This window comes from Penicillium paradoxum (genome assembly GCF_028828445.1).
Source record: "Penicillium paradoxum strain IBT 22861 chromosome Unknown utg000003l_segment0_segment0, whole genome shotgun sequence".
Classification (NCBI taxonomy): domain Eukaryota; kingdom Fungi; phylum Ascomycota; class Eurotiomycetes; order Eurotiales; family Aspergillaceae; genus Penicillium; species Penicillium paradoxum.
In genome coordinates this window covers 563,616-1,633,557 of record NW_026643181.1, presented here as the reverse complement: position 1 = coordinate 1,633,557, position 1,069,942 = coordinate 563,616, and the positions used below count along the sequence as shown (strand labels likewise).

Below are 1,069,942 nucleotides of genomic sequence, written 5' to 3'. Positions count from 1 at the left end.
ATCCATCGTCATGCTCTTCAAGCTACCGGGCCGCGTGTTGTGAGTGTAGTACATCTTCTGGAATCGTTTCTTTCCCGTGGTCTTAAGATCATGGCATCCGACGACGACGACGTAGTCACCGCAGTCTGTTGAAGGGTCGTAGATAGGCTTGTTCTTTCCCATCAAAACGAGGGCGATCGACGAGGCGAGGCGGCCGAGGGATCGTTCGTCGGTGCCGGCATCGACATGGTGCCATGTGCGCGAGTAGGCGAGACGGGTCTGGTGAGTTGATAGTTAGGACCGGGTTGCTTGCTTCATAGTAGGACATGCGCGGTTGGCCCGGAAGCCTCCGCATTGAAGCTGTTTACCTTGCCGACGAGTTGCGACATCTTGTTGATCTGGCGGAGGGTACGGTAGGGGTCGGGGTGAGGGGCAATTAGACAATTAATGAAAGGTGGAGAAGCCCAATTGAAAATACCAGACACAAATCAGATCTAATACCCAAGAAGTCCAAGATAATGATGATCTCAGCGTCCTCTGATTGCTTGTAGTCCCCAACCGGCCCCGACGAAGTTCTCCGGGTCATGTGACCAAGCCCTAAGTTTCCACGCTAGTCCCGTTACAGAATTAGCGTCGCACACTAAGCGAAAACCCGCACGGAAGCAAATCAGTGTGTATGGGAATCCAAGTGACTCTTTTTCATCTCCCTCGACAACACACTCCCTCCCCCACGACAATCACCATGGCTTCCGTCCCGAGTGTGCAATGCTTCGGCAAGAAGAAGACGGGTAAGCTGCCCTTTTTTTCGATCGGAAATGAGAGAGAATGAACCCGAGCGCTGACATGTTTAATTTTCAATAGCCACCGCTGTCGCCCACTGCAAGGTATGATAACGCCTATACCTTCCTCGGTCCCAATACGTTGTTTCGAAATATCTGGAAGGAAAGGAGAATCGGGGAGGAATTGTACACGACAAGAACAAACGGAATCGAATTTTTGGAAGGATATACGAAACAACATTTGCGCGATTATCGGGGAATGATATATACATTGAATTGGACAACATACTGAGACTTTCTACAGCAAGGCAAGGGCCTCGTCAAGGTTAACGGCCAGCCCCTCTCCCTGGTCCAGCCCGAGATCCTCCGCTTCAAGGTACGCACACATCGCTCAACCAACTCTCCCGCACGCCACCTATGAAAGGGATTCGCCCGAATCGCAAACGACAATGTCAATGCGAGACCCTTGTATCGGAATTGCGATCTGACAATCCATGCACGAATTTTAGGTCTACGAGCCCCTCCTCATCGTCGGCGTTGACAAGTTCGCCGGTGTCGATATCCGCGTCCGTGTCACCGGTGGTGGTCACACCTCCCAGGTTTACGCCATCCGTCAGGCTATCGCCAAGTCCATTGTCGCCTACTACCAGAAGTACGTCGATGAGCACTCCAAGAACCAGCTGAAGCAGGCTCTTGCTCAGTACGACCGCACACTCCTGGTTGCCGATAACCGCCGCGCCGAGCCCAAGAAGTTCGGTGGTCGCGGTGCCCGCTCCCGTTACCAGAAGTCCTACCGTTAAATTTTTCTTTCTCACTTGTTACGCGGCGAAAGGAAAAAGAAAAGTTTACGGCAATGGGGAAATGGAATATGTCTGTCTTCATATTTTTCTTCAATCACGACTTATTTCCATGACTTCTTGGTGGACTGGGGACTTGGGAGGATTCGGGGATGTGTATTGAGCGGTTCTGGTTCGGTATAACCGCTCTTACATGAGATCAGAGGACCGGGCTAGAGGAATTTGGGAAAATGACCTCTGGTTGTTGTTCCGGTGCCTTGTTCAGGATGGATATGTTTTTCACTGGCGCTGTCCTGCACGGCTGGAAAAAAATACCTAGCATAGCCAGGGAATTCTACTCAATGATACTGGGTTTTATCTTGTTCAAATCTTTTGTTTTTGGGGGCTCTTGGGTTGTTTTAGCAACGGTGTTTTGACCTTGATCTCACATTTCCCCCGGACATGTATGCTTGAAGGTAAACCAGGGAGGAAGCCACTTGCCCTCAGTATTAAATCGAGCTTGGATTGATGGATCCATATGCTCTCGAGGTCATCTCCAATTTACCCCGGATAATAGCTCTGCCGTTGACACCACTTGCAAAATGTCTCGTTTTTGCCAGAGCCAGATGATCTTGTCAGTATAGATCCTTGGACAAAAACAATGTTGGCAATTGAATCAAGTGGTATGACTCTCGACGACATCAGCGGCAATTCCCCTTCCCAACTGTTCGCTCCGCGTTTTCAGCGTCCCGGTCTCTCTTTCCCGTATCCCTTTTCCAAGATAATCAACGTAAGACGGTACTATTCCTCCGTCAGTTTTGTCTTGGGCCATCATTCACTTGTGAATCCTCGGGCTCTGGTCTCACCAATTCATCTCAAGTGCCATGACGCCCAGCTTCCTCCAAAGTAGTTCAATTGCAATGTTTTCTCCCTGCCAGCCCTCTCCGGTTATAATTTGTGTCCACCAGCTTCGAGTCTGCTTCGATTGAGGGTTCGCTCGTCGTTTCGTCGGCGGGAGTGGCCTTGATTCGTAAAGTATGATATCAGTGCATGCTCAGTATTCTTTGCGACTTGGGAAATTGAGCTCTGAAAATATTCGCACCTGAAATCCCATGGAACTCAGCCCTCAGCGAGCAGATGCCAATTCAAAATATATCACTCGCGAACTGCCCTCTTCGGAAAGATTCGTGGGTCCCATATCAGTTGCTTGTTTGAGTATTTGCATTGGTTTACATCATGGAACCATAGCCTCACGACTCGGTTCCTTAGCGTAGAGCATGGAACCATAGCCTCACGACTCGGTTCCTTTGAGTAGAGCAAATGAATAGCTGTCATCACTTATGGGACCCGGAGACTCGTCCAGATGGAGAGTCTTCGATCTATAAATTGTTAGCATGAGACTAATGGGGTTCGTAAACTAACCTTTGCCCTCCATATATCCCTCGCGAACTGTTCTTCGGAAAGATTCGTGGGTCCCATATCAGTTGCTTGGTTAAGTATTTGCATTGGTTTACATCATGGAACCATAGCCTCACGACTCGGTTCCTTTGAGTAGAGCAAATGAATAGCTGTCATCACTTATGGGACCCGGAGACTCGTCCAGATGGAGAGTCTTCGATCTATAGATTGTTAGCATGAGACTAATGGGGTTCGTAAACTAACCTTTGCCCTCCATATATCCCTCGCGAACTGCTGTCTTCGGAAAGATTCGTGGGTCCCATATCAGTTGCTTGTTTGAGTATTTGCATTGGTTTACATCATGGAACCATAGCCTCACGACTCGGTTCCTTAGCGTAGAGCATGGAACCATAGCCTCACGACTCGGTTCCTTTGAGTAGAGCAAATGAATAGCTGTCATCACTTATGGGACCCGAAGACTCGTCCAGATGGAGAGCCTTCGATCTATAAATTGTTAGCATATGACTAATGGAGTTCGTAAGCTAACCTTTGCCCTCCCACCCGCGCCCAGAGTAAGTATGAGCCTATAGAAATGGTTAGCAAGTGCACGAAGATAGAAAGGGATTACCGTTCTTTGCCCTCCAACCCACTCCTAGAGTATTGAGCTATAGAAAAGTTAGTAAATACTCGATAATGGAAGGGGATTACCGTTCTATGCCCTCCCACCCGTGCCAGGAGTAGGTATGAACCTATAAAAATAGTTAGTAAATGCACGAGGATAGAAAGGGCTTACCGTTATTTGCCCTCCCACCCACTCCTGGAGTAAGGTAATTGGATCTATAGAAATGGTGAGTAAATAGACGAGAATAGAAAGGTGTTACCTTCTGTGCCCTCCTATACGTGCCCAGTGTCTTAAATCTATAGGTTGTCAGCATGTGATGAAGAGAGGCAGCAAGCTAACCTTTGCCCACCCACCCACTCCTGGAGTAAGGCAATTGGATCTATAGAAATGGTGAGTAAATACATGAGAATAGAAAGGAATTACCGTTCTTTGCCCTCCCACCCACGCCTGGAGTATCGACCTATAGAAGAGTCAGTAAGTACACAAGAATAAAAGGGGATTACCGTTCTGCCCTCCCACCCACTCCTAGAGTGAGATAATTGGATCTATAGAAAATAATTAGTAAATGCACAAGAATGGAAAGGGCTTACCGTTCTTTGCCCTCCCACCCGTCCCAGAGTAAATATTGACCTATAGAAAAGTAAGCGAATGCACGACAATAGAAGGGGATTACCGTTCTTTGCCCTCCCACCCACTCCTAGAGTGAGATAATTGGATCTATAGAAAATAATTAGTAAATGCACAAGAATGGAAAGGGCTTACCGTTCTTTGCCCTCCCACCCGTCCCAGAGTAAATATTGACCTATAGAAAAGTAAGCGAATGCACGACAATAGAAGGGGATTACCGTTCTTTGCCCTCCCACCCACTCCTGGAGTAAAGGTATAACCGGATCTATAGAAAATAATTAGTAAATACCGAGGATGGAAAGGGATTACCGTTATTTGCCCTCCCACCCACTCCTGGAGTGAGATAATTGGATCTATAGAGGTAGTGAGCAAGTGAACGAAAGTAGAAAGGGATTACCGTTCTTGGTACTCCCGTCCATGCCCGGAGTAAGTATAAACCCATAAAAAATAGTTAGCAAATGCACAATAATCGAAAGGGCTCACCGTTCTTTGCCCGCCCACCCGTGCCCAGAGTAAGTATGAACCTATAGAGATGGTTAGCAAATGGACGAGAATAGAAAGGTATTACCTTTCTGTGCCCTCCCACCCGTGCCTAATGTCTTCGATCTATAGGTTGTCAGCATGAGATTAATAGAGGCAGCAAGCCAACCTTTGCCCTCCCACCCATACCCAGAGTAAGGTAATTGGATCTGTACAAAACAATCAGCAAATGCACAAGAATAGAAAGGGCTTACCGTTCTGTGCCCTCCCACCCATACCCAGAGTAAGGTAATTGGATCTGTACAAAACAATCAGCAAATGCATAAGAATAGAAAGGGCTTACCGTTCTGTGCCCTCCCACCCGTGCCCAGAGTAAGGTAATCGGATCTATACAAAATAGTTAGTAAATGCGCAAGAATGGAAAGGGCTTACCGTTCTTTGCCCTCCCATGCGTGCCCAGTGTCTTCGATCTATAGGTTGTCAGAATGAGATTATTAGAGGCAGCAAGCTAACCTTTGCCCTCCCACCCATACCCAGAGTAAGGTAATTAGATCTATACAAAACAATCAGCAAATGCACAAGAATAGAAAGGGCTTACCATTCTTTGCCCTCCCACCCGTGCCTAATGTCTTCGATCTATAGGTTGTCAGCATGAGATTAATAGAGGCAGCAAGCCAACCTTTGCCCTCCCACCCATACCTAGAGTAAGGTAATTAGATCTATACAAAACAATCAGCAAATGCATAAGAATAGAAAGGGCTTACCGTTCTGTGCCCTCCCACCCGTGCCCAGAGTAAGGTAATCGGATCTATACAAAATAGTTAGTAAATGCGCAAGAATGGAAAGGGCTTACCGTTCTTTGCCCTCCCATGCGTGCCCAGTGTCTTCGATCTATAGGTTGTCAGAATGAGATTATTAGAGGCAGCAAGCTAACCTTTGCCCTCCCACCCATACCCAGAGTAAGGTAATTGGATCTGTACAAAACAATCAGCAAATGCATAAGAATAGAAAGGGCTTACCGTTCTGTGCCCTCCCACCCGTGCCCAGAGTAAGGTAATCGGATCTATACAAAATAGTTAGTAAATGCGCAAGAATGGAAAGGGCTTACCGTTCTTTGCCCTCCCATGCGTGCCCAGTGTCTTCGATCTATAGGTTGTCAGCATGAGATTATTAGAGGCAGCAAGCTAACCTTTGCCCTCCCACCCATACCCAGAGTAAGGTAATTGGATCTGTACAAAATCAGCAAATGCACAAGAAGAGAAAGGGCTTACCGTTCTTTGCCCTCCCATGCGTGCCCAGTGTCTTCGATCTATAGGTTGTCAGCATGAGATTATTAGAGGCAGCAAGCTAACCTTTGCCCTCCCACCCATACCCAGAGTAAGGTAATTGGATCTATACAAAATCAGCAAATGCACAAGAAGAGAAAGGGCTTACCGTTCTTTGCCCTCCCATGCGTGCCCAGTGTCTTCGATCTATAGGTTGTTAGCACAAGACTAATAGAGGTAATAAGCTGACCTTTGCCCTCCCACCCATACCCAGAGTAAGGTAATTGGATCTGTACAAAATCAGCAAATGCACAAGAATAGAAAGGGCTTACCGTTCTTTGCCCTCCCATACGTGCCCAGTGTCTTCGATCTATAGGTTGTCAGCATGAGATTATTAGAGGCAGCAAGCTAACCTTTGCCCTCCCACCCATACCCAGAGTAAGGTAATTGGATCTGTACAAAATCAGCAAATGCACAAGAAGAGAAAGGGCTTACCGTTCTTTGCCCTCCCATGCGTGCCCAGTGTCTTCGATCTATAGGTTGTTAGCACAAGACTAATAGAGGTAATAAGCTGACCTTTGCCCTCCCACCCGTGCCCATAGTGAGGTAATTCGATCTGTAGAAATAGGTAGTAGATGAATGCAAATGCGAAGGGCTTACCTTTCTTTGCCCTTCCATCCGCTCCTAGAGTATTTCGGTCTATAGAGAATCATCAGCGAATGAAGGGGAGTTGCGAACTTATCTCTGTTCTTCCAACCAACCCCGAGAGCATAACTGTGTTCCAATCTGGCAAATGTTATTAGCAAGCATACAAGAATGGGGGATTTACCTCTGCCCTCCCAACCACCCTCATACTAACTCATATCAGTTATGAGTAACAAGGTTGGTTCAGTGATCTGTAAAGTGTCAACAGGCATATGAAAGTGACCAACTTATCTCTCTTCGTATCCGGCCACCAGATGTATATGCGTCTCTAAATCCAGGTGATCCTAGCAAAAATCATGCGGGAGTTGAAGGTTTAGCTCGTTGCCTTTCGGCGGATCAAACCCCTTTTATGCAGCTCCTGTCAGGGAAGAAGCCCAAGACCATCATTTATGAGTCAACCGGTTAGTCGAGGGGATTTTGCGATATATAGGATGTCAGCAAGCATGGAATTAATTGAAAACTTGCCTTTCTCCGTTTCCAACAACCAGAAGTTCGTAAACGAGTCGAGCTACACGGTGTCAGCAGATATAAGGAATTGAAGACCTACCATTTAGGCTCATCTCGCGTCAGTCTGTTCTTTTCATATTCGTCTTCATGCTCAATAGGCAAAGCTATAGACATAGGAGGAGTTTTGTAGGTCTGAACTTGCATCATTCGCGAAATTTCCGTCAGCTTCAATTGTCCTTGCATGGGCAATGAGTATATCAAGTCATGTATGAATGAATGGGAAAGCAAGGCTACTATTTTTGAAACAGTCAGCAGATGAACTCCAGCATATACGTAAAAGGGATATTGGGCCATAACGGAGGATAGTCAGTAGTCTCATATTTGGCCTTGTAGAAGCCTGAGGACTGCGTACTGCCCCAGTAAACTGATACCAATCAAGTGCAACGGTGCTACCGGGAGTTCGCTCCAAGTCAGCCCTCTGTATATCGGTATCTTGCATCGTGAGCATCTCGAGTTTCCGAGTTTCAAGCGGTCATTTCTAATCCTTTCAGTCCTTAGAGTGTTAATCATCGTGTAGATCCCCGAAATACTTGTATCAAGTCATACCTGTCCATTCTCGATTCTGTCTTTCCTTGTATCCACTGGATCTATCATAATCCATCATCACGTCAAGTCATTGTCTTTGCGATTCGATCTTCTGAGCCCACCAAACATGCCTTGCGCCTATGGGTTGTGAGAGGATGTATGCCGAGTCATGCGCAAGCGTGGGTCCGAAGTGAATACACTAGGCAATTTCAAAGTATTAATATCAAAGCTCAAATCTTGTTCCATCATGGCAACAATTGGATCGCCAAGTCAAATACCTTTTTGTCCGAATTATCTCGGATTGATGTCTTTGTTTCCATCCGAAGCACATATTGTATTCGCCATCTCTCTGTAGCTAGTATAGCAAATAATCGTGAGGTTCAAATCTGAGAATCTGAAAAGGAAAGATTCTCATACATAGGCACGTCGAGAGGAAATTCAACCTAAACATATACCAGATGTCAGCGGAATTGGTCCAATAATACCTAGGTACCACATAGGAGTCGATAAGGTGCCAATTGGATAATCTGGTGCTTTCCTTGCTCCGCATCAGACAATCAGTCTCAACACGGATGGTTAAGCACACACCGAAAGTATCATCATTTGCGGTCTTTCGAATTCGCTAGCAGAATTGTGTTGTAGTGGGTCATACCTTGAAGCGAAGACGGTACAGCCTATACAAGTGTATCCAAGCTGCTAGCCCGAAGTTCTCCGGGTCCTAATACCTCGGAATTAATTTCACGTCACAAATCTCACCCAGACGTGAATCCAGAAGCCATTCATCAGTCCTCGAATGCCTGAGGTCCGAACCAACCCGAATTCGAGTCAAGGAGTATTTCCGACGTAGATTCGAGGGCCGTCTCCTAGTATCTGAGCACAGAAACAATGGATTGATGTATTGCCATCCACGTCCTCGAGGTAACTTTTTCACTGGAGCTGTGAAAGGGAAAATGAAGTTAGTGGTATTTCGTCTGATGCTATGGCAGGTGGGGTCTGAGCATCCCTAGCATACCTCCGTGCACTCGTGTGTCATGTCTGAAGAATCTATAGACAGTTGCAACGCCGAGCGTCTCATTGTGTCAATTTGGAAGTCCGTCTTTGCGATTGGGATGCCGACGCATACCAGATGGATAGACTGCGATTAAAAGGATAAACAGACGAAATCAATCAAGCAATTCGACGTACTTTCCAATAGCCGTAGGTCAGATATGATGAGACCTGTTATGGCAAGGATGCATAGAGCAGACAACGTATAAGCAGGATCGACGCAACAACAGGATGGGCATGCTTTGCAAAGGGAAGACAAGTGATGACGGCTCGCTGGGAGGGGAAAAAACGAACAACACGCCAAAAAGGGAAAGGGACACCTGATCGATTGGGGACAAATTTCGATGTATTACGAGTACGTGTGTAGTTTGGCGACGAAGTATCCAAAACGGAAATACAATACGGCCGTATCCATGCCCTGAGAAGACGTGCGCAGTGAAGCCTTCGTGGTAGAGACGTCTTCAGAGGCCGAATTCGGTATATTCTAAGCCAATAACGCTCGAGCGACTGCTTCTCAATTACAGTTCCATAGTATTACAGGGCTCTTAGTTTACAACATAGATGAAGATAACTAGCTTGCCGGTACGATGCCCCAAAGCCACTAGAATATGGATTGCCATTTCTGCGGCCACACATTCGGCCTGTATAGTATTACAATATCTACTAAAGCTGGTAGGTTATTCTCCAAATTGAGCACATGGCCCATTAGCACAGGTCTATTAAAGAAAGACCAGGTATAGACCTATTTATAGCGAGTAAAAGCATGTGGAAGTCAGGTTAAAACCTAGATCGTATTGTTATTGTTGTTGTTGCCGTATTGATTCATGTAGAATGGAGTATGGGCGTAACATCTGCCTATCTACTCCCACGACCTCTTGGGGCATGCTAAGCTGTGAAATTATGTATATATGTGCTCCCATAGAAAGCGACTCTCTCATAACGATGGCGTGGAAGCCTTGATTGGCTGTCTATCCTTCTCTAATATGTGGGATGGATGCAGTGCGTGTCGTAGGTAGCTTTTATCAGGTACTTGCGAGCTTTGTGGCTTAGTTAAGTGTATCAGGCCCGGGAAATCGATGTAAAACGTTACCAGCCAAGTCAACTTAAGAAAAGAAAAAGTGCATTTAACTAGATTTCTGAGTACAGGGAAGTAAGGAAAAGAGGGAGAAAAGGATCTGTAGATAAGTGCTGTTCCGCTGGGTGAGGGCTGCAAGCCATGCAAGCCACGCGGCATCTTTTCCGCCGAAAATCTCCTTGCGCCCGCTCCCAGCAGAGTCCTCCTTCTACCCCCGGCCCTGGCTCCAAGTGGCCACATAAAATACAAGAATTTCAAAATTTAAATCTTAGGCTCTAATATTAAACTGACTATTGCTTCAATCATCATATTCTCTTCATTTAGGCACCGCTATCGGTTCTAATAATGTAGAGTAGAGCGCAAAGTAGCTAGGTAGTAAGACTGTCTTTAGATCTAAGAGGGCCTTGTATTGTCTTGAAGAGTACATATCAATCAATCAATACCTCAATCAACGCAAGTTGCTTGCAGACAGTAGTACAGAGCGCTCACTTCATAAGCTTCAAATCTCCGACTTTTCTTTTTTCGGCGTAATATTAGGACTTGTGGGACCTACTTAAATGTTACACCATATATTAGGGCACAACGGACACACATTAATAGGATATGTCACCTCTCAATTTAGCCACTAGCTCACGGATATCTAACAGGAGCCCCTACCTCCAAAACGCACTGCATCTACATATCTCGTAGGTCCGACAAGGACGAGCAGCCAAGTGGGCTGGGCTTCGTAGTCTATCATTATAAATGAGTTGCTTTCCATAGGTGAGTGTACATACATAACTCTACGGCTTAGCACACCCCAATACCCTTTAGGACGTTGACGGAGCATGGGCTTAGCCCAAGCTCGACTGGATGTCAATTAATATGACAACAGCAACAGCAACTACTACTACTACTACTGCTGCTGCTGCTGCTGCTGCTGCTACTGCTACTGCTACTATGCTGTACATTATTCGAGTTGGTCCTATCTCAAGCAATATATGGAGACTTTATATATGCAGCGAGACCTATCTTCTATCTGCATGGGCATCAATGGTCTGTTCCCTTGTATCCCCTTTTTATCCTAACACAGGTATGTATGCCTCTCCCCGAAAGCCCAAATGCCAAATGGCAATCATTAAGCAAACAGAATCTAAGCCTGCATACTTATTAAGCATGCTCACAGAGTCAATAGCTCTCGAATATCTTAGATGTGCTGATTCCAATCCTGGCCTTAAAGTAGCATATCCAAAATTATCGCGGAAGTTTATTCCAACATTGAAAATTAGGGCAGGATGTGGTCGGCTGATCTGTGGATATTATCGCCAGAGGCAGTTGCGGATTAACCTTGTTCCGGCGTTCTCATGGGCCGGGCTGCCACTTAAACTGGCTACGGCAGTAATTTAGGACCATCGCGCCAACCAGGGTATACCGCCTGCCACTTTGATCACCGCCTATTGATTTAGTCACCGCCCTGCCTCACATTGCTGTGCCTTAGTGCCTATATCAAGAATTGATGTATACTCAATCATTGCATATTCCTATAAATTAATCATGATAAAAATCGGCATATCACATGGGTATCTTTCCTTCTTCTGATCGGCCAGATCAGAAGAGCCAATATCAAAGACTAGTATATACTGCATTTCTAACCATCATGAATCATGATCCATCCATAAATAACTACGGTCTAGACATCCGCAAAGCCCATAAAGCCTATAAAGCCCAATCCGACCTAACCTACAAATAGGCTACGTGTTACGACCCTCTGCCAGAGAGAGCTCACAGGCTGGACCCCGCCTAGTCCTGTGACCCAGAACCCGTGATCCAGCAAGGGTATCATGACCCCCCGCCAGAGAGTGCATCGTGAAGACTGAGTCCTGTCGGGTCAGGTGACCTAGTCCCGTGACCCGTCAGAGGTCATCCCCAAGGAGACTGCCAGGGGAACTTAGATCTTTAGCGATTAGTTTATGAATGCACCAGCACTCTGCTATTCCTTCACTCTAGTTCTACATTACCTGCCAGGACCCGCCAGTACGCCGGTCCTAACACTACGCCTTAGGCCCTTCGTAAGGGCCTAGTAGGGCTCGAAAGGCACTAAATCATGAATAGCCTTGGTTTTACACTAGGATAGTAAATAGGAATAGTCTTATTCTTGCACTAGGATAAGCCTTATTTTTGCACAAGGACAGTAAATGGGAATAGCCTCATTTTTGCACTAGGATAAGCATTATTTTTGTACTAGGACAGTAAATGGGAATAGCCTCATCTTACACTGGGATAGGAAATGGGAATAGCCTTCTTTTTGCACTGGGACAGTAGTCGTTCTCAACATAAAAGGTTCTGCCATTTTTTTTACCACTATTCTGACGGCAAAATAAAAAAAGGGAGCGATATACCCTGGTTGGCGCGGGATGGTCCTAAACCTTAGGTGGAATTGCAGGTGCCGTAACTGGCTGACATAATGACCAATCCAACCGGCCAATCCTGGAACGCGATTCAACGCGCGCGCTGTGCGCGTGCCTAATTAATTACGCGCTGCTCCTTTCATCCTCCCTTTCCCCGCAAGGATTGTCCATACAATCCAATCTTGCTTACTCGCTCCACAATATTTGATGGACATTTTTCTTTGAATTTAAACACAATGCCTACGGCTCGTGAGAGATTGGCCGAGCTGAAGGCCCTCCGCGCCTCGGGGAAAAAACGAATCTCCACATACGAAATCGAGGACCAAGGCGACATTTACGATGAAGTTGATGATGATGGCTACAAAAAGGTCATCCGAAATCGTCTTGATCAGGATGACTTTGTCGTCGATGACAACGGTGCCGGTTACGCAGATGATGGCCGCGAAGTGTGGAATGAACAGACAGCAGAATATGACAGCGGCGAGAGTGACGAGCTACCGGCCCGAGGCAAGGCTGCCAAACGAAAGCGAGAGGAGGAGCAGCAGCGAAAAGAGAAAATGAACAATGGTATATCCAAGTATTTCAACAAAGGACAGGCCACAGCTTCTGCCACCAAGCCTAGGGTGAGTAGTTCCCCTTCATGGTGTCCGAGTTACATATTTTGACCGTGTTATTGATTTAGCCCGTCGCTACCGCCGAGGACGATGCATTTATGGCCGATCTTCTCGGAGAGGTCGACACCAACGTTGTATCAAATCACGCTCCAACGCGAAATATCGTCAAGTCAGAGGCCCGACGCAAAGTTCGCGTTCTCTCGCCGCCCTTGTCCGAGAAGCGTCGCCGTGAGAAGGTTCATACAAGACAGGAAAACCACATGCCGAGTTCGCCAACGAAAGACCAGGCACTCCATTCTGACGATCTCGACGACGGCCCTCTGCCGATGCCAGACGATGACGACGTTCCCATGAGTGACATCTTGCCTTCATCTCCGATCAGTAAGGCAGTAGAGAGACGGAATACTGTACCGGTCAAGGCTGAAGCGCTGGAGGACGATGATGTTGACCTCATGGATATTGCAGAAGTCACTGGTGACTCCGGCGTTAAAACAGAAACCATCAATATGACCGGCAGACGGCCACCCCCAAAGATCAAGCACGATCCCACTCCCGCACCAGCAAGTTCGTCTCCAGTTAAATCCATGCCAGAAATTGCGGACGCTTCTTGGAATGACGTGAGAAGCAAGTTGAATGTTCTCAGCAGTCCAGCTCCGGAGATGCGGTCCTTCGGGAAGTTGCGTGCCCAAGATGTTGTCGAAGAGGACGGCAGTCTGCGTATTTTCTGGCTGGATTATACAGAAGTCAATGGCAGTCTTTGTCTGTTTGGCAAAGTGAAGAACAAGCAGACTGGATCCTACACTAGTGCATTCGTCAAGGTTGACAACATTTTGCGAAAGCTGTACTTCCTTCCACGTGAGTACCGATACAAGCATGGCCGAGCGACTGAAGAAGAGGTCGGTATGGAAGATGTCTATTCAGAGGTCGATGAAATGATGTCTAAACTTAGAGTCGGCATGCACAAGATGAAACCGTGTGAACGGAAGTATGCATTCGAAATGCCCGGCGTTCCAAAGGAGGCAGAGTATCTCAAATTACTTTACCCCTACGATAAGGCCGCATTGCCAATGGAGACCAAAGGAGAGACCTTCTCGAATGTTTTCGGTACCAACACTTCCCTGTTTGAACAATTTGTTCTCTGGAAGAATATAATGGGCCCTTGCTGGCTCAAGATCGATCAGGCCGATTTTTCCGCAGTGACCAATGCCTCATGGTGCAAGTTCGAATGCCAGGCCGCCAAACCAGCCCTCATCAGCCTCGTTCCAGATACCGAGAACCTAGATGCTCCGCCACTCACATTGATGAGTCTTTCCTTCCGTACCCAGCTTAATGTCAAGGAGAACAAACAAGAGATCCTGGTAGCGAGTGCTCGAGTGTATGAAAACGTCTCTCTCACCGACACCACTCCCCCAGAGAAGCTTCCGTGCAAGACATTCACTGTTATGCGCCCTGCCGGTGCATCATACCCAATGCATTTCGAAATCGAAGCCCAAAAGCAGCGAGGTACCGTCATGCTCGAAAGGAGCGAACAGTTCTTGCTCAGTAAGTTCCTGGCTATGTTCGAGAAGATGGACCCCGATGTCATCATGGGACATCAGTTGCAGGATGTCGACCTAGGGATTCTTCTCAGCCGGATGCGTGAAAAGAAGACACCCGGCTGGCACCGTATTGGCCGACTTAGGCGTGGAGATTGGCCCAAGCACTTTAACAAGGGCGGCAATTTCTTCGCTGAAAGGCAGTTGATTGCGGGAAGATTGATGTGTGACGTTGCCAACGATATGGGCAAGGTAACGTTTTCCACGACGTGTGTAACTGACAATGCTGACAGTCATTAGTCTCTCATGATGAAATGCCAATCGTGGAGTCTGACCGAGATGTGCCAACTATACCTCGGCCAAGGGAATGCCCGCCAGGAATTGGATGTCGAAGCCGCATTGAAAACCTGGGCGACGACTAAAGAAGGTCTCATGAACTTTGTCAACCATTGCGATACAGATACGTACTTCATTGCGGCGTTGGTTCTACGTCTTCAGATGCTGCCGCTTACGAAGGTCCTGACCAATACCGCTGGTAATTCGTGGGCACGCACGCTTAGCGGCACGCGTGCTGAGCGAAATGAGTATATTCTGCTGCATGAATTCCATCGCAACAAATACATTTGTCCCGACAAATATTCTGCCCGTCTTCAGAAAGCAGAAGAAAAGATGCAGGATGGAGATGAGGATGAGACGGTTGATAAGAAAAAGAAAGACAAATACAAGGGTGGTCTTGTTTTTGAGCCTGAAAAGGGTCTCTACGACCGGTTCATCCTTGTTATGGACTTCAACAGTCTGTATCCCAGTATCATTCAGGAGTACAACATCTGCTTCACAACGGTTGACCGAACCGCTACAGTAAGCTTACCCAAACAAAGTTTGGTGTCATTTGACTTTTGCTAACTTGTGCAACTAGGCTGAGAATGAGAACGAGGAGAAAGTACCCGATGTGCCCGCCTCGGATCAAGAACAAGGTATCTTACCTCGGCTCATCGCAACTCTGGTCAATCGTCGACGCGAAGTGAAGAAGTTGATGAAAGACAAACGTGCCACACCAGAGCAAATGGCAGTGTGGGACACGAAACAACTGGCCTTGAAGTTGACTGCCAACTCTATGTACGGATGCTTGGGATACACGCAAAGTCGATTCTATGCTCGGCCTCTGGCAATGCTCACCACCTTCAAGGGACGTGAGATTTTGAGAAACACCAAGGAGCTTGCAGAGAGCCAGCAATTGCGAGTCATCTATGGTGACACCGATTCGGTCATGATTAATACAAATATGGACAACATGAGTGATGCCCTCAAAGTCGGCGAAGAGTTCAAGAAATCGGTCAATGAGCGTTACCGATTGCTAGAGATCGATATCGACAACATTTTCCGCCGGCTCCTTCTGCATGCCAAGAAGAAGTACGCTGCTGTCAATCTCACCGAGGTGAATGGCAAATATGTGGAGAAACTTGAGGTAAAGGGTCTTGACATGAAGCGTCGTGAATACTGTGCCCTCTCAAAGGAGGTATCATCTAAGCTTCTCAACGAAATTTTGTCTGGTGAAGATCAGGAGGTTGTTCTCAACAACATCCATGAATACTTGCGTGAACTTGCGGAGAAAATGAAGGAATACAAGATCCCCGTGCAGAAATACGTGATCTATACAGTACGTCACAAGTTCCAGCAATCAGCCGGGTGGGCCTGCTAACAACTCATTAGAAACTTTCAAAACGACCCCAGGAGTACCCTAATAAGGAGACCATGCCACCAGCACAAGTCGCACTTCGCGAAATTGCCCGGGGCAAGACCGTTCGACCAAACGATGTTATCTCATATATTGTGACCAACGGAGACTCGGAAACGTCATCTTTGCCCCCTGCAAAGCGATCATACAGCCCGCAAGATGTCTTGAAGTCCGACTCAGCACTCAAGCCGGATGTTGAGTTCTACATATTGAAGCAAATTTTCCCCCCAATCGAGCGTCTCTGCGCTCCGATTCCTGGCACCGATGCCGTCCGTCTTGCCGAGTGTTTAGGTCTTGATACTCGCAAATATCAGATCAACACATCCAGCTCCAGCAACCAGCAAAATGCCGAGATCACGCCGCTTGAGTCCCAGATTCCAGATTCGGTCCGGTTCGCCAATTCTACACGACTGTCTCTGAGATGCCGCTTCTGCAAAGAACAGTCTGTGTTCGAGGGTCTGGTTGGTTCATCCCATATGTGCACCGCTCATGGAATCATTTGCCCGAACCAAAGCTGTCAGAAACCTTTCTCTGTCGTGACTATTGTGGCTCAACTCGAAAACCAGATACGCGAACAGACCTCGCGATACTACGAGGGCTGGTTGGTGTGCGACGACTCATCATGTGGCAACCGTACACGACAAATCAGCGTATATGGACACCGTTGCTTAGGTCCTCGAGGTCGAGCAGAAGGCTGTCTGGGCCGCATGTCGTATGAGTACTCGGAGAAGGAGGTGTATAACCAGCTCTTGTACTTCGCCGGTCTCTGGGATGTCGACAAGGCCAAGGTCGCCGCCGAAAAGGAGGCAGGAGAGAAGAAGGATAGTGTTGCTGCTCTTGCAGAGTTTAACCGCATAAGATTCGGTACGATGAAGGGTGTGGTTGACAGCTATCTCAAGAAATGTGGTCGACAATGGGTTGAGATGGATGGTCTTTTCCGCTTTATGTTACAGTAGATGCTTTGGCGGCGTATGATTTTCGGATGTTTGTAAATACCTCGGGATATTGTCTGGGAACGTTAGCATGGTCATGATCAAATCGCATTGCATAATTTTCAAGTCTCTTCATATGTCCAATGACTCCAAGTGTTCAGTGACTCCAAATGCTCAGTGGCTCCTCCGCGGTGTGTCCATCCAACATCGACCCTTATCTTATCACGACCCTCCCAACTCTCCACCCCACTCCGCCGTTCTTCGCTTCAGCCAAGTCGCCAGTACAGCACAGATACCCTGTTCGTTTTCTGATTGGTTTGAATCATGTCTGTCAAGAGGGTCCTGGTAATTGCAGGCTCAGACAGTTCGGGCGGAGCGTAAGTTCAAATAGTCCACCTGCAACACTGGCTGGGAGAATGAAAAAAAGATGCTGGTCCTCATTCTCACACATCCAAAGTGATCTTGGCCTTCAGTGGCCATCATTTTGACTTAATCAATTGGAGTGCAAAATTTTGACATGTTCTAGTGGCCTTGAGGCCGATCAAAGGGTCCTTGCAGCCCACGGGTGCTATGCTCTCACTGCCACAACCGGTTTGACGGCACAAAACACGCTAGGCGTGCAGGACATCTTCGTCGTGCCCTCGGAGTTTGTAAGGAAGCAGATCAATGCTGGACTTGAGGATGTGGGTGCCGATGTAGTGAAATTGGGTAAGTCATATCATGTCCCGATATTATTCTCTGTCTATCTCAAAGCAGACACTGACGCCGCCTAGGCATGCTTTCCTCTGCTGAGACCATTGATGTCATTGCCGAAACATTACAAGTTCATAAAGTTCCTGCTATCGTTTTGGATCCGGTATGCTCGATTTTGCGGCTTTCGTGTATTGTCCTAACAAGTATCCATAGGTCATGGTATCAACCAGTGGATCTCAGTTGCTACCAACAAAAGCTATCAAGGAATTACGGACAAAGTTACTGCCTTTGACCACGATTCTGACACCAAACATTCCTGAGGCTCTTCTCTTGTTGAAAGATGCTGGAAGAGAGATCTCTGAGCCGATAAATCTGGCGGAGATGATAGAGCTCGCCAAGAAGATTTGTTCATTGGGCCCCAAGGCGGTTCTCCTCAAGGGTGGTCATCTTCCTTTGACTAAAGAACACAAGACACCTCAAGATCCGAAAGAAGCGACTTTGGTTGTGGATATCCTCTTTGATGGAACCACGGTGACCTTGTTTGAGACAGAGTTTGTGATATCTAATAACACCCATGGCACGGGCTGCTCACTTGCTTCGGCAATTGCTGCAAACCTGGCTTTGGGCAAAGATATTATCAGAGCGGTCCGTGGTGCAGTGCGATTCGTTGAGGTAGGAATCAAGACAAGCATTGACCTGGGTAAAGGAAGTGGACCCATCAATCATTTCCACTCAACCTACACTATGCCCTTTGCGCCGTATGTGATCTACCCCTTGATATTTTGGCTGTTTCTTTTGTTCTCTAACGATGTGATATCTAGCGGCCGATTTCTCGAGTACCTCCTAGACCGTCCAGATGTGCAACGGGTATGGCAAAAGTTCACTTATCATGAGTTTGTCGAGGGCTTGGGCCAGGGTACCCTGCCTGTTGAGCGGTTCAAGGCGTATCTTGTGCAAGATTATCTATACCTGGTGAGCCACTAAGCTGTAGTATGATTGGGAGGAGACCTCCAACTCATCAAATCTCAATCTGCAGGTACAATTCGCTCGGAGCAACGCGCTGGCATCATACAAAGCCAAGAGCATGGAATCAATATCAGCGGCAAGTACTCACAATGCTTTTCCCGAAGTCGATCTAACACGTTCATTCTAGTCGGCCCAGGTTGTCCTCCATATCCAGCGGGAAATGGAGTTGCACCTTGATTACTGTACCGCATTTGGCCTCACAAAGCAGGAGATGGAAAATACACCTGAGACCATCGGTACGCTCATCTGTTGCTTCAAACGCCTGACATATTTACTGATTTCCATATTTATAGCCTGCACCGCATACAGCCGATACATTTTGGACGTTGGCCAATCAGAGGACTGGTTAGCCCTCCAGATGGCCCTCGCACCATGCTTGATCGGGTATGGCGCAATTGCCAGACGCCTACACACAGGAGAAGGAACACTCCGAGAGGGAAACAATTACTGGAAATGGATCGAAAATTATGTTGCTGATGATTACACCGACGCTGTACGACTAGGATCAGGTAAGTCCAACCTCGAAAGGCAAGTGAATTATTTGACTAAATCATGTTATATCATAGCATTGCTGGAGGATCATGTGCAACATGTGTCACCAAGCCGTATGGAAGAACTCATCGAAATCTTTATCCGGGCCACGGAATTGGAGATTCGCTTCTGGGATATGGGCTTGGGAGACAAGGAGTAGTAAAGCTTTGGACCTCAAAATCTTCCTGATCAATCTCAATACGATGCATTATCACTTGATCTAAGAATTGCTATAACGACTTTGTGCCAATCTAGATAGCTCGTAGCATAAATCCAGTGACTTAGGTATATGGTGATCCTAGTGGAGATGGAGGGTTCCACCTCTATAGACCTTTTTTAGTTGGCCTTAGTGCCTAGAAGATCTCAGGGCTCAGCTCGGGTGATAAGCTTACGCACATTTGGCACTGGGAACGTATTCTACTGTGCTTTGAGAATAAATGTTATTGAAGACCGTCTCCTCTGGGGATTCTAGGAATCCCAGACCTCGCCACTAAGAAACGGCTTTGCCTCTGTTGCCCCTTTGTATCCATGGGCCATGGATGGCGCAAATCTAAATTTTTCTGCCCAAACTTGATAACGGCTGGCCAATCAAAGATGAAGATAGGAAGACGGAGACGAGCGGCGAATATGACCTAGTCCTGTTTAGGCAGGCGGTTCTAAAGGTTCCTGATCCAGGTCACATCACGTGATGATACGGAAAAAATACAAAGCTAAACCCAATCCAATTTTTCCTCGCGCCTTCTCCCCTGGCAGTTTTTTTTTTTCCTTCCTTTTCTTTCACGTCCCCGACCTTCTGTGAACTTGTTTATCTTTTCCTTCTCTCACTTCCCCGTTCTCCCTGTTTCATATCTCCTTCTCCTTCTTCTCCCTCAAAACACATTCTCACAGACTTGATTATGTCGTACGGTGGCGGCTACTCGCGCGGCGGCGGCGGTGGTGATTCCTACCGGTAAGTTTTTCATCAAAGACATTATTTGGACCCTCGAGGCCTTCGTTATCCCAGCAAATGTGCGGCACATCTGGCGATAGCCATGAGCCTACATTTGCTGGCAGCGATGCTTGCCCGAGGGCCCGAGTCTGTTAATCTTCCGTTCGATGTCGACATGGCACCTCATACCACTGCAAAAAGCATCATCCTAACTTTACTATAGCTCTCGCGGAGGTGACAACGGCTACTCCAACGGTGGCTCTGGCGGCTACAGCGGTGGCGGCGGTGGTTACGGCGGCGGCGGCGGCGGTGGTGGTGGTTACGGCGGTGGCCGTGGAGGTGGTGGTGGCTACGGCGGCGGTGGTGGTTACGGCGGCGGCGGCGGTGGCTATGGCGGTGGTGCCGGTGGTGGTGACCGCATGTCCAACCTCGGCGCTGGCCTGAAGACTCAGGACTGGGGTAAGTCGATTCTATCGAGCGGTGAATCTGGTTGTTTGCGCAATACTAACTCGGGTCTGCTTAGATATCAACACTATGCCCAAGTTCGAGAAGTCGTTCTACAAGGAGCACCCCGATGTCACTGCTCGCTCAGAGGAGGAGGTCCAGGCTTTCCGCAAGGAGAAGACCATGACTATCCAGGGTACGGACGTGCCCCGTCCCGTTCAGACCTTCGATGAGGCTGGTTTCCCTCAGTACGTTCTGTCTGAGGTCAAGGCCCAGGGTTTCGAAGCCCCCACTGCTATTCAGGCCCAGGGCTGGCCTATGGCCCTGTCCGGTCGCGATGTTGTTGGTATTGCCGAGACTGGTTCCGGAAAGACTCTCAGCTACTGTCTCCCCGCTATTGTTCACATCAACGCCCAGCCCCTCCTCGCCCCTGGTGATGGTCCCATTGTTCTTGTTTTGGCTCCTACTCGTGAGTTGGCCGTTCAGATTCAGGCTGAGATCACCAAGTTCGGAAAGTCCTCCCGCATTCGCAACACCTGTGTCTACGGTGGTGTCCCCAAGGGTCCTCAGATCCGTGACTTGTCTCGCGGTGTCGAGGTTTGCATTGCCACTCCCGGTCGTCTGATTGATATGCTTGAGGCTGGCCGCACCAACCTTCGTCGTGTTACCTACCTCGTTCTTGATGAGGCTGATCGCATGCTTGACATGGGTTTCGAGCCCCAAATTCGCAAGATTATTGGCCAGATTCGCCCTGATCGTCAGACTTGCATGTGGTCCGCTACCTGGCCCAAGGAAGTCCGTCAGCTCGCTTCTGATTTCCTTAACGATTACATTCAAGTCAACGTCGGTTCTACCGATCTCTCTGCCAACCACCGCATCACCCAGATCGTTGAGGTTGTCTCCGACTTCGAGAAGCGCGACAAGATGATCAAGCACCTCGAGAAGATCATGGAAGACCGCTCCAACAAGTGCATCATTTTCACCGGTACCAAGCGTGTCGCAGACGAAATTACCCGATTCCTTCGCCAGGATGGCTGGCCTGCGCTTTGTAAGTCTATCATGGGATGCTTTCATTATCCTTGTCCAATACTAATATATTTTACAGCCATCCACGGTGACAAGCAGCAAAACGAGCGTGATTGGGTCTTGAACGAGTTCAAGACGGGCAAGAGCCCCATCATGGTGGCCACTGATGTGGCTTCCCGTGGTATTGGTATGAACAAACTACAATCCCCCTTCCTCTTTCCCCCTTCCCCTTTGTTTCTTCCCCCTTTGGGGCCCTTGAAAACACTTACCCGTGTTGACGTTGTGTGATACAATGGCACGGTGCTCAACTCTCTCGAAGCACGTCGGTGGTAACGCCACGTCTAGGCGCATCTGGTCATCCTAAATGGTTCCCATGCCAAGAGAACCTTGGACTCACAGTGCAGCACAGCAGCAGGCATTCTGGCCTGACTTTGATTCTCCATCTCTTCTGTGACAGACTCGTAGGAGAGTCGAAGCTTTTTCTCACACAGTGCTGTTTTTGAACTGTTGAAGGCTGCATTTCCAAGGTTGCTCTAGGACCACGATAACACCGCCATCCCGTGAATTCGCTTCCCTTGGGATTTTCTGGGATTTTCTTCAAAGGAACCCTTCAAGAGAGCAGTGATGCATCAAGTCCCGCACGACGGAGAAAGGGTCCTTCATGACCATACTCCTCAAATCCCCACTCATGATCTATTTGCTAACGAAAACTTTGTAAAGATGTGCGCGATATTACTCATGTGCTCAACTATGATTACCCCAACAACTCGGAGGACTATGTCCACCGTATTGGTCGTACTGCTCGTGCCGGTGCCAAGGGTACTGCCATTACCTTCTTCACCACTGACAGTAAGTTTTCTAATCCTGTTGCGGCTCATGGTAACTTGTATTAACCTCTTTTCCTCCAGACTCTAAGCAGGCTCGTGACTTGGTCACCATCCTCACTGAGGCTAAGCAACAGGTCGATCCCCGTCTTGCCGAGATGGTTCGCTACGGCGGCGGCGGCGGTGGTGGTCGCTGGGGTGGTCGTGGCCGCGGTGGTGGCCGTGGCGGCTGGGGTCGTGGCGGCGGCGGCGGTGGTGGTTTCACTGCTTCTAACTCTGCTCCTGTTGGCGGCAACCGTCGCTGGTAGATGCCTCGCTGCTCCCCGTGCAGTCCTCGGGCTTGTATTGTGTTGTCCTGGTAGACCCTCTTCTTATTTCTTCTGACTCGCGTAACTCGATACGGACGGCGTTATCTTTGTCTCATAGATTCTTACTTTTTTTTACGTCCCTTGCCTACAGGGGTTTTTCACGGTGCCGGACTTCGACATTTTCGGTGGAATCCTCAGGTTTTGATTCCCACGACAAATCCATACATGTTGATTAGTTACAAAAAGTTTCATGTCTCAGAACTCGCTGGGGTTTCTGATTTTAAGTCTGCAATAATGATTATTCAAAAAAAAAACCTCTTGTGCCCATCACATTCATGTACTTGCCCATAACGTCTTTTCAGTTGCCAAATGAACTCCCCCGGCTTCGACTCTTCTATCCGGTTAGAAGAATTGTACCAATTCAGGTGAATTACAGCTCGGTACACGTAGCTTTGCGCATCATGAAACCCTCTTGGGTGACCACAACTGGTATAACTTTTTGTAGGCAGGTCTCAGAAAGCCTTAAGTATAAATGTCTAGAAACGAGCCTTCAAGCTCTTCCTATAACAACCTCTCCTCCGTTGAGGTTCTATGCGTATGACTAGTCGAATGGCCCAACTTTAACTGACAGTACACGGTGCTTTAATGGCGCTTTAATGGCGTGGGACACCTTTCCAACAAATAGCTCGAATTCAAGTACGCATCGAACTGATGCATTCAATCGGAAAACCACCCATGCTTTAGATTCAAAGTCTCTATTAGATCCCATTGCAGGACGCTCCAAGTGGGCCAGTCATCTCACAAGCTATAGCTCCAGCGAGGTCTCACGCCACCCCAAAATTGCATCGAGATGCTCAATTTCAGGTTTGATGCAGATACCAAACTAGAGGCTATGCTTGGTAAGTCTAAGAAGTCTGGGATTCTAGATACAACGAACTTCTGTGCTGTGTATGATCATGGTCAATTGGGGGGGGGGCATGGCCATTACTCGGCATTATAGGCAACCTCATGCTGTCAATGAAACTATAATTATGGTGTTGATATATTCTATATATCAAAATATATGAGTACTTGAAACAATTCTCCGAGCTAGTAGTTGATATTTGCCTGTATGGGTTGAAGTTCGGAATGTACCTGTACGGACTTGATCGATAACCAGTTCACCTTGGCTGTTGGACTTGGTAAAGAACGTATCGTGTCGAAGAATACATTTAGAATGAATGGCGTCAGATGATTGTAGGATATAGTAATACGTCAGCAGACGAAAGTTATCAAAATGTTATAACAAGGATCGCTACAATATATATACAATTCCGACAGATGATCTGTTTTCTTAAACCCCAAAATCGATTGATATGCGAGGTAATTCTGTAGCCTTAGTAGAGTTCTTATTTGTATAGACCATTATACTCGTCATCCTCGGTTATTGGGCCTATTCTTGTCGGCTTCGCCATATGGTGCTGAGCTCCGATCTCGCTGAGGATATGTTGAACTGTCAAGGAACGGTGGTAACTACAGATCTCGCCTATGTGAAAACTTGGTGGCGAAAAGAGACTATTCGTTTTGGAGAAGACATATTACATTTCACTGACGAAAGATGGATCTCTCCGGGGCAAGAATTCGTGGGACTCAAGTTATGATCTGAAAGTGGCAGCCATATAGGATTTTCGCGACAAAGTATGTAAGATTGTTACTAAATTTGAAAAAAAGGTAGATATTCAAGCAAAGTCTACAGGGTCAAAAGTGCAGCTTAGTGTGATTTGCTCGGAGATGATTCACGAGCTAGAGTTTCGATTCCTGCTCCAATATAGACCAGTAGAAGGAAACGCCGCTATTTGAGAACATGGGTATCTGAGCCTTGAAAGCTTTCCCCCCCCAGCTTGGGATTAAAACAAGACTCATTCCGGAATACAACCTCGAAAATATTTGGAAACATATGTTTATACAACCTGTACAAGCCAGTCTATTTCCAAAAGCTCCACTGATCTGTACGATACGACCATATGCACACCATTCAGCAAAAGACTTGGGGATATCTGCAAGCGAAAGCCTAGTAGTAAGAGTACTTTTTGATTGTCTTCGCAGTGTGATGGCCTGCTACAACATGGGAGTGGGGCGAGAGACATGCCTCAGCCCTATACGGAGTAGCCCTTACCTCATCTGACGCAAGTGTGTGATCAACTGTGATCAGGCCACACAAGGAGCTACCACGAAGTCAATCTACTAATATATTAGGGGTCTATGCCAAATCCGCCCAGGTCTGCGCTTGTGCGTAGGCCAACATTCAAGCTTTAAGCTTAACCGGTCCACAGAGGGACTGTGTGTGGGTTCCCTTGAACGTTCCAAGATACGAACAAACCTTGAAATTCCAAATGAGAGACAATATGGAGACCAGCACGGTTGAGTGACATAGATTTTTCTGGCATGGAAAATGCGATAGAGCCTTGTTGGATCTAACGCGAGGTATCATGATGGGATGTACACAGTACTTCATAGACATTTCTGCATTATAACGACGATGCAGATGTACTGCATAATAGCAGAAAGCCATGTGCACAGCGATGTCCCGGTAGCTCTTTGCGCTTAGTTGGTCTACGTACCCCGGAGTACTTTGTACCGATCTCCTATCACAGGACGACGGTCTTCACCCCGAGATTTCGGCCTAACACCGGAACCAGGGAGTTCTTACCAGCCAATTTACCAAAGCGAGACCCCTCTGCATATGCATGTACCAAATTTGGCAAGCATTCATCCCCATCCAGCGAGTGCATCACGCAATGTGCCCCAGATCTTGAAGTAACGGCACAAAAATACCGAAACATGCAGTACACGATTTGGCTGACGCCCAAGACAGCGAGGTGCAGTAGTGCGGTCAACAAAATGGCTTGATGGCTTGGAAATAGGAGGGATCAATCCCCATTCCCCCCAGTATGCATAAGCGCCTCTCATGTCCTTCAAAAAAGCCACGACCAATCGCAGTCCCGACACCCTTCATCCGACGATGCACGTCGGGTTTTCAGAAGAAACGGATACTCTTTGGGTCTAGATTTGAACTGCGGCGTACGGAGTAGACGCTAACGAAATAACCAGCCGCATTGCCTAGACCTGGGTGTTAGTGGCCAACAGGGATCCGGCCCGACACTGGAATACGCTAGTAAGACAACGCTGGTCCCCTTTCAGACGATAGTGCGCCTTGTGCTGGGATGGAGAGAAGTATGCTGGTGCTTGGCTACTTTCCTTTTTCGGGATGTCCTCTATATTGTACGGAGTAGGGAGTAGAGCAGACGTAGAATATGCATGGAAAATGTAACTCTGCTCGGCAGATTCGGGTCCTGTTGATTTTGTGGCATTTGTCTTGGTTGATTGCGCCAGAAGACGAGGATATCTACCATATCTAGCTATGCCTCGGGATCGCACATGGGAGAAGGGTTCAGATGGGCCAAAAAGAAAAGGCATATATAGTGGCAATAGCATGCAGACTTCAGATGTCTTTCGCACCACAGGCTCGATCTTCGACAGGAGGGTGTCACTTTTCCCCTCTCAAAGGTTAATCTGTGAGACTTCCTTAGATCCCTGTCTCGGGATTCGAATCCCTGCAGAAATCAGTCTCGGTCATTGGCTCGATCATGTCTGTCTGTTGCCCATTGCAGATTTTGATATCAGGGTCAACGTCAGTATGTCGTCCGTGAACCGAGGTCTCATATGTGCAGTTCGGTCTCAACCCCGGTAATAAAAACCAAATCGAACGTGGCAAAAAGGAGGCCCCTTCCTATGCCATGGAACAACAGTTCACTGATCATCCGGGGAGTGCTGATCCGCACAGGTCTCCAGGGCTCGCTACCGCGATCTACCGAAGAGTTAGCGGGTGAGACTTACTGTGTCCGGTGTAGTCTCCCAACTTATCACCGCACTGGCCAGCGCAGTGTGGAGTCCGGGAAATTGCGGTCTTTTTTGATGTACTTTTTCATCTACTGGTGAGAGCACAGACGACAAACCGTTTCTCTGATAGGAACTCGGCAAGTTCGTGGGTCGGTCTAGTTTAGGCTACTCCGTACGGAGTACTATATGCATCTCTACTCCGTACTCCGTACTCCGTAAGTTGCAATTTGCGAACTATCACCCACTCCGCGGGCAGAGACACTTGTGTGTTTAGAATACATAAGATATGCGAGGAGACCCAGTTGAAGCGTATTCGTCGAGGGAGGGGTCATCATGTACCTCCCACAATAAAACCGGATTTTCACGTTCGGGGGAAAAGAAAAATCAAACCAAGCCTTTGATTTGATGATCGCCCGACATAAGCGATTGACCAGAGCTTGGGAACTTGACCGGAGAAAGCCCGTAGACCCATAGTGGGAACTATTTCCGCCTTCCCCATTAGTCATTTCGTTTAGACTCGTTTACCACGGAATACCACATAAATATACGAAGTGGATATGATATCCATATCAAGGACACGGAGGTTTATGATGGGAAGCATAACTTGCAGCAATGGGCCCACGTGCAGTAAGTGACACGGAAGCGATGAACATCTGCAGGTCCGGGACATTTGAGACATTTAATATCTTCCTGAGTTTGGAAGAATAAGCCCGCGAAAGGCGCATGATATCACATAGTATTCCGCAAGGAGGATCAATTATCACAAGATACCCGGAAACGAAAAAAGCGAAATGAGAAAGCCGGGATCATGCCAAGCACTCGAACAAAGCCTTGCTATTCGAGGGAAAGCGCATGAAAAATAGGGAGCCCGGGTTGATCGTCCGAAATTACAGGCCAAGGTATCGACCTGCGTACGGAGTACTTACAACATACAGCGGGATATATAGCGGCTGCGGCGTCCAATGATTGACGCGCCATATGAAGTTGATATCGATCCCGTTCTGTGACTCCGGATATCCCGCACTGGACAGACAGTGTGTTGTCCGCGCGGAGTCCGCCTGGGTCCACTGTCTCTCTTCTCATTTTGGGTGAGTCGGTGCGAGGGTCGAGTTATTAGCCACTCACCGACAGTTAGGTACGGAGTACAGCGTATATTTCGTATTGCAGTGGATTATCACGTACTTCGTCCTCCGTACTCCGTCCTCCGTACTTTGGCATAAAAAAAAAAAGAAAAAGAAAATAATGCCTCGGTGTCGGATGCGAAAGACGAAAAAAGAGTCGTTTTTTCCCTCACCGGCAGTGGAGGATGAGGTTCCGCCTGCGGGGGTGAGATCCAGACCCCGAAAACGCCAATCATCGACCAGAATGAGAGCTTGCATCTGGGTTCTCCCGTGTTCTTCCTATCGCATCCAGGGGATATATCGACAATATATGTACATACGGAGTAGCAGGAATACAGAAGGGCACAAGATTGAGCCATGCTCGGCTAGAATACACCGGCAAAACAGGCTACTGCCCTCCACTATGGAGTGAGCACTGAGCATACACTGATCATACCGGAGAGCCGCCGATACCTACTCCGCTCTCAACGCAATTAATTGAGGAGTCTTTGTGGTGACCAATTGGCGGTGATAATGGCTTGTTCCACGGAAATCCCGCTGGCAAACAGATGGCCCCCTTTTCTCCTCTTTTCTTTCTTGGTTCGGAGATTGGTCAATGTGGTGTGTGCTTTTTCTGGCTATAATTATCACATGGAGATTGGGATGGTCGTTACGGTGTGCACCGTATTTGGAATTGCATATTACATACCCTAGGCAGAGCCGGGTTGGAAGTGGCAATGCCACGCAGGGTACGGTGTATGATGTAGAGACGGCGACCTCCGTCTTTGAATAGGACTGATGAAATGCATATACCATCCTGCCGGAGTCCAGATGTATGCCGTTGTAGGCTCCGATCACCGGGCGATGTTTTCCTGTCTCCACTCACGCGTCTAGGTATTGTGACGGTTACGCGACCAGATATCCAGATATCCTGATATCCAGATACTCCATGACTCAATGGTTCTCAGGGAGCATGCCGAAATGACTAGCAACTGGTTGTCAGGAGCCACAACGTAGTGGCTACGGAGTACGGAGTACAGAGTACCGGTATCCCCGGTGTGTTCCTTGTTCCATCTCGGGCGATGTAGATGTACATGGACAATGGGAGGCAGTTCTGGCCTTTGGCGAAGTATAGTGTACCAAATACCGTAATCAAAGTGCAACGTTAAACCTCCTTTTCCTCAAAAGAAGCTATCGCCGGCTTCAACCGCCTCGGCTTTGAGCCTTTACGGTAGACTTTGGCGCTAGACCCGAACAAGTCAGGCCCGCCCACCGAGCTTCTCCAGGGCCCCAGTTCTCTCCCACCTGCTTTTTTCCTATTGGCTGCGTAGGACGTGAGTGCCTGCTTTTGGTCGTCCACACTAGCCCTGGTCTTCCCGAGTCCCATCGCCATTCTCCCCCGACCTGCGCTACTCCCTTTTCTGCCCTAGTCTCCTCCCTACAACGGTAAAGTGCCCCTGTGTCTGTTCCCCCTATCCCCCTTTGGGGCTCGGTTCCCTCTTCTCGGTTGAGGTTCCTTGAGGTTCCTCGGGCACGCCATTCCTAGCGTGCACCCTTTTCCACCTTTTTGGTCAGGCTCAAGCCCTCCCCTGGCTCCCCCTCCCTGACATCTTGGTTGGTACCCACGTCCTACACGCTAGGTTCTCCTCGACGCACCCGGGTTGCGGGTAGACTAAGAGGCCTCCAGTTAGGAACCTAAGTAGTCCTTAGCAAAAAACAACAACACCTGTATACCTCCTGGTTGATATTCCGTCCACCGTCGTCAACTTTCGTTTAGAGGAGGGGATTCCAAGAAATCCCTGTTGCCACTTGGCTCCTGGATGGTTCCGCTTTTTTTTTTTTTTTCCTTTCAAAAAAACGAAAACCAAAAAGGACCTTTTTTTTGAAAAAAAAAACTGCGCTCACACAGACATGGAAAGCTTAGCCGGTAATGAAGGTACTGAGGGGAAAGGGGGCCAAGTCGAATATCGGAGTGTTGTGTGGAAAGAGGGAATGGCCCGAGATCAGGGCAAATCGCTTGAATATTAATTTCTTTTTGCCCCTGTGATATTTCTCAGTTCGTATTCCTAGGTATGTGTTATACTCCGTAGGTGTACCGTAGTCACTCTCTAACTCTCCCTAACTCTCTCCCTAACTCTCCCTAACGGTACAGGAGCGGAAAAGGCCCTAAACCCCCCAAGCCAAAAGCCCGAAAAGAAAAATCGAAATAAAAGGGAAAATCCGAAAAGCAATGCAGATGTAATTTTCCCGCCCAACGATATCGCCAACCAAAATTACGCGGTCCACCAGGATCCACAGCATCCTCGGATCCCACGAGGATTGCTTTTCCTTTCTCCCAATCGTCTCACCTTTTAGGCCGCTCCAAGTCGCGTTGACTCCTGACTTTTTCTTTAGTCTCCGTCTCACTAGTTCTTAGTATCCCGTGGCTATTTTTCCGCCCCGGTGCCTCGTGCTTACCGCCACCTGCAAGGCATCCTCGTCCGAAAAAGCGAACTAAGATTAAGCATCTTGGTATCAACTTCGTTCTTTTTTCTTTTCTTTTTTTTTTTTTCGAAGCTGTGCGCTTGGACCCAATTTACAACATATTGAATGTTGTGAATTGAATCTCCTTTTTCCCTCTACCCTTTTCTCCTCCGGATCTCTTATCTCGATATCATCTGTGCGCAGACCTGTTCGATCAGCGTTTCGCGACCCCCCAACTTCCTGATATCAATTCCCTAGGAATTGAGCAAACAAGGTACGCGAAGAAAAATCCTAGATCTGGAAAGGTCAGCCACGATTTCAACGTGGCAACCTAGTCTCCCGTCCCTTGCTTGAAACGTGTCGGAGCGACTCGTCAATTTCCCCGACTTTTCCCAAGGCTCATTGTTGTGTTGACGCGTCTCCACACAGGTCTACGCGGAAACTTCCTCTCCATAGATTCGTCGGCATCCTTGCGCGCGAATCTTCTCTTTTATGGACAACCGGCCCGCTTCCGAGTACGCACAGCCAGGTTCGCACCACCCAAGCACCGCTGCCGACGCACCTTCTGAACAAAAACCCGCAGACCAAACTTCTGCTGCTGCCAGCGCTCACTACACCCCGCAACCCGAGGTTCGCCCTGCACCACAGTATACACCGCAGCCTGAGGGTCGGCCCGCCAATATCTCTTCGTCGAATACCCCTCAGTCGGACTACGGTCTGAACCCTCCGACCGCTCGCTCGCCCGCCTACCAGGACTATCTTCACCGTCCTCCCCAATCCTACGCTCCCAACTCCCAACCCGGCGGTGCGGCAGGTATGGCTCAAGCAACAAGTCCGTACACCAACACCTTGCCTACGGGCCCGCGCAGTCCGAACGTAAAGTCTGACGCGCCCGTTCCTATAGATCCTTCGCTTCCGGCCAATAGCCCCACCTATCCTCCCCCCTATTCCCCCTATCAACCTCAGGGGCACGAGATGGCGCAGTACCAGGGTCATCCCCCTCCGCCTCAACACATGTATGCGCGCCCGGATTGGCCTCATAGTTATGGACAGCAGCATCATGGATTGCCGGGGCCTTATGCCTCCCCGGCCACAACGGTTGGTTCCGCCTCCCCTTTTACTGATCGTGCAGGCCCACGCCCGCCCAAGGTATGTTTTTGATGATTCCTGGGCGGTTCTACTCAAGGCTTCATACTGTGTGAAATCATTGTTGTCTCGTATACCTCTTGTATTCGACTGTGATCCACAGCTGCCCCCCTTCCCCTAGGGATCGTCAAAAACAAGCTCACCTTGCCCTTTTCAATTGCTTCTTTATCCCTTGAAAGAGAGGATTGGGTCGTGGTTGATTGTTTTTTTTTTCTTGGAATCGCCAAGTCTGTTCAGAGCTGACCTGTAATCTGTTCTATTCTAGGTCTACTCATTCGTCCCAATTCCTGGTGCACAGCAGCACAAGCGTCCCCGTCGTCGTTATGAGGAAATTGAGCGCATGTACAAGTGTGGATGGAATGGGTGTGAGAAGGCATATGGTACTTTGAACCACTTGAACGCACACGTGACCATGCAGTCGCACGGTGCGAAACGCACTCCTGAGGGTAAGTTCCGCTCATTTTGTTTTGATATTCCATGTTTGGCGGTCAATGCGACGGAGATCTTAAATCTTTGTCGCAAATGGCTGGATTGGGTTAGCGCCCGCAGTTGCACGCTAGTGAGTTACACTAGATGTCGCGGGGGGCCCGCAGTAGCGTGGCCGACGGCGTGGAGGCTAAGCTTGCCTATCCCCTTTCCGCCTTCCTCACTAGCAAACATAGTTCACGCTAGTTCTCATTTGAGAATGTGGTTGTTGTTACTAGTTCCATGCTAACGTTGCTCTCTCAGAATTCAAGGAAATCCGTAAGGAATGGAAGGCTCGCAAGAAGGAGGAAGAGGCTCAGCGCAAGGCTGTCGAGGAGCGTGAGCGTGCTGCCGCTCAGGCTGCCCAGGCCAACCAGGTTGAAGCTCCTAATCCCTCTGACCCATCTCACGGACAGCCTCCTGCTTATGCTGGCGGCGTCCGCCCTCAACTTCCTCCGATCGGTTACCAGCCCGCGGATAGCCAGGTCCCCAGCCAGTATGGGGGTCCTCCTGGCAGTGGAATGGTCTACCAGAACAATGCACAGATGGCCTACCCTCCCAACTACCCTCACTCTCCTTATCAGAGCGGACCTGTGTACCCGCAACGTGAGTAATGTTGCCACCTTCTTCATATCAGGATCGACCCTCTGGACTCCCCTTTCGACAAGGTCATCCTCGCCCGACCCTGTCCGCTGATTCATAAATTCGCTACGGCTTCCAGAGACTCAAACCGCCAACTATCCGCAATAATCTTCCCCCCACATAATCAACCACTTCCGCTATGGATTTACACGGATGGAACTGCATTTGCTTTTTCTTTCTAATCACGATATCCCCTGTCCTTGACTAATGTCCTCGTCTTGGATTCCGATTCCCATCCCCTCCCCAAACACATCCCATCCCTCCGCTTCCCAAGTCTTTCGTGCTATGATACCAACCTCTGCGGCTTTTTAATCTTGATCTGTCTAAGAGTGGCTTTTCCGGCTTTGTTCTATACCAGTCATTCCCCTTGTGTTAGAGTGCATGCGAGCTGAGAGGGTGTCCTGCCCTTTCTTGCCCCCTGTTCTGTTTCCTACTTGAAATTTGAGGCAGATGTGGTGTATGTTTTTATCTCTGTTTGCTCATCTGCTGGGACCGTGACTTCGAGGATGGTTGGGCGGCGGGTTCATTGCATTTGTTGTTGCTGACAACATTCTCCCAAAATCGCTTCTTTTCCCTGGGGGTTCTTTGTTTTATCGTTACTCGCTCGTCATTTTCCTGTCTTGCTTTTGCTATATGCAATTGTCTGCTCTCTGCTCTCTCTCTTTCCCCCTTTTTCTTTATCTAACGTACATTATGCTCCACGGACTTATGCTCCAATCTGATTACGTGTATTATCTCATTGCATTTGGTTATTTCCCCTCTTTAGTATGCTTTATTCAATCCGTCTAGACGTTGGTTATGCCTGCAGTTTCAGTGCACTGGTGTAGACGGTCAATAAGAATGTTTGTATGTAAAGGATGTCATATTTTCACCCAGAGGGCGATATGAGACGGAAGCGGACACGACGGTATTTTGGCCACACAGTATAATTATGATGTCAAATTCAAAGAAAGATAAGAATGGGTACTCATAATGAAAGATCCTTCCCTGTTATATGCATGCTAACATAAATCACCAGTAGAGTATATTACAAATAGCCAATGTAGAGAGAAGTAGACCACCCCAAGTCTAGGTGTCGATAACACTCAAAACACAGGTACATATCACCAGCACCAACCAACTCGAGAATCCTTCTAGAACAAGCCACGCCTAACCAAAATCAGCACTAATCAATACCGGCTCTTACTGTGGACCGAGCACACCATGCATCGAATAGCCTTTGGCTTGCGTACGCACACTTCCCAACTACTGCACAAGCTACATATGCGTGTACCTGACTAGAACCGAATAAGACAACGCCGCACCGCTGTATGTACGGCGTACATCATACATAAGACAGGAGGCTAGTGTCGTCAAGCGTCTCCACGTGGGTGGATGTTAGTATCAGCCACCGATATCATCGCGGCGAGGCCGGTAATTTTGCTTTTAGAGTTATTCCTAGTTATTTCTAGCTTGCTTCCTGCTACCCTGCAGATGTGACACATTGCTTGTTGTCTAGTGTGTTCTGTTGTACTCCACCAGTCCTTAGCTTTGGGGCTAGTGTCGTGTGCTGTGCGCAGTAGGCTGTGCATGTGGTACATAAAGTATACTTTGGTTGGGTTAGGGAGGACGCTAGCTGGGGATGGATGTGCTGATCTACATGTGTATCATGTGTATACGAGGTGACTGATTGTATAGCTATACGAGGCTGTTTTTTCATTGACTCGCGCTTTGGGAACTGTGTAGACTTGGGATTATGTTGTAGACGACCGGGATCCTCGGGTATATTGGTGGTTCTGAGACCTGTGGCTTGTTGGGTATCCAATAATAGAAAATCCGAAGCATAAGGAATAGAGAGGTTTGCATGCGTTTACTTCGACATGTGTAGGTTGATTTAAAGTAGGAATGTATGTCTCCATCCACGGATCAGGGTATATGCGGAGCTAAGTGTAACGCAGATCCAGGTCACCAAGGGAACTAGTAAAATAGTAAAGTACTTTAACGCACAGTAGAGTCTGGGAAATGTGCTCTAGCGCATCCGTTAAGGCCCGCAGGGAACATGGATTGGTGGAATGGGAACTAAACCACTTGTAGTCTAGTTGGATCTCCAGAAACCTGAGGTATCGATGTTGGACTGGTGCCTCAGGCAGCGACAATTGACTGCCTGAATATACAGGGACCGAGTCTAGACCCGATCTGAACTAGTGCTCGGTCCCTTTCTGCGAAATTGTTTCCGCGATTCAATCTCCGGACAAGACGGACATTGTTTGTTCTTGTTTTTTTTTTTTTTCTCGGTTTGCCACTCTATCATTGTTGCATTCTTGTCTTCCTAGCATTGTGCCGGACACAAGCTCGAATTTGGTTCGGAGAAGATCATAGCACACCCAAGCCATGCTATTCCGGTTTCCGGGGTCGCTCGTGAACAGAGCTTTGCGCAGCCGACTTCTCACTGCGCAGCAATATCGCGCGACTATTGCAGCGCAACGCCTACCACAGACATATATCGCATCGAATGCCTTTAGCAATTCCTCCTGCCAACGCCGTTTCGATAATGATCACGATGTCAGCCGCAACGACAGGTCTGACCAGAAGCAGAAGGAGCCATATTCGCATCAATGGAATAGGAAACGCATGTTTAAGGATTTCACAAGAGATGTGGAGCAGGATACTTTGATGGCCATTGCCTCAAATTCGCCTATCACGCGGTACAACATTGAGAAGGAGATTGCGGAGAGTGAGGCTCTGGATGCCGAAGCTGCTGAGAACGATCGTTATGATTATGAGGCTTCCGAAAGCAAGGGCTCTGAGAATGAAGTTTCTGATGACCCCGAGGCCGAGGCCGAGGCCCTCGAGGCCGCTCGCGACGAATCCGAAAGCCACCGCGGCCCGCCTCGAGGACGATCCAAAATCACACCCAAGATCATCGACGAGGAGTTGAAGTGGTTGACTGATCCCAAGAATATGGCGAACCGGATTGGGCGTATTTTGCACAGTGGTGATCCGGCCCTGGCGGCAGCTGTGGTTCGAGCTGGAACAAAGAAGGGCATGAGATGTGACGTTGCATGGAATCTTCTTCTGCAATACTGCTATGATCAGAATAACCCACAGGCTGCATTCAAGTTTTGGAATGATGTGAGTTCCTGTCGTTCTGTGGCACGCCTGTCCAGCGACTTGTCTATATTTGGGTCTCGAATTTGTATGCTGACAGTTTTCCTGTAGATGAAAAAGCGTGGCAGGAGACCGACTGCCAGAGCGTTCACTATTATGTTGAATGGTCTCAGCTCATCCCCGGTTTCTTCGTCCACCGTTAAGACTGCCCTTGCTGTCTACCGCTCGATCACCGCACCAAATTCCGGAGTCAAGCTTGATATCATCCACACTAATGCCATGCTTACGGTTTGTCATCGTCATGGCAAAATGGATCTCTTGTGGGAGATTGCCGGTGATCTACCTGAAGAGGGACCGGGAGCTCCAGATGCCGTCACCTATACCATTATCATGAATGCTGTCCAGTTCGCAGCCCGCAGAGATATCCAGAAAATGTCTTCCAATGATATTGAGAAGATTCTTGAACGGAAGGCCCAGGCTATCTCCGAAGGCAAGCGGATTTGGGCCGATGTCATCTGGCGCTGGAAGAATCAAAGCCTGGAGATTGACAACGACCTCGTTAGCGCCATGGCCAGCTTGCTTTTGGACGGTGCTAGTGATATGGACTGTTACAATATCATGGAACTGTTCAAGCAAACTATGGGCATTCCTATCCTGCAAAAGAGACCTGTTGAGAACTCGAAGTCTACACTTCGCAGGGTCACCCGCGAAGATAGCGCATCCATGAAGATGGAGGAGGCTATTCGGGAAGAAAACATGGAAGACCTTCCGTTTGTAAATGAGCACAATCAACCGCTGGACGCTGAGGCCCAGGAGGCCGAGGAAGCCGAGGAAGTGGAAGAAGCCAATGAAGAAGCAGTGGAGGAAATTGAGGAGGAAGAGGAGGAGGAAAACTTTGCGGAACTGTTCAAACCCGTCGTTCCCGATACGGAGGGGCTATCGTTCCTTCGACCAAAAAGCAAGGAACTAACGCTCCTTCTGCATGCCTGCTTCACCATCACCCAAGGAATGGAAGCTGGACAGGCCTACTGGAAACATATGACAATGGAGGAAACCCCCTACCGCATTGACCCCGATACCATCTCTTTCATCCAATATTTCCGCCTCCTCCGTCTGTCTCGCTCCAGCAAACTCAGTGTCAAAACCATGCGGGATCAGATGATTCCCGCCGGTCGAGCAACTGGAACATCATTCCACGTCGCTCTCAGTGTCTGCCGTCGTGATCGCCGCAACCACTCAGTCCTTCTCCACGCGAACGAGCTGCTCTCTCTGATGCAAAGAGCTTTGATTCTGCCTGATATCCGAGTACTCGATGGCTACCTGGCAACAATCCAAGTACTTTCCACCAACCCATCCGTCCTTCTGAACCTCAGAGGCCTCGACAAAGACGAAGATTCCACATCTAACAAAGCCCGCAAACCCCTCCGACTAGCCGACCAGGGCAGGAAGCTCCAAGCGAAGCTACGACTAGCTGCCCTCGCTACATTACGGCCCTACGTCCTCACACTGGAAGAAGCAATGGAGAACGGCAAACCCGCATCCCAAACTCGCTGGGACACAAAGAGAAATGCCTCCGATTCCATCCAAGGCTCAGCAGCTGTCAAATTCATGTCCCGGGTCCGTCTCGTAGTCGACGATACCCTCAAGATCGACTACAAGAACTATGTGTCCAAAACCGAGCGCAAAACGCTGCAGGTCGAGTCGAATATGCTGAAGAAATATTCCGATCGACAGGTCATTGAGAAATGGCAGAAAAAGCTTGTTTATCCCACCCCGATGCAGAGGCTGGAGAGCCGTGAACGCATGCAGCAATATGAATTGGAGAATTCGGAATCTGCGAATAAACCAGAGGAATTGTTCCCGCGAGAAGCTGAGGCCGAGGCCGAGGCTTGAGTCTTTGGGGGTTCTTTTTTACGGGACTGAAACGTCTTGATTGTATAATGCTTGTATATCACACACATTTGGGGGTTATAGATGGGCGTTGCGTCTTTGCATCATGTTTATAATATCATTGGTACATTCTCTACTTTGGAAAGGAAACATTCTTCTAGATTATAATGGGGGTTTGATGTCTATTTCGGCTTTTACAATGGATATACCTGTACTTTCTTTGCTCTTGATAGAATATCTTGGAGACCATCCAACCTTCTAGCAAGATAGGAACGTCCTTTATCAAGAGCTTCTATTCTGGTTACTATTCTGGTTACTTGGGAACATACGCATACTAAATACCATGCCGAGTAGAGATTTTCAGGCCGCCGGTATTGCAACCTCATAGCAACTGCACATTAAGAAGACCTTCCCACTAGCGAAAAACATCACAATCCTAAGATATCGTTTTTCTTTCAGTTCTGTTCAAAAAGAAGGGAGAAATCATCCGCTGTAATCGGCAGGTTAACACGCAGGCAAGGAAAGTGTCACGCAATTTGGCCGTGGATGATGGAATTTATCCCTACAACGGCACTAGCCCCGACCAATGCTGATGCTCTATTGCGCCCAGACAGATGTTTTGACAGATAGACATGGCATCGTTCGGAGGGTTTAAAAGGCAGATAATGCTGCGCTGTGGGGACGATGGCGAATGTTTCGTTCCCGACACGCCATATACAGTCCAGACAAGTACTGTTTTCCCCTCCCGTTGTCAATTGCGTGAGATATGCGTGCAATAGGCGAATACCGTGCGGGGATTGTACATCATTGTCCTTTCGGGCTTTGGAAAGTCTGGGACATGAGGGGGTTGGGTTATTCTTATACGCTGGTGTAGACTGATAGGTTTCTAATTTGACTAAAAAACAAGAACGAAAACAACTATCTTATCATAATCATTGCGAATCATGGGAGACGCTGATTCGGCCAGTAGCCAGAATAGCTCGGCGGATGGCGATGGCAAGAAGCATATCTTGCTCAATGCTTTTGACATGTCGACCGTGGGACATATGGCTCCCGGGCAATGGAAGGTTTGTTTATTTGTTTAGCAGTCGGAACCGAGGAGGACAGGCTAACAACTGCCACAGAACCCCAAAGATAAGTCTGCGACCAAGCGAAATCTCGAATACTGGATAGAGCTGGCGAAGCTATTGGAGCGGGGTGGGATCAACGCTTTGTTCCTGGCAGATACAACTGGAGGCTATGATACATATGAGGGCAAGCTGGACGAGTGTATTCGGCGCGCGGCGCAATGGCCGGTGACAGATCCGACTATCGTAAGTTTTAATCCAACAAGGCTTCTGAATGGATGAGACTCTGACATGGCTTTGTTAGCCTATTTCTGCAATGGCTGCGGTGACCAAGAACCTGGCATTTGGAATCACAGCCTCGACTTCATTCGAACAGCCGTTCCTCTTGGCCAAGCGATTTTCCACCTTGGACCATTTGACCAATGGTCGATTGGGTTGGAATATCGTGACTTCATATAAGAAGGCGGCCTTCAAAGCCATTGGTGTGGATACTCCAATTGAACATGACGAACGGTATCGACAGGCGGATGAGTATTTGAAGGTGCTTTACAAGTATGTCGCATGTCCGTAGCTCGGTTAGGGCGACGTTGAAACACTCGAAGACTGACATGGTGATTGCTGCATATAGATTGTGGGAGAGCTCGTGGGCTCCTGATGCGTTGTCACCAAACCCCGAAGCGGACTCGTACGTTGACCCGGATAAAGTCCGCCATATCAATCACAAGGGGAAATACTTCTCATTGAGCACACGGCACATCGTCGACCCATCCCCACAGCGGACGCCCTTCCTTTTCCAGGCGGGCACTTCGCCTGCCGGATCGGAGTTTGCTTCTACCCACGCTGAGGCGATCTTTGTCTCTTCTCATTCGCCAGAGGTGTTGCGACCAAAGATTGCAGCTATCCGCAAGTTAGCCGCAGAGCGAGGCCGCGATCCACGTTCAATCAAGTTCTTTGCTACCTTTACGCCCATCGTAGGCGAGACTGACGAAGAGGCACAGGCTAAGTATGAAGAGTTGAAGAAGTACGCCTCGGTGGTTGGGGGTCTGGTCCTTTTCAGCGGATGGACCGGAATTGACATCTCCAAAATCCCACTGGACCAAGAGATCACGGCTGCAGATTCACTGGAAGCAGGCAAAATAACTAGTTTGCTTGACTCGCTACTCAGAACTAGCAAGGATATCCCACGCTGGACGCCTCGCGTGGTTGCTGAGAAGGCTGCAATTGGTGGTCTGGGTCCAGTGAGCATTGGAAGCCCTGCTACTGTTGCTGATGAGATGGAGCGTTGGGTTCGAGAGGCAGACCTTGATGGCTTCAATGTTGCCTATGTTACCACACCTGGCACATTTGAGGATGTTGTTGACCTGCTCATCCCGGAGCTGAGACGACGTGGTCTTTATCCTGAGCTTCCAGACCCCTCCGAGCCACCTCTCACAGCCCGTGAAAAGGTTTATGGCAAGGGACAGAAAGAGCTCAGGGCTGATCACATTGGCAGCAAGTATAAGTACGATGTGTATCAGGAAGAGGAGCCATATGTTGAAAATACCGAGGAGAAATGAGTGATTTCGGGTTCATGACATAGGATGATCTTTCAATTGGTGATGATAGAAATAGTTCGGATAATTTAGACTCATAGCTCCCCTACATACCTGAGGTATGCAAGAGGTGCATCTTGAAAGGTGAAACAGAACGTGCCTCGTAACTTTACCCGTGACCCATCGTACGTAATGCCACTCTAGCCTTTCCGGGACAGCTTGGCCAACTCGCTTTCATACTCTCCGATTATTTCGACATTGTCGACCTCGCCTCTGTGAGGAATAAAGGCGGTGCCATTCTTGTGATTGTCTTTTGACTATTACAACCATATCCCGTGGACCATGGCTACCGTACACCACGGTCAACCCCATGTTGACCCCCATGATGATGACTCTCTTCTTGGTGATGATCTGATTGAAGCCGATGACGGTAAGCGCTGTCAAGACACTCTTATAACTCTCGGAATACCCGCAAGGTTCTAACCCGGTGTGGTTGTAGCCATCGATGCGGATGACCCCCTGCGCGATACCTCCGACACGGCCCCTCTGCGAGGCAACATCGAATCCAACTCTGGCAGCCGAAGCAATGCCCCGGGATATGGCAACTACCTGACATCTTCTATCGGTGGTGAAGATCGCCGCGCGACGCAAAACACTATCGACGAGACCGTATGGGAGACATTGTCACGCGACTTGGTTGCCGTGTGGGAGAAGATGCGCCAGGTGCTGTGGCCGAAATACTTGCTCGGAGGAATGATGCAGCGCGGAGGCCGCGGTACCGCTGATGCCGAGCAAGGCGGCGTATCAGGATTTGGTAGTAACGTTCGGGGACTCGTTGGACGCTGGCCGGATGCCGACGTGGTTCTGCAGGGTGGAATGAGCGACGGATTGCGGGATTGGGATCTCTGGTACATTATTCCACACAACAGACCCTCTGTTCGCGCTGGTATCATAACTAACGATTCGTCTTACAAACAGGGGCCCGCTTATCTTCTGCCTGGTGCTGAGCTTGTTCTTATCTGTCGCAAAGGGTGATCAATCGTCGGTGGTGTTCTCGGGTGTTTTCTGTCTCGTCTGGATCGGAGAAGCCGCCGTGACGCTTCAAATCAAACTCCTTGGTGGCAAGATGTACGTTTCTTATGATTGCTTGTTTCTTTCTCGATCGCAATTTACTGACATTGCGGCCTCTAGCTCCTTCTTCCAGTCGATTTGCATCATCGGTTATACGTTATTCCCCCTGGTCATTGCGGCAATGCTGAGCGCACTGGGTCTTCCTACCATCGCACGGATACCAGTATATCTGGTGTTAGTGGCATGGTCTCTAGCAGCCGGAGTAAGCATCTTGGGAGGCTCGGGGGTAGTGCGGAACCGAGTCGGCATTGCAGTGTACCCGCTCTTTGTGTTCTACATTGCGATCGGGTGTCTGTGTTTCATCAGTTAAAGCTGTCGGCTATTAAGCTATTGCTATTGAGCTATTGTGATTACTCGGCATACTGAAGAAATGCACCGTCACATGTCCTCCAGGCAGATTCGGCGCATTGGATGGTCTCAATAACAATTGAGACATTGTATTAGAATAGCGCGGATACCGGTATATCCAGACTTTGAATTGAATGCAAATGTATTGATTTTGACTATTGTCGAGGCCTACAACAATAGAGGATTATGTAGCTGAATGCTTTGTTTCTCTCATTCACGACCCATGCCCATTCACTTCTACTCTTCAAACAGAAACCGTTTGTTGGCCCCGCACCCGGCGGTCAGGTTATAAGGACCGGCTAGCTTTTCCTCTTCTCTTTTTCCTCTTTCTCCCATCCTCAGTTCCCTCGGTTCGCAAATCCCAAGTCGCCTCTTCTGCTGTCGATTCGGCTGGTCCCAATCGATCCGATCTCTGCGGTTATCGTGACCCTACAAGCTCCGGTTACCCCAACAACTTTACGATATCTGGAATACTCTTCCTCGAAATCAGCCAAGGACGCGACGTTATGTCTTCGACTTCCGGGGAGCAGATCCCCTCGGTGGGTGGTATGTCATCATTGCTCGCATAGCCTCGAATCCCCACGTTGGGCAACCTCGCTGACCAGGTCAACAGCTCTGGAATCAGAGCAACAGAAAATGGATTCGAAAGGTGCGTCTACTGGCATACAAGTTATTTCCTCGGGCAGCTCTTTTTTTCTACAAAATCTCTCCTCTTTGCCGCAGAGCTTTTTCCGACGTTCATGCGATCTGACACCATCTTCCCAGCAGTGGCCGCGCAGTCGCCTCCCTCCGACAACGACGGCGGCGAACGCCCCGTGCGACAGCAGCTCAAGGAGACCAATCTCAATTCTGTGGGTCAAACCAACGGTTCTACCAAGGCGAGCCGCAAGCGCTCCCTCGATAACACGGATCAAGCGGCTGATGCACGCCCAACCAAGCGATCCCGAGAATGCACCCCCGATGACACCAAGATTTCTCACAAGCCTTCCACCGAAGCAAACCCAACTCCCGCGGATACCGCTCCCCAAGATGTGAGTGCTTCTGAGCTGGACTCGGACCCTCCTACTCCTCCCCTGCCCACGGAACACAACTACCCTGGAGTGAATGGAAATGGTTTCTACCCCGGAAACCACATCATCACGGTCCAAATGCCCTTGACCCTGGATATCAAGATTGGGTTTGCCGGCACGGAGCAAACCCGGAAAGTGACAATCCCTATTTCGCTTGAGATCAACAGCAAGACTGGCGAGGTTGATTTAGCTTCGTCTATTTCGGGTCCTGCCATGAGCTATTCTCAGAACAATCATATCAATGTTTCAATTGACTCTTCTCCCCCTTCTTCCTTTGCCACCGGTTGTTCCTCTCAGGCGCCTCCTGTCCCGGATTTCCTCAGGGATTCAGATTCTCCCAAGCCCACGGTTGAAACCCTTGATTCTGACCACTCTCCATCCCCACAGAACCTCGAGTCGATCAACCACGGAAATGAGGACGATTCTTCCCAAGTCGTCAAGAAGAAGCGAAGCCGAGAGCAACTCGAAGACGGTGGCTCAAATGATTCCCACGCTGCAACTGATCCCGCACCCAGCTTGACTGAAACGACTACCTCGAACGAAAATTCTACTACTGAAGGACAACCTGATAAGAAGAGACCCCGTGACAATTCCGAGGAGCGCAAGGCCAAGGTTGACCAGGTAGGTTTGCTCCATTGACATTTCCGAGGTTATTTCTCACTTCTGAGCTAACACTTGCTTCCTACAGACTTTCACCGCGAGTGCATTCGGGAAGGCCTCTGCCGGCTCACCTTTTGCTCTAGGCGCCTCCAACTCTGCTGCTTCCCCTTTCGCAATGCCCGCAAAGCCCTCCGCATTTGGCGCTTCACCTTTTGCAACCAGCGGTGCCTCAACTACTGGTTTCGGAGCCCTTGGATCTGGATCTGGGTTTAGTGCCTTTGGCAGCGGTCTCTCTGGCTCTTCTGGTAAACTCACTAGTTTTGCGTCACCCAACGCGCCTGCTAGCTTCTCTGGAACAGCCGGTAAATTGACCAGTTTCGCCTCATCCAATGCTCCTACTTCGTTTGGCGACTCCAAGGACAAGACCCTTGGTGCAGCTCAATCTGACAATGAAGAGAGCGACAACGAAGGAGAAGGTGAAGGCGATGACACTTTCGTGGCTGAGAAGACTGACGAGCGGTTCCATGAACAAACTAGTATGAACCCCTTGCTTCTGTCTCACTTTAGGACGTTGTGTCTGGGCAGTTACTGACCACATTTTGAATATTTAGTTGAAACCGGCGAGGAAAATGAGACCACTGAATACTCAGCCAAGGGCAAGCTATATTACTTTGATGATAAGAAATGGAAGGAACGCGGTGCCGGCACATTCAAGGTCAACCTCAAGTCAGAATCCGACGGAAAGAAATCAGCCCGCATGATCATGCGCGCCGACGGTGCTCATCGGGTCATGTTGAACAGTGCTATCTGGGACACCATGCCTTTCGGTGTCAAGGGTCAACGTCCTGCCACCAAGGACATTTATCTGGCCAGCAAGGAGGATGAGAAGGTTTCCACCTTGCTTCTCCGGGTTAGTATTCTCTCTCTTGAACTTGATTTCTCATGATGCTAATGAACCTTACAGCTCGGCAGCAATAAGCAGAGCAGTGAGCTCTACGATGTTCTCGAAGACATCGTGGAGCAGATTTGAATGATGCCCCCCGTGAAGATGTGAAGATGTGAAGATGCGAAGATATGAAGATACTGAATGCAGGGGAAGGAAAATATGAAAATACCAAAAAAAAGAGAAGGGCATATGGTGATGAATTAGCGATTCTGAATACAGACGTGTTAATATTTATTTTTTTCCTTTCTTTCAGCCCTGGCACCTCAAAGCCATGGCTGTGTAGCTGTAACAATTCAAAGAATAGGGAAGCGTACTAAATCCTGGAAGCAATATTACGAACTGCTATCTTCTGCATAGTCCTGAGTATAGTTACTCCATACATATTTCTCGCATAGCTATCTGCTGTGTTATTCTTGATGACAACCACCTTTCTTCACTCTGAACTTACCAATTGGCCTACGAGTTCGGCTTTGTGCATAAACACCCACAAAGCAATAAATCTCTTCTCGGGATTTTCCCCAAACAAGCTCTGGTATCTCCGCACTAATCTCTATAGTGCACTATATTTCTAGGTTGCACTCTCGTTTGGGTGGGTTGGTAGCCACTGCCAAGCTTCTGCCTGGTGTGCTGCCTGGTGTGTTGCCTGGAACACCTGAGGCCAGTCCACTATAAAGAGCATCTTCTACTCTCTGTTTGATATTCCCATTCGACCAGAAATACATGGAGTATTCAAAGATCTTTCTCGCATTTGCCAGAAAATTACGTTCTGCAATGTCTTCAAACACACAATTCGATTTACCGGGATTCACCAAGCCCCTGGACTATATGCCAGTATGTTTTTGTCGCGGCATCTGCAACTAGACACAATGCACTAATTCAGCCAGCCTCAACTTCAAGAATACGCCTCTCGACCATTTCCTAATGCCTTGTGTGATTATTTCGGTTATAGCCATTCATTGTAAGTGGTCATTGTCTGGTCTTTGAGATTTATGAACTGATTTTGTGCCTTTAGCCAAGCTCTCTATACGCATAGAGAGATTGTAATGGTTCAGATTATGAATTCTATTACCGAAAAGCCTGAATGGGATCGAAAAGTACGATGACTACCTGATTGGGGCGGTATTCCTTTTGCTAATGTTTTAGGTCTTCAATGAGGAGATTACTTCCAAATGGCGTCGAGAGATCTCTCAAAGTGGCCAGGACGTGACTGAACTTATGATGGACTGGATCATCAAAGAGCTCCAATGCAAGGCTGAAGAGTTACAGAAAGAAGGACTCGTTTGTGCATTCGACATTGGTGTAGTGAAATCAGACACCGCTGTGCCCGAGCAATTGAAACAGCTCCTGAAGGAAGCAGCTGCTCCTCTGGAGAATGTTCCCGAAGAGCAAAAGGATTATCATCCCGGTACTGACAAGCAAGTTGTTGATCTTGTGCACCAGTCATTATTCCCGGTTGTTTACGGCAGGACACACATCCTTCGCGACAAAAAGATTGGCTTGGATGACTGCCTAAACAGTATGGGCCAGGGAGAGTTGCTTCCAATCTCTTCCATCGCTTCAGACAGATCATTGAGCAAAAATTTCCAATGGCTTCCCTGTGATGTGAAGTTCCTTGAAGATGACGAAGGGTGTCAGATCACTTCATATATCAACAATGTTCATCCTGTCAAACACCGGCCATTGTATGAAGCTGTCGAGAAAATCATTTCTCGGACCATACCTCTCTGGAATAAAAGTTTGACATTATGCTCGGACTCCTGGCACCCAAGAATTAAGTACGACTTTGTGGAATACCTGGATCATCCCGATGGGCCTGAACCAGTTGCGCAAGAGGGCGAGGATGAAGACAGCGATGAGTTCCACGACCGTCGTATGCAATGGGAACGTAATTGTCCAATCAAACAACCGGAGCCAGATCTGGGAGATTTTGAGTATCCGCACGTTCCATGGAAGAATATCAATCTCCGAGATCAGTATCGAGAGAATGGACTTCAGGTGATTGTGAAGATGGCAAACATCGAACTTACTCCTGAAGCCCCCGAATACAAAGGTGGAAGCTGGCACATTGAAGGGCAATTAGTAAGATTTCTCCCTCCAACTCTTCCCTTCAAATCGCTAATAACCCCAATTTCAGAATGAACGCATCTGCGCCACAGCCCTCTATTACTACGACAGCGAAAATATCACAGAAAGCGTACTTCGCTTCCGCCATCGAGCAGACCACGAAGCCGCAAACGAAATCTCATATGAACAGCAGCGTCACGAATTCATCCACCAAGTGTTTGGCTTTCCCCAGTTTGAGTGGATCGATCAGCTGGAAACGATAACCCAAGATCTCGGTGGCGTCGTGTGTAAGGAAGACCGTCTTCTTACATTCCCCAACATTGTCCAGCATTGCGTGGCGCCGTTCTCGCTGGCAGACCGATCAAAGCCCGGCCATCGCAAGATTCTCGCCTTGTTCCTTGTCGATCCTCACATGCGAATCATATCGTCCGCTCATGTGCCTCCGCAGCAGAAGGACTGGGGCATTGAACGAGAGCAGCTCATTGGGGGACTTTTATCGAGAAATCTTCCCGTCGAGTTGCAAGAGATGGTTCGTGATGGCTTGGACAGCCCGCTTATGAGTTTGGATGAGGCCAAGGCACACAGACTTAAGCTGATGGAGGAGAGAAGCATTCAATCGAAGGAGAACAATGAAACCTTTGAGATGGGTGACTTTTCGCTGTGCGAACACTGATGAGCTGTATATCTTTGCAGTGCGAAACGTGTGGTTTTATCTATATCAGATGATGTTGCGGTCTATTTTATATTCTATCTGCATACTCTGTATGCTAAATCAAAATAACTTTTGCTTTCTCATTCAAGGTCATCGGATACCCTGGGCATACAAAATTTAGCTCCAGTCATCAACATTCCTCGTTTGTGCCAGAGACAGAGCGGGTTGAAAGAGTACTCTAGTGCACCATATACTGGAAATAAGGAACCACTATTCTGTCCTTTATGGACTAGTATTGGAATGGAATGCTATGCCCGTATAACAGCATGAATATAGCTAGGCTATCTCGGGCTGGTAAGATCATTATTGTCATTAGTATCAAACAAAAACATCCATAACATCGAACATCAAAAAGATTATTCGAGTATGTGAACAGATGATACACCTGTATCGTGGTAGTCACTGACCAATTTGCCTGTAGTGGCCGGCCACTGTGAATTGCATCGGGCTCTCGACTTTAGCTCCTCCTGTTTGATGTTGAGATCAGTATTGAGACTCACTTACCAAAACAGAAGAACCACAAATCTGATCCCGGGCTACCCACTAGAGCAATGGCTTGGTTGATAGACTACATACCGGATACACATAGATAGATTATTGGTAATTCATTGCATTCATCATCACTAGGTTGTATACCCCAAGCCCAGCCGTCATTGAGTTCTGTAAATACTTGTGGCTTTTAGATCAACCAGACTGTTCTATAGATGTGTGTTTCCAGAGCGACCCTCCAAAAACCTTTCCTCGTCACTATCGCCTGTGGCCCCTCGCAATTGCCAGATATCCTGCTGGCTATGACTACTAGTTGCGTCATACCCTCGCGAATTCAAATCCTTGAGGGGCAATTCCGTCACGGACAGTACGCGCTTAGAGCTGGACTGGGTGGGGTTATGTGAACGCAAATTGCCGGATTCCGTTGCATTTTGGCAACTAGACTCGCTAGAAGAGCCCCTGGCAGACTTGAATGTCCTGCGGAATAAAGGACGGAGGGTTGGAACACAAGCGGCGACGATGACAACATTTTGCTCAACACTAAAGCTGTGAGTAACCGCTGGGTAAAAGCTGCAGGATAGAGAATACTTACAGTCCCCAAAGAACCAAGGTCACTACCTTGTACACTGTTGGAGATCAGTCACTAGCACACAGCGTCCAGTCGGTGAAACACTCACGGGGATCTGTGTGGTCTGTGAATAGTTTCAGATATGTCGCTTTGATAATGGTGACGATGGCGGAAAGCAGGGTCAACCCCATCATGATGCAGGTACTCAGTCTCGTTGAGAATGGCATTTGCAGTTTCCAGAATGCAGTAATTGGCACCACGGCCAAGACAATATCCGTCATGGTTGTATATGCGCTGACCCAATAATTGAAGTCATTGAAGACATCCGAGCTCCAGCATGTGCCCTCGGCAGATAAGTTCCACAATTTTTCCGTGGGGCTGCATTGGAAAAAGACAACGAAGACAGATATCATGGCGAATATCACTTGAAAAATGACCATGGCGTACAGGAGTCGTGCACGGAGCGGGTTGGGGTCCAGCAGATGAACGATCAGGATCGCAATCGAGATATTGGGGAAACTGAATGCACCTATAGGCCTCAGTTTAAGTATTTGATCCACTGAATTGAATCAATAGTAACAAACCAATGTTAAAGGGAAATGCGATGATCTGCCAGTATGCTGATCTTTCGTATCTCTCAATGCCATATTCAGCCACCACAGTTGCAGTGTGCCGACCTAGACCCAATGTTACTGCATACGAGACGAAGGCCGTGGCAATGATGCTGAGAGCCTATATATATCATGGTGTTAATCGGAGGAAGGCATTAGAGGACATGGTTTTCTCACCATCGAGAAGAAAATGAAAAAGTCATCCCAGCCATACTGTTTGTTGCCAATTCGAGCGAATAACTTCAATGAGACAGCTACGATTGCAATGCCAGTAAAGACCCATCCAATTACGTTGATCTCTGCCCCCCGCGTCTCACTATGATCAACGTTCGTATCGAAAGAGGCCATAGCTAAGGGTTATCCGAATCATGGAATGGCAAAAAGGGGAGGCAACACCTCTCAACGGCAGATCGCTAGGATAATAATAATAACAATGACCACGCGGGAAAAAGCCGTACAATGAATAGTATGTATCCTAGGCGGCAGAGTGGCTGGCAGCTTTTGAAATCGAAAAACGGAGAATAAACCGAGTAGGTATATTTAGAGTACGGAGTACTGGCTAGTAGTAGTACCCATAGGAAATACCCTTTCAGGGTTGCCCATGATTCGATTGAATGTTGACCATATATGGTAGCTCTTCATATTCGGATCTCTGAATTGATCGGTGTGCTTGCGTAGAATCTCGGGCCAAAAAGAAGAGAACAGGATACATTCGACCTCGGGAGGTTCTACATCCAAGCGACAAGGCCAGGTAATTACAGTACGACAGTATGGGGCCAAAAGCAAGACATGAATTTGGCTAAGGACAGTCATTCAGTCATTCTGCACTAGCTGCGCGAATAAATCTCTCAAGGCAAAGCGGGCTCCACTGTGGCCTGGTGTCTTTGTCCACCAGGGCATTTCACCCCCAATGTCTTTTGCAGGCCTCGGACCTATCTTAATTCAACTGCATTTTTCGTTTTGTTAGTATCATATGGTCCATTGATCAATGCATAAGAATATGACGCAATTCAGTTATAAACAAGATACGGAGATGTGAGATGGATATTGGGCACGGCTCAACTGTTTGCCCCGTCCAGATCGGAGGGTGGAGGCCAATGTATTGATGTTAAACCGAGGTATATCCACGGAGTAGATCGTACGCAATACGAAGGATGAGATACCATACGAAGGATCTAGTGTTTCCGCCCACTTTTCTCGTCAAATTATATTGTTCGTGCAATATGTCACAGGTATCGCACTTAGCGAATTGATTGTCTCATAACGCCTCTTAGCCTGAAGCCCTAACTCCGGATTACACCAAGTGGATTATTTACGCGCAGAGAAATATTTCCCAGGGGCCCGGACCAATACACATAATTTCAGCCAATCCAATCACAATTGGAATCCATCGCCCTGACATGGGTATGTACGTCCCTAGCCAATCCTGGAGTGCTATATGCCCCCCTGTTGAGCACTCCACGTGGAAATAACCCCTGCTGTTGCATGGGCTTAAATCTGAGCAAGTTTGAAGTATACACTACTGTACGGAGCATGCTACGTCAAGTTGAGGCTAAAACTTGGTGGGTACGAAGGGGCAGTAGAAGTAGATGACTGGCTCGGAAGGTTATCATTGCCTTAGCATCAGACTAGGCCCAAGTGAGAGTGAAGAACGAAAGACAATTTGAGGGGCAAAGAGGTTCCCCCCGGGCTTTTCTTCTTCTTTCAAAAGAGATTGCACACCCCTACAAGTCAACTGTCGCGCTTTCGCCAAACCGCTATAATCATGGCTTCCCCATCCGTATCTGCAATCCTGGATAGTATCGCCACTTCTCGGGCGGCATTCGACAAGAACGAACCAGGCTCAAGAGAAAGTCTCATTGATCAAAGTCGCGCGCTGATTGCAGCATTGGAGATCCCAAGCGAGTTCGTCCAGCGCACCTTCTGGGCCGAGGTAGGTAGTTGCAACATGGCGATCGCCCTATTTTACTCGCAGTGCTCATTGATTTTATCTGGTAGCCAGCTCAAAGCGCCATTCTCCGCCTCGCCGTCGACGTCAAGCTTTTCCAACACCTCAAGGACGCGGGCGATGCGGGCCTCACCCCAGTGGCCTTTTCCCAAAAGACCGGAGTCGACAATGCTCTCCTGCAAAGACTAGCAAGACATTTGGTGTCAATGAACCTTTTGTCCTTCCACCATGGAGCGTTCCATGCCACAGCGCTGAGCAATGGTCTTGCAGCGGAGAATTATCAACACAGCATGCGCTTCTGCTACGATGCAGCGAGGCCCTCATTTAATGGTTTCCCGGAATATTTCAAGAATTCCGAGTATAAGTCCCCAACTCTGGGTGGAACGGACGGCCCGTTCCAGGAGGCCCACAAGACTAGTCTTCCCTTCTTTGAATGGCTTGTCGCAACACCACCGCACCTTCAACATTTCAATTCCTTTATGACCGCATACCGCGCGGGAAAGCCGGATTGGCATGCATTCTACCCCGTTGCCGAGCGATTGATCACGGGCTTCGATACTTCCATCAGTGATGTGGTGCTTGTCGACGTCGGTGGCGGCAGAGGCCATGATGTGGCTACCTTTGCTGCGCAGTATAGCCCCGTTCCGGGCAGGATTGTTCTCCAGGATCGAGAGCCTGTTATCGCAGCGGTTGTAGCTAATGGCGTGCCGGAATCCTTTGAAGTTCAGACACACGACTTCTTTACCCCACAGCCTATTAAGGGTGCACGCTCTTACTTGCTTCACTCTATTCTCCACGACTGGAGCGATGAGGATGGCATTAGAATCCTGGAGAATCTCGTGCCAGCTCTCGAGAAGGGTTATTCACGAGTCCTGTTTAACGAGATTGTGATTAATGAAGAGAATCCCACACTTGCAGGGACCAGCATGGATATGATGATGTTGGCGCATTTCGCCGTGAGGGAGAGAACAGAGGCTGATTGGAAGAGTCTTTTGGCTAAAGCCGGGCTGGCAGTGGTCAAGATCCACAACTATCCAGGCGTTGCCGAGAGTGTGATCGAGGCGGAACTGGCTTGAGGGCAGCTATTCATGATTCTGACTATTTTTTTCCAGCATGATTTGTATGTGAAAGAAGAGTGTGATCAAATCACACGCGAGCATAATCTCAATATAAGGATCAGGAACTATGTCATCGCCATCTATCTAAAAGTAGCAATATTTTTGCCTGAGGCTTTACTCCATCCATTTTGGGTGATATTGATACACGTGATTTCGCGTTTCCCGTCAACTGGACTTCTAGCGATGATAAAACCAACGCAGAGCAGCATGGAGCTTAGACATGGCCGGATCCTTGCCACCAGTCACTTCTATTCCATCATTGAAACGGAAAAGAAGCCATGAAAATAACGATCGCAGCCTCGAGTCCGCTGTTTCTCCACCCTCGAACGCGTCCCTCGAAGTCCCCACCGATCAAATACAGTCGACCACAGGGAAGGCTCTTCCCAACGAGACGAATGCACAGGAAACCGAACCTAAGAAACCTGTAGCTAACCAAAAGAAGGCCAAGGGGAAAAAGGCTTCGTCGAAATCCTCGAAGCGAATACCATCTGCGCCATTGCCAGATGCCTTTAAACGCCTATCGCAGATACACCGTGCCCTAAACCTTGTCTATACATTTTGCTGTACGCGAAAGCATTTCGCCACTACATTTGAGAATATAAAGAAGGCAGTACAGGCCCAGATTGGCCAGGGAAGAGAACTCACCCTCGAGGATGTTGCACGCGTGAAAGTGATAATCCCGGGAGCCATCCGGTTCGAGTATATCGATGAGGCGAAATTGGAAATAATGATCACTGGAGATCAAGAAATTGCACAGTATGGGCTACATAAGCGGGCTAGTCTGGCACATGCAGCAGACATGGACGCGGACGAAAACACCGGTGGCAACATTCACGATACAGATGACACAAAGCACGTCTTGCTATTTGAATTTGTGGACGGCGATCTAAAACGGGAGGTAGTACATCCCAAGACGGGGGAGCCTACAAAACCGATGCGTCGCATGAAAGACGAGGATCTGAAAATGCCCGTCTACAGTCAAAAGCAGATGTTGCGTGTGATCGAAAAGCGGAATTCCAAATTCACAGACGCTCTCAATGAGTTCTTAGTCCAATGCGAGGATAGTGCTACTGATCCGGTGGAATCCCTCGAACAAGCGAAGAATGCTTTCCTCCCCACTCCTCCCGGTAGTGGCGCAAATACCCCTGCTCTTGCGGGGAGGGTACCGGCAACAATCCCCAAGGAGCGAAAGTCCATTGAGGAAATTATTGCCGAGATTCGGGAGATGGACTGGTATCATGCACAGATTGTGCCGGAAGGCCATCGGGTATTTGAAGCCCAATCTCCTGTTTATGGAGATTTGTCTTTCCAGCTCTCGCAAGACCTTGTGAATGCACTTTACAACACAAAGGGTATCACGGAAATGTATACTCACCAGACAGAGGCAATCAATCACTTATACGAAGGCCATAATGTGATTGTGTCTACGTCGACAAGTTCGGGCAAATCTCTCATCTACCAAGTTCCCATGCTGCACGAACTAGAAAAGGATCCAGAGAGCAGGGGTATGTATATCTTCCCCACTAAAGCTCTGGCACAAGACCAGCGCCGCAGTATGATGGATTTACTACAGTACATGAACGGACTTCAGAACACAATGGTTGAAACCTTTGACGGCGATACGCCAATGGGGAGTCGGAACATGATTCGTGATGAGGCACGCATCATATTTACCAATCCTGATATGCTTCATATTACAATTCTGCCCCAGGAGAGTTCTTGGCGCACTTTTTTGAAGAATTTGAAATTTGTCGTTGTCGACGAATTGCATGTTTACAACGGCTTGTTTGGATCTCATGTCGCATTTATCATGCGACGGCTTCGCAGGATCTGTGCTGCCGTGGGTAATCGACATGTCAAGTTTATATCTTGCTCTGCCACTGTTGCGAATCCAGAAGCTCACATGAAGTCTATATTTGGAGTGCAGGACGTGAAACTTGTCGATGTTGATGGGTCTCCCTCTGGGCGCAAGGAATTTGTTTGTTGGAATACGCCATTCAAAGATCCGAAGGACCCTACCTCTGGAAGGGCTGATACGGTCACCGAGACCGCCAGATTGTTTTGCCAGCTGATTCTTAGGGGCGTGAGAGTCATCGCCTTCTGCCGAATCAGAAAGCTCTGCGAGATCCTCTTACAAGGCGTGCGAGCTGAATTCGATAGACTCGAGCGAACAGAAATTGGAAAGCTAGTAATGGGCTACCGAGGCGGGTACAGCCCCCAAGATCGACGCCAAATTGAAAAAGAAATGTTCGAGGGAAAATTGATGGGAATCGTGGCAACCAACGCTCTGGAACTGGGCGTTGATATCGGGTCTCTGGATGCAGTCATCACCATGGGATTCCCCTACTCAATATCCAATCTGCGCCAACAAAGCGGCCGCGCCGGACGGCGTAATAAGGACTCCCTCTCTCCGTGCTAGTGGGAGACAGATATCCAACCGACCAGCACTACATGCAAAACCCTGAGGAGATATTCACACGACCGAATTGCGAGCTCCAAATCGATCTAACCAACGAGCTCATCCTCGAAGGCCACGTCCAATGCGCCGCATTCGAGATGCCCATCCGCCCAGAAGAAGACACCATCTACTTCGGACAACAGCTCTTCGCTCTAGCCCCGACCCGCCTCACAAAAGATACCCTCGGCTTCTACCACTGCCACCCACGCTTCCGTCCCCATCCCTCCCGCTGCGTCTCAATCCGCGACACAGAAGACCAACACTTCGCCGTCATAGACACAACCAACAACCGCAACATCGTCCTCGAAGAAGTCGAAGCCTCCCGCGCCTTCTTCACAATCTACGAAGGCGGCATCTTCCTCCACCAAGGCACAACCTACCTAGTCAAAGAACTAAACACCGAGTCCCACCTCGCCCGCGTCGTCCGCGTCCAAGTCGACTGGAGCACCATGCAACGCGACTTCACCGACATCGACCCAATAGAAACCGAAGCCATGCGAACAGTCAGCCACGACCCCTCCGCCTCCCGCGCCTTCTTCGGCACAATCCAAATCCACGCCGTAGTCTACGGCTTCTTCAAAATCGACAAACGCGGCCGCGTTCTTGACGCCGTCGCCGTCGAAAACCCCCCATCGACCGCCTAACTCGCGGCATGTGGCTCGACGTCCCGACACGCGCTATTGAAATCCTTCAATCCCACAGACTCAACGTCGCGGCTGCCATCCACGCCGCCGAACACGGAGTTCTCTCCCTGCTACCCTCATTCGTCGTCTCATCGCCCGGCGACGTCCGCACAGAATGCAAAGTCGCGAAGAAAGAGCTCGGCCGTCCCCTGCGCCGCGCAAACGGGGCCAACTTCGACGAAAAGCTCAAGCCGCCTTCGCGGCAAAGACCCGCGCGACTTACATTCTACGATGCGAAGGGCGGGTCGTGTGGCTCCGGGATTGCGAGTAAGGCGTTTGAGTTTATTGGACTGCTACTCCGACGAGCGGTTGCGCGCATCGAGGCCTGCTCCTGTCTCTCGCCTCAGGGGTGTGTAGAGTGTGTTTGTGATGAGCGGTGTAAGGAGATGAATGTTGTTATGAGCAAGGCTGGTGCTGGGGTTATATTGCGGTGTTTGTTGGGGTGGGAGGTGGATGTTGATTCGTTGCCGTGGGGGGAGGATGGGGAAAGGGAGGAGATTGGGGTTGGTGGGGAGTTGGCTGGTGGGTTGGAGACTGTGACTAGGGCTGAGGAGGTGCCTTGGAAGGCTGGTTGTCGGGGGGATTGTTGAGCGATATATGGATGTAGATTGATCGGGGTCATACGTTTGATGTATAATCCGTAGATCTCTGTGGTTCTCGAGTATGACCCAATCAATCGTTTCTCGCCTGATGAAGGGTTATTATATGGGCAATTAGTGATTGGGCAGTGGACTCAATGCAATTTTCGATCTGTTGTTTCCATTCACAAGTCTGTCTAGGAGCTTAGATGTTACAATGACATTTCAGAGATGAATGGTGCTTGCTGTTTCAGATATAAGACGGAAGAGACATTGGAGGTACGGATGAAGTATAGTGAAAGGTATGAGTCAATAGTCCTATAAGAATTGGGTATAATAAATGTACATCAAGTCATAACCCAGAAACATGTGTTCAGGGTTCAGAGGGAGGGGATATCATAATGTAACAAGGTGGGCGAGGAGATGTATGTGTGATGATGATGGTGGTGGGTAGGGGTTGTGTGGGATATTATATAGCAAGATTGCGAGAAGAGGAGAAGATGGAAAGAGAAACAGAACGGAGGGTGGTGGTGTGAAGCTGACACATGTCGATGTCAAATGGGTTATTTGTTCATCACTTGAATGTGACATTTGCGTCTTCCGGTCTGAGGACATCAGTGGAATTGGTTGTGTTGTGGCATCATGAGAGCAAACGAGGATTAAGTACTCCGTGTGGGAGGTATGTTTTCGGAGTTGAGAATGCCAAAATAGGGGGTTGCAGGGAGGTCGGGTTTCGAGGATGAAGCTGGTGTAGCACTTTGTGGATCGAGATCTGCATGATGGTGCCCAAAGGCCAGGAGCTGAAGATGGATGATGCAAAGATAAAACCACCCATTCACTGTAAATCACTATGAAGGGCTTTGATTATCATCGGATTCATCCAAATTCAACCTCCCGAACAGAGATTTCATATCGCGAACATGCTCGCGCATCTCATCACGCTGCTGAGACGAGCGCTCTTCAGTCAAGGAACGAATCTCGCGAATGATGCTGGTATATCCTTCATCATGAGGGAGCCACCAATGATTAACCTCTGGAAGTTGCCAGATGGCAGCAAGAGCTTGACGGAATCGAGGCGGAGTCATATATCTGTTCAAACCAAGAGTTTCTTGTTAGTTTTGCTCTTGAATGCTCAAATTCCAACGGTAAAAGGCATGCAGTCTTACCCATGTTGTTCCATCAACGTAAACTTGCGTCGAGCCCACATCTGATATTTGTGATCCTTAGGAAGGAACATGCTAACCATGCTCATGCTGTTTTTGAACATGATGAGATATCCAGTTTCCTTGTGAGGCCAGCGAGTCATTGTCTCGATCAAACGGCACTGCTCCTCGGCCAGGGCTTGCAAATCTTGAAGCAAAGGCTTCTGCAGAACTTGCATGGTCTGGAATTTGTACATTGTCTCGGTAGCGAGAATGTCAATCCAAGCATAATTGAAGTCCCACAAGGCGGCTCGATGTAGGCCACCTGGCACATATGGATCCGCCACATCATCCTCGGTCAAAGGCTGTTTGTTTGGGTATTCCTGCACTTTATATTCGTAATCATCGAACATCCTGAGAATCGCCTTCGTTTGCTCTATCCACTGGCCCAGCTGCTCGTTTTGAACGGCGAAGTCTTCAATAGAGATCATCCCGCGGGACAGCTTCGCATAGAGGGAAGCCATGTCCAGGCCAAAGCGTCGGTTGATCGATGCAACAAGGAGGAGTTGTTTGCTTGGGTCATCGGGGTATATGGAGGCTTGCTCGGCATCGTACTGTTCCTTTGCAATATACCAGTCTCGACCGAGAACCGTCTCGGTACCGGCTAGAATCCCCACGACTACATCGAAGCGCGAGTACCATGAGAAAATATTGGTATGTAGCTCGTTCAAGTTGGCGGATTCGGGTGTAATCAGCTCTCGCATCAATGCATGTGCCGCTTGATGGTGATCGATCAAGTTCATCCAGTCGCCGATGTATTCCTTCAATAGCGTGATGTCAGAAAAAAAAGGTCGTAAAAAGTAGTCATAGGGGACAATATACCTCAAACGTCGTCAGAACAAGGACGGTACACAGTGTAGCCTCACTGTGCTCCTCTTTCGAACCCAAGGATTTCCGGAGGAGAACCAATGCTTTATTATAATATTTCAAGAAGTTATAGAGCTTTCCTCCAGGACTGTGCAAAGAATGATGATAGGCGGAGAAGCCCACCAAGGCATAGAGCAGGGGCTCATACTGCAATGCAAGCTCAAGAAGACTGTAGTGGACGAAAAACGAGGAAGACTGTCTCAAGAAGAAATGCGGAGGAGCCATGAAATCCTGATGAAAATTGAGATAAAATCGCAAATCATCCGATAGACGCGCATTGTTGAGCAATTCAGCCGTGGAATGTCCAATGCTGCCCGAACGCACGCTCATCGACTCATAGCGCGACGACTCCGTCGAAGGCGAACTACTGTGGTCTTTGACAAACGAGCTGGCATCAGACGTTTGCCTCCCCTTCTGCTTGCGTAGGGATTGCGTGCTCTGGCTTTTACGCAAGTCTGGTTGTGGTGTGGCTGTAGTGCTTCTTGGCGACGGTCGCGAGTCGGATACCGCACTATCGGGTTCCTCCTCGTCGATGATGGGCTGCAAGGGGCTGACAGCATCAGATTCTGCTTTGACCGATGACTCGCTACTATGCGACTGCGGGCGACCAGCGCGCGATTTGGCTGTAGCTCGTGCGCCAGCCTTGGACGACGCCGAAGATGACAGAGTCGGATAGACGCAATCACGATTTCCCTTCCTACATCGTTCACAGATCGGTCGACCCTCGTCACATTTGATCCGGCGCGAACGACAGGTGAAGCAACCGCTCCTTGTGCGCTTATGTTTCTTCTGGTCGAGAGGTTGGAGCAAGGCAGCTTGTTTCTGGGCGGGGGTGTATGCAGGGGGCACTATCATCGTCGGTGTCGCGGAGGGATCGTGCCAGTACGCGACACTCTCGGGATATTGTGTCGGACCAAACAGCGAGTATGCTGATGTACTTGATTCCTGCATTGAGTCGAGGAAGCCCGATAGGGCCGTCGGGGCCTGGGCCGTTTGGGCCTGATATGAATGCGTCATCGGTCAAACCCCAAGGTCCCCTTATAAGTCAAGCAGATGGAAGCATTATTGGCAATGGAAGAAGAGATGGAACAAGAGAGTCGAGGATAATGGTGGGGGAAGTAAACCCAAAGCAATGGATCCCGGGACGTGCGGAGATTAAAGGAAAAGGGAGATGGGCTTATAAGATCACCTTTTTGGTTAATTTCTGCTTTTTCTGCTTTTCTGCGTTTCGGCTTTTTTGGTTTTTCGGAGTTATCGATTTTCTCGAATTTGTCTTGGGCGTTTTCCATAATGCTATTTTAGTGCCCAGCCTCCTAATGATCTGCGACAGGTTCACGTATCTAATACGAGTATCTACGTACATAGTCCCTTGTATTGGGGGGAATCCCTCTAGGGTCCCCTCCCATGGACAAGTCTGACTATGCTAGTCCAACATGACATGGGCTGATCAAGGGGACCTCGACTCCGTACTCCGTAGTCCGAAATCACTGAGCGGAGCCAGATGGGCCATAGAAAAGACCCTATATACGGATACAACGGGGTATATACCTAGGTAAAAAAAAGGCCGTATGGTGTATACGGACTCCGTACGGCGTCTATTAAACCCGTTTCTTTTTTTTCTCAACAGCCCTAAAGCTGAGTGGTCAAAAGTCCCAAGTTACATTGAATATGTTGTACCTAGGTGCTTCTATACTACCCTCCCTGAAGATCATGAAGATCGTGGATATCCATCTGGTCCGAAGCTATTACTCCATACTTCCCATTACTCCATACAGATCTCAACGGACGAACCTCGGGTCTCGGCGTAGCAAAGAAAAAGAAAGCAAAAAAAGAAAGTAAAAAAAGGGGGCAAGTCAGAATGACGATCCCAAGCCACAGGGATAGAAAGTAATTCCGTTCTTAGGGCTTGGCGGGTATATACATAGGATCATAATCATAGCGTCTGTCAATGGACATCTGGACCCAGCTGTTTTCGGCCTTATTGGGTCTTGGGGGAGACGAGCTACTCCGTACTCGTACTATATGAGACTCTCCGTTTTCTATGTTTCTTGTCTTATGATTGCCCTTAATCAACCCGCGCAGATGGCCGAGGAACCAGATCGGATTCTACTTCTCCTTTTTGCCTACTTTTCGCCTTGCAGACATGTATGGACAGTGGATCCAAGGCAATCCTCCGTATGGAGTACATACTCCGTAGGATGGATCTCCCAACGCGGCGATACATATGTAATCCGTTGCTAAGCTCCGACCTCCACCCTAAGATGATCAGCAAATCCTCGAATGATTGATCATGTTCGGCAGTTCAAAAACCTTCGCACCAACGAGGGAAGAGAAAAAAATGCCGAAAACGTTTTGGTGACGGAGATCGGTCCCAAGTGGAGGCGGCCAAGGCCCCAGGTGGGCACCTCGAGGTCTTCATTCGAGGATTAGAGAAACGATAGTTTGCACTATGATTCATGGTATCCCTGGTAGCTGTGGGGAGCTTTGATTATTTTTTTGCTTTTTCTCTTTTCTCCTTGACTGGTCCATGTGAAAAGCCTTGGTGCGCCATTGCTGTCGCATCCCCCTTTCTTAAGTCCCAGGATTGAAAATTATCCGGACATTTTCCAAGCTGGAATATGTCTGATCGACGATAGTTTGACGGAGGTGGGCCGGTGGTAGATCGAAAGAAAAAAGACACTAAGGCTCTGCAAAGCCCTGAATCGACTCGTGTCGGCTGAAGTATCTCAATCGAGCAAACTCCACAAATTACTTCATAATTTCTAATTCGACTTGCACTATTCCGTATGTTGTACTCCGTACATATGCCGTACTCGGAGCATTAGCCAACCCCTGAGCAAGGGTGAAAGATCGCCGGGAGATGCACGAGGTAGATTGTAAATAGATTGTAACGTCGAACGGCGGAAAACGATGCCCAGAAGGATAATCCCGAAGCATAATTCAAGGTCCCGAAGCTCTGGGCACATCCCGGCATTTCTGGGCCGTGCACTCTTTCACCTTATAGGTGAGATATAAGCCGGGTCAAGACGCTAGACCGGCAGTGTCTTGCCACTTGCTCTGAGGCTCCTATTTCTGTGACTTGCCCTGATTCGGTGTGTTTTTTTATTCGTTTTTTATTCGTTTTTCATTCCTTTCTATCCTTCTGTCATTTTTATCATGTTTTACCGCTGCCTCGTACATGCCGCCTCAGGCTGGTCTGGGTAATATCTCCGCGAGATTGTCATAGATCCGCTATAGATCCAGCGCTTGTGGCAGAAGTTAATTTGTCCCCACTGGAGCATGTGCTGCTACGCCTGATTTGGTATCATTTTGAGAGCAACAAGGTTCCAGGGGCTGAGATCAGCAGGCAGCGAAAAGTGGTTCCCCGACTTTGGAGATCATATAGCGTTGTGATTTGCAAGGTGCGTGCGCGCATTGAAACTGGAGTTTTATACTCCATGCAATTTCCTGGATCCCAGAGATGGCGGTATCAAGTTGAATAGAAAAGAATAAAGCTCCACTAGATTTTCGGTTTATGTAAATTGGTCTTCACGAAAAAGGAAAAAAAAAGTGTGTGGTTATATCCGGTCGTGGAAACGCCGGGGAGGATCTCGACCCGCAATCTTACGATCCGGTCACTAGGATTGGTTGCCACAGCAGTTGAAGAGAACATTCACCCTGAACAGCGTTGGCTAGTCTATATCATACACTAGCCCAGTCCTAGTCCTCTTGTCTCCGTTCAATAGAGGTGGATATTAGGGGGTTGAAGGGATTTTATACTGAAAAAGGCGGGCAATCTCAGGCTCAACGGTAATCGGGGCTGATTACCCCAACTTTCAGTAGTATAAAGTATCCAAGAAGGTAATGATCATCCTCGTGATGCTGCGTATCACAACTTGGACACTGCGTTCTCCGTACTCCGTATGCGTCGTAGTGTTCAGTACGGAGTACTCCGTACGGAGCAGCTCGGTCCACCAAAGACAAAAAGCCAAGAATTAGTACTCCATACTAAAGCCATCAAACCCCACCAAGACAGATCCCAACCCTGGCCCAAAGAGGCTATCATGGAAGTCGATCTCGACGGGGACCATTTAATTGAGTTAACGCCGAATTCGGGGGCCAAATAGCAACCCACCATAACCCGCATCAAACCCACTAAGACAAGCTAGACTGACACCCAAAAGGGGAACACGGTGGAGTCCAAAAAAGATCCCAGACGTTGGGAATTGGCTTTGATCTGTCACGTTGGCGCTACGATCATGGCCCGGCCCAACGTTCAATTCAAGGTTACAACGCCTCGATCATTTTCTGTTGCACTGCATGGACTACGCTTGTCCCCGTTTGGTTTTTTTTCTCCCGAGGCTTCGCAGAGTTGACTCGTGAGCTGTCTGAGCTGCTTCCTGTTGTACATTGTAGTACATCGTAGACAAGGGTTGGTTGTACACGTACGAGGTGTGTCGCGTGGCCCCGGATGATTGCCCGGGCCATGCAGATGATAGATGCAGTGAGACCCTGAATGCGCAAGCCTTTGTAGCCACGGAGTATCCAAAGATAGCACTATGGAGAGGGGAAAGACCAAGGTGAAGCTAAGTCCATGCAGACCTGGCATGTGATGAGAAGCCAAACGGCGAGGTGGTTGCAATCTCATATCCCTGTTGATAATCGAGCGATCCTATTATGAGCCTTGTTGGCAGACCTCCATTTATGATCCCCAATTTCTCCCGTGGCTTTCATTACCGTGAGATATGATTGCCCACATAGATGTCTCTGAGCGTGAGGCCGGCCAGTCTCGGCACGTCCTTGGCTTCCCTCGGTTGTTTGTGGCGAAAGTCTTCAGCCGCAGCTCGGATCTTGGAAATTGACCAAACGAGTTATACAATATGCAACATGATCATCTCTTTTTGTGTTTTCTGCAATCATACATGATATAGTCATAAATCGTCAACCACCCCGACGATGGCATCATTCGGGGTTTGCAGCCCTAGCAGGTTGATAAGCGGTCAAACATAACGCAGATAGGAGAAGCCCGGTATCCTCTCATCTGCTAACCTGGAACTATAGTGGCATCCACACCACAGGGGGATTCATGCACTTGAGGCAGTCTTCTGGGCCGCCAATTCCTTCAGCACCTTATCCACGCCCTCAATGACAACTCCCCACTCGGTCTCATGGACTCGAGTTTCGAAGGTCTCGATGTTCTCATCTTGACCCTTCTGGAAAGGAATCTCCCGCACAAGGATCGGGGTACCCATATCCACCTCGGAAATGACATCGTGCATCATAACACCGGTCTTGTCGATTTGACCCTCCAACCATGCAGCATGAGCACGTTCAATCGCATTCTGACCAAAAACCAAGAATTAGCAATCCACCTCAGCTAACAAGATATGGGTCTCCACAACTGAGCGTCTGACTTACAACACCATTAAACGCCCCCGGCAACGCGGGGTGCAGGTTAATAATTCTCGTCTTAGCAGCCTCCAAAGGCTCCAAAAACTGCGGCGAGAGAATATGCATGAACCCGAGACACACGACGAGTTCCGGGGCGTCTGCAAGGATCAGCCGAGCGAGCTCAGCGTCATATTCCTCGCGTGCAAGCTGGATACCCTCCGGTGTTGCAGGGTGATGCTTCTTGTATTTGACGAGGTTGTGGTAGTGGGTTGGGATGTTCGCCTTGCTTGCGCGCTCGAGGCCGAATGCAGTCTTGCGGTTGGAGATAACTCGGATGATTGTTGCGTTAAGCTGGCCTGCGGCCACTTTATCGATCACAGCTTGAAGGTTTGAGCCATTGCCGGATATAAGGACTGTAACACGAATAGGAGAGGTCATGATGTGTGTATGTGGAAGGGTTGAAGGTAGCTTTGGTGGGATGTATGGAGGGGCTTTTCGTGGCTCAATGATGTTGCGGACTTGGATTTGACGTGCAGATTGCCAACCAATTGGATTTTGTGCTGGATAGTGAAACTGCAAATGCTACCCCGAAGTTTATAGAACGAATGGAAAGAAACAAAATCGCTGGCGCAACGCAATGGAGTTGGGCAGGGCCGGCTCCGGGGGGATTTTTCGGATTACCTAAGGAAACCGCGGGGCAGCCCCGGCTTCGGGGAACTGTCCAGGTGGATGAGACACATATACGGGGAAGATCAACAGATGTTGAAATCATGAGGAATTCAATGCTTGTCGCACGGCTTATGGTGTGCTTACTTGTATTTTGATACTTGAAACATCGTAGGAATATGGGCGTTGGGCAGCGAAAGTCTACGATACCAGTCCGAAAAGCGAAGACCAGGAATCGATGAACAGATAGTATAAGTATCAAGGCTTAAAAGTTCGAAGTATCTTCCAGGGACGAAAGTTCTTGATTCTAAGCTCAAGAGCATACATCCAATGACCCGAACATGATAAAAGCACTGAAAGTCCATGCACAGAAATGAAATGCAAAGGGGATATCCATGGGGGAAAACAAGTTCGTTAAAAGTTCTAAGCACACGCTTCATGCTAAAGCTGGAAAGAGAGAAGAGTGAAAAGTCCAAGTTGAGAGTATCTCACATGGTAGACAAGGCCCTGCTTGCTAGGTAGGAGGTGAAGAGGATCAGACGGCTGTGCTATCTGGGGCAGGAGGAGAAGCAGGATTGGGTGCCGGGGTTTCGTTGGAGCCATTGCTGGACGTTTCGTTTACGCCTTGACCTCGGCAGAGAGGACAAGAGTTTCGTCCGGTGGTTAACCACTAAAACACGCAATTAGCAATTGAACTGATGACAATGAGATGTTTGGGGGAAGGGACAAACCTGGTCTATGCACTCCTTATGGAAGACGTGCTTGCATTTACTGAGCTCCCGAACTTCCTCGGCTACCTCATAATCACTCAAGCAGATGAGGCAGCGCTCCCCATCCTGAATTTGAATGGCGCCAGCGCCTTCCACAGCTTCTGCAACCAGTGAGCCGGCATACTCAACCAGACGAAACACTCCGCCAGCGGAATTAACATCAGTCTGCGAGGCGACGGGAGGTTTGGCTGGGCCTAACAGTGATGAAAGAAGGATCATATCCTCGTAGGTCGGGTTCTATTTGAGAAGTGTTAGCCACTAGGTCCCTCGAATTGGTCATTGGGGGATAGTTACATCGGTGAAAAGGCTTGGTGTCGTCAAAGCCGGATGATTTTCAGACAGATTGGTTCCGACCACATAAATCAACCAACTGCGGCCTCCGGTAGGTGGAGGTTGGTCAGGTTCCACCATGCCATTGCGTCGAACAGCACCGGAGCCAAGTGCACGGTGACGAGCATACTCAGAATCACTTCGGCGTCGCTGACGGGCAGTGTTGAATACCAGAGGCTCTTCCGCAGGTTCCGACGTAGGTTGCATTGTCCGATCTTCATGCAGATAGGGTAGAACTTCTGGAGCAATTGCTGAAGCAGAGGATGGCCGACGGTTTGGGGTTGAGGTGCCAGAGGACAAAGCAGATACTCCCTGCTCAGCTGGGGTCGATGGCGGTGGATGAGGTCCTGGAGGGCTTTCGGAGAAACCAGAGGGATTGTAGGAAGGGAAGGCAGCACGGGGTCCGGTATCAGACATTCTTCGGGAAGTATTGGGGACAGGTGGGCGTGAGAATTCGGAGCCTACAATTGGCTGTCGAGGAATGGGCAATCTGGACCGCTCATCCCCCCGTTGAGTAGGTTCATTGGCACCATCTTGAGGCCTGGGGATAGGGTTTGCCGGTAGAAATGGGAGGCCAAGCAGGGCATCTAGGCCGGGGCCGGGACTTGTAGACGGTGGCTGTTCACTATTGCCTCCATTCCCTGAAGGAACCGATCGGACCCCAACGACAACCAGTGTTACTGTTCGTCCTTCGCCTTCTGCAGGCTCATCAATCTCCATTCCATCGGTCTGAGTCCCGCGGTCGCCAACCCCACTCACAGTGTGCCCTGTGGCACCAGGGCCCGCAGGTGTTTCTGAATTTGCAAATCGAAACACGCGTAAGAAGTTGACAGGATGCGAAGGGGCTTCGTTTGGGATCGTGCTTGGTCCCTCTCCTGTGGCAGTTGGTGGGGCCTGAGTAGAGGTCGCATGTTGCAAACTCTGGATGAAATTTTCTAGAGTGCCATCTATACCATCGTTGCCCAATGCCTGGATATTGGGCAATGCTGGACCGGTAGTCCCAGATAGCTGGGCTGCAATCGCAGCCGCAGCCAGTTGCAGAACCCTCGCAAGAGGGGTTTGCTCCTCTCGGCGCAAGGCTCTAGATGATCGTGGCCGAAGGATACCGGGAAATCGGCGCATTAGAGTAGGACTCTGAGGGGCAGGAGACGCACCAGTCACTGGCCCTCCAACTTGGATAGCCGGTTCCACCGAATCAAGTTCATGAGGCGGTTCGCCGTAATCCAGACGAGTGTCCATGGCTCTATCATCAAATAATGGATCCGACATTGGATGCTCCGGAGATTCAACAGACCGAAGATCCGAGTGTGACTGACCGAACATGTGAGAGATGGGCGAAGAAATAGAATGGCGCATGCGTTGTAGCCGAACACTGCGACGCCAAGATGCTCTGGTTGGCTCGGGTATTTGAGATGGGGAATCAACATATGTCGAATTCGATGGTGCATCTGGCGCTCCAACAGACTCTGCGCGGGGAGGAAGGAAATATGGCGCGCGAGCAGATCGCCGTCTTGTGATTCCTCTAGAGCCGAGTGAATTGAACGGACTAAAACGACCGGTGGTGTGAGCGGCCTCGGATCGTGGAACGGGTGTAGGAACTATTCCGTATCGATGTGCATGTCCCTCCGCGGGGGTCTCTTCCTGGCTGTTGAGAAGCCCACGGATGACTGAATTGGGAAGTAGCCTGGAGCCCAGCCTTGACATGGTTGATTGCCTTCGTGCTGCCATTCGAGCGAATGCCGCAGTACGATATTCGCGTGGTGGAAGCTCATACTCGGTCCCATTCTCCTCTTCGATACTCCGCATAGGTTGTGAAAATCCACCGGAGAATCGTGTGGGCTGCTGCCATGATTCCGATGGCTCGCTTGGCCGTTCAGGTGACATGTCTTCACTACCCCTATCATGTGTGCTCATGTCTGTCCCTGGCGCAAACCCGCCCTCTCCGTTGTTTTCAGCCATCTGTCGGTGGTTCATGTCTTCATTCCTGGTATTAGAGCCACGTTGTGTCGAGAAGCGTGCAAAATACGTCGAAAAGCCAGTGTTAGATGAGTTTCGTTGTGTAGAGGAGAACTGTCCCATAGTAAAAGACTTGCGGCAGTTGGAGGTGATACAGGAGATATCAACGACCGTTCATCGCCATGTGAGGATCATAAGGCTAACAGTGGCGACCGTGTAGATATCGTGGGAAGTATCTGATGGTGATGATATCGCGTCGAAACTATTTGTGTGATATATGAAACAGGAGTTGACTTCCTGCTGGAGCCGGCAAGGTCGAGGTGGCCGTTGGATATCGGGGGGTCTCAGCCGGTATGTGTCGGACCGTTGGAACAAAGGAGGAGATGGACAGGGAGTTGGCGATTATCGGGTTGTTTGCGACAGGTACAAAACGCGTAAGGCAATTTTACTGTCCAATACGAATGGCAGCGGCCAATAGTCTCAAACTGCCTGACGAGTCCAGACACAGCCCACACTCCGAGTGGTATAACCGCCGAGCCTGGAATCCCGGGGAGCTATGGTGACCTCGCTTGAGAGAGGACAACCGGCGACCGGCAAATGCAAAGCGAGGACTGGAAGACGCTGAAAGGAAATAAGAGGCGGGACAGAGGAAAAAGAAAAGGAGGAGTAGAAGAGTAACGTCAAGGCAAGCAATTGATAGACGATAAGTGATGATGTTTGCCTGCTTTGTTTCGCCTGAGGTGCCTGAGGCACTATTTCTTCATTCCGTCATCTTCCACCACCGGGCCGTCCAGTGTTCCGTCTGACAAATGCGCAACCACCAATCGGGGTAATCGCAGCCTAGACCCTGATACAGGCTCTGCTACATATATTTCCCTATTTGGGGGCGTATGGAAGACGCCCCTCTCTGAGCATATGGCGTCTGTGCCGTCATCTTCGGTTTTTTCGCTACCACTACCGCCATGGCTCCAACCGCCTGGCACCCGCATATCTCAATATGACCGTCGGAAACGCAAGAAGGGTGCTGGTTGGAGTGAGGATGATATGGATGGCGAAGAAACAACAGATATCGGCTCAGCTACGGAATCTGAGCCTGTTGGAGCTTCCTTGATATTGACGCCAAATGAATCCCACCAGTACAGGATTGCTGGGTTTCCCTTCAATCAAGAGTTGCCAAAAGGCCATTTTCCTCATGGACCAGATAAAGAAGGGAAACTCAAAGGGGAAAGTGCCTCAAACCACCTTAAAGCACTGGCAGCATTATCCACTCCAGTATATCCTCCTCAGTCAGCCCAGCAAAACAATATTCGCTTCCAACATTTGGGTGTATTGACAGCAATTCTGCATCGATGTATGCTTCAAGGTGACTATGTTCGAGCTGGAAGAGCGTGGGGCCTGATCTTGCGCGAAGAATATAGAGGATTTCAAATGGATGTTCGCAACGAAACAAGGTGGGGCATTGGTGCTGAAATCTTGTTACGACGAGACCAACAGGAATCATCAGCCAGTTTGGGTTCTAGCAAGGCGCCAAATGCGAGGGAAAGCACATTTTTGACTTTTACCGCCAAGGGCTTTGCGCAAGCTAAAGAGTATTACGAACGACTCATTCTCAATCATCCGTTCACAAAAACTTCACCACAATCCATTTCCTCTCTACATTTCTACCCTGCCATGTTTGGGCTCTGGGTGTATATTACCCAGGAACAAAGCAAGATGGACAGGAAAAATGTTGTTCTTCACCAGGGAGAAGAAGGAGAAGAGGATTCTGATAGATTTTCAGAAGATGAAGATTCGGAATCTGGATTTGGCCACCGTCGGAAGTCACAAACCAAGACAGATACCGCCATAACAGCAATCAGAGCACGGGAGTTGGACGAGGCACAGCAGATTGCTGGGCGTATGGATCAGCTTTTAGGCTCTCCTCCATACTCTGACTCGCCTGAACTGCTGGAGCTGAGAGGAATGATCTCTTTGTGGATCGGTGATTTGTTAATCTCTGCACTATCATTACCCATGGACTTCGAAGCAGATAATGACCACGACCGCATGCTCATGGATGAAGCCCCCGGTCTCTTGAAGCGAGGCGTGAGCACAGGATTGCAAATGAGAAGAAGGCAGCTGAAGTCAAGAGGTCGATCGAGCTCTTCGAGAAGGCCAAGAAGCGAGGCCGAAGCGTCGCATATAATCTGGAGAACCTTCACATCGATGATGACACATTTGATTAAGAAAACCTCGAATATTATTCGTTGTAAAAATTTCCATGTACTCTATTACTCAATATACCCCCAAAAGATCGTGCATTCATAAGATTTTGCGCAGTAGGGAAATGTACTTACTACTACTAAGTTGATTGTATACCCGTGGAGCTTATGTAGGTAGATAATCAAGCATCCTTTGATTCTGATGTTCGAGGGCTTGCAGATGCAGTCATGGGGTTGAGTAGGAGAAAATAAACAATCGCTTGAGTTCTATCACTAGAAAAATTCCATCTTCTGGTGGTCTCAACTGCCATGGCATGACAGCTGAATGTTTCCAATGGAATGGTCAACACGTGACGACGCGTGATATCGCGTTTGCCCGAGAATCTTAGAAGTTGCTGATCCCCGTTCACTTTTCAACGTTCAGAAAAGGACACTATTCGTTAGCTCTCCTCGATAGTTGCCTTTGAAACTATCATGGGGGTTGGCGATTATGTCCACGCCAAAGAAGGTGGGCAAGCTCGTGGAGCGCCCGATAAGGCTGCTCAGTCTCGCCAGCAACGTGCAGAACAGGCCAGAGTTGAGGTACCAGTCACACAGCTAGTCGACCCAGGCCCCCCATTTTCCAATGGTAGAAATGGCTCGCTAGAACTCCATGGCACATCTCAAGCTCCAAATCAGCCCCGCACTCTTTCTGCACAAGGATTGCAACGGGATAGGGATGTCTTTGACACTGATGTGGAGGCAATTGATGATTCAACCGTGGCGGGAAATAGTGTTTACGGATATGATGACAATAAATCTCAGGCAGCGTCAAGTACCAATGCTGCTTACACCACCAGCCTTGACCCGCAGCCGATGTACCAGCCACGGCCTGCGCGGCACGCTTACGGGTCGAATTGGTACGAAGGCCTAGGCGACCAAGCCATGAAAAAGGCCGGTTTCGATTCGGATGATTTTGATGACTTTGGAAGCCGAATTACTTCGTCTCTCGGTGGAGATGGGGGGGATGGTGAAAAGGCCGACGAAGCAGGCGATTGGCAAATGTCGCACAAACCGCGCATGAGCGAAGAGCCGTTGAGCAAGCGACTAGAGAACTTCTGGTCGGCTAGCAGAAAAAGAACATCTTCCCGTCAGCCTGCTACTAAGGACTCTGACCCCGAGCGCCAGCCCCAGGCTCAACCTAAGTCTAAGCCGCGGAAATTGGGTCAAATGCTTCCCCCCACGGGCCCTAGGAAAATAGTTCTCCCTCATGGCACATCGGCCACTCCTAGGTCACGTTTTAGTCCACCAAAGCCTTCACTTCTCGAGCAACTTGACCAACAACTTGATTCATCGCCTACTCGCCATCACTCGCAGCCCCCACCAGATGCAGGTCAAACAATCAGCATTGCAGCATTCCAGGAACAAGACCATAGCGACGACGGAAGCGATGATGGTATGGATCATACCATCCGCGCTGATAGCAGACGGGAAAGCGGCGGGCATTCCATCAATGCCTTCGATATGACTAGTCTGACCGACCTAGACGTCGACGAAACTATGCATGATCCGTTCTTTGCTCGCGAGTCGCACGACTCGCATGTGTCGCATGTGTCGCATGTGTCGCATGTGTCGAACGAGCCTACCAGCCGTGTTCGTCGCAACACTGTTATTCATTCCAGAAAGCGATCACTAGAAGCAGACTACCCCCGGAACTACTTTACCAGAAATCCTTCTCCGAGCTGCAAGCTGAGCCTTTTGACAAGTCCCCCACTCCTCCTCCACCCATCAAATCACCTTCCTTACCTCCAAACCCACCTTTTGTCCCGGACACCCATGAGCCTAAGAATGCCGTCTCTCACCTGCTGTCCTTGACAGGGGAAGAACGCCAAACCTACTTGTCGCACATGACCATGGATGAATGGGAGGATTGCGGAGACCAAATGATCGACCGATTTTCCGATCTGCTATCAGAAATGAAGAATCTCCGGCGTGCCCGTCGTCGCACAGCCGCGGTGTTTGAAGGGGAAGTCAAGCGCCGCCATGATGAAGTTGAAACACAGAACTCGGATCTAACGAACAAATTGACCCAGATGAGAACCGGGGGCGCAGAGGTTTTGCGCGGACGCCATCAATGAGTGACGATTACCTTTCTTGTTCGGTATAGCTTTTCATTGACCTTGATGTTATTTGAGATGATTGTGTTCTACCACACCCTACCCTTTGCGGGACTTATTTTTCTATCCATGCTCAATACCCCTGTCACGATTTCGAGTACCTTTTAGATTTTAGTTATTTATTGAATGCTATGTCGGGGCTTATTAAAATCGCTTTCATCTGCTGTTCTGAAACATTGATTTTGCTAATATAATGTATGATATGGACAACGCATAGTTCACTCGCCAAAGCTATGCTATCTAACCCTTGTTCACCCAAATGAAATGGAATATCAGATATCATGATAACGCCTTCAACCTATAATGCAAGAATACTCCGAACCCTCGTTCCACGTCTTTCTCTCAATGCAACCAATTAGAACGAGGGAAGATGGGGAAAGTGTCGTAATACCAATAATTCAAACACAGAGACTTATCTAGACTCAGCGGTGGATTTGTGAATCGCAGCAGCAAGCCTCTTATAGTCCTCCAACAGAACAGCTATATCTCCAATCCTGAGATCGCGTGCATCCTGTATCTCGAGGAACCGCTGGATCGGAGGATCAATCTTCAATGAAGAGTTGGGAACTGGGCTGGCGGCACCACTGTTGCCGTCTGCCGAGGCGGCTGATGGCTTGAATTTGTCCGGCCCAGATGGAGATACGGACCGGCCACTAGGAGTCTCTGGAGCATTGCGACCAAAGTTCTTCATCATACCTGGAATGTGGTTCAGCGGGTTCAACGTATTGCCGAAATTGCGCATTGATTCCAACGGAGTGGGACTGATGGCTGGATTGGATGCAACGTCCTCCCGGAGCGATGTCGTGATGGTCTTTTTGCCGCTCTCTTGGGTTCTGGTGCTGTCAACACTCCGGTCCCGAGGAGTAATACCGCCATTAGAGAGATCTGCAAGCCTTGAACTAGTACGTGGAGGTAGGCTTTCGTTCACGGAAACAGAATTGATCGCTGCGATCTCCTCTTGGGTCAGGGTCTGGTCAGTGGCCGAGGCAGGGGGCAATGTCACTAGACGGCGAGCCTCGGCCAATGTCTTTGGCAATACTGGTCCGCTTGCCTCCGAACCGGGTCCTTGGATGTTTTGCATTTCCTTCAGACGACCAAACAGAAAATTGAAACTACTATCCAAAGTAGCGCCGATGTTTTTCAGACTTTGGTCAGCAGTGGTGCGCACAGCATCATTTGCTGCCCCAAGGACTTTAGAGGAGGGTTGGAAAAGGTTGCTTAAGCGACGTTGTTGCGGTGTGACAGAAGATTGAGGCCTGGGTAATGTGGAGGCAGGCTCCTTTCTTTCTGGTAATGATAATTCCGGCAACGCAGCTACAGTCGTCACAGACGAGGTTGTAGTCTTCTCCTTAGTCGGCCGGAAAGGATCGATATGTTCTGAAGATGGTGTTGTCTCACTGGGGGCTTTGACGGGGCCATCCTGCAGCTCATCCGCACGCAGTGTAGAAAGATCGACGTTTTCCAAAAAGCTTATTGCGGCCTCAAGGTTGGTCAAACAGTAAGCTGTCTCTCCATCAATTCTACTTGAAGATCTGAAACGCTGGATAAAGACCAAATTGCTGATAATGTTGATTCCTTCAGGGGGGCATGTCACAAGTGAATAGATTAATGCGGGTAGTATCTCATCCGCAGAAGATGAAGATGGGAGAAGTTTCGTCAAGGCGTCGACGATCGCCTTGTGCGCTGCTGCGAGCTGTTGGAGCTTTCCAAGGGGGTATTTGTAATCGTTCATCTTCGCAAGATACTCTCGGGCCTGGGCGAGGAATTCGTTTGCCTCGTCTTGCTTTTGCTGGTCGATCGCTTCCAGATCTATGTCGATCCCAAGGTCCTTCAGATTAATGCCGACTAGTAGCAAAGCCGCGGTCTTGGAACGCAACTTCTCATCCCGCACATCATCCAATGTACTCTTGTGCCGCCATAATTTATCATAAACCAGCTCGCAGACCCTTCGTTCAGCAGCTTCTTCCAATGCACTCCGTTTGTTTTCAAGAGCCTTACGAGCCTTTCGCTTCTCTGCTACCTCGGAAGCGGTCAACATTTGGCGACCTGGAGCTCCCGATCTGACATCATCCTGGGACCGTTTACTGCTCAATTTTGACAGCGCACTTCCCCGCGGAGCTTTTGCAGGGGTCTGAGGCGAAAGATCCCGATTGATACGAGTTATAAGTGCAGAGATATGCGTGGCTATGTGGGACTCGGCGCGGCTGTAAAAAACTTGGAAAAGCTCGGAGATCTTCTCAATCGTGGGAGGCGAATTGTGCACTTTGGCGCTCAAGGAATTGACGAAGCTGGATAGCAAATTTTGTCAGAGTGAGTTATGCAGGAATGGAGAGCAGTATGACCAGACTTACCGATCTGCCAGGCTGATTAATTCAATCGGCAGTTCCTCGGACGGATCTTGTACGCTTCGTGAAAGCACGAAACCTTCATCTGGCTGGGTATCACCTGCAGTACCAGAGTCTTCAGAGCCACGTCGTTCAAACACATCAGGACCCTTTCCATGGGCCCCACTGATAGGTGACAAAGATGTTGTCTTGGAATCCTCCTCGACCGGGGGAGATCTCACGTCCGAGTCCTCCATTCTAGTGAATGACCGTGCTGAATGCAAATGAGGCTGCAGGCCATTTTCAGAGGGGCCAGACATTTTAGGCCCAGGGGCGATGGGGTTCTATAAGGCACTAACGATGCGTCTCCGCTCTCAGGTGCAGCTGATAGGTCTGTGCCGATCTGCGTCCGAGCTCCCCAGTTCTGTGGCCTGTCCACCTGAGTAGGAGTAAAGTAATAAAATACCAATACGGAGTACTCCGTACAATGCAACTGATCAGGGTCAACCCATGATCCCCCTGAGCATTTCAGGAGAGAATCGACTTGACGAGGAATTACTTCGAGGATTCACGCGTTATCGCATCACGTCACGGGGTCTCATCACGTGTCAATCGGTCTCCGCACTGCGTCACTTGATAAGTCACTCGCCGATAACCGCGATAGACTCCGAGCACCCTGAGTCTGTTTGGTCTTGAATCCTCCTCATCATCCTCCATCATGTCTCGAAAACGCTCATGGCTCGGACTCAGCGTCCACAACTTATTGTTATCATCTACACTATTATTCAGTCCTGCGTCCGCCTTAGACTATCACCCACCCTCCCAACAAGTTCCCATCATCCCGCCGCTAGTACCTTTGGATGGCGCCGAAGCTACACCAGACACACATGAATTTGTAAGATGATCTGAGAAATCGTACCACCCTTAGCTGGCCTGTAATAACCGGTACTAGTCTTTACGCCACATCTTCCACCGAGGTACTTACGAACAACCTGATCTTCATGCGAGACTCGACATCAAGCCAGACACCCGCCTTCGAACGGTGTCCGAAGATGGGTATGAAGAGGAATATGTTCCATCAGAGTCATCCCTGCTTGCTTCATCCAACCCTCTCACAATCCAACGGTTGGCCGATCGACGACTCTCAGTGATCCAAGGTCACTTGGCAACTGCGCGGTCTGAGGGCTTTGCGGCCTCATCCCCGCTAGAATGGGTGATGGATACCTTGCAGGGACCCAATATCACAGATAAGCAAACCGTCTTGACATTTGCCCAAATGACTGCAAATGATTACATCCAGGAACCCGGAACAGGAGAGTGGCACACCATTCATGGTCAATTCAACTATTCAGGGAGCTTTGGTTGGCAAAAGGACGGACTTAGAGGGCACATCTACTCGGATAAGGCAAATAGCACTGTTGTTATATCCCTGAAGGGCACTTCGCCTGCTCTATTCGATGGCGCCGGTACCACGACCAACGATAAGATCAACGACAATTTGTTCTTCAGCTGTTGCTGTGGACAGGGAGGCTCCTACCTATGGAGACAATCCTGCGACTGTCAGACTGCCACATACACAGCAAACTTGACTTGTATCGTCGAATCTATGACCGATGAAAACCGATATTACCAAGCAGCGATTGACCTTTACTCTAACGTCACTGACATCTACCCAGCGGCGAATGTTTGGATGACCGGGCATTCGTTAGGTGGTGCAATGACCAGCTTGGTTGGATTGACGTTTGGATTACCCGTGGTCACTTTCGAAGCTGTCCCAGAAGCATTACCTGCAGCTCGACTTGGCCTCCCAAGTCCACCAGGCTATGATCCACGACTTCCACAGTCCCGACAGTTCACTGGAGCTTATCACTTTGGACATACGGCGGATCCGATCTACATGGGAACATGCAACGGGATCAACTCTATATGTACATGGGGCGGGTATGCAATGGAGTCAGCATGTCACACCGGCCAAGTGTGTGCGTACGATACCGTGGCGGACAAGGGTTGGCGTGTCGGTCTTGGTACACATAAGATCCAAAACGTGATCTCTGATGTGATCTTGAAATACGATGATGTCCCCTCTTGTGTTGCAGAAGAGGAATGCTTCGACTGTGAACTCTGGAAGTTCTTCCGAAGCAACGGCTCTGAGATAACAACCACCACTACCACAAGCACTACTACGTCTTTCACTAGAACTTCTACATGCAAGACTCCCGGATGGTGGGGCTGTTTGGATGAAAGCACAACCGCTACCACCACTACCACCGCCTCACCTACAAGTACTGCTACCACCACGACATGCAAAACGCCTGGTTGGTTTGGATGTAATGATCCTACCACTACAACAGCCACTCCAGCTCCCACTGTAACGACCACTTTACCCACCGTGACTCCGACTACCAGCTGTCACGACCCAGGTTGGTTTGGCTGTCGCGATGAACCGAGTATAACGGGTCCAGCTACTAGACCTAACCCTGCACCTACTTCTGCGAGCTGCCACAGCCCGGGAAAACTCTGGGGATGCTGGGATGGATCAACTACTACGCCTGCAATTACATCGGCGCCCACTCCTACTGCCTAATCCCCCAAAACTCATGTTTACCATGTATGCAGCTGTAGCATACTCTTGGTGTCCATTTGCTCCAATTGATCTGTTGGCTCTTGAGAAGCCGCAGGTGCTAGATATACCCACTCAACTTTCACGATTTGTCAGACATTGATCTGCTTTGAGTTTTCCCTTCCTTCACAATACACAAGATATATGATTGGCGCATGTGAGCGAGCATTTGTTTGTTTCCTTTGTTTTATCTTCGCAGTCCCCATATCAACACGGCTGGACTGGCGTTCCTCGTGGCCAGAGCCTTTTGGTTACTTCTTGCACTGACTTCGAGGAAGGCACTATCAAGGTTGTTTGTCGACGTAAAGGTAAAGCCAGCTAACTGATACCTCGAGCAACACCTTGGTAGAACTGAAATTTGAAGATTTTTCGTTGCTATTCTATCATCGCATTTAGAGCTTTCAATACATTCATTGGATATCAAAATTTATTGGATTCACTCCATAGGTCGTGACGCCGCTGACTGGTAGAATCTTGACTCTAGACTCCCCCCATTAGAGAGAGACTCTTGCTCCCTTCCGTTACACGTGGCCTATCTGTATCATAGGCGTCTGACAATAAACATGTTTTAGTCTAGCGAGGTACATCTAGGCAAAGATATCGTGGTAGTGCTATGACATTAGTCGTCTGCAAGACGCTTCATTTGAGGCCATAGTGATTGAAAGTATATATAAAAATGGTCGGTATTTACACCATCGCTTGGACATGTACGCTGCCGAAAGGGAAAAAAAAGGCTTTCGATAGCTTTGGATATGTTTCCATATGGTACGTCAACGATATCCCTCTTGGTCAATCCCTCAAGGGAAGTTTGCACCACTAACATCTTGAAAAGGAAAAAGCTCTTAATTGACTTGAAAGACCATCCATCAAATGTTTAGACCCCGATCTTGAACGTGACAAGGACACCCTTGTGATCGGTGGGCCATTCATTTCCAGAATGGTCCGGCTGGGCCTTCGGCTCACCAATCATGTAAGTCTCGGACTTCTCGGGAGACAGGCTTCCTTTATAGTAGACAAAATCAATTCGGTCCATGGGCTCATCACGGCCATCGTAATCATCATTGACAAGATAGATAGGGGACCAAGTGTTGGCAGGGTCGGCGGCAGGGTCTGGGTGAACCTCGCGGTAGGCATCGGTCAAGCCAGCATCGATAGGCACCTTAGAGGTAGGCCAGTCGAACTGCCCAATACCGCAGTGAGACTGCTTCGTCTCTTCAGTCCAGTCGAGGTGAGAGGGGGCGTTGAAGTCGCCGGTGAGAAGCACGGGGATTTGGTCAGCATTGTCGATGTCATCCTTCATAGCATTGATAATGTTTTGAATTTGGTCCGCTCGGCCGGACTTCTTCTCGGTGGCCAGTATCGCATCGGCATCCTTGCCGTCGAAGCAAGGGTCATAAGGTCCGTATGGATAAGCGATAGGGTGGCAGTTGTGGATGACAACCTGGCTATCGTCACCGTCAAGAGCAACGCGGACAGCACCGCTGGTGTCAGTGAGTGCGCCGTACTTGTGAGAAATAGGATAACGGCTGATAATGCTGACATCCTGGCCCTGCCACGACTGCCAACCGAGAGCATCTGCAATCTGAGTTGCATGGCCGTAGGTGGTTTCCTGGAGACCGACAATATCGGCACCAGAGTTGGCAATGGCTGCGATCTGCTTACGGTTGTAGTCGTCGACCTGAGTGCCTCCGTGCCAAAGATTCATGGACAGGACCTTGAGCTCAGTGACGAGGGGCTTGCTAGACGCAACTACTGGAACAATAATGTCGATGGTGGCAGTAGATTTGTCAGAAGCAGTAGCCCTTACAGTGAGATGAGAACTGCCAATCCCGCTGGGGATTCCAGAGATGATACCATCCTCGGATACACGGACCCAGTCGACATCAGAGCTGTCCTTGCTGTACTTGGTATTGGGGTCCGGGGCGTGGTGTAAAAGGCCGTTCACGCGGGCTTCGAACTTCTTGCCCTCACGAGCATTCTTTGTGGTGAATTTTTTAAGATTGAAGGAAATGGGCCCATCTCCGGAGAGGAAGATGTCAATAGGATCGGCAAGCAGCTCATAGCCATTGTTGGCGAGAAAGTAGGCTTTATAGGCGCCCCAGTTGAGGTGGGCATCGTCGACACGTTTAGTCCCTTCTGACTCACTCGTCCAGTCCCAATATAGTGAGTCCTCTTTGCCAGGGCCCTCACCATAGATGCTATAAATGCCGATCCAGTTTTTCTCCGATGGCTGATCAGTTTTATAGTGGAAAGTGAAGAAAGGGCCATCGACAAGCTCGAACGAACTGTCACGCTTTGAGAGAGCCTGGGCAACGAGTGGGATCCCGGACAGAGCCACGGAGACAAAAGATTGAAACCGCATGGTTTGCTTGTTTATATTCTATAGGCAAGTTCAGGGCAAAGATGACCAGATAACCTGCCTAGGAACGCGGGATATTAGCAAGATGCCGAGGAATCAACGTTGTTCTGGGAGAGTGATATACAGAATCAAGCGATAAATCCTTGAAGATGGCTGATTCATTATGGAAATCAATTGCACTTGGGCTGAGCTAGATCGTTGTTTTGTTGTTAGGGCATCCAGATGCGACCAATCGGGGGGTTGGAGTATCAAAATAGAAAAGCGGGGGACGAGGGGAGCAACGCCCATGTGGGTTTTCCACGCTCTAGGAGCCCGAGGCCCTTGTTTCTACCCATGATATCTTGGCCTTTCACCTTCAGGTTCTGTTCCTATGGAGACTCTCTGACAGGGAATCCACACTGTCCCTGTATCCCAATCAGTTGTTCTGTGAAGGGTATAGGTACCTGGATCGGATGCACCTCATCGTTTCAGGGGTTTTTCCCACCTCAACATTCAACGCACTTATTTTTGACCATATCAACGGCTCTCTGCATATGTTTATATTCCTGCTCAGCCTAATAGAGGGCCATGACAGCTGGTTGATGCACCGCCTGTGTGGGCAAGATGAGTGGGGGCAAGATCAGCGCTGACTGTGGGACTCCCGACCAAAACGATATACAGGAATGATAGGCACGCCGGTCCGAAGGGGCTTCCTTAGCGCACATTGCTCTCCACTGATGCTGAGATTATACTCCACAACCTTACTCTTGAACGAAATTCATCAAACACCAACTTTTGAGCTATTGGCGCCTATCTAGCACTTGCTATTTATTGGGGGCCATACCTGCCAGAGGGCCGAACCGCCGTTTTTCGAGCTGTGAATCTCCGAAGGGATACGAGGTCCAAGGCTACATCATTATTTCGACGCGATAATGAACCAAAATGACAAGTAAGCGTCGAAAAACGTCATTGCTGAAACTTCTACGAGGCTGACCAGCTCTCTAGCCTCGATAAAAACGAAAGACTTCCGCTCCTAATTACATGTTACAATGCTGCAGCATTATTGAGCGCTACACTCATCACGGCATTGATCCAGCTACTCATTAGTCAACTCTATGGACTCTGTCTCTGTCTCTCCATACCGCTTCCTCTTCGTCGGGTGTACAATGTCATGGTATGCACCGCTATGAAGCACCCAATAATTTACGACATAGCCTTCTTTTGTTGTTGTGCTGCTCCGAATGTCCTAGTCACGTACTATCTCGGTCGAAAAGATCCATGTGTCGATCCAACAATCAAAGTTCTGGGCGTTGCAATGACGGACTTCGATGGATCGAAGACAACACGCATGATTACTGGTGATGTTGATGCGCTTGCTTCAACCTTGTCATCCATCTTTGAGGAGATAATACCTGCGACTTCTGATGCTGTTTTCATGACCTATTGGAGTAATAGTGCGTCTCCCACGCCAAGTTCGTGAACTATGCGGGAAAGGGTCTATGTACCTGAAGGGATAATGGTGTGAAGTTATGACCACGGCAGTATGGAGTACTTCATTTATAATATCTCAAGTCTAATCATGTGCTGTTCGAATATACAGAATGTCTAATATCTAAGTAACCACAGGACCATTGCAGAGGCCTCTTCTATATGAGAGGGCATGTCATTGATCGCCAATCTGATCAGATTCGTGCAGGGTGAGAAGCATAAGAACGTTTGGTCGGTCTGATATTGCTTTTCTTATTGAAAGATACTCATAAAGGGGGGCACTAGCTCGACGTAATTAGATATCATTCTAGCCATGCTACTCTGTACACTAGCTATTCTTACCTTCGGTTCATTTAGAGTCGTCTAAAATGAAAGTCCGGGCAGTGCCAAACATGTACCTGGCATGACATCGGGGACGACATGCCATAATCGGCAAGGTGTGTCAAGTTTGGATCACAATCCTTTGATAAAGTGTCACGGATAGGACCGGTATTGGCCAAACGGAGTATCTCTCTTCCTAGAACATACGCCGTTGCGGACCATCTTCGTATGGAGTACTCCGTACGCCGTAGGATTAGATGGAATCTATATGTTGTAGAGTACTCGTAAAGCCTTGCCTCACGAGCCTCGCAAGGGTGGGGCTGAGGGTCTCTTAGCCTCGATGTTGGCCCCTTTTTTCCACCTGAGGGATTGACAAGGCTGCCCTAGTTGCCTTATTGGAGAATCAAATTATGGATGCTATATGGTACTTCGTAGGGTTGCCCGAGAAGAATGACGATTTCCTTGATTTTACCCCCGCTGTCAATGATTTGATCCACTACGGATGCTGGCAGATACTTTGGTCCTTTTCGTCAATCGATATTTCGTCCTTTGCAAGATATTCAAATATTTGGTACGACCTGACAACATCTCGTGCGGTCCGGTCCGTTGCGGGGCTCAACCACCAAAAAGGAGGTTGGTCTTGTGGTTGGCGTTGCGGGTGGCGGTTGCTTGACCGGGAAAGGACAACCTATCTCCTACTGTATAGATCCCTGCGCTAAACAAACACCCATCAGTCCTCAAGCAACCTTGGAAATCAAAGCAATGGATAATGCTGAGACTGGTCGTGAGCCGCTTGTCAGATTTTCCTATCAATAGTTAGTACCGCAATGTACAACTAGTTATCATCATTTCATCCAGTCCACTTGAAAAGCCAAGCCTGCGGCTGAGCCACCGAAAGCCCAGAGCTACGGGCGACCATTGGATACTGCCTGACCGCATTTACCACCGTCCCCTCGAACCCTGTATGCTAATTTCAAAATTGTAAGAGATTACTAGTTGGCAGGCTAGAACCTGTTGGTCAAGCAGGTAAAACTGGTACTCCTTGTGCAGAGACTAATTCTTGCTAAGAATAAGATCTAAAGGGAGGCACTCCTGTACCTCTTCGTCCCTAGCCCGCTCGGCGCTCGCGTCACAATAATGCGTCCATTTAGCTTCCGAGTCCTATGTTAAAACTGGATATATATATTCAAAGGCACGTTTTTTATTTAAATTAAATGCGACTGGTAGAAGGTAAGATACAGTAATTACAGCATTGAGCACTTAGCGTTTTTATGAATCCTAAGCCTTGGTTTTTGTGTAATCGTGGGCTTTCGTGAGGGCCTACTGGGGGCCCACGATGGGCCGGGGGTTGGGCTTTCCGGAACATAGAGGTACATAGTCAGTAGCTCTATTCCGTACAGCTTTATTCTTTTGAACTTTAGGTAAGATACTTTGCTTATTAAGTCCTCTATCATAGCAGTTTAGGTATTTTAATCCATGCCAGTCGGAAATATGGCAGAAAACTCAGGTATCATCAGGCATACGGAGTAAGTCCTATGCCAGATCTCTCCCTCTTTCCATGGCTCAGCTAGTCTTCTACCTCAATCAACCATCTTCATGATGCATCTCGACGTCTCTCTCAGTAGACTCTGACACCCTACAAAATGAGGCATTCCAATGGACGGATGGATTGACCTTTAGATGACTAAAATACTGCCTGGGGGCAATATTTATGTATCCAATGAGAGAGTTATGCCCCGGGCCCCGGGTGACATACTTGGTCGCCCGTACAGAGCCTTGTATCCCCCTTTTGTCTTTCTTAACCCCAGGGCTTTGAATCAATTGGAAGTAGGACACGCTCTTACTCAAAACTTTGTCCCCTGATTGACTGGATCAGACGCAATTTCGACATAAACATGATGTCCACAATCCAAGCAGGGTACCCAATCCGCCGACAAGGCAATTGTGGTCAATACACAGGCTCGGAAACATGGGATGACTTCTGGAATTGCTGCCCAAGAGGAACATCCGGACCTGCGGATTATGGAGACAATACACAATGCCCCGACAGCGATACAGGTGCAGTTCCGGCGCAATGCGCCAATTCAACCTGGACTCTGTGGTGGAATAAGGGTTACTTTTGCTGTGAGCCTGCGCTGATGGGCTTTACAAATGGATTTGGCTGGTATGGCTGTGGGACAAAGACGCTCATACAAAGCAACGATACCTGGGTACAGGCGACCCCGACGGGTACATGTTTAAGTATGTTATAGTCCTTTGTCTCTGTCCTTCTATGCCTATCTCTGTGCTTGCATAATAAGAATTAGGGCTGATATTTTGCCAGGCTCCCCGACGTCAACAGCATCGTTCACTGGGTCATCTTCAGATACAGGCGCAATTGTCGGTGCCGCGGTCGGGGGATTTTTGGTGCACTTCTCATCGTGGGAATGATTTGGTTCCTCCAGCGTCTTCGATCAAAGGGATCTGGCAATCCCCAAGAGGTCAACTCGCGCATGAATGCCACATCTTATTCCGCACACGGCTCTGACACAAAACCCACCGGCAAAGTACGAGGCGAATTAGCGGATCATCATGCTATGTGTAATGAGCTCCCGGCTGACATTGGAGTAAGCCAAGAGCTACCTGGCAGCTCGGCTCTAGCTACCAGACGATGATGACGTTCTGATGTTCTTCGTGTATACATCATATCTTGTGATGTATTTCATTGAGCCTTGTTGCCATATTCTAGTCTTTATATGTGTATATATATATTCCAGACTCTTCAGAGTGTGATAATTCTACACAGATGGAACTGGCCCTTCCCTTAACTTCCAAGGTGGCATATAAAATAGCACCTTGAACCATAGAGAGCAGTAGTGCGCATATACTTCTAGGTTACAGGTCAATTATAGTGTCCACATGTTTAAAGAGCAGGTTTATCTTTATTATCACATCTATCCATAAGTTTTACCTCATACTTAGCGAGCACAGTATACATAGACTTCTCTGAGCCCTGTGGGTAGATCAGGTATCTACCATCTCCTGTAGCTGGTGACAGTATTAACAACAGTCCCTTTTCCCACTTTATTTTCTTCTTGGGATTTTGGATTTTATGCTTGGTTCTATATACGCATATACTACTCAAAAGTCTTAGACATATAGTGTCAACTCTCTAGTCAAAAAGCTCGTTTGTTATGATCTTTATTCCTTGCCTGTTCTTAGAGAAGCACCATCTAGTTGGAATCCTTCGCTCAATGGAGAAGAAACACTTCCGACTAAAAGAATTGAAGTTCCATCTCCAATTTATCTAATATGAAATAAGAAGGAAAAGAAGAGGGTGATCGGCGCCTAGCAGTCTTGCGTTTTGATTTACAACTGCACGGATTGAACGCGATCCCTGTCACAACTGGGGAGCAGAATTCTTACTGCAGTTTAATTATAGACTCACTGGTCAGATCTGTAGCAAGAGGGAGACTTGACCTCAAATGTATGAGAAACAGTGAGGACCATATACTTCCTAATCGGGAAACGAGTCATGTGACCTATAGGTCTTCAGACTGTCATGTGATCTAGCTGCATCGGTACTGGATATTCCAGGTCGTGCTCAGTTATACTGGTTGATTCAAAAAGCGGCAGGAGACTAATACTAAAAGGGAAAGAGAAAACGTTCCTGGGTCGAGTGCCAGGCACCTGGGCTAATATCGTTTAGGTTCCATTGCTCTTCTCCAGGATACTTGGATAGAGAGTACATCTCTTGGCCTGGTTTGTTCCTAGCCAAATATTACGTTTTGTTGAGCTCAGATCGAGCTGCTAAATTGGGATCAAAAGTGGGAGAATGACCTGAGCTTCCTGAAATATCAATACAGCGCGCGCCAGTTCTCAGTCTAGCCACAGTCCAGTCACAAAATCAACGTGTTATACATGTATTGACTAACAATCTTATCGCGTTCAAATTGCTCTAGCTAGATCTCGGGGAGTGGATCCGAACGCGAGATGACATCGGCTCGTTAGCGATTGGTATGACTGTTCTCCATCAAGCTGTACATGTCAATGGCCTAGCATATACAGATCTTATATTGAGTTACTGACGCAGATTAGGGATACCTATAAAGGTAGCCCAGGAGACACTGTGGACTCAAACAGACCTCCAAAACCAAAAACGGCCAATGGACAATGGATGATTCCATATCAACACTGCCAGTGGGTCCATGGGCCTCATCGGGTTTTTCCATGGCTCTCCACATAGCTTTTTTCGTCGCATGGCCATACATAAGCTAGCTCTCGGGGACTTCTTCCTTCTCCTCTTCAAAGTCGACTGTCGCACAATTTGCCATCATGGGTCAAGATAACGAGCCTAGTACGTTTCTGCTCTGCCATGAAGTCTGGAACAACAGCTGATCTGATCTCTTTCGCAGAAACCTACCGCTACAATGAGACTCCGGTCTACACAGCCTCGAACGGCTGCCCAGTATGCCTGGCTCCTATCCTCTGCCTGAATTGCGCGATCTAATTGTATACATATAGGTCATGGACCCCCAGGCTGCTCAGCGCATTGGGCTCAATGGCCCTCTCTTGCTGCAGGATTTCCACCTGATCGACCTGCTGGCGCATTTCGATCGTGAGCGCATTCCGGAGCGCGTGGTCCATGCCAAAGGTGCTGGCGCCTACGGCGAGTTCGAGGTCACCGACGACATCAGCGATATCGTATGTATCAGCTTGTATGAATCCGCGGCGCAAAAACTAGACTGATGAAGGATAGACCACCATCGATATGCTCAAGGGTGTCGGCAAGAAGACCAAGATGCTCACCCGCTTTTCGACAGTCGGTGGTGAGAAGGGATCCGCTGACAGTGCCCGTGATCCTCGTGGATTCGCCATGAAGTTCTACACCGAGGAGGGCAACTGGGACTGGGTGTTCAACAACACCCCAGTTTTCTTCCTGCGTGATCCTGCCAAGTTCCCCGTCTTCATACACACTCAGAAGCGCAACCCGCAGACTAACCTCAAGGATGCCACCATGTTCTGGGATTATCTGTCCACCCACCATGAGGCGGTCCACCAGGTGATGCACCTCTTCAGTGACCGTGGTACTCCCTACTCTTACCGCCACATGAATGGCTACTCTGGCCACACCTACAAATGGATCAAGCCGGACGGCACCTTCAATTACGTCCAGATCCACTGCAAGACCGACCAGGGTAACAAGACATTCACGAACGACGAGGCCACCAAACTGTCCGCTGAGAACCCTGACTGGCACACCCAGGATCTGTTCAACGCCATTGAGCGCGGCGAGAATCCCTCTTGGACCTGCTACGTTCAAGTTCTGAGCCCCGAGCAGGCTGAGAAGTTCCGCTGGAACGTCTTCGACCTGACCAAAGTCTGGCCTCAGAAGGACGTGCCTCTGCGCCGCTTCGGCCGCTTCACTCTCAACAAGAACCCGCAGAATTACTTCGCGGAGATCGAACAAGCCGCCTTCTCTCCCTCCCACATGGTCCCCGGCGCTGAGCCCTCTGCCGACCCGGTCCTCCAGGCTCGTCTCTTCTCCTACCCAGATACGCAGCGCCACCGCCTGGGCGGCAACTACGAGCAAATCCCCGTGAACTGCCCGCTCAAGGCCTTCAACCCAACACACCGCGATGGCTACATGAACGTCAATGGCAACTACGGCGCCAACCCTGCTTACCCCTCCACCTTCCGCCCGCTCGCCCACATGCCAGTCAAGGCTAGCCAGGAACACGAAAAGTGGACCGGTGCTGTCATCGCCGAGCAGCACCCCGTTACCTCCGAGGATTATGTCCAGGCGAACGGCCTGTGGCAAGTCCTTGGCCGCACCCCAGGCCAACAGGAGAACTTTGTCGGCAACATCTCCGGTCACCTCTGTGGCGCCCACGAGCGCGTTCGCAAAGCAACTTACGAGATGTTCCGTCGCGTGAATGCCGATCTTGGAGCTCGCATCCAGTCTGCCACTGAGGCTCATGTTACCGGTGCCCCACCCGCACGTCTGTAGATAAGGTACTTTTGCTTATTGGCATCTTCCTACTCAAAATAATGGTGGCTTCGCTTCCACATCACTGCATCTAGATATCTCAGCAATTTGACTATGATTTTATGAATGATTGTATCTTGATTTAGTCGCTGCTCAAATTTCACGAGTATGTAAAACTCTAGTCGAAGCTTTTCCCCTAAACCATCGGCCATGATCCTTTTCTACATTATATATGTTCCACCGTATCTAGTGATTAGTTTCAGTTTCCATGTTTGTGCTGGATCAGTTGAATTTCCAAAAGCAGGTGGGAGAGCGAACAAACCATGACCACACGTACCTATTTTGCAAGTAACTATAGCGTCAGCCATCACCAACATTAAACTGCAATTTAGTCTTTCTGCTATCTCCTATATGAGAGCCCTCACCAAGAGACTCCGGATGTGTGACAGTAGCTTTGATGATTCACTCCTCGTCGTATTCGTTGTCGGTATAGTCCTCCTCATCGTCCTCGCCCTGAACTCGGCCTATTAATATCTGGTTAGCAATCAATTTCCAAAATTAGAGCATACATCAGTTCTGGGCTACTTACGTGTTCCTTTGTACTCGATTCCCTCGATGGACACATGCTCATAGTCCTTTGTAAACACAGCATAAGTCACAGGCGCCGGTGTGTCCTCGACACCATCGTTCAATCTCAGATTAAACTGACCGAAAATCGTAGTGGCAGCATCCTCCGGAAGCTCCAGGACCTTTTTGTCGTTGAGATGGTAAATGAACTGGGATCTATTGATATTGTAGGTTAGCATATGGCACCAGACACATAGAAACGAATAGAAACTTACGCAAAGTCCCTGTAGCCATCCAAAAACAGCTCTGACCAGATGAACTCACAAGGAATCATACCCGAGTTCCGAAGCACGCGGACAAAGTCCCTGGCTGTCTTTTTGCCTCGAATAGGCAAATCTATAACTTCTAGTGCATCGCGATGCGGGCCTTCGTACTGGAAGGTCTTCATGTGGAACTCACAGGTAGTCGTTGTCTCTTTCTGTTCATCGGGCACCACGTCCAGCACTAGACCTCTAGTTTTGATAGGGGCGTGGGGGGTAGCTTCTGGCGTTGCTTCTGCGAAGGTGAGTCTGAAAATGCAATGATTATTTCGGTTCGGGTCTTCAGGATCACATACATCTACTTCGCCGACATCAATGATCTCAAGAGAGAATTTGGAAACATTTTTGCTCCCGAGCTCGAGTGGGATAGTTGTTTTCTTTGCGGTGAGCATGTGATACACATTCGTGGTTGCAACGGGACGTTTGTTAACACGGCGCTTTATAGGCCGTTGAGGCTTGCTGGGGTCATTTTGTCGGCTGGGCATTTTTGTAGATCTAGTTACCGGATAAGGGGAATGTTTTCACTAGCCGATTGTTGTTGAACTAGTTCTCAGGTTGAGTTGATGGATTGGCTGATATGCATATAAGTGAGGAACGACTTGGGGCTTTATACTTCAGGGTTGGGGAGTCAATGAAACCGTTTTATGGTAAAAACAACCTATTATAGTGACAGGGCAGCCTTTGATATGAGTGTTTGATCAATTAATATCGTGGGAATAGACCGTCATTACTTACGTTCATGAAAGGAACAGATATAGATGCTTAAAGAAGGTTGTGATTGATCGACTCGATCAAAGGACTTCTTCGGAAGGTAGGTAGTCTTAGATAAAGGCATTATTTAGATTAAGAGGCCTGAATAGCTCTCACTTGTCCATCAAAGACAGAACCGTCTTATGCTCGACCATATACCTACATGTAGGTATGGAGTACTCCGTACATGTATGCATGTTGTAGATGTTAAGTGCTTATACGTGCATGACACAAGGGATCCCTGGTACGGATTTAAGTTCGAAGATGCGTATGGTCCTTCCCAGCAGAAGCTAATGTGCGCAATAATTACTAGTACTTCGTATTCGAAGAAGAAAAAAATACGAAGTATCACATTGCCCATCATAGGCGGCCCCCCACGTGGGGATGTGAGTCCGGAGTCCGGAGAACAATATGTCCTGAATGTCACTAACAGATTTGATCAGCACTCCTTTCAGCCAAAGTCAACCGAAAGTGAATAGCGCCCATGGAATATCAAATGAGAATGAGTGTCACTATGACCAACGACCCATCATTTGCCCGATGCGGCAATCGCCAAGCGTCCTTTCCCGCGAAAATTTGTGTTTAGAGGCCTCGAGCCCAACCCTTCCCCGCCAATTCGAGCCGGCTACCATCCTCGATTTGTCTAGCCCTTCTCTTCGCAGGATCCAAGACCCTCGGGAGCTGTCAAGGGTATTCTCGCTACCCTTGGAGTGCTCGCGTGCCATGTTCGCCGCATTGTGGGGACTTTGATTTTTTCCCCCCTGACCCCAGGTCCACCAGATCAACTTTCAAACCCATATCGAAAGTTGTTCGAGAATCGTCTTCCACTTATCCCTCCGAGTACTTCGATCGTATCTGGTGCCTTTGTCTTCGCCTATATCCAACATGGCCGACCCTAAGGCATCAGACACCATCACGCCGGGTGGTTATCACTCGGCCCCGGGACCGGGTTCAGATTCCTGTGCGGCGAACGTCATCCAAAATGCTAAGGCGGCCGCAGAGAAGGAGCGATCTATGACTTTGATGCAGGGTATCCGACTGTATCCGAAGGCTGTTATGTGGAGCGTGCTCATCTCAACCTGCATTGTCATGGAGGGCTACGATATTAGCTTGGTGAACAACTTCTATGCCTTTGATCAATTCAATCGCAAGTATGGCGAGCTTATTGGTAATGACGAATATCAAGTATCTGCGCCGGTAAGTTCAATTCAGTTCCAATAGCGTCTCTTGAGCGAATGAGAGTGCGCCGACGTGAGTGTTGAAGAAACTGACAATTATTTGGGCGTACAGTGGCAAGCAGGTCTGAGCAACGGCGCCTACTGCGGCGAAATCATCGGTCTTTTCATCAACGGTTGGGCCTCCGAACGTTTCGGTTACCGGTACACGATCATGGCCTGCCTCATACTGGTTACTGCGTGGACGGCAATCTTCTTCACGGCTCAGAATGTGCAAGCGCTGCTTGCAGCGGAGATTCTCTGCGGTATTCCATGGGGTGTTTTCCAGACCCTGACCATTACCTATGCGTCGGAGGTGTGCCCTGTGGCGCTGCGAGGATACCTGACCACCTATGTCAATTTCTGTTGGGGTCTTGGTCAGCTTATTGGCATCGGTGTGATTATGGGTATGCTGGATCGGACTGATGAATGGGCCTACCGTATTCCATACGGACTGCAATGGATGTGGCCGGTGCCGCTCTTCGTTGCCATTTGGCTTGCGCCCGAATCCCCTTGGTGGTTGGTTCGTAAAGGTCGCACTGAAGATGCGAAGCGGGTCCTTCTGCGGTTAACCAGTAAGAGTCAGCAAGGAGACTTTGATCCCGACGAGACTATTGCTATGATGGTTCACACTACCGCCCTGGAGGAGAAGATCACCAAGGGTGCCAGCTACTTGGACTGCTTCAAAGGCACCGATCTCCGCCGTACTGAAATTGTCTGTATGGTTTGGGCGATGCAAAATCTAAGCGGAAACTCCTTCTCCAATTATTCCACCTACTTTTTGACACAGGCTGGACTGAGCGAAAGCAACTCATACGCCTTCGCCATGGGTCAATATGGCATCAACATGGTTGGCGTTTTTGGAGCATGGTTCCTTATGACCCTTGGAATTGGCCGCCGAACGCTGTGTCTGTGGGGCCTTTGTGGACTCTGCACCATGCTAATGATCATGGGTTTCCTTGGGTTGGTTCCTGAAGAGAACAGGAACCAAGGCTCCCTAGCTACGGGAGCTATGATGTTGGTCTGGGCCTTGTGCTACCAACTAACTGTTGGTACGGTCTGCTACTCTCTTGTAGCAGAACTCTCCACCCGCCGTCTGCAAATCAAGACAGTTGTGCTCGGTCGCAACCTGTACAACATCGTCGGCATCATTTGCGGCGTTCTGACCCCTTACATGTTGAACCCCAGCGCCTGGGACTGGGGCAACTATGCTGGTTTCTTTTGGGGCGGCATCTGCTTCTGTTGTATTATCTACACTTACTTCCGCGTCCCAGAACCTCGTGGTCGCACATTCGCTGAGCTTGATATGCTCTTTGAGCGTGGTGTGAGCGCTCGCAAGTTTGCGACCACCCATGTGGACGTGTTCGACGAAAATATCGCGGGGCACGTCATTGATGATTATCGCACCGAGAAGAATGCCATGACTGATGTCAACCAATTAGAGAAAAATGACACGATATGATGCAATGTGTGTTATGTTTACGACCAATCTTGCTCTCAGCCCCAAACTGGCAGGCACTCTTACATGTACATAGCGTTAATTCTAATATCTCTTACATGACCATACCTACATCCCTACGTAGATCTCTATTTCCATGTAGAGATCAATAATCCGGTAGAAAGTAAGGGTCTAAATTAAACAGACAAATGCAGCACGATGAGGTCACCCTAGAAAACCACCGAAGTGGATGTTCCCGTGCCAAAACAACCTTGGAAGGTTTCAGTCCTCCACTCAATGTGGGAGCTCATATCCTCTTTGTAGATTCCCTCCAACCTACATATATACATACATAACTAGCATATTTATTTCGGACGTGCGCGCGGTTCCACTCTTCTGCGGCGAACACATCAGCCGCAATGGACACCACATTCATCACAATCCATGGCAAGTCTACCCACTAGTGCCATCGATACAACCCCTGTCAACCTGCAGCCACCATCTTACATCGTTCGATCTGAACTTGGAGGCTTTTTGTATTCTTCATTTACGCCCCTAGCTAACTCCTCGCCAGATCTATCCCAGGATGCCTCCATCCGATACGCCTCGGACAGCATAGAAGTCGTGCTAGGCTATCAGCCTCATGATGTGCTGAATCGCTCTTGTTGGGACTACTTTCACCCCCAGGAACTACCCTTTGCGCGGTCGATTCATAGCCGCAGTGTGCATCTGGATAGGGCGGCTGTCTTGAACTACTGCTCTATCCGCCATAAAAATGGCTCCTGGGTTGGGTGTGAGTGTGTCTTTACGGTTGTCTCTGATGTTTTGGTAGCGAGTACTACGGTCTATGGTCAAGGGGAGGGCAGTCAAAGTAAGTACGATCTCGCGCATTTGAGTGATGAACAGAGGACTAGATCCTTTGATGGATTTTTCCTTTCCCCCTCGTTGAAATCGGCTTTGTGTTTACAAATATGGCCTTCATCGGAATCCAACCAAACCCATATTCCATGACTGTCACGCTGACATTCCATAAATTAGAGCGTGCCGTGGATGCACCCATTGTCCGCCAGCTCTTCGCTTCTTCTCCAAATGATCCCCGTTACCATATGCTCACTTGGATTTCGAACAAGTTCTCGCAGCGCCTCACAGAGCCTCTTCATGAGGCTCGCGCAGCCTTGTTCGTCAACCGCTTCACTCGAACCGCTACGATCATGCATGCCACGAGCGGGGTCTCGGAGATTTTGGGTATTCACCCAACCGAGCTCATCTCACAGAGTTTCTACTTCTGTATACAAGAAGAATGCCTGCGTGATGTAGTGAGATGTCTCGAAGGCGCAAAAGCGAATGATTCAATCGCATATTTGCGGTTTTGGTTCCGGAATCCTCTTCAAGACGCAGATGATGAATTCGACATGGCGACAGAATCGCCTTCGGTTGAGCTGGAGGCGGTAGTTTCCTGTACCTCGGATGGACTGGTTGTGATCCTACGCCGGGCTCGAGCTCCTATTCCCGCTGCCCCTGCTCCACCCCAACCAGCGTCAGCTTACACCAGTGGTACCTTCGCGGCACCTTGGGCTCCGGACCCTGTCTTTTCCTACGGACCCTCATCCTATAACCCCTCGCATGCTTCAACCTCTGTGGCTACATATTCGGACCATAGTACTAGTTCGTCTCAAGGCCGCATATCACGCGGTTCGACGAATCCTTCGTCTGCAACCTCATCAAGTGGGACTTTCTGCCGAGAGGGCATGGAAACTCGCCGAAAAGGTGCATCCACTTTTGTTTACGAATCCGAGAAGTCTCCCGTCAACCAAGTGGCAGCTGAAGGACCGGGCACCACGGGGCCTCACGCGCATTACCTCATGGATACCATTCGTGATGTTGCTGTCTTCGCATGGGGGATTGTTGGGATCAATCGCGGATTAGAACAGTATAAATGCGGGATACCAACTGGCAACGCCCGTCCAGTGGATGACATGAACACGGATAAAATGGATGTGGATGAGATGCCGTAGCATGAGACTCCAGCCAAGGAAATATAGGAGTGAGTTGGATGATGCTTCTCTATGTTCTGTGAACGAATATTGTATCCTACAGCTCTAGCATCATGAATTATACGCAGGCGATGGAGACACTAGATTCCTCACTCCAAATGAGACTTTTCGATGCCCATTTACTCATGCGACCACTCAGCCTTCTTCTTCTCTGCAAAGGCAGTCATACCTAAAGCAAATCATTAGCAAACCCCAGTCTTATTTCCCAATAATCAAGAGTCAACTTACCGATCTTCTGATCCTTGCTACCAAAGAGCGCATGGAACAGCCGTCTCTCATACTCAACACCCTCCTTAAGCGACAGCTCCTGGCTCTTGTTCACAACCTCCTTGCCAGCAATGACAGCCACACGACTGTAGCTGGCAATAGTCTCAGCAGTCTTGTATGCCTGCTCCAGCAACTCCTCCTTACCACCCGCAATAACTCTAGCCGCAAGACCCCACTCACCAGCCTCCTTGCCGCTGAAGTTCTTGCCAGTAAGAATAAGCTCCATGGCCTTGCTCTTGCCGACCGCACGGGTCAGACGCTGAGAGCCGCCAGCGCCGGGGATTGTTCCGAGCTTGATCTCCGGCTGGCCGAAGGTGGCATTCTCTGTGCAGTATAGGATGTCGCACATCATGGCCAGCTCGCAGCCGCCGCCGAGGGCGTAGCCGGAGACCGCGGCGATGACGGGGGTGCGGATGGAGTTGGCGAGGTGGGACCATGGGGCGATGAAGTTGTCATTGTAGGCGGCTGAGAAGCTCAGAGGGGCCATTTCTTTGATATCGGCGCCGGCTATGGTGGAATTGGTTCGTCAATACATATCTCGGTGGAATTCGGGATTGGGGTCGAGGGATGATATGCCAGGGGGATTGACGAGATATAGACTTACCGGCAAAGGCCTTCTCGCTTCCTGTGATGATGATCGCACCGATGCTCTTGTCATTGTCATAGTTGCTTAGGGCTTCGTTGAGCTCCTTGAACAAGGGTGTGCATAGGGCATTGAGGGCCTTGGGGCGGTTGAGGGTAACTTTAAGGGCAATCAGCATACATCTTATATATAAATTTGACCATTCTTTGCATACTCAATCCCACACCGGGCTTGGGGGTCGAAGTGAGGATGTGCTCGTAGCTGCCGGTAGCCGAAGAATAACCCCGGACTCGGGCTAAGTAAGAAGTCAAAGGGATGGATGTCCGGGAAGAGGCCAGACGAGTGCATTGACGGGCAAACATTTTGATATATTGAGAGGACAATTACTTTCAGAGAATTGGAATTGTATTAGTGTGAGAAAGGGAGAAAGTGAAAATAGTAGCTACGCGATAACATCATACACCGTAGATGACCCGTTTCCCCGCGACCGTCTTAACGCCGAAGTTAACCGTCCCGAGGTTCACGTGAACTGACTAGGACCAAAGCAGTTAGTCTGGCTTAGGCCATTGCACTGCCACACAGTGCCACATGTCACGTGCATGTGGATGGCTGGTGGACAATCTGCAGTCTGATTGGCCTCCGGGCAGTGGACACTTTTCTGTCCTGAAGCGCAGTGCCTGTCCTGTCCTGGAATGTCTGGTTTCGGCTGCTTATCTTAATCACTGCTTTTCCTTTGCTTTCTGTCTTTCATTCTTTTCTTTCGGTGGTCTAGTCCTGTGTCCCCTCCATTCTTCCCGGCCTTTTCATCATGGATGTTCCTGAGCCCGATCAGTCGCCTTTCACAGCCGTGTCTGCGCACACCTCTAAATTGACCCGGGTGAGTGTTTTTGTGAGGGGAAAGCAGCATCGCGCAACGTCTTGATATCTTTCATCTCGAGAACAAACCAGGAGATTTGGACCAACGTGCTAACCTCTCAATCACAGCATTACCAAGCCTACCTCGATGCCTCGACCCCATACACAACCTACCGCTGGGTTGGCTCCGGCGTACTCCTTTTCATCTTCTTCCTGCGCATTGTCTTTGCGCAGGGCTGGTACATTGGTACGACTCACCAGATCCCCTATTCATGGAAATCGGAGGGTGGACATGATGCGCTTCGAGCCCAACAAGCCGGGCATGGTGTTGACAGCGCTTGATGCACCATAAACAATCTGCTAACCTTGGCATTTCTAAATCACAGTCGCATATACTCTCGGAATTTATCTTCTGAACCTTTTCCTCGCCTTCCTCACTCCCAAATTCGACCCCTCTCTCACCCAGGACGAGGGCCTTGAGGATGGTGACGCGGGGTCCCCCAGCCTCCCTACCAAGAAAGATGAGGAGTTCCGGCCCTTCATCCGCCGTCTGCCAGAGTTCAAGTTTTGGCACTCGGCCACCCGCGCCATCACCATTGGCTTCGTTTGTTCTTGGTTTGCCGTCTTCGATATCCCCGTCTTCTGGCCCGTGCTGGTTGTCTATTGGATTATTCTGTTTGTGTTGACGAGTACGTTTCCCCTATGCCCGTCCGGGTTGGATGTGGTAGCGATTTGCATCCGCTCTTCCTTTCGATGGCCATCTCTCTGACTTGACCTTTCTTTCCAGTGCGACGACAAATCCAGCATATGATCAAGTACCGCTACGTGCCTTTCTCCTTTGGAAAGACACGGTACGGCCGTTCATGAGCTCTTTAATTCCTTAGCTTTATTTCTGTCTCTGACTCTATATCCACGATTGATCGCATGCGCGCTTTGGCTTGGTGAGCTATGGACAGACATGATACGAAAAGAGGTGAAAGCGCCGGGCTGGCGGTGGACCATTTATGAATTTCCCAGACTCTTTTAATCCTTGCTTGCTTAGAGGACCGCTGGTTTGGCGTGTTCCAGTCTTCTTCACCTGTGAAATATGATTAGACCTGAAGTCAATGAATGAACTGACTTGCAATATATTATGAAAAACTCAAAAGCTCCAAGTCTTTCTTTTTATAGCCCTTATTTCTTATAGGTCGACGTAAAGGGGAAGGTCACATCATACTTGAGACATTCCAGGTGGCTGAGTGGATTGCCTGGATTTCTTGAGCTGAACATCCGGAGAAATAGATAACCAGCAACACCCATGTAGTTTCATCAGCTCCATCGCCAAATAACCTAGACTTACCCCGTATTCTCCCCAACAGTTCCATCCACAACATGAAGTGAGCGCACACAACACCCCTTTTTAAATTGAGCTTCACACCGAGGGGGCCCTAGCGTCATGGACAAGCCCATGCCAACGGTTTTCTCGGCGTCGACCGAAATCACCATCTTCTTCACAGGCTGGACAACATCAACCGTGACCCAGTATATTTTAACACTGATCTTCATCTTCATCCTCGCCATCCTCAACCGCTTTCTGGGTGCTCTTAAATCCCAACTTGAACGATCCTGGTCGCAAGAGACCGTCCCGTCGGATCTGCTTCTCGCGCCCGTAAATCAACAAAGCGGGCGGAAAGCGAAGCTCGGGTCTCCCCCAGACTATCTACATGTTCCCGGGGAGGACGATCCAGACGATGTATCACTCTCTCATGACATTGAAGCAAGAAGCACGTCAATAGGTCTGCTCGAACGAGCTACACCTCGAAAGAGCGTGTCCCAGAAATGTCTTCTGTCGTGGAAGGCTAGTGGAACGTGGAGTTTCCGGAAGGATGGGACGTGTGCTCTGCTTGAGTGTGCTAGGGCGGTAACGGGATATTTCATGTAGGTGATATCTTGTCTAGAAAGGTTTGTTGTCGAGTACTCAACTAATTATCACTGATGGAAATAGAATGATAGCGGTGATGACCTGCAACATTGGTGTTTTTGGTGCGGTGGTTTTCGGTGTGCTGGTGGGTGAGCTGTTTCTTGGAAGATTCTCTCAGGGAATGTCTGGTTAGCAACGGACTTGTCATAGTGGATGATTCCGGTTGCTTGCGTTTTATGACATTCCGTGGCGTTTTACAAAGATCTCCCGGTGGGATAGTCAGCTGCGGATTGAAAGCTCTCGGCCTTGATGTTCATGGTTACCTTCTTTCTTTCAAATGTCTGCTGCTTGGCTGAAATTGGCTCATAGGTCAAACGAGCCCGTTTTTGACATTAAACAGGATACAGGAGATCCTGATCGTTATATCAGTATCCGTTGAGCCCTTTGCTGATCCCGAATATAACGGGATACATTTTGCCTTGGTTGAGAATTTAGATGGATTCCAATGGCTACAATACATTGTAGTTTCATATTCTGATTTCTATATGACTTTCTAGATTTAGGGCTCAAGCCGTAGCTTACAATGCACCCGATTCCTTATAAAAAAGCAGACCCATCAGCACAACCCATAGCCCAAACTCCCATAACCCCCAATGCCAGCGTAAACACGGCCAACCTGCTAGCTTTGCTGCCGTCTCACGGGCTGCACTTTGGATTGTTGCTTGCAAACCGTTGATCCTACTCAGCAGCAACATCAACATCATTTCACTCCAAACACAAACAATCGTATCTCTCTGAGACATACCTGGAGCCAGCGGAACCATAATCGCCCAAACCTCCCGACAACTGCAATCAGCCCCATCGAGATGCGAACATGATGCCAACGGACGTCCAGCTTTAGGAACTCTCTTCATTAGTCGATCGTAATGTGCGCATTTAGATGAACGGTGGCCTCGGATACAAGGTTCACTGTAATATTCGTAAGACATTGCTCTCTATCGTATACATGAGAATAAGACCAATCTCACCACGACCATTTATCGCCCTGAGAGTCGAATGGCATGTCTCTATTTTGGGAAATCTTGAGATGGCTTGACTTGAAAACTTGGCGATGTTGGGGTTTCGTATTCGTGGAGGGGATTGGGCTTGCTAATAGGGCGAGGGAAACATATTAGGTCCACTCTTCATGAATGCAAGGGTGTGTAGGTGTAGTACGCGCGCAAATGCGCTCATATTGGCGCTGGGAGATATGCTTTTCGGGGGATCGCCGTGATCTGTAGGGATCTGCATCGTAGTAGACCACTCCGAAAACCATCTTCATCCCGGCCTGGGGGCTTTTTGAAAAAGGTCTGTTGGCAATGTAGCTTTCGGATAGTCACAAGAAGCTGGCTAAAGGTTAGTCTAAGTTTATTTAACTGGATTCATGGCAATAAAAATGGGTTGTGGACGGTTCTCTCATTCCATACTGGAATCGCGGTCAGAATGGAGTTCATACTCCTCAGTGTTTTAAGACAATTATTTGAAACATCTCATTCAACTCCCTTTCATAGGTATCATAAACAAATGTCCAAGACACGGCACAATAGAAAGAACAAAAAGAGAGGGAAAGCCGGAGTTCACCCGCTTCAAACCACCAGATCGTCCACACTACTCGATATCTCGCCCACAGGAATCGCACTTTCGGTCAAGGAGAGCGTCGAGATTTTCCGGTCTGCATTCGTGCGGGACATGTCCTTCGTCTTAGTGCAGATCCAGGTAGATGCGTACATATTGACCCTGTAATGTATAAGCTTTGTACACAATAGCTAAGGACAAAGGGCCAAAACTCACCGGTCAATGCAAGTCCCTGGGAAACGAGCTCCGACGCGACGAGCAGAGAAACCGTTCTCTTCAAAATGTTTGATATACCAAGGATCGATGCTGGCAGAACGAAGAAGAATGCGACCACCCTTTTTCAAGGCGCTGTTGAATGTTCGTGCTTGGGCTGGGGCTGAATCCCCTGCGGCATCAAACCAGTCCATTGAGTCCATGACCTGATCGAGAATTAATATGAGAAGTCTGCCTAGTGCTATTTTGATACTTACCACAGCGATAGTCAAAGTGCCCGGGGTTATCCGGTTGATCACTTCGTTGATCTCATCAGTGTGGATACGGAGGCCATCAAATGCACCAGGCGTAGAAAGCCTGACATGTGCTTGAGGTGACAGATAAGTTGGGTGGCATCTATGAATTTGGTCAGGGTGGGTAGTTAAAACCCCAGGGAAAGGATAATGTACCTGCGAGAGAATTTGCCCTGGACACAAAGGAAGTAGAAATAATTGTCGTTGCTGATCAGGGTGTCGTTGATAACGGGGTCAAGTGTATTGACAACGTATTCCCAGATTGATTGGCCGCTGACGTCTTTGCCCTTTTTCATATCTTCAGTCAAGCCGTTGCGGTGAAAGTAGTCGTCGATAATCATGTTTCGCTGGTTGCGTGGCACTCCGGCGGCTTTCCAAGCAAACCATTCGGTGCTCACGATCGCCCAATGGAGTGGTCGGCTCATTAGTACACGTCGAATACGAGGCCAGATTTCGCGTTGCTCTGCGAGACTCTGTGCTTCACATAGCTTGCGAACTTCACCCTGCAGCCCGAAAATATTGAAGAGCCAGCGTACCATGCGGATCGCATGACGAGAACCACCAGTCTCATAAAGCCCATGCCCAGAACTGGAGGTAAACGTTTGGCTGTGTTCGAGCCAATATTGGAAAGCCTGACTGGACAGATGGGGGCTCAGCTTAGAGATGAGCAGTTCACGGAATTGTGCGTGCTTGCCATCGCCGAAGATCTTCCACATATCCCGGTGACCCAACGCTGAGTAGCAGGCAACCTTAAGCTCGAGCAGATGGTTCTGATTAGGGTTCAGATCGACTGCGTGTACCCGGCGTGGGTTCTTCTGCAGATAATCAAGGATGTTGTCACCAGCGCTGGTGATGGCCAGAATCACGTCGTCTTTGCCGATGTTCAGGAGCCGGTGGTCAACTCGCGGGTCTTCCCATGTAAATGCGTAGATGTACTCGTTATGGAATTGAGTATGCTTGTGCAGCATGTCGTTGTAATAAATGCGGTAATGGTGGTTCTGGTAGAAAGATGATGGTAATGGTAAATTTGCGCTCAAGTTAATGACTGCAGATTCATATGCCTTGGAGCGGATCTCCTGCGTGCTTTTTACCACTGCATTATCCATCTCATGTTGATGATTGGCAGGAAGCAGATAAGGAGACTCGGTGAAAGAAGCATCCAGCTTTTCGATGGACTGACTTGACGGTGCAGATGCGATCTCCTTGGGACAACCGACAAAGATGTAGTAAGGAATACCACCGAGAAGGTAGTTTCTCTCACTAGCGGAGATGACCGTACCGAATTTGTACTCAAGGTAGTCTCGACGGGCAGCCTCGAGGCTGACTCGGTCAAAATCGAACCAGGCTCTCCAGAACATACGCCCAAGCCAATTGACATGGCGGTTGAAAGCGCCACCAGTGTAGTTGCGACAGGACACATCCACAATGCTTTGGACTGCAATTTCAATGAGTAACTTTCAACACAGATGTCCCAATCCGCTTCTTACCGTAGAAATCACATACTCCCAGTATTCCACTCAACTTCAAGCGGGAGGTCAGTGAGTCCACAACGCTGTAATAGTCTAAAAATGGTCAGTGTTGATTGTATTTTGTGGATTTCCACGACCAGGCTCACCAGGAATCATGGATAAGCTGTAGCTCATAGTGATCAAATCCACCCCATCACCTTCTGGAGCCGAAGAGCGCGGATCAAACTCCTTTGCTGGCAGACAGAAAGACCGAGCATCCTGGCAAAGCACTGTAACATTTTTCCAACCCAGGCGCTCGAACCGGTTGCGGGCTACTTCGCACAGGGACGGGGAGAGGTCAACTAGGTAAACGTGCTGAAAGAACTTGTCCACTGGAAGAAAGGCCGCCATTGCTTCAATGTTGTATCTGCCACGAGTCAGATGTTGGATTTGTATGGCCACGGAGCTCGTCTTTGCCTACCCAGTACCACCACCCACCTAGAATACATTAGCGCTGGCTCCCAATTAACGCAATTCGGTATACCCACATCCACCCAAACAGCCTTTCCAGCCTTGACTTCCTTGTTATCGATCTTATATTTTAGCTGTGCAGCCACAAGACCGAGCATGTCCTCGCGACCACAGAGAAGACGACGACGAGTGGCATCATAAATGGCGGCCTGACACGGTCAGTTTGGAACCAGATTCAAGGTCCAGCTCATTCAATCCCACCTGGGTTTTATAGAAACTCTCCAATGCACCCTGCTGGTCACCGGCCTTCTTGTCATGCGGTTTGATGAAGTTCGCCCATATGAATCTCAAGTATGGACCAACTCTAGTATTGGCGATGTTGATGTGCTTTGAAGAAACGATAAGCACCAAGCCGACTAGAGCAAAAACCAGTACGGCAGCCCCGGCGATGTAGACATGCATCCAATCCATTTTCAATATGCAAAGAGCGATGCAAAGAACGAAGACCAAGGGAAGCGACCGAGAGATTCATATACAAACCCAGATTAGGTCTGGCTTGACCATATGTGCCCCTCATGAGGGAACGGTAGCGTTACCCATGTCCTATCACGACGACACATGGGGGCAGTGGCAGATGAGAGGAGGACGTTTAAGGGCAACGGAAGGTACTATGAACCCGGCCTACATTCGTATCGAGGTGCATTAGGGAAGTAGCTGGTACATGATTCATCATGGTCCTAGTAGATCATCCGAAAGTAGCACGCAAATCCGATATAGACTCGGGAATGTAAGACCTCGGGAGCCAACTCTAAGAGCAATCGGGTTCATTACGCTCTGCAGGAGCCTGTCGGCAGCCACTCACAGCCCAACGAATTCCCATGTGACCCCCGGACTCTTGGCGCCGGCTGCGGTGGTTCCGTTGGCCAGGGCCCGTGGAGGTGTTAGGCGCCCCCATAGGGCCGCCAGGCCATCCTCGGGGGTCCACGGGCGCCAATCAACTCCGCCATCGCCAGCACACCGGGAGTGCCTTAGATTTGATGGCAACTTCAGTTTATAAATTGCTTCTGCACGCATTGGATAGTTGGTAGCCCTTGTTCAAGTCTCGCATTTGGGAGAAGCTTACATGTTCAACCGGCTCTAGCGTGACATAGAAGGACGTTTCCATTCGTAGGCGATGATTTGATTCACAGACACTTGTATAGACTTGACTGGACCTTCATGATCTGGATTTATATATTGGGTGCATTTATTATACGGTGTACAATATTAAGGCCATACATGACGCGTAAAGAGTCGCACATTGATAGCAATGATGCACTGCCCTGAAATGAGTAATGATTTCCTCTTTATACCTAGGTAGGTAGGTAGGTCTGCAAATGGGAATGGACTCATTGCGGGGTGGGGAGTATTACGTAATGTATGAAAGGAGATTGAAATGACCATACATGTTTCGAGAAGGCGGTGACAAAAGCGGACGGCAGTATGGGCCAATCACAATCAAGTCACGGATGAGAAGAACGCTGGTGACCCGTTTCAAACCAATCATGTGGGGTTCTGCCTTGGTTGTCTTTGGATGAGAGATACTATTTGCACACCCCAAAAACCCACCTTTTCGCTATTTGCACACCTGTTTAAACCCTTTTAGGTAAGGTGCCTCTTGGCAACTGATTTCCCCCTGATTTTGTATTTTACACTGTATCCGCGTAGTACTCTCTGCGCCCCATATACGATATCGACGCCCCCTAGCCACATCATATTTCATACCATATCATGATATCGCTGTTGTAAAAAATGAAGCTATTCCCAGTTGCTGATCCCGTACAAAAAGGGCTGATTTGATGGAGTTTTTAGGGTAGAAATGGGGGTTTTCAGTGTAGAAATGAGGCTATTCCTAGTTGCTGATCCTATACAAAAAGGGCAGAAATGGGGGTTTTCAGTGCAGAAATGAAGCTATTCCCAGTTGCTGATCCCGTACAAAAAGGGCTGATTTGATAGAGTTTTCAGGGTAGAAATGGGGATATACAGAGTTTTTATAGGGTGGTCATATGACTCTAAAATAGGTGTTGATTTTCAAAAATGGTGCTAATCGACGATTTAGCCGCTAGTTTGACACGGAGTTTTATACTAAAAATATTACATTTTTACTATGCGGTATAGAAATAAGATACTATTTAATATAATACGTATAAGACTAAGATCTGATTACCCCCTCCTAGATATTACCTAGCTAATAGCGATCTTATTATCTAATAACTCTATAGTCTCCCCTTATATAGTCTAATCCTCGTGCCTCCGTGCTAGCTACCTCGCCCTTCCTAACCGCCGGATTATCGTAGTTTCCTTAGTGCGTATAGACTTAAATCGTAACGGCTCTCGGCGAGTTAACCGCTCAAAGGCTTAAGATACCTAGGATGATAGAAGCTAGGGCTAGGAGCTCGTAGATAGTCGACTATAGGGGCGTATAATATAGGGGTTTTATACTATCCGCTCTAGGGAGTACGCGTATACCCCCTAGGTCCCGGCTAGTAAAGCCCCTACTAGTTAAATCCACCACTAAGGGTAGAAATTAGCCTAGGAGAGGCTCTTACCACTCTCCTAGGCCTAGTTAATACGGTAAATATATAGTATTCCTCTTATTAATATTAACTACTAAGAGTATATTAATAGAATAGGCTTTTTACTAGTACTATATAGTAGATAGTAATTAAAAATATACTATACCCTTATAATAGCGTCTTTTAAGACTACTATTTTAATAAGTGTAAAGAGAAAGAGGCTACTAATAAGCCTTTAACCTCGCTACTTAGTAAGTTCCTAAGAGATCTCTATAGCCTATCGCTTAATCGTAGACTTAAACGTTTTAGTAAGAGCTAGTAGATCCTTAGTCGAGGCGTTAAAGTCGATCTTTAGATAGCGATACGTAGACTTAACACGAGATATAGAGGTCTAATTAAAGTGTAGGAAATGCTTAGTATAGTACTATAGGAAGGCCCTACCGCACCCTCGAATCTACTTAGTATCTATATACTATAGTAGTTCGGGAAAGTAGGTATATTTATCCTAGAACCGGAGCCACTAACCCTCTATTCTAGTTTCACTATTAGTATCCTAGATATAGATAATACTATACTAGTTATCCTTTATCTCTATCTACTATATATTAATCTTAATACGCACTATATCGTTAGTAAGGCGGGTTTCGGAAGGCTAATAGAGGACGTAATAACGGATATAGGGCCTAGTATAACTCTCTATATTATAAGTAATATACTAGATATAAAGTATAGTATCTATATTTAGGAAAGCCTATTAATTATTAGCCTTTTTTCTAGGAAATAGGGTATATAGGAACTATATATAGTTAATTATATTTCGTAAAGCTTATTCTTTATCCGTAAGGATAGTCTATAGACTAATAAGTTTAGTGCTAGTAAGCTAAGTACTAGTAAGCTAGGTACTAATAAGCTAGGTACTAGTAAGCTAGGTACTAGTAAGCTAGGTACTAGTAAGCTAGGTACTAGTAAGCTAGGTACTAGTAAGCTAGGTACTAGTAAGCTTAGTAGTACTTACTATACTACTTTAAGAGCGACTAATCTAATTAGTAGTAGTTAGGTCCTACGAGACCGGTAGTCTATTAGTGCTAGTGCGAATTAGTCTTAGGAGCTTAGTGCTAGTTCGAAAGGATAAATAAATATCCCTTAGCTAACTAAGCACTAAGCGGTATAAAACCTCTTTTTCGCTACTAAGGAATACCTATATAGCGTAAAAAGTCCTACTAATAGCGGATATACCGACGATATTTAGGAGGGGTATCTTCTACTTATTAGTCTTATACGTATAGTCTATCTATAGGATATATAGATAGGCACGTAGAAGGGTAACGCTAGTTTCGTAGATAATAAAAAGGGTGCTTAGCGAGTTATTAACTATATATACTTAGTAGCGGATATACTAATTTCTATTATAGGGGAGATCCTTAAGGAGAGCTTAGATAGGCGTACGACCCTTAAGATATCGTAGCTATATTCCTACTCGTAGGTTCTTAATATCCCTACTCTATACGTATAATATAGTATCACTATCCTCCGCTATTTAACGTAAAGCGCCGATAATATACCGAGTTAGCACCCCTTACCGGACTTAGCTAGTGATAGAAGGGAGTATCCGCTAGATTTCCGTACGTCGGTATATCCCTAGCGTAGATAGGTTAGTAGGGGGATATTAATACTAAGAGTCCTTAATCACGAGCTCCTATAAACCTCCGAGAAGTGGTCGATAGCGGAGAGTACTATAGAATATACACCTAAGTGCTTTAGTATATCGCTTCCGCTACCGATTAGTAGGGGCAAGATTATCTCTATATTTGCGACTAATACTATAGTGGAAATACACTACTTTTATATTAGATCTTAACCTTATAACTTCGAATCTATTTAGTTTAGCCCACTCATTAAGTGTGCTTATTCCTTGGAGAGGGCACTCAAAAGACTAGAAAGGGGGTATGGTTTAGTAGCGAGGGTACGAAGATATATCGGTATGCTCTATACTAGTAATAGTATATAAAGATGTAAAGATGTAAAGATATAAAGATATAAGGATATCGAGATAAGATACGGAGTATAGAGCACGAAGTAGGGCTAAATCGTCGATTAGCACCATTTTTGAAAATCAACACCTGTTTTAGAGTCACATGACCACCCTATAAAAACTCTACATATCCCCATTTCTACCCTAAAAACTCGATCAAATCAGCCCTTTTTGTATGGGATTAGTAACTAGGAATAGCTTCATTTCTGCACTAAAAACCCCCATTTCTGCCCTGAAAACTCCATCAAATCAGCCCTTTTTATATGGGATCAGCAACTGGGAATAGCTTCATTTCTGCACTAAAAACCCCCATTTCTGCCCTTTTTGTATGGGATCAGTAACTGGGAATAGCCTCATTTCTGCACTGAAAACCCCCATTTCTGCCCTGAAAACTCCATCAAATCAGCCCTTTTTGTATGGGATCAGCAACTAGGAATAGCTTCATTTCTGCACTGAAAACCCCCATTTCTGCCCTTTTTGTATGGGATCAGCAACTGGGAATAGCCTCATTTCTGCACTGAAAACCCCCATTTCTACCCTGAAAACTCCATCAAATCAGCCCTTTTTGTACGGGATCAGCAACTGGGAATAGCTTCATTTTTTACAACAGCGATATCATGATATGGTATGAAATATGATGTGGCTAGGGGGCGTCGATATCGTATATGGGGCGCAGAGAGTACTACGCGGATACAGCGTAAAATACAAAATCAGAGGGAAATCAGTTGCCAAGAGGCACCTTACCTAAAAGGGTTTAAACAGGTGTGCAAATAGCGAAAAGGTGGATTTTGGGGGTGTGCAAATAGTATCTCTCACTTTCTTTGTCAAGAGTAGTAGGCGTATCACATCCGCTTGACGGTACTGTGCAGCCCAGGACAACGATGTGCGTCCAGAATCATCTTGCGCATCTGGATTGACTTGATCGAATGCGAGCAGCTCTTTCATGACTCCCGAGGCGTTATAGTATCCCCGAATTCCTGCGAATGTCTCCGATACCATGTCTTCCTCTCGGATGGACTTGGCAAGGAATATGTCAGGTTCCAGCAACAATGACTCGATAGCCCGTTTCCTTCCAGGAGGAATCTCTCGGTGAAACGATGCAAGCCTATCCTCTATCACACAATGAAGAAGTGGCGTTCGGCCGTTGCGACTACGAGTCTCTGGGTCCACACGACCCGTTGCTAATAGCATCTTAGTCACCCCTGCAACGCCGGCTTTCGCGGCGTAAAACAAGGGTGTCTGGCCACGCTCATCTTTGCTATCAGGAGAAACTCCATCAAACGAGAGCAAAAAGCGGACTGTGGCTTCGTTTCGTGCTTCGGCAGCGAAGGATAACGGTGTTCGGCCGTCGACACTCCGGGAATCCACATTGATTGCGCCAGCCCCCAGCAGCATTTTCATTATTTCACAATTTGCCTCAGAGGCATAAGAGAATGCCGTTCGTCCCTGCTCATCTACCTCCTCAATTTTAACATCGTTCCTCGCAAGAAGTATCTTCACGATAGCTTCCTTTGCATAACGTGCGGCAATGATAAGCGGTGTTGCATCGAAAGCACCCCCTTTCGTGTTAGGATCCACTCCATCCGTCTGGAGCAAGAGCTGGAAGATGTCTGAATATCCCTTTTGCGCAGCTTTGAGCAGTAAGTCTGACATTGAAGCGGCAGTATACAGCGGGGCGTTGAGACACAACCTGACCAGCTCTACATTGCCTCCGGTCACAGCTGCAGCAAGGCTCTCTTGGTCCAGCTGCCCTAGTCGCTTGTTATCAAGTAATATTTGAACAAGTTCCTGATCTGCCACTTCAAGAGCCAGGTTCACAAGAGTGCGGGCGCCAGGCGTGATGGGCCGCTCTTCCTGTAGATAAAAGCCCAGATGAGCTAGAAGAAATTTAACAGGCTCCTTATGTCCTCTGTCAACAGCACCATGAAGAGCAATGTATCCCCACTCTGGCCTTTCGTTAATAATGCTCGGGTCATGCACAAGAAGCTGTTTCATGATATGGATGTGTCCCCCTTCTGCAGCCATGTTTAACGGATTGTGCTTCTGGTTTATTATATTCGCTCGGACATCTGTTCCTACAAGCAGCAAGTCCGCGACCAAACTGGCATTGCCAGATCCACATGCCTCAATAAACACGGGGTGTCTTTCCTGCTCTTCAATCCGAGCATACAGGATCTCGCGTCGCATATTGTATATTCGACGATGAGTCATCATAAATCGGACGATGCTTCTCAATTCTGGCAATTGACTCGCAATCAGGATGACAATCTCATTAGGAACAACATCCAGAGACATCGCTAGAGATTGAGATGGACGGTATTTATTCGGTGAGTATTATGCCTATAGAGAAAGCCAGTCGTTCGTGTCTTTTTGATACTCATAGAATGGCACAATATCGCAGGTGAGGGCTTTTCAGGCTCCGAATTAACGACTACATAGCGATCTTTTCCATTTGGACACTTTTAGCGCTGACCCCAATCTTTGATATTTCTTACTAGGTCTTTTTTAGCCCCGCAATTGATGCCCAATTGCCTGGCTGCCTAAATTTCCAAGGCCACCTGATGTATAAATCTGTCGACTGTTAGTCCTCGTTGATCTATATTCTCCTATACAGCCAGGGATTCCAAATTCATTCCTTCCACTCGCTGGAGGCTGTCGACGAAGAGGGCCACATTGTGGTGGAACGTCGCATCAATAAGCGACAGGTTCCCACCCAGGCTGCGATATAATTATTCAAAAGACAGTCATGGTAAACACGGCTGGTGAAGTCTGGTCCACAGCAAAATGAGCCAGCAAAACCAACGGTGTAGCCAAGTAGAGAGTAGAGGGCGAAGTGCAAAAATATGAGAATGAGCTTCATTGCGACAGCTTAGGTTGAGGACATTGAGATTATGAGAAGAATATACCTGCTTTTGCTTTGTGGTTATTTTGGGGGCATTCTCTCGTTTTGTCCAGTTCATTGCCATAGCGTTAGTTTGGGTGGGTCCCGAAGAAACGAAGAATGGGATCATTTCCCGTAGATGGAGAAGGAAATTATACATGCCCAAAGTTATTGCGATATGAATAACGGTGAAGTAAGAGAGTGTTGATAGTATAGCCGCTATTTTGGCCTCCAAAAACATGCAGCTCGAATGCAGCCTGCGCGCAATGTTCCTGCTTGGGTGCAGTGGATACCCCCACCCAATTTAAGGTTGTGTTCCACAACTTGTGGCGATCCATGGATGCCTTTAAAGTGAGCTCCCACTCCAAGTTATCACATATAGGTATGTAGGTACCTTCAGTAACAGAAGACATAGCAGATCCCAAAGTTTGAAGTAGCAGTAAATACTGTCATTGCTACAGACGGTCTTTCCAGACAGATATAATCCCACAGGAGCTGAATTATCACCACACAAGCTAGTCGCTAATGGTAAGCATCCCGGTGTGTTCGAAAGCATGCCGAAAAGTCAGGCTTTCTCGCTGTATGATGACATCTTGTGATATTTAGGTGGCTCGATCAGCGTCATTCGACATATGCCGGACAAGCGCATTGTACGCGCTGTTTTGGGGGCAATGGTACTCAAAACTGCTGCAATCAAAAATGGCGACCACTGTGAGTTGTAACAGCAAGGAATAAAGCTGCATATGGCTGGCTGCATTACAGCAAATGAGAGAAGCATTAACTTTGCACGGGAAGCATGTTGACCAACCGATAGCTTAAGGGACCACTTGGCACACGTTGAGGTTACGGGATGATATTTGGTTTCAGATCTTAGGTATCTCCTTTTTAGGTGCCGACTGCGGGAGTGTCAGGTACTTTCTTTGGATTCATGTGCCTCCGTTGAGGAAGGTACCACCTAGGTTCCTTCCTGTTTGGGAAGGAACTCGTCGCCCACCCTGCTGACCCTCGTCGCCTTCAGCCCCAGGATATAAAAACCCCCTTCTCCCCCCCAGTTTTCCATTTTCTTTTCTTCCTTCTCCACTCCCCTACCCCCTCCACCCCGTTTTGCATGTATTCCCGTCCCCCTTCCTTTCCTTTCTCATCTTTCTACCCCACTCCTTATTCGCTGTGCTGTCATATATTTGCCTGGGCCCTCTTCGGAGGATTTCACCTTTCTTCCCCTTGGGACTTTGTTGCGCTATGGGCAAGGTAGGCCACGAAGCAAGTCTGGGATGACCCGAGCTGTGCAAGCGCCTTTTGTTCAACACATTAGGAAGAACCTCCCTCGGCCGCTGCGGATACAGTTCGTCCTGCCCATAGTAGCCGCTGTTCCCCTCCAAGCCTTGACCCCATTCCTTCCTTACACCTTGAATTGGGGAGTCTTACCCAGTTGCACGGGGCCTGTGTGCAACACCTGAGCATGACTTGCACCTCTACGTGGTGTTCAGGATGAGTAAGCCTTCATGGTGAAACCAAGCAAGTCCCTTAGTTTGAACAATAAATTCAATTTTCTTGACATAAAGTCTAAATTCTCAGTGCTGTGCGCGGCTTTTATAAAGTATATTCTCCCTTCTCATTTATGATTCAGAGAGCAGTGGAATCTTCTTTGACAGATGTTTGCTAATATTGGTGATTCAGGCTTTATACGGAGGTGACTGGAGAGACCAAGAAGCTCAGTGTCGCAGCTGAAGGATTCATCATCCGCAAACGCAGAAAGGTCTTTTGATAGACATCATTATCAAGGTCCCCGCACTATACGAAGACTTTGACAAGATGACTCTTCCACTGAATTGCCCAGCAAAACTGAGAAACTGTATGCTCCTTCAAGGTATGGTATTGGGTTGTTTTAGAGAAGCTAGACAACTGGGGATGCACATATCCTGACGGTATCTTCTGCACTATATCTGATGGGGAGTGGGATGTCACCGGCGTTGATCCAGATGATTGGTGTCGTACACCTACTATGTCCCGCTATTCCTTCATCCATGCATCAGTATCTTTCGTCAACATCTCGTCCCATTTCCAATGATAGCAGCGGCTCAATATCTCAAAACAATACAGCCACCAAAGCTGCAAGAAGAGCGTAGTAACCTTCTATAATTGTGTGAGAACGCGGGTTTTACACCAAATGCACCAGTTCATGTGAAGCCTAGAGTCGCACTTTTCTATCCCGTTTTAGGTGTCCTTTTTACACTTTGTAGGTGTAATAGGGAGGAGGCAAGGGAGACCGGGGTACCTATGTAGGTAGGTAGATCGTGTCATTTGAGCAGTTAAGGCAATTTCAATATGCATTTCTAGGAAGAATGTCCACCATCAGAGTCATCAGCAGCCAGATTCTCCGCATTCTCACTAAATTGAAGCTCAGCCCATTCAAGTGCAGTCAAACCACTGACATGCTTCTTCTGGGTCTACCTTCTTTGTTGAAAGCAGCAGGTGCAACGCAGGTACTTGTCTATTCGCCACGGCCCAGGCAGGTACACATGTTGTTTTTGTTCAAATACATCACATTTGGCCGAAAGCAACCTGTCTACAACATGGATCAAACTAGGACAACGCCGATGTTCTTCATAGTGATAGACATAGGCAGACGAGTGCCTCGTAAACCGGGGTAGACAGCTGACGAAGGCGTTTGGGATTGAATTGCGGCCATTTTCGCCAGGTCATTTTTGTCTCTACTCGCCGTCCAATGAAAGAGGGATAACTGGCCTATAAACCCCGAAAGACTATGTATGATGTATAAGAAGCTCGATTGACTGTTATAACTGTGCGTAACGCCATTTTCCATTGCTCAGACGCCAGACCCATGGGAATCCACCGAGGCAGAAACTTCGAGATTGTAATGTTCAAGAAAAAGATCCATAATACATGATAGCCGCGAAAAATTACTCATCATCGCTCATGCGAGTATCATCATCGGCCCTCTCCGTCTCCTCATGCTCCATTGATTGCTCCTCCTGCACGACGGGCTCAGGGGGCATATTGCTTGCAAACTTGGGATCGATACGTAGACGGGTCAGAGCACGCTTGTAGATTTCAGCCTCGTTGGGGTCGCGCATCGTCACTTGCATCTGGTCAATACGTTCCTCGCTCTCCTCCTGTTGCGTAGAAGTCGGAGCGAGGCCAGCCTGGGCAATGGTGCGGGCACGCTCTGGCTTGAGGCGGGCCTTGCCTGAAATTGGATAGTAATAAGCGGCCAATTGTCTGGTATCGCCATCGTTGGGCTTGAAGAGGGTCAATGCGATATCCTTTTGTTCGGTATTGAAGACCTGAGCGCTGGTAGCGTAGGTGCGAGCACGATCGTAGCGGTGGAATTTGCTGCCGTCGGCGCTCTCGTTAGTGTACAGATCTTCGTTGTCTCGGTTCGCGCTGTTCAGGTTCATGCTTGTGTGGATGTTCTTAACAGATTGGGGCTTCTCCGGTAGGAACAGCTGGTAGTCGTATGGAACTGGGCCTGGATGGGGATAAAGGGCGGGGTTCGTGGTGTGAAGGTCCACCTTCGCTTGATGCTGCTGGCAAACGCGCTCCTCTGGCGCAACTGGAGTCAGAATACCGACATCCATACGTGCGTCCCGCTTGCCTCTGACGGCTCCCACGGGTGCCTTATCAAACTTGAATTGGAGATAACCACCAGGGTCTGGGAAGCCTTCCAGGTCAGGAATGATAGGGAAGAAGCCGACTGGCTTGAGCTTCGGGTTTTCGGGGTTGATTGGACTAGCCCAAGCATTAAGTTCGGCCTTTGTGGGGGAAGGCCTCGGATGTGACTCTCGGTATCTTCTCCAGAGTGCTTGCTCTGTGGGTAGGCGATATCGAAGCCCTTCTGGATGAACTTCTTGACATGCTTCGGGTCATCCACAGCAGGCTTTCCTTTCTTCGCGGTGCGTGATTGTGTTTTGAGAGGTGCGGCACGGGATCCATCTCCGGCACTGCGATCAACACCGATGTGTTGCGTGCGGCGAAGGAAGCTGACATTGGTATTCCTCGGAGCAGGGTTTCGGAGTTGCTCAATGGTCAAAAGAAGTGGGAGATCAGCGGGGTCCATGGGCTGAGGATTCTCGGGGGCCATGATAGCTGGTGCCAATGTTAGCTGCGGTCATACAATTGTAGGGGATTCAGCATTGACGTACCACTCTCGTCGCCTAGATGTAATCCCGGAATACCGACCAGATCAATTGGCATTCCACCCTCAGCATCAACTTCAATATTAGGCTCCTCACGGCGTGCCAAGTTTGATGCGAAACCGGGGGTGAGAAAGCGGCTTAAACCCTCGTGTGGGATGTCGAGGAACTTGGGGGGCATGTCCGGGGGAGGAAGGTCATTGCGATAGCGGAGAGACGCAATATACTCTTGGTGGAATCCACCAGATGAGTGGCCATCCTTGGACTTTGAAGACATCTTGTCTTAATTTGCTCTCGCAGTTCTCAACAACGACTGGGCGAACACACGCGCATCAGCATATGGGTCTGCGTCTGAGCGGTATGAAATGGGGGCTCACTGGAATGGAATCAGGGGCTGTCGCGTGACTAAGAGCAGGTCGCGCAATTCTATATTATCCAGTCAGCACACGAATTCCATTCGAATTGGAAGGTAATTGGTCGCAAACCTACCCCCAAGTGAAGCTCAAAGATTTATGAAGAGGCACAGACAGGATAAAAATTATTAAAATGGCAATGAGATGAGAGTCGGTTTTCTTGGCTATCGGCGAAGAAATCTCGGTCCAGACTTGCGACAGGTGCAGCTGGAGGAATAGGCGAAAGCTGCTATCCAAGCCAGACTCCGGAGTTGAGCCAGAGAATCATCATTTTGCCCGAATCCACCGCCCGTAGATTGAGCAGGACAAAAGGTGCGTGGAAACAAGTCAACTATCACGTGAATGATAAAGGAATGTCAGAGCGAGCGGAGAAACTACCTCGGATGTGCGTGGATGTAAGAGAAAGTGCGCGCATTTGGCCGAACTATAGATTCCATTTGATCTCTCACTGCTTAGAGCTCTTTGCTCATATTTCCCGAGGTCATCCAATCACCTGCTCCTTTCGTGCTCATTGGATTCCATTGTATTAAAAAAACTGAAATTCCTTTTGAATTTAACCAAAAACATGCAAATCGTTACTCCCACGCCGAATTCTCATAATACCATAAATAAATCTCCATGCTCAGTAGGCCCACATGCACTTATACGCCATCAACCGGGGACCAAGACGATCATACTCCAGCCTTCCGATCCAACTGTCATTTGTGGAGTTCAGCTTCCCGAAAATACTGGCTCCTTTCCACACAACGACTTGAGGATCGAGATCTCTGGGCGGTGTCCCGATCATGATCTCCTTTGCAAAGCTAGGGCGCAGAGTTTGCAGTCGCTCTTCAAGGAATAGGTGGAATCCACTGGTCAGACTGCCACCACCAACTACCATGATACCGCCAATGAAGTCTCGCATCTTCTTCTCATCGGAGCGAGCTGCGTGGGCAATGGAGGTGAGAATAGCGTTGTCTAGACCGAAGATGGGCATGATGTCATCTCTTTCTTCGACAGCGGGGGGACGGGGAGGTTGAGCTGCGGGGGCCGCGATTGCGGGTGTGCTTGCCCCTCCGGCTTGAGGAGTTCCTGTGTTCTCCGGTGCCGGAGAGCCAGCGACAGAAGATCGAGGGGTGCCCTCAACATCGTGAACTTTGCTTAAAGGATTGAGATGCTGGGGGCGGCTTGGTGTAGCATCCGGCGCCACTGAGTGAGACTCCCCATTTATCTTAGGCAGGGGAGGCGCAATGGCAGTCAAGATCTCTGACTGTGCGGCAGAAGTAGGATCATTAGATGACCCATCGTATATGTCTACGGATCGATCGATCAAGGTTCGTCTTCCCTTGATTTTTTCCGAATTGTCGAAAATAGCAGGTTCGAAGACACCCATTGGCGCAAGATGAACTTCATCAAAGGCCTTGAAGGCATATTTTCGCGTATCCTGGCCTGCTACGCGAAGGTGAAACTCGAAGACTTGAGGAGAAACGCTGGCTTCGTTCATGGTGCAGATGTTCTTCTTAAGCTCTTCGGCCAGAAGGAAATCGTGTCTGCGTCGGAGATTGATGTCTGCGTAAGGGAAATGGTCATGCAACATCATTTTGACGAATGTTTCGGTCATGTCTTGACCGCCGAATTTCAGATTCACTCTGGAGTTTTCAATGCACATTCCTTCTTCCACACAGCAGATCGAAGTCTTTTGTGCTCCAATATCGACAACACAGGCCGACGTGAATCCAGCACCAAATGTGGCTGCCAGACTCTCTTGGATGAAACACACTCGAGCGAAAGCAAACTCTCGCATCAACATCTCCAGAACCTGAGTGACATAGGCCTTGTCATACAGATCTGGAATGACGAATACACACGAGTACTGAGCCCAATCCGTCTTGCTGGTCAACTGCAGTTGATTCTTGATCGCATCCTCCAGAATCAACGAAATATCCAGGAATAGAGACCTCTTGCTCGCATAATCCTTCTCGTTGCACCAACCATTCTGGATTGGCCAGTACAACTTGTATCGAGGTTTTGAAGAATCCGGTACTCGCAGGGCCGGCTGTCCGACAATATACTCTGGTGGAGGGCTAGAAAGTTCGGTCCATTCAGCACGCATCGGGTCATTGTGTTCAGAAATAATTTCCGGTGCAGTTCTGCGATTGTAGTTTACCACCATCTCCTTGGAGTTTGGAAGCATCCTTCGCTTATTTTGTCGCATGTGCACCTTCAAATCCGCAGACATCCGATTGAAATGAGACGACCACTATAAAGGAAAGTTAGTACACAATCGAAGTAGAGCAGCAGTGAACATACGTCAGATCCAAACATCTTCTCTGGCTCCATCTCAGAGCCATCATCATATTTAAACCTTTTGGGCTTGGGTTCCTCGTGTTCTTCGGACTCATTCGTGGCTGATTTCCTCGCAATCACCATCGGCAATGTCTTTGGCAGTGCATCGCTGGCAAGTCCAATTCGTAGATTTTGACTACCCATATGGATGACGATAACCTTGGAGCCAACCATCTCGGCGGGGGTCTCCTCCGTATCCTCCATATGAGTGTCACCTTCTACCTCCCCCTCTCCTTCTCCAGTCTCGGTTTTGGCCATAGCCATGGCACGGTCATGATCCTTCGCTTTCTTCGTCATTTTCGTCCTTGCTTCTTCATTTTGGAGTCGGAATGCGAGGTTTTGGTCATCGCGTTTCAGGTAGTCCCTAAATTGCGCAATCAGAATTGTCGGTCCGATGTTTGATATGAGCTGGGCACATACGTATAGTAGTTCTTCTGGTTGATTGCTGGAATCTGCGGCCAGCTGGATAATTCCATGTTATTATCGGTCCGCTCCAGGCCTACGACAAACGTTAGCTCCTCTGTCAGCGACGCATGCAATCCGGTAACTCGTTGGGTGCGGTCTTACCCTCATCCCGGAGGGCCTTGCCCGACTTCTTCCCGACCATGTTGGTATGTTTCGGACGGTGGTCGGCTATCTGTAATTGAGATTGATCGCGGCAAATCAAGGGATTGCGCCGGAGGTGATTGCAGCCCCCAGGTTGCAGTTTGAAGGCAGATATGTGGTGCAAGGGGGTGATGAAAGTGAAGAAGATCCCAATAGCACAGAGGGGAAGGGACAATGGGGTTTTCGAAATGAGCTCCAATCCCGCAAGATGATGATCCCCCGATTGACCGCCCAGACCGCACAGGCCGATCGACCAAAGAACATATGCGGTTGCCACCAGCACCTCTTCTCTTTCACCTGTTCTATCTCTCTTGTTTCATAACCCATAGCGCGTTTGTCCCCTTCGATACACAGGATCCTCACGGTTGACGCGCCACTCGCTCAAATCATCGTCCTTGGCTCCATACTCATCCGGGCAACCATCAGTGAATTGAACACAACGCGCTAATCGTACACATCATGGGAGGCTCACTATCGCGTATCTGGTCCCTGCTCTGGTCCAAGAAGGAGATCCGCATCCTGATTCTAGGGCTTGTATGTAGTATCCCACTGCGTCCCGCGAACGCGGGGAAAGCACGAGCTCATTCAGATGACAAGGACACTGACTAATATTCTTTTACGAAATTTAGGATAACGCTGGAAAGACGACTTTGCTTTATAGGCTCAAGGTAGGATATTAAACGCTCGATGTTTGGTTTTGAGGCGCGTTCGAGTGTCTGAGATTCGCGGGGCTGACACCTTGCGCCTACAGATTGGCGAGGTTGTCACCACGATACCTACTATCGGTTTCAACGTCGAATCGGTCACATATAAGAATCTCAATCTGAATGTTTGGGTAGGTGTTATTATTCTAAAAGCTTGTTCAATTGGTCACTAACATCCTTGGGTTGGATAGGATCTCGGTGGTCAAACTTCTATTCGCCCGTATTGGCGATGTTATTACGCCAACACCGCCGCCGTGGTATTCGTCATCGACTCCACTGATATCGAGCGGCTAGGAACCGCGGCAGATGAATTAGCAGCCATGTTGAACGAGGAGGAACTTCAAGATGCGGCATTGCTGGTATTTGCCAACAAACAAGATCAACCCGGCGCCAAGGGCGCAGGTGAGATCTCAGAGGCTCTGAAGCTGGGAGAGCTGCGGGACCGAAACTGGAGTATTGTCGCTTGCTCTGCCATTGATGGCAAGGGTATTAATGAGGGAATGGATTGGCTGGTGGTTCGTTTCTTTCCCCGATCCCAACTCAAGGGGTCATTAACTAACTGTATATGCACCTACAGCAAACAATCCAGTCGGAGGATGCATGATTTTCTGGTTTTTGTGTGTCGGGTTTAGATTTCCATCTTTGATACCTTGGTGTTCGGGTTTCTCGCACGACTCGAAGGCCTTCTGCTGCATTCGGAGTGATGTATCGCTTCTTCCCTTCGACTCTGCTAAATCTGGCAGAGTTCTTGTCTTATACTTCTTCATTATTGTTCCGGTTTCAGTTCTACGGCTTGCAGATAATTGTTTAATTGAATCGTTGACGCTCCACTGTAAAAGGGAAGCGTCATTCTACGACATATCTAGGTAGTAAACCAAGGATAATGCATATCGATACCTCCTCCATCCTCAGGCTGCACCTGCTCTACCCAAGAGCAAGATCTTCCCCAAGGTCACCTTGGCGTAGGCTCCACAGATTCTTATAAACCCTCGGGCTTTAGATTTCAAGGTAGATGATCTGCTATAGAGCTTCTTTCGAATATATCTGCTAGGAATAGGTCCTCCTATGGTATTTGTAAAGTTAAATGGAAGTGATAGAAGCGCGAGGGCTAAAAAGTGGGATAGGAGGCCCTGCGACTCCGTCCCCACTTAACGGTATGTACTGCTCCACCAGGTATCATGCTCGTGGCTAAGGACTGGAACTCCCCGTTCTAGTGAGAGATCTTCAAGGTATCATCTACTTTCCAGCATCCAATTCTCACCATGGTCAAGTGAGACAAACCAAGGAAGCCCCAAACTACACTCGATCAGTTACCTATTGAAAGCAGACTCGCGATTTTCAAGTACGATGCAGAAGATTGCAAGGACGCAATTCACGGCCGATTACTTCCGAAATCTTTTGATCACTGGGTACACCAGCTGTGTATAGTTTGCGGCATCAGATGCCACTATTGCTTTGCCCAGGAGCTCCGCGGGGTGACCCCAGAGTTCACCCGAGCCTTGAATGCCCGAGACATCATGAGCGGTATCATTCCAACCATCTCCGCCCTCGATGAGGCTCCTTACTGTATATTGCATCCCGATGTCTCGAGCGAGGATGCTCTGCGGGCCCTTGTTCATCGATACCCATATATGATCTATCATGCTGTCCGTGCCTGTGCACCTTAGCCCTCTTCCGGAGGTGCATGTCGCAGAACAAGCTGGTCATGCAAGCATCCAGAAAACCAGCAAGGGTAGCCAGGAGATTTATTGGCATATGCTCTCCCACCCCGCAAAATTCGCAGTCATAAACGACTACAAGCGGACGGTTGATTTTGGGGAGCGTTCGAATCACACCTTTGAATGGCGATACTGCTGTTTGTTCTAGTCTTCCAGCCAGGTCAAAGTACTCTGCCTCTCAAAGTATTCGGGCTGACAAGAGGCCATGGATTTCGAATTGGATTTACTTCAACATTACCGAGGACTTCGGTATAGATGATTATGACTGCGAGGCGCCCAAGACACCAGATGATGATTTGGCACTGATATATATCCCTCTGCCTGCAGAGCTCCCGCTCATCAACAAGGATAGTCTGATCTATGTTGTCGCGGGCGACATTGACCGCCACGCACGACTTCGAACACCAGAGATGCTCGAAGATGAAATTGGTATTGTCATACGGGGTATCTACCACAATGCATTCTTTGCCAAATACCTAGTGGGATACGCAGATTCCCGAACACCCACGTCCGGGGGGTAATCACACGCTTATTCGGCGTGCAATTAGTGCCCGGCGTTTTATGTCCAACGATCTATCTTGAGTCACGGCGAGTACCCCGGGTCACCTACTACCCAAGATTGCGGTCTTGCTATATCGACGTGAACACTCTGTATTTTCCGTCGTTGAGACCGATGCTGTGCGTTGATAAACCAGTGCAGCGATTCTCCGATGAAGGTCCAAACGACGGAATAGATGGCTATATTGGTGATGTGGATCGTGCTGTGTTTATTATGGATGCGGGAGGGGATCTTGGGAGGAAGCGAAGAGGAAGCAAGATTCACCTTGCTTCCACCTGCAGCAAATTTATGAGTTATTGGAGGAATAAACCAAATCAATGAATCAATGCGTCTTGTCATATCTTCCGTGATATTCTTTTGTAGTCCTTACCCCGCTCACTATATTCTACGGAGTATGCCCGATCATCATACCTAAGCCGCAAGCGGAGCGGTCTCTTCCGATAACCCGACCAGAGAGGTATTAGGTATTTCACTTAAGGGGAATTAGAAGAAATCCCGTAACATCAATCTCTGCAGAACCATAGTTAAGCGCTAAAATCAGTGATGTCGAGGTTCCTGGCTGATTGTATATATCCAAGGCAAATATAGCAATTCCCTCGTTCTATATTGCATATATCACATATAAGAGACTTAGTAGGTACGCAGTTATAATACCTAGTTCGACAGACAACCCACTTTCTATAACAGAACGAGAAATCCTGGCCCTTCTTAAAAGCCAACGCGATGATTCTTATGACGGTAAACCAGAAGCTCTTTTCACCTTGGGCTTAAGCGTCGAGAATTACCCGCGTAACCTAACACCTGCATCAATTGACAATTGTTCCTTCCTTTATTCCCTCCTTATTCTCTACTTAAGTAGCTTCCTCTACAAAATGCAGTCTCTTACCCCATTTTCTGATGGTTGAGCTGTTATCTTTACGTCTCTCCTCACCCCGCATCTCCGATACCACACAAAGGCCGCCTATCGGATCAGGTCTCAAATACCGAGCTATTTAAACAACCGTCGCTAATAAATAGTCAGACTTCCTCTGAGACCCCATTGCAATCTCATTTCCCAAACATTGAACAAGATGGCGGTCCCTCAAATCCAAATCGCTGCTGTTATCGAGCCCACCAAAACGCCCGTCTCCGCAAAGGTGGGGATTAGGAGCAATCGCCCGGTCCCAACCCCAGGAAAAGGCGAAATCCTCGTCAAGCTCGAGTTTTCTGGAGTGTGTCACTCGGACATTCATAGCATCCGTGGTGATACGCCTATGTTGACTGATGTCGCCGGTCATGAAGGTATTGGGAAAGTAGTCGGAGGTAAGAATCACTTCGTTGGGTCTCCAGCTTAGTACATATACTCACGTTCATCGTTGCCATTAGTCGGACCGGAAGTGGACGAGAAGCAATGGATGGGAACGCGCGTTGGTATCAGGTCTGTCCCCAGCGAAACCCAGTCATCTGGTAAGAACCACGTTGACGAGTCATTCGCACCATTAGGTGGCTCTACAGCTCTTGTCGCGAGTGTGAAATTTGCGAAATCAACCATACCGCATGTCCATATCAGAGAAATGCTGGTGCAGTAAGTGGTCGATCAACTCACATTCGCATTCGTCTCCCGTTATGGATATTGTTACTTATTGCCTTGGTGAACCACAGAACGTACCTGGAACTTTCCAGCGTAAGTTTACTGCCTCCCTCGCCTATACAGGATCCAATAGAATTCTTCTAACATCATGCTTCAGAGTATATTGTCAGTCCAGCGCTGCATGTGACAAAGATTCCGGAACAGCTCTCGCCAGATAGTGCCGCACCTCTTCTGTGTGGTATGTCGTTCGGTGGAGATTTGCAGGTACAAACGCTAATCATGCCCAGCTGGAATTGCGATGTACTCTTCCATCATCAAGACCAAAACTCGCCCGGGAGATTACCTTGCCATCCTTGGTGCCGGAGGTGGTCTTGGTCATATGTATATGCCCAGCCCAGCGTTTAGTCATAGGAAGTCTGTTTGCTGACAAAAAGGTTACTTGTAGGGGAATCCAGATTGCCGCCAAGAAAGGCATTAAGGTGATTGCAATTGACAGGTACATGATACTCCAACCCATTATTCTCTATGTCCTGTGCATGATGCTGACTTGATGATGTCCCAAAAGCGGAGAAAAGAAAAAGCAACTCTGTCTTTCCCTTGGGGCTACGGAATTCCTAGACTACAGAGAGGTCGATATCGTCGAGGCAGTCAAGGCCACGACTAAGTTCGGTGTACATGGCGTGATCTGTACTGCCAACGGTGAGCGGGCATACGAGCAAAGTATGCAGATGCTGCGCCCTCTTGGCACGCTGGTCTGTGTCGGTATTCCTAGCAGCCCATTCAAGCTGCCAGCTACGCCCTTTGATATGATTGTCAAGGGTAAGTGTCCTAACATTTGAGCTTCCAAGTATTGGGGTCAAAATACGAACTAGGCTGATGTGTTGATATAGGTCTCACCATTGTTGGAAACTCGGCTGGAACAGCAGATGAGATGGATGATTTGCTAGCTATGGCAGTAGCTGGCGATGTCAAGGCGCATATTGACATCTTCGAGTTGGATGAGATCAATGATGTGTTGGACCGCCTGGAGCGCTCGGAGATTGATGGCAGAGTGGTTCTGAGAATCCCACAATAGTGGCGATGGCTAGAAACTTCTTGGGTTCAGTGTTCTTTTTTTTCATTGATAAGTTTATGGTGACTTGTGAAGTTAATATCACCTTCTAGACTTCCTGACTTCTAGACGTCCATCTTGAACTTATGTTGATACCGGAGAGGGTTTCTTCAAGATAAGCTAACTAGTCGTCGGCTTCGAATCCCTGTTTAATGAACAATAAACGCAAAGGAGCAAAAAAAATTGAAAGAAAGAAATAAGTCCAATTCCAGAAGGCATCTTGAATGACGCAAAAAAAGAAACGTGGTTCCAGAGGGGGTCGAACCCTCGACTTTGGCGTTATTAGCACCACACTCTAACCAACTGAGTTATGGAACCCGGTTATTGTGACATTCAGCGGAATATGGCACTATAGTCACTGCCGAGCGCGAGTGTTCACATCCAGTGGCCTAAGGGCTGCGCTAGACCATGTAAGGCTAGCGCAGACTAGCGCATATGTCATATCTGACTTAAACCCACAGCACATGGGACGAATATGATACCCCAACAATGGATTATCTGCCATTTTTGATATAATGAACAATTCCATGAAGCGAAAATACTGCTTAGAGTAGTTCCACGCATTTTAAGCACTCGATATGGGCTGATAGACTGCAATTGGTCCTGCCCTAACTGGGCGTTTTACCGATAGTGGAGTATACTCAAGCATAATCCACAAAATCCGACATCCACACAATAACCAGGTTCCATAACTCAGTTGGTTAGAGTGTGGTGCTAATAACGCCAAAGTCGAGGGTTCGACCCCCTCTGGAACCATCATTCAAGTCATCAGGATCTCCTGGTGATTCATTTTTTGCCCTCAACTGATACGAACGCCCATTGCGCCGGCTGGATTTTTGCTTTCCAAGCCAATAGAGATCTGGTACGCTTGATGACTATTCAAATCAATACCAGAAAGGGTTGGTGTAAAAAATATCAGCACAGACGTGAGTGATCCCATTGGTACATCTATAGGATTTTCATGGTGGTATGTATATATACCCAAGGTTCCTTTTCATTAGATGGCCTCCTGGGATTAAGCAGAAATACTACTAAATCGGACAAAGACACCAAAAGGACTAACTTGTATGTGAATAATTGTTTTTTGGCACCAGAAAATGAAGTCATCAATCAGCTCATATGCTCAACGCATTTCCCACCTCAATCACACTCTTTATCCCCCTCCTCTAGCATCAGATACCCCTACCATAATGTGCCTACCACTCCAAGATCCTCAGGAATGACTTCCAATTAGAACCCACTCATCCAATAAAAGTATGAACATGTCCATGGAACCTTGAAATGGGACTCGTCCAGATTTGCTGCTTTGCTATAGAGATAACCCTTCTCTCCAACTTGCATATTGATTTGCTTCCATGTCCTCTGGATCAGAGTGATATCAGGGGTTTCTGTGATGACTGAATGGGTGCATCTTGATGTCAGTCACGTATATAATGCATTCTATCAAACAAATAGGGCTTTCTCCGCGAGCGATCATTATGAGTATCAATGGGGAGCAATATTACAGAACGAAGACACTCATACTAGGGAGGATGGTAGGAAAGGTGGAGGATATTACTGAGGGAACATTGATATGTGACCTACATACCCATAGCCACATTATTTGCTTGCTGCATGGTGACTAAGTGTTTTAGGCTTCTATTGCTGATCTGGAGGTCTATAACCAAATGGCTGTATAGTCAGTATTTGCTATTTAGCCACTTGATGTCCACACGGCAGTCTATTTGACATTCAGCACCAGTTTTAAGTCACTTGCGACTTTGTTGACTTCCCCAGGCCACCTACCCAACCCCGCCCAGAGACCCTTTCTGCAACAACTACCGCCAGACTAGTCACAATCACTCCCTCAAGTATCCCATCAGAATTAGCATCTAGTTGAGCAATAACATTCAAACAGCCTAGAATCCGTTGATCGGTCTTATTCTGCCACACTGCAAGAATATCATCTGGGGTTTCCGCAGCAAAGAACTTCAGGTTGCCGTTGCCACTACTAGAACGAGTGTCTGTTCCCTCGGTCTCGAGCAATGACAATGCAGATTTAGACCCTTTCCAATAGAATGTTTTGACGGTTCCGGCTTGTATAATCTCAACTCGGTATGTTCTTCCAATTCCCTTCCGAAAAATTTCTATCGAGCAGTGCTTGACGAGATCTGCAGATTTTTGCCCAGAGCTAGGATTTCCCATATGAAGGGCTGTAGATTGTGCCTGGCAGAACATGTCCACGGTTACATGAAGACCCAGCAAACCCTGAAACCCACGGTAGTGAATGTATGCGCGGTGATCTTGTGGCGCAGGCGATGGATCTTTCCGGCTGCGCACAATATTGCCCCCAGAATACAGATCAAATGATGCTGGAAGATAGAGGCCCTGGCGATACCAGGGAATACGCAGCGTGTGGTATACTGGACTTGGAGATTGAGCCAGTCCACCCGAAGGATGAACCTGAAGACAGAAGCTAAAGGCATTTGTACCTAGTGCCACCTGTATAGATTGGTGAGCATAATTGATCGATTGCCGAGTTTGGATGGATGAAACAACAACACATCAACCTCAGATGGGAACATACATCCTTGAAAACATTGAATGACCGATAGGGCTCCCTTCTGCGGTGAAACCCAGGCTCTGCTTCTTGGTTTCTGGCAGTGGATTCTTGTGGGGATGCTGCATGTTCTTGATCAATCAAACAAGAAGCATCCTCATCACCGAAACAGACATGATCAGACCCCCCGGCCAAGGATCTGGTTGCCTTTCCCTGCGTCCTCATCTTGGCTTGAGCTTCTGGCTGGCGATTTTGAGTGATCAATAGAGGAGATCAAACAGTGGGATCAACTAGACAATCCCTCTTATGTGCAGCTGTTCAGATATTGGGGGAAATCAAGATATTTACGACACGAGAGGTTGAGATGAGGGTGGTCATAGCCAAGTCTTGGTAAAGTTGCCCGATACGAGCTCGTGATCATGAAAGAGAACATCGTCAGTCAACATATCTCATTAATTTTGCAAGTGCTGCTCAAATGTGTTTAAGCCAATGAGAATTGCGGCTAATACCCAAAGACTTATCACTATCTAAAGCCATCAAGATCATAAGTGAAGACAAGGAAGATGACGCGAACCACGAATGAAGATCACATACTTCACGAGTATACCGCCCTACAGATTCTGCCTGTCCTATCGCCACCGCCCGGACTGTACAGCCAAAGAACCCGAAACCGCCCTTGGGAACCGCAAGGGACGTGCGAGAACCTCGGATCGTGCTCAATTGCAATTGTAAGTGTTTGGCTGCGTTTAAGTTGATCTGCATGGAATGCTCCAACCGGCCAGCTAGAATGCACGCGGATTGGAGCTATTCAAGCTCAACAACCCCGGTTACAATCCACTATCAATCGCAAGAGCTAACCGTTGGATAGGTTCGATCGGGCGTTGCTCCGCCGGTGAAGGCAATTAAATCCGCACACAATAAAAATGGCTTCTAACTCCGCAACAATGGCTTGGAAAGCCAGTATTCGGGCTCGTGCCTTCCCTACATCCCGTTGGACTCAACGGCCGTCGGCATTGGCACAGAAGCGGGTCAGCCGCTCCCCCGGTGTTTCGCGATATGCTTCGGACTCCGCTGCATCTGCGCCCGCCGAGGCAGCCAAGGAGAAAGTGAAGGATGCGGTCAAGGAGGCCGCTAAGGAAACTGCGAAGGATGCTCCCAAGGAGATCCCCCGCAAAGCAGGCCGTAGCTCTAAGAAGGCCTTATATGGTACCTCATTGGCCTTGACATTGCTGGTTGGGTACATCTATGGAACCGATACCAGGGCTAGCATCCACAGATATGGAGTGGTGCCTCTGATCCGTGTTCTGTGGCCCGATGCGGAGGATGCGCACCACATTGGTGTGGAGAACCTGAAGATGCTCTACCAGTTTGGTCTTCACCCTCGCGAGCGTGGTGACCCGGACCGTGATGGTGCCTTGGAGACTGAGGTAATGGGCTTATCAACCCGGATGATAACCAATTGCTAACAAGACCGTTCCCAGGTCTTCGGGTACACCATTTCCAACCCTATCGGTATCTCTGCCGGTCTAGACAAGCACGCCGATGTTCCGGACGCGCTGCTCGACATCGGTCCTGCCATCGTCGAGGTCGGCGGCACCACCCCTCTGCCACAGGAAGGAAACCCGAAGCCTCGTGTGTTCCGCCTGCCCTCGCAACACGCCATGATCAACCGCTACGGCCTCAACTCCAAGGGTGCCGATCACATGGCAAAGGTGCTGAAGCAGCGTGTCTCTGACTTCGCCTACGCTGCTGGATTCGGCCTGCACGAGCAAGCTGAGCAGCGCGTTCTGGATGGTGAAGCCAACGTCCCTCCCGGCAGTTTGGTCCCGGGCAAGCTGCTCGCCGTGCAAGTCGCCAAGAATAAGCTCACCTCTGATTCGGACATCGAGGCCATCAAGCGTGATTACGTTTACTGCGTTGACCGAGTCGCACCGTACGCCGATATTCTTGTTGTGAACGTTTCCAGCCCTAACACCCCGGGTCTGCGCGACCTCCAAGCCGCGGCACCCCTCACAGCCATCCTGACTGCAGTCGTCGCTTCGGCCAAGAACGTCAAGCGCAAGACCAAGCCCTATGTGATGGTTAAGGTCAGCCCGGATGAGGACTCCAACGAGCAGATTTCCGGCATCTGCGAGGCCGTCTGGAACTCTGGCGTCGATGGCGTCATTGTCGGCAACACCACCAACCGCCGACCCGACCCCCTGCCCCAGGGCTTTGTCCTCCCCGACGAGGAACAAAACACCCTGAAGGAGACTGGTGGCTACTCTGGCCCTCAATTGTTCAACCGCTCTGTCGCGCTCGTTGCCCGCTACCGCGCTCTGCTTGACCAGGGACCCCCGTCGGCGGCGGATGCCAAGTCCGATGCCCCTGAGACCGACTCTGATACGGTTGTCAAGAAGGTGGCCGAGCTTCCACGGAAGGTCATCTTCGCTTCCGGCGGTATTACTACTGGCAAGGAGGCACGTGAGGCACTCAACGCCGGCGCCTCAGTTGCTATGATGTACACCGGTATTGTCTACGGAGGTGTCGGCACTGTCACGCGAGTCAAGCAGGAGTTGCGCCAGGAGCTGCAGAAGAAATAAAGCGGTGTAACTACCTTCCTTTTGGTCATTGATAGATTCTGTAAATAAAACGGAAATGAACAAGAAAAAAAGCACTCTTTTGCATTGTCATTTTTCCTATTTTGATTCTTGCATCCGTCATGCACGAGGTTTTCGTCCGAGAGATATTCAATCGACCGACAACAGCCATGCGCTATCAAATGTACTACAATGGAACAACCAAGTCAGGCAGTGCCGAGATCAAAAATGCGAAAAGGGGGTATTGACAACTGTCGGTAATAATTGCACACTGCCTCCGACCGCGAGGCACGATGTATATCAAGATCTCGGATTACTCGATCAGTGCAAGAAGGAGCCCTGGAGTCCACCACAACCCCCGCCAAGGGACACTATAGCATCGGAGAGTGGACCAGGAGAGCTGCATAGCTTCGCATGGACAGGGCCCATGCAACCTAGACACCAAGTCAGAACCTATCAGACTCGCACATGACCCAGAAATGGAGCCGAGGCCCTAGCTTCCGAGTTCCATGCAGAAGCCCAAAGAAAAGAAAAAAAGCTTTAGAGTCTGAGACGCAAATCTCTGATCGCCCGCGTGACCCTGAAGCAACGAAAAAACCGGGGAAATGAACTTCTCGTCTCCACCGAGTGGGTTGGCGCTCGGGTTCCCCCAGATAGGCTTCCCGGCAGCTCGGCCTTGGAGATATCCCCGTTTTGGGCTTTTTTGGGGGGTCCCGTGAGAGGATGTCTAGATGAGCCTGTAGTTCTTTTTTGGGGTTATTTCTTTTTTTCTGTTTAAGTTGTGTTATGTACTTTTCCGTATAACGATGACGAGGACCTGTATGGTGCGAAACACAATACCGTGTAAACATACACACTTATGGCATAAGGTGTCAAGGTGTCGAAGACACTTTTAGCTGCAGATAGTGAATCTGGCGAAGAATCTCAAGAGATATACTTGTGTGGTATTATACCACTAGTGTCTCCTCTACCTCACGAACAACCTTGCGCACGCCGTCAATTTCATGCGCAAACCGGCCCAAAAACATCCCATCAACAGCCCGGCCAAGCCCTCCAGCACCCCAAAGACCAGGCCCCGCACTGCCCCCGTACAGCACACGCGCAGTGCCCGGCCGGGCGCCGATAACAGCGCGAATGCCCTGCACAACGGCCGCGACGTGGTCGACGCCCGCAGGCCTGGGCTGGCCAATGGCCCAGACAGGCTCGTAGGCGAAGATCACGGGCGCGTCGGCAGGGATAGCAGCCAGCACGGCGCGGACCAGCACGGCGCACTCAGAGACAGCCTGGCCGACGGCTTCGGAGGCGACAGCGCCGGGCGCAGTCACCTCGCCGACGCAGACGAGTGGCACCATGTGCTGTGCGCAAGTTGCGGCGGCTTTGCGCGCGGTTTGCTCATCTGACTCGCCGAAGATGGCGCGTCGCTCGGCGTGGCCGAGTTCGACGATTGAGCAGCCCAGGGCGTGGATTGAGGTGGGTGATACCTCGCCTGTGTATGCGCCTTGGGGCTCCCAGAAGCAGTCTTGGGCTCCTAGGAGGAAGGGGGATGGGGATGTGGAGATCCCGGTGCTGGTGAGCTGGGCTTCGTATTCTTTGAGAATTTGCGCGCAGGGCCAGATGGTCAGGAAGTCGGGGATTAGAGCTAGGAGGAGCTTATCCCGGTTTTCGGGGTGCACAATCTCGTTGGATGGGTTGAGCAGGTCCCGGAGATAGGTGAGTGTGCGGTCTGGGGTGAAGTACATCTTCAAAGAGATGAGAAGTAGCTTCTCTGGGAGAACTGGATAGCTAGATGCCATGGTGATTGTTGGAGTTGTGAATGTTGGGTGTTGATAGATTGAGGAGGTCGTCGGCGAGGGATGTGTTTAGCGTGCCTGTTTAGGCTGACTCTTCGGGTGGCTTTTTCGGAATAGTTGCTTTGGATGGAAAGGAAATCGAAGCGAGCCACCAATGTCGCCAATTCTCGTAATTCCAAGAATATATTGGCAAGGGGGTAATTTTCAAGACTCCGATGTGGGAATGCACATCCCGCTCACGCATTAGCGCCATTTTTGCGCCAGTCGTTCCGAAGCTCCTTGAGGTTAGTGTATGGAGGTGCCATCTGAGTGGCGTTATGATTCAGAACAGGGGGATAAGACAGACCATTCGGAGTACATCCTGCCGGAGTTCAACAATTGTCTCGTACCCAGTATCGAGTAAACCGAACTATGATAGGATGGACAAGTGCCAATGTAGATGTAGCACCAGGCACATCGTAGCCCTGGAAGAGGGGCACCAAAACCTAGAATATAGTATGCGACGTAATAAAACCATTCCGGTGTTGCAATTGTCCAATGGTCCTGCGGGTTGGCACTTTGCACTTGTTGTGTATAATATATGGCACTCCACAATTGTTACTACATGTAGACTGCAAACGTTATCTGTATACCACTCACAGAGTACAATGTACGAAGTACAAGACAAGTGAAGTCGAGCATGATGTACTATTAACATCATAGCAACAGTGCCGATCGATTGAAAAAGTCGGAAATCCGGAGTTCGATGCAAAGAACCGGTTATGGGACTAATGTCAGCGGTCGCGGGCCAACAATATGGGGATGGTGGAGTTGCAGTGGAGAACACCTTTGCCTGGCGAGACCCGAGCCATGAGGCAATGCACATCAATGCGGGTTAGCGTCTGAGGAGAGATAGCCGTACATCTGGTGGATTCGACCCGATTTTCGTGGGAAATCAAACTTGGAAGTTCGCAACGGAAGCAATTCACTGTATGTGGTTTAGTATGTATATCAAACGCTGCCAGGTTTTTGGCATCAAGGGCCCTGGATCTAGCCCCGGTAAGGTCAGCAATTCCGATAGTTCCCCCTCTTCCCGTCTGAAGATGCGGCTGGCTCGGGGATATGGCTGTGTATCCTAGGCATACAACATACGAGATGCCCAGGCTTTAGCCACGGAAACGAATCCTGGTGTCGGGGAAACAGATGAAACCCAAGACCCCGGCCCTTGGCCTTGGAGGCACCAATATTGAAGGAGGAAGTTGAGCAGCCATGTCTGTGCAAAAGCCACACCCGTCTGCTTGATAGTTCCCGTATTCACCACTGACATCGATGGCTTAAGTGTGGCAGAGACCGAAGCCCGAGGCGTTACTCAAGCCAGCGCCGGCGAGGTTTAATAAAACATCCCGTGTAATACGAGGTAAGATGCATGTATGGCGTAAAACAAGACCCCTAAAGTATCCGACCTCGGTTTAATGTCGTTGTGGCACTGGCCACTCAGAGCCCGTCCTGGGGTGCTATGATGCTAGGGCGGGCCACCCTGGACGCTGAGAATACACGGCGTAATCATCTCAAGGTTAGAACCAAACAATTCCAATTTCTCGGTGGAGAAACGGCTGTAGATGATTCCAATAGCAAGGATTGGCTGGACCTGGGATTTGGTTGCACGGCTACAGGGAGAAGAGAGAGGGGAAGAAGCTGAGTAAAAAGATATAAAGACCCCCTTGGATACTCCCAAATCCGGACTTCTTTTCTATATACCAAAAAACTTCTCTGTCTCTATCTTCCTCAAATTTTTATCCTTCTTAATCAAGTTATATACCCTATTCCTTGTATATTTTTGATCATCATGTCTGCTCCCCTCCGCATTGTTATGGCTTGTGACGAAGCCGGTGTCCCCTACAAGGATGCTATCAGAGCCACTCTTGAGAAGAACCCTCTCGTCGCCGAGATCATTGACGTCGGGGTCAACTCAACCTCTGATAAGACTGCTTATCCTCACCCTGCTGTCGAGGGTGCTAAGCTCATCAAGGATGGCAAGGCAGACCGTGGCCTCTTCATTTGCGGCACTGGTCTCGGTGTGGCCATTGCCGCCAACAAGGTGCCTGGTATCCGTGCCGTGACTGCCCACGATCCCTTCTCCGTGGAGCGCTCCATCCTGAGCAATGATGCCCAAGTCCTGTGCATGGGCCAGCGTGTCATCGGTGTCGAATTGGCCAAAAAGCTTGCCACTGACTGGCTCAACTACCGCTTCGATCCCAAGAGTGCCTCCGCTGCAAAGATCCAGGCCATTTCCGACTATGAGACTCAGTTCCGCACTTCTGCATAGATCCCCAAACTGCCTGACACCTCAACGCTTATGACGTCTTGAGAGAAACCTCTGATCTGATGTTGCCGACATCTCCCAAATCTCCAACCTCCCGGCCTCCCCTTCAAAGCATGACTGGTCAAGTTTCATCGACTTGTCGGCATGATTGTTATGCCTTTCTTAGTTCTCACAGCGCATGATACCACGAACCAAATGTTACTTCCGCTTCCAGATTGGATTAGAAGACCACATAGATGTGTATATAGTCAATGAATACTATCATCAACCACCCATTATTCAGAGTAGACTCATACCAGGGTGCTGATATTGGCATAGCCACAACCGAAGGACAAATGAAGTGCCCACCTCACCTCCATCGTTGCCCAGGTGTCGGACCAAGTGGCTGAGTCAGATCTTCTGCGGGGATCCACGACTTTCTCTTTGCATTTGTAAATCATTTCAAGACAGTTTCAGAGATGAACTCACGGCGCTTCCGAAAGAATGAACCAAAGTCCATAAATCCCATTGATAGGCTTTCATGAACTGCAGCCATATCCACCTCCCCTGTCGGTCCTGACTCTATATGGTGGACCGCCCCACCTTGGGGAACCGATCAGCGCGACTCCAAATCTCAACTGACTCATACACATATCATGGCTCAAGAACTCAAGGCAAAGGGTAATGAGCTCTTCAAGGCTGGCGACTTCGTCGGCGCCGAAGATTTCTTCTCCCAAGCGTAAGATATCAGTTCCGGCCCCTCCATCCTCTCAACCCGCACAGCCCCCTCATTTCCGAATCGCCGATAATAAGATCCCCCAACTCACAAAACCCTGACTTCGTATTGAATAGAATTCAAAAGAATCCCCGCGATGCAACTTTCTTCACAAATCGTGCCATAACCCGAATCAAACTTGCCAAATGGGCTGATGTCGAACATGATGCCCGCGCCGCGATCGACATATACGGACTGAAGAATCCCGTCGTCCTAAAGAGCTGTTACTACCTTGCCCAAGCCCTCCTCGGTCTCCAGCGCCCGCAAGAAGCCTATGAAGTCGCGTCCGACGCGTATCAGCAGAGTCTGGCAGCTAAGAATGCCCAGACGGAGAACTTGTCGCGTACAGTTCTGCGCGCCAAGCAGCAGATCTGGGCAGCCAAGGAGACTGCTCGGGTGCGGGAGCTGAATGAAACACTGGGCGCCGTCGAAGTGCTCATTGAAGCCGATGTGACGCGTGCGCTGGCCGAATTGCAGGGCCGTCTGGATCGCGAAGAGATTGGAGAGATTGGGTTTATGGAGGATCAGAAGGCGCTGCGGGAAGATGCCGAAACCAAGGTTCAGAACCTGAGGGAGGCATTCCGAGTTGCCTCGAAGGGTGAGATTCAGGAACGGGTATGTTTTCGCTCTTGTTCGTTTGCGGGGGTTTGTGGGTTGTTGACATTCCGCGTGGCTTCTAGGTTGTTCCGGATCATTTGATTGACGGCATCACATTTGAAATCATGCATGATCCAGTCATCACACCATCGGGCGTCAGCTTCGACCGCGTCGGGATCACCAAGTATGTTGAGAAATCGGGTGTTGATCCTTTGACTCGGGCTCCTATATCTGTCCATGATTTGCGGAACAATTATGCTCTCAAGGCTGCCTGCGAGGAGTTCCTGACAAAGAACGGATGGGCAGTGGACTGGTGATTCATTTTCTTATCTTCTCTCTCATCTAATATGTACATTGCCTTGGGGATTCTTGATTTTATTGGTGCATAGCGAGGGATTTCCACAGCGGTCGCATAACGACATGCATCTGCAGGCGTGGGCTCCTACAGAACTTTATCAATTGCGTGTAAGATATTTTGTAAAAAGGACCCAATTGGAACAACCTGGAAAGCTTCAGTCTTGGAGGTATTGTCCATATTATCTCTAGAAAACAAAGCTTTAATGCCCTACGGCCCAGCCATGAACGAACTGGCGAGTGTGTCAGCGAACCCCACCACATACCCCTCTCTCAACCATCTCCAACTTCCTCAACAACCCCACATACAAATCCTCTGCTTCCTCTTCTTATCTTTCTTTGCATTCCAACCAGAATCTCACTTTATTCAAAATGTCTGACATCACCCCCTTCATCACCGCCCTGGAGGCTGCCCAGAAGAAGGAGAAGTTCACCCCCGAGGTTCAAGCCGCCGCCGAGGGTATCGACATCGCAGCCCTGAAGGCTGTCTTCGAGAAGGTCGCCGAGCAGGGCGAGTTCGAGAAGCTCGACGATGCCGCTGAGGCCGAGACCCTCCGCAAGGCCTTCGAGTTCGCCGCCAAGGCCGTCATGATGCTGAAGACCTCCCCCGGTCTCTTGGAGAAGAAGGATCTTTACATCTACTTCAAGGTTGGCAAGGGTGAAGTTATGGAGAAGCCCGGCATGTTCGATATCCAGGTACGTTTCAGCTCACTTTGACTTCAATGCCGGGAATTATCCTAGACGCATACTGCTATTTTGAAAACGCCGGTAGCTAACAATCAATTTTTTCGCAATCCTATAGAAGAAGCAGCTCTTCGGTGCCTGGGAGAAGGTCAAGGACTACAGCCCCGCTAAGGCTCACCAGCTTTACATTGGACACGTCAACACCTTCATTGGCAAGTACGGTACCCGCGACGAATAGACGATGCAATTGGGAGTGCTATTTGGGAGGATGAATAACTCGCGATCTACCGGATATATTGTGGGTTGAAAGTTTTGGAAACGCGGTGATCTTGGAGAATAGGGATAATCATGTCTCAAGCTCTACGAATACAACGAATACAAATGCATGCTACTTTCCATGACTCATGTTGCCCCCGCTTCCTACATAATACAACACCGAGGTGACAATGGTCACATAGTTAAGAGGGAATAGCACCATAGATATAATCAGGAACTATACGTGCACATGCAGCAGACTCACAGGATCCATCTTTGACCCTGCCAGTCCGGCTCATCATGCGAAGCAGTCGCACACCACGGCTCATCGGTGGCACCATACGGCGTCAACGGAAGATCATACGGCATGCGGAACCCGACAACAAGGTCAGCCGTCTCGCCTCCGAATACAGCCGGACGATCTTGTTTAAAGCAAGGAACCATCGGCGCATCCCGTGCGGGAGACTCCGCCGGTAATGCAATATCATCGCAAAAAAGGTCCGGCCACACAACAACACCGATCTCCCAGCTGCAGATGCGAACCTCGCCACTCGGATTCGTCGCGGCGCCCCACGCCTGTGTGGACAGATTCGCGGATGAGACCATCGCCCAGTCAATGGTCTTCATATCCGAATCCGCAAAGCGGATGTAGGTTTTGATGTGCGGTGCTGCCCGACAGCGACCTGCTTCGCGCTTTGCAGGGGTATCTTCTGATAGATCAATGCACTGGCCTGGTGGAAGACTGTCACCTGCCCATTGGCAAAGATGCGGGCGCATGTATTGAAGTTGCTTTTGTTGCGCTGCGCTTTGTGTTTTCATGTGGATGGAGCCGCCGGAGTCATAGCCGTTTAGAGAGCGGCGGATCTCATCTGGTGTTGGGAAGATTATTGAGTAGGTCGGGGTGGGTGCTTGGGTTGGTGTTGAGGCGAGGGCTTTGAAGAAGACGTCTTTGAGCCATTTGTTTGTTTGTCCGAGAGTTGCGACTGACGAGATCTGGGGATTGGTTAGAAGCCGGTCATAGTGCGTTGGAACTAGGAGATATGTACCTGGATTACGATGTGCGGCTTTTTGGCGCTGTTGCTTGGTTTAGTTTTCCGGATGGGGATTCGGCGCATCAGATCTTTCAGAGCAGACCAGCCCCATAGCGTATCTTCTTCTGAGTTGCAATCACTGGCATGTTTCTTGGACGGGACGCTCGCGATGAGGGCGGCGCGAATAGCCCCGAAGTCATAGTTATTCAATTGCTGAACTAGCAGACCCGTCTTTCTAGGTCCATACGCTTTCAAATACGCGAGGAGATCTCTTTTGAAGCGTGAGCCCGAGCCGAATTTGGAGTCGGATTGGGATTCTGATGGAATTGGCTTCTGCAACGGAAGAAGCGGAGAGCGCCAGACAGCTTGTGTCATATTGGTCCAGTCCATATGGATCATGTTAGCTGTGTGGATGATGACTCTGTTTGGATATATCAGAATCAGGTTTAGCTACAGTATTTTTGAGAAGAATCTTACTGGGCGAGGTCATCATGTCGAAGCAGAATCATCATCTTAGAATGATGTGTCCCGAAAGCCTCGGGCATGTAGGCCACAATGGGCTCTACGTTGGGGTATCGCGAACAAGTTTCCTAGTAAGATAGTAGTCTCATATTAGACCATGTGTTTGATGAGGGATGAAATCAATCCAGGCAAACTCATTCAAACGAAAGGAAAGAAATCTCATCGGGTGTGAACTCACTTCAACACGAATGCGATGCGAATCTTCCTTCCGCCATGACCCATGCACGATCTTGACCTTGACTATATCCTTGACATCTTCATCAAAATGTGACATCAAGAAATCTATATCAAAAAGATAATTGAACTGCCAGCATTCGCGGATCATGGGATCCCCGAGGATGTCGCGGAGTCGAACGGTGTCGACATTGTTAGCCGCAGGTAAATCTCGAATATGCGTAAGCTGTGTAGGCGAATTGATGAACTGGACTGGACGATTGGCTCCAGAGCTAGCAGAATTCATCTTCTCATCAGTCTGCGCTGGACATGTAGGCTGTATATTTGCTCGTGGGGATGGCGGGCTAATGGCCCTGTGCAGAGACGCGAAAGGTGCAGTCACTACACCATCTGCGCTGGACTCTGACACGCGGGCCCTTTTAGAGGGGCGCTCCATTTGATTGAGCTTGAATGGGCCTGGAGTCTGGAGTGCCTTGACTGGCTTGAGTTGATGGAAAGTTGAAAGGCGGTCGAGATGATGGGCGATCCTCCGGGTGCCTAATGACATCCTAGGAATTGAGTCGACTTCGAGAGAGGTCAGAATATTGTACCTTGACTTTGCAAGAATATTGTCGCGAGAAAGAAACACAATTATCTTCCAAGTGAATAAGCAATATCCAATCGCATTCCACGAAATGATGTGATTGGCGCAAAAAAGGGATCGCGCGGCGCACTCACAATCCAGCCCATAATTTGATGCGATCGTCTAAGAACTCAATGGGACCTGGGGTCTTGAAGAATTTTTAACTCTATTCCAAGGAATTTATACAAATATCGGCTTACCGCGATGTAAACTCCCCTGTCTCATTCTATTTGCCAGCCGCAAGCTTCTTAATCTCTGCCACAACGGCATCAGTGACTTGTTTCGTCGTAGCATTGCCACCCAAGTCCCGAGTCAGAACTCCCTGCTCACAAACATTTTCAACACAAACCAGCAGCTGCTTGGAAGCCTCCTCCTCGCCAAGCCAAGCAAGCATCTCCGCAGCCGTCCAGAATGTAGCAACGGGATTCGAGATACCCAAGCCAGTGATATCAAAAGCAGAGCCATGAATAGGCTCAAACATGCTGGGATACTCGCGCGTAGGATCAAGGTTGGAAGTCGGCGCGATACCAATAGATCCAGCCAGCGCCGCAGCAAGATCAGAGAGAATATCAGCGTGCTAGTTGATTCATCAGTTAACAGACTGAATTTGAGATCATCGCTTGCTTCGGCAACTCACCAAGTTAGTAGCAACAATCGTATCGAGACTCTCAGGCTTCAGAACCATGCGAGTGGTCATAGCATCAACAAGCATCTTATCAACCGTGACATCGGGAAAATCCTCCGCAACGACCTTCGCCACTTCATCCCAGAGAACCATACCGTTACGCTGGGCATTACTCTTAGTGACCACAGTCAGCAGCTTGCGCGGCCGCTTCTGAGCAGTCTCGAAAGCGAATCGCATAATTCTCTCCACGCCGTGACGGGAGAAGATGGAGACTTCAGTCGCAACCTCCCACGGCTTTCCAGCGTGGGAGCGACCACCTTGGCCCGCGTACTCGCCCTCGCTGTTTTCACGGATGATCACCCAGTCAAGGTCGTTAGGTCCGCAGTTGCGCAACGGGGACTCGGTGCCACGGAACACCCGTGTTGGACGCACATTGGCGTACTGCTGGAAAGGTTGGCAGATGGCGAGTCGCAGACCCCACAGGGAGATATGATCAGGGACATCTTGCTCTCAGGTCAGTGTCACCCCACCAAAAAACAGGTTCTTTGGGTCTATTTACCAGGAGCACCGACAGCTCCAAAGAAAATCGCGTCGTGCTTCTTCAGCTCCTCAAGTCCCCCATCGGGGATATATTTGCCGGTCTTCTTGTAGGTTTCTGAGCTCCAATCATAGTTCTTGAACTCCAACTTGAAAGTCTGGAGTGCATCGGTCAAGGCATTGAGGGCGGTGATGCCTGCATTGATGACTTCTGGGCCAATTCCATCGGCTGGAATGGATGCAATACTGTAGGTCTTCTGACTAGCGACTGTGAGAGACATGATGAGGTTGTCGCACTGGAGTCTTAGTAAATAGTGGGAGATAGCAGGAACGAACTCAGCGGGCTCGATGGCCTTTATAGAAATCTGAGTCTAACGTCTCAGATTTTAGTCTCCACTTGCAAATTGCCAGGAAACCTCTCGCACGACCCCTCATCGCAGCTCATCCAACGATAATTGATATCGCGGGGTGCAGACGGACATTCGAATGCCCGGTTTATGGACGGGGGGATCCCCGTACACTCCACTCGGAAGAAGACATGTCCGCCGAACAACTGTTGCATGCATACTCGGTCGAGAGATACTCTGTACAAAAACATTCTGAATTGAGACACTCATTCCGTCATTTGACAAGAGCAAACTTAATGGCGAGGGAGGAGGCCTATGAGCTGGATTTGGATGGGTTGAGAAGATGACTTTTCAGTCCTCGCACGCCAGTGACAGACAAGAAAGACCAACTGCGAGTTGGAATGAGTCGAGATAGGACGGTAGTTGATATTGGTTTGTACCAGTGAGCCGGCTTCAAAGAATTAGAAACAATATTTGAGCATACATTGGCTATTATACATATGCTGTTCGAAAAGCCATATTGGATATTACAGAAAGTTATTGTGAATCATCCATGGGCCATCGGCGACACTCCATAGATCGCCCATAAGCATAGAAGACGAAAAGGGCAAAGCATCTCCACCAATAAAGTTTGGATTGAAAGCAGCATTCCCGTCAGCAGTGTTTCCGAATATTAGACCTGCTGACGACTGGCCGTTGAGAAAGTCATCACCAGGATCTAGCAGATTACCGAAATTGCCAGACGGCGAAAAGGCAGCAGAGTCGTAGATTTCTGTTGAATCAATGCGTTGGGCAGGGGAGCGAAGGGATGATTGCAATGAGGGAACTCCCGCACGGACAGGACGGCCTTCGTGTGCTTTCAGCGCCGAAGATGGAGGTCGGGCCGGTGTAAGACCTGCATTGTCAGTTCCGTGACTTCTATCCACGGCCGTCGGGAGTCGCATATCCATCGACGGTGTTGCCTGAAAAGGAGATTGGGTAGGCCTCTCCAGATCATTCAATGTAGAAGAACCCTGAGCTTGCTCGCCACTGGGCCTTTGCGCATTGAAAGCAGATATCATGCCTTCGATTGCCTCAATACAGGTTTCTGGCCAATTGCTACCACGCAATGATAGATTTTCCAGGATAGCTATTCCAATTCTACTATATTTCAGAGCAGTCGGTGCCGGGAACTTCCCTTCCCATGCAGCATACATTAGAATGAGACAGGCCATCCAAGTTGACCACGTGAAACACGGCCAGGAGAGCGAAGATCGTGGCTCAGATGACATGTGCTTTTTCAAAGCCGCAAGGATAGCTCGAGAGGATCCAATACACACCTGCAAAGCATTCTTGTAATCTGCACTGGGCTCTTCGGAGGCTAAAAGAGGTCGATTAAGTGAGATGATGGCTTCGTGTCTCAGGATCATTAGAAGTAGGCGATGATATGGCTGCAAGGTTTGTATTTGACCTGGGTCCGTTTCTGTGGGCTCATCAATGGGGTTGACATCGTCGTAAACCTCATTCCACCACTGTGCTAGTTCTCCATTAACATAAGCTGCTTCAGTCTGGCTGGCATGGCTGTGAAGAATGGATTTATTGCGAAGCTCAACAATTAAACCCCGGATACGTGCGAATTTTGCGAGGTGGCGCAATAAGTGCAGTCTGCGATCGTCTGATATTTTGGGAGTTGTTGAAGAATGTCGCTCGGCGCCGGGGTAGCACACGTCGATGTCGTCATCTCGAATGGAGAGCGGGATACCAAGGGCTTGAGATAGATATCTCTCAAGAGAGTAGATCGACCAGAATAACCGACATCGGATATCCACTTCTGCGCTTTTGAAGCAAGAAAAGCGTCCTGGGCAGCGATGCAATCCAAGATGAAATGCAGTGCGAGTGATGACGCCCCCTACTCGAGAAGCAGCATTCAAGCGCAGAAGCGAGGCAAGTGCAAGTTGAGCTGTAAATGCAGATTGTAGCAGCGAAAGAGTAGTCGGTTCCTCAAGAAGACTTTGTACATCTTGCATCACATGTTGAATGGATTGGAACACTAGAACAGAAGGGACGGGGCCGAGTTGGAATTCAGGCGATGTTGTCTGTCGATTGTCACCGAGAGAAATAGACACAATGGAGCGGATAATCATCAATTCCAATCCGCTCACAGATTCCGTCCCTTTTTGACTGACTGTCTCTAAGCTTTTCAAGACTGTCGGGGCATGGAGACATGGAAATATTGGATGCCAATTCTCAAAATAGCTGCGTGTCCATCTAACCAGATCATCGAAGGAAAACGAGGAATTCAGATCATCATTCAACTCTTCCATTTCCCATAGTTCATCTGAGTTGTGAACGCTTCCGGTATCCTGCTGTAGCCGGTCGTCTTCCCCTGGCACCGAAGCTCTGTCACGGGCTCTGGTTTGGTCCAAGTCTGCCGAACGGCGCGCAAAGGCATTGTAAACATGTCGAATAAAATGGATTCCACTTGAGCTCCCCAAAAAAGTTGCAGATCCGTCATTCTGAGATTCTCTCATATACCCAATCTCGCGAGGCGAGGGTCCTGCAGTACCCGAGAAGGCGCGCTTGGGTCTCTTAGCAGCACGAGAAGAACAAGGCCATTCACCCTCATCTTCGAATTGCGCACTGGCAAGTGAAGCCGAATGCATCATGGCTGCGACCCATATATCACATTCTTGGGATTAAGAGATTCAGAGTCAAGTTTCTATTTACTCCCACTTGCAATGCCGGGACCAAGGGTAGGAGTTTATTACGTCAGCCCTCTCGTGTAGGTAGGTCCCGCCCAATAGATGGATGCCTCTAGGCCATCACCAGATCTATACGGAGTAGTTCTTAACTTCTTATTATGTTCAACTCTATATCCTCTATACCAAATCCCAATCCCCTATTGTTTAATATACATTAATTGGTACTTTTGAGCTCCACAATCTCAACGATGTCTAAAAGGCACCCTTTCCAGGAGTGCTATCTCCGTTCAAAGCAGCACATCCCTGCTCGACATCCGAAGGGTGAAGCAATTGGCTACCGTTGGCATTGTTGTAGGCAAGTCCAACAAGCGTTTGCTCTGTGAAATAATTAGTCATACAGAGCTTGTCAATCCGATTAGGAACTTACCGTTAGGGTTGTATTGGGGCCATCCAAACTTGGTCAATCCCTCTTTGGGGTCACTTGCAAAAGCAACCCAGGCGGAGGCCATGTACCGGGCGAACTCGTTCTCGACATCGCTGTTAGCAATTCCGCTGACCTGCTCCGCAGTTCCGAATACCATAGGCAGGTCGGCACCGTGGTAGCTTCCGCTGTTAGGGTGCAGACGCAGGTTGTCCCAGTCACCGAAGTAGTGGGACTGCCAGACGGGAACACCATTGTCAACGCGGTATCTAGCGGACGCACCACTGGGGCAAGTGAAAGCCGCATCGTTGAAAGCTTGCCATGCGCTATCGCTGAGGGTGATGTTTGCGGTGTTCGCGCTGATGCGATAATAGCCGGGCTCATAGTGATTGCTGTTGATCAGATAAGGCTATGACATGTCAGTATTATTACGCTTGATTGATAAAACTGCATTCGATAAACTTACCAGACGAGCGAATTGACCGGCAGCAGATCGGCTGGCGTAGTCACTGAACACAGTAACTCCGTCCACCGTGGGGTGGAACACTGCCTGGGGAGTAGCCGGGGGAGGGTGCGGGCGGAACCTGGCCTCCCGCCTTAACCACATCGGTGTAGGGCTTCTGACGAACGCACTTGACGACTTCGTCGTGATCACTGGTCTTGTCACCGCAACCAAGAATCTTGGAAGCGGTAAAGAAGTAATCAGCAGACTCTTCGGCAGTATTGGGAACAAAGCTGAGCGAAGTTCCAGAGTGCGAAATGAGACCGGCAACCAGAGGCTCATCAGCCCAAGCGTGAGAGTAATAGTCAACGGCAGCGCCACCAGCGGACTGTCCGAAGATCGAGATGCGCTCTGGGTCTCCACCAAAGGCAGCGATGTTGCGGTGGGCCCATTCCACTGCCATGCGCTGATCCAACAGGCCGACGTTCTGGGGCAGATTGGGTGCGCCTGAGAATCCAAAGATGTTCAATCGGTAGCTGTTATTTGTTAGTAACTTTGTGCAGGTTGCAGATCGAAGAGTACTGACTTGATGGTCACAACCACGACCTCGTGCTCATCTGCCAATGCTTGTCCATCATAGTATGGGTTGTTGGCACCACCGCCGGTGAACCCTTTAAAAAAATGTTAACAATTGAAAACAATGGGGTCGGGATCAACATACGACCACCGTGGAACCAAAGCAGCACAGGCTTCAAGTTGGTGACTGTGGGGCGGGTCCACACGTTCAGGAAAAGACAATCCTCGCTGTGAGAAGTGTTCAGGGCCTGGGTGAATCCCTTGACGATCTTGAGAGCCTGGGGGGTAAAGCCAGGGTAATCTGCAATTTTACCGGAATTTGCAGGGCAATCACTAATATTGGTCAGATGGCTAGACAATCACAGTCAAGATATACTATACACACGGGCTCTGTCGGTGAAACAGTTAGTCAAAGATGCTGAAAAACACGAAGAGGGCATTCTTACATAGGCAGTTGCCTGAATGGTACCATCGGAAGCATAAGCCACCGGAGCTGCAAATCGAAGATCTCCAATTGGTGGCGAAGCATAGGGAATACCCAAATACTCAGACACGGCAGGCTTGCGAGGTGCGGCGTGGCCCTCAATCAATCCACTGCTAGTCAAAACAGCATCGCCGATATGGCTTTCTGGGTGATCCGAACATATTTGTCCCAAAGCTGCGGGCAGGCATGTAGCCAGCAACAGGGCCGATCCAATAGGCTGCCAAATGCCCTTCATTTTGTCTGCGAAATTGTCAAGGGTGAGAAGAAAAAGACTCCGACGGAAGAGGAGCCGAAGAATATAACCAGCCAAGCTAAAGCTATTGATAGGGCCAGGGTTCTCCGGATGTTCGCTTCTACATACTACTCACACGCGAGGGCATCACCAATTGTGGCTTCAATCGGATGAGCGCGGGGATCCACCTTGGGACCGGCACTCGACAAGAACGGGGCCGGTTGGCTGTTGGGGGCCATTGGCGACCAATTCGGAAGTTTTGGCATGTCGATCTTCTTCAATAAATTAAGCGCCCGGTTTATGATTCGATGCACGATCTTGCGCACTCTGTACGGGGTTCATACTAGGGATACTGTTATATTGCTTGCAGATTGGTAAGCGATCAATGATCAAGTCATATCGAGCGATTCATATGAATGCGTAGCTTGACCCACAGACTATACTTTTCGCTTTGCATGATCCTGGTAAGTTCACGCGAAACTGGTTTAAGCGATGTGCCTCGACGCAATCAAAATACTCAAGTGCCGACAGCAGACTTCCCTGCAGCCTTGGCCAAATGAAAGAATTTTCCTTTTGGTGGATATCTGCATTTAACCCACGTGTACGGAGTATTCGGTACGGAGTACAGCCTCGCACTAGAGGTTTGCCTTTCAACTAATCGCTTATAGGGCTAGCGATCAGCTACTCGATTTCCGCACATAAGATGGCCTCCTATATTGAACGTTCTGTATGTTGTAGGGATGTACCTGTCAATAACCACATGGCCTCAAGTCCTACCAAAGTAGATCTAAATCTGGATTACCGTGGCTTTCCATTTGCATAACTGATGATAGCATTAATTTCGATAAATTGATGGAGTGCCTTTGCCAAATCTAAATTCATATATCCACGACAGATATGTATTCTTATCTTGTTTGAGGCCCACAGCTAACAATCAACGCAAGCGAACGACTGTCTGGAACATCGTGGGGCAGCGTGCATCAGACGGGGGTTAGGAGCTGAAAGTTACCACTCCCCCCGAATTCTCATAAAAGCTAATGGGTGTGCCTTTTCCTCAGATCAGCACTGGCCGTCATGTCATATGAAATCGGATTAGGCACACCTGAGGTGCCTAATCGAGGGTACCCATTATGGATATGCAGTGTTGTGATGGTCATTCTAGCCGGTCTATTCGTGGTGTCTCGACTGGCCATTCGATTCCATCATAGTCATCTGGGAACAGATGATTGGATGATTCTGGCGTCCTTGGTGAGTGATGTTTGCGGTATCGCAGACTCAAAACCAGGATGAAAACACTCACATATGACAGATATTCTCGATTATTCTCACAGTCACGGAATGTTCAGGTACCTCACTCTCCCCCATTATCTGCCAGCAGTATACTAATTTGCTTCAAATCAGCGGTACATCACGGATATGGAAAGCACTCCGCGGATCTCACACAACACGAGCGGGTGATGGCACTCAAGTGGTTCTTCGGCGCCCAGATCGTATACAAAATCGTCATCACTGTCAACAAACTATCCTTCCTATGTCTTTACCTTCGGATCTTTCCACAACGAGCCTTCCGGGTGACTTGCTATGGCGGGTTAGGGGTGATTGCCGCCTGGGGACTGGCATATCTCTTCCTCACCATCTTCCAGTGCGACCCCATGGCTTCGTTCTGGGACATAACTGTCAAAAACCCCCGAGATGTCTAGATAAAGAGGGTATGTGGATGTCATATTCCATCATCAACATTATATTCGACTTGATCATTCTTGGTCTGCCTATATATCCATTGAGCCGGCTACGGTTGGAACGGGCGAAGAAGATTGGTCTCCTGGCGGTCTTCGGAATGGGAGCATTGTGAGTGCTGCTTACTTATTATCTGTCTAAACAACCACTTACACTTTTAGTGTCTGCATTACAACCATCGTCCGAACCACAACACTTGCGAAATCTGCCCATGATAAGGACCCGACTAGTGAGTTTTGCTCCCCCGACAATACGACCCCCCAAGCATAGAAATTAACAGCACGCTAGGCGGTCCTATCCCAGCTACTATTTGGAGTGTGGTTGAAGCCAACACTGGTATCATCTGCACCTGTCTACCTGTCTTCAAACATCCGATCCAGTTCTTTTTCCCGCGGCTTTTCGCCTCTCAGCAAAGCACCAATGTGTCCGGTCCACCAACACACCGTCACGGCCCATATACCAGTGGGCCATCCAAAAGAACTCGCTCCAGCTCCGACAATGTTTTATTGGAGGATGACTTGGAGATGACAAACGCAGAGGGCTATAAGACCGATCAAAGTGGAAGAATCTTGACGGTGACAAATATACATATCTCCTATCAGCATGATCAAGACTCGGATGGATCAACCCGACCGATCCACAAGGATTATTGAATATTTACAGCGACGATCCAAGCAAAAATAGAAATAAAGCGTAATTTAGACCAATCCAACGCAAAAACTTGTAATTGAGTAATGCTCCTCTTGCAAACAACCTTGGGAGTAGACCACCGAAAACCATCACGTGCCTGCCACTTATGTCCGGAGGTTTCTTACTCCGAAACTTGCATCTGTCAATCATCATACATATCAGCTTCAGCAGAACCTCCTCGATAGCTTGGTATTATGTTTATCTGCAGTGGATTGATCGAGAACTGCATAATATAACCTTGTAGTACACATGGCCCAATCGCGATCGAGGCGGACGAGGGCACACAATGCCATGCCAGGTGCGAGCAGAGTACTCCACATAAAAAGCATAGATCGACTGACTCGAGATCCCTGCAACCAGAAGAGCACTTGAATCAGATATCCTGTGAAGTATGCAGACAACGGAAATGCAAAGTATGTTATCTTCCTGCCTCAGCGGAATACGAACTGATCAATTTAGTGTGATCGCAGACTGTAAGACCGTTCTCGCCGTTTATTTTGGTAGCCAATTGGTCCCATCTCTAATCCGACTCGTTCAAAAGTCCGTTCTGTTCTCAATGCGCAGGGGAGCCATCTAAATGTATCTACCCCGAGAGTGGGAAAAGGTAAGATGCCCAAGGCCACATACGGAGTACATCAACATGCATGCAGGTACCCGTGGGAAGCTAACAAATTGGCCCAGAGGTTTACCCTTGGGATACCTCAACCAACTGGAACAGCGGTTGGCCGAGACTGAATCAGCTCTTTACGGGGCTTTGATGAGTCTTCGTTCACTCGGGCAATCAACATCGGTACAAGTTGCAGTAAAGTCAGACAATGTTCCCAAACAAAAGGCAGCTCGCATGGCAGAGTGGTCCCAACTACCACTTCGAGAACGAATCGACATGGAGCGTTGGCTAACGATGATGTCGGACCAATTCACCATCGAACCGCCAAGAGACGTTGTTCCCGAGAGCTCAGGGGATCGGTCCGAAATTCCCGCTACTCCCCATCTTGAGAAAGAGCAAAGCTTGGGGGATGAGCCTCGTGTTGGACGAGTCTTCAATGCGTGGCAACCCAGGGACGGCGGGGTCAGTTCGGGAAGTCCATACAGTCCTCACCAGTGCCACCCGAGGATGATGGGTTCCTTAGTTTATTTCGGACACCCAGCTGTGGAAGGATCTGAGGCGCTGCAGTCTCCATCGGCTGGGAGTTCCCGACGCGGAATGACTGGTGTCGATGATGTCGGTCTTCCGATGGATACAGATGCAGTTGCAAGTGGGGTGGAGACAGGGCAATCAAGCAAGGCTGACGAGCTATCACACAATAATCCGAGTCTATACTTTTGAAATGACGTGTTCTAAAGGGGTACAAAATTGACTACACCTTGTATACTCCGTACGAGTCTGATCTCTTTCCTTAATGGAGTCTCAGCTGCCTATCTGTAACGGGCCAGGTGTGGAGCGCGGATGCCTCAGGCCCTCATTTCGTTGCTCGCCGGGGTCGATCAGCGTGAGAAAATGATGTTATCCGTTCAATAAACCCAGCATTCAAGCTATATTCATAGTCAGCCTTGACTTGTGAGGATGTCCAACACACAACCCTCCTAACGTAGGGCCCTGGAGGGGCTCGTGCGCCCCTCCGCACAGTTTTCCCAGCGGGGCTGAGATGAAGGGCTTTAAACACGCCCAGTGCTCCACAGAACATCCACTCAGATAACCAACGCACCATCTGGGTGATCTGGATGTCTCCGAATCCTCCGAACCCGATCATATGCAGGTCCTTAACCGCTGGCAATGAGACCGCCTAGGTGAACTGTCTTACTTGAACCCCTGATTGGACGCTCTGCTCTTTGGCCCTCTCCCACCGAGCCAACAGGGACACGGGACACAGAATGCTTTAAGCATCTGGAACTGAGACAACTGATTGGTGTGAAACACCCGTGCCTTCAGACTAAGAAGCCGGACCTGCATTCGTTTCACCTAGATCCTTCTCGGGGATTGCATCACACAGGAGACATGGTACTCTCTTGTGGGGTTGATGGTTAATGTTCTGGAATTTGTGACAGCGCAGATGGAACAGGTCGGGACACGTCGATACACGTCGACCTGAACTCCTCCATACCCAGGCACATACCCGTCCCCGTCAGGAAACTCCGAGGAAACGCCCTTCGGGACTCTGTGTCTGGGCCCCCTTTCGAATAAATTGTGGGTGTAGCCCTGGTACCGTAGAAAGAGGCGAAAAAAAGCGCAAATTTGGAATCGTTACCAGCCAGAACACTGGGTCCCCCTGATAGCCACAGGCTCTAGATTGCATTCTATTAGGCCGAATCCCAGCGATCCTTTGGGACGAAAGCGAAGGTTTGGCTTGGGAGTGGTCAAACGCTGGTGTAGCGCCCGTTTCTACCCCGTAAGGGACCTTCGCCCCCCTTCTCTTTCTTCCAACCTCCTTGGGATTGTGCCTTTGTGCCTTCATTCTCTCATTCTTATATTCTTTTGAAGTCCTAGATACAGAGATCTGAGATCCTGGATTCATTATTTTTTAACGCGCATCCTGGTTCTGCGCTCTCATTCCTTTCAGGACCACAAAGAGCCCATTATTCTCCGCGTTTTGCTGTGCAAAATCCAGAGGACTTGACATTCATTTTCCAAGACACACATATGTCAAATTGCCAAATTGATATCTGACACCGGACATTCCTGTCGTCGATCCCTTCCATTCTTTCGTCCCGCAATCATCTACCACGCGAGATTAAGTACGGATCCGATCGCTATTTTGGATCCCAAAACCAAAAAAGCACCCGCTTTGCCTGTGGGAAAAATACTTGCAAGTATCTTCCGATCGCGTCGATCGCATCATCTCCATTTTCTGAGATCCAACTTCCAAATCCGCCATGTCGAACATCACGAGAGCATTCACCCGGCGCAATAAGCGTCCGGAAGTATCAGCGCCCATGCCATATCGTGGCGATGGGCAGGTGCGACTCAATTCGTCAAGCATCAAGCGCGGCAATATATCTAGGCCCGTCCAGCTGTTGTCCACAACCAATATGCTAGCCTACAACGCACCTGATATCAACTCGGCCAACTCAGCCGGCTCTTCATCTACCTCATCGCTACGATCGCGTGACGACTCCGACGCTTCTATGTCCCCGCAAAGCTACGCGTCTTCAATGACCTCACCCGACCTCTCCCCCTACGAGAGCTGTCCCATTGACGCAAATCCAATGGCGTCGTATTTCCCGAAGCGCTCGGACACAATGACAAGCCACCCGCGCTCCTCTACGTCGTCTTCGTCAACCGCGGACCCTCCGCTGGTGCCTAAGCGTGCACTGTCGCACACCAAGCGGTCCCACCAGGAGCTCGCTCACAAGCGCTCGATCTCCAGGTTGTCGCCGCCTCCTCTGAACGCCGCGCGCAGCACACCGACAGTTCGATCAACACAGGATTTCTTCCAACCGGAGGTGCATCCATTTAGCAAAGAGTTGGAGCAGGTGAACGAAGTTGCGGAGGAATTCGGAGGACTTAATCTGCTCGATGACGAAGAGCGGATTCTCCATGACAAGGGGCTCAAGAAATTCTCTGTCGAAGATTATCTTGTGGAACTTGAAGAGCTGTATGGCAGTATCTTCGATGACAAGCCTGGAACCGTGTGCACTTCTTGGTTCTAATAACATAATCACTGCACCCCGGTTGACCCGGGGATCAACGACACGAGATTGCGGTCAGGCGAAGACTGGATATTCCTCGCCTGGTCCGCTACGATGACCAACTATTATTCTCTCTCTTACGATCATTGCCCCTTGTTTTGCACGATACCATGGGAGGACATTCTGTTCCCACACTCTTTACTTTGAATTTACTTTTGCCATTTGACTTTTCTTCTATTCTCGTAATAGACGGTCTCTTCTCATTCGGGTTTCATTTGGTGCCATCTGCGTCCTTTCAGGAAGCTGACAAAGTCTTTGTGAGAGTTTTGGAGGCCTCCATAGATCTTTATTTGTGTATTCAAGAAATCATAATGATTCTTCAGATGGGTTCTCGGATAAAGCCCAATAGACGCGTTTAAATGAGACTCTTGAGTCGAACATGACCAGTCGTAGACGATGATGTATACAAACGCGAGATGAGAACATGATGACCTAATCCAATATTACCCAAATAGGCATAGCGTAGGGCTCACCGACACGGTCACGGGCTCCGCTGAGGCTCCACAGCGCCAGAAGGAAATGAAGCAAAAATTTCTCTTTGCTTTGCTCTGGACCCTGCAACTTGCCCATTCTGTCTGCATCCGATTTTATCTACATCAAGCGACTGAATATCCACGGATGCAGACAGATGTTTCCTGTTTTCCCCCTATTCCAATCTGTAGCATAAGCCTCAAGATCTCGACGTCAGAAGTGTCGTGTGCTTGGACCAGGCTTCGATAAGCTCCTGACATTGAATCAAAAGTCAGGATTTGGTATTCTGTTACAACGCAGAGAAGCAAATGTCGATACTGGTTTCTGCCTAGAATCTGATCTACCATCCCTTTTCTTCATACTCGGCCATGGTCTCCTTTGCCACAACTGCACGAAACCCGGCGCTACCGGTTACGCCTTCGCTCCCGCGATCGAAAATGCTGCCGGCTTCCTCGCCAGTCCCGATTCTCAAAACCTCTAAATCCGCTGCCATGGCTGCAGGCACGAAACGCAAAATGAGCGACGCGGAGCTCACTCTCTCCCCGTCCTCCTCCCAAGCCGACGACTTGACCGAAGAGCTTCCTCCCACCAAGAAGCGCGCCCGCGTTCAGTTCGATCATGACGTGAAGTTGCACGATGCCGGTTCGTCAGAGAAGAGCTTGGCGGTTATTCGAGAGGAGGTTCGCGGAGCTATCCATCGACACGTCGCCATGTCAGAAAGTGAGGCCTACGATCGAATCAAGGGAATTTTTTCCGCCGATCCCAAACAGAAAGGTGAAGACAGTCTACTTGCATATGATATGCCAACACACGCTTCCTTGAGGAACCACCTCCTCGGTCTGCTCTCACATGTCGCCTCATTGGACCGATCTTGTAGCGGGCTGGTTCACGCTATTATCAACAGCGAGTGGCTCGGACGGGACGAGTCTTACGTGAAGTTGTATATCCGGTTCCTAGGCAACCTTTCCGCCGCACAGGGTACTTTCCTCGGTCCTGTCTTGAAAATGCTGGCCACCAACCTGGGAAGTGTCCCTCGAGCACACGGTCGACTGCCCGATTACGCTGTGGTTCCATCGTCAGAAATTCACACCCGCGTCCACATGGCACTGCGCCATGTGCTCCGTCTCATCCCAGCCGGCAGTGGCTCTCTATCCCCCATCCTTTCGAGCCAGTTCCCCGTCGACTCAGACCCCGCCAGCGCGAGCATTGCCTACACCCGCAATCTCATCCAAATCATCAAATATGCCCCAGAGCTTCAGTCCGACATCCTAGCTCTAGTTACCGAAAAGCTTGTTAAGGTTGATGTTCAAATCCAGGTCGATATGGAGGACTTTGAAGAGGAGGTCGGCGATGATCTCTTGCAGGACATTGATGACGATCAAGACGATGATGCCTCGGTTGCTAGTGATGATTCCGAGGAGGACGATAGCAAGGACGCCAAGAAGATCAAGGAAAACATTCTCAAAGTGGATGGAATGATTGACATCCTTTTTGAATACTTTGCGCCGCCGTTCGCCTCGGGCAGCCTGGATGACCAGGAGAACGCCCTGGACCTGCTCCTCAGCCATTTCCAAACAATCATCCTACCCACCTACCGATCTCGCCACTCCCAGTTCCTTTTGTTCCATTTCTCCCAAGCCTCACCCGTACTCGTCGATCGCTTCGCCTCCACATTCGTGCAGCTGATCTTCAACAAACTGCAACCCGGCATCCTGCGTCAGTCCGCAGCTGCATACTTGGCCAGCTTTGTTGCCCGTGGTGCTCATATCTCTGGAGAGGTGGTCCGTGATGTCTTCGATCTTCTTCTCACACACCTCAACAGCCTGCGCATGGACTACGAGGACGCCTGCCGTGGTCCGGATCTCCGTCGCTACGGACCTTTCTACTCCACTGCCCAGGCTCTTCTGTACATCTTCTGCTTCCGTTGGCGCGACCTGACGACCGCCGCTATTGACGGTGACACTGCAGATCAGGTGGATGAGCTCGAGCCAGGCCAGATCGCCTTCCCTCCTAATATCAAAGAATTCCTTCACAAGTCCATCTACTCGCGATTGAATCCGCTCAAGGTGTGCTCTCCGGCCATCGTTGCCGAGTTCGCTCGCATCGCCCACCACTTCCAATTCCTCTATGTCTACCCTCTCCTTGAGACCAACAAGCGCGTTCGCATCACTGCGTTCAGAAGCATCTCTACTCTCGCAGACTCCCGCTTCAATCACGTCGGTCGTGAGATCCGCGCCGGCGATAACAGTGGCTACCAACTGGATGCATACTTCCCCTTCGATCCCTACCAGCTTCCACGCAGTCGTCGCTGGTTGGAAGGCGACTATGTCGAGTGGCGCGGCATTCCAGGTCTTGACGACGCAGACGATTCGGACAGCGGAGCTGACGAGTCTGACGATGAAGATGGCGAAGGTGCCACCGAGACCGATGAGGAGTGAACCTAGACGCGATCTTTCACAACAAACCAGCATTTGATCTGTGATTTAATTTTTTCTTCTTTTGTTACTTCAGCGTGGCGTTCGGATTTCCACCCATATTTGTGATCTTATGATTTTTTTTTTCTGATAAAAAGTTGCCGATACCATGCTTATGACTGATGATATCGTTCTTCAGCGTGAACGGAACTGTCTGGTGGAATTCTGCGACATTTCTGGCTCATGTACTACCACAGTGCAGATGGATCTACTAAGTAGTTCTTCAAAAAAATGGCAAATTATCACATTGAACTTCGTGGATTCTTGTATCAAAGCTCAGGTCTAATGAAATCCCAATTGGCTTGCGTCTAAATTACATGGCGCTCTCTATATTATGAGTCGTTAAATCTACATGTCACGCATCACATCTCACCACCGTTATCATTTTTCCAACTGCCGGCATAGTGGTGGGTCACCAATGCAGGACCAGTCTTGTTGGGATAAAGATTCGTCGTGGAAGCAAATGAATACCCAGGCAAGATGAGCACATCCTCAACTAAAACCGGCTCCAAGAGATTCGAGATACTCTTCATATCGATAGGCTCGTTGCGAATCAACTCCAAACTCTTCAGCACTCCCCGAGTAAACCGCCTCGGACCAGTCAAGTCGACCACATCACCCGCCAACTCAACCGTCAACTCCTCAACAGGCACTTGATGAATCTCCGATAACTCCTGAAACGCATCCACAATATCATTGATAACCATCAAGATATGCGGCGACTCCGGCGCCGCCATAATCGTCCAACTCTCAAACTGCCGAATGATATCCTCCCCCCAACCAACATCAAACTCCCAGCCCACAACCAGCCCAGCCTTCGCCCTCAGCGTCTCGGGGATCCATTCCCTAATAGGAACCTCCCCACACGAGACATCCAAATCCGACCAGATCCCGCCTTCCGCAAACAGCAGCAAATAGCGCAACATGTCCGCTTTCAGAATCGGCACGCTCAGCGCAAGGTACAGGTCGACAATATCCGGCCGATGGCCGTAGTGGTCTTGGACGTACTCATCGCCCGTCAAATCAGTCATGATCTGCGCGCGATGTGCAGGGTTTTTGTGGAGACAGTCATCCAGCCATTCGTGTGACTGGTCACTCAGCCCTTTTGGCCCAACCTTGTACCAGATCTTCTCTGGAATGCGCGGGGAGGCAGTCTGTGGCTGCTCATAGGAGCGTGCTGGGATTTCCGTTCTACTGGGGTGGTTGTAGAGAACGAAGAAGAGACATAGTAGGATGAATATGCTCGCGGATGCGAATTTCGTGAATGTGAGCCGGGCGAGCATGGTGATTTTTTTTTCAGAAGATTGAAACGAGAGACGATGAGTTGGAACACATAGGAGAGAAACTCCCTTGTGTTTGTAGGACTGTTTGTGTTTATTTGATTGAAATTGATGAGTCCATGGTCTGGTTTTATTTTTTTTTTCGCCCCTGACCAATTTTTTTTTTTTCGTTTCTTCTTTTCGTCCCTCAAGCCTATTTATAAGTAAGGCCCTATGCAGGTGGATGCCCCCTCACAAGAACCCCGATTAGGCGTCCTAATCACTGTTAATCAGGGTCGTTGGTTCTATTGGCTGCATTTGGCCACTGGATGTAACTTGGCGCGAGAATGGACTCCACTTGCTAGATTACTGAACTGAACCTGAGATGCTCTGATTTCCGAACTAGTGTTTAAGGCTAATAGCGGGGGGTTTCAAAAGTCTGAACAGTTCTTGTGAGCAGAATCTCTTCTCGATTGTAGTGCATTGAGTGGTTAGCATGCAGTCCTGCTGCTTTGGCCGGGTTGACCGGAGAGGTGGAGTTGACTATAAGACAGCTCATTTTACAGATCACAGTTCGTCCCCGCAATTGATGGGTATACAACGGCTGAGATTGACATTGAAATTGCAATTCCTGCCTTTGAAATTCTACAGTGAAGGTTTCTAGTCCTTTTCTTGTAAGCCATCGTTCAAAATCCCAACCTCGTCCGAGTTGCCTCTTTGGGGTATACGAAGATCGAGTGCTGCTATTGTGGGCTTTAAAATTGAGATCGCCTGTTTCAAGCATACCAACCCTTCATGGCCATCCGGCGAGGCAGCGTGTGACATGAGAGTTTTGCTACTGGTATCCTTATATCCCGGATCAACTTGTATAGCCTATACTGCAGCGTAGTTCAACCGCAATAGCGACTCCAGCACTCCGTATATTCCGCCAGATCTAATCATCAGTAAGCTGGCCTATAGCTCGTAGGGTCTATACCGATGTGAGACAAGAGAGGTCTCTCGTTTCATGACTGTCTTGCGATTTATATATAGGGATTTTGCGTATCATCAACGGGATAACCATACTAATTGACCCCAGTGAAAGATTTAGTACGTCCATAGTCCCAACGAGTTGCTGATGAGACGCTCGCATTTGCTTTTATCCCATGAAATTCTTTGCCCACACGGACAGAGTCTGCCGGAACTCCTAAGATCTGTGCCTATTTCTTAATGAGTAACATGCATATATTATACATGTATCCTTTGGCGTACTTTTACGGACATAATGGTGGTCATGCGAGATGACGTTCAAATTGAATACATGTTTCCTGCAAATCCCGGACCTTCCTAGGAAGCTTGGAGGTTCGAAGACTAGATTGCTAGATTGCTAGATTGCTGGCTTGGTTTTCTTGCGTTCTTCTCCTCTAAAAAACTGGTAAAGGCCTGAATTTGCCCAGCCGCTGCGCGATGGATGACGATAGAAGGATGGACTATTGACAACCCACCATTGTTGAGTATTCAAACTACCAAGAAAAGAGCAGGGGATAGGATCCTTGGAATATCTCTCATGTCTCCCATCAACACCCTCAACAGCTATACCGTATAAAATCCCAAGCCCAAGCCCAATCCTCTGTGAAGTCACTCAACCGCCAAGCCACCAAATCAAGACAAACCCAACCCTATGAGGTTTGACACAATCGACATAAACCGGTGTTCTGGCTTGCAGTATGACACAATAGATACAGAGCACCCCGATGTCATTCCGAAGAACTGATGCGGTGACAGGGGTCTGATTGGGGGTCTATATGGGATATGACATCATTCTGCAACAGCTGCCAGGTCCCCCGCCCTGGCTGTGGATGCACCTGGAAGATCCTGGGGCAACGTGTGGGACACCTGCAGTTATTGCTGGGATGGCGATCCGCCAATAAAGAGACTCGTTCATGTTGGTACCTGATACGGAGTTAGGTACATTTGTTTTGATATGGGCGTGCACATGACCTCGGCCTCGGCTCGGTTTTGAATGCGGCAGCCTGGAGACGATGTATACAAAGCCGGAATTATTGTTTTATTTGACGTCCTTTGGACCTCCCGAGGGTATAGGGACGTGCTAAGATATGGAATTATGTACAAATGTGCGCCCATGGAAAGCAACTTAAGTTATAAACGCGAGGTGAGTCTCCTCAGTCGACTGCATGCGCTTCTCCGGCCTGTGAGATCAGTACATACAGATGGTGTTGTGAGCGATGGGAGTACCATGCTGATGCCGGCGGCATCCCGCTAGCGCCTGACGTTCCTTGGGGATTCATGTCCCAGTTGGAGGTGGCCTGCCCGCCTTGGCGGTCGCGGGTGGAGGGGTTGGGAGGCCCCCAGGACTCCTCTACCTGCGGATCTTGGCGTAAAACTCGGTGACGCGCAGCAGCTCCGCAAAATCTTCCGCCTCGGGTGACTGGAGGTAGCGGAGGGCGCCTTCTTGGCGCCGGGGGCCTGTTAGGCCACCCACGGAAGGAGCGTCTTGCATGTGCTCGGGGCTAACAACGCAAGCTTAGATACACACCCGGTTAGAACATTTCAAGAAAGTTTGAACTACTGTGGTTTGTCGACAGTGCAGATTACAATCTATACAAAACCATCAGATTGCCAAAACGACTATGAAAATAAATATGCCAAACAACGCTAGCTAACACCGTGAATGCCAATGGTTCAAACGCCAAAGTCAAATCCTGCAGTGCTAATAACCCATAAAAGAATAAGAATACACATCCGAGTGGATCGATCACCGGTCGAAGATCGCCTTCATATCCGCACAGGCGTCGCGGTACAAAATGTCGACGCTGTTCTGGTCGCGCCATGGGTTGGGTGACTTATCCCACGCATGTCGGGCTTTCTCAATAAGCATGGCACGAGGACGTTTGCCGAGGCTTTCTAAACGGCGAACGAAAGACTGGCCTTCGTTCATCAACATGTCCCATTCACAGATGAACAAGAAGACATCGCGGGGAAGGGCCTCGGACAGGATGCGATCGGATGCGCGGACGGGAGAGGCAAAGGGAGAGGCTCGTTCTTTCAAATCAGGGAGATAGGACTCGTCGAAGAGATTGGTGAAAAAGGCCGGGAGAGTCTTGTCCGGCATCAAACTCATAGCGCGGCGGTGGTCGCGAGATTCTTGGAAATCCAGAATCGGGTACCAACAAAACAGAGCAACGATGTTGAGGTCATGGACCTGGTTGAGCAAATTCTGCGTTGAATCTGCCCGGCCTAGATGTTCTTTTACTTCCGTTGATACACGGCCGCGGAGCCGTAACGGCACTGTAACGGCCAGGTTGCCGCCTGCCGAGAACCCGCTCAGTGCTACACGGCTCACATCCAATCCCAATTCGCCCGCATTTCTGGCTAGATATAACAGTGCCTCGACGCCGTCGTCTACAGCTGCAGGGAAGGGATGCTCCGGGGCGCGTCGGTAGCTGACACTCACCATGACGGCTCCAACATTGTCCAGGACGGCCTTTGCCCAACGAGCATCGTCCGTGGCAGCGCCGAGAGTAAAGCCACCACCGTGAAAATTGACCGCGACCGGAAAGCGATGACCCCGGCGTCGCTGCTCATGATAGTTTGGGGGACAGTAGAAGTGAAGGACAACGGGGGGACATGGAGTGTCGTCGGAGGTGACGGTGCGGGTAAACAACGGTCGAGGGGGCCGAGGTGGCCCAATCTCGTGTAAAAACATGCCGATACGCATCAGGAACCGCCAAAAGACGGCCTGCACATAGAGCCACCATCGTGATGATGCCATGGCGTTCAAGTGGGAAGTAACGTTTTAGTGCGCTGGCATGCAGAGGGCCGGAGGACCCGGAGGCCGAAGATAATGAGCCGGGGGAGTGGAACACCGGACTGTAAGACTGTAAGACAGCACGACAGCACGATAGTATGGCACAACAGCCGACAACCGAAAGGATATTTACAATCAAGGCCCGATGGCTCAAGATGGCGCAAGATGGCTCAGGAATTTAGGACAGACCCTAGAAGAAAAGAATGCGATCAAGATAAGAGTGAGCAATGGCCAGTTGCTAGTGTCCGGTGTGTCTCCATACCAAGAAATCAGGGATCACCCGTTTTTGACGGATGACGTCACCATCGCCTTGGATTGCCCTGAGCACAGATTTATGCTATTCAGTCCGGTATACATAAACCAGGGCACTACGGGATGTCCCCTCTCGAATTCATTTATATCCCGTGTCTCCCAAGTGTTTTCCTGTATCCCGAGGTCCAAAGTACCTAGGTCCTCTATAGAAGCTTCTTATCGTGTGCGCTTGCAGTGCCGATCTCCTCGTCCAAAACCAAGGATCGCCCGTTCCGGGCCCATTCCCCCACTTCCTTCTTATACGGTCTCCCTCTCTTTTCTTCTTTTTTTTTCCCTTCCTCATTTTGTACGCTCTCCTATCCTTACAGACGTTGCCCACAATGTCTATCAAACGCGCTCTCTCTAAAGCAATTAGAGGGCACATGGGAGGAGGCGAAGATGACTCCTCCGGTTCCAACGTTCGCCCGGCCATATCGCCTAAAGTACGACACTCCCATTCCCGATCCGGTTCTCCCACTGCTTCACCTCGTCGCAGCATTCTAGGGAACTTCCTACGCGAGAAAAACGATTATATCTCTTCATCTGATGATGTCTCCGATGACGCCTCTACTGGTGTCCTGAGCAAAAACCAACAAAAGCGGTTAGTGCGTCAGCATCGCCGAAGCGAACGGAGCCGTCTCAGTGAAGAGATGTTCTCTGAGACCGATAACCGCCGTAAGCAAGAAGCAGTCGCCAAATCGGCGGCTGCAGAAACAGCGGAAATGAAAGCCCGGTACGGCGAGCTGCCCTTGATGCAATCGGCCACTCGACCACGAGAATTGCGGACTCAACTCGAGGATATCACTCTGGCAATGGAGGGGCAACAGGTGTTCTTCAGCGCACGGCTGCACGTTATTCGTCGAATGAGTGCCAAGCTGGTGTTCCTGGTCTTCCGCCAGCAGCTGAATACCTTCCAGGGTGTTCTGCATGAGCGCGAGGGAATCTCCTCCCTTGCCATGATCCAATGGGTCGAACATCTCCGAGTAGGATCTTTTGTCACGGTCCGTGGTACTGTGCAGAGGCCTGAGGTTCCGGTGTTAGGCTGCTCAATTCATGATGTTGAGCTAGCCGTTGACTCGGTTCACCTCCAGGTGCGCCGTGAGGAGCCTGTCCCCTTCAGTGTCTACGAGGCAGAGATTCGGACCAACGAAGAAGATAAGGCCGAAGGTCGCCGCAGCCATATCCCTGACCGGACACGTCTGGCCAACCGAATCCTCGATCTTCGCACGGCAACTTCGCAATCCGTCTTCCGCTTGCAGGCCGCAACCTGTAGGATTTTCCGTTCTACCCTCGATGACCTCGAATTTATCGAGATTCATACACCGAAGCTCCAAGGCGCTGCCACCGAATCTGGAGCGAGTGTCTTCCAAGTCAACTATTTCAACCGTCCTGCGTTCCTCGCGCAGTCTCCTCAATTGGCCAAGCAGATGGCCATCGCTGCTGATTTTGGCCGCGTCTACGAAATTGGTGCCGTTTTCCGTGCCGAAAATTCCAACACTCACCGTCACCTCACAGAATATACTGGATTGGATCTTGAGATGTCGATTGAGGAGCATTATCATGAGATGCTTGATACCCTTGACTCTGTGATCAAGAATATTCTCAGCGGTTTCTACACAAAGTACCGCCGTGAGGTTGAGCTCGTCAAAGACCAGTTCCCCTCTGAGGATGTCGTTTGGTTGGAAAAGACACCAATCATTCGCTTCAGTGATGGAATTAAGATGCTGAATGACTCGGGTTGGCTGAGCGAAACAGGCGAGCCACTACCCCTGGACGAAGATCTGGGCACCCGTGATGAGATTCGCCTTGGTGAGCTTGTCAAGGAGCAATATGGCACCGATTACTATGTTATTGATAAATTCCCTCGCGGTGCACGGCCCTTCTATACCATGCCCGATCCCGAAGACGATAAGTACACCAACTCATTTGATATGTTCATTCGTGGACAAGAGATTGTTTCGGGTGGTCAACGTATCCATGATCCTCACATGCTCGAGGAAAATATGCGTCGTGTGGGTATCAATCCGGATGATATGGAGGACTATCTTGAGGGCTTCCGCTGGGGTGCCCCGCCTCATGCGGGCGCAGGAGTTGGCTTGGAACGTATTGTGATGCTTATTCTCAAGTTGGGCAACATCCGGCTGTCGTCGATGTTCCCCCGTGACCCGAAGAGTTTGCCAGCCAAGCCTGTGGCAGAAAAGCTTCGCCACCCAGAATCATCAACTGTTGAACCGCCCTGGCACCGTGACCACAAGGTTCGGGTAGCTTCGGATCCCAGCGAGCTGCAGCCTCTCGAGCATCTAGTCGCAAACTATGGAGATGCTACATCAACTTCCTGGTTCGATGAGCGCTTCAAGATCTGGCGTGACATGACAACAGGTGCAGCCGTCGCCTATGTGCCTAGCTCCAACTATGCCATCATTCCTGGCAATCCGGCTTGTGACCCCAAACAGTACACGCGTACAATCACTCAATTCTTACAGTGGCTTCGTCGCGATACCAAGCTTAAGCCTGTTTGGATCCTTTGTTCACCCGAAGTTGAGACTATCCTTGGCGAGCGCCTCGGCTGGCGCAGTTTGTCTTGCATTGCCGAAGAGCGCGTCGACCCGTCGCGCAACCAGGCCGCCTCTGATGGAGAGATTGCTCGTAAACTGCGTCGCGCCGAAACTGAGGGCATCAAGGTGGTTTCTATGAACCAGGGAGAGATGGTGCCAGACGACATCCGCAAGAAGATCGATGAGCGTGTGGCCGAATGGCTGGCCAACCGCAAGGGCACACAGGTACACCTGTCCCAGATCCGCCCCTGGTGTGACTCCGAGCACCGTTGGTACTTCTACGCTCTCGACAAGAACGGCACGGTCTGCGCCTTCGTCGCATTGGCGATGCTGTCTCCTGTCCACGGTATGCAAGTCAAGTACAGTCTTGATTTCCCTGGCGCGCCCAGCGGTACGATCGAACACATTGTTACGCATGCCATCCAGACCGCGTCCAAGAGTGGCGTTAAGAGTCTCACATTCGGCGCAGGCGCCACTACCCAGCTCATTGCTGGCCACAACATGGGTGGTGCTAAGGCCAAGATGCTGGAGCACACATACGAAGCTCTCGCCAAACAGTTCCATCTTGTGCGCAAGAGCGAGTTCCGTGCCAAACTTGGTGCCACTGAGGACCCGCTGTACATCTCCTACCCGGCCCACGGCTTGGGTTCTAAGGGCATCCGTGCAGTCCTGAACTTCTTCGAAGATTAAACTCAATACATAATGTGTATTAATGCTCAGGCTATTTATCGGTCTACCATCTGACGGGATCTTTCTGATTTTTTGTCATTTTTTCTCGACGGTAATGCCTGAGCTGATCTTGGATAAACTGGCATATATGTCCATAAGATGTTGGGATATGTCCTAAAATAGAGGGAAGAAGGGAGGAAAGAGCTGGTTGAGCTTTATAGCGTTGACTTCGGCGTTAGCTCTTGATTTCGAAGATTCCTTTTTTTTTGGCGTTGTTTTCCACCTCGCTGCCTCTGAAGCACTACCTATACATGGCTTGTTTTTTTTTTTCCCCCCTTTTGTTGCTCATGCTTGTCTAAGATCCCACATGTAACTGATTGGTGGCTTTGGCTATTAATTATTCTTGTTATGTTAACGCTGTGTTTTATATCGTTGCCACTTAAAATTGTTTAATATGATCAATCGACTGCACAATCTTGGTCGTCGAATGGCTAAATCTATAAACCATGTATTGGAGGAAACCTACAAGAGCTAAATATCTCGGATTCTTCCTCAATACCCATTAGCTATATCCGCACGTGCAGAATGACTCGATGTTTTTGATGTCGGGATATGAGCATGCCAACAGAACTGGCAACGACGATGAGAACACTAATCACCAAAAGATTCTACAATTTCTGCGAAGATCTTCCTACTACATTCAGCAAACGGCATCTTTGGTGACAATTTGTGGGATATCAGGCGGACCTTCAATCAGGCCCAACATACAGGTGTATCATTGCGTAATATAAGGGAGTTGAAAAAAATATGGCGAAGGAAATGTAGGCTTAGCACAAGTATGCATATAGCGGAATCTGAATAGGCATAGGGATGAGCCCACCCATGGATGAGTTATGGTGACTTCCAATAATCTTCTACGCGAAAAAAAGGGAAAGCTGCTTACTATCAAGCTCTAAGTCGTTGAGACTAGATCAAAGGATTCTCTAGTCGCCGCGGGTTGTTTGAAGTATAGTTGCCTAAAGCGGTTAGACCAAAATCATATGACTCGCTATCTTATCGCCACGATCCATCGCTCTTTCACTCTTCACTCTTGAAGCCTATACCCTACAATCATGGCGTCTTCTTCGTCGCAAGAGCTGGTCAAGCGATCCACAGGCCAGCTCATGGCTCCTCCGCCGCCTCCGAAGCGAATCAAGCGCCCCGCGACTGTCCTCGATGAAGACGTATACACCAGCACTCTGTCCCACATCATTGCCCGCGATTTCTTTCCGGGCTTACTGGAGAATCAGGTCAAACAGGAATATTTGGACGCCCTTGAATCAAAAGACAAAGCATGGATCGCAAGCTCTAAAAAGAAGCTGGCAGATGTGATGCGCACGCCCACACCCGGGTCGAATGTAAGACGAAAATCAGATTACACTTCGGTCCCGAGCACACCGCAGCATTTCCCATCTGGACACCCCGGTGACACTCCGCATGGTTGGGGAGGGGATACACCAATGTCTGTCGTATCGACTTCCACGGCGGCAACCGAAACACGAGACCGGAATATTCCCGATGTATCGAATATGGGACTGGTCGCGTTCCAAGCCAAGTATACCAGCGAAGACAACGAGTCCTTCAATAAAGTCATCGACAAGCAAAATGAAAAACGGCGAGAAAAACATCCTTGGCTCTGGAGCGGCAACAAAATTCCTTCGGCGCGACAGATCGCACACCACCAACGAGAAGCCAAGCGTATCGAAGCTCAAGGTGGAAATCCACACAAAGGCCTTATCAAACAAGATGAACATGTCCAACCCGTCATCAAAACAGACTTGGATGCTCGCCCGGCAAAACCAGACTCGTGGAAAACTCGTCCAGACAATACTCTTATGTTTATGCCTTCTTCGGTGGAAGATAATCACGAGACACTCGCCCAGAAAGCCGAGACTACATCCCGAGCAGGCCCCAAGCGAACCCTATATCAAAACACAAGACTCTTAGATCCAGATGCCGCCGCCGCAGCTGATGCAGCAAGTGCCGTGCCTGCTTCACCCTCATTATCCGCCATCCAAGACGCTATCGCAGGCCGCCCTCATTTCAGCGAGTCCGAAGCCGCATCTGCTTTCGCAGGCAGTGAGACTCCGAGGGTCAACGGATACGCCTTCGTCGATGAAGACGAGCCAGAGCCTGAAGTTGTGTATGGCTCCAGCTCCAGAGCTGACGACACGGAAGCTGACTGGCGCCTCCTCGGGCCGGTCTCTGAAAAACCAAATCCTTTCCAACTTGGTGAGACTCGCAAGCGCGAGGCCCTGCATCACCGCATGGTAGATCGTGTCGCGCGGAACAAGCGTGCTGAAAAGGCCGCTCGTGTTACGAAGACGCCTGTCTCGTTAACGCCGCGTTTTGCCAGTAGTCCTCGGCTGGACTACGGGCTGCAGTCTACACCTGGAGCTAGCTCTAGCAGGGGTTCTGTCTCCGGAGGAAATGCTCAGGGAAAGATGCTTACTCCTGCGGCGCAGAAGCTGTTGCAGCAGGTCGGGAGAACACCAAGGTCTGAGAGGAAGTCTGGACTTGGAAATGTTTGGACACCGACACCGAAGCGGAAATGACCTTGTTGTATGATTCTATCTTGATATTTTAGCTGCATGATACCACGGAGTTTATAGACTCTTAGGGAGTTTCAATATTTATTTTTAGAGTTGACCACAACCTACTATTCCAAAATTGTAGAATATAGTCACACTGCAACCTAATAGCAGATCCAGTATTATAGATGTATACACTATTTGAGTTCCTGGGGTTAAGACGATCGAGTGGATTGACATCGGGACGAACAGGAACCGCAGTCCCGAGATCAGTTCTTACCCGGTCCCGAGGTCGGCCGTGTACTTCGCCTCTTTGATTCTTATTCCGACATCTGCCCTCATAAATACTATTGATTCTCTTGGCAGATTGCTATCTCTAGCTGGCAGCTTGGATTGGGTTCATAGATTCGTGAGTTATGCATATAATTCGATTGGAGGACGTGACTAACAAGACCATAGATTTTGATTTGACACTCCAATTGAGCTCTATAACATTGCAACTGCTTGTATTTGAATTTGATCTCGCATATATCAAAATGAGCATTGAGACACCAGAAAAGCAGATCGCTCCGGCATCAACGTCTGCCACTGCATCTGAAAAGATCTCCAAATCCAAAGAGAACCCCACATCAACGGAGACAGGAACAACAGAAGAGATAAAAGAAAAAGATATATCCAAGTCTTCACTATATTCCCCAGCAAACCTGCTCTCAAGCTTGCTGTCCCCGTTCTCTTTCTCAAGCTCTTCAGAGCCAACCACCACGGTATCTCCAAACCAGGAGAAAAATGAAGAGACAACCACAAATCCAACCCAAATATCAATTGAAGCCTCAACTACACAACCCACTCCGGAGCCATACTACAGCCCCGAAGAAACTCCTCTTTTCAAAACCCTTGCAAAAACCCGTCTAACCAAAACACGCACAAAACAACTCTTGCGCGCGGGAGAGAGAGAATACAATGATCCCCCGCCTATGGGGGATTGCTGTGGAAGTTCCTGCGACCCATGTGTAAGGGATTTATGGAAGCAGGAGATCGGGATTTGGAGGGAGAGGTGGGGTGATTGGGGTATTGAGGATGGGAAGAAGAGTGAAGAGAAGAGCGAAGAGAAGAAAGAGAAGTTGGGGCAGAGGAAGGATTTGGAATGGTGATAGAATTGTTGCTATGTGCTATATAATATCCGGGTCTTTTCCAGTACACTCACCTAGTATACCATATAGACATCCTACATGCGGCGGTTAGCAGGAGCTGTCAATATTAGGCAAATAATAGCAAACAGTCTTTTCGGATTGGACTTGCCTGCAGTTCAACAGGGAGCTAGAACTCCATATTAACTTAGCCAACGGCTTCGTTTGCAGTGAGATCTAAAACGACCAACCCGGTGCATATGGTTTGGTTGAAACTGCCGTTAGTGTTGAATTGAAGAGTACACAACAATGTAGGATGATATAAGAAGTTCCAGATACCAAGAGAAAGGAAATAGGAAATCGCCCAAAAAGGCACATGAAAGTCATAAATATTTACAAGCTGAGCCAGCAAGGACAATCTACAACAAGAACATAACTCCCATAACAACCAAACTAGACACCCAAGTCCAAACGCCGAGCTTCACCCCGAGACTCAAGTAATATGCAGCCCCAAGGAAAGAACACGTAATGATACCGTCGGAGTTCCGATACCCATAAGAGGCATTCAACCACCTGCCCTCGGGACATCCGAAGCCAAGCGCTGTCGGGCAGTCCTTGACAAGGGTGTGGCAAATATCATAACACGGCAGAATTTCCTTATAGGGACCTGGCTTGATCTGCTCATCAATGATAGCATTGCGAGAGTAATTTGATGCAGCGTGTTGGCGGTACCGACTATTAGCCGGCAGAGAAGAACCGTTAATGAAGTTCTGGCCTGCGTTACGGACGGCAAGATAGTCTGCGGTGTTGCTGTAGTCTGCGCAGCGGGGGATGCTGACGCTACAGAGCCACTCCCTGTAGGATCTTGCGCAGTCATCGCAGCCGACGGCGAGGGAGAACATGGATTCTTCGCGTGCTTTGCATTGGACTTGTTGGAGGGAGTAGGTGAAATTCTTGTAGATGGCGGCGGCGTAGTCATCGTAGATTGTGCGCAGCTTTTCAACGCTGAGATTGGGGTTTGAAGGTACTGCGTACGCGACTTCCGAGCAAAAGTTTAGATTGAATAGCACGGCGCAGTTGTTATCTGGGATTGATTAGATGGGATTGATTTGTTCAAGGGTAAATTTTAGCTTGCTCACCTGCTTTAGTTGTGAAGTTCATTGGCTTCCAAACCTGGCCGCCACCGCCAATGATGCCATTTCCGGACGCGGTGGAATTGCCCACCATTGCCAAAAGACCGCTGTACGACGAACTCTTGTTCAGTCCGGTGAGGTAAAATTGCTCTTTGGGCTTATTCCCAAGCCCGCGGCTGGTCATGCCAACCTCGGTAGAATTACTGATTCGGCCCACCTGCGAAAGGGTATCGAGCGCGCAGAACGATCTCTCCAAGCCTTTCAACGCTGTATTGTTGATGTTGTGGGCAAACATGGTATAAGGAGGCACCATGCTCATCCACTCATGGTAGTTCGAGGAGGTACTCTCGGACTGGGTGAGATTGTTTGTCACCAGGAGCGCGGCTGACACATCCGCATCGATCAAATGCAGATTTGGTTCATCATCCACAACATTATGGAAATATGCATCGATGGAGGCTCCGAGCTCGTACGTATAGCTTCCCACATAGTCTGTTGAATTAGGCGCCGCAATGCCAATGAAGACATCGTTGTCCGTGTCCACGGTGATGCCCACATAGCCACCGACAGCAGTGTATATCTCCTGCAGCGAGTTGTCTTTGCCCGGTCCCGGCTCTTCTAACTTCTTTGAGGTCGAGATATATAATTTCAATTGCGGAAATCCGTCTTGTGGGTTGGTTTTGTTGGTATGGGGTTTGCTGCAGGTCGTGAGTGACAGATAGACTGTGGTCATCGCTCGCTTCAAGAGTTCCCTGTCCCGCTTTTCTGGGTCATGAACCTCATCATATGGACCATGCACGTACGCGGGAAGACCTTTGCCCACAGTGCCGTGTCTACCGTTCACAACGACTTCGGGTAGGTAGAACCATTGGACATCGCCGATCTCGAGCGAGCCCGCCGCAAACTGGTTGTTACCCAACGCTTTCGCAGCATTCGGATACCTGCGCACGAGATCTAGTCCGTTTGATTCGCCATCCTCGTCTATGCTGTCGAGAAGTTCCAGCCCATTGAACGAATCCAGCGCAACTGGGAATCCTGATCCGTCGTTGGCAATCGCCCCTCGGGAGTTCAATGTGTTCTCTGCATCGGGATCATGAAAAGCATCGGTATAGGCGACTGAATTGCAGACAAATGCGAAAAGGAGAAAGATCGTACTAATCGTTGCAGTAAAATAGCACTGCAGCGCGTTGTATTGATGTCGCATGGAAAGACGGAGGGGAGGGTATCGCTGTACAGCTCATGGGAAAAAAACCGGCATTGAAGGATAAGGGATCACGGGCAAGCGGTGGGATACACCAGCTGTAAACCTCGTCCTGGAGGCAGAATCAGCGGCTGCATATAGTCGATACGAGTAGTCAAGACGTGTTTGGCTGAGGTTATCGCGGAAAATGTCTTATCAATTTGGCTGCCTTGGTGCCTCGTTCGGGACACGTAGGCGCAACGTACAAAATAGGATTTCCCAGATTCTACTCCGTATCTGTTTTTTACACACTATGTCTGATAAATGATATGCAATAGATTTTACGCGACAGAATTTTACAAAGGGAAATGCCATAGTGTGATGATACACATGTCTACTCCGTACGGAGTGGACTATCATGTGTTCCAACCCCAATCATCACAGCCACTACGTAGTAGAACACCCGCTATGAACACTATAGGGCCAAGAACGCCGTTTTGGCCCTACGGGCAGTATGCAACCTAGTTTGGCGCGATCTTACATCCACATCCCAGACGCCAGTCCATCCTTTGCCTCCTTTCGTCTCCGAATCAACTCCGAGACCCTTGTTTGGCCCCAATGCCGACATCTACAGACACACAACATATGGACCCTTTGTTGTGACTGAGTGTGGTTTCAAACCCATCATATCTTCTCCGTAGTTGGCTCAAATCACATTGTTAAATGACGGTATTGGAATCTTGGCCATGGCCGTCGAAAATGTGATCCTCACACAATCTACGCTCTTGCTCCAACCCCCAACAAAAACTAGGCCGAACATGGCACAGGGCGACATCAAGTCACCCAACAAGGCAGTTCGTCAAAGAGACAATCCCAGTCCAAGCCCTATATTTCTACATGAAACAATCTACATACCTTAGCTTGATCCCCCTATATCGAGTTCTTCGAGGCCGGAAATCTGTTCTTGCAAAATGGCACGACGCATCCACCGGTCCCGCACTGTAGAAACGATCTACATTACTTCACCGCATAGAGACTAGCACGCAATGTATTGACCAGGAGGGTTTCTCCAAAGACTGTTCGCTGCTCTCCTTACTATCGAAGCTCTTTGCAGAAAACTGTACAATTCTATAACAGTCTTCCATGGTGCAAATGGTTTGATTCATATACCTAGGCCTCTCGGGTTTGCTTAATCACTTAGCAGGTATCCTTCATGACGAACGAATCCCAAATTCCTGACAACGTACAATATATCTTGTAGGCAACGCGAACTGTGAGTGCTGCGAAGAATACAGGTCTCCCGGGGCCTACTGAAAGATGGCGGGATATTTTAGGGTTATTTAAAGACACCGGAAAGGCCCGACCCTTTCCACGGAGCAAAGGAATCGGAATGGATCTAAAAGTGGGAAATTATGGTATATTACTGTGTCATCTTGAACTTGATAGAAACCTCTACTTAAGATGTACAGATGGTGCATCGACACAGATAGCGAAATCGACAAATACCTCAAAGGCGCGAATCTGGGATCACTGGAAAGACCTCCGGGTCGCCTACGGAGTAATCTGAGCCCAATTGAGAGTATAGAGGGTATGGAAGGTCACTTGACAGAAGGAAATGAAAAAGGGTGATCAGTTAGGTACTTAGTATGGGGGGGGCAAACAGGTGGAGGGCAGGACCATGTACTCCGTACATCTGTATATCACTGCACTGATATGGTACAATTGATAGTGATAGACCCAAGGCTAGAGCTTGCCTTGAACTGGCATAGCGGAAAATATATAACGATCGTCAGAGACAGGCCACCGTTCGGGATCGCCAAGCCCCCAATGGTGAAGAGTTCAGGGAAAACCTCGGAAGTCTGGCATCTCTGAGCAATTACAGAGTATGGGGCCCTTTTGGCCTTTCGGCCTATTGGCTAATGCTTGAATGAGGACTCCATATTTGGTGACCATTCTCGAATTCAAGATGGCTCTCGTATAAATATCCACAATCATATCTTATTCAGAAAGTACTTCGTACGGAGTACGGAGTACGGAGTAATTGTGGTCAACTTCCCAAAGAGGCAGTTGGTCACTTCGCAACGCAATGTGCTTGGATCGTGCCGTGGAGCAAGCAATCCACTACTCCAGTAACTCAGGGGCCATCTATCACAGTAGGTATGAAATATAAATATGGCACTCGGGTTCTATCAGAGCCGACTCCCAAGGCCCTTTCAACTTCAGTCATTCTTTTGTTTATTTCGGTCATTGATTTGCGGGCTTTCTAACTCGTCACTCATTTTATCGGCCGGTGAACCGCCCCGATGCAGCTCATCCAGCTTGGTACTGCCTTTTACCTCCTGGCTTCGGCCAGTGGTTTGGCACTCAGACCTCATACCCGAGCCCTCACGCCTTCGTCCAGGCACAACACCTCACTCGTTTCGCAGGCCTTTCGCCAAAACCTGAAGGGTAGTATTGGCAATGTCTCACTTGGTTTGGTAAACCTAGCTGTGACCCCTGCCCAGAATAGCCAGGGGCTTTGGACCACAGCTCAATGTGACCAGAACTCTATTGACGATGCTACTGTCGATTTCGCAGATCGATGGGCTGCGGCAGACGTCTCAGGAGCCTGGAATGACATGCTTAATGAATGGAATAGTGGATCTCAGAACAATCTGTATCGTGGCCTTGCATTCTCGCAGTTCGCCAGTTACTACTTCCAAGGGCCCGACCAGTGGAACTGTCAAGATATCGGTAGCGTCCCATGCTCTACCACTGTCCAGTGCAAGGACGTCAATCACCCAGCAGGGTATGGTTTCTGCCACCAGCTTCTCCCTGACATTGTTACAGTCGTGCTAACAGCAGAGTAGCTACCTTCTTTTGAATGCTTTCTCTGGTATCCATCAGGTGAGATCTCTCCGGTGCCCTGAGAACAACATTCAAGTATACGAAATTAACCTGAATTTATCTGTTATTGTAGCTACACAGCGAGATGCACAACGCAATTCATACAGCAATGATCACAATCCAGAGCAAGGTGGGGGAATTTTCCACCATCTTTGCCCCTCAGAGTGATAATACCCAGATGATTCTGGACATTTTTGACGCCCTGACTACTATTTTCGGCTTTGGAGTTTCAGGAATTTTCAATATTGGTAAGCATGAGAACTGTCTCTTTACGTTGGATCATAGTCTGACCAAAGCCCAGTTGAAAAGGATATTGCGAAGGTCGCCTCGAATATCGTTTCTAGCCGCCGTGGAAGCATTAGCTCTATCAGCTCCGGAAGATCTGGCAGCTCTGTCAGTTCTGGTAGTTCTGGTAGCTCTGTCGGCTCTAGTAACTCTGGAAGCAGTTATCACACTGCAGACGACAACCCAACATGGTGGAAAGGAAAAGAAGTGGATAGAACCACTAATTTCCAGACAAGAGAGCTGGGTTTCGATGCTCACGGCTATGCTTACGACATGTCATACCAACTTCTTGCCATCACGGCTGGCTGGACCAGAGACAATGCCCCTAAGTATGATTACATATGGTCCTCAAGCTCTCTTTAATGCTGCCTTTGCTGACTATACCAGGGTTCATGATAAACTCGAAGCTCAGAACTCTTTGAGCTCCGCTCTCGGTGATCTTTTCACAGGCTGGAAGGATCTGGAGGTCTCTTATCTCAAAAGTGTCTTTTCGGGTGACGCATCATCACAGAGCGACCTTCAAACCCTCATCGAAAATGGCAAGATGAACTTTATGCCAAACCATCTAGACCAAGACGCGATGGCAAAAGAGTTGGAGTCGGTACTTTATGGTCAACTGATGCCTACTGCCTGGAAGACTGCCTCTGATGGCGTAGGCGCCCATCCATTTATCTTGTAAGAGAACCAACCCCATGATTTGAGAAGACCATGCTAATCGGAATGCCTATCATAGGAAGACGGATATCAGCTGTGACAATCGCGCCGCTCGGATTCCTGAGTTCTACGACTACGGCATCATGTCTGACGTGGACTCTGCCAAGACACGCGTATGCTGGAGGGAAAAGCTGGTTTTCCTGGTGAACGCCAATGAGTGGAACTTCTTCAGTCAAGTCCACTTCACGCCTCTGCCCGGCGCGGATAGCATCACCCTCTCCGGAGATAAATGGGGAAACATCACCCTTGAGGACATTGTTTCCAGCGCAATCACCGGATATGAGGGAAGAGGCAACAGCCAGAACGGCTACAAATCGCCCGGCATGGATGATATCGTGAACGATCCCGAAGCTGGCAAGTATGGAAAGCGTGTCCGCTATCCTGGCTTCTTCAACATCCCTGTATGCGAGAGCCTGGGCCAGGCCAAGGCCGCCATCGTTGCCAACCACCATGCAAACTCCCCATACTGGCCTTGCGCGGATCCTCCTAACTTCAACGAGAAAGGAACTAAAATTGTATGTTCTATTTGCACTTTCCAAATGGGCGGCAGTTGCTAATCACCCCTACAGCATGTGAACAAGGGATACATTACCATCAATGAGGACAAGGTTGTCTGCGACTCGTACAGTAAGTCGTAGCCCCATCTTGGAGCTTGATAAGGCAGTGCTAACAGTATCATCTTCAGAAATTCCCGATCCAGGATATGGCGAGACACTCAGTGCAACCTTCTATGGACGATTTGATGGAAGCAATACTGCCGACACTACCGTTCAGGCAAAGTGCAAGGTTACTGCCACCTGGCCTAAGTCCTTCGGTGATATCTACTACGGAGAGGACAACTGCGTGTATGACAGCGAGTCCAAACCCATCAACGACAAAGATGGCAACCACGCGTGCTGCAACGAGAGCGATGACCTTACCGAGAAGGTCAGCAACCCATACATGGTTGGAGCTCAGTGCCAGCATTAATCTTCGATCTTCGGATTCATATGCAACACAACATGATCATCGCAATAAGGGGTTAGACTTGGGAAAAGCATGCCTTCTTATGCCCTCGGTGGATATAGCCCTGATTCGTTATCCAGAGGGGAACTTCTTTGAGAACATTCATTACCCTACGATCATCCTGTTCTTTACTTTCTCTTATCTGCGCGGTTCTTCTTTTAATCGCCTGTCTAATACATAATATATTCCACATTACAAAGCATCGTATACTTCCGACAATTCCTAACAACAGCTGATGCTCCATCGGGGAGAATACAATCTAAAGAAGCAAAAAGGAGGGCTGGCCTAAAAGCAGCTGTGTAATAAGCTCATATCTGATTGGGGGCATGGAAAACGGAAGCAATCGATATATTCTTTTGAGTCAGAAGCTTCATATAGACGGGAAGTGTGATATGGATTGCCAGTGGCTTGGTACATCAGGGGCTAGATCTTCAACGGAGCACTCAGCGGTAGTGAGCTTTCATGTTCCTCCATATGATAAGCCAAACGACCCTCAGTTTCCAGGAAAATATGTTGCCACATGAAGGTTTTGAGCGAATGGCAAGTACCAAGGTCACTGGCGATATCCCGGGAATACTGTAGCTTCTGTGATAAACCTGGCTCAAATTGCTCGAGAATGCGAGAAACTATGGCATCGGCTCCCTCTGCCTCTTCTCCGTTTTGCAGGGCATAAGCGTAATGCTTGTGTGTGGCGAATGTCGCAAAAGCTAACTGGTCGTGGTCGGCAGAGAGGATGCGGGAGCAATGGTTTTTGTTGTCTGGGCAGTGATCCTCACGGTGGCGAGTAGCAATCGAGGACGCTAGAAGGTAATCCTGCAATGTTCCTTCGATCGAGTTCCCACATATTATGAGGCGTGGCTCCGCGGAACCAGAAGACATCAACTCTGCCGCTGTGACGTGTTGCAGCTCCCATTGAATGGATGGCTCTGTTAGTGAGTTTCCGGTACTCTCCCTAGCTTTCACAGTCGTGCGGAAATAGTTCACGTGAAGGGCTTCAAGAAAGTTTGTTCAGCTGAAGTGTGTTAAGGAGGAGAGATTAGAAACTCACCTGAGGAACTACAAAATCGCCTGACCACAAGTAGGATTGGGGGCGGTGCTTGCGCCCATTGTTGACGTATAGCGAGAAATCCAACGTAACTCGGCACAGCCTCCAGACCTTTGCGGCTAGAACGAATTGTTGTTTCCATCAACCTGGTCCGTTTGGTCAGTCAAGAGACACGGTGAACAAGGTAGACATTTACCTTCCCAATGTATTGCTTGAGTCTTCAGTTTGAGTCAGGCTTTTCAACCAAGCACAGCTCATTTGAGAGATCCATATCTGCATGCACGTAAAGTCGTGTTCAACGCGCTTTGGTTGAGTCCAATGCCAAAAGTCCTTGTTGTTCAGATTGTAATCGCTCCCCATAAGCTGTGCAGCGCGTTGTATCGGCAGGCTGAAGTCCAGCTCGGCGCCGATGATATGCTGTCGACGCTGAAATCGTTTGTACTTCGACAAAACATGACAGTAGATTAGCAGGCGCGTTACCTGGAGTAAATTGTCGGGGTTCCATTCATTTTCTGCTCCCACAAATTTTGTCTGACCTTCTAGGCCCGGCTCTTTCCAGCCTAACTTCTCCAGGAGACCGCAGCGAGATATGCCGGTGGGATGGAGACCGACATTCTTGAATCTGAATCTTTCGGCCGTCAGGACACGACACATAGTACGTGCTCGAGTCACGAGAGATCGGAGCTCATCAGTAACGTGACTGACATGATTCTGGAATCGTTCTCCCGAGTCTGTTTGCAGCAGATGTTGCCGGAGCGACATCAGCATGCAGGCCCGGAGTTGACAGGCGGTGTCACCAACATGGGCATCGAATGTCATATACCCGAGAGACGTTGAGGGGGCAGTTTCTTCCTGAAGAAGCCGAGAGAACAGCTCTAGGGCTTCCACAGCATCGGTTCCTGCCAACACGATATCGCATAGCAAACTTGGTATATAACCACCTTTCAATCTGCTAGTATGCTTGGTGCCCGGCGGGACTTGAACAAGGAAGAGAGCCGTCAACATCGTTGCTTGGAGAAACGGGGGCTAACGCAAACTTGCACGCTAGTATATGGCTTGAGCACAGATCTATACTGTGCTAGGGAGATCTCATTTGGCCTTATTAGAGTATCCCCGTCGGGGCCTCTAGCCAATCGCCTATTACATTCTTCCTTACCACGACATAGCCCTGGTTTGACCCCGGGGTTATTTGCCGATCTTAAATTCACCGACTGGAAATTCGCCGGCTGCAAAGGCCCGATTGAGTATCATTCACTGTGGAGCTGGTGGGAGGACCAACCACTGTCCATCTCAAGGTTGGCAGATCCTCAGGGGCCTTGACCAGCAGCACAGAATTGACTTTAACTCTTGGCCACATGAAAAACGAGGCTTCCAGATCCAAATCCCCGACAGTAGCCATTATCGATGCACCGGCTTTAGCATTCGATTACGTAGTGGGAATGCCAATAACACGAAACTCGAAGCAGCGGCACAATCTCACGTGTCAACCGGATGGATGCCGCTTTATATATACGAACATTCGAGAATGAACTGTCTGATTGGTGTCTTTCATCCTGCTTATAATGTGGGAAATGTGCTATAGCTGTACCAATATACGGTCGACAACAGATGAGGCTTTCTCACGCACCCGAGGGCTTAGTGGCAAAGCCGTAGGAAATGACTTATGGACAGTATATAGTGGGGGTGATACTAGACCTGGAGTGCATGGAAGAACTAGAGGATAGGGTTGATTTGAACACTCATTACTGCACAAGGCCGCGAGACTAGAGCTGATGGGCCGTCAGTGGAGTTTACAAGGCAGGTAATGTGCTAGCAAGAGCTCTGTCCAAAGCTTGCAGAATTGAACTTTTACGGTCAACTAAAAAGATCTCTGATAACTGCATATATCCTCTCTCCTCTGATTCAAACACATCGAATGATCCAAAAACCAGCATTCATTGACAGAATCACCAAAATTCGCAATGACCTTCGTGGTCGACCATCGACCGTCAACCTCCAAAGCACAACTCCACTCCGCTTATGATAACTTTCCAAACGATACAACTGAGTTCGGTGTGCAAGTCCATCGATCACGGCGAGTTTTCAAGTCGACCTCGGCACTCAACTTGTAGTTCTCCAACGCCGTGATAATGAGCAATTTGATCATGATTGATGCAAAGTTTTTACCCAAACACTTGCGTGGACCAAGCCCGTAGCCATAAAGGCTGTAACGTGCGTCCATTCGGGAGATTGATTCCCACCGGCTAGGTCGGAATGCCGTGCCATCTGGAGCCCAAGTAGGAGAGTCCTGATTAAGTCGTCGAACATCGATGATTACTGGGGTCCCGCGCGGGATCAAATACCCTCCAATAGATTTATCCTTCGCGGTAAGCTCGGGAAGCGAAAACCCTGTTCATTGAAATCAGCCTTGATCGTTCCATTAGAGTGCAAAGGCTGTAACCTACACGCGGGGGGCTGTTCCGAAGAATTTCCAGGTATGACTGGTGGAGGAGGTTATTTTCATCTTGAATGTATCGAAGCAAAGAGTCAGATGTCACTGATTTCTCTCGAATCTCGGTCCGAAGATCTTCTTGGTCGTCTGAATTACGTCCAAGGTTGATCAAACAATATGCGAACATGCTGGATGTGACGTCGATGTTCGTGAAAAGTATCTCGTCGGTCGATTGTAGGAACTACCGAAAAGTCAATGTGAGATCAAGATTTTTCATCCAGAGGATTCTTTACAGTCTTCATGTCCATCTTGCCCTGTTCAACTGCTTGGTACATGCCCTCCACTGGGCAGGAGACGCCCATCTACAATCATTTTTAGTAGGTCTCGGAGGTTGTAGTTGCTAAAGCGAGACTCACCTTTCTTGCCCTCGCAATAACCTCTAAAGTCAACTCCTTCCATCGTCTATTGAACTCTTTCAATGTGCTGTTCTCTTTGGTTGGCAGCCAACGGTAGAGTCGTGTCGCGGCCAAAGGGCTTAAGAACGTGACCCCTGTCACTTGCTCATGCAACTCGTTCAAATCCCAAAGACGCTCAAAGATCTAAATTCAAACGCTATCAATAGAAGTTTGGTGGTAATGATTCTCGGCTTATAATGTAACTCACAGATTCTGAGAAGACCGGTCCATATAGAGCCATAGCAATAAGGCGAAAGGGAAGTTGTCGACAAACAGTCGACGCGTCGCAGGAAAAGCTTCCAGCCGACTGGTCTTTGACACTGGATTCACGAGACAGGTCCTGTACCCAGGAATTTATGGTGCGCTGGGTGTCTTGGACGAATGAGGCAGCTGACGCGAAGGAAAAATGACCTTCGAGATATGATCGGGTGTTTTTCCAATTGGCACCATTTTGCACGCCTACGCATGAACCTAGAGTTCTGGCAAACATTGACCCCATATTGCAGTCATGGAGCTTTTGGTGATCTATTTGTTGTCAGTTGGTTGGCAAGACTTGGGGCCGGGAATTTTTCAACTACTGACCACTACCATCCTGCGCATAAAACTCCTTGACATGAGAAGGTTGGGAGATGACAACCTCATGGTGTCGTCCATTTTTCACCAGATAGGGACTATGTCCAAATTTTCGTGCACCTTCGTCGGAAAGTTCTCTCCTGTTTCCCTTGGTAAAGTGATCAGCTCCTGCGATAGAGCGGGTTTTAACCCCAGGAACCAATATGCGAGAAGAAACTAACCCATTTGTAAACCGTCTAAATCTGGTATTCTGCGTGAGAGCAGGGATGATTTTCCCTTGTTCGTTCTTGAAATATATCCCTCGGAATCTGGTGAGATATCTCACTACGACTATGAAATAAAAGAGTAGGCCAGCAAAGAAAGCCCAACCGATGATATGGTTCATCTCGGCTTGTAGGAGTTTCATACTTTGGAGTCAAAGTTCAAAGCGGCAAACTCCCAGAGGTTTTGTTACTTTTTTTCTCGATCGCTTTAATTAAGTATGCTAGTTCAAAGAATCACTTGTATCATTTAATCATACGGCCATATTTGATCACCGTGGTGGTGCAGCCCAGAGATTGATATTGCTCACCCGAGGAACGCTAAAAGAATTACCATTATCAAAGGTGCCTTTGTTACTAAGTGGCCGACATACAGACCGACATACAGACCGAAATAGTGGCCGATATAATGGCCGAACATGATGGCCTATTATCAAGAGCACCGGCCCTGTTCAGGCCGGACATACATGCCAGAATGAGCATAGTGTATTTTCCAGTGAGCAAAAATAACGGCCGTGCCTGGCCTTCCTCGGGTAATATCTTTGCAGGGTGGCTGAAATTCTCCAGCGTTGAAAAGAGCATGGTAAGCGCTTAATGTTGTGGCTTTTGGCTAGATGAAGATAGCTTAGTGCGCTTGGTCTTCACAGAAAGAGCCTGGAAATTCGCCGATCTAGCAATCTAAGCCGAGAACACTAGATGTTCACGAACATTGAAGATCATAGTCAAGAGTGCAATAAACACCTAGCTATAATTCAAGTATCATCCTGTGTCTGTAGATATGTTCTTTTCGAAACAGAAACAAAACATCCCAGACTACAATCTAGAGCTTTTCGCATCACTATGTCGCCATCTTCAAGTCCTGTTGATACTTTAGATCAACTCAAAGAATTGATTTGTACCTCACTTGATACCGTCAAGAAATCTATTGTGGATAACAATGACCCTGCTTTATCCCTCGACGCGTGTGAGCAGCATCCTATCCACAATCGACTGGATAAGGATCTTGAAATCTCTCTGAAGAATATTTCTTCGGCGTGTCAGATGCTGCGGGCTTTGATCGACCCTAACACCTTCATCAATGATATCACGTATGGTGTATGTTGTTTCGATCTGACTTTAACTCGCACACAACTGGACCTTGACCTGACCATCGTTTAGTACCACGACGAGACTGCATTGTTCGTTGCTTGTCAAGCAGACATTGCCAACCTTCTTGCTGGCGGAGAACTTTCTATTCAGGAACTCGCTTCCAAAACAGGCCTGAATGAGGATAAGTTAGCTCGCTACATGCGAAACCTGTGCAATGCTCTCATCTTCCGGGAGGCAGCGGAGAATCGATTTGCCAACAACCTTCTCTCCATTACTTTCCTCTCGGAAGGTAAACGAGCCCTTGTAGGGCATTGGTGAGTCAAGTCATCAATCCTTTGCTCTAACTATACTAACCAAACTCATCAATCAGCGCGGATGAATGCCGTACATCGTCGTCCAAAGCATGGGAGGCTCTTACCCATCCGGACTTCAAGGATTCCACCGATCCAAGAAAAACTCCATTTAACTTAGCATACAACACTGAACTCCTCATATTTGACTGGATGAAGACTGTGAGACCCGATATTGGGCAAAGATGTAACACCGCAATGGCGGGGAAGGGCATCAATCTGGGCCAATACCTGTCGCGTAAGTAATCCCCACGAGAAGTTCTAAGAACGAATCATATGTTAACAGAGTATGACAGTCTATCCATGGGCGTCAGAGGCAGGTAAAACCATCATCGATGTTGGAGGTGGCGTCGGCGCCGGCACACTCCCCTTTCTACAAGCTCATGGCTCTCTTCGCCTCAAGATCCAGGATCTTCCCGAAAGTGAACCCAAATTCCACGAGGTCAGCACCCTTTGCAGAATGAAGCAAAAAGGCTTTATTAATAAGTTCCCAGTATGTCAAAACTAGCTTTCCTGAGTTCGAAGGCTCTGACCGAGTCGAATTCCTCGCCCATGACTTTTTCACCCCCCAGAGCGAGAAGGAGGCCGACATCTACTTCCTGCGCCATGTCATTCATGACTGGCCCGATGCTGACGCTCATCGCATCTTGTCAAACTGTGCCGCTGTGATGGCGCCGCACAGCAAGCTATTGATTCTCGAGCATATGATATCCCCCACGTATCGTCCCGATGGATCGGCAGTAACACACGATTTCATAGCGCCGAAGCCTCTCCTGGCTAATTGGGGCCAGTCAGTCACCAGTCGATTGGACTTACAGGTACTAGCCTGTCTCAATGCAAAGCAGCGAACAGAGACCGAGTTCCGCACCTTGGTTGCCAAGGCGGGATTAGAGGCCGTTCGTGTATGGCGCAATGCTGGGCAAGACACGATCCTTGAGTGCAGAAAGGCTTGAACTCGGATTCAATGGTTTTCGATTTGCCACAAATGAAGAGATTACTCACGAATAGCATTCATTGGATTATGCTTGCCTAGGCTGTAATACCCAAGTTCCTGTAAGATTCAACCTTGGAAGTGTGTGCATAGAGGTCGTCCCTATAGAATCACATAGTCGTGCTGAAATTCCACCATGTATGATGTAACCCATCCAAGGTATATCGGGGCAGATTAAGTATTACTCAATAGTGAGACAGTAGATTCATGTTGTCAGATTTCAGATGTGAATGCTAGGGTATGCATCAGTATGTGGTAAAATCAATTGACGTCCTTGGTGTGGCGCTCGATGGTGCCACCTGTTTTGCGGCTACTGCCGCCCCGAGCCCTCGCGCCCCGAGCCTTCGCAGATCGATACCGAGATTGTACATTTATGCCGAACGACGCTAGCCCTGGAGTACATATCTTGCACCTAATAGGTTCTCTTTGAGACCTACGGATGTGGGACTCAGAGAGGAGAGAGTTGTATTGGAAATGAGACGAAAATTCCCGAACTCTCTCGGCTATGAGGGACAATTCCTGAGGCACCAACCACTGTCTCAACGGGTTTCGTAATAGGATTTTGTTGGAAGTCCTGGCGATGAGCTTGGCGACTGGGTACGGACTCCGGAGGACGGAGTGGCTCCTCCGTACATAACGTAACTAGGAAATGCCCAGATGAGCTGAAACATCGTATTAGGGGGAATGGAGACTAGTGGACCTTCTGCGGATTCCACTCAAAGGAGGTTCTACCTACCTAGGTACCTACCTGGTAGGTAAGAACATTGCACCAACTTCCTGATCGGGTCTAGGACCAGCCCCCTGGATCTTTTGGGACATTTACACGACGCACTATTTCAACGGTTCTTCCCTCCATGTAGGTACACGCTAGTATAGGGCTGATTCTCTGTATACTTAACATGGTGTTAAAGATGTATTACTCATTCTCATTCTCATTCTCGTGATAACACGACCAGATGCATCCAAAGTAACCTCAAAATTGCCGTTTAACCTAACACAATGCCGTAATTGACTCATTCATTTAATCGTGTACATAGTCCCTGAAACATCAACTCCAGACGCATCAATGCAAGCTGTAATTTCATCGCGTACATCTGATCGACATCTTTATTCGCAACCTCGTTCGCTTGCGAATTGAGCCGACTGATACGAGCGCGTATGCTTTTGAAGACTTGTTGCACTTGATCCCGAACTAGAGTGACGAGAGTCTTGCGCATAAGAGAAAGAGGCTCTTGCTCGACGATTTCCTGATCGCCAAGGGTAACACGGAGCTCCATCAATGCGTCTGGGGCTTTAGCCACGAGGCCTTCCAGACGTCTGAAGACCAGATCCACCGCCATGATAATGAGCATGTTTGTTTCGGGGTCCGCGTGGCATCGCTCGCACTTGAGAATATCCTGGGACACTGCGAGTGCATTTAAACTGGTAGCAATGTCTGTATCGTGGCGAACGGGTCCTGGGGATTTTTCGAGGCCTTTGAGTCGACAGAGGGATTCGAATTGGGATCGCAGACAGCTGCAGGCACTTGTTTGATCTTGTGATCGCTTGGGTTGTGGATTCTTTGCCTGGTCTGCTGTTTCCAATGGTGGTTTGAGGTTCACGTCAACAATTGACATGTTGTCGGCCAGGAAACTCTCAGTTGGGTCACCGGGGATACAGAAATCGGGCGAGAAGTCTAATATGATCAGCTTCATTGACTCTCCCAAGGTCACACTCAGTACTCACCAAAAGAAGTATTGTCTATATTAAAGGCAGCAGTAGCGGCGAAGTTTTGTATCTGTGTTCCTTACATTAGTTGCAATGTCTCTCGTATGTTTGCTAGGCAATCACCCACATCATGTAATAATGCCGGGTTTGAAGCTTGTACGTGCGTGTCACAATTTGCATCAGGTATTGAAAAATCACTCTGATTTTCCACCGAAGTGACTGGGTTCAAAAACGAACTCCAGTCTAGACAAGCCTTTAGACCATCGATGTCTAATGCCAGCGAGCTATCGCAATTTCCAGGCGCAGGGTTTGAACACCCCTGGTCTGGCCTTGTTTGGGGGACATGTTCTTCTTGCCGTTGAAGTCTCTGCAGGGTCTTCTTGTTGCGACTGCCTTTGGGCTTGCCGATCTTTGCGGCAAATGAGTATACACACTCGGCCACTGCATCCTGGCACCGACTGCATGGATTAGTTCCAGAACACCGTAGTTTCATGCGATGGCAAATATCGCAAGCCCTGCGCAGCTTTTTCGATGTGTTATCGCCATTCTCTGTATGAGTCGTCTGAAAGATCTGTGTGTCCATGGTGCGAGGCGCTTCCTTTTGTGATAGCGATATAGAGCATCCATGAAATGGGGACAACATCGTCCTTTATACCTACGGACCATAGTTGCAGGCATGTTCGAGGCCGCCACGCTGAAGAATTGTTGAAATTCTATCGGTTAAATTTTACAGCCAATATAAATGCTAAAGGATTCTGTGGCAGCTGCGAGTAAGATTTTAATGGACGTGGCGTTGTAGTTTCGCATCGTGAATATTCTGAATTCAGACTCTCCGGGGATGCAGGGGTATATGTATTGACTTACAAAAAGCACCACTGGAAGACTTGGGATACGAGTTGCCTTTTCTGAAGTGGTGCGATTGGTGGAAAGAGATCGCCTCAAGCTGATTCTTTAGAGAGTTGACTAAGATTCCTCAAAAAGGAGCCTGGTTCTTCACTGACGTGTCTTAACCGAGCTCTAGTTCGTCTCTTGGCCTGCACCCTCTAGGACGGCGAACGTGCCCCGTAAGTCCGACATTAGCTCCACTTGAAACGAGATCCGAGGATGTGATTATCTCCTCATCGGGTCTAAAGCAGCTAATCTTCTGCCATATCCAGGGGCCAGTGCTTTACGGAGTACAGCCGTTAGCATCTATCTGAATCCGTCATTCTGATAGATCTTGATAACGACTCTCCCAAGGGTTAACCTCTTTGTAGTATTACACATACGCATCTATTTCCGAGTTACACCTTGGCACCTTGTTCAGCACATTAGGCATCCCGCCCGAGTCTTTCTCCAATCTGTGAGGTGGACAGTAGCTTGCATTTGTAGCCCTATTACAGGCACATGGCGGGGCTGACTGGTCTCTTCCGGACAAACAAGTCGGCCCAATGAATATGGAGGGTCATGCAGCCAAGGTCTACGGGGCCTTTGTGTCCTGTTTATAAATAAATACAGGGATTATGAGAATTCCGCCCACGCGCCAAGGCTAAATGTATCCGGTGGTATTTGATCCTCACTCAATGATCTGCAAGCAAGAACATTTACCCGCCCATACCTGGATGCCACATTTTCACTGGTAGTCACTGCGGCCCTGCTCATGGGGTCTGTTGCAACACCCTCTATGTCAAACTTCAATGACCGTTAAGCGTCTTGCTCCTACTGAGGCGGCAGCTTCACTAATAGATGAATGGATTCCAAGTTTTGAGTAATCCGTTATCAGATTCAGTCTGGAAGCCCGATCTTAAGTTACCTAATGTTTGATGGGCGATTCCAAGGTTGCTTATTGTTATAATAGTCTTCAAGTTTCGGTGTGTTCAAATGCGAAGGCCGAAGGGAGGTCAGCACTAGTCTTTGCCGCTCTATAGTTGGGACTAAAGGAGCGGAGGGAGTGAGTCGTATTCAGAAAAAGATGCAAGCACGAGACATTAGCGGCGTGACTTGGCCGAATAATTTAGAATACTCACAAGTGGTGAAGTGAGGCTTTTGGACAAAACCAAACTTGTAGATAGAGTACTGGACAAGTTGGGGGTTGTGAATACTTGGGCTTGGCAAAGATCGACATGATAGTGGCTCTGAGTCTCTGACTTGCGGGTGACGCCAGGGGCCACTTTCGACTGTATTGCCCAGGTGGCTATCCCCTAACTTAAAGGTATACTTGAGAATATACATATGTAAATAGATAGATTGCAAATAGCATCACATCACTATATCAAAAATAACTACAGGACTATCGAGCAATAATGTCCACCTTGCGTCATTTACGGAGTCGGCAAGAGGTCACTCGATCTATGTGGAGGCGTGGATGCCTCAGGCCGACAGACCGGGTCCTCGATAGATCCTTCTTTCTCTTTTCCCTCTCTTTGTTTTCTTCTCATAGCATACTACCTGTCCAATACAGTATAGTTTCTTCCTGAACCTATATTGAACTATGTACTCCGTACCTGAACACTCAATTTCGAGCTGAATTGGACAAGAAATGGACTTTGAAAATAGTCATATGGAACTGAGCGGATCCTCTATCAAGCTATTTATACCCGATTCATGAAAAGCCTCTTCAATCAAGGCTATCTTCTAATATTTGCCAAGTATATGTACAGAAAGTCTTTAGTGAAAATTCGTATGTAGTATTCCATCGGATAGATGTACCGAGAAAGCAGATAACAAGAATAGAAGAGACTCTCTGAGTCAATCAACACACAGAAATAAGATCAAAAAAAGGCCACGAAGAGATAGAAAGTCATAAGAACCGGAAATGATATCAAACCAGCCTCTGCCATCGAGCCAGAGCGATACTGACAATAACAATACCGGCCATCACCCCGACAATGCCGAAGAACCATCCCAATCCTGGGGTGTTCAAGCCGGGAACTTCTACGTTCATACCGAATAGACCACAGATGAGGTTCATGGGAACCAAAATTGTAGCAATCAGGGTGACCTTGCTGAGAACCTTGTTGACATGGTTACCCAGCACCAAGTTGGTGACGTTCAGCTGGGCAAGATAATTGGTGTGAGACCGGCTGAGCATCTTCTCGAAATGCGCCAAGTTCGACATCATGGTCACAACGTGATCCTGAATATCGCCCAAGTAGAGACCGATATCACCACGGGGAGTCACCGAGTATTGCTCGTTGCAGCGCTTGGAAAATCCACGAATGACATCGGCTTTGCCGCCCAACAGGCGCATCAAACTCATGACCTTCTTGCGCAGGCCTCCAATGCGAGGGAGGAAGGACTCGAAGTCGTCAACCCGGGCGATGAAAACGTGGTCTTCGATCGCCTCGGACTCCAATTCCACATCACGAATCACGGGGCCGAAGCTGTCCACAATGTCGTCGATCATCGCGTAACAGATCCAATCACTGCTGAGAGCCACATAGTCGCGCAGCTTTCCGATACGTTTCCGAACGTTGGATGCGTGAGGATTGTCCTGGAATGAGAAGGTGAGAACACCGTCTCGGAAAACAACCATGTAGAAATTGACGGGCTCGAGGAAGTCCTCGCTGGTCTTGTCCATTTGGAAGAAGGTTCGGAAACAGACAAAGTAGTACTGCTTGAACAATTCAACCTTCTCGCGGGCTTCCTGGGTCTGGATATCCTCCGTCGTCAGCGGATGGATAGAGAAAGCACGAGAGATAGCCCCCAATTCCTCTTCAGTGGGGTTGACCACATCCAACCACCACACACCTCCCTCGGGACCCAGCTCAAAGAGATCGCGGAAGGTTTCGCCAGGGAGCACCAGATCCCCCAAGTCGGCAGCATGCACTGTAGTTTGAGACTCGGACGAGAAGAAACCAAAACGGGTGCGCTGGTTCGTATTCTGGAGCGTTTTAACCAGCTCCTTTTCGTCTGTGATCTTGGCAGTCTTCTTCTCATCTTCGATGTGGGAATCGGACGAGTCGGTCTTTTTGATTTCACTCATCTCGGGGCTGTCGGCGCCGGGGCGGAGATCGTAAAAAATCCGGGGTCTCTTGCTCTGCGAGCTTACGCTGTACTTGCGACGATTGCCATCGACAGCCTTGGTGCTCGGATTCAAAGCCACGAACTCCTCAAGTTCCTCGTAGTCGATTACGGGAATGCGGCCTGGCTCTTCAAAGCAAGCCTCCTCTGTCGTATCGAATGGCACATCGCCCAATTGAGGCCGAATGACACTGGCATTGCTGAACGTTGGGCGACGATTGTTAGTGCCACCCGAGACAGTGCGATGCAAGATAGCTTCCAGATCAGGAGGCGCATGGCTATCCAGGGTATTGGCGCGCTCACGGCGACGGGGGTCGGCAAATGCCTCGACTGAATTGGGGGGAGAAGAGGATCGAGCAGACACGGACGAGCTGCATTCAGCATTGGCGAGGTCCGGATTCGGGATGCTGATGCGACGGGGACTATGAAAGGTGGCATTGGGATCAACAGAAAAACGTCGACCGAGTCCATTCATCTCATTCAGCGAACGATCGTCGTCCAACATGGTATTTTCGAAGTCCCGGGGGATTGGGCCCTCCCTAAACGCATCCTGCACATTGAGCAGGTCTGGACGCTCAGGCATTTCAGCTGCGGGCGTTCGAGTGGTATCGCGCGGACTGTAAGAGCGCTCGATCGGGGCCTCAATGCGTGGAGGCGTCTGCATCTGGAGGCGGTGATCATCCAGTTCGGGTACCGGGGTACTGTACCTGGTCAGGTAGACGGACCTCTCGGATCGGGGAGAGTCAGACATGGTCAGCTCTCAATTTATGAGGATTGGACGGAAGCGATTAGAACGCCAGATTGGCTGATTTTGTGTGAAGTTGGTTGGGTGATGTGGTAGTTGCTCTTTGATAGCACGACGGCCGGAGCAGACGCAAGCCGGTAAGAGGTTCGTTCAAGGGTGACGGCCCTCCATCCATAAGCCAGACCCTTCACGAGGGTCTGGCGTTACCGACTAACGTCTGGCGGCCACAATAAGGTCGTTTCTAAAACCCAGTTAGGGGGGTCTGGTGTCGCCCCCGCCGAAGACCCGGAACTTGGGGCCTGCAAGAGGGTGGAGGAGAGACGCCTCGGTGTAGCGAAGTCCCGCCAACTTGAAGAAGTGGGAAGATGAGGAGCTCGGTTGCTCCAGGTTTGCTGTTAGACGAGAGACGCGAGAGGTCGGCTCGCAGAACCTTCAACGGATGACGTTCAGATGTGGAGTTCTCGATAGGCTGAGATAAAGACACCAAAACAACTCTTCCAGCGATGTCCTATTTGACTTGGAAATATTCAATTGTGTAAATCCAGTGGAACAAGCGGAAAGGTGGGAAGATGTAAATTAGGTGGCAAAGACCAAACGGGGCGGCCGATGATGGTTTCGGAAGCCGTCCACACTTGGGCAAAGTCAAACAAAAAAACAAGCCAAAAGAAGAAGCTCGAGATAATTCAAGTGCAAGACGATACAAGCACCTCAGGGGTTGCAAAATAGGGAAGAAGAGCACAGTGGGGGTGGGCTAGAACTAATATGCCCGTAACAGACAAAGCTTAGTGAAAATTTTCGCGAGCGGGACCCCGTTTCAGCAGATAAAGGAGACCTTCTAAAGGACCTATTATAGACCTGGGCCGAGACTATGCTATTCGTGTGTCTTTGAGACATTTTCCCATATCACATCTCCGTTGGGAGGTAGCTGTCCAATTGTACCCAATCGAATCTCCCCGTGTAGATTGGCTTCTACCTTGGTCTTGCGCCCACGAGGCATTTTTGCCCTTTCAATGTATATGACACATTGGATATAGATCGGCTTGTCCTCATTCAGCCTTATGCTTCCATTCTATTACTCCGTACTCCGTACTCCGTATGCATTTTCGATTGGATTTGCGTTTCGCTTTGCAAGGGGTTCTGGGATGACCTGTTCGAGGATGTAGCACCACTATCTCTAGCCCTGAAGAGTTAGAGAAACACACCGACAATATGCAATCTGCAAACGATCTGACAAACGTCTGCTGCATTAGACAGATCCAAAGAAATCCAATCCAATCATTGCACAACGGTTGAGAAGTCGAACGGTCTCCACTTGCGATTTCCGACGTCGGCCTATTTTTTTCCTCTGGCGCGCCAAGAGTTAAGAGTCACATACCACCGTTCTGGTTATACACTCTGTACCTAGACCCTGGACACATTTACCTATAGCCGCGGCCATGAGTTCCTTCACGATCAAGATCCCTTGTTCCTCGGCCAACATTGGTCCCGGCTTCGATGTGATCGGCCTGGCACTGTCCCTCTATTTGGATCTCCACGTCACCGTCGAGGCCAAACCCTCATCCCAGCTCCCCTTCAACTGTGCCATCACCTATGAGGATCAGAGCAAGAGTGTTGAGCAGATCAGTCTCGACCCAGAAGTGAACTTGATCACCCGAGTAGCCCTGTATGTTCTCAGATGCCATGACCAACGGGCTTTCCCCGTCGAGACCAAGGTGCACATCGTCAACCCCATCCCGTTAGGCCGGGGTCTGGGCTCTTCCGGTACTGCCGTGGTTGCCGGTGTTATGCTAGGCAATGAGGTGGGTAAGCTGGGTCTGAGCAAGGAGCGCCTACTCGATTACTGTTTGATGATTGGTAGGTTACAGTGTTCTATGTCCCCCTCATCTCAGTCTCGGAGGGAAAGACAAAAAGAAAAAAAATTAATGAATCATATGGCGTACATTTTAACTGACGCCTGCGAACAGAACGGCACCCGGATAACGTGGCTGCCTCCCTCTTCGGTGGGTTTGTGGGCACCTATCTGAATGAGCTTAAGCCCGAGGATGTGGCACGGAAAGAAATCCCTCTCAGTGAAGTCCTGCCCGCTCCGGCAGGTGGTGTTGACACCGGCATCCGTCCTCCTGAGCCTCCAATGGCTATTGGTCACTACAGAAAGTTCAATTGGGCCCCGGAGATCAAAGCCATCGCTATCATCCCCGACTTTGTGGTGCCTACTGCCAACGCACGTAACGTACTCCCAGAGACCTACTCGAGAGCGGATGTGGTAAGTTCATGGTCTCAGTATTATGGCATACTTAATCTAAAGACTAATAACTGGTCAGGTCTTTAATCTCCAGCGCGCGGCACTCCTGCCCGCGGCCTTGGGAAGTTCCCCGCCGGACCCCGATATGATCTTCCTTGCCATGCAGGATAAGGTGCACCAGCCCTATCGCAAGACGCTGATCCCGGGTCTGACTGAAATTCTCCAACTCATGACTCCTTCTACCCAACCCGGTCTGTTGGGAATCTGCCTTTCGGGTGCAGGACCTACCATCCTAGCATTGGCTACAGATCGCTTTGAAGAGATTGCTGACCGCATTATCGCACGGTTCACTTCCAACAACATCACCTGTCAATGGAAGTTGCTTGAGCCCGCCCAGGATGGAGCGGTTGTGGAATATCAGTAGGATCTGGCAAGTTTTGTTCCGTCATAACACGATCGCTACCTGCGGGGGTGGGTGGTTCACCATGCTTAGCATATAGGCACGTCGGCAGCATTGGAGCACTAGGCTCCGAAGGAAATATGTGTCTAGTTAGATATCGGACGAGAAATTCCTACCTTGCTCGCCACCGTACGGGTCATGCAGGCCCTTGTTTTCACCGCTGCTTCTTGCTTCTCGCATTGCGGGGTGCATGTGAGCCTTCCGACACGGCAAGTTGGGCTTGATTGCTTTCAAATTGCAAGGCCTTGTAAAATTGGTACCTGACCGTGGGCCGCGTTTCTCAGAACTTGGGTCCCATCGGCAGTGCTCCAAGTCGGGTGGTCTGTGTATGGCTAGATAGACGCGATAGATGGCAGATGACCCCGAATGAAATCATGATCAACCACAAAGCAAACCCAGAATCCAGGTTATGGTCAAATATCCAGTCAGTCAACCAATTACAAGGATATATGGAATCAGTATACGAGCCAACGCTTCACGCGATACTTCGACTGGGCAAATTGGAGGGCACAAGGCGGTCCGATGTGGCAGAAGGCAAATGACACCATTGCGATAAGCCGCCCGGCATCAACCAAGGGATCTTTGAACTTGGCCTGTTGAACTCGAATTTACTTAGCTACGGACTATTTTGATCATGGATGAACTGCTTGCCCCTATTCAAGATGCCTTTGAAGGCCAAATTGTACGTCGCAGTACACCCCAACCACAGCTTTCTATTGTTCTTTGCATCTAGAGCTAATGATATTTCGATAACAGGACTTCCACGGCCAGCGTCTAGCAGAGCTACTTTCTACCGTCTTGTTAATTCTTTCGGGGGTATGTTACACATCTATCGGCTTGTTGTTCTTAAAGCTGACTATGATTGTCTCTGCTCAAGGCTGCCAGCTTCGTCGTCGGATACACCTACAAGGACATTTACCTCACATTATGGACCGGTTTGGCGGGCACACTGTTCACAGCTCTCGTTGTCGTCCCGCCCTGGCCCGTATACAACCGTAACCCCGAGAAATGGCTGGGTTCCACAGGCGGGAAAGCAAATCCCGGGATAACTGTGGATGGAGTGAAGGTGCAATATTGAAAACTTGTTAAGCGTAATAATCATTGGAGGAATTTTGGCAGCGCTTTGGTCTGCTACGGAATATGAAAATGGGAGAGCTATGGAACGAGCTCGAGATATTAAATCGTTCGAACACTTATCAAGGCCCCGTACCGTCGTAATGAAGATTTGCATGTGCTTTTGCAAAGAATTGAAGAGTTAGAAGCCATTGTGCATGTGGCATCAGCCAGAAATCGTGAATTGTATCGTGTAGTATCTTGAAAATCCTCCGGTGTCCATCTCCTTTACCGGCCGTACTTTTGGAACTCCCAGTCTCGGTTGTCCAGCGGGCAGACCTGGCGGGTCTTGAGCCATCGCGATATACAGTGGAAGTGGAACGCGTGCTATGGTAAGAGAGTGATTAGCCCATGGTCAAATGATTGGACGGATAGGATGCGGGGTCCTCACATTGCAAATACCCCAGGCAACAGTGCACTCTTCTGTTGTTGATGATCCTTGGTTGGCCTGGCATTCAATGCCTGTTTCATTGAGTGGTCAGTGCTTGCAGGACACGACGATTTGAATGGTATATAGGTTAAACGTACACAAGTCCATGATGTGGTTTCGGCAAATGGCACAGTTGTCGACCACAATATCCCAAGCCCATAAGGCAACGGCGTTCCACTTGACAATACCCAGTTAGTATCATGAAGGGATCCAAACAGGAGAGCGTTCTGTACCTTCTTGACCTCGAACTTCTTCTTGTCGCTAGCGTCAGTGGTCTTAGAGACGGCCTTTCCCTTAGAGGAGCCGGTGGCGGCTTCCTTCATCTCCACGTCGGCCATGTTGGGGTTTGTTTAGGATGCTGAATGGTTTCGGTTCGAAATGCTTGGCGCGAGGCAACAGAAGCTAGCTGGGGTGGGGGTTATCAGAACGGTGACTGACGTAAGTGAGGCTCCGATGGTGTAAGGCGGTGATTAGAGGCGGTGATGGGAGGTTGCAATGTGTATTTTGTAGATGCGAAACGGACGCACCTTTTGAAGAATGTTGAAACAATAAGTCTCTCCAAGGGTACTCAATGTCCACCGAATAATGTGACCCCGTCCAGCAGTCGATCTCACGATAATGGCTGTTTGACTTTGTTTGCTCTCGCTATCGAGGAAGCAGGTGGCGTCTTAGTCATCGGCGATGGATCTCCCCTCCCGGTTTGGCTGCATTCAATCACCCTTCCCTTTACCAACAACAATGATACGATCTTTCTTTCCTTCTCCTCGTTTTTCCTCTTTAGAGATGTTTCCAGTTGATGCTCGTTCTTGACCTTTGTTCTCTCTCCTAATCATAGACAAGACGTTTCAGTGAATCGTCTATCTTTGCCTTTGGGCGACAACATTCCACTTGACTCAACTTGCGACTCTTCACTTGCTCAGTTTCATACACGTCACTTTCTCTGCTTTCCCGGCGTTGCCATATTTTAATATTGTCGACACCTGCTGAGCAGTGATCTGACTGACCTTTACCCCGATCTTCTCATCTTCTGCTGTTTACTGCTTCGTCATAGCGTTGCTCTTTCTCTTTATCTCTCAACCGGCTGCCTATTTTTCAAGCCAACCGTCGACATGTCGGCTCAAATTCCTCATCCCCCGACCCCTAAGGGCTCGCGCAACAATCGCCGTCCTCAGAAGAAGAACATGACTCCTCAGGCCCCGAAAACGGGACTTCTCTCCACTCCCCCATCATCGCCTCCACACAACATGACCCCGGGTGTCATTCCTACTGATATCTTGAACAACTTCAACTCTTCGAAGAAGAAGCCCCCTCGCTCAGGAAAGAAGCAGCGAGAACCCAAAGCTTCACCTGCTACCCACAACGGATATCACAGTAACGGATACAACAGCGGGGCCCGACACACACCCAGCCACGCGGGTGTCGCTTCCCCCTCCGACAAAGACAAACGCACCAGCTTATGCGGGACCGACTTTCCACGCATCCCCCGCACCCTCTGCTTTGCCAATGCCGAGCTTTTTCTCTAAGTCGGCTCCTGATTCCAACCTGGCTCCACCCATCGAGACTGATAGCGATGATGCGGAGGAGGGACCGGAGCCGGATGTGACTCCTTCTAAACCCCGCAGCCGCAACATGATCATAGGTGAAGAACAGAAGCCGTCTCCGATTGACTTTCTCTTCCAGGCTGCGGTGCAAGCCAGAGATCACAAGTCCACCGGCAGCCCCGAACTCAGCAAGGCCGTTCGGTCTCCCCAGACTGAGCCTAGGGCCCAGCGCCCCAACGGTGATGGCATGTTTGCTTTCGAAATGGGAAATTCTCACAACTCACGTATTTCTCAAATTGGTCCTTCTTTTGCTCCCTCCTACCAGGACCGAATGAATGCACTGCGACCTTCGAGCACCCCTCAATCGCCTGATGTCGCTGAGGAGCAGCGAAGAATCAAGACTGAGGAGCTGAAGCATCTCTTGCTCAATCCGCCTCCCCAGAAGCCGCCGTCCTCAGCTCATTCGTCCCATGACTACGCCGGGACTTTTGGGCCCCGCCCATCCAATGTGCCTCCTTATGCGACCCCAATGCGGACCTCATCCGGGCCTCAGTTGACAATGTCTCATGGTTCTTTTTCCCCGCAGCATCAGTATCAGCAGCCGGCTTCTCAGCACACTGGACGCCATCCATATCCCTATCCCAACAACTCTCGCTCGCCTCTGCGTCGTGAATTCGACCTCGTCCCACCTCCGTCGATGCCTCCATATCGTGGCCGTGCTTCGAACGGGACTTCCGATGCAGCTTCAAACGGACCTTCTCCGGTGTCTTATGGGAACCCGTACATGCCAAGCACCCAGCCTCAGTGGCACGGATACCAGTCACCTCAGATGAAGTATGTGCCTGCTTCATTCCATGTGCCCATCAGCTCGCCGCCTCCTTCTCAGGCGGTGGATACGCAGCAGATTGAGAATGATATCCGACGTGTTTTGAAGCTAGATGCTTCCTCGGGGGTTCCTCCAGTCACGCAAAGCTACGCTTAGCTGCTGATCCAACTTTCCAAGGTTCAGATGAAGTTTCACGGCCTTCTCTGACCTTGGTCTCAGTTGAGGGGTCTTTCTGTTTCTGTTTCTGTCTTTTCTTTCTTTTCGCCGTTCTCTTCTTCCTTTCTTTCTTATCATTTTACTTTCTCTGGCTTTCGTTTTGTTTATCAATTGCATTTTGATCATATGGGCATCCTGGACTGGTCTCAGGTCCCTCGGTGGGTTCATTTCGGTCTTCCTTTCTCGTGACAGGGCGCTCAATGTTTCTTTCCATAGGCCTCTTACGGCAATGTTCACCATGATGATGCACGGCACTGGGTGCTCGGTACATTGATGAGGTGGTGATACTAATCACCTGCTTTTTTTCATCGTTCGGCGTCGTGGTTTTTCCATCGTGGTTTTTCTTTGGGCGATGGTCGGTCCAGCCGGGGATGGCTGTCTATGAAATGCATTGCTTTTGTTTTTTATCTTTTTTTGCCCTTCTCTTTAGGGAATTCTCCGCTCTTTGTGGTTTTCCTACTATTGTTTCGTCGGGTCAAGGTGGCGCTCGGCCTCGGTCAGCTTTCCAGGCTGACCTAGGGCTGACCTCGTTCTTTGTACCTTTATCTATCATCGTCACTCGTCACTCGTCACTCATCACTTCATCAGTAGCGAGTTTGTGCCAGTATCTGGGCAGTTCAAACTCGGTATCATCTCAAGCCTGTCGCTCACTCAATCAACCTTCACTGGTCGGATCTCTTTTGGGTCATAAATCGCAAACAGTACGGAGTAGTTATACATACAACACACAACCCAGACCCTGTGAGGAGTGTTTGTGCGCTTGACATGGGTCGCCTGACATTGAGGTAGAAGTGTCCTCTTCCGGTGACTACATGGCTGTAGACTTGTTATTTCGACTCGAATTGGGGGTGCTCCATAGAACCATCTGCCTGTTCGGTATTCCCAGGCAAACGATGCCTAGATACTCCGTACGTCTACGGAGTACGGCATTCTCGGTTCACATGGACGGAGTAGATACACGGACTTGCACGCCAAGATCCATATTATGACCGGTGACCAAGCCCTAAACAAGCCACATTAAAAACGGCGAATCAAAATTAGCACGTCGATTAGTTCCATGGTGGGGTCTCTCTAGGCAGGTAAGCTAGAGGCAGAGAACATTCGTTGGTCTTCCAGTGCTGATCCTAATATTATTCCCCGGGGTTTCTTCTGGGCTTACCCCCTCCGTGTACTATATATCTTTTGGATGTCTCCAGGGTCCATCCTCCGTCACTAGTTCATAAATGCAATTCGAAATTAAAATAGCAATCTAAATACTCCGGGCAATTGATCTATTTTTGCTGATACGTGGGCTGAGAACCCCCCTTTACTACCTACTAGCTGCTCCGTTCTTCTACTCCCCGGGACTCCTATTCGCCCAAGCGCCACAATCGCGTCCTCGAGATCCACTCGGCTTGGGCTAATTTTATATTTCAGGTTCAGCCAGAGTCCACTGTCAGGGGAAGTCAAAGATTTGAACTGCAGGTACCATGTACCTGCGGTGTACTCCGTACTCCGTAGGCCTCCTGATCTGTACTTCACGGGGTTCTTCACAGGGTTACCTGAATACCTCCCAGATAGGTATCTGTACATACCTGGGGGGGAGACTCGGTACTTGACACATCTCAGGACGGGGTTCGTCTCCATTTCACTGATCGTCTTCGGGTGAAGCTTAATTCGGTGCTCCGGGTATGAGACAAGGACATTCAAGATAAACAGGACCAGCGCCAGTCCACGTGTAATTCTATCAAGCGTTCTGGTGGGTGCAGTTCCCATAGTACCTAGGTAGAACCCACTGCATACTTGGCAAGACGCCCCATTGTTGATTCGCATTCGAAAGCTTGTGAAGGAGTCGACATCATATCAAAGGGATCTGCATACCAGAAGTCGAGGCGTGGCTGGATGCGGCCAGGGGTCAACGAAATAGAGTCATATCATAACAATTGAAGCAAAGTTGCAGATTCAAATGTTGCTTTCGTGATTGTGCCCAGATCCTGCCCAGATCCTGTGTTTCCAAGAAACAAAAAGAACCCAAACTAATCTCCTCTTCTCCCCTCCTCTCCACCCCGGCCTTTTCTCCTTCCTTACCTAATTCTAAATTCTGGACCTGCCCCTACCATCTTCACTTCTTCTCCAGAGATTTCCTTCTTTCTCAATTTCAAATTCCCTCGCTGTGATTACTATTGGGTCGGATCACATTCTTCCCCCGTCTTCAATGACCGCCTTCGCGACCTGATCTCGGCCTCACCCCTGTTCAACCCTTTTTTTTTTGGTCTATAAGCCAACTGCGACACCATGGCGAATATGTTAGTCTACCTTGGCCAGTCTGTTCTGTGGCGTCTACTGACACCGTGATATAGGCTTACTTCAACATGGCGCTCCTTTTGGCATACCATGACCTCCAATGACCGCCATGCCTCCCACGATTCCCCCTACCGCACCGGGAGACACGTTCCTCTCAGCCAAAGCCGTCACGAGCCACTCACATCTGTCGCAACAAGCGCAATCGAGTCTCGCCCAGACCTCTCCAACCCATACGATGACGAACCCACAAAAGGATCGGCAACTGCACAAGCAACCGAGTGGACTGGCTCCCCCGACGACTTAGGCTCTCCCAACCGCCCTTATTCCCCCGGGATGCGGTCGGTCTCATCCCAGAAGAGACGATCGAATGACCAAGGCGAGGGTGTACCAGAAATCCAAATGCAAAGTTTCCATGACGGAGCACCACCGCCGCCACCGGTCGCTCACTCGTGGAGGAAGATCGAACGCTGGTTAGAACACAATTATGAGGAACTCCTTGATCAACTCGGTGAAGGATGCACTCAAAACGATATCAACGAACTGGAGCACGAACTTGACTGCAGTCTACCATTAGAGGTGCGGGAATCTTTGATGTTCCACGACGGCCAAGAACGTGGTGGCCTGCCCACCGGTGTCCTCTTCAGTGCCATGCTTCTCGACTGCGAGGAAATTGTGCAGGAATGGTCCAACTGGAAAACGGTCAACGAAGAATATCTCAGCAATTCAACTATGATGCAAAGCCAACCTGCTCCCAGCGCTGCGGCAAGCTCCTCCGCGGCTGGTCCGTCGCAGCAGGCTGATCCCACAATGTGGCGATCAGACCTGCTAGATCGCCAGGATTCTCAGCCTCCCGGTGCTGTTCAGAAAGCGTACGCACATCCCGCGTGGATTCCTCTCGCTCGTGATTGGGGTGGCAACAACCTCGCCATCGATCTGGCACCCGGACCTGCTGGAAAATGGGGACAGGTCATTATCTTCGGCCGTGACTACGACTGCAAATACGTTGTTGCCCGGTCATGGGCTGCGTTCCTCGCAACCTTCGCCGATGATCTTTGCAGCGGTCATGTCCTCGTTGACGAGGAGACGAATGAGTTGAAGCTGAAGCAGTTCAAGGCCCAAAATGTGGAGCCCCCATATCTGGAGATTCTGCGCTGGAGGACGGATCAGAAGTATGGCCGCCGTGCGCCTCGCCGGAAGGGCCCTGTGCCAAATGGTCTGGGCGTGAGCTCTACAGGCAACCGGTCGAGCAGTCGGGAGTCCCCTTACGGCAGCCCAACGCGCGCTGAGGAACGGGGGCGGTCGCCGCATCGTTTCTCCAAGGGTGGAAACACCCAGAGCCCTAAGACGCCATTTGGCATCTCCAGTCCTCTTGCACGCGTGACAGAAGAAACAACAAGTCCCATTGTCACTTCAGGACCTACAATTTCCGAAGATCCCAAGGAAACTATGAGCAAGGAACTTCTGACTGAAGATTTGATGGAGGTTGTAACCCCTCAAATCTCCAACAAGGAGAATGAAGAGCCTTCCAAGTCCAATGAATTCAAAGAAAACGATAAGGCAGGAAAAACCGACTCGGCGGAGTCCTCAACTGCAATTGAGTCGGAGGTCCTCGGCGAAATGAAGAATGTGGCTATTTAGAATAAGCCCGGCTTTTGGGCCTGGACAGTCCCGTTTTCTCTTCGAGTCTCGGTCTATCAAGGGCATCCGGCGTCAATGTTGAACTTATGGATGTGCGACACCGTTCTACTTCTACTTCTGCTTCCCTGTATAGAATTCCCCCCGTTCTTCTTCTAGCCTCTGTTTCGCGGCATTTGTTGTAACTGTAGGGTGCTGTTTGTTCTGCGTTTCCTGCCTTTCCTTTCCGTTTTGGTTCTCCTTGGCCATCGAGATGGCCCTGTGTTTACGGTCTTCTCTCATACTTCTTTGCCTGTAACTCTATGATGACAGTCTTGCCTTTTTTCCTTTCGTGTCTGGCTACAATCCCATTTACTTTGATTCCTCGGTTTCCAATCAACTACTTGAAGCTTTTCCCTGGAGTACAGGCTTGGTTGAGGTCTAGCACATGAAAGCTTTTTGTGAATTTAAGTATTCATATGGATGTATGGCATGGAGATGCTACTAAACATCCAATTATGAGCATTAATCTAGGTCATCAATCCGTTAGTATACAGAAAACATGAATCAACATATGCCCAACACTTTTTCTCGGGGGTATATCCTCCAAGTATCAGGACTTTTAATCCCAATCGTCATCATCATCGTCACCGCGGTTTCTCACATTGGGATTAGCACTGCGAATCCCACGTCTCCCCTTCTTCCTACCAAATCCTCTCCCACCATCACCACCATCACTGTCCTCTTCCTCTCTAATATCATCATCTTCATCCCCGCCACTCAGCTTAGCAGCCACAAGAATTCCCTTGAAAACCAATCTCTTCTCCAAAACCTTGACATCGAACCCTTCCACCCCATCAAAGCCTCTGGCGTCCAATCCCTCAAAGCCAACAACCCGGTCAACGCCAACCCCATCCTTGAACCCAATCACACAGGGTAACACCTTGATCCCAAGTTTCTGCGCAATGAACGGCGTGTTTCGAACATCAACCCGCGCAAACGAAACCTCGTAGTGCACACTCGCCAGCTCGCCCAGGCGCATATCCATAACAGCGCAGCGCGCAAAATCAGGGTGCGCAAAGTGCACCAGACACTTGCTCGTGCGGGTCGTGAAGTCCAGCACGGACTGGTCATTCGAGAGGGTTGGGTAGACTTCGTTCTGGATGAGGCCTGTGCTGCCGCTTGTGGAGGTGGAGTGGTTGTTTTTTGTGGCTGCGAGTTCTGCATTCAACTGTTGGATGCGCGCGTCGCGGTAGAGAGTGTCATCTTCGTTTTCGAGGGCTGCGAAGAGCGCTTCGTCGTCTGAGTCGGGCATTTTGGAGGGTGCGGGGTGTGGGTTGGACGGTGTGGGAGTGGGCGTAGGAATTGGTTTTTGTGGAGGACGATTATTGCATTGGGATTTTTTCCTAGGATTTATTTCCCGATATTTGGGGATTGGGATTTTCAGGGGAGTGTGTGTAGTCTGGGCGGTTGAGATCGAAAGGTCGGGAGCTCCACTGGTTATGGGTTCGCTACGGAGTAGTCTACGCGGTGAACAGGTAGGTATATCAATTTATTTTCACACATGTCTGGATTTTCTTCGTAGGTACCTAGACTGGGGTATACTTTTATTGGTCTCCTCTTAAGGTATAAATGGAATAAGTCTCATTGGGATCCGAACTTAGAAACATGCACATCGAATGATAGGTATTAAGCATACTAAGGGACATTGAAGTACGGGATACGTACGGAGTACTCCATAGTATAACAGCATATCACCACACTCGGAACTATATTATAGATCACAGATCAATCTCAATTGGGCGCTCCCCACCTCATGGCCTATCGAATACCAAGCAATATAAGGCCAATAGCGATATCCTCCGTACAGAAGATGTTGTACTTGCCTCTATAAATAGCCGATCCGAGGCTGAGTCAGCACCCCCTAAACTCCTGCTTAGGTAATGACGTGTCTGGTTCCGGCCGCGAAATCTGTTGTTGTGAAATCTCCCTTGATCTTTTTTCTTTGGTCATCCTCTCGAACACTCCTTTCGTTCTTCGACTCCCCTGGATTAGGTCTATCCTGGGTGCTATCCGTCATTCCGGTTCCTCCCACTCTCCCACCACACAGCCGATAAACCCCCTATCTGCGATTCAACATGGTCGAAGACAAGAAGTCCGACGACTACACCGTCGACATGAATAAGGTCGACCAAGGGAACAAGGAGTTCGAGGCTGCGCCGCCGCCAACTCCTGCGCCCCGCGCCAGCCCCTCCATGCCCAGCAACCCCGCGTTTCCCGTTTTGGCATACTGCGGTTCGTCAATCATGATGACCGTGATGAACAAGTATGTTCTGTCGGGCCTGGACTTCAATCTGAACTTCTTATTGCTCTGTGTTCAGGTATGTAGCCAATTGTGCAATTAGTATTGATTAGACACAGGCTTACTGATATACACAGTCTTTGGTCTGCATTGTCGCAATTCAAACATGCAAGTCCATGGGTCTTATCACCTATCGTGATTTTAACAGCGATGAGGCTAAAAAATGTATGGACACCAATTATCACGGATTAGAGGATTTCGCAGCTGACAGGATATGTTTTCCCCCATATTAGGGTTCCCCATCACACTACTCCTCATCGGCATGATTTACACTGGTTCCAAGGCCCTTCAGTTCCTCTCGATTCCCGTGTACACCATCTTTAAGAACTTGACCATTATCCTGATCGCCTATGGAGAGGTTCTCTGGTTTGGTGGCTCAGTCACCAGCCTCACTCTTCTCTTTTTCGGTCTGATGGTTTTCAGCTCCCTCATTGCCGCCTGGGCCGATATCAAGCACGCAGTGGAGAGCTCCGGTGACACCTCCAGCAAGGTCTCCACCTTGAATGCCGGATACGTCTGGATGCTGATCAACTGCTTGTGCACCTCGTCCTATGTCCTGGGTATGCGCAAGCGCATCAAGCTGACCAACTTCAAGGATTTCGACAGTATGTGGCTCCTCCAGTCTGATTCTCAATGCCTACTAACATGACCCTCTCACTCCAGCCATGTTCTACAACAACCTCCTCTCGATTCCCGTCTTGCTTGTTCTCACTTTGCTTGTTGAGGATTGGTCGTCTGCTAACCTCGCCCGCAACTTCCCCGAGTCCAACCGTGACGGTATCTTCTTCGCCATGGTTCTGTCCGGTGCCTCGTCCGTCTTCATCTCGTACACCTCCGCATGGTGTGTTCGCACCACCTCCTCCACCACATACTCCATGGTGGGTGCGCTCAACAAACTGCCCATTGCCATTTCGGGTCTTGTCTTCTTCGATGCGCCAGTCACCTTCCCTAGTGTGTCCGCAATTGCTATCGGCTTCGTCAGCGGCCTTGTTTACGCCGTTGCCAAGATCAAGCAAAACTCCAAGCCCAAGACTGGTGTTCTCCCCACACCGGTCAGCGCTAGCAGCCAGAGCATGAGAGACTCGCTGCGCTCTTAAAGCTAGGAATGGCAGTATGCATCTGACTGGTCAGCGCATAAACCCAAAATCCGCCGCGTCCACGGTGCTCTTTTGCATGTGACATTATGATTCACGTTTCATTGCAGCCAAATTTAAGGGGCCTGTCTGGTCCGATGGGGGAAAACCACTTTGATCAATTTGGTCGGCGTTGGTATTTGTTCCTCTTTTCTTCTTTTTACTGTTCTTCTTCCCCCCCTCGCACCTTACAGCTATGTCAGGGAAACTGCTGTGCGTTTACAGTTTCTTCTCACACCCTGCTTTTGGTCTGCATTATGATTTAGTAATTCTTCTTTTTTTGACATGCGGCCATAGCATCTATTCTTGCCTGTTTTGTTCGATGTATATAGCTATGCCGCGCTCTGGGGTTTCCAATAGAACGTGTCTTTCGATAACTAATATGACTGGTTGAGATTGGCGGTCGTTTAAAATCTTCTTGTAGATGTTCTTAAAGATTTTTGTATGTTGGTTTGATGAAATTTCCAGTCCATCATATCCTGAAATGCTGCTCAGTAACTGGTTGCTGGTTAGTTACTATGTTCATGTTGAGGGCAATCTAATCAACTCATTGTTTGTAGGCTGTGATACCTATAGTTGTCTAGTCAGTAGGTATGTATTCGATCGTCTTGAGGTTGTCTACTCCTGATCTTTCTTTGGTCTCTCCTCTCATTTCCCATCAACACCCCCCTTTTCCCTTCCTCAGTCCAACCTAGAATACGAGGATCCCTTCGGATATCCCCAAGTCTATATCCCGTCTAGCTTGGCATAGCTAGAACTATCGTGTGCATCTCGTGCCATCGCACTTTCAAGAACCTAAATGCCTTAGATTCCCATCGAAAATACTTTTGACCGTGGACACAAGCGTGCCATTTGTGCAGAGAACTTCTGGGTATAATCACAACGTTTGGTGCACACAATATCGACGGGACACGTTCACCGGTTCTTTGAGTGTGAGCCTTGTGGATCGAGTTTCCAACCGAACGAATTCTCCAGGACCATCACCAGGTGCATATGTACCAAAGCATGGTGCACTGCCCTATAAATACGCATTCCCAATTATGGCCGAATCTTCAATTCAATGCTATGTCCTTGCCGCATGAACCATGGTATCATTTGGCCAGGTTCTACGAGTTGGTCGAAGAAGATCTTGCAGAGGGGCTCCAGTGGTGATGATCGAAATGATTTTGTTTTGCGAATATCTAAACTCGCTATTTTCCTCTTATCGTATTGACTCGGGCATCATTCGTACATATAGATGCCCAGTGCCCGCGTTTTTGGCTTTCGGGGCGCTAAGGTTGAAGGTGCCCAGGTGTATTTTATATAGTGCCTTAGTTACACCACTCAACACCACAGTGTATGAGCTTTGAGGTGGCATTTTCTAATTGAAACAATACAAGTGCCATTTTAAGAAGTAAGCAATACTTGAAAAAGGAGATTAAAGGAAGGTTGAAGTAAAGTTGCAGTTGAAGAATAGTAAGGGACGACGTTGTATAGATCGGATCTTTGATTGGCCGAGCTTAATCCGTGATTTTCCTTCTTCGCATCCTCCACCCCCAAACATCAGACTGGTTCTGTGTTCATTTGATACAACTATCCCATAAAAAAGTGTTTTGGCTTAGCTTTCAGCATGCCTCGCAACGCTAAGAAGATCAAGAATGCCCCTCCCCCGCGTTCTCGGGGGCCCGGCAAACCATCCGGCCCATCATCTGGCTCTGGCAAGGGACAGCAGCATGGCAATGGTCAGAATCAGGGCAATGGCAGTGGTAATGCGCCGAAAAAGGCCTCCCTGCAAGCAAATCAGAGACCTATTGTGCCATTTTTGAGGAAAGATCGCATTCTCCTGGTTGGTGAAGGTGAGCCTTTTTCTTTTATTCGAGGCAGTTGTTCTGCTTCCTTTCTTTTATGCAATAATTGCTTTGCAATCAAGTTCTATGTTCATTTGCCCTTCTGGTGATTGTATCTCAGGGCTGTAATCTCATTTTGATGTATGAGAATGCAACCAACGTCCATTCCTATATACAACCAACCATGTGCTTCCCCCTCAACCTCAATTTACCTGCTATACCTCATTTGACCTTGTCTGAATTCTAACATGTCATAGGTGATTTCTCATTTGCCCGCTCTCTGGCAACTCAATACAAATGTCGCAATCTCTGCGCGACATGCTATGACTCCAAGGAGGTGCTATACAACAAATACCCCCAAACTCCACAACATGTCCAGGACATCCTGAACGCAGCATCAAAGAAGCCAACCGATACCAGCGACGACACCGAAAAACAGTCTGAAGAGGACCAGGCCGAAGACCAGGCCTCAACAAAACCCAATCCCAACCAGCAGACCCCCAAAGTCCTCTTCTCTGTGGACGCACGCAAACTCGGCGCACCGCCAGGAGGCGGCAGAGAAATCCGCACAGGATTCGCGCGCCGCGAACGCAAGAGACCAGCATGGTACCAGCCTACAGCGCCAGAACCACCTTACCAGGCGGGCGGACCGTGGGATGTAATTTGCTTCAATTTCCCGCATGTGGGCGGGCTCTCGACGGACGTGAATCGACAGGTGCGGTCGAACCAGGAGCTGTTGGTTGCGTTTTTCAAGGCATGTGTGCCGCTTCTTTCCAAGCCGCCACCGCTTATGGATGCTGATGAAGATGAGTGGGTTTATGAGGATGGGGAGGAGAGTGAGGATGAAGACGAAGATGAAGAACAGGAGGAGGGTAAAGATGATGAGACTACTGGGAAGGGATTCCGGACTGGGCCTGGTCAGATTCTTGTCAGTCTATTTGAGGGGGAGCCTTATACGCTTTGGAATATCAAGGATTTGGCGAGACATGCCGGTCTGGTTGTTGTGACTAGTTTCCGGTTTCCTTGGTCTTCTTATGAGGGATACTCGCATGCGAGAACGGCGGGGCATATTGAAGGAAAGGATGGGGAGCGTGGAGGATGGAAGGGGGAGGATCGAGAGGCTCGGATGTATGTCTTTGAGGTGAAGCAGAAGGTGCCTGTCAAGAAGGGAGGAAAGAAGAGGGGTAGAGATGAGGATTCCAGTGATAGCGAATAGAGTACATATACAAATGGGAACTCCACTATTATCATGTTTGTTAGATGCATGCAGGGGTTTACATTATGTACACCTTTTTCATCTCGCTTTCACTGAACACCTCACCCGTCGTTGGATCTTTGACCTTGCCCGATTCCACAGATCCCATCTTCGTGCTGATTTCTATCAGCCGTTGTTTTCCGTAGACTCGGCCATTGGGTAGAACTATTGGGTCACTTTCTACATAACTCTTCGAGTGGTGGGCATACGGCATTTTGCGTGCAAGCTCGTTGAGTTCAGTTGAGCAAATCGGACACACAGAAGTCGACGTTGACTGTGAGTTTGAGCTGGACGATGTGTAAGCCGAATGACACAGAGGTGTTTTCAGCGCGGAAAGTCCTGCGGAAAGAGCAATATGTAATAACGGCTGTGATGGCAATGAAAGCAGTTCATGGTGAGTCTGGACGAAAAGATTCGAGAGATAATTCCAGCGATCCAGTGCAAAGAGGGTCTGTGATGTATTAGTAAATGATACTGCGGGCCATAAAGACATTTCTCTTGTCTTACCTTATACGGTTCAGCTCTTGTATCCTGTGTGAAGACAAGCAATCCTGCAGCCCGCATAATCTCCGAGTTTTGAGATTGATGGTTTGTTATGAGGTATTTTTTGGCGTGAATTATTGCCTCAACCTTCTTGGACTTGTCCTGGGTCCTAACCATCTCGATGTATTGCTGCAATCGAAGTTCAAATTCAAGATTATGCTTCATATAACACTGGGTGAGCTGATTGCTCCAGAACAAGCGGGAACCAGTTTAAACTTACCTGGCTCTTCTTCAATGCAGCCTTGTTTTCTCCACACCACTGCAATGCCTCCTTGGTTTCCCCACGCCGTAAGCTCTCAACCACCCGTTGACAGTGCGTGAATACACCGAGATCCACCAGATCCTCAATCCCTCTCTCCTGGGCCAATTGCTTTGCACTTTCTGAATATCCCGAACGCAGCATATGGTCCACAAGCAACCGATCCAGCCGTACCCTTGACCATTGATCGTACTTAACATCGGCTAGGCTCGGGATCTTGTGCAGTGTCTCCAAGTGCTGGATGCGCTTGCGAGATTGATGGTGGATTTTCTTTTCTTCTTCCTGTAGACCTTCCATTTTCCTTTTAAGACCTTGCATTCTGGATATCATTGCGTCGAGTGCAGCTAAGGTTTGATCCGGGGTTTGCTTGTTCGATAGAGAGGCGTTGGCGGTTTCTTTGAGTGTGGGGATGACATATTCTTTTTCTCGCTCGACGGCTCGCTGTACAGCTTTGAAGTTCTTGCGCGCTAGTTCATTCGGCAATCGAAGAAGCGGTTGGTCCTATATGAACACCTCAGTCAGGTCCCACTTTTATTATCACGGGTGCGGAGTAATGGGTACCAGGATGATATGACTCTCCGGGTTGAGCTTGGTGGAGGTCAGCTCTGCTGCCATGGTAATGGTATTTTTAGGTCTCTTTTGATCTTAGATTCTTTTCAAGTCCGAAAGATAGTGATCGAGGATTGCAGACTGGACATGACGTGGAGGGGAGGGCGATGCGGAGAGGAAGATCACAAGATCCGAGGACAAGCACTGACCGCTTCCCTTTGCGGCTATCTAGAAAATGGTCCCATAGTGCTTTGAAGACCTTTCAGAATGTCTTTTCAAGTGCTAGAGGGTGATTAGAGGAGAGGGTGAGGGAAGACCAAAGAAAATGACGAGAAAAGACACTGTAAAAGAGACTAAATGAGGGTTTCACCTGGACATAGCCATAGAATGCGTAGTCATAGCTCCTCCTCTACCTCTACATGTAGGTAGTCACAAGGTACATCATCAAGCATACATATGTATGCAGTGGATTTTTAGTTACAGTCAGGATGGTCGGGGGGTGCATACAAGACGAAACAAAGTCCCTCGTCTCAAATCAAGATGTCGGCCTTTTAGGTGTATTTCAGTCATCAGAACACCTATAAACTAGGGGGGTCGTTCTCGATCAAGACATAGGCAAGATTGCTGGAACCTGATTTTATAGGTCCACTCGCAGTCGACAATCTTAGAGAAATACGAAAAGAAGCAAGCCAGAATTGAAATGCCAAGTATGGACAAAGCAACCACTGTAGATGATCAACTTGTCTGCAATACTGAGATTTAGAAAGAACGGTAGATTCAACAGATAGGCAGCCTTCAATATGAAACTCTGGAATAGAACAAATTTCCCTTTTGACCCAAGACTCCGGAAATAGCAAAATATGGTACAGGAAAGGAACCTGACGGTCTTCCTGGAGTGCATCTAGTCGCTGTCATCGCTGTCGTCCTGCTTGGACTTCCGGCGCTCCTTCTTCTCCTTCTTCTCCTTCTTCTTCTTCTTGCGCTCGGCCTTCTCCTCGGCGGTCTCGCCGTCGTGCTTGCGCTTCTTGGAATCGACCTCCTCCTTTACGGGCTCGGGGGAATCGGCCTTGGGGGCCTCGGTCTCGGTCTTGGTCTCGCTGGCGGTGACGGCAGCGGTGGTCTCGCTCAGAGGAAGGTTGAAGTCCTTGTACTCGTTCTTCCACTTGGCGGGAGTGGCCTCGTTGGTGCGGCCGTATTTCTGGAAGAATAGTCAGTATATGGGAGGAATCAAAAGCAGAGATGATTGACAACTCACATCGAGAGTACCAGCGGTCTTCATCTTCTTCTTCTCGAGGGCAGTGGGTCCCAAGCCCCAGCGGCGGGGGTAGAGGTCACGCTCCATGATGCAACGCTTGACCTTGGCAACAACACCGTGGTCGCAGGTGGTGAGCTCGACGGTGGACATCTGAGCGATACCAATGGCGATAGCTTCACCCTTGGTGGTCATGAGGACAACCTCCTCGTGGCACTCGATACCGGCCTCTGGAGGGCAATTAGTACTTGATCAAAGCATAGAAAGAATTGCGTTCACATACCGTAGCGGAGGAGACCAGGAATCATCAGCTTGGCACCGTAGCAGACGGCGTTGACAGCGCTGTCCTTGACGACAATACGCTTGTAGCTGGTGAGGAGGGACTCCAGGGGGCTGATGACCTTGCGGAGGTAAGACTCGTCACGGTTGTTGTCGTAGACCCACTGGGCGTCCATGACATCGTGCAGGGTGACCATACCCTTGCTCTCGTCCATGGCTCCAGAGCGGACACGACGAAGTTCCTGCATGTGAGCACCAACACCGAGAAGAAGACCAAGGTGAACACAGAGGGTACGGATGTAGGTACCAGCCTCACAGCTGACCCAGAAGACACCAAGGTGGCGCTCGTTGTCGAACTCGTAGTTCTTGCTCTCGTGGATGGTACGGATACGGAGCTGACGCTTGACGGCGGAGATGAGAGGGGGACGCTGGAAGAGCGCACCGGTCAAGGTCTCCAAAGCGCGGACGAATTGGGCCTCGCCACCGGGGATCTTGTCGTGGAGACGGATCACGCAAACATACTCCTTACCGGCACCCTGCTGGGACTTGACCAGGCGGGTGGCGCGGTCAATGCAGACGATCAAACATCCGGTAACCTTGGGATCAAGAGTACCACTGTGACCAGTCTTCTCGGATCTATCAAGGAAAAAGCGGTTAGCATGGTTGCAAATCCATTGACGGAGTCTGATAGCGTATAATTTACCTGAGGATTCGCTTCATCCAAGCCACGACTTCGTGACTGGAAGGGTTCGACGGCTTGTCGAGGTTGATGACACCAGAACTGATGTAGGACTTGAGGTCACGGCTCAGGGGGGAGGAGCCAGCGGGAATAGGGGTGAAGTGACCGGTGCGAACGAGAACTACAGAAAAAGTCAATGTCGGCTGGTCAAGAACGGAGTTTTAAGGACAAGCGTACGCTTCTCATAGTTCTTAAGCAGAAGCGGCCAATCCGATGTATCAACGGAAGGAACGGACGCTTCAGGCTTGATGGCGTAGTCCATCTCCGAGGTCTTGACGACTGCCATTTTGTTAGTTGACGTTGGTTGATGCGCGGTGAAAACCCCGAAGATTTTGTCGAAGGAAATTTTGCGAGTGCGGCAGCTCCAGTGCCCAAAGTGGTTTAGCGTCCGTATATGCCACCACGTGATCTGGAGTTCTCGACTTTTACGCCTTCGACTACAAGGACTTCAACTTTGAGACGATATGCAATTGATTCTTGTGTCAAATTTACGAGTCAATTAAATTGAAATGAAGTGGCTGTTTGGTAATTCTGAATTTTCATTGGTGGACAAAACTATGCCCAGAACTGCGTTCTTGTCAACTATCACTATCTATGACAAGTCCATCTCGGCACCCGTGAACAATGAACAACCTGTCTGCCAGATGCACACTATCTTTCCTCCAATGCATTCCGAGCATATGCACAGCGGCTGCATATATGTCGGTTTAACCGAGTCTTCGGCCGGCGCCTCTGGCTCTCCAAGGATCCGAGGATGTCCAGCCGCCAAAGGATGATGCTGATCCCGATGCTGACGAGGCCTGATTAGCTGGCCTTTGTGGGTAAGACGCCGTTCCATATTCTCGGTTACCATGGTCAGGATTGTGGCGAGTAAAATATCTCTCCACGAAGCCAGGGACAGTGATGAAATTCCGTCCACCGCCAAAAGTCGGGTAGATGCGCGTGAGGAAATCGTAAAGATGGGCAGCGATGATACCCATGCCTTCTATCACCGCACTGAGCCATCCGTGCATCAAGAGTTCGATTCCTAACATTGCAAATGGAAGAACCTCCGTCGGGATGTCGATGAAGTATAACCTTGTCTTCGTTCCTCGGTTTTTCTGGGCGTAGGTGTAGATGAAAGCCATGATCAAAGCTAATTTTATGTTAGTGTCTGTGACGGATTGATGGAAGTACGGAAAGCTTACCTTGCGTGAGGACATATGCTCCCATATAACCACCTGCGGTAAGCTTGGGAGAGTTAGCAAGTTTGGAAAGAGCGTAAGAGACTACCAGGATAACAAGTAAAATAGAATGTGGATGGTATTGGAAAGAGAATAGATGTAGATGATGTATATAGAATGTAGGGCACCTCCGATACCGACGCAATATACAATCACGCCAGCGAGCTCGAAGGCAATCCCACCATGCCCACACCTGCACAGCACCTGAATTTTGCGAATTATGGTGGTACTGCTCAGATGCAGGGGTGCTCTCCCTCGCCTTCAGGAACCGCTTCAGCTAGATTTCGAAGCTGGGCGGGCAGTTATAGCGAGGGAATTGGATATGAACGTGAACGCAGATGCAGAAAACATAAAAAAGAAAATCAGACTCTATTGAGTCACTTACCATGAGGATGAAAGCTACAAACAGGACATAGATGAAGAACTCTCCTGGGGCCATGCTCCTCTCCACGGCACTGCCATAGCGGTACACTATCGGTCAATTAGCACTCTGATCCAGCTAGATCAAATGTGATACCAAGGCATCATACTGAAGTAGAGATCAAAGATCAAGCTTAAGCCTGGTCCAGTTAGTAGAAATGGCGTGACCAGCCGGTAGAGCTGTGGAGGCCATGAGAATATCTGGCTCGGCACGAATGGCACATAATAAAAGTTCATGTATCCGCTATAAACCAAGCCAGATTGAAGCAAAGTTAGGGCTGTAAGGGTCCTGATTTGAGAAGTCAGTAACGCGAGCTTTGAGATCGGCGAGCGGAACGTGCATACCTAATGACCGGAGGAGCCGCCCAGAAGACATCCATCTTGAGATAGAAGAAGATGTTAAGTGGTTAATTGATCACGGCATAGATCATTACAGCCGTTCACAAGATAGCCAAATAACTGTGTGGTTGAAGAAAGGAAGAGGAGGATAAGTGGAAAGAAAAAGGGTGCAAAGCTAGCTCCGGGTGAGTTTCTCCGGGGTCCGTCGCTTACGTACGAGATACCATCCCGAGGTCGGCCTCCCGATGTCCCGAAGGCCGGTAGGTCCTATCCGCTTCGATGAAGTACAACATACATAAGGCAAATGCCTAAATATCATTTTATGAATTAACACATAAGGTTCATTGCAAAAGATGCCTTTTTGGAGGCATGAGAGTGGGTATATATGGGTATATTATTGCAGCCTCGTCTTTGCAGTACCCCGAACAGCCAATCCTCCATCTGGGCCCTCAATCCATACATCCCAAGCTCCAGATCCATTTTTAGGCTTGCCACAAATCACCAGCTCCTCCTCGACGAAAAGCGGCATCATATTTTTATACTCAATTGCGTTAATGCAAAGGTTCAATCGACTCAGCTGTTGCTGAAGCACACTCAGCAGAAGTGTGAGCGTCAACGGGCCATGGACCAAAAGGTTCCGGAATCCCTCCTGGTTTTGAGTATAGCCCTTATCAAGATGGATGGAATGGGCATTGAAAGTGAGCGCCGAGAACCTGAATAACAGCGCTTTGGTGGGGACTAGAGTGTGGCGGAATGTCGCATCGGAGGGGGCTTCATTTGCGCCAGAATCATTAGTACACTTGACATCACGTTTAAGAAGTGGGAGTATATGCTCACGTTTAACAATCCTATCAGGCTTGCCGAACTGCGCTTTATCGGCCTCTATTTGTGCGCTTGTTTTTAAGCGCATGAAAACGAGGTCTCGGTTCTCAATGACCGATGATTCTCCTGCGTCGGCTTCGTTCTCTTTCCATATCCGATTCCAGGTCTGCTCGACAGTCTCTTCCTCGGGAACATTGCCAATGCGTCGCTCAATTGTGACAATCACTTTCTCGTCTCCTTCGCGGCCCTTGACTGTCACGTTGCGGATAGATTCTATGCAGACTGCGCGACTGCCATCTAGCTGCGGGCTGCACACTGGGATTCTGAGATTTCCGCCTGCCCAGAGCCGGCGATTAAAAGGCTCACCAGGCGTGTGTAGAGTGTCTGTGCAATCCGGGAGAAGTTGGGACAGTGTCACTTGCGGCGGGAAGTAGATCAAGTGGTGGCCGACCGGTAGCGGGGACGGGTTCTGTATTGAGGGGAGAGTCGCATAATCAGAGGGGATCCGGGATTGCGGGAGAAGATCACGGAGGGTAAGATTCAACAGATGCGAGGGCTGCGGGTGTAGATAATCGTAAGTCAGCGGGAGCTTCCTTGTGGTTAGTTCATGATGCAAGCGCTCGGAGAGCGAGGAGTAAGTCCGGCATGCTTGACGCCCGCTTCGCAAAGAGAGCAAGGGTTGGAGCCGATGTGCCTTCATGGACAAAGATAGATCTGGTTGAATGCGTCAAATCGCAAGTGTACCGGAAGCAACAGACTCCGATTGCGTTTGATTTGTTTGCCACACTGCCTATCCCTGCGTTCGGCCCACACCGCTCAGCGACCGAATATCGGATGCCAATGAGGTGAGAAGCTTCCAGAGATTTGCTCGCATTGGCACGGCAAATATCACCTTATACTGCAATCGCGATGACTCGCTTGAGAGTGGCTTTCCTAGGCCCTTTGGGATCTTTTTCGCATCAGGTACGAGTAATACCTCACATCCTTGCAAATGCGATTAGCTGATGGATTGACCCCTGTTTTAGGCTGCTACAGAGTCCTTTGGCAATCTATCCGCTGATCTGGTACCCCATGCCTCATTCGCAGATGCCTTCTTGGCCCTCCAGCGAAAAGAAATTGACTACACCGTGATTCCGAGTGAGAACTCGACCAATGGCTCTGTTGTCCTGACATTAGACCTTTTGGCAGACCGGGAAGATTCATATAAGGATGTGAAAGTGTGCGGAGAATATTATCTGCCAATTCACCACTGTTTGCTGGTGCGCAAGGACACATGTCCCGGTGGTTGGGCGAACTATGACCGTTCGATAACCAAGCTATACACACACTCACAGGCATGGGGCCAGTGTGAAAAGTTCCTGTCCGAGCACTTCAAGGGCGTTGAGAGACACGACGTGTCATCCACCTCCAAGGCTGTCCAGATCGTCTCAAATGAGACAACAGAACGTGTCGCTGCCATTGCCAGTCGCTTCGCGGCAGAACACCATGGCATGGATATGCTCCAGGAAAACATTGAAGACCGGGCAGACAACACTACCCGGTTTCTGATTTTAAGAAATGTACTCGATGGACGAACTGCCCAGCTTGACTTCGATCAATCCAATCCACTCGAGGTGGAGAACAAGCTTGCCCTTGAAACCATGCACAAGACTTTGATTACTTTCACAATCAATCATTCTTCTCCTGGTGCATTGGCAGATGCATTGCTCATCTTCAAGGCTCATGGCTTGAATCTCACAAGCATCAACACAAGACCAAGCCTCAAGGTACCATGGCAGTATATATTTTTCGTTGAGTGTGGAAGGGCGCCATCGGACGAGAACAAAGAGGCTGTGCTCAAGGTTCTCAATGACCTACCACGAGTCACAGAGACATGTAGGGATCTGGGAACCTGGAAAGATCAAATGAGGGCTGGCAGTGCCTAACCTAGCTGGCCGGCTCTAATTTTGGGAGTTGATCCTCAGTGTTATGAATGAGACCTCGGCAATTATGCAATAAAAGTGTTGTCCCAAGAATATATATTGGAATGTTTCAGTCAAATACATGAATGAATGAAGGCAAAAACCAGCAAGAACCTGCATTGCCAATGATGCGAACATACCACACCTTGTAAGATAAAACAGGAATTTAAGTGTGTAGGTAACTAAAAACACCTTCTTTGTATAACAACCCTTTCGGGTCCCTTTTTTTTTATATGTATAACGAGCAAATAACGAGCGAAGTACCAGAAAATGCCATTCAGAGATGAAACGACAGCCCTGGCTGAGCAATAACACAATCCAACGCTGTCCGGCTTACATAGAGTAAACAGTGCAAGCAGCGGTGGATGACAAAATGTTGTAGATAACCGCACCCAACCTATCAAATTGCAATTTAATCCTCATCTTCATCTCAGACACTGAGGAATCCTCAGTGTGCGTATCACGGAGCTTGGATGACACTGTAACCAATAGTTAGAGGTATGTTTCATGCCAAAGAGTAGGGAAGGATCTCACCTCTGAGCAGCTTCACGGAGCTTGGACCAGGCCTTTTGTGTGTATCCTTTACGGATGCCTTGGTTCCATCGCGGGAGCCGCGTTCATGATCCACGGGGCGAGCCGTCAAAAGACTCGTCGCGGGAGTTTCTGGCCGTTCATCCTCGCTCTCTGCGAGGGGGCAATACCGTCAATCTATAGAAGTTAGAATCAAACATCATTGACACGAGGAACAAGAAGAAAGCATACCATCGTAGAACTCATCATCATCGCTGTGATCAGCAAGCTGTTCAAAGTTGACCTTGTATCGGAGAATGGCACCGATACCACCGAAACCCTTGACGAACTGGTTTCCTTCGCCGGATCGGTCAGACACAAACTCCAGAGTGGCACCGAAGTCCTTATAGGCCTCGGCAAGCCATTCAAGGAATGAGCCTGATTCGATAACCTCCATATCGGCGCCAGTTTCTTTGTCAATGAAGAGATCACGGTTGGTCTCCTGAGACTTGTTCGTGTGGACGATAACATCAGCGCCTGCCGAGTTCTTCATGACCCAGCGAGTAACGTCCAAGTTCTCATGGACAATCAGAATTTCGGCAGCACCAAGCTCCAATGCCTTCAGGGTATCTTCAATACCGTAGCAGATCTTGCCAGTGTCTTGGCTGATCTCCTGGAAGTACTGGCCAATAAGCTTCTTCTCCTGAACGAACTTGACGTTGCTCAGGGTCTCGCCAGCCAATTCGATGGCCTGGTTGAAACCGTTCTCGCCACCGTAGGAGACATCGACAATCTTGATGACCTTGGACTGCAGACGACCATCGAACAGATCGGACTGGTTGAGGTCGTTCTTGAAATCAGCAGAACCAGCCAACACCAGACCGGCAACATTGGGCTTATCGTTAGTGATGTAGTTCTGGACAGCCAATTCAGCGATCTTGCGCACGTAGTTGTGACGCTTTTCCTCACGGAGACGCGAGAAACGCAGGGCGGATTGACCACCACGGCCCTGTATGAATCAGTATGGATGAAAGGTGTGTTCGATCAGTGAGGATACTCACGTGCTTCTTGGGCAAATCAACGGTGAGACGCTGAAGGATCTCACGAGTGTTTCCACTGAGAGTACCGAACAGAGTACCGTTACCATCCATGACAATGAAACCAAACTTCTGATCGGCCTCGAGAAGCTCGCTCAGTGCTTCAGTGTGGAACTTGTTGTCACAAAGATAGAGCGAGGTGTTAATGGGCTTGAAGGGCTCAAAATCGATGTTAATCTTGCGCTCCTTTCCTTCCGAGGTGATAATTTCACCACAGTAGACGACCAGTCCATTGGGAGGGACTTTGTTGTAGAGCTTGAGACGCTGCTGGGTCGAGGTAATGGCAGACAACACGGAGAGTCGGTTCACTCGAGACTTAATGTTGGAGGCGGTACCCTGGTGTGCGGTTAGGCCGTGTTCCGCGCAGACAAATCGGGAGGCATAGTTCACGTACATACTCTTCAGCCAACATCTTGGCTGCTCTGCTGATTTGATCCTTGGGGGCTAAATTTTCATGTTAGCAGCGGCAGCGAACAGCGACAGGTATTGACAGCGTACGGATAATGAGCGAGATCATGGAGGTTCCATTTCCACGAGCGGATTCAAGACGCTTGATCAGCTTCTTGACCTTCCAGATCTCGATATTCTTCTCGGCTTCGTTCGGCGGAGGAGCGCTCATCTTGGCGAGGCGACAGTTGAGGGGGAGAGTAACGGAGGCCCTGCGGACGCCTGAAGATTTGGTCAGTAATGGGGCCGGAGTCGGCGAACAAAGATTTGGACTTGCCTATTTTACACCTAAAATCAGTTAGTCCATACGACCAAAAAAAGGTGAAGATAATGAGGGATTTTTTTTTCTCAAATATAGAACTTGAAATGGGAGTACCTACCTTAACTGAATGACGTTCAAAAGCGACAGCAAATTTCCTCGTGGGGTTGGACATACACACAGTTTGTTCGAGGGGTCGGCTGGCACGCTGAGGTAAGCCAGGGCTACCCGTGACGTATCTGGTACTTGCCGGCTTAGGTGCCAACAGCCGGGTGGTAAGGTACCGGTACCTCGTCCTTCGTTTGCATTTTGTGCAGCTCTTCTGCATATCACTTTGTGTACAGGGATGCTGTTGACTAGGCCAGATCAGGACGTCATATAGCGGAACAAACATGGATATATATGCCTGGTCAGTGTCTTAATTGTGCTGCGTTTGTTTCGCGACAGTCTCTGCTGGGGCTAGCAAGGGAGTGGTATACACGTAGAGGCAGACCACCTTTTGTATGGAGCACAGAGTACGGAGTACGGAGTCTATAGATGAAACATCAGGAGGATCGAAGTGATCTATCCAATCGATAGCTTAAATGTCCACCCATTGATCACCTAGCAAATCCGAGGTCGAGGTACGGAGTATGTACGGAGTACTCCGTACATAGCTTATCAAATCGCAGTGATCCGTGATCCGCACCCCACACTGAGGGAAGCTCAGGCGCTAAGCTCTTTTCAATGTCGCAGACTCGCTCTCGCCTCTTATCTTTCTCTGCGAGTTATCTCCATGTGATAAGTGAGGGGGATTTCCTGAAATCTCTGTCCTCTTGACTTTCCTTCTCTGCTTCACCTCGGGGGTAAACTTGTTGGAATTCTCGACATACCTTTGAGGCAACTACTACCGTGTCGCATGAGACCATTCCTAGTCTTAGTAACACCGAAAGATGTCAAGGGATGAGAGGGTAGGTGAAGATGGCGGTGGTCCCGTCTATGGCTCACTGAGAATACCGACGGCGACACCAAGCTCTTACGACTATGGCCACCTAGATCGTGGAAGTCCCATCGCCGAGTCGGAGATCGGAGGCAGACAGAGGTAAGTAGCATCAGGTACCAGCAAAAGCCAGGCGTTGAGCTAAATCTCCCATCCTAGGTCATCGTCATACTCATCTCGAGTGCGCCAAGCGGGTGGTCTCAATAGTCTGGACAACTTCGCGCGTTCTTGGCAGAGAGCGGCGGCGTTCCCCGAAGTGCTTCCACGACGCTCGTCGTTTGTCTCTGCGGACTCGGACGACGAATTTGCCATTTCTACTGGCCAAGACTACGGATCAAGAAGCTCTCCACCCTGGGGCTGGCAGTCGGATACAGATCGACCCCTACTTCGTGGGGATTTAGACTCGGACCAGGATGGTGGGGATTCGCGAGCGCCCGAGTCTTCGAAGAGGGCGCTTCCTATCACTGGATTGCTTGATTCTTCGTTTGAAAGAAGTTTTGCAACCTCATATGGTACTATCTCCTCGCGGATGAGCGAGTCAACACGGAGAAATGCAATCCAATTTCACAGAGAGCAACATGCCCATGTATACGTGGACGGATCTGGAGATCCGGACCGGGGTCCATTGCTTGTCAAGCATATCCAGCATGAAGATGGGACCCAGGAGGATATCGTTGTTGGGCAATCCACTCTTCCACAAACCATCTTCAACTCGGTCAATGTATTGATCGGAATTGGCTTGTTGAGTCTTCCCTTGGCAATGCGACATGCTGGGTGGGTTCTAGGACTGCTATTCCTTGTATTCTCAGCAGTAACCACCTCTTATACAGCCAAAATCCTGGCCAAATGTCTGGATGTTGACCGAAGCGTGGTCACATATGCTAATTTGGCGTATATCAGTTTTGGACAGCATGCTCGTCTAATCACCAGTTTTCTGTTCTGTTTGGAACTTTTAGGAGCATGCGTGGCCTTGGTTGTGCTGTTTGCTGACAGTTTATACGCTCTGGTACCGGGATTGAGCATATTTGAGTGGAAAATCGTCTGTGGAGTCGTGCTAATTCCGCTTAACTTCCTGCCGCTACGATTCTTGAGTATTACTAGCATATTGGGTATCGTCTCTTGCACATCGAGTGAGTCTTTTTTCTTTCTTTACAACGCCGATGATATATGAGCTGACTGCTTGAAAGTTGTGGCTCTCATTTGCATCGATGGCCTCATCAAGCCAGATGCGCCGGGCTCCTTGCGGCAACCAGCCAACACATTCCTCTTCCCTGAGAACTGGGCTACTCTTCCTCTTAGTTTTGGACTTATCATGTGTAAGTTTACGGCCAAGTCAGATGTACTCATAGAGCTAACTGGTGAAAAGCACCTTGGGGCGGGCATGGTGTCTTCCCTAACATCTACAGAGATATGAGGCATCCTCAGAAGTACGGAAAGAGTCTTTGGGTCACCTATATATTCACAGTAAGAAAACAAATGACGAGAGTGAGGTTCGATCCTAACAGTTGACAGTTTACTTTGGACTGCTCTATGGCAATAATTGGCTGGCTGATGTTTGGTGATACCGTCCTCGACGAAATCACTGCAAATGTTCTCACCATCACCAACTACCCACAATCCTTGTCCATCTGTATTATAGTCTTCATTTCCATCATCCCGTTAACAAAAGTGCCACTGAAGTGAGTCCAATGTCTACAATTGTTTTTGAACACTGCTGACATGAATACAGTGCCCGACCTCTTGTGGCCACATTCGAAGTTCTCTGTGGACTCGGAGGCGGTCGCGTTCCTGCTCAGAACGGCTCTGAGACCCTCCAACAAATTTCACGGGCAATGATCCGGGTTGTTCTCGTGGTCATGATTGTCGTTTTGTCGGTTATTTTCCCAGCCTTCGACCGTATCATGGCTTTCTTGGGATCGTTTTTGTGTTTCACCATCTGCATCATCCTCCCTCTTGCGTTTTATCTCAAGATTTTTGGAAAGGAGATTGGCCGTGGCGAGTATATTCTTGATTGGATTCTGCTTATCTTCTCTTCGATATTGGCAGCCGTGGGGACTGTCTGGGCATTCTTGCCACAGGATGTGCTCTCTGCAAACTAGTCCTCAACCTGTAGGATTGGTGTATGGAGCGAAATAACATTTCTTTGCATGCAAACCATCACTTTTTGTTGAGAATGACAGCGAAGTTATTTCTTGTTTTGCCAGATCTCAACTCTTCCTTCTTGAACGGCTTAGGCGAGTAGTCACCAGTATGTTCCCAAAGATGGAAGACTAGCTTGGAGGTCCGCTTGCTTTCTGTCAGACGGAAGCCCAAGCAGTTCATGATCTCTCCCAGTCTTTCTTCGTTGAGGTAGCGTGAGTTGTCCACACATGCAATCGGCAACACTAGGAAAAGCCGAGGAACGAATTCAATAGAGCAGGTAGATGTCAAAAATTTGACACAATGTTTGAGCATTTCACCCCGGCCAATAGCATCTGGGACATAGTTGAGCACCAATGACAAGCTGATCATGTTGAAACGTTCAGCATCGCTGGAGGGCAAAGGCCGTTCCATAAAGTCTTGCTTTGTTATGCCAGGCTCTTGGGAATTCAAATCGATGCGCGTAACATCCAAAGCTGGGTTGATAGAACAAGCATTTTTGGTGCTCAGAGCTCCAACCTCAAGAACTCGAAGCTTTGGAATAGTCTTGTTCCATTGTTTCAATTGTGGCTTGATCCAGTCAATAAGAACCTTGCTAGAGTCACCGCCACGGTCCATCGACTGACCCAGCTTACTGGCGATTTGATAGCTTTCAAGACCGCCGTTGGCCTGGATTTGAGCGTCGATACTGCTAACTCGGGCTTCATCGCCGGCTGCTAGCGCTTGCGCCTTAACTTTGAGAAGTCGGTGATGAGAGCGGATAAGAGTGCGAGTGGCCTTAGCCGAAAGAGCAGCATCCTTGGATTTGGCAATTGGAGGTCGAGTATGCGACAACAACATCGGCCTCTTGGATCTTTTTTTGGGAACCATGTCGTAATAGTTGCAATAGATTGAAGGAGATCAACTCAATGACTTATACACCAATGCTAGTTTTTGTCTTTCCGTTCTGCTTGAGGGCTGAACATACAAAAAGGCAAGGGGGTCACTAGCACGCAAAGAAAAGCCGTTGAAGAAAAGCAACGAAAAGAGTCTCAAAAACGATATTGAATTTGATTGGACGGCAAAGTGACCATACTGTACGGCCCAGTAATGCAAAATACCAAAATACCAGACCCAGCCGATCGAAGGTCACCTGACCCACACTAGGGTTTTCGCTTCGCGAGGACCACACCAAATCCGTTCGACTTTTGACACTGTGATAATCCATCATCGACAGCGACCGACGACAGCCATGGCCCCCTCCGACAACAAGACCGGTATGTTCAAATAACTATGCGCTGCTTCTCTTGCGATTGTCGCCTTGCCATTTGTGAATTCGCCGTGTGGACGTGAAGGAAGATATTCGGGTTCAAAAATTTCGACATTTGGAGATTACCTCGCAAAGAGCTCAACACGCCACGACATATTGAAGAATACAACTGCATCGCCAACCAATATGTCCACCGATCTCAAATGCGCGCCTAATACTTTGAAACCCTCGACCTCGCACATCCACACCAGCAAATTTGCAAATGGCAATCTGCAATCTTTTTTTGAATTTTTTTTTCCATGGCTCTTTTTGTCCACAAGACTAACGAATCTCTCTCTACAGGCAAGAACAAGGCCAACGCCGCCGCCAAGGCGGTTGCCAAGGGCGCTTCGGTACGTAGCAAAAGATGAAGCAGACCAAAGAAACCCTTTTGGAGCCTATCGCTAACGCGGTTGTGGCAACAGCTTCACAAGTCCCGCAAGGTCCGCACCTCGGCCACCTTCCACCGCCCCAAGACCCTCCAGCTGTCGCGGTCCCCCAAGTACCCCCGTGTGTCGGTCAACCACGGCCCCGCTCTGGACTTCAACAAGATTGTTCTGTACCCCCTGAACACTGAGTCCGCCATGAAGAAGATCGAGGAGAACAACACCCTCGTCTTCATTGTCAACGTCAAGTCCAACAAGCGCCAGATCAAGCAGGCTCTTAAGAAGCTGTACGATGTTGACACCGTCAAGATCAACACCCTGATCCGGTATGTTTTCTCTGATATCTGCACCTATGGGGAATGTATAGCTAACAAAATATCCTCCAGCCCTGACGGAACCAAGAAGGCCTTCGCCCGCCTCACCCCTGATGTCGATGCTCTTGACATTGCCGCTACCAAGCTGGCTATTGTCTAAGCGGGGAATACTCTAAATGGAGTTTTTCTTTGGGTTTTGGCGAACTTTGTTTTACACCGCAGTGATGCTAAAATACCAGCCGGGCTGAATGATCAAAAAGAACATAACTTGTGAAAGTGAAATGCACGATTCTAAAAGAATCACTGGACTTGTCGGTCCTGTAATGGTCATGACATGTTCCAGATCCTGTAGATTGCGACATACCGTCGCTGTAGATTTTTTTCCAATATCTAGATCTGACCTAATGTAGATTATAGGATAGCAGACACCTTCCTACATTGGTACAAGGGATAGATGCTGGTCCCTGCTCTATGGCTATATCTACCTCCAGCCTAACATGGGTTTCATTAGAGAGTCAGACTAAATCCGATGCGCTCCGAAATCACCTTGAGACATTTGTTTTGTCAAGGTATACCTAGACAAGTGCAACAGAAACAATACAAGACAACATGGTTCCTAAATTGACAATAGTATACAAGTGATGATTTCACAATCCGTCTATCCGACCAATAAACCCCAAACTGAAACCGTTCAACCGCCGTCGAAGGAGTGAAGAGTCATATCTCCACCGTTCTACTCCGGGGAGTAGCCGGTCCTCATGAATTATGATGTTATCCATAGATATACAACCATATCATAACAGCGAAAAACGGCAACAGCAGAAACAAGAACACAAGACGGTCCGTAACTTAGTGACCGGGGCCATTGCGCATGGCATCCAGCTTCTGCAGGACAGCCAAGCTGGTGTCCATCCACCGATCAACACAGTTCTGTGCGCATGCCTCCTCAGAGCGATCCAGGGTGCCGGAGGAGATCTTGCTGGTGATGCACTTCTCCCAGCACACTTCGTTCAGGTGGTGGACGGCTAGAAGGGATGATTGTTAGCTGGGATGAAGCACAGGTAAAGACAGCCATTGGGATTAGAAGCGAGATCAAAGATCACCGAACATCGATAATTGACCTGTCCCAATGGCAAGATGAACACTCACTCTGCTGGATGTTGGACTTCTGAGCCTCGGCGGTCAAGACCTGGTTCAACTCCTTCTTATCATTATCGTTGAGCTTGGTGAGATCGAGCTGTTGTTCCATGGTGGCGATATGAGGTAATCCAGATATAATTGACAAGAAAACGGATAGCTTGAATGCGATAGTATCAAAGCAACGGACGGGGGATAGCTGGCGATGTGCTCGGTTCAAAATCGAAAGGCGGTCGGACGGGCGGTGGCATAAAAATGACGCGCAGTTTTGCGCTATCGATAGCGACAGCTCTCGTGTCTCTCTCTCTTGCCTTCTGCATCCAGAAGCACATCCGGTGACAACGTGAGCTTGATCGCTGTCGCCGTGCATATAGCATCGCATCCATACCATTTATCCCATCGTCCATCGACCGTCGATTGCCACCATGCCTCCGATCCGTACCGCCCCCGCAGGCACAAGCCGCCTCCCGTCGGCTTCTCCGAAATCGAGGATACCCTGCTGGAATTCGGCAACAAGATGAAGGATGCAGAGAATGCTTCGCACGAAGGCAAGAAGAAGCACGAGGTGCTCTGGCCGATCTTCCAGATCAATCACCAACGTATGTGGGCTCGCGATACTGTTGAATGCGGTGAACATTGGACTGACTTGCCCCACTTCCACAGGTTCTCGATACGTCTATGACCTTTACTATGAGAAGTATGCAATCTCCAAGGAACTTTACGACTGGCTGCTTAAGAACAAGTATGCCGATGCCAACTTGATCGCCAAGTGGAAGAAGCAGGGCTACGAGAAGGTTAGTTTGTACTTGGAAGGCTTCGTGATTCAGAAGATTGACTAACTGGTTCTTCCTAGCTTTGCTGCCTGCGCTGTGTCCAGACGAAGGAGACGAACTTCAACTCCACCTGTATCTGCCGAGTCCCCAAGGCTCAGCTCAAGGAGGGCCAGACGGTCGAGTGTGTCAGCTGCGGCTGCCGTGGCTGTGGCAGCAGCGACTAAGAGTCCAGCTGAAAATAGTCAGTGATGGAGTGTGTCAATCTGACTGGGGGAAGCTGTTGAAGTGTTAACTCGACATGACCGAGTTGATCATCAACCACGTGCATCCATGGAACAGGGCGTTTTCGGTGCTACACATTATCTGCTTTTTTTTTCTGCTGCTTTTACTGGATCCATTCATGTGGTCGATCTGATACCCTTCGAAGCCTGTGACGGCTCATGGAATAGTTTGATAAGCAGACAAATAACGATTTTCAATTGCTAACTACATTAATTCGAAAAAAAGCGCCTTCAATGTGTGTCCCAGTAGTTTCCCGTAAAGATAGCCCCAACCCCAATATCCAAATCATAAAACCATCGCTTGCATGTACATCTTAGCATCGTCATTAATATCATAACCAGGCCATCCTGGGCTCGGTGGTGGAAATGTCAAGCCGGCTCCGTCAGCGCAGCCCAAAAGCTCCCAAAGAAAAACACCACCCATAGGACCTGGGAAACATCACAGAGAACCAACTCCAGGGTACAATCCCAAACGCAAAACAAATGTCGCAAGGTGGAGAAAAGCAAAACAATAATAGAGGGTAGTAGTGGAAACAATGCAACGAGGACCGGCAGTTAAAAAAATCAAATCAAATCAATGGGTCTCTCAGAGATCCCATACGCGAAGGAAAACGAATCATGAGATGTGTGCAACTTAAAACAAAGTTGTATTGCTGCGGTGGCCCACGTGAGGACGAGAGTGAAGCGCCCGAGGCTTGAGAGTATCGTCCTTGCTCATACCTCCAATCTTTTGGAAGCCCTGCAAGAGATCAACACCGTCGACTTCTCCTGGGCTATCATTGCCCTCGTCGAACAGGTGGAAGGAGAAGAAGTCTTCCTGGCCAGTATCTCCGTAGCGGCTTGTATCCGGAAGCTTGGACGGCGACTCAGGGAAGATTGATGACTTGGAACGGGATAGCGAGGACATATTGAGTCGGCTATTAAGGTTCACCGAAGTGATATCTGATAGAACAGTGTTCCCACTGTCGTTGCGAGGTCGCTTCAATGAGCGCTTCTCGGGCGATCCATAGGAAACCTGTCCCGATCCAGGATCGGCGAAAACATCGAAGGAGGTATGGAAATGATCATGAGGAGTATATGCCTCATCCTGGAGGTTGAAGGCTGGACTCCAGGAAGAGCGTCTTCAGAAAGCCCCAAATGTTTAATCGGAGAGTTGACCATTTGCTGGATCTTCCGACGATGGTTGCGGAGGTTGGTATTGGGCGATACAGATGGTGGCGGTTTGGCAGGCTTCTTAAACTTGATAATCGGCGTCAATGGAGGTGGCTGCATGCTGACATATTGGCTGCGGAGAGGCGATGAACCGATAATCGGGTTAGGGTTCTTGCGAGCTGCCGGCTGACCAGGACTGATATCGTGAGAGGAGCTGCGCATGCGAGCGATTTCTTCCTCGGCACGGCCGCGCTTGATCCGTGGGGGTTCGATGTCTAGATCAGATGTCAAGATGTGTCCCGCTTTATTTGGCCTGAAAGCCGAGGACTCCAAGGACGAGAAGTAGCCGCTGTCATTCATGGTAATGGACTTTCGCTTGCGTGGGCGAGGCGCTGGTGTAGGTCCGGAGTGAGTCGGTGTTGGAGGGGTACCCTGCCGGGCAAATCGGGGAGGAGCGATGGGTGGAGATGACCGAATCGTTTGCGGTGGCGAGGAACGAGGCACCGCACGTGTCACAGGCACTGGAACGACCTCATCCGCGTCATCTTGAAGGGCTGGGTCAGACGCGGGCAATGTAGCATCGGAGGATAAATCATTTGGCGGTGGCCTTGGGACGGGAGCGTGATGAGGCGGTGCGTGATACGGGGGTTGCGGCGGTACCATCCAGGTCGTCGTGTTTGCTGTTTGCGACTGGGGGACGAGATCTCTCTGCGGTGCAGCGGGAAGGGGAAGACTGGACATGGTAGCACGGCGCACTTGTTTGTCCTTCAGGAATTGCGCCTCCATGCCCGCCTCAATAGCCCAGTAGTTTCCCTTGCCAGGGTCATCCTTGGGCCGCTCTTGTTTAATAAATGCCTTGTTCAAACTCAGGTTGTGGCGAATACTGTTCTGCCAGCCCGGATCGCTGTTCTTGTAGTAGGAGAACGTGTCAGAAATCCATTTATAGATTTGGGCCAGTGTCAGACGTCGGTTATTCGCGCGCAAAATTGACATGCCGATTAAAGTCGCGTAGCTGTACGGCGGCTTGGTTCCATCATCTTCAACTGGCGGCATCTCGTGAGGTTCGGGTAGATAAGCAACTGGCGCGTCGTCGCGCTTTTGTTTCTTGTTGGAACGCTCTCTGAGTGGCGCGGCCTCCATGAGTGTGCGCTTCATTGGAAGTTTGGATTCATAAGATGGTTCTGGGAAGTCCGCGAAACTCTCATTGGATGGTCCTTCGGGAATACGGGTTTCTTTTGATGATTGTGGTTTGATGCTGGAGAATGTGGTGAAGAGGGCAGAATGTGGCATAGAGGGTTGGGAGTAGATGTGGAACGGCGCTTTCTTGGGTGGGGAGTCGGTGGTGAACATGGGAGGGGTGGGAGCGGATATGGGGACGAAACCGAGTTTTCCGTGGCGCGAATGTGAGCCTTGGGAGTGAAGTCCTTTTGTCGGCGATGGCCTGTGCGGGCCCGAAGACGGATGGAAAGACGAGTTCTGAATGGGCTGGAGTGGTAGCGGTGAGGGTTGCAGACGGGGCTGCGATCTGATGATCTCCTGGGCTGACGGGGCTAACACTGGAGACAAGCGTGCGCCCGAAGAACGCGTCGATCCCATAATCTAATGGATGGGGTATCAAGTCGCACTGTCAACAGTCGCCGGAGAGACCATACGACGCGTTCAAAGACTGGGGGCAAGGGCGCGACTGTTGAAAACAAGGCCTCCGGCCGAGTTTGCGACACGAGCGAGCCGTGTCTTGGTGTGATGAGACTGTGCAGATAATTCTGAATGGGCCAATAGTAGATCGAGAGCAGTCAATCCAGAAACCTCAGGCCGTCATGCAGAGAGGAGTGTTGGGCCCCAAGGCGCTAAGGCGTCCGACTTCAAAGGCGCGAATCAAACTGCACAGATAACGGAGTGTGGATGAGGATTTGGATTCAGCACCCCAGAAGAATAGTTGAATATGGAGCAGATATTGAGCTGATGATAGATAGAGGATAGAGGATAGAGGATAGCAGATAGAGAGGAATAAAGAAGAGAATACAGAGTACAGAGAGAAATGGTCAGATGGAGAAGACCTAGAGCAAACCGGGTTCCTTGGGAAAAAAAAAAAAAATGGGGCTCGTGACAAAGGGCAGTTCAAAGGATGTTCCCCTTGGATGACTTTTTTTTTCCTTCCTTTTCTGCCCAAACCCTTGGAAGGCACTAAATCATATTATAGAATCTAAGAAATGTTCAATTCGTCTCAGCGAAGTAGAAAGGCGGGGGGGGAGAGAGAGGAGATCGCAGATGGAGTGGGATAGAGTGAAAATACACGTCCCGTACGGTCAGATCTCCGACGCGTCACGCGTTTTAGTATGGGAAGAGGGGCATCTCCGGGGGGTAATTTTGGTATTCCGGATTCAGCGTCGATACTAAAGGGGGTCCCCTCCCTTGCTCACATTCTTCTAGCGCCGATCTGCTCCACTGCGGTCGACGGAGTATGTCAGGTCCAACTGTATTATTGGGGCTCTCTGGGACTATTGAACATACTTCTACACTCTATCTGTCGAATAGTGTAGAACGATACGAGGACCTAGGTACCCCGGACTTCATAGTGGAATTAGGTACGGAGTACTTCAATCTGTTCTCCCTACTCTGCGGTTGATCTCGTGGGGGATATTAGGTATGTAGCATGACATGACCGTCGAGGCTGGCCCGAGACAATGCCAGATACCAGCTTTGAATCCCACTCCCAGCATTGGCACCGTCATTGGCCCGGCCATCCCGGTATGTGGACGTGGCGATGTAACTCTGAAACGATCGCTTCTTTTAACCCCTTGTTTCTCCGCTGTCATGATCTCCCCCAACGTCCTTTGACTAGTGGTCAATGGCCCTCGGGTGCCTCGAGGGCCAATTGATTTCCCAGCCTCGAACTGCATGTGCTGCACTCTGCTCTGCAGACGTCGCTACGTAATCAGTACTCCGTACTCCGTACTCCGGGCGGATACGGAGTACGCAAAGTGCATTGGAACTAGAACGGAGGGTCTATTGCTCGAATCTAGGGGAGATCCCTAGTCTTCATGCCCTTGCTTGTATATCAAAGACACCATGTAACAGATTTTATTCACTGCATTCAACTATGAATATGCCAGAACGCTCATCCCTCAATCATGAAACAAAGACTTCGTGACATCTATCCTGCACCCTGAAATAGAAAGAATCTCATATCTGACAAAAAAAGAAAACGGGGAATAAGGGAAACTCAAGAAAACGCCAAGCCCATGCATCACAAAAATAGAAAGCATATGCTGGCTTTTCCCAACAAGTCGGCGCCCCTTTTCTTTTCCCACGGAGCTCCGACTTGGGGGCGGATGTCATAACTTTTTCTCTACCGCAAACAAAAACACAAGGGATATCTTAAACAACAATGACTCGGTGCTCGACGCATCAACAGCGGACGTTTAGTCCAAGAAGGTGAACATGCTCGTATGAATGATATTCAGCGCACGGTCGGCATCTCGTTCTTCGATGACGCAGGAGATGTTAATTTCACTTGCACCTGTGAGGGGGAAAGACCCAGTTAGCCCCAGTCAAGGGTAGAGAGGGTAGAGAGCGAGGGGGGGGGGGGGGACAAGGAGAGTGGGGATCAGCAATTATTCACTTACCTTGCGAAATCATCTCAATGTTCACATTGTTCTCTCCGAGAGTTGTGAACATACGCCCCGCCACGCCGATCATATTCTTCATCTGCTTGCCCACCAGACTGAGGATAGCCATCGCGGGGATGATATCCACGGTTCCATACTTCTCCAGATCATTCAATGCACCCTGAAGATCATCGTCAATGACTTGATACTCATCCCGTGCGTTTCCGTTCAAAAGGGGCATCTCCGAGTGAAGTGCCAGGGACACGTGGACCTCACTGGTCGAGATCAAATCGATGGAGAGGCGCCATTTGTCCAGTACCGAGAAGATGCCAGCAAAGAAACCATGAGAGAGCGACCGCTTGTTGGAATGCACGTTGATCACCAGGATATTATGCTTGATGGTCACCGCCGTTGGCCGCTTAGGTGTCTGCATGAAACTCGGGCTCCGGGTCCGGAACAGGCGGGGATCATGGCCCGGTGTGGTTCTCTCCAGTTCGGCCACCGAGTCTGGGAAGATGATGGTACCTTCGTTCTTTGGGTTCATGACGTTCTTGATACGGATGGGGATCTTTGCGCGAATAACTTGCTCCATGGTGAAGGGATGAATGACTTCCGATCCATAGAAGGTCAACTCGGCAGCTTCGGAGGGTGTGATGGTAGGGAGCAGACGAGCCGTTGGGACTTTACGGGGATCCGCAGTGAAGATACCGTCCACTTCCTTCCAAACCTGCAGTTCTTGTGCGCGGGTTCCAACTGCGACCAGAGCCGCACAGAGATCGGTATACCCACGGCCGACTTGATCAAGCAGGCCACCGGTGATAGTACCGAAATATCCAGTCATGACAGGCACTCGGTGCCCGCAGGCCTCAACTTTGCGACCGAAGGCTGCTGCAAGGGTATTATAAAAGTCCTGATCCAGGCCATGGGGCCCAATGGGGAAATCAATAATCTCTGAAAGATCCACATACTGTGAATCAACCCCGCGATCTTGCAGTATAGCGGCCATGAGCCGACAGCTGAGCTTCTCGCCGGCGCTGATCACTTTGTCGACACAGCGTGCGCTAATTTCTCCCAGGGTTTGAGCGGCCTCGAGGACCTTGAGTACGCGTTCACATTCCCCGGTGATGTCCGCAATCAGCTGGTCTCTCAAGTCCGCCGACTTCAATTGTTCTTGGGCGACTAGGACATGTTCCAACCGCACAGCTTCCACCAAGGTGAGATATTGCTGCGAGTGGGGGTTTTCGGCATCCCGCGCGGCCCGAAGTAGTCTTGTTGGAAGGAATTGGTATCAGTACATCGACTGTGATAACGCTGATGGCTATGGTGACTCACCGGTTGGTGGTGCCTTCGGCTTTGGTGGAACTGCTTCTCGCAGAACATACAACGGCAACTCTGCTGTGCGCAAGGCTGGGTCTGTTACGAGATGGATCCTGTCAGTGTTGGTTGACTTAAAAGATCGAAATGGGGCATGCGTCATACAGGACCACCTGCTCAATGATATTGATCGCAAACTTGCCGACACTAGTGCCGCCGAACTTCTGCACGACCCAATTGCTGTGGGCATGTGAGGTTTCTGGCAAATTTGAATCAAGAATTGTGGTAGCCATGGTGTCAACTCAATATTGTAAAGACTGTCAAACAAGGGAGAAAGAAGTTGGTTTGGGGGGTGAGGCCGGCGAAAGCGGAGACTCTAGGGGCCACATCCGGTGCACATATTTTTTTTGGGTGACTCAATCAGCAATAGAGTTCTGGGGGGGAATACCGCCTACCTGATTCAGCCAGGTACCAGACGATGTCGGAGACCCCGCCAAAATCACGCCATTTCCATATCAACTGCCCCTCCTTATCCCTGGGAGGAGAGTTATTCCCGATGTATGTACAACGGCGTGTAGGCTGTACAGGGCTGGGTAGGGCATGTAGATCGTTGTATGTTGTATGTAACGTGGGCAGAATGTGGCAGCCCGATACTCCGTATATCATCCCTGATTCATTGATGTTACCCCCCAATACTTATCTATTCAACGCTTGTGGTAGATCTTGTTTCCCGGTCTATCCTTCTCCCATTCCCAGTCATAGAACTAATCTTTGCTCGGCCTTGGACCTCGGGAGGCTAGAACGAATTATAGGTAGCCTACAAAGGCGCTATATGCATTAAATCCTGCCAATCACGCCAGTAATATCTTACCTACATGTGGGAAGAATTCCATGCGTACGGATCCCCGAATAGAGAACAGCTAGATCTCTACCATATTGATGTTTCTCGCCTCGGACATACTGTATGATCGATATAGGTGGGTCCGAGATTTGGGGAGCCTTCAGCAGAATCTACAGTGGAGTCAGGATGGACTGTGGCAGAAAGGCTATCACAACGAAATAGAAACCAAGTACTACCTTATTTTGTCTGGCCAGATTATTTACACTCTGGTTCATCCACTAGTTGAGGTTGTATACAGCTAGATCGAACTAATAAATCTTTATATGGATGTTGGCGGTGGGTCTCGGCAATGAGCACCGGCCTATTCATTTCAGGTCTAGGCATGGAATTATGCAATCTTCTCGTATACAGAGTATGCTCAACAACATCTGTATTTGTTTGATACTCAACTTCACTTTCTTTCTGCATATTGTACATAACACTTGCTCTTCTTGCAGACGCGGTCTGCCGAACATCAGCATATCAATTTTCCCTCTAGTCAGCATTGGATGAAAACTTCATAATGGCCGACAACAACATCGCATCATGCCCACTTTGTCCTTTCACAGACTCTGATGCTGATTTTGTCTCCCAACACATCGAATTCTGTCACCCGGAAATTGGGGTATCTGGTTTCTTGCAGGACCAGCTAGAACTCACTGGGCAAAACTCTGCTCCACTGCCAAATGAGGAGTATGGCGCAGACAAATACGTTGACTGTCCACATGGATGTGGTGAGACAATAGCAACTGCCGAGCTATCGAGTCACTTAGATCTGCATGTTGCAGAGGATGTTGCGTTGGATGCTTTCGGGACAGCGCCGGCACGTTCAACTGCAGAACAAGATGTCTATGATGATGATCGGTCCTTTGATGATGAAGACTCTCTTGACATGCCCGACACTTATAAAGGTGGCAAACGTGGGATGCAACGAGATTCCTCGCGAGCAAACACAGCTAAACCTCCTCGGCCTCACAGTCCCCCAAGGACAACCAATGCGGATGGCATCAAACGATTGGGGGTACTTGTCCTATATTTGCTTTCCAAAATCCATGCACTGACATTTTACAGCGCTCCGAGTTGGGTCCCCATGCCCACGAGAAAAAAATGCCATCATGGCTAAAGAAGATGTTGGAAAAAGGCGGCAGCACATCAAAACAGACCCAAATCACATCAGACGGAAAACTTACACGACGCGAAACAGTGGAAAATGAGACCGATCATGTAATTCCTGCTCTTGTTCAACTGTGTGACCAGGACAAATCCGTCCAGCGGGCATTCTTTTGTAGCCCGAAAGTCCGCCATATTTGTAAGATGCGTCATGAAGGTGGGTTCTGTGGCTATCGCAACATTCAAATGGTAGTCTCCTGGCTTCAAAAGTCTCGTGCATTTGGCTATGAGCACTTCCCACCCAAGGGACCAACTATCCTTGAGCTGCAGGATATGATTGAGTCGGCCTGGGATATGGGGTTCAATAGTTCCGGAAGAGCAGAGACTGGCGGTATTAAAGATACGCGCAAATTCATTGGAACACCCGAGGTAAGAGTTTCTGGCCAGGGTGATTCATTCCCATATGCTAATGACCACATGTACCCAGGCACAAGCACTTTTCATGAGCCTCGGAATCCCGTGAGTGATCTAGCCTACTCCATATTGGCTCCGCTTACCCGACTGCCAGCTGCGAAGCCAGAAGCATTTCTAGTCAAAGTGATCTAAGGGCCTGTGATGCACTTTACATAGACATCGCCAACTATTTTAGATCCGGATGCTCGCTTGAAGACCAGGAGGCGAAGATTGTCAAGACTGATCTTCCTCCGATATACTTCCAGCACCAAGGTAAATGCCCTACTATACATGGCTCACATGGTCCCCTCTGACCCAATTTAGGACACTCTATGACAATTGTCGGATTCGAAATTCGAGACAATGGCAGCGCAAACCTGCTAGTATTTGATCCCATGTTCAAGACTTCTCCTGCCATGGAGCGTCTAATTGCCGCTTCTGTCAAACCTTCTGATCCCACTCGCCTTCTCAAAGCGTATCGCAGGGGAACACCTTATCTGCAAAAGTATAAGATATTCGAGCTTCTTAAGTGAGTGGTTATCAATATCTACAGTTGTCAAATTCATGTACTAATCAAGAGCAGACTATGTATAGCTAGCCCGAAACCTGAAGTTACAACGACAGAGGGCTGATCAATCCACTTTAAAATGCACATCCCCTCTATTCGCATTAAATTCTTTGATAAGCTCAATTGAAATGCCTTCATTACTATCATACTTCTTTTTTTATACATGCCAAATGCGGCAACTTACCCCTCCACGATAAGATAACCGGGACGAAAATTAGTCCGATGGAATTATTTCATCTGGGGAAACCACTTTCAATCGCCTTGTACAATCTCCAATTTTGCTCTACCTGAGACCGTTTTCCTAAAAAAAAGATGCGCACCTCTCCAAATATCATTATCACCGGCACTCCCGGCGTCGGAAAGACTGTCCACTGCGAACAACTCGCGCAGGAGATCGGCTTGAAGCACCTGTCCATCAACCAGATCGCAAAAGATCGCGGTTGCTTTGATGAATATGATGAGGAATTGAAGACATGGGTGGTCGATGAAGACAAGGTAAAATGGCCCCCCACGTGCATGGTGCTTCTTGCACATGATCTGGTCTTCATGGTCAAAGTTCAAAGATTTATATGCTGACAATCCATCTGCTTCGCAGCTCCTCGATGCCCTCGAAGACGAGATTCCTAACGGCGGATACCTGATCGATTGGCACGCCTGCGACCTCTTCCCCAAGTCTTGGATCGATCTCGTCGTTGTTCTCCGCTGCCCCACTACAGATGTTCTATATGACCGACTTTCCTCGCGGTGAGACAATTAATCTCAGAAACCAGTCGATACCTTAAAGTCAAGATCTAACGTGCTTTTTACTTAGGGGTTACCACGAGAAAAAGCTAGAAGAGAACCTCGATGCGGAAATCTTCGGTGTTCTGATAGACGAAGCGCGGGAGGCCTTCGACGAAGAAATCGTGGTGGAGTTGACTAGCGAGCAGGATTCCGACGTCGACTCGAACTGCCAAAGAATCTCGCAATGGGTTGACTCCTGGAAGCAAACGCATGTAGAGAATGCGGATTGAGAACCGGTCGGGCCATATTAAACTCTTTTGATCTTCGTTTCTCATTCTTCTATGGTCTTTTGCGGCCGAGTTATATACCCATGGTGAATTTACTGTTGGCCTTCGGCTAGCCACTGCTGCAATTTTGCCAGCGCCTTGGACCGGTGCGAAACCTTGTTCTGTTTGCGGGGCTTCTTAGTACATGGCTTTCTCACGGGAAACAACATCACTTCTTACCTTTACCTCCTTGTCCATCTCGGCATAGGTCTGCTTGCCATCATATTCGAAGATAGCGTCCCAGCCTGCTATATATCAGACTTCAAATCTCTGCAAGACATGATTGGATGTTCACTTACCAAAGACTGCTGGACCTCTGGGTCGCACAATAACACCCTGTACATCATAATTAGATCCATATGTATAAAATTGAAATACTGATGGTTGTCTCACCTCGGTTCTACCTTGGAATATAATGGGTTCCTCGCCAGGGCCACGGCAAAAGGCAAAGGTGCACACAGCTTCAGCGGTTCTATCCTCGAAGCCGTCGAGCATCTTATTCAAGCCCTCGTGGCCCAGATTTTCCATGAAGAATTTGCTTAAACTCCATCAGCACAACTTCCATAACCTAAGCAGCTCATTCAGCGAAATCTTACATGTATGGCCCGGGAAGACCCTTCAACGCGTGGAACTCAAGAGCAGTGTCTTCAGTCAAGGCAGGTCCATTGATCTATTGTCTCGTCAGTATTGATCCCTCAAATCAGAGAGTCTAGGAAGTGTAATTACCGCCTCGGCAGCACGTTTAGCCTTTTCTTTGGCGATTTCCTCAATGGTACCCTGGATCTCGGGGACATCGACCTCCTGGTTGTCCACCTGGATAACATCGCCGAGAATGGCGCGCACCTCACGGAGCTTGTTCTGGTTTCCGGTGATAAAGTTGAGCTTGGTAAGAGTCATTTTGGCTGTGGGGTTCGAAGGGTTTGGTCTGATACAAAAGTTGCGAGGTCTTTGGAGGATTGGGAGTGCGGGACAAAACCCCACCTCGGTCACCGCTGACCTGATATATCGATATGCCAATCTTGGAAGGCTGCCTATGCACAAAATATATAGATCATTTTCAACGTGTACCCAAGGCTTAAAGGAACTTAATCCTACAGAGCTTTTTCCGACAATTCTGTTTAGGCCAGTTATGGTATGACCTTCTCGTCATATTCCGGTACGTCTACATCGAGCACTTCGTACATGTACACTTCAACTATCTTTGTCACCACAACCACCACATCGGTAGGAAATGGCGTGTCTGCTTCAACTCCCGCTCTAGCTGGAACGATTGAGAACTGTAACCAGTTCACATGTGGTAGTCAGCGATGACACTTGCACCAACATTGCTTCCACAGCTGGAATCCCCCAGACTGGTTTCTATGACTGGAATTCGGGGGTCGGCAGTGGCTGCTCTTCTCTTTGAATAGGATACTATGACTGTACCGGGGTGATTGGATTCAGCCGCACGACAACTAAAACAACCACCAGTTCTGAATGAGTTCGACCTTGGTGGAGCCCAATTTCGGGGTGGCTTCTCCGCGCCACGCTATAGGCTTGGTTAAAGGCCAAGCCAGCTTAGGCAGAGACTAGGGTACGGACAACTCCGTACGGGGTACGGGGCACTTTGTATGAGAGTATGTCTTAGAGCCCCGTTGATCATGTGAGCGTCAAGACTCAAGCACTACCCCCGATACAGCGAGATATCTCTTGGAAGTCGACTTCGGATCAATCAGCCGTATCTTATTAAAGTACTCCGTACACTCAATTTACAATACTATCCAGGGAAATCATCCGTGCCAGGTTTATATGCCACCTATCAGAGTCGGGTTCCTGGACTTCCAAGATTTAGGGTTACATCGTTCGCTGGACCCTACGGTCTTATTTTCTAGAAAAGCTGACAGTTGGGCATTCAGGGAACGGTCCCCTTGGGAACAGCCCCCGGCTATTTCAGCCGGCCCTCGATGAGCCAAGTCGATGGGGGTTCGCGCTCGCTATTTCGCCAGCATTTTAATTCTACCAGTTTATTTCTTTTCCTATTCAATTGCAATTGGGAATCAACGATTCTCGCGTCGATACCCACTTCCTTCTTCGTCTGCGATATAACACGATGAGACAACTTCTACAGGTCCTCGCTTGCCTTATTTTCCCCTTAATCGTATCGGCGGAAATAGACCCACTGTACAATGTGTCTAATCCATTTCGACCAGCCAATGTGACAGGGCTGGGTGATATCTGGATCTGGGTTGGATCGTATGTGAAAGTTCATTCCCTGCTTCCCTATTACTAAATGCCTAGTACAGATATTACAATGGCACAACAAAGATCGAGTTTACCCCCGAGATCGGATCATCACCCGAAAAGCCCGTATGCAAGAATCTTCAAGGCCGGTCGTTCAGTGGCGAGTTCCAATCGTTCCTCGGCCTCACCCAAAGAGGTGCTTACAATCTGGGCTCAAACCCAGTCAATATACTTTTGAGCCTCTGGAATTCGGACACAAATCTTTCATCGCTGGCAAATGCGTCTGCCTTTCCATGGTTGTCACCATCCCCTCGATGGACTTTTGAGTCTTCTCCGTAAGTCATGCTCAATGAAACAGATGAAGCTCTTTATCTTATTATCCTATAGCTGGGTTACTAGTGCTAGCAATGTCACTGTCAAAACGAGAAGCGACATAGGCTACGACGAGCCCCTCGTTGATAACTTTATATTAAACCTATCGCCTCGCACCAAGGGAGCCCCATATAATCTAACAGGCACCATCAAGAACACACACTCAAAACTACGTCATTTCGATTTTGATCTTGATTCATGCAATACCACCTTTGAAAGCAGCGAACATAAGATACACCTTATCGAGCGCGATTGGTGGGACAATGAGGGGTGGAATTGGACCTATCCAGAAGTCGGTCTACAATTTGACAGCCAGACGGCAAATCTCACTGTGAATGGATACGCGTCTGGTACTCCATATCATATTGCCGATGAGGAATACGGCGAACATGAAAGAACGGGCCCGGATGTGATACAGGGAAAGATAAAGATTACCTTCTCTGGGGTCATCGATCCCTACCGCTCGGATACCCTATTCGAAAACACGACCATGCCGACTTGGCTCAGAACGGTGGGATTCCAAAACAACCCCGTGAATATCGGCTACGAGAGCGGAGCTCTGGGCTGGTCTCGTCCATGGGGGACCACTATGATTTGTTCTGTTATTTCTTTAGCTTTGATATATTCCTGATGTCTCTAGTAAGGATCAATTTGTATTTGAATACCATTAATGTTTTCTGGGCGGATCCTCTGAATTATGGGAAGTCGTCGTGTCTGTGGTAGAAAGGAAGTGTGTTTCCTAGGGTCCGGGGCCTCACCATCCTTCAAGCGGTGGATCTCCCCCGCGTTATTGAAGATCTTCTACATGAGACTGCATCACTAGGCAGTTAGTGGACTTGGCACGGCTAGACTCCGAAGGCTTAATGCCTCGCCGGCTGCAAAACGCGGGAATTTGCATGAGTGCTGGGGAAGCCAACCCGGATTACCCCCGGGCCAAATGGTTCTAGAGCTTCTCAAGCAAGCCATTGAATTATAAAGCATGGAGCATACTCCAGGGTATTGAATTGCTCCCAAATTTGACTTTAGGAGCTTTGGGGGTACACCTCTATGTCGGGAATCTTTGTTGGAAATCCCTTTTGATCTAATGCATCTAACTACCACATTCTCTGAGAACTGCTCTTCTTCCAGTGGCATGACGATTGACGACTTTTGTGCAACCTTTTCCCGGACCTACCTTCATCTTGCAGAAACCAATACATATCTAGGCCAGTCTCTGTATAGCCTGGTCGTTGTGGAGGGTTTAAGCTACCGAGAGAGAGACGTACATAGCTAGTCACTCGTATTCTTTTAGTCGCCACCTCGAGTCACGGTGAGGTGCATATATGATATACGGAGTAGGTAGTCATAGGTATTGTAGACGGACCTGCATCGCCGAAAATGACCTCCATCATCTATCAATCTTACCTTCAGGCGTGGTCCAGTGGCTTTTTAAACGAGGTGGACAAAACACATATCCTCAGTAGCTGTGGATCTACCTATAATCAAGAAGAGGGCCGAGCTCGACATCCAATCCGAACACTTGCTCTAGCCGAGAGCAATTGGACAGCTGATGGCTGATAGGCGGGAAAAAGCACCAAATGAAGTCAAACAGGGACCGAGGAAGGCTGGAAATTGATTACAATATCTAGCCTACGTCGATGTACGTAGGATGTAGCAGAAGGGAACGTGTGGAGAGGGGACCCACAGGCTCTTCCCCGCGCTTCCCCGGATTTCCGGGGAAGATCTACTATGTTCCTATCGAGGTACTCTCGATACTCAGTATATATATGCTTGTCAATATGCCGCTTTCTCTGTGCTTTCTCTGCAGGGGCCTTGATATTGGAACTCTCTCTGCAATTCCCATCAGTCCTCGCAAACATGAGCCGCCATGATGTTCCGCTCATTCCTTTCCCAACCAATGATCGAAAGGATCCCTTACGCTGGCCATTTGCCCTCAAACTAGCAGCCATTGTGACAACATCTCTGGTTAATTGTGTCTCGAATATGGGAGGGTCTGGAATTTCTGTTGCGATACCGCTCCTTATGCAGGAGTTCCATAAGTCTCAGTCGGATGCGACCCAAGTCCTAACGGTATGGAGATAGGAACCTGCAAAAGAAACTAGAGGTCTGACGGGTCGAGATTAGTTGAACTTCCTTTTTCTCAGCATTGGAAACATCTTCTGGGTACCGGTTGCAATGAAATTCGGCAAACGAGCCTCCCTTCTGTCCTCGACCCTCATGCAGGCGGGTATGTTGGCCTGGACTGCGGTAACACACTCATTCCCCTGTCTCCTCGCGGCCAGGTGTCTACAGGGATTTGCAGCTGCAGCCGGTGAGGTAAATATAATCAATTCCCTCAATTATATAACGTGGCACAGCCAGCTGACTCTCCGGTCTTCCACAGAGCATTGTTCCTGAAGTCGTATCAGACACCACCTTTGTCCACCAACGAGGAGCTATGATGTCTATGTGAGTGTGCTCAATATACCTATTACACCTGAATACCAGAAGCTTACGGAATCATTTTTCGCTGTTTAGTTACGTTGTGCTCATCTCAGGAGGAAGTGCAGTCGGTCCACTCATTTCCGGCTTCATGACTACAAGAACCAGCGAGACATGGCGGTCCTTCTCGTGGTTTTGCTTTGGCTTGGCCATCTTCAATGCCATTCTGATCTTCCTATGCTACCCCGAATCCAACTTCACCCGACCCGAGCTCGACTCGACTACTGACCAGCTAGAGACGGCGCGAAAGGGAGAGATCCACAAAGAATCCGAGAAGGCACCCAAGGAGGAGTTCTATGAGGATGCAAGGGTAGCCTCCCCAACAGGGACGGGTTACACTATCTACACTCCCTCTATCTGGGAGATTATACCACCATTCTCATACAACACCAATGTCAACTTCCTGAAATCCATGATCCATCCACTCAGGCTCCTGGTCCACCCATCTGTGTGGTGGGGGATCTTCATTTACGCCATCACACTGAGCCCGCAGGTGATCATGATGTGAGTAGCCATTGTGCATTCGTAAGACAAGAAGGCCTTCTGACGTTCCATGCCTGTGTATAGTTTCACGATGTCCGCTTTCCTCGCACCGCCTCCCTATCTTTTCTCGACAGAGCAAGTTGGTATGATGCAGATTGCAGCTATTGTCGGTTTCATGCTCGCCTGCTTCGGTGGCGGCTTCCTATCCGATGTCATCAACCGCATCATTGTCCGCCGCTCCTCGGATCAGAACATGTGGCCAGAGCAGCGCCTGGTTTCCCTTGTCCCGGGTATGGCATTTGGGCCTGCGGGTTGTATTCTCGTTGCCTTCGCTTGTGGTAACCAGCTCCACTGGAGCGCTATTGCCGTCGGCTACGGTCTCTTATCGTTTGGATCAGTCTATACGCCAAACATCGTCGTCACATACATTGTTGACCGCCATCAAAAAGATGCGGCCGAATGTCTTGTCTTGGTCAACATTTTCAAGAATCTGGTCGCATTCCTTTTCCTATATGTGGCGGTCGACTGGGCTCAGAAAAACGGTTATATTCAGGTCTACATGATCATGTTCATGCTGAATGTTGTCGTCATACTCTGTGGTGTACCAATCTACTACTACGATTCTAGGAACCGCCGCAACGTTGAACGTGCATGAATTTATGGTTCTGTATTTATATTGGAACCCTGGAAAAACCGACAAAATCACAAAAATATAGCTGTTTCTGTCAATAGAACGTTGGATACTCTCAGGCTTATGTTTTGCATCAATGAAGTCAGCCATGATTCCAAACATAGCGTAAAGGTTAACGGTCCTATATAAAGTGCAAGAAGGAACTTCCCACTTCACCGCGGGGGATGATATACATCCAGTTTCTATATAGTATACCCCGGTGTACACCCCACAACTATCGTGACGAACTAGTGCTCGGGATCTTCAGCTCCCTGTGCAATGAGCCACCCAGCCACTGAGAATCGAGGATCAAATCCTGATCGTCCTTCTCGTCCTCCGGGTCTATCATGTGTTGACCCATGTGTTTGCACTATTTGGGATCAAACACCATGATGAGCATCTTCTTTTTCTTAATCTAATTGCTCTCCCATGTAGTCCCCATGACGAAACGAATCCGACCATCGACCTACCGACTGTTGCCAAAATTGAGGCTTCTACAGACACCTCCGTATACGAATCAATGCCACCAAGGAAGTTCGAGTGAAAGAACGCTCCGCAGTCAAGCTTGGATATTCAATCCCGCCATTAGAAGCCGACAGTATGGGATGTTGCAAAAGCAAAGTGCCCGTGCCTAATGTTTACGCCAATTTTGTCGACCCGCAGACCCAGAAACGATACATCGTGATGGATTTTATTCCAGACACCGACATGCAAAGACTGCTACCATCGCTCACTCCAACCGAGAAGAACACGGCGAGTGAGCGCATCAAAGAGGTGATCAATGAACTCCGAGCTATACCGCCGCCTGACTACCTGGGAAACTTGAACGGAACGTTTTACATCGACGGTGTTCTTTCAACGCCAGATAAGAACCGGGTCATTTCTGGACCACTCAGGGACCAAGAGGAGATGGATCATAGTGTTCTGGAGAGGTTGAGCCAAGCTCAGTTACCACATTTTATTCGCTTATTGAAAGCAAAGGTCAAGTATACCCCCAAGAACCATCGAGCGCATTTTACCCATGAGGACCTACTACCAAAGAATATAATCGTGGGGCGAATAGCGCGTTGTGAGAAGGAAGCTGACTTCAAAGTTAGTCTCATTGACTGGAATATGTCAGGCTGGTATCCCAAGTTTTGGGAATTTGCAATTCGACGTTGTGTTGTCAACTGAAACCGGATTGACTCAAGCTCGTTCCAGACATGTTTGATCAGTACTCGTCCGAATATCGAACTATGCAGGTTGTAGGTTGTCCTCTCGTTGGTCTTTTGCCGGGGGGGGGGTATGAATCTGGAGATATCACAGCTCAATCTGTGCCCTTTGATGAGTTTATGTGTATTTGTATTCTCTTTTACGACAAAGTTCTTGTTCTACGAAAGATGTCATGGGTGATGGGCGCATAGCAGGGGGCGTTAGGGCAGACGGGGAATCCGAGAAAGCTCATCTGGGCAGGTAAATGGACGCAATAGTGAGAAGAAGACAAAGCGGGATGCAGCGAGAGGAAAATAATAGAAAATTGAACGAGAAATGGACTTCAACCAGGGAAGCGGTGGGAAAGGATTTCCCCAAGCACTCAATTTACAAACGAAGTTCTCAAAGTTCTTAAACATCGAGCAACATTCTCTTCTGGTCTATAGGCCAAGACGTCATATGCAATTGAAACAAATGAAAATCATGCGCATCACTGTATCGCAGAGGCCATGGATAATCCAGGCAAGTCGTAATCCGTAGCTCACAGGAAATCCCCAAGTCTAATATACAACAGTAAAGATCTATTCCGAAATCGCTCCGTTGTCCAAGTCGAGCTTCTCTTGCTGCGCCATCGCTTGCGCGGAGACAATCTCAGCAAGGCGTTTCAACCGTGGTGTTTGGAGCCAGGATGGGGTATAGGTCTCCAGAGCAGTGATGACACGCGGCTCGGCGATCTCGTACGGCCCACTGTCCTCCATATCTACTGGAGCCAAAAGGAGCACATCGCTCTTCTCTGTGACGCGAGAGGCGACGGCCTTCATGATCTCGCCGTTGATAGGCTGTTCGTAATCTGCGACCAGGTACTGGTTCAGCAGTTTCTGGATTTGATTCGGAGATAGCCTGCACAATGTTAGTGAGATGGACACGTGTGACTGCCAAAGAAGACAGTATACTTACATCCAGCAAATATCCTGAATGATCTCGATATCGTTCAAAGTTGCCTTCTTCAGCTGCAGAAGCTTGGTTGCTTGCTGTATAGGAGTTAGCAGGATGATCACGAATGAATATTAGACAAGACAGCTTACCATCAGATGCTCCAGCTGCAGCGTTCCCTCGGGCATATCGTGACTCTTGCACCATTCTTCAATTCGAGTGATGTTGTAGTTGATCTGCAGACCACGCTTCCAAGACAGGAAGTTGCGTCGCATGAGGAGATCGTTGAAAGCGGTGACACCAACAAGACGCAAGAGCTCGGTGACGGTCTGCGTGACGATGGTATCTTCGAGGTAGAAGGCCTTCATTGCCTTGTAAACACCGTTCAAAAGACTGAGGAGGTTGTCCATGCTGTAAGCTGGGTTATTATTGTTGGGCAGAAGCTTGCCGAGGAAACGATTCGTTTCACTGGTGACAAAGCCTGGAAGCGACTGAGACTCAATGATGGCGGGAACAATCATCTTGTACAGCTTCTTCTTCAAGACCTTCATCCAAGTGTGGTAGATATTGAATTCCAAGCTCTCAAGGTCGTGCTTGACAATCTCCAGCAAGCGATCATACTCGTAATTCTCGGTCTTCTGTGCTTCATACCAATCCTCGGCCAGGAAGACAAAGGATAGCATCTCGTGCACGTTAGACAACCAGAAAGCACCGGGGTTGATCGCGTCATCTCCATCATGCTGCATGACTTCTTGCTGGATGGACTGCATCACATTGGCCAAGAATCGCTCCGACTCCTTAACAAATCCATTGTTCCACATCTCTGATGTAACAAGGTTGATGAGGTATGCCGGGAACAGGACTTCCTTTTCAGTGGGAGGTGGTGCCGAACTTGGGAGCGGGATCTTCAGGTTGCGAATAAGACCCATGGCAACTTCCTCGTTCAGGTCCTCTTCTTCAGAAAGCAAGTTCTCGAGTTCGACCTCTACCGACTCTAGACCAGGAGAGATGGCCGCATTCTGACGGGCCATCATAGATCCAGGGGTGACCGCCATTGAAACAGGGCGAGGGTTGTATGCACCGCTGAAGCGATCCGTGTCAATCTTCTCAGCACCTGCACTGCGTCTCTTGGGCTTAGGCTTCTTCGAAGAGACTAGGTTGATCAATCCCGGGGTAGAGACCTGTGCTGCTCCACCGTTGGGCAGTCCATCGCCGTTCACACCGTGCAAAGGCACAGATCTCTTGGAAACCTCAAGCTGTTCCTCAAGATCGGCAATCCGCTGACGAAGGGCAGTCTTATCTTTCTCATGATCGGTATCCAAGAGCCTCAGGCGCTCCAGCTCCTCATTAGCAGTTTGGAGAGCCTCACGGGAAATTCTCTCCTCCTCTTGGAGGCGCTTGATGTTAGCCTGAGCTTCAGTGTGGCTGTGTTGAAGCTTGCTCATCTCCTCCTCAATTGCCTCTAACCGAGCAGCGGTGATACCAGCCTGGTTTGCTTCAGCCTGGAGCTCCTTCGTGCGAGTTTCCAGGGCATTGTGTCGGGTTCTCCACGACTTCAATTGGGAATCGTAGTTGTCCAGCTGCGAGACCAAGGTCTTGTTCTCAAGCTTGAGACTTTGCAAGTACTGAGTCAACTCAACGACCTTATTCTCCAGCTTGTAAGAAATTTGCTTGAGATCGCGGGCATCCTCACGGAGTCTCTTGTACGAGTTTCGTGCCTGTTTACCTCTCCAGAGGTTTTGGACAGTGATAACCTGGCGGCGGTACTGTCTCCAGGAGCGCAATTGACGCCACGTGCGGAAAGCGCGTTGGATGACCTTGGCTGCATTTCCATTGATAGAGTCCATAATGTTGCGTCGACACAGGAATCCCTTGGCGATAGACTCAAACAGAATAAAGTTCTTGCGGATTTCAGTGTACTGCTTCCTCTCCTTCTGTCCACGCCAGACCCGCTGGATCGTAGTAGCAGCCTTGGTTCGGCGAATTTCATGAGTCTGTTGCCGTGCTAGGAAACCGCGGATAAAGGCCTGAGTGGTGAGAATGGCATCACGAGCATCAAGGTAGCGGCGGCGATAGTACTTGGCACGCAGGTTCTTCTGGATCATGATGGCGCATTCATTCAATCTGGAAGTTCGGAGGTTCTCCAGGAATGCAAGCATACCAGCCCGGAAGAAGATCTTGGTAAGACCAAGCTGGTATTTGTCCTGCTTTTCATCTCCCAGGGCCTTTCGAAGGATGGCATGGCACATGTCTCGAATCTCCGAGGTCCATTGAGAGGAATGGCACAACATGTAGTAGCGGATGGCGAATTCCTCGTAAGTCCATCTGGTAGGGTAACCGGCGGTACTAATTCGGACAGTTTCGAGAACACCACAAGCTCTCAGCTGGCTGAGAACCATGGGACCCTCAAACTTCCAAGCGTCCTTCGCCTCATTGGGCTTGATACAACGGATGTAATGAACCTCGGTACTGTTAATGGTGTGCATCAATTCAATCAGTGAAGACTTGAAAATTCCGCCAAGCGTGGGCTTTCGGTTGACTGCAACACCAATTCGACGCCCTGGAGCCGCTGCGACTGGCTTGGACGACATAGAAGCAGAATCCTTCTCACGAACCGCCGCGGCAGTCTCTAGAATCTCCTTGATGAAAGGATTGGATGAATTGCGCAAGACTTCCAGATGCTCATCCGGCACAGTGTCCCGATTCTTTTCAATAAACCCATCAGATTCGTAGGTGACATCAACAGCGTAGTGACAGACGGTGAATGCAGATTTACCGAAGCGAGGCTTCTTGTAGAACTTCTGCTTGTCGGCCGCAAAGTGATGGTGAAGCTTAGTGACAAACTGCTCGTCTGAACCCATAGGAAGTCGAGACTCTTCATCCAGAAGAGCCAAGACACCGAGCTTCGCTTCGATGAGATCAATACAAGGCTGATTATCCGAAAAGTCGATGAAAGTCCAGTCAATCTCTTCGCGAACATATTCTTCCTGCTCAAGCTTGAACACGTGCTGATTGAATTCCTGCTGGAGCTTCTCGTTGGCATAGTTGATACAGAATTGTTCGAAGGAGTTCTTGGCGAAATGCTCGAAGCCGTAAATATCCAGGACACCAATGAAGCACTTGAATTTCTCCAGAACTTCATCAGTAGCAAGACGTCGGTTGATCTTGTCAACCAACCAATCGAACAGACTTGAATAAATGAACTTGGAGACGGAGTCTCGGACAACCAACGCCTGTTGCTGCGTTAGATTAGAGGTAATCTTCTCGCCGCGCGTAATCAGCTGCTTCTTCACAATCCACTTCGCAAATTCTGTCGCATCGATTCCAAGCATCTCACACGCACGGACAAGTGCAGGCTCGGTCGACGAGACTGACGAATCTGTGCGAGTGGCGGTAATCTTGACATTACCGAGATGCAACAGAGCAGCAAGAACCCGGAAGATGCCGGTTTGGTCTTCCTTGGGCACACCGATGACAGCCAGCGACTTCCTGGTCGCTTCAAATTCGGCTTTATCATCGACACCGTCGATGATTGGAGTGCCGCCCTGGTTCAGATACTCAAATTCTTCAACAGACAAGAGACCCAGCTCTTGTTTCTCCGCCTCGGAAGCACCAGCCACCAGCTGGTAGAAGATATGGTAATTGCGCTCTTTGAGGGGTTGGAAGACCAGTCTCGACCGCTCAAGGAGATACGTCCGAATCTTAGCTCCGATAATGTTTGTCCGATCATCGAACATGATCTCGATGTATTTACCGAAACGGGAAGAATTGTCGTTACGGGTGGTTTTGGCGTTACCGAACGCTTCCATGACCGGGTTGGTAGCTAAGATTTGCTCCTCAGTTTCACTGATGGCATCCGCACGGCTGGTGGTGTATTTTCCAGGCTGATCCGAGGACTCGCGGGTCGCAAAGTAACGCATGATATATTTGGCGCTCACGGTCTTACCGGCTCCAGATTCACCGGAGACCACGATCGTTTGGTTCTTTCCATCACGAAGCATATCACTATTGAAAGTGTAAGCGAAACCGACCCCAAAGATGTGGGCGAAGAAATGACGATTCTTACGCGAAAGCTTCCTCGGCAATTGCGAACAGGTGAGGCGCCTGGGAAGCGCGGTGTTTCCCAGCATAAACCTGCACCATCTGCGGCACATAGAGCGAATCGACTCGGGCGAATGGGTTGGTCGCAATCAAAACGATACCACTGTAGGTATATATCTCCTTCTGGGCATAACGGAGTTTTATAGCCTGGAGGACTTTAGGGTTGTTAGCGGGGAGGTAGCATTTTAAAACAGCTAGGAGCAAAACAAACCAGCGGGCTCGTTCAGGTGAGACAAGTTCGTCAAGTCTTCGCTTGCCTCAAGCATAGTAGGGTTCATGAGCGGGGGTAATTTGGGATTGTTATCGACCTGCAGCTCAGACTGCGTGGTCTCCACGGTTTTTGTCTGCCCGATTCAAACAGTGTCAGTCGACCAAATCTCGCGAATGCTCAATGAAAAACATTGCGCATCATCCGTCGCCCCGCGTCCATGACACATACCTCCCCATTTTCCAACTCAAAAATCAGCTGCACTTTCTCTCCATCCACCAGCTTCTCCTTCACCTCGGATGCCAACCATCCTTCTGTCGGGTCGGGCTGCCAGGCCCGTGTGCCGATCTCGTAGATGTGCGCCATGGAAAACGCAGGTCGTTAATCGTGTTGAATGCAATGAAAGATATTTGCAGAAGCTCCGGATGATGGGTGTTTTCGGAGGTAGGGCATCGAAGGAAAAAAGTGTATCAGGTGGTCCAAAGACAAGGGGGACTCTCAACCCCTCATCTCATATTCCGAAAGAATAAGATAAAAAGATTGAAGATAAGAGATAGATGGAGGTGGAAAGAAAACCCTTGAATGAGACTAACAACTGGCCATTTAGCGAGAGCCCCTGAAGGAGCTTAGGGATTATACTGGGGGGCGCCACACCCCCACAGCCTGTCACCGCCATCCTACCTTGGTCTGCATTGTACATGTACCCAGGTACCTTATACTGACGGTTTACTGGTTTAGTATGCATCGACTGACGTTTTTCTACAGATGGATGCATTTCTTTGACGTCCCAGGATTGGTCCAGCCTGAGACTTGGTTGATGGCATACATACTGTGTAGGTTTTGTCTCTGAGAGTGCTTCCTGATTCGCCTGGATCTTGTATAAATATACCCAGTGATGCCCAAATCAAAGAAAAATTACACGTAGGAACACGTCTACAGAGGACCTCCAATTTTCGCCAATCTACCACGTCTAGTGGCTTTTGGGCATCTAAGTTCCCGAGAGCATTTGGGCGTCAGGGCTGCACAGGGATTATGTCAAGTATTGATTGAGTATTAGAAGATAGAGAGGTCACGCAAGGGCACACAAAGGCAGAAAGCAGAGCAAAATATCAGAGAGTACGAATAATCTCATGTCGGGCATTCACCACCGGCAACTTTTTTCCATTTAGTTTTGCTTGCACTCGGCGGCCTCCTTCTTGGGCTTGGAGGCACCATCCTAAAGAGGAGTTAGTATTCAGGCGTTGATTTGGCGTTGGGGGGAACGAAGTGCATACCTCTTCGTCTGAATCCTCATCCACATCGCGGTCAGACCCGAGGTCCTCATCGTCCTCATCCTCATCGTCCTCGTCTTCATCATCCTCGTCATCGAACTCATCACCCATATCCTCACCAAACTCCTCAAACTGGAGAGCTTCACCGGTGAACCAGTCGATGGCACGGGGAATGAGCTTCTCCTTGATATCCTCACCGAGCTGGTAGTCAAGCTCCAAACGCTCCTCAATATCACTGGCAACTGAATCATCATCCTCGACAGGGGGCTGTGGGGGCGAGAAGAAGTTGAAGAAGGACTCGGTAGGCACACTGATCTTAACAACGCGGGTCTGCTTGGTATCTAGAAGGGATGAATTGTCAATTTCCATAAGATAACCCGACATTCGAGTGCACTTACTCTTGTTACGCTGCTTCTTGCTCTCCAGACGGAGGGTCAGGTCCTTATCCTCCTTCCAGTCAATCTGAGATCCATCGGCGTGGTCATAAATGAAATCGCCACCGTATCCACTCTCATCCTTGTAGAAGTATGACTTAGTGATAGTTTTGTTGGTGAAGAAATCGTTCTCGGAGAACTCGAAAATAAGGCGGAATCCGGGTCGGTCAAGGTACTCCATGCGAATGTCGGTGAGGTGCTTGAGGGCATCCTCATCGCGCTCAGTAATCATCTCAGCGAGGGAAATCTGGTTCTTCATGGCAGAGAGCCAGAACTCGGGAATGCCGTTCATGGGCGCACCCTCCTCCTTCTTAGGCTCCTCCTTGGTCTCCTCATCCTCATCCTCTTCCTCATCCTCCTTTCCGGCGGCAATCTCGGCCTCAGTAGGCTCAACACCACCGTTGACGATTGTGGAACGACGCTCGTACAGCGGAGTGAACTTGCCAAAGTACTTCTTCTCGAGTTCAAGGACCTCTTCCTGGAACTGAGCCTCGAGTTTAGAGTGCTCCTTTTGGATACCCTTGAGACCAGCAACGCGGCGGCGGACGGAGGGGGGAAGAGATTCGATGTAGCCCGATGAGCGACCGACGAGTTGGCCGAGCTTACCCTGGATCATAGAGACCAGAGCAGGGTTGCGGGCGAAGAGTGAGGCAGCGGCGGCTTTGTCAAGGGATTCTAAAAATCACGAAAATTCGGTCAAAGGAAAGGCCAACCACGGCAGAAAAGAACCGACTTACCCTCCTCGATGCTGGAGACACCAGGCTGCTGGGCGTGAGACGAGATAGGAGCATTGTTGGCCGGCGTGTTTTGCGGGGTTCTTGCAGAAGTCAGTACAATTTTTTTTTGCTTTTGATAAGGGAAAAAATAAAACAGGGGGAATCCTTACGGTGCGACCGGGAAGTCGGGCTTCTTGTTTCTAATGGGCTCAGACATGATGAATGGTAGGGGAAAGGGGGAGAGGTGAGAGAGGCAAGAAGGAAGGAAGAATTTGATACGGCGTTTTGGGGGAGAGAGTCTGGAAGATGGTGGGATCCTTAGCGCCCTGTGGCCGAGGGGCTTGGCGGGACGCGACGGTTCTGGTTGAGAAAGGCTGCAAAGACTGCAAATTCTCCCAACAATACTGTTTGCCCCCTCTTTATGTCTTTGATCCCGACATTCTTTTTTTTTCCTTTTTATCTTCCATATCGACTACCTACATTACGGGAGGAATGGGAGTTCAATCAACGGTAAAACAAGTGTTGTTTTTCAAAAACCTCTAAAACCCCTATTTTACTCCAAGGCAATGGTTTTTATAAAACAACCTCTGTAATTTGACTACATTTTATACAATCAACCTTTATTTTAAAACCAACTAGAACCATTAATGAAGGTTGATGTTTAATCTTTTGGTTACAACAACTGTTCCTCAATTTTAACCGTTTTTCCCTTTTAATAGAATATCTGCTATTATCAAAAAACAAGCGTTATATATCGGTTATATTATTGCATCGTTAATAATTTAACATCTATTTAGGTAGGCTAGTGTATTTATAGGGGTCCGGATCTGCGCACCATCGATTTTCCCATTTGCACCATTTTATGTCAGCATTTTCGGAGGATATTACAGATAGACCCTCATGATACGGGATGTATACCTAACAGAAGTATATATACTGCTCAATCAGGGATTTCCGCACAGATTGTTAAAACAGCGGATTTTGTCAACTTACTTAGATAATTTTATTTTATATATTTCAATTTTGCTATACACTGTTTTACACTTCAGGTGGTAGATAAAACATAAGGTTGATATTGTAACTCGACTGGTTTATTGAATAAGATTGTCCCGCACCAGTGCAGCCTACTGCACAATATGATATCGATGTCGTCCGGTTCACGAAGTTAGCTGGGGAGGTAAGATCTCATGGCAAAGGAGTGAGTCCAACAGGATTGAGACCCATTTTCGTTATGATCTCTCGGAGGGAAGCAATGTAAAATTCAAGCCGATCACTGCCCTGGGAGCTTGAGGCAATTGCGCCGTTAAGAAGGTCGTCTTTGGTGAGATAAATGGGCCGTTCAAACGGCCCATGAACCGGGAAAATTCGGTTGCTCCAGATTATATATGCACTGCCTGTGAAATTTCGTCCCCAGAGTTCGATTGTTCCAGCAACACCTTGTCTGCGCTGGAAAAATTTCACAAGAAGAACCTTACACACACTCGCCCCCACTCCTTCCAACCAAAGTTTCGCATCTTCAACGAGACATGAATATGTCTGATTGAAGCCAACCTCAATAACGATCCTTGGTTCATGTAAACTGGGACTCTCGAGACAAGAGATGAAGGTATCGGGCTCTTTTTGATCACCGGTGTATGGAGGGTTGATGGCAGTAACTCGCGGGCTTGATGTTACCATAACGTTGAGATGTTCAGCAGGAGTAAGTTGACCGTTGATGTGCCAACGGGTCAGCTGTTGGCCAAACCACGCATGCGGGGCTTCGTGAGTATAATTTGGCATTTTCAGTGTGAGAGCTTTCCTTTGGGAGAACCATCCTTTCCGAACACGGGGGTACTTTGCGTCGAGAAGTTTTAAAAGATCAATTGCAATACCATGATCCACTGAGGTAAGGACAACAAACGAGTAGACAGACAGACTGATTGAAGAATCCACTGCCGTGGATTATCGCCAATGCCTCCTCGGCAGAGTTAATTTTGTCAAGGGAGATTTCTTTATCAAGGGCGTATTCTTCACTGTCGCATAACTGTTGGGAAATACCGCTATTGGCTGGCGTGGAATCGAGTGGTGAAGACATGATGGGCAAAAGAAAAGGAGGGGGATGCTTTGTTGAACATGAAAAGTGCAAGTATAGAAGTCGCGAAGTCAGGTGCAAATGTGCCGATGGAGAAGTCAAGGGGGCTGCTTGGTGCGGGGATGGGGACTACGACCGGAAGCAGAAGAACGGGGAACCCGATTATCCGCCTCGCCGCAGCCGCCAAACGAGCGGGCCGGGAGCGAATCAAGGAGCGGTGGATTAAGCAATGGGACCGGGACAGGACCGGGTTCCAGCTGAGTTATACCCAGGCTTAGTTCTACTCAGTGAGCAAAAAGCGACAAGGACTGAGCCCTAAGACGAAAGGGGAAAGCTAAGAAGTGGCAGAGGAAATCTACTACATAGGTAGATCTTTGCAGATATCGCCTGTATACCTACGATTCTCCCCTTCGAACCGTTGATTTTTCTGTCCCCAGTGGCGCCCTGGACCACAAACTCTGCCTTTTTATCCTTCTCCAATGACAATGTAGCGGAGAGATGTGCTGTATGACCGTCCTTTCTGACCTGTCTTCTGGTTACTCTATGTTTCAATTGCTGGATAATTACAAGGTCCTCGAAGTTGGTGATGGATACGGAGTACTGCGTACGAAGTACTTACACGGTAAGTACCAGGTATATAGGTACGGAGTACAGAGTACTCCGTACCCCGGGTTACATGTATATTTAGAAACAGGTGTTCCGGTATTTGGTCTCTGAGTTTGGCCTGAGGCTGCACGACGTGAGATGACTTTCAGCCTTTCAGTGCCTTGTCTGCAGGCTTCCAAATTGCGAGGTACCTATTTCGTACATACGCTCAGGTGCAGTGACTGGTAAGGATTGAGCCAAACCTTACCAACCCAACGCCATGTAGATCCTCCCGTACAATCTCAGATAGAAACCCCGTAGGTAATTTAGTGGCCAATGAAAGCGGTTGACGTCCCAAAATAAGATGCCAAGACTCTTCAGGCCTTCTAGAAGAACCATTGTCGAGTTCCCTTAATATAATTACGATACCACATGCCATTTGGGTAGACCATTCGGTGCACTTGCGAGTCTCTAGGGGTTTTCTGTCTGACGTCGATCGTTATGTAATCCCCAAGACAGTCACATGAAGATAAGTTGCTCTCCGCTGTGGGACACGCGATAAGCTCCAGATCGCACACCCTGCTTTCGTGCTCCGCGGTCCATGCCTTGTATTCGTCCCGTGTCGGTGAATCACGACTTTACCTAAACCGCCATCACACGACCGTCTGAGGTTTGCGCGGAATCGAGTGAACAGAGCAGACCCCTCTCTCTCTGAAATATGGGAAACCGTGCGCAGTCTCCCTCGGGGACCGGTCCCGTGGATCTTTCCATGCCTCGGACTGGGCTGCGACGCGACTCCATGCGGAGCAGGTTGCTATTCGCCCCCTCTTTGTGCTACCTTCCATGAACTCCTACTAATAGTGCCCTAGCATGAGCGTCGTGTCGGATGTGGAGATGGCTCGTAATGAGGTATGTCGAATCTCTGTCCTCACGCGCAACCTATAGCGCAGGGGCTGACTCGCACCAGGTCTTCGATGGACCAATCTCAGAAAGCGTTCCTTCGAGCGTTGTCTCATTTGCACACCGCCGCAATCGAACAGGCTCTACGGTGAGCTTCACATACTTCCAGGATGAGGAAGATTTCGCGGAATGGTCGAACGAAGACGCAGTGGAGGACCAAAGTGATATCGACGAAGAATCTCTACATGGGATTGGGGATGTAGACATTGAGTCAGCCAGAGGATCTTTTGTGTCCAAGCGACTGTCTACCTCTCGCGACTCGGTTGAGCATCCACTTCTTTCTCGCTACATGTCAGCTAGCTCGTACGGCCGAGACCGACGATCTGGCAGTCGATTGAATCAAAAGGTCTATATTGCATCGGAGGATTTAACAGCTGTATTTGCTGGCTTCTCCACAAGCACTGGAGGATATGCTCTCTATCTCGCTCTTTGCATATTGACCGGTGGATTTGCCTACCTTCTCTTCCGATGGCTACCACGATGGCGGGTAAAATTGATTGGAAAGGCAACTCCGATTGGAAAGTGCCAGTGGATTGCCATCGAGGTGAGACTATGAGCTTTCTGTCCCATATTCCTATATTAGCATCATCTAACCCACAACAGGATCAATGGCATCAATTCACCATTCACGAGGTTGGCACTCAACCCTATGGACGTCCGCTTTCCACGGTCTTCGCCGATTCTTTGAATCACACGTATGATGAAGATAATGACCCAACTATTGCTTCTCTCCACTTTATTGACTACAGATACCTGAGATTCTTCTATCATCCAGTCGAGGATAAATTCTCCCTGATAAATGGCTGGAAAGATCCCTCGTGGACTAGTGCTAAAGCCATGCGGAGTGGGTTGGATGCTGATGAACGAGACAGCAGAGAACAGTTATTTGGAAGTAACGCCATTGAAATTGGCCAAAAGACAATTCCTCAACTTCTCGTTGACGAGGTCAGCTTCATTCCCTGGTACTTTATGGCTAAAGCTGACAATTTACAGGCTTTTCATCCGTTCTACATCTTCCAAGTCGCAAGTCTCATTTTGTGGTCCATTGATGAATACTATTACTACGCCGTCTGTATCTTTCTTATATCGTTTTTCAGCATAGCAACGACTGTGCTAGAGACAAAATCAGTGCGTCATATCCCAGCTTTGGCCAATGTTCCGGGACTAACACTGCCACAGACAATGACGAGGCTTAGGGAAATATCCCTTTTCGAATGTGATGTCCGGGTGCTAAGAAATGGATTCTGTGAGTTATTTCAGCATCTCACATTGTCGGTTGATGTAAACTGATTATATCTATAGGGCGATCTGTATCCTCCCAAGAACTGGTTCCTGGTGATGTGTTTGAATTTTCCGACCCATCGCTCAACCAGGTCCCGTGTGATTGTATATTGCTATCAGGAGACTGTATAGTGAATGAGAGCATGCTCACAGGTTCGTATATGCCCAAATGCTCACGCCCAAATCTAATTTAAATAGGCGAATCTGTTCCTGTGTCCAAAACACCGCTCACCGATGATGCGCTCGGATATCTCGATCTCAGTACCCCCTCTATGCACCCCGATATTGCCAAACATTTCTTATTTAGCGGGACGAAAGTAATTCGAGCTAGAAGACCCCAAAATGTTGATGATGACGAAGCCGTAGCTTTGGCCATCGTCGTCAGAACTGGATTCTTGACAACTAAGGGCGCACTTGTCCGCTCAATGCTTTTCCCAAAGCCTTCTGGATTCAAATTCTACCGGGACTCTTTCCGTTACATTGCAGTGATGGGAATGGTCGCTCTTGTTGGATTTATTGCTTCATTCGTCAACTTCGTTCGACTGGGCGTAAGTCAATGCCCAGGCAAATGATTCATTTCGGTTGCTAACAGACGGAACAGCTCGCCTGGCATCTGATCATAGTGCGGGCTCTCGACCTGATTACAATTGTTGTACCCCCAGCTCTCCCGGCGACGCTTACGATTGGAACCAATTTTGCACTTTCGCGACTGAAGAAGCAGAACATATTTTGTATCAGCCCACAGAAGTGAGTAACTGCTCCTTAACAATGTTTTTATCGTCACTGACACATAGGATCAGAGTCAACGTGGGAGGAAAGCTGGACATTGTATGTTTTGACAAAACCGGAACTCTCACAGAGGACGGGCTGGACGTGCTTGGAGTGCGTATAGTAACCCGTGGTCAAAGGTGTGTTTGTCTGGAAATAATATCCCAGGTTGTTATTGACTATGAACTCGCAGGTTTTCGGAGTTGCTCTCTGACACATCTGACGGGTTCCTTCTCCCATCCTCAAGCGCAAACTCCGCATATGATGTTGAAAAGCAACGGAAGATTGTGTACGCCATGGCTACATGTCACTCTCTTAGAGTAGTAGACGATGAGCTGTTGGGAGATCCTCTCGATGTGAAGATGTTTCAATTTACCAATTGGGTATTTGAGGAGGGTGGTCACCATGTTTCCGACCAGTCAAACCCCAAATTCGACAACCTAGCGCCGTCAGTGGCAAAACCGCCTCAAGCCCAGGCCGGTGACCAACAGGATGTAAATGTGAGTTGATCTTGTTCGAATCACAGGTTCCTTTTTAACAATCTCCAGAGTCCCTTGGAGCTTGGAGTGCTGCGGAGTTTTGAATTTGTTTCTCAACTTCGTCGTGCAAGTGTCGTCGTCCGGAAATATGGTGACAACGGAGCGCATTTCTTTGTCAAAGGTGCTCCAGAGAGCATCAAGGACATATGTACTCCTGGAACACGTGAGTGCTCTTTCCCTCTTTTTGAACCTGCATTGCTGATCCTATTCTGGCAGTCCCTTCGGATTATGAAGAACTCTTGAACTACTACACCCACAAAGGCTATCGTGTTATTGCCTGCGCTACTAAGTACGAAAGAAAGTTGAGCTGGATGAAAGTCCAAAAGATGACACGAACCGAGGCCGAATCTGACCTTGAGTTCCTGGGCTTCATCATATTCGAGAACAAATTGAAACCCAGTACTTCCGGCGTCATTTCGGAGCTGAACGAGGCAGGAATTCGCAATGTCATGTGTACTGGTGACAATATCTTGACTGCTATCAGCGTTGCTCGTGAATGCAACATGCTTGGACGCGATGAACCATGTTTCATTCCACATTTCGTTGAAGGTTAGTCTACCGCATAAGTCGAAGAATGAAGGTTAACAATCAATAGCACCTGGACTTTCATCCAAAACTTCCCTCAAATGGGAATGCGTGGACAATCCCGATCTTCAGTTGAATCCAAGAACACTTCTGGTAAAAGCTCTTTTACCTCAATGTGATTACTAGCAGCTTACAAGATTCCAGCCTATAAATACTGCGGAGATCGACATGTCGATACCAGGAAATACTTTTGTGGAGCGTGAATACACCGTCGCTGTGACCGGTGATGCGTTCCGATGGTTGATTGATTTCGGGAATGAGGATGTACTCAATAAGGTAAGTGCCTCTTGTACCGATCATACCCACCATGCGCCACGTTTTGACCGAATTTGGTCCATATAGGTACTTGTATGCGGGAAGGTGTTTGCCAGAATGTCCCCAGATGAGAAACACGAACTGGTTGAGAAACTTCAGTCTCTCGACTACTGCTGTGGCTTTTGTGGCGACGGTGCCAACGACTGTGGTGCGCTGAAGGCTGCAGATGTTGGAATCTCTTTGTCGGATGCTGAAGCGTCTGTTGCCGCGCCCTTTACTAGTCGCCTCTTCGAAATCTCCTGTGTTCCGACGGTGATTCGGGAGGGACGGGCTGCTTTGGTGACAAGCTTCTCCTGTTTCAAGTTTATGAGTCTTTATTCCGCCATTCAGTTCTCTACAGTCAGCTTCTTATACACCTCGGGATCGAATCTCGGTGATTTCCAGGTGAGTGTGTCACATTACGAAATGATTTGATGGATGGCTAACGGCTTCAAGTTCCTCTTTATTGACCTTGTACTCATCATGCCTATTGCAATCTTCAGTGAGTGGCCCGATACTGCTAACTTTAGTGTGCACATGTAGCTAACGAGCTATCCTAGTGGGTTGGGCTGATCCTGCTCCTACGCTGTCTCGGAAACGGCCAACCGCTGATCTTGTCTCGCGGAAGGTTTTGACACCTTTGCTCGGGCAGATTTTGCTAGCTGTGTTGTCGCAACTTGCGGTCTTCGAGACAGTTCAATTGCAGCCATGGTTAGTTCCCATCCCACCGCAGCTACCAAATTTATTCTAACAAACGATGCAGGTTTTTGCCACCGCAATTGGACTTGGAGAAGAGCAATATTGTCAACTCCGAGAACACAGCACTGTTCTTATTCTCATGTTTCCAGTACATTTTCATTAGTGTTGTGCTCAGCGCAGGCCCGCCATTCCGGAAACCGATGACTATGAATGGTAAGATCGCTTCCCTGCCCTCTTGCTTCAGTAGATACTTATCGCCTTTTTAGCGCCATACTTATGTACGATTGTCGTCAATATCCTGATCTCGGGTTACATGCTCTTCAGACCATCCGACTGGGTGGCAGATGTGATGCAACTGACATTCATGTCTGATGGTTTCCGAGGCTGGCTACTCGCGCTGGCAATTGGAATCTTCGGTCTGTCCTGGGTATCGGAAAAGAACGTATTCCCGCGGTTGGCACAGATGCTTGGACATGCCCGTGCCCGCTTGCAGCCCAACTACCGCAAGAAACGCCGGATGTACAAAGTGTTGTTGGAGGAATTGCGTTTGTGATTACGCCCTGAAAGCACTTCCATGTATGCTTTACTTTACCAGCTACACATAGAGCTGTAGACTGTCATAGTGTTGCAATCATATTTGCAACACTATGACCCAATGTTCCATCTAGGAGGCTCTGCCTCGACCGTTCAGGTCCCATGTTTACAATCTCAATAAATTGAAAAAGAAAGGGTATGATACAATTCGGCAGGTAAAATGGCTGTCTTGGACTTGGCCCTGGTGGCTTTTAAGATGCACTCGGCAACATCCGGGCCCCTCGTTCTCCCTCTTCACTTCAAGTACAAAGTGCCTAATACGCAATGCGACCCAGCCATCACTATGGCTCTGAGCAGCAGAGCGGCCGCGCAGGAAAAATGAAATTGACGGTTATAGTCCGATCAGTGGTCCCAAGGGTGCTTCCAGCCCAACAGAGCGGCACCATCCTTCTTGGCCCGGTACATAAGCTATCGACAAGAGTCAAGTCAGTGCTGGATCTCTCAACGGATCAAAAGAAGAGATCCTTACGAAGAACCACATGCTAGCGCCCAATGCAGTGGCAGTGAAGCGGTAGAGCGGTCGGACCGGGTGGATGTGGATAGGGTGGGAAGATTTGCCCGCCATGGCTGTAGAGGTTGGGATGCAGTTAGCTTCGAATAGGTTGCATCAGCAGGGAAAGGAGTGAGTAACACATACTGTATGCTGAAAATGACTGTAGTTACTTCACAGAACGCCAATCTCGAATCGGAACTGAAGACGGAGGGTTCTTGCGGTTCGGCGGAGACGAGGTCGGAGACGGCACGTGACCTGTGACGGCACTCGAATTCCACCGCAGAGAGCGCCGCATTGTTTGATTGTTCGGCACAATCAGCAGAACACTCATTTGATCGAGTATCAGAGCGTTGCCTAACTCCTATCTCGTGTGTGTATTGATTGGGCTGGTTCCTATATAGGCTTATATTGCGCCTGGTCAGTCGCCGAACTCGATACCTAACGCGCGACCTTGAACGATGCGATATCGTCACATATACTTTGTATTCCAATGATATGGACTCGGATCTTACTACTTTCACGCGCCCAGCTCTTTCCAAGAACAGAGCTAATTTATCTTAACACTTTTCTCCACTGTCCCCGAAAAAAAGGCTCGAACCAACGTATACCAAACGCTCCGACGAGAATCACTCGACCATTCCGACATTTTTCCCTCATCGGCGCCGTTGATCAACTCTCATCCACAGCGAGGACGATCTTCTACCTCGCCAGCGCGAGCGGCATACTCCTGGCCAACGTGAGCGGTCACCGTGAGAGCTAGCACAAACAGCGCGCCAGCATGGATGTCATATCTCTGGAAAAGAATAGAGATGGACAGCCTAGGTTCCCCGGCTGTTCAAACATCCGTGACTATGAATTTGTCGATAAGCTTGGAGAAGGAACATTCGGGTCCGTTGGCACGGCTATCGTTGAAAGAAACCTACTGACTGATGGTTAGTGAGGTCTACAAAGCAAGGTCTAAGAAAGATACCAAAATTGTGGCCCTGAAAAAGATCTTGATGCATCATGAGAAAGAAGGCGTAAGTCCGCTGGTTCTGTTTGTTTGTTGCAGGCTGACTCGACCCTAGTTCCCCATTACCGCCATTCGGGAGATCAAACTCATGAAGGCCCTTTCACATCCAAATATCCTACAACTCAAGGAGATGGCAATCGAGCGAGGCAAAGGTTAGCTCGACCTCCTTTGCTTCCCATTGAAGTACTAACACCGAGATAAGGCGAAGGACGGAAAAAGCCGAGCATGTACATGGTCTTTCCATACATGGAACATGACCTGTCAGGACTCCTAGAAAATCCGGCCGTTCAATTCAGTGAGCCACAGATTAAATGTTACCTCATGCAGCTCCTTGAAGGGCTTAAGTTTATGCATGCAGTACGAGTACCCTGATATGCCAATCCCTATAATATTTGTCTGACAACTCCGCAGAACCGCATCCTACATCGTGATATGAAAGGTGAGGGTTTGGTCTTGATTTGTCTTGGAATCTGAGCTGACGCCACTCAATAGCGGCGAACCTACTAATCAGCAATGGAGGAATCCTTCAAATCGCTGATTTCGGTCTTGCTCGGCCTTACGATGATGCTCCTCCACAACCAGGACAAGGAGGAGGGGAATCTCACAGAGAATACACTGCACTTGTTGTCACAAGATGGTACCGCCCTCCAGAGTTGTTGCTTCAGTTACGAAAATACACTACGGCCATTGACCTGTGGGGAGTTGGGTAAGTTTTCCATTGGTGTCGAAAATCATTGATTCTCTTCTAATGTCTTCCAGTTGTGTGTTTGGAGAGATGTTCAAGGGGAAGCCTATCCTCACCGGAAACAGCGATCTCAACCAAGCAGAACTAATCTTCAATCTTGTGGGCACCCCAACTGAGCAGAATATGCCTGGGTGGAGCGAGCTCCCGGGCTGCGAAGGTGTGAAAAACTTCGGAGTCAAGCGCGGGAATCTCGCACAAATCTTCAAAGAGTATGCTGTTCCCCCATTAAGAAGACCTCAACCCCCTGCTAACAACGCAATAGTCTTAACCCCGTGGCTGTTTCCCTACTAAGCGAGTTTCTCCGACTCGACTGGAGAAAGCGCATCAACGCCATAGATGCATTGAAACACCCATACTTCACTACTCCCCCACTCCCAGCACAACCCGGCGACATTCCCAAGTTCGCCGATTCCCACGAATTCGATCGGAAGAAGTTCCGCAGTCAGCGGCCACCTGTGGCCCCGATCCCTCCAGTTGCTTCCGACACCCAAAGCAATCCTGGTCGGCAAAGCTCTAGTTCTCGCGGATCGGACTCCCGGCACGGCCGCATCCCCAGCGTCGCCCGTGGAGGCAGACCAAATTTACCACCATCCCATGGACACCATGGACACCACAACAATCCCCAACGTCGCGCTCCTTTCCCGCCTACACAACGAGATACCGGACTACCTCCACGTCCTCCCGCGCCTAACAACCCGCCATGGGATGGAGCGCAGTCCAACAGACCTGACGGAAGAGACGATCGCCGAAATCAGTTTGGCCAAGGCCGCCCAGCGGGCAGATCAGCCGGAAACCTGGACTCGTATGTTCCGAACTACAGCGGCAATGACCGCAGCAACGACCGCAGTGATCGTCCACGCGACTCTGATTCGAATCCGGATTGGCGCGGAACGGGGACAAATCGTCGTGACTACCGCCGAGAACCTCCACGGAGAAGAAGCCGCAGTCCCGGGTTCAGAGACGGCAGTCGAGGCTAAGGCTGAGATATCTAGTAAAAATCTTAATGCATTCAACCTAGCCAGTCAATTATTGTGTATGACCAATGGAAATGAAAAATAAAAATGTCAAGATTGATGTCATAGCTTTTCTCTAGTAAATGGAGCATGTGATATTCACAGAATGTACGCCCAAACGGCTTTTTGCGTCAGTCGTATCCAACTCGGTATCTTCGTGAGTTGGCAATTGCAATCTTATAATCCCCCGGGACCTCGTTGAGACTGTCCCATTGCAATTGAGATCGAGTCCTATGTAGGATTCATCTGTCTTAAGTTGATTAAAGCATTATAGCCTGGAGGCTAGCTTGTTGTTTTGAGTTGTTTAGTACAGGATGCGGGTCATGATGCGAGCTAGAGTATTGTTAGGTCAATGTATATGCAAAGGAGAGGGAGAAGTGATCTTACAAGGAAGGTTCTCGAGTCTCGTATACAAATCCTTGATGGTTTCGGTGTCGACGTTGCTGATATCGGCCATCAGGTAAGCAACCTAGACAACCTTGGTTAGTTTCTGGTGTCTTCTTTCTTTTTGCGTAAAAACCACGGAGAAACCTACATCGCCTCTGCTATCGGTCATCTGCTTGTCGACGTTGTGGTCACCAATAACCTCGTTGACTGTGCATTATTAGTACAGATATCGCCTTCTTCAGAGGGGCTATACTTTACCTTTTCTCAACACTCCGGGAATGTTCTTGTGAATGTAGATAACCTAGGTAGAAATCAGTATCGATGCCAAGTCGTATGATTGTACAACGTAAGAGCTTACACGAGCGTGGTTGGGCTCATCCATGGTCAAAGAACGCAGGACAACCTCAGGTAGGTTGACAGCACCAAGGGTGGAACCCTCGTTGGCATATCGGACCAAAGCCTGGGCAACCTCAACACCAATGGCCTTCTGAGCCTCATCAGTGCTTCCTCCAATGTGGGGGGTCAGGATGAGGTTCTTGAGCGAGCGCAGGTCGGCACCCCAAGTGTTCAAGTCATTGTTGAAGTAGTCACCGTTTCCGGCGGGCTCGTTGGGGTACACATCCAGAGCAGCACCAGCAACCTTACCGCTGCGCATAGCGTCGATGAGTGCAGGGATATCCACAACGGTTCCTCGGCTAGCGTTGATCAGGTAGCTTCCCTTCTTCATCTGTTCAAACTGCTTTTGTCCAATCATTCCCTTGGTCTCGGGAATCTCGGGCACATGGCAGGTAATGTAATCGGCGGTGTTCAGAAGCTCATCCAAAGTCTTCACCTGGCGAGCAGTACCAAGTGACATGATATTGAGCACATCGAAGTAGATAACTGACATGCCCATGGCCTCGGCCAATACCGACAGCTGAGCACCAATGTGGCCGTATCCAATGATACCTGAAAGGTCAGCATAAGATACTAGAACCGAGAGAACCGATACGATATCACCTACCAAGTGTCTTTCCTCGGATCTCCCAGCATCCGTTGCTCACTTTGTTCCAAGTTCCATTGTGCATCTCACTGGAGCGGTCGCCCAATTGGCGGGCAAGCATAATAATCTCACCAATGACCAACTCGGCGACACTGCGGGAGTTGCTGAAGGGGGAGTTGAAGACCGCAATACCGTGATCAGCGGCATATTGCAGGTCAACCTGGTTGGTACCGATACAGAAGCAACCAATGACGATGAGGTTCTTGGCCTCCTTCAAGACGCGTGCGGTGAGCTTTGTCTTCGAGCGAATACCGATGACGTGTACATCCCTGCGATGTGATCCATGAGCTTCGTGAGTCATTTGGGAGGTAGTGAGGTTAGGACCCACCGGATCTTCTCAATGAGCTGATCTTCTGAGAGGGAAGACTTCAGGAATTCCACCTGGTAACCTTGTTGGGAGAGGATGTCACGGCCGGTCTGGTTCACATTTTCCAAAAGGAGGACCTTGATGTCCTCAGTGGCGAATGGCTTCAGGTGCTTAGCATTGAGCACTGGAACTGTACGAGCCGCCGCGGAGGTGTGGCTGGAGAGGGAATTGAAAGAGGCATTGGGGGAGGTAGCGAGGATGGAGGCTTCGTCCTGACGAGGACGGATATCTCTTGCGGTTGCCATGATGATTGTAGAGAGGATTGGAAGGAGAAGATTGTTCAAGGAGGATGTGAATCAGATGCAGGTGGTCCACATGGATGACTCTTAATGGAAATTAAGTAAGCCCCCGGTCTCCGGAATCGGACTCGCAAGTTGGGGTTGCTCTGTTTCAAGAGTCCCTTCACCATTCGCAATGATTGCAATTCCAATTGTGTAATTATGTCTCATTTAGTCTCATTATATGGTCCTATCTCTAGATTGGGATATACTCCATGTTTTTAGGACTACGGACAACACAGTGAATGTGCTAAATCCCCAATGGAGGGGCATCGCGGGGCCAAAAAAAAAAAAAAGAAAAAGAAAAAAGAAAAAAAAAAAATCCAAAAGCAGCATTCTGACCAATCACGTCATATGCAGATCACATGTTTATCGCAGCTTATCTGCTTTAGGCAATATCAGTTGCTTTGTGAATTGCTACTTTAATGCTGTCTACACAATATGCAGATCGAGATAGTGATACATGTACCGAATCAATGTAATTTGTATCTCAAGCTATATTGGATATCTCCTTAGACCTTAAGTCCCTCCATCTTCTTGGCGGCATCATCGGTGCCCTTGTTAGCCTTGCCCTTGGCCTTGGTGGATGTGCTATCCTTGGGAAGCTCCTTGGTGTAAGGCAGGAACTCAGGGTTGCCGGGGATGTACTTGCGCAGAACCTCTGGAACCTCGATACCCTAATTAATGGTCAGTCACTGTCCAGAGAAAAGCTTTCAATGAGGGTCACACTTACATCTTCCTTCTGGTAGTTCTCCAGAATACAGCAGAGGGTACGCTCAGTTGCACAGAGGGTGGAGTTCAGCGCGTGGACATAGGTCTTCTTGATATCGGTGGCCTTCTTCACGCCGTAACGGATCTCCAAGGCACGGGATTGGTAGTCAGTGCAGTTGGAGCAAGAGACGAGCTCCTTGTACTCCTGCTGGAAGGGGAACCAGGCCTCGAGATCGTACTTCTTGGAAGCTGCGTTGTTCAAGGCGCCGGAGACAATGGCGACAATGTTGTAGGGGAGTTTTAGGGACTGGTAGAATTCTTCCGATGTGCTGATCATGTCCTCAAACGCTTGCCATGAGTCCTCTGGCTTGGTGAGAACGAACTGCTCGATCTACATGGGGTTAGAACAGATAATCAGAGGCGCTTTGAACTGTAGCTAACCTTTTCGAACTGGTGAACACGGAAAATACCCCAGGCATCCTTTCCGTGAGATCCAGCCTCCTTGCGGTAACATGTGCTGTAACCGGCATACCTATCATGATGATTAGCAAAGCGGGGTCACACTAGACGAGGGAAAAAAATGTCTTACTTGATGGGAAGATCCTTGTCCTGGAGCCACTCGCTGTCGTGCAGGGCGGACAGAGGCTGTTCGGAGGTAGCAATAAGGTACTTATCGGTTGACTTGTCCTCGCTCTCGGTAACCTTATACAACTCCTCGTCGAATTGCTCCAATTGAGCGGTCTTCGCCATGAGATCCTTGAGCATGAATTGAGGGGGTTGGTTAGGTGTGTAGCCCTTGTTGAACAGGAACTCCAGACCATAGTTGATCAGAGCCAGGTTGAGGAAGAGACCGTAACCAGTCAAGCAGTATCCACGGTGGCCAACAACCTTGACACCACGCTCTGGGTCGTATCCATCGAGACGAGTCAACACCTCGTGGTGGGAAAGGCAGTGAGGCTTCTGCATCTCAGCGTTCTCGGGGGTCCAGGTCTTGATGAGCTGGTTGTCTGCCTATTGCCAGAAATGCACTTGTTAACCTCACAGCGCATTCAATCACCAGACGAGTAAGAATATCCCTACCTCATCATTGCTCACGGGCACTGATTCGTGAACGTAGTTTCCAATTGTGCGAATCTTGCGATCGCGCTGAAGTTCCTTGTCGATAGCGGCTTCCTCCAGCTCCTTCTTCTTTTTCTCCAAGTCGGCTTTTTGTGCGAGCAACTCGGTTGCGTCTTCCTTGTTCTGCGGTCGAGTAAGCATTTTCTCATTCCCTAAACCGGCCGAGAAATGCCTACTCTCTTCTTCATTCCAATTGCCTTCTGGACTCCATTGATCTGAGTGTTCATTTGCGAGACATCATATCGGGCTATAGCAGTTAGTAAGAGTTCGCCGGCTTTGAAACCAGAAAAAACATACCGCGGCGTGCCTCCTCATAGAGCGCAATCACTTCATCAACAGCCTCCTCCGGAGCAAAGCGCTTCTGCTGGCTTTCCTTGATCTTTTTGATATCACCGCCGCGCTCGGCGACAAAGTCAGCAATGTCCAGCATATTGACGATTGGAGTTCAAAGGTTCCAGGAAATCCAAGTGGTAGAGGGGTGACTCAATTTGTGGAGGGGTAAAAACGAGGAAAATCAAAGTGCGTGGAGACACGCATTAGGCCGGCGGAGGGGCGCCTTACTTAATCGATGTAGCGCGCCCGGGGTCCGCTTAAGCCTCGAGGAGCCTTTACTTCCAAATCGGCTAGTTATAGCCACGCATGCTATAGATCAATGCAAGTTGATACTCCGTAATCCCAAAAGAAACCCCGTTTAAATTGCGATTCATTACTCTATGCATGGTACCGATCCATGTTCCCTGATTCGACCCTAAAACTCATTATTCATGCAAAAACCCCAATGTTCCACCGGAAAAAAGAAGGAAAAAAACAGAGACGAAAGAGAGCCAAAAAGACCAGGGCCTCGAGACGAAGCCATCAAATCGGTGTAATCAGATTGTCAATGATGGCCTTGGGATTCCTAGATCAGATGAACAAGTCAGCAAACAAGGCCTGGAAGATACCCATGGCTCTGGATTTTGGGTGGACATCAAAAGAGCAATGCGGATAGTGTTATCAACTCTGTCTAACGATGTGTTTCTTTTTGCAGAGATCCAGAGACCCAGAGAGATCCACTGATGGCTTCGCTTACCATCCCCGGGCGTAAAACACACGCATCCCCGTACATATCACATCAAAGTGCACTTGTTGTTCCCAGTTGGTTGTGAGGGATTCTGAGACTTCTCAACCTCTCCTATCATGAGATCAAATGCTTTCGAGACATTGAAATCAAGGAACGCGCTAGCTTCTGTGAAAGCACAGCCAAGCTCCTCCGCCAATTGCCGACCATCTTCGAGGGTGACTTGGCGGTGATCCGGCTTGAGATCACTCTTGTTTCCTACAATAACAAGGGGTACATCGTCCGCTCCCTAGAAGATAGAGTAAGTGTTGGTTCTTGGACTACAGCAATAGGAAATGGGCGGACTGACGAGATGGTTCAGAATCTTATCGCGAATCACCCGCACCATTTCAAATGACTGGCGCGATGTGACTGAGTAGACAATGATATATCCATGGATACCAATGAAATGCTTAGAGTTCAAGATACTGTATTCGTCCTGGATCATGGTCTTAGTAACCGAACGGCATCTTGTAAGGAATTACTTACCTGTCCCGCAGTGTCGACGATCTCAGTGGCATAGTCTTGGCCATTGTGCTTGATAATCCGGCTGAATGTGTTCTCAATTGTAGGGTAATAGCTTTCCACAAAGTGGTGCTCGACAAAGCGGACCGTGAGAGATGATTTGCCTATGAGAAAAGAATATCAGCTCTTGACAATTATAACAACTTGAATGGTGAGCGGGGGACTCGTACCCACGGAACGACTGCCAACAATTGCGATCTTGCGCTGTTTAGGTGCGGCAGGCATCTTGCGCGTGGAGTGTAGTAAGACTCAGGTTAACCACCAATATGAATGAGAGATAGTGAGGTTACAGTCAGGTGGGCGGATTAGATTGATGAAAATGATCAAGAGGATATTCAGAGACTAAAAATGGCACCTGTCCAGAAATGAGGTCGTCGGGGGGTGGCGAATCCCCCTCGAAGCATGCGGAGCTCCAACTCCTTGCGACCTGCAAACAGTGCAAACGGCCGTTTCTCCAAATCCCGACTGCAACTACAACTCCACGATGCAAGGACAGGATTGGGCCGTAGGTACATGCACGTTCGATCATCAATTTAGTTGCATATCTCAATAGATACGTTGTTCACTTAATCACATTCACTTAGCACCGGTTTAATCTGAGGTCATTATTTCATTTCGAATATCCTAATCGGTGGGAACATCTGGACATTAATGGAGAATATCCTGGCGTAAAGCGTCCAATTACAAGTGATAAAGAAAAGGGGGTATCAAAAGCTTCCAGCAAACCCAGAATGCCCGTGCCACGGGTTCAATGAAAAGCCTGTGGGAAAAACCAAGCGTGCACTCATGCGCAGTCGAACGATACCTGTGTGGCATGCGATACCAAATCATTGCTCTGCCAATTGAATCCGAGTAATCAGTTCCTGTAATCTGGATAAAAATCCACTAGCGGGTTTTCCTTGGGGAGAAACAGGCGAGATCTCTTGTTCGATTTTTTGGTGGTATTGCAAGAACTCAGCAACGGTAGATATCACCACCGCCAATCCTTTTGGGGCGAGTGAGTTCTTGATTCTTGATCGAGTCTCGATATCCAAACTGAGGGTTAGTAAGAGCACGGCTAAATACCCCACAGCCACATTGTGGTGTACTTCTAAAACCGAATGGGCCTAAATGGATATGATTAGTCCAATCCGTCAACAAAAAGCGAACCCGGAAGAATGACCGGAGCCCTTACCGTGGAGATCGAATCGACATGAGTCGTAAACAAATGCAAGAGCCGGCCAAGCAAAGGCTTTGTAGCACCGGCAGAATGAAGAAACATCGACCTTGAGATTTCACTTTGCTCAGTCAAATTGATAAGAGCACCGAGTGCCAATATCACGTTGTTCAGAGAATTATTCTCTTTTCCAAGCGCATCTTCCGTCAAGTCACCAAAGTTTGTAGAGATAATGTGAACAAGTCCCCCAACCATCTCCGGGCTTGCAAATTTATCACATAGAGATGGGTTGCTGTTAGTGATGTTCAAGATAAGTCGAATGTAGAGGGGTTGTATCTGGCTGGCTGTGTCCGACTCCAAATGAAGTAGGCTATGGGGCTCGGATAGCGAGTCCAGAATATCCCGGCTCTCATCTGTGAGCGCTTCGGATGATGCAGTGGAAGCTTCCAGAACTGAGAACCCCATGGAGAGGATTTGGGAGCCCTCAGGGTCAATTTTCCCGAGTGAAACGCAACGTCGGCTTTCGGATACAAGTGTTTGAACCAGCGGCCTCAGAACGGACGTGGAGATGCCGGTGGTTTCCCCTTTATTTGCATTGTAGACATTGTCGATTTCAAGCAATATAACACCAGGACGCGTGGGGTAAACTTCGACAAAGTAATATCCGGAAAGAGCATATCAAAGATCTGGGGGATAAGATTCTGAAGTGAATTTTGCAAAGGCCTGGCAAGGCCGCTGGTCTTAGCTTTTGCGACAACTGAAATGTCGTCTTGCACGCCCAACAAGATAGATGAAGCATCCAGGAGCTTGGGCCACGCGGAAGTTGCAAGAACATAAGACATATGTCCGTCTGATGACCCAAGAGCATAGGCACAAAGGGAGAGAACCATAGGAACCAGCTGAAGATCCATGGACAGACAATCCACAAGCCTTTTGTCAAAATTGCATTCGGCAAATCGCCGTTTGAGGCCAGGATCCAGAAGTTTGCCACAGAGCTGGAGGAAAGCATTACATCGACCCGTTAGCGAATTTTGCGCATCTTCGATATCCTCAAAGATAGATTCAACAGCGCCTCGATAACGAGCGTTTCCCCCAGCTTGTCTCAATTCATGAATACTTCTGACAGACCCGTCCTCATTGATATCCTCATTTGGCACGATTAAACGGGCACTGGAAGAAGACTCGTAATTCAGCTGACGCTGGACTGATTGAGACCGATGCTTTGGGCCCGATGCAATGCTGTCTGTTGAAAGGTCTTCTGATATCATATCATCAAGGAAAGAACGCTGGCGTGCATAGGTGACCCGGGAACCTTGTAAGTTCGGTGGAACCGAGGTCGGAGAGCCTTGAGGGTGGCTTTCGACATGACACTCATTCACGGTCGTGTCTGGCGAAGCTCGGTCGGGCGGGATTGGATCCGGCGAGGGCTGGCTACTGGTGGGACTCTCTAGTGATGCTTCAACTGGGAGTTCGGTAATTCCAAGGGAGTCTATGAGTCTTCTTCGGCCAGGGGTAATGTTCGCTTTCGGGATATAGGTCTGGTAACCTTCTGGCGAGGCTTTGCGCGTGAACTCGGCGCGCCCAAAGCTCTCATCGGATGTAACTGTTGTCTCGCGCTCGAGAGTAGATTTCTTGTTCTGGCTTCTCCCAGACCTATCAGCCCTAGGATACGATGTTGATCTCACCAAGCTTGTCTTCTGGTCGGCTTCTCGCTTTTTAATTAATGGCATCGGGAAATCTGGAACCCTGTTCACTATTTGTGGTGACAAGTTACCACCTCCATTTTCGACTCCGCGGGGCTTCCTTGATCGCCTATTCGCCAGGACGGTCTTGTTTTCATCGGGGCTATATCGCCTTCGTTTTCTCTGGATCATAGACGCTTGTTCGTCATCTGAGGAGGGAATGTCATACACATCGGGTTCTGCAGTAGATTGCGGTGGCGCAAACCCCGAGGATGTGGTCACTTCTACCGATACAGACTGTTGTTTGTCTGCACTTTTGTCGCGCTGTAACTTGGCGTGAAATGGTCGCGATAGACGCGACGAGCTTGGTAAAGTCACTTCTTTAGAGGCTCCTTTGATGACAGATGGGCGTGCAGGCTTCTCGCCATTGGAACGCGGCTGATTTCTGGTAGAGCCATAAGTTACGGGTCGGCGATTCCGAGGGTGTGAGTTATCCATTTTCGGTTTCACGGGGAAATAATCAAATGGGCACGCGTTATTTGATGGGGTCGATCGATAATTAGGCCTTCACAAAGAGAAAGAGATCTTCCAGGTAAGAATTGGATTAGAGAACTGAGTAAAGTGTTGTTCCTCGCGATGAAGCCATGTCCTTGCGATATTCAATGGAGCTCCAGCTCAAAGGGTCATGTGGCGCAGTCATGAAAGGAGAGCCCCTAGCTGACAATGCTTAAGGTAAGGCCTCCGAAGAAAAGCGCAATGGCAATGGAATATCTGGCGACAAGTCCCGAGGTCTGATTGGGGAGATGATGCAAGTGATAAGAGGCGGAGGAGTTAGACGGGGCAGAATCACCCACTGCGGTATAGCTTCGAGATACAGAAAAAGATAAGAAAAAAATCCGACATACTTCCCCGCTCTTGGCTTTTTACATTTCGTCTCACTGTCCCTCACTGTCCCTCACTTCCCCTCTTTGGACTTCTCTTAAAAGGTACTTGACTCTAAGGGACTTTCCCGGTTCTTCATACTTTCTTCCTATACCTCGAAATATTTTTCCTAACTTTTTTTGCCCCTCAGATCAATTTCCTACCGCCCACACAATTTTGGACATAGCAAACCATGGCTAGCAAGCAAGAGACAGGTGACTCTCCCGCGAAGGGAGTTGGTCCTTTGTACCGTCCCGATGGCGAGAAGCCTACTGCGACTGTCTCAAAGGACGTCTCCTATGAGAATGTCCATGTGCTGCCTCAAACACCGCAGTTGATTGCTCTCTTGACGTGAGGACCCGAACTTTACATATTAGGTCACTCTGGACTCACATGTCGTACCACAAACAGGATGATCCGTGACCACCGCACTAGCCGTGCCGATTTCATCTTCTATTCTAACCGCATCATCCGCTTGCTGGTCGAGGAAGGCTTGAACCACCTGCCCGTTGTTGAGCAGTCCATCACCACTCCCGTTGGACGGTCCTACCTTGGTGTCAAGTTCGAAGGAAAGATCTGTGGTGTGTCTATCATGCGTGCTGGTGAGGCTATGGAGCAGGGTCTGCGTGATTGCTGCCGCTCCGTTCGAATTGGAAAAATTCTCATTCAGCGCGACGAGGAGACTTGCATGCCCAAGCTCTTTTACGATAAGCTGCCCACCGACATTGCTGAGCGCTGGGTTCTTCTCCTTGACCCCATGTTTGCCACTGGTGAGTTGAGCGTTTTCCACAATAGTCCGGCCTTTCCAGCTAACGTTACCTAGGCGGCTCTGCCACTCTGGCTGTCGAGACTCTGATGGAGCGAGGTGTTCCCGAGCACCGCATTCTCTTCCTCAACCTTATTGCCAGCCCATCTGGTGTTGCTGAGTTTGCCGAGAGGTTCCCCAAGCTCCGTGTTGTGACCTCTTTCATCGACCAGGGACTGGATGAGAAGAAGTAAGAGCATCGCCCCCAGTAGAGGATGTGGACATAGCACTAACTGATTGATAGGTATATTATCCCCGGTCTGGGTGATTTCGGTGACCGATACTACACTATGTAAAGACGCTATTATTTACGTCAAAAAAAAAAGGGTTCATCAGTGATTGAAAGATATTTTGGAATTGCTGATCAATTCAGTGTCTCATCATCCATTGCTCAGTTCCTTTCATGTGCCACGAAGCACATCCACCTCGCCATACAAGCTTCCTGTTGGAATTTAACTTGTCTTGATGGCATATAGTGGTGGGGATCTAGATGATTGAGATACTTCTTGGTTGATTGGATAGATGATAAAGCATATGCAACAAGCATATGCTAGAAGTATATCAAATACCATGTACATACAAGAAGCTCCCAATTCGATTATTGTTGATATCTGCCTTAATGCGCCGTTCGCCGTTATCACATGATCAGTAGTCATCATCAAAGATATCCCCATGGCCAATATCATCTGAAATATCTTGCTTGTTGGTCCCTCGGTGGCCTGATTGGCTAAGACTCGGCGGGTCGTATTGGTTGGCGGTGTCCTTCGCAACCGTATCACATGCATCTACCCAATCCGAATACACGTCCACGGGGGCAGAAAGGTCTTTCAAAGCGTTGTCAGTGAAGGGTCGATGCCTCAAGGTGAAAAGGCGCTCACAATTGATGCCAGTTTGGAACTTTTGGCCACAAACTTTGCAAGATAGATCTCCCAGGCCAAGCTTCTTGTCTAACTTAACGATCACAGAGTTCTCATGGTTGCAAAAGAGGCAGGAAAACGAAGTGGGAAGAGGCTCTCTCTATTTCGCATAGTCAGCGCTAAGCACCACCTATCAGGAAATTGTAACTCGTTTACCTTCTTGGGCCCTTGGGGTTTCGAGCTCGACTTCTTGCGCTTGCCCTGTAGAAATCAACATCAGTATATGGTCGGAACGGTCGGTAAGGGGAAGTAAATTCGCACCATGCTGTGTGTGGTACCTGCGACACAGGATTTGGGTGGTCAAGAGGGATGACTGTGAAGGGGAAGCTGTGGAGAGGGTTGACTCGTGCGGAGAGAGCAAGCCGTAGGCAGGTGGGCATGCCAAGGCGAACTGCCTAAATGGGAATCGGAAGAATGAGCCCCCAGTGTCCGTTCTATGAGGTCAGTTGGTGGCAATTTCATTGCGATCTACAACGAAGAGCGCCAATTGATTCGAAATAATTCCTACATGTGGATATTAAGGTGTCTTTGGCGGTTTGAATTTGACTAGCACAGTATTGATTTTGGTCGAGATTGACATCTATAGATGGTACGGAGTACATAGCCAGGTATACTAAGAACATTGACAGGGTAGAGGGTGTTACCGCCAATATAGCATAGGCCTTATTGCAATGTACAGGCAATGGAATTCCAGACACTCGGTACCAGGTACCTACCTATATCCATGGACAGGTACTGACATATTTGATACGTAAAATATCTTATAGTACAAGATACATGCCCTGAACTGCCAGATGCAGTCCACAGGTGGATGTACAATGATGACATAAGAAATGGAAAGTGGACCCGACATTTTTTAATGTTCGATCACATGACCTCAAATGATGACCTAATCAGCTAGGGCCCGCGCTCGCTTAGCCGAGTTTTCTGTGGGTTTTCAACCCTCCCCGTCGAGCGTCGAAACCCTCTGAGCGCGCGGTGCGATACCTTTGTCTGTCCTCCAACAACACACAGATACAACTCGCAATCATGGCTGTTGGAAAGTAAGCGCCCTCTTCCTTCTCCTATCGTTGTCTTCGATTTATCGACTTGCGCATCAACCGAATTCACGAACGCACCGCTAATCCTCGTCGTTCAGGAACAAGCGCCTTTCAAAGGGTAAGAAGGGTATCAAGAAGCGCACCGTCGACCCCTTCACTCGCAAGGACGAGTACTCTGTGAAGGTATGTTGTATTCCCTCTCGCTTTCCTGATGCAATGCTAATCGTCTCGACAGGCTCCTTCCACCTTCCAGATCCGCGAGTATGCATCCGAACGAACTTGAACGCAAAATGGAATTGGGTTGGCTAACGGAATTCTCAGTGTCGGTAAGACTCTGGTCAACCGCACCAGCGGTCTGAAGAACGCCAACGACTCCCTCAAGGGCCGTATCTTCGAGGTCTCCCTCGCCGACCTCCAGAACGATGAGGACCACTCCTTCCGCAAGGTCAAGCTCCGCGTCGACGAGATCCAGGGCAAGAACTGCCTGACCAACTTCCACGGCTTGGACTTCACCACCGACAAGCTCCGTTCCCTTGTCCGCAAGTGGCAGTCCCTGATCGAGGCCAACATCACCGTGAAGACCACTGACGACTACCTCCTCCGCCTGTTCGCCATTGCCTTCACCAAGAGACGCCCCAACCAGATCAAGAAGACCACCTACGCCCGCTCGTCTCAGATTCGCGCCATTCGCAAGAAGATGACCGAGATCATCCAGCGCGAGGCTGCTACCTGCACCCTCTCTCAGCTCACCCACAAGCTCATCCCCGAGGTTATTGGACGTGAGATCGAGAAGGCCACCCAGGGCATCTACCCCCTGCAGAACGTTCGTTTACCCCCGGGATTTGGAAATCATTGGTTATGCAGGTTGCTAACATGAAATGTCTACAGGTCCACATCCGCAAGGTTAAGCTTCTGAAGTCCCCCAAGTTCGATCTCGGTGCTCTCCTTGCTCTGCACGGCGAGTCCTCCACTGATGACAAGGGCCAGAAGGTTGAGCGGGAGTTCAAGGAGCAGGTCCTCGAGAATGTTTAAAGGTTATGTCAATGAAGTGGTGTCACGTACTGGTCAGCCGGGGCAAATCATTGTCTTCTGGTCATAGGAAAAGAAAAAAGTTCATAACGTGTATGACAGATTTGAACTGGCATCGGACTTTTAGCTACGCGTTGCCAGTCTTAGACATGATCCCAAAAATTCAAGGGTAGTAGTTCATTCATGTTCAAATTTTTCAACTGTCTGCTCTCTACTTCGTATTGTAGTAAGGTAGATGGCAACTGCAACCCTGTTCAGGGGGCGTGGTGCTCTCTACACTCTATCATTTCTGCTTGCCCCATAACTCTAATCGTTTGGTATAGTTCGGTGCATATGTCATAGGATATCCGGTCAATCATTCGTATGATACACTGTATATCCAACTGTGGAGAGCAACGAGTCCAACTCATTTTTGTGCCAATATTCACACCATAGTCAACTTGATCTTGGTCTTTTATACGAAGAATTTGTACTTATATGCCATTGCGTTGCAGCGTGCACATCAAGATAAATGCATAGACACGCTTCGGAGAGCAAGCAGCATTGCCATTTACCATTAGAGGTCGTTTTGACAAGGTCTTAGATCTTGAAGAATGAGTTTAACAAAGTGGATATAATATCGATGGTAGTCATTGGTGGCCTTGAGACGATAATCACATCTAACACCTGGTTTGATAGGACGAATGATCCCCTAGTTTGCTCCGCTCTCCCTGTTTGCAGCCGTGCAATGCCCCGCTAGACTCGAACAATCCTAGCCCTGTGGGAACTATAGTCTTCCTGAGGGTCTTGCCAGATTCGGCATTGTCGGGGATTCTCCTATGGTACTAACAGTTGAAGACAATTTCATTATGTATAGCAGCGATTGGAGTGTTTTTTGTGAGAGAATCGTGCATTTAGAGAACATCACTCAATTCGCTGCATTCTTCTTTTTGATGTTCAGTCCCTCCATCAGCCATGGGTCTGTTAAAAACTCCATGACTGTTGGACGATCCTCTGGGTTCCATTGGAAGGCTCGTCGTAGCCATCGCAAAAATCCCTCGACATCCTCTCCTTGGATATTCGTGGCTAGCTTTTCGAGACTTCGGTCCGGAATAGGGACCATATCTTTCCACCTGCCGGATTCGTCCCAAAATACCCACCCCATGTGTTTCTTCGCGAGGAACTCGGGTGGAGGATGGCCAAGTAAAGCAACTAGTTCTGCAATATGGACTCCGTCATCGAAGATACCGTCTCTGACCTCACCTTTGATGATGGTATGGGGGCATACTATATCCCAGGCCTGTAGGAGAGACCATGAGTCTCGATAGTAACTATTAGGGGGTACTTTGCACTTACAACCATAGCGACACTCCATATGTCCACTGTGCAATCCCAGTCTCCTTTTAAGATGACTTCGGGGGTACGATAGTAGTCAGGCATGATATCTCCTCTCAGTCCGTCGTGATCGAGCCGGGCTTCTCCAAAATCACATAGACGAGGGAGGCCATCCCCTGATGGAAATTGCGAGCTAGTGTAGATCGTTCGGTCTTTGAGAATCTTCCTTCCTACTGGACTGTTAAACTCGTGTTGTTCAAACTCAGATAATGCACGTGGTGACGGTGTGGGCAGGAGGAGGTTTTTCAACTGGATGTCTATTTCACAGTTAGTTTGATCATCGCATTATATCACGAAAGGATTTGGGAAGGCTCTATAATACCTGTATGGATGATACGAGCTACTGAATGGAGAAAATCCAAGACACCAAGCAGTTGGCGGATAGCAGGTTTCATGCCTTCGAGTGTCATTACACGACCAGGAATATGTCGTAGCAGCTCGGTAGTGTTAGTACCAAGAGGTTCGTGGACGAGACAAACGTGGCGGCCATGGGGCCCATTCACAAAGAAATGGCCGAACATTTTGCGAATGAACTTTCTCCCGGGGTGGTCTGTTTCTACAGAGTTGATTCGGTTATAGATGTTCAGCTCATGTTCTCTTGCTTGGCCCAATGTGTATATTTTCAAGACGACATATGAGGAATCACTAGATACCTAGTCCTTAGAATGATGTGAATTGTTTGTTCCGATGTGTCAAATTGGACTCACACCAAGTCACAGGCTAACCAAGCAGTTGAAGTAACACCATAACCTAACTTGGAGAGCGCTTGATAACGATTGTCGAAGATCTCCCCTTGTTGGACTGGATAGTATCTCTCCGGGGAATAGGTTGGTAGGGTTTCTTCCTCGATCTTGGAGGATGGATCAATTAACTCAAACCCAGAAGTTGGAAATACTCGTGGCTTGGAGGTCCATTTTGATGAAAACATGGCTCTTTGGTATGATGCATTTCTGGGCTTGTAGCCATATATGGAAGATCTCGCGAGAATTGAACCCAGGGGCCGGCGCAGGATAGAGGCCCCATGGCTCCAGTAGTTCCACACAACTCTGTCCATGTTCGGTTACAATTCCCTCGTGAGATGATCATTGACATGTCAACACTCTGACACGAGTGAGACAGGTCATTCAGTGACAGGTCCAGGGCCGGCTGGAGCCACGGTTTATTTACATAATCATCTTGGCGACGTCCATGGATGTACTCCGTACCTGGGCAGCCCTGGAGCTGGAGCTTGGGAAATGGTTCATAATCTAGTTGAACTGAGCTAATTAGGCATCTATGGTGCGAATACTGCGTTGTTTACTCTGTATGATGCCTGCAAGAGTGAATCATCATATCTCGACAAGATATATGTTTGTGATGTAGCGCATAGACATATTCTCCCTAGGCCCCGACGACAATCCCCGGCCTCAATGGCTCATGCTGCAGCAAAGACCTGCAGCCAAGAGAGAGATGCATTGTATCTAATGCTCCTAATGCTCCCAATGCCCCCAAGGAAGAAGTTATAATGCATCCAAATAAGGTTGGTGGAGCCCCGATTAGTCGAATCCCCGCACTCTCTCCGGGGTATGAGGTCACGAGTCACAAGAGTCAAACGCCCCTCTCCTTGATGGCATGATTTCCTGTTCTCTTCTCTGCTTTCCATCTCCCTCTGGGCTCTTTCATTTACCACATTATCTAACACACACATTGAGAATAGTAAGGATTCTCCCTTGAGGGACATGCTCTTGGCATTGAACTATATACATCTGTCTCAGCCAGTGACCATCTGACTGACAACCCAATTCACAGTGACTCGCTCTCACAAATTGACCGATCGTGATCATACGGCTGAGGGCCTGACAGGTCCTCGTGAGAATCTCCCACGGTACTTTGGAAAGTCCGGCCCAACTGATGCTGATCCTCGCAAGACAAAGAAGGACGGGGGTGGCAAAGGCAATTGGTAATCATTGCCCCTCTGAATCATCCTGATTCATCGAGCTAATGCTTCCATCATCACAGGGGTCGATCGGGAGAGGAAATGCAAGACACTGAATACTCGTTTGCCAATGCTCGACGTCGATCCAACAGCAGCACCCAGGGTCTAGCTGACTTCAACACCAAGTTCGAGGCCATTGACCCAGAGCCTGTCTTCGAAGAGGAGGATCAGGGAGACTCTGATATGACCGCGAATGGCAGGACGATGAGCAAAGTCGACAGTGTCAGCAGCAACAATGGCAGCGAGGCTGACCACGATAGTGTGAAGTATTAGGCAGTCACTGCCATCGCTGGCACCTCTTGATCCTACCTCCGGATATCAAGCCAGTCGAACAACAAGGTACTTTAGGAGGTCATGAATCGATGACTACGACTACGAGAGCCAATAGCTACTGCATGACAGTATGAGAAAACAAAACAAATCACATCCATAATTTTACCATCTATGACCAAGAACAACGTAGCTTAGCTTAGAGCATTACTAGACATTTAAGCGACATGAACAGTACAAATAAATCTCTTGAGATTTCATACATACACCATAGTATTATGGCTCATCGGCCACTCGGATAAGTGAAGAACAAAATCGAAAACGCCGCCATTTCGACCCCAACCCGCATCAATTGCAAAGAAATTTCAATTGTCGGCTCCAGCAACTTCACCATCAATCATAGGGGTAATCTATTAGGAGGTCGAGGTCTGGACCTCTGCAGTTTCCCGAAGGTTTTGGAACCAGAAATCGAGTTTTCCGACCTCAATGCATTGACGCAACCAATCATTCTCGGTCTGGAGATCGAGAGCCACACGAGATCTTTGCTCTGAGCGGAATCGTGAGACGAGAATATCGGAATCGGAGTCAGCCATCAGAGCCTCCGTAGGAGTGAGTGGAGTGTAGATAGAGTGAGGAGCAGCATTTCGGGATTCTAGAAATCGAATAGTGTTAGATAGATGGCCCAAATAGTAACTTTCGGAATAAACTCACCTTCCAAGCACGCAGTTAGTGACCGGTAGAGTGCAGTATCAGCGATTGTTAAGTCTGTATTGCCGTTGGCTCCTTCGGCAAGCTTCCCCCGAGCTACCCAATCATCCTTGATCATGCAGCGTCGCCAGATCAATCGTTGTAAAGCCATGAGGTAGGATGGGTCTCGTTGGCCATAACGACCATAATGAAGAGCTTGCAAAGCGAGATGGAATTCGCTTCGGATAGGGAGTCCACTCTCTCCATCATCTACAGCTTGATCGGGGCCCATCAAAGTCAGAAGATCAATCAGGCCGTCAGCACCGACGACCTCCCTGTTGATCAAGGTAGAGAGTGCATCGCTAAAGATTTCATGGAGCGATGGCCGATCTTCGACAAGATGACCTCCGTAGTGACTGAGCGCCAGGTCAACCTCGGCCTTTCGGTCAATGGCAGCCTCCAAAACATGCTGAATGTGTCCGTACAAAATGTCTTGGACTCCATCGACTTCAACGTAATCTTCGAGACGTTTCACATCCTCTTGCAAAGTAGCAGTTGCAGCCTGCGAACTCATTCGCTCCTGCGTCGCCAATTTGCCTAGCTTGGCCAGCGAGATCTCTACACGGTGGCTCCACAAGTCCTTTTCACTGCTAATGGCCAAATTCTCCAACGATGCCGCGGCACTTTCATAATCGTTCTCACCAGATACATCATTGATCCAGCTCAGGCGAGAATATGAGGGGTTCCTTCGAAGAAATTTAGTCACAGCAAGTTGATAATCTGGCATCGTGAAAAGCGTTCCAGGGTAACCCATCGCTATTTGCCGGACGAAAAAGGCATCTGCCCATTGATCACCGAATTTGTCGAAATACTTAGCGATCAATTGATCTGCATCAATATCATTTTGACTAGAAGGTTCCGGGAGCCGTTGTTGGCTTGCCTTCTGATCCTGAAGCTCAATGATCAATTCGACTAACGCGCCCATATCTCGGAAGCCTTCTGCCAACTCGATAGCATCAGCAAGATGATCGATACCAGCTAGCTTAAAGAGCTGCCACTTGCGGTCTTCAACATGTGACTGCTCAATCGAGACACTCTCGTCCATTAGTTTCGGATCACCTTGCGCAGAGAGCCATCGAGTGCGTTCACGATGCATTTGACCGATAACGCGAAGATGTCGGTAGCTGTTCTTGGCAACTTGATTCAGAACTGGTGTATCTGGGACATCTGCACTTGACACTGGAGTTATCCATGATCGGCAACTATCCAATTCTAGATCAAGTAAATGCCCTGCTTCAGAGTAACCGACACCTCTCGAAGTCCAGAACTCAGGAAGATCCTCATATCCATCGGAAAGCACTCCATCCTCGAGGAAGTCTTCGTGAAGACCATAAAGTGCAATGTGTTCATCTCGATATCTGAAAGCAGTTTCGGTGACTGCCAGGAAAAGCTCACTAGCCGCCAGTATTTGTTCTGACAATGCGCGCGCAGGGCTGGGAGAGTTGCTCCGACCAAGCTTGATTGCATTCTTGATCCATGGGATGACATGCTCCATGCGGTAGGAGTCTCTTAAAAACCATTGACGCACTGGATCAGTCTCCCCATGTTGCGGGTTAATCGGGGTCTTGAATTTATCGTTCATGGATTTGATGAGATGACCAAGGAAAGACTCTTCATCTCCACTCTTGGTCTTGCAGGACTCTTGAATCTTCCACATGGCTCTTTGGGCTGCGATTTTTTCCGCGGCCCAAAGCAACTCCCACTTTGCCGGTCGGCTTAATGGATTGCCTTTGCGTGACAGCAATGAGGCAAGATCATCCAATGCCTTTGCCCTCAGTCGGAGATTTTGCTCCAGTGAGATAGCAGTGGTGGGAATGAAGCGTGCTTCGGATGTGAGGAGTTCCTTGCAGATTTCCAATGCTGCTTGCTCCATTTCCGATGGAGGGAAATTCAAGTCCCCTTCACTAGATAAGTTCAATGGATTCTTCGCCATAGTGCCGAAGAAGACAGCCTGCTCAAGCTTGTGTTTCGCTGTAACTTGAGGCTCATCAACTTCAGCTTCGGGGCGTGGAAGTACTGTGACACGAATGACACCGAAATTCCGAAGCATAAGCACACACGCTGCGGACGCCGAATCACTCGACTGGTCCTCTGATGTCGTTCCCAATATTTCGTAATCTGTGCCAGATCGAAGGTGGATAGTGTCTTGGAAAGGCATGGGCAACTTATTTGAATCAAGGAGCAGTTGTGAAGATGGAGTTTCTTCAATGTTTGCCAATGACAATATAACAAGAGACTGACCAATAAGGACAAAGGCAGTTTGTTCGGGTTTTGGCACAAATATCTTGGGTTTCGAGTTTTCGAGCATAGGGGCAGGAATATGTTGAACGTCAACGGCATGCGTTGAGATAACACGAGAGTTATTTCCGGACAAGAGAACTTGAACTACGAAAAGCGCTCTGGTTTCGGACCATTGAGGTGACTTGACGACCAAAAACAGTCGCCAGGAACCATCAGAGAGTTGAACAGCGTCGTCGGAAGACTGTAAGGCAGAAAACGCAAAGTCCACAATTTTGAGCTCTGTATCATTCGTAGACTTCGCATGGTGTTCAGGGAGGGCCGCCAAAATTGCGTCCTTGACATCGTATCGCTTTTTGAGGTTGTTCCCGTGGTTCCAATGGGTATCCCATATTTCAACCAGTCCGGTCGAAGTTGCAATGATCACATCTCGCTGGCCTCTTTGGTGAGAACCACCGGCACGAACGGCAGTGACCTCCTTTCTCCAGTAACTGCCTGCGAAAACGTTCTTGATTCCCCCAAAGATACCACCACCAGTTCCTGCATTACTTCTGAGGAAGTTGACGATCACCGAAGGCTTTCCCTGCGGGTCCCTTAGAGTGATGTGTGCTACTCGTCCGGAGGAGAATGTGGCAATGATACCAGAAGGCTCTGCGTTCAATATTTCCGTAGCATACTCACCGGAAAGCATGCCAGGAGTGGTTCCTTGTATACCATTCTGCTTTTGTCGTGATAACCCTAGTGATGCAGCGCTAGACACAGTCTCCCAGTAAACGACCTTTCCTGTAGAAGGAATGATCACTAAGAGGCCCGGGTGACCTCCTGTCGCTGTGGATAATAGAACTCCGAGAGGGACTGCGCCCTTAGGATCTCTGCAAGACTCCGGGATAGATACCGTGAACGTGTCCGATGGGGATGGGGACGAAGCTGGAGCTGAATAGGGCCACACAATGGCGTGTGAACGTGTCAAAGCCAATGCGTAATCATGGCCGGGTCCGAAAAAGCACTTGAGAGGTTCTGCGTTCCGAGTGTTAACAGGCCGCAGAACAAGGCGAGAAGAGTTGTAAGAGTTGAGATACCTGATTGCAAACCTCGAATTTGATCTGGCAAAGCCGGAAGTTGATCGACGGTGTAAAAATCGGTACTTGACTGTCGAACCCAAGAAGTTAGCTGTCATGACTTCGGGGTTCGAAAGAATGCGCAACAATATGAGAGTAACCCACTAGAACAATTGCCCCCTCATTGTTGTTTCCAGGGCCATCGCCTTGCTTCACAGTCCGGAATACAAGTTGCGACTCGTTTTTGATTTGATCCGCAGGGGTGATGTCCACATTTGCGGGAGTGGGTGTTGCTCGTTTTGCGAGCTCACGTCCCAAGTTGGTATCGGAAGGGGATTCATCAGGGCGTCGCAGGACTGAGCGCTGTCTCTTCGCCTTTGGTGGCTTGACAGAGTCATCTGAGCTTGTTCTCTGGCGTCGACGAGTATTGCGGCCACCAGCTTTGGGAACGAACATTTTCAATAAGTACGGTACTTGTAGTTGCGAACACGCGCGAGCGGACGAAAGCTGGTGAAAGGATTGTTGACCCTTGGGGGTCCGATTCACCCTTCCAGCTTGGTGGAAAGTCAGAGAAAAGAGAAGGACAGAGGTAGAGAGAAAAAAAAGCTCCCCCAACAATTTAGCGTTTGAACTGGAGCAGTGATAGCAACGATAGGGTTGGTCAATAACATCGAGGATGTTTGTCCGAAGGCGGTGAGTCGACACCACCTAAAATGAGGTGCCTGCATGTATTTACATTATGTACATACATACTCCGTATACACAGTATGGTTAGTGTAGATGTGTATTTTACAAACATTTGCTACGAAGTTCTAGGCGCATAACTACATACTGGTACTAAATCCATGTAATTGTCTGTATATCCCGAGTGCTCATACAAAGAGGCAGTAGTAACCTTCCAAGGAATGATGCCAATTTAGATGACTATGTACGTATATGTTGATTGGCCTCTAAATTCACAAAGAACTAGTCAGAATTACATGAGCAGTCTAGCTAGGTAGTTTGTAGAAGTAGTTGCAGTCATATATTACGCCTTAGAGAATTAAGTACCTGTAAGTACCTAGGTAGATGTGGAAGTCCCGAGGGATCTTGCCGTAGCCGATGACCCCGAAAGCTCACGTGAATTCCTCATCTAACCCCACGCGGAGTTGCTCCCTTTACAACCACCAACATGGACTGAAGAACCACTCCCCTCGCTCCATGAGATAGCGCATCTCACCCTCGCGATTACGAAATAGCCACCATGCTCATATGTTGTGTTGATACGGTCAAGATCAAAGCCCACGAGGGTTACTTAGGGCCGCAACTATAGAAAAGATGCTCTCACGCATGTCACTTCCAAAGGGTCATCTCCGACTAGGATCCATCAAGCATGTCGCGTCACAAGCTTCGGCTACGCCTTTGAGGCCCACGCCCTTTACTACCTTCCTCTTCAAACGAGACCTACACACTGCACTCTTTTTCCCAGGTTTGTACCGCGTTCACGCCCCTTTACCACTAAACCTCAAATAGCCACTAATACATATAACAGGACATGGTGTACAAAGGGTCGGCATGGCTAATGCCTGGATTGAAGCCTTCCCCCATACCGCAGCGAAGGTTTTGGACGAAATGGACAGCACCCTCGGGTTCAAATTGTCTAGCATTATATCCGATGGCCCCAACTCCGAGCTGAACATGACGGAAAACTCACAACCCGCAATCATGGCAATCTCAGTCCTGATACTTCGTATTTTGGAGGACGAGTTCGGATTCGACACTAAATCTCGAGTCGATGTTACGCTTGGACATAGTCTAGGGAGTTCTCCGCGTTGGTTGCCGGAGGGTCTCTTGAATTTCGAGATGCTCTTCAATTAGTTCGTCGCCGGGCTGAAATAATGGCCCAGTGCACGCGGCGGTTAACCGAGAAATCCGGTGAAACCTTTGGCATGGTTGCGCTCCTGTGTGAGCCCGAACACCTGGAAGGCTTACTGCGAGCGGTGGAAGAATTTCTTGGCCTCGAATCTCCGGGTATCGAGACTGAGGGATCCCATCGAATCCCCGCATGTCAACAAGTGGTGGTTGCAAATATCAACTCGAAGAATCAAATCGTGTTAAGCGGCAGTCTTGACCGAATCAAGATCCTTTTAGTCCAGCTGCGCCAATTTGGAGGTCATGACCCACGGGCTGTCAGACTGAAAAGCGACAGTCCATTTCATAGCCCTGCTATGGCGCTAGCTGCAGATTATATGAGAGATGCGATGGAGAAAATCAACATAACGTTTCCAGCTTCAGTCCCATGCGTTTCAAACGTTTCTGCCTTGCCATTCAGGTCTGAAGAAGACCTCAAGGATCTTCTTTCAAGACAATGCACTGATACAGTGAGATGGTGGGATAGCATCCGTTATCTCCATCAGGAACGAGGTGTCAAACGGTGGATCGGAATTGGTCCAGGAAAGGTTGGCAGGAATTTGGTGGGCAAAGAGGTTGGCAGGGTGGATACCAAAGGTGGTGGAGTATGGGCTATCTGTGACCCTCGTGAGATGTCGGAGATTATGATGTCGTTGGAGCAGACCGAGATCGAGGTTCAAGGCTCGAATAACTAGCACAACGACCAAATGATCATCGTTTTATTATCCGTTTTGTCATATCCATCTTGATTACATGCTATTAGAAGTAGCAGGGAAAGCCACATCGGTGAACAAATCATATGGCTATCTTCGGAACGGGTTGATAAACCTAGTAGAAATTGCTGTCTCGTATGAACATGGATTGGGGAGACCGATGGACTTAGATATGTCCTCATTCAGAGGATTCCCAGTATCTGCCGTTGGTGTTCCCCCTACATGGTCGCACCTGGAGCCCATGTATCGCCAATGCGTTTTACATCCGCAATGAACTTTTGATTAGAGATTGGCTGACAGGCGGACACGGAGGCAGGTTTGTTCCCGGGAATCGGTACGTGATCGTCGGGGGAATAGAAAGGATTCTGCAAAAGCTGAATATACGCACTCTGTAGAGCGCGGAATGCCTGTTTTGAGATATGAGAAAGCGAACTCTTTCGGCAAACACGATTCTACCAGACATAGACACAAAACATACCGGTTTCATATCAGAATCCCTCAAGCCATTGATCGCAGGACCTGCCTGCTTTCCAGCACTGGCCTCTTCCTGGCCAAAAGAATCCACGATGATCAATAATTTTATTCCCGTGGTCGTCAGCCAACCATAGGCCGCGAGTCGTTCGTCAATTGCATGTAACAGGCCTAGATCCTGATCAATGGATGTTTGTTTGCACCGGATGTCGAAGATATCGAGGCATGAATTCAATAAGAAGGAGAATTCGATAGTTGAATCCGTATACGGGGGGAACAGCGAGATGTGAAGAGGGTTATCCTACAGTCGAATTAGTATGCACGATTCCAAGGAACAGCTTAGCAGAGTAAGACTTACTGCCTTTCCAATCACGCCGATACAGGCAATTTTTGGGCCTGCCATTCTGAAAGAGCTCTTAAGTAGCAATCTATCCGGATTGGGCGCAACAAAGTGAGCTCTTGAGTCTTGGGGATTGATTCCCTTCTCTCGACACCGTGATTGGGTGAGTATGCTAGCCTGGGTAGATTCTATCTCTCCATATCATGTCCACAACGCTTTGAACTGGACCAAGCCTTTCAAGCAACGGGTCCTTCGCAATCAAAATGTAGAACGTGGACTGTAGTGGAGTGGCTATGCATCTCCAACCCCCGCTGGTTAACGTATGGAGAAGACACGCTCAGGCACTCAGGCAGAAAAAGAGAGTTGAGAGCCAATGACCACACAGGCAATTGGATTTACGAGCAGGTCACCGCCTTTACAGTACACCGTTCAATGAACTATAAATTACACGAAATTGACCAATGATAGCCATTTTAATAGCTTACATCATCGCTTTCAAACCACTGCCATACATCATCTTTCTTTCCACTCTGGACTTGGAACCTTTTTGGGGTTCTCCTTGACTTGCAGTTACCCGGCCCGCCACCTCTATCCTCTTGTGATTCTATATTCCCTGTCGCCACTGGCTCAGGCTGTAATTCGCTTGTCCCTTCAGTTCCCGGGACGACAACCTTCTATCTAACCTAGTTTCGCTCAATCGAAGAGACTTTTCTCAAGATGCTGCCGATGGCGAAGCCCGCCATCTCTGGCGCTCTGTGCGGTATGCAACTTCTTTAATCCTCCAGAATATCAATTCATTAACAAAAAACAGCTGTGCGACCCCGTTTCGCCCTTGCTCTCCCGCGTGCTCAACCCTTTGCGGCCCTCTCGACCTCGTCTATCAAATCCGCGACAGCGCTCGAGCGTCAACCATCACCAGGCCAGCAATTGACCGCTTCAGGCAAGGTTCGGAGGGAGGTTCCTTTGGCCAGTCAGGAGAAGAAGGAGGGTGCTATGCAATATGTCTTGTTCGTTCACTCCCTCCTGTTCTCATTTTGTATGCGCCGTGAGCTTCCGCTGACCCTACATCACCTAGGACCACCCTCGATCAGGTTGCCAACTGGGCTCGTCAGAGTTCCTTGTGGCCCATGACCTTCGGTCTTGCATGCTGCGCTGTTGAGATGATGCACTTGTCTACCCCCCGTTACGATCAGGATCGTCTGGGAATCATTTTCCGTGCTTCTCCCCGTCAGTCGGATGTTATGATTGTGGCCGGTACATTGACGAACAAGATGGCCCCCGCCCTCCGCCAGGTTTATGACCAGATGCCCGACCCCCGGTGGGTTATCAGCATGGGCAGTTGCGCCAACGGTGGTGGTTACTACCACTACAGTTACTCCGTTGTTCGAGGCTGTGACCGTGTTGTGCCGGTTGATGTCTACGTTCCTGGATGTGAGTACACCCTCTTACCTCGCAGTTTTGATGTTGTAATTGCAATTGACTAACAAAAAACCAAGGCCCACCCACTTCCGAGGCACTGATGTATGGTATCTTCCAGCTGCAGAAGAAGATGAGACACACCAGAATCACACGTATGTGGTACCGCCGTTAATATCTGAAATCAACGATATGGTGGACTCTTTTCTGCCTTTTCGGGCATAGTGCATGGTGAAATCTAAATAACTCTACCTGACCACTGTGGAGTTTTTATGTGTCTTTCTATTTTGTATATCAATATCAGGCTTTGGGATCTGATATTCTGTTTTACTCTCACTCTTATCGGTCTGTTCTTTTTTTTTTGCCTGTCAGAATATCCATCCAAAAGAATTCAAGCAAGTGTCTCCTATCTGGGATGGCAACCCCACATTGCCTTGGTATCAAATTCGTCTTTGCTTCGGCGTGACCAAATTTGTATGTTGCGTGCTAGTCTCGGCTACATGTCTAAGTATCATTGCAACTGTGGTTTCTCCATCCAAAGCTCACATACGAAATGAACACCTCCGTAGATGTGGCGTCCATGATATATCTATCCATCTACCATGTACCTAAATATATCCGATCTGCGAACGCCATTGTCATCGCCCTTGGCTCCTAAGCTTATTACCCGGATCATGAACAGGAGGTTCAATGAGCATACTTTTGGAATAAAACAAAACAAATAGAAATGATGTAAAACAGATCTCTTACACCCAGAGGCTATCCGAGGGTGGCCGGAACGTATCGTTATAGATGTCGGAGCATGAGATCGGCATACCGGAAGTTTAGTTTATCCTGTCCACCCAGTATTTTTGATATTAGTCAGATAGTCATATTTCCTACTAGAATAGTGGATACAGAAAGAGAGATTTCAACTCCCTTGATTGGACCCTACTATACTGAATACCACGTCAGTTGACAATAGATTGATGCCTAAGGTGTCAATACCCAATATTTGACTCTTTGACACGCATCATACACACGTGCCTTCTCCGAGATAATTTCTCATCCTTCTATATCTCCTACTGACACGCACAAAGTGAGGATATCTCAAGTTTGCTCTTGTTGTTCATCGATAGTGAAGACCATCAACACAATTACTAATGCAGAAACTTGTGTGGTAGTTCGGCGATAAGATATTCCGCACCGGCCATCGCACCTCCGGGGTTACCTTAACGCACCGGCTCAATCTAAAGGCTTGCTACGGACTCTTGACGAATCTCAGGGATTTCAGGCAGTAAGTCAAGCCACTCGGACACATGGGACCACTTCAGGTGCCCCCAGTGCTGTGGCCTTTGTGTACCAATGGACTGACATTGAATCATAGGTCAGAGTCTTCTCACCATGGCTCGCGCTATCATGAACGCCGCCAAGTCGGCATCCAATGTTGTGTCTATCAACCAGGTATGCCATGGGCAAGAAGGTTTAACTTCTATCGCTGTGCGCTAGGCACTGATTCTTTTTGCGCTGCAGAAATACACCGTCCAGTCCACCGGTGTCTGGGAACGGATTCGTCGCCTTTTCGCTGTCGACCCTAACCGCTCCACCGGTGTCCCCCTGAACGCTCAATTCCGTCTCCCCGCTCCGGGATCTGTGCCTCCTCTTTCCTACGACGATCCCGTCACCATCCCCGCCGGCGATATTGCCGACAACCCCTACTGGAAGCGTGATGTTCGCCGAAACTACCCCCAGCTGAGCACTGTGAGCCAGGCCGATGCGGTTGGACTTCTCACAGTCGGTAGCCAGGCTGCCCCTAAGGATGATGTCCTCAAGATCGGACAGGCCGGAGAGCAGCAATTGATTGCTGTCAAGGAGCAAGGCGAGGAGCGCGGCCTCGCCGCTCTCTTCGAGCAAGATAAGAAGAGCATCCAGGGCGTCCTGGGTGCCAACGGCTTGCCTCCTATGCCCTGCAACATTAACACTACTCCCAAGCCCTCACAATCTAAGTACGAGCTTGGTACCGAGAACGGCTACCCCGAGAAGTGTGTATCTCCAAATCACCATTGTACTGACCCAGGCTAACCATGGTACAGATACACCTGCCGCACATTTGTTTGATTAGACTGTCGTATACAGCAAGAAAATACAATCTTCGTTTTACTTTTTTTTCTCTCATGACAGCAAGCCCCTCTTGGGCGGCAATTGCAATTTTGGCTTGTAGTACAGTACATAGGAACAAATACCCGGGTGCTCACATTCTCCTACTTCCTACTGGCCAATGGTCAGACTTCATCCAAATAGCTAGAGAAATTCTCCTAGGCTGTATTTAGAGAAGAGTAGCCAGGCTTTGAAATAGTGCTCAGGTTTTATTCCCGCTCAACAAGAAGGATTTAGTTATTGGACAATGCAATTTGTGACTTGGGGGTAGACGTGAAACTGAGATGGATGAGAGAAGAGAGTCCAATTGACCTACCAGAGTTCTCAAGGAATTGGTAAACTAAATACCTAGGCGCAGGACAAATATTGCTAATCCGCAAACGGCCTTTGCCGGCATGCATGTCTCGATTTGGCATGCATGTGGCGTGTCGCATGATGTTTACTCCGTACCCCGGATTGAAAAACACCCTGCAGCAGATTGATATTGACAGACGTTTCTAGACCATCTCAGGACATAGATCTCTGCATTGAGGTACATGTCTAGCCTCCAGCGCTAAACAGTGTTCCAGCCCAAGGAGATTGAGGTACCCAGGTTTTACCGAGTACTGGCAATCGTTTCGAGTAAACGCTCGCTATTCAATGCAAGATTTGAACTGGATATCCTATCAGTCCTATTTTCTATTCTACCTATACAAAATAAATTGAGAATATCATGGATGAGGTCTGAGGATTCCCCAAGAGGGCAACCGGGTTTACTTCGGACTTCGCAACACGGGATTTGCAAGTTTTCGCCTATAATTTACAATATCTTGAATGTAGGGATGACCCCCACAAATCACGTAGCTAGTTGAATGTACGATATCCAGAATTCCCGAGCTTCTTGATTCGGTCTTTTGTTGAATGCGGTCGACCCCATAGGTAAGTTGACGTCATCGCCCTCCGCATGCTACCATCGAAGTACAGCCGCTCGCACTGAATCATTACGACGTCACATTCAAACCCCGGTTGCGCCCTCTCAGTACTTAATACCTCTCCTTCCCCTGTCATTTTCTTCATCACTGACAACATCCTTCAATATGACTACTCTGCATTGTGAGTGATCTGATTACGAATCTTCGTTTCCAGAAGTACCCAGGTAGCTAACAAGAGCTCTAGATCTTCCCCCCGTGAAGCCCTCCGCCATCGCGCTGGGTACAATCTTCACCCACACTGCTTCCCTCGGCATCCTTGCCCCTGTCTTCGGTGACACCTACCACCGCGCTCAAGCAGCCAACACAAAGGAGGAGTTCATCAAGTCGAAGGAGGCTGCCGGCGCCGCTGCTGCCTGGGGAAGCTCCCTCGCTGGAAGCGCTGTGCAGACCTATGGTGTTGCTGCACTGATTAATGCCACGGGCACATTGAGCTACAAGGGTGCTGCATACCTGGGAACACTGATTTTCTTTGCAACCGCTGCTCCAGGCGTATGTCCTTGAATAACCCCCCATGAAATACGAGCAATTCGTCTAACAAGTTGCCTATAGGTCGTGAGCCAAGTCTTCTCCGAGAAGCGACCCCTTGACACAATTGCTGTCGGTGCGGTCTCGAGGGTGTTTGAGACCGTTGGTCTTAGCTTGTTCCTCACCTGGTGGGGAACTCGTACTCACCCCTTCGATTAAATTATGAGATCGTGAGAATATAGGTCGAGCTAGAACCTTCTGGTCGGGTTGTGACCGGTTTCTCAACCTTGAACAACTACCTAGTTAATGGATGTAAATGTACAGGAAGATGACATCGCCTGATAATTGAATTGACGTATCCCACTCTCCGCTCCGTGGTCATATCGCTAGTTATGCCCCAAATGGCGCCTAGCACGTAATATAGTAGATGCACAAGTATTATTCTGCTACTCTAGACGGTTGGAGCCAATTGAGATCTCACTTCCAAGCTTAAATTGCGTAATTAGGTAAACTGAACCCACATTGATGTATTGATCGCCCGGTTCCCGATGGAGAACCCCCACGCATAGGTAGCTTGTTGTTACCACAAAGTATAACAAAGGCTACCTCTGTCTATCTATATTGATCTATAAAACCACAAAATAAAGGAAATGGGGTTCACCTAATGGTCCATAGCAGCTCTATTCTCCGAATATGAATATGTAGATCAACTTCGCACGGGCCGAAGCTTGTCTTGGCCAGGCTTGGTGCATATCGACGTTACAGGGTTGTACGTGGTAACCCTGGCCATCACATATAATATTGACAACCCAAGCAAAAATACAATTTCAATTCTTTCAACTCGATCACATTCGATCACTTACATTCGATGCAAATTAATTGGCAAATCGCCACCCATCCAATCATGTGATTCTTCTCGAGAATCTGCGATAAGCTACAGATCCCCCACCAAAAACTTTTTCCATTTACAAACATCCCACCATGATAGAGATTCCAGTTCCAGCCCCTGTGGGCCCAGAATCGAGCCCACCATCGAGTCCAGATGGATTCAGCATCAGCGAGTCATTGGCCCCTCCGCGTGAACTCAAAGCCGCCACCACTACGGATATCACATTCGACGGGCTCCTGAAAGAGCCACTGCTACTAAAAGAAGATCTCACAAATGGATGCGGTGGTCAGTTATGGCCCGCAGGCATGACGCTGGCCAAATACCTTCTCCGCCGCCATGCTGCCGATCTATCTGATAAATCAATGTGAGTGCCCAGCACGTCATTTCTTCTCGTTTCTTCCTAATCCTAGTCTTCAATAGCGTGGAACTTGGAGCCGGCGGTGGTCTCGTCGGACTTGCAATTGCACGCGAATGTCAACTCGAACAACCGCTCTATATCACAGACCAAGAACCTATGTTTTCCCTAATGAAGTCCAACATCCAGCTAAACAATCTCGGCCCGAAAGCGACTGCTGCGATACTAAACTGGGGAGAGCCGATCCCAAGCCAGATTCCATCACAACCAGATGTCATCCTTGCTGCTGACTGCGTCTATTTCGAGCCGGCATTCCCGCTCTTGATCACCACGCTCAAGGACCTCCTGGGACCCAACTCGGTCTGTTACTTCTGCTACAAGCGCCGCAGAAGAGCCGACATGCGATTCATGAAGATGGCCAAGAAGGCTTTCCACATGGAGCCAGTCCTTGATGACCCCGGCGCTGATGGTTATAACAGAGAAAACATCTTCCTCTACACGATACGTGCCAAACAGTCCGATCAGAAAAAGTGACGAGATGATATGTGCGATGCTAGAAAATAGATTTTATGTAGATGAAATGTGACTCCTGAATAGTACATACTGGCCTCCCTCAATTTCACCCCCTCACAACTTCAAATTGTCTCCTCTGTTTTTGGCGCCTGCGCTGACAGCGCCACCATCAATATTCGTCACACGGCCTTCCTTGTCGATGACCTTGACTCCTCCCTTCTTCAGGTCTGAGAGCATCTGTTGCTTCTCGGCCGCCTTGCCAGACTTTTGCTTGCCAGGTTCGGCATCGGCCTTCTTTTGGGTCATCTTATTCTGTCGTCTGTGCTTGGCCTTCTCCTCGCGAGTCATCTCTTCCTTGGAGATGGATGCGCCAGTCTTGAGGACCACTTCGCCTGCAACACGGCCATTATCACCGGGTGCGTAGATCTCCTGTGGTGCAAGTCCAACAGGTCCACCAGCAGCACTGCCAGCTGTGGGGCGTGCCTCTTCCATCATGATAGTTGGTGCATCGGTAACGACGTTGATGCTTGCCTGGGCAATCTTGGGCTTGTAGTGCCAGTTGCATAGAGTATCCAGTTGAGCGCTGACCTCGTTCCAGAGCTGAGTAATCTCAGCGTGTTCCCGGATCAATTTGCGGTCCTTAGTATCCACGAAGTTGGGATCATTGGCCTTAAGATGCTCAGTTTCATACATCTCAGCCAGACCCTGCTGGGCCTTGGTATCATCCAATTCGAAGCGGGGCTTTCTTCCAGCTTGCTGGCCTTCAGCGCCTGGCCGACGGCGGATAACTTCGTCGAACTCCATGGCGAGAATGCGACGCTTAACCAATTCCTCAATTTCCTCACTATCCTCGTTGGTGATGACAGGGACGGGTTTTCCGATTCGTTCGAAGTCGAGATCTTCTTCGATAAGAGAGTTGACGGGTCGCTCGATGGCTCTGGCTTCACCAGTATACATCCATTCTTTCTTGGCCACGTTTGCTGCTTCCAAGCGACGGATCTCATCTGCGATCCGTGCCTTCTGCTTCTCGTGTGAGGAGCGTGGAGCATTGGCGTCACCAGATCCTTCAACTTTGCCCTCTGCTTCATCAGCAGAGTCCACATCGTCATCGTCAAACAAGTCCCGTCGAACGTCATCCATAGCACGCTTGACATCGTCTTCATCGACAGCCGGCGCATCGGGTTGGGTCTTCGGGAGGGCGCGCATTTTCTTGTTGGAGGCCTTGCGGGGTGGAGGTGCGAAGAAATCGGCGTATTTGATATCACTAGTGTTTACCCAAGCAGCGGCTTCGCCATCGTCCATATCGGCAGCGTCTTCATCATCATCGGAATCGGAATCGGCGTTGAGATCGGCATTACCGAAGGTAGGTCCTTCCTCCTCACTATCATCCATGCTTTCATCTTCCTCTTCTGTAGGACGTCGTTTCGATTTGTCGCCACCACGAATGGGCGCAGCACTTCCTGCTACCAACGGGTTTGAGTGCCAGTCAAGCTCATCCTCGTCGCTGTCGTCGCCCTGCTCGGGGCCTCCTGTGGTATCTTGTCTCTCCAAAGCCTCGGATTGCTTGTTGAAGTCGTCGATGGAGAAGAAGCCGTCGTTCAGTCCGAATTTATCCTCGACAAATGTTTCAGGCTCTCCTTCAGCGGAGCCAAGTGATTTATCATCGTCCCAATCTTCCATTTCGTCGTCCTCATCCAGATCTTCAGATCCCATATCAATCTCTTGGTCAGATTCCTCCTCGAGATCATCTTCGTCGAGATCATCTTCAGCACCTGAGCCCTCAGAGAGATCCTCCAGCATGTCCTCGTGGTTGTCGCTGTCGCTTTGCGCACCCTCGGGATCAGAGATACCCTCGGCCTCGGAGTCGGACTGGTCCATGTAGCCGCTATGTTGGGCAATCAAGGTGATATCGCGTTCCACCTCATCACCAGTCGACTCGAGAATTCGTGTTGCTTGTTCCCATATTTGGTTCGAGTTGAAGCCGTCCACGTAGAGGTTCTTCAGTTGGAGCTGGGTAATATCCGAGTCGAGGTCTGATCTTTTGCGCTTTTTGTTGAGTTGCCGACGGGCTGTCTGGGCGTCCACGACAGAACCTGCAAGGGAATCTAGGATGTGCTTTGCGGAATCCACGACGGTCGTATGTAAATCGTTGGTGGGCCGGAGGAATCCCCATGGTGAGGACAGAGCGGCCGATAGAGTCATCTGCTCAGAGGGTTTGGCGGCCTGCACCGAGCCGGACTTGGATTTGGACTGCCCTTTCGCCATTGTGAAAAGAGCTAGGCAATTGTTGGGGTACCAAGATTCTAGAGGAGCAGAAAACGCGATAGAAAAAATTATCGCCGGGCGGACGGTCAGGAGCCAATCATGTTGCTCATCGATAAGATAAGCATCACCACAGGTACGACGATTGCCTTCAAATGTTGCCTACGTTCTACACTGCATAGGTATGTACACTATATGGTTTTAATAGCATAGAATCGCTTAATGTTTCATACTAGGAGCTCATGGCTGCAATTTTCTGAGTATTCCTATCTGGAAATTACAGAGAAGTATGCAGAAGTATACTACCCGACTGGAGCATGGATGGCTTCCTCCGCTCTCTTCTATTTAACAAACCAAAAAAGGGAGGGATACAGCAGTCGCATGAAGAAACATTCAAGTCTCTTATGTATTCGATCTGGAGAGTGCCACCGACTAAGTATGAAGGCAATGACGCCAGCGTTCTGTCATATACATTATAACCTCGAGGCAAACGTGCCACGGAGACAGACAAAACGTACATGTAGATATGGATATATGGATACCAAAATAGGTGAGAATTCTCATTTGATGGGATCTGCCAACCCTTTTTGGCCTGGGAACTTGTGGCTGCAACAATGAGAGATTGAAATAATTCAACGTGATTAGTTTGTCCTCCGCCACAAAAGAAGTCTAGAACGGAGAAGTTCTCGGTGGCTCATAACCCCAAGCTGAGGTATTGCCTCAATGCAGGCGCTGGGGATTAGGAAATGTAAGCAGGTCATCATAGTGACATTTTGAGGCCTATGTTTTGTTTCTGGTGGCCATATATCATGTCGAACATTCCTACTTAAATAGTGGTCTCCTGGACCAAGACATGTTCAATCCTAATAACCGAAATATTCTACAACTGTTAACGAACTATTTGGATTTACAACTTTGGTTTCTTGACGATCTGAACTTGCCAATATGCCAGTAGGCCAGTACATCGAGCAGCAGGCCAGTGGGTCTAAGTCCCAGTTTGCGCCAGGTGAGTTAGCTCCATTTGTTAATTATTGATTCTCTATCTAACCCATGATACTTCGCTCTATAGGCCACAAGATTCCTGTGCAACATTTGAAAAAGCCAGGTCTGCAGTCTGATATGGCAGACCCTAAGCCGGTGTCTACTCATATTCCAACTGAGGACTACGGCTATCAGACCTATAAGGCTGCTGGCAAGCTGGAAGGAAAAAGAGCAATCATCACTGGTGGTGATTCTGGCATTGGCAGAGCGGTTGCAATCTTGTTTGCAATGGAGGGTGCATCAAGTATGATCAACTACTTGCCAGAAGAGGAATCGGACGCGCAAGAGACAAAGAGGCGGGTTGAGGAGCATGGACAAAAATGTCATACTCTCGCCATGGATCTCCGCAAGAAAGAGAACTGCCAAAAGATCATTAATACGGCCATGGAAAAGATGGGTGGCATTGATATCCTTGTGAACAACGCGGCATTCCAAGACATGTTGAGCGATATCAGCGAGCTTGATGAGTGAGTGTTTTTAAATCTGTGCTCTGCTTCGATGGTATACTAACATCTCAAAAAGAACCCAATGGGAGCGAACCTTTGACACCAACATTCACTCCTTCTATTACCTATCCAAGTATGCTCTTGTTCATATGAAGCAAGGTGCCACCATCATAAACTGCGCATCTGTGAATCCTTATATTGGCCGAGGCGATCTCCTCGACTATACTTCCACCAAAGGTGCAATTGTCGCATTTACTCGCGCCTTGTCCAACCAGCAGTTGAAGAAAGGCATTCGGGTCAATTGTGTCTGCCCAGGTCCAAGTAAGTCATCTAATGGGGTTTCCACTTCCAGTTCTAACAAAACAAGTCTGGACTCCTCTGATCCCTGCAACAATGCAAACCGGCCCGATGGAACAGTTCCATGCAGTGCCAATGGGTCGACCGGGTCAACCCAGCGAGGTCGCGACATGTTTCGTCTTCCTTGCCAGCCAAGACAGCAGCTATATCTCCGGACAGTGTTTGCATCCCAACGGAGGTATGATGGTCAATGGATAGGCAGGCGTCACGGCTATGCTGTTCCAGTGTTCCAGTGTTCCAGTGTTCAAATTGTATAGATTGGAATCCACAGCATGCAAGACAAATGACAAGATCCTGATCCCTCTTGTTTGCCATAAGCTACAAGAGAAGCACGTAAGCCAAGACTAGAAACGCTATAAATCGCTTGTGTGCCATGCATTATCTGGTATATTAATGTCGCTTACGGTGATTGTGACTGTACACGACCACATTACACTACCATTCGCCGCGTTGAATCATTCTGCTTTCTCGTTTTCCTCCTTATCTTTCTTGCCAGGCGCATTGGCAACGATCCTTTGGACAGCATCCACAGTTGCATCTGGCCCACCGGCCTCTCGAAGCAGGACCTTGCCCTGTTTATTCACGGCAAAAACACCGCGTACTGTGCCCTTGGGGGATTTCTTGAAACCAATGGCTCCAATGAGAGTAGCTTTGGAGTCGCACATGAGAGGGTAAGGGAGCTTCTGTTTTGTCTGGAAGTTGGTGTTGGCCTTGGGAGAATCGCCCGAAAGACCATAGATAGAGAGACCGGTGGAGCTCAGGTGGGTGTAGTTGTCACGGAACAAGCAAGCTTGCTTGGTACCTAAATGAACAGCATAAGCAAGCTGCTTCAGCAGGAACTATAATTCAGTCCCCGAAGGAGCTCCGAACACAGCGAAAGCACTTACAGCCAGGAGTTGAGGCTTTGGGATAAGTAAAGAAAACCACGCCCGATTTGCTCTCCTCGAGGAGCTTCTTTAGGGATGTTTTCTCGCCCTCGTTGGTCTCAAACTCGCCGCCAAAGTTTTCTATGTCGATTGTGTCGTCCGCCTCGGGCACCTTTGGCGCGGGGCTTTTTTCAGTATCATTATCGGTTGTATCTGGCTCTGGTTTGGACTTGGGAGTTGGTTTGGACTTCTTCTCCACGACTGGAGGTGGGGCAGGCGCCTTGCGCTTCCTGAGTTCGACCATGATGTGAAGCAAGGGGGAGAAAATAAAACACCGAGGGGTAAAGAGGAATGAATTGGAGTCAATTGGACATTCTGGTACATAAGCTGCACCTGGGCAGCTGTGCAGGTACAGAACTCTTACATAAGCGATCGGGAACCCGGTGGCGCAGTGTGGCGCCGAGGCTCTCCGAACTCGCCCTGGCCCTGACCCGGAAGAGATTTTCCCCTCAGTCGATCAATAAAATCCACTCTTCTCCATTATTCTCTTTTGATCTGACTTACTCATATTTGCCTCCGTCCTCTCATAGATTTAGACCTAGAATTCTTTATTTCAACTTCCCATTCTTCTCTTATCCTTAACTGGAATCGGTCTTACTTCTTCCTTACTCCCTTCTCGGTCTATCTCAAACCATTATCCTTTCATCCACGCCAGCTCCTATCACAACTGTTTTTTATCACACGATCACGCGACCATACCGTGTCGTTGACGCGATCCGCAACTCGCAATTATGAAGGTTTTCTCTTCCGAATGCACCTTTGACTACTCGTGGGACGAGGTGTCAACTGCGAACTGGCGCAAATACTGTCCCTGGAATGATAAGTCGACACACGTCGTGGGCGTAGACACGCTGTCTCGCACTGTTGACCCCAGCACTGGCATTGTGAGTCATTCGATCTTGGAGCAGTCCTCTCCAAAATACTCTCCAAAATACCCCGAGGGTCATTGTATTGACTTTTTTTCTGTAGTTGCGAACCGAGCGTCTTATCACGTGCAATCAATCTGTACCACAATGGGTCCTCTCAATTCTCGGCGGAACGAATACCTCCCACGTCTATGAAGTCTCCTATGTCGATCCAGTCGCCAAGAAGGTGACCATGTGCTCCACCAACCTGACATGGTCAAACGTCCTCAGCGTGCGCGAGACTGTTATCTACCGGCAATCCGCCCTCAACCCGGCCACCACCACCGAATTTAGCCAAGAAGCTAAGATTACTGCTCTTTGCGGTGGATGGCAAAAGATTAAGAACAAGGTTGAAGAGGCAAGCGTGGATCGCTTCCGTGAAAATGCCAAGATTGGCCGCGAAGGATTCGAGACCGTCCTTGAGATGAGCCGCCGCGTCTTCGGCGAACAGCGTGAACTTGAGAAACAACGCCTCCAAGTATGAGCGCTTGATACTACCGACTTTCCTCACGACATATTTACAGCATCCCATCTCTTCGTTTTTATCGGCATCAAGCGACTGCATATGTATTCCGGCGTCTGTTTTGCATCTTCGAGCACTGGCGCCAAATGGAGTTTTCTGTCTTAACCTGGTTTTCTTTTCTTTTCGACATTCAACTTTCGCTCTACTCCCAAATACCACCTTTTGCCTCGCGATAGCCTCTGGCCAAAGAAAAAAGTTCTTGATCAAGTTACTTTGAGCGGGTTATCTTTTACCTGCTTTTATTTTTCATACTGATGAGCCCCAATTCAACAAGGGGGCACAGATGTACCATTAAGAAGCTTTCCAAAATAGATATGAAATTCTATTATCATACAACATTCACCTTAAAATTCATAAAATCATTAAAAGCCCAGCCATATGCCCTGCCGAAACAGTTCACGAACACCAAAACCCCATTATACTCCAGCAGCGAGACCTGCCGCTATCCTACTAAACCTCCGAGTACCACCCGACTGACCCCAGCAATCTCACTCTTGACCGTATTTCGGCTCGCATCTTCAAGCTCACGCACTGCACCGGCCACCATGATCTTCCGCAACTTGGCATCCGCTTTGGAAAAAATCTCGCCCAAAGCTACCGTGCAGACAGTTGGGGATGCCACGAGAGTCATGAGCCGGCTATAAGTGTCAATCAAGACATCGCACAGTGTCGCAAAGGTCTCAAAAAAGTCCGGCTCGAACGGCAACGACGGCGTGAGAAGATAGGTATATTCCTCGCCAGGAAGCAAATCCGCAGACTCCGTAAGTGGGAAGGAAGTGACCGAGGCCGCCGCAGAAGAAGCCGACCCAAGATTGCCCGCGGCGCCTTTCAGGTCTGATGGGTCGCTGGACTGCATTGGCAGTCCGATCTCGTTTGCGGAGCTGGCGCGTCGGGTCTTGGTACCTGCATGCGCGGCGCGCTTGAACATTTGGGGTATACGGCCTCTGGTGAGACTCGAGGAGGAGCTTCCATCCGGGGGATGCACGGCCTGGTAAGCCTCGAATTCGAGTAGCAATGCATTGAGGGCGCGTAGGTACTCGTATGGGCTGGAATTGACATCGAGTATTGTTGGCAATGATAATCCTAGAAGTAAATAGTTGATTGCGCGGCGAGAGAGCTTCCGAGCTTCGAAATACGGTAGGCGCGTGATATCAGCCCGGGAGAAATGCACGGTATTGAACCAATAGAGTCGTCCTTCGTGGCTGCATGCATAGTATGAGTCAGTAGCGCCCAGACTTAGGCGTGTTGGGATCCACTCACGCCTTTCTCAAATAGTCGAGAGTCGATATCCGTTTCGCGGCCATCTCATGAATATGTTGATAGATTGCGCCTGCACTCTGCGGCCCGAGAAGGCCCGCGCCGGTGATGACTGGAGGTGGAATGCCATGTGCTCCTTCGAATTTTCCATTGGACTTGACCGTGTCGCGCCGCGAGAGACTCGGGGCGAAATTAGAAGGGATCATTGGCGTTTGTGGGCAATTTCGAAGCAAAATAAAACAATGCGACACGAACGAAAGTGGACAAGGGTCGAGAGCAGGACAAGGGAGGGTCCAGAAAAGAGAACAAGGGCAAGAAACCGATGAGGCCGGACTAAGAAGCGAATGAATTAGTAAAGACCCCTGTCGGTAGTTGTGTTGCGAGTCTCAGGAGATCTGGAGAATGTTCCCCGCAAGTCCAGAGCCCAACTGCGATGCTCACGATTACTGTACCCGTACCTCCTATTGTAATTTACCCTTTGTCGATCCCATCCCCCTCCTGCCCCTCTGTCCTGTCAGGTTTAAAACATTGAAATACTTGTCAAAGAGCAATCTCTTGAAAAATGGATTCTACCCCTCCGGAAGAGCAGATTCCTTTGCCTGGACAATGGCCTGTTGATCCCCAGGAGGATGTACCAATCTCGGAGGACCGACTCTGGGTTGATGGATGCTTCGACTTCAGTCACCACGGCGAGTTTGCCATTTATCACCTGGTCAATCACCTTGGGACTAATTTGTTGATTGCCATACAGGTCATGCCGGTGCTATGCTTCAAGCCCGCCAGCTGGGAAAGGCCCTATACGTCGGCATACACTCCGACCAAGCTATCCTTGAGAATAAGGGTCCGACGGTGATGTCACTGGAAGAACGGTTGGTTTGGCCACTGTCTGTGGGGTTCTAGTTCTAATACTGTTCTCTCGCTAGTGTCGCAGCGGTTGACGCGTGTCGTTGGGCAACCCAGAGTGTTCCCCATGCCCCCTATGTGACCTATTTACCCTGGGTATCCCACTATGGATGCAAATACGTTGTGCATGGAGACGATATTACTTCCGACAGTGATGGAAACGACTGTTATCGCTTTGTCAAAGCTGCTGGACGCTTCCGTGTCGTCAAAAGAACACCTGGCATATCGACAACTGATCTTGTCGGCCGCATGCTGCTGTGCACTAAGAACCACTTTGTCAAATCTGTGAAGGGTACACTCTCTGGACTAGAAGGGTATGGAAGCCTGGAAGAGCGTAAAGCTTCAGGGGCAGATCTTCTGCAAAGAATCAAGGACTATGCGACGGACGAGAGTGGTCTCCAACCTGGTCCTCAAGTGTGGACCTGGACTGGCTCAGGCACAGCGAAGCTGGATCACGTTGTCGAGGAGGCTGGCCTCTTCGAGACGCTGGTCGATGGAAAGGGGCCCAAGCCCGGACAGAGGGTTATTTATGTTGATGGAGGCTTCGATCTCTTTTCCTCGGGTCACATTGCGTTCCTGCGCAAAGTTATAGAGCTTGAGGAGTCCGAGGGTCGCCAGCGTGGCTGGTTTGAACCTGAGCAGATTGAAAAGAGATTGAAGGACTACAACGAGGACTATTCTCCCGCCTATATTGTGGCAGGTATTCATGATGACGATGTGATCAACCATTGGAAGGGCTTGAACTACCCGATCATGAACATCTTCGAACGTGGTCTCTGTGTTCTTCAATGCAAGTACATCAATGCTGTCATTTTCTCTGCGCCCTTTACGCCCAGCGAACCATACCTGAAAGCTATCCCATGGGGCACTCCCGATGCTGTCTACCATGGACCTACGACCTTCATCCCGCTTACCTATGATCCGTACACTGCCCCCAAGCAGATGGGAATCTTCCGGGAAGCCGAGAAGCATGCCTTCCAACACGTGAACGCTGGCGAGATTGTTGGTCGCATTCTGAAGAGCCGTGAGGCTTATGAAGCTAGGCAACGTGCGAAGCTGGACAAGGCCGTTGCCGAGGAGTTGGTGAAGTCACAAGAAGCAGCTGAAGCAGCTAAGGTAGCTCAATAAGCTAACTCTTATCTTTTTTGTGGGAAATACTAATCATGTAATGACGATCAACTGCACATATGATGTCAGACCTCATCAACTGGGGTTTTATCTTAAACAAGCGTCTAGTTCATGCCTTTGCATGGTGGCTTGCAGCAACTTGATCTAATGGATAATTGCCAAAATCATCAATATCTATTCAAGTACTGCGCCTGTGTTTGGATTGAGATATCCCCCCAAAAAACATCCATTCAAACCTCTACATATACCCCGGATTTTAGGGTACCCGACATACCTTATGTATGTATGTAGCTTTCCCTTTCCATTTTAGTGCTTAGCCCTTGCCACTTTCTCCTCACTTGGTAAAGAGGTGAAACTCAACAGGCGAAACTAATATCTAGCGCATCTATACTCTACGTGTGCCAGAGATGTTCAAGGGCCTCCGGGTATGAGCGCTAACGTAGGCGTAACGAAGGACTATCATGGAGAGTATCTATCGAGGCATTTACGTACTTAATATTTAGGGTAATCAGACTGGCACAGCTGCACGTGGATCTCGCTATGGTCAAGAAAAGGACAGGGCCTTTGGGTAGGGACAGGTCATTGCCGGGCAGCGCGAAGGTCACATACAGCCCTTTGTTCAACCTTCGGAGATGACTCAATCAATTATAATCACTTTACTCCATCTAGCTAGGAGGCTTGCAGATCAGGCTATATTGATAGCTCATACTACGAGAGATGAAACTTCTCAACAAGACTATAATAGATTAACTCACTTGGATCAATTCATTAATTAGAGGCAGACAAAGCGACATTGGGTTTAGGAGCTATACAATTGTTAAAATACAACAAGAACTACAGCAATAGTCATTCTGCTTCTGAAGGAACAGTCACGGCATCTTCGTCAGACAGAGTATCATCCTCTTCATCCTCGTCGGTTCCTTGCATTGCAGCAATACGAGTTAAATGCCATATGCGATTAAGCAACTCCCATGAAGGGAGTGGACGATTGATTGGGTCATCAGTCGTAACCGTGGGAGGGTAGAAGCTCGCTCTGGGTATGCTCTCTGTACCAGGGGTATTGCGGACTATGCGATGGATCAGTTCTCGAAATCATCTTCGAATTCGGAGAACATGTTTATAGGATCCCTCATTGAAGCCATAGGGGGAATTGAAGGCTTTCGAGTAATGAGGTTAGACGTAACTGATCAGCAGAAGAGAAAAGGGAAAAGAGAAAAGAGAAGAGTGACATAAGAAAGAGAGACGAAAAGCAAGAAAGAAAAGAGCATCGGAGTGGATATGTTATAGGCCCCCATAAATAATGTCCCAGAACGCCCGAGCCAATGCACTGCTTTATCTGTACACACCTGCCACCGCAGAGTTCAGTTCTTCCGGAACGGATCGCTGTCACTGTCGAGCAATTGAACCACCGTTCCATCCTCAGTCTCCAGACTCCATTCCTCAGTACGGAACTAGAAGAAACATAATAATTAGCAATTGTAACCAACAAATAACATAGCCAGGTTCCAAAGCAAGCAACTTCAAGAAACTCACATAGCTCATACGATCCGGCCGAATGCTACGGAATCTCATCTTTCCCTCGGTCTTAGTGCCCTTAACCCAGAAGGAAATATTAATGCGACCATGCAATTGGTTCATCTCGCCACTGATCCACGGAATCTGCTGCGCAAAGTAGATCTCATCGCCCAAGATCTCGCGAGCCCGCGGCGACGTCCGCAGCGCATACAGCGTGCTGTGCACCACGCTCGACGACGATTTCTGGTAGTTGAAGATACCCAGCATGCCCGCTCCGACTGCGACGACGAAGATCGGCAGGGTCATCAACCACCGGCGTCCGGGTTTGGGGTCGGGGAGCTCGCGGTCGGCGCGTCGTTCGAGAAGTGGACCCGCGTTGGGCCCGGGGGCGGCAATGAGTGTGCGTCGGCTAGCGAGGTTGACTCGTGGTAGGCCGGGGAGCCCGGCGCGCCGGGTGAAAGCTCGCAGGAAGACCATGGTGGTTGTGTTTGGGGGTTGGGGATGAATTGGGGATTGAGATGCTGAGAGGGGATGCGGAAGAAAAGAGTGCCAAACAAGACAAACAGCCGGTTTGGTTGGGCTTTCGACGTCACCGCATCGGCTCGAGGATACAACTTCTATTTGTGTCTTTCTTTTCGGAGTTTTGCGCTCCTCTCGAAATGGTTGTAGTTCGACTGCGAAAGGCGTTTCGGTATCCTGAGGAATCAGAGGATGAGCGCGACGAGCTGGATGAAGAGGAACAGGAACGGGTTATCGAGCAGTTGCAGAGCCAGAATGATGTTCGCAACGCCCAGTACAGTGTATATAGTTCCTTTTCTATTTTAATCGAGAACCAATGCTAAAGGTGTGTAGGTGATTTTCACTGCGCTGCCCTTGCTGGCTGCTATGATGTTCGTGCCCTCGGTGCTTTCGGCTTCCAGTCAGGTTGAACGATTGTTCTCGCTCCTCGGCCTTGGCTCGTTGTTGACGACAGCTTATATCATGAAATGCTCTCCTCTTCAGCCAGATCGCAAAGGCAAGAAGCCTATGACTATCCACAATGAACGTGTCGCTCGGGTCCATGCGGCTTTGGTGCCTGGTACCGGTGTGGTCTGCTTGTTGTTGGCCCTGGTTTATCTTTCAGCAGCGTCATATGAAATTCGGCCAGTCTTATATCTAGTTCCTGGAGGTGAGTATATTCTGTGTTTGTCATGAGATACAGAGACTGACTTTTGTATAGCTATGTTCGTCACGATTCTACTTGCTCGAAACGTTATGCTCTCTGTTGACCTCGCATCGCTCAAGGATCTACAGTACGAGTACAAAGGTGCCTAGCCAGATGATAGCAGCCAGATGATAGCAAATAGCGAGCTCCGTGTCTGTATTCATATGTTCATTAAAGGTACACCCAGATTATGTTAAAACATGGTGTCGCAGAAGGGTTCAGCCCTTCGGGGAATCACAAATCATATCTCCTTCCCAGTTCGCTAGTAATCAAACGGCCCGGTTAAAATCGTTCTTTCGGCACCCAGTAATCCTTGTTGTTCGTGAGGATACACCTATCCCACGAGAAGCTGCCAATCCTGTCTGTTCCTCTCCTGCATCAGTGGTCGTCTTCCTTGCTTCCTCAAATCCTGTAAAGTTCGTAGGTCGATCCAAGCGCCCAAGCTCACTGCAGAGATGGGTCAACAGGGATGTCTTCATTCAGACAATTCGCGCTCAACTGAATTTCATCGTTGTTGGTATCATTGCCGCTATCATTGCCAGTGCTGTTGCTGTTGCTATTGCCGTTGCCGTTCTGTGCCGGCTGATCAAATGGGCTGGACTCGAAGCTGAAACCTTGCTGTTCCAGAGTCTTTTGCCGTTCCAGTTGAGCTTCCTCCACTTCTTTTTGACGCTTTTGAATGCGTCCGTGAACATCATCACCAAATTTCTTCAGCCACCATAGATTCGATTTCCGGAAGTCCACCAGGGTTTCAATACTGCGGGGATCGGCCACTTTGCTTGTATCGTGGCCGAGAACGGTGCAGTTGGGCTCGTATGGCTTCATGGATGGATCTTTTTGGCAAGCACCGCAGCTGCACTCTTTACGACACTTTGGACAGAGCCAGTGATGCTTCTCCATAGCCTCTTGAGGCGATATTTCGAAGGCGCGGTAAAGGCTTCCATAACAGTATTTCTGGTCGCAGTTCGAGCATGGTGCAAGCTTCCAGTTGTGTTCAAAATGAAGACAAACGTGACAGCGGTGAACATCACCTGCCTGGGCCTTGAGGGACCGCCGGACTTTAATTCGCTTCCGAGATCGAGTCTTTTCATCATCGCTATCGTCGTCTTGTATGTTGTCTTCAATCATAGGCTTAGGGTTTTTGGGTCATTCCAAGGACGACGCGCCAATTGCTCTTGGCAGATCTCTGCGACTGATTTTTTGCCAGCCTGACCTCGGGCAACAACAAAAGTCGGGAACTGAGCCTTCAGTTCTTTGCTGTTATCGTCAGAAGTAATGATCAAACGTCGCCATGCCTCGTAGCGCTCTGTCAAGGTTTTCCATGGGAATTGTTCCATCCACTTGAGGTTGGAAACGCAGCCGCAGCTTCTGCCCATGACGTAACAGTCCATGCATACATCGTAGGGGTCATCCTCGCCACCAAAGGCATCTGCACAGCCGGGGCAGGTAAGGAATCTATTGAAGATGTTGCATCGGCAATATGAGCAAGTGACATTGCTCTGGAATTCGTGGTACTCGACACTCTTCTCCGGTTTCTTCTGCGAAAAGGATTCAGATAACAAAATGTTCTTGTACATATTGAACAGTCTTTTGAAATCTTGCCATAGTTGGTCAACCACAGCATGGTCAAGCTTTTTAGCCTGTCGCAATAACTTTGAATATTTTTCGAGTGTAAAGTACACAATGGCCTTGTTCTTGTATTGTTCGTCACGGCAGACCATCCGCGCATGTGGCAAAGCTTCGCGCAGAGCCAGCTCGAGCGTGTCCACTGTGGTGCGATTCCACGCAACTTTCATTGTGCGAGTACCGCGGTTCCAGACCTGGTGTGCAGCAAGAGGAGGAACAAGAATAAGGTCGCCGGGTTTCTGTTCAACAACCCAGGTTTTGAATGGTGCAATCTCCCATGCATGCAAAGGAGCAAAGAAATCCTCAATGTCAATATCGTGTCCGAGAACAGACATCCAGTATTCAGAAACAATTCGTCGATCCTTGGTCTCTGTCATGAGCCAGATTGAAGAGCCCGGTTCCGTTGGTTTGCCGTTTTCTGGAGACCCATCGGACGCGTCAACCATTATGTTGTGCCCTAGACTGGCACACATCTCTTGATGTGCAGGGGTATATGTGCCCTCGTGGCCGATGTAGCACATCAGATTCTCTGCACGCATGTTTGCGGGAAGACTGCTCATTAGATCGCCTGCCGGGGCAATGGGTTCACCTTGGGCGGTCTTCGGTCCTTGAGTGAAATTGGTGTTTTGCGAAGCTGGGCCTTCAAATGGCCTAGGCCCTTCATTCAAGTAGAACAGTGAAGGTGGTATCTGTTTCTCGAGGTAATCACGCCATTCCGGGGGGCAGTCGATATCCTTGAGATACAGGCGCTGCACCTTTTTGCTCGAGAAATTTTCCGTTGTGATCTGGCGAGTAAGAAGTCCAAGGCTCTCTAAATAGTGTCCCATGGAAAAGCGTTGGTTTGTCTTCCGAACAAGATCTCGAACTTCCTCGGCTGTTGGGGAGATAATTAGTATTGGTCAATGACGAAACGGAGAACCCCCGCAGAGCGAGCTCACTTTTCTCCGAGTACTTTTCTCGGAGCCATTTTTCGGTAAAAAGAACCTTATCAAAGCGATGATGAAAACCCTCGATGACCAGTGGCCGTCCAGTCAACACAACCTGGAACAGGATAAGCCTCTCGAAATCCTCCAGCGGAAACTCGTCGACCGTATCGCAGTTGATTCTCATGGCAAAGTCGAAATTGGGAGTAGATTCAACAATATGCTGGACATCTAGCAGAGGCGGGAGGGGCTCGAAAGCCAAGCGGGTTCGATGTGCCGGCATGACTGGCGCAGAGCCCCAGAGGGGACAAGACTTGATGCTTAATTGATGTTCGTTTTGAGCACAAAGCTTAGAGGAGTCAATATCATTATTTGAGGAAATGGATTGGCTGGGCCCAAGAGCGATGTCACAGAAATCTCGGAATATTAATGTGATTGGGGGGATTGCGGTGTTGTTTGCTGTTGTTGGCGCGCAGGTTTTCGGAAATGATTGAGACAAGATGCGAAGAGTAAGGAGCAGAGGAGGAACAGGCAGACACACAGTCAATGTTGCAAGAGGGTGGGGACAATGGGGAAGCAAGTGAAGAGATGTGAAGAAGAGAAAGAATGTGGAAGGTGTCGCAGTTTGCTCGCTTTACTTTTGGCGATCGTCACTTTGCGTCTGGGGGAACGCGGTCTCCCGCGTCAAGTTGGGGCCTCAGGCAGCAGCCTGCATCACTGTCACTTTCTTATTTTGGGATTCTTCTGACTGGAGAAATTAAGTGACACAAATATACATTCTTAGTCTCTGTTTCATCTTGGAGCTATCTATGTACTAAGCTAATTACTGAAGTACTCGGCCTGATATATCATGATATTGTCCTCTGCCATGCGATGTCTATAGATATGATACCCAAATAGGCTTAGGGCGAGGAACCAGGTCGCCCGGGCTTTTCCTGGATGACGATGTTCATTTGCATCTGACATCTCCAGATCTTCAGATGGTCCAGACCTCCAAAGGCTTCTGAAAGAATATGAAATTGGCCAATTGGCTTGATTGACCCTCATTTGGTGTTTAGATTCCCTCGCTACCATCACCATGCTTTCCAACAGCTCCCGTCTCTTCCGCGCTCGACTATCCCCATACACCAGGCAAAAGGTCAATCTTCCTGGCATGTACAATGGGCGCCTCTCCACACTCACCCACCATGCCTATTCCTCAACACAATTGAAGAGCCGCCGGTCCCCCACTGGTGCCTTATCCAACAATGCCCTGCGAACAACACAGATCCAAGTCCGACACAGCTCGCAATCGCAATCGCCCGCAACACTACCAGTTGAGGCAGACAGCGCGGAGAAGAACCCAGCCACACACTATATTCCGCCAAAGACCGGCTTGATCGCATCATTGCCAAGTTCATGGATCCCTTATGCGGAGTTGGTGCGACTGGATAAGCCCACGGGCACATACTATCTTTTCTTCCCAACGCTCTTTTCCACCCTCCTCGCGGCGCCAATGGCAGGTGTGGCGCCGCTTCATGTTCTGGGCACAGCAGCACTTTTCTTCTCTGGTGCGCTGATTATGCGCGGTGCTGGTTGCGCGATCAACGACCTGTGGGACCGAAACCTGGATCCTCACGTCGAACGCACCAAGTTCCGCCCCATTGCCCGGGGCGCCTTGTCGCCGCAGAAAGCAGTGCTCTTTACAGGATCGCAACTGTTTGCTGGCTTGGGTGTTCTCCTTTCATTCCCTACTCAGTGTCTTTGGTATGGCATTCCTAGTTTGCCCATCGTGGTCGCCTATCCGCTTGCCAAGCGTGTGACCAACTACCCCCAGGCAGTCTTGGGCCTTGCCTTTTCATGGGGAGCGATCATGGGATTTCCGGCGTTGGGAGTGGATCTACTTGCCAATCACGATGCCATGATGGCTGCAGGAGCTCTTTATTCCAGTTGCATTGCTTGGACAGTTCTGTACGATATGATCTATGCGCACATGGACATCAAGGATGACGTCAAGGCTGGGATCAAGTCGATTGCTCTCCGCCACGAGCACAATACCAAGGCTGTCCTAAGTGGCTTGGCAGTGACTCAGGTCTCCCTCCTCGCGGCTGCAGGAGTTGCTGCCGGTTGCGGACCTGTCTTCTTCGTGGGCAGCTGTGGTAGTGCTGTTTTGACCCTTGGTCTCATGATCTGGAGGGTTCAGTTGAAGAGTGTCCGTAACTGCTGGTGGTGGTTCAAAAACGGATGTCTACTGACCGGTGGAGGAATCTCCTTGGGATTGCTCGCAGAATACGCGGCGCAATACCTTGGTTTGTACAAGAAGACGGAGTTGGAGCCTGTGATGGCCGAGTCCGCACACTAAACATGTAACAATATAAATAGGCGTTCAAGGCCCGGTTTGTGATTTATGGCTTCTGCGTCAATTTCGCCGGACAGTTAGATGACGCCGACAATGTGTTTCTTTCCATTTGCATAGATAGCATACAGCAGATATCACAAAAGTAAACAGTATCATGAGAGCTCTCCACCGGTCCGGTACTCCTCATAATAGTATTTCTTGAAATCTGGCATTGCCCACCTCTCCATCCACTCACACTTCAGTAGTTCCTGTGCTGTCAACTGTTGTTCCGGCTCAGAAGACAGCATCAATCTCAACGTCTTCATTGCAGCAGCTCTCTCTTCTACACCAAAGCCCAGGATTCTAGCTTGTTGGCGTCGACGTTGTATATTCTTTGCAAAGTGGCCTGCCCAAGATCTCGCCTGTCGATCTTGCTTTGGGTTGCCATTTTGATCGAAATCTTCGTCACGCGCCTCCCATTTTCCCCACCACCGTGGAGATGATCTCCCAAGACTATCAACCTGTTCTGATGTGATATCATCTGGCGTGGCAAGTATGTCCGCAAAAAAAGGCCGCTGACCGAGCATTATCCATATAGAACCTGCGAGTGTCCAGATATCAGCCGAGAAAGATAGGCTGTGTTCTGGCTCAACCCAGGCCTCGGGGGGTACAAAGGACACAGGGGCATATGAGCTATATCGATGCTCTTGTGAGGGTCTGTGTGCCTCTCCGAAGTCACCAAGAGATACCCCGGATTTTGCAGCGCAGAACTCATCGGAGGGTTTTCTGGGACAGGTTGGGGGAGTGGCACTAGATGGGACTGTAGGCTCAAGAGCTTGGCCGTCAGGATGAAGAACTGAGCATATGGTCGTAAAATTGCGAGAAATACAAACCTCTATGAGCAACGCCTGTACTATGAATGTACTCGACGGCTAGTACGAGTTGCACAATAAGTGAGCGAGCCGGGTACGAGCCTGAAAGATGCGTTTATAAGAAGCGTCCTTTGCACCACAGATACTGCACATTGCTAGGGTTGTGACGTAGCAAGGAAGGAAGCCATTAGGGCCATGGAGGACGAATCTATCTTTCACAGAGGGAAGCATTGCCCTGCCTGGGTGACCAAGAGGAGGACAGGGACTGTTAAGATAATCAAGGATATCAACCTCTCGATTATTAGATTCCCCCGTTCCAACTTTGACTGCCACATATCTATTGAACTAGTAGTCTCGACAGAGCCAGGTAGCCGAGTAGGGTCCATGGCCTAGCTTGTGAGCAACTCGATATCGGGGTTGAAGAATGTCTCCTATCACAATAGGATGGTATCCCCCAGGCTGGTAGTTCTCAGGACTCTCGACATCTTCTTTCGGGATATATTTAAGGAAAGGGGCATAATCAGCCGTGAAGGATGAGTGCCTGAAAGCCATAGTTGACCTGTGCTCAAATCTACCAACGGAAACCTCCCAAGGCAAAGAGTGGCAAAGTGACCATGACGATGTGCGGCGAATGTCTACAAGCCCAAGGTGAATCTCGCGGCCTCATAAAAGCTATTGTTGGAAAATATGAGTCCGACAGATGATGCTTGCCCAAATGAGTCGTGGAAGCTCAGTCAATCCTCATCGCTGGCAATGATGCTTTGCTCCAATGTCCTGGGCGTATTGGGGGCTTGATATTGGCGGCAGCTGCTAGCCAGCACATGGATCTTGCTCCGCATATGCAGTATTTGTTAGTGCATTGTAATGTGCCATATTGTGAAATCACCTAGACCGAGAGGTAACCAAAATCCGAAAGACCATGACGGCAGTGTGGAAGCTTAGATGCCAATGTGGGGATGAGGTCGACCAACCGCTGATTAAATAATACTAAACCTTTCCCCGAACTTTCCCACTTCTCTTGTAAACCACCACTTTCCAATCATGTTTTCCAGAGCAGTTGCATCGGTATGTACGCATGTCTAGAATCCAGATTCACCCAACTCACAAGATTTCCAGGCTTTCCGCCCGGTCTCACGGCCTACCTTTTTGCGCCCCGTCCGCTCGGCCATCCAGTTCCCCTCGGGACCTGCTGTTCCCTCCGTCCTCCACGCACGTCTTCTGTCCAATGAGACCCGGACGGCGATCGATAAGGCAGTCGGTTCCGCCCCCGTCGTCCTCTTCATGAAGGGCACACCCGAGACTCCCCAGTGTGGTTTCTCCCGCGCCACCATTCAGATCCTCGGTCTGCAAGGTGTTGACCCGAAGAAGTTCGTTGCTTTCAACGTGTTGGAGGATGCAGAGCTGCGCTCGGGTATGTTGTGACATTCTCTCAAGGCGACTGGTTAGCTTTGGAGTGCCGATTGCTAATTGTTCTTGGGTTTACAGGTGTCAAGGAATACTCTGACTGGCCGACTATCCCCCAACTATACCTCGAGAAGGAGTTCATTGGTGGCTGCGATATCTTGATGTCCATGCACCAGAACGGTGAGCTCGCCAAACTTCTGGAGACTAAGGGTGTCCTGGTCGCCGCCGACGAATAAATAGCAGCCGAGTCCGAGTGGAAGATGTCTATTGATTTGGTAGACGGCTGTCTCTGTACAATTATTGGTCTTTAATGTATTCTGGTCATAATGTCCTACTGGTCAGTTGGTTGTTCTTCCTTGGGGGGATCTCTAGTCTATCTGGGTGTAAGTGTATCTCATAAGGGAGTAGTCCGCCTAAACCAACCTATTGAATTCAACAACGGAGCATACTTGGATTAAGGAAAATGATAGAAATATCAAAAGCGTTCGAAGACCGTGCTCACCCGCTGACTTCTACTTCCTGTCATATGTATTTTCCTGAATGATAGCGAAGACTTTCCATCTGTTTATCTGTCAGCGGACCAAGCGTCCACTGGATCCTGGAAAAGACGAGTTGAGAACTGGAGTCAGGGAATGTGACACCGTTTTCTTGAGCGAAAGACGCCGGAAACTTTTCGTTCTCGGCCTTGTTTCGGTCATCGGAGTTTTTGTTGTAAGTCTCAATCAGGGCCATCAGTCGAATGCAAGACCAAGCAACACGCCTGTGCCTTTGCTTCTTTGCGTAGTTGATGCTTGCGCCTAGGAGAATGGCGAGGAAGTCCGATTCTATGAATGTGATTTTTTGGAGTGCTGTCCACTCATCAGGGACGCATTGAAAGGGTCCCTTAGAAGTCACTTATACAGATATCTTCTTCTCTTCTCAAGATATACCTAGTATGTATAGATAGCTTCAATTGTGGGGATAACTTCGGAGACTATGATTCACAAGATCAGAGTGGTCTAAAGTCAGGCATATTTAGGCGATAAAGTCGATTTCATCCAAACCGAGCCCTAAGCGTTATACACCTTCGCAAGGCATATTAAGGTCGTGCCAAGGCTCTCTGCGCCGAAATCTTAAGCAGTAGCGGACTATTTTGTTGCGTTATCAATTGAGTTGAAGGCCAATGTTTCTCAGTGGCCATCGAGAGAGAGAGAAAAAGGGAAGAAGGATATCATTTTATGTATCATATACAAACGCCGCTCAAGTCAAACAATATCGCGCGTATGGTGTAATAGTACATGTCAGAACTCAGAAAAGAAATCTCCAATCAAACTTAAGCAGTGGCAGCTTCGGCTGCCTGTGGCACTTCCGGCCATGGCTTCTTGATTGCATCCTGAATTCTCACAACGCAGCCCTTGGGACCACTGACGGCACCTGAAGAGAACCAAGCATGTTAGTAAAAAGGAAGCCCATGTGAAACAAAAAAGCAGAGCTCAAAATAGGGTGACATACCGCTCACAACGACGATACCGTTCTCAGAATCCACCTTGAGGATCTTCAAGTTCTGGACAGTGTTCTGCTGGTTACCCATGTTTCCAGCCATCTTCTTGCCGGGATAGACACGAGAACCACCACCCTGACCAGGACCGGACGAACCCATGGAACGATGCGTCAAAGAAACACCGTGACTGCGATCCTGACCGTGGAATCCGTGTCTCTTCATCACACCGGCGAAACCCTTACCCTTGGTATTGGAACGGGCATCAACAAACTGTCCCTCCTGGAACCAACCAGCCTCAATGCTCTGGCCAACAGGAAGAAGACCCGCCTCGTCCTTCACACGGAACTCGAAGATATGACGCTTAGGCGAGAGCCCATTGGCTGAGAAGTGGCCAAGCAAGGAATTGGTCACATTGCTAGGATGTTTCCAGCCCGCACCAACCTGCACGGCATAGTAACCGTGTCTCTCACGGGTCTTGTGGGAGATAACCTCGACACGATCCAGCTGCAGAACGGTGCAGGGGATGCGCTTTCCAGTCTCCGGGTCGAAGATGGCGGTCATGCCCTTCTTGATGCCGATGGCACCAGTGCGGAGAGGGAGGGAGTTCGCTTTGCGGCGGAGAGCCGCTGTCGACGTCGACTCGAGAACGGGCAGGCCGGGGCCGATGTTGAAGCGACTGGGCTTGGGTGGGTTGAGGGATCGGATACCGAATGATCGCACGGGGATACGTGGCGCAATCAATGGGGCTCCCCAGAGGGGGCTAGAAAGCTGCAACAGCCCTCCTAAACGCGGCGACATCGTGTGGATTGATATGGGGAGGGATTGTGTCGTTTGGCTGAGAACTGCGGGAAGTTTTTGGGTTTCCCTGGGCTTAGTCAGCGGCGAAGTATAAACTGGAGATTAGAATGAAATGGCCCAATTTACACATCGACACGGTATAAACACAAGAGAACACATTTTGGGTAAGTAAATCATAGATCAAAAGATACAATTAGCCTCATCTCATCCCATCCCGTCACCTCTGTATACAAACTATGCCCATATTATCCCCTAACTCCGGCAGACTCAGCCGATCGGACCGGAAGCCGAAAACGCCGAGAAATCCAAAAAAAGCATCCGTCAACAAACTCCCCCATTCCTGAATCCCTCGGGACAATCAACCAAACTCCAGGGAAACCACTCAAAACCCCACTACGCACTAATTGACCCCCCTCACCAACAATGTCCCTCCGACCAACCCTCCTCTCAAAATGGATCCCGCGACCTAGCGAGATCCTCCGAACAAAACCCAGCATACACCTCCACCTAACACGCCCATCCCCCGCACGCCCGAGCCTCACCTTCCCCAGCGCAACACACCGAACGCTGAGCACAGTGCGGAGCCAGACAACACGCTTCACGCGCAGCCGGACCGGGCCGAGCCCATTCCCGAGACAGCGACGGTACAACTCCAATTCGAGCTCTGGGTCTGGCGCGAAGGGACCTGAGTCGAAGGATACGGGGTCGCTGTCTGCGCGGCTGAAGAAGCTGACGCGCGAGTACGGGTGGGCTGCGCTGGGCGTGTATCTTGGCCTATCGGCGCTGGATTTCCCATTCTGTTTTGCGGCGGTGCGGTTGCTGGGCGTGGAGCGGATTGGATATTATGAGCATGTTGTTATTGGGTTTGTTAAGGATAAGCTGAAGAGTGTGTGGCCGCAGGCTGAGGCTTCGGATGGGGAAGGGGAACTTGCTCAGGCTGAGGAGCGGAATGAGGAAGAAGCTAGTAAGTTTTTTTTCCCTTGATTGCTGGTACTTGGACGGAGCTGACTGGTGTTTAGGTATTTGGACTCAATTGGTTTTCGCGTATGCGCTTCACAAGAGCTTCATCTTTATTCGGGTTCCGTTGACGGCGGCGGTGACGCCGAAGGTTGTGAAGATGTTGCGTCGGTGGGGATGGGATATTGGGAAGCGAACGCCCAAGAGTACTTGAAGGTGATGTAAGATTAAATAGCATAGCGGGAAGATACAGGACTTCGGTACGGATCATTGTACATTATTAGCCATTTCAGCTCTCTAATACGGCAAATCTTTTTTTTGCCTTCTCCTCTCACAAGCTCTCAAAAGCGATCTACATAACAATAGCCAACCCAGACAATCAAGTCCCAGCTCTATCTCCAGCGCCAATATGAGAGAGGAATTGACCAAAACAAAAGGTGCGAACAGCAATAGAGAGACAATCAGGTGCTGGGGATCAGTTCTGTCGTCTTAACTAGCCAGAAGCAAGATAAGATAGAGGGCAGAAAAGTAGGGAAAGATGGCGAGGAGCAAAGCTACCAAAGCTCGTAATCTTCGTTGTGGAAATTAATTGCGACGTATGTAAAGGGTGTCCCCGAAGGAAAGCAAGAGATAAAAAAGAGTGTGAATCAGATCACATGTCGATCATATCGTTAAATCTCAGGATGCCGTTGGCTCTCATCACGCCGTTGACTCCGTCGGGCATACGGTATGCCCATTCCGCAACGCCCATAGTATCGGCGGTGGGAAGCTCCTCGATTCGATCCGACTGACCGGCCTCGTCAGAGGTGTCAGCCACAAGCACAAGGCCGAGCTCCTTGATGGTTTCCACGAGCGCCGGAACCACATTCTACAAAGTGGGTTAGCAGACGACGCCAAAGGGAACCGCAGAAATAGAACCAAACATACCAAGAGGCTGGATCTGCAGATCAATCCCATAAAGTTGTTACTCTGGGCAATGCGAGCAGACTCCTTAATCGACATCGAGGCCCGACCACTGCTATTGACATGAGGCAGTGAGTCGACATTTCCAGCCAGATCCCGGATCTGACCGAGATCATTGCAGAGAAGAACCGGATCTAGTCGTAGAGTCAGTACCATGCACAGATTGAATTTAGTTTGTAGGAGAACTCACAATTGGGTTGCTTCCAGTTGAGAGCACTGCAGATATTCGGGTTATAAGACGTGAATACCACGGAACGCATGAATTCTGGGTTCCTGTCGCGGGCCACACGGGCATGATCGAAGACATCGGTCAAAATGATATCTGCGAAGCTGTTGACATCCGCCAAAGAGGTCATGTCGAGCTTCTTCTCCTCCGCGGGTGATGGATAGAGGATCGAGATGTTGACATTCAAGTCAATGGGCAGTTGGCGCAAGACATCACGTAACGACAAGAATGACGCAGCTAGGAGTCGATGAGTCTGTGGCATATCGTTTGTCGCCTGTTGTTCCAAGAAATGGAGGATCTGGGGGTGGTTGACACCGCGTTCAGCGCCAATGGCCTGGAACTGGGTATAAGTCAAATGAGACACCGGAATATCAACACCGTGGTGGTTGATCATGAATTGCGGGTAGAGGACGGCGACACGATCCCGGGTCAATTGTACAAAGAGTTGGACATAATCTCCGGACAAACTTGAACCAGTCACCAGACCATTGTGCTCTGAATCAATAGCGCTAGTCGCCTTCCAATATGTGGCGAAGTGTGTGATTTCCAAGGGATCGCCGTGGTATGGCTTGATGACTTGGAAGTTGAAGCGCAGCTGGCCGATAGCACGGAGTCGTGGATCAAACAGAGGTAAGCAGCACGAGCCAGTGCTCGACGACTCAGCGCGGAAGATCTCTGGAAGAGCCACACTCTTTGCAATAACCTTTGAACCGAATGTAGGGAAGATCTCGAAGTCCACGGCAAAAGTGTCCAGATTATCCACGTGGAACGATATCGTGCGTGTCTCATCCTGTATGGGTAGCATGATAGTACGGGGAATGAGATCTGACAGCTTGGAAGAAATAGTCATGCGAGCAGCAGGATGGCGGCCGGCCTGATCAAAGGCAATAGATCCCACATTTCCTTGATCAAACAAAAGCTGGACGAATACCTTCTTGTCAAGGAAGTTGTGACCATAGCGACGAAGAGGAATAATAGGGGGAGGTAACTCCAGATCCGGAATTCCATCGGCCATTTCCATCTCAGAGACATTCGTGTCCATGGACATCGGGTCGCCCATCAGACCAGCCTCGTGCATCCGCATGCCATTGAGAATGTCGAGCGGTCCAAGTGAAGGCTTATTGCGAGATGGCTGAGCCCAAAGAAGAAGCATGCACTCCAGATGCCCTTCCCATGCAGCATAGTACATGGCCGAAAGGCCCTTTTCATCTGGGACCTGAGCATCGACGCCACACTCGAGGAGAGTGCGTAGGCAGGGGACGCAGCCTTCACTGGCTGCATGGAACAACGGAGTCCACTGGTAAAGCTTATCCTTTTGATCGAGGTCGGCACCATGCTGCTTCAGCAACAGTAGTAGCTCTGGCGATTGTGAAGCGCGGGCGACCATGTGCTGGGGGTATAGACCCTCGGCATCTGGCAGCAACTTCGCATTCCGCTCAAGAAGCATCTTCGCGATGGGGAGAGAGCCGTGTTGACAGGCGAGGTTCAAGGGAATATGATCCGGTCCCTTCAGAGGATGATGGTCTATTCCCTTAGAAGAGGGAGACTCTGGCTCCGGGTCCACACGGGCATTGCTACATAAGACCTGCTCCGCGCATGCCAACTGGCCCTTTACAATGCTGTGAATTAAGGGAGTAAAGTTATCATGGTCCATGATATCAACGGTATGAGGGCCCGCTGTCAGCAGGTCTCGCACCATATCCACACGACCATGCATACACGCATAGTGGAGAGGGATTCGGCCATAAACATCAGCCCGGGCGTAATCAACGGATGCCTTGAGACCTGCGTGGAAGACAAACGTTCGGCCCGAGATGGCGGCTTCGTGAAGGCAGTTTCGTTCATTAATATCGTCCTCGGCATGTATGTCAACCAGCTGACTTTCCAAGATCAGAGCGAGCACCTCATCTGGGAATCCGTTGATAGCGCCGAGGAATGTGCGAGTGGCGCGGTCACGAGCGTCCGGCAGCTGCTGTAGCCTAGCCAGCCATTCACGCAAGGTCTGGAGATTACCCGTCGAGGCTGATTGCAGGATCTGGTTGTCCAGCTCATCCTCTTCCGAGGCCAGGGTTGCGGTGCGATCCACAGGCCGTGAGGTATCATATTGAATATTCTCCCCTTCGGCCCAGGCCTCTAACTCCAAGCGGGCAGTAGTAGCCCTATCGGCAAGATCCCGGAGGACTTCACGATTGAAACATGGCTGCACTTCGACAGCCCGATGCAGATATAGCTCTTTCATGCGAGATTTAGAAGTCTTGTCCCATTTCTTAAGGATCTTGGACATGGCAGTCTCGTTGATCTCGACGAATTGCTGTAGCTTATTCAAGTCGCCATCGAATTGCTGGAAGCCTTCGAACATAGCCACAAAATTCGACGGTGCTTTTGAATTCGACGTAGTTCGGGACTGAGTCACCCGCTTCTTGTCGACCAACGTCCTTAGGCGCAGAGAAAACTAGATTAATCTGATGAGTTTCTGGATAAAGTTAAAATTGTACACCAGACAGATAACCATACCTCTGATTCTTTCTGGAGATAAAATGTATTGACTTTTTCAATCTCTCGTTCCTATATACATCCTTGTCAGTACATCCACCTCCCCATCTGCAAGCAACTCATCCCATAACTTACCAAGCGAAAGAAGAACACCTCCTTATTTGCGCGCAAGGCGCCTTGTGAGTCGACATGTGCTCCAGCGATTTCCTCGGCAGTTCTTTGTGCCGGGATAGTTGGGGTGGCGCTGAGTTGCTTGATCAACTATACAGAGAAAGAGCTATCAGCCAAGCACAGAATCCCAAGGGAACACACATTGACCTACCTTCTTTAATGCCTTGTAGTTGACAAAGCTGGCGGCATATTCAGGGAGATCTAGCTGCCTGCGCTGGATCTGTTTGCCGAACTTCCTACAGGAGCATGGCATATCAGTACCGGGTCGACTAGAAGGATCCGTCATTCGCACCCAGGGAATACCTACATGTTTGCACGATCTCGGAGAGAGCTTTAGCTCTCCCGAGCTCTAGAGACCGAGAGCGCAACTGTAGCGCAACTGTACTCAGCAACGCCGAGCTTAGGACCGAGGAAGTAGGAGCTGTGTGAGCTGGTTGTGCGAGGTAGGGCACAAGGGTGTCAATGGAAAAAAAGGACAAAGTGGGAGGAACAAGAGGGACAGGTCTGTGATCGGACTAAAGCCGGTACACCGAGTCGGGGCAAGAGGGGGCCGTACTGCGCAACGGTGGAGAAGAATAGTGGGACAGCGATCGCTTGACAACAAAGTGACACCAGGGGGCAGTCAGAAGGTGTGACGTTGCGTTGGGATAATTCCCATATATCGGATCAAGGAGGATTAGACCCTTAAGCCGGGGGAATCTGCGAACGAGTTCAAGGACGAGGCGGTTGAGATAGAGGTCCGGCGATAGAGGGCGAGATAGCGGGGCAGAAAGTAGCGAGAAGGCGCATATGAGAGAGTCAGGTACCAGGTACGTGCAAGTAGCCAGTCTGCAAGCCTGGTTTCGAGGTTATAGTTCGAATCTAACAGAGAAGGGAAAAGCTCGAGGTGCAATCAAGCCGAGGAGTGGAGAGCTGGGTGAATCATCTATCGCCAATCACCGCGAACAGCGGGCGCACGTTTCCCACTAACTGGTGCAAGGTCGAGGCCACCGTTCAACAGAGGGAGGAACAGTGGAAAGTACCAAATACCTGTTGCGATGTATGTGTTTATGAGGCGATGATATTACTACCTTCTATTAGAAGTACCCTGTCCTTCATTCTCTTCGCCTGCGATCATTCTGCCAGCTCTCTCCGCACAAGTGGAGTTATACTTCCGTTTGTCGATCGACACCGGACCCCATAGCAATATACGATGGACCTGCAAGATAGACGGGACGAGGAATTTCTAATGTAAACCTTTCAATTCAGTCCTAGACATACAAATAAACAAGGGGACTGAGAGTAAATCCACTCCAGACACCCGAGGTATCATTGCAAATCTCGAGTATGTCCAGTGCGTGGGAAAACTCCACGCTCAGCAGGAAATGTACATGCAGCTCCTTACAATTCCATGTTCCGAGACATAGAACATAGAACATCAAACAGTAAACAAAAACAAAACACAAGCATACAACAAGTGGAAAAAGACAAGCTATGCAGCTGGAACCAAATGCGCGGGATATATCAAACAGAGATGACCAAAACGAAATCACAGCCCGACAGGCCGATTAGAAGAGAGAAAAAGGAAAGGAAAAAGAAAAAAAAAATGTAGGGGACAATAGAGACATGACGAAGCGAAGGTCCATCGCGCCGGGAATTGGAACATGAGAGACCCGAGATAATGAATGAAGTCGGCGGTGGTCAAGACGAGAGAAAGAGCGTGTGGTATTGTGCGGTATAAAACAAGAAGGGGGGAATGCCGAGTTTTTTGGAGATCATAGATGATTGGAGGAAATCCGATTTGAAATCATCAGAAGTTCTGTGCGATTCCGGCATTCCCTTGTCGGGGATAGACACCGGGATTCTCGATGCGGGTATTACGGCGCGCCTGGACATCGCGGATCACAGGCTGATATTCGTCACCACCGTACGCCCCGTGTGTGTTGATGTCGCCGTAGTACGGGTTCTCACCGTAGTAACCGCCCGAAGGGTGTGCGGCAGACATGTGACTTTCCTCCGATGCCTCGGAACGATTGGCTGCGGAATAAGCGGAAGAAGCATTGGACGGGCCGCGGTGGATATCGCCATTCCGGTTATTTGCAGCCATCGGGGCAGCACCCAACACACCAATGGGCTCGACGATTTCGCCAGAGTCGGGCCGGGTACCGTCGGAATATTGAACGGTGCCTTCACTGGGCGTGGCACCGTGGTGATAACCGGGGCTGCTTCCCTCCGACATGGCGAGGCCGCCCATTCCACTGGAGAGGTTGGTGGACGCCTTGCGTCCAGCAGAAGTGGTTCCCCAGCCGCGGTAGCCGGAGGAATTGTCGTCCTTGGAACCCACAATGCCTGCCACGCCGGGCAGGGTTGGGTCGTTGTTGGGATTGAAACCGTATTCCTCCACTTCTTTGCGGCGCTCCTCCTCTGCCGCCTTGTTCGCTTTGCGCTTGCGCCAGAAAAAGAGAAGTGCCACAATGATCAATGCCACCGAGACAACGGGCACAACAACTGCGACGGCAATTGTGCCACCAGGAGAGAGACCGCCGGAGCCTGCTGCTTCGGTGGAGGTTGCAAGTGCCGCTGTATTGGTTGCGGCGGAAGAGCCAGTAGATAAGGTGCCAGGGTCGGTAGCCGCGGGTCCAGTAGTTGTAATGATAACCACGGTAGTTCCCCGAGAACCACTTGAAGTCGAGGAAAGCGTTGTCGTCTCAGGCGCAGCACTGGTGGTGGGCGCAGTCGTGGTGGAAGAAGTGGAAGAAGTCGAAGTAGTGGAAGAAGTCGATGGAATGGGTGCAGGCTCGGGAGTCGATGTAGTAGGTTCGGCCGGGGGAGCGCTAGTGCTGCTGCTGCTACTGCTGCTGCTACTGCTACTACTGCTGCTGCTGCTCGTGGTGCTCGTGGTAGGAATTGGTTCACTTGTTGTGGGTATAATCGGAGGATCCGAAGACGAAGAGCTCGTTTCGATTGAAGTCGTGGGAGCTGGCGCTGGAGCTGGAGTTGGCGTGGCAGCTGGTTGGCTAGGCTCAGCAGGCGCTGAAGTCTGTGCAGGAGGGGTATCCGCATTCGGTTCTGTGGGCGCAGCCCCGCTAGAAGCGACGACGGCAGCGCCTTTGGACACTGCAGACATCTTCAATGAATATGTTGGTTAACAGGTTGGAAGGTGCTCTCCGGTTGAGATTGGCGATGGGTTGGGATCAAAGCGATCCTTAGCCGGGAGACCGTTCGGCGAGTTTTGAGAGATCAGGAACACTTCCGGATTCGGAAATAATGAGCTGGATGTAACCGGAGATGAAGAGTTTGGAATCCGAGTAGATTGATTTAACGAGAGACTGCACTTTGCACACGTAAAGAAAGACGGGAGTTTATGGTCGGAGCCTCAGGGGAAAATGGGATATCTCAGGAACCGAAAAAAGTAAAGAAATAGGAAAATGAAGATAGAATGGAACTGAAGATGAAAGATGAAGAGAAGAACTAAGACTCACAATCCCTCAAACCGAAACTAGTCGGGAGCCATGAGAGAGAGAGAGATGTGTGTGGAAGAGAGACACTGGAAGTGGGAAGTGGAGATTTCTTACGATTGCAGTGTATCCGCATTCCTAGTTGTATTAATAGAGTGCTTCTGGCCTGTTGAACACCTAAAACGACCAGAGCATATAACTGTGTCTCTCTCTCATATCTGCTACGTTCGAGTTGCAGTGGCATCCCCCGCTTGCAACAAACATGATGCTGTTTCTGGCAATCCCTTGATCCGACAGGGTCAGACCGTACCTAGATACTCTACCTAGATACTCTACCTAGGTATCTGTCTAGGTATCTGCCCAAGGTGTATCTTACCCTGCTCTCTCTCTCTGATACTCAAAAACACTCGGAGCTGTACGAAGGCAATACTACGGTACGATGTCCATTATGATTTCGGTACCAAACACCGCACATGGGAACCGAGATGAGAGTACCGCGGGTACCAGAGTAAGGAGGCGAGGAATTCCCCGTGTGTTTTTGTTTGCTGGATCATACCGGATCCTGGATCCTACTGGATTCTACTGGGGATAACTGGCCCTGGCTATGTTGGGGAACGACTATCATGGCCATTCAAGTCGATGATGCAGTTGCCACATCTCGGATTCTCATTTCCCATACGGAGTACTCGGGGACATCATCGAGTCTCCTATAATGACAATAAAATACAATACGATCGGCGTTAATAATCTTGTTTCCTGCGTCCGATGCCAATCTTAAGATTAAAATTGTTGTGATCGCTCATTTCGCCCCTGACCGTTCAGCCGATGTGGCTCCGTGGGCATACCTCACTTGGCCCCCATTGGACTCCGTATACTCCGTACATTGAAGAGCATCCAGGGCGATACTATGATCGTAAATTCTATGTAAATTGTAAGAATTTATCAAGGGGTTTTACCGTAGTAGAATGTGCTCGATAATCTTCAAAGGCTAGCGGAGCACTGGGGATAGTTCACTTTTGTGCCTGGATTATTGGTTTGTTAGGTGATCGTGAGAAAAGACGTAAGTCCATACATGTAGGTATTCTCAGAGTATCATCGTAAGATCTGTCGTAACATAATTTAAAAAACCCAGAAGGCCCATGTCCTCGTATGGGCCCGGCCCCCAACAGCTAACGCCTAACCACAAAGGCCACTGTGGGGGATTCACGAAGATGTGTGTGGTCTAGATTTCTTAGCTCCAGATTACATTCCGGAGAATTCGTGGATCGATCTTCCAGATGTTTTACGGGAATGTTGGTGTCCAACTATTTCAGAGCCAAATATATACAGCCCAAAAGCCGGGCAGGGAAAAAAATGAAATTTCAGGGGAAAGAATCCAGCCATCATCTATTTACGCCGTAGATAGCAAGAGGTCCAGTCAAAAAAAAAAAAAAAAAAGAACAAGGAGAATGGAAGGATGAATGTAAAAAAAAGGAGGTATGATCATTTCCCCCAAAGCTTGAGCACCACAGGACTCAGATCAGACAAAAAAAACAAAACGAATCATCACATGCTCTTATACAAGGGACCAAAACAGCAGAGTCGTGACATTGGACAGCGATTACCGCTTCCTTATGAGTTGTTCATATCCCACTTCGGACGCAGACTGGACATCATGTCGTCCTTGGTACCAACCGCCTCGGCCGGCAAGCGGCTGACGCGGTAGTTACCCATGCGGATATTATTCTGGTGGGCAGCAGAGACGACACTCCGCGCACTGCGGATACTGCCGGCATCGCTGTTGGGGCCACCCTCATTCTTGAATCGCGGCGGAGGCACAAAGTCCAAGTTCGTAAACGTGCCGGATTTGCGCAGCGCGTGCGGGCTGGGCATGATGGAGAGCTCATCGAAGGCGGAGACCAATGGGGTGTGCGCACGCACGGCAGGGCTGTACGGTCGCATACCGCCAGGAGACTCGTGGCCACCTGCAGCGCGTTCCTTGGCTCCAAGGGCGGGTGCGAAGTCCATGGCAGTCATAAGAGAGTCGTCCGTCAACATGTGAGGAGTGGGAAGAACATGAAGCGGCGATGGGGGAGGGATGGGTTTCTTGGGAGCCCGGGGACCCGGCATATGGCCGGAGGCGGACGAGAAAGCACGCGGTCCGGGATGGCCATTGGCGCCAGCAGAGTTGGTAGCCATGTGGCGGGCAGCTCCCTGGAAGCGTGGAGGAGCGCGAGGTGGCGGTGTCATCGCACGACGAGTAACCGGCTCAGCGAACGGAGCGGCACCAGGAGAGTTATCGTAATACTCTCCAGTAGTGGGGTCGTAGATGAAACCACCTGCACCAGCACCAGCACCACTCTCGTAGAACTCGGGTCCGAAGTCTTCGTAATATGTGGGTTCTTGACCACCCTTGCTCTCGTCGAAATACTCTTTGTAAAAGGAGCGAATCCGATTGGCACGCTGCTCTGGGTTGTCGGCTGGGTCCTCTGGGGGCAATGGGCGCAATCCGAGAGTCATCCGGCGGGTATCACGGTGGTTATCATATGGCTTATCCAGATTTTGAGGTTCCTCTGGAAGTTCTGGGTGCTTATTATCGTGGCTCGGAGCGTTATGTTTCTGTGGGTCTGCTGTGCCATAGACATTGATCGCGGGGACATTGGACTGCGACTTGCGATCATCGCCATAGTCACTACTAGTAATATCGCTGGCTGGCAGGGAAATACGAGGAAGCTGTGATACAGCAGCCTTATCATGCGGCGGGCTTCGGGATTGTGAGGCATCAGGCAGCGGGAAGTTGAGGCGCTCTTCATGAGCATTGGTATGTGTGTTGCTGTATGTATCGTTTTCCAGGCCGAAGTGTAGCCCGGAATCAATTTGAGGTAGCGGACCTGGTGAGGGAACCCTGGTTGCAGAAGGGCTACCAAGAGCCATCCCAGGTTGCTGGGCAGGAGGTGGATGGGTCAACCCGGGAACCGGTCCAAGGAAGTCATTGTGGTGGTTCACAGGACTACGTCCATGAGATTCAGTAGGGGAAGTATACAACGGCGGGTCTGATCGGGACATTCTCTGTGCATTGCTGAGAAGACCGGAATGGCCGTCGTCGGCACCTTCATATCGAGAACCAGTGAAGCTCGATGCATCATCCCGGTTTCCCCGGGGGAACGACCGAATGGAAGCAGTGGCCGGATGGTACTTATCATCATCTATTGACATGGAATGCAGAGAATCTGGGGATCCTTTCAGACCCGGAGGCATCAGATAAGGACCGACGTCAAGAGACAATCCTTTGGTATGGGCGGGCTCTGACATCGGGGGCATCCCACCATGATGGGGCCCACCTCTCCGGGTTGCAGGTCCAACTGAATCCATTCCAAAATCGAGCGATTTATGTTTGTCCATTGCATCTTCCCGCAGAAGTTTCTTGACATGTCTCCGGTGAAGCACAATGAGAAGGATAATGGCACAGAGAATGGGAATGCCCGCACCGAGCACGATTGGCAAGACTGTTGTAGTCAGATTGCTGGAGGGCTTCTCTCCAGTGGTCACCTCCGATGATTCTTCGGATCTTGCCACGAGGGTTGGGCCATTGGTGACTATGGAGGTGGTAGTGGGGACCAAAAATGGCAGTCTATGTGAAGGAACGACATCCCGGCGATTGTGGTTTCGCATCACCAAGCCGGGGTGGTGGGCATGAGGCATGGCCGAGGCAGTCTGATCTATGGGAATAGACCAGACTCGTCTGGAACGTGAAGACCGGTCAACACGTTTAAAATGGCGATGGCCGCTGGAGATTGATGCTCGTCATTTAAATTCAACAGAAATCAGGATCTGTGTGGAAGCCAAAGAGAGTGGTTGAAAAGCAATGCAATCAAAAGGAGTGAACAGGACTAGGTCCCCAAAAAGAACGGCGGCCAGCAGCCAAAAGAGAATGAAGATGGGTCGGATACAGAGAGAGAGGGAAGAAAAGAGGAGAAGGAGGGAAGAGTGAGTTCTAGAATAATAGACTAGCGTGCACACAATAATATACCGTGACTTTGTACAGTACAGTACTCTATCTCCGCATCTTCCCCTGAGTGGGCTTAATTTAGAACACCTCGTCATTTCGTCGATTATGGATTGTTGTTGTTATTGTCTTGGGTTGGGGATTTTCTGAATCAACCCTCTGATCCTTCACCTGTTCAGTATATTTGTTGACACTTCAATGCAACACGCACACTGCACCAAGTAAGGCGAGGGTAAGACACCTTCCGGCCTCTGCGGTAGCGTCAGGAACCCGCTTGTTAACAGCCAATCGATGGGCGGCTACCCCTGAGCCAGCAGGTGGACACCCTCAAGGTGGCTGTATCTTGTTACACGCCGTATTCTGTATCTCCCATGTAAGGGCATAAGGGGTTCCTCGTTTCTCTCACTCTTTTGCCCAGTCTTGCGCCAAGCCCCGAGTCCTCAATTAATGCTTGTTCGTGGAAGATAAGCTTGTGATCCGCCCAAGGCAGAGTACGGCAGACTCTGTGACCAAGCTTCCATCTACCTAATCAAGGTATATGAGAGAATAGAGTAGTGATCCCAACGAAAGCGAATTTGCGGCTGTGATCTGTGATCTTCGATTGCTTCAAGCTGAGACGCCGGTGTGGCCCCCCTCATTTCCATGGGCCGAACGGGCGACGGATAATATTCGGATGAACGAATCTCCGTCGACACATCGTACGTTGACATGGCACATTTCGTCCTACAACCGCCTCTCATTGTAAATCCCCTTTTAGTGATTTGCATTGTCTCACTGAGTGGCTTGCTGCCTCCATTTGCCATCGAATCAATTTGTCGGGTTTGGTCTCGAGCTCGTGCTACCTACCTTACGTATCCGGGTAGACATCAGCGAATTGATATCATAGAACAACATCTATATAAAGAAACCACATTGCATTGCATTGAACACGAATAACGATGACCTAGCGATTTCTAATCTATCATAGGTATACACAGAGTTGTCCAATGCCTTTTCTTGCCCTGGCGATCATAAATTGTGGGTACAGCCACAGAACGCCTGCATTGGACTCATCAGATATATATCAGCGAGAAATCAATAACGGTGAAGCTAATGCAACACCTTAAACTGTCTGATGGTAAACTGGTAAACACTCACAGCCCGCTCTAGGCAATCAGCTATTGTAATTCTAGTCTAGAGAGTGAGAATGACGATGGTGTTCACATGTATCTCGAGCGGATAGAGAAATGCTAACGGTCAAACTATGCCTCGTTGGTTATTTCCATGATCTTAGGGGGAAATATTTCCCAGATCCAATTTACATACTCAAAAAAGTGAGAACTTATCTGTCATAATTTAAACCTTCAGGACAAGGACTACGGAGGTGGATTATTGAGAGTTGATTGTGTAGATAAACGAGTAGGTAGAACACGCCTCTATCTAGGACACACGAGCACGTCGCCCCAAATCTTACACACATAGAGATGAATGGGCCCATCAGGATGCTTACAGCTCTTGGAAATTTGTTCGATGCGATACGAAACTCATTCGCTTTACACCCATCTCATTGTATCACTTTGGACTTCCTACCACCATGTTCCTATCTCTCTCCCCGATTCCAGCGGCTCATTCTCACTATATATCTCGCAGATCTGTAACTCTCCCAGCGAGATAACGGCAAAGTCCCGACATGAAGAAGTCGGAATTTGGCCTCAGTCGTCTCTCCCATGTCGAAATTATAACGGGCGAGTTCATCGGCGGGTTTCTGATTGTCTACGAGCAGCCCTGGTATGAACACGAGAGCCGGGATCCACATTCCGATGTGGCATTCTCTACAACCGTGAGAAAACGTGGACTTGCCGATGGATTGTTCCGAATCAATTGGACTCGCTCTACGACTAACATCCAACCCGGTACGGAGTGATGCCAACGTCATTAGGTCTTTTGACCGAGTGTATTGTCTCTTTTACAACACTCGTCACACAGTGTTTCTACTGGTATCTAAGTTCCTCGGTATGTCAGGTCTATTCGTCTACTCGGGAAGTATGTCCAGGTGATTGTTCAAGGTTTGTCATTTCTGAATTAGACTTAGACTAGTCGGCAAGGTCATGATAATGCTCTTGTCCCCGGGTTGGTAATCGTCACATCTGGGGGTCAATGCTCTTCATATTGTCTTGTGTTGGGGTCTTCGTGTGAAAAGATCATCAGAGTATAGGTCAACCCCTTTGAAAGGAATCCTCCGTGAGTGGTACAGCGCAATTAGGGAATATGAGCTGCGCAAATATGAAACATTGACGAAAGGAATGGGAAAGAGATGACACGAGGGAGAATGAAAGGTCATGAGCCCCAAGGGCACTCGTTGAGAGTTCAAATTCGCATGTGTGAAATGCACACATGGCAAAATAAAACAGAAGGAGAAGGCTGTATGGTTGGCAATGTACATTGGGGTAGAGTTGTACACAAGAAGCGAAGAAAAGATAATGGCGTTTTTGATCAGATCGCATAGAAGAAGGCATGCAACAGGTTGCCGCGGTGAGATCATACAGAGGAGGAACATTAAGGTAAGAATGAAGAATATGGTCATGCAAATGATCTTCAGGTGTTTTTCGGTTCATCTCATGGTTGTGCTGGCGGATGGAAGGGAATGAGAGGGAGTGAGGATTCTGTGGTGGCGAGAGGAAAAAAAGACAATTATGACATATCAGCCAGCGCTGCCTCAAAGCTAGCAATATCATCGTGAGATGGTTTGTCAAAGATGCGTCGGAATGGCGGGTCTTGAGGGAAGTCCTGGGGGGTGGTTGCTACCCCGTCTGCTTTGCGGATAACTTCTTTCAACGCACGCGTCACAACACCAGCACGAACAACCAAATTCTTCAATGAGGAAGTATCGAATGGAAGTTTCTTAGCACGAGATGAAAATTCGAACTCATCGAGAGCTGAAGTGGGCTCTTGTTGATCACGCCCAGCCTGGAGAAGATCAAGTACGGATCTCGATTTTGGTGAGACCTTTGCAAGGTGAGCGAGGGGCAACGAAGGCTCAGTGCCTTCACTATGAGGCACGTCCCACGAAACCTCACTGTTCCTCTTCGACGACGCATTGAGGCCGTCATCGTCAGATTCATCAAAGCTGAACGTGAGAGACGAAGGGGATCCTGGTGGGGAGCGACGCTCCTCTTCATCATCAATGGTCGCAAGGTTAACAATCTGCTCCGCTTCTACCCATAGTTCACTGGAATGTCCGTTAACAACACCTAGAACGTTTGCTTGATGCCTGAGGCGCTTCAGCTCTTCCACGAGGAGCGTCAATTCTTGGACCTGTCCAAATTGACCGCGTAAACTTGCTTGACGCTCAAGGATCGCCTTAGGAACAGTCATGCTCTGGCGATTCCGATCAGGCTCTGTGAGCTGTGTGTTTTCAGCGATGGGTGTCTCATCCGACTCCTCAAAATCAAAATCGCTATCCCAGTCTTCACTGACTCCCTTGCTACCCAAGCCCCAGGTACCAAACTTTCCGGAAGTTTGACGCGACTCATTGATGGGGAATTCACTGGCAACTGGAACGCTCTGGCTTCGAAGGTGAACAGTGGATGGCGCTTTCCGGCAAACCGCACGACTATTCCTGGCAACAACACCCTCTTGTTTCCCTTGCATGGTTCTAGGACGCGCCTCACAATCGGCTGATTCGCGATCAGGGCGTGTTTGTTCCGACCAGTCAAATATATTTGTCTTTTTGTTGATATTCAACTCCGACACGCCAACGAACGATCCAGAGACGTCCTTGGGAGAACCGAGATGCGACTCGGGCGGTTCAGCAAATTTAGCCAATGACTGCGTCAAAGAAGGTGGAAAACAATCACGATCCTCGCCAGGCAGTGCTCCAATCATACTGAGAGCATCTTCACCAGGCAGGCCAGCATGAGCCGACGGATTCTCTACCATGGAGACCTGAGCCGGAGGAGGGGAGGTCAAAAGAGGACCAGTAAACAATTGAGGATCCTTGTCCAAAGGCCGAGGAGCAAGCGAGCGCCGCGGAAGGAGAGACTCGAGGGTCGTGGCTTCTTCACTGACTAAACTCGTGCCTGCTTTGTCAAACATGGTTTCAATGCGCAACCCCTTCAATCCACTGCTAGTGGTTTCGCGTGTGCGCACAGAGTCCCAATAGTCAGACACTATGTCCGTCTCATATTCGTCGCAAGACGTAAAGACCCGAGTGTCATCGGAACCAATGATTGTGGAAGCCGGATCGGAACCTGAGATTGAAAATCCCTTGGGCCGGCGGCGAAGAGAGCCATAAGGTGGTCTACCAGGGTGCGATGCCTGTTGCCAGGCCGAGATGGCCACCGCATCCGAGGCCATTTGACGCAGACCCGCTCGAGATCCCAAGCCAACGCTATAGTCCTGCGATACCGACCTAGGACCAACTTGATATCGTCTTTCCAACGCTGATAAAGCCCAACCAGGTTGCGAATTGGGATACGGAGCGCAAAACATACTTGGATCAGTGATATTACGCCGTTGATCGGGTTCCGGGGAACTCGGACTGACGACCTCCTTTTCTTGTTTGGAAACTTCAGAGCGAGGAACTGAGAAGGTCCTTCCTTTAACACGCTTCAGGGAACCACCGCGAACGAGTCCCATAATCGGTGTCCCGTGCGCGGTGACTGTGTTTGCCATGATAACCTTAGGCTCAACATCGTTGACCGAGTGCGATTGCCTATGAAAAGGTTTCTCTGGCATTTGTTCCGGGGCCATTGGCTGCTCGGGTGAAGGCTTAGAGACAGCTGATTGGAACGGATCGCGGAACTCAACCGGAGTACTGGGCACCGATCGCTCTTCTCGGGGCGTGGCAGAGTTGGACGAGACGACATTAGCCATAACCAGCACAGGAAGAGCGCCCTGGTCAGACACAATCTGTCGCACATTCTGGACCTTTGATGCGGTTGCACTTGAGAACCTGCGCGAAAGCCTCTCTGCCAACTTGCTAGCCTTGGAAAAGAAGAATGGCGCCCACTGCTTCTGTTTATCCAGCTCGAATTCCTCGAACTTTGGAGTCTCAACCGCAGTCCTCGGGAAACATGTCTCAAAGTCAGATGTCAACGACGTCTGTAATATCATTGACTCAGACCTTTGGTGACTGGTGGCGGGTCTACGCAGCACAGACGGTGACGGACCACCCACAGTGTTAGGAGCGAGAGGGTGTGCATTGGTGTGTTGCGAGGCTGGGCGCTTGATCAACTTGTTAGGTGGCCGTCGCTGATTTGGCGAAAGAGGGAACATTGGGCTCGCAGATCCATTGAATGAGGGTGTTACGGGACTGTTCGCGGTAGGTGTTTCGGTTTGGAATGAAGCCATCGACAATCGCCGCAGCCAACCGGTTGAAGGCCGCCGAGAGTGCGTTTCGGCCGATGAGTCTGTTGATCCATGTTCCGGGATACGCACAGGTGGGTTTGTGAGGGTTTGACCACGACGGCGACGTCTCGCACCACTGAACGACAAGGGCGGCTTCCGCGCATCGGGTCCTTGACCCCGAGAGCTTTCCTCCTCCTTTGCAGCAAGCCAGTCGGCTGCTGGACTTCGAGACGGGACAGCGGTGTTTGGTCGAGCTCTAGTTACCTTCTTCTCGGTAATACCAGAACCTGGAGCGAGTGGGACTGGGAGGTCTTGAGCGAAAGTCTTCCGCCGGAAGAGGCTGGGACGCTGTGTCCGTTCGGCGCGACCGAGCGCAAGGCCTGTAGGAGCTATTCCGACAGTGCTCAATGCACAGAGCTAGGACCATCAGTCAGTTGATATCCTTGACGGACCAAAATTGCCCTCCGCAGAGCAAACCGGTCATATACCACGATCTGATATTAGCTCGGGGGCTTACCGTTGATACGTGATCCATCCTTAGAGGACGCCGAGCAGAGTGTCAAGCACCCCGACGATCAGCTCCAGGTTGAATGACTTCGTGAATGACATTCCAGGTGGATGCGCATACAAGCAAATTGCTGAAGAAAAGAAATGATGGGGGGGGTTGGAGGGGTGGGAGAGCGCGGTCGGATGTGAGGGAGGGAACTTGCGCTGCCTCGAATAGGCCACGATCGCGACGCTCAAATGAAATGAAGAAAAAAAAGAATGAATGGGGAAATGCCAAACAATGAGCAAATTCCAAAAAACAAGATCGCTGCCTCTAGCCCCTGGGAGGCCGAGTAAAGAAGGGGACAACGCTGGGAAGATGAATCGCGGGATGGGGAAATCAACAACAACAGGCCCGGGGATTACCAGCTCCGCCCTGCGCACGCTAGGAGCAACTTCAATAACTCCCTTAAGACCCTTGCCCTTGGATGGAAGTTCAATTGATCTGGGTTGTGAGTTCGGAGTTGAAACTCGGTGGAGAATGAATATTATGAAGTATACTCTGATCCAAACAAACTTCTACGGTATGGAGTACGTTTACCAGCCTTAGCTCGTCTTGCAGGTCCCGTGGAGGAAATACCCCGATTGCCCTCCACGACAGGAGAGCACGGAACAGCACTAGCCCTTTTGTGCACGATCCTGCGGGTGTTATTCCAAATGCAGGTGAGAGATTAGGCGCAATGCTGGCAGGCCAGTAGCATCCCTTGCGGTTCACATTGCATTGGCGTCATAGTCCAGAACTTGTCAAGGAACGGAGAACTCCGTCAGTGAGTGGCCACCAGGGGCCCAAAGAGCAGGAAAATGGCCCCAAAAAAGCCATGCGATCCAGAATTCCCCACACATCTGGTCTCGGCTGGCTGGGATCGCGTCCTTGGCCCCCTAGCCTGACTAGGATCGTTAGTCGCAAGATCGCAGGCCCCTCAGGCCGATCAGTGCCCACTGGTTTGCTACGATGAACTGTTCTCCGAGGCAGCTCCATGCTGAACCATGGTGCAACGATATTAACCATGCTGAAGAGTTTCGGTTCCTCTCGGCCTATCCACCGAAAAACCTGTCAGGCCTCATTCTTCTTCTTTCTTGATTTTGGATGTTTTGCAATAACTCTATTTTCTTTTTCAGGTACTCTCCCATCTGACTTTGCTTCTCGAACAGGTTACATCCTGGAGGACTAGGTTCCTATCTGACAATAAGCAGCTGAGAAGAAGCGCTGGAGAGAGAGGCTCAATGCACGGGCATCGGCAGCACGTTCCTAATTTTATTATATTCAAGGAGTTCAGTAATGGACTCAATCATTTCAAAATCGACGACTTTTCATAATCCGCGTCTCAACAGTTGACCTGTTCGATTCTTCCACAACAGATTCAAATCAAATCGAAAGAGCATCTGGTAACCCGGGTGTTATTGTTTTTGTTTTGACGCCGTCATATCAACTCCACTCATTTCCACCGAACAAATGAAAATGGAGCCCCCGTGGGTCAAACGAGCAGGACGAGAGCCACAATCGGGTTCTAATTCCGAATACGTGCCGCCTCTTGCTTGTGCTGATGTGGCAGTTAACCGTCAACAATAGCGTATCAAATAGAGAGTGGGGGTGTAAGCACCTCGTGTTTCAAGCTCTTTTTTCTTTTCTTTTTCCTTTTTTTCTTTTCTTTTTTTCCCGTCACTTTCATATTTTGAACGTGCACCTAAAAAGGATTTCTAGGTCGATCTCCCAGGTCTTCCGAAACCCTGAGAAGAGTTCCTCGCTTCTAACGATCGGCATATCCAATCATTCGGGTTGGAAGGTTAAGGCGAGGGGTGTACAGGGATTCCCACGTTCAAAGTGATCGGCTCCGGTCTCGCCATGTGTATCCTGTGAACTGTTTAAGGGCAGGAAGCAATACTCCGTACATACTTTGGGTTCTGTCAATTCATGTTCTCAGGCTCACAAATGCAACCTGCTATCACCCGTTATACCAGTGCTGGCTGCGCGATCTGCAGGCTGGAACAAGATATTCCCTGCCACCACCGGGTGATCATGAAGCGCGCTGGTCCAATGGCCACTTCTTGGCGATTTCCCAAAAGGAACCAGACCATAATAAACAAAGACCACGGGTAGTGGACTTTGGGCCTTGCGAGCACAAATCTCGGCCTTGCACTCTCGGCAAATTCTGCAAGCCCGTGCTTTGCAATTTCCGAATTTTGTGATCAGTGTCAAATGGAGTCCCCTCTTTTACGCAGCTTCCGGCCTCCCGAATTTTATAGCTTTGCTTCGTAGTGCAAAGAGCGGAATCAATCACTGCTATTATGTGCGCTCTTCGGATCTCGTCTTATTGTTTGTCGTTGATCTAATGAGTCTCCGAACATGAAACCATCTATGAAACAGGCTGTAGCCTGCACAAAGCGTCTGATTTAGGTAAGAATCTCGCCAGTGTTCAATTATGCAAAGTGTACGGAGACTTGGGCAGGCTGCATCGTTCACTTCACCGTCTCTATCTATATGCTGTATATTATTATTAGTTGTAACCCATACCTGACATGTGTTTGAGCCAGATGAGCGGTCTGATCGAGGTGCGGAGGGCTGCGTTTTCCAATGCCTCTAATCAGACAGGAAGATGTTCCTCATCCCAGAGCTACACCTCATATTGCTGATCAATTTGACGATCGGGGAGACAGCAGTGCTGTAAGTTGATCATTGCGCCACATTCGCTCTGCATCTCAATGACCTCCTCATCCGACAAACAGCGGGCTGGTATGACAGTCGGGAGATGCTTTCCCACAGGCACATGTCTATCACAAACGCCTATATGTGATTCGAAACTGGTCTATCTGCGGTCAGTAAACTAGTCTGATGGGAACCTGCCGACGCGCGGTTCTGTCATCTCACCACTACATTAATTGATTTGAAAGAGCGCGCTGGTTTTCCTTTGCAATAGCTCTGATTCCAGTTTGTTTAAAAATAGATTTCTCGGGATCCGTTCAAGTATTCCACCACTAATAATCTCGTTGTCTACTATATAACTCGCGGCCTCAAGGGGCCTCAGAAGATTGGGGAATATAGAGAGGAATTATAAGATCCTAGCATGAGACCAATAGATCAAGGCATTAGTGACGACATGTATGTATGCAAGGTTGTAGGTACACTAGAGAAGAGCCTCCAAACACTATACCTTAGGTACTGGTTACTGTAGATGGATTTCAGGAGTGGCTGTAAGGCCATTTTTGGGTTCCGAATTGATTTTTAATAGTTTCAATTATCCATTATCTAGATAGATAATTACTTCACAGGCAAATCATTGATCAGCTATTATTGCTATGTATATTGAAGTTTTATAGGACCCGCTCAAGTTACGTACATACCTTCCTAACTTCGTTATACAGATATGCATTTATACCCTTATAAGTACGTGAAAAACAGCCACATTGCTTTGGTAGGGTATTCTTGTTTTTTTCTGGCATACCTCAGGATCTGTGAGAGCCATTCTCTCCAATTAAAAAATTGAATCCCTAATCTGTAAAGAACGCTTCTGTTACTGGTATTTCCCGGGGAGGAAAACGGGGCACGTGATCTTATCGATAACACACATCCAAAAATCCGCCACTATTCGCGATGAGGACCCCAATTACGGAAATCCACAAAGACCATTCGTCGCAGCTTCCTCAGCCTCGGTGAGACGCACGTCCCTGCGAGCCTAGCAATATGGAGGGTGAACTCCAATCCCAGATCCCTGGCCTCGACCACATCATTTCCGAATACTCAGTGGTATGTCTCTCCGCACATGTGCGCGGTGGTAGTGAGACTATTGAAGCTGATCATTTGACAGGGCTACTTGACCCACGCTGCAAACCTCTACGTCGACGATGCCACTGATCAATCCCCCTTGTCAGAGGCTGCCGAATCCGTGACCGAGCTCCTTGTCTCCGCCTCGGGAGATTTCTCCCCGCAAAACTACGAAGCGATCGGCAACTTGGTTGCAAGGTTCATCACCACTCTGAGCTCTTCCGATGGCGACCCAGAGCGGAGACAAATGCCGTTCAAGGCCAAGAAGCTTGAACAGACCATCAATGTCGGCGCGCAGCGGAACATGTCTTCTACACTGGGCCTAACCGGAAATGCCGTTGACCTGGAGTCTGCCAATACCAGAAAGATGGAGTCTAAGGTTGACAAGAAGAAGCTCGAGAAGGCCGAGCGCAAGATTCGTGCCAAGCAGGACAAGAAGTCTATGAAGAACGTTACCTACGAGGCATCCCGTCTGCTCAACCAGCCAGATGAGACCATGTCTTACGAGGAGTTCTTCATGGCTGTCAACCCTCTTCAATTGGGCTCGGACTCCCAGGCTAAGAGCAAGGACATCAAGTTGGACAACATCGATATCTCTATCAGTGGCCTGCGCATTTTGACCGATGCCTCCTTCACGCTCGCATACGGTCGTCGTTACGGTCTTGTTGGACAGAACGGTATTGGTAAATCTACACTTCTGCGTGCTTTGAGTCGCAGAGAAATCGCGATTCCTACTCACGTTTCCATTCTTCACGTCGAGCAAGAGGTATGTTCAAATCACAGATTGGTGGGGCTTGCTTTGACTGACTCTCCACCCTAGATTACTGGTGACGATACACCAGCTTTGCAAGCTGTGTTGGATGCTGATGTGTGGCGGAAACACCTTCTCGCAGAGCAAGCGGTTAGTCAACTCAAGGAATACCGCACCGCGATATTTACTGACAACAACAGAAAATTTCGAAAGAATTGGCAGAAATCGAAGAAGAAAGATCTTCACTCGCGGATACCTCGCAGGATGCTGCTAGACTTGATGAACAACGAGAGGGTCTGGATATCACATTGAGTGATATTTATGGCAAGCTTTCGGAAATGGAGTCGGATAAGGCCGAATCCCGTGCGGCCAGTATCCTGGCTGGTCTTGGTTTCTCCCAGGAGCGTCAGCAGTACGCTACCAAGACCTTCTCAGGAGGTTGGAGAATGCGTTTGTCTCTTGCACGAGCCCTATTCTGCGAGCCCGATTTGCTTTTGCTTGACGGTATTTACCATTGGTCTACTTCTTGCTCAAATAGCCTACTAATCTCTCGCAGAACCTTCTAACATGTTGGACGTTCCATCCATTACTTTCCTTTCCAATTATCTTCAAGGATACCCCAGTACAGTTCTTGTTGTTTCCCACGATCGTGCATTCTTGAACGAAGTCGCCACAGATATTATCCACCAGCACTCCGAGAGATTGGATTACTACAGAGGCGCCAACTTCGGCAAGTTATTCGAGATCCAAAGATTATTGCATGTTCTAACTATCTGTAGAAAGCTTCTATGCAACCAAGGAGGAGCGCCGGAAGACAGCTAAGCGCGAATATGAGAAGCAAATGGCCGAAAGAGCACACCTGCAAGGTTTGTCATTCTCTCAGTCTTATCATGCGGGCCGTGTTAACGAAAACCATCAGCATTCATTGATAAGTTCCGATACAACGCCGCAAAGTCCTCCGAGGCACAGTCCAGAATCAAGAAACTCGAGCGCATGCCAGTTCTCGAAGCTCCAGAGGCCGAGTACACTGTGCACTTCGCATTCCCTGGAGTCGAGAAGCTTTCACCGCCCATTGTCCAGATGTCCGAAGTTTGCTTCGGTTACACTAAGGACAAGCCTCTGCTCAAGAATGTCGACCTGGATGTTCAACTTGACTCGCGTATCGGTATTGTCGGACCTAACGGTGCTGGTAAGACCACCGTCTTGAAACTACTTACGAACCGACTTGAAGCTACCAGTGGTATCATTTCCACAAACTCGAGACTGCGTATTGGATTCTTTGCCCAACATCACGTCGATGCTTTGGACTTGACTACCAGTGCAGTCGGCTTCATGACAAAGACCTACCCCGGTAAAACCGATGAGGAGTACCGAAGACACCTGGGAGCGTAAGTCAATCAAAATCATTCGCATACTTTGCATTGACTAATCATATCTTATAGCTTCGGTATCACTGGTACCACTGGTCTCCAACGTATGGAATTGCTGTCTGGAGGTCAGAAATCTCGTGTTGCATTTGCCTGCTTGTCTTTGACCAACCCTCACATCCTTGTTCTCGATGAACCTTCCAATCACTTGGATATCGAGGGTATGGACGCCCTATCGGAAGCACTCAAGGTGTTCGAGGGAGGTGTGGTAATGGTTTCTCACGATGTGACTATGTTGCAGAATGTCTGCACTAGTCTCTGGGTTTGCGATGGCGGTACTGTTCACAAGTTCGACGGCACCGTCAGCGCCTACAAGAAGAAGATCTCCGCACAGGCTGATGCTGCTGGTGTTGTGGCTAAGCACTAGGTTACGAGGGCTATATGTAAAAACTAATGCCACTAAAACTATGAAGAATATTCCACATGAATCAGCATGATTACCCATATATCTATGAATACCAGTCTATTTATATTTATCGAAAATCTATATGTTAGTCTTTGTTTCATTTCCCTTTTTGCCTAGGAGACCACTATATCTATGTAAAGCCAGTGACTGTAGCTACTAAGGAAATAAAGGCATACCATATCCCATCTCTCTGCTGCTGATTTGTACTGTTGTACATGATATACCGCATCGTCACCGTGCAGAATCCGAGTTCCGCGTTGAGCGGGCTTATCGGCTTATCGCGATCATCCGCGGACGTCACTTTAGCATTTCAGATGTCCCAGGGGACTTCCAGATGATATCCTAGGGATAGAGCTCGAAAAGTCCGAAGATATGACGGGCGCAGATATACAGGACCAACAAGGCCCTCATGCCCCTTTGCTCGCTTCGTCCCATGCTTCTTCGGACCATGATACCAATGACTACGACGAGAGCCTGGCCTCCGAGCTGGCATACTCCGGAGGGTGGTTCATATGGGCCTTGACCTTCTCAGCAGGAATAAGTGGTCTGCTCTTTGGATATGAGTATGTTAAATATCACCTTCCACGCCGTGTCGCGGCTCCATTGCTACCCCGGTATCACTAACACATTGTTGGAACTTCTAGCACGGGAGTCATTTCGTCTACTTTGGTGACTATTGGCTCAGATCTTTCGAATCGGCAATTAACAACACTCGATAAAAGCCTCATTACATCCTGCACTAGCCTGTGTGCGCTGATCGCGAGTCCGTTCACTGGAGTGTTGGCGGATAAGCTGGGTCGTCGGAAGGTTATACTCGGCGCAGATGCATTGTTTGCATTGGGTGCTTTGGTTCAGGCTTTTACAAGCCAGGTTTGGGGCATGATTCTTGGGCGCAGCATTGTTGGCCTTGCGGTTGGAAGTGCGAGTGCGGTGACACCATTGTAGGTTGGCCCTGTCATGACAGGCGAGAGCCTGAGCCATTGGCGGAGAATGGATCTCATGAAAGTCAACGGAAGCTAATACGTCGGGAATTCTCTCTAGGTATATATCTGAGTTAGCTCCTTCTCATGCCAGAGGAAGGCTGGTCACAATCCTGTGTCTGTTTGTCACTGGTGGTCAGGTAGTGGCATACATAGCCGGGTGGCTGTTTTCTAGTACGACCGGAGGATGGCGATGGATTGTGGGGATTGGCGCATTGCCAGCGTTTTTTCAATTTGCCATCATTGTCCTGCTACCCGAGACGCCCCGATGGCTGGTCCAGGCTGGATTCGAGGCTCGGGCGAAGAAAGTTTTGGTCAAGATCTACCAGGATTGTTCTGGGAGTGACCGGGTGGTGGATCGCGTGTTACGCAACATTAATGGGGAAATCGTCCAAGAAGCATCGGAGATGGGGCAAATCAAGTCCCCTGGAACAAAGCCGCAGTGGTTACATGATACCCTTCAGCGGGGTCAGCAGTTGTTGCATGGAGGAAACAGAAGAGCGTTGATCATAGCGATGATGCTTCAGGCCGCCCAGCAGCTGTGCGGATTCAACAGCCTGATGTACTTTTCAGCAACCATATTTGCCTCGCTTTCGTTCTCCTCGCCAACACTGACGTCGCTCTCGGTGGCCATGACGAACTTCATTTTCACACTGCTTGCATTTGTACTGATTGACAGAATTGGGAGGCGTCGCATTTTGCTGTACTCAATTCCCGTCATGGTCATTGCTCTCTTTGTCTGTGCCTTCTCGTTTTCATCAATGGATGGTACATGGAATTCGCAACCACCATCGCAACATGAAGCAGAACACGATGGAAGAAGTTCTCTTATGCCCTTTGCAATTCTGCTCTGCTTGACTGTCTATACTGCAGCCTATGCCTTGGGACTCGGCAATGTCCCTTGGCAGCAGTCTGAACTGTTCCCTCTGAATGTACGTTCCCTGGGGTCAGGACTGGCCACAGCAACAAACTGGGGATCGAATTTCATCATTGGCCTTACGTTTCTACCCATGATGGAGTTGATCTCACCTTCATGGACATTTGCACTCTATGCACTTGTATGTGTGGCTGCGTGGATTGCCGTATGGGCGATTTACCCCGAGATGAGCGGACTTGGGCTCGAGGAAGTCAAGGGCCTTTTGGCAGACGGCTGGGGAGTCGAAGAAAGCTTAGAGAGACGTCGTATCTCTAGGCACATATAGCATTCAAATTGAAAATCTATGAAGTCTGGGGTACATGCTCAAATAGGCCTAGAAGGTGTGGAAATCTAATTAGGGCATCTCTTTGTCTGACCCCTTGATTCCCTTTGTTTCTCTTTCTCTAATTGTCAATTGGTGCTCAGCTTGCCCTCATTGGATAGAAAAAGCATGAAGTGACCTATAAAGGCTTAGTTCTATGATTCGGTCTATTGTAGCTATTGGATCAGCACCAATGGAATCGCATATACACCAACATTGTAGACCATCTCGGGGTGAACAATAGATCCCATTAGCTTCAATAGCATTACAGTCGACATAGCAGATTATTTCTTCCCTCTTCATCCCCAATTCCAATTGCAATTGTTTGCTCTTTCGCTTCTATCTTCTCTCCCACTTTCAAAAAGTAACCATCCCTTCTCTTACCGCGACTTCTACACATACCAGTACAGTGAGCTTGACATCATGCATGGTATGCTGAAAGCTGACAATATATGCTTCGAAGACATGGAGTACGAGAGAAGCCCCGTGCAACTGCCCTCCGTGGCCCCCCAAGCTTCTCGCTGCCAACTGCTGGAGCTCCCGAATGAGGTAAGTAGATAGACCTAGGTACCGGCTGTCAAAGCAGACGTTAATAATTGAGATCAATAGCTGCTCCAGCAGATTGCCTGCGATCTTCCCACCGACCGTGACGTTCTGAGTCTCTCCCAATCTTGCAAGGAGATGTGGGGGAAGGTCTTCGAAGCGGAGTCTGCCGTCTGGCGAGACCGCTTCAGCAAGCACTACGACCTCCCCGCTGGAAAACCGTCCAAGCAGTTGAAGATCGAGTACCAGATCCGCGCCATTGTACTCGACCCGCAGATCAGCTTCGGAGGAGTGGAAGACGATCGTCAATATCTCTGGATGGAGGTCATCAAGACCATGCTTGAGGAGTCCCAGCAAGCAACCGTCGCTCCTGGAAAGATATCCAAGACATTGGATTGTATCGGTGAAACCCTCAAGAGAGTCGACTTCCTGAGCGAGTTCCAAAAACAAGGAACGATCTCGCAGCTCTTCTACGCTCTCCAACTGGTACATCGATTCTTTTCTGACCTGTGAATGGGACATTTGCTAACGTTGCTAATGTATAGTGCCTCTCTCCCTTTGCTCTCAACCCTACAGTCACCCAGTCTTGCCGCCGCACCGACTACAACATGGAAGTAGTCTATTCATGTACTGAGGGAGTAGGCAGTGCCTACATTGGCCACGACGACCTCGACCTCTCCAAACTCGTGCACATGCGCTGTTTCTGGCAACGACATCTTCTCAACGCCTCTGAGTTCACCTACCACGACTCTTTCGCCGGGCTGGCTCCAAAGATGAGACCCAAAATGGGAAGGCAAGACCCAGTTGATATTACCAAGATCGGCCAATCTTGGTTGGGATACTATTGTGAGTATATCAACTTATCATCACCAACTCATCAATTTGAGCTGACTTTGATTTTCAATCAGCCTGCATGCACCCAATCTCTGACTTGCTGGAGATTGATCGTCAGACATGCGCTGATTTCGGTAGCCATGGCGACACAATTGATGTGATGGTGAGCTGAACCCGAGTCTTCTAATATGTGATGAAACCTGCTAATACAATCCACCTGCAGGTTCTCGACCTCGTGCCCTCGGAGAGCCTGTTCTGGCCCGAGGAATGCCGCAAGCTCATTCCCCTTGTCGGTGGCACTGAGACTAAGCGGTCATATTTCGATGGCAAGCAGAGATACCATGCCAGCGCTGAGGGCAGGAAGAATCATGTGTTCGGATTCACCGAGGAGATCGACTTCGCTCACGGCGGATTCCGGGGATGGACCCGGATCTGCTTCACCATCGTTCAAGCAGTGGAGGAGGATGAGGACAAGCCTTCTTACCTCGTGCTGAACACTGACTGCTGGATCCATGCCTACGAGGCTGTGATCACTCCTGGCGGGTGTCTCATGATTGGGCGCTGGCTGGATATGAACGAGACCGAGGCCAAGGGCCCATTCATCTTGTGGGATGTTTGAGACTTCCCACTGCTCTTCTCGATGCTTTGCGTTGTTGTTTTTTTTTTGTTTTTTCTTTTTAAACCTTTTTGTTTTTCTTGTCATCTAGGACAAATCAACAAGATCCAGGTGCCTTCATTCCAGTCTCGTGATTGAAATTTGTAGATGTTGAAGAGCTCCCAGGGAGGAGTGACAAAAAAGTAGATGCATCCATGGATGTGGGTGAAACAGACTAAGGACGCTCATAGCATTGAAAATTAACTTAGGAACCTCTGTCCAGTAGAATATTTATGACACAAAGCAACGTAGCTTTTGGGGAAGAAAAAGGAATTATGCGTTGAGAAAGGGAATAGATAACATAGAAATTAAAACCGCCACTACTCCTCAATATCCTTGACCTTCTCCCACTGGCCCTTGAGGTTCTCCTTCCACAAACTGACCTTGTTGTCACCTCCGCTGACGGCAAGGATGTTGCCGCTGAGACTCCAGCTAACGCGCCACAGGACAGTGTCAAACTCCAGTGTTTGGCTCGTCCACTGGCTTGGGTTGGAAGCGTCGGAGGTCCAAATGCGGACGGTCTTGTCTTGCGCGGCGGAGGCAATATAGGACTTGGAGAGGATGCTAGGGGACCAGGCCACATCACGGACCCAGTCTGAGTGTCCCTCGAGGGTTTGAGTGAGGTTGTAAGATTTGGTCTCCGCACTGAGAGGATTGGGTTAGTTCATATCATAGGCAAATGAAAGACTCATCAAAGAACATACTTATAATCCCAGATCTTGACCAAGTTGTCGCTACCACCGGTGACAAAGCGGCGCTGTTGGCCGGGTCCGGGGTTTGAGCTGATGAGGCTACCGGCAAAGGCAGCGGGAGCCCAGCTGATAGAGTTGACGCCCATTCCGTGGGCATGGAAGGTTTGGTGAGTCCAGTTGTTGTCGCGGAACTCAAGCACGCTGACATGGCCGTCGGAAGAAGCGCAAGCAAGAAGACATCCGCTCTCATGGGGAGCCCAAGAGACCATGTTCACGGATGCTGTGTGAAGGGAGAAATCAAAGACCTTAGTCCATGTGCTACCACCGGAGGGCGAGGTCGCGGTCTGGGGCTGTTCTCTCCAAATCAAGACCTTTCCATCGTAAGAAGATGACGCCAAAATTGTGCCAAACTTTGGGTGAGCCTAAGTCGAGACAATCGCACAGTCAGTTGGTTTGCGCGCTTCAATGGTTGGTGTTGGAGGATCACTCACCCATGCGACACACCACACAGCGCCCTCGTGGCTATCAGACACACACGTCAGCGACCGGATATTGAGATGCGCGCCCCAAAGAACCAGCTTACCCCTTGAGTGTCTCAACCAGACGGTGTGATTCTCCCTCAATCTCGAAGATCTTTATCGTCTTGTCGGACGAACATGTTGCCAACCGGCGGCCGTAGTAGTCCAAGCCAGCATCGTGCTATATCCAGAATGGCTTGGTTAGCTTGAAGCCGACATATGATGGCAATAGGTGTCAATTGGAGCTGGTGTTGTATATTGAAGCACATACAATCATCTCTTCGTGCCCCGAATTCGAGATCACCTGAGGGGCGGCCTGGGAGTTTGAAGCTGTTAGCGACGGAATTGGGAAGCAAGCGCATAAAGTTGTTGTGGGAGATAAATTACCATTTTGTTGGATCGAATAAAGCAAACAATCAAGTTGACAGCTGGGAAAGCGCGGGGACTTGGAACAGCGCTCCCTGTTTGTATGAGCCAAACAACCTGGCCCTTCCGTATCTTATCGTGTGCTGATTCAGCTACCCGTCACGTTACCTAGATCTATGCACGTGATGAGCCTCGGCCGTCGGCAACCCCACGGCAGGCGTGGCGTGGATGTTTCTCCTAAGATTCCATACTTTTTCTTGCTGATTACTTTGAATAGTACTGCAGAAGTCTGATAGACATTGCCGGAAAAGAAATACCGCTATATAACCCCTTACAGCTCGTGTTTGGTCACTTTAACTACGTCATCATGGGTGATGCTCTATGCGGGCCGTCAAACGCCCTTCAGAACTTCCAGAAGCATACATCCGTCGATCGGACGCTTCAGCAAGATCGGTTGACTTCGCGTCAATCGCCTGTTCAGGTTAGACCCTCCTTTGGGATTGCATTGTTCCCATCTTTACTAAAGATATGCTCCTAGGGTTTCCGATCCCAGAACCCCCAAGAGGGAATTCTTGACACGGAGTTCGCCGCATTCGAAGGGAACCTTGCCGGTCCTGCGTTGCCTAATTTACAACATCCTGCTCATTTTGGAGGGCCAGTACACCATGCCGTGGCACATCATCCAGCCGCACAGCAGGCAGGCAACGCAGGCTGGGCGGCAGATTTCCAGAACTTGCAGATATCTGGACCTTCGCACCCTGTAGCACAAGTCCAAAGACCAAATATTGCGCCGGCAATGGCACAGGGCGGGTGGCATACTGAATTCATGAACCAAAATCGAGGGCCTATGTCTCAGGCCCAGCAAACCCCGCAAATGCATGGTGCATACCAACCATCTTTCGCGCCGGGTTACCAGATGTATGGCAGTTCCATGAATCAGATGCAGCCTTTGCAAGCTATGCAACCTCAGCAACAAAACCACACCGAGCAATTTGACGAATCCGCCTTTGAAGCTGCGTTCGACCAGGCACGGGCAGATATGGAGTTACAAGGAACCGATCTTGCTCAGAAAGATACACAACAGAACTTACAGGAGACCCCTGAAGCTGATGTAGTCGAGCCAGTTGTTCAGCCGGAGATTCGACTCGGATCAGACCTTATTCCCCAAAGCGGGAAGCAGGACCCAGAAACACGGAGTCGGGATGCAGATGAACTGGCGCGCACAGCCGGACAGCTGCTCGACAGTGTACGCAATGATCAAACTCAAAAATTCCAACAAAGCAACTTCTTGGCTTTGATGCGCCGGATTCGGGATCGCGAGGTAGAAGTGGAAGGAGAGGATTTCCGCGAAGTCAGTACCAACCCGTAACGGTTTGGATGTCGGACGTGACAGAAACACCGGTATAACTCGGGAAATCTACAAGGGCGGTTGTCCTTGCTAATAGTTTGCAGACGGCGCAATCTCTTCACCCTGGGGGGCGATACTACCCGGGCCACCCCCACACAAATTACCCTGGTCCCGATATTCCGCCTAGCAGTAAGGAGACATCCACCCTATCGGCAGGCCCCGATGCCCTGCAGTCATGAAAAAGATAAGCCAAGAACCTGACTCGACCCACTGCCCAGATGGAGTAGATCTCAGAGATCGGCCGACCGAAGAAGAAGCATCTGATCACCAGGGATCCGGCGCATTTGTCCATGGCGACACAAACGCACTCTACGAAGGCTTAATCCACAGCCAAGGTCTCGTGGACCGGCGCAGGGGGTCATTTTGCTTTTTGGGAAGAGAGTTGGAGGCGCATTTTCTGCACTAGTGAAACCAACATTTGAATGTTTTGGACTGGAATGTACCGGTACCTTCCTGGCTACTGTGGAGCCCACTGTGGCCTAGGTACCAGTACTTAGCTATATTGATACCCCATGAACAATAGCAATCACGTGACGTCTATTGAGAACAATAAGAAGCCCATTGAGTGTCCCGATTAGGCAAGTCAATGGACAGTCAATCAGCAATCAATGGCGTGCCACAGCCGCTGATTGGCTGCTTATTGAATGTTTCTTTCCGATTGTTGTATCCATTCAAACGCGCATGCAAACGTCCAGTCAATCGCAATGAGGAAATGCTCGACCTTAAATACTGACTTCTCCTCTTCATCTAACTTCTTTGCGTAGATCTCCTTTTTCTCAGACTTCTCATCATTGCAAACACAGAATCATTGCCTAGGCTATTCAAAATGCAGCCCCCATCTGACTCTATCCGCCATCATCTACAAAAGCTCGCTGAGGCCCGCGCAACTCGCAATCCATCTTCTACGCCTCTTTCTACACTTTCTCCCACTGCAGCACCACCTCCTTATACACTTTCTGTGACCAGACCTAGTGGCACCAGAATTATGAACATCGATCAATACGATAGTGAGGATCCGTATGCCTCTCCAATAAATATCCAGATTGATGGTTTAATCAATGTGGTGGGAGATGGCAACACTATCACATTGCCATCGTCCTGGCTGGGGTCTCCAGCGACCCCAACGGTCTCCGAGACGCCGAGCTCAAATCCTCGCCTCTCATCTCTGGCGGCCGTCATCATCGCCGCACTCAACCGGGCTAATAGTCTCTATGACGATCTTGGAAACCCGAGGCCCCTGAACATTGATATCAAGGCTGGGTTCAGGGTACATGGCTGCCACAACACTATTCATACTATGGATGCGGTTCCTTCCAAGGAGTCCGTTGACTCTGCAGCGGGCCCTGACATTGAGCATGAAACTGAGACTGCCAATGTCGAGGGCAGCGAGCGCAAGCGTCGCGCTAGCTCGGTTAGTACTCTGATTCGTCAAAGATCTCCTATGAAGCTCAACCACTGACCATTTCAATAGGAGCCTGTTGGTAATGCTCCCGCTGCTCAACGGCGCCGTCTATCCTAAAGACGCCGCGAGGCACCTGGTATGAGAGTTGGACGCCCCCATGGCTCTTTTATTTTGCTACAACTGCTATCATCGTTGGTTCGCTGGATTTATTTTTATGGCTGGTCTTTTCTTTTGGTCTTTTTTGATTTTACGCTTGGGAGGTTGCTCTGGGTTTGCTACTCGGTTCTTTTAATTTTACGTTGCTTTGCGTTGATATCCTGATGACTTCTCTGATCTCTGTACATTAAATCGTTGCTTCATATTTTTACTTCCTTGCAGTTAATGGTTCATTTGGCGAAAGCGATGGGTGTGGCGTCAGAAGGGATAGATATGGCGTCTAAATCAATGTTACTGTTTGCTTCATCCACTTCCCCGATCTCGACGTCTTCAGTAGAATTTCCACAAATTTTGAGCTGCTAGTCAGTTCACCTTCACCTTCGTTATTGTCATTATAATTGATTCTCAGAAATCCCTTAGAGTCATCATTTTATGGTCCAAGGACTGGCCGACATGGCTTTTTCTTTTATCAAATTCTACCACTTCCACTAGGAGCTGTCAGCTTGCCTCCCTCCCCAGTGCATTATATCTCATAAGAGGCTTAATCTTCTGTGGTTAACTAATCTATCTTTCACTCCACAGATTTCATGGCCCATACCTGTCTACAATCTCACTTTACTGACCCGATCATCTCGCAAGCCTTTCAACTCGGCCCTCGAACCTCGACGTACTTCCCCGCAGCTTCGCGCATTTGTGGCACCTTGCCCCAGCCTTTGCTTACAAGTATACATCGTCAACAGTACAGCTTTATCCTACCTAAGTGCAAGCTCGGTGCCATGGGCTACTGGGGTGGAGACAGACAGTTTTGCCCGAAGCCGGGGATATCTGATCGACCGAATATTGATCTGACCAATCATATCACCTTTTGCATTGGAAAACTCATCCATCCATGTGCGGTCAAGCTGGATACTCGCTCAACCTCGAACTGGCGGTGTAGAAACCCTCAGTGCATCACTGCAGCTCTCCCCGCGGGGTTCTCCCAATGGCAAAAATAGGCCGCAGAACAATACATGTCCACCTGCACGAAGATGTGCGACGTTGCTCTTTGGTGGAACACTCCGACACGATTACGGAGTACAATACTACGAGTTAGCGTCTAGAGTGGAACTATGCCGATCCACCATGCTACGGGAAAACCAACGAAGTGGCGACATCGAATGGTCTGGGGAATCCAGATGAACATTCAAGAAATTGGGTATCTGTTTCTTCACATACGGCGAGCTCGACTAAATGGTGGCTCTAATGGATCACTTGGTGACTTCTCCCAAACTCGGTTCTAACATGCCTTTGCCAAAATATGAGCATCCACCCGAGACAAAGTGCCCTCGTGAGTAGCATGAGATATCTCAATTTGTTCTTGAAGAGTAACATGCTGCTAGTGAAATATGCAAACATTGCCACTATCGATCTTTCGGAGTATGATCGCCCTGGTGGGAAAGAGAGATTGGCACAGCAATTCAAAGAACATGTGCACCAAGTTGGTATTGCTCACACGACCTTGCATTCCAAAAAGCAATACGTTGACACGAGAAGGATTTTTCTATATCACAAATATTGGCTTATCTCAGGAGGAAATTGATCTCCAATTCGCCATTGGAAAGGCATTTTTCGAACTACCCGAAGAAGAACGACTCAGACACCGTGCTCCCCTGGAGAGGGGCAGCTATAATGGCTACCGGCCATTGGGAGCATTAAGCCTTTCCCCCGGAATGCAAGATACACTTGAATTCTACAGTATATTCAAATTCATTCCCCAGAGTGAACGATCACAGCCAGACGTGATCAAGCAGTATTCCACAGAGATTGAGAAATTCTCCCGCTTCATGCACGAGAATGTATCCTTCAAACTGCTCCGAATACTAGCGACTATGCTCGAACTGCCAGAAGATCAATTTGTGGACGGAAACCGCTATGAAGACGAGTGTGATAGCTCGATTCGCTATATGCTATATCATGCTCGGTCTCGGGAAGAAAACAAGACGTTTAACGATGTGTACTTCCGTGGACACACGGACAAGGGAACATTGACATTTCTCTTCCAACAACCAATAGCCGCATTGCAGGTGCAGCAATCCAAAGATGCGGAATGGGAATATTTGAGGATTCCAGCCGGCTCCGTCGCTGTCAATATCGCTGATACGCTGCAGTTTCTCACAAATGGATACCTCAAAAGTGGATTCCATCGTGTGATTGCGCCGCCAATGGATCAGGTTCACCTTAACAGATTGGGGCTGTTGTACTTTGTGCGCCCGACTGACAAGCTGCCGTGGAGGACACTGGATAGCCCCTTCTTGCAGAGAGTGGGATGTGGAAAAACAACAACTGAGAATGATCAGGATGTTTCTGGGCTGGATTGGTGGCGAGCTGGAGTAAAGGCTCGCAAGGGAGCGAACTATATTAGTTCAGCAGCCAGCACGATCTAGAAGTTGTCAATGGATGTATATTCTAAGAATGCACTGCCCAAATGTAAAGAACCTTAGGAGTAGACATGGAATCAATCCTCACTCTTTCTACGCCAATTCCGAATACAAAGTGATCCACCTCGCTAAGTGCTCGTAGTGTGATATTTATTGACTTCAGGTTAACAAAGTTAAAGTACAAAACTTGGAATAGTGACTCCTTGCCCAATGAATACTAGGCACAGTAAAGTTCCTAATCCCGGTACGCCCGCGAGGTGCCAATCACCTCCATCTCAGTTGATGAGCTTTCATCCTCCTGATCTGGTTTCCTCACAGGGGAATTCAGACCAGACATTCCATAGACAGCAATAGCCGCCATTCCCAAAAATGCAGTAACGCAAGAGAAAACCAGAGCGACGATTCCACGGGCGGTGAATCCATCCGGAATAAACCCAGGTGGTTTGTTCTCTCCTTTCAGGTTGAGGTAATCCTCCATGTTGCCGGCAGCATTCCCTTCATAGGGCACACCGGCAGCCTCACAGACTTTGAGATGGTCATCAGGAATGATGAGGTTTGCTTGAAGCTCCCGAGGGGCTTCAATGAACGTCATCGCAAGACCTTGCATCATGTGCCAGTCAATGTGACAGTGGAAGAGCCAAACACCGGGATTGTTGGCAAGGAAGCGGATGACGTAGTAACCGCCAGGAGGCAGGACGAAGGTATCGCGACGCGCGGGATACACGGGGAATTCTGTATGATTTGAGGGATCAAAGGTGGCAAATTCGGTGCCAGCATCATAATCGTAGAAGCCCTCGCCGTAGGATGGGAATCGATCCAACATTTGGAATACGTGGCCGTGCAAGTGGAAGGGATGGGTGCCTGAGTCCTGATTGCTGAGGATGATCTCTACGACATCGTCCTTTTCAAGAACGACGGATTGGGTGTACTCGCCGTACACTGTCGCGTCGGTGGCTAGGTCGCCGGCAGACATAACGGTGTAGAGAGTAGGGACCTTCGGCTTTGTATAGCTGTGGTCGTTCAGCAAGCCGTAACCCATGCCATTGTCGAGATTGTCCATGACCAAAGTAAGCTCGATGGTGTGTTTTGGGTCCTTGTACAGCTCCACACGGTCATGGGGCACGAGAGTCATGTCGTCAAAGGGATAGAGATCCGAGGAGTCCTCCACTGGGAGAGTCACCTCGTTGTGAGGGGCATCGGCATTGTACTCCAGCCAGTTTGTTTGATTAAGCAAAAGATCAGGTGTGATCAAATCAAGAAGGGACGAATCGGCCACCATAGCCATACCATAGTTCCTTTCGGTAGAATCTTTCATAGTGACCAGGATGGAGTAACGCTGAGCAGCAGAGAGGTACAAAAGATCTGCCTCTGCCTCATCGACATAGACACCGTCGATTTCAACAATACGCATCTGATGATCCTCAATCCAAAAGTATTGACCGACGAAAGTAGCGGTATTGATCAATCGGAGAAGGTAAGTCTTCCCAGCCTGAACAGGATAGCTCTGGCTGACCGAGTTATTGAACAAAAAGGAATTGGGAATCGGCTCAGCTCCAGTGGGATTGTATAAGGACATGAATTCAGGACCAATGTCTTCGGTCATGTCATGGTACCAATCAGTCATGGTGAGAACCATCTCTTCATCGTAGTCATCGTAGAAGTAAGACTCCTCATCGTGGACAATGAAAGGCGCGCGGTACCCATCGGGATAGCAGTAATCTGTGTGACAGTGATACCAATATGTACCATTCTGATTCACAGTGAAGTTGTAGGTCATGCTCGACCCTGGGACCACTGGGCACTGCGTAACCATAGAAGGACCGTCCATATCATTGGTCCCGTTCTGATACATTCCGTGCCAGTGAATGGATGTGGTTTTGTCGCCGAGACCATTGTGCATGTTGACCACGACACGATCTCCTTTGTTCACATCAATTGTTGGCAGAGGCCATTGATTGTTGATGCCAATAACTTTGCGTTCGGCAAGTCCATCTGGATTTGCCATCACCCACGTCACATTCCAGTCAAATGTGTGTGTCGCTGCCTGACAGCATTTTGACAGGAGCTGTAAAGCTCCCAGTAGAGCAATCGACTTCCGCATTTTGGATTGCAGAACAGAAAACGTCCAGAGAACCGAGGAGTTTTTGGGAAAGACATTCTGGGTCCTGGACCAAGGTATAGTTATTGTAGTCTCCCATGTCTTTTTTTTCTTTCATCCTGCCTAAATTAATCACCCGACTAATCCGACATGGGTCGACTTGGCGAGATGATGTCTGCGAAGTAAAAAAAAAGCGTTGAACTAAAATAGCGTGGTGGAGTCGGATTGATACCGGCTTTGGTTTCCTAATCCGGTCAATTGTCTGTCCAAAGTCGGCACTGGGATGATCAACTCGGCATTGATTAAAGTGCCTTTCAACCACGCGGCGATTCCACAAGGTCCACATTGTCAGTCCCACTTAACTCCGAGATGTGGGATAATCTCTAATTGGAGGTGGCTTTACTCCGTACTTGCCAAGGGCTTGGTGTCGGGCTTGATATTCGTTATCAGATCTAAAAAAAAGTCCCGAGACCCCTGAGAATGGCAAAGCTCCACCAATTCACCCAATTTCCTCTCCCGTATGCATAGATCTTACATGAAAATACATCGTGAGTCATTTCGAAATCAATTTCGCAATCATCCTTGGTCTCCGTCGGCTTTTTGTCCTTGGCATCAAATTTCTAAGCGATATGCCTCTGTTATGGAAGGATTGGAACGACCACCAGCACATGAGTGGAGTGATCACAAAGATACCCATCCCATAATGGGCTCTAAGGAATTCCGATTTCCACCGTTCGGGTCCGTATTCTTGTTCCAGTTCAGTCCGGGATTTCAGTGAATAAATGAATATAGATTATTGAACAACTAGCCTGAATTAGAAGGTAGACAATCTCTGGACGGCCCGTTGTCGTCAGACGTATATTTACTTCTTTGAGATAAAAGCACCTAAGTGGAAATATTCCTCGGCTTTTCTCCTCACCCACTACTTTCTTGTCCCCTTTGCACAATGGTCAACGTTTTCTCCGTGCAGGTATTCTTCATTGTCTTTCGAGAATGTCTCGAGGCTGTCATCATTGTCTCAGTCCTTCTGTCTTTCCTCAAGCAATGCTTGGGCCAGCCAGGCCAGGACCAAGTGATCTATAAACGACTGCGAAAGCAGGTCTGGATGGGATCGATTATAGGAGTGATATTCTGTTTATGTATCGGAGCCATCTTCATCGGACTCTTCTATGGCTTAGGCCACGATGCTTGGGCTGACTCGGAAGAGTTGTGGGAAGGTATCTTCTATCTGATTGCTACGGTATGCTCGACACTTTGCACCATTATCGAAGATATGAGACTAATCCATCTACCAGATCATGATCACCATTATGGGCCTTGCTCTTCTGCGCATCAACAAGACAAAGGAGAAGTGGCGCATGAAGATTGCGAAGTCTCTGGTCGAAAAGAGTGAAGGAAAATCACGGTGGATGCGCAGCGACTGGGGTCGCCGCTATGCCATGTTCATCTTGCCCTTCATCACGACCATGCGTGAGGGTGTCGAGGCTGTCGTGTTTGTTGGAGGCGTGTCACTCGGATACCCTGCTACAGCATTTCCTCTGCCCGTAATCACCGGTATCATGGCTGGATTGCTCGCCGGCTGGCTCATCTACCGTGGAGGAAATGTGATGTCAATCCAGATTTTCCTTATCGCCTCGACCTGTGTCCTGTATCTCATTTCAGCTGGCATGTTCTCCAAGGCCATCTGGAGCTTGCAATACTACCAGTTTGTTGTCGGAGTGGGAAGTGATGTGGGAGAGACGGGCTCTGGGCCCGGCTCCTACAACATTCTTCAGACTGTCTGGCATGTCAACTGCTGCAATGCCGAACTTGATCATGGCTGGGATGTGTTCCAGTCCATCTTGGGATGGCAGAATACCGGTACCTATGGTTCCGTTATTGGATATAACGTTTACTGGATCTTCATCATGGCCTGTATTGCCTGGATGTTGTATGAAGAGCGGACCGGACGAGCCCCGCTGGCAAGCAGATTCTGGGGCTTGCTGGCTCACATTCCGGGACTCAAGAACATTGCCAACAACAAGTTGGAAGCAATGAACGTGAAGGAGAGTAATGCTGTGCGGCAGATTAATCCGGCAATGTTCCATGAAACTACCACAGTGACAGAGACTGTGCACCACAGCAAGTGAGTTGAATACGTGCTCATTGATTCTATGGATTCCTGAACCCTGGTGATTGGAGATGATGGATTTATCAATGAGTAAAGTCATGGGCTGTGGTTTGTTTGTTCTCTTTTTTCTCTCTTGGGAATAGAGAATTAGTTCAGATGTTGTTTGTATAGGCTACTTGGACTGATATAGTCAAGATTCAATAGATATTCAAGCTGTTTAATATTTTACAACGTTTTTCTTTTAGAAAGTCCTAGTAAATTGCGAAGAAACTTGCTTCATCGGCCGAATGCTACATACAATTGCATAAATATCCATGACCAAAATAACAGAGTCCCAATGAGGTAGCATTTTCTTTGTCGTTCTATGTAATTTCGACTCTCTGCAACGGCAAAGGCAAAGGCTAGGGGAAAACCTAGCAAACTCCTGTTTCGTATTCGGGGCTATCACGGACGTGAGAAGCGTCGTAGGGCTGAGTTCGGATATCTCGGGTCTGATAACCGTTGGCAGTTAATCTCGGCTTTATAGTGGGGCCCCAAAATCGGGACTGCAAATCACTGGCACATCCGTCCAAAGTCTTCCTTTGGCACATTTGGATCATGCACACGTTGAAGACCGGGCCATCTTCCATGGTTGCCAGATTCTATTAGGTAACATGGAAATCGTGACATGGTTGAGACTTTTCGGATTCTTTCGTTGTCAATGAGAAATGATGCATCTCCATAGGAACGACCTCACCCATACAGCTGTCCGGGGATAGGAGTGGGGCCCATCGCAGAGTAATTCTCCTTATGCAACAGTGCAAAAGCCTACAAAAGACGAGGAAAAAAAGAGGCTGAGTTTGAAAATCACCAGGATCCAGATTTTCTGCGAAATAACAATGTCTCTTGAGATTTACGGAAAACTATCTGGAAGTTACATGACACCAGTAAGCATATGTTGAATCTGCCGGCTATGAGATGACAAGGCTTGGGACAGAGACAACGAAGCGATGGAGAACCGTTGCAATTTCGAAAAGAAAAGTCTAGAATTCTCGGAATGTTTCAGAAACTCCACGACTTTATGACCGCGGTTGACGAAGCCCTGTCCCGGCCTTTTCCTTTTTTCTGGATTGGTATGTGGTAAGGCTGAATTCGGGGATAATCGCCGTTTTCTTTGCCTTTTGGTGGGACTTGCTACGAATGAGGTCTGGCTGTACCCTTGTTGGACTATCCCGGAGCCTTCCGTTATCAATCTCTATACAACCATGGAAGAAGTGCGAAGCTTTCGAGACATAGAGTGGGGTTCCTCGTAAACAATCCCAAATCCGGGCAAAAAGGCACTAGCTGCATCAAATGCCCATGGTGCCATACACCGGGCGTTTCCATTGAGCAACCTGAGGTCGTCAAGTTCGGCAATGACTGCCATTTTACTTCTCAAGGTCGGTCTTAACATCGAGATGCTCCACTTGTTCTACCTTGGTTGACATATCTCCGAGCCCAGCGTTATCAATCTCCGTGGAGATATGTAATCCTTATGTGCCTAGTGTACAAGGGCCTCCACTATTATGACCCTAGATTTTCGAATACGCGGAAATTGATCCAGCATCCTGGCTAATCCAAGGCCGAGATGGATATGTTGCCAAGTGGTGGAGTTCATTGACGAAGCCCTACCACGCACCACCTCTGGTAACGTATCCTCACCATTACAGCAACCAACCGTATTTGTCCCAGAGGGACACGCAATCATATCTTGGCGACAGCATACTAGGCAAAAGCAGATTTGGGCAGTCACCATTTACCAAACAGAGGTATACGCTTGCACCGATCTGTACCTTTTTGAGATATCTAGAACCCTGGCTATGTTTGTTAATTGCTTGAGAAATCTCGAAGGTCTGTCCTAGGAGTAAATAAATTCGTCAATGTAGAGCGAGAATCTATGAGCCTTGGGTTATCTCCGAGGTTGAAGTTGGATGTGGAGAAAATATGCAATTCGTGGTGGACTCCGGTGATGAACGAGCTATTGAAAGACCTCAATACATCGGAAGATATTCCCAAATATGGCCTATTGGGTGTGAACAACCGATAGATGGCTTGCGTTAGTTAGAATTCATTTTTATTTATCTTTTCCAGCGCTGGCATGCGATTCCTGGTGATATAAGTATAGTCGAATCTCATCATTTTTGAATAGCGCAATCCATAAACCACTGGAAACTATACAATGCTTCCCAAAGCAGCCTTCCTGGCCCTGTTCTGGGCCAGCGTTCAAGTAGCTGGACATACTACTGATGGATCCAGCACGAGTGCAAGTCGCAATGTCGCCGTCAACATAGAAGAGTACTGCTTTTACTCTATCTATACTAGTTTGTCTGCATTCACATTCAAAGACAGTGTGACTGTCACTTCCGCCACGACAGCCTCTCAATCTCACGGCGGTTCCTCATCTTCCTCGTCCGGTGAGTCCACCTCCATGGAATCATCAGAGACTTCCTCCCATGGATCATCTGAGTCCTCCGATGAATCCTCCGAGTCTTCGGAGACATACACACACGGATCATCCGAATCTTCCGCCGAAAGCTACACACATGACTCTTCTGAGTCCAGCTCTGAGGCATCTTCCGCTTCCTCCGAGGGTCACTCACACGGGGCATCACGACGCAGTGTGGTTCTTGAGAAACGTCGCCAAAGTGGCTCCGGCTCGTATGGCTCATACACTACTGGGCCATGCAACAGCACCGTGGAAGTGACTTCCATGTATGCTAGTGCCAAGGCACGGTGTTCTGAGAAAGACTTTAGAGTGGTAGTTCCATACTGGCAAAGCCTTTGTGCCAAGAACAGCATGGAACTCATGAGCCTGACTGCGATTGAAGCTAAGTTAACGGATGAGTATATCAGCTCGCTGCCTCAAATCGATCCAGATCAGAATAACGTAACAACCACTGGCATCATTGAGTCACCTGTATTGCTCACCCAGTCCTATTATAACAGAGCCTATAAATCCTACGTGAGTCAACCCACATTCATCCTCGCTGTCGGATAATCAGCAGCTAACATACCTTCCCTAGGTGAGCCATGATTATGCTATCACAAAGGACAAGCGGTATGGATGGGGAATCCTGGGATACTGGGGAGGCGTCCTAGTTTTGGGCATGATCTCCAAGGCATGGACAGTCTTCTTCAGCAGGCGGAGCGTGCGTGGTGGTCATGACCCCGAGACTCGACCAAGTCTACACAACAAGAAAGGTCCCCTTGCATCTCTATTCCATTCCTTCAGAACACACATCATTATGCCGGCCACACTTGCCCCAGCAATCTCTAACCACCAGCAACTTTGGCTCTCGCATGCTCTTCCGAAGCGAGTTGACACTTTGATTGTGCTGGGCTTCTGGATTGTCAGTATCATTCTGAGTTGTGTGGGCTACGACAGTTTCACTGGCAGTCTTTTGTGAGTTTTCCCCGCCAAGTAGGCGCTTTGCCTGAAGCCTTGCTAACTCTGAATGCAAACAGAGTACCAAGTCTGGCGCAGCAAAATTGGCAATATACCTCCGATCGCACCGGTATCCTCGCATATGCCTGCCTGCCGTTTTTATGGCTTTTCAGTGGACGGAACAATGTTTTCCTCCAAATGACAAACTTCAGTGTTCAGTCGTTCACGATGTTCCACCGCCATATCGCATGGGCTTGCACTATCTTGGCCGTCGTGCATTCCATCAACTATAGCGTTCTTTTCGCAGAATATGGTAAGTCAATCTCCCCTGAGCGAGTCAAAGGAACGTGGCTTGCTAACGACCACTGTAGTTGGTCGCTATTGGATTGCTTGGAAGGAAGAGTACTGGTACATGGGCGTGGTAGTGAGTTTCCTGACGCCATTGATGATGAAACCCAGAACTTATTCGCGATTAGGCCACAATCCTCCTATGCTTCATGCTTGTGCAGTCCATGACATTCTTCCAACGACGTTGGTACGAAACCTTCCTTTTGATTCACATTGTTTTCGCCATCGTCATCATGGTGGCTCTCTTTCAGTGAGTCCTACAACCACCGTCCTCGATCAGCAAGAGATGTTCAAGCTAAGAATCAACAGACATACCAGCTTCAACGGTCATGAATGGGTCGGGTATCTTTGGTCACCGGTCGCACTTTGGATCCTGGAGCGACTTGCTCGCATCACTCGTGTGGCATACTGCAACCTCAACGCTCGATTTGGGAGTCAGTTCTTGGGTACCTCGACGACAGTCACATACAGCGAGGCAAGCGATTTGATCACAATTGATATGGTTCCTGGAGCAGCAACCTTGACACCCAAGCCAGGCCAGCTGTACTATCTGTACCAGGCAACTTTGCTAAAAGGTTGGGAGAACCACCCCTTTTCTCTGGGTGCATGGGCCTCGGCCTCTCAAAATATGTCTGAAAAGACATCGACAGCCAAAAATGAGCACAAGCTCATCTTTTACGTGCGGCCCTACGACGGCTGGACCCGTCGTCTCCGTGATCAATGTCGCAAGGCAGGCGGAGTCACTCACCCGAAGCTCCTCCTCGAGGGACCTTATGGCCACGCCGAGCCTGTGTACTCCTACAACACGGTTGTGATCATTGTTGGCGGAACGGGTATTGCGGTAGCAGTGCCCTACCTCCTGGACCACATTGCCCGTGTGAAAGAAGGCAAGGCCCAGACCTCCAAAATCCAGCTTGTGTGGTCCATCCGACAGATGGAAATGTTCAACGAGGTCTTCAACAGCGATTTGGCCGAGATCATGCAACACAACGACATTACTATCACTGTCTTCTGTACTCGCCTTGTCACCATTGGACACGACTCTGATTCCGACGATGTGACGCTTTCTGGAATTGCGCCGGCAATCAAGGCCGCAGGTACCGATTCCCTCATGAGCAACAGAAGTCCGCGGTTCATGCCTGGTCGCCCGAATATCCGTGAAATAGTCATGGCAGAGGTGCAAGAAGCTCAGGCTAGCTCTACTAACCTGGGCGTGTTGACTTGCGGTCCGGCCCAAATGGCTGATGAGTGTCGCGGAACTGTGTATGACGCTATGAGAAATGGGTTCCAGGATATCGAGTACTTTGAGGAGGCATTTGGGTGGTAGATCAGTAAAAGCTCGGATTATTGTGGTGTCTCAGATGAGCATATAAAATTTCCAACGGATGGATGAAGAATTGATGAGATTTTGAAGTTATGCTCGGCTAGACGAGAGGTTCCATGCATGTGGGCATCAACTTGATAGGTAAATCTCTGTATTCCAGTCCAATATAAGCTATGATTTCTATGTCATAAAACAGCCAACTGAAGATAATGAGGATGGGAAAGACCAATACAAAGTTCAGACAACCCCTTGTCAAGTAGGGAGAGAGAAAGGATGATGAGCGAAAATGATTAAGATTGATAAAGGAGGAGGGTGTGAGGATAGGAAGCCGAAGGCAAAAAGCAAGAAAAATATGAGCGGAAGAGAGTAATAAACAAGGAAGGGCGGGAAATGGGCAGACCAGAAGCATAGCTTAAATATAAGAATTTGGACTGTGATCAGTAATTCTGGGAAGTTAGCCTAGTGTGTTTAGGTCCGGACGAATGTCTGTGCAATTAAGACCATAAACCGAATGACTTTAAATGCGACGATTGCCTGTGAGACGCGGCCATAAGGAGCATCCCAGTCAGGGGTGCGATTCCCCGACACTTCTTTTTTCTTTCTTTTCTCACTCCAAACTACCACATATATCTACTCTGAATCACATTTCAGTATAAGAAAGATTCCTATTTCAAATATTGCAACCTATCTAGGTTCGATTTGACGTTCAAGAGACGGTTTTTCTGGACGTGTTTCTAGACGGGCTCATAAAGGATCAATTTCATTTTGGGCTCGTGCATATGCGCAATGAAAGTCACTGTGTACCTAGGTAATGTATGCAACGGTGCGTACCGTATCAACACGAGGATCTGATTAGATTAGGTCGTCGAAGTTAGTTGCGGTGATCTCCGAGGCTAGCCTCTTTCGGAATTTGAGTTAAGGCCGGAAACCAGACCCGGGGGCAACCAATGGCGACAATAATTCCTCCGCCTGCAAAATGTCAAGCAGCCCCCTGACGCCAAGCACTCTCAGTTGCCGTCAGGGATAAAGAATTGTCGTTCACAATATACCTAGCTTCAACTCGTGGGTAAATGCTTTCCTTTATGTTCTAAGTCTGTAAATTTCACAGGGAAATTACATGATGAGAAATGAGCCGTGATCCGAGGTACTGCCACCTTGCCAATGTAGTTCCCAGGATATTTGAATCAGATATCCCTCGCTTTGCTCGCTATCCAAATAAAGTTGCTCGGTATTGGGTAGTAGGACTACGATCGGTTCTCCGTCCATTCTGACTGACTCTAGGAACGCATCACCACCAACAGAAAGATGGAAAGACCGAGCGAAAGCGAATTTCCACATAGTGCCAAAAGGATAAAGCGATCGAACATTGAGCCAAACGCGTTTTCAGCCCCGGATTCGGAGACCACCTACGTAGAGACGCGAGCCTCTCCGGAATAGCATACGGTGTGGTATTGTGCTCAGCTTACATATTGCCAAATTGAATTTATTACTCCGTAGTGGTCTTTCAATTAGCAGAAATTTCTAAATCATCCGATAGAATAAGAATTTCTTGCAAAATATCATAGATGTAGGGAGTACATACTAGCCTGTGGGTTATTCTGGCTTCCCTGACTAGTCCAGTGTGTGTGGATCAGATGATTCCCAGTCTCTCCAGCTATGACTCTCCTTTTCTTCTCGTACTCTTTCTTAGCACCCAGAAACCAGCAGTGAATCACTCATCAACCAATCCATACTGTGTCGCCTGTTCCTCTTTCCTTTCAAGATCAAATTTACCCGCAGAACGAGCTACCATGAAAAGTTCATGAGTAAGGTCATTTACATCAAGTATTTGGCTTTAATTGACACTGAGACAGATATACACTGTCTGGTAAGAGAAAGGGAATCCCAGGAATGCATTGCCTACATTTTCTTGCCGAAAGGTGTTCTTTGCGCCACAATCTATTTCCGGCTCTTGCTTGAACCACCTACGGAGTAAAGAGTCATGAGGCCACAGAATTGATTGTTTGATTAACATAATTTCTTTCACAGCTTCAAATAAAGTCCCGGGGTCCATTTTGGGGTATCCCCTTTTGGGGCTCGGTTCAGGATTCGTGTCAGACCAAGTGTGCCTCCTTGAACAGACAATCTGCCCCAAAGGCCGAGTCATAGAACTCCAGCCTCCGCAGTAGCCACGTTCAAAGCGCGAGTTCAATGAAACATCAAATCAAAGAGTGGGGGAAAGGAATCGCCATCGGAGATCTACCAAGAAGAACCCAGGATTACTTCGCCGCAGTCAAAGGGCTGTTTCAACAGCCATCTTGAAAGAAAATCATCGCCAAAGAGAATTAGAATCATTCCCCAGCATACTCCGTGTGCCCAATCTTGCATCTTGTCTGCAATCTCCGAGATTTCTTTGACTTCGAAAAGCCGATTCCTCGCTCTAGCCATGAGTTGGGCACATACAAAATCTCTGAATATAAATACCATCGTGAATTACCTCTTTCTTCTTCGCATTTCCTCTACACATCTATTGATATTTGCAACAATTGATTCTTTTTTTGCATCTAAAACAACCTATCGCGATTCTCTTATCTGATACAAAATGGCACCTCCACGAAGACGTGCTCGTCGTGTACCTGGAATGGCATCACCGGCTCCCGCTGGCGCTGTCCAAGGACAGGCTTCAGTCAACAAAGGCAAAAGGCGAGCTTTGCTACTTGGGGAGAAGGAAGCCGGCCCATTGACGAAGAAGAAGAAGAGAATAACGAGGAAAACAACGGTTACGGCTTCTCAACGTGAACCTTTGACAGGGGAAGCTCTCATGGCCGATCTGAGTACCGATTATACCGGAAGGCTGCGCTCTCGCCCTCGGAAGGCTCCCAGAAGACAGGAATGGGGAATGTCGGAGACTCCTATCACTGATCGAGAGCAAGCACCGATTGGCTGGAATCCAAATGAGCCTGACCTGAAGGACGAGTAAGATTTGCCCGTTCTGTATATTCCAAACTAGCATCACTATATAATTCGATGATTGATGGCTGATGGTTGACCCATGTGGTATAGTGACTTGGATACTCAGATCAAAAGGTGCCGGGTGCGAATCCTAGACAATATCATGCCTCATGTCTACGAACATAAACTGAGAGGTTTACTAGACAAAAAGAGGGAACGCGAGTGGGTCTCTCTAACAACCTTCCTAATATTGATTACGGACTGACCCATATACTGTTTTCTAGTGCAAGAATGGCGAATGAGCCTGGATTGAGTTGGCCCGTGGTGCAGCGCCTAAAAACTCTCCATGGTATCTTGAACTGGCTTGAGAAAGAAAAGGACGACTACAGAATGATTGATACGGTGGAAGCCATCATAGAACAATACCGAGCAGGCGAATTATCCTGGACTCCGGGCCTTGTTACCTACTGGTATCTTGGAACTAGGCTCTGCGAGCCACGTCCGTTCCACTGGGATGAATTTGCATTTGTGCATGACAGGTGCAAAGCACATTCAGGGTTCTGGGTTGAAGGTGTAAGTCTTTATAGAGCCCCTTATATTCTATCGGTCAGCATGCTAAACCCACATTATCAGATTTTTGGTCCAGGGCCTAACCACCAGTTGGCTTATCAGCTTATTGCGCCAAAATATACCTCGTTAAATTATGTATGTCATCACAAAAGCGCTTGTCTTTACAGGATTTCTCTGACATGTATTTAGTTACCGATTTCGATTCGGTGTCCAGTACCTGCAGAAGAAGGAGAGGCTACGCCCTTGGAGCTGGAGTTCATTGACGACACGGGTGCTGATAACTTTGCCATGTGGTCCAGTGATGTCTCTGATCTTATAGCCCAGGGACCTGGGGCTGGATATCCTATGCCCCGCGCCCTAGGTGTTGCGGAGTCCACCTTGGCAGATGGGAGTGATGAGTACACCATAATTAGGGAGTTCGAAATCAACATGTGGAGCGTTACTGACAACGCATGGATGTTGGATGATTGGGATAAGGTCCCAATTTGCATCAGGAAAGGAACAGCAGATTTCGCTCATACGCGTTTATGTGGTAGCTGGCTTCGGAACAGATTTTATACTACAACTATTCCCGACCACACATATTACCTGTCAATCTATGACTACAACCCCGCGGCTCCCCCACCAGGAGCGTTCTCTATCGCTACCGCTGACCCAGCGCTCAGGAATGTGCCATTCCCACCCGCAATCGGTTTGAGACCCCTTTCCAACTTCAGGCTTGATCTCTCTTTGCCAGAAGCAGTTCTATCCCGATCCCCATCTCCAACCTCGCCCGGTCCCTGAGTACAGGTGCATTACAGCCAAGAGATGTTTCTGCTGTTCGGTATAGATTGCTGCTAGTTTGGGTTTATTTTGGGTTCAATTGCATCGTTCTTTGGTCTTATTTCGGTCAAAATCATCTCAGTTTAGGAATTTAACGATGCAGCGTCTGCTTATTGTATGTGATAAAGTTTTCTAGGCAGAAGTTTAAGCCCCAGTTGATGCAGACAGCAAGAGTCAGCAGAACTTTCGCCCGAACTCTTTCCTGGCCAAGCTCCGTACTGCAATCCATAGAGATTTGAATCATAGCTCCCACAAGTAGGATCTCAGCTGTCTGCAATATGTAGCCTCGGGAGGAGAGGCAAATGTGACAGGAATATGCGACGAGATCTCCAGATTGCTTGTCCGATATGGTGCTCCGTGGAACGTTGTCGTCCCTGGCTTCGGCATGAAAGAGACATGTGCGGGTTCAATTTTCAATACACGGTGCCCGCGGTATGATACTGAGCAGAAGCTGGAGTTTGCGGCCCTGGGGCTCTGTATTCCTGCATTGACATGAGAATGACAGACGTCTCGCGCAGTAATTCTTGTCTCAAACCGGGAGAGGTTGCTGATTTAGAAGCGAGGGGCCAAGTAATCTTCAAATAATGCTTCAACAGTCCCGAAGCGACAGCATATCGGAGAATTCAATAATATCCGGGTGCAAGTGGGTGGTAGCCCTAGGTGTCGATGGTTGATGCCCTCGAAATCAGGTGTCAATCACCAAGTGACAGCGCCCTGCGTATACTTCATGTCGATCCATGCTCATGAGAATTGACAGTTGATGCAAGTCGGTCTGTATGGCAGCTCAATAATTGAAAATTCTCTATCTACAGAGTCAGATCGTGGTTTGCGCAAAGAATGCCCGATGGCACTACACCTGGAAGCCTGGGGTACAGTTAACGCGCTACACGTCATTCACCTGTCAGACAATGAGCCTCGCAGGTGTCAGTTAAAATAATTTTCCTGCTACTACAAGCTTTTATATCTCGGTTCTGAGCCTTGATCTTCATTCATCATTCTCCCTGTGAGTGATTGTTTGTCATATCAACAATTCATACCTCTACGTTTCCTAGATCACTGGAATTGGCATGCCTAGGGATCCTGTTTCCCATATATATTGTGTAATATCTCCAGCCCACCCATTCTATACAGCATGGCATCAACCTCAGGCGAGAAGAGTATCTCTGCCTATGGAGAGACTCGTTCAACTGTCCAAGGCAAGCCCCTTGACGCTGAGACTGTCCGCAAGCTGAACGCCTATTTTCGAGCCAGTATGTATCTGTGTCTAGGTATGCTATACCTTCGTGACAACCCGCTTCTCAAAGAACCTCTGAAGTTGGAGCATCTCAAAGCTCGACTGTTAGGTCACTGGGGTTCGGATGCCGGGCAGTCTTTTACCTGGATGCACATGAACCGTCTCATTAAGAGGTATCACCTTGACGTTCTCTTTGTATCCGGCCCCGGACATGGCGCACCTGGAATCCTGTCACAATCCTACCTTGAGGGTGTTTACTCGGAAGTCTACCCGGATAAAGCTGAGGATACGGAGGGCATGAAGAAGTTCTTCAAACAATTTTCTTTTCCTGGTGGGATTGGAAGCCACGCGACTCCCGAGACTCCTGGCAGTATCCACGAGGGGGGTGAGCTGGGATATTCAATCTCCCATGCCTTTGGATCCGTGTTTGACAATCCCAATCTCATCACTTTGACCATGGTCGGAGACGGCGAGTCCGAAACCGGCCCACTTGCAACTAGCTGGCACAGCACAAAGTTCCTCAATCCGATCACCGATGGAGCGGTCTTGCCTGTTCTCCATCTCAATGGATATAAAATTCACAACCCGACGGTGCTTGCGCGCATTAGCCACGAGGAGCTTTCGTCTTTGCTCGTTGGCTATGGATGGAAACCCTACTTTGTGGAGGGTAATCAATTCGATACCATGCATCAAGCCATGGCGATTACACTAGAACAATGTGTCACAGAGATCAAGGAGCACCAAAAGAAAGCGCGAGAGACAAAGGTTCCGTTCCGACCTCGCTGGCCAATGATCGTTCTTCGAACCCCTAAGGGATGGTCGGCTCCACGAGAGGTTGATGGACATCTTCTCGAGGGGTTTTGGCGCGCGCACCAAATCCCTATTACAGATGTGCGCACTAATCCGCCCCATCTCAAGTTGCTAGAAGCATGGATGAAAGGGTACAAGCCAGGAGAACTCTTCGACAACCATGGCAAGTTGATTCCGGAACTCAGGGAACTTGCACCCACAGGTACCTCTCGGATGAGCGCCAACCCCGTTGGTAATGGGGGTCTTATCCGCAGACCGCTAAATCTGCCGGATTTCAGAGACTATGGATTCATGGATATTGAGCCAGGCTCTACTGTCAAGGGAGGCATGGCCAATATGGCGAAGTTCCTTCGCGATGTGGTCGCTCAGAACATGCATAATTTTCGACTCTTTGGGCCCGATGAGACAGAATCCAACAAACTTTCCGAAGTTTACAAAGTAGCAAAGAAGGTCTGGATGGGAGAGTATTTCGAAGAAGATAAGGACGGGGGAAACTTGGCTCCCGATGGCCGCGTGATGGAAATCCTCAGTGAACATACCTGTGAAGGGTGGATGGAAGGATACATTCTTTCTGGGCGACACGGACTCCTCAACAGTTATGAGCCGTTCATTCATGTCATCGACTCTATGGTCAATCAACATTGCAAGTGGCTCGAGAAGTGTCTCGAAGTAGAATGGAGAGCCCGAATCGCATCTCTCAACATCCTTATCACCGCCACTGTATGGAGGCAAGACCACAATGGCTTCACTCACCAGGACCCCGGATTCCTTGATGTGATCGCCAACAAGAGCGCTGAAGTTGTTCGCATTTACCTCCCACCGGACGGCAACACCCTCCTCTCAGTGATGGACCATTGTCTCCGTACCGTCAACTACGTGAACGTGATCGTCGCTGACAAACAAGATCACATTCAGTTCTTGAACATGGATGAAGCGGTGCAGCACTGTACCAAAGGCCTCGGAATATGGGACTGGGCCAGCAACGACCAAGGCGTAGAGCCGGATATCGTGATTGCATCCTGTGGTGATGTTTCCACCCACGAAGCCCTCGCCGCAACGGCACTTCTGCGCGAGTATCTCCCACAGCTCAAAATCCGATTCGTCAACGTGGTGGATCTTTTCCGATTGATGTCCGCCATTCATCATCCCCATGGAATGACCGATAAAAAGTGGAAGGCGATCTTCACCGTCGACAAGCCCATTTTATTCAACTTCCACTCCTATCCCTGGCTCATTCATCGACTCACATACAAGCGTCCCGGTCAACACAACCTACATGTGAGAGGATACAAGGAGAAAGGTAACATCGATACACCATTTCAGCTGGCCATGCGCAACTCCACCGACCGATACAGCCTTGCCGTGGGTGCGATTGACTTGATGGAATCCCTTGGAAACACAGCATCCAGTATTAGAGAGCATCTGATTCGTGAACAGCTCGCGGCCAAGGCTGATGCTTGGGATAATGGCATTGATCCTGAACATATCCGGAACTGGAAATGGCCTTGGTCGAAAAAGCAACACGCCATAAGGCTTCAGGGTGCTCTATAAATACAAAAATGATGATAATCAAATCTAATTAATCACCAGTCGGTTTCCTTTTCTCTCAGCTAGTCTGCCTATGCCTATGTATGCATGTATGTCTCATTCCAGGCTTGAAATGGTTTTTATTCCACTGAAATCCACTCTAGAAGGAGGAATTATTGTCTCAGACTCTCAGCCACTGCATCTATTAGTTGACATTGGATCTCGACAAGAGATATGCAACATGAGGCTCTGCTGCGCGCTAAAAGGGCGGTCTGTGGGCCTATACGTGCTGTCCTGTAGGTAAAGGGGTAATACCTCTGAAGTATCTGAAACAATCTTACAGAAATCCGAATGAATCTGATTCCTTTCGAGGCCAAAAGCCACGGCTGTTATGCCAATGGAGTTTCCTAAACCCCACATCCACCTTCCCCGAACCCCTCACACCCACACAGTCATCTTGCTACATGGTCGAGGCAGTGATGGTATCGAGTTTGCCGAAGAACTTTTATCCTCTGTAACCTCCCAGGGCAGCAGCCTAGCTACCTGCTTACCTTCATATCGTTGGGTATTTCCAACCTCACGCGACCGATGGAGCGATAGATTCCAAGAAGAGATATGCTCCTGGTTTGATGCGTACTCCTTCGACAATATCCATGAACGACAAGAGCTGCAGAAAGACGGACTACGAGAGTCGACTTCGCACATTCTTGCGATCCTGGAGGAGGAAGTCAAGTTACTCGATGAGCGATTCGACCGCATCTATCTTGGAGGAATCAGCCAGGGAATGGCGACTGCTTTGTGGGCGTTCTTCGCTGGGACTGCGACTCGGCGTATTCAACAACCACTCGGTGGTCTGGTGGGATTCTGTGGATGGTTGCCATTTGCACAGCAGCTGGAGGGTTTGCTAGCGGAGCCAACCCTCGATAGTTCCCCTGACCCTCAGGCACAGCGACTAGTGACTGATTTATTTCTTGCTGAAATCGCGGGCCAGGAGACGCCACATCTCTCTCAACTGGTGAACAGCTCTGTCTTGTCTACTCCTGTGTTTTTGAGTCATGGGGCTGACGATGTGTGGGTATCTGTGGAACTTGGACGACAAGCATGTCAAGTCCTTCGGAGGATTATGGCTCATGTTGACTGGCACGAGTTCACTGGGGCAGAAGGTGATGGACACTGGGTGAAGGAGCCAGAAGGGTTTGATCAAATTCTTCAGTTCCTTGAGTCTTGATTTTCTCAGATTCATAAGATATTCGATAAAGCTAGGAACCGAGAGAGCGATGGACTGAGAAAGAAGTCTAACCTTTTCGAAACACACGACAACCCGGGGGACGGTTATGATAACCGAAGCCTGAACAGAGCTGCCAGCACGAGGGCATTGATGATTTGCTACAGTTTCACTACCACACTAGGGCTGGCAGCACCACGTGCTTATCTAGTCTTATGCTGTGCCTCTATCTACAAATACAGACGGTTGGTGCAGTACAATAAGAGGACGTATAATACCCACCGAAGACACTCTAAGAATAAAAGGAATACAGTTTCATATCCACTAAAACCAAACGATATCCTCACGCCAGTCAGTTTGCCTGGCCCACAACACCGAGAAAAGAACCAAAACAAGATGCGTATCTACATGCATGCTGCGCATACAGCCTACGATCCACTTGCGACAAGAGATTGCAAAGCAGCAAAGGTAAACAACTTCCTAGAATATAACAGATATATCAATGTCTTGTCTCATTTTGTACCTAATCTAGTTGCTGATGTCCATCTTTGTTTTCTAGTCACCCGCCGAAAAAAAGAGACATGCGAAAGAAAGACATCGATGAAAAGATCGTTTTTCCGAGAAACGATGAAAAAGACGCCATCGCATCTGCCGATGGATATGAAAGCAGGTGCCTGCAACGAAACAAAAGGCGAATGCGCCGTGGCGCCGAAATCGGAAAGAAGCATTTCGAAACGGATTAAATGGGTTGAGGAGGACACGGAGAAGTAGATGGCGTGAAGTAGGTCATTGAAGCTTAAGATAGTACATTAAGGTGAAGCACTGGGAACAATGCTGAGAGATTAGCCATAGCGGCCGACGGGGACATCGTGGCGGTGAAGGTCTTTGGACCATTCTGGCGCAACCTTATCGCGCTCGTAAAGCAGGCCACAGTTGTGGCATAGTGTCTGGAAGAGGATATTGGTTAGAAACAACTTGCAATACTGTTAGGGAGTGGACATTTACCCTCGGGCCATCTGGGCCATCGCGCACAGCCCAAACTGCTGTGCCCCACACGGCGCAGTTCTTGCATCGCCAGCTTTGACGTTCCCTGTAGATGAAAAGAATTAGTAGGTATTCCAGCAAAAGGCATCCAGTAAGCACATACCAGTCTGAAAGAGTACCGCCGCCGCCACCGTACCCTGCACCTGATCCAGTATCCGGGGTTCCTCGACCACCAGGTGTGCCAGATCGGCCCGTAGGGCTGACACTGCGGAATCGGCGCTTGCGCTTATTCCTCTCTCCACGTCCAAGCGGAGTCTCACTATCAACCTCGAAGTAGTTGCCACTGCTTTGCCTTGAAATCTCAGGTGTGATGCCAGTGGTTGATGAGAACCTGGCTGTCTCTCGGCGCAGACGTCGGATCTGGCGTTCACGATCACCTTCTCGTCGTTCGATTTCTTCCTTTGATAGTGTCTCGACTTGTGGTTGCCACGCATCGCAGATGGTCTCGGGATCATAACGCCAGCCTGCCTCCACCCCATTTGCTGCGAGGTTGTCGATTTCATTTCCGTAGCCATTGATACCGCTGACAAGAGCACCGCTCTCGCAGACCTCCTTTTTGAACTTCAAAACTGCTTCATAGATAGCATGCGCAATTGCGCTAACCCATTCACCGCCGAGACTGAGATCAGCACAGGTGACGCGGGCAAACTCTTCGGCCATACCAGGTGGGTGTAGTAAAGACCATTCGAATTTATCGGTGTACAGCTTGTTTTGCAAGTTGATGTTAAGTGTAATCAAGCACCGGTAGGCATCATCTGGGTTGAGAAGGCTGTCGTTGATCAATGCCTCCTTGGTGACAGTCACCGTTGTTGCCACGTTGGCCCGGCTATCGGGTGTCATAGCGGTGGCAGCAGCTGGTGTCATTGACGTATCTCTAGATGGTTCAGTCTGTGGTGCAAGACTAGGCACTGTGCCTGCATCTGTGCTTTGGAAAAGAGGATGAAGAGCCACACCAGCGTATTCCTCCAACTGCTGTCGGATTTGGTTGCTGATTGTCATAGTCGTAGCTTGAGGGTTTGGGAGATCAAGGTCGCGAACAAATCCAATGGCAAACTCTTCGGGTGTTGAAAGGGACTCGTGGAGGTTCCATAAGAAGGTGTCCTTGATGCGGAAGGGGGGTAATGGTTCAGGTCTCCGATATGCAGGCAGGGCCTGGGTGACGGTGCCGTCCACGGCAGTGCGTGGGAAAGGAAACGGTTCGAGAGGTTGGTGAGCGATAACTTCGACATCGATTCGGATGGGGACGAGGGTCAGAGGGAGTTGCGCTTGAATCTGCAGTTGGTCGGCACACCTTGAATCACCACGCTGTATGTTAGCCATATTTGGGGAAAGCAAAAGACAAAGGCCACTCTCATGGGTGGCTGCATGAGTCTTGTGAATGAGTAACATACGCTGGTCGCAGCATTCGCTTGATCATCCACTCGCGAAACAGGCCTTGCACCTGCACTGGCGCATGCACTTCTTTGCCCAGCTTCTCTGAATAGGGCACTGATTTGTCGGCGGCGGATTCTTCGCGCCGCAGGCTTCTCAGTCCTGTCGGGCGCCGCGGGCCGTCGGTCTCCTCGAAGTCTTCATCATCAAATCCATCCTCTGCGTAATTTATGGCAGTAGTTCCACGCTTCGTGGTGCGCGGAGTCGGGCCGGTCTGAGACGGAGGGTTGACAGGTGTGAGCAACGCGTTACCATACTGGCGCATGCGCGGGGGTAGGAGGTGATGTAACCTCGGAGAGGGGACATGTTGGCGACTCAATTGCACGGTAACATGCCCCTTTGAGGGTATCGGCGGTAGGAGAGAGAGCTCGCGATTATCGATCGACTCGATGTTCGAAGGGCTGATCACTGCAGTGAGGCACAATTAAGAATGGTCCAAGCGCGAGCAAATGGACAACAAGGACTCGCACGACGCCACAGCAGAAAATGATAAGATGATTAAGATCAAAATCGCGTCCAAGGGCATCAATATATGCTCCAGCTGGAGAGACTGGCTCTGAGATCTATTCTGCGCGACTTTGCCCATTTTGACGCTAGTCCCATTCCAGGGAGGCCATCACGTAATCAATGCCAAGCGATAATAAATTGCTTGGGTATTCTAGTTCACAATAGGAAACAATAACAAAATAGGTGGAGATGAATGGAGATGTTGATTGAGAGATCATTCTGGTAATGGAGATTTCCTGAATGGGAATGTCAAGGGGACCTCCATAGACACGGTACCCATTGACCTTGAGGATATGCAACTAAACCCAATTGTGCAAGTGAGAGTTAGATGGAATTGCAGTTACAATGCCCTTTGCTCGAAACTCATAGCCAAAATAATTGATATTCGAGGGATTCTAGCTACCAGATAGATAATGAATAGACTAAAAGGAATGAAAACACCGGAGCTGCTAAGTACGCCAGTCCTGCTGTTGATGAAATGAAGACTGGAATGATTGAGTCGCAGATATGTACATGCGACTTTAGACAAGAAACAGACAAAACTTTGAGGCACAAAGCCGGGGGAATGATAGTCGCAGATCGCAGTAGAGATGCAAAGAAGAAGAAAAAGAAAAGACACGAAAAGACAAGCAATCACCGGAGTCCAATTACACTCTGTGAGCAGGTTAGCTGTCAAAAGTTCCAAATCCACTGAGGATAGGATTCTTACCATCTCCAGAGTCCATACGCGCCGAATCCAGACCTTGACGGGGCCGTCGACACCATCCACATCGTTCAACTCGATGCCTTCCCACCAGCAGCGGCGGGCAGGCTTGCGCCAGAACAAGAGCAGCTTCTGAGCCATACCCACAGCATTGTTGTTCGACAAGTCTCCACGAATGTCAGTGCGAAGTTTGGCAAGTGCAAGACTGCAGATGACTGCCTTGTTGGGCTCCGGAGCACGGTGGCCCCACTGGTCTGCACGGTCGAATCCTCTGCATTGGAAGTTAGCGTTTGAGATACATCGGAGTCTGGGATGTTACTCACCCGGCTGTCAGCATTTCAATCAGATGCTGTTCAGTTGACCCGATTTCCTCGCTCTTCCTTAGCCCAGAGAAGATACCGTCCTGTCTTAACAGCGATCTGCCAGCGGACTGCTTGACTTCCAACATTTCATCGTGACCAATATCGGGGCGCGGGGGGATCACATAGAAATCAAGATCCTCTCGGAGCACAATGATTCCAGCGCGGTCCTGCAGCATATCACGAGTCGATCCTTGCATGGGATCTATTTCGGGGTCAGGGGAAGCCGAGCCAGAGGTCGGGGGTGAGGGGATCGTCTGGGCAACCGTTCGGAAGAAATCCAGCATGTACTGGAGGGAGGCCGGGTCGTACTAGATTGAAGCTATCAGTGAATCTGCCTTGTCACTCACAAAGAAGGTTTGCGTACATCAACTGGGAATACATCACCGTCGAACCCATTTGCAGCGGCATGTCCGTCGGGGAGGAGACCATTTGGAAAGAGGGATAGAAGCACAAATTCCGGCAAAGTCAGTAGCTCATCTCGCGAAAGACTGAAGCGGATACCCCTGTCAAGTCGTCGGATTAGGCATAATTCCAGAGGTGATTGAGAGCGATCCTACCGGAGATCGAGATTAATATGTTCATCACCGCCGATATCTAGGAATGATATGTTAGTGTGAAGCAAACCAAGAGCGTGTTATTTTTACGTGACATACCACTGATAGTGTTGAGCGGGCCAGTCTGCTGGACCTGGGTGATCAGACTGGAGGCACCTCCTGCAGCTGCCATCACGTAGGTGAATGACTCTAGGGGACTATATCCTTCTGTGTAAGGCGGCGGGGGTTCACCGTCGTCGGAGGAACCTTCGTTTTTCGGTTCGGAGAAAGACGCTTTTGTATCAGCAACGACCGCCGAGGAAGGGGCCGGCTCTAGCGACTCTTCGACAGATGCTGGAGGCGCTAACGCAGGAGGGCAAGCGGGTCCGGGTTCAGTAACTTTGTATGCGCGATTGGGGTCGGACTGGGGTGAGAAGATAAGAGAGGAGAATGGCGGGGGATATGCGAAAGAGGGATTCGAAGTGGATGCTGGCGAAAGTGGTGGGGGTGCAATGTAGGAATCGTCGTCCTCCTCTAGGGAGTCCGTGTGATGGGGCGGACAAGCCGTGGTTGATGGTTGCGACGTTTCGGGCGACACCGTGGTTGCAAGTTGCCTGAATCACGCCAGGCAGATTACTCTGCGCAAAAGAAAATGATCAATTCCTGACTTAGTCTAGTAAATGCGATTGGGCCAGATTCAGTGTCGACCAAATCGCTGGGGTTGGACCGGGGCGTTCTAACCGCTTTCCAATTCAGAACTGACACTGAGCGCCAAGTCAAACAATATGCCAAATTGAGTAGAATGGATATATACTCGTTTCCTCAAAGTCCCGGAGATTGAGGTGTGTTAATGGAGCGAGAGACAGTCGAGGTTGGGGAAGCGTAGATCGAGACGGCGGTAAGCCCGAGCGGCTCACGAGGTCGCCATCACAAGGCACGTGCCGTGTCCTTTGTTTTTAGCTTGACTTTGGCTTGTCCTAAAGTTGATTTTTTTACGAATCTATTACTCCGGGGCGGAGATATATGGGATGTTATTGAACGTTGGAGAGTCGGCTCAGAACCATGCCATAGAGCTTGGGGCAGCTATCCGTCCCCGCAAAACTCCCTGATGAGCAGGACTTGGATGTTTTGTTGATAAATACTTGGTCTTCTTCGCTGATGATCAAAGGCGCATATGTATTTTCTACATATAAACTATATGATATATGACTTACTACGAGGTTTAATGAAACCATTTTGAGATATATATATCTTGACCATTGAAGATCAGCGGCGGCAGCCACAGCCTACAGTCTATGAGCGTAAGATAGGGGGTTTGCCTCGATCGCAATTCACAAACACAGGTGTATGTATGAGAAAAAGTGGTTTGTTATATGATTTAGTCAAGAAGATACGTGGAAGATGGAACCAAAAACAGACAGACTTGAGAGAATATCGTATTCCCATGAACTACGAGTATGTATGAATTCCATTTGTATGCTGTCTCTCATGAACATATATTTGCATCAGACGTTGCGCTCGGCAAAGCTCTGGATCAAACCCTCAAGAGTGGGCTCATACTCCTTCAGGGTGACCTGATCACCCTCGAGGATAGTATTGGCCTGCACAAAGACCTTTCGAGGGACCTTGTTCTTCAGAACAATGTCACGAACGGCGGTACCCCACCAGCTATCGACGGAAGTAATGCTGTCGTACAAACCCTTGCCAGCCTCGATGTCTGCGGTAGACTTGTAGACATGCAGTTTCTGCAGGTATTTTTCCACGGCAGGACGGCCGTGAGTAAGAATCTTAGACCGGTCCAGACGAATCTCTAGATCGGAAAGATCCTCCTTAGTGTAAGAAAGCTTGACGAAGTCATCGCCAGCATCGAGGAAGGTGCGCAGAATACTGTACCGAGCCTGCATGTGTGCCTGTCCCCATTTCTGGGTCTTGGGATCCCAGAATTCAAGGGCAACCAGACCAGCGCGAGCCATGGAAAGGTATGATGCGAATAGAACATCACCGGCCTCACCGGCCAAGTCTTCCTTGCCGTCGCCGAATCCGAAGATCTTCAGGATGCCAAAGTCGCAGCCGAGAACCATGGCAACACATTCGGCACGGCACTCCTCATACGACGAAGCAATGGAGCCGAAGACCGAGCTCCATGTCTGCCCGGGTTTGTACCAGGTCGACACGGGCTTGTTGGTGACAGGGCTGATGGGCGGGTTCTTAATGTCAAAGTTATACTCCCCTGGCGCTGTCTCCTGCAACAGCTTACCGGTTCCGTGACCAAGCAGCTCATGAATGCCAACCTGGACCTCGAAGGCTGGATCCCGGAATCCACGGTAGACCTCTTGGTCGCTCTCGGCAATGAAAGGAATCGCCTCATTAGGAGCCTTGGCGCTCAGAACATTGCCCAAAGACACGTTCTTGAAGCCAAGATTTTGGCGAATATCATCGTAGTTGGGCAGATTGATGCCAGCCGGGAGACCCGAGCAGGCAAAGCTCAAGACTTCGAGAGATGTGAAATCGGGACTGAGGAACTTGTCTTTCTCAAAGTCCTGACCCCAAGGGAGCTTGGGAATCATGCTCTCGGCACTATCCACAAGCGTGCCAAATGCGCGGGTACGTTCCAAGTTAACCTTTGAAAGTTAGCAAAACCGATTCATGGCAACACGGTTTGTCTGTCATACCAAAGCCACGAAGCCTTCCCATTCTCCGCGCACACCGTGGGGGTCTCTGTATGTCTCAACAAAGCCCAGGTTGGTCTCCAAAATAGGCTTCTGGTCCTTGACCCAGATGCGCTGACTCTCCTTGAAAGCCTCAATAGATCCAGCTCCGAAAGAGAGAGCATATGCGTCCAGCATCTTCTTCTGGTTATCATTCGCGGCAACAAGTCCTGCCTTCTTGATACTGTGCGCAATCTTGGCCATCTCTTCCTGGTAATCACCGAAGACAAGTCGCAATGTCTTTCCCTTCAGATCTCCATCAAGCTCAAATGTATCCACATCGCCGAGATCTCGGTCCTTCACAGGAGGTGATGAAACACCAGATGCAATCAAAAGCTCGAAATCACCCGAAGATGTTTTGCGGATCCTTGTATTTTCCAATGCGAGTCCCTTCTTCTCCATCAAGTCACCAATCGCCGTGATTTCATCCTGCGAGATCGTCGGCGAGTCGGGGTAGTATGTTGTCATGTGGCCACTCTTGGGGTATCCGAGGTGCATCATCGATTGTTCGCTGGTCTCATAGATACCGCCTCCAGTGGTGTTGGCCTTCTGGAAAGCGGCCTTAGTCTCCGCAGTGGCAGAGGCCAGAGCCTCGAACGCAGATGCGGAAATTCGCGGAATGAACTTTGAGTCACCGAAGCCCTTGTAATTTCCGCAGTTGCCCAAGAATTGACCGGCATATTCAAGGAAGAAACGGAGATCCTCGGAGCTGACTTGCGTTTTCTGGGCGAGGTCTTCCCAGTCACCGTTGGAAGCGTGGTAGAGGGATAGGATGAGGTCGTAAATGGGTTCAGACTCGGGGGAGACCTGGCGCAAAGTGACACGAGTGCCCTCAAATGCGGCGCTGCATAGATTGAGTCTAGGTTAGCTCCAATGTCTTTGTAGCTTATCTGTTGCTAGCCTGGGAATCCCATACCGGCTCATGAAGTGTGCATATTTCCTCGCGTTCTGGTCTTTGAGGGTATCAAAATGTGTCTTGATTTCCAGTCTGACTACCGTAGGAGGCGAGTCAGCCAGGTAATGCTGCTTGATTGTTTCGTCCATAGCGGGTGCGCGAGTGAGGTGGGAATAGGAGGAGAAGGCGTTCGCGAGTTTGGGGGACGACAGGCGAGAAATTCGATGGAGGGGCAATGAAGGTAACACGGAGCGCCGGGAGAGCAGGTGCAGCGCAATGCCACGCATGGAGTGCATATGGAGGGGCTTCAAGACGAGGTATGACATATGAGGAAGAGGCACCAATCAGGTACGTGTCTCCCGGGTCCCCGATGGAGCTCCGATCTACGTTGCTTGGCACTATGGATTGACCTCATAATTGAATGAGGTCGAATTCGATATTACTTTGCTCAATTACGATCGTTGCAAATGTGTGTACAGAATGTATTTACTATGGCAAAAATATGCAATCGCAGCAATAAAAAAGGGGTATCAGCCAAAAACAAACAGAACCGTCCCTTAGATCAGACTCTCATATTTGTCCAAGCCTTGCTTTTGAGTTGCTTGCTGCGGCACTGAAGCTGTGCTCTGGAAAGACGCTAACCTGGTAGTTGTATTCAGCGGAGGGGATCTCATAGCGCTGCTGGGAGTCATGTTCCCCGCCGGAGGAGGAGGAATTGAAAATGCGGAGTAGTTCGGTGCTGGTTGGGCAGTTGATCCGGACATATAATTCGAGGGAGCCATAGTCGACATTGACCCTAGAGACGAAGTCGACGCACCTGTGTGGGATCGAGCAATAGGATTGGTAGGGGCTCCCCAAATGGAAGATGAGGGTTGCATAACAGGGAACGCTTGGACAACGGGTGAAGCCTGCCGAGCAGGGGCAAGCGATGGGAAAGAACCCAGCTTCTGATCCGGAGTAATGGAACGGAAGGCGGCATTAGACTGCTTGCTTAAGGCATTGGCTTGGGTTGCCATTCCTGTATTGTTTGAAGACCACGAGAATGAAGGCGACACGCTTGGAACAGTCGGCTTGGCCGGCTCTGGTTCCATACTACCCCACATGTCGATAGCCTGGCCATTTGCAGGAGCGGCTTTCTTTCCAAGAACAAGACGCTCGAAGCTGCCAGCACCATCCACGTCGGGCGAACCAAGCCCTGAGGCGGCCTGTGAGAATTCGTCGGAACCGTTCTGGAAGGCGGTTGACCTGGCGCCAGAGGATAGCTCCTGCAGCTTTTTGCTTTGTTCCTGTTCAATTCTGGTTGATAAGGACTTGATCAAAGTCATGAATGCATTAAATTGGCTCAGACTCAGAAGGGGCCCCAAACTGAAACTCCACAAGACCGGCAGTACCTCCAAAGCCAAGAATTCACTGTCTGCAACCTTTCCAACTTGACGGAAGACTTTTAACGCTGCCATCATCACAGATGGCTCTTTAGTTTTGATCGCTTTCAGTGAGGGGACGAGCTTTTCCTGCATGGTATACTTGTCCAAGATTGAAGCCTTGGTGGGTTTCGACTTGGTCGTCTGAATTCCAGACAGATCATCATCAAGCCCGTCTGAATCATCGGCAGAGGCCCCGCAGAGCACACTGAAAGCCTCGAGAGTGCGAACTTTGATAGCAAGGCTACTTGTGCGACTAAAAGTGGCAGCAATGGGTGGAAACACTTCGTTCTTGACTGTGCTGAAATCGAGGACTGGGAGCATTACAGGCAGGCATTTAAGAGAAGCATCCACCAACGAGTGTGTAGGCGAATCCAGGCCAAGCCGGATTAGAGGTAGAATATCTAGGCAAAACAAGATTAGATGCGCGTTCAGAAGTCCACTGATGAAACCTACCATCTTTGAATTCCAGGCCTGAACAGTTTCCGGCGATCAGCTTCATATTGTCAAGCACAACCATAAGACCCGCATCTTTCTTAGAGTCTCGTTCAGCCGGACCCTTGCCCGAGCCATTCGTGAAGACTTCCTTCAGGCGAGGAATGATCTTCTCCGGGAATACACGGCGTCCATTGGGGATTCGCTTAAGAATGCCGAACACATTTTGTAATATCAATGGGAGGAGTTCACGGTCCTTTAATTCGTCCATCAATGCCCCCAATAGCTTTCTCTCTAGAACAGAAACGGGGAACTCGGGCAGCACCCGTTGTAAGCCACGCAAGAATTGCGATTTCTCGTTCGCATTCTTTGTTGGCAGTGATTCCAGGAATCGGATGGTGGATACCAACACATTGTCAAAGTACTGGGATTGCTGAAACTCCCGAGCATTCATACGCTGGGCAGGGCGTCTGGTGATCAGCCTTGGTAGGACATGAGAAAGTACATCCTTGGGAATTGGCTTGGAAGAAAGGAAATTATTGCCTTGTGATGGAGTAGTAGATGGAGAGCTCAACAGTTTCTTATATGTGGTCAAGTTTGCATGCGTTTGTAGAGGCGAGACATGCGGGGAGTTATACAGAGCAATGATGATGAGTCCCAAAGAGAAGAGATCGGCAGCCGAAGACACATTTGAGTCCAGGGCAAAGTCAGGCGACGTGTAATCAAGGCTCAATTGTACCGAAGCAGGGAGTCTTGGATCTTGATAGAGAACCTCGGATACAGCCAGTGGTGGAAGTGATGAGCGAGTTTCAGAAGAATCCGGAGGTCCCGCAAATCCCAGACCAGAGATCTTCCAATCTGATTTGGCATTGATGTAGATGGCCTCTGGGTTCAAGTTTCCATGCACTAAGCCTGCAGACTCGTGAAGGAATTCAAGACCCTTGGCAACTTGCAGGAGGCCCTTTTGAATCTCCAACTCATCGATCTCCAAATCCCTTCTCCTCCGAGTCCCATCTGCCTCCTCGACCACAAATCGGCTCGTCCGCGAACCGGCGCGTGTAGTATTCTCCTGGTTATCTTTCTCCAGTAGCAGGCCGGAGAGCGAAGCGGTGAGATGTTCGGTTGCAAACATAAGGCCGCCATTGCGTGTTTCTTCCACCGGCTCAAGCACCTGAAGAATGGACGGGTGCCGTAGGCGCGCAAGATTGCTTGCTTCGCGCTTGAGTCGTTCAATCACATCGTCCTGCAGTTTTTTGGAAGAAGATCCAGAGCTTCTTCCAAACCCATTGGAGCGTGATTCTAGTGATTTGCGATCAAAGATAAACACTGAGGCCGCCGTTCCAGTGGACTTGTTCTTTGCATCGTGGATTTTCCAGGGGCCGGAGTACACGGTGGGGTTGGGTGAGATTTGGTAATGGGCGGAGATGTTGGAATTGAACGATTTGAGCGCAGAGGAAAACATAGTGATGAGGCCGCGGGCGTGAATTGGTCGACGCGACAGTCAACGGAATGAAGGGAGTTGTTCGTTTCACAGTGGCGTCACGGTGTAGCCAGCACAAGACATGTTTAGTTCCAAAAACACAGTAGCATTTGAAGTGCGCGTGGATTGGAAATGACCTAGATGTGGAGCTCAAGGATACTAATGAAAAGTCGGCACCATGAGTTTGTAGGCTGAAGACAATTGTCCACGAGGTGATATACTCCCGAGGTCTGGGTCGATAATGCCACCCAACCTCCATTAATGGCCTCAGGCGGTAGATAACAACTATCTTGATCACCACGTGACATGATCCGCAGCTCCATCATCGCCTCAGGCACAAAGTGTTGTTTGGCCGATGGAAACCGAAGCAAGCCGAAGTCGGCGGAGAACCTTCATTTGAAGCCGTTGATTGGCCAAAAAAGCTGCTGAGTCACTCTTATCTGCAGAGCGGTGGCAGAATATCCCGTCGCAGGCCTCCGAGTCATCGGAGTTGTTGTCGAGCTCCGCAGAGACATTTCAGTTCTGGTGCGGAGTCAGCTCTCTAGTTCTGGTATAAATCCCAATTGATCTCCCCGATCTCAGTACGTCCATACTTTCTTCAGCGATTCAATTGACCCAATCTCCACTCTATAAACCCTTGGCTGGCCTATAGGATAGTTCCTAACATTTCCGCAGTCATGAAGTCGCTTCACCAATTCGCTCGCCGACAGGCATTGACCGGGCTCGCAATGCCCCGCGTCCTCTCCTCCCAGAACATTGCGGCCAGCCGAACATGGCAGAGGGCATTCAGCGCCTCCGCAGCGGCAGCCACCCAGCTCCCAGGTCTCGATCCTTCGAAGTTGACCATCACAAAGACCACCACCCCCAAGGAGCTCGTGGACTCCAAGGATCTTGTCTTTGGAAAGTACTTCACAGGTAAAAAGTTCTCTGCGCCACAATTCTTTCTCGGGGACTGACTGAAGGCACTTGTAGATCACATGCTCTCCATCGAGTGGACGGCTACCGACGGATGGCACGCACCTCGCATTATTCCGTACCAGAACCTTAGCTTGGATCCTTCGACCTGTGTGTTCCACTATGCATTTGAATGTTTCGAGGGCATGAAGGCGTATAAGGATAGCACCGGCGGCATCCGTCTGTTCCGCCCCAATAAGAACATGGAACGTCTGAACAAGTCTTCCGCACGCATTGCTCTGCCTACTGTGGACGGTGATGCTTTCACTAAGATTATTTCAGAATTTGTCAAGCTGGACAGTCGGTTTATCCCGGAGTCAGTAGACCCTTTGTAACCGAGATGGGGCGTCTTTGCTAACTTCCGCAGTGCTCGTGGCTACTCTTTGTACCTTCGTCCCACCATGATTGGCACCCAAAAGACTTTGGGCGTTGGCCCACCAGGATCCGCCCTGTTGTATGTCATTGCCAGCCCTGTGGGCCCTTACTACCCAACTGGCTTCAAGGCTATCTCCTTGGAGGCCACTGATTACGCCGTCCGCGCCTGGCCCGGCGGTGTTGGCGACAAGAAGCTCGGAGCCAACTATGCTCCTTGCATTCTGCCCCAGCTTGAGGCTGCGTCCCGTGGCTTCCAGCAGAACCTGTGGCTCTTCGGCGAGGAGGAGTATGTCACCGAAGTCGGCACAATGAACCTCTTCATTGCCCTGAAGAACAAGGAGACTGGACAGAATGAGCTCATCACTGCTCCTCTGGATGGTACCATCTTGGAGGGTGTCACCCGTGATTCCGTGCTAACTCTTGCCCGTGAGAGACTCGCTCCCAAGGGCTGGAACATCTTGGAGCGCAAGATCCGCATGTCCGAGGTTGCAGAGGCCGCCGAGGAGGGCCGCATGATTGAAGTTTTCGGTGCTGGCACTGCTGCTATCGTCAGCCCTGTCCGTAACATCAGCTACAGAGGCAAGATGGTCGACTGCGGCCTGAAGAAGGACGAGGAGGCTGGTGAAGTTGCTCTCCAGATGAAGAACTGGATCGAGGGTATCCAATACGGTGACGAGCAGAACCCTTGGAGGTAAGTTGGCACCGATCTTTACTGAACAGGGCTGGCCGTATACTAACTCGCCTATAGTGTGGTTATCTAAGCGGGCATGTCAGGCGTAAGGGCTTATATACCCAAGGCTGTATTGTACGGAGGCAGAAGCTTTCAAAAGTCCTTACCCGCTTTTTTTTCTTGGTAAGTAGATTTGCATTTTGTTTGAATGTCCAACGAGGTATCGAAGCTACCGAGCAGCGGCGGCCGTCTTTTTATATATTCATCTAGAGCCATGTTCTTTCTATAGAGAGCTTCTCTGAAATTTAGGATATTTTCGGGTTTTCAAGTGAACTATACTATAATAAAAAGGTGGAATACAACCCGATATAGGAAAGAATAAGATAGTCTCAACCCTCCGAAACGACGAACAGATCAAAAAGGGAAGAATGCTCTTGGTCCTTGGATAACCAGCTATACCAACGCTGGAGAGCATGTAATACGGGGACTATGTCTTATACAAGGTTAACCCATCATAGCTCTGACATCAGACTTCTCTGGATTCACGTAGTATACATACATGTTCTGTGGCAGCTTCGAGTTTATCTGTGCAATCTTATACTAAGGCCTCTACGGTGTGCATTATATAGCAAAATATCTCTCAAATCCAACATCAATGGATTGATACTCAATCATGATGAGAAGATAACTCTCAAAATCCGTGATTCTGATATTTGTTGAAGTGCCCTCAGGAATCGATACAAGTACGAGCATGTCAGGATCCCACTCCGACGTTATTTCGAATAAAAGCTTGGATACCTAAGCACAGGCTAAGCTTTCCAGAAGCTAGTGAAGCTGAAACGACCGGTTTCTTCGCCGATCACCAAGTCCCCGCTTTACGAGTCATGCAACTCTCATCGAGGTACGTAAGATCTAACCTTAAGTGAGCTGATCTTACTAGGGTATTTGGTAATCTTTCTATCTGGTATGAGCTGTTTCAGATATATGAACCCGAAAGTCTTCGGCATGCTCTGTAGGCTTTCTCGCCCAATGAGGTAGACATTGTATAGCCAGATACCACTGGCTTATGATTAAGGCCAACACAAGGCCTTGGATGGAATATACAAGAACGGGAATGTCCTGAATCATCTAATTGCAAGGGCCAGTGCCAAAATCGGCTATAACATGCCAAGATTGGAGTTTGCACCGAAACACCAGATGGTACTCTCAGACGGAACAAAAGAGACACCGCACAGAAAGAGGTCTCAAGTCTCCATGGAGTGGTATATCAGGTTCAATCGTGGCGTTTTGAAAGAATGTTCCAAGCCTAGCTGCATTGATGTCCTGTATATATACGGAGTACTCCGTATACTAATGCGGAGTCCCACGTTGATCAGACCCATATGACCCACAGATTTACAGATCTATCTTCTGTCATTCGCCACATCCATATATCATAAGATCGACGTGAAGTGCATTTGAGACAGCATACAAGCTACATATAAAGAGGATCCGTGTATATGGAGTTATTATGTTGCATAACTTTTATGTAAAAAATCCACAAGAGAGAGAGACAGAAGATGGATTTATGCCAGGAGAGCCTTGGGCTGAGGCGCATGCCCATGTTTTAAGGCAATTGGGTACATGTAAAGGCACACCGTAGTGAAAAGACACGCTGTCCGAGGACTACATTCACCACCGCGCCAACTAGCCGGTTGAAGAAATCAATTACTTTCAGCTGTTATAGCCCAAAAGTCCTTCTTTGCCATAGCTTCGCACTTCATGAAAGCTTGTATTGAACCTTCGTTGGGTCCATGTCTTCAGCTTGTCGATTGACTGGGTTGCAAACACACTATAATAGACGCCTACTATGTCGCATTTTAGCCCATATCCATGCGAATCCCAGTTCTCCACGGGAAGTCGAACCCCAGAATTGTGAATTTCTCATGCTTGACAAAAATATGCATGGCATTGGGACTAGTGAAATATATGGTGTTTTTTTGTACAAGAAGCATATCGATGATGGCTTGAGCGACGGTCTACGAATGAAACCAAATGATTTCTGGTATCTTTAAGCGATGCCCCCAATTTGTCTTTTTACATGGCGACATTACCAGGCTATGTGGAGATACACATAAACGGAAATTAAGGAAATTATTGCCGACAAGTAATTTCAAGCCATTCGAGCATGTCTCACCATCATGTCCTTGAACGTCTAGACAAAATCTTCCAGAACAGAATAGGCCGGTAACTCCAGCAGCAACTACAGAAAGTTCTGAAACACCTATAAACCAGATCCCCAAAAAAAACCTGAAGATCCAAACAATTTAGTCAGATCCCACAGCTTGGCCTTGCACAAACACAGTGCTGACAACCTCGGGACTGTCAGCCACCCGTAACCAGACCCCACCGGCCTCGAATGCGCCAAATGCGTCATCCACAAATCTAAGCCGGGCGGTACAAGTCGATCTATGTACTCCGGACATGATACTCCAAAGCGATCGCTATCCCCAATGAACACACCGGGGGAAACCACTCAACCCCCCAGCAATAAAGGCCGAGAAGAACGGCAGGTATCCACTGCAACTAGACCGATAATAAGGTAAGATAGGCGACATGCGGCACGTGGGCCACGTGCAATGAGGCTAAACCCAGACGCGACAAGAGAAGCGAGAGTAAACCAACCGAAAAGGACAAGGCAGGACAGACGGCTCGCCTTGGGACTAAGAAAAGGTTTCAGGCTGGGTCTGTACGCCCCAAGATCGAAGCAAAATTAGAACCATGGGAGCACAACAGGCGTTTCAGAATGTTCCGGATAATGATGGGGTTTATGTTGGGTCTCATAGGCTGGACGGGGGGTGTGTTCTAGGGTTGCAACTGGAGAGTACGGAGTCTGAATGCCTATTAACCCGGGGAAACACGGGGAATGACCGGGTTTAGGGGAGATGTGGCGGGGTGAACTGGTTTCTTATCGTGGGATACGGCTATAACTCTTCTCTGCTCCGGACTTATTGTTGACCTGTACTCCGTACTGTAAATATAGAAGAGACATGGTCAACCTGGGAGATAAGTTGGTGTGACTCGAGCGAAAAAGGAAACAGGCCCTCCATTCTGTAACCAGGGTCGATTTCGCTGTGCGCAAGTTCGGAGATTGTTGATCGCATTCCAGCTTCAGCGCTGGACGCCTTGTCCGACGTCTCCGAGGATCTATTTGAAGACAAAAGTCGGGGATGAAGTTTGGCATGTCTTTGGACTTCCTCGGACCATTTCACGTTTAGTGTAACGACCAATGCCCTGAGCGACAACGTGCCTACACGACGCAAGAGGCTCGGAGATTGCCGACATTGATATGTGAGTGACACCAAGACCAGAAAAGAATGGAGGGGCATAATAAAAAAAAATACCAAGGTCTTCTGCATGCGTAATGGGGGGAAATGCACCTCGGACACCGCAAGGTCGGGGGCTGCATGGGGAGCCCACCGCCAGGAACATTCTTCTAGATGGTTACTAGAAGGCTCAAAATGCAACCTATCCAAGCATCTGGGAAGCAACACAGTTCTGTGAATGGCTACGATCCCTGCAGAAAGAGGAGTGTTCACTAGGATGGCTGTGCAATACTTGGAATTCCAGCTGGAGGCTCGGACAGCATGAGCGGTGAGAAGGAAGACAGAAGAGGAAGCCAGTACGTGGGAGATGTACCGGGTACCTGAGACGCTGTGTTCATCCAGCGTGTCACTGAGGTCAGGCGATGGGCGACATTACTCGAACAGGAATAAGAAGGTGACCAGCTCAGCCCTATACGGGGGAAACAATGGCCAGCATTTGGGAGCGACGCATCGGGGGTTCCTAAAATACGCATTTGGCTCTGAACTCGTGGCCCGGATTGGCCAAGAGCCGCTGCAAGGCCACCTATTCATAGCCTGGTTGTCTTACCTGGACAGAGCCTCTTTCGAAGGGAGTCATATCCCATGCGTCTGAGCATATCTCCGGATTGGAGGAGATAGGATGGAGGAGGGCCTGTTAGTAGGCAAACATTCTGAACAGGAGCGCATCATATGTCCCCATCGGTCCGCCAATCAGGCAACCAAAGGAAAAAACCCAATCAAAGGCGATTAATAAAGGGAAATGGCCCTATTCCAGTCCCGGTATGGGGTTGGATCTACATCCAATTGCCGTCCAAAGGGCAGTTGTAGGCGATACAGGCCTTGGCCTGAAATTTGCAAGAGTCTACTCCGTACTCCGTAACTAGCCTCGACCATAGTACGTAGAACATAGAATCCTCACGATCAGCCCAAGGTCAGATCTTTATCCCCTTAGTCCCTTGCCAAGCTGAAGAGGAAAAAAAAACAAACCAAAAAAAAAAAACAAACCAAAACGTGGTGAACGAAAAAGCCCACGTGAGAAAAGGGCCAAAAGAAAAAAAAACCCAAGTGTAACCCCAAAGGCCATCCCGTTTCATCCCTGGGCATATCGTGTCTCGGGCCAGTCAGGTCGAATGAGGATCGCTTCCAGGCGAACGTCTGGTTAGGACTGCAATGATTCATGATCCGTACCACTTGGGTACCGGTCTCGATCTGGGAGTTCAGAATGGAGGGTTTTCCAATAAAGAGGGGCGTATCATCGTATACCCCCCAATCACGCAGTATTATTACCGGAGGCTGAACGTGGATCCCTGCGTCCAAGACAAATTAATTAAAATGAAAACAATCCGGGACTTTGTGCACATGGCAGGTCGAGTCTAATGTATTCGAGCACAGACTGGGTATCGGGGGCTTAGCTGCAGGCCCCAAAATCCAATTCCAGCTGATCAGGACTATATATGGGGCCTTGACCTCGCTTTTTAGCCTCATAACGTTATTCCATCTCCTTCTCCACTTCTCCTCTGCTTTCATCATGCATCGCTCTCCATATGATGGCCGTTCCGGCTCCCGTGGCAGTCACAGCAACAGCAGCGCATTCAGTCCCAACGCCAACCCAAATGAAGACTGGACGAAGATCTCCGACCTCGCGGAGCGCCGGCGCATTCAGAACCGCATCGCCCAGCGCAACTATCGTAAGTAAAGATACAGTCCGTGTGCTGGACGCCTCTAACTCGCTCCATAGGCAAGAAACTAAAGCGCCGCTTGGAGGATCTCGAGAGACGGGCTGCCACATCCGCTTCCCCAGAACAGTCACACGCCGAGCCCGTGTCTCCCAAGGCCTCTCCCAAGACTCGAACCAAGCCGCGCACCAAGGCTACAGATGTCAAGCCGCACTCGCAATCAGACCGAGCGGCTTCGTACGACTACTATTCCCCCGAGGACCGCCAAACTATGTTCGCCCAGCAATGTACTCGCCAGCTCTCCGCCTCTCCCCCACCCGTCTTCTCCTACCCATCTATGTCCCCATATGACACCTACCGGCAATCCGCCTACGCTCAGTCCCCCATCTACCACACCGCACCCAGCACATACAGCGAAATCGCCTATCAATCCGAATACGGCGAGGCCGTCCCGTCCCTGGTGCCCGTCCTCCCATCGATGCAACCGCGCAAAATGGCCTACGACGAAGACCTGATCAGTCCCTTCAGCATGAGCTATGCAAACATGGCCGGGATCGAGCTGTGTCAACAAGCGCAGACGCAGTCGCATCAGCCATCTACCCTGCCGGTACATTATCCTCGCTGAATGTAATTGAAAACATCGACCAGTCAGCTAATCTGTCTGCGTTTTCCAGATGCCAGCACTTGCATACAGCTACGACCAGCGAGCCCCGTCGACATCCCCCGAGGCATCTATTTTCACATTCCCGCTGACGCCGGAATCAGTGCCTTGCTCGCCTCGCTCGATGCATGGTCTGTACGAGTACGATCTACGGCCGTGAAACGACCAGGATCGGGGCGATCGGGGACGCAACGGCCGAATCGCGGGTATTTCCGCCTCGTCTAGGCCCTTGTCTGGCCTTGATTCCACGTTTTATTTCTGATTTCTCCACTCGAACTCTCTATTAATTGTTTTTTTTTTTGGCTGTGTGTCTATCTGCGTTAGCCCTTGATTTTTCTCCAATACGGATATGTGTGACGAGACAGCTGCATGGTCACTGGCGTTGATTTTCTTTGGTAGCGTGGTGTTAAAAGGCAGGGATGAGCTAGGGAGCCACGTCGAATGGTAATTTCTTTTTTGTTTTTCGGTTTTGTGTTCCACTTTGCAGATCTACAGATGGTCAAGTTGATAATAGAAAAAAAAAATTACCAAGTTACCCTCTATAACGGCTGGGGATAGTCGTCGATTGGTCCAACGCCAACGGCATAGCTCCATGGCCCCCAAACACCGTGCGGGATTTTCAATTTCAATTTCAATTCCAGCAATTTCAGCTGGCCCCCATCAAGCCCACAAGAAGCCAGTTTTCACTTATTTCCACGGTTTCAACGTTTGATTAACGTATCGTGATCTATACCTAGTTTGGTGTTCTTGACGGAGAGCGCATTCCCCAGGTTGATAGCCCTAAGGGACCCGCTCCTAAACAGCAAATTACACCGAACGAGTTCGTTCATGACTCAAGAAGCGTATGCGGCCGAATAGACAACCAATTATTGCCGACTATCCAGTCCACTAGAGAAAATCGATCCCTGCAGAACGAAATACCCACATCCCGCAACCGTCCTTATTCGTCCCAAATTCGACGTGAGTTGTTCGCTCGATGGCTTATGGATTATTCTCGGTCCTTTCCCCTGTCCTCCGTGGTCCTCCAAATGAAGCGCCGTAAAAAGGCCCAAGGAACTAGCACATCCCATATTCACCGGGAATGATGCAATCTGCAAGCTGCAATATCCCCTGTTCCGCCCCATTTCATCCACTGTCCCGGGTAGCATGCACTCAACACGGAGGCGGTCCGAGACTCTGCTGCGCCCCAAGTCCACGTTAAGCATCTGTTACCCTAAAAGGGGGATTGCGAAACCCGCCATACAGGTACCTGAGGTAAAACCAAAAAAGAGGGGAACCGAAACATAGGCCATAAATGAAAAAAAAAAAAGAAAATAACCCCCTCATGCCAATGTCTAGGCTTTTCCAACACTCAAACGCACACTCGATTGGCTCCCGACTCGCAGAGACAGCTTTACTCCGTACACCCGCTCCGAAAGGACTCGGAGGGAGAGCCGCGAATTGGGGATTCATTCCTCCAATGAATCGCCCCCAGGCTGGTGTGTGACACGGGGAGTTTACCAATAACAAAGAACCAGGAGATCCTCAGGGAATCCCCCCCCTGCACGGTCCTTTGTTTTTGTTTCTCTCCTTTCTCGGGTATCATTCTCAGGTTATGGTTAAGCGAGGATTTGCGGCTGAAGGGCTGAGAAAAGAAGATTCAAAGCAGCTATATTGACACTGTACTCCGTACTCCATAGCATCTCTCCATCGGTCGAAACCCACACAGCAATCCGCTAGTGTTAAAGGGTTAAATGGGCCACGAAAACCGGGTAGTTACGCACTGTTGATTCTTCTTTTCCCTCTCCAGGTTTAGCTTGGCCTTATCATAGCGGCTCTGGGTGGATATACTCCGTAGAAGGATTCTAGCTTGAGCTAAAAAGGAAGGTGATGAAAAAAGAAAAACGGGTGTATTCTCGGCTCCCCTCTTTTCGCATATTGCAGGATACAGGGCAATGATTCACCATTCGTCCTCAACCTTATCTGCGCCGAAAGCCGAAAGGCCAGAAATGTGATGTCGGTCAATATTACCGAGATGTCTGGCGTGACAATTAAAGAAAAGGAACAAGGTCTCAGCCATACTCTTGGCCTTTTTTGCTTCTCCCACTGGGTTCGAGGAGATGGGCCACAAAAAAAAAGCGGATAGTAACGTGCACTAGTCATGATCTCCCAATAACTCCATCAAGATAAGATGGGAACGCGAGATCCAATGGTTAAAAACGGACTCAAAATCGCTACTGTCAACGGCCGAGAAATCCCCTCAGACCACTGTCAACTCGGAAAGAAAAAGCCTCCTCAAAACAGGGCGAGGCTTCTCGAGCTTATTCGGCTCCGATCGAAATGCGATTCAAGAGGCGAGCTGAAGACAACCCAAAAAATAGCCTGGGAATTGAAACGACTCCATTTACTCCGTGCTCCGTATATATCCCCACCCTATCTCCCTATGGCCCCATACCAGGACGCCTGAAGCGAAGGATACACCCGTTCCAGCTCCACATTCTGCAGGGCGCAATCAGCGGGAAACCACAGTGGTGGGAACGGTAGGGATGTGCGCATCCTGACTCCGTGTATCCCGTCGAGGCCCTTGGCATTGGATGCGCCTATTCCGGGGTCAGACTCTTAAAGCAATAAAGGATTTCTGGGGCTTGGGCTTGGGCCCTTTTTTTAGGCGCTGGGGTTCTAGATCGTGGTAATTTCCACTCGAGGTATGCGTTGCGTAACATGTGGGATTCTTTCGGGGTTTCTGAGCGGCGACTAGATGGCCCTTGGGGGATGCTTTTTGAACGCAAATACGGAGTAGTTATTGGATGCTTTCTGAGGCCAAGACGTCGGGATCTGCGAGGGTCGCGGAGCGAGGTATAGAGACCCCGAGGAGAAACGTGGCTTTGTTTGTCGATGTGCGTTGAGGCACATATGTATGGAGGATACGGAGTACATAGTACTGGATGCAAGAAGGCAATGTTATTTACAGTTCTTACGAGGCTTGTTTTGGTCTCGTCTTTGTCGGACGTTTCTTACATCGAAGTATCCTTTCATACACTAGGAATCAAGTGGTTTTTATTTTCTTGTATGAGTTGTGTGCTTGGAAAAAAAAAAACAGAAGGCATGTTCTGTCTGAAGTAGCTAGATTGAGAAAACCCACGCGGGTCGTTGTAGCTCGTCTCTCGGGTCATATCCTCCGCAATGCAGCCGAAGGTGGCCCCTTACCAGTATCTCTCATTCCCGCCCAATACAGCAGTAACTGCTACATTGAGAATTCTTCCCGGAATCCGGTAGATTTCCAAAGATTGCAGGGGCTTTGATGTAGCAAGCGCATGTTGAAGAATACTCCATGCTCCACAGGGCCTGATCTGGATCTATCTGACGTCTTTGGAGATCAACAGTAAGACATTGAAGCGGTACAAATAACGTATCCCAAACCTTCCACAAACTCTGCACAGGGTTATTAGGGTCGATGCCGGCATCAAAAAGGTGGAAAGTACGCGGATTGGGAAGTGCCAGGCTGGTCTGTTCGACTTGATTGTCTCCCTTGGAGAGTGATATCGTATCCAGACTTGACGAAGCATTCCACAAAACGGTCGTTTTGAGAATGCGTCAGTGACAGAATATGCTAGCCATGTTGTTCCTGGATAAGCATTGCTAGAATAATCAAGCACTTTATGTAGAGCTGTTAATATGTCATCCAGAATGTCATTCCAACAGGCCCAAATAAGATCCTGCAGTCCAGATAGTCGGCGCAGAAGTCGAATGCTTAAATTTTAGCCCTTCAATACCCCATTCTAGTGGGGGTATCTGTCCATTGATCGTCAAACGTTAGACTGAGTTGAAACTTGCTGTTTCGTGGAGAACCCTTTCCAAACCGCTGATGTTGCGTTCCATACAGTCGGGACTCACAACGGTGAGGTTGGTCTCTTCGAATCGTTTATGCTGTGCAGCGCTGTGGCATTGTTTGCTGGTGAGGTTCAAGGCCCAGAGAGACGAGATATCCGGGAAAATGTAGTAAAGCGAGGCACCACCAAAGTGTGCGTGTGGTTGCCGTGGTAGGTAAACACGAGAAGGGACCCCCAGGGCCCAACTACCACCTCCAAATACGGAGATGATAGACAGCTATCTACCTCTTGCTGCTTGTGAAGCACACAGAGGCAATATCTCGCCATGTTCAGGAGATCCGAAGACCGTCAAAAATGAGATCTGGTCGACAAGTGCCAAGAGGTAAGATTATGCAGGGATATTAAAGTTAAAGATCTCACCACCTATGTCTTGCGAGATCTACCTATCTCATGTCTTCATAGAAATCTAGAATATGTCAATAACGAAAACAGCCGCAATCGGAGCCTCGGACTGTGGTAAAGGACTATATAAAAAATCCCTCGAGAGGCTATAGAGGGCTTGGGACTAAACAACACCGACGACGATACGAACAGCGTCGTCAGTGTTGAGGATGCTAGGAAGATCCTCGACCACCACATGTGCAGGCTTCATGGCCGACCGGGATTCTCCGAATACAGACTGGAGCAAACAAGAACCACTAACCCAACCATCCCCCTTAACCCTTGCTCATTCGACAGCAAGGAAGAGATAAAGAGATAAAGCGCGTGGCAATACAGACCCCACCAACACCAATCCCCTCGCCAAAAGGCCCTCGAAACCGAACCATCTAGCCCCCAAACCTGCAAATGAACAAAGAGCCTCTGACCAAGGATATGGCGAGTAAAGGCCATGTGACAGAATGATTCGCAATGTTACACCCCGTAATCTACTCAATAAAAGACCAGACAGGGATGCATCTACTCCGTACTTCCGTACTCGGTACGCGCCCAACAATAAAAGCCCTCTACCGAGATGCATATGCACCATACCTAATATACGCGAGTATATACGCTACTAGACCCCATGGTGGAAAGGACACCCGCCGTTCCGCCTGCCCGCCCATCCGATGCAGAAACGGGGTTAGTGTGTGGTATTTTATTCTGACGCCGGCGTTGGCAGGGATTGGCAATGTAAGTTGGTGCTAGCTGATGAGGTACCTTGGTAGTCTACATAGATTAGAGAATCAAAGGCATGGGGCTGATACGAGACTGCTGTCATAGGTTGCACCGTTTTAATCCTTGACCTCGGCGTCGCCGATGGGTCTGATGGAGCAGGAGATACGGAGATACGGAGGACGTGTTATTGATTGTACCCGGAGTGCTGCCTGTGATTTGGAATGTTTGGGTTTGGGGCGTTGAAACAATGTATCGATCGGGGATGCCGGTCGATACGAGGTCGTTTGAGGTTTAACATGCAGGCTCGGGTTTATTGGAGCCTCAAAGCGGTTGGAGGCTTAGCTGCGTGGAGATCGGGTCGAGAATCGTATATTGCGTGTGATGGCGTACCTGAGGCTCTGTTCCTTTGGGGAATGATCTGCCTGCTGTGGATGGAGATGTACTCCGTAGGCTATGGGGGGCCTACGGAGTACGAAGTACCTTGATTCTCTCGTTGGAGATATGCTATGACTAGACGCGGAATGGCGAATCGGGCGAACAACTGTGTACTACTATCACGTTTCATTCAAGAAAGAAAAAAAAAAGCAATATGCTGAGTCTACGGGCAGGAAAGGGAAAAAAAAAAAGAATAAAACAGTGAACGGGGTACAAGTCGATCCTGGTATTCGGAACAAGAGGATCATGGAAAAGAGGCCAGGGAAGATGCGCGCAGAATAAAAGCCCAATAGATTAGAAGAAAAACGAGTCCCATTCAAAACAGCGAGTAAACGAAGCTCAACATCTGTCATCATCGTCATCAACTAAACCAATCACTCCACGGTCGAGGGCATGACACCGATCCTCCAAGGCTCCCTGGACTTGGTAGATTCAATCTCGGAAAAAACCACGAATGCTTTAAGGTGTAAATCTCAGACTTCATCGGCCGTGCACGTCCATTGGATCTGTGGGGACTAGCGCGCCGAGGTTTGGCCGCCGACGTCGCATAGGAGCCTTCTTGCGGTTCGCAATGGCAGCATCTCGCGATTGTTCCGGGCTCATCTGGGTATCGCCATCCTTATCGCCGCGTCCTTTTTGCGGAGATTGCTCTTGCGCGTGGTTCCATGCCTCATCAAGCTCGATGACGTTTCTGGGCTTCATGCGCAACCATTTCATGCGCGGACCGACGCGCGAGACTTCCGACACCTTGAAGCCATAGATTCTGGGGTCATAAATCCTGCCCTTGCCGAGACCCGGGCAGAGGTTGGATGTCCGGAAGCCGTTGATTTCCAGCGGCTGATTCTCAGGTGTAGGCGACCGCAGCGCCTGCCGCTGAGCTGCAGGGTTTCGAGACAGCGAACCGGTCCGCGACTGCCCTGCTGCGCCCCGGGGAGACATCGCTGACAAGGCGGCATCCAGACGGGGCCCGATATCCAGATCTGGGAATGTCATGAAGAACAGACATCCGAAGGTTGTGCCGAAGAATGCGCCGTCGACGGAGTGGAAGCGGCTGTTCGGGGGTGTATAAATATCCATGCAACCAGGGCAGAAAAGCTTGACGGTTTCCTGGCCAGGAGTGTCGGACCGACCGACGGGGAGGACTTTGCATCCGTGGCAATTGACTCGCGGACAGGTGCCGAAATGCTGCATCTCATATTTTTCGAGCATTTGCTGGATGCCTGGCCGCGAGGTGATGTACCGCTGGTGAATTAGCCCGTACAGGAGCTCAGCGGAGCTTTCGATGACGCTCAAATCGCTTGCGACGCGGGTGTGTCGCCGATCGCCCGCTCTTCTGTATACAGATTGATCGCCGCCGAGCGCATCATCTTCCTCCTCCTCTTCTTCCTCCTCTTCTTCCTCTTCCTCGTCGTCTTCCGGCTCCACGTCGAGAATCATCTCCAGTGCCTCTTTGTACATGGGCACCTGCGACTGCAGACCAGTCAGGTTGAAATCATCCTCGATGAAGTCTTCCGATACCTCTGCGAAGAACTCATGGCCCATCAACGAGCAAAACGAGGAAATCCAGGACTCCGGTGCTCCTTCCGAGGACGACATGTCGAACGAGGCGGACACAGATGATGATAGGGTCGATTCAGACAGTTGACTCAAATCCAGCCTGTCGAGGCCGTCGGCCAACGCCGAACCTGTCTCTCTCGACACGTTGCCGAGCTGGGGGGTGAGGGCTTCGAGGATGTTGGCGCAGACGAAGCGATTTCGTCACGCGGAAGGGCTGGTTCGTAGTACGACTGCGGGGAATGGTAGTGAAGAGAAAGAATGTGGAAGAATTCAGGTAGACTGGTAGATAGAGATCTCAGATCTCGTTGAAGTGGAAAGGTGGGCCGAAAAGCTAGACGCTCATGGCAATGTGCGGGAGGAGGGGGGGTGAAATTGTGCGATCAACAGACGGCGTTGGACCTAAAGCCCCACCAAAAATCTTATCAGTTTTCCATAACCTTCAAGTTGCATTGATGTAGTAAATCGCTTACCTGGAGATCGGGCAGAGACTTGATTAATCTTGCTGGTTCGAGCCTGGACGTTGGGTGTGGCGGTCGAATCGGGTAAGGTGCCCTCGGTTCGTGGGGCGGTGGACAGTCGGAGAGGGCGGTTTAGTTCTTTGGTCACAGCTGAGCGTCTCTCGGTTTCTCACGATGATGGTGAAAGTGAAGTCATCCCCACGGGCTGCTCAATTTGCCTGGGTGGCAGGGGTCACGTGCTGGGGATTCTGGATGCGGGACATCGATATACGTAGAGTCATGGACATTGATTTGATCTGCAAACTGGGGGAAACTGGAAACTACAGATGCATCCAAGGGTATTGACTACAAGATCAAAACAAGTCCCGGAAGATACGAGCAAACTCCCCATCGTCACCCAAAACTCCCGACAATCCTTCTCCAGTGTTCTGCATTTCCCCATCCGGCCCAACGAAGCTACTAATCCCATCACCAGAACCGTTCGGCATGAAGCTACCAAACGCGCCAACTGCTTCAAACAAATGCGTCAACTCATGACTCATTTGCACTCCATTGAGTGGACTGTTTCCTAATTCGTGTCCATGATTCATGGCCCCATACATGGACAGGTCCTGGATTGGATGCCCCGCGAGCCCTGCCATGGCCACAGCAGCGCTAGAATGGGGATCGCTGGAATCTGCCCCGAAAGGTCGGGCGAGAACTCCAAGTTTCTCTCCAATCTTTCGCAAGCCCTTGATCGTTTTCCATAGCCGCTTGGATACGTAGGACTTGGTACTGAACCCATTGATCAAGTCGAGCGCCATGTAGAACTCATCGCGGACCTGCCGATTGAAATCAGCAGGGGCATGGGACACTGCTAGGAACAGCACAGCCAATGCAGCAACAAGGAAATAGTTGAATGTGATTTGCTGTGTCCGATAAATATCAGACGTCTGGTTCAGTCGTGTAAGAACTCGAACCGTGTCTTTCGCTACGTCCACCACTGTTTGAGCATGACCGCGATCCTCGACAATGCTAGCAGAGGAATGAAGCACGGGACGGTAGATCAAAATTCGGTGCTGGTTCATCCGCAGATACAGGAGAACCCTGAGTCGTCTCATCCCCCTGTTCCCGGTTTCACCGTTCTTGGGCGACTCGACGGGATAGAACTTCAACTCCTCTGGAACTTGCTTGTACCACTGCAAGATTTGGTAATCTAGATAGCCAATTTCATCACGCCGGATATCAGTCGTGCCTTCGGAGCGTAGACCAGAGTACCAGATCTTGGAACTGATGCGGTTGTATAGGATCATGCAGCGCAAATAAGGCAATGATACATCCTGTTAGTTCATATTAGTGGGTTATTGACGGTCATTTGTTGGAATATCCAAGCGGCCTTACAGGTTCTGGTAGGTTAGGATCGATATCCTCATCCTGAATCACAAAAGGTAATCCCGTGCCGAAGCTCCATCGTCTGTCCAAGCTGTACACTGACCAGAATAGCCGAGTGATCTCGACCCATTGTTCTTCATTAGGGAAGGATTTCACCAAAGCATCTCGACGATGTAACCCCATCTCCAAGCACATTCGTGCTGCTAATCCAATAATTCGATAGGCCATGGCATCGTCATCTGTATGGTAATGATACGTAGCCTAAGATGGGAGATAGTGTGAGCGCTATTATATTATGAATAAAGCAAATTCGACTTACCACAATAGCAAAGAGCTGAATAGTTTTGATCGTGTGTGGCTCCCACAACTTCGATTCTATGAATGGCTTAGCACTCAAGTAGAGTCGCTGCCCAAGTTCGCTTTGGCCGCCGCCTTCCACGACCAGCGTGGTGGCTAAAATCAATTTCAGAATAATTGAGCTTTCGTCATGAAGGCCATCAGATCCCGGAAAGCCTCGTTGTGCAAAGCCTGTTCTAGTAGCAGCTTCTATGAATGTGTAGAGTAGATTAGCCTGGCTGGTAACTTTGGCGATATCCACCACAGGATACATGATCCCGATCTCATCTTCATAAACTTTACAAAGACGCATCGCCTCCTCACGTCGGATTGACCATATCGGATCTTTGGTAGGGTGTACTGTTGGAAGTAGCTGTCCAATATGGGGAGGTGGTGAGCCTGTTGGAGTAACATGTGCGGTGGTCAAGTCATCTGGAATTCCATCTTCAGCCGGGGTGATACCCATATTCTGCAAGCTGGACTTTGCCACATCGAAGTTGAAGGCCGAGCTTGTTGGACCATGGAAGCGTGGGTGACGGGCCCGGGGTTTTGTGAGGCTCCCCGGCACGGGGGTGAAGACCGATTGAGACCCATCGCGCGAAAGATGATCAAACGGCGGTGACTCAAATACCGGTCTCTGGGTACGAAGCTCACTAATATTGCTAAATAGGCTATTGACTTGATCTTGCAAAGTGGTGATTTGATCTGTCATTGACCGGAACTCACTGGCTCGGCAGTTAGCATGAAGTATTGCACGGGACATTATTCCGTCACTTACTCCGAGTCTTTAAAGCTGTTATTACAACAGTTAGGTGCATAACGACCTAGTAGGTGGATCAGCGTCTGAACCAAGGGCTAGATAGGTCGGATGCAAGTGCCGTGAGTAAGCCACAGCGGTAGGGCGACATACATTCTAGATTCAGATGGCCACATCGCTGACAAGGAATTTGGCCGTTGCATTTAATTTTGCGCCGTTTGCATTCGTTACTGCCGAGCTCGTGGTTAGCTCAACTGTGCCGACAACCGCCCGAGTGACAGAACAGGGTCGTATGGCTCGGCATGCAAAGCAGCGTATCAAACCAACCGTAGGGCTGAAATAGGAAATGACCAAGAGCGCGGAAAGAAAAAGAAGGGTAGATCAGACGATATCATACCATGCGATAGAGATGTAGCGATTCCGCTTTGTGCGCGCCTGCGTTCCGTTGCCTTGTTCCGCCTTCCTCTTGTTGGAATCAGATGCCTCATTGGATTGATCCCGCGGTTCTGTCTGCGGCGGTGACATTTGCAGCTGGGGTGACTCTGAAGCCATGGTCTCAAAAATTCCTTCAGCGACTCCGGTGAGTTAGCCGGGGAGAAGCACCGGCATCGAAGTGCGGAGAAATTCCTCTGTCGCGGGGTTTCCCGTTTTCCCCAGATTCGGCTTACTCATCGGATTGCTCGGCCGGCCATTGGTAGACACTCTGTTCTTTAGATGTTTGGTGGGAGACAGATCGCATCTTATGGAGATAATCATTTGATTGCGAGCAGTATCAAGTTGCTCGCGCGGAATTGACCTAGACACAATGGTCCAGGTCTAGACTAGGTATACAGAGCTCAAACTATAATGTATGTACATGAAAGATGTCAATACCCCAGTTGCCGTATCAATGAGACTAGTAACTCTTTTCCAGTCCACAACAATTGCAGCAGTTGAGTCTTCTGTTGGGGGTTTTTGCGTAGCCAAAGCAAGGCTGCAAAGAAACTGAGGATGACAGAAGCCTGTAAGGTCCTCCGGATGCCTCTCAGAACCCGTCCCTTTCGCGTGAGCTTAGCACTCCAATGCTGCCACACGGGGAACGTGCAACGGTACCAATAGTGAATCTGAGTGGTTCTAAATGCTATGTTAGTAGATACTAGAGAGTAGGCACCAAACCAGAACTCACGGATATGTGCTCGAGTTCCAACCATCAGCTGTGCTATACCAACTAGAGCAAACCCCACGACGGAATACAGACTTCTGAAGCTCATCCTGCACCCAGCGGGTCCATTCTCGCTCAGCATCTTCCTTCACCTCATAGGAGCTAACTTCACCCTCCAAAATCGGCTTGATGAACTTCAGCGAGTAGTTGACAGCATTCTCTGTTGCGAAAATGACACTAGTATGCCCAGTGGTCGTGTTCGGGCCAAAAAGCATGAAGAAGTTCGGGAAAGAGTCCATAGCAATTCCCTGGTATGCCTGGGCACCTCCGCGCTCCGCCCAGACCTGTTCTAAATCTTTGCCCTGTCTGCCGATTACCTTCATTGGGTGCAGCCACTGGTTGGTTTCAAATCCGTTGGCCATGATGATCACATCAGCGGGGATTTCCCTAACCTTGTCTGCACCTTCGGATTTGTTGGGTGGGTAGTGAGAGCCTGGACCAATTGTTACGCTCTTCGCGTGAACCCGAGTCAGAGGCTGGGTGGTCAACTCCACGTGCGGGGCATTGAGACTGCGATACCAAGTGCTGTCGGCGACCCGTCTCTTACATCCAAAGGGGTAGTTGGGCGTCAAGATCTCGTGATACTCCTTCGGTGCGAACCTGCGCATGTTGTCCAAAACTCGCTCCTCTATCCCGGATCGCACCCGGCGGGCCCGCGGAGAGTCGACGAATACATCAAAGAAGTCCTTCTCCAACGCCAGGAACAGGGTGCTCCGTGCAAATGTCAACAGTCCAGGTACATGGCTCATAATGGTAGGTGCCAATTTCTCGTATACAGCAAGCTGTTTAGGGGGAGAACATCAGGTCGGACCCATGGAGGAGTCCTCATGAGTTGAGTTATGGATCGAACATTGGCTACCGGCTTCGCTAGCTCGGGCACGACCTGTGCAGCGCTGCAACCAGAACCAATAATGATAACATTCTTGTCCTGTAGGTTAATCTGGTCATCCCACCGAGCCGTATGCATGATCGCGCCTTCGAATTCCTCGATACCCGGGATGTCCTTGGGCCATGGCTTCGGTTCTACCAGTCCACCAACACCACTGACGACAACCTTCGCCCGAACAACTTCTGTTTTGACGTAGACGCTGTTCTGACCATCGCGGGCTGCAACTCGGTCTCGTTCATGCTGGGCCCAATCACCGGTTCCAGGGACAAGATGTGAGAGTGTAACCTCCCATTCCTCGTCCTCTGCAATCCATCGAAGCTCCTTGACATCGGTATTGAGCTGGACCTTGTCCACTATTTCGTACTTTTCGCAGACATCTGCGATGTACTGTGCCAGCTCTTGGCCGGAAGGATGCAATGTGGTCCAGGTTTTCTTCTGGGCGAAAGAGAACGAGTACAACATAACTGGTCTGAAAGGTTCTTGTTAAATAAATATACCCATGAGCCGAATCACAATGGGATCACTTACATATCGCACGCAACTCCTGGATACCGGTTGATCCACCAGGTCCCTCCGATACCAGACTGACGATCAAAGATCCGGAACTGATCTGTTCCCAAGACTTCTTTGAGACGACAGCCCATAGCCACTCCAGACTCTCCCGCGCCTACTATCAGCACCGGATAATAGGTCTGGGCATCTTTGCTGTATGCATGGCGCTTGTGGATTCTGGCGATTGACGAAGACATGTTGCTCACAGAATTCCCCACAGACAAAAACAACAGCACAACCTTAGATGGCAGTTGAATGCCAATATAGTAATAAGTAGTACGAAGTATTTAGGTTTCGGTGTGCCCAAGGGTAGGCTGCTCTCATACGTTCATGCACGCAGTACTCCGTGCTTCGTACATGAAGTGCCTAGCAATGAGAGGTCACATACAGCCCGAGATGTGAAACCAAGAAGCCAGTTTGTACGCTGCAAAACAGGCTCTGTCAACAGATCGCCGGATTGGCGACACAAAGTCGTAAGGGGACCGAGAAGTCGAGTCACAAGAGCAGCCTTTTGTTACTTCCAAGGTTTCCCATTCACAGCGATGGGCCACTCGGTATAAGAGATGCTGCACAAGTGAGGGGGAATGCATGATCAACCTCGGCATTAATTTCCTTTACCTTGAAGAACGTGTTCCTGGGCACGGTGGTACGGTGTTAGCGCAGGGCGATGTCCAATTGGGGAAAACATGCGAGTCCAAGCTTAACGGGGACCTCGGGGGGATCCACTTTCTGCGATCTCCAGTCGCCTGCAGTCCGGGATTTGTTGTGAACCTCTCCCATGTCGATCTGGTCATTACGAGTCCGGGCGCGACTCTCGCGTCCTAGGCTCTGTAAAAGCCATACCAATAGTCGCACTTACACAGCTTCCGCATGTCCTCAATATAGAACCCTCGACTTCCTCGAAAATGACGACCTGGACACCTTCCAACAGCGATGCTTCTTCCCCGAACAACCAGCGATTCTGCCCCGAGGTAGCTTCCAAACATTCCCGGCCTTGAAAAAATGGTTCAACCCCTCAATACCGGGCACTACGCTCCCCGTCAAAAACTTGAATGTGGAATATCTCCGCGAACACGGCGCCGATGCCTTCGTCCCACTCGAACTCACCGAAACCCCATCTCCCTCGATTTCCCAGACACATAGCGACACAGAAGAGGTTCAAAGCTTCCGACAATTCCACGCTCCGCTGTCGCTATTTCTAGACTGGATGCGCACGGCCGAAACCAACCCACAGTCCACACGGCTCTACCTCGCGCAATGCCAGCTCCTAGATCTGCCGCCGGTGCTGTGCGAAGACTTCCCAACACCGGAATTAGTAGCGCACGCAGGCAAGGGCGATGTGTACGATACCAATGTATGGATCGGACACCCGCCCACATATACGCCGCTCCACCGGGACCCGAACCCGAATTTGTTTGTACAGCTGGCTGGAGAGAAGGTTGTGCGCCTGCTCGCGCCGGCAGATGGGCAGGCTGTGTTTGGGGCTGTGAGGCGGCAGCTGGGGAAGAGTGGGAGTCGGGAGGCAGCGGCTTTCCGGGGCGAGGAGATGATGCAGGGCAGGGAGAGGGCGTTGTTAGATGAAATGGTTTGGGGAGCCCCGGTGTCTGCTGGTTCGGATTCTGGGGTTGGCTTCGAAGCGCGTCTTGGAGCCGGTGATGGCTTGTTCATTCCTAAGGGGTGGTGGCATAGTATCAAGGGTGTCGGCGAGGGCGTTACGGGCTCGGTGAGTGTCCTTGGATGGGGGGCCTTGATATGCGTTGCTGACATGATTATAGGTCAATTGGTGGTTCCGATAGTGTATGATATTGAGAATCTCGAAACTCCTTTGATTGTACATATAGGCTACCTTCTACATCTAACATGTGCCATGTCTACGGAACACACGTCTCCAATGTTGATCTGATCTTATTATTGATCGCCCAACACCGCAATAACATTCCATACTTTAGCTTACACTTGGCACAGCAATATGTAATCTAAGACTGTTTCAAATTTTTGACAGCAGGAGAAGTATAAAATAAGCAAAGCACCTAGATCTGATCTTTGTGGCTTAACCACTAGCATCGAATCTAGAACGGGATCCAACCCTCGGAACTCCGCAATCCTTATTTTCCTCCCACAACTCCCCAGAACCCAACCATGCAAGTGTCGCGCACCATCTACCGCGCAGCCCTCCTCCATCTATCCGTCAATCCTCTCGTCCGCGCCTCAATCCCAGGCTCCATCACCCAATCTCTCACCGCACCTCAACCCACCCGACTCTACAGCATCCTCTTCCCACAGTGCACATCCCTCAAGACACCCGACTGCAAATACCAAACCCGCACAATGTGCGACTCAACCTCGAACTCCGCAGCCTCCGATGCTCAAAATCCAGACACGCAGAACGAGACACAAGAAAAGAAGCCCCTCTACCTCCCACCCAGCGACCCCTCAAATCCGATCCCGAACCAGAGCGAGGGAGGCATTAAATTGGATATGAGCGGGGGCGGGACAGAAGTCAAATTGGATCATTTGGGTCCGATGGTTGTCAATGTGGACGGGACGCTGTCGCAGATTGGGAACTGGCAGCAGATGACGGATATCGAGAAGCAGAATACGATGCGGGTTCTTGGGAAGAGGAATCAGAAGAGACTGGAGGCTTTGAAGGCGAAGGCGAAGGCGGAGGAAGAATCAGGTGCGGCTTGATTATATCCACGATGGAGAAATATCCACGGATATTATTGGAAGGTGTCGGGCTTTGCTATTCGGTGTATGACGATATTGCATATGTATTATAAAGGGCAGCGTGGAGCAACAGCAACAGCGATCGAAATAGATACTCTTATCGAACCTTGCTGGTGTGTGAGGGATACATCTACTGATTGCGACTATTTTCAGAAGTATTTTCCAATAGCTATATTGGGTATCATATTTATGCGAACACCACTGTACAGTATAAAGACAAACTACCACCCAACAAGGCATACGATCTGAGATCACCATAAATGGCCAGCGGAGCACCTTCAAACTGTCCAAAGCAACGATTGACCATGATCTCATTCGAAGATGATTCGGAACCATTTGTGGAAGGCATTTCTGTGACATTTGTTAGCACCAAATCACAACCAGAGTGGATGGGGGAATATTCACTTGGGGGGAATCTCTATAAAGTCTCTAGTATATTCTTCAATCTCAGGAACACCGGTGGTCAAATCGACCTCTTCAGGTTTGAGGAATTTGGTCTTGTGGATGAATTTCCATCCAAAGTAAAGAACAGGGAATACGCCGATCATGGTGTACGAGAAGAGGAATGTCGGGACGGACCAGCGGCCGGGGAGGAAGACGGTGTAGCCACCGACAAAAGCCATGACTGTGGTACAAGCGCATGCGAAATAGGCGATGTACGGCTGGAACCAACTGCGGTAGGGCAAGGTTCTCCTATCAATGCCCTGAGCCTCCACTGCTTTCTTGAACCGAATGAAGGTGAAAGTAACGACGGAGAAATTGATCAATTGCGAGGCGGTGACCTGGATTTTGAATTAGTTGGATGCACGGATAATTACTATTTTGATGATGATGAGGTATCCCATACCAGATTGACAAACCAGTTCAAAACAACAGCTGCGCTGTTAGAAACTTGGAGGAAGCTCAGCAGAGCAAAAACGAGAACCAAGATGACACAATAAACGGGGACTCCGTTCTTGGTGCACTTGGTGAAGAATTTCGGGGCTTTGCCCTCGAGGGCGAGACCGTAGAGACTGCGGCTAGCACAGTACATGTAACTGTTACCAGCACTGAAGGAAGCAGTGAGAACGACAGCATTGACGATGTCTGGCAGGACGGGGATCTTCAAACGGTCCATGGAGATAACGTAGGGTGAAGCAGCAGCACCGGGTGCACCATTATCAAAAGCAGCGCCCATAGTCTCGTCATTGTATGGAACCAAAATGCCGACGCAGAGAACGCCCAGGACGAAGAATGCCGTGAGACGGTAGAAGACGCCGTTGAAGGCCTTGGGGAGCACCTTGCGCGGGTTCATGGTCTCACCGGCGGCCATGGAGACATAGTCTGGACCAGCGATGGTGAAACTGGCGGTGATAACGGCTGCAAGGACACCAAGGAATTTTCCTGTATCGCCTTCCAGGTAGAACTCATTGAAGGAACCTGGGTTATTCCAGTACCGGAAGCCGAATCTGTCGCCGAGCGGGTTACCGCCCAGCATGACGACGAAAGTGTATATGATCAGGCCTATGCTGAGGAAGACCTTGCCCAGCGAGAGCCAGAACTCTGCTTCACCGTACCATTTCACAGCAAAGAGATTGAGGACTCTGTTTTCAAGTTGTTAGCTGGTGTATGCCATGCTTGAATCGATAAAGGCAGAACGAACGCATAGAGCACCAGAACAATCACGTTCATGGCTGCGACTGGGATCACATCGGTCCAGTATCGAATAATTAAGCTAACGGCGACGATTTCGAACGGTACCAGCGCGGCCTCGAAGATGAAGAAGTTGTATCCGGCGGCAACACCTAGAGCCTCATCGACATAGCGGCCAGCGAATCGAATGAACGGGGAAGAGATAGGCAGGTATGTGACCATTTCCGCCAAACCTATAAGAAAAATGTGAGTTTGCAAATCATACTACGTGTACACACCCAGAAGGGAAAAGATGCGAAGGTTGCAGCAATTAGGCGATCAAGCATAGGGCAAGGGACCGGACCGTTGGCGCGTTTGGGATTGTTTGGGACACGGTTTTTGGGTGTGTTGGACGAACGCTGGGACAAGTTCAAAGGGCTTTGGGATGAATGGGGCATTCGTACAAACGGTAATGATCAAAATCACACAACTCCTAGAAAACAGTATGAGATTGCGAACCTTCAATGAGATATACGCAGGAGGGCAGGCAGGGGCATGATGGACTGGGTTGGGTTCCTGGGTGTCCGACTGGTTGGCTTTGGCAGATGCATGGGCAGTCGTAGGGCTAATGGCGAATTGGTCGACATTGATACATCTGTGTGGCATAGATGCCTTGGGCTAACAGAGTGCTACATGCTGAGGGGATTTGAAGTTGCGAAGTCTTGAGTCCAAATCCGGTGTGATGCTTTCCTTGATATAGCTTCGTCTGTTTTCTTCTTCTTTTTTTGCCCTTTGGTTTTCTCTTCTTTTTTTTCGAAATCCATTGACGTTGTTTTTCGGAATTCACACTCACCATACGGTATTGATGCTGTCGAAAGTGGCAGAGTCGAGACAACCCAGTTCCAGAACCCAAAAGAGTCAACAAGCAATTTAACAGGGGCGACACTAACCAAAGACTAAATCCAATAAACAAACTACCGGGGCCACTGGTGCGCAGACCAGATCCGATCTGAACATAAAGAGCTGTGCCGATTGTGCCGCCAATTCCGATCAACTGGACATGGCGGGGTTTGAGCTTGCGATGGGTATGATCGTATGTGGATTCCATTGACCCGCTATCGACCGAGGGTGTGCGTCGCGCACTGGACGAGTCTTTCCCGGTGACTTCCATCTCTTTGTTCAATTTGAGGGATTTTGATTCGGGATCGGATTGACGAATGGACTCTGCGCTCTGTAGAGCGGTAGTCATTGGAGTATGGGAGATATACTCCGAGTTAGGAGAATGCGACATGTCGAAGGTTGTAACCCCAGGCAAGAGCGAAGCAAGAAGAGCATAAACAGGTGCGCAAAGGATCTGAATCGCAGTATATAGAAGGGGAAAAAAAAAAAAAAAAAAAAAAAAAAAAAAACTAGCGATAGCGAAGAAAAAAAAGCCGACAGGGATGAGCGATTTTTTTTTTTTTGCCTAGTTAGCTGGGCAGTGTTTTTCAGTGGAATTTGTCGAATCTTGTAATTCGCATCTTTTGAACTAACATAGCAGACACGAAGGACAAATCACAGAGGAGGATATCCTCGTTGCCCGCTGTTAATCGTCTATTGGATCCCCACATGGCCCCATTCTTCTGGAGGGGCGACACTTGGGGATGATACCCCTCCAAATGCATTGGGTCAAGCCTTTGATCGACAAGGCAAAGTCCGGATCGAGAGGTACCATTTGCAAGGATTATGTTGTATAACTTACTCGGACAACGTGGGCAAAATGGAACCCTGTCTTATATCCGGGTCAGGAAGTTGGAAGTTATTCTGACCGACCTTGGAAGTCCCCGCGAACAGCCCGCTGTGGAGAAGGTTGCCGAGGTCCAATGCAATTCTCCGCGAATTCACATTCAAGAATAACATTGTGGGAATCAGAGATGGTCCGGGTAAAAATTAAAGAATCACTAAACACAACCCCTGAGCCCCTGCAATCACAACCAGCCGCATCCCTATGTCTTCTCGTATTCATGGGCACTAGTGTTGCTAGTGTGTTTGGATTCATGGCTGCCTGAGCCTTCTGGCAGCATTTGTTGTATGTCTTTTCCAATCCAACTGGGAGGAAAGAAACCATCGTCTTCGAAATAGAGATGGTGGGTCATAGAGTCTGTGGAGTCTCGGCGTTGATCCGAGTCAACGTTATGCACCATTGTCTCGGTAGCAGAGCCGGTGACAGAGCCAGCAGCAAGGGATGGATGTGTGTTGGAATATGACATGCCGAGAGTATGGTGCGTTTGGCCCTATAGTACCGTATCGTGTTGTAGTGTTGTAGTGTTGCAGCCAGACAGGATAGGTGCTGCCTTGACGTTCAAGTAAGACGCCTTGGAGAAAGACTCATCGTCATCACGGCTCCAGGGTCATCTGATAGATTGACGTCATCTGCTTATTCCCACATCAGCACTCTATTTACGTTGATTCGCTAGTCATATTGGAGAAAAAGAAGAGAAGCATGTACGGAGTCAGTATCGACATACCCAATTCAGTATGTAGTGTGCACGAAAGTCACTGGGCAATGTCATGTGGGAGACTCTGCATTTACAAACATGATTTCCGCATCCGGGAGCCGAGGCACATGATCACATAGAAGCGGACTGGATATATGCTATAGGATGAACCCAGATAGACAGAACGCCTCATTCGGATTAATTGGATCCAAGCCTTTGAGAGAAGAAACCTTTCAGTACGGAGTAGAAGTAGAACAAGAGCTATAGGTAAATCCGAGCCCAAGCCAATCAACTCCAAGACGGTAAGCAGCGGCTGCCGAAAACCCCGCCAAACCCCCCATCCGAGGTTTTGCCCTCGACGCATCTCAATTCACCACAAAATGACTGAACAACAGGAGTCTAAGCGCTTTGCTCCCAAGGTCGCAGTCGAGCTCGACCCTCCTAAGGATGACCTCATCTCCAAAGAAGAATTGGCCAAATGCGACGGTATGGAAGTGTTACCCCTCACCGGATCTTCCCCTCGTTCTCTATTTTCAATTCAGATTGTCGAAATCTCGATGCTAATGAATGTTGTGCTGTAGGTAGCGATCCCAGCCGTCCAACTTTGGTCGCTATCAAGGGCATTGTCTTCGATGTGACTCGCAATGCGGCTTACAGCGCCACTGGCCAATATCGCGGTAAGTACAGCAGGTCTCTCAATTGGATTATATTGGACAGTCGCGCTGATTTACTCCTTGTTATTAGTGTTCGTCGGAAAGGACTCCTCCCGCGCCCTTGCTTGTTCTTCGCTCAAGCCCGAAAACTGTGTTCCTGAGTGGTATGACTTGGGCGACAAGGAAAAGACCACGCTGGATGAATGGTTCACCTTCTTCAGCAAGCGGTATAACATTGTCGGCAAGGTTGAAGGCGCCACCAACTTTTAAGAGGATGTGTTACAATGCAGGAGTCGCGCTCATGCGATATTATACCCAGTTTAGAAATGGAACAATCCAGTATGAAATATCAAATCCACGGTGCTTTTTCATTTTTGGATTGGTGGTATCGCGTAGGTACAAAGAACAGTCCCCTCTGACTGCTGAGATACATAATGCCTATACATTAAAAATAACATTGACGCCTTTAATTTCCCTTGCGGGCTTTGCGCTTCATGCGCTTCTGGCCGATGATGCGGTTGCGCTTCGCGGCCTTGTCCTCTTCTTGATCCTCCTTCTCATCCTTGGGACTCTTTCCGGTCTTCCCACGCTTCGCGTCCTTTCCGTCTCTGTCATCTCTTCCTTTTCCACCACGGCCATCACGGCCATCAGAGCGCTTTCTCTTCTGACCGTGCTTGTCTCCGTCCTCTGCGTCGTCTGAACGCTTAGGCCGGGGCTCGCGGGATTTGGCCTGCAGCTCATTACGGCGCTTGACGACCTGAGCGTTCTCAATGGCAAACTCAACAACCAGACTCTTCTTCTTGTCCTTATCCTCTGGACTTTGAACAGAAGGAGGAACCGGCATGGAATGGCAATTGAGCCAGCGCAAACTCATGAGAGCGTGACGGTGAGTGAAAAACTCGATGAATCCATATCCACGACTGCGACCACCACCAGTCTTCTCGGAGACCTTGGTACCTTCGCGAGTCTCGAAGACGACCTTCGCCTGGCGGACGATACCCATCTTCTTCTGCTTGCGCAGCTGCTCAAGCTCCTTCATTGTATCGCGGGAGCGCTGCTGCTCCTCTTTTGAGAGGGCTGGCGCACGCCCTTCTTGACATCCTTGGCGAAGTTGACGACGGACTCACGGGCAAGTTGCTTCAAGTCCTTGGAGCTGATGTGACGGGGGAGGTTACGGATGGCGAGACGGGTGAGACTGACGTGGAGAGCGGGGTTCTTCTTGATGAAGGTTTCACGCTGCTTGTAGCTGTCCTCGCGCATCTTGACTTCGGAGGGAGAGAGCTTCTTGTACAGCGGGGAGTTGGAGGGGATCGTACCCTCGTTGAGGAGGTACAGGCGGCGCTTATCAGTGTCGCGGACCATACGGCGTGACACTCCCTCCTCTTCCAGCTTCGCGGCTTGACCCTTGCTCACAGCACGGGCGACTTGTAGGACTCGGCCTTCGAGAGTGTAGCGGCCGGTGGGATCGGTGTTCTCGTCTTGGAGAACAGAGTGCTTCATGGCGGTGTTGGACTTGGGCTTGTCCTTATTCGGGGCCATGACATCGGCTCCTTTGGGGGCTTCGCGAACGCATGTGTTGGCGTCTTCAGGCTTCCAGAAGCATACGAATCCAGTGCCTCGGGGGCGCTCGGTCTCGTAGTCCAGAACGACACGTGCGTATCGTAGGGGTCCGAAGTTGGTTTTGAAGTGGTCGTATAGGGTCTCGTCTGTGGCAGTGAAGGGGAGATTGCGAAGGAAGATTGTAGTGGCGTTGCGGTCATCCTCCTTATCTTCCTCATCGTCGTCCAGCTCGTCCAGCTCGTCCAAATCATCATCTTCGTCTTCGTCTTCGTCGGAGGAGGTCTCGTCATCCGAGGGCTCTTCCAAAACACCCTCGGCGTCCTCCATCTCGACGTCACCAGTCTCCTTCTCTTCCTCCTTTACTTCCTCCTCCTCATCCTCGTCCTCCTTCTTAGTGGTCTCCCAAACATCCTTTTCGACAGCCCAATCGACAGCCAATTGACGTCCATCGATCTCTTTTCCGTTGACCATCTGGAGAGCCTTCTCGGCATTCTTTCTGCCTCGTAGGGTAACGAAACCAAAGCCGGAAAGTTTGCCGTTCTTCTTGGGAAGAGTAACGAACTTGACCTTTCCAAAACTGCGGAACAGAACAGACAGATCCTCGGGCTCCTTGATACTCCAAGGAAGATTGCGAACAATCAGCTTGGGGGGAAGGCCTTGTCCTCTCTCCTCTTCCTTCTTTTTCTTTGACTCCAGAGAAGCAGCGGTGGGGACACTGCGTCCAATCTTCTCATCAATCTCACGCTTACGAGACTCGGCATAGTCAACGCGAATGATTTTTCCGTCAAATTTAGATCCATTGAGTTCCTTCAAAGCGCTCTCCGCATCCTCGACATCGGCGAATGTAACGAAACCGAATCCCTTGGATGCCTTGGTCACCTTATCACAGACAACAACAGCATGCTTGATAATGTAGGACTGCGAGAAATATTCTGCTAGGCTCTCTGTTGTGGCCGAGGTGGGTAGTGAACGGACGAAAAGGGTTCTGTTGTTCTGAGGCGCTGCTGAGGCCTCGGTGGCAGGTGTAGTGGCTTCGACTTTAATTTCAGGTGTCTCAGCGTCTGAAAGACGCCGCTTCTTGTGTGATTCAACCATAATGGCTATGTTGCGATTCAAGTTTTTTTTTCTGCGGTCGAGAAAGAGCAAAAAAATTGGCGGCAGAAAATTGGGGCAGATTGGCTTGGGCGGTGTGGGTCCCATCCAGATAAGCAATAGCTTTATCGATTCTATCGACTCTCCGTCGATCGCATTGTGATTGACAACGACACATTGGGGCAAAGATGGATTCTCCACGCCCAGGCACCAGTTTACCCTCGCGCCCTTCAGACTCTCCAGCCCCGGGTTCTTCTGCAAGACCCAAAGTCCAACAGCCCAAACCCCAAGCCCTCGCTAACCGTCCTGGAACTTCCGCGATTCTTGTATCCACGCGACAAAAGGGCAACCCGATCTTGACCCACATTAAGCTCTTGCCATGGGAGTATGCTGATATCCCCGCGGACTATGTCATCGGTACCACCACGTGCGCAATGTTCCTGTCCTTGAAATACCATCGCCTACATCCAGAATACATCTACTCCCGAGTTAAACAACTGGCAGGCAAATACAACCTCCGCCTTGTCCTAGTAATGGTTGATATCGAAAATCACGAAGACAGTCTCCGAGAGCTATCCAAAACATCAATCATCAATAACCTCACCTTGATCCTATGCTGGTCTGCCCCAGAAGCTGCGCATTATTTGGAGCTTTTTAAATCCTCGGAGAATGCACAGCCCACTGCCATTCGAACTCAACAGGCTCAATCATATAAAGAGTCGTTGGTAGAGTTTGTCACGGTCCCCAGAAGCATCAACAAGTCCGACGCAGCGAGTTTGATTTCCACCTTCGGCAGCTTGCAAAATGCCATCAATGCCCAGCCAGAGCAGATCAGTGCCGTGCCGGGCTGGGGGGAGAAAAAGGTTCAGCAATGGTGTAACGCAGTCCGGGAAGATTTCAGAAATGAGAGTACGAAGAAGTCCTCTACATCTGCTACACAACGTCGGGCTCAATTGCCACTCATGAATACGGATGACAGACGTGATCGAAATATGGACGAAGAAGATGAAGAAGAGGCAATCCTTCGTGCAGTGTTGGAGGAAAGCCGAAAGACAGCCGCTGCTGAAGCTGCGCGGCCTATTGAGCCTCCGGCTCAAGGGCAACCACCCGAAGAGATGAGTGAAGGCATCGCTGCGGCCCTTGCGAGGCTCAGGGACAATGGTAGTTGAGGGCTAAGGTTTCTTCGTCTTATCTAAAAATGCAATGCCAAGACTTTCCAGTCCCTAGTTCTTGGGGTTCATGGTCATATACTTGCGTACTGACCACGGCGCCTGCTGGGTTGACACTATCTTCTCAGCCCGCAAGGAAGCAGTACCAGATGGACCCCTGGGCTTTTCAGCCTTCGTGATTTGGGCATCACGATTGCCACAGGGTGCTTGTGTCGGCCATTCAACGAAGCCTATAGGTGCTATGTACACCAAAACACTCGAGTAAACATGCGCAACCGCTTTCTGGGGGTTAATCACGCAAGCTCATCTTTTGCAAGTCCCGGGATTTGTATGGTGATGGGTCTCAGCATTTGAAGCAGGCTTGGCATACAGCATCTCGATCTTCGATAGCAAATACACAGCGTGAATCCTGATTGACTCGATTAGACGTGGTTGTTACAAAGCTTTCTCTATGCTCCTTGCCATATTAACTAGATGCTTCAGGTCAGTATGGCCAGTTTTATCTAGCTCCCCGTCACTCATTGGCTTCTTTACCAACTATAAGAATTGACGCACTACTCCCGCTGATAATAGCCATATATTGACGTATATCCATTCATTTATGTAGACGGGGCACGATCTCGGCCCCCGAAGCGGGTGAACGTCCGTGCTTAGTCAGGACTCGTTTTCCAATCCTGAGGTCCAGGGGAAGGATAATCATGCCTTTTCCATCGTGCTCTCTATGCCATAAGCCCAAGACATTCTGGCGCAAAGCGAATTTAATATGCTCCCAGCATGTCTGCTCATTTGAACCGAGCAACGAGTCGCCCAAGAGTGCTCCCAAGGTCAAGGCTAGGATGCAAAACGTGCAAGTAGGTGCTTGTCTCCTTCTCTATACGGGCGTTTCATATTGAGCGTTTCGTAGAATCCGACGAGTCAAGTGTGGAGAAGAAAAGCCAAGCTGTGTGAGATGCACCAGCACAGGTCGCAAGTGTGACTTTGATGGTGTGTTGCCTTCCTCCACAACCTCGACCATCGTGAACCCTCTGTCATTATCACCGAGCACCAATATAGCATGGCGAGAGCGTCGAGCATTTGCCTATTATTTTGAAGTTGCTGCCACCTCTATCGGTGGTGGATTGGATGTCGATTTCTGGCGCACTGTTGTGCCACAGGTTTGCCGCCATGAACCCGCAGTGTGGGATGCCATCATTGCCATAAGTGCACTGTTTGAGTCCCCTCAACAATCTCCGGTTCCCTTTTCTCGATATCAAGAGAACTGCAGTTCTCTTGATCAAAATTACGAAGACGCCTTGGGCTGGTATTCACGCTCGGTATCTGCCGTTCGGCAGCGTATTGAGCGTGGTAGTGTAGACATATTTGTGGGATTGATCAGTTGTGTCCTTTTCATTTGCATTGAAGCTATCCAGGGAAATGCAGATGGGGCCCTGCAGCTCTATAGTCAAGGCGTGCAGCTCATTCTCGCTTTGCGGCCACAAATAGCATCCGGGGCTATCCCCGCAGATAAAGCTTCCTTGCTGGAGGACACAATTGTCCCAATATTTCTCCGCCTGGGAGCCATTGCTCTTGCCATTTCTGGGGCCCCAATTGGGGCTCTACTACGAGACACTCAAAGTCTATCGGCGCAGAAGTTCGACTCGCTCAGGTCTGCCCGGGAGGCGATCGTTGTCCTAGCTGTAGAGATCCCGCTCTTTGAAAGTACCTGCATGAAGCATCTACAGCAGACTTCTTCTTCCCATGTATCACAGGAATCTATGGATCGAGCATTCGGGCTATCTACCCGATTGAAAAACTGGTATATTGCGTTCGAGGACTTGATGAACATCCTACGGGCGAAGGACGTCTTATCAAGGCAACAGATCGGCTCAAGTGCTCTTCTCCTAAGTTATCACGACATGCTTTATGTGATGCTGGAAACCTGCACGTCATTGTCACTGACGCAATTCGATGCATATCTACCGAATTTCCAGAGCATTGTGGAAAATTCCACAATTGCACTTGAAGCTTCTGTACGATCGGATGGTACGCAGCCACCATTCACCTTCGAAATCAGCATCGGTCTTCCGATTTGGTTCACCAGTCTCAGATGCCGTGAACCACGCACCCGACGCGCGGCACTAGCCTTGCTGCATCGAGCACCCATAGTGCAAGGCTTCTACCGGTCCTCTTTTGGGGCATCGATAAGTCAGAAAGTCATAGAGCTTGAAGAGTTACAAGCGATTTCAATGGCTACAGCCCATCACAAACACGGTATTGGTGCATCGGAATCGACGGAACAGGCCCATCTTGGCTCTGACGTTCCCCCAAACTCACAGCTTGTTCAGAAAGACATGGATTCCAGTATGTCAACAGCAATGCTCATTCCAGGAGAGGTACGAATTGGACCTATTCAAATCTTCCGGCCAATGGATGGACTTCTTCCAGGAACCACGCAGAAAGATATTGCAAAGTGGAACCGACGCTCTGATAACCCCTTTTTACAATTTTCCCGGCACGAGCGTAACCTGAGCGATAGTTCCCCGCGGCTGGTTTACGAATGTGTTCCTCTTGATATCTGATCATAATACAAATAGATTTTGTGGAATAGGTTAAACATCAAATCGGCAGAAAACATCCTTCTGGGCCCTCTCATGTTCTTTCATAATCGTTGCGATACGGGCTTCTGATCTTGGCTTAACCACACAAGGGAAGTCCTTCGCACATACCAAAAGGCCTTCACTGTAGCCCGTCTGGGCGCTCAAATCAAACTCAACTGGCTGACCTTTCTCGTCCAAGGCGGGCTCGATGGAAAATGCCCAGATCAGTTTGGCAATTGCTATGAACAGATTGCGCTCAGCGAGGTGGATTCCGGGACAGATTCTACGACCAGAGCCATAACCGTAGTGATCGCGACTTTCATAGTCCGCCTTAGCTGCGAGCTCGGGTGCGAGTTCAGTCTGGCCTTTATAGTGGTCGGGATCGAATGTGTCAGGGTTCGGGAACCGTTTTTCATCGTGGTGCATACCCCAGGCGTTGATAATGACCGTACTTCCTTTGGGAATCAAATACCCATCAATCCAGTCGTCTGTCAAGGTCAGTCAGCTAGCAGCTACCGGAAACCCATCTCAAATCTGCTTACCTTCCGCAGCGGCGTGAGGAAATGAGAGAGGCACAACAGGCCGCCACCTGTGAGCTTCTTTCACGATGGTCGCCACGTAAGGCAATTGGGCATAGTCCGACCACACAGGGGTCCGATCTTCGCCGATAACACTGTCAATCTCCTCTTGTGCCTTCTGAAGAACATGGCCCCATTTGACCATCGCTTGCATGAACGCAAGGATAAGAGAACTTGTGGTATCCGATCCTCCCTCCATTAATACACCACCGAGGAAGTAGAGCTGATGATTGTTGAGTCCCAGAGTGTCCTCCTGATCCAGGATAATGTCCATGAGCGAATTTTTACTTCCCTTCAACCGCCGGCGCACTCTAACACGTTCAAGCTCACCCCCGTATAATCCGTTCATCTCGCGGCCCACCTCCTTCGCTCTGCTCACCCAGTTACCAAACAGAGCCTGTGGTACATAGTGCAGGAATGGATAAACATCAACGGGAGGAGTAGCACCAGCCTCCATCACCTGAGACCAGTTCTCCTGCAATGGAGGGAACGATTAGCGTCACATCCCTGCAGTATGAGTCCAACTACCTTACCATCATATCATATAGGCGAGTCATATGGGGTGTATCAACTGAGGGTGTGCGGAAGCCGAAAACTAAAACGCACGTTAGTATGTCAAAGCAACAATCATATAAGCTGCATATTCATTCCCTGGCGGGCCAACCGACCTAGACTCATGGTAATGCTGTTACTGTACCGCTTGGGGTGAAGCATGTGTTGGTCAGGCCGCACGCACATATCACGGAGCATCTGCACTGCTTCGGCATTCTGAACCTCTATATGATTCTTCTCGACCATGGATTCCATGAAATACTGATGAATCAGCTTTCGGAAAGTCCGCCACTGCTGGCCATATTGCATAACCAAGAGATGATCTCCCGAGGTCATCAGATCGTGTGAAACATATGAGTGTGGCCTATTGCTGTATTTGGCGCTTTTCTTGTCGATGAGCTCTTTGATAATGCGTCGATCCGTGATGACGACCGCGGTTCCCGTACCCAGTTTGAGAGAATAAAGGCCACCGTATTGCTTGGCCCATTCGGTAAATCTAGATTGCTCAGATTAGAGATGCTTTTGACAGTCGAGGGAATTCAAAGCTCACTTGAAGTATGAGCCTTTCCTGGGAATCTGATGAAGATTTCCCAAGATAGGAATAGTTGGAGGCCCTGGGACAAGTTTTAACAAAATTTAAATGACAATGGAGAACTTGCCATTGTTTACATACCTGGAGGAAGGTTCTTGGCTCTTCTCCCGGTCACCAGAACCAGATACAAGACACAGAGCGCGATTGGAACAAGAATAACAGCAAGCATGATTAAGGGGTTGGAAGGCAACTCGTGCAATCCGGGGTCTTCTACAAAATCTGGGGAAATAGCTGCCCCTTATATGAATTGCGACTCCACATTTCCCCATCTCAAGAAAAGAACGGGGCCCTTGGCCCAAGCTTACATCCCCATTCTTACTCTGGCGTTGCGGGCGAATTTCGCGCAAACTTCGCAGCAAGCCCTGTATCGGTATGTCATGCATGGAAGATGGCCTCGGAAGTTCTTCCGATTCTTCCTTCCCCCTGCGAGTCATGACTTATGCAAGCACCCATGGCTTCATAGATTGCTGGGACTCGAGCTAGGTGTGGGAGAAGTCACAAAGTCTTTCTCCCACATCCCCCGGGGCCCCGCGGGCCAATCAGCCAGGAAGGAATAAAGTATTACAGATTCTATACCACCCGAAGTAGGTATTATATGGCAACTCAAGTGTAGGTAGTAAGGTAGTAAGCCGCCTAGCTAGGAACGAAAGCACAGAAACATGGCTAGCTGAATGCTAGTCAAGGACTTGGCGGCGAAGCCAATGCTGGGGGTTATGATTATTGAAGATGATTTACCAGAGCTGTATGGGTAGATCGGATTGGGCCAAAGAGATGCCAGTTTATCGAGATACTAACCTTGAGATTTTTATCTATTACGAGTAAGGAGTAGATTTGGCCACTTCAAACTGCTTCAAGTCACCGTTCTACGGCATTATCTAACCAGTATTGCTTTTTATTATGACTGCTAAGTACGTCTGTCTACAATCCTCTAAACGCTGAGGTGCCACTCTCGTTCCCTGTTTGAGCTGCCATGCCCCAATCTCCGTACACTCATACAATGTTTTACTAAGCCACCTTTGAGCCGGGCCTCCCAAGGTCCTCATTGTAGCCTTTAGAACTATATTGCTCAAGCTGGCGTTTTAGGTTGTTTTGATCTAGATCGAGAAGATTGACTGTTGCGCAACCGCCCACTAATTTCTACCACTTATATATAGATACTTTCGATCCCTTCGAGTATCTATTGCAGACTAGAGAATTATCTCATCGCTGAGTTCCATCCCGCTAGAAAGGGTTTCAAGATACCCAGGTATCTGTGACCAAGGTGTGAGGTATCACCAGCAAAATACCGTTGTATGGCCACTTCATCCTTATACGCTCTTTAAATATTACCGAGCCCCAATCTATAGACCTCGTCTGGGGTATTACAATTTGTCATACCCTTAAGATTATCGGCTTTGTTATTTTAGAGAGCTGCCGGATGCTCACGTGCGTACTCTACATAAACCCAACAAATCGTCGTGAATCACAGGCCGGATGATTTCACATCGATGCACCAGCCCTAAGGTTCGGGCCAATCGAACGGTGATGATCTGATCCACCTTCGGCGGAACTCTCGCTCGGTGCGATTTCGGGGATTCCCTATCGATGGACCATTCTGAGTTAATCCGTCGATCTATGGCTTGTGATTGCTTCCATTTGTTTCCCCGGATTTCCGAGGGGCCTGTCAAGGATGACAAGTTGGTTGGGGAAGATCTGCAAGACGACCCGAAGACAAATATCCGCACGAATTTCGGCCTGATATTCAATGCGACATGTTGCGTTGTTATGCGGATCTTAGTTTCTCTTGGCAGTTTAGACAGTCAAGTTCACTACAGAGTACGGAGCACGAGCTTCGCGTTTATAATGAGCCTGCATATCTCTTGCAATTAACAAGCCGCTATTACCTCTAACAGTACTCCGTACAGAGCCGATTATTCCCATCCTTACGAACAGGCTCAAGATGATTGATGAAATCCGATCGAAAGGAATTGCCGGTGACACGGCAGACGCAATATTGAGCAGCGCTCAAGTCGGTCATTCGGCTGAAGGTCAAGATGATGCTGTCGATACAGAATTTCTTATTGTTGGCGCAGGGCCGGCCGGCGCTGGCCTAGCTTGTTTCCTGGCCTCTCATGGTATGTACTGGAATTAGTTTGGATGGTGCTTCTGTGGCTAAAAGAAAGGTACGAAGGACTCAAGGGCGTCATGATCAGCAGCGCTCCAGGGACAGCGAACACTCCTCGCGCACACATTACCAATATGGCAGCACTAGGTAAGAGGCAGTGAGCTTTAGGCTTTGTAGGTTAAATGCTAACATACCGCTTAGAATGTTTGCGGGATATTGGTCTCTACGAGGAGCTTGAAAAGTTAGGATCTACGGGCGCAGAACATATGCAACACACCAGATGGTGTCACAGTATGGCGGGCGAGGAGTATGCACGAATTCATTCATGGGGAAATGATCCGAGGAGGAAGGTAAGTTTGGTACCTCGTGTTGTTTTCTTTTTCGATCCAGTTACCGTGCTTAGGACTTATCTAACAGAGTGAATAGGGAGACTATGAACTGGCCAGTCCATGTGAGCCATTTGATCTACCACAGACGGTCCTAGAACCAGTTTTGGTTCGCCACGCAGTTTTGAACGGCTTCAAGTGTCGCTTCGACACGACACTTGTTTCATTCGTGGAGGACGCGAAGACCGGTCTGATCACAGCGAACATTCGCGACAACATCTCAAACCACCAATACCAGATCCGCACGCGGTATCTATTTGGGGCCGATGGTGCGCGAAGTCAGATTGTGAAGCAACTAAATTTACCTCTCGTGGCTCAGCCTGGCCAAGGAATTGCGATCAATGTGTTAGTCAAGGCCGATCTTGCCCATTTGGTCAAAAACCGCACAGGAAACCTCCATTGGGTGATGCAGCCCGATCGCGAGCACCCCGACTTTGGCTGGATGGGAATTGTGCGGATGGTGAAGCCTTGGAATGAGTGGATGTTTATCCTTTTCCCTTCTCGCGACTATGACCGTTCCAAAGCCAAGCCATCTACGGAGGAGTACCAGAAGAGGATCCAAGAGTTTATCGGCGATGATACACCCGCTGAAATTCTGGATATTTCTACGTGGTACATCAATGAGATTGTGGCGGACAGGTATTCAGAGGGTAATGTGTGAGTATCAGCTCCATCTGTCTGATCAATGAATCCCTCCTGACCATATCTTTCGCTCCCAGCTTCTGCCTCGGCGACTCCGTCCACCGTCACCCACCATTCAACGGCCTGGGCTCAAACACCTGCATCCAAGATGCTTTCAACTTAGCTTGGAAAATCGCATATGTCCACAAGGGCCTTGCATCGCCATCGCTTCTTTCCACTTATTCCGCCGAGCGACAGCCTGTAGGCCATTCGATCATCACACGAGCAAACCAGGCCTACCGTGACCACTTGAACGTATGGGATGCGCTAGGCATGCTGCCTACAGATCTTTCAGCAAGAAGGGAAATTCTACAGCAATTACAAAGCCCAACTCCCGAGGGATCCAACCGCCGCCGTGCCCTGCGGTCCGCAGTTAAGCATACCGCTCATGAATTCCACGGCCTGGGAATTGAGATGAACCAACATTATGATAGTCAGGGAATCTATACAGCAGACGAACCACATGCATATGTGCAGTTCGGACGTACGGCAGAGGATAACATTATGTATCATGAACCAAGCACGTACCCAGGCTCTCGCCTGCCACATGTCTGGCTGAACAGCGCAACCCCTGAGGAGCCGATCTCGACAATCGACCTTGCTGGCCATGGCTCTTTTACCATTTTCACTGGTATCGGAGGTGATGCGTGGAGGAAGGCGGCTGCTTCTATCTCGGAAAAGCTCAAAATTACGGTTCAGACCCACTCCATTGGATTCAGACAGGATTGGGAGGATGTTTACTTCGAATGGGAAAGCGTCCGAGGGGTAGAAGATTCAGGTGCCGTGTTGGTGCGTCCTGATCGATTCGTTGCATGGAGAGCACCAGAGGCTCTACAAGATACTGAAGCCTGCGAGTCAAAGCTTCTGTTGGTTCTGAGAAGCATTCTCGGACACGATGTTCTATAGTTACTTTCAATATATCCCTTTTCTAATGTACCATTTTTTCTGTTATATCCGTTGGCCTTACGTTGCCTGAGTTTGCCTTCTCAAGGTTGTAGCCATGTAAGCGACGCTCTCCTCCTTGAATCCGAAGCGTGATATGGTGGATACATGTAGATATTAGTTGTACAGAAATACCATTCGACTCTTGGGTTGCTACTTCATCAGATCTACGTTTATGGACGCCTTCAATTCCTGTGTCATATGTACTGAATTCTGGTAACGAAAAGGACAAAAGGCATTGTACATTCTATTCGAAGGTGGAGGATTGCAAGTTCAATTGACCATGATATCAGATTATCTGTATTTCCTCTATGTATACGAATCTCCTTACTCATAATAAACTTTGTTAATCAAAGTTCCAATCCTCTCAACGTGCACTCTCATATCATCACCGTCGTTCAGGACAATCTTAGGGTTTCGCATAGCTCCAATGCCAGGACCCGTACCCGTCATGATAACCGTGCCTTTTTCCAGAGTGGTGCCTTGAGAGAGGAATGAGATGGTCTTTGCAAGGTCGAAAATCATTTCCCTGGTGGGTTCGTTAGCACCTTCGAGCTCTCAAGTGGTAGTTTAGCTATGGAGGTAGACCAACTTGGTATTTGAATCCTGCACCACATTACCGTTGTGGATTGCTTTGATTTGAAGATTATGAGGGTTGCCGATGGCAGATGGGGAAACAAGAACCGGGCCCAGTGGACAGGATCCGTCAAGACCTGTTGTATCGAATAAAGTCAGATCAGGGTGTTATTTTCTTGAAAGGTTGGGTGGTCCGTGAAGCCAAGAGATCACATTTCCTACCTTTTGAGAATGACCATTGACTGTTCTTGAACTGCTGTGCCCGAGCACTGACATCGTTGCTACAGGTATATCCCAGAATGTAATCCATTGCCTCTGACTCAGGGATATCGCGGCCGGACTTGGACAGAATAATGGAGAGCTCTGCCTCGTAGTCACTAGTACCATCCTGTGCAATCTTTGGCACATTGATCTTGGCTGGGTAGGGTCCGTTCAGGGCTGTTCGGGGCTTGATGAAAAGGACCGGTACATCAGGGACTGGCATATTCGCTTCTTTGGCATGGTCGTGGTAGTTAAGGCCCATGCATCGGATGATAGGTACTTCTTCAATGCCAATAGGGGCCAGCAGCTGTTGCCAAACGGAGTGGTTAATTCGATTTATATTAACTGGGGGTCTAGAACGCGGGATGCTTACTCGTGCAATGTGCATAGTGGTCTCTGTTACAATACCGTCGAAGAGGGATCCTTTCACTAATTTGACCGCGATCCGAGTTCCTTCTAGTACCGCAAGGCCAACGTCGGGGTATTGGTTGGAATCCACTTCGCCCAGATGAATCTGTCCATCTTCCTCGCTGATGAACCTGACGACATGTGTCCAGTTGGGAGCCATTTTGGTGAGATCTGGGCTTTGGGGGGCTATATGATCAAGTGGAGGAGATATGGAGAAGTGCCGTTTGAGGAGATGGTCCTGAGCGCGAGGTAAAAGGTCTTATGTATCTCCCAGTACAGAGTGAGAAGAGGAGCAGTACAGCTTCCCCGGTGGGAGATGCTATGGAACATCTTCGGGGTATCCGCCCGGCAGGATATATGACACGCACATCGCAAAGCTAACGAGGTTTCTATATTATTTCTCGAAAGAAGATTGGATCAAAGTGGTCACTCAATAGGAAGGCTTACCAGGAGAGAGCAAGGTTCAAGGATGGGTCACTCCGGTGGTATTGCCGAGCATTGAAAGATGCCAAGTTGACAAAATTTCAAGTGACACGATAGCTCTCAATCCAATGCCGATCGAGGATATTTCGCCTTCGTTACCGACTCAGGTAACTTGGAGTAAACCCCGGGGCCAAGATGGTGAGGCCCTGTGGGGCTGATCTGCGTCGGACTGTCTTCGGGCTAATTCTCGGTTTCTCTGGGTGTTTAGCATTGCAAGAGCCAATTTACTGTAGCATTTCCGCGGACTATCCGTTTCTCTCTGGCTAGTCCATATGGAGTACGGATCAGATGGAGGTTTATTCCCTTTATCTGCGATCTACGTTCAATGATCTACCCCAACCCCAGCCAACTGGGGTGCGACACATCGTTCTTTCCTACAGATCTATTTCCTTCTATAGGTCTAATCAATCAATCTTAACAAACAAAAAGACTTCAAGGATTCAATCTCTTAAAGAGGGCCATATATAGCATACTACCTATAGTATCAATTGTGGAAGCCCCTGTCGAATCTCTTACCAATTACCTCAAAAATATGACTCTCGCCAGAAGCATGCTTACAAAAAGTATCCAATATTACTGCAAGAATGTAGGGGGAAGATCCGGACCTAGTGAAAGATTAGTACCATGTAATCGCACATATTATGCTCGCAAACCTACCCCAAACGTGCAAGTTGTCAGGCGAGGCAAGTGATCGATGGATGGGATATTGATCATTGACCAAATCTCCATCAACGTAATGTTCGATGATGAAGCGAGAGGGATCAAACCTTGAGGATTGATGTTAGAGGTCCACTCTCTGTAGATGGCGTGTAAAAGGAGACATACCAATAATCAAAGATCTGACTGCCCATGATATGACGTCCGACACCCCAGCAGTTTTCATAGCCCTTGCTGCGGAGCCAGTCATGACCCAGCACCTGGGTATCGAAATCGTGGGTCTCAAATGACGAGTGATGTACGTGCGGTTTGGGGCCCTCGAAGAAAAAGAAGCAGTGGTGGTCGACTAATTCAGAGCCACGGTCGAGGTGGAGGAAGGTGGTAATATCCTTGCCAGTAGGATCATGAACCAGCTATACCACGTTGTAAACACTCGCTGTCAGTAGCTCTAGGTATACATGGAAACGGAGGTACTAACATCGCTTGGCTTAAAGTTGAAGTTGGTGGTGTAGAAATCAAAGGCTTTGGCAAAATCGGTGACGCACATTCCAAAATGACCCAACTTATGCACGGGGGCAGGGCCTTTTTGTGGTGGTTATCATTAGTCCACTGTTCTTCATGGACACACAAGTTTGAATGGATTGCCTTTCTCACTTACCCTTCGAAAATCGCTGTGTCTTGTTACCCGACCGATGTTTTTCCGTCGGCTAACAAAGGATCAGTGACTATCAAACTGAAGAATAGATGCATATCAAGGACATACGAAATTGAAATTGAGCTGAGGCAGCGCTTTCTCATCGTTGTGTGGCTGTTGCCCATAAACAAGGTGGAAGGGGAAATCATCGACAGGGTCGTGGAAAGTGACGCAGCGACCACCGCCGGGGGCATCACTCAAGTCGTAGATTTGAGTCGCGCCAGGCAGTTTCTCCGCAGCAAGGAGATCATCTTCGGATTCCACAACGAAAGCTGCACCCTGGAACGCGTCTTCATCACCCTGTCGTGCGCAGTACACGAAGGGCTCGGAACCAGTGCCGCGATAATATACGTCCTTCCCCACACGTTTCACCTCCTGAAAGCCGAAGTCTAGCAGGAAGTCATGGGCTTTATTGATATCCTTATGGGCATAGAAGACGTGTGCAATGCGCACCAAGTTGATCCGGGATCCATTCTTTGAGCCTGTCATTTCCGCGGTTTTGAGGGTTCTTGATATTGGTCAAGCGAGGTTTGGGCAGTATAACTTGTAATCCAAGATGAAAGATTTCAGAGTGATCGGTAGTCTTTTCTAGGTCGTCAATAGCACATTCATGTATGTGAGCCAGGCTGGTGGAACTCCTGCTTGGTGGGGATTGATAGTTGCAAGGTTGTGGAGTCTGGGGTCACGGACTTATGCGAAGTTAGGCCGCGCGGGATTTCTTCGGTCAGTTTCGTAGGAAAGACAAGCATCAGGAAACGTTTCAAATCTAGTGAACTTTGACCCGGACTAATGCCTAGGTATTGCAGCATAAACAACAATTACCCAGGTAGATCACCGTTCGGGACTACACTTGTGTTTTGAGAGGGCTTCCTTCGTGTTTCTTTCTTTTCCAGTGTAGGTATCTGCATTTTTTGTTAGCAGATCATGACCAATCTTTCTCTGCAGTTTATTTACGGCAGTTCTTGATTTTTACTAGCAATAGGTACAACTCAACTATGTGGATTGAAGAAAAGATTGAATACATGGATCATACAGGGTATTTAACCCCCGAACATCGCTTAGCTATGGGAGTTGCATATTACAGCCTGTCAGTATGATTCTTACCTTGGGAACTCTGCTTTTTCCTTTTGTCTATCTATACATTGAGTCAGGGAACTTGATACTAATTACTGGTACTGTACATTATCAGACCACAGAATTCCGTCCTTAGCGGCACAGCATCGCGCCACCCGAACATCACAGATTGGCCAAACCACTTCGTCGCCCCGAGAGGCCTCGGTTTTGCATAGAACCGCAGCAAGGATAAACACACAAATGGGTTAGTATGTAGTCCATCTAGCAAGCAAGTCCTGTAGGTCACCAGAAAGATCAGGGTTGCACCAGTCCACGATCAAGTCTTGCTGCGTATCACCCAAATCAGGCGTGTCGAAGGGATTAAGACTCATGGGCATCATGTAGGTCTCGGAAGTATGGTTCCTATCGGGAGGTGGAAGAGGCATCGTCCCCAGAATTGGCATGCTATCTGCCACCGCCGATTGCTGCTTCGCATAGCTCTGAGCCCTCATGTCTAGTCCACCATAGGGTAAAGTAGAAGTGGCGATCGGAATGGTAGGCGTTTCAGGTATGTATTCAGTAGGAGGGTTGTTTTTGGGCTTTCTTGGCGTCAAACGAAGGGCGTGATCGTCCCTATTTGTAGGATGTGAAGCATGTAGAGACGTCCGTTTTCTCTTCGCGTGGCGCGCAATGTGGTCGGCCTGGAGGCCTGGAAAAGGCTGGGATATCATACCCGCGTCTTTCAATGCCCGTTTTGAGGACTTTTGAAAGTTCTGGGCGTCGCGAGTCTCTAGTTGTTTTTTTCTAGCTTCTAGTTGTTCTTCGAGTGACTCTAGGTTCCGCTGAAGCGCGGTCTTGGTGCCCCAGAAATCAACGCAACGCCTGTAAGTCAAATACAAGACGTCAAACCGTGATTTGATCAAGCTCCGATTAGAGGCTGCTCGAGCAAAGTGTTTCCGAACCAGTTGTACTGCCGATGCCAGCCATAAGGTGCTAGCAAGAAAGGGGTTGATGTACTTGATATGCTCCTCGCAGCTCTGGGTCACTATCCTCAAGATGCGATCAGCTGCATCAAAGTATTCCCGTTGTGCCACATTCTCGCTGTCATGCCGGCCGAGCGTAGCCCCAACGCTCAAATCCTCAGGGTGAGGACAGCCGTTGGGATCGGATCGACGACTTTGAGGTTTGAATGCATCGTATCTGTAAATCATCAACCGAGCTAGCTGGATCATGATAAAGATATTATAGATGGAGCAATGCTGCTGTCTTTGAGACTCCAATTGCCCTTGAACTGGAGGACCGAAAGCCAAATACTGATCGTAATAACGCATGTGGCTAGGTAAAGCCAGACTCAAGCAGCGTACTGCGTTTGCCAAAATCTCTAACTTTTGGCGACCTTCCTCAATCGAGTCGGGAGTGCGATGATTCGGCTGGTAGTGACCCAAATTACTGGCAGCGGACGGCCATTGTGAATCGGAAATGCTTTGAGCTTTTTTCATAAATGAGTTGATGACTAGGAACCACGCTTTTGGTGATTGATTCCCACTGTCCTGTAGCCCTTTCCAACACTGATTTGGGTCGGGGTCCATAAAGCAACTTGGGGTAGGTTGACCCTGAAACCAGTGAGCGTTATCAACGGGTAGCAAGATTTCCATCTGTCTCCAGTCAATGGCAGTTGGCGTCCGACGGATCGTACTGGCAAAGACATCCATTTCCCAGATTGCCCAGAAAACACGGCGTTTTTCTTCGTCCGCTTGCCACTTATCAGGATCGGTCGTGTTCACGGCGGTTCTCGAATCCAGAACATGCAGATTGGTTTCATACGCCAATCTGATGCAAAGCCCCAGAGACCTCCATGCCTTTCCACGAACCCCTTGGGCCAGTTGACAGTGGGTCGCAACAATAAGAGCTTGGAGAAGACAAAGTGGTGGCATTTCATCGTCACAGTCCACAAGTGCCTTATTCACGTAATGGAAGGCTAGATCAACAAAGTATTCAGATTGGTAAGGCGTTTTGGTACTTGGATCTCCCTCGCGATGGTTGAGGAAGTGGGAGGCATACCCAGCTATGGCAGCCAGAAGTGCAGTCAATTGCCAAAGGGAAGTAACATTCAACAGCTTTTCCGCAAATGAAGGTTCGTGGAAGATATTCATGGCGACCATATTGTCGAAAAAGACTCGGATCCTGTCAGCAGATTCAGCGCGTTGGTACTCTAGTTAGGTTATCTTTCGGAATAGTCAAGGTTGTTACATTTGATTCATCACAGGTTGTGGCACGCCCAACTCCGTGCACGCTTGACGACAGAATCCAGCCTGCCCACCTTCTTGGCTCCCTGGGCTCGTGTTTTGATCGCAGATAGGGGTTGTAGACTCGTGGGATGGGTGTAATATGAAAGACAAGTCGTGTATGTTCAAATTTAAGGTTTGCTGCCGGTCGCCCTGATGTGTCTTCGTCTCGGGCATTGCCTCGCTCTGGACTGTTTCAACCGGCCCATCTGTCTCCAACTCATTGTCCTCATAATTTGGGCTCGCTACGGGATCATGGGCTTGCCTCGATCGAGAGCTAGGCTGAGAGGTCTGGGCTCTCTCATTTGAGCGATGACGTACCCGCTGCTTCTGTAGAGACCCTGCTTCTTGTCAATAGAGGTGCGCCTAATTGGGTTCAATATCAGGCTCCAGTAAGTTCGTACCAATTTTTGGCCCTGGCTTCATCGGCCGGAGAGGATAATCACATGTTTGGCTTGTTTGAGTGCAGACAACACACCGCGGAAGGCCCCGGTCACTAACCAGGCGTTACTTGGTAAATCTATCAAGATACCTCCATTCAAGCAATCACCTACCATTTGACCTTTCGCCTATTAATCAATACTTCGAATTAGAACCTATCGCTTCTTTTCTGTTTTGCGAAAGAGAGCGTGATACTCACTTGCGACACGAGTGACACGCCAAGTCCGCTCTCGGCATTCTTGCGTGAGACTATGTATACCGTGTCCCCAGTGATCTTTGCCTGTTGACTAAACCAATTATTGGAGTATGTAGGGGTTGAATGAGTGATGCTGGTTAGCATGGGAGGTTACGATGAGGGAATCCGGGGTCGGCGAAGTAGCCGAAGGAAGCAGCCGGGGATCCACCAACGCGGGGTTTGCCATTGCCAACACCCCGAAGATAGACCGAACCACATGAACAATCATCTCAGACCCAACCGTTATCTTTTCGCTCAGCTGCACAGGTATCGCCTATTGCGCGAGTTTATATGGTTATGCAAGACTCAAGGGGTGTCTAGTACAGTTCAGTACAGCCGGCGACAGAAGCGCCGAGTGTTGAAATGTCAACTGAGGAGTGAGGGTCAGGATGGCTCGAGGACATTGAAGGACCGCTCTAAGGCAAATCAATGCTTCGCGAGGACTGCACGACCCGCCTGGTCAAAGCGAGGACATTTATGTGAAGGCTCGAGGACACTAAGACGATCCCGGAGCATGGTAAATCCGCTTTGGGACTCATTCCTTAAACTCTGCATGTACAACAGAATAAGCAACACAATGACAAATTGACAATATGTGCTATTCTATTCACATATAACTATCTACTTTAACAGTGAGCACTCAGATAGAGTTGAAAAGCCAACCGGCCAATTTGAAAATGATCAAGAAGTGAATGACAGTATATATTGATCTTGCTTGGAATAGTGACGTCTACACATCACAAGGCAGGGTGCTTGTCCACACTGAGTACTCGCAGAACACGCAGCAAGGCAGTGTTGCTATCTCCAGGAAGATGAGCGCTGGGATGGATGGGAATCTGAAAAAGGAATCTGGTGTTACTTCATCGCGAAGAAGTCCAAATTCGCAAACAAGGGAAGAGCAGACTTTGCAGAAGCCATGGGAGGAACCACCTCTCACTATGTTAGGTTTCAGTCTATGGAACACTTTGGTAAACCTCCGATCCGGCGCATCCATTATATAAAAGTCTAACAACGTAGGTAAAGTATACTTTTGATATGCGCCAATTGTCCGTCATGATGAACGCTAACTTGGCACGTTTGGTTTTCCGAACGCGGAACTGATGGAGAGGTCCTGTGTACTTGTCGATTGAAAGTCCTTAATGCACTCCGAGCTCATCGTCAAGCTAAGTCATACGGATGCGATGCTGGAATGTCAGAATTTTGCATCCTAAGGTCTATTCCCATCAAAGATATATATATTATCTACAACGATGGATGCCAAAGAGATTTACGTGGGAGGCATTGGAGGCACAGAAACATTTGAGCACTTGTCAGTAACTGTCATCTTCTCATCGTATTGGGACGCGTCTACCCTCCAGCAGAGGGGCGATGTAGGCGGACTGTTTCAAAACGCCTATGAAAGACGTTCCTGTCTCCAGTTATGAGCCCTAGCACGATTGAGATGATCGCTCTTATTCTACAATATTCCTCTGCAGTCAAAGAGAAAAATTCGGTACAGTGCCATGAACTACTGACTCCGTGAAAGAATGGGTTTAAAGTGATGGTACGGGTCGATGTGTAATATAAACTGACAATATGAGGTTCTTGACCAATGCTAATGATGGATTTGGATGATGATGATGGTAAGAGAGTATTGTACCGAAGTGCTAACACATAGATCCTCCACACACCGCCTTCCAGACCCGGTGCAATGTGGTGGATACGGATGGCCATCTCGGTTGATGCGAGCAGCCAATGAGCTGTCAGGAAAGGGCAAGCGATGCAGGTGCTCATTAAGCACATTTGGGCCCAAAACTCCATCAAGGCGGTTTGGCCGAGTGGTCTAAGGCGATTGACTAGAAATCAATTCTCTTCGGAGGCGCATGTTCGAATCATGCAGCCGTCGGTTCTTTCTTTTTGCCGGTTTGAAATATTTACCATCTGTTCTACTCTCCCCGAGGAGGATCATCTCTGTACTCTCGGGGGATCTCGAACGTGGTACGGGCTATGGCCGGACCTTTTGTCTCCAAGGGCAATCACCCCCCAAAGACCATTCTGCATACTCTTACGCGTCGGATATGGACGAGCAGCCGGGAATACACACATTTTACGGTACCATGCAGGAGTTGCTTTCTAGGGTCGCGCATTTTTGTACAAAACTCGATGCCTAGCAGATCCCAATACCCCATGGGAAGTCGCAGGAGCGAGGAAGATAGGGTCATATGGCTCTGCCTTTGCTTCGCCGGACGTCAATCAATACTTCTACTACTCATGCTCGAAACTAGCCTCATTAAGTTGATAGACCTCTCAATCAACTAGCTGGCTTAGTATGGAATGTGATGTCCTGCTCTCGCTGTATGAAATTTGCTCCACTTGGGGGGAGGCCCTTTCTGTAAGTCTGCACCTGCAAAGGGATTAGTGAGTTTCTCAACGCCCCCGAGAGCCCTCGTAGGAGCAAGTAATTCTCTATAAACTTGATTCTCTACCATTTTTGTTTTTCTCCCCTTCTCACATCCTCCTTCTCATATCCTGCTTCACATATCCTATTTCGCATATCAGATTGACCTTGGTCAAGGACTGGTTATTCGAGTCTTCTCTCGGAGCGCAGCTTTTGAATACCTTGTAATGGCCGACGCACGTATGATTCGCTGAGCGGTGACTCGAGAAGATCTCATATCGCTTCTCAGATGATTGCTAACTGATATCTGAAGACTTACAGGACGAGGTATTCTCCGCGTTGCAAGAGCGCCTCGAGATTCTGATCTCTCGTGAGCGCCGTCTACTTGCGGCTCTACAAGTGAATGTGTTCTTAATGAATTCAAGTTAATCGCGACCTCTCAATCTTTCTGTCGCTCCCTGCGGAAGGCGTCACCTCACTTTCAGATAAGATCGCGGCGAAAGAGGCTATGTCGGAAGAATTCGAAAGTCAGCGTATGCAGTTGGCTATCGACTATTACCACGCTCATACACAATGTCTGGAGGTTGAAGGGGAGATTGATCGAATGTTCACTTGAATCGCTAACAGATCTTCCCTGATGTTTTATGATATCCCCAAAGTTTTAAACTTCATTCTCACTTCTGAATTTGTTCTCTAACCCACAATCACCGTGTATTTTATGTCGTCAATTTTCTAGGATGACCTCTAAGCTTTTGCCATCGGAAGGTGCAACTTTGAGCCGCCGTCCGATCGAGCAAGAGAGCAAGAGATGCGAATCAAATAACATGATTGTCTCCAGTTGCGATGGTTCTCTCTTTTTCGCCGATCATGCACCTCACTCTACTAGGGTGGAAATGATTCACAGTGGATACCTACTACAAAGTGTATATAATGCTCCGTGCCCAATATCCGATCGACAAAAGTGGCGTGTACCGGCCCACGAACGCACAACTTGCCTCATTTCTGCTTAAGCGACGGTGGAGCGTGATTGAAAAAGTTGGACTCATTTCCCCTCTGCTAATTAATGGGCAATCAAAGGGGGCTCTTCCTGTGGGGGCTAGTGTCTGACTAGTCCCCTAGTCTAACAATCCGACTTTTGTGCTGGGACACCCGGGAAGCGATTGCCTCCAGGCCTAGATCTCCACTCATAGCTGGGCGTGATTTACATTAAAACCCCTCTGGTCAGCCATTGCATTCTACATCAATCCGCAGTTAACTGTCATGGGTGTTCGCCCTTTGATCCGAAGAGCGCGAACAGTCCTCGGTCGCCTGTCAACTGATGAGAATGACAATGGCTCTTTCTCCCTGATGGGGATCAGGACCAGAAGGATAGTTCTCGGAGTTCCCGCAGTTCTATTGCCCTCCAGGAGATGCCAAATGGAAGTGCGCAGTATGGTGTTCAAGATGTTGAGGCGGTGACAATGACGTGGACGAGGGGTACACTGATTGCAGTCTTCATTAAGTATGTTCTTCGTTGCTCTCTTTTATGTGCTCGATTTCGTGATGATTAGGCCAAATACTGATCACACCCTCAATAGCATATGGTTTCTGTATTTTGTCAATGCCTTTCAATCAACGGTTACCGCCACTTTGAACCCCTATGTCACAAGTTCATTCCAAGCACACTCGCTCTCCGCAGTCCCCACAGCTCTCGGCGATGTCTTTGCGGCCGCCACCTACCTACCCGTGGCGAAAATGATGGATGTATGGGGTCGTGCGGAGGGGTTTCTCCTGATGGTTATATGTGCCACCATTGGACTGGTTCTGATGGCCGCCTGTAATAGCTTCGAGATCTACTGTGCCGCTAATGTGAGTTCAAGATGGGCACACTGTATTATTTTGCTCCGATGCTTACGGGCATATCAGGTCTTCTACTATACGGGGTTCTACGGCATGGAATATGCTGTCGATGTCATGACCGCAGATTTTTCGACTTTAAGAAACCGTGCATTTGCCTACGCATTTACATCCTCGCCATATATCATCACGGCATTTGCAGGTCCGAAGGTCGCGAGCGAGTTCTACTATCAGGTCTCATGGCAGTGGGGCTTTGGGTGTTGGGCTATCGTCGTACCGGTTGTGGCCGCTCCATTATATATTGTGTTGAAATACAACCTTCACAAGGCGGAGAAAGAAGGGTACAGGATTAAGAGGCCAAGTGGACGCACACTACTCGAAAGTATCTCTCATTGGACTGTCGAATTTGATCGTAAGTGCTCCTAGTCTCTATTTGTTACGTTCTACGCTACATAAAAAAGCGCGGATTATCTGATTTCAAGATTTAGTGTTCGGGGTTTTCTTATTCAGTGCTGGTCTTGCGCTATTCGAACTTCCCTTCGACCTCGCACATTACGCGCCTGATGGTTGGGCTTCCAGCTATATCATCGCCATGCTTGTCGTTGGATTTTCAATGATTTTTTTCTTCGCGATTTGGGAACGATGGCTGGCTCCAGTTCCCCTTTTCGAGTGGCGGCTTTTGACAAATCGGACCATCGTTGGTGCCGTTCTCTTGGATGCAACCTACCAGCTCTCAAACTATTGCTGGAGCTACTACTTCACCTCTTGGCTACAAGTCAACAATGATCTATCAATTACTACATCCAACTATATCGTCAATATCTTTGATATGGTTTCCGGTGTGCTTTTGCTAGCCATGGGTTGGCTCATCCGAAAGGTCGGTCGTTTTAAGTGGACTTTATACATCGCCATTCCAATCTACATACTCGGGCAGGGCTTGATGATCTATTTCCGTCAGCCCAACGTAAATATTGGATACCAGGTGCTGTGTCAGATTCTACTCGCTATTGGTGGGGCGACCTTCATTCTCGTCGAACAGCTTGCAATTCTAGCGGCCGTCGATCACCAGCACGTTGCTACCGCGCTGGCCCTGTTGAATGTGGTCGGCACTATTGGCGATAGTGCGGGACTTACCATCAGTACTGTCATATGGCAAAACACATATCTCAAGGCTCTACTTCGGTATCTTCCTGAATCGGCTTTGCCGAAATTGAACGATATCTACGAAGATCTCGTCACACAGCGGAGCTATCCTGTCGGGACCCCGACGAGATTAGCTATCCAAAAGGCCTATGCCTATGCTGAGCTTCGACTACTTTCTGTCGGATGCGGTATTATAGCCCTAGCAATTCCTTGGACGTTTTTGATGAAAGACATCAATTTGAAGAGGAAGCCGCAGGTGAGAGGTACTGTCTTTTAGCGTTTAATCCGGAATATGAACGATATAGACATTCGGTGCACTTCGGAACAGTTCGCATTCTTATTTGCGAAAGTCCCTACGGATACTCCGTAGTCGTGGTAACGAATTAAAAAAAACGCTCAGGTCCCTTCCAAGGTTATCTGACCGCGTGGCTTGGACCAGATAAATGACGCTGCGGGCCTCCTCCGGACCAATCAAAAAGCCGAAATCCCCTGCGTTTCGGATCAGATAACTGAAACTCACCTGATCTGGTAAAAGGTGGGCCTACGGCACGAGCGGCTAGGCGAATTCCGATGGTCGCTTGATGCAACTTGCTGATCCTGTGAACTCAATGCGACCTCGGGCACAATCGCATCTTCCTTCCAAGCGTCAGGGCCAGACTTATCGCACGAGCTCAAGTGGAGCCTCCGTTAGCACGCTAGTCTCAAGGAATGCTCCACCACATGACATTATTGGCCTTTAGTTTCTTGACCGTACTTCGTACTTCATACACAATCCCATGTGACTACGTCAATTCAAGAAGATTGGATGATGCTCGGTTATTCAATCACTCCATGGCTTTCCTGTCGCAATGGATCAATTCAGCATGGAAAAGCGAAGAGACTCTGGCTCACATGATATCACCTCCCCGGAGAAACTTGCCTACGACCGCAAGAGCAACGTGGGGGCCGTTAAGGCGGGAACTCTTACAGCGCTGGTGGAAAACTTGACACGTCACGATAGCCTCGACGATTCTTTCAATCGAATATTCCTCACGACATACAAGTATTTCACAACCGGGACGGAGCTTCTTGAGCTTCTCATCGAGCGCTTTGATTGCGTGTCTACAAGCTGGAACACCACTCCGACGACAGAATGGTCGGCGCAAACCAAGCATTTGATTCGAACCCGCGTGATATACGTGTTGGCACAATGGCTCGGCCATTACTGGAGTGAGCCGCAAGGCCCTGACACAGAACGAAATTTACGGATACTACTGTCCTTTGCAACCCGTGCCGGGGCATCCGCGGAAACAACCCTCACACACCAACTTCTCACGATAATTCAACGTCGAATTGCAGGTTTCAGCTGCAAGAGAAGGCCCCTCTCATCCCACTCAGATCCACCCAAGCCAATTCTCCCGCGAAAATTGAACAAGCTCCAATTCCTCAAGATCGATGCTAAGGAGATTGCGCGGCAACTGACTATCATGGAAGCACATATGTTAGGCAAGGTACAATTGGACGAGTTATTAAATAAGAATTGGCAAAGGAAACAGAGCGCCGAGCTAGCTCCAAACGTCATGGCCATGATTCGATATTCCAACCAGCTCTCTAATTGGGTCTGTGCCCTTATACTCGCAGAATCGGATTTGAAAAAGCGGACGCAAGTAATAGGGCATTTCGTCAACGTGGCCACTGTATGTTGGAACACCTAGTTCCGCTCGCGTGGTTGCTGCTTCGCTTTATATGCTAATTCAGACTACCTCAGACATGTCACGAACTCCAAAATTACTCCGCAGTGGTTTCCATTCTAGCAGGACTGGAATGTGCCCCTATATACCGACTTGCTCGCACTTGGGCAATGGTCACTGAACGTAGCTGCAACATGCTAAGGCCCCTGCAAGCTATGATACACCATGCGCAGAATTACCAGGCCTACCGTGATATCTTACGGGCTTCGGTGTCACCATGCATTCCTTTCCTAGGTTAGTTCTATCAGTCTGAACCCAATAACATGTCATATACCCATCTTCTAACTATCCACTAGGTCTGGTTCTGAAAGACTTGACATTCATCGAAGATGGAAACCCAGCGTTGACGCCGGAAGGGCTTATCAATTTCTACAAATATACTATGTTAGCATCGACAGTTCATGAGGTTGAACGTTTGAAGGAAGCTTCTTACTGCTTGCAACCGGTTCCCGAGTTGCAGGAATACTTTGCAACCCAGCTACAATCAGCTGTTGATTCACGCGAGTTATGGGAGAGGAGTTGTCAACTGGAGCCCCGAGGCCGGGATCTTGGAAATAGATCTCGGGATTTATATACCCCCACGGGAGGCATGTTGGCGTCTATGGTAGTCGCCTGCATGGTCCTTGATGATTGATGTATTGATGTTTATGCTTGAGATGAATAGTTCAAGCTTTTGCTTTTTTTGGTTTATTGCAAGATATTAAGCGATTGGTGGAGATTGTTCACTTTGGCATGGATGCCTGATTCTCCGCAGAGGTCTTTTAGTTTCTACAAGGCGGCTTTTATCAGCCTCCTTAACATAAAGGAAATGAAATGGCTTGTGTCAGTTTGAGTGACCAAAAGCAATGCTATGCTTCTGAAACCCACATAAGCATGTGGTCCGTTGACTACCTAGGTAGAAAGAGTACTCGCGAAGTGGGACAGGATCGTGAGGAAAGTCAGTGGTATGTGACAATAGTCCCGAAGAATCTATCACGTAAGAATCTAAGCCTTAAGAATAGAGAAACTCCAGGCATATATCTCAAAGAGGAAAGAGGGCAAGGGTAGACAGGGCAGGGTTAGGGTTGCGACAGAAAGGATAGCTTAAATATAAGAATCCAGAATGAAATCAGTAATCCTGGGAAGTTAGCCTAGTGTGTTTAGGTCCGGACGAATGTCTGTGCAATTAAGACCATAAACCGAATGACTTTAAATGCGACGATTGCCTGTGAGACGCGGCCATAAGGAGCATCCCAGTCAGGGGTGCGATTCCCCGACACCTCTTTTTTTGATCTTTTTTTTTCCTTTGTTCTTTCTCTGGCTTGGGACTGCTCGTTGTATCCTCATCAAGCCCATTTCTCTTTGGTTTGCCATACAGGAAATATCAGATGGAGATCAGCACACCCCTTTATAGAAGAGAGAGTTATAGACAGCCACAGGAACTATCTCGCCAAGTTTGTAATTTAAACCAGCAGATATAATTAATCAATCTCAATAAATAACAGAGGACTTTAATTGTCACTTTGGATGACTCTATCTCGCTGGTGGGTGGGCACCAGGGTCTATCCTATTCTCCAGAACAAGGTGGCAAGGCACCCTCTTCGGCCTGGATTAAGTGCACCTTGGGATACACAGACACAGAAGAAACTCCGGCGTTCGGATGTTATTAAGAGGACCGATCATGATCGAAATGATTCCGATGCTTCCAACAGCTCCAGCACGTTGAAAATTGGGAACATTCAGCATGTATAGACAGCATTGATATGTTAGCTCTTTCTTCAATAGCCTTGCCCGTTTATCTGATTATAGCTTCAACTATCAGTGAAAGGTGACAAGTATACTTGACAATAAATCAGGAGCTCAGAAATATCAGAAAGTCCATAACTATTAGACCCGCGGATATGAAGCGAAGGGAATTCAATTCCGAGGTGCTGTCTGCCGGGTCATAACATACCCCCTGATGCCGGGTAAAACGCTTATATAGAGAGTTTGGCTGAACGAAGATACACTCAGCCCTAACCAACGAGCCACCTAGGTATTGATCATAATGCACTATCACCAGGTAGTCCAACTTGTCTTTCTTGTATCAGCATCACTCGGAAACCCATTGCCAATAGATAAAACAGAAAAAGTTCGAGATATTCCAGAAATCCTCGCCAAAGCATTCGACAAAGCCGCCATCTACGGCAAAGACATCTCCCAAGATCTCACTCACCTCGAAACCAAGATATCAGACATCACGACAGGCAAGATCAAGCCAATCTCGACAATCGAAGAAGGCCTCTCAACTCTATCCCTAATCCCAAATCACACCAACAAAACCATCCTCCAACATGCCATCGACACAGTATCCCTAGGTCTAGTCCCAACCAACATCATCGACATCCTCAACGGCATAACCAATCAAAAAATCAACTCCATCACGAACAACAACCCAAAAGACCCCAACCCACCCATCCACCCAACGAAATCCCCAAACGATGCACCCTACGATATCCCCGAAGCAACCCTCCGCAGCGCAATCTACATCCCACCGACCTTCTCCTACGGCCAAAAGGATAAAATCCCTGTCTTGCTAGTACCCGGGACCGCCGATCCCGCCGGGAGCACGTACTACTTCAACTACGCCAAGCTATTCACCGCAAACCCACACACCGACCCAGTGTGGGTCAACGTCCCGGGCAACTCACTAGGCGATATCCAGACGAACGCCGAATACGTAGCCTACGCAATAAACTACATCTCGACTCTCTCGCGGCGGTCAATCGGTGTCTTGACATGGTCGCAGGGCAGCCTGGACGTGCAGTGGGCGCTGAAATACTGGCCGTCGACGCGGGGCGCGGTGAGCGATTTCATGGCCGTCAGTGCGGATTTTCATGGAACGCTGGTGGGGACGCTGTGTGGGTTAGCTGAGTGGCTCTGTGCGCCGTCTGTGCGCCAGCAGGGATATGCGTCGCGATTTATTCGGGCGCTGCGAGGGAGTGGTGGGGATTCGGCGTTTGTGCCGACGACGAGTGTGTATTCGGGCGTGGATGTTGTGGTTGAGCCGCAGAGTGGGTGGTGGGCTTCTGCGGCGCTGGGGGATGGGCGTGGTGTTGGGGTGTCGAATGTGCAGGTGCAGGTTGCTTGTGCTGGACGTGCGGCTGGGGGGTCCTATTCGCATTCGGCCATGTTGGTCAATCCGTTGGCATATGCTTTGTTTGTTGATGCGTTGGCGCATGATGGGCCTGGGCGATTGGAGCGGACTGATCTTGACGCTGTTTGTGGTGGCTTGCTTGCGCCTGGTTTGGATTTGGAGGACTTTTTGGGGATGGAGGCTGTGTCGAATGTGGTTGGGACGCTTGATGTGTTGTTATATGGGTTTAATGGGAGTGGGGAGCCACCGTTGAGGGACTATGCTCTTCGCTAGATGGGGTTGGTCTATATCACTTGTTATCATGTCGAATGATACTGTTGGACGGGAGGGTACTTCGGATCCTCGAGAGTAACGCTGTATTCCATGTTCACCGCAGTAAGGGGAGGAAACCTGTCAGTCGTTCGAAATAGGGCTCTATGATACATGTACCAGGTCAGATGCTTCCATTGGGTATTATTGTGTGGATCTCTAGAACGAATCTCAAGTCCATAGAGGTCATCATGGCAACAAAAAAGCAGAACATGAAATCATCCTTAAGCCAAATGGGCAGCCACTGGCAAGGCAATAATGAATAATGAAGATGAAGATGAGAAAACAAAAAGAAAAGACGTGGATATAAGACCCAGCAAGCAGACTGAAAAACGATGTGTCGCAAACAAGCTTTGGAAATCGCAGTTCATCGTAAATGGGACATTCCATAGAACAGTCGGGTCTGTTTATTCAAGACTGACATCCGGACAGTGGATATCATAGCACATGAATGAGAACAGAGGGGTATGCTATGGAGTGACCTGAAGGGGGGAGTCGTCAAATTTTGAGAGAAAAAAAAGGAAAGATCATCGGGTGGCGTCTAAGTGGGCTTTTCACATCCAATGCGGCCCAAAAGGGCTTTCCGATCACTGGGGTCGAAGGGAACGCGACCACGACCACGTGCGCGCATTGAAGCAGCGCCGTTGGAGCGCTGACGACGCAAGGCGGGGGCATTCTCGATTTCAGCTGGGTCAGCAGTGGCGCCATCCTTCGCAGCCAACCGCGCTGGGACGTGGGATGCGGTCTGGCCTTCTACTTCTTCCGTTTCGTCTTCCTCGTCACTGCGGGAGTCCTCGGCGTTACCACCGCAAATCACACCGTAGGCAACACGAACAATCATGCTGAACCATACAACGGACAGACCCTCGATAATCAGTAGGAGGCACAAGAACATCCATTTGAGGGTGGAATTGAAGCAGATTGGGTTGTCCAAACTGAAGTATGGGCCAAGCATATATGCAAAGGCATTCGGGGTCTCTGCGGAAAGGAACTCGCCGGTGGTGCCAGCATAGCAGCCGTAGGTAAGCTCACGGGGAAGATCTTGATAAACAGACCAGCACACGATGGGGTAGATGATGTGCCGAGTAATGAGCCATGTGCTCATGAAGAGGCCGAAGGCGACATTGCATGCTGTCTCGAACTTGGAATATTTGAGAATCTTCGCAGACTGTGGAATTATTAGTCGTTGTTTGCAGACACTGGACGAATAGTAGGTGACTAACCGGTAACAAGAAGTCCACAATATCCATGAGACACAGGACAACATTAGACACGTTGTACATGGCGTAGATGTAGGCGGAGCTCAAGAGAGCAGTGGTGATAATGTGGTGAGAAAGCATCTGGACGTGATCCTTCCGTCTTTCCTCAACGTGGATCACAAAGATCTGTTGCACGAGGAATGCAAGCTCAACGAGAAGATACCACTTCATCAAGCCGGACAGAGGACGGGCCGGCCACTGCGACCACATGGCGGAGAAATCTCCCCAGTAGTATGAGTTCTTCCAAAGATACTGCAAATCGAAGGCATCGGTCAGCTACAGGTTCTCAGGCAGAAATTTGTGGTCCAAACGCACCAGTCCGACTCCCCAGATGAACCCATAGTACATAGCTTGCCAACCCTGCTCGGCAATGCGAATCGACTTCTTGCGCTTCAGACCGGAGGCGCGAGCCAATGGCTGTATGATCCATTCAATGGCAATAGCGCGAATTCCAGTGAGCGCGATTGCAGCACTGGCCACGAAGTAGATATCATCCCAACCTTGGACATAGGAGTCTGAGGATTCGTTATAGTAAGACAGTTGGAAAAAGGGCTGGGTATATGGGCGGAGGGATGGGTAAAGATTATGAAGAGCCAGCAACATAGCCAGGATGGTCAAGGAGATTCCTGTTAAGAAACAATTGGAGTCAGCGCTGCGAGCTTTACAAGGATGTTGAATCTCGCATATGCCAAGATTTGGGAAAAGAGAGCAGCTTTTGCGTCGAGTGCAAGCTCTTCAAGCTCTTCCATTATCTCCATTTGAGTGCATGGGTTCGGTGAGGTTGTTTCTTCATACCAATCTGGTTGGCGACCACCCACTCGCGGAACGTGGTCTCCTTGGCTGGGCGCGATCCACTCGGAGAGGAAACGTAGGCCTTGCACTCCGGGCGCTCTGAGAGAGGCTGCGACGGCGCGGCTGTATCTGCCATGGTGAATAGAGCACCACTTCTATTGTAGGGAGAGCTCGGAGGTTCCAAGAGGAGGGTCGTGAGGGAGGAACGAGGGTCGGGGGGTCGAGACTCGAAAGCCGAAAGCCGAAAGCCCAGAGTCCAGAGAGTCCAGAATAATCAACGCCGAGGTGGATATGGGACCTGCCTCATGTGAGCCCACCGTGGTTTCACTTCGTGGATCGTTCAACCAGGAACGTGAAAAGTATCAGATCAAAATGAAGAGAGGATTTGGCTTGAAAAAGGAGGGAAATGGAGGGGGAACGTGGTCCGGCTTGTTTCATCTCTTCAAGACGACGATCGCTCCCCTCACCGCCTCGTTAAATGTTGAGTGACGATATTGATGATTGGATGTCCACGGTGCAGGCACTAGGTAGTTGAGAGCTTGGCCTGATTTGTTATAATTTTTTTTTGGTTGGTTCTTTCAAAGATCGGATTTTATACGAGGTTCTACAAGCTATGTCAACATCCTGCCTTTTCCGGCCGATTGATCTTGATACCACAGAATTGTTTCGTGTCTTGGCATGGGATAGGGCAAATGGGATAATAATAGAATGTGGGAAACACAGGGCCTTTATACTGCGTACCTACCGGAGGTATTCTATCACTCTAAACCGTCTGTAACCTCTCGCACAAAATCATTGGCACTCACCCCCAACTGGGCTAAATCGATTCCACCCTGTCCGGCCATGACCCGTGACATCGCCCTTGCGACTTCCTCCTCCTCCCAAATATTGTTGAGGATCTGCTCCCCACCTTCTCCAGGCCCCTGAGTGGGGTTCTCCGAAGCCACCATAGTCCGCCAATACAAGTCATCGCGATATTTCAATCCCTGGTCTCGAACCACTGCATTACGAGTAACGTTGGTAGCATGTAGTTTCGAGTTTGCGCTCATCAACGCCTGCACCGCCACCGACACGGCATCGTCAACTTGCTCAGCGGGCGACGGCGGCTTGAAAAAGAACCGGTTGGTCGCAGAGAGCCAAATCACAACCGAGCAGACCACATCGCAGATCACGAACGCCAGCGGTCGCAGGAGCGTCATGTAGTTGTAAAGCCCAGAGGGCGGTATTTGGCTCTCGCGTACGGCGCGTGGCGCGTCCTGGATCGCATCGTAGGTAGCCACAATGTAAATGTCGATAGCCGCCAGGACGAGTGCGGCGAGTGTAAACTTTGTACGCCAGCGGGAGACTTCGCGGCCTGCGATGGGCGCGGATGTCGCTGCGCCGAGAATCAGGAGATGTACCAGGTGTGGGAGCAACACATGGAACGGCAGGTAGTACATCAGATATGTGTTGAGGTTGTCAAAGGAGCAGTACTGGCATGATACCAATGCATCAGGCCCAAAGGTCAGGTACGCCTTACGAGCTCTCAGGGAGGTGAACCGGGACTGGAGAAGATTATCCGCTTCGGCCAGGCGGTTATCTGGCCGGAGCCGGGCGAGGCGGCTGAAGATGACATCGGTCGGGGTGTTGAGGCGAGAACGAGTGAGGGTGAAGATATTGGGCTCGGGCGCGTGTGGGTTGAAGGGTATGCTGAGGAGCAGAAAGAATACGATGCTGCAAAATAAGATGTTGAGCGCTCGACCAGGAGCGGCAGGTAGAGGACACGGCGGTGGCCGACTAGCAATGGATACCCGGAGGCTTCGGTAGGCATTGATCAGGCGTGGGAGTAAGATTGGCCCGAAAAAGATAAGGAGGAACTTGACGCTATTCACGATTAGACTAGATGGCGGAGAGTGTGGAGAGCTTTGGAACTTACGTTTCCCAGGAGACTGTAGCCATGATTAGTGATCTATTGGGACCTGAGCCCGTACTTCATCTGAATTTCAAGCAGGATGCTATGGTTGTTTTTAGATGGAAGCAAAGAGTGTCGAGTGTAGCTTCATTCACTTCGGGGCCAAACGTGGGTCTGTCCTTTGAGCGGCCAACTGTCCAACCACATTCACCATCGCGTACAAAGAAGATTCTTTGTTCTCAAGTCAGGCTTGCCTTGAGAGTAATCGACGATATACGTAAATCAAGGCTGAAATGCTTTGGAAATAAGAACATCATAGCCGCGACGCAATAAAGCTTTACACTTGGCTATACAACCCAAAAAAAAGCATATTGACGCCAGTCTCACAGAAAGGAAAAAACAAAAAGTAATGGGGCGAGCCGGGATCGAACCGGCGACCTCTCGAACTTCAGTCGAGCCCTCTCCCAACTGAGGTACCGCCCCATGTGATCATGTCATGTGATGGAATAAATGATTTATGAGGCACATGCTAGCGTACGTGCTAAGGTACACATTTGTTCTATGTATATACCAGAAGATACATGTTAACTACGTACCTAGGTAGTTAGTTAACTATACATACATGTACATCTACAAAGTATATATGTAGTATGTACTTACCTAGGTCCTCATATGCTCTCTCTTCTGTATATTCGCACAGGATATACGATCAAAAGCTACAGTGAAAGAAATATCTACAATGCGGCGGAAGGCAGGTTCCTTACTACGATATCATGTTTCTTGTATACGAACGATGTGTCTCAATTGGATAAATCGCCAGGAAAAAAACTATGTAGACCAAGCGAAAAGAAACGAACAAGCAAAGAAAAAAAAAAGACCGGGGGAATAAAATAGCACCGTGTGCGCCTTCGCAATAACGCAAGATTTCCTATTTGAATGAACGCCATTTATCGATCTAATCAACCAGTCAACCAGTTCAAACCATGTGGCCCGAGTACATAGCAGGGTGATGGGCCAGGTCAGGAGGACGGATATCTCCAGAGTCGCGAGAGTACTTGGACGAAGCGGCATCGTTTTGCTCAATTAAAGTAGGATCCACGGGACGAGAGATCTTGAGGGGGAATCGGCCAGTGAGACGCTTGGTGGCACGCTTGACAGGGTTCTGGCGAGTGTACATGGGCAGGGTGTCCTCCTTTGCGCCTAGATGAAGGGCGCGATGGCTACTATGACTGCTGCGGCTGCTGTGGCTGCTGCTTGTCCGGCTCATTGCCTTCTGAGGCGCGACTGCACCGTCTACCCGCACCTGACGGGCACTGACGCCGGTTTCGGGATCGCTGAAGATGAAGCTCTGTGGGAGAAAAAAAAGGTTAGCGGTGAGTCAGGGGAATATATATTTGGGGGGTCAGGTGTTGCGAGTCTCGCCACTTACTGCCACGACGTTCAACACGCTAACGATCATGGCCAAGATGCCAGCGGAAGTGATAATCCGCCAGAAGGCCATGCCAATGGACTCCTGGGTCATGGCCTCAGTGTTCAGCGCGCCAAGGGTTGAGACGCCCAGGATCATCATGATCCCACCGAGAGAATAAAAGCTGGATTGCTGCCCAAACATCGGCCAATGATTGTCAAAATAGCTCTGTAGGATGGGAAGCTCAGAGATAATCATAAAGACTGTCTATGTTAGTATTTAAATCGCACCCATGGAAGGATGATGGTACTTACGGCTGACCAGAGCCACAACGGCATGGGTCACAGCCTCGAAGAAGAAGTAGCTGTTCAGCATCTTAATCTTGGCCAGCATAACTGCACAAGCAGCTATGAGATCCATAAAAGTGATAATGTTCAGAACGCGAATGACGTTCAGGATCACGTACCCTGGACCAGCCAGGGACTCACGCAAACGAGTCATCATGATTGAGGTACAAGCCTGGTTGCACGGGTCTAAAGGATGGGAGACACTCGTGCTCGAGTGGGTATAGAAGATAGCCTGCTGGCTGACTTGGGGGATGGTTGGGATTAAAAGAGAGAAGAAAGCGCCTGTCCAGCAGAAAGCTTGATATTCTTAGGGACAATGGAATAAAGAGACAAGGCGAGATCAACTCGAAGGCAATAATGGAAGAAAGCAACACAAAAGAAAGAGACGAAAGGAAAGGCAACGGGGGCGACAATGAAGAAAGAATAGATCTATGGAAGAATGACAGGTAGTGAGGTGTAGCAGCCTAGATGTATATTTCCGACAAATGGGTCTATCAATAGACTTGAAACGCCCGGACGAACCACACAAAGAGTACTTAGGTAGAGCCCCAGAATCAGGGAATATCAGAGATTTACGCCCAGTTTGGGGATAGAGAGAGAGAGAGCTTCTGCAGGAGGTGTTTCATTGTTGCGACGTGGGCAACAATAGGGACCGTTAAGCGCAGAGACCGGGAATCGTAGCCTGAAAAAGCCTAAACCCCTACGCCTCCGCCATTGGAATCTCAACTGGGGCCCAATGTAGCCAAATGACTGGCTGTTAGTAGATGATGCTTCGAACAGATGAAACTAGGTATGTAGTCGGCGGTTGCGAGAGTGAGTACTCTTGTTTCCATATTATGTTTCCGTGTCCCTCAGGCATGTCTTACTGCCTGATGAGTATGGATTATAGCTCTGAAGGCTCTGAATGGGCATATATGACAAGGCCACTCTGGAAAGGCATTTGACGAGTCTCGAGTTCGCTAGCTGACTTGCAATGTTTTGCTCATCAATAGGCGCCCAGGTGAATCTTGGAAGTATGTAGAAAGTTCCGAGGTCAGAGGTGAAACAAGGTAATATAGGCGCCCAATCATTACCAGCACACATGCGCCGAGGAAATGACTGACAGGAGAAAGGGACCCTGACTGAAAGATACTGAGATCTATAGATAGCCCTATGAGGCAGAAGAATGGCGAAATGGAGAGGAAAGTAGAGGGACAACAGAGGGAGATTCCGTGGAACCCGCTTTGATTCGCCGCCGGGGGAATAAAGCCGCTCAACCCCTCCAAACTTTTTCTCGTCTCTCCAAACGCTTACCAGCCCTACGATCCTTTTTCTTATTACTTCGATAATTTACAACATGACGCGCGGTAACCAACGTGATAACGATCGGGCCAAGGCCCTGAAGAAGGCCGGCAACACCGTTCGTTTTTAATTCCCAGTCCTTTCTCCAAGATTCGTGCGACTGACCATACCCACAGAAGAACAAGAACACCCAATCTGGGAGCGAGTTTGCCAAGTCCAAGGAGGATGCTGCAGCCATTATGCGCGAAAAGCAAAGAAAAGGTGTGTACTGCGTACCCCAAGTGGAAGTGGAAGTTGCTCGGCGAGAGTTCAAACCGGAGGATGCGATGGGATTATTTTACTGATCGCTTTTCTTTCATAGCGGACGAAAAGAAAGCTGCCGAGGCAGCAGGAGGGAAAAAGAAATAACGTGATCCATCCTTCGATCCAACTGCCAACCTCGCCTCCTCCCACGTTTCTCGCGATCGTCCGAACAAACAACCGGCCGGGCCGCATCGCAAAGTACACCACGAGTGAAGGACAGAACTGGCTTTCTGGATAAGATAGGAATCATCCACCCATTTCCTATCTGCAAATGCACGGGGTGTCTAGCGAGGCGTTTATTTGAATCATTGGCGTTCATCACACATTTAGCCCGAGCATGACTGTATACCAAAGCGCTAATTAAACGAGGCAACGACACATGAGGAATATCATGGAGGCGCATTTTTGGTGGTAAATCGTAAGCACGTAAGAATATACATATGATATCCGTTTATGTAGTATCTTCTTGGTTTTCCGCCCAATACACTTTTGCCCGGGCCAGCCAGGTGTGCCACGACTGCTTCTGTCGACCTTCCTGTTCCATGGACCAGTCACTAGGTATGTTTTGATGACCATTATGCTTTGCTATGGTATCTACCACCAAACTTTCAAGGTAGAACTGCCTTGAGGTCTGGTCAACGAACGTCCAAAGGCTCTCGCCTTCCCATCCTACGTTGAGTGCAAACTGAACAACTCGCTGAAGAGTATGCACTCGAATCTGTTGCTCGGGCAAATTGCTCAGGATGTAGATCCCAAAGCTCCAGCCCGATATGTCGCGTGGATTGGCTAAGCACCAATCAGTGACTCTGTCGACAATCGACATTGCGAATTTAGTCTTCCCGGTTGCTTGCGCTGTCTTCTCAACGGCATCAGCAAGAAGTACATATAGCTGTCGCATGTAACTAAATGCATAATAATTCTTGGGGTGAAGCTCTCCAGCACGAAGAACAACTTCCAGTTCCCTTTGTTGCAGCTGGAGCAGCTCGTCACTGCTCAGCTGACGCCTTTGGAGAAGATGAACTATCACCCACAGCCGGTGATGCCAAAGTGTCGGCGACTTGGTATGCCGATGAAGTGGCGAGCACTGGTAGCTCGACATGAGCGTGAGCTCGGTCTCTAACATTTTCGTTGTGGCAGAGGTCTGATTTGAAATACCAGGGCAATGCTCCATGGCCGCCTGCAGTCGGCGTTTGCGCCAATTGCAGGCCGTGAGATGTTCACAGTCAAAAAGAAGCATGACCTCTGTAATCATCGAGTCTGTATTTGTAGGCTGAGATTGGGTGGAAAAGGTGCTTTTCAGGTCATCCTCGGACATAGGTATTAACCGGTCGAAAAAGAGCTGTCGCGCGACTGTGAAGGCCTGCACTAATGCTTTCTTGGTTATTCCCACCGAGGAGCCATCTTGTAAGAATGCAGCGCCCAGACTGGGTGGAATAATCTCGATTTCGAGGACTTCATTGTCTCTAGATGCGAAGATGCGGGCGAGTTGTTGGAATGCATCCTTTGGGTTGGACATTGGAAGACGTGGTTGTTTCTTGGCGATTAAAAGTATTTGTCAACAAAGATGTATCATATTCTGTTTGTTTGCGATAATTCCGTGAATTTATTGCCTTCCCACAGCCAAGTTGGTAGACAAGCGTGATGTAGACCGTGATGCTGTGAAGGCGGAAAGGCCAAGTCCGTTGTTATTTCCACCTTCCCCCAACAACGGACGTCATTTCACTCCTTAACCAGCAACCACTCTCTCTTCCGCTAGGATATCTCCTCTCATCCAGGCAATATATCATAGCCTGGCTTGGTCAGCTGACTGAGTGGACGTCGCTTTCCTCCGGGCTCCCCTAGCCTGTGCCGTCGCATCGAACACCTAATCTCGGTCTCCAATCCCGCCACAATGTTGTCCCTTGTTCTTACAGTTTTCTTTGTGCACGTCGCAATCTACCTGGTCAATACGATCGGTGCGAGCACCATCGATGGTCTTGTATGTGTACAATGAGCGAATTTATGGACTCGAGTCCCAAGCTTCGCGGCAGATCTTTATTTTGATTCCACATGCTGACATCTACTCTTTTTTGACATGCAGTTATGGCTCCTCTACCTAAGATTGCCGACACCCACCGCGCGGACTGCCCGCAAGCAGCAGCAACTGAAGCGCCAAGTCCTCGAGCAGAAGCAGGAAATGAACAGCACCAGCTCCCAGGATGAGTTCGCGAAGTGGGCAAAGGCCAGAAGACGGCATGACAAAACCATGGAGGAATACGAGGCTCTGAGTATGTCCTCTATCACAAGACTACAACGTGGATGGTTATGTACCTTGACCAGAATGCTAATACACTCTCACAATAGACAAGGCTCTCACCTCCCAGAAGTCCTCCTTCGAATGGACCGTGAAGATCGCCCGTTGGCTCAGCACCAACGGTCTGAAGATGTTCCTACAATTTTGGTACTCCAAGACACCTGTCTTCCCGCTTCCGGAAGACTGGTTCCCCTACTACGTTCAGTGGATTGTCTCCTTCCCTCGCGCGCCGCTTGGATCCGTCAGCATCCATGTTTGGAGCAATGTTTGTGCGACAGCTATTGCCCTCGCAGCCGAGGTTGTCGGAGCCTTGCTGGTACAGGTTGTAGGCCAGAAGAAAGACCAGAAGGAGGCCGTGCCTGTCAGCGTCGAAGGGAGCAAGGCACAGTGAAACACCAAAAACATGAACCTGGCTATGTATTTTGCTTAAGGACGGGTTGTACTATACGACGTGGAATGCTACGACTGATTTATGAATATTGCATTTTAATCATTCAGTTCAATTGCATTGGTATTGGTTTGCATTGCTCAAATAAAAAAACTCACTAGCTATGTATGATGTTCATCAGATAATTTTAAATCGTTTATCGTCAACAATCCCCTTTGGGGATCTCTGTGCTTGACTCTATGATTGGTATATCATCACGCGAACAAAAAAAAAGAGCCTATGGCAAGATAGAGAGTCCGGCCCCTGTGACAGGGCTTCTGTGACGAGACAGTATCTCATCACCGCTTTGCCATAAGCTACAGACTCTTGAAAAAGAACAAGGAACTCCTCGCCTCAAGAATGAGCCCCATTGAGTTACCACCATCTACCTCCAAAGAAGCAGACGAGAGGCAATCGCATGACTATTCGAACTTGACGAAAGGCAACCCAATAACAAGGAAAGATGTTTTACCACCAATCCTACCCCCTCCAGCACCCAATACACACCCCATTGATTCCAGAGACATCGTGAAATGCAACCGTCGGGTGGCACGGGGTACCGTGGAGGAATAGGGCGTAAGCCGCTATCGAATTGCTTCTATGGCGGCGCGTTTCCGCAGTGCCTGGCTTGGTACTCTGGTGTGACCCAAAGCGCAGGATGTCCGGGGACTTTCTCCCAAAGCAAGATTGGAAAAGGGAGCGAGGCTTCCTTTGTGTGTGAGCTTTGAATGCGATTCTTTGAGCGAGGAGTTGGAAGAAGAAGAGAAACAGGAAGTGATGTGAACAAGGTTTTTATTTTTTTCCGACACGGTCAGGTGATCGCGCTAGGCTGTGTTGGGACTAATGCACATGGCATCGGCAGCCGATCGTTAAGTAGGGCTTCAGATCTTCGCAGGCATCCAAGGAAAATGTTGAGAAGAAACATAACGAATTGTCATTTAATTTGCTGCTATGACAAATGGTGGACTATTATTCCCCGATAACCAGGTTCTATCTAGGAATTGGACTCGATAATGTTGATGGAGTCTTCGACTTGAGTGGCACTATTTCTTGAACCTACGACTTTCAGTTGATAGAGTTTGGTTTGGAGGGAAAAAAAGAATAATGCATTGGACAAAAGGGCTATTCGTGGAATTAAAAACAATTTTTACATGATCCCATTTACGCCTTGGACTTCTTGGTGGTCTTCTTAGTAACCTTGCCCTTCGCCTTGGTGGCAGGCGACTTAGCAGCAGGCGACTTAGCAGCAGGCGACTTAGCAGCAGGCGACTTGGCAGCCGGTGACTCTGTGGCAGCCTCCTTGGGGGTCTCTGTCTTCTTGCCCTTCTTGGCCTTCTTGGGGGTATCTTCGGTAGGAGCGGGGGCCTCGATGGCCTTCGCGGGCTCCTCGGTGGCTGCCTCAATGGTCTCGGTGGTCTCAGTGGCCTCAGCAGCCTCAACAGCCTTGGGTGCCTCCTGGATGGGGACATCCTCAACGCTCCTCAGCTGGGGAAGATCGATCTCGTAACCCAGAGCCTTCATCTTGTTGGCCTTGGCCTCTCTCTTCTTCTGCTCGCTCTCAATGCGCTTCTCCCACTGTTCACGGGTCTTGCCCTTCTCAAGACGCTTCTTCTCGATACGGTTCCATGGGGTAACCTTGAAACGACGGTTGGCGCCCTTCCAGACCTCAGGGTGAAGCTGCTCTTTCGGGACGAACTTGCACTTGACGATGTGGCCGTACATGAGGTAGTTGTCCATTGTGTCAGCAACGATCTTAGCGACGGTGGTCGATGAGAACTCAATGAAGGCGTAGTGCTTGGAGCGGCCGGTGAGACGGTTGCGCGAGAGGCGAAGGTTGGTGATGTCGCCGAACTGGGAGAAGTAGGCCTTCATCTGGTGCTCATAGAAACCGTGGGGAATACGTCTGAGAATGGAGTGTTAGACAGTTCAAATAAGTCAAAGTTCCATATGGAAACTCACCCAATGTAGACAGTGCCGGGCTCCTCAGGAGGGCCGTTCTTCTTGAGCTGCTTGGCGAGCTTGCGCGCGGCCTTCTTGGTGTCGGGGACCTTAGGGATAGGTTCACCCTCTTTGTAGCCCTCACCATCAGACTCGTCCTCGTCGCCACTGCTTTCGAAGCCCTTGATAAGAGCCTCAGTCTGGTCATCGTCGCCATCAACCTCAGCCTCGCTCTCATCGGCGGGGGAGGCATCCATCTCGACATCTTCTTCCTCTGATTCGACGACGGGCTCGGGCTTCTTGGTGGTCTTGGGGGCGGCCTTCTTTGCGGCGGCCTTCTTGGGAGCGGGGGCGGCCTCAACCTCCTCCTTCTTGGACTTCTTGTTGACAGGCTTCTTCTCAGCCTTCTTCTCGGCCTTCACAGGCGCAGCAGGCGCTTCGTTCTCCTCATCGGTAAGGAAATCGGCAGCGCGCTTGCGAGGCTTAACCTGGCGAGTGGTCTCGCCATTGGCCTTTGCGGGAGCAGCAGCCTTCTCTGCCTTGGCAGATGTGGAACGGGTCTCCTTCTTCAGAATGGACTTAGGAGCGGCCTCTTTGGGTGCCTCGGCGGCCTTGGCCTCGACCTTTTTGGTTTTTTTGGCGGGCGAGTCAGCGGCGACGGGCGCAGCTATAGGAGCGTTAGTCAAATAAAACAAGATTTCACTTGTAATTGGATTCTCACATACCCTTGCGCTTTGAAATTCTCTTATCAGGGGCCATTTTGACGTTTTGTTGTGTAGAATTGGAGACTGTACGCTGCTCAATCCTCTGCGGGAAACTTTTTTTTCTTCGCTGATTTGCTCGGAAGGCGGTGAGTCCCCTCGTCGACCCATCACCGCCCAGCATGTTTACTTACTTGCTGCATCTTTCTTACTCTTTCTTTAATTTCCGATGGGCTACACCGATGGGGAAAAATAAAAATACGTCTTTGACGCATGCGCAAATCTGGGATGATTCTGCCCTGGTCCAGTCCTGGGACGATGCTGTAGAAGAATACGAAGTCAGTTACCAACACCGATTCACGTGACCACTATCTAACATCATGGCAGCTTTATCACAGCATTCATGCCAAGGGTGAGAATGTTGAAGATGTCCTGAAAGAAGCAGAGGAGTCTGGTGCTGCTACAGATGCTCACACGGCTGACAAGCAAAATGACAACGCCGCGGCCGACCAGGATGTCCAACCTAAGGACGAAGACGTCTCAATGATCATTGATGAGCAAACTTCCGCCTCTGTTCATGCTTCTACCATTTCTGCTTCTATTCCTGAGTCTGCTACTGACGCTGCTCCTGCGGTATGATTCCAATTATGATTTCTGGCGGAAGTGATAACTGATGAGATCCAGCCTTCCCAACCCGAGGCTTCGAAGCCTGCTACGCAGATGCCTCACCCTATCATGGCAACTGGTAAGTTTCTCAGTCCCGATGAATACTTGCAAGTGACTCACATGATTCTTCAGTGCAAGATGAGTCGTTGAAGAACCTCATGATGTCATGGTACTACGCAGGCTACTACACGGGCCTTCACGAGGGCCAGCAACAGTCAAACCGCAAGTAGGCTTCACCATGTGATTATGCTCATATTGTGGGAACAGAACGGAAATTGACTGAAGGCTCTTGTTGTGCAAATCAAACATGCAGACTTAACTGCCACTATCATGGAGAGTACATTTTGCGATTGAAATCACCATGTCAAATTAATCATGAAATCTGACAATCTCATCTTTTACTCATCAAATAAATCTCTCAATAGGGTCATCGAACATCTGCGCGTGGAATGAGTAATACAAGACGAAAACAAATATCCATCACCACCCCTTGTCCACAGAGAGGATGTAGCTCATCATTATTGGGTTAATATCACCATCCCCAGTCGTATCAATCATCTCTCAACCCTTGTTCACTTAGAGACCGATTCCAGAGCCACCAAGGATACCGCCAACGATAGGAACCTTGCCCAACGCGTTGGGCTGGGTTGTGGGCTTTTGGGTAGGGGTGGCAGTCGGGGTAACGAAATTGCCAGAGGAAAGCTTGTTGCTGTGGGTAGCAGTAGGAGCAGGGTTGCCATTTGCTTCGGCCTCCCGATCCTCCTCCATCTTCTTAGCGACCTTTGCCTCGATTTCGGCTGCTTGTTTCTTAGCATCCTCCCGAGAGGTATCCGGCTTGGCCTTGCTGTCCTTGGTGAGGCCGTCCATGAGGCCAGTGGCACCCTATACGTCATACATCAATATGGGCCTGAAGATGCTGGTATTGGGATGATTGACATACCTTTAACTGACTGAGGGTGCCATCGAGGCTGAGAGGGCTTGCTCCATCACGCTTGACAGGCACAGAAACAGCAAGGACTGCCAGCATGAGCAGAATAGAAAGGAAGGAGAGATTGAAACGAGCCATTTTGGGTGTTATTGTGTATGTCAGGTAAGATATAGATCAAAAGAAGGAATGTATGTTCAAAGAGTGTGTTGAACCGAGCGGAAGTGGTAGAAGTTCGAGGGAAGGATTGATGCTACTGGGAAGAAAATTGAGCCAGGGGCCCGGCGGGAATTCCGTGGAATTTATATACAGCCCCTTCGTTCATGTTATGAAGGGAATGGCAAGCAAAGGGGGAAATTGGGCGAGGAGCCCTGTTGCGACGCAAGTGTTGTCTGGCCTTCGTGTGGTATATACTTGGATTTTGTGTTTGTTGTGTTCGTTGAACAACGATTGGAATTATGCGCCTATTCCATGGACTTACTCGCTTTAGACAAGGTGTGAAACTATCCGCTTGAGACTTACCATGGGTGTGAAGGTCCTCAATCTCGAGGTATATCCTTTGGAGCTAAGGGTCAGCATGATACGAATCAAGGGATGTACGATGGCAGGAGATCAATGAAACAAAAGGAATTAATCGACTGATTCCATGCCTGCACCCACAAATAGTAGGCCCACATGCCATGTTGAAACGTTCTGAGGCGCATCAAGTGCACATTCATCGTTGACCCTTGTGATGCGACCAACCATAAACGCTCAGCACGCACAGTGCAACTACTGAGTATTCTGCAGCCTCTTGTTCAAGACACCGGCTAAGATCATGACCAGAATATAGAAAGAACTTAGATCCACAGGGGTGGAGACATAGATCTTCGATCGAGAGTTGCTAGCCGGTCCCCAGCAAGGATCAAGCTTGTAAGATACAGATCTACAACATTCCCCAAACACGAAGCATTCAATGGTCTTTTCTCCGATGTCACGAGGCATCGCCTGTGTGTACATACATAGGTACTTAAGCCAATGATTGAGCAACCATTCATAATTGGGAGTTGTTTACAAGGAATGTATCTCCCTACTTTGACACGCACAGCCCCATGAAGGGAGCGGACGCAACACGAGGGAGGCTCCAGAAGGACTTGTCCGACTGTGAGGGCTCAGTTTTGGCATCTTTTTGACCTCAAACATCATAGGTATGACGGACAAGACTTCGAAGATGCCAAGATGGACTACGTCTAGCTAAGCTATATCAGAGTTAGTGAAGCAGAGATATGCAATTGACCAATCCTTTCTGTAGGAAGTGATCACATCCAAGTCAGGGAAATGAGTAGCTCGCAAGGTCGAAACCCCAGCATTAAAGGGTTACGGTACCAGTTGTGACTGGCCCCTGCGAGTAAACAAGACCGACAGACTGCAAAATTCATCTCAAAAGAGGATTTGCTTGGGTATGTTGGCTCAAAAGCGAACCCGTTCCCCTCTGGCTGCATGTCAGGGGGCGGGATTAGAACGAGCATTCTTCGGTCTGGGTCCCTAAGCTAAAATATGTAGACGGAGTGAGATTTTTCCATCGACAAGAGTGTGTTGGGGACCGTGTATATGTTTTGAAGTGAAGAAGAAAGGAAAAGAGAAAGCGGAGCGCGAAATTTTATTCGACTGGCCCGGTAGCGCGGATTAGGTCAGCAGGGTCACGTGTGAAGTTTGTGGGGCTCTCTGCCTTCAAGGACCAAAAGAGGACCAGGAGAAGACAAGTAGAGGACAAATAGGAGATCAGCGAGGGATAAGGAGATGGCACGTTGTCAAAGATGCAGTCAGCGGACAAGAGTATAAATAAAGATAAATCGATGTAGAATATGAGCGAGCAATAAAAATGTTCCGATTCGCAAAATGGTAAAGCACTCAGAACGACTTGTAAACAACACCCTGGTATATATAGGCTCCACAAGTTTTATATCAACCCAAACTTTAGGAGACACCCTTGATATTGCTGATTTTACACCACACATATGTTTCTGATATGAGTCTCGAGCTTCATGCCAGCAAGCTTGAATTCGAGAACCAAAATCATCGCTCAAACAAAGACAAGATACCGGATGGAATCAGGAGGAACGAGCTGGTGGAGTCAGGACCCCATATAAGGGGCTGATCTACACACCTCAGGCATCAGCATTCTGTCGGAGCATGAGATCGGCATACCGGAAGTTTAGTTTATCCTGTCCACGCAGTATTTTTGATATTAGTCAGATAGTCATATTTCCTGCTAGAATAGTGGATACAGAAATACAGAGATTTCAACTCCCTTGATTGGACCCCTACTATACTGAATACCACGTCAGTTGACAGTTATAAGCCCGGTTCGCACGAAATAAGGCCGCTATTCGCAAGATATAGCGCCTATCAGCACCTGAAAACCTCCAAAAGCTGCACAGTAGCCCGCTGAGGCTATACAGCACCCAACCCCAACAATGGAAGCATCAACAATTCTCTCCGCCACAAAGGGCGAAAAACTAAAGGATTCGCCCCAATGGCGCACCTAGTTCGCCCGGGTAAAGCTATATGCGACACAAAAATAAGTCTGGAAGCACTGCGACCTAAATACCCCCCCCGATGGAGAGACCGATTAGGAAAGAAGAGCCTATTAGGCCGGAATACCCCTACGGAGGGACCGAATCAGACAAAAGAGATTAGAGAGACGAAATAGATATCTTCAAAGTGGACTAATCGAAATAGGATAGGGAGACAAAAGGGCTTTCTAATATAAATGACCATATTTATGCCTTCCTAGACCTAATCCACTATACCGCTATCACCGACTATCAGACCCCGTATAAGAGACTTATATACCTAAGAGATCGCTTCGCGAGATCGACTACACACGAGGAGGAAGTCCGAATAAAGTGGAAGGTCTTCGCTATCCAAAAGCCGACTAGAGATATCGAATAATAGCTTAAATAATAGAATACCCTAAGGGAGTAAGCTATTAGCCTCGGCATCGATAACGGAGACGTAAATAGGGACTTCCTATATACTATCAAAGAGGTCTTACCTATTTAGTAGTAAGGAAGATATTAAGAGATCGTTATAGATAAGAAAGTCTATTAAACCTATAATCTCCTCGAGTCGTTCCGCGTAATAAATCGAGAAATAGGGGTGTAAAAAGTATTATCTACTATACCCCTAAAAGGGGCATTTTTAACCTAGCAAGGACACTAAGAAGCAAAGTCCTAGACCTAGTCCTAGACTAAGGAGCCGATCCTATTTAAAAAAAGGAGGTGCCTATACGGGAACCCCCACTATTTACACAAAATAGTAATATACTAGTATCTTAATAAGGAAAACCGCCCCGAAGGGACCTATATTAACCTAAGAAAGCTAGAAAAGATTAAGCAAAAACTCGCTGAAGAGCCTACTTAGAAGAAATAGGTAGAAAAGAAGGTAGAAAAGGCATAGCAAACTTAGTAAACTTAGTAACCTTAGAAGGAAGAGTTTACAAATCAAGTGAGCTTCGCTACCACCCCTATACCGCATATTAGCACCCTTAAGCCCTACACTAGAGAGTAGGGGGGGGTAGCTCGGACTAGCGAATATACCCTCTTACTTACTAAAAATGGAGAACCTATCTTAAAAGATAGGTGGATCCTTAATATAGGATCTAGCACCTATATCTATAATAATAGAGACCTTTTTATCGACTTCATACCCTAGATTTCGGATCTTACGACGGGAGATAGTACCACCTAGGTGCTAGGAAAGGGGAAGGTTAGACTAGTAGGCAGATATCTAGTAAAAGGTAAAATAGAGATCACACTTAGTAATACCCTCTATTCCCCTAGCTTCTATATAAACCTAGTATCCTATTCTATACTAAAAAAGAAGGGCGGGATATAGTGCTAGCGTATAAACTATATTAGAGACCCTAATAATAGACTAGTTATCTACGTCAACCTTTAGGACTAGTTTAACCTCTAGATCTTTAATTAACCCGGAGAACTTATATAGCCCTAGTAAGCCTATTTTATAGAGAGAAAGTCTATAAAACCTCAATAATTAAGAGCCTTATCAGATATCTAACACCGACGGCTTACCTATATTAACTAGCGAAGCGCTATAAAACTCGCCACTATAGTAGATAGAGTCATTTTTAACGATAAAGAAAAGGAGTCTACTAAAATATAGGCATTATGCTAGACTTATCAGCTAGGTCGTGCACCAAGGCAGATATTAAGACGCGTAGTTAGACGCACTTTCGGACGATTTAGAAGAGTGCACTTTAATCTCATTTAGCTACCGCTAGTAAAGAATAAGCACTACTAGATCTCTTATTTTTACCTAGAAGGTCCTAGGTTTCATTAGCTAATAACCTATAAAATAAAGCCTAAGTGTTAGCTAGCGATCAATCGTTTTATAGAACTAGTAAGAAACCAATAGGATCTACCAATTAAAGCCTTCTAATACGATAATAAGTCCTTAGCTAGAAAACCTACGGAATATAGCCTCACTTCTAATAGTATCCTTATATATTATAACCCCCTAGGGCACTCCGAAATGAATGGTTATACCGAAAGATCCGGTAGTATAATTATCACCCGTATATATATACTCGTACTTAAAGGAAAGCTCCTAAAAGATCTATAGCTAGAGGCCGCTAACGCTACGGTATAGTTACTAAATCGTACGCCGACGTATATTACTACCGAAAACCGCTAGGTCATACTATAGGAGGAGGTGCGGAAGGAGTTCGCACCGTAGGCGCCGAGGATTAACCTATTAAATATCAAACTGTATAGAAGTTTAGCATACTATAGGATCGATAAATAGGTCTAGTCTAACAAAATAAACCCACGAGCTAAGATCGGATTCTTAGTTAGCTATATAGTATCTAATATCTAGAAAATCTAGTTTCTATATAATAGGAAAGTAAAGCCTATTAGGGATATAGTATTTAATAAAACTCGCAAATATACCCCTAATTATAATAGATATTAGCTCATTCTAATACTAATATAGTAAGAACCTTAGGAAATTACTATAAAAGAATTCAACTAGGTGCTCGATCGCGTGATAGCTAGTTAAGAGACTAGCAAAATAGAAGAGAGAGATCATCGAGATCTATAGGAAGCTTAGTCTAATAATCTATAAGAAACTCAGCACTATAATCATCAAGGATCTCATTAAGGATCTTAGTAAGGATCTCAGTAAGGATCTTAGTAAGAAAACTAGCAGAATATATAGCAGAACTCTCCGTAGAGGGAGATAGCTAGTGAAGTTAGTTAGCGAGATACTACCCCACTTTAGGGGGTGGACTAGTAAGTGGTCCTACCCTCCCTAAAAACTACGATTATATAGTAAATACCTAAGATCTATAAACCCCGAGCCCCGCTAGATATATTTCCGGATAAACCCCTTCCTCCGCTCCCTATCACGCCGCTATAAGAACCCTATACGTAGGATCACCATACTACCCCTAGTTAGGGGGTAAATATACCGGAGGATCTAGAGGATCCAGTCAGCGACTAGGTTTAGGATAATAAAGCTATTCCTATAGTGGAAGATAAGCTAGAAAGACAACTATAGGCGGAACTTCTCGCCCTAAGCAGACAAATCATAGGAGATATCGACACTAGTAACATTATCAGTAGAAAGCGAAAGCGTTAAACTAGGCAAGACAAAGACTATATCTATATAATAATCACAGAAGCTATAGACGAAAAGGAAGACCCTCCTACACTACTATATACTTTCGCTATAGGTCTATATACTAAGAAGCCTAAAATCAGACGTTATCAAGATAATCTCCCCCTAGTCCTAAAACACTATAAAGATGTTATAAACCATCCATTTTAGGAAGGCTTTCTCGTAGTAATAAGAAAGGAGATTAACTCTCTAATAGAAAAGGAAACCTATAAGATCATAGAGAGACTAAAGGATAGAGGCAAGTAAATACTACCTCTTATATAGGTATTTACCTATAAATACGATTAGGATAGTTATCTAGTCAAATTCAAAGCTCGTATATACGTACGGGGAGATCTAGAGACTATTTCGCATGAAGAAAAGAGAGCTACTACACTAGTAGTAAGGACTATAAGGATAATCTTTGCCCTTATTGCTACATTTAATCTCGATCTAAGATAGCGGGATACTATTACTACCTTTTTAAATAGCACGCTAGAAAAAGAGGTCTATACCTAGATACCTAATAGGTTCAGACTACCCGGTAAATACTAGAAACTCCGCCGTGCACTATATAGTCTGCGGATCTTACCTAGACTTTAGTAGTAGGAAGTAGCTAGTATATTTCGCGAACTAGGTCTATAATAAGCCCTAGAAGACCCCTATATCTTTATCGGAAATAGACTAATAGTCTTTTTCTATATTAATAATATCTTAATTGCCTATTATAAAGACGTATAAAGAAGGGCTATAAAACTAGAGCGAGATCTAGAAGCGCACTAGGAATTAATAGACCACGGAGAGGTAGTATAGTTTCTTAATATCCGTATTATTAGAGATAGGTAGCAAAAGAAGCTATAGCTTTATCAAGATAGCTATATAGTAAGTATCGCTATATAATATAATCTCATAGATAGACTAACGGTATACACCTTAATACCTATCGAAGAGCTAACTCTATATTAGGGTATAGCCATAGCCTAAGAGATCCTATTATACTAAAAGAAGGTAGGATCTACTAGATATACTACTACGATTATAAGACTAGATACTATAAAATCGACTACTCGTCTAGTATAATACTTAACAAACCCGGGCCCCTAGCACTATTAGGTAGCTAATAGAGTCATCACCTACCTTAATTCTACCCGCTATCTCGCTATTAAATATAGCGTAGAATCAGGTATAGAAAGGGACTCCGTATAATTCGCTAGTGATACTTTATATAGGGATCATCCCGATAGAAAGAGCTCCGCTAGCTATATCTACTAAGTGTACGGCGGGCTAGTCGACTAGAAAGCTAGTAAGCAGCCTACAGTCACTACCTCCACCACTAAAGCTAAGCTCCTCGGTCTCTTAGAGACTGCAAAATAGCTACAATAGTGGCGTAGACTTCTCAATACCCTTAGTTTTGTCCCTTCCTATTAACTAAGTATTGATTACGACAATCAGCGCACTATTAGTCTTCTAACTAGCGAGGACACGGCGTTCGAGACGAAATTGCGATATGTTGATATTTATCGGCACTAGCTTAGATAGGAAGTTAGGGAAGGAAGAATCAAGGTAAAATAGGTGCCGACAGCTAGTATAGCTGTAGACGGACTCACAAAGTTGCTCACTAGGCAAAAGCATAAAGCTTTCCTCAAAATGTTGAGGATAATAGATATAAGCTATCTAATAGCAGGAGCTATTTGATAGTATAGGTCATTTGATTAACAAAGGGAGAGAAATAACATACCGACTAGGGTGTAGGAAGCAGCTAGACCATACTAGCCTAGCTAAGGGGGTGTGTCGGAGCATGAGATCGGTATACCGGAAGTTTAGTTTATCCTGTCCACGCAGTATTTTTGATATTAGTCAGATAGTCATATTTCCTACTAGAATAGTGGATATAGAAATACAGAGATTTCAACTCCCTTAATTGGACCCCTACTATACTGAATACCACGTCAGTTGACACATTCCCGCAACATCCGAAATATCTGAACGATCAAGTTGGAGGGTATAGGAGACAGCTCTAGAGGATATAATTGCATGAATATATATACAAAATGCGCCGAAGGGTACAAAGATCGTTCACCCAATTGATCTTCTTCATCTGCATTTTCTTCTTCATCTTATATTTAAACCGTCCTCAGTCAACCAAAGACAAACTCTTCGCATGGACCAAAATCCGCTATAAGACCACATCATCAATCATCCCAGAGGCCCGCGGGGTTTGCCCGGGCCTCGCAGGATCGACAAAGCCAGCTCTGGTAGTCTCCCATGTTGCCACCGATGGCGATCCAGCTTGGCTAGAATCCCTGTCCGCATTCTACCATATATGCATGTACCATGTGGACGCGCCAGCAGACACATCCTCCAATCTGCTACAAGTCCCTGCAAACCGTGGACACGAGGCAATGGCGTATCTTACCTTCATGATTGACAACTACGCGGATATCCCATCCGCGGGCGCTGTCTTCGTGCACGGTAGCCGCTGGGCTTGGCACAATGATATCCCGGACTACGACAATGCCGCACTCCTGCGTAGCCTTGATGTCCGCCGCGCGATTCAACCAGCGGGCTACCACAATCTGCGCTGCGACTGGAGCGCAGGTACTTGCCCGTCCTCCGTGCCGCCGCAAGGCAGTCTCGAAATGAGGCTGTCGAACGCCGTGTCACCGTGGAGTCCACGTGCGGCATCAGATCTCGCCCTGCCGCACGCGCTCGGCCACCTCTTTGGCGGGAGTATTGAGGCGGATGTTGAACAAATCCGCAGCGATTTTCATGTCCATCTTGGTCGGAATGATGCCGTGCGTGCGCAGTGTTGTGCACAATTTGCGGTTTCGCGTGAACGTGTCTGGCAGCATGGCCGGGATGAGTATGTTGCGCTTCGCCAGTGGCTGCTTGATGGCAGTGATGATGGCGTTGCGCGGAATATGCAGCGTGCTCGCGATTCTAAGGCTGCGCCTGGTGATGACCTTGTCGCTGGTCGGGTTGTTTCGTATCTGTGGCATATTTTGTTTGCAAAATATGATGAGAATGGGGCCATTGATCTTGACCAGCTGAATCGTGATTCATGTCCTAGTGCTTCTGAGTGTTACTGTCGGTTATATGGCAAGTGTGATTTGAAATGTCGGGGTCCTGGGAGCTGCCAGGGGCAGTACTCGATCCCGAAGAATTACAAGCTTCCGGATGATTGGGAGGAGAAGCATCCATGATTCATGATTTCTTCGGTTTGTGAAACTCGTTTATAGCATAGATCTGGATTGTTTTGCGTATATACATTGGGATAGATTGGAACGCATTTGAGAGCAAAAAATATAATTGGATATCGTATCAGAACAAGATGTCTGGAGCTATGTGCCATTTATTAACCCTATATGATGCTGCTTTTTGCATTTAGAATCTGGCAAGGACTCGCTCTTGGGTATCACCAAGAGCATACTGGACGCTGTGCTTCTTGCTCACGACCGACTTTGCCTGTTCGGCAGTGAACCCCTTAGCCTCCACAGCTGGGTTGTATCCCAGACCATTGAATTTGCCAACAATATCAGAAGGCACCGCAGTGGCGACCTTGCCGTCAGTACGCTTGTAGACTGTGACAACAACGGCGCCACCAAGACCAAGATTGTGCTGCAGTGCCGCGGAGGTACCGTCGATCAGGCGGTTATTGGCCCAACCACGCAGGTGCCAGACTAGTTCAGCGCACTGGCCAATACCAGTAGCACCAAGTGGGTGACCCTTGGAGATGAGACCACCGGAGGGGTTGATGACCATCTTGCCGCCGTACGTGATATCACCACGGCGGACCATCTCATGAGCCTTGCCAGGCTCGGACAGCTCTAGCGCATCGATAGTGATCATTTCATTGGCTGAGAAGCAGTCGTGCAGCTCGCAGACCTTGATATCCTTAACATTCACACCAGCCTCAGCCGCGGCAGCGCGGCACGACCGGCGTGTCATGTGAAATCCCATCAGGTCGATAGAGCTCTTGCTGTATAACTTGTCGGTATCGGTAGAGAGGTTCTGGCCGGCGATAAGAATGGCATGTTCCTTGAGATGGGGACGAGCATCCAGGAAGTCTTGTGAGACGACGACGGCGGCGGCACCGCCATCCGAGGTCGGGCAGCACTGTAGCTTAGTCAGGGGCTCGTGGAGCATGGGTGCCTTCATGATCTGCTCGAGAGTGTATTCGGTCTGGAATTGGGAGTAGGGGTTGCGCTTGGAGTGCTCGTGGTTGACGCGGGCGATTTCGGCGAAGTCTTCGTTCTTAGCACCGTACCTACATTTCACTTGTTAGCAATGTTTCCATGTATCGCTGTTGTCTCCGGGGTTGCACACTTCTCCTTGTATTCCACACCCGCGTTTCCGAACATCTGCGCGGGACCAGGTGCGTTGGTATAACCCCGTGTCTCGGCCATCATCTTTCCAAACAGTCCCGTTGGGTTCTCGCGATCGTTCCACATGGATTGCAAGCTACCAGGGTTCATCTTCTCGAAACCGACGACCAGCACGCAGTCCGCAGCACCATATGAGACCATTGTGCGTGCCATGACGAGGCCAGTAGAGCCAGTCGAACAGTTGTTATTGACATTGTAGATAGGGATGCCGGTCTGGCCGAATTGATAGAACACTCGCTGGCCGCAGGTGCTGTCACCGTAGACATAGCATGCAACGCCCTGGTCGACATCATCGTAGTTGATCTTGGCGTCAAGCATGGCTTTGATGCCAGCTTCATAGCCCAACTCATGGTAGTCGACCTTGCCGCGTGGCTTGATGAACTTGGTCATGCCCACGCCAAGGACGTAGGCTGGGGTTGCTTGCTTCTTGCCCATGGTGTAGCTGTGAGTAACTGGGATGTAAAGGTGAGGGTATAGAGTCTAAGATAGAATTTGTTGAAGTATCTGAGTGCCCAGGTTGTGTTTATAAATAACAAACGGTAGCATGTGGGGAGCTCGACGCGAAATTGCGGGGAGAAACCGAGGTCCCGAGGAAGCACGGCCCAGCATCTTTCAGTGCATACCTACATGTAGATAGCCTCATCATTGAAGAGCCGACTCCGAGTTTATATTCCAAAGGCAGTTATATAGAGTAATCAAATGTGCTTAGTGTGTAAAAGAAAATATATCTGTCTTTTCTGCGAAGCTGGGTCTCACGTGAAAGGAGGCCGAGAGGTACGAGAAAATCCCTAGGTGACTGGGATCCTACGATGTACCTGAACGATTCCTGATTCCATTGACCTGGTAGCACAATCAATCATATATCGGCAAACGTCCAATAAGGGGGTATGGATTGCTTTACTACAACATACACGAGTGGATCTATGTTATATAAACTCCAACCCAGCCTAACTTCCGAGGCATCAAGTTTTCGACTACGGGAAGCTCCTAAACTGATCTCCCAATATCCATTCTCACTCCAAACAAAGCATTGGTCTAGTGGCGTACCGCAGTGGCGCAATATACATCCATGGATATATCGACGGAGCACACCATAACGGCATCTTTATCCTTCTTTCCGATCCTGGAGCCGGTCGACCGGCAAACCGGATTGTTGCTTAATGATCTGCAGTCTGTCCCAACCAGAGCAGTCTAGTTGGATATGAGTCTGGAATCGAAGTGGAAACAAGACCGTTCTCAAATCCTCCCACGGTTCGTATCGTTGCGACTATTGGTGGGTTACAATGAGCTCATCCCTGCGTGGGGCCCAACCCATCACAAGTCGCGGAGTACTGTCCTCCACACTAAGAGCGCCATCGTGGACTAACATTCTTTGGTGAGATCAGCTCTTCGACTGTTTTGCACCGATCGACTGTCACTCTTGTCTCTGCATGAAAATGAGATGATCAGACTGCGACCGGCATATCTGCCACAGCAGTGCCAAGACTGGAGATAGTATGACCAGTTCCCCGCTCCTCCACCAATATCTCAGGACCAGGGAGCCAACGTTTCAGGCTTTGAAACGATGTGTAGATCGAATTAAACAATGACCAAGCCTCTCACAAGGTGGATAAAACCAGTAAGCACTAAGAAGACAACCTAGTCTCGGGTGCTGTTCACGACGACGTCACCCCATTTGGCCCTAAACCGCTTTGAGATCCCAGGTTAAGCTCGGTCCACATGCCATTTGACTGCACTTTTCTCTTTCCCTCCCATAGCATTCAACTATCTGGGCTATACTGTGGGAATATTGGTAAGTGCTCATTGTGGCCCTTGAAAACTGGCAATCTGGTTTGTTCCGGTGTCCCGAGAAGCGGGAAATAGCTAGCCGATACTAATGGTTGCCTCCCCACAGCTTCCGACCATCGTCAGTGCCTATTGCCGTAACCCATTGCCGTGGAACACATATCTGAAGGCAATCAGAATCGTTGGAGATAGGGGGATTTCTACAGTACACTCCTTGAATTAGTCAATCCTCTACCGCGCCTCAGAGATACTCTTCGTGAACGCGGGGTTGCATACTTTACTGTGGCTGTCGATTGCTTCAGCCACTAGTATTGGGTACTATCTCATAATCCGCGAAAACGGATTCCAACAAACCATTATATGTCGAGAGAGACTCCCGGGGTCTTTTTCAGCAGACACACGACAGAACTGGGTTGGTTGGGCCCGTTTAAGGAACAATTGTGGGACGCCGAACGGTCTACTCGGGTTCTGAGAGACCGCTTTGCGTTCCATCGGGTTCCCCAGCCTGCGAATATATACGCGCCTGTACAGAATTAAAAACACTTCTGTTAGGGCCGATCGGAAATAGTATCATACCTCCTCGTCGCCGCCAATGGAGAACGTTCAGGGATGACTATTGACAAAGCTTCTGAACATGCACCATTCCCCTCCTCGACTCACCACACAAGAACTGCCACCATGCCCGACAGCAAAGCTTGGAATATGGATGAAGCCACACGAAATAGACTCCTCAAGAAGTATAAAACCCAGGTGGCCTCGGGGGCGTCAACCGTTTGTGCGACGCTGGCGGTGGTGAGTGCTTTCTCCTGTGGGGTTTGACGATCTTGGATCCCTCCATTCGCCCATGAATAGCCGATACGGTGCTAATTTATCGAAAAGACTCCTTTGGAAAACGTCAAGACTCGGATGCAGACGTAGGTATCCACGTGACGTTGGAAATAGGTCTCGCATACTAATTGATATGAAGACACAACTTTAAGAACATTTGGCAGTGTGTAAGATACCTATGGCGCACCGAAGGACCTCGGGGATATGTAGCTGGTAAGTCGGCTTCCGTGGACTTTTTGCCAAGGGAATGACTGACGATTATATAGGCGCGCTTCCACCGTTGGCTAGTGTCACGGTAGTCCGTGTTGTCAATTTCACCGTGTACAATGCATTCAAAGATATGATTTCCAAGAACGTCGAGCGCGTAACTGGTTTCAATCCCTTGGCTGATTATAAAAAGCCTGGAAGCACCCCTACCGTATCAGGTGTCCTGACTTTCACTGTTGCGGGACTTGGCGCTGGTTTAATAGCTTCGCCTATTGCTTGTATGCCTCTAATAATCACTTACATGGTTGTGAATAAGCTGGACTGACTCTGAAATCAGGCCCGTTTGAACTGGCGAAAAATGTTGTCCAGACCTCTGTTTTGGTGTCGAATCGTGCAATGGCTGCTCCGGACGCCGCCCGGGACCCTTCTTTGCGTCACAAACCTCGCCTAGGGACAATCCAAGCTATCAAGCAGATATACGTGAGGCATGGATTTTGGGGTCTTTACACTGGTTTCCGCCTGCATGCGCTGCGCGATACTGTGGGCTCGGGGCTCTACTTTAGCGTTTACGAAATCGTGAAGCAGGTGGCAGCCAAAGAATTGGGACAGGACAAGAATCCTTTCGGGGCGCCTATGATTGCCGGTGCGATATGCAGCACTGTGCCCTGGTTCTGCGTATGTGATCAGATTGATACCCGTCTCACGCAAGACATGCGCTAACTCAACCCACAGACTTATCCTCTTGACACGCGTAAGACTCGTGCACAGAGCGTGCTGCTCGGGAAAACCAGCGAGATTGGTGAAGCTTCGCAAGCTGTTGCCAAATCAAGTATGTACAAGGGCCTGTCCATCATCCTCATCCGGACTGGCGTCAACAACATGATCCTGCTCAGCATTTTTGAATATATCAGGATGCGCATTGATGAATTGCCGAAATGAATAACTCCCATTAGGGACATGACGGTCATTAAGATGAGATGACGGTCCATCCATCTGGTGAACATTGTTTGTCATCGTGCGTTTTGGACACTGAAGGATTTTCTCGTATTTATTATCGAAGCACATATATGGACGGGCTCGAAGCTCGTGCCGACCAAATAACCAAATGAACAATCAAACCTCAAGTCAAGTTGTGTATAGAATCAATGTAGCAGCCGATGGATGCCTCAGGCCATCAACGCGTCATGTCTCGTTGCCCGGTGGGGTGGAACTTCTTGCTGTCAAAACAAACGAAGTCTTCCGCATCCCCGCCTCAAGCGACAATGGCATCGTGAGTATCCCTAAATAGCATACGAAAAATTGAAGATCGGACCGATTTGACTGACAAGTTCGTCTATTTGATTCATACAGTAATATCCTCCAACTACCGTTCCGGCGCTCGCACACCGTCTCACTTTCTGAAGCGATCACTCAGTACATCTCCTCCAAATATGATCAGCGCCCGGATATGTTCGCGGAAGATCTGATGATCATTGATCGTCTACGAGCCGAGGCTGTTAATGTACAGGAACCTCATTTCAGCGGTATCAGCCGCTTGGTAACATATGCGGCTCAGCTGAAATGGCTCTGTGGAAAGTTCCCGATCGATGTGAGTCGCCATTTCTGAACTCTCGGGGAATTATTTGGTATCTGAAACTGACACTCGGTCTGCTATGTAGGTCGGGGTAGATTTCTCGTGGTATCCCGCTTTTGGGTTTAATGCCTCGCGGCCAGGTCAGTTGAGTTCTTTGGGACTCTCATGGCCTCCGCATGGGGGTTTAATTTTGGTTGGATATAATAACTAACGAGAACCCGAGCTTTTAGTTTCGGAAAATAACCTGCGCTTCGAGCTCGCGAATGTCATATTCAATCTCGCTGCATTATACTCGCAGCTTGCATATGCGACTAATCGGACTACATCAGATGGACTCAAGCAAGCGTGTAACTACCTCTGCTCCGCTGCTGGAGTATTGAGTCATCTCCGAACCGATATTATACCGGATTTGCGGACGTCACCCCCGGAGGATATGGATGAAATGACACTACAGAGTTTGGAACTTCTTTTGCTTGGGCAGGGTCAGGAATGCTTTTGGCAAAAAGCCGTCAAAGATGGACTGAAAGATGCGTCCATCGCGAAGCTAGCAGCCAAGGTATCTGACTTCTATGGTGACGCAGGTGACTTGGCTGTAAAGTCTAATGCGATTAGCACGGACTGGATCCACCATATGACCGCGAAGCATCATCACTTTGCTGCTGCAGCTCAGTTCCGACAGTCACTTGACTGTCTAGAAAAGCGAAAGTACGGAGAAGAGGTTGCTCGGCTGCGCGACAGTTTAGTCTGTGCCGGGGAGGGCTTGAAGGAACAGCGATGGATCAATCGGACTGTACTCGGTGATCTGAATGGCCTGAAGAGCCGCGTCGCGGAGGACCTCAAGCGCGCTGAAAAGGATAATGATATGATTTATCTGAACCCTGTGCCACCCAAATCCGAGCTAAAGACGATTGAACGTGCCAGCATGGTGATGGCTAAAGCACCGTCTCAGGTCACGGACGCGATCTCTATGCTAGGGGATAATGGACCACTGGGCCAGCCCCTGTTCTCGAAGTTGGTACCGTATGCAGTTCACATTGCTGCTAGTATCTACACTGATCGCCGTGACCGGCTGGTCAACGATACTCTTATTGGGGAGTTGGAGTCAATGACCGATAAATTGCGAGAGTATGTATCCAAGATAATAACCGAGACTCCATATGCAGCAATTTTGCTAATACTAGATTCTAGCTTGCTTTCATCACTTAATTTACCAGGGTCATTGCAAGCTCTCGAGAAGCCATTGGGTCTACCACCGAGCCTTGTGTCGCATGCAGAGGAAATACGCCAACAAGATGGTCTGAACCGCTTGCATCGGTCTATTGAAGACACTGCCAGGGTCAAAAATAATGACCTAGCTTTGTATAATGAAGGCGTTGAACTCCTAGCAGCTGAGAAAGCTGAGGACCTTGCAGCTCGCCATAAATATGGCACCGATCGTTGGACTCGCGAGACCTCTGAAGCAGCCGCGCCTAAGCTCTACAAAACTTTGACTGAAATCAACGGCTACTTCACCTCCGCCCAGGGAAGTGATGATCTCGTCCAGCGCAAGTTGCGAGATTCACAATCCGTCTTCCTTGTTCTCACTGGTACGAACCGGGACTTGGAGGCCTACGTTCCCAGTAGCCGGAGAGCTGCAATCCCCCCGGCGGTAGAGCGCGAAGCCAACAGATTGCGCGGCTGTCTGAGTGAAGTCACTCGTATGGAGAATCGACGTCGGCGGCGAATTCAAAGCTTGAAGGATAAGGCCCGTGCGGATGATATTCGTATGTTTCTACTGATAACCTGCTTCGAAATCTACTAATGAATCGCATTTAGATCCGGCACTTCTGAGACAGACCGCTCGACTTGAGCGGGAGTTCCCCATGCAAACTATTGAGGCCAGTCAATTTGAGGATCTGTTCGAGGAGCAGCTGAAGCTATATGACTCAGATCGTGAGATGTTGGCTCAGGAGCGAAGAGAACAAGACCATCTTTCGAGCCAAGTCCGAGAAGCTAACCTGGCTTTTACTGGCTCTCACAAGGGCGATGCATCGACCAAGGAACGAGAGGCGGCACTGCAGGATTTGGAAAATGGATACCTGAAGTATAAGGAGATTATTTCTAACCTGGATGTCGGGCGGAAATTCTACAATGATCTTGCCAAGATCGTAGGCCGATTCCGCGATGACGGAAAGGCCTTCGTTCACCAGCGTCGAATGGAAGCAAGCCAGCTGGAAACGTATGTGTTACCACCCCTGACCAAACTTAAAGGTAGTCACTGACATTGAATCTTCTTGGATCAGCGATATCTCCAACGCTGCAGCAATGGCCTCACTCCACATTTCTCAGCCACATCTCCGCCAACAAGCTTCACAACCAGCTCGTACACACAAATCACCGTCCTCCTACTCGGCTGCACCGCCCGCTCAGCCCCCCTTACAACCTTCCCCGCCGGCTCATTCGGCCCGCCCAGCTGGGACAGCGGCCCCTCTAACAGCACCCCAGCCGGTGCGCGCACCTGTGGCCCCGCCTCCGGTTTCTACTCCAAGCATACCGGGTGCTATGCCTGGTATGTGGTCTCCCGAGATGGGTATTCGATTTGGGTCTGCCGCTGCCCCCCCAAATGCCACTCCTAGCACGGGGGCTGGACCAACCCCGGGTCAACCCGCCCGTGGCCAACCAGGAACCTGGGATCCTAGCCAAGGACTGCGTTTTTCTTGATTTCCCATCGTGATGCAACCTTGACCAAGGCTTTTTGTTTTTAGGCCGCACTCCTTTGCACATATCCCGGAGTTTGAGTTGTACATGTGACTTATTTTACTGCATGATATACGGCGCGAGCAATGATATTTGAACATGTTGCTGACTGTATATACGACAAGGGGTTACGGATAACCACTTGGAATAGCCTCTCTAGGTAGATAGCTGGCACTGATTGATCTGATGTCAAGTACAGACTATCATCATTCTATCTCAATTATATCACAGTATGGTACATGTAAATCGCCTCGACTGCGCTGTCACAACACAAGATTGCATGCTCAAACAACAAAAATTCAACCCGCGGCAAGGTAAAAGTTCATGCCAATGCTGAAAACATTGCCCCCAATGTGCCATTTGGCAACAGAAGCCTAACTCAAACAATTCTATACGCAGAGTAAAAAGGAAGTAAACACCCCAAAAGCCCAGAACTGCACTAATTCTAGCGATATCCGTTTACCTTTTTAGAGTAACCAACGCCATTAGCATGCTTCGCATTACCATTCAGCACCGCGCTGCCATTCAAATAGACTTGATCATCGATACCACCGACAACTTTGGGCACATCTTGCTCGATCTCAGACTCATCTGACTCGGACCGATCATCTTTCTTCTCGCCTGTCAGGAGGAACTTGAGAGCGCTCCGGAGTAGACAGTACAGCCAGAACAAGTTGAGAGCTTGGAGGGTCGCCAACAGTGCAAAAGTGATGATGTTCGAAATCCAGCACTTGTACTGCTGCGTTTCCCAATTAAGTTCATAGGGACCGACGGTCCGGAACTCGGTTAGAAGAGAGTAAAGAATGCGAAGATTGAGTACGTGACGGAGATAGATCCAGGAGATAACCGAAGTCGCGTAGAATGGAACCATGATGTCGGGTGCTGCGTAGTGCAAAGATTTTGAAACCTGAAGAGAATGTCAACGAATGTCTGGAATAGGCCAAGTACCTCGAAGGAAAGAAATGAAACTTACAGCAAGGAAGAAATCACTAATATCATGTGTAATATAGACCGCAATGCCGATATACGTGAAATGAAACCGATAGCTGAGCGCGATAAGAGCCAACGTCACAATATGATGAGCAACAAGTTCGAAGAAATCCTTCCGTCGCTTCTCCATCCCAAGTAGCATAACAACAGCCTGCTGAGCCCAATATGCCGCCTCGAACAGGTAGTAGAATTTGAACTCCGCCGCATGCGTTCTATGCGGGAAGAGCTCGTACATGCCGCGCGTGTTGAAATACCACACGGGCGTCTGGCGCATCACATACAGCCCGGCGGGACCGAGGACCCCGAAGTAAATAGCAGTGTACACCTGTTCCATGAAGCGCGCTTGCTTGGCGCGTGGCTTGATGTACGCGCTTGCGAGGGGCCGTAGGAGTTCTTGCATGATGAACTCTCGCGTGAAGGATAGCACGATCACGTAGAATGACACGAAGGCTACGTCCCATAGACCCTTGCCATATTGTGTGGGGGCATTGGGGTCCGCGCCTTCTAGCGGCTCTTGTTTGTAGGAGAGGAAAATGAAATGAGAAATGGGGTTTGACTCGGTCGGGTTGAGTGCGTATAGTGATAGGAAGGCAAGTATGAGAGCTAGTGGAAGGGTCCACGTATGCGCGAGGGTGAACCGCTTACAGCGGGATATAAGAGAATGTGGCTGTTTGCGCGTCGAACTTGGGGATATCGAGTGTGATGGACTAGCATGGCCATTTGGTTCTGTATTAGCTTGTGCTGAGCCATTGATGTTCCTGCGTCTGAGGGCGTCGTTGGGCTGTTTGGCCCTATTCGGGGGTGGACTCGAGGCTTGCATATTTGGGTAGGTATGAGGTAAGGCTGACATCGAGAAGAAACAGAGATGGAGCTAGGATGGAATTGATAACATAGTCAAGTTTGAGGCTCTTGCCAATAAGATCGCATCTTGATGACACCTCCCTCTTTCGGCTAGATCGGAGGCTCAAAGCGGCCAGTTGGTTAAGTTGACTACACCGCCTAGTCCGGGCTCTCCTTGGGCTTACGTATCATTCTGGACTGGAAGTTGGGACTTGGAATAATTATGGCACTCGGTCAGTCCATTACAAACATGTCGACTTTAGCTCCTCACTTGTATATCTTTCCTGCCTTGGGCATCTCGACATCCTCCGATGTGAAGCTGTAATGTCCGACACGACCATCGACCGGTACCGACCCCCACTGAACAGGCAAATGCGCCATGTTTGTATCCTCGTCATTCGACTTGATGACTACATTATCGGTTGGATCAAAGGCCGGATGACATGCGGCGGCAATTGCAAGGCTGCAGCCCCCGGCCACTGGCATTGCTGTCTCAAACGGTTTGGCACTAAGCCCCACGAGGCAAAGGAACATGCAGCCTCCAACTACCAGAGAACAGACTATTGCGACGGGCGAGTAGCCACAAGTAATTAAGTCTCTTTCGAGGTTTCTAACCATGTTCGAGTCAAGCGCTTCAATCCCAACCATGAACAGACTTCGTGAAACCAGCCAGTGGAGGATGGCCGCGGCAGCTATGAGTGGAATTGAGTAGCGATAGGGTATTGAAAGGAAGTATTTGCTTCGCTGTGATAATTGTGGGTTGTACGAGACGCGGAGGCCTTTGCGTTGGCTGGCGTATCCGCTCCATTCAGCCGCAAGAGTCATGGAGGTCAGAAGAGTGTTGAAGGAGAAATAGAGCAAAGAGAAGATGAGTTGTGGAGAATTGGCGATGAGAACGTTGTTCATTAATGAGGTTGGCCAGTTTCGGCCTGTTATCAGGGTGTCTGGAATGGGAGTTCCGAGCTGTTGCTTCCAGATGTACGCGCTTGATCCAACCTTGGACAGTCCGAGTGCGAGGAAATAAATACACATAGCGGTGGCAATGACCCACCTGCTTGAGATGTCAGATAAAGATATACACGAACGAAAAAAAGAGAAACCACCTGCACTCGAGAGGGGAGGCTTTGGACTGCGGGACCGATGAGTATGGATCGGTGGAATTTCTGGTTGAAAAGACTCGAGGAGATTGAGGAGATTGGCAAGGTCATTTCGACAACGGCGAGTGAGGGCATGCGGGATGCTCGAGCCCAGGGCAAGGAGTAGTTTATGGCTTAGCTTATAAAACTAGTGTTAGAGTAACAGTCTGGATTATAAGATTGCTTCCGGATGGCCTTGGTGGCAGATTGTACATTTAATACCCCGTAGACATACCCCGTCTCCCGTGAAACAGTCCGTGGTGAAGTCGTATTCTAGCAAATATGCTAGAATACTGGAATTCTTCATACTTGCCCGAGGAGTATTTTTCCTAGGGAACCAGTCTGTCGCTCAAACGAATCCAGATTTGTAGGGCCTAAAGGATCCGAAGCCGGTCTGTCAGCCGGAGAAATCAGTTCTTATGCCATTTTTGCGACTACTGATTTAGTGAGCTTCTGGAGAGCCGACTGGTTGATCTAAAAGCTGTACGCCATCTGTTTATGTCGGCTTTGAAGGGAGGTTACGTGATGGCGTATTGGAGCGCTAAACCCCAAAGGGTAAAACTAACTTGAAAGTACAATTGACACATCTGCCGTTGACCTACTGCGTACACTGCACCCAAAATGTCAAGTCCCGCGCAGCCCTCGATATCCACTAAGCTCGCTATAACGCCAGCTAAGCTCTCACTGGGGATTAGCTCGTCAACTATCACCCTCACTGCGACTTTACACTACACAGAGCCTATCACGATCTTCAAGCATGGAACTATTTTCAATCTTGCCCTAAACCATTCTCCTAGTAACTTTGATTGCGAGGATATCACGACCGAGAACGCAGAGCCAATAAACATAGGCATCAAGAAAGGGTGCAAACGGCCAGCATTTAGCCGTGAATATGGAGGTCGCGATGACCGCTTCTTCGTCACGCTGTACCCAGAAACCCCTATTTTGTTTGAGGGGGTATTTCATCTTGCAAAAAGATCGTGCCAGCACGTAGTGTTTCAACCCCGACATAAATATCGATTCGCAACTAAGCAAGGCGAGACGGTGGATTGGTGGCGAGTGGGGGAGAAGAAGAATGCGATGACGTCCCCCGGTGAATTCGCTGTACTAGGCGAAGCGAGTGGGAGCCCGATCTCTCTGGGGATGCAGGAGGTAGAATTGGAAGTTTTGTAATTATTTGATTAGGAATATGTTTGGTCATGTTTTTCCCGAGAGAGTTGGAAAGCACATCACGGTAGGCTATTTTTTCAAAAATGTCAAAGCTGCGACACACAACGCATCCATGCCGGTTTTCAACGTTGGCTGAATTACAGGTGCAAAAAGAGCCGAGTGATTCCCGGCAATCTCTTCCTTGGGAGCTTCACCCCTTTCGGCCTTATCCCAAAGTTTGGGGTCAATCCCTCCAATAAACCAAAACGAGCATGGAAGTCCATGAGAAGTCCCGAGTGTCGAAAAATCTTCACTGACATTGGTCCGTGGAGTATCGCCATCAAAGTCTTCAAAATAATCTCCAAACGATTCAGCCAGCTGTAAGGCTGCCTGTTGATCGTTCAAAGTGGGCGGAAAGCGCCTCGTTGGCGCGAACAATGGTGGTTTCGGGGAGCCACTAGCAATGCACTCGGCCTCAACGATCCGTTGAATTGAAGACAAAATTTTCTGTCGAGTCTCTAATGTGACAGTCCTGAAATCAACACCGATTTCGGCCCTGTCCGCGATGATGTTTTCAGTCTGTCCAGCCTGCAGACTTCCCACCGTCAAGACAGCGAGATCACTTGGATCCACCTCTCGACTCACAATATCCTGCAGTCTAACAACAATATGTGCAGCAAGTAGTACAGGATCGACCGTCTGATGTGGCATTGAACCATGGCCCCCACGGCCGTATAGAGTGATCTTCAAGCTATCAGCAGCTGCCATGATCGTACCAGGTCGGGAACCAACGCTGCCCGCACGCATTCGCATGACATGCTGGCCAAAAACGTAATCGGGCGTGGGGATCTTTGAATAAAGTCCATCGTCAACCATCGCCTGCGCACCACCACCCCGCTCTTCATTTGGCTGGAAAAGCACGATCAACGTCCCGCTCCACGCATCCTGTGCGTGCGCCATGACTTCTGCAGCTGCCAGAAGACAGGTAACGTGCATATCATGTCCACATGCATGCATTACCGGCTTTTCAACACCATCGGCATCAAGCATAGTCACTGAACTAGCATAGGGCAGACCAGTCAGTTCCTTGACTGGAAGTGCATCCATGTCGGCGCGCAGAAGAATTGACTTCCCAACACCGTTTCTGAGAATACCCACGAGGCCATATCCACCAATATTAGTATGAACCTCATAGGCTCCTAGCTTGGATAAATGAGATGCAATTGTTTGAGAAGTGGCTTTCTCTTGCAGCGAGAGCTCGGGGTGAGCATGAAAATGCTTGTATAGCTCTTCATACGACCTCAAATCAATGGCTGCAGTTGACAATATCTCTGAAAAGACTTTTTGAGCCATGCTGTTAACAGATCAATTGTGTTTTGGGAAACTGATGAGGGGAGGCTGCCTACCAGGGCGAGGGGTTAGTTGCTGCCCCAATGGGGCCGGGGCTATGGGGCTATTAGTCAGCTAGTCTTTAGCTCACCTCAGGGGCAGCTGGGCACCGTGCCCCCCCGGCGGACGTCCGGAGGATGGACCTCTGGGGGACTACCTAAACTGACTAATGACTCATTTTCTAGGCTTGCAAAAGTCGAATTTTGGCCCTAGACTAATGATCCATAAAAGTCGAGAATCAGCGAGACGTGAGATGTTTCATCCATGCTTGATGATAATGATGATGAATTCATTTCAATATAGCTCAATTTGTATACACGCTGCTATACGGGATAGCGTCCCAAACTTCCTAGCTTTCACAACAACTAATGGCGGTGCATCCCCAGTATACAGATCCGCCCTGTGGGTCAGTCCTCGCGATGTACATGAAGATTTCATGCAGCCTCGAAGACTTTCTACCTGAAACATAAGGCCGCAAATTGACAGTGCAAACAAGACAAAACATCATGGGGACTCAGAATTCAAGGCTGACATAATAGGTTTCTGGGTCCTACGGAGAAAATTCTGGACCCTGCCGAGCTGTACGCCCATTCCGAGCCCCCATAAGGGGTGGAACCTAAGAAGGAGGCAGAATTCACGGATAATCATCTGGGCCCTACAGAGAAAATTGTGAACCCTTCCGAGCTGGAACCCGGACAAGACAAAATGTAAAGGAAGTCAACCCACGAAGGGTCCAGATCCTGCACCTCCTACGGGCACAGAGTGGTCTCCTTTTCTCTCTCTGCATTTGCACCGGGAATCTCCAATTTACTCATCAACTGCTTCCAATCTCGAGGGCTGCCTTGTATCATTGAGTCCCTGCATCACCAGGATCGCCGGGCCTACCCATCCTGTACACTTTCATCCATGCATGAGGGCTTCTTCCATATTCTATCGGTACCTAGGCAGTTTGTACTGGACCATATCAATGACTTACTATTGCAGTATACTACTCTTTCGTGTAAATATTTTGAGCAACGCATCACGGCATTTTATCTCAGCTGGGTAGTCAACCTTGGGACCTGCCATGTGGGATATTATTGAGATCCCTCTTGGTGGCTGATCTTTCAGGTATGGTACTGACAGACTGCGCACTTTCTTTGCTAGGGCATTATGGGCCACTTTGTGAGGGAGCAAGGTTTGAGGCGACCTCTATTGAAGCTTCTACTTGATCGTCTTCGCCAATTGGTTGTTTTACGACTTGGGTAGCTGCAGCCTGTCCAGCTACCTGTGGAAAGGCCATGCCCACACCGCAAAAGGGTATCTGAAGTAATGAAGCTTGGAGTTAGGAGATATGAACTGCTAGATGCGAAGGATAAAAGACATAGCCGGACATGCAAAAATGGTGGTAATGATGTGCTGTATTGATATGTATATGATTCGAGTTTAGACTAGAGCCTGCATGGGAAAATCTCAGGACTGGGCGTTTAACGCCAGTCGGTTATATATATCTACATGGAGATGAGAGTTTTAGCGAAATGAAATAACAACTATTCAGTACAAAGTTCCTAAATATATCACCGATGTACGCTTTTAGCTTTTATGAGGCCTCGATCGCGCACAAGGAATGAGATTGATCCAACTTATGGCGAGGGTATCCCCAACTCAGATAGCCAAAAGAATAGCGTATGGAGGGAGTCATTTGATTTTTTAGCTGGTATTGAAGCTTGTATTCGACGGATGGCCAGCGGCCAATGGTATCTCGTCCGCAATAGGGTGCCATCGCCTTGAGATTGATACTGGGACGAATTTTATTCTGTATAAAAAATTGCTCGGCACTCGATGCTGCCACCATTTGAAGATGGATTTGGCCGGGAGTTGAAGAAAAAGAACAGATATGAGGCAAAAAATGATGACCGACGCAGGGATCGAACCTGCAATCTCTTGATTCGTAGTCAAGCGCCTTGCCATTGGGCCAGCCGGCCTTGTTGTTGGAGAGAGCCAAAATGTGCTATATGAGGCAAGACTAAAAATTCGTAGTAACTCTCAGAGCGACTGACATACATGCATCAAGGTTCGGGTTGCTTGATGCCTAAAAACGTTTAAAGAGGCATTGTGGCATTAGAGAACTGCCCCACCTAGATCTTGTGGACCTCCCAAGACCCACCTGGGCACTCTGAGGAGGAGGTTGCTAGTTCGTTGGTTTCTTAGTTTTCATGGACCATATATAGTAACTAGTTTATGCTAGCTTCTGGGAATTATAGCTTTTCCTCTTCTTCCTCATTTCCTCGCTCTCATAGTAGCCCCGTCACTATTTATACATGAGCAGTGTGGTCCTAGATATGAAAACATCTCTAGTGTTCCGGTATCCTTTTCCCTCATGGGCGAACCATAAATTAGTGGCTTTCCACTTGAATGAGGATTACTAATGCGCTAAGCACTTGGTCGAGAGGCTGTTGAATGGCGGGCTGATAGTCAACTTGATCATCCGCGCCAACGGCCTCGTCACCAATGTCTCAGCCCTAGCTCAGTCATAAAAATAGCAATTTCAGCTTCTGGGCGAGTGATAGGCTATAGAATAAGTCATTTGTGAGACGTCCTCCACTACGTAGATGTAGCGAGCGGATTAGGTATCTTGTTGCTGCTACTTGATAAATATAGTGTTTGCGCCATGCTGCTAATTATGTAGGCAAATGCCGTCCAATATAATTTCCGTATTTACCGATGCGTTGGTTGAAAATGGCGGGTCTATGTTAGGCTTTGATTCGGTTGCTGGCTCCCTCCTCCATGGTTCGCCACATGCCTATGCACAGCTCTTAGGATGGGTGTCTCGATTCATTGGAGGTCACCCGCGTCTATCATAAAGGAAGGTGCATCTGAACTATCGGGGTTGGCTTCAGGTCGCATGGAAGGTGCCATATTCACATACCTAGTTGGCATTGAGGCGCGTTATCGAAGGGGTGTGCCACCAGAGATGTAAACTCGTGAGGATGGCATGTATAATGTTGAGGTTGGCGGGTACTATCATATCGGATGTTGGTAAGGCCGAGGGCTAGGGACTAGCCGCGTGCTTATACTGGCTAGAACGTAGGACCTTTGAGCTATATTCCATATATCGTGATATTCTGAAGATGAAAAGCGTTAGTCTAAGAAATATTGCACAGAAATTGTTCATATAATATAACAGCGATTTTAAATCCACTCCGAAGCTATCAGACTAGTATTAGACTTTCAATTCCATTCACAGATATAGTAAGGACTGTAGTGATAGAGAGTGCACACAAATTATTCGCTTTTCATTCAAACCAAGGTCATTATTAATGTGGGTGAATTAGCCCCACGATTACCAAAACGCAAACTAAATGACTTCTCCCTGACGAAATATCACACTAAATAACAATTAAGCATACTAAAGGAGCGGTGCAGCAACAGCCCACAAGAGACCCAACAAGCCAACGTGCGGAATCTCCTTCAACTTTGCGCCGTTGAAGTCAGTAGGAGAGGAGGTCGGATTGGGTGAGCCTGCAGGGCTTCCGGAAATGGAGCCGGATGAGCCATCAGCACCATCTCCAAATGTGCTATCAGGTGGGTCTCTGTCACCAGATGGGTCTCCACCATCAAATCCTGTTCCCTGAGTGCTTGATGCGGTCAGGATTGAACCGGGTACAGATGTGACGATGTACGACCCAGAGACTGATTTTGTCACCATTGATCCGGGAACTGAGGTTGTCAAAAATGAACCAGAAGCCGAGCCTGTGATCACTCCGCCAGAGCGAGTCGACTGACTTGGGCTGAAACTTTCATCAGTCTCGGTACTGATCGCAGTACTAGCATCGGCGCTAGTTTCAGTAGTAGCATCGGCGCTGGTCTCGGTAGTGGCACCGGCGCTGGTCTCAGTAGTGGCAACGGCGCTGGTCTCAGTAGTGGCACCGGCGCTGGTCTCAGTAGTAGCATCGGCGCTGGTCTCGGTGCTGGTCTCGCTACTGGTTTCAGTACTAGTCTCGGGCTGTTCGGTGGACTTAGAACTGGGCGGCTCAGTGCTTGTGGCTTGGGCATTTGTAGCCTCGGTCCTAGTAGGTTGCGTACTAGTTGCTGTGGCTCCTGTTGATGCCGCTGTGCTAGTAGCGGTTGTGACATCGCTGGTCTGAGTGTGTGCCGCTGTAGTTGAAGTACCAGTCCTGGTAGCAGTTGGTTCTGTCGTAGATGTCACAATATCGGAGCAGTAGTTCAGCCACTGTGTGAAAGTTGGCAGCAAAGTTTCCGAGAATTGATTAGGGTCAGCGTCGGGATCAGCATTAAGATTGATGCATTTCTCGCAAATATCCAGGTTCTCCATAAATTCTGAGTCACTCTCGCAAATCTCGGGTGTCTTTCCAACCTCTTGTGGCTCATAGGCAGCGGCTTGACAGTCATTCCAACACGCGGGGGGAATATTTGTGATGTCGATGTCAGCTCTCTTTGTCTTCTGGCCGGGCACGAAGTCCCATAGGGAGCTATCACGTATGTGGCTCGAATGTGAATGCCCCAAGCGCTGGAAAATAGAGTAATCTAGACCAAAGTCCTCTGGATTGAGGTTGAAGTAATTCTTGGATACGTTGTACTTCCAGGTTGGGTGGAAATCCAAAGGTGGCGCCCGAATGCACTCCGAGGGCGCACAAATGTATTCAGGATCGGGAAGACCGGCCTCAACCTTGCAGTCAGAACGATCCCCTTTATGGGGTGGCTTGCAAAGGTACCCCGGTGGACATCCCCAGGTATAGTTCCTCGGCAATGCTGCAGGTGGTGTATAGGTTGGATTGGTGATAAGAGTGGAGCACACAGACCTGGTCACTGTCTTCGTGGCACCGGAACTTCGGGTCACTGTCGTATCAGGCTCGCTGATGGTGGCAGTGATAGTGTCAATATCTGTGATTGGATCAATCACAGTTACTGTACCTCCTGGGTAAGTAATAGTCTCAATGACAGTGCTTGATCCACCGATGATTGTTGTACTTTCAGGACCAGTGATAGTTGTGGTACGGGTTGACCCGGGTATTGTGCTAGTACCGTCCGACAAAGTGATAGTGGTTCCAGGCTCAGTGATTATCGTCGTGATAGTTATTGGAACAGTGATGACAGACTCGGAGCCAGGAACGGTTCTCGTTGTAACGACAGTGGACCCTGGTATAGTGACAATGGAACTTCTGGTGATAGTATCTGTGACAGTTGGTAGAAGATTGCATGAGGTGATGGTAATAGTTTCAGATCCAGATCCAGTTATAGTGGTTACAGAGCCAGGCACAGTGATTGTTGTACCGGAGCCTGGGAGGGTTACGGTTGGCCCACTGATAGTGGTTGGCACCGTCGAGGTTTCTGTAATTGTCATTTCAGAGCCAGGCACAGTGATAGTCGTCCCCGAGCCTGGTATAGTGACGGTTGTTCCAGAGCCTGGTATGGTGATTGTCGTTCCGGGGCCTGGTATAGTGATGGTCGCCCCAGAACCCGGCACAGTGACGGTTGTTTCAGAACCCGGCACAGTGATTGTCGTCCCAGCACCTGGCACAGTGACTGGGACCGTGATAGTAGTTCCAGGACCCGGTACGGTGACGGTCGTTCCGGCACCTGGCACAGTGATTGGAACAGTGATGGTCGTCCCAGAACCCGGCACAGTGATTGTCGTCCCAGCACCTGGCACAGTGACTGGGACCGTGATAGTAGTTTCAGGACCCGGTACGGTGACGGTCGTTCCGGCACCTGGCACAGTGACTGGGACCGTGATGGTAGTTCCAGGACCCGGTACGGTGACGGTCGTTCCGGCACCTGGCACAGTGATTGGAACAGTGATGGTCGTCCCAGCACCTGGCACAGTGACTGGGACCGTGATAGTAGTTCCAGGACCCGGTACGGTGACGGTCGTTCCGGCACCTGGCACAGTGATTGGAACAGTGATGGTCTTTCCAGGATCTGGCACGGTTATAGTGGTTCCTGGACCTGGTATAGTGATGGTCGTCCCAGCACCTGGAACAGTGATTGGGACAGTGATAGTCTTTTCAGGGCCTGGCATGGTTACAGTCGTTCCAGGACCTGGTATAGTGACGGTTGTTCCAGAGCCTGGCACAGTGATGGTTGGCCCACTCACAGTACTCGTCACTGTGCAAGTCTCCGTGACCGTGGCTGTAACAGGTTTGCCTGGATGATGGCCATTGACAGTTACTGTAGTTGACTCGGTGATTGTGATCCCGACCGTCACTGTTACTATGGCTCCAATCCCCCCTCCATAGCCTTCGGCCTGATCATTCCCTGGAGGCACCTCCGGTGGTCTAGTTTGAATGAGACTGCTGTGGCCTGGAGTCACCAGAGCTAACAGAATCGCGAGCAGCGACAGCCATGCGATCGCGTCCTTCATCGTTAGACGTCTGAAGAAGAAATTCTTCGCAAGAAAACGAGCAAGGTAGCCAAGCTCAACAAAGAAACCGAGTCGAGGAATAAGAAATAGAAAGCATGCAATACAACCGCACGGTCCTCGTGAATCAAAGAAAGCCCAATATCGCGAGGCTCAAAGTCGTACTCGGACTGATGGGCGTAAGCTTTGGAAAACCCAATTAACTCGACGAATACCTCGATGTACACAACCCCATCATGAAAAGACGAGTTCTGCACACGGAACTAATGTACTTGCAAGTATCCATCTAGCCCGTTGGAGCCCGTTCAGCCGCAACAATGCTGCCCCTCAACCGATCGACGCTCGTATTTCCCCGCCCATAGGTTCACAGTTGCAGGACGTAATGCATAGCCTTGAGCCACACACGGGAATGATCATAAGAGTCGGGTTGCGATCGCAGTAGGCGAGCTCCGGCCCATGTGTGCATCGCCTCCTCCGGTTGGCTGCTTCGTACTCGCACGGGCATCGCTGGAGAGGTGACAACAAAGAGGAAAAAGAGAGCAGAGAACAAAGCCGCAGCCTCGTTCCCCGTCCGGTCACCTTCGCAATTCACACCCTGCATTAATGCCCCAATATGTAAGCAGTAAATGTAGAATTTCTCAGCATCTTTGCCAATCGTCATGACAGCTCAGTAATGTGCGCGCAACTTTCCCGTTTGAAAAATGCGGTTCCTTTTGGCAACGGCGCTGGCACTGCTGGTCGCGATAGACCTCGCAGCAGGCGAATGTAGTCCTTTTGCGAAGTCTATCAATGTGTCTATGTGCAGCTGGCAAGGACTGCGTGGTGAGCGCTCATTCACTTCTACACTCTCCAGGTAGATGTCCCCTTTACTGACAGATGTAGCCAATATCGTGCGCGATAAGATCTATCTAGACGGAGGGCAGTTATGGTATCAAAAGTATGAAGTACTCCAACCTTGAGGCTGCTTTCCTCTGACAGTCACAGAGGAACCGACGACGGTTGCGTCTCACCCCAGATAGCTAACAGTAGGCTGAATCGAAGTACTTCCTCGCCGCATTTAGATTGCTAACCAGCAACAGATCTGGAAGGCACTGTCTACTACCTTAACCTTGGCACACCCTTTGACAGTAGCTCGGATTTTGTGACTGTTCTTAACAACATGTCGGCTGCCGGCGATGCTGGTAGCAATATCGCCCCGCCCTACAGTGACGGAACGATGTTTTCCAACGACAACGAGTTCTACCTATACGGGTTAGTCTCACATATAGAACGTCGGTTTATCAAGTGACTAACTGTTGGAAAATCTCAGGGGAATGCTTCCTAATACCGCCAAGAACAAGCCTCCGCCTGAGGGTCTGGTACTTTCTTATGCTGCATATCAGTATGGTCCATACAAAAGCTCCTGGGAGTCAGGTTGGAAGCAAGAGTACCTCACCAGTGGAGTCACTCGCTACATTACCAATGGTGCAGCAGCTTCGGCCCCTAGTGAGAACTTGGGCTTCTATTTCAGCGGGATGAGGGCGCCAGATTGGGGCGATTTCACTGTGAATCAGCTGCAGTCTAACACAACAGCGAACACACTTATCACAGTGGACATGTCTGAGCTCCAGGACGGAAAGTGGAAAAATGAGACTCTACCAAGCTATATCCCTGGTCGCTCAAAGGCCGAGTTAGTTTGGGTTCCCGTTTCTGAGTCTGGGGTATTGGTGGCCATCGGCGGAGTGATCAATCCAGCTCAATTCTTCCGCAACGAAGATATAAACTCAACGCGGACGCAAGCAAGCAGAAGGATCAGCCCGACATTCATGGAGACGGTCTCGGTATTTGATGTCAAGACTAAGACTTGGTATCTCCAGAAGACGACGGGTGATATACCTCCGCAATTGACGGATTTCTGCTCAGTCGTTGCGAGCGCAGAGGATGGCTCCTCTCACAATATTTATATTTACGGAGGATATGATGGTATCAAATACACCAATAATCCGTCGGACGATGTGTACATATTGTCCCTACCTTCCTTCAAATGGGTCAGGGCGTATGAGGGGACAAACACACACAGTCGCAGCAGTCATCGATGCTTCAAGGTATACCCTGATCAAATGTTAGTAGTTGGAGGGCAACACGTCGACCCGAGTCACTGCCTAGAGGGAGGCCTCGTCGTCAACTTCAACCTCAACACTTTGGAATTTGAGGATGGCTATGATCCGAAGAAATGGGGCAAGTACAAGGTACCGAATATAGTCACACAAAGTATCGGTGGGGAGTGAGTATCATCTTTCAATATAGGAGAAAAATCAAAATCACTGACTGCGTATATAGCTCTAAAGGAGGTGCAACGACGACTGCCCCATCTTCATGGACAAACAGCTCTCTGGCTAAAATCTTTGATAAGAAATACGACAAGAAGACCGAGACATACTGGCCGTATAACAGCACCAATAGCACTGACAGCACCGGCAATGCCTCCACAGCAGATGATAAGAAGAGTGACGGATTCCCTGGCTGGGCAGGTGGAGTAATCGGTGCGGTTCTCGCCGTGCTCATCATTGCGATTCTTGCTGGACTTTGGTTTTATCGCCGACGTAAACAGCAACGCAAGGCCGCGGAAGCCAAATTCACAGAGGAGGAAACCACCGAACGTCCCACGGAATGGATGTACGGAAGTGGCCCAGTTTCTCCTGGGCCTGGTCCGGTATCAGCGTCTTCTGGCAGGGAGACGTTGCAAACCTCTGCGACCCAGCCATCGACCATGCAGCCGTCGATAACCCAGGCTTCGACACTGCCAGATTCAATTGTCTCACCGGCTACCCCTGGCACAGTTGAGTCGGGAGGAGATGCATTATATGAAATGCATGGTATGTCGACCATCACGTCTCCTCGATCTAACATTGCGTACCGATATTGCTGGATACTGATTTTAACATCTATTTAGATTCATCACCCGTTGAGCTTCCCACACCATTCAACACTTCCTATTTCACCCAACACAAGTCTCCAAAGACAGCTGAAGAATTTGATGCCAAATCCGAGGACAATACCGACCCTAGGCAAGGCTCCTTTTCTCCTGTCTCACCGCAGTCCCCTAGTGAGACAGATTCGGAATTCTCCTATCGCACAGGTCGGCACAGACGGATTTCATCACTGTCATTAACATCGCCAATGTCTATTGATGATGTGGTGAAAGGTCGAACCTCACATTTCCAAGAGTCCTTTGAAAAGACGGAGACGAGACACGAGCGGCACGGCTCTGATGTCTCCCAAGGGAGCGATACATCCGATCTCAAAGGATGGAGATCAGGGAGTGAGACGATTCATGAGAATGAGTAGCATATGATTTGGTAATGTGAATACTTTGTTTTGAATATATCTTTTGAATCTTAGGGCTCGGATGGAACTATGGCCCGTTTTGTTTTAGTTATCAAACTTCCCAATGTCATAATTCATAACAACTAAAATGACTCGCGATGCTAAGATACAAAACCCAAGGCCTACATTCAGGCCGGTATGCTCCGTCGGCCGGAGTTTTGGGAATATTGACCCAGCGTATCTAAAGTCGGATCAGCATAGATATGTGCGCTTGCTTGCGCCAAAGTGGCAAGTGATGCAGGTATCTCAAAATGTTTGTTGATCGCCGCCGCCTGATCTAAAGAATCCGGTTCACAAGGCCAGTTGAGTATATTGACAGTTGCCCGCTCGACAGCTAACTGAGGTATTTGTTGCTCTGGAACTGCTTCCCCTGCAATGATCTGTGAGCTTCAAACCAACAAAAAGTTCATCGCTCATGATACCTTTGTTCAGCTGCTCAGAAACCAGAATCGGCTCACCCTGACCATCGCTTGGAGTCAAATGATGCCCCTTGCCGCGCATATCCCATCTTCGTTTCGATCGTGGCGGCATAGAATCCTTCACAGGCTCTTTTGCGCCCGAGTACTTCCCCCTCGACGCGATTCCGGCACCCCATCTCAATCGAATCTCGTATCCCTCACAAGTGATACCCCGGGAGCTGCACTTTTGACAGGTCGGGCGCACTTCATCGCATTGGATCCGTCTTTTCTTACAAGTCCAGCATCCTTTGAATGATCGATGGCGAAGGTCCTTGTTTTTGACAGTTCGAGACATGACGAGAAACAAATGTGGAAGAAAAATGGAAAATTGAACAGGGGAGGCACAATTTATTCCAATTATCTCATATATAACTCATTTCTAGCGTAATGCTCAGGTGGTATGTGTGTTCTCGATCTCTGATTGGCCGAATAAAGATCTCAGTGAGCGAAATAACGGCCTCCATACTCCTCTAGGGAATGTTTTCCGCCACATTAGCATATCCCGCGAATCCCCTCGCATTCCAGGTAAGTTCGAAATGTATCGCATGATATCCCACAGTTTCTGGTCTTCGAGGGCCGGTCTTCAGGCCGTCGATCGGACTGGTTTACCACGAGCTTGGACGCTTTGGGCAGGTACACGCAGCCACCACTCTCAGCCCACACATTCCACAGCCTCCAAGCCTCCACTGCTGCTCTCACGAAAGTCTCGCAGACGTTGGAAAACTTAATCTTTTATCCGAAACGGTAACCTTTAGGTTTTCCGACCGGGAGGCGATCCGCGCTTGTAAGGTCGCGGAGTAAATGAGGCTTCGCTTATCATCACACTGCTGACTTCAGGCCTTATATTTCAGGCAGCAAGTCCTCGAGCCCACATGGAAGCTTCATGGAAACCTCGAGGACTGATTGTCTCCTACCGGTGGAAGAGATTCCAGCACCCCGCCAGAACGCTCCAAAAGTGGCTCTTTCTTTTGGGCATGATATTCTGATTCTTGCTATTCTGCTATACTCTTTGATTCACAACCGTTGAAGAAAAGAAACTGATCCGATCATTTTATACTGTAATTTTCGGTCATCGCAAGGCACTTGACTTGGTAAAGTATTCGAGCTCGGAGAAATGTGGTCAGTACAGCAGGGGCCATCTACATTCTATTTTAAGATATAGGTCATTGGATAACGTGGAAAAGGATATGGAAAGTGTTGGATATGAAAATAGACTAGACTTACACAACTCATGAAAAACACGAGAGAAACAGTATTATATAAGAACTTTTGGCAAACGAGTACCAGAGAATGGAGCATATTTCAGGGCATCAATGTCAGCCAAAAGAACCAGACAGCTCTGCCATTCGATCATGCAAGCCAGTCCTAGTTCTCATAGGGGCCACCTGAAGCTTTCCCGGTTACGAATTCTTTTCCAACAATTGAAACTCCTCTTTTCTTTGCGTGACATGGGCCTTAAGCCCTGGATGAGCCACATGAGTGTGGGCACGTTGAAACCATGCACCCTCCTCCGGAATCGTGACCGAAAGATCATATTTCATAAGCACATGGCAGAGAAGTATCTTCTGCATGTACGACGCAAAGAATCTCCCGGGGCAGGCTTGGGTACCGTGACCGAAGCTGAAATGGTCTGGAGATGTTGATGTAAAGTTGTAAGATGCCGTGTTTGTAGAAGAATCCTTTTGTTGGCGTAGGTTGAAATATCGGTAGCCATCGAACTTGTCACCATTCGGCCAAATAGAAGCGTCGATCACATCGCACGCGGAGACCATGATTGTAGTTCCTTTTGGTATAATGAGTCCGTCGGGTAACACGACTTCCTCCAGAGCCTTTCTCTGCATCATAACTAATATCAAGAGTCAATGGAAGCCTTCTGGACTGTAGGTGAGTGAGACTTACGAACGGACTCAGGATGCATACGCTGAGCCTCCTTCAGGACGCTGTCCATGAGCACTAGATTTTGCAAAGAGTTCCTGTTAAAGCCCTCTTTCCCAACCTCATTCACAATCTCAGAACGAAGGTCACTTATCAGTTGATCGTTTCCCCAAATCGAGTGCAGAACATGAGTGAAAAACTCGGCTCCTCCGTCGTATGACACCAGGCAGAGGGCAATCAACATGGACGCAAGCTCATCTGACCGGCCTCCGAGCGTTTGATGTAGGAAGCCTAGTGGGCCCTTGGGATCGACTTCTAAGGTTTGCCCATCCAACTTTTCCTTCAAAGGCTCCAAGAGAGTATTGATATGTTTATAAAGGGACTGAAGCTTCCGGCAATTTGGAAGAAAGGGTGCAGCGAAGCGTTTTGCCCATTTTGGGAACGCTCGAAGTTCATAGCCCGCCAGGGCTGATAGTTCGACATACTCCGAGCTCGCATTCACCCACTCGGGGTTCCGATAAAAGTCCTTGTCATTGATAAACGTCCTAGACATTATCTGAGCAAACATTTTCCAGACGGAGTCTTTCAACATAAACTCTTGGCCGTCTGATGAAATTGTCAGCTTCAATGCTACACTAGGCTCAACATAAGAGGCTGTGGAGGGGTACCAGGCGTATCGGTCCAGATCTGACGAAGTGCATAGTCAGATTCTTCATTAAGTGGCTCAACAAATGTCCCTTTCATGAGGTTAGATTCCTAATTGTTCTCTAGGCCATTAAAGACATCACTTGTGAAAGCAAGCCAGGTGAGAAAGGGCTAACCCAAATAGCGATTCAGTGAATTCTTCGTTACAGCGTGTAAAATCTTTTTATCACTTGTCATCGATGCCATTGGCTCAAAGCCATGCACTCCACTGTCGAGTTTCTTCTCTCTTGTCAGCCTTTGCTTTTCTCAGGAGGGTACTTTCCTTACATCGGCGAGGGCCGTGATGAAATCCAGTCGCTTTTCATTGCGGAGCATCTCGACATAGTTATGAGAAAGGATTAAGCGATAGCTACCATCGGTATAGAGAAAAAAGGCATCTCCGTACTACTCAGAAGTAAATTCAAAAATTAGATCAGGGCAATAGATGAAAATTGGAATTTTACTGACCTTCTTCATGCAGGACCTGACAGTGCCAAGGCAGTCATCCCGGAACCGCCGTCGAGCCTTGCCATTACCCAGCTCATACCATCTTCTGCCAATAACTGGCAGTCCAGAGGGATTGTTTAGCTTTGTAGATTTCCACCAGTAACATAGAACCAACAGAACGAGTCCATAGGTGACATAGGGCGAGCTGAAGTCGAAATGTTGGTATTTTGAAATTGCATCTTGCGGATTGAAAACCATTCTGAAGCAATCCATTGCAATCTGAGATGGTTTGAATGTTTAGCCTGCGTACCAGTGACAAAGTGTGCTGTTGAGACCTACGGAAGTGGGGCTCAGAGAGAGGAGAGAGAGTTGTATTCGGAAAGGAGACTGGGCTGACTATCTTCCTATCTGGTGGGGTAATGACTGTCATCACGAGACCCCTGTCTCAAAAGCTGTTCGAGGAGCAGCTGAATAAGTGGCTACACGTCCCGCTGGTCCACCCGGGTGTCTAGATAGGGCTAACGATGCCTGTTAGACTAGGATCAGTCCGACCCTTACCTAGAGAAGGTGCTAACTACGAGTAGTTATAACGCATATGCCGATCACTGATCTTCCTCTATCTATAGCTGGTGGTCTCAAAGTGCGCCCAGCAGTTACTTGCTTCCTTCCTTCTGATTTGGACTACACAAGTTGAAAGGTTTGAGAAAGATACTTGATACTGAAGTTATTGCTGGACAGTTCTATCTTTATTGCAAGAAGTCGAGGGCGGAAATCCTTCCCAATCTACTCCGTACTAGCCCACGGTATAGATCGCACGATTTGGATGGGGTTAAGTTGGTCCTCGGCTCCAATGAGGAGGCAATGCCGAAAGGAAGTCTGTGCAGATATTCGGGCCTTCCGGAGACCTCATAGTTAATTTTGACGCTGATCTTTAGCACTTGTATTGTCTGGAACAGAACGGAGTACTCCGTGCGGTGTGCGAAGCAATGCCCTTGATAATGCGTGCGACGGTGTGGATTGTGATGCACCAGTCGGGGCAAGTTTCAATTTTGTGACGCAATCAGTTATCTGGATTCGTCACTGTTTAATAAAATGTGTAGAGCAATCCATACCCACGTACCTGCATACAACACTTAAAGCGATCTATCACAATTCTAAGGCGATCGCTACCCGTCGGGTGCCTCCGCTTCTTCCCATGCTAGCCCTGCAAGGGTTTACTCTCCTACGCAAGCGTGGAAGAAAACCTGCAGGTGCATACGGAGTACATGCAAATGGTATTGTCAATGTTGTATTTAATTCAGCCCCATACATTGATTTTCCAAGGCATGCGGCATGAACTTGGCTTAGCTGTAGTGGGATTACGAACGCTAATGCAGGGCTATTGCAAACACGGGAGTGGCTTCTTTCTTCATTCTTCCGGGCTTGCGTAGGAGGGTAATTCCACTCTTTCCAAGTACTCCATTACCGGGCCTCATTCTTTTTAATTGCAGATTTTTTCTGGGCTTCAAGAGCACTTGAGGGAAGTGGCAATTGTCGCAGTAGATAGTTCATTTCTCCCTTCAGCAAATCTAGTTCTTTCCACAACCTTCCCCATACATTTTATGGATTGCCTCGTCAGCATACCTAAGTGCTCCTAGGTGACTATAAAAGCTCTCGAGATATACTACAACTACCGGCCCCTTTTCTTCAAACTTTGACTATGGATATTTCTCAGCTTATTGAGTCTATTGACTCGGTCACTGCTTCCGGCAACCTTGAAACTGTCGACCCGCAACAGCGAGCTGAACTTTACGAAGCTTGCAATCGATTGAAGAGCCAATGTGAATCTCCTGTGGACAAGACACTCAAGCTTCTTTACACTGTAACTTTGAAACTCTAGGACATGTTCCTCGCATGGGTGCTAGGCTAACGAACTTCAAGTGCCACCAAGCGATCGCAGTTCGTCTCGCTGTAGATCTTAAGCTCTTCGATGCAATCGCCAAGCGCACCTCTGAATGTGAAGATGGCAAAGTGCGTGTGGGCCAGCTTTCGGAAGATGTGAAGGCAGATCCAAAATTAGTTCGTGAGTTTGTCCCTACCCTGTACTCGAAATCCAGTCTGTTATTAACGAGGAATAGAGAGGATTATGAAGTCGCTTGTACCATTGGATATTCTCAAGCAGCACACCTCCGATACTTTCTCAACCACACGATTTACAGAAGCCTATGTTTCGAGTAGTTGGATGTCCGGAGCAGTGATCTTTTTGTAAGTTTTCCTGTCTTTGCTTTTCGAGTGTCAAAGTACAACTAACATGTCCAGCACTCACTTATTTCTGTTCGTCGCCCGGCTTCCCGAGTATTTCAAGGAGAAAGGATGGAAAAACCCAGATGATATCGAGGACTCACCATTCAACTTCGTACTCGGGTCCAAGCGTGGATATTTCGATTACATGTCCTCGAATCCCTATTACGACAATGCCTTCCACGCAGTCATGGCCTCGCCCTACCGTCGCGACGAGAAAAGCTGGATGGATTTCTACCCAGTTGAGGAAAAGCTACGCGTGCAGAGTGCTTCCGACGTTGTTCTTGTGGACGTCGGAGGCGGTCGGGGTAAGGATCTCCAGATCTTCCGCGAGCGCTTCCCTGATTTGAAGGGAAGGCTTGTTCTCCAGGACTTGTCACATGTGGCCGAGGCCGCGGATACCTCGTCTCAAATCGAGACCCAAGCTCATAACTTCTTCGATGAACAGCCTGTCAAAGGCGCAAAGGCGTATTACCTTCGCACTGTTCTCCACGACTGGCCAGACAAGCAGGCCGTGGAGATTCTATCCAGGCTTCGTGAAGCCATGGGTCCCGACTCTTTGGTCTTGATTCACGAGAAGGCTATGCCGGAAACTAATATCCCATGGATGGCTGCGATCGGTGATATGACTATGATGACTGCTTTCTCGGCAAGGGAACGAACCAAGAATGAGTGGGAGACTCTATTGAACCTGGCTAAACTGAAGCTTACTGGGTTTTGGAAACCCGATGGGACTTCTGATCAGCAACAGGTTATCATAGAGGGTAGAGTCCATTCGTGTGAGAATTGTTAGCCTGGCGGTTTGAAAATATACTTGACTTTGGAGATCCGAACATATGCATGGTAAATCCCTTATCCGCAAGACCTAATCTTACGGCAGATAATCTTTGGCAGACTAGAGCATAGGCTGTAGCCCCCGTTGCTTAAAGGTGCAAATGAGAGCTCATGCCCTCACAACCAAGCCTGCGACAAGGATGTCCAGATCCCTGTTTCAATCAAGTGACTGGTAGTCTGGAAAGATCAGTCATGTACTTAGAAGAACAGACAAAATATCGAAAATCTGATCCTATATATACCAATCCAACATCAGCATAGCGTGTTGCTTGATGGGCACAGCGAGAGAATGCTTCTTTTATCCCAACCGCAGAGCAGAAAATTAGTTCTAAATGATTCTGATTGATGTCTGAGGCTTCAACGGGCTGTTCAATTGTGCTTCTTCCCAGCCAACCGGAATATGTGACCACTGTGTCTTTTATTACCCCTAGTTTCTAGCAAGCTTTAACTAACCAACTAACTATGGGGTTTACAGTCGACTGAAGACAAGACATAAACAATACACACCTGGGAGCGTAGTGGAGCATTCTCAGTAATTTACCTTGAGAAAGACTTCTCAGGTAACTATCTACTGTATTTCAGCTTCGATAATGCCTTTGTTGTACCCATGAGGCAGCCAGAAGTTCGTGATAGTTAATCCGACTGACTGTAGCAGCTCGGTCCATCGGTGACGAGTCCGCTCGATTCCTGGACACCATACCATGACCACCATATCGATCAAAGTCTCCTTGACCCCGGCATTTTGATCGGGAACGACGTAATCTTCGATCAAGATTTTGGAATATCCCTTCTCCATAGCAGCGATAGTGTGTTTCAAAATTATCCTGCAGTTATCATCGGACCAATCGTGCATAATGTGCTTGAAATAGTATGCACGAGCACCTATAATATCTGTTAGACAATGGGGGAAGAGAGTAAATGGGAGAATGACAGACCTTTGATTGGTTGCGGGTCGAAAAAGTCATGTTTGACTCTCAAAATATCACTGTCAAGGTTTTGAATATCCTCGATCACCGACGGCAAATCCTCAAGTACAAGCCTTTTAGCCTCCAATGGGAACTTTTCCTTGAATTCGAGGAGCTCATGACCACGATTCCCGCCAACATCAACAAGCAGAGGATGGTCAGCCGATGCTCCATCTAGTAACTGCTCCTGAACGGGGAACCAGTTAGCCCAGTGAGAGATCTCGTCTCGGGAGCCCTCCATGAAAGTGTTAAAGCGGTCCAGTGCCCCTGGGTTCTTAGCTAGCCAGTCCCAGCAGGAACCAGTTGTGTTGTAGGCATGTTGAAATGGACCATCCTTGGGATCCCCAGGATTTCTGTAGTCAGACTTTTGAAAGTACTCTGGTGTTTTCTGAATGATGGGTAAAAAGTCGACGAACCTAAATTGATTGTTAGATCAGAACCGGCCAGTCGTTGCGAAAGCTGAACAACTAAGGAGGACACCTACAGTGAGTCCATTGTCCCAATCGATTTCCTCTCCGTCATTTGCCTTGACAAGGCAGTAGGCTCATATTGGCCGGGATCCACTTCACTGGCGAAGCCATTGCAAACAAGAACACGCATGATGCGTTCTACCAACACGCGGTCAGCATGTGCAAGAAGGTCTATGTGGATATGGATAATACCTACCAACGAGCTGAATGTCCGCATTCTTCTGCACAGCCAGTTCTTTACACGTGGCAAAAGAAGTCGTTTGGGATAAAACAGTGAAAACACCTAGGTCATTGGCGGTTTTCACGGCCATCAGCACACCAGGCTTGTGGTACCAATCATCAGTACTCAAGTAGCCAGATTGCCAATAACTGGGTCATACCGAAGCGAACAACTTGTAAATCGCATCCGCGGGATTTTCCAGAGCTCTTACGAGACTTGTAGCGTTCTGAAGGGCATCGCGCCGCGCTATTTCAGTCTTGGCTGCTTTGTACGCATCGATTGAGGCCACGACCTTCGTGGTCAGACTGGAAATAATCGCGAACTCCTCGGTCGTCATGCTGGATATGCGTATTATGATCAGAGATGCTTGTAGCAGCCAATTCGTGATTGTATCTGTATCAAAGAATGTGAAGGGGCTTTTTAGCGGTTTGGCGGAGTTGAGGTTCTATTTATCTCTATTCATCTGCCTCTTTCCACGACTTCTAGTGTTTCCACTTAACATAAAATCAGGTGGGTGCAGCATCGACCAGAGAGTCTTAGTATCCTGATATCTGTTTATTAATTTAATATCATCGATTTGCCTTTCTCAAATTCCTCGCCTAAATACTACAGCGTACATAACTTAAAACAATAGTCGACGTACTCTAAGACTAGTCGGGATAATCAATTCCCGGAAAAACACATTAGATCATACGTTATGTCTGATCCTAGATAATACTCCATAGACTACGGAGTACTCCATACATAGAAATAGAAAAATTCTTCGACCCACGCATATGTAGCATTGGCATAGTATGACGTATAAATCGTCTACGGAGTAGATAGAGAGGAGAAACTGAGGTGTCTAATTAGAAATGGCGGTCTACAAAAATCAATTTGGTTATGCTTAATGATTCTGCTCGCGCATTGACTGCACATAGAGGGGTACATCCTCTCAAGGCGGTGGCTGGCTGAAATTGGGGAGATCAGCATCAGCTGGGCCCACCTACGAGATCTAGGTACACTCTCTTGTGAATTCGGAGGGAAATCGCGAGAACCGCATATTTTAGCGGCCTGTACTCTAATTGCCACGTTGTATATGTATTATCGATGGTAGATAGCAATTGCTATTGTAGAATACTGTATAAGTTACTGTAATTTTGATCTGAACTTGAGGCGTAGGCTAATGCAAGACGGGCGTTTCCCTCGGAGTTGGCAAGAGAGTGTAGGTCCAAGCTGAGACTTAAACCAGTCGCCTATGGGACAAGAAAATACACCGTATATGCAAAAGGAACTAGGTTCAAGGCGCGATAGTCGCGAAATTCATTCACGACAAGCTCCATATGTGCTCCGTACGAAGTCCACTTACTCGGTCTCTATCATACATCATACGGAGTACACGTATCTCCACGATGCGTCTTTAGTGTCAAAGCCACCCACGGTGTCCTGTTGATTGGCTTCTTAGTATGGAGTATACCGTATGGTGCGAAGGTGTATAGCGGCCAGTGTTCAGTTTCAATTAAAATCCGAGTTTCGGCCTGATTTCTGCTTTAGTGCCTGATTTAAGTCCAGCAAAAAATTAATATACCTGAATTACCATTACAGTGTAGCTATTCCTAGGTAGGCATCAATGTAGGTGCCCTCTCATTCTTCTTCTCTCCTTCATATATCTTCCCTTACTTACCTTTATCACTACTGTTAATCTTTCATCGGCCCTACTTTGTACTCCTGTCGAGGTAAAGCTCTATCACCGAGTCTGATCCCGTAAAGGGAAGAGAAAACGACCGGTCGCCGAAGAAAAGGGGTAGTAATATTTCCCTCGGCAGAATCGATACCGCCTGTCCCTCGTAATTCAACTTCGAAGGGAAAATCCATTTCTTTATCATCATTAATCAATTAATTTTAAATCAAATATACTCGTCCTTCAGCGAAAGCTACTCCTCGGAGGAAAATAGACTAGGGAGGGCGTGAAATTCCGACGGATTTAGATTCGCCAGATTCCCTATTGTTAGGTCGGAACGGCTTCAACGCCTGAGGAAAAGATAAATTAAAAATTTGTATGGTGTGAATACCTTCAATTTTAGGTTAAAGGGGCTATCATAGCTTCATTTACAATACACCGTATAGAGCGGTAGCGAAAGCGGTCTGAAATCAGGCATTATTCAGGCATTATCCAGGCATTCTCAGGCAGCAATGCATATTTTAATTGAAACTGAACACTGGCCGCTATACACCTTCGCAGTATGGATTCTTCCATCTGCCTGACTAGGCGCATAAATGCCCAGGTGGGTATTCCGTACTCCGTACTTAAGAATGTTTCAATAAATTGGGTTTTTATGCGCGATGTATACCTAATCTAAAAATAAAAGATTATTTGGAGATGCCCAGGTGAGATACTGTAGCGTCTCTGAAGCTGACCTGAATGTTACGTTAGCTAGATATCCCATCAAAATGGCTAATGGAGATACTCCCGCTCCGTGATCGGCTCTGAGTGCAGCACAGAACCGGACTTGACCTGCAGCGACAGGAGCTGCTCATACAATATACGCATCGGGACAGTTATCTACTAGTCTCTCCGCTGCATCCTCAAGCGGGGACTTTATGCTCCGTACTCCGTAGGCGGATTTTCCATTCTAACATGCACAATCGGCTGAGATGCGGGTCACTCCTCTTCTGGCTCTTGTCTTCGTCATCGCACTGATCGTCAATGGGTACGCCATCGCCGGGCATCATCCGCCGCTCTAGGACGGCTCTCAAAGTTCCGAGAATAGCGAGGAAGTGCTTGAATGGTTTCGCGACAGCCGAATTGCAAACACGCGAACCGGCCAGTCCGCAGGCCAAATTCCCAGCCATGGGCACTAACGTCGCGAGAACGAAGCTGTCGCTCCGACCAAAATTATCACCGAGCCTTGCAGTCAACGGCTGTGTTGCTTCTGGGCCGATGACATCCAGCTTACGGCCGAGGAGCAGTGCCATCCATCACTTGATTAGACGTAATTTGATTGATGTTGTTTGATTGATGATGATCCCGAGAAAGCTCACTATGCCCTTTTTCGTCCCAGCTATTGCTAAAGATTAACACCGGCAGAAACCCAGGGAGCGCACGTAATTCCCGGAATTTCTTGAATACGATGTGCCTTCTTATATTCTATAAACTCCCCAGAGCCATCCTCGGTCACCTGAAAGACCTTTGTATCGATATGAAGCCACAATTCGTCAAAAGCAGTCAATCGTAGCTCAATGCTACCCTCCACCATATTAAGATCCAAATCGATTTTAAGCCCGCGGTTGGCGTATCCGTGCAAGGTACCCAGGTTCATCTTATACACTTCAAGAGTGACTTCTATCTCTTGAGTCGTCGTATGTAAAGATCCGGACACCTGTTTCGAAATCACCAAGTCAGCATACGCATTGGAAAGCCAAGTTGATTCTGTGGCTTACGGCAAATATACCCGCAGCCAAAGCGAAAGGCATTCGATCCTTGCTCCTGTAACCACATAAGGTTGAGTTCTCAACCTGGTCTATCTTGTAGACACCATGCTCGGTCTCAGATCGCTGCACTAGAAGAGCTTTATATTGTAAGCTGAATTGAAGAGAGAAAGAATGGATGGGTCCGCCTACCATTATGGAACATGATGAGGGGGTGAGAAGAGGGAACATCCGATTTCCTCTGCGCCATCCATTTAGCTCTATTTATAGCTTGGAGTGGTCCAGCAGCAGTCTTGCATTATGTTGAGGCATGGATGCCTCAGGCCGACAGCACCCATCCTGTATGTTATAGATAGGACTTCCCTCTCCCCCCCACTCTCTCTCTCTCTTCTTTTCTTCAAGTCTTCTTCTTTTCTAGCTAGATCGATCACACACATAGTTTGATTCCCAACTATGTATCAAACTAGCTGTCCTAGACATTATCATGCTTTACGATCCATTCCTTTCGCTTATTAAATATTTCGAGCACATTTCTAGCTGAATGTTTACAGCAATCAGAAAATTTAGCTGCATTTTGTCCCATGCCTCACTCTCTCCGCTATACGGAGTACGTTGATTCATTCCTTTGCTTCGTCGTGTGATTGGTCGACTAGCGTGGGGACCTCACTACCTGTAGGGCTTCAACCCATTTCTTCTTTTCTCCATGGAGATCTTTGATATTCTGAGTCGGACGCACTCTTCACATGACTCAAGACTTTGACCATGACAAATCATACATGTCTTCTCAGTATGAGACACTCTCCGTTTTGCAGGACATTTGTAATATTAAGAGAACGTGAGTGGTGGATGTGGACTTCAGCCTGGCCTATAATTCTCTTTGGCACCCCAAATGGTTTGCTATCGACTGATTTGTCGCGTGAAGTGAGAACACTAACGATCGGGGGAGCTAGACGAGACCATACTGTATGGAACCAGTCTGCCGAGGGCTACCGCCCTCAGGCTTGAGGAGGGGGCAGGAGATCGGGCGAGGGCAGGACTTGTGGCGATTTTACATAGCTCTGCGGAGATGCACTCGCTCGCCTGTTTCCTTCCCCGTCTTTAGTATTCCCGTTGAGATGCACTCTTTGTTGTCCTTATTCCAAAGGATTGGCTCGTAACATGATTCACGTGGTTGAGGGGAGTACCTAGCCCATGTTAGGTCATCCTAGCCTAGTCAAACTAATTCCTTCTTCTGTTTTCTTTATTTCGTCCATTTAAAAGTGTCATAGTTCATTTTCCATGCGTCAGCGACAAAATATTGAAGAAAAAGAAACACAGAAAAGCACAAAAACGTCATAACCACCCTTAATACAAGTGTATTAACAACCCTGACGACGTAATTGGTCCAACTCATTCGAATGCAATAGATACATCAAAAAGCAGCAGAAGGGCTGAAGATCTACTATTTAGTTCCTCCGTAAATATGCATTAAATATCCTCAGGATGCATGAGGCCCATATGAAACTAGTCGCTGACGGCGACTAGATCAGCTCAAACTAGTGGACCCACCATACAAAATTCCTGCACCGTCCCTAAAGTTGGTGTATATTCTGGAATGGATTTCGAACTGATTACGGAGTATCCCTTACTCCGTATTGCTTAACATATTTTAAAATGAAGGGTGATATATAGTAGGCGGCAAACTAGAGAAACGATGAGTTTGACAGGACGATATCCAATTAAGATCGACTGACTCCACGCAGGTTGCGGAGCTAGCCTAACTAGGCCTGATATACGGAGTATGGAGTAGATTAATAACATCCACCTGAGCCTGCCTTGGCGATTTCCCCACGGATATGCTTATACTTGTACGCCCTCACACAGGGAAGGAGTACTACCATATATCTCGATACTACTTGTTGCTTGCCCAGAACGTATTGTTCATGACTTGGTATTCTTGCTCCTCGAAATATGCCACAGGCATGTCATTCAAACGTGGAGGGCAATAAAGGCCGCGACTGTATATGCATGACGATGCACATGAGCCGATGGCGCAGCTGAATCCGTCACTACCCCTTGTAACCGTTGGATGGTGTCCACGATGATGATGTCAAAGGTTTGCCAACGAATATTTTCATCTTTCCAATGATTCGCTACCGAATATATCCCCGCAAATACGCATGAATAAAAAGTCGCACAACATAGCCCCCCTCTTCCCAACATGGTGCTAAACGCAGTCCGGCATGCATATGACCTCTTTGTTTGCAGCGCGATTTTTGTGTTTCCCCGACGCCATTATCTGAGGATCATGCGTTGTCGAATATCAACTCTTACCTATAAAAATTTCCTGGTTCCTCGCTATGCAACGGCAATTTAATTCACATTGAAAGGAAGGAAAGGACATATCGACAGACCTACCGAATAAACAACCGGACAAAATGCTGGACCAGAAGAACATACAGGGAGATATTTGGTACGTCAAACACCCTCCTCCCCTTCTCCCCAAATGGTCACTATATGCCCATTGGTAGGTTACGGGTTGATTTTTAAACTGACGAAATTAGGCCTCGTCTGCCCAAGAAGGCCGAAAGATTTGTGTTCTTTCGAATTAGCAATGAGCAAGAGTTCAAGAAAGGCCTGCCAATGATGGCTGACTTTCTTACTACGGCCTATGCTGCTTCCCAGAACCGTGACGATATCTACAGAAAGAAAGCGGATGGTACTCTCAAGGGTATCATCCATTTAGTCTCGATCAATATTGCATTCTCCTCTATTGGCCTGGCTAAGGTGAGAACTGAATAAATGGCTATGCAAGAGATACACCTGCTTATTCTGAATAGCTGAAAGCAGACAAGCTCAACGATGATGTCTTCAACGGTGGTCAGTTTAAAGACATGACTGCCCCGTCGGAGGGTGAGACCGCCGAAGACCACCAAGGCCTTGATTCCCAGGAGGAATGGGTTCCTGAGTTTAAGCCCAGCAGTGGTGGCATCGACGGTGTCCTCGTCGTGGCTGGTGACAGTCTCGAGAGCATTGATAAATCCATCCAGAAGACATTCGATTGGGTTTTCAACGTTGGAAATGACAAGCAGAGTATTGAAAAGGTCTACACCAAGACAGGCGTAGTCTTCGACAATCATGTTGAACAGTCAGTCGTGCCAAATCCCGCTTGAATATAGGCATCAATACTGACAGTCATGGTCCCAGCTTTGGATGGGTGGACGGTATTAGCCAGCCCGTTGTCAAAGGCTTTGACGATATTTCAAAGAAGAGTGGTGATAAGGGAATGACGCCGATCGATCCCGGGTATATTATCCTCCAATCCTGTTGCATTGTTTGCCCAATCTCACTCAATGATGTCTCAGAATTATCATTGTCGGAAACGAGGGCGATGAGAGCAACCATCCCGAATGGGCCAAAGATGGCAGCTTCATGGTCTTCCGTATCTACGAGCAGCTGGTCCCCGAATTCTATCAGTAAGTCGTGCTATGAGAAGATCGCTATCCGCATACTTGCTCTTAGCAAACTAACCATTCATATTCAGTTGGTGTGCTATGAATACCCCTACCGGTGCCAAAGAGACGAAAGAGGCACTGCAACAGGGAACAGCAGTCAAATGGTCTGACAAGACATTTGATGAAATGGGTTTATTCTCCTCGCGATTGGTGGGTCGTTGGCCTCACGGTTAGTACCTCGACGAAAGGATCATTTCCTGCTCTTAATCACCCATTCAAGATACTAATATTGTACGGCATACTAGGTGCTCCAATGGAGCTCCACCCCAAGGAGGATCCGAACAACGGCCTTCACCAAGACAAGGACCCGAAAGAAAACCAGAGAATTGTCGCACAGAATTTGGGGCAAGAGGGATTAGACCGGTTGAAGACTCTGGACCTTCAGAATAATACGGATGATTTCAACTACAGCGCCATGGACCAGACCAAGTGCCCTTACGCCTCTCATATGCGCAAGACTGGCCCTCGGAATGATCATCCCAATTACGCCAAGCATCTCATGATGCGCCGGGGAATTCCTTATGGAGAATGGTGCGGAGATGACGAAAGGAGCCGTGGTACTACAGAACATGAGCGTGGCCTTCTGTTCGTCAGCTATCAGAGCAGCATCGACAATGGGTTCCGTACGCAGCAAAAACGTATGTGATTCCCGTTATTATTAACCGCTGTATTTTCTAACGTCCAGCAGGGTGGGCCAATACTACCGATGGCCCAACAGACATGGCGAAGTACAATGGAGGTAACAGTCAGGGAATTGACCCTATCATCGGTCAAGTTCACCCAAGTCGGCTTGCCAAGTCTACGGGTGATCGGATCAATTCCAAATACCAGGACCCTGCTCCTCAACTTCACTTCCCTGACACGGTCTATGGGGAGGTTGCTCCTCAGGTCTACGACAAAGCAGTTGATCTGGCCCGGTTATGTATTCCTCATGGTGGGGAGTACTTCTTTTCTCCCTCGATTTCGGCTTTGAAGGAATACTTCCCTAGTGTGTAGGGTCACCATGAACATGATTTCGGTTACATAGATTTCAATACTGCTTTCAACCTATCTCTTGCACAAAATTCATATAACAAAAGCTCTCGTCTGATGTACTCGAGTAGATAGATTACTTAAACATACTGGATAAGAGAGTAGTACTCCGTGTCAGACTACAATCTATATATATTCATACAGTACAAGGGCCGATCTATTCTTTGAAATCTTTGGTGTGGTGTCCCTTCCCGTTAGGGCAAGGGCAAGGCCAAGATGTCCTTCCCTCGGACAACTAGTTCGATAACCAGTTTAGGAAGAAACCATGTGCGATTGAAGTAGTTAACAAAGAACAGAGCGGGAGGCAAAAGAAAGAGAGAGAGGGAAAGAGAGAGAGGGAAAGAGAGAGACGGACTGGATGAGTGTCCATGCCTCAACACCTTCGCCCATCTAGATACTTAGCTCTCTTTCGCTCTTGTTTCCTTCTTCTCTTTCAAGCAACCACAAACCAAGCACAATACGAATACCTGGTTGAGAGCTTCGTTCTCAAAGAGAACGTATGCTTCAGCCTGTAGACTGAAGGGATGTATTGTAATCCTACGGTAGATTCCGGTTCCTTTCCCGGCAACTGATTGGTAACAGGAATGTCTGTAACAGGAAAGCATCCATGGATACTCGTCAGGGCTAAGCTTGATAACCAACGGAGGACCTAGTCAACGCTGATTATGCGATTTACGACCGTAATTATTCCATATTGAAAGACAATAGCAAACGGGGCTGGACGAACGGAAGCAGCACAGGTTGGCCTCGAGGGATCTGACGAGTCGCTCCAGGGATAACGGGGCGATGAAGCTCGGTGATCCACGTCAATGACAAAATACAGGCTCACCTGCAGAGCACGAACAAGCATGAGGAAAAGAAAAGCAGGCAAAATACTCCGTACACGCGGGTGGAGTGTCTAGAACCACACATGGGACGCAGAAAGGCAAAGAGCGCTAGACCGCAAGTAGACAAATCAGACTAAATGCAATGAATTGCATTTAGTCGATGATCCTGACCCACACTTGTACATACATGTACTGTGCCAGGTACATGTATGTAGTACGTGTCCGATATGTAGGTATTCCGATAGTATCTTCAGCCGGTCCACTTTGTCCGGTAAAATGTCGGTGTGCTGCTATGCACCACCCGCATTTCTTTATGCAGGTCAGAAAGCCTTCAGAATTGTTTTTGAAAATATTACGGAGTACTCCGTAATGTGCTCTAATTGCTTGGCGCCCATCGAGTTGGGGAGACCAGATGCATCTAGGACGATGGGATGGTTATAATATCTCTTGTGGCGCAACAACGCCGGAAAGCAGCGTCTGGATCTGACAGAGTTCTGCTGAGTCTTTGCATATCAGGATGTCTTCCAATCAATCAGGCATTCCATTGAAAATAACCGTCATCGGCGCGGGTATGGCCGGTCTCTCGTCAACAATAGCACTCTCCGACATAAACCCCGACCACCAGATTACCGTCCTAGAATCCAACGCTTCCCTCAGCGAGCTCGGCGCTGGACTGCAACTCTTTCCAAACAGCACCCGCCTCCTACACAAATGGGGCCTAGGCCCATCCCTGGAAAAAGTTGCCTTTCAATCCTCCCACTTATCCGTGCGCCGCTGGGAAGATAATACCGAACTGGCCTTCAACATGAACAACCCTACTAGCACATGGCTCTACGGCTGGCCTCAATTGCAGATTTACCGACCAGACCTGCAGCAAGCGCTCTTCGAGCGAGTGAAACAGCTTCCCAACGTGTCCGTTTTATTTGGCAAGTCCATTGCATCCGTGGACCACGCGACTGGCACTATCCATACGACAGACGGTGAGGTCTTCGAGGGAGATCTCACGGTCGCAGCAGATGGGATTTGGTCCCGGGCCAGGCGATGCTTGCCGGCGTCGAAGGACGTGGCCCCCACTCCGTATCGGGAACATAACTACCGCGCTGTGATTCCGCGGTCACGAATGCTCTCTAACCCCATCACTGCGCCATTTATGGCTTCCCCAGAGGCGAAGTCATGGGTAGGGCCCAATGCGTTTGTCTTGGGGTATACGGTCGCCTCGAGCCAGTTGTATAATCTTGTTATCGGTGTTCCGCGACCCAGCGAAGGGATACCTGTCGGGTCGTGGAATCACCCTGCCAACCTTGAGACGATGCGCGGGCTTGTATCGGAATGGTGCGAGGAGGTGCAAGCGTTGGCTTCTCTCGTGCAAGAGGGGGAATGCGTTTCCTGGACCTTGGGTGAGGTCGCTCCTATTCCAAGCTACGTGAGTACATCTGGAAGAGTAGCGCTGGTTGGAGACGCAGCACATGCTCTTCTTCCTCATGCTGCACAGGGGGCGGGAATGGCGATGGAGGATGCCGCGAGTCTGGCGGAGTTCGTGGGATCTTTGAGGTCGACGGAAGATTTGCCGAGGGTGATGAGTGCGTGGAGCCGGTTTAGACAGGCTCGCGTAGACCATTTGCGTAGCATCAGCCGTGGCAATGCTGTTGATATGACTCTTCCAGATGGCGAAGCTCAGATCGCGCGAGATGTGAAGTGGAAAGCTATACGCGATATGCAGCGGGCGCAGCTAGCCGAGCTTGGACTTGAGAAGGTCAGAGAGAAGGTAATCAGCGAGAGGCCGGCGCCTGATCCAGCTTGTAAAAGCACGTTTGAGCCCGGTGGTCGAATGTGGGTCAATGGGTATGATGTGAGTGAGGAGAGTCGGAAGTTCTGTCGTGAACATTTGGGACCTGAATGATAGATTAGACGATGAGGACTGCATGTTATGACCATTTCCAGGCATATGACTTCCAGTCATGCTCTTCCCTTCTGGAAGCGCCGGACTCAGTCACTGACCTACTGTATAATCTTGAAATAATAAGGGCTTTTGACTGGAGACACTGAGACTGGTACGAAATAAAAGGTTGTCTGTGATTGCCGATCTGACAATCAATCGCAAAGTCCAAATTACATACTATAGTGTTACCGTTAAGTGAAACATAAATCATAGACAGGCTATCAATCGAAGTCGAGGGTCGAGAGGAACTTCTGTACCAACTCAGTTGCGTTCTTTTCCCTTCAGTTCATATCTTAGGTAGGTAGTCAAGGTTTGTACAGCTCTGGAGAGAACTTTCCCCAGAAACATAAATAATCCACTTACCTAGAGAATGAAGCCGCCGATCAGTTTTGACCGACTTATTTCTTTTGACAGAGGATTATTCTCACCTGTTCCGGAAACATAGTGTTTCTGGCTGTGACTAAAAAATTTATTTCAAATAAAACCATATGTAGAAAATGGCAGTTAGTGTCTTGTAAATCCAATAGTACCTGCGCACTTCATAAAATAGCAGGAGAGTGCTCAGCCATTTTCGCCCCGGAAAATGATCGGCAGTTCAAGAATGCCAAGCCTGGCTATGACGATTGGTGTGTGGATCCTTTTCAGCCTTTGCGGGTTCGGCCCGCTCGACCTCCCGAGAGCCAATTGGGCTGAGACTCAAATTATTATTAGCTCCCCTCAGTTTTGTGGGTCCAAGATGGGCGAGATTACTCCGAGGCCGTGTCTTTCGAGAATGTTGTTATTCACATCGATATAAGTGGGAGATTGGCGTCTTTACTCGCAGGTGTGTAGTAAGTCTTATCTTTTCAAGTGGTTTCGGATACTGGCTTGCGGTTTGATCTCATGTGAATCCAAAAATCTTTGATTTCGTGTTGATATACGGCGTAACAAGGTGTAAAGTCTTGTTTATGTTCCATTGATCTTGGCTATCTCGGAAGTACAATGTATTTGCATGAATTCATCTTCTATGAGCTATCCACTACACTTTCTGCTCTGTACATGCTCATTTCGGTGATGCTTTCACACCAACAACTCGGCCTGCTCCTTGACTGTTTTCATCGCAGCCATCCACAACCCCGGTCCAATGCTCACTCTTGCCACTCCCAACTGCCGAATCTCCTTTGGCCCCAAAAACCCTTCTGCTAACAACATCATCACATTCACTCTCCCCTGCAGCTCTTTCACCAGAACCTTCACCTCTTCACTTGACACACCCCGTCCCTTAGGCCCACCCCAAATAAACACCGTACAAGCCCCAGCTTCCAAAAACGCCTTGCCCCGGACAATAGCATCATCCAAAGTCTTTCCTTCCTGGGATAACACATCCGTCCGAGCATTGAGCGCAAAATCAGGAACCCCGGCCTCCTTCGCTGCCTCAACAACAGTCCTCACTCGCGCAACAGCCTCGTCTAGCGGCCGCAATGTACCGGCCGCATTGTTCATATCTTCCAGGTTACAACCCACCGCACCTAGTGCAATAGCCTCCTTCACTGTCGCCGCCAAGCTGGAGAGGTCATTGTCCCAGCCGTCTTGCAGATCAGCTGTGATGGGCAGGGCGGGGTTAACACGGTGGGCGGCGGATATGATTATCTTCAGGGCGGCCAGGTTCTGGGCTTTTGTAAGATCCTCATCTTTGACGCCGATAGAGGCGGCGATGGCGAAGGAGGCTGTGGCGATGGCGCGGGTTGTGGGGAGCGACGCAATGACTGAGGTGGTGCTAGCGTCCCAGACGTTTGTGAGGATGAGAGGATCCTGGGGATTGTGGAGGGTGCGGAAACTTTTAGCGATATCGTTTTGAGAGGGAGACATTTTTGGCGATGTTGGTACTTTGGATTGTAGATTGGAGGGGTATGTGCGCGTATAATGGCGGATGAAGGTAATTTTTATGTTTACGCCAGGGCTATACTGTTTTGTCGATAGCTGGGGCGTGTCTTAAGACAATTTGTATTGAGGATTTACAGAGTGATTTATATTTCCCTTGCATCCACGACATTTCAACGGGTTTCGCCGTATAGTTAATGATTGGGCATCCGGTTCGTCACCATCTGCAACTAGTCCAACCTTGTGCAATGAATTCATCAGATTCTGCATCTACCTCTCAGGTCCGTGCATTTCGTAATACTCTCGGACCCCCCAATCTTTAGGCCAAAATCAATTCAGGTGGGTTGCAAGCACACCTTTGGACGGTGCGGGTACTTCAGTTTCATTTCGAGCACTCCGGCTAGGCCGGACTACTTGAGGCCACATCATCCTGGGCAGTACCTCCTGCAACTAATTCATCACATTCTGCATCCATCTCCAAGGTCCGTGCATTTTCTAATACCCTCGCCACCCCAGATCCTGAGCCCGAAATTGATTCAGCCCGATTGCCAGGACAACCTGTGGACGGTGTGGGTACTTCAGTTCCATTTCCAGCCCTCCGGCTAGGCCGGACCACTCGAGGACACATCATCCCTGGCACTACCATCTGCGACCGATTCAATCTTGTGAAACTAATTCATCACTCTCAACGGAGTACGGAGTACGAGTACTGTACTCTGTACTCCGTACTCCGTACGCCTATATCTAAGGTCCGTGCGTTTCCCAATACTCTCGCACCCCCAGATCTTTAGCCCGAAATCAATTCAGCCCGGCTGCAAGGACAATGGCGTGGGTACCTCAGGCCCATTTCGAGCCCTCGGGTTAGGCCGGACTACCTGAGGACACCATTGCAAAAGTGCGTCATGTTTATTTTCCTGAAATGGATGGGTTAACTCCTGGTGGCCGGATGGACTTATCTGTGTTGCTGACAGGTTGCCCCTGCACTTGAGCGCTATAATGGATCGCACTAAGATTAATCGACCATGCTTTATCTAGATGCGTTTTGACTGGAAACCCCTATCATATGGGAGGTCATTCATGTCCGGCAGACGTGGATGAGCCTTGGGCTTATTTGTATGGGAAGAAGAAGTGAGTCTATGGGAGAGCTGGATTCGGTTCCGGTCACACATTAGCCTCAAATCTTTTCCAACTAGAATTTAGAAGTTTTTTCTCCTACGCTTTCATTTTTATGTCTATACTCCCAGTACGGAGTACGGAGTAGGTACTTCGTAGTCAGATACCCATTCCCAAAGCTAGGGAGTTCTTTTGATGGGGCAGGGGGATGCAACACTTCTCCGTCGATGAGTAGAAACAGATATGTCTCTCTACCTATGAGCTCAATTCTAGGCACAGGGCACCCAAATAGAAGGAGGAAAGTGGCGAAGAAGCAGATAAAGAGTTCTGATGAGGACCGGAAGCAGAGGCCACAACCAATGAGCGGCCGAAGAAGCAAACGCAAGCACGGCGGAGTGGAACCAATGACCTCGGGAGCGGGCCGCAGAATGGAAGCAAACAACCTTGGATTTATACATTAGCAGAATATATATACCTAGTTCAATAGTTGAACATAAGATCAAACTATCTCGTCGTTTCCATGCTGTGTTGCTTTATGTTCAATAATGAGGTTGCTCGGCGAGAGATTAAGGAAGCAACTATAGACCTGGGGGAGGGGGTCTATAGGGATAATATCAAATTTGAGTATCGAGGAGCTACACCGCAATATGCGCACAGGCGGGTTGCCAGCCAGCCATAGGCTACCTACCTAGGTAAGGGACGTCCGGAACATACTAACACGTAACTTGAAAGAAGAATATAGAATCCTCCGCTGACGTAAATATTCCATAGATCTTAATACTGGCCACGACTTTTACGAATATTGTGCCCCAGGGTGGGTATCACTACAGAGAGATTGCCCTATCACTCTTACTCGTATATTTTGCAATTTAGTAATAATGATTTTCTGAATAGGAATGTGGAAAAGGATGTGTAGCTGAATATCCTGAAGATCTTATGGGATCTGCGGGTTACATTGGAGCTATTGAACATTATGTCCCTTGTGCAACACTGTCAGCTAAAACCAATGTTACCTATCTCAATTGGTTGAATAAACCATAGGAGCTTGAAAGTCTTGGCGAGAGGCTCGAGTTGTATAAAGATTATCATTGAACATTTTTGGGACAGATGTTTTAAGAACAATCACACAACATATCTCCAAGATCCTTCTATACGTTTGAGCAACCAACATGCATTTCTATTCTATCCTCGTTGCCACTCTTGCCTTGGCGATTTCCACTGCCTTTGCCAGCGATGCCCAGTATCAGCAGAATGCCGGTACCGACTGCCTTAATATTTGCAAGGAGGAATCAAACGGCTACACATGCCCTCCTGGTACCGAAAAAACCCAGCTTTCTAACGTAGGTTCCAATTTTGACGACCTGGTTTATAATAACAAAGGATTAACATTCAAATTAACTGTTATCTAGGGCTGTTGGACCTGCTGCGATACTGAGTAAATAGCATATGTTACATGCTTTCTGATCTCCGATATCCGTTGTATCGTCCATTGATTCATTCTTTTGTATATGATTGGAGCTTTGGTTATACTGCTATCATATGACTGATTGACTAGCACGGAGTACTTCTTCTTGCCTTCTCTATCCTTAGTACTCTTAGTCAAATGCACTCGCTCATTTGATCTGACTATGACATAATACCAGTTAGACTTCTCCCTCAGTAGGCTCTCACAATATCAAAACCTCTCTTCGCGAAGGCCCGTATTGAGTAGGGCAATTTTGATCCCACCCCCAACTTTGAAAGGCCGCACACTCCATAAAGATTTGAACATACCGATTACACTCTATGCCTAAAGAAGTCTTGACAGCGCGACGAAGCCTTTACCATCAGATACCGCCCAGGTGCGCCTACAAGAGATTGCGCTGGTCTGGGTTCTTTCAGTAAGGCAGTGGACCTTCGAGACTGATCATTCCTTCTTCCCCAGTTTCAACCTTCGCGTTCCAGTTTATCTCTCCAATGCTGAAATTAAGGACGAGCCATTGACGGCGGCACCATCTTCAACATGGACCAATTTTCACGACTAGGAAGTGCAACCCCCCTGATCCCATTCTCGATTTCCGCCAGCCGAACAAAACCCATCTTCAACATTGAACTAGTGCAACTTCCTGATCATAATGCTCCTCAACTATTTACCAGTTGATACCATCCCTCTCACACAGCAGGTTGAAGCCGAGCAAGTGCGATTATCTCAGCCCGACCAAGCTCGCTCTCCACACTCCACACAGAGATAGTGACACGAGGCTGGGTTGACTTGGACCGAATGCCATGTTGAAGTTTTTCTTTCCGGTAAGAATGTATAGGCTTGGTGCCACTTCTGTTACCATAGAGCTGGGAGTGTAGGGCGCCGTGAGACGAGCAGATGCGGTCAATCTCTACAGGTCACAGTGGGAGCTTTTGCTAAGATACCGAGTATTCTGCCCCCGAAACGATGGGAATATGTGCATGGGCACCATGGGCAAAATAGGGATTGGGGAATGAGAGCGGGATTGGGTTGGCCAGTACTGGAATCGGCTTCCGAGGATGCTAGTGATGCGCTAGAACTTGGATGGGCGGCAAAGACTGGGCTTTTAATGCAAAAACAGCGGTGTTAGAAATACCGCGAGGCGTATGGGATAACGACTGTGAAGTTTAATTGCAGGCAAACCAGGCTGCACCTTAAGTAAAGTGCCTATGAAAGCGCGAATTGTGGTGAGGAAGGAAGGTAATCTCCTGACAAAGCCAGGGTCATAACGTCTTCAGCCTACGCGCTCTTTAGGAAAGAAAGTCTCAATCAAGTATTTATATTGTGATTAGTTGAAAGAGAATGAAAGGAAGAGAGATAAAGAGAGCTGTCTAGATGGGAGAACGACAGGCTGCTCTTACCCTAACAGAAGTGAGGGGATACCACCGAAAATGTCAAAGGGGATCCGATTTCACAACGTTGGGTCGCAGCATCTATTAATTTCCGCTTTCGCCATGCCATACCCATAGTGGAAGTCCAAATGACGTGCATCTCCGGCGGGAATCTCCTGAAGACAGACTTGCAAACATTGATACTGCCTCCTAACAAGCGATGCAAGGCGTTCACTGCTCTTTGGGCAAAGTAAGCTGGAGCCTGAAGCTTCTGATACCATCTCCTGCAACTCGAGAAACGCCATGGAGATACCCAACAGAACACCAAAGTTTCGAATGGGGCTGGAAGATAATTTAAGCATTTTTGTGGCAAACTCGGACGGCCAAAGGGAGAGAACACTTTGTAGACCTTGAGGGATGGGGAGGGACGCTCGAAGAATCATTTCCAGACCAAATTCGACTATTCCTCCATTCTCTGTTGTGGTAGGCTCGTCTGCCCCTGTGACGAGCAAGTCCTCCGTCTCGAAGCCGGACTGAGCTCGTAAGAAGCGTATCACAGCGCAGCCAATCTTGTCGCTCGTTCTCCCCGGGGCATACAAAAGTGACTCAAGGAGGCAGCACTGCGTGAACCAGAGTGGTAATAGGAAAGGCAGGTTGAAATTTGTTGTCAGGTCTCCCGAAGGCTTCCTTAATGTGCCTTTAGGAAGTGGACTTTCTGTTTCAAAATTCTCGCTACTAGCAGCAAGGACAGGATTATCGCAGTTGTCGGTGTCTGATCTCTTGGATCGTTGATGCCGTGAGTGTGCAATGGGCTCGATGAAAGAGTAATAAAAAGGGATTCGGTCAGAACCTAGGGAGTTGATCCAAAGCTCAAGTGCTTCGAGTTCGCTCTTTGTGAATGAGCCATACATTCTCCCTCCCCATCGAATCTCCTGTACCAATTTGCTCCTCTGGCTGTCACCTTGATATATCCATGGTTCACATGTGCTCAAGCATCGCATAAACTCCCGTTGCCATTCCTCAGACGAGAACGCTTCAGGATCCAGCCAGTCGGCTAGTGACCGTTTTCCAATCTTCACGCGGCTGCCACAATGCAGTCTATGGGCAGCCTGGATCTTTGAACTGAATATCGCAAGAACCTTTGACTCGAGTTGATCATGAGAGTCATCATTAAGATGTTCAAGAATATTGGTTACTTGGTCGCCTTTGTGAAACTGCCACTCGCTGAAAACATATCCTGCCTGGATTCTTTTCCATGCCACTTCAGCAGCCACCTCACCCTCAGTCTTCGCAACATGTTCGATGTAGTCTGCAACGCCGTCCATAGCCATGGCAGCGTGACCCGAATGGCTGTTGTCAATTGAAATATGGAGGAGGAAATAAGATGAGTCGAGGCAAACTTCCGGCAACTCCTTCGCCGCTTGTAAAGTATCTAACTGCAGGGCTTCAAAATGCATATTGAATCCAAGAATCTCAGGCAAAAAGTCCTGCGGGAAGAGAGACACTAGCAGCTGTGCCACAGCTGCTCTCCAATATTTCAGGCTACCTAGCCTGTATCGAGGATGCAGAATCGCCTTGGTTGTTGGCGAGGGCAAATCGGGTTCGAAAATTCCCAGAAGATTCTCGAAGATCTTGACATGATGTTGCTCGCAGTTGCCATTTCCCAGTTCCTCCGTGAACACTTGCCATGTCTGCTTCACGATTTGTCTCAACGAGAAGGGCATATTGATGTTGTTTAAATGCCCCAGCCAAGCGCCGTCAACCAATTTCACCGGTGCAATCTCCCTCAGCCAATCTCCGGCTTCCTGTCGATTTTGAAAAAGCTCACGCGGACCCCCGGATCGTCGGCGACTTATATACCGATCATATTGACTTGTGACATCATCTTGCTGGCTCTGGAGAAAGCGAGCAAGCTCCTTCTTGTCGAACTGTTTGATCGACAGTATGTTGGTGCCAGGTGCCTTGACTGAATCTTCCAATGCTTGTGAAAGCAGAATTTGGAAGGCTTGTCGTGCCGTTGGTATTGTGTCGGAGTGTTCCTCCAGACTTTGAAGCTTGAAATAAAGCTCTTTGTAAAATTCAAGCTCTTTCGTATATATCCATTCCGCGTTTGACTTGAGATATCGAGGCGTTTTGAACCGTTTGCGCTCCTGTGCGGACAGACTATTGGACCTTTCAAGCTTCCTATGGGGTCTGAAAGCTCTCGAATACAAAAAGGCGATCATGGAAATGCTCATGAGAACGAGGATACCGGAGACGGTGACCCAAGCATTCTTAACGACCAAATCAAATCCAACAAACATGGTGGAATTTCGGCTGGGTGTATTGGGAAATTTCGACGTGGATAGCTGCCTCTCTGTGCTGAGTTTGTTCGGAGTGCTCTAAAAACCTTGAAAAATACAGTTATTATAAGAGCGCTGACAGTGATAGGGTCCCCAAGCATCGAATTGCAGGATGATTGCATATTTACCTTGCCTTTAGTCGCTTTTACAGCTGCGCATGTCTACTCAGGTACGAGTACGGAGTATAACATTGTCAGTACGGAGTACTCCGTAGGTATCTCAGTTAGACCATTGAAAAGGCCCCAAAGCAAAAAGAAAAACAAAAAAGCAAAACAAACAAAATGATAAACACAATGAAAAAAAGTAGGGATTCCTATTGACCCTTGCTTCTCTGCCTGCAGTATCCACCGACTTAGTTCCGAATCACGTACGGAGTACTCCGTACTCCGTATACGGAGTTGGTATGTTTAGATGACGTTACTACTCTGCAGAGTGGTCACACGAAATGACTATTACTGCATGCCCACCGGATAAATTCGGGGTGTCCTGTCAGGTGTGGCTGGCTGAGATGCGGGCAACCCACATCCTATGAGAATGAGCGGTCTATGTTCGAGTAAAAACTTGACTCGGGATTTGATGAATGCAGTTCAGTTAGGTACCATAGTGTCTGCTGCAGGGAAAGCCAATATGTGTAATTAAGTAGAACAGCAAAGACCTTGAATTATGCATTATATTGTGTGAGTTGTTGGTTGTTGTTCAGAGAGAGAGACAAGCACAGTAGGCGGTTTCGTTCCTAGGAGAGGTCACCTGTGGGCTTATGGCTCTGACACATGGTGCACCTCCTGCATGCATATATTGTATGTATGATGTATGTACTCCGTAATCCGTATCGAGAAATGGACGAAGTACTCAGCGATTGAGAATGGTGGGGAGCTACGTTGTAGGACTCAGTGGAGGTGAGAGAGAGTTGTATTGGGGAGACAAAGCTTGCAACTCTCTACCTAGGTACATGGTCTACAGAGCCGGTGCCTGAGAACCAAGGCGCCCGACACCGTCTCTAAAGAATCAATGGGCGCTCAACTGTCTGGTCGCTGATTTTGAAAGTGGTTAAGTATCTATGTATGTGTCCCTTGGTTTAGTTGATGCACAATAAACTATACGGTCCCTAGTCAGTCGGCCCGACCCGTCCTTTTGCTGATATACATTAGGATCCTCAGGCTCTAACACGAATCTTACCCAAGCCATTCCAAAGTCAATCTTGATCCAATTTTTAATTCCCCGAGAATTTGCGATGCTGGTGTAGAGGTTTGTTACTGGAGGTCGTCTTCTTGGGTGCTCTCTGGGTGCGGTGCCCTTATTTCTCATTTTCTGGTATAAAGAAATGGAGAATAATATCTTATTCTATGTTTGCAAAGCAGACAATTCCCCCTCGGTTTGATGAGCACCATGAGTATCCATCAACATTCGTGGATTAGAGGACAACCGCCCCTTGAAATCAAACAATTAGTATCTTTGTGGAAAGCGCGATGCCATCGGTTGAATGATCATTGGGCGTTGTAGCGAGTCTAAAGGTGCATTTGATAAATCCACGGCTACCCGCATTGGATGAGAGCAAGATCTACTTAAGCTGCTTTGTCCAAGTTGATGTCTCTCCATGCACTGGAGACTGCAGAAGGCAATATCCTAGGCTGCTAGAGATTTAAATTGACGCTCGTTATCCATATGATCTGGTATATAGAAATGATGTTCAGCATCAAGCTGATTTTGTCACCAAAGGACTCATACTTCCCAAGATCATGGGTACCCCAACCTTTTCCTAGGACTAGCACGACGGTCTGAGGAAGTAAGACACAAAGTATCGGTCCTCGACACCATCGTTCGGCTGCGTTACCCGATGGAATGGGGAGTGCAAGCGACCCCCGGTTTGGTTTTGCAGATAATTCGCGATGTTGACCAAGACACAACCACGTTTGGGCTCAATCCATAACCACTCCTTGTTCTCCTGAGTCTGCAGCTTACTGGCCCATTTCTCGCACCACAGCAAGGTGACTGAGCCACCGTCGGTGTGTGTGGTGTCGGGTGCATCAGCCATGTATGTATGGGTCGGACTGGAGACGAACTTTAGGCCCGAGTCGCTCGGTCCACCGGGGGGATGAGCATTTTCCAGATGCGAGGATCCACCAAGACCAAGGCTACTTGAAAGGCTGCGGAGACAGGTGCGGACTATGGTCTCGCAAATATCGATAAGATCGTTCGTAGCACCAGCGTGCGCTGCGAAGGGGGTGGGTAAAGTGATACTGTGCTGTTCGTCTCGAGCGATCTAGCCGTGGTTAGCCACACCGTATCGCAGTAACTATGACATACCTACTTCGAACGATTCAAAGCCTGGTTTATATTTGTAGCTATAAATGTGTGAACATCTGCAAGCATGGCTGGCAAAACGAGTAGAGGCCGACGTACCCACGATCCACATCCTCCCTGAACTCCTTCATCTTCTCGTCAAGAGGTTTGGCGAAATACTCATTGCAGTTCAGGTAACAAGTTCGGATATACTCTGAAATCTTCCCCGAGAGGTCGTCGTCGAAACTGAAGAAGAAAAAGCCCGGAGACTCTGCCGCCTTCAAAAGTTTCGCCATCTCGACTGGGTCTTTCGCAGTAATTCTTTCAAAGTTGATTACTTCAAGCTCAGCGACGTCCAAAGATCGATCCCCCACAATCCTTGTAGACTTTGAGACAGGGACAGTCATGGTTTGGGACATGGTAAGTTGGAAGTTTGGGGCAAGGTCATCCAAGGTGTTTCCAATGTTATTTCCAACTCAATTATAGCTAGTTTATATGAGAAATAAGTGAAGAGTCTACTAAATGACACGTAATAAAAAAACAACACGAATGACATTATCATGCTAGAGCTCTCATCCTCGGGAAAACGAAGGGCCTGTGCTTTACACCTGCATTGATGTACGAGTAATGCCAGGCTTGCCTTTTTTAGAACCCACCTGGGCAACGATGCACGATACTGTTTCCTAGTCGATGAACCCATTCGGCTATGTATACTCCGCACTCCGTGTGGCTTAGTTCGTACATTGTCCGTATATTGAAAATTAATCCTCCGTACCTAGGGAGCTATTATTCCAGTGGCTTTTTAAACTAAGTATACTCCGTAGGGCGTGGGGCGTCTGACAAGTCTGCACCTGGGCATATTCCACAGCTCTGAGGGCCTGTTAAATATCCCAGGGCGGAGTTCTCCGTACACACATAGGAATATGTATATTAGGTATATATTTCTAATTCCAAATAATACGTGCTAAATATTGGTTCGGTTTTCCTGTTACCTCCGGGGACCCCGAGACCCCCATGCAATGCGATCGGTCAGACAAATGGAACCGATGACCGAGTCTATTGGATTGCCATGCCCATTCCCATCGAATCACACACGTAGCCAACCCCTCGTGCAGATGTGAGGGAATTTGTTGCATCTGCGAGGATCTCACTGCATGACTAGTGCGTCTTCTACTCTTCTACTCCACATTTCCGCTCGGGACGGAAGCGGACTCAGGGTGCAGGAGGCGTGTTCTGACCTGTCGCGCGCAATACTAATGCACGCCACAGTGGACCCATCTCAGCTCTTCGCCATGAGTTGGTCGATTTCAATTGTACAAAACAGAGAGCAGGTGGGGCGATAACCTTGAAGATCTCTGTAAGGCCCCGCAAGTGCAGACAGCTCAATTTGTATTCAGAGCTTCACCGACTGCGTGAGCCGACCTGCCTAGATACCTCATAGGTAGCGTGTATTGTATCGCTTTGTGTATTCAATCATTTCTTTTCGTATTTAATCACTTCCGGTTTCTCCAGGCCTAGTGGCCGCAGAGAATTCTTACTTTCCTTTTACTGCGACTCGGAACGATTGTCAATCAATTGCGCGAAACCATACCATTATGGTAGCCCCCAACGAACTACGTGGGCCTCCGCTTCCAGATGCTGATGCGTCCCTCCACACGGTCTTCTCTCAGAATGTCGTGAACTACCCGGACACCGTGGCTCTGGTCAGTACCCAGCAAGCTCCTACTCTCTACGGAATCCGGAGCCTGCCCATCGGCAGCGCTGAGCGTGAAGCGGACTATTTACGATGGACCTACCGGGACCTCGATCGTGCTGTGCAGCAATTTGTCATTGGTTTAAAAAGTCTGAACCTGAAAAGAGGAGATCCATTGGTGATGTTTATGCCAAATACCGCCGAATATGTCATTGCCACCTGGGCCGCCTACCAAATCGGATGTGCCTACGTTCCAATCAACCCCAAGGGTCTGTTGAATGCCAAAGAAATGCGGCACATGCTGCAGACTGCGACAAAAGGATGCCAGTCAGGTTCTTTGGGCATCATCGCCGGAACATCTGATATGTGTGCGCGCATTGAAGAGTTGACAACCGAGTTCAATTGCATCCGGATATTGGTCGAAGGAGAGATGGATGGCTGGACACCTTTCAAAGAGTTGATGGAGATTCCGGCTCCAGATTCCCAGCAAACCCTATGCAGAGAGGACCACTCGGAATCTTCTGATCGAACAATTTTCTTCACCAGTGGAACGACATCTCTGCCCAAAGGTTGTGTCATGCCATCTGCGTATGGCTTTGCGGCCGCATTGCGCTGGCGCGAAAGTAGCACTCCTATGCTGCCTGGGGATCGAGTATTATTTACATTGCCAAATAACCATGGGTTTGGTTGGCTTTGTATTATCGCTCCCTTCCTCAACGCAGCCACCGTTGTGCTCCCGGGACCAAGCTTTGTCCCGGAGGCTGTGATTAAGGCCATCCATGAGGAGCAAGTGAGCCACACTGGATTTGTGCCGACTATGATTCATGCTCTGAGCAGTATGCCGCTTCCATCTGGGAAGCTGAGTTCTCTTGGCCGGATTGTGCTAGGAGGTTCTCCCCCAACCGAGGAAATTATCAGGATCTGCCTTGACTGTCTAGGTTCATCGGGGGTGGAAAATCTCTACGGTATGACAGAGGGCATCCTTGTCTCTTCTGGTGTGGTGACCCAAGCCAGCGAGATGATCAAGGACAGAGATGTTTCTATCGGCACACCACTTCCTGGAATGACTGTCCGTATATACACCAAAGACAGCAGAGTGGCAACTCGGACTGGAGAACCCGGCGAGATACATTTCTCAGGTGCAAGTCTGATCAATGGATATATCGGAGGAGCCGATAAAAACTTTTACAACGACGAGGATGGCCGCCCTTGGTTCTGCACTGGTGATAAAGCCTTCATTGGTAGCGACGATCGTCTTTACCTGATTGGTCGGTACAAAGACACGATCATCCGCGGAGGCGAGAACATTGAACCATCAGCCATTGAAGCGGTTCTAGGTCAAATCCCCGCAATCAATGTTCTCCAACCTCAGATCATTCGCGCACCCGACCACTTTGCTGGCGAGGTCCCCGTTCTGGTGGTGGACCGGGAAGTCGACAGCAATACAGTGAATGCAATCAAAGACACCATCTTAGCGCAAATGGGAAATCTTTATGTTCCGGCGGATGTGATCCCCATACAGGCGCTGGGACAACAGACATACCCCAGGACCATGGCAGGGAAGGTCCAAAAGACTCAACTAGAAATTTTGGTCAGAACATACTGCGAGCGCCAGCAATCACAAGAGCAAACGGGCTCAAATGGCGGCAACATTATCGATGGCCCAATTTCAGGCTCTCATGTCATGCAATCGTTATGCACGGCCATCGAAAAGAAAATGGGTCAGCCGATTGACTTCTCTCTTCGGATGATTGAGCTAGGAGTCGATTCGATTTCGTCGATCGCAATTCTCAACCACGTCAAAAAAGAAACACAAGTATCATTGCCGTCATCTCTGTTCTTCACCCAGGCAACAGTCGGTACAATCTGCCAACAGATCAGCTCGATTTCTGACACGGCAGACTTTCTCAATTTCACACCTGCCATGGAAGAAGCCCCTAGCAATCTATGCTTTTCAATCCTGCTCCAGGGGACCCCAAAGGCAGGCGTTGCCTCCCTCTTCCTCACCCCCTCCCGGCTCTGGAAATGCATTCGTGTACAAGATGTTGCCCAAATTCGCCAATGATCGTGCAGTTTACAGTTTTGGCTCTCCATTCCTCATGACCAAATCAGAATCTTCCTGGACGATAGAAGAAACCGCCGCCATCTACGCAAACACCATTCGCAGCATTGATCCTGTAGGGCCATACATACTATGTGGCTGGTCAATGGGAACTGCCACTGCATACGAAACCGCATACCGACTCCACGAACAGGGAAAGCAAGTGCTAGGGATAATCATGCTCGACTTGGCATTGCCTCGGCCACCACCCAAGATCGCGGAGGCAACCGTCGAGTTGTTTGAAATGATGGGTGTATTCCCCCCGATCCGTCGCAAGGGCCAACCTGACGTGGAGATTCCCGCTTTTAGGAAGAAGCATCGAGTCGCAGCTTACTACGCAAAAATGAAATATAAGCCTCGTCCCTTTGACATTGCGGGCGATGAAAGCCGACCGCGGATATTTGTCATCTGGGCTGGGCATGGCGATCATGACAGGATGGGAGGCATGGTTCTCGATGCAATGGAGGTTCTGAAGAGAGAAGGACCGGAGACAACCATGAAGACTAGCAGTGACTGGCTTAACGTCCCGCGTGAATCTTTTGATGCTGGTGGCTGGGATGAAATGGTTGGACCGGACTATGTCGAGTGGGACATTGTAGAAGACGCGGACCATGACACGCTTATAGAGTCTGAAGAACTGGTGAGTCTCGGTTCAATTATCTTTTTGCCTGTAGTTGGTCGACTTGCTAAACATTCACAGGTGGTTTTGACCAAGGGCTTGATGGAGGAGACCATGGACAAATGGCAGCGAGAAGCGGCGGTTAGGCCCAATGGTTCAGGTTGAGCCCTCAGCGTGTGTCAGTAGGCAGTTCCGTCTCCCTTCCCAATACAACTCTCTCCCCCTGAATTCCACATCCGTAGGCCCCAGCAGATGTCGCTCTCCCCGAACTCAGCTTGATGTTCGACGCTTATGCGCTCTGGAAAGAAACTCCCGATCGAGCGTTGGAGTGTAGACGGGTGGAAAGAGAAAAGAGGGGAGAAGACTCCCTATGTAGGTGGACGATCGAAGGGAGATGTAACTAGTCATGGATCGATGCATGTACGAACATATCGAACACGAACTTCAGAGGCTAAATTTTCCATACCAATTGATTCGAATCCTTCCGCAGAGATAATAACGATCGTAGGCAAACAAAGTAAAACCTCTCTAGCCTGTCCACGAGACTTGCATATTCTTCCATTGATCGCCCTGTTCCAACCTCGTTCTCATAAGCATCTTGCCCATTGATGACACGGGGTACTGCACGAAATCAGGACAGGGGTACGGAGTATTCATATTCAATTGAAAACTGTATTGTGATTGATTATATATCAAGTCTACTCATGGTTCTGAATGACACGGCTGTACTCCGTACTCCCTATGTGAATTAATTTCCCGACATTTCAAGGCTGGGGATTGTGCAACGGGTTCATTGAATCTCGATATGCACTGGTGAGAAATTGGGATCAGGGGATGTGGTGGTTAATGCCATGGGGTAGAGTTTCCCCGTCTCGGTCTAGCCCTCAGCTGTGATTCAGTAGCCAATAAGAGTGTCTCCGATCTCTGCTTCGTCGATCAAAATTGTGCAAAGAAATAGTAACACTGCGTGAGTTTGCTGCCCTGTCGATCCTGTACGCGACCAATGATGTTCATTGCTATTTAGCCACAGAGGGCAAAAGCTAGCAGCTTCGAGCAATTGAATGAAGAGAAGTCTTCAGTTCAGTGCGGCAGCAAGCGGCGATCACAGCAGCTGAACAAAGAACCAAAGAACGAACCCCGCTGGCTGAACCAACGAGGCTAGCAGACTGAACAAGGGTCTGCTGGCAAGCTGACTGCCTAGGTGAACAGGGGTCTGCCGACCGAGCAAACGAGCAAGCTGCTGGCTGAACAAGAATCTGACAGACTCGGCTAGTTAAGGCGAGCAAGCCTGGGTATGCATCACATCGCGAACACGACTGGTTAAGAATGGATGACATATGTACGGAGGGCGGAGTATCTTAGGCTCGCTCCAACCTTGGAGTGGCGGCGGTGGCGTCGTGAGGTTGTCGAGTCTCACTTTAAGATTGGGATACTCGAGAATGTTGCATTGTCAAGAGACGGCCCCTTGTTTATTGGTGCGATCAGTTGCTTCTTAGAGATAGTTCTTTTTTGCTTTTTTCCTTTCATTCAGTTTTTAGTGCCGATCAGATCATCCACAGTGTGCTACATACACACAATTGAGGTCCCAAGTGGGTCGTTCAGCTGAAAATCTCTCCCGGAGCAGGCAAGGGTGTAGTGAATATTAATTGTCTCGGGCAGATCCCAACTCTTTCTCGGCAATATTAATTCCGCTTATGGGGTTTTTTGTGTTTATTTTAGAGCCGCAGCCCAGTTCAAGAAACTCATTCACTCACACTGCAGCCAGATCATCCAAGGTCTCCAATTGATACAGGTCAAAATGCTGGATGAGCGGTCTCCGTTGCTGAGATATGCAAAATCCTCAAAGCCCCGGCCCCTTGGTATTACAAAACTTATTGCTGGCCTAGTTGGTATGTAATCCTTCTGGGTTAACGCGCCCGCTTGCTTAGCTGACTTGCCATCCTCTATGTAGGCGTCTTCCTCGCTGGCGCAGACAAATCTATTCTGTTAACAACCCAAAACAAAATTGCGTCTTCGTTACAATCTCCTTCCTCTGCGCCACTGTTGTTGGTGTCATACAATCTCGGTTTCTGCATTGCACTACCTGTGGTAAGTATCACTTTGAGTACTCCTTACTCCAGATGAAGTAGCTCCCACTGACCATCCAATGCTAGTATGGCTTCCTGAGCGATATATATGGTAGTCGGAACTTTCTCTTGGTTTCATATGCTTTCTTCTCTATTGGATGCGCCATATCGTGAGTATAGCTGAACCCTTCGAGCGTACTACAGTCGTTCAACGGTTTAAATCCTACTGTATCTTCCTTATTCTTACATCCAATCCCAGCGGCGTTGTCGACTCAGTTTGGCCATTTGCATTTGGTCGGTTTTTGGCAGGTGTAGGGGGTTCTGGAATGACGGATCTTCTCTCTGTACTGATTAATGGTAGGTACTTCCTTCCATCTGATCCCACAAGAAAGGGCTGATTGTGTTCCCAGAGGTCTTCGACGTCACAGAAATCGCCTCCGTGCGCAGCTACGTCATCGCTGCCGAGATCTTTGGCCATGGATGTGGAGGACCACTTGGGGGCATTATCACTGATAATGTTGGCTGGAGGTGGTAAGTCATCCATGGAAGATTGTTGGCTTCTGAGGGCGTTTCCATTGACTTGAAAATTCTTAGGGCCTTACTTGGTCAAGCACCGATTGGTATCCTCTGCTTGATCCTAGCATATTGGCAACTTCCAAAACTTCCAAAGAAGTATGATGTGGAGCCTCGATTGTCTCTATGGAGCTTCGATTATTTGGGACTTGGCGCTTTCATCATTTCAACCACTTCATTTGTTCTAGGCACGACTAACGGAAGCCCTGCGTTAGATGGTAAAAAGCCTGCTTTATTTACCACTTCGGCCATCTTTTTAGCAATCCTGATCTTCATTGAAAAAATGTCGTCTAGGCCCATTTTTCCTGCTTCTATCGTCCCGGCACCGGGTTTACGAAACGTCTTCCTGGGACAGGTCATGTTCTTCGCAAATATCAGCATAGTAAGTCGAGATTGAGAACCACCACTTGACCAGCAGAGGCGACTTTGAGGCATGGCTAATGCACCGAAGGTTCTGAACAACCTCCCGTCCTATCTGTCCCAGGTACAAAACCTCACTAGCTCACAGATTGCCCTCCGAATCTGGCCATCCTCCCTCGGCTTGATTCTTGGTGCCATAATAGCGGGAAAGGTCCTCAGAAAGTGGGTTACACGGCGGCCGAACGAACAATATATACTAACGATTCCAGAACCGTCAAATATCGAGAAGTATCTCTCATCGGGGTCGGGGCTAGTGTTTCATCTCTGGTTGTTATGATCATACGATGGATGAATGGCATCAATGGAGCCGAGGTGCATTATGGCTTTCCCTGGGCAGTAGGAGCTGGAATCCTGCTCTCAGCGCAATTCCTTACGTTGACCAAATGGTCGCCAGTGGACCAAATGGCCAATGCCACGGCAATCTATTGCCTGGCACAGCAGATTGGTCAGATAGTGGGTACTAGCGGCAGCACCGCAGCTTTCAAGCAGCTTTTCAGCCTCCGACTAGGTGTCAACTTGAGTGACACGCCGCTAGACAAGAGGACAGAGGTATCACCCCTTTCCAATCATCGTGGTATTTGTTCGCGAGATTCTGACAGACTCTATAGATCATCCATAAAATCCTTCAAAACTACGGTTCTATTGCAGATTTGCCTGACGCTCTGCAAAGAGCTGTCCAATATAGCTATATTGAGGCCTTCCGTCTAATTCCAGGTATGAATTTGTTCCTAAGTCTCCAAAATATTGAACCGAAAACTAATTTTTGAAGCTCTCGCAACGATTCTGGCCACTATTAGTGGAATCCTCATTCTATTCACATAAAAGGGAGTTGGTACTGGCAAGAATCCGAAGTTTGAAAAATCTAATTCTCACATCCAACCTTCGAAACTCGGATCCTTGTTCCATTCAACCCAGTGGTAATATCTTACCAGCTGACTGGCATTCATAACCATCCTCGAACTAATGGATTTATATTTGATGTAATTACAAAATGAATGGCGGAGAGACAGTTCTGCTGTCTTGTTACAAATAGTAGGATCAGCTCATACAGTTTCTTTCTTCTTCTTTTCCCCCATCGCTTTCTTTTCTCGAGACCAGTACCAAATAAAATTGAATTGCCTACAGAGCTTTGTTTCTTGCCTTCCCAAAAATACAATTAGCATTCTGCATATGAAGACCTAAATGTGACAAATATCCTTTATAACCTGCAATTGAGTACAATCTGCCCTAATGGTAGCGCAGTTCTATGGAGGTACGCTGTGATGTGACTCCGCAGACCCAAGACTGTATTTGTAATTGGCTCCCTCTTTGTCCCTCGACTAAAATGTTGCCTACGCCGATAAGAACACCGCTGAAGCACAGGAGAGAGAGAGCGTGGGGGTACGCGAGGAGCTTCAGGGCTAGTCGGATTGATTAAGTGATTATCACTGGTCTTCAGACTGACCGCAGTCGGAGTTGTGATTAGACCTACACGGAGAATGAAAAGAGGCTCTCACTGAGCAATACATTGGAAAAGCAGGTCCAAGAGCTTGTATAGGATTTCCGCTACCTAGCCATTTCTCTTGTTAAAAGATTGATTCGCGAAAGCCCAAGATAATAACCCATAGTTATAGCGTCCTGCATAAGAGGCTATGCATAATCTTGAACAAAGCCCATAGCTTGCTTCCCTGGCTATATCTCCTCGTGGTTATCTAGGGGAAATATTTCTATCAGCATATCAATAGAGTTAGGACCAAAGGCGAAGAAGCTTACCTCGGATTGCCGCCAAATGGAAATAGATAGATTCCGAAACGACGTCAGTCAGCTCCAGATAGAGGTCAGATGTCCGGGAGACATAGAGCGAAGTAGAAAGGTCTTGGAACGTAAAAGTGGGATTTTCCTCATCCACTCTGACGACTCGATAGGGTTGTTTCGATCCGTTGAGATCCAGTTTGCATTTGCTGCCTTTCTCGCACACGAGCGTTTTGGAGGAGTTTGAAGGCGTAATAACAGCATCATCATCACTGAAGCCCTCGGTGTTAAATTTCCAGCCCTGCGTCTGGGAATCGGGCGAGGTGCCGAATTTCACAGATGTTGCATCCTCCACATCATGGAGTAATGAGAGTGTGTTGCCCTCGACATTTTGCTGGATTTTGTCAATGAACTCCAAGCCGTGAGCTGAGTGACAGAGAGCAGTGAGGAGCCCGACCAAAAGATACGATGGCACCATCATGTCTGCTGTACGTGGAGGATAGAAGGATTTCGAAGGATGAAGGTTTGAGCTAAGTGATCAATGGATAGATAAATTAAGAGGGAGGGGGTATTTAATGTCTGATTAGCCATCGTGCCAATGGTCTTGCACCTTAATAATCATGTAGATTTAATGCGAACAGCCCGACAAGGTCAAGCTACATACGGAGTTCTCCGCACATGTACTCTGTATGTGTAATTTAATAGTGCGAAGCCCTTGCATATGACGTCACTGGAGCCACTGTAAGACCCATTCAGCAGATTTCAATCTTACACGATGCAGTCGCAGAATGAATGATATACCACACCAAAGACATTACACTGCATGAGCCCTGACTACTGTATATGCACCCACAAATAGAACAGGTCGCAGCCGTGGCTATCTTCGCGATATACATGGTGTAGCGAATGAAACTGTCGCCGGTGGATACCTAATAGCGTGGGTGGAAGGCCGCGTAACATGAGCCTGAGCGGGAGCGGCAGCGGGAGCTGTGATGGCGTTAGCTGAAGAGCATTTGTTAGCGTTGGCTGGGTCAAGCTAGCAATCATTGGAGGTATGATCAGTGGGGCACGGTAAAGTTGGATTCGCCGGCGAGAACCGGGATTAGCTTGCTGAGTTTCAGCTCGGGGTAACCTATGGCAGAAATTGTGGTAGGGAAGGACTGCGTAAAGCGTGAAGTGTTGGCCTAGCCACTGTTGTTGGGAGGTCCTCGGGGATGTCGATTGTAGAAGGCTCGCTTTATGCCGTACGAGAGACGGACAGTTGGCCTGGCCGATGTAGTCGCGAGGTCCTCCGAGACGTCAGTTGTGACTTTGTACGCGCCGAGAAGGTTTGTTGATATGCGTCGACCCAAGTGAGAGATGCACATTAAGGAGGCTTCCCGTAAGCGTCGACGGAGATGGCGATGTTGCCGATGATAAGGAGCCCTTGGCGCGTGTAGATGATGATGAAAGCTAGCGACATGGTAGATGAAAATAGTATTGATGAAGAAGTATAGCGAGATGATAGATGGTGGAGATAATAGAGATTTTGATGAAATGAAGATTGATGAAGTTACAAAGCCTCATAGCCTGCCAGAGACTACTGAAAGAGACATCTAAATGCGCGATAGACCCAGTTGATGAAGTTAGGCAGGAAACCAAGGTATGGACTGAGGGAGCAGTATAACAATCGCATGCGCGCAAGAAAAGAAAACGCCAGTATTAATCAGAGCCAGAAAAGGCCGGGGCTCATGAGTCAACAAATGGGCAATTTGAAAAAGTGAGGGACTTGCAAAAGGATGCACCAGTTTCCAACCCTCCGTCTCTACAACGGCAAACCGCACCAATCGCGGGAAACAAAAGATATCAGACACAGTCATGAGCCCAATATCACCAAAAATGGTCGGCGACACCGACAACGGCCCAGAAACAGACAACAGCAGCGGTGCCAGCGCAGCAGAGGACTTTCCAACCAAGACGCCTCTCTACGTCTATGCTCAATGTATTGCCGCAACAGAGGGCAAGGGGATACCGGATGATATATCATCTACCATTGCGCGCTATGCGGTCATTCGAGGGCTGCGGTGTCCCTACAACTTTACAATTAGTCCAGCAGTTATAGAGCTAGGCCTTGATGGCAAATGCAGAATTCCCGAGTTTGCTCGGTCTCGCAATGCCCGATTGGTCATGAGCAATGTGATACCCGATGGTTTGGAATATCTTGAAGTCCAACCATATTGCATCTGGCACCCGGGCTTTGCAGACGAAGAGGCATATCGCCAGCTAGTTTACAGGTATCCTACTATGCGGTATCATGTATGATGTGCTTGCGCTGCTGCGGGATATGCAGAGCTCTATAAGGAGCTGGATCTTCTGCCCGAAGTCTCTATCGCAGAGGAGCCACGAGAGGGTGAGACGGAGGGGGGCCGTGAGATATATGAGATGATCATGTCTGCGCCCTTGGAATATGCCGTTGTGGATGACTGGACTCGAACTGCCAACGCCGATACTCCACGCGTATCTGGATTTCTAAACGGTGATACGGCACCGCGATGGAGTTTGCAAAGGAGGTATCCACCCTCCAAAACGCCTGAGGTGATAGCAGCTGCGATATAGATATTGAAGAGGACCGATCCATTGGTATGGAGGAGAATGAGCCAGACAAGACCCATTTCATTCTCACACATGAGGAGTCGAAGTTACTGTACACGCCTCTGCCACCCGACCCTCCCACAGTCAAAAAGAAATCTCCTAATACGCATAGCCGCCTATGAGGGACAGATTGAACGATATGCGCGGCTGATGGATCCTCGGAGCTCTGTAGGGGATGGCGAATGACAATGTGCGCTGTGCGGTATCTACCACAACACGATGTTTGCACGATGGTGGGCTGAAAAGATCGAAACAAAACCACCTAGCCTGTCAGCTAGCTATGTGGAAGATGAGGGAATCCGCCGAGCAATTAACGCGCGTCGTGTCATGGTCAATGATATCAGCGACTTTGCTGATGACACACCCTGTCTGCCCTGGCTCATCTGGTGATTTACGACCAAACGAGGAAGCCCTAAAAGCGCGGGCAGCTAGATGTTCGGCAATGCACCCGCAGATAGCCATCGCTGCGATTAGATGCGACTATGAACGGCTTTACATACAGATCAATATCCCACCCGAAGAATACATCTTGGATGTGGCGAAGCAAAGTCCAAATCAATTTTATCGGCTTGATCTAGAGCAGAGGGGAGCGGAAGATGGACGGACGGACTAGCCGTTTGAATACAGAGATGTGAGAATCGACACTCTAGAGTGGGACATGGAGCCCACTGATCAGCATGTTAGCACTTCGCTTGGGCAAAAAGCCATGACTGATGGGTTCGTCGAGAGTTCTGGTATCTATGAGGGAAAGCGAGCATATGCCGGGCAAATCGAGAAATATGTCTGGTTGCCAGCCAAGAATGTTCGCAAAATTGAGGTTCTGTACGAAGCAGCCTGGCAAGGGGATACTGAATTCCTGGATCGCGAGGAGTTCAAAGACAACTTTCCAGAGTACCATGAGGGATGTATCAAAGGTGGAACTATCAACAGCACGCGGGAGTGGCCTATCGACTATGGTATTATGAGAAACAATTCAACATAGTGCCGATCACAGGAAAAGGGCTTGAGCTTCGATACTCCGGTCCTGAATATCTTTGTCTTTCTACGTATAGATCAAAGCTATTGTTAATGATTATTTTTGTTTGCTCTTATTGATGCCTGAGATATTGGGCGACTACTAGATATATATAACTAGTCACGATAGTATGCCTTGTGAATAGTCCATCCTTGTTCCTTTCTTACCCCTCTCAATCCAGAGAGGACGGACCTAATCATCATTATCCATGAGTAGACCGTTGGAACTACGTACTCGCAAGCCCTCGCCGGAACGGCCAAAGGAACCGACTGCCATGAGCTCCACCAACAGTATGGGATACCCGCCCATAGCGCGTCCTGCTCCTGCCAAACAGCCCACTGCTGCCCTCTCGGCAACTAACTCATATGACCACATGAACCCGGTCATCGCCTCTGCTGCTTTCAACAACCCCTCCGAAGGCCGAAGTGAGCCACCGTCTCACGGCCAAAAGCGCGCAGCTTCCATGTCTCCTGTCCCTGCAGTATCTGCAAAGCATGTAAAGAAGGAGATTCCGAGCGAGGAGGTCCCGAGGCCGATATTTCCACGTCCTATTCTTGAAATCACGGGCAATGGCCCTGTGTTTGATTCTAACTGGTACCGTTCCGTTCTCGAAGACCCTGCACTGGCAGAGTATTGTGCGCGAAATATCGATTCCATTTCTGCAGCATACGACTCTCTTTTGATAAACAAGGCACGGATTGAGTATGATCTGCGAAGAGTGACGGAGATTATGTTCCAGCATGGAATCGATTTAGAAGACGAGGGTGGAGACAACGAGGATTATGAGTATGAGGAGTTTGACGGCTTTGAGGAGGAGGTGGACAACTACGAGGAGGATGAGCTCTAGCTGCTTTTCAATTTGCAGCCCTGGGGTATTTGATTGTGTTATCCTTGGAGATTAGGATTTTCCCGAGGCCAACAAGGCCCATTGAAAGTCATCAAAAGACTTTAGAAGTTTCATTGCTGGACTAGGATGTCGTTGTGATTGTGAAAAGACTCATGCGAGAATACTGTGTTCGAAATTTAAAGCAAATCTTAGTGGAAGCGATCTCTCGAAAAGCACTTTCTTAATTGCCAACAAACAATCCAGCGCGAATGAGAATGTTATAGAGGGTACGTTCCAAGGCTGTGATTCCCCGATAGCTTCCTTCCATTTCCCTCATGTCTCCTATCCTACCTGCGTATCTCGATGGCAGATACATAAGACTTGAAATGTTGTTCAATTAAATGTTCATTTTGTTATGTACAATGTTCTATCCGTGGTGATCCAAAGATCTGCCAGTCGCTGTGAATCAAAGCTTAGATCTCATGTTCACATGAATCGCCTTGATATTCGAGTAGGCAGCAAGACCTGCCTCTCCCAGTTCGCGACCGATACCGGATTGCTTCACGCCACCGAATGGAATGCGCCAATCACTATCCTGGCTAGAGTTGATCCAGACCATACCAGCCTGGATCTGCTTGGCCACCCGATGAGCTCTAGTCAAATTGGTAGTAAATACGGCACTTCCGAGGCCATATGTGGTATCATTAGCCATCTCGATAGCATCCTTCTCCTCGCCGAAGCGTGCGATCACCACAAAAGGACCAAAGACCTCTTCCTGGTAGATCCGCATCTTGGGAGAAACATCAGTGAAGATGGTAGGCTCAATGAAGAAACCTTTACCATCACCAACACTAGTGAACGGCTTGCCACCAGTGATGAGAGTGGCTTTCTCAGACTTTCCAATATCAACATAAGACATAATACGGTCGTACTGAGCCTGCGTGACCTGGGGTCCTTGGAAAGTCGACTCATCGAATGGATCGCCGATCTTGGAGACATTCTTTACTTGAGCCTTGAAAGCCTCCAAAAAGCGGTCGTAGATCTCATCCTGTACAAGAATACGGGATGTGGCCGTGCAGATCTGGCCCTGATTGTGCATAATACCAATATGGGCCCACTCAACCGCCTGGTCAAGATCTGCATCGTTGAAAACGATGAGTGGACTCTTGCCTCCCGTTTCGAGCGTGATGTTCTTCAGGTTCACGCTCGCCATTTTCATGATTTGTTTGGCTGTTGCAGTGCTCCCAGTGAAGGCAATCTTATCCACGTCCATGTGCGAGGCAAGGGCGGCTCCAGCAACTGCACCGTGCCCGTTGACAATGTTGACCACGCCGGGAGGGAAGCCGGCTTCGATGATAAGATTGGCAAGGAAGAGGATGGAGAGAGGTGTTTGCTCCGCTGGCTTGAGAACAATCGTGTTGCCACACGCAAGGGCAGGGCCAAGCTTCCAAGCAGCCATCGCGAGGGGGAAGTTCCATCTATAGCAAAAGGTTTTAGCATCTGGCATTTTGATCCTTGCCCAGAGATCAATCAGACTTACGGGATAATCTGTCCACAAACACCGACGGGTTCCCGTACAGTATAGGCAAACTTGTCTGGAGTTGTATCAATGACTTGTCCAAAGACCTTGTCGGCATACCCGGCGTAGTAGCGGATTGTCTCGGCAGTCTCGGTAAGATCGTCATTGAACGAAACGGAATACGGTTTTCCGTTGTCGAGGGTCTCGATAGTGGCCAGGGTAGTGCGGTTATCCTCGATCAGCTGAGCCAGCCGGTTCATCAACTTACCCCGGTCGAGACCCGGAAGGTCCCTCCAGCAGGGATTGTTGAGAGCGGCGCGAGCTGCCTTAACGGCATTGTCAATGTCTTGAGCAGAGCCTGCGTGAATAGATGTGATTTCTGTTGCGGTTCTATTTGCAATTTGAGTCAGTGACTTCATCCCAACATAAAATCTTGCTCTCAGGTTACGTACGTGGGATTGATGCTAGCAATCTTCTCGCCAGTCGCACCTTTGACCCATTGGTTGTTGATGAACAAGCCGGTAGGCTGGGTCCAAGTGTGGCCGTTGGGGGCTGTGAGCTGAACGGACAAGTCGGTCATGATCATACAATTCTCTTGCTTTTGGGAAGTGTATGTTAATTCAAGGAGAATTGGTGAGATCAGACGGCATGACAATCTAACAAGTTCTTAAGCTAAGTGTCGCTACGAGGATCGCGATAAGTGCTTCGGCTGGACATACCAATCCAGGCTCATATCGGATCCGCATGGCCCTTTTGCAACGGGCTCCACATGGCAGGTCCATCTTACTCGAATTTATGGGGTTCAAAACGGGATGCCCTTCGAACGCGGGGTCTGGATCGATGGGCGTTGATAGAGCAGGGCGCTAAGCCAGAATAGGCAAGTCCATCCAACGGCTGGAGATGTCGCGGTATTCGGCTTTGGGGGCTCCGGATGCTCGGTTTCACTATTATCTATGATTTTGGCTGCTTTGGATGAAGAGGATGAAGAGCGCGTTTGCTAAGTGATGAATAGTGATCTACAAGAGCGGCTCTCTTATATTTCCCGACCAAGGAAATGATGCCCCGAGCTGCGATATTATGTAATACCCACGTTACACGGAAATAAGCTTGATTTAACGCCTTGGCGTCGGCTGCCACATCTTAGATATTGTCAAAGAAGGGCAGGTCTTGCCTTTGGCTCACGCACGGACTTCCCTATCAGACTTGCCTTATTACGCGGACCACTAGCAGTTCACTGTGTGTGGCCAACACACATCATTTCAAGGCGTTGCAATGCGATTGGCCGGTCCATTGCGATGGCAAATGTTTTACGCAAAAGATATTATGGCATAGAATGAAAGTCACACGGCAATCTTATGCAAGACATCAAGCTTCTCTAGCCTCTAGCCCAAATCGAGCAACGGCAAGAGAACCCATTTTCGGGACCACTATCTCACTCATCCTACCTTTCGTACTCCGTAGATACCTGATTCCAATGGCCCGACTGGGAAGGTACATGCGGGAAATTCGATCAGATATTCAACGTCCATTGAACTATATAAGGTCCTTCGCAGTGTTGAAATGGAGCTTTTGATTCTCTTCAAGTCTCTAACTCTCTCTTTCCCCTCCATAACACCCCCACACCTTCACCATGGCGTCTGCACCTGATACCGAGTCAATTCCAGGCTATACAATCTTCCGCGAGGGAGACTATGAGAGTGTCGCCGCTGCTGCCATGCTGACCGACCGCATACCCCACCCATTAGGTGAGAAATATAGCAATAATAAGTCAAACCCAGTTGCTAACACTGCTGCCAGACCAGCTTTCTATCAAGGAAATTCCCGAGGCGGCAAAGATCATTCGCGACTATGCCAGCCCTAAATTCCTCAAGTTCAACTGTATCACACTCCGGGAACCCCTTAAAGCAGAATACCGGGCATTCCGTGCTGGTGCCATTCCAGCTCCCGCACGTCGTGCTTTTGCTATCGTCATTGTCCATGAAACCTGCCAGGTCGCCGAGGTGGTGGTCAACCTTAACACCGGCAAAGTCGAAGAATGGAAGGATGTCCACGAAGTTATGCCCACTCTCACTCTGGAGGATCTTGATGTTATGGAGCGCATTTCTCGCAAGGATCCTCGCGTCATCCGTGCCTGCAATGAGATCGGTATCACGGACATGAGTAAGGTTTTCATCGATGCTTGGGCCATTGGCATCGATGAGCGCTGGGGGTACGAGCACCGCCTCCAACAGGGTCTGGCTTATTACCGCAATTCCGCATTTGACAACCAATATGCCCATCCGCTGGACTTCAGCGTTGTAGCCGACACTGAGAATGAGAAGGTTCTTAGCGTTGATATCCGATATGTGAATGGTGAGCGCACCGCTGCGCCTCTCAAGGAACACAACTATCTCCCCGAATTTATCGGTGATAAGTACAACCATGACCGCCTCAAGCCTATCGATATTACCCAGCCTCAGGGTGTGTCGTTCAAGGTACGCGGCAACGAGCTGACATGGGCCAACTTCAAGATGCACATCGGTTTTAACTACCGAGAGGGTATCGTTATCTCCGATGTACGCACTCACGACATGTACGAGGAACGCGAGCGTACTCTGTTCAATCGTCTTTCTGTTGTCGAGATGGTCGTCCCCTACGGCTCTCCTGAGAAGCCCCACCACAAGAAACACGCTTTCGACGTTGGCGAGTACGGCACCGGCTTGATGACGAACTCCCTCAAGCTGGGCTGTGATTGCAAGGGTGTCATCCACTACATGGATGGTATCATGTCCAACTCAAAGGGTGAAGCCGCTGTGGTCAAGAACGCCATTTGTATCCACGAGGAAGATAATGGTCTCCTCTACAAGCATACCGATTATCGCGATGGTACAGTGATCTCCGCTCGTGATCGCAAACTGATTGTCTCTCAAATCATCACTGCCGCAAACTACGAATATGGCTTCTACCACACCTTTACTCTAGATGGCACTTACAAGTTGGAGGTGAAGCTTACCGGCATGCTCAACACCTATTGCATGCACCCAACTGAAACCGCCGCACCTTTCGGTACAGAAGTCGCCCCCACCATCAACGCCCACAACCACCAACACATCTTCTCTCTCCGCATCGATCCCGAAATCGACGGCCAAAATAACACCGTCATCCAAAGCGATGCTGTCTCTTCCGAGGCCGCGGTCGGCTCCCCTGAGAACCCCTACGGCAATGCCTTCTACAGCAAAAAGACTCCCCTCCGCACATCCCTCGAGGGCGCCGCAGACTACTGCTACGAAACCAACCGCACATGGGACATCGTCAACCCCAACCGCATCAACAGCATCTGCAAAAAGCCCGTCGCTTACAAGATCCTGAACAACAACTGCCCCCCATTACTCGCCAAACCCGGCAGCACCGTTTGGAAGCGCGCTGCCTTCGCCCGCAAGCCCCTCTGGGTCACTCCCTACAAGGACTACGAGCTCTTCCCAGCCGGTGATTACGTCTGCCAGTCCGATGGTTCTGAAGGACACCCTTACAACTCGACCATCGTCGACTGGGCCAAGCGCGATGAGAACATCGAGAACACCGATATCGTCTGCTACATGCAGTTCGGTTTGACGCATTTCCCACGTACGGAGGATTTCCCTGTCATGCCCGCTGAGCCGGTCAGCATTATGCTGCGTGCTTCAAACTTCTTTGAGAAGAATCCTGGTCTTTGGGTGCCGCCTTCGGCTATCTGTGTTGATACACAGTCGAAGAATGCGTTCCCATCATCTTGCTGTGCACCGAGCAAGTCCCGCATGTAAGGGGTAAAAGAGCCATAGAATTGATTTATTATGTTTGAAAAAAAGGCTTTGGGATGGCCTTCTTGTACATAGGTAAATACAGTTAGAATCTTCGTTTTTATCAAATTGGGTCTTATCATTCTTCTGCTTTGGTTCGACTTGTAGCATCCCCAGGTTCAATTGGTTGATGTTTGGAACCTGGACAACAAATTAAAAAGGTGTCAAACGCGTAGTTCATGAGCATTTGTTGTGACCTTGAGCATAGAGGTTTGATTTTTTGTACCCTAAGCACACATGTACAACAAGATCGTAGAGTAACAAACTGACTTCATCTATACATATCTACCCTTGGGATCTATAAACAAGAAGCATCCATCACAGACGCTAATTCAAGTTCAGATAATATTCTTCAGCTCCTGTCCAGCAAGAAGCCGTCTCAAGTTATAGCCAATGAGCGCCTCCGCCTCGCGAGGCCGTCCTCCCGCAGCATGAGGCGAGAGCACAAGATTAGGCGCGGCATAAAGCTTTGACTCCTTAGGAAGCGGCTCCTGGGAGAATACATCTAACGCAGCACCACCGATGCTTCCCCCCTCTAGTGCCTGAACAAGCGCATCCTCATCGACAGAGGTTCCACGGCCAACATTCACAACCCAAGCATGGCTTGGCAGCAACGCCAACCGCTCAGCGTTCAGCGCACCATTGGTACTTTCCGATCCAGGAAGGATCATAACAAGCGCATCAGTCTTGGGCAGGATCTCGGGCAATCGATCCTCCGCAACAACCTCATATCCATTCCGCACACCGGAACTCCGCGCAACGCCGGTGACATTCGCCCCGAGCGCAGTCAGCACGGGCGCGAGGGTCTTGGCAATATTTCCGAACCCCCAGATAGTAATGTTTGCGCCCTTGAGGGTGCGGAAGGTGCCCGGCTCGCGGTCTGGCTGGGCGCCGCCCAGGTGACCGGGCCACTCGCCGCGGTTTTGGTAATCGCGCATTTCATAGAAACGGCGGGCGGCATTCAGCAATAGACCGAGAGTGTGCTCAGCGACGGTTTCATCATGTAACCCGGAACCGGTGGTGATAGCGACACGGGATGTGTCGAACCCTGCAGAGAGCACGTCATTTGGACCAGCGGCTAGTGACTGGATCCAGCGGAGGTTTTTCATGCGTTGGGCGGCGTCGCGGAGATTGGTCGCTTTGTTGCTCCATGTTACCAGGAAGTCGGCGTCGATTAGGGACTCCGGGATAGGGAGTGTGACGTCGTATGCGTGCAGATCGACGGAGAAGCCTTCCAGAGACTTTGTGTCGATGTGCAGCGAGGTCGGGTAGAGCAGTTTCATTTTGGGGGATTGGGATTGGTGGAGGTGGTTTTTGAGCGTTTGTAGACGTTGGTGTGGTGGCATGAAGAGGGGTCGGGGACTTCTTATGCCAGGGGAAGCTTGGAAGAGAAGGCGAGTGACAAATCTGGCTGTTTGATGGTCCAACGCGGGGTCCCGCGGTCTCGGCGGAGCTCCGCCGAGACCGGGGTAACTCCGGCATCAGGATTGTCAGCGAGCATTCTGTTCTCGAGACGAGGGTAGCTCCTTACAATCGCGGGGAAATGACATTGTCACCAGTCTCTAGATATCCAATCGGGTCAATTCAGTTCATCGGGAACAGCAATAACCGTTTCCCTACCTCGGTCACCAATTAGAATAGTGAAATACGACCGATTAGGGATTTAGCTTAATTGGAGCAATAAACTGAAACTAGGGAAATCTGACCTATCCAGGCCTATACGTAGAGAAATGGATTCTTATAAGGATATACTAGTGGATTATGTTCTAGCTAAGAATAATACAGGTGATTCTTTCCATTCTGCCTGGGATTTCCGCCCGGACCGGGTCAAGGTTTATCCTAGCAGCTCGTGACAGCGTTATCACTAGGACTCGTGGGCGAGAACGCCACTGGCGCCCTGGCCACATCATGCCTATTTAGGTAAGAGCTAACTTCACCGTAATACCAATACATACTGGCCCAGATGTTATCATAGTGCGCTCATATGCTAGGTAAGAATCTCTGTATTAGGATGAAATAGCTTACTAGTGTATGCAGTGGGGGCAGTGGAGACTCCCGCGCGAGCTGCCCTGGCAGTATACCTACATACATACCTACCTGGTATCTGGAGTGCAGGCACAACTGTCATCCACTACAGTCTATACTATGGCCACGACCGGCCCATCCACCACGATCCGTCCAGATGCCTTCCCCGACTTCTTCACTATGGGACGCCGGAGCGGGACTCAGCAAGATCTTGGTGGGTGCGAGTTCCTGACACACTGTCCCCCCGACCTTCCCCCCCCGGCATCGCATATTAGCCCTCCTAGGCATTACAGATACGAACGATCTAGCCAGCCCTAGTGAGGATGGGTGGTTTGCGTCGGACTTTTACCTGTTTCACCATCTCTTATCCCCACGATTCCCACGACGTGAGTTTTCCTCGTCTTATTTTCTTACCCGTCCCCTGCTATCCCCTGCTAACCTTACGAGGATCACTAGCGCCCAACCAAATATGGTTGACGTGCGAAGACCCGGCGGCCCTCGTTATAAAATACCATGAATACCTTCATGGTGACCCAGAAGGTGACCGTCGGGCAGTACTAGATGGCGAGACACTCCCTAACATCTTAGCGGCTGGGAACGTACGTGTTGTGCCACGGAAAGATCTTCTCGAGAGGTACCTCGGAACACTACGAGAGCAAGCGGCTAAAGCGGCCTGCTATGAAGAGCATCTGGTCCTGCTGATCTTTGGGCACGGCACCCCAGCCTATGGGGTAGAGGTCGGAGGCTCTATCCTACAAATGGAAAGCCTTCACTATATACTGCAACCAATATCCTCCATAACTATCTTTACTACGTCGTGTTACTCCGGTGGCTGGCTCGTCCACCAATTCGCTAAGCAACAACAGCTAAACTCCACAGCTATAACAGCAGCGGGCGATAAAAGTCTATTATCATCGTGGGCCGTCAGCAGAAGTGCTGGGCGCGTTAGCGGTAGCTTAGCCGCCTCCGCCGTTCTACGCTGTCTAATAGACGCAGAGGACGAAACCCAGGAGGTAAAACAGCATCCCACTTACATTCAATTTTCGAAGTCAGTATATGACTGCGTGAAGGGGATGGGAGCACTCGGTCATTCCCAGCAGATCTACTTCTCTGCAGAAAATGACGAATGGGAGATGAGTTACCAACCTCGCCTCGGTCTGCCCCTAACATCATATAAGGACAAGTGGCTCTCTCTACGACAGGTCCCTCCCTCCCCTTCCTTGGCCAGTGAGCCGGGGTCCGCCAAAACTGGCGGCCGGCGCCTCAAAAATCTTAAGTATCTCGCACAAGAGTACTTTGCTGCGAAGCCCGGTCCGAACGAAGCGGGCCCGAATATTGGCCTACATAATTGTCTCCGATTTGTCCTCAAGGGTGCCACATACCCACAGGAAAAGCTAGATGACCTGACGGAAACAACAGCCTACAGGCTGGGGGCAATGCACGAAGCGGACTTTTTAAGGGAGCAGATAGGGCTGGATTTCCCCTCAATCTTCGACATAGAGACACCCCTAGCCCTGAAGGAGAATCAGTCCCACAACCCATTGTACGGAGATACATGGAGATTGCTTCGGGACCGGGAGATCTGTACAACTCCTATTGGGATCCGTCTGCATTTTGCCAAGCCCCTCCAGTACCTTACAATTGCACTAGTGGAGTCATCATCATCCTGGGAGATGATTCAGGGCCAAGTGGAGGCTATGGCCTCCAAGAAAAAGGCCTGGTTCCGGTTCATCTACAAGGCGTGGATGGGAAACCGAGTCGCCCATGACGAAAGGGTGATGAAGAGCAGACGAGCCTTCCTAGAGGCTTGCAAACATCTCAGAAATTAACCACGAACGATGCCGTCGGCGTCGAGGAAGCTATGGCGTCCTTGGAGCGTTCACACTCCCACTCAAACCCACAAAACTGTAGCTGTCCTTAGCTTCTGTCACCTGGGCACATGTATTCATTAGCCAGCTAGATAGCTACCTAGGGACCTAGCCCTCCATGTCAGCCAGCCCGCCGGCTAGTCCACTCCTTCCTAGCCGGCGAGGAGCCCTACCCCAGAAGTTGTGATTCAGAACGAAGTTGATTCTAAACTGACCCCTTCCCACTCCCCCTTTCCATATTAAGCTAGCAGGCTTAGTGCAGGGACTTCCTAGTATTTCTTGGCGAATTCAACCAGAAGACTGCCACTCCTCTTCCAAAGATGTTATCCTTGGATCATTAAACTCCATCAGTCCTACAGTGAATAATTACTTCTTGGGAATACATCGTCCTGATACACAAACAATCGGCAAATCTTTCTTATTTCCCACTAGCCCAGCCCGGAGCAACCAGTCTCGAGGAAGCCCACCAGCTTGCAGGATGATTGGGAGTTGGGAGTTGTTTGGGACCAATTCCCAAGGGCGGGCCGGGTCTGTTTCTCTGCCGACAACATCTCACAGGATCACAATAGATAGCAAACGCCCGCTTAGCACGAGAGAAGTCTACAGGTTGATTACCATCAAAGTACACGCACAGTCCCATCTGAAATAATTACAGCGCAATGGGTATCAATCGATTCGGCCACGGCCCAAAGGTAACAAAGCTATATAACGAGAAATATACACAGAACAAATAACGAGAATATATGTACGGTTCAATCATCCAAATACCGCTTTTGGGGCTTACGCAGCACTGTCTTTTTCAGGAATCTCCGAGTCACCCGCGACGGCACCAGTGCCCCTCAAGAAGAAATCCAGCTCGCTTGGCCCGCCCTGCGAGTTCTCGTTCTCCGCGAGCTGCTCTAACAAGCTCAGGAATGGGTCTTTTTCAAGAGTCCCTCCTTCACTGCTTGTCTGGGTGCCGCTGGTTTGGGATTGGGCGCCGGGCGTGAGGGCGTTGGGACCCGTTTGCATGCCGTTGAAGTTGGCGTGGGCAGTGTCGAAGGGGAAGGTTGCGTATTGCGGGTTTGAGGGGGGTGTTGGGGCTATGTTCAGGGCGGTGTCAGTTAGGAAGGTGGGTGGTGAGAGGCCGAAGGCGGAGGGGGAGAAGCCGGTTGGGAGGGAGAGGTGGGTGTTTTCTGGCGCTCCTCCGGATAGGTCTGTTCCGGGTGGCAGCGTGAATATTGAGGGGAGAGATGGTGATGGTTGGTGATTGCTCGGAATTGTGTGGAATTGAAGGGTGGGTGAGAGTGAGGCTGGATGAGGGGGATTTTGGGATATGGACTGGGAATTCGAATGGGAATGGGAGTTTCGACGGTCGGTGTCTGTCATTTGAGTGGATGCTAGGGGTGTTGAAGGACCTGGCCTTGTGGTAGAGAAATAGGATGAGGGGGTCTGATATGAGGGTGCGGGAATTGGTCTCTGATAGTATTGATCTGGACGATCGCTGAAGTTTGCCGTACTGGAATTCGGGTTAGTGATCAAATTTTCTCCAACAAATCATTCAGTATGTGACTTACTTTGGAGTGAGTTCGTCACCCGTGTCTACCAGCCGAACGTGTGATCCATCTAATGTCAGACCTGGATATCGGTCGAGGAAGTCTTCGAGATGGAAGACTGGCGAGAACCGCATTGGGCTACTAGCCAGGTTGCGCACTAACTCGGAGTGACAAGTATAGATGGTCTGAAGCAGCTCACGCTGATGCTGCACGCCGGTCCAGATATTGCGCAACCAAGCCAGCTGGTGCATTTCCCGAGTGAGAAATTCAGCGCTAGAAGAGAACACCTCTCCTTCGCGGCCCTTGTAGTGCACACCGTGGACATGAACAGTACCCGCTGTGCACACACAATATCCGATGAAAGCAGCCCATTCAATCACCGGAGAATTGCGACCCAGTTCCACCAGCTCTGCGATGGCATTAGAGTGCGAGAAGCACAGGTTCGTGGCCTCAATCTGCCAGGACTGATGCTGTCCTGTGCCTCGAAGTTCTACCAAGTCAATTGGGAGGAACGGGCGATAAATCAAACAATGTACCAGATGATAGATCAACTTGCTCAGCAAAAGTGTTGTGCTCTCAGGGTGCCCGAACAATGCATCAATAGATGCAAAGACATCTTGCGTACCGGCCGCCCAGATGTCTAGTTCTTGTCGAATTTTGGAAAGATTAGAAAGCGCATGCCAAGGGAAATGAGAATCCCCTTTAACTCCACCGGCCGCTAGGTACTTATTAGTGACACCGAGAATACGTGTGATGTCGATTAGCAACGATGCAGCACTTGGTGATTTGCGCCGGGAGTCCGCAGAGTATTGCACATTCGGACCAACATGGAAAAGTTCTCCCTCCACATTCAGACCAGCTGCATGGGGTGACCAAGATGGTAGGCGCAAAACAACCGAATAGTCAGAGATGAGACATGGACGCCTAGATCCACAATTGATAAATCTATCCGTCAAATAGACAGACCAAAATAGTCGACGTCTCATCTCTCGCTCAGCAGGCGCAACATTCATCTTGGAAGGACACTCGCGGTATAAGTCGAGTGCAACAACCATGGCCACGCAGTTTGCTGATTATTATTAGTTCTATTTACTCCAGTATGAAACATGGAAGATATACACACAGAATGTCATGTAGGCTTTCTTTCCCAAGCCATATCCATAGAAAGCTTGGGAAAGTAATAGTAAGGCCTGTAATCCTTCTATTGTGGGATTGTCGACGTCGATCGTGCGCCTTGCCTGTAGGGCCGTATCAAGCCCGACGCGTAATGACTGGTCCACCTGACCTGGTGAAGTTGTATACCTGAAATTTGTGAGTCGAAGATGCTAAGTGTGAAAATCAAAGCTTGGCGATTTTACCTCAAGGACATTGCCAATATTGCCATAGCTAAACACGCGGGCAATTGTCCCAGTTGATGACGTTGTCGCGTTGTCGGCTCGTCGAGTATGTAAAACGGCTTTCCGTGCAAGCGCGCAAAGTATATATCAAGGATTGCGTCCGGTAGCGACCCATTGTTTGTTGGAGACGGCTGCTGCAGTAGACTCGATGGGTGGCCAGTCAGCCTGGGGAAGGGATCCCCGTGTTGCGACAGAGAGGTAGCCAAAGCAGTTCGATCGCTCGAAGAGTATAAACTGAATGAGGCATCGACGGTGTTGCGACGGGCAGGGAAGCTAGGTGGATCGTCCGAGATATCAGGAGAAGTGGGTGAGATGGGGTTTTTTTCGTCGTGGAGTCGCTTCTCCAATCCATCAACTCTCTTGAGCAGGGCTTCTAGCACATCGGTCTTCGGACCTCGTTTTTTGGGTACAGCATCTTCAACGAAGTCAGGTCAACATAGGAATCATATGATGTGGGGGAGCCAGATTCACTTACCATAAACACATGGACACTGGAAGACCCTACATGCCTCGCAACTCGGTCGCAAACGGTTACATTTGATCTGGGGTAGGTTAGCAACAGGCAATTACGCATCTGATTTGACATACCTTTCGTTTGCGACAAGATTTGCAATTCATAGTTTCGCGCGGCTCGACCGTCGCCCGGCGGGGCGTGAGACGGTCGATGCTGACCTGAGGACGAGACATGGCTCTACATGGACGAGAGAGATGAAGAGAAGAAAGAAAGCGGCCAAGATGAACAAGAAGTAAACCGCATGGCTGTGGCGTTTGAGAAAAGCCTATGTGTGACAGTTGCGGAGAGAGAGGAATGCGGAGAAGAGGCCGGGGATGTGCCGCCGGAATTCCCACTTTGGGGGTTTTCTTGCTTTTTTCCTTCTTTTCCTTCTTTGCAGTCGATTCTTCTCTTCCTTGCTCTGCTTCTATACATATTGTATGAATTATATTGCAGCTCTTCCCTTATTATATTCTTCTCACATGTCAATCAATACATACGCTAATTATCTCGAAACCACTCCACTCTCCCAGGGAGAACTGGCCAGACTCCCCCGGAGCATTGTCTTCTTTGATCGACCTCCGTTAGGGCTCCGACGCCAACATCCGCGATCATCCAGGCACGTTGATGCACCCCATAAATGCAGTAGTTTGTTGGATTCGACCAATCCGTAGCTACTTCCTCCCTATCACGGGGTAGCTCCCGCTTGGGCCCAGTCCCCTCAGTGTCTTACAGAATCTGCCAATGTCTGCAGAACAATTCCAGTACAGAATGAGCTATGTGATGTAGAAAACAGGGCGTGTTACTCCCGCTTCCATTGAAACACCCCCTGACCGACTATCAGGCCTTCCTGATCCCTGGAAAGCCGTTGACTCCATCCCAGGAGCTACTAGTACGGAGTTAGTAAGCGCTTGATCGGCCACTTCAGCTACTGTTTTGGATACGGAACCTCGATCCTAGTCAACTTTAAACTTCCGTCAAGTGTCTCCTCGCTGCTCTTCAGGCCGGAGAACGTTCTGGATCACGTTATTATAAATACGTCCAGAATGCCCAGACATTCATGTTAAAGTAGGTACGGAGTACATCAAAAGTACCTCCATCGATGTACTCCATACTTCGTGGCTGCATGGATTGATACATGTATCCATGGAAGAACAAACTCTAATATACTCTTCGGTCAATCCAAAAATACTCAAAATACTCAAAATACTCTATATGCGACTACACAACAACCACTGCAAACTACGCCAAAACCTTCCCCTGTCTAACAAACTCCGCCATCTCCCTCGCCGTACCACCCATCCTCTCCAACCCCTCAACCACACCACGCCGGTCATTAACCGGCCTCTCCTGACTAACCTTAAACCGGCCCTCGACACGCGTAATCTCAATCTTAATCCCGACAATATTCCTCAAAAGCCCAGCAATGTAATCCCGTGGCGCATCAGCGATTTTCCAAGGGACCGGGCCCGACACCGGCACCGGCACCGGCGATGCCGTGCCGTTCCCATTCCCCGTCACCGCCCCCTGACCTAGCTCCCAGTCTAGACTCTCGTTTCGAGAACCCTCCCCATCCCCACTTCCAGCTTTCCCGTGTTTGACATCGACCGAGCCGGACTCATCTTGAAACCTCATTATTCCCTCCTCGCCCAGTCGGGCCAGATCCCCCAGCTGCTGGCGCAGGAACTGCTCCGTCTGCTCGGTCCTAGTGTGGTAGATAGTGGCCCGACCGTAAACCTGTACGGCAGCATAGTTCCACGTCGGCGCTACCCTGCCCGTGGCGCGTTTCGACTCGGTGTAGAAGTTCGGGGTGATGTAATGGTCTACAGGGCTGGTGAAGACGATTAAGACTTCGTCGGGGAGCGTATAGCCTGCCGGTGGGGGTTCTTCGGAGGTTGGTGTGGGAAAGGCGCCTGGGATCCTAACGGGTTTCGTGCTTTCCGCAGATTCTACCATGGCTTTGCTTTGCGGGTTTTGGCGCGCGATGTGGCCACGGAGGACCCCCATCTGGGGATAGGATGGGGCGGCGGAGGATTCATTGTCGGCTTCTTTTGCTTGGTCTGCTAGCTCGGTGTCCAAGGCTGTTTCACTATCCAGAACCCAGGGGATGTGGCTGCATTGGAGAGTTTGGTGGTCCTTTGAGGGGAGGGAGGTGGTAAGGACGCCTAGTGGATGTTGCTTGATGAATGCGTGTAGAGTTGGGAGGTCTCGGACTGCATGGTCAGGACGAAGATGCATTTCTGTCTAAGACAGAGTGAATGTCGGAGAATGGGAGAAGCAAGGCCTATGATACTTCGAAATGAGGGGTCAACCCCGGATTTACTGATAAGCTCTTATCCGACGCCCTGAGCAACCAGCTACGTCAATTGACCCAGGGCTATTGCGAGGGAAAATTATGAATACATGAGTTTATCATGCTCGTAGTCTAAAGGTCTCATACCCAAGCCGCAGAACAAGTCGTGAACGACTTTCTATTAGGACACGGAGAGAAAAGTCCGAATTTTCTGCACAGTCCTCGAGAGCACTATACTTCCCCTTCCACAAAACCGGACGAAGAAGATTGTTTTTATGCATTTTGCTGGGCATTATTCAAAGTGAAACACTGGGTTTGTAATCTCTAGGTGTCTATCGGAGTCTAGGTACTCCCCCCTTCACAAATTTCCGTTGTTGTCAAACGTTGTGCAGTATATATAAAAGACCGCGTCTCATTCCTCTCACAATTCTATCTAACTTAAATTCTGTTTTGTTTCCTTCATTTTTGTTCACGAATCTACATTTCTATACCTTCCTCACCCACCATTTTTGATGCCCTAAACTAAGTTTGATTTTCAGCGATACAAGCCCTGGTGTTCTATTACAGTGTCGCCAAGGGAGGTATTTTACCTACGGACCTTCTATGGAAAACTGGTTACTGCCGAACCTTTAAGCGCACATTGACACAAGGAAGCCTTGTCTCTCAACCGAAGTCCCTTTAGAGACAAGGCACTCAGTGCCCATCAGTGCGAAAAAGCGAGATATAGTACCGGCTCAGAGCCCGATCTCCAGAATGAAAAAAAGTGACCAGTTCCGACATCTATTCCAAAGATAAACCGGCGAAAAGAAACAGGCTATATAGAAGATACGTATATAATCGCTAGAACAAAGGCCTCCCAGAAGCCATCCTCACAAAATCAAAAGGCACATTCTGCCCAACAAGCAATCTCAACGTCTCAACAGTCGTCCAAGCAATAACATCCTCAACCCCATACGCCGTCCACCCAGCACCAGTAGCAACGGCCAACGGATCACCCTTCCGCGGTCCACTCGTAAGATCTAGATAAACCTTACCGCGTGTCGAAGGCGGCGATGAACGACCATTAGTGCCGTAGTGGCGCAGCAAGGGCTGCACGAGTAATGATTTCTCAGGTGGTAGCGCTGAGACGATTACGAAAGGTTGTTCTACCCGTTTGACGGATTGGATGGAGGTGAAGGGCTCGAGGCCCGCTGATAACGGGCCGGTGGCTCTGAAGCCGACGGTGTAGATTGTGCCGATGGCTAGACTGCGTAGTGCGAAGATTGCTGGTGAGGCGTCTGCTTCGGAGCCGGCGAGGATGATTGCTGCGCGACAGCTGTATGCTGATGGGACGTACTCGCGTGTCAATGTGGCCCGGATGCCTTTCCAGGCAGCGTTTTCGCCGACGAAGCGGGAGATGCCGGGGGCTGTGTCGCTTGGTGTAGTCATTGCAATCGTGTCGACTAGACCGATTGCGCAGGCTGCGTCGCTGACTGCTGGGATGAAGCTCGTTGTGCTTGATACTGGGGGGTTCACGTAGGCGCCGCCGAATTGGGGCTGGAGAATGATGGATTCCATATAGCCCTTTGGGCCGCGGTCAACGGAAGTGAAATTGTGTGGGAGGCCTAACTCGTTCAGGCATTTCTCCATGAACATTGAGTGTGGAGTGGAGCGGAAGGAACCGATAGCGTAGAGATCGCGCTTGGGGAGTTGGCCCATGATGTGTAGTGCTTCGTTGATCTCGGCTGCCGTTAATTGGCCCGGGGCGGCGATCATTGGGAGGAGTGGGTGGGTGATGGGAGAAAAGACGGTGTTCAAAGCACGGGATAACTGGCCCATTTGGCCCATATTGACTGCTGATAGGAGTGGGCCACTGCCACGGCTTTTGATAGTCGAACGGAAGTATTCCAGCTCGTAATTCTCCTCAATTGTATGGACCATGGCGATCATCTTCACAATGTCGGCATATTTCGCACTTTCAGTGAAGATGCGCTGAGCATCTTCCGAGGTCCACTTCCAAGTGCCAGAAAAGTCATGGAATGCAGATAAAATCATACTATGACCCTTATTCTCAGCCAGCTGGCGACGTATCTCCTCCGGTAGCCACAGCTCCACATCAACATATTCCACTCCCCACTGTATCGCGCGTCGTAGGTACTTGTAAAAAAGCGAAGGGTCATCAACCGGAAACTTCCCATTCTCTCTCGTACAGCGAACAGTAAAGATAATAGGCAACTCAGTATGCTGGCGCAAAAGCATCAATTGCTGCCCCACATACTTCAAACTCGGGACCAGCGGAGTCGTCAATCCCTCCGGCGCAGGATCAACGAGCAAATCGACACGAATCTCAACAGCATCAGACCCAACAGACAGAATATCCAAATTCGGCAACGCAGCATGCACATCGGGAAAAGTCGTCGAGATAAAATTCGTCCGGGTCTTAGTCCGCAAATCATCATGCGGCCTCGTCTGACCAAGAATCAAAGACAAAAATCTCGCCAGGTCCCGACGCAATAGTGGGCCCCGCGAATATAAGAACTCGTAATCACAGATCTCGGTCAGCGAATCTTCCGGTGCAGACCCGTCCTCCACGCAATATGTGTTGACCAGAATGAGAGATGATCGCTGACATCCTTGCAAACTTCGCGTTAAATCGCGCGCTAGGATCCCCGCTACCACTGCATCGCTGGCTCGCGCAAGGGTTCCAAGCGACACTTCCGTTGTCCATGGTTTGCCCAAGACCTCCGCTACCAGTTGCACGATATGCTGCTGGTTCTGGCCGTACACAATCACCACCGTCCCCGCGGCAGTAGCGGTCGGCGCAGGTATTGCCGCAGATAGCTGCTCTTTGAAGGTAGCCGGAAGAGCGGAAGAGAGGATTGTGGTAGCGTTGGAAGGAACGGCGACATTGGGGTTCGCGCCGAGGGCATCTTGCGGCTTGAGGGCGGTCGCGGATATCGCGGGATCGTCGAGCAGCGGCGTCGCCATATGCTGCGGAAAGGCTGTCGGAATCATCGCATAGCAGTGCCAGGCGTTTTCATACTTGGACCCTGCGATGTATACTCAGGGCGAGGTGTGTCCAGACGAGGTAAAAATGGAGAACCAGGGAAGGGGAATAAAACCAAAGCGCAAGGACCAGGTAGTAGATTCACAATTCGGTTTCTCAACAATCTCCCAGACCCAGTGAAACAGGTAGGTAGTATCGGGATATTTTCGAACAATTAGGAAAAGGGAGCCAAAGGAGGTTAGCCTTGGATCCAGGGACCTATGTCAAACCGCGTGGAGGTTAATAACCCGCACAGGATCCGAATGGACCACATTTGAGAGGACATCAATCGATGGAAGAACTCGTTGAGGTTCCACCCAATGCGCCCGCGATTCCACGCAGGTGGACGCGGGGAAAAGTGGGAGGCGGCGTTGGGTTTATCCGCCAATCACACGACTTCTGGATGTCATGTGCAATCAGGGGTTATATGTATTCATCTCCTATGCACTCTGGTCAATTGCCCCGTCCAACCAAGCCACCGTGTATAATAGCCTATTTAACACTCCCAGCCGGGGCTGCCGGCACAGCCTCATGCCCTGAGGGTACTGCACTTGCCATGATCCGATACGAGGGAAAATCATTGACAAAGGGTCTCAGCCTCGGCCAGAGCAAATGATCGACCACGGGAGACGGGGTGCTACCTAGTCTATTGCACCCCATTCTGTTAGTGAGAAACACACAACGAATCAGACTACAGGGCTGGCAGAAGTACATTCCGAGGTTGATACCAGTGGACTCATACAATCTGGAAGGGGGAGAATGCTCAAAGTGATATGGTCCCATACTCTGTATGCAACAAAATAATGCTCTATGTAGATAGTGCTATGACTGGTCCCTACATCCGAAAAACAGCCGGAATTGTGTGAAAGCGTCGAAACAAGCCTCGGAGGAAAATAATCCCAGAAGATAAGCTATAAACCACACCTTACAGGCATGTACGATAGATCCAACGCTGCAGAACGAGAAGTATAAAAAAGACGAGACAGAATCAAGAAAGCCGCCCAATATCGTATTTCAAACAACAGATTAAGACATAACGAGAGGAAAATACCTACCAGATCGGGGGGGTATTGGGTAGTAACAGGTAGTCAGGAACAAGAAATGCAGGCCGAGAGGGAGGAAAAGGGAGGGGGAAAGGGCAAGAAAAGCAGAGAGGTACTGGTCCAGAGAACAGACATGTATGTATCGGTATCAGGCACACAAATAATCAGTTATCCACATCGCTTTGCAAACCAAAATGGCGCTTTTAGGGGAGGGAGGGATTTGTTCACAATTCCGTGCATCAAGCCGGAGTCAACACTATGTACGAAGACAGAAACACAGCCGAGAATCGGCACGGGCACCGTCCGACATCTTTCAAGATGTCATTGGTCTACCACGGTAGAGCATGGCAGTTCAGATAAGGAAGGAAGAGAGAGGAAGAGAGAGGCGCAAAAAGTGCAATCACACCATGCAACATTCCGTTTGCGGGGGGTGTTTTCTGAGAAGCGAGATATTTTCAGCCGAGCCAGCGGTCTGTCATTCTCAGCATGGGTCAACACATATGCCCAAACGAAGACATAGGCAAGAGGCAGTCAATATCGCTGGTTATTGGACAAGGCACAGAACGAACAATCCCATGCAAGGAAAGCCGAATACCGAGTCGAGGTCGGGAAAGAAGTTTCGAGTTTTAAGCTCGAGGGAGAGATGGACACAGTGTTGCAAGAAGGTGGTATGGCCTCCGCAGGACCCACCCGCACGAGGGCAAGACAGATAACGATGAAATGATGAACGGGCTACTCGCATTCGGAATCGCACCAATTAACTGGGAGGTGAGATGGCGAGTCCATTCATCAGATTGGGCAGCGGCTTTCTGCGGGCAGTATTTGCCGTCTTGGAAACCCGTGGCGCGCCGTGGATCATGCGGGGCTCTGTCATCAGACTGGTATCCAATTTTGCCGGTGCTGGAGGAATCATGTAAGTGAGTGAACTGCAGTGGATATTAGGCTCCTGGGGCGTACCTCTGGTAAGAACTCTGCCGTAATCGGTAGAAAGATTCTGCTGGCTACGGCTGGTTGGCGTGTAGAAGGTAGCGTTGGCTGTGCGCCACAGATGATTCGAGGTATCTGATAGGAAGTCTGTGGTTGAGCGGCCAGAGAAAATCGATGTACGGCCACGGTTGCGCTTTGCCAAAACGATCTCGTCGAACAGAGTCATGCGCGGGTCCTTCGACTTCGGGTTTGTTCGCTCTCGGTCACTGATGAACTCGTTGAATCCTACGCGGAGGTCAGTATGTGATAAATGGTACGATATAAGAACTCCGGTGACTTACCTTGAGTCTGTTGCAATACCACGATATACTCTGCATGCTCGCTCGGCAGACTCTTCATGAAAGCATCCATATTGAAGTTGTAATACATGCCAGACTTCTTCTTGTCGCCACTGGCCGGCACGAGGAACTTCTTGTACGTGTAGAACAAGCTAGCGAAACATCTGACAAATGCAGCACGAATTTGATCGGGATGGAACGCTGCATCACACGGCAGACACACCATGGAGGCACAGCGGTTGTGGACAGTCAGTTTGCATGCAGAGCATTTGTACATGCCTTCCTCTGCCTGTTCATCACAGATGGCACATGTCGATTTATCGTCCCATGGTTGAACTTGGAAATAGTGACCCTCGGCCCAGCAAGTGCCCTCGTTATTACCCATGGGCTGCGTTGTAGATTGTGGAACGATCGTCGACGCAGCAATGGTAGACTGTGCATATACAGACGGGGCATATGTTGATCCACCGTAATCGGTATTGAGGGTGGTCACTGAAAGGTTCGATGCATGACCTAGGAACGGAGCACTTGGACGTCGAGTCATTCCAAACGACGAGCTGCGGCGGGAAGCGGCATCAAAGTGACCGGAGCGCTTCTCGCGTAGGGAGGCTTGCAAGGCCATTCCAGAATCGTTGCGTGACGAGGGTGCTAGCGGAGGAGGGAAGTAGCCCGATGTAGGCGAGCTCTCTCTTGGGGAGGGTGGAGAAGCACTGGCCCTCATGGTAGAACTGGTGCCTGGACGCTCACTCCCACGAGATGAGTATCCACGAGAGGGACCGGCCTCATTTCGCGCGTGCAGGAAGACATTGAAGATTGGAGGGGAATAGGACCCGGGGGTACAGCGGTTGCACCGAACGCACTGGAATTGAGACCAACATATTTGGAGAGGTTAGTTGCAGGCGCTTTGGATGTAAAGGTAGCCTTGCTCTCCGACATGAACGAGTCCCATGGATAGGTTTCAATTGCGTATGCAGGAGGCCCAGTGGGAATATGGTATCGACCGTGCTGAGGAGCAGCTAGTTGCAGTAGAGACAGAAGCTTCCTGCGCTGATGACGCGGAAGGGAGGTCGGTTGAATGGTACTTTCGATCATGTTGTTGTCCAAATCAACTAGGACGAAATCGTCTGTCGGCAATTCCACCTTCTCGTACCGACGTTCAATGCCCACAATGTACGGACATGGTGCCTCCAGGGCCTGAATCAAGCGGGCAGGGAGAACAGGAATCAAAACGCCCGTCCATTCTAGCGGGAACAAAAGATCGACCAATGCCCTGGTCGCGAGATAGAGCATGGAGGTGTGAGAAGACAAGAAGATGATGCGGGATTCGGTAAGAGCATACTGCATGTGGTCAGCATTGTGTCTTGTCAACCGCACAAATCAAACAAGCCTACCTCGAAGAGAATGATAATATTAGGAACTGACAAAGTACGGAACAAGGCGTAGAGATCAGTCTAACAATCAGTCAGTAAAGGGTTTTGATCAGAGAAACTCAAACCAAGAATTGCGGTACACATACGTTCCGAGAACCAGGAATCTCATTAGGCGCCTCTTTCCGCGCGAACAATCGCAACTCCCGAATCGCAAGTTCAACCTGCGTCTTCGAAGTTATCGGTGCGAACGCCTCTGTACACAGATTCATGACATATCGCTCCAGCGGCTGCCATACACCCATGCGCGGTGAAGGAGGAGGTACATGCTGTACGCTGCCCTCCGTCATGGGAACCACAATAGCCTTGAGCCATTCTTTCCAGAAGCTCGTCATGGTGCTCTCTCGGCCCAAAATGCCGTATGCACGAGGAATCCAGAACCCTGTATCGCCATCGGTCAGGCCATCAATCTTCGAGGCTGCGCCATGCCGGACGGGACGCAGAAGATCGGTCATTAATCCGATCTTCTCTTCCACAGCGCTGATCTCATCTTCGAGTTGTTCACGAGATTCAGATCCCGACTGGACAGTTGGGAGCTGTGCTAGGAGACGTGATAATTTGGCCCGCTCTGATGCCAATCGTTCGCCCAAGCTTGCAGCTAGCTCGCGTTCCTCGTCGGTCATGTTATCCTTCCGCCATTCCTCACAGCGCTTCTCGAGCTCTCCCGCGGCATTCGGGTTGAGAGGTATCCAGATAATCACACAGATGGCGTGCAGCCGGGAACCATTATCCGTTGTCATGGCAAATCCGTGCCAAGTGGAGCGAGGTCGCTGATCGGAAGAGACAATATTGACATCATTGGGGAAGGCGAACATGGGAACGTAGTCGGGGAAGTTACCGCGTTGCTTCGTCTCGTCCGGCATACCGCGTGTGGGGTATCGGTCGAGGAGAACCGGCTCGAATCGTCGCTTTAACGGGTGCATTGTGCTGGGGATCTCGAGGGGTTGCGGGGCAGGAATTACCGAATTGTAATTACTAAGTCGCCTGGAAGTTCGGACCGAAGCTAGAGACAATTCACCGTTAGCCCATTTATCCATCCTCGGTTCCGAGCCACAGTCGTTCGAAGAATGCGGATCCCGGTAGAGTGTAGTAAGAGAGTTCTCACCCTGGCGAGCAACCGACGGCTGCCGCTTCATACTATTCATATCTCGGAAGGCCATGTGTCGTCGTACACTGCCAATGCCTGACCTGAGCAAGTTACCGCCAGGGGAGGGCGAATCATCGGAGACGATCTTCTGTGTACGAACGCGGGATCGCGGGCGGGTATTCGGGGTTATAGCGCCAGCGCTCAAGCTCAAGTCGGTCAAAAAGGATTCTCGCTCGTTGGCGAACTTGAACAGCGCGGAGTCGAAGTCGAAGTCCTCGTTGAACATCGCGGAGGCACGCAGGGGGGATGAGGCACCTTTGACGGTCATGCTGCTGCGATTACTGTTGGTGCCGCCGGTAATCGTCCCCCCTGAGCTCCTTGAGAGCGTGGATAAACGCTGGACGGAGCTGCGCCCACCGGCGCCAGTCCAGAGTGTCGAGTTTGGCCGAGGGGTACCCTCGAGGTTGTGTTCCTCCTCCGCATCGGCATCCTCCTGAATGGTGTCGGCGAGCGCTGAACTGGGAGAGGTCGCGCCATTGGTACGGTAATCTTCTCCCAATCTTTGAAAGGTATCCAGGATCTCTGTACCATCCACACCAGCTATCCAGAAGTAGTCGGCGAGGGGAGCGCCGTCCGATGGGCTTGACGATGGCATTGTGGAGAGAAAGTCACGGGGGACTGGAGTGGGTTAAAGCCGTAATTGTCACCACATGGACCGCAGGTATAGGGGGAATGCGAGGAATTGAGCGCATGTGGTTTTTCGGGGAGGGAGAAAGCTGGTAAAAATGGGGGAGAACGGGAGGGAGGGGCAGTTCAGAAGATCAATTCGATGTTTCGGGGGTTTGGAGGTATTAAAAAAGGAGTCTCGATTTAATATTATTTCTTTTCTCTTTCCCTGCCTCTTGTGTTATGCTTATGTCCCTTTTTTTTCCTTTCTTTTTCCGTTTCGCATTACTGATTATTTTTTTTTTTGGTTTCCCTCGGGTGGTTGCTTAGGGGAACTGTTACAGCTCAACGAACTTTCCAATGTGCGGACATCTTTGCTCCACTATATAATCACAATGGGCAATGAGTTCGTCCCCAAGTGCCAGTATGGTGTAAGCCAGTTCAAGGGCGGCCATTCACAGCCTTCGCAACCATGCACAAGAGTCTGACACCGTAGCGACCTGCAGGTATCTGCAGGGTGGCTGGACTCTAAGAAACCCAGACTCCAGACTTCCGGGGTATAGGATGGCAGTCCATACATAGGTATACACACTGCCCAGGTGGTATTGAAGGTCTCAATATCTCCTCCGTCCATGGTCCGTACACAAGAACATCCCTAGGGAGGAACTCCCGCTGACTTCATCGCCCCATCTCGCTTATAGAAAAGCCATGTCAACCCATTATCAACAGGGGGAGGAGGTCCGGGACCGATTGAGGTTGGAGGGAAACGGACGCGATGTTGATCATTTCAAACTCGTTTAAACGAGATCAGACTAACTACCCTCATAGGTCTCCGGATTACGGACTACGGACTATGGAGTACGTTGTATGAACATGTGCTTCAGAGTGCAACTAGGCTCCGGGTTATTATCTGGTGAACTCTGAGCCAGTGAAACATGGCGTTTTAGGTATTTTCGTTAGGGGTCTTGTTGAAACGCCACAATGTCATTCTTTCCTTCTCCCAGGAACGGTTGGCACTTTCAGGGGGCGAAATCGGGAACTGCCGAGGTTTGGCTGTCCGTATGTGGTAGATTGGGAGTCGACGAATGTGACATCGCCATACTCCGTACGGAGTATACGGAGTACGGCTCCCTTGATTGACTCACCTTACACCGACTACCCACACTCTTGGATTTCTTCTTTTTCTCCCATTCTTCGTGCACGACATGCATTGGAGCCAGGAGTGAAGTGGAGTAGCGGAGGCGATCGATACTGCAGTTGGATGGGGTGGAGTAGGGGAGAAAGCATTGAGTCAGTTCCCACGGTTGAGATCGTTACGATCACAAAAGTCCCATCGGTTCGTGTTTCCCTTGGACTTGCGCCCCGGATCGTCCTCTCTATCACAGCCCAGAAACATGGTTCATGGCACGTAAAGTGCAGAGTCCCGAATCCTGGTGCTTTGCGTATCTAAGTATTTGACGCCTCATTGACCCCCACCGTACGGAGTATGGAGTCCGGATACACAGGGGCCCTTCCCTGCACTGATAACCCTTTTCAGCCAGCCGCATTCAGTTAGCAAGGTTATTCCAACACGCATCTCTCCTTATAAGAGGTCTGATTCGTCAGGCGGAGCAGACGTGAGGTTTGAGAGCTCCACTTAACAGCCTCGCAAACAAACATGGGAAAAGAAGCAAAGATCGATACGAAAAACAAACAAAAACAAAAACAAAAATAGCATTCTTTGTATGTTCTCGGGTTTTTTTGTTTGTTTTTTGGGAACCATTGAGATCGGGCCATTATGTGCCCGATTGGACACCCGGAGTCCATTGATCAACCTGAGTCTAGACTCTTCTATTCCACAATCTCGAATCTGGACTCTAAGAGACTCAACCTGTCTAGATACGTGTACAGAAGAGTACTCCGTACCGAGCACCTGAAATCCTATCTCTTCATGCAAGATTCCGCCAACTACGTGGCTTTGGGCCAGAGCCAAAGATCCCTGGTGCATTTTCTAAGCCCTATCGGGGGACATGACGGTTGGGATAAGATCAACTATACATATCCAGCCTCGGAGCTCCCTTGCCGAGAACAAACTGCCGTGCAACCAGGAAACTTAAGCATAGACTGCATAGTAAGGCTGGTGTCCGCCCCGTGCTAGTGGCGCCGGGGACTCGCGGGCAGGTGCGGCTCCGCCGATACATCAGACTCTATTTCCGAAGATGCAACTAGGCCCTACATGGGCATATTCAGAGCCCAAGATATTACATTGCAAACTCCAATTCAGGATGCTGTCAATGCCCAGATCGTCATATTGTGCAAGGTCGTGGCAATGTGTACAAACCGCCCTTGCGGCAATCTTCATGCAACCGAGCGGCTGGGTGCGCCAATACAACTCGTCGTCCCTCTTGTGGCACACTGACGGAAGGGACCCGGTGAGGTAGGGCACACCGCGTTTCAAGTACGTTTCCGGCTCATTAGGTTGCCCGTCGTCAGGAACCCCTTGTCTCCCATGGCACCGCGCCATTCGATCGACAACTGACCTAGTGTGGCACGACCGTCCCTCCTTAGATCCTTGTGGAGAGTTTCAAGTCCTTCAGTCTGCCCTTCTTCTTGTTCCACCAGGAATGCCACCTGTAGAATATCCCGCGGGTTGAGTGTGGGTAGCTCTACGGGCGAGGTGGTCGGGTTGATCGTGTCCCAGTTGAGCGATTTTGAGTGGAACGGTGGCTTGGGATTTAGTTTTGTTTGCTGTCCATCCCCCGTTAGCCAAATTCTTGGAAATTTGAACCCAGCCCGGTTTTCAGGTACAGCCGCGCTTCGCTGAGTGAAAAACCAGCAATATTTGCCAAGGACGGGAAGAAGAGTCATACCTTGACTACCACTGCGCCCTCGCCCACGTTCTCCAACTGTGCCTCCAGGGCGAATCGGAGTAACCTTCTTTTCCCATACGGACCAAGTGACTTATTCTCAACCTCGAGTGGCGGAAGTTCGGATGCCTTGGTCCGGACGCTCAAACAAGGCTGGGCCACGAATTGGTATAGCTTGCGGAACGTCCTGACCCGACCACTTGCCGCCTGCGAGTCTGACCCGATCCGTGTCTCTGTATAACTAACACTCACAGCTAGTATATGGTTGCCTTCTTCCTTCAAATCAAATCGTACGATCTTTTGTAATGACTCGCCGATCTTAAGACCATCGGTGGATGCTGAGTCGCTGGATGGCTCCAGCTCCAGTGCTGCAACTGAAGAAGGCGTTTGCATCTCCGCCACTATGCGCACTGATGTAAGGACTTTCCCTTCATCCCCGCTATCGATCTCATTATTCGCACTCAGGGTGCATCCGAAGGTTTCTCCGACGTAGACAGATCCGAATGAGGGAGGTAGAGTAAGCTATTGGCCGTCAGCGAACTGATTTCTTCAGGGACTGGATGGCCGCCTTACAAGAGGTGCTAATATGAATTGATCATCCGAGCCGCCGGATGGATAGCTTAGGGAAGCTTTCGTTGAGATTGTGGAGTTGGAGGCCGGGAGGGGGTACTGATAAGAAAGCGACGGCCGCGCAAGGCTACAAATAGGTATAAAGAGTCAGGAACTGCCAGGAATATTATGTATTTGATAAATTGGAGTTACCGTAGCACTGATCATTCAATAGTCAGCATGCGGCTCGAGCTACAGCTAATGGTCACGTACCTTTGAGGGAGACGGCATGAGGTTCTTTCGGGGCATCAGCGCCCGACAACGCCCGCGGACGTGACATGGAGAAGATATTCAGATATCAAACCCTGGGGAGGATAAATTAACTAAGTAATCAACTGCGATTTCTGGGGACTGTGTAGTATGTAGTCATTCTTGTCCATGAAGAGGGACATTAGTTCTCCACGAACTGATAGCGATAGCGAAGCTTCAGACAAACAGTGCAAACACTGCCCCCACATCCGCATTCATTCTGCCATGTCTCTGTTTCCCTTCCAAGGTTCTTTGTTCTGCCTACAGTAAATCAGTAAGCGTATCTGTGTATTGGTGTGCTGAAGGTGATGGTTATCTGAGAGTCGAATGTGGAGAGATCCTCAGTTTCACACAATAGGGTACATGCCTCTTTGTAAACACAAGATGCGTACATCCAAGTATAAACCGACATAAATCCCCCTGCTGTGAGCTTGATAAACGAGAAAGTCCTTGCTATCCATACAATGTAGACATTTATCATATCGGATATGGACCTACAGTTACCTCTAGGATGCATTTAGTAAGAAGCCGTGCTCTTGCAAGCTATCAAATCATCTTATATATCTAGAGCCCGGAGCTGTGATGGAAATTCCAAATGAAAGCCCTGAAACAGTCTCTATATTAGTATCGAGTAATTGATTCCTGAAGCTCTCCAGTATGATCTCTGAGCTCTAATATACATGTACGTATCTACATGTGGATGGAGAGTGCTTGAATGGAAACTGAATCACGAGTGGCATGGTCGTTCTTTCCTATTGCATAGTGGTGTTTCCTACTGCACAACGAGGACATATGTATTGTTTCAGAATGGCTTCTTGTTTCATTTTGAACAAAGAACTTGTCTTGGGAAGTACCGAAGGAAAAGATCTATATATCTTACTTCGCCAGCTCTGGGATTGCTTTCGTTTCTTCATACTCCACTTCCATCCTCCGAGGCAGTGAAACCCGTCGTCTACTCATAAGTTCGGCCTTTGCTTGCTCGCATTTGATGATGGCAAAAAGTAGAAAACACGAGCTGGAGACTGGCACGAAAAAGTCAGAGAAAGCCAAAGGTACGACGTGCATTGAGCCTACTCTGGCTCTTGATGCTAATCCCTACATCAAACTAGTTCTCCCTAGCAAAAAGCCGAGAAACGAGACTACCGATCCCGCTCCAGCAGCAGATCTCAGTTCCCAGAAGGGCGTGCATATGGTAGAGAAACGGGCTCGTCCCTGGGTGGACGAGCAGCCTCGTGCTTATCACCCTGCTCTGAAAGCCCAGTGGAAAGATGAGTGAGTGTATATTGATGTATATTGACGCAGCCATTGTGCTCAGACTTGATAACCAATCTTGCGTTTAGATTGTTCATCATTGACCATGAGATTGCCGAGACGAAGGATGGGCTGAAGATCACATTTGATGTGGTCGGCTCGACTGGAAATGTCTACAAAGTAGTCATTGGCAAGGTGCCTACCTGCGAGTGCCCTTCCTACCGCTACCGTGGACCATGTAAGCACATTGGCTTTGGTAAGTGATAAAGCAGCGAGTTCTGCACATTGGAATCTACATAGATTGACTATGGTCTTCTGTATCCATCACGCTAACAAATATTGAAGTCCTGCACGAGGCGATGGGTGCGCCTGCCGAGCTGGTGTACCAGAAGGCATTCTTGCAGTCTGTAAGTAATCACAGGCTTGATCTAAGCATCGATTTGTGGAGACCTATTGTCTAGCTAGCTTACTAACTCCACCCTGCGTTGTTCAGGAGTTAACTAAGATGCTTTCCGAGTCACCTCTGAAAAGAATAGTTGACGAAACAGCCGTTTCCCTCCCTGGGTGGTAAGTAACATCTTGGTCCCTGATCTCAACAGGTGCTTGGAAAGTCTGACGACTGGGAGTATAGTAACGCCCTATTGCATGAGCACAACGAATATGGGCCGCCATATCTCACTAGAGCCGAAATCCGAGCCGAGTGCCGTCCCGGCAAATATGGGATTGTGAATGTCGCCGCTCAATTTGGTATTCTGGCGTGCAACGCCCGCCGCCAGCCTGTTTCGGTTGGTATGTATAGCCTATATTATCTATCTTTCGTCTAGATGAGCCCCTGCTAATAATGTGATTCTTGGGCAGATCCTTCGAAAGCAACTCTTTACAGTGTTGATCTGATCCACGTGAAGCGCAAGATGCCAAAATTGCAAGGAATAGAGATCAAGCCTGATGAGCACAAGACAGACGGCAAACTTCCCTCGGACACCGAGGCCGAAGGGAGGCCCATGTGAATCTCCATTCTTGCTGAGACGATTTGCTTTGAAGAGATGGCCCGGGAAGTAGTTCAATTCCGATGAATGATGTGTCGCTCTGAATCCTTTTGTTGAGGAATGTTCAGTCTTTATGGATACAATTTTATACGTCCAGCTTCGATTATGACCTCGGATCGGAAATTTCAGGACTTTGTGTGTGGTGCGTTTTGACCAAGGGAATATGGTGTTAATTTGACTATATGGTCTTAGGTGCTGGGGTAGGATGGACTTTTTTATACTTGATATGCTAGATGAGATTGAGTGCGATATTTGCTAGTATCGAATAGCACAGATAGTCTGGGCTCTTAAGCTTCTACACTTCAACGCTTCTCCTATCCATAATTTGAAGTTAGGTCAGTGTGTTCAGGGATTTCCAAGGTGAGACTCCATTTCCCGAAACCGTTGGCCAATCCTGCTGAATCCGATGGAATATCAAAAGGAAACCGTAAACACGCAGGCCGATATAAAGTTATATTTAGTTAGTAAAGCCTCCGGGGTTCTGGGATTAGACAGAATCTACCATCTTTCTGTCAAAGCGGAATGTAAAAAGAACAAAATATTTATTCATCAAAAATCTGGGTATCATACCAAGCCCCATTGGCCAAGAAACAAAAGGAAGCACCCTACTTCTCAACTCCACGAAAAATCCTAGAACACCAAAGCAAATTCTCCTATGTATCCTTTTGAATCCGGCAACCTTGTCGAACGTTTGTCACACTAATACCTTCCTCGCCAGTCATCCAAGATGGCATACGCTCAGGATCAACTATGCCGAGCTCGGCAAGTTTGCGAATTCCGCTGATGACATCGGCGCCAGAGAACGAGAGTGATACGGCAGGAACTGCTGACGTAGACTCATTGACATCTTCCGTGTTTTGATCATCGTTGGAGCTCGGGGGATCAAGGAGGCGGATATCAAGACGGTCCAGTGGCGCAGGTGTAAGTGATGACTCTGACGATCCGAATCGGGAGTAAATGGCCATACGGCGTTTCTTCGAGTCTGGAGAAAGGGGCTCTAGATCAAGTCCACTGGATGTCCGTTTCTTCATTGAGCCATTTGGGTTTTCTTTGTCTTCTGTCTTGCCAGAAGAACTAGCACGTATATGCTCTTCAGGTGAGACTGTGTTGGAAGGTCGAGGATCCAACGGACTTCCTTCAATGGCTGCGTCTGCAAAAATACTAAAGGCGCCGTTGGATGATGTTGACCGTCCTGGTCCTCGAAGAGCTAAGAGAGTAGGTAGGTTCTTTGCTGCTAGAGATGTCGCCTTCAGCGAGAAGCGTTCCTGCGGTCGAGACAAAGCTTTAGGAATAGAATCGCGCACCAGGCGCTGGAGAGTTCGGGTATCAGTAGCCACGGAACTTGTCGAAGGCGCAGTTTTGGATCCCGTGGATGCTGCGATAGAAGTGTAGACGTAAGGACAACTATCCGGGAAAGCGACATAGATGATTCGCGACGAGTCGGTGAAGATCTCAGCTGCCTGCGTCGGCAATTGATATGGCGAGTCAACAACAAATATGCGTAGGAACGTCAACGGCAGAGTCTCAGAGTGTGAGAGGTAGTAGTGCGCTTTGACCAATGGGGAGATTTCGCGTTGAAGCCCTTGTACAAAGGTTGCCGCTTGCACCCGCGGTACAGAGCTAGACCAGCCGGATGGTGGCAGTTCCTTGGAGCTCTTCCGTTTTGTATCCAGGCGGCTGAGCTCGAGGGCAGTCCATCGAAGACTAGCGGGGTGGTCGTCCATGTAGCGAAGGTCTGCCATGGCGAGTTGGCGTAGTGTAATCCCACGTCGCCAATCGCCTTCAAGGATTCGTTCGAGAACTTCACGCTTTGCGCCCTTTCGATCCTGCAGGTCTTCATATACTTGGCGGACTTCTTCAATTGTCTCCTCGGCGGGGTATGGGAGAGCTTCGTCATCGTCTGGGCCACCTTCGTCGGATTGTAGGTAAGGGGGAAATGATGCAATGTTCCGATCATCAAGCCATAATAACGCCAGATCTAATAGTGCTTGTCTGGATAGCTTCCCCAGCGATTTTGTGAGAGACGGAGTCGACGAGGGAATGCGGAGGTTGTTTGGAAGACTGGCTGTTGTCGGGGCGCGAACTGTTTTGGGACGCGCCATAACGGTAGTTTATATGGTCTGGATCCAGAATGGCAGCGATATTGAATTTTTGATTTTGTATCAAGGGCAAGCGCATGCTTCGAGCTCCATATTTTGAGATGTTTCTGTTGGTTCCTCTGCTCTTTCGCGTCCAAATTCCAAAATTGCCCGTCAACAAACAAGCACGTGCGATAAGCCGATAAGGATTAGGATTTCGATCTTGATGCCTGATATCTTAGGCTCTGAGCACGTGCGACTTGGATAAAAGAAGATTGCATACGTAGAATGCATGAGGAAGTGGATTCACCACCCCAATGTACTCTGTACTAAGATATGAATGGAGCTACTCAACATCACCAGAGCAGAGCAGTAAAATCTACCGTAGCCTTTCCTGTAAGTGCGCAGTGTATTACGCTATGTACTTTGGCCCACCTCTTCTCTTCATCACCGTACTTTCGACATGTGGCGTTATGTTGTTCAGGCAGTTAGTCTTTGAGGATCACACCGCTGTCTGGAAGAAGGCCTATTAGCCTACCCAATGGCCTATCATATTGTAGCGGTAATACCATGCAATGATTGGGCATATAGCACCGTATGCTTAACAGAGATTGGGCCGAGGCTCTTTTTAAGGGCTCCCAGATCCACGGACCCTGCTGACAAACCTGTGGGTCGCAGAGTCCCAAGGCCAAGGTTGAAATGTCGAAAGTTGCGATGCCCGTCGATTTTGATTTAAGCGACGAACTCATGCCTCTGATCTTCAAGACTGTTCAACCCCAGGAATGACCTCATAACCTTCCCTTTTCAACCATTGAACCGAAATCCAGTTCCCTCCTTCACAATGGAGAAGAACAAACCACGCAAAAATGTTGCTGTAATTGGCACAGGGATGGCAGGGCTTGTGACCGCCTACATACTCAGGAACGATGCTCGGGGAAGATATGACGTTGAAGTATTCGAAAAGGTAAAACGTGCAAGGAACCTTGTAGTGTGACACCGCGTATATGGACCATTGCTAATCCAATCAAAATACACAGCAAGACAGACTTTCTCTTGATTCCGCGTCGTACACCCTCTCAGACCAAAATGACGGTGGCAAAAGGCCACAGCGCCTCGATCTACCCATGCGCACGTTCGCGGCCGGATATTATGAAAGTCTCCAGCGGATGTATGATTATTTCGGCATCTCATATGGCTCGCTGCGATTTATCTATTCTTTGTCGAATTTACCGGATACCCCCACCAAACAAGTCTCTCCGTACTACATGCATCCCTCGAATAATCATCAAATACCGCCGTTCCGCCCGGAGGGCTTATCATGGACCGGGTGGCTGGTTGAGGTGTGCTACCTGGCAATATGGTATTATTGGTTCAAAGCTTGCTGCTTTTTTGTTGCGCCCAAGACAGTGGAGTCCTCTGGCGCCGAAGAATCTCTTCGTCAATACGTGGAGAGGATTATGTTGCCCAGTTATTACGTGAAGCACTACTTCTTGCCGGTCTTCGCAAGTGTAGCGACTTGCTCACATGACGAGCTGATGGATTTCCCAGCTCTTGATTTGGTTGGGTATGGAAGACGTACTTTCCGTAAACATCACTACACCGTTCTTGGAGGAGTACAGCATGTGGAAAATAAGCTGTCTGAAAATTTGAACTACAAACTTGGCACGAAGGTTACGACGGTAGAGAACATCGGCACCAAAGTCCAAGTGACCTGGACGAATACCCGTGACGGCCAAAGCAGCTCACGACTATTTGACCACGTTGTTTTGGCCGTGACGCCTGATGTGATCGGTTCAATCTTCCAGCCTCTCCGAAGCGCAATGGCAGCTGTTCCTACCACAACTGTTCAATCCATTGTGCACCGCGACTTCTCCAAGATTCATGATTCCAGCAAATCTCTCTGGAACCAAGTGTCCATGAACCCCGGTGACTCGGCGCCACACCCACTACACATGTGCTCGAATGCTACGGCAACGGAAACGATTCATGAACACCCTTCATCGGCTCTAATTACGACTTACCCCATCACCCCCATTGATCCAGAAAAGGTGCTGCATACCGCCACATTCACTCGTGTCTTGCGATCATCCACCAGCAGACAGATTGTCAATCAAATATTCAGCCGGAATCGGTCTGGAGATGAGAAGAGCCAGCTCTGGCGAAACGGCGATGGCAATATCTGGTTGGTGGGTGGATGGTGCTGGGACGGAATGGTCCTGCTCGAAGGATGTCTTGCATCCGCAACAAGGGTAGCAAATGCACTTGATGTCGAGGTACCCTGGATGAAAGAGTCCTCTCTATAACGACCTTTGAAGAACATAACGTTTGAAGAACATAACGAGACTTTCATGTGAAAACATTTCGGGCATTTATAATCGTTAATATACGCATAGCACATAGCATACACAATGTGGACATATGCATCATGAATATCTGACCTTGGATCTGTTTTTCGCCATCTCTTACCATCCCCAAAGTTCCATATGTTTTGGCTTAGAATCCTATACAAACCAGGTGGACGAGAATAAGACTGCATGGCAACGGACACTATTTCACACCAGTCAAATGGTTGAACCCAGTCTCTCAAATGCGTCACTTACACATATAGGATCACCAAGATGATTGGATGCCGGTGGACAGGTATTTAACGGCCCACAACATCCAGGGAGAGGTCCCCTATTGATACACGTGAAGCCACCCGGGCACTGATTGTAATTAGAGCATTAGTCCAGGATCTATCCAGACAAGGTGTTTGCAACTTACACATGTCTTTGATGCCTGACAGAAAGGCTCGCTCTGTGGACAACTGATACAGTCGCCCCCAACGCAGCCTCCACCTCCCGGCGCAAAATTGCACTGTTAGAAGAAACAAGTTAGTATCCCCATAAGGGCCCGACGAGGCAGAGATACATACAGGTTTACTGCACGATCCACAATGATTAACATCAGTGGACAGATCCGTACACGCCCCACCACAGCAAGCCGGCAGCACTCCAGCGCAAGGCGCCGCACTACAGGATCCACAGTGCTGCAAACTCGTCGACAAATCCGTACATTTTCCAGAACAACAACCCGGCTGCGTTCCACCACACGGCAATGCCTGACACGAGCTACAGTGGTTAGCATCGGAATTAAGATCAATGCATGTCCCTGAACAACAAGCTGGATTAATTCCTACACACGGATTCGTGGAGCAGGATCCACAGTGATCAGTGCTAGTTGCCAGATCTGTACAGGCCCCAGAGCAACATGCCGGTCTGCTTCCCAAACACGGGAAGGATGTGCAGCTACCGCAGTGAGCGAGATCGGTGCTGAGATCGGTGCACACGCCGTTGCAACATGCTGGGACGGCACCTTGGCATTGGTTAGAGCAGCTGCCGCAGCGCTTGGGGTCTGTGAGGATGTTGGTGCATGTGCCACCGCAGCAGGCGGCTCCGAGACCGGTGCATGGCTGTGCGGTGCAGGAGCCGCAGTGGAGGACGTCGGCGCTGAGATCTGTGCATTGGCCAGAGCAGCAGCCTGGTCGGATTCCGAGGCAAGGTTCGGCTTGACAAGAACCACAGTGATTGGGATCTGAGCTGATATCTGAGCAAGACCCAGCGCAGCATACAGGGTTTGTTCCTAGGCACTATTTTGGGGTCATATATAAGCCAACCGGCCTTTTGGGAAGTATGATGGTATATGTGGAAAGGATGACTGTTGACTCACGACATGACCGCATCCGCCGCAGTTGCTGGCACTTATAGCCAAGTCGGTGCATGCTCCTGAACAACACGCTGGATTGAAGCCAATACAAGGAAGACTTGTGCAAGAACCACAATGTAGGGGGTCACTGCTGATGTCCCTACAAATTCCAGAGCAGCAAGCTGGGGAAACCCCGGTACACTATAAAGGGTTCTTATTTGAGCGGGTTCATCTATCAGAATATGTGAGGCGTACGGGCTTAACTCACCCTAAGATTACATGCACCGCAGTTGAAAGGCGATGTTGCGAAATCAGTACAGGTTCCTGCACAACAGCCCGGCTGCTGTCCAACACAAGGCAATGCGGAGCAGGAACCGCAGTGCTGAGGATCACTTATAAGGTCTGAACAGGAGCCTGAGCAGCAGGCTGGAGCTTGACCAGTGCACTAGCAGGGTTTGTGTCAGAGAACAGATTCTCGCAAAGGTCTCCAAGGTTATGAACAAATCAAAGAAGATCTTGACTTACGGTCCTATTACATGCACCACAGTTGGTAGGGTTGTTATCGAGATCCCTACACGTGCCAGCACAGCAGGCCGGCTGAGTACCAGTGCACTAAATGGAAGTAAGCTTTTTGATTCCATCCACCCGACCGAAACCAGAGAATGATGCTTAACTCACTGATGGTGTATCACACGATCCGCACTGGTTGACACTTGAGCTCAAATCCGCGCAGGTTCCGTGGCAACAGGTTGGGGTTGGACCAATAACACACTATATATCATCGAATGAATGAGGTCAGCCCGTTGAAGGCATATTGTGTTGTGGTTATGACCTACTGCAGCACCGCAAGCTCCACAATTCCCTGTATTTGATGTCGTGTCCGTACACCGGAAGAAACAGCATTGTTGCCCTCGTTCGCACTATCCATGGCCGATGAGTATATTCGTTGACCATCATGGTTTCTCTTAGAAATCACTAGATCGAGGTATATAAATGCTCACATTTGGAATCCAGGGCACACAGTAAGTGATATTTTGCTGTGCATTGTGTATATCAAGAGAAGTAATATTCGTTGCGTTCACGGGGTTAGCTTCGACATAATGAAATGAGCCAAAGGCCGCTGTCGAGAGGTGAGAACCTAGTGTATGCACCACACGCAAAGATAATATGCAATCTGACCTAGAATAAGAACGGCTGAAATATATGCAGACGACATACGGCGATCGTCGACAATGCGCGGCTTGTCGCGTAGTGGCTTTTCGGTTTACCAGATAGACAAGATCAAAAGATAAAATAGCACACACGAGTATCATAGGCGTTATATCGCGCAATCACCATGTAGTCGGTGAACATACCGCGCTTGAAGTGGTATGAACGAGACGACGAACTGCAATCCGTACCATTTTTGCTGCTTGGGTTACTCAATCTATCACTAAGATGCATAATGCCTGAATAGGGGTTCGATATCAAAATTTTTGTCTTCAGCCTAGGTTCGTTCCTTTCAAATCGCTAGTCTTGACGGTCAAGCTCAATTGACCCAATGTACATTTCCTTCCCTCGGATATATAGGTCCGTATAATCCGATGTTGATCTAAACTGTTGTCCGAGCGCGCAAATCCTTCTCGAACCGAAGCTGCACTTTCTGCGCCTCTTTGATGCCCGTCAATGTCAAATATCACTGTTACAAGGGTCTATGCTGTATAACATAAGTTAATGACCGAACCTCCCGTTGCCGAGGTTTCGTACTACACACCCCATACCGGTTCGAAGGTGAAGTTGCTTTATGGTCAACATCGTGCTCAGGGATGAGAGTTTATATCCCCCGTTGCCAATGCGCACGGATAGGGTTGCGTCGATGTTCTGAAAATTGAATAGATATGAACTACACCCCAGAACGTTGATATGCTAAGGACATAAACTACTTACTTGCACAGTCATGAAGCAGAGCTGAGAGGGAAAGACATCTATAATATAAGTAGATGCTGCCTGAATCATGATGACGCAAATGGCGGTGGCACCACCGAGGCCCTGGACTAGCGCCGAACAATTGCTGCCCGAGCGGATTATTGGCAATGTTCGCAGACGAAATGCACCAGGTGTTGGCTCTGAGTTGATGAATTCTTATCCCGAGACAGGGTTCTATTGATTGCATTGCTCATGCAAATCCATCGAGGCTTCCAAGGGACCTTGGACGCCTCTCTTGACCTTATCCGACAGTTCGGCAGTTCTCCCAAGCTGAAGCGGCTAGGTAGTACTAGTGGGTCTGGGCGATCATAGTTGCTTACGGCGCTCCTAAATTTTTTTTTTTTACTAAGTTTTTATAAACAGGTCCGCACTTGAAAAAGTTTTCATTTTCTTCTTCATTTCCATGCTTCAAGCATTCGGTGCCTCGAATCGCAGTGTCTGATATACTGCAGCCAAGAAGATCAGCGAGATCGGCCTAGAAGCACCCGAATCGGTAAAGCGGTCTCCATCGGCAATATGCCTGATCACTACGATGCGCATCTGTCCAGCGAGAAACCACGGAATTCGGCTGAGGCCGAGAGACCGATTACTTCAGGGTCCTTTGGATCATCGCTAAGCTCGAGCAGCTCTTTTGAGTATGACCCGCAGGTGCATAGGCTGCAATCGCGCAACACGGAACTCGACTTGGAGCGCCATCGCACAGGAACTTCTCGCGCTCTGAGCAGGACTGAGACGCAAAGAACCCAACATGCGCTTACCGTTGGTGAGAGCCTGAAGTCGCGACCTTCGCGGGCCCCATTGCCCCCGTTCGGTGGGGGCAAGGCCTATCCTCCACTTCTCCCTGCACGGGAAGATTACGTTGTGGAGTTCGATGGGCCAGATGACCCATTATACCCGCTCAACTGGCCGGTAACGAAGAAGTGAGTCAATTCTCCATAACATTCACATTGGACAGCGTTTTGGCTGGGAGACATTACTTGCAAGGCTTATCTTCCGATACTAACCTTTTCCCTATTTAAGAGTCTTCATTAGTGTCATCCTCGCCTTCACCAGTATTTGCTCCACATTTGATTCCGCCGTTTTCAGTGCTTCATCCAGCCATGTTTCGAAAGAGTTCAGCGTCGGTCTCGAAGTTGCTGTTCTTTCCAGCTCCCTATATATCGTTGGCTACGCCTCCGGTCCACTGGTATGGGCTCCGCTCTCCGAACTCCAGGGCCGTCGCATCCCCATTATCATGGCCATGTTTGGATTTGGCGTCTTCAACATCGCAGTGGCAGTCGCAAAAGACCTGCAAACTCTTTTAATCTGCCGATTCTTCTGTGGCATCTTTGGCAGTTGTCCTCTGGCAGTTGTGGCTGCTGTTTTCTCTGACATCTGGGATAACCGCACTCGTGGTGTTGCCATTGCCATGTTCTCTTCGACGGTGTTCTTAGGTCCTCTCGTGGCACCTTTCATCGGAGGCTTCATTAATATGTCGTATCTTGGCTGGCGCTGGACCGCCTACATCCCGGCGATTATGGGATTCGCTGCTTTCATCCTAAACGTGTTCTTCCTGAAGGAGTCTTACCCACCTGTTGTTCTCGTCTCCAAGGCCGCGGAGCTGCGCCGGCGAACAAAGAACTGGGGAATCCACGCGAAGCAAGAAGAAATCGAAGTTGACCTCCAAGAGATGATTGTGAACAACTTTTCCCGCCCGCTTCGACTTTTATTCAACGAGCCGTTGATCCTGGCGGTCACTCTCTATCTGAGTTTTATCTACGGCCTGCTTTATTGCTTTTTGACTGCTTACACTCTGGTCTTCCAGGGCGTCTATGGCATGAACCCTGGTGTCGGGGGTCTTCCACTCTTCGGCATGGTGGCAGGTTTGTTCATCGCCGCGACTTATATCCTCATCTCCAGCAGGGGATATAACAAGAAACTGGATATGAATGGTGGCGTTCCCATCCCAGAGTGGCGCCTTCCCCCGTAATGGTCGGAGGTGTCCTCTTCGCTGCCGGACTCTTCTGGTTTGGCTGGAGCGGTTACAGTGGGAACGTCCATTGGATCGTGCCCACCCTGAGCGGTCTATTCACCGGCTTTGGCCTTTTGGTCATCTTCATTCAATTGTTCAATTACTTGATTGACACATATCTCGTGTTGTAAGTAGCATTCTCTTCGCTTCGCCTAATTCTCGGGTTCATCTAACACGTCTTCTCTAGTGCCGCATCAGCCATCGCAGCAAACACATTCTGCCGCTCAATGATAGCAGCCAGTTTCCCACTTTTCTCGCGCCAGATGTTCCAAAGCATGGGCATCCAGTGGGCCTCTACACTCCTCGGTTGTGTCGCAGCCCTTCTGGTTCCGATCCCGATCGGTTTCTACTTCTTCGGCAAGAGGCTGAGAATGAAGAGCAAGTTTGCGCCATTCTACGAAGCTGTTCAGGAAGGACATGCGTCGGATGATGTCGATGTGCAAGCAGAGGAGACTGTTCAGCGGGAATCATCACGATCATCTTAATGGCTTACGCTTGTATTTTTAATCATATTTCCACTACGGAGTAGGGAAAACATAATTATGTATCAACGATGGATATTTAGCGGGCTAGCATTTTGCATATTAATGGAGAACCATTGCATCTTACATATTGCGCATCAAATTCAATTCACTAGAAATATTGTTTTAGTCCCTTTAAAGAATAGTATGCTAGGCTCGAGGCCCTAGATGCAACAAGAAGTACACTTGTATAGCTTCTTGTGCGACGGGTTTCATCGGCTATTATGACTGATTCTTGTACACGATCGTTCCAGACAGGCCATACACAAATTAAGCTCCGTCAAGCACATCGCGCAAGGTTCCCTCAGCTCCAACTGGGCCGGCGCTGTCCGCGAGAGTCCACCAGCAAGTGCCACTTATACCTACGTCGCTCCGACCATTACCGTGTCCACTCCGACACTACCGGGTAACTTAACCTCGTATCAAGCTGCCTCGGCCTGGGCCGGCATCGACGGTACAACACACACGACAGCCATCCTCCGAACTCGGTTCGACTTCTATATCATTAACGGCGAGTCCTACCCCGATGGATGGTACGAGTGATATCCAAACTTCGCGCTCTATTACGATAAATTCGCCGTCAACACGGGCGATGTTCTCGTTGTATCGGTCAATGCGACATCTCCTCAGGGGGCCATCTGAATTGTCGAGAACCGGACAAGCCGGCAGTCGGCGACCACGACGGTTAGCGCGTCTAAGAGCACGTCAACCCTGCAGGGGGTGAATCCCGAGTGGGTGGTCGAGGACTTCCGGTCAGGGGACAACATGGTACAGTTCACGGGGCTTGCTCCGGTTCAATTTGAGGGTTGTGGGGTGGAGGCTGGCGTCGTCGGAATATGAGTTAGAGGACGCAACGTTGTATTAAGTTCATGCTGAGTGGCGAGATGCTGGCCCAAGTCCAGGTGATTAACACGTCGGAACTCATTCTCACTCGCGCCTGACGACCCTGATAGGGGCGACAAAATGGATCATGCCATTTTACAGAGTAGGCTAGTAAAAATGCTCGAAGCCATGTATCAAGCTTTCAGGGGTTGGACGACCAGGGATCTATCTCCGAGCCTGAGTGTCACTCTGCCATGGAATTAAAATTGCATCGAGTTCCTTTCAACTGGTCAAAGAGACTAAAATCCTTGGCATGCAGGGTACGGAGTACTGAATAGGCATCATGGCGAGGCCTACCTGGGCCACGGACATGCCCAGGGGTCTTCAGCAAGGCCCCCTAAGCCGAGGAATATACAAGGGGTCTCGCCCGTCGCCAACATCCCCTTTTTTCCTGAGCGTGCCACACTTACCAGTCCTAATTTCTGGCCCAGTACCATACGTGCCTGGAATTAGTGAAGACCGCCTTGGCCCATGATGAACGAGCGCTTGGGGTCCATCCCGCCAATCCTAACAGTAATGTGGGACTACATACTGGACTGCGTCGGTTTCTATCGAATTTGTCTCACATGGCCAGAAAAAGTACTGACGCTTTGAACAACGCAGTTAAGATGGGACTCTCTTTCGACTCTACAGGCCATGAGTCTGACCTGCCGCGGCTTCCGTCGCCTAGCACTGCCTGTTCTGTTCGAAACCCTCCATGTCCACTTCCTTGTAGGCCGCGGCGACACAGGACGTCAGATGCTACAGGATCTTCAGGAAGCGGGAGATGAACTATTACGATGTGTTCGTATCCTCATCGTATCAGGTGGGTTTCTGTACAAACCCGACGAGGATATCCCGGCGCTTGTCTCGCCGTTAGTGGTGTCCCTTGTAGAGAAACTGCCACGACTAGTGGTTCTGAGGTGCAGTTACGGTGTAGTACCCCAAACGAGTCCGATAGCTGACGGGGTAACAGATGGCGCGGCAGATTCCCACTTCCCTATAGGGTGTTGCAGGACCTGGATGCTCGTCAGTTGGTGCCCAGCTTGTACTTCGAAGGCTGGCCGTCCAAGCTGCTCGACGCTCCAGTTAAGCATGTATCGCATTGTATACGTTCTCTCAGCGTTGCCTCTTCTGACAAGGCATCGCTGGATCGAGTGAAGGATGTACTGGTATCGCTACCATGTCTAGATCGGCTCGACATGAAATATTTCAATCACTCGAAACGTGATTCAGCGCCGCTATTTTCTTTGGGTTCTGCGGACAGCATACCTTCGCTACGCACTCTCTGCCTGACAAATTTCACGGTTGACCCCAAGCGAGAAAATAGATGGGACCAGTGCCATCACTTAAGACATCTAGGCTTAGATGGCCGGGGTGAATCACTTGAGCTTCTTACCCTCTTTACAGGAAAGATCCCCAACGTGACGTCGCTAACACTGCGAATCCATGATGGAACATCCCCGGATATCTCTGAAGATCTATGCAGTCGGCTAGACAATCTCCTGCAGAGTGTCAATAACTTGGCGGCTTTCACTGCATACGACTTGTCCAAGGACATCATCCCTCTTTTAGTGTCTCGCCATGGCCCCCAGCTCCGGCGCCTGCAATTCAGGCAGACTGGTTTTAACAAGCGAGACCAGGACCAGATCAGATGCCTGTTCACCTTCAAAGAGCTCCAGAACCTCGCTCGTACGCTTCCGCGGCTGCAACGGCTCGGAATCGACCTGCGATTCAAGGGTCATTTGGTGAGTACAAGCCACCAGACACTTATTCCCATGCCAAAACCCCCGCTAAATGACCACTCCAGTCCTACGACGTACTCAGCGGAGCAGCATGCTTCCCCAGTCTTGAGCACCTAGAGCTCAACTCGAACTTCCCCTTCGGTGAAACAGGAGCGAACAATCGCAGACCCATGGTAGATTCATGGCTCAATACAGCTGTCGTCGAACTGGCATTCCGCTATGTGGTAGGGGAAAAGCGATATTATGAACGGATCACTGATCCAACGACGGTTCCATGGTCACATTTCACGGCACTCGATGTTAAGGTAGGCGAGTGGGAGCCATATGTTGAAGGCTACAGCGCGTCAATAGGGCGTGCTCCTTCCATTTTCATGTATGCCTGTCGGTGGGCCGACTGTTGGCCGCGAAGGATCAATACCGTTCGATTAGGGTGCTTTGCCAAGGTCTATCCCATTGAGGATGGTCGATATGAGCAGGCTCTGGCTCGTGCGGGCTTATTGAGTGTGTCAAAACTACTATCTGGACCAGGGACTCTGTAGCACATCTCCATTCACTTAATTTGAGACTCCCCTGGATAGCCCTTTGAGTCATAGTATAACGAATCTAGGGCTCTGTCTATGTTGTACCATACAGACACTGGGGAAGCGAGTGAAACTCACCAATAACCAAATCTACTTTCGCTACGGTTGTCCTTTTTGTTCATCCCCCTCTCACTCGTGTTATATATAGTAATATCACAAAGCTGCCGCCTTCATATCCTCTTTCTCATTGGTCTTACTCACGCACTCCCTTCCGCATGCAGCACCGTTAATGCTGCGACAGTAAGACGTAATCACTACCGACAACCAGGCGGGCACTCATTCACTCCGCATACAAAAGGAACAACACACCATAAAAAGTATCTTCCCCCTCGTCATCTTCCCCAAGGACCAGTGACAAATGCGACAGCTCGTGCAGCAAATTTACTCCCAGAACTTTCTGGCGGGTTGAGTACTCCTATAGGATGGCGCCAAGGGATCGACCAAAATGACAGGGACTCTAAAACAAAAAGGAATCACTAAACCTCGATTCCTTTTTTTCTCGCAACTACAACAATCCCTCTAACAATTCTCCCTGTCGCCCACCAGGCAAAAGCAGTCTTTGCTACACGGAACTTTCCCATTTTGATCCCAAACGGCCTGGCCTCTTCAACCCGACGATCGATGAAATCCGCCAAGCCTCCGAAGACGTGTTGTGTGATATCGCGAATCTCAATAAGCGTAGGATCATATCCAGCTGCGACGAGCATATACACATATTCTGTCTCGGAAATGAAATTCCCGAATGGAGAGTTCGTGCCCCAGCATACAACTCGTAAGAGGATCTTTTCCCACCATGTTATCCTGTTGGATATGATCAAATCAAAGCCCATGAAGGAGGCATTGAGGGTGTGATATGCATAGTTCAACAGGGGTAAGCGGGAGGGACGGAAGTGATATAATGTATCCAGGGCCAAGAGCCACGTCGATATATCCTGCGTTTGTTTCTGAATTGTCGATGGAGCTTCAAATGTTGTGACTGCTTGTTTCAGCTCCCCAGTCCAGCAGCCAGGGTTTGCAGCATCTGCACAGAAGATCTCTGCGGGGATGGAGTTGTCACTCTCTCGCTGCGTCTTGTGGAGACGACGTGAGGCAAGCGCAGCCTGTGCTGGCTCAAGAGTGATTCCGATATAGGAATCCAAGCACGGCAAAGAGGAAGATTGAAAATCGGGCTGGCGATGACGAGACCGCATAGTTGAACCTGACCCTTTCGTATCGGAGAGATTGCTGGATGTTGTTGTCCCAGTCTGAGATCTAGGATAAAAATCTGACGAAGAAGCAGAGTCCTTTAAATGGTTCATCAAGTACAGAGATTGATCACCACATCCACACCCAACATCCAAGATTCTCACGGCAGATGCCGTCTCTGCTGATAGCGCAGCCGTGAGAACTTGGTGCAGGAGCGCTTCGCAGGCTTCAGGGAAGTCATTTGTGTGCTATGGGAGGGGTCAATGTGGGTTCTCGCCGGGTCGGTATGTGCCGGAGATCCATAGGGGTTGCCTTGAGTCCACTTACCTCCCAGTACCCCATGTTCATCCACATGGCCTGCGGCGGTAACTGGATGTTGAGAATTGCATGGTCCAAACCATATACCTCTGCGCGCGGTTTGCACAGCGCGCGTTTGATAATGCCTAACATTATTTGATTAGGATTGAGGGTTTGGTGGAGGCACAGACAAGCAAGAATCTTCCATTTTCAAACATCGCAGAGCTGACGGGGTGTGGTGGAGCTCCCGATGCTGCACGGTTAATGCCAAGCCTTTTGTTTAGGACTGATCGATCAGTCCATACCTCGGCCTGGGATGAATTCTGGGCTGTGTTTAGGTCGATTAGGATATTCATCCCATTGAAATGCTTTCGTCAGATTTGAGGATGAGCGAAAACCAGAGATATATGTTTTAGGGAAGACACTCTCAGGAAACCAAGTGTAAAGACCACGGTGGCGCCTGAATTCTGAGGCCATTTTCACATATCTGAATACATGTACTCCGTACTCCGTACCTAATTTCGTCGCTACATAAGATCTTTAATCTTCTACCCAGATGCACACAAGTGGTTAAAACGTATATGAATAACCATATCTAAATAAACTGCGTGTAGAGATTCATCACTCATCTACCCACCACCCCCCTCGACCTGCAGATGATAAGTCTGAAGTATCTCTGGCTGCTAAGAATAAAGAGAACAAGATCGCTGAAAAGAAACACTATGAACAAGAAAGCAAAGACGGTGACGTGGGGCTAACGAAAAAAAGCCCGGGGCAGTCACCATCCGAAGCAGCAGAGTAGAGTAGCAGGGCAATCAAATAAGACTGGGGTTTCTTTTTTTAAATGTTTTTGCCGATTTTTTTTTTTTTCTTCTTTTAGCATTGGGCATTGCATTAAGCAATAGTGCCCACGCCGAGCTTCAGGTCGGAGATACTTGAGACATCAGACTTCTGCGAGGCCAAGAACTTCTTGAACATATCCGAGATGTCTTGCTCCGACTGCTCGTCAGCGCCGTTCTTCTCCATGATCAAACCACGAAGCCAGTGGTTCTCCAACTCGAGTTGAGACACGCGAGCCTCAAGGATATCATTCTTTTCGGTGGTCTCCTTGACGGTCTGCTCAAGCGCAGCCTCGCGCTGCTTCTTCTTCACACGGAAGCGAGCACTGGCGGCAGTGTTACGGCGACGCTTGTCCTCCTCGGCCATTTGGCGACTGGCCTCCTCGGCGCTCTCCGGGGTTGACTTGGTCGAGTTCTTGCGCTTGGTGCCAGAAACCGAAGTGGGAGGCGACATAGAACCCGCAGCGGGAGCTGGGGCGACCTGAGGCACCACGCTGATCGGCGCAGGCTGAATAGGGGCCTGGTTTGCTGCGATAGACGCATTAGGAAGGGAAGGAACAGGCGAGAAGTGGGCGTTGTGCATGGGCATCTGGCTGGATGCACTCAGATCGGGTTCATATACAGGCAAGGCATTGAGACCCTCCGCTATAGAATCATTAGCATTCATTCAAATTCCACACAGCATCGATATGAACGGTTTGTCCTGGAAGGGAGTTGGGGGTTCGAGCACATGTTTCAGAGCGCAGGTCTCAGATCACGTGAAATGGCGTGATAGCGGAGAGCATTGACGCCAACGCACCAAGTCAAATTTGAGTGCAACAAACCCTGCTAGGGCCGCGGCAAGCATGACCTGCAGGGCTCAACATTGGAAGACCGAGGGTCAAAGCTGAGGATGAAGTTCAGGGTATAGACCGCATGAAGCGCCAAAAATGCCAAAATGTGCCAAAACGAGCCAAGATGTGACTTGATCAACAGACATAGATGACGAATTCATAAGGCAACCAATGGGAACCCCGTGTAAGATATAGACATTGGTCCCATGGGCATGATTTTAAACAAGCCCGCGGGAAATGGTGTGATCAGGGGATAGCCATGCAGCTCGAACTCTCAACAAGCCAACCAGGAAGACCAAAGACAGGAACGAAAATCAGCCAAGCTTACCATTCAGGAAATCCAAAAACTTCAGGTCCGCATTATGAGCAGCCTGGTCTGAAACTCCCTCGTTTGTCTTGTCATCGTCCGACGGGAATGGAGGCAGATTGGTAAAATCGGTGAACTTGTCGAACTCGAAGAACTCGGTATTGGTGAACAAGGCCAGGTCATCATCGTTGAAGGTGGCCTGTTGCTGCTGTTGCTGCTGCAGAGCCTGGTCATACGGCGAGGGAATGGCGTTGAGGTCATCGAGGTATTGCGAGAAGTTGGGCATGCGACGCCCGTTGTAGCCGGCCATTATGTAGGCTTTCCCGTTTTCGCGGTGCGATCGATTCAAGGCAAAAGCCCGTGTATCTCTCGGTGTCGATTGACGATGTGGAATTGCGCGTTGCGCGGGCGGAGATAGGTGTGACTCAAATGCCAAATGCGGTTCGATGCGGGTTCGTCGCGAGTGCGATGAATAGCAATGCACTTGGTGATAAACTCTCGACTCGTGGGAATCGTGAGTCTGTCGATTTACAAGATGGGTAAAATCCGGAGAGAAGGAAGCGGAAGTTGGGGCCATAAGTGGGTTTTTTCTTTGAACGTTCGGTGGGGGAAGCCCGGAGCCGGAGGGGGTGATGATTAATCCCCCGATTTGCCTGATTTGCCTCCCGATCCGAACAGTGGCCTTTGCTGCTGGAGATTCCGGTTTTGTTGAAACAAAAGATCGGGTTTCAAGATTGATTTCCTTCTTTCCATCCGTTCTAACTTACCGTACTTCTAGATGCCTTCCCACGGTCGATATCGAGATGCATACAGTCGAGAGATCGCAGGCCGAAGATCGGAGCACCCCGAGTTTAAATCTCGAAGGGCCCACGTTCGAATTCCACCCTAAATTAAGTACGGAGTATAGGGTCAAAAAGCACATGTATGCAACTACGGAGCACGCATGGGGTATGAGATGGAAACTGCACGAATCACGTATTTCTCACTATTCTTCATCACACTCCAATCCAACTGCTTCTTGTTAAGTATATAATTGTTTGAATAAAGGAGCGACAAACGCGGCTCTCCCAATTACAGACTCGCAGCTGGTGGGCCCCGAAATGAAAAGCTGCAACGCTGATTGGCTAGTGCTACTCGGTCAGCCTCGACCAAAGAACCGCAGAACACCGAGGAGGTGAGGTCATTCCTGATTTCCCCGAGGTCACTCCCGCTCTTACAATCTTGTCTACATACGAAGTACAGCACCGACAATCGATCTACCGGATTTGAAAAATAAACAATTGCAGACAGGGACATAAACCTGATATGTAAAATTTCCATACCCTTGCTGATCCCACGCACAGACTGGACCAGGGCTTTAAAATCAGAATGCCGAAGCCTCGATCCGGTTTAGCGTGCCTGTTTTGGGCTACTGCACTGTGTGGCGGCTCTTAGTATAAGCGAGATGCAAGGTTATCTATTTGGCAGTCATTTCGATTTGTACATCATACTGACGCACGCGAGGGTACTTTTTCACCCTTCCTATGGTGAGATTTCCAATAGCATGACATCAATATGGGAATACTTTTGTTTTAACGGTGGGTACAATGTGTGTGGGATCATGTTGTTAGTGTCCCCACAGTAATATCGAGATGCTCCATATAAATCGCAGGTCAGGCACACAAGTCATGCCATTTTGCCTTTATTTGGTTGGCTAAACATCACTCTTCAGATTGAGCGAAGTCCAGCCTCCTCTAGAACATGCTCGAGGGCAAAGTTCCTAGCATCGAGCCAACTCCGTACGGAGTACGGAGTACACGTGCTGGAAACCCCAAGGCTGGCATTGCAAAATGTCGTTCTAGATGTATCTACAAGGGTTTATTTGAACAAGATTTTGCCAGACACCTGGGATAAATTAATGCGAAGTGAGTTGGTTTAGAGGTACCCTCCACTAACTGTGGTAACACAAAACAGTTGACGTGGCTGATGGCCGTAACACGGAGTTCACCATGTACTATTGGCAACTAGGATGAGCATCATGCGCAAGTTTGGTGCCCACTGCTGCTATTTTTCGAACTCAATTGTGCCGCTAAACAAATTAATCAGGGGCCTTTGCTAAGCTGTCTAGGTTGATAGAAGGCCGAATTATGACCGTGGGAATCACTTGAACTGACTGACATACATACCCCTTAAAAAGATGAACCAAAGAGCTGGAATTTTATTGTTTCTCGCTGGGAACGGCAAGATCACGCCACGAGTAAGCATTTGTATGTACCCAATATAATGGCCACAGCTGACGCGGATATCAAAGTCCCGTTACGCCTTGTCCGCCAAAGCAAGCACGGATACACCGTAGATCCTGAAGGCACTCGCGCGAGCGGATTTGGCCCCCACAGCAGTAGCCCTCAATGTTGATCAAACATGCAAAGTGAGCGATGAGTGCTGCTTCTGAACGCAATACCCATGCATTGGGCGGGTGCTTGCCGTTCTGTGGCCTCGGACCGAAGTGAGGAACCAGGCGCATAAAAGCCATCCGACTTAAGTCCGGACCTGCAGCTAGGAGATATTGCTGCTTCGGTCGGAGCATGCTAATTTGGTATTACCCTGCAGGATGTCAGACTGTGATACATGTGCTCACTTGTTCTCGGTCTTCACAAGATATGAGCCTCTTCCATAGAGGGTGAGCGGATGATACCTTTCTCGGCCCTTTTTTGCCCAAACATGCAACTCACAGGGTTTTGAAACCAAGCTTGTGTTACAATGGATCCCCATGCGGGATTTTACTATCAGATCTTTCAAACAGCCCCAGGCCAATGACACGAGACCAAACTTTGTCAAGCGGGGTCAGCATTTAAGAGAAGCGCGAAGGTGGACCAGGGATGATCGGGTTGTCCTGTTTTGTCCGTCAGCATAATCCCTCAAGCAACAGCAAATTGTGTAGGGAGAATGGCAAGGTTGTTCCCTTTGCAAGGAACTCATGGGCTAACAAACGTTCCCACTGAACAACATATGAGCTCCGAGACGGCGATCTATACATTCTAGGACACCGGGCCATTATTGCCCACTATGCAATGTCCTTTCCACAGAAGCCGTCCAATCTGAGACTGTATGTATCTGGTCAAAATAACCGGAAACCTTCAAAAAGCCACTGCCAATTGCTCATATGATTTTATGACCGCAATTTTTGCCTGTTTGAATATGAGGGAAGTATGAGAAATTATATCCATGCCTTATTCACGATGGGCCAAAATGCTGGGTGACTTCGACCAGCCAGACCTGACATGGTTGGGTAGACACAAGCAGCAATCACAGAGGTTTGATATGCGTTCATCTTTACCCTGGGTATTGAATATGATGATGTATCTATATGGACTCAATTCACTTAAAGACCAGTCTTTTGACAACTATATTTAGACGACACCGGTAACTCAAAAATTTCAAATCCCTATCAAACCAGTCTATACTCATATTTTACTTCCCATTTCCATTGACATGCATTGATTGAGCCGGTAGGGCAGGTCCAAACAGACCACTCCATTCCCTGGTATGGGAAATCGTGAGTCCTGTTGAGAGAGAGTTGTGGTCACCAGTCCCAACAACAGTGACTTTATACTCTCCAGCTTCACTGAGCCACGCAGAAATGCTTTCATCCCAGAAGCTAGTCGCCAAGGCAAGAGGGATCGCAATCATAACCGCTTTTTTCTCGCCCTGCTGTAATTTGATCTTCTTGAACCCCTTAAGTTCTCTCACGGGGCGCGCGATGCGGGCGTTGGACGGCGGTGAGACGTAAACCTGAACAGTCTCTGCGCCACTGCAAGATCCAGTATTATCCACCAGGACCGAAACTTCCAGGAATTCCTCCTTAATACTATCCAATGCCTGCAATGGCTGCGAAACGGCAAGCACAGACAGGCAGAATTCTGTGTAGGAGAGGCCGTAGCCGAAGGCGAATTGGGGCTTCACTTTAACCTTCTCATAGTAACGATAGCCAACGTAGACGTCCTCACTGTACAGGACTCTTCCTCCTTCTGAGCGGTAAGACAGATATGTCGGGTTTTGTTCAATTACCTCTGGGAAGCTGAGGGGAAGTTTGCCGGACTAATGGAAGTCAGCTCACGTTCACTAGATTGATCGATCGACACTCACCGGGTTCACATTCCCAAAGATGACATCCGCAATGCCATTTCCTGTTTCGTTCCCACCATACCACGCATGAAGAAGGGCCTTCGTATTCCGTGCCCATGGCATTTTCACAGGTGTGCCACTCTGCACAACAACCACGGCATTTACATTGACAGCGAGGACTCTTTCAACTAGCTCGTCTGACATGGGGGGAAGGTCCATATGTGGACGGTCGAATCCTTCGCTTTCCCATTCACCGCTGAGCCCAACACAGATTACCACCTGGTCAGCAGTAGCTGCCTGATTGACGGCATCTTGAATGGCACACTCAACATCGATTCGTTTGCAACCGCCGACTCGCAGCCCTCCTGGCCCGAATGACACAACCCCATGGAGTTTGATATTGGAAGTCGGTGCGGTGCCGTAGTCAACAAGAATCTTGTACTGTTGATTTGCTTTGAGGTATTTGGAGCCGCGCTCTTCTGGCCTTCCAATACCGAAGAACGAAGTTCCTTGTCGTTGGTTGATTTTGTTGTTGATAACCTTTTCCCCATCAATGAAGAGCTCTCCGGTACCCGCTACCGTAAGGCCGAAGTCATAGATCCCAGTCTCAGTGGGCTCGAACATTCCTTCCATAGTAATGTAGTAGAGGTCTGAGTGAACATGGGGATTTTTGTAGTCCATCAAAAAGGCAGAGCTGCTCTTCATGTATAGGATATCCACCGGCTTTCTGTTCTTGTTGGAGGAGGGTTCAGTGAACACGGTGAATATGTAGCCCGTCCGACCATCTTCTGTCTTTAGTTGGTCTCCCAGAAGGGGTAACTCTCTATGACCGTACACTCCCTGAGAGAAAGTAACACCACCTGTGCAGCTGTCGGTGATTCCTTGAAGAGGTGTGATAGCATAATAAGCTGGCAAGGCCGCAGATCCTCCGCCACAGTATGCTGCGATGTTCGCATTAGGTCCAATAACGAGAGTTCGTTTGGCAGGATTGAGAGGAAGGATTTGTTCGTCATTTTTGAGAAGAACAATTGACTCAGCAGCGGCTCTGCGTAGCAATGCTTGATCCTCGGGAAGATTGCGTTGGACCTCAGGTGCATTCTCGGGGATTTTTGATCTGATTGCCTGTTTTATCAATTCCAAGACAGCACGGACCCGGGCATTGATTGTCCTCTCTGAGACCTTGTTTGATGTGACAGCATGCACCAAGCCCGGCCCACGAAACCGGGATGGGCCAGGCATTTCAAGATCTAGTCCGGCATTGACGGCCTCGGACACACTGTAAGTGCCGAACCTGCTTTTTTCAGCTATGTCAGAATGTGTGAGGAAAGAGCGACGAACCAATCGCTCATAATAAGACCGCTGTACTTCCACTCCTTCCGGACAATATCTTCCAGGAGATCAGCGCTCTCACTGGCGTGGCATCCGTTGAGCTTGTTATATGATGTCATCAAAGCTCCAGGATTGGCACCAGTCATGGCTAACCGAAAGGGAAGAAGATATATCTCTCGAAGAGCGCGCTGAGTGACAAGCGCACTGACAGCAACACGCTCGTGCTCCTGGTCATTGCACACAAGATGTTTTGGTGTCGGAATAACATTCTCACTCTGCACACCCAAACAATAACTGGCCGCCAAGGAACCGGAAAGCACAGGGTCTTCAGAGAATGATTCAAAGCCACGACCTCCAAGTGGACCTCGCTGGATATTGATCGTAGGTCCTAGAATGACATGTGCTCCCTTTGCCTTGCATTCTTGACCCAAAAGTTTCCCCAGAGAGAAGATGAGCTCAGAGTCAAATGAGGCACCTAGTGCGGTAGCGCATGGTAGACAGGCTGCGGGAACTCCATTGAAGAAGCGAGTTCCTCGAACACCACTTGGTCCATCTGACATGCGAATGGACGGGATTCCAAGTCGTGGAATGGCGGCTGTGTGCCAGCCATCGATTCCTTTCCTCGGGTGAGCAGCAAGAATTCATAATAGGTGGAAGTGACAAACCTGAGAGTAATGACACCTTCTCATTCAAGGTAAGCTCTGAGAGTACGTATTCAATATCAATCTCCGCCATGGTGAGATAATAGTGTATGAAGAGATGGTATGAAAGACCAGTCAACCTCAATTGTAACCAGGAAATGACATTCTTTAAATCCCAACGGTCTCTGGACCTCTTGGATACTCATTGTGTTCTACAAATAGATCTAGTATCCAAAGTGAGTCTGTCTCGCGGAATATCGGACTTAGGTGGAACCACAACTAAACGCTTGGCTACATTCGGCACGGAGTATACTGCTCACGCTAGTGAGTTTGGTGAAATATTTTAAGCTGAGCATGAGTTGATTTAGTTGTTCTTGGTATCTTTTTCAGCCGCCTGATAGTGAAGAAAGGAATATAACTAAGTCAACTTGAACGCCCTGGCCTCGATCAGCGTCTGCAAAATGGTGAATAACCCCAACACATCATGAGACTCATCTTTCCAGAAGGTGAGCACCCTGGAAACTTCAAATATTGCTTCCTCCCAGCCGTTCGGCAGAAAAGAGGCTATGCCTATACTGCGTTCGGCAGCGAGCAGCACAGATGCACTCCTTGTGCAGGATCGGAGCATGAGCCATGTTCCATGATGGCGATGGTAGAATCCCGTGCGATTCTGCTGGATTCTATCCACACAGACCTTCAAACCCTTTCGAACGAGAACCTCGCTGCTCCCATCCATTCGCCCATGTATCGCGTCGACCAAAAAGTGCCAGTACATGGTCTCTTGACAGTCAATGAAATGACCACTGAGAATGAATCGGAACGGCGCATATTGATCTGCATCCGGGTTTTCCGTATCGAAGGCCAAGGCTTCGGGAAGCGATCGGAGCCTCATATTCGTTAACTAATGTTGCAATCATTCATGGCGTTGTACATACCATGCGTTTGCTTGGTCCTCAAAGTCAAGGATCACGTCGGTCTCCAGGTTGATCAAACCTGGGCGGTAAGCATAATCCAGGATGCGGTTTTCCAGTCTCCGTAAGGCAATCTCTGCCAGGTAGAAGTACCATGCTGCTTCATCCTTTGACTTCAGCTCTTCCGGGGGCGACGGAAAACCTGTTGGGTAGCTGAGATCGACGACGCTTTTTTGCGACCGATTTAATTCCAGTCGAAGCTCTCTATCAAGCGATGTTAGTCAAGTTCTCCTGATTGGGGATTCGACTGCTTACAGCTCAGACTTGAAGCAGGTCCAGTATATCCTCTGTCTCGTTTCCCATGTGTCTTCATAGCGGTTGTCGCTCATAGTATGCGCCGAAAAACCCTGACAACAGGCAAGTGCTTGCACAAACATCCTCCATGCTCCTACTGGTCGCAAAGTTGTCATTAGATATACACCGGCAAGGAAAAAGCATTGCGCTTCTACCGGCCCGCTCTTGCAGAGAAGCATGCCCATTCGCTTTTGCGCGGCAAGGAAATAGGCTTCGGCTTGCAGAAACCCGCTGGACTGGCGAAATAGAATAGAAGACACTCCTGCTCCATTTTTTACGAATGGTGTCGCGATCGAACCATGGGCATATATGAGAAGCTATCGTTCTATGAACTAGATATCCCCAAAAGAAATAACGAAAAAGATCATGGGCACTTACCAATAAGCATGACATTGCGTCCCATCCAATCCCATTCAATCGAACGACTTCCATACATTCACGGATATTTTCTTCTTTGAGTGTGGGGTTGAAAATATGTACATCGTTGAAGAAAGTCCGAACGAGGTGGTCAGCGGCGTAGAGGTCGAGGTCGACGGAGATTGGTAGGTCTGGTTGAAATGTCTCTTCTTCAGACAAGGATAAAAGATGGAGCCGTTGTGCAATTTCCTGTTCATCAAATACAGGCCATTTCAAAACCTCCTCGATGTTAATGAACGAGGGTTTCCATTGTGTCTGATGGTCGATCTCCACCGGGCTAACCTCGCCGAAAGGCATGGACGGCGACACAGAATGAGGAACATGCGCCAAGGCCCCTGGAAGTGGATCGGTCGCCTTCCGAAGCAGTGATTCTAGATCATCGAGTCGTTTCAGAATAGCCAAGCTTGCGGGATCAAAGCTATCGTCTGATTAGCTGGGTTTTTTCCGAATCTCCGCGGGACACTAACCTCGCAAAACTGATCTGCTCATAGGAGCATTCGGCCCCGAGCCGAAGACATGATGCGCACGAAGGTCGGGTATTATCGCATTTTGTCCGTCTATGTCGACATGTATGGCATGCTTGAGTTGCTCGCTTGCGGGGATAGGTCGCGGTTGCCCGAGAATGTCGCCGCTTAGAAGTCGGCTTGTCAACCGGTGGGGATTCCTTCCCGGACGAGGATTTGGATTGCTCCCCTGACTGGTAGGGTGTCTCCATTGGGGTGGAGTATAGTTCGTTTGCCTGATTCCCATGCAGGATTTCCGGGGAAAGGGCCGGCATGCGATGTAAAATAAATATCCAGCGGAGTTTCGGAGAAGTCAGAGGGCAATTCGACTCTGCTAGTTATTCTGCTTTGGTCATAGTGCAGAATCCATAGTTTGGCTCTTTGCCTAAATTTGCTTAGAGTCAACTAGTGTCAATCCGGGGGAGATTGCCCGGACCTTCCTATTCGCCCTTTGGCCGGGGATTGCAACACCCCCCTTTCGCTTGCTTGGCTTTGAAGCAACTATCCGTGGTGGTTGCGGGGTAATATTGGCCTGCGTACTTCCAATGGGCTGATGGCCGAACCCAGAAGTACTTCAGCAGACGCCAGACGTGACCCCATGTTGCTATGTTGAGCTAGTATCTGTGATGACTTCAGCGGAATGAAGGACGCTAAACCCGACGGCACTAGGTTTCAGGGTCTCTCTTTGTGGATATCTAGAAACCAAAGAGGTAACAGCAGAGGACTGAGTTCCGCCATTCAAGCCTCAGAGGAACGCTCATTGCGGAATCGCGGATAGGGGCGATGGAAGATGGATATAATAGACTGCATTAGACGGTGATTCGAATCACAAGGCAATCCCAAGCACAGTTCTCTGCCTTCTGCTGTTCATCGACAAGTTCCGATCAAGATGAGCGACCAGGACAAGAAACCGACGACCGACAGCCGCAACATTCACGGCGATCGACCCAGAGAGTGGAACCTGCAAAGCGTTCTGCCCAATACCGGCACCCCATGGTACAAGCAGCGTCATCTTCTGTTGCTCAATCTCGGAATGATCATTCCCTACTTGTCCTCGACGACCAATGGATATGACGGGTCAATGCTTAACGGACTGCAGTCCATGGGCCAGTGGCAGGAGTTCTTCGGCCATCCAACGGGTACCCGCTTGGGCTCCCTCTCCAACGGTGTGACCTTCGGCCAGATCCTAGCTTTCCCCGTTGCTCCTTGGCTCTGTGACCACATGGGCCGACGGTTCCCGATCTTCTTTGGATCGGTGCTGCTGGTCATCGGGGCCGTCCTCCAATGTGCTGCGCAGAACTATGCCATGTTTTTGGTCTCCCGTATGATCATTGGATTCGGTGGCCTAATTGCTGTTGAAGCATCGCCGATGCTGGTCAGTGAACTCGCGTATCCGACACATCGACCCGTTTTAGTCGGCTACTACAACAATCTATGGTACCTTGGTGCAATGCTGGCCGCATGGATCACATACGGGACCTACTTCATGGGCCCAAACATGTCATGGGCCTGGCGCATCCCCTCTCTTCTGCAGGGATTCTTTCCCTTGGTGCAAGCCCTGTTTGTGTATCTCATTCCCGAGTCACCACGATATCTCGTGCAAAAGGACCGCTGCGAGGAAGCCCGGAAAATCCTGGTCAAGTACCATGCTGGCGGCGATGAGAACTCTGCACTGGTTGATTTCGAGATGAAGGAAATTATCCTGTCCATCCAGCACGTGAAACGAGCTTCGACTAAGGGATACCGCGAGTTCCTCAGGACACGCGGCAATCTGCACCGTCTTTTCATCATTATTGCTGTGCCTTGCATGATGCAACTATCCGGCAACGGTCTCATCGCCTACTATCTCCACCTGATCCTGAACTCGATAGGCTTCACCTCAGACCCGCAACAACTCCGCATCAATGGCGGTCTGACGGTGTTCAATCTGGGTGTCTCGATCATTTTAGCCTCGTTCATGGAAGTTGCAGGTCGACGACGTCTCTTCCTCTTCTCGACAGTGGGCATGTTGACTTGCTTCGTGATCTGGACGATTCTGTCTGCCATCAACGAACAACGAGGCTTCGGTGATAGTAGTCTCGGCTCAGGAGTCATCGTCATGATCTTCATGTACCAGCTATTCTACAATGCTGGTCTCAATGGCCCACCCTGGGTCTATGTCACCGAGGTGCTTCCCACCCATCTCCGCGCGAAAGGAACAAACATTATGCAGATTGCAGCAACATGTGCTATCATTTTCAATGGATATGCCAACCCAGTGGCCATGGATGCAATCAGTTGGAAGTACTATATTGTCTATTGCTGTATCATCGCGGTGGAAATTGTGATTGTTTATTTCGGTTTCCCTGAAACCAAGGGCCGCAGTTTGGAAGAGGTCGCATTGATTTTCGATGGCGACAAAGCCTTCGGGGATGTCTATGAGAAAGAGCAGTCGACTGACGCTTGATGAGGTTGCTAATTTGATGGTGATCTGCGTGTTATGTTTAGGTGACGTGGGGTAGTAATAGGTCAGCAAATAGCATAAAGTCTTTGTATTTCATATCCAATATCGAAACATATCAGGAGGTTTACACTCGTTAAGCCCAAGCTATTGATGATGGTGAATAATCCATCTTGATGCATCACATCTTGATTCCTGCCCTTTCAGGCAGTTTGGCTTGACAGACTGAGCGTTTTTGGACAGGTGGACTCTTTCAGTTGCTAGTTTGCTAGTCTCTTAGTCTTCATAGACTATATAGTCCCCAGTTTTTGGTAACTTCAGCGAATCATAGCTTCTTCCTTCTCCTTCTCTCGCTCTCTCAGTAGCCTTATCAATCCAACTAGCGGAAGAAGGCCCCCGTCACGGCCCCCACATACTAGTTACTTCTTCCCTACCCAACTTTTCGATATCCAGTCTCTTCGAGCGAACATTCAACCCCTCTTCTCCATATGCTGTGATAACCTGCTGCCTGACAAGTTCCGCCGCACTTGGAGAATTCAAGCCCGTACAGCACTGTATCACCCTACGTGTATAAAGCACCAAGCCAAACCTGCTTAAAGTCCGATGGAACTCATCATTGATATTCGGGCGGCTTTCATTAAAACGGATCGGCTCTTCAGAATGCCAATACACGCGCGCTTTTGTATACGCGGTGAACCCAACCCTGGGACTGAACAGCAAAAGCTCGAAGAGCCTTTCCATACGGAGGCCTTCCTGCCCGGGTTGTTGCATCTCTTGATCCGCCTGGATACCGCATCTTAGCTCCTGAAGATTGTGTAACAGGATCAGGTCGTAGCTTGGCAACTAACCGGGATACCAGAGCTTCCGGCGCAATAGCCGCGCATCCCGTGGGAAATTTGGAATGTTCCAAGTTCCGAGATAGGGGGCTGTTGTACCAGCATCTTGCGCCAGCTTGCATCCTTTCGTACGAATCGAGCCATCGTTGTAGCGTCTTCAGTCATAGTCAAGTCGGAAAAGTTGGACGTGTAGTGATCCAATCTATCCTTGGCGGGAAAGATAGAAGGAAAGGTCTCTGTCAACAGCGGGTTGGGAAAGCTTTCCTCCATTCCCCACTCGGAGTCCTTGATTGGAGTGAAGTAAAGACATTTTTGGATTGATGGCGACTTCGTGATCAGCTTTGTCCAGCTGTGACAGACCCGCTGAGCAGACGTGAGAAGTGAGCGCATATCCATCCGAACCAATATCATTTCTAGGATTTCTGGAGTATCTAGGACTCTGTTGACTGCTGGTTTTGTCCCACTCCCAGGTTGCAGCCGGAGGGCAATTCCATCTCCTGGATATTCCTCGAGGTGACTGGCCATTTTGCTAGTTGGGATCTTGGTGATTGTCAATCACGATGCCCTGTAATGATTAATAAGAGGAGATCTTCACTTCTCCTTTTGGTGCGATTTCTCGTGATCACTAAGTTGCTGGGCCTTGTTGTCAACTGCGTGACATGTACGGAGTAGGCAGCAATTCCGTTTTGCATCGCTGAAATGCCCCCGGTCATTCGCTCACGTGCATTAGCTTGTGGACTATGGACATAAAGGGAAAAGGCTTGGAATACAACGCTTGCATTCAATTATCCGGAGACTAAACTATCCAGAGGCTAAAGTATTTTATATGAGCAGGCTCGGGGATGCATCGCAAAGTGTAGTCATCAGAATGTTTTTCGAAGGCTCTTAGGAGCATTCAACCCTGAGCCAGACACACGATGCGCACGAGGGTCAAGCATTAACGCCAAGGGTCTTGGTTCGCGGATCTATACGATGAGAATATGTTCAGTGGACGTCGATGAGATGGCAGTTGGCGTGATATCCCAACGTGGAGATAAACAGACAAAGCTGGCACATAAAAAGCTCACCTACCACAGCTGGTTATAGAGAGAATTTGAAGAAAAAAATATAAAAGAAACCGCATACAATATGGATTGAGTAGTAGAAACGAATTTGTCCATACCACATAGGGTATCAAAGTTCCCACCAAAAACGCCGTTGAACAATCAAGAATACCCAGATCCGCAATTTCCATGCATCAAGTCATTATGTAGTAAAGGATCGCTGTTGCTTCGCTCAAACTGCTGAACTTTCCATGCGTAACTTCATTGAAGCACACCTCACAATTTGGCTGTGACTGGTGAAAGGTATGTAGGTCGGTCCCATGGGGAATCATTTCTTGATAGAGACACTGTCATCCTTGATACCTGCTTCCTCTTCGTCCTTCTGAGCGGGCTTTCCGTCATTATCTGCATCGCCAGTAATTTCTCCCCATCCGGAACTTCGGCGACTCATGCGGCCAGCCATGGTGAATGGACTGGTGATACCCCCAGCGATACTGGCAGCAGTACTATCATTTCGGCTATGCGAGTGGATACCACTGCGAATGCTGACCGCGTCACCACTAGTAGCTTGCTTGGTGGCGTACAAGCTACCCCGCTCCGCGGTAGTACTGGCTAGCGGGGTGGCTCCGGCAGTCGAGTAAACACTGATGCGCTCAGCACTCGCAAGTCCGACAATACTTGGTCGGCTCATGATTCCCGGTGCATTGAACACAGAGTTGTTGGACGCTTCAGTAGTATTTCCACTCAACACACTCAGCGGCAGACTCTCGCGGCTACCACCGAAAACGGAAGACGGAGCCAACGCGCGTACGGATGCATTGGTATCTAGAGAGTTGCGGCGGCGACGTTTAGATGAGCTTGCCAGAGTGAGAAGAGAAGCATTGTCGTTCAACGCATTGTTTGCAATTGCAGTGCTGTAGGTCATGCCATGGTTCAGGGGCGCTAAGTGCGGGGGAACTGCGGTAGCGGGTGAGGAGGTCGAGGGGAATTGGTGGGAGAATTGAACCTGCTGGTTCGAGGAGCCCTGTGTAGAGCCGCCGTGGTGGTGTCCATGATGGGTATTTTGTGCATTGTACAATTGGGTCGAGGGTGCCGCTGAGTGCACTGTGGTCAAGGTAGTAGCCAACGATCGCACAGAGGGTGCAGGCGATGAAAAGGTGCTACCCTCCCCTCCTCCATGCGTGCTAAGCCCTTCGGTGCCAGTTGTCAATGTGCCTGCCTTGGAATATGCGGCGTCACCGGTGGTGGAGATGGTTGGCGCGGCCGATTTTGCGCTCGTCAGGGGAGCCGGGTGATCGTAGCCAGAAAGCAAAGATGGGTCGCTCCTAGAACGAGATTCTAACACATAATGTGAATCGGTATATGAGTCGGTCGGTGTTTGAGCCCCCGTGTGACGATTGACGATTCCAGAGAGAGGGTATGGGTTGTTGCCTTGATCGCCCTTCTTGGCCTTTACACCCATATGTCGTTTGTTAGACCATCGATTTGTACTTGTGTCAGATGAGCTCTTGAGGCTCGCCAGGCGTTTCATCCAACTCGAGAACGGACGGCGACGTGCATTCCGGTCTATTTTGTATGAATCCCTTAGCAATGTTTCACGATGACCAACGGGCAGAATCTGTATTTACCATGCAGCCTAGCCGGACCTTCGGCAGTAGCCATTTTGGCTTTCAGAGGTAAGCTAGTCACTTCCCACTCAGACTGGCGTGGGGTCATAGACAGGCAGGAAAACAGAGCACTGCGGATTGAAGCGCGCCGAGGCAGGTGAAACGGGCGGGAAGACTGTTTATCCGTCAATGTCATGTGCCCTTGCCTCTTCGCCCTTACTTGACGTATTTCCCACGTTCTGTGAGTCTGTTGTGGCTCGTTGGCAAGTATCAGAAGAATTGGAACAGCAAAAATGACAGGTGATGATGAATGAAACACATTTTTATAATTGTGTTGCCAAAATTTGTCTCGGGGCCCCTCCACCTCCGGGCTTGTGGCGCCATGCTCCAGTGAATGCACACAACTGCATCAATGCCTCCTTCTGAATCAATAATACGAGCACTACCATCTGACGTGATTGCAAGAATTGAATCATCTACATCTATTGTGCATCTGACTGGTGTAATCTTGGAGCTGGTCAAAAATTCTTTGGATGCCAAGGCGCGTACCGTCTCTATCAATGTCGACTTCAAACGCGGTGGCTGTATAGTTGAAGATGATGGCGATGGGATTGCTCCGAGCGAGTTTGAAGCTATAGGAGGGCTGGGCAAGCCTCACCGCATGTCTCCCAGCCTCAGGATCATCCAGATATGCGCTTGCTAACATATGCACTAGATACATCCAAATTCAACTCGACAGGCTTATACGGACATCGAGGTTCGTTCTTGGCCTCCCTCGCCTCATTGTCTCTGCTCACTGTGGTGTCTCGTCATATTCGGCATGAAAACACAAACTCAATCATATTCCATCATTCGACTCCTGTGGCTCGGCTCATCCCTGCGCCGGCACAGCAGGTCCTTCGCTCTCCCGAACATGGCACGTCTGTCACTGTCAATGATCTTTTCGGAAATATGCCAGTTCGCGTCAAACGTCGAGCCCTGACTCTCCAGCGGTCGGAAGATCTAGAACGAGAGTGGGAGAATTTAAGAAACTCATTGGTGTCTCTCTTGTTGGCCAATCCTCAAGTCTCAAAATTGATCATTGTCGATGTGGAAAAGCACAAACGAATATCTATTCGGCCTGGATCTAGTTCCACATTGGAAGAATGTATCCAAAATCCGAGTGGATTTGATCTCAACCGCATCCGATCAATTTTTATGCAGTCCGGTCTAATCCCGCGCAAAGACTTCGAGTTTTGGCATGAAATGTCAGCATCAGTTCGTGGTCTTACGGTGCAAGCGGCGATATCTCTCCAGCCCAGTCCGACGCGGAGATCTCAGTTCATATCTCTTGGAAAGGAACCGGTTATATCGCGTAACGCGTCCAATGTCCTTTACAACGAAGTGAACCGACTTTTTGCTTTGTCGGATTTTGGTAGTACTGCACGTCCTCTGTCTTGCAGAAGCTCTGATACCAATATTGCATCTTCCGCGAATCAGCATGCCTCGGTTACCAGGCGCGATACCGAAAGCAACACCAGCACCCGAAGCTGGATAAGGCCGGTCAATAAGTGGCCAATGTTTTACATTCGCATTGATACAAAGTCTGCAATACGACTAGATGATGGTGGATCTGAGTATCTCCCAGAATCGGAGAAGTCAATTCAACGGATTGTTGATGTGCTTGGAGCCATGATCGTGGAGTTTCTGAAACAGCACAGTTTACGCCCTCGTGATGGCAAACAAAAAAGCTTGTCCTCCAACCGAATCCAAACTACCCGTTCCAACAAGGTCTCCCTAGAAGGTGGCAGTTCTCGAGGTCCATTAAAGCAAAGCCTTTCGGCGTCGAGCACCGACGAAACTTTTGGCAGCTATATCAAAATGCCTTCGTTTCCAAAATCCTATTCCCTCAATTCTGGCCACAGTTTTACCAACTGGTCCAGGACAAAATCCGCTCATCACTTAAATATGAGTCCGCCAGCCCAACGGACCCCGCATTCTGGCCCAGCGTTTGAGAACGTCCGAAGAAAGACTTCATTTCCCACAACGTCTGCTGAGGGACCAACTGGTTCGAACCAGAACCGGGAGGTCACAACTCTTTCCCAGCCCCTGAGACAAGGACTCTCCGGTAAAGACGGGAAGAAACCAGTGGGTCTGCCAGATGATTCATCATCAGACAAGATGATCACCTGGATAGATCCACGTACGAGGTTGGCATACACAATTAATCCTCGGACAGGCCAAACGATGAACTCCCGAAAATCATTAGCAACTCAACGATCTCGCACCGACTTCGATCATGCCTCATTGGAGCACCCCTCACCGGGCTTTTGGGTGGACAATATGTTGGAAGAATGGGAAAATCCTGTTTTCGGCCGAACAGAGATACCGATACCAGGTCTGGGTACAGAGTTTGTTGGCCAGCATATAGCAAACACTTCTATGCATGATTGTTTCAGGGGTATTGGATCCCTAAATACAGCGCAAGTTGCCAAATATCGGGGAAAGCTTAGACGTCACGCACTCGAAAGCGCCGAAGTGATAGCCCAGGTCGACCAGAAGTTTATTTTGGCTAAGGTTCATTCAACCGCCGTTCAATTAAATTGGGATGGGGCATCAAATCATGTTCTGCTGTTGATTGATCAGCATGCGGCGGATGAGCGATGTCGACTCGAACAGTTGTTTAGCGAGATGTTTCTCTCTCCCGAGGTGAATGAAAATTTGAAGTCACATTGTCGTGTGCAGACTGTCCGAGTCGATTCTTTGATATTTCAAGTTTCATCAACGGAGGGTGGTCTGTTTCAAAAACACCAGGAATTCTTTTCCGTCTGGGGCATTGGATATGGGAACAACATCACAACTAATTCTACTGCCACGATTACTGTCCATACTCTTCCTCTGCTTATAGCTGAACGCTGTCGGCTCGAGCCTCACGTGTTACTTGACTTGATGCGGCGTGAGATCTGGTCCAGTGAGGAAGAAGGCAGAGCGCCCTTCCAGGCAAAGAAGGCATTTGAGACCGGGGATAACAACTGGGGCCTTGACCTATCAGACAATGAAGATTCAGTGCCTCAAGAAACCACAAGAACACCAGCTTCACGAGCGTGGGTTCAGCAAATGAAGGGATGTCCGCAGGGCATTTTAGATCTCCTGAACTCCCGCGCCTGTCGTACTGCTATTATGTTTAATGACTCGTTGAATACCGAAGAGTGCCAGGCCCTTGTCTCCAGGCTAGCCAGGTGTGCGTTTCCGTTTCAGTGCGCTCATGGACGGCCTTCAATGGTCCCTATTCTTGATCTACGGTCTCTCCCTGAGACTGATGTGACTCTGCCGCTGGATCTGAATGGCAGGGCATCTACTCATGACTATGACGACACCATGAATTTGGACTTCTTGGACGCGTTCCGAAGGAAATATGTAACACAAAGTGATTAGATCTTATACAGAATTGCTCAGTATCGTGGCTATGGAGAAGGCATTGGAGCAGGATGCAATGTTTATAATCTGCAAGTATTCACCTGGCATGTATTGGATCTGAGCCCAATCGGCTGCTTCCCCTTTCGGTCACTTTAACCACCATTCAACAACGTTCATGGCTGGTCTCTTTATCTGGTTTTGTACATGCGCGAGCCCCTCGGCCTAGAACCTCAGACCAATGGGCCAAATCATGCCTATGCCATTCACCTTCAACATGGGTGCTCAAACCTGTTTTTAGAATTTCCCCTATCATGATATATCACATTGGTCTCCAATGCCCCAGATTGAAACTAAAAGTCAAATTTCTTTTCCCATGCATCATAATACAAGAAAACAGCCCAGTTGCAATACACGTTGAGTCTAAGGAGACGTGATGTGAATCGACGAAGTGCAATCCCAGCCACGTTGCATAGTGCGTCGTCATCATTATGGAGTTTGTCTGCATGAACTATTCAGCAGATAGATCATGCATGATGGAGGCATATTTTGATTCGTCCTGGTCATACTCCGCCGCTCGCAGTTGGCTAAATACAACGTAATGACAAGAAATGGTGCGGATTCGATTCTACAAAAAACTGTTTTGTGAACCAGAATGTTTTTCTCGCTCATATAACACGAAATGGTATTGTGCACGGAGTATTGCGTACTCTGTTCTCCGTATTGTGCCTGTGATTACTTTCAGACTCTCAAGGGCTGCATCCAGCACAACTTCCTGTCCACAAGTACCCCAGGACTAGGCCTCAAATCGTGTGTAGCCATCAAGTTCCTTCACCTGGGGGACATCTTCAATCTGTATCTTCTCCACATTCATCGCCAAACTCATTCTCCCAAAGCCTTTTGGTAGTTCAGCGGCACTCCTAAACCTCAACACCCACGCACCCACTTCATTCGTCGGCCAACCAAACACCAGCACCTTTTCTTCTTCCTCCGTAATCTCCCTCATGCCTATCAGCACATCGATCCAGTCCGCTTTACTCGGTTATAACTTCGCACCAGTCTGTCACAAGAGATTACAGAGCTGGTCTTCTTCGTCGGCACAGGGTGAGCGCTGCGACGCTTCAGTCTGGTGTAGGCTGCGTTTGCGTGCTTGAATCGTTGCCATAGCTCAAACTTTTGCTACTATCAGAGAAGAGGAGCTCGGAGGAAAGATCAAAAGGACGCAGCTGGCGGACAGCATCGAGTACAAGCCAATGCTTCTATCCTGCCACTGAGGGGTGGCTCCATTTGGGTTGGTTTAGATTGTGATGCGATGAAGGTTGTGCAGATCAGGAGCAAAGATGCTCTATCGGAATCAATTCCCGCACGATCCACTCCCTAAACGAGGACTTAAAGCCGATTTCCATGGAGCCCACATGGTCAACATAGCAAGCCGGGTTCCCTGAGAAATTACAATCATCATTCCTTTGCACATTCGAACACATACGGCAACTCCTTTTCAGGGATATATGTCAGACTCCTCGATACAAGCTCGATTCCACCTTCAACGCTCCTCGGAGACACACACCAAAAACATAACTATTCAAGCCAAATAGTTCCGCCGATTCATCGGACTCGTTTTGGCAGCCAAGTCTCGTCGCTCACTGTTGCCAAGCCGCTCTATTCTCGTGTGCAAAAAGATCCAGTGACCGGGGGTCCGGCCCGTAACCTCTTGCACAGTAGCGTTCATGCGAGTTTCAAATCCTGTAGATGCCGCGGTTTCCAGATTCGTCAAGAACCGAGCATAGTACTCAGAGACCCCAGCACCGACCAAGCTTTCGTAGCGTTCGTCGCCGGTCAGCTTCACGTGCTCAATGCGACGACCCAGTGCGGCAGACAGTTTCTCAGCCACCTCATCATAGGTGAGCAACTCGGGTCCCAGCACACGGTGGTCGCAATTGTGTGATTTCGGGTCGGTGATTGCCCGGAATGCGACCGCAGCGATATCAATGGCGCTCACGAAGGGGATTTTACCGTCACCACACGCCGTGAAGATCTTGTCCATATCGCGAATAACAGTACTCGGGGCCCCGTCGGAAAGATTTTCTATAGGCCAAGATAATTCCATGATCAGTTAGTGCACCAAAGACACGGGACTCCAAGCCAGGCACGCACCCATAAACCAGCTGGGCCGGAGGACGCAGTAGTCGACTCCAGTATCTAGGAAGTGTTGCCACACCATCCCCATTCCCGGCTTTGATGGCTCAGCGGAGCTACCCGCCACCAACACAAACCTCCTCACGCCGTGCTCCGTTCGCGCAAAGTCAATGAACTCGTTCATAGGCTTCCAAGGCTCGGCGACCAGTGGCTCCATAAGATAGATCGCGGTAATGGTCCCGCCACCCGCAAAGTGGGACTGGAAGGGTTCTTTCCAGGTAGACTGGTCCAGCCAGTCGAATTTGACAGCAGGCATACCGGAGGGTGCGGCGGCGGCCCCACGACGGGAGGCTAGCAGGAAGGGAATATTCTCATTTTGAAGGAAGCGGGCCAGGCGCACCGAGGTCTTACCTGTGCCACCAGTGAGAAGGACGGGCATCTCTCCTGCGTACTTGTGTAGATTGGGGCTTAGCAGAGAGAAAGGCAAGAGTGGGAGACGCAGGATTCTAACTAACAGAACACACCTATAGTAGGTCGACCGGCCACAAAATATAAATAATCAAACTAACCAATACCCTCTCACGGTTATAGGACTTAAGCTTAGCCTAAATCCGGCTTGACCGCATCCCCGATGCTCATTATTTCCGGAACAACAAAGCAACATGAGCTTGAGAGATGTTGATTGCTCGGATCCCGAGAACCGAACTAGGAGATGAAGCCTAAGTCCGATCACACGTCTTAATTGGAGACTCCCCCATGTTCAATCAGGAGAAAAGGAAGAGACAGGCTAGCGCTCTTTGTCTTGTACAGTCCAGTCCAGCCCGATATGATCGTTACCCCTCGATTCCACCTTCTAGAGCTCGGCGATCAGTGGTGCCCCGTATGGCTCCGCGAATACTCCCACATGGCGCGCATCCAGATGTGGAAAACAAAGTCTGGGGACAAGGAGTCTCTAGCTGTGTAATCCTACGATCTGTTGTTTAACAATCTCCCCAACTTGGCCTCCTACATCCTTTACAAAGCCATGGAGCCGCTACCATTGGTGATGCCTTCCTTCACAGCCCATATTATAACTACAATATGAGGGCCCATGGATTGACGCTGAAAGTGACCGCTTTTGAGGCCAAAAACGGCTGCCCTGTAGCACCACTATAGTCTATTCTGCACCCGCCTAGCACTTTTAGTCATCCTGCGATCTTGATGTTGACGCTCGGCTTATATAGTTGCTCTCCCCGTTTCTACTGATTGCCAGTCAGATCAGATCAAAAAGAAAAGAATGCATTCCACAACAATGCCACCAAAGCCTCACAATATCTTTTCGAAGAGATCCTTGTCTCCGCCTTCTGGCTGATTCCTCCTCTCAACTTTCCAGATGATCACAGCATGGGCAGTGACAGATCTTACTTAGTAGAGCGCGTACTGGGATGACAATAAAGCGAGGAACTTCTAAACCGCACTAGTCATTCAACCACGGATCCTGAAGTAGATCCTTCGCTGTCTTCCTGTCTTCAGGCCTCCACTGAAGCATCCCTCTCATGAAATTCATGAACATTTCCTTGTTTGTTCCCTCAAGGAACTTTTCCGAGAGCTCCAAACTGGCCCCTGTCGGGATTTCTATATCTTGCTTCCATCTACCTATAAGGTTGACTTTGTAAGCCTTTGCGAAGTGCATTGAGCGAGAAAAGGATACTTACCCTCGCTGGTGAAGAATTCATGGCTTCGTTTTCCACGCCGGAGCATATCTAAAGGGGGTGGCCCGAGAATACCTATGACTTCTGCAAGATGCGCCCGGGTCGAATACCCTTTACCATCAGGGTCATTTCCATAGAAAAGGTGTTTCCCCTCAAACAAATCCCACACCTATCATTCCTGAGCTTAGTCCATGATACTGAAGTCTGAGAGTAAATGGGTAAAACATACCATAACACCAACATTCCATATGTCAACCGGATAGCTCCAATCAGTCTTAAGCATTACCTCCGGCGACCTATAGACATTTGGCTGTGCATCGTGATTCCTCCTCTCATCCCCTCGTACCGCAGAGCCGAAATCACTTAGAACTGCTCGGCCAAACACCTTCGGTAAGTCGAAGCGTCGTGAAGCATATACCGGTAATCCATTGACGATTTTGCGGGGTGAAGGGCTTTTTAACTCAGCCTGGGTAAAGCTTTCAAGGATAGACCTGTCTTCTATTTCTTGGAGAATATTATCGCTTTTAATATCTATAAAGATATAGGTTAGGGTAACGTGTAAACCTAATAGAGCCTAATAGACATATATTACCTGTGTGGATAAGCTTGCATTCAGTGTGTAGGTAGTCAAGTGCAAGAAAGATTTGCATAAGACCAGATTTGACGAGATCTTCAGTAAATCGATGGCTGGGATTACGATACAGAAGGTCCCTAAAGCTCTCCCACATCGTGCTCTGAACAAGACACGGATGGTCACCGCTCGAAGAGGGGATCGTGAAGATATCTAGGGCTTTTCTTATATGAGCATGGCCAGGGTGCCATGAACTCCCTTGGTTTAGTTGCTTGTAGATCTGAAACTCTTCCTGATTCTCTTCGTCACGAGTGTAGATTTTGAGTGTCACATATCGATGGCCTCTGTTGTTTCGGTGGGTCAGTGTTTAAGCAAGATAAGTACCTAGCTACATCTGCCCTGACTTACTCAAGATCACGGGCGAGCCATACGGTAGAAGTAGTCCCAAAACCAAGTTTACCAACAATCTGGTATCTGGAACTAAGCACGTCGCCGATATTAGCAGGATAATACTTTCCCTGCTTGAACTGCTCAAACCGTTCCTCGTCAAGCACCTCCGAGGGAGAGACAGTTTCGAAGCCGCTAGTAGGAAAACGTATAGGAAGCCAGGGAGGCCTTCGAAGCGCATTCGAGGCCCATCTCATGATGTTAGCCATGTTTTATATGTAGAAGGAGAAGAGGCTGGTTTCGTTAAGGTGAGACAGGAAGGATGTAGAATGAAGGTAATGAGAATTTGACAAGTTACATGTAGTTGCACCTGCGCAAATGAGAATGATGACTCATCCTCCGGGCTGAAATTATCCAAGCGGTTGTAGTAGGCTACTGTTTTTGACTCAACGGAAGATCAAAGCGCGGAGCGCTAAAGAGCCTGTCGATAGCCGCCGAGGCTAAATAAGATTCATGTTATAGGAAGGGAAAGTCTCCAGGGGAGAGAAGGGGGGAGAGGGAGAGAGAGAGAGCAGCGGAGACGAGTCTTTTGTGTCGGGAGTATTGAAGGGCGGTTGCGTGGCGATGTATTGGGGCGCTAAACTTAACAGCAAAACTAACCCGATACAGTAATTCACAGATCCGCCATTTGCAACAAGAACTGAAAACATCCTACTGTCATTGAGTAGACCACCTAGGCTCGGTAAAGCCCTGGAGTCCTACCTAAGGAAACCGACTTAGTAAGCTCTTTAGTCGGCCCCGGGGCCTTTTCTACTCATTTTCACCGAGTATCTTGAAGAATTTGAAGAAAAGGCTCTTGTCTTGGAGTTTATCCATAAGGAGTTAGAGCAGGATGCTGTATATGCTTTGTATTCACAGACTAATCGCTACTTACATGTAGATAAGTAACTAATCCATGTTTGTGGCTACATCAAACGAAGCTTTCAATGCCATCCCAGTCATATTTTGGCCTTGTCCTTCAGACCTTTACTTCCCTCTCGGTTCATAATCCCTGATTGTGAGGAAACTCTGGGGACACTCATTCATAAATTTAGAAATACTTCTATAGATACCAGAGAAAAAAGGTCTTTATACGGTCACTCGTCCAAGACATTTTCTTTTTAGTTGTACAATTAGTCTTTGTAGAACTAATCAGTGTGCCATAAAAGGCAAACTGGCTCGCCCAGCACTTCTACACAGTGATCTAGTTCAGCTAAGCGTACTATATATCAGGCTGTAGGTGGTGGAACACCAAGGTTTCAGCTCAATCAATAGCCAAATACTTGTGACTATTCACATCAATCCCAGGGTTCTTCCTAGTCCTCGCCTCTGATGGTTTGGCATTTCCTCAAAATAATCCATGATAATATCAATTTAATCATGATATCGTTGTCCTACCGGTTCATTGTACTCCCAGCCAGGCATTATTGTGTCCCCTTATTAGTACATCGCCCCAATGAGATAATCCTTCTCCAAACCTCAGCCCTAAGCTCGGGGTGTACATAAGCCAGACAGAATCAAAACCTTTACCCAAGTCATAGCTATCCGTTACACTAGATCTCAACCAAGGTCTATAAAGACATCCAAACTCCCGAGGACATAGCCACAATCCCCTCACCTTCCAAAGTCATCCGACCATTACTCACAATTCAAATCTCAAGATGTGTCCCAAGACCCCACACGGCGATGCCCCCCAAGAGGAAACAGGCTGCAACATCATGCCTGGCGTCGCCGGCAAGCGTGTGCTGATAACGGGCTGCGCCTCCGGAATCGGCAAAGCCACCGCCGAAGTCTTCGCCGCGCACAGCGTGCAGATGGTGATATCTGACATCCAAGACGAAGCCGGCCAGGCTGTCGCAGAGCAGATCCTCAAGGACATCCCCAATGCCAAGGTCAAGTACCAGCACCTCGATGTGACCGTCCGATCTGAATGCAATGCTGTCGTTGAAGCTGCAGTCCGCTTCCTCGGTGGTCTAGATACTCTCATCCACGCAGCGGGTCATATCCACCAAGACGCTGCAGAGAGTATTGACGAAGTTGAATTGGACCGTATGTTGGACGTTAACGTCAAGGGAACTGTCTTCATGAACCAGGCTGTCTTCCCCTATATGAAGACCAAAGGTGGTACGATCCTGAATTTCGGGTCTGATCTTGCGTCGGAACCGCTACCACGTTTGGCTCATTATGCTGCGTCGAAGGGGGCGGTGCAAAGCTTTACTAGGGCTATTGCGCGTGAGTGGGGCAAGTATGGGATTCGGGTTAATGTGGTTCTGGCGGCTGTTTGGACGCCCATGATGGATGCTTATCGTGGGAATTTCGAGGATGAGCATGTTTCTGGTCACGATGCTTTTCTGAAAGATCGGGTTTGTCTTGGGGAGATGTTTGGGGATGCAGAAATTGATTTGGTTCCTATTCTGGCCTTTTTCGTTTCTGATGCAGCCCGCTGGATCACGGGTCAGTTGGTGCCTATTAACGGTGGCCTGTCAATGGTGCACTAATTGTGGGCTCAAAAGAGATCATGTTGAAGAATCAATGGGGGCATGGGTGACAGGCTTCGGTTGTGACTTTGTTTTCTTTCTTTTTGAGAGTGGCATCCAATGCGTTATGATCTGCAGGCATCATCAGGCATCAATATTTCCTAATCCAGAACGTTTGTTCCCATATAGTTCACTTGAGAGGCTGTCTCCACGAAACTCCCGGTGGGTAGACCAGCCGTTAGCTGCTTCGTTTTCTGTATTCAAGGTGGCGGTTTGGAGCAGATTACTGAATTGGGCCGTATCGGAATGACCAACTGTGTGCGTTCGATATGCAGTTCTGGGGTTTCGCTTTCTTTTTTTTGATCTGCTCTTTAGCTTTCAACGTCATCTTGTCTTGGGTACTCACTAGACGAGCTTCAGAATTGACGCTCTATCGTTGTCATTTCACTCACACAATTCAGTAATCCACATGCCACTACTCCCTCTGGGGTTGACTCCAAAGATGACGACAGCCTCATCGCAGACAGATCACCTTTTCCTTAATCCCTACACAGCATGCCCGTCTCTCCTCGTTGTGGATTCCATTAGATATATACATAATTTAGGGATGTCTGTACCTATATGTAGGCAGTTGCTCTCTCACCGTGTTGCGTAAGACTCGTTGATATCACCTGAAGTCCACGGATAGACGTACCTTCCATGGTTGGAATTCTGAGTTGTTCCTTCCTGTTTGGGAAGGAACTCGTCGCCCACCCTGCTGACCCTCGTCGCCTTCAGCCTTCCCCAGGATATAAATACCCTCTCCTCCCCCCAGTTTCTTCTTCTTCTTTTCTTTCTTCTCCACTCCCCTTCCCCCTCCACCCCGTTTTGCATGTATTCCCGTCCCCCTTCCTTTCCTTTCCCATCTTTCTGCCCCACTCCTTATTCGCTGTGCTGTCATATATTTGCCTGGGCCCTCTTCGGAGGATTTCACCTTTCTTCCCCTTGGGACTCTGTTGCGCTCTGGGTAAGGTAAGACACGAAGCATGCCAGGGAGCAAACGAGCTGTGCAAGTGCCACACGTTCAACACGTGGGGTAGACACTCCCTCGGCCGCTGCGGATACAGCTCGTCCTGCCCACAGTAGCCGTTGCTCCCCTCCAAACCCTGACCCCATTCCTTCCTTACACCTTGAATTGGGGAGTCTTACCCAGTTGCATGGGGCCTGTATGCAACACCTGAGCATGACTTGCACCTCTACGTGGTGTTCAGGATGAGTAGCCTTCATGGTGAAACCAAGCAAGTCGCTTAGTTAGTTTTGATAATCAATATCTTTCTCTTGACACACTGCCTGTATGCTTTTATAGGTGCCGCGTATGTCTCCCTTGATCTGCGGGCTATAGCAGCCGTGATTGATCGAATCGGGGTTACGATCATGGGCTACCACTACCACATTGTTGAACCTTGCAGCTATGAGATATCTCCATGCCTTTGCGTAATCAAAGACGTGCTTTGTTGGCTGGAAGGTAGCCAATGTGGCTGTTCTCAAGACAATTTTAACTCAAGGCCTGTTGAAAGCATTTGCGTTATATGGAGTGCATGAAAGAGGACCGGAATCTTAATGCAATGCTAAAATCCATCATACTATGGTATGGGTGGTTGCAGGACAGGTCCTTCACTCACAATGAGAATGTATTGGCTCACAATGACAGGCAATTAAAAAGCAAGACTGGGCACTAGAAGACGATGTTTAACATCCTAGAATCCCGTCTATTATTTCAATGTCTCCCTCCGAGTTCATTGTTCCCAAGATTCAGCTATGGCAGCAGTGACGTGCAACATCATAGCGACACCGGGCTCACCACATATTGAAATAACTACAACCTACGAGGTCAGTTACAACTACGAATACCAAAGTGGAGAAACATCTTAGAAATTAGAGCATATTGCATTTGAGACAGCTTGAAAAGCTGCACCTGTACAGAGGCCGCGAGGCCAAAAAAAAAAGGCCTGCCTAGGGGTATCCGGCCTGGAAAACGCCCCGAGAATACAGATAACGATCCTTTTTCCGGTCCTTGTTCCCCCATTCCCATTTCTCCGACCGAAAAAAAGCAGACCAGCATGAAGAAATTAGAACAAATGACGTAAACGTAAAATCAGAGGCGCTGGTAAAACTCCATGTGGGTAGTCCCGGACCGCGTGTCATACATAGCCGTTTTTTTTGTGCCTTTCTCGAAAGGGAGAAATAGCGAAAACAAAGAAACGCGCCGCCCAGGAATAAAGGTGATAAGTAAGGCAAAATAATAATAGTAGGGTATTCACAGGTTGCGAGGATGGCTTAAAATGAAGAAGATGCAAGTAGAAGTAGAACAGTGGCCAAAATGTGTGGGGAAAAATGACAACATTGGGCCGGGAATGAGAAGAGGTCATCAGTCATTAGGTTGTGAAGGATGTAAGAGGTGTTGATGTGGGTGATGATGGTTTACCCATGAGTAGGGACGGATTTAGCCTTAGACGGGTGAGTCCATGAGAGGAAGTCGAACTTGTCCTTAGCATTGTCGAGGATGGAATTGTTGGACTCGGACTGAGGTGGGAGAGTGGGTGGAGCACGGGAGATTTCTCGGGGCTCAAGCACCAGAGAGCGGCGGTAGAAGGTTTGGTTGGTTGGTTCACCGTTGGAGCGCACACGAACGAGCTCATTTTGCATCCAGGCCTGGAGCTCGGCTACTTCGGTCAGGCGGTAGGGAATTTGGAATCGCTGGAGCTCGCTGATGATACGGGCTGTCTTCACGTGCTTATCGAAGTTGATCACGGTCATTTCACTTTCATCGGTGGATAGGGTGCGGACAGACTGGTTTCCATGGTCGACGAAGGTGAGATCAGTGAGGTAGGTACCAACGAATGGAAGACATGGGGGCACGTGGTTCTGAAGGCGCTGGCGGAGAACTGCGTAGTTTCGGGAGACGTCCACGATGCTGCGAAGCTGCTCGAGGGTTGTCTTGGTCTTCTGGGAGACGATATCCCAGGTCTTCTTCAGTCGGGAGATCATAGACGAGTCCAATGAGCAGATAATAGCCATGAGCGAATCGTAGTTGTTCAGTTCCAGGCATCTGTTCGCAATTTTGATCCAATGCTTGATCGTAGCGGCACGCTTCTTGGGCTCCTCGAGGTACAAGATGGAGTCAGCGACAAGGTTGGCAAGATCGGTGGACAGAGTCGACATGGCTCGGACATTGACAGCGATCGAACCTGTCGGTCTGGTCCATTGCGTCTCCAGGAGTTCCTCGGGGAGGATTGAGCAGAAAATGCGTGACTCTTTAATTGTCAACTGACGGGCCAGTTCAAGCGGGTCAAAATCCAGAAGAGTGATTGCGGCGTCGCCATTCTTCCATTGCTTCAGCAAGTTGAGCTCCTTCTTACCAAGGATAGGTGGTGGTAACGGTGTGCTGGGGTCAATGTATTGAGCGATGGATGTGTTGGTCTTTCCCATGGAAGAGACCAGACGAGGCACAAGGGGGCCACCGACTGCAGAAACCTTCTCAGCCAACTCGATCAGACGCCTGCCAGCAGCGGGGAGATCAGCCGAAAGCCTTGTTTTCGCAAAGTTGAGCATGAACTTCAGCGCAGTATTGTCACGATCATGGCGCCAGTGGGACTCGAGCCAACCCTTGAAGATGTTGTACACACGCAGGCGGACAGGTCCAGCTGCGTGAGGTGTGTCGCCGATGTACTCGAAACGTTCGGCGAGAGACTCGGCAAACTCCAGAGGTGTTGCGAAGAGGCGGAAGGTGAGGTAGAAGGTTGAAACGAACATAGCATCCGGGGTGGATTGGTGAGCGGTAAGCTTTTCAATGAGAGCACGGAGACTGCCACCCATCACTGAGCCTTCCTTGTAAATGAGTTCATGTGCGTAGGTCCTCTCCAGGACGTTAGCCTCGGTCTCCTCATTCTCCTCGGCGAGGGTGGAGTAGCTCAGGCTTTCCTTCAGTGAGGGGACTTTGAAGCTACCCGGGAAACTGCCCCCAATGTCAGGAGAAGCAACCAGGGTCGAGGTCTGTGAGAAGCCGCTCATCTCGGAGTCACGTGTGTGGCTGTTGTAGGTGAAGCTGCTACCGTTGCTAGTGACTCCACGGCCGAACGACTCACTTCCGTCGGATTTCGGATGGCTTTCACGATAAGAATCGACGGTAGAGAAAGATGAAATGCCTTCCAGGTGTGTAGGGAGGATGGCTGAATTGGGAAGGGAAGATAGGGCAGACATGTTGACAGAAGAAGTTGAAAGGTGAGATTGGAAAGAGGAGGGAGTTGTGGCGTCGGTGAGAGCAGGGGTAGGGGGAGAGTAGGTGGTATGGGTGGTGGGAATCAGGATAGGTGGTGGGGGGAGACGAAGTGAGATCTCCTGTCGCTCTTCCGCTGAGGTCTCGGATTTTTCTTGTGGAGGGGCAGTTGCAGACAGATCCTGAGCCTTAGGTTCATGGTCTTCAGAGTCGAGCTCAATGTCACCAATTTGCTCAAGCACCTGGCGAGCCTTTGCCAAACAATTCCCGGCTGCTCTGACACAGTCCGTTGCGGCGTGTACAAGGCGCTTACCCTCGTCTGGCATGAATACTAAGTCATCATCTGGTAGCTGTGCGGGATGGAACACCTCTCGTGCAGCGTGAACCAGCTCGGATAGCTTCTCGCACATGGTGTATCGCGCCTGATCGAGGAGTACGCTCCGCTGGGTATCATGCTCGCATACTGCTTCGACTACATTCAGCAAACCCCGGCAAGACTGGACAGCCTGCTGGGTGGTGGCAACCAGCTCCGTTGAGGATCTCGACTGCATGTGAAGCCCCAGGAACGAACCTAGCACGCCGAGAAACGCGTCATATGTCACTCCCAGGCGTTCAGATGCCAGGTTCTGAGCCCGAATGGCAGCAGAAGGGCCGGAAAGAGACATTCGGTGGGACACAGAAACTCGTTTAGTCGCGACAGATACTGGTCTGGGCTGATCAGCGGATTCAGTGCGCATAGATGCCCGACTCATATCCATGCGACTATGATTCATCTGTCGTGACTCCATTCGTGATTCCAACATTCGTGATTCGGCTCGGTCACCGGTCTCGGATATACTGAAGCTCGCGGATGCAGGGGTAGGCGGCATATCATGATGGGCTTGGCTTTCGCTGGCCGCATCCAACTGGGCGATAGTCCTGCTCAATCCCACTTCTTCATTCCATATATCGAGGAATCGGACACCGCGAGTGACAATCTTAAAAGCCTTCAGCAGCATCTCATCCAAAATGGCCTCAACTTCATCTTCTGACGGGATCCCATTGGCGACCTCCTGGAACTTCTTCGCAGTTTTCACCAGCGAAGACAGATCAGATAGTAAGGCCTTCCGGATCCTCCGCAGCCCCTCAAATCTTCTTATCAAGATCGATTCTCGAGTCAGACATTCTGATTTTTCCTGCGCAATTATAAGCCCTGTGGTTTTCTCATGGATCCCACAATTCTCGTTGGCACTTACCAGCAGAAACCGAACTCCGGCGATAGGGCCCCTCATCAAGTCTTGGTTTCCAAAGTCCCTTAATGATGAGCCACATCCTCCTCGAATGATATCCCAGAAATCAGTCAAGGCCTTCAACAAAGGACGCATCGCCAATTGGTCATACGCCTCGCAATAATTCGTGGGTAGCCAGCCTCGCTCGCCGGAATCTAAAAGTGTACCATCGGCCCAGCCATTGGTGTGAACGGAATGGACCAAAACGATGTCTCCCTGGTCCAAGGGAAGTGTAACGGTCGACGGAGAGACATTGCCGGCCGGGTGAAAAGGATAGAAAGCTCGCAAATAGTTGTGAAAAACAGGCCTCGGAGCTTCCACTTGCTCCATGGTTGCGCCCTGAGTTCCGTGTGGTGTTAACGGAGGGGTCATCTCTGACGAACCCCAGGCTGTATTTATTCGACTCTGTAGACGCTTGGTGTCGTTGGTCGATTGGGGTAAATTTGAATTGGATTTCGATATCTTTAGCGGAGGGATGTGTGGCTTCATTGATTCCATCTCTTTCGCGGATATAGTCTTCTCCAAGCCACTGAGGTCACGGACCGACGGCAATTATTCGAAAGATGCAATGGACATCGTTTGGCTCCAACCGAAAGACAGGTATATCGAACAGAAGTGGCGTGAGTTCACCCCGGTAGAAATCAAGGATAGAGGGGAAAGGATCGGATCGCCAGAGGCTGGGGTAGATCCTACAACAATCTAGGTCAATTGGCGCTGGTCAAGGACAGTATAGACGGGATTGTCTGGAATGCGCAATTCAAGGAGCGGAGGGAATGGCTTGGAATGCCAGGAGAGGGGAAGGATTTAGGAACCTTTGAACATACGATATTAACAAGTACCCAAAACTATAGACAGCACCAAACAGATTGCCCTTCAAGGAGTTCGGAACATCCAAGCACCCGGATGACCAGTCGTATGAGGCACGCCCAAGGGATGTAGGTAATAACGCAATGCCTATGAAGGGAGAGTTGCGATGATCGCAGCAAGGACCACAATTGTCACCGTGACGAAATAGGGTTTCGCTATCGAGGTCACGCAAGGGCGGAAGGGATATAACGCTAAGTATAGCTCAATTGCCCGCAATCTTGTGAAGTTCGTATGTTGTAGTCGAAAGATCAGAAGAAACGGCGCAACGAAAGGGGAGAGCGAGGGAATTAAGTGGAATAATAGCTGAGTTCAAACGCCTTGAATCTCTCTCTCTTCTGGGACTCGATCGGGACGATCAACGCTCCACTGTGTATGGGGCCCGTATCGCGATGATATAATGTGACGGGTACCATACGTTATTTATCATTTCTGTTTTTGGTCTTGGGGTTCTTTATTTGTCGTTTTGGGGCTTTTTGTGTTTTGTTTTTTTTGTTTTTTGTTTTTGTTTTTTTTGGGGGCTTTTGATCGTTTCTTTTTCGGTGCAGGGCATCTTTTCTTTTTTTCGGATCTTATAGTAAGGTTGTTTTATCTTTGACGCTGCGTTCGTGCCTCCTGCATAAAAGCAACCGGACGGTTGAGATGACCTTGGAAAATCCGTTGGCAATCGTGGTCGACCAAAAGAAAGGGGAAAAAGAGCCACCTCCTTTCCCCGAGAAGTTGGGCCGAAGGAGGTACACTGTGTAGAGTACGGCATAGTACAATACGGCACCTGCCACTAGTACCGAGACACAAGGTTCCTTGGCCACCACTGAATAGGCTAAAAGGTACATCTCATCGAGGTACTCTCCAAACTCCGGTCTAGCACATCCACCTTGCATCTGCCGAACGCAATTCCAGACGCAAATCTCCAAACGCATTAAATCCTCCAGTTTAATTTGTTTACAAATGAATCCCACGCCGACATCACACCAATCATATCGCCACCATGGAACAAATCCTGTGGGGTTAATCAGGCAATGTCTTAATGCATTGACCGTGTGCTTAAGCCTGCAGGGGGGGGCAGACATGATCAGTCATTTAAAACGTGAGGGCCAAAATTAAAAAAAAGGGACCTTTTGCCTGTCAATATCTCTCCGGGGATCGACAGCGCAGCGGCCCCCAAAGTGACAGCAGCCCAAAATCGTTGTGATTTTCCATGGCCGTTGGGGTTTCAATTGCTCGCCTGTGATTGCAGTTTGATGATTCTCCCTCGGTACTCCATACCTCACGTTCCCAAAAAATTAAAAATTAAAGACCCGAAATCTCAAATCCCTGCACATCCCCCCCCGTGCACACCCCGGTCCCCATTGACAACGAGACCAGTCTATACTCCGTACGGAGTACCTACTCCGTACCCAGATTGCCCCTTCTGTGCCTTTCTTTTCGCCCCCTCCCGCGTGGGGCGAGAATCAAAGGGACAACCCTTGGAACCTTGGAAGCTCGGATTGGCAAACAGGATCCACAAACGTGGAGCTGTCGCCGAAAACTCGAACAAACACGTTGGTTGCATATCTCGTACATATGTCGTAGTGAGCCATACTTGATCCTGCTCGGATTCAAGCCGAAGGGAAACATGACCCAGACCCGCTGTCTAAGACCCTCTGGAATGATAATAGATGCGAGGGGAAAATGCGGGAGTTCCTTGCCGAATGAAATTTCAAGACTCTAGATGTGCCTCGTACTTTTGTTCAATATAGAGAATCTGACTTGAAAATCAAGGTATGCACGAGGTACGGAGTACGGAGTACTCCGTACACACACCCTTACAACGTGCACCGTTGTAAGGAGTATATGCTTTATGAACACATCAATTGCCCTAGGTGGATGTGCAATGCATTTGATCAGCAAATCCCATTCACTTTGAAACAAACTGGGGCAAACAGACCCCCATATTGGATCATAGGGCGGGTATCGCAAAATTGGGCACGAGTTCGCGCTCCCGATTCATCGGTCTAGACTTGGTCAATCCCTCACCCTCCAGGGCTTAGTGGAAAAACCCGTAATACCCATGACGAGATCCATAGCCCAGTCCCCATCACGGTTCGCACGTCCTCCCGCTCGACCAACAGATTCACTGAACTACATGGACTGGGTGATTCTGCAGTTGCCAGTCCGGATTGCAATGTGCAAAGCGCATATTTATTTCTCCTACGCATGCATTGTTCACTCGTCACATGGCCTGCACCCTCGTTCTCCTTCAGACTGCAAAGTTGCTAGTCGCTGGAGACTAGTTGGTGGCTAATGTAGGTCAGTCAAACTACCCAGGTAACCGAGCCAACGAGAGTCCACAGACCCTCGCTGTCAGCACTTCTTACTCCAACGACTAGCTCAAGGCGAATGAAAAAAAAGAAAGCATAAACACTTCCACCGCCTCGCCCCTCGTGGGGCGTTCCTACCGGTGGCTATCATGGAGGAATAATGCAAGCCTCCTCGATATCATCACATCGGGCGGGTAAGCCAAAAAAGTGCAAAGTGCGATCTGCAGGCGATATCTTGAATGGGAGGAATGTCCCATCGGAGACGCGTCCCCGATCCATTGGAACTCCAGGGCTGCTTAGGCCAAGTCTCGCCACTATACGATCTGCTTTTTACGGTCGCGTACGGAGTAATTCGTATAGTGTACAATTTCGCCTTGGGCAATTTATCTAGATTGCAAAGCAGAGATTTCAAACCTATATTCAACCACTGTTCGGTTATATTTCGGACTCCCTGCCTATCCAATCCGATGTGTACGGAGTAGTGCTCTACAGTACCATATCCCGAAGAAAACAAATATACAATCCAAACCAATCGCATAATGCAACTCATAAAGTGACACACCCGACGGGCCATCCCGCAGTCTCAGCACGTCTGTTTGCAGGTCTCATCCTCCGTAGTCAAGATGACCTACATCAATAATCCCACTCTAGTGCCCTAGCTAGCCCTTGCTGATTCCCCCCCCTCCCCCCACCAATTCGCTTGACCCTCTTTTTATTTTTGGCAAGTCAGCAAGCTGCAGAGCATACGAGCACATCACATCGCGAGAAACTCGTGCCCAAACAGTGGGGCATGCACAGTCATTCTCCCAATGGACTTTGTAGTCTACTCCGTATAGGCATTGTGCTGCAGGACCCGTCTGAATGACAAGCGATCGTCGGGAAATGCACGGCATCGTCACATTAGGACTAATCTCTTCACGGAGTACTCTGGTCGCCGAGGTTGAGAAGGCCGACCTGCATCCAGGCACCTGTGTTAAGCGGGAGCTTACGACCCGTGTGGCAATCTAGATCGGCGAGCTTGCCTGCAGTGGACATAGGCCATGTCTCTACTTCCACGGTAGGGGATAGTTCCTCGGGTGGTTTCTCTCTATCCGAGGATAGCTCTCTTGCTCTGACATGAGTTGGTCTCGGCGTATTCCTAGGGCTATGAAAATCACTGGTCTTTTTTCGTAGGGTAGGTTCACGATCCCAATTTTGGAGCTTTCTCATGTTGTATCACATCTAACTTCGGTCTATTCACGATGTGAAACAGGGCAAGTGAGCTGGGGCTCTGAATTGATGTCTTGAGCTCCGGGTCAACATCAAAACCAATGTTGGTATCCGAGATTCCATGAAACGTGCCAAATAGCAATTTCCATATCGGGATGATAGGTGAATATTTACTCCGTATATATCGCTCAAGAAAAGTGTTCATTGGATAGATCTGGCTGGAAGGAGGGAATTGCTTTTTCAATCTCTCGTGTCTCTTGGATATATATCCACAGGACCATGGTGGCGCAGGGAAATTATGGATTGGCCGAGGGCTTTGTGGTCGAGAACTTGGGATTAACGATACTCCTGCCTCAGAATATGATAGATAGGTGGTAACCCCGCACTCCGTACATATTCCCAACCTGTATGATGTGCTCATACCAAGATTCCATATGAACCAGTTCTCTGACCTAGCAAGTGGGGGACATCAAGCCCCAATTCTTGTTCAACAACGTCTTCAAGTCCTCGTTGTGTAACCTTCTAGGCAGGACTGTTGAGCCAACGCCAGTGGCTGAGGCTGAAAGAAAGCACAGGGTTAGCTGCATATGCTGATAGACCCGGTATGGCAGGTACCTGCATCCGACTGCAAGATCGCGCTCCAAGATTTGGAATCTCACGCCGTGGTCATAATATCAACAAAGCCGGTCTATGTCTTACGTGATTTGCAATGCAGACAGATTTTGTTTGCTTTCATAGTTGATTTCTCTCACCGAGATTTCTATAAGAGCCGACCCTATCGTGTAGTACGGAGTAGACCTTGTTGTAGTCCACTCGTGGCTTTTTACCCCGCCATGCTGAATGCGTAATAGGGCATAGCAGCTGAGATTAACTCAAACCTTCAGGTCACGACATTTACTTAACTCATACTTCGCTGTTTGTTGATGCGGTTCTCAACCTACACTCCACTTCATTTAGATCTGGGTTTTAAGCTTTTGCAGAACATGATGTCATCTTAATTTATTAATTTCGGCCTGGCTATGTTTCTATTTCTAAAAACTGTAAACTGTAATTATGTTTCCTAAGATTCAAAGAATGAGGGGAATCGGATGCACTCAACTTGCAGACACTCCAGCTTGGACACTGGATTCACCGCACGCTCAGGGATCGGGCGGCAAGACCGAGGGCAACAGGGGTGGTCCATGCTTGATTGGAGACCATTGGCAAGCTGTTAATAGAAAAAATACAATAAAATTTACAAATGTACGGGGCAGGTAGGTATGAAATACAATATACTCTGTATATATGCATAATGCAACCTCATCCATCAAGGGAACGAAAAGACGGTGGACAGAGGCCAACAAGAAAAATGCACTCAATATCTATACCACACACATCAGTCCAAAAAGATAGATACACAATCCTTCGGTGCCTAGATCCTGTTCCAACAACTTGGAATCGATAGACCAGACTAGCAGGGTCGGGGATGCAGCCATCGGACAAAGTACCGCCAGGAGGTGTATAGGATACGACACTGTATAGTAATAGATGGTAACGCGGTCAACGATACATACAGTGTATGTTTTCCCATTCAATACAAAAGCCCACTTAGACTGGAGCATGAAAGAGAAATATAGCGCAGGACATTTTCCCGATGGGGCGATATGGGGGGCCAACAAAGAAAGATAGAAGCCATGCATACATCTCCACCCATCATTCTCCACAGTTGATTTCACCTGGCGGGAAAGTAAATATATTGTGCAATGGATGTACGGAGTACTCGTACAGAGACTAAGTACGGAGTAAGGAAACCGGAATACTCGAATCGGTCAAACCTAACCTTAGCTCCCCGGAAGGACATCCGCGAGCTGTCTAAAAACGCCCTAGACGTGATACAGCGAGACTGGTAGATTGGCTAGCACGTTCCCGCGCAACGGTCTGGGATTCCGTCGAAGGATTGGAGAGCTAACACACGCGCCTTTGTGTCGAATCATATCCCCGGCGCCACCAACAAATTGTACATGACAGCTTATGTTACCTGTCAGTCTGCGGGATCAAATGAGCGCAGTCAAATCTCCGGCTCTATGGTCTTTGTTTGGAGGATCTGTACCTCTGCGGTGAGAGCCGACCGGGAGCATGCGCGCCACGCGCGATTGGTTTCTTTGTTACGGGAGGTGACTTCTTTGTCCAGGATCGGACATCGGAGATTGCGGGCGATTTTCGAGTCTAGATGCGATGAGGGATGGAGCTTTGTCCCCCGAAATTGGACCTCGTTCTTTTTTCCTTCCATGTTTCTTTTTTTGGAGCTTAAGAACTCTAGTGTACTCCGTATAGGTGGAATAGCTTCCGGCGCCAGAGACTAAAATTCGTTGCCTTACAACGTAGTGGGGACAGCGCTCTGTCAGGGGCTGACTTGGGGATTAACCATGCGTATTTTCGTGGAGCTTGATGCACTATGCAGTCATAAACCCACTTTGTGAAGTACAATTGAGACCATTCATCGAGTGTTCTCCGTACGGAGTACGGAGTATGTGGTATTAATAAATCCAAGCCCCTGTGTTAGATTAAATGGGGAGTCCCTCCGTGCTCCGTATTCCGTCCGTACGGAACCAGATTATGGGGATTTCAGTGTATCAAGCTGTTTTGCTTTAAAATCAATAGTTCAACGTCCTGGCAAATGCCGATAGAGGGGCGGCTGTGCCGCAGTTCCAGAGTTCCCGCAAAGCTCGAGTCCAAAACCTACGCTGCACCGACGGACCTGAATATCCTGGCAAAAGTAACCTTGGAAAAAAAGAATCGCTTAGATAAACGGGCTCAGTTTCTTTGTTTGAAGTTGCACGTGCTTGAATTGCAATGCGGGACTAGCAGGCATGCCCTGTCCACGCCCCTGAGATGGACCTGGCCGTTGCGCAGTGAGCAGGGGTTTGGTTGCATGTGGGGGAGACTAGAAAATTAGCCCGGCCTATCGGAAAACCGTCAAGGGCAAAACGATCACCCAGTAGTCTCGGCGACTCGTGGACAAGAACATGGCGGCCCACACGAAGGTTCTTTTTCCTTGGCTTCTGGAGCGGGACGATTGCGCCTCAGTGGCATCAAATTCTAGTATTGATAATCTAGAATCAACCACTGTGCTGGAAGAGCTAACGTTTTCGGAGAGACACGGACGATAGACTATTGATAACTTTGCGCATCGCGTGCTTTCTGGGCCGTTAGGGATGACGAGATTTTCAACTTTTTGGTCCTTTAAGTGCTGACCATGGTTGAGAACCCCACACCCGCGGCATGTGCCTTGGGACGGGATGAGAGGGAATGATATGATAGGTGTTGGACTGATTCTATCACCGTCAATATAGTGCGGCATGGCACGGTTAGAGGGGATCATCCTCGCTTCCGCGTTGACGACGTGATAGAGGCGTCTATTAGTGCTGATGTCAATAATACAATGATGTTCTGGGACATGAGTACTCCGTACTCCGTATGACTTACTCCGTATGTTGTAGATTAAGGATCCCGCGTTAGGCCCTAATATTGAGATTGCAGAATACACTATTTCTTTGGCCGGCGATTCAGGGGTTGGCCCCATCACGTGGGATTGCTCTCCCATTGAGTCCATTTTGGCATTCCCTTGTTAGTCATTGGTCTTCAGGCAATCTATTAAGCATATTGAGTATGAAGAATTCACTTTCGAAGATCCACGAGATGAAATAACCTCCACAGGGACGACTTTAGGCGCGATCGCATCAACTCCGCTGTTTTCTGAAGCGAACAGCTTTTAGCTTCAAGGACAAAACACTGACTTCATTGTCACGATGCTTTTACAGCTCATCTCCACACTCTTTCGGTGTTGTTCTAGCAACGATGCTGCTTAGCCGAAAAAGGACATCGCGTCTGACCTCAAGAGCTCCCGCCAGTGGGGGTTACTACATCGGCGATCAAGAAGCCCCTTCCAAAGCCGGAGCTCTACGCGACGAGATGAGCTCGTAGCGGGGGTTTGGCTTTTTCGTTCTCTTAATGGCCGGGAAACGTGCTTACTTCACTCCACTATCACTGTCGATCTTTCCTTGGCTGAGCCTTCCGCTATGTAGGTTTACGAAACGAAACGGAAGACACGGGAAACAATGAACACGTTCAGCTCTGGTGGATCTGGGTCCAGGAACAAAGAACATGTACTCCATACTCCGAGTATTCGAGCTGAAATTTCCCCCGGAGAACCTATGATGGCATACTCCGTACTCCGTACCCTGTTCAACACTACTCCGTACAACATACTCGAGATCGAACGACCCTTTCACACAATCGCCTCTCCCCCACCTGGAAAGCTAGCTTTCCTCATGTGGAGTTTTTTTGAGTGATCAGCGAGCCTGCCTAAGCCATAATCAAATGTGTCTGAGATGTGACAGGAAACTTTCCGAAACTGTGTCAGCCAATCCTTGGCCGAAAAGGAGCCGAACGGACGTGAAGTGATATACGGAGTACGGAGTACTGAGTGGCAAAGAAATAATAAAAAAAACAAACACGTGCGCATATCGCCCGATCTTCTGCAGAGAGTAGCTCGTGCTCAACTTGCTTCCCCGTGGCGAATCGGGTTCCGTCACTGCCAGATTGCGGGATCGAGCATACGGGGGCGACTTGCCACCGGCCCCAGCAGCAGTCGCACGTCAGACGCCGCACACTGCAGTAGGCCGATTATTTCCCGATTTCATGGGCGGTCGCCGCGGAAGGATTGGATTCAGCTACTCACCGAGTGAGATAAACTCAGACGGGAAGTTCCATGCAGTCGGTGTCCAGCTTGCAGAGGATAGGGAGTGATTGGTCGTCATGACAGTCTAGAACAGCAAATGGTCAGCTTGGTTTCAGTTCATGGCACTGTCGGTTTACGCTCGAGGATCCGAGATGCATCCTTCCGCCGAGGCAACTGATTGGCTGGGCTGCGAGGCAACCTGAGAGAGGTGTGGCGATCTCTTTTGCCTGTCTTGGAGCTCCTGTATTCCGAGCCCCGGTGAGAAGGTGAGATACGTGTGGTTTGTGATACGCAAGTACGGCCCGCTCCCGGAAATGTTCTCCAGGACAATCAACGCACGTCCATGCAGCATGGCCCGAGTGTCAATGCGATTCTATCACACTGTGGATACAGATGGGGATCACATTGGCGAGCTCGAGAGGGATACGGAATACCTATGCTGTTTAGGGCTTGATATTTGTATGACAGGGATTTAGCCACATCTGCACTGGGCTATCCGAGATTGGATAATGCGTCTCAGAAGTAATGGATCTGTGATTTTCATTACGTTCTTGTGAGATGGGCATTTCAAACTCATGTGAAGATTGACGCATTTGTGCCAACTACTCAAGTGATTTGCTACAAAGTATTACGAGATATGCAAATGTGTCAAAAAAAAGTACAATCTATAATAATCTATGGTCTATAATCTATAGTCTATAAGCTAGCTAAAGATATGCACGGGGAAATGAGGGGCTTAACGATGAGTGAGGCAGTGAAGATATGCATGTTGAATGGCTCCTTGAATGCAGGGTTAAGAAGTGAAGGCAAAAGAGTGTTAGAAAAGAAGGGGGATGAGGGAAGGGTAAAATGTATGCACAGGGCAAAAAAGAAGTAAAGATGGGAGATAGATCAGACACAAAGAATGTCTTGATCAAAGAATCCATTCGAGGAACCAAAAGTTGGATAAGCGACTTCCGAGGATACAAGCGACGAAACGATGACTCTACTCTGCCTTCTTCGAAGCCTTGGTTCTCAACTTCATCAGACCGAAAACCAAAGCGTATCCACTGATGGCGTAGATGACCGCGATACCAATATTTCTCCATCCAACGTAGTAGTGGTGAATGTTGAGGGTGTTCAGGAAATCGCTTCCGCTCTTGAACTGGCAGACCTTGCAAGCAGAGGTGGCTTCGGGGTTGAGGAGGTTGATTGCGGAGCCAACACCGGACATGTAAGTTGACAGGTACTCAGCGCAGGTGCCGTTGAGAGGCTCGAAGAAAGCGAACTCATTGTCATTGCAGGTGACCTTGGCATCCCAGATACCGAAGGTCAACATTCCAGAGACAACGTAGTTGAAGGGGTTAAGGTAGTACATCCAGTACTTCCAGAACACGTTGAGCTGAACGTATGGGACGAAGACACCACAGAAAATGACAAGGGTACTGATGATCAAGGGGTTCACCAGGGCAGCGAAGGTTGGGTTGGGCGAGTAGGCTGCGATGAACTGACCAATACCAGTATAGATGAGTTCGTAGATCAACATCATGAAGAAGGTGGCACCGGAGCGGTTAGAGTCATGGGGAAGTCTCCAAACGGGGTAGTACCAGCAGGCGAAGTAGAGGACGGCACAGATACAGAGGTAGGGGAACTCGGAAACAATCAGACCAGTAACGAAAGCGACCCATGAGTACATCTTCGACTTCTTCTCGCGAGTGTCGTAGATGTCACGACGCTGGATGAAGAGAGGCTGAAGCTGGTTGATGACACCGGGAGCGACGAAGACGAAGTTGAAGATCGTGAACATCTTCAAGTTCAAGGCGGAAACACTGGGGCCAGGACGCCAGAAAGAGAAACCGTTGAGCGCTGCAGAGATGATGTGAAGACTCATCTTGTTGTTGACATAGTTGGTGTTTCGGAAAAGGGCAACGTTCATGCGCGAAGTGACAATCTTGATCTGCTCCCAAAGAGGCATAGAGAACTCGAATCCATCGTCAACTGTTCCAGGAGGTCTGGCAACAGCATCCGCAATCATGCCATCAAGTTCCGCCATCATGCGAGATTTCTCGGGGGAATCGAGCCAAATCTGGTGCCAGTCCTTGTCCTTGACTTCTTCAATACCACCGGTAACCACGTCGATCATGAATTCAGCTGCGTTGGCCTCGGTGGGGCAGTGAGCACCGTATTGACCGAAGTATCCCTTGATAGTAGCTGCGTTATCACCAATGTCACCGAAGTAGACAGTCTTTCCGCCCCTCGCAAGAAGAAGAAGGGTGTCGAATTGAGCGAACAGTTGTGCTGAGGGCTGGTGAATGGTGACCTAGAGCGTGACTTATTAGCGATATAATCTCGGAAAGGTACGGCCGAAAACTTACCAAAACAGCTTGACCAACATCAGCCAACTTGCGAAGGAAACGAACGGTGTTGTAGGCCGATTGTCCATCCAGACCGGAAGTAGGCTCGTCCAAGAAGATCAGAATGCTAGGCTTAGAGACCAGCTCCACACCAATGGTGACGCGCTTTCTCTGCTCAACACTGAGACCATTGCCAACAGAGCCGATGAGAGTGTCCGCCAGATCATGGAGCTCGAGGAGATCAATGATAGTGTCAACGTACTTAAGCTTCTCTTCGCGAGGGATCTCACGAGACTGACGAAGGAGGGCAGAGAATTCCAGGGCCTCTCTCACGGTAGCGAAAGGCTCATGAACATCAAGTTGCTCACAGTATCCTGCCATTCTCTGGAAGGAGACTGGGAGTTCGCGGCCATCAACCAGGATAGAACCATTAATAGTACCGTCGGTCTTACGTTGAGCAAGCACATCAAGCAATGTCGTCTTTCCTGCACCAGAAGATCCCATGAGAGCCCCGAGCATACCAGGTTTAACCCATCCGTGAATGTTATCCAACAACACACGATCGCCTGTGGGGGTCTTGACAGTATAGGTGAGGTTTTGCCAGGTGAAGATAGACGTGTTGCGGGTGAGGTTTTCGTCTTCAACTTCGACGGGCTCATCGGTGGTTTGGCGGGCGGAAATCTTTTCGTTCGATTGCGATTCTTCGTCCTTGGCAGTTTGGTGGTTTCTGAGTCTCTCGCGGGGAATGAGAAGAGCAGAACCAGAACCAGCACCATCCTTCCAGTAGCATGTGCAGATGATAGTCAGGCCGGCGAAGAATGCCCACCAGCCCCAGACGACACCGAAGTTGCGCCACAATTGCGAATGCTTGTAGTGAAGGGAGCTGAGGTACTGATCACCGGTAACGAAGTTTGCTCCTGGCAAAGCACCAGCAACACCTGCACAAGCCTGGTTCTCTGCTCCGACATCCTCATAGCCGGGACCACTGGGGATCAGGTTCTTACCAACACAAGGGAAGGTTCGGCCGTGGAACTCATTAGACAAGGCAGCTTGGAAGGCATAGGCGAAGGGGTTCGTGTAGTAAAGTTCGAGGAACCAGTTCTTCATGTGAGGCTTGGGAATCATGTAGCCAGCGTACATGACAATACCCTTCACTGCAGTTCCCGAGATCTTCGAAGCGGCCTCGAAGCTACTGAAGGCAGCTCCAATCATTCTGAAGAGGGCGGTAATACACTAATATCGCGAGGGTTAGTTGAAGTCCTCAATATTGAACGATTGGACGAGTCCAAATCAAACACGATAACTTACCAGAATTGTCGTGAACAGGATAATCCAGAAGGTGAAGAAAGCAGCGGCAGTGTGGTTCAGGCCAGACATCCAGTAGATGACGACAGAGAAGATAGTGCACTGGAACAACAGGACAGGGAAATCGGCCATGATCTGCGCCAGGGAAAACGCGGCGGGGTGGTACATAGCGAAACCCTTGTGCTTGACAAGAACTGGACGGCCCTTGAAAGACTCGGTAACCTCAGACATGGCGACAATGCAGTTGTACAACAGAGCGAAGAAGACAGCACCGCCCTTGGTAAAGAGACCCTCGGAGTTGTTTGGCGAGTCGTAGAAGCAAGAACCAGCGATCAATGCCATCGCACACGAGAGAACCTGTTTGATGATGAATGTTGACTTCTCACCCCAGAGAATCTGATACTGTCGCTTGGTGCAAGCGACAAGCTGAACCCAAAAGCTGGTGGTCAAACTGCTACTCTTGGGCAAGTGGCTAGACTTCTCCCAGGCAACAGACTCCTTGAAGGCAGCCGTGCGCTCACGACTGATCTCGGTGGTAGGGTAGTCGTAGGTTGACATCATGTTTTGGTAGGTGGGAGACTTCTTATATTCAGCCAGAATGCTCTCAGCATTTCTAGGGAATGTGTTTTCGTAGCCCGGTTTGATTTTGCGCTCTGTCGGAACAGTCAAACCAGTAAGGAAATCACCTGTCGAGTGTTAGTTGATGCCGGGATTGTTTTTTCACAACAGAGAAGAGACTTACCGACGTTGGCTCCGTCAGTGTAAACGAAACCCAGGTTCTCCATGAAAGGCTTGGCCGCGGCGGCAGGTCCATAGTAAATCTGCTTTCCTTCGTCAAGGACAAGAACCTTGTCGAAAAGATTGTAGATTCCGTTTCCTGCTTGGTACAAGGTCACAATGGTGGAAAGACCGAGGACATCAGTCATGGCACGAAGAGCCTTGGCCCACTCCAAAGCGGTACTGGCGTCCAAACCACGGGTACTGTTATCCCAGGAGTAAATGGAACCTCTTGTGGCGAGACACTCGATGATAGAGACACGCTTGCGCTCACCACCGGACACACCACGGACGAATTCGTTTCCAACCTTGGTATCCGCGGTGTGGGAGATTCCCATAGACTTCAAAAGGAAGTCCTTAGTCTCGGTTGTGTATTCATTGATATCCTTGGCACCATCTGGCAGATGGAAAGGGACCTTGAGTCGAGTGGCAAAATCCATGGTCTCGCCGACTGTCAAGCGGGGGTAGAACAGCTCTTCTTCGGTGTTCATCACAATCTGGCCATTGTAAGACTCGGCCTCCTTGGGAGTCATGCTTCCGAAATGGACATCTCCGTTGATGGTGTGATAGCCTTCGCGGCGATTTGTCAACATCTTGAGAAGTGTAGTACATCCTGAACCAGGTCGGCCCAGCACAAGCAACATCTCTCCAGGCTTGACACATCCATGACTCTCTGACAAGATGGACTTCATAGGTGGCTTGCGACGGAAATCCTTGATCAATTGAGGGATGTTGAACTGCGAGATCATGTTTTCGTTGACGGCGGCTTCGGCAGCCAGAACGTCGACGGTCAAATTCTTCCATGTCACACCCAGCTCACGCTTCTTGAATCCGGCTGCTGCATCACGCTCTGCATTCCGGATGACATGTGAAGTCATGCTCCATTCGGCCGTTTTCTTGGCAGGCAGAGAAGTATCGGCATTGGCGACGTTCAGAGTCTCGGCACTCTTAGATTCGTGAATCTTGGCGTCGGGAGCACGCAGAGTCTCTACGCTGGTGAAATCATGGGTGTTGAGCTTGTGAACAGGGAGATCATCCAGGCTTTGGATATCATTTTCGTCGTTGTAATCGCTATGATGGTCAGATGGCGAGGCATCCTCGGGGTCGGGATGTTGCTCCATGATAGGAGACTTTAGGGAGTGGAGATTAGTAAAAAGAGTGTAAAATTATAATGATCAAACCAGCGAGCAGGTTGGGAACAGAGACTACCTATATATCCTTGCACACAACTGATTTTGCAAGGGGGGGCGAGGGCGGGGGCATCCATACGCGTGCCGATTCCAGTTCCGAGAGAATAATAGGAGATCGGTAAACTGGCATTGAACCATGCGGCATTATTGGTTCGAGGCATTTGTCCACGGTGTTCTTGTTCATTATTGCTGCTACTACCATGTTATTGGTCCACTCGGCACTATGAATAGAATGTTTGGAAAGACTCAGTCAGGAACCCGGCACGTAGGCCGAGTTTCCCATGGGTGGAACCCTGAGGACATCTTGGGTCGAATGAACTCATTGTTCTTGCCAATAGATTTAATGATTGGTCTACAGACAAGCATTGGAAGTCCGGAGAGAGGTCCGATTCATCCGACGTCTGCTCCATGAATGGATTCATGAGGGGTTTTGACTCTCCCTAACTACATTTTGTACATGTCTCTGCAGAATGGATTAGCAATCGGGGTTCCCACTCCTTGTTTCAGGGTGGATTATTAGTAGATAGGGAATTTCCCGGCATTGCTACCCAATGCTCCTAGGTCAGAGGGGGGTTGAACTGGGTAGTAGACTAACTCGAACAGCCTCGACATCTGTGGCGAATCTCCAGCAAAACATAATTCCGAATGAATTTAAAGTTCTGGACTAGACCCGGGCGGCTTGTGAAGGCCCGAAAATCCAGAATCCAACGGCCAAAATCCCAGTGTGCCCTACGGAGTACTCCGTAGGGTGTATGGATCAGCCATGCCGAGCAAGAGGATGTTTGTAGTGACGCCCGATAACGCAGACCGATCCCGATCTATCCGGCTGCTTACCTCAGCCGCCTCCCGAGTTTCTAGCCCGGTCCATGGCCATCCCAATGAGGCAATATGTGCCTTCCCTCCCAATGAGGCAAGATGCGAGAATCGCCTTGTTCCCCCCAGTGGAGCTTGGTGTTTCAGTTGCATTCCTCATCACCCCGCTATACCTGTATGTATCTCATAAGTGATACGGGGTGCGCTGCCAGTGTACGATCCTCGACATTTGCCAATATCAGTGCCCCGCCCAATAAGCAGGTTCTGAAGGTATCATGAAAAGCCACGAGAATGTGCCAAAGAAGCTTGTGACCTGTATCTTGATAGGAAGGCGATCTATTATGGGACGAATGGACCATCCCGGCATCCACCCAGCATTGAGCCCCTGCATCAAAAGGTCCGGCTAAAAGGCGGGCTAAGGCAGACTAGGACCATGCCCCAATCTTAGCATCATACTTCCTACTTCGATGTGCATGGACCTCATTTGACATACTTTTGTTGAACCTCCTTTTTTTGTGTTTTGGACCCTAACCATTAGGGTTGAAGATGCGGGAATTTCCCACTTACCTGTCGAGTTCTACAGCATGAGATGACCAACTGGCATATTCGCTGGTGCATTGGTCTTACTCCTACGGAGTACACAAAGCAGATCAAGGAAAAGGAACAATTAACAGTGCATACCCCGAAGGCGCGTGGCAAGCAATTTGTCGGGTGGATTCGAAGGTCCACCAACTGATTTCATCATAATCATGGAGATGATTCTATCGCCGGAGTAATGGAGTTTTCTTTTTCTTTTTCTTTTTTTTTTTTTTTTGATTAAAAAAAAATAAAACCTGATTAGCGGTGGCGATATTTGCAGATAAACGGCAAGAGAAGGTCCATTGCACAAGGCATATTTCCCTACAAGCAGTCTCATGTTTATACCAGGCTGACCACGATATATTTCTTCCAGGATTGCTCAAACCTTCTGTTTGTTTTGCCAGCCCTCTTGATCGAGATAGTAAGTAGTATGGACTTTGATCTTGTCCAGTGAGGACCAATCTAGGAACCTTGCAAAGGGCCCTCTCTTGTTTTTTATCTCTCGAGCAGAACCGGTAGCAATGGGGGTGATTCCAGTGGAGGGCGGAGGGCAGTGGCCTGGAGATGCCCGGGCGGTGAAGACAATGACATCATATAAAAGACGCGCTCTCATTGGTCGCTGCCTTGGAACCTCATCCCCAACTTCATCCTAACCTCATCCCTGGACCTGCCCAGGAAACCAGCTAAGTAACCGCATTTGAGATCATTTCTATCATGATCCTCTGCAAATTTCTCTGAGTCTCAGAATGCCTGCGTTAGGAGGTGACTACAGATTGGCCCAAGAACGGGAATTCTACAAGTAAGACCTTGGGTCCTTGGGCTCCACATGTGATAATGACTGACGTCGCCTTGGGGGCAGATATATTCCGCGCGAACATTCGACATCGCATTATGCCCCCTTCGACCATGCTAGCGAAACTACATTCAAACCGCAACCGTCGCGCGATTCCGCCTTGACCTCCTTCGCTCAACTAGGCGCTATACGTCTAGAAGCTCAACGATCCCTGATTTCTCTATTCGATAAAACTCATCAGCATGTCATCGCAGAGGCAACCCGGACCTTGGGACTCATTGGTGGAGGAGTCCAAGATGAACGCGACCGACTGCGGTTAGGATGCTGTGTGCTCCCTAAAGAAAGGGGGTTTTGCCAGCAAGTCGAAGGTTTGCCCTCTTGGGAGTATTCAGAAGCCGCCGAGGTCGTCGGGGACAGTTCACTGGTGGTCTTGGATATACAACAGAACCCACATTTCAGGTCCCGTCAAGTCCTGCACGCGCTGTCTGATGTCCGATTCTATGCTTCAGTGCCTATTGTGAGCCCCAAAGGGTTTACAATTGGCGCCTACAGCGTATTGGACCATGAACCAAGGATCTCGGCCCCCAAGCAACATGATCTACAATTTATGAAAGACATGGCTGCAACCATCATGGAACATTTGACGATGGGTCACTCCACTCGGAAAAGTCGCCAGGCCGAACGCATGATTGTCGGATTGGGGAGTTTTGTTGAAGGCAGGTCGACCCTTCGCGACTCGTGGCGGGAAGCCAATGCACAGTACGCTGCCTCGGAACAGTCAGGAGAGACTATTGAGGGCCAGTTGAATATTCAGCAGCAAGATCTCCAACAATCCCTCAAGGGACAGATGGGGAAGGATATGGTCATTCGCCAACCTTCCAAAGGCGCTAACAAAAGTCCTGGCCCCGTATCGAGTAGCGACAGCAAAGAGACGAGGGGTAGAGAAGAGCAACACATAGAGATCAACAAAGTGGATGGGTCTGTTCGAAGCGTCCTTGCCGGTGAAAGCTTGCGAGATGACTCAGTGGAGACCAGCATCAAACATGTCTTCTCGCGCGCAGCAAACTTGATCAGGGAATCAATTGGCGCTGAGGGAGTTATGTTCCTCGACGCCAACACCGATCGTTTCGGAAGTCTCGTGGAACGGACTACTCGGAAAGTTGCTGATCCCAGCTCAAAGGACCCAATATCGAGTAGTGATGAAAGTACCGATTCCCAATCTTCCTCCAAACGCAGCTTTACCAAAAGTGACCATGAGGATGAGCTAGGCGGCGCTCTTTTCTCCGAGTGCTTGGGCTTTTCCAGCTCCAGAACATCAAGCGTCAACGAACAGGCAAGAACTGGTCAGACAATCGTGGTTCCAGAGCCTCTGTTCAGCTCACTGATTCGGCGATATCCCAACGGGAAGATATTCACTTACAACGCCAATGGAATGGTTTCCGAAGACAGCGATCCCTCACGAAATCTGTCCGAGCCCGATCAATCTACAACTTCTGGGGCGCCTCGCACTCAAGCCCAACGCCCCGCCAGCAAACGACGACGCAAGCCAACGTTCCAGCAGGACGCCAGTAATCTTATAAAAATCATCGGAGATGCCAGAAATATCCTTCTTCTACCAATATGGGACTCGGATAAAAACCGATGGTTTGCTGGAACACTAGTGTGGACCAATGACCCTGAGCATATCTTCACCACCGAGAATGAGCTAGTCTACATTTCTGCATTTTCTAACAGTATCATGGCCGAAATACGTCGACTTGACGTGGAATTGGCCGAGAAGGCTAAAACCAAACTTGTTAGCAGCATCACCCATGAGCTTCGGAATCCACTGCACGGAATCCTAGGCACAGCGGATATCCTTAGTGATACCGCTATGAACGCTCTTCAACATGGTATGGTCCATACTATAGAATCGTGTGGCCGAACCCTCCTAGATATCATCAACAATTTGCTCGACCTTACCTTCATTGACAAGTACAAGAAGAAACTTCCCCGCTCACGAAGGAAGCGAGAAAGTAAACAATTGCCCTTGCCTCCACGTGTGAAAGATGTCGGGCCCGTTCAAAGCAAGGATCACGGCGAGGATACTTCAATCGCCCATGTTAAGCTTGATGCAGTACTGGAAGAAGTCACGGAGTGTGTATTTGCTGGATATAGCTTTTACACTCACCCTCAGGCACCTCCCCCAGCCTTGAATGATTCATCCTCCCGGTGGGGTGGCCCCACTAGCAAATCTGACCAAGTCGGTCCTCGTGCTAGTCAAGTCACAATTATCTTCGACATTCAGCCCGACACAGAATGGGACTTTGACACACATGCCGGTGCCTGGCGCCGGATACTGATGAACGTTTTCGGAAATGCACTCAAATACACCACCTCAGGATATATCTACCTTGGGTTGAGTTCGTCTCAATTGGAAACTGTCCGAGGGGATCAAGAACGCGAATTCGAGGTCACCCTTACGGTGAAGGATACCGGAAAGGGCATTGGAGCCGACTTTCTGCAAAACGGCCTGTTCACCCCGTTTAGTCAAGAAAATACACTCGCATCTGGCAGTGGACTCGGGCTCAGCATCGTTCGACAAGCCGTGGGATTTCTCGGCGGTTCCATTGAAATTGAATCCAGTCAAGGAGTCGGCACCAAACTGTCGATCCGCACGCCACTCACTCAGACATCCCATACATCGGATACTTCATCTTCGAGCTCGACCTTTAGCTCCCTCCAGAGATATACCCAGGATAGAACGATTGGCTTCCTCGGGTTTGGGCATTCTCTCCAGTCTCAGCGAGACACGGCCTTGTTTTCGTCGTTGGAGCGGTTGTGCAGCAGCTGGTTTGGTCTTCAAGTCCGCAATATCTCCCCTCAAGAGGGCGGGGATATAGACTGTGACTTCTATTTGGCAGTGCAGACAGAATTGGACTCGGAAAATACCGGCGGGCGAGATCTATTTGGTCTCAGTCAGCGTCTTGCTAACAGAGATGGCCGCAGCTCGCCGGTCGTAGTCATCTGTCAGTCTCCGGAGGAAGCGCACAGAATGTTTGTTGTCGCCAAGAATCGAGATGAAACGCCATTGTTTGAGTTTATCAGTCAACCATGCGGGCCTCAGAAGTTCGCTCGGGCGTTAAACATCTGTATCAAACGGCAGCTTGATGCTGAAGCTGGCCGGTCCAGTCCCGACGAGCCGACTCGTTGGGTGGAATTGCCAGAATCCACCCATCTGCCGGTCGATTTTGGGGCCACTGAGCCCCCCAATGAGAGAATGAAGATCAGCAAGCGACCGACAACAGATACTATGGGTAGTCCGGAAGCCCGGAACAAAAGCCAATTCTCATCCCCTAAAGGGGGTTCCGAAGCGGGCCCACTGGACACTGCCCAGTCACCTTCTTCCCAGGAAGCTGGAAGGGACTCGGAGATTGCTGAGCGATCTGTCTTACTGGTGGATGACAATGATCTCAATCTTCAATTGTTATGTGCCTACACGAAAAAAGACAAGTGTAATTATATGACGGCCAAGAATGGTGCAGAGGCGGTTGAGATCTATAAAGCCCATCCCGGCAAGTTCCGGGTGGTTATCATCGGTATGACTATCATCAACCCCCTTACACTTTGATTTGTTTGGTACCGTCATTTTTTCCACGATTCTAACTTGATCAGATATTTCAATGCCCATTATGGATGGCTTCGAAGCGTCGCGCCAAATTCGACGCGTAGAAAAGGAGCACCGGGCCAAGAACGATTCCTTACAAAAAGCTCCTGCCACATATATCGCTGCCTTGACTGGACTTGATAGCCCTGATGCCCAGAAAGAGGCATTTGGCTCGGGCATTGACACGTTCCTCATCAAGCCGGTCAAGCGACCAGACTTGCATGCCATCCTTCAGCGAATAACGGAGTAAATCTGATCTTCACTTTAAATGAAATATATAGATACCATGAGCAATGAAGATGAGATTAGATATTTAGCAACCATTGTTTACCAAATCATATGATTAGGGATTTGAGATAGATCCAACCGTCTCCTTTGTGTACAGCCATTTTATAAATCGGCTAGATGCCGCATTCCCGGCGCAGCGTTCTCCCCTTCCTCTGCAACTTACACTTCTCATGCTTCTCTTGGCTCCAAAGAAAAAAAAAAGGAGTTCAAGTAAACGTTGCCTATAATGATACTTTTTATGTAGTTGTCAGAACACAGACAGAAGATACTAGAAAATAGCCTTTCCACCATATGAAACTTAACAAAAAGATTCCCAGTTCCGGACGCGTCGGGTGTGCGAATTGCATATACTGAAGTAAAACCTTTCCAAGAACACCTTCAAGCCATTGTAATGAAGCTTCATGTTCTCGAATCTCGTGCGATGAGGCGTCCAACCCCCTCCAAAAAAAAAAAAAAAAAAAAAGCATCCAGCCACAAGCCCTTCACAGGGAGAGCGATCGCGATTCCAGACCAACACAACATCAAGCAAATATCTCACCCATACACCCGGACACAAATGAGTAATCTTCGAACTGATGCCCGGATATAGCTATATAGGTAGCTATCTGCGCAGGAAGGTAGTTTGGAAGTTAATCGCTGATCGATATAGATTTACCCTGGTAGACGGTGTATATATATTCCTGCGCGGGAGTTCGTACGATCAGCAATAAGTTCCTCGAATAACTCGAAAAGAACCTCATGATCATTGCTGCGCTCTGCTTTTCTACTCCGATAGTCACTGCTCCATTTAATTCGAGCAATTGACGAAACCTCCCGGATCCGATGCAAGTTGTGAAGATGTTGTTTCCTGGGGTGGGGATTCCCAGGTTGGCGGGGAAAACTTGAGATGGATGTTTGTATAGGAGATCTGGTTTGTGTGTGGGCTTGCTAATAACAATTCACGATGTTCGTAGAGGTTCTATTGCCTATTAATTCCGATCTGTTGAATGGCGATGCATCAGGCTATGTGATTATCTGGTTTTCATCGCTCTACAAAAAGGCCGAGTTATTCCAATTCTTTGATTGCATCTAAACCACTGTATAAAAAAACATCGAGAACAAAGTGCTATGCCAAGGACGTATTATGAAGTCCTCATATACCCAAATCAAAAAAAATACATAAACTAGAACATCCCCTCCATATCCAAATCCAAGAACTCGGGATTGCCAACAGCCATATCCGCCGCATTAAGCACATCATCAATAGCATCCATTCCCGCCCCAGCATCTAGCCCCATATCCTGCCCAACATCCATACCAACTCCCGCAGCGGCCGCCTTATCCAGCATCTGGTTGATATTATCCGACTCATCCTGAGCGGTGCTGCCAGTGACATCGCCGGAAGGCTCGAGATCCATGCGATCCTGCCCCTCAACGCCAAGATGCATATTCTGAATGATATTCGAGACATCGATATTCGATACCTGCGATGGCGGCGCCATGAGCATGTTCACCCGGCGCACAAGTCTCACGATAACCTCCGCGCGTAGCGGGTCGCTTTCTGAGATCTTGGGGACGTTCTCGTGCTGCAATACCAGGGCGTCTCGGAGCGTTAGGATCGGACAGCGCGGCAGGGCCTCTTTGCTCGCGTCGACGGGGTTGTAGTTGTTCTGGTCGATGGCAAAAGACTCCGTCATCGGGGCGCACACCATCGTCGTTGCGATATCCAGTGCGATATGGCCGTTACCCGATTCTGTCTGGTGCTTGACTTCGTCGAGGATCGCGCCTAGAACGCGTGTAGCGCCCAGCATTCGGATTCCGGCGAGCACTTGGCGGTGTGTGTATGCGTGTCGGGCCATGCTGATCTCTGGGTCTGCGCTCCAGAGAACGAGGGAGTGGAAGGTTGTGCGGATGCTGGCGAGTAGGCCGCCGGCGGTGTGGGAGGTCCAGGTATCGAGTTCTGATCGGTGGCAGCTGCCGACGCGTCGGAAGGAGAGGTATGGCTCTAGAGCGTCGAGGATGGGTTTGATGTCTGTGCGTGACTGGTTTCGGGTCCGGACGTTTTTGAGCTGCTCTTCTAAGGGGCGCCCGGCTATGTTCAGGACTGTTTGGTGGATGGCTTGGGCTTCGCCGGAGATTGAGCTGGGTTTGACTAAGGACAAGAGGGTTTTGAGGGGGATGGTGGGGTCGGTTTCGGACTCCCAGATGTGGTTGCCCAGCCATGTCAACGCAACGACGAGGGAGGGGAGGAGGAAGGGCTCGAGCAGATCTGTGTTATGGTTAGTGGAGTGGCCCATGGGAAGCGACCGTGGGAAAGTATCCTTACATTCGAATCCGCCTTTTAAAGTATCGAAATCCAGCTTCCCAGACTCGCATGCACCGAGACTTTGATCGAAGAGTGTTGTTACAAGCATGTAGAATTCGTGGGGACTGCAAGTCGACATTGTCTCTTCACTGATGCCCTCGGCAATAAACAGAGCATCAATCCAAGTGCCCAGATCTTTGTTCTGTTTCTCGCTCAAGTCGTTCAGCTTCTGGCTGCAAGCACCTCGGTCCAAAAGTTTCAATAAGAACGAGTCGTTGCTTGAGATGCCCATATCAGCAGGGCTCAAGTCATAGCGGTACTTGAAAGCGAGAACCAATAGCAAAATACTACCAAATTCGTCGTAGACGGGCTGATTCTCCGCTTGATCCTCGTCCCATTTCCAGGAATCGAGAATAGAGCATAGAGGCTGCAAGACCTGCTTTGTGGTCCGGAACAGCAAGATGACGTCCAAAGTTTGCGGACGACGTGAGAGAGAGTTACAGATGTTCTTAAGCGTCATTGTCTCTTTTTGATGACACAAGTTGTGCATGACCTTGACGAAGTTAGCTTGCTAATATTCCCTGGAAGCAGATATCAGGGTAGCTTTTGAACATACCTCAATCACAGCCCCAACTATCGCGCCCGCATTTCCATCCATGGATTCAATATCGTTAATGAGTTGCTCAGCACGCTCATGATTGTTGTTAATTTGTGAGATCAGATCATCCTTGACATATGGGCCCCCACCAGGCAGTGTCTGCATGGGATTCTCTCCAAGAAGTTGTTCGATGCTGGACTCCTGGATGAGTTTGTGCGACGCGCACGCAAAGAGGAATTCCTGTCGAGCATCTGAGAGAATACTACTACCCTGCATCGAGAACATCTGGGAGAAGGAGGGGAATGCATTTGGATCCAGACGGCTCAAGGCTTGGCTGATGCAAAGTTCCATAGATATCGGCACCATGGATGCGGCTGAGATGGCTGCAAAGAAAGCAGGGAGCTTGTTAACGAGGAAGGATCGGAACAAGAACATTGTACGGCTAGACTCATTGCGGTACACGCCGTTGGACAGAACATCAAAGGCGGCTGTGATTATTTCCGCAATAAGGACGTCATTGTGGCCCTGATAGAAAGTCAGTTGAATACTCCGTGGCAACTCCTACCAGGGAGTAGAGTGATTAATAGGTAGGTTACTCACCTGATACCTATTGGTCAGGTAGTTGATCAAGATGGTATCATCGACCAAAGGACGTCCCACAAGCTATTGCTAGTCAGCGACGAGCGCGAACATCACCTAAAAAGAGAAGCATACCATCGAATTGATATAAACATAGAGTCCAGCTCGAGTGTTCCCAACTGGGACGTCCAGAACAGAGGCCTCGAACTGAAGAGCATTGACATTCACGCCATTAATGGCAGGCTCGTCCAAAGCTTTAGGAGGCTGGTCGGGGTATAGATTGAACACCTTTTGCAGCTCTTCGAGGCGATGACGAAGATGCGGAGAGACATCAACACAGAGAGGTAAGTAGCTGGATAAAGCCTGACCCAGTTTTGTTTTCAATGCTGGAGATCGTCAACGGATGTTCAACAAGAATGGATTTCTCCATCCCACAACGCGGATATTCGATTTACCTTGATTCAGATCACCAGAAAGCACTTCTAGTCCTTTACCGGTCCCAGAGAGGGCTGCAAGCAGAATCCCAAGCGACTCGAACAACGATACCGCGTCAGGCGATCCCATCAAGCCACCCGTTTGTTGCGACCCGTCCTGGCTATGGTTGTACCACGACACGAAGGCCAGAATCCAGTCCGCAATGGCAGAGTAAATATCCGCTGCCTCGACAACGGTCTTCGGGATAGGACCCGTGGAAATGAACATCATCACATCCTGGATGACTTTGATATCAGTCATGAGAGTGGATAGCTTTTGCTTCTTTTTAGCCGGTGAGGCCTGCTGCTCCCCCTCTAGCAATGCAACAGAATCAACAATAGAAGAGTGCCTCAACAGACTCGCCAGTGCAGACGAAGACTTGACTCTCCCAACCCTACAAAGCCCATTAACATACAGCGGCAGAAGGGGGTCCCAAGTGATTTTGGGAGAAACGCGAGCTTCGAGGAGCAGGTCGAGGAGCTCATTTTCCTTCACCGGTGCGCGAGTGAGCATCAGCCCTGATAAGTCTGTGAACTCATCGACGTCGATACGATTGGCCAAACATTGGTGGAGGAAGGTCCTCCATTGTTCGGGGATCGCCTTGTCCGGCAGCATCTTCATCCCAACAACATAACACTTCACCCTAGGTTGAATAAATAAATAGGATTGGCAATTACAGGCTTGTGCTGATCATTTTTTCATCGATGAATTGCTCACTGCCCTCGAAGCTACAAGGAATAATAGCTCTTCTCAGGTTGAGGCCGCCCGGCCCTGAGGGTCCGTGCATCCAAGAAGTTATGTAATCATCACGTGAACTCAGGTGGACAGGATTGCCGCTCTCAGCACGTGATTTATGGTGTTGAATGCCTCAGGCCATAACTTGAATCCAGAGAACGGTTGAGAAGCATCAAGAGAAGAGGGATATCGGTCACCTTCCAGCCCTTGGAGATACAATTAATGAATTTCCGAAGCCACACATGTTTATGCTACATCCTTATAGCAGTTTGCTCACTATGAGTTTACTTACACTTCTTTGACAGGTCAGGCAAACCAGTTAAGAAAAACTTCTTTTAACTAGAATCTAAAGTTTACAAGAGAAGATCAATATTTTTTAAATCATTCATTCAATCTCGTTATCGTCATGACAATCCCAAATGCAGAACCCAAAAAAACAGCGGTACTCAAGTGGGGATATCAATCAAATGCAACAGCGGGAAAAGAACCAGCGCCTCTATACAAAATACGCTCGACAAAAAGGGGGTAAAAAGCTAGTTAAGAAAAAAAGACAAGGAAATGCATCAAAGCTGCCCCTCCTTAAGAGAGGTCAGAAATCATCACAGAACACCAACCCAAATGATAGGGGCGACTGATTTACCACCAGTCACCGTGGTCCTTCATGGCCTCAGCGACCTTGGTGAAGCCAGCGATGTTGGAGCCAGCAACGAGGGAAGGAAGGACACCCTCAGCAGGGGTAGCGTACAGCTTGGCGGTGTTGAGACCGTTGTTGAAGCAATCCTCCATGATCTTCTTCAGGCGGGAGTCAACCTCCTCGCGGGTCCAGTCGACGCGAGCAGAGTTCTGAGCCATCTCAAGACCAGAGACAGCGACACCACCAGCGTTGGCGGCCTTACCGGGGGCGTACCAGATGGCAGCGGCACCGGGGTTGGCATCACGGTGAGCCTCGAAGACATCGATAGCCTCCTGGGTGGAGCCCATGTTGGAGCCCTCGGCGATGAACTTGCAGCCAGCGTCGATGAGAGCCTTGGCCTCGTCGCCGGAGACCTCGTTCTGGGTAGCGGAGGGGAGAGCGACGTCGATGCGGCCGGCGATGTTGGTCCAGGGGCGGGCACCGGGGATGTACTTGAACTTGGAGCTGAAGGCTTCCTGGGTAGCGAGCTCGGAGATCTGCTTGCGCTCGACCTTGATCTCGGCAATGGCTTCGATCTCCTCGGGGGTGAACGAACCCTCCTCGCCGCTGAGGACAAGGGCACCCTGGGAGTCGGAAAGAGAGACGACGGAACCGCCAAGCTCAATGACCTTCAGGGCGGCGTACTGGGCGACGTTGCCGGAGCCGGAGACGGCGACACGCTTGCCGGCGAAGGATTCCGCGCCGTTGGAAGCGTGCTTGATCATGTGCTCGACGTAGTAGACGAGACCGTAGCCAGTGGCCTCGGGGCGGATGAGAGAACCACCCCAGCTGCCGCCCTTACCGGTGAGAACACCCTCCCACTGGTTGCGGATCTTCTTGTATTGGCCGAACATGAAACCGACCTCGCGGCCAGTGACACCGATATCACCGGCGGGGACATCAGTGTCGGCACCGATGTGCTTGCACAGCTCGGTCATGAAGGAGACACAGAAGCGGCGAATCTCGTTGTCGGTCTTTCCCTTGGGGTCGAAGTCGGAACCACCCTTACCACCACCCATGTTCAGGCCGGTCAGGGCATTCTTGAAGATCTGCTCGAAACCGAGGAACTTGAGGATGGACAGGTTCACGGAGGGGTGGAACCGGAGGCCACCCTTGAAGGGGCCAAGAGCGGAGTTGAACTGGACACGGTATCCACGGTTGATTTGGACCTGGCGACCGAGTTAGGAATTGGAATTGCAATGCACTCGAGACGGCACAAGCTTACCTGGCCTTTGTCATCTTCCCAGATAACACGGAACTGGATCACACGCTCGGGGACGGAGACGACCTGGAGGGCCTTGCGGTACTCGGGCTTCTTCTGGAAGAGAGTGGAGTTCTCGAGAGTGGAGGCGAGCTCTGTTTCGGGACGGTTAGCTAAGCCCGAATTTTATGGCGCCACAAGCCGAGAATGCCGAGCCAACGGCCCAAGGGATTCACGTCGGGCAAATCGAGATCATTATGACATACCCTTGTAGGCCTGCTCGAACTCAGGCTCGAAGGGGAGGTTCTGCATCATGTCGGATTTTTGGGTTTTAAGTCTTGTTACTCTGTCTTAGGGTCGGAAAGTAGATCAATGCTTGGCAATGATCTAAGGAATTAAAGTAATAAGTAAGCCCAAGAGCAGAGTGTCAGACGAGCGATAGATTCAGAGGTGGGATAAGAGAGAAAGGAAAAGTCCCGGGGATTCTACAATTATATACCAAGATCCAGGTGGAGAGATCGCAAAGCCGGAGTCGGACGAGAGGTTCCGAGCAATGGGGCAGAAAGGGACGGGAGTTTTCATCCTACTGTAAATGCTCCCAGACCAGGTTGCACGAATAGGGAGCAGATCGAGACATGAAACCCAATGATTTCCAATGATTTCCGTGGGAAGAACGTCCGAAGTTCGGGGCCCGCAGGATGTTATCTTATGGGTTTAAGTCACAAGAATTGGCTTATCTCTCCTGGGTGGCGGCAAATCCACTACCCACTTCTGCTCTCCCCAATTCTCATTACTCGACCTCCATGACTGGCCTTGATTTTTCAAGCAATCAGAGCCCGTTCTGCCTTCCTAAATCTTCCTTGTCCTATATCTTCTGTTCCGTGTTCAATTCGTTCCCTCTCGGATCGGTCCCTTCCGACATTACATTCGAAAAATGGAAATGTAACCTTTGTTTTTTAGTCGGAGAGCCCAAGCATGATTTAATCCAAAATCCATAAATCCATCAAATCAAAAATGCATGATGCGACGAGTCGGTGTTGTATGCAATGACCATGATCGACCTATTGGGCGATGGAGTATCCCACTGCCATTCGCCTATGAAATCCATTGAAATTGCAATTAAACCGGCCCTTCTCCGCCACCAACCAACTTCGGCAACTTGGCTCGGCTGCAGAACGGGTCACGTGCCCACCTTACCGCAAACAGCCAGAACGGGATGGGCCTTATCTGATCGGCTTTTTCGTTCGCAAACACTGTTGACTCATTTCTTTATCTCGTCTATTCCTGGGATTCACCGTCTACCCCCACCAAGAGGGATTGAGGGGGGGCCAATGGGGCATCTTCGACATGCCTCCGGTGTCAAACCCTCCCTAGCAAATGGGCGCTCCGAATTATTAGACATGTATCAAATATCCGCAATGCGCCCGATGTACTCCGTACTCCGTATCGCCTACCCGTGGACAGTGCCAACTTTAGATCCGAAAGACCCAGTCATTTCGCTTGTAATGGTCATCTCGGTGGGTGCGACCCGGGTCTAGGGTAAGCTATCCATTCCCCCGGCTTGGATCAGGCACCAATACCGTGTGATGCCAAGAACGGTTAACTGCATTGGATTGCCCCGATTGTCGGCCCTATCAATTTAACGACGGAGACCATACGGTGTACACCATTATTCGTAGTAGCCACGGAATACGGCCCGCAAAGTACGTGTACGTCTGATCGTCAATTCCCAACTTCATGATTTCAGGAATACCGGCGGCTATAGCGTGCGCTCTAATCCGCACCCTCTTGCCTAATCTGCTACCGCAGATTCAAAAAAAAAAAGCAAATTGCCAGACTATCTCCTGATGTTTGAGAACCGACAACCTAGATCGCCGGATCCTGCGGTCAACCGTCCACCAATCTGGGGTCCGCTGCAGTTCTCCGCAGAACGCCAGATGCACTCCACTCCTTGCTGCCCACCGTTGCGAAATGCGGTAGTTTTCGCTCTCTAGCAAACGCGGGAAGAATTTCTCACCGAGAACCCAGATGTAGATTCACTTTTTCACCCGGGCCGCGCCCCGTCTGATTATTCCCGCCCCCTGACGTGGTGTGACCTGCACATGATTCTATACTCCCACTGGAGTTGATCTCACGACGTCTGGTTATTACTAACATTACGCATGACACGTGTGGGACGAGAGCCCCTCAGGACCCAGTCTGCCCTTGCAGATCCAGAAGCTTATTTCCTTCTAGAGCTTCTTAGCGAGACGGCATGGTGGACTCGATTCGTGCTTCCCCGTTCGTTTTAGCGTCTGCATATGCGTTGGTCTTATCGATATCGGAGATTCAGCCGATTGTGTGATCAGGCTGGGTCCGACAACGTGCTTGCAGGGGATGTGCAGGCGACTATATCTTGTCACACGCTGTGATACTGTCGTGCGTGCATTGGCTGCATAGAGATAAATAGTTCGAGTGAAGTACTATGTACGGAGTAAATTGAGGTTTTTCTTGATGGGCGGGGATATCGCACGGTTAGTGTGCTCGCATCTTTGACATAAGTACGGAGTACATTAAGCGTATCTTTACTCCGCACTGATAGACCTATGGTGACGTGAGGAATAGATAGTAGCCGACTCTTGGACAGTCGCAGCTGCTATACCCTTCTATGTGGGCTGGCATCCGCAACGATACATATATAAACCCATCATTCTTCTGGTTTCTATCCCATCCCAGGTCTGTGCGTTTCTTCTATAAATGGTGTACGGAGTACTCCGTAGACAGTACTCCAATCCAAAGAATCTAATCTTTCTGTCTAGTGCATATCCGTTTAGTCGCATACCAGTTCCATTGCGCAATTACTATTTAATTTCAAGGCAATGTAACCAGCCTAGAATATATCCGATTGAAGTATCTCAATTATGGTCGCGATGGGCAGACGGGCAATCCTCACATGGACTATGTATTCCATCTTGATATCGCAGACGGAAACAGCCAACTCACCGCACATGCAGTCTACTCTGATACTGATCCACATACGGAGTATGCACCCAGCATTCCGTCTCTGTCGCAAACCACGTGGTAGGAAAACAAGCCTCAATCCCACGCTAGCCCCAAAACTAACCCAACCCGTCCAGATCTGTTCAGAACACACCAGCCCGCGGACAAAGTCCAAATCACCAATTGAACCACAACATGACTTATTTCTCCCCTATACTCCGTACCCCGGGGAGCACATGCCATACACCGCGACCCTTCAAAACCAGCTCATCCTCAAATCCAGCCCGCCAAGCCGCGAAGCTAAAGTAGAGGCCCGCAAGCTCAGACGGTCAGACCTCATCGGCGGACTCCGCATTTCTCGCTATAACTGCAACGCGGGTGTTTTTGTTCCTATCGAAGAATTAGATATATTTATGACACATCGACTGACAACAAGATTGTCGTTCTGGGGGCTATGTTGAGGATAGGCGATTACTGGTACGAGGATCCGCTCCGTTCGCGGGGTAAAGAGTGGTAATACGAAGTGGGAGAGATAGATCAATGCGCTAATGTTCGTGTTTGTTATTGTTTTGCTTTTCATTATTCATGGGTTGGGGGCTATCGTGGGATGCCCGGGTACTTAGCGCTGGTGACACGTGTCGGCAATCGGGGTGATACATCGTCTTTGGGAACGGTGCTCGGCTACAAGGTATATAAGCGCTGACGATCTTGGGCGATTTGGCATGTGCTGGTTTCTTTGGTTTCTTTGGTGTCTGTGATGGATGTTGTACGACATAGGGTATCCCTGTGCTTGCGCAGACGCTATATAGCCTTGGATGACCGTCGTCTGGATATAGGAGGGATGCGATGATTGTTGGCATCGCGTTGCGGCAGTCGAGCGAGAACCACGGGACCGGCTGATGGCGAAACCGCCGATAATATTACTAATATTCAATTCAGATTCAGTCATGAACACAATGCGATGCTTTCGACACATCCTGAATAGGGCGGCCGGGATATGCTTATACCTCCTCGGCGAATGCTAGTGCTGTTTGCGGTTGACGAGTGATCAACAGGATCTAGGCTATAACATATACTCGTGCATTCTTGGCAGTCAAGGATGGTGAGCTGCGGAACCTCACCTCGATACCCACCAGTTGCGGTGAAAGGCATTTGGTCATGCGACCGTCCATACAATGTATTTGGAACGATACTATGTCCACAGCGACCGAGTTTGTTTCAAGTACCTTGTGGCCATGGCATAGAATATGTGGATTGGACAGGTTGATCTCCCCTTAATCTATCCGTTCCTTGGCCAAGGGGTTGCCGCCTCGAACGTGGAGACATGTTCGAACTCCAGGCCTCCAGAATTTTGTCGCATGCAAGTTTGGACAAACTGCAGGCTCCCAGCCCTCGCGTGGCATTGGATGGCATCGAACGAGATGTATCATAAAGGTTCAGATTGTAATGCAAATGCGCCAATGGCAACGGGTTGTCTGCACAGTAGAGAAAGGGTCACCGTGGTTCCCGTGTCAGATGGTTGGTCTTCACTGCACATCATGGACCCCTCGGCGAGACCCATCCAGGGTGGGCGCTACGATCGCATTTGGCAATAGCGATGCGTGGCAGCCAGTACTATCGAGTTTCGGAATGCAATAGTTGCCAGATGACCCCATTACCTCGTGGCATCTCCAGCTGGGGTGAACTCATGAATCACGTCTGTGGACCATCTCATCACTCTGACTGGCTGTGGCCAACTGCATGTTGCAGCTGCCAAACAGTACAGGTCAGATATATAGAATTAATCCTCCCGTCACCTGTCAAATAGAAACGGGGTGGACCTGAACTCCGCATGTGGCAAATCCACGGGGATGGCGGAGAAGGGAGAAGGATCGGATGGCTCGGATCTAGCATAGAGTATCCAGACACGCCTGAGTTGGTGAATGTGTTAAGCAAAATGTCGGCCCAATCGAAACCTCCGATCCGATCAGAAACCCCCCAAAAAAAATATAAACAAGAATAGCGGGACCCCCCAAAAAATAGAGAGCTCCCAGAGAGACACGCATAGTTCCCACTCGGTACTTACCCCTGTCCACGCCACAAGATTCCGTGCAGCTGAAAGGACCCATATGGACTCCAGAAAAGGAGAGCAGAACCACACAGAACCACGGCGGAATAAATTGGTATTCAATATGAAGCATCAAAAGAGGACCCTCTCCCCCCCCCTAAAGATCAGCTCTGTCATTTCTTATCTGGGAGGCGCGATCGGGTCAGAGCTTGACCCCCGCTAAAGGGGGCCTTGGACTCCCACAGCTCGACGAGTGGCCCCAGCTCTGCTTCCCTGGCCCCTTTTAGTTGATGTGCTCTAGTGACGCCATCTGGGGCTGGGCGGAAATGCGGTTAGGTCTCATTGTGGCCCCTGAAGGATATCTGGCAGGGGATTGGTCGGGGTAGAGTGGCAGTGCGATAGGTACTATAGTACGGAGCCCTCCATACGGAGTAGTAGACGGACAATATAAAAGCCTTGGAAGGGAAATATGGGGGAATGGTTATGCTGACAGTCGAAGTGGGTTTTTGGTGCTGCACGCGATGTTGGAGAACCAGGTTTGTGGGAGGCTTGGCGGGAAAGCGCACTATACAGATCATCTCTGGATTGGGTCATGTCCACTATCAAACCCTCAGGGAGTGCTTTCCATGCATTATTGCCGTGAGGTTTGGGGCTCAGAATGATCTTACCTTCTGCAGGGCACAGGACCAATATATTCACGCTACCACTTTTCATCTGACCGGTCATTCGATAAGTCTGTCTCCGAGAATAGGCTGAGATTCCCATGGACGGTGATTCCAATCATGACTAGGCGCCTTGCAGCAAGTCGTTCCGGGTTTAGATTGGACACCAGGAGGTCCCAGTCTGGACAAAACCCCCCTTTTTTTCCCCCGGGACATTTACCATTTAGAGCTGATGTAGGATCTTACCTAGAGGTGAACGGGACAAAAGCTACTCACGCATATCGATATTATTAGAAGAGAGGATTTGAGCCAATAGGATGTAGTAAGATGAGATCTATAGCCGAATCGAAGCATTGCATAACGACCTAGCCCTGGAGGTAATATAGGCGTATTAATATATAAAATAATAATAATAAAACACCAAGCAGATCTCCGACTGATTGGCCTGACCGGATAGACCCGTCGCGATGGATCCGATTGAGAAATCCTCCGTATACTTCCTGCCTTTCTTTTCCTTTATTAGATCCCATTCCCTCGATGCGCGTTTCAGAAAATCCCCCCCCGTGGATCTCATATCGGTTTTCTGACTTCGGTCTTTTTCGCTCTGATCCGAATTTCCTCTTTGCTTTTGCGGTGCTTATCAAGGAATTGGAAATCACTTGTATGTTGATCTTCTTCATATCCCCGTCTTCCATCTTGAGCATCCCCCAACTTTCTGAACGAGTAGATGGTTCCCTAACAGATGTCCAACAAGCCCCAGTCTCGCAGACTCGGGACCATCAGGGATCTGTTCCGCTCTGCACCTCCCTCTCCGACTTCTTCGCGACGCCGAGTGTCTCTTCTGGTCCGCCGAGGTAGGGATATTTTTTCCAAGTAACGATCCCTTGCTTCCACCCCAATTGCCCCTCCAGTTCCCTCAGTTTAGGGCCGCAATTCGACCCCACTGGATACCCAGAGACCGGGAAAAGAGGCGCAGCCCCAAGCCGACGCACAAAAAAAAAAGAGAGAGAACACGAACTAAGACACCGGGAAAACCACAGCAGACAGATAGATCCTCCAACGCTGCAAACCTCTCCCTCAACCTCAACTTCACTCTCTTCGCCACTCCCACCTATGAACTCCCAACCACAATTCGACCCGGCCACTATGATCGGCATAGCCGGTGCCTCACCAGGGAGAGCAGAAGACAACTTCGACATCTTTGAATGGTACCCGCACTATCAAAGCTGCCAACGCTATTTCCTAGACCACGCCCAACACAGCGTCCCCGTCCAGGCCCTCTCCACATTCTTAAACATCCGACTCCCCTTCCAGCGCCAACCGAACCCAATCTTCAATTCATCCTCACCCTCCAACACCTCCGGCACACAACCCCAAGGCCCGCCCTCAATCTCACTGATCCCCTACATCCGCCGCCTAGTCGCAACAGGCATGGACTTCCCAGGCGTGCTGCACGGCTTCTTCGGCGACGACTGGGGTCCCGGCGTGGGACCTATGCACGAGCAAGAACGGCGCAACTATCTCTTCGCCGCCAAAAGCGAAGGCTGGGCCTCCGTGAAAAAAGACTACGACATACCCCCACTAGAAACCATCCCCTTCCTGCGTCCACTACAGGGACCGCTGGACGCCGAGATCGAAGCCGCCGAGCGCAGCTGGAGCGAATGGCTCGCAATGGAGGACTGGATGGTCGGCCCTCGGGCACCGGATACGCTGCACGATTCCTCCTCGCAAAATTCACGGCCACGGAGTGCGCGCGGCTGAAAGACCTCACTTCTGTCCGATTGTTGCTTTTTTCCCCACCATTTTACACATCGGGTCGGCGAGATGGCGTCCATGAGAGCCGTATTCTGGCTCATTTTGTTTACTAGCGATTACTGTTTCATGTTATTTTTTTGGCTTTTTTCCTCCCGTCTAGCGATTTTTCACCGTTTTTTATTTTGTCCATTAATACGGGGATCTCATAGATCGGGATTTGGACGGCTGTTGTGCAAATACCGCATATTAGTCGTGGGCGAACTTGGCGGGATTCAGATTCGCCCTAGGAGATGTTATTAGATTGGATATATGCAACCATGCACGTTGCATATACAGGTATACGCTTCAATATTACAACTCGCATGCCATCTTTTCGCCGGAAGAAGATCTCAGACGCAATCCCGACAGATCGGACAGGCACAAACCCACAGCCGAACAAGGGGCCGCAATTGGGTAGAATTTTAGAAATCATCAAGCCTGGGGAAAAATACCGATGTCGTTCTCGGCACTCGAAATAGACACAGTACGAGGATCTGGGATATGCACGTCCTACACCGTGTAATACTCCAACTCAATCTCAGCCCAGAGGAAATTGAGAAAAAAGAAAAAAAAGAAAAAAGAAACCAACTCACTCCCAACGTCCGTCCCAGTGCAGTGGTCCGGAGATCAATCCCTTCTCTGCGCAACCCCACTGGTTTGCAGGTCCGCTGTGGGCTCCCCAGATCCAATCCGAGTCTCGGCCGCACACGGCTGTCCCTTGGACAGAGTGGAAATGGGGTCTTTTGTGTCTCGGGGTTTGACTGCCAACTGTGGATTGGCCATGGATTTTGATCGTGACATTCCACATGTGCAGATTGAGGAATGCACGCACTATCGAATCTCGATATGGTAGTATCGTGAACGAGACTTTTGAACCCACCCTTTCTGCAAGGCCAGGTCATACACCGGACACAGTTAGATCCGACGATTGTATGTCCGATGGTGTGCGAGGGGGTGATCGGGTTGGGAGTCTGCGATACGAGGATCGTCCATCGATCAAAGCCAATCGCCGATCTGGCCTGACCAATCAGGTGGGTTTGCAGAAAAGTAAGGTTCACCGGGACAAATATACACAGTACGCATATTCGATATAGCAATTGAAATTTGCTGTACGGAGTAGGGGAGTAATGTAGATCTATCTCGTGGCGTAGCTGAAACCTCGGTATCGGCTTGATAAACCTGGTAGGGTCTGGGTTGGGGGTCTGAGTACGGAGTACGCTCTCTCCGCTAGTCCTGCGGAGTCCGCTCTTGCGCTGTGAGTGGCGTGAAGCGGGAAATTCTCCGAGATCATCGGCCTTTTGGGGGGTTGGGATCGGCGTTTCGGAGGCTCTGGCGGGATTTGCTTATTGGTTTGGGTGGATGGATTGTCCTGCCGCGTGGCTTTTGACCCCCCCCAAAAAATAGAAAATGGAGACATATGAAAATGATATAAGACAAAAGGACGGTTGGTTTTACTTTTTTTATATCCTTTGAGAATGTTCCTGAGACACTCCGTCGACTCCATCAAACGGCTGGTAATTGATTAGCCCGGGGTTTCTTTGGAAATGATGCGCGGCCGGAGATATCCTAAACGGGTAGTTAGTGGCTCCGGAGGAGACTTGACGAATTGATCGGCGTTCAGACCCGTGCAGCCCTTTTACACACATTGTACAGAGTATCGGATCCGTGAAACATGTGAAGGATTGGTAGTGGTTATGTGGGTGTTCCTGGATCTTTGGAAGAGACCAGGGAATCTGGACTGAGGACTAGACTGTCACTGTCAATGTAAGATGTCGGTATTCTAATAATAGCAATGAGGCCAAATAACCAACATCTTTGTCTTTTGTAGGTTGTAGATATGATTTAAATCTCAAAGATTCCCATGGCAAGCTCAAATTCTGGTTAATTGCTAAATTGCCCCAATGGAAAACTTCTCCGCTCTTCACTTCTCTTAACTAACATACCTCGCCATGCTTTGTATTGTCACAGTGGCAGTTTCAGCCGAACGACCAAGACTGAAGAACGTCCTAGGTTTAGTTTGTCCACCGAAAACCAACGCCCCGTGAAAAAATGAATCAGCATGTGTTGCAGTGGTCTGTTCTGAGGCTTCTCGGTTTTTCACTTCCTGAAGAATTTGTTCAAGAGATCCAGGATGGCTCCAACAGGAGGCTTGCCCTTTTCCGTGTTGGCATCCTTGGAATGGAGACCCCGCCAGATACCAACAGTGATCGCTTGATAGTCGCCGGCAAGAGAATCCATCGGCTTTGCCGCCGTGTCTCTCGGACAGACTTTCGATGCTTTGGATTGATGCTGCCATCATATCATATCCCTTGATCATGCTGTTACAAGGCGAATGAGGCAATGGGGAGCGCTTTCCGATGATGGCGTCGCCCAGATCGGAGCAAAAGAGACATTTAATTTTGTGGAGAAGCGGTATCCAAGCTAGACCTTCTTTTTCGAGTTTGCTTTTCTTCAGCTCGCTCTCGGGTGAGTCCATCACAATGTCCATAAACTCGTATCCGTAGATCCGTGATCCCTTCGGTGGCTGTAGTATTGCCTTGGATAGGTTAACCGAAAATCCCATAATGAGATCTCGAACTGTCACATCCTCATCTTGTGAGGCATCGAGAACGAGTCCACCTTGGTCCCGCAGAGCTTTTAACGAGGCTATATTGCAGTTGTGGCCGGGTTGTGCTGTAGGTGCGGGTGCCGCTCTGAAATCCTTGTGTATGGTTTTCGACCACACCAACAGCATATGATGGAGCACAGAAAGTAAGGATACAAGCCATGCTCTTTTTGCTTTTACGTCGTAAAGAACAATTTGCTGCTTGGCGCTGTTTGATAAACATTTCAGGTAGTTGTTGGAAGGATTGAACCTGAGAGTGTTGATGCATCGATCGAATGATAAACCCATTTGGCCACCCAGTGCTAGCGGAGATGCAGACTGCGCCACAAGTTGCAAATTTGCGCCGCTCCAATGCCAGGAAGTGGGTTTTATCTTTGCGTCAGACATCGTGACATTCAATCCGAGACGATCGGTACCTAGGAGAGTCTCTGCTTCTGAGCACCAACCTAGAATAGCTCTTTTGGATTGCAGATATTCCAGGTTAGTATTGCGTAGCCATGTTGTCCTTGTTGCTCTAAGGTCCGAGACTTCGAGCTGAAAGTCATCCGTAGCAACCTCCAAATGCCACATGAGCTTTCCATCATCGGTTAACTTGATGGGAACAAGTGAAGTTGAGTATCCCAAAAGAACAAGACCAGAGTCAACGGCGACAGGATATTCGACCGCCGAGAGCCGAAGTAGTTGTTTAAAGTTCAACTCCAGTCCATGACAAGGAAGCCTCTGTTGATCAGACATTTCAAAAGCTACAACACCAGTTTCGAAGAGTTGATGCCAGCATTCGTTGGACCCAGAAACATCTTGAAGGGGGTTTAAATCGTTTAAACTGTACCTACTTCTCCATTCTGTCATGGTCGAAGCACCTAGGGTGTATTGAATTTGTTCCCGGAAGGTGAGACAAATCCATTCCAGAATGCGCTGTGCATCCGGAGTTTGATCAGAAGCGTGTAGATAAATGTGGGATGAAGAAGTCTGGATTTCGAAGTTGCTGTCAACTTTGCGGGTGTTAGGGCTGATGAGACCACCACCTCAATAAACTTACGATAATAACCCTCAGAGCTGCCGAGAGCCCTCATTACTCCGTCCAGCACTCTCGTTCCCAAGTCCCCATATGCACCCCGGAGAAAGTCATGACACGTTGCCAATAGCACAGTATCCTTTGTTCTTGTCAACGTCCCCATGTCTGAAATGTGTGTTTGTAGATTAGTTATGCCGTTAACAACGGAAGGAAACTCCCAATCAAAGGAAACTACGCGATTTCCATGCGCCGTTTTCATGGCTGCCTTCAAGCTCGACCTCACGTAGGAGGATGAGCCTTTTTTAATGGTGGTGGCGAGGGGATGTATGCCTCTTCTTGCCCCTGCGTTTAAGAGAATCTCGATAGAATCTCTTGATCTATGCAAAGCAGCAGCAAGCGCACTGCGATAGCTTCCATGGACGATCTCCATATTGACATCCGCTCCTGCTTGAAGAAGGTACGAGGCCACTATAGCCGAATCAGCAGCAGCAAGCGCGCTGCCGAAGTCACCGTAATGCAATTGCATATTCACATCCGCACCCAGCTGAAGGAGAGTTACAACATTGTCAATGAACTCACTGTTAGCAGCGGCAGCGGCAGCGAGAGCACTTCCATACAGCCCATTGCGAACCTGCATATTAGGGTCGGCACCAGCTTTGAGGAATGCTTCGCAATGCATGAAGGTTCCGCGGCTAGCAGCAGCAACAAGAGCACTGCCATAGTCCCCATAATGCAATTGCATACTCGCATCGGCACCGCCTTGAAGAAGCGCATTGACCTTTTCAACTGACCCGCGAACAGCAGCAGCAACAAGGGCACTGCCATAGTCCCCATAATGCAATTCCATATTCGCATCGGCACCACGTTGAAGAAGCGCATTGACCTTTTCAACTGACCCGCGAACAGCAGCAGCCACAAGGGCACTGCTATAGCCCCCATGATGCAATTGCATATTCGCATCGGCACCGCGTTGAAGAAGCGCATTGACCGTTTCAACTGACCCGCAAACAGCAGCAGCCACAAGGGCACTGCCATAGCCCCCATAATGCAATTGCATATTCGCATCGGCACCACGTTGAAGAAGCGCATTGACCTTTTCAACTGACCCGCAAGCAGCAGCAGTAGCAAGGGCACTGCCATAGCTCCCCTCAGGCAATTGCATATCCACATCGGCACCAGCGTCAAGAAGTGCTTTGATATTTTCGACTGGCCCGCAAGCAGCGGCAGCAGCAAGAGCACTGCCATAGCTGCAACGGTGCAATTGCATATCCACTTTGGCACCAGCGTCGAGAAGTGCTGTGATGATTTCGAGTGACCCGCGATTAGCAGCAGCAGCAGCAGCAGCCAGAGCGCTGCCATAGTCCCCATAATGTAATTGCATATTCGCATCGGCACCACCTTGAAGAAGCGCATTGACCTTTTCAACTGACCCGCAAGCAGCAGCAGCAGTAGCAAGGGCACTGCCATAGCTCCCCTCAGGCAATTGCATATCCACATCGGCACCAGCGTCAAGAAGTGCTTTGATATTTTCGACTGGCCCGCAAGCAGCGGCAGCAGCAAGAGCACTGCTATAGCTGCAACGGTGCAATTGCATATCCACTTTGGCACCAGCGTCAAGAAGTGCTGTGATGATTTCGAGTGACCCGCGAGTAGCAGCAGCAGCAGCCAGAGCGCTGCCATAGGGCGTGTACTCTACCTCCATGTTGACGTTTGCTCCCCGGTTGAGTAAAAGATTGATGGTCTCCAGCGATCCGGAAAGACTAGCAGCGGTGAGAGGACTGCCTTCTGATATAACGATGAAGTTTACATCAGTAAGTTGATCTGCATAATATTTTACTCTTTCGTCGCAATTTTCGATCGCCTTCATAAGGTTAGAGCGGTTGCTTTGTTTGTCCCTCTGTAGCTTGGTAATCCTATGTACAAATGGCTGTAGATGCGAAGGTTAGTATAGATGTATATATTTGATTGCACCCGATTACTGCGAGCCAATTTCATCGTTGAGCTTACCGTTTTCCCTGTCGGGACTGCATCAGATTTATCGGGATGTTTTGCACCGCTAGAAGGATGTGAGGTATATAAGTCATTTTCGTCATCCATAGCTGATCAAGGTAGTCTCAGTAGACCTTGGAAGAAAAGGGAAGTAGTTAGAACTAGGACAAGGTGACGTTAAAGATGAATTTGAAGAGGGGCGGGGTCATTCGTCTGAGCCTCACGCGAGGCGGAGTCTACATGTAGGATGGGTTGGTGAACAGGGGCCGATACGAGTGACTGACCTGCAGCTGTGATTGACGAAATCCTAGGCAAGTATACCTAGGTACCTACGTGTATTCCTCGCTGTACACGTAGACAGAGAAAAAATGGTACACACGCCTCTCAGCTCTATGTACGGCGTAGAATGGAAATTACACCCAAGAGTACTCCGTATACTTCAATAGTTTACTCCGAGGCAAAATGTCCATGAAATTGGTCAAATATCACTAGACAGTAAACCCGAAGACAAAAAGCCAAAAGAAATCCCACAGAGCTTTTACTCGAAAAACACCATCGCTGAAATGCTGCAAAAGAATAAAATAAAAAGAAGGGCCATGCCACCTAAAGTATGCATGACAACAGATTGTCGCAGGTCCCTAAGGAGACGAAAGGGTATCTTAAGTTATCGAAAGGGTCGTCAGGTGTAGGGGTATGAGCGAGAAAAGAAAAAAAAAGCAGTCAACACGCCAGTCAAACTCCATCTCGGTGAGCGGTCATGAATTCTTGCTCCTGGTAGAGGATCTATGATTCGAGCCAGAGTGGCGAGGCGTTATTGAGTGGACACGGAAGCTTGAGGTAGAGGTCGATTTAGCCGCGGCAAGACCATGTGCAAGGGAGTTCTGGTGGATTTCCTCTGGCAGTAGGAGATCGGGGAGGTCGTCTGGGTTCGAAACTAGGCTGCGCGGGCGGGAGAGGACACCGCCGAGAGATGGATTATCCTTTTGATGGTGCATAGGCTCTATGGGAGGGCGACTTCGGCGGCGATGTCGACGAAGATACTCGTTCGGAACGGGGTCGACTTGTTTTTTGACGGCGGGAACGAGGTTGAGGTATATAGGGAAGATGGCACCGGCACAGAAGAGCGCGATGATAACACAGAAAGAGAAAGAATCACCGTGTGCGAGATATGCTGCATACTCAGCGAATGGGAAGAAAGTTCCGCCACTGATTGCCATCGTCAAGAGCACAGTAGCTGTTTTGGTATGCTGTGCTGTACCGCGCAGAGAGATGCAGAAGATAATACTGAACGCGCCGCTCTCGAAGAGGTAGACCATCATCGCCATTACGATAGCTGCCGAGCCGGTTGTTTTCATGCAAAGAATAGAGAATACGATCATACCGATGTAGCTGACCATGAGGATCCAGCGTGGTTTGAGGAACCATTGCGCAAATGCGGCTAAGAAACGACCAACAGCGAAGACGCTGTGTCCGATAGTCAGGAAGTCGAATGCTGTAAGTGACGAATCTGGACGAGCGGCAAGAACGAAACGTTCAAGACCCGTAGCAAGAACTTCTTGTCCAGCCACGTAGAAAAATTGCGACCAGACTCCCAGGCCGAGAGTGAGCCAAACTACCGGAACACCGATAACTTTAGTCATATTGTCTTCTCGGCGTCGGTTTGCAAGTTCTTCCAAGTCTTCATCTGATGCTTCGGGGACTGGTAGATAATAAAAGGCAACAGCCAATAGCACGTCGAAAAGAGCGATACCAAGGTATGCCCATTGTACGTCGACCAAAGACGCAACATCGTGAACATCCTTGAAAAGAACCCTTTTGGCTAACAGCGGCGACAAGACGCTCCCGACAGCCTGCACACCTTGCGAGATGTTGAGTCTGATCTCCGAATTTTCGAGGGGTCCACATAGCGCAATGAACGGATTTGCAGCAGTTTCTAAAACAGCTAGACCAAACCCAACAATAAAATTGGACAGAATGAACGCAGGTGTCGACGCCAGAACAGCGGAAGGCCAGAATATGAGGGTTCCACAGGCATATATGCAAAGACCTGTGATAAACGTAGACTTAAAACCCCAAATTTTCAAAACGGGCCCGCCAACCAACAAAGGGCCGAGGACATATCCACCGAAGTATGCGCCATGAAGGCCCAGAGAATGCCATGTCCCCAGTTGAACGATGGTCTGGAATTGGGAATTCAAGATATCGAGTAGACCATAAGCGAAACCCCACATGAAAAACAGTAGTGTGGTCAATGCGATTGGCGCGATCGACTCTCTGTTGTTGAGTTTGAGCATACTCTCTGGGTTTTTCATGTTCACGAAGTCGAAGAACGTGATATCTGGTGGATATGACAAGCTAGTGTGGGTGGCTCCCTCCGTATCGAGGGTTCCTGTTCCCGGATGACCCAGGAAATCTAATATACCCATAGGATCTGAATCTCGAGAGCCATTCCTGTCGGCAGATACGCTACCGACTGGGTTTTGTAAAGTTTTATTCCTGTCATCGACGGCTGGCGGTGTTGGACGTGCCAGTGACTCTGGGACTGCAACCGGCTGTGGCACAGCGACCGGGATTTCTCTTGTAGAGAGATCGTTAGGCGAAGAGGTTGATCCATCGCTAGTGTCTCTGATCAATTTCGGGACAAGGCGAGTGACGAGTGGTTTGAGACTTGGAACGCAACCGCAGATGATCGATAGATTGACTTCTACCGCAGACCACATGAAAGACAGCGATGCGTACCCTGCAAAGGACCCATTGTTAGTTGATTTGACATACGGATTTCAAAAAGAGGAGATTGGTTTGGCGTACAACTGAAATCAACCCCTCCGATGTTTTGAATATGAATTGATTTGACCTCCAGCGAGCGAGAAATGGCAGCCTGCTGGAGGAAGGCAATTCGAACCACATCGACCACAGCCACGAAAAATCCAAAGGAAAAAGTGATGACTAAAATAATCTTTTGCTTGTAGGGTAGGCGCATTTTGGTTAAAAGTGGCATCGGAAGCAAGAGAATAGCTAGGTCCGTAATGATATTCACCGGGGACGAGGAGAGGTACAAAGTGACAATGTCGGTGCAATTCGCATGGGACGGGAGGTCGGAAAGGAATGCAGCGCCGACAGGATTACACTGGAAAACATTGACCAGTGTCAATGCAATGCCCGCCGCATTCACGACGAACAAAGTGACATAATTTGCCCATCGGAAGACCTTTTGATTGCGCGTCAAAGTTAAGAAGAAGACAAGGATCGAAGTCTTGACGGCCATCAACGCTGGATTCTAAATGGTTGTTAGTGCCATTGATTTCGCAATTTCTTTTGTTCCTGCGGCGTAAGAAAGCTGTAACTGACGTAGAGGACCGTGAACGCATAATTGGCCTTATTAAAAGCGGGTTCATCTTCGGGCCTAAGCTCAGTTGAATGAAGACCAAGGCCCTTCCGAACCGAATAGAATAGCGAAAAAGAGAAGCCAAAATCGATAAACTACAGATTGGTTAGCCTCCGAGCTCCAATGATAGCTCCCAATCATGCGCCCCGGAGTGCGAAAGGATCGAGTCCGTTGTCGCTACATCCCCGGGTACATGCAGGGATCAAGCCGAGGGATCCTACCCATGCGACCAACATCAACCAGTCGTGTAACCCGATTTTTCTGACCACGAAGATTCGCGAAATGAAGCGAAGAGCGACAAAAATACTGGCGATGGTGAAAAAGGTGATGGAAACACCCAACGTAGCCCCTTGACGACCCTTCATCTTAACGATTGTCCGAGATTGTCCGAGCGGACAGCCTGCTCGTTGTCGACAATCGAATTGTAGCGCGAACTAGCGCGACAAAAATCTTCAATTTTCCGTGCAAGAACGCGGTGGTAGGCAGGCTGGATTGGTGCGAAGCTTCATCATCTCCACGTTCCCCGACGGAGACTCCGTGGTATGAGGGGACCGAAAGAGAGAAGAGGAAAAAGAGAGAATCAATGCCAGTTGGAGATGTCGCGTAAGAAAAAGCAAGGAAGAAAAATCAGCCGTCAAGATGTGTCAAAACGAATGTGTGGAGAGAAAAAAAGGGCCGTTTTACCCCGGCTTTAGCCCTTTTCTGGCTCCCCCGCCAATCATCCAGAGTGACCGCTATTCCAGGTACCCCCATGTACTCCGTACGGCAATCACAGCGCCTTTGTTGAGCTGCCTACAGATGCTATTCTGTACTCCGTACTCCGTACGGAGGTATGGAGGTACGGAGTACACATTCCAACTCTCAATGTTCAATGAAAATCCTCACACCGCCGCTGTGGTTCCCCAATGAAGATCCTAACACAACAGGGCACAACAGGGCACAACAGGCGCCACTAGTCCACCATGAACCAAGGCAACTTGACGAGTATGGCCCCTGAGATGTGAGATGATCCCGTAATGACTCCTCCCTTTGCAGACGTGAGAACACAGGGGTTGCGCTGGTCCGTTGCTGGTCCGCGCCTATATAGGCAATTCATCGACCATGGCCCCTGCACGTGAGCCCTCCAGAGCGTCCATTGGCCTGAATCATGAAGGTTCACCAGGTAGGAGCTTGGGGCTGCTTAAATACACCTCAAGGTTGCGATGAGGGGTTACAAAGGGGCCAAAAGCTCGTGTCCGGTGGTTCTGGGTTATTTGCGATCGTCAATTCAAGGCTAATCTATTGGGCCATACTGCAATGCATCGGGCCCAAAGGTACGCGCTCCCCACGCCGTACAGAGCACATCGAATACAACATCTGCGAATTTACCTACATGCAAGATCCCATTGTGAAATGGCCTTTTAGAGGGCAACGATTCTCACACTTCTATCAGCAACCGTATAGAAAGGGAACTTAACATCGAAGAAAACGTCTCTATCTTCCTCCCGTTCGACCGGATGAGAAATTCAATGGCCGGGTATCTGCCTACTTTGTCAACATAGGCCGCACAGAGAGCATTCCCATTGATATTCTACCCCAGATCAACACATCCGATGCACAATTCTCCGTTCAGACAACCAATCGGTCTATCGTGTCAAGAGACCCGGAAATATCCACCACGAATCCTGCAGGCACTGAGCTTGGCATGTAAGACGGGCGCATATCAAGTGATCAAAGCCGTTACTTTCACAGCAAGATACTAATAGCCTCGTACATCCTATTTAAGCTAAGTAGAATGCCCTTTCTTGAGTAAGCCTGACGCTGTTCCATTAGCACAAAGGTATTTGTGCACGCTGCCCTGGGTTCTATTTTAAGAACACAAGCTTATTCTCCAGTGTACTCGGAGTGCGGAGTACTTTGTATGCGAATATGCCTATGATCGTCCCCGAGATCAGCGGATGTGCACTGTTACCAGGATTTAACAGGAACTGCAAATCTACTAGTTGCTTGGCTGCTTTTCTCATTTCAGTATATAGTTGCGAGAACCCCTCTCGGTTGATCGGCTGTCTTTAATACCCGATGCTATCCTTCGCAGTACCTCACTCTCCGCTCTCCTATATTGTGTGCATAACGGGCAAATGTCCCGACTACAACGTAGATATGCATATTCAACGGGATGCTACTCTGCAGGCTCATCACATGGTAAAAGCGCGCATCCAAACTGACAAAGATCGGCCTTGCGATGTGGGTAGCTGCATCCTTTTAGCTCAATTATCCTAAGCGAGGTCGTAGGATCTACAGGCAAAGTACGCAAATGTCTCCTGGTCCCCAATATTTAAGAGGCCTACTGCCCAAGAAGTTGCTTTCGACTGCGAAAGTACGGAGCTTCTTGCCTATTTGAACTCGGGGCTTTTTTTTCCCACCCCACCAGCTAGAGCCAGTTCATTTAGTAAGTCGGCCTTCGTCAAAATGAGACTTAACACTCTGCTCCTAGCGTGCGGCCTTTCGGCATCGTTTCGGGGTGTTGACGCTGAGAGTCAGCTCGATAAAACTATCGCGGCTATTTGGGATGACTTCAAGAACGCAGTAAGCTGTGGTACTTGCCAGGTAAGCAAAAAGTCCACAGGTTCGGAACCTATCAAGTACTAGGTACAGTGGCTCACCCTATTACTAGACTCTCCTTGGTAGCCTTAAAGTTGCCTCCGGATTGGGCGAAAAGTTCATGATTGACGTATTCACTGGGCTGTGCACCGTCAGTGGGGTACGTTGGTGACCTCAATCCTCTATTTGGTACATATATTTACAAACATACAGGTCGAGGATCCAGATGTCTGCTCTGGGATCATCAAGAAGGAAGGACCGGCCCTATACGATGCTTTTAAAGCGTTACGTCTTAACTCGGATGCCTCTAAGACACTGTGCGCCAGTTTGCTCGGGCTATGTGAGCATCCTGAAGTTCATTCTTACAACCTCACATTCCCCAAGCCCAAGCCAGAGACCACGAGACCGCCACCTAGCGGCAAGTCGCCGATCAAGGTTGTCCATTTCAGTGACACGCACGTGGATCTACTTTACGAGACTGGCGCCAACTACGAATGCTCTAAGCCTGTCTGCTGCAGGACTTACGATGATAAAGATGCACCCGGCGTCACAGAAACACCATGTGGACCATACGGAAACACACATTGTGACCCGCCCAAAAGACTTGAGGATAGCATGCATGACGCTATCGCAGATATCAATCCAGAGTTCTCTATTTACACCGGCGACGTGATCGCCCATGACGTGTGGCTGGTAGACGAGGCGAAAGTGCTGGAGGGGTTGAACTCAACGTACAGTTCAATGGAAAGGGATATCGGCACCGTGTACGCTGCTATCGGTAACCATGACACCGCGCCACTCAACCTCTTCCCCCCAACTAGCAACGAGGACGACCCACAATGGGCATACAATGCTCTGGCAGAGGATTGGTTTGCACTAACAGGGCTTACCTCCGTGCACAACGCAAATCAATATGGCTCCTACTCAGCAGTCCATCCCGGCAGCAATCTGCGCATCATTTCCTATAACAGCGTCTTCTACTATATCTACAACTTCTTCATGTACGAAGAGCCAATGGAGAAAGACCCACGTGGACAGCTTCAATGGCTCATTCAGGAGCTGCAAGCCGCCGAGGACGCAGGCCAACGGGCATGGCTGATCGCACACATCCCATCCGGTGTGACCGATCACTTCCGCGATCATTCAGAATATTTCGACCAAATTGTGCAGCGGTACGAGGCCACCATCGGAGCATTATTCTTCGGTCATACACACAGGGATGAGTTCCAGATCGCATACTCCGACTACAACAATCGAAACTCAAACACTGCCACCGCCATGGGCTATATCGCTCCAGCGATGACTCCGGACCATGGCTCGCCCTCTTTCCGTGTCTACGAGATTGACCCAGTCACCTTCGGAGTCCTGGATTACACTCAGTACATCGCCAACATCAGCGACCCGTCGTTCCAGGTGAAGCCGAAATGGGAACCCTACTACTCCGCCAAGGCAGACTACGGATCCAAGATCTCTCCTCCGGTCACAGATTCGAAGTCCGAGATTACCCCGGCGTTCTGGCACAATGTTACCGTTGCCATGGAACGCGATCCAGCTATTTTCCAAGAGTTTTGGTCGCGACGCACGCGCGGACACGAGGTCGAGGCCTGCGACGATGAATGCATGGAGCGTCGGATCTGTCTTCTACGTGCTGCGAATGCGCAGTATAACTGTGATGATAAGCCCAAGCCGTTTGAATTCTCCAAGCGCGATGGCGAGGATGTTTTGGTAGAGAGAGAGCGTCGTATTGACTGCGATCATGCTGGGTTGGCGACAATGGTGTCCAAGATGGCGTATCGGGCTAAACTTGACAAGGAGGTTAAGGCTTGAAGGATCATGAATGGCTATCGTGCATATGATTTATTTAATTCAGGGTACGGAGTAGTGATGCTGCCAATGCTTGATTCTGAACAATATCCACAGTTGATCCTAAGTGTACATTGATCGATGTTGTATATGAGATTTACCCACCTCCACTGTGAACAGTTAGAGCAGTGTATGGAGTAGCAAAAAGAGGAGGAATATTTGTCTCACGTTCACACCAAGAGATATTCGCATGACACAAGCCAACAATGACGGGACACGTCAGAGCAGTAAGATGAAGCCTTTGATATAGTACGAAACCTTACTAGATTTTAAGTTATTTCACAGCCGTCAGACTATTTCTACAATACAAGTCTCTGCATTCAGCAATCCCTAGGCCTTGACGTCATTCTGATGGCAAGTGATGGGGCCTCAGCGCCTGGAGATGAGTGGAAATGGGGATTTGCATGGTGGGAATGGCTTCAATTATGGAGCGGTGTCAAAAGCGGTCTGGAATTAGGCCTCATTCAGGCAGCAACCCCGATTGTAATTCTGTCCCCTGGCCGCTATGCCCCTTCGCAGCATAGCCCCTCATCGGAGGCGGAGCCAATAATTGGGCGATGAGCAAAACACAACGCCTTCTGTTAAGCGCTTTAAAGATTCTCTACTCCGTACTGGGCTAGTTGCTCTTTTACCCTTTTCATGGGCTCAACCTCCAACCTTTATCCTTGTGTTTCCCCGGACATTAACCCCGTGAGTTCCTGCGATGGCCGAAGTTATCGGGGTTGTCTCAGGCGCACTCACTTTCGCAACGGTTATTGTCCAAATCGGAAAATCCATCACCGTCATAAAGGATTACTGGGAAGAATTCAGAGATGCACCAGCTGATTTACAAAGACTAGTTGAAGAAATTAAAGTCTTTGGTCTCATCTTGGCGAATATCGACGAGGACTTATCCCAGCCTTCTGTTTCTTCCGCATTGGAGAAAAGCAAACATGCTCCACATATTTTGGAGTTGTGCAAGAAAGCCGCGGAGGAGTTGGACTTGGTCTGCAAGGATCTGAGTCAAGACGTTGGATCATCTTCCAACTGCGTGCGCAGGACTCGCAAAGCCTTGCGAGTTATGACGTCGAAAGGGAAGATTGAGAAAAATAAAACGCGGTTGCAAAATGCCGTTCAATGGCTTATGCTCTCCCAGCAAACTTATACAATGTATGTTCCTGACCTTGGGACATGATTCCAAGCCTCGGTCTAATAATTGCAGAGCTTTTTTACAGATCCAACCTCAATTGATTGCGGAAAAGATAGCCCAACGAGAATTATACTTCTCGGCGTCAACGCAACTACAGACACATACGGCTACACAAGGTATACACAAATATTCGTTGTATCGGGAAACCGCACTAATATCCATGTAAACGTAGAATCGTGTGTAAACTACACACCGATCGGAACGGCGCGAACAAAAGCCTGGACCTCTGTTCAAAACAGGGGCAAGTACTGGAGGCTCACATTGCCATCGTGGATAACTTCCAAAGTGCTTGAAGTAGGTGGCATGAGAGTTCCCGATGGATGGAACTGGGTGTTACGAACGTACAATATCATCCCATATGCTTCAGAAGTTGTCTTTCTTATCCGTAAGGGTGATATTAAAGGTCTTCAAGATCTTTTTGCCTCGAGGCAGGCTTCCGTCTTCGATCTTGTTTATGGTCACATTGGATTACTCCAGGTAAGCATCGCCAGGCGACCCTGGAACACATGAATAGCTAAAAATTATCAAGTACACGAACAGAGTAGACGTGCTCGAGTTTCTCCTGGGACAAGGGGCAGATCCAGCAACAGTACGCACTGGACTGATAGTTGATTTTAATTTGGAGGGCAGATTCCAATCGTCTATTCCGTACATGCGGGTCCTCTTTCGCCATCTCCATATCACGTATGATTCTACAACTGAGGCTACCAACGGACTTTTCAGATACTTCCACGGTACCCCAGAGGACTTTCTGTTCTTGCAACGAGCCTGCTTCCCATCATTTTATCAATTACCTCTATCCGATCGCATCAAAATGGCAATTGGAATCGTAGGTCTTTCGTGTTTTCACCCTTACATGCCAGACCTCTTCAAAACAATCATAGGAAAAGATGTTCTAGAAGCCAAGGAAATTCAACTGAAGTTTCGTTCTCGACGCTACCCGAGCACAACGATATTCCATTTCGTCGCCAGAAACATGGGATGTGAGCAAGAACCGCCTCTACCTTTTGGCTTGAAACTACCAGGGACGAGCATGCAGACTCAGTGCGCCAGCTGGTACCAAGCAAAGACCTCGTGGTGGGGGCTATTTCAAGAATATCTACATACAGGTGCAAACATCCATGACCTTGTCGAAGGCAGAACTATATTCCTCTCATTTCTTACCGGTTATGACAATCATAGTTCGTGGCTGACGTCGCAGAGACGCAGAAACGATCTTGGCTCGGCCACAGAGCTCTGGCTCAAGGCTCTTCAAGCAAATGGAGTCGATCTCAAGCAGTTTGGTCGTGCGGAACTTGTGATTTGGAGAAATGAAAACATTCGCAAAGAGTTCGTTGCGCACGGGTGTCATGACAGACTCGCCAAGCGAATTATTGGTTTCACATATGGCCCATCACCTGAAGACTGGCATCTTTGGGTTTCCGAACCGACAGATCGGTTTGCTGGGGAGTTTTGGAGCCTGATTGAGCGACCTGTGGAAGTCATGCCAGGTACCTGGCCGGAGCAATAGGTTTGGGTGAATCTGGGGGATACAATATTGATACAATGACAAGATCTACAATTAGAGATTAGGCTGTGAAAGTTGAAACAGCATCACCGGGAAGAAGTCCCTGACGATCCATCATCGCAACAAGATCCCCATCCATCATAAACTCGCCAAGCTCCATACCAAATGGCGAGAGACTAAGATCGTCACCTCCGATGCCTGTTCGAGCACCATGGAGAGTGGAGAAATTCGTAGTCGATGCATCAAAATTCGTTTCTGAGAAGGCGGCTTGTTAGAGTGATCCTCACATAACAAAGAAAAAGAACTAACCAGGATTATTCAAAACCTTGCCGAATTGTTCCAAGTAATACCGACATCGATCGATCAACCGATTTCCTTCATCAAGCTTGGAAAGTGCTGCTACCGCACGGCCAGGATATTGTCTAGCTTTGTTTGCTTGGTCTGTCATCGGAGAGATTGTGAGGCTGGCGTCACGGTATACCCAGCCTACGCCGATGAGGACAAGTGCTGCGTTGAAAGCTGATAAATAATCAGTGTCAGAGCATCCTGCAATGAGCATATGTGGCACTTACTATAATATAATGAGAACCACCAAGCCCCCAGCAGGCTACGCTTCCATCCAGGTTCGGACACAACACGGTGGACGATATCAATAATCTCCATCGCGGAATCTGCACATATCTGCAAACTGTTCATACCGATCTGTTGCAATAGTCTCATATCCTGGGGGTCACGGTCAGGAGACCTGCTCGCTGTAATGAATTTCACCAGGATTGGGCGATGAAGCAGGACTCGAAGGTTAAGATATCTCAACGTCAAGATAACCTGGAATTTCGAGGACAATAGTTGTGGATCGGACGGAATCTGATCATGAGGCATTCTCTCAATGCTAGCTGATGATATAAGTTGGAATGGATGAGCTAGCGACCGCTCCCAGGAAAACAGATGCTGTTCCAAACCGAAGATGTGGGCCACAGTCTCGCTGACTGGCAAGGGACCATCGCATCCAATGTTTTGCCCGTAAAGAAGCTCTAGAGTGTTCCAGAGCTGCTTATAGAGTCCACTTGTTTCTATGTTAGGAACATTGCGGGCTTTCACAGGAATTAGCTTTAGTGCGACCACTTACATTGTCGAGTTGAAGAACGCCACGCTCAAGGCCGCTGTTTCATCGTTCACGAATCCTGTTGAGTTCTCAAATTCATGTTTGGTAGGCAGTTCGAGCTTGACGTAGCTATCTGGAATAGCTGCCGGTCTGCCAAAAGTCATACTCAAAGTTCTATATCATTAGCATATGTTCAGCGTATGATTTGATAGCCACCTACCGGTCTAAAACCACACATCCGTACCAAGTGCGCTTGCGCATTTCCTGATCGATAGTAGAAAAGGATTTGGACGCATGTCGTGAATGTAGTCCAAGTTGGAGAGCAGCTTTAACAGCTAATCCATGGACTGTCCACGCCTGTATTGACTTTTGCGTACCCTGGAGGTACTGGCCCATCAAAAGCAAATATTGGACTATTAAAACGCAATTAGGGCCAACTTTCAAGAAACTAGAATTAAAATCTACTCACCCACTTCAAGAGTTGTCCCTCGCAGGATTTCACTCCCACACAAACCAAGGCCACGCTGGTAGAAAACGTCAGATCCTTCGATCCGTGCATCCGCGCTGGCACTGCCAGGGACTGCAGTGATAGTAGCCATGGCCAACACCATGTTCAACAATCCAAGCCAAGTCCTCCGTACCCGACTGAAATTCTCTCGTGCCATCTGGTGATATGTCTCCAGAAACACGGGTGGGTATATATAGGGGAATAATAACCCCGTGTTAGAAAAATACCGTTGAATGAGCTCCAAAGTCTTTTCCTGGGGCGGTAATGCAAATATTCGCACTGGCGCCGGCTTTTCCTGGCCTATTCGGCGTACCGGTGATGATGGTCTCGATGCATTCACAAAGCCACCCTCAGCAGCGCCTGGAGAAGGAAAATACCCAGGCTGGACAATAGCACTCGACAGATGTCTGAGAAATGCAATGTTTGAAGAAGGTCCTTGTAAATTCTCATTTCAGCAATTACAATCACCCCTTTCAAACAGGTACACTTACCGAAGAATCCAGAATCCTCCTCATCAGCAAAAATCACCGCGCCCATACCATCGACCGAATCCTCAGTCCCGATTAGGTCAGGCATCGGGGCAGCAACCCTCGTCTCATCTTGACCTGCTCTCGAATCATGATCACAAAGAGCAGGCCTTTCTAGTCCACAATCGACCCTCTTCGTCAACCCGTCCAGATCACCCCTGACAGACCCCAAGGACGCCTCAATCCTCTTGACTCTCTCCTCAAGACCGTGCAAATAATCCTTTTGCACAATAACATTAGCAGCCGTTGGTGGAGGCGTGTAAACACATTCAAATCCCAAATCTAGACATAACGAGCAGCTAGGCCGCTTGCCATCACATCGGGATTTACGGGTTCGGCATGCATCGCAAGCGATAGCCACGCGTCTGCGTTTAGAAGGCCGTTCGTTGGGTGTCTCGTTTTCCGGCGAGTTAGATGCCATCTGTCAGTGTCATCTGATCCGGCAAGGGTTGTCGGGATGGGGGATTACTATCTGGGGTTGTGTCGGACGATAGCGGGGGTAGACCGGAATGCTATCCGGTGTTACCGCTGGTGGGTCATGTCTCAGGACGACGACGATGAGTTAGAACATTGTCTGGACCGTCCCAGATGTATATTCTCCACTATGATGGAGCCTATTTCTCTTCTTATTGGGAAGCTACTGGAGAAAGGGGGAAAATAATGCTTTCATGAAAATGCTGTATTAACTGTGAAACAACCTATATAGTGTACACTATTCCTTATACCATACTACAGATATCTAACAAAGACATATCAAACTCATATAATCGTAAAGCGGATTAATCATGTCCCAGCAAACCACCGCTATGCAGAAACCAGCAACCATGGGCCTTGAACACCGCGAGCGCCGAGAGAAACACCATAAACAACTTCCAATTCATTGTCTGCCATCCTCGGAAGATATCACTATCGTCGGTGGTGGAATTTGTATCCCCGGCGATGAAGTCGTGGGACTGACTGACTCGTCAAGGGAGGGTGCTCGACTTCGCTGACTATTCATCCGATCAAACGGACTCAGTTGGTGGGTTGGCCATCCACTAGATAGAGACCCAGGAGAAGGAGAATGCAGTGTTGAAGACTCAAACAAGCTCCGGCCTGGGAGCGAATTTGCGTGATTGGGACGAGATCGTGGCCGCGAGACAGTCGGCGTAGGCACCGAGTGTCGCGTTGGACTCCGGGACATTCTTGAACTGCCTTCGCCATTATCGGAATCTCTGACGCTCACAGAACTTCCAGCTCTCGATCGGTTATCGGGTGTAGAGGACCTTTTGTACTCGGCTTCCTGCCGTCGGAGAAGTGAGTTCTTGTATTCTTCCCCTGGGGTTTGGGGGTAAGATGTTTTTGCGTCATTTTTGAACCCGCCTTTCTCGATTTGTCTGTGGGCTTTGGTGGCAAGCATGTTGCTTGTCTTGTTAAAGAAGCGGGCAACTTTTCGTCTTCCTAAATCGGGTGTGGGTGGGTTTGTGCTGGCGGTTTGAGTGGTGGTGTGGCGACGTAGAGGTGTCAACTGAATTTCGGCGTTCTGCCTCTCAGCACTCGTACCTGAGCCTCGTCGGGAACTGGTCGGGGTCTCTGATGAGGTGCAGTTAGAGCAACATGCACATTGCCCCACATTATTCACCCCTGGTTGTTCGTCATCTTTCCCCTCCTCGGCTACCATCTCAGCGGAGAATAGAAGATACAGTGATCCCAGTGCGGCGAGTCCGGTACCAACGATTGGCGCCCATTGACCTAAAGGTTTAAATGTTAGTAAATCCACGGCCTTTACCCCGGAGTTTATGATTTCAAGCAAGTCACAGTAACTCACCAATACTTTGTATAGGCTCTGTTTGGTACCTCATCTGTTGACTCCAAAAGTTCATTTCGCCTTTGATTAGAATCGCCAGCACTGCTGCAGCAAACACAGGGATCTCAATAAGAGATACCATGTCTTTTATCCTCTCCCCAATTCCTGTCATGTGGTTTATGGTAGCTCCGTTGGTTCCTTCAATAGGTTCGTCTGGCTGCTGTTTCTGCTTTCTTGAAAATTTCTCCCAGTTATCATCCAGAATCTTGATCCACATAGATACCAATGACAGAATAGCAGGAATACAGCATGCAGCCGCAACAAGCGTGATAGCATTGAACGACAACTCGTCGGGCACTGGAATCACATAGATATTATCAGCAGCCTCGAGTCGCAGTGGTGAGAACGGACCATCCTCAGGGGTACAAACAACGCTACAATTAGAGCCATAGATGAATAGACCGTCTGCGGCCCAGGATATGCTGGCTGGGTCGTTCCCCGGACAGGTGGTGGTTTTGAGACGCATGAATTCCACGACTAAACACACTAGCCCGACGAGGAGAAGGACTGTCCACAGGAAGATAATATCACGGCCAGGGTTGTTGAAATAGGTCCGAGATAGTCTCACGGTTGCTGGGGCGGTTAGGATGCCGATTGCGCAGAGCTGAAATGCGCCATACACATCCATATCCACCGCTCCTGGTTTCGGTTAGTCCATTTGATCATTTTGAAGGGTCGCAAAAGATTAAAACCCTAGATCTAGGGTCGGAATTTGGATCTGCTCACCGTCGACATGAAGAGCAGCAAGAACGATTGCGTGCAGAGCCGCGATGGCGGGGAAAAGTAACACAGCGGCCAAACAAGCGTTCCGGATCCATTCGACTTTGCGTGCGACCACGCAAGCTGCAATCAACACATAGTATCTGGAATAGCTGTCAGTATACCATGCGAGTGCTATCCATCCTTCGGGAGAGAGACTTACAGGGCTCGTGTCCCTGGGCCATATTGGCCGGAGACGGGCCAAGCACAAACAACTTCGAGAGTTGAGGCACTTGCAGCCGCTGTCACATTATGGGGCACTGCAAGAGCACGGTGCACGAGTGTATGTTCTAGGATGGAAGCAAGGGTGGGAATTGCGGGCATTGCATGTCATGCGCCTCCAGCGACGATAACTTTGGGATAGAGGAGCAGAAAAGGCATATATTAATGTGATGTTCTCTAATCCAGACAGTCACTCCACAAGGTTCAACTTGGTATCAAGGAAAATACGGAGGGAAAGAAGAAAAGAGCCTCCTCGCGGTCTTATTCACAACTTCCAGATCGACCATGGTGAACAAAGCCAGTAGGGTACTACCCGGGGCTACAAGTTGTTTTGTCAGCCTCATCCTCGGGTTTCTGAGCCTCGGTATAGTTGGGATTGGGTGTTCGCAGGAAACTCTGTCTCTTATGGACCTTGATTCCTCAAAGCCTGAAGTACCCAGGATGTTGATTTGGATGGACGCAGCATAAACCCGGGTTTAATACGAGATGGGGCAATGCTCACCCCTTCTCATTGGCAGTTGGGCGTTGCTCGTACATGTGGCGTGGCTGTGTCTGCAGGATACTTATTCACCGGGCACAATCCTGTTTTGAAGGGAAAGACTGTCTAGGAAATGTTTAACGATGTCGACTGCAAGTCACGAGAATCGACCACACGGGGTCCGATGGCGACGAACCATGGGTCGCCCAACATTAAAGCGACCACGTTCCAAAAGACCGACAGGGCGGGGGAAGATGTCACTAGTTCTTTTTCCTCTAACAAGCTACCTGGGCACAGCCTTATTGGCATTGCTTTTTCAAGCCTAGTCCATTATCCTCCTAGACTAATGAGAATACTCTCACCGTCCCGTGGCACTACTACCTGGCTCTGAGCTTTCCACCTGAGGCTCAGACCCCCTCAGAGTACCCCCAAAATTTCTGACAACCCTATCCCGGTCTTCTATCGCTGCTCTGCCCTACGGATCGTCGGAGCTTTTAAGTACTTCGACTTTGAATGCAACTGCAACTTTAATAAAACCCAACATCAATCCGCAAATCCAGTTCCAACACGGAAGATCCCCCACAGCCTCACAAAATTTGACTAGACGTTCTTTGGCAGCTGAGACCCCCACCCCTTTCATTCAGTTTAAGTCGCAATCCTTTATCCTGTCAATGTGACTATGAAGAGCGATCTAAGCTTTCTCAAATTCTCGACCATTTCTTGAACTCTTCACATTGCAGTAAAGGGCAGAACTGACAGGCATATTTGCTCCGGCTTTTGGATCGGAAACACCAAAGCATCCAAGATCGTCATTTTTCTCAACGTTCTGTCACGCACGAGAGATGTCTTCGCAATAAAATTGGCCACCGGATCTTGATATGCAGATTTTCCTTTGGCATTTCGGTAAATAGTCACACCATGTTTGCAGGTGGCTGCGGCTCAAAGCACCGGATGATGGAGACTGACATGTCGCCCGATAACATAGCTATTATCCAGTGCATTTTCTTTGAAGTGATTCTCAACCTCGAGCGACCTTATTCGACCGTCTGAGACTCTGAGAAGCAAGTATTCGAAAATGGACGACGAACTCGATACCTCGAAAATCAAAAGTTGGCGCTCAATCATTACTCTAATTATTTTTGTTATTACTAGTAAGTATGGCTCGACGTCGGATGTGAGATTGATACTTATTTTGGCTTTTTTACAATGCAGATATTATTGTGCTTTGCCCATTCCATATTCCCGTATACCTGCCTCGATGGCTCACGAATGGGTTTCTGGATCTGTTGGCTTCCATGCGCATAATACCTCGCCGAGCTCACCCTCAATACAATGATAGCCAAAGCATCTTTGTGAAGCTTCGCTTCCCATTGAACTTTGTTACCGCTCCGTTGATAGCAGATCTTTTCCTGCTCGCCATTCTGGCTATTGGCCGAAAAGAAGTACACGATGGAACTATTGGGACACACGACATTTCACCCATTGATATCATGGTCTTCTTCCTCACACTAGCTTACATCGCTATCTCGATTGACGCCTCCGGTCTTATCAGATATCTAGCTTTCAAGGTCCTTCAAAAGGCAGGCAAAGTCGGCCACCGGCTATTCTTCTACCTGTTTGCGTTCTTCTTCGGATTAGGTACCTTCATTGGGAACGACCCAATTATCTTGTCCGGTACAGCATTCCTTGCCTATATGACCCGGGTATCAAGCAACATCGTTCATCCCAGAGCCTGGATCCACAGCCAGTTTGCCATAGCCAACATCTCCTCCGCGATTCTCGTCTCCTCTAACCCGACGAATCTCGTCCTTGCTGGCGCTTTTAAGATCAAGTTCATTGTCTACACCGCAAACATGATCGTTCCTGTAGTTGTGACGGCAATTGTTCTTTTCCCATTCTTGTTATATGTCATTTTCGCCGACGAGTCCCTCATCCCCTACTCTATCACGATGCACGAGCTGTCAGAGGAAGCCAAAGCCAAAGCACCTGTGAATCCCAACATTCCTAATGCTAGAGGAACGGCGGAAGAGGAAGAAGAGGCCGGCGATGAACAGAAAAAGCAACTCTCTCTAGAAGAGATCATGAACCCATTCTTGGACAAGAAAGGTGCTGCATTTGGAGCGCTCATTATGGCTGCCACGCTTATCACTGTGCTGGCAATCAATGCATCGAGCCAGACGGGCGAAGAACATCCCGTGTTCTGGGTCACATTGCCGGCTGCTTTCGTTATGTTTTGCTGGGATGTCGCATTCGGTTGGCTTCATCGCCATGAGACGCGCGAGATCGCCGCCAAGGGCCGACAGGAAGTTGAAGAGGCACGGGCAGAGCGGGCATTGCGGTCGGAACAACAAAGTCCAGAAACACGGGCTTTGGACCAATCTGGACACTACGATGCTCCGGGGATGCGTCACCGCAGCGATCATACAGATGATGATCTATCCCTCGAGGCTGCCGAGATCAGCCCAGCCTCGAAGAATCCTTACCCACAATGCGAAACTTCGTTGTCGGTCTCCGTCCTCGTGGACAAGGAAAGGTTCCCTGAGCTACCCTGTGATTTGACAAAGAGTGGCAAGAAGCCAGTTCGAGCATCTACTCCAGAGGCATTGGACTCGAGACAAACTACCGACACTACTACCGATGAGGAGAAGCGGGGATATCAGTATCATCAGGAAACTGGACCACCAACATTGCTTTCGTTGTCCGCTGATCTGTACCGCTGGTCACAGGAAACATTCCCAACCGTGACAGTTGTAGTATCACACATGCCGTTTGCGCTGGTACCCTTCGCCTTTGCGATGTTCGTCTTGGTGCAAGCACTTGTCACCAAAGGCTGGGTACCTGTGTTCGCCTATGGATGGGACCACTGGGTAGAGAAGACCGGGACATTAGGCAGTATTGGTGGAATGGGATTCCTATCTGTCATTTTGTGCAACGTGAGTCTTGAGGAATATGGTTACCCGCTTTTCTCCTGGTCTCGTATTCAAATATCTAACGTGTTCCCTTCTGATATCCAGTTTGCCGGCACAAATATCGGCACTACAATTCTCCTCTCCCGTGTGATTCAAGCATGGCAAGCAATACACGAAGCCAGTGGTGTCCCCATCAGCGATCGCACATGGTGGGCCACTGTATACAGTATGGCACTTGGTGTCAACTACGGTGCATTCAGCACTGCGTTTAGTGCTTCACTGGCTGGAATGCTGTGGCGGGATATCTTGGCAAGGAAACACATTCGCGTCGGCAGTCTGGAGTTCGCCCGAGTGAACCTTCCCATTATTGCGATCTCCATGGTGGTTGGATGCGCTGTTCTTGTTGGAGAAGTGTATATCGTCAGAAGCAACAAGCCTTACGTTCCGGCTGCATGACTGGCAGGATATCACCAGAGAAACTCGTTGTTTTAGATGCTTTATAGATTATGATGATGTGTTGCATGCTTGCTTGAGGCGATTTCATTGCCACTCAACAGGCAGACGATATTACGAAGCGAATGAACCCGTTTTACAGTTTTCCATGGCTGTGCTTAGGGTGAAAAGTGTCTTGATTTGTTATTCCTTTATTGTGAAGTTCCATATATTCAGCTGGAGCTGTTTTCTATTCTGTCGTTTGATCGATGTTTCCACGACTCGTCGGCTCTGCATATTCGAACATGCCATGCTAAGGCTTTATTTACTCGTCCACAAGGGACTCAACATCCATATCCTCCGAGCGATAGAATCCCAGCGCATCAATCATGGGCTTATCGTCAAACCGGTACAGATAAACGGACTCTTCAGCATCCGCAAAGTGCTGGTACTTATACCAAGCCGGAATACAGAAGGTATCACCCTGCTCCCAGCTATACTCCTTGTCACCAATGGTCGAGCGTCCTTTACCGGTGATGACATGGTAGACAGCAGACGTAGTTTCCCTGCGGGACGGTGAAGCCTTTGCTGCGGAAATTCGCTCAGCACAACCTCCAAGGACGCGACTCACTTAATACGCCATTAGCCATCTGTTCACCCACAGAGTAGAAAAACAGAAACAAAAAGAAACAAAAGACATACCTTCATATCCATCATCCTTCAAATATCTCTTCGAAACCCAGTCCCCAGCGACGCCATCCAACTTCTCCTTCATGGTAACCCACGGGAAAACCAACGGCGAAGTAGTGCTGTCAACATCCTCTGCGGGATACCGGGGCTTATCAAAGTGCTCCACGAAGTGTACAGGGAAGTGTCTGAAATTAGGCAGGTCTAGACCATCCAGCCACACCATAGGTCCAGAACCATCTTTTCCGTGGTCATGGTAGTTCCAGGTGGGAGTGAGGATGACATCTCCACGCTGCATCTTGATGCGACGGCCGTGCACAGCGGTGAAACCGCCCTGGCCTTCGATGATGAAACGCATGGCAAAGGCTGTGTGTCGGTGTGCGCGCGCAGTCTCATTGCGCATCACAAGCTGCAGGCCGGCGTAGAGAGTGTCGGTGGTGAAGGGTGCATCTTAGAGATATGTTAGAAACCAATATACTGGTTTTAAATTCGCAGATGATAAAATACAACGCAAATTCAAATTATAGCTTTGTACTTACCGCGAGCTGGGTTGGTGAGCATCAAGACTCGGCGCTCGGCCTGTTCAGCGGGCACGAGCTTGCCAGCGCGCTCCAGATTGGGTCTGATAGCGCTGTACTTCCAGACATTGGGAATAGTTGTTGGGTTTGGCGCTGCGGGGTTCAGACGTGCCATCTGCTTCCACAGAGGGAGGGTCTTGCTTGCCTCGAGGTCAGCGAGAAGCTGCTCCTCTGTGTCAGCGATGGTTTCCACTTGAGTTGAAGACATGTTTGAGGCTATTCTTGTTTTGATCTGATAATGAAAGAGATCTAATGAAACAGATCTTTGGATTGTATTGCCTGATGCTATGGAGAAACGATCCTTAAAATATATCTCAAACACTTCGTGGAATTTCCGCTTCTTGGTGATGTCCGGGGAAGGATCGGGTGGGCTTCCCCGGTGCGTGTCTCCAACCGAGGGGCCATAAAGGCGATGATCCGACGATATGCACTGGTGACAAACTTCTATTTCTCTTTGGACTAGTAGTGGCAGTTAGCAAGATGGGTTCCAATGAACAGGCCAATGGCCACGCTCAGCCGACGTTGAAGGTGAGTCGCTCATCCCGAAACGGCAATGTGAGATTCCCGTCCACTAATGAGCCAATAGGCCCCAACATATCCCAGCAACTGCCTCGCCTTCCTAGATGATCTCTCAGCATATGAAAATTCTCTACCTGCGCAGGTCCGGCTGAACATTATCGTCGTCGGTGCCGGACTGGGTGGACTAGCCACAGCCATCGCCCTTGCAAGTTCCGGCCACACTGTGACAGTTTACGAACAAGCACAGCAGCTTGGAGAAGTAAATACTACATCCTTCACTCTTTTGCTATGATCCAAATCTAATAACTTATTCCAGGTCGGCGCCGGAATTCAAATCCCATCCAACTCAACCCGTCTCCTAAGCAGACTCGGCCTAGATCCATACTTGAAAGAGTATGTGACCGAGCCTGAATATATTTCTTTCCGACGCTGGCAGTCAGGAGATGTCATTGGCCTTACACCACTCATTCCAAATTTCCGGAAACAATTCGACGCTCCATACTATGTGATCCACCGCGCAAATTTCCACTCTGCGTTGCACAAACGTGCTTTGGACCTTGGTGTGACGGTCAAAGTTGCTTCACGCGTTGTGGAGTATAATGTCGAAGAGCGAAGCATTACTCTTGAGAACGGTGAATCTGCTTCAGCAGATTTGATAGTTGCGGCAGATGGTATATATTCTCATACTCTTATCACAGATGGGCTGGTATTAATTATCTACTAGGAGTCAAGTCAGTCGCTCGTGGAACCCTCGACAAGAGCGACAAGCCCTCGGTCAACAAGACTGGATTTGCAGCTTATCGGGCTACGGTGGATGTTGAGCGCATTAAGGAAGACCCGGAGCTTTCCTGGCTGTTGGAGAAACCAGCTCTGAATATCTGGTCGGTACGACTTATGAATAAACTCCCTTAGTTTGACTGACATTTTGCTAGGATTGGTGATCAGCGCCACGTAATGACATACACTATTGGAGCCGGCAAATCGTTCAACATGGTTCTTTCGCATCCAGATGACAGTGAGCCTTCAACCTGGGACCAGGCGACTGCTATCAGCGATATGCGACGCGAATTCCAAGGATGGGACAGCCGGTATGATAATAAAGGATTCCTCTCTTTCGTCATTCTCTAATTAACATCTCTGTAGACTCGAAAAGATTATCGGACTCATTAACAAAACTATCAAATGGCCACTGATCAGTGGAGTACCTTTATCCCGCTGGGTGAATGGTCGGGTACTGATTCTGGGAGATGCAGCACATGCAATGCTGCCTTATATGTCACAAGGTAAGCCCCGAATCACAGTCTACACCTATAGAAGAAGTTCCTAATCCTCCACAGGCGCGGCAATGGCCGTCGAAGATGGCGCAGCATTGGCCCGATCTCTGTCCAAAATCGAGAACGCTGCAGACATTCCCAAAGCGTTGGAAGTCTTTGAGCAGGTCCGCATTGAACGAGCTGGAATGATGCAGGAGGCAAGCCTGTTAAATGGAAAGCTCTGGCACTTTGCCGATGGGGCGCTTCAGCAAGCCCGTGATGCAGCCATGAAGCCGGAGACTCTGGGGTTGCCATTTAGTCACAGTCCTAACCAATGGAGTGACCCGGCGACCCAGATGTGGTGCTATGGATATGATGCTGAGCAAGAAATTGATCGAGCTTGGGCGAAGTTGACATTGTAGATATTGTTTTTATAGAGAATACATGTTTTTGTGCGACTATCTATGAGGTACACACCTCGAACTAGTCTTCTTCTCTCTCCGAGTCTTCACAATCTTCCACTCTCTCTTCTTCCCTCTCACTTTATCAACGTGTCGGTCATGGATATCTAGTCCAGGCCATCCTTACAGACAAAAAGAGAAAACACCACCGTGAAAGTTTTCCGTGTTTGCCTTGCTCTGTCATGGATTATATGACGCTGACGCCACTGGTTCCACGACTAGTAAAATGGAAGAGAAAGCGGATAATACAAACGATCGGCTTCAGACTTTCGATCAAACAGGTGACCTGAAGTTTGAAAGGGAGCGACACGGTGACAGATCGAAGAAGAGAACAAGGCCTTCCATACTAGCCATCGAGCCGTACAACACGAGGCCATGGAAAATGCTTTCGTCTAGAATCATCCGTGAGCCCATATGCCTTAGACCAAGCTACTACACACATACAACTACTCCGTATCCAGACAGCAATACCCCAAATTTCCCCCGCATCCTCCCTCTCGGCAACATCGCAACCCCCAACGCGGAACAGCACCCGACATACCCGATCTATCCCCAGCAGCAATCACGACAGTAAAGAGCCATATAACCCCTCAATCCCCAGATAAATACCCCTCTAGACGCATTTCCAGTTCAATTGAAGCAGCTGCAAAAGAATCTCCAAAATAAATCAAAATGTCTCTCCCGTGGAAACGCCTAATCCGCTTCATCGCAACCGACGGCCGCACCCTGCGCGGCGAACCAATCCTCCCAACACCAACCACAGACCTAGGCCTCATCACCGAATCCGACAAGCTGCAAGCGCGCATCATTGAAGGCGAAGACATCTACGACACCACCGGCAAGACGCGAGTCACCGATGAAATCGTCTCCGTGAAGACCATTCTCGGCCCGTTGGCGCAGGCCGATGTACCGATTCTCCGATGTGTTGGGCTGAACTATGCAAAGCACAGTACGTCCGAAATCACATTTCATAAGAAATATAAAAACTGAGTACGTGATTCTAGTCAAGGAAGCCGGCCGCACCCCGCCCCCTTTTCCATTCATCTTCTTCAAGCCGAACACGACAATCCACGACCACGGCGCGCCAGTCGTGATTCCCAAGATTGCTCAGGATGAGCAGGCAGATTACGAGGGCGAGCTGGTGAGAAAAACCCTTCCTCTTTCTATACCCTAAGCACCCATATACTACATACAATATCCACATACTTTATACTAACATACACCAAAGTGCCTGGTAATCGGCACCGACGCCAAGAACGTCTCACCCAAAGACGCCCTCTCCTACGTCGCCGCCTACACAGTCGGCAACGACATCTCCTCGCGCAAGCTGCAGCGGGATCCCGCCTTTGCAGGCCGTGTGCCACAGTGGGGATTCTCCAAGGGGTTTGATACCTTTGCGCCGCTAGGCCAGTGTCTCGTTGCAGGCAGCGAGATCGCCGATCCCAGCACCCTGCAGCTGAAGACAGTTATTGATGGGGACGTGAGACAGGAGGAGGGCGTAGCGGATTTGTTATTTGATTGTGCGTATATTGTGTCGTATTTGTCACAGGGTACGACGTTGCAGAAGGGCAGTGTGATCATGACGGGGACGCCGGGTGGTGAGTACCTGTCCTTTTCGCTTTTCTTTTTTTTAGGCTGCAAAAGGGAGTGGGCTGACTCGTATACTTCCAGGTGTTGGCGCTGGCCTGAATCCGCCTAGGTATCTCGTTCCGGGAACGCAGATGGATGTTTCGATTAGTGGGATTGGGACTTTGCGGAATAATGTGGTTTTTGAGTAGATTGGATTATCCATATGTTGAAGGGTGGGGACAATACTATAGACACAATCAGTATAGACATTGCTGGAGGGCCAGTCTATGCATCTCCAAATTTAGGACCATGCTAAAGAACTCTTTACGCCGCATATCATGGCTTGGCCGAGGGAATAGGCGCGAAATTGGGCATTCAAAGCCTGAAGTGAGGCGCAGTTTCACGCATGGACCAATATAGCCCACTAGCCTTGCTTTGCTGTAGTTCTTTTGCCGTTTTGGGCCTCGGAATTCGGAGCTCAGAAGGGGAAAGGGGGCACTACAAATGCGATACATCGTAATAAGTATGGAGAAGGTGGGGACAAATAGTCCGTGTCTACTGTAGTCAAAAGAAGACTATTGAAGCAAAAATTAATGAGGGAAACGAATTTCATTCATGGACTCTCAGTGCCCTTGGATACACCATTCTGGTTGTTTTTTTAGGGTTTTCGTGTCACGAGCATGATCTTCGTAGTCATCATTTCTCTGTCGCATTTGCATGTTCGAGATCTCGTCAAGAGAGTCAGATCGTTCATGACTTGCCAGCATGCGCAGGGATCGTAAGCATATGTTTATGGCCGAATGGGGTCCACCATAGGGTAGTATTGCACAAGCATTGAGAAGAAAATTCTATGAACATTGAAGGGGGTAAATCATGAATGCGGTCCACTCGGGACACGCTAAATGGCAAAAAAAAGAAAAAGGGTTATCTCGAGAGAGTGAACGAAGGGTAAAAAATGGGCCCTGTCTTTGCGAGAATTGAAGGATTGAGTTCTCGGAAAGACCGGGAAAGAAGTGTAGAAAAGAAACCACCCGAAATTGATGGGACGAAAGTGAAAAGGGGGAAAAAAAGAGGAAGAGTCGTCAAGACCATATCCACTTGCGCAATCTACCAGAGATGTCTCCATTGTTCATATTCATACTCGTGGTCAACAACACTAATGTGCGCGGTCGATGCAGCGTTTAGTGGATGAACCACTTAGCACCGCTGACACGGCCCTCGTCCATAGAAGCGAGCTGGCCGAAGAAGTGACGAGACAAGTCAACGGAGGTGTTGTCGCAGCCCATGCACTTGTCAACGACGGTACCAGTGGCGGTCTGACCATTGTAGGTGATGGTCACGGTCTTGCCGCAGTCGCTGTCCTTCATGATACCGACGGGCAGGGCAAGGACGTTCTCGACAGTGCCGTCATTGGTGGTGCCGCAAGAGCTGGGGTTGGTGGAGGTGGTGGCAGTGTCGTAGAAGGTGATCATGCCGTCGCAAGGAGAACCCTCGGAGCAAACGCCAGTGTGACCACCGCTGATGCTGCTGGTGATAGTCTCGATCTGGTTGGTGGTTGCACGGGCGGTGGCAGCTGGTGCAGGAGCGGTCCAGGCCTCGGCGGTAGAGGTGGGAGCAGTGGGAGCAGTGGAGACCTCGGTAGGAGCGGGAGCAGGCGCAGGGGCGACGGAGGAGGTCTCAACTTCGACAACGGGGGCAGGAGCAGAGTAGGCTTCAGCCTCCACAGTGGGGGCAGGAGCGGGAGCAGAGGTCTCGGCCTTCACGGTGGGAGCGGGAGCTGGGGTGGCAGTGGTAGTCGAAGAAGTGGTAGGCGCGGGCTTCTCGGCCTCCTTGGGAGCCTCAACAGTAGGGGCAGGGGCAGCAGTTGTGGTGGCAGCGGCGTGGGCGACGATGGGCACGACGGTGGCAGTGGGAGCGGCCTGAGTGGGATAGATGGTGGTGGTGACATCGACGGTGGTCCAAACGATATCAGTGACGGTCTCCCAAACGACAGCGCGTTTGGCAATGGGAGCCGAGTAGCCAGTCATGGCGAAGAGAGCGCCAGCGAGGGCGAGAGTCTTGGTGATAGGAGCCATTGCGATTGAATCGGAATAGGTTATCGAGGGAGTGTGTGGTTATTCAAAGGATTGAAGGATTGATCGCTGCACAGCAGGAAACAGGAATGTCGGCACTCAAAAGGAGCGTGAGTGCGGAATGAAAGTAGAAAGGAAGGAATGGGACCGTTGAGGCTGGAATAAAGAGAGAAAGGATGAAGGGGAAGGGGATTGATTTTATAAAAACCCGTGGAGGTAAGGCCCCAATGCAGATCCACCTAAACCCACAACCAAACCGGTGGTCTCAAACAAGCCACGATCCAGTACTCCATACGGAGTACAACGCACAGCTTCCTTTTACCCTTTCGGTTTTTCGTTTCGAAAGTACTCCGTACATCTGAGAAAACGTTATCCTAGCCAGGTACCCGAACCGGACGCCCCGGGCGAATCCCATTGGCAAAGCCGAGAGGCACCCTGTGCGCCACGGCCTCTTTTTCTCCCCTAATCTCCTCCGGGGATAGGCCCACGGGTGTTTCAGCCGATCGAGCGAGCCAAGGGTCTGGCAGCTCACATGTTGCCTCTCGTACCTGACAGTCTGGTACCTGAGTGGACCGCGCCACTGGAAGATTCTTGAGGATACCATATCCGCCTTTTCTTACCTCTACTCCCTACGAAGTCCGGAAGTACAGGCTATGAAGCATCTGAATGCCCGTTCTATGATCTCATCTCTCTTCAGTCGTGTTTCAAACGACACACTGCATCCCTTTGTCTGCGGTCGCGAGTCACCAAGGAGGGACTGGTCAGATTACTGCAGTGTGCCTTTTCGCAGTCTGACGTGTGTCGCGACACCATTAAGCGATACGATTGGACAATGCCGGGGACAAAGATTTTCGAGCCAATCCAGCTGCCACCGGTCCTCGTATGGGAGTTGTACTCGTAATTAACTGCTCTCCACTATCAACGGTCTGGACTTGGTCTAAGTTTTCGAGCCATTTTTTAGTGGGAAAATAGTGCCGATCCTGGTCCGGAGTACGGAGTACGGAGATTCTATCAATTTTGCGATCATACCATTGAGGCGCTGGTGTTCTTGGTTTTAGTTCTAGACTTCGCACTGTCAAGGGTCCACTGTCACATACAACATCCAGCTACTCCGTACAAAGTGCCATCGTCGGACTGTATCCACTACCCCTCCCAGCCCTAAGCCCCAGCAGTAAACCCCCGCGCAAAATGGAGGGCACAGGGACTGGATCATGAAATGCGCCAACGCCGGGTGCAAACCCGATATGATCAGGGTTCTGACTGTGTATCTATAACCCCCTGCCCCGTACTCCGTACAAGCCCATGCAGTTATATCTTCGATCGCAAGTACCTCGTACCATTCTAGACCCAACCATCCCCCTCTTCCTGAAGGACCCTGTCGCACCGCCAAATACACGGTACGGAACACAGACTCGGGACTTCGGTTGCCATAGGTCGCCACCCTGGACATTTCTCGTCCAGTCCCCTCCACTCCACCGGACCGAAGATCTCCCCAGATTAGGACGGGGTGACCATGGTTTACTGAGGATGCATTGCCGCATTGGAATTGAGCGAATTGGATGCCGTGGCGGTTGCCATTGAGTACTCCGTGCATACTGTAGATAATGTGGCATGCTATAGGGCTATTCTGGTCATTGTCTTAGAATACGGGGCCTAGATTCGACATATCTCAGATAAACATAGAATGTCAATTTTTAGCTCATTCTCATTATTGGACTCCGTGCTCCGTCGTGTGCCTGGAATGGAGATCTAAGATCTCGATGAAAGAATGCCATCCGTGGACTCGGTTCAGCACAAAGAGCAGAGTTTTTCGTTCGAAATAAACTTTCTTCGAATGGATGATGCAAAGAATGTCCCGGCAATGAAGATTTGACCAAACAGGCTCTTGTGAGGAGTACGCTGTGGCGAAAATGGAGGGCAAAAAGCAAACGATGAGGCATGTGGCTTGTCCGAGAGCCCCCTCGAACCAGCCGAGAATAGTTGACGGCTCTCAGCGGAAGAGTTTGAAAGCCGTTTGAGCTTTCATTGCAGGATCCTGCTTTTCCGGTGGCCAAAGGATTTGTCCCGGTCTGTTGCCTGTCGGTTTAAACTCGTGATCTTAGCCTCCGGTCTTGTTTTTTGACATCGCCGGATTGGGAGATGGGATCCGTTTGGTGCCGGTGGCTGAGAAGGACGACTCTCGGAGAAGTTCGGTTTGCCCTCGGTTTGCCTTCGGTTTACATGGGTTACTTGCAGGATGACCTCGATGGTGGATAGGTTTCGGGTTGGCGGCAACGAATCCAGGATAGACTGTGATAGGAAGGGGGAGACTGAAGTTGGTGACGTTAGGGTTGTCAAACAAGGCATCCGGATACAAGATATACATACACACTTTACAAAGGATGGAATGAAGAACGTAATAAGTATTTTAAGTAAAGATAAGAAAATCCAGAAAAGATCATAAACCCACGCCGAAACACACCGACAAAGAAAAAGGGGGAAAACAGTCCATCAAAATCATCATATGGGTACACGTGAGAAGTCACGATTCAAAGCGTGACCATGCGCAAAACACAAGAAACATCCAAAAACATTAAAGACAACCAAGTCTAACCCTGGCACATGATGCAGGCATCCTTGTTCTCGATGCTGCACTGGAGAGCAGCGTCTGAGTAGATGTCACCCTCAATGGCCTTGCTCTCAGCATCTTCGGGCTGATCCGCTGCACCATCGATCTGAGCCTCGGCAGCGGCAACAGGCGCAACAACAGTGCGCGAGCTCTCCTCAACTGGGGCAATGACCTTGGCGGTAACAACCTCGGCCTCGTTGGTACGGGGAATGGCCGAGTACGCGGAGGCACCAGTACCGACGGTACGCTTCTTGGAGCGAGCAACGTTAGTGTCCTCAACCAAGAGCTGCTCCTGGTCGACGGTGAACTGGATGGGGGCCGAAGCGGCCATGGTACGCAGGTAGTACATGCCGGTCTTGAGACCCATCTTCCAGCCGGCGAAGTGCATGCTGGTGAGCTTGCCCATGGTAGGCTCCTTCAGGTGAATGTTGAGCGACTGCGACTGGTCAATGTAGGCACCACGGTCGGCGGCCATCTGCAGGATGTTGCGCTGAGAAATTTCCCAGACAGTCTTGTACAAAGCCTTGATATCGGCGGGGATATTGGGAATGTTTTGAACAGAGCCACCGTCAGCGATGATGCGGTTCTTCATGTTGTCGGACCACAGGCCGAGATCGACCAGGTCCTTCAGGAGCCAGGGGTTGACAACCTGGAACTCACCGGCCAGGACACGGCGGGAGTAAATGTTGGAGGTGTAGGGCTCGAAGCACTCGTTGAAGCCCAGGATCTGACTAGTACTGGCAGTGGGCATGGGGGCGACCAGCAGACTGTTGCGGACACCAGTCTCGGCGATCTTGGCCTTCAGAGAAGCCCAGTCCCAGAGGTCAGTGGGGGTGCGGTCCCACATATCGTACTGGAGGATACCCTGCGAGACGGGAGAACCGGGGTAGGTCTCGTATGTACCAAGCTTCTTGGCAATTTCGGCGGAAGCAGTCAAGGCACCGTGGTAGATAGTCTCGAAAATCTGGATGTTGAGCTGTCTAGCCTCAGGAGAGTCGAAAGGCAGACGCAGAGCCAAGAAAGCATCAGCAAGACCGTTGACACCCAGGGCAATGGGGCGGTGACGGAAGTTGCTCTTCTTCGCCTCGGGGACGGGGTAGTAGTTGATGTCGATGATCTTGTTCAGGTTGTGAACGAGGACCTGCACAACCTCGTGGAGCTTGCCAAAGTCATACTCGCCGCGGGCGGAATCGACGAAGGTGGGAAGGGCAAGGGAAGCCAAGTTGCAGACGGCCACCTCATCAGGGGCACTGTACTCGATGATCTCGGTGCACAGGTTGGAGCTGCGAATGGTACCCAGGTTCTTCTGGTTGCTCTTCTTGTTGCAAGCGTCCTTGTAGAGCATGAAGGGGTTACCGGTCTCGGTCTGGGCCTCAAGGATAGCATACCAGAGCTTCTGGGCCTTGATTGTCTTACGGCCACGGCCCTCCTGCTCGTACTTCTCGTAGAGAGCCTCGAACTCGTCACCGTAGACATCAGCGAGGCCGGGAGCCTCGTTGGGGCAGAAGAGAGTCCAGTCACCGTTGGCCTCGACACGCTTCATGAAGAGATCGGGAGTCCACAAAGCGTAGAAAAGGTCACGGGCACGAACCTCCTCCTTACCGTGGTTCTTGCGAAGATCGAGGAACTCGAACACATCAGCGTGCCACGGCTCCAAGTAAATGGCAAAGGCACCAGGGCGCTTGTTACCACCCTGGTCGACATAGCGAGCGGTGTTGTTGAACACACGGAGCATAGGGACGATGCCATTGGAGGAACCATTGGTTCCGCTGATGTAAGAGCCGGTAGCACGAATGCGGTGGACGTTCAAACCGATACCACCAGCAGTCTTGGAGATCATGGCACAGGTCTTGAGGGTGTCGTAGATACCCTCAATGCTGTCTGCAGTCACATCGACCAGGAAGCAAGATGCAAGCTGGGGTTGAGGGGTGGCAGCATTGAATAGAGTTGGGGAGGCGTGAGTGAAGTACTTCTGAGACATCAAGTGGTATGTCTCGATAGCCTTCTCAATGTCCTCACCGTGAATTCCGACAGCAACACGCATCAGCAAGTGCTGGGGACGCTCAGCAACGTTGCCGTTAATTCGGAGAAGGTATGAACGCTCGAGGGTCTTGAATCCGAAGAAGTTGTAGTTGAAGTCACGGTCGTACACAATAGCGGAGTTGAGCTCCTCGGCGTGCTTCATGACAATCTCGTAGTGTTCCTTTGAGATCATGGGAGCAGGCTTGTTGTTCTTCGGGTTCACATAGTGGTAAAGATCCGAGATAACCATGGAGAACTGCTTTTTTGTTTGCTTGTGAAGGTTGGAGACGGCGATACGTGCGGCCAAAATGGCGTAGTCGGGGTGTGTAACGGTCATGTATGCAGCAGTCTCGGCAGCCTGAAGTTCAATTATTAGCATTGGTCCGAAAGCGGATCCCAAGCGAGCCAACTGACCAAGTTATCCAGCTCAATGGTGCCAACACCCTGGTAGACACCAGAGATGACCTTCTGGGTGATGGCTGCGGCATCAATGTGCTCGGGGTCAAGGCCATAACAGAGCCTCGAGACACGTGCTGTAATCTTATCGAATTGCACGCGTTCTTTGCGTCCATCTGCATTTTATATCCATGTTAGTTCTAGCTCTTCACGCGTGTGGCAAGCTGGGTGGGTGTGGCAAGATGCAGATAGCAAAAGCTATCTCTCGCCACCAATCCTCCCCGCCGAATATCAGACAATTGTGTATGCACTTACCTCTCTTGTAGACGAACATTTTGGATAGTGGCGGTGTGGGAGTAGGGGCTGAAAAGAATAGAACAAGGTGAATGGGGTATCAAGATCAAGAGAGTAAGAGTATTGAAATGGTATTATAGTATTGAGAAAGGGTGAGAAGATGGATGTATGAAGCCCGTGGAGGGGTGTGAGAAGAAGAAGAGACCAGAGGGGCAGAGGAATCTTTGGTTGCCGAGTGGACGCGTTGTCTTTTCGCGTGCCCGCGTTTTTTCAGCTTACCAACAAGACCGACCGGCTCCACTCTAATTCTTCCAATCCTCTATCCTGCCAGGCAGAAAACATCAATTTATGCCACATCCAGTTAGCGCCTAGTGTTTAACGATCTTAGCGTGGGTTGACTAGCGGGGATAGAGAAGGCGGTGTGAGTCAGAGACAGGCGGTGAGTCCAGGCCTTACAGGGTAATTGCAGGTCGCGAGTGGTCACGTGAGTACGCGATAGTTGCCCTTGGTCTCGGAAGGGCTGTCGCCGAACGGCCTGAAGCATTCCGAGCTCAGATGATTTTTAAATGATATTGTTGAGTCAATCTTAGACAACTGGATGTTTACGCCTCTTTGACTCAACAAAATATTCAACCCCTGCTCGCTTGGTCGTAACCCTTACAGCGTTCTGCATCTATGGGATAGATCTACATATGATCTTCCAACCAAGGGGCCCGTAGGGCCTTACGAGCGTTCATACTCTCGTAGAGGATAGTACAAATAGTCGGCATTTGGCATATTTGGGATATTATACGAAGTAACAGGCCTTTCTTTGCATCCTTCTGAATCTCCACATGAACTAGTAGGTAGCAACTGAGGCGGGTATAGGGGCTTTCAAGACTGTTCTATGGGAGATTGCAAGGCACATAAATCAATGCGATTTTGGCAAATAAGAAGATAAAAGCTCAAGGGACTCGAAGATCGATAAGATACGAGCAAAACATATTAGACACTTCAAACCAGATCCCTGAACAAGGATGATTCAAATCAGTTCGAAAGCAGCGACATCGAGGATAGTAAACTATGCTCGGAGCGATAATCGCAGTTGGGTGCTTTCAGCTGATGTTAAGTTCTCACAGCAAAGCAGCAGCGCCGATGAAGAACGCGGCAACAAATGTAGTCGCGGAGAATTGGCGGTCGGACGAAGCAGCGTTGAAGGTTGAGGTGGGGGAAGAGGCAGCACCAGACGTAGAGCTGCCAGTGCTGGAGCCAGCGCTACCAGAAGCAGAGCTGGAAGTGCCGGTGGCGCTAGCAGATGAGCCAGTAGCAGTAGAGGAGCCAGAGGAGACCGCGGTGACGAAGCCAGTGGCAGTAGAGCTGCCAGAAGTGCCGGTAGCGGTAGCGGTAGCAGTACCAGTAGCAGTACCAGTAGCGGCGGTGGTAGTAGAGGCCGCTAGAAATGGTTAGTGATCGACTCAGTGATGTAACGTGCTTTCGGGTAATATGTGCCAATCCTTACCAACTTTGTGGCCGAGCTGGGCGCAGTTGCTAGCGAAGAACTTCAGGGAGGCATCGCTATTGGGGCAGCTCTTGGAGATTTCGGACTGGATCTTGCTGGCGCTAGAACCACAGATAGTCTTGGAATCGGCCGGGTTGGGCTGATCGCTATAAATCATCAAACATCAGTTCTAGACTCCACATGGGCCCCCATTCCATTCCTTCCATTCTTCCACACCTACCCAATGATCTTGAGAACACAGGCCGGAGTTTGGGTAGTCGCAGTCACGACGTTAGCCAAAGCCAAGATGGCAACGGCGAAGATGGATTTGTTGAAGAGCATGATGAAGGATTGGAAGTGATTGGGTTGGTAAAGGATTGGATGCAAGATCGCACAGCGAGTCGAGACGAGTTAAAAAGAGTGTGGAGCTAAAGAGCGACTGGATTGAGAGAGTGGACGAAAAGTGAAAGACAAAGAGTGACGAAGTGGAAGGAAGATCAGGTCTTGACCAGAAGGAACGGGGGGAAATCGGGCAACTGCAGTTTCGTCGCAATCTGGAAGCCGCGATGAGGGTCGGTAATCTTACATTAAGGACCCTTGCTGGAAAGTACTCCAATACGGCGTGCTTCATATAAAGTGTACTTTACAGTACCCGTTATTTACATACACATTGTATTTTCTTCCCCATGACTTGTTGCACTTGACGCCTAAAGAGGACTAGCGTCAGGGACTCGGCCCCAGGTACAGGAGAAGCGTCGGTTCCTCTGAATGTACATGTTATGTCGTACATGAGACAGTCAATTGTCCTACACAACAATCTAAAATGATCATCTTCATCTCAGGGGTAGTATTCAAAAGGATTTTAGGTGAGACAACTCATTATCCCCCATTACTTTGGAGTGTCTTAGTGGCTGATCCAGATGAGGATTAGGGGACTCAGGCTCTATTAATAACTTCGGCTTCCTTCAAGTCAAGGGACGTAGGACAGTAATTAAACACAATACCAGATAGACATATCCATCAACCTACCAGCATTACTGCCCCACCAGGTGGCGATCTCTACAACTATTACAGTCCAGCCCTAGAGGGAAGGAGGTTCATATCTTACTCATGTGTTGTACGGGGATACTATTCCCGTGTAATGCGCCGAGAGGATTTAGAAAGTCAACATATTTCCGGAACACTCATATCAGCATAATATTCACAGGTCTGTGTACATCATGACGACTTTATATCAACATAAACATGGCATTCAAACGTCCCAAAGTTGCCCACCTGGGCAGGTGGAAGCTCCAGCTCATCCATCAGTCATCAATTATTCGTGCCGAGGTCATGACTTCTCCCAAACGGGATCAAAAATACTAAAAACAACCTCTTGCACCGGCAGTCTCTCGTCCACAATCTCCCTCCCATTAACCAGATCGTTCTCTCTGGCCCTCTTGTCCGCTTCGTGCTCATCCTTAGCGATGCCAGCCCTAACATGCCTCGAAATCAACCTCTTCCTCGCAACCTCAAAATCAACTTCCACAAACCAAAGTTCATCCATCAATGCAGCCGCCGTATTCCACGGCTCCCGATTCAAGCTAAGATAATTCCCTTCGAAAAACAGGACCCGACAGTCGGCCGGAATGGCAATATCCCCATCAACGGGGTCCTTAATAGCATGGTCAAAGCTGGGGGCGTAGAGATTGCCTGTATGTTTTGTCACCGGCTGTCGCAGAGCCTGCACGAGCGAAAGAAACTTCTCTCCATCAAAAGTGAATGCAGCACCTCGTCGTGCGGCCGCATATACAGGGTCTGGCATGGCAGCCAGCTGTGCGCGAGTCAGATGGTACCCGTCCATTGGGAGGGCGCTGGCTATCGAAGTTGGCAGAGTTGGGTTCTCGGATGCATAGATCTTATTAATCCGTGATGCCATCATTGTTGCCAGACCAGTCTTTCCGGAACCTGGTATGCCGCTGATAGCGATCATCAGGCGCGCATTGTCTGGGATTGAGCAGAATTTTGCTGGGGTGGTTTGTTAGCGTTTTGGACGTAGCGAGCGTAGTTCTGACGAATCTTCATAGGTTTGGAAAGAACAGAAGCCATGTTTCAAGCTTATGCTTGTTTTCCTGGTTTAGAGTTATGTAGATCGGGCTGTTTCACTTACCCCAGGTCTTGTTGACAAGGTGATCTACCTGTTGATCCATGGTTGTTGAAATGTGGACAAGATCACGCTGCAATCAAGCGTACAGGATACTGATCGGGGTTATCCTTGGAGGAGAACAGAGCAGTCTCTCGTCCCTAGGTGGGCTCAAAGTATCTTCCTGTGGTGGTTGCGCAAGGACTTGTGATACAAAGCGCTTGGGTATTGCAGATCGAGGTGGTTGCAGTACGCAGTCAATTTGGGAGACTGCAGTTTGCGGAGACCTTTTACGGTTCTGGCCGTTGGTTACCGGTGTTTCTGAGTTGTTGGACTATGCGAGCTACCCAGGTACTTCCAGTTCCCAGATAGCGTATTGGCGGGGCTCTGCATGACTGAGTCGAGTGGGGACTGGTGTACTCCGATACGTCACCGAACCGGCCAGTTGGTTGTTGCGGAACAGGCACAGCCAAAAGTTGGCATAGCATTTCTTATATTCCTATCTGGATGGGGAAGATGATGCGCAAACTATACATCCAAGGGTTTGGAGGAAAAGCTCAGAAAAATATTCCTTGGGGAGGTCACCGTTGACGCCTATTTGTACAATGATATTAAACGATAATTAGGAACAAGTAAATCTGACAAAATATGGATACAAGAATGTTAAATCATTCGCCGAGACAGCCTCGAAGAATCTCCTAACGCCATAACAAAGGGCACGAGTTTTGCAACCAGTGCAATATCTGAATCACACCCATTCCGAAAAAAACCTAGTAAAAAACCTGAAACGCCACGCCAATGTCGCCAATGCCAAACCCTGTATCATTCAATAACAGGAGCGAAGCTCAATTATCGGGGCGGTTTGTTCGAGAAGGTCCTTCGGTATCTGTGGAGTCCATGCTAGCATTGAGACTAGGGTCAAGAGTACGCGCGAGACCAACTGCCGCCCACCAGTCATCGGTAATATCCCGACGGCGGGCAAGTCGATCGATCATGACCTGCCAGCGCTGGAGATCCGCTCCGTCTTGATGGTGGTCGGATAGAGACACTGCGAATGCAGGGACAGGAGGATGATTACTGAAAGTTGAAGGTTGACTGTGGAAACGTCGATTTGAAGAAGGTATGCTTGGGCCCCGTCGCATGAGCTCGTTGTAACTGAAAGGTGCTTCTTCGTCATCGGAGGAATCGAAATCACAAGGGTTGACATTGTCCGGGTACGGATCAAGACCAAAATGAGCGCGAGCAACACCCATGGCCACTGGCATGCCATGGGGTAGGTTGATAGCGCTCCGAGAGAGAACAGTGCGGGATACATCGGGAGCAGAAGAGTTCGAGGTGAAAGATGCGTCAGTCGAAGGCAGAGTTGCGTCAGGAGTGATTGTCGCTAGCAGTGTCTCCCATGAATCACTTTCACGATCTCCGTCAGGGCTAGGACTACGCAAGCGATCCCCAAGCCCATCAATCAGCGAATCCCGGCTTGGTCGAGTTTGTGTGTTGCTAGACCGAGCATCACGTATCTCCGGCGGAAAGAACGCATTAGCGGGAGGCTGAGGATGGAGCTCACTGTCGTTCATAGGAGCGAGGATCTGAGTGTGAATATCTCTGCCACGCATGGGTGGAAGACGAACGCCGCTATCCGAAGGGGTTGTAGTATTGATGGCGTAATTGAAGGCCGGAGCGAAATTCGGTGTAAGAGAGGGACTACCATGAACAATTCGGGCCTGGCCGTCCATACGACTGAGCAGGTTAGCCAAGGCAGGATCACGAGAGCTTCTGTTGCGCCGGCTGCCTGTCTCTGCCTGTCGGGGTACACTCGCGCGTGGATTGGCCCGGTTGAGGGCCTCCCGCTCGGCCTGCTCCAGAGTCACTGAATCTATTCCGGTTTCACTGGATCCATTGGGGGGAATGAAAGAGAAACGTGGCACACGTCGAGGTTCGCCAGCGTCACGTCGGAGTTCATCAATGATTTGTGAATGAAACGAAGATAGGATACCGGAGCGGCGCGCGCGGGAGCTAGTGTGGCGCGAGGATGGTCCACGGCGAATGGGCGAGCGTGCAGCAGCAGAGATATCCTTTTCCAAAGCAGACCTGGATGCCTCGGCCTTGGAAGGCTCACGCCACATCCTGTATAGAAGTCAGCATTATACTTTGAGACATGCGACATTATGCGCGCTAATATAAGAGAGCAATGATTTACGGGATACCCATTTCGCTTTATGCGCGAGGCAGAATGAAGAAAAAAAAATCGATGAAAATAAAAGAGGGACAAGTAACAGCTCAAAAAAAAAGACGATGATGAAACAAGGAGACGCGACTTGCGATAAAGGTGGGGATGGGTAATGGAGACGGGGGTGATTGGGGGTTTTTTTGGCAAAGTTGGAGGCCTGAGGCTGGGGCGCCTCGAACATCACGTGGATCCGGTTCTCCGCCACACAGTAAGCTCCGACCTTGGGGTTCAAAGGTAAACGACATTAGCCAACAGTAATTTTGTCTTTGTCTTGATTCTTGACAATGATACCTTAAAGTTTTGGTACCGCCTGTCATTATTTGATATTGCCCTCCTGACAATGTCAATTGACCTCAAGATTCTCATTACGCTACACCCGGAGGAATGATTGAACTTGGATTGAGTCGAGTCGCGAGCCTGCTCCAGCAGACTACGCTCTCATGGAAGGCCATTCATATTGCCGGGACCAATGGTAAAGGTTCTATCAGCGCCTACCTTTCGCATTTGTTGTCCACTGGCGGAGTGCGTTGCGGCCGCTTCACTTCCCCGCATCTGATTGATCGGTGGGACTGCATTACAATTGGCGAGAAAGTCGTTCAGGAATCTCTGTTCCGCCAAATTGAAGACCAGGTCAAACTACGAAACCAAACCCTGGGTATCGGTGCCTCCGAATTCGAGTTGTTGACCGCTACGGCATTCGAGATATTCAACCATGAACAGGTTGAAGTCGGTGTGGTTGAAGTGGGCATGGGAGGCCGCCTAGATGCCACGAACATTCTGGACAATGTTCTTGTCTCGGTCATTACAAAGATAGGAATGGACCACCAAGCTTTCCTTGGATCAACAATCGGGGAGATTGCTCGTGAAAAGGCAGGCATCCTCAAGCCTGGAGTCCCCTGTGTGGTAGACAATACAAACTGTCAGGAGGTGATTGAAACTGTGAAAGGTCGTATCCAAGAACTGGGTATTGATGCCTCTTTTGTGTCACCCGCACGGGTCTCTGAACAAATTCCGGCACTTGCCCCTTACTTCAAGGATCTTGATCTAGAGCCTCACCAGCAAGAGAACATGTGCTGCGCAGTATCTGCCCTTCGTCTTGCTCTTTCTCAAGTCCGGCCTCAAATGGATGCTTTCTCATTGCTCCCATATTTGGCTTATGTAAAGTGGCCTGGCCGTTTGCAAAAGATCGTTCTTCAGCCTTTGATTGGTCGTGCAGAGCCGATTCTGCTTGATGGTGCTCACAATGCACAATCTGCTGAGGTCCTGGGAAAGTATGTGGATCGCAAGATGCGTACTCGACACGACCCGGTGACTTGGGTTGTTGCCGCATCAAGTGGAAAGGACCTTGCTGGAGTCTTTGGCTCCATTATCCGCCCTGGGGATCACATTGCCACTGCTGAGTTTGGTCCAGTAGATGGAATGCCATGGGTGCAGCCAACTAAAGCCAAAGAGCTCGCTTCCTCTATTCAAGCTATTCAAGGCATTGGGCAAGTCCAAAGCTTTGAAGGCGATTTACTCCCTGCTCTCCAGTGGGCCAGTGAGAAGGCTCACGGGGGTCCTCTTGTCATTGCTGGTAGCTTATACCTTGTTTCCGATGTCCTACGCCTCCTTCGTTCCGAGAAATGATACCCTATCTAGATCGGTTCGATCTACCTGATCTATATTGCTTGTAAATAATAGAACGCCGAATGCCAACAACAAAATATCGTTGCTAGTTCAACAGCTTATTGTCACAAATAATTTACGAGTCTAACTGTAATCATACGGTTTAATCTAAGTTAATAAAGAAGAGTATCCCAGTCTTACAAGGCTAGTACTCCGTACTGTAGGGCTGATCGGCGATTGTCCAGCACAGCCTGCATGATGCGGCGGGTGGAGCACGAAAGTTCAAAACAACCACGATTTCTTTGCGGTCCACCCCCTTCGCTCTGTATCGTAGCCTATCCTGGAGTGAACTTCATCAGAATTTTGCATGGTCTTTGCATCCATCTGAAATTTTTACATGCGCCCCGAGTTGTCGTGGAAACAGCTCTCTAGGGCGTGAGAGCTGAAGTGCTGTAATGTCCGCTTGGTGAGCCTGTGCCCCCAACGTTTACATGCGATCGATCATCCGTGATGCCTGCTTGTACCTTGAGAATCTCGGACTAATTGACAATTCGGATTGCTAGACCCTATGGACATGACCTCTAAGACCGTTGCCATCAGCTCTTGCCTCCTTCCTCGGCTTCCACCCCACGCTCCTGTGCCTGAAACCACATTCTGAGACCGGCAGCCCGCTCACCGACGTACCGGGATACATTCGATCACATTTCGCGCTGCAATATGGTCGCTAGGTCTGGCGAAGGGAGCGAGGGACAGCCTCGTCCTCTCACCCCCTCCTCGAGAACCCCAGGGACACCGATAAAGCCGCGATTGGCACGAGTCGGAACGAGCCCAACGAAGCGAGAAGAGAAACCGAAGGATGATAAAGTGTTGAAATCGTCGGCAAAAGATGTCGCAGAGCTCAAAGACTATGTATGGATGTGATGCCCTTGCTTCCCCGCAAAACATGTATTGGGCAGATGCTGACCCTGATAGCAATTGGGTGACTGCCTAGGTAAAGGAGCTTTCGGCTCTGTGTATCGAGCGCTGAATTGGAATACCGGGGAGACAGTCGCAGTCAAGCAAATCAAGTTGACGGATCTTCCCAAGAGTGAACTGCGCGTTATCATGGTATGATATCCAAATATGCTCTGTCATCTGACGTTGCTAACTGGCAATGAATAGCTTGAAATTGATCTTTTGAAAAACCTCGATGTGAGACATCCTATCAAAACATATGAAGAAACTCCATATTAATCTAGACCCTCGCAGCACCCCAACATTGTCAAATACCATGGATTCGTGAAATCTGCTGAAACTCTGAATATTATTCTAGAGTATGTTTTCCGAGCTCAGGATTAATGGAAAATATCATTGACAATTCATAGATATTGTGAAAATGGTTCATTGCATTCCATCGCAAAGAACTTTGGTCGTTTCCCTGAGAACCTTGTGGGCCTATATATGTCCCAAGTTCTTCATGGCTTGCTTTATTTGCATGAACAAGGTGTTATTCACCGGGATATCAAAGGTGCAAACATTCTGACTACAAAGGAAGGACTGGTCAAGCTTGCAGATTTCGGTGTGGCGAGTCGGACTACGGGTTTGAGTGAATCAAGCGTGGTTGGTACGCCATATTGGATGGCCCCCGAAGTGATTGAGCTTTCAGGCGCAACAACTGCTTCGGATATATGGAGTTTAGGATGCACTGTCATCGAACTCCTCGAGGGGAAACCCCCTTATCACAATATGCAGCCCATGCCAGCCCTGTTCCGTATCGTAAATGATGACCATCCTCCATTTTCGCAGGGTGCCTCACCGGTAAGATCTCATCAAATGTTCAGACGGACATATACACTACTAACTTTATCAAGGCTGTGAAAGATTTCCTCATGCAATGTTTCCAGAAAGATCCTAACCTTCGAGTTTCGGCAAGGAAATTACTCAAACATCCTTGGATTCTCAATGCTCGCAGAACTGAGTCTGTAATCCCAAAGAAGTCCACAGAATACGAAGAAGCCGTCAAGAGTGTTCAAGAATGGAACGAGGCTTTGCGGTCCCCCGAAACCGGAACCTCAAAGAAGAAGCAGAGACCAGATCACCCCAGTACTACAGGCCTGCCATCTACTCGACATAACTCGTTGGTCGACACCCTACCATCGCCAACTTCAATCAAATCTACGGATCGCTTCCGCTCACCCGTGTCAGCAGGCGATGACAATTGGGATGATGACTTTGCCACTGCAATCTCTCCTAGCGCACTGAAACTGCCGCACCTACGTCCGCATGATAACTTTGGAGGCATGCTGTCTTCTGAGAGACTCAAGGCTTTTGCCTCACTTGATGGAACCATACTCAGACCAGATGACAATTCTGATGGCTTTGATGAATCCTCGGGATTCTCGGACGAAGATACCCTGCAGACAATTCGACCGTACCCCACCAAACCTTCTCTAGCAGAGCCTTCCAAGTCTCAAAGCCCTGCGCTCTCACAGCCCGGTTCCAATGTGCCAGTGTCTGCACTACAAAATGTCCCGATTCTCACTCAAAATCCCATGCCGAGACGGGCTCGTCCGGCTCGTCCGACAAACCTTTACAAAGAGAATTCTGTGGATGACTATTCTGACCTCATCATGGCCAACGAAGATGTACTAGATCGAAAGCTAGGAGGCTATCAGGTAAGAAAACCAGGACATTTCGCACATTCGTCATAACCCTAACCATTTTCAGGACTTTGGAGATGATCCATCTTCGCCCATTCATGAGAACATAGGATACAATCAATTAGCTGACGAGCTTGGTGGCGCGCATCCGCAGCTGCGCAAGCAGCTTTCTGTGAAGCGAGATCGCTCTAGCATCGAGATCCACAGGTTTGCAGAGAATGAAACGGACGAGGACTTCTCCGATATTCTCGGGGCCGATCAAGCTGCTCTTGATAAAGCGGAGAGCGATGATGGCTCTGACCAAAGTACATTGATGCTGAACTCAAAGCTCTCCAACTCCTGGCTGGGAGATCAAGAGGATGAGGATGACCCCTTTGCCCAATTGGAAGAAGGGTTTGATGAAGTTGATCTTGAGGAAAATATTGCCCGCGACAAATACGCACGTCTTCGCAATCAAGTTGAGGGTCTTGTGGACTCGCTCAAGACATCTCAGGACGAAGAAGTTCTGGCAGAGATTTCTGAACAACTGTTCACAATCTTTTGTGATCTCCCAGAGACTAAGAACATCATCATCAGCGCCCATGGCATGTTACCGATTCTCGAGATTCTAGACACTACTCGCCGGCGTGATATTGTTTTCTGTCTATTGAGAGTTGTCAACGCAATCATCTATGATGATTATGAGATTCAGGAAAACCTTTGCTTCGTCGGCGGAATTCCTATTATCAATGAGTTTGCCTCTAAGAAATACCCACGCGAAATTCGCCTTGAGGCTGCAGCTTTCGTGCAGCAGATGTACCAGACTTCGACACTTACTCTCCAGATGTTTGTCAGTGCTGGAGGCTTGAATGTTCTGGTCGAGTTCCTCGAGGATGATTATGAAGATGAACGTGAACTGGTTCTGATTGGCGTTAACGGAATCTGGAGTGTCTTTGAGTTGCAAGTGAGTATTCCGTCTTCAATTGCGTTTCGCATCTACTCGAAGCTAACGCTCTTCTAGGGTTCCACTCCTAAGAACGATTTCTGTAGAATTCTGTCCCGCAACTCTGTCCTTGACCCCTTATCTCTAGTATTAAGTCGTGCTCTCGATGAAGATGGGGAATTGACAGAAGTTATTGAGGGCCGCATTGCAAATATCTTCTTTATATTCTCGCAGGCCGAGAACCATGTTAAGGAGATGGTGTCTGAAAGAACAGTTCTTCACAGTAAGCGCTATATCTAACAGGGATTTTCGCCACACCCTTGGCTAACAACTGGCTTTAGGAGTCTTGAAAGAGCTCAGACGAATGAGCCCTGTCCACCAAATCACGATGTTGAAATTCATCAAGAATCTTTCCATGCTTTCAACTACTTTGGATTCACTTCAAAATTCTAACGCCATCGATGTCTTGACCGACCTGCTTCGATCAAACCTAAGGCAAGCACACTTCCGCGAGCTCTCCAATCAGATTCTCAACACTATCTACAACATGTGCCGCTTGAATAAGTCTCGACAGGAAGATGCCGCACTCAATGGTATTGTGCCACTTTTACAAAAGATTGTTCTCACGGAACGACCTTTGAAAGAGTTTGCCCTGCCAATCCTTTGCGACATGGCACAGTCTGGAAAGGTCGGCCGTAGAGAACTGTGGCGCAACAAGGGCCTCGGCTTTTACATCTCTTTGCTTCTGGATCCATATTGGCAAGTTACTGCTTTGGATGCTATCTTCACATGGTTTGTCTCACTTTCTACACGCGTAATCAGCCCCAAACTAACGACGAACAACTAGGCTTCAAGAAGAAACCGCCAAGGTTGAAGAGCATCTCTTAGAAGGTATCTTTGAGAGTGATACGTTCGAGGGTCCTGTTACGTTCACTAGTGCCATAGCGGAATGTTTGAAACTTTCCAAAGCTAATGCATTCGAGAACACCCTCGAGCCTCTGCAAAAGCTTCTCCGGCTCAGTCCCCATGTCGCATCCACCTTTGCACGGCCCGATATTTTCCAGAGACTTAGGCAAAAGCTGCACCACACCAAAGCCGCTGTCCGGCTCAATCTTCTGCGCATAATTGCCAGCATCTGTGACTCGAATGAAGAGCAAGGCGGACTGCTCGCAACCTACGGCCTCCTAGATGCTATTCGAAACATGGAAAACGACCCTGCAATCCTTGTCAGAGATATGGCAGGGAAGCTGGTGCGATCCAGCGAGGCATATGGAGCCAGCAAACGGAGACCAACAGGTCGACGACAAAGCACATGTACCACCCCACCAGTCCTGTTCGCTGCATCATCCACCCCTTCTACACCCTCATCAAACCGTACTGGCCAGTCAAGGGGGTACCTGGAAGGTCGGGAGACTCCTCGGCACCCGCGGAATTCTCTTAGTGTCTCTTCTCTGGTTATGAGACCTGGCAGTCGGGATGGCAACAACCCAGTTCTTGGTTCTGGGTCGAATGGAAGCAGTGCGGCTGTTGCCAGGCCCAGATCTGCACGACCCCTCTCTAGTAGAATGAGCCACGTGGAACTGCTACGCGAGGAAGAAAATAAGACCCCCTCGTTGAGTCGACGGCCTTCAATCATCCCTCGCCGCCGCCGCCCAACACTTGTAGACTCTGAATGGACGTGACCTGACGTCTAGCCGTGTTTAATGCAAAATCACATATGCTTAGGTCATTGTCTTTCCAGTTCTCTCTTTTGCTCCAGTCCTGTTTTATACATAGGCAAGGCGTTGTCAATTCCAAATGGAATTTGGAGTGGTGGTTTCAAGGTTTGTGGTTTTACTTCAGTGCAAAAACCATATGCTGTTATGTGAGCACTGGCTGCTGCATAGAGTCTACATATATGTAGTTTTTTTTTTGTTTGGATCGAACATGACCCCTTGTGATCTTCGTGAACACCTTCTGATGTAATATCCATGAACCATTCCTGGTACTTTGTAGGCTGTAAGATAATACCCCAAGGCCATTTGTATTTGCTGACGACTCTATGAGACTGCTCCCCTGGAGTTATAAGGCAAAGCCACATTTGGGCTACCACAGACCACAGTTCTTTGTTCCTATATTTCGCTGTCGAATCTACTAATCAACCCCCAAACCTGCTTCCACTGGAATCTAGTCTCCATATATGACGTCTGTTATGGGCTGATCTATATATCCCAGATCACGTGCGGTGCCGAAGCCGATTGGCGGCGAGAACCGCAAAAAATCTCACTGAGAATCATACGATCAATTGAGAGACGCTTGCAGGCACTCTCAGTCCTTTCCTTTTTTCCTTTCCCCTTTTTTTTGGCCGGTGGCCTTTGCCTCGGAATGAGCGCAGCGTTTCGCGTTCCGTGGCGGGCATTCAAGATTGATCCCGCCACAGTGATTGGGAAACCCTCCAAAGCCTCGATATCTGGATCCTCGTTTCTTCTGGCCTCAAACTCGCCTCTACAACCGTCATCTTCTCCAGGAGCAATCAATCTATCGTCATGGAGTCATGCACAGTCCTCCCAGGGCTTGACCCTCGCCACTCGTCGCTGTTTCTCCATGAGGGCTTCTCCTCTCTTGTCTGCGGAGACTGAGAGCCAACCCAAGTTCGGAAAGAAATCGAATTCGAATGGAGCGCAGCGGAGCGCTCTCAAATGGTTTATTATCGGAAGTGTCCTTGGTTTAGGCTCAGTGACGTTCTCCGACCAGTTGCAACATGCTTACGAGGCGGCGAAGAGAAGTGGTCGAGTTGCTGGCGCATTGGCTGTTTGTATCAATGAGTAAGTGGACTGCAATGGCATTGAGCTCTCTGCTATGTTGTCAATTGAAAATCTCGCTAAAGTGGTTATGAATCTTCACAGTTACCGTGTTACCCTGAAACAAGACGCCTCGACCCCCGAAGAATACGATACCCTCATTCGCGCCTGCCACAAGCGTTGCGCCGAGCGTACCCTCCGTGTATTGGAAAAGAATGGATCGGTTTTCATCAAGTTGGGTCAGCATCTGAGTAGCATGGGCTACCTGCTCCCTATCGAATGGACCACGACCTTCATTCCGCTCCAGGACAGATGCCCCGTCTCGTCAATTGAATCGATCGCCGAACTGTTCCGCAAGGATACAGGCCAGGATATGAACGAACTGTTTTCCTCTTTCGAACCTATACCCATCGGTGCTGCATCGCTCGCCCAGGTACACATCGCCACTCTGAAGGAAACCGGACAGAAAGTCGCAGTCAAGGTCCAGCATCCCGCGCTGGACGAATGGGTGCCGTTGGATCTTGCCCTAACCCGATTCACGTTCTCAATGCTCAAGCGCTTCTTCCCGGACTATGATTTGGAGTGGTTGTCCAAGGAGATGGATTTATCGCTGCCGCAAGAGTTGGACTTCCGCATGGAGGCCCAGAATGCCACCCATGCTAGCGAATACTTCAAGAAGCACTCCGATGCCCCTCTAGTTATCCCCGGAGGTGCGTTATTTCGCCCATCAGGTTCCTTTTTTTATCCCATCAAAGCTAACCTATCCTAGTGATGTGGTCCCAAAAGCGCATTCTTGTCATGGAATTTATTGCCGGCCGCCGCCCTGACGACCTCGAGTTCCTCGACGCCAACAACATCGACCGCGACGAAGTCTCCGCTGCCCTCGCGCACATCTTCAACGAAATGATCTTTGGCGACAACGCCCCGCTCCACTGCGATCCCCACGGCGGCAACATCGCCATCCGCCCGAACCACACCCGCTCGCACCCCAACTTCGACATCGTTCTCTACGACCACGGACTATACCGCAACATTGACCGCGAACTGCGCCGCAACTACGCCAAGTTGTGGCTAGCCGTTATCGACGCGGACGTGCCACGGATGCGCGAGTACGCATACAAGGTCGCAAACGTCACAGACGAGTACTTCCCGCTCTTTGCCAGTGCAATCACCGGTCGAGATTTCAGCGTGCTGAAACAGAAGAACGTCGTTTCTTTGCGCACCGCCGAAGAGAAAAAAGAGATTTCGGGTGCTCTGGGTGAAGGCATGCTGCAGCAGCTGGTTGTTTTGCTAGGCCGAGTTCCACGAATCATCCTTCTGATTCTGAAGACGAATGACCTGAGTATGTATTCCCAGACTCGCCTATTTATCCTCTGGTATCACCAACTAACACCCTCCCAGCCCGCAGCTTAGACGAAAACCTACACACTCGCCAGGGTCCCATGCGCTCGTTCCTTATCCTCGCCCGATACGCCACACGCACCGTCTTCGAAGAACAACTGGAATTCATCAACGAGACTGGCGGTGTTTTCCGCAACTTCTTCCGTTACTTGTGTGCATACGGAAGCTACCTCCGCGTCGAGATCAAGTTGTCTGTCTATGAATCCTTGCTGTCTTTGAAGTCTCGTTTCGGTCTCCGAAGCGTGTAATGACACTATGTTTCTGTGACTGGCTTGCCCTCGGCATGGTCTTTTATATCGTTTTCCCCCATTATATCCCTTGGTTTTGTTTTATGGGCACGGATTGTCTAGAATGGTCTGTCTGTGCATCAGCGATGGCGTTTTCACCTTTACTTTTATATAAAGTCTCCTCGTTTTTTGGCTGTATGGCTGGAAGATGGATTGACTATGTTATTCCTGGGCTTTGTTTTGCTGTGTCGTTGCAAAGAGAAAAGAACCGATATGGTCTTGTACAAATAGATAGATCTTGGATAAATTATCAATTATAGACGTCTTTTGTTTACTGATGTCCCTCTCTCTACTTTAATACATAAAGATACTCTAGGTAATGATTGTTCTGGTTTCATCGTTTCAATTCGGAAACTATCAAGGCGCTGCTTTTCACAAAATGGAGAGTATCGATCAAGGATCCCAGATACCGAGGCGCCGTCACAGAAAAAAAAAAAAAAAAGAAAAACGTATCGAAACGTGAGAAAAACAAGAAAAGGGAATATGTACATGAAAACAAATAGACAATTTGTTCGTTTTTCATCTCATCCATCGTCATACCTCGGCACAATTTGACCGGGTAGACGAGTCGCAAACTGCAAAAATTTGTCGATTTTCGACAAAACATGCATCCTTGATCAAGTGATTGTATGTTGAGACAACCTCGGAATTAAAAGAAGAGAAAATCCGCAGAGCTGATCAAACCAAATGAGTGGTTCGCTGCATTCGAATGAATTCCATTCGACGCGCTCGCACTTTCAACGCAAAAAAAGAGACGAGAGATATAATTTAAATAGCGGCAGCGGGGCTACCAGCGCTCTCGACCTTCACGTCGGGAATGACACCGCCGGTACCGGACAGATCTGTAGTGCGGGTGTTGGGGTTCTTGGTGTAGTAGTTGGCGATAGCGGACTTGATAGCATCCTCAGCGAGCATGGAGCAGTGCACTAAAAGATCCATTAGTAACCGAGCAAAAAAAGCAATTAGGAAATGATCGACATACGCTTGACGGGAGGGAGACACAACTCCTTCGCCACATCGGTATTCTTGATCTTGCCGGCCTCGTCGAGGGTCATGCCGCGGACGAGCTCGGTCAAATAACTAGAAGAAGCGATGGCGCTACCGCAGCCGAAGGTCTTGAAGACGACGTCGTCGATACGGCCGGATTCCTTGTTGACGCGGATCTGCAGCTTCATGACATCGCCACAGGCGGGCGCACCGACGAGACCGGTACCGACGTCCTGGTCGCCCTTTTGCATGGAACCGACATTGCGGGGGTTGTTGTAGTGGTCCAGGACCTTCTCGTGGTATCCGCGGCGCTGTTGAGCTGGGGCAGGAGCAGCAGTGCGGATGGCGGGTTGGGCGGATTGCAGGCTAGAGAGGGGAGAGAGAGTGCTGCGAGTGGCGATGGAGCCGACGCGGGGAGCAACGGTGACAAGGCGCTTGAACATTGTGATATTGTGGTATTGAGGGTTGGATGATATTAGGGAGTAAGTTGTAAGAAGTTGGAGGCAAAAAAGATGGATCTGATAGGGAGGAAGGTGATGAATTCATAAATAATCTGATCGGACCTTAGATAAGCACGCTAGTCCTAATGGGGTAGCTATTTGGCCGGATTCGCCGGTCGTCGGAGATGACTGAGATGACGTTCCGCTTCTTCTTTCGTTGCCCTTCGATTGGAATGGATTTGCGGGATACTCCAAAGGGGAACTTTTGTCTCTGTGCCAGTGAGAGGACGTGCTGGTGATATCAGATATCAGGGGTGGCGACCTTGGTGCACCACTCAGGTTCTCCGCGGTGGACTCGCCCAGTCAACGTCTTGTTTTCCGTGCCACCGTGAGCCAATTGCTGGACGATGATATCAAATGGTGGAGAGGTTGGGAGTGATAAGCATATGTTGTAGAGTCAATAGCGATGATCAATATCAAGTTCATGTGAAATCCGCTCCATTCCTGCCTCTCTTCAACGACAGTTATATACCCCGAGCTGTTTCACATTTACGTTATTTCCGCTCCGTCATCCGCGGAGGTCGGGCTCGGAGATACAGACGGGCTCTAGATCCAGTTTGGGATGTTCTAGACTCGGGGTATTCATACCCAAAGGAGAAACAATGTGCTATTCCCTACTATTCCAGAAAAGGCAACAAACCAACTTACATCTTCCTTGCGAATCACCACTAATTATCAGGTACCTGAAACCAACCTTACCTTTTGAGTCTTACTCAGTTATCAATCCGAGTCAAAACACCATTATATCCTACCCTCAAACCAGACTTAACAGCACTACAAGACACATCCATACGCACGAATGTACAAGTTCAACAATCAACGACTTTCATTCAATATACCCAAATCTCAAGCCCCAGCACCCAATGCAAAGCTAAAACCTAGACATGCAACCTACAGCAAAGCCTCGCGAAGCGCAGACTTGAACTGCACAAATATATCCGTTAGCAACAACCCAAAAAAGACACTGCAATCTTCTCCCCCAACATACCGGAATAATCTGCGCATTCTCCATATCCCAAACACCAGAGGTGGTATAGATATCCTTGTTAAGGATGTCGCGCACCTCAGCCTCAGAATCACCGACAACGAGCATCACGCTTCCCTTGAAGGAAGGAGTTTCGCCTTCGGCAGGGTGGGAATTCAGCATGGCGCCTGGATCAAAGGGAATATTATCGTTAGTAATGATAAAAGTAACCGATACTCATAAGAGTCACATACCACCAAGAGCAAGAGAGCCGGACGCGCCGAGCACCTTGGCGCCCTCAAGGTGTAGACTATGATCCACATTAGCGAAATGATCATTTCCAAAGTCCCGGTGGTTGTATCCTGTCTAATAGCGAACACGATACCAGACTGCGGATCGCTGAACTCACGGGCGAACTTCGAGACGCTTAGCCTGCGCGCCGGGCTTATCGGGCAGGATGCAGAGGAACTCTCTCTTAGCGGGGGCGGAAGACATATTGCGGGTTTGGAGGGTTTGGTATGGAAGTTTTTGGCGAGAAGGAGGAGCGGTAGAAGCTGGTGCGCGGATTGCAATCGAAGCTAAGGAGGAGAAGAGGAGTTGTGATGGTGGGACGCGGAGCAGTGGTTGCCGCGCGTGGGGTGAAGCGGGGGCTTTGGTTCTGAGGATACGGCCGAGACGCAGTGACATGCTGAAGGTTCTCGAAGATAATTGGAGGGACTTAGAACAGGGGATTGGTGTTTCTGTATGATTCTGGAGGGTGTATGGGATGCGGATAGACGAGGTTAGCGGTGGCTGGCTCTTTTTGTGAGCTTTCGTGCCGAGATCTGATATCCCGCTGTCGGTCTGATTCAACAACATAGACGATATAATAGATTCTACGGGGATAACATATTGGGGTTTGGCATTTTGCAGGAGGAATCAAATCGTGTAATTGATTATATACATGAAACTCGGTGATAGACCGGCCAGTGCAATGCGAATCTCTCTGCTTCATCAATCCGGACTCATACGGCGTCTGGATTTCAATTGATAGCCCTCGCCTGGTCTCCCACCTCTTATCTCAAAAACAAAAGTCAAGGACGCCAGCTTAGCATATGACAAAACGAAAAAGAAGAGGAATGGGAAAGGACAATTTCGAGGTGACCTGCATAGCAGAATCAAAATCAGATAGACTTGGAATGAAGCATGCAAACGACATAGACATGACAGTAAACGGTCCGGTTCTCGGTCCTAATTGTAGGTTTGCGCAAGAAGAACAAATGATCGAGATTGAATCACTCGAGTGTACATGCCCGGACACACATCTCCCATGATTTGAAGGGATGTGTGATCCAAGAGACGCAAATTCAGTATATCAAAGAGGCCTAGAGAACCGGCGAACTCTATAGACCTGCGACCCGCCAAACAACATTTCCCCCCGTAGCGCCAAGGTAACAAATACACACACTCCCTAGAACGCGGCACGAAGATAGTGAATTAGTGAAGTCATTAGGCTTTCCGTCGCGAAACATCCGTCCAAAAGAGAAAATGGGAAAAGAAAATGGGTCACAAGTGAAGGAACTGAATTCCGCCGTGGTCAACACTTCCCTCGATGGTGATGGTCGGACGGAAGGGCAACGCACGGCGGCAATGGAGATTGGTGGATGTTCGAGGACGGGATGGAATCAAAGATCAACTTGAATCCCACGCGGCGAGATTTCCGGTGGATGGAATTTAGGTAGAATCTAGAACGCTTTGCGATCGCCAAGATTGCCGGGCTTCTCGTCGGTATCGATGTGCCAGACCACGTAGTTGGGCAATCCAACCACTTGGTACCCAGCTCGCTTGGCCATGCGGGCGAAGCCTTCGGTCTCGGCTTGGTTCTCGAAGGCGTATGCGGGGAAGTTAACACCTGTGCGGTGAACATCGGCCTTAACGAGGATGTTGACACCACCAATTCCGTCGAGCTCAACCTCTTCATCCTTATTGTTTCGCCAGTCGCCCATGCTGACCAAGTAGGTGCGGCCAGTATCGTATTCTTTGTAGCCTTCAGCCAGGATGGTATCGGTAGGCAAAGTCGCGCGCAAACGACGGCCCCTATCGGACTCAATCCAGGAGTTGTAGTCAACTAAATGGAAAAATGTCAGCAATCTGTACGATAACACAGAACATCCGAGGTATACATACAGCGACCTTCGATATCTTTGTTGTCCTGGTCGTAGCGGTGGAACCAAATGTCTGAGAAAAAAGAATCCAAGTCAGCCAGCTGTCCCATCTCCAACCCAAAAATTTCAAGAAATATCACCTACTTGGCACAAGGATGTCCTTATCGTGGGCGATGAAGTCCTCCAGGATACGCTCAGGGCAGTCGGTAATATCTACATCGCGCCAGTACACCCACGAGTGATCAGCCTTGAGGGCTGAGTAGAGCAGGTAGTTGCGGGCACGGCCGATAGCCTTGCGACGTGGACCCTGAGCGGCAAATGAGTGTCGCTCTTCTACGGTCATCTCGACATCGGCACCGAAATCCTTCTTGATGACGGTTGCACTGCGGAAGCGAACCTTCTCTTCGGCATGGTTCTGGATGCGATTGAGCTCGGATGCCAGATTTGCGAGCGTGTCGTCTTTGCAGTCACCGACGAGGAAGGCGAGATCGATCAGGTCGTGTGGATAAGACAGCTTGTAAAGGAGCTCGAAGTACTTGGCCAGGTAGGGGGCAGCATCACGGAGAGGGGTCAGGATGAGCACACGTTCGCGGTTGATGATAGCCTTGGTGGTTGACTTGATCGGGTTCAGGTCAATGTCGGAGATGGAGGTGGAGTTGACTTCGTAGGGCTCGTGGCGGTTGAAAAGAACGGGGGTTTGGGCGTGTGCACTCCACTCGACCATCTCGTTGATGGACATCTCCATCGGCGACTTATTCGAGCCATAACAGTAGAAACTTTGTTGACATTTGGTCAGTACGGAGGTCTCTGGGATTGTTTTGTCCGGCTCACCTTTGCATCTCCGATGCAGACTTGCTCACGCCACGCCACATGAGGATGAGCAGTCCGGTCAAGGCTATCGTCACGAGGAAGCGAGTCCGTGTTAATAAAACGACGATTGCCCTCCATGGCGGCAATCTGGCCTTGGCCGATTTCCAATTAACACCGCCCTTTGGCAACAACATGGTGACAGATGATGAAAGTGTAGAATTCAGGAGCAATCCCGTCTCGAGCACTGGTCGTAAACCCCCCCGAACGAATGTGGCAAAGAGAGGGAGGACGAAGGCGAAAGGGTTGATAGGGAGAAAATAGAATCGGAAATCGGGGGAAATGCGCTGCCCGCCAAGAACGACTAAAATCAGCAGTCAGACCAACTACATCTTTCGGTTTACGACTCCAGGAGCCCCCAACGAGAGCAAGGATTCTGATTTAGGGTTTCTTTATTACTCAAGATCAAATAAGCATCTCAAACTGCATGCATTGGGACTTTAACCGTTCTCTCAGGCCATACACAGCCTGGATCCAAGAGATTTGACAGGACCCTTTTCCTTATTTTTATTTATAGCCTCGTATGATCGTCTAGAACGTACCGAATTCGGGGCTGTTGACCTCTACGGAGTACCCCGTACGTAGATATAATATGAGAGCTGCTCTTTCCCAGTCGCCACGTAGGTAATTGCTGTCGATGTGTGCCCCTATAGTACTTTTCTCCCGATGGCGTGTCCACGGTGACACGCACCACTCTCTTTTCTCTGTACCCTGTACTCCGTACGCACAGAATACATACATAGTACCTGACATTATGTACAGCACGCAAGTACAGAGTACCTGTGCTCTGTACGGAGTAGGCTTGTTTTGCCTCGGGCTTACATGCAGGTACCTCAGGTAGCCACGCCCTATGGAGTAAATCTCTCGAGGTTGACATAGTCCAGAAAATTATGTTGCGATATTATCCTGTCCTCACATTCTTTTCCCACATGTGTCATAACTCGGTCTCGTTTAATGAGCATGGAGTATATGCAGGAAGCAGGAAGAAAAAAAGTACCTCGCATCTCGAACACGAGGTGAGACATAGCCTCGATCTAATCTTACTTCTTTGTACTCCGTACTCTCTTCTCTTATGTAGCCAAGGATTACTTCACACTCCATATGAGATCATCGTTTTAAGCCTGCTTTTTGCCCCTATATTCTCCCTCAAAAAGCAAACCTCGAATGCTTTTACAACCCCAAAGAGCCCACGAAAAACACCTGTCCGTTTCAAGAAGTCTCGACTGTCTCCACCGGCTGATCGACAAGGCGCCCCGTGTTGCCTTCTGATCAAAACCCGATTCGTCGAGACTACCTGGCCAATTCACCTATCGAATCGCTAGAGACATTGTTTACTTTCTTGGATTCATGTCCGACAACGGAGTACGGAGTACTCCGTACTCCATATTCACGTCTTGGTATAGAAACGATCTTATATAACATGCGCAAAAGGATGTTCCAAATAGGGGTAGTCAACTAAACAAGTACGAAGTGCTCCGTATTATCAGACTCAGCCCTACAATCCAATAGTCGTGCTGGTGCGGAGTACTCTGTACTCCGCACTCTTGAGCGAACATCCAGACAGCGATAGCCACGTATAGAACAAGTCAAAACTATGGCGAGGATAGATCATAAAAAATGACAATAGGTCATCTGCTGGCAAGGCTATATGGCTATGTTCCATTCCCCATCTCAGACAGTCTAACCAAATGCACCGGCGTTTGCCGCGGGGCGACAAATGCACATTTTTGGAAGACATTCCTCTCTTAGACATAAGTGATAGAACGGTCGATCATGGGATAGATACAGATTCTCGTTGGAAAGAAAAAGAAAAGAAAAATGGCATCACGGGGAAACTACAAGAAAATCAAGGCAGCATTTCAGATCAACGCAATATCAATATCTCTTTGATAGTCGACGGATATACGGCAAGTACGTATCGATTCTGATGTTCTCGATGTCGCTCGCCCAGGAATAGAAACAAAACTACCTAGCTCCATATGACATATTTCAAAGCATTCTTTACAATAGTGATTGGATCATTGTCACTCTACAAAGCGAGAAAGAGGTTTTTATGTATGTTTGATCCATTCAGTCATAGTTATAGACATGAGAAATAAAAGAAAATGACAAAAGAAAGAAAAAGAAAACCTATATCCACCAGACCGTATATATCCATAGTATAAATAACGCCAAAAGACAAGAAAAAAAGCAAAGAAAAAAGCGAACCATCCAATTTTGTTCAAGGAAAAGGAAAAAAAAAGGGGAAACCCCGGGGCACCGAAATGAATCGACAAAGGAAAAATGAATCGAGCAATTTGGAAACCTTTTGTTCAGAGTCAAAGCAAAATGATGTTGTACAATGCAGGCGCTAAACGCTCATGAGGCGCGACGATGATAGACCAAGCCCGATGGGCTCAAGAGTAGAAGCAGACAACTGCTGCTGCAAAGAATTCTCAGAAGAAGGCGGCGGAGAGGAAGGTGGAGAGGAAGGTAGAGAGAGAGGTAGAGAGGAAGGTGGGGAGGAAGAAGGGAGTCGTGATATCATGGAGGAATGTTCAATATCGGGCATGCATCATGAATCCCCAATGTGACTTAAGGAGATGCAATGAGAGAGTGGTGACGGGGCCCGGCCGAGTATGCATAAGAGGAAGGGTGTGAAGGTGGGAAGGCAGGAGAAGAAGGACCGGTCATGGGAGGGGTGGCAGCGAGATAGGAGCTGGTGAAGGATTGCGAGGTAGAGCTGGGCATGGAGTCGTGGTAGGCAGAGGTATAGGAAGGCTCGGAGGGCATGCTGGCAGCGATCTCATCGCAGAAGACCCGTAGACCTGGTAGGTTGTTGCTCTTCTTCTGGCGTTTGTGCTCGGGGAACTCGAGGACGGAGCCGGGGCTGGTGCTCTCGACCTTTGGAGAGCGGAACATCTGCTCGTATGACTTGAGCTTGAACTCCAGAGCGCGGTTGCGATCAGCGAGCATCTCGTTCTCGGCCTTGGTGGCCTTGAGCTGTTGCTGAGCAGTCTGGTGTTGTTGCTGCAGGGAGCTGACCAGCTGCTGCAACTGCATGCAGCGGACCTGGGGCTGTAGCTTCTCTGAGAGCTGTGGTGTGACCTGTTCCTGGCGAATGAGGTGGACAATAATGGCAAGCATGAAGTCGATAAGGTAGATAGCTCCTTGCACAATGTGCTCCTTAGATTGAGTCAGGCTCTTGGAAGGGTTCCAGCCGGCACGCTCAAGGAAGAAGTCGTGGATGCGGCTGTCCAACTGGCGGTGCAGGTCGCTCAGGTTGCTGCGTCGGTTTCCCTCGGCGATGCGGTGCTTCTCACGCTGGTCATCTTCGTTAGATTGAGAGCTGCCCTTGCGCTTACGGCCACAGAGCTGCTGTAGGGGAGCCTTGCGGTTGAGATTTTGGGGGGCCACCAAAGCCATGATCTCATTCTGGGAGAGATCATTGGGCCAATCGACCGAGTTAGACTTCTGAATGGCAAAAGACTCTTGCCAGGAACTTTCAGCAGAGTTGGCGGGCGAGGGAGGGGCGATGATGTGCTCTGCAGGTGTCCAAGGTGATTTGAATTGGAAAGAGTCCTGGGAATTTGGGGTAGTGGGCACAAGGGTGTCCTTCACGTTGAATGGACTGAAAGGACCACGGGGTGGCAAAGGCAAGATTTGAGGGAGAGGAGGCAGTCGGCGTTCCTCGCCCACATCGGAGGCAGGCATAGTGGTGCTTGACTTGAAAGAACTTTGGTTCATGTTAGGATGGACTGGTATACGAGATATGGCAAGGGGTTGACTCACGGAAGAGAACAGTGGCGAGACACATCATCATTTATGGGAACCATTTCTTCGTACATTGTTGGATGTCGAGAAGATGTTTGTGATATGTCCAGTGGCGATGGTGTTGTAGAGGCACGAAGTAGGTCGAGAAGATATGTACTGAAAGATCACGGCTGGTTGTGGGTGTTGTAGGGGATGTTCACACAAGCGATGAGTAGATATAGTCGATGATTGTGAGATGTAGGTAAGACACTGGGGTTGTATGTGCACAAGAAAGAACAAAAGCAGTAGAATGATAAACAGAGTAGGATCAAAACACGAGGCGACTGATTGAGTGAAACTATGGGACATCATGCGGGATGGGGTGCATGTTTATATGTAGACGAGGAGGGATCCAGATCGAAGTCTGCCTCCGGACCCAGGAGAGGGGAACCGTGAACGATCAGGGCCGATCCTCAACACATGAAGCGCGGAAGTCGGATGTCATACAGACAGCAGAAGATGCATATTCGCCCCACAACTCCATCACGACGGGGAAGCCAGACGGGCATCCCGAGTGGGTGCTCTGGACCACTGGCTAGTGTCCGCTTGGGCCCGGGAAGAAGCGAAATGGAAAAAAAAAACTAATAGTATATTCGATATCATACAGTATATGTCACATCATGCAAAGACTGGATCTCATACGGACTCCATTCGATCGACAAATGATGTGGCTCCGATCAATCCCGAGTCATAGATTCACGGCAAGGATCTATGGCCCTTAATTTGTCAACGGATCGTTGGGTCTATTCACGATCGACACGGGGGAAGACTTAGTTTACACTCTGGCCCTTGCATCAATAGTCGTCCCAATTAATGACGCTGGGTCTCTAGACTTCAAATCCTCCGGAGGATTTAGCTGCAAACTGTTGAGGGGGGAAATAAAGCAAAAAGAAGCAGGAAGAAGACTGAAAGAAGGTCGAGGAAAAAGGAAACTACTTCAACGGGCAACTAGTGCTCATCCACATATCTGCACATTCCACAACCAGTACTCCGTATCTACATCCACGACCAGTATGGTAATATTGCTACTTACTAGTTGATGCTGAAACGCCCACTGTAACATGACCAGAGGAATGCACAGCACTCGCTTGCATCGCTAGTCAGGAGCAACGACCACGGCTGTGCTGGAAAGTATCAAGGGGCTCTCATGAACGAGCTAATCCCCCTCGAGGAGTTCTGGCAAATTTAGATTGCCCCTAAGGTAAATAGAGTCAAGCAAGGACCACGGAAGTGTGCTCACGAGACATGCGAGGAGGTTCATACCAAATGCAACCCCGATTCTTTATTGTATACCATGGATTAGTAGTTGACCGACACCGATGTACGAGCGGGCACTCATGACCAACTCCGTACTTTGGAAGAATTGACTGCCAAACTCCTCTCTTCTGTATCTTCGCCACAGGCAATCACCAAAATAGATCTGAAACGAGGTGATCGCTCGAGGCAACCGGTGGATTGGGAAACCCCAAGACCCGGTTACGTTTCCTGTCAGACAGCGAATCACTGGCACACAGATGATTTGGAATAATCGACACACAGACGTTAGAGAATTGACAAGTCAGAGGAATTAAAAGGGTAATTAAAAGATCATTAGCCTTAAAGCTAGGTTTATTGATTTATTCTTAGCGAAAAGCCCTAAAAACCCTACCGCTGGACACGTTTCCTGGGTGGAGATAGCCCTACATTGATCTTCCCACCGGCCACGATCCACATCCTGGGTTTTCCCCTTCGATTTCACGTTCAATTCCCTGTTGGATTTGCAGCTTGAACTTCAAATAGAAGTATATGGGCAACGTACATATGCTGATATTCATCCCTAGCGTTATCCCGCATGTCATGGCCAACAACAACGGTGGGTCGTTGGAAAATAGAGCTGTCATATTCTCCCTGCCGCTTCAGCCAACCGTCAATCAGCTGGCCCTCATGGCGGATCCATCAAAGACACTAATTCCCACGTTGTGGTCTTTTGCACAATCCCTATTATTCTGGATTAATTGTTAAACGGATCTCCTCCAGTGACAAATAAATACGACTATGGAGATGTTGTTCTATGCATTCTATTCAGTGGCAATCCACCATATCGGAAGAGCTACCCTCGCCTCTTACTCCTCTTTTGTGCTTTGCAGACTGCTAATCTGAAACTCAGTGTCCTAGTTCATAATTCCCTGTTTCCACCCCACAGCAGATATGCACCCGATCGGTCCAACCGACTTCCACAGCTGCCCCTAAGAGCCATCCGCAGACGGCACGTCCCACGGTGCAGGAGGAGGAGTGACTCGAGGGCAAAACTCACACATGAACCATTCGACTTCGCCAAAACTCTACCCTGTACAATTCTTCCGAGAGTTCCCCGGATCCATCTGGACCCCAGCGATCTGCACCCTTCAGATCCTCTCTATGTACTTACCCCCTTACCGGTTTAAGTGACGTGCATCTAGGGTCTCCTCTCCGTATCTTCTGAATGGCGAACCGAGCCTTTGGCTTTCCCAGATCAAAGACCTTTCCTACCTCGATTCCTGGGACCGATTCTGAAGAATCTCTTTGGATCCTTTGGGTCATTTGGTGTGATTATCTCTTGGTGGGCCCTATTCGTGTCTTTCCACTATACTTACTCCGTATGAATGTGCGTGTCATCGTGAATGTATGCATCTATTCCTCATTCCTATCTGTGGATCTATTGCACACTCGATCGTACCTTGCCAAAGTCACGTAAGAACCTAACCCCACCCCGTGTCCGCAGGGTGGCTATAACTGGTTCGAAGACCACACACGGTCTCCTTGTCGTAGCCCCTCCTGCATTATGTAGGATTAACAACGCAGTGGGATGTTCGAATTCGGATCGGATTCCCGCCCCGTGCGGCTCTGGGGTGCAAGGAACAAAGCCCTTTATCGGTCTACGACTTCGAAATTCTCGAATGCCCATAATTGCCCAGTCCACCTAGCCTCCACAGTGTCATCGCAAAGCTTGCCACGTCACCAGAGCCAATAAGGAGCTCAGACTGCCTCCTCAGGCCAATTTATTTCCAATAGTGCCAGCCGCTGCCGAGGCGGCCGTGACATGTCATGTTTTAACCGACATGAATGACATGGCGGGGCCGTAGGATCACTCTTATTTTAAATAGCGTGGAGTAGTGAATAGTGACGACTATCTCATCAGAATTTGAAATACTGATGCTATGCGGTTGGAATGCCTTTCGTAGTCTTGTGGTTTACGGAGGACGGAGTACTCCGTATGTAGTCTGGAATACAGGCCTAGAGACTCGCTAAGTAGTCAAAAGTACTGGTTCATGCACGATGCAAGATGCCAGATCCTGTTCCTTGTTTTTCGACGTGAAGATCAAGCGGAATTGTCGCTAGGATCAGAGGTTCCGGTGCGAAGTACTCCGTACCCACATGGCTGTCTACCTAGTCAGTATCACACATAGATGAATATTCATCTCCATTGTGTGCTTTTGACATTTCGTGGTCTGAACAAGCTAGTTAGGTAGAGATATCGAGCTTTGCCGTTTCTCTACGTTGTCCATCTTGATTTGGATGAGTACTTTCATGGTTCTAGTGTTCTCCCCCTATTCTGTGTTTAGAGTGCAGTGCCCGTGCGGTGCCATCTCTCCACTGGGGAACTCGTTTCGGCTGAGTGGCGTAGAAATGTAGGCTCGTGCTTGGCTATAGCCACGAAGGAAGGGGCTGGGGTATCTTTCTGGTCCATGGGGCTGAGGTAGGCGAGTATTGACCGTAGAGCTGTACGGAGTAGAGCACTATGCTCTGTTCGTGCAAGAACGTTGATAGGCAATAATTGCTAGGATCGTACATGATATCATCTGATATCGAAGGCGGCACAGACTGTAAGGGTAGATCATCATAATTGACTGCCAAAAAGCCATGTGGATCTTCGAATCCACTTTTCGCAACTGTCTGTGAGGTGCATTCAGGACTACGTACGTCCTCCCTGTACTTACCCATTAGGGTAATCAGTTTTGACCGTTCAAAAAAGGTACGTCCAGAACGAGCTAAGATTCTAGATTCCGAAGATCCAAACTCTTTCCTTTCAGATCCCCCAGAACGAGCATGCAGTTATTCTCTGATCCCTGCCGCAGGTACGACGTCCAACTGTTGCTGTGGAGATGATTTTATTCCCCGACTGGTGCAGCCGCCACCGGCTCCTGCAAGGACCACTTCCTAGTCTATAGATCTAGCAAGAGACTGCAGTGCATATAGTACTCCGTAGGCAGGGACTATTTCTGGAACTCAAATTCGCCGCATTTGACAGGTCTCACTCGAGGGACTCTTCTCCGAGGTGCATTTGCATGTACTCCGTACATACAGTACATAAAGACGCCCCCGTGGAGTTTGCGATCGAGACAACATATTTACGGAGTACGGAGTACTCCGTACTGTGTGGAGCACTGTACTTTCGGCCTCATCCTCTCGTTCTGTAGATCGCATATATCTATTTCCTGCAACGTACGGAGTACATGATGCGCTGCTGTCTCGATTTGCACTAAGGTGGCATTATACTCGGAGACACCTGCCCTCTCCCCATTACCTGGCTTGCTGATTGCCTCCAATGCAAGGCGGGTGTGGGCGCTGGTGGATCCGGTCTTGGAGATGTGCGTCTTTATACGGAGTATTCAGGTACCCTTTGTGCTCAATTCAGCTGGCATGCATCATATTTATTGAGAGCTTTGAATAAATCATGTGCATTGGAGGCGACAACGTACGGAAGTGGCCACCGTGGTAGGAATTACCCTTTCGCCACCTCTGTTTTATGCGTACAATATATTGTTGGTGATATCGAGTGCTGGCTCAAGGCTTGCATTGCTCTCCACTCTGGCTATCTTTTTTTTTTTTTTTTTTTTTTTTTTTTCTCAGCTAAGCCTAGGGATGGTCTATAAGCAAGAGAACGAGCGACATTTCCTACATAACACGAAGGCTTCTCTTCTTCCCCTGACCCGGTTTATCTGAAAGACCCAAAAAGAGGATCGAAATATCCACTCTGAGGGCCGTCAAAAACCCCACACAGAGATTTCCTTGGCAGCTCTCCGACCTCCTCGGTTCATGTCAATGACGAGGTACGGAGTAGATCGACCGCACTAAGACGGTGCTCACAAAGTTACCAATAAAGTACGAAATAGACTCCCAGTACGGAGTACTCCAGGGCGAATCAAGCCATGATCGGTGCTGTTCGGTTCTCTCGAGTCCGATCCCATCGGAGTCTATGTTCCACTTGTAGATCAATGAGATCCAAAGAACTGCCAACTCACATGTTTCAAACCACTCGACGAATATGAAACCCAGAAAAAAGAAATGAAAGCACTAAAAACAGCATTACCCGGCTGATGGGTCGCCCGAGGAAGCTTTCCCAAGCCCCCCAGCCCCGTAGATCTGCCTTTGTTTCCTCCATCTCCACGGAGTACTCCGTATGTGATAAGACGTCGTTTCGATCATTGCGTTGATGTCCCATACGATTGTGGGTTTTAATTCGGCACGGTCTGGATCCCATGTAGGTCGACGCATGCGGCAACCTTCCATGCAAGCACACATCAAATGTCATCTCCACAGTCGTCATAACATCGTGTTTGATGTGAGTCTGCTCAAACATCCCGCAAAGAATCCTGTTCCTTGATTTCACGATCAGGGGTTCGTTTCTCCAGATAAGATTCCCGCGACCGTGGGCTCATGCACTATGTGTGTCAAAGAGGCCCCCCATTTTGCCTCGCGGCATCCAGCTCTCTGCATATGGCCGTATATGGAAACTTAGCTTGCATCGAAATCGAGAAAACATTATGTACAGAGGAGCGAATCCCGAGTACCGAGTCCCGAGTAGACATGATGCCGTAGCAAATAGCCGAACAGCACCACAGCGTGTCAAAAGGTCCCAACCCAGATCCTCATGATTGGTCAATCCCAACTCGGAAGTATGCGCGTCTATCAAAAACCTCCAATTGCTACAGCCCCATAACCCCAACCAAAAAAAAAAAAGTCGAGCCTGTCACTTATCCTTCATTCCGTGGTCATTGACGGAGTTGTGTCCATTTTAAGCTAGCTGCACTCGTTTCTCGACACTTTCGTTTTGCCTCCAAAAGGGGGCTTACCCAGAAACACGGCCCAGTGTTAGGATTGGACTGATCGAGTTTTTCCTACGGAACTGGGCTTATGTCAGTGGCTTCACCGTTTGCCCCGTTTAACTGGCATCCTGCGAGCCGGAAGGATTCTGAAACGCACATGGCACCTTCCAATATTATAGTGCCTTGGTGACTTCGAAGATAGGAGCACACAACATACGCAAGATAGAGCGTCACGTATATATATCATAGAGACCATTGTCGTCGAGCGTTAGTTCTATATCCCTAGTATACAATATATAACCACCCTCTATCTCTAGATTATGTACTCCGTATGTTTGGCACACCGAGCAGCAAAGTAAAATAAGCGCCAGTCCCCATACGTTGTACAATGATCAATACCACCCCTCTCTCCATCCTCGTCCAACTCAAACCCACAACGCGAACCACAAACCGACATCAAACAAAACACCCCCACCGAACCTCCGACCAACCTCAAAAAGCAGATTAGACAACCCTAACAGAGCCAAAGTACCCGGAAAGCACTTCCTAGCTCCAATTTCCCCTCTTTGCTACGCCTTCTCTCCCGGGGATCCGTCCTCGATCCCCGATCCACAGCGACTAAAACATGTAGCTAGTATCTAGCCGAGTGCAAATCAAGGAAAACCAAAAAACGAACAACGCACTAGATCCATCCGGAATGTGGTCGATCTTGGATCCAGAGTTCTAGCGCTTATGTACATGTGTCCACCCGCGATCTCACCTGGTACTACATTAGGTGTGTATCTCAGGGTCTAGTCTCGTCGCGCATCGGGGGATTTTGGGATTGCGTGCTGCCCCTCAGGTCTGATCTCCGAACGGGATGGAGGAGTGGATAGTTGGATGGTATCCATATATCTAGATACGACGTATGGAGTAATCGGATTGCGATGACGAGGATCTTGAGGGGTGGATTGTGGAGCTGGAATTTTTTTTTTTTCGGCGCGGGATTTGAATCGCAGGCTGGCTTGGGGAGGATTGCGGGATTTTACCTTATAGGATTGGAGAGATGTTGGGCCGGGTTTGAGGAGACGGGGCGATTGGGTTGTTTGGGGCTTTGGCGAAGTACGTTGTAGGTGTAAGATGACATTCGTGGTGGATATAGATATCGATGAGAGGTTGATTTTCAGGCCGTTGACATATTATGGAACTGAGGGACAGTTATGTCAAGCTGGAGCACAATGTCTATGAGTAATCTCTACCTCATTGCAGGCATCACTGAAGAGGGAATGGGATGTTCGAGCGGCGAAGACGGAAGCTTAATAGGCTGAGTGCATGTCGCTATATATTCACTGAAATGTAACAAATGTGCTGCGTTGCTTGAGAGCGATCGAGGTTGAGGATAGAGGTAGAATTACAATCATTAATCTGCGCGCAACTATAATAAGGGGGCAATATTACTGGCATAAAAAAAGCTCAAGGAATGTTTACACAAGAAGTACAACGAGAACCGAGATCCCACTCGCAGCTCGAGGCAGCCTCCCCCTCTCGGTGTATCAACAAGGGAATGAGCAGGCTACAAAGTGTAACCGAATGCATTAGAACGCGATGAGCGAACCGGGGAACATAGCAAGACAAATAGCAAAAAGGGATAAGAAGAACTCCTTCCTAGTAAACGACGGGGGGACGTCCCCCGAGGTCAAATTGCATATTGCGAATTTTCTCCACGAAAGACCGAGTTATTATCGTAATAGCTGCAGTGTGGGACGAATATTGATATCGTTGCTTGGTAGACTTTTGTACAAAATCCCCCAAGGTCATTTGACTCCTCCACTAGTCAACCGCTTACAGAAGCTGGGCAATGGCGCCGAAGAGGGCAGCAAGACCAACAACGGGGACGCTGGCACCGGTCATGAAGGAAGCGCCGGAGCTGGTGGTGGAAGAGCCGCTGGAGGTGGAGCTGGTGGTACCAGAGTTGCCGTTGGCAGTGGTGGGGTTTGCGATGGTGGCATCACACTTGAAGCTACCCTTGATAACGTTGTCGCTCTTCAGCTTGCGGAGATCGTCACAGCTGAAGTTACCACGGGTGGACTGCATGTTGAAGCTACCCTCAACATCCTTGAGGTTACCGAGAGCAAGCCTATGCGAGGTTAGCGGATAAATTGGGAGAGAGCGATCGTAGCCATTCGACTTACTTGTTGAAGGTACCGCTGAAGTCAATGGCACCGTTGACACGCTCGAGCGAGGGCAGGGAGATGGTGGAGAGCTTGTCATCACGGGCAATAGTGAAACCACCGTCAACAGTCTTCAGAGCGGGCATGCTGATGTTGGAGAGCTTGGAGTTGTCCTTGAAGATCAGGTCACCGGTCTTGGTGAGGTTGGGAGCAGAGAAAGTCTCGAACTTGGTACCCCAGAAGCCGAGCTGTCCAGTGAGCTTCTCGAGGGAAGGCAGGGAGACGGAAGAGATGTTCTGGAAGGTCATGTTGGTACCGGTGCCGAGGTTGGGGAGGTCGACCTCAAGTTCGTTGAAGTTACCCGAAAAGCTGATCAGATCAGTGGCATTCTGAAGATTGTTGATGTTGATAGTCTTCAAGTCACGGTTGTTCTGGATGCTGAAGCCACCGACGGTCTTGAGGGAGATACCGTTCAGGTCAGTCAGACCGGTGTTGGCGATGCTGACATCGCCGGCCTCGGTGACACCCTTGGCGAAGGAGAGCGACTGGAGCTTGGGAAGAGCCTCCCAGTTGATCGAGCCAACGGAATCGAGCTCAGGGAAGCTGAGCAGGGTCAGGGTGGTGAGACCCTCCAAATCGAAGGCCTTGCCGATCTCGGTGAGGGAGGTAGCGGTGATGGAGCTGACATTGGCACCACCGGAGCAAATCAGGCCACCGGAGATCTTCTGGATGCCGCTCAATTGGAGATCGCCGCTGTAAGACTTGTCAATAGTGACATCACCCTTGATGGTGGAGCAGGTGTTGATGCCATCGGCATCGCTCTGGGTCTTGATCTTGGTATCGCCGCACTTGTCGGCTATGGGATAGAGTCGTTAGTGGCCATCAACCAACCTGTGGGGTAGAATACTCACAAGCAGCGAATACAGCCTGGCTGGCGGCCAGCGCGGGGAGGATGTACTTGAAAGACATGATAGATTCTGAAGCGCGACCGGTCAGTCGGGTTTTCTCACATCCAGGGGTGGTAACACATACCAATTAGAGATATGGGAAAGAGCAGGGAGTTCGCAATGAGTGATAGAGAAGAAGAAGCGCCTCAAACGAAGGGGAAGCGGAATACTGCCAAGGGTAAGGCAGGAACTCTCAAATGGTAGGAACGAATGGACGGGGTTGGAGGAGAGTGAAGTGAAGAAGGAGCAGTTTTGGGCGAGAAAGGGGAGGTGGAGATTGTTTGTATGCCAATCTTACCAGGTGCCACTTATTTTTTTCTTATATGTCCATCAATACCAAAGGGGGGAAAACACACACAGTACTGCATTCGTCAGGGCAGTGCACCGTAATCTATCGCCGGATTCGACCTGGAGGCGACGGAATCTTACGCCACGGTACCAAAATTACGCCGAATTACCAACAATCCCCAACTCACATTGGAAAAAACATCGAAAGAACCCCAAATGAGTCAAAAATTACGGCTAAAGGGTCGTTAATTCCAGGCCTCTCTAATTCCTGCTTTAGTTCGTTCTCGTACCACCCTTATCCCAGTTTCCCCTTTCTCCATTTCCGATCTTCGGGTAATCCTGCATGTGGCTCGGTATTTGGTTCTATCGCATCCTGCAATTTCCATGCCCTCACTCCCGGGGCATCATGGGAGGTCCTACTCCGTGCATAGGGTTATTGACTACTCCGTACATGTACGGAGTAGATATCCATTGTTGACTAGATGTACCTTGGAAATTGGGCCAAGGCGGCGAGGGACTCCGTACCTGTATGTTTGGAGATCGGAGTACTCCGTAGGGCGAAATACCTAGGTAGGTGCTCAAGCCTCGGCATAGTATCATAGTTGCCACAGGAGACTGTGTACAACCTTGGATAGTGCCACTGTTACTCCCATCAAAAGCAGCCTTGGATTCACCTCGCCTTGGCCATCGACCCAAATTTGATGCAATTCCATGCCAGCTCATACTACGTGTCTACTGCGCTGTTCTAGGTACGCTCCTTGTACGGAATATGGAGTACAGCAAGGTATGTACTCTGTACTATCTTGTACACGAAGGATCTAATAATACCTATTGCATAAATACTAGCTTGTAACAAACCAATCCTCCAGCGTTTAATAGCGACTGGTCAATCCAACTCGCCAATTTATTATCGGCCCCATCCTATAACCCGCTGTCGTCATTTCTGCGGCCAAGCTCGAGACTCTCCTGTTGATCGTCACTTTGCTTCCCTGCTGGAATATTGTTTCCTATTGGATGACGAGCGATTTGGGCGAGACCACCTTGGAAGCATGAATCATTCTATTCCGTCCAATACAGAAGGTACAATGCTGCCCATCGATAAATGATGTGCCAGACACCTACATACCCAGGCATAGGTGTAAATACGGCCCTCGGCAGCCATCGAATCTCTCTTGAGTCACTAGCCCATCGCAATCAAACTACGGAGTACACAAAACGCCATCTTAAAATTTGGTTTCGAAGCTTCTGACTTTGATAACGGCCGATCTAAATTTACGGATATCCAAGCCTTCTAGGGATCCGCCCCCTTGCCGCTATCTTCGATTGCCCCCGGCATGCACAACTTCTAATTGGCACGTTGGAATGATTCGCCCTGGATTACTCGCTGATTTGCAGCTCAATCTGAGGCAAAACGCTCCCCCCTCGCGGGTATGATACGCAAATAGCGTCAAGAAAACCTATTCTTCAACCTGGAGCCACGCGACTCGGTCCCCAGAGCAACATGCCCCTTTTTTGGTGCCTTTGGTACATACTCCGTAGTTGGTACTTGGTACAATGATTCACTATCGTACCAATTACAGAGTAGACGGTCGATAGCAACTGACTTTAGGGCTCTTCGCCATACTTTCTATCTTGCATTTCGGTGGTTCCGTCAGGTACCTACACATATATATAAATCGACACTGCCACAATTGCACAGCTCTGAATCACAATGATGTAGCTCCAAGCCGATCGCGATGACTTGATCGAGAAATTTGCGTACGACGATACTCATGAACGAAAATTTCAGCATCTGTGCGCCAATTTGGTAATCTATAAGCCCGGCTATTCATATCTTTGGCCCCAGGTATGGAGCTTCTGTCAATTAAGACGCGACGATCAAGCCATGTCTAGAGCTTCATGGGCCCGACCAATATTTCGGGTGATTGCAACTGTTTTCCTTCTCAATGCTCGGGAGAATCGACAGCAATAAATGACCCAGCCTTTGGTACGGAGTACACAGACTTGTCTCCCATGTTTGGGTGGCAACAAGGTGATTGTGGGAGACGATAGCTGAGCCTTACGGGTAAATTTGGCCAATGTTTCAGAGCGCAGCTGACTCCATACGCCTCACCCCCACTCTTCCAAGGTTGTACCGCTCCACATACGATGTGGTTTTTTTTCGATCGCTTAGAGTCCTATCAAAATACTTGATTTGAATATGTCTCTTGGGCTGTGGAAGGTGACCCCGTTATCTTGCACCAAGTCCTACCCTGTAGGGAGTACGGAGTACTTTGTCCAATACCTAAAACCCCTGCCAAAACCGACAAATGCGGAGCTTGAAACTTGCCCGTCGTTACGCCACAAAAATGGATACCAGGCGTTAAGCTAGCTCTGTGTTGGCCGTCTGAAATTGGCGGCCACCTGTCACAGTACAGACGAAAGACACACGTGTATCATGATTTCTAACATTCTACTCACATTCTTGGCTTACAATATATGTGTCGGGAAACCTGGAGACTGGCCACGCTTTGGAATGTGTGGACCGCCGAGGGACGGGTATCTATCTATCCAGGGGTCGTCAAGGGCCACATTCCCCAGAGCATAAGACCGCAGCCGTAGAGGGAAACATGCTGGATTGTCTTTCCTAGCCATTCTCGAGTATGTTTTTTTATAGCCTATTCCGGAGGATCTTGACCAGGCAGGCATGCGCGGTAATGTAGTGTGTTGTTGTTTGCCTCTGCCCTTCATGATCCTGGGTTTCCGTGCCGTAGTATCACAAGCCAGGATTTATTCTTGTTTCGAACTGATGCACGAACGACTCCAAGGGTAACGGTTCGGCCTAATTGCTAATATATGATTGTTACTAGCCGATCTTTACGTGCATCAGCGGTCGGTTCAATTCCATTCAATTCTTACGTTTCCCTGGATACCTTATACAAGTATGTACATGCAATGCGGTCTACGATGGACATAATCTTCGAGTCGTCGGCCGCTGGCACAAGCACCAGGATCATGCCTTGGCTCTTCTGAGTAGTATCTGATCGAGGGCTACCTAAGCATTACTCTCATATCAATACTATCAAGTCCCACTAATATTACGCTAACATACTTGATTCTCGGTCTTTGTTGACGTTGAAATTTCGACGTCAAAGTTGTATTACTATTACTGTTGCCTTACCATGGATCTAGATTGAACTATGGTGTGTTTGATCAAGTTCCTCGAGAGTGTACTACAGCGGAGTATATTGCATCCAATCGTGCAGCGCTTTCGTATAGATCCAAGGTGCAACGGTATCCATGCTGTGGGTAAACATCGTGATTTGTTGGCTCATGCCATGGCTGGATTCTAGGTTGAGGTATTGAGTTCAAGGTGTATTTTTAGCGACGAAAAAATAGGGACCATGGTGCGTTTGAGCGACTGGGAAATGACATTCGAATTTGACATACAAATATATTGATTCGTGTTGCTATCGCATGTCAGGTTGATCAACGTCTATATAAACTAAGCCTTTGTTTAACCTGTCATAAACAGGACGTGGAGGTGTCATGGCAATCTAGAGCTAAATCCCATAACCACCCATGAACTTAGGCGAAATGAGGCATTTGGCATATATTTAACTGCCCATGTGACATCGATGACACCTTGATCTTGCTGAAGTAAAAGCTTGTCGTTGATAGCCACATGGATATATACCTATGTACATGTCAAAATGAGCAGCAGACTAATGAAGAACCATAGAGCCGCGGCAATAGCTGATCATAACATCGTAGCCTGCGAATTGAGCCGAGTGAAGCATATCGTACCAACTATAGTCGATCATGGCCCCGTGGAAATAAAAGGATGATCAGACTATGATCACTGCTATCCAGGGGCAGCTACAATAGTTTGTGGAGGACAAATGAGAGGTCTAACAGATATCCTGAACGTAGGGCTTCGGTAGAGTCTCAATGGGACGCATCGCCCAACAGGTTCAATTGATGACACTCGATGGCTGACCTTCTTCCAGGGCCGCTGCGGTATATCATGTTCCATTACACCTGCTCTACAGGTATGAAATTACCTTTTACATTATCTATCGAAATTTCGAAGGTCTCTTCAGGTGGAAGATGTGAAGATAGTTTTGTCTGGTAGCGACTACCTACATATATATTTTGAGCAACTTTGATTGATGGAAAATCCTATCTAACACAAGATGAATAGCAAACCTGGAATCCAAACATTGTCGAGTCTCATATTTCGGATAGGATTCTCTGCATTTGTCTGGCCAAATGCCCTTCTTGAAGCCCGAGTGTTGTGCTTGGCACTCTCGACGTCGTGGGGTAGAACCGCCAAACTCCGCACCTCCGCAAACCCCAGCTTCCCCTACAACTCCCTTATACATAACTTCTTACTTCTTGTATATACTAGCCCACTGAGCATAAACTATATCTGCAAATACCAATAATGTCACTCAGGCGCTCAGCCCGACTGGGCTCTGTTTCAACCATCAAAACACCCATCTTACAAAGCTCAACACCGAGCAAAACGACGAGAGTCCACCACAGCGCAGTGACAAAACCCCGCAAAGCATCTACCAAGCCCAGTAAACCAGCAAAAAAAGCCACAAGAACGAAGACTAACTCAGGGAGCTCTTACTGGTCCCCTGAGCCAGCAGTCGAACAGAACCAAGAAACAAACAACCAGGCTTCAACCACTAACCTCACGATACTCAGACCCCAGACGCCTCCCCCCTCGATCGCCCTGTCGATCCGCGCCGAACAAACGCAACCCTCATAACACCGCACGGCTCGACAGTAAACGCCTACCCAGCGCACGCAGAAGATGCCTCGCCATCAAAAACCGGTCTTCCCCGGCCAATGGCCACAACCGGGACGCTACTCGAGAAAGCCACCGCACATCTCATAGCGACAGACCCACGCCTTGCAGCGATAATCGAGCAGCATCCATGTCCGCTCTTCTCGCCCGCCGGGCTGGCAGAAGAGGTCGATCCCTTCAACAGCCTGACCAGCAGTATCATCGGCCAACAAGTCTCCGGCGCAGCGGCAAATTCCATCCGGAACAAGTTTCTGACGCTGTTTGATCTGCCTGATACTATTGCTCCCGATGGACATCGGCATCCGAAGTTCCCGACGCCAGATCAGGTTGCCAAGTGTGATATTCCTACCTTGCGTTCGGCTGGGCTATCGCAGCGCAAAGCGGAATATATCCTGGGTCTTGCGGAGAAATTTGCGAGGGGAGAACTTGGAGCGCGGATGTTGGTGCGGGCCACCGATGAGGAGCTTTTTGAGAAACTTATCGCGGTTCGTGGACTGGGAAAATGGTCGGTTGAGATGTTTGCCGTCTTTGCATTTAAGCGGATTGATGTGTTTTCTACTGGGGATTTGGGAGTGCAGTAAGTTCTATTCTTGCCATTCCCATGCATATTCTAGCTTTATGGCTAGGAACTGCGTCCATGTCCAAGCCGAAGCATTTACTGACATCATGCTAGACGAGGATGTGCTGCATTTATGGGTCGTGATGTGAGTAAACTCAAAGGTAAAGGTGGTGGTAAGTTCAAGTATATGGCCGAAAAGGATATGCTAGAACTTGGCGCCAAGTTTGCGCCATATAGGTATGTTGGACCCTTTCACTGGTTTAGACAAATATGCTTACTGTCAATGTAGGAGTCTGTTTATGTGGTATATGTGGCGGATTGAGGGTGTTGATGTAGCTGTCCTTGCTGGTTGAACAAAGAGAAAAGTTCCCTGCTACCGTGATCTCGGATGTCTTGATACGATTTGGTATATATTGGGCGGTTTTAAGGTTGGGACAATTACTGTAGTATATGTGGTATTCTAGTGTATATGATCATTCTTTAATCATAAACTATGGTAGTCATTGTGTATGGAGTACCTGAAAGACAATTGAGTGTCCATATGCAGGCGCAATGTCGGGTGCCTGATGCCCAAGCTGACCAGTCTCAACAACTCGCATAGGGTACCCAGAACCCCCCGTGGACCCCAACAATCTACGGGAGGCGATCCTTTACAAACAACAGTGCAAGGACCGCCTGTTGATTACAAGATTGGCCAGTGACTCAAGAGCGCGAAGAAAATCGATTTGTACAGTATCAGTACACTCAGGCTGCATAACCAAGCCATGGGTCGCCGATGATGGCGCCCATTCCATTACAAAGAAAGCACACCAGGCGTCTATTCCATGCCAACAACCATGCTATCCCAATCCCCTTGTTTTCGTATTCTATTGAACTAAGCTGCAATAGTTTACTTGCGGACAACAAGGTTGTCGAGGTCCGCACGCTCCTTAGCCTCCTTCTCAACCTCGCGGATGATGGGGCTGAGGTACTCAACGTCCTATTTGATTCATATCGTTAGCATTGTGTACGGTAATGGTGAGTGTATACCCCAAAACCGAGTCGAGGCGGATGTGACAAATCCGTGCAACAGGATTGGCCGATATGGAGACTAATGCGGGGAGGGCGAAATTTGGATGTTGGAGACTCACCTCCTCGGGCTTGGTCTGCTCGTGGGCGGGAAGGAGAGTGTGGGAGATGGAGCACTGCAATTGACAAATTGATTAGATTTTGCGCAAGTCAGATACAGAGAGAGGGAAGGGGGCCGATCGAACCTGGAATGCACGGCGGATACGGAAGACACGGTCATAGGCCTCCTTGGCGGGAAGACGCTTGATGGCCTTCTGGACGTTCTCGCTCTCCTCGGGAATCAGATCATCGAACCTGGTTGGGCGGTTAGCAAGTGTTTCCGTCGAACCCTGGCGCGAACGATATCCGAAGAACCGGGGCTCCGGACAGATTCGACACGACTGCGATCGCTTTCAAAAGAGATGCCACCGGTGCGTGACGGATCCACCCGGCCAATTCCCAATTCTTGTCTCAATCGCTCGCGGTCGGGGGTTGTCGATATGGGAGGGCAAGATTTACTTGAGTCCGAGTCTCCTGTAGCCGGCGGCATCGGTGTACCAGTTGGAGAGAGGGGTCATCCAGCGCTTGAGCCATGGGCGCTTGACAATGTAACTGGCGAGAGAAGGGGCAGACATTTTGAATCCCGGGTATCCCAATTGACGTGGGTGTGGTAAAGGGTTGGAAAGGCTATCCGACTGGAACACGAGATGACCCGATGTTGCGAGGTTGTGCAAAACGGAGCTCGGGAAGCTAATCCCAAAACGGCATTTCTACGCCTCAGGCAAGAAGCACGTGATTCATAGTGCCTCAGGCAGTGGAGAGACTGTGGGAATGTCAATCGGCACACTCCACCTCACAGATAGGTTTCCTATGTCATACCCCATTCTCGATCCTATCGCTTGCTTTGCCGGGCTTGGGATTTGTTGAGATTTGAAGCAATCACTAATCCTTGCGTATACCGAGAAGCTTGATTGTTCTGGAGACCCCGCCCGAGTCCGTGCTGCAAGATAATAGGACATTGCGCATCCAGCAACCACACCGGGTTCGGTAGCCATCGGCCCCAGAAAACTCCCACCCACTCCTCCGTCATTACTCATTCCTTCTTCCTCACACAATATTCAAACTTCGGATTATTCGGATATATCTACGTTCTCTCCCAGAGCGCTTTGTTATCGGGTTACTGGGTTCCGGATCGAGCACCCGATATGCTCGTTTCCGGGGTCCCTCGTTAATACATTACGATTCGACAAGCTACGTGAGCGCCGGCCACCAAAATGACTTCAAATGGCCGAAGCGCTGCAGGCAGTTCCCCAGACCAAGCTCGGTCTATCCACCTCGACGATGCGTCCTACGTTCCCACCGCTCCGAGCTCCGATTTCCAAACCCGTCTCGAGCTCTTTTCCACAAAGATCCCCGATTTCTACATAGCACCTCTGTGCGGAGCTAGCGCTGGCGTGGCCTCTGGAATCGTTACATGTCCTCTTGATGTCATCAAAACGAAGCTCCAAGCTCAAGGCGGGTTTCGCCGAGGAGCAAAGGAAGTTGCATCAGGGATGTTGTACCGCGGAATGCTCGGGAGCGGAAGGAGGATCTGGCGAGAGGATGGGATACGCGGTCTCTACCAGGGATTAGGCCCAATGTTACTGGGATATCTTCCCACCTGGGCTGTTTATTTGGCAGTCTATGATCGAACTCGTGAATATTTCTATGACCAGACAGGTTGGTATATCCCAAATTGAATGATCGAGTCAGTACTGACTCAAACACAGGAAGCTGGTGGTTATCCCGCGGCTATGCTTCAATCACAGCCGGTGCATGCTCAACAATCGTGACAAACCCCATTTGGGTCATCAAGACGAGGCTCATGTCGCAAAGCCTCAAACAAAACAGTGAAGGAGTGCGAGCTCCCTGGCAATATTCAGGTACATGGGATGCTGCTCGCAAGATGTATCAGATTGAGGGCTTCCGTTCCTTCTATTCTGGCCTCACACCAGCTCTACTGGGACTGACGCATGTGGCCATCCAATTCCCCCTATATGAATACTTGAAGATGGCATTCACAGGCTACGGTATCGGTGAACATCCTGATACTGGGAGCTCACACTGGATGGGAATAACCCTCGCCACTTTCCTTAGCAAGATCTGTGCAAGTACAGTCACATACCCGCACGAGGTCTTACGGACTCGGCTCCAAACACAGCAGCGGACCGTGCCAGCGCCATCCCACGAAGAGATTGCGTTCCGCGGCGGATTGAATCATCCCCATGACCGTGGCCGGTCAAAGGGCATCTCCTCATCAGATGGAATGCCCAGCCGTCCACGTTACAAGGGCATGATTCGCACGTTCCAGACAATCCTTCAAGAGGAGGGATGGCGTGCCTTCTACTCCGGGATCGGCACCAACCTCTTCCGGGCTGTCCCGGCTGCTATGACGACCATGCTCACATACGAATACTTGCGGAAGCAGATCAGTACCTTGCAGCACGAGGGTGCACTTAAGCTTCAGATGGAAGAAGAAACTCGGGGATCTATATGATACCCGCGTGAACTACGAACGCAAAGGAATAATACCATTCCCGACTCACACCTATATATCCAATCCTTGGACATCAGCCCTCACCCCCTTCTGATTTCCAAGACCTTTTTTTTCCTTTTGTCACAACCCGCATAGACTTGGACGAGGCGATCTGTTACTTGGTATTTTCAAATCATTCTTTAGCGAGTGAAATCTGGTCCGTTGCATTCCGAAAATATACGAGGTTTCGGCATAGATGGCAACATCTCCAGACCTTGAAACCTTGACACGTGAAACAATTTTCACATGTCTTCTTCACATGCTTGCTTCACCCTGGCTGAAAGATTTCTCTGGCCAGAAGCATGATCTTGTCCTCATTCATTTTGCTTTTTAACTTGCCTACCATTTTTCTGGCTTTTGCATGTCGTCCGTTCTGTACATACAACCCTCACACTACATGCTTGCCCTTTTTCGTGAATACAAATACTCAAATAAACCAAAGGCTCTCTCGTATTCGCTTAAACTCGAAAGTATCTGATTTAAGATGGAATCATTCACTTGATAACAATGGGTGATAATTCATCTTGATTCTGGAACATCCTATATTATTTAGACCAAGAGCGCTCTAGACCATCAGCCCTCATGGGGACTTTGTCTCTGTTGTAGTACTGATATAGTACTGATGTATTAATATTATGGTGTTACAACGGCGGCAAAGATTCTTTTCATAAGGACGTGTGATGTTGAATGCCTCAAGGTACGAATGCCAAGCACTACTCTACGCTATAACTGGCACAACTACAGGACCGTATTGATAGTGCCCACTCATATGGATGCTATATGAGCTTCTAGCAGGAGTCTGCCATTATCAAGGGCGTCGGATCGTTATAATGTCAAACAACCAACCCAGTGTTGTCCTCCTAGTCCTGTTTCAACCGCCTCAGAGATTCATATTAGCTCTTCCATCCCGCAGAACAAAGTCAAATGACCATAACGGGATTTAAGATATGGCAAAATCAATTGGAAAATATATTCCCAGACTTTTCAAAATGGTAGGAGGTTGATCGGATTCTGGATATTCTCTTCAGGTCCGACTATGGTTTAAACCAACTACGAAGGTTATAAGCACAAGCAATCCACTTCATTCCCAGCGGACTACATTATTTAGGCTCAGTCTCATCATCTTTATCTGGAGAAGAACTGTTCTACTTTCTCTTGGAAATGTTCCATGATCCTTTTTTTTTTCAAGGTTTATCATAGACTTCAAATTCATCAACGCCAATGAGATCCACATTCAATTACTCAGATCTTGCCGAGGACTAACTCGAGATTTAGATACAAATCTCGATTTTGTCGGAATCTATATCAAACTCACCATCTACGGTGTTTGAAACATAGCCAAATCCATTGTTCGTACAGCTTGTACTTTTGCTTAATTTACCAAAAACGCAAGGATTGATGAGTTGAGATGTCCCGTGAACATTTAATCCATCCCAATACTAAAAATCAGCATGTATTTATCATCTGGGTGCAATTTTCTGAAAGTTTCTCTTGTCGCAAAGAGCTATGTATTAGGTCGAACTTTGAGTTGCTACATATATGGTTTGTTTCTCCCCAAGCTGACGAACGAGATCACCTAAGATGTCTTGAGAATGAAGCTATCATATTCTAGTGCGGGGACAAATGTGCTATCAGTTAGTATATGCATTGAATATAATTGAAGAACTATAGAAATTACCTCTAAGACCTTTAGCCATCGTATCCAATGTGGCCATCAGGAACAGAGAGAAGAAGAAGAAGAAGAAGAAGAAGAAGAACAAGCCATGGATGGTTCCCTTCACGCAATCTGTTTTACTTCTTCTCCGTGTACGAGGCTTCGGTTTCTCCCTACGTCATTGTTGGGCATTACATTCACACATTAACATCCACTAATCTATTTTGGGAGGCGGCCTAGTAAAGACGCTATATATGTATAGAGAAAAAGTCTTCTCACCTTCTTTCTGCTTTGATACCTTTACCTATACTACTTATTTTATGCCTACTCTATTCCATTAGAGAGGCACATACCACTAAATCTTTTTTACCCTCTTACTTCTGCCAACCTTGGAGGCAATCCACACACGATAGCGTCATGGCGTTTATCCATCGGCCTATGCATACAAGGTTTATCTTCGATAGAAAGGATGAGAAGTTTCTGGTATATGGATCATACTACCTACTTCGGTCCCATATCACAGACTTATCCCTCGCCGAGCACACTCTACGTGAATTGAGACAGCGTGAGGAATGGTTACACCAGAAGGTTATGGCCTTGCAAAAGGCCATGGCTATTCAATCTAGTGGAAATCCGACCGAATTCGAAATCGCAAATAAACAGCTCGAAAATATTCAAACTCAATATCCAGAAAAGGAGCACGCTCTTTTCCAAGCAGAATATAGGTTGCCCTTGAGGTTCAAAGACGCTTATGATAGCCTAAGGCGTGATAGCAAATGGTTTATGCGCGAAGAAATGGTTCAGGAATGTTCTGATCGAGGTGGATGTTGTAGTCGGGAATGTGGATGCTGTGAACAGAGGTGTCTATCTCAAAGGAAGAGAGGCCGAGGCCATTGCACTGTAAAGTGCGGCTGCTGTATCGGCTTTCGAGGTTTCGAGCTCCCAGACAACCAAAAAGAGGAGATACGCAAGGATCTACAGAATATGCTGAAAGAGGACAAGTCATCCTATACGCTATATGTGGCAAACTGCCTTTTTTGCCCGTTAAAATTCAAGCCTCCAATGTCTCGGTGGCAGCGAATGAAAGGGGCTCTGAAATAATGCTCTTCTCTCGGTCACTTTAGAATCAATCGTGCGCTAAAATGATTCGCTAAAGCAATGGATTGCTTCAAGTCAAGGTTTAGGCTACGACCTAGACTATCTATCCCGTTGAATATAGGCAATTTCTCTCCTAGTCAATATTTCTTAGAATGCTCTGGTTGCCTAGGTCTTCTTTGTGCAGAATCGGCCCTTGGGTAGTTGCTTGCTAGCTTGGAGGGTCATTAAGGCCTAAGACAAAAGCTCAAATGACAAACTCAACTGAAACACAGGGGCCGAGAAACGCTGACAACAGGATGGACCAAAAACATAACACGCTAAAAATAGGACCAAAACTAGAGTCTATCCATATGTATCATGTCAGTAGCAGGACAGATGAGCCTGTGGGAGGAGTAGGATAAGCGCATTCAGCATTACGCAGGACCCTTGCCCTTAAGGGCCCTCTTGATATCACCCAACACGTCGGAGTCGGGTTGGTATGGGACTTGGAGACCGTCCTGTGGAGCGACAAACTCCAAAACAGCCCCAGAGCTTGTTGTTTGGACGTGAGGGTGCTGTTTCTCACTCGGAGTCTCCCCTAATAATGAGGTTTCGCACAGGATCGTCAGGCGAGGACGCGATAGGCGAGTAGTTGCCTCTTCGTCGGCCGTCTCAGTCTCCTCGAGTGTGTGTGGTGTTGACCGGCCGCGGATGACCCTTCGCCGGTGGGATCAGCTTCGTTGGCGCCCTTATTCTTCGTGCTTGTCTTTCCGATGGTAGTGGTGTTGCTGGCGGGGGTACTCTCACTGGCTGGAGGGACGCTCTTGGTTAGTATGGGTATCTTTTTCAACACCCGCACTTCCCATAGGCGTTTCGCAAGTTACCCACCTTTCTTAAGCCAGAACTTATACCATGGTGTCTTCGCCTTCTTCATTCCCTCCTTCTTCTGCTCGAGGTACTCCTCAATCATCACCCCCTGGGGATGCCTCCTGCGGACTTGGCGGGTGTGGGACCTACGCATATATCTATTAGATCGATGGATACATCAACAAAGCGCAAATCAGACTATACGTACCAAAAGACCCACACCACGGTCAGTAAGATCATGGCCAGCGTGAGTAGGCCAGAGACAGTAGCGATTAATTGACCCTTCCACGCATTGGGGTCCCTGCACTCAGCGGGGCAGACGGGAATGGTCGTTGGAAGACATTCGTATAGAGGTATCAAATTTTATATGGTACTGTGCGGCAGGTTTGTTTCCTTATATACCTCGCGGCAGGTACCTACCTACCTAGTATGTATGTACGTAAGGTAGGTACGCCCAGTCCTTCAGATCATACCTCGGTACCTATAATTCTGATCAAACTTAAATAGCTTAGGTTGATCTCAGTTTGATCTCAGTTTACTCTTAGTTTGATATCAGTTTAATCTCACTTTTACTTCAAATCGATAGATCCTTTAATCTTTTACTTAATTTGATATACAGAGAGATCGAACTTTAAAATTTTAGTTCTATAAGAGGTAAACCCCTCTATAGATTAAAAGATCAGTGAGAGTAATCTAGAGCTGTTTTGATCATACTATCTCTTCGTAACACTTAGACTATGGATAGAATACATTAACAACCTAATGCTATAGATAGGGACCAACCAAGATGAAAATACCTTAAGAGTTGATCTCCTCCCTTTTATGATGACCAGTGGGTTGTCTGATAGCTGACTTTATTTTAACCTTCTCTATATACCAATGCGATCTGTTTTAGTTGGATATGTAAAATATATAAAGGATCGGAGAAAACACGAGATTGATTTCCATTGGCTTTGATTCGGAGGTTTCCGTTAGCTTTAGTTCGAACATTATGACTTCTAAGAGACGAAAATGGAAGGCCCCAAGGAAGAACGGAGGCCCAGCGCCCGTGAAACGACAGAATGGTGTCTATGTCGAGACAGTGGTTGGTGTCCTAGTCATTGACCCTCGTAAGCTATGTAGTTAGGAGCTCCGTCTACCTTACCAATACAACACTCTTCCCCTCTATGAGTTGCACCTCATAGGCCTCAACGGCCTAATACCGCAGATAGGAATATATATAGGAATATTCTATGATCTATGGAATTTCATCAGTCTGCAGTCAACTAGTCGGTTCTTAAGCGTTCATCACCCCGGTACACCAAACAGTCAGTCACTTCCCCGTGCTCCGCTAGTTCAGCCTGATTGATCAACTTCGAGGAGGCCACCACCTTGCTGGTTGGTCGGGAGAATTACTTCCAAGAGGAGGCGGTCCCAATTCGCTGCCAACAACTTCCCGCCAGAAGGGCAAAAGACTCTTGTCAAGCCTCAAATTTCAAATCTGCATGTCTTACTGCCGGGTAGGCAAGTCGTCGCTGAATCCTAGCTACTTTACAGTGATTGATCTGACTTCACAAGTTTTGCATTTTAGGAATGAGTTCTCTGCGTCGATATTAGAAAGATAATATGCTTCTATACGAGATCCATAGTACAGTTCCTTTGAGCGATGAACGGGGTAAAGAAAATCGTACCCTGGGCTCGCGTGCGCCTGGCACAGCGTACTCGTGAGTATTTTTAGAACCCCTGCCAACATGCAGTGAATATCTATACGTAGATTGCTCTCAAGGCAGCAGAAAGAGATGAGCTTTTCATGGGCAAATCGAAGCAGTACGAACTATATCCGCCATAGAGAGCTGGCCAACCAGGGTATGGGTAGTCACGTGATCCGCTATTTAAATTTGCCGCGAATATTTTTTCTCTCCTTGTCTCCAATTTCTCCCTCTACCATTTTTTTCCCCGCCAACCATCATGCTGTCCGATACTTGTTTCTCAGGTGTTTAATGTCTGCGCCTGAAGAACTAATACTACAGTGATCATATATTGATCTCAGATCAATCTGTCGATTTTTCTGGATGATCGGATTCACTTACTAACCACCTCTATGCTTCTCTCAAGTAGCAACCATATCGTTGTCCGTTGGTTATTTCCTAAATATTCGACGGCAATTGGAACTGCCTGTCTAAGTTTATCAATTGCCCATCAGATATCGCGCTTTCTCAATATCTTTGGCTTGTGACATTCTTTCCTCACTATTCGCATGATGAACAATTTCAAGATTGAACTGGGTTGTCAATTACACTTGGACTCCCGGTGCATGATCATTCATACACTGAAAATTCTGATTGAATACGGAAAGATGTCATCTCTTTGGATTTTGTTTTCAACTACCTTTCCTATAGCTATAAAGAGCTCAATGAACATGAAAATTCACATGCACAAGTATTGCAAACTAAACTTACGGAGTAAGTAGGGATCAGTTGTAGTGGATTTAATCCAAATGTTATTTATTATGTTAGGCTCTTCCCATACAGTACTTAAGCTCGCCCCTTCCCATCATTCTGCGCTCGACTCTCATCAAGTGCCTGTTGAACCCACGACTCGTCTTTTCTCTCTGATGGATTAGCTCGCTGATGAGTACCAGGTCCCAGACTTGGAGCTTGGGTCTTGGCGTCTCGCCGCGCAGTGCGGATAGAGCTAAAGCAGTACGAACAAAGGATGATGGCCATCGTAAAAGCTGCAATAGGAGCATTGATAGACTTGATTAAAACCAGTGTTAGAGAACCTGTATCACAAGAGAGAGGGGAAGTGAATTAAAAACTTGTAGAGTGTGGTAAAAGAATTTTATGGAAATGGAGTGATAGTGCTGTATTTATCGTTTGAAAAGCGCTGTACATACCCCTTTTGGCTTGCCTAAGGCTTTGTGATCCGGTATTTGTTGTGGCATTATGTTTGATGCTTTGAGATTGAAAGGTGTTGGAGTTTGATTTGACTTGAGCGATTACCATGCTTATCCCTCACTAGAGATAGATGAATATCCAACCTGAGGAATAGCCGACTTAAACACGATTGAGGGCAATGAAAATAATTGAGGAGATATTCTCATGTAGTCAACATTGACTGAGAAGTGATGTACTCCGTGGATGGCTGCGGCTGGAGCAACAATGCAAACAAGACAAACTGCGGGTCTCCCCAATCAGTGTTATCGCATCATCAATAGATCGATGCCGACGTTTTTAGGCCGTCGACACGCTTGCTCTTTCCACACAACTATGGCTCCTGAACCGACCCCCGCTAGAGGGGCAATGTCTCTCTATGCTAACCTCCTCGATCCATCTACCGACGCGCCTGGTATCATTTCCCGGGCACCCGTTGTCTTCAAACAGAGCTCGGAGAATCAAGCCCAACCTGACGACGGAGGCAAAAAGCAACAGCTGAAAGACGGTATGGTGTTCATCTTTCATGTCTTTTGTCTCTGCGTGAACGTTTCTGACACCCCATTTCTCCTCTCGGCAGCTTCTCTTCGTTTCCAACCCACCAGACGCCCACAACTCTCTCAGAAGCCTAAACCAAAGCATACTCTACCCAAGATAGCGTCACACCCACAACCCTCAGCTAGCCGGACTTCAGTACCGACAAAGAGTACATTAGCTGACTGGGCTGCCCTTGAGGACGACGATTATGAGTATGCGCGCGAGAAACGGCAACGCGGCGGAAGAAAGAAACGCAAGAAGAACCATGAATCGCGGGTGGTCCACAATTGGGACGATATCTACGACCCTTCCCGACCCAATAACCATGAAGAGTACAGAAACAGCGAGGAGAAGATTTATGAAGTTCGCGAATGGAAGGATTTCTTGTATGCGCATCTCAGGAAGCGCTCCCTAAGCGAAGACTCGGATAGTGATGATGACCATGACCGGCCAAAACCGCGTATGTTCATACTTTTTACACATGATGAATTTGAGGCCATGACTAAGGAATCACAATTAGGTCAATTTGCGCCTCCAAGCAGCTTTGCCCCGCCGCCTAATCTTAACAACGTGCCACCACCAGCTGCCGTCCCCGATGATCCGACTGGCGAGGATGCATTTGCTCGCCGTGCAGCTTTAGTCCAATACTCCAACGATGAATCCGGCACCAACTATGGCCAGCATCCACCACCCCCACCTCCTGATGATCTCGCCGGAAAAGACGCATATATGCAGCGCTTCCAGAGAGATGATAACCAACCATCAGGAAGCATTCCACCTCCTCCACCAACACGTCCCCTCGACGCTTTCCAACCTAGCTCCGCCACCATCTCTCGCGCCCCGGTCCGATACAATCTCCCACCACCCCCGGAGGACATCCCAGCCTCACAAGCCGAACTGGACGCTGTATTGGCCAAAGAGCAACCAGCAGATGAAGAAGAACAAGATGATTCCGCGCCACGATCACTTCGTCCCGGTCAACAAGGCTTTGCCGAGAGACTACTTTCCAAGTATGGATGGACCAAAGGCTCGGGACTCGGCGCTACCGGTTCCGGAATGGTCAAACCACTGCAAGTAAAGGTTGAGAAGCGGAAGAAACGACCCGATTCAGAGGGTGGCGGCTTTGTCACACCTGCTGGACGCGGTAAGATTATTGGGAGCAGCAAGAAAGGGGAATACGAGACTAGCAAGTTTGGTCCTATGGGCGAAGTGATAATCCTCCGGGGCATGTTGGACGGCATGGACCTGGATGCCGAAATGGAGGGCAGCCAAAATGGCGGATTGATGCAAGAGATTGGAGAGGAGTGCAATGAAAAGGTTTGCGTCTTTTTATCTATGGGCGTTTGGGGCTTTTGCTAACCTATTATACCTCAAGTATGGAACCGTGGAGCGAGTTTTCATTGCTCGAGACGCCGGAACCCCTGTCCCGGTCTTTATCAAATTTACCAGTCCCTTGTCTGCTCTACGGGTGAGTTTGTTTGGGTTCAATTGATCTTGTGCATCTCTAACTATTGGATCTACACTAGGCTGTGAATGCCCTCGAAGGTCGGAATTTCAACGGCAACACAATTGTGGCACGATTCTACGATCTCGAAAAATTCAACCAGGGGATATACGTGGACTAGTTTCTCATGCACACCCCCATTTATGTACACAGGAAGGTTTACGACACCTTGATCCATTGGATCCTGGCACAGGTTTTCGATTATGATGAATTCGACAAAGGGGACTTCATGAGCTCATTGCTGATGCTTGCACTCTTTCTGTACGCTTATGATAATGTTCGAGTTAATAGGATCTCATTTTAGTGAAATATCTTCGAAATTCTCACAAAACTAAGTAATTAAGTTGTAAATTATTCAATGATAGATTATTAGATCGCCTATACAACCCCCCGAAACTATCTCAATAATGCATTTCCACCCGACTACCTAAGTACTTCACCTATCGGCCTATCACCTTCTTGGCAGGAATTGGGATCCAAGACCGCGAGACTGTATGCTTCTTCGGTTCAGAAGTCTCCAGTAAAGGCTCCGTGTCCGACATTTCGTCATCAGAGACTAGTTGCACGTATGAAGGGATCTGCTCGTATTCCAGAAGCCTCGTAGGAAGAGGAAGCCAAGACCGGTAGCTCCGTCTCTCGCTGGCCTCAGATTCTTGTGTCAAAGGCTCATAAGCATATTCGTCGTCAGAATATTCTTCGTTGTCAGCATCCTCTACTAAAGCATTACAAGAGCAGGGTGAGCTTGCCGGTTGCACTAGGCTCGACTTGCGTGCTAGACCCTTGTGGAACAAACGGTTCTCAGCTAGGTCAGTGGGTGCCTTACCATCTATACTAGGGGACTGGGGGACTGATGGTTCCATATCCGATGCCTCATCATCACTCTCATAATCACTGTCATTGATGCTCCGGTCCTCGTGATGGTGGAACACACCGTCCATTGCGGCTGAAGAATTATCCCACCATGGGCGAGTGATAGATCGATGTTGTAGGAAAACGTCGGTTTTGCAGTCTGGACAACGCCCTGTACGTGCTAAAGAGATTTGAGCATGGTGTTCTTCGGTGCACTCATAGCCCTTGTGAAAGGCGTCGGCGCAAGCAATTAGAGAGGTGGAATGCGGATCTGGGTGTAAGCACCGGGCATAGTACCAGGTAACTGAGTGACACATAATAAACAATGGATAATGGGATTGGGGTGACTGTGACTATATTTCATAAGTTATTGGATGCTGAGGATTGCTGAATTTAGATGAGATGAGATGTGAAAACTATTATTGAAAAGAGAATCCAAAGGGGGGAATCTTAACTTATACATACAAACCCGAAAGAGTGTTGGCTTTTACCGACAAACTCTGCTAGAAGAATGCCTTATATCATTCTTCGTTCAAAGCACATTATCGAGGATCCAACTTCATGTTCAAAGACAAGACAATCCTGTTGTCCTAAAGCTGGCTAGAAAGCAGACGCAAAAGCCATTGTCCAGTATGGGAATCATCACTGAGACTTTATAACCCTTTGTCATTATTGTGATTATTGAAAGCCTTTGTTTGATGATGCTGTGAAAGATCAGATGTGCTGTTTCTTTTTCAGCCAGTCTTGTTGAAAGAAAAGTCATCGATTTTCAAAACCTATCAAATGGTAACTGGACTCGGTACCCAGTTTGGGTATCAGATCAAAGATGCCCTCAAACTGATATTTTGATAGATGGATGAGGTCAACACCAACCCTTCTTTGGGCTGGGCTTGAATTACTAGGGTTGTAGAAGCCAAGAGATATTCGTCATTCATCTTTGAACTCCAACGTACTTCCCTTGTTTCACGATCCTGAACAAATGCAACTTAATCGGACTCTATAACATGGTGAAGAATTGTCGAAGTCTCAAAGCTCAGCGGCCAATCTATTTGAAGGAATTGCATTGGCATCCACCATCCCCTGCTTTATTGCTATATGCGCTGTTATATGGGTATACGACAACAAAGTGCACCCAGAGTTGGCTCATGGCCTAACTCTAAACACAATCTTTTCGGTATTCGACAAGATGCAAATCATCAGAAGGCAGAGAGGGCATATGTTCAATTGCAGCGCTCTGGCACGATGGGAGAGTGATTCTCTCCGACAGCAAAATTTACCAGCTGCTTCGGATTAGGGCTGAGCCCAACTTGAGGTTGGAGTATTTCAAGAAGTGAAGCAGAAGCAGGCTTCACCCAGGGCCCATGGGCATCTGTTGTAGGCCTAGATTCGAGAGATAGAAGATCCACCCATGGACTAAAGAGCCGAATTCCAAGCTGGCCATATACATCAAGAATTGTGCAAAATAACATCACTACCGTACCAGTTGTGTTTGCAACCTTGGCCTTAACAATAGAAGTGAGGCTCCATAGGCCCTGTTGGTTCCCGGGAGCTCTGTATGCATTACGTAATCCGACTCATTGTTCGGATTGGGGAGATGGATTGTTATCACTTCCCCCGGGCCTCTGACGATTGCCACCTTTAAACCTTCCCTCATCACCTCCCCTTCTTCTCTTGGTCATTGCCTACCATCCGCTTCTCTTACCCCGCAATTTGGCTGCCACCGAGCCGCATATTTTGACTTGGTCTTCATTCACCCCGCGAGTCGACCCATTTTCCAAGCTACTCACCTTCTGAGCACTACCCGAGATGTCGCTGTGCCAGAACCGCCTGCAAGAAGAGCGGTAAGCATTCTTCTGTTCCTACAGATCCTGCAATCCTGCGATTCTGCGATTCTGCGCGTTGTATGCGCTCACTCCTTGCCCCGTGCTGACCGCCATGGATTTAGAAAGCAGTGGCGTCGCGACCACCCATTTGGTTTTGTCGCAAAGCCGACACGCACTGCGCAGGGTGGTCTAGACCTGAAGAACTGGGAGTGTGCTGTCCCAGGGAAGGCCAATACTCTCTGGGAAGGTGGCTTGTTCAAGATGTCTCTAATTTTCCCCGATGGTGAGCGGCGCAATACATTCCTCCTAGCCGACGATCCTTTTACTAATCCAGATGGTATTTGGTGCTTCTAGAATACCCTACCAAGCCTCCCAAATGTATGTGCTCCCTTTGCGACGACTTCTAGCGCCCAATGGAGAAAAGCTTCTGCTGGAGGCCATTCCCATGATAAATCGGTATGATCTCGTGCTAAAACAATGACTCTCCAGGCAAATTCGTCCCGCCACTCTTCCACCCCAACGTCTACCCTTCCGGAACAGTGTGTCTATCAATTCTGAACGAGGAGGAGGATTGGCGACCTGCCATCACCATTAAGCAGCTCTTGCTTGGTATCCAGGATCTTTTGGACGATCCGAACCCTGAGTCGCCTGCACAGGCAGATGCCTACAACCTTTTCAAGAAGGACCGTCCTGCTTACGAACGAAGGGTCCGTCAGGTTGTTCGGGAGAACCAGCCCAACTAGACTTCAATCTGCGCAAGCGTAAACAGCGATGGCGCCGTATGGCTGATTTATTTCTTTTTCTTTTTTGAGCATGGGATACGAGGTGATTGCGAGAAACATCATGCATTTATTGTTTAACGAAGGAGCATATTTTGCTTTTCTGTCGCGAGCATGGCGTTTCTAAATAACCCCAATGGATGGCGTTTTCTGGGCTTAGGGTCAATCAGAAACAATGATACTACATGCATGCTCCCTGCCGGGGTGCTTAGGCTTGCTTGTACCGAGCACGGGCCAGTCCTCGCAGCAGGAAGCCGATGTCGTACCTGTTTGCTCTGTATGCACGTAGGTAACACTGGGCAGCCAACGCCACTTAGGGTATCTACATCTCTACACCAATGAACTAAAACTGTGAATGGCACCTTGAGAACTTTGGAAGCTTGTTCCATTCTCATACTTGTAACAAGATGCCAATTCATCTATTCAATGACCAAAAAAATTCCATTCAATGCTTCATTCGAGGGTCACTCGTGAACTAAACACTGCGTCATACCTACATACCCATTCCACTAGCTCTGGACAATGTGAAAGTTGCACACCTCTCCTTCTGCACTTGACAATCAAGGCTTGTACTGCGTTCGTTATTTGTATCCGGAGGCAAGTCAAAGTCAACTATACACGATTCTAGAGTTTGATACACTCACTACTGGTAGGAGTCTTATGCAGAGATTCATGAGAACCGCCTGCAGCAGCAAATATTCTTCATTCTTGTACTAGTATCTGCGTATACTAGGGCCACAAAGGTATATCATTAGACTTGCTCCTTTCTCTCAAAATTTTGAATCAGGATCTTAGTGGTGTCATGATTGGCGTTCATCAACGTGACCTGTCACAAGCCAGTGACTAACCCTTAGATATTCGCCGACGTGGAGAGAAACCTTGCAATCTCAAGACTCTTCCTAGAAAAGAGCACTAATACGAATATGCTTTGGGCCTTGGGCTTTGCTCTCTTTCTCAAACGTCTTGGGTGAGGGGAAGGAACATGAGTCACCTTCCACAAGGCACGCCGGCGATCTAGAAGGGTCTTCGCGATTCCCAGACCGTGAACCAGTGTCAAATTCACATGAATCTTTGTGATTGAATGAATGGCCGATAATTTGAGTCCCCACTTTGTGGATAACCGTTCTACGAGGGGTTTTGCCATTCTCTATGTACCTAGGTAGTATAACTACCTGCCTTTGGGACTATATGATGAACTGATCTCGGCTTTTGGACTGTCCCAAAGAACCCGGGAGGGCGTCAGGTGTTGTAAAGGTTCTGGTTTTGATTGGCATTATCTGCTCCGATTAATGAAAATCGAATTCATTCCATCCAGGCTATGCATGAATGTATCTCTTTTGCATGAGTCATATCGGCCATTTCTGTTATTGAATTCGTAGCCGATATACTTGATTTCCAACCCTATTCTCTTGGCTTTCACAGTGTGGATAGCGACGAACCTCAAAATTGTGGTGCCTCTGACACCTAAGTATATTGTTTGGAATGAATACGGACTAGTAGGTCGCGATCATGATCAATGATGATCTGATAAAACTTGATATTGCTCGCAAGGCTGGCATAGCTAAAACTAGAGACATATTCAAGCATGGTGAAGTACTTGCAGAGCTCAAAATAAACAAATACTGGTATTCTATGGATGGTAAAATGATATACATCACAATACAGAACTAGATCGTCCGATGGATTATTGGCGTGCACATCGTCATAGGAGGGGTTAGGTTAGGGCTACCGTTCCCGTGGTGGGGGTCGGCCAATCACGTGACAGGCAATCGGATCGTCATCCAGCCCCTGCCAAATGCGACGACGCCGAGATAGTACAGAGGTCAGCACAGTAATATGAGCCGAGCAAGTAAGCGTGCATATTTGAGTCATCCGTTCGCAGTAGTAGCTGTAGGTAGTATGAGCCCGTGGAAGCTTGGCTGTTTATCTTATCGGTGACTCAAAGACTTGCCGACATCGCCCCTCGCCCCGCCGCGAGGGCACCGGGGCAAATTTGCAAAAAAATCGCCGAGCCTTCCCCATAGACCCGGATTAGTCAATTACCCTTCTCTTCCCGACTCTTCTCCTCCCTGATCTTCATCATCCCCAGTCCTCAATTGCCCATCATGTGTGGAATTTTCGCGTGCCACCAGTGCGTCGTGCCTTGCCCTAATTCCTCCTGCGCAATAGTGGGATGGAAATGTGGACTGTACTAACCAGTGGCCTATAGTCACCCTGATATCCAAAAATTCAAGCCGACCGCGTTGCGCATGGCCAAGGCGTGAGTATCTCTGTGACTTCTCCAATTGCTACGAATCGCAGTCGATAATCCATGGAATTGTCGCTAACTTGTGTCTTGATCCCAGTGTGCGCCATCGCGGTCCCGATTGGAGTGAGTCACAGCTCGAGTTACAACATTGCGCATTCCACATGGGGATTCAATGGTTAACAAATGTTTTCTAATAGGTGGAAACTTCTGCGCTGAGAGCACTAGTGAGTCAAGGACGCAAGAAAAATCGGTGCCAATATGGTATGCTAACGCGTGATTTCTAGTCCTCGCACACGAGCGCCTGAGCATCGTCGGTGTCGGTATGTGGCCCTTGTGAACAATCCATGACTCGAAGACCCCATCCGCTAAACCCACGGTATCCAGACTCCGGTGCCCAGCCCCTTGTCAACGAAGATAGCAGCCTCGCCCTCGCCGTCAACGGCGAGATCTACAACCACCGCTCGATTCGCAAGAACCTTCGACACAAGTACAACTTCAAGACACACTCTGACTGCGAAGTTATCATTCCCTTGGTATGTCAGGCCAAATGTGCGAAATATTAGAATGAAAGTGCTAACATACAATAGTACGAGGAATATGGCCTTGATGCCCCCAAGCACCTCGATGGCATGTTCTCTTGGGTTCTCTGGGATAAGAAGCAGGACCGTGTTGTTGCTGCCCGTGACCCCATCGGTGTCACCAGCTTCTACCTCGGCCGCTCCTCAACGGCCCCCGGTGCCGTCTTCTTCGCTTCCGAGCTGAAGTCCCTGCACCCCGTCTGCGACGACATTATTGCCTTCCCTCCCGGCCATGTTTACGACTCCAAGACCGACAAGCTGACCCGCTACTTCGAGCCCAAGTGGTGGGATCCCACCAACGTTCCCTCGACCCCGGTCGACTACAAGGTTATCCGCCACAGCCTGGAGAAGGCTGTCCGCAAGCGTCTGATGGCTGAGGTGCCCTACGGTGTTTTGCTCTCTGGTGGTTTGGACTCCAGCTTGGTCGCATCTATCGCTCAGCGTGAGACTCTGCGTATGGCTGAAGCTTCTCGCAACGCCTCTCTCCAGACCGATAGCGAGTTGGTTGGCATCGATGACGACAACGAGCTGTCGACTGTCACCACTTTCCAGCAGCTGCACTCATTCTCCATCGGTCTCCCCGGTGCCCCCGATACCGAGGCTGCCCTTGAGGTCGCTAAGTTCCTCGGCACCAAGCACCACCCCTTCACCTTCACTGTCAAGGATGGTCTTGATGCCCTCTCCGATGTGATTTACCACCTCGAGACCTACGATGTGACCACCATTCGTGCCTCTACCCCCATGTACCTGCTCTCTCGCAAGATCAAGGCCATGGGTGTTAAGATGGTTCTGAGTGGTGAGGGTTCCGACGAGATCTTCGGCGGTTACCTCTACTTCCACGCTGCCCCCAACCGTGAGGAGCTCCACAAGGAGACCGTCCGCCGTGTCAAGAACTTGCACTTGGCCGACTGCCTGCGCGCCAACAAGTCCACCTCCGCATGGGGTCTTGAGGCCCGTGTGCCCTTCCTCGACAAGGAGTTCCTCGAGACCTGCATGGGTGTTGACCCCAAGGACAAGATGATCACTCCTGAGCGTATTGAGAAGCACATGCTGCGCAAGGCCTTCGATACCACCGATGAGCCTGAGACTGCTGCCTACTTGCCTGACAAGATCCTCTGGCGCCAGAAGGAGCAGTTCAGCGATGGCGTTGGCTACAGCTGGATCGATGGCCTCAAGGAAGAGGCCGAGCGCCAGGTCACTGACGAGATGATGAAGAACCCCAAGCCTGAATGGGGCACTGATGTGCCTGACACCAAGGAGGCGTATGTTTTCCCTTCATTCACATTTGTCGAACACTATTGAAAACTAACATCGGCTATAGTTACTGGTACCGTACCATGTTCGATGAGCACTTCCCCTCCACCTGTGCCGGCACTGTCGAGCGCTGGACCCCTACTTGGTCCAAGCAGTCTGACCCCAGTGGCAGGTAAGTCATTTGTTTCTTGTTTGCCTTTTTATTTACCTTTGAAGATTCTTTGCTAACCATTCTTCACAGAGCTATTGCCATCCACAACCAGAAGTATGACGAGACCGAGTAAAAAAGTCGCCTGAGAGCAAAACCAAAAGGATCTGAACTTGATTTTCTGATTTAGCATTTTGGGGATTTAGTACTGAATAGATTGTATATACCCTGATGTCGGTATATGTCGATATAACGTTATTACCTTACATCTCTTTGACCTGTGCCTTTGTACCATATCCACTGTAGTGTGTTTTATGTTCCAACTGCTCACTTTTCCGCTGCACGTGACCCTACCAGAGATGGTCGGCGGGCTTTCCCGGCAGCCGGGCAACCGCCAATCACCGCCCTCCCACCAACCCGTGCTAAGCCCCTAGGTTCCCCCAACATCATCGCATCTCTTCTCCCTTCCTCTTCCCTCATCTCTTCATAGAAACCACTTTTTTCCCTTCTCCATCTTTAATTAGATTTCTTTTTTCCAAAATGTCTGCCCCCGCTGCTTTCTCTGACATCGCCAAGGCGGCCAACGATGTACGCACACTGTCCGAAACAAAACTCAGTGCCCTGAAACTTGGCTAATACCTTATCCCAATAGCTCCTCAACAAGGATTTCTACCACGCCGCTGCCGGTTCGTCCATCCACAAATGGCATTGCGCCACTTTGGAAGCTTCAATGGCTAATTTAAACTTGTTTAGCCAACCTTGAGGTCAAGTCCAAGGCCCCCAACGGTGTCACCTTCACCGTCAAGGGAAAGTCTGCCCACGAGGGTCCCATTGCCGGCCAGGTTCGTTTGAACCCACCTGTAAACAAACCCCGCACATTGCTAAATATTGCGCCCACAGCTCGAGGCCAAATACGTTGATGCGCCCTCTGGTAAACGCCCCTCCCACAAAAAACCACCTGATCCCGGCGCGTGGAAAGGTCGATGCATGCCTTTGATATACGGATGTGGCCTTTCAATATCGCGCCGGGTGAAACTCTTTATTTTCTCGGATGCCGCGGTTCATAGGATTAGGCTAATATGCTCACTCCGACCAGGCCTCACCCTCACCCAGGCTTGGACCACTGCCAACGCTCTCGACACCAAGCTCGAGCTGAACAACAACATTGCCAAGGGCCTCAAGGCTGAGATCCTCACCCAGTACCAGCCCGCTAAGCAGTCCAAGGGCGCCAAGCTCAACCTGTACTTCAAGCAGCCCAACCTGAACGCCCGTGCTTTCTTCGATCTCCTCAACGGCCCCACCGCCAACTTCGACGCTGTTCTCGGCCACGAGGGCTTCCTCGTCGGTGCTGAGGGTGGCTACGACGTCAACAAGGCCGCTATCACCAAGTACTCCGCTGCCGTCGGTTACAGCGTTGCCCAGTACTCCGCTGCCATCACTGCCAGCAACAACCTGTCCCTCTTCTCCGCCAGCTACTACCACCGCGTCAACGCTCAGGTCGAGGCCGGTGCCAAGGCTTCTTGGGACTCCACCTCCGGCAATGCCGTCGGCCTCGAGGTCGCCAGCAAGTACCGCCTGGACCCCTCTTCCTTCGCCAAGGTTCGTTTTACCCATTGGGAGTGTTTTTGATTTTTGATTTTTGATTTCTTTTTTTGAATCACGGCTAATCGCGCAATTTTCTCGCAATATAGGCTAAGATCAACGACCGTGGTATTGCCGCTCTGGCTTACAACGTCCTGCTCCGCCCTGGTGTTACCCTCGGCCTCGGTGCCTCTTTCGATACCCAGAACCTGAACCAGGCTGCCCACAAGGTCGGCGCCAGCTTCACCTTCGAGGCTTAAGCGTTTGGCTCTCCAGTCTAATTCCAGAACCCTAGAAGATGATATAACGTCTTTTGGGAAAAATTGAAAACTTCACTTATAGTTCATCTGTCTCGCTGATGTGTCAGAACGATGATTATTGATTGTCGCGGGGGTTTTCTCTAAGATAATAATCATGTGTGTCGTAGATCTTTCTGCTCTATCACCATTTGTACATCAAATCCAACTGTTTCCTTTGTTGATCAATCCGTTTGATTCGTACGAGTAGACTACTTGGAGACACGAAATAACGCGCATGGCCGTGGGAGACCGTAGTCGTGAAAGAGTAGAAAGTATATCAACCAGCGATGTACATGATCTAGAATTATATACACATGTATGTAGAGAAGCAGATGCTATCTAGCAATATACAAACGAAAGGCAATGCCATCAAGATACAGCCTCTTTCCGCTTCCTCACCTTCTTCCCTTCAACAACATTAGGAGCCGCCCTCCAAACATTGACCACAACAAGCGTTAGCATCAAAATCCCCGAACAGATAAAGAACCGCCCAACAGTCCGATCCTTACTAGGCTCGGGATCAACCCAACCCTCATCAATCCGCCTCTTCCCCTCCCTAGTCCTCCTCTCCCGCCTCCTCTTATCCTCCGCCGCCTGCGTCCGGAAATGTCCGCGCGCATTGAAATGATTCAACGGATTCCGCCGAATAAACCCCTCCCAATCCTCGGGATCATACTTCGGATCATGCTTCGCACTACCCGCACTGAACCCAGCCGCAAACCCCTGCTCCTGCCGCCCCGTGCCGCCGTACCGGCCCTGCTCGTAGAAACTGGGCGGCGGCCCGTAGAATGCCGTCCGGCGCTTGCTTAGCCCGCTAGCGGGTCGCGACCCCGCGTAGCTGCTGTGACTACCCATTGGGTGCTTGTGGCTGAGGCCTTGGGATGAGGAGGTGTGGGCGTGATGGAAGCCGTGGTCGCGGTCATAGGTTGCGCGCTTTGAGGCGTTGCCGAGGACGTTGTAGGCGGCGGAGATGCGGGCGAAGCGTTGGCTTGCGTCTGGGTCTGTCCGGTTGCGGTCTGGATGGTGGCGCATTGAGAGGGCGTAGAATTTTCTGGTTGTTGGTTAGCATTGCGAAACGGATTTGTAGAATGGAGAGTATACTTTTTGATTTCGGCTGGTGTTGCGGTCGTGGGGATGTCAAGGATTTCGTAGAAGTTTTGCTCTTTGGCTTGGAGGGGATTGCTGGTTGAGAAACATGATATGGTAGGTCTTTGGGGGGGTCGTGGTCGGTGGTGGTGTAATTGTGGGCGGAGGGGTGCGGTTGGGATGCTCCGGTGGATTGATGAAGGAGATATGGTCGTGTGCGGAGAGAGGAGGATTGCTGGTACTCGGTAGGGAGGCATTGCTGCTTATTTGGATATTCTCACATCGAAGCAAGCTAGGATAGGAGCGCAGAGAGCAGGCGTTGAGGAGTGAATGAAGGGAGCAGAGGAAGTGGAGAAGTGAGATCGGAGGTGAAGTGGTGAAGATCGGAGTTGCGTCACTGCCCTTCAGGCTTGATTCTGGTCGCAATGCACAATTTTCGATGATTTGTGACTACCTGGGTAGACTAGCAGGCTGGAAGTAGAGTCTCAGGTTATTTGATCTAGCCTCTTACTCAACAACAATACATGAACCTGATTGACTCCTAACAGTCTTAAGTCCATGCGGCTGATGATCAGATTAGATAGGGGATGACCCTCTCGGGCACCAAGCCTTCGATCCAATGAGAATGGTCCTGGACTCGATGTAATTACATCCAGGTAGGTAAGTAGGTATGTTAAGTACTATATATCATACGACTAGATATGCTCACGTTCAACGGTGCCCTCCAAGCTGCCCAGAAGACAACCCACAAGCGATCGCCGATGAACTGTGAATCATTGAGCCACTCGATCTCCGCGCAAATAATCGTATACATATCATGATACGTAGGCTTCGCTCTACTAAGAAACCAACTGTGTCCTTCCACCTTTTGACTGTCAGACTACATCAACATACAATGCCTCTGGCAAGCATGTTTAATAAAACACTGCTAGAATACACTTTCATAGATCAGTGACAATCTAAATGCCTTGTTCAAAAGCTCACCAGAACAGGCAATCGCATAGACAGTAGTGAAAGGGGTTGAGGATGTGTAGCCCGAGGGTTTAGGGTAGCAATATCATATGTGGACAATCAAGCATGAACTTGATAGAAAGCCATGTCTCAATCCCAGAAGGCCAAATCTTATTACTTAGGACAAGGATAGACCCTGGGCCAATAATACTGCCAAAGAGCCCTTTCAATGGCATCAAAAGGTCCTTCCAGTCTGTACGGTAGAAGAGTCCACTCATCCGAAGGAGAGTCCTCATCGGTATCATCAACCGAGTCGTCACCATAGGATATAGCTGCGAGTATCCGAGGTCCAGTCAGGCTTATCGAAATATTTCTCTGGTCGAAAGTCTCCATCAGCAGTTTAATCACATTAATTTTGTTCCTGCTCGCAGCAACAGTCAAGGCACACAGTCGATATTCGTTCCAAATGAAAGGATCGGCCCCTTTCTTCAATAACAGCTTCGTTGCTAGCAATTCAAAATCCATATTATCGTTTTCGTTCTGAAAGAGACCCTTGATGCTGCGAGTTCCTAGGGCGTTCTTGATTCTGAATCGGATGCTATCCTGCTCCAAAAAAATCATTCTTCGGACGTCTCCCCTAATTGTGCTGAATAAAGGAGTCCATCGACCTAATGATGCGAGTGATTGATCGATCGGCACTCCGCGCTCTAGCAAAAGATCAACTGCGGCTTCCGCTGAGTCTCGGTCCTTTGCCTGAGCTGCAATTGCAAGGAGTGTACTCCCTCGAGTTTTATTGCAGACCACTGGCGGCATATCAACTGGTCGTTCGTCTGGACTTTGCATGTTTAAACTAAGCCCGGCATCGAAGAACATCTCTAAGATGGGTGCATTAGCTAGCATGGCAGCAATTGAGAGTGTCTTTTGGTGCGGTGCGAAATCCGGATTGAGTGCAACTCCATGGTCAAGAAGAAACCTGAAAACAGCTTCTCCTCCAAAAACTGCAAGTTCGATTGAAATCCCATCGTCTCCAAACGCAATGTCTTGGAGTGATGGGGTTAAAGTCCCAAATATCTTTTGAATGATCTCCAGTTTGCCCAAAAAGAGTGCGTAGTTAAAGAGCAACCCCTTCCCACGACTTTCTGAAAGCGCCTCGGCACATCCTTTATCAATGAGGTAGTTGACAATCTCATCGTGGCCTTTCTCAAGCGCGAGCAGAATCGGAGGAGGACGGTAGTCGCCCAACTCGCAACATTCATCCATAGAGAAACTTCCGTTTGAGGCTTTGAGCTTGGTTCTTGCACAAAGAGAGACGCCCTCTTCGAAAAGCAAGTCCAATATCCCAATATGGCCATGTTCAACAGCCAAATCCACCAGTGTTGCAAGGCCATTCTCATCGGTCCAGTCATTCTTTTTCGTTAATAGCAACTTCATCAGCTCCTCTTGGCCACCAGCTGCGGCGCCACATAAAAGCTTGAATCCTGCGTCCGCATCCAATTTGAGCATCTTTTCCATATCCGTCTTCCGTACGGGTAAAGATGCCATTGCTGGTTGCTCCAAGAATACATCCTTGTACAGCTCCAAAAACTTTTGGATATCGAAATTGTCTTGGCTTGCAATGACGAAATTGGCAAATGGCACATTTCCAACCGACAACGCGATTGTAAACGGTGGCACAGTCCCCAGAGCCTCCTCATCTACAAGCTCTGCTCCGGCATCGACCAAAATGTTGATGATCTCCATGGATGCGCTTGTAAAAGGGGCTGTAGCAATATACCCCAGAGGGACCATGCGAGAACTGGTCATCGCATTAGGATTGCAACCCTCTGCCAGCAGCAGTTTGATGATTGGAATATGCATTCCCATAACTGCCAAGGACAGTGTTTGGTCATAGAGTGTATCCCCATCGTCGTTTACAGATTGTTTCACAGCTCCATGATCCATCAGGAGACTGACAACCGAGGTATGACCCCCCCGGGCCGCGACGGCAAATGGATTCCTCTTCATATAATCATCGTGATCGGCTTTGAGGCCGGTGTCGTGGATAGGCGGAGTTGGATCCCGTCCATACTCCAGGAATATTCGGACGATATCAACATGGCCATTTTTTGCAGCTAGGGTCATGGGATCCTCGATGGAGCTCTGTGAATCAGGGAAGGGGGCACCCGCATCCAGCAACCTGCGAACACATTGTCCATTTCCAGTTTCTGCGGCCCTCGCTAGTGCTTGGCCCGTGTCCTCCGTGAGCAGTTCGTAAATTCGGGGTTTCAGTAGAGAATACAGACGAGAGTGGGATTGTGACAGAGCATTGAGGTCTGATAGATATTCCAAGTATGAAGATACAATGATCAATAGTTCACTGGGAAGCTTGAATAGTGACATGGTTAGGGAGCAGTTGTCCATCTAACACGAGGGATGAGGCTCAACAGTGACATCTGGTCTTTAGGTACCAAACGGGGGCGGTCGTTCGACGCCATACGAGGCAGTGTTCGTTCCGATTGGGCATCTACGCCACCTCTTCTTCCTACATGGCGGTACTTTTGACACCCACGATAATTCCCTCCCACGGGCATCGAGGGTACTTCATGCTGAATACAGAAGGGATGAAGGCTATCACTTCGAGGATATGTGTCTTAGTTTTCGCATGGCTTAGTCTCTTTTGGATTTTCAGGATATGAAGCAGGATTTTACGTACCTAGAGACGTATATGGCACACTACTATACATTGGATGAGATAGATCTACACGTCTTCATGCTTATAGTAAAGGTAAGGTTCACGACAATTTCCCAGCAACACAACACACACAGCACTCACCAGCATCCAAGAGTGTTCTCGTTTCAAATTGATTCAAGAAGATGTCTAAATCCAGCTTAGAATACCCACAAACAAGCATATATCGTACCGTAGTCATGGCCATATACGTACAAAGGAGAAAGGAATCATTCATGAAGGCACATCCACTCCCTCCAGCAGACGGCTAGTATGTCGCTATGTCGATCCATGACATGTTTCATGGATCAGACCTATGAGCATTGAGGGAGCTGCTCAATTGATACGCCCTGAACAAACCCCGAAAGAGTATAGATGACTGCTGCCGATGAAGTATGTGGTCGTGGGGCAAATCTCCAAAAACGGGCTTATCTTATCAGCAAAACTCTTTCCCCGACATCCGACATTCCCCTCCTTGGCCTTCGACATACTTGTGACTTGAATTCAACATGGCAGCTCAAGCTACAGAGAAGTTGGATCAGCTGGACCGTAAGATACCCATACTTGTGGCTTGCATACTTGTCCCATGTGGCGTATGGCTAATAAGATCCTAGTGAACGCTCAGGCCGCCCCCGCGGCGAACCAGGTTCCTGCTGAAGTGGAGGAGGACTCTGACGACGGCCAAGAAGACGAGGGTGCTGCAGATGCTGGAGCTGCTGGAGGTAGGTTCTTCTGAAGTTTCTCCCCTCTAATGCACCTCCCCAGTTCCGCCCCACAAAAGCACTTGAACTGACAGCTGGTTCACCTGTAGCCGACAAAAAGAAGAAGAAGAAGAAGTCCAAGAAGAGAAGCAAGAAGAAGGGTGGCGCAAAGGTCCAGAGCGAGCCTCCTCGCGTCCCTGTGTCCAACCTTTTCCCCAACGGCCAATACCCCGAGGGCGAGATCGTCGAATACTTGAACGACAATGCCTACCGTACCACCGACGAGGAGAAGCGATACCTCGATCGCATGAACAATGACTTCCTGCAGGAGTACCGTCAGGGTGCTGAGGTCCACCGTCAAGTTCGCCAATATGCACAGAAGAACATCAAACCCGGCCAGACCTTGACTGAGATCGCCGAGGGCATCGAGGATTCAGTGCGCGCTCTGACAGGCCACTCTGGTCTGGAGGAGGGAGATAACATTAAGGGTGGCATGGGTTTCCCTTGCGGTCTGAGCATCAACCACTGCGCGGCGCATTACACCCCCAACGCAGGCAACAAGATGGTTCTGAACCAGGGTGATGTGATGAAGGTTGACTTCGGTGCGCAGCTGAACGGCCGTATCGTGGACAGTGCCTTCACTATGCACTTTGACCCTGTGTACGATCCTCTGCTTGCCGCTGTCAAGGATGCTACCAACACTGGTATTCGGGTGAGTAACTGAATGCCCTTGCACCTCTCGTCTCAAACAGAGTTAACGAAATTTTAGGAAGCTGGAATCGATGTCCGTATGAGTGATATTGGTGCCGCCATCCAGGAAGCCATGGAGAGTTACGAATGTGAGATCAACGGCACAATGTACCCTGTCAAGTGTATTCGCAACTTGAACGGTCACAACATTGAGCAGCACCGCATCCACGGTGGTAAGAGTGTTCCTATTGTCAAGAGCTCCGATCAGACCAAGATGGAGGAAGGCGAGGTCTTCGCTATTGAGACTTTCGGTAGTACCGGAAAGGGTTATGTGCGAGAGGAAGTAAGTTCACAACTGCGATGATTTAGGCTCAAACTCGACGCTAACCTTACACCAGATGGAAACCTCGCACTACGCTCTCTCCCCTGACGCTCCCAACGTTCCCCTGCGTCTCTCCTCTGCCAAGAACCTGTTGAATGTGATCAACAAGAACTTCGGCACTCTTCCCTTCTGTCGCCGTTACCTCGACCGCTTGGGTCAGGATAAGTACCTTTTGGGCGTAAGTTCACAATGAAGTTCCTATGTGTGGCTTTCTAACTGACCTGAAATCCAGTTGAACAACTTGGTTTCCTCTGGAATTGTCCAGGATTACCCTCCTCTCTGCGATATCAAGGGCTCATACACCGCCCAATATGAACATGTATGTTTCTATTTTAGGTGTTCTCCACTTGAACCGTTTACTAACTTGTTTTGCAGACCATTGTGTTGCGCCCGAATGTGAAGGAGGTTATCAGCCGTGGTGACGACTACTGAGATATTAGATACATGACTAAAATAACAAAAGCATCTTTAAAGGCATCTTTTATTCCAATATCCCGTTAGTAATGCCTTTGAATCCAGACCAGAAAACAGAAACTTGATCTCCAAGCGCCGATCCTGCCAAGCCTCACACCACCAATGTACGCGGTGTCGCCCCACGTGGAACAGGAACAACCGTGTCCCGACTTTTCAAAATTGGTCCCTTCTGTCTCTCATGGCCTAAGCTCTGACACATATCGACCAATTCCGAGCATGTCCGCGGTTGCCGAAACAACTTCGCCGCACCTTCGGGTGTCGGCAGCCAAAGCGCCCGCAAAAACACAAGAATCAACAAGAATCCAGGCACCGGAGGCCTTGGTCGACGACCACTTCTTCTGGACATACACCGAAGAGCCGCACCGCTCAAGGCGGCAGGCGATTATCAAAGCGCATCCGGAGGTAGGTGAAATTGATTCGGGGTCATCTGTTGGTGTTATGGTCTTCGCCGACACCTCCATGCGGAGGTTGTGCGGAGTCCCCTGCATACACCTGTTCACTTGCCCTGGGCGACGGATAGCCTCAAGCAGTTCAATTGCGATGCTAATGAATGTGCGCCTGCTTTTATAGGTCACCAAACTATGTGGCCCCGAGCCTTTGACAAAATGGGTCGTCCTCGGTGTCGTCTCCCTGCAACTCACATGTGCCTACCTCCTCCGCAACACCTCGATGTTCGACTGGCGGTTCCTGGTGACAGCATACGTGATCGGTGCGACTTGCAACCAGAACTTATTCCTCGCAATCCATGAGATCTCACACAACCTGGCATTCCGGTCCGCCTTCGCCAACCGGTTGCTAGCCATCTTCGCAAATATCCCCATCGGACTGCCATACAGCGCAGCTTTCAGAGTATGTTTTGCACCTCCAAGAGCCTAACAACACACCGAATCCCACGAAAAGCACCAAACTAACTAAATACCAGCCCTACCACCTGACACACCACAAATCCCTCGGCGTAACAGGCCTGGACACCGACCTCCCCACAGCTGTGGAAGCCTTCCTCCTAAACTCCCTCCTGGGCAAGACCTTCTTCTGCACCTTCCAAATCCTCTTCTACGCCGTCCGCCCAATGTTCATCTACAGTCCCCCCTTCACCTCCATCCACCTCCTGAACGTGTTCGTGCAACTAAGCGTCGACTACGCCTTAACCCAGCTCTGCGGCTCCTGGCAACCAATACTATACTTCCTGCTGAGCTCGTTCCTCGCTGGATCCCTGCACCCCTGCGCAGGCCATTTCATCGCAGAGCACTACTTCTTCTCGAACGTCAAAACCGGCGGCACGGAGTCTCTGACTGAGCTGAAGAAGAACGAGAAGAACAAGACCCCCCACCCGCTTGATTCTCTCCCTCCCCCGGAGACATACTCGTACTACGGCCCGCTGAACATCCTCACCTACAATGTCGGCTTGCACAACGAGCACCATGATTTCCCCGCCATCCCCTGGACGAGATTACACAAGCTGCATGAGATTGCGAGCGAGTTCTATGAGCCGCTGCCTTGTCATCGCAGCTGGGTTTGGGTTATCTACACCTTCATCTTGGATAAGGATGTTGGTATGTGGTGTCGTGTGAAGCGCGAGCAGGGTGGTCGGATTGTTGGTGGTGGGAAGAAAGGAGACAATGCTGCGTCGAAGCAAGGATCTGGACGTAGTGGTGAGGGTATCTCGGCTGCGTCGGCGGGTCCGGCTGGCGAGGAGGGTGATGGGTGGAAGGAGAGTGAGCTCCAATGTTAGGACTGCTTTTCTGTCCTTTATGTATGACATGTGGTGTTGAACATCGGCGATTTCCAATTACATACATAGCTGGGTGGAATCCTAGAGTTTCAATTACAATCAAAATGGGTTATTATCTTATGGTTTCTAGGCGGCTTGATACCGGGAATGTTGAAAGGACTGAGACGGATTTACGTTTGCTCAGATGTTGCCGGGTGGTTAAGTCCCTAGGTAGATATTTCCCTCTGTGAAAGACCATTTAGGATATAAAGATAGCTGGGATGGCCATAGTCAAACAATCTCTAGAGGAAGAAGGAAGTGGCCCCAGGCTATAACCTGAATTCGCTTTAAGAGCGATCCCATGAATTATCCCAGCTCTGAGAATGGTTTATGAAACACAGAAAAGCAACAAAAGGCCGAATCCGTTCATCATAAAATGATATTACAAGACAGGAGGGTAAGAAGAAAAAGGACAAAGGAAAGCAAGTACAACGAAGGAAGACAAGACAGTTGTCAGGTCTCAGGAGAGGCTCGGAAGCAAGAAGCAAGAGGAGGCAACAGAAAAGAGTATCAATACCAGGGGGGAAAAATCAAATCAGACGCAAGGAAAGGCTGATGCTAGAACAGAAAGAAAAGGGCATGCTCTTCAAGTATCAAAGAGTAGATGGGAATTTGGAGGAGGCGTCAGCGACGTTAGACCGGAGGCATTATCACGCAGTGAAGAAGCGCAACGAAGCCAGATAGACCGTGAAAAAGCGACAAACAGAAGACCAGCTTAGAAGAAGAAGTATGCGATCAGGAAGCTGAGTAGGCAGAGACCTGCGACACCCTGGATAGAGACTCCACTGGCCGTTGGCACATGTGACTGCTGCATGGTGGCAGACCCGGCCGTGCTGGGGGCCTCTCCACCAGTCTTTCGCTGCCTCAATCCTTGGTCTGCAAGTCGGTCCTTCAATCGCTGGATGTGTGCGTTGGCCTCGGCGAGCTGCGATTTCAATTCTTCATTAGAGGGAAGAGTATTGGTGACAGCCGACCTGGTGGCTGAAACTACAGGTGCGGGCTCGCGCTGTGGAACCTCGGATTTGACCTTCTCGGAGAAATTGGGAGCAGGAATCGGGGGTAGTTCATCGGACTCGATCTTCTTGGGGACTGGGGTCTGGAAGTTTCCACCGCCGGGGGAGGTGTACATTGGAGGCTCCTCATCAAGCACCTAGAGAGAGTTAGACCGTGTGCATAGGTAGAGAGAGTCGTCGAAACGCATACCGATTCATTAGCCTTCTCTGAAGAAGCATCTGTTGCGAGGTAGACCACTCGGATCTTGCGCTCAATCACATCGGACTTGGAGGTTTGGTCGAACTAGATGGATATGTTAGTTGTTGGCCTCGGTGGCGGCGACTCGGTGTTAACATACAATCTGGCCAACACTGGCATCCTCCAAGCCACTGGAGACTGAGACGGCCTGGACCAAGAACTTATCCTTGCATTTGGCATCTGGGGCAGGGTCCTCCTTCATGGCCTGAAGCAACACTATGGAAAACAATCAGCCGATATGTATACTTTATGCGCACTCGATTGTCAACCAACCTTGAACCTCAACAGTCTTCCCCGGCTGGATGTGGCCAGAGTTTGGGCGCACACAGTAACTGGAACATAGTCAGATGGCAAACATCGGATATAGGGATGCGCGCAAATCATCGTCGAGACATACTGTTTGGGAGCGGTGGTTTTGACCTAATGCGGTGAAGACATACATCAGTACTGTTTGTATCCGCGACAAAGGCGGAGGGATACGTGATACATACCTTGAAGACCACAGCTTCGTGGTTGGGATTGCTCAGGCGCAGAATCTGGCATACTTCATGGTTGAATGGACCTATCATCAAGAAATGAGCGGTTGAACTCGGCAGGTCTCCGACAGGTTGGAGATCTGGCACTCACGCTTGAAGCCCAACTCGGAGGGCTCAATTTGAATAGTCATGATGCGCGTGGTCAGGGTGAAAGAGATCGGAGAAGGGGTCACAGATGATAAGAGGACAAAGGACTGCGTGCGATTAGATTGCGATTCGGAATTAAAGGCGTGGGATGGTTATCATGTCCAAATTGACACCTCAGGAGTTTGATTATTGTCCACTTTGGGGAAAGATGGTGACTCAGCAGTCAGGTGATGTCACTGTGGACAACCTCGGGAGCTATAAGTAGAACGGTCCGAGGTTGGTTGGTCTGTTCTTCACGCTAAAGATTTGCATTGAGCTTTTAGGGCCCATCGACTACGAGGCTGCGTGAAGTATCTTGTTTGCATCCTCACGATCTTCAAATGGCTTGTTTCGTATCCTGGGGTGAATATCCCTTCTCCACTGCATGTGATGGATGCCTGCTGTGGGTCGATTGTCATGTATCCCACTCATGCTTAATTGCAGTTCACGTTCTGATACTTCTGATCTAAGGGACCAGAACCAGCAGCAGACTCTACACATATTGACAGGGGAAACAAAGCATATTTATTGCCAAATAAATCCAAAACGCTATGGTTGTTAAGTCATCCTCTGCTTCGGAAATGCCTCTCTGAATTGCATATCCACACCATTCAGATTATTGGCCTGCTCTCTTGAGCTTTGTCCAAGCTTTCATGTTCAGACGTGCAATGTCCAATACCAAGCTCAGAGGCCGAGCTGGTTTGTTACCCACGACTAATATCACATCCACAATAGAGCGTGCAACAGCCCACTTGACCCACACAACGTTTAACCTGGACATGATCCATATTTTATTGAGATTTGATCCATCGAGCTCAAATTCTGCCCTGAATGGATCGCAATCGGCTACAAAATAGCCTTTCCAATACCGCTAAGTCTCATTGATACATCCAATGTTCCAGTTTCAGGTCATCAGTCCTGTTTTAAGCACAGTCCTCGTTACCATTCTGATTCTCGAACCACTCCCTTTACCCAAGCCTAGTGTCCCATGACTAGGAATTTTAATAAGAGGGTGTTTTTACATCCCCTTTTCTCGAGCACGCCTTCCGCTTCTGTTTTGGTCGCTTGACAAACGTATCATTGAAGTTTCTAGGTGCATCATGACATTAAAGAGACTGCTCAAAATCACGCGATATACTAGCAGGAGTAACTTTAGAGAGATGAATTGGCGAAAGATGTATTAATTGAAAGAATGAGATTCATGTAGGACACCTCAAGGCATTTAAATATCTCTCTATTCTACGAAGTACATTAAGGGGGAGTTTCTTACGAGGTCATCCCATCTAGAGCCCTTGAGGTGCAGTGTTCATCTATAGGCTTCTGGCACATACAATTTTAGCTCCCACCTCGCTGCAGCTAGAAGAATACCTCATTATGGAGGACAAAAAAGGGCAATGCTAGAAAATACCCACAGAACAGTTTATGAGCTGTGTACGCCACTGCTTTTCAGCCTCGATGAGCGACAATCATAGACGGGCGACGTAGATAGCTAAACAACTGCAACAAATCGGAATACAATTGCTCTGTATATTCTCAAATACTATTCAAATAGCCCATAACTGATGATATATTCCTTAGATGATTGAGACCCGATGCCATAGAAACCCGGGGAAGGTGGGCGGGCCTTATCGCTCGCCGCCTTTCTGATACGTCACCCGGTCTGCTCTCGGTACCTTAACTCGCCCTTTCACCATCTCTCTGATTCAATTTCACCAAAATCACGCTCATATTACAGGTGCTACATCTTATTACCTTTGCTTTGCACCCTACCGTTCATTATGGCATCGGACCTCGACCAGCTCATTGAAATGGGCTTCGACAAAGAGCGCGCCCAGCTCGCAGTGACGAAGACTGGCGGCTGTAAGTCTCTGCAAATTCCGCCCAATCCAAACTATAATCTAATCTGATGGCTCGTATAGTACAAGGCGCACTACAGTGGCTTGAAGATAACCAAGACAAGTCGTTGGAGGAGATCCAGGCACAATCTCAACCGGTAGACGACGAGGAAAGCCCCGCACTTCAACCAGGCGAACAACCACGCAGCTTGGTATGCAATGATTGTGGCAAGAAGTTCCGAGGCCAGTCACAGGCCGAGTTTCACGCATCGAAGTCTGGACACGTGGACTTCGCAGAGTCCACAGAGGAGATTGCTCCGTTGACCGATGAGCAGAAGAAGGAAAGACTGGCAGAGCTGCGGGAGAAGCTTGCGGCGAAGCGTGCAGGGCTATCAGAACAAGATAAGATCGACAAGAAGAGGAATGAAGTGCGTATACCTGGTTTTTGTTCCAAAAACCTAATGATCTGTGATGCCTTGCTGACTTTTGTTTTCTTTAGGAAATCCGAAGGAAGAGCACTAAGGAGACTCAAGATGCCAAAGAGGAACTCCAGCGCAAGCAACAGTTGAAGGAGGCAGCCCAGAAAAGAGAAGGAGAAGCAAGATGAGATCGAGGCGAAGAAGCGCATTAAGGCGAAGATCGAGGCCGACAAAGAGGAACGCCGATTGAAAGCAGAGCAGCAGCGAGCGGAGCGTGCTGGTTTGGCTCCTCCTCAACCTGTCACTGCTCCAGTCCCCACCTCATCTGGTCCCACCACTTCCAAGCCTGCTTCCGCTTATACCGAGACACGTTTGCGATTCCAGTCAGCTCAGGGTAACATCATGAAGACGCTGCCCGTTGAAACCACGTTGTTTGAGGTTGCCGCTGCTTTGAGGTCACAGGATGGGATCGAAGTTGAGAGCTTCATGCAGAATTTCCCCAGAAAGGTGTTCAACAGTGAGTTCTTTGGGGAGACTTTGAAGGAACTGGGACTTGTGCCCAGCGCCAGTCTCGTCATTCAATGATTGATCTGTTCTAGAGGATAGATAGCTTTAGCAATGAATGAGAAATGAGATGAATCTTGCATTAAAATGGGAATGGCACTATGGTTGCTTAAATAGCTTCTCCAAATAGTCTGATAATGGCTCTCTAACTAGCTCTCTCAGTAACTGCGAATAGTGTGATATAGTTACTAGGATTAGTATCATCTTCACCTTCACCTGACGTGTGCATCCAGCTCGAATTCTTATCTTATCATGTTATCGTCATGTGATGTCGCGATGAGCCGCGTCTTGGTGCCTAATACAATACGCGACGAGACGCCCCAAGCATCTCTATCATCCAACTCGACGTTAATTATCCCAAATTATGCCAGCGTGAGACCCATTACCTCGAAACCTGAAATCCCCGTTCTTCATGGAGCCGACCACTGACAGTGATACCCTCAGCGTTGGTGACCAACATCGCGGTGGTGCGGGATCCATCATGATGCCGAACGCTACAGGTACTGCCGTAACGAACCCATTCGAGGAACCCCAACGCCGGATCAGTGAATACACAGCGCAAGAAATCGCAACACTACAAGCCCGCCTCGATAAAAAACTGGGACCCGAATACATTTCTGCACGCCCTGGTGCTGCGGGGCAGAAAGTACACTATCTCTCCGCAGATAAGTGTATCAACCTCGCGAATGAGGTGTTTGGATTCAATGGCTGGTCTAGCTCGATCCAGCTCGTTCAGATTGACTTTGTACGTTTATCACTGTATCCCGCAATCACACAGGTACGGGCTAACGACTATCTAGGTTGAGGAGAGTCCAAACACAGGCAAGGTCAGCCTGGGTCTTTCGGTGATCATGAGGGTCACTCTGAGAGATGGGACCTTCCATGAGGTAAATCAATGTTTTTCGGTTATGAATTTTGGGTAGGATGTCGTGTTAACTCCAGTCTCTAGGATATTGGCTACGGACACATCGAGAACTGCAAGGGCAAGGCCGCAGCTTTTGAGAAAGCCAAGAAAGAAGGCACAACGGACGCATTGAAACGCGCATTGAGAAACTTTGGCAATGTGTTGGGTAATTGTATCTATGACAAAGACTATGTGTCCAAGGTGACCAAGGTCAAAGCAGTGCCTGTAAGGTCCCTGGTGCTCTCAAGATGCTCTTTGCCCTGCTGATCATTACGATAGGGAAAATGGGATGTTGACGACCTTCATCGCCACCCGGATTTCGCACCACCTGCTAAGAAACAACCTCCTCCACCCAAACGTGCAGCGGAAGAGGACGATTTACCCCTTCCCCGTCCTATACACCAAGCGAGAAGCACTAATCCAGGGAATACCGCTTCATTCGAAGGGGATGGAGAGTTTGGCAGTATGTCTCAACAGATACAATATTCAAACCTCGCTAATGTCTCTAGGTGATCTTTTTGACGAGGCTGATTTTGGTGTGGCTGAGACTGAAACAGGGAATCCTGATGAGATCGTCATTGATACAGGGACCCTTCGACAACAACAACCCAATATACTAAACAACGGCCCAGTACCTCAACGAGGACCGCCGGTTCGATCAGCATTCAATGCCGCCGTTGTAACACCCTCAAAACCAGAGCGTTGGAACGGTTCCGGCCCAACAGCCCGTCCCAATCCAGTGAACCTGCGCCAGAACCAATCAGGGATCCCACCCCCAGGTGCAGTACAAGGACGCGCAGTGACCGCGCAAGGTCCTGTCCAAAACCTCGCAAACCAGAGACCGTCAGTTCCACCACAGCAATCTGTTGGTCAGAATGCTCCACAAAACAATATTGCCCAGCCTCCGGTGAAAAAGGAACCGGCTTCTGTAGGGTTTCAGGGGAACCAAGAAATGGTTCCACCGCCAGGGACCCCATCAGGGGGGTTCTATTCCGCCAGGGCCGTTGATCTTCTCCGCGAAAATCCAAATTCAGTCCCTTCGGGGGCACCCCAGTTTGACCCACACGCTGAAAGTCCATCCATCCGCAAGACAGCTGGTGTAGACCATACCAAGAGCGTCCCTATCTCTAGGCCCATGCTGTCGGGGGGTGCCTCTCCAGCACCTAACAACACGGTGAACAACATTACACGCGATTACATAAATCCCGCAACTGATCTGCAGCGGAGAGTCGGTGCTCCTGGTGGGGGCATCAGTAGCCCTGCTAGCAGAGGCCCTTCTGTCTCATCTTACCGACCATTGACCCGGCCCAACCTTGACCAGAGGAACGTTTCCAACCCAGCTGTGGTAAATCGAGGCAGTGTTCCACCACAAGCGAATTTGAACGGCAAACGACCTCCATTGGTAGATGTCACTAATGGTGATGCTCCTAGTGCATACCCTGGGGCCCCGGTGTCTGGTCCAAATGACCCCAAACGCCCCCGGGTCTCGGATGCTGATCCGTCTGGACCCTCGCCTGGGCCTCGTCCACCGACCCAGTAATGAAAATGATTTGATTTGGCATTTGTGTCCATTAGGAGGGTGCATTATCGTGCAATGTTCAAGTACAAGCGTGCTTATCTCATCTAACCTTTTTTCTTTCTCTTTCTCTTTTTTTTTCAAGTCTGGTCTCTGGCGTCATTGCATGGTTACCGGACTGGGGAAGTATGATAGGCGTCTCGGAGTCTTGGAAGGTACGAGGCTTCACAGGACCTCAACGGGGGGAATCAAATGGGGATTGTTCTTAGATCTCAGTACATTCATTCATATTGGCATATTTTCCTATTGTTATCCTGAAACGGACCCGCAGCAAGCTGGACTGCAGAGGTGCACTACGAGGACCAAATTAGACCAGAGGATCGTCATGGGTTGCAGGATTTGATTTGCAACATAATGATCCTATCAAGAATGCAGCTTGTGACTGACTCAAGCTGCCAGTATCAATATTTGACGTCTGGATTAATCCCGTACAGCGATATGCTCGGTGCCAAGAAGCCTGCAATACAAGGCAAAGGTCTGCCTAAAGACTCCTATTCCAACCCCCTCTCCACCGCCATCTCCGGCCCCCTGTTCTCCTCCGTTCTCCGGTTAGCGTGGTTGTCAAAGAGCCAATCGCCAAAGCATGTCAATACAGGCTCTCGGGCCCGAGAGCGCGGAACCTCACCCGGGTTAATATGTGATCCTCCATGCATCTCACCTGCAACTTCAAATCGGGGCAACTAATCCCGGTAGTCTGGGCTGGTGGACTCACCCAGATCGCCGGAAGTCCGGGAGCTGATCCAGTTCCCGGATGCGAGTCGAAGAGCGCCCATTATCTCAAAACAGACTAGCCTTTGGGACTTTGGACACCTCGCCCTTCGGCCTTGGATGGTTTCTCCCCCGGACGTTACCTACATCCGTGCCTGCAGGAGGGACATGGCGGAGTGGCTTTTCTCTCTCTCTCTCTTCTCTCCCCTTTCCTTATTTCGGGCATGTATCGCGGTGCTTTTGTCTTTTTTGAACATGCGATTTTCTTCTTCTACGTGGCTTGCGGACCCCTGTCTCTTGCAGAAGGGCCAAGCGCATCGCGCACGAGTTGATTGATCGGCGTCTATTTTCCGGTCTCCAACTTTTCTGGCGAAACGAATATGTACTGTACTCCGTACCCCTGTCAGAATGCCAACAGACAAGTTGCTTTTTTAAAATTGATATCACTACGCGACGGTGTGGCCATGAGGCCCGTTGATGTGGAATTGTAGGTATCTAGGTATATTTAAAGAACGATAGATTCCCACAATCCATCCAGACACAGCCCGTATATTCTTTGCTACAGTTCCTTACTCTTCCATAACCATGGCTTCCCTCCTTAGCCTTTGCTTTACTTATACCAATGCATTCAACACTGCCCTTGTCGGTCTCGTTCTTGTTGCTGTGGTTGGGATGGTTCTATACTTCAAGACCAACTCAAAACCCAAGGACACTGCGAACTTGACAATCTCAACAGTGAGGATCCGAGCCCGAATAACCTGAAATGGCCTTGTCTAATCCCTCTAGGACAATGTGATCAATATACCTACGTGGAAAGGACCGTATGATCTGGATGTACAGCAACCCTATAGACGTCGGGCGTATGGCTTTGAAGGTAGAGATACCATACATCCCACCACACACTCTGACTGAAAATAACCATGCCTCTCTAGATGCGTAAATGCAGCCAATGTCGGAAACGGGAATAATGACATGAGGAAAGGAGACCGACTGGGACGATAAGACGTGACTACAACCTGGGCCCGAAATCTTCAGAAAAAAATATAATGCGTGTATACTCCGGTCTTTAGAGGGCACTAGCCCAGCCCAAGTTCTCCGTAACTACATAAGTCTGATATATCTCCTGCCAAACCGAAAGAGAGAAAAGAAAGCCCCAAGCACACCCGCACACCCCGATCAAGCTCAACATATCACAAACGACCAGGATGTAAATGAGCCCTGCTACCATCCTGCGGCCAAGCCCATACACCCGAATCAATTTTGATAGACTGGACCGTTAGGAAGTACTTTGGCCAGACCAGCCTTTAATGTCCGGAAGTCGGATGATGTTCCCCGGCGATCCCAAATTCCCGATTGTCGACGTACCGACAGATTTCGTCGCACCCGCAGTACGGGGGGACTGGATCCGGTCGATCGTTGATGGAAAGAGTAGGAGACGAAAAATAGACACGTCAATTGGGGTGGAACGAGAAAGGGGATACAAAAGAACTAAAATTAAAATTAAAAGGAACGGCCCGAACGGCGGGGCTTCCGGGGACCATATTGTGCACGTTCCGAGGTTGGCTTGGATATTCCCTGACCGCATTATTGATCAAGTGGAAAGAGAGGGAAAAGTCCGACTCGATTTCTCGTCCTGTGTGTCATCTATAAGTTGCCAAAGTATCTACATGTACGGAGTACTCCGTAGGCAGGTCTAGAGCTTCCGGGGGAGGTACTATTGTACACGTACTTTCGTAAATCAAAGGCCTGCAGCTGCCCGATGTCCCTGTCATCTCTGATGGAATGGTACTCGATTAGGTGGATTTAGGGCAGTAATGCATCAAGAGAAACACCAGTCGTGTAAATTCTTTTTACAAATGGGAAAAATAAAATAAAAAAACCAATTTGTTCTTTTGGCGGCTTGTCAAAAGTACACGCAAAGTACTGCGTACTTCTGACCACAGACGTCATCACAGCCCTGGTAAATCAGTACAGAGTGATGGATCATGTTTGCGCTGTTCCCCCTTTTTCTTTTTCCCCTTTTTCTTTCTTTTCTTTCTACTTTCTGTTTTGATGCTATGTCACCGATTGTAAAAGACTTATCGGAACCAATCGGCTTTCTACTAGATCGAGACTCAATGGTCATAGAGCGCTTGATATACGGAAGTAGAATAAGTACCATTTGAAGTTGGCTACAGGCCCTGTAGAATTGCCACTGACAAACATAACCCCATATGCTGTCCGGAATACCAAGTGCCCATATCGTTCGCCACGTGGAATGAATGTTCCACATGTACTTTGTACTAGAGGTTCTGCGTCCACAGCCGGAGATCGGTTTGAAAAGAAGTGAATGGCTACATTACATTATTAGGAATTATCATTAATAATACAAAGCCTGTCCTTGGACAATCACTGATCCCTCACTAATGGACAAATCGATTAACCGAAAATTGGTAATCATTCAATCAGAGCGAGCAAAGGATATCAAAACTCTTAACTAGGCTGGAGAAGAGATGGGAACAAATTCAGAGAGTCAACTAAGACTTGGCCAAGGCCAGTAAAGCAAAGGCTCTGGCCCTGGAACCGCGCAACTTTGATGCTCTTTACTTGCGGCGGCGGAAAGGAGGGGTCACCATACCCTTTGCACTGGGTCGTGGGAGTGTCACAGGGTCGGGCATGGAGAATATCCGACTGGGGGCTTGCTGTGAGACGGGGTTATTGGACTGACCCGACTGCACAAAGCTAGAAGTACGGCTGATAGCACCGGAGGTTCGATTCTCGGAAGAATTCGGACGCGCTGTGGGAGCTTTGTATGGAGCAGGGCCAATGGTGCGAACTCCAGTTGGCTTTCCACCTTGTGGCTTAGGAGAATTGTATGGAGCAGGGCCGATTGTGCGCACACCAACGGGTATTTCCTCGTGTAATGTGGGAATATTTGGATGGTTTGCGCTCAACGCCCGAATTGGAGCTTGGGGCCTCTGTCCGATGAGACTGGTATCAGGTGAGGTAGGGGCCTTGATCGAGGCAGGAATCTTCAACGGGGCAGAAGCCTTGGAAGGAATAGAAACTTTTGTCGCGTAGATAGAATCATTGATAGCCAGGGGCTTCTTAGTAGCTTCCACTCGAGGACGCGGTTCTGAAGCAGGTGCCATCTGGATGGAAGTGTCGGAGATTTTCGGTCTCTTTGGAATATCTAGGGGCCCAGGATCTGGGATAGAGGCTGCACGCTGCGGTTCGAGTGGAGGAGCAAGCTTATCCGAGACTTGGAGAGCTTCAAAGCGGGTTATGATATCGGAATCATCGCTTCTAGTCGGCGAGAGGCCAGGCACACGAGGCCTGTCTCTGCGTTTATCGGCAGATGGAGGTGAGGTAGAGTTAGAATGGGGCGGAGGCGGCGATCGATGTCGATCAAAGGGGGTAACATCTCGTTTGCTAACTAAAGAGTGTGTGAGTAACGTTAGTTGACATTAATGATTCTACAAAATATCAGACAGGCGGAGTCAAATTACCTTGTTGGCTCTCTCTCTGACGAATTTTTGCCTCAACAATTCGTTCGACATCAAGAGGAGTAAGTCCAGGCGCATATCTGGACTGGCAAAATTCTTCAAAGAGCTCAAGGAGATTGGCATTGACATCCTGATTCTTCTTATCGGATTGAGCTTCTGAGCTCAGTTGCTTAGCAGGTTTAGGTGAAATGACTTCGTCAATGCTTGAAACTGGCTTCGAGACCTCAGCCTTTTCGATGAACTTGAGACCTTCCAATTCTGCTGCAGCTCGACTAGAAATGGTCTTCGCCTTGGAAGATCGAGGGGTTATCGGTGCCGCACCCGCAGAAAAAAGATCTAGAGGGAATGCAACCGTAGGTACATCGGCTTTAGACTGAGCTGGCTGTTTGGATTTCGGTTCCTGACTACCAGAGGAAACATGTTTTTTGCTGTCTTTCATTTGTGGAGCTTTGGCAGCTAGGGACTTCTGAACCTCGACATGGGATATGGTTGGCTTGGTTGGAACCTTCGTATTGCTTTTAACTGGCTTTCGTGGTTCTTCCTCAGGTAAAACTTTCCATGAAAGTGTGTCTGCGGGGACTCCAAATGCCTTCGGATCAGCAGGAATAGGAATAGGTAGATGGGCCTTTTCCTTTGATTTCTTAGAGCCAGAAGCTCTCGCATCAGGAATATGAGACGCTGGCTTTGTAGGTATTTCCACGAGATAATTTCCAATGTGCGGCGGGGAAGGCTTGATAGGGGCAGCCCTAGCTTTCGTGCGTTTGGATGAGGCCGTTTTCTCAGGCGGAGCAGTGCGAGACGACGGTGTCAGCGGTTGGGGAGGTTGGTATTGAGGTTTGACGGGCGGAGGGGGAGTTTCAACCATACTTTTCTTCTGCTTTTTCTCGCTCAAGAGCGGCTTGGTCTCTGGCTTGTTAGGCAGAATGGGTTGTTGCATAGCTGTAACGTCCTGGATTGGAGCAGTAAAGATGCTTTCAACTGGTGCTTTTGGCTTTTCGGACGCTCGGCGAGATTGGAGTAGGGACATGAAGTGCGCGGGGTCCGAAATTTTCGTAGTGAAGTCCTGGCTGGTCAAGCAGTTAGTATAGAGATTTTGTTCCAAGAAAAGAATCACTTGCGTTGGTGGGGGCCGCTGAGCTCTGCTAGTCATAGGTGGGACTGATTCTTCGAACAAATTTGTTAGCTATACGTGCTTTCCGTGCTCGTTCCACACTCTTCACTTACTGTGAACTGGCTCTTGAGGTTTGCCCCGGCCCCTCCCTCGGCCTCGGCCTCGACCTCTTCCCCGGCCGCGGGCATCGCTATCATCGTTGTTGCAATTGAGTGCCGGATCCAACCCGAAGCCGGATGATACTGTGACGGACCGAGTGTGAGGCTCAGGACGACCTTGTCGACCGACGCTGCGATTGTTTGTTCCGTGGCTCGGGAATCTGCAATTTTGTCTCCGTCAATTTGCGTTTCTTTCAAGTTAAAAAGAAGTTAATCTCGTACCTTGCGGGAGCATGTGGAATATTAACATGTCCCCTTGCGGGAGAGGCAACGGGTCCACCACGACCTCGCTTTCCTATGAAACCACCACCGCGACCTGCAGAGGGAGTAGGGACAGGATGGTTGGCATATGTTCGCAGCTGACTTCCCTCGGGATGCAGCATGGCATGAAGATTGGCTCGGTGAGACTGACCGGAACCTATGTCCTGGAGCCCTTCCATTCCACCGGTGTCGCCAATTTCAGCATGCAAGTCTCCATCGATATTAGCATAAGGCAAGAAATGTTCTGGAGTACATATTCTTCAGTACTTACTTGCCCATTTATTCAGCTGAGCTTTGTCCCGTTGGTCGACTTGGCGCCGCGATTCAATCGCGCCAAGCTGCACCTGAGCCGGCTTCTTGATTTCGGCCGTGGAGATTATTTCACGGCGGGCAGTTCCCAGGTCAGCCTATTAGAGTTATCAGTTAGAAATATCATGTAAGAAATGAGAGCACAGGATTACCATTTGTAGACTTTGCAGCCGGCGAAGCTGCTCCTCGGTTTCATTCATCCTGTCGTCGTGTTCCCCACTACGGGTCAAGTGCCGATGACGGTGAAGTGAGCGGGATAGAGGCGATGGATTGTCTTGTAATTTTCAACGAATCACTGCTTTGGGATGATGCTTCGGTTGGCTAAAGCACAGAAGGTGAGGTAGAGACGAGTTGACAAGGAGGTCAAGCAATTGGGGGTGTCCGAAGCAATGCGAGAGCATAGAAGACTATGTCTCCCAAGGAAAACGGGGCGGGAGGTCAAGTGACCTGAGAACAAATGGCCCTTCGAAGGGAGGGCCTAGATGAAACGAGGCTTGGATGAGTTCATGGAATATCCTCGAGGGATAGAAGACGAGGTGACTGCGAGAGCTTCCGACTTCGCCAAGCGAATGAAACAGACCCCGGGTAAATCTGTGAGAGAAACTCAGAAGATAGCACTGCGAGAAACACCATGGAGTTTGAAGAAGAGTGTTGATAACAAAACAGCAGGGTCCAACGAGGAGTGATGAGGGTGAAGAAGGACACAGTAGAAGTTGATGGGGAACAATCAACAAAGGCCCACGAACCAATTGGGGCCAAAACGCTTTGGATGCAGTGCAAAGTGGCCGTTTGCTCTTCATGCGGCAACAGCGACTCGAGACGGTAATTGGTGATGAGTCCGTTGCTCCTTCCATCGGAGACCCTCCCACGACCGTCCATTTAGGGCTGACATGTCCACGTGGTAGCCGTTATCGAGGATATCGATAAGGTCGCGTGATATCAAAGACCGAAGACAGTGTGAGGGTCTCGGGGGCTTCAACAATAATGATTGAGGTTCGAGATGCAGGTGGGTCAAGTGCGTGATGATGGGAAGAGATACAGAAAAGGCAACAGAAGCGATGCTTGAATGGGGAAGCTCGCGTATCTCAATCACCGAGAAACTTCATCCTTCCTGCAGTGCTCGTGACTTGGGCGCAAGGTTGAGTACGTGCTACCCCCATACCGAGGTGCACCATAATCACCTAGGTACCTGTGATTTGGCCAGCTGGATCGCAGCTTATACGTCAACTATAAATAAGGATGTCCTCAATCGACAGATATTATAAGATATGATACTATCATACATCAGCTAGTTATGCAAGATGGATTATGTACATTATAAAGAAAGCCCCTGAGGCATCTGCCCTGGCGCGTGGCAGCATAAGCATCTCCAACGCTCTTTGGAGGCAAAGAAGTCCTGAAAGCGAGCTCTAAGGTGCACTGCAGGCATGAGAAGTTCCGTCATCTGCAAGGAAAAGCCTCAATGTCAGTATCCGCGCTAGAAGTGCTATCGCAGAGGGGCGTAATTGCGAGAAACTGATCAGTAGACTTACTTTGAACGATCTTGACTATCGCCTGCACTACACTAACACCCATCACAGCCACTCCAAAGCAGATGCATAGGTACGCCGGAATCTTCTCTCGCCGTGTAGCACTGCTAAGCTTGATCCAGCAGAGGGGAGGGAAAATATAGGCTAGGGCAGCGGCACTGGTCGCCCCTATGAGCTCGAATACACTTCCCAAATCACAGGTTATCAAAGACAACACCATAGATGTCACCACTAATGCCGTTGTGAAGATGATGTGCCGAACAGGGTTATGTGGTTCGTCAGGGAAGTAGTAGGTCGTCATGACGGAACGGCAGACGAAGGCCTCAAGAGGTAGAGTGGTCAACATGTTCAGACCAAAGCAACTGGTCGATGTCAGCATAGGGACTCGTGTCAATTGTGAAAGGAGAAATTATACAATCGTGCAATATTGATAACAATGTTATCTGATGGGAAGTTGTTCAGGACATTTCCCTGGGTTTTAGACCCGAAAAACAGGAAGCCTGCGATGCCCATTGCGAGACACATCACCAGAGATACTCCGGTTGAATAATGTGTGACCCGGGTAAACCGGTCAAGTGTGGGTTTCTTCAACGAGCCATAGATCAAAAGGCTGTTGTGGTCTGTAGGGATTAGCTATTGTTTTATAAGTAAGGCGAAAGGAATCACATACGGCAAACAAATGCTGAAAATCATTAGCACACTTCCTGGCTATCGACGAGGGTAGCAAAAACTCACCAAAAGAGATGACACCCACGGCCTGGAAAAAGCCACTATTGAACAGGAGCTGGCTCTTGATCTCTCCACGTGACTCGGAAGAGACACGGAAGCCCTGGGTGATGACCGCGACCACAATTATGATCATGCTGACCAATGCCAAAGCCGATGCTTTCGCCAGCTAAGTACCTGTCCATTAGCCTCCGGTGTATAGCAAAGAGACAATGATCTGACCTTGGCGATGTCTCTATACAAAGACAATGGATACGAAATACCCAACACAAAGATAACAATAACGGCCCGGCGATCTGTAAGAAGCCACAGAAAAGACATGTCCCGAAGAGACGGAAACAAAGCGCCTAGAACATGTGGGATGGTATCGCCAACAATGATACAAAATGCGACCATGCCGCCGAATGCAAATGCCCATTGCGCAACTGAAATTGCGATGAGTCCGCTTTTTCCGAAGCAATACTGCATAGTCGCCTGGAATGAATCCGCGCCACTCAGTTTAGAGTTGATCACAATCAGTCGAATGGTCCAGTCCACCGTGATGGTCAAAGCAGCCAAGAGCAATATTCCCATAGTCATGCCTGCTTGACGAAGCGCGTAAGGTTGTCCAATTATTCCAGCTCCGATGATGCTGTTGGCCATGTTCATGAACGCCATCTTCATCCCGCTCCGTGGCCGCGCATCTTCGAGGTGCTCTTCGGGAAAGAATTCGTCCGATGTCGCAAGTGTCACGCTAGGCGCTTCAATGTTTGTGAGAAGAGGAATTGATTGTCCATTTCGATGCGTTCCTGAGCCTTGGTTCCCTAGTTCATAGTCCTCATCCTCTAACCAATGCGTGTCGTCTGGACTAAGAGTACGCTCAATGGAATTGCGATCGGGGATTTCATACGCTTCTTCTAGGTCAAATCGAACGCGGTTCAAGGTGCGCGGTGCGCGGCGCTGTCCATCAGGCGCAGGTTGGGAGATTGAAGACTGGGGTTTGCCGTTTGTCATATTGCGTGAGGGGATCGGCGACGGCGAAGATTCTGGATGTAATGCTAGATCCTGCGCCTCGGGCGAGGCTGACAACAGTGATTGAGCTTCATGACCATCCTGGCCATGCTGGGCATACAGGTGATCCTCTGGAGTCTCATCCCCTGGCATCGCTGACCGTAGATAGTTCAAAGTGTCACGGTTACTTTCAGGCCACCTGTATGGGGGCCACACGTGATAACTTATCGATAAGAGCCTGTCGATCTGATAAGAGCCCGGTTACCTCGGATGCAAATTCTCAGTACATACTCCACCTGCGGTTTGATAATGACAACGTTGGAAGTGCATAAATAGAGTAGAAATACCTAGATCTCAAAGAATGGGAAACTGCACATAAAGATGAGAAAACAGATATTCTTTCGTTATATGGCAATGAAAACTGAGATTGGGCGGAGACAATGCTATTTATACACAGACTAACGTTCCGTATGTATTAGTTCCCACATCTTCAAGTGCCTTTTGATCTTTAATTAATTATTTAAGTTCGAAGGAGATTACTTGTCTTGTTAAAAGGGTGAATTGGAGCGAACGTTACTTACATGATTTGTGTATGTACGCACCTATGGTACCAACGAGAAACACCTGCTGCTTTCCAGAATGAGCTCATTAGGTATCTGATTGTAGAGAGTTTTATCACTTGATTGCAGGTGATGAATGCTCTACAATCGCCAGCTTGTACACTGGCACAATTTATCTCAAGTTTTGCGCTCCTGAAACAGAAAACTTGACTTTTGTACGTCAATAAATAGATAATCCCAATAGATGCAGATGTATGACCACCCTGCCCTAGTGGCAAAAGGGGTAGTGTATTCTCAGTATAGAAATCTAACCTATAGAGCTTCGGGTCCTCGACAAAGCTTATCTTCATGAAGCTTATCCCCATGCGGTCTTGGACCCTTGCGACCCGAAAACTAAGGCCACTACCTGGCAGGCGCAATGCAAACATGACCAAAAAGATTGTAAAGGCAACTCTCTCCATCCATCTGTTTCCCTCCTCCGCTTTCCATAACACCACAGCGAACAGGCAGGAAACGATTTCTCCTTCTTCTGTCTCCCCCCTGACTCTCCATAGCAATACGGCACAGAGACAGCAGAGAACAGGGCGCCATCACCCGCATTCCGGGCTCCGGTCCCTGGCCAAGAGAGATCCGCATCTACATATTCGCACGATGTGCAGCACAAGGCCGTCCCTCATGGTCCGCAAATTCCTCGAATATAATGACACAGGAAACGCAGTCAGGCAGAACCAAACAGCACCGGACAGTTCTGCTGAAGACGGTTGGCACCGAGAACCCTTCCAGAGGGGATATTGCTTCTTTTATGGGACGTTAATGAATCCACACACTCTCTCCCAAGTCTTGAAGTTATCAACACCGCCCCCTGTTATGCGTCGTGCTAGAGTGATTGGTTTTGAAATCAGGCTTTGGGGCCCTTATCCTGCTCTTGTTGATGGCAAGCCGCTACACCAAGTCGATGGCATGGCGTGTGAATTATTGTCACCGACGCAACTTGATCGGCTCGCCGCTTATGAGACGGACAAATATAGCCTAATGACTTGCTTGATTGACCTCTTGAATGATGACGGCAGCACCGCAAGAACCATAGAAGGGGTTGCTTTCATGTGGAACGGACAGCAGGATGAACTGTGAGAAGGAACGTTTGACCTGAGGCAATGGAGAAGGGAGAAGCAGTTGCGATGCCTGGGTTGAAACTCGGAAGGATGGGAGACACTGTTTTACCTAACCTCTAGCCTAGATCGTAATGGGATGTTTGCTGCAAGAAGCGAAATTCTTCTCTGGAACTTGAAGTGAACTATATGCTGTGTAGTGTCTTCATAAAGATGTTTTTTGCGTTGCCTTGAAGTTCCTTTGCCTTCAGAGTCTATTGCTCTGCTGGCGTCAGTGCCCGCATAGAGCTGGGATCAATATATCCTGACTTTCCCCGAAACACGAAGTTAAGAATCCTAGGATTGAAATCAGATATAGCGAATCTCGTAAGGGATCTTCGCAAGCCCTGAACGTCTCGAGAAAAAAATAGTAATATTCTGATCAAAGGGCATCATCTAAGAGGAATTAACGAATGATGCCACAAATTCGACCCATGGGAGACAGGCTGTCTCGTTCGTTGCTCCAGGGGCTTGTCGAAACTCGATTGTTGCCTTTCTGGCATGATACAGATTTTTGAAGTTCCAAGCAAAGTATCTTCGGCCATTATCGTTCATCAAGTCAACGATTTCCACGTGGTTTCGACACCGATAGAGCATGCTTAGGCATTCGCGAACACTCTTTCCTCTCAAGCGTGAATTATCACATCGGTTGCTCGCAGCATACTCGTTGTTTCTTCTGTGATCTGGCACAATCGCACGAATTGCTTCTTCGAAGTAAAATATGTTACGGCAAATTGATTTGAGTGTATTGACGCGCCATCGACTGTTGTCTGGAGGGGATATATGCACATAAAAACCGCATGATTGGTTTCTCTGCACTCCGCAAATTAGATTGAGAGCTCGGAATATATAACGAACTTCATCCGTAATAGACCACTTAGCCTATATATTAGAGCCATCATAGATACCATCGATGGGGACGAGGAAGACGGGTAGAGTGTAAATGGCCACGAGCTAATTAGCGAAAGCCTTAAGATCTGGGAATTCATCTTTGGCTCTGTGTAGACCTCCGCACCAGCCCGCAAAGCCCAAAGCCCAACCCGCCCCAACCCGCAAATGGGCTGGGCTTGTATGGGGGCCCAATGGGCTTCAAACAATACGAACATGCTAATGCTTGGCAGATACATAAGCAATGTAGATTTTTCTGGTATTTCTAGGTATATAGATTACCCCCTAAATTGACCGAGTTCTTATACCTAGAATAAAGTCAATTGGTTGATTGACTGTAGATGAGATTGATAAAATTAAGATCTATAAAATTTGATAAGATTTGATAAGATTGTAAATTAATAGAAAGATGTACTTACTTCTATCTATGTGAAATATATATATCTATTGAAGATGCAGAGGTATGATATAGCATGTAAAGGCTCAACAATGGGTTCAACTGATACTGGAAGTAGGATCTCTCATGAAAGGTGCAGACTTGCCTAAAGATCTAAATAATATCTGCTTTTTCCTGCTATTTATGCCCCTTTGTGCGCCGAGCATCGGAGTCCTTATTTGGCCCCCAAAGTGAGGTTTTCGGCGGAAAAGATAGAAAAGGCGTAGCGTGCTAACCCTGCGGATGAGAGAATCATGCCTTAGGTATAGCTCTCAATACTTTCTTCCTCCCCAATCACTCGAGGATCACTATGCCGTGGGAATATAGGTCTATAGACTCCAGGACCCCTCGCTCCTTCCTCTTTGCCGTCGTCGCAAATGTCGGCCCCGGCGGCGCCAGCCGCGCCCTGGCCGTGGCCTACCGCCAGCATCACGACAAATACAATAACTGGGAAGCATCAGGTGCACGATTGCACCATATGGTGACCGACACCCTTGCACTAATCGAAATCCTCTCGGATCCCGCGAACCGAGCGCCACTGGAGGCAGAGAGGGCGCTCGCAGAGGACTGGTATCGTCGGTCTCCCCATGAACCTCCGGTTCATGAGCGGCCCAGCATACCCGACACCGCGCAGCCCCCGTATGTGCCCTGTTTCGAGAATCGGGTGCCAGTGCAACAACAGCCCCGGCTGCCGTGGCGTGATGATGCGCTTAGCCAGTTTCCCTTCACTGCGACATGCGTTTTGCTGGCCTTGTTGCGCGACGATCGCCCTGCTAATGCCACCCGTCCCGGCGACGTCCAGTTTCAACCGCTCTCGACAGTGTTCCGGGCGGATTGCACTGAATATGGCTTGGTCGTCCTCGACATCTCCGACCTCGATAGCGGTGTTCAGTACGGCATTGCTGCCTTTCCTGTGCACTACATGGCCACGGTTTGGGACCCCGACGAGAACATAGACTGGGATCCCGTCGAAGACGACCAGCCGGAAGAGTGGGATATTGTACTTGTGAGCCCGCGGCCTCGAGTGCCTTTGTCAATTGCCCAGTGGATAAGGAAGTATTACCGCTGGTCGGAACTGGAAGACCACCCTGGTATCCTCCGACTGGAGGAGAGGCCGCTGGCTGATGCGGCAGCCTTGGACTGTACGTCTGTTCGCGCCAGTGGAATCCGGATGATTTTGCAGGTGCTGACGGGGGAATTACAGATATCTGGCCACCGGAGCTGGCGGATCCGCCTCGAACAGCTTGGAAAGGTATTCTCTCGCGCATCTTGAAATATCGATAGATAACTCGTGCTAATAAATGACTCGCGCGGTTTCCAGATGAGCCTATATCGACCGCAAGAGCCTCGAGCGTGACCACATCCGATGAGCCGCCGCAGAAGGTGCCCGTGGACATGGATCGCACAATTGATGACCTGCTGGGTCTCACCCAGGAGCCCGTCTCCCCCTCTCCGCGAGAGACAAGCGCTTGCTCATCGTCAAATACTAGTCCCGTTCCGCGAGAAGCTGCGACGGCGACTCAAAGAGATGCCTGACAGGCTCGGCCCCTCTATAATCTCCAGCCATGTACTGCGTGTGGCATACACTGAGCACAGCCATCTTAACTGGGTGGCATTTAGGAGCCTGCCGCCTTGTGTGATTGCGGCCGCTGTTGCATCGGATGAGCTTCGGAGTGCGTCTGCGCTCAGCCTCTGCGTCGATGCGTGGGCGGGAGATAAGGAAGAGGGAGCGTCAGACCTTGTTGACCTCGCAGCGGCCCTGGCACAATCCACAGGTCTTCAACAGCTCTGCTTCTTGCAGCGACCGGATCGGGACCAGGACGATGTCTCGTCTCGTTTCTGCTCACAGCTTCTACGGCTGTGGGGGAGGGCATCAGGAGGAGAAGAGAAAACCATCCATTCGACCTCTGCCTTCTTGACCGGTTTACGCCACCGCAAGTTCCCCACATCATCCTTAATGATAGCTTCGGGATCATCTAGCTTCACTCCCAGGATTCATCTGTTCACGTGGCTCGGTCCCCAACGCGAAGATATCCCAGACCCCGCCGCAGACCACCACGTCCACAGCGCCTACTACTCCATGGAAAATACTGGGCTCACGGCCGAGGACTTCGCCGTCCGATTTCTGAAATACCTCCGGTCTTTGGGTCCGGATTCAGATCCCGACAAGGCCATCTTGCGAGTAGCATATCATGGGGCTTTCTCATCGCTCGGTTCCGCCGATGATGATAACCAGGAACACCGTTGCAAGCATGGCTGGTCCCCTCGAAGACCGCTATCACCACCGCCGCTCCAGTCATGGCCCGATCAATTGGGTGTCAGGCCGATCCCCGCTGGATTCTTTGACGACGAGCTAACCCTCGACGACCCGTCCCGAGTCCGACTCAGGGAGATCCCCCCGGGAGCTGGGTGGTTCTTATGGATCGACGAGCCCGCCGTGACCGATGCACCGAAGACGGCGCCTTCTCACAATACTGTTTCATCAGAATTCGTCGACCCTCTCCAGAGACTGAACAACAACCAGGACAACAAAGTTCAGTCGAGGTGGTCGGCGGGCTGATTGACTTCCTGCGCGAAACTGTGCCAGAGACTGATATTGCCACGTGGGAGGAACGGCTCGAGGAGGTCGAGAGGGATTTGGTTGCAGCTTTAATGAGGCCGAGCCCACCCAGTACCCCGTCATCGATTGACTGGTTCCCGGGGATGGACCCGAGCGAGATGTTGAGGAACGCTCCGCCAAAGACTGATCTTTCCGCTGGGGAGGGAGTAGAGAGGGGACCCTGCATCGGCGTCCGCGTCATGGCTGAGAGCCGGGCCTACACTTTGCTAGATCAGTTACTGTGATTTTTGCCCATATCTCTAGGCTATAGGTCCCTCAAGATCCCGTCACAACTACTGCCCTCTCTCATGTAGACCTCCGTATTAGGCTAGATTAGGGCCGGCGCCGAGATCTTCCGCGGTAAGCATACAGACTCAAACATACGTAAATAATAGACTTTAACCAGTAGGTTTATGAGCGCTAAGACTGTCTTTATGCATAGAAATAGGCTTTAATGGGGGCCTCATGGGCCCCCATTAATGGGCCGTGGGCTTGGTTGGGCTTCGAAGGTAGCGCCCAACCAGGCCCATTGCGGAGGTCTGCTTATGTATATATATCACCCTTTCCCTGGAGGGCGATAGTCATTGCGACGAGCTGCCCCAAGGCTTTTTTTTGATTTTGGTACGGACCTTCAAAATGACCCAAGGAGAAACTGCCTCAAAGGATTATTGGCCTGCAGATGTTCGTGCTTGCGAACACTAGCCCGATCTTGCATGCGCTAATCGAACCTAGATCTATGAGGCAGCGGCTTCATTTGTCCCTCGTTTTGCTGACACTCTTGTTCAGAGCATAGAGTTCAATCCAACAGACAGAATCCTAGATATTGGATGTGGCAATGGAAAATTCGGAACCAGCTTTGCTCCCTCGGTAGGGTATGTCATGGGGATTGACTCTTCGCCGTCGATGATCAGTACAGCGAAGACATTGGACTATGGCGGAACAGCGACGGATTTCTGCGTTGTCGATTGCCGACATCTTGAGCAGAATGCAAAAGTCATGAATGGGAATTGGGATAAAGTGTTGGTATCTCCATTAGATTGCTTAACATCTTTTGATGAGCCTTTAGCACCTCCAACGCTGCCCTCCATTGGATTTTGAGAGACCCGTCAACTCGTATCTCCACCTTGGAAAACATCTTTCGATCGATGAAGCCCGGGGGAACGTTCTTTTTGAAATGTGCGGGCATGGGAATGTACCAGAAATGACCACATCGTTCATGTTTGCTCTCGTCAATCATGGGGTTCCAATTGAAACTGCGGAGGCTCTCTGTCCCTGGTTTTATCCATCAGACGACCACATGAAGATGATGCTGGAACAGGTTGGGTTCCGGGTTGATTTGATTGCACTAAACCCGCAACCATTGAAGATGACCACATCTGAAAAGGGAGGACTCGAAGGTTTCTTGAGGTTGCTTGGCTCTCAGATGCTGGATATATTGGATACAGACGATAAGAAAAACAGTGCGATGGAGCAGATCTGCCGCATGCTGCGTTATGGCACTACACGAGAAGATGGCAGTCAGTGGGTCACATATGCCAGTCTGAGATGTGTTGCTGTTAAGCCATGCTGAACACCCAGCAATTATGTCCCCTCCCCACGAAATGAATTCAAGCTCTTGAGATCACAGCCTTTTAGCCTAGTCAATGCAACGAACCCAACCTTGGAAAGTGGATTACCATTTCAAAAGTAGTGTTATAAAAGATTGGGTATTCTTGAGAAGTCATGTGCGCTGGCTGGAGATTAGAGGATTGAATCATGTGCTTTAGAGCCATCCGCAGACACCAAATGCTCAAATTCCCGGCTGCAACACCCCATCAATCTTCCGCCAGCCCAATGGACTGACTATCCCATGGCTCCAAAAGAGATATATAATCTATCATCGTGACAAGAATGATAAGAACCCTACGATGGCACAGATACTCGACTTGGGTCAATTCACTCTCCAGATCCGAGATTCGACCTTGCAGCTTCACCTGGCTGCATGGGCTCACTTCTACCAACCAGCAAGCCATGGATGTCTCCAAGCACCGATGGACTTCACGCATTTGCCAAATTTTGAAGATATCTGGATTACAGAGGCACCGGAGCTAACATTGCGCTTCTTCATCGGAAGTGATTGGGATGGAAAAGAGGCCGAGAGAATTGCCTTAGAGTTAAAAGAAAACCTTTGCGATATGAAGGTCTGTGAGAGATATAAACTTCTGGATTGGAAACTGATGATGTTATACTCTAGATTTGGTCCGATCTGGGATTCTTGGCTGAGGTTAAAGAGGACGAGCATGGAAAAAGCATTGAGACTTCTGGTTTCCACTATATCAAAGTTGGTCTACGTAAAGACCATCAGATACGGAGTGTTAGCAAGGGGTGGACTTTACCCAATATAATGATCAATGCCCCGGATGTCTGTCCTCCGCCGGGTGTAGCGGTGACTGCATTGGGTTCAATTGACGTTCGGTTGGAGTATTGTTTCCATTTGAAGCATCCACCACATCCACAGGCCCTGGAAACAACAATAGAACAAGGATTACCAGCGCAAATGCATGGCGAAACTTTCTTGACACCATTTGGTTCCCACATTTCTCAAATATCTGAACATACATTCGGCCCATCATGCGACGAGCCCCTTCGGCTGTTTGAGCTTGGTATTCAAACCCTCCTAGCCTCAAACCCGACGAAAGTCTCCATGATCCGTATCTCAAAACCGAATACAATGAAAGCCCTGGCGGATTTGACTCCTGCAGTGTTCAACCCGGAATATCGAGAGGTGAGTTCTCATCCTAAGTCATGCAGATCAAATATTGATTTCATGGTTTTATTTAGGCCATCAATCAGCGAGGAGTCACTATTCCCGTAATCACAAAAGCCATCACTGCTATGCTATCGAGAAACGAAAATCCCTCTATCAAAGCTGGATTGACGAACTTGCTACCAATCAATTCTTCCCTCCACATAAATGACCCAACAGTACAATCCGACATCTTACGACTGAGATCTGCAGTTCACACTTCACTTTGGCGGGTCGCTCGGCAAAGTCTACCTACCCAAAATCCCACCAAAAGAAGAGGCCCCAAGCCTTCTACAAGTTCTCTGCACAACGCGCCGACTGGACCGAAAATGGCTGAGCCTGAATTGTCAATAGGTCAACACCAATCTGATGGCCAAAGCCTGGGAGCCCTTCATCATTTTGGCACACAGTACAAAAATGAAGAGAATGATGAATGTTTGCTGAACAGTGAATCCGAACCCGAATCCGAAGGCCAGCTTCTAGACGAGCTTAGCGAGATAGGCTTTACAGAGGCTGGAGACTCGACTCAAACATCTTTAGATACGCTTTTTTCGCCGATTGGGTCCTCTCAAACTTCATATTATGGTCATGATAATACCATGATGTTCTCAAGTCCCGTTAGATCGATGGATGATGAAGAAGACTACATGGAAGGTTATGATGTTTATGAAGATATGACGGGCTATGATACAGATATTATAATGGATGATAATCTTTAAAGTCATTACATGACATCCCCGCTATAAAGAACTGGCCTCTGCGTTATAAATCCCGTCATTCAAGGAATTGAGTGCTATGAGATATCATCTCCAGGTGACATGAGATCAACTCACTGGCAAGTGGATATATCCACGACTCATTCATCATAGTTACAAGAAAGGAGATGAACCTCTGCACACTCTCTCCCAGGTCAAGGTTATTATTGTGAGGTATGAATATGACAACTTTCATTGAAATGTAAACCAACTATCCTCTCTTTTCAGGCTTCTGCATCCATTCCAGCAACGTCCAGTCAACACGAGACAAGACCAAGAAAGCCAAACCAGAACATAGGACACAGCAGGCGTAACAAAGAGCCCAGCAAACCTCCACCATTCACAGTTATCTCATCTCAAACTCGGGCCCAAACACTTCGATATCTCTCCGGACTTTGGCGACCTTGACACAGGCGACAATGGGGGATTGTAGCCCAACTGAACCCTACTTCTGTCACTGGTCCCTGAGATCTGAGAACTAAGACCAGCTAGAAACATTGGCTTCCTGTGCTGTCTTCCAAAGATCTCCCGGCTCGTAAGCCCGGATAAGGCTTTCATCCAAGGGACGAGCTTTTGGCCCAGCGTATTGTCGATATTCGGCAATTATATCATCAATATCCCATAGCTGAAGTCGGCGAAAGCAACCGATAACACATCCGGTCCGGTGCTATCTGGCTTCTTAGAAAGCGAAACAGTAAGCATGTCATTGGGAAAGTTGAACTCACTTTGCCTTGGTTACAGTGAACTAACACCGGGTGGTTCTCGGTGTTGATGAGTAGGGTCAGAATCTGATTGATCGAGACGCTGAAATCTTGAATGGTTGTCTCGTCCATGGCTACCTTGGTGGTGCGGATTGCAGTGGTATGAACTTTGATGCCCATCGAGGCAATGAAGTCTTCATCGGGGCACGGGTAGGGCGTATCAACAAGTTTCCTGTACCTATATATCAGAGGAGGATTGTCAGATAGAAACACAATGTACTTACAGAATGGTCTTGATGCCATTCAGATGCTGTGCGTGTATTTCCGCATTTGGAAACGCAGATCGATAGATGCCCCGGGAGACGTGGCCAAAATTGTTGCCTTCGCCCATGGTCGGTTGTTGTAAACTAGAATCTTGTTGACAGACGTCTTTGGGCCGTAATGCAAATGATGTTTTAGGAATCGGATCCAACGTATTGCAAGCTAGAGACACTCGGAGGAGGCTATGGGAAAGATGGGTGTTAATGAAGACGGGTAAGAAATGTGGGAAGCCCGCGACGATACGGTGACAACAGGTATAGTCTTGACAGAAGTTGGGATGAATAGCCATGGGCTTAACGTTTATGTTTGTTTGTCGAGTGCTGGCCTAATCGATATCTACAAGGTGTATACATTACACCCAAACAAAGTATGTAGTGTGCATTTTCTCCATTGGAATCCCTTAAAAGAAGGCAGAGATAGGAATATGGCAGTCAGCCCGGCAAAAGTCTGCCAAATCCTACATAGACGGAAAACAAACACCTGTCGTAACTTCCAACTACAAGAACTGGAGTCTAACCAGCAACGTTTGCGTTGTGTGGGCTTCAAGAAATTGATGGACACCTACCTTGAGTATGGTCTCGTTGGGCCACCTATGGCAATGGATCAGTTCTTTTCTATCACCAGCGCTGATTTACATTACGACGAAAAGGGTTCGAGATAGTAGGAGGACGACTTGGGACGTGTAGGCCGGTCTATATTCTTACCCTCTGAGCTAGCCAGTAGAAGGGGGAAGAAGCCTGACTACTAAGATGCCCGAGGGTGTCCCAACAGAATGGATTGCACTACAGTAGGGTGATAGGTTGCTATACTTTCTGCTCCTTTGATCGTTTCTCTCAACGAAGTTATGTACTACCAATAAAGAGAGGGTATCTCTGGTGATGTTCCAAGGAACAGAGGAATGTTATCATCGAGTGGTGCGAGGCGATGGTCATTGTTAGCGACAGAGAGCCCTCAGATAGCCCATAAATGATAGCCAACTTGTTTCTAGATATCCACTTTTAGCCAAGGTTCTAATCAAGGCGATTCCTCGCCCAACCCGAACATCCTAATGGAGTTGTTCCAAGCACTAACGAGACGAAAGAAAGTTAGTGTGTAAAGCGAGCATTAGGGTGAATCGGAATCTTACGCTTCACAAACTTCCTCCACAGTGATACCCTTGACACTAGCAATAACGTGAGCAACACGGGCGATGGCGATAGGCTCGTTTCGACCCTTCACCATACATCCCTTTTGCCACTTCTCCTTCTTCACGGCCTTCGGCAGATCTGGTGCGCCCCCGAGGTGCTTGGCAGATGCGTGCGAAGGACGGATCTCACACTGAAAGAGAGTTAGTCGATGAGGATTCCAGTCAGAATCAAGAGAGACGGTACATACCCATGGTCCATCGGTTTCGATCTGGAGCCTATCTAGTGGAATAGCCTTGACAACCTCCAGATTCTCCTCCGTCTTCATACTACAGCCATTAACACCGACATCAAGGCCCAGTGCCACCATCCGGTTCATTTCATCCATGGTTCCTGTGAAACTATGAACAAGGCCACGCTTGGGAAGCTTGGCGAGTCTTGGGGCAAGGAGTCTCTCGAAGTCCTCACTCGCCGCCCGGGAGTGAAGGAATAGAGGAAGCTGGATCTCAACTGCCAGGTCTAGTTGGGCTTCAAAATACTTGAGCTGAGGCTCCTTTTCACTCAGGAACAGGCGGTCATAATCCAGGCCGATTTCACCGAATGCAACGGCATGGCCGGCTTGTGCGGACTCGATTGCTAGTGCGCGGAGCTCCTCCAGCATTTTTGCTGGGCCGCCTGGGTACTCATCAAAGAGCTTTGCTTGGCATGGATGCACACCAACGGTGGCATAGCAAAAGCCCGCTGCAAGGTCCTTTTGTTAACAAAGAAAAGCAAAGTTATAGCTAGTTGGGTACTTACGATATTTGGCAGCAATTTCCACGGCATGCTTCGACTCAACGAGATCTGAACCCGTGACCATAAACTTCGCGCAACCTACATCGCGAGCACGTTGGACAACATCGTCAAGATCGTCCTCGTGGGCCTGCTTTCCGTGATATTCGCCACGGAAAACGGGGTCGCTCAAGTTGATACCGATCTGGGTAGTATTGCAATTAGCTGTGAACAATGGGCTGTTATTGCCTGATGAATGGAAAACTCACATCAACGTATCGGAGAGGTGTTGATTCAGTCATATTTGATGCGATCTGTTGTCTTGCTGTTGTGGAGAATGTCCTGCGATCTCTAGCAGATATCGACTGCACAGAAGAGAGCTCAGCCAACCCTTGGCTGCTGTAAGATCCTACAAAAATGCATCAGTCTAAGTCTCTTCGTGGCCAGGCAGGCCCGTCATATCTGACTGTATTCGGATGCAAAACAGACCTAATGAGACAAATCTATTGAGCCCTGTTGATCTCACACTTGGGGTAATATTGCGGCCAAAGATTTTGAGGGCACAGTTACTCGCAGACTTGATTTGCATCAGATAAACTAATAGGGCTTGCTGTTATTGTGTTGTCTGTCTAGTACTGCGTACATATGTACAAAGGTTTGTGTTGACTCACGGTCGGGTGCCTAGCCACACTAGGGCTGAGGCTTGGACGGTGGCTGGTGATATACAAGGCCTGACAATCCAGGCAGACATTGACAGAGACCCACCTGGGGAGAGCTCCCCTGTCCAGTCGGCGCTTCGCCGATTCAAGACACTGGGGAGCTTGACTATTTCCAAGCACGAGTGATTTGTCTAATCATATAACTTTGGGTCGATATCACTTGTCATGTTAGCTTGTAAATCGAATTCATCTTTTATCTTCGAACTGTTGTATATGGAGGATGCGAGGGAGCATGTTGAGCCAATTGTCCAAACCCCAACAAGTGTGTTGGCATCATGGAACATATAACAAGCTGAATATCATTCAACCTGAGCACAGAGCTCCAAATACACAGAAAATCCCCCCTGTGAAGCTGGAGGGTGGAGCAAAAGCTCGAGGTGTTGTGGTCCGTGCAGTCCGGGGTAAGTCCGGGGACATTGCCGAAGACGAAGAACATCCCCGCCCCAACCCTTGCTGGGTATTTAATTCTCTGTGGTTGGCTGCTTAATACATGTTCCTTCGCTTTTGTTTAATTTTGCTCAACAATTGCATGACTCAGCGTCATCTCATATCAAGCGGTTTCTCAGCCCATCTCAACCCCTAAAGCCCTGGACATAAATGGCGGAACGAAAGCTCGTGTCTGCCCAGCAGATTTCAGAGCACAGAGCAGCCGATGATTGCTGGATTGTGGTAGACAAGCAGGTGTGGGATGTGACTGACTTCTTAGAAGAGCATCCTGGGGGCTCCGCAAGTACGCACAGCGACGAATGCATTATGGGAAGAGGATATCTAATATTCTCGACCAATAGTTATTCTGAAATACGCAGGCAGTGATGCGACAAAAGCCTATTCAGAGGTTCACGCACCAAGCGTATTGAAGAACAATCTGGACACGACAAAATTCAAAGGCATTCTCGACGAGTCCACGATTGACGCCGAGTGGGCCAAACCTCCAGCACAAAATCCATTGCTAATACTACAAAATGAAAAGCCTCCACTGCATACTTTGATCAACTCGCACGACTTTGAGGCAGTGGCCTCAAGAACTGCTACCAAGAAGACCTGGGCTTTCTATTCCAGCGCAGCTACAGATCTAATTACACGAAACGCCAATAAATCATGCTTTGACAGAATATGGTTCCGCCCACGAGTCTTAAGAAACGTGCGTTCGGTTGATGCTCGGACGAATATGCTCGGTGGGAGTTACAAGCTCCCACTCTTCGTGAGTCCGGCAGCAATGGCAAAGCTTATCCATCCAGATGGAGAGTGTGCTATTGCCAAAGCCTGCGCGAACAAAGGAATCATGCAAGGAGTGAGCTTTTGGTTCTTGAATCTATTGCCTATTACTATACTTACGCTCTGGTCAGATTTCAAATAATTCGTCCTACACGATGGACGAGCTGCGCGCTGCAGCACCCTCCGCCGACTTTTTCTTCCAACTATACGTCAATCGGGACCGAGAAAAGTCCGCTGTCTTGCTTCGGGAGTGCTCGGCCAACCCGAACGTTAAAGCGATTTTCGTCACCGTGGACGCCGCCTGGCCCGGTAAGCGCGAGGCCGATGAGCGTGTCAAGGCCGACGAGAGTCTATCGGTGCCCATGGCGCCGTCAAAGGCGCAGAATGATAGGAAAGGGGGCGGCCTTGGGCGCGTCATGGCCGGGTTCATCGATCCCGGGCTCACATGGGAGGATTTGAAATGGGTGAAACAACACACGCACAAGCCGGTGTGTTTGAAAGGTGTGATGTCAGCGGACGACGCCCTGCTGGCGATGAAAGCGGGGCTTGATGGTATCCTGCTCAGTAATCATGGCGGTCGCAACCTGGACACTAGCCCGCCGTCGATTATCACGCTGCTGGAAATCCACAGGCGCTGCCCAGAGGTCTTTGACCACATGGAGGTTTACGTTGACAGCGGGATTCGACGTGGAACCGACATCCTCAAAGCTGTGTGTCTAGGTGCTACAGCAGTGGGAATGGGGCGGAGCATGCTCTTTGCTACTAACTATGGCCAGGAGGGAGTCGAGCATTTGATTGACAGTGAGTGATAGTGCGAAATTTCGCCTTAGACTTTACTGATTCAAGGCTATTACAGTCATGCAAGATGAGCTGGAGACAGCCATGCGGAACATTGGCATCACATCCCTGGCGGAGGCGTCCCCAGATCTCGTGCACACAGGGGATGTCGACCACCTGGTTCCAGCATCCCGCTCGCACCCGTACGCTCGGGCCATAGCTAAAGGACGAAAAATGTCGTCCAAACTTTAGATACCGAGTATGGAGTACGGAGTATATGGGAATGGGATATACGGAGTACTCCGTCTCGCGCTGGGATTGGAGTGTTCGGAGTCTGCATGCAACGCAGAGCATGTGAGCTATCCATCATATTTGAGGGGAAGGCATAGTACGGAGTACGGAGTACATGAGTCCTTCGTCTGCCCTTCATATAAGGTCACCTTCCAGGCACATTGGTGATGAGCGATCGATGTTATTCGCCAAAACATTTATCTCAATAAAAAAATATCAGATTCTCGTGCCTCTGATCCAGGGATGGACTGCAGGGGAAGCATTCAGGGAGTAGACGAATGCTTGCCAAGATCCATTGACACTTGCCCTTACTCCGTACAGGTATCAAATATTTCCGAGCCCCTGGCCATAACAGTAATAAGCACAGCCACTTTACTCCGTATAAGGTCTGCTGATCTCGATACGATCCTTTCGCTCCGGACTTTCCGTAGGGTGAGCTACCTAGGTACACCTAGACGACTGCGGGGTGTACAGAGAAGCGTGGATCTCACACGGTACGGACACGTAGCACCATTGGATGAAGGATGTACATCAAGCACAACATCCCAAGTGTGCTGTACTCTGTACGGAGTAGAGCAGAGTAGAGCAGAGAATCGATCTCTCGGAAGGCGGGCCCAACTCCGAGTCACACCGCTCCACTTTAAAACGGGGCAAACGCTAATTTCGTTTCTCCTGAGAGGTCTTTCTTATTCTTAGACTCTCTCTCTCCAGGTCATGGGATTCCCCCAACTGTTGAGGATCGGCGATCGAATCCGAAATTCGAGTTCCATTCCAAGCCTTCCGAGGTAGGCTGATGTGCCTCTTGCAGACCGACTCACCAGTTAGGGAGAAGGGGGTGGGCAAGCCATTCAGAATCAAGGGATTACAGTTGTGCATAACGGGTTCTGCAAGCATTTCCGACCCGGATACGTCCCCCCTCTTTTCTGAGGGTTGAAGAGGGCTGGACGTAGGAAGTCCAGGGTAAGCTTGTGAGATACTTGAGAAATTACAACATCGTACAGGTAGTGGGCGGGAAGCCAGCCAATAATGGCCAATGTGTGCGCTGGTAAGTATTCGATTGGATGATCATCTGCCAAGAGAAGGTAATGATCACCAGTTTCAGAGATTCGGGGGAGGGGAATACCATCACATCGAGGTACTCCCACTGCGTCCGGAGTCCTGAGTACATCTTTGGGGGGGGAAGTCATGTACCGGGTACATCTTGTCACTCCGTGTTCTGGTGGGTACGGGGTAGCCTGCAGTCCCGATGACTGAGTACCCGGTACGGAGTACATACGCCGTAGATCTCTGTCCGGAGTGAATTGTTGAACTCGCCGTCACAGTCATAGGGAGACAAGGTATATAAGAAGGAACCCTGGTTTCCCCTCTTCTGGTCGGCTTATCTCTTGATTTCTCTCACATCTGAGTGAAATAATTAAATTTGGGACCCAAAAACACCCACTACTACCCTTTTCCCCCAGTGTTGACGTCCTCTACTCCGGCTCCACGACACTATCGATAACGGTCCAGACCGCCAAGCAGTGGCCTCATAGCTCCCCCCCAACCATTATTTTTCCTCTATAAAGCTCTCGCTGGTCGTCCGGTTCCGGTCCCTTTCCACTACCTTCTTCCTCTGCTTCATAGAGACTTTGCCCTTTGCCAACTCCCTCAATACAGCTCTACTTCACAGCTATAGTTTCATACACTATACATCACAATGACTGCTCCCCGTTCATCATCACTCCGCGCCCTTCGCGTTCTTTCTCAACAGCCCGTGGCTCCTGCTGCTCGCCGCAGTCTTCACATCACCGGAGTCCAGTCCGCTCAACCTGCCAACAACGGCGAGAAGACTCTCTCCAACCATGAAGTCCTGCAATCTCGTGCCTTCAACATCGCCATGCGCAGAATCAACGGCAGTGCATTCTCAGAGTATGTGTCACTCCTATCTGTCCTATACTTCCACTACCTCCTTCCATCTACACATACTTGCCACTCTCACCCTCCAAATAAGAAACCAAAACTGACAAAGACCAGCTCTTCCTCCCGCCAGTTCAACACCTCCCGTGCCACAAAAGCCCTGAATGATACTTCCACCGTCGACTTCGTCTATATGCCCAGAATGGCCGACCTCGATGCCGCTCCTCTGCAATGGGGAGTCCAAGTCCCGGTCCTTCCCGAGCTCCCTTCCATCCGGGGAGACCACACCCCATCCGCCCCACCCATGAAGCCCTTGATCTACACCGTGGCCGGCACCGGCCCTGACGTCGCCGCCAGCGCAATGAGCGAGGTTGTCGACAACCACGCCATCGATTTCGACCCATTCTCACTTACCGAGGCCGTTGGCCGCTCACGTGTCGGCGAGGAGATCCAGCGCCGCTCAAACGGTCACTCCGAGCCCGGTATCGTGCGTGAGCTTTGGACTGGTTTCCTTGATGATGTGATGGGTCCCAAGGAGAATCTGCAGCGGAATTAGATTCCCATGATTCTTGTCCCCGGTCTATACTTGTTGCTTTCATTCCCGTTGACGGGTCTGTGATGAAATGAATTTTCTTGTCGCCTGGCACATCGTTCGGGCTTTTCTTTTCTTTTTTTTTGGGTTTGTCGGATTGTTTGAGATACTAGCGTTTTGATGTAATATCTTTTTCCACAGAGTGGATGTCTTCCACATGACAGCCAGCCGATCAATGGTACTTTTCTTTCCTTTTCTATCTATCTATTCTCTACAACTCAAGGTCAAGTTGTGCTCAATTGAACAATAAGTTTCATCCCAATCCCCACTGCTATGGCCTCTTCTACATGTAGATGCCGGCATACCTCTTCATTTCCTTTTCGGGCAGATCCCTTTTTTTTTGTTCCTGGATAAGTGGAATTCCACCCCCATACAGACCCATTAGAAAATAGGAAGTGATGGCGTCCACGTTGAACATCTCCATACATGCGTTCCGATCCGCCGAAACGACGTTTGCCACAGACTCCATAACCCTCGAATGAAACCAAGCCGAAAAAAGTCCATTTTCCATTATGCCGAGGCAGGCCATCCCATATCCACCTTACGATCTACACCCAAAAAAAAGGCAGATCCAACCGGGATCCTCATCAAATCGAACAATTAACCCGAGGTCACCAGATGACTCACGGTACTTTTTTTTTACCGCGGATTCCACCTCGGAACCATCTACGCGCGATACCGAGATAGTATGCAGACAATGCTTAAAAAAACAGTGCTCATCTGCATGGCTGCCGACAGCGGCCCAATCCAATTCGGCGAGAATGACGTGATGGTCGGCGTTCTTCCTCAGGAACCCGAAGAATACCGAACTCCACGCGAGAATCGGATCAGCCCACTTCAGTCTCTACACAGTAAGGAATTCTGGGGTAAGCATTTTGCAGGTTCCGAGGTTTCTTTCCTCGATTGCCGGTGGGCGTCAGGTGGGTGTAGTTCGGGTGTCGTGGGGAAGGTCGGAGGTCCCGCTCGGGCTGTTTCGGGGGAAACCTGGAGCTGATTATCTGATTGATTTATCAATCGCTTTGCGAGGGTCTTGCGTCACTGGTTTCTTGTAATAACGCTTGTTTGCCTTTTAGCGTTGAGCCTAGCTGTGGCTGATGCTTGCAGTCGGTTTGGGCACGGAGTAAGGGGCTTGTGGCTGAACATCGCGGATTTATGGACGGAGTACTGACTCTGCGCTTTTGTCGTCATCATTGGGCGTTAGGTGAGGGCCTTGGCTTCTTATAATTTGTATCCCAGGACTCGTCACCTTCGTATTCATGCTAGGGAGTATAGCATGATGTCAGTCGCCAAAAAGCGCCCAGATCCTTTTTCGATGAGCCCATTTCGCCGAGCTGAAGGCCAGCGCTTGCATCAGTAGGGCTGCAGCCAGCCACTCGTAGCCATTGGTACACGAGTCTGGAGCCACTCCGTCACAATGTTGACCACGAATTTGGAGTCCAGCTTATGCTCACCCCTCAGGGGAACAACTATCACCTCAATCATACTCCGTGGGTATATGTTACTCAAGTGCTCATATATCTCGATATACTCCGAACAGAATAGTTACTATCACTTGTAACATCGTGTGTGACCGTTGCAGGCGATCTGTTCTGAATGTCGTACATATCCGACGCAGTGACCTGTGGCATGATCGCCAAGCATTAGATGCAGATTGTTCGCCAGGCGCCCGAAGTATATGAATCCACCCCGATGGGATACGAAACCTATAAGTCGAGTCTATAGGCATCTACAGAGTATCTAGGTAGGATAATAAGGTAGCTTGAGAATCACTGGCATTGCTCTCCTCTGCCTAGAATACGTCATGGGGACTGTTCGCCGCGATCGCGCGATACCCGCACAATTTGCTACGTGTGTAGTTACGCTGCCTCGTGGATAAGTTCGATTTGGGTCGTGATTGAGGTGATAGATCTATTTCTGTCAAATCCTCCTGCTAGCAGGATGCATAACACGGCATACGGAGTATTCCGTACGAAGTACGCAGCATAGGGTGTCCTCCGTCCTCCTTCCCACTTGGTTTGAATACTCTGCACATAGTATCTTGATAATAAGGGATTGAAAGCTATGGACATTCAAGATTGGAAATGATCTGAACAGTCGAGCTAAGTTTAGACACAGGCATTTGGAGTGTACGCGAAAAAGTGGTCCCAGACGAGGTTCTCGACCAAAGTGGAGGCATCCAAGTCTAGACCCTTATGCTGTCGTACCCTTGACGGCTTTTATGCGGATTATTTGGGGGAGTTGGACTTTGCAGACAGCTCATAGCCAACTGATCTTCCTTCGCTCAGACCGCGTTCGGTTGTCGAGGCGTCCCGCGACCAGGTCCAACCGTCGGCTACGAACTACTCCGTACTTTGGAAGTACCCCGTCACCGATCTAAATACGCAGTAGAAGGAGTACGAAGTAGAAGGAGTAGAAGGAGTTATGATTCAATAGCACATACATAGTCAAAACGGGGTTCTAGATTCCAGGGCAATAGTAGGCCCTATGATCCCGCAAAAACCCATCCACTTTGTCGAGCATTGAGCTTGGACTAGCGCCTGGTTAGCCTCGACCAACGCAGCCGATCAGCTCTCGAAAGAGCGTTAGACGAACCCTGGAAGTGGAGACCGGTTCCTGTGGATGAGGCTATTCCTATCTCAGTGTCAAGGCAAACTGGAGTCTTGTCAGGGGTTTTCCTTTGCAGTGGAGCACAGGTCCGCCACCTCCCCTCACATCTTCCATGGCACATTTTGTGTCTTTCGAACCTCGTCTTTGTCCAGTCATTTCTATATTCCTTGTTTCTCTTATTTATTCTTACTGTCGCTTTGCACTTCCTTCTTACGCCTAATCTAGCCTTGCAATCTCTCCAGTCGCTTCAATCCTTCAATTCCATCTTTGCGCAACCTTGTGAAACAGCTTACAGCATTAATACTCACCTGAGAGACACTGCAATCTGACCTTGTTTTATCAAATGCGGACTTCTACAATCTTGCGCACTTAAACTCCCCGTCGGATCATGCATCTATCATCATGCCTGGCCTTCATTGCCGGTATCTCGAGCGTGCACGCCTTCTATCCGTGGGAACTGCGCCTGCGGGTCGAGCTCAGCGCCGCCAAAGATACGATCGAACGTCGCTTTGTACCATGGAACTTGCCGGAAACCACTACCGATGATGACCCCAATAGCACCGACGATGTCAACAGTACCAGCAGCAACGACTCCAAATTTGTGACGCTGGACTTGAAGAAAACACATGTTCGCCGCGACAATCGCTACCGGGTTGTCAAATCCCATACGCCGTCGCTGGAAAATAGCGCAGCGTTACATCAAGATGGAACGGACTATTCATACTTCTGTGTCGCCCAAATAGGTTCCCAGAAGCAAGAAATGTGGATGCAACTCGATACTGGAGCGCCCCATACCTGGGTATATGACTCCAAATGTAACGAGACTGTTTGTATAACCCACCGTACTTTCGACCGGTCAGCATCAACCACCTACACTACGGAAGGAAAGGGATACCGCCTCTATTACGGAAGTGGCGAGGTTCATGGAAAACTGGGAACAGACACAATCTCGGTTGCAGGCCTTGACATTACACAACAGTTTGGCCAAGCTAACAATGCTTCGGAGGCTTTCGAGAGCTATCCATTCGATGGGATCCTGGGCTTAGGGCGGTCGCACACACAGGGATGGAATCTGCCATCTTTCATGGATCTTATCGCCGAGAAAAAGCTCCTCAAGTCGAACCTGATTGGTTTCAGTTTCTCTCGCGCGGCGGACGGTATCAATGATGGAGAGATCAACTTCGGTGGTGTAGATACCACCAAGTTCGATGGCACCATCTCTTACACTGCTACGAACTCTAATCTCTGGAGAATTCCTGTGGATGATGTTTATGTGAACGGTCACAAATGTGGATTTTCCGGCAAATCCGCTACCATCGACACCGGAACCACCTATCTTCTCATCCCCCCTGCTGACGCCAAAACTCTCTTTTCTTTCGTTCCTGGTTCCTCTCAACGGGACGATACAAACTATGCGGTCCCATGTAACTCCACTGCCACCATTGAATTTGAATTCTCCGGAGTCAAGTATAACGTCTCGCCCAAGGATTACGTTGGAAAGCACCTCGCTAATAGTACCGACTCATGCTTTTCGCACATTGTGGGCTATGCATCCAACGGTGACACCTGGCTTGTGGGCGATGTTTTCCTAAAGAACGTCTACACTGTGTTCGATTACGATAATGCGCAAATTGGCTTTGGCGCACTTACTTCAGCCTCGGCCGAAGCCCAGAGAGCGAATCCAAACCAATCTTCCAACTCATCTTCTACCTCGGCTGTGGCCTCATCTGCAGGTGATGGAACATTCACTGCACCAGCAGTCACTAGCACCGCTGCAATCCCAACTGTCTCCGGCAGTTCTGCATCCCACCTCACCCGCGGCATAAGCTGGTCTATGCTCCCCGTCATTATTGGCGCATTTGCTATCTGAAATGCATTTTAGCCCGTCCTTTTTCCCTTCTCAGCGATTTTTGATTTGGCGGCAATCATATTTCTGCTCCATGTATTAATGTACACTCACTCATCACTTTCTTTCCGTGCATACTGTATATCATTGCGCGTGCACATCCTTTCAGTACATCCTTTCAGTTCTGTTAATACACTCCTGGGTTCACATACGGTCACCCACCCTTACTATCATATGTTGGCGGCATTTTGTCTGTTCGGTTAATTTCCCTTCGGCTGCACATATCTCTCATTTCACACCGAACATGCAACCACCCCTCGTTGACTTGAAATGGACATGAATTGTTGGAGTTCTCATTTAGATGACACAAAGTTTTACAATATCACTGGCAAGATGCCGAGATTTTACCAAAAGTTACTCACTTACAAGGTCTTCTGCGGGATGAGCGTATAGTCCTTTGGACCCGACTCTGTATATCAAATTAGCACTCATCCTCACATCACAGAGACAAGACCTACCCAGAATATCCCGAGTGAAATCCTCAATCCGGTTAAATCCAGCCACGCCCATCAAAATATCCAAATCCGCCAGCAACGACTTCATCACATGCCTCACACCATCCTCACCATGAATACTCAACCCCCAAATCCAAAGTCTTCCAATAAACACAAACCGCGCCCCAAGCGCCAACGCCTTCACAACATCACTAGCCCCCCGAACCCCCGAATCAAACATAATATAAATCTCCTCCCCAACCACCTCCACAATCCTCTCCAACGCATCAAGACTAGCAACCGCCCCATCAACCTGCCTCCCAGCATGATTACTCACAACAATCCCCTCAACCCCAAGCTCCACACACCTCCTCGCATCAGCCACCGACTGAATCCCCTTAATCGCAAACGGCCTCCCCCCACTAATCCCCCTCCAAGTCTCCATCAACCAAGGAATCTTCTCCCACGACCAAGCCCGCCCATGCCAAACAGAATCAATCCACTTCGTCGCCGCCGCCACAACATCCCCATCAGGATCAATCCCCTCCATCGCACATCTCTTCCGAAAAACCGGATCCGAAAGCCCCACCTCCGCCCCAAATCCACGGTAAAACGCATAATTCGACGACGCAACATCGTCATGTCGCCATCCCAGCTGCCACGTGTCAGTCGTGAGAATCAGCGCGTCAAACCCATTCTCCCAGGCCCGCGTTAGCAGCGATACCGTCAGCTCGTCGTCGTGCGGCATGTAGAGCTGGAAAAAGCGCGGTCCGGTTCCGTTTGCGTCGGCGACTTTTTCTATCGAGCTGCTTCCTGCTGTGGAGAGGCAGTAGGGGAGGTTAAGCTCGCTGGCGACTTTTGAGACGGCGGCTTCGCCGGAGGAATGGTAGATTTTGTTTATGCCTACTGGGGCGAAGCCGATGGGGGCGGAGACTTCGTGGTCGAAGATTGTGGTCTTTGTGGAGCGGTTGTTTGTGTCGATTAGTTGGTTGGGGATTAGGCGGTGGCGGTAGAAGGCTTGTCGGTTTGCGAGGTGGGTGGTTGACATTCCGGCGTTGGAGGAGGCGTAGTACCTATTATGATTGGGATTAGTTGATCTGTTGAGGGTGTATCCCGTCCTGGTTAGGGGGGGTATGTACCAGCCGCGCTCGCTGAGTTTCTCTTTGGCTCTTTCTTCCATTTTGCGGGGATCTGGGGTTATGAGTTAGGTGGGTTTGGAGTGATTATAGGTCGTGAGCTCCTAACCTGTATTGAATAGAGGTGTTTTTCCTTCGTTCTGCTTCCTGAAGTTCTCTCGTTGGTAGAGACCCCATTGGGGCGTGTCGCGCTCTTTGATATGTGGATTTGTTGGGTCACTCATTTTTGGTGATTTAATATGTTAGATCCTCAGTGTTCTGAGTAGATGATTTAAATATAAAGAATGGCTTTCGAAAGCCAGTCTCCGTTTTGTGGCTATAGATCAAGTTATCTTATCCATGACTTCATTTTGACGCCAGTTCTGGGACGAGAGAACGATCAGATGATCTAACTTCGGCCAGTGGAGCTTGGTTTAGCTTAAATTAACTGCATGCAAGAGACATCTGGCTATAAGATAGGGGACTCATATTGGCTGTGAGATGGGTTGTCCTTAATGTACTAGCTCCAACACAGTATTTTTGTGTCGACTGTATCAATTTATAGTTCCCACGCAATCAGCCAGTGCTTTGTGCTCCTTGCTCCGGGGGATGTTATAATTCCACAGTTAGTTTCCGATCATGATCATCAAGATGGGCGAGCTCAATTGACATTATCGGAAGCGACAACATCGCTCGGCATTTGTTCTCGTCTCCGAGCCGAAAATCTCCGCAGGCTAACCATATTGGGAGAATTTTACGGAAACTGACAGTGACCGCCCGAGAATTAATTCCCGGGCTTAGCTTAATTCTCCGGACACCACACTGAATATGCAGACATGGATGTACTGCAATGTCCTCCCTTGCCATAAAACCCCCGGTATCTCTTGTCTCAGTAGCCTGCACAGTAAATCGACCAAAATCCAGCATCGTAAACCTAAAATGCGACGGCGGTAACTTTCTGCCAAGCCATGCGGGAATTAAGTCTCCCGTGGTCACTGCGCAGCTCCGTACACATCGGGCCCTCGGGACATCGTCATCGAGAGTACAAAACTACACTTTTACCTCATTGAGTCATTCTGTGTTCGCTAAGTCTTTTACACAATGTTCGGTCTTGCTAGTAGGAGATCAGCGCTTGCGCGCTCAAAATGTTTGGCAACTACACTGCCGGCACGAGCTGCAGTCGGAGCTCAGTCATCCTACATCAACATCCAGGACTTTCACTCCACGCCCTCGCAGGCGGATTCTCGACCGACATGGATGCCCATGCGCGTTAAGACGCCTTGGATTGATGCATTGACTCAGAGCCGCGAGGCTCAGAAGGCCGGGGCACAGGAAAGTGTCGCGCAGAGCATTAAGCCCGATGTCACGCCGAAGAAGATGTCGGATAGCTATTACAGTGCAGTATGTATATGGATCATGTTGCTTATTCTGTCTGGCAGGAGTTTGTGAAAATTGGTATTAACTAGCTCATAGATTCTTCCTTTGGCCCAGGATAAATGGCTTCTAGATTCTTACCTCAACTCATCTGGACACATCAGGTATGTTTTCGGCATGTTATCAGAAGATCATATGGCTAATCGTTCTGAATAGACTGGGTTCCCTACTTATGGATCTTGATGCCTTGGCTGGCATAGTTGCCTACCGTCACACAGGTGACGGAGTGTCCACTGTCACCGCGGCTTGTGACAGAATCACCATTGAGAACCCGCTGATGGAGATTTGCGATCTTGAGCTCAGCGGTCAATGTACCTATGCAACAGGTCGGTCGAGTATGGAAATTTCGCTCCAGGTCACCAAGGCCCGTCCGGAAGGACAGGAGGCGAAGCCAGAAGATGTCCTGATCACTTGTGCTTTCACCATGGTTTCCTTGGACCCTGCTACTAAGACGTATGTCCCCCATCTTCCATTATGCAATGAACACAGAGTAACATCGAAAAACCAGACCCGTCCCCGTGGCTCCCCTCATTGTTGAGACTGAAGAAGAAAAGCGCCTCTTCCGAAAGGGCGAGGAACACTACCAGGCCAAGAAGGCCCTGCGCACGCGCAGTCTCTTGGAAAAGGCACCCGATGCCGAAGAAAGTAACCTGATCCACTCAATGTGGACGAAAGAGATGTCCTACTTGAGTAAGTACCCCCAACGCATGCCATAAGATCTATCCCAACATACTAACCTCCACAACAGAGCACAAAGGCGCCGTAACCCGCCCAGCAAACCAGGCCTTCATGAGCGACACAGTCCTCAAATCCGCCATGATCATGCAACCCCAATACCGCAACCGCCACAACTTCATGATCTTCGGTGGTTTCCTCCTGAAACAGACCTTCGAGCTGGCCTTCTGCTGCGCTGCATCCTTCGCCCACGCACGACCAAACTTCCTCTCGCTCGATCCCAGCACCTTCGAGAACCCGGTTCCCGTCGGCAGCGTGCTGTATCTGCGCGCGACGGTCGCGTACACAGAGCCCGATGAGCGCGAGGGCGACAGCACCAAGTACACCAAGGTGCAGGTGCGCGTTGACTCCAAGGTCCGGGATGTTGAGCACGGCACGAAGAAGTCCACCGGCATGTTCAACTACACTTTCCTGGTAGAGAAGGACGTACAGGTCATGCCCAAGGGATATGGCGAGTTCATGCTTTGGGCTGATGCGCGTCGCCGTGCGCAAAATGCTGCTGCGCTTGTTCCGTCGCAGAAGATGAGTGCGCTGCGCAGTATCAAGGACAGTGTTACCGAGTAGAGACCAAAAAATGGGTTGGGTGGTTTTCTTTTTGTGTTTCGTAGATTGGGGCAGACATTTTCTCCCCTCGGTTTAGACTATTTCGAACATTTACTTTCTCGTTTGTCTGAATATTTGCGCTTTCGTGTCATGTTCTTGTGGATGAGCACTATCTTGGTGTCTCCGTGTCAAAATATCTGGAGAGCATTTTATTTTGGAATCTACCAGGCAGAACCTGCAAAGATATAGATCAAAACAATATTGAGGCTCAGAGCCACACCTTTTTGTAAAGGCTACCAAGCAAAGACAATCTATATACAACGCCCCTCCATTGTCCAGCAAAAATATGTATAAAGCGGGCAGGGGGAATATATATAAGAGCAGAGAAATAGAAAGCGCAAATCTTCCAGTATTTCCAATCCCTGATAAAAAGAAGAGACCGATTGAAAGAAACCAACTCCAATGTAAAAAAAAAATGGATTGTGAGAATGATATAAGGAATTCTCACCCATTGCAATGTAACCGGGGGTATACAAAGGTTGATCCAACACTTGAAATCCCAATCGAAATCCCAATCCTGACTATAAAACTCCCTTAACCCCCCCTTCCTTTCTCCGTCCTTGGATAAAGGATTATTTTCAAAAATGGTTCGTTGCAGGTCGTGATTCCAGGCTTTCTTTGCCTAAGGTTTTGAAGTGTTGAGCTTCGCTTTGCCTTTTCTAGTTGTATGAGAGGATGAAATATGTTTTTTTTTGTGGTTTTGTATGTGCGATATTTGAGGATGATTCCGTGTGAGAATGGCGAGAGCGTAGAATCTGGGTAATGGCGAGGTTATGCTGTTTTCGATAATCTTCCCCCATTGAGATAGATGATTTCAATGGGGGTTTAAGAATCTTAGTTTCCGAGGAAAAGAGTCGGTACCATAAAAGCTGTATACGAATCTGAACAGCAAAGTGCTGATCATTGTATTTGGATGCCATCCAAAGCAGAAATCCCGCCAAGGGGGGCGTGACGTATTGATTGTCATGGTTCGCTGAGAACTTCCGAGATGGCGTTTGTTGTTAATGAACCTCCAGTCTGGAAACCCGAAATCATCTTATCCCTAGGTCCCCGAGGCTCGCGAGGCTCTGGCGGCTGCTCCTCCTTCATGCAGGCATTCTCCAGGATATTAGTCCACTTGCCACTCGTGCCGGCATGACTATGCTTTAGATGCTGGCGGAAGTGGTCTGCGCGGAAAAACTTCTTGGCATTGTTGCACTCGCCGAACTTGTGCACTGTGGTCAAGTGCTCGAATCGGCGATCCCAGTCTGGCTGAGGGAGGTTGGGGAATTCCTCGCCGCAGTATCCGCACGTGTCGTGGGATGCTCCGGCGTTGGTCTGGCAGGTCTGGGCCCCTGAGGAGTGGAATGCTGCTTGGAAACTGACGAGTGCAGCGCAAGACCATGAATGGCGCCGTAGGTGGAGGGAGTTTTGGTGTCTCTCGGCTTCGTTTTTGTTTTTGAAGCGGTTGTTGCAGTAGGCGCATGCGTACTGCTTTTCCATCTCATGAGAACTATGTTTGGGTCAGTATGGGGTCTCAAATACAGACATTCTCAAGGTCAACGTACCGTAGATCGTCCGGGTTGTCGAATTTCTTGGGCTTCTTTGGACAACAATCGCAGATGAAAAGTCCGCCTATTTTGGGTGCTGCGGGTTTTGGCACGTTTATAATGGTCGTCGGAGCGGACATTTTTCCAGTCGCATCCGTTGCGGGCGGTTCCAAAGATGAAGGACCAGGGAGCCTGGTGAGCGTAGGTTGAACAAGCGCGATAGGAGAGCTGGGGTTGAGGATTGATTTTTCGTGAAAAGTATCGAGATCGGAGCTTGGTGAAAGACCACCTGGAGATGGCCGGTCGTACGGGGAAAGACTGGTCATACTGCTACCTCCAATAGAGAGCGTAGACGAATATGAGCCGGAGGTCCGGATACTCAAAGATGAGGCGGCTGAAAGAGTTCGTTGACTTGTGGCGTAGTTGGAGTTGACTGCTAGTGTACTTGTAAACGGATGCCCGCTCAGCCTTCTCTGCGACAAGTCTCCATTACTCGTTGCAACGTGTAATGTATGTCTATCATCACCGATCGGCTCGCGCGGAGGTGAAGATGCCCGTCGTTTCATGCCATGCCTCGAAGGATCCGAATACGGCGGGGTTGGCTCTCGAAGAATGAATTGGCGAGGTGGTGCTGGTTCGTCGGTTGAAAACTCCCCTTCGATATCCGAAAATACCCCTTGATCATAACTTCCACGATTCGATCGGCTCGGCAGACTGATACTATCTTCTCGCTGAGGCGTTGTTCCACGATGACGACGTCGGCCCATATCTCGAAAAGAGCCTTGGTCGTAATCCAGTGCTGATGACGGCGCACTGCTCTCCACACTTGGACTTCTGCCTTCGACATATTCTCTCCAGCCGACCTTGGTCCTAGGAGAAACACCCCCGGACTGAGGACTGTTGTGCCATCTCACATCGAGGGTTGATCCTTCTGAAGGCCCGGGCGATGGCAGATTGCTAGGGCTTCGCGAAGGAACGGTGAGCGCGGTGAGCGAGTTTCGATTGTCCGTTCCGAGACTGACCGATCCCCTGGGGGAAACTGGCTTTGCTATTTGAGGCTTTCCGATTTTGGAGAGGAGATGTTGGTCGTATGCGTTTGATGAATCCTGCACACTTCGCAGTGAGAAGTCGCGCTCGCCACTCAATCTATCAGTGTGTTAGTAACAAGAACTGTACTAGATGTGAAGATGCACAATGTCGCGAAACAGAGTTTCCCGAAACTCTTGCACACCACGCGCCCTTACATTGAACTGGCCGAGTTCGGGACCGATATGGAGTTTGAAAATCCGTCTGTGACTGGCCGAGGCGGCTCAATCTGGATCTGAGTTTTGGGGCTTCGCGAGACGGCGGAACCGCTCTGCCTCCTTTCAAGCTGGTCTATTTGCATCGGATCACCTCGAGAGGCAGTTTCCGGTTGTCGATGACCCCCGAATAGACTTGAGCTCGGGTTGATAGGTGGTAAAGGCGTCGAAGATTGTGGATTTGCGTATTGCCAACCGGGGTCATGACCGATCTCCAGGTCGCGAATCCTGGATGGTGGCGGAAGTGGTGGGGGAGCAGTGTTCATAATAGTTCGAGAGGTTCGAGAAGCTATAGGTAACGGGCCGTGAGATGGGAATGCCAACTCGGGCATAGCGTGTTGGGAGATTTCGGAAGAATGGCGCCTGTGCTCTCTGAAATCATGGAAGCTCGGCGATTGAGAAAATCGAAGGTCCATTCTAGAACCAGAACATAGAGCCAGAATCGAAATCTAGACCGGAGGGCACATGAACCCAAGCTGATATCGGAAGGGAACAACCCAGATCACCAATGTCGAGCTTGGTAGAAATCGGAACACAGGTCAGATCGATATCTCAATGTTGCAGCAATAACCCAATCCAGTTGAGTGTAAATGTTGGTCGTGAAACCAGCTCCGATTCTTAAGCAGGCCGTTAGCTTCACGCTCCCGATGGGTCAGAAGATCCAGCTTCTGTCTACTTCGAAGTGCGCCGAATAGTTATAGGGTGGCGGAATGTTTTTAAGAAGTTCATGCAGTGTAAGTCTACTTGAGTCAGATCATTGGAAAGCGAACTTGACCAGATAATAAAAGACCGGGGTAGGAGCAAGAGAATAGGGCTGAAGAAGACCTACCTCGGGACCCTTGTTCGGCGATTCGCCTCATAAGATGAAACGTTTGCCGTAAGTGACACACGGGGGAGCTCTGTGTCCCATAGAAGGTGGCCACTGCAACTCAATGGATGGGAGTGCACATGCTTAATAAAATGATCGAGATAAGAAAGAAGCCCATGTAGTGAAGCAATTAAGAAAAGTATAACGTTTCAACCCGCCACTAGGTGAAGCCCAACAAAAAGGGCAAAAGGATTGAAGGGCTGAGGCTGAAGCTGGGGAGCTGAAGCTGGAGCTGAAGATCAAATACAAGAATCCAAAAGGAAAAAAAGGAATTGAAATGCGCCCAGATCGGGGAATCGGGCAGTAGGAATTCGGGCGGTGCAAGCGATTGGATCCAACTTCAGGCAAAGAGAGGGGGGGGCAATTTGGGGGTGATCTCATCAAGAAAGGGAGAGAAAATGGAGAAAAAAAAGGGCTCAACTAATCAGAAGCAAAGAGGCAAAAAAAAGAGGAAATTGAAACATACCAGGTCTCGGGCTTAACGCCTTGGGGGGGAAACGTATATGTATGTATCGTCCGTATATGCGTCACGGCTATTACATACCAATTACGGAGTACAGGGGGGAAATCCAGGAAAAAGAAGGAAGAAAAATAGGAAGAAAAAAAAGAAAAAAAAAAAAAAAAGAACGAAAGATACATGTTGAAACTCATTAAACATCAAATCCCTATCAAACACATTGAAATGAAAAGTGATTGGCTGTTTGGGATCTTCGCGTGGGAGAGCCACGTTGGAATGACCCAAACCAGCCGGGAATCTAAAAGGGCTTCAGCCTTAACTCGGTAATTTATCTTACATCCGTTCCGCGTATCACACCGGGCCTTCCAGTTCCTGGAACCCGTCTGGGGCTCGATGCTTCTGAAAACAATGCAAATGGACTGGCCCAGAGTTCCAGAGATCCCGCTGATCGATGTGACGCAAGTTACCCCATGTGGAATCTTCATATCGAGGGATGGAAGCCAACCAGAACATCGCAGAGTGACCGGTCAACTTCACAGGTGGCGGGTTCCCTCGTATATTGGACGCCTGGCAGATGCGACCCAGGAAGATGAGACCCCATAGGGTGACTGCTGGGCTATATACGAGAATACATACGGAGTATGGTGTACCTAGGTACTTTGGATATCGCAAGTCCGATCCGGTGAGCGGTTGGACCTGATATTCATTCATCAAGTCCGGAGTACCGAGTACTCCGTAGGGAGCCGAATGTAATTTAATTAGATTTCAAAAGCAATTCTCCTGGGTGAGTGGTGCCGACCAACAGGAGCATTCTGGAGGGGCAAACAAGAAACAAAGAAGAACCCGGCATTGTTGGCAGAGACACGTTCCCTCGAGGAACCATGGTTGCATGGTGTATGGTCTGGTGCTAGATCTGGCGACTTGTTGACAAGCAAATGTCGGCGAGGGGTCCCACAGAGTTATGCTGCCTTGAAAAGAATGAAGTAGAGATTAGCAGGATCTTGAACAGCCTTGCAACCAGTGATAATATACACCGGATGGCTTGGGCTCTTGGCATCCAGGCTTAATATCTCCCGGGGTGCATGCGACATTAGCAGTCCTGCTGATTGGGCTCCTTGAATGCGGAACTGCAGATACACGATTACGACGGCATCTGCAATCTCGTATGGTAGTACGGAGTACTCCGACTACTCCGTACAACCATCATAGGGCTATGATGGGTGAGTACAACGTATACGAACCGGCTTGGAGAGATCTTGTGCTGCTTCGGAGGTTTCGGGCCCTACATTCATTAGAGAACATTCTTTCGCCTCCACATAAAAACGCGGACAATGCTGAGTCGCTGGACACCGCCCCACTGATTTGCTAGTGCCCTCCACTTGGCGCCTGGCTTTGCATGCACTGCCACACTGCCGGTCCGCCTGTCATTTGCGCGCAGGGGGTGTGAACCTTCACTTTGTGGTATGATCGAATATCCTGAATCGAATGAGACATGGTAGACCGACCCTGCCCAGGATTCCCAGAAAATTCCATGGTCGTGGGCTATGATTGTGTGGAAAAGAAATGAGAACGTTGGAACAAACCCCTGCAAGGAACAGGGCTGAGTAATCGGCTTGCTCCACCTGCCCGGCTTCGAGAACAAAAATCTCGGATGTCCCTTTGTCGAGGATTCTTAAGGAGCATTCGCCAAGTCAGGTACCTCGAGCGTTTCAACTGACAAGTCTTACTGTATAATGCAGGTTTCACTGTAGTATGTCGGCATATTACAGGTACACATGTAATCTATTGTCTCATCCCTTCGAGGCGAGCCCTATCACACGTATGACTTCATAGGATCAAAGCATCATATCAGATCGTCTGACCCGATCAACCTACATCCGTGTTACGGAGTTCAGTTTCCCTATTCGCAAAAATAGAGCTATTTATGGACACCTCATCCGATGCATGGCAATAGTCTATAGTAGCTTCGCCAGGCAGAACTGGTACTCCGTACTCCGTAATCTATGGTCACTGAGTGGCAATGGCTCCATTGGTGCGCATATTGAGACATTACTTCCACCGCTGTGGCGGATATACGTATATACCGTACGGAGTTAAGTAGTTTAATAAAGTTTTCCGTTATGCATGTGTTGCCCATTGATCGTCGCCGTCAAGCCAAGTGTTCTAGGAGAAACCGTTGACTCATTTAGGAGGCCATTAGATTGCGGTGAAAGTTAACCAGTCAAGTTACGCAACTTCATGGAGGTACCCATTTCCGTGACATGTATTTTGCGTCGCGTGTAAAGGATTGATTGTTGGAGCGACAGGCAACAAAGGCACCTCGTAAACCAGAGGTCCGCGGGCTTCAACTAGCACGCGTTTTCTCCGTACGTGTTCTAGTGTACGGAACACTCCATATACACTTCCTTCCTATTACTCCGTACGGACTGCCTGTCAGGTAAATCAAAGTTCCGGAAGGTTGTTACATTAAACCCCCTGAGGCGCAGCCAGCCTTAAGCCTTGGAGGGCTGCGGCCTAAGAGTGCGCGTTACGCCTCTAGTTGATGTGACGCGAGGCAAATCAGCCACCTGGGCATACATGTACTCTGCGGAGTCAATTATCTCGCACTACTCCCTATATGGCCTCATGTCCCGTTGCTCGTACCTGGTCAGCCGAAGTTCATCTTCCCCCGCGGCCACCCTGATTCCCTGAATCCGCAACACGCCTAGTTAAACTAAGCCTAAAACTAGCTGTATCGTTTGCTACCCCGTGAGCCCCCTTACACTCCGCAGAGCAAATCAGATTATCGGCTGACAAGGCCAATTGTTTGAGGTTTGTCGGACATAAGTCGCACTCCACATTTCAGCGAACCGCTCGGCTAAACTGCTCTTCTATGATCCACAGTCATTACAACGTTCCTCACTATGGAGTCTGGAGTAAATGGTAGTGCACAATGCCAAGTGTGCACCATGTTGGAATTGTGCACCATGACTACATAGACCCCACATGAATGGCAGACTATCGGTTGAAGTAATCTATGTTGCATGTCGCCTTTGGCGAAGAGCTACGGAGTACGGAGCGTACCTAGATCCGTTTCCAGTGAGCTCAAGCTATCATGCAGGACTGAGAATATGATAGGCAGGACTGTGTAAACGGAGTAAATACCTACAGTACGGAGTAAACGGAGTGAATATGTTTCACTTGGAAAGTACATAACAGCCCCGGAGTGGGGAGATCCTCCTCCGGCCTCCAGGGCTGTACGGAGTGTGTACGGAGTACGGAGTACGGAGATCAGATCAGCCGCACTGTATCAACCCACGCCTTGTGACAAGGGACAGGTGGATACTGGAGAGTTATGGGATAGGAGTTAAAAAATAGCTACCAAATTCTTTATTTCCAATTCTCCAAACCGTACGGAGTACTCCGTACATGTAAATACCTAGGTACACATCCAGAGGGTATCATGCCTGAGGCTTCCAAGTCACCTGCTTTGTCATACCCTTGCCCTATCAGACTTTTTGAGTTTGGCAGCGCCGAGGCTCAACCTCCGCCTTTGCGATCTAAGAGAGTCGAGATACAAACTTGCGCCTGAGCTGCGCTTTCTTGACTTGTGTATTTTCACTGTCGCCGACCAGAAGTCTCTATTGCTGGCCAGCCATAGCCATCCTATTTCAAAATGGCTATGAATCAAATTAAAGGCCACAATATCTATGTCGGAGGGTTAGTCTCACTCCGTTAATATACACTGCCTACTAGGATGTCGCCAAAATGGAGCCGGAGCTGGGGACTGACACTGCCGGTTCCGAATCCGGCGATTTTTATTCATTGCTAATGCACCACTTGTAGCATATTTAGCCTCAAAAACAAAGCAGCACTGGCACGCGCAGACATTTCGCATGTTATCTCTGTGCTACGTCTCAACCCAGCCGAAGAGCAGGAGAACTTTGAGTCGTTTCAGCATCTTTCCATAGGTGTTGACGATGTCGCGGATGACAATCTACTGGAGCATTTCCCTGCCGCTATCAAGTTCATTCAGTCTGGTCTAGACACCGGCCGTGGTGTACTCGTGCACTGGTAAGTCAAATTCCAATATCCCAACTTTCACTTGCCGAAAGTGTCTCTCGGCATTCCAGCTGGGCCCCCTTCCCTTTGGTAGTATGCACAGTCGTGAGTGGCTTCATGCCTCCTACGTCATCGCGTGTCCATCAATTGCGATCTACACGTGGCTAGAGTTTCCCAATAATTCCCTTGATGGACGATATATGCTTTTTCTGGATGATGACAAGTCGTGTCTGGATGCGCTTGGCATGAAATGATGTACAGTAGCTGATTTGACGATCCAGTGCGATGGGGAAGTCCCGCTCCGCGACTATTTGCATCGCCTACTTGCTCCACCGGCAGCCGGGGGCTCTCACACCGCAATCTGCTCTTGCGCTGGTCCGCGAGAGCAGGCCCCTCTGTGAGCCGAATGAAGGTTTCATGGAGCAACTTGAGTTGTACCATGAGATGGGCTGCCCAGATGATGTCACAGACCACCCAGTGTACAAGCGTTGGCTTTATCGCCGCGATGTCGAAGAAAGTGTGGCGTGTGGTCGTGCCCCAGAGCTGAAATCGGTGCGGTTCGAGGACGAACTGCCTGTCAAGCCTGAAACCGCCACCGGTCCAACCATCGAGATCAGATGTCGGAAATGCAGGTGAGTCTTGGAACCAAAGATCCATCCCCACACTCTCCAGAGAAAACAATTTATCTTATACTGAACCCGTCACAGAACCAAATTGGCGACGTCTGCATTCGCTATCCCCCATGAACAAGAGAAAAGAAATACTGCCAAGTCTTCAGCTACTGCCGAATGTGGTCATGTCTTCCTCCACCCTCTGACCTGGATGCGCCCAAGTCTCTTCCCATCGGAGAACGAGGCTGAAGGTGAACGGGATACAACTTATGGTGCGCATCCGGACGATGCTCCTCTCTCTGGGCGTCTCACTTGCCCCAATCCAGTGTGTGGGTCCAATGTCGGCAAATTTGCATGGCAAGGCCTTCGATGCAGCTGTGGTGGATGGGTTGTGCCCGCCATCGGTCTTACCAAAGCCCGCGTCGATATGGCGAAGCAGGTCGTATCTCAGGGCCCACGAGCGAACCCTGCCATCCGCCTTCCTCCGGGAATGCGAGTCCCGGAAGCCAATAGCACAGGCCGTGGCAATCTTTGAGAAAATATCATACCATGCATGCATCCATAGTTTTACGAGTCATGAAAGCATAACGCTCCAACTTACATTACTTCGCTTTTTTGAGGATCTCATGCTTGTTTTAATTCGGTTCCAGATAATCCTGTGTTGACCAAAGCGGTTCACCGGGCCCGGCCGGGCTTGTGAGAGCAATGTGGTACATCGCTCGGACCATAGAGCCGCATGGAAGCTCACACTTCGTGCACAGCCGGGTTGTCTTGAAGGCAACCATCCTTGGGGACAATATGAGCCTCACACGGAGGGTAAACATGATTGCCTTGTCCCATGGACACACAGGCAGTCACGATGTCATTCAGGTGATGAGGCTCGAAAACACTGCCTCCGAACCTTCTAGACAAGTGCCTGAAGCTGACAGGAGATCCCTCCGGTCATCACCCCATGATCTACGAAAGCAAGACACATTAAGCAGCATGCCGGTCGACATACCCCTGCTGATCTGTACTGTCACTGTGATATCAATCCCTTCTAAAACATCCAAACCATCACTTCTCCAAAAGCAACATACGTACACCAGCGTACTCCGTGCTCCATAGACATCCTATGATTCGCAATCACCGTCCCCGTTGGTTGCCACCAACAATGTCCCACAGCCCCAAACACGCATGCCCAAACCCAACCGATAAAAGAACACGGAGTACGGAGTAATACAACATCGACCTGAGACAAAGACCCAAAGCTCTATTTCGAATAGTACATACCAATTACCACCGGGACCGGGCTCACCCTACCCTAGGGCTGCACCGCATACGTGCATAAGTCGACTCGTGGCCTTGCCTTGTTTTTTTTCGCAGGCACAAAGCTCGCCAAGGCTGGACTCTGAAAAAGCCCAAGGGTAGATCCACGCATACTCCACTCTTCTTCTTTTCTCTTTTTCCCCACTCGCCTGGTTTGTTTCAAAGATCAGCGTAACGCCGATGACGCTGGGATTGCCTTCATTTCCCCTTCGGCTTCCAGGGTAACAGAAGGAGGCTGTGCAAAGCGGGTCTGTTTCCTGGGCTTCCCGATTGGTCGTGGGCCGGTGTATTGGTATTACCGGTATTGGTCTGGTTGGGGTACGGTATCTGGTATCGTCGACGCCATACCTCCTACCTACCTAGGTAATTACCCCGGTAAACCCGTAGCTACGATATCGGTGCTGTATAGTACGGAGTACTGGTGTCGAGTACTGGGGTCTAAATTTGGTGGGATGTTGCTGACGGTCTTGCTCGTTCTTGACAGTGACTCTATCCCACCCAATCATCACGGACGCATTAGCCCAACTGCCAATAGACTCGCAAACCCCATCCTGTGATTGGCAATCACCCTGTCCTGGTGGGGGTGGGGCAGTGCACACGGCCTTGCAGGGGGAAGCTCCGGGTGGAGTTCGCATCTAGTCTGGCGCTGGCAATGTAGGAAAACAAGAGTGATCCTTTCTGCGTTCCAGGTCACATAGTTTGTCAATAGCTGTTGTGATCGTCTTCGGCGATCGTTGGCACTTAACTTTGTTTCAGGTTTGTCTGGGATGAGCTTTGGTTTCTTGGTATGATCACTTCATGGCCTGGATGCATGCCGCATACTCTGTATGTTGTATATAACATATAGCGGAGAGGCTGAATGAGACAATGTCTCTGTCAATGTAGATTAAGGAGAACGTGGAACCGAATAATGTATATCTAGACTTAATACTCATACAATCATATTAGGGATAGTGCGTTTGACACTCAAACCTGTGTATATGTCCTCGTATAACCGCTTTATATTCGAGTATTTTGGAAATCTTCCGCCTCGAAGCTTCCTACTCCATACCAACCTTGTCAAATACCAGGCAAATAGCGGCCAAATATAGACCGCCAACTACTGGCAAGATCAAAATAGCATTGCGCGAGTTACAACGTGCATATCATGTACTCCGTACGAGATGTTGATATCAGAACTCAATAAAACGCAAGGTGTGATCGTGTCTGCCTTGGCTGATCTATTTAGCTTAGCACTGTGTTTGCCCATGCCTTTAACATGGGTCGAATGCATGGCGCCAGTTTAGTCCGTTCTAAAGGCTCTAGCGCAGAACTATCACTTCTCCTTGCCAGGCAGCATCTCTTCGATGGATTTAGCTCGAATAGTTCGGGAAGATTGCTAGGATAGTTCCACTGGTAGTGATGATGCCATGACCAGGCAACTAGATTGTTGGTGTTTACTGTATTCACATGTTAGTCTTCCATGGGGGCGGGATATGCACAGTGATCTCGGTTGTTGGGGTGGTAGGTGAAGCTCAGCTTGGAGAGAGCATCCATGCATTTTGAGAATGATGCGGATGATATATCAAACTCGTGTCAATAGAGGTTGCTACTTCTTCCGTTGTAAAGATGTCATCGTAGCCGTACAGATATGTTCTTAGACAATTAAACCGTCTATATGTCAATCTGTGAAGATATATCGACAGCCGAGCTCAAAACTTAAGACCGAGTCAGAGCAAGTCCCAGACGAGAGAAAGAAAGCACACAAAACAGTAATGTAATACATGTCTCACGGAAAGATCATTCAGTCCTCAAATAGACGTTCATAAGGCTCTTGCAAACAAAAAGTACACTACTCCGACTAGTGGCCCCATGGGAGAGAAAACCGACAGCCTAGCGAGTAGCCCAGGCTGATGTGAGGTTTAACGGGCTCCTTGACTTCATTCCGGTCTTAACAGATGCCGCTCTAGCTAACTAGTGCTTATTATACCCCCACCTGATAGCACGCAGATCATGCAACGCGGGAAGAGCTTCCTAGCATTGATTAATTTACCATGGAAAATACGTAGAAGTCTGGCTGTTTCTAGTCTACCGGGTGTTCGTGCCTAAATGACCGGGCGAGAGTGGCTGAGGATCCACTTGGAAGATGGTTCTTGTGGGGGGCCTCGTATACAAATGTGTACTAAGTGTAAGCGAGTGACCAAGGAATGATCAGCCTGGAGATTTCGCTGCCGCATGCGGCATCCTGCAGGATCAGGAATTCATTTGTGATGGAAGGAGGCTGTGGTGTTTCGTGTGTATTCAAGGGCTGGGCGTCCCTAGATTAGGGGCGATCTTTACTGCCAGATATCATGCCATGAACTGATGTTTGTCCACTATACCCCGTAGATGGCATGACTCCATGGTTCTATGATGATCGCGCGATAACTTCGCCAAGAACTTGGGCGTAAAGATGTGGGGGTATGAAGGTTCCATGGCAATATTTCCACGTGGTTTTGTTCGTTGTGCTCCACAATTTGATATGGGAAGTAAGAGGGTTTTTATGAGACAGATATCAACATGTCGAGCGCGATGATTGAAATATTCAGTCAGCCATGCATTCGCTGGTGTACAAGATTTCCCTGCTCGCCCGGCGCTTCGGCGTACCGGATGGGCAGAGGATAATGGCTAGGCCAAATGTCTTTCTTATGTCGAGTCTTCAAAAGACAAAAAAATCGACAGAGACCTAGGGGTCCCCTGATGGCACAGAAGGAAACAATGAAGGGTTCTTCAACCTTTCCTGGTTCCGTTTCGCCATCTCAATGTTACGCAGCCGGTCGATGCGCATTTGGTAGAAATTCCTATGCTGTCGTTAGGAATAATAGCCGCTAAATGGGTGCATATATCACTTACTTGTGCAGAGAGAAGATGCGAGGTGAATCATCCAGCTTCGTCTCTGTCTCAGAACCTTTGCGAATAGAAGCGATCTAGCAGAGAAGATCGGTCAGCCTTTCAACATTCCATGTCTGGTTTCCTTTGCCAAAAAGAAAAACTAGCCTTATCATCTCTGTCTTTCTCATCATTAGTATTTGCCTCAGACGAATCTTTGGATTTATCCTTGGAGTCGTCTTTGCTCTTATCTTTCTCCTCTTTATCGTCCTTGCTCGAGGCCTTCTCACGCTCTTTCTTTCGTCTCTGTTTTTCTTCGTACTCCTTTTTGACCTTTTCAATCTCTTTAGCCATTGCCTCTTCCTTGAGTAGTTTTGCTTGGCCCTCTGTGTCAACTATTGGAGAACAGAAGTGCCGGTCTTGCAGATGTGCGGGGCACACGTAAAAGAAGTCCTGATGAGTGCATTAGCCACGAGGTGTGCATGAGAGCCCATGATCGAAGTGAGGAATTGAACTGCTCAGCTGTACAACACATCCAAGTCAAGCTTACATACCTTGTTATCTGGTGTGATCATCACGCTAGTTGATGGTTTGTAGCAGATCAAACATGCTTTTGCAGAGGTATCTGCGACCCGACGCACATGGTAGACATTTGTTAATGGCATAGTTTCAAACTAGGATGACAGCTCTATGTTACGGGAGATTGTCCGTACAATGGTCGCTGCTCGAAATCTGTTGAGAAGACGTGTAGATGGGCTGAGGTTGGTGTTGACTGAAGAAGGGTCGTCATGTGACCCATACTTCAACGACCATGGAATCTATTGATGTCTACGGAGTATAAAATTACAGTTGAAGGTTATCTGCTTAACAGCAAGGGGGTCTTGATTCACTACAACAGACATTGTATTCCAGAAAACACCTATCACCACTCCTATCTCAATAGAACGCCGAACCATGCATTTGTCCACTAGATGGAACCCAACAAAACTAGAGATAGCAATACATGAAGTTTTGTGAAGAGAAATCATGAAATATAGTGAACATTAGAAAAATTGAAGCAAAAAGATCATCATAGCTCATAACGACTCCTCCTCTTCAATTCCAGCAGCTTCCTTTGCTAGCCTCAAATCCTTACCCGCGATACCAATGTCCCGCAGGTAAGGCTTGAAGGCCACCAGGAGATCTTTGAGGCCACCACGGAGTGCGGTAAGCAAGATCTCGACATCTGGAACCCGACGGGCATCTTCTTGCGCCTTGGGATCGCTCGGTGGAGGGAAGTCGATATCTGTCCAGTGGGCGTCTAAGCCGCCCTGGTGGGCAAATGCATCCAGGGAGAGTGTGGTCTGGGTTAGAAGTCGCACGACAGATGGCACATCAGCCTGGGCTTTGCCATAGGGGTCTTCGGCTAAACTGGCCACAAGGAGCCGGGTCAGTGACTCCACAGAGTCTATAATCAAAGATAGAGAAGACTCTGGTGTGCCAAGAACAACGGAGGAGAGACGCTGAGCATATGTCTGACAGAGGGGTTGGCCGATGGGCGATCGAAGAATTCGTGCCAGAATTGGGTTGACATCCGCGGGTTTGTAGGTTGTGAAGGTGCCACTAGTAAGAAGCTTGAGCTTCTGAGTAGAGCCGACGAACTTTCGTTTCTGCTCAGGGCTGAGCATAGCAGACGCACGGTCAAACACATCGCGGACTCGGGCTCGTGCGGCTGGGGTCCAGTCCTCCGACTGACCCAAGGATCGGGCAGTTGAGCTGAAGGCCTCGCCAAACTTATCCTGACGCGAAGTAGCCTTTGGGGCGGTGGTAAAGATATGATCATCTTTGATTGGATCAGTGAGTCGCGGGAGAGTCTTAAGAACGGGCTCAGACTTCTCAGCTTGCGGCGAAGACTTAGCTCCACTCGCAGGATTTTTGCTTTCTTCAATGCGAGTGTTGATAGCCTTAATTACACCGGTGGTACAGTCAAGAATCTGACTCCAAGCAGAGCCACCCTCGCGGTCAATATCGCTGAAAATGGCCTTTCGGCGGTCAGGCATACGCTGGCTTATGAGACTGAGTTCCCAGAGTGCAAAGGTTTTCACCACATCTTTCTTCGCATTGAGGCCATTGATGAGGCTGGCATTGGGATCCTTAGCTTCTGTGGTGAGTGGCTGACCCCGCTTCAGAGGCTCCTTGCCAATGAACACGGAATAGAACAGGTTAGCTGTTTGCCAGCTCAGGACAAGCATCATTCCCGGCAGCAAAGTCCTGAAGAAGAAGTAGGGGAAAATGGTGGGAACAAAGCTCTGAGGTTCAGCCGCAGATCTCGGGAAACTCCAAAAGAGCTTGGCAAAGTACAGAGACCAGCTCCACGCGAAGCGTCTGAAAAAGATGGGGTACAGAACAAGAGTCGCTGCAGCAACAATAACGCTTCTGATCGCCCCGGCTGCCAATGTTTGTGGCAAGGCGACCCGTAGATAGTCGGAAGTCGGTTGCACTGGGTGAGTGCGCTCATCTTTTCCTTTGATGCTCCGTTCTGCGATGGGCACTACAACTCTGTCGTAGTCATAGTATAGATGGAACACTGCCTGTACGCATGCCAGGAGTATATGGAATGAATGGAGGTAGATCGGCCTTTCATTTAGAGTAGCTCGCTCGTGTGGTCTGAATTTCGTTAGCCTAACGTTAGTCTCATTTGGAAGTCTTTTAACGCACCGGCCCCGTTTCACAAGCTCAAGATTGGAATCACCCGAAGACGACCACACATAAATTTGAGTGAACCACCATGCCGAGAAAATATACCAGCCGAAGGTTTGTGCAACTTGTAGTAGAGTGAAGGATTTCAACGTGCCAAGCGAGGAACGAGCTGTTCTCGCGCCAATGTGCATTTGACTGACGCGAAGGACGAAGATGGTGAGGGAGGATATGAATAGTAGCACGGTTCGAACGCCGCAACTACCAAAGGGGAACCATACCCAGAAAACTGCATAATGGCTTAGGATCAGCTTGTTGTGCTTTGAGATAGTGGAGAATGAACCCTCGACGCTCGACTCGATAAGGTTGGTACTCACGGGACGATTTATCCCCGATCGCAATTGCGATGATGTAAGAGATTAAAAGTGAGAGTGCAGAAGCATGAACAAATCTTCGGTGCAGGGCCGAAGTCAGGATTCGCCTGTAGGGCCGGGTTTGTACAGCGGCCATGGTGCAAGCTGAGGAGTGGGATGCGCTCGTGAAAGAGAATGAGATCGTAGAAGATTAGAGCATGATCAGAGGGACCGTCATATGGAGATCCCTAGGAGCTGTAGGACGGAATTGGCGGGCCAGAAACAACGTTGACGATTGGTCGCGGCTGACAGCACGTTGCGTTGAGCTAGTCGGATAGAATAATCAATCAGCGACGAGGTCCGCCTCAGAATATTTTGAGGTATCAAAACACATTAGCCACATATAGTCATGTGACTAGTGGCTCATGGACACACTGTGCCACATCTAATCAGTCACTAGGCCATATCGGGACTAGTTGCTGCATAGTACGTCATGTGAGGGCGGTCTGCACTCCAAGCATCCACACGGCTATCGAAGGCAGCAGGGACCTGCAGATAACTCAAGTGACATCCCAGTTTGCTCTGCTTTTGCTTTTGAGCACCCGGTTTGTCCTTCCCAACCTCACATACAACATATACAATGTCTTTCGACCGCCTGAATTCGTTGGAGGCCCAGCCTACCACTATGCGCAGGGATGAAGACCCGCAGTACCGCGACGATCCAGACTTCGATCATCTAGCCGAGCAGCTTTCAGATCAGTTGTTTACATTGACTTCGAACATTTCTCGCCTATCCAACCAGATCGCACTCCTTGGTACCAAGCGAGATACAGAGCGCGTGCGCGAACGAGTCCATAATCTTCTTGAGGAAACCCGCACGGGCTTTAGAGACGTTGGAGACGGGATTAAGCGGATCCAGACTTGGGAAGATGTTAATGTATGGTCTATCTGGTTTCTCTTATATCTGACAATGTCATGCTAACATCCGACAATATAGCCCTCTCAGAAATGGACACAACAAAAGCTATCGTCCGAATTCAAGGCTACCTTGGACGAATTCCAAACAATTCAACGTCGGGCACTCGAGAAACAGCGCGCTTCTGCAGTTGCTGCACGCACGGCGTTTGAAGAATCTGAGCAACCATCCACTGAGAACGATGTCCAGTTACAACAGCAGCAGTTGGAAGCCCAAAATCGTATGGCCAACCAGAGCGAAGTGGACTTCCAAGAGTCTCTGATCATTGAGCGCGAGACTGAGATCCGCAATATTGAACAGAGCGTGGGAGAGCTGAATGAGCTTTTCCGCGACGTTGCACACATCGTTACAGAACAGGGAGGGCAGTTGGATATCATCAGCGAGAACGTTGAGAACGTCACCCAGGATACCCGAGGCGCCAACGTCGAGCTGCGCAGCGCGAGCAGATATCAGAAAAATGCGCGCAACAGGGCTTGCTGCCTCTTTGTAATTCTTGCTGTTATTCTTGCTATTATTGTGCTTGCGATTGTCCTCGGATAGATATGTTTCTTGAGCTTTTTTGCACTTGTTGACTCGTTGCTATCATTGCGGCCTTCGTCTTATGATCTCGTCATGTATGCGCACGATATCCCTTCAGCATGATTTCACTTTACCTAGTGAAGCATATGACCTTTTTGCTACATTTTACGTTTTTACTTTTAGTTTGCGCATTTACTAGCAACCTTCGCTGTATATTGAATGGAGAACATTTATTCATCGCTATCTCTCAATCTGTAGCACAATATCGTACAGAATTATGTTATACATGCAAAAAATACCCAACTGGGTCCCAGATCCTGCCCGTGCTCCGTTGTCGCTTTTCTATGTGCATTGCGAAAGTGTTTCCCGCCAAATCCAATCTTCAATGGGCCCTTCATAGGCCCGTGAAGCGATTGAACCTCAGCCTCCAACCTTCATAGCTGTTCAACTTGGGCCGTACGTCAAGGAAGAAGCTGAGCTTCCCGGGAGGAGCATTGGCATTGGCAGCCAGACCCGATGGGGTATTTCCATTGCCTTCCGATGGCTTGCCCTGGTAGAAATCGATAACATATTCAATCTTCTCACCACCACAGCGTTCAACAACCCAGTCATGTCGATCAAATGGGTGCTGGTAGCCGAGCCATCCATTGATCCGCGCACGCGGACTTAGGTATTGAGGATCAACTCCAAGTCCTCGGAATGAATATAATTTCGGTCCTCCGCATTTCTTGCTTCCGGGATCTGACGAGGGGCCATTGTTCTCCCATTCGAGAATCTGATCCCATGCGCGTTCATTGACGGCGTTGTGAATTGGAATGATGGATGCCACAGAAGTCGCGAGCTCCGAGGCCGAGGATGTCGACCCAGGAGTATTACCCTTGCGCATCAAGGCTTCGAAGAACTGCTTCTCGGATGGATAGATCCAGTTTCCGGTGGCTTCATCGCGGCCAGTCTCGGATTCGGCATTGGATGGGCTACCATGTGACGCAGCGTATGGGGAAGGAGCACCCTTGTTGGCTTCGGGGCAGGCGCTTGCTGAGTTGAAATCGCCGGCTCGAGGGATGCTGCTCACTTCACGGTCTGATGATAGTGGTCGTTGTAACTTGGCGCGTGCCTGTCCCTGCTCGGCGGGAACATCAGAGGCCCCAGGGTGAGGTGCGTTGCCATTTTGTTGCAGCCATACCTCGCGGGTTTTGTGGTCCACGGGGCATGTTGCGACTGGTGGTTCCACGGCAGAAGGTTTACTTTGGTCAGCTCCCATTGTTGAATAATTGAGGGTCAATGACTGGAGGATCTCCACGCATCAGGAACTAGACATAATTTTGCCCTCACCGCCTGGACAAAACAAGATCGCCCAACAAGGAAATATCCCCTTTTGTTTCTTATAGTTCTCTAGAAATTTGTTGGGAATCCTTTTATTTTCTGTTTATCCAAAGCAAAAATGGCGTCTGCATCTAGCCAATCTGTTTACCGGGCCACCACCACTGCTCCGGTGAACATTGCTGTCATCAAGTATGCTGGCCTTGGATTACCCCTCATCCCCTTTATACAGAGCCCGTTTCTGACTGCATTCTTCTAGATACTGGGGCAAGCGCGATACCACTCTTAACCTTCCGACCAATTCATCCCTCTCGGTCACTCTCTCTCAACGTTCTCTCCGTACATTGACCACCGCCTCCTGCTCTGCCGACTACCCAACTGCGGACACCCTGAACCTGAACGGCAAGCCGCAGGATATCCAGTCTTCCAAGCGAACACTCGCTTGTATCTCCAATCTTCGTGCCCTCCGCAAGGCCCTTGAGGATGGCGATGCTTCCCTTCCCAAACTCTCCGCCCTCCCTCTCCGTATCGTCTCCGAGAACAACTTCCCCACCGCCGCGGGTCTGGCCAGCTCCGCCGCTGGCTTTGCAGCCCTAGTCCGTGCCGTTGCTGACCTTTACCAACTGCCTCAGTCTCCTAAGGAGCTGAGCCGCATTGCGCGTCAGGGATCTGGATCCGCCTGCCGCTCCCTGATGGGTGGATATGTCGCATGGCGCACGGGCGAGCTTGCCGATGGTAGCGACAGTCTGGCTGAGGAGGTTGCTCCTGCATCTCACTGGCCTGAGATGCGGGCTCTCGTTCTGGTTGTCAGCGCCGAGAAGAAGGACGTGCCTAGCACTGAGGGTATGCAGACCACTGTGGCCACCTCGGCTCTCTTCGCCGAGCGAGCTCAGAACGTTGTTCCCGAGCGTATGGCCGCTATCGAGACCGCCATTCAGAACCGCAACTTCCACGACTTCGCGGAGATCACCATGCGCGACTCGAACACTTTCCACGCCACTTGCCTCGACTCATGGCCCCCTATCTTCTACATGAACGACGTCTCGCGTGCTGCCGTCCGCCTTGTGCACGATATCAACCGTGTTGTTGGCCGGACTGTTTGCGCTTACACTTTCGATGCTGGCCCAAATGCTGTCATCTACTACGAGGATAAGGATTCTGAGCTTGTGGCGGGCACTGTCAAGGCCATTCTTGGTCCTAACACCGAGGGCTGGGAGGGTGCATTCTACGAGAGACTGGCCAACGTCACTGCTCCTGGTGTTGCCTTGGATCAGGTTGATTCCCGTGCCGTCGAAGTTCTGAAGGACGGTGTGAGCCGTGTCATCTTGACCGGTGTCGGAGAGGGACCCATCAAGGTTGAGGACCACCTTGTCAGCGAGACTGGTGAGATCCTCTGCACCCTATAAAAGGTTTAAATGAGCTTCTAGCATACCCCCTCTTGACCAACCCATCCGAGTTGGACGACCTGAAAGATACCCCACCGTTCTTCTTTGCATGGGACCAATTCAACTTGGCTGTGCAAGCTTGATGCAGATATCTACTTCGCTGTATCCTATTGGTTCCCTCGCGGATTACCTAGAACATAATAATACAATGGAAGCGTGATTTCGGTTTACACTTAGGCGGCAAACACGGTCACCTTCATCAATAATATAATATCCTTTACATGACACGATACAGATACTAGCGTCCAACTTGAAACCTTTACCTATCAATGAACCATTCGCTTTCGAGTGCACTTTCACCTCCATATCCCGCTAGACGATCTTTCAACATGAGTGGCAGTCATCACAGCGTCTAAAGCCGTACCCGAGTGTGCGACAGCTTTCAATAAATTGAGACTGTTCACTGTCGGCATAAACACAGCAACCCGCAAATCCACACCCATTGTCATTAAACGCCCCGCCCATACTACGGCAGGCAGATTGAGAATGCTCGGCGAGACCATCGCAAGCACATTTGATAGCCCTGGACGTTACCTGGGCCACCGCGAGAGTGCCCAGGCCTAGGAAGGTAGCGAGATATCTCGAAATAGAGAGGCGCATCGTCTGGGCCAACACATGAGCATACTGACACCAGCCATCAACGACTTCGGTGAATACTTACGATTCTTGGGAAAGAAATGGCCTCGCTTCGGGTTATTTTGGCTATTATCTCCTGGCCACGGCTATTGCATCGAGATGTGATTCCGGCTTTCTTTATATTTTCATTCGGCTTTCTTGTATATATTCCAATTGATTTGGGTAATTGGCCATTCGGGGGAGTACTGCAGATATGTCTCATCTTTGTGAGATTCAGTGAACGAATCATATTTCTTGCATCACTTTGCTTCGACAGATGCAGTATGTTGTATATAATTTGGTTGCTTCAGGATACTCCCCGCGCTTCGAGATCGACTCCCTTGTCCTTCTTATGCAAGTGATCATGGGTTATCCGTGCAACATGGCTTTGCAAGTTATTTTTGGCCAGGCTGTGGCAGGGAATCAGCAGACCTGCGCCCGATGACGGTGACTCAAGTCTACATACAGGTATGTATAGAAGGAGATCGGATGTTCGATGTCACTTTGCCGACACATAACTCTAGTTGGAAGTACTAGAACAGAAGCAACTTTTGGTTTTCATTTCATCATCCTGCATACATGATATTTGGAATGTTCACTATCTTGATCAACTGTTTCAAACCAACAAGGAAGACTTCTTCATCTCCTTCACGATAGGGATCTCCTTAACGCGAGCAGTACCACCACCTTCAACGATGGCTATACTTTCCCTTAAAACGCCGGCACCCCGACCTCCAGAGTTAGGCAGGATGGTAGGCTCAACAGCATTCTCTTCACCATCCTCGTCCTCGTTCGCTTTCTCTGGACTGGCAGGAATCTCAAAGATCTCGTCGCGGGAATCCGCGCACATAGTCAAGACTTCTTGCAAAGCCTTCTCGATGGCAGCTGCACGCTCACGCATGCCACGACGCAGGAGGGCGTCGACAAGGGTCTCAGTCTCCGCCACACTCGAGTTAACTCGTTCAATAAGTCGTCGGATACTGTTGACGAGATATTCCTCTTCGTAAACGGTGCCCTTCTTACCACGAGCACGCTTGCGTTCCTCGCGTCGGCGAGTCTTCGAAGTATGACGTGACATTCCTGTCTTGCCGGTCTTGCCGGTGTTACCCGTGTAACGAGTAAACATGGAGCGACCAGCAAGCGTCGATGCATCTGTAGGAGCCAGCGAGACGTTGTCGGGGATATCGACACCCGCATCACCAGCGGTGGGATCACCACCGTAGAAAGCAAGCGGGTCAGCAGTGCGAAGCTGACGAAGTTCGCGGACTCGTGGGACCTGGGCATTGAGCTGAGATCTGCAGTCGGCGAGCAGATCGGTCATATTGCCCATTGCTTCAGCGAGACCAGAGTCAACAATTTCGGCAACCTGATCCTTCTTTCCATGGAGTGTAAGGAGGCGGGCTGCATCGGCGAACTTCGATCCTCGGCAGAGAAGACGAGCGCCTGTGATGACATCGTGCAAGTGGTCGACGTAGATCGTTGCTGCCGAGACGTAGTCTTTGTTTTCGTCAATCAGGGTTGTGATCAGACCATCGATGTGGACGGCCATATCTTCCTCGGAAAGAGATGCCATCATAGCACAGTACAACGACTCGCGCCACTTGTGTGCCAAATTGTAGCACTTGTAAGCATTCTCATAAAGCTCGAGAGACTCATAGGCTAGGTTTGATGGTTAGCCAGCTGTCGTTATGTCTTGCTGTGATATCTTTGAACCACTTACCAATTGCTGCATCTTTATATTTCGATTGATCCTGGAGATAGTCGGCATATAGCTCGGTGATTTCACGCTGTTGCTCAGGCTGGTACTTGTAAAGCTCAAGTGCTTCCTTGTACAAAATATGTCTACCGACATACGCGCGGATCTCATCGTGAGCGTTGAGGGCATATAAATGCTTGAGCGCTTTTTCGAAGCGAGAAAGGTGATTGTCGATCTCGAATTGACGGCGAATCTCTGAGAGCTGTTGGAGTTTACGAAGGAATGGTAGATACTCGCGAGGATCCTAGATATTGTGAGCAGGAGGAAAGTCAAAACTTTTATACTCGGGGGTCTCACCATCTGAGCTTGCTGAGCAACCAACAATGTAAGCTCAAGATCATATATACCCAATGCGTGAGAGTAGAGCCGGTGGGCATCAGTTAAGAAACACATGTGAGAGATGGCATCTTCAGCCTGTTCGGGATTTTGTTCTGGAATATGGTTAGCTTATGTCCCAATATTACAACGGGGAAGAGAGCTAATTCCATACTTCTGAGTCCTGCAGCAAGTCCGAGGCCTGCTTCCATATCGGGTGGTGACTTGCAAACGTGCGCCGTGATCAGATTTTGCAAGTTTGTATCGACACGGTTCTGAAGGGTGGCCAGGAAGGCATCGCAAATCTTGTTGATTTTGCTCTCCTTTTTGCCCAGTTGAGGCATCGAAGGGGTTGCTGAAGCTTCCGGCTGGGCGATAGCTGCCGATACGTCCTTCGATATTTTCAGGGTGTCTTTATACAGTGTCTGTGACACATCATCCTCCCTATAAAATCGTTAGCAAAAGAACTTTAGAGCATCTTGGTATCTACGTACGACAAGCGAGAAATGAAGTCATCGATGTATTCAATCTTCTTGACTTGATCGACGAACAGCGCGATGTTTTCCATGAATTGTTCGGGGGCATAATCATGGAGAATGTTCAGATCGACCATCTGACTGCGGCATGCCAGGAATGCAGATCGGTATTTCTTCTGGTCGATAAAGGTGCGGATTCCAGCCAATACTAGAGCGCGAGGGTAGATGGTCTCAATATTTCCTCTGGGAGCCTGGAGGACAACTGCAAAGACCGACGGTATGACCGAAACCAACCGGGAACCACGTTCAATGCTTCTGCACCGTTCATCGGTTTCTGGTGTATCCTCGGGAACTTCCATCTCTGAGGCAATCACGTTAGCATATTGAAATATAATGATCGCAAATTAATCTTACCATCCACGTGGTTCAAATGAACAAACTTCAAAAGATGTTGCGATGTTGTGAACAAGAGATGAGAAGGGGTCACGAGGAATGAGGTACAGTTCCTCGCAAGGACTCGCTTGTTAGCATAAAGCGTACCGGTTCTCGTCAATGCAATCAAGACACGCTAGAAGAGTCAGCAAAGATTTCCACATATCATGCAAATGCAATCTTACCTCATCCTCGGAGATGGAGACAACACGAGCCCAATGGCTGTCCACATTAGGACTCTCCGTCCACGGAACAGTATCGAGACTTCCTGATGGTGACACTTCGATGCTAGAGTAGCTGACAGGACGAGCTGGTTGACGGGCGTGTGAAAGCCACAGGGCTTGGTGACCGATTCCGGCGAACATCGATGCCAGCTGCTCTGAGTCTGCAGCCTGGTATACAGTTTCAGTGGCTCGGGTGTCCAGGATCGTCCGTTCAATGTGACTTGAATTCGGTCCGCTATCCTTGAGCACATATACCTCATTTTCATTCAAAAAGGCAATCTGCCGGGGCCGATTGGCTGGGGAGTCTGATAAGGGATAGCTCGACTCAAGAATGGGAAGAGGAACTGGTCGACTCTTGAGAGACCAGAGGTAAATGGAGAACCTGTTGTTCATCAACACAGCAATGCGGGTTCCCGATTTGCTAAATGCGACATCAATAGCGTTTGACTCTAGAGCCAACTCGTTGTGTGCCATTGGGGGCGGCACGCCAGCAAGTCGCAGCGGAGTCAATTTGAGAGTTTCTGCGCTTTCGTTTAGCAATGCTCCCAATCAGTTTCTATCTAGTTACTTACCTCCGTCGATAACAGCAACAGCACCAACGTCGTCCGGAATGGAGGTAGAACCATGGTTGACATCAAAAACATAATCAGCGTCAAGTATCGAGCCTATGACGATTAGCTTTTATTCTTGAATTCTTATTAATGGAAAGGTATCGTACCTGAAGACCCAGTAACCAGACGCAGTGCCTTCTCTTGGTGCCATTCAAGAGAGTACGGAAGCGAAGAATTGGGATCAACTGTGATCGGGAGCTCTTGCTTCAGATACCAGTGATAATTGCCGGTTGTCCAGAACTGCACGCGGTCCTGGAACTTAACAGCAAGTACAGTAGAATCCACATTCCAAGCAAGATGGATGCGAGAGCCCCATGATTTCATCTCATCCTCGGATAGACGAAGAGAGAACTCGCCGTGGCGAAGTCCGTTTCTTTCGAAGAATACGACATCAATGCGATTGTCGCGTCGTTGGATTCCGGCAATCAGACTGCCAGACGGCCGCCAACTCAAAGCACCTTCCAATCCATCCACGGCTTCGCTCACACTGTCCAAGGTGCCTTCTCTCGAGTAGACCCTGATCACACGGCGAGTTTCTGCCTCGATAGTGTTCACGGCAACATACGCCCCGTCTCCTCGCCAGCTGATAGTAGTGCTGCCATCATCGTAACTGCTCAAGATTCCTTGGTCGATCTTCTCTGGGACAGTCGGATCTCGGAGAGCTTTGGCCCTCTTTCCTTGGAACTGTGTCTCCTTCTTACCCCATCCGACTGACACATGTTGTGATGATTGCAGGTCACTGTGGGCAAAAGTGATATCGGCCACATTCTCGAAATCTCTGGTCATATACAAGAATGTCTGGGCTCGAGTGGTGAGGGCTAGCAGTTCCTCGTCCGGTGACCATGCCGCGGCTGTGATTCCCACATCAACCGAGCCGACGATTTCAATTTTGTCTTCTCCAGGAAGGGGTTCTTCACGGACAACGACAATATCGCCCCCTTCCAGCACCAGACAAGTTGTCAGGTTATCCGCAAAGTAATGCAGAGAGAGAACACGGTCACATGGCAGGTCCGGTAAAGGACACGGAGCGTCCCAGGAAGCAATGCATTCGAATGCATCGGGAGAGAGGGGATCTGTTGAAGTGATCTCGGGGCGCTTCCGTCTAACCTCAATGACTGCGTTGTTCTCGGCGGGACCAAAGGTGCACACCACCGAGTCTGAAGCAGTATCCCATGCCGTAGCAGTGAGAGGCAACTCGCCCTCAATTTGTGTCTCGGCGAGACGGACGTTTCTCAAGTTGCGCATCTTTCAGGAACGGGTAACTTTTTTTCTATGCTTCTTTTTTTTACCCCGCCATGAAGCGATGAAGAATGTAAATGTACTGAAATTCAAAGAAAAGAAGAGAAAGGTGGACTCCAAAGACCAACTCTTCTTCCCTCTTAGAAATAGCTAATCCGTTCCTTGGAAGTGGTTGTGTTCGTGAGAACTGATATCTGAATCGCTCCGACCCAGAGATTTTTTGATTTTCCACAGCGGCTCAGCCAATGACTTCATCCACATTTCAACGTCCGTTTAAGCTACGCATTCCAACATCTACACATTTACAATAGGGTCGGTAACAGACGGAACCAATTGGCAATAATAATCTCTAGCTTTGTACATGATATCCGCCTCGGCTTCAAACCCGATCCAAGTTTTCGACCTCCTAGTCGCCCAGACTGTTATCGCAAGAAAAATACAGCATAAAGGGCAATTTATTTGGTCTTGTAGGTTTGCCAGACTAAAGAGAAAGGTCATTAGAGTACGTTCAAGTTGTAGAATCGTAGAAAGGACGTATAACTCACCAGCAATGGCGAAAGGAGCACCGAATCCGGTAACTATATGATGCCCGAGTTAGTCATAGGGAAGCGCATATGTCCGTTTGAGTTCACTAACCCATGAAAGCCCAGTAGCGCCAGAAGAAGTGCTTGGTCAGGGGGTTGAAGGGGATGTTGGTGCGAGGACCCTCAGCGTAGTGGTAGGGGCTGGCAAGCTGGGTGCGAGTGGTGGAGAAGCCACGACGGGCAGCGAAAGAGGTGGCCATTCTAGCCCGGATAGCGGAGGAGTACATCTGAGAGAGGAAAACGATGTTAGCAAAGCCAAAGATCCCAATTGCAACAGTAGATACGAACCTTGAGAGACAGAGAGGAGAGAGTGGACGATCGGAAAGGGACGGACGAAGCCAAACCGAACATCGCGAGGTGCGGAATGGGATGATCTTGAGCCACGTGACCAGCAGGCCACTCAATTTGGTTAGCTCCAGTTTGCCCGGAATCCCCCCACCGCTTGCCCCATTTAGAACTTTTAAATTTCTCAACCAAAAAAAGTCCAGACCGGTTATTGTCGCCGCTCATTCTCCTCCTGTGGTTGTTTCCCTAATTCCAACCGCTGGAGATGGATGAGCTCTTTGACGTTTTTGAGGACCAACCTCAGGCGGCGAAGCCGTCAGAGGCCTCCAAACGCCCCAAGAAGGATAAGAGCAAGAAACGACAGATGAATGGCGATGTGAAGAAACCTGAAGATGTCCAGATCGAACAAGATGAGGATGTTACGATGTCAGATGCACCTGCTGTGGTCGCTGAACTAGCAGACTCCGAACCTATTGCGACTTCCTCCGAACAAACCAACCAACCCGGCCCAAAGCGACCTCGATTGGATCAGGAACCTGAGCCTGTAGTTGCCGATTCTTTTGAAACCGAGCAGGAACGCGAAATCTCAGGCTCCGGGGGACTGGCAGGAACTCCCGATGCTTCTGCACTTGTGGTGTCTCACCAGGTGCGCCATCAGGTCGCAATTCCGCCGAACTACCCTTACGTGCCGATCTCTCAACACAAGCCGCCGGCCGAACCAGCGAAGACATGGCCGTTCACACTCGATCCTTTCCAGCAGGTCGCAGTTTCATCAATCCAGCGCGAGGAGAGTGTGCTGGTATCAGCTCATACTAGTGCCGGTAAAACCGTGGTGGCAGAATATGCGATTGCGCAAAGTTTGAAACAAAACCAGAGAGTTATCTATACAAGTCCTATCAAGGCGCTGAGCAACCAGAAATACCGTGAATTTGCTGCTGAATTCGGCGATGTCGGTCTGATGACCGGTGATGTGACTATCAACCCCACCGCTACCTGTCTTGTTATGACCACAGAGATTTTGCGCTCTATGTTGTACCGTGGCTCTGAGATCATGCGTGAAGTCCAGTGGGTAGTTTTTGATGAGATTCATTACATGCGCGACTTGAGCCGTGGTGTTGTTTGGGAAGAAACCATCATCCTATTGCCTGATAAGGTCCGCTATGTTTTCCTATCCGCCACTATCCCGAATGCCATGCAATTCGCCGAATGGATTGTCAAGATGCATAATCAACCCTGTCACGTTGTCTACACCAATTATCGTCCGACTCCGCTTCAGAACTACTTCTTCCCCGCTGGTGGCGAGGGAATCCACCTTGTTGTGGATGAAAAAGGCACCTTCCGCGAGGAGAACTTCCAGAAAGCAATGAGTGCTATTGCTGATAAGAAGGGCGATGATCCAGCTGACGCTTTGGCCAAACGTAAGGGCAGGGGCAAGGACAAGCAACTGAACAAGGGTGGCAACAAGGGCCCATCAGATATCTACAAGATCGTGAGAATGATTATGCTGAAGAACTACAACCCCGTTATTGTCTTCAGTTTCAGCAAGCGAGAGTGTGAGGCAGGTGCTTTGCAGATGAGCAAATTGGCCTTTAACGATGATTCTGAGAAGAATATGGTCACCAAGGTTTTCGAGAGCGCCATTGAAATGTTGTCTCCAGAGGATCGCCTATTGCCCCAGATTACAAACATTCTTCCTCTGCTGCAACAAGGTATCGGTGTCCACCACTCAGGATTGCTGCCAATTCTCAAGGAAACCATTGAGATTCTGTTCCAAGAAGGTCTTATTAAAGTCTTGTTCGCAACTGAGACTTTCTCTATCGGTCTCAACATGCCTGCGAAGACTGTTGTCTTCACTAGTGTTCGCAAGTTTGATGGAACCAGCCAGCGCTGGGTTAGTCCATCTGAATTCATCCAAATGTCTGGTCGTGCCGGTCGTCGAGGTCTTGATGACCGAGGTATTGTTATCATGATGGTTGGAGAGGAAATGGACCCTGCGGTCGCAAAGGAGATTGTGCGTGGTGAACAAGATTCACTCAACTCAGCCTTCCACCTTGGTTACAATATGATTCTCAATCTGATGCGTGTGGAGGGTATCTCGCCCGAATACATGCTCGAACGATGCTTCAAGCAATTCCAGAACACCGGAAGTGTTGCAGGCTTGGAAAAGGAGCTAGTGAGTCTTGAGGAGCAGCGCCTCAATATGGTCATCTCAGACGAAGGGACCGTCCGCGAATACTACGAGCTACGGAAGCAACTTGACACATTTGCCGACGATGTTCAGCATGTCATTACCCACCCGAATTATTCTTTGCAATTCATTCACCCTGGCCGGCTGATCCATGTGAGGTACAAGAATGCAGATTATGGCTGGGGTGTGGTGGTCAACCAGAAGAAACGCAAGCAAGGAAATAACGACACCGAAAAATTCCCCGCTCACCAATCCTATATTGTTGATGTATTGCTGAACGTATCGCAAGGGTCAGCGATCGGCACCAAGACTTTCGAAGATCTTCCGCCCGGCGTTCACCCTGCAAAGGAAGACGAGCCCAGTCGCAGTGAGGTTGTGCCCATGGTTCTGAGTTGTATGAAAGAAATTTCGCATCTCCGGATCATGGTTCCGAAGGATCTCACCTCGCCTGACTCCCGGAATGGAGTCATGAAGACTCTCGCTGAGGTGAAGAGGCGCTTCCCTGACGGTCTTCCTCTACTCGACCCGATTGAGAACATGGGTATCACAGACGACAGCTTCAAGAAGCTGCTTCGGGTAAGAAAAGCATTCCATCTGACCGATATATAATTTACTTTACTAACCATCACATAGAAAATCGAAGTTCTGGAGTCTCGCCTTCTAAGCAATCCTCTACACAACTCCCCCCGATTGACTGAGTTGTACGAGCAATATGCCCAGAAGGTAGAGTTGGCTGCAAGGATCAAGGCGATAAAGAAACAAATCACCGAAGCCATGTCGGTCCTGCATATGGATGAGCTGAAGTGTCGCAAGCGTGTGCTTCGCCGTTTCGGATTTATCAACGAAGCCGAAGTTGTCCAATTGAAGGCTCGGGTTGCTTGTGAGATCAGCACAGGTGACGAGCTGATGCTGAGCGAGTTATTGTTCAATGGTTTCTTCAATAATTTGACACCCGAGCAAACCGCATCTGTTATGAGTTGTTTCGTGTTTGAGGAGAAGGTCAAGGAAGCCCCTGCGTTAGCCAAGGATGAGTTGGCGAAGCCACTCCGGGAAATCCAATCACAGGCCCGCATCATTGCCAAGGTGTCCCAGGAGTCTAAAATGGCCATCAATGAGGAGGAATATGTGCAGAGCTTCCACTGGGAGTTGATGGAGGTGGTTTACGATTGGACTCAGGGCAAGTCTTTCGCCGAGATCTGGTAAGCCTCTACCCCATTCGCCTCCGATTACATCACTATCAGTATACTAACTATCCCAGTAAAATGACCGATGTCTATGAGGGTAGTTTGATCCGTGTCTTCCGCCGGTTGGAAGAAGCTTTGCGACAGATGGCGCAAGCTGCCAAGGTGATGGGCAGCGAAGACCTGGAGAGCAAGTTCGAGGAGGCCCTAGGCAAGGTCCGCCGCGACATTGTTGCTGCCCAGTCCTTGTATTTGTAGATACGATATCCCTCTTATGTTCGTTCGCTATGCCAAAAGAATACTTATGATTACAATTTCACCGTTTTGGCTCTCTCTCTCTCTCTTGTTGTAGTAGGATGTACCTGATCACAGGTCTTTCAAGGGACCATCACAATCGAACAAAGGAAAAAAGAAGGCAATCAAAGATCCATCGTCTTGGAGTTTTCCATGTGAATTGGAGAACCTCAAAAACAAGGTACCAACCATAACTATACCTAGGTATAGGTAGTATCTAGGTAATTCCCAGGCCAACCCCTACTACATGCACACAAGGTATAAGCTCTTAAACAATCTTGGGCTCGTACTATCGGGTGTCAAAACAGACAAGCTCGATACATCCCAAGATGACCATGATGTACGCCCTTATTAGGATCTACATGTACATGTAGATTACCATAGCTGTCCTATATCTGCCCAGGTGTAGTTAGTAAATTATGTATGGATGAACTCCCTAAATAATTAGATTAAGGGGTCCCCTACTGACGTCTTTAATATATCCATGGATACCTAAGGTACTTTCTCTGGTGTATCCTGTGTGTTGTTACAACTCTCCAGGGCTGGCATTTGGGGATCGTCTAGGTTGTCTCCCCGATTAGAGTGCGTTGGAGATGATGCGGGTATCGTATAGCCGTGCCCGAAAGCAGTGGAGAGAGTCTTTAATCTGACGTATTCGACAACCAGAAGATTTTTTGGGAGGCCATGTACTGAGATATAAAAAAGCGAACATTTATTTCTATGACAATCAGAACTCACATCAAACCCTTTTTGGTAAGGCAGAACCCTTCAAAGCTGCGCAAAGGGATTGCGTTGCCACCTGCAACGCCTACTTTTTCTCCACCGCTACCTTTACCCTTTCTCTCTCCCCACTTCAAACCTTCATCCATTCTCTCTCCTTGCTACTTTGCTGTTCGCTTTCGTCCTTGGGATTTTCGAGTCCTCCTGAATATCACTCTTTCCCTCTGCCATCCGGCTGTCATCATGAACAGCCTGGTGGCCACACCTCCTGTTCCTCCTCACTTCTACGAGAACCCCCGATTCTCTCCCTCCCGTATGAGTAAGACATCCCTTCTCAAATGACGGAATACTTCATGGTTTTTTCCCATGGTTTTTTCCTGCTTGACGACAGTCTGTCCGATGTACTTGGATACTTACAAATTTGCCAGTGTCTACACCCTCCTCGTCGTATTCCAACCGTAAACGGAAAGCGGACGACGACAATGATCATGATGGACGCATGTCGGCTTCGCCCACAAACTCTCCAGCTTTTACTCCTCGCCAGCTCCCTCATAATTACCGCAATATCAAACGTTCCCGACCGAATGTTTCAGGCCGACCTCTGTCCCTCCCTCGTCTGTTAGAGACCCTGGACACCGATGCCTTGCGGACCGTGGTACGGACCATGTGCGAGCGTCACCCTCAACTTGCCGACGAGATTGTGCACACATCCCCTCGCCCGAACGTCTCTTCGACTCTCCAGGTTCTTCGAAACTACCAAGCTACCCTCCAGTCATCCTTCCCGTTGGGTGGCAACACCGAGTCGGACTATGCCTACAACCGAGTCCGGCAGCCGCTCACCAACCTCCTTGACGCCTTGAGTGACTTCACCCCCAATTTCCTTCCCCCGAACGAAACCCAGGCATCCACATCTATGAGTTATCTGGATGGGGCAACCGACATCATCCACGCCTTGCCACGCTGGAGTACGCCACAGAACAACATCGAAAGAGACTCAGCCTACGACGAAATCTGCAAGGCATGGATCCTGGTGATCCGGGAAGCGGCAAAACGAGGCGGTGGCATCCAGCTGCAATACGGAGGATGGGACCAAAAACTGGCGAAGCACAATCAAACCTCAGGGGGAAAGCTACAAGGAGCTGTCAACGAACTTGGCCTGAGCTTGGGATGGATGAACGGACCCGACCCACCCACTCACGGAGCTAATGGCGACATGGGTTCCATCCGTGACCAGCTCTTCTCCGGAACTTACGGGCTGGGAACACCAGTTAAGGTCGGACCCTGGTGACGAATTAACCCACTCCGATCTCCTTACGAACGACCAACACTAAATTTACACCCCTCCTGCGTATCGGCCTCACTTCTCCCTGCCGACTCGCACTCGAGCTTGACCGACGGTCTATACCCCTTCGACCGCGCAATTTTCGACGTATGTCACGATCACGATACCTGCTGCATGACCCTAGAATCGACATGGTCTCAGATGGCGTTATAGTACTCAAGGCGAATGACCTAACAGCTTTTTCTTTCCTTTTTCTTGTTTCTTTTTATTTCGGCTGGAACTTGGAAGATGAAAATGAATCTTGGTATAACTGGTCTGTTTTCAAAATTTTCAATGAATTCATTCAGGTTCGGTCTCGTTTCCTTTTCCTTCCCTTGCTTTTTCCCATCTGTCGTATTTCAACTCTGTACGCATGAAACCCTTCTTTTTCTACCTTTCCTTTTTTTCTGTGAATCTTGATCTCTTTTTATCTCTGTACCTCATTCAAACTTTGATCCCTCGTTCCATATCTACTGGCACCCTGGAGTCGCATACATCCCTCTCTTTCATCACCATCTCTTTGTCTCCTCTTTGTCTTTTTCCTCCTCTTCTCATTCGCCATTGTTGGTTGTCTTTGCTTGATTCGTCTCTGAGGCTTGACATTTCTTTATGGTCATTGTCACTCTGTCGCTTGGCTATTGCGGTGACGGATGTCGCAACGACTTATGTTTGTCCTGGGACTTCTGACCAAATACCTGTCCCATTCAGCTCTGGAAAATTTGGCGGCAGATCTGAACCCGTTCTATAAATTAGAAGAGGATGTCTCACCATCCTCCCGGTCTGCATCATACTTCTGATCTTGTTTATCCCGTATAACAGGTCTCAGATATGTTGTTAGTTGATAGGATCTTTTTGTGCAATGTAGCATGTTTCATTGGAATCCAATCAATTTTTCACTAAACCTTTTGGTCGTCATATAGAATTTACCAAACCTAGGGGTGACCCATATATCATTTTCGGACTGCTGCTTAGCTGCACATCTGTGGATTAAAGCCAGCCTTGTAGACATTCTGAACAAAGCTAATTAACAAATCGAATCAACAATTCATTGGCAAACAAATCTACAAAAGAAAAATCGCTCAACGCAATTCATAATTCATACCAATGCCCGCTTCACCACGCGGAACAACCACCCAGCATCTTCCCAACCACCTCGAGCCCCAGGTTTCTCAATAGGATCAGAAACACCATTAGACTCCCCATCACTACGGGAAGAATCCCCGTCAGACACATCCCCATCCTCATCCCCAAGTGAAAGCGTATCACCAGCCCGCCCAGACGCCAAAACAGGTTCCTCAAACGTAACAGTGGTGGTAGTAGACGCCGTTCCAATCCGCGAAGCAGCCACCGCAGCCTGAGCCGCAGGCCACTCATCTACCCCGAACAAAGTCCACTCCACCAGCCGATCAATCCAAGTCCCCAGCCCGAATCCGCGCTCGCGTGTTAACTCCTGCAGATCCGCTTCGTCGAAGTCATCCAGCGTCTCGTCGGAATCATACAAGTACTCAGAGGAGAACTCCTCGTCTGAACCCTCCCAGAACAGATCCTCTTGCGAGAACCGGCGCTGCTGCAGCGCCGCCATCTCTGCGCGGATGTGCTCGTCAACGAAGTCGGGGAGTGTGAGTGACTGTGCGTCGGGACTAGCCGTGCCCGTGGCAGTTCCCGTGCTGGGACCGGGGCTTATGGATACTTTCTCTGCCGTGGAGGAGGCATATGACATCGGGAGAGCGGTCATGGTTAGACCGGCTCGACTGCCGCGTCTGCTACCGCGGCGGGAGAGGGCGATGCCTGGTGTTGAGGCACCGGAGCGGGACTTGCGCGATGAGCCGCTTTTGGTGCGGTGGTGGTGGCGATTGCTGGGCTCGTCGAAGGGTATATCGGGGATGAGGCTGGTTGAGGTCTCTCGCTTGGAGAGCCAGCTTTGGCCCTTTTCTTCGCGGGTTGAGGAGGCTAGGGCGATGCCTGCGCGGAGCATCCATTCTGCGTCCGATTTGGATCTCGGCGCGTTGATGTCATGGAGAGGTCGGCGTCCATGCGTGTAGGAGATGCTGGTATGTTTCTTATGTGTGCCTGGGACATGGTGGAGGGGATGGCTTAGATCCCGGCTATATAGGTTGGTGTCGCTTAAGGGTACCGCCCGACTTGAGCTTTTGCTGCGCGCGTGGCGGCTTCGTGAGTTGCTGCGGGAGTGTGATAGGATTGGTGGCGTGCTGGGGACTGAGACGCTAGATAGATAGGATGATGTTGGGGGTGTACGGGTGCCGCTGGCTGAAGGCTCATTGTCGCGGTGGTTGAAATAGTCTATCTCGTCTGTGTCGTCGTCAATGGGGAATCGTGGAGTTAATGGTGCTAGGGAGACGTGGTTGAGCGATGGGTATGAGCGATGGGAACGGAAGCCACCCGAGGAGTTGGTGATCTATACGAGATATGTTAGACTGGAATTCGTATGTTTATGCGAATCAAGGGCCTGTATTGTCCCATATTACCTCCATTATGGATCTTTCAGCCGAAAGCCTAGAGAAATCAGAGAGGAAGATGCTGAGACGGGGGAAATGCGGAGTTGCTGCACGTGCGGTTGGCATGTGAAACAGACCGAGCGGCCCCGGCAATTGGGGTGAAGGTATTAGATCCGAGGATAATTTAATCTATCGCGGGATTGAGATTGATATTAATCGCATCGATCTTGAGTCTAAATATGCGATGGGGGTGAGGGCCGATGACCTATACATGACCGATCTATAGAACTTGCCTTTGAACGGAACCCGAGGCAGCGCAGCTATTCAATCCAGTCATACGATTGACATGTGGCACGACAGATTCTCTTCTTGTGTAATTGAGTCATAAAACGGAAATGACATTTAGAAAAAAATATATATATTTTTTTTTCATACAAAACCGCCACCAACATCTGACATACAAGCTAGTATGCCATTATATATCATGACCATTCACAAGCGCGAATCTTCAAAATTCATATATCCCTGGCCCTTAGCCCGTAAATCTTCTAGAACATTATATTCCATAATCCACTTCATTCGCTCCATCAGTGCATCCGGATTGAAGTTGTTAGACATCTGGTCAGGCGAATCCGAGCTGGCCAGCTTACCAGCTTCATAGCTGGTTTGCGTCACCCGATCTGTCCGGGGCTTACGGAGATCCTGGTAGAACTTGAATGCAGCTTCCAAGTCATCCGTTTTCCAATGCCGGAGAATTGTTGCAAGAGCAATGCCAGATTCAATGGCCATGCATGTTCCCTGACCTATAGCATACTGTCAGCATATGCTTTATAATATAACTAAGCACACGCAGGCCTCAATATACCTTGATGAGGGAGAGTCGAATGTGCCGAGTCACCAAGTAGAATGATACCCGCATCATTCCGTCCGTCTTTCATCTCATACCATTTGTCGATCGGATCACGCACGTATAGCGCCTGCTTGAGCATCTTTCCATCCTGGGAGCTCTTGCGCAGACCAGCAATGATATGCTGTACTTCCGGACACCAGTCTCGGACGTGTTCCTGCAGACTATCGATATCCGAGCGCGACATCCAGCTCTCGGAATCCCAAGCCTCAAGCGGTTCAGACATGAACCCGATGATGGCCGCACGATCAGTCCCCGTCTCCTGGTTACCAATAGGCAAGATCAGGACATGGCGCTTTGGTCCACGGAAATTGACGGTCTTGCGCAATAACTGCGCCGTCTCAATAGGCAAATCTTCGTACTCGACGAAGCCGCGGTACACCACCTGCCCGGAGTAATTGGGATCATCTCCCAAGCCCATATCTCGGCGGACATTGGACTTGATACCGTCACAGCCGATCACGATGTCTGCTTCGGCGGTGCTGCCATCCTGGAAATGAAGTGTATAGGGTGCCGGATCGGGCGCAGTGTTGCGACTGATGGATACCAAATGCTTGCCTAAGTTTAGACTCGACTCTGGCACGCGCTCTTTCAAAGAGTCGAGTAGGTGGGCGCGGTGCAGCAGACGCGCATGGGGCTGCGAGAATTCCCCAATATGGCCCACGTAATCTCCGCTTTTATAGTTGTGATATTCCATATAGCTGGGCAGCTTGCGTGAGGATTTGCGCATCATACTCTCCTGTAAGCCGAAAGCGTCCAGAACGCGATTTGCATTGGAGGTGATATTCACGCCGGCACCAACTTCGCCGAAATGTGCTGCTTGTTCGTACAATTGCACATTCTTCAGACCAGTATACAGTGCGGCATTGAGGAAGGACATGCCTCCTAGGCCACCGCCGATAATAGCGATTCGTTTGTCTTCGAAGCCCATTGCGAATGTGTTGCGTGTGGGAATGTGTTGATGATGAAAGGTAGATAAGTTGAGTGGTATAGAAGATAAGATATAGGAAGGGTATGAATATTCCCCCTAAGGCTATTAGTACAGTCGAATTTCCCCTCAGCAATTACCGTTCCGAGCAACCGTGTTGGAGATAGTTGTTCGGAGCGTGGAGTAAGTGTGGGGTAAGAGGTCAATCCGAGATTCTGCTGGAATTCCCGACTTCTAGAGAATTAATAGGAAACCTATGCTTTGAGCCCCGAGAATGAGCGCCTAGAACATGGAACGATAGGGGCATTTAATTGTTCTGTATTATTTCAAATCCCTTTTAAAGCGTTGAATCGAAACACCTCGGACTTGCGTATAGGTAGCTGCGTTCTCGAAAGCTATTTGAGTGATACTACCCGATGAAGGGCTGTCAACTACGAGATAGGTTGTAGGTATAATGGATACACTGTAGTTCAGATAATCCGCATCGAACCCAAATCAGACCCTCTTAGGGCTGGGGAAGGTCATGACTCGGAAGCCCCCCACCGTGGTTGATCCGACAAGGTCACGTGTCACCGGAAGCAAAAGCTTAACTTCGACCCGACGGAAGCCGGGAGCCAGGCCCTGTTCATCTGCGGCCCGCTTTGGAATTGGATTGGAATCACCACGATAGTCATTGGCCGCATACAGTGGGGAATTTCATTTGGAAGGGGTTCAAGGCCGAATTTGGGCCGAAATCAGTAATTATACTCCAGTATATACATAATATTCTATACCGAGACTCCGTGAATAAGCGCTTTTTTTACTCCACAATTTTTCCCTTGTTCACAACGAAGCCCTCCAAAGCGGCAATGGCGGCCCACAAACGATTTTCGGCTTCAGGGAAAACCAGGGAGCGCGCGCTGTAGAAGACCTCATCGTCGACTTCCTCGGGGTGGCGGGGCAGGCAGTGCATGAACTTCCAGCCCTCCTTGGCGCCACCACGCTTAGCCAAATCAGCAGTGATCTGGAAGCCCTCGAAGTCCTTCATGCGCTTCTTGGCCTCCTCTTCTTGGCCCATAGAAACCCAGGTATCAGTAACAAGAATGTCAGCGTCCTTGACGGCTTCCTCGGGAACATTGGTCTGGGTCAACTTTCCGGGCTTAGCAACACCCTCACCAGCACGCTTGATGATCTCAAGCATGGAGGCAGGAATCTCGTAGCCCTTGGGGGTGGCAACGGCCATGTCCACACCCATCTTAGCAGCGCCGATAGCCATATCGAACAGGACATTGTTCGCATCGCCAATCCAAGCGATCTTGAGACCCTCCACACCCAGGCTGGAGAGCTTGTGCGCCTGAACTGGGAAGGTCTCGTAGATAGTCAAGAAGTCGGCGATGATCTGGAGCGGGTGGAACGAGTCGCAGAGAGCGTTGATCACGGGCACGGTAGAGTGCTGTGCCAGACCGGCGACGTCCTCGTGCTTTGCGACACGCGCAACAATACACGAGACCATCGATGAGATCACAACGGAAGTATCGTAAAGGGACTCGTTGACGCCGAGTTGGATGTCATCCTTGCCGAGGAACATGGGGTGACCGCCCATCTGGACGGTGGCGGCTTCCGTTGATACGCGGGTGCGAGTGCTACGCTTGTTGAACATCATGGCCACGGTCTTGCCGGAGAGGGATCCCAACAGGCGTTCGGGAATGGCGCCGGATTTGATGGCACGCTTGTGCGAGGCAGCATTGCGAACTAGAGTAGCGAATTCCGTGGGGGTCAGGTCTGCAATGGAGAGGAGGTGACGAGGGGCGAAAGGTGAAGTAGGTGGTGTGGTAGGTGTCTGGTGAGCAAATCGTCGGATTCCATTAGCCTGGAGTGTTCGACGCAAAGAAGAGGTGGAGCCGGCTAATTGCTTTACACTTTGGGCACCATAGCGGGCGGCAGCTGTGAGACCACTAGCCATGATGGGCTGGAGGGTATGTTTGAAAATTGAGGTGATTTGGGAAGGGGAAGAGGAACAGGGAAGTAACGGTGGGAAAAAGTAGTCTCAAATAAATCGAGAGGATGTGCGACGATCTTCGTGCCTTGGTGCCGAATAATTTAGGTGTCAAGGTGTCAAGGTGTCAATTCGATCCATGGATCTCTCCACACTTCCGTTATCAGGCTTATCGTCATCGAGCGCCTCTTCCAAGCTTGCCTACTACCTCTCTCTTTCTTACTCCCTATCATCTAGGATTATGTCCATTTGACCTTATCATTATACCGCAACTGCCTCAAGAATTCAATCCATTTTTCTGTATCCGAACGTTTTGGGCCACGATGGCTGACGAGGCAAATCGGCCTCTACTCGATGGGCGGGTCAGCCCCGAGAGACCATCCAACGACCCGCCTAGGCCATCATATCAATTATCAACAGATTCTTCGCAAGTTTCGCACCACTCTGGAGATACATTGACGGTCTATTCCACCGAGCAAAGAGCATCACAATCTCATTCTGGTGTCGATGAATCCGGGGTCTCAATGGCTGACGCAGCGAACCCGGCGCTATTGAATGTGCAGTCTGGCTCTGAAACACCACCTGCCGACCAATCGGGACCGTCATGTCAGCTATCAACAGAGTCACCACATCTTTCGCAGGCCAGTAAAGATGATATGACGGTTTATAGTACCGAACAAAGATTATCACAGTCTTCGTCAGGCGGAATTGGGGGCAGCCATAGAATTCCGAGCCCAAGTGCTGATGGAGCGGGTCAGCCTCTTCTGAATGGAAATTCCAATGGTCCTGAATGGTCGCCGGAAAGGATATCAACCGATCAGGCTAGGGCATCATATGAACTGTCATCGGAATCAACACCTCTGTTACACCGTCGTGACGGTGATTTGATCTATGGGACTGAGCCGAGGTCACCACGATCTTCTTCAATAGCCTCACGAGTCTCGCCCGACGATGACGACACCCCGAAACGAAGTCGTGTGCGTTGGCCGACGGTCATCTCCCTCTCTATTCTAACACTCAGTATTTTGACAATACTGGTGCTTGCGTTTGCTGCTCCAGCGGCGGTGAAAGAATATGCACAACAAGCTGCTGTATTCAAGCCAACAACAGTCTCAATTGATTCTGCGACGTCTGATGGTGTTCGGGCCCGGATTCAAGGGGACTTTGTGATGGACTCGGGCCGCGTGAACAACAAACCGGTTCGGAACATTGGTCGATTGGCTACATGGATCGCCAGGGAAATTGAGACTGGCCCATCGGATGTTGAAGTCTACCTCCCGGAGTATGGGAATGTGCTTGTTGCAAATGCAATATTGCCCTCCATCAAGGTCGATGTCCGCAACGGCCGTCATACACATGTTGACTTTCTCGCTGATATAGAGGCTGGAGACGTTCGAGGAATTCATGCTGTAGCCATTGATTGGATTGAGGGAAGGCTGGGCCGCCTTAATGTCAAGGGCAAGGCAACGATGCATTTAAAGTCTGGGTTGATCGCTTTGGGAACTCAAGTGCTGACAGACAATGTCATCTTTGAAGGTATAGTGTTCATTGGAGGGGTAGTTCTCGGGTGCTGGAACATAGAAGCTAATTTCCTTCTAGAGCATGATTTCCCAGCCCTACCGAGTATCGACATTCTCAAGCTGAACGTGCATGATGCAAAGAATGGTGCCATGGCAGTAAATGTTCTGCTCTCGTCCTTGACTGGTTCTCCTATTGCTTTCTCCATTCCTGTCCTCGACTTTGATATCCTAGTGCCCAATTGTTCGCCTGGAGACCCTTACATTCTGGTTGCCGATGCAAAGACGAGTGCGATAGATGTGCAACCCGGCCAGGCAACCTCAATTGGCGTCGAGGGTCTCATCCAGCAATTACCTGATGAATTAACCTCTAGCTGTCCGGGGCAGAAAGGTTCTCCTCTGGATCTTTTGGTTTCTAGTTATATCCAAGGTCACGAAACAACCATCTACATTCGTGGATCTGATGCCCCGTCACCCGATACTCCAGCATGGATCGTAGACCTGTTGCGCAGCGTGACTGTGCCGCTGCCATTCACAGGGCATGCATTGGATAATCTTGTCAAGAACTTTACTATGTCTGACACCCATTTCTCCCTTCCAGATCCCTTTGCGGCGCCAGATTCTCCGGACTCGCAGCCTACAGTGTCTGCCTTGGTGAAGGTTCTCATTGCTTTGCCGGAGGAGATGAACTTCCAAGTTGATGTCCCACAAGTTCGTGCACTTGCGGATGTCTACTACAAGGAAGAGAAGTTTGGCGTGTTGAACATCAGCAAATGGCAAGATGCCAACTCCACAATGGTGAACGATCACGATGGCTCTTCGGCACTCCTTGTCGAGTTTGCAATGAAGGATGCACCATTAAAAGTCACAGATGATAGCCTTTTAGCAGAGGTCATTCAAGCAATGCTGTTCGGCAGTGAAACCGTCGTGCTGCGGGTTGCTGCCACCGTAGATACCAAAGTCTCAACTGGCTTAGGCCGCTTTGCCGTGCGAGGAATCCCTGCGGAAGGGAAGGTACCTGTGAAGAGTATGTTCTCATGAGTTAGAATCTTTTAAGTACAAATCAAGAACAATGAACATTTTGGCCATTGACCATATCCTAGCTTCTATCGGCAACTCGCTCAATCAACTGAATCCGCGCGTGGTCTCACTTCAATTAGGAAGTACGACTGAATCTTCAATGTTGGTGTCTACGCGGGTGAACTTCACCAACCCAACGAACTACTCCGCAACAATCCCCTTTGTCGACTTTCTTGTGCGCTACAATGACACCACTGTTGCCCACATCGCTGCCCAGAATATCTCTATTGCGCCTGGAAACAATAGTTACGTTCCGTTCGAGTGCTTTTGGAGTCCGCTGGACGCAGGTGGAATAGATGGCGTTGAGGCGGGACGGGCGTTGCTTTCATCCTACATATCAGGTCATTTTCCTCCTAATAGCATAGTCCTAATGACAAGCGCTGATACCCCAACCAGGATCCAATACAACGATCACGATCAAAAGTCACCGGGACACGATTCCATCTCTCCCAGGTCTGGGCGAAGCATTATCAGTTCTCAACATCACCGTTCCCGTCCCTCGCATCTCTATCCCGGGTACTCCAGGCAATGACGAAGACCAGAAACCGCATTTCATTCAAGATGCAACGGTATTCAAGACCAGAAAAAGATATACTGTGAACATCTACTAACACTAGAGTATAGTTTTTCCTATGGTCTTCAACCGCGGAATTTACTCTTTTCTCACCCCTGGCAGAAAATGATATCCTAATTACTTCAATTGACGCAACGGCTTTCTACGAAGAAAAAGAACCAATCGGCCGGATCAACAACCGAGATCCATTCAGAGTGCCTCCTGGTATATCCACGACGCCACGCTTGCCAGTCAATCTTAACATGGGCGGCGTTGGATACGATGCGTTGCTCAAGGCACTTGGTCAGTCGTTGAAGATGGATGCTTTCGCCAAGGTCAGAGTGCAGATTGGGAACTACATGGATGTCGTCTCTTATCATGGGAAGGGCATTGCAGCTAAAGTGAGGATTTAGAGATGTGGGCAATGTAGTTGTGAAGGTGCCATGCTCTTCATCATGAAGGTCTTAGTCTTTTGAGCTTAGTGCTGCTGGAATGAATCATTCCATATCGTGAGGGATATGTCAGTTCGAGAGGTCATTGTAAGCAAAGAAACCGGCCCGGGGAGTATGCATGATCTCCGCTCTAGGCGACGCCACGATCGTCTAGTAAATACATGACCGTACACCGCCATTTGAAGTATTGAATTACACGGGTTTGAAGCTTTTAGTGTCCGTTTCCATGGTTAATTTCTTAGTTTTAAGAGAGATTTGTTGCCGACTATATATCTTTGCTACTGTCGTGCTAATGACTAGGGCACTCCAAGTAATGGACAGGTGGAATTTGAAGGCGCAAAGAATATACATAGATTCGAGGGAAACAATATTCGTGTCATTTTACATACAATGGCTAAGCCATTTGTTTTCAAATTAGTTCAACTCCACAGAACAGCTAAAAGGAACAAGAGACCATTCTAATCCTATTCGGGTATGTATATTTTTGAGTTCGAGGGTCGATACATAGCTTAGCCGGGGGGCAGGGTGCTAGCATCGACAACGTCGGCGGCATCCTTCTCGATCTCCTCGCTGGGCTCACCCAGAGGAGAACGGGGAAGAGCCATCAGACCGGTGCGGGTAGACTCGAGAATACCGAAGGGACCGATCAGCTTGAGGAAAGAGTCGATACGGGAAGGCTTGGCAGAACTGTAAAAAGTCGAATCAGTCAATTGATCAAACTGGGAGTCAGAGCAGAAAATACTTACACTTCAACGATGCAGTTGTTGGTGCTGATATCCAAGATCTTACCACCGAACTGGTGTGTCAGGCGGGTAATGGCATCCAAGTGCTCGTGCTTGTGACGAAGGGCCTGGCTCTGGGGAAGGTGACGGGGATGATATTGCTGGACGGAGTGGTCTTGGTAAGACTTAGGATCCAGGGAGTCCGGCGAAGTAGTGATTTCGCGGTGGTGCTGAAGCAGCTCCTCGAAGAACTCAGGACCAAGGATAGAGACCTTAGCCAGAAGCAGCTCACGCTGCACCAGAGCGGACTCGGTGTAGTCCAACACAGCCCAGACAGGGACGAGATCGTCCAGCTGGCGGCGAGCCTGCTCGACGACGCCGTCTTGGCCCTGCAGCACAATGGTCATGCGCGAGAGATCCTCGACCTCGGTGTTGCAAACAACCAAACTGTCGATGTTGAAGCCACGGGCAGCCAGGATACCAGACACACGGGACAGCACACCGGGCTCGTTCTGCACGAGGCAGTTCAGGATGTGCCGCTTGGGTGGGTTTGTGGGAGCCACGGGAGTCTCATAGAGAATCGAAGAGACAGCTGTGGGAGCATCCCATTGAGGAGAAGCATCGGCGACCGGCAATGGCAGAGGAGATCGACGGTGCAATGCCTTGTAGGCAAGAGCTGAGGTTGAGCTCGATGATGCACGAATAGAGGTGAATCGAGGAAGCGCAGCAGTACGGGACCGGGCGGTAGCTGCTGCGGATGACAGCAGCGACGCTGACCCTGCTGACAGCGTCAATGGGCGCCTGAAAGCCATGAGGAGTTCAAGTGATGTGGATAGGTTGTGCGATGATTCACTCCAGATTCGCCCCGGGGATATTCTTTTTAGTCGGCCGACCTCGGCGACCGCCCGGTGAGTCAGCGCAGTCTAGTCCTAAATAGGTATAGTGCGGCTGCCAGTAATAAAATGTCACGTGAGATCCATCCACGTGACTTGCACTCTACAACGCGCAACCACAACAATCAGTGTACAATTTCTCCAGCATTTCGAAATGAAAATTGAAAGATATTTCTAATTCTTCCTTTCATTTTGCGCTTTCGAACCGTCCCAGAACCTGCCGGATTCGTCACTTGTGGCTTTGTTTGTTGGCCACTCGGTCTCCGCCTTCAAAACTCCTTCCCGCTATCGATCTGGACCTTTCGAGCTTCTTTTCCCCGACCAGTTCTCTCTCTTTTGATTTTACCCCACCTTTCACCATGGCGGACGATGAACACCGCGTTAAGCGGTCTCGCTTTGACCAGACTGAGCCTGAACCACGACGATCCCGATTTGACCGGCGCTCTCGATCTCCATCCAACCGCCAGTCGGAGTCGGCCCGCACTCGTAGTCCGCTGAGTCGCCCGTTGAGTCGCAGCCCTGGCGCAGATACTCCAGCAAAGCCATCTGCCTCGGATCCAGCCGCCGCCGCAGGTATGTGAAGCTGGTGTTCATACCACCATAGCCACGAGTATCAGACTAACTAATTATCTGTATAGCGGCCGCAGCAGCCAAAATCAATGCGCAACTCCAGGCCAAGAAGGGCATTCAGCATGTTGATGTCCCTCCGATCCGCTCTGTGATTACTCCCTTACCTCGATTCTTGCTACCCAACTTCTAACATATTTGATTAGGCCGACAATGCGACAGAGAAATCCCAGTCCCCCTCCAACGCCGATAACGCGACCAAGTTGAATACCGAAATCTATGTTGCAGATGGAGACTACATCAAAGACATTGAAATCAATGATCTGCGCAATCGCTATACCCTGACCAAGGGTTCTACTCAGAAGATGGTAAATATCTCCATTGTCACATACTGATCCCCTAGCCACGGCTCCTACGGAAGATTGAGGCACCTTGGCTTCTACTTAATGTTTTGCCCCATTTGCGCTGGATTGAATAAAGCTTACCCTTCGCTAAAACAAATAGCATCCCATTCACCCTCTTTTGCATCTGCTGACTTCCGCTGCGTGACTTATAGATTCAAGATGAAACTGGCGCCGGTACGCCTTCCTTTTACCTTTTCTATTTTAGGCAAAGAACTTCTCACTCACCTTTACTTTTTCTTAAGATGTGACGACCCGTGGCAATTATTATCCCGACAAGAACATGGCGACCGCTGCTGTAAGGAATATCCCTTGCAAAATTCGCCAGCGCAATTGCTGATTGTATTGATTCAGAGCCCTCCCCTTTATCTGCATGTGACCAGCACCAACAAGGAAGGTCTGGAAAAAGCAGTCGCTATGATTAATGATCTGATGCAGAAAGAACTCCCGAATCTGGTCGATGAGCGACGATTCCGCCGCCGCGAGCCTGAGCAACAGGTTGAGCGGGATGAGTATGGTCGTGTACGAGACTGTTCCTTTACCTCTACTTAACCTGAAATTTTGCTAATCTTTACAGCGTAAATGGCCGGACGAGCGCATCCCTATTGACCTTGAACCGATCCCTGGTTTCAATCTGCGCGCTCAGGTCGTTGGCCAGGGTGGTGCTTATGTGAAGCACATTCAGCAACAAACTCGCTGCCGTGTTCAGATCAAGGGCCGTGGCTCTGGCTTCATTGAATCGAGCACTGGTCGCGAGAGTGACGAAGCAATGTTCCTCCATGTGGCGTGAGTTGTCACCACTTATTGTTCTTTTTCTTATTCACTTTTCTTCTTATGTTTCTCCTTTTTACCTGCATTTCCCTCATCCATAAACCTCCACTAACAACCCTCAGTGGGCCTGATGCTGAAGACGTCCAACGGGCCAAGGAGCTTTGCGAGGACCTTCTCAACAATGTCAAGGAACAATACCAGCGATTCAAAGAGAACCCACCTCAACACAACTACGGTGGATACGGTAACCGCGGCGGTGACCGTGGTGATCGCTACCACGGAGGAGGTGGTGGTGGTGGTGGATATGGCGGCGGCTACAACAACCGCCAGCAGAATACTAATCCCTCTGCTAGCCCTGCAGGCCAGGCTGCCACTGCGTCCCCAACTGCTGCTGCCACTCCTTCTGCTGCTGCTGACTACAGCGCCCAGTACGCCCAGTACTACGGCAGCGACCCATATGCTGCCTACGGCGGATACCAGAACTACGTCGCATACTACCAGTACTACCAGCAAATGGCTGCCGCTCAGCAGCAGCCAGATGGCACTGCTCCGCCTCCTCCCCCAGCCAGCGAGGCCCCTCCTCCACCCCCTGGCTCAGGATCCCCGCCACCCCCTCCCCCAGGTGGTGGTGGCTACAGCGCTGTAAGTCATTCGTAGGTCAGTTATGGTAGCTCTGCTTACTGATATCTGATTTTCAGGTCCCTCCCCCTCCTGGTCTCTAAGCCAAAAGCAATCAGAGCGACGTAACGTTGTCCTCTCAGGTGTCTAGTTGGATCCATTTTAATTCTTACGGCGAAAAAAAAAGCATGTTATCGTCGTTTTCAATAGGAGGTTGATACAGCGATTTGAAGCAATCTCTTTGTGATCTTTCTCATTGCTAAAAGAAACCCCTCTGGCAGTTTGCCTTGTCTCTAACCTTTTGCTTTGCCTATTTCCATACTCGGTAAAATTGATCACTGTGTTCATAATAGGAGGTTTGCTTATTGGCCATGCACGGTTTGCTGTGGCTAGATCCATTAGAAGGGGAGCTAATCATTGAGCTGATCTGCTCGAGTTCATCCATTTGTGCCTAGGGTATATGTGGGGAAAAGGAAAAGAAAAGAAACACTCGCGCCACTCATGCTGTGCTAACCCCTTGAAAATGCAATCAGACAGTCGATATAAGTAATGAACTGACAGAAATTGTTGAAATTTGCAGAATAATTGAATAAAATATGATCTTACTCAATCAAAATCCGCATATAGAAGAGCCATCTGAGTCTCAGATGCCATTTTCTCCCGGCGCTTTGCCAATCCAGCACGGCCTTCCTTGCAGAAATCGCAGGCAAAATCGCAAGGCGATGAGCTTGCAACAGGCACATGTTCTCGTGCTGGCAGCTGTGATCCCATTTCTTCCAGCTCGGAATCACCGAAGAACTCTTTGATCAATTCGTGCCTGCACCGCGTGATGCTTTCGCAATACCGAATAACCTTGCCAAAACTTTCAAGCTTGGCTTCTCGGTTCTCAACACTGTTTGCGCGGTGAGATTCAGTATCTCGGTATATCATGGTCTCTATGAAGTTCCTTTCTTGAATACCGTAGTAAACAAGTGAGGCAGCAGCGCGACCATCTCGACCTGCACGGCCAGATTCTTGAACAAAGCTTTCGAAACTCCGCGGTGGTGTCCAGTGTACGACAAAGCGGACATCTGGATTATCAATCCCCATTCCGAAAGCATTAGTGGCGACAATAATGGCGAAGGCAGGTGGCTTTCTGCCATTCACTGGCTGGAACGGCTGGGACGACTTCCAGGTCGATTGGATTTGGGACCGTTTGTTAGCTTCCACGCCGGCGTGATATGCAACGGCCATGACGGCCCCATCTGAAGAATGGGATAGCCGGCTAGCAAGATGCTCCGCCATCGCCCGGGTCCCCACGTACACAATTCCTGACATTGGTGGGAGCTGTGCCAGTTCTTCGCTACCAAGTCGGGCCTGTCGTCGGGCCTGGATGGCATTGAGCCAACGGAGCAAGTTTGCAAGTTGGCTGTCCTCCGCGCTCTCATTATCGCCGGAAAAGTCGGCGAGATATCGAAGCTCATAGTGGATGTTTGGACGGTCTGAGGGCGTGTTGAACATCCTAAGGTTCTCTGGATTCAGCCCCAATATGTCGATCATGTCCGATCGAACTCGAGGCGTGGCAGTCGCGGTAAGCGCAGTCATTGGTACAGTTGGGCCCACAAGATTCTTTCTGAACCAGCTTAACTCCTTGTAGGCCGGCCGGAAGTCATGCCCCCATTCACTTATGCAGTGTGCCTCGTCAATGGCAACCCGAACAAGTTGACCTTGCTTGTGGACAACAAGCAAGCGGCGGCGGAAGTTTTCAGTCTGGCAAAGTTCGGGCGTCACGTAGAGTAGGCGCGTGCTTGGGTGCCCGCAAAGCATGTCCTCAAGTACTCTTTGCCTTTCCTCGTGGGTCGTATTGGAATTGATGGTAGCAACTGCGACCCCGAGAGCTTTCAAGGTATTTACTTGGTCGGTCTACTGTGTATTAGCTGAGTAGTTGTGAAATTACTAGATGCACGCTCACCATGAGAGAGAGAAGCGGACAAACAACGACGGTCACTGGTCACAGTTGGTCAGACTGGTCCGTCATCTAGCATGTATAGAACACATCCGAGACTCACTGCCCCAATCTTTTAGTACTGCAGGGAGCTGATAACACAGGCTCTTCCCGAACGAAGTTGATGCTTGGAGAAAGACATCATGCCCTTCAATGACAGAGGAGATCACTTCTCGCTGAAGTGGACTATATGGCGGAGTACACCGTAAGTAACCGAGCATCTTCTCCTAGTTCATCAACTCACCGGAAATCATTCTTTCGGAAGGTATGCTTCAGAACCCAACGCATATTAGCAGTTTGGCGCGTGACCGCCGAATTTCGATCCATGATGCGTCATAGCAGAGATGAGAAAGGTGAAGGTGGGAAGTGAAAGTGTAGCAGATGAAAAGAACGGAGTCAACCGCGTCCCCAAACGCGGTATCACGTGCCAGCCTGTTCCTTCCTATTCGGGACTGATGGGACTTTGACTTGGATTGTTTTTACTCACAGATTCAGTGCATAGTGTAGGAATTCAAAGAGCAATGTCTATAGTATGTAGGATAGCTGGTAGAACCGATCAGAATGTAGAAAAAATAATACATTTGCGCCAAAGACACGCTAGAAATCGAGTCGGTATATGGCAGATCTATATGGAAAATAATGTACAAAAGCTGAGTCTATTTTCAGCTGCTCCTCCTGCTCAACGGTTGCGATGAGGATCTCTAGACATCTGCCTGTCAAGCTCTTCCTTGATGGCAAAGACATCGATCGCTTTGCGCTGCTGTGGATGCCAAAGTCGCTCAAGTTGCAACCAAACCTCCAAAACCTCTTTGGGACCACAGCATGTGCCAAATGCTTGCAGGATAACGGTGATCATCCGACGTCCGACGAAAAGACCGTTCTCGAGACGCTTCTCGGGGTCCCAGGGTTCTGGCTCGGCTTCGCCTGGGAACTGCGAGCGAGGGTTGAAAACCTCATCTACATCAAGCTCTTCAATTCCCGCGGACTCATCTGCCTCGTCTAGCTCAGACTTAAGAACTTCTTCATTGGTTTCAGGGTCATCTTCGATGATGTTGTCGGGTATTTCTTCGGAACTATCTGCCTTGTTGACAGTATCTGCCGTTGGCAAAGCCATGTACAACCCGTTGGGGGAGTCGGTCACTGGTAACTCTTCGACATCGATTGTCACGCTCTTGGCCAATGGATTCTCCCACGTCATCTTTCTGTTGTTCAGATTCAATCCACGGAGCCTGGCATTCGAGTCACGCAGAGCCCGAATGTATGCATGCCATGTCAGCCGAAGATTTTCCGCACTCCATTGCTTTTTCCTCCGACCATGAAGCGCAAACCCTTCGAAGAGGAACAGATAGATGATTGCACGTGGTGGGACGACAAATGTCTTCTCCATGTCGCGCATGACAGCCATAAAGCTATCGAGCTGGCCAGTGGTATAGGCGTAGTGTCGCAGGAATACATAAAACGTTCGCGTATCAGGCGTCATGGAAAGAGAGTCTTGAAGCGCACGGTGGTGTTCTGGGAACTTCTCCTTGAGCGCTGATGATTTCTTCAATACACGGCCCAGTTTTCGGGCTTTTTCCCGATACACAGGCATGTCGTAGCTCAGGTTTGACCCACCGATGTGAGAGTGGGATTCGTCCTCCAAATGCGACAGCTGTTTGTTCTTGCTTGATTGTTTCTCTAGCATCCGCGCGTAGAGCTGCTCCGCGGTTTGAGTGTCGCCTGCCCGGAGGAATGAGGCAATCACGCAGTTCATAACAACAGTGTCAACAATTTCGCCTGATTTCACGAAATCGTCAAAGGCCTCGCGAATGCCTTCAGCATCCCGCATCATACCGAAATAATAGATTTTGGAAACCTTTCCGCATCGTGAGAAACTCAGGCCCCGAGCAGTCATTTCCTCCTCCAGACGATCGGCAACTTTGAAAGCGCCGGCTTTGATCGCGATGTCAAAGAGAATGTTGAAAACCACATCGTCAGCTTTAACCCCAGCGACATGTTCCATTTTCTGCCACAAGCCAACTGCTCGGATAAGATCGCGTTTCAATACTTTGCCATTGGCTCGGCCTGAGAGGTGAATCGCAGATGACCAGAGTGACCGGGAGACGGGAAGTCGAGCAGTTACCATGTCATCCACCAATGCCAAGTAGCGACGAGCATCTACCCATCGTCGGTCTCGAGGGTGCGCAAACAAACGCAGTAGAGCACCTCGGGTGCGTTGCGAGAGCAATGCAACTCCCGGAGCAGGAAGATCTCGGTATAATCTGAACAGGTACTGGGTGGATGGATTTGGCTCTTCCCACAATGTTCTGACAAGCTTCTCAACTGAGTGGATTTCCATTTGATCCCGCGATGTATCTCTCTGCGTCTTCGTGTATTGCGAATATGGCGCAATAGTATTCACTGCTTCCTTCCAGTCATGACCTGCCAATGACCTTTGGTACAGCTTGGAGGTAAAAAAGCGTTTCTCCTCCTGGGGATCCTGCCATGACGGCAAGGATTGGTGACAGTAGTTGTCCGGTGATTTGGGGTCGACGTCGGATTTTGTATATTTTTTCATCTCTATTCTCTGGTTGATTTCTTCTGCGAAATCAAATCTCTCACAACGGGTTTGCGATTTTTCGTCCGCATTGTCTCCCGGCCACAAGGGTATATATTCGCTGTCCGCCTCCCTCTCATCCTGTGGCTCGGAATCAATGTTATACTCCTCTGTATCATCATCATTCGTACGTGCCAATCCGCTGCTGATCAATCTGCTGGGCTGCGACAGATGTAACCTTGAGCGTGAATACTCAGGTTTTTGTCGTGGTGGTAGTCTTCTGTGACCAGGCGTCCCTTTGCTCCGGAATCTCTGCAGATTTTGATCGGAGGGACTCCAGGCCACTGTCGATAACCCCCGGCGATTTGGCGAGTGTTCATGGCAAAAGCTTGCCAGAATCAGCGAGCCGACAAAAATATCTGCTATTGACGCGACGGACGGGCGAGGACGACGGGGATAGAGTCTTCGGAGAGAGGCGTTGTGAGAAGGGAGATTCGAGGAAGGCATTGAGGACTGTCTAAAGAGAGAAAGCTCATCCAAGGCCTGCTTGGGGTGATTTCGCAGGCTCGGCGAGCTGGGAGACCTATTTGGATGAGGCATGAGATGACAGACATCGTGGCATTAGGTAGGCCGCATCCAAGAGAGTGCCCTTTGCCACTCGCACAAGAGAGAGAGCCGCCTGCGTTTGGGCGCAAAGAGCAGACAAAAGGGGAGAGGGATGTGACTTGGAAGACGTAGGTGTGTTTTTCTGAAGATGAACGGCCTGCACTTTCTGGCCTGGCGGAGCCCCCTTCGACCAATCGGAGCCGCGCTTTGCCAATCCCATCTTTTTCGCTCCCGCATCAACCACCTCGTCCCTGCAGCGCATACCGTGTCTCTTCTTAATTTGCTGCCCCCAGTCGCGTCTCAATTCTTCTTCCGGTTCGATTCTTTTTAGCCATCGGCTCGGTCTGACTGCCATGGGCAAAATTAACCTCACAGCCCTCCGGGTGCGACAGACAGCACTCAACCAATTCGCCAGTGGAAAGACCAGCAAACTGCCACAATGGGTTGGCGTGGTCGGCGAGATCCCTCCTGCTGAAACCCTCATTCGTACCCGCCCTCCTCAGCATGAGCTTGTTCAGCAGCGGATGAAAACCGTCGCTGGGTCATCGAAGCCGCAGGTCGTCTTCCAAGTTCAAGAGAAGCGCAGAAAACCCAAGAAGGCCAGCCGACTTTTCCAGCCGGTTGAACTCAAATACGAGGAAGATCAATTGCGTTCCCAGTTCTTCCGCGATCACCCCTGGGAACTTGCCCGCCCCCGTGTGCTCCTAGAGAGCACTGGAAAGGACTTTGAACACTACGATTGGAGCCGCATTCAACAACAAGGGAAGCGGTTAGATGGTGAAAGGTGTGTATCCTATGGTCTTGCTTTCTAGAGATTCGATCGGTCTTGTGTGAAATGGCCTCAGTGCTAATGTGTTACTTTTCTCGCTCTAGTGTTGTCCAGCGACAGCTGTGGCTTTTGAATAATGTTCCGGATATGACCAAGAGCAACGCTTACGATATTGCCCGTCGAGAGTTCTACCGACTTCGCTTGCAAGAGGATATTCAGCGTCGGGTTGCAGCGGAGGAAGCCGAAGCGTATGGCGCAGAGTTCGGACCATCATACATGGACATTGGTATGAAGATGGAGAGCGAGCAATACGACAAATGGGTTGCCTGGGCTCGAGAGGCAGCTCAAGTCATGGACCAGCGGAGAGCAGCTCTTGTTGGTGCACCAGAGCTCGGAGAGACTGCTGCTGAGACAAGTGAGGTTGCGGCCGAAGAGCCAGAGGGGGCGACTGCTTAAGGCTGATACGCTGGAGTGGGCTTGGTTGCCATCATGCTACGTCTCCTTTTTCAATAGGAGTGTTTGATCCCCTAGTCTGTTTTCATATTGATGGCTTGTGTATATTATTTGATCTGTTCCACTGGATGTCGTACTCCCCCAGCTCTATTTACGCCATAGCACATGCATTCTTGATCATTCACTTGTCGTTCTTGCTGTAGATGAATACCCAGCCATTTCCAAATCTGACGATAATTAGTATTCTGATTGGGTAGTGACGCAGGCGAAGTCAAGGCGCAAAGTCACGGAGGTCCGGCGTTTGGAGATGTTTCACCCAATCAGAGGATTTCCAGCCTCGCCAACTTCGATTCCCCGATTCCGTCCAGGATCAAGACTCGACCTTGTTCGGACTGCTTCATGATTGGCAGCCTTGCTCATGGGCCTCATTTACCTCGATCACCGCCGTGTTTAGATCTGTCAGATCTCCAGTGTGGCCAATCTCTTTATCGCGGGCGTCAGTGTGAACCTCCGTCCTCAAGCTTTGTTGTACCAAATCTCTCGGTCTTGAACAACCCTGCTCCCAATCTCATAGCTTGATCCTGGCCAATTCGTCATTCGGGTGATTCCGATCGTTCTCCCTCCACCTCGACTCCACTCTAACGGCCGCCTCGAGCTCCGTTCCCCATCTACCTTCGAAATAGCCCGCCGTCCCTCCGACCTAGCACACCCAACGATGCTTTGCGCAAGTGCCCGAAGTGTGTTCGTTTGGTAATGCTTGCTGCGCCTGGAATAATTTTGGAAATTTGGCAGCATATCAGTTCCTCAACGAACCTGCCATCTTGGGGTGTGTCTGAACGATAGCTTTTGCGCCCCTCTCAACCATGACATCCACAATGAGTCGTTCCGAGGACACTGTACGTGCGACGCGCTTTAATCGTGGCGAGGCGGATGAAAGTGACATGGAAAATGGAACTCCGGAGTCAAGTGGATTTCTACAAACACACCGCGGTGACTCCCCATATCCTGACGAAGAGGGAAGCCGGCCCAACACTGCTTTAGGAGATACCCCGGAGAGTTCTAGCAAGGAAGCGATTGGACCAAAAACGCTCAGTCCCGAGGAAACCATCGAGCTCGCGCGACATGCTGTCGAGAGTGGGATCCAAGATACTAAGCGCTCTCTGGCAGGAAGCGAGGCCGTCACAGATGTGGTCAAGCCGAAGCTGACCATTGACCTTGGGCATTCACATATCGCCCGGATTCCTGAACCAGTCGTTGACTTGATCAAAGATGAGGTTGAACGGTATGTCGTGATTCTACTTCAAACCGTCATATCCAAGTCTTGCACTGCCTATTATCAGGGTATGGCAGCAAAGTCCTGAACCCTACTGATTCCCATTAAGGTTGTCTCTGTCGAACAATCAACTTTTCCATATCCCCTATCGATTTGCAGAGTGTTCCCATTTACGCTATCTGAACATCAGAGCGAACAACTTTCGTGAATTCCCTAAAGGAGTATGTACAATGATGAATTTGCTTGGTCCTTACGTTGTGCTAATCTCCGAAGGTTTACAAATTGCCCTTGCTCGAGATCCTTGATTTGAGTCGAAACAAAATTAAGGAATTGCCGAACGAAATTAGCAAATTAAAATCACTGCGGGTGCTGTCAGTGATGCAAAACCGCCTGACTGACCTTCCAGTCGGCCTTTCCGAAATGCACAAGCTTCAAATCTTCAAATGTGCCGGAAATCCTTTATGCCAGCCACTGCGTGAGATTCTAGAGGAAGCGGAGGGCGAGACGACACCCTCTGGGATGACAGATAATGAGAAGGAAGTTGCAGCCACGACCAAACTCAAGAGATATTTCAAGAAAACCAGACAAACAGCAAATACACCGGAGCCAGAGATATTTACTGAGACAAGGTGTGTATTTGCCCATTTTGGAGCCGTCCAGGGTTGTGATGGATATAAATTGATAATCGGAGTCAAAACAGTGACAGTAGTTTTGAGGCTAAACCAGCACCAACACCGATCCCCTCGAAGCGGAATTTGAGTGGCCGCTTCCCAGTAATTCCTAGCACCGGTGATAGCTCAGCAAGTTCATCGCGCTCCCCATCAATATCCCGGCCGCCGCCAATCCCAATGAAATCACATTATCGAATGGCTTCTGGGCAACAGGGAGCTACCTACCACATGCCGGGCCTCCAAAGGCCTGGCGTCGCACCCCATGCTATCAACGAGCGCAATCGGAGCAATAGCGAGGGCATCATTCAAGGATCATCTGCTCGTAGCAAACGAATGGGACTGATCACTCGCAAGAACACTGATTTGGGTACGCTGGATGAAACGCGCCCATATAAAAACAGTCACCTACGGGGTCTCAGCCATGGGTCTGTGCTTCGACATCGTCAGGCTGCAGCACCAATAGCCACCAATGAAAACAATTCTCCAAGCCCAAGCAGCCCAAGAGAGCAGCGACGCCCGCGAGATGGTTGGGTGAATCGGATGTCTAGTCTGCCTGAACACAAGGGTGAGCGTGGATCCGATCAACCGATCATCAAGAGTGCAAAAGGAATTCTATTTGCTCTCGCTCAAGTTCATTCCCACATCGATACGTTGATCAACGTGATCAAGCACGATGACACCAGACGGCATAGCCTCGAGCTTGTCTTTTACAATGCTTCCTCCCACGTAGATCAACTCAACGATGCCCTCGAAAAAGCATCGAATACTTTGCTCAATGACTCAGAGTCGACCACCTCGGTCGCAGAAACGGTCAAACGGGAATGCGAGACGTGCATCGCCGCCTATGTTCACGTTGGCACACAGCTACGCAATAACACCGCCAAAATCGTTTCGAACGGCGATCCACGCTATGTACGATCGCTGATGCTGACGCTGTTTGGTAGCCTGGTGGAACTGCGAAATGCTTGCATTATTCTTAATGTGCCGCTTCAAACCATCAACAAACGTGTCTCCGCTACAAAGCGCTTGGTTGGCCCCAGTAACCCTCTGCCCCCGGTCCCAGGCCGGCCTCAACACTCGGTGGGTACACCAACAAGAGATCCCGCGCCGCCCACTCGGCGATTGCGAAGCGACACGACGATTCGACATCCCCAATATCCCATGACTATGACTTCAAGTCACACTGGCACTAGCTCCCCTGGTTTCTCCACTCCGTATTCACGCAGCCGCTCGAGCAGTAGATCGAACATGACTAATATATCTGTGCCACACTCGCTGGCCACCCCTCGCTCAGGCGAAAGCTTCCCTCCAATGCCGGTTCCTGCGGGTCCTAGAGTTAATACATTGACGGGGCTGGACGAAAATGAGGAAGAGCGAATCTTCGAGAAGATCTTCCATCAACTCAACTCCACATACAATGCCGCATACAGCGCACTCCCACTAGCCCGTCGACAATTCATTCGGTGTCTAGAAGCCGCCCAGCAGTCACGAGACTCGGAGGGAATCCAAATACTCTGGAATAACCTCATCCGTCGATGTCAATTTTGCCTGGAAGTTTCGGATGCCCTGGGACAGCGTCTTACCACCATGAAAATCAAAGAACCAGGTGGCGGCCTACGTAACCAACGCGAGTTCTGGCAACTATGCAAATCTTTCATGCAATCATTTGTGGATCTGGTGAATGAGATGCGCGAAGTGAGAAGCATGCAACTTCTTCCTGCCGACATCATCATTCTCTTGCGCCCAGTCCAAAAAGCAAGCCGGGAAGCAGGCCGTTTGATCGAGGTGTCTCCTTGGGCCTACCTCGCAGACCCGGACCGTCACCCTCCCCCTGGCAACCTATATGGCCCTCCGCTACAGACTCCACATTTGCAACACCAGACATCCGTCTCAACCTCTATCCTCACCAACAACTCTTACCATCTCAACATGATGATGCCTCCGCACTCAATTGCCGTCCCCGCCACCCCGCTAAGTGCGGCGCTTGGCCCTGCCGCGCAGGCCACCGTTCCGTCCACACCGGCGAGTGCATATAGTGACAAGTTCTTCGAGGGTGACGTCTTCCAACGCGCTGATTCACTTCTTTCATCGAACCACGGTCCCTTCTTTCGTCGCTAAGGCGACCATGAAATCTTTGCCTGTTCTTTCCCAGAGAAACTGTTTTCTCTATGTGCCATGATTGTCCCGCATGTTCATTTCCCTTGCTTCTTATGATTACGACTATGAGCAATCTATCGTGCATGCCACCGAGGATACTTGCATATATACCGGATGATGTCTGGCAACTCTTGGCGCTCTCCTTCCGTTCTAGTGCTCACCCCCTCGCCGCTTTTGCTCACTGAGTAGAATTGGGCACGCCCCTGATCAACCTGAGCCCCGTCAGTGATCATTATGTAATCAAACTTATCCACTCACTGATCTTCCATATGGGAGATCCTTGGATTTGAATTGCCCTTATTTTACCGTATTTTTAAGGTAAACTTTTCAACGACAGCAGTCCTTACACAATCGAGTAGACACGGCGGTTTGCAGAATACCGATAATATTGCAAATGCGGTATTTGGATCTGATTACGGAGGTAGTACTACAGTATCTTGTAAGAGGGGGTTTTCTTAACAAAAAAAAAAAAAAAAAAAAAAAAGAATTGACTGTTGTATCATGGTGATGCATATCACGTGTATCTATACACCAGATCAAGGAATACTGAGGGTTTACTTACTGCAATTGGGATACTTTTTTCTTTTTTTTTCTGATGAGAGCTGGTTTCGAAGAACTCTACGCTAAGAAGGCGGGGAAAGGGTCTGAGACAGTCATGAAAATGCGGGGGTTCCATCATAGGTAGTCAAGGAGATCCCTTAGCTCTGGCCATGGGACAGGGCGGCCTCTATACTCTCCTTCACACCTGATACAATCTGAGTTAGTCAACCCGCCCTAAGCTGCCCACCGAGCGACCCTAAGCTGCTTAGAATTACTCAAACGTCAACGCATAGATGAGTCTATCAGATATCTATAGTTTAAACTAAGGGGAATCGGTGGGAGACGCCATTGGGAGCACACAATGAAGAAAGTGGACTGCGACTGAAAAGTTGAACGAATTTAACATGAGAGTATAGCGATATTTGTATCCAATAACAAAGAGAGATACAGAAAGCCAAAGCTGATCATGATTATTCTAAAGGCCGTGCGACTGTTACGTAAAACGAGGACAGCCGAGGCAATAACACTAAATCCCTCTGTTGATGAGTTCAGAACGAAGAAGTTGGCTAAAGATAGTGGTCCGGTCCGTCACCTGGCCGAACCTGTAACTGCCACCGTGACAACCGCTTTCCCGATTATGCAATTTAGTATGCCCAAGGTTTATTCTCAGTGTCAGAAGATTTCGCCCGTGGGCACCCTTGCTTCTCCGTAGGACGTTGCTTCTCTGCAGACCTTTGGGAGTCGGGAGTTTCATTGGCATTCGGGGATAGCAGTGAGAGGCCGCTCGCTGCATCTTGCTTCTCCGAAGGACGTTGCTTCTCTGCAGACCTTTGGGAATCGGGAGTTTCGTTGATATTCGAGGGTACTAGTGAGAGGCTGCTCACTGCAAAAAGGTCTTCGATGTTGGTGCTTCCATTTGGGGCAAGCCCACCACAATCTTCAAAATCCCTTAAAACCTTGTCAATTATCTCCGCCTGGCCACTCATGTGTAGGAAGTTTCCAATGGAAGCGTGGAGTTCGAGAAGTTTAGGGTGTGGAAGTTCCCAACTTCCTTTATGAACTCGAAACTTAACAAGCCGATTTCTAGGTAAACCCTCTATTGACCTGGTCGGAATTCCTGGAAAGGTCTTGATTCGATATTGGTGCGTAATTCCGGTTGCCTCAAAAATGAGGTTAAACTGTCCGAATTCAGCGTGAATGAGGGTGTCTAGCATCATGACGTTCTTTTCTGAATTAATCTGTTCTGAGGTAAAGGACATTCGGCGAAGAGCTGGAAAGTAGCGCCTGAGGTTGACCCAAATCTTTGCGTGTCTATCCACAGCCTCGCCGCTATTTGCATCGAAGGATCCAAGTGCAAATGGAATAATGTGGGCTGCTTCAAGACGGGCCGTTTCTGCGTTTTGTGGATAGGGGTGAAGGTAACTGTAATACCCCGATGCAAGACATTTGTTACCATCTCTTTCTAAACAGTGGGACCGGAGTTGCGACTGAACGCTTCTACTGGTAGAGTTGATGTCTTGGCTTTTAAGATCCTCGATTGAATCTTCAACACCAGGACGCGGGGAGGGAGTGATTTCAGTGGGTGTTTTTCCACCCTGTGCTTTCATAGGAATCAACAGCCCGGTTCTGATGCTTTGGGCCAGTTGCCGAAGCTTCTCATCGTTTGCACACCCTAAAACGTCCTCCACCAGATGTTTTTTTCCGTCGGGAGGAAGGATCTTGAAGAAGTCACGGAAGAAGTCCTTAATTTTGTCCGTGGGTTCAAGTGGCGCGTAATTATTCAGCTTTCGATCCAGCTTCTAGCTTGATTATGAGTATGGAAAAGACTAGAAGGCACAGAAGGACTCGCCGTCTCTGAGGATGATGACATTCTGCCGACTACCCAGGTTGGGATGCGCTTGGGGCCAGTCTGGACGGTATGGCAGTTCCAGTAAAAGCAAGGTGGCTAAATCAGCTGTGACAGTTGAGAAGGAGATTGATGATATGTAGATGAGTATGATTAGTTGAAGCCTTGCAAGGAGATGATGAATGAGTGCGATTGGTTGAAGGAGAGTTGGGTGGGGGCGGGGAGCCAAGCTTAAAGTCGCTTCTCACCGCTTTCCCTATTCACTTTTGCTCAGTCAGATAAGAAGAGCCCTGCCCAGGTCCAGTGGACGTACAGCTCGCTGACTGGACAATGAGAGCTGGTAAGCAGTGACTGAGTGAGCACATGACCGCACTGACCAGATCACCGAGCACCCGGTGAGTCCGTGCTGACATTTACTTGGTGAGCCTGAGCCTGATCGCCCTCATTAAAGCGGCGGCAGCCCAGAGAGGAAAGCCCCACCCGGCGGACATTATCCTATGTATATAGGGGCATATGTGAGTGGAAACCCTGTAAACACCAACCTCTTTATCTGTCCGGGTCCTGCTGATCCTCAATCTGTATTGTGTTTATGACTTTGCGGGTCAATCTCTTGTAAAAGAAATTCAAAGAACGAGGTCTTTGGTACAATAGATAATATACGTGATTTCTTTATGAACCTCGCCCACCTCAAACCCGAGTCGCAATGGGTATAGTACGTAGATTAGATAATGACCTAACACACGATACAAAAAAAGCATATAAGAATATTATAATATCAAATTGGATGTCTAGTACACTATAGCCAGGTCATCCATCTGCGGATCATCCGCAGAGCGGTCTCCAGTATTCACGACGGTAGACCGAATCGAAAAAGAATTCTCTAGAGTACCTTGAACTTGTTCAGAACTAAGAGAAGAGAGAGTCAGTCACAAGTTCCAGCATCCTAGCCAAGTAATCAAGTAATCCACGCTTTCAGGAACCGGGTACTTACTTGTAGCATGAGCCAGCTCCGCATGGGTATGAGCCTGGACATGAAGACTGATATCCAGAAGAGCGTAGAAAAGATGATCCTTGTTCGATGTGTAGTAAGATTTATCATGCAAGCTTGCTCCCTCGGGCACCCTATACGTCAATCCAATCAGTATTAATGTTCCGTGCATCACTGCAAGATGTGGGGAAGAACAAAGGAAATCCTACATACCACGTGATGAAGACCAGCTTCGATCGCTGGCCGTCGCCAGCCGGGGAGTCGTATTTGAAGTCTACGACGGCATAGCGAGGTTTGTCTTCTTTGAAATGAGTAAGGAAATCGGCGTAGTCGGTGTATTTGCCAGACTCGGCGACGGTGATCTTCTTGTCGTGTGCCGATGCATCATAAATGACGTAATCGAGGTTATCAGTGCCTTTGACTTCGTCAAAGACGACCTCGCATTCGGGCGTGATGGTTGCGTGGGCTTTTGTCATGGTTGGAAATGGGAGGTGGGTTTAGAGATGGGAGAGAGAAGAAGAGGAAGAAGAGAGGAGAAGAGGCCAATAAATAAAGAAACGGAATGGGCTGATCCCGGCAAGGTACATGTAGTCATCTAGGTATTGCGGGGAAGCTATAACGTTTGACTGCGATGTTTACGAACAGGCAATTTGCCTACTGCATCGACTCCACTTCACTCGGTCATGACGTAGGTACTGTTGCGTGGGAACTCATTGGAGCTATATAGTAGATTGTCCTTTGTTAACCTGATATGCGTGGCTGTTAATAGAGCCTTTAGTTGAGAGTCTGAGTTCCTCGTCCGGGGAGTCAGACAGCTGTTCAGCAGCACGTGACAGCATTGCGGTGGGTGAGCAGGGTCATGTTTGCTACTCACTGATCACCTAGAGAGTAATCCGAGTTGGCTATTGAGCACCGAGCCTACGTTGTACCTGGAGATCAGACCAGAACGGAGCAAAATCATACCAGAATGGAGCACCCAGCCCCACTGCGGAGCCCTATGGCCTTCCAATTCTCTCGACAACGAATGCCTTTCTTCCTAACTATGCAAATTCAATCCCGATTTACCCGAGTGCTATAAGGTATTCTGCAGCTGGATAGTTCCTTATAATCAGATATTTTGAGACGCATTGAGATACACCGGCTGCAATCAGGATTCATGAAGGATGCCACCCCGTCCGAGTATACATGATCAATCCGATCGGAACAACAACTGTACCGGGGGAGGCAGTCGCTATGTGCGGAGGAGAATCATTCGCCGTGTACGGGGGAGGATCGTCTGGGTGCGTGGCCTGGGTGTCCGATTGCGCCTGGTAGTATATTAGCTCGTGCGAGTTTTATGTTTCGATCGAGGCCACTTACAATATTTGGGCATGCACAGAGGACCACGGCATGTTGATACGAGTGTATGTGATGATTTGTTGCGAAAGCATCGGCTTCTAGACGCGGAAAAGCTCCAGCGTTAGGACATATCTCGATACTAAGCTAGCGTAACAGTACTCACGGGACGAATTGGGACTGGCGGGTATTCCGGGACCTAATTCAAAGCTTATACCTTTCAGGCTGGTTAGCAACTCATCTAAATGTCTGAAATGTCCATTATAGCTTGCTGCAAAGACTCACCCGCTTTTCTGGCTGTGCACTGCGACTGGAAGACCGGGCAGATGGCGCAGTCCACATTGTCGCAAAGATCCAAAGGGTAACCAGGATCCCCGATATAGCAGGCGCGACGAGCACCGTAGAAGCGTAGTGGGAAATTACTTAGCAATGACAGCAGCTCAGTATCGCGACTAAGAATAAGGTTAACTACCTTATAGCCTTCAATCTACAGAACGAGATGATTTTCCCAGAAAGGAATGTGTACCTAGCGGATTTGATATTATGCGGTATTTGCCCGTCAGGGAGAGGTGAAAACGTTTTGATATCGAAGAGGATTATCCCGTCAACCTGGGGATTCTTAGTTTGATCGACCCAAGTGTCGTAAAACAGGCGTTCAACTGTAGATCAGGTCTTATTAACCGTGCAAAGAATACTCAAATTATCGGACTGTACCTACCTGTTTTCGAAAAGGGAGTATATTCATCTAGCCGACTCAGTTCCTATGAACGGTAAGAAACTGACAGAAGAAGTCATTCAATTCCCAGTGGACATACAACCATCATCTTTGTCGACATTGAGGGAAAGGAATTTTGCGGGGATGTCCTAGAAGACCCATCAATGTGCCCCGAGACGTAGGTCTGGGATTCGATGAATGCATCCTTTGGGCGATCCCTAGGACGTCTCTCTATGACACGGCGAGCTACGCTGGAAAGTCCAAGAGGAGGTTCAGTTTCGGAGATCTTCGTGTCGGAATCTGTCATTGAGACATCCTGGGCAACAGGAGAAGGGGACAAGAAGTGTTTCTCGGGCGGCTTTTCCCTATATCAGTTCAGACTTGTCCGATGCCAGAGTCCAAAGCAAGGAAAGTACCTATCCATGCTGTCGGCCTGGAGTATTACAACTCTATACGGCACGACGACAGCTACTAACGAAAGAGACAAATACGAACCCTCTATTCCATTGAGAGAAAGCGAGCAAATCTCTATTCGTGAGACGTATGATTCCACATAGGTGATTTGGCGCAGAATAGGTAGGTAGGGGCGGAGGTACGGAGGCTGTTTGCGGGGCCGAACAGCTGACATACAAGGTTGGTTGCCTATCAGACCTAAGGCTACAACCCCCCAACACCCAACGTTCAAGGCTGTTCTCCTGTTGAGTCTGGACAAACGAGCCTCTTCAGGTACACTAGCGTGGCGACTCCTGCATCAAAGATATGCAAGCTAGAGTATGTTGTACACCTGACTGGTTCCCCTCAATACAGGAGTGTACTTGAAGTGAAAATCACAATGCAAAAAAGAACGAATACCGACCGCAATTGAGCAAAGGTGAAGGAGGTTTGAGATGGTTCATACCATGATCTTGTCAGTCACCACTACTAACACCCAAGAATAGCATAGCTGGCAGCGAAAAGGGTTATCGACCCCTACATAACTGAGCCTAGCTCTTCCTTCAATACGGTTGCTGAGTCTCTGAACTGGCTTTTTGCAAATTTCGTATTCGTTAGGCTGCCTCGTTGACTCGAAACAATGCGCCAAGCATCAGCACTGACGACCCGATCGACCTGACATTTGATATAATGCATGTTAGCGGTCCGACTATATACAATTCTCTCTCTGACATCAAATTACCAACATCCGAAGATATGCCTTTCTCAAGCATCACGTCCATGTTATGGGACTTGGTGGATGAATACCCCCAGTCCAGTTCAAGCCCAAGGCATACACCACATCGACATCATGTCGATACAGAAGCAAATAGCCAAAGGCAAACCCTCAGAAGAACAGCTCAGGAGACCAAGGACGTTCTCCCAGTTCTCTTGAACCGCCTCAACACCACTAATGAGGCCCACGAATCCCATAAAATATCGTCGAATTCTCTCAATGGCTTACACCCCGACAACTGCCCCCGCTTCCCATCGCCCGCAACAATCAAAGTCATCAACGACGATACCCTCAATGTTGCCGTCAGACTGTTTCAGTCTACGCGCACACACCATGTCGATGCAAGTTTTCCGAGCCCCCGCCCAATAATCATCAACTTCGCCAGCCACCGAAAACCAGGCGGGGGTTGGCTGAACGGCGCCATGGCACAGGAGGAATCAATTTGCTATCGCAGCTCTTTAGCGCTAAGCCTCCACACCAGAGATTATCCGCTGGCTCTCAGCGAGTCGATCTACAGCCCCTACGTCCTGGTCATGCGGAGTGACCTGGACTCCGGGCACACTCTCATGGCGCCCTCTGCCCCGCTAGAGGATCTTCCCGTTGTCAGCGCGATCACCATCGCCGCTCTCTATCGACCTGTCCTTCGGACGCTAGTGCTGAGAGATCCCCAGAAGCAGCGCCGTGGCCAGGGTTCACGTTCACATCACAGCTCATCTTCTCACCACGGCTTACCTTCCCCTTCCTCTTCCCGTCGTCATACCCAGCAGGTGTTTGCACGCGACAAGGATCGCAACCTTACCAAAGCCAAAATGAGGCTGGCGCTTCGTATTGCGGCGACCTATGAGCATGGACTGTTGGTTCTCGGGGCCTTGGGTTGTGGGGTTTTTGCGAATCCCCCTGGTGAGGTTGCGCACTGCTGGCTCGAGGTCTTGAAAGAGGCTGAGTTTTCCGGTAACTGGTGGCGTGAGGTGTGCTTTGCTGTCTATGACCCGAATAATGAAGGTAATTTCGCGATCTTCGAGCAGGTGTTGGCTGGGAAGAAGGTTTAGTGGAATTCGGATTTTATTCTTATTTATCTGTTTTAGTTACATGGATACGGTTGGTATAAAATGATGTGTTCGTGCATACTTAACTTTGTACGGAGTACGCCATCAAAAAATAGCTCGGATGGGGCGAGGTGGGCTACCCGGGCGCCTGTGAGCCACCTACTTCCATCCGTTGGATATACGGAGTACATGGCATTGAATCGTCTCGATCAATATGCCAGGATTATAAGGAAGCATTACACGCCGTTGACCTCGATATGCTTGAGATTCTACACAGGGGCGAGCTAGGAAAGAGATTGGCCAGTGAAATCTTTGGCTCCCTTAAAACCACTCGGTATGGGAAGGAAATATCATCGGAAGTCTAGTGGAAGCTTGCTTCATCTCTTCCGAGCCAACACGCCGGGAGTGATACTGCTCAAAACGCCTTGATTGATCGAATCCACGTGAGAGATCTCAAAGGCGTCATGTTGCTCCTGAATTTCGGTGCGTCGGTGGACTGCAACAATGGACGTGCATAGGCTATGGGAATTATGACTCAAGAGTTGAATTTTCTCGTACCGCTCCTTGATCAGAAGTCTCATGCCGAGTCAGTCAGCCCAGTCCTTTCTTACATTCCCCATGTTATCCACGCTGTACAGTTGGATATAACACGCGGACTCCTTGAGGCCGGAGCGACTGGAGCGTCCGTGGATATGGCTCTACATAAAGCTCTCGATCTACCCATCTGTGAACGATACCATATGTACATTGGAGCTCTTGTTCACTGTAGGGCAGATGTTGGTCAGAAAGAGGGCTCTTTGTGCCACAACGTGGTCCAGGACGGGGACGACACAACTCTCGAGCCATTACTGGGCGGCACCTACCCGATCGCTGTTTTATTCGCCTGTGTTTCCCTTGCTATGAAGCTTGACGAGAAATGGCGGTACAAGATACTACAGATTCTGCTTGAAAATGGTGCCATAGGCGGTCCTGTAATAGGCCAGGCTTTGGTTGACAGCATCGGCAAAATGGACGGCTCACTGGTCCGGGTGACTGAGCTTGGACACTTGAAAATCCAGCAAGATTTGATCACAATAGGGTATCAAGAGCGGACGATGATCGAAAACAAGAAATCGTGAGGCTCATGCTCTCGAGGTGCGGCGTCTCTGAGAGCTTGGGTATGAGATTGGCCCATGGGACTAGAGTTTAGTGTATATTATGAATCAGTGTGATGGGATCAGTTGGCTAGTATCCATTCACAACAGAAACAGAAACGAAGATCGTTTCCTAGAACCTCCCTCCATATTGTCTAGGTGGCCACCCGTTCTCGGGGGCTGGGAGTCAAATACTTACATGCATGTAGGAATTTGTACCTTGGTTATCATATGCAATCGACAATATATAACAATTCAAATGATTTTGAGTAGCAGCAAGTTTCCCTTAGAGCAAGATATATAATATCCAGACTGCATGGTTTATGTGCATCCAACTCCCCTCATCGTGATGCATAGTGACTCATTCTGGCTCATGATGACCACCCATCGACAATTTCTGACCAACACGAAGTCAACCTGATCAAATATTACATCTCATGTACACAGTTCGTCTCATCATGATAAATCCGGCATACTCACAATTAATCCGGTGATGTTCGTCGTAGGGGTACCTAGGTAGTTTGAGGAGACGGTCACTGTAGAAGTTGATGATAGTATCACTGCTATTATTCTTAGAGAGAATATAAGTTAAATGATAGAGTCCTAGTTTGTGGAATTAATAGGCTTGTCTAGACATATGGACATGGCGAATGAGATTCTCGATATAAACAGAGCAAAACCCTAGGAAATTCCGTCGTAAGTACTTGGTTTACTTTCTTATTTTCTATCAAAAGCCTAGCAAATGACGAAAACCCGTCCCTGAATCTAGAGATCACTGTGCTTTTGGTGATTCTCATAAGTGATGCAATATTCTTGTCGACATCGTCCGAAACCCTTTTATTACAGTGATTATCTATGAGTTTATTATAATCCCTGCAAGAGCAAAGATGCTAACTGGGCTTTATTTTCAAATAAATATAGAACAATCCAGGCCCAAAGAAAAGACAAAATGAGATAAATATTAAAGTGGGTAACTCCGAATCCCCAAGACCCCCCAGCCCCAATTCCCCATCATTCACCACCTCCTTGGCGCAACAACCACATCTCTGACGTAGGAAAACATCTCCTCCGGCTTTTCCACAAACACACTATGCCCAGATCGACGAAAGAAGTGATATGACACACCGCGCTCCTCTCCCCACGTGCCCGCCACAACGGCGGTCGGAGTGGCGGTCGCGAGAGTAGTAGCAGTCGGTGTAGATCTGGATACCCATTTTTCAGGCGCCGATGGCGCGGCATTATTAGCAAAAAACGGTCGATTAGGCTTTTGCGCGAAGCCTTGTGCGCCATCCCACGTCATATTCTGCAGCGATAACTCTGCGCCCAAGTGGGTGAGCAGCATATCCCATTCTCCTGAGTAGAGATGGAGCGAGACGTTGTGCTTGTCCACCAGCGATGGGAGGATGAAGTACTCCGGTGGGACTGGGGATGGCGCTGCAAGAAGCGTGGTCAGAATCGTGGAATTACAGGCGCTGTACGGTCCGTTGTTTTCGACATGCAGGGCGGCTTGGACGTCTGCGCGACCGAAATACTCTGCCATCAAAGGGAGCTCTGAGACGGCGCTGCAGTCGTGGGAGATGTCATAGATGTCGAAACAGCCGCGCGTTCGGTTGGCGGATATGGCTGTCATGTAGTCGCTTGCTGTGGAGAAAGTGGCGCAGGGGCCGTAGCAGGTTGAGTTGAAGATTGAGGTGCGGACTTCCTCGGGAGTTGTGGGTGCGATATCGCACGCGGCAGTCATGGCGTTTGTTAGGTCTCGTCGTCGGAGGTTGAAATATTCGGGATTTCCGGGTATATGAATTTTACCCTGGGGAGGGTAGAGGGCGGCTTTTGCGAGCACCTCGTTAAAGCCGCAGGTTTTGTCTGCTTCATCGAAGACAGATAGAACATCTTTGGGAATTTGCAGGAGATCCAGTTGCGAGTGGAGATATCTGTTCATGGCTACGGAAGACATGGCTGCTCCATTTCCCCAAGAGCCGTCACCGAGAGTTATTGAACGTACATTGAGAGGCAAGGAGTTGTTGTCATTGAGAAGCCCAAATGCAAAATATGGTATGTAGATACCTGCATAGGACTCACCCATCATGTGAATTTGCTTTAACTTCAGATGTGGGAAGTATTCGAAGAATTCACGCAGCCATTGCGTAAAGTTGCTCGTGACCTGGGCATTGTCCTTCACTGGATAGGGAGAACTGGCCGTGGAGAAGCCAGTACCAACGGGCTGATCGACGTAAAGCACATTTCCCAGCTTCGTCCATGAGTGGTGATTGCGCGTGAACCGAGTTGAATTGCCATCGAACGTAATGGGTCCATTGCCAGTCGTTAGACCTATCAACGAGGAACAGCCAGGCCCGCCGTTGAACCAGACTATGCAGCCTTGTTAGCAACGCTGTGTGAGCATAATTTTTCGCTGGCCGACTTACTGATCAAATTATCATCATATGCTGGCTGCTCCGTTTGGAAGAGCCAGAAAAATATGTCATTCCCATCTTTTGTCCCCGGAACTGGAAGGCGACCGGCCCAGCTGGGCGGCAGATCGGATACGCCGGGCAAGGAATGTACTTCGAATCTAGAAGTATTGTATGTGCCGGTTTCCCGAGAGAAAATCAAGCCTGGAACTGTCCATAGGGCATTGAGGAAGTAGAGCAAAGCTGGGATGTTCATGATCAACACTGACGAGCCGCACAGCTAGGATGTCCGTTGTTTCTTGGGAAATAACCGAGAATGATCCCTTGAATTTGCTTTTGTACCAGTGAAGATCCAGGAATACCATACTAGAGAGGCTCCACATGGAATTCATGTTTCCTTTTTATCTTTGTCTTTTGAGACATGGTGGTGGCCATTGGGCTATTGAGCGGGCGGTTGTTGAGCCAGATTAGGGTATGAATAAGGCCAGTGGGTTATTGGGGCCAAAGACATGACCTGTTGATGCGGGAACTCGGCCAGGCTCCGACACATCTATAAAGAAAGGATAGCTCCTGAATCACAGTAATTTCATCCAGATCAGAGCTGTGCTTGGAGGTAATTAGGGGGAGAGAAGTGACGAGGTATAGTTGGAGAGTCAGTGAACGAGGGGCTATAGATCCCGTTTCTCAGGCACCAAGGCAACCAGGCATCAAGGCAACCAGGCATGAAAGCATCCTGATCCTCGAAGGCTGACAGGGAACTCTGGTCTCCTGGACTCACTACCTTAGGTCTCTATGTTTATGTAGTATGCGTTATCCAGTGCTAATACAGTGCTTCCGGCAGTAAATATATCGGTCTCGACTCTCCAATATGTACTAGCTTCATACTACGAAAACCAAGAGCTAAGCTGATATTGCAGATTTCTGCAACTTCTTAGTTATGCAGGAATTAAGCGGGCCTTGCAGGCTTGAAATAATAAATTATCATGTACAGATAAAGCCTGCTATTGCAGATTCAGCGGAAGTGAGATGGAAACCATCCTGTGTACAATAAGACCCAAACAGGCCTAGCGCTGTAGAGCGGAATCATGTGATCATTACCTCATCTTTCCGGAGGCACCCAGGTGGACCAATAGGGCTGACTCCACCGGGCAAGTCACAAGTGGCCCCGGGGTCATCGCTGAATCCGGCGATCTTCATTATGTCTTTGTTACGCTTTGTACATCTCGACCCTCAAGAGTAACGTTTTAACATGGACTTACTTGAGGAGTATATTCTCAGAGTATATCCTCAGCTTTGTTCTTAGCCAACTTGCTGAAGCCCTGAAGGATCACTATGAACTTCGCGTGTTTCTTACCTCCCACTGGCCCTAACTGCAGCTTTGAACTCCGCCTCCTATCACCAATTCGCAACCCAAATGACCATGGAACCCGCATCTGTACTAGGTTTTGATCCTTGTATATCCTATCGCGCAACTCGTGCCGGCGGACTTGATCCCCAGCATTTTGCCAAACCCCTATCTCCAGTTCCTCGTGCTTTGCTAAAGAAAAAGCTTTTAGGTGAAGATATCTCCCATTGCATTTGTCGGTTTCTATCCAGAATTATCGAATGCAAGCTGATCCTCGCGTCTAAACTTCCCACGACCTTGAGTTCACGAATACATACAGTGCGTAGTATGGATCGGACCACGTTGGTTGGGGATACGGAAGCACTCCCAAATATACGGTGGGGTATTACGTTAGGCAAAGAAGGGCCTCATTGATGCACGTCAGTATCGATCGATTCCACGGTCAATCGCCGGGGGAGGGGGGAAGGACAGGTGATTGGTGAAAGACTCTCGGGGAGTTGATTATGGGGAGCTACATTGATCTCGATGGGAAGTCAAGGGTGCTCTAAAGGGAACCAGGTACTTCATAGTATCCCACGAATACTACCGAAAACACTACTTTATCATGTTCAAGCTTGTCAGCAATCAAGATCGGGACCTGTATTGCTTTCATTGCGATCCGAGGACGATCACGATGATTCCGACTCGATTTCCCACTGTTCTTCCTTTTCGTCTCCTTACTTTGAAACATCCTTGAGATTTATACTCCGTAATAACTGCCAAATGACTCTAATCCATCGTGTTGCTGGTATTTGAATGTGCGTTTGCCGTAGTGCCTCAGGCCGCCACCTCGTACTTAATCTACAGACATGGATGTCCGTACTCCGTAGATTGGTCGGGAGTTTGCTCCTTTCCCAGTACAACTCTCTCCCCGTCCCCCTGGATCCCACCCCATAGGTTTCAAGCGAAAAACCGACAATGTATCTAGAAATCGACCAACCAACTGCGTCCGGTGGTTCCCCGAGAAAGGAAGACTCACGTGGCCAATACTGGTTTCAAAGTTCAAAGTTCAAAGTGAGGCGGATTTCCCCCTTTCTCCAGAGTCGATGGGAAGAAAATCCAGCAACTGCAGAGACACGAAAGATCGTAGATCGCAAATGGAAGTGACCAGCCCGCAAGTCGAGGCGTCTGTTCGCGGGTAGCAGCAGAGGAATGCCTGGTTGCGTCCACCCGAATCCGGTGTCGATCTGGATGCACTCACTATATCAGTTCATCCCGGTCGCTTTGCCAATGAGCTCGCTTTTCTTTTCTTTTCTTTTTTTTTTCGACGTTGATTTGTCCATCGGCACCTTAGGACCTTTGCACATCTGCACCTCGACATTTGGGCTTGTTTGCCTTGAGTATACTGAAATCCCCAGTCTCCCGTGGACACGGAGTCTCTTATTACACGAAAGAACCCCTTTGGTGTTGAGGATTATTCTCTTTAATCGTTATTTCCTATTAATCGTTTTTAATTATTCTAATTTCCACCCCCTTTACCTGCTTCCTATCTCGCCACCCCTGATCGGAACCACGAGGTGATCGACGCAGATCCAATCCTCGGCTCCACAACAATTGACAGCTCACTTGCATCACTTTTCGGTGACTGCGGATTGGCTGCCTGCCTGAGGCAAACAGGGGGCTATTTATTCGTGAGTTGCATAGGGGCGCTTTCGCCTTGTTCTGTGCCCAGGTGCATGGCGTGGTCTCGCCATTGCCACCCTGAGCTTTGCCTTTATCTGACACCCTTAGTAGGGGAAATTTAGAGATATCGTGTTAAGAGATGGATCTACAAGGTACAAAAGAAGCCCGGACTCAGGAGGAGGGCGCCGAAGGTTCTCTAGAGGCGTATGGTGCTAGCGGTGGCCGTTCCAAAGAGTATCACAAGAAGGAGGGGCGAGACTCTCATAACCATGATGACCGAACGTCCATTCATCCTCCTCGTCGTCGCCAGCCGCCCTTCTCCTATCCCCATGGGGCTCAACGATCTACATCGCCGGTGCCGGTACCGGCCATCCTGACTCGTTCTCGAGATCCCTCACCGTCACCGGAGGCGATCAGTATACCACAGGCTTTAGGCTTCGGTTCCCGCGAACAACGCATATTGCGCAAAGCTCGGCGGTCTCCGCCAGTTACGAAGAGAACACTCAGCGAGCTCGATTTACCTTGTATAATGAGCAATATCAACCTCCGAATGGACGCTAATTTCGACCGCGATTTACATTTCAAGCCTGATCTAGAAGGGGAGAAGGGCCAACGTAAGCGAAAAGATGCCGCGGATTATTGGGACGCGTTGGCAATGGAGATCACTATTTATTCTTTCCGTGCTGCGACTGCCGATTCTTCCGCCACTGAAGTAGTCGAGTCAAGCGATGGCACTCGACATACCTTCGATCCTCGTTTGCCCGCCCTGTTCGAGACGTTACAGGACGTCATCAAGACCCTCGTTCCGGAAAGAGATCACCCGACTGTCATGGAGAACCTGGAGGTTCCATTGCTTATGCAACAAATACACAAAGGCGTTCTCGACATGCTCACTCTAGCGACATGGCTGGCAACACTCTTGAAGACTCATTGTGCTCCGATGCGAGACGAGTGGGCAGATCATATGGTCGAGCAAGTGCAAAAGGGCTCACAATCTCAGGATCCCCGGGAGATCGTCAATGGCTTACAGACATTGTTCAACATCCTGGAGGCGATGAAGTTGGTATGTCATATCCGAAGGCTTCGTAGTCTTACAATTTCTATGACCCCCTCAACTAACACACAGCTCTATAGGACGTTGCAAACCACCAAATCAGGGCTTTCCGAGTCCTTCTTATCGAAGACACAGTCCCTTTCCTCCAAGAATACTTCCAAGGCAAATTGGACCGGGGCAGCTTCCTAGTCGAGCCCGCTCGAGACTGGTACCTATCCGTGCGCGATCAAGCCCGCCAGGAAGATGCCAACGCAGAAGCCCAAAGGTTAGCAGGGGACCACAAGGCAACCTCACCCCCAGAAACCGAGGATAAGCTCAAACCCCTTGAAGCCCTATTCCGCGGAATCTCCGAACAGCTACTCCAATTCCTCTCACCCACCGAGTTCCCGGAGACCTTCCTCTTCGACTCTGAGCGTCTCTGGCAACTCCGCTCAACAATCCAAAATCTAATCAACCTCGACATCGCCTGGTACATCTTCGAATCATACGTCAACAAGCACAAGCGGTATCTCTCCACCCCGGAAGAAACCTACTCCACGTTCCGCTCGCGCATCTGGTCCCTAATGGAGAACGGCATGGACCTGGAGAACCGCATCGTCGGGAATCCCGACAACAACGATGACGATCCCGACCACCGCGGCGGGAAGCGCTGGACGCAAAACATGCGCTGTATCGCACTAGAAATTGCCCGTTTCGCCTGCGCAGCGTTACAGCTCGACCCCGTCGTCGCGGACGAAGTTATCGTCCCCATCGAGGAGGCCCTCGAATGGCATCTCTCAAATGAGTCCGATCTCTTCATCTTCTTCCAAAACAGCATGCGCGGCAAGATCCTTGCCACCACGTTGACCGCGGCTCGTAAATACTTGCCACTTTCGCCCCTGGCGATTTGCGAGTCGCAGCGGGCTCCTCTGTCCGCCACTTCGGGTCTGGCGCAGGCAACGAGTGTCTCCGGCCCGGCAAGCGCTCAGGCGCTGACTGCCCAGCAATTGGATATCGAGCGCATTGGGATGCGTCTTGCTCATATTGGCGTGTTGCATTGGCGTGTTTGGGCCCCGTTGTTGTATCTTCGAGATGAGATTGCAATGGCGGAGCTTGGGCAGGAGGCTTTGCTGTAGATTGGCTTTTTATTGATTTTGTTTTGTTTTTCTTTTTTCTTTCAGTCCGATCTGGAGTTGGTACTGCTTGTCTGGTATGAACTGCCTTTCAGCGCCTTGCATTTGCTGCTTGTTCTCGGGGGATTTCCATCATTTTTTTCATTCCCACCAGGCGTTTACTGACAAAAGGATGCTGGCGAATGCCTATAGGCGCGAATATGGGCTCTCGGTGTTTTTTGTTTGGGCAATAGAAGGCGCATCTAACTCTTTATTTAGTCGATTCATATCTCAAAAGATCTCTAATTGCAATTGTTCGTCATACTATACGTTATGGTTATACTTCGTAGATACTTCATCGCCACACCTCACAGATATAGCCGGTCTGCACAAATTAAGTTCTTTATTTTTTTCTCTCGGTTTTCGCGGATACCCCAATGATGATCAAAACATCAAAACAGCCATTATACTTTTATCCAGTGGAATAGAGAGAAGAACATCGTTGTCGATCCCAATCCCTACGGAGTACATCGTTAGACGCTCGCGTCAACAGGCCCGTGCACCGATCCGCGCGATCAACATTCACTTCACCAAAAATCACCCCCCAAAATTCCAAAGACTACCCATGCACCCAGCCTAAAACTACCTCAAAATCCAACACGGAAACAACCGCTCTGGGTTCCGGATGTTTGTACTCCGCGCATAGTCCAGCCTCGACCCAATCCCAAGGAAACACCGCCAGGCAAATTTCCCAATGCGTCTTTCTGCAGCACTGTACTCCCCAACTCACCCCTGGCTTGCATGCTTGAAATCAGCACAGTTGCAACGCATCGCGCGCGCAACAGGCATCCAGTCATCCGGTACGAAGGGTGTTCTTACTGAGCGCATTGCGGCAGAGTTAGCGTTGCAGTTACAGTCAGATTGTGTTGCAGATGGGATTGGCATTTCAAGTTCCAGTACCAGATCGAGTCAAGATCGACATGAGAGCTCACGGTTGCGCGGTTCGAGAAACATATCCAAGACGGAAGCTGAAGAGCCAAGATCTGATGCAACATGGAGTATTCTGAGTATCGATATGGGGGTGCAGAATCTTGCGTTTGCGCATTTGATCGTTCCTCGCTTGAGTGATGCGGTAGATGTGGAGAATTTGCCAATTCCCAAGTTAACGGCGTGGCATAGACTTGCTGTTTCGGAGATTTCGAGTTTGAATTTGATCCCTGGGGATGGCAATGGTGTAACACATGTGGAGGTGGAATTGGGATCTGGCGATGGTTCAGACGCATCTAAAGAGATTATTCCAATCACAGGAGATACCGGGAGCAAATTGCTCGCCAAAGCTGCCAAATCTACCACAAAAGAAAAAGAATCGTTCTCTCCAGATCTCTATGCTGCAAATGCCTATACCTTAATATCATCCCTCCTAGCCGCCTACCGTCCCACTCATGTGTTAATCGAGCGCCAGCGCTTCCGTTCCGGCGGCGGCAGTGCAGTCCAGGAATGGACGCTGCGGGTTGGTGTGTTGGAAGGCATGTTCCATGCAGTTCTCCATACGCTGCGACAGGAGCGGGGCGGAGATATTGCGGATTTGATGGTTCGCGGTGTGGAGCCTAAGCGGGTGGTCAGATATTGGCTTGAGAATGGGACATCGGCTGCAGCAAAGGAGACGGAGCCCAAGGCAAAAGAGAAAAGACCGAGCGCACAGGAAGTCAAGAAGGCAAAGATCAATCTTGTTGGAGGGTGGCTTTCTACCGCGATGCAGGCCGTAGATACCCCTTCAGACATGGATGCCAGCTCCAGACGATTGGTGTCGGGCATTGCTGGGGAAAAGAAGATTGAGCTTGCGGACAAATCCGAGTGTCCTGTTCTGCATCGCGTTGCGAGTGCGTATATGCAGAAGTGGCAGGGCAAGAGACAAACAATAAAGGGGAAGGGAGATCGTGCTTCAAAGAGTAGCTCTTCGTTACAACCTTCGTCTTCTCGGTCTGCTTTGGAGGATGAGGTGGCTGCTGTCGATCTGGGGAAATTGGATGATCTGGCTGATTGTTTGTTACAAGGCGTGACGTGGGTCGAATGGCAGATTATGCGGAAGCGGATTGCAAGAGAAGGGATCGAGGCGCTGGACCCGATGCCGTGATTAATATATAGTAGATCCTCGATCTTCTGAGTCGAGCTCAGCGATGATAGAGGGTGATGCCTGAGTAAATATTTGGAGGTCTTCTGGGAATGGAGTTGGGTGCTCGAGTTTTGTATATCACACACCCAACATTATGTACCAGGTCTATATTAATGTGTCAACCTACGTACTTTGCACACGAGTGGAGAGAGTTTACTTCTACGTTGTAAGGGAAAAGATGGAAAGGCGTCATTGTCAATTCAGGTTCGTTCCTAAGGATACCGATATTGTCTCCCCCATCGGCCTTCCACATGGAAAGAAAAGCATGAAGACAAAAAAACAACGCAAACCGTGAGATCATTCGCAAAATGAAGATCCATAAAAATCGAGATCAGTTTTTCCTGCGAGACAACAAAAAAAGAAATAAAAAAAGGAGAGATCCGGTGCTCAAAGCAGACGTGTCACCATGCGTCAAGACGATACGTGAGAAAATGTTCCGAGTCCAATGAAAATTGGTCATATGAATGGGTCAATTTCACATTGGAGAATAAAAAATGTAAGGCAAGGAAATGTCATGCCAGAAGTTGCGAAGATTGGGAGCCGTCGTCCAGAATTGAAGTTAGCAGCCCGCATCAGACAGCAAGCAGGCAGAAGAGACAGCGTGATCCCAAGATGACAACCCAGCAAGATAAAACCAGTACAAGAATAGAAGGCGGAAAAAAAGAAACATGGCAAAAAAATGGAGCGTAGATAAGAAGTGAAATCGAAACCGTTTGTACCGGAACTTGGCAAAAATAGGTACAGTGCCAGCGCGCCGTTGCGCGAGTAGAAGGAAATCGGAACTTTCACTCAAATCATCAATCGGCTCGCAACTCGCCGCTAAGAGGTGGAAAACCCCCTCGCATTAGCAGTTTGTTGTTTAGAAGAAGTAGCTGGCCCACTTAGACCAGAAGCGCTTTCCCTCAGTCTTGCCAGTGGGCTCAGGGTGGCCGGTGGAGACAGGGAAAGGCTTGATGCTGGCGGAGGCAAAGGGAGTTCGGGTAGCAAATCCGCTGGAGAAGGTGGGAGTGCGGGTGTGAGGGATGCGGCTGTAAGAGGGGGTGTGAGGGCGGGGGGTCTCAGTGAAGGTGGGCTTGGGACCCTCTCCGTTACCCTGGCCATTTCCAGGACCGTGGGGACCGTGATCACCTCCGTGAGAGCCGTGGTCATCACCGTGAGAGCCGTGGTCACCTCCGTGAGAGCCGTGATCATCACCGTGAGGACCGTGGGGGCCGTGGGGACCAGGAGCATCGGTCTCAGTAGGGGCCTGAAAGTAGAAACGGGTTAGCGCTGGGTATTTCGAATAGGAGAATGGGCAGCACATACAGCAGTCACAGTCTCAGTGACGGTGGCAGTAACAGTGACGGGGCTGCAAGAACCGGAGTCATTGCCAGAGCCGTTGTCAGAACCGTTGTCAGAACCGTTGCCGGAACCGTTGCCAGAGCCAGCCTCACCAGAGGGAGAGGGAACCTCAATGAGGGTAACAGTCTCGGTCTTGGTGGAGTGGATAGTAGAGGTCTCATAATCAGTGGTGTCCTGTGCGGGCTGGGTGTACTGGGAATCAGCACCAGTCTATATCAAAGTTAGTTGAGATGTTCGAAACACATGTCAGATAGAGAGCATACGGCAGTAACGGTGACCTCCTCGGTGGCGGTCAGGGTCTTGTAAATAGTAGTGGTGATCAAGGTAGTCGAAGAGCCAGTGCCAATGGTGTAAGTCAAAGTCACCGCAGTGGTGGAAGCAGAGTCATCACCGCCGGGAGCGGATACCGTAGGACGGGGGCCATCAGGACGAGCGCTAACGGGGGTGCGGGTGATGGCAGGCTTGCTGGAAGCAGCAACAGGCGAAGAGGAGCCAACAGGGGTGCTGAAGGGAATGGCAGTGGAAGTCACACCAGTAACAGCAACGGAAGAGCCGACGCTGGAGACGGCAGAGGAACCAGGGGCCGGGATGACGCTGGGAGCGACAGAGGGAGCAGAAGGAGCAACGCTGGGTGCAACGCTGGGGACGACTGCAGGAGCGGAAGGCTTCATGGTGGAGCTCTCAGCAGTAGGGGCAGAAGCCTCGGGCTCGACAGCAGTGGGCACGACCAGGACAGTGGAGGTAGAGGGCTCCGCCGCGGGGGGAGGAACGTGAATGGAGCGGACGACACGACGGGCATGGAGACCCTCGTGAGTAGCCTGACCCACAGTAGCAAGAGCCGCCACAATGGCAGCAGAGAACTTGTTGATAACAACCATGTTGAATCCTGGTAAAGACGGTTGGGGATATGAAGAAGGTGAAGTGAGGTTGAGATGAAAAAGGTAAACAAGAGCAGTTGGATCAGAGTGAACGACAGTGGTTTGGGGAAAGAGTGACTGGGCGAAATCAATTCGCAAGGAAGGAACGGCAAGCTTCTCACAGAGAAGAAAAGGAAGAAAGAGTCAAGATGTACGCTTGAAGAAGGGTAGAAGAAGGAATTAAAAGATGGAGTCCGCTAATTAACTCATCTCCTTAAATTAAATTATACCCTATCATTTTAATTTAAAATATTATACACTTCTATAGCCACTAAGCCCCATGGCGTCTCGGTATTACCGGTGGATCTACGGAGTGCCTCCTCCGTAGTCACCACACACGGAATATCAGTCGATGGGCAATACTCCGTACATTGAGGTAGGCACTTCCTCTGTACCCACTGTCTCAGGCACGGCCATCTGATTGGACTGTGCGATATCCCAGGGCCAGCCCGTGGCACAGTGACCAGTGGCTTTTTAATCTCACTAATCTCACGCGAAAAACTATACCGGTATTGAGCCTATGAGCCTCCTAGCGACGGGGCCTTTTCCATCGAAGGCGTCACTGGCGCCTTGTCAACCCCCTATTCGTTCCACATCTGACATAATAGGGGGCTATGGGACTTTGGGGGATCGGATATGGACTGCTGTATGCACTCCGTACGTTGGGCGTTGTCGACCTGTCAAAACGGTTTTTTAGGGCACGGACACGGACAGCAACGTGGGACAACCTCTTCTCACCCTGGCGGATCAGCAAGGTCGGATTCTACTTTCTATGCGGAGTGCTCCGTACGCACATCTCTGCAGTGACCAGCGGAACATTGCGTGAAAATCTCAACTGCGATCATTACTCCTTCAGGAAAACACACCCAGCGAGTCTGTACTAGATCTCCGGGACCTTCGGGTGGACAAGTGTTTCAGACCCCGACTCTCGGCTGTAACGATACGGGATATACGGGATACATATACAATACACCCTTGACAGCCCGTGGTTTCACATAAACCACCATCAACCGCCTCTGGCTGCCAGGACTAGTGGCCTCGAGACCCGCCATTGCTCGGGACATAGATTACTTTTAAATAAAGATGGGCATAACATTCCACATGAGGGTCAAGCTATACGGAGTTTATATGGAATGAGCCTTATAATGCACCAGCTTCCATACTCTAAACGCTGCCCACGAAGGTGGGGTACAGCTTTCAAATTCGACATCCGAGATTTGGATGCCGGCTGAAATGATTCAGGGGTCTAGACTGAGCACGGCCCCTGGAACATGCCCTTATCAGTCTGTGTTTTCATTCGGCATTTACGCCAACTCTGGAGCCCGATCGTACGGAGGAGGCATGGCCATTCACCAATCCCGGTGATCTGCTCCGGAGATTCTAGAAGCTGAGGTTATAAGCCATGGAGATTCTCCTATCCCGCAGATGGCATCATTAGAGGCTTCTAGACGTGGACGGCACGGCGAAGTTACCTTCCAACATGAAACATCCGCTCGAAATTTCAGGTACCCCTGTCCCTCTTTCTCGCCATCTCCATCAAACGCGATGCAATTAAATCTTTCCAACATACGATGACTGAGTTCAAGATTGCCTGAGCTTCCCTCTGTCAGATGCAGAGTCAGAGGTCCACGGGTGTGTCCATGGGGATATTGTCTATGCTGATCATCATATCAACCGGAGGCGGTGACGCCAGCCAGCCCTCGCTATCTTATCGCGAACGTCCCGCGCAGCCGCGGTCAGTCAATTGACAATGTCTTCATTCCAGGCCCTTCGGACCCAGTATGCCTCATTACTGAAGCGATTCTTGGCCTCAAACAAAGAGTTTGATGTCCTCACAACCATCCCACCGGACCACCCCGCAGAATCAGAGACGCTCTATGTTTTAGACTCGTCGTTCAATCCCCCCACCCGCGCACACCTCCGCATCGCCAGCACCGCACTCCTAGAAAAGCCCCAGCCCCGACCCCGTCTGCTTCTGCTTCTTGCCACCCAGAATGCAGACAAGCCATCCAAGCCAGCCTCATTCGAGGACCGTCTCGTGATGATGGAGCTGTTCGCCCGCGATCTCCGCTCCCATCTCGCATCACAGCCAGCCTTCGCCTCCTCGGAGTTCATTCCCGCTGCCGAGTCTCTCCCATTGATTGATATTGGTGTCACTAAAAAGCCTTACTTCGTTGACAAGGCAGCTGCCATTGAGGCGTCGGATTCGTACCCTGTTCAGCTGGAGCAGGTTCATCTTGTCGGATACGACACTCTGATCCGGATTTTTAATTCCAAGTATTATCCCCCAGATCATACCTTGAAGCCTCTGGAGCCTTTATTCTCGAAGCACCGGTTGCGTGTGACTATGCGTCCGAGTGATGAGTGGGGTGGGAGGGAAGAACAGCTAGAATTTGTGGCAGCTCTTGCTAGAGGCGACCGGGATGCCGAGCGCGCGGATAGGGCGTGGGCACAACGAATTCAGCTTGTCGAGGGTCGCGCCCCTACTGACCAGCCGGTGAGTTCGACAAGAGCTCGTGAGGCGCTGCAATCAGCTCCCCAAGACCTTAACTGGTTAGTTCCAGATCAAGTACGGCAGTTTGTGCTGTCAGAACATCCATATTCTGGAGACTCTAAAGTGTAGATACTTAGATATAGCTAGCCGTGACAACTACATAGTCCATCTCCAACTCATAAAACGATAATGCATAAACAATTGCATAAACACCTCCATACCACTGACGCCGAGACCTAGAGCCCCCCCACGTTTCAAACGTGCAATTAAACCACTTTTTGTACACATATGATACAAGATAGAGCGTGATGCAGGTGAGACATCACAGCCCCCGCATCGTTGTGAGTCGTCGCCACATTCAGGACTCATTTTCTTCCTCCTCTCTCTTGCCAAGGGTATATGCCAGTCCACCACCAACCATGTTCATCAAAGCCAAAGCCATGGTAGCACCACGCACGACGCCCCGGACGCCGAATTTCTTCATCAAGGGTTGCCGACGGCGGGCTGCCAGAAGCAAATACAGTCCCGAGAAGGATGCGCTCATACCCGCAGTATCCGTCTTGAAGCCCTGCAGGTTCGCATAGCTGGTGAAGATCAGCGCCGGTGGGAAGAGCATCGGGAAGAACTGGAACGGGCGCATATGCTGGGCTGCGATCAGCGAGGCAAGAAGCGTCGGCGGGAATGAGTTTTCTAGATTGACAAGCAACATCAGTGACTGGTCGTTTGCGGGATTGCTTTGCCTTGGAGACTGGCCAACGAAGCCGGGCTGTTCATGAATCACTCACCTCCCCAGGCCCGGAAGCGCTGGATGACCGTCTGCTTGGTCTCTTCAACTGCTGAGTCGTCCGCCATGGTGAAATAACGTCGGGTGTTAAATTTCGAGGTTCAACTTGTCTTCTGAAGCCGGACAGCTGTTTGGAGCTATGCCAATTCACTGATTGTGATTGCTGCGGGTATATTAATAAAATTGGCATGCACAAATTGACATTAGAGACAACTGACAATTGAATATAGCAGGACTGCAGAGAGTGACAGAGTGACAGGGTTATCAGGTTGGCAGCATTTGAAGTTATGTAACTTATCGCAACGCCCGTGCGACTGACGTTCCAACGCTTGGCAAAGACACCTAAGACCAGTGGACTCTTTTTCCCCAATTTATGCCCGCCTGTCGCTCTGGTCTCGCTTCATCCCCATAGGGCCGATATTTAAATTTACCAGACCACCTCATCGGACTACGTTTGATCGAACTGCTAGCCCAGCACTTTTGTGGGATTGGTTCTTCTTTATCCGCGGTCCCACGCCACCCAGTGCCCTTCAGATTCGATCAGCCCCCCTCTTCCCTCCTCGCATACCAGCAAATCAGTGTCGCACAGAATCCACCAGGTTCTCTTTTCTAAAAAATCTACAGTCATGCCTTCGGCTTCGGCAACTGGCTCTGACGCCAAACGCGGAGGTGCGACGTCGCGCGACCATAAGCAGGGCAACCAGGATCGCAAGTACACGGAGGACCAGAAAGCTGCTGTACTTCGGATTCGAAAGTGCCAGCCTACAGCATTTTACGAGATTCTGTTGGTTGAGCGCAGTTCCACCGATAATGAGATCAAGAAGGCCTACAGGAAACAGAGTTTGTTGACACATCCCGATAAGAACGGGTACGATGGTGCGGATGAAGCATTTAAGAGTAAGCAACAAGAAATTTCAATCCACCACTTGATATATTGATTCTTACCCGTGGTAGTGGTCTCGCGTGCTTTCCAGATCCTTTCCGACGAGGAAAAGAAATCCAAGTACGACAAGTTCGGCGGCGATCCTGATAGCAGGTTCCAACCTGGGCCTAGTGCTTCAAGCGGCGCGTCTCCATTCAGTGGATTCGGTGGTGGTGGATTCCCCCGCGGAGGTGGCGCAGGCTTCGATGAGGAGATCTCAGCCGAAGAGATGTTCAACCGGTTCTTCAATGGTGGATTCGGCGGAATGGGTGGTGGATTCGGTACTACTCCGCGTTTCCCTGATATCGGTTTCACCTGAACTAATGATGTACTACTATAGGCGGCCCACAATTCGTTTTCAACATGGGAGGTGGCCCAGGGTTCCGAGTGCATCAATTCGGAGGCCAGACGCCCCGCCGTCGTCCTCGCACAGCGGCCACCGAGCAGGAAGCCCAGATTGATGGCCGCAGCTTACTTCGCCAACTCTTGCCGCTCATTCTCCTGTTCATCCTGCCTCTGCTCTCGTCTCTCTTCTCTGGCTCTTCAACCCCATCTGGACCCTCTTATCGATTTGATACCCCCGTCTCCCCGCATACCCTCGGCCGCTCGACCCCAAAGCTCAATCTTAATTACTTCGTGAACCCCCTGGACGTGGATAACTTCAGCGCTCGAAACTTCCGGGAGCTAGACTCGCGCGTGGAGGTGGAATATGTCAGGAGACTGCGGAACGACTGTGATGCGGAAGCCCACGAGCGAGAGAGGAGGTTGCAGGACGCCCAGGGGTGGATTTTCCCTGATGTCGAGAAAATGAAGGCGGCCCGTGCTATGGAGATGCCGAACTGCCGGCGACTGGATCAGCTGAAGACTAAGGGGAGATTTTGAATGTAATTTGGACTGTGCTTAGATCACGCTTTCTGGTGGCATCTTGTTCCTTTGTGAGATTCTCCTTGGAAGAATGTGCTTTACTATCATTAGCACCTCACAAAGGCGGCGTCTATGGGAGTTCTCCTTCATTGTCTGTACATTGTATTTTTTCCCTAGAAGTTTCAATGCATTCATCTCACATGATATTGACCTTTTTCTCGATGCTTCCAAATATCTGAATGGGATATTTGGTTTATTTTTTCCTGATATGACTACTCCGTATACCGGGTAGAGCTCCCTATAAATATATCGCACCTGTTTAATATTAATATTTGCATGAAGGATCTGCCAAGCTTGTATCAAGATGTTGATATATACTCCGTACTCCGTACACAAACCTACAACCCCTATTTTATATTTCAATTTTCCACGGAGTACCCCGTATTGGTAAAGACGTTGGAAAGAGTCCTGAACTACGGAGTACTCCGTACGGACTTCCTAGCTGAAGTCTCACATCGTCCTCAATCCTAAAAACAGCCATATCAGACGCAATTTTAGCTGGATCACTTTTGTTCAGCGCACGGTCAACGCCAACTGCATAGTTCGACGGCCGATAATTTCCACTAGATCGCAGAAGTCCTCGAGATACTTATCCCAATGGATCTGACCATAGAACCTTGATCAGCCCATGGGGAACAGCCTCCTAACCTAACAGGGAAAGTGTTATTTGTGGCTGTAGACTGAGCTATGAGGGAAGACCAGTATCCTCCTCTTTGTCGACCTCCGCTAAAATCACATCATGGCCCAATGCGCTCGGATATTGATTGCCGGAAAGGGGTAACCGGTACGGAGTAGGGAGTACTCCGTAGTTCTTTGTTAATTCATCTCATCCTACACCGGATAGGGGTAGGTAGCTATATGGAGTACGGAGTATCCACCATTCAATTCAAATCAGGCGTTGGCGTCCCAGTGGTCATTTCTCCCATTGCACTTCATCTGCTTCCGGCTTTGAACCGGTCTCCCTCTCCCACCTTCTAGTGTGAGTATTAGGGAGTTTGGGCGATCCATTGACGGGCAAATAAGCCATAATCAAGTGGTTGACAGGAAGACGACTAAAGCGGGCTTTTCCATGGAACGGCATAGTCATGATTTGGTTGGGTAAATACCTATATATAAGCACTGTACCAAATACAAAAGATGGAATGCAAAGCAGGGGTGCAGTATCCAATTAGGGTAGTTGCCGATTTGCTCTTTATTAACACCAATGATTCATGACTATACCGAACTGACCTGTGGCGAAGGTTATATTATATTCCTTTGAGTCGAAATCCCCCTCGCGTAGTTGAGTACGGAGTATGGTCGGTGAAATTCCCCCCTAGTCTCTTCGATTGCGTCTAGGATATTCGAAATAGTGTCCACTAGGGAGAAATGTAAAGTGTGAATGTAAATCGTGAGAATCTAACCCGTACATTTTGATTCATTTCTCCAAATTAAGCTCAATTTTCGATCAAAATTATCATCCAGATGACACCTCTTGTAACGCCGGATATAGCTTTGAGTAAGTGTGTGTAGAGAGGGGCCTGGCTTCAGTATCCAGCAATCGGACCTGTCGAGATGTGCGCAGGTAATATACCTGAATGAAGAATTGAGCAACGCGCAAGGACGGGATTGAGACTGCCAGGTATTTACCCGTGACACAAATAATTTGAAGGTTCATAAAAACATCGATGAAACCTGCCGATTCAGTTAGCCTTCGTCTCTGTACGGAGTATACCGAAGAGGGATTCATACTGGTCACGCAACCGACGGCATAGATCAGTAGCATCATATCAATAAGTTCCAAGCCTTGACTGAATCTATTTGAGAGGTATCAGAAACACTATGGGCAGAGGATTTTGGAAATAACAATACCTAGTCGTTTCGATCCGTTATCTACCGTTTGATAGAAGCTAATGGATGCCCTAAAATTGAAAGTCTCAGTACGAGAAAGCATCGATGCTTGACTAGGATTGCCAAGCTGAGAGCAGTTTCGAGAAGATCAGCATGCAGATTCAGCGAAGGGTTGTTTAGAGCTCGAACTAAGAGTGACCTGTGATTTTCAGTCAGTTCGAGGAGAAAAGAAGCAAATGAACCAGAGAATATATTGTCACACGCCAGCAACCAACAACGAGACCCAGAAGTGATATCGCAAATATCAAGCCGTATACTCCGTGCACCAAGATACATTACCGGTTGCTTGTTAGATTGCTCTTCATTTTCTTCGACCCACCATCGGAATCCATACTGCTAGAAAAAGCCAGTTTTCATTCTGATGGACAAATATCAAGGATAGTGGACTTTGGAAACAAGTGAAAAGACCCCAATAGTAATGCAAACCAGGAAGAAAGCCACAAGAGTATATCGAGCACGCCGAGAGTAGTATTTGTATACGGGTCAAGCTTGTTGATGTCTGACTCGGACGAATTTTTGATCGTCCACTGTTTCCACAGCGATTCTGGGTTTGTCCTGCTTTTCAGAAGCTCAGCATTGAATTTCCTATTTTGGGGGAATTCAGCTCGAACTCCGAATGCGCTTTGAGAAAGCATCTGCACTGTCAGTAGTCACATACTCATAGTGCCCTGTGGATGAAGGTTACGACGCCCTGCTTTAGCATTGCAACCTCGCAGAGTTGCCGGAGTGGAAGTAACGGCTCACCAAAAAAAGATGAGAATTCATACAAATAGACCTCATCTATGAGATGCGATCTACAGGAACCCTGGGGGCCTTGGAAAGTTCTTTTTGTTCTGTTTGCACCGGTAATAGTCTTACCTTTTAGGCGAGTATCCGCTTACGAGGATTTGGATACTGTGAAAAAGAGACACATTACATATCAACGCCACGGATTCAACTATATCAACGTATCTAGGCTATAATGCTATGCTCGTAAAGATATCCCAAATTGCAGAGCATGAATGTAGATTTACATGGTATGGTCTGCTCTGTTTAGGTACCATCATCCTCCGGGTTTACTATGGGCAGACGCTAAACCCCTTCCGGGTTACTTCTTATATACCTACTTTTGTGGTTCTTGTGTTCGAGGCCTCGCTTTACTGAATCTAGTACATAGAACATATTCAGATGACTGTACGAGAGATGTCTAATCTAATTCGGAGATGAAGAGCCGGGACAGAAGCATGGAATAGCAAAGGCGGAGTGCTGGGACTATTCGGTGCCGAGTGTATAAAGCGCATATGAGATCAACCCGGAACCATCACGCAGATGGACAAAAGCCGGAGTAAAGAATGACCAAGATTACCTTCGTTTTGGTTAGCCTAAAATATGTATCTCACTTTCCTACCTCATGTTGTCGCGTTCGAACTATGTACTTTATAGGTACACATGTCTATACGGAAAGGAGCGGCAAAATCCTAGGTACCCTCGGCGTATCGTAGTTATCAGCCCTGGAGGGCCCCGTCGGGAACCGAATTTGCTTAGTCAAATTTGATCACGGCGCTCTCGATTTAGAACAAAAGCGAATCTTGGCGATCACCACAGAATCACCAGCTATCATCTGGCCTTTCTTCTTCATCGACTGCGGACCCTGCTCCATTGCCCCCACTTCAAGGCTTTCAAGCAGCCGGCGTTCCGCTTTCGCGTTCCCTTATGATTCCCGCACGATTGCTGCAATATTGATTCTGCCGACCAGATCCACCAGATTCGCAGCCCTGCCAACGTCGCTGAAGTCGGACATTATCTGACTTCGAATTAATATGTCGGACACAATTTCTGATGCGGACAAGGTATGGCGACTGTTCTGTGCATCTTACGAAATTATTCCGACTCCAGCGAATTTCAGACTGACTTCTATCTTCGATAAAAAAGATTCGCAACAAGCGTCTTGCGAAACTCTCAAATCCAAACCAGTTCCCAGTGGAAGGCAACTCGGATTCAGCGCAGAGCTCAGCGAATACCTCTCCATCACATTCACCAATATCCGCTCAGTCACCGAGCCGTCTTTACAACGCGCCATCGACCCCGCAGCAATCAGAAGGCAAGCGGATTAAGATCACACCAGCTACAAATACACCAGAGCGTCCGCGATCCGCCGCTCCCTCGGCACCAAGCACCCCTCCCCCACAGAAGATCGAAAGCATCGAGGCCTTCGAAGACCGGACATTGAGTGCCGTGTTCAGACTGACTCTGAAAGAAGAAGGCCAGCGTGATATTCATGGCCAGCGCACATACTTGCCAGGACTGCGGAGCGAACTCCAGGATGAGGGGCAAGATCTGCGCATTCAGGTCTCAGTCTTAGATCAGGCCCTTCTAGAAGCCGCGTCGAAGGCTGAGAGAGAGCGTCCTCTCGATTATCTGCTCCCTTGTTGGAAGCGTATCACAAAGTTACATAAAGGGTTGAGGCGGACAGGGGACAATGACCCGAAGTATCAGGTGTTGTGTGAGGCGCGGCGTCTGTGCATGAGCTACTGTATCTTTGCGATAACTATGCCGGAGATGTTCGGGTGCGTGTTACTGGAATTTCAATGAATACCAGTGGATAGAATACTGACATTGAGACATAGGTGTGAGTGGTCACCAGAATCATCACTAGCCTCCCATCTTCTCGTAGACCCTGAAGATGACAGAGGAATCGATTTCGATTTCATTAACGAGGCTGTGCGGAGATTTGATGAGGATGATTCCGTTAAGCCTGCATTCATATCTGCCGTGGAGCAGTTGAGCGCGCAGCTTTCTTCCATGGACGTCAATGGCGATTACAAGCCTTATGCCATTGTAAGTTAAGCACCTCAATATCCTGGGGTTATTCCTGACTAGTTTGTTCAGGCTCTCCGAAATCTTGTTCGGCATGCTTCTATCGCCGCTGCAATCACAGAATCATCGATTTTCAACAATTCGAGAGACCCTGCTCAGTTCGAGAAAACCACACTTTTGGGCCCATGGTTCCGCTTGTCGCCTCTCCAAGCGAGTGTCACTATGTCCTATTTCTCTAGTCCCAAGACCCGGGATCAGGCATACATTTCCAATGCGCAGCGGTCGCTTCGAATGACACAGCAGATGATTAGCTCAGATCTCCTTGATGTCATCAATCACCTTATCCGGGCCTCGAAAGAGGCTCGGGATCGTGTTCTCGATTGGTTCGCTACTGCCATGAACATCAACCACAAACGACGTGCGATGCAAGTAGACCCCGAACTGGTATCGTCTGATGGATTCATGTTCAACATCACAACGTGCCTTGATCAGCTGTGCGAACCGTTCATGGACGCAGCGTTCACTAAAATTGACAGAATCGATGCAGGTTATCTTCATCGGGACTCCCGTGTTGACATGAGGGATGAAACCAAAATCAATGCTGATCAGCATGCCTCTGATGCCTTCTACTCTAAAAGAGTTGAAGGAACGTCCAACTTTATCACTGAAATCTTTTTCCTGACCGTCGCTGCCCATCATTATGGCAGTGAGTCATTGTCATCAAAGATGGAACAGCTTGAGAAGGATGTTCGACAGATGGAGAGCACAATCACTAAATTTGAACTTGAGCGGATTCGATGGATCAATAACCCACAGCAATTGCGCACCTTCGATGCAGCCTTAAAAAAGTACAAAGATAAGCTTGACCTGGGTATCGCTCTCAAGTACAGTCTTCAGGGTGTGTTGTTCGACGACCATTGGCAGGCTCGTTCCATGCTCTTCATGCGATATGTTACCGTGTGGCTTCTGAGAGTCGTTTCAGGGAAGAACTTCCCCAGGGAGAAAATCACGCTCCCTCTCCCAGAGGAGCAACCTGAAGTTTTCAAATGTCTACCGGAGTATTTCTTGGAAGACATCGTCAGCAATTTCAAATTCATCATGTGGTGCATGCCACAAATCATTACTGCCACTCAGGGAGATGAGCTAGTAATGCTGTGCATCACATTCCTCGAAAGCTCCGCTTATATCAAGAACCCTTACCTGAAAGCTGGACTGATCTCAATTCTATTCCGAGGCACCTGGAAACGCCCTGGAGGTGCCAGTGGTGTTCTGGTCGATCTGCTCAATTCCATGCCCTTTGCCAACGACCATCTCCTCCACGCGGTCATGAAATTCTATATTGAGGCAGAGTTTACGGGGGCGCATACGCAATTCTACGACAAGTTCAACATCCGCTACGAGATTTTCCAGATCATCGAATGCATTTGGCCTAACACTCTGTACCGCGAGAAGTTGTCCATGCAAGCCAAACAAAACTTGGACTTCTTTGTCCAATTCGTCAACCTTTTGTTGAATGATGTGACTTATGTTCTTGATGAATCCTTCGGCGCTTTCAAGACCATCCACAACACCCAGACTGAACTCAACACAGAGGGCCACACAATGGATTCTGCGACCCGCCAGCAGCGGGAGGAGAATCTGGCATCAGCGCAGCGCAGCGCCAAAAGTTATATGCAATTAACAAATGAAACGGTGTCAATGCTCAAGCTCTTCACTGATGCTCTTGCTGACTCGTTCACAATGCCCGAAATTGTCCAGCGACTTGCAGACATGTTGGATTACAATCTTGACGCAATGGTCGGGCCCAAGAGCTCCAACCTTCGCGTTGATAACCTACAGGAATATGGATTCAATCCACGTGCCCTCCTGAGTGAGATTGTGGACGTTTACCTCAATCTGGCCAGCAAAGAAAACTTCATTTTGGCTGTTGCTCGAGATGGCCGATCCTACAAGCCAGCGAACTTCGAGAAGGCGGCCGATATTATGCGCAAGTGGTCATTGAAGTCCCCCGAACAGGTTCGTCGCTGGAGTCAGCTTCAAAAGAAGGTTCAGGCCGCTAAAGAGGCCGATGAACAAGCGGAGGAAGACCTGGGCGAGATTCCCGATGAATTCCTTGGTATGTTTACTAGACATGACTTTATGACAGCGGCTAACTTTTCTAGACCCTCTTATGTATACACTCATGGAAGACCCAGTGATTCTTCCCGGATCGCGGCTGTCCATCGACCGTGCTACGATCCGCTCCCACCTTCTCAGTGATCCCCATGATCCATTCAACCGTGTCCCATTGAAAATGGAGGATGTGCTGCCTGGTAAGAATGCCTACCTCTCCTCTCCTGTACTGCCTTTACTGACATTTTGACCACCCAGACACCGAGCTCAAAGCCAAGATCGAAGCATTCAAGACAGAAAAATTGGCTGGCAAACGGAGGGAAATAGTGCATGATCAGATGGACACTTCGAGTTAAGGAGCGGGTTCTTTGCATGATTCAATGCATAATGTTGCTTAGTATCTTTATTAGCGTTCGCCGGACAGAATGGCACAGTACATAGCCGATAGATCAAACTGTCTGCTCCATTTGAGACCTTTCACGTGAAGAAAAAGAAAAGACTACCGTTATATGTATGTTATATCATTTACCTGTGCTGTGTCCCCGGCTCCAGGCTATTTTCCAGTCAGATTCCCTTCTGCTTGTACTTCGTCCCCCACGTTCTCTCGTCAACCTCGCCTACGCGAGTGTGCGATGTAACTCTCTGCACAAGAATGTTCACCCACTTCAGCCACACAGATATTACTCGTTAGTATAGAATGAGACTCATCACTCAGGCTAATCTGCACAGGTCCACTGATGGGGGGACAGTCGCGGCTAAACAGTGGATGCAACTCAGCTACGACAATGGACTCAATCACGATGGCCATACAGTCCATTCCCCAATCCAAACCGACAAGGCCGAGCCATGAGGAACCAAATGCGCTGGAGAACCCCATCCATCTTAATTTCATGCGAGAGGCGTTAGAAATGGGGGAAAAGGGGCTAAAACATGGGGAAACACCCGTGGGCTGCATCCTCGTGCTGGATAACCAGATCGTAGCGCGTGGGATCAATGATACCAACAGATCAGGAAATGGTACACGTCATGCCGAGTTTATCGTGATCGCGCAGCTACTCAAGACGTATCCTCGGTCCGCACTCCAATCAACAGATCTGTATGTCACCGTCGAACCTTGCGTGATGTGTGCCTCTGCGCTCAAGCAGTATCGCATACGGAGTGTTTACTTCGGGTGTGGTAATGCTCGGTTTGGGGGAATCGGCGGAGTGCTTTCCTTACACTTGGATTGCTCAATTGACCCTTCATTCCCTGTTTACGGAGGTTTGTTTGAGGCCGAGGCTATTGATTTGATGAGGAGGTTTTATGCGTTGGGAAATAAGAACGCCCCGATCTCGAAAGTGAGGAACAAGAGGCTGAAGGCGCTATACCAACAGAAAAGCAACCAAATGATGGAATTGTCTGAAGTGACAAACGAGGAAACGGATGAAGCCGAATCTGTGTCTCCTTATCGGGGGACCCACCGCCTTTGACATTACATCACACGTCTGTTAAGCTTTGTGTTTATCCTCCGCGACTTTGACAATCCTCTTCTTTTCAACACTCCAATTGGAAATGGGTGCGACGATTTCCACCTGTTGGGAGGCTATGCCTCCAATCGCAGAGCTCTTTCCTCCAACCCCTGTTGTTTACACTCAGGTTCTTTGCTGCTTTCAATACTTCCCCCTGGTAAGGACCTTGGATCAGCATACGGGCATGTCATATACTGACGCGGTGTATTTAGGTGACAGTGGCTCAATGGATTTTGTCATGGCATCCAGCAGGGAAGACATCCTCCCAGTCAATTTTCAACATACCAGGACGCATTGCATGGTCTGCAATGGAGATCGTTGGCCCTATCAACTTGATCTACAGCCTGGTCACTCCATCGCCACATGCACCTTCAATTGCTGATCTCCCCACACCAAATATCCTTGTTGCAAGCCTCTATTGTATCCACTATCTCAACCGGGCCATCATCTCCCCCTTTTTCTCTGCACCTAGCATGTCCCCAATTCACGCGTGCATCATGTCCTTCGCCATGGTTTTCAATTGGTTTAACTCTGCCTGTCTGGCCGGTTGGTTGCGTGGATACACAGTACCCAAAATTCCAACCTTCATTACACCCAGTAGTGGAAATCCGTTCCGCTCTTCGGTGGTAGAATTCCTGCCCACCGTGGGTATCGTTCTGTTCACTATCGGGATGGCCGGCAATATCTATTCAGAGACCTCACTGTTTCGGCTTCGCCGCGAAGAAGCAGAAAGACGCACCTCCAAAAAGAAAGACGGAGACAGTACCTCAAGTGAAACGGGAGATAAGAGTAACAAGTTCCACAAGGTCTACGTCATTCCTCCTGCTCGCGGTGTCTTCCGATACATTTTGTACCCACACTATGTCTTCGAGTGGCTCGAGTGGACTGGCTTTGCGCTTGCTGGTACAGCAGTAATCCCTTTCTCGGCCCTTCCTGTTTCTGCCTCTGTGTCACTTCCGGTCATCGCTCCACCACTGCGCCTTGCTCCTTGGCTGATCCCCGCAGGATGGGCAGCTGATAAACTCGCTATCCCGTTTCCTTTGCCTGCCGTGGTATTTGTTGTCAATGCAGTCACTAATATGTTACCACATGCACGCTGGGGCAGGAAGTGGTATGTTGAGAAGTTTGGGGAGAAAGCCGTTGCTGGCAGGGGTGCGGCGGTTCCTGGATGTGCATGGATGTGAGGCGAGGAAGTGGATTGCTTGTTTTCTTTTACCGTAATTGTCACTCTAGGTCGTCGTGGTTATGCCCACCAACAGACAAATCCTAATTTCGTATCTTGAAATGAAAGAATACCTTGCATTCTCTATATTGATAAATCGTTTTCATATAATATCCAGATGCAGTCTGGTCCTGTGTCATTGAGTATGGAGCATGCAAGAACAAGTCATATCAACTCCTCTTTTTGAAGGTATACAATTCAAAGTCTCCAAGTTAAGTTGTGGTTCGGTCAGATACTAAGGCCCCGACAACCCTCCCACGGACTTCACATCTCCTGCTGGCATCTTGAATACCAATCCCCCTATATTTGACTAATGTGGGCCCAATTCATCTCCGCAGGCTACCCGATGAATTTGGATAGTCTGCATTATCTGACGCAATTATCAAATTGAATTTTGTTCGAACTCTCTGCGAACCTGTCTGCTTAGATTTCTTGTCTTTGACCCGAGTGATGTTGCCCTTTTTTAGGGTTACCGAATATCTCACAAAGGAACGAAAACCAAGGTATTTGTTATGGTCATGGCGCGTTCATTTGCCCGATGTAGCTCGCCTTTGGATACATGCTGCTATGCATTTTAGCCTTCTAAAGCTAGCTTTGACAACAAATAATGGTGGTGCATCCCCGGTATACGAATCCATGCTCTCGAACAGTACTCGCGGGCTCATGGAAATCTCGAGGACACGACACCCGAATAGTAAGGCCATAACCTGGTGTTAACTGACGTGGTATTCAGTATAGTAGGGGTCCAATCAAGGGAGTTGAAATCTCTGTATTTCTGTATCCACTATTCTAGCAGGAAATATGACTATCTGACTAATATTAAAAATACTGCGTGGACAGGATAAACTAAACTTCCGGTATGCCGATCTCATGCTCCGACACACCCCCTCAGCTAGGCCAGTATGGTCTAGCTGCTTCCTACGCTCAGTCGGCATGCTATTTCTCTTCCCTTGCTGATCAGACGACCCCTGCTATCAGATAGCTTATGTCGGTCATCCTCAACATTTTGAGGAAAGCTTCATGCTTTTGCCTAGTGAGTAACTTTGTGAGTCCGTCTGCAGCTATACTAGCTATCGGCACCCATTTCACCTTGATTCTTCCTTCCCTAACTTCCTATCTAAGCTAGTGCCGATAAATATTAATATATCGCAATTTCGTCTCGAACGCCGTGTCCTCGCTAGTCAGAAGACTAATAGTACGCTAATTATCGCAATTAATGCTTAGTTAATGGGAAGGGACAAAACTAAGGGTATTAAGAAGTCTACGCTACTATTATAGCTATTTTATAGTCTCTAAGAGACCGAGGAGCTTAGCTTTAGTGGTAGAGGTAGTGACTATAGGCTACTTACTAGCTTTCTAGTCGACTAGTCCGCCGTACACTTAGTAGATATAGCTAGCGGAGCTCTTTCTATCGGGATAATCCCTATATAAAGTATTACTAGCGAATTATACGGAGTCCCTTTCTATACCTAATTCTACGCTATATTTAATAGCGAGATAGCGGGTAGAATTAAGGTAGGTAATAACTCTATTAGCTACCTAATAGTACTAGGGGCCTAGGTTTATTAAGTATTATACTAGATAAGTAGTCGATTTTATAGTATCTAGTCTTATAATCGTAGTAGTATATCTAGTAGATCCTACCTTCTTTTAGTATAATAGGATCTCTTAGGCTATAGCTATATCCTAATATAGAGTTAGCTCTTCGATAGGTATTAGGGTATATACCGCTAGTCTATCTATAAGATTATATCGTATAGTAATATTTACTATATAGCTATCTTAATAAAGCTATAGCTTCTTTTACTACCTATCTCTAATAATACGGATATTAAGAAACTATACTATCTCTCTATAATCTATTAATTCCTAGTATACTTCTAGATCTCGCTCTAGTTTTATAGCCTTTCTTTATATATCTTTATAATAAGTAATTAAGATATTGTCTATATAAAAGAAGACTATTAGTCTATTTCCGATAAAGATATAGGGGTCTTCTAGGGCTTATTATAGACCTAGCTTACGAAATATACTAGCTACTTCCTACTACTAAAGTCTAAGTAAGATCCGTAGACTATATAGTACGCGGCGGAGTTTCTAGTATTTACCGGGTAGTCTAAACCTATTAGGTATCTAGGTATAGACCTCTTTTTCTAACGTACTATTTAAAAAGGTAGTAATAGTATCCCGCTATCTTAGATCGAGATTAAATACGGTAATAAAGGTAAAGATTATTCTTATAGTCCTTACTATTAGTATAGTAGCTCTCTTTTCTTTATACGAAATAGTCTCTAGATCTCCCCGTATATATATATAAGCTTTAAATTTAACTAGATAACTATCCTAATCGTATTTATAGGTAAATACCTATATAAGAGGTAGTATTTGCTTACCTCTATCCTTTAGTCTCTCTATAATCTTATAGGTTTCCTTTTCTATTAGAGAGTTAATCTCCTTTCTTATTACTACGAGAAAACCTTCCTAAAATAGATAGTTTATAATATCTTTATAGTATTTTAGGACTAGGGGGAGATTATCTTAATAACGTCTAATTTTAGGCTTCTTAGTATATAGACCTATAGCGAAAGTATATAGTAGTGTAGGAGGATCTTCCTTTTCGTCTATAGCTTCTATAATTATTATATAGATATAGTCTTTATCTTACCTAGTTTAACGCCTTCGCTTTCTACTAATAATATTACTAGTATTAATATCTCCTATAATTTATCTACTTAGGGCGAGAAGTTCCGCCTATAGTTATCTTTCTAGCTTATTTTCTAGCTTATCTTCTATAGTAGGAATAGCTTTATTATTCTAAGCCTAGTCGCTAACTAGATCCTCTAGATCCCCTAGTATATCCACCCCCTAACTAGGGGTAGTATAGGGATCTTACGGCGGCGTGATAGGGAGCGGAGGAAGGGGTTTATCCGGAAATACGCCTAGCGGAGCTCGGGGCTTATAGATCTTAGGTATTTACTATATAATCGTAGTTTTTAGGGAGGGTAGGACCACTTACTAGTCTACCCCCTAAAGTAGGGTAGTATCTCGCTAACTAACTTCACTAGCTATCTCCCTCTACGGAGAGTTCTACTATATATTCTACTAGTTTTCTTACTAAGATCCTTACTAAGATCCTTACTAAGATCCTTACTAAGATCCTTAATAATTATAGTGCTAAGTTTCTTATAGATTATTAGACTAAGTTTCTTATAGATCTCGATAATCTCTCTCCTCTATTTCGCTAGTCTCTTAACTAGCTATCACGCGATTAAGCACCTAGGTGAACTCTTCTATAATAATTTCCTAAGGTTCTTACTATATTAGTATTAGAATAAGCTAATATCTATTATAATTAGGGGTATATTTACGAGTTTTATTAAATACTATATCCCTAATAGGCTTCACTTTCCTATTATATAGGAACTAGATTTTCTAGATATTTAATACTATATAGCTAACTAAGAATCCGATCTTAGCTCGTAGGTTTATTTTATTAGACTAGACCTATTTATCGATCCTATAGTATACTAAACTTCTATATAGTTTGATATTTAATAGGTTAATCCTCGGCGCCTATAGTACGAACTCCTTCCGCACCTCCTCCTATAGTATAACCTAGCGGTTTTCGGTAGTAATATACGTCGGCGTACGATTTAGTAACTATACCGTAGCGTTAGCGGCCTCTAACTATAGATCTTTTAGGAGCTTTCCTTTAAGCACGAGTATATATATACGGGTAATAATTATACTACCGGATCTTTCGGTATAACTATTTATTTCGGAGTGCCCTAGGGGGTTATAATATATAAGGATACTATTAGAAGTGAGGCTATATTCCGTAGGTTTTCTAGCTAAGGACTTATTATCATATTAGAAGGCTTTAATTAGTAGATCCTATTAGTTTCTTACTAGTTCTATAAAACGATTGATCGCTAGCTAACACTTAGGCTTTATTTTATAGGTTATTAGCTAATAAAACCTAAGACCTTCTAGGTAAAAATAAGAGATCTAGCGGTACTTATTCTCTACTAGCGGTAGCTAAATAAGATTAAAGTGCACTCTTCTAAATCGTCTAAAAGTATATCTAACTACGCGTCTTAATATCTACCTTAGTGCACGACCTAGCTAATAAGTCTAGTATAATACTTATATTTTAGTAGACTCCTTTTCTTTATCGTTAAAAATAACTCTATTATTAGGACCGGCGTACTAGCGGGTCCTAGTAGGTAATATAGAACTAGAGTGAAGGAATAGCAGGGTACTAGTATATTCGTAAACTAATCGCTAAAGAGCTAAGTTCCCCTAGTAGTCTCTATATAGATAACCTTTAGCGGGTCACGGGACTAGGTCACCTAACCTAGTAGGACTTAGTCTCCCTAGTGCGGTCTCTAGCGGGGGGTTATACTACCCCTACTAGGTTACGGGTTCTAGGTCATAGGACTAGGCGGGATCTAGCCTATAAAGCACTCTCCTAGTAGAGGGTCGTAATATTTTCCCCCTCCTTAAAGAGCTACGTCCTCGTAGCTAAGGGTTAGGGGTCGAGGGTCTCTTATAGTCGAGATAGGGAGGGTTCGAAAATAGTATATATATCTAGCTATCTAAAAGAGGGTAATTTATCTTTATAGTAGAAGATATAGATAGACTCGGAGCTTTAAGCGTTATCGCTCTTCGTCGCGTATAATCTAAGTTCTTTATATATTTTTCACTTATCTCTCTTCGAGTTATAGCTTTCTTCTTTCTATACTTCCTTATCCTTTCGCTTTTCTTCTTATAGCTTTTCGTCGTCTCGCTTTTCTTACTATAGGTTATTTCGACTTATTATAGTAGCTCCCTTTCCTCCGGTCGTAAGTGCGACGTATACCTCTATTAATAATTACGCCCCTCCGGCCGTTATCTCCCTTACTAACTCTATAAGTGCGTAGTATTAACGTTATATAGACTATCTTAGATATAACCTAGGGTATATATATATCCCTCCGTCTAGCGGGATTAACGTTAATACTCCCTAGTATAACTATTATACGAGGAAACGGTAGTTTTATATAATAGTAAGTGCGGACCTCCGCTTATATTAGCGGTTATTAACGTTCCTTAGGTCGATTCTAGGCTCGACGCCTAAGCTAATACTTATATCTTAGCGCCCTATACTACCCCCGCGTAGAATATATCGTTCCTTACGATTATATAGGGGTTTCGAGATACGCGGAATACTTTAACTCGAGATATCTATATAGGTATAGTTACGCCTTTTAGTCCTCCTCGCGCTATACTCTCTCTACCTCCTCTACCCCCTCCGCCCCCTTTAACGTAGGTTTTATTAATAAGTCGGGTTATAGGTTAGCTTCAGGCGCCTCCTTAGGCTAAATTACGTATATAGCGGTAAGGATATAGGCGTATTTTAGGGGTTACTTATCTAGTATAAGTAGTTATTACGTTATATCTTTAGAGAGTGTTAGCTATATTACTTTTTATCCTATTTTTTAGCGATAAACTCCTACGTATCTTTATTATATATCTATAGTCTCTTTAGGATATTTTTTATCCGCTCTTTATCTTTACTAGTATTCTAGATCCTCTCCTAACCTATCTATAGTATATATTAGTATAGCTAGTTATTTTCTAGGGGTCTATTTAGTAGTTAGCTATTAGGTTCGGCGTTCTTAAGCCTACTCCGGTCCCTCTAATCTTCCTAGAATATATCTAGTAGTAGATCTTAGGTTATATTAACTTCTTTTTTATAGATCTTCCTTAGTATATTATACGCTCTAGCTATTCTTTCTTCTTATTATAGTAGCTTTTAAATACTAGTATATCTTCTACGTTTTCTCTCGGCTCCTAAGTATTTTCCTTATACCTATATCCTCTTTATTTAATAAGGTATTCGGCGCCTTTACGGTTATTAGTAAGGATCTCCTCGATCTCCTATTTAGGTTAGTTATTTACTAATATAGGATCGGGCCGCTTTTAAGCTTTTAGCGGGTCTTTATAGTATAGCTTTAGTATTAAAGTATATTATATAGGATAGATCTTACGGTATCTCGGCGTAAGGATTAGTTAGTATACTTATTATCTTATTATACCTACTATCGCGAAGGGTCCTATATAGCGGTTATTTAGCTTTTTATATAGTCGTCCTAAGTTAATATACTTATTTCTTAGTATAACTTATTATCTAATTATAAAAGACTTCTCTATATATTTCCTATTATAAGCTCGCTTTATTATAGTTTTCGACTCTTCTAGGCGCTTTCTTAGTATTTCTCGTATCTTTAGTATTTCCTTTACGCGGTTTTCGGCGTTATTATAGGTTTCTATCTTCCTATCTAGTACTAATATTCTTAGTTCTAATTAGAATCCTAGTAGTACTTTAGCTAGGGATATTTTTAGTACGCTATAGGTAGTAGTATTATAGATAATCTATATAAGGGGGATCTATCTTATTTAGTTATCTTAGTATTAGTTTACTATATTATATAGGTAATATTTAATACTCTAGTTTTATCTTTCTATCTACCTATTAGTTTATAGGTAATAGGCTATTAATAGTCTATATCTTATAGCGAGGAGGTAGTAGAAATAGCTCTAAAATTTTAATATAAAGATAGTATCTCTATTACTAATAAGGTTTTCTAGTATTCTCTATAGGGGTATAACCTTTTTATAAAATAAGGTTACGAGTTTTAGCGAGTCTACGTCTTTAGTATAGGAAATATAGAGAGAATATTTTAAGAATAGATCGACTACGATTATAATTATATCGTAGGCCTTCCCCTCTTATTTTAAGGGTAGTAGGCCTATAATAAAGTCTACGCTTATCTATTAGCCTAGTCTCTTTAGTACTAATAGTAGTTTAAGTAGTCTATATAGCTTATAGCGTTTAATAGTATTAGACTAATATACCTAGTATATAAGGACGTAGTCCTATATATCTTTAATAAGGCTTTTCTATTAGTATTTACGTCTAATAGCCTATAGCGTCCTTTTCCTTATATAATAGCCTACTTATAGATCGTTATAGTAGATCTTTATAATTTCCTAGTAGATTACGGGTTCGCCTTCGGGAATATAGATATAGTTATTATATCTTAATAGTCTATCCTAGCTTCTTACGCTTTACTATATCTTCGGGGGTTATTCGAAATCGCCGGTTTCCTATACCTTTTTAAGCGTATTCCTATAGAACTTATTCTTTACCTATATCTTAAGTATAAGTTCTACTATAGTTTCTAGCGGTTCGTAGGTATATATAGTTTCTCCTTTCGCTACTTCGTATACCTTCTTTTAACTTAGTAGTTTATTTATCGCGGGCTTAATAGGGATTTTTACGTATATTATTATTATTATAGCGCCTAGGTATATCGTATCCTATAGATCCCTTTAGTAGATAACGCCTTTATCGATAGTCTCCCCGAGTCTCTATATAAAGATATTATAACTTATAGCGTCTAGTAGCTTATCTACTATATAATTAGGTTATCTACTAGAAGTATCTATAGGGTTCGTTTTCCCTAAGCGGAATATAATAACGAAGTTAAAACCTATAAAGTATTCTACCTAGCGTACTTAATATCTCGTAAGCTCCTTAGTCGTTATAAACTAGATAAGATTAGTATAGTCTATTATTACTACGATTAAGTACTTATTTCCTTTAAGAAAGTAGCGCTATTCCTTAAACCCTATAAAGATTATTAGTATTTCCTAGTCGCTAACCTAGTAATTTCTTTCTACTACTAATATCTTCCGGGAGTAGAAGACGATAGGGTACTAGTATCTATCTTTACGGAGTTATAATATAATTACGTAGATAGCGGCTCCTAACGCGTCCGTTTCTATTATAGTTTTTAACGTAGCGTCGAAGTATACGAGTATCGGTATAGTCTAGAAAGCGGTCTTAGTCCTTTTAAAAGCTTCTCGCGCTTCTTCTATAAAGATAAACCCTTCTTAGCGCTTATTTCTTCTCTTCTTTTATATATCTAGCCCCTTAATTAGATTATTAAGAGGGGCGCTAATTATCGACTATTTCTTAATAAAACGTTAGTAGAAGTTAGCGAAGCCTATAAACTACTATACGTTAAAGATATAGGTCGGCTTTAGCTACTAGCTTATTATCTCTACTCGGGTAGGGTCTATAGTAACTCTATAATAGGAGACGATAAAGTCTAAGAAGTTAACCCTTTCTATATAGAATATATACTTACTAGATTTAATAAATAATCTCTACTTAATTAGGTATTCTAGTACTTCTTAGACGTAATATATATAGGTCCCTTTATCCTTTAAAAAGATTAATATATTATTAAGATATACTACTAGGTAAATATTATTAAATCCTACTAAGGCTCTATTAACGTACGCCTAAAAAGTAATAAGAGCGTTAGCGAGTCTAAACGGTATTACTATATATTCGAAATATCTATAGCGGTATCTAAACGTTATTTTCTACTTATCTCCCTATTTTATATAGATCCTATAGTAGGTATCTTATAGATCTAGTTTAGTATAGATTTAGGCTTTTAATAATCTTACTAGAGACTTATTAATTAGTAATAGAGGGTAGCGGTTCTTAATAGTGATCGTATTTAACCCTCTATAGTCTATATAGAGTCTAAGCTTACTATCTTTCTTTAATATAAAGAGGATAGGTATACCTAATTAACTCTTTAAGTATCGGATCTAACCTTTTTCGAGGTTCTCCTCGATATACTAGCGGAGGACTTCTAACTTCTTAGCGGATAGTATATATACTAGCCTCTAAGGGGGTATCTTATTTAGTATTAGCTTAATTATATAATTATACTTTATATAGGTTAGAAGGGCTATAGTACTTTCTTTACTTACTATAATAGTTAGATCTTAGTATTCTAGCGGGAGTTTAGTTAAAGGTTATACTAGATAGGAGGTCCTATCCGAACTTTATATTACCCCTAATATTACTATAAACTCCCTAGTAACCTTATCGATATCTAGGTATAGTTCTCTAAATATACCTTATAGTCTTACTTCTTCCTTAAAGTCTTCTAGTAGGAGGGTTTTAACCTCTAGCGAAGCTATATTCTTATATATTTACTTATTAGTTATTTAGTTAATATCCGGATTTACTAATCTAAGCTAATCTATTTCTAGGATTATATTATAGATCGTTATATTTATAGCTTTATAGGTTATTTTAATAACTCTATAGGTTCTATTCCGGTCTATTAGGCTAAACTATATTTCTCGGCTTCTATATAAAGGGATCTTACGCCTATTTATAGCTTCTATTAGGCGGGTACTTATTATATATATCTCTTTTAGGTTCTCTTTTATTTATTTTTAGCTTACGAAGCTCTAGATTACGCTACTATCTATTAGCGTCTTAGCTACCCTCGTTAGGGCTCTAATCTTAACGTTTAATATTAGTATATTATAGACGAGTACTTAGTATACTCCTTTATATTCTCTAAAGAGAACTATTTCTAATACTATAGGAGTCTATAGTATAGGATTATCTATTTTTTTAACCTTTCTATAGCTATAGTGTTTACTATAGCTTTCCTACGGTAGTCCTTTATATAGTAGCCTAGCTTATTATAGAAATTATAGAATTTACTATCTCCGCTTTAGTCTTATTTAGACCCTATAATAGCTTTTCTACCCTCCGTAGTAGTTATAGCTTACTATATAGGGAAAGCGCTATTTCCCTTAAAGGGTCTTCTACTAGATCCTTATAAGTCTATAGTATTTCTTAGTGTTATCTTCTTAGCCTCCCTAAGGTATAATATCCTATTTAGTATTACTTTCTTAATTTAGTTATAGAAAGCTACTTAGTTATCCTATTAATCTATAGCGGGGGCTATAAACCTTCTTACTTTATCTTATACCTCCTTAACGATATCTATCTCTAAATAGTCGATCTTTATCTATCTAATCGGTATATCTTTTAGGCGGTTATAGAGTCCGGTAAGCTTTAAGGTATATTAGTATATATCCTAGTACTTAGCTTACGTTATCTACTATTAGTTATATTTAGCTTCTCGTTATATCTCGATAGGGTTAGTAACTTAAGCGAGCGCCTATATTTTAAAGACTAACTAAGTAAATATTATACTTAGATTATTCTTATAGTATTCTATCTACGTTATATTAACCTTCGGCGTTAGGAACTTAGTTATTTAGTCTATCTTATATATATTATTAGCAAACTAGTTAAGGTATTTATTCTAGAAGACTTCTTAGTTTAACTTAAAGAGATTATATTCGCCTAAACTCTCGACTCTAAACGTTATTATATTATAAGGTATATATAGTTCCCTCACTTTCTTCTAATAGGATAGGTAGCCTTCGGTACTTCCTTACGATATAATCGAGTTTATATAGGTAGTATCGGGTAGTTAGTAGGTAGTTTAGCTAGTAATACTACCTAGTAAACCCCGATAGATTCTAGATCCTTATATTCTCGCCTATAGGATTACTACGTTTTCTTCTTCGTCCTATAACTCCGCGCGGATCCTATTTTTCTCCTTTACTAGAGCTAGACGTCTTTTAAAGGTCTCTAACTCTTAGAGTTCTACCTCCTTATCTATCTTAGTCGGGGTTATTAGATCCGGTAGGTTTCCTCCCTAAGGGTTATCGTCGACTCCCTATATCTCTACCTCTTCTAGTAGGGGTTATAGGGGTCCTAGGACGTCGTTCGTTTCCGCGATCGGGGCTAAGGTTCCCCTTAGGCGGTCGCTCGTACGTCGAGTCGTTAATATTACGTATTCTAACGGTCTAGTTTAATTAAGATTTAGCGATTAGAATATTAGGACCGGCGTACTAGCGGGTCCTAGTAGGTAATGTAGAACTAGAGTGAAGGAATAGTAGGGTGCTAGTATATTCGTAAACTAATCGCTAAAGAGCTAAGTTCCCCTAGTAGTCTCTATATAGATAACCTTTAGCGGGTCACGGGACTAGGTCACCTGACCTAGTAGGACTCAGTCTCCCTAGTACGGTCTCTGGCGGGGGGTCATGCTACCCCTGCTGGGTCACGGGTTCTGGGTCATAGGACCAGGCGGGATCCAGCCTGTAAGGCACTCTCCTAGCAGAGGGTCGTAACACTCATACGGGGTCTAATAGTCGGTAATAGCGGTATAGTAGATTAGGTCTAAGAAGGCATAAATGTGGTCATTCACATCAGAAAGCCCTTTTATCTCCCTATCCCATTTCGATTAGTCCACTTTAAAGATATCCATTTCATCTCTCTAATCTCTTTTGTCTAATTCGGTCCCTCCGTAGGGGTATTCCGGCCTAATAGGCTCTTCTTTCCTAATCGGTCTCTCCATCGGGGGGGGTATCTAGGTCACAGTGCTTCCAAACTTATTTTTATATCGCATATAGCTTTACCCGGGCGAACCAGGTACGCCATTAGGGCGAGTCCTTCAGTTTTTCGCCCTTTGTGGCGGAGAGAATTATTAATACTTCCATTGTTGGGGTTAGGTGCTATATAGCCTCAGCGGGCTACTATGCAGCTTTTAGAGGTTTTCAGGTGCTGATAGGCGCTATATCTTGTGAATAGCGGCCTTATTTCGTGCGAACCGGGCTCATAACTGTCAACTGACGTGGTATTCAGTATAGTAGGGGTCCAATCAAGGGAGTTGAAATCTCTGTATTTCTGTATCCACTATTCTAGCAGGAAATATGACTATCTGACTAATATCAAAAATACTGCGTGGACAGGATAAACTAAACTTCCGGTATGCCGATCTCATGCTCCGACACCTGGCAGTGCAAACAAGACAAAAAGGAATATACTCCCCTTTTCCCCTTTTCTCTCTGTAATTGCTTCCACCCTCGAGCGCAAGGTGTTCGTTATATGGACGACATTTCTCTTCTGTAATGTAGTTTGCAAGTTGATATCATTGTGAAGGGTGTGATAGGTCCACAATTACGGGGTCGCAATCAGAACCCTAGCTTTGACTTCCAGGTCACGCTGTGGCCTCTCTTGTATTTCCGTGGCCAGAGGACCCGAATTGGAAGCTGACTTCTCCGAACACATGGCGCTCATAATCTGTTGGACTTGCAAAAGCATGGAGAAGGTTATGGGGAGGCTTTGTATCGGGAAAAAGGAACAACCCCAGAAGCGTCTCGGTTACCCAGGCTAGTATCACAGACATGTCCAGACGACTTGAAGGACTTGAAGGACTTGGGTCTCCTTTGAGGATTGTCCGAAGCCCAGTGCAGAATCTCCGCCATAACATCATGGCCAGTGTTGAGGTCCGTGGTTTTGCATTGTGAATGGGTTTCCTGGTCATTATTCTGTTATCACGAAGCTTAGCGTGACCTCTCAGAGGGCATATGTGTATGTCCGCGACAATATAAATTCCAGGGTGAGACTCACTCCATCATATATTTACCGAAAGCATGACAACGAGATTGTTATCAGCATATATAAAGCTAAGGCCATCGAATCGTCACATTTGTCGAAGGGCATGTAACTATAGTGTAGTGGGGACCCATGTCCTCACTACTGTCCGACCCAACTTTTGCGTATTAGGGTTTTTGTTAGATAGGCATGATGAGGATATATATAGCAGATAGTGACACATTGGAAATACACATACCTATACCTCGCTGATTTGGCTCTATGGACCTTGGTCTACACCCTTTTTCTCTGTACGGAATTTGGTAAGTTGTAAGATACTGCTGCTGAATCGGCCCGTGTACCAGAGATTACACTGCCTTCGAGCGTTCTCCTCTCCAATCTGTATGCTTCGTAGCCTGAGTCAAGTCAGTTGAAACAATATTACGAACGCGGATGTTCGAGATATTTGCTCATCTTTGGTGTTCTTCAATATGGGTGTCTCTGGACAGGAGCACACTCAACTGGATAGCTGAGAATCAAGGGCTTTCCAGAGATTTGTTTAGGCTTATATCTCATAGAATATCCAGTAGTTCGCCGTCCTTTGGCAGAAATATGGAGGACTAGGCCCTGCAGGCATTCGCAACTATTCAGCATATCTTTGGATCACCGAGAAACGTTCAATCTGAGGAAGAAGGAGAAGAGGGAGAAGAAGGAGAAGAAAAAGAAGGAGAAGGAAGAGGAAGAGGAAACTGGTTGGCATGGAAAACAGGGGGATATCTACCAAAAGCCATGTTCAACCTTCGGATATTTGAACGGATTCTTGGGTCCGTGGAGCGCATATGTAGAAGATATACTGAAATGGTGACGGAACCATTCAAGAAGATACATGGTCGTCTCCTTTCCCTGCAGCTTTCCAGTAGAATCATTGAGATCCCCAACTAACGCATCGGCAACCCTTTCCAAAAGAGGCCGGGGTGCAAGAGTGTGATGAATTTGCTTGAGCAATGCGTTCATATATCCATTCGCGGATTGAGGTCCGGTTAAATCCTCTCTAAGCGCGGAAGTCGCCTGTCCCTTCGAACTCGATAGTCGCTCAATGACCATCGCCGCGATTGGACCAATGCAATGGCCTTGGGATTTCGATCCATGCTCCTGAGTAACTCCGGTGTGTTCACAACGTATACGCGGCCCCCAAGAACGGGCAAACTGTATATGGGGAGGTTGTACCTTTTGCTGGTCATATGTTAACTTATATAATATTTGGTACGTGAATGTAGTCAGAGAACTTACCCAATCTCGACAAAGTATCTGGAACCCTGTTTGTAGATGTTGATAGCATCGCTTAGGAAGGGGAGACGTGCAGGGACGTAAAAAGGCTCCTTCGGATCACTTGAAGGCCAGAGAATAAAACGAGTCAACAAAAGAGTGACCAGTCCAATAACTATCCATGTCTTGAACGACAACAACGTTATATTGAGTCCGACTGTGTCCATCATTCCAATGTCTGCTTGCAGCAGATATCACCCAGCGAGATGATAAATAGATATAAGAGCTAATTTGGAAAACAACGGTACAGGTCCCACTATATTTGTCGCAGATATCCTTACCCAAGTTCGGGCGACTTTGCCCTTTGGATTATTTATTGAGGTAATATATCCGATCTGTCTACCTGGGTGGGAATGAAGGCTACCGGTGGAGGGATGTTCTCGCCTCTCCCAGTTTTCACGTTTTCTCCATCGCCGAGAACTGATTCTCGACGTGGTTGCCGAAAAGGGAAATTGACTGAAAGTAAGCAGACCCAGGTAGGTACCTACCTACTATTACCTACATACATAAAAGATGTCCCTAGCATGGGGTGACGACAACAGTCCCTCTTGGGTCGAAGGCGAAGCGTCTGAAATAGAACGGGACTTCTTTGATCCCTTGACATCCACATGGTTTGGACGAAGAAAACGATTTGTCGCACATCGCACCTCGATACGAAGTCTCATTGGCATTTGAAGATCACATCTAGGGTACTCTTCCCTGTTCCTCCAAGAATCAATTGTGTATAGAGAAGTATCCTATAGAGATAAATGAAAATCAAGTTCGTCCTAGAAGCCGGTCACCATTATGGGGGTGCAAGTTATCATCAAAAAGCGAGCAGGAGATAGCCATGAAGGTTTGACTCGACTCATTCATTCTACTGCAAGCAATTTCTGTTTCTTTCTGGTTGGATTTCAATCCATGGCACAAATTCTACGCGTAAATCTGCTATCTCAGAGACAATGGCTCACTCCAATGGCTCCTCTACATCTCTATCTCTCTCATCCTTTGAGTGTTGGATCAATGGACATAATGCGGGATGAACATCGAAATAATATGCACAATCTCATAAAAGCAAAGCAAAACTGAGAAAGCGTCAAAGCGAACTCATCAACCTGTCCTAGGGCTTGGGCAGTATGCAACGCTGACTAATCCAACTTGGCGTATCGGAGCGTTGTGCGACTCCACATCTCGTTCCCGCTCAGTTGATATTCCAGTCCTTTCATATATGCCTTCATAGCCTCACTACAGCCTGTTGCGACCATCTCTGCACAAAAGTCATCATGGACAAGTTCCCACTCCCGAACGATCAGCCAAAGAATGCGCTTGGCGGCATCGAAACTGAGATTGGTCCCTGTCGCGACGACGATGACCGCAGAACATAGAGTGGAGCCCTCCTCGTGCCCGAGTTGAGAGGCCTTGAGCTCTTTCTCCCAGCTAAAAATATCGTTCACAACGATAAGATGCTTGGCGTAGTTTTGCTCAAGTGGCGATAGTCTTTCCAGTTCGTCGGCAGAGAGGTGAATTCCCATGACAAACCGCATCACGGCAGATAGAAGCCTGAGCACGACCATTGTATTAGTAGCCGGCCCCATGGACATGCAAATTCAATGGATGGATAGATCGTACGCTTTTCCAACATCTTTCTCCCGATATTCAAGATATTGGCCGAACTCGTTGACTCGGAGACGGGTGTTGTCTGTCTGGGCTCGCATGCAGGTAAAAGTGGGCTCGAGAATCCCATCGGCCAGCTCCCTATCATGCGTTCGCATTTCCTCCCAGACGTCATACAAGATGTATTCAACCGGAATAGCGCCTGTATTCAAAAAGATGACATTATTGTCATTATTTCATGCCCATGTTGGTGGTGACTACTCACGGTTAGGCAGAACCTCGCCTCGACAAATGGGCATGAGGTGCTCATTATATGCCTTGCCATCGGCAAGAGACATTTCCTCCAACAAATCTGATCGTTTTGTGTCAATGAACTGGTAAGATACGTCCTACAGAGGGCTACCCCCCGTGGAGACCGTGGGCTTACCGTCGATAAGGAAAAGTACTGTTAACAGAACACATGCGGACTTGATGCGATCGTCACGAGCCAGAGGGTAGTAAAGAGCTGTCATTTTAGAAAATCCAGCTTCGATGAACTTCTTTCTTGCTCGTTCGCTGGGAAAGGGCCAGTGGTGCAAGAAGTACTCCTCTACTTCGCGAGCGATAGCGTCCCCCTGAGGTTGGCACTCGGCCACCCAGTGAGAGGGAGGTGGCTGCCATGATCTTGCCTTCGTGATGGAATGATTCGAGAATGAGATAAACGGCGACGGGCAGGAAGCTGGCTCTTCAGTTGTATGGTTACTGAGCGTCTGAAGAGGGTCCTGGGCGGCAAGTGAAAGCATATTCGCCATGGGGTATTGCGTAGAGCAATGTCTGCTTAATTATTGTGTCTTCATCCCTGGTGATATATATAGGGTGTTGGTCCAGAGTCCAGACACCCCCACCCAGCGTCCTCGCACATTCACTACATGAATTCTACGTCATGTCTGCAGGTGCATGATTGTTACCTCATTGATACCTGACAAAATGATTCCTAAAAACTCATGAACCTCGCTGACCCCTGTTCTCACCGGCTTTACGGCAAAATCACTGAAACCCTTTTGATACTCGTGCCCGGATATTCAGGCATCAGATTACCCAAAATGGAAACATATGTTGATTCAAAAAGAGTGCAGTAAACAGCTAATCTTCATCTTCACCTAGTAGTAGCCTGGGAGGACGTCTACGAAGTCAAGAGCCCCCCCGGAGCTTGACCTCCAACGACCTACCCTCCACAGATGGCTCGCGCTCGGGACCTCGCATGGTGACTTTGACTGGTACCATAGGAGGTTCCGACACGACGACGCCAAGCTCACTTGCTCGGGCGGGTCAAGGCCCCCGAACATCTGGCAGTGTGCACGAAATCACAGCGCAGCTTCACCCGCTGGTCCGAAAGGCCGCAGAACCCACCCTCGGGCAGGGCAGAGTCGATACGCTACCTCCGTAAGCTCTGCCCAACTGACTTCAGCAAGCTGCTGGAAGTGACAAACTTCTACAGCAAGATCTGCACAAGGCAGCCCCAGCCACCGACGCTCGCTCAACACCTAGCATCTTTCCTAGAACCCCCACACTCTCTCCGCCTCTCCTCCCCTATGTCAGCCTCACAGGCACCGGAAGACCCGGCCACGACGCCGACGCGGACTAGGCACCCAGCCCCACACCAGAGCACAAGTCACAAAACCAACACCGGAGCGACGCTCCACCAAAGAAACACTGCATCCATCCCACAGGTCGGGGAAGGACGGGCAGCCAACTGGGGCCTAACCAGCCTATCAATTAGAAGGAGTTGCTTGCTATGGGCGAACAATCATGTACATAATTCCATAGCTTAGCATGTCTCAATACCTCGCGGGAGGTAGCAGAGGCACGGGCTACGTCCATGCCTCGACGGACGTTAAATTAATACAACAACAACAACCACCTAGTACCAGCCTTCCTATTCTTTCTCCTTCTATCTTTTATGTACCGGCTTATCTCTACCTTTCCTACCACCATATACCTATACCCGCTCATAGTCCTACTTCTTCCCCTAGTCCTACTCTACGCGCTAGACGTGCTACGAAAATTGAAATAAGGAATCACTCGGGGTAGATGGAAGGCTCGGGCCGGTAATTGAGATACAGCTACTACTAAAGCGGTACGTCGTCCGCCGAAGCGGAAGGCCTCTCGTGCGATTGTGGACAATAACGAGGATAAGGATCCTACTAGTGATATTAGGGGTGTAGATGTAGGTTAAGAACGGGGTACTAATGGGGACAAGCGAGGCAAGAAGCGGAATTGACAAGTTAATCACAATAATATAGCGCTAAAAGGCATTGTTTATGTAGAAATGAGCGCGTTTTTCCGATGTGAGAGGTACATTTTATCCTACACAAACTAGGGCTTGGAGCTACCTGGCAGGAAAAGCCTCTCATTTTGTCAGGCACCACTCAGATATTAATCAGGTAGACATCAGATATTGATCAGGCAGGGGAGGTGCGAGGACCAAGAGGGGGAGTGCGAGGACGCTGGGGGGCGGGTCCGGACCAACACCGTACTTTTGCATTTGATTGACAATAAATTCGACAGAGTCGACGATACCCACCTTTTATGTCTGAATCGGGAACAAGCTCCACCGAATTCGATACGTCATGGCCGGAATCAGCCCGGAGGCAACCTACATGGATTGAAGGAACATTCAAGCAAACTGTTTCATCGTTGAAATACAGCATACGGATTTCAAATTTCTCACAACATTAACGCATATCAGTAAGCCGTTGCTGGAACACTGTAATATTCGTATTCCATTCCCCAAACCAGTGCCGCCGTAGGTCCGCGATAGGCTCTCTAAGCTCCGGCCACCGGTCCACCGGAGTCAGGATCACACACCCATTCCAACGGCCATTGCTGTTGAGAATCTCCGGCGTATCCTTACCATATCCCTCGACCTGATGCGACTGTGAAGCTACTGCGGCATATGCTACAGCCAGCCCAACGTGGTGAGCACTGCTGACAGGAGCTCCCGCTGCGATTGTAGGTTTGGCAAGATTTTGGGGAAGAAGCTTCGTGATAGTAGCTCCAGGTGCTACCGCGTTGATTGTTGCCGCGATCTTTGGGACTGTAGATCGAATAGCGCGTACAAGGCCAATTAACTGGTAATTTAGTCAGGCAACAACATTCAACAGGGCTGTGACTTCTTCCAGTGCGGTATCAGTTGACTCACTCCGAGTTTGGTTGAACTATACACAGGCAGACTTTGTTCCGATGAATACGCTGTCGAACTGCTGGTAATTACCAGACTCCCTCCAGGACCCTGCTGCCGGAATGCACGCAGTGCCAGTTTGGTAAAATTCAGTACAGCTCTGTAGTTGACATCGATGACCCGGTACTCTAGCTCTTCTAGTTCTCCATGCTCGTCATAAGTATCGATGAAGTAATGGCATTCTTGGGATACACCCGCATTGGTTACAGCGATGTCAACATGTCCGATGTCGTGGAAAGCTTGGCGTAGGCTGGGTCAGAGGGTGACATTGCAGGGTCGGTAGTGGATAGTGCATGGGGACTTAGCTCCATCGACTCAATGGGCACTTTCTGTATCAATCGGGTGAAGATCCAGCGCATGTACGGTGGCTCCCTTGCTGGCAAGTGTCTGTGCCGTAGCTAAACCGATTCCGGAACAATTGCTTTTAGAGAATGACTGGCTATTAGACGGTTCTCTCTCTTGTTGACATCGGGGGCTCTGCAATAGGAGTGAATATCGGTTATGATTGCCCCCTTCCCACTCAGATCGGGAATTTGCTCCACTGTGATGTTAAGGGAGGCCATGGTCAATATAAGCTTGTGTTCCTTAATGTTGTAGAGTTGCCCCGATCAAAAATATAGTCAGATTTGTTTGGAGTCGGGTGACTCCTCCTTCCTCGCCGTGCTATAAGAAGCTCTTTCTCCTAGATACTTTCCTTCCCTTCTTCTCTGCAGACGAATACCGGGTTTTCCAGTCTCTCTCTCTCTTCGTAGCGTAGAGTCTGGTCCTGTCTCTCAAGATTTTCATATAAATTGGTCTTGAGATAGTACCATGTATCAAATACCAATGTTCCATACGGCTTCTGACATCATACATATGGCCCCGGTGCTTCTCCAAAAAGAGTAACATCACGAGTATCCACCTCGGGCAGCCTTTACGCTAGCAACAATCACCAGGAGAAAGTCCGAGGATAACCCACTTCCTTCTCGGTCAGTTTCCATCCCGATTCATCCTTTTCGGGGGACCACTTGGAATCGCAACTCCGGCTGCTTCCATAACAGGTGCATGCGACAGTCCTGTTGGAGGTTCACATTTTCATTGACGCATGCAAAGTCGTGCTTGAAATGCAAGTTCGCAAGGGTAACCTGCAGTTCCAGCCAAGCCAGGCTAGACTCCGGTTAGAATTGTTTCTATTGGGTGTTTCCTTGTCTGCTTGGCCCGAAGGCCTCCGCACCGGCCCGCAGAGCCCAAAGCCCAACCCGCCCCAACCCGAAAATGGGCTGGGCTTTCGGCCCGGGCCCTGGGCCCATCGATGGCTATGGGCCTAGTGTAGAAGCCCACTGGGCTTAAAACAATACAAACATGCTAATGCTTGGCAGATACACCGCAGTGGAGTCTAGGCGAGCCACCTACCCTTGCAGTCAGAGACACGACAGAGGACTGTAGCACCGGTTGGACTCTGACATATGACGAGCTTCGTGCACGGGGATTCCCCATGAGTCTCTTCAAGCGAGAAGTTCTCGCCCCGACTGATCCCTCAGCAGGGGGAACCAGGCTTCTAGCCGCACAAGCAAATTTCATTCCTGGAGGATGTTTGTTATATGTCTCAACCTCCCACGCTTTCGCCGACGTATTTGGGCTTTCTACTATTCTATGTGCGTGGAGTTAGCATTGTCGAGATGTCCTTGCTGAGATGGACAAACTTCCAACTCCGAAAAACCAAAAGAAGATATCCACCGCAGTGGGTCAGCGTACACGCATTCCCAGTCCTACCCTGAAACCGCATAAGCGCTTACCAGAAGTCTATGGGCATCTCAAGTCCAGACCGATTCTCTGGCATATTTTGGGTTTGGATTGGCGACCTAAAGAACGAAGTAGTCAAATCCTAATGTCTCAGCTCTCCCCATCAACAGTGATATCCTGTATCTTTTCAATCTCTGCGACTGCAATCGAAAATCCGAGAGAAAGGCTTTTGGGGGGACAATCCGGAGTTCGAAACGTATCCCCGTCGATTTCCACAGACGACGTATTGGGCGCCCTACTCTAGAGCTGTGTGATGAGAGCCCGGTTGGCAGAACGAGATGCATTCGAGAATCCCAAGGAAGCAACAATGATGCGAGCTGTCAATGTGCGCAGGCTTCTCGCGATTCCCGAAACATATCTCGGCAATACAATTGTTTACGCCGTAACTAAACTCTAGATCGATATGCTAGCCACTAGTGCCACATACCATTTAGGTACTGTTGCTCAAAACCTACGGGCATCGCTCGAAGACTTGCGTGATTCTGGTATGGTTCACGATGCGCTTGAATTGGCAAATAACATCCCCGATGTCCGCAACCTGGGATTGTCATTTCCCATCTGGGCTGCTGGGAACATGGTCTTGAGTTCTCTTTCCCGGTTGCCTGTTTCAGACTGGGATTTTGGATGTATATCTCACGGGGGCTTGGGAAAGATGGAGATTATGCGATTTCGGGACAAGTGGTTTGAGGGTATCACATTCACGATGCCCCAGCGACCAGATGGATCACTAGAGATTATCATCACAATGAAGGCCCCCGATATGGAGAGACTAAAGGCAGATCAAGTGTTCATTGAGTTTTTCAAATTTGTGTCTCAGTGAAACCCTCCTTAATCAGGGTTCTCAATGAGTTGCGCAAATCTAGGCTCTTTTCGATTTCATTGTTCCACGTCCCAGGAATAGGTCTTTCGCTGGCCATTGCCACAGTTCACCTAGATTCCGAGACATTATTCATAACGGCCTTTGCAAGTTGAATATCATTTTGTCTTCAACTTTCTTATGTGGAGGATTCCGATACTCCCGACTCCTTTCTCATTTTGGCCCAACCCCGTCTACCTGAAAGTAAGATGTCACGGTCTAGATATATTTTACAACGATATCGCTAACCCAAATGCCCCAATTCGATATGAATCTCACCTATGGAGTAGAAATATGCAATCAGACTCTGTCACCCATGGTAATAGGCATTTCCCTGAGGTTGGGATATGCCCTGGGTACTTGAAACTATCACCTCGGTCGTGTAAACAATACCATCTCCGGGAACTGGCAGGATCTGCTCCTCACTAGAGTTACTCTGCTCGCTGTCCAGGAAAGTCCCCGAGCGCGTCGTAGGCGTAACGTGGGATCGGGGAACCTTCAGGTCCATGTCATGCTTGACACTGCTGAACTTGCCACTGTGTGCCAATGACTGCAGCGGTGTTCCCCTTGAACGAGCTATCGTGTCCATCTTGTATCTCTTGGAGCCGAAGTAGTCTCGAGTCATTTTTGACTGGGAACCGTAGATGTGGAGGATTGATTTGAAGAGCGGTTTGAGGGTTGGGAGGCTACCGGCGATGATGCCTATATTGCATTCCGTACTATGATATGTTAGAACGCCATGTCCATAGGAGTCATGCTGCTTATCATAATACAGACAACTTACACGACCCAGATGGTGAGATCTGTATAGTCCCAGAGGAAATCACCTGTACGACCATAATTGGGTATGATGGAGAGCTTGATGAAGGCCGCCGCACAAGCACTGTGGTCGAGGGTCAACGATCAGTATCTGTTCCGTATCCAGATCAGACTGCTCGTCACTCACAAAACACCTAATCCCAAGATGCAGATCAGGGATAGTTTCACTCTGATATTAACTTGAAGGTGTCTATCCATGATTGTGTCAGCCCAATATCCAGCCAGAGGGTACCAATCAAGCATACCTTAACATAAACACCGGCAGGACTGCAAATATCAGATCAGTCAAGATGTTCAGAGCTATTCAAGTTAGCACACTTCAATTCACGATCGATCCGTATCTATCTCACCAGTGTTTGTATAGCTCAGTGCCAGAAGTTGTTTGGTAGAGAAACATTTTGACTGTACCGAGCTGTCCCAATTGGATCGAATGTCCCTGCATTGGAACATGAGAGTCTGCATGGGAGAATCAGGTTAGATTGTCCTTGGCTCACGGTGCGCGTTCACGTACCAAAAAGCAAATCGTGGTATATAGACCCATGAGAACTAGAATCCGTCAGGTCAGCCAGTATTAGATGAAACCAATCACTCAGGGTCGCTTACCAATAACAACCCAAATAAAGATTTTATATCCCTTCCGGGGTGCGAAACGAAGCAAGAATAACCCAATCGATATTTTCACCAGGCCAATTGCCCACAGGTAGATCCCCTGAGTCGCAAAGTTCAATCGCATGGCTGTAGTTGCCGTGTGTTGAACGTATATCATATGTCTTCCCGCGCCATACTTCACCTCAGGGATGATAATTGCGAACCCACAGGCAGAGAGCAGCATTGTAAAACCCATGATATAGTCGTCCCATCCAATATTGTGAATAATGAAAATTCGCACGTAGAATCTTGCCAACACGGTAATGATCGCCGCAGCCGTAGTGATAGCTGTAGCCACGAGAATTCTAGTTCCATGATCGACATCAGGAAATTCAGGCTGTGTCATAGCATTGTCCGACATGGCCAGCGCAAGATGAATTGAGGGCGGGACATTGAAACGAAGGACTGGCCCTGGGTTATACTCAACTTTTGGGCAAGGTTGCAGTGTGCTTACAAGTATGAGCCGATTCGTGAACTATTCAATAGTGGAAAATTCCCAAAATTTAGCATTACGTTACAGTCCAATCGTATAGTTTCCAGAACCAGGGCAGCCGGCTAATTGGGGTTTCACCTATAGTTCTCTCCCTGCACCTGCGTTTTGATTGACGGCGCAGGTCAGTGCACCATTGCCATTCTCGGATTCGGGTCCGAGACAATAGTCTATGTTTATGTCGTTTTCAACGCACAAGCCGCGTAGGGGATATAACATAAATCCACTGTGACCCAAGCGAAAGACAAGGCCAGCCTGTGCACAAAGCTTTCGGCAAAATCTTTGCAGAATTCCTTGAACCCAAAAACCAGATGGCCACTCGATATGTGGCCAATAAGCACAAATGGCCCCATGGATGATCGAATGATCGGGGGCCAGAGTTGTGTGTTCACAGGCCTCACACCCCGCGGGTGACTAGCTGCGTTAGTCAGTTAGACGCGGTTTGTTTTAAATTGAATCAGACACTCGGGTAGAGTACCGGAATACCCTTCTAGATTGATTGTCAGCCACTTGGAGCAAGATCTGACGTTGATTGGATCTGTGTCTCCACCGAAATGCACAAATCGCCAGGGAACGAGGGGGCGGCCCAAAGTGGCGGCTGTCTAGTGTGATACCTGCTACATCCCTGTGGAGTTAATATAAATCCTCATCTTGCCCTTGGCATTGCACGTTTGAGACTCAGAGAAGGAAGGGTTCACGGGAAACAAGAACCGGTGCACGATCTAATGGAACAATTCGAAAGCGCGATGATCGTCGAAATATCTTCAATTCGCCCCGAGTCTCCTGGGTAGAGATCAAGCGAAGGGCGGGATCTGGCTCGAGACCCTAAGCCATTACTAGTCTCAGGGGACGTCGGTTACCAACGCGGGAAGATGAATATGGCACGACGGGACTTCGATTTCCTAAAGCTATGATTCTCTGAGTGAGGGCTCGGCAGTTGCCCCGGCTTCTTAAATAGTCATGTCCCGGTATCTTCGTCGACGCTCCTCAACTTCTGGTGTGGAACTTACTGGTCATTCAGAGTTTCAATTATTCAACTTCACCATGCTTGCCATTCAACTTCTCACCTTGGGGGCTTTGTTCGCGCAGGCGTGGGCTTTGCCCGCTGTCGAGGAGACCTCTGTCCCGACTCCCACCACGGCTTCTTCCTCTCTCCCTGTCGCTGAGTCCCAGCTAGACATTCTAAGTGATTTGGCATACGAATCTGCCGTTGATAATGTTGGAAGCGCCAACAATCTTGAGAAGCGCGGGGGTTGCTCAGTGGGCAACTTGCGCATTCGTCGTGACTGGAGATCCTTCTCAAGCACCCACAAGAAGTCCTATATCAAGGCCGTGCGTTGTCTCCAGGAGCTGCCATCGCTCAGCCCCTCTGAGCTGGCTCCTGGTGCACGCTCTCGTTATGATGATTTCGTTGCTACCCACATCAACCAAACCATGCAAATACACTACACTGGTACCTTCCTGGCGTGGCACCGGTACTACATCTGGAGCTTCGAGGAAGCCATGCGCAACGAGTGTGGCTACACCGGAGACTACCCGTGAGTTTTCCAACCATCGTCCTAGAACTGAACCAAATCACTAACGCAAGTACAGCTATTGGAACTGGGGCGCTGATGCCGCTGACCTAGAGAACTCCCAGGTCTTCGACGGTAGCGACACCTCGATGTCCGGCAACGGCGAGTACGTCGAATCCACCGGCGACATCGAACTGAGCATGGGCGACTTGCCAACCATCTACCTGCCCACCGGCAATGGAGGCGGCTGCGTTACCAGCGGCCCCTTCAAAGACTTCCAAGTCAACCTCGGTCCCATGTCACTGATGCTGCCCGGTGGCAAGACAGGGACCTCGGAGAACCCGCTCGCATACAACCCTCGCTGTCTCAAGCGCGACCTCAGCACCCAGATCGTCCATGACTATGCCAACTTCACTGCCATCGTGGACCTGATCGTCCGTCATGATACCATTAACGACTTCCAGATGAACCTGCAGGGAGTTCCCGGTAGCGGCAACATCGGCGTCCACGGTGGAGGTCACTACTGTATGGGTGGTGATCCTTCCCGTGATGTGTTCGTTAGCCCTGGCGACCCGGCTTTCTGGCTTCACCACGGTATGATCGATCGTGTCTGGTGGATCTGGCAGAATCTGAACCCTGGAAAGCGTATCAATGCTATTTCTGGCACGGGGACTTTCTTGAACAGCCCTGAGTCTCCTGACACTACACTCGACACTGTCATTGACTTGGGCTATGCTGCGGGTGAGCCTATCGCCATGCGGGATATCATGAGTACCGTTTCTGGTCCCTACTGCTATGTTTATCTGTAAACAAAAAAACCAGACGATATGGATCGGTTTGTCCCGGCTATGAGGACATTGGCCAGTCGCGGTTAGCTTACTTGCGACAGTATATAAGAGATGAAACTGTATATAACCCATATGTATTATAAGGGATGACCTCCATGAATGGCAGAAAAAGCAAGAATTATATGTCATTACGAGTGCGCAGATCATTTCAATTCAATTAATAGCATAGCGATTCCCACGCCTCTAGGAAATAGGAAAAAAGAAACACATTACATCTTCCACCGCCATAACATCATGATCGGAACCCACATCCAAGAGAAAGGAAGCGCAGATGCATCCGTATTAGCATCGATCTTCTCCACACCATTACCAACAGTATAATAAGGATCTTGGCCATAAGTGGTGTTTAACGTGACTCGAGCCAGAGAAGTCCCATCTTCCAATCGAATCCACGTCTCAGTATCATCTTTGAGATTGTCTTGATGGAGCAAGATCTGCCGTCCGCCGCGGGTCAGATCACCGTACCCGCCATACCCCGTATGCCGACCGTAGCACATGTTGATACCATTGCCAGTGAGATCGTGGTCGACAAGAGAGCCATCCCATTTGAAACACCTGTAATATTGAATTAGCATTCCCTGATGAAAATCTCAATGGACATGGGATAGGGGACCATACCAATCATTTTGGTGGTCGTGGCCGCTAAAACCGGCGATCAACCCTTCGGTGTGGAGAAGCGCGTCCATGAACTTCAGGTCTTGACCTTCATAGCTCCAGTCTCCGGTTCCCTGCGGGTTAACGCGTTCGCGATTTATTCCAGGCGTCAGATGTGGATCGATGCCCTTGGTTTCTTGATACTCCAGCATCGCATGGGCTGGGATATGGTAGAATGCCAACGAAGGGATGACCTTCCCGTGCTTTTTCTTCAGCTTGGAATTTGTCTTGACGAACCAATCTACGACCTGTGGTACATTCAGTCAGTGCACGCCACTTTGGGGCAAAGAAAGCCTGTAGCATAATTGGGGATTCTCCTACAGAATCATCAATCCAACTGGGACGCTTCACGGAAGGTCCGTCCTCCCCTGGTTTCTTGTAATAATGCCCACCCTTGGAGTCGAAGAACCACAGTAGCAGGGCAGGCTCCTTGGAATGTATGCCCGAATGCGGGAAGACCGGCAGGTAATAATTTGTGATACCGGCATCTTTTCCAGAGACTGTCCTTTGAGTCAAGCTGTTGGGATACTTGTGCTCGGTTTTGAACATGTCATCTTTCGGGTTGAGGTTGATCTCGCTGTCATGATTGCCGTAAGTCGATCCCCAGCGTAACCCCTTGGCCACGAGTGGAGAGACCACCGATTCAATATGTTTGCTTGCGTCACCTTTCTGTGTTGCCTCGCCGGATACCAAATCCCCGTTGATGACTACAAAGTCGACGTCCTCTTCCGACAGGATGTATGACATCACCTCCTTTGACTTCTCGTCCTTTTCCGCATCTGTGAGGGTCAGCATGGACCAACACTCCCATTAAATTCCTTTCAATAGGAAACAGGACTACTCACTCTCGGCGAAATGCAAGTCCTCGAAGACACTGATGTGAAATGTGCCATCTTCTCTGAATCGCAGGGTTCGATCGACGTGCGGTTTCAAGACGGTCTGCTCCGAGGCTCTAAGATCGGGTCGGGGCACCATGTTGGAATGTTGGAATGTATCCAAATCCCAAGTGCGGGGATGCGAGTCTTTATAGTTGGTTCCAAGTTCACGTGCTGTCTCTCAATCCCCGTGCTGCCAAGGCCGCCTGTTATTCCCGCGCTTTTGGACTGGCCCTACTAAAGAGGCGTCTCGCAGGGCAGATGAATGTGGATGCTCTAGTGTGTTTTGAATTCTAGGGGGTTTACGATGTCTTTTGTCCATGGGGAAATTGTCTTCTGCCTGATTCCGAGTTTCTCTAAATATTTCGATACACCGTGCAGCGTCAATCTAACATGCTCGTCCTTGCATTATTCCGATCTATAAAGTACGGTGTTGTCGCACCGTGCCACATGTACTCGGTGTATCTACGACGCGCTCTGCAGCTGCGCACGGCGCATTATGTGACAATGCGGAGTAAGCTTATGCTATTTTGACTCAACGGGAAATACATGGTCGCAACAATGTCGCGGATCTTCGTAAGAGCGAGGTTTACGTTGATTGACAGTTCTACAGGGATATTCTCCTCCCTCATGGTGCGGTCATCTATCAATAGGACTGAGAATCCGAGTAGGAGGAGGAAAAGCCAAGAAGAAACCACTGCAAGGGATAAACGGGTATATGAAGGTGTATAGCACTCCGGGGGGTGGTTTCCATCGAAATCAGATTTGCGGCCTGGAAATGCCTGCTGTTTAGCAAACTGAAATCAGAATTCCAGTGTTGCTATGGTTGAGAGACCTAAATCAGGAGTAGGGGATCTGAAGTTGACGGGCACGATCGACGAGGCACGTGAAACAGGTATCCTCATAATTCAAGCTTGAGGTGACTTCCTCCATGATGCACTCATCGGGCTCTGCGATGCCGAAGTGAGGTGCGAAGAATCATGGCTGGCAATCCGAATCCCGATCAAGGCGCATCCGCTGGTGGTCAATATGCAGTTGGTTGAGCTGCGACACGTCAAGTTTATGCACTGAAAGATCATCAATAGCCTGCTCTAGTCGAATCAAGAATTTCCGACGCTCGAGATGTTCAGGCAATTCAACCGACATTTCGAATTTAGACAAGATCAGGCAAGGCGCGACGATTTTCAGGCAGGAATTATTGGTAGATATGGAGAAGCGGGGGAGGCTCTGGGGGGGGTTCTTTAATCTTCACTGGTTGATTCTGTGTGATTGATGCGCAAAGTAAGATGATTATGTGACAATAAGTACTCCCTAGCCATAGGGAAGACCAGCAGTTCGGGAAATATGGAGTGTTTGGTGGTTGCCCAGTGACGCACCGAGATAGGTTGGCGCCTACGATTGTTAGCAATCAACTAACCCAAGGCCAGCGGGATTGTTGGAGCCCAACCAGCCCTAAGATCCAGCCATCCGGCACTTGTCCAGATACAAGAAAGTGCTCAAATGGTCGCTTGGATCAAGAGCGACGACGAATCAACCCAGCGACGTCGTAAACGGTATGGTGTAATCCGCTTCCACATGTTTATTGCGATCAGCATATCTCTAACATTACAATAGGCGATTTCATGTATCCCAGGATCGGTATCAGGGATGTGTGACAGCTGCTGAACACGACGAGCATTATCTAAAATATCTGAGCAACGACCAATCAAAGACGGACCCTGTTTTCCCTCCCATACTCCTCTTTCCTAGCTAGCTCAATCGCACATAGTCTCTTTCCGAACTACGTATTGAACTAGTCGTCCTAGAAAAGCCTTTGAAGCTTCTTTTGGGCTAATAATCAATGTTACCTGCATGTTGACTCCCCCGAGAGAGAAATTGAAGCCAGAAGAAAGCCAAAATAAGACTTTGTATAGGCTATCCAACAGGATAAGCTCGCTTAAGGAGCATGACTCGCGGATGTGAGTCAACGTTGCGTGATCCTTCTAACACAAAACCATCCCTATCCCCGCGTTTTGCTCAGGTCCTAAACACTAACTGTTGTTCTTTTCTCCGATCTGTGGTAAAGGAAAGAAATATGGCCGACCCGCTGACTGGATACATCCACTCCGCTGCCTTTGATATAGGCAAGCTGCCAGTTAGCGAGATCCACACTCTGCATTACGAGCAGTACGGAAAGAGAGATGGAAAGCCAGTTATGGACCCGTCACTAACACATTACCCCCCATCCCATCAAATGCAGCGTACTAACATCACCCAGTTTTATACGTCCATGGAGGACCCGGAGGGAGTACCTCACACGAGAGTACCATATTCTTCAACCCAGCCATATACCGCGTAGTCCTATTCGACCAACGCGGCGCAGGAAGGTCCACACCTACGGCCGAACTCCGCGAGAACACCAGCCAACATCTAGTCTCCGACATCGAGGTACTACGCGAACACCTCCAGATTCCCAAATGGCACCTCGTCTTCGGAGGCTCGTGGGGATCAACGCTGTCTTTGCTCTACGCACAAGCCTACCCGGAAATGGTAGGCTGCATGATTCTACGGGGCATCTTCACAGTCCGGAAGTCGGAGCTGGAGTTCTCGCGTGGACCCATTGGCGCAGCCAACATTTTCCCTGAGGCTTATGAGGCATTCGTCAATTACCTTCCTGAAAAGGATCGGGCACGGCCCAATGAGGCGTACCACGAACTGCTGCTTTCCGATGATTACGAGACACGAGTCGTTGCGGCGAGGGAGTGGAATCGCTGGGATTTAAGTATTGGGACTTTGAGACCGGATCCTGGGGCGTTTGCGCAACTCGAGGATGATGCGTGGGTGCTTGCTCATGCGAGACTTGAGTCGCATTATTTTGCAAATGGGGGGTTTCTGGAAGAAGGTCAGATTCTACAGGAAAAGAATTTGAGCAAGATTAGGCATATTCCTGGTAAGTTGTTGGTGGCTTCGTATCAGGTTTCCAGTCGCTAACTCTGTGCCCTAGTAACTATCATTCAGGGTCGGCATGATATTGTCTGCGCAGCGCAGACGGCTTGGGCCCTGCACAAGGGATTGCCTGAGTCACGGTTGTTTTGGATCCCTGATGCGGGTCATAGTGCTACTGTGAGTTCAATACGTTTTCTTTCGGTCTGCGCTTTGGAATATGGATGCTGATCTCTTCCTAGGAATCTGGCACACAAGCGAAGCTGTTCGAGGTCTGTGACGAGTATGGTGAGCTTGACTTTACAAATTGAGGATATGTGTTTGAGGAGCTGATCACATACTGTCTCAAAATGCATATAACCGGTACAAGTGCCTTCGCTTGGTTATTGCAAAGGGACGTGTGTCCCCCCCCCCCCCCCCCCCCCCCCCCCCCAGTTAAGCGGAGGAGTGAGCTACTACAGATGTCAGCTATAATATCAAAACAATTTGGAAAATCTACAATCCAGAACATACCAAGTCCATACTCAAAGACACTGACTGTGAGGTGATCTAACACTCCAAAAGCCGGTGCAATGGACTTAGCTAGGTAGCAATACAAGACTACGATTACAAGGAACATGGATTATTTTTTGACTTTGTAATATTGACAACTGATTCTACATAATAGAAACAGTAGACCAAATTCGACAATGCGAATTTGATCAAGCAAGGTTGTAGAGCTTGCTGTGTGTGAAAACCACACAATGTTGAAATGGTTAAACTCGCACCAACCCGACATCACAACGGAAGTAGGTCATGATATCAGTTGGCGCGAGTTCAAAATCGTCAGTCATGTTGAAACTCCAGGCCCGCTTTTGGTATCCTCTAGAAAACCCGTTGAAACCCATATGTTGAACTTTTGGTATCATCGTCGTAACTCATCATGAAACAAAACTCCCCAATCCCGAGGCGACAGGTTGATTGTCGCCCCCTCATTAAATTAATGATAAATCGAAAAAATTTACTGCGCGTACTTCTGGCGGTAGAACTTGGCAGCATTGACCATGGCGGTCAAAGCAGCCTTGGTCTCGGGCCAGCCACGAGTCTTGAGACCACAGTCAGGGTTGGCCCACAACTGCTGAGGAGTGAGGTAAGCCAGCATCTCCTCGATGCGGTCCTTGATCTCCTGCTCGGTGGGAACACGAGGGGAGTGGATGTCGTAGACACCGGGGCCAATGTGGCGAGGGTAGGCCTCGTCAATGAAGACCTTCAGGAGCTTAGCATCAGACTTGCTGTTCTCAATGGACAGGACATCAGCATCGAGAGCGGCGATGGCGTGGAAGAAGTCCTGGAACTCAGAGTAACAGAAGTGAGAGTGGATCTGAGTGCCGTCGGTGACACCGGCGGTGGAGAGCTTGAAGGAGTCAACAGCCCACTTGAGGTAGGCGACACGGGCGTCGCCAGTGCGGAGGGGAAGACCCTCACGGAGAGCGGGCTCATCGACCTGGATGACAGCGATGCCAGCGGCCTCAAGGTCAACAACCTCATCGCGGAGAGCGAGAGCAAGCTGCTGAGCCTGAACGGACTGGTGGACGTCGTCACGGGGGAAAGACCACCGAAGGCAGGTAATGGGACCAGTGAGCATACCCTTCATGGGCTTGGGGGAGATGGAAGCGGCGTACTTCGACTCCTTGACGGTCATGGGGGCAGGGCGAGAGATATCACCGACAATGATGGGAGGACGGACGCAGCGGGAGCCGTAAGACTGAACCCAGGCGTGGGTGGTGAAAACGTAACCAGTGAGGCGCTCACCGAAGTACTGCACCATGTCGTTACGCTCGGGCTCACCGTGGACGAAGACATCAAGGCCAAGCTCCTCCTGGATCTTGACGACCTCCTGGATCTCCTTCTCGATGAATTTCTCGTACTCCTCAGGGGTGATCTCACCCTTGGTGAACTTGTTGCGCTGAATGCGGATCTCCTTGGTCTGGGGGAAGGAACCAATGGTGGTGGTGGGGAAGAGAGGGAGCTTGAGGGTCTTGGTCTGCTCGGCGTAACGCTCGGGGAAGGCAGACTTGCGGTTGTGCATCTCAGCGGTGACAGCGGCCTGGCGGGCCTTGACAGCGGGGTCGTTGGTGCGGGCAGAGGAAGCACGGGCCTGGACGGACTTGGCGTTGGCCTCGAGCTGCTCACGGACAGCGGCGGGGCCCTCGGTGACAGCCTTGGCGATCACAACAACCTCGGAGGCCTTCTCAACAGCGAAGGAGAACCAGTCACGAACCTCAGCATCGAGGGTCTTCTCGCTAGCGAGAGTGTGGGGGACGTGGAGGAGGGAGCTGGAGGTGGCAACGACGACACGGTCCTTGCCGAGCTTCTGGATGGCGTTCTCGACCTTCTCGATGGCAGCCTTGTAGTTGGTCTTCCAGATGTTGCGACCATCAACGACACCAGCAGAGAGGACCTGCTTGGGGCCGAGAGCGGCGACGACGGTGTCGAGCTGCTCGGGGGTTGCGGACAAGGTCAATGTGAATAGCGTAGAGGCTCTGGAGGTCGGCGAGGACATCAATGTTGTGGACGATGTCACCGAAGTAGGTGGCGAGGGTGATGCGGGGACCCTGGGCACCGAGAGCGCCGAGCTTCTCGTAGGCAGGCTTGAAGGCGGCCTTGGACTTCTCAGCAAGGTCGAAGACGAGGACCGGCTCGTCAATCTGGACATCCTCGGCACCAGCGGCCTTGAGCTTGGTCAGGAGCTCAACGTAGAGGGGAAGGAGCTTGTCAAGGAGAGTGATGGGGTCAACGTTCTGGCCACGGTCAGCCTTTCCGAGGGTCAGGAAAGAGACGGGACCGAGGATGACAGGGCGGGTGATGATGCCGGCGGCCTTGGCCTCAAGGAACTCAGTGACGGGCTTGGGCTCGGCAGCGAGCTTGAACTCCTGGTTGTCCTGGAGAGTGGGCTTCACGTAGTGGTAGTTGGAGTCAAACCACTTGACCATTTCCTATTTGACTGAGTCAGCATCCCCCATTCGGAAAAGTAGAGTGTAATGATGTGGCAGGAGGAACATACCAGACTGGGAACATCGATACCTTCGGCGGGCTTCTGAAGACCACGGCCCATGGCGAAGTAGGTATCGAGAGGGTGGAGGTTGTACTTGGAGTAACGCTCGGGGATAGTTCCGAAGAGCTGGTGGTGGTCAAGGACCTGATCGTAGAAGGCGAAGTCGTTGCTGGGAATGACATCGACACCGGCATCTTGCTGGATCTTCCAGTGCTCCAGACGGAGACGCTTGCCCTCAGCGAGGAGCTCATCGCGGGAGATCTTGTCAGCCCAGTAAGCCTCGGTGGCCTTCTTCAGGTCACGGAGTCTTCCCATACGGGGGAAACCCAGAATAGATCTATACAGATAGTCAGCAACCGTTCTAGTACTTCAACGGGGATTCGGGTCAACATACGATTGAACCATTCTGATGGATGTGTGTGAAACGAGAAGATGGGGATCTCAAGTATAGAATTCTCACAAATCCGATACCTTTGAGAGAGAATGAAGGGAAAGAAGGGAAAGATCTGGGAAAAGCTGCGAAGAAATATGGAGGGGAAGCAACTTGACGCTAATCCCAATGGGGAGTTGATCCACATGCAAGTTGGAGGGGCAGCATTACCGTACCAAACCGATACCATACCCTTTAATACCCGGGGTTCATCGCTAATGTATGCAAAGGTGGGGCAGGTTCTTCGGCCCCCACCGTAATTTACTGTTCCTTTCGGTTCTCACCAGGTACCAATACCCCGTACTCTCCGTGATCGGGCCCCGAGGATGATCACGCCATTGAGACGACACCGATAAGCCCTCGCAGTTTACGACTATTGCCTATTAGTGTGACTTGTCTTAATTTCAGCAAGCGCCGTGTATACGTTATTCCGAAAAATAGAGCTTCTCTCAATCTCAATTGATGAGCTGGCAACGCCCAAAACATTCAATCCGGAAGCTCAGGGAGTACGGGGCAACCGCCGGGACACGCTGTCAACTTGGCCCCGCCACTTCACCCGCATAATTTACGACGTCCAGCTTATGGTGTACATGGGCTTCATGTACAAGGTCAGCACATAAGGCATACGGCATACTGCTCAATGGCAACCGATTCGTAGATTCTACAATGATTCCACCGCGATCTTCTATGTTCTCCATATTTCTACTCCGTTCAAATGCCGGGATATTAAAATCAAAGTGACGCAAAGTAACTCCCCGGTCTCGGGGTCCAGTCAAGCAATTGATCTGCCCACGTGATGTCACGTGTACAATTAATCAACAAACTTTTTGTTGGGCGGTTGGAAGCGAGAACAAAAAAAACACCATTGCCGATCGTCAAGCCATTCAAAAGACAGACAAGAGAAGTTCGCCATGGCTTCTGATGCTGCCGTTGTTCCCGGTGATGCCAAGTCCCCGCAAGAGATCCGGAGTAAAGACTACTATGAGGCCCAGAACTCCGATGGAGTTTCTGTGACTAATGAGGATGATCGCGACCTCTTGAAGCTGGGCTATCGCGCTGTCCTGGCGCGTAGTTGGGGGTCATTCGACAATTTCGCCTGCTCGTTCTCGGCACTCAATTGTATTGGAGGCATACGTGTGCTGTTCTATATCGCCCTCAGTGGAGGCGGGCCGGTTGCCATGTATGTTTGGGCCGGCATCTTCGGTTTCCCGCGCTTTTCCTCGGCATTGCTGAGTTGTTCGCTGATAATAGTCTCACTCGTTTAGATGGAGTTCTTGGCTCTCTGGTACCATCTTTTCCCTCATCACTGCCGCCTGTCTTGCTGAAGCTTGCTCGAGCTACCCCGCCGCGGGGTCGATATACTATTGGGCGTTCCGTTCTTGGGGAGGGGGTAGAATTGGCCGCTTCGTATCATTCCTCGTTGCTGCATGGACATTGGTGGCATGGACCGCCTTTTTGGCAAGTGACTCGTTCGGTGTCGCCAATTATCTGATCTCGGAGATCGTGGTGTTCAGCCCGGAGACAAGCTTCCCCTATGAAACGGCGGACGTCCGTGCGCGTGCCGTGGCATGGGCCTTCTCGCTCCTTTTCCTGGCCATCGCTACCACTCTAAATTTCCTGCCACCGCGCATGTATTCTTGGGTGTTTCGGGCAGGCGTGACACTCATAGTGATTGACATGTTACTCAACTTCATTTGGCTTCCCATCGGGGTGTCCAAGACATACGGCTTCCAGACAGCGGAATTCGTGTTTACATCTACATACAATGGTGGGGACACCAGCCCTGGTTTGAACTGGGTTCTCTCGTGGTTCTTGGTCGGCAGTTGTCTTGTGGGACAAGATGCCTCAGGCCATGTCGCCGAGGAGACTGTGTCAGCTAAGAAAGCCGCGGCCAAGGGTATCTTTTGGGCAACAGCGGCCTCCGCTTTGTGTGGCTTCCCGATCATTATCTTGTTCCTCTTTTGCATGCCTCCAATTGAGACATTTTATGACACCACTGTACCTCAGCCGTTCATTAATTTGTACGCAATGGCCCTCGGGCCCCATGCCCATGTTGTGATGACCATTGTCGCAATGATTGGAGCCATCCTGAACACATCGATTTCCCTGGTTGCTGTGTCGCGACTTGTATTCGCGGTGGCACGTGATGGTGTCTTCCCGTTCAGTGACGTGTTATCGCGTGTGTCAAGGTCGAAGCAGCCCCACAACGCCGTTCTCTTTATTTCGACCATCGCTGCACTTCTTCTTTGCACTCAGCTGCCATCTCAGGTGGCTTTCTCCAGCTTGATCTCTACCTCAGCCGCGGGCTCACTTGCGGCATATGGCCTGCTGGGAATCGGGCGCGCGTTTATCACGCGTGACTCGTTCCGCCCCGGTTTCTGGGATCTAGGCCGGTTTGGCGTGGTTGCAGCTGTTGTCACATTCCTGTGGAACGGGTTTGCATTTGCCGTTCTGTGTGCGCCAACGTACTCGAACAAGGCGATCGATCAAGATTCTAGTCTGTTCAACTACGCGATTGTGATCATGGGAGGAGTGACTATCATCGCAATTGCCGAGTGGTGGCGCAAGTCGAAAGGAATTTGGTTGGAGCATCTCAAAATCGTCGATTCCGATACCGAGATCAAACACTCCTTTATGAATGCCGAGAAAACGAATACGGCGGCCGATAAAGTTACCGTTTGAGCTAGTGGGAAGATCCACGGGAGACAGGTTCTTCGGCAGTCGTCGGGACTACCAGCTCGGAACAACATAAGGTGGTGATTCTCCATTTATGGAGTGAGGGGTTCGGTGAGTACATTTTTATTTAGCACGCATGACGGGTGTTCGAGGTCTTGTGCTTTTGGTCTTCCAAAGGCACAAGTCTCGTTCTGAGAAATTACCGTTAGAACTTGATCTGGACAATACCAGCGAAAGGACATGCATGCTTCACCCCTCTCCTTCCCTTCTTTTGGTGTCGTGACTTGCAGATTTTATCTCAAGGCAGATGCTGCTAACTGGCTTGTTTGTAGTGTAGATTCGCGGTTTGCCTGTGGCAGGTAGGTCATGGACCGGATCGGGCCACTTCTGCATTTGCCTGGGCTACAAGCCTGTTGCAGTGCAAGATCCATGAAGTGCTGCCTGTGATTGGACGCCATCTTTCTGGTTCGCTACTCATCGTCGGCGTATCGTTCGGGACTGAATTTCTCTATATCAGTCGTCACTGACTCCTCACCAGGATGTTGCCGCTCGGACCACATATCGGGCTCTTTGTCTATAGAGCTGCTTGGATAGTGGGTTAGAATTTCGTAGGGCCATTATCAGCAAACCGCTTGTAGATATGTAGACCTGATCGATATATGTAGTTACCATGTCGTACTATCGCTACCTGCATGTAGATATATGTTACTCGAGTACAGGCGCAGACTGTCGTAGGATTACACGAACGTATTGTTTTATTGGAAATAGAAAGCGACTCTTATGGCACTCAGGCAAAAGTCCATAGGACCACGTCGTGATTCTCTAGAGAGGCAGGCCGTGGTGCGCTACAGTGAATCGCCCCTTAGCTTAGGGTTTACTCGCCTTTTTGGGGCTGAATAAGAGCATCTCAGCTCCCGTATCTGAAGTCGTAACGCTCAATGTTGATCTGGATATAAGGGTGGATGGTGGTTTTACCGCTCGGTAGATTCGTGGTTGCGCAATCATATGCTCTCGCGTCACTGTTGGAATTTGGCCACCTCGACCAAAATGGTTATGACAAGTGATTTTTCTTGATATACTCAACGCTCGTGTGTCCATATACATATTAAACTTGAGCACTGGTACATATTATTCTATCCCAGTCAACAAAGACGATATGGTTACTACCCGAGAATAATCCTCTCGGGTTATATCAATAGCCAAGCTTGAATCCACCCCAGTTCAGCCTCGAAAACGTTCCCTTAGGATCATAGGCGTCTCTGATTTCCCTCATGCGTTCAACATTGGCTTGGTCAAAGCCAGCATACGGATCTTGCCACTCGCCCGCATCACCCATATAAACAAAGTCCCTCGCCAACCCATTCTGCTTGTTCAATCTGTGCAGATTCTCAGTCAATTGGCGAGCCCAAGCTTCCACCCGAAGGTCGTCCTGGGCAAGATCCCAGCCTGTGCTTAGCTGCCACCCTATCCACCAACAATTAGCATGACTTCTCAACAGGCGGGGTAGGAGGTCGAAATGGGACATGTCTTACAGATCAGAGCTTCGTCCTCAAGTCCCCACACATTCCCAATACCATTGGTTTTAGCAACTCTCGCAGCGCTGGCTGGGGATATATTGGCCACAAATGTCGGATAGAGACCTTGAACGTCGGCGATGTTTTTGACTGCATTTTTCCATGTCTCGATCATGGTTGTGAATACATCAGCATCGGGTATCATTGAGTGGTGCGAGAACATGACGCTATGGATACAATTAGCGACCAGTAGAAGCAACAGGCTGTAAATTTCCACCGAGCGTAGAGTTGACCTACCGGAACATCTGGTTAGGTGTGTCCAGATTCGATGCCCATTTCTTCCCACTTGTGACGCTGTGGATTTTCGCCACGCCTGGAATCGCAGTGAAGTTTCTGAATTCAGACGGCGGATTGCTAACCCCAGCTTGGACACCCATAAGACTGGATGAGATCTCATGAGTAGTCGTGTTATAGGTTGTGGTAATGACCGAACCGGCAGCAACAGGACTATCGCTGTTTCCCACTGCCCAGTCGCAAATCGCGCGACTGAACGCCGGAGTCGAGCTTTCATTGAATACTTGGATCGTGGTGCTAATCTTCGGCATGTAATACGTCTTCAGGGTGAATTTGGTGACAATTCCAAAATTGTTAGCACCCCCTTTCAATGCCCAGAAGAGATCTGGGTTGTTCTTAGGATTCGCAGTTGTCAAGGTCCCGTTTCCAAGCACAATATCGTAACTCGCGACATTATCCATCGCAAAGCCGTATTTGTTGATGTAATAAGAAACTCCGCCAATGAGAGTAAGTCCAGGAACTCCAATCGTTTTCAGGCGACCGCCAATGGCTGTCCGTCCGTAGGGATCAAGTGCCGAATATACATCATACCAAGTCAATCCCGGCTGCACTTCGATTGTCTCCTTATTGATCTTGTAGTGGGTCATGTGGTTGAATGCCAGAAGGACGCCGCCGTCGATGTTGTTTGAACCGGGGTGCTGTCGAATTGTTGGATAAGGTCGCCTGGTCTGGACATAGTAGGGCATCACTTACGTTCATATGTCCACCTCCACGGATGGCAAACTGGGCATCGCATTGAACAAAGATCTTAACGGCGGAAGCTACTTGGTCGGCGGTCTTTGGCATTAAAATGCACGCTGGGCTCAAAGAGGCTCGAACATCCCAGTATCTGGTTACCTCCTGGCTGTAATTGGCCGTGCCAGGGAAAGTAACTTGGTTTGACTGAGTAGTAGAGAGCTTCTTGCAAGCGCAAGCAGCACCGACTGCCACATCGGTTACACCCACAGAGGATGCAATGGAAGTTTCACTCGGGACATCTGAGCTTGACGCACTTCCAATGCCAAGAGCAGCGGCAAGCACCAGAAGTTGCAGGGCGTATCTCATGCTGACGGGGGTAAAATGTTTGAAAGATCCAGAGAACTAAACACGGTCATGCGGCCTTCTATATGCATTGGCGGCCCTCGGCGGCCAAGACCGACCGCCTCGTTCTTCAAACTGAATAGGCAGCGGTGAAGACGATTTGGAAACATCTTGGCGGACAAGGCTTGATCTTTGATTTGCGGAAGTTTTGTCGGTTTAGACGTCTTTAGGCTATCGGTAGTAGCAGGGTATGTGAGCTTCAGATGATTGAGATTTTCTCGTCTGTCATTGGCTCAGACAGAGGATCATATGTGCATATATTGGATGCCTCGGATCAAAAGGAAATGAGGGGACGCTTGTTTGTCGATCATCGTCAATCTCGTATTCGGCTTCGGACTATTTCAATGTCCCTGGCATCGGCGTGTGTCTTTCCATTGGACATCAACCCAAAGATACTGGGCGATGATACTAGAACGCATTTGCTTAGGACTTTAATCTATCGATCGAAGTTGTAGAAGCACGACTGTGTCCGAAGTGACTTGATCATCCAGAAGCAACATTGAACGCTTAGGCCCCGTACTCCGTAGTTCATCCTGAGATGGTGAGCAGCGGAGGTCACCCTGCAGGTCGGAAGCCTTGGCGATGAGAATGAGACGCTATTATTAGGGAAACATGCAGGTTGCAGCAATTTGTCAACTCAGTGCCCAAAGGCGCAGCTCGGAGAAAAAGCGGGTGCAAAAAACTAGATAGGAGGCTATATCGATACTTCAGAAAGGAGAAATGAAATTCCTGTGTCTCTATTGCCTCAAGTTTCTGATAACTAGACTGCTGAACAGTGATGAAACACGCCTCAGCCGAGTCAGCCCCCTCTCGATGAATCAGCTCATCTTTGCGCCGAGGGTAAAATCATTTCTTTTTAGGATATTCCCACTTGTCATAATAAAGATTATACTAAGCCTTCCAGAAATCGGAAGTCATGCCTAGGCGGGTATACAATTCATCAACCTCTTCAGCAGACTTCCGATCGTATCCATGTTCGTGCTTGTCGTGATACCACGCCTTGGTCGCAAATGTTAGCTTCAATCTCATGTACAGCTTGAGTGGGACTATAGCACATCCTTACCTTCGACAATTGCCACGCAGCGTCCAGAGTAATGATATCTCCAGTGTGGAAGCCATACTTCCGAGGCCATTGCTCTGCCTCTTGCTTGGATGGGAAGAACTGAATAGTTCCGCATGCAAATCGAACATCCCTCCACCATGTAGAAGGCGGGACGGAGAAGTGCACGTAGCAATCATCTGTATTGATCTCTCCCTCCGGAGCAATGCATTTGATCTCGTCACCCTCAATGACAAATTGCATCTCCGTGCCAATTGAGCCAGACCGCACCGAGACAGTCGTCTTCGCGGGAGCCAGCATTGCAGCTAGACCGAATGCGCACCAGGCACAGTTGGCCCACCAGCGCCGTGAGCCCTCGGACTGAGATTTGTGTTAGCAAGTTATTTCTAAGCGTGGTGAAGCCTTTTTATACTTACAACGATGAAGGGAGTCGGACTATAAGGATAAGAGATGAAAGGTTAGTGGGGAAACTTTCAAATCTGGAGGCCAGAGAGCGGGCTCTGCTCACAGGTGGGAGAAAGGGTGAGCCATTGCGATGGATGTAGGCGAGCATGACTTGTGCCTATAACATATAATATGGTGCGCATCCTCGAGCTTCTGAAGGATAAGAGAAACTTCAGCAGCGTCAATGCCAGACGCTTTGGCAAGTTCGTCGTTGGTGGGTGGGCGGCATTCTCTCAGGTAGAACTGGAATAGTTCGTACCGAACGTTGCGAGTGATGTCGTCCATGTTGGTTCTATTGCTTGAAATATTTTCAATTTTGGCCACGAGAATGTATTCCGAACCTGTATTTATATCCCCCGTTCGCGAGTGGATCTGATCAAAAAAAAAAAAAGCTTGTGGCATGCTCGTCATGAACAGGGCGTGCCAAGCCAATTTATAGACTCCACTACATTTCTAGGGCCTTCTGCATACACTGTAGGTAATTGTTCGACAACATTGAAGTCATACAATCCGTGTTTCTCGTGGGGCGGTATGATAGTTGACTGCACATAATCAAAATTCGATGGTGTCTGAAGAATCATAAGCCAGGTGTCGCCAAGGGCGTCACACTAGAGAACTGAGCACCTGTATGGACAATGCTACATTCTGTATGTAGATAATCAAAACCTGCCAGCAGAAGCAAGATGTATGTTTTGGCAATGGGAAGTGGAATCCTGCAGTTTTCAAATGTCCTCTGGAAAAGCCCAAATGGCTCCCTCATAGGCTCGTAAGCTAGACATAGATGCCTCCCATTAGGACCGCTGATCTCAAAGAAATCCGAATATGTTCGAAATAATGGATATCCCCGGTAGGACCGATCTATTCTGGCGATATACTCTTCGATAACACGTTCATCCTCACTTGTGTGATGATTGGTATTTGTATTGGTTATAGTGTTACAACGCTTTCTGGTTCTTCATCATGTCTAGATTTCTTTGGAACTGTATCAGCAATCCTATATAAGCTATTCAAAGGGGAAGATGGGGGATGTTGGAAAAATAAAGATACTCTCTCATATCACGAGCCACACAGTACAAGAGATCCCCCAACCAACTTTCACTAAGAGCTGATACCGGCTGGCGAGTACTTCGCCTGGATTTGCCGGGTAGAAGCGATTGGAAACATAGCCTGGACAGATCTTTTCATCCGCTGATTCATTTTTGGGTAGAACAGGTTCCCACACAGGCATCAGAAAGGTTGTCTGTAGAGTGCAGTCAATGAGCGCGTCATTATGTCTGAGGGATTCCATCCTCAGTGGTAGTCTAAACCGATGTTGCGCGCTAATACATCTTCAATTGGAAAGCTGAAATTCTTCCTACAAACCGTTAACAATTGGAAGAGCAAGGAAAAGCAAAACAATCTGCACGGGGGCTTTCGACGATCTTTGCGATAAGACACATAGTTTTTAAACAACTTATTCAGATCCACGGCCGTGGACATATTGGCGCGAGCTACATCCCATTGTTCTGCCAGGCACAATCAGTGAGCACAGAAGGAGAGAGAAAAGATCATATGTATGAGTCGATTATGTATATAACCATATTGATCAACACACCACCCCCACATCTACACTCCATGAAGACTGGATGTGCATCCCCTACGGAGTAAACACCTCGGTAGTTGCCCGCATAAGTGCTATCCGCTCTCCCAAATCCAGAGCCTAGATTCTTTTTTCGCTTTCCATCAAAACTCCTGAAGCCATGCTAACCCGTGATATCGTAAAGAAGATTGGTTTTGGTTCCGCCGGGGTGGACGTCCTATGCGCTAATACCGGGGAAGCAATCGGCGAGACCCTTGTTGTGCTTGTTGGAGGCGTGCTCGAGGAGACTGTATGCGCAAAGTGATATGTTAGCAATGGAGATTGTATGCATCAGAAAGTGAATTGGCAATTCTGAAATGGTATAGATGGGGTTTCACGTACGCAGGCGCCTTGGTGGTCTGGAGGAAAGTCTGTCTGCAGACCTGGCACTGGATGCTCATGGCCTTCTCGTTCTACACAATTTGAGTCAGTAATTGCTGCAACAAAGACTGAATATGGTATTGACGTACGCTCTTGGTCTGCGACTTGGCGGTCTTGGTGTCCTTCGCGTTGCGCTCGCGCTTCATGTTTGCCTTGGCTCCCTATCGAATACTGTCAGTCCACTGTAGGTTACGCCCAAACAAATCGCGCCAAGGGGTCTGGCATTGTCTGGGCAGTAGTGAAGGTTGATCTTACGTTGCCCATTTTTGCGGTATTTGACGTGAAGTCGAGAACGAGAGAGGAAAATTCAAGGGAATGCGATGAGATGTGGGAGGAGGATCTGTAATTTTTTGTAAAAAAATTGTACGCCCCGGTCTTAGGCCCACCGGGGCACGTGGGGCGCGGGACAATCATGCTGACTCAGCATCTCTTCGGGCGGATCTCAGCTGGACGATGCCGGTTTGGCTTGGTGGTTTCACCTACATGGATACAGTGAATGATTCCATCTAATTTTCACTCTATTCTCAGAATTGCATTATTGCAATCACTACTTGGGCTTACTGGCACATGCATGACTATTTTAAGTGTCATTGTTATTTCAACTATCGGAGTCACAAACGAAGGGAGCGCCTGGGCATATCTACTATCTGTAGATAATCTGATCATCGATGAGACGATGAACTAAAGATACACCATAAAAATGCCAGCCATAGTAGCCCCAATGAAGGCCATCGCTGTGTACACATTGTTGACATTCACAGCCAGTGGAACCATCGTGCTCGCACCCGCACCTTTCGACGTGGATGTGGATCGCCCAGTTGCCTGGCTGGTTACACCAGCTTGGCCCAGGAGTGACTTGCAGCTTCCTGAAGGATCCTTGGCAGATTGGATAGAGGCAGCGCCCTTAAAATCACAGGCGGACTGATCCCTATTCTGGTTCTGGTAGTAGCGATCAAACACGTAGGAGAGTTGATCTTTACTACCGCAGGCACCGAAGACCCCATACTGTCCTATGGTTGCATTTTCAGAAATCCCATCACAGGCGCCCTTGTCGGTTCCACAGACTGTGCCGAACAAGTCACCATATTGGTCTGCATGCATGGAGTTGCTGACCACGCACGACAGACTGTTCACCATGCAGGAACATAAATCTTTGTTTGGTGAGGGTGGCAGAGGACTAGCCTTTGCCAACCAGTGATTATTGATGGTGGGACATGCATTAGGGGTGTTTGGTGGAGAGTAACTGCCACTATTCACACCAGTGGGTGTTGCAGTCTGGATCGCTTTGGAATAATAGCTGAAATCCGGCTGGGTTTTGACGGAATTCCCATCGACAGAGACAAGTCCGTAGTTATTAGTACTTTCAAAGTACATATAGACAATGCCACCACTCCAGATATCGTCCATGTCAGATCCGAAGATCGAAGGGATGTCGCCGAACTTGCGTGGCCTCACTGTATTGCATCCGTACTCAGAAAAGAAAATCGGGATTGGGTAGTCCTTGTACTGCTCAGTGAGATTTGCATAGCCGGAACCCTTGAAGGTGTTGTCTCCACACCACTCATAGATGTTGTAACCAAAGAAATCGATGGCGGTAGACTGGTTTCCACAGCTGAGATAATCTGAAAGTTCCCTGCGAAATTCCGGCTGATCGGTAGTTGCGTAGCCGAAGGATAGTGACTTTCTGTATCCCTTCGTTTTGACGTAGGCCTTCATGTCTCGCACGGCAGCTTTGACGAAGGCAGCGCCAATTGACTGGTTCACGCGATTCACAACCTCATTGCCAGCAAAAAACCCAATGACATTGTCATACTGGTGAAAGGCATCAACCACCGCAGTGTACCGAGCGTACTGGCTCACAGTCCAGGAAGGCGAGTCAGAGGTAATCGACAAGTCAGGCGATGCAAGATCCGCAATGACATAGATTCCAGCGTCGGCCAATTTCTGCATGCAATCATCGTGATTCTTAGTTGGATCGACAGCATAAGTTCGGATGACATTGGTCCGTAGCTGCTGAAGGTATGGGATATCGCGCGCGCAGTGAGAACCATCTGCCAGAGGATCGACATAACGAGTTTCGTTTGACTGTCCAGTTCCACTTGCTCCTCCAGCATTGTAGTCCTCTAAATAGAGTCAGCTTTGGGTCAGCAATGTGTATATTTCTTCGAACATACCCTGGTATGCAATTCCTCGAATGTAGCTAGTCGTGTAATTAGCATCCCAGGCGTTGGAGAGTAGGTTGTCAAAACTTACAATTGGCTTCCATTGTTTGCATAGAAGAACTTGGAGCCCTGATTATTACAGCGGTTAGTTAATGGAAACTTCCAGAGCACACACAGTAGCTGAGGGCTTGCCTTGATCTCAATCTGGGGGATACTGGCCATGGCAATCGCCAACAGGAGGAAGAGTCCTGCAAAAACAAGGTGAATCCGCATTTTATCTGGATGATGAACAAAACTTCGTGCTTTGATAGAGATCAACAGTGAGAATGAAGCTGACGATCAAACGCTTGGGCGGGGGTTTGTGTAACAGCTCGTGGACGCGTTGTTGATCGAGAGAAGCAGAAGCCCATTCGGAAGCCACGGTGACAGCACATTCACGTGCCTTCCCAGGGCTAGGTAGAGTTCCTAATGAGGAAGCGACGAGGCGGTGTCCGACTTGGATGCTGCTCGACGCTCCCAATATTCTCTAATGCATGGCCTATCTTACAAGCCAATGAAGGTGCGTTCAAAGGCTGTTCCCATGGTATCGCGAGTTAATCAATAACTACGGTGATATCAAATGCTTTATATCTCAGGCATATCATCCTGCGTTAATATGTCGATATTCGGAATACCTGGCCGATGTATATCCGAGGTTCCCCGGTTGTTCTAAACGGTGGGGACGCCTTGCTCCCGAGGTCCCTCCCCAGGTTTCTGGGTCTGTTTTAAAATCCCAACGTCCGTTGTCCCTTAGAGTACATAATACATGAGGTGGTTAACTACTTTGATGCAGACCTTTATTTATAATATTTTCTATGCTCCCTAGCTATGTAGGGATCTGTGTCAAGCTTCACGTTGCCAGACGTCTACGTAAAGTAGCCTTGGGAAGGCCCCTAGTCCAATATTACTAGATGCATGCACTTCGCATGCTGGAAGCAGTTTGTAGCATGTTATATGTAATGAGATCGATAATTATCACTGAGATCCGGTTGGAATTGATCTGTTTCATACATAGCATATCTTGCTTAGATATCCTCACTTCGGCCAGACTCTGGACTTCCAATATCAGGTCGCAATATGGTAATAATTGTTCAAGATCGCTTCATCTAATGAACTTGATGTATGGAGTAGTGACTCAGTCTCTTGCAAACTGAACGATACTCTGTATGTACTAGCTCCACCATCAAACGCGATCTGCAACTCGGCAAGGTCCGGTCCGGTTTCCCCACATGCTATTTTTATCGACATGGCGTTAATTCTGCCAAGATACCCCTGTCAGTTGAGCCACCGGATACCTGCACACATAATACGCGTAGGTATTTGGTCGCTCTAATCTCTTTGAAGAGGCCATAGTATAAGCTGCCCGGCTGAATCTCGTTGATATGGAACGTTGATTTGAATTGATACGCTAGTGGGGGGAAATGATGCAGAGCAGAAAGGAAAGATGCCTCAAGAGTATGGAAATGAGTACTGAAATAAACCCAATCGCTGGTGATTCTTTCATAGTATGCACTGTAAATTTTCAGTCTTGCCGCATTGAGACATATGTGACGTACGTAGATACAATTTCTAACTGGGGAAAGTAAAAAGAAACATAATACCGGCAACTATGCATGTTTAAACTATGATGGCTCCCCTGGTTTTGTCGCAGTGGCCGTAGAAAAAAATGGCAGAAATGGCAGAAGCAGTGGAGTTTGATATGGTTGGTTTCGGTGGTTATTGTTGTTGTGCTTCTTTCTGCTTCTGTCTCTCCTTTGCTTCTGCGGCCTCCTTCTTCCACGAGCCCTCGTAATGATGAGTCGCAAGAACATCGCCCTGATCGGTGGGATTGCCGTTCTGAAGAGCAGCAAAAGATACCCCGGGCATGATCAAAACATCACCAACCAGTTTGGGTTGTTTGATGCCTGAGAAATCACGGTCATCCACTGTCCTCCCAAGGAACTGTCCCAGACTTTCCACGATTGCAACCGTCATAATTTTCGGCCCAGTCACATCCACAACATCTGATATCATCTCCAGGGTAACCCCTTCAATTCCCACGGCATTGGCCAGGGCAATATCCCTCAATTTCTTGATAACCACATCAACGACAAATCGAAGGTTGCGCGAGGACTGCCGTCCCACAAACACCCAATTGCTGAATTGGGATGCGACGGTCGTCCCGGATCCTTGCCACTCAGCATCGAATTCCAACCCCACAATCAGATCGATGCTCTGGTTCTGGTATTCGGTGGGAACCCATTCCGCGACTTCTTTCTCGCAGGTGACGTCCAGATCGCCCCAAATCCCGCCTTCGGCCAGAACGACCAAATAGCGGAAAAGATCAGCCCTCAGGATTGGGATCTGAAGGGCCAAATAGACTTCGACAATATCCGGTCGGACTTTGTGGAAATGAGCCCGAACGAATGCTTCCGCCGATTGATCGGTTAACAATTCTTGACGCAAAGAGGGGTTTTTCTTCGTCCAGCTGCCAATCCATTCTCGCTGATTGTGCGTTATGTTGTCCGATTTTGCCGAATGCCAGACCTTGTCTGGAATCGTGTAAATGGGTGTAGCGGAGGCAATGATGTGGGTGGTCGGGTCGCTTATCGAAGATTCGATCAGGGGTACAGTTGAAGCATGACCAACGGTGGTCGTCGTAGCCACCTCCGAAGACTGCGGTAGTGTGGTGGTAGAATCAGGGATAAATTGAGGGATTGAGCCAAAGATGCACATATAGCAAAAGAACATGAATGGAATAAGGAGAGCAACGCCCACACGCAGAGTGCGCGAGTTCTTCATATTGGACATCGAGCCTGATCGGTGTGAGAGCCTCAATCACTGGTGACACAGAGAACCCTGGAATGATCTGCGGATGGGTTCCAATTTAAACCAGATCGTGCAGTCTCCATGGTTAAATCCACGCTGGAGCTCCCATTGAGCTTACGAATTTCCAAGACTTCCAGGATTATCCATGGATCCATACGATCGTCATCGTTTTCCCACGTGCCCCCCACTTTCTTATCTGCGCTCAACGGACGCGGGATCAAGGTTGCCTCTAGTGCCTCAACCTTATCTCCAAGTGCCCAATATACCACGGTTACGGGGGAAATGATCGAGTTACTAAGGCAGTAGCAGCCAAGATTGCTTACACTACATCGGTAAGTCAGGAGAAGGTCTCTCCATTCTCAGTTCCATAATCAAAAAGGAGATAGGCTCGTCCACGCTGACCACTTCCTACTGGGTAATATCTTCTGTGCATCCTATTGGACCGTAGGCATGATTTATCATCAACGACAAGCCCTAACAAACTCCGAGCCAAGCACTACTACCCACTATTGATCTCTTGAGAGAACAACTCTAAACACAAAAATACGTCGTCTAATTACGATATCAGATTGCTCTCTTATCATGATAAACCCTCCACAACGACTTCCTCGTCAACTTTAAAAGCAGCAACTTTTGCAATCCATTGGATCACCTTCGTCTATCATTAGTCCAACAACATCGAGTTTTAGCAAAGCATGGATTCCAGGTACTATCGTCGGCTCTCTGGCAGGTGTTGTAATCACAGCCCTTATAAGCAAGTGGAACCCTCGATTCTGCAGGAACAGCTGTGTGTGGGTGAGACCCACACTCGGTCGTTAGAACTCTGGGATATACACGAGAGCTTTGAGAAAGAACGCACAAGCAAGATACTATCCATACTCCACTCTGATATGAGCTCGGCGCATATGACTACAAGTAAGAGACCTGAAATAAGATTGCCGGGAGTGACTGAGGAATGTGACAAGCTTTTCGCTCATCGCACCAACGTCAGAGTGAAGCATGGGATTGAGTATGCTTGAACACCCCTGTTTGGTATCATGACTCGTTATGTCATGTTATGTTCTTCTTCCCGCAGTCCATTTCATCTCATTTGATGTGGGAGATTATCATACTTCGTTATCACAGAAGTCTCGTTTCCATTCTCATATTTATATACGATTAATGACATCTGGCTGGAAAGCGTATAATAATTGAACCAACTCTAGCCCCGTGGGTAAAAATACAGACGAAGCTGGATCCAAAGTCTGCGAAAAAGTTATTCTGGCTGCCCTTCACACCAACGTATTCTCGCTCAGCCTTGAATGCCCACTGCCATACATCTTCACTCGGCCTCCACGACCAGACTTGTTCGACTAGCCCATCGGCTGCCGTAAAAAGCCCCAGGCATTTGAATGCAATCTTGATACGCACTTGCCAGCTCCTCTGCCGCATTACTTCTGGTAGAATCTGCGCGTTGGAGGCTGCTCACCAAATGCTCTTGATATTGTGCTGCCCATTCCTGCGATGGTTCTTTTGGGCGAATATTCGACCGTTTCTTGCTTTCTCTGTTTCTGGAGAATCTCAGAACCCAACGTCCACTCCGAGATCGAGAAGGTTCTCCGTTAATCTTGTCTGCACTTCTGTTGTTCGATGGATCAAAGTACACGGAAGGCGGACGGTTTGTTTGATCCATTGAAATGCGGCGCGCATCCCGTGGTGATGTCTCTGGAGTGAATGTATCGCGTATGTGTGTTGAATCGAGATATTTGGTTGGCGGAGCCCGCTTGCTTGTCGATCGGCTGGCTATTGCCCATCCAACCGAAGAATTGTGGTTTGTGTCTTCGACATAATCGACTTTCGGAGAGGTCGGTGATCGATTTTGCTGCGCATGATCTGAGTCTGCAAGGCGTTCTTGGCCTACACTTCTTCCTTCGCTCGCCAGATCAACTACTAGCGGTGCATGGCCATTGCGTCGGATTGAATGGCTCTTCATTTTGGCCCACATTGCTGGTGTCAGGATAGGCCCACCCCTGGTATCGACAGGAATTGTGGCCATCGGAGGGCCTCGGCTGTTATATCCCTTCAAAACTTGGTCAGGGGTAACAGGCTGGGTCGCTGGTACAACGTCAGTCCGGCGCGTGGCCGGTGTATTCAACTTATGTCCATTTACGCCATTGGATGTAGGGCCCGGATTATCTGTGTGCCTGTTACTCCGGGCTGGACTACCGCTAACTCCAGCTGTGGGTGAGTGATCGTCATCATTGTCCACCAGAGTATAACCGTAGCCCACTCGCCGGCCTCCTGTCATCCACCCGGGACTAACTTTGCGTTGTGAGCCCACACTCTCAGCTCCATTGGGCATGCCATAAACCTGGGCGGGTCGGGAATTCCCCCATTCGAGCTGTTCAACAAACTTGCTCTTGAGAACCTCCGCGCTTGATTCTGTTCCGTTCTGTTCCAACGCAGACCTCTCTACCATTTGTGTATGAATATTCGGTAAAGTTCCCATTGCATTTGCGGCATGAACTCTCACTGATTGGACAGCTGGAGATGCGCACCCTGAAGGATTACTGCTTTGGCCCGAATAGAAAGAGGATGCATCTCGTTGGTGGCGTACATCTTGCTTTTGGGGCTCGCTGCCCATCATTGTCGACGATCCAGATCTCTCACAAGACTGGAGGTTCTCCTGAGATGCCATTTGTACTCCATACCTGTTCGGACGGGGTAAGTCCAACATAGATGGGTTGTTCGATGGTGGTGTCGACATCATGCTCGTTCCCGCAAGTCTGTGAGAAAGATCCAAATCACCAAGATGCGGCACCCTAGCCTCGGAGTGTGTTTCAGGGGAGCCTGTTGGTTGTCGTCTTTTCGAAATCATAATGCCCGAATTTTGTGCAGCTAATGAGGCCGAAGATGCGGTGCGGAAATCGTTTGGATTTGATCCCATGTATTGGGCCCAGTCAGCCACAAGATTCTGAAGATTCTCACTGCTGCTGCCAATAAAACCCTCCCGAGTTCGATTTCGGACGGGTGGAACCAATTCTTCTCTGCTACCATCAAGACTCGAGAGAGATTTTGCGAATGCAGATTTCTGACCCACTTTCTCATTTTGAAATGAAGATACAGAGCGGTTATATGTGCCTTCTGCTGCTTGCCTAGCGTGCATAGCAGCGCGCTCTACCAAGCTTCCTGGGGGAGTAGGTATGAAATGCATTCCGAAGGGACTTCCCGGGGTATCAGATTGACCGTGGCCCTGTGTACCAGCCCGGAGCTCTGTTTCATTTTGCTCGCGACTGTGTTCAATCAAATCATGTAATCCTGGTCTGCGAAAGCCTGGGCTTCTAGGCGATGCCTTCCTGTGGTGATCATGTTGAGGACTTCCAATGCACTGGGCATCGCTGTCATATCCCCGCGCGCTCATCAAACTGCTTCCCAGGTTCTTGAGTACACCTAGGTCAGTGCTTTTCTTCGGGTTTAGCTTCGATTTGAGTGAGAAGGGGAAAATGGAACGGTGCTCCGGAGGTTGCTTGGATTCCCTCGAGAATCGACGTCGGATCCGACGAGGAAAGCTTGTAGATATTCGCCTGGATTCATCAGGCTCTGTAATATCTCAAGTTAGTCAGGAGAAATACTCGGCACCAAATCTCAAGCTGAGACTTGCCCTGGGTTTGCTCCCTGGCACCATCCAAATGGTCTGTTTGATCATCTTGGTATGATTGCGCGAAGTGACTTGGAGATTCAGCTCTATCCTCCCTTCGGAAACGGGGACACATAATAAAAAACATTTGGACACACGCTCTTTACAAGATGAAAATCCACCTCGTTGTACTATCTCGTTCCGACGGAGTTTCGAAGAAGGCACTAGCCTTGGCCACTATTTTTGCCTTTCCTTTCAGACTCGCTCTTGCTGTTTGTTACTTGACATGGGATGGTTGGAAACCATGGATCAATTCAACCCAAAACTACATGCACATGTAGTTTGGATTTATGCGTCCAAGCTAGAACAGTAATTCCCAGAACATCCTGAGGTCGGTGGCATATAAAAGAGATATGATTTTGATTGAGCATCAAAAGAATCACACGCTCTATGACTTTGATGATCATACCAAACAAGGCATCTGTAAAGAGCAAAAGAATAGATGCTATACGCTCTTCTATTGGCCAATTTATGAACAGCAGGCCCACAGATTTGAGTTTATGGTTGCAGTCCGTGTCCGCCCCACTTCTACACCGGTTTGAACATGTACATGTACCTATCACATCGGGTATTGGTGTAAGAAACACCCCGTATGTTGAACGATGATTCTCTGTGCATTGTTTCAAGCTATTTCTTATAGGTAATACTGGAGATAAGATTATAATACCTTATATGACTGAATCGCTACTAGAGATTTGGGAGCATCAATTGCACTAAACATATTGAGAGGTATGAGAATCAACTTGGGGCTAAAATAGGTATAATTTAAACCACCTGGGCCGTATTCATCTACTTCCGTATAGGTTTGTGACCTATACAACAATTAGAAGGAAGGGAAATGTTTGATTTACAGAAAGATTGTCCTCTATACTCCGTACCGAGGTCCGTATAGTTTATGATTTACATCACACAGACGATCAAGAACCACCAAGAGATCAAATGCTTACCACTTCGTCATGGCAGATACGAGGATATAGATAGACATTTTCCCACCATTGCAATATTTTCTACCATTTTATATTGCACACCTATACAAGGCCCATTCCATCATTCATCACTCCTCTGATGACATTTGGGTTGACTCCCATGCTTTAAAGCAAGAGAAGGGGTAGCACACCATATAAGTCCGTCGTTTTCCGGTTCTATTCATACATACCTAGGGAAGATCTATATGGGACATTACGCTGTTCTACAAGACAGATTCATCCATACCACCCAATGGCGAAGGATCCCAGGTTGGCGCGCGACTGACAGCTCTTCAACAGCCTGATACCATTAGAATTCCACAAAGCCATATATTCATTTATCAAGAACACAGTGATAGCATATCATTCCCAGCCAGATGTCATTAATCGTACAAAAATATGGCTAATCAATCCCTATTATATCTTACACCTCGCCCATACACACAAGGGTGTAAAGTCCACCGATAAAGTAGCATTCAGACCGCCTACCTTCGCTGGCGCTTATTACTCTTATCGCTAGCGGCACTCATCACACTAGCAGATCTCTTATGATTCCCATCTTGTAGTTGTTGCGCGCTGAGAGAACCCGGAGCACCAGATCCATGAGCAGTAGAACCCAACACGCCCGGCTCGCCATCTTCGGCCTCTTTTTTCACGTGTGGATGGTCAGAATCCGCACTTGGTCCTGAAATGCCAGCGGCTTCTCTCATTTTGCGCTCGCGCTCCATCTTTGCGGCCTCCAGGACCCGAACCTCGCTTTCCACTTTTTCGGAAACCTTGCGGGCGTCGAGGAGCATGTTGACAGATTGGATAAGTTTTTCGAAGTCCTTGCATACACGTTCCGTGGGCATGAAAAGGCGCACAGGGATTTCGAGCTCGGACAGGGCATTGGCCAGTTTCTGAGTTTGTACGTTGGATTTGGCTTGGGTGAGTCGCTGAGCACGATCGCTGCGGAACTGCACACCAGCTGAGACCCGCTCGTGGTGCTGCACACCATATCTGGCTTCCTCGGCTGGGGTAAGCGAGCGCACAATTTGGTTGGTTTCCTTGGTGATCGATCCTTTCTTGTTGTTTCCGCCTGCTGTGACAGGTGTGTCGCCTCGGCCCATGCCACCAGCTGCGGTTGGAGTCTGGCCGGCGGGGCTAGGAATAGCACCATCACCGAGGATGGAGCGACGCTTCTTGCTCTTGTCGGCTTGCAGCAGAGTCTGAAGGAGTTGTGAAAGACCCGCACTGGACTGATACATGGCAGTGTTGCCGACGCTAATGGGCACCTCAAGGCGAGAGTAAAGTTCCCGTCGTTCGGTGATGAAGTTTTGCTCATTGGTGGTGATACGTTTCAATTCTTCGAGAAGCATTGCTTCCTCGCGAACTTCATCTGCTGTACGATTGAGTTGTAATGCAGCAAGTTCTTTGCGATCACGCTCTCGGTCAGGATCGAACTTGAGCATCTTCTCGTGTAGTTCGAATTCAGCCTCTGACATTTCTGAAGGTGGATGCTCTAGAGAGAGCATTGTCGCAGCAATGTAATAGTATCGTGCCTTCATTTGCTCCATTGTCCGATACTGCTTGGCAGGCACAAGGGCATTCGGATCCGGCTCCGTGTCCATCCGTGGTTGATAATCATAACGATCTGCAATGAGCACCCAACGAATGTCGTATTCCGTGACCAGGTCCACCAGATAGTCTGTTTCCTCGCGTGACCAGTCATCGCTTTTAAGATGTCGATTGTACTCGTCGTCTGTGTATCGATGGGGTACGCGCGGCTTCACGTTATACTTGGCGAAAGAGTATTCCTGCTCCTGTGGTTTGGGGACGTCCTCTTTGCCTTCTTCCTTGGGTTGATCCACCTCCATTTGCGACTCCTCTGGTGCGAGCGCGGGCGCGGGGACAGGCGGTCGCGCCGACTCGTGTTTTCTTTGCCAGTGATTCAATACCAGGCCGTCGGAACGGGCGTTATTCGTAAATGGTGCCATGCTCCTAAAAAAGATTGAATATCAGCCTCCATCCCAAGTATCAGAAGAGCTGCATTGGCAACGTACCATGGTCGAACGCGAAGCTTGTTCATCCATTTCGGACGACCCTTGTATTTGTTCTCATTAATAGCGATTGGTGGCGCCCTTTCGCCCAGCAGCGCGTATAATTCACGAGTGATACCCTCTGCGATAAGAAACTGTCAATTATTTATCCCATCTCCGATAACGCGCATTGCACTTACCTGGTCGCTTTTCGACCACCTTTTGCTTTTTATGCGGTCTGGGCTGCCCTTCTGCGGGCAAATCCAGCATATCGCGAACATCGGCGGCCGCGGCCATGATGGCGGTTCGATTGGGGTGGTGTACTATCTGAAAGCGATACCAAGGAACAATATCTTCAGTTTTGGGCGCTTCAATAATTAGAAAGCCACCAATAGAAGGTCGATATGTACTTTGTTTGATGAAATCAAGACTAGTGAAGTTGAAATTGAAGACCTCGCCGACAGAGGCTTCCCGTTGGAAAGGGAGAGATTCCGGAGATGGCAGGCGGTGAGGGTCCACGGTCCCTGATGTTGACACCTTCACGGAGATGAGCATCTGGCTGTGCGACTCTCCAATTGCCCATTTCCTCATCATGGCTTTCTCTGGGACATCCTCGTCATGGCTGGCGTCAGCATTGACTCTGCTTTCTTTCCTTTCTCTCCTTATCCCCACTAATGCCCTGTACTTCTACATGGAGGGCCGGCAAACAAAGTGCTTCTACGAGGATCTGCCCAAGGACACTCTAGTGGCCGGTATGCGCCAACCTCTAGAGCCTGTATGATACAACCCAAAGCTAATGTGTGATATTTGAATGGTATTCAGGTCGTTATGAGACGGAAGTTATCAACCCCCAGTCTGGCATCTACGCCATCGACCACAACCTGAAGCTGCACATCACCGTCGACGAGACCTTCGACAATGATCACCGCGTTGTGTCCAAGCGGGACAGCCACTCCGGCCGCTTCCACTTCTCCGCCGCTGATCCTGGCCAGCACAAGATCTGCTTCACGCCTGATACTGATGCTACCTCCGGCTGGCTGTCTAACTCTTTGGGTGCCGTCAGGCTCACCGTTGATATTGCCATTGGCGAGACCAGCAAGATTGAGACCGAGGACAAGGATAAAATCAAGGATATTGTGCAGCGAGTCAAGGATCTGAACAGCCGGTTGCACGATATTCGCCGCGAACAGGTGTACCAGCGGGTAAGCATTCCCTCGTATCCAAGTCATCTCACGAGCTCCGGGGATAAATTAACCCCAATATACTAACATATCTTCTTCTAGGAACGTGAATCTGAATTCCGTGACCAGTCAGAGACCACCAACTCTCGCGTCGTGCGCTGGACTCTTATTCAGCTCGCCGTTCTGTCTGCTGCATGTGCCTGGCAGCTCTCGCACCTCCGGTCATTCTTCATCAAGCAGAAGTTGACCTAGAAGCTTCGTTATCTTATTCCCCACAGCATGACTCGTTTTTTTTATGCTTAGCATTTTCCTTCCGCTTCTGCTTCGGGCTACGCATGCCAGTTTACGTGAATATTGATGATTGATTCTTGCATGCGTTGTTATACTGTTTTCTTGGCGACCGACAGATCTCTCCTACCGTTGATCAAAAATGCCTTGGTCTATCGATGTCTCTTCTGGGATCATTAGAAACGGCGGCCAGTGTTTCAATCAAAAGGGTGCGGGGTGCTTGGAGCAGGGTCAGATGGATGTCGATCTTGATAATGGATGTAATGATGGCTTTTCTTCTATTTCCTTGTCTTTCGTAGATCATTCCGAAGCCAAAAAGAAAATGGATGACTTCCCCATGCTAATCCCAGACTCAAGTTGGCTCATCCAATCTTATAGATGCGGCGTCAGCATTGGAAATACACCTCGTTCGGTGATGCTACACTCGACCAACACATAGTTCAATCCTGACTCGGTTGGTTGGATACTACATAGATCAATTACATACATCAGTTCTGGCGAGATTTGCAAAAGGTATGACTGGTTACTCCAGCACCAGAAGATCTCAGACCAGTAAAACCGGATGATGATCGCTACTATGTAAGCTCAGCAGAAGAGCCTACCTAAGGCACAGGCATTCCAGCTAATAGATCTCATTGTATCTGTACTACGGAGAACGAAGTACAGTTCATGGTACTATGAGTGCAAGGCGAAATTTGTAATAGATCATCAATCATTATATCCATAAGGGATAGAAAAAAAAAACGTAACAGGGGCCAAAAATGACAATGATGGTATATGGCAGTTGAAAATCAAGAAGAGGCCAAGAAACATTGCAAATGAGCAGCAACAAAAGATTCCGCCAACGCGATTTATATGCCATCTTGCCCTTTGAACTAGAGGGGAAGCAATCAGAAAATGTACATGAAGAGAAGATCCACATCCAATGGGTATATGATGGTCTGAAAGCGAAACTCCGAGCAAGCATCTTTTGACATTGAGCCCAGAGGGTGTTCCACGATTAGGCAAGGGGTTTGCCAGTACCGCAAAATTCAATAATCAATCGTTCGAGATCGCAAAGTTTGTAAGGCTTCGTCATGTAGCCTTTAATTCCCACCAAGGAGGCGCGATTGAGTGCTTCATCGGTAACGTCGGCACTCACAGCAAGGACGGTGGGAGGTGGTGGCGCACAGAATGTATTAGGGGCTGGATCCATTTCCATGGAGTCCGGGCTATTACATTTCGATGGCTCAAAAGAAGCGTATTGATCCCGATGTTTGTTGACCATCTCGAGAATTCGAGAGGTGGCTTCGTATCCGTCCATTTTAGGCATCCAGAGATCCATGAGGACGACATCAATCGGTTTCATTTTGGGAGTCGAAGGTCGCTCGTTGATTACGCCTTGCATTCCGTTCACAGGATCGATATCGATACCTGGCGCGCGTGAGGGCTTCGAGGTGGACAGAATGCCTTCGACGATCTGCACCGCCTCTTGGCCATCGGCAGCTTCAAGTACATCGCTGTAACCAAGCTTGCGTAACATGTTCACCAGTACGCGCCGGTTGATACGATTATCTTCAGCAACTAGAAAGCGCAGTGGATATTTCTCTCCAAGCTTCTTGTCATATACATCCCCGGAGATGAGTGTTTGATGCAGACGGATTTGTGGTGACGTTCGTGGGGGTGTTGGGCTTTGAGACATGCTTTCGTCGCTGGCACTCGGGGTCGGTTGTTGCAGTTGGCAGTTTTGGAGAAGGACGAATGGCGAGCTGGAGGAAGAGGTATCACACAAGAAGCTGCTGACCCCGCCCTGTTGTGTTTGGTCGGTAGTTGGTGACGTCAAGGTCCTCTCCCCAGGAGTTGCAGGGCGAAATTCAGCTTCCCGTTGGTTTACAGGGATTCGAATGCGGAATTCCGTACCCCGATCAGGCCCAGAAGTCGACGAACGTACACAGGTCAAATCACCACCCATTTTGCGGGAAAGGCCTTTCGCTACAAGAAGACCAAGGCCTAGGCCATCTTTGCTTCTAGTGGTCGATGCATCCTCACGGGCAAATGGTTTGAAGAGGTTGGGCAGGAATGCAGCCGGGATTCCGGGGCCAGTATCGCGAACAAGTATGAAAACATCATTTTTCTGGGGTTCGAAAGTGGCGCAGACAGTGATGGTGCCATTATTGGTGAATTTGATCGCATTGAGGAATACACACGAGATCAGCTTGGCCAGATCACGGTCATCGGCGAGAAGGGTGTCGGGCAATGCTGGATCCACAGACCAATCCACAACCTTGGTGAACAATTCGCCGTTTGAGGACCGCGACCGAATCTCGATCCTCTCCCCAAACTCGGTTGCATTGCTAATGGCAGAATCAGGTCGGCCACCAACGTGGAGGGACTCGTTAATCACCAAACGGAGAAGATCTCGTAACTTCGTAAAACGCAAAGCAGAACCTCTTAGGTTCACGTTGATACCCTCCAGAAGCAAATGAGGTGCGGATCGTCTAACTGCAAGGGACGGGCGCGGATCAACCATTTTGGCCATGACGGCTTCAATTTGGCGAGCTGGAATGGCATGAACGATCTGATCGCTTTCATGGACAGCATTCTTGACTTCCTCGCTACGAGGGGACAGTTCCTGTCGCGATGAAGCCGCACGAAGTCTTTGTTTGCGTGCCGGTCTGGGGTTCATTTCCGGTGGTAGGCTTCGCCGCCGTTTGTATGGATTTACTGCGATATTGTTCCCCGCGATAAAAATGCTCGGACGTGTTTCAGATATAGTAGGTGGGATCGCGAGGCCGCCTAGTATCTCGGACTCCTCGCGGAGTGGAGTTTTAGGGATTTGCATATTGAGATCATATGCATGAACAACATTATCGGCCGCTTCCATAGCACGTCTCGCGCTATCTTGAATCATCTCGATCCCCTCCTTGAGAGCTTGAAAGATGGCCCCGGACTTGATGGGAGTCTTGCTCTCCATCGCTTCGCACACGGTAGCGTGCATGACATCGAGCATACCCACTACACCTTGCATCGGAGTTCTCAATTCGTGGGATAAGCTTCGGGCATATGGTTTGAGGGGGTGGGAATCGCAATCATAGGCTCCGTGAAAATCGGAAATACTCGTCGTTGGAGAATCCGACATTTCATCTAGAGTTTCTACCTCTGAGTTTAGTCGCTGTACAATCATGTCCTCGAGCGAATGGAGAATCATTTCCAGAAAGGACCAGGACAGATTTCGCTTTCGAAGCCCATCCTTTGACCACATCAACCCGAGGTGCGCCAGGCACTTCCCAGCCGAAAAAAGCGGAATCGCCAAATATCCATCGGCACCAAATGGGAGTTGATCATCGCCGAACGAGGCCAGTGAACTAAGATTTTCGGGAATCAAACAAGGTCGTTCGTGGTCCATGTGCAACAAAGGATTCCCACCCGCGAAATACCTGTTTCGCTGCAAACCAACAGTCTGGTAGCCATCGTTGTAGTAGAAGACTGCACCAAAAAGCGACGGGCGCCGCCCGCCTAGTTCTGGCATGGGACTTCCGTGCACCCTTCGGGCAACGAAGCCGTACTGGGCTTCCGTTATAGATGTGAGATCCTCCATAAGCCGTTTCCAGAACAACTCGGTATCGGATGTCCGCAACCCCTGTTTGAGTGTGACCAGATGTTCAATGGCAGCAGTCTGAACACCGTCGTTCCATCTTCCCGAGTCGCGTGGCACATCTCCGTCGTCACGAACGGTGTTTACTCCGTCACCGGGGATGCACTCGGACTTGCAGGAAGGAAATGGCATGGTAGGACAAGGGTGCACAGCATGAGAGACATCCGGCTCGGGCGTGTCGGGCATAGTCCATGTGGCAAGCGAAGGTTGAGGGATCGAGGACGGTTCCTTTTTCGGGCTCTCTCGCGTGGTTTATCCGGGTAGGATAACGGTCATGGCTTGTCAATTGGAGAGATAAACACGGTGGATGGATCGAGACGACTCCGACGTACACCCACCAGAATTTGAAATATTGGAGAGAGAAGGCCCAGAAGGAGGGGAGAGGGGATTTTCCGTTGGTTGGACGGAGGCCGGGCGGTCTAGACACGGGCGGCCTGAAACAGAAGAGTATCGCTCAAGAACTCCCAAGATCGTCAAGTCTGATGTAGAGTGAGCGATTTGGGCGACATAGACAGCTTGGGTTGTCTAAAGCCTAAAGATCTCTATTCGGGTGACTCTTTTCTTTGTGTGTTGTGCTTTTTCTCGAATCCCGCGGAGGTGCACGGAGGTCGCGTTGCAGGATCAGCGGAATCTAGACCAAAGAGGTCCGGCTGGTATTCGGTACTTGGCCCATCCGGGCAATGGTATGGGGCCATCGGGTACTCAGTACTTTCATCTCAAGGCTTCGCAATATAGATACGTGTACATATACTCCGTACACTGTAATATGTGCCCTTCTACGATGTACCTGAAACACCATGTATCAGCAAACTTCGAGTTTTTCCTTGTTATCACTCGACTTATAGCTCAACGAAGCTATTTTGAACGAAAGCCAGCATATAGACAAATAGCTTCTGCTTTCTACTTGTCACTTCTCACAGCGACGCAGTCCCTAACTTCGACTCCTCTCCAAAAAGACGCTTAACTTCGAGTATTGATATAATTTCGACAGGAAACAAATTTTGGTCGACCGTATCCCAGTGAGCGTTCATATATATAAATGACCGTGGAAGCAGGCCCAACGTTGGGAACCCTGCGAATCAGATGCAGAGAATGTTGAAAGCAGGCATTGATGGGGGCCGCCGTAGTATCGCTCGATCTTAGGGCATTCTCCCAGGAATTGTACCATGTCTTGAATATTTATTGGGCTGCAGGGACACACCCTCACAAAGCCGGGGTACTTGCATGTGCTAACCAGCCCGTTTTGGTATCTCGTGTTGCAAGTTAGGTATTCTCAACCTCGCCAGCCAAGTGTAACTTGAGGTAGATAGAACAATAGAGCCTGTTGGGGCCTTGAACCCGACACAAACGCTGGAAGGTTTCAACTGGACATCTACCTTGACGAGATAAATATCTGGGAAAGGCAAATTCGTTGAAGGCCAAGATATGTTCATATGGCATGTAAATAGCGCTCTACAGGTCTGGAAAGTAGCGAATGTGTTTGGTATTGTTGGGATTGACAAAATCATCTGCATATGGAAATCTGTTGTGAGATTGGGTAGTATAGTTGCAAAGGACGTAGAGAAACGAGCCTGGGAGCCATTCAATAAGCTCACACCTACATAATTAGACACCCAATTTGATGCCCAGGTGCCCATGATATCTACATGTATAGAAGTACCGAATATGTACGGAGTGTGTGGCTCTCTTGCTCCTCATACTGGAACATAACATGTACGTGCAGGACCTCGGACCACAATAACCAAGAAACGGCCATGTGCCTGTTTTTGGTCAGTAGGTGCGGTCAAATATAATGAATGAGCTATCTGCCCCCTCCATCTTTACACAATACTGTGTGCAGTGTAAGTGGCACTGTGAAACCGAGGTAAGAATCCCAATCTCCGTGTTTGATCCCCGCAGATCATCGCTACCGTTTCTATAAGGCCCGAGCGCGACTAACTAGGTCTAAGAACAACTATATCATGACGACCAATCTGGTTTCTCTGATCAAGCTTCGGTCTGGATTATCCTTACTGCATAGCCATGAGTCCAGTCACTCCGTACAAAATCGCCATTTCGGACGAGCAACTCCAGCAGCTCCACCAGAAGCTGGAGCAAGCTACCTTTCCTGATGAGCTCGACGCTTCGGGGTGGGATATGGGCGTGCCCCTGGATGAAATTCAAAGACTGGTCACAGTATGGCGTGAAAGTTTTGACTGGCGCGCACAAGAGTCAAAGCTGAACGAGCAACTCAAACAAGTCAATGTTGAAATAGAAGTGGATGGATTGGGAGAGTTGAATATACACGCTGTGCACCATCGCAGCGGGAATCCAAAAGCCATTCCATTGCTTTTCATTCATGGGTGTACTTAGCCCCTAAACTATTTCTATGACTGTTTTTGTCACGCCTTGCTAATCCCTGATTTTGACTACCAGGGCCTGGCAGTTTCCTTGAAGCTACCAAGCTTATTCCACTACTCACCGAAAACACCGGGGATGGTCCAGCCTTCGATGTCGTAGCACCCTCCTTACCAAACTTTGGATTCTCAGAAGGTGTCAAAAAGGTACGTTGGGAGTTTTCTGTCAACGCTGTTGTATACGCCTTAACAATCAGACCAGAGGGGATTCGGGCTAGCGCAATATGCCGAGGCTGTTCATAAAGTAATGATCGCACTAGGCTATGAAGAATACGGCAAGCATACATAATATCCCTTCACCAAGAACAAACCAACTAACTCTCGATCAGTGGTCCAGGGAGGTGACTGGGGCAGCATGATCGCCCGCACCATATCTCAATTCTATCCTCAACATACCCAAGCCATCCACTTGAACTTTATCCCCGTCATCCCGCCCTTCCCATGGCGAAGCCCTTACCAGTTCCTCAAATCACTGCTCTCCGTGCCATTCTCATCAAAAGACCGTGGCTTCATCGCCCGGACAGTGGAATATCTTACAAGCGGCAACGCTTACATGAAACAGCAAGAGACTCGGCCCCAGACCCTGGGCTACGGCCTTCATGACAGTCCCGTTGGATTGCTGGCCTGGATCTATGACAAAATGCACATCTGGACTGACAAGTATCCCTGGACAGACGAGGAAATCCTGACCTGGGTGAGTGTTTACTACTTCTCCACAGCTGGACCAATGGCATCAACAAGGATCTATTACGAAGCTTCAGCGCCAAAGCGAGACGGTAGTGAGGATAAATTGGAAAATGGGCTCAAGAAGGACGCGGGGGAAAAGGCAGACCTGAGATACATGTCGCTGGCGCAAATTCTCGGAGCCCGGGCACCACATAATGTGCGCTTTGCGGTGGCACAGTTCCGGGAGGAGCTTATTATGTGGCCCATGGCGTGGTATCGATCCATTGGGAATGTTGTGCAGGAAACGGAGTTTGAGCATGGTGGCCATTTTGCGGCCTGGGAAGTGCCTGAGTTACTGGCGTCAGATATTAAGAAGTTCCTCGGCAATAATGGACCGGCCTTTGGGGCGGTAACTGACAGAGATGGTTATTGAAGGACTTGTTGGATTTGACTTATGATCAGGACCTTTGGGCCTTAACTGATCATGTTGTTACATGGGACGGCGTATCTGTATGTTAGTAGTAGTAACAACCGAAATCAATCTGGTGTTCTGTTTGGAGATTTTCTCGTTATAGAACCAACTGAAGGCATATATGGTTAGCACTCCGGTGCAATAGCCCTTATACTGCGCTGCTGAGGTGGATTTGCAGGTAGGGAATGGTTTAGACTCTCTATAAAGGACTTATTGCCGATAGCCTCACGGGTGACAGATCAGGTGATCCTTGCTACATGTAAGCGGACATAGTCCAGATCCGGGTGATTTGAATGAATTCATAATGCAAGTGGAACACTGCCGTGACGTGACAACGGGGGTCTTTTATTATCGTGATAGAAGAGAAACATGGAGCCAGAGAACAAATGTGCCCTTTGGCTCAGGTATCGACCGCTTTTGCGTTGCTCTTGTGCGATCCAGCCATCAATTGACCGTACACGGCATATATCATCCAGTGAAGACCGTAGACGCCGGGATTTGCCCTCAAACCAACGGAAAGCCCAAAACAACCACTTCCCCAAATCTAATCCTGTCGTCCCTTCAATAACCGCTGGGTAACCTTGTCCTTCTCTATAATGTAAACCTGGGCGCCCCAACCGGAGAGAGCGTCTCGGTCGACGGCACTGAGCAGCGCTTGTGAGATTGTCTCAAAGAGATCTTCGGGGGCCTGTAACGAAAAAGTGTGTTAGGCAATGCATTCAATCTGTACTTGATAATACTGGTTAAACATACCAGATCAGGCTCCCAGAGACCCTCGCAAGTACCAAAGAGCTGGTCGCTTGCAGTTCCGCTAACAATGAAGTCCTTGGCGAAATCGATACAGCCGATGCTGTCGAAGCCGCAGATGAATGGCTTCCCCGTTGTGGGGTTGATACCAGCCAGCACGGGGCTGACGAAGTAGGGACCGAAACGTTTTTCGTACAGCGACGAGCTCACTAGGTTGGCGAGGGTCTGGGGTGCGATGTCGCGCTCCTCGCGCAGACGGTACATATTGACCTTGTAGCGGAAGAGATCGGAGACGGTGTTAACATCGGTGGCCAGACCAGTCAAGCCGAGATAGGTGGATGGGGCGTAGTTGAAGATCTTGGGGAAGTTGTTGGAAATGGTCAGGGACTGCATGCCCAGGCGAAGGTCGCAGGCAATGGCGACGCAGTCCTTGCCCACCATGGCGACACAGGCACCGCCATCTGAGAATAAGTCAGCATCTCGGTCGGATATTCACAAGGGACAAGGTTCCGGCGTACTGATGTCGAAGGGGTTGGACTGTGATGGGAGAAGTCGGTCAGCTTGGAAGTCCAACAATCCACGAACGATCGGGAGAAAGGGCGCATTTTTACCATTATTGCGATATTTCAATGCAATTCAATATGACAGAGAGGTTCCAGAGCTATAACAAAAGAAACAGGAGGAGAAAATGGGGTTGAGAAAAGGGCGGGTTGGTAGAGGTGATGGAGATGAGTTGATGACGGGGAAGCTCTGAGGTACGCGAGAGCTCAGATGACGCCCGCACCGCTGCCTGTTTCGTACCTTCGACTGCTTTCTGCGCCCTCTTTCTCCCCGCATTTCACTTACTCGCTTCACCACTTTTGTTTATCTATTTCAACGTTCCTAAAAACACTATACCAAACTAAGCCTTATTGTTTTATTAGAGTCAGTGTTCTCCAAACAACGACAATGAGTGCCCACGTCGTGGTGATTGACGCGACGGCCAGGCGGGCAACGATTAAGACTACGCCTTCCAAGCACTTGACCGATATCCTTCAGGAAGCATCTTCGAAGCTTGGATATAATGCCAATCAATATTCATTGAAGTAAGGAGATCTTCTACTTCTCAGATGACAACACTGACCCCGGTCTTTTCTACATTGCAGACACAATCGCAAGCAATTAGATCTGTCTCTTTCCTTTCGTCTCTCTGGTCTCAGCTCCGGCGCAAAGCTTGAACTTGTTCAACTCTCTCGCTCTCCGTCAGTAGTAACTGTCGGCCTGCAACTGCCCGAGTCGGAGGCTCGTGGTGCCCCAAATGGCCGCATACTTGATAAGTTCCCTAGTACGACTACACTCTGGCTAGTGCTACGCAAGTTCGAAGCCGGGGTTGCGGGCAGTGGCCCGATACGGAACCTCACATCACGGGCAGCGCCCTCTGCCGAGGGCGGAGATAGCGCCGGACGACTGTATTATGAAATTCCCGTGCTTCAGATCTTGGAACGTGAAGTATCAAGCTTCACGGATCTACAAAAGACCTTGGCCCAATTAGGGTTCAACAGCGGAAGTGTTCTTATGCGACTTAGTTTCCGACGAACAGAGGAACCTATTGAAGAAGCCATGGTCAAAATTGGTGAATTCTTCAAGTCCTCAGAGGATGAGGTTCCTTCGACACAGGATAACAACGCGGCGCCCGCAGCAGTCCCCATTGGAAGCGAAAGTCAGGAGCCAGCTCCCCAGCAGCCGAGCGCATCGCCACCTGAGCCTTCCAACGTCACTGCAGCATCTGACCAAGCCGGTCCTCCCTCATCCACTGCTGAGCCAGTTGTTGGAGCAACCGACTCTGTCCGAAATGTCACTGTCTTCTCTCCTCCCTCTGACGACACTCCTTCATCCGCAAAGTTGGCATATAACGAGAATGATTACGTACCTTCTATTGAGCATGCAAAACTGCACCAGCGGTTGCTCAACCAGTCCTCTCGCCCCCAGCGCCTGCCAACGGATGCGGAGATTGTCGCCAAAACAGAAGCAGAAGCGGCGAAACGCGCAGCGATCCGGGACGTTGATGTGAAAATCCGCTTCCCAGATCAGAGCCAGGTGGTCGCCAGATTCGGACCATCAGACACAGGACAGTCGTTGTATGACTTTGCGCGGGGATGTCTTGCTCCACCGTTTGCGAGTGAGGAATTCAATCTGACTGTTCACGGTGTCGCGAAATCTAAACATCCAAGCGCCATACCCGTATCAGATAAGAAGCATCTGATTAAACACCTTGGGCTTGCTGGTCGTGTGCTTGTCAATTTCTCCTGGGCTGATAGCGCTCCCGCCTTTGTTCATGAACGCCGCGCGGAGACTCTCCGCCCCGAGCTTCGAAGCCAGGCTCAACAGATCAAGGTGGAACAACCGCCAGAGTCCAAGGAGGAAGATGAGGCTGGTCCCTCGAAGCCAAGTCCGAGTGCCGCCCAGGGGGAGATAAGCCCAGTGGAGCACGCAAGAGTGGTGCTATGCCCAAGTGGCTGAAGCTCCCGGGCAAGAAATGAAATGGGGATAAATAAATGCAATGAATCCAAATGAGTGAATGTGCTGTTCCTGATGATGATGACTTGGCCATATAGCGCATTCTTGACTTATGCATGCTTCAGCATCGTAGATGTGCTAATAGACTTATATTACATATCCTTCAATCGAAGCTCCATTTCACATGCCCTCGACGGTGAATGAAACATCGTATTGCCTTCCCATGTCCATCTCCGCCCTTCGTAAATTCAGCGGACCCTCGAGGCTGAGACACGGACCTCACATTCAAATCCCTCTTCAGCATCATTCGCGCGCAACGAAAGCTCTCCTTCAGCACTGATACTCCAAATAACCTCATTCATCATCTCTTCACTGGTGCCCTCCTCATACCAGTTGGACATATCATCCTGTTGATCAAGATACTCCTCGTAATTTCTCGCGAAAAAAGCAAGGGCAGCATCATTGGCCTGCTGCAGGGTGTCAAAGGTCTGCGTGGTTTCATCATCGCGGGATTCCTCATTCTCGGAATCCATCTCCTCTTCAGAGTCCACCTCCTCAAATCCATTCATGTCATCATCATCGCGCCCAGTGTGGTTCACACGGAAGACGTATCGAGCAGTGGGATTGCGTGATGGAGTGTGCTGGGTCGCCTTGAGTCTATCCAGTAGGTTTTGGGGGAAGTTATAGTCTTCGTCCATCTTTGTGGGTTGCGGGTTCGTTCAATTGGGTGATTTGATGGGTATGGCAGAAGATGGGTTGGGGTTAAGGCTTGGAGGAACGCGATGTACAACTTATGGGGGTTTAGAGTAATTTATATTGATCAAAAAAAGAGGGGCACAAGGTCCCGGGTTCGTGGCCGCGTTACTCCATTTGATCGGTCACCTCCACCTCTTGTCACGCTCTCAACACATAGGGTATGTAGATACATCACATAGAGTCCCCGGGATGCTCTCACGCAAACCCAAGCTTGTGCTATTTACGCAACAGGCTTTCCAGGCTACGTTGTAAAATTCTCCGTCTAGAAAGTGGCTCAATTGCGAGTATCACACGTGAAATGGAATAATTGTTTTCATTATGGTTTCACTTCATACGACGGTGAAGGAATCCCATGTTTGCCTTCCCCTTCATGCACACCCAGTGGCCACAAAACCCCCTTTCCGATCCGAGAATCACGCTTTTTTTGCGTCGAGTCGTTAAAACGAAAGAAAAACAGGAACGGGTCGGAAAATTTAGTGAGCCTGGGTGCGGCGAGCCTCAGCAATGACCTTCTGCATGGACTCAACCTTGGCCTTGCCGCGGCCGAAAGTACCGAGCTAGATTGAAGTCAGTAAAAATGTAGCCTTGAATGAATCGGCTGGCGGTGCTCTGATCGTGAATATGGTAGATTCGGGAGACAGGTTTAGGTCACTGAGATATCGGCCAAGTAATTGGATGGGCTGTTCCGGGTGACGATTGATATCATTCTTCCTTTGCAATGTAAAGTTGCATGACCCATACAGTACCATCGATATCCGGAGAGACCTCAACCGAGTCGACCAAATCCAACATAATTCACGGAGCAGAGTATGACCAGACGATATCGAGCATGGGATTGAGAGTAGACGTACGCGCTTCTTAGCGAGCTTGCGGGCACGCTTATCCTGGGCGTTGCGCAGCAACTCAATGATGCGGCGCTCGTAGGGAGCGAGACCAACGACCTCCTGGGCGATTTCGCGGACGAAAGCGGTGCGGCGGGAAGACTTGCCCTTGGTGCGCGAGATGCGGGTCTTGGGGGTGTTCAGGGCGGTAGTTTTCTATATCAAATTCCAGTCAGTATGTCTGTTTCACCAAGTCATGATGCAACGGCCGTAGGTTCCAGTGTCTCTTCTGTTCGAATTTTGCGTCTGTCTGTCGCGGCGGTTCAAAGGGTGATCGAATCATATGGTGCGTGCAAGATGAGCGCTGGCCTCGGTGCCTGTGTCGAATCCAAAAAGTTCCCCATGATATCGAAATTTTCCCCAGCCAGTGTTTTCATCTTCCAAATGGGCGATTCAATCGCAATTCTCCGTGTCGTGATTATTTCCCAGCGCTTTTCCGCGATAGACATTGACCCGATGACTGACAGACCGAACGAAAAGAGACATTGGAGACCTTCAAACGGCGGAATAAGATGGGGTAAAGAGACAGTGATAACGTACGCGGCCCGCGTTGATGCCGACAACGATTCCGGAGCGTTCGGAGGCCATCTCGACGGTTGTTGGTGAAGGGGTTGGCGGAGGTTGTCGAAGAGGAGGTGAGGGAGCCGTGTGAAAATCGCCTGGTCTTTTGCCTGGAACCGCAAAATGGGGTCTTGGCGTTGGTGCGGTAGGCGAGTAACTAGGGCTAGGGCTGCACTAATACGGCCTAGCGCAACTTATATTGACACCTCAGGCATACGATTATATATCTTGGCGCTTCCACGTGATACAACTTGCCCTGTTTTATAGATCGAGCTCTATTCCCGAGGGCCTTGGATCACGTCTCACTTGTCAATATCAAACATTTCATAGATTCGGTTTACACATGCTCTAACGAGGTGTTTTCATGAGATCACAATTTGTCCACGAGATGCCCTGATGCCTACCACTAAAGCCTGGCAGCCAGCACTCCATCAAGTGCCTCCTCCCAGCTCTCCCTCAACTCTCCACAGAATAATTCAAGCGCAGATTCGTACATCACCTTTTCTAGAATATCTTGAAGTGGCTTCTCGTATTCATCGGTCGTATCGCCCCGGTTGACCATGTCAATGAGTGTGCTGAGGGTTGCTGATTCGGTAAGGCCCTGCTTCAAGGCCCGAGTGTTCGAACGAATATCCTCGAAAACTTCACAAACGAGAGTATGCAGCCGTTTCAATAGTTCAGCAGGAAGTTTGGCTGTTTTCACAGCCTTTCGGGAATTCAAATCAAGTATTGTCCACAGAGCCTTGAGGGTCTCTACGAGGGTCCAGATGACATGGAAATATTCCCATGTCGGTGCGCCTGCCGTGCCTGGGCTAAATTCAATGGCCGTCTTCGCGATGACAGGAGATCTTTTTGTGTCTCCCAGGGATAGGTCCTGTCTTTTGGCCTTCAACCAATCCTCTACTTGACCGAGACTAGTCTCAATCTGCGCAGAGGTATGAGCCTTGGATCCTGCCATGAACAATGCCACATTGAACAATGCCAAGTGAATCTTGGCTGTATCCTTCTCAGCGTCCGTCTGATCGGTATCTTTCTCGGAGAGTGACAAGTCGCCAAGGGCGGGCACGTCTGTATCCAAGGCGACTGGCTTCTGACTGCCGATGCTCTCAAGAACACTGAAAAGTCTATCTGTTAGGCGGGCAGATGCCAGCCAATTTTCCTTTGAGCGTGTTAGCCAATACGGTGGAGACATTCGAACGGGAAAACATACCCCAGGGATCGGGCCTGCGCGTAATCGCTGCTCGAATGCAGGTTGGTCACAACGTTCCAAGTTCATAAAGCCAGCATATTTCCGCTGGTCTTGAGCTGGTGAGGCATTCTGGGCTGGAGCATACTTAGTATTCAAACGCATCAGCGGGACATGAAGAATTGAGAACTACTGACCAATATCTGCGTGGAGGGGTAGATGGTTTCCTTTTCGAATTCTTTGCATCCGCCGCAAGTCAAGAGCCCACATTTTGCGGCAGATACTGTTATTCAGACGCTTTTGAAGCTCGATTGAGTCGACTAGATTGACGTAAGTCCCATCTTCAAGTCCCTTTATCAGTGAATTCTTGATAGTAAAGTTTGCGGCACGATAGAAGTCAAGAGCGGCGATAAATGAAACTTGGGGGTCAAAGTCTTTGTATTCTCCGCCTTCAATGGGGGTTGCGGGATTAGGATGGATGGTGGCAAAGCGAGTGAAGAGGTTATGAGCGACAGATTCATACTGCACTTGCTTGACAGAGAGTCTGCCGAACAATTTCAAAGCAATGGAACCAGCGCCGAGAAGAAGATATATGCGAATCAAGAAGAGCATCGCCTCATAATTATGGGGTGAATCGCTCAAAAGACGCTCCAGGATGCCAGCAGCGCGAATCAGAGCAGTGCTGCTGATTTTTTCAGATACCTCGCCAGATTGGCTAGGGCGAACAAGGGCCATAGCGGCAACAATGCAGAAGTCGTCTATAGGTCGGCTCTCCATTGCGGAAGCAGTATCTGGCTTGCCATCTTTCTCAGTGAATACATCGTAAAAGTGAACGCAGTTGCGGACAAGATTCTCGATGCTAGCTTTTGACACTTTACTGTTGCCCGAAATCTTGTCACAGTACTGCAGCTTGTACGCGTTGATCAACGGGATGGCATCGTCCTATAAAGGTTGTTAGCTCTCTATTAAAGCCACCAGGTTGCCTACATACGGTGTTTTCTTCGATGCTTTCCATGCAATATTGAGATACTCGGTGCACCAAGGTATCCTCGCAAGTCTCTAGGACCCCTCTTAAGTCGTTAAAGGCATAGAGTTTGCGTTTATTTTGGTCAAAGTATCTTTGGCATGCAGCAAACAAATCATCTTCCGTACTCTCGCCCCGTTTCAATCCCATTAGGACTGTATCCATTAGTGCGATATGGGCGTTGCGCGATTTTGGACTGAATTCAATGAACTTCTCGATATGCTGTTGCGTGTCGGAAAGTAATCTAAAAGCAAAGCAATGGTTGATTAGTTGAGTCTCCAGGGATGTAGGAATGGGGCGTTAGAACTCCTACCCTGAGCTGTTCTCGAGATGGCGCGTAGCTGTGATAAGCAAGTCCCAGAATCTCCAATGATCACGCTCATGGAGAGCCTTGCGCTCTGCTTCCTCTTCGGGCACAGCAAGCAAACTCATGACATACGAGTGCCCTTCTTCCCAGAGTCCGGCAGACTTCAAGCATGAGACTTTGGCCGACATAAAGGTTCCGTCGTTGTTGACAATCCGAGAGTCGAGACCAGCATTCTTGCTGTTAAGGACTTCAACAATCTCAGCATCTCGATTCTGTGATTCGAAAACTCGAACAAGCAAAAGAAGTTCCTCCGCTGTTTGTATCGCACGTGGGGGGCTCGACGATTCGGTCTGCAGTAAGTCATTCAATCATGTCCAGTCAGTCATTGATGTCCAAATCTTGAATCAGGTTCTCATTTCCGTTACAAATGCAGTTTGGAAGTGATGCACATACCGGATTGGAAGGCACGTCATCTTTTGCTTTCGAAATCATGCGATAAGCAAGTGTCCCAAAAAGCTTGCGATCCATCTCGGAGCTAGCCGCGTCGCCTGCAATAAGATGACAAAGGAAAATGGCCCAGAAATAATACTTTCGCTCTCGAGGAAAGTTCTTCTGGAGACTCATGGCAGCCTAGGACAAGAGAAAGTGTTCTCGTTAGCAATTACATGCTTGCATACTATGCTGTTATCATACTCACTTTCTGAGCTGACTTCCAGTCCCCAGACTCATATCCAAACGTGAACCACCTCATCTGAAGCGAATGATCCTGTGGCTTTGCCTTTGCTGCCCTCTCCCATATGGCGCTCCGAAGCTCGATATGGTCATCCATCTTCCGTAACGTCCGGTACAGTATATCGAGGGAATCAATATCGGAGATAGGTGGTTCGGCGTTGCATAGCTCGAGTGTTTCTAAAATGCCTCGCTTTTTGTGGGCTTCATCCGTATGGCTGAACAAAACATTTGCTTTCCAGGCCTGTTTGCTTGCAATTTTACATGTTAGTTGGTACTATACAGCCGACAGCACTGCGACGGTGCCAGGATCGCAAGAAACAAAGAGACATCACTCGCCTTCAAAAACCGGGTGTTCTCGCCTTTCTTCATGCGCTTCTCAATCAGCTGCAGTGCCTGTTTCATATTCTGCGAGTCAATCGCATCTTGGATTTGGTTGTTGCGGCGCAGAAACACCGCGTCATTGCTGGAGCTCATGGTGTAGAGATTGCTCGGTCGAAGATAAAATTGCTCAATCCGTGACTTTCAATAAATGTCCTAACTGGCTGTGCGAAGCACAGCATGCACTGAAAACCTTCGAAAATCTAATTTGAAGGTGAACGATCAACTCGAGGCACTTTTTTATTTGGCGGGGAATGAGATCAAATGGCAGGCGGTCAGTCTCTCCCCGCAGTATACTGCTGGCAGGAAGTTGACCTTCGAAGTATACGCCATCGATGTCCATTGGATGGATCATTTGCCCCGATTGAGGGATAATTGAACAAAAGAAAGACCAAAAATGGAAAGCAAGCTGCATGATTGGTTTATATCTACTTGATACATGTACGTATACAACCACGTATCCCCTACGTAATAATGTCCAACCATACATCAACCATGCATCAACTCTAGATATTCTTGCATCAATAATCGAACTTGGTTCTGATATTTTTGACTGGCTTTTTTTAAAATAAATTTTCCTTGATTTAGACAAGGAGCATATTTGACAGGACGTGAAGATCAAAGACACGGCACATTTACAAGATAAAGCGCAGAGAACACGAAACAATCGATGTTAATATACAAAATTCAAATCGTTGAAAGAGGCAGTCCGACACATTTGGTCGCGAAACAGAAGTCAACTTGTGGGGAAATAAAGCCAAAAGGGAAAACCCACTCCTCTCATAGCTCAACACCAGATGATGAAAGCATGGCGCTCGTCAAGAATGGTATTCGTTGACATGATCACACCGTAGCAACCTTGAAAGACCCCGATACATAACATTGATTCACGGGGTTATCCTAGGTCACTGAAGTTAGGAGGCACCAGACTCATGACATTGATAGACTTCTGATCATTGGAGTGTTAAAGAACACCCCTCATTTGTTGAAATGCGACAGATACTTGAAGGATATCAGTGATCTTGCCAGCTGAGAGGCAGTTTTCAATCTTTTGCGCAGGAATGGTCCAAGCTGAATACATAAATGTATCACTTAGACTGTGGGGTCAAGGAGACTTTTTTCTGGGTGAGCTATGGCAGTTGTTAGCAACCGTATATACTCTGACGTGACGCCGAATCAAATTCAATGCAAATCGCAGGAGATGAACACCATGCATAAGTCAGGAGATCAAGACTATTTGAAAAAGCTCTCGTTCCAACTTACCCAGTTCTTTTTGCAATCACGATAGGCTCTAGATAGGAGCATAAGTCAGTAAAAAGGCTATGAAAATAATGTACGAGCTGATCAGGAGTGTTTGGCAGTTATATCGGTCAAAGAGAAAGACTAAGCAAGCGATCGAAGCTCGTAGAACTGCTGAGACATACTGGAAGTAATCATGGCACATTTCGCGGTCAGAGGCATTCCGCCTCATACACTGCAGACTGCGATCCGCAAAATCTTGACATGGGTCGTAGTATTCACTAGCATGTTTACTAAAGTCACAAGTTAGCTAGTAGTCTGGAGAAAATGCACACGCTTCCATCTGATCATTCAGGAATTATCTGCCAATTCTGTGTTTCTATATGTGGCTCTTCTTTGAAGGCGGTATAGAAAGACCGATGTACAGACCGCATAGACCGCGGCCTTGGTAACGGATAAATTCGGAGATGATATATCACTTTTGGGGAAAGAATGGGAGTAGAATGAGCTGTAAACGATGCAAAGGAAGAGACATTAGAACATACTGAGTGAACTTCTTCTCCGCTTTTGCCCACGCTTTGTCGTGGCTGTCACCTTGCGTTGACTCGGTCGCCATGGTGATTTCGTGGAGCACCTGTGTTGGCAAGAATTATCGAGGTCGATATCTCGATGAATTGAATAAGATAGAATACTAAAGCGTCACTTGCGAATCGAATTGGAGGTCAGCTGGAGGTTGATTGGAGGAGAAGTTAGCGTTGGACGTAGGAAGAGTTGGGGATCCGCAGTCTTGGCACGGAGAGCGGAGATCTGCCAATATCCTCAGGCTGGCCAACCAGGTCCAGGGAATAATCCATGCTGTTTTGGTGCTCTATTGTTCTAGAACAAATTTGTGGAAATCTTATCTTAGGCTTAGTTTTGTCTTTTTGTGGGGGCTTGCCAATAAAGAATTAAATATTCCAGTTTACAGTCTTTCAGCAGGTCTATATATATCTGTCAAAAAAGCTATATCCTGATAAGCAATTAGTGACACTAAAAGAAACTTTAGTCCTAGAAAGACATCGCGAGGCTGTAAACGTGACCAGTTATATAAAAGGATTAGTGCTGCCCGGCTAGTTCTAAAGTTGGACCTAGGCATCTTGACCATGCACCCATTAAGGTCTCTGTCATAGTAAACCAGATATCCTACATAGTTTTCTGCCAGCTTAAACCCCGGCATATACGGGCAACAAAATCGATTTTAATTGAAACCGACCTCTGAGCGCTATACAACTTCGCAGGAGATCCTTAACTCTGAGCTGCAAAAGGAGGATGGGTTTTTGAGCAGCCTGGCACAATGACGATATACTGTTAGCATTGGACATAGCAGATCACAATGGTAACATCATTCTATCCGCCATCACCCTCTACATAGGACGATACTGCTTTCACAACAGTCAGTTCATTCCTGGCCCTTGACGACCAATCTGCCGAGAATTGTTCTGAGATACTTTAAGGGTCGCTTCCATAACACCAACCGTTCATAAGAACTTGGCAGTTTATGCTTCCATAAGCAGATTGTTCATTTATTGCTACAGACAAGTTCTTCACCTAGAGGAGAGGAAGCGTACGTGGTTTCTACGTACTATGCCTATTGCACGAGTTATGCATATTCTTTCCACGCTACTTGACTCTCGTATCATGGGTCCTCACTTGGGATAGCAGATAGTAACACCCAGAGCTGCAATTGAAGAAGCTATGTTTAATCTCCAAGGGGCTCATTTCTACCATATAAAGCAAAAAGCATCTTTCTAATGTGAAACAAGTATACTTTGGTGGCCGTCAAAGAGCATATGTATAGAATGAATGAGCATTGAACGAAAATACTCAGGAGTGAGCAATATTTACATTTCAAAGGCGAGTGAACAACTACCGGAGGATCAATAAATACCAGGTAAACAGCATTTCAGAGGGAAACAAATACTGGTTACTTTTGAAATGATTGGAGCTCCCTGAAGCCCCTTCCAACCTTGTTCCTGCACATGATTATGTGATTTGTTGGTGCCTGAGGCGACATAAACATCTACTCTCACTTAAAGAATCTGGTTCATATTACTCTTCCTTTGATCTTCCTTTTAAACCCGGGCTATCGGGCTGTCTTCTTCGCCTGTTTCCACTCACCGAGTTTGCTTTTTCCAGCGCTTGTCCATCACGTCTTGCCACTTCGCGAAACTTTTACTTTCCGCCGGGACCCCCACCGCATTCTGTCGGCACTGGCATCCTGGCCCCAAAACACCTTATACACACTTCGTTTGATGGGCATTGTTCCTGGTTTGGGAAATTAAGCTCTCGATCAGCCCTAGGAGGTCGACATGGCAGCTAGAAATGGTTCTGGAGTCGAGGCATCGGGGGTAAGTCAAATCCCGCATTTATCTGAAGAGGCCGAGAACTACAACTGACGTGTGCTATCTAGCTGGTTAACACCCTACAAGGCCATGTTGATGATATTCGCACTTTGATACAATGTGGGATCTGTATCCGACCCCTTTATGAGCCGTTTACTATCGCCTGCGGGCACACTTTCTGCTACTCGGTGAGTACTTTCTTTTTTGGATCCTTATCGCATGCACTGACCGGAATTCTGTGCAGTGTCTATCGTCATGGTTTGCCGGAGGAAGATCAAAGCGAACATGCCCAGACTGTCGAGCACCTGTCAAAACCCAGCCAGCACCAGCCTATCTGGTAAGCTCCGGCACCCTTTGATCAATTTCGTCGGATCTAACATATTCTTTGTGCTACAGGTTCGAGCGGTTGTACAAATGTTCACAGGTCGAGCTGAGCTTTTAGACAAAGGGGAAACGACTGCGGACCATACAAAAAACCAAAGGGAGGAAGCGAAAAAGCTAGAGCAAGACAAGGCGAATAGTCATCCGACTGGAGGTGGTTTGTTCGGTGGACTCTTCAAGCCAAAGCCTCCCCCTCTAGCACCCGTAATTGACGTTGATGATGGTGTCGCTCGATGTCCGCATTGTTCATGGGAACTCGAAGATGGAGAAAACTGCGCAGGATGCGGCTATCGATATCGGCCCGGTTCGGAAAGTACAGACGACAGTTTCTCAGGTGATTATAGTGAATCCGAGTCAGACTTGGATGCTTTGGATGGGATGGATGACGACGGGCCCTCGGAAGATGACTATGAAGACATTGATGATAATGATGCCATTTGGGGTGGCACCGGGTTCCATTATTACGGGCCTGGCGCAGGACCGAGCACTGTTTTCGATCACCTCGGGAACTTGTTGAATAGACCTGGAATGGCCCCGCTAGATCTCGATATCCCGCTGCACCCAGGCGGCTTTCTTGCTCCAGTTTCTTCGAATGGGAGTGAGTACGATGAAGAGGATGAGGAGGACGAAGAGGAAAACGAATATGACGAAGAGGACTCATTCATTGATGCTGAAGACGACCACGTACCCACGAGTTCATTCGTTGACCGCGACAGCCATCGTCTTGGGGACGGTGAGACGTCTGAATCGGAATCAGACCGTTCCACCGGCACCGTTGTGGAAGATGATCACCATGGTCGCCCTCCGTACCTGCTTAGACTCCTTTACGCAAACGTACCTCGCATTGTTAACGAGGCTTCTCATGACGAGGGAGAGTCGGATGAAGAAGCAGAGTCAGAGGAATCCGACGACGAAGAGGAGGTTGGTGAAGATTCTGAGGACTCCGATGAATCCGACGAAGACGAAGATGAAGACGAAGACGAAATTCGAACTTCGCAGCCTCGTCGAGGGTTCCCACAATATGCTCAACGATCCTCCTACTTCCAAGCACCTAGCAATGCTTCGTGGCTTTCAGCGAGGCCTTCTACGATAGTTCCTGACTCCGACGAGCCCCTGGCTTATCCGAAGAATCTTCGCCTTCGTCGCCTCCCAGACCTGCTCGATCTAATGGACGTCGCACAACGCAGAACGGAACGACAGTCAATAATGCGATAACACTCGATGATTCTGACGAAGATCAGCCTGTCGGACCGGTGCGAAGAGCCACACGAAGGCGACGCGCCAGATTTTCTCCATATTAAAACAAATCTTCTACCCACCGATACGGTATCTGCTTTCACCGTCGATCGGCCTATCTAATTTTTTTTGCTTCTTCTTTTATAGCGTGGCGCTAGGATAACGCTAAGAGGGCATGCTTGGTGTTTGGGGCATTTTTTTCCTCTCGTTTGATATCACAGAGGCAACTTTATATCTTTTTCCATTACCTCAACAGCTGGATTCCAGTGTCAAGTTGTTGTTTCCCTACCCATTCATTCTCTCTTGTCTAACAGTACCTTGTGAATACCCCCATTAATCTTTATTTGGATTGATCTTGTTCTTTGATCACCTTTTATTGCTGAAGATAAAGATCTTAGTCCCATGACACTCAATAAAGCTTGAACACACAAAGTCCGTTATCAAACAGCCATAAGAGATAGATCGACTCCACGACAACTAGATCTTGCTACCTGGGCAGTCTTCATGTTGTGTTGATCCCCCTACAACATCCTACCGGCTTGCTCCGTGGCATTATTGCCGGTATTTCTTATGTTTGCGCGACAGAGTTAGATACACGCCTCTAGGCACTAATCTCGAGTACACGCTAGGAAAGCGTGAGTCTGCCAGCCCTGGAGTAGCCAACAGTGATTCCTAAGCAATACCTTAGGCCGGGGTAGGTGACTATATGTTACTTGATTCCCTCTGCCATCTGGGGCTTTCCTATTCCAGATGCCGCTTGAATGAGGGTGCTCTGAGTCAGGCTCACTGAGTTTCAGTCCAGACCAAAATCAAAGCTATCCCTACCATATAGATGACCGGATGGAAGCCACAGCGTACAGGCCAGGGGCTATGCACGAAGCGGACTATCGAAGGGAGCAGATACGGCTGAAGTTCTCAACCTTCGGCATGGAGACTCCCATGGAGGGAACTTCTATTTTGGAGAATTAGTCTTCGGAATTGCACGTTTTCATATCAATTTTTCTGTCGCATTAAATCATCCTACGGTGTCAGAGATCTCCGACGGACAACATCGAGAGGGAGAGAAGTGATATAGAAGCAAGTCGTATGCATTCAACTCTTTTTATGTGAGCTATACTGTTTGGAAGAGGGATATGATTGAATACTTCAAAGCACGGAAGAAAATCCCGTACATATGCAAAAATGGTAGAAATACACAAATCGGACGCCATATACACCTGACCCCGAGCAACGCTCCCCATTTTACTCTCGACCAATGACCAAGATCGAGACAGAAGATGAATTATGAACAAAATTTATACATCAGCCTTCACGGTGTCATTAGTAACGAACGGAACCTCAAAGACGACAGCACCATTGCGGCCTCCCGAAGTCGCGCCCTCATAGAAATTGTTGGTGAAGCACTTCCAGCGAGCCAAACGGTGCTCTTTACCGACAGCAGCGACGATGGAAATACCACGAGGCTGATCTTTGGATTCAGCCTTGGCTTTTGAGTCAGCGCCAGGCATGTCAGCGTCGGGGCGTCGTTCGAAGACTGCGATGTCGTTAATGACACCCTTGATCAAAGGCTCTGGCTCTGCTTGTTCTGATCCAGGGGTGGCGTCAAGGGCAAGAGTCTGGTTGAGTTGTTGCGAGGGTGTGTCTGGGGTTGCAGCGCCGAGGGATCCTGCACCAATGGGGCCGAGAGCGATCAGCGTCTTCTTATCTTCTGAGACGCGCCATGCGCGGATCCAACCGTCCCAGCTGCCACTGAGGACGACATCGGTACCGGGTAGGGTAGCGAGAGCGGTGATCCAGCGAGGCATGGGGCGCATGTGCCGTGTGTTGTGAGCGGCAGTCGCCTCGTCTGTTTCGGGTGATAGCACATCCAGAGGGGGGATAGGGTCCAATCCGTGAGCAAGACGGACGGTGTAAAGCGGCTTCTTCTTATGAATCGACCAAAGGCAGAGAGAGCCGGAGTCTGAGCCGGTGACGAAGTGAGTGGGAGGGAGTGGGGCAATGCAATCAATGTTGCTCTCGTGGTAGGGGGCATTTCTAGAAGCACCGCCACGGAACACAAGCTGTGTTTCGTCGACAACCTTCCACAGACGGGCTGTACGATCCCGAGCACCAACACTAACACATTCATCAATGGTCATGGCAGCAACTCCAGTGACATGATCCTGGTGGCCGAAAAGGGTTTCGACGTAGGCATGGCCCGCTCCGCTGATGGACCATGTCTTAATTGTGCGGTCGTACGAACCTGAGAACAGCTGCTCTCCGGAACTCATTGTTGAGATATGGCGCGCAAAAGACAGACTGCAAACTGAGTCCCGATGGTGCAAGAATGTCTTGCTTGGCGTCAAAGTCTCTGCATCCCAAATGATAAGTTTGTTGTCCGCTCCACCAGTTGCCACAAATTTTCCAGAAGGCGAAACAGCAACAGCTAAGATGTTTCCGGTGTGACCTTGATCCTCCTCTGATTCGCCAACTTTGCGCATACCTCGGGCGTACTTCACACGCTTGGGCTTCTTGCGCTGGGGACGTGGAGGCCGCTTGGAAGTATCATTATCGCCATTCAGTTGTGTGGAGGCTGGTACGCTGGGTTCGGCCAATTCCCACTTGGTCAAAGTCTTATCCTTCGAAACAGCGTAGACAAAGGGCGGGTGAACTGCGATAGCAGTGGTTGACTGGGTATCTGAACGGAAAAAGGAATGAGGCGCCGTGGGGACGGATAGTCTCGCAGCGATTTGACGGAACGTCCGTCCTTTAAATTCATCAACATCCTTCTTCAATCGCTCCGCGATCAAATCTCGATCAATTTCTGCTGCATCAAATCCAGCTTCATCAACCTCTTGTTGAAGGTTGCCAAGGTAGCGTTCAGCGAGTTTCAGTCGTCGGTCCGCCGCAGTTTCGCCGTCGTCCGAATCCGATCCGCTCTCGTCGCCTGATTCCGCTGTGTCGATTGCGGCATCATCATCCAAATCACTGCCTGAGATCGACTCTTCTCTCTCTCTGGTGCGTCGACCACCATCGGCTTTGGCATCTACGCCTCGCTTTTTTAATCCTGGGGCTCCGGCGCGATCGTCTCTCTTCCTCTTGCGCTGGGAATTGGGTACAGTGAAAAAGGAAGACATGGCGACGATTTGTCAAGCCTGTCGTTTCTTGATCTCCGTAGAAAAGAGATCGAAAGTATGGCGTTCTCGAAAGACTCGGACTGCGGAGATCAAAACTTCATCTTTTTTTTGGCAGAAAAAAAAAGCGCTAAGCGGCGGCTGACTCAGCGGGTTGGAGCTGACTGGAGCTCCAGGCGTCAAGCTCACCGCGCGGTCCTCCTCACTTGACCACTACTCCCCTCCATCTTTTCCAATCATCTATTTGCTTGTTCTTTTCTATTTATCTTTCATACTGCAAACATGTAGGCTGATGCTGCCTCTTGTATTTGGAAATGTTCACTAACAGTCTGTTAGGGAGGTTCTTTTGGGTATTGCCGGCAAGGACTTCGTCATTCTTGCCGCATCCAAGGCCGCAATGAGAGGCCCGACAGTTCTCAAGGCCGAAGATGATAAGACACGACAGTTGAACAAGCACACATTGATGGCCTTCTCTGGCGAATCTGGAGACACGGGTAGGTAGCTTATCCGACAAGAATGAGACAACAAGATGCTAATAAGATGGCTTCATTAGTTCAATTTGCCGAATACATCCAAGCCAACGCAGCACTCTACAGTATGCGCAATGATACCGAGCTCAGCCCCTCCGCCGTTGCCAATTTCGTTCGAGGAGAATTGGCGCGCAGCCTGCGGTCACGGAGTCCCTACACAGTAAACCTACTGCTAGGTGGTTTAGATCCAGTTACTGAGAAGCCTCACTTGTACTGGATTGATTATCTTGCGTCGCTGGCGCCCCTACCATATGCTGCTCACGGCTATGCCCAGTATGTTTCATGGCCCTTGAATACTGGATAATATAGAAGTCCGGGCTAGAGACAATTGATGCTGACTCCGTTAGATACTACTGCCTTTCTATCCTTGACAAACATCATCACCCAGACTGCTCACTTGAGGAAGGCCTCAAGCTTCTCACCCTGTGTACAGATGAGCTGAAGCGCAGACTACCCATTGACTACAAGGGGGTAAGTTCCCCCAACGCGATTGTCAACAGTTGCCATTCTGACTCGATTATCCATAGGTCCTGGTGAAGGTTGTGACGAAAGAGGGCGTGAGGGAAATCTCCGTTGATAACGATAAAGTGGTGCGGAGTGCTTAAAGGTTGACAAACGGCGTTTGTTGTATCCCATCTTATGACGTTTTCTTTATTTGATTCCGAGATAGTTGAACGGTCGGCATGATTTAGGCTGTAATAAGTCAAGTAAAGAGCAAATCCCTAGACGGTCTGATATAAATAACACGCAAGTTCATGATACTCTCACCGCTTAGAATCGACGGCATTTATATAGAACGTAAACGTACTACGTACACCGCGTTGCTTTCGGCCTGTAAAATGTTTGGCTTGTTTGCAACCCAGTCGCATCCCGAGCTCTCAGAAAGTCAAGAACTCAGTGATCACTAACTTTTGTTACAACCATCATACAATGTCAAAGAGACACGCAGAGCTCCCTTTGGAGCAAGGCTTTTCTGGCTCTCCTGCCTCGAAAAAGGTGCGCGTCGAGGACGATGACGGCGGCGATTCTCGCAACGGCGCAGTCCCCGCGGACCGAACAGGCGGCAATGAGCTGAGGCAGGGTGGCCACAATGGAGTCGACATGCAAAAAACAACTGAAATGGAAGGAGATGAGCTTGATGAGGATAAGAAAGACATCTCTGATCTCTCAGATATCGACGAAGATGTATCTGCGCACAGCGCCCCGAAACGCCAAAGTGCCCCCATGGAAGGCTACGGCGACCTCTATCTCGACACAATTAACCGCGAGATCTTGGATTTCGATTTCGAGAAGCTGTGCTCTGTCACTCTGTCAAACATCAACGTGTATGCCTGCCTTGTCTGCGGCAAATACTTCCAGGGCCGCGGTCCCAAATCGCATGCATATTTTCACGCGCTCGAAGTTGGACACCACGTCTTTATTAACATCGGCACAAAGAAGGTCTATGTTCTGCCTGAAGGATATGAAGTTCAAAACAAAAGTCTGGATGATATTAAGTATGTGGTAGACCCACACTATACGAAAAACGAAGTGATCAAGCTCGACAAAGAAGTGCACAATGCCTGGGATCTTTCTGGGTCTAAGTACAGACCAGGTAAGAGTTTGCAATGTCACACGGATAAGAAATCCCAAGGCTAACTGTTTTCACTTATAGGATTTGTCGGCATGAACAACATCAAAGCCAACGACTACGTCAATGTTGTAGCTCAACTAATGGCACATGTTCTGCCAATCCGCAATTTCTTCCTCCTTCATGAATTTCCCACCCCTGGAACACCGGAAATAGTTCTTCGTTTCAGCACTTTGGTGCGCAAGCTATGGAACCCTAAGGCGTTTCGATCACATGTCTCCCCGCATGAATTACTACAGGAGATTGCCGTACGGTCGTCCAAACGGTTCACACTCACCAACCAGGCAGATCCCGTGGAATTCTTATCTTGGTTCTTAAACAGCCTACATCTTGCCTTGGGGGGATCCAAGAAACCTTCGCCAACACCCACCAGTGTTGTGCACGCAGCATTCCAGGGCCGTGTGCGGATTGAAAGCCAAGCTATCACTGCTCACTCTGATACTCAAAATGCCCGTTTGGTATTCACCGAATCTGGCACCATCAATAGCCAAGTTACTCCTTTCCTTATCCTGACACTGGATCTACCTCCAACACCTCTCTTCCAATCTGCCAACCGGGAATCGATCATTCCACAGGTTCCCTTGACCACCCTCTTGAACAAATATAACGGCTATACGGCGTCAGAGAAACTGGCCCATCGTGTTCGACACCGTCTTCTCCACCCTCTTCCTCCCTACCTCTTTTTCCACATCAAACGCTTCAGCAAGAACCGTTTTGTCTCTGAGCGAAACCCAACCATTGTCACTTTCCCTTCCCCCAGAGATTTGGACATGTCACCCTATGTTGAGCCCAACCCAGATATCTGGTCACCCGGCGAACCTATCCTGTATGATCTCGTCGCAAACATCATTCTTGATCCCGCTATTGCAGCACCTGGCTCAATGGATGATGCTGTTGATAAGGGCGTCAATGCTGCGTCAGGAGCTGGCGGTGCCTCGAGTGGAGCTGGCGGCGGCAGTGAGAAGGTCTCATGGCTTGTCCAGCTTCATGATAAAGCCATGTCAGCCGAGAACATTCGCATCCAAAACGGCAGTTCCACGGAGACACGGCAGCAGGGTCCAGAATGGCTTGAGATTCAGGATTTGTTTGTTAAGCGCGCCGAGAGTGAAACACTATTCACACGTGAGGGATATCTCATGGTCTGGGAGCGTCGCAAGGTCCCAGGCAGTAAAGGAAAGGGTCGTGCATGATCTGAGGCAGCATAGCCAGGGAGGCGTTGGCCTGGGGTCAAACTTACTATCATCTCCCAATTCTTTCTTTCTTTTCTTCGGGAGCAGATCCAATGTACCATTAAATAATAACGAAATTATGTTCTTTTTATTTCTTACATCTCCGGGTAAATTTAAGACGCTGAAAGTACTCGGTGCAAATACTGCACCAGACAGGAACTACTTGATTAAAGAGGCACCTGTACTACAAATTGATAACATCAAAAGAGATATACACTCATTACAAAGTTCCCCAACCGCAGAAATTTCTCCCTATCCTCATTGTCGAGCCTACCAGGAATCCCCAGATCCCAGCTCTCATCGCAACTTGCATCCCTCTCATAAGCACGAGTCGACAGGTATAAACACTTATGTCTGACCAAGTCCTTCCACCAAACCAAAGATCCAATGGATGAATATCCGACAAACGGACAGTAGAAGAAGGGTGCGAGATGATCCATGATCGAGTTAATGAGCGAAGATAGAGTACTTCAAGCGGCGCAAGTATAATGCCACTAATTGCAGCAGCGAGGTGAGACGCAAGGGAGTCTACTGGGTATGCTGAGAGAAGTGTGACGCGATGAGATTGCGATAATGGGTTCGTCAATTGACCGGGGATGAGAGAAGAGGGTGGAACTGGCTGGACGAGGGGATGGGACTGGGTATCTTCATTCTGGGTTGCATCTGCGACAGGGGATGTCTCATCGGTGGGCTCCTCATCGTTTGGTTCCTCCATGCCATCAGGAAGAATATTTGGAACGGCCGACTCTAGTGCTTCCTCGATTGATCCTAAAGCTGGGCCCTCGGTAGCTTGGGGGTCTTGAGGACTCGAGTTGGATGCCCCGGTACTGATACCCGAGAGGCCATCGGTGTCCACTGCCGGTTGTGGCTGCTGCGCTTCGCGCTGCGCCTGACTCAAGATTAGGGCTTCGAGGAACTCGGCTATGGATCTTCTATCCATAGCATCGGGGGTTGTATTTGTTCCTGACAGATTGTTACCTGCTAGTGCATTGAGCTGGGCAAGATTTGCGGCTTGGCTTTGCGGGCTGCGATTCCGATTGCCTAGCAACTCGAGTTGCATCGTAATGACATCGGAGCTTTGGTGGATCAAAGATGCTCTAACATGGGGCGAAGTAGGAGGTGATGTTTCTGGTGATGATGGACGAGAGAAGAGAGTATTAGATCGCGAGTTCAGTCGATCCATAGCAAAATGCTCACCATCTTGTGAGGAAACGGTTTGATCCAGCGGGTTTGTAGTAGTCTCCTGATCACTTGTTTGCCCAATAGTAGCCATCTCGGAAAAATAATCGTCGCCCATTTCTCCAGGCGATTGAGACATACGATTCTCATTTGTGAGCACTCGATTCAGTCCGAAGTTTGAATCTGCTCGAGTCGAACGTGTAGATTCAATTGTACCCGCTGGTCCTGGTCCTGGTCGTGAGGTAGCAGCGGCAACCTGGGTATCGGGAGTGACCCCCGGGGGTCTAGTCACAAGATCACTTGATTCCTCTTCAGCAATTTCAGTGAGAAAGTTCACTCGGGTTCTTTCAAGTTCACTTTGCAACAACTGGATCGAATTGCGGAGATTTTCAATCTTCTCATCTGACGGCTTGCTCGGTCTCAGTCCAAAAATTGATGATACCCATCTCCGAAAGAGGGAAAATTCGTATTTGATATCCTCGAAGAATGTGAGCTTGGTGCGGTATAACTCTTCATCTGATCTACGGCCCAGCGTGGGCACCACCCACTCTATGAGATTTTCTTCCAAGGCAACACGGACTGAGAGCTCATCTGGAAGAGTTGGCTTGGGAAGATGTCGTCTAATCAACCGGTAGATACGCTCTTCGAGCTCTGGTCGCAAGTAGTAGCCATAGAGGAACACCAAAACGCCAGGAGAGGTCAACAAACCCACAAGCGACATCCCCAGTGAATGAGGGGAAAAATCGGTGGGAAGTTGAGGCAGCTGCAGCAAGGATTCTCCACTGAAGGGAAGTAGAAGTCGGATCCCAGGTATGGAATATGGCGAAACAAGAGAGAGAGACTGGAGTGTAGAGTACATGTAGAACTCCACAGACAACATGAGCACTGCGTGTCTCGCCCTTTACTCGTAGTCAGCCTTTGTTACTGGGTCCAATGGACGTAAAATGTACTCACGCTGTATATAGAAGTCCAAAGAGGGAACGGACGCCAAGTGAGTCGCCTGTCAACCCCTGGACATAGTCTCGGAGAGAGACAAAGACACGCTTTAGCGGGGTTTCTCGGGCTATAGCCAACCCACTTGACATTGCCCAAGCTGGAATGCCCGCAAAATAAAAGTTGAGGATCCCCTTGGTGTCTCTCTCAAGCTTTATGGCATTGAGTAATGCGGAATGTGCATAGTGCGTGTAGGTCTGAAGCTCAGATGCCAAATATCAGCGCTTTCAGCCTCTAAATGGTTCGGGGTTGCATTTACCTGTACTCTGCCAGTGAGTGAAGAAGTCCACCAGGTACCAAAGAAGATAAATAGCTGATCGAGAGTCGTAATGACCAGCCCAAAGTCATTTTCACTTGCAATTTGATTGATCTTTTGCTGTTCATTGGGAATACTAGACTTCTGGTCTTCTCTACTGACGACGATCCCCATTGTGGAGAGTATGTCATTCTTAGCTCTCCGGAGTTCTTTTCCAAAGGTTTTGGACTCGGGATTGACAGGGTGTCCTCGAGTATCATACTGTTGCATGTAGTCGTCCGCATGGACGCTGGAGATCCGTCGGACTGGGTTTGAGGGGTCAACTGCCGCATTATCGGGAGCTTCATATGGTGACCGGCCCTGAAAATCAGTCAATATGATATGCTATCAAGTTGCGACTGGGCTCAAACAAGCACTTGTGGCAAGAGACGGGCATGTGTTTGTATATGCGTCTAGGAGCAATGAGGTGGGGTCGGGTGATAAGTATTAGGCTTCAGATGACTTCCAGACTGCTCGACATAATCCATTATGTACTCTATTGCAGCATAGCCGAAAGGTCCAAACTCCCAATCACACATATAAGGGGACTTTGCTAGTAAAGAAAGCTTACCAAAGCGAGCCGATTCAAGTAAGCCTGTCGACCCATATCGTACAAGATCACTGGGATAGTAGCGAAGCTACATCGCCTCCCAGTACACTATGAATATGAGATATGATAGAGCTTGGGGATTCGAAAAGCAACAAGCGATGGAGAACAAATGAGGCGAAAGCCAACAGTTGAAGGTGCTCAGGTGGTTATGCACTTTGGCCTGAGGCATGGGCCATATCTTATCACCAAACAAACTGTGCAAACATCAAAAAAAGTTGCCCGCTCGAGCTGCCGTTTTTTGCGATCGTCCAATCTCTACGGCTCTTTGACTGGGCAATGGCGTGCTAAGTTCTACTTTTTTACGCCGAAATATAATAGAGTCATGTCGAAAGCTATCGTCAAAACCACTTTCGAGGCGTCCCGCACGCTCCGCCCCATTTACACCGGCGGCAGCACCGCGTTGGATGCCAGTGGGCGCATCTTGCTGAGCTGCGTGGGCGAGGATGCCTTGATCGTCGATCTTGAGACTGGTAACCAGCTTGCCAGCCTCGAGGGGGTATGTCTTATTACATCACAGTGATCGTCAATTGAGAAGTGCTAACCACATGAACTCAACAGGATGGAGAAATTGTCACCGGATTGGCCAGTGAGTGTTATATGCGCGCATTCTGAGAAGGAAATACTGATAATTAATATAGTCACGCCGTCCGCTTCACACGCCATTGTATGCTCGCGCTCGATGTCCATGCGAATCTACGGCCTCTCGGCTTTCGACGAGTCTTCCCAGAGCATTGAAGCAAAACTTCTCCGAACCCTCAAGCCTCACACAGCTCCCGTTGTGACCATTTCTGTCGATCCCACCGGTACACTACTTGCTACCGGTGGTGCTGATGGCTCAATCAAGGTCTGGGACATCAGAGGTGGGTTTGTCACACACACTTTCCACGGCCATGGTGGTGTTATTTCTGCGCTTTGCTTTTTCGAGGTCCCTACTGTCGACGGCAAGTCTGCTTCCAAGAAGAGCAAATCCAAGCGACAGACTGGGGAAAACGATGACGAAGATATGGAGGACTCAACCTCTACGGGTTCCACTGCAGGATTCCGCTTAGCATCCGGCAGCGAAGATGGCAAAATGCGCGTGTGGGATTTGCACAAGAGAAAATCCATTGCATCGCTCGAATCACATGTCTCTCTTGTCCGCAGCTTGTCCTTCTCACCATCAGAGAATGCATTGATCTCAGCCAGTAGAGACAAGACTGTCATTGTTTGGGACGCTCGTACTTGGAAGACTCGCAGAATTATCCCTGTTTTGGAGAGCGTGGAGGCCGCAGCTTTCATTGCGGATAGCCCACTTTGCGTTATTGGTGGAGAGAACGGCAAATTGCGAGTTTGGGACTGCAATCGTGGAAGCGAGGTGACAGAGGAACAAGAAGCCGGAGAAGAGTATGAGAGTGTCGTTGCTATCCAATATTCGGCTGGTCTGCCTTTTGTCCTCACTGTTCACGCAGATCAGACTCTCCGACTTCATTCACTCGAGTCACTGTCTGATTATAAGCCAGTGTCAACATTGGAAGCCTTGGCAATCATTCGCCGCATTTCTGGCAATGATGATGAGATCATTGATTTGGCTTATGTTGGACCCGATCGGTCGATGCTTGCTTTGGCCACCAACACCGAGACTATTCGTGTGGTCTCGGTTGCTCCATCGGAAGACCGACCCTCGGTTCAGGGAGAGGAGTACTTCGGTGCTGATGTCACGCACCTGGAAGGCCACGACGATATTATCATTTGCATTGATGTGGACTGGTCAGGACACTGGCTAGCAACTGGCGCTAAAGACAACACAGCCCGTCTTTGGCGTATTGATCCGAAAACATCTTCTTATACTTGCTTTGCTATCTTCACTGGTCACGCCGAGTCATTGGGAGCAATTGCCCTTCCTCGGGTGCCACCCCCTGTCGGCAGTGCCGCATATAACGATCCCGTGAACCACCCGCCGGCCTTCCTAATTACCGGTTCGCAAGATCGCACAATCAAGCGCTGGGACACAAGCAAGTTGGCCCCCTTGACGGGAGAAAAGCCACACTCCCCGAAGGCAATCTATACCCGCAAGGCCCACGAGAAGGATATTAATGCCATTGATATTGATTCTACATCTGAACTGTTTGCCTCAGCATCACAAGATCGGACCGTCAAGGTCTGGGCTGCCGACGAGGGTTCGGCGGTCGGTGTTCTCCGGGGCCACAAGCGCGGTGTTTGGTCGGTGCGATTTGCTCCCCAAGGCACACCGATCATCAACTCAGATTCACGTACCAGCACAAGCCGTGGTCTGGTAGCTACAGGTTCCGGCGATAAGACCGTTAAGCTCTGGAGCCTGTCTGACTACAGCTGTCTGCTGACTTTCGAGGGCCACACCAACAGTGTTCTCAAGGTCCTTTGGCTCCCACCCCCACAAGTCTCCAACAACCAAGCCGATGACGATGAGGATGACGAGGAAGCCGCAACAGCACGTAAAAACGCCATTCAAGACCGGCCCCTTATCGCCTCTGCCGCAGCAGACGGTCTCGTCAAGATCTGGTCCCCCTACACAGGCGAGCTTGAGACCACCCTGGATAATCACATTGACCGAGTCTGGGCACTCGCCAGCCCGACCCCATCAGGCTCACGCTCAGACGTGAAGCAATCTTCGTCCAAGCTCAACACGACTCCCTACGCCATTGCCTCTGGTTCCGCCGACGCAACAGTGACTTTCTGGACTGATACCACATCGGCCACCTACAGTGCCGCTGTCACCGCCAACTCTGCCCGCATTGAGCAAGACCAAGAACTACAGAACTACATCCGCGCCGGTGCCTACCGCGAAGCCATCACTCTGGCTCTGCAACTCAACCACCCTGGTAGACTGCTCTCGCTCTTCACATCCGCCATCAACGCCGCAGACGACCCCACTCTCCCGGCCGAGGATCGTGAGCGTTCCAAATCCAGTCTTTCTGGCAACCCGTCCATCGACGAAGTGCTGCAGAACTTGGACCCTGCAAACCTGCGCACTCTCCTGCTCCGCCTTCGCGACTGGAACACCAACGCCCGCACCTCGCGTGTGTCACAGCGTATCCTGTACGCTCTGTTCCGGTCTTACCCTGCATCGACTTTTGTCGAGCTTGCGACTCAGTCTGTCCGTGGAAAGGATGGTCGTGCCGCGGCTGGTCTGAAGGATATCATGCAGGCACTTGCCGCATACACGGAGAGACACTACCGCCGAGTTGAGGAGCTCGTTGACGACAGCTACTTGGTTGAGTGGGTTCTCGGTGAGATGGATGGTGGTGTTGGGCTTAGTGGACTACGTGATTTGACCGTGGGTGATGTCAGTGACGAGGAAGAGCATGAGAAGGACGTTGTTATGTTGGAAGCATAGTCTAGCTTTAGTCTTTCCTGTTTGTACATTGAATTTGGCGCTTTCGTTCTTGGAGTACCATGGGTGGGAAGGATAAAAGCCATCTCTTTATAGAATTGAACAGTCATATCTTTTCTCATATCTTCCAGGGTATATCTACATCTTTAATACCGCCTCTTTTACTGTGTTTCCGTAGGGTTTCCTCCCTAGCCAGTACGTAGAGTCAGAGGAATCATAGGAACTGACCATATAAACTACATAACCAATATTGACTAAGATATGATGGGAAATTATTCTTCGCCTTTGTATGGCCTGTTTTCATTGTTCAGGGTATCTCTATTTATGACAGTCTCATGATAAAATTGCTGGATATGGAGACTGCGCAACTCCAAAAGGCAGCGATGGTGTATGTACAATGATCGGCCTTGGAAGATGTCTTCCAACCGCTTTAATCATCCCGTCGACTTCGGCGAGAGTCGCGATCGTGGTCGCGGTCTCGATCATTTCGAGATGAGTGAGACGAGTGCCGTGAGCTGCTATATCTCTCATCTCGGGATCGATGACTGCCTCTGTCCCGATCTCCATCTCTTCGCCGATCCTTATCATCATCACGGTCCCGACGATGATCTCTGTCGTAGTTTCGATCACGGTAAGAACGGTCGTCCCGTCTACTTCTATCGCTATCATCGTATCGAGAAGAGCGGCTAGAAGAATGACGGCCACTAGATCGACTGCGGTCACGCCGCGAGGACCCAGTCTTCCGGCGAGAGCGATCTTCCTCATCATCGTAGTCACGTTTGCGGTATTCCCGGTCTCGATCCTTGTCCCGTCCACTCTTTTCAAGGTTGCGATCCCGTCGCTCGCGCCAGTCGTCTTCCTTGGGAGGATTGGATTTGGCCTCCTTTTTTAATGCGCCGAGTTCCTCCTCGGTGAGATACTCGCCGGTTTTCTTGTTCCGCATCGTAATAGGCATGTACACACCCTCGGCCTTGTCGTTCTCTTCTCCCTGTTTCCTCGACGCCTTGCGCATAGCTGATTTTCCCCAAGCTCCGAGCTCCACTTCGGCGCCTTTGCCACCAGATGAATCCTTGGCGCCAATACCGAGGAACCCAGGCCGTCGTTCTGGAATACGAGGTTTGGTTGCCCTTTCTGCAGCTGTCGCACTGCTGTAGTCGCCTCGGCCGATGGATTGGCCATCTTTCCAGCCCATTCCTCGTAGTAGCGCAGCGCCGAATTCCTCAACGGGGATGGCGTTGTAGTCGTCCAAACTAGCAGACTCGGGTCGGGATGCCACATCATTTCGGAAAGAGCCGAGTTCACTGTAATGAACGGGCGCATCGTCATCACCCTTAGTAGCAGCCTCAATGACAAGGTCTGACCTCCGTTCCACTTCACCCTTACTTTCCCGAATCAGCGCCTGCATAGCAATCTCGTCTTCGGTGAGAGGCTTAGTCTCGACGGGCTGTGCATCGGGCATCGCTTGATCGTCGTCCTCTGCTCCACCATCCTCTGCTTTATCTGTGGGTTGCTGTGCAAAGCTCAGCCCGTGTGCCATGCTCGGCGCATCTACCTCCACTGCGGCCTCCCCGGGCATTTGTCCATTCTTTTGCGCTGCCTGCATGGCCTGCATGGCCTGCACTTCGGCGGGCAGAAGATTCTTCTTGCTTTTCTTGACATTGACACCCGCTCGGTCCCGCCAGTTATTCTTGCTTGTGACAGGAATGACCAGTGGCTTGTTTGCATCTTCGACTGCCCGTCCGTCTGCGGTGATAGCGCCACCAGTATGAGTGTCGAAACCTGAGACTTCCTCGTGAACGGGGGGTGCCTCCTCTTCGTCAGAGTCATCGCCATGGCCAAGTTGGTGAGGGCGTCGAGGGAGAGCCCCGCCCTTTGGCGCTGGAGCATTTGTGGGACGGCCGCGATTTGAGGATTGAATGCTGAAACCGGTCTTTTTTGAAGGACCCTTTGGACCGGCTAACGAGAGGGAAATTGAGTTGATTGGTGGTTTCCCACCATCAGTTTGATCGCGCGAAGACATCGCGGTGGTATCTGGACTTCAAACGAATGAAATGTTTAGCAGAGAAAAGCAAGTTCGAGGAGCCGATGATATCCTGAGAGCTCATGGTGGGCGGTGGCAAAATCACAAGCGCGCGGCTAACTTCGATGGTTCTTTGCGGTAAGGGCGATAAGTATACCCACGATGTACTCCGTAGACCGAACACAAACACTAAGGTGACAGATGAGTATTCAACAAGAAGAGCTACTTCTTATAGTTTAAAGAGCCATATAGCCAATCATGAAAGTATACAGGCATTTACCCTATGAACGAGAGGAGAAAGTTGTGAGTCCTAGCTAGACGACGCCATACTAAATAGCACTTACATCCGCCTGCACCTCAATGGAACGTCTAAAAGTTCCAAGGTTTGATTGATCACCTAGACAATTTGAGATTTGGGTGAAAACATTCGGATTCCTCTAGATAGTTTGCAACTAGTTATTACTAAACAAGTCAAATTCAATCAGATCTGATCCAACATCTATGTTTTCTCTCTGCCCTTTTCTTGCCTTCTTATTCTACTTTGTCGAGAAATAGCCTCAAAAGAATACGTATGCTTTATTTCCCCTGTATGTTACAGAAAATATGATGGAACCCCATCTCAAACGCCCATTATCTGGTTTTATTCCAACTGGGAGGCGCGAGTACAAACTTATTGCCATTTCTATCAATCTTATGCAGGGAGGTATGAAATTGAGCTCAGAAATATGGCCATTTCCTGGCTAGGAATCTCAATGTATTCGTATCCAAACTAGCGCTAAACTTACCAATGGACGTTTACTTCTCGAGTACTGAGATAAAACAGGCAATGCTTGCCTAGGCGAGAGCCGAATAAGCCTCCACGATTAAGAGCTCATCGTTAGACTTACTGCTCCTCAATATATAATCTTGTAGACTAATTGTTGTCCTTGATTTCCTACATATTGCTTCCGCCTTGATCTAAAAATACGGACTAAAAAGAAGCATAACCCAAGTGGGTCCGGATGCCCCACATCAGGGCGCACTCGTTCAGAAATCGCCCGATTGGGATTCTAGATATGGGTTCTGCTGCAATAGTCTGGAAGTCTGCGGTATGCTACTATGGCAGAGAATAGTCTTACCACTCTCCATTTGAGATTGATTCATGGGTCTTGCAGGATATGCTCATTCTATGCGCATCGCCGCTCATGGCAGCCACCGTTTGCACGGTCCTTGGCTGTATTATCCCGGCCTTCGGTGCTGAACATCTCCAAGCATGCGGCCCAGCTAACTCATCTTTGTCTTTCTTGTAAACGGTGTGTTCTGTTTCTGTCCACAATTAGGAGCGGCTGGCGTCTGACTCGAGTTTTGGAGACTTGGAAACAGACATGGCAACAGCTAGAAACCAGAGATACCGGACAGTGGATGGGGAAATAGGGAAGAGCACGACGAAATGGTCATATCTTCTAATTTTTCTGAGTCTACAAGTGCAACTACACAGAAAGTCAGCGGGAGACGGCAAGGGTAAGCTCAAACTAATCATACAATTCATGTCAATTCCTAGAATCCATCCCTCCCAGAGTTTTCGCCCGTTCCCATCAATAATACAAGCCCAGAGTTTCAAGAGCAGCACTGGTAAAAAAAGAGCCAGTGTATCTCAGTTCAAGATGAACATGAGAGTTTTTCAAAAAGCCGAGGAAAAAGGAGAAGGAAAAAAAACAAACACGCAAACGGTAGAGGTCAAAGAGGGTGTAATGGGGTGTAGTGTAGGTTTATCGCAATCCGAATCAACGGGGGAGTAAAAGCAAAGGGGGTAAAATAAATCAGAGTAAAAGTGGGTGTAAGTATGTACAGACGAATGTAAAAGGTGAGAGAGAAAGAGGGGTGTGCGGAGGTATTGCAAGGGAGCAATCAGAGCAAGCCCTTAGCTAGTTGCGGTCTGGGCTGCCGGAGCATGCGGGCTCTTGGTGGACCCTTGAACGGGGCCAGCTTGGGCACTGCCGCTGCGCTGAGTTTGGGGAGTGGCGCTGCGACTGGGCTGGGGTACAGCACCATTTATGGCGGGCGAGCTAGTTGGGCCAACGCGGTTTTGCTGACCAGGTTGGGGGACCCGCATCATTGGGGAAAACCCTTGGTTTTGAGGTACCTGCATCGCAGAACCACCGTTCGGAGGCTGGTAGCTTGGCTCGTGGGGAACTTGGTAGCCGGCTTGAACGGTATTTGCGTTGATGCTACCAGCAGCAGCATTCATCGCTGCTTGTTGGGACAACCGTTGCTGTTGCTGTTGCTGATATTGGTTGAGTCGATCCGTAGCCAGCTTGGTCACTTGCTCAGGGGGCATGTTCGGATTGGTACGCTGGATTTGACTTTGAAGAGTGCTGATTTGGGGAACAACACCGCTCGAAAGAGGGTTGGGCTGGCCCATACGAGGCGACGGGGTTGAAACGCCTTGCGGTGTTCCAGCGTGAAACGATGGGCTTTGCATTCCCCCTTGATTCTGGAGAGCGGCTATCATGGCAGGGTTGTTAGGAGTGCCGGTGACATTCGACAAGTTCAAATTTGGCGATCCCTGCGACCCAAACTGTTGGTTGTGGAATTGCTGCTGGCCTTGCTGGGGGTGCTGCTGTTGCCGAGACTGCAGAAGACGCTGCTGCTCCTGCAAACGATTGGCTTCTCGGATGACCCGAGTGTTGTCGGGGGAAGCTTGCATTGCCAGACCTGGCCGTGCGCCTGGTGTTGGCTGCATTTGAGTCTGTGGCATCATCTTCATAGCCATACCATTAGGCAGCTGGCCATTAGGCTGCGCGCCATTAGGCATGTTCTGCATCGGAAGGGGACGGCCTTGGTTAGCACCAGCAGTAGGAGCCATGCCATTGGGTATCCCGTTTGGAGCTCCACCTGGCAGACTGGGATTGGAGGTAGGAGGCATGTTGTTGTTACGTCCTGGCGCATTCATCATTTGCTGTTGGTTAGGCGCCTGTCCGGAACGCTGAGCTGCGAGACTAGCCTATATGGGGGATTAGCCAAAGTTCGTCAGGTACGTGAGACACTGAACTACTCACTCTTTGCTGGGCAATCATTTGCTGGCGGTACTGTTCTTGTCTTTCCTGCAGCTTCATCTCTCTGTCATATTTCAGCCGGCTGAACTCAGCCGGAGACGAGATTGGAGGCTTGGGTTGGTTAGCCTCATTTGCCTTTCGCAATGAAGCAAGATGAGAAGCTAAAATGCAATGTCAGTAGAGTTCATGGCTTGATATAACTCGAATTTATCCCAAACGTACCATGTTGCTGTTTTTGAAGCATAGTTTCCCGCTTCTTGGCCAGCTTTCGCATTGCGTCGAGCAAAGCAAGGTGCTTCGAAGATCGTCTCCGATCAACCCGGAGAGGCTGGGTTGTCCTACGACGAACAGGTGGCTGAGGCTGGGCGTTGCCACCTTGTTGTTGCTGCTGTTGCTGCTGCTGTTGCTGAGCAGCCTGCTGTTGGGCCAAAACAGTACGTTGGGCAGTCTCAAGTCTCTGGTGGTAAGCTCGGAAGTATTGAGTCTTGGACATATCGGCAGGAAGACCCTCAAGTCCTACCCATCGCTCGAAACATTCCCAAGGTGTCCGTCTTTCGGCACCAGAGGTGAAGAGTGATGAGGGCGTAAGACAGCTGGAAATTAGGGACCAGTTGTAGGAATACTCCTTGACCAAGCGTCTAAGTTCATCATCCTCACCGTAAGTCCACTGCGAGGACGAACGCGATTCGAAGAAACCAACAGATGGCATAGGATGTTCAGTCGGAGGCCGGAATTGATGACCAGGGTGAATTCGATCGCGAATGGGTTTATTCTCTGGTCGAAAGAGCGCAACGTTGGTCTGTTCAGGCGCCAACTCAATGATGTTATTATCCGAATCATTACGATATTGAGAGTAGTCATATCTGCTCCGTTTGCAGGGACGGTCGTCATCATGGAAGCTAATTTTGGCAGACGCAAATTTGGATACCGGCAGAAGTTCTGTCTTCCAAACTGAGTCAGGGGAAGCTTTGAAAGCAGGTAGATTCGTCCCAGTGGCGATCTGCAGAGGTCCATAGATTGGTAGTTCATCTAGCAGCTTTTCGGCAGCAGGAGTCATGTCGATTGAGAAGTTGAACTCATCGGAGCCCAGTGAGAAGATAGCAGCAGGGGCAACAGTGTCGTGAATGTCGTGCCGAGGTTCATCGTTGAACATATCACTAACGGATTCTTCCTCGGCGGATGGAATAAGATCCGGGGTCGGGTGAGATACACCAAACACTTCATCCCCATTGTCCTCAGAAGGTGGGCTAAGCGCCGCCTTGGAACAGTCCTTTTCTATTGAGTTTGGAGTAGAAATCTTTGTTTGGACACGAAGTAGGGACCGATGTTCTTCGTCGCTGTTGACATATTCTGCGCACCAATCGGCACAGCTCTTGGCAGCGGCAATCTTCCACTTTCTTTCCTCCCTGAAATCTGTTCGCATCCACTTCATATGATCTAATAAAACATCCCAGTGTGCTCCCTGGCGAGGAGGTTCGACAGAGCGTTTTAATTGTCGCAACGGCCATCTATTGGCGTTCTGAAGAGCATAAATGCGTCGAAGAGTTCGGCAATCCATCTGTTCTTGATATTCAAGCATATGGTTGCTAGTACTCAAAGTCTTGTGCGCAGATGCCAAAAGAGTATTAAGATTAGTGCCTCGGGGAGGAGCGTACGCTCGATTCAAAAACAGCGTGAAAAGATAGTCTTGCTCCTCATTCAGCTTGGCCACCGCATCCATGTCTCTGTGTGCCAAATCCATAGCGTCGGCCTTCTCCTGTTGCGAAGGTGGCTGCTTAGGAAACACAACAGTTGAAAGTCGGCTTCTCTCCTTTTCCCGTTCCTTTCTATCTTTGAAACGCATTCTCGCAACAGAATCGGGAGAGCCCTGATCAGAGGGGGTGCCCGGGTGGCTTCTGTCGTGAGAGACACTCTTAGGGGTCTCTCCGAGTATCTCAGAAACAGATTTATGACGGATAGCTCCTGACGATACCCGAGTGGTCATACGTTCCGGTTGCGATAAGCCAGGTTGGGTAGGCGGGATGGACACGAACTTTTTAGTCGTGGGAGTTTCAATCGTCGACTCTGCAATACTCTCAACCTGTGCAGACGGCGATAACGATTCTTTAATGATCCTCTCGGGTTCTTGGGTTGCTTTTGCTTCAGAAGGCACAGGCACAGGCGCAGGCTCCTGATCGATATCCATTCGATCTATGTCGACCTTGGTATCCACGCTTTCCCGGATCACCTCTTTCGATGATGATAGATCGGTAGCCACTCCGTTGGAGGGCCTGTCGACTTTGGATTGAGCTTCTTCAAGGCGCAATTGCTCATCTGGTGTTGAGGGAACCATGCTCAACCGAGCATGGCCAGCTCGGTCATGCTTGTGTTTTGGGCGATCGATTGTTCGAACATGCTCGGTCACTTCTTCAGCTGGGCTTGTGTCAGGTGATGTGGCAGTTGGAACAGGTGTATTATTATTGTATGGTTCAATGGAAGAAGCAGGTGATAGTGGTTGTTCGATGCGTGAAGGCCTTGGCACAAGAGATGGCTGTGGCTCATGCTTCCTTCGATGAAGGGCATCGGAAGGTATTTCGAGTGATGGAACTCCAGTCGCGCCTGCCTTAGACAAACGAGGGGAGGTCTTTGCCAGACTTTTGTCGTGACCGTGGGCACTGAGCGGCGTTCCTGGCAGCGGCACACTGTCTTTCTGATCCGCGCAGGGTGCATCAGGCAACTGCGCGGCGGTCGGCACGACGTCAGGATCTCGTGGTGGCTTAGAGATGATAGCTGGTACAGATGGTCGATGTAATCCGGTCACATCTACAGGGGTAGGCGAGAGATTAGGTATCGCAATCCCGGGTTGGTCTAGAACAGGTACTCCGCGCTGTGCGGGTTCGGTGGCATGCGGAGCGCCGCCATCGACAACGGGCAAGGATGAAGTGGTATTAGCAACAGATTTGGCATCAATGATGGCCGCTGTTGTCGGGGGAACCACATTTCTATTTGGTGAACGCGGGCGCGCGTGGGATGGCGGCGGAAGAGTAGCATCATTAAAGTAACGACCTCTAAATAGGCAATTAGCATTGGTAATTAAATTACCAAAATAAATCATTGCGAATGGTACTCAACTAGTAGAGTAGCAAGGCATTTGGACTTACTCGGAGAGATCGTTGGCGTCGAGGAAGGCCTGTTCTTTTTGGTGGTAATGGGCGTCCTCGGTCGCGCCAAACCCGACCGTGGCTAGATACAGTGCGCTGAGCTTGCGCTTTCTGCGCGACAAACAGTTTCTACCCATAAAATTAGCCATAAATTCATCGTTTTCCGGGTTTCTCCATCAGAAACACGTCGCGAAAAAATTAATACATACGCGATCTCATCATTTTTAGATCGTAGGAGCTCGTCGCGGAGCATGGAGTCTAGCTTCGGAACGCAGCATCCGATTAACGCGGGGACAAGGGCAAAAGATTGAGCGAGGTCATCCAGTTGGAAAAAATCGCTCGAACAAGATGAAAAGGATGGGTGGAGGGAGTGAGGCGATGGAAAGCACCTGGAGCAGGATCTTTTCGAAGGGGGTGAAAATGAGGTTACAGGGCGGTATGAAAAATGTGGAAGAACGGGAAGGTGTTGGTTTAGGTACAACCAGTTACTCGCTCCCTCTATAAAAAATACACGGCTTGGCTAGGTACCAGGTACTTCATAAAAATACCTTAGATGGCTGGAGAAATTGAGAAGGAGCTACTCCAAAAGAATGTAAGGATAAATTGCACTTGAATGAGCTATCATAGGGGTTGTCAAAGAACTTGTGTTTCGAAAAGGCCATCCTCATCAACTGGTAACGCACGGTATTGTCCTAGCATTCTCCGCGTGCGGATATGACGCCTGAGGCATCAAAGACACCTCATAATTATGGCACCGTAGTGCCTAGGTAGTAACAAGGCAGCAAGGCAGAAACTCCCTATCAAGGCGGCCGATAACACCGCCGGCAGAAAATCAAGAAAAAAAGTTGTCCGCCCTACAGGTCAAGCTCTGACATCTACAATATACGGACCACTGCCATTATTATTTGAGTAATCATGGTGAAACGCAAGAGAACTGACGCCCCCAAGGAGGAAAAGATGACCGGCACTCCTCCCAAGACCACCAAGTCCGCCCCTACTCCTGCAGAGACTCCCGATGCAGCTGTGACTATCCAAGTGGTCACTGGCTCGTATGAGCGGGTGCTTCATGGCTTTACGGCTGGATTCTCAGCCTCCAGTCTGAAGGACAAGGCTGAAACCCCAGCGATTCAATGTGTGGATACATTCCTGTTTGAGGCGCATGGCTCTGCAATTCGTTGTCTGGCATTGTCGCCACTACCCAAGCCCACCGACTCTCCCGATGCCCAAAAAGTGATCCTGGCCAGTGGTAGTACAGATGAGCGCATTAACCTGTACTCTATCTCTGCCGCACCCCCTGCCGTAAGCGAAGACTATCCGTCCGTGCCGACACTGGCCGGAAACAAGATCCTGGAAAATCCTCGGAACCGTGAGCTAGGATCTTTGTTGCACCACACCGCCAGTATCTCCTCATTGAGCTTCCCTTCACGAAGCAAGTTACTCGCAGCTGGAGAAGATAACACGATCTCCGTGTCGAAGACCCGTGACTGGACAGTCGTATCAACCATCAAAGCGCCAAACCCCAAAGTCCAAGGTCGGCCTAGTGGTGACACAGCGCCTCCCGGAGCTGCTCCATCTGGTGTGAACCACTTTGCGGTGCATCCCAGTATGAAGCTGATGCTGAGTGTTGGGCGAGGAGAGAGATGCATGAGATTGTGGAATCTCGTGACCGGCAGAAAGGCTGGTGTTTTGAACTTCACCAGGGAGGTCCTACAAGGTGTTAAAGAGTCGAGATGGAGCACAGGAGAAGGTCGCCGCATTGCGTGGGATTCTGAAGGAGAAGAGTTCGCCGTTGCTTTCGAATGGGGCGCGGTTGTATTCGGAATCGTAAGTTATTTGGGTAGTGTTTTGTTGATTAAATTCTGACTATTCGAGCAGGACTCTATTCCAAGATGCAGGGTTCTTCCTGCCCCCCGGAGCAAACTTCATCAGATGAAGTATGTTTCTTTGCCTCTAAAGGGTGACGAAAAGGAAGATTTCCTGGCTGTATCTACAGAGGATGGCCGAGTGATCTTCTATTCGACCAAAGAAATGAAGGATGCTGAGGATGATGCTGAATGCTCGATCCCCCATGCCACTCCTGTCGCTCAGGTTGGTGGAAAGCAAGCTGGATTCCCAGGCCGCATCAAGGATTTCGAAATCCTCACTCTGGAAGGACAGGCAAAGGAGTTCCACAACGACTTCCTGGTCGTCACCGGTAACAGTGACGGAGTTGTCCGCGTATGGAAGGTTGCTGGCAAGGACCTTGCAGCAGCAAAGAAAGAACAGAAGGATACGTCTCAGATCGGAAAGCTCTTGACCACCTATGAGACCGGTAACCGCATCACCTGCTTGGCATCCTTCGTCATGTTGCCTGCAGAGGATCCGTCTACGTTGATGGATTCCGACGATGAGGACGAAGATGAAGCCGAGTCATCCAGCGATAGCGATGATGAGTAACTTTAAGGCCTCACTCGTGGACATTGCTCTCACCTGTTATACCCTTTTTTTTTACTGTCAAATAGACCCCGAGTGGCAACCAATGTATCATGAGTATGAAAAGATCGAGGCTATTGCACTAGAAAATAATTATGACTTGATATTCAAATATCTACATCTAGTCTTGAGATCTAAAACCCCGACTCATTCAAGCCTATAGCTATGTAGGTACCTAGATAGGGTATACCGTCGCTGGCCTAAGAAGTCGGTGGTGGCACATCGTCTTGGTTGAAGGGTTTTCCCTCGACGCAGTGAGTCACCCACAATAAACCCAAAGCACCCTCTTATAGCATAGATGATTTAGAGCAACAATTCAAATAGGTGTCACTGTGTGCATATTTACTCCAACTGTATAAAATGTAGAAGAATTGTAGAGTTGCCATCCAGACACCGCCCGGCTCTCCACTACACACAATCCCCCACCTACATTCTTTCATTATCATATCGCCCGCAGGAAGCAATTTTCATCCGACCTTCCACCTTCCACCGTTTCCCCCAGCTTCGCTCAACCACCTTTCTCTTCCGTTCTACGCCGCTGCTGATCGCGAGTTGATTTTTTATTTCCTGTCGCAACCATGGCTTCCAACGGCGATTTCTCCGACGAGGGATCCCAGCCCGGCTCGCCTTTGCTCGATGCCCACAATGCCCGCGGAGAAGTTGAGGACCTGGAGCCTCTCGAGCAGGAGGAGAAGCCTCTCAAGTCCGCCATGAAGAAGGCCGCTCCCGCTCCTCAACCTACGCGCCCAGAACTCCCCGAGCAGCCTAACCCGGAGACCCTCGACCTGTCCAAATTGACGCCTCTTTCGCCTGAGATCATTGCCAGACAAGCTACTCAAAATATCGGTATGTAATTGCTGTTTCTTGATAGCTTCAACACTTGCAAATGCGCATCATTCCTTGAATCTGATTTTTCCTGGAAATCAATTTACTAACGGTATTATCAGGCACAATCGGTCACGTCGCTCAGTTAGACACCCTCTCTCGCCATTTCCCTCATAAAAACACACTAACTCTTTTCTAGCGGTAAATCCACTGTGGTCAAGGCTATCTCCGAGGTCCAGACCGTTCGTTTCAAGAACGAGCTCGAGCGCAACATTACCATCAAGCTCGGTTACGCCAATGCGAAGATTTACAAGTGTGACAGCCCTGAGTGCCCCCGGCCTACATGCTACAAGAGTTTCAAGAGTGAGAAGGAGATCGATCCTCCATGTGAGCGTGAAGGATGTCAGGGCCGTTACCAATTGCTGGTATGTAACACTGTATTCCCTGAGGTCCAAAGTCAGAGCCTGCCTTAATTCTAAACTAACTCTCGATACAGCGTCATCTCAGGTACCATCAATCCCTAGCCTACCTACAGTCACAACTTGTAGGCTTCTTTTTCACTGGATATAAGCTAACCTTCTATCCCCAAACAAAGTTTCGTCGATTGCCCTGGTATGTTCGCTAGATCCTTCTCTGTCGAAATTAGAACACCGCTAATCTGCAATAATAGGTCACGATATTCTGGTCAGTAGCTATATTCTCAGACATATTAGACACTGCCGATCTCCTCGGGGTTTCTCGTCTTAACTTTGAGAGGTGATACTGACTAGCTTTGCGCAGATGAGCACCATGCTTTCAGGAGCCGCGGTCATGGTAGGTCTTTTCGTCGCTATGGAAATTGATCTCAAAGAATCGATGATCGACTAACATTTGTTCCCAGGACGCCGCTCTCCTCTTGATTGCCGGAAACGAAACCTGCCCTCAGCCTCAGACTTCCGAGCATTTGGCCGCCATTGAGATCATGAAGCTCAACAACATTATCATCCTCCAAAATAAGGGTAATCTTATTTATTACGAATTGAAGTGATGAACTGAAGCACTGACATCTTTTGAAAACAACATAGTTGATCTCATGCGCAGCGATAACGCCCTCGAGCATTACCAGTCGATTCTCAAGTTCATCCGTGGTACCGTCGCCGATGGCTCGCCCGTTATTCCCATTTCCGCACAGTTGAAGTACAACATTGATGCTGTCAACGAGGCCCTTGTGCACACTATCCCTATCCCTCCTCGCAACTTCGAGGCTACTCCCCACATGATGATCATTCGTTCGTTCGATGTCAACAAGCCCGGTGCCGAGATCGATGAGCTCAAGGGTGGTGTTGCCGGTGGTTCTATCCTGACCGGTGTTGTAAAGCTGAACGATGAGATCGAGATCCGCCCCGGTCTTGTCACCAAGGACGAGCAGGGCAAGATTCAGTGTCGCCCCATTTTCTCCCGCATCGTGTCTCTCTTCGCTGAGCACAACGACCTCAAGTTCGCCGTTCCCGGTGGTTTGATCGGTGTTGGTACCCGTGTCGACCCTACTCTCTGCCGTGCCGATCGTCTTGTCGGTTTCGTTCTGGGTCACCGTGGTCGTCTTCCTGCTATCTACACCGAGATTGAGGTCAACTACTTCCTGCTCCGCCGCCTGTTGGGTGTTAAGACCGCCGATGGCAAGCAGGCCAAGGTTGCCAAGCTTGCTAAGAACGAAGTCCTGATGGTCAACATTGGTTCCACTGCAACTGGTGCCAAGGTTATCGGTGTTAAGGCCGATGCCGCCAAGCTCAGCCTGACCAGCCCTGCTTGCACGGAAGTTGGCGAGAAGATTGCCATCAGTCGCAGAATTGAGAAGCACTGGCGTCTGATTGGATGGGCCAACATTGTTGCGTAAGTTAACAGGTCCGGTTTTACTTTATTGACATATGCTGACTATCTTACTTTGCAGTGGTAACACCCTCGAGCCTGTGCAGCAGTAAAGCAATTCTTTGAATGATGTCCCAGTTCGACATGGGGAGGTTAGGAAATGAGATCTGTTGTTTCGGAGAAACTGCACATAAAACTTGCTATATCCCTGGCCAACAATCTCAGTCCACCAACTCTCGAACACGATCCTTGCGATCTCTGATCGCAGAAAAGTTTACGGTCATGACGAGTCGGAAAATTTAAAGACGTGATTTAACTGATTCCCCCGGCTGAATAGAGAAGATGGGAGAGGAGACATGCAATTCTCGTCGTCGCCATCTTAATCAGTTTACCTGCTCCATGCATGTGAGCAACCACTTTGTTTCCAAGGTTGGTTTGCACCTGTATGCCAGAGTTTGATTTGAGGGACGGACGACGAACGGGATGCAGGTGATGGCGAATAAGAAAGGGGATTTGTGTTTCAATCGTAAGGGGAGTTGATTTCAAGAGTATTTCCTGTTCATTTCTCATTTTATGTCTGCATCATCAGATCCTATGTAGATAGGGCCTATACAGGTCTGTGGCTGAAAATGCAGGGAAATCAGGGCTGTAGCAATTTAAGAGCTTCTGCATTTTATTTGAATCATAGACTGTAAATGGGCTTTTTTTCTTGCGGAAATAAGAAATCTTCCCTTTCAACTGCTTGGTCTGAGGCTATAGGCATAATGTATGCATGTAGATAGACCAGATGTCGGCGTTGGCGCTGAAACAAGTGTACAGAGTATATATTGGTGCAACAGCAACCACAACGTTTGTATATAGCATTGTTTCGTAAAGGGTGGCTATATGCTTACTAGACTATCAACAATAGTCACGAGTCTTCATAATTATAAAAACATGGCCGATATAGAAGACAAAATACTCTTGAAAGCCCCCGTCAAATGGTTGTAGCCCTGGAGCGAGTTCGTATAGATCTTCAACAATGACATCAGCATGGGATCTTGATCCAACTATAGCTATCTTACCACGCATATGTGATTTTTCCACTCCAATTCACTTGCCTAATTCTCATATGGGATGTTCAGTCTTAGATTAAAAAAAAGACATCACTTGTTCGATAGACGCCAGATCTTGAGGTTGATGTTGCGTTAGGCCCAAGCCTGGCTCAGTCATGCATGCGATCTGACTAAGGCTACATGTACCCATAATAACAAAGTAGCATCTTCGGCCCTGAACCACGCTCCTTTCCCTCGCCTAGTTGCGCGATTCCAATCATGTACATCCTCGAGGTAAGTCGATTTGACTGAAATATGTTATCTCTGCAGGGTAAATTTGATTCTCATGGTGGACACCTTGCTAATATTCTTCTCTAGCAATTGGCGCGCCTGCTCGATCGGCCGCTCTTCCCATGGAAGAACGTGCTCGTTGGCTTCTCATTGGGCCAGTTCGTCCTTGAAGGCTTCCTCTCCCTTCGTCAGTACAAGTTTCTGCAACGCACAAAAGCCCCTAAGGTTCTCGAAGGGGAGGTTACTCAAAAGGTCTTCGACCAGAGTCAGGTATGGGCGCGATGACCGAGCATTATACCACACATAGACACTGACTGGGACATCATTACAGGCATACGGTCGCGCCAAGGCCAAGTTTGGCTTCGTTTCCGGTCTTTACGGTCAAATTCAAAATCTTGCATTCATCTACGGCGATGTCCTCCCTAAGATCTGGGGACTCAGTGGCTTGGTGCTGGCGCGGTATCTCCCTGGTCGGTTCCAAGGCGAAATCTGTCAAACATTGGTATTCTTCTTCGGTTTCAACATTCTAAGCACTATCCTTTCGCTGCCCATCTCGTACTACAACACTTTTGTGCTCGAGGAGAAGTTCGGCTTCAACAAGCAGACGGTCAAGCTTTGGATTACGGATATGCTCAAGGGTCAGATGCTTGGGGTTGTTCTCGGAACTCCCATCATTACCGCTGTTCTCAAGATCGTTCAGAAGTTTGACACTTCATTCTACTACTACCTCTGGCTGTTTGGTGTCTTCCTTCAGATCTTCGCCATCACTATCTACCCCATTGCGATTCTGCCTTTGTTCAACAAGCTATCCCCCCTCGAACCTGGTGAACTCAAGACTGGTGTCGAGAACCTGGCCAAGAGGCTCAACTTCCCTCTCTCGGAATTGCACGTCATTGACGGCAGCAAGCGCAGCGCCCACAGCAATGCTTACTTCTACGGTCTGCCATGGAAGAAGCACATTGTCATTTATGATACCCTGATTGAGAAGACCGAGCCCGAGGAGGTTGTTGCTGTTCTGGGTCACGAGCTTGGCCACTGGAGCCTCAGCCACACCACCAAGCTGTTCGGCATTGCCCAGGTACGAATATGCTTAGTTTCCCTTATAGTGGATTGTCACTGACCATTTGATTTAGTTCCACATGTTCTACATCTTCGCCCTCTTCTCTGTCTTCGTCAACAACAAGTCGCTGTACCAGTCCTTCGGATTCGTCAAGGAACAACCCATCATGATTGGTTTCCTGCTCTTCTCTGACGCTCTGGCTCCCATGGATGCTCTTGTGAAGCTTCTTATGAACATCCTCAGCCGGAAGTTCGAGTTTGAGGCTGGTATGTTCTGTTGCATCTATCAAACCTATCCTCAATTATACTAACAACATTCCTCAGATGAATTTGCCCAGAACCTTGGTTATTCCGATAAGCTCGCCTCTTCGCTCTTGAAGCTCCAGATCCAGAACCTGAGCACCATGGATGCTGACCCGATCTATGCCAGCTACCACTACTCCCACCCCATCCTCACCGAGCGTCTCGCTGCGCTTGGCTGGAAGGGTGGCAAGGTTACCAGCAGCAAGGAGGAGGACAGTGAGACGCCTGTCAAGGCTGCTGACCGTGAGCTGTAAAACATATGCTCATTTTACTCGTAGTTTCACATCAAATTGGCTATGATATCTGTGCCAGCAAAGCAGGATGGAGAACCAATCTCGAGCGAGGCTTGGAAATGTTCCATTATGTATTGATTGGATTGTAGCAATCCGTCTAAACTCTAAATGACACTTTTTGTCCAGACATGAAATGCGAGTAGTACTTTTGTATGTCCAAAACGAAACCCAGCCCAGAAAGAGCGATAGAACGAAGGAAAGAACGAAGACTCCGACCCAATGCAGCAACGCCTACAACCCAAATATATACCCACGCACTTAGTCGGAGTCCTCGGCCTTTGCCCGGGCCTTCTCCTTCTTCTCCGCCAAGCGCCTCTCCTTCTTCTTGCGCTTGCGCTCCTCCTTATCAATACCAGCCTCCTGGTCCGCAAACGCCTCAGCCTCCGTCTCGAACTCAGCATCGTTCATGGTAACATCATTGCTGTCGTCCTGCTCATCCTGGTTGTTGGTCTGCGCAACACCCGCAGCAACATCCAGGTAGTCCTCTCCAGGGTTCTGCTTGGCGACGGTCAGATCGCGGCCGAGGACCTCACCGGCAAGACCAGCTTGCACGCGCTTCAGGTTGTGCAGGATCAGGTTGGGCGCTGCGGTGGTTGTCCGCGAGATGGGGCCGTGCTCGCTGATGCTGGCGTTGGGTTGCAGCGCTGGGTCTGTCGCGGCGCGATCAAGGTAGGCCGCTAGGAATTCCTGCGCCGCGGACTGGCTGATGGTGTGTGTGTTCTGCACTGTCACTGGGGGCAGAGCCTGGGGACCTTGGGTAGCCATTTTGGTGGAATTGGTACTGTTCGCCGGGTTTGATGGGTGGGATTTTGAGATTGGAGGGCGGTGGTGGTGGCAATTATGGAGTGATTTGGCCTGGTGGTGGAATTGAGAAAACTGGTGTCGAGTTTCTCCCGAGTTTAGTGTAGCTTGCCAGCAGGACAGAGAGTTGTATGGGCGATGTCGAGCATTTCGCATCTCGAGATCAAAAAAGTTCGGTGACGCTAGACCCGATTGGGTATGTCTTTCAAACGGGATGCGCTTCAAGTACAATTCATGTTGATAGCTTAAAGAACGTGTAGGCTGTTGTAAGTAGATAATATATTCACAATTGGTCTGATTATATCATTGTAAATATCATAAATACCTAGATAACTACTGCACATATTGCACGAGACATACATCTCCAGGCGGGTCCGTGCTTCGGCGGCTCCGCGCTTAATTTTCTGTCTTCCGACGCCGCGTCTTGTCCACCAGGCCTGACTCGATCTCCAACTCCAAGAACGTCCTTTAATCTCGCCTCAATTGCCCCAGAACCAAACACCGGGCCCTCAAAATGTTCTGCCTTCGCTCCCGGGCCGTGCCCTCAGCCTTCCGGGCCACCACATCGGCCATGCGGACCCCAATGACCAGGTACGCAAAGCCCCAAACCAGCCAGCAACCGTTGCATCTCGAACCAACCAGCCAGCTAACATCATAACCCACTCTGTAAAGATTCGCTCAAATCCCGCAACAATCCAGCACACCCTCCACAATGCTCTCATCCCGCTCCTTCTCCTCCCTCCTCTCCACACCAACCCGCTTCCAACCCTCGCAAACACTCGGCGCCCGCTTCTCCTCGCCAGCCACATCCGCCTTCTCGCCGCTGTCATCACTCCTCTCCCAGCAGGCTCCCCAGCAGACCCGCTCGTTCTCCGCAAGTGCCTCCCTCGGCGTGCGCCGTGTGACGTTCCGGCCATCGCGCCGGGTTCAGAAGCGCCGCCATGGCTACCTGGCGCGCAAGAAGGACCGTAATGGACGCAAGACTCTTATTCGCAGAACTCTGAAGGGTCGCAAGGAGTTGAGTTGGTAGATTGTTCGCTTCGGGGTTGAACTGTGAACAGTTGTCGAAGATGATGGGATTTATACCAAAGAGGACGGTATGGGTTGGATAGATTGGAATCCATGCCATGGGATAGATTGAAGGGAACAACTACCGAGATTCTGTTCTTGGGACTATCATAGTCTTTGGGATTGGATCCGGGTTCAGGCAAGACGGTTGTCGGCGGGTCTTGTCTGGCGTGTACCATATTTACCTCTCCTGAGAGGATGTGTGTGTGACTACATTTTCATATAGTGCGAATATTTTCAGCTTTGTTTGGTTTAGTTGTGGACTCAATGTTTCGTTGAGAATTGCATCATGTTTGTAGGAAATAAGAGAGTAGATTCATTATCTAGGTTACGTAGAGCCTTTCGACACCACAACACCGTTCTCTACTTTGCTACCTGTATACATGTCATTCATCAGGCATATCACTCATCATCACTCTCGTCTTCGCTATCTTCCGATCCGGATTCATCATCCTCGTCATCTTCGTCGTCTTCGTCTTCGTCATCATCCTCATTCTCGTCGTTACCCTTTAGACCATAGTCATCCTCAAATTCCTTAAGAGGCTGAACAACGGGAGTGAAGCCGGAAGCCTCGAAGCCCTGCTTGATAGTCTGTTCACAGATCGAGTTAGTAATTTATACCGGCAAGGGAAGAATAGAAAGAACAGCTTACCTCTTCCAAGACAGTCGCGCAGGTGACAACCAGGTTCGCCTTCTTCGGGTCGAACATAGGCAAGATAATGTCACGTAGAGCACCCTTGATCTGATCAGTGGTGATAGCGCGCACATTCTTGAGCATCTTCTCCTTATAGTCGCTGGGCAAGTTGCGCACGACCTGGCGGATGAAGCTGCCCTGAGCAGCACTGACAGCGGTCATCTGTTCGTTGGCGAAGTTGACCACAATGCTGCTGATGGCACCCTCCAACATGAGAGGATCGAAAGGCGTAGCACCGCTCAGGTAGTTCTCAACAATCTGCTTGCTAGACTCGAACGCCTTGTGAGCGTTGGGAGACCGGTACACATCGAAGTTGACAAAGCCAGTGTCGATGTTGTAGCTGAAGTTGGTACCGTACGCCAGTCCAGTGCCACGGACTGCAACCCAGAGGGGACCCTCGACGGCGTTCATGTAGGAGATCGCGACGAGCAAAGCGGGCAGCTCAGGAGCATCGTACGAGTCCAAACCACGGCCGGTGGCATAGGCGAAGGACGAGTCGATAGTGGGCATGGGGACAATGTAGGACTTGCCACCAACAGTCTTACCGGCATCACTCAGACGGGCTCGGCGGTTGGTAATAGGTCGCAGATCAGTGCTGGTGCCCAGGGTCTCAGCGAAGGGCTTCCAGGCCGAGACGGGGTTCTGGAGCTTTTCGAGATCGGCAATGACAATCACACGCACGTTGTCGGGTTTGAAGAGCGAAGTCCGGATCTCCTCCATGCGGCTCACAATTTCCTCGGGGCTGTCAGCGAGCAGACGCTTGACGCGCTTGAGATAGCGAGCCTTGACCAAAGTGGAACGAGCGCGCACGATTGACTCCTCTGCGTAGTGAACCATCACATGCACGGCAGCAAGCATGTCGTCACCGCTGCGCTTGGAGTCGGGCACATCAGCCAAAAGACGGGAGTTGATGGCTCGGAGTCTCTCCACATCGAAGACAGACTGCCAGCACAGCTCCTGCAGCCAGGCGATGGCATTCTCATACTTCTCTAGCTCGACCTGGAATGAGACACGGAGCATTTCTGAGTTTCCAAGACCGCGAGCAGTCTCCATCGAGTATCCGACAGTATCTCTCTCCAATTCCACCACAACCTGCTCAAATTCGATTGTCTTGCCATCGCGCTGCACCGGAATGTTGAAGAACGCTTCGGTGTAGATCGACAACAATGGACGCAACTGAACAGGGACAGAATCAGCTGAGATGAGGACTGACAGCTGGACAAAGCTGCTGGGGATATGCTCGAAGTGGATGAAGAGAGACTGATCAGACTTATCGGCTTCGACAACGGTTTGAATCTTGTTGTCAGGGCGTCCAGCCTTCAGGGCAGCACCCGAGCGAGCCGTGGTGGTTTCCATGAAGTGAATCGACTCAGTTCCGGGAATAGCGAACTCTTCAAGCAATTCTTGCGGGATCTCCTTGTCATTCGCTGCCTTCGCCTTCTCGAGCTTGTCGGCAAGCTCCTTCAAGCCCTTTTCACCGAGACGCTCCTTCTGTGCAGCGGCCCGATCCTCCTCGTCCTTCTTCAGTGTCTCAGACATCTTCTGAGATGGGACACCCAAGATAGTGACATGGGCTGCATCGGAAATCCACTTTTTCATGAAATCGCGCCACTGATCCTCAGACCAGGTCTCAAGGACATCATATTCCTTCAGAGTTGCAACATCCATCAGGGTCGACCCGTCGCGCTTTCCGAATAGGAAATCAGAGATGACGTATTCTGCGAACGAGGAGGCGGAGGTCTCAGTTGAGAACTTCCAGGTTCGGCGCTGTCGGGCAATGCACTCCTTCAAGTACTTCAAATCCAGTTCCTTGGACATCGCATCTTTGAGGATTTCAAAGAATCTCTTCTCGACCTCCTCCAACTTCTCAGTCTCGACACTGGTCAAAGTGAAACGAACCTCCATGCTAGGGCGATCCTCGGTTGCATAGTAGACGGCACTGGCAAGCTGTTCTTTCTCAACAATGATGTTCTCTAGCAGAGCTGCGGAAGAACCAGCCAGGTACAGCAGTGACACATTCAGAGCACCAGCTATGAAAGTGTAAGTAGTTAATCTGATATGTTTGAATTCTGAATCTTACATTGGACAGGATCGGTGCAGTCGGGTCCCATGAATCGAATTTCAACTTCGCCAAATGATTCATCTTCCTCAGGGAACTCAACCTTCTGAATCGCGGACTTCTCCAAATAAGGTGCCTGTTTGGAATCCACCCAAGGCCTCTTGAATGGCGCATCCGGGCTAGGAATAACATCCAAGATAGTGTCTTCAAACTTGTCCAGGATATCCAGCATGTTGTTCTGGTCGACTTCTCCGGTGATGATCAAACACAAGTTCTTGGGCTGATACATCTCACGGTGGAACTCGCGAATCCGCTCCGCAGGCAAAACACGAAGCTGTTCCATCATACCTCCTGTCTCATAGCGGAAGCCCACACCAGGCGGGTAGGTCAATCGCCGGGCTGCCAGATCGATCAGCTCAGCAGAATTGTTCTGTACACCCTGCATCTCGGAATACACGACACCGGCATCATTTCCAGAGCCGTCGACGTGGTGAACCTCCGTGTAGCAGCCTTCATCAGTCAGAGTGGGAGCAATCACATGCTCCAGATAGACTGGCAGGATACGAGCAAAGCCTTCCCAGCCTGCGGTATCTAGCGTGTAGGCGGTGTGATCAGTTGCAGTCCAAGCATTGGTGCTGGAATACACGCGAGTAGCCAGCTTATCCAAAAAGCCCTTGTAGCGATAATTGCGAGAACCCATGAAGCACAAGTGCTCCAGGGTATGAGGGGCGCCGGAATCATCGTGGATTTCGGTGGCAAGCACGAAGTAACCGTTAACCTTGGGTCCCGGCTGGTCGATAACGACCACTCTCATGCCAGTGCGCTGTGATTCATACTGAGTGAACTCGCTCGGCGAGTAATCAGGCTTGAACTGCTGGAGCAGTTTGAAGTGACTGTTCTGCACCGAGGGCGACATATTGATCAATGGGGCAGACCCAATGAATATATTCCGCCGAACGCTTGACAGTCTAGAGGATTGCGTTAGCAATTTTTGATTCTCGGGTCATAGGCATTTGATACAATCATAAACACGTTCACGATGGGGAATAAATTGATAACCAGTACAAGAACGAGTCGGAGGCGACAAGGATATTCACCGGCTCCGAGATGAACTCGAAGAGAACGGAAACAAAAGCAACAAGAAAAAAACCCATCCATATTATGCCCTGAAAGGACGTATCCAGCAGAACTGCCACATGTTGCCAAAGATAAGTGACATAGGTGGGGGAGAACAGAAATTTGGGCGATAGAGGGTTGATACCCCTCTATAGACAGGCAGGACGCATGAAACACCTTTGACTTACAGGAAACACGAATTTCTTGCCCGACTCAGGCTGGGGAGAATTCGAGACACGGTGAGTCTGATATGGTCTTGTGTGTTGGACCCAGGCGGAGTTTCCAAGGTAGTGGTCCCGTTTCCTTACAAAGCGGCAACTGAAAGAAGTGATTAAACAAAGGGAAATATCGGCTTGTAAAGTATTGACAGCCAGTCACATTCGAGCATGTGGTCTTAGTGTTCTTTTCTTTTTTTCTCTTTTCTTTCTCTTGGAAAGACATCTAGAACAAAGCATACACGTGGGGCGGTGACGCCCAAAGTCACGGGTTGTTGACAGCGCAACTCTTCCTTTACCATCTATCCCCGAAGTTTCGACGTGTTCTCTGTTCGATCATTCGTGCTTCATTTCTACCGAGAACATTGGCGCCATGCCAGGAACTATCGGAGACGAGGGGCTGTGCCAGGCGGTACTAGGCTTTGTCGCCGGAGGGACTTATCCCGAGGAGAATGTAGTTGCCAGCAAGTTCCCGGCAGCTGCTCTCGCTAGGGAATTGGAGCTCATAGCGAAGGCGCGTGAGCAGGTAGAGGTATGAAGTCCCCAATAGCCCATTTGATTAAGTTCGTGGTTGCTGACTCTGGGCCGTGCCTGACTAGAATGAGATTAGTTCCCTGAGTCGCGAGAACACCACCTTCGATGCCGACAACTGGATCATCCAAGCGAAACAACTTCACGCCGATATCGAGCGCTCAAGATTGACTGCGCGAGAAATTGTCGCGCAGCACGAGCATACTGAACCTCTGCAGGCGAAGGTTGAAGATGCGAGGGCCAAAGTCGCCTTGGTTGAGACGGAGATAGCCTTCAACCAAGCCGTAGCAGGTACCTTGGAGGAAGTGCAACGTCTGTGCCAGCAGCTGGAGACCGGACGAGTTGCTCTCAGGAATGGTCAGATCACCACCGCCATTGAGCAATTGGAGTCTACCGACGCGGCTGTTGGGAAGGATGCCTTTTTTACCAATACAAATGTCATGAGTATACTCTCCGATGAGGTATCACTGCTGCGATCGGAGATTGTCGAGGCTCTTCGTTTGCGTTGGGCCGAGCAGCTGAAGGTTGACCGACAACAAGGGGAATTCCGGGTCGCCAGCACAGATACAGATATGGATTCTCTCGAGAGCACTATTACGTCGCTAGCCCGACTGGATATACTCATATCTGCTAATGAAAAGCTCCAAAAGAACCTGTTGTCTGCGATCATTAATCCGATCTTGCTACCTGGCCCCAACGGAACCAGCCATGGTGTAGTAGTGACGAAGACTAGCATTCGCATTGAGCCTGAGGCCTCAGAAGCAACAGCATCGGAGACGCTGGATCGCCTGTCCGAGGTTTTGGGCTACTTGCGAGAAAGTCTACCCACATCAGTGGCTGCGAATTTCTCGGAATCATTCATTGCGATAATTTCCTCGAAGGTGATCTCCGAGTGGCTGTCTTCTGCTATCCCCACCGATTTAAGTGGTCTTGCTGAATTTGAAAACACCCTGAACCGGGTTTTACAATTCACCAAGCAAATAGATTCCTGGGGCTGGACTGGCCAAGAAGAGCTCGTCTCATGGGTCAACCAAGCTCCCCGCTTGTGGTTGACTCGACGCAGGGTAGACTCGCTTGATAGCGTCCGCAAGGTCCTTGCTGCTAGTCAGGGAACGACAAAACAGGTCGAGCGAATTGAAAAGGAAAAGGTTTCCCAGGCTGACGGAGCACTTTTGGAGAACGTCGTTCATGATGATTGGGACGCGGACTGGGGTCACGATAAAGAAGATGATGCGCCCGAGAAATCAACAAAGCCCGAGGAAGAAGAGGAAGACGTTAGTGCATGGGGGCTTGATGACGATGATACCCATGAAACTCCAGGCCAGACAAAACAAGACGAACCGTCTTCCATGGAAGATGATGACGCTGATGACGCCTGGGGCTGGGGTGACGATGATGAAGACGACCAAAAAGTCGATAGTCAGCCCGCGCATTCCCAGACCACTGCACAGAAAAAACCGGACGACGTCAAGAGTCTAGTTGGGTCTGCATCACCTAAAGAGGTCACCCTGAAGGAGGTATTCACAATCACCGATATCCCCGAGTCTGTTCTCAGAGTCGTTCAGCAGCAAATCAACGATTCAAAGGATATCTCGCAGCCTATGTAAGTCTTGCCTTATCCGACTACTTAGTTACATCAAACTGACGAGAGCTCAGACATGCCAACTCCCGTGTCGCTTCTTCTGGCGCTGGTCTTCTTGCACTGCCAACCTTGATATTGGCTATGTTCAAAGCTACCTCGTCCACATTTTACTCTCTGAAACTTAATTCAGGGCAGATGTACCTCTACAACGATAGTTTGTACCTTGCCGATGAGATACGCAAATTGGTTGAGGAGCATGAACTCTCCAGACTCCAGCCCGATGTCGAGGCCCTCGAGAAATTTGGCAAATTTGCGTATAGCAAAGAGATGCAAACGCAGCGCACGATTGTCACTGATCTGTTGGACGGTGCCCAAGGATTTGGACAATGCTCCGAGCAGCCCTTCCAAGCGGACTGTGAGAATTCTGTTGCCGCAACTGTGGACCGGATTCGCGATGTTTACAAGGAATGGCAACCTATTCTGTCTCATTCCGCGCTGCTTCAGTCTGTCGGGTCTCTCTTGTCTACAGTGATCAACAAGGTTGTTATTGACGTTGAAGATCTGGGTGATATTTCAGAGGACCAGTCCCGGCAACTGGTCTCCTTCTGCAACCAGATCTCTAAATTGGAGGACCTCTTTGTACCCGAGGCCGATGGTGATGCGGGAGCATTGCCAGTCACTGCCATCTATGTTCCGAGCTGGCTCCGTTTCCAGTATTTGATCAACATCCTTGAGAGCTCTCTCGCCGATATCAAGTTCCTTTGGCTCGAAGGGGAATTAGGCTTGGAGTTTTCTGCTGAGGAAGTGATCGACCTGATTGAGGCATTGTTTGCAGAGTCTGATCACCGGCGACGTGCTATTTCTGAGATTCGAAGAGCCCCTCGAGGATAGTTACCTGTAATGGAATAATATAATCCATTCCCTAATTTATCTTGAAGAAGTTGCAGTGTAGTTATCTCATTCAAGCACATACTTCAGGTACTTAGGTACACCGTAGGCCGAGTGGAGCCATCTCCGCGCTCTGCGCAAGTGTGCCGCACGGGTCAACGTATTTTTTCCTCACCCGCCGAAAATGCGACAGCCACCAAAAAAAGATTCCATCTGCAACATCGACGACGATTCAGACTTGACTTTACAATGAGTGAAGATTTGATGACCGCAGCAGAGGCTGCTCAGCGACAAGTCCGAGTGCAGCTTACCAGCCAACAGGAGGATATTGCTCTACCTGAAAGCACCGGCCCAATTCTCGTTCCTACTGGTAAAGGACCCGTTGCCGATCAAGAATCATAAATGGTAGCATTAGATACTGACTGTTATCTTTACTAGGCCTTCGACGATATGCGCTGTCCACACTGGTGAACAATCTTTTGGGGAGCGAAAAGCCCGTTCCCTTCGAGTTTTTGATCAATGGAACTTTTTTGCGGACCTCAATTGACGAGTATCTGGTTTCCAACGGTATCTCTGCTGAGACAACTCTCGAGATTGAATATGTTCGGGCTTTGACCCCGCCACTGCACATTGCCTCGTTCCAGCACGATGACTGGGTTAGCGCGACTGATGTCCTTTCCAAGACTTCAGCTGCTGCGTCCTGGGCGTCAGGTGCAACTTTCACCAAGGGCCAGGAAAGAATCCTGTCGGGAAGTTATGATGGTCTGCTTCGAATCTGGAATATGTCTTCTGAGACTATTGCGACCTCCCCTGCTGCCGCTGATGGAGGCCACACTGCATCTATCAAAGCCGCCAAGTTCGTCTCTCCGAACCAGATCGCATCTGCTGGTCTTGATCGCACAGTCCGGTTGTGGAAGTATACCGAAGGAGAGGGTGGGTTCACTGGAAAGATCTCTCCCCAGTTGGAACTCTACGGTCACAAGGCTGGAATCGAGTCACTAGCAGTCCATGCCAAGTCCAACCGTCTGTTGACTGGTTCGGCAGACAACACTGTCGGATTCTGGTCCACCAAAAAGGCTGATGCCCCGGCTGCACCAGAGAATCTGCTTCCATCCAGCAATGCCCGTAACACTAAGCGCCGCAGGTTGAACACATCCGTCAGCACTCCCCAGCGTGGCCCTCTGTCCCTCCTTTCAGCCCACACAGCACCCGTTTCTGCTGCTATCTTTGATGGAAAGGATGCTACTGTTGGTTACTCAGCCTCATGGGATCACTCTCTGCGGACTTGGGATTTGGTCACTGGTTCTCTGGTCGACACTCGCACAACATCACACTCACTCCTCTCGCTCGAACACCTCCCTGAACTCAGCCTGTTGGCTGCTGGTACCGCCGCTCGTCATATCACTTTGATTGATCCTCGTGCATCTGCCACGACAGTGGCTGCCATGACCCTCCGTGGCCACACTAATGCTGTTGTGAGCTTGGCTCGTGACCCCCACAGCACATATGGTCTCATCAGTGGTAGTCACGATGGTACATGCAGAATTTGGGATATTCGGTCTACCAAGACCGACAAGGAAGGTGTTGTTGGTGAGAGTGTTTACTCGATTACCCGGAAGAGCCTCCAGGATGAGGGCAAGTCGGATAGCAAGCGCGTTGGTGGCGAAGGTGTGAAGGTATTCAGCGTGTGCTGGGACAAGACGGTGGGCATTGTCAGTGCTGGTGAGGATAAGCAGATCCAAATCAACCGCGGTGAAGGTGTCCTGTCTTCACAGGCATGAGTACACATATGGGCGTGGCGTTTAACACTTGGTTGAGGGCAAAAGTTTAGACTTACATATATTTTTTCTCGCTGTTCCATCTACCTGTATATCTTGAGCTCGGAATTAGCCACCTACAAAACTCCAACCTGGCAAAGTCTACAATCTTGCTGTGTACCTAGTCTCGTTTCAAACCTTTCATTCACCCTAGGTTTGTGTCTAGCCTATAATACATCCACAGAGGGGTTCCATTCACATACAAACTGGCAAAGATTGAGTGCCAGGAATCAAGAAAACGCCAAATCCATGCCTCTCACGCAAAACTGTGAGACAATCCCATAAAAAGCAACAATCCAACACGACATCGCCAGGTTTATAGCCTCCGCTCCATGCGGTTCAGCTTGACGGGAGTTTTGATCTGTTGAGATTCTGTTAGCTATGACTGACTCAAGCGATTTTGCATCCATCCTAAGATATGAGGAGAGCGTGGTAAGCAAAAGGAAACCCACCTGAGTTCGTGTCCGCTGTCCCCTCACAGGCAGGCCCAGCGCATGACGTCGGCCGCGGTAAGTTCCGGTCTCCTTCATACGCTTGATGTCGTTCAGAACTTCTCTACGCAGGTCGTTCTCAATCTTCATATCCGAGAGCACGGCTGTCAGGTCGAGGACCTGCTTGTTGGCCAGCTCGCCAACGCGGCAGGTCGGGTGGATGTTGAAGCGGGACATGAGGCGGGCCGAAGAATTGTTGCCGATTCCGAAGAAGGTCTCGAGAGATTTCTGTTGTCCGCATTACGCGTTAGTTGATGATCAATATGGTCGAGGTATCGAGATTGCGGGCGCAACTGTGAGGGTTAACTTGCCTTGAGCAGGTTCCGCTCGGGGAAGTTGACACCAAGGATGAAAACCTGTCGGAGGATTGTTAGCAGAGGTTATTTGGAAAACTGAGTTACATCTTCAGAGTGGCAGCCGTACCATTTTGAACTGTGCGAGCTGGCTAGTGTCCTGACAATTGAATGGAGCCGTCACTTGTTGCTCTCGTTGAACTCCGGGAGAAATCCTCCGTCAACGTTTTTCCGTGCTCTGTTGGTGCCTGGGTTTCATGGCATCAACCCGCCTCATCTCCGCATCTCATTGCAAGCTGGCCTTCTTTCCCTCCCAATTGCTTCGTCTTCAACTCCCACTGTATTCTATTAGAGCAGTGGCAATTCGCAAGCATGTATTTCAGGAACTTCTTCTTGTCCCTTTTTTTGGTCTTCGCCGTCGGCTTCGCGCTGGTTCAGGCTGAAGAATCCAAGGAGCCTCGTGGCCCCAAGATTACTAGCAAGGTGATTAATATTGATATTCTTGACTGGTCTATACGCAGGAGATACTGATTGGTGTTAATAGGTCTACTTCGACATTCAGCATGGAGATGAGTCCCTCGGTCGCATCGTGATGGGCTTGTACGGCAAGACCGTCCCTGAGGTTCGTAGAGCTATTCCCCCATGGATTTAGCAATTGAGGATTGTTACTGACATGATTATCTGTATATCTAGACCGCTGAGAACTTCCGGTATGGCAGGCTTGCTCTGCCCATAGCTTCAATCTTTATTTTGCCTATGCTAACTCCCTTCTAGCGCTCTGGCTACTGGCGAAAAGGGCTTTGGCTACCAGGACTCTACTTTCCACCGTGTTATCAAGGATTTCATGATCCAGGGTGGTGACTTCACCAGGGGCGATGGTTTGTGAAACCGCGAGCAGGCTGAATTGCACGATATTGATCAAGTTATAGGCACTGGCGGCAAGTCGATCTACGGCAACAAGTTCAAGGATGAGAACTTCAAGCTGCGCCACACCAAGAAGGGCCAACTGAGTAAGTATCTTCGCTCAAAGGGATGATAAATCACAATAACTAATCATTCTTAGGCATGGCCAACGCCGGCAAGGATACCAACGGCTCCCAGTTCTTCATCACCACCGCTATCACCTCGTTCGTATTCCTTGATCGTAATGATTGCCTTTGGAAACAGCTGACTGACCCCATGCAGATGGCTTGATGGCCGCCACGTCGTATTCGGCGAGGTCCTCGAGGGCTACGAGGTTGTCGACAAGATCCAGAATGTTGCCAAGGGCTCCGGTGACAAGCCCAAGCAGCCTGTTAAGATCGTCAAGAGCGGTGAGCTCGAGGTGGAGCCCCAGACTGAGGCCGAGGACAAAGGTAGCCGCGATGAGCTCTAGACAGGTGACTGTCTGTGATGTTTTCTCTGCTGCTGGTCGGAAGTGGCTGATCATGTTGGACATTTTAAGAATTCGACCAAGAGCCAGCGATCTCCGATGAGGCTCCCGCTGCCGAGAACGCTACACCATCCTACCCCATGCAGCCGGTCCTTGTTTTCTTCGTTCTGGTTGCGGCCGTAGGTATCTGGTTTGTCCGCCGACGAGGCCAGCAACAGCAAGAGAAAGACCAGTACGATGCGTAGAAGGTGATTTTAGATCAGTTATACCTTATGTATTGAACAGTTTTTCATTTCGGCTTTGGTTTCGCCCCGATAACTCCCGTCATCATAAGTTGATAGATCATGTTACCTGGGTCACGTAGGTGGTGATATACTTCGGTGGACCCTCCCTCCAACGCATTGGCGCCGAAGATCCTCCAGTGAGATCACTCGCCTCTTATCTTAGTCAGACACATCCCTTGACCGCCCACGGGCAACTGGCGAGTAGAAATTTCTTCAGTGGCGGGAGGTACTTAGGGGGTACCTGTGGCGCTAGGGTTATTGCACTATAGATTAAAGTTCCTTGGAGGTACCGCCATCGACCACACAGCGACTCCAACTTTTGTTGCCTCCTTCCCACAGACTTCATCCACCCGTTCTCTCTTCTCTCTTGATCTAACCCCCTCCATCATCCCTTTTTTCAATCATCCCTCTCTCTCTTTTCTTCTCTCTGCCATAGAGCTCTTAGATTCGGGAGATTTGCATTTTCCATCTTCTCTGTGGTTTTTCGGAGCTTTTTTGTTTACCACTCGATCTTTTTTTTCTTTTCTTATCGAGTGAAACAGAAAAGCGATTTAATCTTTCCACCCTCTCTCTCATTTTTGAAGATATTCTCCACGTGAATTTCTTCTTCTTTGCAAGCATCTTTTCCAGATAACTTGCGCCTTATCTACGACCAACGAAACTTTTTTCGGTGAAGCAAAAAAAAAACTGTTCGTACATCTTACCCCTGCTTCAGTCCACTGTGCAGCTTCTAACCTGACTTTTTTTTTACTTGCCACAGACAACCACCAATATGGCCGACGGTTTGCAAATGGGAAATCTTTCCCTCAACGAGTCCCAGCACGCCCCCCAGGGTAATGCCCCTGTTGGCCGTGCCGCCTACATTCCTCCTCACCTCCGTCAACGCGGCTCTGGTCCCGCCCCGGGCCCTGCTGCCAACGCCGATGAGGCTCCTGCCGGACCTGGCTTCGGTGGCCCTCGGTACAGTACCCCCCAACAACTGAATCATTGTAAGCACCAACTGATCTCCTGTTTGTTTTACAGCAACGGTGGTGGTAACTGGGCCAATGCTAACGCTCCTAACTTCAGCCCTCGTGGCCCTGCAAACGGTATGACCAACTGGACCCCGGACGGGCGACTCCGACCCTTCAATCCCAATGCTTACGGAAACCCAGGATCTTCTTACAGTGGCGGCAGCAGCAGCAACTACAGCGGTGGTGGTTCCCAGCAAGCTCGTGGCTCAGGAGATGGCCAGTGGCGCGATGGCAAGCACATTCCCGGCCCCGCTAACGCCCGTGTGGAGCGCGAGCTGTTCGGTGTCCCCAACGACCCCACCAAGCAGCAGACTGGAATCAACTTCGCCAACTACGATGATATTCCCGTCGAGGCCTCCGGAAATGACGTCCCCGAGCCTGTCACCCAGTTCACTAACCCCCCTCTGGATGACCACCTGATCTCCAACATCAAGCTCGCCAGTTATGTTATCCCTACCCCCGTGCAGAAGTACTCCGTCCCCATCGTGATGAACGGCCGTGATCTTATGGCTTGTGCCCAGACCGGTTCCGGTAAGACTGGTGGCTTCCTTTTCCCCATCCTTTCTCAGGCTTTCCAGAACGGTCCTTCTGCTACCCCTGCCCAAGGTGGTGGCGGTGGTCAGTTCTACGGCCGTCAGCGTAAGGCTTACCCCACCTCTCTCATCCTCGCTCCTACTCGTGAGCTTGTCTCTCAAATCTTCGACGAGGCCCGCAAGTTCGCTTACCGCTCATGGGTTCGCCCTTGTGTCGTCTACGGTGGTGCCGACATTGGCTCTCAGCTTCGCCAAATCGAGCGTGGTTGCGATCTGCTTGTTGCTACTCCCGGTCGTCTCGTCGATCTGATTGAGCGTGGCCGTATCTCACTGGCCAACATCAAGTACCTTGTTCTTGATGAGGCTGATCGCATGCTGGACATGGGTTTCGAGCCCCAAATTCGCCGCATTGTCGAGGGTGAGGATATGCCCTCTGTTGAGGACCGCCAAACTCTCATGTTCTCGGCCACCTTCCCCCGGGATATTCAGATGCTTGCACGTGATTTCCTCAAGGACTACATCTTCTTGTCCGTTGGTCGTGTCGGAAGTACCTCCGAGAACATTACCCAGAAGGTCGAATACGTCGAGGATGCTGACAAGCGCTCCGTTCTTCTGGATATCCTCCACACCCACGGCAGCACTGGTCTCACCCTTATCTTCGTCGAGACCAAGCGCATGGCTGATTCGCTCTCCGATTTCCTCATCAACCAGCGTTTCCCTGCGACCGCTATTCACGGTGATCGTACTCAGCGCGAGCGTGAGCGTGCCCTTGAGCTTTTCCGTAACGGTCGCTGCCCTATTCTGGTTGCCACTGCTGTTGCTGCCCGTGGTCTCGATATCCCCAACGTGACCCACGTCATCAACTACGATCTCCCCACTGATATTGACGACTACGTTCACCGCATTGGTCGTACCGGTCGTGCCGGTAACACCGGTATCGCCACTGCTTTCTTCAACCGTGGCAACCGCGGTGTTGTTCGCGACTTGCTCGAGCTCTTGAAGGAGGCTCACCAAGAAGTCCCCTCTTTCCTGGAGAGCATTGCCCGTGAAGGCAGCGGATTCGGTGGTCGTGGCCGTGGTGGTGGTGGCCGTGGCCGTGGCTCTACTGCTACTCGTGATGTGCGTCGTACCCCTGGCGGTATGGGCATGGGTGGTGGTTCCTTCGGTGGTGCTGGCTACGGCGGCTCCAGTGGCGGTGCTCCCTCTTACGGTGGCAGCTACGGTGGTAGCAGTGGTGCTGCTCCCTCCTACGGCGGCGGTGGCTACGGCGGCGGTGGCAGCTACGGCAACCCATCTGGCTCCTCCGGCCCATCTTCCTGGTGGTAAATCAGTCGTGGTCTTTTGACGAGGCCCTCGGGTCTGATTGGCTCCCTTGCTTTATTTCCTTTTGTCTCTCGTTGACGGATACGATCAGATTGAGTCCCTGAGTTCTCTTTACCCTTTGCTCTCTCTCAGGGACGGCTTTGTCATGACTGCCACGACTCTCCTATGCTTGTTTTAGATTCATTTTTTTCCTTTCCTGCTTGCGCATGTTTTAATCTTGTTCCCTTTGCTGTTCCCCTCGTGCCTCTCTTCGTTGTTCTATTCCTGACTATTCAATGTCGGCTTGTGTAGACACGAGGCATTTGCGCAGTCCGGTCTTCTTTTCTTGCTCCTGGAGGATGCCACTTTTCTCTTTGGGCAACTTGTGATCGAAACTGCATGAACATCATAGAATGCGTTGTCCTTTTTTTCCTATGTCCGCTCTCGTCAGATACCCCTTATGTTCGAGCGTCCCCAACGGGGACACGTTCGAGTGACGCGCGTGCGCCGAGCGGAGAATGATGACTTTTCATCATCTCGAAAAGTTCTCTTTTTATTCGCATCCATCTCGGTGTTGTTATGGCTGCATTCATCATATGCAGCATAGACTTTTTACAGCGTCGGTATCTCATGGCGGACATTTCTTTCTGTTGCTGCCCTCGTGCGTTCTGCAGTCGAATTTTTTTTCGAACAAAAAAGCACCTGCGCTTTCTTTCTCCGGGATCTATATTTTCGGGTACTGATTGTTCGGCCGTTTTATGGCACGATGCGCTGGTGCGTTTCGAAACAAAAATGGTACTATTCTTTGCATTCTGTATGGCGTTGGCTTGACCTGCAACCGCATGTCCTCTGCTTTCGGGTCCGTGGAGGCTGATTGTTTCCCAATGGAAGCACACTGCTTCGTTTCTTTGTTTGTTCTGATCATTTTTCTCGGACCTCGGAGGATGGGACGCTGTCGCCGCCGCTGGATGAATGAGTATCCTTACGGTTTTCTCACATGGGTTTGAATTGGGAGGAAAAACGAACCATGGGGCCCTGAGATGGCCACGAGAAGGAAAATTCTCTTATCCAATGCAATTTCGAAAAAAAAGAGTGTTTCCAATTATCTATGTATCTTGGTATAGTGCGTACTATGTACCGCATACACGTAGTGTGGTGTAGTGTAGTGTTAGACCGGTGGGAGCCGTATCCGGAGCCCTGGAGTACAAGGCATGCATGAGATTGCCATGGACTATTGAGCTCTCAATGTATCTAGGGACGGGGTATAAAATGAGGAGCTAAATTCTGGGTTTTTGATTGCTTCGCTTACGGCCAATCTAATTAGATTCATCATTCCAAGATGAGAATGCGTGGCATTAACGCATATTAAACGCGTACATGCTGGGATACGGGTAGATATCCAGCTATACCTTCATGGGCCACTCGGCACTGCTTTCTTCCTCGATTTTCCGGAAACTCTGACTTCGTTTCTTTTTTCCTTTTTTCACTTGGCACTGCATTCTTTTCCACCACCCCCCTTCTCATTTTCTTTTCTCTCTTTTGTGTTCTTTTGTTCTTTTGTCTAGTACTTCTGCCTCATCATCGGCCGGCGCCTCCTAGGGGGCGACTCTAGTACTCCCAACCTACGATTTTCACTTAAACCGTGTCGCGGACGTGCGATCGCTCACAGTAAATCCAAATGGCTGATTTCGAGAACAGCATGATGGATGAGTCCTTCGCCGCCTCCGAGGCTGCGGATGACCAGTCTCACGGCATGACCGCCAGCGCGACGGTCGGTACAAGGCGGCAAGCGAACGGCACAATTGGCTCTGTCTACTCAGGCAACAAGATTCGACACCTGAAGAAAGAGGATGGCATACCTCTGTGGCGCAAAGATATCCAGTATCAATTCCTGAAGCTGGTCTTTGAGGACAAAACACCGGTTTTCACGCGGTATCCTGACGGACAAAAGGGAATGGACTTCGCAGATGTCTACATCAATGCAATGGCCCGGAGCAGCAAGACTAGCAAGATCCTCAAGGATAAGCTACAAAATGACAAGCCTGCTGCTATCAACATGGCTATGGTCTGTCTGCTGGTCAATTTCGGTCGCATGAACACAACCCTGAACTGTACGCCTGCAACTATATGATATCATGTTTATTGTTACCATGCTAATTGCTATTGTTCTCGCTTCTAGTCTTCCCCGAAATGCGTGCTCAGCTTCGAACCTACCACTCGATTCCCTCGCTTCAGGCGCACCAGGACTCCAACGCCTATAAGCAGTTACAGGATGCTCCACGTCTCAAGTCCATTCTCAAGGGCGCTTCAGAAGATGTTGATCAACCAAATACGCTGGAAAAGATTAAGCGACAGACTATACCTCGGACCAATCCGGTGAACTTGATTTTTGTGCTGGCGCAATACGCCCCCAAAGTGTCGGAAACGCACTTCTTCCCCCCGCGAGACTTTTTTGACCTGGTCATGAGGTCCACACTTAGCAGTCAGAGTCGCGCCAGGGCGTTCCTCTGGTTGATGTGGTGGTACCTGGAGAGTGATTTCAGCCGCGAGGCTGCTCTGAACAATCCATTCGGTCCAGGTCTGGAAGGCGAGGGTTCCGAGGGCTTACCTTTGAAAGTGCCTGCCTTCGATATCTTGACGGAAGAACAAGCCAGTGAGGAGAATGTGGACACACCGGAGGAACAGGAATACGGAGAGTCCAAGAGGCTCGAACGCAAGCGTACGTGTACCGAGTGCTAGCTATTATTGATGAGAAGCATGACTGACATCTAGTTCAGGGATCCTGGAAGAAGAGGAACCACTACCGCGCGTTCCCAAGCGACCCAAGAAAGGTGAGCCCACAATCTCAGATGTACCGTTCATGCGCATCTCAAAAAAGCTAACATCAAGTTACCGCAGAATATGGTTTCGACGAAGACTCATTTGCTGGGGACTACTCTGGGATGGGAGGCCGTGGCTCTGCTATGTCCACTCCTCTTCACCCTTCCGCTAAACGGAGTTTGGATGATGACGATGATGATCTAACTCCTGGGCATTCACGCCCACGCCCTAAGCAAGCCAAGCGCGAATCATCACTTAACCGAGCTGTCGGTCAACAGCGACTCATCTTAAAAACGAGAATGGAGCATACCCCCGATGCTTCTCCTGCTCCTCCGGGCTCCAACCATCCGGTCCTAAATCGCTTTATCGCTGAGCCGTCACTTTCTTCAGCACCTACCGCGCGTCGGTTACGACCACTTACACAGCACCAGATCGCCGTTGAGCAAAACCGTCGGCAGCGGATTGATTATTTGCTCGCCAAGCGTAAATCTAATGCATACCGCGTTCTCCGTGCTAAACGGGAGAGTGAAATTCCTTTCGGGCGTTACGGTCGCTTGCTTCAAGGTTTACCTGAGGGCTACGATACAGACGATGAAGACAACTCATGGGGCAAAGGTGGACTCTTCTCCAACCCAGATGAAGAGGATGACTTTGGAGAATGTGCAAGCATGTTCCTCTCCGTAGTGCGGAAAGCTGCCCGTCGACTCGATCGCTGGGATTACACAGAAGCCAACGGCCCTAAGAAAGATCGCAAGAGGGAGCGCGAGGAGCGATACCAGGCCAAAGCAGCACTGGAAGCCGACGTGCGAAATTCCAACAACCGATCCCGACCACGCCCTCGCCCTAGTGCCGCCGCCAAGCGGAAGTCTATGGGTGCCACGGGTACACCTAGCACCGCAAAGAAAGCTGCGGCGCCTCAAGCCAAAGGAAGTCACGGCCCTGATAGCTTTACAGCGGGAGCCTCGGCTGTCGGCACCCCGAGTTGGGACCCTGAGCACGGACCCGATGACTACATGGAGGGAGAGCTGGATGATCTCGATCGCGAGCTCCTTGGCGAGGTTTCCGGCGAAGATGATGGAGGCGCGCCTCTCCGAGCCGATGAGGAAGGGGATTTCTCCGACGATCAGGACGATGAAGAAGACGTGGATGGTGACGAAAATTCCTCCACCTACGAGGGTGCCAATGGTTACGTACGACATGAAGCCTCATCCCCTGCTCCTCGGGGCCCAGCTCATCCACGCGGGCAAGGTTATGGAGACGACGTGATGGAAGACTAATTCGGTAGGATCGGCGTTTTGTTTTCTCTAAGAATCTGTATCATGATCTACTTCTTCTCTTTTTTTTTTCTTTTGTCTTCGTTTCTAGGCGCCTTCCCTCATATCCTCGGAATGGCTGTATTTCAAGCAACTTCACTGGGGTGGTTTTGTACTTATACAAGTGGCCAAGAGAGCCCCCCTGCAGAGCATTGCGCATGGACTTGACATCCGATGTGGACTGCATGTGACAATCCCCTCTTTCTCTTCTCTGCATGCTCTTAGCTTTGGATTCCTCGTGTACAGCTGTACAATCCCAATTTACTATTATCCCTTGATAGCTGTCAACTCTAATAACCGAGAGGCCCCATCAAAGAGCCAGGATCATACGAGAAAATCACACCGGAAGCGTCTCGAGAGTGGATACCTTGTGGCCAACAGCACGGTGTGTATTCCTAACAGACGAATTGTTGAGGCCCCGTATAGTACCTAGGTAGATACCTCGTACTCATCAACACACTGTACCTAGGTACTTTCTCTCTTTACCTTTCTATAAAGCCATCTTTGCCGCCTAATTGATCCGAAGTGAATCTCCCATTTCCTTTTTGGTTCAGACCGGCGTCATATCCCGTTGCCAAGCTATCCCCATTCGGCCTCCTTTCCAGATTTCCAGATTTCCAGATTTCGCATCTGGCACTTCACTCCACGTACAAATTATCTTCTACCATATCTTCTATCTCGGTCTACGAATTATTCGTTTTGTTTTCAGACGCGCAAGATATCCGAGTCTTACTGTGGTTTGACCGCGCCGACGATCGGAGACTCTAATTTTCTCCCAGAGCCCCCAACACAAGAGCCTTGTTGACTTGTTGACTTGAACCCACACAACCCAAGCCAACATCCCATCTATCCATCATGACCGAACAACCTCGCATTCTGCGTCCGCGCCCGAGACGAGTATTCGATGTGACTCCAGCATCTACTGAGTCTTCCGGACCCCCAACACCGGCCGAATCGACGGGCACCGACTACCTGAACCCGCAAGCCGTGGACACAACCTCGAACTCAACGAGCGTGAGTCGCACGGGCTCCGTGATGAACCTGACCTCCTCGACGCTGTACGGCATCTACTCGCCCACGGCATTCGATGGTATTCGCGACGAGCCCACCTCCTGGGGCACAGAAGCCACCAGCCCGGAGGCAGAGTTTCCGCCCGAACCGTCGCAGCGCGCAGCAGAGAGATCGGCCATCGAGCCACGGCGGATGGCGCTGCGCCGGACTCGGTCTCGTTTGAGTCAAGGACTGTTCCGTGGTGTGATCTTGCCGCAGGCCTTGAGCAGTTTGCTGCTCTTTGGCTTCGGTGTGGCTTACGGTGTCATTACCCTTCATCTTCATGAGAACCATTGGATTACACCTGTCAAACTGGAGAATATCCATTACTACGATTCATGGCAGTACCTGGGCTTCTGGGGACTGGCTGGTATTGCACTGGGCAATCTGCTTCCTTGGCTGGACAGCCGGGGCGACGACGAGCTCGAGCAGGCCGAGACAAGCTCTAACGAGGAGGAGAATGAGGATCGCACCCCGTCTTGGGTTGCTGTCGCTCGCAGTGTTGGAGCCTTTGTCGGAATTGCCTTTGCGATGGTATGTAGCTATGCGCCTTTTTCTTCTTTTTTTCCCACTTTTTTTTTTGTTCCTTGTGATATTACGAGACAGAGCTAAGTTTTTTTTTTCTACAGCGGAGACTCCCATGGGAATCTACTACACAGGCATCAGTCACCCTTGCCCTCGCGAACCCCGTTCTCTGGTATTTGATCGATCGCACCACAACTGGCTTCTACCTCTCGACAACCACTGGCTTGGGCGGCATGGCAATCGTTCTCGGCCTCAAGCCAGAGCTTGTGCCTGTCTCGACCAGCCCGACCGTCGGCGCCGGTCTCCTTAATGGAACAGGATTAGAGAATGTGCTGGGAGCAGGCATCTCACTGGAGAGTTTCGCAGTCCGGACTTGGATCGCCAGTGTCATTTTCTGTGCTTGCGTGTGCTTTGGAAATATTGGCCGCCAGCTTTCCATCGGAGCCGGGATCAGACATATCATGAAGCTATGAGGTGTAAAAAGTGCCAGGGATTGCTTGGTACATGGAAAATACATGTTTTCTAGGGAAATGACTTAGGAAGACAGGGAACTTTCATGTACACTGAAATTATTTATGGTTGATAAAAGACTTGTAATAGAGATCGACGCCACTCCCATCTTTTCGCTTTGCAACAATGCAATAACTGTTCATACGCACACTGTGTAGAGTATATTTTACGAAAAATTCCGAGCAAAATCATGGAGGAAACGTTGAATAATATTTAATATCTTTGATCGGTATGTAGAATCAATCATTGCAATCCCCACTACATGACCAGAAGTCAAGCAGGCACTGCACCCAAGATCGACACCTTTGCCATTTGGCACTGAATCTCCATTCTCTATACGATTTCCGTACTTCATTAGACAAGTCTTCGTAGGAACGCTTTTTGAGCAGAATGTGAGTTTTGCGTTGTTCATGAAGAAGAAAAAAAGAAGGAGAGATGGCGCTGCGGGAAAATCTCTTATATATCCATAGGTCACGTGCCGCGCTAAGGCGCTCTTCGCAATGCCAGCTTCTGATTGGCTGCAGTCTCAAATACGGGGCCCCCTGTTCCCGCGGGCAACTAGGTCGATCACGTAATACACTGTTGCTGTCATGCCCCTCCGCCGCAATCGGTCCGACCCCGCGGAGTCATATTCTTCTTCTTTTTCTTCTGTTCGTCATCTGTTATACCCCTCCGCTTGATTTTAGGTACGCTCCTTGGGTTCTACATATCAATTGGGTTCAATTGTGTGTTTAATCTTGGCATTTGATAGCTAACAGCTCCAGTGTCGACAGTCGGATTCACCATGACTCAAAAGTCCGGTAAGTGGCTCTGAGCTTCATAGATCATTCCCCAGACTATGATGCTATTTGCACCAAGCAGTTCACTGTCATGGATAAAGTTCTGACCTTGGATTTTGAATAGCTATCATCTCCGTCTATGACAAGACTGGTCTGCTTGACCTGGCCAAGGGCCTGGTCAAGCAGGAAGTCCGTCTTCTCGCATCTGGTGGTACCGCTAAGATGATCCGTGAGGCCGGATTCCCCGTCGAGTGAGTCACCTATGTCGGCAACTTTGCAACGAAAGGCAACAAGAAAACGCATGGGATTGTGACACTGCTCAGGGACTGACGTTTTCGCCCCAGGGATGTGTCCGCCATCACCCACGCCCCCGAGATGCTCGGTGGTCGTGTCAAGACCCTCCACCCCGCTGTGCACGGCGGTATCCTCGCCCGTGACATTGAGTCCGATGAGAAGGATCTCGCTGAGCAGAAGATCTCCAAGGTCGACTATGTTGTTTGCAACTTGTACCCCTTCAAGGAGACCGTTGCCAAGGTCAACGTCACTATTGACGAGGCTGTGGAGGAGATCGATATCGGTGGTGTGACTCTGCTTCGCGCTGCGGCCAAGAACCACAAGCGTGTGACCATCCTCTCCGACCCTCGGGATTACTGCGAGTTCCTCAAGGAGCTCGAGGCTGGCGAGATCACTGAGGCTAGCCGCAAGCAGTACGCCCTCAAGGCATTCGAGCAGACTGCCGATTACGACTCTGCTATCTCAGGCTTCTTCCGCAAGGAGTACGCTGGCAACGGTCTCCAGCAGACCTCGCTGCGCTACGGTACTAACCCCCACCAGAAGCCCGCCTCTGCCTACATGGTTCAGGGCAACCTTCCCTTCAAGGTCCTCAACGGAGCCCCTGGCTACGTCAACCTGCTCGATGCCCTGAACGCCTGGCCTCTGGTCAAGGAGCTCAAGCAGGCTCTTGGTTTCCCCGCCGCTGCTAGCTTCAAGCACGTTTCTCCCGCTGGTGCCGCCATCGGTGTGCCCCTGACCGAGACGGAGCGCAAGGTCTACATGGTCGACGATATCAAGGATATCGAGACCTCCGGTCTGGCTCAGGCTTACGCCCGTGCCCGTGGTGCCGACCGCATGTCCAGCTTCGGTGACATCCTGGCCCTCAGTGACATTGTTGATGTTCCTACCGCCAAGATCATCTCGCGTGAAGTGTCTGACGGTGTCATTGCCGCCGGTTACGAACCCGAGGCTCTCGCCATCCTCTCCAAGAAGAAGGGCGGCAAGTACTTGGTCCTCCAGATGGATGAGAACTACACTCCCGCCCCCGAGGAGACCCGTACCCTGTACGGTGTCACCCTGACCCAGCACCGCAACGACGTCGTCATCTCCCCCAGCAAGACCTTCAACACCGTTATCACCCCTAAGAACACCACCTCCCTCCCCGAGGCTGCGCTCCGTGACTTGACCGTTGCCACCATTGCCCTCAAGTACACCCAGTCCAACTCCGTCTGCTACGCTCTGAACGGCCAGATCATCGGCCTGGGCGCCGGCCAGCAGAGCCGTATCCACTGCACCCGTCTGGCCGGTGACAAGGCCGATAACTGGTGGATGCGCTTCCACGAGCGCGTCATCGGTATCAAGTGGAAGCAGGGTACCAAGCGTGCTGACAAGTCCAACGCCATCGATCTGCTCTGCTCAGGCCAGACCCCCCGTACCGATGCTGAGACTGCCGAGTACGAGCGTGTCTTCGAGGAGGTCCCCGTTCCCTTCACCCAGGAGGAGCGTGAGGCTTGGCTCCAGAAGCTCGGCGAGGTTGCTGTCTCCTCCGATGCTTTCGTAAGTAATCTCCAAACCCCTTCTCTCTGTCTTAGTAAATACTAACTGTCTTCGCTAGTTCCCCTTCATTGACAACGTCTTCCGCGCTGCCCGCTCAGGCGTCAAGTACATTGCCGCCCCCACTGGCAGCCAGAACGACACCCCCGTTTTCGAGACTGCCGAGAAGTTGGGTATCACCTTCGTCGAGCAGGGCGTCCGTCTCTTCCACCACTAGATTGCTCTACTGGTTGTCGTCTTTCGGTGTCTTCTTCCATTCTCCCTCTCTCTCTCCCACTATTCCCCCACCCTTTTCCGTAAAAAAAAGATGCCATTGATGTGGTTTCCACTATGATGGATATTCGATATGATGATGATGTCAGATTCCTTGTTTATTTAGAAATACATATTTTTTCCGAACTTTGTTCCTGCATGTAGGCTTTGTACGGAGTCGTGCAGCAGCTGTCACCTCGTCTCACCACGTGCCGGTGTAAGATCAAAATCTTACTTCAATCAACCCCCTGTCGATCTCCTAATTAAAATTCGATTCAATCAATCTTGAGCAAGACATTTATGTTGTGCTCATATTGTTTTGTCCCAACGATGCTGAAGTGAAACATGAAGGCGATTTGGGTTTGATGCCCAGAACCGCCCAGGTGCCCAGAAGATGCTTGTTTCCTTTTCAATTCCTCCGGGCTGAATCCAGTCTGAATGACTTTGTGCTACGCCTTTTTCTCCGCAATTCGACCTCCTGACACCTCACTAAGTTCAACCGTGCCAAATTGGACCCGTTGTCACATCAGCTAATGGGCTTCCCCGTCGGAGCTCCGCTGTTGCGAGGGGTGTTTGTCGGACTAGCACCGGCCTCCTGAGATAACGAATTTGACGCTTAATATGATGAAATGGAGAAAACCAAGAAAAACCAAGCAAAACCAAGCAAAACCAAGCAATGAGGCACCAACATTGGCAGTATAAGCTTCAGAAGTGGTGATAGCTGCCGTATATTGTATCTCTATTCTTGGCTAACGATGCCATCCTACTGTTCAGCGCAGAAGATGTCAAGGATAATATTCCCCTAACCCGCCAGGGACCTCGAGCCCTAGTGTCGGGCGTGGTGAATTCCGGGTTTCCATGTCTCAATCCTGCAGATACCACGCGCTATATCCAATCAAATCTTCCAGGATTAATTGGTGCCTTTTTCTCGTCGCGGGATGGGGAGATTAGGGTTGCAATCACAACATTGCTCCTAGTTGGCCCCGCGTGTATATCAAGGAGGAGGGCCCTCACGCGGTCAAATGCATAGGGCTCATTACTTCTCTATTCTTTTCTCGGGATGTTGGTGCGTCAAGTCTGTATCGCTTTGGCGATTGCGGCTCTTTCTGAAGCTGTTCCGGCTCCTGTGAAACATGTTCTGCATGAAAAGCGTGGTGAACATGTTGACTGGGTGAAGGGTCAGCGGATTAAACGAGATTCGGTCTTGCCTGTGCGCATTGGTCTTGCTCAGAACAATTTGGAGAAGGGTGATGAGTATCTCATGGCTGTGTAAGTGGATACATATGTTGATGACTTACATCCCGTTCACTAATATTGGTATAGCTCTGATCCTAGCTCGTCTAAGTATGGACAGTACTGGTCGGCAGAGGAGGTTCACGATATGTTTGCTCCCTCTAAGGAGACTGTCGACTCCGTTCGTCAATGGCTTGAATCTTCCGGCATTGACAAGTCCCGGGTTGTACACTCGGACAACAAGGGATGGCTCGCATTTGATGCCTATGCGCATGAAATGGAGAAGTTGTTTATGACAGAGTTCTATGAACATGAGCATGCCAGCAGTGACAACTTGAAGATTGGTTGTGAAGAGTTAGTCTCCCTAGTTCTTGATTATTCATTGAACTCTTTGATTGACAAATTAGGTACCATGTCCCGGAGCATGTTCAGGCGCACATTGACTATATCACCCCTGGAGTCAAGCTCAGCCCCATTGTCAAGAAGAGAGACAAGGTGAAGCGCATGTCGCACTTGCATCGTTCCAAGGGTGCAATTGGAATCGAGGCCTCTAAACAAGCCAAGGCTATTCCTGCCAAGGCAAAGAAACTTCCTGCTGATCTTCAGAACTGCGGATCCGATATGACCCCGGCCTGCATCAAGGCGTTGTACAAGATTCCAGATGCTACCAAGGCTCACAAGGATAACTCGCTTGGTCTTTACGAGCAGGGTGATTACTTCGCCAAGTCGGATCTTGATCTCTATTACAAGGATTATGCCCCTTGGATTCCACAGGGCACTTATCCCATTCCCGCTTTGATTGATGGTGCCAACTATTCGGTGCCTGATTGGAGCCCGCTGAACACTGGTGAATCTGATATTGATATCGACATGGCGTGAGTACTACACTTTCCGGTCGCTATTTCTTTACTCTTTGCTGATTGTGCCAAGTTATGCACTCATCTATCCCCAGACTGTGACACTTTACCAGGTCGATGACCAGATTTATGAACCGGAGGAGGTTGCAACCACCAACCTGTTCAACACCTTCCTTGACGCCCTCGATGGTGTAAGTCATACTTTTTCAAAGCATGGATTCATGTTACTAACACTCTCAGTCCTACTGCACATATAGCGCCTTCGGCGAAACCGGTGACAATCCTGATATTGACCCAGTCTATCCCAACCCCAACCCCGAGGGTTACCAAGGTACGATGCCTTGTCCATCACAAAGCTATTCTAGCTAACTTACAAAACACCAGGCAAACTTCAATGCGGTGTATACAAGCCCACAAACGTCATCAGCGCATCCTACGGCCAAGCCGAAGCCGACCTCCCCCTCGCCTACACCAAGCGCCAGTGTAACGAATTCATGAAGCTCGGCCTGCAGGGCCACTCCATCCTCTTTGCCTCCGGTGATTACGGCGTCGCCTCATTCCCCGGCGACGGCTCCGCCAACGGATGTCTAGGACCCGACCAAAAGATCTTCAATCCCCAATACCCATCCAACTGCCCCTACGTGACCTCCGTTGGCGGTACCATGCTCTACGCAGACCAGACAGTTGAAGATGCCGAGAGCGTGATGCACGCTGACTTGGGTGGCAGTGCTGCAAACTTCAGTAGCTCCGGCGGTTTCTCCAACTACTTCTCCCAGCCCTCATACCAGAGGGCCGCTGTGGAGAAGTACTTCAAAAAGGCTAAGCTGGCATACCCGTCCTACTCTGAGATCAATGCAGACCTCAACACGACAAAGGGTCTCTTTAATCGTATTGGCCGTGCTTATCCTGATGTGGCCGCCAACGGCGCTATGTTCCCCGCCTACAACGGCGGAACCCTTCACCACTTCTACGGTGCTAGTTTGTCATCGCCCCTGTTCGCATCTGTCCTGAGCTTGGTAGGTCAATGACTTGGATTTGGGTTGTGTTTGTTTATGCTAACAGCTCTTCTTCTCGACAGATAAACGAAGAACGTCTTGCCAAGGGCAAGGGCCCTATTGGTTTCGTGAACCCCGTGCTTTACGCTCACCCCGAAGTCCTCAATGATATCACCAATGGCACCAGTGCTGGATGTAACAGCGATGGCTTCAGTGCCATTCCTGGGTGAGTGCCATGTTCCGATTTGATTGTATGATTTTCACTGACAGGTCATATAGATGGGATCCTGTTACTGGCTTGGGCACACCCAACTACCCCAAGCTGAAGAAGCTGTTCCTGTCCTTGCCTTAGATGAAAAGGCAGAGACGTTATACAACAGAACTTCACTCTATTCTAGGCATATTTCTATCTGAAATTACATTGCTATATCTCATCTTAGTCAATAAATGGCCTTGTAATAGGACTTCATGAAATTTATGTTCGCTTTCTAGCGCTTGTTTTTTGTCTATCTCTCGATTCGATATGAAATATATTTCATAGAATACCAGCCTATGTTTAAGCAAGGTGACAATATACATTCTCCATTCTTGCAGTTTCTGTATCAGCAAACTCTCAGAAGAGACACACCTTCGCGAAGGGATCTGTTGAGATAGGTGGTAATCACCTGATCATGTTTGCCAGGACTGCCAGCTATATAGCCTCCTCTCCATCTTCTTCACCAACTTCCCTCCTAATCAGTTCCAATACAATCGCTCTGTCTTCCCCTAGCTGTCCTAGGAGGATCGAATGGGATGGGGAGACCTTCTACATCATCGGGGGTTCACTGGGGCATATGGAAGCCATTTACATCTATATGACCGGTGATGTTTGTGAAGTCCAATGTGATCACTACCTGCGAGGCATGACCCCGTTCCCCTCTCTGTGTTATGAAGCGACAGCCTGGATTACCAAAGGATTGTTCCAGTCGCTGGTGGACATTTGATACCCGCACTCATCGATGTTCATTCTTCAATGAGCGGACTATTTCCTATTCTCAACAGGTAATCCCCAACAAGTGTTCGTCAGACATGATCCCTTCCATGTGTGAAGACTATAACTGACTATTTGAACCACTGCGGCACAGAACTACTGCTCTACATGACCGCTTCCCACTTCGGGTGCAGTTTCAGATCCCTTTCAGTATGGATATAGGGATTTACTCTAGTCAAACCACCTCTCAATGCTTTGCTTATCAACTGAAGTAGTATCAAACGGCGTATATAATGATTGTAAGCCTAATTATTAGAAGACCCGTAAGGAAACATTCTCAGCTCGTAACTGCCAGGCTATTCTAATATATTGGTGTTAGAGATATGGTATCCTGTACTACCACCCAAGTCAGAATGTACGCCTTAGTTTTATTTTAATATATCGTGAGATTTTGACTTACTCGGTATTTCAACACGCGCTGAGGGGCTGATCCTGTTTGATTATATATTTCTATACCGTTTAGGAAATTGGAAGAATGTGTGCATTGTATTCATGTCTTTAAAACGAACTGTACAGTCTGCGTCATAACTATTAGAAATCATCATATGTATCGTTGTTATGTTTTCCATGCAGTTTGTGTTTGTGGTTGACTTATCACAATGCTGCAAATATTAGGCCGTTGTCCCAATTTTCCATGCAGACAGAAGTTCTAGAAATATTCCTTCCTTTTAACTGTCCATAAGAGTGATCTGATACCCCTTGTTTACTGATGAGACTAGCTCTTTACAAATTCGAATGAATCGAAGTGGGTGGTCGCTGCTCTCGAACTATACGCCGGGGTGGTCCGTGCGCATGTAGTTGTATAGCATCAAGTATGGAGCCCGAAAACCGGATATGAATTAGCAGATAGCCCGTTTCTGTTTGTAAAGCTTGTCAACAAGTGAAAGCCTTCATAGCACCAGCATAGCTACCTTGCATAGACAGTAAATCAAAATGGTGTTCAGATGATACCGTGAAACGGCAGTCAATTGGACTCCCCCAGCTCCTGCCCAAGAGTCCGATCAGACAAACCCCCAAATCAACAGTTCCATCTCACAAGCTCACACAGTTTGTTGTGCACAAACAAGATGTCATCTGCGGTGAATAGCCCGGTAAGTATTCCAACCTCGAAAGCCCAACCCCAATCGTCTAACAGTATACAACCATAGACCAGCGACGCACCCCTCGACTACGCGGCCTCCCGCGAGTCAACCCCCAAAAGCCCTCCCGCCGATACCTACCAAATCTTCCTAGCGCTGCATCACCGCGGCGAGCTATCCCTCGGCAACGAGCGACGACGCCTCGGCTTCGCCGCCTACCACTGGGCCATCCTAGTCTCAGACACGGCAACCAACCGGTTCCACGCCTTCGACGTGACCGACGGCTCCTCGCCCGACCCGCTAGTCCGTCGCGATCTCAACCCCGACTTCCAATGGACATACCGAGTCAAGAGCGACGTCCACCCGGACTCGTGCGAGTCGCTGCTGATCAGAATGGCGATTGGCGAAGTCAAGGACGGTCTTGGGCCTGAGACTATCAAGATCCTGCTTCAATCTGTCCAGTTGCCTATTAAGGGTGCGTTGCCTCCGCAGAACTGCGTGACCTGGATCCGGGGTGTGCTTCATAAGCTGCGTTTCCATGGTTATGCCCGCAAGCTCTACGATGTGGAGACGGTCATTGCGCGTGCGCTTGCTTATGCGGATCTTCGGATGGCGGATCCGGATCATTCTGTGAGGATTCTTGATTGTCTGGGGAATGAGCTGTGAGTGGCTTTGGATGTGAGGATATGGGGGGATTGAGTTATGAGGAGTTTGTGTGAGAGAATATGGGGGGATGGAGTACTGGGAGTTTCTGGTGTTGGGCGTACACAGGCGTACACATCCATGGATGACTATTGAATGTTTGCTAATTCAGATCTGCGTTAGTAATAACGAGGAACCTTTCTTCTCTTCAATTTGGAGTTATAATGGCCTGGGTTTAGTCGGGATTGCAGTGTTAACTGATCTGATACGGACTGATCACACTACCACGTGGCTTGGGATATATTATATGCAGCTAATCTTCAGGAAACAGACTACGGAGTACTCCGTAGAAATGGCCCAAATAGGTTATTTGGTCCTGAGGCATTTGTTTTCCGTGTCGTCTCCACTCTCAAAGAGATTTATATTGCTCTACTGGACACTACGTGGTATTAATTTGCGTATACTCCGTACTACGTAGTTATCTATGAGATGCCTAATACACGGATACTCCGTACTCCGCCGTAAATCGCAAGTTTGTAGCGATCGGTTGCAATTCCACATGTTCTCAATCAAAGTTTGCGGACATGTGCGGAGGACAAAACTCCATAAGTCCTTTTCTAGCGGTCCAGTAACAAACGCCAAGTGAGGGAAATGGAACACATAGTACAACATACAATCAACATGGGCAAAAAGTACCTGATTGAGATCCCTGTGAGTCACGAGGCATCTAAAAATCCCGGGCGACTTCATCCGACCAGCCCCATTGTGCCGCCTTACCCAGAAGCAGCCCGCACCTACCCTCTAGTGATCAAATCACCGTCTTCGGAGTCCCGAGATCGAGTCACATTGCCTGAGGTTTGTGCATGTGTCGATCATCCGAGAGAGATAGTCTTGGACCGCATCAACAACACATGTGCTGATGTGCACAAAGCAATTGGATGGGATATGTGCATATCACATCCAGACCAGAGTGCATTATTGTGGGTCGGGAGACGGAACTCGGACACGGAGGTTGATGTTTGCCGGATAGGGTTACTGCCGACTGTCGGAGCGTCGGACTTTCTGTTTTTCAGGGTTCCCAAAGAGGAAAGAATGGTTCGACTTATCCATGGGTTATGCTGATTACTGATCTATGTACACATATTGCACAATTCATGCACTGGTCATCTATTCTCAGCCTCACACCGTGGGCTTCTCAATCGTTCACATCATCACCCCCGATCAGGAAAAATAACATTACCCAGTTAGGCAATTCTGGATGAACAATCCTATTCACTCCACCTCCGGACTCCAGAAGAACCCCTATCGCCCAACGGTAACAAATAAAGTGGCCGAACCCAATGTCCTTGATGTCATCGATGTCCAAGTGGATCCATCGGAAAATTTTTGGGGCAGGTAAACTTGACCTAGCTATGGCATGGTTGCCCGATTACTTTACATTGTCCCCACTTTGATATCAAATGTTCTGGACTGTGGCGGCATCTCGACCTATCGGTTGACCTCATCATTTCCTACTTGGGGCATTATCGTTCTAACGCACGGCGTACTCCGTCGTGAATAAGCAGTGAATAAGCATTTGACCATGGGAAACCGAAGAAGCTCACTTGGAACACCGTGGATGACGAGCAAATTTAAACGGTTCGACCAGAAGCCCTGATTGAGACAAATTCCGTATCCATAGGGCTGGGAGGAAGGACTAAGTGGAGATTTGAGGGTTTCGAAAAAGGAAAACCCTGCGAACCATTTCCAAGCCACACGAGGGGCTTTTCGGTGATATCCGCGTCTTACCTAAGCCGTCATCTCCCTGGAAATTTCCCAGATCTCCCCAAGTGCCTGGTCTGACATCTCTCGCAAGCTGGGGTTTGGTGTGACGTACGCCAAACACGCTATCAGGTACATGAGAGGTCCAGGTATGCTGCCAGCAAGGACCTCCAACTTGGCTGTTGAAACCGGAAGCATGTACATTCCACAAGTGAAACGCAACGGGGTCATCAGCGCTTCTAATTGGCCCCCACACGGAATGTACTCTTTCAAGCGACACTGCGCCCTGCAAGGAGGATCGCAAATGAAGGTCTACAGGCCACGCCGTACGTAGTAGAACTGCGCGATGAGCAAATGGTTCGCTTGTGACGGGGGCTTGGAATTATGTTGCCTCATGGCCTCCCGAGGATCGGTGCTTGCCAATAGTTATGGCTAGGCGTTTTCCATGACACAGCCCTCTGCATGGACTTGATCTCGGAAATCCTGGGGAATGCTAGTCAGCAGGATGCTCATCATGCCAAGGCGAGGCGGCTGGTCGTATTCGTCTACGGATTACGGAGTACGGAGCACGGAGTACGGAACACAGGCGAGGGGTAGTCCAAGTGTTGCATATTATTACGCAGCTACCTAACAGGCCTCCGACAGCGGCTTGGCTTGAGCCTCCGCTGACATGCCAGCTCACCAAGATCTGGATTACACGTAGATCCGACAGGCTCTTTGTAATTGTCAGGCCAATGCTCCCAAGGTTGGAGGATAGGTGCTTTTGATTGGCAATCCGATTAGAAATCGGGGGGTCGATCTTGGTGAGAGAACCTTATCCGTCATGAGTCCAGGGACGCTGGAGCTGAAAGAGGCAATAATGGAGTTAAGGGCAGTCGGCAACAAGTGCGACCGACTCTCCGCTTCGGTTTTTATCCTCCGACGCGGACCACGGCACGGTCGATTGGTCATCCGTGACTCACACACTGTATACAGCAGCCAGCATACAGCATACAGCATGGAGCGTATAGCAATTAGAATAATTACGCGTACACGGAGTACCTTCAACGCGGTATTTTGCGAACATGTAGCGGTGAGATTAGGAAAGTAGAGCATCAAACTGGATGAGTCTCGGCGATTCTCCATTTATTTCCGGTGGAGCTCAAATCATCCGTAAAATCCGCTTCGGGGCGATCGGACTAAAAAGAAAAAGAAAAGAAAAAAAGAAAAGAAAGCCAAAAAAGATAAAAAAAGAAAAAAGAAAAAAGAAAATCCAAAGAGGAAAAATGAAGGGAATAAAAAAGAAGAAAAAGAAAAAAGAAAAAAGATGCCTGGTCACATTAAATAAACCTCGTCGCGCTGAGTTCTGGTCGGATATTCTACGATCTACTTCAATATCTGCGTTACACTATCGATCTTCCCCCGAAAAAAAAAATTGAGACTTGATCTATCATCTTCATCTTTGCGATCAGAAGTACGAAGTACACTGTTATCCCTTGGCCCTTGAGATCACACCGCCCCCGCGAACGATCCACTGTGACTGGATGACGCCTAATTGAGTCACCACCAAGAGTCATACCCAAATCCTCAAAAAGGTCTTCTAGCCCGCCATGGACTCTTCCTCCATTACCTCCAAATCTTCCCCCTACTTCGACTCCCTCGTCCGTCGTCGCCAACAAAAGAAAATGAGCATCACCCAAACATACTATCTCGCCCACACTGCCCGGAAGAAGCTTACCCGGGAAGCTTCCCGGGCAGATCACGATCTGCGCCTACTCGTCGGTCATGCCAACCTCCTCGATTCACTGATGTTCGACCTCGCCGACGCCGAGCGTGAACAAGAACGCTGGTTCAACCAGTCTGTCAACGGAGCTACCAAGTCGTCTTCTTCCCGCCAACACATCCAATGGGCTTCGACCGTGGTCGAAGAGCCTGAGGATGACTGGGATCCAGAGGATGCCTCCGACCTGGACTCCGAACTCAGCGACAGCGATGACTCCGACTTCGACGAGTCCGAATTCCTTGTCAACACTCCAGTTCGCCACCGTGCTCCATCCCCAGTGGCTCCCTACCATGAGGACCTACTGGAAGAGGATGATGGCGATGACACCGATTCGGACTTTGAATACGACGAGGAAGATCTGGGCGATCTGAGCTTGACTCGCTCGCCATCACGCCAATCCCCGCCCGAGCTTCTCGCGGACTCTGATGGTGAATCGGAGGATGAAGTGACGCCGCCATCGCCGCCCCAGCCTGCGCTGGAGACCTTCGACGAGAAAGAGCCCACCACTACAGCCATTGCATTGGCTGATCAACCCCATCTCTTTGAGCAAGGGTACTATGGTGCACAAGAGCAGAGTATCATCGAGGCTTATTGATTAAGCTCGACCTACACGCCCCTTATTACGATTCCAACCCTCCTCTCTGCCTTGTGTACCATCATCCAGCGATACAAACTGTGATACCCCCGATGCTTGTTTATGATTTTGACCCCGTGTTTCTTGAGCGAAGCGTATATTTACACATCTCTCATCTTCTATTTTGGCGTTTGATCCTGGGATCACATTTTGGATATTTTTCATTTCACCCTGTCTTCAAATTTTTTTTTTATTTACATACCCCTCTCATCTCTGGCTATCTGTGATAGCGGCCCAACAGCTCTCCCTATGAAAGGTCGAGACTGTGCATTGGACGGGGGAAGAGACATTCCAATCCCGACTGGAAAGATGTACATAGACTCTCAACGTGTGTTGGAATTCCCCGAATCCAATAAAAACCTATATTCTGAACTACTCCATGTATACGTGCTCCGTACGAAGCACAGCACAGTAAAAACCGGCAGAATCCTATCTCCCAACTCCCCACTTCCAACGCATGTGACCCGTCGATCGGCGCCCCGAGCCCGCCAACTGGAACTTCAACCAGCACGCAATTGTTCACCGCCGGATAAGGAAGATAGATCAGAGAGATTCTCGCGATCATCGCGGTTAGCCCGGCATAGCACGCTACTGATGCTTTCCTGAAGGGGTCAACTAGTTTAATCTGTTGGGTGATCGGGCACTGCGAAGTGGGTTATAGAAGGGGAATTTTCCCTCTCTTTCGCTTCTTTCTTTCCTTCGGCCCAAGCTCATGAGGGAAACGTATTGGGCTAGTGAGTGAAAATCTTTTCTAGCTAAAGGGGGGGCTGGGGGCGAAATATTTTCGACTTTGCTTCTCGATGCGATGCTGGGGATGATTATTGGTTACTATTGGCGTTTCATGTTTAGGCTTCTCTTTCGCTTGGTTTCTAGACTCCCCCGTTTATCTGACAGATTGGTTCGGGCCCTGTGAGGTTCGGTTTTGCATGGATTCTACCCTGCGTTCTAGGCTTGGTGGGTCTTTTTCATTTATTTGTTTTTTTCCCTTCGTGGCTTGCTGTTCTACTGTTTGGCTTGTGGCTGAGACGTCGGTGAAGGATTGCCGATTTTTTATTTTGACTGCTTGGATATGCTATCGGTTCTAGACTACTTATCTTGCAGGTGGTGGATGGTGTACTCCATACCTACGGAGTACCTAATCTGTCAGACTCCGTTCAATTGCAGGATTGAGTTCATGTTTTTATCTTGTACGCGTCGCCCTTGATCAACCCTGTTTTTTTTTTTTTCGAGGCAAAATCATACGCATGTCATTGAAGTCTAGACTTTTGGACATTGCATTGTTATGATAGAAGCATCTGGCTTAGAAGTACGGAGTAGATACATTGATCATAGTTATGTCCTGCAAGCTCTCAATTGCCCAATTGTACTCCGTAGAGATCTCTGGCGGTGTGTTGTATACTCCGTACAACAGTTCCTAATGAAAGGGGTGGAGTGTGCCATGTGACATTGAGCTCAGCCACAATATAATGTGGAAAATTTATGCATTTTGACACCCTTTCCCTATCAAGACACGAACGAAGCTCCATAATCGACGGAATGGATGGGTTCCGGACGGATTAGGGCTGTGTCCATCAGTGGACCGGACCGACGTCGGCCCGGGAACAGCCATGACATAAGCGGATTAAGCTCCCTATCGATAAGCGGCCACCGCCTTAGCTCAACGGCCCTGACCCCTCGATGCATCCGTCATGCTCCCAGCTGAAGCAGGATGACTCGTGACCAATAACTTCCCGATCTTCCATTGAGTCTCTCCCAAAACATGATATCAAATCCTCACTTGGTCCTGTGGAACCCTGAACAATCCCATGGCCGCTGAGACACGCTACTAGCTATCATCATTTACAATCATCCTGGAAACACTAGCAGAATCAGTTCATACCCCTGTTCATTTTGCATATTTTGGATAGTCCGCCCCCAAAGTGATAACTTGAGATGTCTGCGGCGAACTCCCCTAGGCGCTCCTTTGAGGCTGACGAACGACCCGAATCCTGTGATCATACGATCTCACCTGCGGGGTCCGGCCACGCCCGCAGCCTGTCCGCCGACGTGAAGCCTACAGACCCAAGTCCACAGCGGAGATCGATCCAGTTTAGTGTCGGGCCTGCCGAGACTCAGCTACCGACTCGCTCGTTGAGCTTCAAGGACAAGAGACTATCGTATGGGGATACCCCGACGAGGGACATCGAGGAGAAAGAAAGGGAACACAAACATGTTCAATCGAGCCGAGGACCATCTCCCCCGCCCCCGAAGTGCGCTATGCCCAAAGAATATTTCTGACATGTCATATACTAATATATTGCAGGACTTACGAGCGGGGTGTCTCTTTCGACACCTTTGATAATTTCGATGCGACCGACTTCTCCCTCACATTGAACTACAAACACAAAGGATACCAGTGCACGCGTCGTAGTAGGACGTTTTTGTGCGGAACTGACCAGAACGATTACTCCGAGTTTGCTCTCGAATGGCTCATTGATGAGCTGGTGGATGATGGCGACGAGATCGTCTGTCTTCGAGCGGTGGAGAAAGATTCGCGCATAGCCAGCGATACGGGCATTGAAGAAAGAAAATACCGCTTGGAGGCCGAGAAGCTATTCGAGCAGGTGATTCAAAAGAACAGTCAGGATGAGAAGGCTATCAGCTTAGTTCTGGAACTTGCCGTGGGCAAGGTGGAGAGCATCATCCAACGCATGGTAAGTCTTCCGATGAGGTTCCTCATCTCTCTCAGCCTAACATACTCTAGATTCGCATATACGAGCCTGCCATGCTTGTCGTCGGCACACGAGGGCGCAACATGAAAGGAGTACACAGTCTACTCCCAGGATCTGTTTCCAAATACTGCCTCCAGCAATCACCCATTCCGGTCATCGTTGTGCGGCCATCGCCAAAGCGTGAAAAGAAAAAGAAAAAGCGCCGCGCAGACCCCTCACGGCGCAGCTACAACCATATTCTGGAACTGAGCGAGCAACGCGGCAGTCAGATATTCGGCGCCAGCTCCAGCAACGACAGCAGCACTTCGAAACTGCCTGACGAGGAGGCTGCAGTGGCCGAGGCACTCGGTCTCCCTGCTTCATACTCGAATGCGAACTCGCGCAGTTCCTTGTCGGTCTCGGACCGCAGTAGCATCAGCCATGATGATTCCGACACACTTTGTTCGGCTCGTTACTCTCTGGATGCGGTGCTCATGAATGATCCCATTATCCGAAGCCCGGCGGATAGCTCTCAAGAGAGCATCATTACCGGTGACGGCGCCCAGCCATCCCCTTCACTAGATGGAGCCGCAGAATCCCCTTCCCCACCTGCTGAAATCGACTCTTCAGCTTCCGACTCGTCTTCAACCACAGAGGCCGAAAATCCCGACGAGATCAATATCTCCGGCTCAATCAAACCCGTATCCATCCCGATGATCGAAGTCTCCGGCGACAATGAAAACAACACGAAGGTGTCCTGAACACACGGCCTGGCTTACCTCGCTACAGCCTTCCATGTCTGTCCATCCCCTTGGTCTTGGTTCCAGTGTTGCCCCACTACATGCTTTTGCGGATATTCACGATGCATACGAATCACCTGATTTTTATAGTTCATAGCCTCATGCTGCTTTTCTGGCTTCACCGCGCAAAGAAGTCATGAACCAGGTCGGTTCGCTTCGAGACTGATAGTTATACCCAGCCCAATACCCTTGCTATTATTGTCTGTCTTCTGGCGTCGCTACATGTTTCATTTATCCCAAGGGTATTGCTCTCCCCTCTTGTATCTGCAGTGCGAACTTGACGAATTTATACCTAGCCTTTTGAAGGATAGACATTACATCGTTACAAATGTGTAGATCTATTCGTAACTCTGGCTTAGATGGATTCAGGACATATCAGTTGCATCTAATAGTTCCACTATATAATGGTCTACGCTAGATTCCTGGTGTCTCGCAACTTTACGGGTTCATACAACCCCCGACTGCACCTTCATGCTGAAGGTTTACATACAACCAACAGCAGACGGTCCTGGCATTAATATAGACGAAACGTTCAATTGCATTATAGTTGAGAAGTGCTGCGGGTATTCAGAACACAAAAGCAAGAAAAAAGAAAGAAAAAAGAAAAAACCAGACTATGCAACGAGGAACAGATGAAAACGAGTAACGAGCAACCACCCACAACTATGATCAATCTCCTTTCCCCTAAGTTTCGAAATTCCCGAACTCCGCTTCACAGTCAAATAATCCTCCCTACTACCTAGAATGTGTACATGTGAATGGGAAAAAAAGACAAATGTGATTTGGAGCAAAGTTCCCATTTTGCAGCGAGTTCCTACTTTCGAAAAGCCGGGGGTTCATACCATATCCAGTCAGTCATAAGAAAGGGGGAATAGAAGGGGAGGAGGAAAAAAAGGAAGACAAGAATTGAAAAGATGTCAAGATTGTACACTATGAAGAAGAGTTCTCTTTTTGTTTTCGATTCAAAAAAAAAAAGAGAGAATAACGTGATAAGATGAGTCTCAGGGGGAAAAAGCCGACCAGTCGGAAAATGCAAAGCGAAGAAACTGAGACTCTCGTTAAAAAACAAAGACGCGAAAGGGGGATTTCTTTTTTTCCCAGGGGAAAGAAGGGAAGAACAATGGAAAATGACGAAAATGAAGAAATCTTTTTGTGAACCAAGAAAATGGAAAGCGTTGATCATTAACTCCTAAGTGTGTCTTTCTATGCTGCGGACTCGCCGTCCTTGACAGACGGGGTTTGGGAGGGACGACGCTCCGCTGCCGCGGGCTGCGACTTGGTGAGCATCGGGGAAGTGGGGTTTGATGGAGGCGAGGTTGCCATGTTATCCCGATCTTCAAGAGCAGCAAGGGCGCTAGAAAGAGAGTGTCAGTATTTGGAGATTTCCCGGAGTTAGTGTGTTAGGAGCACGTACCTGAAAGCATTCATAGATGAAGCGGCTTCCTTATCTTCCTTCTTGCCACCGGGGGGAGTGCCATTGCGGCTGCTGGCAGCGCTGTCGTCACTGCCACGGACCAGGTTACCACCGGGTCCGAGGTTCTTGCGGCCGCTGTTGGTGCGCGAACCGAGAAGGCTGGAGGGACCGAATGACATGGGCTGGTTGGTGTTGCGAGTCGCGCGAAGGCGGCGGAGATCATCACTGCCAACCTTGCTAGAGGCGTAGTCAGGGGGAGGAGCCTGGTTTCCGTATCCGAAGCCGCGGGCGTCACCGCGACCCATGGGGATGCGGCCACCGCCTCCGCGGTTGTTGGTCTGGCGTTGGCGCTCAGCCTCGGCGGCTTGTGCGGCACGGGCAGCCTGTTTTGAGGATCAGTGATATGATACAGTTAATCTCGGTGGTGAATGACTACTTACAGCCTCGCGAATCTCAACAATGGTCTGGGGACCCTTATCAGCGTCCTTGGAGGCCCAGCGTGCGGAGCGAAGATCAACAATATCCTGTATATCGTGTTAGTTTGTCACACTTTGCAAGATGAAGGTCCAGGCAGAGACTTACCAGAAGCATGAATCGGAGACGGCTGGGCAGGCCAGGGATCTCAATCATGAGGTGGATACGTGCGAAGTAGGCATCCATCATAGCAGGGCCCTTCTCGGAGGCATCGAGGCTGGCACCAATGGTGCGCAGCAGACTGGTCAGACTCTCAACCTCGGCTTCATCGGGAATACCCTCGTAATCCACAAGCTTCTTGACACACTCGTGCATGATACGCTCAGTAAGCATGCCAAGCTTGTACAGTTCACCAATGAACTTGACGAGACCGAGACCACGACGCTTAGCGGCAGCCGCGATGTAATATTCATCAGACATCATGGCAATCTAATATCGATGGTTAGTACACAGATAACAAAAGAGGACCATGTGGAGATGTAGAGATCCATACCTCTTCAGTAGTGCCCTCGGGCTTTTCAGGCAGGTTAAGCTTCCAGCCACGCTCGAACTCTTCTTGACAACGGTTAAGCAAGTACTTGCGGAACAAGCTTCCACCAGCAACAACGTTGCCGGATCGGTCACGAATGTTCTCATCCTTGATCTCTGCGCTCATGCTCTCCAACATGCTCTTACAGAACTTGGCGTACATGGGAGCCCAGTGAGCCTCGTCAGTAGCCTTCTCGAAAGTGAGCTGAATGACCTGGCGCAGAGTACGACCGTCGCTCTCGTCCTTAGACTGGGAGACAATCTCGAGGATCTGACCAGAGATACGGTCGAACTTCTCCGGAGTCATCTTGTTGAGAGCAGCCTTGACCTTGCGCTGCACGACATCCGGTGCCATGTAGCCAGTGTCACCACCAGGAGCAGGTCCAGCGGCGGCTTGTCCAACACTGCGAGGCTTCCAACCACTTGCGGTGGTTTGAATTGCCTTGAGCTCCATACCAGCGGTAAGGGGCATCGACTTGTTCTGTGCCTCGTCCTGTCGGCCACCGTGCTTCTTGTTCTGGCGGCTGTCGGTGCGAGGACCCTTGCTAGAGTTGCCACGAGCGGAAACACCAGCAGAGTTCTGGCGAATGTTACCAATAGGACCCATACCACCAGGGCCGCCTCGTCCGAATCCGAAGCCGGATGCGGTACGGTTGCCCATCTGTCCGCTACCCATAGGTGGCATTTGACCGGGACGGCTAGTTGCGAAGTTGCCCATGGCAGTAGGGAAGTTACTCATAGCGCCGCCACGGGAACCGCGGCCACCCATGCTGGGAGTGCGGGCTGACTGAGGACGGGAAGAGTCGTTGGCATCGCCAACTGTGTCGCGGAGACGAAGGTCCCAATCCACGGAGATCTTGTCCTTGAAGATGGCCTGGAATTGAAGCAGGAAGTCCCGGTCGTAGTGGAACTTACGGCCTTCGGGTGCAGCGGCGTTCAGAGCAGCGCTGGGAGGATTGATGGATGATGGGTATGTGATCTTGCTAAGATCCTTGAGGAACTTGGCATTTTGCAGAGACTTCATGCCGGGAGTAGGCTGCAGGGGCTCAGCGGGCTTGGGGGTATCAATCTTGAGGCCAGCGGGCTTCTTGGGCACAGCACTGAGGGGCTTGGCTGGAGGTCCCATGTCTGATGAAACAGGAGTGGCAGCACCGCTATCGCCAGGAGTGGAAGTCTGAGTAGCACTGAATCCACCCTTCTTGAGTGAGGCAAACAAATCCTTGTTCTCTTCCGGTCCGGTCTCGCCTTGGGCACGAGCGTTCTCGCGGGCAAGTTCGCGGGCCTCAGCCTCAGCCTCAGCCTTCTTCATGTTAGCCTCGTAGTTCTCAAGCTCTTCACGCTCTTTGCGTTCAGCTTCCTCCTTCTTGGCCTTCTTGGCCTGGTAGTATTTCTCCTCGGCCTCACGCTCCTTGGCTTCAATTTCAGCCATCTCACGCTCAATAGCATCGAAGTCAATCTCGTCTTCTTCGGGAGCAGGGGCAGGAGCAGGGGCAGTCTTGGGCTCTTCAGCGGCGGCGACCTTCTCGGTTTCCTCGACAGGAACATCCTTCTTGGGCTCCTCGACGGGAGCGGCCTTGTCCTTGATGCTCATGTCCTCGATGGCAGCCCGGGCAGACTCGGTGTCATCCTTCTTGGCATCGGTGGACTCAGCTTCCGCGGCCTTGCGAGCGGCCTCATCAGCGAGACGCTGCTTCTGCTCAGCCTCATCCTGCTGGATCTTCAAACGAACGGCATCCTTCAGTTCCTGCTTCTTCTCCTCGTCGGTCTTAGCAGCGTTGGCCTTGCTGTCGGTGCGAGTGTGCTCGGCGGCGCTGCCAGTGCGAGGTGGGGGAGTGCCTGTGGGGGGCGGAGTGAACTTCACGGGCGAAGGGGTAGCACGTGCAGGAGAGGCGGGGTTCTTTTCGAAGGTCTTGACTGAGCCACTGTTGGGATCCTTGATGATGATTGGGCTCTTCTTAGCTGAGGGGATGATGAAGTGGGGCTTAGGGGCAGGGCTGTTGGATGGACGGCTGCCAGTGTGGGTGTGACTGGGAGCAGTAGGACCGGTGGGTGCCGGTCCTTGACCGAGGCTCGAACCTGGACGATCAGTAGAGACCTGGGAGGGGGTACGCGAGAGGGGGGCCGCCTGAGGCATAGGGGCAGGGTATTGCTGTCCCATGAACTGAGGATTGTAGGGCATGCCAGCGGCGCGAGGCTGGGGGGATGGCGGGGTCATGAAGTATGCGCCATTCTGGTAGTAAGTGCCGTAGTTGGGATCGTAGCCGCCGGGATAAGACTGTTGATTTTTCACTATTGTCAGAATTTGTTCAAATTGGCCGCTTTCGGGCGCAAGGTCCACGGAACACTCAGGAGAGTATGTAGGTTTCTCCTTGCGCCTCCAATTGCTGTTGAGGTTCCTTGGAGTACCACGTCGGGGATCATTCCGGGAAGAACGGGAAGGGGGAGATCTCACAGCTTGAGGGCCCATGTGTTGGCCGTAGCCATAGGGCTGCGGGGGCATTTGGGGGTGTGCCATCGGGACCGGGTTCATCTGAGGAGTGGTCGGGTTGACGTTGGCCAGAGCAGGGCTGCGGTTGGCCTGGTGAGGCGAGTTCGGGTAAGGAGCCAACGGACGGCCTTGGTTGGGACCGTGGAATTGGGGACCCATGTTAGGACCGGCTCGTGGTTGGTTGGGAGTCTGACGGAAACCGGGGTTAGGAGAGTAGGGGATCTGCTGTCCCTGGTAGCCGGACTGGGAGTATCCACGACCGCGGCCACCCTGGGGAGGGTAGCCCGAGCGTCCGCTGCCCATGTGGTCGCTGTGGGTGGACTGGGAAGACTCGCGACGCAAGTGTTGAGCACCGTGTGCAGCAGAGGCCTGTGAAATCGAGCACAATCATGTGTAAGCAAAACCAGTCCAAGTCCAAGTCTATGGGGTGGGCGAAATGTCCCAAGTCGCGCACACATGCACCACGCTTGGTGTACAATTCTGCCCCAGGGTATCATTTAGAAGGTAAAAGATCAAAGAAAACTTACGTTAGCATCACCAGACTCTCCGAAGCTACCGAAGTTCGGCACATTTCCTTGCGCCTGGTAGGTCGATGGGGGTGGACGACCGCCGCTGGAAGCGGGCTGGGGAATAGGCGAAGGGGAGGTCTGAGGGGACGTCACACGCGGGTTGGGCGAAGGGGCACCGAGTCCAGCCTGCGCCTGGGTCGAGGCAGGCACAGCGGGAGCACCCATGTTGGGAGAGCTCTGCTGGAATCCGAACTGCAGACTGTTGGGCCGACTGGCTGGGCCGCCGCCGTTGGGCATATAGCCGGAGGTGCCGCTGGAGGTGATGGTCACAGAGGGCTTGCGAGAGTGATCGGAGGAAGCAGCTGGAGCGGTTGGGGCTCCATTGACAATGGTCACGCCCGAAGAGGCAGACTGTTGGGGTTGCATGGGTTTGCCGTTCACAGTAGATACGGAGCTCGACTGCCCATGTTGCGCTGAACCGCCCACGGTGACGGGTGCGGCGGGAGAATCCGTCGCGGACTTTTTAGTTGCGTTGGCGTAGGATATGGTAGGCGCCTGGGTGGCAGCCAGGGGGGTAGAGGTTGCGGGCTGGGTCGAAGCGGCGGGAGTAGCGGTGCTTTGTCCTTGGGTGCCCGACTGAGGAGGGTTCGAGCTCATTAGACAGGTTGGTATCGTCTAAACGCGCGAATAGGGCGATGAGAAGGATGGATGGTCGAGAAAAGGGAGCCGAAGTGATGTCAGTACGCGGAGGCGTGACAAGGCCACATCCAAACCTAACTGCGCAGGTTGTCAAAGGGATGAAAAGCTGGGGAAAAAGGGAAAACGAAGTTTCCAAATGCACAGAAGACCAGGTACGCAACAACAGTAGCGTTTTGGTCGACAGTGCAGATATGTAAAATTGTCAAAGAGGAGGGTGGTGGGAGGAAAATTCAAGTTGTTCGGGAAAAAAAAAATATTCGGGTTTGTGGAAAAATGGGCAGAACAACTGTCCAACTGTCCGACCAACGTACCTCGATTTGGGGTTTTATGATTGGATTCTCTTTGATGAGAGATAATGAAGTTTTACAGAAAGAAAAAAAAAAAAGACAAGTGAGAGTAAATTCGAAATACATAACTATCCGCCACCCATGACATGTGCGTCTCAAAGGAAATCGACCAGGGTCTGTGGCTTACGATAGGCTCCCAAGGACAAGGCAGACAATCCCCAGGGAGTCCAGAGGGCAAGGGGAAGAAAGGTATGACTCTACTTCGTGTTGCTGACTCTGAAGCCGTTTCTTGTTCATCTGGACCTGGGCCACCCTGATGGACCCTCCAAAAGCCCCATTTTCCCCGTTCGCCACTGTGGTCACCCCATACTGGGATGACCATCGACATAGATCACCATCGCCAGTTCGTGATGGCCTGGAATCCAAGGCAAAGAATTCCCATTCGGTCTGCGGCGTGAATCGCGATTTGAGGCCTCCCTTGGATCATTTTCAATAGGGCCTAAGTAATACTCCGTGCACTATATATGTAGGGATATCGAATATCAAATACCCTCCCGTCCTTGCAGTGCATCTGAATATCGCCGCATACGTCTTGGGCTATTTCTCCGATCGGAAGGACTCGGCTTGGGAGTCATACCTTGTCAGTTGCTGCCAGTAAAAGAATTCATTAATTCAATCTCCATTGAGCCAATCAACATAGAAGTCATATGTCTCCTCCCCCTTCTTTCCTTTCCAGTCTCTCTCACCCAGAGCAAAAAGAAAAAAAACAGTGTTCTATTTTGGTTTTGTTTGTCCTACTCTACGGAGTACTCCCTTGCTAACAATGGAACCTCCTCGCGGACTCATCGCTCAGACCCAGTGGCGCGCGACCGCGCTATCTCATTAATGGCCCGCGCGGCAAAGTCGGTGCCAGAGGAGCCCGAGGAATCCTGCTCGTTGCTGAACCAACCAGAGGACCACCCGCCACTGGTCTTTCGCTCCGGGCGACGTCCCAAATCCTCATCGTCAACCACCTCGAAGGAATTCTCGCTCTGATTCTTGCGCAACGGCAAGCCGTAGGCAAGGTCATCGGTCTCGGGCTCGCCTCGAGTGTTGCTCTGCTCTTCCCGTGCTAGAGTCGATCGGAGATGATCCAGCAGCTCTCGCTGCGAGGAAATGAACTGTGCCTTCTCGGTACCAGACATAGACTGCATCTGGCGCTGAAGGAGATTGCCGCTAGCTGACAGCTCTTCTTCGCGTGCTTCCCGAGACTTGCCAGGAGCGGTGACTGAGCCTACGGCGGCACTGAGCACCGAATACCAGTCATTCGTGGTGGCAGAGCCTCCGGATGCCCCGGCGGTGGGGATGTTGAACCGCGATAGCAGCGACTGCGCGTAGGAAGCGGCACCGGGCTGAGGGGGCGTGGCGGGCCGCTGCGGGGGGAGACCCAAGACCTTCACCCGGATCAAATCGATCGCTTGGTAAAAATACTGGAGACCCAACACCTTAGCCCGCTCGTGTGTGCGACCGATCACCTCTTCAATCTCTCGCTCATGGTGTGTCAAGAACGGATCCACATAGTCCTGGTAAAGCAGGCGAGCTCCTTGCGTCTGGGGAAGGACTAGATAAGCCATGAATCCGAGGCGGATCCAGCTGTAGAATGGGAACCTGCATAATTATCGAGTCACGATTAGCTGATAAAACTGGCTATACACGGATAGACTGGCACTGTACCATCCGATGATGAACACCGTCCAGGATTCAGCCAATAAGATGATTGACAGCACCACCCAGTACATCAGCCATGGTGCGAGTTGTGAGGGGTCAGAGGAACGGAGGGCTTTGTAGGAGGCGAAGACGGGGAAGAGAATCGTGAGCACCGAGCTATCGAAGAGACCTGCGTTAGCTTCCTGTCGGACCCGTTCTTTTTGAGAGGCTGGTGGTCTCGAACTGGAGACTTGGGGATACTTACGACATCAAGTCCGCGAAGATTCCAAACATGGTGAAGGCGTAGTGAACTGCAGAGTTCTAAAAGCGACTCGGGTTTTTTTTAGTCTTCAGTCAGCCCCGCTGTCTCGAACAAGTTGGGTCACCAAAAAAAAACTGGGGCTCAGAGAACAGGCAACAAAGACACCGTTCAGGGGTAGGTATAGGGGGGAAGGTTCAAGAAAAAAGAAAACCATCGACAGAAAATCACATCACGATAACGACTCCATTTTGAAGACGTGACCGCCCGCACGTTGCATCCATATCGGTCTTGACGTCACGCGAGAGACTCCATTGTCGGTGGTTCAGAGCTCCCCACGAGGGTGTATTGATGATAATGCCAATATGTCTGTATGGAGTGTTATGCAACATCTATATCTATTTAGAAATATACTCGAAAGAAAACTCATGTCATTGTCTACAACGTATGTAGGTACCCAAGCAAGTCGCTCTCTTGGCTACAATGGCCAAGGCACAAGGTACACGGCGTTACGAGTGGCCCAATCACCCGATGTTTTCCAGGTACTTAATGTCCCGTTGTGCATATGAATGGGCCGTTTCTCTTTTCTCTTCCCAGATTTTCTTTCTTCTACATCAATCCCTTACAGCAACAGATTCCATTCGGTACCTGTTGTGTCATCCGTAAACGCCGGCATTGTTATTCCCCCGCTCGACACCTCATAGATCCGGGGAACCTCGGGACTCGCAACAATGTGCATTGCATTGATCTCAACTGCACACCCTTCATACTCGTTGATCGTCATCAACAACAGAGATGTAGATACTCCTACTCTAATCCGTGGAAACCAAGCTGATATATCTAGGAATTCCTCCACCGTCCAACATCACCACCAGACTGGTGGCCGGAGCCAGCCTCACATGTCCTCGGCTCACGGGACCTAGCCCGTGCGACACACGGCACTTGGATGGGCGTCACCAAGCAGGGCAAGATAGCCGTTCTGACTAACTACCGCGAGGAGTCAACCAGCCAAGCTATCGGAGTCTACAGCCGTGGCCTCATCGTCAATAGCTGGTTGACTGGAGCCCCGGACAAACCAGAACCCACCAAGGAGTTTGTCCAGGGAATAGTGGCCAGCCCAGAAGCAAAACACGTGGGAGGTTTCAGTCTGGTGTGTGGGCACATCAACGAGCCCTTGGCTATTGTTTCCAACCGTTCCTCAGACATGGATAATATCACCTGGGTGGCAACAGAAAAGAACCAGACGCTTGGACTCAGCAACACAAGCTTTGATGACAGAACCTGGCCAAAGATTATCGATGGAGAGAAACTGATGGAGGCTGCTATTCAAGAGCATGTGGAGAAAGAAGACGAGGATGAGGATGCCTTGATTGATCGTCTGCTGCAGGTTCTCTGTTCCGATACCTTACCACGACTGTCGGAGGAGAATGCCACGATTGAATCCTATATCCATGTTCTGCAAAAGAGCATCTTTGTTCCTCTCATTGGTGCTGCAGACGATCGTGATCGAGCCGTAGAGACGATGGCTGCGGCTCGGGTAGAGGATGAGGTGGATACCCCAACAAACGGACCTCCTAACGAGAGTTACACCCGTGGATCCTACGGGACACAGAAGCAAACCATTCTCCTGGCACGGCCAGACGGACGTGTGCGATACTTTGAGAGGACGTTGTATGACAATGATGCCAAGGCGGTGCCAATCGGACAAGGTGATCATTCATTTGAATTCAACATCACCCCATAGCTTTCTATAACCCTGTCTGCATAGATAATCTCCATAATTGATTAATGAACGCATTCTCCAAGTCTCACCTAATTTCTAAGTACAAACCCGCCCATCTTGCCTTGGCGTGCAACCTTCCCAAGGTTGGAACGCCTAACGTTCTACCAGTGCACATGACCACCAAATACAACTGGGGGAACCGGTCGACAAAATAGGCAGGCGGTTACTTTCTGCCAGAAAAGTGAGGTTAAAATGAACTTTAAGCGTATCTCTTTCGCCCTTCGGGGCATATGGTCAAATGAAAATATACAGAGAAGATTAGCATGGCCCCTGCACTAAGGATGACACGCTCAATCAAAGAGAAGCTACCTATTTTTTTTTTTTTACAGATCCATATTTGAGGTTCGATGTTCTTTGGAGATTATACTACTGTAATTGACTCTACGCTCCTTGGAAATCACGTGGTCACATGTCGAGGGTTCGAAGTCGACTGACGACGACTTCAACCTTGATTCTTTTTGTTTCTCAGTTTGAGCCCGAGGGTATGCCCCACGAACATATTCTCGGGATGCAGCGAGTACTAATGATTGAAAGGAGATCTTGTAAATCTCATCGAAGGCAAGATATTTCATTTTTGTTTGGACTTTGAGTACTCTCAATTGATTTCCAGGACACGTCCACGCCCGGGGTGGACTCGGGACCACTCCGGTAGAAATGTGGATAATGATTGCTTATGTTTTGATATTACTATCATTCATTTCCAATAACCCCTGTCTCACAGATTAGCAAAGGAGCCTCCGAGTTCATTTTGGCAAATTATGCCGGGCATATGACGGATATCATGATAAACGCCACATCATGTTTCACCATGGGCATAACTCATTTGCCTGGCTCCTCATATTCGGCCACTACCCCAAATGCGGAATAGCCGATTCCGCAAGTGTATCAAACCAATCTCCGTTTAATTGCATCGAATCAAGGCCGAGACTCGTCTCTACTATTTGTCTGGGAGTCGGCCATGATTCCTGGGCTATGCGGAGATCTCATCTCCACATATCATCAGCCCATGAGGCCAAGCCTTGCTCGCAAATCTCCAGAAGATTAGGCTTTTGTGGGAGATATTGATTTTTGCACCAGTCTAGTTCGTTTTCGGTCACCTGCGGTCAAATCAGTGGCCCTTGAGCAGCAGGACCGTTTATCCGGACGCTCCGATTCTCCGTTAGTGGAGAGATCCACCGTCTAGAAGACATGGATTTCTGTGGCTGTCTGTGTTAGTGCTTTCCGGTATACCGGGCATAATAAAGCGGAGGATCATTTGGGTGGCTCTATGGGAGGCCTCGAACAGGTGAACCCACTCGGTCTAAGGATGCCTGTCAGTCTACGGAGTACACCAACAGCTATTCCGAGCAGGGGGATGGCTATATAATAACCAGCTATTGGCGCTGTGTCTTTTCTTTCGCTCAGTACATTCTCTTTCATCCAACTTCAAGACTGGCTCTTGATTTCCATTCCTTTCCTGCCATTCCTTTACATTCTTGACTGTCAAACTCGACATCAACCACACTCTCTACCATACTCTCTTTTCCATTTCACTATGAAGTTCACCAACGTCGTCCTGGTTGCCGGTGCCGCAAGCGTGGCCTGTGCATACCCCAGTGGAAGGGACGTTATCCCCAACAAGCAAACCTCTTCTCTCAAGAAGCGTTCCAATGGATTCACCTGGCTCGGTGTTAGCGAGTCTGGTGCCGAATTCGGCGAGCACAATGTCCCCGGTACCCTGGGCAAAGACTACATTTGGCCCGAGACCTCCAAGATCCAGGTCCTGAGAGACGCGGGCATGAACGTCTTCCGTGTCCCCTTCCTGATGGAACGCCTGGTGCCATCCACCATGACCGGCTCCCCTGATTCGACTTACCTGGCTGCTCTCAAGTCGGTACGTAATATGACTATTCAGGATATTGATTCCCGAGCAATTGCTAATCTTTCCAATCTATAGACTGTCAAGTTTATTACCGACAGCGGTGCTTATGCCGTCCTCGACCCCCACAACTACGGAAGATAGTAAGTGCATGGAAATGAAAACCACCCAGCTTCAATGGTACTAACACTCTATCTCTAGTGGTGGCAGTGTCATCACATCTACCGGCGACTTCAAAACCTTCTGGAAGACCGTTGCTACCGAGTTCGCATCCAATGCCAAGGTCATCTTCGATACTAGTGAGTCTGCTCTATATCAACCTCCATGGAATCATCCACTAACACCATTCGTTCAGACAACGAATACCACGATATGGACCAGACCCTCGTCCTGAACCTCAACCAGGCCGCTATCAACGGTATCCGTGCCGCCGGCGCCACCAGCCAGTACATCTTCGTCGAAGGCAACGCCTGGTCCGGTGCCTGGTCATGGACCAACAACAACGACAACCTGAAGGCTCTCACTGACTCCGAGGACAAGATCGTCTACGAGATGCACCAATACCTTGACTCCGACAGCTCCGGTACCTCGGAGACCTGCGTCAGCAGCACCATCGGCAAGGAGCGTCTCGAGTCCGCCACCAAGTGGCTGCAGAGCAACAACAAGCGGGGCTTCATCGGCGAGTTCGCCGGCGGTGTCAACAGCGTCTGCAAGGAGGCCGTCGAAGGCATGCTCTCCTACATGTCCGATAACAGCGATGTCTGGATGGGCGCCGAGTGGTGGTCTGCCGGTCCCTGGTGGGGATCCTACATGTACAGCTTGGAGCCGAGTGAGGGTCCTGCTTACTCTACCTACCTTCCCATCCTTGAGAAGTACTTCGTGGACGGCACTGCTCCCGTCCCTACCTCTTCCTCCACCAAGACTGCCGCTTCCTCCACCAAGACTACTGCTTCATCCACCAAGACCACCTCTTCCTCCACCAAGACCACCGCCCAGGCATCCACCACCACTGCCGCCGCCATCGAAGTGACCGCCGCCCCCAGCTCGACCAAGGAATCCGGCTCTACCGTCTCTGCTCCCGCTGAAACCTCCGTTGCCGCTCCCATTGTCACCGTTACCGCTCCCATTGTTACCATCACCAGCACTGTCATCATTAGCGCGCCCACCGCCACTGTCGCCCCGACCACCACCCAGGCTGCTCCTACCAACGGCCCCGCCACCGGAGGCGTTGCCAAGCACTGGTACCAGTGCGGTGGTCTCAACTGGACTGGCGCCACTACCTGTGAGACCGGTTACACCTGCCAGGAGCAGAACCCTTACTACCACCAGTGCCTTTAAGGGGTGATATTGTATAGATCTTGACAAAATAGGGGACTTGATTGAAATGGTGGCTTGGTGTGAAGATTTTATTTTCTTGGTTTGACTGTTGTTTACTTCACTTTATATATTACTTTTCTTCATTTTTCGATTTTCGAATATCATTTGGGAAAGCCCCTTTATAGACTTTACTACTTCGCTGTGCTTTTAGTAGTTTACGTAGGTCTTTACCTTCAGCCATTTACTTTTAACGCGAGAATACCTCAAGTCTCCTAAGGAATGAATCTATAGATATATCACCAAAGGCATAAAGAGAGAGCTCAAACTATTCAAAATATATTCGTAACTGCAGAAGTCATTCTAATCATAATAGGTGGGTAGCCCGAAGAATAGTCAATAAAAGACTGATAAAAATCAACATATCAAGTAGAGCCAAGTCTCAACCTGCAAAAGCTGGTCAGAAAAGGAAGGGCATAAGTAAAGAAATAGAATATGCAAATTGCTGAAAGAATCCCTAGTCAATAAAATAAATATAATCCAGAGATATACCATCCATGTAATAAGCACCTTAAGCATCCTCAGCCTGGTGCAAACGCACAGTAACCAAATCAGCAGGCGCACTAGTCAAAGTAACAGCCCAGCGAATCTTCCGGTCAGGATAAACATCCTCAATCTGATCAAAGCGCTGCAAAAGTCTCACAATCACATATCCAGCCTCCGTCAATGCAAACTGCTGCCCGATGCAGATCCGAGGTCCGCCGTTAAACGGAACATATTCCCAGCCAGGCTTGCGGTTTGTCCAGCGATCGGGCTTGAAGTCGTCTGCGTCAGGGCCCCACAGGTCCTTGCGGCGGTGCATGACATGGGTGCTGTAAGTGACGGACTGGCCCTTGCGGACATAGACGGGGTCTTGGCCGTCTGGGCCGCCGCCGCGTGGGATGGTCGTGTTTTGGACTGCTGTGCGGCGGTTGAAAGGGACTACTGGGTATAGACGTAGCGCTTCGTTCATCACGTACTGTAGGTACTGGCAGGACTTGAGGTTGGCGAAGGAAATGTTCTTGGGGTTGGAATAGGTGCCGAATGAGGAGATGATGGATTCGCGGAGTTTGGCAAAGACTGCGGGGTGACGTGCGAGCATGAGGAATGTCCAGCTGAGGAGGGAGGCAGTGGTATCGCGGCCGGCAAGGAGGATGTTGAGGAGTTGGGAGCGTAGCTCGACAGGGTCGCGGGTTACTTCGAGGAGGGCTTGCAGGAATACGTAGTTGGACTTTTCATCGCTTGAGGCTGTCTTTTCGTTTTGGGAGGCTGCGAGAGCGTTTGAGACGACCTTGTCAACATAGGCTTGCACTTGCTTGTCGGAGAATTTGGTTTCCTTATTTTCAGCCAGGAAGCGGAGGCTCTCGAAACGGCCTCGCTGGGCGCAGACCCATTGGGACTTGTCGAAGTAGTTGGCGAAGGAGTCTTCGGGCCTGGTCAAGCCTTGCAGTGCGCCAAGTTGACTCTCTGCGCTTTCGCCAAAGAGAAATTCTGTAGCGGAGTCGATTGTCAATCGGAAGAAGATGCTCTGAATGTCGGTGGTGGCGGTCCATTTATTGGCCGCGACGGGCAAAGCTTGCATAGCCTTTTGCACGTGCTTTTCTTCCAAATCCAGTTGACTGATCTGCTCGCGAGTGAACTGAGGCCGAAGCAGACCCCGAGATCTAGACCATTCCTCTCCATCGGCGGTGAACTTTAGACCAGATTAGTACGACTCTATATCTTTACGGCGGAGACACAAGAAAGAAGGGATAGCATGTGACTTACGACACCAGTGCCCAGCAGTGGATGTAAAGCAGATCGACGAGCAGCACCGAGCTCAAAATCCTTGAATTGAGTAGCTAGGATGGCTTGGATATTCTTAGGATCGATGGTAGATATGTGGGTGCGACCGAGGTTGAGTAAGGAGAATGTAGTGACATAGCGGTTCTCCTGTTCGCTGATAACTCTGTTCCGCCTCTCAGCAAGCTCTGGTATCAACTTGACCTTGTCTGCCGCCAGGCCCTGCTTCAGGGTATCAATTCCAAAAGGATCCTTGCACGGATACGCTGGCACACCCCCGCAGCCTAGCTTTGTAGCATTCCGTGAATGTTGCCACGAGTTGATTGTCATGCGAATGACCTGCAATACGATGGCCGCGGCTGCAAACCCCAAAATGAACGACAAAGCCATTTTTTTGCTCTATTCTCCTGGGTGTTCAGCTTGTGGGGAAATTCCAGGCGTAGTGAAGAGTGGAAATCAAGCGAATTATATAAACCTTGCAGCCTCGGTCGAAGCATTGTTGTAGGTGGGGAAAACCTCCGGAGTATATGTAAGGATCAGGCATGATCGGCGCAAAGCCAAGAGCCAATAGCAGGCGTGGTGGATGTCATATTCAATGGCAGGTGGGAATCTGCAATTTATGCCACTCCTATGTTGTAGGCCGATCTGAATCTCGGCGCCGTTATTCCGTATCTGGTCTGTTATGAACCCGATGATCCGTTTGCGTCATCTACCTGTCCGATCCGGCTCTTTTTGCTATCATCCTTTTCTAAGACGCATGTCGTTTGTGTGTCCCTACAATCCGAGGCTCCCTTGTGTCAGTTTGAATTCCCCTCACGGCACAACCGAGATGTATCAGCTGCCCGTGGTGGCTTGGACATCTCAGTAGGATACGGGCTATGTGGAAAGCCATTGAGGGTCTGTGTGCAGCTAGAAACTGAAAATCACGAACGGGATTTCGGCACTTGTGAATCTGGTTAATGATTTATGAATCTGCGTCTTGTTTTAGCTCCGACAATTGACGCCGTTGATGAGAGGTGGTTGGCAGGTTGTTTGGCGGGGAATCCCTGTCCGCACATTAGTGTAGTTGCGGCTTGGCCGCTAACATTAGACCGAGGCCGATTTAATGATGAGTGATCAAGAAAAGCCTCCAGTGCTGCATCTCCTCCACGTCGTTCCATGTATTCAACCCTCGGATTATATTATCTGGAGAAGTGTAGCAATATATCACACTTTCTCAGTTCGCAAGAATTGCATCCAGATGCAGGGACCCGGAGAATCCCCGATGTTAGTGGACATGTTGTCATCACGATCCTACCTGGAACTGTCATCAGAAGGGCAGGACAAGCCAGAAACATCGATAGACACCTCATTGCCCACAGGATTGAGTCCTGAGGCCAAAGATGAACAAGAACGTTGCCTGAGATCCCGAACGAGACATGCAGTATCTAAAGCACCGGGGAACCCCGACTTAATGCCTGGGCTCAGGGACTCGGTTGCTCCGGATCGTCCCGTGCGAAAAAGAGGCCGGCCGAGATTGGAAAGAGCTAAAGACGCTACTGCGATTGAGGTAGATCCTGAGAGATCCACTTGCGATAGAACACATTGATGACCAGTTCCACAGGAACGCCGTCTCCAGATCCGACGGGCACAACGTACTTATCGTCTCAAAAAGGAGGTCACCATCCAGAAACTCAAATCTCGTGTTGATGTGCTAGAGCAGACCCTAGAGAACATATCAGACCTGCTAGGGGCTACTCATCGAAATGCAGACCTCCTAAGCGTCGACCATCTCGCTCGCACACGAGAACTCATCCTCGCCGAGATAGACAAGACTCGAATCACTGATGAGAGTGACCTCCAACCCGAGCAGACTAATACTCTGCCACATGATACATTCGGGTATCAAGTCTCACAAACTCGACACACAGCACGCCAGAAGCGCCATGAGCTCTCTTCACACCGAGTATCAAACCGCGCCCGATCCCCCTCTCCACTAATAAACCGCATCCTCCCCACAACAACAATCTACACATATAGCCATCAAGAATCTAGTCTCTCTCGCCGCCTCCAGAGGTTCTGTCTCGAGCACACCTACCGCTGGCTAACAGACCCGCACACCGAGCCCGCCCAACTCGGTCGCGTTTTCGGGCTGGTCCCCTGCATCCACGATATGTCCGGCATTAGACGCCATTTCCGGCGCGTTCTGCAATCCGAAATCGGAAGCAATCTAGAATTCCAGAAAATCCCCTTCTACACTCTCGGCGGCGCGGGAAAGCACTTCCCTCGCTTAACCGCAGACGGGCTCCCCATCTATCCGCCAAACACCCGTAGACCAAAAAAGATTCTACGGCGAATGGTGCGGATTATCCAGCGGGGCGGGATTCAGGACTGGGATGAGGATTGGAGTGGGGACCGTGAGCCTCCGATTCTTACTGTAGATGGGTTGGTGGATTATGCGCAGGCGCAGATGAGTGAGGAAGAGAGGATCCGCGCGCTTGATCTTGATGGCGAGTGGTTTGATTGTAATGATGTGCAGGGGTATCTGCAGCATCGTGGTCTTGTGCTTGAAGGCTCGTCGCTGAGACTCGGGGTTCCAGAGTCTTTGGTGGGTTCTTTGTATGGATCATCGCCGGATCGATCGACTGTTTCGAGTTTATATGCTTCGCCCGATGGAGCAACTCCTGTCACTGCCATGGAAAGGATGGAACTGGATTCGCCGACCTCGGATTGCTATACCCTGGACGTTGAGTGTTTCTTTGATCGTGAGTGGCTGCTGTTTTGTGTGTTGGTTGTACCTTGTTCAATATCACTAACGAAAGATAGTCCTCTTAGCAAACCTCAGAATTCTAGGCCGCGCACCAGGATTCCGGGTTTGGGATGTCGACGCCGCATTACGAGCAGCCATCTCCCGTCGCCCCTTTGTCTAGCGGGGCCCCATGGAAAGGCCTATAGATAAATAATTCATCCATATAAGGACCACTTTACGAACCACGACTCGAATGACATCCACTCATATCACAGCGAGTCAAGTTGAACCCAAGAATTTGAAAAATGGAACTCCATCACTGCCATTGTTCTGGGGTATAAACATAGAAACATCGAGTACAGCACATGAAAACAAAGACGGTATTCATCAAGGACATCAACGCCAACACGGACGTGGTAGATTATCGTTCACTCTCGTCAGGCTGAGGGGGCTGTCCTCACATGTACGCATCGGCCACATCCCGTTCAAAGCCCGATCGTCTAGCAGCAAATATCACAGCACTCGAAACAGGCGATACCGGCGCAACTGGGCGAAATTAGTTTCTGCTTTGTGTTCATAGATTGGGCTTTTGCGCATGACCAAATGTGATTTGCGAATAAGCGAGGAGATAGAGAGTCACACGTACATTCCGCAGCAGATACCGCCGCCACCACCACCGCGCAACTGCATTTGTTCTTGGGAGGACTAGAAACGAGATTAATTTGGTGTTTTGGAAACATAGGGCCATTTTCTGGTCGCCATGCGATAGAATCCTCGTCAACATACCGGCTGCTCAGTGATGACGTTCTGGTTGCTTGAAGGGGCAGCGGGGCTAGTGGGCTGCATGGTGACGGTGTTGGCGTTCCAGGTGTTTTCGGTGGCGGCTTCGGCCGGAGTGGACTTGAAGAAGTTGAAGTTGAACATGGTGATACAGTATAAGATATACAGGTAGTAGAGGGGGTAGGAGAGAGGATAGTAGATGTATGGAACGAGGGCCGAATACAGAAGTGGACAAAGGAAATGGGAGAAACCGAGGGAAACGCCAGTATATGTACTTTCTCAAAAATGTGTAGGGATCGGCTTGAAATATCGAAACAGTTAGCGCCCACCGGTTTACACCAAATTACATACACCGTACGCATTCCACTCTGCCCCATCGGAGTAGAGGGCCTAACTATGTGGACAATGATGCTGCCTGGTGACTGGGGCTGGGGACCACATCACCGTGAGGCTTTGCTGTGGATTTAGGTATGGACCTGGCTACAAATCGGGGATATGTCCAGTACGATCGATTCTTTAAATGGGTCCGTTCTATATTTGTTTCTAGAACCATGGCTCTCTCGAGTCCGTAAATATGACACTCAAGTTTTAACCGGAGAGGATGCCTTGGTGCCTTGGAAGGCGCCCATCGCACCGCCTTCCAGTTCCTTCACAGGACCCTCACATAGCCAATCAGCATCCCCATCTTCATAGCTTCCTGGAAACCTCCATCATCTCACCATGCCTGAATCAACATGTCCGTGATCCAGCTGGGCTTGCCCGTGTTCAAGAAGCAGCATGTGTCTGCTTATAAATCCTCCATATTCCCTTAACTTCCATCTCCAGCGGGCGCATTGATCACCATGAAGATCTTTTGCCGGACTCGATGGGAGAGATTTCAAGAAATGATCCTGGTACCAAGGAAGGATTTTGCATCTTCGAAAGTACAGACCAGATTATAATATACTGTTGATTCCTTCTCAGAAATCAATTTATGCTGCAGCTGCGCATTCAGCTCATGGCGTCCTCGATTCCTTGTCGGGTTCACCCGCGATCTACCTTTAATCACTAACACTCAAGGGCACCCGCAAATGGTAACGCCTAAATACAGACCACGGCTCGCTGGTTGCGGCGCCTCTAAGGATGCCTTAGCCGAAATTTCCAGTATTTGTGACAGGATTCTACCATACGACGGACATTCAAACCCGGAGGAGAGGAACTGGAATATCGCCACTCACTTCACAAGCAATTAGTGAGGGAATTCAATATCACTGGGATAAAGAATTACTTTCTCAAAGTGTCTCTATTTTATGGGGGACCAAGAATGATGAAGACTCCGTATATGAACTTTCAGGTACGGAGTACAGCGTTATGCCTCGGTCTGATTTCCGACAAACCTTACCTTGCAGTTTGCTTCCAGAATTTTGAATTCCCCTTACCCTTCCGAGTTTTACTGCAACAAGATCATCGTGTTTAATTGAAGACAAGACATCGGCGCGTTTCGCATGAAAGGTGGATTTCTTGTACCACCAGAGGCTAGGTAGTTCCAAAACCTACAACATATGTGACGTGCTGGAAACTGCTATTTCCTCTGGCATATATCCTACCAGAGAGAACTACCGCAAAGCTCAGAAAGTCACTTTCCCGCGACCATCAATCAAACGTTCGGGTTCTCTTTTCCCTTCTATTGACTCTCATGATATCGGCCCATCTATTGAAGAGCTTTGCCCTGTTTCTATGTCATTAGGCCCTATGGGTTCGGCACTTCATCTCTCGGACTCGATCACAGAATCTCTTCAAATCGGCAGCCTCAATTGACATGTGGGTTAGCCCCTTCAGCCCTGAAGGTGGGGTTTGCCAAGCTCTTGGCAACAAGACCGGCTGTAATCTTGTATTGAGCAGGTAATCGTATGATGACGACACTGTGTGCCCGGGAAAATGTCATCTGATCTGATGCTTATATTGAAAAACAAGAAGTTCCTGAACCATCTATATATGGAAAAGTTTATGTATTTGTTATGTATTTTATGTATGTGCTATGTAGACACTGGCAGCCTAGCCTGTCTAGGTATCACCCCTACACTCCGTACGGAGTGCTCCGTAGAACGAGCATAACTCATTTGTCGTTTTATTACAAACCCATTTAAAAGCAACGCATGAAACCTTCCAAGGGTCTAAGGTTGTCATCTGTCATGGCATTCTCGTCGCAAACCTAATTGGTGTGCTGAGTTATTAAAGCGAAAGAGCTAAGTTCCTCTCGCTTGAATTTGGCATTCTCGCACCTGAGCCATTTAATCCTATCGTCCTCTTCAAATAGCCCAGGGGCGAATTTAAAAGGTATCCCAAGTTCGAAGGTAGATGTAATAGTGAGGTCTGTCGGGCACGAAGGTAGCAATATGACAGATGTTTACTTGGATTGCAGGATTCAGTTACAGACAGATCTATTGATGATCTACGCGAGGAAAAAAAACCCCCCATAGTTATAAGCCTAACCATTTCAATCTATCAGTCTATGAGCCAAGCCCTATAACACTGGCCCGCATCCCATGTTATCGCCCACGTTATCGCTGACGATCCATCAGCGGCCATTGCCCATATATGGACATTTATGTGCTTTGCTATTAACGTTCGCGCCTTTCTGGAGGAGCATCAACGCTCCAGCCTCCAAGGATCTATCTACAGACATGTGTAATGGGGTCCAGCCAGCACTGTCATATGCATCAAGATCTCAGCTGTGTTCGTACTTGGTGCGATGGTCGAGTAGATGCTGGAGTATCCCGAGTCTTCTGTGCAAAACAGCCCAGTGCAGTCCCGAGCGACCTTCGCGATCGTATTTCTACTCCTCCTGCTAATTATCAAGTTGAAAGGTCTCGTATTTCGGAGAATTAAGCAATGGTTATAACGGGATTTTGACAGAAGACAGAAGAGATGAAAGATGAGATGATGAATTCTTCTACCATAGACAAGATGGGCAAATTGCATCTCACATTTGGGTAACATGTCCAAAATTATCTATTCCTTATCCTATTTTTGGATAAATTCGTGGATTTTTATTCGTTACGAGGCTATACGAGAACCCTTTCGTATTGAAGGATTCTCATTGCAACAGCGGCAGGGGGGTCAGCGGTGAGAGGAATGAATATTTTGTGTCCTTTGCCAATGGGGATCTCTCGCAAGAAAAGTACATTGAAGCAAACTTGTGTGTTTAGAATATGTTGCATGTTGATGAGAGTCCGGTCTTGCAATCAGTTTTTGAACGCAAAATACAATACACTGAATCTAAAGACCTCGGGACATACATCTCTAACCACGAGGGCTGAGAATGATGGCATACCTACCTGATAATAAAAACAAAGTTAGCAGTTCAGGATAGGTGTCTTCAGGAACGAATTTGCACAACAACAGACTATCCGATTTGTGGCGCAAGTTGAACAAAACCCCGAGTTTGAACCGCTTACATTGGGCTGTCGGGTTAAACGAGGCACACCACTCGTGTTCGTGAAGAATGACCTGCATTCATTGAGGATCCTTAAAATAACCGATGTTCATTCTCATCACCAGTAATGTGTCATATCCTACAACTTCAACCCCACAAAGATGCAAAAAATAGCACACCAAGAACGGGCCCTCGCATTTACGAGTCTGTAGCCTTGGCATGGCTGGTCAACACGATAGCAACCCTCGTAATGGACATCCTTCGGGTGAGAATAATGCCATATCGATTGCAAGACACGTTGACAGATGCTCTTCATTTCGAAATTGGGATATTCGGTCAATACGATGTCACAAGCTGAGTGATTCGGGGCCCCTCTAGGTCTAGGAAGGGTTCGGACCTCGTCAAGAGAGATATTTAAACGACCACAGATCCCCGGAAAGTTCTGTTCATCAACTCAAAACTACATTTACTTTGAAACCTCCGCAAAATCATTCACACTGATCTATATATTTCCTATATCCAAGGATATCAAGCACCCAGAGCATCAAAATGAAGCCCCAGAGTGTTCTGTTTAGCGCTATCATGCTCATCGGCATGGTCAATGCTCTGCCATTGGTACCGGATGTAGTCAATGGTGAGTTGTCGTGAAGTGTCATTATGGTCTAAGCTGACAAGGCGTCATCATAAAGAATTGACTGAGAGACGAACCGATGTCGGTGCAGGCTGGGAGAGAAGCGTCGATAAGAGAGATGACGCCGATGTTACCTGGAAGGGCATTGCTGAGGGGGAATACGACGCCGATGTTGCCTTGGAAGATAATGTCCATGCCACCTCCGAGGACACTGCGGGTCAGCATGATGATGACGACGACGCCTCAGAGGGCAACCTTGAAAAGAGGAGAGACAACCATGCTAGCTCCGAAGACATTGATGATGGGGATAACGAAGACATGGAGGATAGCTTTGAGAAGCGAGGTGACGCCCACGCTACCTCGGAGGATATCGATGATGAAGACGACAACGACTTGGAAGGAAACCTTGAGAAGAGACGAGATTATCACGCTACATCAGAGGAAATCGTTGATGAGGATGATGACGAAGACTCGGAGGGCAACCTTGAGAAGAGGGGAGATATGCATGCTACCTCGGAGGACATCGCTGATGATGATGATGATTCGGAAGACAGCCTTGAGAAGAGAGACGACGCTCACGCTACCTCTGAAGATATTGATGATGAAGATGACAACGACCTGGAAGGAAACCTTGAGAAGAGAGGAGATAACCACGCTACATCAGAGGACATCGATGATGAGGATGACGACGACTCCACCTGGGATGGTGTTGCTGAAAAGGAAGAGGAAGTCTAATTCACTGGTATCTCTAGCCCCATCTTTTTTATAAAGCTGTTAGAGGAAGATACTAGTAGAAGTAATAGCGCTAGTAGTGAATATGAAGAAGAATTTTTGTTGATGCAACGCTCTCTAGAAGTTCTGTTTTGGTCTAACTTTGCACCGACTTTCCGATGTATAATCTTTAGACAACTGCCGAGTTAGCTTACATATTACAATTCGCGATGAGCCTTCGCCTCGTAGCACACTATTTCTTCCCAGATTTCACATGGAAGAATAGTATTCGACTAACCTCGAATGAACGAATGCCCCCAACGCCCCGATTAGCTCACCCTTATCTACGTCGATTCTGGGGCATTGTACATGACTACCTACAACAAATCGCTCAGCTTCTCTTTGGGCTGATTTTAAAATGGTCCGATGGCACTCGACTAGAAGAAGTCCTAGCTATGGAGGTCGCCAGAGAAGCCGGTTTGCCAGTTCCACGAGTTATCTGCTACGGGGAGCATCCTGATACACCGCATGCACCAGTCTCAATTTTGATCACTCGCATACCCGGCGAAGAATTAGGCCAGGTGGATGAGACACTCAGCGAGGACAAGTTCTCAGTTCTGCAGGAGCTGAACGACTACTTAGAGATTATGCGTGGATGGCAAAATCCATGGGATGGGAACAGAATCTGCTCTTTAGTGGGTACTGCCATTAGGAGCGCTCAAGTTCCTAGTCATTTTGCTGGCCCATTTGAGTCTGAAGAGGAGTTCAACGAATATCTTATCCGGCCCTCATGGTCGGGTAGCTTCCTTTCCGAGACGGTATATAAAAGCACACTTACTATCGCCGAACGTATGGGGGAAATGCCACATTGCATTGTTTTTGCTCACGGTAATCTCAAGCCCTATTATATACCTCTCCATAGTCGCTTTTGCCGGAACTATGATTTGCAATTTAGTATTGATTGTATTGGTGGAAGGTACGTTACCCTACCTAGGAAGGAATGACCTTCTCGATTCGGAAGGACTTGCCTGAATGGGATTAATCTCATTGGAGAATGGAGATCCCGGAACATTTATCAGTATATCATGCCCCACGAGCCTTCAGATCGAGTTCAGATCTTTCAATCTTTAGACACATAAAGAAACAATGGACTTATTTGTTGATATCGTCACTCCCAACGGGCACAGCTACAAGCAGCCCACAGGTCTTTTCATCAACAACGAGGTTGTATCCGCCACAGGAGGTCAGACCATCACTTCGCTGGATCCTGCGTATGTCATTATTGGTAACATTTGCTACACACAGTCCACTGATTTTATCTCACAGTACAGACAAACCAATTGCCACAGTCCAAGCAGCCAGCACCGACGATGTCGACCGAGCCGTGAAGGCTGCTAGAGCGGCGCTCATCCACCCGTCGTGGAAGAAGCTGCCCGCTACAGAGCGGGGCCAGCTCATGGCTCGGCTCGCCGATCTCATGGAGGAAAACAGAGCTCTGTTCGCTTCTATCGAAGCATGGGACAATGGCATGTTTTGAAATTTAGAGGATTAAGTGAGATAGTTTGCTAATACAGAACAGGAAAACTCTACCATGTAGCCTTTGACGAGGATCTCACCGAGGCAATTTCAACAGAGAACTACTATGGGCACCCAAAATTACTACGGGCACCCAGGGCGCTAAGCCTTTTACGATTTACTTCCCACTGGCCATAATTTGTTCACAGCCTGTCGTATTTAATATGGTACTCCCTTAGTATTTCGGACAGTCCCCGAATCTTATCTGGGCACGCTATCGCGAACATAGAATCTCGCACGCTATCTACACTACCATACAAAAATGAGGCTATTCGCAGATACTGATTTGATCAAGTTTTTTTCTACTGAAAAAGGGTTTGGTGCAAAAATGAGGCTATTCGCAGATGCTGATTTGATCGAGTTTTTTTCTACTGAAAAAGGGTTTAGTGCAAAAATAAGGCTATTCGCAGATGCTGATTTGATCGAGTTTTTTTCTACTGAAAAAGGGTTTGGTGCAAAAATGAGGCTATTCGCAGATGCTGATTTGATCGAGTTTTTTTCTACTGAAAAAGGGTTTAGTGCAAAAATAAGGCTATTCGCAGATGCTGATTTGATCGAGTTTTTTTCTACTGAAAAAGGGTTTGGTGCAAAAATGAGGCTATTCGCAGATGCTAATTTAATCGAGTTTTTTTCTACTGAAAAAGGGTTTAGTGCAAAAATGAGGCTATTCCCAGATGCTGATTTGATCAAGTTCCAGTGCAAAAATGGAGTTTTTTCCTACTAAAAAAGAGGGTTTAGTGATATAGGGTTTGATCGGTCACGTGATCGCAAAATAGAGGCTGTTTTTTAAAGATAGTGCTAATCGAGTTTTCTTACCCTAGCTTAGCCTACCTCCTAAACTATAAGCCCTAGTACGTATAGCTTCGCAAATTTTTACTTATATCTAATAGATATAGATAGACTAGACACTATAGACCCCTAACCCCCTAACCTTCCCGATACTATACCCCCTTTCTAAATAATTACGAATACTACCTCTATTAGTATCTAAGCCGTAAAAGCTAAAGCGTTAGATATCCTTAACTTATAGTCCCTCCCGCTAGGCTTCCTAATCGTCACCTAGCGTAGCGCACCTAATAAGATACGATTCTAATATAGCCGTAGTTAGGGTTATCGGACTAATCGGGCCCCCCTAAATAGATAGCGAAGGCGAGTTCGTTATATAACTTCCTACCCCTTTAAAGGTAACCTTCGACTTACTACCGGCGGTATCTAGTAGGTTAAAATTATTACTTCCTACTATAATCATAGTATAGTTAATAAGTTAACTATAATTATCCCCCGAAGGCGTAAGCGAAGGCGAGTCCTACCTACTATTATAACCTAGATTACCGATAGTATCTTTACCCGTTATATTATAAGTAGTGTTCGGGGGTAGGCCGAGGCCGAGAGGCGTACTTTATATCTACGCACCCGTAATATTAATAATATTAGGGCTAGTATAACGCGAAAATAGCTCGCTAGACGTACCCCGATATAGGCCCTTCTTATAGATCTCCTAAGGGATAGTACTTAGATTATTAGGTATAAGGTAAATACCGTTAATAACTCCTTTACTTCCCTTTTTTTAGTCTATAAAATTAGTCTCTAGCTTCTACGTATCTATCTATATATTTTATAAATAGACTATATATATAAGACTAATAAATAGAAGATACCCCTACTAAATATCGTAGGAGTATCTTCTATTAGGAAGACCTTCTATATTACCTATACTTTTTTAAGTAGTAAGAAGGAAGCTACTTATAATCGGGCACTTAGCTAGCTACGGGATATCTATATAGCTATTAGTAGTAGTACGAGTATACTAATACTTATCCGTACTACTATAGCTAATCCCCTAGAGTTAGAGTCTTTAGTAGCTAGTCCCCTAATACCCTATATTCTATAAAGTATACTCGAAAATAGCTATCTATCTAGCTTTATATTAATATATAACTTTAAGGATACCACTCTAGCTACTACCTCTTATTTTAGCCTATATACTATCTTAATAGATAAGGAGTAAGCTTTACGAAATATAGTTAAAAATATTAGTATCTTAACTATTATATAGTTTATATACTAACTACTAGCTATTTTACTAGGTTTTTCCTATAACTAATACTATCCTATACCTCTAGTATATCACTTATAACGTCGAGTTATACGTTAGGCCCTTTATCCGTCGTTATATCCTTAATAATATCGCCGAAGACGATACCTAAATACGCCTTATAGTTAATAATATTATATATATAATCACTATATACTAGGAAATAATAAAAAAGGACTAGCATTTTATTATCTTCGCGTATATAGTTAATAATATAGAGACTCGGTAGGCTACCTTTAAGGATAAGTATTAGCACTATCTAGGTCTACTAGTATATATTAATAAAGAATAGATCCGCGGTTACGGTCCCTATTTTTTACGATACTATACTAGTAGGTTTCTCTATCTTAATAAAAGCTCTATATCCCGCGTAGAATCTACCTATCGTTACCTTAAACTCAATATATAATCGGGTACGAAGGAGCTCTTCGCTCTTTATACCTAATTCGGAAATATAACTAAGCGTCTCGGTATTAAGATCTAATAGGAGCTCGTCTTATAGAGAGCTAGTCGGGAGATTAACGATAGCCCTCTATTTATAGGAGTTAAGACGCTAGTTACTTACTATATAATTAAAAAGGTACGATTAGTATTTAATTACTATCTACTATCCTATAACGAGAAACCTCCGATCCCACTACTATACTTAGGTATTATAACACTAATACGGGGGTATCTATATATTTACCGTATTAATAAGGCCTAGATAAGGGGTAAGAGCCTTACCTAGGCCGACTTTCACCTTTACTACTAGATCTAGCGAGACCTAGCGTATACTAATATAATTAATTACCCCCGGGTAATAGAACTCCGTATAGTAAACCCTTATATTATACGAGGGCGTAGTCGCCTACTGTAGTTATCTTAATAGTTATCTTAATAGTTATCTTAGTAGTTATCTTAGTAGTCATCTTAGTAGTTATCTTAGTAGTTATCCTAGTAGACAATCTTATTATCGCGAGTATCTTAACGCTTTAAGAGCTTAACCCGTTATAAGCTATCACGATTCGAGATTATATAAAGGGACGAGGAGGTAGCTATTCGTCGGTCGGGTCGGTAAAGGATAGCTAGTAGGAGGTATAATAATAATTAGACTATATAGGGGGAGATAACGGAGTCTAATAATTAGATCGTAGTTAGTAGTATTATAACTAGGCGGGGAAGGGGACGTAGACGTAGACGTAGACGTAGAAGAGGGGGCCCTTAATAATATTAATATTTAGTTTATATATTAGAAATATAACTAAAATTAGTCGAAATAACTTATTAAAGATAAAAGTTTTGCTATATAGGATAGTAGGAAACTAGCGTTAATAGCTATACTATCTCAACTATAGTGAGAAAACTCGATTAGTACTATCTTTAATAAATAGCCTCTATTTTACGATCACGTAACCGATTAAACCCTATCTCCCTAAACCCCTTTCTCGGTAGGAAAAAACTCGATTAAATCAGTATCTAGGAATAGCTTTATTTTTGCACTAAACCCTTTTTTAGTAGAAAAAAACTCGATCAAATTAGCATCTACGAATAGCTTTATTTTTATACTAAACCCTTTTTCAGTAGAAAAAAACTTAATCAAATTAGTATCTAGGAATAGCTTCATTTTTACACTAAACCCTTTTTTAGTAGAAAAAAACTCGATCAAATTAGCATCTGCGAATAGCTTCATTTTTGCACTAAACCCTTTTTCAGTAGAAAAAAACTTGATCAAATCAGCATCTGGGAATAGCTTCATTTTTGCACCAAACCCTTTTTCAGTAGAAAAAAACTCGATCAAATCAGCATCTGCGAATAGCTTCATTTTTGTATGGTAGTGTAGATAGCGTGCGAGATTCTACATTACTGATAGGGTGCCCAGATAAGATTCAGGGACTGTCCGAAATACTAAGGGAGTACCATATTAAATACGACAGGCTGTGAACAAATTATGGCCAGTGGGAAGTAAATCGTAAAAGGCTTAGCGCCCTGGGTGCCCGTAGTAATTTTGGGTGCCCATAGTAGTTCTCTTTCAACAATTCGCTATTACAGTGGATGGGCAGATAAGACTTTCGGCTAAACTATCAACACGACACCTCAGAAATTTGGTCCTAAAACCGGCCGAACAGACCCCCTTGAGCGCCCTTGTTCTCGGTACTTTGATTAAGGAAGCCGGATTTCCACCAGGTGTGGTAAACATCGTTAATGGCTACGGCCGCGAGGCTGGTGCCGCGCTCGCTTCGCATCCCTTGGTCGATAAGGTCGCATTCACAGGATCCACAGCGACTGCCTGAGAGATTATGAAGAGGGCTGCTGGCACGCTGAAGAATATCACTCTTGAAATCGGCGGTAAATCGCCGCTCCTCGTTTTCCCAGATGCGGATACGGAACAGGCCATCAAGTGGTCTCACGTGGGGATCATGTCAAACAAAGGCGAGATCTGCACTGCTACATCGCGGATTTTCGTCCACCGCGATATCATGGAGAAATTCACTGCCGATTACAAGGCAGCAGTGGAGGGAGTGAAAATTGGTGATCAGTGGGATCAGTCTGTCTTTCAGGGGCCGCAGGTGACACGCGTGCAATATGATCGTATCCTCGCCTACTTCCAGATTGCTAAGAGCGAGGGGGCAATTATTCTCACTGGAGGTGCGGCACATAAGCCAACTGATGCGAAGAACGAGAACGGGTACTTCATTCAACCCACCGTCATTATTAATGCGACCGACTCTATGCGCATTGCCCGTGAAGAAGTGTTCGGTCCGGTAGTGGTGATTTTCCCCTTCCATGATGAGGAAGAAGCTATCCGTCGCGCCAACGATACTACTTACGGTCTTGGTGCGTCTGTGTTCACGTGCGACTTGGAGCGCGCACACCGCATAGCTGCGGAGATTGAGTCTGGTATGGTGTGGATTAATAGTAGCCAAGACTGCGATCCGCGTATTCCTTTCGGTGGTGTGAAGCAGAGTGGTATTAGGCGGGAGTTGGGTGAGGCGGGCCTAGAGGCATATAGTCAAACTAAGGCTGTCAATGTAAATATGGGGACCACGTTATGAGGAATGTTCCTAAGGGGGGAACATTGATTGTAAAAAGACGGTGAGCTACCATGCATTGAAAGATACCCATACGTATATATTGGGAGATCATTTGACCATGACTCCCAGTCTCTCCAGCACTGCATCTTTCCTTCTTATCTTCCTCATGATCCATTATCTAGCGGCAGTAGTCAACCAATCCATTCTGTATCGCTATCCCTCCTTCTCTGCCTAGATTATAAACACCACCCGCATCCGTATAGGTATACTTGCACTATTCTAAGATGCACATGGAGTTGAAGTTTGAGATCTGAGGCTGGTGATCACTATCTGAATCAAGAGCTCATAATCCTTTTTGGGGTGACGACAGATTGAGGGATTCCGTAGTTGGCTAAGATTTTCTGGAGTGAGACTTATGGTTGAAGGAGAAATCGAAGATACTATCGGTGTTGTCCATAGATCTCTGGCGACTAAACTTTTGGGATGATGGAAACGGACGGGTCGGGTCGTGTCGCATTACTTTACCCCCTTTACCCCAGGATCATACACATAGTTTCCTTAAGAATTCCGCCAAAGGGATCAATGCAATAACAAAGGCTATCGCCTCTCGAAAGATAAACGGCGACGATAGAATGATATAACCAAGTGGTAGTATTCTACGGTAAGACTCGTGGGAAAGGGGAAGAAAGAGAGAACAGTCCACTCTTCTATACACAAACCTAGAACACAGTTTCTCCTCGACAATCAAAAGTAAAAGCATCCCACTAAGTGCGAGAAGAGCTACATAAAATAACTGGTACCTTCTCGATCTTGACGAGTCTTTCAAGGCGAAACTTGCCATATCGCTCCGGTGATATCATCACACGCTTGTACTCCAGGATCTTGGAAGTTCTTGAAGATTAGAATAGGCTTAGCAATTGGGAGACGACAAATGGCTTACTATAGCTCACTGCCCTTACTGCTAACCGTGATTCTTTGATTGTTGATCTTGCTTCGCTCCGCCCAGATAATCCCTTCCATTTCAATATCATCAACCTCTTTCGTAAGCTTGATATATCCTTCATTATCCAAGTCGAACAGCGCTATTTTGAGCCACAGACGACATGTAACAGGTGATATGACAGGGACAGCTGCAAGTCGATCCGCTAGAGGACCATGTAGACATGGGTCCATGATAGCAATTTTGAGAGCAACAAGCAAGGTTTTGGAATATGGGATACCGGTGTTTGTTTTTGTTTGGAATTGCCATCGATCACCCGTTTCACGGCTGTTGATTGTGTGGAATATAGTGCCATGTTCTGGACTGAGTGCAAGATAGAAACCCCAGTGATACTGGGACACCTCGCCGATGTCTGATAGGAAAATGTAGAGGCCATTTGTATCGAAGGAGATATCGTTGCTCGGCATGGTTAGGTCTGAAGGGGCATAGCAGCCAACCTTAGGGTCGGATAGAATTAAAATGAGGGGTTCTGCCTGAATCTGCCTGGTTTTACGCCAGCCAAAAATTAAAATACCTGGATTACTATGACAGAGTCAGACAGACTCCCGAGGTCCTCAACAGTTCAAACACCCAAGTTCAAAAGGTACTCCCTTCAAAACTAGGCAGGTGAGATGAAGCCTTTTATATAGGCAAAAAATCCCACGTGGCTAGATTTTAAGATATTTCACCGCTGTGAGGCTATTTCTACAATTACGTCGCTCTATTCAGCAATTGCTACCCATGAAGCTATCCCGACCGTGTAAGTCTCTATCTATAACTTATTTGAAGATTTATCTCCCAAATAAGTCCCTATTGTTTAGATGGTCAGATAACCATCCTCTATTTATCTCCCTAATCTCTTCCTAGTCTTCCTCCTTCTTCTATAGCATTATCTAGAGTAGACTTCCGCAGAACCCAGAAAAAACCCAACCTAACCCGGACCTAACCTAACTTAGGTTAGGTTTTAGGGCCATACCTTCGCACCGGGGTTAGGTCCGGGTTATAGCCTTCGACCTAGCTAGGTTATTAGGGCCCTAAGTTAGGTTATAAATAATATAAATACCTTAAATTATAGGATTTACAACTTATATAGATTTTCCTTATATATTTAAGTATTTACTTTATAATCCCTAATAGGTATAACTATTTTTTATATAGAATTATTTTTTAATAGGTCTAGGAATATTAATATTATAATATTAGTAGATAAATAGTATACTAATAATTAATATCTAATTTAAATATATATAATTATTATCCTCTTAAGTTTTCCGCTTTCTTTCTAAGCTCTAGATCTAGGTCGCTTTAGAAAGTATTAGTAAATTAGGCCTAGAATTAATATTAATATTAATTAAAGGGGTATTATCCTCTTAGATACTATCCTCTTACTTCTCTATATTACTAATTAGTTTAATCTTAATAATCTTAAGCTTTTTCTCTCTCTCTTTCTTTATAACCTTAATTTCTTCTTAGGAAAAGAACTTCTCTAAAAGCTTTAGTTTCTACTTTTTTATATTAAATCTAGTTATATAGAGGAATATTATTAGATTTTTAATAGTATAGGATTTTATTTTACTATAGTAATAATAATAAATATCCTAAATAGTATTAAATAGATATTTAATATCTATATTAGTTATTAGAAAAAAAAGTATATTATAAATAAAAGTAGTAATTACTAAGAAATAAGTATAGTTTTCTCTTTAGAATATAAATAGACTAATATAGATAATATCTATCTAGGTAAGTAAATTTTCGGTATATAAGTAGATTTTAGACTTACTACTATTAAAATATTAGATTATTTTATCTAAGACTATTTAAAGAGATATTTTATCTTTATCTAATATCTTATCTAGCTTTATATTTAAATAAATAATAAACTATAAGCTTTTTACTTCTTAGTTAGTAGAGAGAAGCTTCTTTTAATATAGAATTAAAGTTTCTTAAAATAATCTTTAATATATATTATATTATTCTTAGTCCTAATTACTAGTTAAGAAGAATTTAAATTTATTAATAGGTATAAATATAGTATTAATTATATATATATACTTTTAAATATTATTAGTCTAGAAGTAATACTTATTAAGCTTTATATATCTAGTTTTAAGTACTTATAATATATCTTTTTTCTATAGAACTTACTTACGTTAGAGTTAGATTATTAAATTTTTAAGATAGTAAAATAATTTATTATAGATCTTAAAGATATAATATACTATAATATCTTAGATCTTAGAGAGTTAGGTAGTATAATTAAAGAATAACTTAGTAATATAAAGAAGATAATAAACTTAATATTATTCTTTACTATAAAGTAGGAGCTTTTTATAATTATATTTTTAGTAGAATAAGATAAAGAAAGACTATAGTTATAGTACTTAATAAAATATAAGAAATATTAAGTTCTAATAGATTTATATATCTTAGATTAGAACTAATTTTACTAAGATTATCTAAAGACTATAAAATATCTTTTATCACTAAAAACTAATATTAATATAGATAGTAAAATAGCGAATCTTATTTAGAGTAACTAAGATATTACGTTTTTAATATTATATATTTATATAAACTAGCTTTAATTACTTCTTTATTTACTTTATTTTAGCTAAATTATTTAATAAAGATACTTTAATATAATTAAGAAGCTAGTTTAGACTTAGTTAGATAATATAGATAAAATAAGAAATTTAGATAATAATAATACTATTAAAAAGAGCCTATTAAAGAAAGTCTACTAAGGTCTTATTATTAGAGGTATTATCTATTATTAAACTAAATACCCTATTCTTAAAATTATACTTAAGTAGAGTATCTAGTAGAATAGTATTTAGATTCGCTTTAGTATATATACTATAAAGAGGCTTAAAACTAAGAAGTATCTTATAGTAGACCTAATTAGAATTAATAAAATAGCTAATAATAGTTATAAATACCTATAAAAAGAGAGATATCTAATAGTTAAGTATAATTAATATTTTCGATCTAAAAGGTAATAACTATAGGATCTATTAATATTAGTCTTTAACTATACTCCCTAATCGATAGCGAATAGTATTAGATAATAGAATTAATAGGTTAGATAGAGCTAAGCGGGTCTTAGTAATTATACGCTTAAAGGTTAGATATTCGATTAGGTAAAAAGGTAAGCGGTTTAAGGTAAGAAATTATAGGATATCCTTCTTCTAATCTTCTTATAGGAAAGGTCTATTCTATATTAAAGGATCTCCCTAGATAGTAAAAGAATTAGAACCTATTAGTACTATTAAACTTTATATATAATATTAGATATACCCCTTTTTAAAGGAACTTTATAATCTTAGATTTCTTTCTATCTCTAAAATATATATATATAGTAGTCTTAAGGTATTTTTATATTATAGATATACTATAATAATATATTTTAGTTATATTATAACCTAATATAGTTAAATAAAGATACTCTAATACTTTTCTATAGTATTTATATATAACCTTTAGTATACTATTTATACTATATATAACCTAATAGTAGTTTTACTTAGACTTCTATAGAACCTAGAAAAAACCTAACCTAACCTAGATCTAACCTAACTTAGGTTAGGTTTTAGGGCTATACCTTCGTACTAGGGTTAGGTCCGGGTTATAGCCTTCGACCCGGCTAGATTATTAGGGCCCTAAATTAGGTTATAAATAATATAAATACCTTAAACTATAAGATTTATAACTTATATAGATTTTCCTTATATATTTAAGTATTTACTTTATAATCCCTAATAAGTATAACTATTTTTTATATAGAATTATTTTTTAGTAGGTCTAGGAATATTAATATTATAATACTAATAGATAAATAGTATACTAATAATTAATATCTAATTCGAATATATATAATTATTATCCTCTTAAGTTTTCCGCTTTCTTCTTAAGCTCTAGATCTAGGTCGCCTTAGAAGGTATAAGTAAATTAGGCCTAGAATTAATATCGATATTAATTAAAGAGGTATTATCCTCTTAGATACTATCCTCTTACTCCTCTATATTACTAATTAGTTTAATCTTAATAACCTTAAGCTTTTTCTCTCTCTCTTTCTTTATAACTTTAATTTCTTCTTAGGAAAAGAACTTCTCTAAAAGCCTTAGTTCCTACTCTTCTATATTAAATTTAGTTATATAAAGGAATATTATTAGATTTTTAATAGTATAGAATTTTATTCTACTATAGTAATAATAATAAATATTTTAAATAGTATTAAATAAATATTTAATATTTATATTAGTTACTAAGAAAAAGAGTATATTATAAATAAAAATAATAATTACTAGAAAATAAATATAGTTTTCTCTCTAAAATATAAATAAGCTAATATAGATAATATTTATCTAAATAAGTAAATTTTTAGTATATAAATAGGTTTTAGATTTATTATTATTAAGATATTAAGTTATTTTATCTAAGACTATTTAGAGAAGTATTTTACTTTTATCTAATATCTTATTTAGCTTTATACTTAAATAAATAATAAATTATAAACTCCTTACTTTTTAGTTAGTAGAGAGAAGCTTCTTTTAATATAGAATTAAAGCTTCTTAAAATAATCTTTAATATATATTACGCTATTTCTAATCCTAGTTACTAATTAAGAAGAATTTAAACTTATTTATAGGTATAAATATAGTACTAATTATATATATATACCCTTAAATATTATTAGTCTAAAAGTAATACTTATTAAGCTTTATACGCTTAGCTTTAAGTACTTATAGTATATCTTTTTTTTATAAAACCTACTTATATTAAAGTTAGATTATTAAATTTTTAAGATAGTAAAATAATTTATTATAGACCTTAAAAATATAGTATACTATAATATCTTAAGTCTTAAAGAGCTAGATAGTATAGTTAAAGAATAGCTTAGTAATATAAAAAAGATAATAAATTTAATACTATTCTTTACTATAAAGTAGAAGCTCTTTATAGTTATATTCTTAGTAGAATAAGATAAAGAAAGACTATAATTATAGTACTTAATAAAATATAAAAAATATTAAGTTCTAATAGATTTATATATCTTAAATTAAGACTAATTTTACTAAGGTTATTTAAAGACTATAAAATATCTTTTAGCGCTAAAGACTAATATTAATATAAATAGTAAAATAACGAACTTTATTTAAGATAATTAAGATATTATACTTTTAATATTATATATTTATATAGACTAGCTTTAATTATTTCTTTATTTACTTTATCTTAGCTAAATTATTTAATAAAGTTACTTTAATATAATTAAGAAGCTAATTTAGGCTTAGTTAGATAATATAGATAAGATAGGGAATTCGGATAATAATAATACTATTAGAGAGAGCCTACTAAAAAGAGTCTACTAAGGTTTTATTATTAAAGGTATTATCTATTATTAAACTAAATATCTTATTCTTAAGGTTATACTTAAGTAGAGTATCTAGTAGAATAGTACTTAGATTTACTTTAGTATATATACTATAAAAAGGCTTAAAACTAAGAAGTACCTTATAGTAGACCTAATTAGAATTAATAAAATAACTAATAATAGCTATAAATACCTATAAAAAAAAGATATCTAATAGTTAAGTATAATTAATATCTTTAATCTAGAAAATAATAACTATAGAATCTATTAATACTAGTTTTTAACTATACTCCCTAACTAATAACGAATAGTATTAGATAATAGAATTAATAGATTAGATAGAGCTAAGCGGGCCTTAGTAATTATACGCTTAAAGGTTAGGTATTTAATTAAGTAAAAAGATAAGCGGTTTAAGGTAAGAAATTATAAGATATCCTCCTCCTAATCTTCTTATAAGAAAGATCTATTCTATATTAAAGGATCCCTTTAGATAGTAAAAGAATTAGAACCTATTAATATTATTAAACTTTATATATAATATTAGATATACCCTTTTTTAAAAGAACTTTATAATTTTAGATTTCTTTCTACCTCTAAAATATATATATATAGCGGTCTTAAAGTACTTTTATATTATAGATATACTATAATAATATATTTTAGTTATATTATAATCTAGTATAGTTAAATAAAGATACTTTAATACCTTTATATAGTATTTATATATAACCTTTAGTATACTATTTATATTATATATAACTTAATAGTAGTTTTACTAAATCTCTATATTATAAGCTAAGTCTTATTTAAATTTACTTTTCTAACTAAAATTAGTTTATAGCTACTAATCTACCTATTTAGTATATATTATTTAGTTATAAAAGATAAATACCTTCTTTTAATTTAGACTAATATACTAAAGGGAAAATAGAATTAGAGATAGTTTAATTAAATATCTAAAGCTTTTATTAATTATAGAATAGATTAAGAAAGGAGTAGGTAGTTAAACTAATAGATATAAAATATTATTAGCCTCTTCTCTATAAAAGGATAATATAAAATTAGATTACTAGCTTTAAGATATAAATATAAGTATAGTAAAGAAAGTAAAAGAGAGATATTATAATTTATAATTAAGAATAGTAGGTAGAGATTAAAGGTAATAAATTAAATAGACTAAAATATTAGTTTTATATTAATTAGCTTATAGACTTATAGAGTATAAAGTAAGTAGGCTCTTATATAAAATCTAATTAAAATCTAGTAAAAACCTAGTAAAAACCTAATAAAAACCTAATTCCTATATTAATTTAGAAAATCACTTAAGAACTTTTTACCCTAAATACTTAGTCTTAACTAAATACTTTAGAATTAAAGGATTATTAAGTAAATATAATAATATCTAGGTACTAATAATATTTATTTTTACTAGAAACTACTTTCTAATAAAGAAGATTTATAAAATTAGACTAATTTACTATTATTCTAATTATTTCTTTAGTATTAGAAAGACTACACTAAAACTATATATTATAAATATATATTTCTACTACTTAAATATATAAGTTTTCTAACCCTACTAATTATAGTATTATTTTATAAGAAATTTTATATTCTATTAAGTAATTAATATATTACTAGACCTTAAATACTAATAAATAAGGATATTTTATTAAGTTTAACTTACTATACTACTAAATATTAAAGTCTTTCTTAATATAACTAAAATAAGGAAAAATTATAGTGGTTAATTTAGATAAGTAAGGCACTTTATATAGAGAATTATATAAAAGTTAGGTCTAATTAGGTTTTTATTAGGTTATCCGGTGAACCTAACGTTAGGTCCGGTGTAGGCCCGGGTCGGGGGGTTTGGCACCGGACCTAACCTAGGTCCGGTGCCGGGTCGGGATATTCGACCTAATTCCGGTGCGTGCGGAAGTCTAACCATACTGGCCTAGCTAAGGGGGTGTGTCGGAGTATAAGATCGGTATACCGGAAGTTTAGTTTATCCTATCCACGTAGTATTTTTGATATTAGTCAGAAAGTCATATTTCCTACTAGAATAGTGACCCCATTGCGACGGAGGCGGTATAGTAATTTGATTGCGAAGGTATCGACTGAGATCTTCAAAGCTGCGAGGCTCCGTCCAATGTTAGCTACCTGCCATGAACCGCCCGGGCATGCGCACCGTGATGTCACCTCGGGGCGGTAAGACAGCCGGGGAGAGAATACATAGGTACGTTCAAGCTTGTTAGGAGGCAGAGGTCCGACAAGAGTCGCTGACTAATAAAATGCACCCAAAATGCCCTAGCCTCTCGATCTGGTCACGTGCTGACCGTCTATCGAGTGATCGTCATCGCTCGGTTTGCGTAACAAAGCAGCATTCCCTGAATCGAATTTATTTTTGCCCCTCGATTTCCTCGACAGTTTCATGTCCCTGTGATCGAGTGCTACATGGTTTCTGGAAGGTAGGCGTCATCAGAGGCATTGCATTTCCTGGAATATGTGCCGACGCCCATCCGCACGTCTTTGGTGCTATCTTCAAAGGATACCACGAAGCCCAAAGCAACACTGCCGCTCAATGTCAAAAGCTCCAACTTTATCCCACGACTACAGTCCCACCAGCATGGGCCCTTCTCAGACAGGTAAGCACGTCCATATGAGCGCAATTCAACATTTCTAATCCGTATCAGACTGGAATTCCAACGATGAATTCTTCAAATTCACGCGTGGCCGCTTTATTGTAGATGAGGCAGAGAATCTTCGCAAGCGAGAGATCAGATTCGACATGAATAGGCTCGCACGTGTCGCAGCAGACTCGATCGGCGCCTCTCAATGCATTTCTATCAAGAAGTACCCCGACGGCATGTTCAACAAAGCATTCCTCATGTCCATGGACGATGGCCGAGAAGTCATAGCCAAGGTGCCTAACCCGAATGCTGGCGTCCCACACTTTACTACGGCCAGTGAAGTGGCCACTATGGACTTTGTATGTTTAAATTGAACTCCATCCACACCGAGTCATGCTAACATGACTGATTTGGGAGGCCAGAAAAGTTCTTGAGACACCAACGCCGCGCGTATACTCATGGAACTCGCATGCAAGCTCGCATCCTGTTGGCGCTGAATTTATCATCATGGATAAAATCGAGGGTGTTCCGCTGTCTCAAGTCTGGGGCACCTTGAAACTACCCCAGAAGCTTCAATTGCTTCTTGCCATGACACATCTCCAGAAGCAATGGCTGAGCGTTTCATTCTCGCATTATGGCAGCTTGTACTATACAGGAGACGTGCAGCCACCAGCAGACAGCTACTACGTCAAGGATGGCAAGGTCATCAGAGACCCGGAATTTGCTATTGGCCCGGCTACAGGCCGGGATTGGTTTGATGCAGACCGATCAATTTTGGACATCGAGAAAGGGCCATGTACGTCGTTGTTCGTATCTCTTTCGCGCAGCCGCTGATAAGCTTGCAGGGGCTTCTCTAACGCAGTATCTGCAAGCAGTCGGAGCACGAGAGACGAAGGCAATCCAGTCTTTGAAACCTCCGAAACAGATTGCCTTATTTTGTGGCCCAAAGCTCTACAGACCAGACAAAGAAAAGAAGAGTATTGCTCTAACATGGTACCGACAAATCATCGATGCCCTTATCCCAAAAGATACTGCCATCACCAGCCCCTGCCTCTGGCACAACGATTTGCACGATGACAACGTCTTCGTAGACCCGCATAATCCCGAAAGAATTACGGGCATCATCGACTGGCAGTCTTGCCACATCTCGCCCCTCTTCAACCACAATCCCGACCCGGCCTTCCTCGACTGGGGTGGCCTTGAGCCTGAGACTCTCGATCTGGCACCACTGCCGAAACTCTCTGGGATTTCCCCAGAAGAACGATCTGCGGCTGTGCACGAATATACCACCCAAAACGTGTTAATTGGATGGCGGAAACTCATGCATGCCAAAAACCCAGATCTATATCGAGTAGTCGAGTTTCGAAAGACGGCAGCCTACGGCCTGATATTTCTTGCCCACCGAATGTTTGAATACGGCGAGGCACATTTCCAATCGCTTCTAGTCGATCTGAAGGACACGTGGGCGGACTTACCTGCCGTGAACAGCGACATCCCATTCCCATTTGACTTTTCGGAAGAAGATTTCGAGGATATTAAACTGGATAGCGATGGTGCAGTGGCAGGGACTGAGCTTGTTGCGGAGGTCAAAGAGAGAATGGGGGATTTGTGGCCAGACAAAGGTTTCATCGAGCACGAGCGATATGATAATTGCAAAGCTATGCTCCACGAAGTCAAAGGCCAGATATTGGAGCAATTAGCTGAGACTGATGAGGAAAAGGCTGAGTACGAGCGCTTTTGGCCGTTCGATTAATCTCTAGTATGGCGATCTATTTAAGAGTGACAATGTTGATTAACTGTCCTCCTGGAAGCACCAATAATCTATTATCATTATTTGGATTAAGGATCAGTAGTTACGTACATAGTTTATTCCGTGTGTTTAATGTTATTCTAATTACATGATCTTCATTACCTATAGACTTCCGCAGAACCCAGTAGACTTCCGCATAGACTGCGACATCGCCCATGGACGGGCGGGTGGGCAGTGCCCGGGTCCGGATCTGCGCACCATCGATTTTCCCATTTGCACCATTTTACGTCAGCATTTTCGGAGGATGTCGGATAAGGTCATGTGATTGTTAACCTCATCTATCAATCTGATATTGATCTCTATAGCAACCCATTATTTACAAGATCTATTTAAGAGAGTTACTATAGGCACCCGAAATTACTATGGGCACCTAGCGCTAAGCCTCTTTGAACATTTCTTCCCGCTGGCCGCTCACTTTGATCCTCTAATAGTATGAAATATGGTATAATCTCTGTTTTTAATACCGAGATCGTATATATATACGACGAAATTACTACTACTAGAAATATTAGCTGATCCTACCATCATTTGATATCATAAAGCTATTCCCAGTTCACGACCCCATGTAAAAAAGGGGAGTTTTGAATGTAGAAATGGAGTTTTCCATATAGAAATAGAGAGTTACTATGGGCACCCCTTTTTACTACGGGCACCCCTCCCGCTAAACCCTTTACGATTTCCTTCTAGTTAGCCACTGCCCTTACCACCCCCCGTATTACTGATCTGGTTCCCCCCTAGTATTACCTATTATCATCATATGATTAAATTACTACCCTTATCCCCTAGAAATATTATATTCCCACATTCGCTTAATTTCATGAAGCTATTCCGTAGTCGTTTGGGTTTATGAAGCTATTCCAAACTATAGGGTACTAGATAGAGATTATATAGATATGATATTTTCAATCCAATTAAAATAGCTAATGCTAATCTAGGTCACAAATAAAGCTAAAAATTACTGATTTCCGTAGAAATAAGGGTGTAGAGTTTTCGAAAAGGGGGGTTATGTGACCTCAAAATAGATACTAATTTTCAAAAGTAGTGCTAAACGACTATTTAGCTCCTAGTGTATATACGCCTACTACGTAAGGTATAATACTTATCCTACTATTTGATTATACCTACTCCGTACTAACTTTAGGTATAGTATATAGTTTACCCTTAATATAGAGCCCCCTATACCTAGTCTCCCTAATACTACGCCCCCCTTTTAAATCGTCGAAACCGCTACGCTATCTATTAAGGAGTCCCGAAGGTAGGCGCTTAAAACCCTTAACTAATAGGCTCTTCCACTAGGCTTCTTAGTTATAATAATACGTAGTAAGCCTCGCGTAATATAGTTCGAGTGTAGCCTTAGTCGTAGTTATCGTACTAATCGAGCCCTAGTGATACGGAAACGTCTACGCTAGAGCCGCTTAATAGGCTATATATTTATTAGAAGACTTCGGCTTATCGCGAGTAATATATAGTAGCTAGAGATCGCTAATACTAGCTATAATTATAGTTTAGTTACGTCCTCTACTTCCGTTATTACTCGCCGAGTTAAAACTAAGTATATACTATCTACTATCGAGAGTTAGATAGCTAACTAGATATCGACTCGTTAGATTACGGGTATAATATAGGAGGAGGTAGAGTTATAAGGGCGATAGTCTTACTTACGGCCCTATAATATTACTAATCGGCGGGCTAAGATAAAGCTTTAACGGTTAGCTAGACGCACCCTAATATAGGCACTTCTTATAGATCTCCCTAAAGATAGTAGCTAGATTATTCGATATAAGGTTAATACCGTTAATAACTCCTTTACTACCCTCTTTATAGTCTATAAAACTAGTCTCTAGCTCCTACGTACTAATCTATATATCCTATAGATAGACTATACGTATAAAACTAATAAATAGAAGATACCCCTTCTTAATATTATAGGGGCTTCTTTAGTTAGGAGGACTTTTTATATCGTATATATTATAACCTAACGTACGGAGTACGAATACGGTGCGTATATCTTATAGCATATATCAGGTATTTAGGTTAGTAACCTAATATGACGACTAGTTAGTCGTTATAGTGGCTCTTTTAGTAAACGCTCTACCTTACTATTACTTCCTACGTTTTGCATAGTGGTATTAGGCCCACTTGCCTTAATAATATAACGACTAACTTCGGAGACCCTAGGTTCGAGATATATAGATATTAAATCAATGTCAAATTCGAGTCTACGGTCTTTATAAGGAATATCATAGAAATAGCCCCGCGCTAGATCTAGATATACACTTAGGGGTCTATAACTTAAAATATATATACCGATATCTTATCAGCACGGTAATCATACCGTTTAAGCTGCCTATGGATATTCTATGCTTTCCTTATGCCTCGGGGTCAAGGCATCAGAAAGAGGGGAGATAATGTTATAACCCAACGTACGGAGTACGAATACGGTACGCATATCTTATAGCATATATCGGGTATTTAGGTTAGTAACCTGACATGACGACCAGTTGGTCGTCATAGTGGCTCTTTTGGTAAACGCTCTACCTTACCATTACTTCCTACGTTTTGCATAGTGGTGTCAGGCCCACTTGCCTTAATAGTATATAGCTTCCTTACTAGCGAGAAGGAAGCTTTATATTATAGGGTCCTCTGCTAGTTAAGGGAGATCTATACTACTATTTATATAGGAGCTAGTATACTAATGCTAGCTCGTGCTACTATAGCTAAGTCCCCTAATCTCCCTATAACTAATCTCCCTATAACTAAGCTTCCTATAACTAAGCTTCCTACGATAATTCCCTAAGCCTAGCTAGAAAGCCTCTATCTAATACGCTTTACGTTAATATATAATTTTCCGCTAGGGCCTATACCCCCTATTACGCTCCCTTAAAATAGTCTACTAACTATTTTAACGGATAAGGAGTAGGCTATTCGTAATACTATCGGAAGGGTAAGATAATCTATTATTATAATATCTAGTTTACTAATAATCCTATATCTAATAGGCTTTCCTAACTATAAATACGATACTATACTCCTAGTATATAACCTATAATATTAAGTGCTACGCTAGGCCCTATATCCGTCGCTAAGTCCTCCGGGTTTTAGCCGAAAAGGCTAATAACTTTACTAGATCCACTACCGAAGAGATTTAACGTAAGATTACTATATAATAGGCTATAATAAAGGGTGACTAGTATTAAATCGTCTTCGTATAGGAGGTTTACGAGATAGAGACTTAATAGGCTACTTTTAAAGAGAAGTATTAATACTTCCTAGCTCTACTATAATATATTAATAGAGAGTGGATTCGTAGTTATAGCCCCTACTTCTTACGGTACTATACCCGTAGGTTTTTATATCTTAATAAGACTTTAACCTTACGGGTAGAAGCCGCGTACTACTATCTTAAACTCGATATCTAGACTAGAACTAAGGATCTCTTAGCTCTTAGTACTAAGTTTAAACGTACGACTAAGCGACTTACTACTTAGATCTACTAGGAGCTTACTATATAACGGGGGGTATAGGAGATTAGTAGTAGTATATTATTTACTAAAGTTAAGACTTTAGTTACTACCTATATAATTAAAAAGATATAAGTAGTGTTTAATTACTATCTACCCGCTAATAGTAATAAGCCTATAATTCTACTAGTATATTTAGGCGAGTCTATAAATACTCGGGGGTATCTATATATTCACTATATTAACGAAGCCTAGGTAAGAGGTTAGAGCCTTACTTAGGCTTAATTCTATCTATAGTATTAGATCTAAGTAACACTAAAGGCTAGTTACCGTAGGGTACTCGAGCTCTAGGTATAAAACCCCTTAGTTATACGAGGACGTAGTCGGCTAATAATATCCTTATAGTAGTCCTCGTAGTAGTCCTTATAGTAGTCCTCGTAGTAGTCCTCGTAGTAGTTCTTTATCCCGCTATTATAGGTATTATAGCGTTTCGAAAACTTAGTCCGCCGGGAGCTATTATAATTTAAGATTATACGCGTATAGGAGGAAGAAATTATCCGATAATTAGGACGGCGGAGACCGGTAAATTAAAGGTATAATAATAATTAGACTATATAGGGGGAGATAACTAAGTCTAATGATTAGATCGCGGTTAGCGGTATTATAACTAGGAGAGTTAGGGGACGGGGTAGGGGGAGAGGTAGGGGACGAGGTAGAGCTTAGTAAGATTTATATCTAATTTATATAGTAAAGAACGATAGAGTTTAATATTTAAGGGGTTCTAAGCTAGTAGGGGCACTAGGAGCTAAATAGTCGTTTTACACTACTTTTAAAAATTAGTATCTATTTTAAGGTTATATGATTATCCCCTTCGAAAACTCTATACCCTTATTTTTACCTAGATTAGCACCCTATACCCTTATTTCTACGGGACTACGGGAATAGCTTTATAAAATTAAGCGAATGTGGGAATATAATATTTCTAAGGGATAAGGGTAGTAATTTAATTATGTGATAATAATAGGTAATACTAGGGGGAAACTAGATTAGTAATACGGGGGGTGGTAAGGGTAGTGGCTAGCTAGAAGGAAATCATAAAGGGTTTAGCGGGAGAGAGTTACTATGGGCACCCGAAATTACTATAGGCACCTAGCGCTAAGCCTATTTAAATATTTCTTCCCGCTAGCCGCTTACTTTGATCCTCTAATAGTATAAAATATGGTATGATCTCTGTTTTTAATACTAAGATCGTATATATGTACAACGAAATTACTACTACTAGAAATATTAGCTAATCCTACTATCATTTGATATCATGAAGCTATTCCTAGTTCACGACCCTATATAAAAAAGGGGAGTTTTTAATATAGAAATAGAGTTTTCTATATAGAAAGGGGAGTTTTCTATACAGAAATAAGGCTATTCCTAGATATTGATTTAATATAAAAAGGGCAGTTTTTAATATAGAAATAGAGTTTTCTATATAAAAAGGGGAGTTTTCTATATAGAAATAAGGCTATTCCTAGGTGTTAATTTAGTGTAAAAAGGAGGGTTTGGTAGTGTAGAGTTTTTATAGGGCCCCCTAGATTATATAACCTTAAAATAGATACTGATTTCTAAAATAGTACTAATCGAGTTTTCTTACGTAGCTAGTATAGTTATTACCCTTATCGATATAGGTAGGTATAATACCTAGCTTAACTATACTATTACCTAGCTAACTTTAACTAGTGATCTATATAATATAGATCCCCCTACGCCTAGCCTTCCTAATACTATACCCCTTTTCTAAACTATCGAAACTAGTGTAAATACTACTACGCTATCTAAAAAAGAGGCACTAAGAACGTTAAATACGTAGTCTCTCTTACTCGGCTTCCCTATCGTAATAGTACGTAGTACGGATACAAAGATTTAATTCTAATATAGCCGTAGCCGGGACTATCGGATAGATCGTGCCCCGATTATACGGATACGTAGGCGGAAGCGGTCGGTAATAAGCTATAGTTTTATAGGTACTCTCCGACGCGTTATTAGTAGTATATAGAGAGTTAAAAGTATTATTACTAAGTATAATTATTATTACGTTAATCCGTTAACTACGATTATTACCCGTAGAATCGAGCTTAAGCGTCTACTATTAGCTATTATTAGCTAGATCACTAATAGTATCCTAACTCGTTATATTATAGGTACTATTCGGGGTAAGGCTAAGGCTAATAGTTAGACTTTATACCTCTATACTCGCGATATTACTAATCTACGGGCTTATATAGCCCGCTAGTAGCTTATAGGGCGTACCCTAATTTAGGCTCTACTAATAGATCTCCCTAAGGATAGTACTTAGATTATTCGGTATAAGGTAGATATAGCCGATAACTCCCTTAGTACCCTTTTTATAATATATAAGATTAGTCTCTAGCTTCTATATACCTATCTATATATCTTATAGATAGACTATATATATAAGACTAATAAATAGAAGATACCCCTACTTAATATCGTAGGTGTATTACCTATTAGTAAGACTTTTTATATAGTATATACTTTTTTAAGTAGTAAGAAGTAGGCCTTATACTATCGAGTACTTACCTAGCTTAGGGAGATCTATATAGCTATTAGTATAGGTGCGAGTATACCTACGCTTACTTATACTACTACTATAGAGTCTCTCGTTACTAAGCCCTTAGTAGCTAATACCTTACTAGCTAAGTCCCTACTAGCTAAGTCCCTACTAGCTAAGTCCCTACTAACTAAGTCCCTACTAGCTAAGTCCCTACTAGCTAAGTCCCTACTAACTAAGTCCTTACTAGCTAAGTCCCTAATTCCCTAAAGTTAGTTAGAGCGTACGTATCTAATAAGCTTTATCTTATCGAATAAGATCGCGAGTGCCCCCCCTATCCCTATCTCCTATTTTAGTCTATAGACTATCTTAATAGATAAAGAATAAGTAGTACGAAATATAATTAATAAGATTAGTATTATCTCTATCCTATATCTCTATATACCTTCTAATATATCGATCTTTACTAGGTTTTCCTAGCTATAAATACGATACTTTATATCTAGTATATTATCTATAATATCGAGTGCTATACTAGACCCTTTCTCCGCCGCTAAATCCTCTAAACTATTACTAACTTTAATACGCGGTATACTATTAAAGAGACTACCTAGGAGATTATATTATAGTAGAATACTATAAAAGGGAGCTAGTAGAATATTATCTTCGCGCGGGAGGTTAACGATATAAAGGCTTAGTAGGGAGCTTTTAGAGAGAAATACTATTACTACTTAGGGTTACTAGTATATATCGATAGAGAATAGATTCGTGGCTATAGCCCCTATTTCCTACGATACTATACTAGTAGGTTTTTATACCTTAATAAGACCTCGACTTCGCGCGTTAAAGTAGCCTATCGCTATCTTAAGCTTAACCTTTAGACTAATACTAAGGACCTCTTTACTCTTAGTATTTAGTTTAAAAGTACGACTAAGCGACTAGCTATTAAGATTAGTTAGGAGCTTACCTCTTAGCGAATAAGGAGAGAGATTAATAATAGTCTATTATTTAGGAAGGTTAAGATATTAGTTATAGATTAGGTAATTAATAAGGTACGATTAGTATTTAATTACTATCTACCGCCTATTAATAATAGGCCGACTATCCTATAATTATACTTAAGTAGATCGATATAGACGAAGGGGTATCTATATATCTACTATATTAATAAAGTCTAGGTAATAGGTATAAGCCTTACCTAGGCCGACTTCTATCGCTATTATTAGATCTAGTAAGATTAGATTATACTATCCCTTAAGAGTGTATTAGAACTCTAAGTATAAAATCCTTATATAGTACGGGCGCGTGGTCGGCTACTAGCGTCTTAGTAATTATCTTAATAATTATCTTAGTAGGCCTTTATACTATTATCGCGGGTATTATAGCGATTCGAGAACTTAACCCGCCGTAAGCTATCTTAATTTAAAATCATACGCGAGGATAAGAATATAGTTATACGGCGATCGGTGCGATAGTAGCCCGTAAATATAAGGTATAACAATAAGTGGACCACCTAGGGCGAGATAACTAAGTCTAATAATTAGATAGCGGTTAGTAGGATCACTACGGGAAGGGGAAGGGGAAGGGGAAGGGGAAGGGGAAGGGGAAGAGGAAGGGGAAGGGGAAGTGCTTAATAAGACTTATATCTAGTTTGTATAGTAAAGTTTAGTATAGAATATATTAAAATAACACTATAAAATAATAAGATTTAGTAGAAATTAAGGTAGTAGATAGGGAGGGTAATAACTATACTAGCTACGTAAGAAAACTCGATTAGCACTATTTTAGAAATCAGTATCTATTTTGAGGTCATATAATCTAGGGGGCCCTATAAAAACTCTACACTACTAAACCCTCTTTTTTGCACTAAATTAACACCTAGGAATAGCCTTATTTCTATATAGAAAACTCCCCTTTTTGTATAGAAAACTCTATTTCTACATTAAAAACTGCCCTTTTTATATTAAATTAATATCTAGGAATAGCCTTATTTCTATATAGAAAACTCCCCTTTCTATATAGAAAACTCTATTTCTATATTAAAAACTCCCCTTTTTTATATAGGGTCGTGAACTAGGAATAGCTTTATGATATTAAATGATAGTAGGATTAGCTAATATTTCTAGCAGTAGTAATTTCGTCGTACACATATACGATCTTAGTATTAAAAACAGAGATTATACTATATTTCATACTATTAGAGGATCAAAGTGAGCGGCTAGCGGGAAGAAATATTTAAATAGACTTAGCGCTAGGTGCCTATAGTAATTTCGGGTGCCTATAGTAACTCTCTAGCGGGAGGGGTGCCCGTAGTAAAAAGGGGTACCTATAGTAACTCTTATAGAAATAAGGCTATTCCTAGATATTAATTTAGTGTAAAAAGGGCAGTTTTCAATATAGAAATAGAGTTTTCTATACAAAAAGGGGAGTTCTTAATATAGAAATAGAGTTTTCTATATAGAAATAAGGCTATTCCTAGATATTGATTTAGTATAAAAAGGGTAGTTTTTAATATAGAAATAGAGTTTTCTATATAGAAATAAGGCTATTCCTAGATATTAATTTAATATAAAAAGGGTAGTTTTTAATATAGAAATAGAGTTTTCTATATAAAAAAGGGAGTTTTCTATACAGAAATAAGGCTATTCCTAAGTGTTAATTTAGTGCAAAAAGGAGGGTTTAGTAGTATAGAGTTTTTATAGGGCCCCTTAGATTATATAACCTTAAAATAGATACTAATTTCTAAAATAGTGCTAATCGAGTTTTCTTACGTAGCTAGTATAGTTATTACCCTCCCTATCTACCACCTTAATTTCTACTAAATCTTATTATTTTATAGTGTTATTTTAATATATTCTATACTAAACTTTACTATATAAACTAGATATAAGTCTTATTAAGCACTTCCCTTTCCCCTTCCCCTTCCCTTTCCCCTTCCTCTTCCCCTTCCCGTAGTGATCCTACTAACCGCTATCTAATTATTAGACTTAGTTATCTCGCCCTAG

General features: G+C 48.8%; 401 protein-coding genes across 401 annotated transcripts in view; 203 read left to right on the top strand and 198 right to left on the bottom strand.

The window, feature by feature from the left end:
• N7457_002526 (mitochondrial 54S ribosomal protein uL13m) overlaps positions 1–368 on the bottom strand; it is a gene marked incomplete at both ends in the record, with an annotated part of 757 nt that extends 389 nt beyond the window's left edge. The window contains 2 exons of the mRNA XM_057173572.1: positions 1–258; positions 306–368. The exon at positions 1–258 is cut by the window's left edge and continues 103 nt beyond it. Coding sequence (XP_057033723.1) covers positions 1–258; positions 306–368 — 321 coding nt within the window. The remainder of the gene's footprint in view (positions 259–305) is intronic.
• A 289-nt stretch (positions 369–657) lies between these two features.
• On the top strand, positions 658–1,722 carry N7457_002525 (40S ribosomal protein uS9). Its single transcript, XM_057173571.1, has 4 exons — positions 658–767; positions 841–863; positions 1,063–1,134; positions 1,268–1,722. The coding sequence occupies exons 1-4, from the start codon at positions 722–724 to the stop codon at positions 1,556–1,558; spliced, it is 432 nt and encodes a 143-aa protein (XP_057033722.1). The 5' UTR covers positions 658–721; the 3' UTR covers positions 1,559–1,722.
• Positions 1,723–3,348: 1,626 nt separating this feature from the next.
• On the bottom strand, positions 3,349–7,321 carry N7457_002524 (uncharacterized protein; the record flags this gene model as incomplete). The annotated part of the gene is made up of 24 exons (XM_057173570.1): positions 3,349–3,436; positions 3,641–3,681; positions 3,726–3,769; positions 3,978–4,014; positions 4,058–4,079; positions 4,145–4,184; positions 4,317–4,356; positions 4,422–4,446; positions 5,094–5,131; positions 5,175–5,214; positions 5,515–5,552; positions 5,596–5,635; positions 5,770–5,807; positions 5,851–5,890; positions 5,933–5,970; positions 6,014–6,053; positions 6,096–6,133; positions 6,177–6,216; positions 6,259–6,296; positions 6,340–6,379; positions 6,422–6,459; positions 6,503–6,542; positions 6,587–6,610; positions 7,179–7,321. 24 exons carry the CDS (start codon positions 7,319–7,321, stop codon positions 3,349–3,351), a joined length of 1,050 nt encoding a protein of 349 aa, XP_057033721.1.
• A 3,328-nt stretch (positions 7,322–10,649) lies between these two features.
• N7457_002523 (uncharacterized protein) lies at positions 10,650–10,959 on the top strand (the record flags this gene model as incomplete). Its single annotated transcript, XM_057173569.1, has 2 exons — positions 10,650–10,820; positions 10,951–10,959. The coding sequence occupies 2 exons, from the start codon at positions 10,650–10,652 to the stop codon at positions 10,957–10,959; spliced, it is 180 nt and encodes a 59-aa protein (XP_057033720.1).
• Positions 10,960–12,408: 1,449 nt separating this feature from the next.
• Positions 12,409–17,012, top strand: N7457_002522 (DNA-directed DNA polymerase alpha catalytic subunit POL1; the record flags this gene model as incomplete). Its single annotated transcript, XM_057173568.1, has 5 exons — positions 12,409–12,795; positions 12,855–14,573; positions 14,622–15,179; positions 15,238–15,978; positions 16,032–17,012. 5 exons carry the CDS (start codon positions 12,409–12,411, stop codon positions 17,010–17,012), a joined length of 4,386 nt encoding a protein of 1,461 aa, XP_057033719.1.
• A 300-nt stretch (positions 17,013–17,312) lies between these two features.
• Positions 17,313–19,398, top strand: N7457_002521 (uncharacterized protein; the record flags this gene model as incomplete). The annotated part of the gene is made up of 8 exons (XM_057173567.1): positions 17,313–17,365; positions 17,515–17,696; positions 17,762–17,844; positions 17,895–18,439; positions 18,503–18,653; positions 18,835–18,943; positions 19,001–19,216; positions 19,274–19,398. The coding sequence occupies 8 exons, from the start codon at positions 17,313–17,315 to the stop codon at positions 19,396–19,398; spliced, it is 1,464 nt and encodes a 487-aa protein (XP_057033718.1).
• Positions 19,399–20,134: 736 nt separating this feature from the next.
• On the top strand, positions 20,135–22,768 carry N7457_002520 (DEAD-box ATP-dependent RNA helicase DBP2; the record flags this gene model as incomplete). The annotated part of the gene is made up of 6 exons (XM_057173566.1): positions 20,135–20,187; positions 20,390–20,625; positions 20,690–21,658; positions 21,716–21,823; positions 22,357–22,485; positions 22,545–22,768. 6 exons carry the CDS (start codon positions 20,135–20,137, stop codon positions 22,766–22,768), a joined length of 1,719 nt encoding a protein of 572 aa, XP_057033717.1.
• Positions 22,769–30,702: 7,934 nt separating this feature from the next.
• Positions 30,703–32,435, top strand: N7457_002519 (putative C2H2 transcription factor (Con7); the record flags this gene model as incomplete). Its single annotated transcript, XM_057173565.1, has 3 exons — positions 30,703–31,359; positions 31,622–31,802; positions 32,086–32,435. 3 exons carry the CDS (start codon positions 30,703–30,705, stop codon positions 32,433–32,435), a joined length of 1,188 nt encoding a protein of 395 aa, XP_057033716.1.
• Positions 32,436–34,833: 2,398 nt separating this feature from the next.
• On the top strand, positions 34,834–37,443 carry N7457_002518 (pentatricopeptide repeat-containing protein; the record flags this gene model as incomplete). Its single annotated transcript, XM_057173564.1, has 2 exons — positions 34,834–35,574; positions 35,662–37,443. The coding sequence occupies 2 exons, from the start codon at positions 34,834–34,836 to the stop codon at positions 37,441–37,443; spliced, it is 2,523 nt and encodes an 840-aa protein (XP_057033715.1).
• A 941-nt stretch (positions 37,444–38,384) lies between these two features.
• On the top strand, positions 38,385–40,063 carry N7457_002517 (xenobiotic compound monooxygenase, DszA family; the record flags this gene model as incomplete). Its single annotated transcript, XM_057173563.1, has 4 exons — positions 38,385–38,507; positions 38,565–38,753; positions 38,812–39,059; positions 39,136–40,063. 4 exons carry the CDS (start codon positions 38,385–38,387, stop codon positions 40,061–40,063), a joined length of 1,488 nt encoding a protein of 495 aa, XP_057033714.1.
• Positions 40,064–40,381: 318 nt separating this feature from the next.
• Positions 40,382–41,480, top strand: N7457_002516 (Yip1 domain protein; the record flags this gene model as incomplete). The annotated part of the gene is made up of 4 exons (XM_057173562.1): positions 40,382–40,469; positions 40,539–40,947; positions 41,018–41,167; positions 41,231–41,480. 4 exons carry the CDS (start codon positions 40,382–40,384, stop codon positions 41,478–41,480), a joined length of 897 nt encoding a protein of 298 aa, XP_057033713.1.
• Positions 41,481–41,862: 382 nt separating this feature from the next.
• On the top strand, positions 41,863–44,218 carry N7457_002515 (uncharacterized protein; the record flags this gene model as incomplete). The annotated part of the gene is made up of 6 exons (XM_057173561.1): positions 41,863–42,064; positions 42,132–42,167; positions 42,284–43,209; positions 43,277–43,724; positions 43,800–44,098; positions 44,153–44,218. Coding segments are annotated over 6 exons (1,977 nt in total), but the record flags the coding sequence as incomplete, so codon positions are not given.
• A 687-nt stretch (positions 44,219–44,905) lies between these two features.
• Positions 44,906–46,871, top strand: N7457_002514 (DUF4246 domain-containing protein; the record flags this gene model as incomplete). The annotated part of the gene is made up of 5 exons (XM_057173560.1): positions 44,906–44,965; positions 45,019–45,092; positions 45,147–45,228; positions 45,278–46,213; positions 46,269–46,871. 5 exons carry the CDS (start codon positions 44,906–44,908, stop codon positions 46,869–46,871), a joined length of 1,755 nt encoding a protein of 584 aa, XP_057033711.1.
• Positions 46,872–47,608: 737 nt separating this feature from the next.
• Positions 47,609–48,926, bottom strand: N7457_002513 (uncharacterized protein; the record flags this gene model as incomplete). The annotated part of the gene is made up of 5 exons (XM_057173559.1): positions 47,609–47,939; positions 47,992–48,025; positions 48,077–48,496; positions 48,552–48,699; positions 48,756–48,926. 5 exons carry the CDS (start codon positions 48,924–48,926, stop codon positions 47,609–47,611), a joined length of 1,104 nt encoding a protein of 367 aa, XP_057033710.1.
• Positions 48,927–50,343: 1,417 nt separating this feature from the next.
• N7457_002512 (uncharacterized protein) lies at positions 50,344–51,602 on the top strand (the record flags this gene model as incomplete). Its single annotated transcript, XM_057173558.1, has 2 exons — positions 50,344–50,511; positions 50,577–51,602. The coding sequence occupies 2 exons, from the start codon at positions 50,344–50,346 to the stop codon at positions 51,600–51,602; spliced, it is 1,194 nt and encodes a 397-aa protein (XP_057033709.1).
• A 262-nt stretch (positions 51,603–51,864) lies between these two features.
• N7457_002511 (Helicase C-terminal) lies at positions 51,865–54,063 on the top strand (the record flags this gene model as incomplete). Its single annotated transcript, XM_057173557.1, has 1 exon — positions 51,865–54,063. One exon carries the CDS (start codon positions 51,865–51,867, stop codon positions 54,061–54,063), a length of 2,199 nt encoding a protein of 732 aa, XP_057033708.1.
• A 32-nt stretch (positions 54,064–54,095) lies between these two features.
• Positions 54,096–54,746, top strand: N7457_002510 (Helicase C-terminal; the record flags this gene model as incomplete). Its single annotated transcript, XM_057173556.1, has 1 exon — positions 54,096–54,746. The coding sequence occupies one exon, from the start codon at positions 54,096–54,098 to the stop codon at positions 54,744–54,746; it is 651 nt and encodes a 216-aa protein (XP_057033707.1).
• Positions 54,747–54,754: 8 nt separating this feature from the next.
• Positions 54,755–55,375, top strand: N7457_002509 (DUF1998 domain-containing protein; the record flags this gene model as incomplete). Its single annotated transcript, XM_057173555.1, has 1 exon — positions 54,755–55,375. One exon carries the CDS (start codon positions 54,755–54,757, stop codon positions 55,373–55,375), a length of 621 nt encoding a protein of 206 aa, XP_057033706.1.
• Positions 55,376–56,211: 836 nt separating this feature from the next.
• Positions 56,212–58,449, bottom strand: N7457_002508 (Zn(II)2Cys6 transcription factor; the record flags this gene model as incomplete). Its single annotated transcript, XM_057173554.1, has 3 exons — positions 56,212–56,452; positions 56,530–57,326; positions 57,388–58,449. 3 exons carry the CDS (start codon positions 58,447–58,449, stop codon positions 56,212–56,214), a joined length of 2,100 nt encoding a protein of 699 aa, XP_057033705.1.
• Positions 58,450–62,495: 4,046 nt separating this feature from the next.
• On the bottom strand, positions 62,496–63,240 carry N7457_002507 (phosphoribosylglycinamide formyltransferase; the record flags this gene model as incomplete). Its single annotated transcript, XM_057173553.1, has 2 exons — positions 62,496–62,753; positions 62,830–63,240. The coding sequence occupies 2 exons, from the start codon at positions 63,238–63,240 to the stop codon at positions 62,496–62,498; spliced, it is 669 nt and encodes a 222-aa protein (XP_057033704.1).
• A 763-nt stretch (positions 63,241–64,003) lies between these two features.
• N7457_002506 (RING-H2 finger protein) lies at positions 64,004–66,647 on the bottom strand (the record flags this gene model as incomplete). Its single annotated transcript, XM_057173552.1, has 3 exons — positions 64,004–64,138; positions 64,200–64,475; positions 64,533–66,647. The coding sequence occupies 3 exons, from the start codon at positions 66,645–66,647 to the stop codon at positions 64,004–64,006; spliced, it is 2,526 nt and encodes an 841-aa protein (XP_057033703.1).
• Positions 66,648–67,439: 792 nt separating this feature from the next.
• N7457_002505 (uncharacterized protein) lies at positions 67,440–68,749 on the top strand (the record flags this gene model as incomplete). The annotated part of the gene is made up of 2 exons (XM_057173551.1): positions 67,440–68,609; positions 68,639–68,749. 2 exons carry the CDS (start codon positions 67,440–67,442, stop codon positions 68,747–68,749), a joined length of 1,281 nt encoding a protein of 426 aa, XP_057033702.1.
• Positions 68,750–69,199: 450 nt separating this feature from the next.
• On the top strand, positions 69,200–70,842 carry N7457_002504 (uncharacterized protein; the record flags this gene model as incomplete). Its single annotated transcript, XM_057173550.1, has 2 exons — positions 69,200–70,357; positions 70,387–70,842. The coding sequence occupies 2 exons, from the start codon at positions 69,200–69,202 to the stop codon at positions 70,840–70,842; spliced, it is 1,614 nt and encodes a 537-aa protein (XP_057033701.1).
• Positions 70,843–71,293: 451 nt separating this feature from the next.
• N7457_002503 (VPS9 domain-containing protein) lies at positions 71,294–73,525 on the bottom strand (the record flags this gene model as incomplete). Its single annotated transcript, XM_057173549.1, has 2 exons — positions 71,294–73,169; positions 73,233–73,525. 2 exons carry the CDS (start codon positions 73,523–73,525, stop codon positions 71,294–71,296), a joined length of 2,169 nt encoding a protein of 722 aa, XP_057033700.1.
• A 398-nt stretch (positions 73,526–73,923) lies between these two features.
• On the top strand, positions 73,924–75,789 carry atg15 (triglyceride lipase ATG15; the record flags this gene model as incomplete). Its single annotated transcript, XM_057173548.1, has 2 exons — positions 73,924–74,100; positions 74,158–75,789. The coding sequence occupies 2 exons, from the start codon at positions 73,924–73,926 to the stop codon at positions 75,787–75,789; spliced, it is 1,809 nt and encodes a 602-aa protein (XP_057033699.1).
• Positions 75,790–76,699: 910 nt separating this feature from the next.
• N7457_002501 (Endonuclease/exonuclease/phosphatase) lies at positions 76,700–78,187 on the bottom strand (the record flags this gene model as incomplete). The annotated part of the gene is made up of 1 exon (XM_057173547.1): positions 76,700–78,187. One exon carries the CDS (start codon positions 78,185–78,187, stop codon positions 76,700–76,702), a length of 1,488 nt encoding a protein of 495 aa, XP_057033698.1.
• Positions 78,188–81,870: 3,683 nt separating this feature from the next.
• N7457_002500 (uncharacterized protein) lies at positions 81,871–82,402 on the top strand (the record flags this gene model as incomplete). The annotated part of the gene is made up of 2 exons (XM_057173546.1): positions 81,871–82,213; positions 82,296–82,402. 2 exons carry the CDS (start codon positions 81,871–81,873, stop codon positions 82,400–82,402), a joined length of 450 nt encoding a protein of 149 aa, XP_057033697.1.
• A 1,884-nt stretch (positions 82,403–84,286) lies between these two features.
• fgaCat (catalase easC) lies at positions 84,287–85,961 on the top strand (the record flags this gene model as incomplete). The annotated part of the gene is made up of 4 exons (XM_057173545.1): positions 84,287–84,308; positions 84,367–84,419; positions 84,476–84,655; positions 84,711–85,961. The coding sequence occupies 4 exons, from the start codon at positions 84,287–84,289 to the stop codon at positions 85,959–85,961; spliced, it is 1,506 nt and encodes a 501-aa protein (XP_057033696.1).
• A 441-nt stretch (positions 85,962–86,402) lies between these two features.
• On the bottom strand, positions 86,403–87,312 carry N7457_002498 (uncharacterized protein; the record flags this gene model as incomplete). Its single annotated transcript, XM_057173544.1, has 3 exons — positions 86,403–86,464; positions 86,530–86,723; positions 86,783–87,312. The coding sequence occupies 3 exons, from the start codon at positions 87,310–87,312 to the stop codon at positions 86,403–86,405; spliced, it is 786 nt and encodes a 261-aa protein (XP_057033695.1).
• Positions 87,313–88,462: 1,150 nt separating this feature from the next.
• On the top strand, positions 88,463–90,253 carry N7457_002497 (putative MFS alpha-glucoside transporter; the record flags this gene model as incomplete). The annotated part of the gene is made up of 2 exons (XM_057173543.1): positions 88,463–88,774; positions 88,868–90,253. The coding sequence occupies 2 exons, from the start codon at positions 88,463–88,465 to the stop codon at positions 90,251–90,253; spliced, it is 1,698 nt and encodes a 565-aa protein (XP_057033694.1).
• A 420-nt stretch (positions 90,254–90,673) lies between these two features.
• N7457_002496 (PAS domain-containing protein) lies at positions 90,674–92,244 on the top strand (the record flags this gene model as incomplete). The annotated part of the gene is made up of 2 exons (XM_057173542.1): positions 90,674–91,100; positions 91,268–92,244. 2 exons carry the CDS (start codon positions 90,674–90,676, stop codon positions 92,242–92,244), a joined length of 1,404 nt encoding a protein of 467 aa, XP_057033693.1.
• A 158-nt stretch (positions 92,245–92,402) lies between these two features.
• Positions 92,403–93,495, bottom strand: echA (enoyl-CoA hydratase echA; the record flags this gene model as incomplete). Its single annotated transcript, XM_057173541.1, has 4 exons — positions 92,403–92,452; positions 92,512–93,057; positions 93,155–93,292; positions 93,348–93,495. The coding sequence occupies 4 exons, from the start codon at positions 93,493–93,495 to the stop codon at positions 92,403–92,405; spliced, it is 882 nt and encodes a 293-aa protein (XP_057033692.1).
• A 446-nt stretch (positions 93,496–93,941) lies between these two features.
• N7457_002494 (Retrieval of early ER protein Rer1) lies at positions 93,942–96,081 on the top strand (the record flags this gene model as incomplete). Its single annotated transcript, XM_057173540.1, has 6 exons — positions 93,942–94,010; positions 94,118–94,235; positions 94,375–94,677; positions 94,776–94,839; positions 95,420–95,905; positions 95,973–96,081. The coding sequence occupies 6 exons, from the start codon at positions 93,942–93,944 to the stop codon at positions 96,079–96,081; spliced, it is 1,149 nt and encodes a 382-aa protein (XP_057033691.1).
• A 1,432-nt stretch (positions 96,082–97,513) lies between these two features.
• N7457_002493 (class I SAM-dependent methyltransferase) lies at positions 97,514–100,398 on the bottom strand (the record flags this gene model as incomplete). Its single annotated transcript, XM_057173539.1, has 9 exons — positions 97,514–97,664; positions 97,719–97,921; positions 97,973–98,111; positions 98,165–99,443; positions 99,496–99,570; positions 99,624–99,883; positions 99,938–99,954; positions 100,005–100,136; positions 100,189–100,398. The coding sequence occupies 9 exons, from the start codon at positions 100,396–100,398 to the stop codon at positions 97,514–97,516; spliced, it is 2,466 nt and encodes an 821-aa protein (XP_057033690.1).
• Positions 100,399–105,455: 5,057 nt separating this feature from the next.
• Positions 105,456–106,809, bottom strand: N7457_002492 (ankyrin repeat domain-containing protein; the record flags this gene model as incomplete). The annotated part of the gene is given in 2 exon segments (XM_057173538.1): positions 105,456–105,491; positions 105,511–106,809. The coding sequence occupies 2 exon segments, from the start codon at positions 106,807–106,809 to the stop codon at positions 105,456–105,458; spliced, it is 1,335 nt and encodes a 444-aa protein (XP_057033689.1).
• A 3,507-nt stretch (positions 106,810–110,316) lies between these two features.
• On the bottom strand, positions 110,317–111,826 carry N7457_002491 (uncharacterized protein; the record flags this gene model as incomplete). Its single annotated transcript, XM_057173537.1, has 3 exons — positions 110,317–111,120; positions 111,147–111,502; positions 111,559–111,826. The coding sequence occupies 3 exons, from the start codon at positions 111,824–111,826 to the stop codon at positions 110,317–110,319; spliced, it is 1,428 nt and encodes a 475-aa protein (XP_057033688.1).
• A 758-nt stretch (positions 111,827–112,584) lies between these two features.
• Positions 112,585–114,894, bottom strand: N7457_002490 (putative chromatin remodeling complex subunit (Arp8); the record flags this gene model as incomplete). The annotated part of the gene is made up of 4 exons (XM_057173536.1): positions 112,585–114,201; positions 114,252–114,651; positions 114,708–114,786; positions 114,855–114,894. 4 exons carry the CDS (start codon positions 114,892–114,894, stop codon positions 112,585–112,587), a joined length of 2,136 nt encoding a protein of 711 aa, XP_057033687.1.
• A 458-nt stretch (positions 114,895–115,352) lies between these two features.
• Positions 115,353–116,201, top strand: N7457_002489 (ADP-ribosylation factor family protein; the record flags this gene model as incomplete). Its single annotated transcript, XM_057173535.1, has 5 exons — positions 115,353–115,427; positions 115,523–115,561; positions 115,645–115,728; positions 115,789–116,112; positions 116,175–116,201. The coding sequence occupies 5 exons, from the start codon at positions 115,353–115,355 to the stop codon at positions 116,199–116,201; spliced, it is 549 nt and encodes a 182-aa protein (XP_057033686.1).
• A 658-nt stretch (positions 116,202–116,859) lies between these two features.
• N7457_002488 (uncharacterized protein) lies at positions 116,860–117,836 on the top strand (the record flags this gene model as incomplete). Its single annotated transcript, XM_057173534.1, is given in 4 exon segments — positions 116,860–116,867; positions 116,883–117,243; positions 117,278–117,452; positions 117,472–117,836. The coding sequence occupies 4 exon segments, from the start codon at positions 116,860–116,862 to the stop codon at positions 117,834–117,836; spliced, it is 909 nt and encodes a 302-aa protein (XP_057033685.1).
• Positions 117,837–118,944: 1,108 nt separating this feature from the next.
• Positions 118,945–120,519, top strand: N7457_002487 (zinc-dependent alcohol dehydrogenase; the record flags this gene model as incomplete). Its single annotated transcript, XM_057173533.1, has 8 exons — positions 118,945–119,176; positions 119,240–119,438; positions 119,516–119,537; positions 119,604–119,682; positions 119,732–119,825; positions 119,890–119,940; positions 120,010–120,263; positions 120,335–120,519. 8 exons carry the CDS (start codon positions 118,945–118,947, stop codon positions 120,517–120,519), a joined length of 1,116 nt encoding a protein of 371 aa, XP_057033684.1.
• A 1,266-nt stretch (positions 120,520–121,785) lies between these two features.
• N7457_002486 (uncharacterized protein) lies at positions 121,786–122,171 on the bottom strand (the record flags this gene model as incomplete). Its single annotated transcript, XM_057173532.1, has 2 exons — positions 121,786–121,943; positions 122,144–122,171. 2 exons carry the CDS (start codon positions 122,169–122,171, stop codon positions 121,786–121,788), a joined length of 186 nt encoding a protein of 61 aa, XP_057033683.1.
• A 127-nt stretch (positions 122,172–122,298) lies between these two features.
• On the bottom strand, positions 122,299–123,319 carry N7457_002485 (uncharacterized protein; the record flags this gene model as incomplete). The annotated part of the gene is made up of 2 exons (XM_057173531.1): positions 122,299–123,036; positions 123,122–123,319. The coding sequence occupies 2 exons, from the start codon at positions 123,317–123,319 to the stop codon at positions 122,299–122,301; spliced, it is 936 nt and encodes a 311-aa protein (XP_057033682.1).
• Positions 123,320–124,017: 698 nt separating this feature from the next.
• Positions 124,018–125,676, top strand: N7457_002484 (dihydroorotate dehydrogenase 2; the record flags this gene model as incomplete). The annotated part of the gene is made up of 2 exons (XM_057173530.1): positions 124,018–124,521; positions 124,576–125,676. 2 exons carry the CDS (start codon positions 124,018–124,020, stop codon positions 125,674–125,676), a joined length of 1,605 nt encoding a protein of 534 aa, XP_057033681.1.
• Positions 125,677–126,620: 944 nt separating this feature from the next.
• On the bottom strand, positions 126,621–127,466 carry N7457_002483 (triose-phosphate isomerase; the record flags this gene model as incomplete). The annotated part of the gene is made up of 1 exon (XM_057173529.1): positions 126,621–127,466. The coding sequence occupies one exon, from the start codon at positions 127,464–127,466 to the stop codon at positions 126,621–126,623; it is 846 nt and encodes a 281-aa protein (XP_057033680.1).
• Positions 127,467–129,288: 1,822 nt separating this feature from the next.
• Positions 129,289–129,768, top strand: N7457_002482 (RpiB/LacA/LacB family sugar-phosphate isomerase; the record flags this gene model as incomplete). The annotated part of the gene is made up of 1 exon (XM_057173528.1): positions 129,289–129,768. The coding sequence occupies one exon, from the start codon at positions 129,289–129,291 to the stop codon at positions 129,766–129,768; it is 480 nt and encodes a 159-aa protein (XP_057033679.1).
• A 632-nt stretch (positions 129,769–130,400) lies between these two features.
• Positions 130,401–131,433, top strand: N7457_002481 (putative U-box domain protein; the record flags this gene model as incomplete). The annotated part of the gene is made up of 3 exons (XM_057173527.1): positions 130,401–130,483; positions 130,597–131,134; positions 131,200–131,433. 3 exons carry the CDS (start codon positions 130,401–130,403, stop codon positions 131,431–131,433), a joined length of 855 nt encoding a protein of 284 aa, XP_057033678.1.
• A 409-nt stretch (positions 131,434–131,842) lies between these two features.
• On the top strand, positions 131,843–132,392 carry N7457_002480 (acyl-CoA-binding domain-containing protein; the record flags this gene model as incomplete). The annotated part of the gene is made up of 2 exons (XM_057173526.1): positions 131,843–132,166; positions 132,273–132,392. The coding sequence occupies 2 exons, from the start codon at positions 131,843–131,845 to the stop codon at positions 132,390–132,392; spliced, it is 444 nt and encodes a 147-aa protein (XP_057033677.1).
• A 278-nt stretch (positions 132,393–132,670) lies between these two features.
• On the bottom strand, positions 132,671–136,201 carry N7457_002479 (tyrosyl-DNA phosphodiesterase 1; the record flags this gene model as incomplete). The annotated part of the gene is made up of 7 exons (XM_057173525.1): positions 132,671–133,402; positions 133,456–133,861; positions 133,918–134,030; positions 134,141–134,566; positions 135,021–135,335; positions 135,396–135,886; positions 135,943–136,201. 7 exons carry the CDS (start codon positions 136,199–136,201, stop codon positions 132,671–132,673), a joined length of 2,742 nt encoding a protein of 913 aa, XP_057033676.1.
• Positions 136,202–136,794: 593 nt separating this feature from the next.
• On the bottom strand, positions 136,795–138,912 carry N7457_002478 (CeGAL family transcription factor; the record flags this gene model as incomplete). Its single annotated transcript, XM_057173524.1, has 1 exon — positions 136,795–138,912. The coding sequence occupies one exon, from the start codon at positions 138,910–138,912 to the stop codon at positions 136,795–136,797; it is 2,118 nt and encodes a 705-aa protein (XP_057033675.1).
• Positions 138,913–139,200: 288 nt separating this feature from the next.
• On the bottom strand, positions 139,201–141,106 carry N7457_002477 (Carboxylesterase type B; the record flags this gene model as incomplete). The annotated part of the gene is made up of 8 exons (XM_057173523.1): positions 139,201–139,325; positions 139,376–139,778; positions 139,836–139,953; positions 140,003–140,347; positions 140,398–140,482; positions 140,533–140,720; positions 140,773–140,777; positions 140,834–141,106. The coding sequence occupies 8 exons, from the start codon at positions 141,104–141,106 to the stop codon at positions 139,201–139,203; spliced, it is 1,542 nt and encodes a 513-aa protein (XP_057033674.1).
• A 1,071-nt stretch (positions 141,107–142,177) lies between these two features.
• Positions 142,178–142,803, top strand: N7457_002476 (uncharacterized protein; the record flags this gene model as incomplete). Its single annotated transcript, XM_057173522.1, has 2 exons — positions 142,178–142,351; positions 142,435–142,803. 2 exons carry the CDS (start codon positions 142,178–142,180, stop codon positions 142,801–142,803), a joined length of 543 nt encoding a protein of 180 aa, XP_057033673.1.
• Positions 142,804–142,940: 137 nt separating this feature from the next.
• Positions 142,941–143,493, top strand: N7457_002475 (uncharacterized protein; the record flags this gene model as incomplete). Its single annotated transcript, XM_057173521.1, has 3 exons — positions 142,941–142,951; positions 143,002–143,069; positions 143,129–143,493. The coding sequence occupies 3 exons, from the start codon at positions 142,941–142,943 to the stop codon at positions 143,491–143,493; spliced, it is 444 nt and encodes a 147-aa protein (XP_057033672.1).
• A 677-nt stretch (positions 143,494–144,170) lies between these two features.
• Positions 144,171–144,857, top strand: N7457_002474 (uncharacterized protein; the record flags this gene model as incomplete). The annotated part of the gene is made up of 1 exon (XM_057173520.1): positions 144,171–144,857. One exon carries the CDS (start codon positions 144,171–144,173, stop codon positions 144,855–144,857), a length of 687 nt encoding a protein of 228 aa, XP_057033671.1.
• Positions 144,858–146,401: 1,544 nt separating this feature from the next.
• N7457_002473 (uncharacterized protein) lies at positions 146,402–147,178 on the top strand (the record flags this gene model as incomplete). Its single annotated transcript, XM_057173519.1, has 1 exon — positions 146,402–147,178. One exon carries the CDS (start codon positions 146,402–146,404, stop codon positions 147,176–147,178), a length of 777 nt encoding a protein of 258 aa, XP_057033670.1.
• Positions 147,179–148,056: 878 nt separating this feature from the next.
• Positions 148,057–150,126, top strand: N7457_002472 (rDNA-binding RNA polymerase I transcriptional factor; the record flags this gene model as incomplete). Its single annotated transcript, XM_057173518.1, has 1 exon — positions 148,057–150,126. One exon carries the CDS (start codon positions 148,057–148,059, stop codon positions 150,124–150,126), a length of 2,070 nt encoding a protein of 689 aa, XP_057033669.1.
• A 398-nt stretch (positions 150,127–150,524) lies between these two features.
• Positions 150,525–151,445, bottom strand: N7457_002471 (uncharacterized protein; the record flags this gene model as incomplete). Its single annotated transcript, XM_057173517.1, has 1 exon — positions 150,525–151,445. The coding sequence occupies one exon, from the start codon at positions 151,443–151,445 to the stop codon at positions 150,525–150,527; it is 921 nt and encodes a 306-aa protein (XP_057033668.1).
• Positions 151,446–154,176: 2,731 nt separating this feature from the next.
• Positions 154,177–155,193, bottom strand: N7457_002470 (Alpha/beta hydrolase fold-3; the record flags this gene model as incomplete). The annotated part of the gene is made up of 1 exon (XM_057173516.1): positions 154,177–155,193. The coding sequence occupies one exon, from the start codon at positions 155,191–155,193 to the stop codon at positions 154,177–154,179; it is 1,017 nt and encodes a 338-aa protein (XP_057033667.1).
• Positions 155,194–155,861: 668 nt separating this feature from the next.
• erdS (aspartyl-tRNA synthetase, cytoplasmic) lies at positions 155,862–158,765 on the top strand (the record flags this gene model as incomplete). Its single annotated transcript, XM_057173515.1, has 1 exon — positions 155,862–158,765. The coding sequence occupies one exon, from the start codon at positions 155,862–155,864 to the stop codon at positions 158,763–158,765; it is 2,904 nt and encodes a 967-aa protein (XP_057033666.1).
• A 1,091-nt stretch (positions 158,766–159,856) lies between these two features.
• On the top strand, positions 159,857–161,338 carry N7457_002468 (splicing factor ESS-2 family protein; the record flags this gene model as incomplete). Its single annotated transcript, XM_057173514.1, has 1 exon — positions 159,857–161,338. The coding sequence occupies one exon, from the start codon at positions 159,857–159,859 to the stop codon at positions 161,336–161,338; it is 1,482 nt and encodes a 493-aa protein (XP_057033665.1).
• Positions 161,339–161,850: 512 nt separating this feature from the next.
• Positions 161,851–162,465, top strand: N7457_002467 (uncharacterized protein; the record flags this gene model as incomplete). The annotated part of the gene is made up of 1 exon (XM_057173513.1): positions 161,851–162,465. The coding sequence occupies one exon, from the start codon at positions 161,851–161,853 to the stop codon at positions 162,463–162,465; it is 615 nt and encodes a 204-aa protein (XP_057033664.1).
• A 395-nt stretch (positions 162,466–162,860) lies between these two features.
• Positions 162,861–164,778, bottom strand: N7457_002466 (MID1 family protein; the record flags this gene model as incomplete). The annotated part of the gene is made up of 2 exons (XM_057173512.1): positions 162,861–163,525; positions 163,581–164,778. 2 exons carry the CDS (start codon positions 164,776–164,778, stop codon positions 162,861–162,863), a joined length of 1,863 nt encoding a protein of 620 aa, XP_057033663.1.
• A 2,279-nt stretch (positions 164,779–167,057) lies between these two features.
• Positions 167,058–167,603, top strand: N7457_002465 (uncharacterized protein; the record flags this gene model as incomplete). The annotated part of the gene is made up of 1 exon (XM_057173511.1): positions 167,058–167,603. The coding sequence occupies one exon, from the start codon at positions 167,058–167,060 to the stop codon at positions 167,601–167,603; it is 546 nt and encodes a 181-aa protein (XP_057033662.1).
• Positions 167,604–167,749: 146 nt separating this feature from the next.
• On the top strand, positions 167,750–169,608 carry N7457_002464 (uncharacterized protein; the record flags this gene model as incomplete). Its single annotated transcript, XM_057173510.1, has 6 exons — positions 167,750–167,888; positions 167,942–168,254; positions 168,313–168,600; positions 168,659–169,154; positions 169,209–169,266; positions 169,325–169,608. The coding sequence occupies 6 exons, from the start codon at positions 167,750–167,752 to the stop codon at positions 169,606–169,608; spliced, it is 1,578 nt and encodes a 525-aa protein (XP_057033661.1).
• A 459-nt stretch (positions 169,609–170,067) lies between these two features.
• On the bottom strand, positions 170,068–171,694 carry N7457_002463 (uncharacterized protein; the record flags this gene model as incomplete). Its single annotated transcript, XM_057173509.1, has 3 exons — positions 170,068–170,570; positions 170,693–170,835; positions 170,886–171,694. 3 exons carry the CDS (start codon positions 171,692–171,694, stop codon positions 170,068–170,070), a joined length of 1,455 nt encoding a protein of 484 aa, XP_057033660.1.
• Positions 171,695–171,893: 199 nt separating this feature from the next.
• N7457_002462 (uncharacterized protein) lies at positions 171,894–172,088 on the bottom strand (the record flags this gene model as incomplete). The annotated part of the gene is made up of 1 exon (XM_057173508.1): positions 171,894–172,088. One exon carries the CDS (start codon positions 172,086–172,088, stop codon positions 171,894–171,896), a length of 195 nt encoding a protein of 64 aa, XP_057033659.1.
• Positions 172,089–172,706: 618 nt separating this feature from the next.
• Positions 172,707–174,373, bottom strand: N7457_002461 (uncharacterized protein; the record flags this gene model as incomplete). Its single annotated transcript, XM_057173507.1, has 7 exons — positions 172,707–173,077; positions 173,136–173,361; positions 173,414–173,482; positions 173,537–173,719; positions 173,784–174,100; positions 174,158–174,316; positions 174,370–174,373. 7 exons carry the CDS (start codon positions 174,371–174,373, stop codon positions 172,707–172,709), a joined length of 1,329 nt encoding a protein of 442 aa, XP_057033658.1.
• An 875-nt stretch (positions 174,374–175,248) lies between these two features.
• N7457_002460 (S-adenosyl-L-methionine-dependent methyltransferase) lies at positions 175,249–176,800 on the top strand (the record flags this gene model as incomplete). Its single annotated transcript, XM_057173506.1, has 5 exons — positions 175,249–175,503; positions 175,567–175,811; positions 175,868–176,085; positions 176,144–176,289; positions 176,342–176,800. 5 exons carry the CDS (start codon positions 175,249–175,251, stop codon positions 176,798–176,800), a joined length of 1,323 nt encoding a protein of 440 aa, XP_057033657.1.
• Positions 176,801–177,859: 1,059 nt separating this feature from the next.
• Positions 177,860–179,128, bottom strand: N7457_002459 (Zn(II)2Cys6 transcription factor domain-containing protein; the record flags this gene model as incomplete). Its single annotated transcript, XM_057173505.1, has 4 exons — positions 177,860–177,878; positions 177,931–178,513; positions 178,564–178,615; positions 178,673–179,128. The coding sequence occupies 4 exons, from the start codon at positions 179,126–179,128 to the stop codon at positions 177,860–177,862; spliced, it is 1,110 nt and encodes a 369-aa protein (XP_057033656.1).
• A 2,217-nt stretch (positions 179,129–181,345) lies between these two features.
• On the bottom strand, positions 181,346–183,298 carry N7457_002458 (magnesium transporter CorA family protein; the record flags this gene model as incomplete). The annotated part of the gene is made up of 1 exon (XM_057173504.1): positions 181,346–183,298. The coding sequence occupies one exon, from the start codon at positions 183,296–183,298 to the stop codon at positions 181,346–181,348; it is 1,953 nt and encodes a 650-aa protein (XP_057033655.1).
• Positions 183,299–184,728: 1,430 nt separating this feature from the next.
• On the top strand, positions 184,729–185,958 carry N7457_002457 (homoserine kinase; the record flags this gene model as incomplete). Its single annotated transcript, XM_057173503.1, has 3 exons — positions 184,729–185,146; positions 185,257–185,555; positions 185,614–185,958. 3 exons carry the CDS (start codon positions 184,729–184,731, stop codon positions 185,956–185,958), a joined length of 1,062 nt encoding a protein of 353 aa, XP_057033654.1.
• Positions 185,959–186,628: 670 nt separating this feature from the next.
• Positions 186,629–187,072, top strand: N7457_002456 (signal peptidase complex subunit 1; the record flags this gene model as incomplete). Its single annotated transcript, XM_057173502.1, has 3 exons — positions 186,629–186,676; positions 186,751–186,810; positions 186,872–187,072. 3 exons carry the CDS (start codon positions 186,629–186,631, stop codon positions 187,070–187,072), a joined length of 309 nt encoding a protein of 102 aa, XP_057033653.1.
• A 263-nt stretch (positions 187,073–187,335) lies between these two features.
• On the bottom strand, positions 187,336–187,875 carry N7457_002455 (SCF ubiquitin ligase complex subunit HRT1; the record flags this gene model as incomplete). The annotated part of the gene is made up of 4 exons (XM_057173501.1): positions 187,336–187,434; positions 187,499–187,569; positions 187,636–187,714; positions 187,771–187,875. The coding sequence occupies 4 exons, from the start codon at positions 187,873–187,875 to the stop codon at positions 187,336–187,338; spliced, it is 354 nt and encodes a 117-aa protein (XP_057033652.1).
• A 771-nt stretch (positions 187,876–188,646) lies between these two features.
• Positions 188,647–190,060, top strand: N7457_002454 (uncharacterized protein; the record flags this gene model as incomplete). Its single annotated transcript, XM_057173500.1, has 2 exons — positions 188,647–188,908; positions 188,946–190,060. The coding sequence occupies 2 exons, from the start codon at positions 188,647–188,649 to the stop codon at positions 190,058–190,060; spliced, it is 1,377 nt and encodes a 458-aa protein (XP_057033651.1).
• A 2,433-nt stretch (positions 190,061–192,493) lies between these two features.
• Positions 192,494–194,041, top strand: N7457_002453 (SMI1/KNR4 family protein; the record flags this gene model as incomplete). The annotated part of the gene is made up of 1 exon (XM_057173499.1): positions 192,494–194,041. The coding sequence occupies one exon, from the start codon at positions 192,494–192,496 to the stop codon at positions 194,039–194,041; it is 1,548 nt and encodes a 515-aa protein (XP_057033650.1).
• Positions 194,042–194,639: 598 nt separating this feature from the next.
• Positions 194,640–195,332, bottom strand: N7457_002452 (thioredoxin domain-containing protein; the record flags this gene model as incomplete). Its single annotated transcript, XM_057173498.1, has 1 exon — positions 194,640–195,332. One exon carries the CDS (start codon positions 195,330–195,332, stop codon positions 194,640–194,642), a length of 693 nt encoding a protein of 230 aa, XP_057033649.1.
• An 823-nt stretch (positions 195,333–196,155) lies between these two features.
• On the top strand, positions 196,156–197,476 carry gmtA (GDP-mannose transporter; the record flags this gene model as incomplete). Its single annotated transcript, XM_057173497.1, has 4 exons — positions 196,156–196,398; positions 196,457–196,544; positions 196,613–196,984; positions 197,043–197,476. The coding sequence occupies 4 exons, from the start codon at positions 196,156–196,158 to the stop codon at positions 197,474–197,476; spliced, it is 1,137 nt and encodes a 378-aa protein (XP_057033648.1).
• A 1,645-nt stretch (positions 197,477–199,121) lies between these two features.
• N7457_002450 (25S rRNA (uracil2634-N3)-methyltransferase) lies at positions 199,122–200,554 on the top strand (the record flags this gene model as incomplete). The annotated part of the gene is made up of 2 exons (XM_057173496.1): positions 199,122–199,347; positions 199,596–200,554. 2 exons carry the CDS (start codon positions 199,122–199,124, stop codon positions 200,552–200,554), a joined length of 1,185 nt encoding a protein of 394 aa, XP_057033647.1.
• Positions 200,555–200,612: 58 nt separating this feature from the next.
• On the bottom strand, positions 200,613–202,010 carry N7457_002449 (FYV10 family protein; the record flags this gene model as incomplete). Its single annotated transcript, XM_057173495.1, has 4 exons — positions 200,613–201,044; positions 201,101–201,295; positions 201,357–201,896; positions 201,957–202,010. 4 exons carry the CDS (start codon positions 202,008–202,010, stop codon positions 200,613–200,615), a joined length of 1,221 nt encoding a protein of 406 aa, XP_057033646.1.
• Positions 202,011–202,845: 835 nt separating this feature from the next.
• Positions 202,846–206,237, bottom strand: N7457_002448 (Pseudouridine synthase II; the record flags this gene model as incomplete). The annotated part of the gene is made up of 10 exons (XM_057173494.1): positions 202,846–203,142; positions 203,200–203,426; positions 203,480–204,111; positions 204,179–204,335; positions 204,392–204,651; positions 205,010–205,349; positions 205,402–205,444; positions 205,823–205,908; positions 205,968–206,146; positions 206,203–206,237. 10 exons carry the CDS (start codon positions 206,235–206,237, stop codon positions 202,846–202,848), a joined length of 2,256 nt encoding a protein of 751 aa, XP_057033645.1.
• Positions 206,238–206,590: 353 nt separating this feature from the next.
• N7457_002447 (uncharacterized protein) lies at positions 206,591–207,718 on the bottom strand (the record flags this gene model as incomplete). The annotated part of the gene is made up of 1 exon (XM_057173493.1): positions 206,591–207,718. One exon carries the CDS (start codon positions 207,716–207,718, stop codon positions 206,591–206,593), a length of 1,128 nt encoding a protein of 375 aa, XP_057033644.1.
• A 209-nt stretch (positions 207,719–207,927) lies between these two features.
• On the top strand, positions 207,928–208,943 carry N7457_002446 (prephenate dehydratase PHA2; the record flags this gene model as incomplete). The annotated part of the gene is made up of 2 exons (XM_057173492.1): positions 207,928–207,981; positions 208,044–208,943. 2 exons carry the CDS (start codon positions 207,928–207,930, stop codon positions 208,941–208,943), a joined length of 954 nt encoding a protein of 317 aa, XP_057033643.1.
• A 369-nt stretch (positions 208,944–209,312) lies between these two features.
• Positions 209,313–211,205, bottom strand: N7457_002445 (translation termination factor eRF1; the record flags this gene model as incomplete). The annotated part of the gene is made up of 6 exons (XM_057173491.1): positions 209,313–209,458; positions 209,514–209,663; positions 209,742–210,498; positions 210,551–210,922; positions 210,981–211,030; positions 211,085–211,205. 6 exons carry the CDS (start codon positions 211,203–211,205, stop codon positions 209,313–209,315), a joined length of 1,596 nt encoding a protein of 531 aa, XP_057033642.1.
• A 1,019-nt stretch (positions 211,206–212,224) lies between these two features.
• Positions 212,225–214,370, top strand: N7457_002444 (putative transporter; the record flags this gene model as incomplete). Its single annotated transcript, XM_057173490.1, has 6 exons — positions 212,225–212,373; positions 212,431–213,401; positions 213,459–213,587; positions 213,638–213,735; positions 213,784–213,950; positions 214,001–214,370. The coding sequence occupies 6 exons, from the start codon at positions 212,225–212,227 to the stop codon at positions 214,368–214,370; spliced, it is 1,884 nt and encodes a 627-aa protein (XP_057033641.1).
• Positions 214,371–214,428: 58 nt separating this feature from the next.
• On the bottom strand, positions 214,429–215,280 carry N7457_002443 (25S rRNA (adenine2142-N1)-methyltransferase; the record flags this gene model as incomplete). Its single annotated transcript, XM_057173489.1, has 1 exon — positions 214,429–215,280. One exon carries the CDS (start codon positions 215,278–215,280, stop codon positions 214,429–214,431), a length of 852 nt encoding a protein of 283 aa, XP_057033640.1.
• Positions 215,281–215,521: 241 nt separating this feature from the next.
• On the top strand, positions 215,522–216,558 carry N7457_002442 (60S ribosomal uL23 domain-containing protein; the record flags this gene model as incomplete). The annotated part of the gene is made up of 4 exons (XM_057173488.1): positions 215,522–215,666; positions 216,002–216,051; positions 216,124–216,410; positions 216,471–216,558. Coding segments are annotated over 4 exons (570 nt in total), but the record flags the coding sequence as incomplete, so codon positions are not given.
• A 689-nt stretch (positions 216,559–217,247) lies between these two features.
• Positions 217,248–217,647, bottom strand: N7457_002441 (Tim10/DDP family zinc finger protein; the record flags this gene model as incomplete). Its single annotated transcript, XM_057173487.1, has 2 exons — positions 217,248–217,423; positions 217,548–217,647. 2 exons carry the CDS (start codon positions 217,645–217,647, stop codon positions 217,248–217,250), a joined length of 276 nt encoding a protein of 91 aa, XP_057033638.1.
• A 405-nt stretch (positions 217,648–218,052) lies between these two features.
• N7457_002440 (BUD31 family protein) lies at positions 218,053–218,532 on the top strand (the record flags this gene model as incomplete). Its single annotated transcript, XM_057173486.1, has 3 exons — positions 218,053–218,134; positions 218,199–218,329; positions 218,389–218,532. The coding sequence occupies 3 exons, from the start codon at positions 218,053–218,055 to the stop codon at positions 218,530–218,532; spliced, it is 357 nt and encodes a 118-aa protein (XP_057033637.1).
• Positions 218,533–219,223: 691 nt separating this feature from the next.
• Positions 219,224–221,337, bottom strand: N7457_002439 (forkhead box transcription factor; the record flags this gene model as incomplete). Its single annotated transcript, XM_057173485.1, has 2 exons — positions 219,224–219,676; positions 219,748–221,337. 2 exons carry the CDS (start codon positions 221,335–221,337, stop codon positions 219,224–219,226), a joined length of 2,043 nt encoding a protein of 680 aa, XP_057033636.1.
• Positions 221,338–223,163: 1,826 nt separating this feature from the next.
• N7457_002438 (aspartate kinase) lies at positions 223,164–224,956 on the bottom strand (the record flags this gene model as incomplete). The annotated part of the gene is made up of 4 exons (XM_057173484.1): positions 223,164–223,261; positions 223,368–224,617; positions 224,682–224,762; positions 224,829–224,956. 4 exons carry the CDS (start codon positions 224,954–224,956, stop codon positions 223,164–223,166), a joined length of 1,557 nt encoding a protein of 518 aa, XP_057033635.1.
• Positions 224,957–226,066: 1,110 nt separating this feature from the next.
• Positions 226,067–228,687, top strand: N7457_002437 (uncharacterized protein; the record flags this gene model as incomplete). Its single annotated transcript, XM_057173483.1, has 10 exons — positions 226,067–226,564; positions 226,615–227,082; positions 227,141–227,172; positions 227,222–227,339; positions 227,373–227,379; positions 227,431–227,635; positions 227,660–227,717; positions 227,987–228,169; positions 228,270–228,418; positions 228,486–228,687. The coding sequence occupies 10 exons, from the start codon at positions 226,067–226,069 to the stop codon at positions 228,685–228,687; spliced, it is 1,920 nt and encodes a 639-aa protein (XP_057033634.1).
• Positions 228,688–228,776: 89 nt separating this feature from the next.
• N7457_002436 (non-canonical purine NTP pyrophosphatase) lies at positions 228,777–229,620 on the bottom strand (the record flags this gene model as incomplete). The annotated part of the gene is made up of 6 exons (XM_057173482.1): positions 228,777–228,845; positions 228,904–228,968; positions 229,023–229,059; positions 229,117–229,261; positions 229,320–229,393; positions 229,450–229,620. The coding sequence occupies 6 exons, from the start codon at positions 229,618–229,620 to the stop codon at positions 228,777–228,779; spliced, it is 561 nt and encodes a 186-aa protein (XP_057033633.1).
• Positions 229,621–230,812: 1,192 nt separating this feature from the next.
• N7457_002435 (uncharacterized protein) lies at positions 230,813–231,946 on the top strand (the record flags this gene model as incomplete). Its single annotated transcript, XM_057173481.1, has 3 exons — positions 230,813–230,955; positions 231,006–231,278; positions 231,331–231,946. The coding sequence occupies 3 exons, from the start codon at positions 230,813–230,815 to the stop codon at positions 231,944–231,946; spliced, it is 1,032 nt and encodes a 343-aa protein (XP_057033632.1).
• Positions 231,947–233,172: 1,226 nt separating this feature from the next.
• On the top strand, positions 233,173–234,934 carry N7457_002434 (putative MFS transporter; the record flags this gene model as incomplete). Its single annotated transcript, XM_057173480.1, has 6 exons — positions 233,173–233,385; positions 233,440–233,542; positions 233,618–233,631; positions 233,699–233,763; positions 233,833–234,300; positions 234,364–234,934. The coding sequence occupies 6 exons, from the start codon at positions 233,173–233,175 to the stop codon at positions 234,932–234,934; spliced, it is 1,434 nt and encodes a 477-aa protein (XP_057033631.1).
• A 615-nt stretch (positions 234,935–235,549) lies between these two features.
• On the top strand, positions 235,550–236,122 carry N7457_002433 (uncharacterized protein; the record flags this gene model as incomplete). The annotated part of the gene is made up of 1 exon (XM_057173479.1): positions 235,550–236,122. The coding sequence occupies one exon, from the start codon at positions 235,550–235,552 to the stop codon at positions 236,120–236,122; it is 573 nt and encodes a 190-aa protein (XP_057033630.1).
• Positions 236,123–236,721: 599 nt separating this feature from the next.
• Positions 236,722–241,748, bottom strand: N7457_002432 (type V myosin; the record flags this gene model as incomplete). The annotated part of the gene is made up of 6 exons (XM_057173478.1): positions 236,722–237,040; positions 237,098–237,171; positions 237,226–241,078; positions 241,140–241,329; positions 241,386–241,518; positions 241,614–241,748. 6 exons carry the CDS (start codon positions 241,746–241,748, stop codon positions 236,722–236,724), a joined length of 4,704 nt encoding a protein of 1,567 aa, XP_057033629.1.
• Positions 241,749–242,547: 799 nt separating this feature from the next.
• nap1 (histone chaperone NAP1) lies at positions 242,548–244,020 on the bottom strand (the record flags this gene model as incomplete). The annotated part of the gene is made up of 5 exons (XM_057173477.1): positions 242,548–242,598; positions 242,657–242,994; positions 243,052–243,762; positions 243,825–243,904; positions 243,974–244,020. 5 exons carry the CDS (start codon positions 244,018–244,020, stop codon positions 242,548–242,550), a joined length of 1,227 nt encoding a protein of 408 aa, XP_057033628.1.
• Positions 244,021–244,988: 968 nt separating this feature from the next.
• On the bottom strand, positions 244,989–245,877 carry N7457_002430 (uncharacterized protein; the record flags this gene model as incomplete). Its single annotated transcript, XM_057173476.1, has 2 exons — positions 244,989–245,636; positions 245,704–245,877. 2 exons carry the CDS (start codon positions 245,875–245,877, stop codon positions 244,989–244,991), a joined length of 822 nt encoding a protein of 273 aa, XP_057033627.1.
• A 38-nt stretch (positions 245,878–245,915) lies between these two features.
• On the top strand, positions 245,916–246,152 carry N7457_002429 (uncharacterized protein; the record flags this gene model as incomplete). The annotated part of the gene is made up of 1 exon (XM_057173475.1): positions 245,916–246,152. The coding sequence occupies one exon, from the start codon at positions 245,916–245,918 to the stop codon at positions 246,150–246,152; it is 237 nt and encodes a 78-aa protein (XP_057033626.1).
• Positions 246,153–247,177: 1,025 nt separating this feature from the next.
• N7457_002428 (uncharacterized protein) lies at positions 247,178–252,138 on the top strand (the record flags this gene model as incomplete). The annotated part of the gene is made up of 20 exons (XM_057173474.1): positions 247,178–247,269; positions 247,329–247,368; positions 247,427–247,963; positions 248,023–248,364; positions 248,413–248,547; positions 248,599–248,665; positions 248,722–248,853; positions 248,899–249,248; positions 249,302–249,447; positions 249,501–249,608; positions 249,662–249,968; positions 250,017–250,170; positions 250,224–250,556; positions 250,603–250,685; positions 250,737–250,868; positions 250,935–251,291; positions 251,343–251,388; positions 251,447–251,597; positions 251,650–251,798; positions 251,852–252,138. The coding sequence occupies 20 exons, from the start codon at positions 247,178–247,180 to the stop codon at positions 252,136–252,138; spliced, it is 3,948 nt and encodes a 1,315-aa protein (XP_057033625.1).
• Positions 252,139–252,460: 322 nt separating this feature from the next.
• Positions 252,461–253,031, bottom strand: N7457_002427 (uncharacterized protein; the record flags this gene model as incomplete). The annotated part of the gene is made up of 2 exons (XM_057173473.1): positions 252,461–252,587; positions 252,649–253,031. Coding segments are annotated over 2 exons (510 nt in total), but the record flags the coding sequence as incomplete, so codon positions are not given.
• A 419-nt stretch (positions 253,032–253,450) lies between these two features.
• On the top strand, positions 253,451–255,488 carry N7457_002426 (CDC2/CDK family serine/threonine-protein kinase; the record flags this gene model as incomplete). The annotated part of the gene is given in 9 exon segments (XM_057173472.1): positions 253,451–253,560; positions 253,610–253,691; positions 253,740–253,836; positions 253,887–254,041; positions 254,096–254,123; positions 254,177–254,390; positions 254,444–254,638; positions 254,692–254,884; positions 254,904–255,488. 9 exon segments carry the CDS (start codon positions 253,451–253,453, stop codon positions 255,486–255,488), a joined length of 1,659 nt encoding a protein of 552 aa, XP_057033623.1.
• Positions 255,489–255,746: 258 nt separating this feature from the next.
• On the bottom strand, positions 255,747–257,483 carry N7457_002425 (D-3-phosphoglycerate dehydrogenase; the record flags this gene model as incomplete). Its single annotated transcript, XM_057173471.1, has 7 exons — positions 255,747–255,775; positions 255,830–255,911; positions 255,978–256,036; positions 256,088–256,130; positions 256,188–256,777; positions 256,833–257,140; positions 257,200–257,483. The coding sequence occupies 7 exons, from the start codon at positions 257,481–257,483 to the stop codon at positions 255,747–255,749; spliced, it is 1,395 nt and encodes a 464-aa protein (XP_057033622.1).
• A 545-nt stretch (positions 257,484–258,028) lies between these two features.
• On the bottom strand, positions 258,029–259,776 carry N7457_002424 (serine--tRNA ligase SES1; the record flags this gene model as incomplete). Its single annotated transcript, XM_057173470.1, has 7 exons — positions 258,029–258,193; positions 258,250–258,618; positions 258,669–258,759; positions 258,817–259,238; positions 259,308–259,469; positions 259,523–259,593; positions 259,644–259,776. The coding sequence occupies 7 exons, from the start codon at positions 259,774–259,776 to the stop codon at positions 258,029–258,031; spliced, it is 1,413 nt and encodes a 470-aa protein (XP_057033621.1).
• Positions 259,777–260,452: 676 nt separating this feature from the next.
• Positions 260,453–261,192, bottom strand: rhbA (Rheb family small GTPase rhbA; the record flags this gene model as incomplete). Its single annotated transcript, XM_057173469.1, has 4 exons — positions 260,453–260,692; positions 260,753–260,881; positions 260,932–261,071; positions 261,138–261,192. The coding sequence occupies 4 exons, from the start codon at positions 261,190–261,192 to the stop codon at positions 260,453–260,455; spliced, it is 564 nt and encodes a 187-aa protein (XP_057033620.1).
• Positions 261,193–261,794: 602 nt separating this feature from the next.
• N7457_002422 (Wings apart-like protein) lies at positions 261,795–262,588 on the bottom strand (the record flags this gene model as incomplete). Its single annotated transcript, XM_057173468.1, has 2 exons — positions 261,795–262,073; positions 262,142–262,588. 2 exons carry the CDS (start codon positions 262,586–262,588, stop codon positions 261,795–261,797), a joined length of 726 nt encoding a protein of 241 aa, XP_057033619.1.
• An 86-nt stretch (positions 262,589–262,674) lies between these two features.
• N7457_002421 (WAPL family protein) lies at positions 262,675–264,303 on the bottom strand (the record flags this gene model as incomplete). The annotated part of the gene is made up of 1 exon (XM_057173467.1): positions 262,675–264,303. One exon carries the CDS (start codon positions 264,301–264,303, stop codon positions 262,675–262,677), a length of 1,629 nt encoding a protein of 542 aa, XP_057033618.1.
• A 616-nt stretch (positions 264,304–264,919) lies between these two features.
• On the top strand, positions 264,920–265,827 carry N7457_002420 (uracil phosphoribosyltransferase; the record flags this gene model as incomplete). The annotated part of the gene is made up of 4 exons (XM_057173466.1): positions 264,920–265,077; positions 265,138–265,496; positions 265,550–265,721; positions 265,776–265,827. The coding sequence occupies 4 exons, from the start codon at positions 264,920–264,922 to the stop codon at positions 265,825–265,827; spliced, it is 741 nt and encodes a 246-aa protein (XP_057033617.1).
• Positions 265,828–266,176: 349 nt separating this feature from the next.
• N7457_002419 (transcription elongation factor 1 family protein) lies at positions 266,177–266,712 on the bottom strand (the record flags this gene model as incomplete). Its single annotated transcript, XM_057173465.1, has 3 exons — positions 266,177–266,548; positions 266,605–266,649; positions 266,710–266,712. 3 exons carry the CDS (start codon positions 266,710–266,712, stop codon positions 266,177–266,179), a joined length of 420 nt encoding a protein of 139 aa, XP_057033616.1.
• Positions 266,713–267,408: 696 nt separating this feature from the next.
• rps1 (40S ribosomal protein eS1) lies at positions 267,409–268,520 on the top strand (the record flags this gene model as incomplete). Its single annotated transcript, XM_057173464.1, has 5 exons — positions 267,409–267,491; positions 267,587–267,671; positions 267,724–267,749; positions 267,810–268,311; positions 268,377–268,520. The coding sequence occupies exons 1-5, from the start codon at positions 267,478–267,480 to the stop codon at positions 268,518–268,520; spliced, it is 771 nt and encodes a 256-aa protein (XP_057033615.1). The 5' UTR covers positions 267,409–267,477.
• Positions 268,521–269,424: 904 nt separating this feature from the next.
• On the bottom strand, positions 269,425–270,819 carry N7457_002417 (putative protein kinase; the record flags this gene model as incomplete). The annotated part of the gene is made up of 4 exons (XM_057173463.1): positions 269,425–269,796; positions 269,853–270,148; positions 270,214–270,536; positions 270,599–270,819. The coding sequence occupies 4 exons, from the start codon at positions 270,817–270,819 to the stop codon at positions 269,425–269,427; spliced, it is 1,212 nt and encodes a 403-aa protein (XP_057033614.1).
• A 576-nt stretch (positions 270,820–271,395) lies between these two features.
• Positions 271,396–272,139, top strand: N7457_002416 (uncharacterized protein; the record flags this gene model as incomplete). Its single annotated transcript, XM_057173462.1, has 3 exons — positions 271,396–271,477; positions 271,680–271,830; positions 271,890–272,139. The coding sequence occupies 3 exons, from the start codon at positions 271,396–271,398 to the stop codon at positions 272,137–272,139; spliced, it is 483 nt and encodes a 160-aa protein (XP_057033613.1).
• Positions 272,140–272,549: 410 nt separating this feature from the next.
• Positions 272,550–276,635, bottom strand: N7457_002415 (putative nuclear pore complex subunit Nup133; the record flags this gene model as incomplete). The annotated part of the gene is made up of 4 exons (XM_057173461.1): positions 272,550–272,788; positions 272,848–276,138; positions 276,201–276,270; positions 276,345–276,635. 4 exons carry the CDS (start codon positions 276,633–276,635, stop codon positions 272,550–272,552), a joined length of 3,891 nt encoding a protein of 1,296 aa, XP_057033612.1.
• An 861-nt stretch (positions 276,636–277,496) lies between these two features.
• Positions 277,497–278,764, top strand: N7457_002414 (ACP S-malonyltransferase; the record flags this gene model as incomplete). Its single annotated transcript, XM_057173460.1, has 3 exons — positions 277,497–277,647; positions 277,711–277,924; positions 277,978–278,764. 3 exons carry the CDS (start codon positions 277,497–277,499, stop codon positions 278,762–278,764), a joined length of 1,152 nt encoding a protein of 383 aa, XP_057033611.1.
• Positions 278,765–279,000: 236 nt separating this feature from the next.
• Positions 279,001–279,656, bottom strand: N7457_002413 (uncharacterized protein; the record flags this gene model as incomplete). The annotated part of the gene is made up of 3 exons (XM_057173459.1): positions 279,001–279,189; positions 279,261–279,554; positions 279,612–279,656. 3 exons carry the CDS (start codon positions 279,654–279,656, stop codon positions 279,001–279,003), a joined length of 528 nt encoding a protein of 175 aa, XP_057033610.1.
• Positions 279,657–280,310: 654 nt separating this feature from the next.
• On the top strand, positions 280,311–281,184 carry N7457_002412 (NuoB/complex I 20 kDa subunit family protein; the record flags this gene model as incomplete). Its single annotated transcript, XM_057173458.1, has 4 exons — positions 280,311–280,353; positions 280,405–280,600; positions 280,669–281,024; positions 281,090–281,184. The coding sequence occupies 4 exons, from the start codon at positions 280,311–280,313 to the stop codon at positions 281,182–281,184; spliced, it is 690 nt and encodes a 229-aa protein (XP_057033609.1).
• Positions 281,185–282,392: 1,208 nt separating this feature from the next.
• N7457_002411 (uncharacterized protein) lies at positions 282,393–283,106 on the top strand (the record flags this gene model as incomplete). Its single annotated transcript, XM_057173457.1, has 3 exons — positions 282,393–282,452; positions 282,498–283,030; positions 283,082–283,106. The coding sequence occupies 3 exons, from the start codon at positions 282,393–282,395 to the stop codon at positions 283,104–283,106; spliced, it is 618 nt and encodes a 205-aa protein (XP_057033608.1).
• Positions 283,107–284,221: 1,115 nt separating this feature from the next.
• N7457_002410 (DUF1761 domain-containing protein) lies at positions 284,222–284,800 on the top strand (the record flags this gene model as incomplete). The annotated part of the gene is made up of 3 exons (XM_057173456.1): positions 284,222–284,237; positions 284,301–284,605; positions 284,666–284,800. The coding sequence occupies 3 exons, from the start codon at positions 284,222–284,224 to the stop codon at positions 284,798–284,800; spliced, it is 456 nt and encodes a 151-aa protein (XP_057033607.1).
• Positions 284,801–285,562: 762 nt separating this feature from the next.
• On the top strand, positions 285,563–286,359 carry N7457_002409 (uncharacterized protein; the record flags this gene model as incomplete). Its single annotated transcript, XM_057173455.1, has 2 exons — positions 285,563–285,834; positions 285,891–286,359. 2 exons carry the CDS (start codon positions 285,563–285,565, stop codon positions 286,357–286,359), a joined length of 741 nt encoding a protein of 246 aa, XP_057033606.1.
• Positions 286,360–286,452: 93 nt separating this feature from the next.
• On the bottom strand, positions 286,453–288,603 carry N7457_002408 (rRNA-processing protein MPP10; the record flags this gene model as incomplete). Its single annotated transcript, XM_057173454.1, has 1 exon — positions 286,453–288,603. The coding sequence occupies one exon, from the start codon at positions 288,601–288,603 to the stop codon at positions 286,453–286,455; it is 2,151 nt and encodes a 716-aa protein (XP_057033605.1).
• Positions 288,604–289,545: 942 nt separating this feature from the next.
• Positions 289,546–290,642, top strand: N7457_002407 (oxidoreductase, short-chain dehydrogenase/reductase family; the record flags this gene model as incomplete). Its single annotated transcript, XM_057173453.1, has 4 exons — positions 289,546–289,606; positions 289,670–290,108; positions 290,164–290,408; positions 290,455–290,642. 4 exons carry the CDS (start codon positions 289,546–289,548, stop codon positions 290,640–290,642), a joined length of 933 nt encoding a protein of 310 aa, XP_057033604.1.
• Positions 290,643–290,899: 257 nt separating this feature from the next.
• N7457_002406 (thioredoxin peroxidase DOT5) lies at positions 290,900–291,695 on the bottom strand (the record flags this gene model as incomplete). The annotated part of the gene is made up of 2 exons (XM_057173452.1): positions 290,900–291,246; positions 291,332–291,695. Coding segments are annotated over 2 exons (711 nt in total), but the record flags the coding sequence as incomplete, so codon positions are not given.
• Positions 291,696–292,101: 406 nt separating this feature from the next.
• Positions 292,102–292,759, top strand: N7457_002405 (putative mitochondrial protein sorting (Msf1); the record flags this gene model as incomplete). Its single annotated transcript, XM_057173451.1, has 2 exons — positions 292,102–292,254; positions 292,340–292,759. 2 exons carry the CDS (start codon positions 292,102–292,104, stop codon positions 292,757–292,759), a joined length of 573 nt encoding a protein of 190 aa, XP_057033602.1.
• Positions 292,760–293,240: 481 nt separating this feature from the next.
• On the bottom strand, positions 293,241–294,261 carry N7457_002404 (uncharacterized protein; the record flags this gene model as incomplete). Its single annotated transcript, XM_057173450.1, has 2 exons — positions 293,241–294,000; positions 294,059–294,261. The coding sequence occupies 2 exons, from the start codon at positions 294,259–294,261 to the stop codon at positions 293,241–293,243; spliced, it is 963 nt and encodes a 320-aa protein (XP_057033601.1).
• Positions 294,262–294,617: 356 nt separating this feature from the next.
• On the top strand, positions 294,618–296,086 carry N7457_002403 (ethanolamine-phosphate cytidylyltransferase; the record flags this gene model as incomplete). Its single annotated transcript, XM_057173449.1, has 3 exons — positions 294,618–294,744; positions 294,807–294,924; positions 294,979–296,086. 3 exons carry the CDS (start codon positions 294,618–294,620, stop codon positions 296,084–296,086), a joined length of 1,353 nt encoding a protein of 450 aa, XP_057033600.1.
• A 1,361-nt stretch (positions 296,087–297,447) lies between these two features.
• N7457_002402 (cytochrome c oxidase assembly factor 1 family protein) lies at positions 297,448–298,324 on the bottom strand (the record flags this gene model as incomplete). Its single annotated transcript, XM_057173448.1, has 2 exons — positions 297,448–297,537; positions 297,620–298,324. Coding segments are annotated over 2 exons (795 nt in total), but the record flags the coding sequence as incomplete, so codon positions are not given.
• N7457_002401 (uncharacterized protein) lies at positions 298,261–298,915 on the top strand (the record flags this gene model as incomplete). The annotated part of the gene is made up of 3 exons (XM_057173447.1): positions 298,261–298,401; positions 298,454–298,769; positions 298,821–298,915. The coding sequence occupies 3 exons, from the start codon at positions 298,261–298,263 to the stop codon at positions 298,913–298,915; spliced, it is 552 nt and encodes a 183-aa protein (XP_057033598.1).
• A 334-nt stretch (positions 298,916–299,249) lies between these two features.
• On the bottom strand, positions 299,250–301,637 carry N7457_002400 (putative JmjC domain protein; the record flags this gene model as incomplete). The annotated part of the gene is made up of 3 exons (XM_057173446.1): positions 299,250–299,923; positions 299,965–301,305; positions 301,370–301,637. The coding sequence occupies 3 exons, from the start codon at positions 301,635–301,637 to the stop codon at positions 299,250–299,252; spliced, it is 2,283 nt and encodes a 760-aa protein (XP_057033597.1).
• A 795-nt stretch (positions 301,638–302,432) lies between these two features.
• Positions 302,433–303,695, top strand: N7457_002399 (putative para-hydroxybenzoate-polyprenyltransferase Coq2; the record flags this gene model as incomplete). Its single annotated transcript, XM_057173445.1, has 1 exon — positions 302,433–303,695. One exon carries the CDS (start codon positions 302,433–302,435, stop codon positions 303,693–303,695), a length of 1,263 nt encoding a protein of 420 aa, XP_057033596.1.
• A 149-nt stretch (positions 303,696–303,844) lies between these two features.
• N7457_002398 (uncharacterized protein) lies at positions 303,845–304,258 on the bottom strand (the record flags this gene model as incomplete). Its single annotated transcript, XM_057173444.1, has 1 exon — positions 303,845–304,258. The coding sequence occupies one exon, from the start codon at positions 304,256–304,258 to the stop codon at positions 303,845–303,847; it is 414 nt and encodes a 137-aa protein (XP_057033595.1).
• Positions 304,259–305,584: 1,326 nt separating this feature from the next.
• On the top strand, positions 305,585–306,183 carry N7457_002397 (monothiol glutaredoxin GRX5; the record flags this gene model as incomplete). Its single annotated transcript, XM_057173443.1, has 3 exons — positions 305,585–305,608; positions 305,660–305,954; positions 306,029–306,183. 3 exons carry the CDS (start codon positions 305,585–305,587, stop codon positions 306,181–306,183), a joined length of 474 nt encoding a protein of 157 aa, XP_057033594.1.
• A 1,076-nt stretch (positions 306,184–307,259) lies between these two features.
• N7457_002396 (mitochondrial 54S ribosomal protein uL3m) lies at positions 307,260–308,225 on the bottom strand (the record flags this gene model as incomplete). Its single annotated transcript, XM_057173442.1, has 2 exons — positions 307,260–307,360; positions 307,439–308,225. 2 exons carry the CDS (start codon positions 308,223–308,225, stop codon positions 307,260–307,262), a joined length of 888 nt encoding a protein of 295 aa, XP_057033593.1.
• Positions 308,226–308,648: 423 nt separating this feature from the next.
• N7457_002395 (FAM210 family protein) lies at positions 308,649–309,396 on the top strand (the record flags this gene model as incomplete). The annotated part of the gene is made up of 2 exons (XM_057173441.1): positions 308,649–309,189; positions 309,245–309,396. 2 exons carry the CDS (start codon positions 308,649–308,651, stop codon positions 309,394–309,396), a joined length of 693 nt encoding a protein of 230 aa, XP_057033592.1.
• A 438-nt stretch (positions 309,397–309,834) lies between these two features.
• On the bottom strand, positions 309,835–313,538 carry phoC (uncharacterized protein; the record flags this gene model as incomplete). Its single annotated transcript, XM_057173440.1, has 7 exons — positions 309,835–310,050; positions 310,110–310,279; positions 310,336–312,823; positions 312,886–312,936; positions 313,000–313,125; positions 313,187–313,271; positions 313,339–313,538. Coding segments are annotated over 7 exons (3,336 nt in total), but the record flags the coding sequence as incomplete, so codon positions are not given.
• A 1,286-nt stretch (positions 313,539–314,824) lies between these two features.
• Positions 314,825–316,141, bottom strand: N7457_002393 (uncharacterized protein; the record flags this gene model as incomplete). Its single annotated transcript, XM_057173439.1, has 1 exon — positions 314,825–316,141. The coding sequence occupies one exon, from the start codon at positions 316,139–316,141 to the stop codon at positions 314,825–314,827; it is 1,317 nt and encodes a 438-aa protein (XP_057033590.1).
• Positions 316,142–318,083: 1,942 nt separating this feature from the next.
• Positions 318,084–320,153, bottom strand: N7457_002392 (uncharacterized protein; the record flags this gene model as incomplete). Its single annotated transcript, XM_057173438.1, has 1 exon — positions 318,084–320,153. One exon carries the CDS (start codon positions 320,151–320,153, stop codon positions 318,084–318,086), a length of 2,070 nt encoding a protein of 689 aa, XP_057033589.1.
• A 1,973-nt stretch (positions 320,154–322,126) lies between these two features.
• On the top strand, positions 322,127–322,360 carry N7457_002391 (uncharacterized protein; the record flags this gene model as incomplete). Its single annotated transcript, XM_057173437.1, has 1 exon — positions 322,127–322,360. One exon carries the CDS (start codon positions 322,127–322,129, stop codon positions 322,358–322,360), a length of 234 nt encoding a protein of 77 aa, XP_057033588.1.
• Positions 322,361–323,127: 767 nt separating this feature from the next.
• On the bottom strand, positions 323,128–326,320 carry N7457_002390 (uncharacterized protein; the record flags this gene model as incomplete). The annotated part of the gene is made up of 2 exons (XM_057173436.1): positions 323,128–326,202; positions 326,303–326,320. The coding sequence occupies 2 exons, from the start codon at positions 326,318–326,320 to the stop codon at positions 323,128–323,130; spliced, it is 3,093 nt and encodes a 1,030-aa protein (XP_057033587.1).
• A 3,690-nt stretch (positions 326,321–330,010) lies between these two features.
• On the top strand, positions 330,011–332,636 carry N7457_002389 (putative AAA family ATPase GCN20; the record flags this gene model as incomplete). Its single annotated transcript, XM_057173435.1, has 8 exons — positions 330,011–330,073; positions 330,135–330,857; positions 330,912–330,992; positions 331,043–331,346; positions 331,399–331,572; positions 331,622–331,708; positions 331,762–332,230; positions 332,285–332,636. 8 exons carry the CDS (start codon positions 330,011–330,013, stop codon positions 332,634–332,636), a joined length of 2,253 nt encoding a protein of 750 aa, XP_057033586.1.
• A 411-nt stretch (positions 332,637–333,047) lies between these two features.
• Positions 333,048–334,857, top strand: N7457_002388 (putative MFS myo-inositol transporter; the record flags this gene model as incomplete). Its single annotated transcript, XM_057173434.1, has 3 exons — positions 333,048–333,238; positions 333,320–333,616; positions 333,717–334,857. The coding sequence occupies 3 exons, from the start codon at positions 333,048–333,050 to the stop codon at positions 334,855–334,857; spliced, it is 1,629 nt and encodes a 542-aa protein (XP_057033585.1).
• Positions 334,858–335,316: 459 nt separating this feature from the next.
• On the top strand, positions 335,317–336,889 carry N7457_002387 (uncharacterized protein; the record flags this gene model as incomplete). Its single annotated transcript, XM_057173433.1, has 5 exons — positions 335,317–335,442; positions 335,503–335,922; positions 335,982–336,282; positions 336,345–336,433; positions 336,494–336,889. 5 exons carry the CDS (start codon positions 335,317–335,319, stop codon positions 336,887–336,889), a joined length of 1,332 nt encoding a protein of 443 aa, XP_057033584.1.
• A 356-nt stretch (positions 336,890–337,245) lies between these two features.
• Positions 337,246–338,525, bottom strand: sec13 (GTPase-activating protein SEC13; the record flags this gene model as incomplete). Its single annotated transcript, XM_057173432.1, has 6 exons — positions 337,246–337,570; positions 337,630–338,039; positions 338,109–338,139; positions 338,201–338,316; positions 338,407–338,451; positions 338,523–338,525. 6 exons carry the CDS (start codon positions 338,523–338,525, stop codon positions 337,246–337,248), a joined length of 930 nt encoding a protein of 309 aa, XP_057033583.1.
• A 343-nt stretch (positions 338,526–338,868) lies between these two features.
• On the top strand, positions 338,869–340,088 carry pex20 (the record flags this gene model as incomplete). Its single annotated transcript, XM_057173431.1, has 3 exons — positions 338,869–338,982; positions 339,040–339,852; positions 339,954–340,088. The coding sequence occupies 3 exons, from the start codon at positions 338,869–338,871 to the stop codon at positions 340,086–340,088; spliced, it is 1,062 nt and encodes a 353-aa protein (XP_057033582.1).
• Positions 340,089–340,735: 647 nt separating this feature from the next.
• Positions 340,736–341,368, top strand: N7457_002384 (uncharacterized protein; the record flags this gene model as incomplete). Its single annotated transcript, XM_057173430.1, has 1 exon — positions 340,736–341,368. The coding sequence occupies one exon, from the start codon at positions 340,736–340,738 to the stop codon at positions 341,366–341,368; it is 633 nt and encodes a 210-aa protein (XP_057033581.1).
• A 1,517-nt stretch (positions 341,369–342,885) lies between these two features.
• N7457_002383 (uncharacterized protein) lies at positions 342,886–343,890 on the top strand (the record flags this gene model as incomplete). Its single annotated transcript, XM_057173429.1, has 1 exon — positions 342,886–343,890. The coding sequence occupies one exon, from the start codon at positions 342,886–342,888 to the stop codon at positions 343,888–343,890; it is 1,005 nt and encodes a 334-aa protein (XP_057033580.1).
• A 229-nt stretch (positions 343,891–344,119) lies between these two features.
• Positions 344,120–345,985, bottom strand: fetC (putative ferrooxidoreductase Fet3; the record flags this gene model as incomplete). The annotated part of the gene is made up of 1 exon (XM_057173428.1): positions 344,120–345,985. The coding sequence occupies one exon, from the start codon at positions 345,983–345,985 to the stop codon at positions 344,120–344,122; it is 1,866 nt and encodes a 621-aa protein (XP_057033579.1).
• A 943-nt stretch (positions 345,986–346,928) lies between these two features.
• Positions 346,929–348,111, top strand: N7457_002381 (FTR1 family protein; the record flags this gene model as incomplete). The annotated part of the gene is made up of 2 exons (XM_057173427.1): positions 346,929–347,222; positions 347,278–348,111. 2 exons carry the CDS (start codon positions 346,929–346,931, stop codon positions 348,109–348,111), a joined length of 1,128 nt encoding a protein of 375 aa, XP_057033578.1.
• A 2,178-nt stretch (positions 348,112–350,289) lies between these two features.
• Positions 350,290–353,170, top strand: N7457_002380 (ferric reductase family protein; the record flags this gene model as incomplete). Its single annotated transcript, XM_057173426.1, has 6 exons — positions 350,290–351,072; positions 351,134–351,513; positions 351,576–351,808; positions 351,867–351,919; positions 351,972–352,093; positions 352,153–353,170. The coding sequence occupies 6 exons, from the start codon at positions 350,290–350,292 to the stop codon at positions 353,168–353,170; spliced, it is 2,589 nt and encodes an 862-aa protein (XP_057033577.1).
• Positions 353,171–355,748: 2,578 nt separating this feature from the next.
• Positions 355,749–357,451, top strand: N7457_002379 (uncharacterized protein; the record flags this gene model as incomplete). The annotated part of the gene is made up of 4 exons (XM_057173425.1): positions 355,749–356,122; positions 356,210–356,320; positions 356,383–356,671; positions 356,858–357,451. The coding sequence occupies 4 exons, from the start codon at positions 355,749–355,751 to the stop codon at positions 357,449–357,451; spliced, it is 1,368 nt and encodes a 455-aa protein (XP_057033576.1).
• A 1,171-nt stretch (positions 357,452–358,622) lies between these two features.
• On the top strand, positions 358,623–361,085 carry N7457_002378 (phosphoketolase family protein; the record flags this gene model as incomplete). The annotated part of the gene is made up of 1 exon (XM_057173424.1): positions 358,623–361,085. One exon carries the CDS (start codon positions 358,623–358,625, stop codon positions 361,083–361,085), a length of 2,463 nt encoding a protein of 820 aa, XP_057033575.1.
• A 373-nt stretch (positions 361,086–361,458) lies between these two features.
• Positions 361,459–362,289, top strand: N7457_002377 (alpha/beta hydrolase; the record flags this gene model as incomplete). Its single annotated transcript, XM_057173423.1, has 1 exon — positions 361,459–362,289. One exon carries the CDS (start codon positions 361,459–361,461, stop codon positions 362,287–362,289), a length of 831 nt encoding a protein of 276 aa, XP_057033574.1.
• An 839-nt stretch (positions 362,290–363,128) lies between these two features.
• Positions 363,129–365,026, bottom strand: N7457_002376 (putative RSC complex subunit Sfh1; the record flags this gene model as incomplete). Its single annotated transcript, XM_057173422.1, has 4 exons — positions 363,129–363,233; positions 363,292–363,376; positions 363,434–364,621; positions 364,722–365,026. 4 exons carry the CDS (start codon positions 365,024–365,026, stop codon positions 363,129–363,131), a joined length of 1,683 nt encoding a protein of 560 aa, XP_057033573.1.
• An 875-nt stretch (positions 365,027–365,901) lies between these two features.
• On the bottom strand, positions 365,902–367,479 carry N7457_002375 (putative general stress response protein Whi2; the record flags this gene model as incomplete). The annotated part of the gene is made up of 6 exons (XM_057173421.1): positions 365,902–365,922; positions 365,978–366,242; positions 366,295–366,641; positions 366,698–366,836; positions 366,891–366,927; positions 366,987–367,479. Coding segments are annotated over 6 exons (1,302 nt in total), but the record flags the coding sequence as incomplete, so codon positions are not given.
• An 892-nt stretch (positions 367,480–368,371) lies between these two features.
• On the bottom strand, positions 368,372–370,765 carry N7457_002374 (dipeptidyl-peptidase III; the record flags this gene model as incomplete). The annotated part of the gene is made up of 3 exons (XM_057173420.1): positions 368,372–369,487; positions 369,539–370,418; positions 370,491–370,765. 3 exons carry the CDS (start codon positions 370,763–370,765, stop codon positions 368,372–368,374), a joined length of 2,271 nt encoding a protein of 756 aa, XP_057033571.1.
• Positions 370,766–371,026: 261 nt separating this feature from the next.
• Positions 371,027–373,787, bottom strand: N7457_002373 (putative protein kinase Scy1; the record flags this gene model as incomplete). The annotated part of the gene is made up of 2 exons (XM_057173419.1): positions 371,027–372,294; positions 372,347–373,787. The coding sequence occupies 2 exons, from the start codon at positions 373,785–373,787 to the stop codon at positions 371,027–371,029; spliced, it is 2,709 nt and encodes a 902-aa protein (XP_057033570.1).
• A 695-nt stretch (positions 373,788–374,482) lies between these two features.
• N7457_002372 (branched-chain amino acid aminotransferase, cytosolic) lies at positions 374,483–375,895 on the top strand (the record flags this gene model as incomplete). Its single annotated transcript, XM_057173418.1, has 4 exons — positions 374,483–374,720; positions 374,778–375,075; positions 375,127–375,825; positions 375,883–375,895. The coding sequence occupies 4 exons, from the start codon at positions 374,483–374,485 to the stop codon at positions 375,893–375,895; spliced, it is 1,248 nt and encodes a 415-aa protein (XP_057033569.1).
• A 4,781-nt stretch (positions 375,896–380,676) lies between these two features.
• Positions 380,677–381,645, top strand: N7457_002371 (bZIP transcription factor; the record flags this gene model as incomplete). The annotated part of the gene is made up of 3 exons (XM_057173417.1): positions 380,677–380,836; positions 380,887–381,431; positions 381,499–381,645. The coding sequence occupies 3 exons, from the start codon at positions 380,677–380,679 to the stop codon at positions 381,643–381,645; spliced, it is 852 nt and encodes a 283-aa protein (XP_057033568.1).
• Positions 381,646–387,364: 5,719 nt separating this feature from the next.
• N7457_002370 (casein kinase II subunit beta) lies at positions 387,365–388,480 on the bottom strand (the record flags this gene model as incomplete). Its single annotated transcript, XM_057173416.1, has 1 exon — positions 387,365–388,480. One exon carries the CDS (start codon positions 388,478–388,480, stop codon positions 387,365–387,367), a length of 1,116 nt encoding a protein of 371 aa, XP_057033567.1.
• Positions 388,481–389,252: 772 nt separating this feature from the next.
• Positions 389,253–391,915, bottom strand: N7457_002369 (transcription factor domain-containing protein; the record flags this gene model as incomplete). Its single annotated transcript, XM_057173415.1, has 4 exons — positions 389,253–390,218; positions 390,280–390,531; positions 390,590–391,331; positions 391,761–391,915. The coding sequence occupies 4 exons, from the start codon at positions 391,913–391,915 to the stop codon at positions 389,253–389,255; spliced, it is 2,115 nt and encodes a 704-aa protein (XP_057033566.1).
• A 472-nt stretch (positions 391,916–392,387) lies between these two features.
• N7457_002368 (flavin-containing monooxygenase) lies at positions 392,388–394,202 on the bottom strand (the record flags this gene model as incomplete). The annotated part of the gene is made up of 4 exons (XM_057173414.1): positions 392,388–392,466; positions 392,529–393,346; positions 393,415–393,922; positions 393,982–394,202. 4 exons carry the CDS (start codon positions 394,200–394,202, stop codon positions 392,388–392,390), a joined length of 1,626 nt encoding a protein of 541 aa, XP_057033565.1.
• Positions 394,203–394,783: 581 nt separating this feature from the next.
• On the top strand, positions 394,784–395,801 carry N7457_002367 (putative JmjC domain protein; the record flags this gene model as incomplete). The annotated part of the gene is made up of 2 exons (XM_057173413.1): positions 394,784–395,728; positions 395,781–395,801. The coding sequence occupies 2 exons, from the start codon at positions 394,784–394,786 to the stop codon at positions 395,799–395,801; spliced, it is 966 nt and encodes a 321-aa protein (XP_057033564.1).
• A 343-nt stretch (positions 395,802–396,144) lies between these two features.
• N7457_002366 (uncharacterized protein) lies at positions 396,145–396,693 on the top strand (the record flags this gene model as incomplete). Its single annotated transcript, XM_057173412.1, has 1 exon — positions 396,145–396,693. The coding sequence occupies one exon, from the start codon at positions 396,145–396,147 to the stop codon at positions 396,691–396,693; it is 549 nt and encodes a 182-aa protein (XP_057033563.1).
• Positions 396,694–397,133: 440 nt separating this feature from the next.
• N7457_002365 (putative general amino acid permease (Agp2)) lies at positions 397,134–399,634 on the bottom strand (the record flags this gene model as incomplete). The annotated part of the gene is made up of 5 exons (XM_057173411.1): positions 397,134–397,514; positions 397,580–398,315; positions 398,375–398,597; positions 398,808–398,968; positions 399,294–399,634. 5 exons carry the CDS (start codon positions 399,632–399,634, stop codon positions 397,134–397,136), a joined length of 1,842 nt encoding a protein of 613 aa, XP_057033562.1.
• A 694-nt stretch (positions 399,635–400,328) lies between these two features.
• Positions 400,329–400,592, bottom strand: N7457_002364 (uncharacterized protein; the record flags this gene model as incomplete). Its single annotated transcript, XM_057173410.1, has 1 exon — positions 400,329–400,592. One exon carries the CDS (start codon positions 400,590–400,592, stop codon positions 400,329–400,331), a length of 264 nt encoding a protein of 87 aa, XP_057033561.1.
• A 608-nt stretch (positions 400,593–401,200) lies between these two features.
• On the top strand, positions 401,201–401,743 carry N7457_002363 (putative progesterone binding protein; the record flags this gene model as incomplete). The annotated part of the gene is made up of 3 exons (XM_057173409.1): positions 401,201–401,306; positions 401,402–401,497; positions 401,565–401,743. The coding sequence occupies 3 exons, from the start codon at positions 401,201–401,203 to the stop codon at positions 401,741–401,743; spliced, it is 381 nt and encodes a 126-aa protein (XP_057033560.1).
• A 196-nt stretch (positions 401,744–401,939) lies between these two features.
• N7457_002362 (mRNA-binding ribosome biosynthesis protein NOP4) lies at positions 401,940–404,128 on the bottom strand (the record flags this gene model as incomplete). The annotated part of the gene is made up of 2 exons (XM_057173408.1): positions 401,940–402,550; positions 402,601–404,128. 2 exons carry the CDS (start codon positions 404,126–404,128, stop codon positions 401,940–401,942), a joined length of 2,139 nt encoding a protein of 712 aa, XP_057033559.1.
• Positions 404,129–404,313: 185 nt separating this feature from the next.
• N7457_002361 (DNA repair protein RAD10) lies at positions 404,314–405,294 on the top strand (the record flags this gene model as incomplete). Its single annotated transcript, XM_057173407.1, has 1 exon — positions 404,314–405,294. One exon carries the CDS (start codon positions 404,314–404,316, stop codon positions 405,292–405,294), a length of 981 nt encoding a protein of 326 aa, XP_057033558.1.
• A 774-nt stretch (positions 405,295–406,068) lies between these two features.
• On the top strand, positions 406,069–407,852 carry N7457_002360 (uncharacterized protein; the record flags this gene model as incomplete). The annotated part of the gene is made up of 2 exons (XM_057173406.1): positions 406,069–406,145; positions 406,199–407,852. The coding sequence occupies 2 exons, from the start codon at positions 406,069–406,071 to the stop codon at positions 407,850–407,852; spliced, it is 1,731 nt and encodes a 576-aa protein (XP_057033557.1).
• A 30-nt stretch (positions 407,853–407,882) lies between these two features.
• On the bottom strand, positions 407,883–409,761 carry N7457_002359 (cytochrome P450; the record flags this gene model as incomplete). Its single annotated transcript, XM_057173405.1, has 6 exons — positions 407,883–408,358; positions 408,413–408,923; positions 408,982–409,043; positions 409,117–409,496; positions 409,551–409,614; positions 409,674–409,761. 6 exons carry the CDS (start codon positions 409,759–409,761, stop codon positions 407,883–407,885), a joined length of 1,581 nt encoding a protein of 526 aa, XP_057033556.1.
• A 1,725-nt stretch (positions 409,762–411,486) lies between these two features.
• Positions 411,487–413,669, top strand: N7457_002358 (2-4-dichlorophenol 6-monooxygenase; the record flags this gene model as incomplete). Its single annotated transcript, XM_057173404.1, has 5 exons — positions 411,487–411,706; positions 411,751–411,843; positions 411,898–412,046; positions 412,123–412,739; positions 412,802–413,669. Coding segments are annotated over 5 exons (1,947 nt in total), but the record flags the coding sequence as incomplete, so codon positions are not given.
• A 363-nt stretch (positions 413,670–414,032) lies between these two features.
• On the bottom strand, positions 414,033–415,110 carry N7457_002357 (fumarylacetoacetate hydrolase family protein; the record flags this gene model as incomplete). The annotated part of the gene is made up of 4 exons (XM_057173403.1): positions 414,033–414,234; positions 414,298–414,418; positions 414,504–414,849; positions 414,916–415,110. 4 exons carry the CDS (start codon positions 415,108–415,110, stop codon positions 414,033–414,035), a joined length of 864 nt encoding a protein of 287 aa, XP_057033554.1.
• An 896-nt stretch (positions 415,111–416,006) lies between these two features.
• On the bottom strand, positions 416,007–417,273 carry N7457_002356 (trihydroxytoluene oxygenase; the record flags this gene model as incomplete). Its single annotated transcript, XM_057173402.1, has 6 exons — positions 416,007–416,038; positions 416,091–416,200; positions 416,259–416,503; positions 416,569–416,672; positions 416,749–416,797; positions 416,854–417,273. The coding sequence occupies 6 exons, from the start codon at positions 417,271–417,273 to the stop codon at positions 416,007–416,009; spliced, it is 960 nt and encodes a 319-aa protein (XP_057033553.1).
• An 830-nt stretch (positions 417,274–418,103) lies between these two features.
• Positions 418,104–419,999, bottom strand: N7457_002355 (fungal specific transcription factor domain-containing protein; the record flags this gene model as incomplete). The annotated part of the gene is made up of 1 exon (XM_057173401.1): positions 418,104–419,999. One exon carries the CDS (start codon positions 419,997–419,999, stop codon positions 418,104–418,106), a length of 1,896 nt encoding a protein of 631 aa, XP_057033552.1.
• Positions 420,000–423,402: 3,403 nt separating this feature from the next.
• On the top strand, positions 423,403–423,791 carry N7457_002354 (uncharacterized protein; the record flags this gene model as incomplete). The annotated part of the gene is made up of 2 exons (XM_057173400.1): positions 423,403–423,415; positions 423,601–423,791. The coding sequence occupies 2 exons, from the start codon at positions 423,403–423,405 to the stop codon at positions 423,789–423,791; spliced, it is 204 nt and encodes a 67-aa protein (XP_057033551.1).
• A 793-nt stretch (positions 423,792–424,584) lies between these two features.
• On the top strand, positions 424,585–426,431 carry N7457_002353 (Major facilitator superfamily domain general substrate transporter; the record flags this gene model as incomplete). Its single annotated transcript, XM_057173399.1, has 4 exons — positions 424,585–424,676; positions 424,753–425,023; positions 425,081–425,423; positions 425,500–426,431. The coding sequence occupies 4 exons, from the start codon at positions 424,585–424,587 to the stop codon at positions 426,429–426,431; spliced, it is 1,638 nt and encodes a 545-aa protein (XP_057033550.1).
• Positions 426,432–427,002: 571 nt separating this feature from the next.
• N7457_002352 (Ras-GEF domain-containing protein) lies at positions 427,003–428,518 on the top strand (the record flags this gene model as incomplete). The annotated part of the gene is made up of 3 exons (XM_057173398.1): positions 427,003–427,830; positions 427,902–428,118; positions 428,181–428,518. The coding sequence occupies 3 exons, from the start codon at positions 427,003–427,005 to the stop codon at positions 428,516–428,518; spliced, it is 1,383 nt and encodes a 460-aa protein (XP_057033549.1).
• Positions 428,519–429,910: 1,392 nt separating this feature from the next.
• N7457_002351 (putative lipase) lies at positions 429,911–431,272 on the top strand (the record flags this gene model as incomplete). Its single annotated transcript, XM_057173397.1, has 1 exon — positions 429,911–431,272. One exon carries the CDS (start codon positions 429,911–429,913, stop codon positions 431,270–431,272), a length of 1,362 nt encoding a protein of 453 aa, XP_057033548.1.
• Positions 431,273–431,849: 577 nt separating this feature from the next.
• N7457_002350 (uncharacterized protein) lies at positions 431,850–433,495 on the bottom strand (the record flags this gene model as incomplete). The annotated part of the gene is made up of 4 exons (XM_057173396.1): positions 431,850–432,476; positions 432,532–432,819; positions 432,883–433,193; positions 433,363–433,495. The coding sequence occupies 4 exons, from the start codon at positions 433,493–433,495 to the stop codon at positions 431,850–431,852; spliced, it is 1,359 nt and encodes a 452-aa protein (XP_057033547.1).
• A 622-nt stretch (positions 433,496–434,117) lies between these two features.
• N7457_002349 (uncharacterized protein) lies at positions 434,118–435,297 on the bottom strand (the record flags this gene model as incomplete). Its single annotated transcript, XM_057173395.1, has 2 exons — positions 434,118–435,222; positions 435,275–435,297. 2 exons carry the CDS (start codon positions 435,295–435,297, stop codon positions 434,118–434,120), a joined length of 1,128 nt encoding a protein of 375 aa, XP_057033546.1.
• A 929-nt stretch (positions 435,298–436,226) lies between these two features.
• On the bottom strand, positions 436,227–437,162 carry N7457_002348 (uncharacterized protein; the record flags this gene model as incomplete). The annotated part of the gene is made up of 3 exons (XM_057173394.1): positions 436,227–436,598; positions 436,680–436,921; positions 436,973–437,162. 3 exons carry the CDS (start codon positions 437,160–437,162, stop codon positions 436,227–436,229), a joined length of 804 nt encoding a protein of 267 aa, XP_057033545.1.
• A 1,179-nt stretch (positions 437,163–438,341) lies between these two features.
• On the top strand, positions 438,342–438,694 carry N7457_002347 (4F5 domain protein; the record flags this gene model as incomplete). The annotated part of the gene is made up of 3 exons (XM_057173393.1): positions 438,342–438,404; positions 438,463–438,547; positions 438,648–438,694. 3 exons carry the CDS (start codon positions 438,342–438,344, stop codon positions 438,692–438,694), a joined length of 195 nt encoding a protein of 64 aa, XP_057033544.1.
• A 346-nt stretch (positions 438,695–439,040) lies between these two features.
• On the bottom strand, positions 439,041–440,105 carry N7457_002346 (uncharacterized protein; the record flags this gene model as incomplete). The annotated part of the gene is made up of 1 exon (XM_057173392.1): positions 439,041–440,105. One exon carries the CDS (start codon positions 440,103–440,105, stop codon positions 439,041–439,043), a length of 1,065 nt encoding a protein of 354 aa, XP_057033543.1.
• Positions 440,106–440,480: 375 nt separating this feature from the next.
• On the top strand, positions 440,481–441,273 carry N7457_002345 (guided entry of tail-anchored proteins factor 1; the record flags this gene model as incomplete). Its single annotated transcript, XM_057173391.1, has 3 exons — positions 440,481–440,567; positions 440,670–440,856; positions 440,933–441,273. 3 exons carry the CDS (start codon positions 440,481–440,483, stop codon positions 441,271–441,273), a joined length of 615 nt encoding a protein of 204 aa, XP_057033542.1.
• Positions 441,274–441,669: 396 nt separating this feature from the next.
• N7457_002344 (uncharacterized protein) lies at positions 441,670–442,037 on the top strand (the record flags this gene model as incomplete). Its single annotated transcript, XM_057173390.1, is given in 2 exon segments — positions 441,670–441,865; positions 441,883–442,037. The coding sequence occupies 2 exon segments, from the start codon at positions 441,670–441,672 to the stop codon at positions 442,035–442,037; spliced, it is 351 nt and encodes a 116-aa protein (XP_057033541.1).
• Positions 442,038–442,470: 433 nt separating this feature from the next.
• Positions 442,471–444,006, bottom strand: N7457_002343 (RNA-binding protein; the record flags this gene model as incomplete). The annotated part of the gene is made up of 3 exons (XM_057173389.1): positions 442,471–443,212; positions 443,269–443,914; positions 443,973–444,006. The coding sequence occupies 3 exons, from the start codon at positions 444,004–444,006 to the stop codon at positions 442,471–442,473; spliced, it is 1,422 nt and encodes a 473-aa protein (XP_057033540.1).
• A 124-nt stretch (positions 444,007–444,130) lies between these two features.
• Positions 444,131–444,844, top strand: N7457_002342 (uncharacterized protein; the record flags this gene model as incomplete). The annotated part of the gene is made up of 4 exons (XM_057173388.1): positions 444,131–444,286; positions 444,336–444,581; positions 444,633–444,693; positions 444,747–444,844. The coding sequence occupies 4 exons, from the start codon at positions 444,131–444,133 to the stop codon at positions 444,842–444,844; spliced, it is 561 nt and encodes a 186-aa protein (XP_057033539.1).
• Positions 444,845–445,190: 346 nt separating this feature from the next.
• Positions 445,191–445,680, bottom strand: N7457_002341 (uncharacterized protein; the record flags this gene model as incomplete). The annotated part of the gene is made up of 2 exons (XM_057173387.1): positions 445,191–445,496; positions 445,555–445,680. The coding sequence occupies 2 exons, from the start codon at positions 445,678–445,680 to the stop codon at positions 445,191–445,193; spliced, it is 432 nt and encodes a 143-aa protein (XP_057033538.1).
• Positions 445,681–453,254: 7,574 nt separating this feature from the next.
• Positions 453,255–454,406, top strand: N7457_002340 (DUF3431 domain-containing protein; the record flags this gene model as incomplete). Its single annotated transcript, XM_057173386.1, has 1 exon — positions 453,255–454,406. The coding sequence occupies one exon, from the start codon at positions 453,255–453,257 to the stop codon at positions 454,404–454,406; it is 1,152 nt and encodes a 383-aa protein (XP_057033537.1).
• A 181-nt stretch (positions 454,407–454,587) lies between these two features.
• On the bottom strand, positions 454,588–456,023 carry N7457_002339 (putative sterol carrier protein; the record flags this gene model as incomplete). The annotated part of the gene is made up of 2 exons (XM_057173385.1): positions 454,588–455,470; positions 455,530–456,023. The coding sequence occupies 2 exons, from the start codon at positions 456,021–456,023 to the stop codon at positions 454,588–454,590; spliced, it is 1,377 nt and encodes a 458-aa protein (XP_057033536.1).
• Positions 456,024–457,982: 1,959 nt separating this feature from the next.
• On the top strand, positions 457,983–459,347 carry N7457_002338 (putative mitochondrial carrier protein; the record flags this gene model as incomplete). Its single annotated transcript, XM_057173384.1, has 6 exons — positions 457,983–458,165; positions 458,253–458,287; positions 458,341–458,414; positions 458,468–458,686; positions 458,746–459,083; positions 459,141–459,347. The coding sequence occupies 6 exons, from the start codon at positions 457,983–457,985 to the stop codon at positions 459,345–459,347; spliced, it is 1,056 nt and encodes a 351-aa protein (XP_057033535.1).
• Positions 459,348–459,670: 323 nt separating this feature from the next.
• N7457_002337 (putative pH signal transduction protein PalA) lies at positions 459,671–462,681 on the top strand (the record flags this gene model as incomplete). Its single annotated transcript, XM_057173383.1, has 7 exons — positions 459,671–459,678; positions 459,759–459,996; positions 460,067–460,121; positions 460,212–461,106; positions 461,170–461,744; positions 461,797–462,199; positions 462,264–462,681. 7 exons carry the CDS (start codon positions 459,671–459,673, stop codon positions 462,679–462,681), a joined length of 2,592 nt encoding a protein of 863 aa, XP_057033534.1.
• Positions 462,682–463,162: 481 nt separating this feature from the next.
• On the bottom strand, positions 463,163–464,527 carry N7457_002336 (TRAM1-like protein; the record flags this gene model as incomplete). The annotated part of the gene is made up of 2 exons (XM_057173382.1): positions 463,163–463,624; positions 463,691–464,527. 2 exons carry the CDS (start codon positions 464,525–464,527, stop codon positions 463,163–463,165), a joined length of 1,299 nt encoding a protein of 432 aa, XP_057033533.1.
• Positions 464,528–464,814: 287 nt separating this feature from the next.
• On the bottom strand, positions 464,815–465,579 carry N7457_002335 (uncharacterized protein; the record flags this gene model as incomplete). Its single annotated transcript, XM_057173381.1, has 1 exon — positions 464,815–465,579. One exon carries the CDS (start codon positions 465,577–465,579, stop codon positions 464,815–464,817), a length of 765 nt encoding a protein of 254 aa, XP_057033532.1.
• Positions 465,580–466,304: 725 nt separating this feature from the next.
• Positions 466,305–466,856, top strand: N7457_002334 (uncharacterized protein; the record flags this gene model as incomplete). Its single annotated transcript, XM_057173380.1, has 1 exon — positions 466,305–466,856. One exon carries the CDS (start codon positions 466,305–466,307, stop codon positions 466,854–466,856), a length of 552 nt encoding a protein of 183 aa, XP_057033531.1.
• Positions 466,857–466,922: 66 nt separating this feature from the next.
• N7457_002333 (M20 family metallopeptidase) lies at positions 466,923–468,185 on the bottom strand (the record flags this gene model as incomplete). The annotated part of the gene is made up of 1 exon (XM_057173379.1): positions 466,923–468,185. The coding sequence occupies one exon, from the start codon at positions 468,183–468,185 to the stop codon at positions 466,923–466,925; it is 1,263 nt and encodes a 420-aa protein (XP_057033530.1).
• A 3,424-nt stretch (positions 468,186–471,609) lies between these two features.
• Positions 471,610–474,585, bottom strand: N7457_002332 (autotransporter outer membrane beta-barrel domain-containing protein; the record flags this gene model as incomplete). Its single annotated transcript, XM_057173378.1, has 1 exon — positions 471,610–474,585. The coding sequence occupies one exon, from the start codon at positions 474,583–474,585 to the stop codon at positions 471,610–471,612; it is 2,976 nt and encodes a 991-aa protein (XP_057033529.1).
• Positions 474,586–474,946: 361 nt separating this feature from the next.
• N7457_002331 (uncharacterized protein) lies at positions 474,947–475,243 on the bottom strand (the record flags this gene model as incomplete). The annotated part of the gene is made up of 1 exon (XM_057173377.1): positions 474,947–475,243. One exon carries the CDS (start codon positions 475,241–475,243, stop codon positions 474,947–474,949), a length of 297 nt encoding a protein of 98 aa, XP_057033528.1.
• Positions 475,244–475,283: 40 nt separating this feature from the next.
• On the top strand, positions 475,284–477,909 carry N7457_002330 (uncharacterized protein; the record flags this gene model as incomplete). The annotated part of the gene is made up of 7 exons (XM_057173376.1): positions 475,284–475,404; positions 475,465–475,519; positions 475,567–475,607; positions 475,662–475,833; positions 475,892–476,845; positions 476,902–477,437; positions 477,515–477,909. 7 exons carry the CDS (start codon positions 475,284–475,286, stop codon positions 477,907–477,909), a joined length of 2,274 nt encoding a protein of 757 aa, XP_057033527.1.
• A 167-nt stretch (positions 477,910–478,076) lies between these two features.
• Positions 478,077–478,701, bottom strand: N7457_002329 (Zn(II)2Cys6 transcription factor domain-containing protein; the record flags this gene model as incomplete). The annotated part of the gene is made up of 2 exons (XM_057173375.1): positions 478,077–478,318; positions 478,371–478,701. The coding sequence occupies 2 exons, from the start codon at positions 478,699–478,701 to the stop codon at positions 478,077–478,079; spliced, it is 573 nt and encodes a 190-aa protein (XP_057033526.1).
• Positions 478,702–478,883: 182 nt separating this feature from the next.
• Positions 478,884–479,154, top strand: N7457_002328 (uncharacterized protein; the record flags this gene model as incomplete). Its single annotated transcript, XM_057173374.1, has 2 exons — positions 478,884–478,931; positions 478,966–479,154. 2 exons carry the CDS (start codon positions 478,884–478,886, stop codon positions 479,152–479,154), a joined length of 237 nt encoding a protein of 78 aa, XP_057033525.1.
• Positions 479,155–479,806: 652 nt separating this feature from the next.
• N7457_002327 (cytochrome P450) lies at positions 479,807–481,670 on the bottom strand (the record flags this gene model as incomplete). Its single annotated transcript, XM_057173373.1, has 6 exons — positions 479,807–480,252; positions 480,306–480,887; positions 480,950–481,018; positions 481,103–481,205; positions 481,254–481,335; positions 481,375–481,670. 6 exons carry the CDS (start codon positions 481,668–481,670, stop codon positions 479,807–479,809), a joined length of 1,578 nt encoding a protein of 525 aa, XP_057033524.1.
• Positions 481,671–483,063: 1,393 nt separating this feature from the next.
• N7457_002326 (uncharacterized protein) lies at positions 483,064–484,485 on the top strand (the record flags this gene model as incomplete). The annotated part of the gene is made up of 4 exons (XM_057173372.1): positions 483,064–483,273; positions 483,333–483,474; positions 483,530–483,656; positions 483,711–484,485. Coding segments are annotated over 4 exons (1,254 nt in total), but the record flags the coding sequence as incomplete, so codon positions are not given.
• A 609-nt stretch (positions 484,486–485,094) lies between these two features.
• On the bottom strand, positions 485,095–486,518 carry N7457_002325 (uncharacterized protein; the record flags this gene model as incomplete). Its single annotated transcript, XM_057173371.1, has 5 exons — positions 485,095–485,408; positions 485,462–485,907; positions 485,976–486,099; positions 486,158–486,284; positions 486,342–486,518. 5 exons carry the CDS (start codon positions 486,516–486,518, stop codon positions 485,095–485,097), a joined length of 1,188 nt encoding a protein of 395 aa, XP_057033522.1.
• Positions 486,519–488,746: 2,228 nt separating this feature from the next.
• N7457_002324 (Major facilitator superfamily domain general substrate transporter) lies at positions 488,747–489,136 on the bottom strand (the record flags this gene model as incomplete). Its single annotated transcript, XM_057173370.1, has 1 exon — positions 488,747–489,136. The coding sequence occupies one exon, from the start codon at positions 489,134–489,136 to the stop codon at positions 488,747–488,749; it is 390 nt and encodes a 129-aa protein (XP_057033521.1).
• Positions 489,137–489,228: 92 nt separating this feature from the next.
• Positions 489,229–489,794, bottom strand: N7457_002323 (uncharacterized protein; the record flags this gene model as incomplete). The annotated part of the gene is made up of 3 exons (XM_057173369.1): positions 489,229–489,540; positions 489,602–489,720; positions 489,782–489,794. 3 exons carry the CDS (start codon positions 489,792–489,794, stop codon positions 489,229–489,231), a joined length of 444 nt encoding a protein of 147 aa, XP_057033520.1.
• A 2,212-nt stretch (positions 489,795–492,006) lies between these two features.
• On the top strand, positions 492,007–494,079 carry N7457_002322 (Dyp-type peroxidase; the record flags this gene model as incomplete). Its single annotated transcript, XM_057173368.1, has 8 exons — positions 492,007–492,041; positions 492,133–492,355; positions 492,409–492,716; positions 492,776–492,874; positions 492,934–493,044; positions 493,113–493,252; positions 493,329–493,721; positions 493,772–494,079. 8 exons carry the CDS (start codon positions 492,007–492,009, stop codon positions 494,077–494,079), a joined length of 1,617 nt encoding a protein of 538 aa, XP_057033519.1.
• Positions 494,080–495,459: 1,380 nt separating this feature from the next.
• Positions 495,460–496,842, top strand: N7457_002321 (FAD-dependent oxidoreductase; the record flags this gene model as incomplete). Its single annotated transcript, XM_057173367.1, has 1 exon — positions 495,460–496,842. The coding sequence occupies one exon, from the start codon at positions 495,460–495,462 to the stop codon at positions 496,840–496,842; it is 1,383 nt and encodes a 460-aa protein (XP_057033518.1).
• A 1,098-nt stretch (positions 496,843–497,940) lies between these two features.
• Positions 497,941–498,729, bottom strand: N7457_002320 (isocitrate lyase/PEP mutase family protein; the record flags this gene model as incomplete). Its single annotated transcript, XM_057173366.1, has 1 exon — positions 497,941–498,729. The coding sequence occupies one exon, from the start codon at positions 498,727–498,729 to the stop codon at positions 497,941–497,943; it is 789 nt and encodes a 262-aa protein (XP_057033517.1).
• A 2,294-nt stretch (positions 498,730–501,023) lies between these two features.
• On the top strand, positions 501,024–501,293 carry N7457_002319 (uncharacterized protein; the record flags this gene model as incomplete). The annotated part of the gene is made up of 2 exons (XM_057173365.1): positions 501,024–501,194; positions 501,264–501,293. The coding sequence occupies 2 exons, from the start codon at positions 501,024–501,026 to the stop codon at positions 501,291–501,293; spliced, it is 201 nt and encodes a 66-aa protein (XP_057033516.1).
• A 1,473-nt stretch (positions 501,294–502,766) lies between these two features.
• N7457_002318 (iron-containing redox enzyme family protein) lies at positions 502,767–504,989 on the bottom strand (the record flags this gene model as incomplete). Its single annotated transcript, XM_057173364.1, has 1 exon — positions 502,767–504,989. One exon carries the CDS (start codon positions 504,987–504,989, stop codon positions 502,767–502,769), a length of 2,223 nt encoding a protein of 740 aa, XP_057033515.1.
• Positions 504,990–506,790: 1,801 nt separating this feature from the next.
• On the bottom strand, positions 506,791–507,727 carry N7457_002317 (uncharacterized protein; the record flags this gene model as incomplete). Its single annotated transcript, XM_057173363.1, has 3 exons — positions 506,791–507,288; positions 507,337–507,370; positions 507,429–507,727. The coding sequence occupies 3 exons, from the start codon at positions 507,725–507,727 to the stop codon at positions 506,791–506,793; spliced, it is 831 nt and encodes a 276-aa protein (XP_057033514.1).
• Positions 507,728–508,903: 1,176 nt separating this feature from the next.
• On the top strand, positions 508,904–511,886 carry N7457_002316 (uncharacterized protein; the record flags this gene model as incomplete). Its single annotated transcript, XM_057173362.1, has 3 exons — positions 508,904–510,856; positions 510,903–511,742; positions 511,803–511,886. The coding sequence occupies 3 exons, from the start codon at positions 508,904–508,906 to the stop codon at positions 511,884–511,886; spliced, it is 2,877 nt and encodes a 958-aa protein (XP_057033513.1).
• A 1,633-nt stretch (positions 511,887–513,519) lies between these two features.
• N7457_002315 (MFS general substrate transporter) lies at positions 513,520–515,602 on the top strand (the record flags this gene model as incomplete). The annotated part of the gene is made up of 9 exons (XM_057173361.1): positions 513,520–513,610; positions 513,673–513,809; positions 513,982–514,144; positions 514,198–514,318; positions 514,382–514,742; positions 514,812–514,942; positions 514,990–515,329; positions 515,389–515,494; positions 515,550–515,602. 9 exons carry the CDS (start codon positions 513,520–513,522, stop codon positions 515,600–515,602), a joined length of 1,503 nt encoding a protein of 500 aa, XP_057033512.1.
• Positions 515,603–516,451: 849 nt separating this feature from the next.
• On the bottom strand, positions 516,452–516,989 carry N7457_002314 (uncharacterized protein; the record flags this gene model as incomplete). Its single annotated transcript, XM_057173360.1, has 2 exons — positions 516,452–516,471; positions 516,533–516,989. The coding sequence occupies 2 exons, from the start codon at positions 516,987–516,989 to the stop codon at positions 516,452–516,454; spliced, it is 477 nt and encodes a 158-aa protein (XP_057033511.1).
• Positions 516,990–518,389: 1,400 nt separating this feature from the next.
• On the top strand, positions 518,390–519,106 carry N7457_002313 (uncharacterized protein; the record flags this gene model as incomplete). The annotated part of the gene is made up of 2 exons (XM_057173359.1): positions 518,390–518,806; positions 518,852–519,106. 2 exons carry the CDS (start codon positions 518,390–518,392, stop codon positions 519,104–519,106), a joined length of 672 nt encoding a protein of 223 aa, XP_057033510.1.
• Positions 519,107–519,361: 255 nt separating this feature from the next.
• On the top strand, positions 519,362–520,124 carry N7457_002312 (uncharacterized protein; the record flags this gene model as incomplete). The annotated part of the gene is made up of 2 exons (XM_057173358.1): positions 519,362–519,528; positions 519,827–520,124. 2 exons carry the CDS (start codon positions 519,362–519,364, stop codon positions 520,122–520,124), a joined length of 465 nt encoding a protein of 154 aa, XP_057033509.1.
• A 241-nt stretch (positions 520,125–520,365) lies between these two features.
• N7457_002311 (uncharacterized protein) lies at positions 520,366–521,004 on the top strand (the record flags this gene model as incomplete). Its single annotated transcript, XM_057173357.1, has 1 exon — positions 520,366–521,004. The coding sequence occupies one exon, from the start codon at positions 520,366–520,368 to the stop codon at positions 521,002–521,004; it is 639 nt and encodes a 212-aa protein (XP_057033508.1).
• Positions 521,005–521,449: 445 nt separating this feature from the next.
• Positions 521,450–523,082, bottom strand: N7457_002310 (Aldehyde dehydrogenase N-terminal; the record flags this gene model as incomplete). Its single annotated transcript, XM_057173356.1, has 3 exons — positions 521,450–522,461; positions 522,524–522,892; positions 522,955–523,082. 3 exons carry the CDS (start codon positions 523,080–523,082, stop codon positions 521,450–521,452), a joined length of 1,509 nt encoding a protein of 502 aa, XP_057033507.1.
• Positions 523,083–524,132: 1,050 nt separating this feature from the next.
• N7457_002309 (peroxisomal copper amine oxidase) lies at positions 524,133–526,281 on the top strand (the record flags this gene model as incomplete). Its single annotated transcript, XM_057173355.1, has 2 exons — positions 524,133–524,247; positions 524,300–526,281. 2 exons carry the CDS (start codon positions 524,133–524,135, stop codon positions 526,279–526,281), a joined length of 2,097 nt encoding a protein of 698 aa, XP_057033506.1.
• A 374-nt stretch (positions 526,282–526,655) lies between these two features.
• Positions 526,656–527,600, bottom strand: N7457_002308 (phosphoglycerate dehydrogenase; the record flags this gene model as incomplete). Its single annotated transcript, XM_057173354.1, has 1 exon — positions 526,656–527,600. One exon carries the CDS (start codon positions 527,598–527,600, stop codon positions 526,656–526,658), a length of 945 nt encoding a protein of 314 aa, XP_057033505.1.
• An 862-nt stretch (positions 527,601–528,462) lies between these two features.
• N7457_002307 (uncharacterized protein) lies at positions 528,463–530,171 on the top strand (the record flags this gene model as incomplete). Its single annotated transcript, XM_057173353.1, has 3 exons — positions 528,463–528,556; positions 528,618–528,728; positions 528,799–530,171. 3 exons carry the CDS (start codon positions 528,463–528,465, stop codon positions 530,169–530,171), a joined length of 1,578 nt encoding a protein of 525 aa, XP_057033504.1.
• An 819-nt stretch (positions 530,172–530,990) lies between these two features.
• On the bottom strand, positions 530,991–533,829 carry N7457_002306 (transcription factor domain-containing protein; the record flags this gene model as incomplete). Its single annotated transcript, XM_057173352.1, has 6 exons — positions 530,991–531,708; positions 531,767–532,814; positions 532,869–533,047; positions 533,104–533,557; positions 533,618–533,684; positions 533,731–533,829. 6 exons carry the CDS (start codon positions 533,827–533,829, stop codon positions 530,991–530,993), a joined length of 2,565 nt encoding a protein of 854 aa, XP_057033503.1.
• A 1,048-nt stretch (positions 533,830–534,877) lies between these two features.
• Positions 534,878–535,873, bottom strand: N7457_002305 (FMN-binding negative transcriptional regulator; the record flags this gene model as incomplete). The annotated part of the gene is made up of 1 exon (XM_057173351.1): positions 534,878–535,873. One exon carries the CDS (start codon positions 535,871–535,873, stop codon positions 534,878–534,880), a length of 996 nt encoding a protein of 331 aa, XP_057033502.1.
• Positions 535,874–536,768: 895 nt separating this feature from the next.
• N7457_002304 (type I 3-dehydroquinate dehydratase) lies at positions 536,769–538,895 on the bottom strand (the record flags this gene model as incomplete). Its single annotated transcript, XM_057173350.1, has 1 exon — positions 536,769–538,895. The coding sequence occupies one exon, from the start codon at positions 538,893–538,895 to the stop codon at positions 536,769–536,771; it is 2,127 nt and encodes a 708-aa protein (XP_057033501.1).
• A 1,858-nt stretch (positions 538,896–540,753) lies between these two features.
• On the bottom strand, positions 540,754–544,430 carry N7457_002303 (dDENN domain protein; the record flags this gene model as incomplete). Its single annotated transcript, XM_057173349.1, is given in 6 exon segments — positions 540,754–540,896; positions 540,954–541,208; positions 541,265–542,120; positions 542,138–542,599; positions 542,653–542,712; positions 542,778–544,430. The coding sequence occupies 6 exon segments, from the start codon at positions 544,428–544,430 to the stop codon at positions 540,754–540,756; spliced, it is 3,429 nt and encodes a 1,142-aa protein (XP_057033500.1).
• Positions 544,431–546,874: 2,444 nt separating this feature from the next.
• On the bottom strand, positions 546,875–548,176 carry N7457_002302 (trafficking protein particle complex subunit 13; the record flags this gene model as incomplete). The annotated part of the gene is made up of 5 exons (XM_057173348.1): positions 546,875–547,168; positions 547,291–547,809; positions 547,861–547,984; positions 548,050–548,056; positions 548,110–548,176. 5 exons carry the CDS (start codon positions 548,174–548,176, stop codon positions 546,875–546,877), a joined length of 1,011 nt encoding a protein of 336 aa, XP_057033499.1.
• A 960-nt stretch (positions 548,177–549,136) lies between these two features.
• Positions 549,137–550,403, top strand: N7457_002301 (uncharacterized protein; the record flags this gene model as incomplete). The annotated part of the gene is made up of 7 exons (XM_057173347.1): positions 549,137–549,197; positions 549,255–549,417; positions 549,486–549,652; positions 549,742–549,803; positions 549,890–549,963; positions 550,028–550,185; positions 550,255–550,403. 7 exons carry the CDS (start codon positions 549,137–549,139, stop codon positions 550,401–550,403), a joined length of 834 nt encoding a protein of 277 aa, XP_057033498.1.
• A 692-nt stretch (positions 550,404–551,095) lies between these two features.
• On the bottom strand, positions 551,096–552,544 carry N7457_002300 (CENP-N/CHL4 family protein; the record flags this gene model as incomplete). Its single annotated transcript, XM_057173346.1, has 1 exon — positions 551,096–552,544. The coding sequence occupies one exon, from the start codon at positions 552,542–552,544 to the stop codon at positions 551,096–551,098; it is 1,449 nt and encodes a 482-aa protein (XP_057033497.1).
• Positions 552,545–553,361: 817 nt separating this feature from the next.
• Positions 553,362–554,823, top strand: N7457_002299 (uncharacterized protein; the record flags this gene model as incomplete). Its single annotated transcript, XM_057173345.1, has 2 exons — positions 553,362–553,484; positions 553,558–554,823. The coding sequence occupies 2 exons, from the start codon at positions 553,362–553,364 to the stop codon at positions 554,821–554,823; spliced, it is 1,389 nt and encodes a 462-aa protein (XP_057033496.1).
• Positions 554,824–555,694: 871 nt separating this feature from the next.
• On the bottom strand, positions 555,695–556,280 carry N7457_002298 (uncharacterized protein; the record flags this gene model as incomplete). Its single annotated transcript, XM_057173344.1, has 2 exons — positions 555,695–556,098; positions 556,229–556,280. 2 exons carry the CDS (start codon positions 556,278–556,280, stop codon positions 555,695–555,697), a joined length of 456 nt encoding a protein of 151 aa, XP_057033495.1.
• A 2,405-nt stretch (positions 556,281–558,685) lies between these two features.
• N7457_002297 (Major facilitator superfamily domain general substrate transporter) lies at positions 558,686–561,244 on the top strand (the record flags this gene model as incomplete). The annotated part of the gene is made up of 5 exons (XM_057173343.1): positions 558,686–559,089; positions 559,202–560,134; positions 560,197–560,307; positions 560,368–560,635; positions 560,960–561,244. 5 exons carry the CDS (start codon positions 558,686–558,688, stop codon positions 561,242–561,244), a joined length of 2,001 nt encoding a protein of 666 aa, XP_057033494.1.
• A 975-nt stretch (positions 561,245–562,219) lies between these two features.
• On the top strand, positions 562,220–563,736 carry N7457_002296 (uncharacterized protein; the record flags this gene model as incomplete). Its single annotated transcript, XM_057173342.1, has 4 exons — positions 562,220–562,437; positions 562,539–563,310; positions 563,373–563,612; positions 563,659–563,736. The coding sequence occupies 4 exons, from the start codon at positions 562,220–562,222 to the stop codon at positions 563,734–563,736; spliced, it is 1,308 nt and encodes a 435-aa protein (XP_057033493.1).
• A 628-nt stretch (positions 563,737–564,364) lies between these two features.
• N7457_002295 (uncharacterized protein) lies at positions 564,365–565,523 on the bottom strand (the record flags this gene model as incomplete). Its single annotated transcript, XM_057173341.1, has 2 exons — positions 564,365–565,321; positions 565,401–565,523. 2 exons carry the CDS (start codon positions 565,521–565,523, stop codon positions 564,365–564,367), a joined length of 1,080 nt encoding a protein of 359 aa, XP_057033492.1.
• A 741-nt stretch (positions 565,524–566,264) lies between these two features.
• Positions 566,265–567,659, bottom strand: N7457_002294 (putative bZIP transcription factor (MetR); the record flags this gene model as incomplete). The annotated part of the gene is made up of 2 exons (XM_057173340.1): positions 566,265–566,854; positions 567,371–567,659. 2 exons carry the CDS (start codon positions 567,657–567,659, stop codon positions 566,265–566,267), a joined length of 879 nt encoding a protein of 292 aa, XP_057033491.1.
• Positions 567,660–569,633: 1,974 nt separating this feature from the next.
• Positions 569,634–569,915, bottom strand: N7457_002293 (uncharacterized protein; the record flags this gene model as incomplete). The annotated part of the gene is made up of 1 exon (XM_057173339.1): positions 569,634–569,915. The coding sequence occupies one exon, from the start codon at positions 569,913–569,915 to the stop codon at positions 569,634–569,636; it is 282 nt and encodes a 93-aa protein (XP_057033490.1).
• An 884-nt stretch (positions 569,916–570,799) lies between these two features.
• Positions 570,800–573,517, bottom strand: N7457_002292 (beta-glucosidase; the record flags this gene model as incomplete). The annotated part of the gene is made up of 4 exons (XM_057173338.1): positions 570,800–571,426; positions 571,475–572,744; positions 572,792–573,398; positions 573,448–573,517. 4 exons carry the CDS (start codon positions 573,515–573,517, stop codon positions 570,800–570,802), a joined length of 2,574 nt encoding a protein of 857 aa, XP_057033489.1.
• A 324-nt stretch (positions 573,518–573,841) lies between these two features.
• N7457_002291 (uncharacterized protein) lies at positions 573,842–575,883 on the bottom strand (the record flags this gene model as incomplete). Its single annotated transcript, XM_057173337.1, has 5 exons — positions 573,842–574,310; positions 574,359–574,598; positions 574,650–574,924; positions 575,067–575,523; positions 575,573–575,883. The coding sequence occupies 5 exons, from the start codon at positions 575,881–575,883 to the stop codon at positions 573,842–573,844; spliced, it is 1,752 nt and encodes a 583-aa protein (XP_057033488.1).
• A 614-nt stretch (positions 575,884–576,497) lies between these two features.
• On the top strand, positions 576,498–578,054 carry N7457_002290 (sugar porter family MFS transporter; the record flags this gene model as incomplete). The annotated part of the gene is made up of 1 exon (XM_057173336.1): positions 576,498–578,054. One exon carries the CDS (start codon positions 576,498–576,500, stop codon positions 578,052–578,054), a length of 1,557 nt encoding a protein of 518 aa, XP_057033487.1.
• Positions 578,055–578,365: 311 nt separating this feature from the next.
• Positions 578,366–579,409, bottom strand: N7457_002289 (uncharacterized protein; the record flags this gene model as incomplete). The annotated part of the gene is made up of 4 exons (XM_057173335.1): positions 578,366–578,397; positions 578,465–578,574; positions 578,638–578,852; positions 578,897–579,409. The coding sequence occupies 4 exons, from the start codon at positions 579,407–579,409 to the stop codon at positions 578,366–578,368; spliced, it is 870 nt and encodes a 289-aa protein (XP_057033486.1).
• Positions 579,410–580,255: 846 nt separating this feature from the next.
• On the bottom strand, positions 580,256–581,772 carry N7457_002288 (uncharacterized protein; the record flags this gene model as incomplete). Its single annotated transcript, XM_057173334.1, has 2 exons — positions 580,256–581,493; positions 581,556–581,772. Coding segments are annotated over 2 exons (1,455 nt in total), but the record flags the coding sequence as incomplete, so codon positions are not given.
• A 174-nt stretch (positions 581,773–581,946) lies between these two features.
• On the top strand, positions 581,947–584,948 carry N7457_002287 (putative DNA mismatch repair protein (Mlh3); the record flags this gene model as incomplete). Its single annotated transcript, XM_057173333.1, is given in 2 exon segments — positions 581,947–582,158; positions 582,173–584,948. The coding sequence occupies 2 exon segments, from the start codon at positions 581,947–581,949 to the stop codon at positions 584,946–584,948; spliced, it is 2,988 nt and encodes a 995-aa protein (XP_057033484.1).
• A 775-nt stretch (positions 584,949–585,723) lies between these two features.
• On the bottom strand, positions 585,724–587,502 carry N7457_002286 (uncharacterized protein; the record flags this gene model as incomplete). The annotated part of the gene is made up of 4 exons (XM_057173332.1): positions 585,724–585,959; positions 586,005–586,076; positions 586,572–587,012; positions 587,082–587,502. 4 exons carry the CDS (start codon positions 587,500–587,502, stop codon positions 585,724–585,726), a joined length of 1,170 nt encoding a protein of 389 aa, XP_057033483.1.
• A 1,017-nt stretch (positions 587,503–588,519) lies between these two features.
• On the bottom strand, positions 588,520–589,981 carry N7457_002285 (protein kinase domain protein; the record flags this gene model as incomplete). Its single annotated transcript, XM_057173331.1, has 5 exons — positions 588,520–588,698; positions 588,758–588,923; positions 588,984–589,285; positions 589,347–589,669; positions 589,734–589,981. The coding sequence occupies 5 exons, from the start codon at positions 589,979–589,981 to the stop codon at positions 588,520–588,522; spliced, it is 1,218 nt and encodes a 405-aa protein (XP_057033482.1).
• Positions 589,982–591,412: 1,431 nt separating this feature from the next.
• On the top strand, positions 591,413–592,249 carry N7457_002284 (SDR family NAD(P)-dependent oxidoreductase; the record flags this gene model as incomplete). Its single annotated transcript, XM_057173330.1, has 1 exon — positions 591,413–592,249. The coding sequence occupies one exon, from the start codon at positions 591,413–591,415 to the stop codon at positions 592,247–592,249; it is 837 nt and encodes a 278-aa protein (XP_057033481.1).
• Positions 592,250–594,688: 2,439 nt separating this feature from the next.
• N7457_002283 (guanine nucleotide exchange factor) lies at positions 594,689–598,123 on the bottom strand (the record flags this gene model as incomplete). Its single annotated transcript, XM_057173329.1, has 1 exon — positions 594,689–598,123. One exon carries the CDS (start codon positions 598,121–598,123, stop codon positions 594,689–594,691), a length of 3,435 nt encoding a protein of 1,144 aa, XP_057033480.1.
• Positions 598,124–607,829: 9,706 nt separating this feature from the next.
• N7457_002282 (ABC transporter) lies at positions 607,830–612,380 on the bottom strand (the record flags this gene model as incomplete). Its single annotated transcript, XM_057173328.1, has 4 exons — positions 607,830–609,143; positions 609,199–610,410; positions 610,486–611,168; positions 611,225–612,380. 4 exons carry the CDS (start codon positions 612,378–612,380, stop codon positions 607,830–607,832), a joined length of 4,365 nt encoding a protein of 1,454 aa, XP_057033479.1.
• Positions 612,381–614,587: 2,207 nt separating this feature from the next.
• Positions 614,588–618,530, top strand: N7457_002281 (putative sensor histidine kinase/response regulator; the record flags this gene model as incomplete). The annotated part of the gene is made up of 3 exons (XM_057173327.1): positions 614,588–614,640; positions 614,701–618,212; positions 618,289–618,530. The coding sequence occupies 3 exons, from the start codon at positions 614,588–614,590 to the stop codon at positions 618,528–618,530; spliced, it is 3,807 nt and encodes a 1,268-aa protein (XP_057033478.1).
• A 1,201-nt stretch (positions 618,531–619,731) lies between these two features.
• nut1 (putative RNA polymerase II mediator complex subunit Nut1) lies at positions 619,732–623,118 on the bottom strand (the record flags this gene model as incomplete). Its single annotated transcript, XM_057173326.1, has 5 exons — positions 619,732–621,405; positions 621,469–621,975; positions 622,051–622,113; positions 622,165–622,415; positions 622,485–623,118. The coding sequence occupies 5 exons, from the start codon at positions 623,116–623,118 to the stop codon at positions 619,732–619,734; spliced, it is 3,129 nt and encodes a 1,042-aa protein (XP_057033477.1).
• Positions 623,119–623,874: 756 nt separating this feature from the next.
• On the bottom strand, positions 623,875–625,427 carry N7457_002279 (glutamate dehydrogenase; the record flags this gene model as incomplete). The annotated part of the gene is made up of 3 exons (XM_057173325.1): positions 623,875–625,080; positions 625,137–625,267; positions 625,379–625,427. 3 exons carry the CDS (start codon positions 625,425–625,427, stop codon positions 623,875–623,877), a joined length of 1,386 nt encoding a protein of 461 aa, XP_057033476.1.
• Positions 625,428–631,913: 6,486 nt separating this feature from the next.
• N7457_002278 (uncharacterized protein) lies at positions 631,914–632,561 on the top strand (the record flags this gene model as incomplete). Its single annotated transcript, XM_057173324.1, has 1 exon — positions 631,914–632,561. One exon carries the CDS (start codon positions 631,914–631,916, stop codon positions 632,559–632,561), a length of 648 nt encoding a protein of 215 aa, XP_057033475.1.
• A 2,130-nt stretch (positions 632,562–634,691) lies between these two features.
• N7457_002277 (ankyrin repeat domain-containing protein) lies at positions 634,692–638,081 on the bottom strand (the record flags this gene model as incomplete). Its single annotated transcript, XM_057173323.1, has 3 exons — positions 634,692–634,804; positions 634,863–636,191; positions 636,239–638,081. 3 exons carry the CDS (start codon positions 638,079–638,081, stop codon positions 634,692–634,694), a joined length of 3,285 nt encoding a protein of 1,094 aa, XP_057033474.1.
• An 877-nt stretch (positions 638,082–638,958) lies between these two features.
• Positions 638,959–641,953, bottom strand: N7457_002276 (putative MFS monosaccharide transporter; the record flags this gene model as incomplete). The annotated part of the gene is made up of 4 exons (XM_057173322.1): positions 638,959–640,943; positions 641,012–641,480; positions 641,552–641,683; positions 641,810–641,953. The coding sequence occupies 4 exons, from the start codon at positions 641,951–641,953 to the stop codon at positions 638,959–638,961; spliced, it is 2,730 nt and encodes a 909-aa protein (XP_057033473.1).
• Positions 641,954–644,036: 2,083 nt separating this feature from the next.
• N7457_002275 (sphingomyelin phosphodiesterase) lies at positions 644,037–645,995 on the top strand (the record flags this gene model as incomplete). Its single annotated transcript, XM_057173321.1, has 3 exons — positions 644,037–644,174; positions 644,242–644,328; positions 644,382–645,995. 3 exons carry the CDS (start codon positions 644,037–644,039, stop codon positions 645,993–645,995), a joined length of 1,839 nt encoding a protein of 612 aa, XP_057033472.1.
• A 739-nt stretch (positions 645,996–646,734) lies between these two features.
• On the top strand, positions 646,735–648,730 carry N7457_002274 (uncharacterized protein; the record flags this gene model as incomplete). Its single annotated transcript, XM_057173320.1, has 4 exons — positions 646,735–647,180; positions 647,233–647,336; positions 647,393–647,697; positions 647,750–648,730. The coding sequence occupies 4 exons, from the start codon at positions 646,735–646,737 to the stop codon at positions 648,728–648,730; spliced, it is 1,836 nt and encodes a 611-aa protein (XP_057033471.1).
• A 58-nt stretch (positions 648,731–648,788) lies between these two features.
• Positions 648,789–651,285, bottom strand: N7457_002273 (putative C6 transcription factor; the record flags this gene model as incomplete). Its single annotated transcript, XM_057173319.1, has 7 exons — positions 648,789–648,982; positions 649,037–649,246; positions 649,300–649,790; positions 649,854–650,003; positions 650,050–650,242; positions 650,299–650,772; positions 650,829–651,285. 7 exons carry the CDS (start codon positions 651,283–651,285, stop codon positions 648,789–648,791), a joined length of 2,169 nt encoding a protein of 722 aa, XP_057033470.1.
• A 456-nt stretch (positions 651,286–651,741) lies between these two features.
• On the bottom strand, positions 651,742–653,793 carry N7457_002272 (uncharacterized protein; the record flags this gene model as incomplete). Its single annotated transcript, XM_057173318.1, has 4 exons — positions 651,742–652,595; positions 652,672–653,349; positions 653,437–653,573; positions 653,633–653,793. The coding sequence occupies 4 exons, from the start codon at positions 653,791–653,793 to the stop codon at positions 651,742–651,744; spliced, it is 1,830 nt and encodes a 609-aa protein (XP_057033469.1).
• A 1,451-nt stretch (positions 653,794–655,244) lies between these two features.
• Positions 655,245–657,534, top strand: N7457_002271 (putative arsenite efflux transporter ArsB-like; the record flags this gene model as incomplete). The annotated part of the gene is made up of 2 exons (XM_057173317.1): positions 655,245–655,320; positions 655,382–657,534. The coding sequence occupies 2 exons, from the start codon at positions 655,245–655,247 to the stop codon at positions 657,532–657,534; spliced, it is 2,229 nt and encodes a 742-aa protein (XP_057033468.1).
• Positions 657,535–657,835: 301 nt separating this feature from the next.
• N7457_002270 (cupin domain-containing protein) lies at positions 657,836–658,983 on the bottom strand (the record flags this gene model as incomplete). The annotated part of the gene is made up of 3 exons (XM_057173316.1): positions 657,836–658,140; positions 658,213–658,647; positions 658,737–658,983. The coding sequence occupies 3 exons, from the start codon at positions 658,981–658,983 to the stop codon at positions 657,836–657,838; spliced, it is 987 nt and encodes a 328-aa protein (XP_057033467.1).
• A 272-nt stretch (positions 658,984–659,255) lies between these two features.
• On the top strand, positions 659,256–660,969 carry N7457_002269 (uncharacterized protein; the record flags this gene model as incomplete). Its single annotated transcript, XM_057173315.1, has 7 exons — positions 659,256–659,303; positions 659,362–659,553; positions 659,611–659,965; positions 660,019–660,175; positions 660,227–660,382; positions 660,438–660,577; positions 660,632–660,969. The coding sequence occupies 7 exons, from the start codon at positions 659,256–659,258 to the stop codon at positions 660,967–660,969; spliced, it is 1,386 nt and encodes a 461-aa protein (XP_057033466.1).
• A 711-nt stretch (positions 660,970–661,680) lies between these two features.
• Positions 661,681–662,786, top strand: N7457_002268 (fumarylacetoacetate hydrolase family protein; the record flags this gene model as incomplete). Its single annotated transcript, XM_057173314.1, has 4 exons — positions 661,681–661,957; positions 662,013–662,149; positions 662,237–662,606; positions 662,680–662,786. 4 exons carry the CDS (start codon positions 661,681–661,683, stop codon positions 662,784–662,786), a joined length of 891 nt encoding a protein of 296 aa, XP_057033465.1.
• Positions 662,787–663,758: 972 nt separating this feature from the next.
• Positions 663,759–664,652, bottom strand: N7457_002267 (RlpA-like double-psi beta-barrel domain-containing protein; the record flags this gene model as incomplete). The annotated part of the gene is made up of 1 exon (XM_057173313.1): positions 663,759–664,652. The coding sequence occupies one exon, from the start codon at positions 664,650–664,652 to the stop codon at positions 663,759–663,761; it is 894 nt and encodes a 297-aa protein (XP_057033464.1).
• Positions 664,653–667,237: 2,585 nt separating this feature from the next.
• N7457_002266 (ribonucleotide-diphosphate reductase subunit RNR1) lies at positions 667,238–670,009 on the bottom strand (the record flags this gene model as incomplete). The annotated part of the gene is made up of 3 exons (XM_057173312.1): positions 667,238–669,637; positions 669,694–669,851; positions 669,991–670,009. 3 exons carry the CDS (start codon positions 670,007–670,009, stop codon positions 667,238–667,240), a joined length of 2,577 nt encoding a protein of 858 aa, XP_057033463.1.
• Positions 670,010–671,081: 1,072 nt separating this feature from the next.
• N7457_002265 (putative GPI anchored cell wall protein) lies at positions 671,082–671,788 on the bottom strand (the record flags this gene model as incomplete). The annotated part of the gene is made up of 3 exons (XM_057173311.1): positions 671,082–671,401; positions 671,468–671,613; positions 671,688–671,788. 3 exons carry the CDS (start codon positions 671,786–671,788, stop codon positions 671,082–671,084), a joined length of 567 nt encoding a protein of 188 aa, XP_057033462.1.
• Positions 671,789–672,776: 988 nt separating this feature from the next.
• On the bottom strand, positions 672,777–673,635 carry N7457_002264 (kinase-related protein; the record flags this gene model as incomplete). Its single annotated transcript, XM_057173310.1, has 2 exons — positions 672,777–673,453; positions 673,596–673,635. 2 exons carry the CDS (start codon positions 673,633–673,635, stop codon positions 672,777–672,779), a joined length of 717 nt encoding a protein of 238 aa, XP_057033461.1.
• Positions 673,636–674,413: 778 nt separating this feature from the next.
• Positions 674,414–675,691, bottom strand: N7457_002263 (uncharacterized protein; the record flags this gene model as incomplete). Its single annotated transcript, XM_057173309.1, has 1 exon — positions 674,414–675,691. One exon carries the CDS (start codon positions 675,689–675,691, stop codon positions 674,414–674,416), a length of 1,278 nt encoding a protein of 425 aa, XP_057033460.1.
• A 488-nt stretch (positions 675,692–676,179) lies between these two features.
• Positions 676,180–677,421, top strand: N7457_002262 (dihydrofolate synthase; the record flags this gene model as incomplete). Its single annotated transcript, XM_057173308.1, has 1 exon — positions 676,180–677,421. One exon carries the CDS (start codon positions 676,180–676,182, stop codon positions 677,419–677,421), a length of 1,242 nt encoding a protein of 413 aa, XP_057033459.1.
• Positions 677,422–678,117: 696 nt separating this feature from the next.
• Positions 678,118–682,643, top strand: N7457_002261 (serine/threonine-protein kinase; the record flags this gene model as incomplete). The annotated part of the gene is made up of 10 exons (XM_057173307.1): positions 678,118–678,309; positions 678,373–678,507; positions 678,562–678,591; positions 678,649–678,713; positions 678,765–679,197; positions 679,251–680,054; positions 680,107–680,982; positions 681,040–681,244; positions 681,303–681,753; positions 681,809–682,643. 10 exons carry the CDS (start codon positions 678,118–678,120, stop codon positions 682,641–682,643), a joined length of 4,026 nt encoding a protein of 1,341 aa, XP_057033458.1.
• A 682-nt stretch (positions 682,644–683,325) lies between these two features.
• N7457_002260 (ABC1 kinase family protein) lies at positions 683,326–685,390 on the top strand (the record flags this gene model as incomplete). Its single annotated transcript, XM_057173306.1, has 4 exons — positions 683,326–683,765; positions 683,847–684,451; positions 684,511–685,083; positions 685,143–685,390. 4 exons carry the CDS (start codon positions 683,326–683,328, stop codon positions 685,388–685,390), a joined length of 1,866 nt encoding a protein of 621 aa, XP_057033457.1.
• Positions 685,391–686,197: 807 nt separating this feature from the next.
• Positions 686,198–686,859, bottom strand: N7457_002259 (iron-sulfur cluster assembly scaffold protein; the record flags this gene model as incomplete). Its single annotated transcript, XM_057173305.1, has 2 exons — positions 686,198–686,355; positions 686,412–686,859. 2 exons carry the CDS (start codon positions 686,857–686,859, stop codon positions 686,198–686,200), a joined length of 606 nt encoding a protein of 201 aa, XP_057033456.1.
• A 948-nt stretch (positions 686,860–687,807) lies between these two features.
• N7457_002258 (uncharacterized protein) lies at positions 687,808–688,567 on the bottom strand (the record flags this gene model as incomplete). The annotated part of the gene is made up of 4 exons (XM_057173304.1): positions 687,808–687,840; positions 687,905–688,068; positions 688,135–688,190; positions 688,290–688,567. The coding sequence occupies 4 exons, from the start codon at positions 688,565–688,567 to the stop codon at positions 687,808–687,810; spliced, it is 531 nt and encodes a 176-aa protein (XP_057033455.1).
• A 1,037-nt stretch (positions 688,568–689,604) lies between these two features.
• Positions 689,605–691,028, bottom strand: N7457_002257 (ANP1/MMN9/VAN1 family protein; the record flags this gene model as incomplete). The annotated part of the gene is made up of 4 exons (XM_057173303.1): positions 689,605–689,987; positions 690,047–690,097; positions 690,169–690,800; positions 690,856–691,028. The coding sequence occupies 4 exons, from the start codon at positions 691,026–691,028 to the stop codon at positions 689,605–689,607; spliced, it is 1,239 nt and encodes a 412-aa protein (XP_057033454.1).
• Positions 691,029–693,465: 2,437 nt separating this feature from the next.
• N7457_002256 (putative HLH DNA binding domain protein) lies at positions 693,466–694,718 on the bottom strand (the record flags this gene model as incomplete). The annotated part of the gene is made up of 2 exons (XM_057173302.1): positions 693,466–694,606; positions 694,663–694,718. The coding sequence occupies 2 exons, from the start codon at positions 694,716–694,718 to the stop codon at positions 693,466–693,468; spliced, it is 1,197 nt and encodes a 398-aa protein (XP_057033453.1).
• A 7,851-nt stretch (positions 694,719–702,569) lies between these two features.
• Positions 702,570–703,867, bottom strand: ecm33 (GPI-anchored protein Ecm33; the record flags this gene model as incomplete). The annotated part of the gene is made up of 3 exons (XM_057173301.1): positions 702,570–702,864; positions 702,920–703,754; positions 703,810–703,867. The coding sequence occupies 3 exons, from the start codon at positions 703,865–703,867 to the stop codon at positions 702,570–702,572; spliced, it is 1,188 nt and encodes a 395-aa protein (XP_057033452.1).
• Positions 703,868–708,559: 4,692 nt separating this feature from the next.
• On the top strand, positions 708,560–710,363 carry alkA (DNA-3-methyladenine glycosylase II; the record flags this gene model as incomplete). Its single annotated transcript, XM_057173300.1, has 5 exons — positions 708,560–708,769; positions 708,829–709,508; positions 709,605–709,727; positions 709,780–709,822; positions 710,154–710,363. 5 exons carry the CDS (start codon positions 708,560–708,562, stop codon positions 710,361–710,363), a joined length of 1,266 nt encoding a protein of 421 aa, XP_057033451.1.
• Positions 710,364–710,379: 16 nt separating this feature from the next.
• N7457_002253 (ubiquinol--cytochrome-c reductase subunit 7) lies at positions 710,380–711,282 on the bottom strand (the record flags this gene model as incomplete). Its single annotated transcript, XM_057173299.1, has 4 exons — positions 711,057–711,282; positions 710,744–710,852; positions 710,621–710,674; positions 710,380–710,469 (listed from the first exon to the last, which is right to left on the bottom strand). The coding sequence occupies exons 1-4, from the start codon at positions 711,170–711,172 to the stop codon at positions 710,380–710,382; spliced, it is 369 nt and encodes a 122-aa protein (XP_057033450.1). The 5' UTR covers positions 711,173–711,282.
• Positions 711,283–711,811: 529 nt separating this feature from the next.
• N7457_002252 (uncharacterized protein) lies at positions 711,812–713,073 on the top strand (the record flags this gene model as incomplete). The annotated part of the gene is made up of 2 exons (XM_057173298.1): positions 711,812–712,256; positions 712,307–713,073. 2 exons carry the CDS (start codon positions 711,812–711,814, stop codon positions 713,071–713,073), a joined length of 1,212 nt encoding a protein of 403 aa, XP_057033449.1.
• A 3,204-nt stretch (positions 713,074–716,277) lies between these two features.
• On the bottom strand, positions 716,278–716,950 carry N7457_002251 (uncharacterized protein; the record flags this gene model as incomplete). The annotated part of the gene is made up of 3 exons (XM_057173297.1): positions 716,278–716,560; positions 716,728–716,856; positions 716,919–716,950. 3 exons carry the CDS (start codon positions 716,948–716,950, stop codon positions 716,278–716,280), a joined length of 444 nt encoding a protein of 147 aa, XP_057033448.1.
• Positions 716,951–719,223: 2,273 nt separating this feature from the next.
• N7457_002250 (uncharacterized protein) lies at positions 719,224–719,633 on the bottom strand (the record flags this gene model as incomplete). The annotated part of the gene is made up of 2 exons (XM_057173296.1): positions 719,224–719,445; positions 719,586–719,633. 2 exons carry the CDS (start codon positions 719,631–719,633, stop codon positions 719,224–719,226), a joined length of 270 nt encoding a protein of 89 aa, XP_057033447.1.
• Positions 719,634–719,958: 325 nt separating this feature from the next.
• Positions 719,959–721,784, top strand: N7457_002249 (uncharacterized protein; the record flags this gene model as incomplete). Its single annotated transcript, XM_057173295.1, has 3 exons — positions 719,959–721,476; positions 721,535–721,627; positions 721,686–721,784. The coding sequence occupies 3 exons, from the start codon at positions 719,959–719,961 to the stop codon at positions 721,782–721,784; spliced, it is 1,710 nt and encodes a 569-aa protein (XP_057033446.1).
• A 319-nt stretch (positions 721,785–722,103) lies between these two features.
• On the bottom strand, positions 722,104–722,601 carry N7457_002248 (uncharacterized protein; the record flags this gene model as incomplete). The annotated part of the gene is made up of 1 exon (XM_057173294.1): positions 722,104–722,601. One exon carries the CDS (start codon positions 722,599–722,601, stop codon positions 722,104–722,106), a length of 498 nt encoding a protein of 165 aa, XP_057033445.1.
• A 1,717-nt stretch (positions 722,602–724,318) lies between these two features.
• Positions 724,319–725,078, top strand: N7457_002247 (E2 SUMO-conjugating protein UBC9; the record flags this gene model as incomplete). The annotated part of the gene is made up of 3 exons (XM_057173293.1): positions 724,319–724,353; positions 724,458–724,672; positions 724,825–725,078. The coding sequence occupies 3 exons, from the start codon at positions 724,319–724,321 to the stop codon at positions 725,076–725,078; spliced, it is 504 nt and encodes a 167-aa protein (XP_057033444.1).
• Positions 725,079–727,219: 2,141 nt separating this feature from the next.
• Positions 727,220–729,478, top strand: N7457_002246 (asparagine synthetase B; the record flags this gene model as incomplete). The annotated part of the gene is made up of 9 exons (XM_057173292.1): positions 727,220–727,245; positions 727,324–727,374; positions 727,460–727,485; positions 727,560–727,586; positions 727,647–727,682; positions 727,747–727,895; positions 727,950–729,202; positions 729,262–729,366; positions 729,436–729,478. The coding sequence occupies 9 exons, from the start codon at positions 727,220–727,222 to the stop codon at positions 729,476–729,478; spliced, it is 1,716 nt and encodes a 571-aa protein (XP_057033443.1).
• A 404-nt stretch (positions 729,479–729,882) lies between these two features.
• Positions 729,883–731,183, top strand: N7457_002245 (porin; the record flags this gene model as incomplete). The annotated part of the gene is made up of 6 exons (XM_057173291.1): positions 729,883–729,930; positions 729,995–730,028; positions 730,096–730,184; positions 730,243–730,273; positions 730,439–730,941; positions 731,034–731,183. 6 exons carry the CDS (start codon positions 729,883–729,885, stop codon positions 731,181–731,183), a joined length of 855 nt encoding a protein of 284 aa, XP_057033442.1.
• A 408-nt stretch (positions 731,184–731,591) lies between these two features.
• On the bottom strand, positions 731,592–732,565 carry N7457_002244 (uncharacterized protein; the record flags this gene model as incomplete). Its single annotated transcript, XM_057173290.1, has 2 exons — positions 731,592–732,273; positions 732,324–732,565. The coding sequence occupies 2 exons, from the start codon at positions 732,563–732,565 to the stop codon at positions 731,592–731,594; spliced, it is 924 nt and encodes a 307-aa protein (XP_057033441.1).
• Positions 732,566–733,433: 868 nt separating this feature from the next.
• On the bottom strand, positions 733,434–735,659 carry N7457_002243 (ankyrin repeat domain-containing protein; the record flags this gene model as incomplete). Its single annotated transcript, XM_057173289.1, has 1 exon — positions 733,434–735,659. One exon carries the CDS (start codon positions 735,657–735,659, stop codon positions 733,434–733,436), a length of 2,226 nt encoding a protein of 741 aa, XP_057033440.1.
• Positions 735,660–736,475: 816 nt separating this feature from the next.
• Positions 736,476–738,171, top strand: N7457_002242 (methionine aminopeptidase 2; the record flags this gene model as incomplete). Its single annotated transcript, XM_057173288.1, has 7 exons — positions 736,476–736,515; positions 736,581–736,688; positions 736,763–737,379; positions 737,437–737,700; positions 737,756–737,917; positions 737,972–738,058; positions 738,115–738,171. The coding sequence occupies 7 exons, from the start codon at positions 736,476–736,478 to the stop codon at positions 738,169–738,171; spliced, it is 1,335 nt and encodes a 444-aa protein (XP_057033439.1).
• Positions 738,172–738,429: 258 nt separating this feature from the next.
• On the top strand, positions 738,430–739,945 carry N7457_002241 (sphingolipid delta(4)-desaturase family protein; the record flags this gene model as incomplete). The annotated part of the gene is made up of 3 exons (XM_057173287.1): positions 738,430–738,615; positions 738,784–739,062; positions 739,136–739,945. The coding sequence occupies 3 exons, from the start codon at positions 738,430–738,432 to the stop codon at positions 739,943–739,945; spliced, it is 1,275 nt and encodes a 424-aa protein (XP_057033438.1).
• Positions 739,946–740,699: 754 nt separating this feature from the next.
• Positions 740,700–741,902, bottom strand: N7457_002240 (uncharacterized protein; the record flags this gene model as incomplete). Its single annotated transcript, XM_057173286.1, has 7 exons — positions 740,700–741,134; positions 741,188–741,280; positions 741,336–741,451; positions 741,509–741,567; positions 741,633–741,655; positions 741,727–741,797; positions 741,863–741,902. 7 exons carry the CDS (start codon positions 741,900–741,902, stop codon positions 740,700–740,702), a joined length of 837 nt encoding a protein of 278 aa, XP_057033437.1.
• Positions 741,903–743,675: 1,773 nt separating this feature from the next.
• N7457_002239 (Ubiquitin-associated/translation elongation factor EF1B N-terminal eukaryote) lies at positions 743,676–744,736 on the top strand (the record flags this gene model as incomplete). Its single annotated transcript, XM_057173285.1, has 3 exons — positions 743,676–743,757; positions 743,817–744,160; positions 744,311–744,736. The coding sequence occupies 3 exons, from the start codon at positions 743,676–743,678 to the stop codon at positions 744,734–744,736; spliced, it is 852 nt and encodes a 283-aa protein (XP_057033436.1).
• A 391-nt stretch (positions 744,737–745,127) lies between these two features.
• Positions 745,128–747,159, top strand: N7457_002238 (RAD52 DNA repair protein RADC; the record flags this gene model as incomplete). Its single annotated transcript, XM_057173284.1, has 5 exons — positions 745,128–745,460; positions 745,516–745,602; positions 745,665–745,844; positions 745,899–746,082; positions 746,129–747,159. The coding sequence occupies 5 exons, from the start codon at positions 745,128–745,130 to the stop codon at positions 747,157–747,159; spliced, it is 1,815 nt and encodes a 604-aa protein (XP_057033435.1).
• Positions 747,160–750,485: 3,326 nt separating this feature from the next.
• N7457_002237 (uncharacterized protein) lies at positions 750,486–753,427 on the bottom strand (the record flags this gene model as incomplete). Its single annotated transcript, XM_057173283.1, has 7 exons — positions 750,486–751,318; positions 751,392–752,455; positions 752,507–752,552; positions 752,613–752,818; positions 752,880–753,129; positions 753,190–753,325; positions 753,380–753,427. 7 exons carry the CDS (start codon positions 753,425–753,427, stop codon positions 750,486–750,488), a joined length of 2,583 nt encoding a protein of 860 aa, XP_057033434.1.
• A 1,209-nt stretch (positions 753,428–754,636) lies between these two features.
• On the bottom strand, positions 754,637–756,625 carry N7457_002236 (putative amino acid transporter; the record flags this gene model as incomplete). The annotated part of the gene is made up of 6 exons (XM_057173282.1): positions 754,637–754,671; positions 754,760–755,118; positions 755,172–755,376; positions 755,427–755,438; positions 755,492–755,651; positions 755,705–756,625. The coding sequence occupies 6 exons, from the start codon at positions 756,623–756,625 to the stop codon at positions 754,637–754,639; spliced, it is 1,692 nt and encodes a 563-aa protein (XP_057033433.1).
• A 1,058-nt stretch (positions 756,626–757,683) lies between these two features.
• Positions 757,684–758,163, top strand: N7457_002235 (gamma-glutamylcyclotransferase family protein; the record flags this gene model as incomplete). The annotated part of the gene is made up of 1 exon (XM_057173281.1): positions 757,684–758,163. One exon carries the CDS (start codon positions 757,684–757,686, stop codon positions 758,161–758,163), a length of 480 nt encoding a protein of 159 aa, XP_057033432.1.
• A 1,678-nt stretch (positions 758,164–759,841) lies between these two features.
• N7457_002234 (uncharacterized protein) lies at positions 759,842–762,348 on the top strand (the record flags this gene model as incomplete). The annotated part of the gene is given in 4 exon segments (XM_057173280.1): positions 759,842–760,646; positions 760,826–760,927; positions 760,995–762,037; positions 762,049–762,348. Coding segments are annotated over 4 exon segments (2,250 nt in total), but the record flags the coding sequence as incomplete, so codon positions are not given.
• Positions 762,349–762,739: 391 nt separating this feature from the next.
• On the top strand, positions 762,740–765,607 carry N7457_002233 (class I SAM-dependent methyltransferase; the record flags this gene model as incomplete). The annotated part of the gene is made up of 6 exons (XM_057173279.1): positions 762,740–762,784; positions 762,836–763,126; positions 763,170–763,628; positions 763,870–764,283; positions 764,337–764,867; positions 764,924–765,607. The coding sequence occupies 6 exons, from the start codon at positions 762,740–762,742 to the stop codon at positions 765,605–765,607; spliced, it is 2,424 nt and encodes an 807-aa protein (XP_057033430.1).
• Positions 765,608–766,121: 514 nt separating this feature from the next.
• Positions 766,122–766,735, bottom strand: yphA (tyrosine phosphatase family protein; the record flags this gene model as incomplete). Its single annotated transcript, XM_057173278.1, has 3 exons — positions 766,122–766,310; positions 766,369–766,576; positions 766,629–766,735. 3 exons carry the CDS (start codon positions 766,733–766,735, stop codon positions 766,122–766,124), a joined length of 504 nt encoding a protein of 167 aa, XP_057033429.1.
• A 944-nt stretch (positions 766,736–767,679) lies between these two features.
• Positions 767,680–769,149, bottom strand: N7457_002231 (3'-5'-exodeoxyribonuclease; the record flags this gene model as incomplete). The annotated part of the gene is made up of 6 exons (XM_057173277.1): positions 767,680–767,731; positions 767,792–767,982; positions 768,040–768,530; positions 768,588–768,765; positions 768,830–768,969; positions 769,050–769,149. The coding sequence occupies 6 exons, from the start codon at positions 769,147–769,149 to the stop codon at positions 767,680–767,682; spliced, it is 1,152 nt and encodes a 383-aa protein (XP_057033428.1).
• Positions 769,150–769,876: 727 nt separating this feature from the next.
• N7457_002230 (FMN-dependent alpha-hydroxy acid dehydrogenase) lies at positions 769,877–771,523 on the top strand (the record flags this gene model as incomplete). Its single annotated transcript, XM_057173276.1, has 4 exons — positions 769,877–770,009; positions 770,068–770,570; positions 770,626–771,295; positions 771,351–771,523. 4 exons carry the CDS (start codon positions 769,877–769,879, stop codon positions 771,521–771,523), a joined length of 1,479 nt encoding a protein of 492 aa, XP_057033427.1.
• A 1,735-nt stretch (positions 771,524–773,258) lies between these two features.
• On the top strand, positions 773,259–774,014 carry N7457_002229 (uncharacterized protein; the record flags this gene model as incomplete). Its single annotated transcript, XM_057173275.1, has 1 exon — positions 773,259–774,014. One exon carries the CDS (start codon positions 773,259–773,261, stop codon positions 774,012–774,014), a length of 756 nt encoding a protein of 251 aa, XP_057033426.1.
• Positions 774,015–774,774: 760 nt separating this feature from the next.
• Positions 774,775–775,044, top strand: N7457_002228 (uncharacterized protein; the record flags this gene model as incomplete). The annotated part of the gene is given in 2 exon segments (XM_057173274.1): positions 774,775–774,916; positions 774,932–775,044. The coding sequence occupies 2 exon segments, from the start codon at positions 774,775–774,777 to the stop codon at positions 775,042–775,044; spliced, it is 255 nt and encodes an 84-aa protein (XP_057033425.1).
• A 2,001-nt stretch (positions 775,045–777,045) lies between these two features.
• Positions 777,046–778,527, top strand: N7457_002227 (pepsin-like aspartic protease; the record flags this gene model as incomplete). Its single annotated transcript, XM_057173273.1, has 1 exon — positions 777,046–778,527. The coding sequence occupies one exon, from the start codon at positions 777,046–777,048 to the stop codon at positions 778,525–778,527; it is 1,482 nt and encodes a 493-aa protein (XP_057033424.1).
• A 398-nt stretch (positions 778,528–778,925) lies between these two features.
• On the bottom strand, positions 778,926–780,357 carry N7457_002226 (uncharacterized protein; the record flags this gene model as incomplete). The annotated part of the gene is made up of 4 exons (XM_057173272.1): positions 778,926–778,972; positions 779,022–780,070; positions 780,137–780,188; positions 780,243–780,357. 4 exons carry the CDS (start codon positions 780,355–780,357, stop codon positions 778,926–778,928), a joined length of 1,263 nt encoding a protein of 420 aa, XP_057033423.1.
• Positions 780,358–781,213: 856 nt separating this feature from the next.
• Positions 781,214–782,845, top strand: N7457_002225 (putative acyl-CoA thioester hydrolase; the record flags this gene model as incomplete). Its single annotated transcript, XM_057173271.1, has 5 exons — positions 781,214–781,513; positions 781,586–781,650; positions 781,703–781,999; positions 782,055–782,236; positions 782,295–782,845. The coding sequence occupies 5 exons, from the start codon at positions 781,214–781,216 to the stop codon at positions 782,843–782,845; spliced, it is 1,395 nt and encodes a 464-aa protein (XP_057033422.1).
• Positions 782,846–783,847: 1,002 nt separating this feature from the next.
• On the bottom strand, positions 783,848–786,130 carry znfA (putative C2H2 finger domain protein; the record flags this gene model as incomplete). The annotated part of the gene is made up of 3 exons (XM_057173270.1): positions 783,848–784,376; positions 784,432–785,559; positions 785,658–786,130. The coding sequence occupies 3 exons, from the start codon at positions 786,128–786,130 to the stop codon at positions 783,848–783,850; spliced, it is 2,130 nt and encodes a 709-aa protein (XP_057033421.1).
• A 4,564-nt stretch (positions 786,131–790,694) lies between these two features.
• Positions 790,695–792,226, top strand: dspC (dual specificity phosphatase YVH1; the record flags this gene model as incomplete). The annotated part of the gene is made up of 4 exons (XM_057173269.1): positions 790,695–790,738; positions 790,865–791,092; positions 791,362–791,712; positions 791,788–792,226. The coding sequence occupies 4 exons, from the start codon at positions 790,695–790,697 to the stop codon at positions 792,224–792,226; spliced, it is 1,062 nt and encodes a 353-aa protein (XP_057033420.1).
• A 3,477-nt stretch (positions 792,227–795,703) lies between these two features.
• Positions 795,704–796,511, bottom strand: N7457_002222 (AAA-ATPase Vps4-associated 1 family protein; the record flags this gene model as incomplete). The annotated part of the gene is made up of 4 exons (XM_057173268.1): positions 795,704–795,818; positions 795,871–795,944; positions 796,015–796,299; positions 796,401–796,511. The coding sequence occupies 4 exons, from the start codon at positions 796,509–796,511 to the stop codon at positions 795,704–795,706; spliced, it is 585 nt and encodes a 194-aa protein (XP_057033419.1).
• Positions 796,512–796,922: 411 nt separating this feature from the next.
• On the bottom strand, positions 796,923–799,032 carry N7457_002221 (nucleoporin NDC1; the record flags this gene model as incomplete). The annotated part of the gene is made up of 3 exons (XM_057173267.1): positions 796,923–798,492; positions 798,544–798,811; positions 798,900–799,032. The coding sequence occupies 3 exons, from the start codon at positions 799,030–799,032 to the stop codon at positions 796,923–796,925; spliced, it is 1,971 nt and encodes a 656-aa protein (XP_057033418.1).
• Positions 799,033–799,515: 483 nt separating this feature from the next.
• On the top strand, positions 799,516–800,391 carry N7457_002220 (SNAP receptor PEP12; the record flags this gene model as incomplete). Its single annotated transcript, XM_057173266.1, has 2 exons — positions 799,516–799,812; positions 799,873–800,391. The coding sequence occupies 2 exons, from the start codon at positions 799,516–799,518 to the stop codon at positions 800,389–800,391; spliced, it is 816 nt and encodes a 271-aa protein (XP_057033417.1).
• Positions 800,392–800,764: 373 nt separating this feature from the next.
• On the bottom strand, positions 800,765–801,631 carry N7457_002219 (cytochrome c1 heme lyase CYT2; the record flags this gene model as incomplete). Its single annotated transcript, XM_057173265.1, has 1 exon — positions 800,765–801,631. The coding sequence occupies one exon, from the start codon at positions 801,629–801,631 to the stop codon at positions 800,765–800,767; it is 867 nt and encodes a 288-aa protein (XP_057033416.1).
• A 180-nt stretch (positions 801,632–801,811) lies between these two features.
• mvd1 (diphosphomevalonate decarboxylase MVD1) lies at positions 801,812–803,096 on the top strand (the record flags this gene model as incomplete). Its single annotated transcript, XM_057173264.1, has 2 exons — positions 801,812–801,882; positions 801,950–803,096. The coding sequence occupies 2 exons, from the start codon at positions 801,812–801,814 to the stop codon at positions 803,094–803,096; spliced, it is 1,218 nt and encodes a 405-aa protein (XP_057033415.1).
• Positions 803,097–804,366: 1,270 nt separating this feature from the next.
• Positions 804,367–808,809, bottom strand: N7457_002217 (Elongator subunit IKI3; the record flags this gene model as incomplete). Its single annotated transcript, XM_057173263.1, has 9 exons — positions 804,367–805,409; positions 805,471–805,750; positions 805,804–805,937; positions 805,997–806,265; positions 806,316–806,658; positions 806,712–806,865; positions 806,915–807,474; positions 807,526–807,618; positions 807,672–808,809. The coding sequence occupies 9 exons, from the start codon at positions 808,807–808,809 to the stop codon at positions 804,367–804,369; spliced, it is 4,014 nt and encodes a 1,337-aa protein (XP_057033414.1).
• Positions 808,810–809,258: 449 nt separating this feature from the next.
• On the bottom strand, positions 809,259–809,738 carry N7457_002216 (cytochrome c oxidase VIIc family protein; the record flags this gene model as incomplete). Its single annotated transcript, XM_057173262.1, has 4 exons — positions 809,259–809,284; positions 809,349–809,381; positions 809,440–809,614; positions 809,676–809,738. The coding sequence occupies 4 exons, from the start codon at positions 809,736–809,738 to the stop codon at positions 809,259–809,261; spliced, it is 297 nt and encodes a 98-aa protein (XP_057033413.1).
• A 199-nt stretch (positions 809,739–809,937) lies between these two features.
• Positions 809,938–813,299, top strand: N7457_002215 (ATP-dependent RNA helicase MTR4; the record flags this gene model as incomplete). Its single annotated transcript, XM_057173261.1, has 3 exons — positions 809,938–812,436; positions 812,494–813,059; positions 813,119–813,299. 3 exons carry the CDS (start codon positions 809,938–809,940, stop codon positions 813,297–813,299), a joined length of 3,246 nt encoding a protein of 1,081 aa, XP_057033412.1.
• Positions 813,300–814,298: 999 nt separating this feature from the next.
• On the top strand, positions 814,299–815,343 carry N7457_002214 (cut8/STS1 family protein; the record flags this gene model as incomplete). Its single annotated transcript, XM_057173260.1, has 2 exons — positions 814,299–814,374; positions 814,484–815,343. 2 exons carry the CDS (start codon positions 814,299–814,301, stop codon positions 815,341–815,343), a joined length of 936 nt encoding a protein of 311 aa, XP_057033411.1.
• Positions 815,344–816,472: 1,129 nt separating this feature from the next.
• N7457_002213 (DUF3984 domain-containing protein) lies at positions 816,473–817,868 on the bottom strand (the record flags this gene model as incomplete). Its single annotated transcript, XM_057173259.1, has 2 exons — positions 816,473–817,792; positions 817,863–817,868. 2 exons carry the CDS (start codon positions 817,866–817,868, stop codon positions 816,473–816,475), a joined length of 1,326 nt encoding a protein of 441 aa, XP_057033410.1.
• Positions 817,869–818,324: 456 nt separating this feature from the next.
• N7457_002212 (uncharacterized protein) lies at positions 818,325–819,670 on the bottom strand (the record flags this gene model as incomplete). Its single annotated transcript, XM_057173258.1, has 2 exons — positions 818,325–818,635; positions 818,698–819,670. The coding sequence occupies 2 exons, from the start codon at positions 819,668–819,670 to the stop codon at positions 818,325–818,327; spliced, it is 1,284 nt and encodes a 427-aa protein (XP_057033409.1).
• A 796-nt stretch (positions 819,671–820,466) lies between these two features.
• Positions 820,467–821,609, bottom strand: argB (ornithine carbamoyltransferase; the record flags this gene model as incomplete). The annotated part of the gene is made up of 1 exon (XM_057173257.1): positions 820,467–821,609. The coding sequence occupies one exon, from the start codon at positions 821,607–821,609 to the stop codon at positions 820,467–820,469; it is 1,143 nt and encodes a 380-aa protein (XP_057033408.1).
• A 317-nt stretch (positions 821,610–821,926) lies between these two features.
• Positions 821,927–825,205, top strand: N7457_002210 (uncharacterized protein; the record flags this gene model as incomplete). The annotated part of the gene is made up of 5 exons (XM_057173256.1): positions 821,927–823,178; positions 823,242–824,186; positions 824,263–824,580; positions 824,636–824,808; positions 824,864–825,205. Coding segments are annotated over 5 exons (3,030 nt in total), but the record flags the coding sequence as incomplete, so codon positions are not given.
• A 548-nt stretch (positions 825,206–825,753) lies between these two features.
• On the bottom strand, positions 825,754–826,778 carry N7457_002209 (acetolactate synthase regulatory subunit; the record flags this gene model as incomplete). The annotated part of the gene is made up of 2 exons (XM_057173255.1): positions 825,754–825,931; positions 825,991–826,778. The coding sequence occupies 2 exons, from the start codon at positions 826,776–826,778 to the stop codon at positions 825,754–825,756; spliced, it is 966 nt and encodes a 321-aa protein (XP_057033406.1).
• A 440-nt stretch (positions 826,779–827,218) lies between these two features.
• On the top strand, positions 827,219–829,320 carry N7457_002208 (KH domain-containing protein; the record flags this gene model as incomplete). The annotated part of the gene is made up of 9 exons (XM_057173254.1): positions 827,219–827,432; positions 827,498–827,577; positions 827,633–827,794; positions 827,983–828,004; positions 828,073–828,125; positions 828,182–828,349; positions 828,405–828,613; positions 828,721–829,240; positions 829,297–829,320. 9 exons carry the CDS (start codon positions 827,219–827,221, stop codon positions 829,318–829,320), a joined length of 1,452 nt encoding a protein of 483 aa, XP_057033405.1.
• A 502-nt stretch (positions 829,321–829,822) lies between these two features.
• Positions 829,823–831,527, bottom strand: N7457_002207 (putative RecQ family helicase RecQ; the record flags this gene model as incomplete). Its single annotated transcript, XM_057173253.1, has 4 exons — positions 829,823–831,118; positions 831,168–831,202; positions 831,265–831,386; positions 831,445–831,527. 4 exons carry the CDS (start codon positions 831,525–831,527, stop codon positions 829,823–829,825), a joined length of 1,536 nt encoding a protein of 511 aa, XP_057033404.1.
• Positions 831,528–831,879: 352 nt separating this feature from the next.
• N7457_002206 (pentatricopeptide repeat protein) lies at positions 831,880–834,243 on the bottom strand (the record flags this gene model as incomplete). Its single annotated transcript, XM_057173252.1, has 1 exon — positions 831,880–834,243. The coding sequence occupies one exon, from the start codon at positions 834,241–834,243 to the stop codon at positions 831,880–831,882; it is 2,364 nt and encodes a 787-aa protein (XP_057033403.1).
• Positions 834,244–834,695: 452 nt separating this feature from the next.
• Positions 834,696–835,567, top strand: rsm25 (mitochondrial 37S ribosomal protein mS23; the record flags this gene model as incomplete). Its single annotated transcript, XM_057173251.1, has 2 exons — positions 834,696–835,126; positions 835,216–835,567. 2 exons carry the CDS (start codon positions 834,696–834,698, stop codon positions 835,565–835,567), a joined length of 783 nt encoding a protein of 260 aa, XP_057033402.1.
• An 860-nt stretch (positions 835,568–836,427) lies between these two features.
• Positions 836,428–839,626, top strand: N7457_002204 (uncharacterized protein; the record flags this gene model as incomplete). Its single annotated transcript, XM_057173250.1, has 4 exons — positions 836,428–836,846; positions 836,947–837,058; positions 837,111–837,466; positions 837,538–839,626. The coding sequence occupies 4 exons, from the start codon at positions 836,428–836,430 to the stop codon at positions 839,624–839,626; spliced, it is 2,976 nt and encodes a 991-aa protein (XP_057033401.1).
• A 1,223-nt stretch (positions 839,627–840,849) lies between these two features.
• N7457_002203 (HNH endonuclease signature motif containing protein) lies at positions 840,850–842,075 on the bottom strand (the record flags this gene model as incomplete). The annotated part of the gene is made up of 2 exons (XM_057173249.1): positions 840,850–842,004; positions 842,043–842,075. The coding sequence occupies 2 exons, from the start codon at positions 842,073–842,075 to the stop codon at positions 840,850–840,852; spliced, it is 1,188 nt and encodes a 395-aa protein (XP_057033400.1).
• An 856-nt stretch (positions 842,076–842,931) lies between these two features.
• Positions 842,932–843,515, bottom strand: N7457_002202 (actin-binding ADF family protein; the record flags this gene model as incomplete). The annotated part of the gene is made up of 3 exons (XM_057173248.1): positions 842,932–842,957; positions 843,043–843,173; positions 843,253–843,515. The coding sequence occupies 3 exons, from the start codon at positions 843,513–843,515 to the stop codon at positions 842,932–842,934; spliced, it is 420 nt and encodes a 139-aa protein (XP_057033399.1).
• A 678-nt stretch (positions 843,516–844,193) lies between these two features.
• N7457_002201 (uncharacterized protein) lies at positions 844,194–845,513 on the bottom strand (the record flags this gene model as incomplete). Its single annotated transcript, XM_057173247.1, has 8 exons — positions 844,194–844,346; positions 844,399–844,475; positions 844,541–844,591; positions 844,660–844,826; positions 844,901–845,033; positions 845,093–845,135; positions 845,190–845,454; positions 845,506–845,513. 8 exons carry the CDS (start codon positions 845,511–845,513, stop codon positions 844,194–844,196), a joined length of 897 nt encoding a protein of 298 aa, XP_057033398.1.
• A 764-nt stretch (positions 845,514–846,277) lies between these two features.
• Positions 846,278–847,345, top strand: N7457_002200 (uncharacterized protein; the record flags this gene model as incomplete). The annotated part of the gene is made up of 1 exon (XM_057173246.1): positions 846,278–847,345. The coding sequence occupies one exon, from the start codon at positions 846,278–846,280 to the stop codon at positions 847,343–847,345; it is 1,068 nt and encodes a 355-aa protein (XP_057033397.1).
• A 527-nt stretch (positions 847,346–847,872) lies between these two features.
• On the top strand, positions 847,873–848,460 carry N7457_002199 (uncharacterized protein; the record flags this gene model as incomplete). Its single annotated transcript, XM_057173245.1, has 1 exon — positions 847,873–848,460. One exon carries the CDS (start codon positions 847,873–847,875, stop codon positions 848,458–848,460), a length of 588 nt encoding a protein of 195 aa, XP_057033396.1.
• A 1,030-nt stretch (positions 848,461–849,490) lies between these two features.
• cp9 (putative serine carboxypeptidase) lies at positions 849,491–851,139 on the bottom strand (the record flags this gene model as incomplete). The annotated part of the gene is made up of 2 exons (XM_057173244.1): positions 849,491–850,842; positions 850,899–851,139. 2 exons carry the CDS (start codon positions 851,137–851,139, stop codon positions 849,491–849,493), a joined length of 1,593 nt encoding a protein of 530 aa, XP_057033395.1.
• Positions 851,140–854,029: 2,890 nt separating this feature from the next.
• Positions 854,030–856,059, top strand: N7457_002197 (TCP11 family protein; the record flags this gene model as incomplete). The annotated part of the gene is made up of 2 exons (XM_057173243.1): positions 854,030–854,953; positions 855,025–856,059. The coding sequence occupies 2 exons, from the start codon at positions 854,030–854,032 to the stop codon at positions 856,057–856,059; spliced, it is 1,959 nt and encodes a 652-aa protein (XP_057033394.1).
• A 730-nt stretch (positions 856,060–856,789) lies between these two features.
• Positions 856,790–858,169, top strand: N7457_002196 (uncharacterized protein; the record flags this gene model as incomplete). Its single annotated transcript, XM_057173242.1, has 1 exon — positions 856,790–858,169. The coding sequence occupies one exon, from the start codon at positions 856,790–856,792 to the stop codon at positions 858,167–858,169; it is 1,380 nt and encodes a 459-aa protein (XP_057033393.1).
• An 898-nt stretch (positions 858,170–859,067) lies between these two features.
• On the bottom strand, positions 859,068–860,427 carry N7457_002195 (uncharacterized protein; the record flags this gene model as incomplete). Its single annotated transcript, XM_057173241.1, has 3 exons — positions 859,068–859,454; positions 859,514–859,759; positions 859,813–860,427. The coding sequence occupies 3 exons, from the start codon at positions 860,425–860,427 to the stop codon at positions 859,068–859,070; spliced, it is 1,248 nt and encodes a 415-aa protein (XP_057033392.1).
• A 1,789-nt stretch (positions 860,428–862,216) lies between these two features.
• N7457_002194 (nicotinate-nicotinamide nucleotide adenylyltransferase) lies at positions 862,217–863,089 on the top strand (the record flags this gene model as incomplete). The annotated part of the gene is made up of 1 exon (XM_057173240.1): positions 862,217–863,089. The coding sequence occupies one exon, from the start codon at positions 862,217–862,219 to the stop codon at positions 863,087–863,089; it is 873 nt and encodes a 290-aa protein (XP_057033391.1).
• A 229-nt stretch (positions 863,090–863,318) lies between these two features.
• On the bottom strand, positions 863,319–863,812 carry N7457_002193 (uncharacterized protein; the record flags this gene model as incomplete). The annotated part of the gene is made up of 2 exons (XM_057173239.1): positions 863,319–863,650; positions 863,746–863,812. The coding sequence occupies 2 exons, from the start codon at positions 863,810–863,812 to the stop codon at positions 863,319–863,321; spliced, it is 399 nt and encodes a 132-aa protein (XP_057033390.1).
• A 558-nt stretch (positions 863,813–864,370) lies between these two features.
• On the top strand, positions 864,371–865,548 carry N7457_002192 (J domain-containing protein; the record flags this gene model as incomplete). The annotated part of the gene is made up of 3 exons (XM_057173238.1): positions 864,371–864,641; positions 864,699–864,947; positions 865,007–865,548. 3 exons carry the CDS (start codon positions 864,371–864,373, stop codon positions 865,546–865,548), a joined length of 1,062 nt encoding a protein of 353 aa, XP_057033389.1.
• Positions 865,549–869,279: 3,731 nt separating this feature from the next.
• On the top strand, positions 869,280–872,744 carry N7457_002191 (ubiquitin-ubiquitin ligase UFD2; the record flags this gene model as incomplete). The annotated part of the gene is made up of 6 exons (XM_057173237.1): positions 869,280–869,309; positions 869,392–870,026; positions 870,087–870,297; positions 870,349–872,392; positions 872,439–872,588; positions 872,647–872,744. The coding sequence occupies 6 exons, from the start codon at positions 869,280–869,282 to the stop codon at positions 872,742–872,744; spliced, it is 3,168 nt and encodes a 1,055-aa protein (XP_057033388.1).
• Positions 872,745–873,173: 429 nt separating this feature from the next.
• N7457_002190 (nucleoside deaminase) lies at positions 873,174–873,857 on the top strand (the record flags this gene model as incomplete). The annotated part of the gene is made up of 1 exon (XM_057173236.1): positions 873,174–873,857. The coding sequence occupies one exon, from the start codon at positions 873,174–873,176 to the stop codon at positions 873,855–873,857; it is 684 nt and encodes a 227-aa protein (XP_057033387.1).
• Positions 873,858–873,939: 82 nt separating this feature from the next.
• N7457_002189 (3-oxo-5-alpha-steroid 4-dehydrogenase family protein) lies at positions 873,940–875,080 on the top strand (the record flags this gene model as incomplete). The annotated part of the gene is made up of 2 exons (XM_057173235.1): positions 873,940–874,053; positions 874,109–875,080. The coding sequence occupies 2 exons, from the start codon at positions 873,940–873,942 to the stop codon at positions 875,078–875,080; spliced, it is 1,086 nt and encodes a 361-aa protein (XP_057033386.1).
• A 14,810-nt stretch (positions 875,081–889,890) lies between these two features.
• N7457_002188 (Aristolochene synthase from penicillium Roqueforti) lies at positions 889,891–891,598 on the bottom strand (the record flags this gene model as incomplete). Its single annotated transcript, XM_057173234.1, has 4 exons — positions 889,891–890,302; positions 890,372–890,558; positions 890,622–890,708; positions 891,565–891,598. 4 exons carry the CDS (start codon positions 891,596–891,598, stop codon positions 889,891–889,893), a joined length of 720 nt encoding a protein of 239 aa, XP_057033385.1.
• A 1,472-nt stretch (positions 891,599–893,070) lies between these two features.
• Positions 893,071–893,825, bottom strand: N7457_002187 (Short chain dehydrogenase reductase family; the record flags this gene model as incomplete). Its single annotated transcript, XM_057173233.1, has 2 exons — positions 893,071–893,466; positions 893,538–893,825. Coding segments are annotated over 2 exons (684 nt in total), but the record flags the coding sequence as incomplete, so codon positions are not given.
• A 1,840-nt stretch (positions 893,826–895,665) lies between these two features.
• N7457_002186 (Cytochrome P450 82A2) lies at positions 895,666–896,178 on the top strand (the record flags this gene model as incomplete). Its single annotated transcript, XM_057173232.1, is given in 2 exon segments — positions 895,666–895,740; positions 895,756–896,178. The coding sequence occupies 2 exon segments, from the start codon at positions 895,666–895,668 to the stop codon at positions 896,176–896,178; spliced, it is 498 nt and encodes a 165-aa protein (XP_057033383.1).
• Positions 896,179–896,524: 346 nt separating this feature from the next.
• On the bottom strand, positions 896,525–898,042 carry N7457_002185 (uncharacterized protein; the record flags this gene model as incomplete). Its single annotated transcript, XM_057173231.1, has 7 exons — positions 896,525–896,933; positions 896,999–897,097; positions 897,161–897,223; positions 897,279–897,333; positions 897,384–897,489; positions 897,545–897,579; positions 897,637–898,042. 7 exons carry the CDS (start codon positions 898,040–898,042, stop codon positions 896,525–896,527), a joined length of 1,173 nt encoding a protein of 390 aa, XP_057033382.1.
• Positions 898,043–899,215: 1,173 nt separating this feature from the next.
• On the top strand, positions 899,216–900,494 carry N7457_002184 (tyrosinase family protein; the record flags this gene model as incomplete). The annotated part of the gene is made up of 2 exons (XM_057173230.1): positions 899,216–899,709; positions 899,765–900,494. The coding sequence occupies 2 exons, from the start codon at positions 899,216–899,218 to the stop codon at positions 900,492–900,494; spliced, it is 1,224 nt and encodes a 407-aa protein (XP_057033381.1).
• Positions 900,495–900,742: 248 nt separating this feature from the next.
• On the bottom strand, positions 900,743–902,162 carry N7457_002183 (metallophosphoesterase family protein; the record flags this gene model as incomplete). The annotated part of the gene is made up of 4 exons (XM_057173229.1): positions 900,743–901,088; positions 901,152–901,435; positions 901,509–901,966; positions 902,033–902,162. 4 exons carry the CDS (start codon positions 902,160–902,162, stop codon positions 900,743–900,745), a joined length of 1,218 nt encoding a protein of 405 aa, XP_057033380.1.
• A 1,974-nt stretch (positions 902,163–904,136) lies between these two features.
• On the top strand, positions 904,137–905,295 carry N7457_002182 (uncharacterized protein; the record flags this gene model as incomplete). The annotated part of the gene is given in 4 exon segments (XM_057173228.1): positions 904,137–904,302; positions 904,320–904,991; positions 905,046–905,164; positions 905,227–905,295. 4 exon segments carry the CDS (start codon positions 904,137–904,139, stop codon positions 905,293–905,295), a joined length of 1,026 nt encoding a protein of 341 aa, XP_057033379.1.
• Positions 905,296–905,984: 689 nt separating this feature from the next.
• Positions 905,985–908,457, bottom strand: N7457_002181 (5-methyltetrahydropteroyltriglutamate--homocysteine S-methyltransferase; the record flags this gene model as incomplete). Its single annotated transcript, XM_057173227.1, is given in 4 exon segments — positions 905,985–907,460; positions 907,480–907,959; positions 908,028–908,355; positions 908,413–908,457. 4 exon segments carry the CDS (start codon positions 908,421–908,423, stop codon positions 905,985–905,987), a joined length of 2,295 nt encoding a protein of 764 aa, XP_057033378.1. The 5' UTR covers positions 908,424–908,457.
• A 902-nt stretch (positions 908,458–909,359) lies between these two features.
• Positions 909,360–911,130, top strand: N7457_002180 (uncharacterized protein; the record flags this gene model as incomplete). The annotated part of the gene is made up of 2 exons (XM_057173226.1): positions 909,360–909,628; positions 909,714–911,130. 2 exons carry the CDS (start codon positions 909,360–909,362, stop codon positions 911,128–911,130), a joined length of 1,686 nt encoding a protein of 561 aa, XP_057033377.1.
• A 1,186-nt stretch (positions 911,131–912,316) lies between these two features.
• N7457_002179 (FAD-binding oxidoreductase) lies at positions 912,317–914,036 on the bottom strand (the record flags this gene model as incomplete). The annotated part of the gene is made up of 4 exons (XM_057173225.1): positions 912,317–912,588; positions 912,657–912,865; positions 912,936–913,630; positions 913,686–914,036. 4 exons carry the CDS (start codon positions 914,034–914,036, stop codon positions 912,317–912,319), a joined length of 1,527 nt encoding a protein of 508 aa, XP_057033376.1.
• A 927-nt stretch (positions 914,037–914,963) lies between these two features.
• Positions 914,964–915,861, bottom strand: N7457_002178 (uncharacterized protein; the record flags this gene model as incomplete). Its single annotated transcript, XM_057173224.1, has 4 exons — positions 914,964–915,071; positions 915,136–915,492; positions 915,549–915,567; positions 915,641–915,861. The coding sequence occupies 4 exons, from the start codon at positions 915,859–915,861 to the stop codon at positions 914,964–914,966; spliced, it is 705 nt and encodes a 234-aa protein (XP_057033375.1).
• A 1,511-nt stretch (positions 915,862–917,372) lies between these two features.
• On the bottom strand, positions 917,373–917,839 carry N7457_002177 (uncharacterized protein; the record flags this gene model as incomplete). The annotated part of the gene is made up of 4 exons (XM_057173223.1): positions 917,373–917,442; positions 917,537–917,607; positions 917,665–917,736; positions 917,831–917,839. The coding sequence occupies 4 exons, from the start codon at positions 917,837–917,839 to the stop codon at positions 917,373–917,375; spliced, it is 222 nt and encodes a 73-aa protein (XP_057033374.1).
• A 417-nt stretch (positions 917,840–918,256) lies between these two features.
• N7457_002176 (glycoside hydrolase family 72 protein) lies at positions 918,257–920,010 on the bottom strand (the record flags this gene model as incomplete). The annotated part of the gene is made up of 3 exons (XM_057173222.1): positions 918,257–919,698; positions 919,750–919,775; positions 919,829–920,010. The coding sequence occupies 3 exons, from the start codon at positions 920,008–920,010 to the stop codon at positions 918,257–918,259; spliced, it is 1,650 nt and encodes a 549-aa protein (XP_057033373.1).
• A 1,482-nt stretch (positions 920,011–921,492) lies between these two features.
• N7457_002175 (CAZyme family GT32) lies at positions 921,493–922,566 on the bottom strand (the record flags this gene model as incomplete). Its single annotated transcript, XM_057173221.1, has 1 exon — positions 921,493–922,566. The coding sequence occupies one exon, from the start codon at positions 922,564–922,566 to the stop codon at positions 921,493–921,495; it is 1,074 nt and encodes a 357-aa protein (XP_057033372.1).
• Positions 922,567–923,905: 1,339 nt separating this feature from the next.
• N7457_002174 (uncharacterized protein) lies at positions 923,906–925,777 on the bottom strand (the record flags this gene model as incomplete). The annotated part of the gene is made up of 1 exon (XM_057173220.1): positions 923,906–925,777. The coding sequence occupies one exon, from the start codon at positions 925,775–925,777 to the stop codon at positions 923,906–923,908; it is 1,872 nt and encodes a 623-aa protein (XP_057033371.1).
• A 1,933-nt stretch (positions 925,778–927,710) lies between these two features.
• Positions 927,711–929,540, bottom strand: N7457_002173 (SANT/Myb-like DNA-binding domain-containing protein; the record flags this gene model as incomplete). Its single annotated transcript, XM_057173219.1, has 3 exons — positions 927,711–929,205; positions 929,268–929,385; positions 929,444–929,540. 3 exons carry the CDS (start codon positions 929,538–929,540, stop codon positions 927,711–927,713), a joined length of 1,710 nt encoding a protein of 569 aa, XP_057033370.1.
• Positions 929,541–929,790: 250 nt separating this feature from the next.
• N7457_002172 (p24 family protein) lies at positions 929,791–930,676 on the top strand (the record flags this gene model as incomplete). The annotated part of the gene is made up of 3 exons (XM_057173218.1): positions 929,791–929,995; positions 930,066–930,445; positions 930,527–930,676. 3 exons carry the CDS (start codon positions 929,791–929,793, stop codon positions 930,674–930,676), a joined length of 735 nt encoding a protein of 244 aa, XP_057033369.1.
• Positions 930,677–931,712: 1,036 nt separating this feature from the next.
• Positions 931,713–934,532, bottom strand: N7457_002171 (CheY-like superfamily; the record flags this gene model as incomplete). Its single annotated transcript, XM_057173217.1, has 1 exon — positions 931,713–934,532. The coding sequence occupies one exon, from the start codon at positions 934,530–934,532 to the stop codon at positions 931,713–931,715; it is 2,820 nt and encodes a 939-aa protein (XP_057033368.1).
• A 1,836-nt stretch (positions 934,533–936,368) lies between these two features.
• N7457_002170 (epoxide hydrolase) lies at positions 936,369–937,841 on the top strand (the record flags this gene model as incomplete). Its single annotated transcript, XM_057173216.1, has 4 exons — positions 936,369–936,690; positions 936,762–936,889; positions 936,945–937,017; positions 937,072–937,841. 4 exons carry the CDS (start codon positions 936,369–936,371, stop codon positions 937,839–937,841), a joined length of 1,293 nt encoding a protein of 430 aa, XP_057033367.1.
• Positions 937,842–938,424: 583 nt separating this feature from the next.
• Positions 938,425–939,268, bottom strand: pup3 (proteasome core particle subunit beta 3; the record flags this gene model as incomplete). Its single annotated transcript, XM_057173215.1, has 4 exons — positions 939,239–939,268; positions 939,146–939,164; positions 938,634–939,088; positions 938,425–938,568 (listed from the first exon to the last, which is right to left on the bottom strand). The coding sequence occupies exons 1-4, from the start codon at positions 939,239–939,241 to the stop codon at positions 938,425–938,427; spliced, it is 621 nt and encodes a 206-aa protein (XP_057033366.1). The 5' UTR covers positions 939,242–939,268.
• A 307-nt stretch (positions 939,269–939,575) lies between these two features.
• On the top strand, positions 939,576–941,126 carry N7457_002168 (putative UBX domain protein; the record flags this gene model as incomplete). The annotated part of the gene is made up of 2 exons (XM_057173214.1): positions 939,576–939,712; positions 939,773–941,126. The coding sequence occupies 2 exons, from the start codon at positions 939,576–939,578 to the stop codon at positions 941,124–941,126; spliced, it is 1,491 nt and encodes a 496-aa protein (XP_057033365.1).
• Positions 941,127–941,371: 245 nt separating this feature from the next.
• Positions 941,372–941,821, bottom strand: N7457_002167 (uncharacterized protein; the record flags this gene model as incomplete). Its single annotated transcript, XM_057173213.1, has 1 exon — positions 941,372–941,821. One exon carries the CDS (start codon positions 941,819–941,821, stop codon positions 941,372–941,374), a length of 450 nt encoding a protein of 149 aa, XP_057033364.1.
• A 531-nt stretch (positions 941,822–942,352) lies between these two features.
• N7457_002166 (60S ribosomal protein eL36) lies at positions 942,353–943,348 on the bottom strand (the record flags this gene model as incomplete). The annotated part of the gene is made up of 3 exons (XM_057173212.1): positions 942,353–942,436; positions 942,731–942,916; positions 943,301–943,348. The coding sequence occupies 3 exons, from the start codon at positions 943,346–943,348 to the stop codon at positions 942,353–942,355; spliced, it is 318 nt and encodes a 105-aa protein (XP_057033363.1).
• A 379-nt stretch (positions 943,349–943,727) lies between these two features.
• Positions 943,728–947,044, bottom strand: N7457_002165 (MDM20/NAA25 family protein; the record flags this gene model as incomplete). Its single annotated transcript, XM_057173211.1, has 8 exons — positions 943,728–944,480; positions 944,532–944,644; positions 944,705–945,449; positions 945,499–945,775; positions 945,845–946,188; positions 946,292–946,468; positions 946,536–946,818; positions 946,869–947,044. 8 exons carry the CDS (start codon positions 947,042–947,044, stop codon positions 943,728–943,730), a joined length of 2,868 nt encoding a protein of 955 aa, XP_057033362.1.
• Positions 947,045–948,036: 992 nt separating this feature from the next.
• Positions 948,037–948,803, bottom strand: N7457_002164 (uncharacterized protein; the record flags this gene model as incomplete). Its single annotated transcript, XM_057173210.1, has 4 exons — positions 948,037–948,078; positions 948,212–948,239; positions 948,373–948,480; positions 948,733–948,803. The coding sequence occupies 4 exons, from the start codon at positions 948,801–948,803 to the stop codon at positions 948,037–948,039; spliced, it is 249 nt and encodes an 82-aa protein (XP_057033361.1).
• A 1,732-nt stretch (positions 948,804–950,535) lies between these two features.
• Positions 950,536–952,164, top strand: N7457_002163 (uncharacterized protein; the record flags this gene model as incomplete). Its single annotated transcript, XM_057173209.1, has 4 exons — positions 950,536–950,574; positions 950,637–950,756; positions 950,813–950,905; positions 950,965–952,164. 4 exons carry the CDS (start codon positions 950,536–950,538, stop codon positions 952,162–952,164), a joined length of 1,452 nt encoding a protein of 483 aa, XP_057033360.1.
• A 1,316-nt stretch (positions 952,165–953,480) lies between these two features.
• Positions 953,481–955,301, bottom strand: N7457_002162 (ribosomal RNA-processing protein RRP9; the record flags this gene model as incomplete). The annotated part of the gene is made up of 1 exon (XM_057173208.1): positions 953,481–955,301. One exon carries the CDS (start codon positions 955,299–955,301, stop codon positions 953,481–953,483), a length of 1,821 nt encoding a protein of 606 aa, XP_057033359.1.
• Positions 955,302–955,449: 148 nt separating this feature from the next.
• On the top strand, positions 955,450–956,433 carry pre1 (proteasome core particle subunit beta 4; the record flags this gene model as incomplete). The annotated part of the gene is made up of 5 exons (XM_057173207.1): positions 955,450–955,602; positions 955,627–955,792; positions 955,852–956,101; positions 956,176–956,299; positions 956,356–956,433. Coding segments are annotated over 5 exons (771 nt in total), but the record flags the coding sequence as incomplete, so codon positions are not given.
• A 325-nt stretch (positions 956,434–956,758) lies between these two features.
• Positions 956,759–958,648, top strand: N7457_002160 (ubiquitin carboxyl-terminal hydrolase family protein; the record flags this gene model as incomplete). The annotated part of the gene is made up of 2 exons (XM_057173206.1): positions 956,759–957,422; positions 957,483–958,648. 2 exons carry the CDS (start codon positions 956,759–956,761, stop codon positions 958,646–958,648), a joined length of 1,830 nt encoding a protein of 609 aa, XP_057033357.1.
• A 259-nt stretch (positions 958,649–958,907) lies between these two features.
• On the bottom strand, positions 958,908–961,761 carry N7457_002159 (uncharacterized protein; the record flags this gene model as incomplete). The annotated part of the gene is made up of 4 exons (XM_057173205.1): positions 958,908–960,765; positions 960,821–961,056; positions 961,119–961,475; positions 961,726–961,761. The coding sequence occupies 4 exons, from the start codon at positions 961,759–961,761 to the stop codon at positions 958,908–958,910; spliced, it is 2,487 nt and encodes an 828-aa protein (XP_057033356.1).
• A 325-nt stretch (positions 961,762–962,086) lies between these two features.
• N7457_002158 (U3 snoRNA-associated protein UTP13) lies at positions 962,087–965,116 on the top strand (the record flags this gene model as incomplete). The annotated part of the gene is made up of 3 exons (XM_057173204.1): positions 962,087–962,260; positions 962,323–962,350; positions 962,403–965,116. 3 exons carry the CDS (start codon positions 962,087–962,089, stop codon positions 965,114–965,116), a joined length of 2,916 nt encoding a protein of 971 aa, XP_057033355.1.
• Positions 965,117–965,543: 427 nt separating this feature from the next.
• Positions 965,544–967,133, bottom strand: spp2 (spliceosome ATPase-activating subunit SPP2; the record flags this gene model as incomplete). Its single annotated transcript, XM_057173203.1, has 1 exon — positions 965,544–967,133. The coding sequence occupies one exon, from the start codon at positions 967,131–967,133 to the stop codon at positions 965,544–965,546; it is 1,590 nt and encodes a 529-aa protein (XP_057033354.1).
• Positions 967,134–969,033: 1,900 nt separating this feature from the next.
• On the bottom strand, positions 969,034–973,561 carry eaf1 (MYB and HSA domain protein; the record flags this gene model as incomplete). The annotated part of the gene is made up of 5 exons (XM_057173202.1): positions 969,034–970,116; positions 970,172–970,329; positions 970,391–973,215; positions 973,309–973,437; positions 973,518–973,561. The coding sequence occupies 5 exons, from the start codon at positions 973,559–973,561 to the stop codon at positions 969,034–969,036; spliced, it is 4,239 nt and encodes a 1,412-aa protein (XP_057033353.1).
• A 662-nt stretch (positions 973,562–974,223) lies between these two features.
• Positions 974,224–975,744, top strand: N7457_002155 (putative 60S ribosome biogenesis protein Mak11; the record flags this gene model as incomplete). The annotated part of the gene is made up of 2 exons (XM_057173201.1): positions 974,224–975,132; positions 975,184–975,744. The coding sequence occupies 2 exons, from the start codon at positions 974,224–974,226 to the stop codon at positions 975,742–975,744; spliced, it is 1,470 nt and encodes a 489-aa protein (XP_057033352.1).
• Positions 975,745–976,358: 614 nt separating this feature from the next.
• Positions 976,359–978,563, top strand: N7457_002154 (translation initiation factor eIF2 subunit gamma; the record flags this gene model as incomplete). The annotated part of the gene is made up of 10 exons (XM_057173200.1): positions 976,359–976,626; positions 976,728–976,749; positions 976,805–976,992; positions 977,102–977,149; positions 977,201–977,217; positions 977,276–977,289; positions 977,376–977,418; positions 977,486–977,603; positions 977,670–978,474; positions 978,533–978,563. The coding sequence occupies 10 exons, from the start codon at positions 976,359–976,361 to the stop codon at positions 978,561–978,563; spliced, it is 1,554 nt and encodes a 517-aa protein (XP_057033351.1).
• Positions 978,564–979,763: 1,200 nt separating this feature from the next.
• Positions 979,764–981,391, top strand: N7457_002153 (zinc metalloprotease; the record flags this gene model as incomplete). Its single annotated transcript, XM_057173199.1, has 5 exons — positions 979,764–979,778; positions 979,863–980,045; positions 980,107–980,853; positions 980,909–981,101; positions 981,159–981,391. The coding sequence occupies 5 exons, from the start codon at positions 979,764–979,766 to the stop codon at positions 981,389–981,391; spliced, it is 1,371 nt and encodes a 456-aa protein (XP_057033350.1).
• A 297-nt stretch (positions 981,392–981,688) lies between these two features.
• N7457_002152 (uncharacterized protein) lies at positions 981,689–982,195 on the bottom strand (the record flags this gene model as incomplete). Its single annotated transcript, XM_057173198.1, has 1 exon — positions 981,689–982,195. The coding sequence occupies one exon, from the start codon at positions 982,193–982,195 to the stop codon at positions 981,689–981,691; it is 507 nt and encodes a 168-aa protein (XP_057033349.1).
• A 550-nt stretch (positions 982,196–982,745) lies between these two features.
• Positions 982,746–983,261, top strand: N7457_002151 (mitochondrial 54S ribosomal protein bL34m; the record flags this gene model as incomplete). Its single annotated transcript, XM_057173197.1, has 2 exons — positions 982,746–982,822; positions 982,904–983,261. The coding sequence occupies 2 exons, from the start codon at positions 982,746–982,748 to the stop codon at positions 983,259–983,261; spliced, it is 435 nt and encodes a 144-aa protein (XP_057033348.1).
• Positions 983,262–983,701: 440 nt separating this feature from the next.
• Positions 983,702–986,968, bottom strand: N7457_002150 (putative zinc metalloprotease; the record flags this gene model as incomplete). The annotated part of the gene is made up of 3 exons (XM_057173196.1): positions 983,702–983,890; positions 983,952–986,023; positions 986,074–986,968. 3 exons carry the CDS (start codon positions 986,966–986,968, stop codon positions 983,702–983,704), a joined length of 3,156 nt encoding a protein of 1,051 aa, XP_057033347.1.
• Positions 986,969–987,756: 788 nt separating this feature from the next.
• N7457_002149 (uncharacterized protein) lies at positions 987,757–992,165 on the top strand (the record flags this gene model as incomplete). The annotated part of the gene is given in 6 exon segments (XM_057173195.1): positions 987,757–987,915; positions 987,983–989,517; positions 989,571–990,386; positions 990,639–990,678; positions 990,691–990,754; positions 990,823–992,165. The coding sequence occupies 6 exon segments, from the start codon at positions 987,757–987,759 to the stop codon at positions 992,163–992,165; spliced, it is 3,957 nt and encodes a 1,318-aa protein (XP_057033346.1).
• A 352-nt stretch (positions 992,166–992,517) lies between these two features.
• Positions 992,518–993,118, bottom strand: N7457_002148 (mitochondrial 37S ribosomal protein uS13m; the record flags this gene model as incomplete). The annotated part of the gene is made up of 4 exons (XM_057173194.1): positions 992,518–992,562; positions 992,654–992,920; positions 993,004–993,048; positions 993,116–993,118. 4 exons carry the CDS (start codon positions 993,116–993,118, stop codon positions 992,518–992,520), a joined length of 360 nt encoding a protein of 119 aa, XP_057033345.1.
• Positions 993,119–993,357: 239 nt separating this feature from the next.
• Positions 993,358–994,602, top strand: N7457_002147 (peptidylprolyl isomerase; the record flags this gene model as incomplete). The annotated part of the gene is made up of 8 exons (XM_057173193.1): positions 993,358–993,468; positions 993,530–993,607; positions 993,679–993,695; positions 993,760–993,863; positions 993,915–993,995; positions 994,049–994,112; positions 994,171–994,340; positions 994,430–994,602. The coding sequence occupies 8 exons, from the start codon at positions 993,358–993,360 to the stop codon at positions 994,600–994,602; spliced, it is 798 nt and encodes a 265-aa protein (XP_057033344.1).
• An 811-nt stretch (positions 994,603–995,413) lies between these two features.
• Positions 995,414–997,513, top strand: N7457_002146 (DEAD/DEAH box helicase; the record flags this gene model as incomplete). The annotated part of the gene is made up of 2 exons (XM_057173192.1): positions 995,414–995,601; positions 995,665–997,513. The coding sequence occupies 2 exons, from the start codon at positions 995,414–995,416 to the stop codon at positions 997,511–997,513; spliced, it is 2,037 nt and encodes a 678-aa protein (XP_057033343.1).
• Positions 997,514–999,167: 1,654 nt separating this feature from the next.
• Positions 999,168–1,001,586, top strand: N7457_002145 (uncharacterized protein; the record flags this gene model as incomplete). The annotated part of the gene is made up of 4 exons (XM_057173191.1): positions 999,168–999,600; positions 999,669–1,000,208; positions 1,000,267–1,000,320; positions 1,000,388–1,001,586. 4 exons carry the CDS (start codon positions 999,168–999,170, stop codon positions 1,001,584–1,001,586), a joined length of 2,226 nt encoding a protein of 741 aa, XP_057033342.1.
• Positions 1,001,587–1,002,477: 891 nt separating this feature from the next.
• Positions 1,002,478–1,003,670, top strand: N7457_002144 (INSIG family protein; the record flags this gene model as incomplete). Its single annotated transcript, XM_057173190.1, has 2 exons — positions 1,002,478–1,003,206; positions 1,003,302–1,003,670. The coding sequence occupies 2 exons, from the start codon at positions 1,002,478–1,002,480 to the stop codon at positions 1,003,668–1,003,670; spliced, it is 1,098 nt and encodes a 365-aa protein (XP_057033341.1).
• An 821-nt stretch (positions 1,003,671–1,004,491) lies between these two features.
• N7457_002143 (phosphoribosylaminoimidazolecarboxamide formyltransferase/IMP cyclohydrolase) lies at positions 1,004,492–1,006,530 on the top strand (the record flags this gene model as incomplete). The annotated part of the gene is made up of 4 exons (XM_057173189.1): positions 1,004,492–1,004,507; positions 1,004,611–1,004,737; positions 1,004,831–1,006,316; positions 1,006,375–1,006,530. The coding sequence occupies 4 exons, from the start codon at positions 1,004,492–1,004,494 to the stop codon at positions 1,006,528–1,006,530; spliced, it is 1,785 nt and encodes a 594-aa protein (XP_057033340.1).
• A 1,095-nt stretch (positions 1,006,531–1,007,625) lies between these two features.
• On the top strand, positions 1,007,626–1,010,002 carry N7457_002142 (S53 family peptidase; the record flags this gene model as incomplete). The annotated part of the gene is made up of 8 exons (XM_057173188.1): positions 1,007,626–1,007,834; positions 1,007,889–1,008,152; positions 1,008,206–1,008,673; positions 1,008,729–1,008,846; positions 1,008,896–1,008,986; positions 1,009,040–1,009,671; positions 1,009,734–1,009,876; positions 1,009,930–1,010,002. 8 exons carry the CDS (start codon positions 1,007,626–1,007,628, stop codon positions 1,010,000–1,010,002), a joined length of 1,998 nt encoding a protein of 665 aa, XP_057033339.1.
• A 1,745-nt stretch (positions 1,010,003–1,011,747) lies between these two features.
• On the top strand, positions 1,011,748–1,012,425 carry N7457_002141 (uncharacterized protein; the record flags this gene model as incomplete). The annotated part of the gene is made up of 2 exons (XM_057173187.1): positions 1,011,748–1,011,771; positions 1,011,829–1,012,425. The coding sequence occupies 2 exons, from the start codon at positions 1,011,748–1,011,750 to the stop codon at positions 1,012,423–1,012,425; spliced, it is 621 nt and encodes a 206-aa protein (XP_057033338.1).
• A 3,326-nt stretch (positions 1,012,426–1,015,751) lies between these two features.
• Positions 1,015,752–1,016,519, top strand: N7457_002140 (uncharacterized protein; the record flags this gene model as incomplete). The annotated part of the gene is made up of 1 exon (XM_057173186.1): positions 1,015,752–1,016,519. The coding sequence occupies one exon, from the start codon at positions 1,015,752–1,015,754 to the stop codon at positions 1,016,517–1,016,519; it is 768 nt and encodes a 255-aa protein (XP_057033337.1).
• Positions 1,016,520–1,018,490: 1,971 nt separating this feature from the next.
• Positions 1,018,491–1,020,009, top strand: N7457_002139 (universal stress protein; the record flags this gene model as incomplete). Its single annotated transcript, XM_057173185.1, has 3 exons — positions 1,018,491–1,018,807; positions 1,018,861–1,019,251; positions 1,019,302–1,020,009. 3 exons carry the CDS (start codon positions 1,018,491–1,018,493, stop codon positions 1,020,007–1,020,009), a joined length of 1,416 nt encoding a protein of 471 aa, XP_057033336.1.
• Positions 1,020,010–1,021,251: 1,242 nt separating this feature from the next.
• On the bottom strand, positions 1,021,252–1,026,118 carry N7457_002138 (putative eukaryotic translation initiation factor subunit eIF-4F; the record flags this gene model as incomplete). The annotated part of the gene is made up of 6 exons (XM_057173184.1): positions 1,021,252–1,021,402; positions 1,021,463–1,021,845; positions 1,021,903–1,021,986; positions 1,022,045–1,022,365; positions 1,022,430–1,025,321; positions 1,025,480–1,026,118. 6 exons carry the CDS (start codon positions 1,026,116–1,026,118, stop codon positions 1,021,252–1,021,254), a joined length of 4,470 nt encoding a protein of 1,489 aa, XP_057033335.1.
• A 1,171-nt stretch (positions 1,026,119–1,027,289) lies between these two features.
• On the bottom strand, positions 1,027,290–1,028,427 carry N7457_002137 (HVA22/TB2/DP1 family protein; the record flags this gene model as incomplete). The annotated part of the gene is made up of 3 exons (XM_057173183.1): positions 1,027,290–1,028,094; positions 1,028,161–1,028,310; positions 1,028,399–1,028,427. 3 exons carry the CDS (start codon positions 1,028,425–1,028,427, stop codon positions 1,027,290–1,027,292), a joined length of 984 nt encoding a protein of 327 aa, XP_057033334.1.
• A 696-nt stretch (positions 1,028,428–1,029,123) lies between these two features.
• N7457_002136 (NRDE family protein) lies at positions 1,029,124–1,030,136 on the top strand (the record flags this gene model as incomplete). The annotated part of the gene is made up of 2 exons (XM_057173182.1): positions 1,029,124–1,029,189; positions 1,029,237–1,030,136. The coding sequence occupies 2 exons, from the start codon at positions 1,029,124–1,029,126 to the stop codon at positions 1,030,134–1,030,136; spliced, it is 966 nt and encodes a 321-aa protein (XP_057033333.1).
• A 1,573-nt stretch (positions 1,030,137–1,031,709) lies between these two features.
• On the top strand, positions 1,031,710–1,033,371 carry egl3 (putative extracellular endoglucanase/cellulase; the record flags this gene model as incomplete). The annotated part of the gene is made up of 4 exons (XM_057173181.1): positions 1,031,710–1,032,048; positions 1,032,112–1,032,176; positions 1,032,235–1,032,332; positions 1,032,389–1,033,371. 4 exons carry the CDS (start codon positions 1,031,710–1,031,712, stop codon positions 1,033,369–1,033,371), a joined length of 1,485 nt encoding a protein of 494 aa, XP_057033332.1.
• Positions 1,033,372–1,033,918: 547 nt separating this feature from the next.
• On the bottom strand, positions 1,033,919–1,035,558 carry N7457_002134 (cytochrome P450; the record flags this gene model as incomplete). Its single annotated transcript, XM_057173180.1, has 2 exons — positions 1,033,919–1,035,079; positions 1,035,154–1,035,558. 2 exons carry the CDS (start codon positions 1,035,556–1,035,558, stop codon positions 1,033,919–1,033,921), a joined length of 1,566 nt encoding a protein of 521 aa, XP_057033331.1.
• An 886-nt stretch (positions 1,035,559–1,036,444) lies between these two features.
• Positions 1,036,445–1,038,077, top strand: N7457_002133 (bZIP transcription factor; the record flags this gene model as incomplete). The annotated part of the gene is made up of 3 exons (XM_057173179.1): positions 1,036,445–1,036,717; positions 1,036,772–1,037,912; positions 1,037,974–1,038,077. 3 exons carry the CDS (start codon positions 1,036,445–1,036,447, stop codon positions 1,038,075–1,038,077), a joined length of 1,518 nt encoding a protein of 505 aa, XP_057033330.1.
• A 455-nt stretch (positions 1,038,078–1,038,532) lies between these two features.
• Positions 1,038,533–1,038,820, bottom strand: N7457_002132 (uncharacterized protein; the record flags this gene model as incomplete). The annotated part of the gene is made up of 2 exons (XM_057173178.1): positions 1,038,533–1,038,601; positions 1,038,683–1,038,820. The coding sequence occupies 2 exons, from the start codon at positions 1,038,818–1,038,820 to the stop codon at positions 1,038,533–1,038,535; spliced, it is 207 nt and encodes a 68-aa protein (XP_057033329.1).
• Positions 1,038,821–1,042,619: 3,799 nt separating this feature from the next.
• N7457_002131 (uncharacterized protein) lies at positions 1,042,620–1,042,947 on the bottom strand (the record flags this gene model as incomplete). Its single annotated transcript, XM_057173177.1, has 2 exons — positions 1,042,620–1,042,753; positions 1,042,800–1,042,947. 2 exons carry the CDS (start codon positions 1,042,945–1,042,947, stop codon positions 1,042,620–1,042,622), a joined length of 282 nt encoding a protein of 93 aa, XP_057033328.1.
• A 716-nt stretch (positions 1,042,948–1,043,663) lies between these two features.
• On the top strand, positions 1,043,664–1,044,970 carry N7457_002130 (uncharacterized protein; the record flags this gene model as incomplete). The annotated part of the gene is made up of 3 exons (XM_057173176.1): positions 1,043,664–1,044,251; positions 1,044,565–1,044,704; positions 1,044,760–1,044,970. The coding sequence occupies 3 exons, from the start codon at positions 1,043,664–1,043,666 to the stop codon at positions 1,044,968–1,044,970; spliced, it is 939 nt and encodes a 312-aa protein (XP_057033327.1).
• A 4,063-nt stretch (positions 1,044,971–1,049,033) lies between these two features.
• N7457_002129 (Aldehyde/histidinol dehydrogenase) lies at positions 1,049,034–1,049,376 on the top strand (the record flags this gene model as incomplete). Its single annotated transcript, XM_057173175.1, has 2 exons — positions 1,049,034–1,049,040; positions 1,049,105–1,049,376. 2 exons carry the CDS (start codon positions 1,049,034–1,049,036, stop codon positions 1,049,374–1,049,376), a joined length of 279 nt encoding a protein of 92 aa, XP_057033326.1.
• A 6-nt stretch (positions 1,049,377–1,049,382) lies between these two features.
• On the top strand, positions 1,049,383–1,050,138 carry N7457_002128 (uncharacterized protein; the record flags this gene model as incomplete). The annotated part of the gene is made up of 1 exon (XM_057173174.1): positions 1,049,383–1,050,138. The coding sequence occupies one exon, from the start codon at positions 1,049,383–1,049,385 to the stop codon at positions 1,050,136–1,050,138; it is 756 nt and encodes a 251-aa protein (XP_057033325.1).
• A 918-nt stretch (positions 1,050,139–1,051,056) lies between these two features.
• Positions 1,051,057–1,051,524, bottom strand: N7457_002127 (uncharacterized protein; the record flags this gene model as incomplete). Its single annotated transcript, XM_057173173.1, has 1 exon — positions 1,051,057–1,051,524. One exon carries the CDS (start codon positions 1,051,522–1,051,524, stop codon positions 1,051,057–1,051,059), a length of 468 nt encoding a protein of 155 aa, XP_057033324.1.
• Positions 1,051,525–1,059,099: 7,575 nt separating this feature from the next.
• Positions 1,059,100–1,060,856, top strand: N7457_002126 (aminoglycoside phosphotransferase family protein; the record flags this gene model as incomplete). Its single annotated transcript, XM_057173172.1, has 4 exons — positions 1,059,100–1,059,118; positions 1,059,167–1,059,462; positions 1,059,521–1,059,899; positions 1,059,949–1,060,856. 4 exons carry the CDS (start codon positions 1,059,100–1,059,102, stop codon positions 1,060,854–1,060,856), a joined length of 1,602 nt encoding a protein of 533 aa, XP_057033323.1.
• Between the last annotated feature and the right edge of the window lie 9,086 nt (positions 1,060,857–1,069,942).

Excerpts from the sequence above, each read along its gene's own strand:
- N7457_002525 (XM_057173571.1), top strand. The coding sequence starts at position 722 with ATGGCTTCCGTCCCGAGTGTGCAATGCTTCGGCAAGAAGAAGACGG. Across the intron at positions 768-840 it reads CTTCGGCAAGAAGAAGACGG|CCACCGCTGTCGCCCACTGC; the intron begins GTAAGCTGCCCT and ends AATTTTCAATAG. Across the intron at positions 1,135-1,267 it reads CCGAGATCCTCCGCTTCAAG|GTCTACGAGCCCCTCCTCAT; the intron begins GTACGCACACAT and ends CACGAATTTTAG.